The sequence below is a fragment of the Pithys albifrons genome, chromosome 2 (genome assembly GCF_047495875.1).
Source record: "Pithys albifrons albifrons isolate INPA30051 chromosome 2, PitAlb_v1, whole genome shotgun sequence".
Classification (NCBI taxonomy): Eukaryota; Metazoa; Chordata; class Aves; order Passeriformes; family Thamnophilidae; genus Pithys; species Pithys albifrons.
In genome coordinates, this window is record NC_092459.1 from 18,098,772 (window position 1) to 19,120,428 (window position 1,021,657).

The 1,021,657-nt window shown below is 38.9% G+C and overlaps 9 protein-coding genes and 2 long non-coding RNA genes across 29 annotated transcripts; 6 read left to right on the forward strand and 5 right to left on the reverse strand.

Annotated features, from left to right (window-relative positions):
• Positions 1-1,112: 1,112 nt before the first annotated feature.
• On the forward strand, positions 1,113-14,441 carry ALKAL2 (ALK and LTK ligand 2). Its single transcript, XM_071548419.1, has 6 exons — positions 1,113-1,219; positions 2,054-2,386; positions 4,859-4,912; positions 5,023-5,103; positions 7,427-7,493; positions 14,036-14,441. The coding sequence occupies exons 2-5, from the start codon at positions 2,128-2,130 to the stop codon at positions 7,489-7,491; spliced, it is 459 nt and encodes a 152-aa protein (XP_071404520.1). The 5' UTR covers positions 1,113-1,219; positions 2,054-2,127; the 3' UTR covers positions 7,492-7,493; positions 14,036-14,441.
• A 2,743-nt stretch (positions 14,442-17,184) lies between these two features.
• On the reverse strand, positions 17,185-38,911 carry ACP1 (acid phosphatase 1). Of its 2 annotated transcripts, none has more exons than XM_071548418.1 (6): positions 38,803-38,911; positions 26,478-26,551; positions 26,087-26,200; positions 21,690-21,751; positions 19,332-19,437; positions 17,185-18,457 (listed from the first exon to the last, which is right to left on the reverse strand). In XM_071548418.1, the coding sequence occupies exons 1-6, from the start codon at positions 38,843-38,845 to the stop codon at positions 18,380-18,382; spliced, it is 477 nt and encodes a 158-aa protein (XP_071404519.1). In that variant the 5' UTR covers positions 38,846-38,911; the 3' UTR covers positions 17,185-18,379. The 2 variants fall into 2 exon arrangements, with proteins under 2 accessions (XP_071404519.1, XP_071404518.1); XM_071548417.1 differs by lacking the exon at positions 26,087-26,200 and adding an exon at positions 26,256-26,369.
• A 186-nt stretch (positions 38,912-39,097) lies between these two features.
• On the forward strand, positions 39,098-84,211 carry SH3YL1 (SH3 and SYLF domain containing 1). Of its 3 annotated transcripts, XM_071548415.1 has the most exons (11): positions 39,146-39,150; positions 39,234-39,268; positions 51,308-51,418; positions 52,443-52,556; positions 53,047-53,111; positions 55,969-56,081; positions 58,485-58,613; positions 59,442-59,604; positions 60,218-60,290; positions 60,999-61,055; positions 83,654-84,211. In XM_071548415.1, coding segments are annotated over exons 2-11 (1,026 nt in total). In that variant the 5' UTR covers positions 39,146-39,150; positions 39,234-39,267; the 3' UTR covers positions 83,854-84,211. The 3 variants fall into 3 exon arrangements, with proteins under 3 accessions (XP_071404515.1, XP_071404517.1, XP_071404516.1); XM_071548414.1 differs by having other exon boundaries at positions 39,098-39,268; XM_071548416.1 differs by lacking the exon at positions 83,654-84,211 and adding an exon at positions 74,428-74,630 and having other exon boundaries at positions 39,098-39,268.
• A 41,847-nt stretch (positions 84,212-126,058) lies between these two features.
• On the reverse strand, positions 126,059-150,406 carry LOC139668280 (uncharacterized). The gene is made up of 3 exons (XR_011697018.1): positions 150,375-150,406; positions 134,508-134,608; positions 126,059-126,283 (listed from the first exon to the last, which is right to left on the reverse strand). It is a non-coding gene; the product is annotated as an uncharacterized lncRNA (long non-coding RNA).
• Positions 150,407-180,997: 30,591 nt separating this feature from the next.
• FAM110C (family with sequence similarity 110 member C) lies at positions 180,998-189,090 on the forward strand. Its single transcript, XM_071548421.1, has 2 exons — positions 180,998-182,324; positions 185,559-189,090. The coding sequence occupies exon 1, from the start codon at positions 181,187-181,189 to the stop codon at positions 182,282-182,284; it is 1,098 nt and encodes a 365-aa protein (XP_071404522.1). The 5' UTR covers positions 180,998-181,186; the 3' UTR covers positions 182,285-182,324; positions 185,559-189,090.
• Positions 189,091-288,339: 99,249 nt separating this feature from the next.
• Positions 288,340-318,388, forward strand: FBXO25 (F-box protein 25). Of its 3 annotated transcripts, none has more exons than XR_011697107.1 (11): positions 288,340-288,423; positions 291,245-291,386; positions 297,852-297,958; positions 298,403-298,452; positions 300,598-300,690; positions 304,714-304,807; positions 305,538-305,722; positions 307,584-307,766; positions 309,088-309,231; positions 310,096-310,259; positions 315,374-315,461. XR_011697107.1 is itself a non-coding variant. In XM_071548422.1 (11 exons), the coding sequence occupies exons 2-11, from the start codon at positions 291,250-291,252 to the stop codon at positions 315,461-315,463; spliced, it is 1,110 nt and encodes a 369-aa protein (XP_071404523.1). In that variant the 5' UTR covers positions 288,340-288,423; positions 291,245-291,249; the 3' UTR covers positions 315,464-318,388. The 3 variants fall into 3 exon arrangements, 2 of the variants coding, with proteins under 2 accessions (XP_071404523.1, XP_071404524.1); XM_071548422.1 differs by lacking the exon at positions 310,096-310,259 and adding an exon at positions 312,883-312,909 and having other exon boundaries at positions 315,374-318,388; XM_071548423.1 differs by lacking the exon at positions 310,096-310,259 and having other exon boundaries at positions 315,374-318,388.
• A 5,402-nt stretch (positions 318,389-323,790) lies between these two features.
• On the reverse strand, positions 323,791-356,359 carry TDRP (testis development related protein). Of its 2 annotated transcripts, XM_071547811.1 has the most exons (4): positions 356,125-356,359; positions 343,405-343,464; positions 330,059-330,162; positions 323,791-327,450 (listed from the first exon to the last, which is right to left on the reverse strand). In XM_071547811.1, the coding sequence occupies exons 1-4, from the start codon at positions 356,230-356,232 to the stop codon at positions 327,105-327,107; spliced, it is 618 nt and encodes a 205-aa protein (XP_071403912.1). In that variant the 5' UTR covers positions 356,233-356,359; the 3' UTR covers positions 323,791-327,104. The 2 variants fall into 2 exon arrangements, with proteins under 2 accessions (XP_071403912.1, XP_071403914.1); XM_071547813.1 differs by lacking the exon at positions 343,405-343,464.
• A 49,089-nt stretch (positions 356,360-405,448) lies between these two features.
• ERICH1 (glutamate rich 1) lies at positions 405,449-502,362 on the reverse strand. Of its 4 annotated transcripts, XR_011697109.1 has the most exons (9): positions 502,323-502,362; positions 488,651-488,845; positions 472,680-472,814; positions 440,659-441,036; positions 438,350-438,544; positions 433,666-433,847; positions 407,310-407,398; positions 406,097-406,191; positions 405,449-405,515 (listed from the first exon to the last, which is right to left on the reverse strand). XR_011697109.1 is itself a non-coding variant. In XM_071548425.1 (6 exons), the coding sequence occupies exons 1-6, from the start codon at positions 502,342-502,344 to the stop codon at positions 433,774-433,776; spliced, it is 999 nt and encodes a 332-aa protein (XP_071404526.1). In that variant the 5' UTR covers positions 502,345-502,362; the 3' UTR covers positions 432,917-433,773. The 4 variants fall into 4 exon arrangements, 1 of the variants encoding a protein (XP_071404526.1); XR_011697108.1 differs by lacking the exons at positions 405,449-405,515; positions 406,097-406,191; positions 407,310-407,398 and adding an exon at positions 434,400-434,551 and having other exon boundaries at positions 433,758-433,847; XM_071548425.1 differs by lacking the exons at positions 405,449-405,515; positions 406,097-406,191; positions 407,310-407,398 and having other exon boundaries at positions 432,917-433,847.
• A 269-nt stretch (positions 502,363-502,631) lies between these two features.
• Positions 502,632-962,270, forward strand: DLGAP2 (DLG associated protein 2). 6 transcript variants are annotated; one of them, XM_071548431.1, is made up of 14 exons: positions 502,632-502,746; positions 581,230-581,284; positions 721,280-721,312; positions 855,483-855,548; positions 869,547-870,616; positions 886,603-886,814; positions 904,647-904,794; positions 908,302-908,521; positions 926,784-927,133; positions 938,585-938,670; positions 939,897-940,312; positions 948,200-948,291; positions 952,462-952,614; positions 954,913-962,270. In XM_071548431.1, exons 1-14 carry the CDS (start codon positions 502,729-502,731, stop codon positions 955,129-955,131), a joined length of 3,138 nt encoding a protein of 1,045 aa, XP_071404532.1. In that variant the 5' UTR covers positions 502,632-502,728; the 3' UTR covers positions 955,132-962,270. The 6 variants fall into 6 exon arrangements, with proteins under 6 accessions (XP_071404532.1, XP_071404527.1, XP_071404529.1 ...); XM_071548426.1 differs by lacking the exon at positions 855,483-855,548 and adding an exon at positions 953,449-953,466; XM_071548428.1 differs by lacking the exon at positions 855,483-855,548.
• Positions 962,271-967,480: 5,210 nt separating this feature from the next.
• Positions 967,481-980,787, reverse strand: LOC139668673 (uncharacterized). Of its 2 annotated transcripts, none has more exons than XR_011697111.1 (4): positions 973,189-980,787; positions 972,800-972,897; positions 971,436-971,515; positions 967,481-970,176 (listed from the first exon to the last, which is right to left on the reverse strand). It is a non-coding gene; the product is annotated as an uncharacterized lncRNA (long non-coding RNA). The 2 variants fall into 2 exon arrangements; XR_011697112.1 differs by having other exon boundaries at positions 967,481-970,542.
• Positions 980,788-997,097: 16,310 nt separating this feature from the next.
• CLN8 (CLN8 transmembrane ER and ERGIC protein) lies at positions 997,098-1,002,284 on the forward strand. 4 transcript variants are annotated; one of them, XM_071548433.1, is made up of 3 exons: positions 997,098-997,258; positions 998,546-999,186; positions 999,578-1,002,284. In XM_071548433.1, exons 2-3 carry the CDS (start codon positions 998,599-998,601, stop codon positions 999,890-999,892), a joined length of 903 nt encoding a protein of 300 aa, XP_071404534.1. In that variant the 5' UTR covers positions 997,098-997,258; positions 998,546-998,598; the 3' UTR covers positions 999,893-1,002,284. The 4 variants fall into 4 exon arrangements, with proteins under 4 accessions (XP_071404534.1, XP_071404535.1, XP_071404536.1 ...); XM_071548434.1 differs by having other exon boundaries at positions 997,098-997,254; XM_071548435.1 differs by having other exon boundaries at positions 997,258-997,309.
• The last annotated feature ends 19,373 nt before the right edge of the window (positions 1,002,285-1,021,657 follow it).

Sequence of the window (1,021,657 nt, forward strand, 5' to 3'; positions counted from 1 at the left end):
CGCTGGGGGGCGCTGTGGCAGCCGCTGGGGGGCGCTGTGGCAGCCGCTGGGGGGCGCTGTGGTGGCAGCCTGCGGAACGGGCGGCGCGGGGCTGGAGCGGGCTGCGCGCGCGGGGCTGGAGCGGGATAAGCGCGCGGGGCTGGAGCGGGCTGTCTGCACGGGCAGAGCAAACGGGAAGTTCAGCCGGATCGGCTTTCAGCTCCCCCGGCCCCGAGCGGCCCCGCGGGCAGGGCGGCAGCGCGTGTGTGCTCTGGGGACGGGATCTGGCGGGAGGCGCTCGCTCTGCCGAGAGGCCAGCGGCTGCTGGAGCGGACAGGGCGCTGCCGCCGGGGCAGCGCCTTCGCTCTCCTTCTCCTCCTCGCCCGGCCGCGCTGGCAGCGCTTCCAGGCAGCGCCGCGCCGGGAGCCCAGGAAGCCGGCTCGCCACCCGGGATCGCCCGTGCCAAGAATCGGCGAGAGGCAGCACGCCCGTTCCCTCCTTCCACCCAAATCCAGCCGCCTCTCCGCGGGCTTCCCGGCCGGCGCGAGCAGAAATAGCCTTCCCCTTCCTCCGCAGCTCGCCCCCGCCCCAACACCTCCCCTTCCCCGCCGCAGCCGGGCCCGGAGTTCCCGGTAAACAGGCGGCTTCCCCGCCCGCCCCTGGCGGGGCTGCGGCCGCGGGCCGGGGGCCCGCCTGATGGGAGCTGCGCCAGGGGCATCAATATTTCAGAGGCTCCTCAGCGCGTTTCTAATTAAAGGCTCGGGCGAGGCGCATCCCCTCGTCCCCATCTTCCCGCCGCCGCCCCCTCCCACTCTACACACACACTTGGGACCGTCTCCTTACGTCGGAGAGCGGCGAAGGAGTGACTGAGCCCTACCCGGGAGAGCAGAACAGGGGGAGGGACGGGGGGGACCGGGGCGGGAGGGGAGAGAGGGCGGGAAGGGGGGGCTTGTGCAAGCAGCGACGCTCCCGAGGTTGCCAAGTGGACTTTTATTGTTTTCCACCCACTTCCAAGTCGATACTATCTGCCGTCTCATGTCCATCCTATAGCCTATATAAGCGGCTGCGCTGGGACTGGCGGCGATGGAGTAGATCGTGGATACAACGGGAGCGCAGGGACGGGAGGGGGGCGGGCGGGCCAGCCGTGGAATACTTCGACTCCCCGCCGCTCGCGGGCTGCTGCTGTCCTGGGAGCGGCTCCCGGGGGGAAGACACCTCGGCCTGTGGGACGGAGAGTCAGGTAAAGCGTCCGGCGAGGGCCAGCAACCTTTTTCCCTCCGTCTCCCTCCCCTGCACCCCTTGTGCCCCGCCGGGGCAAAGCGTGCGTGCGGCGGGGCCAGTGACAGCCCGCGGGCGGGAGCGGCCACCGCCGGACCCCGCCGGAGTTGGTAGGGTAGAGCCGTCCCACGGAGCGTGGGGCGGTCAGCCGTCCGAAGGCTAGCGGCTTCGGGGATGAGGCTCGCCGCCGCTCCGGGCTGCTCCCTGCGGAGGTGGCCGCGGCCGCCCGTGCCCCTTCCCCGAGCAGGGAGAAGGGCAGAGAAAGGCGAGGCTGGCGCTGCCGTTCCCTGCCCCCGGACGGCTGTGTCCCAGCTGCGCACTGCCCGTCCCGCCGCTCCTTCCCGCAGCCCGGGCGCCAAGCCCCGCAGCGAGAGTGGAGACCCGCTCGCTGCGTCGCTGCCGCTGCTCTCCGGCACAAACTTCGGGGAAAGTTGTTGCCCGTCGCCTGCGCTGCTCCGCTCCGCGGCCGCGGGCGGGGCAGGGAGAGGCGGGGCGGAACGCTCGTCGAGACTGGAGATCTGCTCTGCCGGGGCGAGGGGTCCCGCCGGGGCACCCCTGGCCTGGTGCCGCTCCGGGGCTGCGCGCCCGCCCTCCCGCGGGGCCCGGCTGCGGGAGGCCGGGCGGGCGCTGCGAGCAGCGCCGGACCCCGGGCGGACCCTCCGCTCTGCCCCGCGACATGTACGCCCGCGGCTTTTGTAACCTGCGAAGTGATCCCCGCGCTTTCCTCCTGTAATATTTCCAATTTCACCCCCACGAGTCTCCCCACGTTCGACCCAGCCCCGATTTTCTCTTCCAGTGAAACAGGAGGCCCCCCCACAGCAGCGGATCCTTCGTCTTCATCCCCTCGTGCACTCTTCAGGTCGGACTGCAATGAGTGGACTGAGGTCTCCTGGGTTGCTGGGGCTGGTACTCTTAATGCTCTCAGCAGGATATTGCAAAGAGAAAACTGACTCTGCAGATTTGAAGGACAAGCAAAGTCTCTTAAATCTGATCATGGAGATCATTCAGGAACTGAAAAGGTACCACTTGGAGAAGGAGAATGGGATGCAATACTTCTCCAAGCATGACTACAACTTGGATCGAAGGGAAGTGGCTGACTATGGAGGATATCAGGATGAGCAGAGAGTTGGTAAGTCACAGCCTATGACATAGGAGATCTTTTTTTTTTCCTCTAGGGAGCCTTGGTGAATGAGACAGTGCATCAGGTTACTAATTTTATATCAAGAATTTACCACTCAAAATACTGCAGGTTCACTTTGGTATCAGAAATAGACACAGATGGCAAATTTAGAATAGATCTCCATTCACTTCTCAGAGTCTTTTACTCTGGATAATGTACTCAACTGAAAGTCCAACTTCCTGTGGCTTTGAACAAAACCAATTAGTAACAGACAAGACTGAAATGGGCTGAAATCAAAGAAATAAAGGATGAAAATGTTCTTTTTCCTGGAAAGTTATCACTTACTATAATGTGGTTGGTTTAAGTGTTCCTTGGAAATTACACTGGCAAGAATTCCCCTGCAGGACTATAGCATGTCTTTAAAGACCTCACATCTAGAAGTCTTTTATGGAGGTCAGCTTCATTGAACTTTTCGCCCTGCTTGTTCATTCCTTTTTTATTCCAGAGGTAGCACCTTTGAAATACTAGGGAGCTGAAGCAGTTCTCTGTCACTGTAGAGGGTGTGACCAATCTGGGACACTCCTGCAGGCATCTTTCTGCTTATTCAACTGGCTTTTCTCTAACCTCCAGTGAAAGCCCAGGTTTGTTTGTAAGATGTTCAGGGTTGCATAGAGCAGTCCAGAAGTAGTCATATAAAGGCACACATTGATGGATAGTTACTGCTCAGTTTCATGACATACCTCTGTGCGCCCAGTTGGAAATTGATTTGGCTTTTCCTGCTGCCATGTTTAATTTACTGTTCCCTTTCTCTCCCAAGCCCTTACAGCATTACTGCTGCGTATTCTTACCCCTCCTACTGAAAGTGACTTTCTGAATATTTTCCAGCAAATGCCTACTCACCTTTTCCCAAACTGACTTTGTTTTGTTAGTATGCTATTTATTTTGTCTTTATTCATCTCATAAAGCTTCATTGTACCTTTTCTTCATTCTCATTCACATTCAAATATGCTCGTGATTTGCATTTATTGGTGGTTGTCATGAAAATGTTGGTTCTCCATCTTGATGATTAATGAATGTACAAAGGAAGACAATTTTGTTCTGCTTAAGATCATCACAGGGAGAACATTTTGTTTTATAAATGCTGATAAGTCAGAGGCCAGACTAAGCAGGGAACCCTGATCTGCACAACTCTAAATGTAACCTTGGAACGTGGGCATAGTTTTTGATCACTCCAACATATTGGTGCAAAACATCTGGGTTGTGCTGAACAGTTATATATGTAATTAATAAACCTGCTTCAGAGTAGGTTAGTTCATAGTGTTGTTATTGACTCCTAAGCAGGATTTTTCATTCTGATATTGTAATGGAGTTATTCCCAGCAACTCTGAAAAGGAACCACTAGTTAGAGTCTTTCATTTCAGTTTGGGCATCACTTTCCCAGTGAGTGTCCCATGGGAAATTTCTGAGTAAAGCATGTGTGTTTTTAATGCTCTTCTTGACATAATTAGGTCAAATTGGCCAAGGTCAATTTTACTTACACTGACTAAAGTTAGAAGTAAATGAAAAACGACTTTCGAGAAGTGTCTAACCTCACAAGTGAATCACATCTGGATGGAAATGCTCTCTTGCTTTATATCTGATAAGAGGTGCCAGGGGAATGAAAAAGGCTGCTCAGGCATTTATGGTCAAATAAATAAAGCACCATGTAGTGTATCATACACAATCAGCACTGAGCTATCAGCATAGAGTTTGTAACGGAAAGCAATCAAAGATAGCTGTAAATCAGGAAGTCACAAACAAGGGTTAGGGCTAAAATGGATTTCAGTAAACCAGTTTCATTTTGCCATCTGCTGAACACAAAACACAAGGCGGTAAACCACAAACACAGGGAGCCAGAAGAGAGCAATTTGCTTGGAATCATTTCCTATGAATTTTATTTACTGCTAAAGGGGAGGGAAAAAAGGATTCCTGTAAGTAGATCAATCCAGTTTCACAATTACAGCAGAACAGTGCTTTTACAAACATGTGATAGAATAGTGGGCACATTTGCGTAAGAGAATTAGAAGACAGAACCCCAAACTTGAGTTTAACTTTAGATCTTTACCATTAGCGTAATATGCTCTTTCTGAGCAACCATGAACTAAAGTTTCTTGAAGAATTTACATCTAAGCAAACTTGATAATGTAATTCATAGAGAGCTAAAATATGATTCTTACGTTAATTACCATCATCATTAATGACTGCATATCTAACAGACATTGTTACACCACCACAGTGTATTTCACAGAGCATTTTACAGGAGTTCCTATGTAAAGCAAATGCTTGAAATTTGGCCTACTGTATGCAAAGGACTTTCAACCCCTGGGCATTTGTCAAGACATGGTGGTGATGTTTGCTGGACAAAATATTCTGTCCCCACACTATGCTTGGCAAGCAGAGTTCCAGTGCAGCAGAGTGACTATTCTTTTTTCTGTTCAACAGAAATAGTTCCCAGAGATCTGAGGATGAAAGACAAGTTCTTAAAGCATTTAACAGGTATATTTTAATTTTTCATTGGTATCCGTCATTTCACGTAGACACTGTAAGCTGTGCTACTCTTCCTGTGAGCTGTGGTGATTCATAACTTACTGTTTCTTTAATTTCAGGTCCACTCTACTTCAGCCCAAAATGTAGTAAACACTTTCATCGGCTTTATCACAATACAAGGGACTGCACCATCCCAGCATGTAAGTGACAAAACCAGAAACTTCCCTAAAACAAAAGGAAATTCTAAAATTTAATATCCCTGCCAGGTACCAGTAGTGACACAATGTCAGAACTCACTCGTTGCAATGAAGAATTTGGAGTGCTCTAAAATATACTAAGTATTCTTTATAGCATTGCTAGGACAGCATCAGCATTACAGAGTGGAAAATGGAAACAAAACCTTTTCAGTGCAAATATACTATGTAGAATGGCTGTAAACATTGCCTCTTTAGGTACTAATGTGTATACATTGTGGATTCCAAAGCAAGTGTTTGCTTTTCACAGGAAGTGACTCCTCTCACAAACACCTCATATTTAAATTCTAGTGCTGCAAATTCAATATGGGATCTGAAATTCAGGTGGGATAATTTCCTTTTCATTGATTATTTATGTAGAACATACTTGATAGGCATTTTCTGTTTTGGCTGGTTAGCTACCAATCTACCAGTGATGTTGACAAGGAATCTTTGCAACACTTGTTTTCTGTGAATTACAAAAACATAACTTCCTAAGGCTTAGGAAAATAACTGCTGATGGCACACAACCAAGTGCAGTTTATGATATCTCTTCACTGTTAGCAGCACAGAGAATTAAATAAAAAAATCTAACATTGACATTTATCAGTCAGTAGATGTGACTCCGGATTCATACTGAGGTGGACCTGTTGAGTAAGCAGATGCTATTTTAGTACAGCCTTTTCAGAATGGAAGCACACTTTATTTTACTTGTCTGAGGTCAACCAGTTGGGTCACTAGCAGAGCTGGGAATAGAAACAAGAGTTACAGATTCCAAGTTTCAAGTATTAATAAATATTTCAGCCCAATATATTTAAAAGGCATATTTGGTAAGACTTTTTCCCTGTTTGTAAGGCTTCAAATTTAGGAATGTCTTGGAAAAATAAGGATTTATAGATGATCCCTAACCAGATCACATTCTGTTTATATGGGAGGAGATGCAAGTTGTTCATAACTTGTCTGTTTTGAACAAGCAAGAGGTCGTATAACCTTTATCGTAAGGATCACAACACAAACATCATTTGGCTCAGCACAAATTAGTACCCAAGCTGTGAAGCTAAAAACTAGTTGGTCTTAAAATCTAAATTAGCCTTTTCCTCCTGACAGGTGACATACCTACCAACATAATGCCTGGATAATGGAGGATGATTTGTATGAATGGCAATTATAGTATAACTATGCTGTGAGTTAGAGATTGTTAACATTGCATCTCTAGGATACATTAGATGTAGTTACTCATTAATGAAATAATGACTAACAAAAATCAGCATCAGTTACTGGACTGATTAGCATCTCTTTAAAGTAACTTTCTCTTGGGAAAATGAGATCAACAGCCTGCTTTAATTCTTCATGCACAGGATGATGTTACTTTTTCCTGACTTCAAATAATACTGTTCATTTTGTGTACAAACAAGAAAAAAAATTAAAAGTATCTATGATGCTGCAACATGCTGGTAGCCAGTACAAAAGCATTTTGTTGGCATACTTTCTAGTACTTTGTACAGTGTAGTAGCATTAGCACCTGAAAAGTAATTTACTTTTCTATCTGTCCATAACCAACTTCCACAATATTTTCTTTCCGTTTGTCATGTTAATGAAAAAAACCCAAAACCCTTTTGATTATTTTTAGTTTTGCATTGGTTTTCTGTTCCTTATTATAAATGCATCAAAAAGAAGGAGGTACCTAAAATATGAACAATAAGAGTGCTGTTGAAAAAACAGTTTTACTAGTTTTAAAATGAAACTTGATACAGTTATGTTTATGATGTGATCACCTACTTGGGCTGGACTTACGACTAGAAGATGTTATTTGTCTAATTTAACAGTTTTCCCAGGAAGAAAATCTATTGGAAAGTGGCATTAATTAAGTTGATAGACATGCTCACTAAGGGCTGGATTTCAAAGGCGGATGAGCACTACTTACCCTTCCTCTAGTATGGAAATACTGCAGTCACATGTTTAGATCCTACATGTAAGCACAGACACAGATGTATAAATTTTTCTACATACACACACTTGGAGAGCCTCCAAGCTCAATCATGGTATTTGTTTACAGATAGAACATATGCAGAAGTCAGTCACATAGTCAATGTGCCATTAGACATGGCTTTCAGTTACACAGTTTTACACACTGCATTTCTAAGTCCAAGGAGTTGACTTTTATTCTGGTGCAAACTAAGGTATTCATTAAACTTCATTATGACACTAATTTGACACTGATATCAATGTTGATTTCTAATGGCAAAACTGGTTACTTTGGTAACTGTTTATGCTCTTTTTTTCATGACAGACTATAAAAGATGTGCCAGGCTTCTAACTCGGTTGGCAGTAAGCCCAATGTGCATGGAAGGATAAAGGTAAGCTGTTTATTAGCAGTAATGACATTTCACTGCATAGCAAAGCAGTGGATGTTGTTTCACACATGAAAATTCATGGGTGGATAGTAACAACTGTCCTTTAGTTAAGGTATAACCCTCTAACAGAACTAGAAGTAACTGATTTAATCTGGCAAATTTTGGCATCAAGGAAAGGTACCCCCTACTGGAAGTCATTACCTAAAAGTCCATATGCATCATCTGTGACCTATTTATAGCAGCATACAGTTAGCAGATAGTGAATTTGTTGTTACAGAACAAAACACAACAGCTGTGGCTTATATTTCAAGAGTTGACTCAGTACACAATTCCCTGTATTGGGAGCAGCAGCCACTCTTTTATGTGTGCAGCTGTACATCTATGGTGTACTCCTTAGTACAAACTAATATACACATAGCTATTCACATGAAAGCTTTCTAAATGCAGATAGGCTGCAGGTGCTTTTATAGTAATTAAATTAAAATGTAATATTACTAGCATTGATAAACTAACTTCAAGCTGCTTGGGTTTCGTGGGATTTCATTATGTTCACCTCTCATGTCTACGGGTTAATCCACTCCCTTTTGCCTACATGTACCTCTATTTACCGCAGATACTTGGGAAATTTCCTCATGACACCAAAATAAAACAAGCCAACCAACCAACCCCAAAAGTACCTCCAAACTATCTGTATTTTTAGAAAACTTTCACAAAAGAATACAAAAGAATAATTTACGTTCTGTATTAAACATTTACCTGAGACAAAAATGTGACCTCAGACAAAGGGATAAATAATGACCATATGGATTTGCCAGTAACAAATGCTGTCAAACCAAGATATTTTAACACTGTGACAAAATATACATCTTCTGGAGAAAATGAGTGAGAAAAAGTAATAAATATTAAGTGGTTTAGTTTATTTTTTAAAGCATTGACACTGTTTTGCATGGCATTCTTACAAGCAAGCTAGGGAAATATGATCAAGATAAATATCAAAATGACTGGGAAAAGATGCACAAATAAATTCTTAGTGCTTCACTGTCAAAACTGGGAAAATGTATTGAGCAGTGTCACAGTTTCATTATGGGTATGATTCTGTTCAATACTTTCATAATAACTTGGGTGATAGAATACTATACTTAAGCATTACCGTAGTGTAGGAGAAGCAACCGTGAGACAGTAAAATCTTGAAAATAATCTTGGAAAATAAGCTGAATAGTCTAAAACGAAGATAAAATTTAAAGAGCAGAATTATAAAGTCATGTAGAAGTATTCAGCTGCAGAAATATATGGCATTTTGGGAATAGTTAGATAGTTCTGTCAAAAACATAGGCATCACAAAGTAGTGGATCACAAAGTAAGCAAGTCAACCATGTCACACTTGAAAAAAGTCCAACAACATACTGGAATTTATAAAAGCAATCATTGTTTATGAAACTTCTGAAATAATCATTCTTACTGGAATACTGTGATTAAGGGCACCACACTTGAAGACATATCAGTGCTTCTTGTAAGAGTCCAAAGAACAATGTGGACGACCAAAGGCCTAGAAAACTGTTTAAGAGACTAGTTGAAGGAATTTGGATTATTTAATCTCAACAAAAAAGATGGCTGCAGGAAAACATCATGGAGCTATTCAATTTCATAAAAGGTGGCTACAAGCCATACTCTCTATCCAGTGTAGATAAATGAGATATAATTTGTTTACTTTTGCAAATAGGTGAATAATATTATTACCAATACAATAAGCAGATACATCAGAGTAAGGAATTTTTTTCTCCCTTTCTTTAGAAAGTTTTATCTTAACATTCCATCATACACCTTGTAGTATGAAGGAATGGGAACTAAAGTAGTTCTCATCTCAAGCTGGGAGTCTATGTAAAAATGGCCATCTCTCAAACAACACCTTTGCTCAACTAGCAGGCATATTTCAGTGTCAGTAACAACTCCACTTTTGTTATTCTCCACATAGACACAAATCAGTAGTGGTAGAATTGTTAAGCACCCTCTGTTAGTAGATAGAAAGACTATTCTCTACCACATATGCCTTGAGATTCACAGATGTCTCCATAAGATTAAGCATCTTTTCTCCTCAAAGCTTCTCCAGTGCATCAGTTTGATTTCTGTGAAATTAATTAGGTGTCCTGTTATGCTCATTATCTGACTTTCATTTCATTGGCGGCTTATAAGTGGGCTGGGCTACAGATGCACTATTACCCTGGCATCTATCCACATGTAGAGATCAGATTTCTTTTTATTTGTACATGAAACGCATTTTGTACTATCACAGTTTTAAAGCACACAAGACATTGAAACTCTAAGCTAAGATTAAACAGGAAAATAAGATGAAAAAACAGGAATTAGGTATATGTGACTGTTGCAACACATACCTATGTGGGTCCATGTGTGTGTTTATGGTACATGTCATATGGACCCTTCACTTCTTCTCATTTATCCTATACATATATAACTGGGCCCCAGCTTCTCTTCTTTTTAAGTGTATGTTCCCATTCTGCGTGTCCCACAGGTATAAGCAGTGTAGGGACCCAGTAACAGCCCTTCAACTCGTGATTGCATGAGTGAAACCAGAACAGATTTGTATTACATCACTCAGTAGTCTCTTTTCTTTTTTTTAAAGTCAGCAACCCTGGCTGCATTCCCTGGCTGACACCAGCACTGTCTCTGATTAATTTTATTCTGTAATTCATTCTCATGGTCAACACAGCTATGTTAAGAGTCCTTTCCTTCATGCTCTTTTTTTGTTCTGTTCTTCAGCCAGCTTCCTAGTATTTCTCCTATTCCATGCTTGCTTTGTCCACCCCATGCAGATACATCCCACAATTCTAATGTCGTCCATATCTGCAGTAGATAAGAAATGTCAGGAACAGGATTTCTCAAGTCTTCACCTAAATAAAGTTCCCAATTCAGATCTTGTGTATTTCCTGTGACAGATGGTGATGAATCTGAAAATATGTCCCTTTTGAAAACAGTTTGTAACAGCCACTTTGGCTAAAATCAGATTTTACTGCTTTTGTTGGTGCTCTCCCTTTTCCATTACCTCTTCTTTAAGTGTTTGCTAGAGACCAATACTGATCTCATCACATATGTTGAAAACCTTCTTGTACCATGAGGAGTCATTAAAAAACCAAGGGGACTGCATTATCATATATTATTATATACTTTAGTTTTGAAGTTTTCTTCTAATTTCTGTACTGACAAGTATTTATGGGTTTTTTCAACTTTTTAAAGTGTCTACAGTTATTTCAAATGAACAAGTAAAACTAATGACACAAACACTTTTACAGTAATAAATACAAGACTGGTAAAGTAGTAGGAATCTCTGACTAAGCAGAGAAAATGAGGTTTTATATACTATAAAAAGTGTATGAAGTCTATTAGTTGCATGTTTCCTTAAGAAACAGATACAAATAATATTTGTAGATGTGAAGATCTAAGATTCTTTATAAAATTCCTAGTAAGCTAAAGCTCACTGATAACTGAAACTTCCTTTGGAACTCAGAAATATCTGTGTAAACTCAAGATGTATTGACCATACTAGTAATGTATGTGAAAAATGCTGAAAATATAAGACAAAGTTGGAAACTTTATATACACAAAACCCAGAATTCCCCACTAAATACCCCATTCATATACACCACATTATACATCCATTTTTTCCAAACTATTCTTAAACCAAGATAATATTTGAGCATTTAAATTTGGCTTCAAGTGTTTTAATGGAAACAACAGCCTTTAATTGCTTTCTCTCTTACACTGTTTCTTACTCAGAGTAACATTGAGTGCAGTCCAGTAATGTCAGACGCTCATAAAAGTGAAGGTGAAATTAAGATTGTGTACTATTCAGTGAGGGCAGACCCTTGTTTTCTAGAATGTATTGCTTGATCTGTTACAAACAGCTTCTCAGGGCATGTTCAATCAGCTCTGCTTGGCACCAGGAAGTAGTTCCCAAAGTAACAAACGTCAGACTTCTATCAGAACTACTGCTTCGAATTAGGCAGCCAGTGTGCGTGGTTACTACTGTGGCATAGTCCAAGTTTATTAAGAGGCAACTTGTAGTTTTGTTTCCTATGGGATGTCTGTGGCATCACCAGATGGAACATTAAGAACTTTATCATCTTCAATGCATGGATCTCTCTCATCACATCACAAACAAATTCCACCCATGTGCATGCAATTGGGGAAAGAATTTTTTGATGTAAGCATATGGAAGTTCTCTTATTGGCAGAGTATCCAACTGGCACAGTCTCTTAAAGTTTATATTGGTATTTAAACCATTAAATTTTTCTCATATAAATTAGCTTTTTCTTACAGAGTCTATCATCTTGTGCAGATAATAACTAGAAACATCTGGAAAGCTGTAATACGCCCTTACAATTTGTGTTTAAAAGCTTTCATTTGTGCTTTCAAAAACTGAAACAATCGTTTGGTTTGGTTGGTTGGTTTGCTTGGGAGCTTTTGTGGGTTTTTTTCTTTGCATTAACAAAGGAGAACTAAAGATTGAGTTAGAAAAGATTGAGGGGAAAGGAATTAGTTACCCATGTTCTCAACAGAGGCTGTCATCAAGTCATATTCAGGATCTTCACTAAGACTACCCATCATCCTTCAGATAAATTCCAGTCTAATTTTCCTAGGCTGATGCATGAAACAGACCATGTGAAATAAAAAACTATAAAAGTACAGCAGATTTATCAATGCTAAAAATCTGGGGCCTTTTCAAGTGTTTTTGAAAATGCCAGAGACTTAGAAAACTGTAAGTTACCTCAACACTGGGAATCTTAAGATCCACAGTTTTTGATCATATACCCACACAAAAACAGGAATAGATGAGCATCCCATCCACTGTTTTTCACTCTCAGTGAGCAGCATATTCCCATTAGTAATGAAAAAACTATTTATTACATTTTCAGTGTTTAACTTGTGAATTATACCACACAGTGATCAAACCAAAAGCACGTTTATTCCTTCTAAACATCACTTTTAAACTTCATAGCCTAAGTAGGGTACAGTAGGAGCATACCTACAGAAAATAAGCTAGATGAAAATGCAAGACAAGGAAAATTTGTATTTGTTTCCCCTCTAAGGATATAAAAAAAGTAATTGTCCTATCTGCAAAGCCAGAGGAACCCCCTAAATTAAATTAAGCTTTTCTGTAACGTTATTACATTTCCTCATGGCTTTCAAAAATTGCAAAACTAAATGCTGAAGTACTACTAACAAGTATTTCTGTATGCACCAAGAGCTTGATTTTCAATGGATTACGTCCAGTCCAACTGACTTTGCATTCAAATGATTCTATTACAAATTACACTTAAGCAGTAGAAACTGTGGAGAAACTCTGGGATCAGAGAATTGACACTGATCATGGGAAGGAGAGTTACCTACTTTTCGACAGATAATATGGAAAATGTGAAAAATGTCATCAGAACTCTAGTATCAGAGTGTACCACTGGTTTTTATCTTCCACATGGACTTTTGATGGCTATGAGACAAGTTTCAACTGCATCTGTTTGCATGTAAGAGTGATATCTTTTGACTATGTAGTTCCTGCTGATTAAAAAGACATCGCATGTTTTTTAGTTTTAAATAAGAACAATAACAGGCTTAGAAACACATGAAACTGGGTAGACAGACTTGCTGCATTCAGTGGTTACCCATCTAGAAAATCTGGTTGCAGAAAACAAACTCAGAAGTTACTGGAGAGGGGATGGACTTGTAGATATGTATCCATAGTTACCTATTTTCTTAGAAGGTGTGGCAGGGAACAGGGGTGTGAAAACCTTCACTGCTCAACCTTTCAGTCAACATTTCTAGAGGATAGACAATAAACATCCATAAGCAATGTGGAAACCTGTCATTTTTGTATCAGTGATTTTGATATCAGTATCACAGAAACGGATTTGATTTCATTCCACAAAACTGTTCTGGGAATAGTTACTAGAACTGGCAGCAAACTGAACCACTGCAGCTCCTCCTCAGGTTTGCGCTGCCTCTGTATTTAGACATTCCAGGAGCTAAATTTATACAACCAAATCTCAGAAAGTTACTGCTATTTGTTTCTTGTTTATATGAATCCAAGCTTCTTCACGAATAGACCCAATGAAACATCAAATCCTTCCTAGATCCTATCAACAGCTTATTGACGCCCAGACATTTAGACAGAATTTTGCAATCTGTTAATGGTATTCCTGAGGTTTATTCACTTTTTGACTTCACAGTTGCAGTCACTAGAACAGGCCAGACTTGACTACAAGCACATTTTCAGTAGGTAGAACTGCATTTTCCTAATCCGTCTACCTAAAAGGAACAAGCACAAGGGTCCCTTTCCAAAATTTCAGCCTTGATTAACAAAGCATTAATTTAACAGTCAGGGGTGACATGAACGGAGTTAAATCAGAAATATACTACTGGATCTTTCAAAAGTTATTGCTGAATTCTCCTGTTTACTATTTTCACTATGATAAAACATATGTATGTGAATATAAAAATGATGAAAGGCAATTTTCTTCTTTCTTTTAATCCACCAGATGTTATTACCATGACAAGAAACACCAAGAACCAAGAGAAGTGCCTTGGAAACCAACAGGGAAATAGAACTTACTACCTTTTAGCAAATTCCATTGTGAACAAGAGATTTATTTTTGCAGATTGACAGACTACTTCCCATAATTCTTTTAACATGCGTTTTGTATGTCATCAACAGTTTGCAGTTGACATTCTTTACAGTAGCATAACTGCCAGTAGTACTTAATGCTCCATACTTAAAAACACACTTTACAATTGATGTGTAATGCTGCCAAAAATTATGTAAACACAAATACTTCACCAAGAAAATTGATGTTCTCTTGCTTAATTCTAAAATTTTAAGGAATGTTTGTTTGTATATCTAGAACTACTAAAGATCTGCTCCACAGTTGTTGTGGTCACTTGATATCCTTCATGCTTATGCAATTTTTTAAAAGTTTGGTTAAAACAGACTTGCATTGGGGTCACATTGTACCCTAGGAGTACAAATTGCATGACAAACAGGAACGTTATTTCAAGTAGACATACTTTTTGGGACAGTGGAGCATGGATTTTGTACACAAACACAACTTGCCATTAATTTACTTTATATAATAAATGTATAAAACATTCCAGCGAACGTGCAATATGTAAATACTGTAAATAACAAGCATCAGTAATAAAGTGTTTGGTATTAAGTTGTTCTCAGTTTGCTTTCTGTTCAATGAATCCAGGTCAACACGCTACCCTCCAGTAGCTCCTATCACTTATCCACACTTAACCTCTTTCCAATAAGAGCTCACTAGTGTAAGAAGGAAAGTTATACCCACCTCAGAGAAGTTCAGTAACCTGGACACTCTCTATGGACTTGTGAGGATGGACAGATCTGCGTGTTCCAATCCCATAAAATGCCCACAAGGCTGCTCCAATTCTCTACAGCATTATAAAATGGAATCTTCTTTATGAATAATGGTTGGTTTGAGGGTTTTTTTGTTTGGGGTTTGTTTGGGGAGACTTTTTGTTCATGTTTGGGCATTTTTTTTGGCTTTGTTTAAATAATCTGCAGTCTATTCATGATAATGTAAGGCAATATAATCAGCAAATGTCCCGTAAATCATTTTACTATTGTAGAATTTTTAAGGAGTCAAGGAACAATGACTTAAGAAGCTTTGATACGCATTTCCCTTTCTTCCTTAAATATTAAATCCAGTTATCACAATAAAATGGCTCAAACAGGAAGAAATCTTTTATGTGCAATCTGTAGATGAACCACACGTACTTTTATCTAATATTGGCTCTTATCCATTCTATCCTCAATTTGAACCCGAAAATGTAAAATCAAAACCAAACACGTCCCTCCCCACCCTGGGAACTCGAGGAGCTGAGATTCTTGAAATTGACACTAGAGCATTCAACATCCAGCTCTTTAGAAGAGAAAACATGGTGTAAATACAAAATCTCATTCTAGAACACGGCTGTGTTTAGCAGGGCAGTAGAGTATGTATTTTTATTTGCTTTCAGTGATCATTAAATGCTGAAGTTTTATCTTTCAATGGATGCAATACATGGCTAGTAGTTAAGGGACTCTACTACAGGATTCTCTCAGTTGCTCACCTGCAGTAAACGCGGGTAGAACTCTGTGCTTCACTGTGGTACCACTGACTGAAATCAGATCACAGCCTACTACTACTTAACATGTGAGTTTAAAATATTGTAAATCTTTCTTTTTCTGGTAGGCTACGTGAAATCTGGCTGAACAAAAACCTAGAAAATTTCCTTGTAAAAGGAAAATATTAACCTATGTAATGATTTAAACAATTAATATAAATAAATTCCATAAAAGTTTTCTCTACATTTAGCAGATGTCAGCATGCTTTGACAGAAGATACAACTATACTATAGCACATTTTCATTCTTTTTTATTTAGTCTTAGTTATAACTACTACCTAAGAGCCATGGGGGAGGAGAGGGAAGAGGAAGAGTCAGTTCTATATTTTTTCATTCAAAATTACATTTTTCATGAGTGGTATTTTGAATGTGTAGACACTTACTCATCTGTAATACATGATTTATATATTAATCCTGTGTTCATCGTTTTATCTTTGAACCCAAATAACAGTACTGTATAACTGTCCTTCCTGAAGGCAATTCCTGTTCTGTATTCTTGGCTTCTACAAATTTGTATAAAATACCATCTTCCAGAAGAATCCCTACTATTGATAAAAATCAATCAATCAGCTTATTCCTCCTAGTACAGTTAGTAAATTAGCTAGCCAATAAATTAATTGCTGAAAATATATCTCAAGACTGAAACTTTAAAAATCTGAACTCAATTTAACACAAATAGTTTTGACTTAGTATCACCTTACAGGAAGATTGCTAACCCTAGTAAAGGTAAACAACCATACCTTTTTATGTCCTTTCTGTTATCCCAATAGCTAAAAGATAAAGAGTTAAGACCTTTAAATCTTAGCTTTAATATGTAGGAAACTGTTGAATTCCTACATAGGCATGAATGGGAAAGCACAAGTCATCATGTTCTTAATCTGAGTTACTTTACTTTTATTGGAATATTTGAAATGGTCACTCTGGCAGAGAATAACATTAGATTACGCCTAAACACTTCCACTTTTGAGGTTAGGGCATAAGACCACATTTAAGATGGTTTGTCCCTAACTGCTGATCATTTTTCCCCATTTACTTCATCAAAGCATGCATAAAAGGACAATAATTTTTTCAGAGTCAGTGCTTAATCAGACCTGAAATACTGTATTACTTTGTCCCTGAAGTGAAACAGCTTTTAACTTGCAAATTCCTAGCTTGTTTTTTAAAGTCAAAACTATTGGTAATGCAATAATGCAGAAAGATTCTGATTTCTGTATTTAACTGTTCCATCTACCACCTGCCTTTTTGTAAGCAGGTCTTAAGTTTTATGTCTGACTGAAATTTTAGCACAAAACAGAAACCTCCCTAACACAAACACAGCTGTTCTACAGCAAAAGTCCCAAGAAATTTAATCCCTATTGTGAAGGCTGCAACAGAATGATACCAGGATTCCCCAGGAATAACAGGATCTTCTGTAGAAATATATCCCTCTCCCAGCAGAGTGAGTAGGTGACAAACACAGGGACTACTAATTTGGGAGGCAGGAAGAGACAAAAAAAAGGCTGAATAAATAAGAAAGCAAATTTTATAGATCCAGTTTTACAGATAATGTGGTAATGCTTGTTCATAACCGATGCTGATATTATTCAAAATAGGAAAATTATCATGGTACCAGTTATATTACTGATCTCAGTACATTTACACTTCTAAGGCAGACAAGAAAGGTGACGTTCAGACAAACAAGTATAGATTTTTACAAAGCATTTTGTCAAAGAGCAGAACTATCTACTTACTGGCCTTTGGTTAACTTTGTATTATATTACAGATGGACTGTGATCAGGTTGCACTATACTTGCTCTCAGAGAAGACTTTTGACAGGCTGTCCATTCTCCTGAGTAAATCTGAAAATATCGTTTGACACTCATGTAGGAACTGGAATTACAGCAAATTTCTCATCTATTACATTGCACAGATTTGAGTATTTTACTACTATGAAATACAAAATGTGATTTCACATTTCAGTTTTTAAGCTGATGTTTTGTTTTCAGAGTGAATGCTGTTACATGTCCTTGTGTCAGTGTGCTGGAATTGACCAGAAAACCAAAGGAAATGTGTTCACCTTAAATGTATAAAAGTGTACTGGAACAAAAATTATTTCTTCTTTGAATAACTAAGCATTTAAACTGATAAAAAAAGCTGTTTTCACCAGATCCTGATGATACACACAGAGGTTTTGCTTGCTTAAAAGCTTTCAAACAGTGCTAAGAGCAATGTCTGTCAGACAGCAGTTCTTTTACTCTAGCAGGCTCCATGTGAAACAGCTTCCATCCAAAGTTTGTCTCATGCTATTGGGATGACACATCAACTGTTATCTTACAGATTCTCGCTAAAAGTTGACTGAAATGAACTCACTGAGGACACGATGACAAGACCTCAGTTTACTTAACACAGCACATAAAGAAGCAAGATGTTACTTTTGCAGTACTTGTGAGAAAGCAGGGGAAGGATTTACCGATAATTTATCCTGAATTACACACTTTATTACTACAATGATGTGTGACAAAATGGTTGATCATGTAATCCAGTTAAACCCTTTCTATACTTTTTCATTAGATGACAGAAAAGCTAAAACGTAAAATTGAATAACTGAGTAAGTATTGTACAGAGGCAATAATTTTACAATTTAAATACATCAATCAAGTAAACTTTACGTATTTCAGGAGTACGTAATTATTTTCTTTTAAAAATTAAATGATGAAGCATTAATGAGACTTCTCCAAAAATGCTTTACAGCATCTAAGACACTGCTCGTAAACAGTTTCAAAGTCCTTTTCATTCCCCTAGAAAAAGAAAAGAGGAAAAAGACTGTGAGAATAACAATACTGGCTGAAAAAAAAACTGCATACTGGTTTCCTGGTTATCAGTAATGGCAAATAACAGACATTAGGAAAGAATAAAACCAGTGCAAATACTTAGTGATAGTTTTTGCATATTTCTCTCTAATTTGAACTCAGGAATTTCCACAGACAAACACTGACTTTGTATTGAACAGTTCTGGGTGACTTTCCTTCACATGCTTCTTCCATGCACTTTCTGAGCCCCTCTAAGTCTTCCTTTTTTCTTTACATTCACAGTAACCTGTTGAGTTTCACAGTTTAAAGACACACTGTGCAGAAAAAAAACCCTACACCCCAAAACTCTTTCTTTTGTTCTGAACCTGCCTCCCACTAATACCATTTGATATTCTCTGCTTCCTGGGTAATTAATTCCTTATTCAGCTTTTCCCATGATAGCAGGATTTTATAGAGCCTTACTGCATCTTCATCCATTTCTCTTTCCTAAACTGAAGAGTATTAATCCAATTATTTGCTCTTGGCTGGTATTACTCAACTTCTTTGACCATCCATGTCCACGCCTTTGTCTTTCCTGATTACATCCTCTGCAAGGAGGCTGATCAACCAGGGCTTCAGCCAATATTGAAAATACAGGTGCACTGCATTATTTAAAATGTAAATAAATGTAAGCATAAAGACACATTTTCCATTCGTATCCCAGTAATTTATATTGTTTTCTTATAATAAAAAAAATATGTTCACACCTGGCTTTGTATAACTTTAGATTATATGTCATATGCCAACTGTGGGATCTGGAAAGATTATATACTACATATACACAATTTTTTATCAAGCCACCCAAAGAATTTCTTACACATACATAGTATGGATCTTCAATGATAAGCTGTTTCTGTGGATCGTAAGTTCCAAGTAGCTCAATTTTGGCCTTGCAGTCTTTAACTTGGTTGCTTTTCCTGTTGAGATCTCTGTAAAAAAGAAAATAAAATTTTCCCTTCAATTTTTTCTCCAGAATTTTGGCATCAGCACAAGATAAGATGTTCATGACTGTTTCTAGACAACACAGGAAGATAACATGCATCTAGACTCAGTCAGTCCTGTGGAATCTGTGCTGCTTGGTTTTGTTTCTTTCATGTTGTGTGGGGTCTTATTTAACTGAACATGGAAGACATACACCTAAACTTAATACAACATGTTAACAAGCAGTCAGGCACTCAACCCATACCTTAATAAAACTTTGTAATGGTAAGGTCATCAACTTCTTCTTCAAATCAATCACTAGTACTTTCAATATCTACCCTTAGTTTGTGTTGAACAAAAACCAATGGAAATCATCCAGATTGCTCCAAAAGTATGAGTAAGCTTCTCCTCACTGTTCAAAGCCAGTGTTTTAGATTGGTCTGCTGCCAGTGCTCTCCATACCACCTCTAACCCATGTGAAGTCCCACTATAATCAGTTAGCAGAAAATGATAAATCAGTGAGCTACATCTGCTTTTGATACACTGTACCATTTCATCAGCTGTCACATCCTCTTCCTTCTGCATTGACTCTCATTGACTTAACAGTCTGGTTTGGAGACAGCATTTTCCCCATCTACTTACACATGGCCATCCATGATCCCAAAGGGAGTTAAAATGCGTCTCTCATCATCTTCAGATTAAAGGCAGCTCGGTACTATGATTTTCACAATGCACTGCCAGAACATACTAAATTCTTTAAATGTTACACATCTCCATACCAAATCATTTACTTATCATTAAAAAAGGAAAAAAAACCCAAAACCCTGTGAATATTTAGTCATAACTGTATCAGTTTAAGAAATTAAATTCTAATTATTAGTTCTGATAAATTAATTTCAGATAGTTTAGAATAGCAGTGAGACCACGATACTGGTTTTGCTTGAAGAAAAATCAGGGCTCCTCTTTCAACTAAGAAGGAATTTACAGATTTTCAATAAATTCTCTAGCCTTTTATTATTGAAAAAATGTCAAACCATTTTCTTAAAGGGTTTTGGCATACCACTTAATGAAGAGACAGGAGAAGGCCAGATGGCTCTGGTACTAAAGAAAAGGGATGTCCCAAATCTTCCCTTTCTGACATGACAGGCACTCCACCAACAACTGAAATCACCCTGCCCTCCCAGTGCTACAAACAGGCATTCCCAGGCAAAATGGTCGAAGTCTGCACAAGTTTAAGGTGAAACTGTAGCACAGGAGTAGCAATATCCCAGCAGTAGCAGCATCCCAGTTACAGTTCTTACGTTTCCTTTGCTCCACAGCTAAATCATACAAACTGTTAATTCAAATTTAAGAATTCAAATGAAAATAGAAGTAAGCCTAGTCACATCAGTGCCAGAGACACTGCAATGAAAACAAGTGTTATACCCTTTATTTATGTAGACTCCAGAAGAGAGGTCATTCAACACATTCCAGAAAATTCAACAAAATCAGACTTATTTCAGTTTAGTGGTGCTGCTTCCAGAAGTCTTTATGTGCTGCTAATACTGCTTTATTTGGTTTTGTTGATGGTTGCAGTGGTTTGGTTTGGCTTTTTTAAACTAACTTTACAATAGCCCTTACAAGCACTTTGACACCTGTATTTTATTAAAACTCAGGTCCTTAAATCCTCAATATGGATGTACTTGAGCAGAAATTTTGCTAGTGATACTCAAATCTTTTACACTAGGCAGCTACTTCACCAAATCCTTCTAAAGCACTGTTAATTAGAGCACAGCTAACAATAAAACAAGATTTCCCCCAGCTAGCAACCCTGCTTATTTCAGAGCTCACTCTATTTCTGTAAGAACTATGTAAAAAAACCCTCTCACCATACTTAATCCTTTCCAAATTCCCACAGTTTGACTTTTAGCTGCCAAGCAATTAGAAAAACAGATCACTTCAATCAAGACAGTAAGTACATCCTCATTCTTAACTACAGAGGCATCAGCTGAATATAGCACAAAGTAACTAAATTTACATGTCCTTAATCCTTGAGTGGCATGTATCACACAAATAAAGCATTGACTTCTAGCTCATTAAACTTATTGGAAGTGAAGAATCCATCTATTAGCACATCATTCACATACATGTTAAAAAAAAACCAAACGAAAGAACGGCAAGACAAGCTAAGCAGTAAAATGTGACATCTGTCTTCAAAGTGACTTATGAGACATCACTACAAGCAATCCATATGAATTTGTTCCATTTCTTCACACATTACCTTAGATTGCTCTCATCCATACAAAGTATATAATCAAAGGTCTGGAAATCCTCTTTAGTGATCTAGAATTAAAAATAAGTGCTTTAGCCTACAAACTGCATTTGATTTATAAAAAGAGGAAAAAAAGTATTTTCAAATTTTGTACTTCTTATTTACTAAAAAAGAAACAGGTGGAAAGAATAAAACTGCATCTTCATGAAGTTTTACACTAAGTTGTGGCATTTTAAATATATTCTACCCTGATTATTTACACATTTCTGCAAGTATTCCATTAAAAAAACCCAAGTCAGCTATTTAACCAATCTTTTTTTACAATTTTTCTTTTTAGTTTCATGCATCACTTTAGAACATTATTACAAGTGACATTTCTTCAACTACTAAAACTCAAGCAGATTCCCAATTGTGGAAACTATGCAATAAACATGGTTAAAAATAAAATAGAAAAATTGCTTTATTGATAGGACAACAAAAATGTAGGTAACCTGCAATCAGTTGCAATACTTCCAATCTAGAAAATTGCCACTGCACAGAAAATTTACCAAGTGAACTTCAAACCTCAATTATGATGGTATGAGTTACAATGTCTTAAAAACAAATGTATCCACAGTATTTTAGGCCATGTAAATTCACAAAATGTATGGCATGACATGAAAAAAATCTATTATACATCTTCCTACCATAGTACAATCTGTTCTTTTTTTTCCTGTAGTTTACTGACTCCTAAACATGAATATTAACTAAATTCAGAGATCTGAGATGAGAATCAGACGGGCAAACATAAGCAATAAGCCACTAACTGAAGTACTAATGTCATTGGCATTGATGGCTGCAGATATTTACCTGTCATTGTATTTCAGGTTCCATTCAAGCCTTAGCAAAGGGTCAAATCTACTGGCATTATGGGCATGGTCTGAGAACATTTCTGAAATAAGTGTCCATAATGAGGATGAATAAAAGGAATGAAATCTGTAATGAGTTCATATTAAGACTGCATTTTACACATAGTCCTATTTGAAGTATCATAACCAAAAGACCGGGAAAGTTTGGTCAGAACAGGTTTTCCTGGCAGGCATCTCTGGGAAGAATGGGCTAGAGAAGTGAGTAAGTAAGCAAGTAAAGAGACAAAAACGCAAAACATCCTTTAAGTCAGAGGTTTCACTTGTAAAAATTACTTGTATATTAAATAAAAAAAAAGGTTCAGATGGCAAAACATCCATTTTGTGCAAAGAGCAAATAGATACTGAATAAGCTCCCACAACAGGGAGTAAGGAAAGACAGAAATTATCACAATAAAGCCATAAACGAAACACTACGCACACAAGGAGAAATGAAGGGGTGAGGTGTGTTGGGGGAGTATGAGAAAAGAAAGGGTTAATGGTGAAAACTAATGCAGACTTGTTTATTTTCACTGTAAAAATATTTGCTGTATTCATGCAGTGCCTTTGACCTATGAAAATATTTTTGCAGTGGAAATAGCTCTGTTTTCCTGGCAAATCTAAGCACTACCTCTACAAGCTGCTTCTGATTGCTCTACACAGCTAAACACTGGCCCCTGTGAAAATAGGAGGGCATGGATTTCTTTGTTGTACAGACATATGTAAGAATAAAATAAAAATAAATTAAAAAAAAGAAATCCACACCTGCCACACTTCCCACTTGACAATGCAACAGTTATTACCCTATGACAAGCACCAACACAGATGCAAATGCAGCCCCTAAAAGCAATATTACCATTTGGCTCATGCTCTTAAGCCGCACTGCAGCATCAGATACAAAAAACAATTGAGCAAACTCCAGTGAACTGAAGATATTCCTCAAAACTATGAAAACTAGTATTTTGGGGGAACTGAGGACATGAAAAGTTATGTACATTTTGAGAAGAGTAGTGGAGAGTTCAGCTGTGGATGGAACTATGCAGACAACAATAGCCTTACATATAACCATTATTAAATTATTTGTTAAACATTCCCCTTTATTTACAGAAGGGAAATCTCATTTTCTCTATCTAAAATTCCAAGAGAGACAGTTTTTCTCAAATTTATCCAGTTTTGAAACAGTGTTTAGTACAACCTTCTTCTAATCTCAATTTCATTTTTAAGGCAAATGCACGGTATGAGTCATATCCAAATAAATTTTGGCCTCAGTATGAATAAAAGTGAAACTGATTAAAACCAATCTGTTTTGTGCACCAAGACTAAGAGCTTATAAAATTTCAATGGGTACACAAACATCCATGAGCCCACCATCAACTAAAATGTTAAAAACTCTTTATTTAACATATAAATATATATTTATTGTTATATTTCAATTTTCACTTAAAATATGGTGGTGGGATGTAACCAATTTAACATTCTCTTTTATATAAATCATTCTTGTAGTTCTGAATTTTAAAAAACATGTAAAATCCATGAGTATCATAATTATGCACAAAATTACATGACAGAAATTGCATTTGCCTGGGGGGGGTACCAGTATTCCACAGGAGTGAAGAGGATAATTGTACAAGGTACTTATCTTAGGACAGGATTTTGAATGCAACAGAAGATAAATCCCTGGTATTTCTTTAATACAGCTTCTGTATTAAATTTTCCTTAATCTGTTCTGAAAAGTCTTCACACAAAATTCTATCCTTGAATTTGTCTTTAACAGTGAAACAAACACATGTCCACTTGCACTAACCTGACCACTCTGAATAGTCCTATTCCATGCTGTTGAGTCCCTCTCTTTTCAGAAGTACTACTCTGCAGTTTAGAGAATCAGCAGAAACCATTTAACAGGAGTTTTGAAAAAACAATGAATTGGAGTTACATAGTTAACATCAGTGCAAAATGAACAGTTACCTGTAGTTTAGGGATTTGAAGATTTGCTTTACAAAAGAAATTGCTTGTACTGGGATGTTTTAGACAAATTTTCATCCTTTAGTCTTTCATTTTATTGTCACATTCTTGTTAATTTTCTCTCCCTGCATATGTAACATTTTAGGATCTTCTGCTTTAAAAATCTCTTCATTTGCCAGAATGTATAAGCAAATGTCTTCATTAAAGTGTTTTCATTCCCTCTCTGCCTAAGGAGGATATATTGATTTGTTTCAAGACAGAGGATCAACTCAATTTGGGCCCTTTTGCTTTGGTTTAACTGCTTATAAACTACTCTAGGAATACCCAAGAAGAGTTCTCAAGTTTCCAAGGCATCTTCTAAGAAGACGAACATGTTGCACTACTGTGACTGAAACACTGAATAGTTTCAGTACAATTTAGCTTATGTATTGACAAACAATGATGTCTGTAAGCACTGATAAACAGTAAATCCAGAACTTGCTAACAGGATAAAAATTACATCAGACTTTTGTAGTAATTATTCTAATAATAAACATTTAAAAATCTGAAATGGTGCTGTGCTTAGTTCTGTTTATTATGCAAACGAAGATTAACATCAGGAGAGGTCAGTAGAGGGCAATTGACTAATTGAGAGAATTTATTTTAAAAAGTAAAAAAACTAAACATGTGGTCTTTGAAAGTGAAGAAAGTAAATATGACCTCAGTAAGGTCTAGTAAAATTCTGTAGGGAACAGAAATGTAGGATAATAACAAGACTACTTGATCTTTTTGTCAGTACAAGAACTAGTGGCATAAACTCAAACTAAGTAAAGGTCAAGCCCTAAAGGAATATCTTATATCCAGAGAACAGTTAAATGAAGTAAATTATGTGCATTTATTTGAGGGTCTGAATGATTTAAATAGATGCAGACACATTTACTTCCAATCTCTCCGGAATGCAGGATGGAAATACATGTTCTTTTGTTAATGAAAACAGACATGAGTTTTGGTAAAACTTAGAGGATTTCACTAAGTGACAAACCTGTCTTATCCTTAAGAATGCTTCAAGGGTATGTTTTCCTCTGAAGTTACCACCAACTGTGCTACTAATCCTGTGTTTGAGTGCTTTCTAATTCTAATTTAACACACTCTAAATAATTTTAAAAGATCTTCATGCAAGTGCAGAAGCTTTTTGTGACAGATGAACAGGTATTCTACTTCTTTATGGACCTGTTAAATAAATATGCAATTCCTTGCTGAAGGAGGCATCACAGATTATTAAAGTCCTTTTTAAGAAGTATTTTAAAAAATGCTCAAAATACTACATATTTAAAGGCAGGATTTTTCTATAATGCAGAAACTGCTCCTATGCTTTCTAGTTATACTTCCAATGAAGCTTAGTAACAAGAAACTCATTAAGACCAACTAGAAGAGTTAGGCCACTGAGTCCTCTGAAAATCTGCATACAGTATTGTTTACTTGATGCTGAACCATGCATTGGTTAAATGACTTCTATGATTGCAATGGTTAGGGCTAAACAAAGCATGGGTATGAATAGAAAGAAAATATACTCTCTTCTACCTGCCGTGCTTTATGGGCTGTCTCAATGCCATGATTTCTTAGACAGCTTAAAGCCCTTGAATCTGGGGAGCGCCCCACGTTCCAGTCGGAAACAGCGGCACTGTCTGTCATCCACTGTAACAACAAAATGAATACATAAACACGTTTAAAGAAAATTAAAGTACAGTACCTGCCTGGCAATATGATTCATGGTAATGCCATGCTTCTTCATGCAATTCTGTCCTCGATAGTCAGGAGGGCTTCCTATTTCATAGGCAGATGTCGCTGCACTGTCTATCCTCCACTACAGAAAAACAAATTTATATTTTTATGTTTCCTTTCTCACTGCTTATATTTCTAACTGGCTATGAGACAGTTATTTCTTAGGCAGGAGCAGAAATAAACAGCTTACCTTATGTTCAAGTTTTGCATCAGTTACAAGTTTCCTAAAAACTGCTTCGGCTATTGGAGAGCGACAGATGTTTCCTATGGAAATGAGATTGAAGTGAATCTTCAGACTATTGAAAACAAAAAAATCAATAATTGTGTGAAGTTTTCAGCACAAATCAGATTGAAGATTTTTATTTACTTAGAATGTGTATTGCTTATGTGAAAACCCAGAATCCTGCATCTGGATTGGAGCAATCTCCAGTATAAATACAGACTGTGGCACAGGGGATTGAGAGGAGCCCTTTGGAGGACTTAGAGACACCAGAGTGTGAAAAATTGGGTATGAGCCAGCGATGAGCACCTGCAGCCCAGAAAGCCAGTCATATCCTTGGCTGTACCTAAAGCAGCGTGGTCAGCAGGACAAGGGATGTGATTCTGCCCCTCTACTCAGCTCTCATGAGACCCAACTGGACTAGTGCCTTTGGCTCTGGGGCCCCCAGCACAAGACATGGGCCTGCTGGGGTAGGTCTCAAGGAGGAGCACAAAGATGATGAGAGGGCTGGAGCACCTGAGCTGAATGAGAACTGAGAGTGTGCAGCCTGGAGAAGAGAAGAACTGGGGAGATCTTACTGCAACCTTTCTATATATAAAGGGTGCTGCAGAGACAGGACAAGGGACAACAGTTTTAAACAGAAATAGAGGAGATTTGTATTGGACATAATCAAGAATTTTTTTTTACAGTGAGGGTGGTGAGACACTGGAAGAGGTTGCCCAGAGAAGCTGTGGATGCTCCATCTTTGGAAGTGTTCAAAAGGCCAGGCTGGACTGGGCTTTGAGCAACCTGGTCTAGTGGAAGGTGTCCCTGCTCATAGCAGGGGGATGGGAACTACTAAATCATTTCACTGATGATCCTTTCCCACCTAAATCATTCTATGATTCTGTATTCTCCATCAGTGTCTTGAAATACATATTATTATATAAAATATATAACTTATTAAAATAAATAGGAGAAATATTGTGTAATCACATCACCCTCTTCTCTTCTATAAAGATATGTGATCACAGAAGGCCAGAGAAAACTACGAAATTTAAATGGCAGCATATAATTTTTATCTTCCCCACTTCCTACACACTGCCAAATTTCAACTAATACCACTTTCAATTAATGCCTGGAGAATCACAAACGTTTGCCTCAAGTACTTACATTACTACCTACTTGTGAAAAAAAATTTTGGACAATTCCAAAACACAGCCACCGCCATTGTGAAGACAACACAGTGAAATGGCTGAACCACCTGTAGTAGAAATGCTCTTGATCACTGAAGTGAGGTCAGTGAAAGTCAAACTGGACACTCATTAAGAGCAGCTTTCACGCACCAATTCCAAACTCCTGCAAAAGTAATTCAATTACACAAGCTCCAAAAACAACTCGGGAAAAAAAATTTCCACACTTTTTTTTGTCCAAAATATGGAGGATTAGGAACAAAACATAACTCATGGCAAAACTGAAGTGCTGTCAATCAGCCAACAAACAGTTAAGGCGCTTAATTATAAAAATTCATAATCAGTCTTCCCTTCAATTGCACTTGCCACTTGATCTGACCTTGTTTTCAAAAAGAAACTATTTCAACAATGCAGTAGTGCCCCTATTAACAACTAGAAATAATAGATCTGAAGGATTTTTGCTCCATTGCTGAAGCTGTAACTAAGTTAACCATCTATGGCAAACCTCTTAAAAATGCATGCAGAAGTTCACAGTGTTTGAAAAAGATGAGGCACATGAGCTCACACCATGCCTGTATTTTCAAACCAAACACCAGGGTAGACACTTCACTGCTAAGGAGAAGCTGGTGTGATCTGGACATTTAATAACTTGCTGTTACTCATGCCAACTATAAAAACCACAAAGAGGGAAGTCAAGGACTGAAGCAACACAAATTGGCAGTCAAAGATTTAGAGAGCATTGAATCACTAAATGGCAAAAGGAACAGACTATTCTGAAACTGATCTTGCTGAAACATTAGGTGAATTCTGATGGCAACAGATCTCCCAGGAGAAAACACACTATTTCCATTGTTTGAATTAGTTTATTCCACGCACAGAAAGGAAACCAATCTTGGAAGAAAAATAAAGCTGTAAAATTTTGAATTTCCTGAAACAGTTAAGTGAAAAAATATGTTAACATTATTAATTACAAAAATGTTTAAAAATATAGTAATGAATTTAAAAAATTGATCTTGGTTTACTTGAGTAAGCATTAAACAATACAATTTCAACAGGGAACATGGTACAACATAAGGCAGAATATAACCTTTATATTAATCAGCAAAATCCTTCAATATTGCAGTCATATACAGTATTACTTCTCTTAAAAACAAATCAAGTTCCCTTTTAAAAAGCATCATCTATTTTAAAAGGCTATTCCAGATACTAATTTCCTGTAGTAGCTTGACAATTCCCACTTAATATTTATTCTTGGAAGTCTGTGCTCATCTGATCTTGGTTAACATCACTCCCTGTATCACAAACCTTTCTTTTCTTCAGCAGATACAGAACCCTTGCCAAGCATAGCTGTGCTAAACTAAACAAACCAAGCTCACAATCTCCTCATGCAATTAACTGACCCTTATCTAATCATTCCAGTCAAATTGACTCTGCACTTGTTCTGATTTGAATTTATTTTTCTTGAATACTGACAAATAAAATCACAGACTATACTACAGGACAAGTTTGTTCCAATTTGTTTTATGAAAAAAAAGAAGGTCTGAAATACGTACTTCGTTCTTTTGAAAATAACCCAAGATAACTTCTACAATCATATTGGATTCGTTTGTATCAAATTTACAATTATAATCCCCCACTTCTAATTTGCCATTCCCTCTCTTTCTCTGTTGCTTTAAACAGGTGATCTTTAAGTCTTCTTTCTAAATTATTATGTTCTGTTTCCATTACACCAGCTGTTGAGGCCATCATTTCTTCCTCTACAAAATTTTTCCTCTGTACCAATGATTCCACACACCTGTGCATGAACAGAAACTTTCATGACTACACTCAACATTTCAGCAAAAAACAACGATTAATACTACTGGTCCTTGTAACTCATTAACTAGCTCCCAGAATTTCAAAATGGTGCTTTTGAAATAAATCCTTCATCGCTTTTTCCATTTGTTTAACCTTCTGCCTTATATGGATTGAATTATACGCTCCAAATTTTCACTTTTCTGTAACCTGTTCACTACTTGAAATAAAGGCCTTAAATATAATCTTTAATGATATCACATAAAATACCATCATGAACAGCACCACAATCACCAGCTGATTAAACATATGAACAAACACTTCTAGCAATAACCAGAAACTACAGTTATATCATTTTTGAAACAAATACCTAACCTAGTTTGTGACTTAAAAATTAATGTCTTCCAGGGTGACATTCCCGATATTACCAGAGGTATCGGCACTGTCAGGGAACTGCAATCATCATTCCAATCTATTCTTGGAAACTACAGACAGAATCACAGAACTGATTCAATAGCAGCTCTTCTCCCTACATACTCTGCAGGATTAGCTCAATCCTAACCAAATCTTTTACCCACACTACTCCTTGCAACTGTTACCATTCATCTCAACATTGATGAAAAGCCTTTTTCGTCCCACTGACACAGGCAAACTTCAATCCTTGTTTTACAGTCACCCTTCCCACTGTAATTTCTATCCACTTCACATCCAGTTTTACATCCCACATTGGTCTTTCCAGCCTTTCTGAGGTTCCTCACATGCGCAGCATTTCCTAAGTATGGATTGACAGTCATTTTTGGGGAGTGAAGGGGGAAATTTCACAAAAGAAATCATAGGGCAATTACCTTTCTCCTTGAACTACATTTTCTTTAAATGTTATCTACACATTATCTTTGCTACCTATCCTCCTCTGGTGTTCCCTTCCCCCTTGTTCTATTTCTGACTGATCATCATGCTTTTTTTACATAGAAGATAACAGTATTCAAGTTCTCTGAAGCTCCATCTTCTCCCTTCACTCCCTCAAGGTACCCAGAGAGCTGATCCATTGAAATTAATCCTACAAACAGCTCCAAAATATGACAACAGAGGGATAAGAAACTGTAATCACAGAATCAGTACTGGAACCATTTGTCAATCACTTTTAAGAAGCCATGCTGCTTTCTCATTCATTTTCTAGGAACAAGGACTCCTCTGAGTTAAAAGCTTAATTTTTTTAGTTCTTACTCCAGTCTGTCCACTAATATCTGACCCATTCCCATACAGAAATGGAAGCGCTGGTTCTACTGGCAAGAAAGAAGTGTTGAATCCATTTCATGCTCAGGTCCATTGCCTGTCTCCAGGTATATTATTAATCCAATCATCTATTCTCTCAATTGTTTTTATATCTCCATTGTTCCTTATTCATCTCCCTAATTCTTTGAGACCTTCCCCAAATGCAAATAAATGCTTTTCTTTTGTTCCTTTCTTTTTCTGTCTCCTGTTTGTAACAAAAGCTTTACTAGCTTTCATTATCTCACATTCAAAATCCTGCTTCTAACTCTACTTGCCTTTCTGCATGGTCAGTTCACCCGAGTGACTGTAAAAATGCTTCCCAGCACCACTCATCAGGTCCCCTTCACAAGCAAGTGTTTAACACTGACTGCTCACAATTCTTTCCAGTTAAGTCTATCTTGTCACAGTCAGCATTCAACTACCTTTGTTAAGGAAGTGTTCAAGGCACTGATTTTAGTTCAGTTTCCCTGGTCTCTCCATTCATGTGTGTGTGGGTGTGTATGAAAACTCTCCTTGCAGTAAGGTTAACTACACTGAATTGTCAACTGCTGGAACATTTTGCTTTCCTTACAGCAACCTAAGGGCTGACAGGGAAATACAAGTCTTCAACACATAAGCACCTATTCACAGCAATCAGACTTTTAACATGTTTTAAGCATATTTCTTGTTTTTCAGTTCCAAGATCTCCTTTACAACTATGCTTTCCACTCTCTAGAACTTCTGCATAATTCTGAAACACAGATTAAATACAACATTGTATTCTTACAGCTACAGTACCAACCAAGACTGCACAGTTTATTTTCCTTACATTTATTTAATATTCTCTTCTTTATCCAAAAAAAGTCATTATTTCTTTTTATCAGCTTGCTAAGAATCCTCATTACAGCATCTGTTTTTCATGACTTCTTCAATGTCTTACCCAACCTATTGCTTTCCCATTCTGCAGCTATCAATAGTATTTCGTCCCGTGAAACCTGGTATTTGGCTACAGCTAAATGCATTAGGGCAGTCCCGTGGGGTACAGGAGAGCACTCTGGACTCTCTATCCCAAGGTCCTGAGTTCAAGTCTCAGTAGGGACTGTCCCCTGGCAGTTAAAGCCTCCCTGCCATCCGATCCCATCAGATCTCGGATGCTCAGCAGGGTCAGCCCCGGTTAGTACCGGGTGCTGTGACAGTCCCAAAGACTTCACTGTCGCTGTCCAAGCTCACTCAGCCATGGCAGATGGACCTTGGGACTGAAACGGTGGGGCCAGTTCTGTGCAGGCTGTGCCTCACCTAAAAAATCCACTGCGCAGGCTGGAAGGACACACCCACATGGGGAGAGCCCTTCCCAAATCTGCGTTCATGAAGTCTGGCCATACAATGGACTGTGATAACTGAACCAGGAAACTCAAACCTCTGTAACTGTCATCTCATGTCCTCATACCCAATAAGATAATTGCCATTTCAGAAGTGATTTTATGCAGTCTACATGCCTGGCGACAATAATCATACACAGTAATTCACAACAAGCATTAACCTTCTGAGGACCCAGCCAAAACCACTTTGCTGAACAGGACACCTATCTTACAACTGTTCCTCCATCCATCGAGGAGATCAGTCAGCCAGTGCCAGGTCTAAGACATCCATTCAGCTTGTTATGTTATAGTGGACAAGTCATCTGAGAAAAAGAGGCTGACTTATATAACACAGCATCTTATTAAGCTCATTTCTGGAGCTCAACCATTAATTACATGAGCTGTGTAAGTGTAAAATGAGCAAACTGCATTTTGGTTCACCTCCACTTTTAATTATTTCTTTGCTTAAATGAAAAGAAATGCTTTCCTGGTGCCTTTTCATATACTGTAATTACATATTTTGCTGGGTTTTTCATTATTTTCTCAGTGATGAGGAACCCTTATCAGTAACGTAGTTAAGCACATTAACTAGATTATATTTTGTTGTGTAATAAACATCAACTTATTTCATTACAAACAACAGAGTCAATAGATATTTCAGCAATAGGGTCCTTCTACAACAACACAGAAAGACAATGTAGTTTTTCATGTAGGCTTGTACTTTCTGGGACCCACCCTCATTGGATGTGGCAAACTTAAGAATGAATGTACTTCATTAAGCAGCAAAAAATACTACAGATAAATGCAGTTCTAGAAATCTGTTTAATACTCTTTTCAGCAATAATCTCAGCTCTTATTTCTAATAAATATAGGAGGAAAGAACTATCACTCTTTGAGAACCAAAGAAAATTAAGCAAACTTAGAGCAGGAAGAAGAAACAAGTTGCCTACAAAATTTAACTGAAAAGAGTGTATATTTCACTGGACAGGACAGAAGTGCTTATCATGTCAATTAGTTTTTTCACACCACATACCATTAGGGTCATTTTTTTATAACCCAGTAATAGAGAAGAGGACTTTTAAAAGCTATTTACAACATGTGATTTGATTAAAAAAATCCATCCCATTAATACTCATCCTGACTTGTGCACCCTTTCCTCAGGCTTAATATTAATAATTAATATAAATTCTTATATTATCTTACACTAATAAGAGCTCCTCAGAGACTAACCTGCATTAGAAACTTGCTACAGTGCAAATCACCATCATGGGCTTACAACTTACAACTCTGTTAAATACCTCCAGGACCTCAACCATCCCCTTGGACAGCCCTTTCCAATGCTTGACAACCATTTTTGGTGAAGAAATTTTTCTGAACCCCCAATTTAAACCTTCCCTGGTGCAGCTTAAGGCCATTTCCTCTGATCCCGTGCCTTGTAACTTATTTCTTGTAGTTTTAGACAGTGATGAGGTCTCCCATCAACACTTCCTGTAAATCCCAGCTCTCTCTGCTGCTCCTCATAGGACACTCTCCAGAACCTCTAAGTCTTTCTTGTAGTGAAGGGCCCAGAGCAGAACACAGGATTTGAACAGCAGCCTCACCAATGCTGAGTACAGGGGGACCATCATTTCCCTGTTCCTGCTGGCCACACTAGTTCTGATACAGGCCAGGATGCCACTGGCTTTCTCAGCCACCTGGGCACACACCTGACTCATGTGCAGCCAGCTGTCAAAAAGAACACCCAGGCCACTTTCCACTGGGCTGCTTTCCAGTCACTCTTCTCCTGGCCTGTAGCGCTGCTTGGAGTTGTTGTGACCCAAATGCAGGCCCCAACACTTGGCCTTACTGAACCTCACACAGCTGGCCTTGGCCCATTGATCCTGCCTGTCCAAATCCCTCAGGAGAGTCTTGCTGCCCCTCCAGCAGTTCACAACTCCTGCCTGACTTGTGTTGTCTGTGAACTGACTGCAGCTGCCCTCAATCCCTTCATCCAGATCATTGATAAAGATATTGAACAGGACTGATCCCAACACTGAGCCGTGGGGAACACCACTCATGATTGGCCGCCAGCTGGACGTCATTCCATTCACCATCACTCTGGGCCCAGACATCCAGCCAGCTTTTCACCAAGGAAACAGTGCACCTATCCAAGCCATGAACAGCCAGTTTCTCCAGGAGAAGGCTGTGGAAAATGTGGACAAAGGCTTTACTGAAGTCCAGGTAGACAAGATCCACAGCTTTTCCCTCATCTACTATGATCACACAGCTCAGGTCAGTCAAGCAGGACCTGCTTTTCCTAAACCTGTGCTGGCTAGGCCTGATGCCCTGCATGTGCCACATGATGGCACTCATGATGATCTGCTCCATGACCTTCTCTGCACCATCTGGCTGACAGACCTGCAGTAACCCAGTGTCCTTCCAACCCTTCTTGGAGATGGGCATCACATTGTCTTGGGTTGAGCTGGCAAAACGCCAACTGTCCAAGACAGAGTGAAAAGGGAAGAAGGGGGACAGGGAAAAAAAACCTCTAAACCAGGTTTATGCTGAAACTGACTATATGTATTTATAGAGAAAAGAGAAAATTAAGAGAAAACTACAATATAACACACACTTACACAAGTTGTATATAACAAGAAATAACATCCCACTCCCCAATTAATACAAAGTGTATTACTCTAAATCTGTAAGTACTCTAAAAGACACCCTGCAAGAAAGAGAAGGTATAACAACAAAATATTTCTACTTCCCTGAACTCAAACAAAATGCAAGTAGTGGCAGAAGGAGCAGGGACCTAGCATTGTAGAAGAGCTGTGGCACATTCTTCTTCTAGTACAGCCATGGTGGAACTGAACAAGCCACTCCCACACACTGGATTTTACCCCTTTCAAGATGATGTAATATGGCCTGGAATACAATAGTATTGGCTAGAAGAAGTCAGCTGTTAGCTAGCCCATCTTAGCTCAAGTCAGCTGACAATCCCAGGCCTGGTCTGAACTTTTAAAGCCTAAATTTAGGCCTACTTTGCTAACCCATAACACACATTTTCCTACCTCCAGACAATGAGGACCTCCCCATTTGACCAGGACTGTAAATGACTGAAAGTGGCTCAGTGAGCACTTCCAGCAGCTCCTTCAGTGGAGGAAAAGTGGTTGGAAAGCAGCCTGGCAGAAAAGAACCTAGAGCTGCCAGCGTGCCCAGGTGGCCAAGAAGGCCAGTATTATCCTTGCCTGTATCAGCAATAATGTGACCAGCAGGACCAGGGCAGTGAGCATCCCTCTGTACCTGCACTGGTGAGGCCACACCTCAAATCCTTCCTTTAGTTTTGAGCCCTTCACTTCAAGGACATGCCGGTGCTGGAGCGTGTCCAGAGACAGGCAACAGAGCTGGTGAAGGCTCTGGAATACAAGTCCTGTAAGGAGTGCCAGAGGGAGCTGGGGTTGTTCAGCCTGGAGAAAAGGCAGCTCAGGGAAGACCTTATTGCTCTCTAAATTACCTGAAAGGAAGTTGTAGCCACATGGGGGTTGGTCTTTTCTCCAAGGCAACTTGCAATAGGGCAAGAGGAAATGGCCTCAAGCTGTGCCAGGGGAGGTTCAGGAGTAATTTTCTCACCAAAAGGGTGGTTAAGAATTAAAAGGGGCTTCCCAGAGAAGTGGTGAAGTCACTATCCCTGAAATATTCAAGAAATAACTGGATATGGCACTTAGTGTTGTGGTTTAGTTGACAGATTGGTGTTCAGTCAAAGGTTGCACTTGATGATCTTGGAGGTCTTTTCCAACCTTAATGATTCTGTGATTCTGTTTTATGATTCTGTGATATTGCTCCGTCTTCCTGTTCAGAGGGCTGGTACCTGGAGAACAACCAGTCTTACTGTTCAACACTAAGGAAAAGAAGACATTAGATAGCTTAGCCTTTTCCTCATCCTGTGTCACTTATTTCCTCCTGTATCTAATAAAGGACAGGGATTCTCCTTAGCCCTCCTTTTGCTGCTGATGTATTTACAGAAATACTTCTGTCATTTTTACAGCAGTAGACAGATTAAGTTCTAGCTGGGCTTTGGACCTTCCAATTTTTCGTCCTGCATACCCTCATGACATGTTTATAGTCCTCCTGAGTTGCCTGCCCCTTCTTCCAGAGGTCATAATCTCTCCTTTCTTCGCTCAGTTCTAGCCAAACCTCCCTGTCCAGCCAGGCTGACCTTCTTCCCTTCTGGCCTGTCTTTAAGCACATGAGGACAGTGATTACTATTGCCTTTGGAACATCATGTTTGGGAAGAAGGATTCATATTAATTAAGATGCTTTCATACAAAAACATCTGTATAGGCCAATGGTTTCCAAACCTACAGCAACCAATATTCCCTTAGTAAAGGATGTTTTCCCTGAATTATTATTAGGGGCTGATTTTACTCTAAGGTAAACATCAGAACATATTTTACAAAACTAAACTCTTGTTTTGCTATTCAATTAATCTGCATGTCTCTTATTACAACAGAGAAGCAGATACTGAAAAGCCCAAATATTAAGCAAGGGTTTTGTAACACACCTGGCAAGATGCCAGGGATTCACAGCACACAGGTAAGATTATACAGGCTGAGAAGCAGATCTGGTTAAAAGCCCTCCTAGAGCAGAGTAGAGCACCCTTAGAGCTTGTTATCCCGTGATGGAAGCAGAGGTTTAGACAAGGCACATACTAAATTGGGCATGGCTCTGTAATCCATGCAGTCAAGTTCGCAATTTGTTGGTGTGATCATATTGTTTATCACTAATTGATTGTCTTAAGCTTCAGAAAAACCTTCCAGTGATTTCTGATCCCATCTACACTTCTGTTTTCTATGACCATGCATGACAGCCTTTACAACTTAAATACACAGAATATCTAAAAAAACGGTTCCTGTTTTTTCATTTCGGTAGCATTTCAAAAGAGTCTTATTCTTTTTACTCATTTTCATGACAGATGACATTTCATTATTAGATCATGACACATCAGCCTCCACCAAGGTCCTCTTCTTAAAAGTCCTAATGTACGTATCCACTTTTGGCAGAGACTGTTCCATTAAGTTCAGTTATTTTTGTTGCAGTTTTCTCTCCCCTTCCCATGTTAGATCACAGAATCATGGAATCGATTGGGTTGGAAAAGAACTCCGAGATCATCGAGTCCAACCCTTGGTCCAACTCCAGTCCATTTACCAGATCATGGCACTCAGTGTCACGGCCAATCTGCGTTTAAAAACCTCCAGGGATGGTGAATCCACCCCCTCTCTGGGCAGCCCATTCCAATGCCTGATTACTCCCTCTGTAAAGAATTTTTTTCTGATATCCAACTTAAATTTCCCCTGGCAGAGCTTGAGCCCGTGCCCCCTTGTCCTATTACTGAGTGCCTGGGAGAAGAGACCAGCCCCCACCTGGCTAGAACTTCCCTTCAGGTAGTTATAGACAGTGCTGAGGTCACCTCTGAGCCTCCTCTTCTCCAGGCTAAACAACCCCAGCTCCCTCAGCCTCTCCCCATAGGGCTTGTGCTACAGTCCCTTCACCAGCCTTGTTGCTCTTCTCTGGACTCGCTCCAGCACCTCAATATCCTTTCTGAACTGAGGGGCCCAGAACTGAACACAGTACTCAAGGTGTGACCTCACCAACGCAGAGTACAGGGGAAGGATCACTGCCCTGGTCCTGCTGGCCATGCTATTTTTGATACAGGACAGGATCCCATTGGCCTTCTTGGCCACCTGGGCACACTGTTGACTCATGTTGAGCTTCCTGTCAATTAGTACCCCCAGGTCCCTTTCTGCCTGGCTGCTCTGCAGCCACTCTGTGCCCAGCCTGTAGCGCTGCAGGGGGTTGTTGTGGCCAAAGTGCAGGACCCGGCACTTGGCCTTGTTGAACTTCATCCCATTGGAATCAGCCCATCTCTCAAGTCTCTCCAGATCCCTCTGCAGAGCCCTCCTGCCTTCCAGCAGATGGACACTCCCTCCCAACTTGATGTCATCAGCAAATTTGCTGATGATGGACTCAATCCCCTCATCTAAATCATCAATAAAGATGTTAAATAGGACTGGACCCAACACAGATCCCTGGAGAACACCACCAGTGACTGGCCGCCAGCTGGATGTTCCAAACAGCAAACCTGAGGGCAGGTCCCTGCTCCTCCCAGACGTCAGCGCCGCACAGCTCGCAGGGCTGTTCAGCCGCCACTCCGCGCAGTGCAGCGCCGCTTTCTGCCTCTGGAGGTGCTGCTCTGCCCCACGGGCAACCTCCGAGTTTTGCAACACTGGACTTCACCCGTTATTTCCTACTGATTTCACAGAATCACGGGAACGTCAGTGTGCTGGAAGGGACCCCTGGAGATCATCCAGTCCCACCCCCCTGCCACGGCAGGGTCACCTCGAGCAGGTAACATGGGAACGCGTCCAGATGGGACTGGAACGTCTCGAGAGGGAGACTCCACGACCTCAGTGGGCAGCTTGTTCCACTGCTCTGCCACCCTCAACGTAAAATTCTTCCTCGTTACTGCGACCGATCCGAAACGGGGAGCACATGGACGCCACTTTCCGCCTCCCTTCCCGGCTACTGCTCCGGCCCGCCCCGACAAGGAAACGCGCGGGGCCCTCCTGGGGCGGGACGCGCCTCTCCCGCCACGGGCCCTGCGTCCCGCGCCCCCGCAGCCCGTCGGGCCGAGCACCGCGGGCAGGGCAGGGCAGGGGCAGGGGCGGGGGCCGCGCCGCTCACCCAGACACACGAACAGCACCGACTGCGCCTCGCCCGCCGCCATCTTCGCCGCGCAGGGCCTCGCGGCTGCCGCACAACGCGCGCCTCGCTTTACGGCACGGGCCGCCAGGGGCGGCTACGGGATTTGCCTGTTTGGAGCGGGGAAAAAAGGGAGGGAAGCGCGAACCGTGACCGGCTGGGAGGGGGCGGGAGGGAAGGAAGAGGAGCGGGAAGAGGGGCGGGAAGGGGGACGGGAAGGGGAACGCGCCGTTCGGAGGTGTCCCGGCCCCGCCCCTCTCACCTGCGGCAGGTGCGCGGCTCGGAGGGGCCGGCCCGGCGCCGCCCAGGGAGGGAGGCTGCGGCAGCGAGGAGGAGGAGAAGAGGAGGAAGGACGAGAAGGAGGAGAGAGGAGGAGAAAGAGAGGAAGGAGGAGGAGGAGGAGGGGGAGAAGCGGCAGCGGGGGCGCCCCGGGCCGGGCCGGGCAGCAGTGAGTACCCGCGGGGCGGGCGCTGCGAGCGGGCGCGGCCGGAGAGACTCCGCTCGGGCACCGAGAGCCCCTCCGGGCCGGAGCCGCAGCAGGTGCCGCGTCCGCCAGGCAGGGGCTCGGCAGGCGTCGAAGGAGGGTTTGGCCTCGCCAGGCTCCGGGGAAATTGAGCGCACGGGCGGTTCGCTGTACATGGGAGCTGGAGTGCTAGTTTATTTATTGATTTTGTTTTGTCTATGTTGTGTATCTATATATACACCTATAATATTATATAATGTGTATAGATGTATAATATGTGTAAGATTATAGATATATAATATGCGTCTAATACATGTTATATATAGATATATGTATTCACAGACTATTCTGAGTTGGAAGGGACCCACAAGGATCATCGAGTCCAACTCTTAAGCCAAGGGCCCACATAGGGGATTGAATCCATGACGCTGGCATATATATGCATATACAGTCTATATGTATTTTAAATATATAATTTTTATTTACTTATCTATGTATTTGTTATTTACTTGCGTGTACTTTTTTCTGCTGTACCTGGCTGGGGTTTGTTACACCGGCAGCCACAGCCCCACTGCGGCAGGGTGTGGCCAGGACTGGATTCCTCGGATGGTTTTTAAAGACTTGATTGCCTGGTTTTTCGGTCCAAAGGCAGCACTGCAGAAGTTAAATGAAAATTGCCACATTGTCAATTTTGTTGCTAGATCTGTGACTTTCAAACAAAAGCTGAGGAGCTTGTGTTATATTTGCTGTGGAATGGAACAAACAGCACATTTCCTTTTAGGTAGCTTGAAATGCTGCCCTGCATACACCGCCTTTTTTGTAAACGCAGTTGTACAATGTGTTTTTTAAGTTTTTCAAATTATTTTCCTTAGTGTAAGCAATTGGTATCAAAATATCACTTCTCTAAGTAGCCCTCATGCTCTACAGTGCACAGGGTGATAGAGCCAGGCCGGGGCCAGGGCTCTGCTTGGTGTCAGACCTGGCCTTGGAAAAGGAGAGGAGGATGAGAAGAATCAGTTGTGTCATTCTCAGATGCAGCTCTGCCATATTCCATAACCAAGTAGTGTAGAGTGCCTTTGTCCCAGCTTTCTGTCAAGCAGAGGCCCTTCAGGTGTCGATGTTGGAAGCAGATTGCTCAGCACCACCTTTCTATGCATTAGTGGGTCAGGGAAAGAGAGGCTGTGTATAGAAGTGAGTACTTTGAAAGACCATCCTGGAGTTCCTATAAGCCCCAATATTTGTACCTGTGTATGTTCGTGTAGGTACGTGCCTAGCAATAATTTTGAGACAAAGTATTTCATGTTTCCATGTCTTGGAGAAGGGAGTGGGGAGGATCATTAAGTGTTATCTTTCCTTCTACAAGGGAAGGGTTGTCAAGCATTGGAGTGGGCTGCCCAGGGAGGTGGTGGAATCACCATTCCTGAAGGTATTCAAGAAATGACTGGATGTGGCATGTAGTCTCATGGTCTAGTTGACAAAGTGGTGATGAGTCAAAGGTTGGACTCAATGATCTCGGAGGTCTTTTCAAACCTACATGAATCTGTGATTCTGTGATTTTCATCCCTCAGTAGTGTAAGAGAGTCACAGTTTGTGCCTTCTTCAGTTAATGTCAACTTCATACCATTGAACTATAGTAGAATTCACTGTTGTTCTTTGCATTGTGTCATGGTTTCTCATCATTAAGAATTAATATTTTTGATGTATTAAGCTCTACATAGTTTTGGGGGGTTTGAAGCAGCCATTACATTGTTGTAAAAGAGCCTGTAATGTAGGACTGCTGTGAAGGAGAGGTTCCATGACTTAGTGGGAGAGAAAACCTATTGCAAACAACGTAATCTGAGAGCTGAGGTAGAACATGGGCTCTTCAAATTCTAGATTGATAGATATCAAGCACTTGCGCTTCTTAAATGTTTATTCCTTTTGGTTTGAAGAAATGTTTCTTGTGTGATTAATTATTGGAATTAGGGCGGTCCCGTGGGGTAAAGGAGAGAACTCTGGGCTCTGAATCCCAAGGACCTGAGTTCCAGTCTCAGTAGGGACTGTCCCCTGGCAGTTAAAGCCTCCCTGCCATCCCATCCCGTCAGATCTCGGATGCTCAGCAGGGTCAGCCCCAGTTAGTACCGGGTGCTGTGACAGTCCCGAGGACTTCACTGTCACTGTCCAAGCTCACTCGGCCGTGGCAGATGGACCTTGGGACTTAAATGGTGGGGCCAGTTCTGTGCATGCTGTGCCTCACCTAAAAAATGCACTGCACAGGCTGGAAGGGCACACCCACATGGGGAGAGCCCTGCCCAAATCTGCGTTCATGAAGTTTGGCCACACATAGATGTGTAGGAATTAATTCCTTCTGGGAATTAGCAACTTCTTAGATTTGGTGCACATAGCAAATTGGGACATCTGTGAAGTGGGGAAATGTGATTGTGACAGTTTTACTGGTAGAAATGTTAAATATTTTCAGCAGGAAATAGCTGGAGCCTGTGTTTTGTTAGGGTAGCTAATATTTTTTTAATAAAGATTATTACGGTAGCATGTGGAGCTGTTGTGTAGTCTGATATATTTTTGTTCTCTATATACTTTTGGCCCTGGTGACAAAATAAACAAGATGTTTGTTTAGGATTTTCGTTTAAAAGGACAGTTTTGTTTTAATTAAAGCTTTTATGTACAAAGATTTATGAACTTGTTTATCTGCTTGGATTGCTTTGAAGTTTATTCTTGGTGATTATTTTTAAAATAGAGTTAGCAAGCCAAAGCTGGGATTCCCTTTGGGATTTTCCCCTTACCCCATGTGTATCTAAATTTTGCATACCATACTGACTCTTGAATTAAGACGAGGAGAGACAGGTAGAGCTGAATTTGTAGCTCTGACTTAGCTTCAGTCATGCTGCTTATCATACTTGGTGGGTAGCACCCCTTTGGTGCCAACTGTTTACATATCAAACTTATTACAATAAGTGTATGTGAAAGACGTGCTAAAAGGATTTCAGGTAGACATTTTCCTGGGGCATGGGTGGTAGGGTGGATAGGTGTGGTGGCATGTTTTGAGCAAAAGAGGGCAATTCTCACAGTACAAATTCTTGGAAGAGTTCACATGCTGGTCTCAGACAACCCTCAGGTAATTCTGCCTTTGATGTTTGTTCTAGAGCACACCACTGTCTCTGTTCCTTGTGCAAACAGAGCAATTTCTTCCCCATACCTCTTGTATTTATGCTTTCTCCTAGAGCAAAGGCTTGTAGAACTCTGGACTCGTAACTTTTAGCAATTACAATAATGCTAAAAACCTAAGGATTTTTGAAGACTTTTAGCTTCAGGTGTCTCCTATGCAGTTGAACAGGTATCTAATGTGCTTTTTGGAACAAATCCTCTGTGCCTCAGGCAGTTAGCAACTGTCTTCACATGCCACAGATCCTTAGAAATAAGGAGGCATAACGTCATTGAAATATCTTGGATATACACAAGGAACACATTTTTCTTTAAACTACGTTGTTCAGCTTTGTCACTAACACTTTATCATCACGTATTCCAGCTCTCATCAGAAAAGGAGATGAGAGAAATTTCAGCATCTCTAATTAGAATTTTCTTCAAGTTGACTTCAGTGCAAAACCTCCTGGGAGCCCAGCTCATCAAAGGCTTTGGCAATGAAAGTAACTGTGTTACAGGGTTTTTTTCCCTTGACTTTTCTGAAGGAAATGGTCAACTCAAAGTGGGACTGAGGACTGATATCACATGAAGTTATGAAGTGAGAAACTTTGTGTTTGAATTACTTAAGTCCTTTTCTCTTTGTGGTGAAATACAATAAAAATATGCACACAGTGAAACTGGGGACATGGTTTTTTGTATGGTGTAGGGTTATTTTAGCATTAGCAAAATTGATATTCCACGTGAAAAATACTGAGTTCCCATGGCCTAGAAGTGCATACATAATTGGTAGCAAAATTTGAAAAGGCAGCTTGTAAACTTTAGAGATGACCAAAAATCTTAATATGATTTTGGACACTGTACATGCCACAGCTAATAGGCATAAATACTTCATTTATGTACTTCCATACAATTTAGTTTGTATCAGACAGCCCCTACAGAGGCTAAGCTTATTTGGGGTGCGTCACTTTATATAGTTACAGCTTTTCAAATAAATTTTGCTTTGCTTTCAAAAAGGTCATCAACTGACATCTCTCTTTCCATCTCTGTAAGCCTAATTTTACAAAACATCTGGGCTTAGAGGGCAACACCCTAAAAACTTTACCATGAAGAGTTTACTCCTTTAAAAATGTCGTAGTAGAAAGGTTTAAACCAAAGTTAGGTGCTTACCCTCAGCAAGTTTGCCAATGATGTGAAGTTAAGCAGTGCTGTTGGTACAGCAGAAGGCTGGGATGCCATCGAGAGGGACCTGGACAAACTTCCGAAGTGGAACCATGAGAACCAAATGAAGTTCAACAAGTCTGAGTGCAAGGTGTTGCACCTGGATCAGCGCAATCCCAGATAAAAGTACAAACTGGGAGAAGAATTCACTGAGAACAGCACTCCTGAGAAGGATTTAGGCGTTCTTGTGGGTAAAAAGCTGGTCATGACTTGGCAATGTGCACTTGCAGCCCAGAAAGCCAACTGCGTTCTGCCCCTCTGCTCTCCTCAGACCCCACTTGGAGTACTGTGTCCACTTCTGAAATTCTTAGCATGAGACAAATGTGGACCTGTTGAAGCAAATCCAGAGGACAGCCATAGAGATGGTCAAAGGGATGGAACACCTGTCCCATGAAAACAGGTGGCGAAAGCTGTGTTTTTTCTGCCTGGAGAAGAGAAGGCTCCAGGGAGACCTCACTGCGGCCTTCCAGTACTTAAAGGGGACTTATGAAGAGAGGTAGAGGGACTTTTTGCATGGGCAGATAGTTGTTTTAAACTAAAAGAGGAGAGATTTAAATTAGAGGTTAGGAAGAAATTCTTTACTGTGAGTGGGGCACTGGAACAGGTTGCCCCATGAAGCTGTGGATGTCCCATATGTAGAAGTTTGAGGCCAGGTTAGACGAGACTTTGGGCAACCTGGCCTCATGGAAGGTGTCCTAGCCCATGGCAGGGGTCTTGGAACAGGATGGTCTTTCAGGCCCCTTACAATGTAAACCATTCAGTGATTCTGTCATAAAGGCTGCAAAGTTATTTGCCTTGGAGTATCAGCTAATGGTGGAAGTAGTGCAAGTGCTGGCTGGGGTGAGGCAGTTTGCCTCTCTAGGTTTACAGTCACCACACTTACATGCTTCCAATAGTACTGACTTCCTTGTAAGTTATCTTTACAGGTATTTTGATTTTTGTAACTCATAGTAATATGTCTAAAAAACCCCCCAACACACCCACAACCCCCGCCCCCCAAAACTCAAAACCTCAGACTTTCAGAGGTGAGAACAAAGGAAGAAATAAAGGAAGAAAGCTGTTCCTTATCTCCATTACTATCAATGAAAAGCCACCTGTGTTTCAAATGGTTCTTTCTTTTAATAAAGTCTTGTGATTCTTTACGTTTTGGGTTGATTTCATAGTGTGGATTTGCATGCCAATATCCGAATGTAATCCAGTGATGGGTTTCTTGTCATTGACTTCTTAACCGTCTTGCAATAAACCTATAGGTGAAATGTTAAGTTTCCATAAAAGTTTTCAGGAGTTTTAATCTTTAAAATTACCTTTGTCATTCCTCCCACCTCCACCGATTGCTGTACTTTAAATAGATGTTATTTTTTAAATATAAGCTTCATAAATTCAATAATAATTTCTTACTATAACTGTCTCCATTAAAAATTCTTCAAAATATTGTAAATATCTCAGCTTTCGATACTGATTGAAATGTCTGTGAGATTCTCCTCTTTGCAATGTAGGGTTGTTGGGCTGTGTTCCTTTTAGAGAAGGTGCTTTCTCCTGCTGTGTGTCATTCCTTTTTCATATTTGAGTTCAAGTTCTTGAAGGCTGAATTTGTAACAGTACATTCATGAGGTTTTTCCTGTGTGCAGGCTGTTGTGAACAGCTAACTTTAGCAGGTTATTGCAGGTAAAACAGGATGCTTTTAATATGGATTACAGTGGATGGGTTTTTTTAATTTTTAGCTCTATTTTTAAACACTATTTCATTTCTTTCCAATGCAATGTTTGAAAAGAATGTATTTCCATCTGTCTTAGATAAACCTTAAAATACTTCCAACTCCTTGATTTCAATATGGTAAAGCCTGCAGGTTTTGCAGGCCTTTCTGGTCTGCTCTCCCTCATCACCACCAGCACCAGCTTAGAGCAGTGCCATCCAGTAAACAACTTGTTATCCCAGGTGGGGAAGGAGAAAAGTGTAGTTACATTAATTCATAATGTACAAACCATTAGGATTGTGAAAGCACACATCAGAGTTTTCCAGCTGACACTCTGCAAGGCCAGGTAGGGCCTGCTACTTGTACCCTGCCATTACTCCTATGTCACTGACTTGTCACTAACTTCTCACACCAGTGTTGCTGATCAACAATACAGCATGAAAGTTGGTAAAATTTCAGGAATCCAAGTGATAGAGATCTTGGTAGAAATACATGAGATAAGTGCAAAGCTTCACTGTACAGAGACCTTGTTTTCTAATTTTCAAATCTGCTTCCATTGCCTTACACTGATGTATTTTCTGTTGTGTCCTGTTACACTTGCTGTTCTTCAGATGCCAGTGGCAGAATTATACAACATAACCAATTGACATGAACCACTGTGTCAGTAAGGCTTTCTCATTCCCTTCTACTGCCTTCCTACACTCCTTTTTGCTATCCCAATAGTCCTTTCCAGCAGGATAAGGAAAGTGCACATTCTGAGCCTTTCCCCTTTCTGCTCCTTTGAGTCCTGAGGATTCAGTATCTGCTTGTTGCTGTTGATTCCAAAAGCACGAATAAGGACCTCAGGCTCTGACAGCAGTAGCTTGCTAGGTTTCAACTAAAGAGTGTGTCTGTTGCCTTTATTACAACCTTTTCCTTCAGGTTGCTTTTGAACTTGTGCCACTATTTCCTTGAAATTCACAGGTCTTTTCTTGATATTTCATTGACCTGGCTTCTTTACTGTCCATCATTGTCTTCAAGTGTTGGAAGTAGTAAATGGAGAGTGACTGATAGAGACATGTTTAGCATAATCTGCTGCTTGTCATCCACTGCTCTATATTGCATCACTTTTTCTTGGGCGAGGCAAAGTGCTTGCGATGCACGTCTTGTATGCTGTTCAAGGAATGCCAAGTGCCAGATGAATCCCAAGGCTGGAGCTGGCTGCCACAGTATCACATTGCACATCTGTGAAACCAAAATTACATTAATCTCTTTGATTGTAATGCCAAATTGAAATCACTTGTTTAGGCTCTTTTCCAATGCTGCACAGTCCTGTTTTTGAGGTTTCTCTTTCCCATTAGATGATGTTCTTTAACTTTTCTTGACTATGCTAGTTCACATGTTGCTGAATGTTCATAATCGTAATTTTGAATTTTCTCTGTTCCTACAAGCTTTTTAGCATTTATGTAATTGATGTAAATGTGGGTATTTGCAAATCAGCTGTGCTTTAATGTATTCTTGTGCCATTTCTGAACTTTTTAGTGAAGTGAAAGTGAAGACTGGATTAATATCTAAGGCTCATGAGGTATTTGTCATTGGGTTTTTTCTTCTTTTTGTAACAAAAAGAAAACAAACACAAAACTACCTTCCACCATCAAATACTTCAAAGCGCATACATATGTGGGCAACGCATGCATGAAATCTGCATGTGAGGCTTTGTCTCCCCTTTGTCATCAATTCTTTGAAACTGTACTTTTGATGTTTGGATTCTCATAATGCCACCATGCTTTATTTCATCTGTTCATATTCAGCAGAATTTTTTTTTATATCAGAATTAGCTATAGCTTTTAAGTAAAAAGGATTTATTTATTCTTTATTGCACCTTGCTCAGATAATTTCCCCAAATGTTCAGCCAACACGTTATTACTGTTAGTCAGAATGTAAATTAGAGGCTGACGCACTTGCCTCATCAGCTTACAAATTAAGCAGTTAATCAATTTTGGTGTGATATTCCCCCATGGGGTTTGTGTTGCTGACTCACATACGCTCAATATCTTCTCCTTTCAACAACAAGCAGGACTGCAAATGAAGCTTGCTCCCAGCTGAGCATTCGCTGGTCACGGTATTCCAAATCCATCAGTCAGTATATCCTCCTGATAGATATTATTGTCTTATTGCTCATGGTTACTTCTTTCCTGAGCATTGCTTGAATACAAAGCAGACAATTATATATGCATACTTAAAAGCTAATAGTGAAGACAGTGCTATAGGACTATTCCCTATGTTACTGACAGGGTAAACTGCACACAGAAATTCTGCTCATGTCTAAATATTTCATGCAGTATTTTTGTTAAAAAGCAGGCATGCCTATAGCATCTTTTCAGTAGACTTCCAATTTTAAATGAATTTTTAAGGAATTAATTTTACAGTTCAAATCCTAAGGTAAACTTGAGGGGAAGGAGGACAATTTGATAGATAAAAAGAAGTTGAAACCATTTTTATGACACAGGAATCCCACTTATGGTTTTGTCTGTTTAAAGAAGCAAAAATTTGCTCCTCAACCTTCACTATAAACTTTATTTATTTTATTTTATTTCTATTTTATTTTGGGGCAGATTCCACCATTTCGTAGTACAAACCTCCATGTACTTTTTTTTTAAGTGAATAACTAGTTTTGAACTGGTTTTGACATGTTTGTGCTATTTCTCATTTACTAAGGTTTTTTTACTGAAAAACCCATAATTTTCTTGGGCTTTGGAGAAAATTTTATGAAATTGATGTAAAATTCAGTCATAAGAAGTGAGACTTCACCCGTACTATACAGCGAACCATTAAACTTTGCCTTTTTAGTATTGACTGTTGTTCATGTTCTTATTTAATCTTGAATTCTGGCAACAAAATCATGAGTGGAACATAACCCAAACTTTCCCCTTTCCCCAGTGATAAAAAATACTGTATTTCTTTTACTGCAGTTCTAAAAATCTTGGCAAAGTGGGAGTCCAGGTAGGGTTTATCAAGCATTATATTATGCGTAATTGAGGTCAAGATGTGGACTTGTTTGGTTTTTTTTTAAACACGCCATCAGTTCCTCAAGACCCCTGAAGGCATCCTGCCAATTCCTTAGTGTCTGCAGAACATTGTGGATGTAAATAAAGGAACTCAAAATGAGCCTGTGTGGAAGGAATCATTTGGTAGCCACTTTGAATGATGGTGTTGATTTCCAGCATGAAAGTGTTTAATCAGTTGGCTTGTTGATCCTGCACGTTATTAAAACCTTTCTGTGCCGTGCTTGCTTGCCAGTTAAAGTCACTTTGATTTTCATACCTGCTACAGTCTAAATTAAAATCTGGATATAAGTCACCTTACTTGCAACCTTTCTCTACAAGGTGTTGCTTTGAGCTCTGCAGTTGGAAGTGCTCAGCATCTTTCTATTTTTCTTCCCTATTTGCTTCTCTGTATCTCCACAGTACTTTAGAAATATCACCCATTTCTTAGCCCACTTCTGAAACCGTGAAAGTGTCCCTGCATGTAAGGTAACTGGCAGAATAATATGCTAAGTTTATTCTTCATGCCTTCTTGAGAAGAATGGTGTTTCTGTATTTCTTTTGGGACTGCCTCAATGTATCTCCATACAAAAATAAAAATCTTATTTCTCTCTTACAACATGTTGGTAGTGTTTACTCTCTGACTTGAAAATGCGGTGTCAAGTACAAACAAGAGAAGTAATGGAGACATTTGCTCCAAGCCAGTTTGTTAATCTACCAAAAACAATTGTCTGTTCACGTTTTGTTTGAGCTACACTGGCTTCTCCTCTTGCCATGTAGCCAGATTCCAGGCCAGTGAAGCCTTCAAATCATGGAAGAAATTCAAAACTCTTGCAAGCATTCTAACATTTTTAATGCCATAACAGTCACAGAAAATTTCACGTGCCAAGAGCTTTTCCAGAAGGTCCTGAGTTCTTAGAGCTTCACCTTCTCCTATCCTTTCACACTCAGGTTCTTGGCTATCATCTTAGTTTTCTGAAAAGAGAAGGGATGATCAAGAGATAGAATTAGTATTTCTTCTCTGATGCGGCAGTGCGGTTTAGAGTCTGTTGCATTCTATGCATTTATTTCCTTTTGTTCCCAAAAGAGGCTGGTATTTCCCCACAGACGTGTGATACCTGTGTCACTTCAGACTCTCCAATGTTATACCTGCTGCATTTTCACCAAAGTTAAATGTTATGCTACAGTCTTCCACAGGGGATGCATGTCCAGAGATTCAGCAGTAAAAATCTCTTTTTCTGGGAATCTTCCTTCTTTCCTGAAGAACATGTTAGAGGAATATTCTTCATTTCAAAAAGTGGAGGTGCAGTTCCTATTCTAGTCAATGGAGCCTGGACAAAGACTTGGCTGACTTGCTGCGATGTGCTTCACTTAGTCTGTGCTAAATTGCTGTCCAAGCTTCATTGATTCAATTTCAAAATATATTTAGTCCTCTTTTGGGTGGGAATGCTGCCCATGAAGAGTGTAGAAATGAATGAAGGTTCAGAGAACACCAATTCAAAATCTAGGCCACTTTTGCCTGATTATTTTTTGTCTAGGCAGTCTTTTCTATGCTTTTGCAAATTTAAGAACAGTACAGTTTTATGGAAATGCTGTCACTAGTTTTTTGCAGACACAGCATGAGACTAGGTGCATTTTCGGTCTGGCAATATATTCATGTGTTACCTGTACAGTTTGCTGCTGATAAACTTGGAAATAGTGAGTGTTGATATGTCCAGACAGGAAAACAAGAGTAATTTAAGTCATAGCTTTGAGGGACTTTAGTAGATGTAACAGTCAAGACTAAATCATATCTTTTTATCTGTACTAAGGCCTCTGTTTTCAAATCTACAGGTGAAACATTACTATTCATACATAAAATGGTATTTATACTATTGCAAAGTATTAATATTTGATAATACTTGATTCTGTTTGGTCATTGACTAATGACAGCAGATCTGGTAGATCTAAATTGGATTAACACATTTCTGTAGAATTTATGATCTTATGAGTTTGAGGGGTAGATTTCAAGATTTTGTGTGGTTTTTAGCCTGTAGTCTGCAGCTTTATAAACATAATTTATTCTGTGCTTTTTCCTCAGTTGAAATGTACAAGGAGCTTATGTTGAATCACACTGGAAAGAAAATATGGATAAGCCCTTCAACAGGAAGTAGATTTCTAAAGGCAATTTCTTAGTCTGAAACAGAATTTTGTTCACTTTCAGAACATGCTACAAGTTTAGCTCTGTAAGAGAAGTTTCCTGAAGGGACTTGAACATTTTAGAGTTCACTGGTCAACAGTTGCCATTTTGAAGGACAACAGAGCTGAGGGTGGTACAGAGAAGAGCAAGTAAGAGTGATCAGTGATGGAGCAACTACCTTGAGGAGGGACTAAGTCTGACACTACTGAAAAAGTGGAGGAGGGTGGGGGCTGTGGCTATTTATAAAAGCATGAAGCTAGTGGACAAGTTGAATTTCTTAGGTGTTCACCAGATCTTGTGAGACTTGAGCTAGCAGGCATTCACTGTGACTAGTAGATTAAATTACAATAGTTCTCAAATTTCTTTAAGTAGCAGGTGATGAATTGCTGCAGCAAGAATTCTGAAGGCAGAGTATCAACAGATTTGAAAAGGTATTAGACAAATTCATATGAAATAAGCCCATAAATAAATAGTGACAAGAAGAACTCCAACTCCCTTGCTGTTATCAGTGTGGATTCTGAGCCAGTACAAGAGAAACAGATTGCAAAAAAGGCTTGTTTGTTTTACTAAGTGGTATCTTCTGTTAAAACTGTCAGAGGCAAAATGTGGGTCTGATGCAGAAGATAATTTCTTGTATTTCCTGGTTTTGTGTTTGTTTGGTTTACCCTTTATTTGTAAAGATTGTCTTTTCTCATACAAATCATACTTTTTTTTTTCAAATGAGATATCCTGAACTGACCATAGATATAATTTATTTATTTCATATTTTACAGTGAACAACCCTATACCTTCCAACCTGAAGTCAGAAGCTAAAAAGGCAGCTAAAATATTACGAGAATTTACAGAAATAACTTCCAGAAATGGACCAGATAAAATCATACCTCGTGAGTAAAGAAAATATTTTGATTCAGCTAAAACCTTCACCACTCCCCTGTGTTGCAGTCATGCTCTTTTTGCTAATTCCCTCCATTTTCACTGATCACAACTTAGAGATGAATGAAGATTTCGAGTGCCATAACTTCTTTGAAAATACTCGAGAAGTAAAGGGTTTCAGTTTGCTGCATTCTTGGCAGATGTTACTAGAAGAGATCTTTTGAATATTTACCAACCATAGGATATGTACACTGGAAGGCTTCCCTCTGGAATGGATAGATGGACTGTCTCATGCTCACCCTGTAAATGTATGTTCTTAAGAAAGACCCTGAAACAGTAGCTCTAGTTCTTGAATATCAGTGTTTATTACAATTGGCCTAAATGAAAGTAAGTTGAAGCAAAGAGGTCAAGGTGCATTTCTCCTTTGATACTGGTTAAGCACTCTTATTTGCTGCTGTCCTCTTTATTTTTACAGTTGTTACTCTGTATTTCTCTAGTGTCTTCCTCCATCTGGAGCTGCTGTTTGTGGCTTTGAATTCATAGCTGTTAATTTCCGGCAGGTCTGCAGTAAGACTTGGAGGATGATGACACTGTATTTGCCACAAACACAGCATAATGCTATAAGCTGATTAGTCTGCTGTGTGTTGCTTTGATTTAAATTTGAACTCCTTAAAAAATTTATGGAGATGTTGTTGTCAGCCATTCACTGCCTATTTTCTGTTTGTCTTGCTAAGGCTACTCACACACAAGGTGTGGGGCACTAAGTAAGCAAACTAACTCTTTATGAGCTAATCAAGGTAGGTCAATCAGTTGTGTCAGTGTACAGGTTGTTACAGGCTGATGTGACCTGACTGACTTTGTGGTTCACTTTGGAATGAAGTCATTATCAATTCAACTTCTTTTGCAGTTTTCTTTAAGCTTTCCTTCAATTATTTGACTCTTACGTGTTGTAAATTGTTAAATGTAGGGTTTTGTTTTCTCCTCCTCTTAGAACGTCTCTTACAAGATCTTGAATAAATGATTTTGCTGTTTCAGCTCATGTAATAGCTAAAGCCAAAGGCCTTGCAGTTTTGTCTGTTATCAAAGCTGGATTTTTGGTGACTGCTCGAGGTGGAAGTGGAATTGTGTTAGCTCGTCTTCCTAATGGAAGTAAGTGGATATTTTCCTTTTGTATTTTGTGTGAGAATTAAAAAAAAAATAAAAATAGTTTTTCTTCATTATTTCTTTTCATAGCATGAAATGGGAGATATATGAAGAGTCAGGCCAGTAGAGGACAATGCTGTTTTCAAGTTTTTGTACTTTTGTTTGACCAGATGTAAATGCTTTCAAATCTTTATGTAAAAGAATGAAATATAAAAGCACATAGTTTAAAGCTCATTAGAAAAATTAATTATTTCCAATTATGAAAACTGTGAGATAAATAATTTATACCAAAGATTTGTTTAGATCCCAAAGGTTTATATTTCTTAAATTCCTTCCTATGGGATGAGGCATTGTCGTTCTGTGATTCTGCTGTAGTGATTTTGAACATAGTTTTAAGTGAAAAATTTGTTAGTGGTTTTTAAGTGTAATAATAAAATGAGTATTTCTTGTAATACATGGTTAAAATTCTGTAAATTTATCTCGTTTTGAACAACAGCCTGGTCTGCTCCTTCTGCAATAGGAATTGCTGGCCTTGGTGGTGGATTTGAAATTGGAATTGAGGTATGATTTTGCATTTGAAATACTTGTTGGTATCTTTTTTTGCAAGAAATTAAAATGCATTGGCAAACATCTAAATACTAGGGAAATCTTGTATCTACTTGTATCTAGTATCTACTTTTCTGTACCAAAAAAGGTTATTATAAAATTAATTTATGCAAGACAAACAAAATAGGGGATTTGATCCTATCAGTCTAATTGTTTGGTGACAATTAGATGAAAAGAAGGGACATTACACTTGTTTCCTTGATTTCTCACTTCTAGCAGAGTGAGTTTTTCACTTACAGAAAGCTTCCTGTCAGTGTTGGCATATAAGCCAATTGGAATTAAAAAAGTATTGAAGGTGGAGTAAAATGGAGTCCGGCTAATATTTCTGTACTTCTCGCATTTCCCACTCACACTTGTGGTTACTGACATGACTCTTCAGTCTGAGAGCACAAAACTGATGGTGCCTCTTCTGAAGGAATGCTATGGAAGAGGAGCTAGTTTCCAGGTAGCAGAAATGGTTAAGTAAAGGACTCTCAACATGTTTGGAGAAATCCTGGTGAACTGAGTCCTGTCAGTGCTCTGCTTCTGCTTCTCATTTCTTCTTCCTCACAGCTCCTTCACACTTGTTTTCATCTTTCCTTCTCTTTCTCACTCTAGCCTCCCGACTTGTCCTTCTCTTTTCTTTGTTTAGCTTCTGTTCTGCTCATTCTCAAAGAAAATCAGAGTAGCAATATATTGCCAACAAGATCTCTTGCAATGGGCATTCTGCTCTTCAGAAGAATCCATGTGTAGCTGCTCTGGGTGGTCCATGTCAGCCCCCAGTACGTCTCCTACAACTAACGAGCTATCCCTGTCCTGGCAGCCAGTCAGCCAGCACTCACATAATGAGCAACAGATCAGTATTTTAATGTATCCTCATTGTTCACTGTGTGATCTCAAGCCTTATTGCAGTGCAGTTTTTAAACGATGCTGTGAATACAAAATCATTAATTTTTGTAAGCGATTTTCTTCGGTTTTCATGACTACTTGATCTGAATGCACTATAAAACATATGGTTTGAACTACAGAGTTTGGTTTTTTGTAAGGTTTAGGGTGTTTGTTTCTTTTTAAAACAGTTAAACAGGCTCTTCATATGTTTTGATTAATCTATAAAATTATTCCTTTAATTATCCATATCTGATACTTTAAATAATGTAGCCATTTACTATTGATACTTAAACAATTTTAATATCAAAGCTATTTGTGAGAGGGTTTTCTTCAGAGTAATATTGTGCCCTTCATTTGAAATTTTAGTCAGCTTACAAAATGCTGTTCCCTTACCACAATTTGATTTTTCTTCTAGAAAATATATGCTTTTGAGAAATACCTGAGTGTCTAAGAAGCCCAAAATCCAATTTCAGCATTCTTTTAGTCATATATAAACTTAAATATTTTAGAAACTGGATAAATTTTATTCTGATAGGGGAGATTATAGTTGAAATAGTTGTCATGGTACTTCTGGATGGATTTAAATAACAAGAAGGAAATCACAGGCTTCAGAAGTCACAGTTAACAACTTGGTATCTCAAATTAAAGACGAATTTTTAAATTCATATAAATGCTTTCTTTGAAGGTTTTCTTTCTCTGTCCCTGAATGATTCAAAAACTACTCCGGTCAGCCATCTTTTGTTTGGGATGGGGTGGAGGCTACCACAGGGGGCTAACAAGAAAGACTTCTCTTATGCTGTGTGTAATAATCCTAGGCCAACCTTGTTTTGCAAATAATCTGGTATTTCCTCTTGTATTCCCTGCTGTCACTGTTTGGAATTTGGGGTAAGTTGAAAGTTTTTTCTGAACCTGGCTTTCAATCAAGTCCAACAGATGAAAAATCAGGTGCAGGAGACCTTGGGTAGTCAAAATACCTGTTGAAAAGATAATCCATCACAGTAAGGTATTGAAGTGTAATCTGCTGACACTGCTGTAGCTTTGTGGGGTTTTTACCTCATTTAGTGGGTTTTCTGAACTTTCAGGTAAGATAGAGTGATCTGTATAGGATCATGCATGTGTTTGAAAGACTTTTGCCTGCTTTAAAATGCTCCCTAGGTTGGGAGAAGTGTTGGAGGAGACTTTTATGAAATTTATTAAATAGAACAGTTATACTTTTATAGTATTATGTCTTATGTCACAATTCAGGCAAAATAAAATCTTTTAAAAACAATTGGGTTTTTTTGCATTTTGCATCTTTCAAAAATACATTGCTACTTCTTCAGTTATTTGATTTAGTAGGTTCTTGAAAAAACTGACTACATCTCATATTCAAGTCTTAAAAAGTTGGTTAATATTTGACACACACACGCACGCATAATATATATAAAAAGCCCCTATCAAGAAAACAAAGTTTTATCCATGGCTAGAAGACCTGTGTCCTTTCTGATTTTTATTCTTTGGACAGTAATTTTTGATTCTTTTGTTCTTTGTAAATTCTGTCTTCCTTTTATTATTTAATTATGGAAGGATCAAAATTATTTACATCTGAAAATGCCTTCGTAATTGTTTGCATAAGCTCTAGAAAATAAGAAATTTTAAATTAGGAAATTCTGAATTAAAATAGGGTTTCTGTTATAACTACTGTTTATCACATACTGACCATATCAGCACTTTGAAAAAAATCAGTCAAATTTGATTGAAAAAGTAGTTGGAAGGAATTTTTTTTTCAAAATACCTTGCAGAAAAAGAATCAACTTTGTTATGAAAGCTGTTTCAAAAGAATCCTTTGCAATAAAGGAAGCGCTTCTCCTCTGCTGTTCTTTCTTCTTAAAAAACATAGTGCATAATAATACATAGTAAAACATAGTACATAGTACAAATGCTATTTGTATTTGATATTTTATAGGTTTCAGACTTAGTGATAATACTTAATCATGAAAGAGCAGTAGAAGCTTTTGCCAAAGGAGGGAATCTTACACTTGGAGGAAATCTTACTGTGGCAATTGGACCTCTGGGGAGGTGGGTAAAATACTGTCCTAATATGGTGTATATGGAAGGTAATTGTTAAAGTTATATGTAAACATTGATGTTGCTTTTTTTGCTGAGTTACAGAACAACCTGGGCAACCTGTGTGTTGACTCGACCATATTGTTCTCACCAGACACTTTTTTGGTTTTTCTCTTTTTCCTTCCTGATACGTCATTTATTGGTAGAAGGAAACTGTTCCTCTTTTTGCAGGAGACTGGCTGGGCTTAATGAAGAGCACAGGTGCTACTGTACCGACAGAACTATTATTTTCATTAATGTATGGGTCTGTGCTTTCTGTCGCCACAGATCTGCCTGACAGGAAATAAAAACTACACCATATAATTTCTTTCTAACCTTTAAGTGGTTAAGCCAGCTTACTTTGAAGGATGAGATGACATAATCACAGAAAAATTTAACTTGGAAACAGACCTTACGAGGTTGCTAATCCAACCTCCTGCTTGAAGCAAGGTCTGTTATGACTTTAGATTAAGTTGCTCAGTCTTTTTTTCCAGTTGGGTCTTGAAAATCTCCCAAGATGGATACTGCTTGGTCTCTGGGCAACCTGCTCTACTGGTCAGCTGTCATCATGGGGAAAAGTTTTGCCTAATATCCAGTCAAAGCATTTATTTTTTCTGTTTATACCTATAACATTTTATTCTTCCACCATACACTGCTATAAAGAGCCTGGCTTCATATTCTTGATTACTTCTTCATAATACTTGAAGCCTGTGGTTAGGTTCACCCAACTCTCTCCAGGCTTACCAAGCCCAGTTGCCACAGACTCTGTTTATGAGAGATGTGCCTCCTTATGTCTTTTTTTAATCTTTTCTGACAAAATAAAAGGGTGATACCTATTCCACAGAAGAGAGAGAGATCTGTGGGTCAGGGGAGGTCAATGAGTGTCATCTACCCTGCAAAAGCTTTTAGTACACCATCCTGCAACATCTCTGTGTTCAAGCTGGGACAGAGGTGTCAGGGTGGGGCAGGCTAAACGATTGCTGAGCAATTGTTTTCTCAAACAAGGAAAGAACCAGATCCTCAGGTTTGAAGAGCAGTGGTAAATGATTCATGTCGTACACTGAAGACAGGTTTCTGTGCAATTTCTCAGGAGACTCTTCTGGGACCTCTCCTGCATGGTATTTTTATCAGTGACCTGGAGAAGCATATGCAAAATATCCTCGTTTGTGGATGACACCAAATCAGAGGGTGCAGCCAATGCACTTCAGGGTAGGGCTGCCCTTCAGAGCAGTGGACCTAGAGAGTTTAGGGGAAAGGTCCGACAAGAAACCTCATTACATTAAGGACAAGTGCTAAGTTCTGCACCCCTGGTTTGGTGAATCCCCTGCAGTTATGTAGGCAGAGCCTGCCAGGCTGGGCAGCTGCCCTGTAGAGAAGATGCTGGGGTCCTGGTGGGCAGTGGGCTAAGCAAGCAGTTGATTCCTGACAGAAGAGACAGTGAAGAGTGTAGGGGGATATATCAACAGAACTGTAACCAGCAGGTAAGGGAAGTGATTGTTCCCCTTAGGCTGACATTTCAAAGACTGTCCCCAGAATATTGCGTCCAGTTTGGGACCTGTAGAAAGTTGTTTCTGAACTAGAGTGTGTGCAGTGCATGGCTACCTAAATGGCCAGGGACAAGCAGCATCTGAATGATGAGGCTGAGGAGCTCAGCTTGTTTAACCTGGATGAGAGAAGACCTTGAAGTCTTTTAAGAGACTGCATTCCCAACAGGGGATCACCAAGAAGACAGACCTCAGTTCTTTACTGAAAAGCATGGCAAAAGAATGAGAGGTGGTAGTCATAAACTGGATATGAGAAAAAAATTTTGACATGAATAAAACTGAGCACTGATACAGTTGCTCAGAGTGTCTGTGGAACTATATGCTTAGAATTCATAAGAAACAGGCTAGAAAAAACAACCCAGAGCAACTTGATCTCAATTTCATGTAGTATCCATTTTGAGAAGACTGTCTGAGGTGTCTTCAAAACTAAAACATTATGTGATCCTGTGTAGGAGAAATACTGTAATCTTTCAAATCTACTGATGTCTGACAAGGCCTTACTTGAAATATTTTGTGCTGACCATAAAGTCTAGGAGGATTTGGATATATTGAGTAGAGTTCTAGTCACCAGTCTAAACTGAATCAGATAATTTTAAATTTGATTAAAATGTGGGTTAATAGTTTCCAGAGGAAGCCTAGTGGGAAGCATTCACATGAAGCAATGTTATTCTGTGCTTCAGAGGAAACCTTTTCAAACCAATTAATTACTTTGTACTGGGTCCTGCCTGAAAAAAGGATTAAAGTAAAATAAAGGATTAAAAGAAAAAGGTAACTGCTATTCATGCTGCAAAGCCATATTAAAGAATATCAACCAAATTTTTTTTCCTTCTAGAAACTTAGAAGGGGATGTTGCTCTGAGAAGCTCTGCTGCTGTCTATACATACTGCAAATCTCGAGGACTGTTTGCAGGTGTATCTCTGGAAGGAACCTGTTTAATTGAAAGGAAAGAAACAAATCGCAAGTAAGTTCTCTCCAAATCTAGAAGACCCTGAGGTTAGCACTGTTGGTTAGTTCATAATGCAAGTAATGCTGAGATTTTGGGTTTGATCCCTGCTCAGTCCATTCATGTAAGGGTTGGACTCGATGATCCTTTTGGTTCCCTTCTAACTCAGAATATTCTGTGATTCACTGAAGGCATAGTGACAGAATTAACTGGGACACATTCAATTTGGGAAAATAATTTTTTGTGGGAGCATTCTATGGTCAGTTTAGAGTTTCTTGAGGGTCAAGGTTTTCTTCAACTTAGATATCTTGCAATGGGTGTTAAGATGATGCTGAATGTTTAGAGATTATCTGACCTTAGCTAGCCACCATGTGCCAGTCGAGCTGCTTTGTCACTCCCTCTCTTCAATAGGATGGGAGGAGAAAAAGTGTGACAAACTCATGAGTTGAGATAAAGAGAGGTGAGATCACTTACTCATCAAAAAAACCCTTTAACATTGGTAAATTGGTTTAATTTATTGTCAGTAATAACGGAATAGGATAATCAGAAATAAGAACAAATCTAAAAAGCAACACCTTTCCCCTTGCACCTTCTGTTTTACTGGGCTCAGCTTCACTCACAGCTTCACTGCACTGTCCTCTCAAGCAGTGCAGGGACACAGGGAATGAGGGTTGTGGTCAGAATTCCAAATTTACAGCGTTGAACTAGTTCTGTCATGTCTCAATATACAATCAGTAGGAAAAATGAAGAGCCAGGGATGGAGAGGGAGAGCATTTGCACAAGGTGAATTTATCTAGAACTTCAGTAATGTCAAAATGATCAAATACCTGACTTTTTTTTAATCAGGTTTTATGGGCAGGATATTCGTGCTAGTGCCATCCTGCTTGGTGACGTGCCTTTTCCTGCTCAAGCAGATGATCTTTATGAAACTCTAGCATCCTTCACTGAAGTGTATGAAAATGAAGAGCAAAAAAATAATCCAGGAAATTCTGCAAGGGAGCAAAGAAGGGTTTGTGCACCTCTTTTTCACATGGGCTTTTTCTGTTCCTGAACTGTTCCTAGTCAGTGTTAATGTTGATGTTCATGTGGTATTCTCAACTTCCCTATTGGATTATTAAAGGCGTAGCACGTTGCAGATACTGAATGGAAGTCATTTGTTCAAGTATTCCCCTGCTAGGCTCTTGTGGACAAGAATGTTGCTTGGTTTGCTTTTCATCCTTCAGAAAAACAAAATATATCCTTGTTTTATAATTGTACATTATCAAATCTGAGGTAATGATTAGAAATGTTTGATCAAGTATCCCTAATCAAGTTAATCGCAAATAATAAGCATACCAGATTAGTGTAGATACTCTTAATTTTTCCACTTTTTCTGTCTTCCATTCGAACAATCACATTTACAATAATACTAAGACTATAGAAGATGTTTTCTTGTTGATGTTGCTGATAATCATTTACTTTCAGGTTTGTTACACCCGTAGTGAATTACTTAAGTGTCATGCGTATGTCACTAGTTTTTAGTATGCTTCTTGAGTTCAGTGGAGAAAGAGTGATTTTAACTCTGAAGTCACAATCTATGTCCAGATGTGATGCAACTTTTTATAAAAATTTGTGTATTTTAGGTAAATGACCCACCTGCTAGACCATCATCTAGACCAGAGCCACCTAAACCCACTATTAGACCTACGCCACCAGGTTAAATTATTTTGATTAATTAATTCTCTTTTTAAAATTAGAGCACTAAAGCAAATTGATATTATGCAGTTATTATAGTAACTGCTTCTATAATAATTTTTTTTAATACTCTTTCTTGGGCAAGCACTGAAAGCATGTTGGGATAGTGCCATGAGTGATAAAGTGTAAATGGTTGGTCCGTTATATATTAATAAACCTTTTCTCTGTGACAGATTTTCTACAGAAACAGCATCTTTATAGTTGCAGAGTCATATAATATTTCAAAGGAAATACTCTTCTTTATTGGATGCATAGAAGCCTCATGGTACAATGAAACTTCTTAGTAAAAAAGAGCAGCTATACTAGAAACTGCTGGTCCAAGTTCTAGAAAATTCTGGTTTCTAGAAATCATAGTTTCTCTTTTAGGTTGTCAATGTCTTTTAATTGGTAAGGTTTTTACAATAGAGCAGAAGAGGCAGAATTTTGCTCTTTGACAGTTTGTCTACCAAAGTGCTTTCATTGAAAGTGAGGCTTTACTGTGCAACTCCTGTTGTTAATTTATTTTCTGGTCAGGGATATGAGACAAAGTCCTTATTTTTCAGTTTTAAACTGCTCCTTAGATAACTGCAATCATTTCATAACTATTGAACTTGTACTGGAAAAGCAGTATACAAAATATTACAGTATGTTAGCATGGCCTGTAAGTTGTTACTTTATTTTCTCTTCCAGCTAAAAAGAATACAAACAAACTTTATCCTGAACTTCCCAATGATTATGCTTCTGTGGGTAAGTACTAAGCTTATACTTATTTTATTAATGCAATGTGGAATATGAGAAATCCTAAAAGTACTTTGAAAGATATCTAAAAGTATTTTTCTTTATTGTCTCTGTGTTGAAATGAGATTCAGGTCTTGCATGCCCTCCTGAAAATACTCCATAAACGTTAATCTTATACCCTGGCTTTACAATCTAACAATTATGTTCTTTTTCTGAACTTTTGGTTTATTCTGTGAGCTTGAAAATTGCCCTGGAAGTAGTAAAAATTTTGTATGTTACCACCTAATGGAAATGAAAAAGAAAGCTAATATAGCAACCTTCTGTACAAGTTCCTTATGCAATGTACTGTAATTCCTGTTTTAATTTTAAAAGTGCTTCCACAGATCATATCTGATCATGCTGGCATAAACACAGATTTACATTGCTTCTTGAGGTTTTTATATTAAAATAGCTCTATGCTATGCTGAAGATACTTGTTTGTTGTTCTATTCTGATTCTCTTATGTTTGAAGTAGTTTCAGCTCTAACAGGCAAATCTTACTCTGTCCTATTTGCAATGTAACTCTTGGGTGAGGGTCATCATCAGGAAATCTGTGATCTGCTAGGAAGAAATTGTATTATAAAATAAATTTTTATGTTCATTCCGCTTCTAAAGTGTTCTCTCTCACCAGGACTCTCATCTCTCACAGGTTAGGTGTTTCAAAGTCAGTGGAATAAATTATTTCTCCTGTGAAATATGTTAATAAATAAATGCATTATTGGTTTCTGATAGGATCAAAACCAAGACTGAAGAATTCCATATTACATATATATGTTTATATATATGAATATGTACTCACATTTTCACATATTGCATGCTCCACTTGGAAATAAAATTAATCAAAATATCTCTTTTTTACTTTTGCAAATAGAGCTAAAATCAAGCTTGATAGTGGATCACAGTGGAAAGTCTGTTTCAAGCAGAGAGTAATTAAAAATTTTCACTAAAAATTAAGATACATTATGTGTATCATTGTCTTTACATTCCCTTTTCTTATGTTCTCTCCATGCATGCTGTTGATATCTGTGTTTATTGAGGGGACCAACATAGGAAAACCTTAAACTGAGCTGTTGATGTGACTTCTGCAGACTGGAGACTACCTGAGAATCAGAATTTGTTATTGTGTTGTAGGACTTTTACCAAGAAAGGGGTGATACTCTAGTGGTCTGTACTCACTAGCTGTCATCCAAAAAGAAGGAAGAATTGGTATTCTGGCCTTTAAAACTAAGCTTTCCCAGTCTTAAAAAAGCCCTGACCAACTGAGAAGAGGTTTCTAAAGCTTGCACGTTTGCTATATTGAAGAGAGTGTTCTTCTATTCAGATTCAAATGACAAGGTAAAAATCCTCCAGAGCCAGCTGTTGATGGCTTTCAAGAGTCTTTGAAATCAAAACAGAGACTTAGTCAGTCTACTACTGAGGATTTCTAACAATTTCTAGAAATACACAAGATTATCTTTGAGGAATGAAAGAGGTAGTAGGATCTTGTGTAAATGATTGTATGGTACATTTTTGCTTTCTTTTGCAGATAAATTTCCACCGTTAACAGTTCAAATGCTGTCTGAATCCTCAGAAGTGCTATAGGTTTCTAAAGACTAAAGAATTTTTCTTATGACAAGCGAGCAATCAAGGTTAAAGTTAGGTTCCCTGAGTGTTTCAACACTGTAGCCCACATGCATGTTGATGGAATGCTGGAAAATAGTTTCAATCCCTCTTATATCAGGAACAAAGGGTGGATGCAGTAGAAGGAGCCTTAAGGCCATACTTCCTGTCGATAATCTGTTTCTTCATGTTTATAGTCCAAATTCTTTCATCAGAGCTACCTAGCAGCTATAGCATGTACTAGTCAATCTTTATTGCAGAGTATTTGCTGCAATAGATGTTGTTCTACAATGATTTGAAAAAAAATACTGAAAATTGTTTGTCTTTCTTGTTTAAAAAATGCATTTTGATAACTAATACAAAGTGAATTAATCTAATTTTTCAGAGGCTACATTTTAGGTGTAATGGCTGATGCAGGGATAGGTTTCGATGTTGAGCACAAGCTTGTCTGGGTTGGAAGTAATAAAGATTTGCCTTTAGCTGGGGAGGTTGGCATTGTGTTACCAGGATTTGGTTTTGCAACAGATAGACAAGTAGTAGAAAGGTTGAAATATTAATTCTTCTTATTAGCTGGAAGAAGGGCTAGACTTGTGGATGAAACATTTTTAATTATTTTCTGTGGACCTGAGTTATCTCGATAAATAATGTAATATAACCTATTTTAAATGAAAGAAGAATGATAAATGAAAAACACGGTTTTCTAAATTGATAATACTTGAACTCAGATGCAAGGATACTGTTTTCAAGTAACTGAATAATGCTTAAGGTATTGCATTTAGTTGTAAAATGAGGTTGAGTAATGTCTTAAATGTTTCCAGAACCTTGGGGATACCACAGATTTTATTTAAGTTCAATTTAAAAATTGAAGAGACGTTTTACAATTCCGGGAAATAAAACCAAAACAACCACAACAAAAAAACACAGCAAACTAATAGCTGATACAGTTATTTTGGTTCAGTGAAGTATGAAGTTTATGAATCTCTACAGTAGTAGAGATTTTTCTGGATAATGTTTAAAATAAAGAAACTAGATTTGCTTATGAGTATGAAAGTTCATGCCTTCTGAATTACTAAAATTAGGGATTTTCATCTTCATTTTTCTGGTTGTACCCTCTTTGTTGTAACATCTGCTAAGAGGGCTGACTGGTCTTTCTAAGCTGTCTTAGCACAATCTAGCTTTTCTTTTTCTGGATACATGATTTCTTTGGAATTCTGTGCCACATCTGTAATAGAAGTGACTCGTGATTCTTTATTTGTTCAATTCAGAAGTCAGATATTTTTTACTTTTTCTTCAACTCAGCTAATCAGAAAAGGACCGTTTCACATGTTTGGAAAAGAATCACTAAAAATTGCCAAGATGTCGAAACAATCAAGAAATGGAGTTGAGGCAAAAGTGGGGATAAAAATGCAAGAAACTTTTTCCTTCCAATCAGTGTTCTTTCTCTATTCATTGACAATTATCAAAACTCATCATGGGCTTGAATTCTTACGATAATGTAAGACAAAATGCTTGTATTAAACACAAAACAAGTTCTTTTTATAACAGTGTAAGTATTTTATCATAATTTGGAGAAAGTAATGTTGCTGTCTGCATTTTTTAAGCTGTCATATGATCTGCTTAAGAAACCCATAAGAACTTGTGGCTCTAAAGCCTAAGTATTCAAAGGGTTTTTTTGGGTTTTTTTTAGATTTTCTCAGAAAAACTGTCTTTTTTACGTTCCATGAGTACTTGGACTAAATCTTTTTAAATTGTATCTTGAGAAAAAATATGTGCCCTCTTCTTTTGATTTTTGAACTAAATAAATTATCTATCTGCAGACATTGAACTCTTTAGCTATGGTGTAAAAAATCAGCACACCTGAAATCGATTACAGTAAAATTTCAAACAACAAAATATGTATTGTATCTAGTTTTATTTTCAGCAGAAACCTGTCACTTTGAAAAAGTAAAATATTAGCAGATTGTTATTATCCCATTAGGCATATATTTGTATTCTTGCATATTGAAAAAGTGCTGTATCAAGCATACTAGTCAAGAAGCAGAGGCAGATGAGAAATTTGTCACTGTTTTCAAAAAGCTAAAAAAACCCTTCTTTCTTCACTGATGATTTGAGTGATTTATCAACCTCATTATTAAAAATTCATGCCTTTCCATATGAATTTGTCTGCAGCTTTTAGACAATATTTGTTGTGGCTTTCTTCACTATGTTAAAGAGCACTTTCTTACCCAGAGGGGCTTTTTTTCCTTCTTTCTTGTTCCCTTTGAGGCACTTGTGCTGTAATCAAATCACTTTTTGGTCTTCCTTGTTCTTTCTTTTGATGCTAAACAGACTGATGAGCTCTTTGTCATAAGTCATTTTCTCTTTTCTCTCAAATTTTAAGTAGTGTTACAAATAGCAAATGCTGAATTCTGAGCTCACTGAGATCGGTATGATTTGGGCTCCTAAAAGCTATAATGAATTTGGACTAAATGCCAGTCCTTATCTTTTCTATTATTTATTTATTTGTTCATTTATTTTAACTTTCTTATATATTACTAATCTATGTTAAAAGAGTTGAGGCAATATCAACCCTTTTTGATGCGGTGGTACTATGAGGTGGGAAATTCTGTTTGTGTTAACTAAATCCATCTCAGAGATGCTGCTTTCCATTGTTACAGTTCTCCAGGAACCAGCTCTGACCCAGTTCTCTATCATTTCAGAGATGATCTGTGTTTCTTTCAGTAATCTATGAATGCCAGGTGGTTCAGTGGATCTGTGAAAATCTGTTTCCTGAGAGAATTCCAAGACAGATTTTCATGCCTTCTGAAATGTGTTTTGTCAAGGAAACTTGAGGGTCTGTATATGAATTTGCTTTTGTTAGTACATTATGGATTTTTTGTGGCCAGTTAAAAATGTCTTACCCAATCCAACACAGTTATATGGGCCAAGAATTCATGGAGTGCTCCTGAAGTAAAAAGCTTAAAAAATATCTGTTTTACATCTCTCTGAGGACAATAGCATAATTTTTACTTGCGATTTCACCTCCTGTTTCACTTATTTTACTTGCCTGTTCTGCAGTTCAGTTTCCATCTGACTTACTATCTTCTTATTTTTAGAGTTACTACCTTCTAGGATAATGATCAAAATTGAACATAACCTGGAACATAGGCACCATTCTAGCAGTCTCTGCATTAATTAATAACTCTAATTATGTGTACTGTGGAGCTTGCTTGACACAGTGTAATGAAACAATAGAATTTTTAGTTAGACCTGATGAAAGAAAGCATCACTGTGTATACTTATTTTAAATATGTATTGAGGCAATCACTTTTTTTGATATGCTTCTCAACTTAGGTTTAACAAAACCAGTACTATCTTGGAACAACTCAAATTCAACTGGAAATCTAACATACAACTTGTGCAGTTCCACATTTAGAAATGCCCACTGACAAAAAAATTCTGACAACTGTGCTATAAGAGAAATGTGTGTCCAGATCTCCTCTTGATGAGTGACTTTTGACTTGGGCATTTTTATATTAGTTAAGACTAAACATCACAACAGGAAACTAAAAGGGTTTCATCTGTTTTTGAAATTCAGCTATCTCTGTGGTCTCAGGCTAACATTTTCCCAGTGTAATACCTGAATTTTTGCTTTTCCTTTGTTCTGAGGAAGCATATCCTTAAAGTCTGTCTTTCTAGGATGTTGTCAGTGTTTCAGTATTTGCTTCTTTCTGTCCTGGATCAAAATTATTTGAAATGGCATAGTAATTTTGAAGGTTCCTTTGCCAATTTGAATTGTAGTAAAACTGAATCAAATGCTTTTAGTTAAGTAAAGTTATTAAATTATTTGTTTGTACCTGATATCCACAGAGCTGGAATGAAGTAGGAATCCAGAGCCTATAATTTTTAAGGATAGGGAAAGACTCCATGGCTCACAGTGAGGGGAAGAATCAATTTTTCTTTTGAACTGGTAATTAGAGCATCCATGGAAACATGATAAAGTCAGATATGTGCATATTCTTTTAAGTGCTCTGGATATGTGCTGTGTATTTGAAACTGGGAAAAAAGCCACTTTTTATTCTTCAGTTTATGAATAACTGCTTTTCCAAGAAAGGAGGAGATTTGCTGTAGGATCAAGTGGAACTATTTCACATTGTAAAGAAGAACCCTCATCAAGCTGTGCAGTAATCTGTTCCTTCTATACAATAATTTGATGAGGAACTCTAGCAGATTATATACAGTACAATCAGTAAGACAGTTCAGTGTGACAAATACGTATTTGTTTTAGAAAATTTTTACATCATGAGGTATGCCATGTTTCTGCCATAATCCTTCATGACATTGTCTACTAATTTTGTAAACTAAAGTATGGGAGTTTTTGTTTTGTTTTAAGAGTTTTAGCTAAACTTGGTCTATTTTTGTGTTTTTCATGGCAAGACTTGTGACATGTTTATATTTAGTTACCAGAAAAATAAAACATCCATCTGGTGATCCCCCGCAGTATTAATTTTCTTGCTATTATGAGCTCTTTCTTAATACTAACCAAACCCAGGAAATCCCAGGAAATTATTTTTGAGACTATTTTTATCCCTGATTCACTTTTACTAGGTTCATACTATTACTGTCATGAATGTGATAAGTCAGATAATCAAGCTGCTTATGGCTTATGTTGTGGCAAGCTGAGGGGAAATATGTAGCATGTAGGAGTTCCCTGGTCATACTGAAGTAAATAACTTGGTGCATATAATCAGCTAACTCAAAATACAACAAGGCACAGAGAGATTGAGGTCAGATGTGCTAGAATGAAACTGGGGGTTTTCTGATGTGTGCATGCATGGGCAGAAAGCTGTTGTGCTAAATATGAAACAGATACTCTGGCATGGGTAGCTATTTTTTCTTAGGATTTTTTTAATGGCTTGGAATAAAAATTAGGAAATGAGAGCTAAAGCATAGGAAAATTTCAGTGCAAACTATGCTTATTTTTTTAAGTGTAAAGCACCATTAAGTTGATAATTCTCATTCACAGCATTAATATATGAAATTCTTCATGGGAACATGCAAATGTTAAATTGTATGGGTTAAAGTCTTGTCTGAAACCATTGTAACATGAGCAGATTAATGCTTTAATGTATTTATGAAATATATGCTTAAAAGCTGTGTACTGCATTAGATAGCATTTGATTCTGTGTTGTTCAAGTAGGAGGACAAAAGCAAATTTAAATTGCCTTCCTATCTATTTATCTAGAAAAACCTTTGGGAGCTTCTGCTTCATTAATAGTAATAGAAGCCAAACAAAAATTTTGACTACCTCAAAGAAGTGATAGATACACAGGATTTCTACCCAAACTGTGGTAAAATGCCCTGTGCATGAATGACTTGAGATGAAAGCTAATACTGTTCTAAGAAATGGGGATCTTTTTGCAGTAATGGTAGGATGATGCTTTACAGATCCATCTTGATAATAGGGACAAGGACATCTACTTTATGCTAAATGCTAAGGGAAGACTGATAATACTTTCCTTTCTTTGGAAATTGATTACTTTTTACTGTGATTGAACACCCACTTTAAATATATTTTTCCATAAGCAGTAAATTGAGTGCCACAGTTCCCCAAATAGTGATGGGAAGTACCTGGAATCCTTCATATATGTAACTATGCTGGTTCAGTGTTACATCTTGCAAATCAGCCAGGTGGATATTGCTGGTACATTCACTTTTTGTGGAAAAACTGTTAGTTCCTGAATAAGAAATAGGAGGTCATGCAAAAAGAAATTAGTAAGGCAAACACTAATGTAAGCTAAATTAGTTTGACAAATAATTGTTCTAGAAATGGTGCAACAATGCTTTTCACTTTTACAAAAAGACAAGGTTTCAAGAAACTTCTTACCTGTTCATGAGGAGGTCTGACAAGGATTGCATTGAGGCTTCTCTGGTTGCATTCCATTAAGTTTCTCCTTCTCATTAGCAATTTTTTGCCATATTAGGCAACCTTAACTGGAAATTGCTCATGGAAAGAAAGTGAGGTATTAATTTTTTCAAATACTATGAGACTTGTACCCGTATTTCCCCCATTTCCCTAAGTGGTGACTTTTGTACTGTTAGCAGCTCTTTTGCAATTTTGGCAAGGAAGGTACCAAAAGAATATTAAAAATAAAACTCCTCTGCGAGGGAAAATAGAATAGAAAAACTTGCTCTGGTACACAATTTCATGTATTGGTCTCTGCTATAAGGTTCAGACTGTGTCTTCTCTACTCCTGCCAATTTGCCATTTGTCAACAAATACAGAAGGATGAGGAAGAATTTGAGATCAGTGGCACAGCTGGGTATGGGACAGCAGAGAAAGTTTGGAGGTACTGTTGAGGAAAAATCTGTCTTCACAATTGTTGCACACTGTACAAATTTGAGTTAGTGGCTGAATGTCATCAGCAAGCCTGAATTTCCTCATGCTTGAACTAAGGGATATTTTTTCACAAATGTAGCTACTGTAAGCTTTTTTGTTTGAAAGAGCATCTACACATTCGATATTCCACTTGACTTAAAAGTGTATATAGCACTTCATCATGTTCATAAAAGTATGAAGACTCTTCCTAATACCATTCTTAAATTTCAAGTGAAAATTGCAGATCTATTTGCTGTTTCATTTCAAGAATTTTATCATAACTGTACTTTTTGGCCAGGCCAATGTAATGAGTGTTTTGCAAAGTTTGGCTCTGCTTAGCTGGAAGTGTTACATGAACACACCATGGATGATGATGGCAGTGCAAGATGCTTCATCCTCATGATGGTGGATGTTTCAGGTTGCAGAGTGTGCATGGATCAGCTTAGTCTCTAGTTCATGGGTCTGTGCTGTTTCTAATTCTTACCGAAGTTGTTCTGTGGTGAATGGGGGTGTCTACCTTTCTCCCACCAGTTTAGACTGTGATCATGTGATTGTGCCATGGGTTACTGCAAGTGAAAGTGAAATTGCTTGTGTCACCATTTTGCAGAGGAGAGGAACATCTATTGAATACCTTTTGAAGTTATAAGTTTATGGAGCCTGTGGTATTGGTAGAGTTAATAATGGCTGTACTGGTGGTGAAGTATCATAAAAGCAATGAGAATAAGTAATTGTAGCAAGAATAAATCCTAGCATAGATTTCAGCAGCCCTTGAGCACCTTAGCACAACTAAAGTTAACAAGAGTTTTCTATATATTGCAGGTGTTCATATAATATAAATGTTATCATGAAAGTGCTAGACTTGTATTAAAATAGTTAGGAGATCCTCACTAGTTCCTTTTACAGAAAGGGGTTTCTGAATCTTTCATGATGACATGAAACTTCTTCCTGCTCTTCATCTATATTTTTTTCTTAGAAAGATTAAACAATTTTTTTCTCAGGCTTTCCTGTTCTTTACCTGAACTAATTTTCTGTCTGATTCCTTTGTCTGGTAGTAGTAACCTCTTTCATCTGTGAAGCTGTGAAGTAACCTCTTTCATTCTCTGAAGCTCATTTTCATTTCCCCTTGAAAACAGGCTTTCTGTTCTTGTTCATCTACTTTCTCAACCAGCTTTAAACATTGATGATGATTGCGAACAGACCTTCAAATGAGGCCCTGTATAATAATGTTATTTAGTAGACTTGCGTATGAAATACCTCTTTGCTCATATAACTTTTTTATTTTAAACCATTTTTCCAACCAGTCCAGAGAAGTATTTCTCAATGCAAGGCTTAAAAAAAAATTCAAGCACTACTTCACAAAACATTTTCCTAGGAAACTGGCAGAAACTGGATAGAATTGTTGCATTTACTACCTTTTTTTTTTCTTGAGGCTGTAGATTCTTTCCCAGACAAGAGTGAAAGCTAAGACTTCTATCAAATGAACTAGCTTATGTGACAATAATGCCATTTGAATCTGACAGTACAGAAATTTAAGAATCAAAATGCAGGGACAGTGTGTTCAGGTTGAAATGCTAACTTGCTATATGCAGAGGAAACATGGAGAAACTTGTCAACATAAAAGATCCACAAATCCTTCCTAAATCATTGGTTTGACCTGAATAAAACAGAGCTCTATTCATGTGTCTGTTAATTTTCTTTTCAGGATAGAAGGGTATGCTTAGCATTACACCTCAGCTTTTGTGGTATGATTTCAGCACAGGCATGATAAAAGTCTCGATAAAACCCTTGACATTGATATGGTTTATTTGACCATTTCAGTCTGAAGTAAAATGTAATTGTGTTTTTGCAAAGGCAGAAAAATCCAAAAAGTAATCAGCAAACGTACTGTTAAAGAATTGATTCTTACAAGGAGGAGGTGGGGTTTTTTATGTCATAAATATCAAATACATCCACAGATGCTTATCAAAAAAGGCACTTCTTTAATGCAAAAGCTGAGTGTGCTGAAACAAAGATAGAAAGCATTCCATCAGCACATGAAGATGATGAGCCAGCATGTTCTCTAGTAGGCCAGAAACTCAAACCCAGCGAAATATGTTTCATACTGAATGAGCTAAATTTGCACAGTAACTTAAACTTTAAATATAGTCAGGTCTGTTTCAACCATCGGTTTTGTTTGCTAGACCTGACACTGTTCAGTAGTGGCACAAGTTGGTGACATGGAATCTGTTTATACAGAAGAGGTCAAAAATACTTGAGCTGTTTTCTGGGGTTTGTGAGTCTCTTGTATTAAACGTACGTATAATACCTCCATTCCAAGCATACAAATTTGCAGCTGATGATGAATTTCTCATCATTGAGTCTTCAGAGCAAAACTGAGGGTGGCATACCTTGTATGGAACATCTCTGGCTAACTTTGCTTTGAATAGTTTTTTTCCAGCCCCCATTTCTTTGTTCCTGGAGAATGTAGTTATTTTATTCTGAAAATCAGCTGGAGGACTTTGTAACACTGGAAACCTGGACAAGGTAACTAGTTGAAGTAATAATTAACATCTAGCTCTGCAACTAATTCAGAAAACAAGATCTGCTGAGATAGTCTCCATGGAAGTAGAAGAAAGCTTAACGTTTCATTTTGCTCTCCTTTCAAGAACTGGGGTATACATTTAGTACCAAGACATATTGAAGAGTGTCGTTAGGGGAAAGATACGGGCCTTCCTTGGTATTATCCATACACCTTGAACACATATTCCACTGAATAAAGGGAAACATTGTACCTATCTTTTAAAAGGACAAAAAGGAGGACCCCAGTAACTATGGATCTGGCAGCCTCACCTCTGTGCATGGGAAACTCATGGAGCAGATCCTCCTACAGGCTATGCTAAGGTACATGGAGAACAGGGAGGTGATTCAAGAAAGTCAGCATGGTTTCACCAAGGACAAGTTCTATCTGACCAACTCAGTGGCCTTCTATGATGGAGTGATTTCATCAGTGGACAAAATGAAGGGCTACAGTTGTCATTTATTTCGACTTGTGTTAAACCTCTGACAGGACCCCCCACAACATCCTTCTCTTTAAATTGGAGACATATGGGTCTGATGGGTGGACCGTTTGGTGGATGAGAATTTGGTTGGATTGTCAGATTCAGAGATCAGTGGTCAACGGCTCAGAGTCCAAATGGATATCAGTGACAAGTGGTGTCCCACAGAGGTCCACAATTGGACAAGTGTTACTTAATATCTCCATTAATGATGAAGATAAAGGAATTGAGTACAATCTCATCAAATTTGCTCACAACACCAAGCTGAGTGGTGCAGTTGACAAACCTGAAGGATGCATGCCACTCAGAGGGACCAGGACAAGCACAAGTGAGTCTTTGGGAGCCTCATGAGATTTAGCAAGACCAAGTGCAAGGTGCTGCACCTCAATTGGGACAACCCCCCCATCTCAGTACAGGCTGGGTAATGAACAGATTGAGAGCAGCCCTGCTGAGAAGGACTTTGGGGTGCTGGTGGATGATATGTTGGACTTGGCAATGTGCACTCACAGCCCAGGAAGCCAATTGTACCTCAGGCTGCATCAAAAGCAGCGTGGGCAACAGGTCAAGGGAGGGAATTCTGCCCTTCTGTGCTCTTGTGAGACCCCACCTGCAGTGCTGCATCCAGCTCTGGGATCCCCAACACAGGAAGAACATTTACATGTTGGAGCAAGTCCAGAGGAGGCCACCAAGTTGATTAGAGCAATGGAGCACCTCTCCTATGAGGAAAGGCTGAGAGAGTGGGGGTTGTTCAGCCTACAGAAGTGAAGGCTCTGGGGTGACCTCATTGCAGTCTTCCAGTACCTAAATGAGACCTACAAGAGAGATGAAGAGGGGCTTTTTACAAGGGCATGTAGTGATAGGATAGGGGGAATGGCTTCAAACTAAAAGAGGGTGTGTTTGAATTAGATATTTAGAAGAAATTCTTTACTGTGAGGGTGGTGAGGCACTTGCACAGGGTGCCCTGAGAAGCTGTGGATGCCTGTCCCTGGAAGCATTCAAGGCCAGATTGTATGGAGACCTGAGCAAACCTGGTGTAATGGAAGATCATGTCCCTGCGTGATCTTCCAACCCTAGTCATTCTGGAATTCTTTGATTTTGAATTTGCCTTAAACCTACAGCTGCTGTAACAAAACAGGCATCAGGTGTTCTTAGAATAGAACAATTCTTTGTCTGTAACTGACTGTATTATACAGCAATGCAACTCATGTTTTCTCTCCCTCTTCAGAGCAGGTTTTTGCAACTGAACAAAATAGGCATTTTTGGAGCATTTAAGGAACACTGTTTTACCACAGTGATAGTGAAGCTCACTTACCCCAAAAGATCCACCCTTGTTTCTTAGACATGAAGAATGTTATTTTCATATTTCAATGTTGAATCTAAATAATTTGAGTTTCTTAAGAACCCTTTCTTTTCTGAAAGTAGAGAAAGACAAGTGGGTTTGTTTACTTACTCCAAACAAGCCATAATTATTGGCAAAGAAACAGCTAAGGCACGAGATTTGTTCTGAGTGTGATTTGCTGAATATCAAGTCTCCTGACCTTTGATCAGATGAGCATTATTTGAGATTATTTGGATCAATGGTGGCATATGACATACTTCAAGTATCTGTACAGAATATATCTGATTATAGCAGATTAGTACCTGTAGATATAAAATGTCAAATCTACTGTGCATATTTAGACCTTCCCAAACATCTGTTCAGCGAGATCTGAGACTGTCGTTTTGTGTATGCAGAGGGTTTTGTGAGGTGAGTCTACATTTCTAAAAAAAAACAAAATTAAAAAAGCCATTAAGGAAATTAGTAGTTTAATCTGAATAGAACATTTGAGATTTCACTTGTAAGACTGAACAAACACTTGGTTTGTAATTTGTCCAGAAACAACTAAAATGAAATTGTAAGTAGGTATACATCTGTTCTGCTCTAGAAACTGAGATAAACCCCTTTTGTCTTCAGCTGAAAGCTGAGAGGTGAGAGCTAAGCATATGGAAGGTGAAGAGAGCTCTTCTGTATTCTGGTGTGATTCAAGAACTGAAATTATTTTCATGATTTCTAGTATTTAGGATAGAGTTAGGCTACTATTTTTCTTTCTGCTCAAACTTGCAATATTTCTTCACTGTATTATCATCTCATCCTCTTTCATTTTATAAAGTCCAAGGTTGATCATGTTGCTATTATCTGATCTTTTATCTTGTTTGGGAGTTCTTCAGTACTATACCTCACCTTCTTTAAAGCAGTTTCTCTTGCACCCAGTTCAAGTCATTGGTTCTATCTGTGCTGATAAATTAGTCATTGCTAGGGAACGTGCTCGTGCACTGCAACTTTCTCATTTCCTTTCTGTTAAACTGTTAGCAGGTTCCTGGTATGATTTTGATGTGGAAAGAACCATTCTTGGTAATTGGGAAGTTAGCATGTGCCAGAGACTGTCTCCAGTAGTCAATAAGAATGAAGGTACTCTCATTTGGAGACATCGAGTTAATGTGGAGGAGAGAAAGGAACGTAGCATGGAAAGGCTGGTATGGCTTCATTCACTGACATAAATGTAACTGTTGCTTCCAAGTCTCCAGTGACCTCTTTATAATCACATATTGGAAATTACATTCCATCCTCCTGTATGTACCTGATAGATTAATTTTCATCTTCTATTTTCTTTGGTAATATTTGTGATCCCTGAATGCTATTGCTCGGCTACATCTATAATTGCCTTTATGTCTATATTCCAAGTGTCTCACTGAGCAGGCTTCCTTATCAGCCCTCTATTTTTCTGTTAAGATTTCCCAGATAGCTATCCTTTGTCCCTTTTCATTTGTTAGATAACATTTGCTGCACAGAACTATTTCTATTTCTCCCTTACTCTGGTACTCTTTTGTTAACTAATTATGAATTCAAGCTAAAAGTGCTCAAATAGACTCTGAACTTCTGGTTGCTGACCTCTGCAAAGTTTGTATGTTCTTCAACTTGAATTTCTTTAGAAATTCTCACTTTCACTATGGGAGCAATGTGTAGATGTTCTCTGAATATGATGTTAAAGATGCAACCTTTTCTTTCTGTCTCAAATTTTGTCCATGCTTTTGGTCTCTTGTGATTCAATTGTTGCAACATCCTTCTCTGTGACCTTTGCAAATTTAATATTCCTTTACTTTCATCTAGATTCAGGTCTTGCTTCCAAGTTAATTTCCTGCCTTATCGTTTTGCCCATCCTTTACATTCCTCCACTGGCTCTTTTGTTAAGTATGTCTTTGAGCTCAAACAGAACCTTAAGCACTCCCTGACAGATCCAACTTTCATCTCAATCTTGTTAGTATTACAGATTTAGCTTAGTATTTCAGCTACCTACTTCAAAGTTGAACTTAAGCTGTTTCTCCACATGCTTTAGGCATCATTGAGGCCCAATGCTTCTGAGTTCCTCAAGTCAGAATTTTAGATCTTTAGTTGCTATTACTATGAGCCCTAACACTACTTCAGAAGCTGTCCTTGTCATTAGTAGTTACTCTGAAGCTTTCAGAATGTATTGCATGCCATTTTCTTTGCCCACCCCTTGCCTTTCACATTTGAATGCTTAGTATGCTGGATCCAGCGGAAAACGTATCTCTCTCTGCCTACAGTCCCTACTCTACCTGAACTATAGCTCAATAAACCGTAAGGCTTATTGAGCTCAAACAGATCCAAAAGCGCTCCCTGACAGATCCACCCTTTATCGCAAGGTTTATTAAAGGCAATATAAAGGACGAAGGGCAGTGTAATCACTGCACGAACTGGCAGTTCAGACCCTTACTTGACAGTGAGTGCAGAAGCAGAATAACTGTTGTTGTCTGGATTCCATACTCAGATTCTAGTTCCACCCTTAAAGCTGGCATTGTCTATAATGCAGTAACTCATATGGCCCTCAGTGAGCTGTAAGACAATTGTTACTCTTTTTCTATCCTTCACTTGTCCTACAAGGATCCAGTGGTATCTTTTGTTTTCATATCTAGCTCAATCAGTTGAGGAACACAGCAAATACAGACATGTGTAAGATACTTACGCTTGCCATTTAATGCCTCATCTCATTTCTAGTATTGCTTGTCCACCAATGAATCTTTCTCTTCGGCCCCTTATTTTATTGAACTCTTGTCCTAGCTATAACCCCAGTTACTCTGTCAGTCCTAAGCTTAACTGATTTGTTTCTACAGACAGAGTCAGCCATTCTAGCTTCTCAGAGAACTGCTAGTGCTTTTTATCATATATTTGAATTCCTACTCTCAGCCTAGTTGTATCATCACAACACATCTTGCTTTCCTTACTAGACCAGCAGTTAAATAAGTCCTTTCATTATAATTACTAGTTAAAGCTCAGCAACTGCCATGACCCATTCAGCCTGAACCCTAATATTTGTTGTGGGAGAAGACACTTTTGCAAGAACTGTCACAAGGAAAGATACTGTCCAGTTCATGTAGTTTAAACCAAAATCAGGATCAAAGCACTTTATTTAGTTCACTAATGGCAGATAATTAGTAATCTGTGAAGTATACTCAGGATCAGTGTCAACATTACAGCAAACAAATCACAGTGTTGGACAACTACAAAAAATTGTTAAACACTTGAGTTTTCTAGATGTGACCTCCAAAGTTTCCATTGCATTTCCAGGCATATGTGCATATCAAGTGTCATATGTATAAAACTTTACATCCATGCATATCCCCTCTCACAAAGAGTGTGGGTTATGAGCACACTCAGTCCAGTCTGGCAGTGCAGGTTCTTCTGCTTGCACAAGCATCTTGCTGGAGATGCCCTATGTGTGCCAGTGCAATTCCCTACAACAGACTGATCCATATGCTGACAAGAAAGCACCACTCAGAGAGATAGGAGTCCCTACTAGGTGCACCTGGATACAGGTTAGTGTCTGACAGGGAGTCTGCTCTGTCTATCCTGGACAGAGATGATCCTGACAGTGTGATTTCCACTTGTATCAAGTTGGGTTCAGCTACTGCTGTTCCAGTCCAAACCCTCTCCCCACAATTACAAATTTTCATGCTGCTTTTAGTACTTCAAGTCAACTTTATTTCAAAGGAGTCTTTGAAGTTTTTCACCAAATTACAAAATGGTCAAGGATGAAAAGAGCCTCTAGATATCATCTGGTCCAACTCCTGTGCTCAAACAGGGGATTGAGAGCCCATGATTATGTCTACATAGCTGTTGAATAGCTCCAAGGATGAAAACTCCACCACCTCTGGGCAATCTATTACGTCACCCACAGAGTAAAAAAGTTTCCTGGTGGCACCTCCTCTGTTTTAGTATGTGCCCATTGCCTCTGTCACTGGGCATCACTGGCAAGGGGCTGACTCCATCCTATTGTCACTGTCCCTTCAGATATTTATTTATACTGATGAGCCTTTTCTTCCCTAGGCTGAACAGTCCCACCTCTCTCAGCCTTTCCTCATAGAAGAGATGCTCCAGTATATTCATTCATCATCCACATGGCCCTTTTCTGGATTCTCTCCTCCATGCCCATGTTTCTCTTGTACTGAGAAACTCAGAACTGGACTCCACACTCCAGGTGTGGCAGCAGCAGTGCTGAGTAAAGGAGATCACCTCACTTGACCTGTTGTCAATACTTTGCCTAATGCAGACATTAGTATTTACCTTCTTTGCTGCAACAGCATGTAGCTGGCTCACATGTAGCTGTTGAATGAAACTAATGGTTGTCTTCCTCTTTAACATGTCCAGTTGGGGCCTGATAATAGTCTTCCTTTTTAATAAAAAATTTAGGGCGAACATAATTCAGGCATTTTAGTATAACCAATATATGTATACACACACACAGTATTTACACTCATAGTCATATCTTAGCAGGTGTTGTCCAGACCATTTTCTAAGGATGGTCATTAAAATTTCCTATAAAGTCTTCATTGTTGCTGGCACCAACTGCCATTTTTTACTCAGAGAATTGCAGTGGGCCTAGTAATTAATGTAATTCTTCAGTCTACTTTGGATTCTTTACTGAACTCTGATTATAAACTCAATACTAATCCTTTCCAAACAAAAACCCAGTGTTCCATAATGGGTAAAGAACTAAGATTTGTGTGTTCTGCTAGTCACATCTCTCATCCTAAACCTATGAGCAATACCCGATGCTTTCAATGTCTCTGAGCAGTGTGCTAGTATACTAAACCTTTCGGATACTTGATATGTTTGTTTTCAAAAGCACAGATGTTTACATCTGCCTAATCTGTTGCTTGTTTTCCGTCATTTGGTCTGTTTTTTGGTTTTCTCTTTCTTCTGCACAAAGAGAATCCATAAGGTTCTTTAGTTTTCTGGGTCTCCATTTAACCAGTTAGAGTTCTATCACAGCTTTTCTGTAAGCTGCACTTTTTGGTGAAGCTTTTATGCCAGCACTATACAACTTCTGTCATGTCTGATGCTGGAAACTCATCTGACTGGTAACATTTTGTAGCAGTTCCAGTCACTTCACTCTCCTTTAAGAAAATACAAAGAAAGTAGAAATCAGAATGTGAAATGGGTTGCTCATTCAGGTTGATATTTGAATAAAATTTACTATACCCATGGATTCTGAAGATTGCACAAAATTTTTAGTAAGATAGAGACACTATTCAGTTTCAAGGCAAAATATGTCTATGTAGACCCACACATTTTCATATGGTATGTTGTGTTCCAACAGAAGAAATGTTATAACCTTTCAACTTCGAAAGAAACCACACCCACAGTCCATTTACCCAAGGAGGTGTTTAGCAGAAAGTACATAATATATAGACAGTCAGCAACAGGGACACTCTGTCAGTGATCAGTGATCCGATGGCTCATTGGTGGTGACAATTGAGTCACAGGCCTCTTTTTTGCAAGCTCTTTCATATGATTTAAATAAATCCCAAACCAGCAATAATAGTTTATGTCAGTTCACTTACAGTTGCTATCATAGTTTGCCCTGGTTTTCTCTGGGGTAGAGTTAATTTTCCACTTAGTAGCTGGTACAATGTTATATTTTGGATTTAGGATGAGAATAATGTTGGCAATACAATGACGTTTTAGGTGTTGCAGAGCAGGGTTACCCTAAGTCAAGGACTTTTCACCTTCTCCTGCTTCTCTGTCACCAAGTGGGCTGGGGGTGCACAAGCAGTTGGGAGGGGACACAGTTGGGACAGCTGACCCCAACTAGCCAAAGGAATATTCCACACTATATAAATGTCATGCTCGTTGGGTTTTATTTTTCTCTCTTTTTGTTACTTTCCCTTTCATTACATTTTTTATTAAATTGTTGTTATTTTTTTTTTAATTTTTTAACTGTTCTTATCTCAGCTCATGAGTCTATGAGCTTTCTTAGTTTTAGCCTTCCAGTTCTCTCCCGCATCCGACTGCACGGGCAGGGAATCAGTTGTGTGGGGCTGAGTTGCCAGCTGGCATTATACCATGACATAGGTGCACACGTGACCCACAAAACTCTGCTAGTTCTCAAATTGCTGGCAATTAGCAAATTTTGCAAAGTGGATGTTTAGCAATCTCACCACTAAACTCAAGTACATGAAACTTATTTCAGTTTTTCTGCTGTTTCCACAGCCCAAAGCAGCACGTCTTCTGCAAGCTGTTCAGCATCAGGCATTTGGTAGCTAGGGGATATATACATCTATGCCAGTAAAATTAAACTTGGGACCCACAGCTGGACTGTACTATTCTGTGTTCCAATTCAGATTTGGGATCTGAAAGTATAATAAGCTCAAAGCAAAATGATGTAAAATGCCTGTTCTTCTCTAAAAACCAGTTTTAGAAACAGCCTGTGACTTTACTAATGTTTTATATGTTCACATTAGAAAGTGAAACTAGTGGCTACTATATCTCCTAGTAAATTAAATAGTGTGAAGGGATGGGCCCAAGCACTGTAATTCATTTAACTATGTGGTTGTGTTGTTAGAAAACTCCTTGGCATTATTCTCACCTTTCACTTTCCCAAATAATTCCTAGATGTGGTTTAGGTGTTCCTGCACTACAGAAAGCAGGAGGCAGTTTAAATGTGGCTCTCCTCTCCTGTCTGGATGGTGAGTGTGTGCTAGTATGTATGCGGCCTGCCTGTGCCAGTTGGCCTTGTAGTAAAAGACTCGGGCACTTTTCAACTGATTCATAGAAATGTAGACAGTGTATCTGTTCTACAGCAACATTTTAGAAAATGCTTTTGTTCTGAGGTAAATGTGCCATAATTAAAGATAGTTTCATTGCTCTTTCATTCACCCTGAGACTTGTACTGCAGCACACCTAAGAGGCCATAAATTCATTCGAATTTGTACACCACTAAGTCTTTTAGCCATAGCAGTGGTCCTTAGCAAATACTTCAAATCATTATGGTATGTAATATGAATAAAAATGAAAGGATATTGTGGACAGAGCAGTTTGTTATCAAGCATATGCCATACCCATGTATGCTAGAGCATTGAACATATGCTGGCTGCTGCACTAATTGATCTTCAACCAAAATTTCTGTGTTTCTGTTTTGACCACTGTGTTTGTGAAAATGTGGTGTGTGTATTCAGATACCAATAACTAAGGATCTTTCACATTATAGTTTGGTTTTATTGCACTGTGCATACTTATAAATCTCAATGATTTCAAAATCATGAGCTGTATGTAGCACTGCAGCACCATCTGGTGTGAGCTGCAAATGTGATTTCTGTATATACATTTAGCAATCTTCACAAGGAATATAACAATTTTATTTAAAACCCTTTTATGTAAAACTGAAGTAGCTCCTCCTTGTAGTCTGTGTGATAGATTTCGTAACAATGGATTCATTTAAGACACCTATTTGTTAAGATAATCGATATAAATATGAGACTTGGATGCTGCAATCTGGAGGCAATAAATATGCATTCTGTCTGCTTTATGCTACAAAACTACAGAATTAAAGCACAGAAACTAGAATATTTATGAAAAATAAAATTAAATGAAGCTATACTATGGGAAAAAGCTACTAAGTAAAAAAGGTTATGAAATAGCTGACAGGAATAAAGCTTAAAATGCTTTTAAATGACAGCAGATAGCAAATGGGGCAAGGTCACAGAATTGAATGTCCACATTCAGCTGTAGTGTTTTGAAGTTTCTGTATGTTTGGAAAGATGCACATGTTCAGGGACAAAAAGTGGGAAGGGAAATACATAAAACCATCTTGTTCATATGACAGAACAAACAATAGTTGGAGGAATGGCTGGGCATTGAATGTGTTCCTATACTGAAATATCTCACACATGCTTCTTTTTTCCCATCTTTTCATGGTTTATTTGTGTCTAATTTCTCTTCATTTTTCTTCCTATTCCAGAATATTCAGTAGTTTGTGTAAAGGGAATTATAGTCTTAATGCAAGTTCACCCATGGAGGAGGTAACTATTAGTTGATGCCATTGCTATGGGTCTAGCATCTTATAAAGGCCTTGACAGCTCTTCTTTTGAACATAATGAAAAGAAGCTCTCACAACACTTTTAGCACTTTCAGTGTCTTCTTTTGCTCTGTCAAATATATGTGTTTAAGAACTCAAAGTATAGGATTTTGTTGCCTTCATTGTAACATATAAATGCACTTTTATCCACGTATGCTGCCTGAATGTGGCAGTGGGGTAAAACACATCCCCTCTTCCTTTTAATGTGCCACTGAGTCATAATGGTTTTCATGCCTTAGCACCTACAGAGTCCTGATCCACAGTATTTTCTGACTATTCCTCAACTAATACTAGGAGTAAGAAGTCAATCTTTTACTTCTATTGGTTTTGCTATGATTTCCTCAATCAAAATATCTAGCTTGAAACCATACTTTGCATAGGAGGACATCATATCATCTCGACTGCATCAAACGCTTGAAGATGGGTCATGTAATTGCTGAATGCTCAGTCTCTCAGGCTTTCAAGTGTGAAAATAAAAGAGCTATTTAGAAAAGCTGTATTGTTGCCTTTTTTGGTAGGAGTAACTGGTGAATATATGGACCTGATAAACATAGTTTTATTTTCACATCAAAAGAAATAGTGTTGTGTGACTTTAGGTCATGAATATAGATATCTGGAGAGAGTGGTTGTGTGATCAAGAAAGACAGCATTTGACTTCTCCACAACCAACTCTTTCCCAGAAATGGCCAAATAATTTTGTATTAGTCCTTGATGATTGCTGCAAATGCAGATGATGAAAGAATTGGCCTGTAGAATGAACATTCATATTGACAGATGCTGAGGAAAAAAAACCTGTGCAGTTTATGCATGCATTTGTAGCCCAGCTTTCTTCTCTGTTCTCTTTTAGATACAGTTTGTGAGCTTTGGGGGGAAAGAATTTTTTCTCTTTCCTTTGAAATGACAAAACAACTGTGGATATCAGTTGCTAAGACAGCCTGCAAAAAAAGTTGTATCAATGCTTCTCTCACCATCCTTTTTAGCTCTCTGCAATGTGTAGACTACTAAGAGCTTGGGTTTCCCCTTCTGCAACAGTTTTGACAGCAAGCAGGTGCAGCTAGTGCTAAAAGCCTTTAATCTTGCATGCTTGAGCATTTGTGCAGCCATCATGTCTATATGAGCAATACATCCTGAAATCTACCCGCCTGACTGTGTAAACATCTTCATTATTTCCTCTTAACTAGTGTTCCATTGCACCTTCAATTTTTCACTTTTAGATGCATTCATGCGACAGATTTAACAGTTTCCTAAATCAGCATTAAACAAATGCTACTGCCTTGTATAGTTCAGACAGTTAAAGGATTTGAGAGAAAACAGAACTCTTAGTAAATTGAAGATATTCACTTAGATTTAACAGTTCAGTAGTAATAGACATTGAGTTATTGGCTGAAAATTTTCAATAGGAATGGAGGCTGGATAATAGCATATAAGATTTCGATGATTTTAAAACTAGGTCAGAAGATTCATGGCATAATTTCAACCCCAGCTAAGGGCTGAAGGAGACATGGAAGAGACTGGTGTAAAGGGAATAAAAGCTATTTGTATATGTGGTCTAAAGTGTCACTATGCAAATTAAGTCACTTCCAATACATCAAACCATAATCAGTTGTTTCCCCTGGTGCATTTTGTGTGTTTTGTTTAACATGCAAAATGCACCAAAATCCCAGGCACTGCAAACCCAATGCAAAGAGAAGAGAGGGTGGTGTGGATATCTTGTATTTTGCCATGCTATATCCTGAGTTTTGAGTAAAAAATCAAATCCTCTGCTTTTCTGCAAAGAAACAGTCACGACACATACCAAAACCAGAACCTGAGCCAAGGTTCTGTTAGCAGTGGTTTCAGAGGCCCTTACACTTTCTTCAACACACCACTTCTCTTTCCACTGTCTCTGACTGTATGAAGCATTTAGAAGAAATGGCTGATCTTTCTTTTTTATAGAGTACTACTTTACTAAAGAGAGTTTGCCAATAGGCTAGAATTTAAATTTCACTTTAGTGGAAATGGAAGGGTTTTTTCATTAGTGGTTTGTATGCTCAGATAGATAGTTTGGGTGTCTTTGTCACTGTTGTCTACTGTCATTTAAGAATACTGTATTGAAGAACTTAGTGTATGTGCAGACACTAGTAATTTCCTTTTAGAAATCTAATTATTTTTCTTTCATTTCAGATAACTCTCTGAATGATCCAGTAGAGGTGACAGCACTTTATTCATTTGAAGGACAACAGCCAGGTGACTTGACTTTCAAAGCTGGAGACAAAATCACAGTCACAACTAAAACAAATTCCCAGTTTGATTGGTGGGAAGGAAGAATAGGAGGACAAACTGGCATCTTTCCAGCCAATTATGTTGCCATAACTAACAATTAAATTTGTACAGAATAAAATATTGAGGCAGTAATATATTTGCACTGAAAAATATATTTTAACTTTTCAGATTTTATTAAAATTAGATTCTCAGTCAAGACTATTCTAACAAAAAAAATGAAATGCCTTGAATGACCATAACTTTCCCCTAAACTTATTTCTTAAATAAACAGTAAGTGATAGTTGATGAAAGTTTTATTTTTTAACAAGTTGCCATATAAAAAGCAATCCAGTTTGTGTCTAGTTTCAGTTCTGTGAAAATTTCAAACAATTTAGAACTAGATATGCTGAAAAATACTGATTGTTATTAAATTATAATTTATGGTCTTTCTTTAATAAATGTGCTCAAATCTACTTCAAACCGTTTCTGAGTTGGAGTTCTTTACTTTTACTAAATACAGGTATTTTTCACAGGTATAGCAGATGAAATTGACTTTATATATGGTTTTAAAAATCACTGTAGATATTGCAGATTTATTAGTAATTACTTTAGATCTGGTCTCTAATGTTTGTCATTTTTAAGCATATGAAGATTTTTTTTTAAACTACTCTGTAACAGTTAAGCAGTTCAGCTTCTCTGATAGCTTGTCTTACATTGCTCTCATGTTTGAAGAATTTAAGCACTTCTGAAAGTTTTTTTAATAAAATGCATGACTAGTCCCTCAGAACATATATAGGCTTATGCTTAATTCCTGTAGGAACTTGTTCCACAGATGGAAGACCAGATAGAGAAACTTCTGCCTGGTATGCAAGTGAGCTTGAATTCTTCCTGCTTCTTCCCATTTAAGTTTTTCTATAAGGAAAGAGCAACATAGATTAAACTACAAAGTAAATAGAGTAAATTTGTAAAGCATAAGTAAGTAAGGGATATCTAAGTAAGATAGAGAAGATATTTCTGTAGGATATATTTAATAGTAATGTATAGCACTATCATTCTCAGATTGCAACTTAATTTTGAGTATATTTGTAAATCAACTTCATTTGACAGATAGAACTTTAACGATGTGACAAATCATAACAGAGGTGAGAATGAGACTTGAATTTTACTAAACCAGTTTACTGAAGTTTACTTCATGCAACTAAACTCAGTTTTATTTCCTTCTTGATGCTGAATATGCTGGATTTGTTTCTTATGTGGAGTTAATGCCAAGATCATAATTATGCTCCATCAGTCTCAACTTTTCTCCACTTGAAAATGTACTTGGTTAAATTCTTGTTTCTTCTTACAGTACCATGAGTACCAGAAAATTAGTATGTGTGATCTCACCAGCAATCAAGTTACAGTTGATTTGCTGTTATGATCCACTAATCTATCAGGTAATCTTTAGCTTCAAGTTATCCCATCTGAATGACAAGGCTAAGCCTAGTGTAGTTAGAGACAGCATCATTAGGAAATCATTCCATTCTACTCATTGGCAAAACTTTCTGGATTTCTTTCAGACTGAGCCATACATATTTGATAAACAAACTCCAAATGAGACAGAAGAGACTGAAACCATAGTCGAATGTGTTCACTACCTTGTAATGCAAATCCTTTATGTGCTTTTCCTCATAGGCCGGACAGGTGTATGTGATCTGTCTTCACACACATACCACCACCAAAGAGATCCATACTGCTTACACGTATTTTTTAGGAAATATTTTCCAACTAATGGGAATGAGTTATATAACTTTACATAGCTACAGTGGAAGTGTTAATATATGCCTTTAGAAGGACTGTTGTAGCATCTGCCAGTTTGAGGTGAGAATGTAGGTTCTGTGTTTACCTATCTTTGATAGACTGCATCTATTGCTTCTTAAGCCAGAAAACACCAAACAATCCACTATCAAGACTCAGTGAACATGATTTATAATAGTATCGTAGACCCAGAAGTTGGATATGTCACATGTTCACAAAGAATAACTCCTGCATTTGTGATACCCTGTTGCTGGACTGGAGCTACACAGTATAAGCTGAAGCATCCACTAGCAGAACTGTTCTGTAATACCTCATTAGTAATTTCCAGAATGCTGACTGCTTTTTCAGCCAATGTACTTGCTTTGTATAGAGTTCTTAAAGCTTCTTAACTCATCTCAAATGTCCTCTTCCCTAAAATTTTCAGAATTTATGAACTTGCACAGAAAAATCTTGTTGTTGTTTATATAAATTCAGTTTCTTGGATTGCCTTAGCTGAGTTTGGAGAAAAATGCAGGTTGTCTAATCTAAGTGTTCATGATACTCTGTAGACTCTGCAGGATATCACTGATTAATTACTAAATCCAATCTGCATTTTGAGGGGGTGCCTGAGATGTGGCAGGACATCACTGCCCAGGTAGAGAAGCTGAGTGTGAAGGTCCATCATGTAGATGCTCATGTACCCAAGAGTCGGGCTAATGAAGAGCATCGTAGCAACGAGCAGGTGGATCAGGCTGCCAGTTATATCTGGATTGGCAGCACAAGGAAGAATTGTTTCTAGCTCGATGGGCCGGTCATCAGGGCAGAGAAGTGACATATAGATGGGCTCAGGACAGAGGGGTGGATCTAACCATGGACAGTGTTTCACAGGTTATCCATGACTGTGACACATTTGGTGCCATCACACAGACCAAGCAGGTGAAGCCTCTTGGTGGATGGTGGTTGAAATACAGTTATGGGGAAGCCTGGCAAGTGGACTACATCACACTTCCCCAAACACACCAAGGCAAGCGCTACATGCTGACCATGGTAGAGGCAACCACTGGATGGCTGGAGACCTACCCTGTGCCTCACGCCACTGCCTGGAACACCATCCTGGGCCTTGAGAAACAAGTCCTGTGGAGACACAGCACCCCAGAGAGAATTGAGGCTGACAATGGCACCCACTTCAAGAACAGCCTCATAGACACCTGGGCCAGAGAGCACGGCATTGAGTGGGTGTATCATATCCCCTACCATGCACCAACTGCCGGGAAAGTTGAGCGGTGCAATGGACTGCTGAAAACAACCTTGAAGGCGTTGGGTGGGGGAACTTTCAAACACTGGTAGCTGCATTTAGCAAAGGCCACCTGGTTGGTCAACACCCAAGGCTCCATCAGTCGAGCTGGCCCTGCCCAATCAGAACTCTTGAATACGGTAGATGGAGATAAAGTCCCTGTAGTCCATATGAGAGGTATGTTAGGAAAGACTGTTTGGATTAGTCCCACCTCAAGTAACGGCAAACCCATTTGAAGGATTGCTTTTGCTCAAGGACCTCGTTGCACTTGGTAGGCAATGCAAAAAGATGGGGAAACACGTTGTGTACCACGAGGGGATCTAATTTGGAGTGAGCATAGTCCATAATGTTTCCTTGTATCTATATCTATATATATATATGTATATATATATGCATGTATATAGTTAAAAAAAGATATTAATTTGTTCATGCTTGCAATAGGTCTTTAAAAGATTGTATGATCTGAAGGAAGCTGAACTTCAGCTTCTTGTGTTGATTTATTGTGGGGTACTTAGATGCATAGGACTTATGAAATTTAGATCTTTCTTCTGTGTTATTTAAAAATATAGACATAGTGACCTACCTATAAGCATCTATTTCTAAAAAAACTTGGCCAGAACATTTTGAAATCAAATTAGGTTTTATTGGGAATCTAAATTTATCCAACATTTTAGTCTAAAAGTTCATGGGAAACCATTTGAGTTTTTAATTGGTTCTTGCTCTTAATTGAATTAGAAATACTGCAAAGAAAACCTTTTGGGCTTTTCCCATGCCATAAGTAATGTAAGAAAAATAAATAAAAAGAAATAGTAAGCTTCATTCTTCGGAAAAGATTTTTAGTTAATTTCATTTAAAATTTAAGTGCAAGTAGTTCCTTACATGTCAGGCATGTATGAACTAATGCATGCTAATCCTTACTCTAGACTGATACCCACATCTGCTCCTATATCTGTGATCCATCCTGTAATTATTTACCTACATCTTTTTTTTAACAGTAAAAAGTAAAAATTCTGATCATTATAGACTGCAGAGGAATTCTGCCAATCTGCATTGCTAAGATAAGCCTTTGCATCTGCCTTTATAAAGCTTATAGGTAGCACAACTTTGCAATTCTCTTCAACAGTTCATGAGCCTTTTACCTGGCAAAGCTCACAATCCATTTAACATTCTGGAAGAAGCAAGTACTCCTAACACACTTAAGCATATTTCTAGCCTTCAGCTTGAGAATTTGCTTTATATTGCAGTCTCTATTACAGGCAGAGAAAGCAAGCTGGGCAGCATCTAGGGGAGCTAAACTTAGCTGTCTACCACATGGAAGATCTGCCCAGCTGAAGAACCAGATGCTGCTTACTTGTCAAACATGAGAACATTGTCTGTAGTGGTAATGTGAGCCTGAAGGGTGTTTTAAGTATATGGACTCTTTCCATGGACTACTTGAATACAACTCATTCCATTCACAAAAGCGATAATCACAGTTATTGTAATTTTATGGTTTAAGATATTTTGAAGCAAAGAGTTTCTTCTCCTCTCTTCTTTCCCACCTGTGTGTCCTCCAGTCTTGTGCTAGCCCTGTGCTGTGTGTGGCCTGTTAGTATCTGTCTTGCTGAAGGCTCAAGGACCATTTTCGATGGTGTCCAGGGCAATTAAACCTAACCTTCCTGTGGCCTCCCTCCAAACATCTGAGTAATGCTAACCACTGTTCCACGTAGTTAGTTTTTTTGGGGGAAAAAGGCTAGTTAACTGTCTTTGGCAGCCTAAATTCTCACATCATTCTTCTAAATGGAAGTTGTTATTTTGTCAAATCATATACATGGTCTCACATCAAACATTATTAGAATTCTGAGTTTCTAAGCATTGTATTTTCACAATAGTTGCAGTGCATTTTATACTTTCAGACATTTAGTTTTATTTTCCAAAAGCAAATACTAGTGTAATCCTTTTCTCTAAGGGTTTTAAATAATTTTAGACTCAAATTTTCATGCCAACTACATGCGATTTTATGCCTAATAATAAATTTAGATAACACTCTTGAGGGAAATAAAGTACCTGGATGAAACAATATTGTCACAGATTGATACTTCAAGCTGCTTGGCAGACATTTTTGATTACTAAAGCATCAAGTCACTTAAATAGGTGCCTTTATGTAATATTTTATCAACTGCAGAAATTTGGGCCAAAATGAGCTATTTTTAAGCAGATGTGATATCTGCTAAAATACTAGGTTTAATTTGCCTTAGACATTCTGTGTTGGTCATTTTTTGTAGAACTTAGGTCTGCCCATTACCTTTTAAAACCTGTCTCAAGCATTACTTGCTCTCAGCTTTGTATTCCCTTTAGTGCATCTCGTATTTTAGTTTTCTCAATTTCCTTCTGTCATATTTGATGTCAAAATTAAGGCCACAGTTAAGCCATAAATTCAATACATCAGTCTCTTATTCTAATTGGTTTTGTGTCAGCCATCATATTGTTACAAGTGTGACCCAGGATAAGCTGCTTTAAGATTTTGCAGCTGAAGATTGTATCTGGTGTGTTTTGGATCACTCCTTCTACATATCTGATTTCATACTTTTCAGTCTAACTCCTTGTTTCCTTCTGGGAATGCTGAAAATACTTGGGCCAGTTCCAGCTGATTTGATATCAATGGGATTCTTTGGTAGCTTAAGGTATACTAAATGTAAAATGGTGCTACATTTACTTAAAGTCTACATTACTCTCCTGACTTTACTAGGAAAAAACCTGCTGCTCAAATTTTGGTTTAAACCAGAGATTACTGATGTTTTTATATGCCTCTGAAAACAACCCAATCATTATTTTCCCTGTGGCCATCACACTCTCAAGCCATACATACTCTTAATGTAGCTTTCCAGTAGCTCACATTCTTAAAAGAACAGATACTGGCTTTCCATCAGTCCTTGGTAAGTATTTTTTTCCTATGTTGCCATCTATGTGTTCTTCTGGTCAGTTAATTCTGTCATTTAAAAAGCCATCTCACATGTTTGAAGCCTGTTACAACTTAAGCTCTGAAGAAACCCCGAGTTTTGCAGATTCCTGTGCAGAGTGCCAGCATTTTTTAGTAAAAAAGCCTTGTAGTCTGGTCATGAACATGACAGACAAAGGAAACAGATTTTGTCTTTGAAGATTGCTAGTCACAATTGCTCTTTTGATAGCGTAAAAAAAAAGAAAGAATTTACTATATAAAGTAAAATCCTACAGGTACCTACTTGTTTTGTCTTCTCAAGGTCTGGAACATTACCTTAAGTTGGAGTATTTCATGATGTCAAGAATTTTTTTTTGTAGCAAGGATTTATCTTATAATACACAGAGGTCCCCAGAGTAGCACCTGTTGCCACATTGCTAATAAATGCTTAAAAACAAAAGTGGAATCATAGAATGGTTTGGGTTGGAAGGGACTTTAAATACCTAGTTTCAATGCCCCTGTCACGTAGAGGGATACCTTCCACTAGACCAGGTGCTCAAAGTCCCATCCAGCAGGGCTTTGAACACTTCCAGGCCTGGAGCATCCACAGCTTCTCAAGGCAACCTGTTCCAGTGCCTCACCACCCTCACAGAAAAGAATTTCTTGATAAAACCTAATCTAAACCTACACTGTTTCAGTTTGGAGCCATTGCTCCTTGTCCTGTCACTATGTGTCTATGTAAAAAGTGTCTCTACAGCTTTTTGTAGCTGTCTCTTATAGTAAAGAAAGACTGATGCAAGGTCTCCCCAGAGCCTTCTCTTCTCCAGGCTGAACAACCCCAGCTCTCTCAGCCTGTCTTCACAGGAGAGGTGCTCCAGCCCTGTGATCATCTTTGTGGCTCTCCTTTGGGCTTACTCCTCCAGCAGGTCCATGTCTTTCATATTCTGGGTGTCACAGAGCTGGGAACAGAATTCCAGATGGATTCTCAGCAAGAGCAGAGTAAAGGGATAGAATCCCCTCTAGAAATCTGCTGGCCACACTTTTTTTCTTGCACCTCAGGATGCAGTTGGGCTGCAAGCGCATACTGTGAGGTCATGCTGAGATTTTTGTCCACCTGCAACCCCAAATCCTTCTCCCAGGGCTGCTCTCAAACCATTCTCTGCCCATCCTGTACTTGTTCTCAGGATTTCTCCAACCCAGGTGCAGGATCTTGCACTTGGTCTTGCAGTGAAGGAGAAGCATTTCAGCACCAACCAACACAACATTCAAAAAGCACTTATTTTTCAAAATATACTTAGATTTGTGCCATCTACTTTCAGATGTTCATATAGGCTTAGGAGTCCTCCCAGTTTTGATGTCTGTTTTTCCAAAGCAGTCAGTTGAGAGAGGTAGGATTCCTGGAAGGCCTTCTGGAGCTCTTTCTGGAGTCTGTAGGAGAGAAGGTTAACATGTTCCTTGAAACTACCATCTTAATTTAATTTTGTTGGCAATGCCTCAGAATGATCTCTGTTTATAAATGCTTTATACTTGCATTTCAAAAATAAGTGTGATTTTTTTCTCCATGACCGGCTAAATTAAAGGAGATCAATTTCAAATCCTATGAACAAATGTTTCCAAATGTGACGTGAACTGAAACTATGGATCACTGCCACTGTGAATGAAAAATGAAAAATCTAGGAAAATATATGATTAACAGCAATTTAAGATCATATCTGCTTTGGTAATAGGCATTATTATGGGATATTAATCTTAGTTGCTAGTTTTGACACAACTCAAGCTATCTGCTTATTTCATCATTGCCTTTTTTGGTACTTAGAAAAATGTTGGATAAAAATATGTATCTATCTAACTTCATATTCAGAGAATTGTTTTAGATTAATAGAACCCCCTTCAAGTTATTCTTCTTTTGGTCAATTTGAAAATATTCTTGGAAAAACAAAGAGCTGAAAAGAGTATTTCCTGAACTGAAAAAAATACAGATCTCATGAAAAGATGTTATTTCTTAAAACTGTTTAAATCATACATTGCCAAATGACTTATCTTACTCTAGGGTTCTTAATTTAACAATATTACTTGATGATGATGTCTAACAACAGTGTACATTCCATGCCTAAGGAACTCAGATAGCCTGGAATATCTTTCTTTTACTGTTATAGTATTAAAAAAATGTATTTATATTCTTCTCCTGAGGGCAATGACAGAATAAAAAGCCTAATTCATTTAAATTTTTAAAATGCCAGTTTTCTTAAACATAAAGAGTTTTCTGTTAACAACTGGGCTCCAAAATCCAAATGAACAAAATATTTAGCATGAAACTCTGCAGTTCCAAGTTAATAGATTCTGGCTGACAGTACAAAACTTGGACATTATTGATTACAGTTCCAATGTACTAGCTTTAATAAAGCGTACAAGCAACATGTGCAGGCAAGCCAGATGCAAAACTGAAACATTATCTAAACAGAGTTGATTTCAAATGTTTCAAATGTAAATAATCCACCGGGTGGTCCTTGAGACTGTCAGCAGTCATTATTTTCTGTAGCATAAACAGGGCTGTCATCTGGGATTTCTGTCACAAAGATAAAAAAGTCATTTTTCTCTCGCAAAGCCTAGGATGTTTTTAAAGAAAGTCATGTACTTCCATGATAGATGGAGAGTTTCTTTCTGGATTTTAGTGAAAGTATTTTATAAACTGCCATGAAAACAAGAATAGGTGTCTGAACAGTGTAGACAATGAGATAAGTAAAGTTTAATGTAATTAGCAGAGTAATAAGCCTTACAATTCTGACATGTCTATATAAATGCATAATTTCCATTGATTCTCTGTTTTGTTTTGAAAGTTTTCTGCAGGTAGCAAAAGCTAACCCAAGAATCATAGATACTAATAGATAACAAACATATAACCTTGGATGACAAAATCATTTTATTTTAAATGCTACTGCTTGAATTAAAAATATGAACCACCTGATCCGTTTAAGTGATCTGAAGTATTAGCTGATCATTGGGATTTATATAATGGCTCTAAGATTTAAGTCACCTAATCTGATTCAGATATTTCAGAAGAGTATTATTAGACTGCCTGACTCTACTTGGTTCAGTGGCAGCTGAGCGATTAAAACATATTAACAAATCTGGTCTGACATTTCTAAGCACAAAATTAATTATGTTCCACTACCTTCTGTATCAATAGTCACATCTTTATCTGATAGCCACTGAAATTCACAGGAGCAGTGGAAAGGTGATTTTGGCCAGTGCAACACATCAGAGTTTAATTCCAAAATAGCTGAAGATTTTTCCAACTGATATCCTGGAAGAAAATAAAATTTTCAGGTTGTTCTCAAGGCCATTTTCACATTTCCTTCTGAATAAAGATAAAACTGAGCTGTATTTGACACTGAAAAAGGTATCCCTTCATCTACGAACCTATGACTAGTCATATGGAATTGGCTTTCTTCAAACAGTCTCTTACCACTCAGAGGTACAAGCACAGAAGGGTTAAAACATCAGTAAATCTTTATTTCTCTCTTCTACCTAAATCTTTTTTCTTTGTTTGTGTGTTCTACAAAGTCTGTGTGTAGCATTGCCAGTGTGCTTGTCAGATTGCCTGGCTATAATTTTTCATTTCTCCCCTCTTTCAGTGCACTCCCCATGTCCTTCAGACAGCCACCAAGTATTGACTTCACCTTTCCCTGGGAGATTTTGTACAATCCATTCAACTCTTGTGTTCTTGTCCTGGAAAGAGACCTGTAAAATATGGCTAGCCTCATGAAAATGCATATTCCCTTTACAATCTAGTACCTGTACTTAATTCTCTAAAGTTACCTATAGTTGTCTTTTTCTCGCTGCAGTACCTTTCAATTTGCATAACTGTGTAAAATAATACCGCAATTATCCTGCTACTTTCTACTGCTAAGAGGAATTTGATGACCAACTCCTACTAAGATCAATGAATTTGACATAATATTACGAGAATATTGCATATTTTTCTTTTGTGTTAGAATGAACTTTAATTGAAATGACAATATAGTTTAAACAGATTTTTACTTCAGCAGGTGATGTCACCAGATACTCCGAGTATCTGAGCTAGAAATGTCTTCATGCCATATGTGCTTTAGGAGGTACGAGACTTTCCCTGTATTGCATTCTACCTAAGCACCACCACAGACACACATGTATCAGCATACCATATGCAGACCTACATAACTGAAATGATGACATCAAAGGACTTTTCTTATGTGAGTACTGAGAATTGTATGGAGAGCAGCATCCCCTTTTCTGGGTGCTGAAAGAGGAATGTGCTCTTCTTGGTATGTAGTATTCTCTGCTTCCTTGAAACACAGCTGTGAATTTTGGTTTTGCCAAATGTAATTTTTTCAACAGAATGGAATTTTCCACAAAACACTGCCTTCCACAAGAATTCCCCATTTTTAAAAGTCTTTGAAAGTATTTAAAACAAGAAAAATATTTTTTTCTTCAAATGTTTTTCAGGTGTTCCAGTTCCCTGAGACTTTTCTTCTACTGTTCCCCATAGTTTCTTCATTCTACAATAGTTCAGTCATTAAGTTTGTGTTTGTACATTTCACAGCCTTGCAGAGCAAATAAACTGTACTAAAATAAAAAGGGTTTGAAATCCATGCAGTAGACTGTGTGCATCAGAGGTACAGAAAGCTGTAAGTGGGTGATTTATAATCACAGTACCTTCCTTTTTTCTTCACCTGGTATTATTTTTCTTGTACTAACCATACATTGGCCTAGTAATTGTCTGTACTCAAGAAAATGCTCTGACACATTAGGCTTGAATGTTGAAAGAAAATACATTGAAGCCAGCTGAAATTGTGGATGCAGAGAAAAAAGATTCTTTCAAATCCTGTTCGGTATCTTTTATAAGTATTCATTGCATTTTTTAAACTAATGCCAAAAGGCTTTACTGCATCAGTCAGTAATAAAGTGGAAGGACTGTGTAGGCTAAGGGTAGATTCTGTGTAGCAGGTTTCATGAGTGCCTCTGCATGTGTGTCCATCTATATGTGGTCTTTGGTGAATAAGTAATTCCAGACTTAATGTCTTTGACTGGATTATATTGTGTCTTGCCCTTTCCATTATTATTATATTATTAGCTGTTGTTTATTTTCATAACTGTGCTTTTACTACAGCTGTAAAAAAAAAAAAAAGGCTTCTTTGAAGTTCAGAATTATATTGTGATGGGAATATTTTTTAGAAATTTAGCCTATACATGCAATGCAGGGAGGGGGCTGAGCATGGGAATTTTAAGGCTGAGTGGAGCAAAAGCCACAGAAGTTCTGAAGCCCTGGTGCTGTGCTCTTTAATAGCACAGGTTTGCTTCTTTTCCATTCCACAAACAGCACTGCTGATTTCCTTGCATGAATAAGATTTAAAGGGTCAAAACTCTAACTTGACACTGGTGGACTTACTGGCATCATTTGGTTTAGTCTACTGTGAGATCCAATTTTGATCTGGTTCAGAAGAGAAAAATTAGAAGAGCAAACTCCCTATATAGTCACTGGAGAGAGGTAAGTGCTTCCAGGGGGGCCACTTAGGCAGTGTCAGTAAATGGCTAAAGCAAACAGCGTAGATAACATGCTTCTGAAATATAACTGTACCATGTGGTTCTTGGAAAGCGAGACAGAGACTTGGGTACATGTTAAGATTAGTCAAAGAAAGATAAACTTATAGTGGAGTTCTTGCTTCTTTCATTTGGAATGTTAATAGCTCAAATTAAACAGTGTAGAGTACTCCAAATACCAGACCAATGAAAAAGTTTACAGCAATGATATCAACATTTGGAGTATCCATATTTTTTCAAGGTCTGTTCACTTCTCATGACTTTCAACATACTTGTGCATTGCCAAATATAACTCGGGGTGCAGATATCATGTAGGCTTGATTTAATTTGAGAGCCCATATATAATTCCTTCACCAATGTCACCCCATGAATCCAAACCAGAATCAAATCAAATAATTTTGCTTTCTATTATAGAAGTATATTTTGTCCCCATATATGAAACAAACTTCCAGATTTGTGTACTCAGCAAGGCAGCCAAGGAGTGAACCAGTGCAGAAAAATTCTTCCTATAAGTAAGAATAAACTGATTTTCTAAGGTCAACATGGGAATATAAGTAACCCCTGCTAAAATTATGTTTTCCCTGGGCAAACATAAATAAGTTTATTCTCAAAGTTTGTCAGCTTTGTCTCTTATACTCCTGAATTCAGGTATTATATGCAGCTTTCACATCACAGTTAGTGACATGAAATAAAGCATCATCTCATTGAAAAGGATGATGAAATTTCGTTCACGCCTTTTCGAAAACAGAAGTGGTCAAGGACCAAGCTGCTAGGCTGGAAAAATGGCAAAGCAACAGAGAGAAGAGAAGCTGGGCATTGGTGTCTACCCAGCTCACCAATCTGCCACTTGCTGGCTGCAATCTCTTGGTTGAGCCAACCTTGCACTTACTTTTCCCCATGTGCAATGTGAGGAACATCCTGTGTTTAAGACACCTCAAGGATTAATACATGGAAGGAACTGTACACAGGCATATTTGAAAGATGGAAGTTTCTTTCTAAACCACTCCTGTTGGATTCTCTGTGTTGGTACCTTGACTACACTGCTCAACTTACTACTAGTCATTTTGGACTAGTCACTTATTTTAAAGGACAGCACAGTAATATGTTGATCTCCCTGTGGTCTCCATGGTGTTAAAGAAAGTAAAAGCAAATTATTTGTAATATTGGTATATGCCCAGAAAATAAAAAAAGCTGTATCCTAAAGAAGACTTGTCATCTTGGATGAACCCCAGCTGTCCTGGGCATCCATCACTCCAAAAGCAAACCTTTGGCCCATTTATATTTTCACAATTATATGTATGTTATCAAAGTGGAGCAAGAACGTGGGAAAGGGAAAGAAGAGGTTTAAAATAAGCATCTGCACTGTGGGAATATGGTGAGGGAAGAGTGGTGAATGCAACAATTCTCCTTCACAGCAGAGTGAAATTCTATTCAACGTTCTCTTGCATACATGTCTATTTTGTTTATAAAGGCACTGGTGCTTAAGCACCTGCCTGGCTTACCCTAAAGCAAACAGATAGCAAAAAGTCTGTCTTAGAGACACTAAAAATGTCCACAGTTCATGCTTAACTAGGTCCAAAGCCAACAGGAGACCAGGCCAAGCAAAGGCACCTTCTCAGTTGGCAAGTTTGGGTTCTGGCTATTTGCTGGTGAGAGTACACAGATGCTACCTATTCTAACTAATTTGAAACATCTGTGGAAAGAAGGATCACATGAATGATAAATACAGAATGGGAGGTGTTCGTTGCCAATAAAAAAAAGGATACAAGAAAGGAAAGACTCATTTGTGCTGCTTTTCCACTGTGGTCCTACAAACCCTTTAGTAAATGCCAAAATGAAAACAAAACAACTACCACCACCTACCCCTCCACAAAATAAAACCCCCAAAACCAAAACAAACCAAAACAAACCAAAACAAACCCTAAAGAAAACCTCGAACAAATAGAACAACCAAAAAGCCCCAATCAAACAAACAAACAAAAAAAACAAAAAGGGAATTACATTAAAATACCTTATATGCTAAAAAGGTGTGATCCAATTCCTCTTGCAATCATTAGGAATTAACTTTAGAGAGTTTTATATTGAATGCCTAAGGACATTCTTCTTTTAAGAAATTAGATATCTTATTGAACATATTTGAAGATCTTAGAATAAAGTAAAGGACATTTAATTTCCAGAGCTGTTAGCTACTGTGTCAACAGCCATAAGGTTACAGCTCCAGGCAAATCACAGATGAAAAGAAACCATGGATGTCAGCAAGAGCAGCAGCAGTGAGCTCTGTATTAGCTCAAGAGTATCCATGTTTTCCATCCTCTTATCTTTTGTTTGTTTGGGTTTTTTTTTCCTAAAACTTCATAAGTTCTAAATGAAATTAATGTCACAGGGGCAATATGAGATGCTGACTAAGGCTTCTGGATAAGTGTTTGTGAGACATACAAGACACTACTGCCCAGATACCAGTTTTCTCATGCACATACAGCAGGAAGAGTCAAAGCCCAAGTCTTGTTGAACAAACTAAGGATTAGCGGATGTCTGTTGGTCCGTCAAGCTCCAGATGATATTAAACGTACTTTTATTTCTCCTTATCCTCTTTCCATAAAGCCAGAAGTCTAAAATTGGCACAGCACAAACATTAGCAAGGCCCCCACGCAAGGACTGCACAGAAACCTGTGAAGCGTTCTGCAAAGCCAGACATAGGGTTAGAACTTGGAATCCTTCTCTAGAAAAATTATGTCACAGACAAATCTGTTTGTAATTTTTAATAGCAAAACTCTTCCTCTTGTGGATTGCTAACAGCCACCCTGAGTGCTGGGCAGGGTGAGCCTGCCAGGGAATGACAGCAGCAGTAAGTCAGAAGTGTTCAGCTGTGAGAAAATCAGCAATGGGCCACGCAAAACTCAGTGAAGCACTTCTCCTTCTGGCCTCTGCACACCTATCCATGACACATATGATTCCCAAGACCCATCAGAACTAAGTAAAAAATACTATGTTTTTCATTTGCTGTCCTGGAATTTTTGTTTTTCCCCTTGTTTTTGTGTATCAACTCAGCAGACTCAAATAACAATACACTTTTAAACTCAATAAAAAATCTGGCACATAGTCAAGAAAGGGAAAAATGGTTATTGCTACTTTTCTTCTTAGATATTTCTGCGGCAGATCACTACTATGATTACATGGGCCATACCAAGCTACACAGATATTTTTTTGGGAAAGAGTGCAAAGAATATCTTGACATCTCAGATGATTCTGTAACTACAGAAAAGCAACACTATTTATTTATTTATTTACATGACCTGGTGGTCCTTTCTGCACATTTGTGTGATGATAAAATGCTAACCTTAGTATGAATTCCATAGATTTTAATATGTTTTTAAATTTTTATCTTTACCTGATCATTAACTGAGTATCTGTACTTCATATTATGGAACAGAATTTACTGGGGAAATGATATACAGTAGAGATATTCATGAAAGAAGTAAATTTGGAGTACAGTTTGGCTGCCATTCAAAAACACAGAACTCCGATGGCTCTATCCATTTCAGTGGGAATTTTGCTCTCAGACAGGCTAAACTTTGTCAGTAGCAGCCAGCAGAACAATAGCTAACTTGGCTTTTGATAGAGTTTTTTGTTAGACACCTGGGTTCATAAACTGTTTTAAAAGCAATTTTTACCCACCATTATGTTGACAAAAACTTACAATCATTGAAACTGAATATCTGAATTAGAAAGGAATCTAGCATCCTTGTGCCTATATTAATATCTTGCAATATTTCATTTACAGAGTATTTTGGTTTAATTCCTTTTGTTTTAGTTGAACAAACACTTGCAATTTCTCTTTGGTTTTGAAGGTATCATGCAAAAATGACATTTCTTAGGAAGACTGAGTAATTGCTGAGTTTTTGCTCTTTGTCACAAACACAAATATGCATCAATAAGAAAAGCTTATAAATCAATGACCTCTCTTGAAATTTGGATTTTGTCATGAATGATAACAACTAATATCCAACACAGAGAGAAGTAATTTAAGAAATGTATTTTGCTGTCACTAAAGTCAAAAGAGCTGAGCTGATAGAAGAAGAACCTAGAGTAAAAGTTACTTGATAGGGGCAATGGCAATCTAAAATTCACAGACTGTTGCTCTGTAGGTGAAAGATATACAGATGTGTTCCATTTTTCTTGAGAAATACACATAGGATGTTAAAGTCACACTGAACTTTATTAAATGTTTACACTTAATAGGGAATGAAGTTTCTTTGCTGAATTAGGGCTTCAATTTGCTTGGCTTGCAGTTTTTAAATCTCTAATTAATATATTTTGGGAATCCAAAAATTAATGATAAAAAATCATAATCATAAATAAAGAGAACAGATGAAATAGCAATATTAAGAACAAGAAATTATTACTTATTTCCTGGTTTTCCTTCTAGGTTTTTAAAAAGTAAGCCCACAGACTTTGAGAAGGAAGGACAAAAACAATTTAGAAGAGTGCATAAGGAGTAAAAGCAAAGAAGTTGCTAGAAACAATTGACCTTGAGGCAGACTTTCATGAAGACAGGCTGCTAAAGTTAAGAGACCAGATGGTCAAGAATATTGAAGACAGAACAGAAAAAGTCCTCAGCATTTGTTTTAAGCACTTTAAGACATTTTCCCTCCTATTATGTTATTGACCTAAAGAAAGTATTGACTTTCTTTGCTTCCTAATTTCTATAAATTAGGGGAGTTTTACAGTAGGACAATGTCAGCTGGATCATACACAGTATTTACAGTTGGGAATGTTTGCAAGGAAGAAAGGTAACTCACCAGATTACTATTCATAGCATTTTTTCTGCAGATCTAGGAACTATTACGTTCACTGCTGAAAGATGAGGGGTGAAATCATGGCCAATGGGAATTTTGCCATGAACTTCAAAAGATTCAGATTTCATCTTAGATCTTATTTGTCTAGCAGAAAGTGCTTATTTTTCTATTCTTTTTTTTTGTGCATGAACTGCCAGTATTGCATGAAACAAACCATCCTGATTTCCAGAGCACCTTTCAAAAGCCAAGTGATTGCCAAAATTGCAAATCCAATTTGTTCACAGATTGACCAGTGTGTGATCATTCCAATTATATTTGGCATATGTCAAGTGGAAGAATCAAACCTCCTTCTTTTTGGATCACTTATAAACACTTCAAAAAATAAACTCCCAATATAATTAGCTGCTGAAACGCTTGGCAGGTTGCCCTTAAAAAATCTCCATCAGAAAACACACCCCCTTGATTCTTCCCGAGCACAGTCTTCAATAAGCAAGTCAGGCCTTGTCCCCTGCACCTGCACTGATTAGTGAAATCCTCCTGACTGCCTGTGGGTACCCCTAAAAATTAGTTTTCCCACAAGCGAGGTCCAGGAACTGTGTTACGTGAGAGCTGGATGATGCGGCAAGATCATTCTTCCGAACCTCAATCTCCCCCTTAAGCACAAGCTGCTGCTTAAGCCCATCTGCAAACCGACTGCACGCAGCACAGCTCCCTGGTGCCCTTGCCCTTCAAAAACTCTGTTACTGATACATGGTGAGGTTTCCTTCCAGCGCATCAGTGAAAATGCATTACTCTGTCAAGTTGTCTGAAGCAGTGTGTTGAAGCTACCTTTTCCAGCCAGCATCTGCTTTAATTCTTAAAAAAAAAGGTCTTTCTCTACTGCTTTGTCCATAGTCCTGCCAAAAAGCAAAGGAAAAGTCATTGAGCCAGTTACTTTTTTTTTTTTTTGCTGCTATCTTGAAACTCAAGAGTTCTTCCTCATTTCTTTTTGGTTTCTGTTTTCCTTCTCAAAGGTTGTCATGAGAATCACTTCAGAACACTCAGAATCTGAGAAACAGAAAAATTCAGTGCTGAAGAAGGAAAGCAGAATTGCAGACAAACGTATCACAAAACTCAAGCTTCTTCAGCAAAATGATGTTTTGAAAACAGTTTGGCAAGACTGGGTTTTGGACTTTTCAAAGTCAGTTTATACTTTGCCACCAGAACAGTGGGGACCTTTCACTGCCCAATTTTTAAAACACATTACTCCTGAAACTGTTTTTAGCAAACTTGGTGAGTACCCATTTTGTATAGGAAGACCTCAAATAAAGTATTAAATCAGCCACATCTCGTGACCAAGCTCTGAAAAGTAAAAAAAGCACTTTTCAGCTCCATAGATACCCACTTGAAGCAACACCTCACTTTCTCCTGATGAAGTATTTCCATCCTGATGATTGCTTTCCATTTTCATAATCTTCACCATCCCAGTTCAGTTCTCATGCAGGACATGATCACAACAAGTGTTTTAGACAAGTCCGGATGGTTTGGCTCTTGTTCATTCCCCTTATCCAGGAATAGCTTCACACAAAATCTGCCAAATAAGCTTTGCAATATCCATATTTGGTAAGTATTGTTGCATTTATTCCACATCTTTACTTATGTTTTTCTTCAAAATTGTTCTGAAATCATGAACACTGACAAATGGCTCAGTAGATGCCTGGTTTGTGTTTTTCTTTCATTAAATATAGCTAGGAAGTTTATTATTCTGTAGTCAAAAGCTACCAGAGTCAGTATGATGGGTGTATTTATAATGGTTTCTACCAGACTTCTACCTCTGTGTGCCAGTTGTCTCAATGTTCTGGGATCATCTGATCCCTCTGGCTGAACTGTGGTGAGCTATTTGAGACTGTCTGATATCTTGTATGCAGTAATGGTCTTAACCATAATTCAACTCTCCCTGTTTTCTAGCACAACTTCCCATTGAAAGATGATGACTCACTTCATTTTAGGAGTAGAATTTACATTCACATACACCATCTCAGCACTTGAGTGAGATTGCTGACCAAAGACTGCTCTTGCAAGAGAAAAAGTAGTTGCACTTGTAGGGATATGTAAACCCTAACACAAATATTATTAAAATATTTTTCAGATAGTTAAACTTGATATTGGATGCCACTCATTCTTTTTATTTAAGGAAAAACTCCTTCAAAAAGAACAGATTAAAAGCTTATTATTAAAATCTTCTAGATGATTTTGTTTTGTGTTATGATTCTGCTTTTTAAGGCACTGTAGCAATCCCCACTTCTAAGTATGGCATTGGGACACTGCCTATTCTTTATAAATCTGTGTTCCTGGATGTCTATAAATCAGCCCCTAAAGATTGTTCCAGACAGATACTTGGCTTCCAGATCCTAAGTGCAGAGAAGAAGGGTTTTCTTTTCTTCCTGTATTGACAAAAGTAGATGTGACAGTGTGTAAGCCACACCACTGGAATGCAGTAAGTAAACAAATATTTAAAGGGCATATTAGCAGCCTCAGGCAGTTTATTTACCTAGCTCCAACTCAAATAACCTCAGTTTAAAGCATAGTTCAGGCAGTCAGCAGTACCCAGAGTACCTGCATTGTGCCCCTCAACAGGAATGTGAACAAAGAGCATCCTGATATTTGGGTGTATGCAGGAACAAAGGACACAAAGGAGCACCAAAGCATCAGGGTTGAATTTGTGAGCTTGTATCACATACTTGAATCCCACATATTTCTAGTGAGCCTTTGCCAACAGCTTCTGAGGCACTGCTTACAGTGCACCCATAACATGAGATTCTGGGCAAAGAGACACAAATCTCCTCATAGTAGAAGAAAAGCTATGGTAAGGCTTTACTGCTATTCCATTCTCAGATCATTTTTATAACTGGGAGGAAATACAAGCCACAAAGAAAGAAGGTGATGGATGTAGCAATACTACAGAAATTTCCCATTGTTCCCTCCCCTCAGAGAGTGAAGGCTCCAACACTAAATTTCATGCAATGAAATTCTCCTATTGGTATTCCTCAGCTGCTGGGGAGTATCTTCCTGTCAGGCCCCTCCTGGGGTCAGTGCTATGAATATCACATCCAGCAGAGCAAGCTGAGGCAGGCAGCAGTCACAGATGGCATTTGTCTTGGAAAATGTTTAGTTATGTGAACATCAGCTTTTGCAATCTGATTCATAGCCTGAGTGAAGGTTGGCAGTTTTAGGGCTGGTATGCAGCATGTTCAACATGAGATTGTAGCTTTACCAGCTCTTATATTTAATCTGAAGAGAGTCAAGTTACAATGAACATAAAAAATCTTTCGAATCCCCTGTCCACTTAAATTTCCCCTGCTTTCTCCCCATTCCATGTTCCTTTCCAGCAGAAATGAGAAGTCTTTTTTTTTTAGAGAGGTAATGAAAGAAAATAAATATTTATATGTTGGTGGTTCCTCCAGGGTCACGTGAAATTTATTGCTTTAATCATCTAAAGAAGGAAGACCCTGTTATCTACCACTGAGTTAATCAGAAGTCTCACAGAAAAATTTCTTGTAGAAGAGGGAAAAAAATCACTCCCTGTCCCCTCATGTCCATACCTTCAACACTGAGTCCTCCAGCTTTGCCTGGGCTTGAGTCTGAGGCATTTAAGTCCCCTCCATGGCCTCACAAGGACATGAGCACATCTAGAGGACAGTTTTAGTGGTCTCACAGCATCTCAAGCCATTATCTTCTTAACTGATAGCCTAAAAATAAGAAGAATTTTTTGAAACCACAGTTTAATGTAAGTAAAGGTGCAAAAAAGATAGAAAAAACTCTTTAGTGAAGGCGCAGGTAAATAAAAGGCTTTAACTACTTAAAAATTATGGTGTTTTCACCACAAGGAAGACTTTCTGCTGTGATGAACAAGTAAATGGGCAATGTTTGTGTCAGAAGTGCATAGCTCAGCCTGAAAAAATGATACTTAAGTTTGGTTGGGATTTTTTTCCTGTTGTTTTTTTTTAATACAAGTGTGGTTTCCATTTTTGTCAAATTTTGCAGATATCCCTAGTACTGTTTAGTGCAAAAAAGGAAAGATTTGGTTATTTAAACAGATGTCCAGTCTCTATGGGATGCACCAATTATGCTGAATTTAGCGAATAGTCATGCACTCTTTGTAGCTAAAACTTTTGATGGAAAGGGTTACAACTATGTTTTTACCCCCTCCACCCTCCCCCCCCCCAAAAAAAAAAGATACAAAGTATGGTGTTATCTTAAATTCAAGTTTGCTTTAAATGCTTTAATTTAATTACTTTAATTATTGTATTCTGCAAGAACAAGCCAAACCTGTAAGGACAGATCTAGGTTTGTTCTGTATCCTCTTTGCAATGCCTCAGTGACAGTGAGATCCCAGTGACGCTGAAAACACCTGGCAAAGGCTGCTGAATGCCATCCATTTGCTTTTCTCCAAGGTGCCTAAGGCTATGATGACCTGGGTGAGGAAAAGAAGGGATTGAATGGTTGGAGAAGGCACTCACCTGCAACAAACCTTCTGGGACTGCAGGTACATAAACAAACTGCAGTGAAACATCTGTGGCTGGCAGCAGTTAGGTTGATTCTGCTGCTAAGAATGTAAATTGTGCATGAAGAGAAGGTCCTGTAACCACATTTCAAGCTGTAAAGCAAGTCATAAAGCTCCAACAGTTTGGCATAACTGTGCCAAAACCTAAAGAAATCTAATACAAAGGAGACATTATATTTTATTGTGCCTGTGTGTGAGAGAAGGACCAAAAGTTGGTGGCTGAAAATATTTGCACTTGCTCTCTTTAAGATAAAACACTATCTTACTCTCATTTTGGGGTATTTTTGGTAGATTGGGGTTTTTTGCTTTTTATGTGGGTTTTTTTTTTATATATTCTTACAGACCTAGCAGACTGAAGATAGGGGAAAGACAAGGTCTGTAGGAAAATATGCAGTATTTTGGTAAGACAAATTATGTTCTCTAAGTGCTAAGGCCAGTCAACACCACTATACAAGCATTACAAGTTGCCAACAGGGCTAAAGAAATACATAGACAGTTCATTGGTCCATTATGGAATGTGGCATCAAGTAGAAAATGGTGCCCTCAGGACAAAACTAACCAAGCTGTATACACCAAGATGAACACGTCCTCACTAATGTACATAAAGATCAGGTTAGCATTGGGACAATATTCTTCATAAAAGAGATGATTTGACTTTGAGCTCTCAGCCCTGTTCCCCTTCAAAAATGGAACTTAAAATTTACAATTCCACTTGTTTTATGGACAATAGAAAAACTTCCTGTTCAACTTTCTCTTCCATAAATGTCTTTATTCCAGTAGGACTGATGACCTCTGTCCTCTTCTAAATCCTCTACCACTACCTTTTTTTTCAAATTGTATAATTCATTAAAATAATTAAACTCAGAGCAGTTGTTCTGTTCTCAGCCTTCCTCCATTTGTTCTTGACATTTCTTAACTTCACATTTGCTTCCTCTACCTCAGACCAGAAGAGGGGTTATTAATCCCATGTCCTGCATGTTTGTTTCACATATGCAGAAGTTTGCAGACTGACATAGAAACAGGATCTTTGCTATTTTTTAACAAATTCATTATTTTAATAGTACATATAAAATGGACCTCTTAAAGTATAAAAAATTAATAAGCAGTGTTTTCACAGAATAATAGAATTACAGAACAGCCCAGGCTGGAAAGGACCTTGAAAGTTCACCTGGTCAAATCATTCATGAGAAAAGGAGCCTAGATGTTAGTTCCTATAATACCTAAAGATTATGAAACAGTAGAAATAATGGGAATGATCTTGTAAACAGAACTGTCATTGAGTAGGCAAAGTGATGTTTGATGTTTAAGTCTGCCCTGCCACTGATGACCAAAGATCTGGTTGTATCGCACATTAAATGAACTGTCAGTCACTATGTCTTTTCAAAGGAGCACTAGTCTTGCATTTCTAAACTGCTGGTTTCATGCAGCACAAAAACCTTTGAACAAGTTGTTATCCTGTAACTTGATGTCCTATACTTGGTGCTGACTGTGATTCCGTGTGTGTTCAGTCAGAAATCCCTAATGCCACTTTTTCTGTTGTTCATCTTCAGTATTCTTGAAAAGAAGAGAAAACAGAATTATATGTGTTTAAAGCTTTATCAGTATCCTTTCTTACTTGGAGATTTCTCATTTTTCATTGTGCTTTTCCAAGATAATTACCTGGTTAAGACATTTTTTTGTTCTGATTTAGTTTTCTTGTTATTTCTTAATCAATCTCTCTTCATTTTGCTTCTTTCTTTGAACTCTATTTTAAAAATTAAAAATTATGTCTATATGCATAATTAATAACTTGATTTAGTGGCTGACCTCTAAAATATGGGTTAATGAAAGTTAACAGCTGGCCTAATAAAATTAATAATTTTGAGGTGGAAATATATTTCTATTTCTTAAAAGATCACTTTTGATCAAACTAGTCATTAATCCAACCCAAAGAAATTTAATTTGTTTCAAACTATCCAGGTTTTATCACAATGGCATTTTTTCAGTGGGAATCAAACCTTAATTCATCAAAATGTACCAACTTGATATTCTGTGTGGCATCTTACTGGAGGAACTATGCAAAAATAAAATGCTTCATCAGAGATGGATGTCATGAGACCAATGCCTGGAGCTGAGTGGGCAGCCAGGGACAAGACTGACAGCCAGAGGCAGAACCGACAGTCAACTTGTCCTTCCTCTGTTGGGGCAACAGAAGCAGAACCTTCTCCTTTGTTTTCCATCTGATTTGAAGCTGAAAGGTTTGCCTAGGACACAGGTGTGCTGAATAAATTTGAAAAGAAGTTAGACCACTCGCTTCCATGCTCTGGGAATTGCCTTACTGATTAGAGGCATATTACAGAACCCAGGAAATAAAGAGTCTGTATGAGAGAGATTAGAAATCAAATATTTTTCATGGAAAATATCAGTGGTGTTATAGCTTCAGGTTCTCTGGGTTTAACAGAGATTCATGATTGTAATAAGGCTGTTCTTACTCTTCTGGTGGCAAACATTTTTCCTTGAAAATCAAATAGAAAATACTTCCTTGTGACTCTTGACTTGTTATAAACAGTATGAATTGTTGGCAGGATTTTCAAAAGTGTTGTGTCAGTCTACCCGTGACTTAAAGGAAAAAATACTTCCCTCCCTGCCCCCATTTACTTCAGTGAAGCTGCATAAAAATCATTTACTATTTTCAGGTCACTGGCATTATTCCATGGATCTGAAGTTAAACTTATGCTCACATTGTCTTACTGGACTGAGACTATTCTAAGCAGGTTTTGAATCAATAATTTTCCCATCTTTCCACATAGAAAATGTGTTTCTCCATAAATCTCAAGATACTGTCAAAATGCAACATGATTTATATTCATTGTGCTTCATGTACGCTTCCCAAAGGTGCCAAAACAATAAACCTTGGATAATAGATAAGTTCTTGGAGATAACTCAACCAAGAAATATATGACAACTGTGATAGCATGGTTTTTTCTTAGCAATTATTTGTATTCTCTAAGAGATGGAAACTATTCCAGAGCCTGGGAGCACAAAGCTCTAATCCAGCTGTTCAGAAGGGAAGATAGGTTCACTAAACTGCCAGGCCATAGAGATTGCTTATCACTTTGTCATTACGCTGGGACAAAGACAATTATTTCTGTTGAGCCTGGGTACATGTTTCTCTCTGAAGGAACATCAGATTGGGAGCATTTGATTTCTCCAGGGAGAAACATAATTTATCTTATTCATAAGCAAATGAGTAGGTTAGTAATTAATATGAGAAAAACCTATATGAAACAGATGGCAGAAGGGAGCAGAGCTGGAACCTCAAGTGACCACCAAAGAGCAGGGCAAGGTCATGTGAATTGGTGCACTCAGCCTTATGCCCTTTCCACCCCATCCAAGGTCAACCAGAACAAACTGCTTCTCTCAGGAAGGTGCAGGAGCCACATCTGTGCAGAACATGGGCCAATGTGACACAGCCACTCTCTGGATCAGGCTGTCAGTGGAGCAGCAGGAGAATGAAAAGGGTGCACAACTGCACAGACTGAGAAGTACTGCTTAGCTGAGTGCTCCAGGAGCGGGCAGCATCTCCACTGTCTGCCTGGCATGCAGTGAAAACTGGGGTATCCCTGGGAAGACATGTAGTATGAATTTCAAAACAGAACAGGGTTATTTAATTACCTATATGCTTGTAATAGCACAAATGGCTCCTTGGTTATAAGCACATGCAGTAAGCACTATCCAGCAACCAGCAGAGTAACCATAGATCCAAAAGCCTCAAGGAATGAAAGGCACTGGTATCCCTCCCAGCAGTGTAGTGTTACAGCCAACATTCAAAAAATATATCTGATTTTAAAAATAAAGCAAATAGACAAGTAAGCATCTTCCCCTCTACCACTCAGTACATAATCTCCTACTGAGAAATGAACTGTCAGCAGAGCTGATTGAGGTTGCCACACCAGAAATGCAGGTCAAAATTCATGCCATTTTTTTTGAGATCAAGGTACCAACTTACACATCATCTCAACTGAGCTCTTTCAACAACCAGAGGAAAGGTTGCCTACCACATATCTGAATCATGTTCTGCAGGAGACTTTTCTACAGCTAAGACAGCTGAGAGCCATTGAATTGCTCTGACATTCCTCAATAATTTTGTGAAGGAGAATAGATACAAGAGCTCTGGTGTTCTTATATAGAGAGATTGCTCTGGGACCTTAGACTACAAGGTCCTTTTGTGCCTTGTCTTGCCCTTCTTTCTATTTAATTAGTAGACTGACTAGCTGGAACATCTCTGATACAGCTATCAGGGTTTGCAGGTACTGGCAGCACAATTACAGTGACAGCACACTTACAGTGACAGCGTAAGGTCCCACAGTTCCACCATGGCTCATCCTGCTGTTCAGTTCACCAAGCATGGACTTGTTTGTCTTTACAGCCCAGCTGGCTTCTTACCAAAGTAATCTTGCATTTGAAACAATCCTGTCATAGGAATGAAATCTCCAGAGTATTTTTTTGTGCAGAACAGTATGATCTCTTTGGTCTATGGTTTTAGTCTTTATTTCTACAATCCTGAGCAGGTTTGGGTGTTAGAGGGAGAAATTTTTGGTAGAGCTGCTTCAGTTTGAGACATAGCATGACCTGTTCCCTTTGTCTCCCCCAGCAGCCTGTTTAAGGAAGGCACTGATGGCCCCCAACATCTGTGGTGCCCATGCACTGCTGCTCCTGTGCTCCCATGCCAAGCACGACTGGCATCCTGCTCCTCCAGCTCAGCGGCTGCCGCAGGAGACTTGAAATGTAAATTGAATTAAAAGTGGCTTCCCCAACTCTCAAAAGTGGGATTAAAAGAGGAGAAATGTTGCTTAAGAAGAAAGTGATGTTTATTCACCTGTTGAAGAGGAAAAGAGAGAGAAACTAGTCAATAAGAATCTTGTTTCTTAATGAATAATACTGTAAGTTAGTTCATAACTTAGATACTCTAGGATGTGATTAGGGACAGTCTGACTGCATCCCCCTATATTTACCATGTATTGAGTAAATAAATCTCTCCCTGCTCCTGGTGTCCTGTGGAGGGTGAGCACAAACTTTCTGCTCAGAACAAAAATTGCAATATTTAAGTAGCTCACAATGTTTCATTCAAAACATAAAGTAGTGCCTCAGCATTTATCTGCTTCCACAGGTCATGACTTATTGCATTTCTCAGTCACTGGGAAGACAGAAATGTCTACTTTCAGATTTCAGCACTGACCACCATAGCTGGAAGTGATTGTTTAGGGTTTAAACTCCCAGCTGCTGTTTGAAGGAGACACTATGGAGATTATATGGTTTCCAGACAATGCAATTCTCGAAGGCAGTCCCTAGATGTCACTGAACTCCACGGCTGGTTTAAATATAAACCAAGACATTTTACACTAGGCAAGAACTACTCCCACTGGAGTCAAAGTGTATTTATGTTAGCTGGAAAATTAGGGCTTTCAAGAAAAGCTTTTTGCATTCAGTCCTTCAACTTGAGTGGTGAAGTAATTCCATATTGGAAATTAGGAAATGTGGAGCATAATGAGCTGCTCAAGCATCAGTGCTGGGTTTGCTTCTGAGCTCCACAGGACACACTAAGTGGTTTATATTCCCTTCTGGAGGTGGCTTAGGGCCTCATCCAACAGCTTCTCCACTAAGAGGGAAAACTGCTGTTCCTTTAGTTCTTCTGAAAATCCTTCCATTTCTCTTTCTTGCTTGAATTTACTTTTCCACAGCAACTTTCCCACAACTCATGCCTTTCTTTTTCAAAGGCACCTGGTCCTGTAAGAGCCCCCAGGACTGAGAGTGGTGGGGAGCAGCACCCAGGGCCTCCAGCCATGGCCCTGTTCAGCAGCCATGTTCAGTTTTAAATCTAGTCTTGAGAGTTATCTTAGTTTCCTGGGGTGGTGTCTGTGAGAGCTGGTCTGTTCTTACCATCTGAAACCAGTTTAGGTGAAATCAGCACAGTCTCTTCAGTGCTGTGACTGCATGATGAGTATCACTATTATAACATAGCATTCCCTGTGAAGACTGGCTGGGACAGTTTGGTTGTTCAGCCTGGAGAAAAGAAGGCTCTAGGGAGACCTTGTAGCAACTTTCCAGGACCTAAAGAGGGCTTACTTTCTTGTAAATTACTCTCCCTCATACCAAAGACTTTAGTTAGGAGGCTGCCTTTGACACACCAGAAGGCCTAGGAGGAAGATTTTCAAAGATAGATGTGGTAGGTGATATTTTTGATCACCTGCCTTTATATTGCAATACTATAAACTCTGCTATATATAAACTGGTATCATCTACACGTTGTTGTGTAGTATTTCCTCAGACTCCCAGAGTAGCTCCAAAAGGAGCAATCTTTTCGGCATGGACTGTATTAGTCAAGTGGCTTTTTCCTTATAAAAATGAAAAATACTTGCAAACATTTTAAACCCTCCCAAGTGGAAAAGATGTTCAATTTAAAAAGGAAAGTGAGAACAGACTACATTTAAAGTAAAAAAAAAAAAAGGCAACAACAACAAAAAAGGTCTCATGGGGTTTGTGCTTACAGAACAGAGGCTGTAAACCAGAAATATGCTCCACCAGTAAATCCAGGTAAGTGTTGCTGTTGCTGCTGCAGGCTTCCCCTTAGTCAAACAGCATTGACTTCTCTGCCAGAAAAACACGTGAATCTGAAGGTTTGTTCTCAAGGTTAGGACATCTGGGAACTTCCTGCAGTGTACATTAAATCATACCTGAACTTATACTGTCTTGGCTACTTCAATGCTTTTTCAGCCTATTGGAATGGCACAGGTTCATCTTCCTTTTAACTTGTCTTCCTTATCCCTCACTGGTAAATCAGCTACCTCTGGCCGTGCTTATTTGGCACTCCTGGAGCAAAGCTTTTAGTTTATCTCTGGCAAGTTTGGGTCTAGGTAGACAAAATTAGAGAAATTTAATATAGTTCTTGTATTATTTCTGTATCAAATGGAAATAAAAGTATCACAGATGTCTGTGAAGAAGCAGGCATGCGGTGAACCACAGGAAATCAAAGCAACTCTTGTACATAGGTGTGAATTAATTGTAAACATCAGCAGTGGAAGAGTCACGGCATTGAGGAGAATGTTGGTTTCATCTGAACTGTTTCACATGGTAAGAACAGGCCAACCCTCACAGACACTACCCCAGGAAATTAAGACAAAATTCAGACTAGATTTAAAACTGAACAAAGCATGATTCTTCTCTACAGCTCTCATGCCATTATTGCCTTGGGACACTGTAATTATTAAAAATAGTTATTTTTGTGCTGTAATAGTGACTAAGAACCCAACCACAAAACTGAACCCAGTTGTTCTATGTGCTCTGCAAAATTGCAAATTTAAATTGTTTTCACATTGCACTGCAAATCTCACAATAACTTGGATACTATCTCTATATTTAAAGAGAAAACCCTACTTCAGTCCAAAGGAAATCAACCTTAACTACAGTTTGCTTCTATCTATAGTGACTGTTTTTCTTTTCAATTTCACATTCATGTTACTAAAGCCTTACTAAATCATCATGTTAAATGCTGTGCTAAAGCTAGAGCTTTATATATTTCCATCGTTATGAAAAAAAAAGTAAAACCCAACCAAGCCCCCACACCTTTTAACTGTTACCTCTCCTCTTTTGCACCAGCCTGGCCCTGTCAGTGCTATAGTTTTACTGCATGTGAAATAGTGTATTCAATGTTGGACTGCAAGCCCTCAAATCTAAAGTATCTTTTCATAGACAAGATCACCCAAGCCACTTTGAGAGTGCAGATGATCTGGGATCAAAGGCATAGTAATATATTGCTTTTGCACCTGATTGCTGCAGTGACAGATCAGATTTGTCTTTCAGTCCCAAATTCACCATGCAATGGGCAACAACCGAATAAAAATTTCATTAAGCAGCTTTACTTTTTCCATATTGCAAACTTCAAAGGAAATAGAATGTGTGTGGGGGAAATGTATGATATAAGAAAAAAACACAACTCCAAATGAAAGGGTACTCTGGAGAACTGGGACATTCCTTTGCAGAAGTATTAAATGCCCACAGCCGAAAATCTCATCACAGCACTGAAAATCAGGCCAGTGTTATTTAACCAAGATGAGCCATTTCCCACATACCATTTATCAATCTGAAATAACCTTATCAAAGAGTAAATAATTGCAGAGTTTGGCTTTAAATATTTCTGTTACAGTCATTTTTTCTGCTTTTCGTGAAGAGGCCACTTCTCCCTTTGTGATATTAGTGTGAACAGAAATCTGTGAGTCCCTAATTCCTAATGAGACTGAAGAATGACACAGATTAATTTGAAAGGAGACCATCTTGGAGCATTGCCAAGAATGACTGAATTTTTCTTTTTGGCTTTGGGGAGTTGTTAACACCCTCTAGTTTCCAATCAGCACATTCCACGGCATGAGGCATCTTAAGAATTGCTCAGTTGCCATCAAAACCTCTAGAGGAAAACAGCTCAGGTCTTTATGACCTTTTAGGTAAAACAGCCACACCAATATGTGCAACCACCTAATTCATGTAATTTGTACCCCATCTTTGTTTTCCTGGGTTTGTCCAGAAAAGGGGTAATTCAGATATTTTCCTTTTTTCTTATGTCATTTCACCCACAAAGCATGTAATCTCACATTTTCCTATGGGATTCTGGGTTTGCATTACCCAGCTATGAAATGTCTGTCTAAAATTTTCAATTTAGGCAGTCCTGTTCTCCCTGTACAGTTCATACTGACATTGAAATTCTGAACCTTAAATATACTTCACACTTTCTGGTTTTCTTTTTGAAGTTCTTAAAAAATCTTTTGTGAGGTTTATTGATGCTTTTATATAGAGCCAGGAATCTTCTTGCATTGGTATCATATTTAAGAGATGACTACTAACATTCTAAAAGTAAAATTAAGGAAGCAGAAAAGATAGAAAATATACTGTCCTTTTCATGTGGATTGCTTCCATTACAGATGTTCTTATGTCAATTATTTTCTTTAAGACAATTCCTGGACCCACCAGAAACTGTCCTGCTCCTTTGGTTTTTACGAGATTTATGGGGCAGTGATGCCCATCTTACATTCTGAGCAGGGAGGTCTGCATCCCTCTTCCCTGGGATGATTGTGGCTATCAAGATGTAGTCCTGTAATGATTGAAAAGGAATTCAAATGCTGTTATCATAGTGCCCAGCGTCAAGCCATCTGCTAGCCTCAGAAAAAGGGATTTGTGATTTCCTGATGATTAAACTATCTTATTTCTAAAACTATTATTTCCCCAAAGGTGGAAAAGGCAGTGTAACATACACCACCTTGGACCAGAGCAAAAAATATATTGCAAAACAGCTAAGCTTGGAATCATTTTTTGCTTGACCTAACCCGCATATCTAAAATAACTGTACTTTTTAGATGTAGAAATAACCAACTAGAAGTACCAACCAACACTGGTATCCCTGGCACCACACTAAATCATGGAGGAAATCAGTTATTGCTGTTAATAGAACTTCCCAAACTCTGGGTGGACCTCAAGCTTTACCTGCTCAAGCTGTGAGTTTGCCTTAACATGAACAAGCCATAGCCTTGCAGCCAAGAGGAAGGGTGGGGTGGCTTCCTCTTCTCCAAGAGAGACAGTGATGGAGCTCATTTCTTTCTGCACAAGGGAAGGAATAGGTTCCCAAATATTTGAACATTTATTATGTTCAGAACAAATGAATGGTAAAGGTCACCTAGGAGGTAGATGAGCCTAGTTCTGCCATGTTCTTCCTGGGGTGGCACGACAAGAAATGCATAAAGAATTCAAGATGAGGAGTGACATGATGCAGTTCTCTGTTTCATTCCTTTCTAGTACTGCTGAATAAGCATTGTATCTTTTGCAACCAAGCTAAGGACTGTGGTGATGTCTCAGGAGAACCAGCCACCACAGCTTCAGACCTTCATTTTCTGAGCAGTAGAAGCTAATTTGGAATCCGTCACTATGGATTACAGTTATGGACACGTTTTCCCAAGTGAACTCCTTTACATTTAATGATATTGAATTTCATCTGTCATTTTACCATTTGATGTTCTGAACTCCTTCAGTAGCATCCTGCATTCAGTTTTAATTTCAAACTCACTGATTTCTTATCCACTGCAAACCTTCACCACACTAGAAACGCTGTTATTCCAGGTTAATTCTGAACATGTTGAACTGCACAAAATCCACTGATTTTCAGAGTCTTATCATGCCAGTCATGAACTCAGCATTTCTTCGTATCCTGATCTGTCCTCTAGGCTGGCAAGAACCTATTACGTCTAAGAGTCAATTGAGAGGAATATCATCAAAATTTTAAGTTCATCCACTATGTCAAGTGTATTTAAGCTTTCAAAAATATGACTTTAATATGTCAGACAACAAAAAACATAGGATAGGGGCTAGAAGCAAGGAAGAGAAATGTTTCGGTGATGTACACCTTTGTCATTAATATTCCTTGTGTCTTGGTTTGAGCTGGCAAAATGCCAACTGTCCAAGACAGATTGAAAAGGGAAGAAGGAGGAGAGGGAAAAAAACCTCTAAACCAGGTTTATATCCTGCAACACATAACTCAAAATGCAAGTTACCTTTTTTTTTTTCTCAAGGTTAAATGTCCTTGAGGCACACATTGGGATCATCCCATCCCCTTCTCAGGGGCCACTATACCCTCATTAGGGTCACCATCCCCACACTGAGGTTACTGGCCCCACACTGGGGTCTCCATCCGGTTCAGGCTCCTCCTGCTCCCCCGAGCTCCCAGAAGAAGGAAGACTACCACTCCTTCCTATCTCCCCTCCTCCTATCAATTAATCTTCTTTTATCGGTCCAGCCACCCTCAGAGGGGCACTTAGGAGTACCTTGTTGAATGGTGATCTCTTAAAGCCTTTTATTGCACAGCATTCCTTGCTCCTCCACCATTGTGCTAGAGACTTCTAACTGCATGCCAAATCCCAGGCTCTTAGCCCAACAATGCCCAGCACCTGAGTTCTCTTAATTCATGGTTTTGCAGGCCACGCTCACACCTCTGCTTCCCAGGGCCCTGACTCCCACCCCCCTGGATAACCTGCCTGGCAGAGGTTCTCCACTTTTTGCTCCCCAAAGACTCTCCCATTGCAGAACTTCTCCCACCCACTTAAAGGGAGGCAGGTAACTGCTTGAAAGATAGTTAATATCCCTTTGTGCTGAAAATGAAAGTCCCACAGCCCTTGGCCAGCAGAAGCCCCTCCAGGTGCAGTCAGTATCAGTGAGCTGTGGTCCTCACCACTGGCACCTCCCACTTCAGTGCAGCTGGCCTTCTGTGGGGTCTTTTCAGTGCCCCTCACATTAGCAAAACATTACCTTGCACATTAACTCTTGAGTGCTGTTCTAGTTGCAGCAGTTTACAGGGCACACATCTTGAGACACCTCAAGGCAGTTTCAGTGAGAAGGTGGGCAAACTGGTGAAACCAGCAGCAGCTTATCCATTTACAGCAAGAAGTGCCTTTGCTTTAGTACTTTTTGTACTTTACTTTTACTAACATATAACAGGGAAACTATTCTGCTGCATAAATATGTAGTTTTAGTGGCTATAATCACAAATCTCTATAATTATTCCTTCTAAAACCATGATTTTTCTTCTGGGACAAGAAAATATTTTTAATATCCAGTTTCAGATGAAGTGTTATTAACAGCAATTGGCATAATTCACCAATTTGCAACTTTGCAAAATTAAAGGTTTAATCTCCTCTTTTCTCACTACAGACCAATACAGAGTTTCCTACTAATATTTCCCTGAAAGCTCTTTTTTAAGGCTGAAAAGGAACCATTATGATGCACCTGCATACCATGGACCATTTTTTTTTCAGAGCTATTAGTTTTGGTCAGCCTACAGCAACATTTCTCACTTGGTATGATGCGATGTGATGCAAAGTGGCCCACAGAAGATAGGTGAGGGGCTGTAAAAAGGATTTTAAATTGTGTTATCAACATAATACTATTAGTAAACCAAAGAGAGTATATACATGTGCTTAATACTCCGATTTTCACAAAAATCTCTTTCACTGGTCAAATTTTGAACTTCTACAAGAAAGTAAGAAGAAAAAATAAGTTATGAATAGAAAAACAACAAAACCCCCACAAACACTCTAAAGCTTGTTCTGAAGAGATCAAAAAGTGCTCATGCAAAAGCATGTGTTTTAGCAAGGCTTTCAAAGCTTAGATGATCCCTGTGCAAGCTGTGGCCATCAAAATTAAGCTTTTAGGATGTACAGATTTCATTTTTGTTACAGAGTTGAAAATAGAGATGGACTGAAAGATGACTTTAAGGATATCTTAAGTGCAAAGTTACATTTAAATGTTCTCAATTAGCTCAATAGCATACTGCACTGAGTAGGCATAAAGATGCTCTGAATGGTTTCTGCTGGTTCCCATTTTAGGTATTTATAGATGCCTCTGCTCAGTTTTTATCTTCTGCATTACTGTAGAAGAGTGTTAAGAAAAACCCAATTGCCCTCTGATTGCTGAGTATAGAGTCTGAACCCACACTATATTTTGCTACTACGTGTTTAAAAATGAGGCTCATCTGTTCATAATGTTACTGCTGATAGAACTTTCACTATTGCAGTGGTAGAAAAGGCTGTTATGGGATAATACATATAAAATATTCTTCAGATAAGGAAAAGATTAACTTCTTTATGTGGAACTCTGTAGAATACAGATAAATGAAGCATTAAGAATGAACTGAACCTGAAGCACATTTTTGTTCCTTCGACTTGGCTGATATAGGGAAAATAGTAAAGATCAAAAGAAAGGGGAATCAACAGGATTAGTTTCAAGAACACTGCAGTGTGGACCTGATAATCCTCTCAAATAAATTGTTAGTTTCTCAACAATTTTCAACTAGACTTTGCCTCCCACTTGGTGCCATTAGCCATGCTGATCCAGTGCTGCTTGCCTTACTTGCAGGAGTATTCTAGACAGCCCTTTTAAATGATACCCCAATGGATTATCTGAACAATTTCCCATTGAAGCCAGTGAGTAACCACTGAGTGCTGAGGTAATACAATTTCAATAAATCAGTTCCATCTGAAATGTCAGATAATGGTCAAACTAGATAATGGAAATGGAATCCAGCCATATCCCTTTGTGCAATGCCACTTTAATGTGAAATAAAATCTATTCATCCTTTCCACTCCCTAAATCACATCAGTTGAAACAAAGCAGAAATTGTAAATGCTGAAATTGGGGTAAAGGCATAGATTCGGGGAAGTAGGTAGGGAACAGCAAGTTGGGTGGTGTCATACCTTACCCCTAAAGGGAATAGGGATTGACTCTCTCCCAGATATAGAGTATGGGGGCTGTCCAGCACTCTGGAAAGTATTGGCCCCCATATTTATATAATGGTTTAATGACTTTAGCTATGACCAGTGAATAAAAGTTTCAATCTCTGCCCTCTCCTTTTCACTAGGAGTGGAGGTCAAATGAAGTGGATCCAACCTATTCCTCTGACTTTCAAAGGGAGTTCCCTAAGTGTCTGGTTATGGTGTAGAAAACAGGGTTGAAGATGCTTTTTTCTCTTCCTAGTGAGGAACAGAAATTGCACAGGATAGGGGAAAGAGCTAGCGTGTCTCCCTAATCTAGGTCTGTAGTTAGGGCACAGCTCAGGGGCTGGTGGGTGCTGATGTGAGCCATTTCAGATGTTGGAAAACATTAATGGTCCCCTTTTTGCGGCAAGTATCTTGGTCATAAACTGTGGCTGAACGTGAGGTTGTGATAGATGATTTTGGGAGCCACTAAATGATACAAAGAAGAGGACACATCATCCTCTTCATCCAAGTATTTGCCTAACTGTCAGTGTGGGGACTGCCAAAAAAATTATATAGGAGAATACCTGCACTAGGAGATGGTCCAAAGGTAGACATGAAGCTGCAGAGATGGGTCAGTTTAGGGACTTGCAGAACTATAGAAGGGTAATGAGTTCTTTAGATGTTGCAGGGTCATCTTGGGTGTCTTCAAGAATAGGAGCTTTTGGGTAAAGGGGAAAGATGGGAAAGGAAAGGAGATTTGTAATTCACATCTTGCAATTTAGGTATCTGAAAGCTGCTTAAGTGCTAGTTTGGCTCCCAACCCAAGCTGTGCTCTGAATAGCAATCACGTCTAAAAGCTTAACACAGTAGAGTAAGACCTGAGACAAGAAGAAATTAGCTCTGTGGAGGCTGGAAGCCAAAGTAACATTTTAAAGCAGGAGACAGAGGTACAGTGAATGAAGGCTTTGATGGTACTCAGATGAACAGGCATGAAGTGCAAGGAAGAGGCTACAGTGCTGAGGCTGCAGTGTTCAAGCTGAGAATTCATTTTGGCAGTAAAGATAACTAGAAAGAAACACATTTTTCAAGCTGAGACTGGGAAAATAGGAACAATATTTGGCAAAGCCTTTGCTCTGCTAAGAGAGAGGAGAGAGAAACAGCTTGTAACAGTAGTAACATTATTGTTACCTAGTACTATCCTATCCACTGTTAACACAGATGTTTGGAGACAGTATAGAAAGGAAATCCAGGCATCATTTCCTAAAAGCCATTAAAAACCTAGTCAGGTAAAATAATGAAAAATGAATTTGATTAGATTAAAAAGGTAAGATGATGACTAACATCAAAATGGATGTGCATGCAGACAACTTCCTGGACATATAAACAGAAAGCTTCAGTCTTGCAAGCTGATCTTGCCTTGAAAACAACAGGATGATTCAGCTAGTTCCCTAGCTAATAAAACAAAGTGGTCAAGGGAGCAGTGACGGGCTCTGTGATTTGGATAAACTCAGACCTATTAGGGCAACCTTCTGCCCTCAACTTATTTGAGGCACAAAAGCCCTATTTTGACAACTCATTGCATGGTTACCAGCCTTTGTACCTTCTTACAACCCATTGAATGGGCTGGGATCCGCATGCATTGTGGAGTCTAGAGGGTCCATTCGGTGCCAACAGTAGTGACTTGAAGTCCCTATGATAGATCATTTTATGGATCACGTGTAAACAAGTGCAGGAAAAATTAAACTGATCTGTCAATAATCAGGACCAGGACTTCGATGATCCTTTGGGTCCCTTCCAACTCAGTTTCCTTTAAATAGAGTTGTGCTAAATATTCATATGTGGGTTAGCTTAGGAAAGTAAACCAGGCATTTCAATATGCATTAAATTAAATTGCTTCACTGAAATAGCCCCTTGGGGAAGACCACAGCAGGATAGGAGGGATTTCTACTGGAAGATTCAACGGTGACTCCTACAGAGCATGTAAAATCCCACTAAGACACTTTTTGTTTAAGGAATGGTGTTGCAGAAATTAATGCTGTGTCAGATCCTCCAGCTTGAGTCAAACTGGTGCATGACTGGAGTCAAGAGTCTTGAAATCAGGATTAAAAAAAAGGCAGCAGAATGACATGAATGAAAGCAGAACTTGACTCTACATCAGAGCTTTATTCACTTTTCTCTCTAAGACTAATTGCCATTAGCTCAGAAAGCAGGAAGTTCAGTAAAGGAGAAGCACCAATCACAATAAATTGATTTGAATGCACCTAAAAATAAAAAGCACAGTACTTCTTTCAGATACAGCTGCAAAGAAACTGATTTATTACATTTAATATGAAATTGAAATTCTGATTTAATTCTTGAGGGAAAATGTAGCTAAGAACCTAAGACAGGATCACCACAGCTCTCTACTTTAGTACTCCAAGGAGTCAGTATTCATGTAACATTGAGGTTCTGCAACAAGTTGTGCTGTGTTTTGCTGATGTATTTCGTTGATGTTTCTACTAGGTATGTGTTCCTCTAACTCAGAGGCTAATTCAAGCTGCCCTTGGTTTATTACACTTTCCCCTTCTGACACAGTCTATTGCATCCCTGTCTAGTGTCATGACATTCAATTACATACTAATTTTGAGCAAAAGATTCTTAGAAACCTTTTAAGCTCCAGAAACTGATGAAATAGTGAAAGGTCTTATTGATGTCAGCATTGCCTGACTTTCTTCTCCCGCTGAAATCTTCCATACCAGCATGTTAATTCTCATTAGGCATTCAGAAGAGTAAAGAAATACCTTGTACAAAAAAACCAACATGAAAATTCTCAAGATGCCAGTTTCACCACTCAAAAATTAATGGATTACAGATTTAAGATCATCTGAGTAACTTCTTGCAATCTGACACAGCTATATAATTATTTCCTTTTTTTCCCCCTCTCTCAGGGTTATTTACCCACATCTGAGATATAAAATGGGAAATATAGGAAAATTTAGGCCATCTGGACCCGTGCCCTGCTTAAGAAGGGTTAACTACAAAGTTGAATCCTGTTGTTCTGGGTTTTGTCCAGATGAGTTTTGTGTGCTTCTGGAAATCAGTAGACTACTTTTCTTCTCCCAGCATCATCAGCAGAATCGCTGAAGCACTGAATTTCAGTTTGAGAAAATTTGAAAAACTGAAGGAATTCCAAAAGCATAGAGTATTGCTACTGCAGGTCAAAACATGAAATTTGTCACTTAGGAGTCTATCAGCAAACAATTAAAACTGAAAATATATCTCAGTACAGCCAACATGGCTTTATAGAAGACAAATCCAGTCAATGGATCCTATCTCTTTTTCTGGTACAACAGGTTGTTAAAGAGGACACAACTAATTTTTACTATAATTTTCTACTACAGCAGAGTATTTTTATACATTTATTACTACAACATAGTACTGTAACAAAAAATGTCTGCATTATATGTGGAATTAACAGAATACACACCATAAAAACAAAAGGCATGTTGAGTGACAGATCTGAGAAAATAAGTTGTTAAGGGGCGTCCATTAGCCAGACAGTTGATAACAGGGTATCAGTTCTTTGTTTGAAGCTGTTCATATGACTGAGAAGATATAAAATCATTGTTGATGTGCTTTCAAATGACACACACACACAAAAATTGGCAAGGTAGTAATAATAAGAATAAAATAAATATCTGTTATATAGGAGTTGAAACTGTAGAGGCAAATATTTTGAGTTCAACAAAATTCATTTAAATTGAGTTATATGCAAGGTAATATCAAGAATATCTACAATTTGGAAGACTGTTTCAGAAAGTTCTGTTTCAGACTATGATTGGCTGTCATCTCAGACATGAGATGAAGGCAAGATGCAATCTTACCTCACTCACAATAAGGCTTCTCAACATGTAATCACTGTGATCGGCTCCCTGGAAGTGCAGGGACTGCAAATATCTGTGGAGGTTATGTTCCTTTTTCTTATTTGTTTCTTATTTCATTTCCTGTTTCTCAGAGGCTGTGAGAATGCAAATATGCTTTCTTAAGTAGTCATCTCTATATATACACATATATTTGCATGCAATTCAATGAGTCATAATAAATAAATGCTTACACTGAAAAATAAAATAGCCTATTCTGGATTTAAGCTGTATGAAAACAAAGGCTAAAAGATTTTGTCCCCTTACAGATACTATTTCCCTGTCCTTTCAGGAAGATGGGGCACTTTCTCAACATCACAGTTTTGGATTCAGCACAATTTTTTGGCCTTGCACAGACTATTTCGATTGTGTGCACCAGTACAAGGACCTCTCTGACACCCTCTACTGTTACAGAGCAGTGGCTCATTCCTCCCATCCTTCTCCCAAATGGGATCAATATTTGACATTGCAGAAGAAGCTTTTTAAAAAATGAAAAACAACAATTGGCAATGTATCCAGCTTCCAAAGGCACTCTGTGCTTGCCAGACACAATAACATCTCCCTCTGTACTTTCTGTCTACAGCTTTTCCATAAGAGACAACCAGGATGCTGAAGTCATGGTACTCCTCACAAGCCCTCCCTCTGCCCCACTCTCTTCAAATCATTTCCTGTGCTTTGGGAGACCCTGACACTAAGGCAGGGCCCTCTTTCTCCCACTGGCCTCCCTGCAGGAAGACAAAAGCCTGGCTGTAATAAAAAAAAGAGAGGTAAAATCTGACAGGGAGATTTGATAATAAATCATCCAAAACAACTCCCACTTGGTTTCCTGATAAGGTTCCATCATTTTTGTCCCTATAGGGTGGAAAGTCTTAACTTTTCTTTTCTTTCAAGAGCCAGATTTCAAATATTTATTAACTCAAAGCCAAGCACAAATCAAATGTTTTAGCCCAGGAGTCAAAGAACAACCGAGTTTGCCAATACTACAACAATAGAAAAGTCAATCCCAAAGTCTTCAAAGCAGTCCTAAGCCCCCCTGAGGCTCTGTTCATCCTGGAGTCCTGGTACATGCTGCAGTTATATCTGCCCCCTGTGTCCTGTCTGAGATAGACTCATAAAACAAACCAGGGATATGTGCTGGATTAAAACCAAGATCGCTTCTCTGCTTTACTGAACATTGAAATTGGGCAGAGGACAATACCTGTAAATCTATGGATGCAAAACCAGCACAGAAGTTATATGAGAGGCAGTAATTCAGCCAGACAGCATTTACTGAGAGAGATTAGAAGCCTTAGGATTTCTTTTCTGAATTAACTGTGATGTAATCTTCATGTCCCCATAGACAATAACATTACAAGAAAAATTCCTCCTTTTTTTTAGCAAGTATACTTGAGCATTATCTATTACTAAGGTGAAAGAAACTCTGAAAAAGCAGAATGGAGTTTCAGAGTATGGTCTTGGTGAACTAGAGTCGATGTTGACATTTATTTTTGCAGCATTTTCAAACTGGTCCAAATAAAGACAAAATCCTGTGTCTTTCAAGTTTTTGTTAATTGTGGATGTTCAAATAGAAACACTGGATTTTGCTATTTTTAAGGCTTACTGTGTCCTCCCAAAACAAATTAAAAAAAAAAAAAGTAAAATCTTGAATGATGTTGGTGGGGCACTGCAAAATGGACATGGCAAAGATTAGTGAATTGCACAAAATTTGTGATCTAAAGATCTGATTTGAGAAAGTGCTTCAACTTCCATATATATAAAAGTCTATATTTTTTACACATATCTCTGGTAGCAAGTGTTCTTATTATTTTAAACCACAAATTACGTAACAGCAATACACAAAGATAAAAGTTACTGCAGGTGAAGGTCTAATATCAGTGAAGTCCTGATCACTTTAGAAACCTTGAGAAAAGCAGATCAAATTTCAACATAAAAATTCTTTTTTAAAAATGATTTTAATTGTTACATATTGTTATTTATGAAACATATGGAGTGCTATAAGCTATTTCCCTTAGTTTTGACAAGACACTTTTCAACATCTGAGAAAAGTGTATTATAGTAAATGATAATCTAAGCTGAGTTCTTGTAACCAGTTTCATGATTTTTCTGTTTAAATCTGCTCTCTTCCCTCTTGGCTTCACCCTGCTCATTGTTGCTACAAAAGGGATATCAGATTTTCTGAAAATGGGTTCAAATGGGATTTGGATAATTCACAGCCAAAAGTTTGCCTGTGATGTGCTGATGATTATTTCATACTTTGACCCCTCCATCCAGAGCCATTATTCATATCAAGGGAAACAGTTCAAACCAAGCAGCTGTTCATGTTTGCTATGTAGGAAAAAGGAGGACCTTCACTTTCTTTAACCATTCCACCGATTATTTTTTTGCTATGGAGACTAGTCTGAGAAAACACAGGTGTATTCTTTTTTAACTTCAATTTTATACAAAAGAAGTTTAATGCCCTACCCACAAATCAGTTTTGATTTATTCTAATCATCCATAGAATGAGATGAATGTCTTCCACCTCAGTACCACAAGTTTAAATAAGCCATAAATCATTTATTGTTGCAGTTTGGATACACAGTAGGTCAAACTTCCTTAATGTTTGTGTCAGTCTGTCATAAAAGCACTGAAAAATCTGGGACCTTTATACTCACTCCCCCCATCTAAAAATCTATATTTACTCAATAACCTTTTGCTCTTCTATTAGTTGCTCACCCTTGTGAGACAAAACATACACAACATTTATTTTTAGCTTTGCCTTTGACAGTTCATAGTTTGAATCTGAAATGTTTAAATCAAGTAATGATCTCCATAGGAAGTCTTAAATGCAACAGTGAATCTACAGTATTTTTGGAACTGAACAATGAAAGAATAACTTGAATTTGTGTAGTATTTGAGTGTGTAAAGTAATAATGCTGCTTTTGTCCATTGCAATACAAATACAGTCTTTACAGAATTTGTTTGCCTTATAATTCTTAGGACATTTACTGGGTTAGGCAGCTGTGCAATAAAAATAAATGCCTGAGGTTACTACTGTTTATTTAGTCATAAAACTGCTTTAACTGTATACAACTTTACCTCCAAAATAGTCCAGATTAAGTTCTAGAGCCTGTGAGGAATTTTTTTTTTTACAAAAAGTATTTTCTCTCTAACATTGTCAGTGTAATTAATATAAACATTTACTGCTTTACTCCAGGGCTACAGCATGTGCCCCTAAACCACAAAAGCTCTTTTTGACTTCAACTGCATTTCTGTTAGTTGGGGAATTGTGAACTTGGCCCTTAAAGCAGCTTGTTAGGATCAGGTGGTCACCACACAGCACAATAATTCTGGCAATAACTGTCTTTTGATAAAAAGAGTCATAATTGGTTTTGTTAAAAAAAAAAAAAAGATTTTATTTCATAAGCACTGAAACACACTTTAGGAACTGAGGCTGGGAAATCTTTGCCAGTCTAGCATGGGGGGAGCCAGAAGGAGGAAATCATGTTGTTGGTAGGTAATAAACTTCCTCTTATTATTTTTTTTTCTTCTGGAAGAAAACTGTGATTAATTATCTCAAAACTATGGATGGCCAAGCAACTAGGAAACAAATCTATACCTAAGGAAACAGAGGGGTTTAAATCTGGAGGGATTTTGTGGGTTTAGAGAGTTTGGGGGGAATTTTATTTTGATGTTTTGTTTTGGTTTTTGGGGTGGGTGTGTTTTGTTTTGTTTTGGGGAGGGGTGGTGGTGGTTTTTTTTTCTTTGGTTTTGTGGGGGGTTTTTTGGTGGGCTTTTTGTTTGTTGTTTTTTTCTGTCTTGCCTGTTTTGATGGAGATCAGCTACAAGCAATATGGCAGAGGACAATCTGACCCTCTTGCCATTGAAACATGGATAACAGGACAGGCTTGCTTAATAAAACTTCTCAATCATTGCACAGAGAGAAGGACAAAATAAAGAAATGAAAGCAATTGTTGATTGAATAAAGTTCCACTGGGAGAATTTAGAAACAGAGATTCAGAGATTTTGTCTGGCAAGGGCTGCACACTTTTTTAAAACCAAAAATTCATTTCTTTATGTTGTTGTTCTCTTTTTGAAGTTGTAGACCTCTCCTCCCCTTGTTCTGAGGCTTCTTATATCATCAGGTTCTCAGATCTTGCCTTCTTTCAATGTCAACATCACAATCCAGTCTTACAGTTCTCCAGCAAATTGAAATAGACAGAATTTGATAATATATTTCTAGTTTAAGAAAATCAGCCAACTTTTTATTGGGTTTACTATTTTTATATTTAATAAAGAAGTAGTAGAATATACATTTTTTCACCTTTTATCAAAATAGAGTATTTTATAAGAGATTTTTCTGTATTGCAACTACATCCACAGTCTGTTTTAAAGTTGTCCTTGTTTCTCTGTGAAGCGTTGACAGGCCATCACGCACACAAATAGAAATCTTGTCCATGATACAGTATATCTTCATGAAGATTTGTCTAACAAATATCCCTAGAATTAAAAAAAAATAAAATAAAAAAGTGCACCTAAATAATTTACTGTATGATGTCATTTCATTACACTGCATTATAAGTATCCTGTGCAAGTTTTTGAATACAAACATTGCATAATACCTGAATTACTTTTAAGAGATCGCGGTACATTTCAATACAATAAAAACAATAATTCTAGTTCAATGCAAGGTGACAAAAGACCTAAAAAATTGATTTCAGGATAACTCAGATGGATTTTATTGAATCTGACCCTCAGTTATAGAATAGAATCATAGAATCATAGAATCGGTTGGGTTGGAAAAGACCTCCAAGATCATCGAGTCCAACCCTTGGTCCAACTCTAGTCCATTTACTAGATCATGGCACCCAGCGCCACGTCCAATCTGTGTTTAAAAATCTCTAGGGATGGTGAATCCACCACTTCTCTGGGCAGCCCATTCCAATGCCTGATTACTCTCTCTGTAAAGAATTTTTTTCTGATATCCAACTTAAACTTCCCCTGGCAGAGCTTAAGCCCGTGCCCCCTTGTTCTATTGCTGAGTGCCTGGGAGAAGAGACCAGCCCCCGCCTGGCTAGAACTTCCCTTCAGGTAGTTCTAGACAGTGATGAGGTCACCTCTGAGCCTCCTCTTCTCCAGGCTAAACAACCCCAGCTCCCTCAGCCTCTCCCCACAGGGCTTGTGCTCCAGTCCCTTCACCAGCCTTGTTGCTCTTCTCTGGACTCTCTCCAGCACCTCAATATCCTTTCTGAACTGAGTGGCCCAGAACTGAACACAGTACTCAAGGTGTGGCCTCACCAATGCAGAGTACAGGGGAAGGATCACTGCCCTGGTCCTGCTGGCCATGCTATTTTTGATACAGGACAGGATCCCATTGGCCTGCTTGGCCACCTGGGCACAATGTTGGCTCATGTTGAGCTTCCTGTCAATTAGTACTCCAAGGTCCCTTTCTGCCTGACTGCTCTCCAGCCACTCTGTGCCCAGCCTGTAGTGCTGCATGGGGTTGTTGTGGCCAAAGTGCAGGACCCGGCACTTGGCCTTATTGAACTTCATCCCATTGGAATCAGCCCATCTCTCAAGTCTATCCAGATCCCTCTGCAGAGCCCTCCTGCCTTCCAGCAGATCTATCACTGTTAAGGCAACAGCAGGGTCATGGTGTTGCTTATGTAAGACCCATGGGTAAAACAAGCTCTTAGCAGTGAAGGATTCTTCTCAGAGACATGGCTAATATTTATCTGCTTCTGGTGGCACTCCAAAGGCACCAGATACTTTACAAAATAGAAAGGAGTATCTTCTGTTGCTGGACAGCTTCTTGATGAAGTTCATTGAAATAGAGGAGAGCTAAGGCAAGGAGGAGGAAAAGGAGGCATCCCAGCTGGGAAATGCAGTTAAGCAAACCTGTATCATGTGTTGTTCCAGCTGGCTTCCAGAAAGGAAAAGCATGCTCACATATCTAAGATAAGGAACACCACAATAAGGAATGACCCCAGAAGGGCTCAGAGTTGCTTATGTGAGATCCAAGGGCACAAATTAACCTGTGGAGGCTTTTTCATCGGGCATAAAATCCATAAAACCTGTTGAAATCTCTAGTAGGATCTCCATCCTAGGAAATATTCAAAACTTGACTGCATCTATCCCTGAGTGACATGGTCTAATATCAAAGCTGGGTCTGACTTTGAGTTCTTCAAGAACTGGATCAGGTGATCTGAAGAGATACCTTTGCATGTTAAATTGTTGTGCGATTCAGTAAAAAAGGAAAGATGGCTTTATTTATTCAGCCAGATCTCAACACAAGGTCACTAGGCACCTGTTCAGATTACCTTTTGCAAGCATGGTGCCTCCAACAGCAAAGGTGGGTGCACTCTGCTCACTCCCTTGAGCAGCCATGTTTAGCACAGGGATGCAAACATACCAGAAGCATTACAGTTGTGGGGTTTGTTTATGTGTAGGGGGTGATGCATGAGAGCAAGGGAAAATCAGTCAGGTGGGACTACTTGCAGGGATAAGCCCAGGGACAGCTTTCTTCTGCTTTCTGCTGACAAAGCACAGAATTAACAGCTTGGCTGGTCTTGGCTGAGTCAAGGACTAGGTTGGGAACTGTTTAAGACTCCACGGCTTTAAGCTAATGACCTGAATTCCATCAAAAAACCTTGTCAGAGTGTCCAACCAGTCTCAGCACAGCAGTTGCTCTGTGCTGTCAGAGTGCAGCTCCACTTCACAAACAGTCCCCAGCCTTTGGCCACAGCATGAGCGTGCAGATGGTTATAAGGTGCAGGCATCGTGCTGAGCACATAGCGGCAGCCTAAGCTTCAATGTGGTGAAAGAAAAATGACTGTGAAGCATGAGAGCAGCAGGGAATGGCAAATGATCTCCCCAGGGGTGGATGGCAGAGGTTTGTATCCCCTGGATCTTGATCTGATGGTTCCAAGAGACACCCTGGGTCTGAGACTCAAGGGGCAAAGCTGTTGCAATCTGGACCTGGCTGCCAGTACAAGTTCCTCCTGCTACCTCTGCCCAGCCTGCCCATCCTGTCACAGCTACTGTCTAAACAGTGGCCTGGGGCAGCAATATGACTCAGAAACAAGGCTTGTAGCTGGCTTTAAATGAGTAGCTGTCACACCAGCAATGGTGTGGAGAGTCACTCTGCAGAAGAGGAAACTGAGGCAGGTTACTGATAAAGCTGATTTAAAAAGGGGAAATTAATGGGTGAACCTACTCTGTGTCCAGGCAACCCCGAGAGTTCCTTGGAACACAGATACACGAATTAAAATAATAAAAATTTTAAAAATCTGCACATTACTGGTCCTGTGAAATAGTGACAGTCTGAGTTCATCTTTGAATGAGTGCCCAGTCCCATACATGACTTTGAGGTAAAATGGCAAAAAAAGATGAGTAAGTTTTTTAGTTTCCTCACTGGAAAAATATTCCTTTAGGTCACAAAGTACTTATTTACTAAGTCAATACTATGACAGTGAGATTTACAACCACATCATTAATAACACTGATTGACAAAGAACTTCCTGAAAACTCTTTCAACTCCAGACAAACATGATATATGAACAAAAGAATGCAGTTATGGATTTAAAGATGAACGCATGTGTTTGGAGCAGCCGTGGGGAGGGAAAGGGGGAGGAGCACATGAAAAACAGCACCTGATCTCTTTTTCCCCCTCCAGTATTGACACTGATTTGTATTTGTTTTGAAGAGTTGCTTCCTGGTTGCTGAGGGTTCTTTTGATCTCTTAGAGGATGAACTGGAAAGGGACTCATTTTTTGGAGAACTTCCACAATTCTTTACATTCAAATGGTCTTATAATAATCACATTATTTTGTCCATACTGAATGAACTAGATGGTAGTTCTCCTTGGATTTAGGTTTGTATCATCTTAAAAATTTTCCCTGTCGTCTGAATGCATCCACTCCACATCTATCCTGCAGGAATTGTGAGGTGAAAAGGGAGACCTTGCTGAAGAAAAGTGCCATTACTACAGTGCTCCTTTTATTGAACTGATTTTGTATTTCATGAGTCTTCTGTTTGTGCCTCATAATGGCTGTGGGATTTTATATTTATTGGTACCAATGACACTTGGTCTTCTTTTTAATAAAACAATTTTCCATTGTAAAATGACCTTATGTCCAAGGAGAAAGTTTAGTAGGTCTCAGTTAATTTAGAGAATTTTTTTCTCATGAAAAGAAGGTCTAATAAACCCATTTCTTCTGCTTTTTTAAAATTCGGGATTTTTAAGGGTTTTTTTAAACTTCATAGTTTAGATTTATTTTTTAATTTTATATCATATTTAGATGCCTTTTACACTGTGCTTCCTGCCATGTGATTCTGACATTACCAAAATATTGACTGAATATTCCAGAATATATCTTACTTAAATTGTAAAGAAACATGAAATTTAATTTACATTTTCTGGCTATCTTTAATATTAGACTCTTTTGCAATTACCTGCAGCTGCTGAATCTACTAGTTTCTTTTATTCTGCAGGTTTATGCTGAAACTTTAAACAGTTCCTTACTAGCCCTGTTCCGGTAGATGAATATAAAAAAAAAAACCCAAAACATTTCCTCTGAAGGCAGCACCTGGGACTTTCTGTATAGTCAGCACAGAGAAGGAGCTACTTAGACCCCCTGCGGGGAGTTCTTGTGTGTCTTTCTTTTGTGCCTAGCCTGAAGAAAAGCAAGATTTGTTGAGAAGGGTTGTGGTTTTTATGGGACTAACTGCGGAGGCTTTCAGAAGCCCCAGCCTCTTTCTTGATCACCTATATAGGCAGTTTGGGTTTTGACTTTGGAGGAGAATTGCCTCATTAAGCAAGTACAGTTTAAGTCCAAACTGAATTAAAAGCCAAGTCCTGGCTGGTGGCGGCAGTAAAAACGTTGAAAACCTCCTCTGAACATGCACAGGAACTGAAGAGAAATGCACAAAGGGCTTTTAAAATAAATCCCAGGGTTTTGCCAGCCTCCTTATTTTGAGGCTCTGTCTCCTACTGTTTGAACACGTGGATTTGACAATGATATAAAAATTGTTCAGCCATGCAATTGTGTCTTACTGTCCAGCTTGCATTCCTTCTCTCAGCTTCTCTTCTGGTAAAGCCTGTGCCTATTGCTGAAGAAGTTCTCAATAAAGTGGGTCTGCTTCACACACTACAGAGCTTGTGCTGCCATCCAAACAGACAAAGACGTCTACTGCAGCTCTGGCAAGCCGTCAGAGTATGCTGATGAACACCTTGGATGGGGCACTTGGACTGCTGCAGGACCTGCAGGTCACCCTTGGTTCTATATTGCAGTGCTGGTGCTTGGGACATGAGCCACTCTGGGGGTGCAGCATCACACCTCCCCGGCAGCAGTGTGGGACCAAGGACGGCTCCTCCTGAGCCACAGAAAAAGATTAAGTGAAGTCACCTGTGTGCGTCTGGTTGATAAGGAAAGCAGAAGGCTCAAGCAGGGAGCATAGACAGTGAGGAAGGGGATACAGGAGAAGACAGTCATTCCAATGTGGTGACAGAGACAGCCTTTGCTGGGACAAGGGGGTTTGAGGCCCCTCCTATAGGTATGTGGCATAGCTAGAGTAGCACCTACTCTGTGTGGTGGCTGTGTAGTACATTCACCTTGAGGAACCATTGTCTAAACCACATCCATGTTGGAGGCCCTATAGGTGTGCAGTGTCATGCAAGTGTTCAGAAAAGGGCAATACCAGCCCCAAAGAGCCTTGGAATAAGTTACACTGGGTAGGGTGGAAAATAGAAGTGGGAAGGGGAAAAAGAAATGTCCAGAATGATGTATGTGGAGGCAGGGTAGATTTGGGAAGTGGGACTCAAATCTTCTGATTTTCTTTAATGATAATGTTCTCTGAAAAATAAAAAAGAATGAAGTTAGCTGCACTCCGTCTCCACCTGTCTTCTCCCTCTTTCTGCTGTGCACATATAAAACACTGAGAATATTAACTACATGGCAGAGGTATCACCAAGTTAATGACTGTATCAATACTGATATATGTAAGAAAACCAGAAGTAAGTCACCAGCATAACAGCACAGCACAAGTGAGCCCCTGTGATGCTATTCTGCCCAAACATCTACACCTATCTGTTTGGGTTAGATTTTGTATGTGTGAATAGGTGCACATTGATCAGACTTGGGTGGGGACTGATGGGCTGGGGAAAGGCTGGTGCAGCCAGGGCACTCCCGGGCAGGCACACCTAAGGCATCTCACTGTCCTGGGTAGAGCTGCACACTCATGGCACCCATGCTGGAGCCAGTGGCAATGTTGTGGGAAATCCACTAGATGTAGATACAGCGTTAGAATGTCACTGATCCCGGAAAATGTGGAATCTGTCTTCAAGGGAAAATTACCTTTCAGTGCCATGAGAGGGGGCAGGTGTTTCTGAACAGAAACTAAAAGCCTTTTGATTATAATGAACTTACGTTTTGTAACAATAACAAGTGTGTTGTTTAAGGATCTTCTAATGACGTCTTAGTTATTTCAACCTGGTGTTTTAGAAAAGCTTTCTTTGCTCTGTTGCATTATGGTTAAGTGCCACCAAATGTCATATTATCTTCCTAAGATTGCCCTCATTCACCCCCCAAAGCTCCTGCCCCCTTGCAACATGGTCACTGAGTTTTGTTACGCAGCTCACCAGGGCAGTGCTGGCGGCAGCTCATGTCACAGGGAACATTAATGTGCTCTTGGGTGAGAGTAAAATATTGTGAAATAAATGATAGGTAAATAATGCTTCTGTCCTGAGGTAATGAGGCTCTTTTTTTGAATGCAGATGAAGAATTCATCAAAAGAAGAAGGCTAATGTAAACTTCTGTTTAAATGGTGCATGAGAATCTCTGCCTGGTTGTACTCTGCCTCGTGCAATAGGGCAGAGCATCAGCTAATGTAAATCCTTCAGAGCTACAGCAAGGTATAGTAGCACTGGACCATGAACATCCATGGGGCTGGCATGGACAAGGAAAATGTGCTGTAGGAAAAGCACCCTGCTTGCAATGGGACAGGTAAAAGAAATAAAAGTCTAATCCCGAGGGCTTGTTAGAAGCAGGTCCACTTTCTCTCTGAAAGGCACTCACTGTTCATATTCTCCATTTATTTTCCAATGAAATACAAAGTTAGGGTAGCAAGTTTGCCCTGCAGCACTTTCCTAGTATCTGAAGAGTAGCAGAAAAGAACATCTAGAGAGGAATGAAAAAATAAAATCATTAGCCAACTAGTAATCTTCTTAAAGATAAGAGAGGAAGCAAAGAGGAAAGGCTGCCTGCAGGCTAATGGTGTTTGCAAGGAGTTGAGCACTCAGGGAGACTCAGAATGAAGAAAATTGGTAATTTTCAAAGGCAAACATCAGATTCAGTGATAACAACGAATCAACAAATGAAAATGCAATTAAAATAGAATCCAATAAATAACTATTGAAAGACATTTTGCAGTCTCCTTATGCCTGCTGATACCTGGTGCCAAGGGCAGTCCCATCATATTCTTGAACACAGGCATCACAGCTCCACACCACCAGCTCAAACAAGGCCAGGAGGCAGGTTTGAGCAATGTCCCACCAATTATACAGGTGTTTAATGGTTAACAGGTTTCCAGGTGGTATTTTGATGTATGATAGATAAAATTTTCCCAAATCCTTCTAGAGCAAGGTTTGAGAGAAGCCACATGCGAGAGCCAGTTCCCAGCAGACAGTATGGGTGTCATTGCATCAGGCTGTTTCCCTCTGCTCTGTCCTCCAACCTGTGCCTGGGCTTTGCACCCACAAATGCCTCCACATGCCAGCACACCACACTGCAGACTTCGCAAACCAACCACCACCCTCCTACCAGATTGAGGACAAAACTGTCACGTTTTTCACATTTATCCCAGACACTTTTATCTGGGATAAAATCAACCTTCCAGGTATATAATATAGAATAATGATGACACAGGGACCCAAGACAAGGTGCTGAGGAGATGCAGGGCAAGCACTGCGTAAAGCACCGAAGATGCTTCTTAACCTTCAGGCCAAGGAGACCAGTTTCCCAACCTGTTTTAATTAGCTAGGCAGAGCTTTAAATCCCAGTGAGGAAATGTACGGTTGCTTTGTAAATTGCCTGGTGGCAATAAAGAGATGCACATGAATAAACTGTGCTCTATGTACAGACTACAAAGCAGGGATTTGGGTATAGTAGGAAATGTTTCTCAGTCTTGAGTTGGGGTGGACCTGCCTCACCCACACTGAGCCGTGTGCAAGCAGCTGCCTGGCAGCAAGTCAGGTCACAGAGTGGAAACTGCCCCTCATACCTCAAGCCAGACTCCTCATTGCACAAGCTGAAAGGTCTCTGGGAAGCATGAGCCACCAACGCCAGTTGGGTTTTTATCATTAAATGGCTTTGGAAAGAAGTACTTTTTCACAAAACAAAACTCTTTGCAATGCAATAAGATTTTTTTAATTTTGTAAAAGTGTTGAGCTACTTAATTTTTTTCATCCAATATTTTGACATAGTGTAACTAAAATAACTGCTAAAATGTTTACCTGCTAAATCTGAGTCTCTGATAAATCAATGGAAAAGACATTAAGAAACGCTATGACAACATCTTCACAAGGAAGCACAAAGAATAATAGCCACAATAAGTGACAATCAGAGAATTTAATTCAGTTTGAAATGTTTGGAATCTCAACACTTACCTTGTAACAACAATATTTTTCAACAAGTTATTCTCAGACCTGCTTTCAGGAGTTATTCACATGCTCAGTGTTTGCTGTTGCCTTCAAAGATTATAATCTCATTCAAGCAGAGACTCATCTTCTCCAATGTTTGCAAAGCACTTGCACAACTTTGAATGTCACTGGAGTTAGAAGCAATAGATCCATCAACACAAAGAGCAAGCAGAAGATAAAAAGAAAAAAAGTCTTCAAACTGCATTTGAGTGAAAACACATGTTTATATACATTTCCAGAATGGAAAGATAAAGTTGGATAATATAATCCAAGATCCATGTAATAATACCATTTAGCATCTTGCAAAGCTCTGGGCTAGCTGTGGGAAGAAGTACACGAGCACATTGCGTCTGTGCCTGTACTTGTGCAGCAACAGTGTGCGTGTACAGCCCTGAGCTCTGCTTAGTGTGGAGCAAGGAGGTGACTGGGCTGGCTATGCAGGCTCACCATGGGGTCCTCAAATGACTAACACTACCCAGACCCCCCGCCTCTGTTTCCCCCACTCTCGTTGCCTGGGCTAAACTGTTTATGGCTTCAACATTGTGTGTGGCTTGTTCATTGCAAAAAACCAAACCAAACCAAAACAAACAAACAAAAAAACCCAATGAAAAACAACAAAAATAACCCAAACCCAAAACCAAAAAACCAACAACCAAAAAAAAAGACAGACATTGCCTGTTATAATGTACTTACTGCAGGAGGGTTTGACCTGTATGTGAACTGAAGCGCATGGCTAAGGAAAGAACATTCACATACACAAAACCTACATCTACGACATTTATGAAGTTGACTGTGCCTTTCCTGAAAAGCTTCAGGGATTCAAAAGTGAGAAACATTAAAACATGAGCAACAGGGAGCTTTTATGGGGTTCAGTGCTGTGTCATGCATCAAAGACCTAGCCAAGAAGTCCTAAGCCATATAAATGCCATGCTTCACTTGGATTAATACACCCTCTGTCTCACAGGGGCTGGAAGGCAATTCAGGTATCTTGGTGCACTGCTGCAATATGCTGGGTGGACATACACTACTATTTAAGAGGGGAAGGATTGGATGGAGAAAGCTATGTAATTTACTTGAGATCCAAAAAATACCTGTGGTGGAGCCAGTCTCCCAAATAGCAATGCACCCAATGCACTCATGCACCCCATCTTCCCTATGTGTCTGTGTAACACCCAGAGGGAGAAGGGGAGAGGTCAGCAAAGCACCCAGCAAAGACGAAGAATACACTGACACCTGCTCTGCAAATTAAACAGTTGGTACTTGAAAACTATGCTTACAATTTGGTGACAATGTCCTCAGTGCTCCAAACACCTTCAGAGACATCATCCTCAGCCTAATCTTTTAAACCTGATGGTAAACAGGCAGGAGAGCTCAGTTCTTTACTTTGTTTTGTTAATGAGATCCAGCACATAGAGAACCCTCCTACTTTTCCTGATCATTTGTCAAATATGTCAATGTCTTATCTGCTACTCAGAGCAGAAAACATCCAAACGTCATTAAAGCCTGCCCTTACTGTACAGGAACAACTGCTTGATGGAGGAGGTCACAAGGGCAGAGGGAGCTTTTATATATTGCCAGGTGAACAACTGAAACAGCACCAACTGGCAGGAGACAAATTTCAACTTGTGACATAAGATGCACAGAATGGGATATAGTTACTGTGCTACTGAGACAAAGAGAACAGATATAAGGGATAAAACTAATGGTTTCAGCAGAAATTGTGGAGCAAAAGACCAGAGGTCCCTTGGCTGGGGCCACCAGGGCAGGAGTGTTTACAGCTGGTGGGTGCAGTATTCCCCAGTCCTTGACTCAGGCCAAGGACCCGGGGCTAAAATAAGTTTATTGAGGTGAGACTACAAACAATTTTCAGCTTGCTTTCTCCTCCACCACGCCACAGCCTTCTCATCCAAGGACCTGCATTGCTTCATGCAGTGCAATTTTGAATGTGCATTCATTTTCCCAAATTCAGTAAGCTTTGGGCTGTGTTTTTTTTTAATTTTTTTTGGAAATTTAACAGTGTTGTTCTGAGTATGGCTGCCTCTCATAAACATGAACTCTTGAGTACAAAGGACTGGATTATATCCACCACAACCTGCCATTCCTAAGTACAGTTAGCTTCTTTCACTCTAATTCCAAAATATGCATCCTGTTGTGCAGTATTAATTCTTTTTTTTTTTTTTTTGCATGAAGTGTGTAACAGATATGGTATACAGATTAAAAAATACCAAACAATTACAAACCACTCATTCAGTTTTCCTGGAGAGGTTTCATATGTGATGAGTCTGTCACATGTCAGTTATTCATAAAACCCCCAATGACTGAGTGTCAAGGTGGAAGAAAAATTACTTGATGCAGAACCTCACCAATTCATGACTGAAACCTGTGGCAGTCGCAGTATGGAGGAGACCCCATTTCAGCAACCTTTTCAGCATGTCTATGTACAGACAGCTGGAGCTTTCCAGCCCTCCCACAAGCACTGGGACCTTCTCTTCCCACCTTCCCACTGCCTGTAACCCTTCTTCCTCTTCTTCACTCTGCATTATTTTTTGCCCTTCCCTGCCTGACCCCTGTCTCCTACTGGGTGCCTGCTTCTATGACTGCTGCTATGGACACCAGAGGCAAGAACGATGGGGGGAAAATCCTACAAGGGAAGGGGAGTGACTGTGCACCATCTGCTAAGGGAAATAAAACAGGTCATCAAGGTCTTGCAACCCACCTCTGCCACTTTAATGGAAACTTTGGATCAAATGCTGACAGGAACTCCTAGGATCCTGTTTGCAGGTGAGAGTCCTCATGAATGTTGAAGATACTGTTTAGTCCAGTTATAGAGTAACCTGAGTGGTGCTAACAGACATCAGTTGCAGGGAGTGGGGACCAGGGTCCTGAAGGCTGACACTGCTCATCATTAGTCACCAAGGTGGTGGGAATCACCAGAAATGCCCACCACTGTAAAAAACATCACCAGAACAATCAATGTCCCCAAAATTGTGGCTCACCTTGCTAAGAAGTGTAGAAAACACACTGGTGGATATAAAGAGAAAATAAATAAGATTGTAAATAGGAGTTGTCATTCTTTTGTCAAAACCTCTGTCTGACATGTACTGCTTAATGTCTGTGTATTTTCTTTGTATGAATGCAGCCATACAGTCCTTACAAAGTTCCTGAATAAAATGAAGGCATAACATGCACTACAGCATGCTGAAGATACATTGAAGATATTTACTACATTCTGCTTATGACGGTGGTGTTTCTTTAACCATCTTTATTCACAATAATTAACTGTTGCTATTGAAATTCTTTTTAGAACTAATTAAAAGTTGTTCTGTACTTCTTTAACAATGTATTTTTAAGGCACTCAATGCTTAATACAAGTTTGCAACCTGCAGGCTCAAGTCTTGTAGAGACTCACACACATGAATAATTCATACACTAAGGAACTGTGGCAATTAACATAAGTAAAACTACTTGAAAAAAGAAAAGTAGCTCATGCTTGAATTCTTTACATGAATTGACCTTAATTTGCTCTTCAGATCTAGACTACTGTCTTATTAGGAAGCTTTCTTGTCTGATTTTTATTTATTTTATACAGGTAGGAAACACAGATTAAAAGGGTCTCCAAACTGCATTAATCTCTTAATTCAGACTGAACTTTCATGACACTATGGACAGCATCATAAAACAAAGAGTTTCTCTACCTCTCTTGTTGCCCCAACATTCAATACTTTCTGTATGACTGCCAGGAGGCAGACAAGATGACTCAAATGCCATTAATGTTTACAAGATGGGACTGTGAAGCCTTAAATCAGTGAGGCTCAGCTGTCATCACATGCATTTGCATTCATAGCAAAAAAGCAAATCCCTGATAGATTTTTCTTAAACAGAGACAAAGCAGAGAAAATTTTAAAGAGCAATGAAACAGAATTCATCTGTCACATTCACAAAGTGCCATACATCTATCTTGCTGTTAAAAACTGTAGGAAAATATCTGATAACAGCAAAGCTCTCCCTGCTTACAAAGTAAACAGTGAAATATAAACCAGATTACCTGTTATGTCAGGAATATGTAACTGTTTTTCAGGGTGGTCAGACATTTTATTCCAGAAAACCTTCACTAATTTCACTGGATTCAAGCTGTAGCAGAATAATGGTGAGATGATGTAGCCTAAGATCCCTTTTACTTACTATGTGCTAGAGAAATGCAGAAAAAGGATGGGTCTTGCTCTCAGAAGTTACAAATTTGCCAGCTGTAGTTGTGACTTTCAGATTTTAAAGAAAATAACAAACCAACAATTTTGAAGCTTTTTGTTTTGATTTGTTTTGGGGTTTGTGGGGTTTTTTTAGGTTTCTTTTTGTTTGTTTGGGTTTTTTTTGTTTGTTTTTTTATTTGAATAATCTACCATCCATTTACTGCAGTCCCAGTCACACCATGAAGACTCACTCCCTTCTCTCAGCACTGGCAGTTCATTAGCACCCAGGTTATTAACCTTCCCACAGGTTGTGAGCCTTCCTAATTTTTCATTATCTCCTCCACTTAGGAGCACAAATCCCCTAATTTTTTTCTACATAAACAACAGACCATGGAATTAAAGGGAAGAAATGTAAATTTAGGACTTTGATCAATGTCTTTGATGCAGTTTAAGAAATTTCATGGACTGAGATTCATTCTAGCACTTCCACCCCAAAAATCCCTTTGTTTCAGACAAGCCCCTCAGCTGAGGACATGTTTTCAATACAGAAGGTGCAGAGTGGCCCACTCCTCCATGGCTCTGTGCATGTGTCATTTTGCATCTTCACCTGGGTTGTGTGGGCAAAGCAATGTCTGTGTCATCTTCTTCAGATTAAGACCCCAAATTATTTTTTCCTGTGTTGTCTCAGGACACATTTGTAAACATTGCAGGACACAGGAATGCAGCCTGGCTTTCGTCTGTACCTTATCGAGATGTCCTGGCCACTAAGCTCTGACAACAGCTCCACTGCCACCCGCTGTCTTGCATCCCCAGCTATGTGTCTGGCTGAACAGAATGGGCAGAGGGGGAAGGTCTCCCTCTGTACACATTGTTTCATGTCAACATCTTCACATTCTGGAAGCAGCATTTCTTCCACAAGGTTTAGCAGGCCCTACCTGCCACTATCACCCAGCAAACTCTGATAAATGTTTCTTTGTTTTTTATTATAAAGTTGTGAGTAAGGCTTTAGGAAAACAAGTTTGGAAAGACATTTAAAAGAAAACCTAAACAATTTACACAGAGACAAGTCTCTCAACATATTCCAAGGTAGCCAAGCCAAACCACTGCTCCGCAGGTGCTGATGGGTTTGGATTAATGAGGAAGGAGCTTTCCAGTTGCACCAGGCTCTCTCATTTCCTTTTCAGTTCTCCAGGACTTTCTTTTTTCTCCCACAGTACCAACCTAGCTTGATTCAAAGAGAAGGCACCACTGATGATGTCTGACTCAATGCTTAATCATGTTTTAGAATTATGTTTTTTCCTTTTAATTCACATGGCCTGAAAACAATTATATATCCAAGGCTAATAGCAATTGTGTGCTTGTGATTTGCACAGCCTGTAGTACTGTCTGAGGTTTTAGTAGAGATACACACCATTTTTTTCAGTATTATTAGCGGGACATAAAAATAAATCTAGCCCTGGTCATTTCTGATGCAGATTAGCCAGTATAATTTTGAGCTTGTCTGGGGTCATACCAACAGTCAGCCTTTGAAGCCTCACTGCCAAAGGGAAGAAGGTGCCCATTGGGTAACCTTGATTCAGGCATCAAATCACATATGATGGCTATGTACTTTTTGCATCAGCTCAAATGCATTTTATTGCATACTGCAAAAGCATCCTCAACACCCAGCTTAGCTTGTTGGGAACATATTGCAGGAGCCAAATAAGTCTGATGGGTAAGGAATAGCTGAGCTTGCAGCCACAGACTTACAGTTCGCTGGGACTTTGCTGTCAGCTTACTCTGTGCATATCTAGTTCAAAGCTGACCTTTTGAAGCTTTCCTCTCCCTTTGTGCTACACTCCCTTGTACTTCGATCAGTGCAGCTGCACAACAAGGAACAAGTGAGGAAGCCTTGTACAGCAGGAACCAGCAGAGTGTGGGTACCTTGAATAAACAAACTGCAAGGAGGGACACAAATCCTGACTGACTTCTTGCACCTCTTGATGAAAGCAGTATATCCTGGCAGCCTGTGTCTCACTGCTCCAGAGGGATTAGCGTAGTGTTTACCTGCTCCTTCCCAGGCCGGGCAAACGTTTGATCTTGCTAATGTGTACACGAGTTTTTGACAGTTCCCATAGCACAACAGGAACCCTCCTTTCTCTCTTGTTTATAACCTTTGAGGACTAACTAGCCTAGCTTCCTGACAGCATCAAAAATGCAGCTCCTTTTAAATTAACTTCCAGGGCAAAAAGGGCTGCTTTCAAGGATCATTCACTGACTGAGTTGGATATTCCCCCATTAGCAAGCATGAGCTTCTTTCAAGGGGGGGAAAGGCCTTTTCTGCTCCAAGAGAATAGGGAACTGTCTGGCTTTCGGAGGTCTTTATGGAAGAAGGATCAGAAAGGTGGCACTGTAGTGCTTACATTTGCACTGGAGGAACAGGGAAACATTTCCCTCTCTTGTGGGACTCCATTTGAGTACTAGCCCACTGTTATTTCTTGCATAGTACTTAATAGTTGTTTCTAGTATAGACTAATGTTCCATTGTCTCCCTGGGCACTTTGTGTAAAGTGACATTTAACCACAATAAAAGCAAGGTGCTGCCAAGACCATGCAGTGGGAGCCTGCAGAACAAAGCTGGGAAAGTTTCCTGGTATAACATGGCTGAAATGAGTGTGGACCTACAGCAGCAAACTATGACCTGTGTATGTCACAACAAGGGCCCATAGCATTGATGCCTGCATAATACTTCTTTTTCTTCCTTTTAAGTTCATTATGCCTGTCTTTCTCCATATACCTGAATAGGGTTTGTATGAGTTAGGTAATGATTCAGCAGTGAGTCATGTACCACAACCAAATGCCTTCCCCCAGTCCACACAACCAACAATGTCCAGCGCATGGGTAGTAGATTCACTGTTAAATCAGGTAGCAGCTTGGAGAGCCCTCTGGGATTGTGTGGTGGGAAGTGAGCAGGGCTTTCCACAGAGATGCTGACATGTAGTGTCAGAACATTAAAACTAAAGAATAAAATAGGCCTGTACTACCACTTTCACACTTTTTCAAATGCTGATCATAAAGAATGAACAATATTAAAAAAGTAAATTAAAAAACCCTCCATCTGCTTTTTCCAGTAAGCTGGAAACACTGTTGTTTAAATAAAAGCTGAAAGAGGAAACAGAATTTTGCAAGCTGTAATACCCCACATTTTTAATGGCTCCACTTATCTGGAACTTATTTTGGCTTGGCACTGCTGGTGTAACTCCACTTTTTAAACACCAGCATCAGCATTTAAATTTATCAGGCTCTGAGGACTATCTGTTGAGATAAACTCACCCTACCCATTTACAGCATTAATGGACTCTCAAATAAAACTGATGGGTCCTTTGCAGTGCTAAATTAAGCAACAACAGAAGATTCACACTGTGCATGGTCACTCCCCATGCAAGTAAACTGAATTCCCACAGCTCCATTTCAGGTTCTAAAAGGTTTGGTGAATGGAAAACAGCAAGATAAGTCTGTTTCCTTTCACAACTAAAAGTCATGTCTGGGTTTAACTCACTGATCCCCATTAAAAATCCTGGTATTAATTTTCTCGACTTGAGATGGGAAAAAAGAAGGAGGGACAGAGACCAGAACTATTTCTAGTCTTTAAGTTATCGACTTACATCATCGCTGCTTTTTCCCTGAGTTTGCACCCTGGGGTTAGAAGACTAAACAAGAAGGAGGCCAGGTACTGGTTATTCTGTGCCTGCTCCAGAAGCACAAGCTGAGATGAAGATGCCTTTTTGAGTCCTCATTAATGTCCTTGGTGAGTTGGAGGGTAAAACCTGTAACACACACACTCTTATTTTTCATGTTATAGTTTTACTCAGAAGCTTTTATGTCCATTTATCACACTGGAAATGGATGCATAGAAATTTCATGTTACAAATCAGGAAGAAGTAATGTATTATATTCACATAGGTAAAAGGAGAATTAAAATGTCTCCTTTTACCTTGGATTCTTAGAACACTACCTTTCTTCAAGGAACTGCATGTCCTAGCCTGTATTAGCCATAGTAGGCATGGCAATGTGCAGTCCATCACACTTGGAATCCTATAAATACTTTACCAAGCAGCAAGCACCCAAACTGTCCAAGCTGCCTTTTCATAAGTGGTTTTAACACTTCCTGGGGCCAAGATACATAAAGAAATTAACTATTTAAATGTGACACAATGATTTTGCAAAAGACAGCTAGCAATTATCATTATGTAAATCTGGATTCCTATCCTTACAACTGGCTCAATATCACTCCTCTGGCTTAAAATTGATCATATTATCTGTTTTCTACACTACTTGATTAAATTAGTTTCTTTTCTTTGGGAGGCATTCACAAAGGACTCCTGTTTCTACTCAGTCTGACTTTTGTCTGGGTGCCAGATAACTTACACAAACTAACCTGTTGGTGAACTGTTGATTTAGACTGGCAAACTGAGGTGCGTGGCCTGGCTCCAAACTGCTGATTGGAACCCTCCCAACAGGTCTCCTGTGACAATGAGCAAACATCACACTGAGGTTCATATGGGTACCCTCAGGTATTGGCCAGTAACTTATTGTATGGCTGCAGACTGAGTTTGTCACTTGGCCGTTGCAGTGCTGTGCAGGCTCTGCCAGTGTGGCCATTGTGAAAGTACAGCTTGTACTTGCCAAAAGGATCTTCAGCTCACTCTAAAATTAACTACAAGTGCACAACTTGTCTGCCTTTTCCAAATCTGCCTTTTGCCAGCCTATTTTTTTTAACTGAAGGTTCATATTCTATCAGAAAAATAGCAAAGAAACATTTCTTGTAGAGACAAGGTTAAAAAACTCATTTACTAACAGACATTTGTAGCTTGGCTGGCTTTAATGAAGTGACATGTCAAAACAATAAATATTAAAAGTGAACACAAAGATTGATGGTAGAAGAAAGTTTTTTCATTAGAAAGCATCAGAAAGCACTTGTAGAGAAAGAACTCCTCTTGAATTCTGTCAAAGTCTGTGTGAGGTCTGTGCATGACTATGAATTTTAATTTATGAACTAAAAGAAAAATATTCATAAAGGACCTTGGAGATATTTGTTATTGATCAGAAAGAATGAGAAAAGGAAGGAGGGAAAGTAAGAACATAGTAATGGGTAGTGAAACAGCAGAAGCTGAACTGAAAGAATGATTCTTGTAAAAGTCATCTGATAGAAAGTATGGTTAATGAGTTTCCATGTAGTAAACTAGGAGATACCACTGAGAAACTACTGAGCAATTGATGTACAAGAAGTTCAAGAAGTCCAGACAAGAAAAGCTGAGAATTGGAACTACTGTGCAGAATGCAAAAAAGAATACCGTAGAGAAAACCAAAACACAGTCAAAGAGCAATCAAGATTAGCATTGACAATAACAAAAAAAGAGAAATACACAGTAGACTGCTGTAATCTCTTCAGTACTGTTGATGGTATAGAAAATGATTCCTCAAGATTACTAGAAAAGATATTAACAGTACAGAAAGATAAATACTATAAAAGAAAATAGAAAGTTTTAGTTTCTAGATATCCATTAGACATGAAAATCAGATATTTGGTTTGATAGCCAAGCAGTTTGTTTGCAACTGAGAACAACGAAAGGATTTGTATCCAGTCTTGTTAAAACATAAGGCTATCATAAAAGCGCTGGCCATAAAAGGTAGTCTTCCTTCATGTGGGGTTAAACTAACTTAGAAAGATTAACAAAAGGAGTCCATATTAAAGACTATTCAGTTCCAGAAGGGAAATCTGTAGGATATAAGAAGAGATAATAAGTGATGAGGAGATCAGAAAATTGAAAGAGACTGATAAAAAAGTGCTACTCTGACCTTTATAGCAAGAAAAAAGATGAAACTGTAAAGAAGGCTCCTAAAATTGTTTAGGTAAATAGCCACATAATAAGTAAAAAACCCAAAACACCAGGACAAAAGATCTATTCCAAAATTCAATGTTACTCATAGACCAATTCTATCAGCTGAATCTGTATCTCTGTACAGTTATTCTGCAATGCTACAGGTAGCTTCAAACTCTGCTGTGATATTTAATACATTTAATGGATATGCTGTTGTTCTCTTTTCCTGGAGGACAGGAAATTTTGCTGGATTACAAGTCCATTTTAGACTCCGCTTCAACTAACAACACTTATTCAAAATGTTTGAGATGTTTCTGTAACTTTGCTTTGCCTCTTTCATCCCATAGATCTTGGACAGAGTCCTTTCCCCTGTCAGGGATGATGCTAGAGCATACTTTCATAGCTTGTCCCAGCTGTCTTTAAAAAAATATGATGTTCTTTTCCACCAATGGAATAGAAGGAGGGCAATCAGTTGCAAAGGTGTAGAACTCAATCCAATCATGAGCTCAGGTGGGACTACCTAGAACCCTCAACATTCCCTTTTAAGTCCTTTCTCATCTTTTGCTGCCTTCTGGCTTTGCTATATAATAAGGATCTTACTGTTTTGAAATATTACAGGTTTCTGCTACTCTTTCAACACTGCCCTGAAACTACTGAAGAGAGAGACCACAGTAGCAATTTACACAAATGGTGGAAGCACAAGTTATAGTCCCCGTTTTCTCTCAGTTTCACTCATAGTTCAATAATTCATATATACTCAATATTTTAAATTACTTTCAAGTTCTATGACTAATAGGGTGTGGAGCTGTAATTTACTTATATGAATGTTTCATTACTTCCTTTCCAGTGAATTTGAGGAAGGTATCACAAAACTTCAATTCCTTAGCACTTTAACAGTGATCCAGTGACTGAGATGAAATTCACTTGAATTTAACATGTAAATTCTGTGCATCTTCAATAGAGAAAAGATTGCATTGTCGTTTCACTTATCATTACCTTCCATTTACAAGGAGTGTTTCAGATGCATTTGGATAAGGTCCCAGTGCAAAGAAGAGCAAAATATAGCATGTGAAACATCAATTATTAAAAGACAGTATTCATTACAATAGATGTAGTCACTAGGATTACGTCTCAGAGATGTGCTCAGAGACACATGTTAGTCTTGATTTACAGATACTAACTGATGTACTGATATTTAGACAGAGCAGGTACTGGATACATTAGGAGTGGTATTAAAAAAGCACCCACTAAGACTCAATAAAAAAAGGAAAAGAAATGTGATTTATTAATATTTTATTCTCTACCATTAGGGCTGCCATGTTGAAACCCCATCACTTATGTTTTATCAAAAAGACCTATCACTTCTGTACTGTAGCATCTTAAAAATTTACAAACTTTCCAATATTTTGTTTCCTTCTATTCCTTCCTCACTCCTAATTCCCTATTCCCTCCTTGCTACCCTTTCACTGCTTCCAAAGCTAGTGCAGCTCTTGCCCTCTCAGAAAGACCCTCTGAAAATCTTTATTGACTTGTGCATACCTACAGCAACATTAGCCCAGCTCTCTAGCTGGGTCAGAGCACCTTATAACTTCTTCCAGAGGGCTATGGCTGCCAGAATGTATGTTCCATATAAATGCAAACCTCTACACGCATCACACAGTTTACATCCACCCTTCATCTGTCAATGCAAAAGCTCCCCATTGCTCCAGCTCTTACTCATGGAGCAAGCACCCCCAACTGCAGCAGCCCACAGTGTCTTATCTCAGAGCTTATGAAGACTAGCCCCAACAAGTCAGCTTGTGAATGCCAATTCCCCAGAACTGTTTCAAGGAAAGGCAAATCTGGAGACCCAGGATATACACACCAGTTCCCAGAAAAGATTGACTCATCAAGGGAGGGAGTTGCCAGTGCCTTTTTTTAAGAACAGGCTGGACAAAAAACTGACAGGACTGGCAGAGCCAGAGATACATAAACCTGCCTTTGGGCAAGGGGAGGAATTCTCCTCTGCTTTATATCATGTCTAGGTACACTGATTTTTGGCATCTTTCTTAAGCCTCCCCTTCATGCCCACACTAATTTGAATGATGAACCATCAGAGAGATGCTGGAACAGGAATCAGGATGTGCAGGGCATGTTTTCTCCTTCGGTATTGCCTCACTGTTTGACCTTGAGCTTCTCACATCCCTCTGTGATAGCCAAGTGAGTGCATCTGCAAATAGAGCTCATGGTAATTCATTTGATTCACAGTGCTAAGATTTTGGATGACAATCAACGTGGATTTTCACTAAAAGATTAATCAGGTAAAGTAAGGAGAAAATAAATTCTAGCTTATATGAAGAATTGTTACCATATAATTTGAAAAGCAATCACAGAAATATATGCTTACATTGCATAAAATGAAACTGGGCTCTGCAGTGCTTTTTGTATTGACACACCAATGTATTGTCCAACACGTTTTATTTTCATTGAAGTAACCTCCAAGAATCCTTCCTGAAACTGTGGGGTGACTCACAAGAAGTAGAGAACTGCCACCATTTTGATTAAATTCCCCTTGAGATAGAGCTGGCATGTCTGAAAAGCAAACTTTCTGGGTTGTTGGCCTCACTCTCCTGCCCTGTGCTGCTCTCTTTCCCAAGTGAATCCTCATTTTTCCCAAGTGAGCCCCAGTGACTTTGACACAAGTATTCAGAATATGCACAGCAAGGAACCTTGATTGTGCAGTAGCATTTTAAAGTGGTTGACTTTTCCACATATTTCTCATTATAAGGACTAAAATACCTTTGAGCATAATACAATCCCTTGTGGGGGGAAAAATGTTACTTATCTCCACAATTTTTTAAAGAACAGGTAGAAGTAAAGAGAAAACAATCCATATGCATAAATACCTTTCAGTCAGATGAAAATGCACCTATGTGCAGCCTTTGTAAAAAGCAGGCCTAGCAGTCAGTAATCAGAAATATAAATTCAATAAAAATGTCTATGTGTACAAGTTGATAAAGAAGAACTGGTGTTCCCTGGCTGTACACAATAAGATTGTGCTTCAGACTGAGTTAAGGGCAGAAGTAACTTATTTGCATTACTTTCTTACTGTATAACCAAACCAAATTTTTAGTCTAAAGGGCTGAAATATTTGTATCAGTCCCACAAGCTTCACAAGGACAAAATGTGATTGTACATATTAAAGAAGACTATATTTAGCCTCAGTATTTTCCTTTCTAAATCCTCTCCTAAATGGATAGATCTGTTCCAACACCCCATCCTTCTCAGCTCACTGCTGTCTGCTGGACCACTGCTGGCCTCCAACCCCTTTTTCCCCTCTCCCAACTTGATGCTGGAAAGCACCTCATTCAAACATGGCTGAAATAGCAAAATAAGGATGTTTCTGAGTGGACAGTGAAAGATCTTTGAACATCTGATGCAACAGGAGCTCTGCGCCCCCCTGAGGGCTTCACCCATTTACATTCATCCATGTTAATTGTGGGCCTGTCTCAGGCCATCCACTAACAAGCTCCTATCAAAGCAGAATTAAGAAGTGTATTTATACTGTAATTTCATGTTATAAAGTTGTAGCTTAAATTGATTATTTTTGCAGAGCCAAATTATGTTGTGTGAAACTACACTAGACTCAACATCCTCTCCCAGCATGGCTGGGCAGCAGCCACTACCTCGTACTGTGTCACTGTTCATTTCCCAAAGAAATATTAAGTGGGAATGAAAATCGTAACAAGAAACATGAATCCTGTTCAGCCTCAAATCCATTATTTAAAAAAACTACCTTTTGCTGTTGATCAGTAGCTCCAGCACCCAAAGTTAGCATAGCTGAAAGTCAGAGTCAGATGCAGAGTTCATGTTTTATTAGCTACATTTGCTTGCTCCAACCACATCAGAACTCATGCTATAAGAAGACATGAGATAAAAGCAAAGGGTGAGTGTGAAATAGGGAACGGACACAAACTTCCTGCATTTTCAAATGGTGTGGAAATCTAAAATTACTTAAATGTTTGTTTTTGTCAAAATTTCAGCAATATGAAGCTGTTTGGGTTATATTTGGGTTTCTCTCTGCATGAGGCCAAGATGACTGTAGATCCTCTTCTTTTTTATATTTCCTTTATTCTGGTAAAATTAAACAATTCTTTAAAGAGATTGTCTTCCTTTAAAATGCACTGTCATTTGGGCATTTCTGAAATGGCACATGCCAAGCTCTGGTGGGCCCAAAATCAGAGCTGATAAAGAAGGCATTAAAGCCCTGTGCAGAATGTACTTGAAGTCTTGTCTGCCTTTTTTTTTTTCCCCATGGTATTTTAATGTAGAAGGATGCAATCTATGCAAAAGTTTGACAATGGAAACTTTACTAATTGTGTTATTAGTCCCCCCAGCGAATAAAGCAGACAAAAATTATAAGGTTTCTAGAGTTGCACTGAAACATCTGTTTCTCCTTGGTTAAAGGAAAGAATAACAAAAGCTGGACAGAAATGATTATTAAACAATTACTTTCCACTTTACATTCAGTCAATTTGTGTGTTTGAGAAAAAAGTTATTTCCATTTTAAATTTCTATGTACTTATCTTCTGAAATGCAAAAGCATCCAGATTCTGAATTTTTCATCTTCTTAAATATTTGGATCAGTGCCCTAGGCTCTGTTTTTGTCTGTAAGTCCTGCTGATCATTCTAGCATAATTACCGCACCTTGGTTTCATTTTCGTGTTTATAACTTGTTAGTTGTCTGCAAATGGAAGTCCTTGCTAGTACCTTTTGCATCTCTCTTTTCTTTAGTCCTCACTGTACAATTGAAGCCTGGAAAACTTTTCATCTGAAATAGCAATAGAGATACAAATCTAATTTAATTCAGATGTCAAAATTGTGCAGTGGAATTATATGCCAGAAGCTGTGGTAATTTCTCTTCTCTGGAATGCTTCTGTCTCATTTAAAACATTAATTTAGAGCCTGAGGCCCCAGCCCATGCTACACACAATATTCTGGGCTGAAAATTAAGCTCTTAACTAACAAGTCCTTGCTGCCAGAAAGCAGTATATTGTTGATGTCTGCATGTTTTGCAGCTTTAATCCAACAGCACATTGCACTGCAGGCAGATACTCCTATTTAAATGAGGCAACTCAGGAGGGAATGTGTTATTATTAAATATGTATAGCAGCAAAGAAACATCCTGGCTGTGTTTTTTTCTAGTGCTTTTGTATAGGTATAATGCTGTGATTGATGTTTCTATACCCATGTGCTAATAGCCAAAGAGATTTTCAGATTCTCATGAGCCATTGTAGAAGATCCAATTCCTCTACATTCACCTAAGTGTCATAAAAGCAGTAGAAGGATGGCTGATCCTGCACTAGATCTTAGGCTAATACAAGCTTGCTTATTCTTGGTAATGGCATTCTCAGCAACTGCAGGAGGAGTTCTATTAAAATGTATTTGGCCAAACAGATCAGATTTTCAGCCATGTGCAAATCTCAATTAAAATCCTGGTTTAGACCTTCATTATTATCTAGTAAAAGGTGTAGACCTACTTCCCAAAACTGAAGGAAACATGTATCTGCACTGTATCCACAAAATGCAGGCTTTTCATTGTTCTCTCATCTTACTCTATTGTTGCTCAACTGAAGAGAGTTTTCAGTGTTTCCTCTGGAAGCAGACTTCCCAGTGAGACTTGAGCCCACTTCTTACACCTTTTGTAACAAAGACTTTTCAGTCCATGCATTCTGTTCTTTCCTTTAGCTTTCAAAGAGCAAAGCCTTTTTGATAGCAGTTTTCTGGGAAAGTAGGTAAGATTCACAGAGTGACCCACAGTGTGAATGTATCTGCAGATAATCCCATGAAGAAGAGAGACTTTCTTACCTCAAACCCCTCTCCATGATGTTGTCCTAATGTGCACAGGTACAGCCTGTGCTCCTACCCCTTTCTTTCCGTTCATGGTGAATTTCGTAACTCTGCATCTGGAGGAGCTGCCAGGATGGCCTGATCTGCCTCTGCAGCAGTTGCAGAAGGTAGGTGCAGAAGAGACAGCCTCCAGCATAGATCTGCAGTTACAGATGGCTACAAAATCCTCCAGTTCACGGTGTTGTGGGAAAGATCCCCCTCTACCTGAGTATACATATGGCTCACATATCTCAAAATATGGGTAAAGTAAACCTTCTTTGGACAGTTTTATTCAGCTTTCTTCATTAAAGACTAAAAATATAGCATGAATGCATAAGAAAGCACTATCTAACTAATGAGGTGAAAATAAACTTGTTTTAATGAGATGGATGTAGCTGTTTGATTATGCTCAGTCATAATTTTCTCAACTCGATCTTAACTTCCCTTCACATATCAAGTTCTTACTATATAAAATCATATTTGCTTTCCTGTGTTCATTACTGCTGCAGCTTTCCAAGTTGCTTTGTAACTTATTGTAATTCTCCTGTGGGCGAATCACCCTTCATGCTGGTGTCTTCTGCCAGGAATTATTTTTGTGTCCTGGTGCACTTTATTGAACTGTATTCTTCCACAGAGTGACTGATGACTCTAGTAAAACTGAGAAGTAGTTTATGACCAGTAGAAAGTTTTCTGTGACAGAGAAATAACTTGAAGGTCTGTGACAGCTTTGGAGGGCTCTAGCCAGTTTAAGAACCAAACAGTTTGAGGAAAAGCACATAACACAAATATTGTGTCTCTTCAGTGTCACTTTTACTTTACTTCCAGGGTATTTCTGGGAATAATGCCAGACAAAGGTAGCATATACACCTGCCACAGCTGAGAATAGAGTGCCAAGTGACTCCAACTGGGATTGGCTCAAGAGCTGTGGCTCCTGCCAAATACTCTGTGAATAAAAGACTGCCTTGGATCAGTTCAAACAACACTAGAAGACTTTGTGTAGGACTGACATTGCTGAAGAAAACTGCTTTTCTGGTTTTACTTTTTGCTGTACAAGTGTCACTCTTTCAATGATCATTTCTACGCATGATTTTCACAGGCAAGGAGTGTCTTGGAGGCACAGATCCTATTTGGGCAGTACTCAGGACCAAGTCTAATTCCCAAAGCAAGACTGCCTCGGCCAGAATGACCCATGCTGGCTGTAAGATCTGTGTCCATCAATTGATTCACAGCTGGTTACTCAGTGACAGCAGACTGTGTGAAGATTGCTGCTCCCAGTGGGTCTGTGGGAATGCATTGCAGTCTGTCCTCTGGAGAAGAGTCTTCAGCCTAGGATGGGTGGAGTAAATGAAAGGTTTTAACCAAGCAGTGGGTCTCACTCATTCTGATGGTTAGAGATTGTAAAGCACAGGGCAAAGCTTTAGAGGTGGTTTTGTGGCCATACTGGCTGCATGAGTGATGAAAGCAACTCAGTCCTAGGCCTGCTGGCATGAGAGAGTAGGTTTTCCCTATAGAATTGAAATTCTCAGATACTGCAGAAAACTGCAGACAAACTACACAGCTTAGGATCTGGTACTGAGTCCACTTTTCTGTTGAATCTATAGAATACACAGACTCTTGCTGGAAGATTCCCATTATTGTGAAATACCCCTGAGCCAACAAAAAGAATGAAAATTCCAGGATTCTTTGAATATAAGCTGGACAAATATCCCTAGATATGAGGTATCACAGGACATTTCTCTTTTTCTAAAGCAAAGTTCCTTTAGGGGATTTTTTGCATTTAAGTGAGCTATGAATGATATTTCTACAAATTTTATCCATTGTCTCAGCCACTGATAATAGAACACAACCCTCTTTGTAGTTACAAATATCTCAGATAGTGTGGTAAAAAGCCAAGCCCATGGCTCATGTGAATTAATGGAAGTAGTAGAAGGAGGCTCCTCCTTCATGCTGAGAAGCTTGTGTAACACTGGGCATCACTATCCTGTAGCTTTCATACCAGCAAACAGTTCCTTCAGAGGCAGCTGGAGAAGCATTTGAATGTCTTCTTCAAACAATAGTAAATTATTTCATGTTATTGTGCTTTAAGTTCTAAAGAGTGCCTGCCTTTTTAAATGTCTAAATATAAAACTCAGACAGTCTCCATATAGAGAGGTGGGTTATAAGCAGAGCTGTGCCAAAATGTTGACTTGTAAGGCTTTTTAATGGCTTTTTAAGATAATCTATAGAATGGACTATTGTGAGAAGACTTTCTACAGCATTATAACTAGCAAAATCATTTCAAGGATCACAGGCTTGAATCTCTATTAGCACAGGATGATCTTGTCCCTGAATCAGGAGCTTACAGAGAAAAAAAAAAGAGAAACAACAGTCTAAAGCTTTTTGGAAGCATTGACATATCAGTATGGTGCAGTTACGATATATAATGCACAGGGTGCTATAATGAATAAGCTGTCTTACTTTTTATCTCACTTAGAGCCTAGCTACAATAATGGTTTCTTGGTAAGATACATCTTCATAATCTTTATTATGTCTGTTATCTTAAAGAATTTTCCTCTTGCCTGTTTGGCTGTTCTTGGCAATTTTCCTTAAGGTACATGCATACAGTGCTATATAAAAGAGCTCTGCAAGAAGTTCTTGTAACTGCGAAAATCACAGTAGTGCACCTCATTCTGCCCAGCTGCGGAGCTGGTTCCATCTCAAATGATGACTCATTCCACAGACAAAATTTATTTTCCTTTTTCTTCTCCAGTACTGTTCTGGCTCTGCTTTTTAGGCACTACACACCATTTTGAGTCCTGCCCTAGAGGAGCATGGCTTTCCAATCCTGAGGCCACGGAGCAGCAGTGCTCTCTGTTTCACTGCTTCCTCTTCTGCTGCTTTCCTTACTAAGTAAACAAAAAACTTTCAAAAGATGATGCTAGGAAGTCAGATCCATAAAACTGAGTCAACAGACTTTTTTAATGGAATGCTGTGGTATCTCTCCTCCCTCCCCCCATTAACCTTCCCCTTCTCCTTAGGCAATACATTACCTGTTATTTTGGGTTTTTTCTTCAGTAAGTGATAATCACTTTCTTATCTTATCTAACAGCCCCCATGCTATACCGAGGCTGAAGCTGCCCAGCCACTCTCAGTTGTCCTGAAAGATTTATACATCTAATTAAATACAGAGGAGCTAGGATTCAGCTCTGAAGCTTGCTGTTTCATTTTTATACCTAAAGAAAAACTTGTGTTCCTGAAAGCTTATTTGCTTCTTTCAAATACAAAAGTTTTTCTCACAAAAGTTTATCCCCCAACCTTGTCATGTTATACATTTACAGTGGTAACAGGATGTGGAGGACAGAAAAGGGAGCCAGGAGGGTTCAGAGAAAGGAAAATGTGAATGAGATCTCTGAGGGGATGTTGTCCCACAGTGGCAGTGTTTTTACTCATGCTTTGTTTGATTATCTGGTTAGAATCAGCACTGATAAAATTACTCATCTAGTCTATGTGGGATCATAAAATGTCAAAAGTTAAGAATAATAAACAAGCATCTCAGAGTAGGAGACCTTCACAGGTTTTTATCTGGTGGTACAAAAGCTTTAAGAACTTCCAAGTTTATGAACTTTCACCTGTAAAAATATATATTTTTATAACCTGACATCACAATTCATTCTGTATGCGACTCAACTCATTTGTCTGAAGTTTCAGTGAGATAAAGGAAATGGTCCTCTACGAATGGCTATTTGGCATGCATAAAGGACTTCTGTTTTCTTTTCCCTTTGATAAGATGATATCCATAGTAGAATCACATAAATTTCTGAAGATTAACATTATTTATGAGTAGGGCCAAAACAATGATAGCAGAGCAAGATCCTTCAAACTTAAAACAATTTGTTATTCAGCCAACGTGTTCATTGATAAAAATGGCACAATTTCCCTTTAAAAGTCTGAACTTCTGCGGTAGCCATTCACTTTATTTTGAGTAAGCAGCAACAAGAATCTGGCTTATAATTGCTATATTAAACAGTGGACCGTAGATAATTCTATCTAAAAAACTTGCAAAAAAGAAACTATAAAAAAACCACCAAAACAAAACCAAAGTGACAGCAAACCCCACCACAAACACACAGACACACAAAAGATCAAGAAAAAACAAAACTATACCAAGCTTTAAAAAGCTCATTTGGGCAGGTTACCTACAAAAACAGCTAATTGAAAACCATTATTTTGGCATTTTTAAAATCATTGCCTGGGATTACAGAGTTTTTTGACAGGGAAGATGATGTGATGGAAGGTACATGAAAGCTTAATGATGCAAACTTTTGTTCATTAAAAATACAAGCTTTTAGACCCAGTAAAGTCTCAGCAATATCAGAGAATGGCCATTGGGAAAGAGGCAGCAGGGCAGCTAAAATGCTTGCAACCCTGCAATAAAAAAGGAAGGACTCATGGGTGCATCCCAAAAATAGTGTTTACTCCTTTCCTTACAGCTAATGCCAAACTGGTATCAGCAAATAAATAATAAGCTATTTCTCAAAACAGAGTGAATCAGCTCAGTGCTGGTTCATCTAGCAAGCCTCCACTCCTGCTCAGCACTTGGTATTCAGCAGGAACAACATGATGGCTGAGCAAAGCAGAACAGGGTAATTAAGTTACCCTTTCCTCTGCCAGAAAAGAAAGAGCTCCTTGTTCAAGCTTGAAGTTTCCTATTGCCTCCTTCCAGAGGCTGTGATATCTCCTGAAACAGACTGGTACAGGTAAAATTAAAGCCCTGGAGATGAGAAGTATCTTTAGTTTTGTGTTTATTGTCAGCCTTTGATTCACCATGTCCTGGGGCTGGCTCATTCTCTGTCAAAAGGAAAGGCCCTGGGTATCAGCTCTCCTGTTTTCTCCTTTGGAAATGTCTATTGCTTCTTAAATCTTTCCCATAACCACTTCAAAAGTCTTGTTCCTGGTTTTCAGGGTCAGTAGTAGGTTAGAGTTCAAATATACTAACCCAAATAGTTTTGCCTGTGTGATTTCCTACAGCCTTGTTTCCTATTACCTGACATGCCTCCAACAGCAGGGTCTTGGCCCTCCCTTCCCTCCGCTGTAATTCCATCTCAAATAGTCCCTCCTCATATATCTGTTTGTTAGTGTCATCCAACCCATCCTCCATTCCCATCAAACTCCTCATTTCCCCAAACACCAGTATGACAAAAGACAGTTCATGCCATGCTCTGGTGTGCATCTGGCATGTGCTGGACACTTGACTGGTCAAGTGTGGTGATAATTGTGGACAGCCAAGGGGGCAAATCCCTGTCCTGCCTCCTGCACTGGGTGCTGCCCAGCATCCCACCCCAGCTCTCACCCACATGCCAGCTGGATGTGCAGGAAGAGAGGATCCTGAGGCTTCTTGCCCTCTGTCAGCTGCCATGACCAGAGAGCAGTGGCATTTTCATCCCATTCTTCTCCTTCAGTAATCAGCCCAGGAGTGGGTTCTGATTTGAACAGCCTATGGCAGGAATGGGGTAAAATGAGCTGTGCGACAACTGTTCACAACACTGGAATTGAGATGTCTACTGTTAGTTTCTGGGATTAATAACCTACTGCAATGCATGGCAGAAGCACTGGTTTGCAGAGTGGCTGTAGATATTTGCTTTAGATTTCAGACAGAAAAGCTGGTTTGACCTATTTTGAAAGTGTAAGAATATTATTGCACTGTCAGACAGAAAAAAATTACTAGACTATATAGTAAAGCCAATATAGAACATATACAAAAAGAAGATATAACAAAATCTGAAAAATGCAATGAAGTTAAAAAAAAAATTTACCATGATTACATAAATTACTTAACAGGTGAATTTCATTTTGTGGTCTGTCTTGGAGCCAGTGACCCATTTGACTCAAACTGTTGTAGTGTTCTCCGCTCTTCAGCTCCTCTTCTCACTGCCACATTTGTCACATATGACATATGGTCATTGCAAAAGTGCTCAGACAGGTGAGAGACCTTTTCCTGATTATGGATTCTTGGCAGAAGTAAGAGGCTCCAGTTTGAGCAGGGCTTGGACATTAAACTTCACTTTTTGGGAAAAGCAAAATTAGTAAATTAGAGATTAATATTTTTTCTTGGTAAAAAATGCTCTCATAAGTAAGTAATTATTGTGTGCCCATATTTAGATGATCTACATTATACTGGAAATAGTTTACATGAAAAGTATGTTTTTAAAGTAGTATGTAGAACTTTAAAATCTTCTCAGGCTAGTTAATTCACAGTTACTTGATTTTTTAGATAAAAACTGTTTTTAAAACGGTATTTAAGACTTTCCATCTCTTTCTAGATATTTTGACATGTGCCACAGTTATACATTATTCTAATTTCTTTATCTTGAGACTCTATACTTCTGTGTATGAATTAGGCAAATGAGACCTTAGCTCTACTGACAAAAAAAAAAGTTCTTTGTAATATTACTGTGTTTTAAAAGAAGTCCAAAAATGTGACTGCAACTTCTGCTGGTAAGTATCATTTTAAGTATCTGAAGAGTAAAATAAACATGTTTTCATCCCTGTTAATTATTTTGGAATATGGAAATCAGGGAGAATTGCATGCTATTATATGTTCATTTCTGCGTGATTCATGTTTTCAATTTAAGCATTTGAAGGCTTTGCTCAGTTTCAAGTTCCCCATATGTACTACATACTCCCACTATATTTCTACCTGGAAAAATTGAAAGGGAAGACTGATGAAATAAGGTGGTGGGAGTGCATAATCCTGTGAATGTCTCCTTCATTTCCTGGATGAAATATCAGGCTTCATGGATCAGTAAATTATTACTAGGTTTTAATCCATCAAAGCAGAGTGAGTTTGAAAGGTGCAGCAGCTTGGGATGGTTGCAAGAGCAGGGAAGTTACAAGGGAGGAGTGTGTCTTGCTCTGCCCTCAGTGCAGCAGCAGCTCCTCCAAGGAGCTGGCAAAGCGAGGAGTGCAAGGTGAGCAGGAGGCTATTGGCAGCTCTTGCCTGACCATGTCTGGTGGCACAGAGTGCAGGGGACACTTGATCTTTGCAAACTCCTTTTCACAGCTTGCTGCACTCATTTCAGCCTTGCCAGCCCTCGTGTGAGTGGTGGGCTATGAACCCCAGAGCACACATAGATCTTTGCTACTGGTGCCCTCTGGCAGAAAATCGAGAGGCAAAGAAAGGCAACCTCTTATCAGCTGTCGCTTGTGTGTGTGATGCCAAAAAGGCACTGTGATGTACAGAGGGTGGGTGCTGCATAACGCTTGCTCATCCTGAAATCTTTCTTCCAGGTCTGCCTGTACCTGTTGTGTCACTTGGAGTGATTTTTTTCATTTTTCCATTGTTTACCTCATCCTTCAAACTATAAATTCCTCAGTGCACTTACTATCTGTCATCAGGTATCTAGGCAGAGGGTAAGACAACCAGCTCCAAATATCCTCCTGCTCAATCTCAGCAACCAACACCCTGACCTGCAGGTACCAGTCAGGCTGGGCAGCCACTCTGTAGCTCTATTGCCTTTATCTCTTTTCCCTCCACACCATGGAGATTAAATACTTGTGAACTGCTGAGGCAGCGAAGGATTCATATGTGAAAGCAGTTTAAAATGCAAAGCACATGGAAAACAAATTGCAAAAATACAAATTAATTGTGGTTCCCAGGACACTATCTTCATACAAACTATAGCAAAACATGCTTCTGCAACCTTTTCTGAGGTGGTTTCTTCAACCATCTGTGCTGTGTACAACCACTTATTAACATTTGGTGAAAGTCTGTAGGGTAATGTGAAATTAAAAGTCACTCTGGCTGGTATGCACTGATGAGAAAAGTTGGTTTTGAATTTCAAATAAAGCTTGTAGGACTACAGAACACTCATATAAACAATTCCCATATTACAGGGCAACTTCCAGGAAAGCAATTAACATTCTATCTCCTGTATCTTTACTGCTGAAGAATTTGGATGCTGACAACTGTTCACATCTCCTTACTTACTCCATTTCCCCTTGTACATCCAACTCTCAAACATGAGTGCTGTTTCTTAATTCCAGCCCTCTTATTAGTGATAATAACAATGCTTCAGTGAGAGCAATTACAAAGCAGCCTCTTGAGAGACTTAGCAGTCATTTCTCCTCACGCTAAATATGTCAGGATCTGTGCCACCTACAATTTGACCAAAAAGTAGTTTAAAAACTTCCCCACAGCAATATACAATTCTGACTCTATCAATCAGCAGACATAAGGACAGTGATGGGAAGGCTGCAAACAGGCTCAGCAGAGCAGCCATCTGAATTTGGCACAGGTTGGAATCAGTGTTGGACTGGGACTCTGACAGTGCCTGTGTGCTGGTGGGAAATGGCAGAGACATTTTCCATAGGTGCTTTCATGCAGCACATTTCTAAGGATGGTGTCTGTGTCCCACACTGAACTTAGAATTTTCTGTGATCACTATGTTCATTAAAAACACCACCATATAGTAATGAAAGTATGAAGTAACCAGTACCTTATTTTTAATGACTCAACCAACTAACATCGAAGCCTCTTATGTTAAACAATGGAAAGAGGGGCAGAAACCATGCATCTTATTTCCAAACAGGTGTTTTAATAGGTCATACTTTTTTCAGGTCAATGGACAGTTCTGAACAAAAAGGTGTGGTACTGAATAACAACTTAGTGGTGTCATAAAGTTCTTTCCAAATAAGCAGTCATGAAAAATATAATTTTAGTTTGCTGAATTATACATACCAGTTATGTTTCCCCTGTGTTAGATTCTTAAAAAGAGCTCTGGAATTATTGTCTCAAAATTTATTTGGGAAAGAAAAAGGATTTAGCACTCAAACCCCAGGCTATATTGCAGATTTATGGGTATACTTGACCAGGACATCGTTATTATTTTGAAAGTGAAATTCATCTTCTCCAGTATTTACCCTTCTTCTACTAGCAGGACCTTTCCTTGTCCTTCTCTCCTTTCCCTACACATACCACCAATCATTTTAATTAAGTTGCCAAGGTTTTTCTCCTTTCTCTAAACTCTGCCATGTGAGTAAGCTCATCCAGGATCAGATTAAGCACCAGTATATGTTTTAGTGAATGGAATTTATTCCCAACCTTCAGCTCTCCATCCACACTTACAAACCAATCCTTTCGTTCCTTTAAGCAGAATCCGAGGAAGAAGCCTCTGTATAAAAGACTTACAACTCATGCAGACTCCAAGGGATAAGCTGTCAAAACAACATATTGAAGGGCTACACCCCATAATACACATGGTTATTCAAACAACAGCAAGGTTTTTATTCTATGCACTACTCAAATATCAGTCATGAATCTTGTTTAGTCTTTCAAAAACTAGAATTTTGGTATTTTAACTCATTACCTGATAACATTTTAGCTACACAGTAGATGCGGTGGTAGAGGAACCCATAAATTTGAATAAGAGGCTTGCAGATGTGTTGGACATCCTTTACCACCTTTAGCAGATCAAGCACCTTTCACTGAATTTTGTCTCCTTTGCAGCTTAAGGATCATAAAAAATGTCTACTTGGCTCATGTTTAACAATGAGACTTTGGCCTTGTTCCTCTGTATCCACAAAGATTTGCACTGTCTTTTATGTGCTACCACAACTATGACAAGTTGTTAAACAAACTGACCTGAAGCACTTAATAACATTTTTGTGAGCTGGAGTGGTTGAATTTTGCCCTGATTGTGTAGAATCATAGCAACATTTAGGTTGGAAAGGACATGTAAGATCATCAAGTCCAACCACTAAACCTGCAGTCCACCACTGCAATGTCTGTAATTGCCACGTCTATCAAATAGCCTCAGGATGATGATTCCACCATTTCCCTGGGCAGTCTGCTGCAATGCTTGTCAATCCTTTCAGTGAAGAAATTTTTTCTCATATCCAATCTAAACCTCCTTTGTCACAACTTGAGGGTATTTCCTCCTGTTCTATCACTTGCTACTTGGGACAAAGAGTGACACCTCAACACAACTTCCTTTCAAGTAGTGGGTTTGGATTTTTTGTGTGTGTATTGGCAGGGTTCCTAGAAGACAGAAGGGCAAGATAGCATTTGTTTAATATACTTCTGAAAATTTGATAGAACTAGTTGTATCTTTACTCATCAGAGAAACAGGTAAATTTGGGTAATCTGTGATGGTCAAAAGTATCTTATCATTACCCTCACTGGAGTCCTTTCCCATGTAGAAACTGGTTACCTCTATAACAGAGGTGGTTTCAGGCTTTGCAATTCTTTTGCCTGCACCGTTTGAACAGTCCCTGACATGTGAGTCCTGGTCTACTAATAAGATCCTAAACCATCCTGGGATATGGTCTAGCAGCTGGCCTGCTCCAGAGCAGGCTGCATGTGGCCCCCATGGCTGGGAGGATGGGCAAGTTCAATGACACATGCCTTGGCTACCTTAGCTGGTCAGCCCCAGTCCTGAGCAACTCCATCAAATATAATTTACTTGAATAGATGAAGTCTGTGTGTTCAAATACCTTTTATCTACTTTTATATATGTCTAATTTAACATATGAGATTATTTTATAAACATAAAGTCCAGATCCTTCCAGTCTTCTAGAGCAGCACCAGTGTCTTTCTTCCAGGAAGGAGTTACACTGTGTGCCCTGAAAACTGTGTGCCAAAAACATGTTAGCCTTATCCTCTGAAATATTCTGTGTCTTGTAGGTTAGTCGACTCCCAGCATCAATGGCTATAAAAAGAGCTTCATAACATCACTCTATGTTGAACCAAACTAATTGCCAACACAGGCTGTGATTTTAGCCCTAAACTTGAATGAATCTGCTATCAATTCATGCAAAGTAATTGAGAAGAAGGAAGACTCTTCTTTTAAGCTTTCTTACAACTTGGTGTATTGAGAAATGCATAATCCAGAGTGGAAAAGTCATCAAAAGAAAGGATGCTACATCTTGTAAGTCAGGACAGAGCTAAATCCCAGGTTTCTGAAACCTCTAGTCAAAAAGAAAGGTGCCAACAAAGCAGAAGCCAACCTTAGGACAGCTGTAGCCCCTGGTTGCCTACATGTTATGAATTGTAGGCTGCCTCATCACACCAAGTCCAGGGTCAGGGAATGCTGTCAGTGCTCATGCATGTCCACAGGACCCTCTGAAATAGAACTAGACCAGTAGCTCCCCTGTGCCAGCAGGGCAGACCCTTGATCCCCTGTAACACACCAATGCCAGCATTCACCACACTCCAGAATCTGTCACTGAAGGTGGAAAATCCATTTTCTGCCACATCACTCTCCCTTTGCAGGTCCTGAAAACATTTTATTAATCCTGAAGCTTTTATTTATTTATTTATGCAAAAGGAAGCTGATCTCACTGTGCTGTAGAGTTCCTGGGCATGTGTAATGATGTCCTGATGACTGCAACCTGGGAAGGCGCCTATGCTTCTTTAATTTTAACCACATGAACTGTCCCACTGAAGTCAATCAGAGCACACCCCAGACATGTTTAAGTGCATCTCTTATTTCAGGGATGGCTACTACATCTGGAGCATGCACACACATTTAAACGAGTGTGATTTCTTGTGTGTAGTAGAGCAAAGTATCTGGTGTGCCAATGTACAAAACCCCTCTTTCTGTAGTGAGTATTTTCAGTTGATCTCTAAGGCTGATTTTTCAGTGTAATACCAAAGTCCCAAATGAGTGTCAGAAATTTATACCACACTAGGAAAAGAACCAGAAAACAGTCATAGTCCTTCCACTGTGACTCGCTTTGGAGTCAACACCAATCAGAGAGGTGGACCTAGGGACATTTTCCACACTCAAATGAGTGCAGACATCATAATTGTTCCTGTAGTCTCTAAAAAAACCAAACAAAACCACCATATAATTTAGAATAGGCTAGCTCAGTTCAGTGGATACAAATATCTTTTTCTCCATGCACTTTTGGAAGACCAAAAAAGTGGTACTGGTGACAAGTACAAGACAGTAGCACAAAGACATTGGCTCCTAAAACTTAGCATAGTTCTATACTGGCACAATTTGGTAGTCTGTATAAGGTCTGAGAAACACTGGAGTAAGATGCAGTGGTACCTCTTGTTGTCACACACCTTTTGTCAGACCTACTGTATACCACATAAATATAGTTTCAGTTACCCAAGCTAGCTTTTCATCTAAATGGTGTAGAAATTAACTACTGCTGGCATTTTAAAAGCTGAAAGATTAAAATTACTGTATTTGCTAGATACTGTTATTGTTCCATTTACCATTCACAACACTACTTTCAGTTTTATATAATCATTCCACTTCTATGACCCTGATGTCTTTGCAGGAGTAACACATTGATATTTTCTAATATGTATTATTTGTAGCTATATTAAATTAACAGCAGCTAGGTTGTTATTTTCCTGTATTGCTCCTTTCTTATTGTTTTTAACCTTCTGCAGCAATGCCCCTGTCCCTTACTCAGTCACATCCTAAAAAACAGCGGTGGGTTAGTTAAGGATACTTCAGACTCAAAAGCATTAGCAATAGTGAATAGCCAGTAAACACAGATATCACTCCTGCCACAGAAATTTCATGCTCTACCAACACATATTTCACTAAATGCCCAGGCTAAAAGATCACATCATAAGTGTCAGATTATGGTGAAGTTGTATGTTAATGTCAAACCCCTGCCATTCTGTGTTCCACTACATGAAGACCTTGCCTTCTGCAATCTTTATGGCCATTCTTTGAGACTTTTTCTGAAACCTGTCTTTGATGTTATCATATGCATTTCTCATCTGTGCTTACAGTGGGATTTTCTCCGCTTTTATTTTAATTTTACTTATGAGTGCAGTTAGGAGAATTTCTGAAAATTTAATTTAAAAAAATTAATTTAAAATATTTAAATAAAAATTAATTTGCAAAAAGCTGCATAGTTATCACAGGATGGCAAGTTAAGGAGAAGCACAACATGGACAGCCTATAACTTAAGGAAAACAAGTGGGCTTATACCATAGTGAGACAGATGTATGGCAGCATTCCTGAGTCAGGTTCCTGATTGTGCTTAGCATCCATGATGGGACCCTGCCAGTGGGAGAATACTGGGCTACTTGGATTTTTCATAGGATTTTATTATACCCATTTTTATCTGCTGCTTCCCCTACATCCCATCCTTCCCCTGCATTCACTAAATTAAGCCTCCTCCTTTCACACAGCAGGTCACCTACGTGTAACTTATAACAACATTATATACTTTGCCTATGAATTTGGCTGAGAAACCACACTGCTTTCCATACTACTTAATTTTGTGCAATACCATACATCAATTTTTCAGCATATTTGAGGAGAAACAAGAAGATCTCCTGAAATAACTGACATCAGGATCTGATTTGTATGTGTCAGCACCCTATTTAAAGGTGCATATTGCTCCTGTACGTGAGAAAATGAATAAGTGGAGTCTTGGTGGTCTTTTCTTCCAGTTAGGCTACAGCTAGAGAAAAGTGAGCAATTAACTATCCAAAGAATGTCATCAATAATCCAGGCCAAATAAACCATGATTAACAAACTGACAGCTCCTGACACTCTTCCTTATTTTCTTGTAGTGTATACTCACTCAGAATATCTTTAAAGACATTAATTACCTGTGCTTTTTACCATCTAAAGATCCTCTGCCACAGGATTTTCTCAGTTAGCAGACTGTGCTGGTTTAAATGTTAATCAGCAGGAGAAACAAACAACACAAAAGAGATTATAAGTCAGAGTTAGAATTTAATAACAATATTACAATAAATGCAATGGCACAAAGAGAAATGGGTTTTAACCCACAAAACCCAGAAGTATAACCCAGCACCCTGGGGCACAAACACAATGGGGTTTGTTAGCCTCTGTGCTGAGACCCATGTGGTTGCCCCATGTCCAAAGCAAAAGGAAGTGAAAAACCTGTTGGTGCAGAAAACAGTTGCAGTTTGGTGAAGAGTGGTGGTCTCCTCCTGTTGAGGTTCTGATCCTCCTCTGGATTTGACAAGTGGGTCCATGAGGTCTTCAAACCCCAAGATAATATACCCTCAGGTCCAGGTGGGAATGCCCAATACCTCTCCCAGGGCAGGGAGTTACACAATGGGTGATCTGGCTCTTTGAGTCATGGGGTATTTGGAATTGTTGCTGGTCCATTAGCAAACATGCCCCCTCAGGCTGGGTGTGAAGGTGCTAACAACTTCCTGGAGGGGAATTATCACAGCTCTTATCTCACAGGTGGCTTTCACATCCAGCTCACACCCTGAGGAATTGGGTGTGCCCTGGGCAGCTGCTGCCAGTGGTCCATTGTTAACAGTTCTTGTGAAATGAATAGAGGGTATAGAATACATAGCTTTGGTCACAACCACACAGTGATAAACTGGTCCCACCTGCTGAACGAGGACACAGACCTAAATTCAAAGAACTATGAATAGCTGAAAATGGAACAGCAGGGGTAAAAAAAATCAACACTGTATGCTGACAGCATTTTGGGACTATTAACACATAATTACAAAATTATGCTAAACAAATAGCCAAACATAAAACATCAGCTATTTTTTTTGTTGTGGTTTTGTATTTTTGTTGTTTATTTGTTTGTTGTTAAAAGATACAATTTCCAGGATGAACAAAATATAGAGAGAGAAATTGTGAAAATGGAAACACAAAATATTAGCTCAAGGAAGCAAGATGTAATGCATTTTACATAACATGCAAGACTTTGTAGTCTTTATGGTGTGGACTTCTGAAAGATTTTTGGCAGTATTAGGAAGCACACTAGCCTGGAGACACAAGACTGACCCTAAGGCCCAGTGTAAAATAATCATTGACTGTACATACACTTAGTGTAATCCAGCAGTTGCAATCTATCCTTGTGTTAAAGAGCTGAGCCCCATTAGATGTATGAGCAAAGCAAAAAGGGCAAAAATTGCTCACTGCATGAGCTGCCCTGCTGCATCCGAGGTGGTTTCCCTTCAACTTGTCTCATGAAGAAACTGAGTAATTAGGTGGAAAAAAAGCCTTTCTGAAAAGAGACAGAAATTTAAGTCCTGGCAATTGAGACATAACAGACAGAAGAGAGTCCTATGCACACTACCAGGGCAGCATTATTTAAAGATATATATATAACAAGAATAAACACCAAGACTCTGATTCTTCTAAGACTGCCACAAGCCAAGGCATGGGAGCACAAACTGCTCTCTTAGATTCACTGTCAGGAAGAAAAAGAATGAATATCTCAAATCCTTTTCACATCTGCAAGAGAATCGTCTGTGGATCAGCTGGTTATGAAGTAAGGTTATGCCAAAGCCCTCTACCCCCTTCATTTTTGTGATACAGCCACTGAGAGAACTGTCTTCTTGGTGTTCCTAAAAAAAGTGTGATCCGTTATGGCCATTTGCTGAAACTTATCTTCCCTGAACCTTGTTTTTTTAAAGAAACACAGAGCAGGAGTGTGCCAGCCCTGCCTGTGCCACACCCTGGGTGAACTTGGCCAGAGTACTAGCCAAGGACATATTACAAAACTGCCAAAAGTCCTGGCTGAAGGGTGAAGAAATGTAGTCAGGTGTCAAGGAGCAGTGGTGTGTGAGCAGGGTGCAATTTGAGAGCCTTTCCCACAATCACATGGGCTACATCCAGCATTTTCCTCTGTGGGCTTCTCCCTCTTAGAACACACATATTCTCAGGAAAATCTGCAGATGTTTATATAGAAGCCTAACACCTGAGCAGTAAAAGAGGTATTACAAGACACACTTCGTCTTGAAATGAAACAGATGTCACCAGCAAGCAACAGTGGAGGAGAAGGGAACAACACAGAAGAATTAGTTCAAATGTGGAAGTCAGCAGTGTTGATATTACATGGGGACTGAGTTCCCTAAGCATAGGCATCCAGTGTCATTTGAGTCACAACAAAGTGTATAAAGTGGCCTCATGGAGCCACCAAATACGGCACATTTTCTATAGTGCACCAATGTCCTTCCAGATCAGCATCTGGATATCCCATGGGTTGACCCTCAGGCAGTCAAATGGTGCAGAAATCTACATTCAAGTATCTGACCTTAGGTGGGCTTTAGGGTGATCTCCATGATTGTGTTGACTACAACTATGCTGACCATTGGTGCAGTTTAGACTCCTGGCACCTACATGGGGACACAACATTTTGTTCTTTGCTGAACCCCACTAGTACCATTAGGTGACAGAAATCCAGGCATAGAGTCAGTACATAAGAATGCAGAAGACATTATTTAAAATGTATTGATCCCAGGATTTCAAACTCTCACAGTCAGAAGGCTTCACTGCAGCACAATGAGGAGGTGGACAAAGTGATGGTTTCTCCCCTCAGCTTATATGCCAAATTTTGAAGATTTAAGATCAAACATACAGCCCTTGAACAGAAAGAGCTAGTTTACAGATCTGTCTTGACAACATAATATACCTTAAGTGGGATTTGCAGAAGCCCATCAGATACTATTTCTGCTGGTTGCATTCCAGCAGAGCACTACATAGATAAAGAGCTCAAAGGAAGCATTGTTCAAAAGGAGTGTTCAGCACCTTCTACTAACCTCAGCTTTTTTGATACAGTTAAGTGATAAAATGATTAAATATAATTGCAGTATTTTAAGATGTAAAAGATTCAAGTGACAACAGTTTTCTCTCTTACCATTATTCCTTTCCAACCCACATGCTTGGAAGAACTCCTTGTACTTGACAAAAACTCATTGTTTCTTCCAGCTTGTGAGAAATCTGGCATAAGGCCCTATTTAAAGTGGAATTATTAGGGTCTCTGTGTGTGTCCTCAGGGAGCACAGACCAAATGGCCACGACCTGCTCTATAAACAGTGAACTAAAGCCTAAAGACCACCAACTTAGCATTGCTCTGCTTGCAAGCAAAATAAAATCTCAGTGATTTCTTCCAATGAAGTTAAAATTTCCCATAGCTTGTTTTTAAACTAGATCTGTTCCCAGGAGTGAATGACCTCATTGATAGGAGTGAAGAAACCACCTGAAGGATGAACTGGATTGCAGCTGTACTGAGTGTGAAGTTTCTCACAGCACCCTACTTACAGAGGCAGAACAGAAATGATGCTGCTGTGGTCTCTGGAAAGACTCTGAAGATGCCCTCCCTCCAGTACAGTGCACATGCATAAACATGTGTACACAGCCAGGGGAAGGGGGATGAACTCTGACAGGCCACCTGAAATAGAAGGCTGGAGGTCAGTTCCTTGTTACCATCTTGGGGAACCTCAGGCCAGAACTGGTTGCTCTGGGGGGTGTGTGGGTGAGGTCAGCAGACAGTAGAGCCAAGGGGAAGTACATCCACCAACCTGCCACCCAGGCTGGACCAATTCCCATTGATTGCCTATCAGTAACTGCGATGTAGGGTGCTCTGATCTGTTATCAGATATGATCCAGTTTAGGAAATCTGAGATCATGCTAAAGGACAAATCAAAGTGCAGCAAAAGGAGATTATCGGGAGTTTGAGCTGAAAAACTCATGTCTGAACTGAGTAATAACTGATATGCAGAAACACCAACAGAAACACCCCTGTAAGTGAGCTCTGTTTCTGAGAGGCCATGCCTTGCTCTTAGCCATCAGACATTGCTCTTTCTAAATTCTATGTTACTATTTCAAAATTAAAAACCCACTTTCACAGCAATATTTTCATTAATCTGTGTGTATTTTTCAGTAGAGATTCTATCTGTCCTTGGAGGAGTTCCTGTTTTAAACACTGAGACCAGAACACAACTAGTTATTTTTCTTCTGTGAGAGAAAATGATAATTTCTGTTGAAGCATGGGACTCTTCCTAGCAGAGCGGGATGATGGTGGAGGACTCCAAGTGTCCTGGCTGAGTGGCATGAAGCACAAGCCCGTCCATGACATGGCAGGGATAGCAGCCAGCTGTTCTCTGCGGGGAAGCAGGGAGCATTTGCTCTCCTCCTGGGAACAGCCTAGAGACACGGAAAGGGGAGAGCCAGCCAGGGCCCCAGCTGGGGAGCCATCAACACAGAGGGGAAAGCAAATGCCTCTCCTCAGGCTCCAATTAGCACAAACATGATGAGTGAGGCCACCTTCCCTGCAGGCTGCTGAATGCTTGGCCAAAGAGGGCAGTGAGGGAGCAACAGTGGGAAGAGAGTGATAACAGACGGGGAGAGCAGAAAAGAAGAAGGGAGTGGAAAAGATAGACAGTGGACCTAGTGTGCTCTGAGATAAAATAAAATACCAAACACATTATGTCAGTAAATGCATTTCAGCCCTTCCCAGTGCAAAGCTTTAGTCCAGTGACTTTGCCAGTAACATAATATACCTTACCTCAAGCCACACAGAGCTCAACTGAGCAACTCAACTGTGTCTTGCTGGCAAAGAAAGCAAACCCTTGCTGTTGCACTAGTGAAAATGGTCCCCATTTCCATATGCTTTGCTATCATTTCTCATGTTGAGCCACAAATAACTTGATGCTGTGTGGCCAGGCTTCAAATCAGTTTGGTGTACGTCAGGGCTGTCAGTTAGACACTCAGCACCAAGCAGGACAAATATAGTTCATGTAAGTGGCACTCCAGCTTCAAATGGAAGGAAAATTCATATTGATGGGGAAGAAAATGCATTCTTCACTGCAGAGACCAGTGCTGGCTTTGGAAGATGGTAAACCCCAATGGGAAGGTGAGGGGGGACAGATGTGGAACACAGCCTTTGTGAGGTGCCCTCCAAGAGGTGAGCTGCAATAGTGCTGTATTTATATTCACCAGCTAGAAACACAAGACCTACACTAGGTAACAGCTCTGCTAGCAGAAGGATTTGGAAGTGCCACCACTTCAAATGATGTGTAAAATTATTTGAGTGTTCATTAAAAACATTGCCTATTATTTGTATTCTTTGCCTGGAAAAGGAAAGATTTTGTGCTTTCTTGTTTCTTTGCCTTCTTCTGTAGAGCATAACTGAATTTGAAGTTGATTTTGCCAGCTGACATCCTTGCTGATCATCCCTCTTTGATCTCTAAAATCCATTAAAATATACTGGGGCAAGGTAGTCACAAATGCATAACATCAGCCTCTTCAATGAAGAGTATAGAAGCATAAAATGCAAAGTGCTCACACTGAAGCTCAAAGACACAACCTAACACTTTGATACGTCCTATCAATTTATATATTGTGTCAGGAATGCCTAGACAGTATTAACAAAAATAAATCTCCCAAGTAAGACAATAGTAATCTAACGTGTGCATGTTTTGTCTACAGTACTTTTAAGTTTCTAAAAAGGTTAAATAACTAATAGATTATATTTTACTAATCAATTTAAATTATTTAAAAACAAAATATTATAATTAGTTAAGTGATAAGCTCTTTACAGTACTCATCTCTGTTCAAAAGCTTTTGTAAAGGTTTAATGAGCACTGATGTTTTTTCCTAATTTGACAGGATGCAAGTTATTTTTATTTCTTGAGTGATTGTATGTCTGAGCAAACAAACTGGCTTGATGCTTAGCGTCCTTATCTCTGACTGAAGCCAACAGGGACTGGAGTTGTTTATAGCTTAACAGCATTCACTGATACCCAGAAGGTCTTTTTGCATGGAAATCTATGAGGACACAATTATTTTTCACCATCTATAGCCTCTCTCTTCACCCTGCCATGCTCATATAATTTCAGTTGGCTGAAGTAGCATGCTCAAGAAGGAAAAAAAGCCAGGAACATTGTGGTCTGGCAGATGACTTTGGTTTCTCAACAAGTCTGTGCAAGCATCAAGTGATTCACAAATGGCTCAGCAAATGTTGGCTCTGCTGAAATCAGATCAAGGGCAGTTTGAAGCACCACAAGGAAGCATATGAATCCAGAGCCAGTGCTGGATTTGGAGGAGCTCTGGTGGGTGCACACTCTTCTCCCCAGAGAGCTTTTCCCATTCCATAGAACATCTGCAACAACCCAACCAACTCTTCCATTCTCAGAGGAGTTTATCACAAGACAAGAGAGAGTGCTAATCCAAGCTCTGTCCCATCTCCCCTCACCACGTGTAAGGGCTGACCACGCAAGGTGCTGGGTGCCAACAGTGCACAGAGGCTCAAGAGAAGGCTGACACTCTGTGTGACTGTGTGTGTCAGTGCCTGGTTCCACACTGCCTTCCACTCTCAGGAAAGGGCTATTCAGTCTGGGATGAATGCTCAGTGCTACAAAATTGGATGGATCAAATTTGCTCTGTGCTTAGGGTCATTGGGAGAATCACATACACAATGCACAAATCCCCCAATCAGAAAATTTAATAATTATGGCTTTTTAGAAACATTTTCTCATGGTAATTCAGAATCATAATTCGGATTACCAGAGTATCTGTTCATTCATTACTTAGTACCAATCTTGCATCAAATGATCAAGTATTTCATTTAACTTTTATTCTGCAATATGCTGCCTGCCTTGAGTAAGTGTTTTCTTATTTTCTTTACTTCCATAAGATGTTGAACACAGATCCTGAGCATGTCAATAGAATAATTAAATACTTTCTTGTGATGTGAAAGGAAAAAAGTCTAATCATTAAAATATTTTAAAAGTGATTTTGTTAGGGGCTGAGGTTTTTTTGATGGTAGGGTGGTTAGCAAATGGGGTAATGGAGGCCGTTTCCTAAGGAGAAATTTAAAGTAATTTTGAAGTTACTACCTGGAGTTGCTCTTTAACTTCTAATAACAAGAAATGAGTTATATTAGGCCTGTATTACAGGTCTCCCTCTATGTTCAGCTGGTACTAAAATAACAGACACTTTCTATCCAAAGCCAAAGAAAAAAGAAACTGAAGCTATTTTTTTCTTCAGTGAAGGCTGACTTTCAGTGGGGAAAAATAATTACCTTAGACTGTAAATAAATAGCATATCCCATATTTTTGTGTGTCAGTTGCTAGAGTTTCTTTATTTTAGGTCTAAAGATGTTTTAGGTAATTTACCAACCAGTTTAATACACAAACAGAAGCCTAACAGAATCTATATAGAAAATTTAAACAAATAGATCATAGTGAAAATGAAAATTAAATAGTTGTTTAAAAATGTCAAATTATCAACTATTAATTTTTTTGCCTTATTCCTCTTGTTCTGCAAGATCTGACTGGTCTTTATATAATCCTTCCTCATAACACTGTTTTAGCTCTGTGCCATAACAGGTTCTGGCCTTACAACTGACCCTGCTTGGAGTGGGAGGCTGGACTAGACACATCCTGAAGTTGCTTCCAACGTGAACTTCCCTCCAATCCTATGATCTGCGCTGGCTGTATCTACACTGTCAAATCTGTCAGATCCTGGGCTGACCCCAATGCCCATGGTGGAGAAGGGCACCAGAGAATGAAAGCAGACCACTGGACCCACACTAAAAGCCAACCCATATTCACCCCACACCCCTCTGCTCTGGACTCCTGTGTTAGTCCTGAAACATAATTACCATATATGTGAGTGGGGAAGGGGTAATTTTGTCCAAAACATCTGAAAAGTTAGGGTCATGCATGATCCAGTCTGAAGTATCTGTGCTGGAGACCACATGTTGGCTGCTTGAGAGTGCAGGGTATAAGAGGGAAGGCAGAAGGAGCCAGGCCTGGGAAAGCCTTGTCTGTGCATTCCTTCAGAATTGTTCTGGGGGTGGAATCTGTTTGAGCAGCATCCAGGGGACTTGCCTGTCCCAAAAATGTGCAACTGGAGGCTTCAAAGCAGAGCCAGTATGGGAACAAGGGGACAAGTACTCACCTTTCCTCCCCGATCCCTTCACACTTATCAGGTTAAAAGCATTCCTTGGTTTAGCTCACCACCAGGAAATTCAGGGTCAAGTAAAAACCCAATGGGCCTTGGACTACTACTTTAGAAATCCATGAAACTTTTCCCTTTTTATTTTTCTCAAAAGAAGATATCTTAGAAAGCCTTAAATATACAGGTTGGTTTATAGAGAGGGTGCCATAAATAAGGTTCCTGTACTAGCTGTACTTGCAAAGATGGAAAATACCAAGAAATAGATAGAAGAATATTTTCTGACAGGTTAATTCCTGTTTGGACATTGAACAGTCACATGGAATGAGAGATTAAAATCACCAAAACTTGGAGCTCATTTTGCTCATTTCTCAGCTGAGGTTGAGCATCTTATTAGCACCTGAGTTAATGTTTGCAGGGCAGGGGCAGAGCTGTTCATGTAAGAAGTCTGGACTGTTGTTTCCCAGAAAAGCTCTGCAGTAAGAATAACTGTGCAATCATGTCCAGAGCAGCTGTTGCAACACCAACACGATAAAATCTTACTGAATCTGTAATTTTGTTTAATGTAGCTGTTGCAACATAAACCTAATGAGGCCTGAATACTGGGGCTTATGTTTATTTGTTTTGTATAGCTTTGGAATGGATATAATTATACCAAACAGCTAAGCTATTTTATTTTCTTTATCCAAGAAGTTATTTAATCTTCAGAGTCCATCAGATTAGAAGAAATCTTTTTTCAAGATAAATTAATATAAATCAAGAATGTGTAATCAGGTCATCTCAAGGGTATTGTGAATGCTCTTTGCTGTTCAGTAGAGCACAGGAGATATTGGGGTGATTTTAGAAGGACTCAGAACAAGTTCTGATTTCATTATGGAAACAACTGTCAGAGAACCGACTTACAGCACAGTTGTTACCCATCTTAGCCAAAACAGAACTCTGTAATGTAACAGAATCTTACTCATCTCCCTAAATGAAAGCTGAGAATTATCAAATAGACTCAGTTCAACTCAGAATAAACATACGTATAGAATTGTTGCATGTCATGGTGAATATCTAGAGAAGGTCCAACTGACAATTAATTAAATTTATACTGAGGACTCAGAATTGCATCTATAAGCTCAGATTTATTCTCTGGCCTCAAGATAAAATCAGACATGATTTGACCACATCTACACTATTTAACTCACTTGTTAGCCAAATAAAATAGCTGGCAATAGCCAATAGCCTGTGTTAACTCCTAAAGTCACTCAAAGGAAACACAGCCTATCTATCCCCTTTGTACATACATACAGTGCAGAGTGTAGGAGGCTCCCTTTTAAAATTGGAAGATATTTGCCTTTCATGCCTGAACTGTACAAAAGTCCTTAAGAAAGTGACAGGATAAACCACACACATTCAGAGATATAGTGACTGATGACTTAAATGCAAAGGTTTATCCTTGGCAAGGGAACTGTCTTGATAAATTAGTTCATTTTCCCTTCTAAACTCTGAAAGGAGCTCTTGCATCAGCAAACTGAAAGAGACCTGAAAAGATATAGAAGAAGGCAGCAAACAACCTGCAGTGACAAATGCAAGCACATTTGCCAGTTTTTCTAGAATTGCATATTTCTTGTGCCTAAAAAGTAAAAACCAATCCCTGTTTGGAGTCCTTAGACAGTCTGTACTCCAGCAGTCTCCTTTAACTATCACAGGCCCATCAAGAATTGAACTAGATCTGCATGCTAAAGGACATGGGAGAGATTCCAAGCTCTGCAAAATCCTAGAAAACCACAAGGTATGCCCACAGGGAGAATTGCTGGCTCCTTCTGTAGAAAGGCAAAATGCAGACCTCATTCATTAGTAACTCTGCTGGAGAGAGCATGCAAGAACTCTTCTAGCCCTAAATTAATATATAGGACATACAAATAAAACATTGCCTTTGGTCAGGTTCTTCACAGATTTCATAAAGAAAGAGGCTAAAATTTGCAACCACTGATAAGAAAAATTTAGTGATTGATTGTCGGTGAATGGTTAAGCTCCAGAGACTGGAGCGTGGGTCTTCAGCTCCGAGAGGCACTACGGCCAAAGGCTTAAAGTGATATGAGCTCTTTTAGCCTGCCTCTCAAAGCCCAGGGTGGCTCCTCCTGCACCCAGCCCAGCCCAGCTCCCCAAGGAAGAACCACACTTGAGGCCAGGGTGCCCGGCTTATAAAGGGGTCAAGGGAGGATTCCAGAACATGGGAGGAGAAAGGGGAGGGATGAAGCATCCCATTGGTCCAAGCATAAGTGGGGGGGGGGGGCGGGGGGGGGGAGGTGGGAGGCGGGAGGTGGGGGGGCGGTAGGCGGGAGGCGGGGGGCGGGGGAACAAGGAAAGGAACAGGGGATGCGAACATGGCCATATATGGAACTGTGGTGCATTGCACTAAACTGAGGCCAATCAGGGAAGGGTTGGCGGGAAAATCCTAGGGGTTTGTGGGAAGAAGAACTTGGATAGGAACAACTATAGGGGAAATATAATGGGTAGACATGTTAACAATACAACTTATTAAACAGGGGAAACATTCAGGCAAGAAGAATGCCAACCGTAGTCCCCGTAAACTCAATGTTAAACGCCAACATTCACAGGACTAGGCTCCCTGACCTTGGCATCCCCATCCATCCATCCTTTGCAATATTTCTGTCACTTCACGAAGTCCAGGACTATCCCAACAATGGATAACTGAATCTTCAGGCAGACTACAAGAAAGCCTTAGGAAGGAAGCATCATGAAGTCATTCAATTTGTTATTAAAACTGTAGACAGAAGATGACAGACTCTGTATGTTACACATATCTACACATTTCAAGTTCTGGTACTGTGCTCAATGGGTGAAATTTGCAGTGTTTTAGTGTTTGACTGACAGATGGATTTCTTTGAACATTAGGAGCTGTGTCCATCATAACTAGTGTTGGATGGATATATTCAGTTACATTTAAAAGGACCTCTATGATGAGCAGTGATTTTTTATGTGTGTTGCCATTTTCCTTGCAACCATCCAGATTTTGAGAAGCTGCACAGCTCAATATACTGCTGGAGATACTGAAAATGCAGAGCATGTCTGCTGCCTTCTCAGAGATCACTATGGTATTTATGGGTCTCTCCCACCAGCACAAGGAAGTAGACCTGTGCTCAGCTCTGGTGGGAAACGCTGCAGTGCCAAAACTCCCATGACCCTTCTCTCAAGGAAAATGTGTCAAAATTTTTGCCTTAATATAAGCATTCTGGGTTTAGTGACTCACCACTTGTTATAAAATATTTAATATACTCTACAGAAAATGGATAAGATCAATAGGTAATGGGACTTCCAGCAGTCAGTGTCTGAGTGAGTCAACACCTGCATAAGCTGGTAGGATGTTCAAATGTCTGGACTGCTCTGAATGTTGTTTCGTTCCTGTGTGCCACTAGGATTTTCAAATATGAATATTATCCTGTTGTTTGATTTCTAAATTTGAGACTGTATCATTGAAAATGAGACTAGGAAAGCTTATAACAGCATGCATGGTTGAAGAGCTGAAGTTTTTAGATATCATATTGTGGTTTGAATGAACATCTCCATTAAATATCTTGACCAGCACTGAAGGTGAGACTTTTTCAACCTTGTTTAAATCCTTCCACTTTGAAAGTTAACTAAAATCCATGCACCTTCTAAGTGCATGGATACTAGGTTATAGAATGAATATCTTCTGCCCAGGACCTTTAGTAAATTTCTAATTAGATAAACAGAATAAAAATGTTTTCAGCAACAGAATCTGAGTGACAATGAACTACAGCACCCAAATTATAACTACTGTGTGGGGAAGCAAGAAATCCAATTTTCAAACTTTGCTCCAAATCTGGGAAGGGAAAATGGTCTCACACACTTCCCAGGTGAGTACCCCAAGTAGTAGGATATAAATTTTTTATAGCAGACAACAGGCAGTCCTCTTTCAGAAGTTCAGTAATCAGTGAGCTTTCATATGCTTCCTAACATGGCCTGTGCACTCTGAGGGAGAACATGGATAGACATGTAACGTCTTGACACAGCAACAGCAAAACCTTTGCACTGATTGTTTTAGGCATCTGCCAGGCAAAAAGACAGCAGAGAGAATTTTGAGGTGACACATATGTGCTGAAAGTTCACTAAAACAACAGGGATCTGTATGGCTTTAAACTCTTTATGAGTTTTAGATTTAGATTAAGTGAAAGAGCTTTTCTATGACCAAAGCTAACCATATATATATTGAGACTAGGCTCAACACTGCCTATAAAATGCATAAGTACTAAGTGGCCTGACCCATCCCTGTGTTGGGTGAAGTGACTGTGTATGAACTTAGTTGTTTGTAAAGCGTTTTGCAACCATCGAGGGAGGCAATTTTAAAACTGCAAGCTATGGCTGTGGAAACATTTATCAAACTCATACACAACAGAAGCAACCATAAGAACCTTTGACTGAGTTTCAAGTTTATTTTAACACACATAACATGCATTCATTCCTAAAGAATTTCAATTCAAAATTCAAAGAATCCCTTTCAGGATCAAGCAGAGTGGTTCTGGGAGTTAACTTACTTGTTTCCTCTAGAGCATCTAGCTGTATTATACTGTGAAAAGTCTGGCTCTTCCCCTTCTTTTATACATTACACAATGAATTTCATCCCTCAGACAACATGAAAAATACATCAGTGTTTTTAAATCAAAATATTCAACTGCAACACTTTAACATACACTTAAATATGTTAGGCATCAAACTTAGGTGGATTTTTTTATTTTTTTACATTAGGTATGTCAGAGGTATATGAAAAAAGGAATTAGTAGGCTCAGATGTTCTGGAGGGACAAAAGGGCATAAATGGGGAAGGCAACATGCTATGGCTTGCACTTTCCCTCTTGTCACTGCCTGGTGTAATGTATGTTGTATTTATTGTCCCTTTCATCTCTTACTCTCACTGTGTTATTTCATCACTTTTCTTTTGCTCTTTGTTCTAATAAGGCTCCCCATATGTTGCCATGAATCACCGTGAAGTAAATTACACAGTCCTGTTGAGATCCATGATGGTTATTCAACCTGGAAAGTGGTACACCTGGGGTTTCCAAATTCTACTAAAACATAAAGGCCACTAATGTCAATTGTGAACAAGCTGGATTGATTTTAGGAGGAAGATGTTTTCTGACTAAGATGCCAAGCTGTTTAATGAAGCAAACAACCCAAAATTACAAGGGTGGGAAAGGATGCTAAGCAATCTGGCAGTGGTGGGAAAGGCTAAAAGAGGACACAGAAGTGACATGAGTCTGCCTCTGCTGTACAGTGCTCAGGCTTAAAGCCTTAAAATTCTGCCTGAAGATGTACAGGCACTCCTATATCGCCTATTATATGAACCCGAGACTGAATCGGGACCCTCACTGATTTCATGTTGAAGGGTCTGAAAGTTTCCCACTGGAGGCAGTTGTTTGGAACCGGTTCATTTCCGCGTTGTGGCTGCTTTACGTCACCAGAATGCAGCAAACAGGACACCCAGTAGCACCAAGCAGTGTGTCACAGCAGGAGGGAACCGCCCTCCGATCGGGGCTGCAACACCTGCACCGGGAGCTGCTGGGGGAGAGAAACCTCAGTCCTGGAACACAGCTGATAAGATGATCTCCAAAACGGGAAGATCCCCCTTCTGTTAGGGCTTGAGCTCTCCCTTCTCTGTCCTCTTTGCCTTTACCTCCCACTGCCACGGCTTTATTTTTGCCCTTTGACCACTATAAATCAAAGGAGTGTCACTGACACTGGCAATGAGGTGGGAACAAGGACAGCAATGACCTAAGCTTCGCACACACTGTACTTTTTGCTTAGTTTCATTGCAGCAACTCTCAGTTTTTGACTTTCCAGTCTCTAGGTGCAGGAAATGGGCCCCAAACACATCTCTTATTAATACAGGGCAAGAAATGGTTTGCCTTACCTCACATACAATTCAACTGCTTTGTGTTTAGCGATCACTTTAAATGCCAGCTGACTCAAAGGTGTTTTGAAAGACTCCCTTTCTTGTGAAAACTCATGGTGTCAGTTAAGGCTTAGTGTGCACAGGACTTGCTCCTCTTACCTTTGCTTAATGCATCGATGCCAGAGAGAACTTCATGACAGCTGACAGACTGAGGGATTGGTGCTGCTGCACCGTTTTTATCTCCATTTTATTGCCTGCAAGCCTGTGCTGGGACAGGGGCAAAGGTGGTTTGCTTGGGGCTCTCATAATACACTCTTTCTCTCTGCTTTTCAAAAAGAGGAAATGCAATGGCTCTCTCTTCTTTGAACATTGTAAGAGTATATCCATAAATATGAGCTAATTCCAAGAGATAGAAATATAAATATTTCAAATCATAGAATCATATTTTAACCTAAAATGCATTTAAGTTTTAAAATACATGACCTAAATATATTTAAAGTATCACATAACTGAGCAGGTGCTATACTGGCATACCTTATTAAAGGAGACAGAGTTATAAAATTTTGTTGCTCACAGTGTTTCCTCACCCTGGGAAAACTCTTCTCCCACTTAAAAGTTGTCGTCATCACCCAGGATTCTCAAGAAAAAGTACCTCACACATCAGGAAAGGCAGCTGAAAATTGCTGTTGCAATTTTTCATGAGAAATTTCTTGTGACATGCACTTTGTGGCAAATCAAAACTCATGTCTTCCTTTGTCAGCGAGAAGGGGATGAAACAGGCTGAAAATGCAAATTGTTTTAACAAAATTATCCAGGTTCATCTTTCAGGCATACATTCAAAACCAAGGACATTTTAAGAGAAAGGAAAATGTCTCAGCATTTTTAAATATTTTAAACCTTCTTTTTCATCCAAAAAAAGATTTTCAATTTTTTTTTTATATCAACTCTAAACACAAATCTATTGTCCACAGAGAAAAAATATAGAGTATCTGCTTTAGCTAGTGGCTCTTGCATCTGGCAAGGAGTGAATAAACAGCTTTGATAAAGAAATTAATTGGAGTTGTTTAATAAGAAAATGCCTATTGATAATCGTGTGTGTTCATGTTTCTCATTATTATAAATGAATGTAAACAAATTATTTTTCTGGTAAGTTCTTAAAGCTCAGAGATACAAGGCACTAGAAACTAGAACACACAAATTAAAATTCATAGGGAAATGTGAACATGTGTTGTTACATCATGCAGCGACACAGAGCTCCAATTTAAAGGTCGAAGGAAAAAAATTAAGACAGATTTGTCAATATGGGAATGAAACTTTAATATTGTTACTAAACTCATCACATCTATCAGCTTATTGCTCAGATTCACTGTCAGAAGACATTAGTCTTCTCTATATGCCCAGCACCCCATGAAGTATTTAAATATGTAATGATATTAACTACACTCTTACACATCTGTGTATGAACTGCTTTAACAGGAAAGTGCTCCCTAGTAATTAACTGTGCTTAAACTTTTATTATCTCTCAGTTTTTGAGAATACTACTTTTTAGGCAAGTGAACCTGTGAATTAAAAGAAAGTTCTTTCTCAGAAAACAAAACAAAACAAAAAACCCAACCCCCCACCTATTCTACATGATCACAAGAATTTAACTCTAAGTGATCTCAATGTCACCAGTTTCAGTTCTGATTCAGGCAAGCATCCTTTCTGGGATCCTTACTGTGAACAGATAGTCTTATGTGTTATGGGGCTTTTGGAGTTGACCTACAAAGATGTACAATTAAGGGGAAAACCAGCAGTAGAACCATGTTCAAAAGAGACTATTTATGTTTTGTGTGTTTCTGTGGTCTTCACTGAAGAGCTAGCCCAAATTCTGAATTCAGGATTGCTCTTAACCCTTCCCTTGCCACAGTGAGAACCTTGCTGGTAGAAAAGTAGTATACCCTGAAAATTCATAATGAGGAAAGAGAGGCCCATAGCTCATATCTCCCTTTGTAAACGTTTTTGCTACAGTTTAGTGATTATAGAGATCAAGTATGAATCAATCACCACAAAAGCATTCTGATATTATAATCCCCCAGAAGTAGCAGACGAACTAAAACAAGCCAAAGCAAAACAACAAAAATATGCATAAAAAACCTTACAGATATAATCTGGCTTTTGCTTTCTATGTAAGAAAAGTTATCTATAATTCAGTTATTATTGACCTCAGAGGGGGTGCATCTCACATGTGATCATGAGTTAAAAGTTGGACTGCCCCAGGTGGTTATCTACGACTTATGCAATCTTCAGGTGTTTACATTACAGCCAATGTCTCTGTCTGTTCTGTCTCTTCAGAACTGCCAGCCCTAGATGAGAATTCTGTCCCTTTTGAAGTTTGTCCTCTGTTTCTGAAGGATAAAGGTTTATAACACACAATTCAGATTTGTGCCATTCCACGGCACTTGACACGTGCACAGCCGCAGCACAGCTGTGGGCCACGGGCAAATGTCTCCCTGCTGCTGCCGATGACCCGGGAAGGACAGGATGCTGCTAACACAGCTGGAGGCACAGCTGGAGGCACATCTGTGCTGCCCACCCGGCGTGCCCGGACCCTGCTCCGCCGCTGGGCGCCGGCAGTCCGAGCCCCGTCGTTTCCAAACCATTCCAATGGCAAGAATGCCTTTGAGCTCAGCACCCGGCACGGCCGCCAGTTAAACCGGCGCGGGGGGCACTGAAACGTGCGAAAGCCGCGAAGGGAGCGGTGCAAGGTGTCGCTCCCCCACGGGAAGTTCCGCTGGGGTCTGCGGGTCAGGCCCTAAAGCAGCGTCCTGTCCTCCGGAGGCGGCCCGAGAGAGGCTGTTCTGAGGGGAGCAAACCCTCGGAGTGCCCAGGAGTCGGTGCCGACCTCACCGCAGCGTTATGCCCCTGGAGCTCCGGCCACCCCCGTGCCGCGTGAGGTGGCGGGGGCCGGGCCGCTGCCTCCACCAGGGCGGCTCCCTCCCTCCTCCCTGCCTTCCTCCCGGCCGGGATTGGCTGTCCCCGGCCGGCGGGGCGGGCGGGAGGCGCGGACGGGACTCCCGGCGCCCCGACGGCGCGGCTGAGCTGGAGCTCGGCCCTCGGAGCTACCGTCTCCGCGCAGGGGGTGCTCTCACCGCTTTCTGTGTTTTTCTCTTTTCTTTTTTTCTTTTTTCTTTTCTTTTTTTTTCCCTTCCCTCCTGGGACGGAAGCAGGATCCGCGTCTCTGAAACTGCTATGCCAGCTGAACTCTCCCGGGCCGTGGGAATGCACGCCATCTCCGACCTCCACTCCTCCCTGCCCCTGCGGCTCCTCAACAAGGGGCCCGAGTACCTCCGCAGGCAGATGGAGGCCGGCAACCCGGGCAGGAAAAGTGCCGTGGAGAGACTGGCCGCCGATAAGGCCAAGTACGTTAAGAGCCAGCAGGTCATCAGCACCAGGCAGGAGCCCGTCATCTCGCTCAGCTCAGCCTCGGAGAGCAGCAGCGAGACCTGCTCGGTGGAGAGCAAAGCTGTCAGCAGGGACTTGGGCAGAGGGAAGGGGACGAAGCCCCTGGAACTGGCCAAGGCAGCGTACTCCTGCCGCGCCCCCCTGCAGCACGGCCCCCCCATTGCCAGGCGCGGCACCCACAAGAGGCAGATGCGGCCGGATTCCCTGGTGATTTACCGTCAGAAATGTGAGTTTGGCAGAGGTCAAAGCCAGGACAGCTCACGGGGGAACTTGGTGAGGAGAATTTTCCAGGGGTCCATAAAGGAGAAGCAGTTGGCTTCCCCAGAGTTGCCCAGAGTCATGGAGGACACTGCAGCCACCGAGAGCAACGAGTCTGTCTCAGGAAAAGATGATGACCATGAGCCAAGCGACCATGCAGTGGAGCAAACTGTCCCTGTGAGCACCAAAGGCCCAGGGGTATGTACACAAGAGGATGGGACACCCTCAAAACTGAGTATACCTCCTGAAGAGGTCAAGGAGGTGAAGAGGAGAGGTCTCCATCGCTCCCAGTCGGATATCAGCTCTCGCTACTCCAAGTCCTTTGCTGAGTTTGATACGTTTTTCAAGTACTGTGGCCTGGAGCAGGAGGTAATTGAGGATCTTGGAAGAGAGAACTTCTCCGTGGTGTCTGACAATGTCTCCTTCAAGATCCGCAGCATCAGTGTGGCAACATCTGAGAGTGACTTCACGAGGCACAGTGGGGATGAGGGGCTGCTGGAGGATGAACTCACAGAGCAGGTCCCCAGCAGCACCTCTGTCATTGAGCGCAACGCTCGGATAATCAAATGGTTGTACACATGTAAGAAAGCCAAGGAGAATAACAAGGTGATCCAGGAACTGGCATGATGGCTTCTTTCAGCGTGCATTGCAGCCTGGTGAATTCAAGGTGTGTGCAAAGCCTCGCCCTGGCGATTCCTGTGTTTCTCTTTCCTCTTTAGCGAGTAGTTGGCTTTTCTTGGTTTATATTATCTTTTCATGAAGGGCTGAAGGAAATTTTTCTTTACCATGTATTACAAGTATGGTTTTTTTGCAAAGCAGAAATCCATGTTATTAAAAAAGCCAAAATAAAAACAAATAAATGCTTGCAGCTTGCCAGGTGTAGGTCAGACCCCCCACATGAAATTAAAGAGTCAGTGTCTATGAAGGATGTCTGTACTTTGCAGATTCCTGCTTTGCAAATAGCTTGTTTTCTCTATTTTCTGCTGTATTAAATGCTAGGGAAAAAACCCAAACCCAAACCAAAATAAAACCCAAAACAACTTAGAAAAGTATTCAGCTCTTTGCTTTGATAAGAGACTGAACTGAAACTGTTACTAATTAGGAGTATACTGTATTTATACTATTCTGCTAAAACTATTACTCATTAGGAGTACACTATATTTATACCACGCTGCACTGTTTTCCCCTCCTTGCTTTCCTTCCCCTCTCTCTGTTCCCTTTCCCATAGGCATCCCCAGGTATCAGGAAAACAAAACTGGGTCGATGCTCTTGCTAGCAATCTTATGTCCTCTACAGCTTTCTGTTGTTCCAGGTGACCCCCTAACATTTCACAGGCTTTGGGTTTTCCTCTACTTTGGGTTTTGCCGTGTAGTTTGGCTTTGGTAGCTGGGAATGGGTTGTGTGGTTCGCCTTGGTCAGAGGGGTACTTCACTATTTAAACTAAAGATAACTAATACAAGTGTGTGGACCTAGACTTGGAAATCAATTACTTCACAGAAAGAAGCAGAACAAATTTAGCCCTGCTAAAAGCCTATATCCTGGTTTTCATAAAAGTGGTGTTTGTTTTGCATATGATCTCCTGAAAAAATAACTATATTCATGGAGTGTTTGGTATTGATCTAGGAGATAACAGTTTTTCTCCTTCCAGTACATAATGCCCTTAGGACAAGTACCACAGCTTAGTGTGGTATTTAAAAATTGCATGAATAGGTCTTGATATGAAGGATTACATGTATATTTTCTGACAGTTTGTAATTGGTGCGTGAGAAGGACATCACTTGGTGTAGATACAGCTGTTGATAAAGCATATGGGCCTTATGAATGTAGAGAATTGTAGTGCTTGAGCCTCTTTCCTACATGGATGTGGAGCTGTCACTGCTGATTCCTTTAATCCATATAATAAAAAAATCCATTTACTTCCTTGAAATTAATTTTAATTATGTGAAATTTGGTTCACCTTTAGAATAGAATTTTTCTCAAAAGCCTATTTTCTTCCTGCAAGAGGAGGAAGAGGGGCTGAGAGCCATTTTCGCACAGCCTTTTCGAGCCCTTGGAGATAAGAATGCTTGTCAGGTGTCTGGCTGACAAGTTGAAGAAGTGTTGTTATGTAACAGATCCTTTCCCAAATAACCTTAGAGAGAAGAAAGGGCTCTCCTGAGCTAATCGCTTCTCCTTGCTCATCCTGTGCAATAGGCCATGGAGATATACAAAACAAAATGAGGAAGGTGGTCGTTTTGTGAAGTTCCTTGCAGCTTCCAACCTTGGTTAACACAGAGGATGGGAGGAACATTCCAGCAAGCATGAACCACACAAGAAAAACAAACAAATAAAAGCCTGCTCCTGAATGACCCTGCTGGGTTCAGGGTCTCAGGCCAGAAGGCTACAGAGGGAGCAATTGGCCCTTTCTCCATCTATTTTCTCAGTGCTAAGCATGTCCAACTCTGCAGCTGAGGCAGGAGATGCTAGTGAGCACCCCAGGGAACTTGGCAGTCTTCAGAGGAGGTGCTACACCAGGGCAAAGGCAAGGGCAGGAGGGGGGAGGTGCTTTTTCAGGGGCTGAACCAGTGTAACCTCACATGGGCTTGGTCAGTGACTTTTTGGTTTTAACATATAACATAAAATGGTACTTCATAGCATGTAGCCTAACAGGCTGGTGCAAAGATCTCTGTGAAGTAAACAGCAAGTTTATTCAAGTCAGTCTATAGTCATTCTGCAATAACTTTAATACATAGAACAAGGGAGAACGTCACGTTTGTAGCTATTTCCTTTGGCACCAACATTTTTGATAGCCTAAGAAGCACTGATTCATAGGGTCCTTATTATAAACCAAATTTTAAGGATACTAGGGCTGATTTACAGCTGACAGATCTCAGCAGTAGGGTAATTTCTGAAAACTTGAGAACGTACTTATCATTTAGGCCACAGAAGCAGGAAGTTCAGAAAGGTCAGCTGAAACTACCTGTACACAACACCCAGAATAAAGGACAAGGGCCATCAAGAGTAACCATAAGTTAAATGTTACACTTACTGGGCAGATTGTAAGGAAAGAGTTTTTATCACCACATGATTGCAAGATAAATCTTTTAGTTCTGATCAAAATTTTCTTTCAGTCGTACACTTTCTTTGACAATGCAGCATCAAGTTGTATATCCATGTTTTCACAATATTCAAGTATTTGGTTCTGTTTAGTTTGCTTACTGCAGTAGACTCCTGTGCTGCACTGGGGAGCAATGTGCTCTTCCTGGGTCTCCCAAGAACATCCTCAAAAGTTCCTTGTTTTATACAGAGGCTTGAAAATTGTTGCATCTTCTTTGGATAATAAGGCTGGAACCCGTTTTCTGAAATCCCAACATTCATTATGTATAAGACACCTTTCAAGAACTGCAGGGCTTTTATGGACCAGTGATCATTCCATTCATATTTTATGTTTCCGTTAATTTGTCATGAGCTCTCCAGGACCAGGTGGAGCACCATGTAAATAAAAAGGCTATTTGAAGGGTCAGGTTCCTTAACATGTTTCATCAGAATGATGATTGCAGAATCTGTGGGTTGTGAGCTTCAGAAAACAGGTTTTCAGCAAGATGGGCATTGCTGTCCCGTGGTAGGACACTGCTAGATTCACCTCTGCAGTTCAGCTCCTCTTACTGTCAGTCCTGCTTGATTCTAAGAAGGAAGGAAGGCTCACTCTGCATCCTCCTTCCTGAGCTGAAGCAAGATAATTCAGCCTCAAGTTTCAGCATCCTTCTTAAACAGATGGGCATTATTCAAGTGGAAATCTCCTAGGAGGGGAATTACTATGTTGGCAATAGCCATAAGCAGCTGAATAAAAGCTTTAGAGTATCCCCTTATGCTTGTCTGATGTAGTAAATAAGAAATGATATTTGTTTTCTTCTTTCTTCAGAATTCTTGACTTGGAAGTTGAACAAAACCAGACACAGGAAGAAACTCTTCCCTCATCTGGCTTAAGGCTAGTTTGTCCAAGTTTAGTATTTTATTGTTGCCTCCTACCCTTGCACCCATCCCCTGGAAGCCTCACTCTTGTCAAGCCCAAGGATGTCCATGACTGCAATGACAAGTGGAGATTGTGAACTGTGCCCCAGCAAGACAGTGGGAAATGAAAGCCCCTGGGAAAGCAAAGCATGGCTGCAGCTGCCATCCACAATAACATTCAACATGAGCTCACTGCCTCAGGATGCCAGTCCAGGTTGTGACAGAAGGTCTGTTTTGTGCACCCATCTCTTTCCAGCAATGAATTTGATGACAGGGATGGGCGGAGAAAGTGGGAATGAAGTGGCAATGACCTCTGGGTCAGGCATTTCCTTACAGACAGACTCCACCTGCATGTTCAAAGTCTCTGTCTTACCAGGACTGTATGACCAGGGCTCATCCTGAAATCATTCCACGTCATTTACTTGACTGGTGAGGACTAACTGTGGCAGCTTTATCTGGGGTACTTGGCAAACATACTGTAAGCTAAATCCCTTCCAAACCTCTCTTTCTCTGAGAGTATCAAACCAAGTTGGTGTACTTTGTATCCGTCTAGTTTTCTCTTGCTAGTTTGTCACACAGCTTGCTCAGCCATTGGAGAAGAATAGCCCAAAATACTTCCAGGAGCACGGTTCCAAAAAAAAACAGGTATTGAGGGAGGGTTATGCATTGTTTCTGCTTGCAGAACACAATTTGTTTGCAGTGCACCCCCAGCTCTGACATTGCAAACATTTCAAGGTTTGGCAGCTTGTGGTTTAACACCTTTAATTTTATGCACGGTGGGTGGGCAGGTGGCTTACAGAATCATGTTAGGAGTCTGTATCCCAGGCTGTGTAAAGCCACGCTTCCCTAGCATGGGTCTGCAGTAGGGCTGTGCAAGTGGCATCCCTGTGCTGCAAGGCCAAAAGGCATATTAGGGCACAGCCAGGCCAGGAAACAGCCAGGCCAGGAAACAGCCAGGCTAGTCCTGATGACACCCAGTGTAGACAGCACCTTACTCAGTATCATCAGTAAAATGCTTCATTTGGGCTGGCTGAGCCAAACGTGTTTTAAAAGCTGATACTTTGGATCATAAGTGTAGTGAATGAGGCCTTTGCAATAACTCACGGAATTTGCTGGCTGTGCCTCAAACAGCCTAATCCGTCATTGCTTGCTGTACAATATCTTGCACCAAAGTATTTCTATGTGGATGTTAGAAAGCACAAAACACTGCAAAAAAAAAAAACCTCAAAGCCAAAGCTAGTTTCCCTTTCATTTGTATGGATACCCATTTGTGATAACTGCCCCACTGGCATAATGGGGACTTGACCTGGGGGTCCTGCAGAGATTAAAAGTTTGCATTGTGTTACCATGGATATAGAAGAGTTGCCCTTGAAGAGCTCATCGAGAGACTTAGTTGACATCAGCTAAATATCATCTGAGTTTCATTTCCATGTTTAAAATGTGCTTGTCAGTCTCTGGATGGTTGGTTCTCAATTATAGCAACAGTCTGGAAATGCAAGGTGTTTGTCTTCTGTTTTCTGGTATTACATACTAAGGTCTACATGTCTGAAGTTCTTGAGATAACTAGATAACAATTCCAGATAAAATAATTGTTGAACCCACTTGTTAGTTGGGATAAAACTAAATAGTTTGTATGAGTGAGCTCCTGCAGATTTAGAGGGAGAGTACAGACAGATATTTTCTTAAATAATGAAATTTCCATGTCTATTTGTTACATTATTATGAAAGGATGATTCTCAGAATGCTCCAAGATGCTGCTAATATTTATCCACTTAAGGTGTAGGTTTTTAAGGGATGAATCTAGATTTGTTAGTCAGGAACATGACCTGACATATCTGTTCTGTTCACTCTCTCAAGGTGCTGTACCACATACGTATTTATACATAGTTGTCAGAGCTAAGGATTGCTTTACTTTTCAAAGATGAATGACTGTAGACAGTTCAGAGTGCAGCAAAAATCTTTTGCATTGCCATTCAGTGCCCCACCACAGAAGAGAATTATTTTGTTTTGTTTCCAAGGAAATTTTTGGTTTCATTTTCAAACTTGTTTGTTTTTGCTCTTTCAGTTGAGCAGCTCTCAAAAGTTAAGATGAAATATGTATTGCTCTTGAGTTTTCAATGTTAGGAAGGAATATGTTTAATTTGCTTGAAAATACTGAACATCAGCCTTTCTCAAAACCAGTGAAGGTTTTATGGCAGAAGTTAGTGAAATCAGAACTGGCCCCATTCTGAATATTTTTTAATCCCCTTTTTTGTCTTTGTGAATAGTTTGGTGGGGTTGGGGTGACTTTCCACACTGATATGTGGCAAAACTTCTGTCTTTGTTCAAGCTTTACAGGAATTCCAAGATCTTACAGGTATCATTTACTTCAGATATGGACCTATCTAAGATCTTTTCCTAAAAATCTACAGATGTTCTTTATTTAATAATACCTCTGGGGAAGCTAATAATTTACATTTCCCAGTATGTCAGAACAACAGTAGATGACAATCTTTCTTTCTCCACACATCCTGGGAATGGGTAATTCAGTGCTTTTTCCAAATGGTGGGAGCTCTGGTCTTCATTCAGCTCCTGTTACTGTTACATGTACAGGCTTTTCTTCTGCTGGGTTTTTCAGGTGTATCCCTCAAAATGAGAAAAACTTGCTAATGTTAGTCAATCCTTATCTTTTTCTCAAAAAAAAAAAATCTCCAGGTTTGTTGTTGGTTGGTTGGTTGGTTGGTTTTGTTTTTTGTTTTGTTTTGTTTTTTCTTTATTATTACAAAAGACCCACTTTGGAAAGGGTGGGATTTTTGAGCTTTAGTGGTAAGGTGTGGTAAAGTGGGCCACTGCAGTCTGAACAGAAGTTTTAGCAGCAGAGTTGTTTTCCAGTTTTCTGGGAGCCTAAACTGGGGCTGAGGACAAAGGCAAGTCATAAGTTGAATGATTTTGTTTGACTAGAACTATGTAAACAAAAATAGTCAAATGGTGTGCAAGTGTACAGAGCCAACTGCTGTTTACACCCAAGTGTTTCAAGGTGCTCCGGTGCTGTGACAAGGAGCAATGTCCACAGCTGTACAATAACAGGAGAGAGGTACAAAGTCTGGGGTTTATGGCTGGAAGCAAGTATTTGCAATCATGTAACGACTGGAATTTTGCAATATACTGTAAATATTACTGTACAGAAATCTATATGTAAGAAACACAGATTGTTCTATAATATGTATATTAGTTTTCTAAGGGATAAAAGTCTTCATGTTTTGTGAAATTGGTCAAGCTCTACATTGGTGAGGATTAAGCAGAAACTTCCTTCTGGGAGCAAGTTGTCTTGTCATTGCCTCCCATAGAGTTTCTTGGATCTGGTCACATTTGGTATGGATGTTTCTTCCTTGCTATGTTTATATTTCTATGAAAAAAACCCTGTGTGCTACTGAATGCATACAAATAAAACTGCCACTCTGAAAGTTAATGTTTGGGTTTTTTTAAAGTATGTTTTTACTTTGCTGTCTGTATTAAGGTACTATTATTTTAAAGCTGGAATCCCATTAGGGAATTGATTCCTCTGTGAGTGAGTCTGATACTGGTATATGAACATCTGAAAGTGCAATGCTTCCCTGGGCCGTGTCCAGACCCCTGGCTGAGAGTTTAGGCAGGGAATCTCACAAGGAGATGGCACAGTAAATATTAGCTCTCGATATCAGTAAATTTGAAATATATGAGGCTAGGACTCTTCTACAATAGTGTAATATTTTTCATTTCAGAATATGGTTGAAAAGATAGAGAGTTGATTTCTGAAGGATGCTATTTTTTTCTGAACTGTAGTATTACGTTTGGTTTTGCTCACTGTCAAAAGCTGCAGTGTGCTGCAGGCAATACCACATTCTTCACAGCCAGTGTCCAAAGTGGCAGCGAGTTTGAGGTTCTGCTTGGAAAAAGTATTATCTCCAGAATCTTATTAACAAGCTGCTGTTTGACTGTTCTTTCCATAGAAGGAATTCAATATATGATGCCAAGTCCCTGTTTATTTATTTTGTGAAGAAAGCAGCAGAAATAATGGTTGCATACAGTGAGGTTTCACCAGAGACCAATGCACTCCAGTTTCACAGTTCTCGTTTTGGAATGGTCTAACCTACTCAGAAATGAGTGTTTCACCAGCAGCATTTGAACACAACTGGAGGCTAAGCTAAACAATGCTGCTGTGCAGATTAGGCTCTTCCACAAAAACCCAAGAGCAACTTTGTCATTGTTGACATGTAACCTTCCTCTCACAAGCCCAGGCTGACCTATGTCAGTGCAAGGTACAAAACAAGTCTGGAAAGCGGTGACAATTTGTGCATCGCCTTTTCTATGGAAGTTAATGTCCCATTAACATAACATAACATGCCTTAGAGAGGAAGGAGCCATCACAATCTGAGTAACCTGTGACTACAGCCCAGCTCTGCATTTAGGAACATCGTTCTTATGTCACTTTCCACATAACACCTTTGTCCCATATTTTATGAAGTCCAGTGGATTTCTTCCAGAAATAAGGTTTTGTGAGCTCCTGTTCTTGGACTGTCTCATACAAGCAACATCTAAAAGTCCACAGTTTAGTGATTCACTGCTTCTCTACTGGTTCATCTCTGGATAATAAGTGTTGGCAAGAAACCAGAAAAAGGCCTTTTCAGGTGTATATGTATTGTAGATGTTGGTGCATTCTGAATACAGAACTGCAAAAGTAGTTACTATCTCCAAGAGCTTTTGCCAAAGAACAGCCTATGTCAACATCAGGCAAACAAGCAAATACAGGATTTGGCTTTACTTTGCAAAGATGCCTTCAGATTTTGAGAAGGTTTAGTGTTTGGGCCATACTTATCTTGGTTTTCTCCTGCAGGACTAGAAGGCACTGTATGAATTCACTTAAGTATAATGTTGCAGAGAGAGGTAGTAGATGCCCCATCTTTGGAAATAAAATGGGTTTAGAAAGGACTACTCTTGTCATTTGCAGGCAACAATGTAACAGCAGCTTAGTCTGTGGAGGTTTCCGTGACAAAAAGTGTTGAGAATTTTGGTCACTTAGACTTGCCAATAAAATTTGGGATATAGCAGAAAAAGAAACAGTACCAGAGAAAAACAACCTCTGCATCAAAGTCAGTTACATATATCCACCTCCAGGAATGAGTCTGGCTACTTAAAGAACATGAAATCCTGTAAAATAAGCTTCTACATTTGTACAGGAGTTGAGTTGCTTCAGTAGTTTTGATTAAAAATATCTAAGAGCTATGATTGTCTGGGTTTCAAACTTTGTGTCCGTTATAAAGAGCTCCACAGGAGTACCAACCTTCATGTTCTTCAGAGGGGTAGCAAGAACCAGAATATCAATCATCCACAATTGCCCACAAAAACACGAGATTATCGTTCAGGTGGCAATTGACACAGAAGTGCTGAACCAGCCAGCACTGAGATTTAGACTTGCACAAAGAGGCAGGTACAGGTGAGCACGCTGAGGGGAATGCTCCCTTATTCCTTCCTGTTAGCCCAACGTCTTCTTACGTCACTGTTTTTGGTGAGCAGGAAGTCTTAGCCACTTCCTCAGTTATTCATCAGTCTGAGTTGCTCGTCTTACGCCCTCTCTGACAGTCCCTTTCTGTGTTTACATTTCCAGTGAACTCATTCGTGTGCTAATCATTGCACAAGGCACTATTGTCCTCACCTCATTTTTGTAATCTTTTTCTCTGAATAATGCTTCCACTTATGTTTTACATCCTTCTGCTCAATCTTTTTCTGTCTCTATGCCACAGAAACTAAGACTGATCATCCAAAAAGGTCAAGAAATGAATGTAATGTATATAGATAAGCAGAGGCTTACAAAATCAGAGACCAAGAGTCTAGTCCTTTTTCATGTACATAGCTCTTCTCGCATAACTTAGCATATAATTTTTCATTGTTTTCCTCTTTGATACGTGTTGGTAACATCATCTTTGGCTTGGTTTATGTCTTCTAGATAAGTTTCTCTGAGCTGTGGTGACACCTTGTCTTCAAAGAGCCCTGAGCCCAGCTACTGCAAAATCCAATGCCAAATCACAAGTCTTTCTATGGCTTAGTATACCCTAAACCTTATAGGAAGTTCAATGTGGCTAAATAAGAACACTAAGCCAGTGAAAGCAAATTGGGCAAGCTTTGTAGCAACAGGACTGAAAAAAGAGATGCACCTGAAGTAGCCCTCTGTAGGACCCAGAACAGAGAGGTATCTCTTGAGCTTATTGTAAAGATGCAGTTCGCCACTCATTTCTTCAGAACCAGTTTTCAATCAACATTTATTTCACACCGGAAAATAAGAAGAATTTTATCACATGCAAAAGTCAATTAGTATCCAACGGTGATGTTTGGGTGTCTATTGGGTTCACATGCAAACACAAGCTGAAGTGACTCTCCAGACATCCTAATGGGTTTAAAATGAGCATCTGCAGAGCTGCCTCCATCTGCTGTGACAGCAGTAAGAATAGGTCTCCGTTCTTTCTCCCTGTTGCAGAAAAGCATTCAATTTCTTGATTTTGGTTACTATAAAGAGGCTGAAAATTGTGTTATTTCTGAGAATGGGCCTTCAATGAAACATTCCAGAACAGACTAATAGTCAAGAACCTACAATTTTCCTAGATTTTCATGTAATTTAAATAATTTTATTATCCTACAGTTGTTGAAAGAAAAACCATCTTGTTCCTCCAGAGCATGAGATATTAATAGGTCATCTTATATTGCTCTAAAACCATCTTGGAAACAAAGTAGTGGGATGGTAAAAGGACTTCTCTGCCCTCTGATCATAGTGTTGGAAGTGAGTTAGAAGTGACTCACAAGGATCATCAGGTCCAACTCCTGGCGCAGCATTGGACAACCCCAAGAATCATATCATGTGCCTGAGGGTTTTATCATGCACTATCCAAGACGATAGTTTTCTTCCATGGCCGCTGTGTCTAAAAGCCTCATTTACCTATGCTTGATCTCAAACTGTCACCAAAAAATTCCCCCGATGTTCAAATATTTACAACATAAATCAGTGTGGTTTTTATTATATTAGCATCCTTTTTTACCTGAGGACAGAGAACAATATTAGCAACAGTTCTCACATGTAAAACATTTGTAAAAGTGCTAGAATACATTAAAAAATGAGTCTTCTGATTAAATCACAATACATACGATAATCTGTTCAGATTTGTTGTGGAAAAAATGAATATGATGCAAAAAAAAATGTCCTACAAAATCCAAGGAAACAAGGAAAATAATATGAAGGAATGTTTAACTCCCAAAATTACATGATTTGATGTCATATTTTCTGTCTTTCTCCAGAGTACCTTAACCATATCTAATGGTTCAGCAGAGCTGGCAAGATCTGGAGAGATTGCAGTAAATTGCACAAGTGGTGTTTCCTCATATAACAGAACTCAGATTCTGCCTGCAGTTGGAAGGCACAGGAAACTACTGTTTTAATTAGAAGTATGGATTTAAATCTATTTATATTACTGTAGTTGTATAATGGAATTGATTCAAAGGGGTTGCAAACCTCCATGTGCTTGATTGCCCTTCAGCAGTCCTCTCTCTGTTTAGTTCAAGTCAGCTTGCCACAGGGCTCAGCTGCATAGAAAAAATGAAAATATTTGAAACTGCAACATTCATTTAGCTGAGATGTGGCCATGGAATGAGATCCTGCTATCAAATGCTGCTGAGCTAGTTAACATCCATCACCTGCAAATCTGGCCTCCCAAGATGTGCTGCAGTGCACAATAAAGTCTGGCCACCTGTAGTTCCGCTTCATTGATGTAGCACATCTGGGAATCTTCTCATGTTGATGTCTGTGTGGCAGGAGGTGATGGAGGAATAGGGACTGTTGGGGAAAGAGCCTGCTAGGAAGAAGAGGTGGTTTACTTGGACTCTAAAACCACTCACCAGAGGTCATCCTCTCAACAACAGCTGTCTCTGCTTTAAGGCCCATTCCTACTGCATAAGTAGAATACATACTGGTAAATTAAAGGAAGAGGACAGAGTTTATTTTCCTCTAAATGAATGTTCTGCCATTTCAAATAATCCTGTATTTGTCCTTCTAAATAGATCACAAATATATATTTCCAGTTTGGGACCAGCTTAAAATGATGTAGCTCATTCCTAAATTAAAACAAACACTAACCAAGGACTCCTGTACTTTTTCTCTGTTGATTTTACTCAACATTCTTCCACAAAGATATCTTTTCAAGGTATATATAGGTATATTTCAAATAAAAAAAATTCATAGTTCTATAAAGAGAGTTATGATGCAGATCAAAACCATCCAAATATTTAGAAGTCCAGTTACTAATTGTGAACAAGAAACAGAAGGACACCAATTTTACCCTTAAAATTTTCCTTCAAGCTTGGTTTTCATTGAAGTTCACATTTCAGAAGAGGAGGCAGGAGTGTCACAAGGAATGTACGGTATGTAGGATGTCTGGTCATGGGCAAGTGCTGTGTTTTGCTGTAGGTGTATAGCATGTAGTGTGATAAGGTCCTGGGCATGACTGCAAAACATAAACATTGCCCAGTACAAATATTTCCAATACCAAGAACCCTGTGATGTCCATTTCCCACAGCCTTCCCAGCCTTCCCTAGTGCTTATATTTGTTGCGACTAACCTCAAAGACATAGCTGGAGACAAACCAAAGGTGTCTGCACAGTCAAGATTACACCTTTGCCACTATGATCAATGATGAAATGTAAAGCAAAGACAACAAATTCCACCCAAACAGGAAGTAAACATGGATGGTTCTGAGTGAAATCAAATGGGATGGTGCAATGGAAACATAAAATGTTCAATCATAAGCTGATATATTTCATAGGAAGAAGTGCGCCACATAGCAACAAATTCATCAGAGAAAAGCCTGTGTAGCTGAACAAGGAGGTGAAAATGAAATCAGTTTGAGAAGGATTCTTAAAATATGAGGAATGAGGTGAAGTAGAAAGCTCCCAGACCATGGAAAGAAAATGTAGCTGTGACGTTGGGGTTTTCAGTTGAATAGCGGATGCAGGAAAAATTCATCAGGAATGAAGTGAGAGATCATGTAGATGATTTGGATTACTTATAAATAGTTGGGATAGGTCCACTATTCTGTTTGAGTATGATGAGCTTCTAAGGTACAAGATGTGAGAATCATTTTAATGAAGTCACAGGGACTAGATTCTGGATTTATATAACGTTTTGCTTTCCAGGCTTGAAGATTCTCGCTGTTTTTAACTGAGTAATTAATCGATTATTGGTAGTAGCCCTAGCTAGAAAGAGCCATGTGACACTGCAGTTAAGAAGTGGGGTGCTAAGATATTTGGTCATAGCTTGATCTATTTGAAATAGTGTGGCATTTTAAAAGCACTCACAACCTTTCCAAATCATAATTTTCTCTATCAGAAGTATCTCAGTTTTGCAAACAGATGTGGGTACTAAGAGTTCAGCAACATTACTCAGCTATGGCAGCCAAACCTGCCAGCACTTGTCCTGTGAGCTGCCATGACTGTCCAGGTGTGTGCTCTTACCCCACTCCAAATGGGAGGAGATGCAGCCTAGCCTGTAGGTATTTTACAGCTAAGGCAGTTGCTTTGTTCTGAGGGCAGGCTAGCACAAACAGTGCCTAGTATATCTCACCTAACTGCCTACCCCTTGTAGGTCCCGCTGCAGTCAGTGTGACATTCCGTCTTCTGATGGACCTGGCTATGAGTAATGGATCCCTTCTGGAGCTACGTACAGTTCACTGCTGACTACTGAGGGGGACTAGGTGACTAATTTAGGCTAGACTACTAACCTTTGGCTAGTGAAATTTAGACGAGAGCAAACCCACCCTTGACTGATGTTCATAACCTGTAATGTGTGTGCAGTGTCTGAAGCCATAAAGCTGACTGAGATTTTTAGGGAGGGCCTGCCTCTTTTTTCAGTCCTTTATTGAGATAAAACATTTTGGTCAGAGTAGCTACTGTTTCTGAAAATCCCCACCCAGATGTGATTTAGAAGAAGCTTCACCTTCGTAAGCCCCAAATTTGTCAAAACTGAGGTTTCCCAGATGAAACATTGCAGAGCCAACAAGGTCACTGACAGAAAGTCCCAACAGGGCAAAGAGGGTTGGGTGCCTCTAGGCTAGGTGGGGCTCTGGAAATGTAACACCACACTGGTACCCCAGCACTAAGAGGAAGAGTAAAAGATATGCTTATTTATCTATGAATAGGCAAGTTATTTAAAGATAAACTTAAAATCTGGATATTAATTAACTTCTGTGGTGTTCAGTTGTCTAAAACCAGCTCTTCATTGTCTCCTCCCTTCAATCTCTTTTCTGAAGGTTATTTTAAACTCTCAACCTACAGGTTAAAGTGGTGCAAACTGAGCTGTGGTGAGATTTGGTATGTTCCTGTGACAGAGTAACATAGAAGACAAATCTGAAAAATCAACAGGTGTTCTTCTATTTCAGAAAAGAGCTGTGCCTTTAGCCAAAAAAATTAAGCAATCACTGGAAAGGTAAGGAAAATCAAGGTAAGGATTGATACAACTGCCTTTGTATTATTTTCAGAATGAAAGAGGAAAGAGCAGTTTGTGAAAACAATAGAAAGGTGTTGAAAATCAGTGGGGGAAGGCGGAAGGAGATGTGAGTCATTAGTGTACATAAATTTAGATATGTAAATGGTAAGGCTGGTCAAAAAATTTCCAACAAAAATATTTCATAATGAAATTTAGCTTTCATGGAGTTCATATTTTTCATGAAAGTACTGAATTAATATCTTACCCCACCTCCCCCATCCCCCTAAAAAAAAAATTAACTCTCCAACAAAATTAGAAATCTCTGAAAATTGATATATTTTTGCCAGGAAGAGCAGCCTAGGTCAAAGCAAAACATCACACACACAGTAGAGGAAGTGGTATGCCCAGAGCAAACTCAAAAATAGGGTCATTTGCAGTTTGGGTTTGGGGTTCTTTTCTTTGGAAGGGGGATCATGGAAAAGTTGACTACAATTAATTAATAATAATTCAGCTGAACAGTAAGGAGGAAGATACAGTGTGAAAGTGCATTCAATGTGTAACATTTGTTGTTATTGTTGTTGTTATAGGTAAAGACCAGAACTGCTGTGACAAGAGTTTTAGAGAGCTGTCAATATACCATGCTCTGTACTAGCACTACTGAGTGTAGGCACTGTACCTCCTCAAACTTCAAATTTCAATATATATACTTTCTGAAGTCCATTAATACTAAGGTTTCAAATTCATTAGCATTTCAGTCAGACAAATGTGTTCCAGGCTGTCAGACTGCAATACAAAGATCCATTATTTTTTCCAGAAAAGTTGTATACACTTATTTGAGCGGCAATATACTGAAAAGGAAGCTTTCTCTAAAATTGTATGCCATCTTAACATGTGACTGTACAACTACTGAGGCTGTTAATGTGTAACTAAGTGAAAGATACTTTGGAACTATACTTTGAGTCTCTGCAGTTTTCTCCGTTATGTTACTGTCAAAAACTTGTGATTTACATGTGCTCTGATAAATATTTAACAAGTGCAGTTTGCAGCAGAGAGGAAGGTAAAGGCAATTTCACTTCTAGCTACCGTTTTTTCCCTCTAAAGGTATATGTCCCCCTCTCTAGATATTTCTTTATTCCTACTGGTATGAAAGGCAAGTCTGTTGCGAAACACTATTAAATCATCCAGGAAGTCTTGTAACATCCTTTCAGACTATTTTGAAATGATATCTTTACTTGCAGGTGGAAAGTTGAAGTAAAAAGAAATGAAAATTTCACCAAAATTAAGAAATCACATGCTGATGCTAAGGGGAAAATTTGTTATCTGTTACAAAGGAAATATGGGAAAAAATACAAAGGAAGGAAGGCAGGAAAGCAGGAAGGCAGGAAGGAACAAAGGCAGGAAGACAGGCAGGCAGGAAGGCAGGAAGGAAGGAAGGAGGGAAGGAAGAAAAGAAGGAAACACAGACAACATCAGGCTGAAATAAAAGTGTCTAGGAAACAGAAATCAATAAAATGCTTTAAAAACATAACCTATGACCTGTTGGTAGCTCAGCTATTCTTCCTAAGATATGATGCTCTACACTGTGCTCCTAAATTTGCCCCTAGTAGTCTTCCCCCCCTCATAGCTGACCCTTTGATTTGTAATTCTGCTTATGAAAATAAGGCTGCTCACAAGGTTGCACAACACCCCCAGGACATACACTAGGTGTACTTGAAAGTCATGCCCTGTATTTGCCTGAGGTATTGGCTGCTCCTCCCATAAAGGGGCAGAGATTGCATCTGTTTGCAGATGAAATCTATATTATTGATTTCTAGCCATCTAGGTTCAGGCAGATGCTGTTTGCTGAAACCCCAAGGCAAAGTATGAATTGCAGCACCAGAGAGACACCAGCTAATTTTTCTTGCTTCTGCCATTTTCTTACACTAGCACATACATCTTTTATCTTGACTTTCTGCTTTGGAGACATGTCTAAGTCATATTTCACATAAACATGTTTTGTATGCTGAGATTTTTCCTTGCTTTTCTAAATGCACTAGTCCTCCAGACTCTAGCAGTCAAAGGTGATCAAAGAAAGAGCTGAGAGGAGACATTTTAAAAGGGAATTGTTGATCAAAGGAATGGAAAAAAAACATTTTGACCAGAGATATGCAATATTATGTCATGGTAGAATTGGTAGAGAGGGAATAATGGTCCATTATATTATTAAAATAAAGGTTTACAATAATAAAACATTGTTAAAAAAGAGTCTAATATCTCTTATTATTGTCTAATAAAAATTAAACAGATAGCTTTTCAGTTCCTTTCATCAGCTCTTCAGACCTACATTCTCTTTTCTCTTTGGTATACATTTAATTCCTTTGCTGAAGTCTCTTGAACTGATAACTTTTGAAGATATGATATCAGACTAAATGGATCAGTATTTATATTCTGCTGTTTGGAAATCCCAGGCATGTTCTGAGGAAGAAAAATTGATAAAACTGGCAAAGATTATAAGCTATGAAGGGCAAAAGATGTAACTGGGTCAACTTTCAGTAGTTGTGTGAATCCACCAGGAAGCTACCTACTTTGTACTAGGCTTTGTGCTGTGGAAAATGCATCCACACAGCTCTGAATCCACCCTAAGACAGTGTAGGACAGTGCTCTCTGCAACAGCACAGGGGTGCCTTCAAAACCCATGTCCCCAAGTGCTTGACAAGGCACAAACACAAACATATATTTGCGACAAAAGCAGTTTACATTCATGGGGATGTCAAAAAATGACTGACAGTTACACTAAAGGCAACAAGTGCAAGTCAAAACAAGGTCAACATTTTCAAAATACTACTAGATATCTTAATCTATAGTCAGGCAACTTAATTACTCAACTACAGCCCTCATTAAAGGTATTAACCATTGTGAAAGTTCTGTAATTCTGAAAAGAAAAAAAAGAGGTCCCATTTTTTTGCCTGAATGCGAGTGTAAAACCAAGCTTTTCCAAAGTACACAGGGATTTTTAGTATATATGATTCAGAAAGGCCACCTGCAGACATGACTGACAGTACAGCTCTGCAGAAATGCCAGAGAGGAACCCACCCCTTATTGACAACGTGTGTCCTGTAGCTTGTAATTCAAAATTTTGAAAATTTTGGTTTGAGTTCCTGATTATAAATAAAATACAGGCTCACCATGTACTCAATATTTAGATTTCAGAGTAGACTGTCACTATTCTTTCAATATGTCTATATCAGCAGTGCTAGAGGGAAAGTATGTTATACCACAAAATGGTTGTATGAATTTGAACCTCACTGTACAAAAAAAGGTCAATAAGAACACAGTTCACAATGACAAATCTTTTCAATCTCTTCTTTGATAAAGATTAATTCTTCCAAAAACCCACAAGTAAACAAAAAAAATTATGAAATGCATCTACATTTCTCTTATTGCCTTTTATTTTGGGGGGTTTGGCAGGTCTGTTTGTAAACATGCATCCCTTATCCAATTTCCGATCTATCAGCCAACAGAAAGTTAGTAACATTTAAAAATACTCATACAACCTGAAACATAAGACAGAGCTACGCGTGGACTTTTTTCTTTTCCAGAATTAGAAACATTGTTCACTTTTTGGAGAGCAGTGTGAAGGAATAGATGAATAGGCAGAAAAAGTGGCAGACACATAAATAATTTTAAAACATGACTAATGTTCTAAATCATTAAATGAAAATTTTATCATTTTATCATATCTCTTTCCATTCAGTTTCATAATTCTCTCATTAGCAGGAACTTCTCTTCAGAATTCCTCAGTGTCTTTCCTGAAAGTTTCACCACTGTGAAAGAAGTGACAGACCAATTACAAAATAGTGGATTTCCCTTAATTAATACTGTCTAGTTAGCAATTAAAATGCATATGACAACACAAACATTTCTAGAGTTTGCAGACATTAATGATTTAATAACCACTGTGATATGTATAGTCATTTTCGTGTGTATTTACATAACAAAAGCACCAAAGCTTGCTGAACTGGAAGATGATCAAAGTCATATTTCTAAATAGAGAGTAAACCAAAGGGAAAGGGCAAATTGATAAACTCTCCACAGTATTCATATACCCCATAAGTCCTAACTAATCACAGATTATTGATATGGAATACTTCGCAGTGGCAAAACAATGGAAGCTTTTATAAATAATAAATGTACCTTTTTATTTTGTTCCTTCATTTGCTTCATGATTAAAGCAAATAAAGAGTTAATCCAACCCTTAGCCTTTGCTTATGGCAGGAAGTATGAAATGGAAATATCGCCTCTTAGCCCCCCAATTACTTTTGAAAACGTCCCTGATAACTGGAAGTTGTCTTCAATTTTTATTTTTTTTTCTCTTCAGAAGGAATGTAGGATTTGATGTGTCTTTATAAAAAATGGTAATTTCTATTGAACAACAGGAAATTCATATATATGTCTTTAAGGAGTTTGGTTTGATTTTCCCTGGGATATTCAAGAATCTCCCCCACAGTACTGAAAAATGATGCTTTGAACATTCTCTTTATTCATAGGTACTTTTCTTAACCAAGTACGGGCTTCATATGTATCAACACTGTAAACAAGAAAAAACAGAGCTGTGCCAAACCTAGGTGCAAAGCCATACTGTGCTAGCTTACCATGCTACAAGTATTTTTAACTTACTTTCCTAAAAGGTGATTTATCCTGATCTGACTGGAATTGTCTCAATTTGTTGTATGCCTTTGATACAGAAAACTTTCCTGAAAACCTGAGACAAGTCGCTCCTTCATGTTACAGTGAAGACTTAGAACATTCAGCACCTTTCAGGCTGCTGTCTCAATGCAGCTGCTCTACTGGTGCTGCTGGTGCTGCAAGGCAGAGACTGTTGGAGCTGTCAAGAATTGCTCATGGCACAGCAGGTGAGCTATGCCTGCATGTACCTGCAGTGCTTTGTAATGGTTGTTGTAAACCCTCTAGTATGAAACATTGGAGAAAATGTCCATTGGCAGGGGCCAAACACAACTAACAAATGTTTCCTTCAGCAAGAAGATGGAGTTCTTGCCTAATCCTCTTAACATACAGTGAAGTGGCCCTTCGGAAAAAGGAGGTTTTGAATCCATTCCTGTGAGAAACCACAAATATACAGGTTCACCACACCGCAAAGCAAACTTAGAGCCCATTCTATTCAACTGCAGCAATTTTTAGCTACACAAGAGAAAACATGATTTCATAATGCCATCCCATCACTTATTCACTCTCTCTCAGCAGCCCCAGCTCATGAAGCAATTTAGGTCACACAGATGACTGCACTCAATCTCTCTACCAGCAAAGCTGATGTTTAAGAACTCACCATTACTCATGCTATATAATATTCAGGTATGTGCATGTTACAGTGCAGACAGTGCCATGCACAAACCTGTACATTCTAACCATCGTTACAGTGTGGTCAGTGCAGTGCATGAACATGTACATACTGATCATGGTTAATTTAAAGCAGGCATCTAAAATAATTAAGCAATAAAACAGAAAGCATTTCAAGGAGATCAGTGATTTTTCTTTGGGTTTTGCAAGGTCTGGAAGCAATAAGAGAGCCTTGAGCAACACACAGTTTGAAACTGTTCACAAATTGTACTGTTAGTAATGTTTTAGATATTATATAAAGGCGTGTGGATACATATTAAAATTATTATCATGGTTATACAGCCTTTCTGATGTGTAATCTTATCTGCCATGAGCAGCACCAGAGTACCCCACACAGACAGCCCATACTGCTGTTGCCATCAGGTTAGGTGCAACATTGCACTTGGGTCCCCATGCAGGAAGATCCAAAAGATGTGGTGAATGTGGTGGGTGGGGGGCTAGACATGATCCAGCAATATGCACTTGCAGCCCAGAAAGCCAACAGTGTTCTGGGCTGCATCAAAAGCAGTGTGAGCAGCAGGCCAAGGGAGGTGATTCTGATCCTCTACTCCACTCTGGTGAGACACCACCTGGAGTGCTGCATCCAGCTCTGGGGTCCCCAGGACAGAAGGGACATTGACCTATTGGAGCAAGTCCAGAGGAAAGGCTGAGATAATTGGGCTTATTCAGCCTAGAGAAGAGATGACAAGACTTTGGGATGTCCAAATTGCAACCTTCCAGCACCTCTCTGGAGCCTGCAAGACAGAAAGAGACTTTTTACAGGGTCTTGTAGAGACAGGACAAGGGGGAATGGCTTAAAACTGAAAGACAGTAGGTTTAAATAAGATATTACAATAAAAAATATTCTTTACTGTGAGGGTAGTGAGGCACTGAGAAAAGCTGCCCTAAAAAGCTCTGGATGCTCCATCCCTATGATGCTCAAAGGCAGGTTGGATGAAGCTCTGAGCAACACTGGTCTAGTGAAAAGCATCCCTTACCACAGCAGGGGGGTTGGAATTAGATGATCTTTAAGGTCCCTTCTAACTATTCCATGATTCTATGAATCTATGATATATCTGTGAGTCTGCAAGAAGCTCCTGTCACCCAGCTCAGCAAGCAATAAAAGCTTTTCCCTTCACACAATTCAAAGCCTGAGGACAGAAAAGACCATTGTCCACTACCACCCCAGGGACAAATCAGTCTGCGGAAAGAATGCCACCTTGTTGTGATGGCTTCAGCCAGGGCACAGAGGACATGCCCCAGAGGATAAGTGATTAGGCAGGGCTTATATGTTTGTGACTGAGTGCTTCTATGAGAAGTGGGAAAACCCAGTGAGAACTAGTGCTTCTGTGAAGCCCTCATTTCAGCAGGATTGCTTCAGCAAGCATCAGATGCTTATGTACAGTTCAGAAACATAGGTTAGGCAAACTGTATGCAATCAGGAATTAATTTCCACATAGGCAGGTGTTTTCAATGAATAGTAATATTAGGCAGAGACTGAAAAGTATGTCTACTCTGCTGTTATAGCACACAATGAGGAAATCAACTATGAAGAGAAGACAGAAAAGAAGAAAGCTGATTGACAGTAAGGAAAAGTGTCTTGGAAGAAGTGGGAACAGGAAAAATGAGTGTATCTCAAGACCAGGCAGAAATATTAGTGTTAACAGGTTTTAACATGACATATTTTATCTTGGACTATTATGGAAGCATGGTGACTTTTGTGATATATATCCATATAGTGTTAGTCATGCTTGTAACGGACCGTTCATTGTCTACATCTTACAGCATTCAGTTTGGAAAGCCTCTCCAATGTCTTCAGAGAGCTCTTCTTAGTTGCACAGCAACCTGCATATGCTCTGGACTGGGCAGTGAACCAGATGGAAATCTGCATGCTGTTGCTCACCCAGTACCAGAATGCAGCAAAACTCCATTTGTGGAGAGTGGCCTTTTGCATCTTACACTTCAGCAGCCCTCCACTTTTCCTCCAGCAGGTGCTCATCCAGTGCATGCACGGATTTACATTAAATTACAGCATTGATCCCACAAGTGCAAGCCTTCAGAATTTCAAACATGATTTCCATGTATTAGTCTTGGTTGCTGACATAAGCACTGTAAAGCTGGGTTATCAGGTATGTCTGCACCTGTAGTTAAAACTACTCAAGCAGATGGCTTTGTTTCACCTTTTCTCAGCCTCGCAAGTTCCTGTTACATGGAACAGTTTGTGAAGCAAGCACCTGGGGCACTGGACCACTGCCAGAACAGCCTTGCTGTGGGTGTTTTTTGGGAAGAGGTTTTATCCCACACATTGGAAGCACAAACTGTGTAAGACTATTTTACACAACTGTTCTGAATTCTTGAGGCAGGGATTAAGGAGTGTGAAGGAATCCACCCTGCGTCTGCCTCCCTATATGTGACCGGTGCCTGTAAGGTTTGCCACATCATCCATTCCTGGGCTTTGCCAGCAGAGACCCAACTGTCTGCAGCCACTGAGGGCTATGAGGTTCAGAGACAAGAATGAGTGAGGGGAGATGTTCTGATGGACCTCATGCTTACAAAGAGAAAGAACTGCTCAGGAATGTGAAGATCAAGGGACAGTTGTCTGCAGCAACCACAAGCTGGTAGAGTTCAGGATTCTGAAAGGAGGGAGCAAGGCAAAAAGCACGATCACAACACTGTCTCCAGGAAAGCAGAGTTTGGGCAGTTCAGAGAGTTATTTAGATTTGCATGGGATACAGTCCTGGAGGGACTTTAAAGGTGTTTTTTTAAAGGTCGTCATCTCTGACCTCAAGTGTGGTCCATCCTCATAACCAGGTATAAAAGCAAAGGTGGCAGCAAGACTGCCACTCCTCTCTAAACTCAAGCGTAAAAAGGGACCAAACAGGAGGTGGAAGCTGGGACAGGTAGCCCAGGAGAAATACAGGTACACTGCTTGAATACACAGGGGTGAGCTTAGGAAAGGCAGACCCTGACTGGAATTAAATCTGGTGTGGGACATGCTGGGCAACAAGATCTGGTGTATCAGCAACAGAAGTAAGACTGGGAAAAATAGATGCCTGCTGCTGGGTGGGACAGGGGACCTGGTGACAAAGGATAAGGTAGTCAATGGGCTTAGGCGCTGAATCCCTACTTCAGTTTGATCTTTACTGGTCTTAGCCTTCATCAGTCCCAGGGTCCTGAGACCAGTGGGAAAGACTGGAACAAATAAGACTGCCTTTCTGAATGAAGAAGGATCATTTAGGGAACATGGGAATACACTGGGTGAACACAAGTTGGATGCACCTATCAGTACTGAGAGAGCTGACCAATGTCCCTGGAAGGCTACTTTCCATTATCTTTCAGGACTCATGGCAATTGGCAAAGGTTCATGAGGATGGTAGAGAGCAAATATCACCGTCTTCAAGGAGGGCGAGAAAGAGGATGTGGGTAACTACAGCCCAGGCAGCCTCATCTCAATCATAGGGAAGGTGTGGAGCGTATTACCCTGGAAAACCTTTCTAAACATAAGAAGGGCAAAAAAGTGCCTGGGAGTAATCAGTAAGGACTTGCAAAGGGGAAAAAAATCTTGACCTGATAGCCTTTTACAATTAAACTGGGGAACAGTGAATGTTTATCTTGACTTTGCATAGTTCCTCTCATAACATCCTTAATGTTCTACATGTTGGGACAGAAGGAAGACTCAGCAAGACTGCAGATGATAAAAGGTTGGAATGAGTAGTTGATACACCAGGGAGTTATGTAGCCATTCAGAGAGACATGGTTTGACCAGGCTGAAGAAGGGGGCTGACAGGATTCTCGTGAAGTTCAATAAGGGAAAGTACAAAGTCTTGCACCTGGGGAGAAAAAGCCCCATGTACCAAGAGACTCTGCAAGCCAACTAGCTGAAAAGCAGATTTGCAGAGGACGGTAGGGGACCCTGGTGGACAATAAGCTGACCATGACCCAACAATGAGTAACTGTAGCAAAGAACATTAAGAACCTCCTGAACTGCATCAAAACTGTGGAACAGGTCAAAGGGTGTGAACCTGCCCTCTGCTTTACTTATAATTGCGTAAATAACCGAGATGTACAGAAGTGGGAGGGCCAGACCAGAAACCTCCAGAACTCAACTGTCTTGTGATTCTGAAAAACCAGAATGAGTAAGAAAACACACTTTTTAGTTTGTCTATATGGAGGAGAAGAAATCTGCATTCCAGTTCACATGGCAGTGTCCTGTTAGTTATCCATTGATTTTAACATAAAGCTCAGAAGAAAGTGCTTGGCCTGTAGTTCTCAGTGAAGTGACAAAGTCACAGCTCTCAGGCCTTTCCATTGCTGTAATGGAAATGACACCACTGAAGTGGGTGTGACTATAAAATAACTGATGATATGCTGCTTTGCAGAGAGAAAAATAAAGCAGTATTTTCAGAACCAATATCACTGGAAAACTGTGATGATGTTTGAAAATACTTCTGATAAGAAATATGATTGATAAGAATGCCAAAGCATAGCTAAAACTGTTTAATTAGGTACATTCTGTCCCATTTTGTGGTATTTATTACCTTTGTCATCCAGTGTATTAATATAAACTCTGAAAGTCAGATTTCAAAGTCTTGCTTGAGATTCTTTCATTTGCTCAAAATGGCCTGGTCATGATGCCTTCTGCCAAATTCCTTCCTTCAGAGGGTTCATCAAGCATTTATGAAATTTATATTTGGCCTGTGATTTTTCTTTTCTAAAGCTGGGGGAGATATGAAACTCATTCAATTTTAATTAATACTTTAAATGGGTCATTATCATATCTGAAATATCTGAATGAGGTTCTTGGATCTGGCACATCTTCTCAGAGGGTAGCATATTCAGATGCTTTGCATAACATGGTTACAATGCAAGAGGGAGCTCTATAATTTTCCTCAGAGTGGTGCAATGCAGAAGGATGCATACTAGATGAGAATTCCCTGGGGAGGCCCAACACAAACAAGTGCCTATCATGTCCACACATTTCAAGGACATTTTTATTTCTTGCTAAATAGAGAGGGCATCCACAAAAGAGGCAGAAACTTGGACTCATGCCTCACATCAGAGGTTAAGACAAAGTTTCAGTCCCTTTCTCTGCAGTCACTGGGGAAGGAGTAGCAGAGTCTCCCCAGGCCTCTCCGTGAGACACAGCCCAAGCCCCAGCCACCTCATTGCCAAAGTGATTTCTTCTTGCCAGCCAATAGCAGCAGAAGGAAACAGGCCTGGCAGCCTGTGCATGTTCTGCCTGCATATATTCATGTGGTTTTCCTTCACTACTTTTGGTGGTTTTATGGTGTTTAGTCTTTCTTACCTTCCTGCTTTGAATAGAGAAGTAACATTCAGTGCAAGCCTCTATTGAGGATCAGATTGCTTTTCAAAGTCCTTTTAAATACCATCAGGCAGTAAGCAAGCCACATCAACTATGATGCCTTACCACCATACCCTGTGATCTCCTTTGGGGGAGCTGGATCCCAGCACTCTTATTTTTACCCATGTTGGATTCCCAGCTATGCTGCCAAAAAGGGTTGAAAATAAACAGGGAGTTTTCATGGAGACAACTTCATGGAGAGAGACAACTTTCATGGAGAGAGTTTTCATGGAGTTTTCATGGAGACAACTTCCACAACTTAGCTCCTGCCTGCTCATCTGAGTAAACAGTGTGTGATCCCCTAATGATCTTTGCATATTCTGTAAATAACAAGAATTTTTTACTCACAACAGTTTATCTCATGCTTAGTTACTGGGTGGCAACCTCCAATATGAAATGTTGCTGTGTGCTGCATACAGAGAAGAGTAAATAATATGCTCAGCATGGTCCTCTGCAGCCCTCTGATAAAAGGAAATGTGAGCAGAGGTGCACCTTGACCAGCTGGAGTTTTGAATTGTGTTTGCAGAAGCTCAGGTTGCAGCTTGTGTAAGAGCTTTTCTTGTGTAGTAGTTAGATCAAGCCTCAGTGACTGCTGTTCACTGGTGCATGTGGAATTAAAGCCAGTGACAGGTTAAAAAAAATCCCCAAAAATAAAAAGAAAAACACACAGGGCAGAGGAAAGAACAAGGGCTGGCTGATGTTATCACCAAGCTGCAAACAGCAGAGGAGGGGAGGGGAGGGGAGGGAGGGCTGCTCATCCCAGTTAATCCAGCCTGCTGCAGATTCAAAGGGCCTTGCTTTGCTTTTAACTTCAGTTCCCAGAACAGGGAAACAAGAAAGAAAAACAAGTAGAAGGGACTTGGAAGTGGGAAAGGCAAATGCAATACAGTAATGAAAGAGTGTCCTAAAGTGAGCAAGGAAAGGAAACTGTAAAACATGTTCTCACGCAAAACAGTTGCTTAGATTTTCCACCTTGAACAGAAATTACCTGTTTCTTCCAAAACAAGTTTAGTAGCATTCATGTTAGGAGTGGTATCATCTGTTTTCTCCACGCTTACCTTCATTAGAGTACACAAAACTCCGCAGCAACTAATATTTCAAACCCGAATTCAGCCAAACTCCTAAACACAGCCGTAAATTGAGGCACAATGTTAGCCCCACCAAAGTCAACAAGCTATTGATTCAATTAAATTTTAACAAGTACTTGAATGCTTTGCTAAACTGAGATCTCCCAGATGCTTTTACTTGCTAATTTCCCAAAGTGCTCAACAAATGATACACCCGATCCTCCTCCTAGGCAATGTCTGCCTACCAGCTGTAATCTGGCTTGGGCGGCTCCATGCACACACATTCATTGGCACATATGGTTGCTGCAGCAGGTTCTCACCCAGGGCTGCCTGTGTGGGACACTGCCCTCTCATCTCGTGTTCAGCCCTACTGAGGTGAGCCAGGGCTGGCTGAAGGAACCAAATACAGACTGGGCCTTGCTAAGCCAGTTTGTTTTCACTGATGAAGGTCAAGGACCCTGTGCTGAGCCAAAATGTTTCTGAGGGTGCTAAGTTCTGCCTTGACAAGGATGCTGGAGATGGCAGCGCCTTCATCCCACGTGCCTGAGCCTCAGGAAGGGGCACATTAGCTGCCAGGGTGAAAGTGTTATGGTAAAACAGTAATGGGGGTTTTTTTGCATTCAAGAATCAAAGGAATAAAATACAAACCATTCTTTTCATTGACTTCATATTCACTTTGTAGCACAAATTGTCAATGACTCCTAAGAAAGAGTTGATGTGAGTGCTTCTTCTGCAGGTTTAAATTCAGGGCAAAATATCAGTATTCAAAAGTCTCCACTTTGGAGACAAGCCATGAAGTAGATCATCCGAGATATTTAATGCTCACTTGTACTTGAGAAAAGGAACAATTCCCAACCATAGAAAAATTATTGTAGGTGTGGACAAAAGCTGTAAGTTCCATTAATTCACAAGGCTGACTGTATAAAATGAAGAAGGTTGTACAGTTCCTTTAAGCTATACATGTCCAGCGCTTCAAAGTGTGTGCAGGAAACAAACCTACATAAATACATGGATTGCTGAAGCCTGAGGTTAAAAATGTAATACAAGGCTTATTGACTTGTTGTATTATGCTCAGTCTAGTAATTCTGTACCATACTATGCAATTAAATGTCAAGTTACTAGGGGAAATTTAAACTATCCTTCTCAAAGAAATACTCACACCATGATTCAGAATTGGCTTTGGGCATAGGCAAGGTAGGGAAGCAGGTTGCTGGTAGGTAAATCCACCATAGCTTACCATAGCTTTGAAAAATCCTTAAATATGTACTGAATTCTTGATGCTATAGTCAGGGCAAATGAAATAAATCTTAGAGTAGATGCCCTAATTTCTTGTCTGCAGTGACTGCACATGAAGATGAGGCCTGGCAGTCTGGACAAATTTGTCAGCCCTCCACTGGCACCATGACTTACACTGCCTACCTATGTCTTGTAGTGGGTACCAAAAAAAAAAGGCTGTCAGGGAGTGAGGATGGGGTAAGCTGCTTTTTGTAACTTTTTCAAGACAGAAATCCAATAGAAAAAATTCCTCAATGTATTGTTATTTACCCTAAAGTAGATTGAGAAAATCTACTGTTTCTGTCTTGCTATTAAACTTGATTAATATGGCCAAACAGATGCAAATGTAGCAGTAAAGTGTTTTAAAAGTACTCTTATCCTTCTCTCTGTTATTTTCCAAATTACTTTCTTCCTTTCTGACTGTATCACTCATTAGATTGTATTTCAAAGGCCACTAATCAGGCTAAGTGCCGGCGGCTTGCTGGGAGAGCTGCAGTTTAGGAAGCACACAGTGCACAGCCCCATTGGAATTGGAAGAGGGCATTCCAGGTGTAAGCTCCTCCACGAGTTCTCAATGGAAGAGATACAGGCACTTTTTGAAATGCTGATTGCAGTGCACTTGCACAAGCCTTTCTAGAATGGAAAAAAAGCCATCCTGGGACTGCTATTCATCTTTCCCAGCTGCTAATTCTCAGATCACACATTGTAAGGATTAAGAATGGGATTGAAAAAAGCGCAATGGGAGTGCAGATCTGCCTTTGCCCGTGATCTCTAACCACACTGTAGCTGGCTGCTGCTGAGACATCATTCACTCACAGTGCCTCCAGGTCCCTGCACCAGCAGGTGCCAGTCCAAGATCAAAAGAAATCACAGCAAGTATTGGTTTTCTGCACTTTTTATGAACATGGAGATGTATCAGAGCTGTACAGAAATGTGAATAAAGACAGCTTCTTTACCTTTTTTCCTGTGAGTTTTAGTGTGACTCAAGCTATTTAAGAGAAACACACACAGAAAGGAGAATAACCTTTAGCCAGACAGCCCTGTGTTTTCAGAAACAAGTGTAACAAACGATTTGATGCTTTTTTCCTGTCCAAGGCACTGTCAAGACCTGTTTGGACTGCCTTGTCCTATTGAAATAGCTGTGTGCTCTGCAGGGCAAAATAATATCAATCTTCAGCACTACCAGACTGCTTAACATTTTACCAGGCCTTCACTAATATAAACTGAACTGCAGTCATAACATTGATATGTGAAGTAGTGAGCTGACAGCAAGGTAAGACAGCAAGCAGTGTTTTCCCCCTTCTACAGACTGATAACAGCCTAGCTCAGAAATGACGGTGTCAAAACAAGTATCCATGGTCATAAATCTGGACAGTGGTCTAAATGTACTGTACTGATGTGCTTTTTTTGGTAAAATTCCCTTGGGAAAAAGAGCAGAAACATCACTTTCTGTGGATAAAATGACCTTGAAAAACAGAAGCCATGCAGGTGCTTAGTAATATGGCTCCTAAAGAGCTTGCAGAAACAAATCAGCCACAAATGAATCAGAATTAAAAGGCAAGAAGGATGATTTATACTGCTGATGATTTATACCGAAGAGTTCGGTCCTGTGAATATACATGGACATGGTGACCTGTGTGCACTGGGGCTGGGCTCTGCAAAGCATCATGCAGCTCCTCTGGGGCCTTACCTGACAGCCCAGCTGCTCAGATGCAGTTGTCGTAGGGCAGGGGTGGCCCTGGACCATGATGGGGGTTGGATGAACTGTACCCACTCTGACAGACTGAATCACCTAATGAGGGCAAATACCCTTCTAGAGGGTGTTATTTGGGGCAAACATCAGAAGATACATTCTTCAGGTCTCTCTCCATTGATTCGCACCCGTAGAACAAGCAGCGTTCACAATGGTAATATTTGTTAGTTAAGTACATTGGAAAAATATCTCTGTTTAAGATATGTAATTAAATCTGTAAAGCTGAAAACTGACAGCTGTCTCACGTGAGATATTTCTGTTTTCATGACATAATCCGTAGTAGTAATGCTGACAAATAATCTATCAGAAGATATAAAAAGAGCATATAAATTTTGTGGCTTGTTACTGATTACAATAGCTATTTGGTCATTGTCTTAAAATTGAATGCTTATAAAAAACTACTTCTTTTCTTAACTTTAAGGGTCTGCAATTTTTAAAGCTTTGCTGTAAGACCATTTGACTAAGGTATCTTGAGTAGCTCTGAGGAAAGCATTGAATGCAGAACAAAGCAGATGTTAACAGTACTGAAGAGTTAAAATTGTTCTCCGTGATTCTATAATATTGAATTCTGCTGGATGAACAGCACAGCCTTTTGTTGCCCAACATAAGACAAGGCATTCTGTTCAGTAAACAGGGTGCCTATCAATCACAAAAAGCAGAAAGATAACATCTGCATTTTGCTAGGATCAGGGTTTAATCTGACACCACCAAGAATGTCTAACTAAGCCTTTTTTAATTTGTTTGTTTGCACTGCAAATGGAATATTCTTGTGTCAACTCAATTAAGCTCTCTATAAGTAAAATGCAGGATTCATCAAGCAGTCATCAGGATCTGGTAGACTTTAAGTCCTGTTCCAGGCTTCTCAAGAAGTTAATCCCCAGTTCCTTAGGAGTTTCCAGGCTATTTTCTCTCATAGCAGGGCTGGATAGAAAGTGAACAAGCAACAGCTTTTTATCTAAATGACTGAGCTGCTGCACTGGCATGCAAGGGAATAGCCTTTGCTCAAATCAAACAAACAGGCCAACCAAGGTGGTAGATTTTCCTCTTTGGAAGAAAAGACCTTTCTCTAAGTCACAAGGCTGCACTCTAAAAAAGAGATAAGGCCACCATCTAGTCAGTGTGTTTGCCTTTCCTGTAGGGATATCACTGTGTTGCTGCTGTGAAAGCATGGGAAACCAGGTAATTTTTTAATCTAATTTTCCTCTTTGCTAGTTAAGACCCTCTCATGTAAGGCCACTTCTATTGACTTGCTGAAGCATGCAATTGCTCCCTGGTAAGTTTTGTGAGGGAAATGGTGTTATCTGATAACATGAACTATATAATAACATTTAATGCCATGCTTAGTAAGTGAATCCTCAAAGTAAGTGACTATGTGGAAATCTCAGCTCACTAAAATAACCAATATTAGCTTTGTCAGACATCACTGCTGTGGAGGAAGGCTTGCTAATGAGTAGCCAAAACCTCAGAAACTATGAAACAAACCGAAATAATTTAAACAAGTTTGTACTTTGAAAAAAAAAGTGAGACCCAAATTTCCATCATAATTTCCTATTTTTATGTGTATGTTCCTTCATTTTTAAAGAAACCTCTCAAGAGGCATTTGAGCTATGCCTAAAAATATTAAACACTGTTTTTTGTTAATTGCAAGGTACAAAGTGTGTCACATGCTTTTTACACTGACATTGCTACTGTTTGTAGAGGGATGTTTTACTTTGGATAAATATCCACCAAAATTTTAGTTTCTTTTTCTTTTATATTCTTACACTTAAAAAATCAGTTTCATTTCTGAATTTATTTAGACTCATGGGCACTTTCATTTCTGCCCAAATCCCTTTATTATCCTGCAAAGGCCTTTTGCAATCTAAGACTTTTTCCACTTTTGAAAAACATTTTTCTTGCTATGCATGGGTTCTTTGTTTCTGTGGACACAGGAATGTCTTTTTAACGCTATGTCTTTTTACACAGAAGTCTGGATGAGGGGAGAGTGACCATAATAAGAGGCAGTAGGGACACATCTGGGCTGAGAACAGGTTTTTTGGCAGCTATTTGCTTCTGCTCCCTTTTGCCAGTTCACCTGGTAGAGATTCCACCTTCAGTTTCAAGTCTTATCCACACAGAGAAGTATGACAGCCGAAATTACTTACCTCTTACCTGAAATTATTGCAAACCTTTTCCTTTGTGTTACATTTTTCTCCAGTCCTTACGTAATTTCATGGTGCAAATTTAACATGTTTTCCCTTTGTTTCTCCAGCCCTCTCCTGCAGCACTTTTCACACATTTAACATCACCCAGCAGTAGCTGTCATCACACTTCAACAGGCCCATTATGAGACCTGATTTACTGTGGCTTCCCTGTGGCTCATGTTACAGTCTTAGAAACTCTCATTTTCTGGTACCTGGGATACACTGGAAAGGAGGTGGAAATGTTTCAGTTGATGTTAAACTGCTGGTTAGTAAATTAGCAGGTTACTTGTGTCTAACAAGTCTGAGATACATATTGACAGCTGTCTTCCACAACTGATACCTTGAGAAAAATATTTCTCAGGGCTGCTTTGAGAACTACCTATATTTAGAAGAGCTCTAAAGGTAAAAACAGTTAGCAAATTTGTTCTGCACGGGAATTGTACCAAGGAGGTTTTTTTTCTTACAGCCATGCCACCTCCATCAGCAGGTGACAAGAGAAGATCATGAGGGATCAAAAGCAATATCTCCAAGTTGAAAATAAGACTAATGAAAAATGTCATATGATTGTCTGGGCAGGACCTTTCATTATCTCATAACATCCTGTAAAATTTGAACATAAAAAACATGGCATCAGCATCAGTGACCTGAGACAGAAAGTCACACTACTGATGCTAATCTGTTTGAAGGATTTCCCTTTCTTTTCATCCCTTTCTCTTTGGTCTTACATAAAGACATTTATTCTAGGTAGGTCTCAATTACCTTTAATGGGTGTCTTAGGTGATGTTAGTGGCAATTTTGCAAGAAGAATTTAAGAGATAAGTCAGCTTTAATAATGAGCCATAGTATATTTGTAGCTCAGTGAAATAACTGTGCGGAAAACCTGTTGTGGTTCGTAGTGGAAATTCGAGCAAAAATCCTGTTATCTCCTGCTCAGCTGTGCATATGCTGTCCCTGCAGCAGGCCAATATATCTACTGAGCTCTTTGAAAGCAAAGGATTTGCCATCCCTGAACATGACAGCCTGTCCAAGTAAATTTGTCCAAGCAATTATCAAGACCAACTTGAAATACATGGAGAAAAAAGTTCTCTTCCACAGAATTACTTCTTCTTAAGATCTGCAGGCAGCCTCTCATGGTATCCCACCTCTCTCCTCCAGTGATTCTTTCCAAGAGGGTTTCTTTTGCTACGCTCACTTCTCCAACTCAAAACTGTCACCTGGGCAAAATAAGAGAGTTTCCTACTTTTGTTCAGGACTTCTGACTTGCTCAGCATCCAGAAACCACAGAGATACTCATTGGGGAGGAAGGTTACTCTTCAGCAGCCATTACAAATTGGAAATGAATGGGTGCTGGTTTCAGTATGTGGATTTCATAGATGATCCATGTTTCTGCTGTACACTTGATATGCTCCGGATTTCTAACTTACCATGCAGGATCAGTGCACACACAGTAGGTTTGATGTTTCTCAGATGTATTAGTCTCATTAGATACATGCTGTACTGATGACTGCAAAAGTTTCTGTCATCTATCCTAGTGAGCCCTGAAGTGACCTTCTCAAAAGTCAGTTTCTAAAACATAATTACAATTTCACTACTTTTCTAAAAGTCCATATGAAACCAAAGACAAACCCTCAACAGAACTCAAATTCAAACCCCAGCGAGTCATTGCACTCCTTCCTGTGTATATTTGTTTATAGAAAGTAACTGGTGGGGCAATAAATCTGGTTTCTTCCCTGTCATACATCCAGCTCTGCTGCACAGTTTCTTTCATGTTGCCACACTGGAATAAAAGTGAGGGCAATTCTTTTATTTTCTTTTTCAAGGATAGTCCTCCAGGATGTAAAATAGGTTTTCTTGCCTGCATTATCAGAAATGACATAGTTCACAAAAGTCAGCAATGACATTTTTTCTAGGAGGTTGCCAATTGTTTCTAATTTGCAAGGCATCCAAAAATACTTCAGATACTGAACATATTACAAACTTTTACTCTCAAACCCTATCACTTTTATGGATTTTAAGGGAAAATATCTGACAGGCTCAGCATTAAAAACTGATGTTACTACATCCCACTTTATTCATATTGTGCCCTTGCAAAGAGTGCCAAGGACTAGAATATCAAGAACTGACTAGCCTGGCTCTATATTCTTGACATCCTTCCTTCAGATGCTTATATACATTGATAAGACCCCCTCTCAATCTTCTTTTCCTGAGGCTGAACAGGCCCAGTTTCCTCAGCCTTTTGCTGTAACAGAGGTGCTCCAGTCCCTTAATCATGTTTTTGCTCTCTGCTGGACCCGCTCCAGTTGTCTCATACTGGGAAGCCCAGAACTGGATACAGCCACTGGATGTGGCCTCACTAGGACTGAGTAGAGGGGCAGGATCACCTTGACCTGCTGTCAGTGTTCTTCCTAAAGCACACCAGAACACCACTGGTCTTCTTGGGCACAAGGACACACTCCTGGCTCATGCTTGTTGCCCACCAGGACACCCAGGTCCTTCACAGAGCTGCTTTCCAGCAGATCAGCCCCCAGCCTGTACTGGTGCATGAAGTTATTCTTCTCCAGGTGCAAGAACCCTGCATTAGCTTTTGTTGATTTGCTCATCATCATTTCACAGAGACAAGGCTAAAACTCCTCTGACACTGTGACAGCCCTTCCTCATCTGCAGTGCAGCATAACTGACCAAGGTGGCCAGGCTGGACAGAATGCCACCAAGAGAGGAGTATCACAGGGGATCCATGAGAACAGCGGGGTACCACATGTGAGCTACCCCTGCCAGAAGGCACATTCTCAGCCTGGACCCGCAGTCCCTCCATGTGGGCAACTGGGCAAATTAAAAAAGAAGCTTTATGCTGACATTCTCCCATGCAGCTTCAGTAGGTGGTCTGACACATCATCTTCAGCTGGTTAAACAAACCTGGTTAACCACAGTGAGGTCTCTGCAAAAACAAAAAGTAGACAAATGCCCTGGATTCTGAAAGGGACAATTAAATCACGTTCCCTGTAAGCTCTTTTATAATCACTTTTGATATGCACTGTGAAACATTCACCTGGCTTTGATCCTTACCTCTGTCTGCTGTTTATGGTTGAAGAACAAGTGACGTTTATTCTGAACTAAAAGGCAGCTTTGTTTCAGACCAGATGTCTCATTCACTATGCATATGTCAGCCCTGCAGGTGCTATCACAGACTTAAGAAACAGCAATTTTGGGCACAATTTTCAAATAACACTGCAATGTCAAGATACTACTTAAACAGAATAATAAAAAGTTTCTCTGCTTCATTCATAGCAAGTTTTGAGTTTGTTTTTTTTTCTTTTTCCAGACACTGAGTTATATTGTGCTTTCTCTTCAATCACTATAATTAAGAATAATTCCACCAACTTCAGAGGAACATTTCACATCTTTGCTTTGAGGAGTAAAATTTTAGCACATGGATATGCTGCATATATGAGGGACTTAACTGGTTCAATGCTTTAATTCTTCAGGTCTCTTTTTAGGTTTTCCTGTCTCTGATGCATTGAAAGCAAATCCAAGCTTTCAATGAGTAATTTATGAATCTGAGCTCTTTGTGGAAAGATTTTTACTTTGGGATTTCACATGGACATCATAGCACCTAGATGTAAATACAGAAAGTATCCTTTCATATTTAATCCAAACGCTACATCACATAACACATCAACTAACATCTGCCTTTCACTCATCACAGAAGAACTGTAACATCTTCCTTCTTGCTTTAATAATATCTGCTTTGGATATTTGTTGATTTTTATTCTTTTTTTTCAGTGACAGCTCACTATCATTTCAAACATGTGTTCTCCTCAAATGTCATTTATAAGTGATCTGTTTGTGTTTCGGCTCCTAATCAGGTACTCTTAGGTAAACCTTTGCTTCATCTTAAGCTGTGTGACTGTTATAAAAGGGTAAATGATTATGGTCCAGATCTACAAAAGCTGCTAAAGAAGAACCTACACAGAATAAGGATTTTCATCACCAGAGAGACATAACCCAAAAAAATGCCTTATCCCACAAGGACTGGGAATATTTTTGATGTGCCACTTAGTTATACTTTAACATGTGCAAAGTGCTGAATCTGTCTTGGAAGGAAATCACTGTTCCTCATCCACGGGTAGCCAAATTCACCAGTTAAGCTTCCCTTTGACAGATGGGAGCTGTGCACACAGCATCACCGCCATATCTAATGTTCTTTGCTTCTGGGTACTTGGGGACATCTTCCAGCAATTTCTGCCACAGCTCCAGAAACAACCTCATCAACCCTGCACAAGCCAACATCAGAGCAAGGTGCACCAATGAGTGAGGAGAGAGACATACAGGCTGCCACTCTGCACTGTACAAAACTTTGCTTATGGATCTGAGGCACAGCATAAACCACAGTGCCTTTTTGTACCTCTGTTGCTTGCCCAGTGTCAGATGGAAATTAAAATACCTTTTTGAAAAGTTGAATATTCAGAAGGACTATAACTAAAAAAAAAAAAAGAGTCAAGAAGAAATCCCCAAACCGTGTCAGTCCCAAAACTGTAAAAGGTCAGAATTTATTATTATCCTCTCTAAAAGGTCCTCCTCTTGACACAGAAGAGCAAACTGTTAATAATGGGTAATAAATCCTGGTCTCAAACAGCTTTTACAGCTTTTGGTTTGCTTCCTAATCTGTTTCCACAGTACAAAAGTGGAAGAAGCAGATAAACCACTTTTTTTAAGAAACCATAAATATAAGTAATTTTTCTTCTTTCCTTAAGCATTCAAAAACCAATCTGCCTCTCATATTGCTTCTGTGAGTGCTTCTGTTTTAATTTTTTTTTTGAGCTCTCTTCACTTGATCTTTGCTTACTAGTTTCAGGGAACACAAGGTGTTTGAAATGTTAAGCCAAGACAAATTACCTACATGATGTCCAGCACACAAATTCACAACTGAAAAATGTGTCTCCACAGCCCAAACTTAGGAAGAGGGTTTTTTCCTCGCTTACAAAATGTAAGCAAGAAAGGGAGTATTTTGCTTTACCCATTCAAATCAGCAAAAATGTTGAAGTTTGAGTACAAGCATATGATTTACAAGGACTTCACTTTTCTGAAATACGTATGTGGAGCTGGAGTGTGGTCTTAGGCAGCGTGGAGCAGATTCTGCTGCCTTTGTTTCTCTTCCATGGAAAATGAGGGCATGTTCAGCCAAGCAGTTCTGTCCATAACTTTAAGTTTTGTGTAGAATAGTGAAAGGTAGACTGCCCTCAACATGTCTTTCAGGGTATGACAGTAATACAGCCCCTAGAGGCACTGAGGATGAAAATATTCGAAGTTCAAAGATGGCTTGCATTCTGCTTCCTAGTCCATATCACATTTTTAGAGGTCTCCTCACTTCTGCTAGTAAGAAAAACTTCAGACCATCACCTTCCTTTTCTAACATAGTAACCATATAAGATTAAGGCATGTGCTAAATCTGCTAAATTAACACAGCTACATAAGTAACTTGATGTGAACCCACTGGATTATCTAATTGAGTGTCTGTCTACTTTTGCTATACATTAAGATATTTATTTGAAAATCTGGTTTTTGAAATCCTTGTGAAATTTTCCTCAGAAAGCCACAGTTTCAGAAAAAAAATACCTTAATGGCCTTAATGGCCTTAAATTGAAGGAGGGAAGGCTTAGATTAGATATTAGGAAGAAATTATTTATGGTTAGAGTGGTAAGGCACTGGAACAGGATGCTCAGAGATGCTGTGGTTTCCCCACCTCTGAAGGTGTTCAAGGTTGGATGGAGCTCTGAGAAACCTGGTCTAGTGGAAGGTGCCCCTGCCCATAAGCAGGGGAGATGGAACTGTGTGTTCTTTCAGGTCCCTTCCAACTCAAGCCATTCTGTGATTCTTTGAGTCTATGGCTACTATCCAAAGTGCCATAGCAAAATATTTGAGTTAGCTTGAAGTACTCTAAAGGAAACTTTTTATTCTCCATCATGGATTAACAATTATATATTTCAAGAATGAAATACATTCAGTTCCAGGACTTCTAGTCATTCCCCATAATGCAGATAGTCTGCACAGTCTGTCAGTCAAGATATTTGTTATTCCTAGGATTCCTTTTACAGTGCTACTTGTTCAAGAATTGATGAAAGACTACTTATAAAGGATAGCAGCCCTCTTGCTTGGAGACAGAATGTTTACTTGGCATTTTTTTCATACATTTAGGTACTTTGTTTTTCCTGTTCTTACAGCTAAAAATGACAAGACACAGAATGGATGGATAAGAATGAAATTTGATGCAGAAATGTGAGGAGTGTTTTTGTGGAAAGCACAACACCCTATCATAATCCAGGACAGTCTTCTCTTCCAGAAGGAAAACTAATTCACTCATATTTTAATTAGTAATCCTAAAATCAGCATTATATATTCTAAATCAGTGTATATTAGAATGGATGTTACGTACAATTAGTCAAAATTCAAGACGTAGGCATGCAGGTCACATTTATCCTTTATATCTTAATGTACATTTATAATCAGAGAGAGATCAAGGGGATCAGTACAGATTAGAACTTGCTAGGGCACAGCTTCAGGTATTATACTGCTTGTACAACAGTTATATGACTTGCTACATGTAATTAACTACAGGATTAGTTCTTCAAAGCTAGAGCTGTAGTCATACATGCTTCAAAAACTGACAAAATTTTGTGCCTACATGATTAATAGATGCAATTGCCATGACACCAACAGGTGGTTCCCATTCTGAACGTGGCATGATCTTGGTCTTCAATGACTGGTAACTAGCCAAAAAAGCCTCCCAGACAAAAGATGAAATCCTAGCAGTACTGTGGCAAATGTCAAAGCTGACATCAGGACAGCCAGGATTTTGTTTGGGAAATGGTATTTATGTTCTTAGGAGAGAATGTCTTTAATTTTCTTTTTTAAAATATCATTTGCAGCACAGAGGTTGTATAACAGATACTACCCCATCCACATTAACCTTCCTGTGGTTACTTCTTCCTGTAAATATCTTTGAGCCAAAGGCAAAAGTTGAAAACAAACCTTTGTTTGTGATGACTGTACAACTGGAACAAGAATCAACAGAACATAGGGAATTCAAGGTAGGGAAATGCTGGAAGAAAACCAAATAATCAGGCACCTGACTGCTCAGATATGGTCTATTCCACTGAAAGCCAGCCTAGCTTTCTCATTAAATTACTCAGTATTCTGTCTCCCTATGCATTCAGTGTATTGAGAATCATAGTATGATTTGTGTTGGAAGGAAACTTAAAGATCATCTAGTTCTAAGCCCCCGACCATGACCAGAGACACCTTTCACTAGACCAGGATGGTCAGAGCTCCATCCAACCTGGCCTTGAACACTTACAGGAAAGGAGAATTCACAGACTCTCTGGGAATCCTGTTCCTGTGCCTTACCACTGTTATTGTAAATAATTTCTTTGTAATACCTAATCTCGACCTTCCCTTTTTCAGTCTGAAGCCATTCTTCCTTGTCCTATCACCGCGTGTCTTTGTAAATGGTCTTTCTCCATATTCCTTGCAGGCTCCCTTCAGGTACCAAAAGGCTGCATTTAGGTCACCCCAAAGCCTTCTCTTCTCCAGGCTGAACAATCCCAATTCTCTCAGCCTTTTCTCTTAGGAGAGGTGTTTCTTCTGACCATCTTGGTGGTCTCCTCTGCACTTGCTCCAACAGGTCAGTGTCCTTCCTGTGCTGGGGACCCCAAAGCTGGATGCAGCACTGCAGATCAGGTCTCACCAGAGAGAAGCAGAGGGGCAGAATCACCTTTACTTGCTGCCCACGCTGCTTTTGCTGCAGCCCAGAATAAATTGGCTGCCTGGGCTGTGACTGCACATTGCCAAGTCCAGCATCTCATCCACCAGCGCCCACAAGTCCTTAGCAGGGCTGCTCTTGACCTGTTCATTCCCCAGGCTGTATTGATAGCAGGGGTTGTCCCAACCCAGGTGCAGCACCTTGCACTTGGTCTTGTTAATTCTTATGAAGTTCCAGTGGACCCACTTCTTGATCTTGCCCCTCTGGAACAAACCATACTTCAGGTGTGTCAGCTGCACCACTCAGCTGGTGTCATCTGCCAAATTTTGGATATTCTTGTCAGTTGGATAAACAATTAAAATATAACGTGTCAAGCATCTGCAAACTGCATAAAGTTAATATTATTGTTTTAAGAACAATTAAGGTAAAATTATCATCATCTATCAGTCAGTACTGAACAGTACAAGAGTCCAATGCCTCTCCTTGTCAGCGTTGGAAAAAGAAATAGATACCACCAAACAGAAATGGCCATTCTTTTTCCTCTCGCATTAGATGTGCAGCTTCTTATTACTTTGTCTAAGGTAAGGTCAGAAAAAGGCACATATTTCTTTTCACTCAGTCTCCTGGTAACTGCGAAAAGCTATACAGTTGACACAGGACTCACATTATTTCAACTGCAAGGGAAGATGTTTTAGGTCATCTAAAACCTGTAGTACTTCATGTTATGGTGGGGAAAGTGATATCAGATCTGAAGGAAAAAGCATGGAATGATTTTCTGTAACAAGCTGTCCCAGTTTCAGCCAGGACAGGGTTAATTTTTTGCAGTAGCTGGGAAGGGGCATGGCTGGAAAGGGGGAGCATGAGAATGTAGGGCCATGACAAGGAAAGGCAACACCAGTTTTCTTGTTCAGGTCCACCGTGACCTGCAAGTACGGAAGAGATGTCAAGGAGCAGGCAAGACCAATAGAGTGGGATCAAGACCACCAAGGATCCCAAAACTCAGCCACTATGCTTTTTGGGAACTGTCCATCATAAGACTGCACATGCCCCATAGTGTTGCATCATGCAGGAAGAATTCCCTTCCTATGGAGGGGTCTAGGCCTTCCCATCCTAACTTCAAAGTATATACTCAACAAGCTTTGATGCATGGGACCTCACCCTGCAGTGGATCAAGACTGCAAACATCACTCTGATCACAGACATCAAAATGGCAACAATCAAGTCTAATTACCAGATCCACAGGCAGTGATATCTTTTCTCTCCACTATCTACTTTTACCCTTTCGTTCTCTTCCTTTCTTTTCCTTATATATTTTCTCATTATATTTTATACTTCTACAGAAAAGAACTAAAATTGCCACATGCCTTTTTTCTGCTGCAATTAAATTGTTCCAAAATAAATCTACCTCAGTATCATTTCACTGTGATTCACCCCAAGAGATTTATTAACAGGAACCTCAGTTGCCCTGCCTCAGAGGCACAACAAAACATCATTGCACTGTTTTGTTGGATGTAGCCTAAATGGCTGAAAGTTCTTATATCCTTGTAAGGGAAATAAGTTATGCTGTAATCTTTACACTGACACAATTCCACCAGTGCTTGAATAGGATTTATTTCACCTGGTTTTCACTATCTAATCAGTCATCTGTCTCTTCTAGTCACCAGAAAGAGAAAGTCTTGCTGTGAGATGATAAATACTCATCCTTCACCTACACTAGACAAGATGAGAACATAATTTCCTGGAGGTCCTTATTCTTTCTTGCTGACTTTAAGGGATGCCTGCTCTTGCAGAGTGTATATTTCTTTGCACTGACAGCAAAGGGGGCTTAAACAATGAGTTGAGATTGGGATGGCTGCAGCAGGGGAAGTTTCCTCTTTCCATGTGAGCCCTGACCTCTATGTCTCACACCAAAGCTGTGTGACTGAGAATGATCTGATCATATCCTTCCTCTAATGCACAAGCCATTTACGGAAAACCTGTTGCAACATCTTAGGAAAGTTTACTGATATTTGTCCAAATGGTTCTTTTGGCTGCAATTTTTGATGCTGATTCCCAGATACAGTCTTTCTGCTGTAATATCTACCTACAACAACATGTTCTAGGAGAAGAAATTCCTGACGCTTTCTCATCAGTGCCATATCCAGGCTTGAAACCATTTTAAGGCAGTTATCCTGCTCTTGCTAAAGCTGCTCAAGGGAACAGTCTGTATGTTAGCAAGAAACTGAAAACTTCAGAGAGGTGATCAAACAGTTTACAGTCAAATATTAGATTGTGCTTCAGTGCTGACACTTAAAATAATCGGTCTTATAATTATTCTGCTTTTTCAGATCCAGACTATTTTATAAATATATCTTTTCCAGGTTATATAAAACAGTGTCACACTCTGTGTGCTCAATGTTGAGGAGGGAACATCTGTTCTTTAGTAGTCATTCAACCTGGCTTTTTATATTTAAAATAGAAAAGCAACATTATCATGATCACATTTTTCATGCAATCTGTGCATATATTGTTGTATTTATAGTTAAATTTCCCTGACAAACAATTCATCACCATGCAACCTACCACAAAACCCCAGGCATCTCTGTAAAACAATCTGCGCTATTACAATTACATTGGGCAGCAGCTGAGAATGAAGGTGATTGAGACTGCTTAACAAATGGACAAACTCAATGAGTACAGTGGAAGTGCAGCTCTCTCTCACACACAGGCCTCTCTCTCAAAAAAAAACCAAAAAACCAAAAGGCAAAAACAGCCATAGCCCTTTGACTAAGAGGACACATTAAAGACAGTCTGCTTTAGAGCTTTGTTCCCGTTAGGTAGAGCCCCTCTATAGTCCGTTCATTGCAAGCTGGTATTGTGGGTGTGCAACGCTCAGCTTTGCGAAGTACTGCCCATCCTCAGTTTTCAATGAATTCAGGACAGAGCTCAAGGATCAGTGTGGCTTCAAGTTCCCCTTAACTGTTAACAGGCATTTGATCTGCTGAGGAGAAGAGCCAAAATATATTTATCTCAGTATATTCTTCTGTAGCCAAAAAGAATGGAAAAATATCTGACAGATGGTTCATTCATGGTCAAAGAGAGAAGTCACAGCAGGACAAATTGTAAATATTTCAGTTCAAAGACTGGACATGGCAACAGCAAAATGTGGAAATGTAGCTGGAGTCCAGCTAGGCTGATGTATAAAGTGGTGGCAAATCAGCACCACTCAAATTGTACTGACAGGAGTAAGGTGGTGAGAGGCAAAGTGAAGTGTTAATGTAACCATACTTTACCTTCTTAAAAGATCAAATATAAGAGTCAGCTCCCTAATTTGTACAATGTGTAAAGTCAAGCTGTAGGGTTTTGTCTTTTCAGTCTCGTTTTTCTGTTGATGTTCTTGATTATCAAAAGGATTCATGAACAGTCTTTAGCTAAGTTTAGACTCCTTGAAAGCAGTTCATTAGCTGTGCTCATCCCTCCCTCTGAATTCCCAAAGTATGACGAAAATCTCTCTACTAAATTTCAAAGGCATCAAAGATAATCCAGTCAGCCTAAGAGACATTTTTTCCCCAAAGAATTAAACAATTCCTTATCACTTTTGTTGCTATGTAATTTATGGCAAAGCTGTAGATTGACTCTGATGTCTCAGGTGAGCCAGCAGCTATTGCTTTACGTGGCATATACCTTACCTGTGGTACAAAAGTCATGGCCTGTTGGTCTTCAAAAGAATGCAGACTTTCTGCACAGCCTTTGGAAGAAAGAGTATCAACCAGTTTTGAAATAAAATTTTACATAAATTAAACATTTATTAAAAAAGGAAGTCTCTAAAATCTCAGGCTATGAATGTTCCTGGGCAGCTCTGTCATTCGAGCACCAAGTCTGAGGTATCTTATGGATGTTCTTGTTTCTTAGGAAAAAAGAGCAGATGTTTGTCATCTCTATCTTTGTCTATACCGCTGAGTGAAATGGTCCAGGGACCCAAGGCTAACTGGCAGAACACACCTTGCATCTGTATCACTTCCCCTCTTGCTTGCCGTGATGTTTTAGGCTCAGTCCCTGACAGAAATTATGATCCAGGCTGTGCTTGGGCATTCCCCAAGGAAAAGGTAGTTGATGCATGCCAAAGATCATACCAGGCATTATGCTAACAGTCAGTTTGCACAGCTATGCACAAGTGCTGAAACCTGTGCCCTAGCCCTAGTTTTATCCCTTTAGCCTTCATTTCTCACTGCCAGCACAATGACTGTAGGTGCTGTTCTCCCCTCTAAGTGACATGAACCTTTTAGCAAATGGAAGACAGAGATCCGAGCGTACCACGCCAGTGCTTAGACTAAAGTAATATCAGATCCTAAGTCAATGCCAGGGCACCAGGCATGATCTCCAAAAGCAGAAGGAGGCATCTGTGACCTCTGCTGTAACAGTCACTGAGGTGTAGAGATGAGTTATCGGACAGGTCTAACCATGAACTCCTGGAAGTAATTTCAAAGTAGCTACCCCTTCAGATGCTTATTGTCTCCAAACACTTGGCAGAGCAATGACTGCAGTCTATACAGTGGGACTATCTGGGGCTTGTAGCTTTTATAGCAATGCCAACACATAGCAACTATTCTCCTACTATGGAACCATCACTATTTAAATTGAACATTTCAGAACAAAAAAAAAAAAAGCAACAACAATTCCACTGAGAGCAGAAAACCCATGAAACAAGGAACAAATCCATATTTGGTAGAGAAGCAATCTATTAATTGTCAAATGGCTTGGTGGATATTTCTTGAGCACCCAAGATCATGAGCCAGAGCAAGTTAGAACAACTCCCTCATTAAGGTTTAATCAGTTCATACTGCAATTACTTAAATAGGGGGATCACACTATTTCTCTCCTCATAGTAGCTTCTCACAGCAATTACTTTACAACTGCCAAAAGACCATCACCATTCCTCCTTACACACTGGGGAGCTCCTACCAGTTAGTAGCATCTGCAGGAAATATAGTGCAACCCCTTGGTGACAGCCAGACAATCTTAAAGGGAACAGAGCAAGTGGGTCCCATTTGCAGAATCCTGAGCCCAGAAGCTCCCCTCTGTTCATGGGACCTGGTTAGAGCACACCAGGCAGGCCATGTGCTGCACAGCAAAGATTCAATAGATTTTATTTTCCTGGCTTCAAATGCAGCACACACCAGCTTGTGCCCATATGATCTTGTCCCATTCACTGTAAAAGAAGAAGTTTCAGAGATTGTCAGAGCATTGAGGGAAGCTGCCCAAATGTCTGTGGAAGCTGCAGGTCATCTCACTGGCTGCTCAGTGCCAGACACTGTAGACAGCAAACATGCCAGCTTTAAGGGCAGAGCTTAAATAGTCATCCCTGGGCAAGTGGCCTGGTGGCAGAGCCAACAGCCTGCCACACAAACAGATTTCACTTGCCACAGAGCCAGGCTGGCAACAGGCTGCAAGTTCCAAAAGCCGTAGGTAGAGAGAACTCCTTTTGAATGACAAAGGATGACAACTCCCTTGAGCACACTATCCTTGAGCTGGAAAGACATGTGCTCTATCATTTAAAGGTTGCCAATGACTGACTCAGCACATGCATAGTGTTGCTGACCTCTGCTCTCAGCCATGTGTTCAAGCTAGCTCCCAACACTTCTTCAGGGCTGTGGGGTGGCCACATAGTCTTATCAAATCAGCAGTTCGTCTTCTTAGATGAAAATTACCCACTATGGTAGTGAATCCTACCCACCTGAATGTGCTGATACTGCTTTGTCAGCCCCATTCTGTGCGGGAGCCATTTCATAAAGGTTGTTATGTCCATTAGGTTAGTGAAGTATTTCTGTCATATCTTTTCTGGCACAAAACAAGCATTTGGAGCATACTCTAATAATGAAGCAGCAATCAGTCTTTAGGAAATTCCACTGCTAACATTGCTGTATGCCTGATTTAAGTTGCTGCACCCATATATAACCAGGAAAATGAAATGGCCTGATTTTCGGAGATGCAGCTCTTCTACATAAGTGCCTTTGCAAGACAGATGATTTACAAGGCTGTGCTGTTAAGCTTGTTAGCTGCTGGCTCTGAAGTTTCAAAGGCTAATCTAAACTGACAGAAATAGTATTTTTTCAGAGGGACCATCTTAGAGGAGAATTATATGAGTACACACTGAACCCATGTACAGAGATATTGTTACCTGTCCCAGACTATCAGTGAGGCTGTCCAGTCTTATTGGTTGTTTCCACCAGAAATGATTTATAAAGAAATTAATTAAATAGTTTGACAAAGAAGTCACCGATTTTTTAAGTGCAATCCCATTTATTCACAACAGCAATGACAAAAATGCAAGAATTCATGTTCCCTTCAAGACATTGGTTTAATACAGAAACCAGCAGACCTGCAGTCCTCTTTACAGTAGCCTGTCTAGTAAAACACCTCCCTACAGCTGGAGAGGAGGAACTGCTCCTCTCTGTCCATCAAGACTATATCTGCTTTGGAGCCCCAAATCTGGAATCAAACAGTGCAATGAAGTTTCTTACTCCTTTGCACCAAGCCCCTTCTTTTGCTTACCCAAAAGCCCAGAGTATCTTTTTTTTATAACATGCGATATACACTTCTTGTGTTTTCTTTTTTCTCTAGGGTTCCCCTGCTTCTTTCTCACACAATCAAATATGCCTTAGCAGGTTCTAGTTTTCAGAAGGATGATTGTTGCAACTGTTGCCTCTCAACCATTAGTTAATTGTTACATGTGATGAGCAGTGGCTGTTCTAGCCTCACTTGTGTGTCCACAGAAATCATAAGAAGGAACCTCACAGGCTTCACTTTCCCCTGGATGGAGATCCCTAACCAGATTCTTCCTTTGTGAATGAGATTTTCTCCCTTCCACAGATTTCACAGAAAAAAATCTAAATATTCACTGACAGATGCAGAATTGATTCAGAACCCAAAGTCAGTGCAAAAAAAAAAAAAATGCAAGAAGGCAAGAAATGGGGAATAAATAATTCCAAATCCCATTTTGTACCCACTCTCTAAATCAGAGGAAAAGATAGTAAAAATTGTGGTTTGAGTGAGGCATTTATTTCTTTTTAATGGTTAGGTGCAGAGACTGATGTTCACTTTGTGATAAGGAAAGTTCAGTAGAATTGCAAATGAATGAGTAGCTCTTCAGTACTGTACTTGCATGCTCTCCAAAATTTGATTATTTCAGTGAGTAGAGAAAAATATAATTTATTCTTTTCATGAGAAAGAAAATGAGCAAAAGGCAGGCAGCATGGTCTGTTCTTTTAATTCATTAATATAGTAATCTATATTCCACGTTTTTGCAAATCAGATTTATCCTGCATAGTAAAAGTACCCTGGCAAGACTTCACTTGAGTGAGTATATGTGATTTTACTAATCTTTTCTCAGAAATTCTTGACCACTCCACATTTTTGCAAACATCAAAGCAGAGATCACTTCAGCTGTCTTTTTTCTTTTGCTAGGCTGGAGCTGAAATATCCCATGAGTTCATGCTCTGAAATAAAGATGCTGATTTGACAGATCCTAAGATCTTGTAGTCACTGGAAAACAGGGAGCTAATACAAAATCTGTGTTGCAGATCTCTCCCAAACCTTGGGTTTGGGTATATAATAATTGCAAATAATTCTTACGCATTCTCTATTAATTTGGTCTTTTTTTTTTAATGGTTCAAGCCCCTTTGTAAACTATCCTATCAATAAATTATTTATGTTACCAGACCTGCTAAACTTCTGTATTTTCTAGTAATGCAAAAGTAAGTGTTACATACATCCCATAATGGTACACATCAAATAGATCTTTTATACAACTTGTTTAGGCAGTTTTCATTTTGCAAAAACAAATCTACTTTTTAAAACTTCCAAAATTATTGCAGTTATTGGAACAGATTGATTCAATTGCCTTCCATGCTGAGAGGGTCTAGGAATTTATGATTTCTGGGCCTATTTTCAGAAGCATGAAAAGACAAGAATTTTATCTGCAAAATAAAATTTACATGCAAATTTCATTTTCTTCTCATTTCTAGAGCCCTCCTTACATGATCAGAACTTGGATTCTTGTCATCATGCAGGATGTGAGTAATTACATGTTTAGTACAGGTAGCATATTGTGGAAATTGTTTATAAGCTATATGGTCAAGCTACAGTAGCATATTAAGTAAAAAAACAAACTGCAAAATTAAGATCTGTGCATTGACTCATAGCTAAAGGTGTCTGCTGGCACAACGACTTTATACTAGGAAAGGTACTGGTTTTCCTTTTTGATCCTATCAATCTTTCCTACATGAAACTTTCATATTACTTTTCTTTATAATTAGTTATATGCAGAAGTGTTAATGCTATTTTTATATTTTATCTCTTGGTCCACATTCAACCTCTTGCTACATGTCCTAATCATATGTATGTAAATTAAAAGGCTTAAATGGACTGACTTTTGTTCAGAAAGTACAGCCAGTGGACCAAGGCAACAAACAGATGTAAGTATATAAGGAATAATTCGTAGCATAGCATACCCTAGCCTGCTTAAATAATTCATCATCATTCAGTCAGGTATTTGTCCTTGAAAAAGATATGATGTTTACCCTATGCAGCACTGGGACTCCACAGCAGACAGATCTCTCCTCGTAGATAGAATTGACTGAAAAACTCCGCCAGTTTAGATTTAAGAGATTAAACAAGGATAGGAAGAAGAAGAGAAAAGTTTAAACAAACCAAAAAGGAGATGATAGGAACTAGAAGGTGGCAGGTACATGAGGTGATGGTCAAAATACATCTCAGTGTATATATTCTTCCAAATAATTATTTCAAGTTGCTAGAACATTTTAAAACTTGAAGAGAAGATAGATTTCTTAAACATCCTCCTATCTTTTCTGTCATTTCATCCATTATTGATCTCTTCACTGATATTTTTTTCTCTTTCTTTCCCCATCATACTCAGCTTGAAGCATAGGTCGCATTTGAACTTCTGCTTACCAAATACAGAAAATGTGCAAATGTGCATTTTATTACTCCTGCATGTATGAGAATAGCTACCTGATTTGAGTGTTATTTCTTTGTGGAAACAGCCATACTAGTACAAATCCATGCAAGGAAGAATTAGCATTAGTGATGTTGGTGTAAACAGTTTTAAATAAACATTCCAATCTTTAGGTGGACAGAATTACTGTAAAGAAACAAAACTAGTATTTTTTTGAGGAAAACTATTGATTTAAATAGTGTTGCTTACATGCTGAAGCTGATAGGTTGACCAATCTGTTGTGGACCCTCTTCCTCTTGACTAAAAAGAGACACTGACTATGAGTCACAAGGTCATCATGTTCAAGAATACAAAACATTAAGGTTACAAAGAATGCGAGCACACCAAGTTTCAAAACATAAAGCATCTTATATAGGTACCATAGGCATTTAACTTACAGGGTTTCTACCCTGTTTAGATTAGGTATCTGGTGTTTGATTTGTCAGATAGGATCATTTTAACAAGGATGTAAAGGCTTCCTATCATTTGTTCACATAACATTTGTGCTTCTCATTTGAAAACATTCGGATCATTATTTATAGATAAAGAAACTTTGGATAATAACACAAGAATGAGAGAGTTCTTCATCTGTTCATAATTTATTCTAATCCTGCTGCTAGTTTTGGCAGTTCAACCATTAGACACAGTCAGACAATAAAAGCTCACAGCATGATGCCTATCTGTAGAGTTTTGTTCTGTTTTTGAAATCTAGGCAGCAATACTCTTTTGTTAAGAAGAGACAAAATTCTGAGTACCATGCAAACATGTTTTTAGGTCAGCTATGTGCATTATCTGCTCTTGAAACAAATGTAAGCCATATTTAAGAAATGATAGAATCTGGCATTTTATCTCAAAATAGTTTATGCTCACTAAGCTTCAGAACCAAGTTTGGCTATGAGATAATAACTGAAACAAAATCCACTTTTAAAAGATTAAGTGTAGAATAACCCTTGCATGTTTTATAATTTTATCCTTGTAGTCATAGTTATGCTCCCAAGTCCAAATGAAAATTAACTATGTCAATCAACATGCTGACTAGAAGCTGTCAGTTATCAGTCAGTTATCAGTCAGCCAGTTGCTGTGTCTGGGCAAACTTACACTCTTGCACTGTGGATCAGGCTGCTTTCCCAGTTCCTTTTCTGGCAAAGAATTTATAGAGAAATTTTGACAGGCAGTTTGACCAACTCTAGGAATTCTTATTTCAGAGCCCTAGAAAAGAACATCCCATGATTCTGGTCTTGGTCCATGAACATTTTTTCAAGGGATGATGTGTAGTGTGTTCACAGCTTTTCCAGCTACCTTTGTTGTGAAATAATCCCTCTTGTTTCCCCTCTTACAAAAATTAAATGACTTCTGGTACAATCCAGCCTGGCAGGTACAAGAAGATGCTGGAACAACTGATTCATCCCAGTGAACTGAGGGATGGTGATGCACAACCTCATTACAAGCACTGGGAACATAAGACCTTGCACTTGGATGCTGTCCATTTTAATGAAAAGATACAGAGCCTTTTCAACTAAATGCAGAAATGCAACTTCTCTTGACTTTTTACATATACTTTAAAATGCTTTAGAAATGCAAAATGCACAGGCAGGCTTACAAAATGCATTGAAGTTTCACACACAATGTTTCCCAGGGGAAATAGCTGACATTTTTGTTGGGACTTCTACTGAGGAAGGCTAACCCCACTGTGACAAACGTAAATGGCAATGAGAAAGATTCAGATCAGGCATCAGGACAATTTTTTTAATGGCAGGAATAGTGAAGCTCTACAAGGATTGCCCCAGGACATTGCTGAGTATCCATCCACAGAAATCTTTGAAAAAGAGAAAAACTGCAGTTATAGGTGATTCTGTCTCAGGGTACCCACCTGAACTACATGAATACTTGAGGTCATTTCCAGCTTTATTTTTGTATGTCATCCTTTTCCATACCTTACTACAAGAAATATCAGCAGGACAAGCCCCTCAGTCTGGTGGAAGTGTGTGAATTACATAGGGCAATGTGCTACATCAATGTCAGGAAGTCGACAGCAGTGGTTGAGATGACCCACGGGCACCTCAAGCAGCCACACAGGAGTGACAAGCCATGACAGCGCCAGGGTGCACTGCCCCTGCTGGTCAATCATCACCCTGATAAGCATGAGGCTCGAGCCACAGGGACAGGCAAAATTAGAGCTCCAAACAGAATAATTATGTGTATCTCAGTGTCAAAAGGGGAAAAAAGGATTGCAATAGATTTTCTAAGAAAGCCACTGACATGATGGTAGCAAACATACTCTTATTCCGCACTTTTTGCACAGCCAGAGTGCACGACAGCACTACACTTTGGCCTTTTTTCATCAGATTCTTGCAGGTTTCCTTCCAGTGTGAACTAAATATTGAAGAGGAACAACAGGATGGGAGATAACTATTAGGGCTGAAGAGCAGCAATGACATTTTTCAGAGAAAGTGTGAGAAATGCCTCATAGGAGGATGTCAGTAATAAGCAGAAAGCCTGCACCATCCTGTAAGTTCTTCAAAGCAGTGGCCAAAATATGTTTATTGCATAACTTTTCCGTTAGAATTAAATATAACCATGATGATAGCAGCATTGGATAAAATGCAGGTGACAAGTGGTCACTGTCATGGAGAGAATATTTAGTTTTCTTTTTAAATTGTAACATTATGCATAATTCCTACTGATGTTATATTTTTATCCTGAACAGATGGATTTCCTGGTCATCCCAACTGGTTGTCTCAGCAAGAAGGCTAAGATTTGAAAGAACCCAGAAGAATTAAACACCACGAAAAATAAGTGTCACTGAGAGAGGTTTGTAATTTCCCTTCAAAGTATAATATAATAAAAAAAATCATGATGGAGTGTATTTCATATGGCTGAAAACAAGAAAGGAGAAGTAAGGTCCCCTTACTGCTGCAAAAGGAAACAGATAAGAAGAAATATTAGGAAAATAACATTACTAAGACAAACACTTTAAGAAACCATAAAATATTTGTACTAGTTATTAAACTTCTAAAATGCATTTTAATAAAATGGAAGAAACCAAGCATCTTTCAGTGTCCTATATACTCTTTGTGTGAAGCTGTCAAGTTTAGCAGCCTCATTAACTTTGCCGTGGCTGAGCCTTGGTGAAGAAGCCAAGTTCATTCAGCCCTCTACAAATGCAGGTGATTACAGTACTTCAACACTTTCAAAAAAAGAATAAAAAAAGCGAGGTTGATCGATAATTACTACTCCCACAGTGAGACAGCCAGGAATTATTTTAGACAGACTCGCTTGTCCTCAACCTAAACATTTATTTTTGCTGCATTCCTTTTGAAACATCTAGAAATTAAACTGTTGAACAGAGTAGTTTTCCCTATTTTAGTCTGAGAAAAATTCCAAGAGTGAAAAAAAAAAAGTCAAGGAAGCATAATGTATTAATTCCCATAGACTAGCTTGTGTAATTCCCCAGCTGGCCAAATAAGAAATAAGTCTGTGTGGTTTTGCTTTTTGGATTACCACATTTTGTATGAACATGTGTATGTACATTTGCGACTGTGATATTGAACAGAGATATATAACCTTCATTAGAAATTATATAAGTCCAAATAAGTGGGCATAATCTTTTGTCAGCTGATGACATGACAGTGCACAGCTCCAAGATAAAACATAAATTAAATTATGGAAGGAGGCAGATATAGAAACCTGGCCTGATAAAGTCCACATCTTGAGCACTTTTTCTGCTATAATTTACGCAATTTTATAGTATTCTTTTAATCTATATAGTTGCAAAGTGCATCAATGTATATCTATGTATTCTTACTGAATGCCCTATTTTTTTCTTGTGGAGTTGACATCATAGTTACGCATCATTGTTTTCTCTTTCAATAAGTTCTGTATTTATACCACAAATAATTCAACCTTGCTCTACAAAAAATTTTCACATTGGATCAAATTTTTAAGCCCTTCTAAATAATAATCAAGCAAATTAAAGTCAGTCTTATCATTCCCTTTGCATGCTTTGTCATTTTTCTCTGCCTTAGTTAAGTCGGTCTCAAACTTTCCCTCCCTGTGGCCTGGGCCTGAGCCTGTGCTCCAGGTCTGTGACAGAGTGGGACAAGGGAGGTGATGCCTTTCTCAGTAGAAACCCTCACCTGCCACTCTGCTGACTCAGATGAGATGTCTGCATGGCTAGGCTGCAAGTCCTAAAATTCAATATTAAGCAACAGAATATATCACTTCACAGCAACATTTCCATAAGGAGTTTAGAAATATGCTACAACCAAGGTTCTAATAAAAATAGGGAGATGAGAGCACAAAACTATAATATATGGAAGATGTCTTTACATTTACTATTTTGTCTTATGTTCAGTCATTCATTAATCTGCTGCAATAATATAGTGAAACTTTCCTGCAATTAATTTGTGTACTTTATTAATGACAGTGGTTATTGGCTGACATTAAAATGTGCATACAAATTAATAGAGAGGCAGGAATTTTCTTTTTTCAATTTGACTTAAGGCTTGAATAGCTGTCAATTTTCCAAAGACTGAGCTTTCAGCACTTTCAGCAGTAAGAATTCCTATCAGAAAAGGCTCAGAAAATGAGGGACTGAGTTATCTTGTAGCATCAGACCAATTTCTGTGGGCAAAACAGGTTAGCCAAAGGCACAAGGAAAAATTATTCTGTAACACTCACAAAGAAGTATGCAGGTGCTCCAACTTAGATGGCTAAATGCATTTTCTTCTTCAAGAAGAGGTAAAAGAATGATGCCACTGAATACAAGGAGCAATCGTACAGGAGGCATCTGAATGTGCTTCACTAGAAGCAAGCTGCATGCTGTCCAGCCATACCTATGTGTAAGCTGGGAAGACATTTCAAAACCTGTATGATTTCAAATGATTATTTACTTAACACAGGATTGTATAAACTTCAATTCCATTTTAATTGCTGTGACAGAAAATACAATTATGTCCCTGAAACACAGAAATTGCAGTATAGACATGGGGAAGTTTCTCCTGGCTGAGCCCCAGAGGTTTTGTGGTGAGGACAATCATGCACATAAGGGACAAAGCAAGAGCAGTAGTTCTTAAGATATCAGGTTCATAAAACCTTCTTCTAGGTCAAAAATTTAGCTTCTTTCCATCGTCCAGCCTCCACATATGAGTTCACAGGATTCATGGCACAGAATCCTGATAAAATCCCATTGATTTTTTATGGATTAAATTTTGCCAAGCATTAAGACACAAACTTGGGATAGAATTAATTTCTTCTGCCAAAGCACTTAATCTAAGTGCTGCAACAATCTAATGAGGAAAATATTGATTTAAAGGTTGCCTGGAGAAAAGATACACATAAATATTTATTCCATGAATCTAAGAGATAACAGTATGACAAAGTTATTCCAATAAAAAACTTGCCGGTTGTGCAAACACTTTTTTTCCTTTCAGTGTGGTGCCATGGAATGAGTAGAAAAAATATTTCCAGCCCATCAGAGAACATGATGAAGGAAGGAAAGTAAGAAAACATGAAATCTTTAATTACAAAATATCTCCTTCAGCATTTTTCATGACATTATTAAGGGATTTCTGTGAACAGCAGTTGTTTTCTTTGGCTTATAAGCTGGATCTGGAGGTTTTATACTCCCTGGAAGAAGTGGTTGTTGAAAATAGGGCAAAAATGATGAGGACTAAAGCACACGAGTTGTGGCAGGTCTTTCATTATTTCACTGAAAACTGAAAGGAGGAGGCAGGGAATATTTTATGAGTAATGTGTTTCTCACATTTTGGGGTAAAAGAAATAATAGAAATATGGTGGGAAATGCCATGAAAGATCATATCAGAACTGTGAAAGACACATAACACTATTTTGAGAAAAAAAAAAGAAGAGATAAATATTACCTAGAATGGAAAAAACCTGCAAAACTTGGGTACAGTGTTTCAGTGTTCAAGAGCACAATCCAGAATTTATGCTTTTCAGTACTGCCTGCTTCTAATACCAGCAGCACTGAGAGATGCACACAATGTCCCTGAGAAATATACAAGGCAGTAGCAGCCACTGGTCCATGAACACAAAGCAAAAGCTGGGAACCAAATGCAGCTCTGGTCCTGTAAGGACTGTGTGTGTGAGGAGGGCTTCAGATTCTTGCTTTATCTTTTCTCATAAACAAAAATGTTCATTATTCAGGTGGAAGCTACTCTTCTTTGATTTCGTCTCCTACCTGGCTCCACCTCCCAGCATCATCTCCTCTGAGTTAGAGCACTGTCCTGAGAAGAAGAAACACATTTCTTAGTGCCTGAGTACAGCACAAAACTCACCACCTCTCTAAACAGCTATTTTCCATCAAGACCCTCAACGCTCTAGGATGTACCTTCTCCATGACGCCACCAGCATCCAGCTCTTGCCCTGGCAGCAGCCTCGGGTGCATCCAGCACCCAGGCTCTCTGTAGAAGCAGAGTAGCAGCACCACTGGGCCCATGTTTTCTGCTGGCTTTGTGCTGTCCTCTCTCTACATTGACCACACAGGGAGCCAAGGCATCAAGCACAGTGAGTCTAGGGGAGTGCTACCATAGATCATATTGGAATCTCATCAGTAAGGGATGAGGAAATTTTCCATAATGTACAGCAATGTGTGTGGGGTAATGAGTGTAGCAAAGGTAAAGGGTTGTGATCCTCTATGTTTTGGATTTAAGTACTGAAATAAAAGTTCTTTTGAGGATCCAGTCACCAAATTCACTTAAACACTGATCATTAGCAATGTCATGATTAAGAAATAATACATAGTATTTGATGAAGCATTAAATGAATAAATTTAACTAATAATTTTTTAAGTATCCATCAATTCAAGAGCTAAACAAAAGTAAGAAATCTATTCTGGAACAAAATTTTAAGCTCCAGGTACTGAATTCCCTTGTTCCTTTTCAAAGACAAGAATGACAAAAACTGCACTTTTGTTTCCTGTGTTGGACATAGGCATTTATGGCTCATGGGTTATCGTCTGAAGACCATGAGAGATCTGTGGAGCCACAGAACGTGGTCTATGTCTGCTATGCAGCTCCATTATTGCATGATAAAAGCACTTGGTAGTTTGCGAAAAGTAGATGGTTTCTAAACAGAAAGGTTGATGTTAAACAAATCCACAATTCAAATAGTCCAGAGATCCTAAACAGAATTGTCTACTCAGGAAAATGTTCAGGATCCCACTGCGTCACCTTCTCTGACACCCATTTCAATTCCGTGTCTGCTCAGGCAGGGCCAGGGAGGTCGTTTTTTGTGGCTGCTACACACTAGTTACATGCTGGTCTTTTTAGAGTTCAGGTTTACCTTTGGCTGAAAACTCTTCACTGAGAAAAAATATTACACCATGACCAGTAGAAGTCCCAGAGCAAGAATGTTTCCTGATCATATTTTCTACAACTAAAAATTCATATTCCAGAACAGCCTTTTCTATTGGTTCCTCTATTCCCTGCCCATGATGAGTGGCATTTTTGAATGCTACATCATTCAAGGTTTCTAAAACACTTTACTGCCATCATCTCTCAATATTTTTGCTACCTTTAGCTGAAACTTGATATAAAATGCATTAAATTAAAGCAGTTCTCAGGATTATCCATAGCCTCCAATTGCATTCATGCAGACTTCTTGGGGATGACTGTTTAGGAAGTCCCTTTTATTTATTGCATTTTTAAAAGGAAACTTGTGTTCTCATTACTCCCCTGCAGTGCAAAGCACAGCATGACTGGAAAACCTGTAGTGTGATAAGGGAAAATTGAAATCAAACATAGCAAAGAATGAGAAGAGAGATGCGGAAATCACAGACTGGGTGGGTGGACAGGGAGTCAACTCCTGAATAATGACTGCTTTTAGGTCAGCTCTTTCTGGTGGGCAGAAACCTCTTATCCAAGCCAGCAGCTCTGTTACCTGTGAACAGTGGCTTTTGTTTGCAGAAAAATGTCTCTGCTAGAAGATGGGACAGTTCAGTGACATCAAGAAGAAAATCAGAAGCAGCATTTCAGCTGCTTGGCTGTGTGAGGCCTGTCTCCATGGATAGAACAGTCGTTTGCTAAGATTAGATCCACCTCTGCTTAATATTCCTTAAAATGAACACACACAAAATGGCAAAATCCACATGCTGAGTTGACTCATCTCTTTTCAAAACCAAGGATGCCATGAATTGGTTGCATGTGCTGATAGTACTCGTGGAGAGCAGAGTTATCACCCAGAGACTACCACGGTGTTCAGCCATACACCAGGCCATGGCCACCTGCACAGGCAAAGGCAAATTTGGTGCTCTGCATCTCGTAGGACATTTGTCTTCCAAGGGTTGGAATGAGTACACGTGGAAAAGTTAAAAGTGCAGAGAAAAGCACCTTCAGGTCCTGATACTCTGTGAGAAGTGCTGATTTAAAGGTAAACCAGCAGGAGAAATTAATCCAGCTCAAGAGAGATTATAAGGAGAAATGAATCCAGCTCAAGAAAGATTATAAATCTGAGTTAAAATTTAATAAAAATATTACAGTAAATGTAAGGACACAAAGATAAATAACCCAGCACCCTGGGGCACAAACAGAATGGTGTTCGTTAGCCCCCGTGCTGAGCCCCATGTGGTACCCCTCAGTCCAAAATAAAAGGAAGGGGAAAACCTGTTGGTGCAGCTGACAGACACAGTCTGGTCAGGAGTAGTGGTTGCAGTTCTGTCAAGGTTCTGGTCCTCCTCTGGATCCAACAAGTGGTACTGGAGGTCTCTAAACCCCAAGATTAGATATGTCCAGGTTCAGGTGGTAACACCCAGTACCTCCCTCAGGGTGGGGAGTTACTCAATGGGTGATCTGACTCTGAGTCATGGGGTATTTTTGGAATCATTGATGGTCCATTAGCAGACACGCCCCTCAGGCTGGGTGTGAAGGCGCTAACAAATCCCCAGAGGGGAGTTATCACAGCTCTTATCTCACAGGCTTCTTTAACACCCAGCTTTCAGCCTGAGGAGTCAGGTGTGCCCTGGGCAGCTGCTGCAAATGGTCCATTGTTAACAGTTCATGGGAAATTGAGGGTGTAGAATGCACAGCTTTGGCCACACCCATTCAGTGATAAACTTGTCTTGCCTGCTGAACTAGGATAAACACCTAGTAATTTCCATCTTCATTTTGCCCTGATGCTGGCCAGCACCAGAATCTCTTGGAGACATAGTGCCAACAAGTCTTCATCAAGACTAAGCAAAACAGCAGGAGACATGCTGTTCTGTGATCTCTCCATGCTGTTAGCTCAACCTGCCTTAATTGCCATTTCTATGAAGCCTTGCAAAGTTGGGTGCTATCCACCTTGTGCAGGAAAGGTCAGAACTCACCAAAACCAACTCTCTCACTACTTCGACTAAACAATGACTCTCTGTTTCCCTTTTTTGACTGCTCTTTTATTGATGAGAAAGAAAACTCATTTTTTTAAGTGACAAGAGAACCATTTTTCTCTTGTTTATTGTAGTATCAACCTCAAGAAACTATTGACATCGATAATGCTGAACACCATGACAGAGGAAAATTAGGCCCCAGTGATTCACAGAGGATTTAAAGAGGTCACTGGTTCAGAAAAGATGTAACACGATTTTCAGTGTCACAAACAATTGTATTGTTCCACTAGCAAGGAAAGCTTCTCTTTCAATAAAGTTTTCAAAATGTCTTTGAAATGTCAGTATACTCTATGCTGAGCCTGCTCCTTGTGAGTGCTAGTTAGTAGGTATTTTAGATTATGCAAATGAGACAGGAAGAATTGGTTTGTTTTCTCATCTCTAGTGCTGAGAGAGGCCACTTAAAGCAAGTCCAGCTTTTGAGGTACTGGGCCATCTGTGGACAACCATATTCTGAAGTTTGCTTATTTGTACAAAATCCGCAGATGGATTTCATATGCTTAAGCAAAACCAACTCATTGGAACATTGTTTAAACTATTGTTCACACCCTGAAGTGTTCCATGAGAAAAGAGGGATTTTTCTGATTCATAGAGTACATTTGAACTCTGTCCTGAACTGCAGAGTCTACAACACACACTGCTGAGAAACACTGAAAAAACCCAAAATATTCCAGCATGAGCGAGACACTGAAATAAACATAGACCTTCAAGAGCTGACATTAGTTATGTGTATTGTGAACAGCTGTCACATAAATTATTCCAAATCTTTGGTCTCTAGTTCCACATTTTGTTCCTTTCTCGTTATTATATTTGCTCATTGTTTGAATTCCCCATCACAAAATCAAACAAGCACTTCTTCTTAAACATTTCCTGGCCTCTGGATTCATATCTAAACAACCATGTCACCACTTCATTTCATTTCATTCAGACAATATATGTCATGTAAGTAATACATTATTTATTGGAAGTTTATGATCTATTATCAAATATAATGGTCTGTATTAGATATGCTATAATGATATATCGTAACAATTTTATAATACATAATGAAATATATAATTATCAAATATTATATTATACATTGTATAATTATTAAAATGTGTCATATAAAAATATAGTACATGCATTATATACCATTACGAAATTTAATAAAAGGATTATATATAACTTGATTTTTTAATGATAAAATTGATATGTGTATAGGCATAATTAGTCATACATTTTTGTTAATCTCACTGGTCTATAACAGTCTGTTCATTAGCTCATATCAATTTCAAAGACATATTTTCTTTCTACAGCATTTCCCTCAAAAGAAAAAAAAAGATTAAAAGAACTTCTAATCTATTGGTCATTCACTATCAAGGTACTTTTACCGTTTATTAGATATTAGTCATATTAAAAGATCATTTCCATAACTCATATTCTACTATTACTTGTCTTCCTGAGAGGTAAACTGGAATTTTTTTAAGAATATAGACCCTGTATATCAGTGTAATGATATTAAAGCTTTCAGTTGCATCTACAGATAAACAGGCCAAATCTGTAGCATAAGGAATGTCCTTTGGATCTTCCTTGGAGATGTATCTTTTCAGGAATATTGTTAAGGTTGGTCATAATCAATGATCTGTTTACAGCACAGAGCTGTAAACCAACATGCAAATTTGCAGACCTCTCTAGCAAGCCTGTTAGTGAGAGTCATTATGTAAAAGAGGATATTCCAGCAGAATTTCTGTTTCATTTATGGTGCCAGCTCTACTCAAAGATCTCCTTGGTTTCTGTTTAGTTAACAACAGAATTAAGCTACTCATGCACAGAGAAAATAAGAATATTAAGGAGACACTTTTGGTCTTTCAGGACAATATTTGTCCTGGTGTACAAAAACACTTGGAGTGCTAGATCATTACACTCAAACTATTTCAGTCAGTCCTGTTCTACAAAAAACACAGCTGTAATTATGTTTTTTTCATGCTGTAGGGGTTTTCACTTGTCAAAATGTATCTCCATTTATTCATCTAAGCCTGCTTGATCCTGTCACAAAGAGCATAAATATCGCGTCACTTATGAATCAAAGCAAGTAGTGAAAACAAAAAAAAATAAAAGCCTGCTCTAACAACAAGGGGAATGAATCCAACACACTGTTTCCTTCTACATTTTTGAACAAAAGTCATGAAACACTGGAACTTCATAACACCTCCCTGCAAAAGGACGCTACCTTTCTGGACATGTTATTTCATAATGCCTCACCAAAGGGAATTCTACAGCCAGTATTTCCCAGGCAAGTACCCACTGCAGAGTTCTCACAGCCTTCCACTGTAAGGCAGACATGCTATGAAAATCAAGCACAATATTTTGTGGTAAAGAATGACTGGCAGAAAACAGTCAGATTTCCCAGTCTGCCTGGCACAAGTTATAACAGGTCAGCTGTGAACATTGGAACTCGTCTCTTGAAGAGTTCTCTTGTTCCTTGTCCTTGCTACAGCTGATTAAGGTACATTCAGAAGATAAAAATATGGATAATCTTTGACCTCCTCCAGTCCTCTCTTCCAAATGTCATCTAGGATAACACAGTCAGACTGAATTTTACCTATTCTCTGCCTTAGTTCTTTCCTGATGAAGTCAGTTTAAGAACCTAGCCCCAGTTTGTTAGTGAAGTCCAAAAGAAAGGATTTTTCTCTGTTTGGGCAGGAGCTGCAAGTGCTGTGGATTGGCCAGGAGGGCCTTTAGCCCTGGTGCCATTTCTGTTTATGTGTGAGGTCCAGAGAGTGCCTCCAGTGGAACCAGCCCTTTTCCACCACATGTGCCCAGGGAAACAGGACCCAGACACGTGTGTTCAGATCTGACCAGTCTGGCAGAAAGCTTCCCATGGCAGGATCATTCTCTTCCAGGAATTTTCATCTCCTTTCCTTATGTTAGTTGGTCAAAGGAACCATGATTCACTTAAGATTTGTTCCAATTTAAATAAGGCCAAAGCCTTAGCCACAAACAATTTACATGTGCTCCTTAGCAGTGTGTAAGTTATATCTCCAGTCCCTCCTGGCTTTTTGCAACTACTCCAAGATTCATTTATTACCATTTCATGTGTCTATCACTATCCTGCTGATCTATATAAAAAAGTGCATAGTAAGCAAGAACTGAATATTACCAAAGGCTCCCACTTTTGCTGTTTAATGCATTATCTAGCTCATATATCTTTGCATTACTACAAGGTTTCTGGAAATTAAAGTGTTGGGACGTGACTTGCATGGTACACAAGATTTTCTGGTAGGCTTGGAAGGTATCAAAGAAACAGCTCAAATTTATGTTAAGATGTAGGTCTAGTAAGTGGAAAAATGGGTGTGTTGTGTAACTGCTGATGGCTGGTGCAGGCGTGCTCTCATTTCACATACTAGCACTTTATCTACTGCTGTCTCACATTAGTAAGTGTTTCTCCATCAGAATTTGAATTGTTTTAAAGCTGAAGATCTAAAAAAAAAAAATTTTAGGACTTCAGCATTCCAAATATGGGACTGATTTGTAAGCAGACCTTGAAATTCATTCTCATAAACCAAGGTATGGACCAGAAAACTGAGGCTTCAGCTCCACAACTCACAGCCACGACACCCGCTGCTGCCATCTCTGCATATCATGCAGGAGAAGAAGGGTAGCATGTGTCAAATGTGCACAGAGGAGTTGCACTAAATCCTGCAAAACTTTTGGGATGAACAGATTAAACTATGTTCCAGTGAGATGCACTTGATTTTGGAAGCAACCACAAACCTAAAAAACCCCACTGTGGTTAAAGGTAACAGACTCATTGCACTAAAATTTGAAATGCTTGGAGAACAAGCTCAAAAGAGCAAGAGTTTCCATCCTCATTTTTCTTTAGATTTTGTAATTATAAATGAATTAAAAATAAGTAACATCACAATTAGTCAATATACTAATTTATTAAAAATATATGATTAAATAAAGCATTTAACATAGCAACAAGAACACCAGGGACTTGTCACATTGTGTCTTAAGCAAATACAGCATAGACCAAAATTTTCAAAAGTGTGCAGGTCTGACAGGAGATCTTACAGGGCTGATTCAGAAATGTAACTGGAGTTCCTAAAATCGTAAATGGCAATTTCTCATTTCCCAAGGGATTTCACAGAATAACAACTTCATTACAGATCTCCTGTTGAAATTGGGCACTCTGACAAGTATATAACTTAATTATTTCAGTGAAGAAAATTATGACCAAAGTTGGTGTGAAAGTAATATTTTAAAAGAAAATCTTGAGTTATTTCAATTACAGGCTTAATGGTGGATTTGGGAAGAAGCCGGATAGGAACTGAAGAACTTTCTCCTCTTTTAATTACTAGAGATACGTCAGAGGGACAAGCATTAAAATCTGAAAACTTTGTAAATCCTACTTAAAAACCTGGAAGACTTGTGTAAAGAAGTCTTGATTTTGGGGGGATTCTATTCTTCAAGGAATTTTAGAACTCTTTCATTCCAGACTGCTGAATGTCAACAAGAGTCAAGTATGAAAAAGGACAGATGAAGAAAGATGATAAGTAGACTACTGTTTCAGAGTAACATAGATAATTGTTATAGTGCTTTTTTATTAACACTTTAATGCACATAGTTGAAGTTTTTCAGGTGACTTTTAACACTTCTAGAATTTGTTGATCACGTTTTGCCATTTGTCTAGTATATCATTCTCTTCAGATCTGAAATGATTTTTTAAAAAATTTACTAAAACAAGCCTTATAAACACAAAGTAGTTCTTGACAATGATGATGACTGCCCACCAGTTTAAGCAGTGGTTAATTAATTCATGCTGTCAAAGGGAAAAAAAATGTGTCTGGATTACTTATGTAATGTTGTCAAGGTGTCTCTATTCCCTGAAAGCCAAATCTGGGGGAGGGCTCTCATCCCAAACATAGTATCAGTCCAAACCTGCTTGGCTGTCATCACTTCCAAATTCTTTCAATAACTAGTAATAAGCTGTTTTCTTAATTCTCATGTCCATGTTTATATAAAGCATATTTCTGATGTGTATTATATAAGGGGCTGTGTACTAAGGTTTGTATCACTCCTTACCAGTCTGCAAACACTTAATTCTCAATAGGTAAGTGATCTGTTTACTGACAAGTATCAAGCTACTAATTAGATGTTGCCTCAAAGGAATGTTTTATTTACAGTCTGGCCCAGTGCTAACTCTGCCCTGGGGACATTATAATTTCTAAATATTTGGAATGTGGTTTTAAAACTCTTGATTTTCTTACTAGGAGAAAACCGTGTGAATGCATTTCATTTTGAATCACAGACTCACAGAATATGCTAAATTGGAAGAGACCCACAAGGATCATTGAGTCCAACTCCTAGCACTGCACTGGACCATCCCTCAGAGCCACACCATGTGCCTGAGAGTATCATTCAAACATTTCTTGAACCCTGTCAGCCTTGATGTTATGACCACTGAAGTAAGACTAATGGACCGGTAGTTTCCAGGGTTCCCCTTCTTGCCTATCTGGAAAAGAGGGACAACATTCAGCAGCTTCATCAGCTGGGATCTCTCCAGATTCCCAATATCACTCAAAAATCATCAAGAGAGGTTTTGTGATGACATCAGCTAGCTCTTTGAAGATTCAGGGATGAATCCCATCAGGCCCCATAGACTTGTAGGGATCCAGCAGGAGCAGCAGGTCCTGCACAGTTTCAGGGTTGACTGGGAGTTGATCACACTCACAGTCATGGTCCTCCAGCTCAGAGCACTGAGATCCTCTTGGTTCGTGATCCACGTTGAAGACAGAGGCAAAGAAAGTGTTAAATACCTCTGCCTTGTCTCTGTCCCTGTTTGTAAGGTGACCATCCTCATCCTGTAATGGGCCAAGGATATTTCTCAACTGCCTACTGACATTAATATATTTGAAGAAACTCATTTTATGTCCCCCACATTTCTGACCACCTTTAACTCCAGCTGACCTCTGGCCACACAGATTTTCTCCCTACAGCTCAAGCAGCATCTCCGAATTCTTCCCATTTCAGTTGACCTTGCTTCCACTGGGCATATATCTTCCTTTTTTTGCCTTATTTACAAGATAAGACCCCTACTGAGCCAGCCTTCTGTCCTCATCTCCTTGACTTCTGACACTGAGGAATTACCTGCTCCTGTGCCCTTAGGAGGTGATGTTTAAAAAGTGACCAACACAGATGGACTCCAGTACCTGCAAAAACATTTTCCCATGGGACCTTACTTACGAGTTCCCTGAGCACCCTGAAGTCTGCTCTCCTCATACCCAGAGTTAAGGTTTTGCTGGAACTTTTCCAGAGATTTTAAACTCAATCACTTTGTGGTCTCTGTGGCCAAGTCAGCCATCAATATCCTCTTCACACTCTTTTGACAAGCAGCAGTTCAAGGAGGACTTCTTTCTGAATTGGCTCCCGTAGGACCTGTTTCATAAAGTTGTCACCCAGGTTTTTTAGGAATCTTCTGGCCTGGGTTGTACCAGTTCTGTGACGCTCCCAAGTAATTTCTGGCAAGTTGAAGTCCCCCATATGGACAAGGGCGGTTTACTTGGAAGTGTCCCTTAGTTCTTCAAAGAATAAGTCATCATCATCCTGGCCAGGAGGTCTATATCAGGCTCCCTTGACGACATCCACTTTATTTGTTTGCCCCTTGATTCTTACCCAGAGGTTCTCAACTGTGCCATTGCCAACTGTGAGTTCCATACAGTCTCTAACATACAGTGCCACCCAGCCGGCTCTTCTGCCCTGCCTATCCCTCTTGAAGAGCCAGTAACCATCCAGCAGGGCACTCCAGTCACAGGTCTCATCCCACCACGTTTCACTTATGCCAGTGATATCAAATCCCTGGGACTGAGCCAAAGCTTCGAGCTCTTCTTGTCTGTTCTTCATGCTGCAGTCAGTGGTGTAGGAACATTTCAGGTGTGGTACGTTATAGCCAACATCTGGTGAAGCAGATTGAAGGATCTCATTAGTGCCCATTTCTTGAACTTTTGGCACAACATCCCCATCGCTCATCACTGGCAAGCCTGGTTTTGCCCCTTTCCCCTTCCAAGCTCATTTGAATGGAATCCCCAGAGAAAAACATAAAAGATTAAAGGTGTGATCACAGATGACAGTCTGATCCTTCAAATGCAATTGTGAAGATAGATTTTTAAAATGTCTGGGCCCCATCTGGCAGAGCTGCATGACTGTCAACAGCTCTCTGGCCAGTGGACTAGAGATCATCTTGAAGTTGCGAAACAAAGTGTCAGTACCTAGAAACACCTGGGGTTTTCTTGTGCACAGTTGTTGCAAATATACTACCTATCAAGTACATTTTAGAATGATAATCCATTCCTTTTCCTTATAGTCTGCCCACTCTTTGAAGCAGAATCCAAACACTTTCCAGGCCAGAGATTGCATTCCCACAGGGGTGGCAGCCCCCACACTGGGCTCCCCTCTGCAGTGTGCAGGATGCCAGGACAAGTTCAGGGTACTCTGAACAAGGCAAAGACATTTGGGAATGAACAAGAGACTGTCAAATGGGGATGCTGTTTCCCATGAGACATTTGCTGACTATATAGACCCCCTTTAAATTTTAACAGGTATTAAATCCTGATTTAGGCTGTTTATCCCAGCTATTCAAAGTCATGTGAAGCATGACACAGTGCCTGGGTGGGTAACTTAAAGTCATGGTATTTTCAGAACAGTACTTTGTTTCTTGCCTTTTTTTATATTTCTCATCTGAATTTTGATGCAGGGGACCTATAGTTAAAAGTTTTCCCTGCAAGACCTTTCTTTAATATAGTGTAATTATCTGGCTACATGGTTTGAGTTGGTGCATTTAGGGATATGTCATTAAAATAGAAATAGCAAGGAGGATTATTTCCTTTGTTTTGAAAGCTTTTAGCAGATTCTGAGGGATAGATCTTCTCCCTATTCCAAATCCTAAGATCCTGAATCAATGCCTGTCAAAAATTAGTGTTGTTCAAAAAAGCCATTAAAAATTGTGAGTGTTATGGACTCCTAACCCTTCCATTAGAGGAGATCTTACACACAGTTTAAGGAATATTAACACACTTACATTTATACCTCCAAACTACTTTTTTTCTTTATGTTAATTTTTATTTTCTGTAATATCTATAAAAGAGACATTTTTCCTATTTTCTGTCATGGAGTGTTTACTTTTTGTTCTTTCTTGTCACTGTCCTTAATTGAAATTAAAGAAGTTATAGCCTGCAAGAGCATGATTTGTTCCTTGTGCATGAAAACATAATGTCCTTCTACGTTATCTCAGTGGGGTGCACTATGACTGCAATGCACCAAAAACCCTATGAAAGTAAAAGCAAATAAACAAACTGGATTTATGTTACACAAAACAATGGAAAATTCCTATTAATTTAAGAGAGCTAAATTGCAGAAATGTTCCCTATTCTTTGCCAAACTCCCCAGTTTCTTTCTGCTCAGTAAGAAAAGTACCACAGTGCTGCATTTTCCTGATTGGTGATTGTGTTATCATTAAGATTCTTTCCTATCATCATAAAATATCATAAACAAGTAACTTAGAAAACTTGTAATATTTTAGCTGTTGCTTGCAGTTGCCCTCTCATCAAGATGTATCACTATCATCAGCCGAATAATTTAACTTCAGTGTTATAGTAGAAACAGCACTAGTATGAAATTATTACAAAAATTTTCAGGCTAAAAGGAACATTTTCATCTCCCACAGCTGAAATCAGTGTGATCACTGACTGTGACCAATAAAATAATCATTTCAACTTCAGCTGTAAGCCTTTGGTAACGGTATCAGGCAAATCATCATAGTACTGGACATCACAGTCATAAATCAAGGACCTTTTTGTACAATACAGAATAAAAATTATGACCCTTGCCTTTAAGTTCCCTATTCTAAGTATAGGTATTACTCAGTAATGGCAAATGTCAGTCTGGGGTCCTGTATGCTTTGCACAACACTCCCTAAAACACATAACTATGCACCAGTGTTAGCAATGCATACCCATCTACAAAAGGAATATCTGACACAGGAAATTGCTCACCTCTCGAATTTCTCTGAACACCAATCAGCTCACTTGTGACTATTTCTGTAATTTGTAAAGGAATGAAGCTAAAACATACCATTTCCATTTCATTAAGCTGGGAAAATTTTCCCAAGATAAGTTTAGATATCCAGAAGAGTTCAGAACTTCCACACTATTCATATAGGAGCTTGCTTGGTAAGCAAAACTCTTTTTTTTTTCTTTCTTTCTTTTTTTTCTTTTTTTTTTTTTTTAAACAAAGAAAGCATGCTACCTGCAGTGGCCTTTATGGAAATTCTCTACCTTTATACAAAGGTCCAATGGCTTAAAAATATCCCCACCACCCTCAGAACTGGAACATATTTGGCAGACTAGGCCAAGTCAAATTCCGTTCATTCTTTGAAGGAATCGCAGTAGTAATGGTACACTAAGGGAATTCAGCAAAAAGGCAGAAATATTTGTGCAACTGATCACATCAACATCTAGAGCATTGTTCTAGCTAACTGTTCTTGTGCAGCTAATCCAGTGCCTCAGGAAGCTTTAGTGCACACAGATGTATAAAGGGAAGGTTTCTTATTTCTACAGTTTGCAAATAGCTCTCTCTTTTTTATGGTCTCCTGCCTTAGTAAGTTTACACCCTCACAAAATTGAATTAAAAATAGAAAAAAAGGATACAGAAATGCTTGCTGAAATGCCAAAAGTTAATCTCACTCACATGAGGGTTTAGCCCTTTGATCCTCCCTCTGACACCTGTTTGTGACTGTGGTAAATACTTGACCTACAGTGCAACATGCAAAAGGAATGCACGATCCAACACTCCCAAGGTTTTAATGCAATGCTTGTCTTACTAGAATAATTCCCATTTCTACAAGCAGAAAAGTCAATTTTAATTAATCCAAACATACAGATAAACTTGCTCAAAATGAGGTCATCCCCCAGTTTTGGCAGTCAGTTTCCCTGAACAGTGATTGTAGTGTTCAGTGAGAGGCAGAAGGCTACAGGATACTAGAAAAGTGCACTAAATATTGATAACTGAAAAGGTTGAATGAGCCCACTGTTCCAACCCAACCTATCAAAGAATATACATAATGAAGGTAGGTTGGTGTGCAAGCTGCAGTTAGAGCACTGGTGGTAGGAGCACAAGACAAGAGGTCAAGAAGTGGTAACGACATTTTGCTCAACAAAGGGCACAGGGACCTGTGGTGCTGGCCAGGTGTCCAGGCACTCAGAGACCCAACAGGAGCCAAGGACCCCCAGACTTTCATGTACTTAGACTGTAAGGTCACAAAAGCCCAAGGTTTCCTTTGTTCAAGGTCCCTTCTCAGAGGCCCCCAGCTCAGGCTGTGATTTTGTTCTTTATTTATTGCACCAAGATGAAATTATTTTAAGGATCCAGACTCTGCTGTGGGAAACCCAGGGTTGAGTCAGTAAGGGAAACCTGGTCTGACTGCATGGGAGTGGTGTGTGTAGGGAGTCAAGGGGGGTACCCATTGGGGCACACATTGGGTCACTGGAGCTGCCTGCTGCGGAGGGACCTCTGTTCCAGCTCAGGAGGTGCAAGTGTGACTGACAGAGTGGCTCCTGATGGTCAGGCAGGAAAGTTTACTTAACACAATCTAAAGTTCAATGCCAGTTTTTCTTTGCATGGTAGCTAAGAGCCTATGCTAGATACTTAATTACCATGCCTGAAGTACAAGAAGGCAGCTGTGCAAGTAAACAAAAACAAGTCCAGAAACTCAACCACACAATGAGTCTCACACCACATGGAGGACTTCTCTTCCAGCCCAAAATAGTGTCTTAGATTCTGGGATGAGATGGGATAGCCTGTGATGTTCCCTGAACTACATCCAATTGGGAAAGCATTACATGTGTCACCATGGGACTGTGCCCAGCCCTTGCAGAGTTTACTGTCATACACAGAGTATCTACCTTCAGGAAGCCATGTTTTTGACTGAATCCATCTGTTGATAGTGTTTATACAGTCACAGCAAATGTTCAGGGCTTTGCTGTGTCAAGGTGTTTTGTGCTGAAAATCATTTGAGTCCAAGACTATCCTATGGGAATCAGTACCTTCAGCCTATGCCCATGACACCAAACTCTCTTACCCTGAAAAACTCATGTAATAGACTGATTACAGATCAATAAAACACAGTTTTGCTTCTCCAGTGTCTTGGGCAAGAGCTTTGCAGGAGCTGAGCTGCTGCACAAGCAGAGCAGCTTGTAGGAGCTCCCAGGAGGTGCTTTGCAAACCTCTCAAGGGGGGAGAGCTGGCCAGCTAAAACTGATACAATCCAAAACATTGGGGGAAACTTAACATAAACAATCTTTTGCAGAGAGAAAGGACTTCACCAGACACGACTATGAGATTTACAGTGAAGATATTTTATTACACACAGCACATGGTTTATATAGGGTTAAAGCTAGATCTTATTGGCTAAATTGAGCCTCACACCATCAGGCCAGAACCTTTAATTGGTTAAAACCATATCTCACAAGTCCAATGTTTATATTGTCTCATTCTTGATGTTTTCAGGTGCACCTCCGGAGTTCTGTGAGAAAGTCGAGGTGTTCTCATGAGAAAAATTCTAGGCAGTTGTTGAAAGCTCCTAGGGAGTGATTCTCACCTAATGAACAACAGCAGGTGTGTGTCCTTGTTGCCTGTTAGCCGATATCTGTTCCAGTCTCATAGAGTTGGTGCAGGCTGGAATGCTCACAGTCCCATTTTCTGAAAGAAACCCCTCAACAGAAACTCACTTCCCCACGAATAGAACACTGAGCTTACCCCACCCGGATACCAAAAGACCAGCCAATAGGTGCCAGGGAAACTTTGCCTGGATACCAGGGAACTGGCCAGTAGGCACCCAGACCAAGAATATTTAAGGCAGTATCCAGGGTTGGTAGAGAGCTGCTGTTGCTGCTGCTGCTTTCGCAGACCTGTTTTCTTTGCCGCTCCTGCTTCTCCTCGGACCTCCTTGGACTCTGACCCCTGCTACTCCTCCTCAGACTTCTGCCCCTGCTGCTTCTGTGGCTGATGTGTCCCCTTCGACTGCTGCTGCTGTAGACACAGCTTGCCACTGTCCTGCTCAACTGCTTGCGCCCAACCAGCCTGCAAGCAGCATCTCCTGGTGGCCATGATCTTTCCTGTGCTTCTTATCGTAGTCTTTTGCCCTTCCCTACTTTCTTCTCTCTCTGCTTTTCCCTTCCACTCCCTAGTGATTAAAGTTTACCTTCAGCCTTCCCTTCTCTTTCTCCCTGCTCTTCCCTCCTCTTTTTTTTTTTATTGGTTATAAGAATTAAGTTAATTATCTGTTTGGAACCCAATATTTGGCATTGTTTGTGTCTTGATGTTGCTTTCAGGAATCATTTAAGAAACACATTCCCCTCTGCATCCATACGGATCGGGACAACCCAACATTACCATATCAATTTTTCATTCAGAATGACCTGTGCTACCTCTGAAACTGTGCCCAGGTATTGCCAAATGCTACTTGGCATGAGTCACATATTGCTAAAAATGTTCTAAAAATTTAGCAACAGAGAGGACTAATTTTCATACCCAGGGATATACTCTGATATGGCTTAAATTATGAATATAGATACATCAGGAGAGGCTGCTTTTATCCATACATGTATGCCAATCCAAACTAAAGGCAGTCAAACACCACACAAGGCAGGGCTTCCCTCGGGGATCTTGGTCCCCATGTTCGATTTCTACAGAATAATTCCGTTCAAGAATTAATTATATTTTTAAAAAACCAAAATAACATAATCTTTTTTCTGTATAAGGAACATTCTTCATATTAGTAACAACAAAATTACATAATTTGTCTTTTTTAAAGGTGAATGCCTGTACATTAAAAAAATAGGTGGTGTACATGACACCTATCACAATAAAATATTTTTAATGCACTAACATGTAGAAAAGAACATCTTTAAGATCTGGAGATTGCAAATCAAACTCTAATGTAATCCATGGGAGGGTTACTATATACTTCAGTAAATGCAGGCACTGGCTCGCAGTTCCAGCATGTTTAATTTCCAGTAATTTTGTTAGCTAGGTGGGAATTCCTTCAGATTTGCAGAAATGTGGGAGGCAATTCAGTCCAAAGTATTTTTTAAAATATTTTTATAATCATGCTAAAATAGCTGGCATTACAAGAATCAAGGTACAGGATTTCCCACTGTGATTATTGACATTTGTTTAATATATTATATACTCTGAGTATAACAGCAGTATACATTGTCCATGGTTTTCACATATCCAATTTAGTCGAGTTCCTACATTATTTGAATATTAAATGTACACAGTTTTTAGGTGAAGCCTTTTATATAGACCATAATTTATCAGCCAAGGGGGGAATGTAAAGATTCTGATTGACATATTTAGAAATTTTCTGTAATAAACATTGTGGACTGAAAAAGGGTTCTGAAAGAGTAATTGGATCATCTGACCCAGTAAAGTAAACCAGGTGAGAATTCACAAAATTAAGAGACAAAATTGCATTGCATAATTGCAACGTTATAAAGGTCACTCCTATAATTTGCCATAAACCAGATTATAATATAATACAGACTAGTCTTTCAAACACTGTGCAATCACTTGGGGGGTAGCAATCATCAGTTCGCTTTCAAAAAAAAAAGAGGAGATATTAAGTAAAATTTTGAAACAGACTTTCCTGGTTCTAGCTCTCTTCAAGGGATGGAATATGCTTCCTACCTGTGCAGACTTCATAAAGCTAAAGAATTTTATTTCAGGACAGACTATAATCCAAAGTCAATTTGGCAAATGGGAGAAGTCATCTAAAAACATAGGTACAAGTGCAAAATATTATTTTTCAGAGGTAATAATAGTCTTCCAAAACACAGGTAAGGGGATAACTGAGTACAAATTCTTTCAGAAAAAGGTTTAGCACAGAAGCCAATATTCAGAACAAAAATCAAAAGTGTCATGCAAGTGGAGGAAAGGCATAGTAGCACATTTAAACAGAAATATGTTTCTAAAGATATGAGAAAGTAGTATTTCTATCTACTGTGGTTTGATAAGGCTTCATTTGGATAACTGTATCTAATTGGGGTGGCAGCATTACAGTAAAAGAATAATAAAACCATACAGTATAAAAGCTACCCACTACAGTTTCTCCACTGGGATGACTTTTTGAGCATGATATTTAACTATGTTTATGACCTTAATATCAGATGTTTTCATGGAAGCTGAAGAGGATGTGAGGAATGGTCACTGCACCAGTAATATCTTCATCTGGCCTCTGCTTTTTATGAGTGAGATAAATTGTATAAACATGTGAATACGTATCCCTGCCTTAAATACTTCTCCAGATTTTATTGGGTAGCCAATGTACTGCCTTCAGTAGAATAAGGCTAAAGCTGAAAAGGTAGGAGACCTGAAATTTGCTTTCATTATCCCAGATGCATAACCCCAAATCCTCAAAGAATTCCTTTTAGAAAAGTCAGTATTAATTTGACTGTAAGATCTTTTCCTCAGCTCAATTCACTGTCCACCTTAATTATTTTCTGTTACTGTTTATATCATAAATAGTAATAAATAAATAACTAATGCAGTTCTTTTGAATCCTATTTCTGACAGGAGACAGATTTACCATTCTACTTGCCAGATGAACAGATTTCTGATTTTTTTTCTTTATTCAGGGCTGTGGAGCATTTTTGATCCCTAAGGCAATGATAAAAACTCCACATTCTTCCTTTTTGTTGAGCAGACCTTTGGCAGCCTGCAGAGAGAGGCAGCTACAATGGGGAGCACGTGTCAGTGCCCTGAGCATCTCTTTCCCTTGAACTGTCCTGAACACCTCATTTCCATTGTCCCTGCTGCAGTGGAAGGGGCAAGGGACAGAACCACACTCTGCTCTTCTCCAGGCACAAATAGTGGTGGTTTTAAACCCTCAAAAATGCCATAAAGGTCACTCAACAGCAGCCAAGTACTTCAATAAATGCCAACTTGAGTACTGAAAAGGAAACACATTGTTCGCTTTCTGTTTGAGATGTAAATACAGACAAGTGCTAAGACCTCTTCAGGTAAAGAGGAAGATTATTTCCCTCAGCTGCAGTCTGCCTCGTGGGAGTTTATAGATGCTTAGCATTTTTCAAGTTTTTGTCCAGTAATAGCATGAAAATCGTAAATTCAGTTCAGCACACACATTTTCCTTGCTTTGCAGCTGAATATTGTATAAAGGGGGATCAGTGACCTCTGTAATGGCAAGCTATAACAGAATGAAATATTTTTTATGTGTATTCATTTTACCTTTCTCTCTTCTTTGGAATTTAAATAGGTGTACTAAAGAAACACATTTTCCCTGTGCTGTAGCACTTTTGCAAATACATTAGCTGTGGAATGTGGTTATTTTGTCTAGGATAGTGATGATTTTCTTCACAGTAGCAACTATGAGGCTGTGTTTTGGATTTGTGCTGAAAACAGCATTGATAATGCAGGGGTGTTTTCATTCTCACTCAGCAGTGCTTTCATAGTGTCAGGGTATTTTCTGCTCCCCACCCCATCCCACCAGCGAGGAGTCTGGGGGTGCCCAAGATGTTGGAGGGAACACACCTGGGACAGCTGACCCCACGTGAACAAACGGATAACCCACCCCTTGTGGTATCATAGCATATAAAGAGGGAGGAACCAAGGGGAAGGGGAGGACATTGGGAATGATGGCATTTGTCCTCCCTTGTCACCTTTATGTGTGATGAAGCCCAGGTTTCCTGGGATTGTCTGAACACCTGCCATGGAAAGTGTTTTGTTCTGCTTGTGGATACAGCTTTTGCTTTAGCTATTAATTTGCCTTTTATCTCAACACACAACTTGTTTCAATTCTGACAGGGGACTAAGCAAGCAGCTACGTGGGGCTTAATTGCTGGCTGGGGTTAAACTATGACACAGAACAGTACTTATTTTCTTTCCATATTTATTTTACAGGTAACCATCTCCAGCCAAACATATTCCAAACAAAACCAATTTTGCCCTTAAGTTCTCCAAAGCCATTCTGCACTTGTATGCCAAGTATAAAGGCTAAAACTCTGGGATTTTTTTGATCAAATAGATATTCTGTTCACAAGATGTTAACATCTCTGGCAGTGCAATGGCCTGAACATTTCTGTTGATGTCAGCCAGACTCTCAGCACTGTCATATGGAAATGGTTCTCACTGGAGTCAGAGAAAACTCTTAGTAAAATTTCTTATTAAAAGCCCTAGATAAGTTTGGGATCACTTGTATACTCCCCATTTTGTAGGAAAAAAAATTGGCAACTGGATGGATATGCTGGCAAGCTGCAGTCTCGCCCACAAACAGATGAAATCCCTTACCCCTGCTCAGTGAAGTCTCCAGACTCACTTAGAACAGGGAGTTATGAGCTTAACTGTGGCCAGTCAACCTTCCAGTGCAGATATAAATCAAATACAGCCACGTAGTGGACTGTACAAGTAAAAGTATAGTCAGCAGATCAAGGGAGGTGGTTATTCTCCTGTTTTCAGTGCTTGTGCTGCTGCATCTGGAACACTGTTGTTTCACTTTTGGTCCCCAGCACAACAGTGACAAGGACAAATCAAAGCAAGCCCAGCAGCAGTTTACTGCAGTGTTTAAAAATCTGGAGCAGCTGATATACAGAGATGACAAAGGAACTGCATTTGTTTAGCTTGGAGAAGAGAAGGCTGCAGGGGCAACTAGAAACAATCTATCATTTCTGAAAGGGAGTTAATAGAGAAGATGGAACTAGACTCTTCTAAGAGTGGCACCGCAAAAGGACAAGAGAGAATGCAACCTGTAATACGGGAAATTACTATCACATATGAGGGGGAAAAACCACAGTAAGAGTTAATTAAACAGGCTGCCAGCAAAATTGTGTAATCTCTATCCTTGGAGACACTCATAGCTCAGCTAAACGCAATCTTGAACCAACCCCACCTACCTTCAGAGGTAGTTTTGCTTTGAACAGAATTCTGAACTGGATAATGTTCAAACATCCCTTCCAAACTGTTTTTTCATGACCCTCTGATTTGAAGTATTTACCATGAAAACAGGCACAGGTCTAACATATTTATGTGCAAAGCACCTTCTGTGGTACAGCATGAATGTCAGCGCAAACCAGAATTTCAGAGGCAAGATCCTCTATGTGCCTCAAGAAAAAAGAGCTAGACCTTGATAGATACCATAACTTGGTCATAACTATAACCTATTGTTAAGTGATATAACACGGCAAATTTCTAGAGTAACAGCAGAAGTTCTTAAAATTAAATAGGATAGGACTGAAGTAGAAAAAAAACAAAAACCAAACAAAACAACAACAAACCAAACCAAACCAAACAAAAAAACCCCACCACCTTTGTAGAACACTCAGGTTTTAGAGGGAGAGAAACTTATGGGCAGACAGCAGCAGAGATGGGGCCATTCCCTGAAGGAAGGTGAGCTGGGAGCTGAGGGTGACCATGCATCCATCAGTGCCTACATTAGGATCTGTGCCATAGTGCTGATAGCAGGGTGCAAGGGCAGCTCCAGGCATAGTGAGGATTTGAATCAGGGCCTTGGTCCACCCAGGGACCATCAGGAGATTAAGGATAGAGACATTTCCGGAGGCAAAGCAGTAGCAAAAGTCCAAGCTCCATCCAAGAGGCAGGACAAGAGTCATGGATGAGCACAGGCACAGCTGAGTCCAGGACTGGATGCCCAGACCTGAGCTAAAATGGAGCACTTAGGACAGCAGTTGGGGTGGAGGCTCCAGGTCAGTCTGGTCAGGGCCAATAGTGCTCTCAGACCCTGGAGAAATTAAGGTTTTAAAGGTATATCTTGTCCAAAGCTTTGTGGCACAGTCTGAAATTACTGAACTGTGTTAACTAAAAAAAAGCTTGGTGACTCTGAAGACCCATTTTCCACAATGCCGCAGAAGTTGAAATATATTTTATCAACAGAAAAATAACAGCAAAGTGTGATCTCATTAAATAAACTTTTCTACTGCTTAGTAGTAAATCAAACCATTACATCCAATTTTGGCAAGATTCCTAAATTCCTCAGTATCATGCCTTCTACATTTATAGTGGTATCTCTCAGATCAAACCTATTAACTGTAGTATTAGAAACTGATTGACATCCTGACTTTTTTTATCCTTTCCAGCTTGTGCATTGTGGTCACACTTCAACAGAAATTGAAAATGCTATCTGGGTCAGATTAATTTCAGTGAAATACATATAAAATAAATTTGGCGAGCTGTCACAGGTTTCTCAAATTATTTTAGAATAATTCAAGAATCTTAAATAAGCTTACCCAGAAATTGGAAATGCTCCATCAACTGCTACACTTAATACCAATAGATTAAATGCTGAGCACCAGCTCTAGCACTGATTGGAATGTGATTCTTACTGTATCTACTACACACATCTTAACAGCATCACTCTTAGAGGTAGGAAGTTCCTCCCGCCCTTCCTACTATATATAGATTTTCATAAAAATCCAGTACCTTAGTAAGATCTTCCAACATGCAAAGCACCTTCACTTTTTAATGACATCTCTGAAATCTGTGCATATTATGAATTTTCTGGAAGTAGCCCCAAACTCTTATCTTTAGGGATGGTTCCTAGATGTTACAAAATCCGTGGTAGTATGTGTCCTCCCCAGACACCCTGAAAAATGAAGATTTTATAGTTTGAGTCTATGCACAACTCCCTCCATGAAAATAAAGCAATGTTTCCCACAGTGAGATAAAGTTATCACCAGTAAGGGTGAGCATATGGGTAACGAGCTAAGAACTGCTTGAAGTCTCTGCTGACAATTTAGGAAAAGATTTTGTATATTTTCTGTTAGCAAAGCTCACAAAGTGAACCAAGCCTTCTATGTTTTAGCAAATTGGAAAACTAGTTTTCCATTTCCTAGCTACTCAGAACTCCACTCTCCTGATTACTGTTATTGTTGTTACTGCCCCATGGAGCTAAATGGCATACAACCACTTTTCATCTTGAAGATAGATATAGTATTGATCACGGGAGGAGAGAAGTTTGCATTCCCAGTAGGTGTTGGTGATCCTGATGAGCTCCTTCAGGTCCCACTGAGTCAAGTCCCCAACTGTCACAACTGCACAAGACGATGCATCAGCTGTCTGGACTATCTTGCTTTCATGTCAGGCAGGAGCGTGTTGATGACTTTCCAGCCTCACTATAGATCTCAGCAGTCAGCTGAAACTGTGCCAGATGCCCTCTTTCCACTGGGAACACTGCTGCTGCTGCTGCTGCTGCTGCTGCTCTTCTGGGCTTTCAATGCATAAACATGACACTCACTCACTAAAACAAAGCTTGCAGCAGTGAAATTAAAAGTCGGCTTTTAATTGTTAAGTTTCTAATCAACTTAAATCAACTTCTCTTGAACAAAATAATTTCTCACTCATGCTTCCTTCAGGCCACTGTTTTTCCTCAGTGTCAGCACGTTATCATTCTGTGGTACTGGTATGCTGGAATCCTGATATCTACATTTATTTGAAGAAGTGCTTGGAGCTTCCTAAGCAAATGGCCAGTACCCAGTGAATGACTCACTGTAAGACTCCAGTCCCAGAGCTACAAGCTCAACTAGGAGTTTTACTTTTAAAAATATACAAGGTTCCAAAAATTTTCCCATTGAATATTCTGAAGAATGTTCAGTTATTTAATAACTTGAGGTAACATAAAGAGAAGACACAGCACACGTTTTCTCAGGAGATACTTTCACTGATAACTTCAGAAAACAAAGGAGAAAATAAGAGAGATCTTGGCAAAAGTTTAAAGTGGTAACACACAACCAAAATAGATCATTCCGCAAAGCTGTGACTTAACACATGCTAACCCACACAACTTAGCAAAATCCAAGCCATACAGTCCCAAATTACATAAAATATTAAGAGGGTAGGAGAAAAAAAATAGTAAAGAAGACAGAAAAGATATTAAAATGAGATCATAGCTGCCACCAGAGAGTCCTGTGCAAGTCCACCTTCTGTGAGGCAGGTAGCAGGTCTTGAGAAAAAATGGGTCCATATGTTGCTGTTTCTGTGTGCTCTGGCCTTCTGTGGCCACCGCTCCCATGCAGGACTTCCAGCCCAGTGGTCACTCTGGGTCTCCAGGATGGGGTGCAGCCAGTCTGAGGCTTAATTAGGGGTTCCAAAGGGTGGTTTCTCCCAGACTGCCTTTGACTGACAGCTTCTCCAGGGTTGCCCCAGGCATGTTGCAGGGGCTGCCATGTGGGATACAGCATTACCTCACCTCCATGAGATTCAGCCTATCCCTCCCCCGAACACGCACACACACTTGAGTTGATTCCAACCGAATAATATAATAATCCAGTGTCTCACACTCACTCTTCACTCTAAGCTACTTGAGTTCAAGAAGTTCCTTCTCAAAGGGACAATTGCCATTCTCCCTAAATCTCCTTTATCTCACTAAAGGAAATAGCTGCCTTTCCTCTATCCAGCCACTTTCCCCTGCAGCCAAATGTTGGAATTATTCTTCAATTTTCTTCCCTATGAAAGAAATGGTGTCATCTCAATGCTTATGATGCTTTCCTTCTGAGTTTCTCTCCTGGTTACTTAGAAATTACTCCCATCAAATTTAAGTTTATGCCAGCACCATAAAATGTCTGCTTATCCCATTGGAGAAACTTGTATTTTCAGCTTAAGGGACTGTCGGAAAGAGCAAGTGAAGTTTACAAAAATAAAGCAAATGCATCATTATTCCTGCTAGTCTCATAATAACAGCAACTACAAAAGACCTTCATGTCCTCCATTCCAGTACTGTACACCAAAGCAGGAATATCTATACCTGGATTATTCCTGGTAGACATCTCTCCAAAGTGTTAGTAAAGTTCTTCAAAGATAGAGATGCTATGACCTTCCTCAGGCAGATTTTCCATCCCTTTACTGCTTGTACTGTTAGAAAACTTCCACTGTGTCTAACCTGGATTTTCTGATGTAATTTAAGTACTTGCATCCCACAGCATACATATGTCATAGATAAAGAGAACAAATTAATTCCTTGATCTTTACTGAAGACCTTTACTTATTTGAAGTTTGACATTGCTTTCTCTGTCTTGTTCACCTGATAATCCTTTCTCTTTCATCTAAATAACCTCTGTTTTTTCAGGTCTTACTTATAGGTCATGTTTTCCAGACCTCTGTTCCCTTTTTGTGGATCTCTTCTTGAATTTCTCCTTCTCTTCTCCAATAAACTGGAAGTTTATGCTTTGTAAAAACTAAGGATTACTACTTATGTCTTGCAAGCTATATTTTTCTTCATCTGAGCATCTTCATCTACATGAGATGTATTAATATGTATGTATGTATCATTTGTGTGTACAAGGAAGTCGTAGAATAACCAATCACTTCCATTGATTTTCTTTCACTGGTTCTGTCTTAGTCACAGGTTTGTCACGCATTCCATCATTTGAATTATGAAAGAAAAACACAAAGTGAAACCCTGGACAAATTCCAGTGAAGATGAGATAGATTGTAGCACTCAACAGTAATGCAATTGTCAGAGGCTATTCTAAAGCCAATACTGAGGCAATACAGAGAGGTCTGAGTTAACATCTGTAACCAGAGTTTTTGGTCAAAAAAACCCACCTGGAACTTGAGTTTAAAAGATGCCTTTTAAACCTACATGTAGTCAGTTCTGCTGAGAAAGTATTAAACCACAGAATCATAGAATGGTTTGGGTTGGAATAGACCTTAAAGATCCTCTAGTTTCAACTCTTCTGCCATGGGCAGAGACAGCTTCCACTAAACCAGGTTGCTCAAAGATGCATCCAACCTGGCCATGAACATCCCTGGCCTTCCAGGGATGGGGAATCCAGAGCTTCTCTGGGTAATCTGTTCCAGTGCCCTACCACCCTCACAGTAAAGAATTTCTTAACAAAACCTTTTCTAAACCTACACTCTTTCAGTTCTAAGCCATGCCCCCTTGCCCTGTCACTATGTGCCTATGTACAAAGTCTATCTCCAGCTTTTTTGTAGCCCTTCCTTTAAGTCCTGGAAGACTGCTCTAAAGGTGTCCTCAGAGCCTTCTCTTTTCCTGACTGAATGACTCAAATTCTCTCTGCATGAAATACCTGTTGCAACTTAAGTGGCTAAAATACTGAAATTGTGAGAGAAGAGGACAGGTTAGAGGAATAAAAATTGTTTACAGGAAAGGGTATTCATTGGGAAGGAACTGGATTGAGACTCAAGAACTAAGAATTTTGAACCTGCTTCTGTAACTATCTTAATGTGGCCCTAAGTAAGTCACTTTATCTTTTCTGGTTACATTTCATTGGTAGAACAGGAATAATAGTATTTCCATACTTTATATGTGTATTAATAAGGATATGCATGTTGATAAAAAATCTTTTACAGTATTGATTAATGTGGAAAATTCTACAAGTAATTAAAAGAGAGAATTTGCATTCTTTTTCTTCTTTCAATTAATGTTTAATAGCTCAGTTGTCAGCAACAGAATATTTGTCAACAAGTAAGATAACAACCTAGGAAACAGAGGATTAGAAGAGAAACTGAAATTCCACATTTTGTCTCTGCATTCACCTACTCTATATTTTACAATAACTTGTCCAAGAAAAATGATTGACATAAACAAAGGAAGAGCTGTTTCAGTGAAGTTCTTTCCTGGCTCTGAGGAAAGTATTACCTCTTCTGAACACTGAATTTGCAGGAAGCACTGACATGACACGGAATTTTTTGCCTGAGTTAACTTGACAACTGGCAGGCAACTGTGCATTTGCTTCCCACAGTGCCTGAGATGCTGTATGTGAGTCAAGTGTAACTGAGTTCTACTTGTCAAAGGCTGCAACAGAACAAGCTGCAGTGCAGGAAGCTGACACATACAGCCACCAACAAGAAGCTAAAAAATGTAACCCTATAGCCACATGGCCAAGGGATACTTATCAGCTGGAACTTAGTGACAGCCTTTGGAAAGACAAAATACAGAAAATTAAGGTAAAGATGAAAGATGGCGAGAAGAGGCCTTTTTTCATTAGCTAGGTCTGGACTACTCTGTAATGAATGCAGGTCTTAACATTCATCAGAGCATCCAAAAGATGCTGAAACTAATGATTTCCTTCTTTCACAGCCTTCAATAGACAAGGTACTAGGCGAGCGCGTGCCTTTTATTCCATAAATGCCCTCTTCCCTTCCCTTCTGCCCGCACCTGACTCTCAGCAGGTAAAGGTTCTGCATTGTATACTACTTCACAGAATCACTGAATTGTTAGGGCTGAAAGGGGCCTCTAGGGTTCACCTAGTCCAACTCCACTGCCAAGACAGGGTCATCTGGAGCAGGTTACACAGGAAAGCATCCAGTTTGGTTTTGAATGTCCCCAGAGGGAGACTCCACAACCTCCCTGGCTAACCCATTCCAATGCTCTGCCATCCGCAGTGTAAAGTTCATCCTCATGTTTAGGCAAGACTTGTTGTGTTTTAGTTCATGTCCATTGTTCCTTGTCTTATTGCCAGGCACCATCAAAAAGAGTCTGACACCATCCTCTTGACAGCCACCTTTGAGACATTTGTGTGGATTAATGGGACACCCTTTCTTTTTTCCCCTCTTTTTCATTGTTTTAAACATTTCAAAAAAGGTAGAAGGTATTGACCAGAACCAGAGTTTTGCACTTCCTGATTTTTTGTGCAGGCCCATTCAGAAGGAATCCTTCTCTTGGACTTATTCAGAATTTAAAATTTCAGAAATTAAGTGAATGATGTTTAATGAGTGTCCTAGTTCAGCAAGCTGGGATCAGTTTATCACCACGTGGGTGTGACCAAAGCTGTGTATTCTAAACCTTCTATGCCATTTCCCAAGAACTGGTAACAATGGACCATTTGTAGCAGCTACCCAGGGCACACCGGACCCCTCAGGGTGTGAGCTGGGTGTGAAAGACACCTGTGAGATAAGAGCTGTGATAACTCCCCTCCAGGAAGTCATTAGCAGCTCCACACCCAGCCTGAGGTGTCATGTCTTCTAATGGGCCATCAATGATTCCAAAATACCCCATTACTCACAGAGTGAGACAACACAGGGGAAGGTGGGCAGTCCCACTTGTGCCTAAGAGGATATAGTCTTGGGGGTTTTGGAACTTGGGGGACCACTTAGTGGATCCAAAGGGGGACCAGAACCTTAACAGGAGGAGACCACCACCACTCAACCAGGCTGTGACTGATCTGCACCAACAGGTTTTTCACCTCCTTTACTTTGGACTCAGGGGAACCATATGGGGTCTCAGCACAGGGGCTAACGAACACCCTTGTGTTTGTGCCCCAGGGTGATGGGTTACACTTCTGGGTTTTGTGGGTTAAAACCATTTTCTCTTTGTGCTATTGCATTTTTTGTAATATTTTTATTAAATTGTAACTCTGACTTATAATCTCTCGTGGTGGGTTTGTTTCTCCTGCTGGTTTGCCTTTAAACCAGCACAATGGGTAACAGTGCAAAGTTTCACTGATGGCCTGCTTCATCACTATATAAAATCTCCACATAGTGTGAATTTATCTCTCATGTTCATCTGCCACTGGCACATAGAAAAAGCCCAAAACAAATAAGCAAAATATTAAAACAATCACTAATAATGTAGGACCTGCACTATTCTGTGTTCATGTGTCTCAGAACTAGGTAAAAAAAATGCAGGTCTTAACCTCACAGATATGCTAACAGAATCAAAAGTTTGTTAATTTGAAATTTCATATAGAAGTCAAGAGAAAACCTCTGAGTGTACATAACAAAGTAGAATGAGGACTATGACAGTAGACATTGCAAATTTAAGAATGGTAATTGATGTATGTCATAGTCAAAGTTATTTCTGTTATCCTGCTTTTCCCTACATTTATTTTTAAGGTACAAGCTGATGGATTTCTACCATGACTTCTATAAATCAAACTCTCCAGAGACTGTGCTCCTGAATCATCATTTATTCTAAGAAATACTGCCTGACTTTTGCTTTCCTCATATTTATTCGCAGTGATAGGAAGCCTTTAGCAAACAGGTGCTCTAAAGGAAATCTCTCCATGTTTTTGTCTAATCTCTTTTCACTTCTCTGTTTGAATCAAATCACAAGGAGATTAAGAAAAAAATGCTCTGAAAATACTTTACTACATGCTGACAGTTACAGTAAGCCAGAGTTCAGCAGTGCAAACAGCATGAAGTAAACAACATGTTCCCACATTTTTGTGTCTTATCTGAGTCAAGGAAGGGAGTACAGGTTCTTTTAAAGGATGTTTAGGATTTTTCATTAATGGAAGAGTTTGAATGCACAAAGATGAAACCATAGGCTGAGCACCAGAGAAATCCTGTATATCAGAGTTGCACAATAAAAATCCTGCAATAATCAAATTATTTTAGTTCTTGGACTCTCATGGAAAAGAGTGTTAGTCACAGCAAATGTTGCCTAGAGTAAGGAAAACAGTACCAACAGAGTGACATATCTGTTTCCACATCACATGGAAAACATTATTAAGCTCTCTTGTATGTCTGCTTTACTACAATGTTTAATCACACACCACATACAGTTCTTCCCAAGATGTCTCAAGATCAAATCAAGGCAGAATACTGAACAAGGCTCTTATCTGTACCAGTCTCATTTCCTGAAGGAATAAGAAGCTCTCGTGAATAAGGCAAGGGTTACTTCTGGAACAAAAAAAGCTGGTCTTAAGCTTAAGTCCACCAAATCTTTTGCTTATTCTTTTTGCTTCCAGCCTCCCAGCAATTGTTTTACATGTTTGGGTTTTTTCCCCCGCAGAATTTCTCTGTGATGCCAGCCTTCCTCTTAGTGAAGTATTTTCCAGATTATCACTATGTTCTTCTTTCCTCTCTTTTTTGGGTATCAGGGGCTTGACAAAAATTCCAAGTGCCCCTTTGTCCCATCCAAAGCCAAACAATTTGGAAGATCTGCCTCAAATGCATGAGAACTTTATACCTTTTCAGAATAAGATAAGGCTGTCTGTGTCTTCTGTCTGAGAAGACAACTGTATTTCTCTTTCACTTTGTTTTTAGTAAAAAATCAGGAGGATACTGATGGTTGACAATTAGGCTGTGATTGTATCAGTAAATCAAACACTGCAGAGACATTTCCCTAGCACTGAGTAGCCAGTTATCACCATTCAGTTTGCATACATATCACTAAATTATCTTGCATCCCAAAACAGAATGGCCTGAGCCTGGCTGTCTCCCTGGCTTGTGTTGACTGAACTATGCCCAAGCATCAACTGGAAAGCTGCTGGTTTGCAGAGAAAAAAATTTGCCAGTACCCAGGCTAACAAGGAACAATACAGACATTTAAGTTCTCTGGCTATATTTAGCCTTATGGTGTAAATATAAAATCCACGTTTCAGCTCGGATGGGTACAAGTAGTAAAACGATGAACAACTGAGAGTAACAAGTCATACTGACTGTGCTGCCCTAAGTAACTTCTTCTTTGGGGGCGTTTTTCAAGTGGCATTTTCATATTCTCTTCATGATGTTGCCACGCACCCTGTGATCAGGTCACTCATTATTTCTATTTCATTCTGCTATGGTTTTCATTTTGGTTTTCTTTTTAAAAAGGAAACATACATGAATTTATTTAAGTAAAGTAGGTTGATGTCTGCCTTCCTACAACAATGTTGTCTGAAGTACTGTGGATCATTTAAATTGATTCTGCATTTATAGTTAAATACCAGTATAATTAGAAGGATTTACTCCATGAAACAACAACAAAGCTGTATTTGTATAAGTACTTGATTAAATTTCTTTTTGAAACTTTTTCTATCTAGACATGATAATAACAGAAAAGATTTAACATTGTTTAAGCATTTTAATTTCAGTGTTGCTGTTAATACAAAAACTATACAGACCTACATAATACAAATACGACATACCTAAACAGTACTCCTCTCTGTGAAGGATGCCGAAACATTTTGCAAAGTATTCGTCATTCTTTGCTACAGATATAAGGGTTTTCTGGAATTGCCTCTGGCATTGATTAATGGTAACAGTTCAAGTCAGTCTGAGTCAGGAATAATATCATACTACTCAAAAAGGGCAACAGGTTACATATCCAAGATAAAATTATCTGAAATAGACTTGTGCTGATTTTGGCTAGGGTAGTGTTAATTTTCTTCACAATGATGTGTATCAGGCTAAGTTCTAGATTTGTACTGAAAACAGTGTCAGTAATACAGGGATGTTTTTATTGCTGCTGAGCAGCACTCGAACAGCATCAAGACCTTTTCCATTTCTTATACTGTCACATGGGTGAGGGAGCTGGGAGTGCATGGGAAGCTGGGAGAAGACACAGCCAGGACATCTGACCCAAACTGACCAAAGGGATATTCCACACCACAAAGTGACGTGTTCAGTACTTAAAGAAGGAGGAAGAAGGAAGAAGAGGGGAACATTTGGAGTGATGGTGTTTGATTTCTGAAGTCATCATTATGTATGGCTTTCCTGGGGATGGCTGAGCACTTGCCTGCCCATGGGAAATGGTGAATTAATTCCTTGTTTTGCTTTGCTTGCAAGTGTAGATTTTGCTTTAGCTATTATTCTGCCTTATCCCAACCAATCAATTTTCTAACTTTTACTCTTCCAATTCTTTCCCCATCCCACTGGTGGGGGAGCAAGTGAGCAGCTCTGTGGTGCTGAGTTGCTGGTTGAGGTTAAACCACAGCCAGGCTCCAAGGCAGTCTCATGAACTAGTATTTCAGCACATTCACAAAATGGCATGGATTATTTCAAATGTTTTTATCAGTCATTCATCTTCACTGATACAACAGCCTCTCTCTCATTTTGGGACTCTCATTCATTGCTAATTTCTGGGCTACTTTATCACTTCTGGGTTGGATAGCAGTCACACCTATAAACTGCATAAATGGCTGCTGGAGTTGCACTGTTGTCTGATCCCTCTGAATGGCAGTAGAACCAGACTTGCATAATCACCAGCACTATCAACATTACTATGTTTTTTTCATAATGTGCTGTCTGACTGTAAAAAACTTGGTTGCTGGGAATTGTTAACAACATAATTACCATATAACTATATAGCTATATATTATATAGCTAATATTACTTTAATGAAACTTTTTTTTTTAATTAGAATTTAAAATTTTTAATGACAATTTCTAAAGGATGTAACATGCTTGATGCTTAGATGCCATTATGCTAACATGTTTATGGACAAATTTCATAATGCATATGGGATGCATTACTAAGAAAGAACAGAGGAAAGCAGAATACCTGAGCTACATCACGCCATGTAATGGTAGCCTATTCAAGTTTAAGTAACTTAACCAAGGACAAACAATGAGATAACAGCTATATATAGAAGCAAATATGACTTTTTATATGTGATAAAGGCAGAAAGCAATAGTTTCAAAGAGGCAAGTTATGCAGGTGGCTGAGTACTTCTAATTGATTAGGGAAAACCAGTATTACATATCTGTCTGTTGTGAAAATAGACCTGGGATGCAGCATTTAATTTTAGTTATAAGTGTGGGACTATATTTATGATCTAAAACAAAAAAAATCACAGTTAATTAAAAGCTATTTTCTGATGACATCAAGCTAATGAGCTATAGTATTTGTACATAAACAAGTCTGCACAGATTTTCCTGCTAAGTATCTGCATGAGCTCATGTCTGCAAATCAAGTGAAAACCCACTAAAGCTCATTTTTATTTCCAGATGAGAGAACATGGTGGGATGTTCGTCTGAGACATCAGACATTGCAACAATTAACACCATAATTTCAGAGCTCACTGATGACTTTTTACGCTTAGTGCCTACTTGTGAGTGAGGCTGTGTGTAATGCCATAGTGTTTCTCTCTTCAAGTTACTTCAGTGCATCTCACACTCAAGTATGCAAATCTCCCCCATAACCTATAAAGGTGCATAACTATAAAGCTTCAGGCCTTGCACCTTCATAGCAGTAATTCTCTTCATCACTCAGAGAAAATATAAGATGGCACCATGCTCTCAAAGCCCTTTCTGTGCTGGGCCAGAGATTGAACTTCTCCAAGCCCCTCTGAACCTGTCTGCTTTTGACAGCTATGGAGCTATGGATTACCTGAGGTTTACCATCATGTCCCATACACATTGGAAATCTGCCTTCTCACCTGGAATTGCCAAGAAGCTTGTCATGCTCAGAGGGAATCAGAAGACCAAGTAATTTAGTAGTCAGGTAGGGGACTGTTTGTCTAGGGAAGCTTCCCCAGGACATTTTTGTCCTGCTTCCTCCTCACACACTGTTGTGGCACCACTAAGTGGTGTTACTCCGGATTTACTCTAGTAAATGACATAAAGAAGTGTGTCTCATGCTTTCAAATTCACCTGGTTTAGGAACTATCAACCAAGGTTATCTAACTTATCTTAACAGATGAGAAAGCAACTGAAGCAAAAAGATTTTCACAGGTCAAGGGACATGATGCTTCACCCCTGCTCAAGCCTAGCAAGGCCACATATGGAGTATTGTGTTTGATTTTGGTCCGCATAGTTCAAGAAAGACAAGGAGCTATTGGAGAGAGTCCAGCAGCCACAAAGATAATCAGAGGTCAGGAGCATCTCTCTTATGAGGAGAGACTGCGGGAGCTGGGCCTGTTTAGTCTAGAGAGGAGAAGACTGAGAGGCAATCTCATTAAAATATATAAATATCTCAAAGGTGGGTGTTAAGAGGATAGGTGTCAGACTCTTTTTGGTGGTGCCTAGCTACAAGGTAAAGAGCAATGGCCATAAACTAAAACACAAGAAGTTTCACCTCAACGTGAGAAAGAACTTCTTTACACTGTGTGTAGCAGAGCTCTGGAATGGGTTAGCCAGGGAGGTTGTGGAGTTTCCTTCTCTGGAGACATTGAAAACCCAGCTGGATGCTTTCCTGTGTAACCTGCTCCAGGTGACCCTGCCTTGGTAGGAGGCTTGGATTAGATGATCCCCAGAGGTCTCTTCCAACCTTAACTATTCTTTGATTCTGTGATTACAGTCCAAGTCCTTAGGTCCCAAAACATAGTCTTGGGAAGCCAGTAACATCCTGCAAGGTTTGGGAACTGGAATATTTTCTGCAAGCTGTGGCACAATAATAAAATGGCTTATATACAGACACATTATTCACCAGGCAGGGAAAATAAAATTGTTCCTATCCAAAAGAGGACAGAAAATAAACATCTACTATCATTCAGAATCAAATGAAGATATGTCCTGAAATGCAGAAGTTCATATTTGGATTATTCTTTTTCTATCTATGCGCTGCTGCCACCAAAGATCTTACAATACCTTATAAATACCTCCTAAGGAAAGAATAGAAAGGCATTGTCAGGAAGCGGACATGACTGCAAAGTCATTTTTACAGGCTTTAGAAACTACATTTTGAAAAACAATAATAATAATAGGATTTTTTAGTCCTGGGTTGACACACAATATGTTTTGCTGGATTTAGATTGTGAATGCTTTGAATATTTATAAATGTTTATAAGAGTTAAGAATTATTATTGCTGCTTATTGATAAAGAAGTCCCTTCTTTCTCAACAGTACTAATAGCATTTGCAGTGCTGAGACTCATAAAGCATTACTGTTGGCTTTTAGGATGATTCATAGGCCTGTTTTAACAGAGAGAGGCATCTTAGTGTAGCACTGGGAGTCAGCAGTTCCTCCCTTCAGATCTGGGCTCTGATACAAAATTTTCTTTATAGCCTTGAGCAGTTCACTTAATCTTTCTGCCTCATACTCCATGTTTGTGGAATATGTAGTTACCGTATTCACCTAAAAGTAAAGAAAGGTCATTGTTTCTCTCCTCCAAAAATACTTCCCTTAGGACCAACCTCACCTCAAAGTCACTTGAGATCTGAAAGTTATCCTGTGGATTTTGAACCTTCAAGACTGGGTTAAAGTTCTTCTGTGCTTCATGGTACAGAATTTCTCCCAACAGAAATACCTACTGGCAAACTCAGAACCTAAATCCTGGATGGACACGCTACCTGCCCATAGCGCAGACCTGAATATATATAGTGTGGATGCTTAGTGAGCTTCTGCTTCAAGGTGGAACTAACAGTACACCGAAAAGACAATATAGATGCAGTTCTTGCAGTTGGGAAGATAGCTTTAGTGTCTATGTTCCAAATCTCTACTCTATTACATGATTTTATACTGAAAAAAAAAAAAAACCAAACAAAGAAAAAAGCAGGTAATGTTTTTTTCTTTCAAAATAGTAATAATATTAAAAGGATGCATTCAGGAATAGTCTAGGAGCTTTACTGAGTATTTTTTAATCCTTAAATTGTCCTTTCTATTCTTTAAGGGTCCAGTGTTACTCTAGAAGTCGCATTATGGTATCACAAAAAATTAGTTCTAGACTCCTCTTGTGGGATGTTAAACAACACCATTAGAAACCTGGCAATGAGAAAGATGTATCAAGAAAAATTATCCTAAACCAATTAACAGTGAGTTTTGCTGAGCAGCTGGGAAGTCCAATACAGACATATACATGCTGTCTCATGAACATGGTATCTCAGGTACCTCAGGAAAGAAAAAAGAGCTGCCTGCATCAAAAATCACATCCTTCTGTACTTCTGCACTGGCTAATGATACCACCCAAATCAAAAGATTTAGACCATTGGGAAAGGAGAACTGCAGCTGTGATGTCTCCTCCCAAACTAACACCACAATTTTATCTCTCTGCAGTGTTTCAGTCCTTTTTTTTTTAATTAAATGAGTCATGCAGCATAGTGTGTCTACTACTTTGTTGTAGAGCTGGATGAAACTTGATACTTATATTCTACAAATGTATTATATGTTAAAACAAAACTGATCTCAACTCTGCATAGACCAATTTTTTCAGGAAGTTGAGGGCCAAAGGGGTGGGGCCTGTGACCATCAGACTCTGTAATCATCCAGCCAGTAAAGGCAACATTAAACCTTTGATTAGAATGATGAACCTCTAATAAATATTCTTTCATGGAAGGCAGATTCTAACTCCAAATAAGCATAAACTTTTCTATTAGATTTAAATCAATTTCTCTTGGTTCTATATTTTGACAGCAGAAACACACAATACTTTAAACATGCTTTATTTTTTTCTAATTTCATGCAAAACCTATTCTAAAAATAATTTCTGTGATTCTCCTTCCTTCAATTCCTTGAGTAATATTTACTTTTACTGGTTGACAATCCAGTATTTCCAATATATACTGTTGCCATCTAGTGTTAAAAACCCAGCATTGTATTTAAAATTCTATTTTCCATTTTTAGACGATTAAGCACATATTTATATGTCTCCACTAATCTTTAAATTAGTTTGATTCTCTTTTGTGTTTCTTCACCTTATCAACCATTAAGGCTACCCAACTCCTACCATGTCTACTGCATATCTTTTCCAAGGTCAGCTATTGATTTCAGCTCTCTTGGGCCACCTAGGCATGGTACAGCAGTTGAGGACTATGATGGGAACTGAAATTGTTCCCCAAAAGCTCTGAGAAATATGGGATGTCCTTCAGGAAGATGAAAGGTTATCCCAAAGGAAACGAATGTCACCTAACTCAACACACTTATAACACAGGTATTTACCTTTAAATCTCCCTCTCTAGTCACTGGGAAGTTAGTGGTACTTTTAGAGAATGAGTCATGTCATTCTAAAGTAGAAGAGTAAAACAGGTCACATTACTGATGTGCTTTAAAATTGCCTATTTCTCCCTTCCACCACAGCAGAAGGTAGAAAACACTGGTGGAGACATCTAAACTAGAGATGGCTAAGGTCAGATTAGATGAATCTTACCTTAACTCACTCTCATGAGGTCTGAAAAGAATTTATTAACTGTCCAAATTTGGACTTAAGCCTGTCTTTTAAATAGCCCTATTTGAATATTCCTCATGAGTGGTAATGAGATTTTCGAGTTATGTGCTCACTGAGGGCAGATAGAAACCTTTAAATCTTTTCTAATCATTTTAAGAGAGGTCTACAGAACACTGGAGAAGGAAGGACATTTGATTACATAATTGATTAAAATGAAGATATAGCAAAGCTTCCAAGACCATCCCTTTAGACCTGGAAACCCAAAGCACAATCCAACCCAATAATTCCTCATAATGGCAAGTAAACTGGAGAATAGGGATTCAGTTGTTTCATTTTCCTGTAATATTTGGAAAGACAGTAGGATGGTTTTTTGTTTGGTTTTTGTTTTAAGCCAACAGTTTTCATAGAATTGTATCTACATCAAAAGAGAAATTTTGGCTTATCCTAGTCCATAGGAGTATTGCCACTGATTTCAGTGAGATCAGGACTGCATTCTCATTATTACTGCTGTCCACTCTGTCATGTAGCTAAAACTTACAGAGCACAGTGATACATGAAGGAGCATATGAGGTGAAAGCTTAAGCCAAAAGAGAGTGTTTTGGAAAGAGTAAGATTCAAAAAATGTACAACTTTTTCCTCTCTTTTTTGTCAAGTAGTCCTGTCTGACTGTTAAACATACACTCCCAGGTCTCATAATTCCTGTGACTGTCCCCACATGTGTTTAAATTTCTGTTAACACGGTTAACTCTGCTTCCATATGGCACAGCAGTGGCACTTGGTTGCTGTGATTAACTCCAGGCCTTGGCTGAGAAGGTAAATGAAAAGGCATGTTTTCTGCTGAAGCAATTTGTCAGTGAAGTACTGCAAGCCGTATGTTTCTCTATCTTCTTCCAAATATTTGTGCTGATGTTGCTAGAAAGCAATGTTATCCAAGGAAAAGGAGATGCATGATATATAGTGCTGTGATAGATTAGTGAAAGCATACAGCACTTGCCTAATGCATTTTCAGCTTCCAAACCCAGTGCTTTACAGCCACTAATGCTGCTACCACTAGAATTCATCAGATTATTCCTCCCACCATCAAGACTGCCACTTTGTGGGCCCCCTTGCTTTCCTGTAGTGTTTTTCTCTCTGTCTCCTGAGGGATGTTATGCTTAAAGCGTGGACATACTACATAAAATTGTAAAAAATAATAATAAATAAATCAGATCAGTCTGGTACTGCGTTAGATTAAATGTGTATCCTCACATAAGATTAAATAATTTCAAGTTGGTTTTTATTCGGTAACTTTTCTGACAGAAAAATAAAATTAATTCTCCAGACTGGCCCAGACAGCATCCTAGGGCCAGTCTTCATCCTGCCAATTCCAGCTGAAATTACTGAGCCCAATTCATCTCCCAGATGTAATCTCTGTAACACCACTTTATTACACTTTATTACTGCCATGGAATTAACACTCCCTAAAACAGGTAGCTTCCATAACAAGCATGGAAGTGACTACCAAAGGAATAAGAACTCAAAATGGCAGTTATATCCAGATGAAGCTTTATCAGTCTCTATAGCAACTCAACCTAGTCCAGCTTTAATGGTTGAAAACCCACTTTTCCCTGATCCTCTTATCTCTACTATACCAAATTCATTCTGTACAGATCCCAACTCTGCAGCTGAAAGATCTAGTATCAAAATAATAAATTACTCACATTTTTTATTTAATTAAATGAATAAAATATAACCAAGCCATAAAATACAGACACAAAAATAGTACACGCCATCCATTTAGATTTTAGAACTGTCAGCAAGTTCTATCAGGAAATTATCTTCTCAATATAAATGAACACAGGAAAGTGCTTAACTGTTTTTAATTTAGCAACAGGTAAATCAGAATGGTGTCCTAACTTTAATGATCAAGAGGTAGCTGTTCCATCCTCCCAAAGCTGAAGAATTAATGCAAGGGTAGAGGTTAACAGCAGCAATTAATTGTTAATACAATCATAAATGTGTTCTTTTAAGCATATTGATTCAAATGTGATAAAGATCCCATGGGACAGAGTTCTACAGGGTGCAAGCTCTCTGCATTACCTGGATGAAACCTCTTTCAGTGTCAGCAGTTTTCACAACTGCTGATATCACAGAACTGGCCCTTTATAGAAGTCATAGAATATAAAGAAACTGACTGGGCCATCTTTAAAAAAATTAGCTGCTTCTTTAAACAGGTTGGCTACATCTTTACTGTACTTACAGTGCTCTAAAGTCCAGTTCATCCCAAAAACCTACTGGTAGTGGTTACGAGTGACTGCCAACCTCCCACATTATATGACAGTGTGGATGCACTCATTAGGTACTGATTTGTTTTTTAAAGAGCACAAAGGATGCTGGCCACCAGCAAAAGAGCTAAGAACAGGCACAGTGGGGGAGACAGAACTGGTCTAGGGCACCCTTTTTCTCAGATGAGAACTGGGAGGAACAAAAGCCTGAACAGAACCCCCAGACTAAGTGAAAGGAGTTAAGCCACCAGCCCACAGCTGCCTGCTGTGTGAGTGCAAGTCCTTTGGTTTTCTACTGAGACGCAGTGTGGCATGTAGACTGTCTGAGACCTGGGAAGTCAAAGTAAGAACACAGAAGCAGCAGAAATGGAAGGGAAAAAAAATGTGGTTCCTGTTCCATTCTCAGAATTTTAAAGACATTTAGTCATCCTTTGGATATGGACAGGCAATCATTGCTGTATTAAATGTTATGTTCATTTATCCAGGGTTCTTGCAGGAGAAAAAACATCTAATGATTCTTGCCTCTAGCTAGTGGGATAACTGTACACCTGACTATGTGATGTCAGCCTAAATAGCATTTCCAATGCTATCAGCAAAACTATTCACATTGTTTATTGGTATTTGTTAACATAAATTTTCAACTTGAAAGGCACATTGCTCACTTCCTGCTGTTTCTCTAGTCTCATATGTGTGTTAATGAGGCTGTTTTATCTTAATAGGTTTTAAAAATTATTTAATTCTTTGCATATTGCTTATGTTCAAATAACATATGAATAAAATCTCTGTGTCTTCCAGCCCTAGTTCTTCTAAAATAACTGCTTAGTTTAATGGTAATTCTCCTTTTTCTATCAAAACGCACCAGAAAAAAAGACTTTTGCTATGCACAAGGCCTTTAACTGTTTTCTAAAAATTTCTCTCAGTGTCCATAGATTTCATAATTAAGATACTTATAAAATCATAACAAATTTTTTTTAAAAAGTGAAAAATGTACACTCAGAATGAATAGTTCTAAACCTTGCTGAGAACTGGATAAATGGACTGCCAAAGAGTTCTACTCTGTGTAATAGAATGGTCCCAAGAACTATGCAGAAATCTATTTGTGACTCTGAATAAAATGCTGCTTTTATTTCTTCCTTATTATCAGGGGAAAAAACCAAAACAACAACAACATCCAGCCCCAAGACAATGAGCCTGAAATTTGTCCAGTTTTTCAGGACTGGTTTTAGCACTACTCTGGCATTGAATTTAAGTATAAAGTTTAGAAGTGTAGTGCATATATGCAATTCCTTTTCTTCTGTATAAACAAGCCTGATTCATTTCCTGTGAAATAAAGGTCAAAATCCTCCTTGATTACCCTGGGGCTTGGATGGCACTTAAGGAAGGCTGTCATACAAAGTGGTGTTCATATTAATACAGTATGCAAAGAACAAATAACCAAATGCAGGAAGTCCAACCCATAAATCTTACTGGACAAACTCAGGGAAAATTTAAAAAAAAAAACGATTCTTCAGTAGGAAATGTGAATTTGGGAATTATAACTACATGGTGAGCAAGACTTTGAATAACAATCATAAAACTGTATCGTGCTCCCATTTCACAAAATATATTACTTTTAAGACTTCTTCTGTTTAGAGCTTCCAAAGAGAACTCTTTACTACCGTAGATTGCATTGGATTACAAATCATGAGGACTACTAATGATGAGGTATAGAATTACTGATAACATATTAACCTCTGATCTTCTCCGCAGACACCCCCTTGTCGCGGGGGAGAAGCTTGCGTGCCCTCATGAGGTTGAGAGCTATGCTGGCGGTGGTTTGTGCCTCCAGTAGGGTCTCCCATGCCAGACAGGTCTCAGCTGAAGGGTCAGACAAAGTGTGTCCACGGGCAGGATGGGCTCACTAGTCCTCTGGCAACCATCCTAGGAGAAGGACAACTCCAACCCCAAACCCGGGCAGATGGAGCTCGCTTAGCCCTGTAAGGCCATCCATCTAAGAGAAGGATACTCTAACCAAATCTACATCCTGAGGTATTCGCTGTCACCATCCAAGCTCCCTCGGCCCTGGCAGACAAACCTGAGGAGTAAAGGGTGGGGCCAGTTCTGCGCACGCTGTGCGTCACCTAAAAAATTCATTGCGCAGGCTCGAAGGGTTTACCCACATTGCAAAGCCCTGTAGCGACAGGTGAGGGTCAACACGGCAGGTGATAGGAAGCAGCTGGAAGCTGCACCTAACCCTGCATGCAGGTGGTTCAGGATATTGGTCATTTGAGACTGACCCTGGAGATGAAAGTCTAGTGAGGCAACATCCTGAATGACCAAGCAGCCTTTTTCAAGGAGAGCACAGCTTGCTCCACACAGAGAAGGGCCTAGAAAAGGTGGCCTAACCAAAGCTCATCTCCACACCTGGTTGGCTAACTGTAGCCAATCGGCATCTTCCGATGCAAAGAGACAAAGGCATACACCTGCCTCCAAAGGTTGACACTCACATGTTGGAACATCAGAACCATACTTGATACTGTGGATAGTGGACTCCCTGAGTGTTGTTCTGCTCTAATTGCCCACGAACTCTCATGTCTCAGCATCAACATTGCTGCTCTCAGTGAAGTTCATCTTCACGAGGAAGGCAGCCTTAAAGAACATGATGCCGGCTGCACACTCTACTGGTCAGGCAAACCCAAAACCAAAAGACACCTTCCAGGAGTTGGCTTCATGATTAAAAACTCCATTGCTGCCAAACTTGAAAATGTACTGACAGGTCATTCCAATCACATTATGTCCTTACACCTCCCATTACACAACAAGCAACATACTGTTCTTTTTCAAGTATATGCCCCAACTCTCCAAGCTGACCCTGTGGAAAAAGACAAATTCTACACCAACATGCGTTGCCTCACCCAAAAGGTTCCTGTAGAGCCAATAGGAGTACCACAGACATGGTATTTGTTCTCAGACAACTGCAAGAGAATTGTAGGGACCAGAACACAGGACTCCATGTAGCTTTCGTTGACCTCACCAAAGCTTTTGACATTGTGAGCAGAAAAGGCCCGTGGAAGATCTTGGAACATTTAGGATGCCCGCCCAAGTTCCTCAAAATGATCATCCTGGTACATGAGGATCAGCGTGGACAAGTCAGATATGGCCCTCTAATAACCAATGGTGTGAAACAAGGTTGTGTTCTTGCATCAACTCTATTCACAATCCTCTTCAGCATGATGCTCCAAAGAGCCACGGCAGACCTCAGTGAAGAAAATGGCATCTACATCTGATATCATACCGATGGAAGCCTATTCAACCTAAGGTGAGTGAAGGTCCACACTAAGACCCTAAATTGTTGAAATTTTCAGGCTAGTAAACCAACAATGTATGTGTAAACATACATTTTCAGGCTAGTAAACCAAAGACGAATTTGCAGGTGCAAGGTGCTGAGATGAGTGGAATTTGTCTAGAGACCTTGAGCTGGTGCAGAAGTGAGAGAAGAAGCCTGCAGAAGCTCCGCAAAAGAATACATCTAAAAAGCTCTTTTTATAAAGATAAAAATATGATAAGACTGTTTGGATCCAGCAATTTTTAAACTACATATTACTTAATATTTAGCTATAGCCATGTGTTGTTAGATAGTTTGCATGGTGTGTGTAGGTTTTAGAACTGTGTGTAGCTGTGAGGAAATATAGTCCTGTGAGGAAATATAGTCCTGTGTAAAGCTCTCCTTCTACTTAGTATATCCCTGCACAGAAGACAAAAAGTGTTAATGTAAACATACTTGGGTCTTTGAGCCTTCTTCTGCCCTTGTTTCACCATTCCTCAAGTAACTGTAACCTATGACGAAGAGGACTACAAGATAAACCACCAAAGAAAACCATAAAATTGGATGCAGTCAGTGCTTTATTTAACAATACAGGTAGAAGCCTCTTAAAGCCTCACTAAAGGCACACTGTAACTGTGTCTGTGGAGATTCAGTTGTTGTGACATAAATCACCTTGTCCGCGAGCTGCTTTTTGCTGACGATGCTGCCCTCATTGCTCACACAGAAGCAGCTCTGCAGTGCTTAACATCCTGTTTTGCAGAGACTGCTGAGCTTTTGGGGCTGGAAGTCAGCCTGAAGAAGACAGAAGTTCTCTACCAACCTGCACCTCAGGAAGTCTTCTGTCATCCCCACATCACCATAGGTGAATCAGAGCTTAAGTCAGCTCAGCAGTTCACCTATTTGGGAAGTGTCATCTCCTTGGACGGTAACATTGACAAAGAGATAGACAACAGGTTAGCAAAGGCATACAGAGCCTTCAGAAAACTCCATAAAAGAGTCTGGTCCAATAAACACCTGAAGAAAAGTACAAAGATCAGTGTCTACAGAGCCATTGTACTGTCTACTCTTTTATATGGGTCTGAATCCTGGGTCATCTACCGCCACCACCTGTGGCTTCTCGAACGCTTCCATCAGCGCTGCCTCAGTTCAATCCTAAACATCCACTAGTCTGATTACGTGACTGTTCTTGAACAGGGGTCAGCAGTATCGAGGCCATGCTGATGAGAACGCAGCTGCACTGGGCAGGGCACGTCTCCAGGATGGAGGATCACCGCCTTCCGAAGATTGTGCTTTATGGTGAACTCGCCACCGGCTGCCGCAAGAGAGGAGCCCCAAAGAAGAGATACAAGGACTCCCTGAAACAACACCTCAGCCTTGGCCATAGTGACTGCCACCGATGGTCCACTCTGGCCTCCAATTGGGATTTATGGAGACACACCATTCACGATGCTGCTGCTTCCTTTAAGAATGCACAGAGAGTCAGTCTTGAGGAGAAAAGACAACGCAGAAAGAACCATTCCTTGTCAATATTGCCTAAGGAGACTTTCCACTGTGCCTTTTGTCACCGGACGTGCCTATGCCGAATTGGCCTTTTAAGCCGCCAGCACCCTTGCAGCAAGTGTGGGTAGTGCACTTCCCAAATCTTTGTTCTTCAAGCCTAGTCATGATGATGATGATGATGATCAATCTCTGATAGACTTTTGAGTAGTTAAATTAGTTGTAAATATGCAATGTATGGAGCATGTATTATAGAGTAACCTCTGTAAAAGTCAGCCTTCAGGTTTTTGTTTTGTTCATTAGAGTAACTTGTATTTGCATCTTTCCAATAAGGGATAAAATTATTCTGAACCCATCATTCTAATACCTTCACAACTGAAGGTTTTTCCTGCTTGCTTGCTGTTTCATGTCCGGGTCAAATTGGCTATCCAGTGGTGCCACTCTCATTCAGAAGCACTGCAAGTCACTCTACTGAAAAAGAGCAGCATTATGTTATTTATAACCAAAATTTATGTCTCAAAAAAAGTGAAGTAGACAAGCTTACATGTGCACAGAAACTAGATAAAAACACTAATTTCCAGCTGCTGAAGGTCGTGCATTTTAAATATGATAGTGACTCCCACAGTCCAAATCCCTGAACAGTCTGAACTCAGGAGTGAACAAGGGCTTTGAAGAAAAAGCCACCACAACTCAGAACCTCCTGAGAAAGGAGGTTCTGATTTTATTTCAGCACCTCCTCTTCCTCATTGTGCCACTATCTCACTCCAGCCTCTTCCTCTCCTTCACATTATCAAAAATTGATGATAAGATATGGAAACTGAAAACTACCAAAGTCTCAAGAAATTAAATGTTGAGTTTAACATGCAAAATCTAACAGAGAAAAATCACCAATTATAGTGGAAGGTTGTCCAGTTCTGAAAAATAACATAGATATAATATCAAAGTAGTTGAAGTGAGAAATTGGTTTGCTTGTTTTAGAGATTTCTCTGGAGTCTGTTATGGAAAGACACTTTGCCTTTAATGGACTTCAATAAGATTTTTTATTGTACAAGACCTTTTCTTTTTCCTCACTATGCAGGTTCAGTTCACTTCAGAAAAGAAACCTGGAACCAGACATTTAGTAAGCCAGAACCACATTTCCTTGATATGACTGAGCTAAAGTGAGTGCAAGTGTAAAGCAAGAATATAAGTATTTTTAACTTGAATTACTGGAGTTAGAATTCTGCATCCAATTTAGATGAACGATTTAGATTGAAATGTGTTTCTTGGCTTCCATTAAAACTTTGATAAATCAGAAAGCCTGATTCAGTTTTCACACTTGCATAAAGCACAACATAAATTGACTAACATAAGTATTATTTATGGTTTCTTCATCTGTATAAAAAACTATAAAGCTAAGGAAACTTCAGGGTTTTTTTTTCTTTCAACACGCTTTCTTTTTATTTCCTCACCAGTCAGTCCAAATAATGTTACTGTTACAACAGATACAACTTCTGCTGTTGAGATAAAAGCAGTTACTGATAGCACTAGTAACTGAGTTTGGCTTTCTGCAACTCCATTAAACCATGGTTATATCACAGGCATAGCTAAATGGGATAGAAGAACACTATGGACAGATGTTTTAATTATAAGTAGATATGCAAAAGGTCTCTAGGGAATTCCATTCTGTGTTTCAGACCACTACTTCAAGGTAATTTATAATTCTTAGCATATTTTTGCACATGCTGCCAATTTTATAGCATCAACCAATTTAACATGCATATGCTTTATTTTTTATTCCAGCTCACTAAAGAGATCATGTTAATATCAATTTTTTCCACCAGAAGCTGAAGTTAAATTTACAAGTTATAATTGATTGTGTCTATTTTTCCTTTTTTAAAAATAGGCAATGTATTTGCCCTTTTGGAGTTCTGTCACACTTCTCCAATCCTCTATATGTATTCTACATAACTGCTCGTATCTTTAAGATTGCTTACTGTCTATGTAACTCAATTTATGAGGTCCAGGCAAACTGATGAACATCTAATTTCTCAAAACACTTTATCTATCATTCTTCTTCTCTTTCAACACCTATTTTCTCAATCTTTGTCTTTCTCTGATGACTTACCCTTTGCATTAGCCACCTCCTTTTGCTGAGCATTTTAGTAAACACCAGTATATGTCATTTTGTAGAAATGCAGACTAATAGTTTAATTCTTTTCTTATCCTTCTCAGTACCTCCAGGAGTTTGCATTCAGTTCCCTGCAGTCAGATTCAACTATATTGTATAGCTCCCTTCCTATACTGATTCAGCTTGCCTGTAAAATTATATTTCTTTGTTCCAATTCTTCTTACGAGAAAAGCTGAGAGAAACAAGAGAGAAAAGGAGGAGAGAATCTCTCTCCTTTAACAGTTAGATATCTTGTCATTTACAGATTAATTTTATATCTATTTTAATTATTACGACATTGTCTTCAGTTTCAATCCATTTTTTCCTTGAGCTTTATGTCCCCAGCTTTTGCTGCAGTAATCCCTCTCTCTTAGGAACGTATTTGAAACCACTAATCCAAATCAATTTATAGGTTCTCTGAGTGCATAACAAATATAATGAAAACAGATGGTAACTTACCATTGTGGGAAGTCTGCTTCTAAAAATTGGGGTTTATTCTGATTAAAGGTTTCAAAAAGGTTAGAAAACCTCTTGCCATCCTTTAATACATTAAAAGCAATGAACCTCAATTTGCTAATACCAATTTCTATAGCTTGGAGTGCCATGAAATTCCACCCTGTACTGCAAATCCCTAAAATACTTCATTTTTTTTGCTAAGCTATCTTTCTCTAATATAGGCAAGGTCATATTACTTGAAAAATGAAAATTTCTTCTCCAAACCTTAGTTTTGACCTCACATTTCCCACATTGCAAATGAGTTAGTTGCAGTATCCAACTTGTCATTGATCAAATGGTGTAATTTCTGTTGGTGTCCCAGTGCTTTCAATTAAAGATTTGTTTCGAGGTATGATACATGCTGTTTTTCAGATTGTTTCTCTGGAGTTATCTAAAATTGTGGTTTTTTACTGCCACACTGAAACTGCTTCTATTTCTTGCTTATGTTATTTCCCAGCAAACTGTTACTGATTTTTTTTCTCTAGAATAATTACTAATTTTGAAAATTCTTTGCCCTATGTTATATAGTGTTCATTTCAACCAAAATAAATCTGGTTTTACATTCAACAGCAACTTATTATAGGGGAAAATGTCTTTCATATTAAAAGTCTGCAACCAATATTGATTTGCTGAAAACAATTACTGCTCTGAATGCAGCTGTTGATAAACTACTGTATATCTGTGAATTCTTTTTCCACAAAGCTCCTATGAGATGTTTCTGTTCATAAAGTCTTTCTATTCCCCATGGCCTTTGGAGAGCAATTCGTCTGCTGACATTACATCCCTGCAGACTGGGAAGCTGAGAGGGATGCTGGGGCTTGTCTGATAAGGCAAGGAGGTAGTGGCCAAATTCAACCAAGAGTCCAGATCATCAGGTGGTGGAGCAGGTCTAAGGTCAAGCTGGGAAGCCACCGTGCAGGTCTAGCCAGGGGCCCAGTTCAGCAGGCTACACAGACAGGCCAGTCTGGTTCCCCCTGGCACTGTCAGGAGCCTCTCTCCACTTTTCCCAGGAGGAAAGGGTCTGCCCTGAGCTGCACCACTGCTAAGCTGGTCCTGATTCCCAGCACCCAAGACTTCAGGAAGGGGAGTGCTGTCTTATGCACCCGTGGTTTCCCTAGCATGAATAAATATTTGTCTTATACTGAGAAGAGTAATAAACTCAGTGAAGGAAGAGCAACAGCATAACCTCTTGTTTTTGTAGTACTGATGATAAATATTTAGGGAAAAAAATGTCAACAGCAAAAGAAACTTCTGAAGAGCTGTGGAATACACTGAAATTCACACATTCAGTAATATTTGGGACAATGAGGCTTTTCTCCAAGATTTGGGTTTTTTTACAGGTGGTGAGTTTTTTCCTGAAAAAATGAAACCAGAAGCAACTGATCCCTTGGAAAAAGGCCAACTGCTTGGATTATGTGTTCTTTCCATTTTCATATTTTGTATGAATTTTGTCTTCATTATCTCCATGAGCTCCCTTCTGCTGTCTAATGATTTTATTGCTGCTGCACCACTTTCCTGTTTCTTTCTGTTAACATTAAATGTTGCTAAGTAACTGAATCAGGATGTGGTATTCTTTGGCAAAACTGTTCTATTCTTTGACATATTTATAAAGATTACTCAGCAAAATGAAAATTACTCTCCCAAAGGAAAGAACATTTGCATGTAACACAGAACTCTTTTTCAGATGATATCTAAGAAAAAAATAGAAGTGATTCCTATAAACATAATCCATATTTCAAACCAGATAGTCAAGGAAATATGAATATTGATTTCCCTTCTCCATGAGGTTATCCTAAGCCACACCAAATAACACCATTCATTTTGTTTTAATAATGTGTCTAAGCTCTTACAAGCAAAGTAACTTCAAAGCAAAATAGCTTGGCTTTTCATCAGCTCAAGCACATTTAGAGAATTCACCTTTGCTGTAAATTATTAAATAGAAATCATAATGTAAGTAATTTAGTAGCAAAGAAATGGGAAAGATGGAATTTACCATTTTATCTAGGTTTCCTTATTTCATGTTAATGTGGCAATGATCTAATGTCTCATCCGTGCTACTCATATGGACCTGCAATCAGCAATAAGGGTAACTATCCCAATTGCAAAATCCAACTGAGTTTAATGCAATATTCACTTTACATCTCTCTAAAACAATAAAAAGCACTAGCAGTCACACTGCAGACCACTGAAGGTTAAACTGTTTTAGTACTAAATAAAACATAAGAGAGGACTGTGACACCTGATTAAAAAAATTACTGTAGAACTTTATGAGAAATGTCTGAAACAGAATAGTGTCAATCATTATTAAATTATTCAAGAACTGCTTGAGCTGTTCTGTGTTGATTAGAACAGTCTTAAAAGCTTTCAAATTATATTATTTTATTTTACAGTTTTAAATCCCCCCAAAGTTAAAAACATATTTTCTTTTGGACATTTTTAACAAAGATATGCTCCTGTAATGAATAAAAAAATATTTTAAAGTAAATTTCTCAGTCTTAGATGATTTTTTTATAGGCAGCAGTGTGGACTGCCAAGATAGCAGCTGTTCTTTGCATGGGAAATATCTTTACATTTGCTCATTTGAAAATTTATCATACTTTATTTAAAAAAGGCAAATGAACAGGTATCATAAACATTAAATAGAAATTACTTCTTAAACACTAGCAAAACTATTTTGGTTATGAAGTTTAGAGCTATAAAATTGCATTTGAAAGAGAGGATGGCTCAGTACTAACTGTGGGCAATAACCACTTCACATCTGCTTGTTGAGTAATCACAAGAGTTTTAGACACTTGGAATGAAACCACATATACACAAAGTCTTATAACAAGTGACTGTGCTAAAAAAGTAATTTAAAAATCATATTCTTCCAGTTCCCTTTATTGTATAGTTAATGTAAATATGCTGAGGCTAGCAGGTGAAATATTGCAATAGCTAGACATGAGTAGCAGCAAATATGCAGGAAAGAGCGTTGTCATGGAAAATCCAATTACCTTTGTACCTCAGCTATTAATAACTTCATTAAATTTGAAGAACAAGTCAAAAAGTGTGACCACCCAAGCTGTGAAGGCACACTTATCCTCGTCCTTCTTGAACCTATACAAGAAAAGAAAAAAGGCAGAGGAAACACATGACTTCCTCTGTTTCACCCTTCCCTATTGTATCTTTCCTAAGGTGTGAGATATTCACACAGGGTAACATCCCTTGGATAGGTTTGTTACCAGCAAGTGTGATCAGCAGGTTGAGGGAGGTGGTTCTGCCTCTCTACTCCACTCTCATGAGATCCCACCTGGAGTGCTGCATACAGCTCTGGGAACCCCAACGGAAGAAGGAAATGCAGCAAGTCCAGAGAAGGGCCACAAAAATGGTCACAGGGCTGGAGCACCTCTACCATGAAAACAGGATGAGAGAGCTGTGGTTGTCCAGGTGGGAGAAGGCTCCAGGGAGACCTTCTACACCTTCCAGTGCCTGAAGGGGGACTACAAGAAAAATGTAAAGGGGGTTTTTACTGGGGCTTGTAGTGATACGACAAGGGAGAATGGCCTTAAACTGAAGAAGAGTAGTTTTAGGATAGATATTAGGAAGAAATTTTTCCCTGTGAAGGTGGTGAGACACTGCAACAGGCTGCCCAGAGAAGTTATAGGTTCCCCGTTCCTGGAGGTGTTCAGGTCCAGGCTGGATGTAGTTTTGAGCATCTAGTGGAAGGTGTTCCTGCCCATGGCAGGGGGGTTTGAACTAGATGGCCTTCAAAGATCCTTCCCAAGCCTAACCATTCTATGCTAATTCAGGAAATGTGGTTGGTTGACCTTGACTGGCTGCCAAGTGCCCATCCCACTGCTCTCTCACTCCCCCTCTTCAGCAGGACAGGGGGAAAAAAATAAGACAAAAGACCTCTTGGGTCCAGATAAGGCCAGAGAGATTATTCATCAGTTACCATCAGGTAAACCAGTCTCAGCTTGGGGAAGATTAATTTAATTTACTGTGAATTAAAAATAGGGTATTTTTAAAATGGACACTGAGAAACAGAAACAAAACTAAAACCACCTTTTCCTCAACCCCCTTTTCTTCACAGACTCAACACCACTCTTTGTTCTTGACTTTTCTGGCACCTCCTTCCCTGCACAAGTAGTGCCACAGGGAGATGGGGAACAGGGATTTGGGGCAGTTCAAAATGGTTTGTCTGTGCCACTCCTTCCTTCTCATGCTATTCTTCTGCTCCAGCATGGAGTCCCACCTGCAGGACAGAGTCCTCCAAAAACTGCTCCAATGTGAGTTCTTCTCAAAAGGTTTCTCCTCTTCAAGAAGTAAACCCCTGCTTTCTGTCTTTCAGGGGTTTAGTGCTGCTTAGTCCTCAGATAAATACAAGAGAACTTCATAACATTTTCTGAACTGCATCACCTCCTAATCCTAGTCAAATCCTACCTGCCCTAAAGGATCAAGCCCACCTGAGCTATGAGGTAACGGGGTACTCATTGTATGTCCTTAAACCATAGGATACCTCAAAGGCAGAGAGAAACTATAGGAGGAACCTAGAGACAAAAGGATTTTTGCCTCATTAAAAAGGAATTTTATAGATCTAGGTGCCAAAGAGCAAAGAAGATCATTTTATGGGCTGGACAAGGAGCTTTACAAATTCCTGGTGGAGTAGTGTTGTAGAGTTGTTAATGTTAACTCACAGTCTTTTCCAGTGTGAAAACTCTTTTCCAGTGTGTGGGAAACTCTTCTCTCTCCGGCAATGGCAGAAAGTGTCGTCCGTAACCTCTTGCTATGCTTGTTATGGCAGTACCTTTGCCAAGGTTGTATTTGTGTCAGGACAAGGGGGGGGCTGGAAAAGATTAGGGTGTTGTAATTTTTTTCTATCTTCGTGACAGGAGAGGAATCCTATCTCTAAGACAGTAGAGTAATTATTAAAAGTGACATATTGAGAACACAATGAAACCCAGGCCAAAAATAACTACTCATGTAATTTTTCAAGACCAAAACCAGAAAAGAAGCCCTTCCAGTCTGAGCCTTTGCCAAGTTTTGGGTTCTTATAGCAGTGAAATTTTTTATAAGTTCAAAATCTCCTGGCAAAAGGATTAGGGAATGTTTCCAGGTGGAGACAAGTTGCAATGATTGCAGTATCATCAATCCCAAGGATTCAAATAATTAAAAGTCATACCCTTGTACTACACCACAAAATTTAAGACTGTTTACCATGTTTGAAAACACAATTCTAATTTTATCTTCTTGACTTTCTATTTTATAATTTTCTCCACATTCATGTAAGGCAAAATGACTTATTTTAGGTGAAATCTGAAATTTTTATACAATCATATGTTAATGACTTAAAGTTTTAAGAAACAAGGCACTCCATAAGCTGGCACACCCATGACACACTGGGACACACTGAGGAAGCACACCAGGAGGGGCATACTGGGGTCACACTGGGGCATACTGGTCTCAGCGAGGGGGGTCATGCTGAGGGGTCACACTGGGGAGGAGGTCACAGCAGGCACACTCGGGGGAGTTCACACTGGCTGAAACCAGGAGGACACACTGGGGTGGGGATCACACTGGGTCACACCAGGAGGGGTGGGGGGTCACACAGCTGCACACCAGGTCATAGCGGGGGTCACAAGGGGGTGGGGTCGCACCAGGTGGGGTCACACCAGGTGGGGTCACACCAGGTGGGGTTACACTGGGATGGGGTTACTGGGTCACACGGAGGGGGAGTCACACTGGGCTGGGAGTCACAGAACGGGGGGGGGATCATGCTGGGCTGGGGGTCAATCTGGGTCACACCAGGGGGGTCACACTGTGGTGGGGGTCACACTGGGGTGCGGTCACACTGGGGTGGGTCACACTGGGTCACACCGGGGGGTTCACACTGGCGTGGGGGTCATTCTGGGTCACCCCGGGGGGGGGTCACCCGGGGGGTGGGGTCACCCCGGGGATGGGGTCACTCTGGGTCACACCGGGGTGTGGTCACACCGGGGTGAGGTCACACCGGGGTGGGGTCACTCTCGGTCACAGTGAGGTGGGGGTCACACCAGGGTGGGATCACTCTGGGTCACCCCGGGGGGTCACTCCGGGGGTGGGGTCACACCGGCTCACCCCGGGGGGGTCATTCCGGTGGTGGGGTCACTCTGGGTCACACTGGGGTGGGGTCACACCGGGGGGGGTTGTCACTCTGGGTTACCCCGGGGGGTCACTCCGGGGGTGGGGTCACACCGGCTCACCCCGGGGGGGTCATTCCGGTGGTGGGGTCAGTCTGGGTCTCACCGGGGTAGGGTCACACCGGGGGGGGTTGTCACTCTGGGTTACCCCGGGGGGTCACACTGGGGTGGGGTCACACCGGGGGGGGGGGGGGTGTCACTCTGGGTTACCCCGGGGGGTCACCCCGGGCACGCGCCGCCCCGCCCCCCGCCGACCAAAACACTGGCACGTGCGCCCCGCGCCCGCTGTCACGTGTGGCGCGCGCCCGCGCCGGGCGGGGCCGGTCCCGCCCCGCTCCGCCAATGGCGGTGCGCGCTGCAGGGTAGCAACAAGCGCGGCGGGCGGGGGCCAATCAGCGCGGCGGGGGCGTGGCCAGCGCGGCCCATGGTACTTCCGGCAACAGCGCCAGGCCGGTCCGAGTGCCGGGCGGGAGCGGGACCAGGACCGAGAGCGGCAGCGGCGCTGCCGGGGGTGAGTGCGCGGGGAAACCGTGAGGGGAGCCTCACTGGGAGGGAGTGCGGCGGGTGTGTGGGAGTCCCGCCGGCCGTAGCTTTGGGGGTGAGCGTGGGCAGCCGTGGCTTGAGGGGTTGGGTACTGGCTCTTAGAGGCGTGTGTGGCTGAGGGAGCTTGGGGAAGCTGTTAAGAGTCAGGATGGGTAGATGGGCCTGGGGCGAGGGACAGTGTGGAGCCTCCCTGGAGGAGTGGGGTGCTTCGAACTCAATAGGAGTGTGGGAGCATGGGAACCACCATGGCTTTGCTAAGGGAAAATCATGCCTGACACACTTGGTGGCCTTCTACGGTGGAGTCACACCATTGGTAGATGAGGGAAGAGCAACTGAGTCATCTGTTGGAACTTGTGGAAGGCATTTGGCACTGCCCTGCACAACTTTCTTGTCTCTAAACTGGAGAGACATGGATTTGATGGATGGACTACTTGGTAGAGAAGGAACTGGCTGGATGGTCACGCTCAAATTGTTGCAGTCAATGTCTCGATATCCAAGACCAGTGAAAAGTGATGTTCCTCAGAGGTTGGTATTGGGACTGGCACTGTTTAACACCTTGTCAGGGACATGGACAGTGGGATGGAGTGCACTATCAGCACATTAGGGCTTGACACCAAATCTGGTGCAGCTGACATGCTGGAGGGAAGGGATGCCATCCAGAGGGACCTTGACAGGACAGAGGTGGGCCTGTGTGAACCTCATGAAGTTCAGCAAGGCAAAGTGCAACGTCCTGCACCTGGATGTGGCACTCCTAAGCACAAATACAGGATGGGTGGAGAGTGAATTGAGAACAGCCCAGAGCAGAAGGACTCAGGGGTGTTGATTGACAGGAAGGTCAATATGAGCCTGCAATGTGTGTTGGCAGGCCAGAAAGCCAAATGTGTTCTGGGCTGCATCAAAAGAAGTGTGGCCAGCAGGTCCGGGGAAGGTGATTCTGCACTTCTACTCTGCTCCCCTGATACTCCACCTGCAGTGTCGCGTTCAGCTGTGGGATCCTCAACATAAGAAGGATGTTGACCTGTTAGAGTGAGTCTCGGGGAGAGCCATGAAGATGATCAGAGGGCTGGAGCACCTCTGCCATGAAGACAGGCTGAGAGAGGTGGGTTTGTTCAGCCAGGAGAAGAGAAGGCCCTAGGGAGACCTTTAGAGCAGGCTTCCAGTACTTACAGCAAGGGCTACGAGAAAGCTGGAGAGGCACTTGTACAAGGGGGAATGTCATCAAACTGAAAAAGGGTAAGTTTAGATTGGGTTTTAGTAAGAAATTCTTTACTCTGAGAATGATGAGTCACTGGTACAGCTTGCCCACAGAAATGGTGGTATCCTATCCCTGGCAGTGTTCAAGCCTAAGGTGGACGGGGCTTTGAGCAACCTGGTTTAGTGGAAGTTGTCTTTACCCATGGCAGGTGGGGTTGAAACTAGGTGATGTTTAAGGTCCGTTTCAGCTCAAACCGTTCTGTAATAAAGACATTTCCATCAATGTGAGGGGAGTTCTAAACAATTTAGGGGAAAAATGTGTGTTGAGGTTCATACTACACCTTGGAAGCAATACAAGGATTGGAAAAGCAGATAGGCATCAGTAGAATTTGTGGTGAGAGTTTGGGGGAAAGGACATGGTAAATTTTGGAAAGGGTTCTCGTTAGGTGCAGGGGAAGGAGATTTCAGTTAGTGCTGAGGCCTAGACAGTGCGTTCTGTTTTGTGTGGTGTATAGAGTTTTAATTAAAGAAAAACTCAATTGGCTAACTCAATTTGTATTTCTTCTGGCTTTATATTTGTCTGTGATCTCTCCTGTTCTAACTAAAATATCAGGCAGATGCTGTTTAAGAGTGTAAATGGATGAATAAATTCATAGTGATGCTTGACTGATGTAGCCTAATTTTTTTTCAAGTTGGAAAAGTATTAGAAAATGCAGACTTCTTAGGACCAAAGGTGTTGGTGTTATATACTATCATGTGTTTCAAATATGATAATGTTATCTTCCTTCTGTAGCCTGCATGTGGAATCCCTTGTTAAACTAAGGAGCAACATGTTTGTGTGATGAATGGGAAGAAGAGAACAAAAGCTGGCAAGGTCATAGTCTTCAAAGTGTAGAAACCTTCTTTGTTTACATTCTTAATGTGCCAGAAGTGGATCTCGCTTTTGGAAAACAGCAGAATGATACACCTGTGACGGCTTGGCATCTGTTTGTGGGAATTTTGAGAGATATGGTCACAATGGACCTTGTGTTGTGGTCTGTTTTTGTCCTGGTATCTGGGTGATAGCCTGGCATGGGAGGTGACCTTGAACAACAACTGCAGAAATGTTTGGGAAAATGAAAATTCCCTTGCTGAAACATCACTACTATGTAGTCTAGCACAAATTCAGTGTTTATAAGCTTTAGAAAAAGTAAAAGGAGCAACATTGATTTTTGTGGGTTGTCAGTCTCTTTAACAACCATGTATTAGTCATGTATAAATATCAGTAATCTGTTTGATCATGGCAGACCAGATGACACAGGATACAATTTTGCTTCTTTTGTAATCATTCCTTTCCTGGACTACTGTGATTCTTTTTCTCTAAAGAACTAAGAAACCTATCTTGATCTAACTAATGCTGAAAACCAAAAAGAATGAGATTAGAGAATAAAAATGTACTTAAATCACTGAATCTATTTCTTAAAAGGATGCTCTACAGAGAATTTTCATCAAGGTAATGTTTTAAGGTTCAAGAGAAAACTGAAGTAATGGCAAGAAGTTTTGCAACTTTTATTAATAAATACTACATAAAGAATCTCTTCTTGCTGCTTATACAGAAACCATGCCATTTTTGGGCCAAGACTGGAGATCCCCTGGATGGAGATGGGTTAAAACAGAAGATGGATGGAAACGATGTGAATCCTTTAGTCCTGCACTTGAGGATGGGAATAATCAGCTGAATGATATCAGCCACACTGTGTAAGTTGAAAAAAAAAAGTGATTCTGCAGGAGTTAATGGCAAGTGGGAAGACAAAGATTGTCTTAATTTCCATTCAGACTGCATGGTAGCTGATATTGTCTATAAACAATTGCAGCCAGTGTATTTTGTTTAGTTAAGCAGACAGTAGACTCTTATGGAGATTGTCTCTTTTGTCCCTTCTCCCTCTCTTGCTTATTTTAGGCAGCCAGATTCCTTCTTAGGTTGTATGTCTTTAGAAGTAATAAAATAAAAAATATGTAAAAAAACCCAAGCCAAACCAAACCAAACAAGCAAAACTAAAATACCCCACAATAATAACAACAAAAAAAACCCCAGCAAGAAACCCCAAACCAAAACAAAAAAGCCTGTCTGTTATTATTTAAAGATAAAAGTGATACTTATAACTTGCAAGTACAACAGGCATATTGAATTGTTACCAGGAAGTGAATAGAGACTTTCTGCTGAGTGGATGTTGGATTAGTTGTGTTTATGGCAGTCATATAATGCCTTTCCTCTAAATACACAATCAGAGGTAACTTAATGCTCATTCTCTTACACAATATAAGACTGTATGGGCTCCAGTAAAACAGGTGAGAAAGAGATTAGATAAATAAAGTAATACTTGTGGCAAATGCCCACAAATTGGTGTGATATAAATAGCTTTGTCAAAAAAAAATTTCTACATAGTTTCTCCCTAAAGAGGTAATTCTCAGGTATAGAATTCTTGGTCAAAAATTCCAGCGTAATGTCCTCATAATGAGGAAAGTGAACATTCAGTGTATTGTTGTTAGTCCAGTAAATGATGTGATAAATGATCTGATTTAGTGGGAATTTACTGACAAGCTAGAGCTTGCTGTAGTCAGTCATACCCCTGTGTTTTCTAAATTTGTGAGATAATCCTCAAGGGAGTTTCTAGAGCAGTGACAAATTATTATTAAGCTTATCTTGACCTACTCTTTTATTCATACCTTTTGTGTTCATCTGTCACTGATCTTATGTGGGCTTCTTTTTCCTCACAGTCTGGCCACTGTGGGTACAAAACACTGGAGGAATGTTCAGTAAGCCTCCAACATAAAAGTTACTTTAAATACCTTTGAAAAAAGTATTTTGTTTCCTATTTCGTATCTTTAATAACCTACTTGGCAAATTAAAGGAAATCTAATTTATTTTTGAAGCTATTTTCACAGTTGCTAAATAGTTACATCTTGTAGGTTGCTTTAATTAATATTTTATGAAAGAAATGATCTTTGTGTCCTCCCTCCTTGCCCCTTCTCAGTCTAGTAAGAATTTCTCTTATCACAGATGGTGTCTATTACCACTTGACTTAATACTGCCCACTTCCCTTAACCCTACAGTCTAGCTCTATTTTATTTATACCCTGATATTAGAAATCAACTGCAGTCAGATCTCCCTCCACCACCAGCTCTTAACACTCAACAAGGTCACATCTCTTAGCCTCATGGATCATGTACTCCAGTAACTTGGTAACTTCCCACTGGACTTATTCCAGTATGACAAATGTTCTTGTTGTACTGGGGAGCCCCAAACTAGACACAGTACTCCAGCTGCAGTTTCTCATGCCAAACAAAGATTACTTCTTTCAGTCTGCAGGATACACTTCTGTTAACTTGAACCAGGGTGCAGTTGGCTTAATACAACACAAGGGCACACTGCTGACCTGTTTTCAGTTACTTCTCCACAAGACTCCTGCCTCCTTTCCTGCAAAACTGCTTCCTATCCAGTCTGTACTCAAGCTTGGGGTTCTCCTATGCCACGTGCAGGGCTTCACATTGCAGCAGAGGAGTGTAAAATATTTTGACAAATACATTGTAATATTATTTGGTGCAGGCACATACCTCAGGATTTTCCATGCATTATCAAGCTGAAAGTGGCTTTGAGTCTCTTATAAAGCACTTACAGTGTCTCTGTATGTAACTGTGTGACTTGAGGACCATGTGAAAAGAAGCAAGGAGGTGAGGAAGAAAAGTTGGAGCTCAGGTGGCCCTGTCACATTTTCCATAATTTTAAGTGTCATACCCAAAAATTTATTTAAATACTGCTATGAAATTACCTTTTTTGAAAAAGCTGATGTTCTTACATGCTTTATCTAAAATATTATTGTTCTAAGAACACCAGGTACTTTGCTTTTAAAAGCTTTAGAATTTTTTAAGAAGTGTGTCATCAAGTCAGGAAAGTAAGAATAGCTGAAAATTGGCAGTATTATGTATGTATTTAAATCCTTCCAGGTGCTCTCAAGTGTCATGTGCAGTATTATGATACAAACATTTAATTAAGGCTTCTGTTACACCATATGGCACGTGCAGCACTTGATTTGGTTTATTGTATCTCAGATTGGTGTTTGAAGTGGGCAGGGGTTGCTTTTAGAATGGTAGAGCAGCTTTAATACTCAGCAAGCAGCTCTGCAGGTTTCTGGAAGAAATGCTAGGAGTTGCTGGAGAACTGCCTCTGTTTCTGTCCCATTGTTCTGATGTCTGTGGAACCCTTGCTTTCATTCCTTGCTTTCAGACTTAAGGTTTGTCAAGAAAGGTGGTGGTGTTTACAGATAAGTGGGGAAAAACTCTCAATGAGAAGTGGGAGAGAACATGAGGAAATAAAGCCTCATATCAGAAGATCCTCAGAGGTAACAGTCCAATTTGTTTTTTCTCTAAAAAGACATGATGAATTCCAGCAATGTCACAGGCAAATTTGAATGTTAGACAAAGGGGTATAAAATAACCCTTTTCATCTTCACAATTCCTTCCGGAGAGGTCCCAGCTGACTGGAAGCTGGCAAATGTCCCGATTTTCCAGAAGACTAAGAAGGAGGATCCCAAAACTACAGGCCTGTCATTCTCACTTCAGTGCCTGGTAAAGTTATGGAGAAGATTATTCTGGAAGGTATTGAAAAACGCCTGAAAAACAATACAGTCACTGGTCACAGCCAGCACAGCTTCATGAAAGGAAAGTCCTGCTTATCAAACCTGATTTCCTTTTATGACAAGGTAACTCACCTGGCTGGTCAAAGGAAGCCAGTTGATGTAATCTCTATGAATTTCAGTAAAGCTTTCAATACGGTCTCTCACAGGATCCTTCTGGACAGAATGTCCAGCACACAGCTGGATAAACACATCATGTGGAGGGGGAGCAATTGACTCATGGGTCAAGCACAGAGGGTAACAGTGAATAGGGTGACATCAGACTGGTGACCTGTCACTAGTGGGGTCCCACAGGGCTCTATCTTGGGCCCTGTGCCCTTCAACATCTTCATAAATGACTTGGATGCAGGACTGGAAGGGATACTAAGGAAGTTTTCAGACAACACAAAACTGGGAGGAGCTGTTGACTCCCTCAAAGGCAGGAAGGCCTCGACAAATCATGGGACTGGGCAATCACCAACCGTATGAGGTTCTAGAAGGGGAGGTGCTGGATTCTGCAGCTGGGATGGGGCAACCCTGGATGTTTGTACAGACTGGGGAATGAGACTCTGGAAATCAATGCCATGGAAAGGGTCCTGGGGGTCCTGGTGTACAGTAAGTTGAAAATGAGTCAGCAGTGCCCTGGCAGCCAGGAGGGCCAACCATGTCCTGGGAGGGCATCAGGCACAGCATTGCCAGCCTGGCAGGGAAGGGGATTGTCCCGCTCTGCTCTGCACTGGGGTGGCCTCACCTCCAATATTGTGTGCAGTTTTGTGACATAACAATATAAGAAAGATATTAAGATGTTAGAGAGTATCCAAAGGAGGGCAGCAAAGATGGTGAAAGGCCTTGAGGGGAAGCTGTATGAGGATTGTCTGAGGGCACTTGGTCTGTTCAGCCTGGAGAAGAGGAATTAATGTGGAATCAGAATCACAGACTATTCTGAGTTGAAAGGGACCCTCAAGGATCATCAAGTCCAACTCTTAAGTCAATGGCCCACATAGGGGATTGAACCCATGACCTTGGCATTATTACAACCAAGTTTTAACTAACTGAGCTAATGAAGGAGCAGTAGACTGAGGGGAGACCTCATTGCAGTTACAGCTTCCTCCTAAGAAGAGGAGGGGCAGGCACTGATCTCTTCCCTATGGTGACCAGTGACAGGACCCAGGGGAATGGCCTGAAGTTGTGTCAGGAGAGGTTTGGGTTGGATATTAGACAAAAGTTCTTCCCCCAGAGGGTGGTTGGACACTGGAACAGGCTCCCCAGGGAAGTGGTCACAGCACCAAGCCTGACAGAGTTCAAGAATACTCTCAGACAATACTCTCAGGCACATGGTGTGACTCTTGATAATGGTCCTGTGCAGGGCCAGGAGTTGGGCTGGATGATCCTTGTGAATCCCTTCCAGCTCTGCATATTCTGTGATTTATTGACTGGTCTAAGCTGCTTTACTCGTTTATCTGATGCTTGAGGAAGTGTATGTTATTTAGGAGCAGGAAATGCCTTCAGGTATGTTACTAGTCTAAATTGCTTTCTAGGGACACTTTCCCTCCAAAAACAAAAGAAGGATCTTTACAGATTAACCATCCTCTTCCAAGCAGGCCTTCAGGAATGAGACCTCCCATCCTCTCCCTATTGCTTGCACTGGGTCAATGAGGTTGAGTGAGTTTCTGTGCTGCCTGGATTATGTTGCAGGGTATCAGGACATATCTCCCTTGTCTTGTGTCTGTTGTTAGGATGGTAAAATTCTGGGAGATTTGGGCTCTCTTTCTGATTCTGCAGTAACTCTTCAGTTTCTGCAATAACTACTTAGATCACATGTCGTTGCAGCCAATATGTTATAACATAATTAAATTAATTTTTAGTGATCTTTAAAAGATACTTCCTTTATGATAGCTCTGAAAAACCCCCAAACCTGATGGATTGGAATGTTACATAATCAAATAACTTGTTGGTGTTGATGTTCTGTTGTTGTCAGTTACTTTGCTTTTGCCTGTTTGTGGTTTCTTCTTTCTGAACTCTTTTGCTGTTTGGCCAGATGTGATATTTGATAGTGTTGCATAGAATACTGGAAGTGTTGAGTCATTATCTTCTGCTTTAAAAACACTAAGGCATGAACTAGGGCCCTCACCTTGGATTCAGTTCTATGAATGGAAAGGTACAGTAGCTTTTCTTTTTCAGGATCTAAACCTAAGATGAAACTAACTTTATATTTCTGAGTCTTCTCAGCTTGTGTATCTTTAAGCTGTGCTAGCATTTACTGATTAGAGCAATCAAAAAACCAGAGCTGGTTTACAGTGTTGTTCAGTTATTCTCCCTAACAAATGCTTCAAGCCTGAAAATTTTGACTGTGTAAGCTAGTAACAATAAACTAAAATAATTTAATTTGTGCCACCTAATGCCCAAATACGGTTATTTTTGAATAAACTTGTGTCTTACAGTGTTCAGTTGTTTAAACTTGAAGTTCAAACTGACATTGATAAATAGCTTCATCTGGCAAATTCAGATTAAAAATACTAACGAATGTGAGGGGTTTTGTACACAACTTCATTGTCGAAGAACAATAATGGGGAAATAAAATAGTCCTACAGTTAAACTTCACTACAGCATATCCTTCGTCAGTCCAGTTATCTGTGCAAGACCGTGGCTTTCGTGTGAGGTATCTTCCATCTCAGTGCCAGCAAAATGAACACCCATTCTTATCTGCGTTGCTGGTTCTTACAGTTATCTGTAAAAATGGAAAGGAAATTTTATAAAACTGTGGAGGCTTCCTGTAGGATGGGCAGTTTTTAAGTGTATGTGAATTTTAGAAAGTTTATTTTATCCAAAAAACCTATTTTAATAGTTTCTTGTATGTATATTTTTTATATATTCACACTATGTATGTACTTTATACATAGTTATTTGGTACAGTCCCCACTGTTGGGTTAAATAGTGAACTGTCAGAAGAGACATAGGTAAAGTTTAGTCTCTCTGGCAGAGACAGACCACTTGGTTTTTGATGCTGTAGAAATCATTGGCAAAGCAGTACCATTACACCTGTACAATGTTGGGATTCAGTCATTTGTGAAAAGAATTCCTTTGCCCCAAAGATGACAGTAGTAAGAGATGTCTTTCTTTGCTGTCTTTCTGCCTGTGCAAGGATGTGCAATAATTCTGCTCTGACTTCTACGTGTGTGCAGTTTTTCAAGGTTTGGTCCATTTCAAATAATGAATTTTTGTACACCAGAGCTTTGGAGAGCTTTGCAGTTTTCTAGCTGGTATTCACTCCTTAGCAGTCCTTCTTAAATGTCAGTAATGACTTAGAAGATACCTGTTACAAAGATACTTGTGTGTATTTAATCACTTTGACACAAAATTCAATCCCACTGAGAAGAAAAGAATACGACAGCTTCTCTCAAGATACATGTTGCTATAGGCAATCAGATAGAGAACCTTAATTAAGAATATGATGTTTTTTTCAGCTGGAGACTTTAATGCAGAAAATTGTAAGCTGTATGCATCTTAGATATTTAATAACTGCTGTTCTAATTAGATGTTTTTATTTCAGGATCATAACTGGGGATGATGAGAAAGACATGTACGGTACAGAAGACTGCGAGTTTGCAGCCAAGAAGAGGAAGAAAGATCATTTTAGGAATAGCACGGATTCACAGTGTAAGGCTGTGTGTTTTCATTTATTTTAGAAGACTCACGTAGCTTCAGAAAAATGTTGTTATAGCTGTTCACCTATAGAGTAGCCTTCTAAATTATGTTTAGTTCTGTACTGGTAACAAAGTCTCGTGTCAAAAGTGGTATATCTTAATTGAAGCCATGGTATTGTTAATTTATTGTTGGGTTTTTTCCAAAGATCCGAAGGTAATTCACTGTTGTGGATTTTTAAAAAATTACATAACTCTTTCATTATTTTCTTGAAGAGCATAACTTGTAAAAATTTTTAGTCATCCTTTCCGACCTTTAAAAACTTCATTCAAACTGTTCTGCCATTTCTCCTTTTTTATGAAGCATTTTATTAAAGATTGTCTATTTTGTTCAGTTTCTTTCTAGAAGGCATTAACTAATGTAGAAGCCTCAAATCCTTATGTTTTGATTTTATTTTAGGTTTTTATCGTGAAAAGTGGATTTATGTTCATAAAGAAAGCACCAAGGAAGTAAGTCTGCATGCTCTGTGTCAATTCCTGTGAGCTTTGTGCTCTTAATTGACAGACAGTATATTGAAAAAAGCTTTTGTGCTGTTTGTCTTAGGGGTTATATTTAACTCTTTCTTCACTGGCAACATCGCACATCTGCATGTGGTGAGGCAAAGGCAGCTCAAAAAGTGACTTTTACATGGGTCACTGTGGCAGAGATGTGGCAACTTGCAAGGACAGACAGTTCTCCATTACTTATCCGTGCCCATCTGTCTTTGTACTGTCTATCTTTGAACTAAAATAGAAAGTGCAAAACCAGATAAGTGTCTCCAAAGAAGGTGCTTGCAGGCAACTACCTGATATTTTGGAATTGTGGTGTAAATTTGAACATAAGTGAAACTCTGGTTCACAGTTTACAAAGAGGACCTTTATATTCAATGAAAACCAGATACTTTCAGTTTAGGATATAAACTGTATCATGCAACTATAAAAGAAACATGAAAGATCTTGGAATGAACTCTTGGAAAGCCAAGCGTTAGAATACGTCCATTTTATATAGACTGTCCTGAAGTCTGAGTTTCATTCCTGTGTTGATTCCTATGGTTATCTGTGATGGGTAGAACTTGAACACCAGTATGGATGTTTTGCATCCACATGGTAATGGCAGCCAGGAGAGAGGGAAGAAGGGGGGTGTGATTACTGTAGTCATGCAGTCAGAAGTTTGCTTTGCATTTAAGGGCTAAAAGAGACCATACAGAGCTTCGTACTCAGGAAGAGCATGGTGTTGTGGAGACAGTTTATGTAGAGGACACACTGGAAGACTTCGCCTTGTAGACCAGTGATCCAAAGACCACCTTTCTACATCTGAAGGGTGTTGCCTTTCACCAGATTCAAAGTCCTCTTTCTGCTCTGTCTTCTAGATGAGGTTACTTACATTGGTCTGCAAAAGTCTCAAGCGTGCTCTTTCCCTTTGTGCAATCTCAAATTTGGTGTAAGAAGGAAGGGGAGATGACAGACTGTCACTAGTCATTATGGTTTTTTGAATGATAAGGTTGTTAGGCTGAATTTCCAAACTACATTCAGGCCAAACCACAAAGTACCTAAAATCACTCATTGCTGTCCATCATAACCTATGTTGGGATTATTTTTGCCCCTGATTGTGCAGAAATACTAGTGTTGTGTGAGTATTTACTTGGGTTTCTTGTCCATTCAAAGAGTGAAAAAAATATTTTGGTCACCTTCTAATATTTGACCATTGACCTTTCAGGTTTGTTTGCGATTTTTTTATATAAAAACAAATCAGGGATGGTTAAAATTAATCACTAGTCTTTTCAAATAACTCTTCATATAAATTCAAAAGGTTGGAGTAAAAAGTTTAAAAAAGTAGCAGGAATAAGCACACTTGAACCAAAAAATTCACAGCAACAGCTTAGGCAAATCAAAAACATGATTTACACATGTACTGCCATCTTGTCACCATCACATAATTTACCAAGAAAGTCTGTCTAGGAAGGAATTTCAAATAATTTATCCTTCTTCTTTCCAGGCTAATACTAGCGCACTGCTCTGCAAGTCTTTCTTTCACCAGTTGAAAGGTTTTTTCTAGCCTCATTATATTTGGTTCTGGGCTCTTATGTGGCTTTGTGGTTCTAAATGTAGTCAGCTTATGTGTTCCCATGTAATTTTGGGCTGCTACTGCCACCTTAAGTAGTTCACAACAGCCCTGAAACTTCTATATTCACTTTAAGATACTTGTGGGGAAGGGCCAAAAGAAAATGCAATTGCTCTTGGTACAAAAAAAACCCCAAACCAAACCTGTAAACTTCTAGCACCTGGAAAATATATTTTAGATGTTGAGGTCATTTGTTCTTCCTTGTGCTGAGGCAAGTGGGGAGCGTGATGTCCATTAGAGAGTGCCAGAATCATGGCCATTCAAGAGTGGAGTAGATTCCCAGGGCACTCAAATACCAGTGGTTCCAGATTGCATGATAAGTATGACTTAAAAGGCCTTGCCTATGTACATGTTTGTTCTGAACAGCATGTCTGGTTTCATTTGTTCTACACAAAATTAAATAACTTTCAGTCCAGAGACATCATATTTTCGGGGAGCATGCTCAGTTTTCTCTTTCTGCTTCTTTCCATTGATAGTGTGTTTTTTCTTTTCAGAGACATGGCTATTGCACATTGGGAGAAGCTTTTAATCGCTTAGATTTTTCAAGTGCAATTCAGGACATCAGAAGGTTCAATTATGTGGTTAAAGTAAGCTCTTTATTTTATGTGCATGTTATAAAAATGCCTTTGCTGATGTGCCTATGTGTATAAAAGAAATATTTTTGCATGGAACAGATGATGATTTGTTACTGTATAAATATCCTGTCCATATGTAATTTTTACTTCATGAAGCAACTTTAAACTGAGAAACTTTTATTTGTTGAAAACTCATCATATTGTTGTGTGAAAGCCTATAGCTTGAGGATGATAGTGATGGCCAGCGTGCTGTGTATTTAGAGGAAAACATTGATGGGAACTTCCATTTTTGTTCATTAGTCTGGATAGTGAACTCTCTTTAAAGGCAAAATAATTTCTATGCAACCAAAAATACCAAAGTGTAATTTGTCTTAAACATACTTTGCTACATATTAAATATGCTTCAAATAGCAATTCCCAGAGGAATATTTGATTTGTAAATATTCTATAGTTTGTTTCTTCTTTAACTTCTTAACAGTCCTGTGATTCATTGCACACTTGTTTTTAATCTAGGACAGGATTTTTATGTGATTATATTTGTTAACATCCCTTAAAATTTGAGACTCCAGCCTCAGTTTCCTTAATGACTAACCAGCTGCCCACTTGGAAATGCCTGTTCTGGGGGATAATGATCTCCTAGCTTTAGGGTTGGGTTGTTTTTTTTTTTCTATCTAGCTTGAGATAGTAAAGTGCTTGTCCCACCTCCTAGGGAAGCTCAAAATGAGTCATATCAGGACCAGAGTTCAGTTCAGTGGTGAGGCTGTTCACAAATAATGTAGTTGTTGGAATGCACCCAGAACTTGAAAAGAAGCAAATCAAAATTAAATAAACATACCAGGAGAACACCCTTACCACTGGGCTGTAGAGTATTTGGAGAGAAAACACATTCTATCCATCCTTGTGAAGCTGAGACCATGTATTGTACTCCCAGAAAAACAAGAGATGTGGAAACAAAGCAAAAAGGATTTGCTTCCAGACTAGTGCTTAGGGTACTTGCCTGGTTTATTCCCCTTGCAGGTGTTTTTTTTTATTTTGTGTGCATTGTGGTTTAGAACATTACTTTTTAGTGCTGTTTTGGAGCAGAATCAAGAATCTTACCCAAGACTTTTCAGCCTCGAACAGCAGGAAGAAAAAAGCATCTAAAAAAGGTGATTTCTATTATAAATAGTGTCAACCTTGAGTGCCTTGAACACAAAACAGGTAGAATGAATGCAGATCTAGAATTTTACATGGTTTTAGATGCCGCAGTGCCTAAGTTGGGTTGCTTCAAACAGTTGATCAGAACCAAGTGCAAAGATTTTCTTCTGTTCACCAAAGAATATATAATGCTGGTTTAATCATCCAGGCTTAAGATCCTTGGAAAAGAGCACTACTTTAAAATTCAGAAACTTGGCTTTGCAATCTAAACCATTACTCGACTAATGGTAAATCCTAAGAAATCAGGGTGAATTTAAAATAGCAGGCAGACTTCCAAAATCCTTCTAACTCTTTGGAATTTATTTGAAATTTTTAGAATTTAGAATTGTTTTACAAAATACTAAAATTTAATTCTGTCTTTGCATCAGTTCCTCTGAGGTGGTAGAGGGTAAACTAACTTTTATCAAGAGGTACAGAAGACCTTAAAAGTTACTGAGATGCTAATAATCTTGATTGATATGAGTGAGCTGCTGCTCATTCTATAGCCCTAGAACTTGTTGAATTGAGAAACATATGTGGTGTTCTATCTAACAAATGAAAACATCTGAGCAGATTCCAGTAATATGTGAAGTTGCTATGGACTTTTAAGAACAATGTTTAATCTGCTCTCTCAGATTTTAAGCCAGTCTGCAACTGAGACCTAATAAAAAAAGCAGGTCATCCCATGCCTATCTGCTTTATATGACTTTACTTTCCTGCAGTTTCTAATGGTGGACTTCCTTTAGGTAGAGCTCATTTAGTGCAGTGTAGCAGTTCCTATTACTTCTCCTCTAAGAATTATTCTAGTTATGAACGAGAACAGTGGTGTTCTGCTTGTTCTGTTTAAAGATAGTGAGGTATAAATCAAGAATACCTTTTTTAAAGACCAAGCCCTACTAAGTAGCTCTTCTTTGATCCCAGAACACCAAAGTGATCTATTTTGATTCTCCAGTAAACTAAAAATCTGCCAATAAAAGGTAATATGGTTATCTTTCCAGGATCCTCTTAGGGTGGGCAGTGAGGGGAGAAGGTGGAATCAGATGTTTTTCTGTACTTATTTGTGCCGTAGTATCTTGATAATTTTGCAGCTGTTAAGTGTTGATTGAGTTTGATATGGGTGGGTTTTATCCAAATATTTCCATCTGAGGAAACAGGATCTGTTCAAAGGTATAATCTCCAATAGACAACATAAGCCATGGCTATGCATGTATCAGTAAAATGGATCTTGTGTATCGGGTACTTGTACTCCTGCTACCTTGAGTCTGCTAAAATGGCCTTAATCCTTGCTTATTAACTTTGACTGAAATTGGAATCTTCATTAAAATCAGTCAGGTGGAATTTGTTTCTTTAATTTGATCTCTAGACTGAGTAACATAACTGAATTTCTTTAAATTAATCAAGAGAAGTGTACATATTTGCTTGAATTGGCAAAGTGCCAGAGACTTCTAGGTGTGTTCTAAGTTATTAATCAAACTAAAAGGCTTTAAAAATGCCAAGAAAGAGATCCTGATACCTATTTATACAGTTTTTGAGACTAGATTGCTTGTATTTAAGTACATCAAGAGAATTATTTCCTCCTTTCATACCACATAATGTTTTGTCAGGGATCATGCAGAGAAGCCAGAAGGAACATTATTAAATCAGGGCGAGAAACAGGTGTATTCCCTCTTTCCAAAGGAAAATTAATGTTGAATGAAGTGTCAAATCAGTGTTTTAGAAATGAAGCTAGAGTATAACTTTTTGGCAGGCTTAGTCTTCGTTCACCCTCTGTGCCAACACTTGATGCCATTCTACGTAGCGGGGCTCTGCAGCTTAGTCTTGGGAGCGCTCTGTAGGCAGTGCTGCTTTCTGCTCCCTGCTTTCCCTTTCCAGTGTGTTGGGAACACTTGTTCTGAAGTCATCATTATAAATTGCAATTGCAAAGCTCAGTGCCACACTTATAAATATTGTCATACTGGCACAACATCATTCTCTCATATTTCATACTGAGACCACTTTGTGTTGAAGAGGCAACGGTTCTTATCCAGTACAAAACTGAATCTAAAATGTAAAAGCAAAGGTACCAAAATGGAGGAAGGCTTCCTATAGTAGCTGTAGCTTGGCATTCATATGCAGCAAGAATTTAAGCTGTTCTTGTTACTTTGTCCTAAACCATTCCACTGTTCTTGCCACGCTTCTGCTCGCAGCAGTTTGAGAGAGATGTGTGAACAGCTAGGAGATCATTACTGTATAGTTAAGGGAAAGTTACTAATTTGGTTTGTGCACTGCTCATTATTGCATCACTCTGGTTTATTCTACCAGGGACCTGAATGTAGGAGTAACACAGAAATTTTTTTCTCCCTAGTTTAGGTAAGATATGGTATTTCCTCTCCATGAGTAGAAAGTAGTGCATTAAACCCATCACTCTTCGGTTTGACCAGTGTGATACTTTCACTCACAAATTGGGTAGTGGGTATCAGTTCACAGTGATATTCCTGGCCACCAAATCTGTCCTGGGCTTCAGGACCCGGCCACACTGAAGTTCACATTTGTATTTGTGAGCCTCCAAGAGACTCCCTTCATTGTTTCACTCAGCTCAGAGAGTCCGTATGTCATGTGCTGTGCCAGAGATAAACACTAATATTTATATAGTATTTTGAAAATTCACATCCTCCAGGAGTTGTTCATGGTATGCCAGTGGGAATGCCTAAAGCTTTCCATGTTTCTTCTACTTTGTTTTCTGAACTCTGTAGGTAAATTTTCATGAAATGCCATTTCAGTGCTCTAGGCTGTTGTAAGTGAGTGTATAAACTGAAAGGAGGTATTTAAAACCATCCTTTAACTTCTGTCATTCTTCTAAATTTTAATTTTTTGTCCTAGCTTTTGCAGTTAATTGCAAAATCTCAGTTAACTTCACTGAGTGGTGCAGCACAGAAGAACTACTTTAACATTTTGGACAAAATTGTGCGGAAAGGTAAGACCTAACATTTTGTAATCTGCTTGATTGGCTTTAATTTCTGTGACTAAGCTATCAGTGGATTTTTTTTGTTGTTTTGTTAGTTTTATTACTGCTTTTACATTACAAGACATAGCAGTAGCATACTTAATTAGTTCAAGGTTACTTCCCATGCCACAATTGCACTAAGTTGTTTTCTTGTGGTTATTGAATAATGTCTATTGAAACAGGTTGGTGAAATCAAGTGACAATTCTGTTCAGAAACTATTGGTTATGATTAATTATACTCTTCATGAAATGTGAAAGCTTTTAGATTAATAAAGTGTTTGGTTTTAAGTTTGTGTGATGTGCTAGAACTTAAAATACATATCTGTTTTGCTTGTTTTTTAAAAAAAAACTATTAGATAATTCTGATTTGTCTTTTTATTCTGGTAACCCCACTAAATGGAGATGTAATACTATCCACTTCGAACAGAAGAAATTGGATTTATAACTAATTGTTTAGGATGAAGTTTATTAAAGGCATAATGTGAAATGTTGCATCAAATTTGCCTGTGAAATTGTTAATTACTGATCTGGCATGTCTGGAAACAGCATTAATGAATGTCATAGTAGGAATTAGGGCATCTATTTGTACACACTGTTGAATTGTAATTAGTTAATCCAAAAAAAGTGTTGATTAGTTTGAGCTAACTATTAGCTTGGTTAACTACAGCCAAAATTGTACTTGGTTTGTTTTGTTTTCCAGTCATGGAAGACCAGTATAATCCACGACTAATCAAAGATCTTCTACAGGATCTGAGTTCTACTCTCTGTATACTGATTAGGGGAGTAGGAAAATCTGTGTTGGTAGGGAACATCAATATTTGGATTTGCCGTTTAGAAACTATCCTTCTGTGGCAACAGCAACTAAAAAACCTTCAGATGAACAAGGTATGTTATTAAATCATGTTAAATAATATTTGGGGGAGGGGAATTATGTTGAACATTGGTTTGTGTTTTACAAGTGAACTAACTTTCAAATCTGTTTGACAGAGTTTTACTTGTTAAATTTATTTTTAAAGGAGTAATGTAAAATTAATGAAACAAATTAATTTTCTAATGTTTTAATGCTCTTTTCTAAGGAGGGCTGCTGCAATGTCTGTACTGCTGGTTTGTGGGTACAGATATAATGTTTTTTCTCACTCAAATGAGTTTCAAAATGTTTGTCTCTAGATTGTCAGATGGAGATGAAAAAAACCCCAGTTTTTAATTCCAAAGTATATTTTCCACCACTGAAAAAATGAAAATCTAAAAGGCCTTTTAGGGGTGTATCAAGCAAGAAAATATTCAAGTAGCAATTTTACAGAAGCACAGTTACTTTTTGAAAAAAAAAAAGAGAGAGAGAAAAAGGTATAATGATTTCAGCATCTGGATTCTCACCATGTTCAAAGCATGTGGTATGCTGTTGCAGGGTTTTATAGTGGAAACTTCTGATGATAAGCAGGCAGTTTTTTTAATCTGACTCGGTTACTCCTGAAGGAAGAAATGCTGTAAGATATTGCTTACAGTAAAGTCATATAATCATTTACACCTATTGGCTGTCAGCTATGAAAATTTGAAGTTACCCTGCACACACAGACAGGGCATCTGAATAAAACTTTTGAAATAGAAAGGAGAAATGGGGAGCCCGGTCTCAGCAGTTTTCATACGCCAGGCAACCTCAGCAAAGACCATTCAGAGACACTGCAGTTACTGCTGTGCTTGTTGCTTTCCAGTGGGACACTTCCCTCAGCTGTTTTACTTTGGCTGCAATAACCCATGTGAGATTTTGCATCTGTAGTGCTCACATATTCCTCAAGAAAATGATAGTCCCCGAGGTGCTTTTAACAGATGACACTATGGAAAGTCTAGTTTATAAGTGAGAAGAATGGTTGTGAAATAAACCAGAGGTGAGAGCCCACTGATGCACAGCTGCTTTGCTACCACTGCCTTGTGGCAGGGCAGCTCTGCTGGGTGGGGCCAGCACTGCCCACATTCCCTCCCTCCCTGGCCAGCTGGGACACTGCCTTCAGCCTCCTGGGCTTTACACCACCTGGCATTATGAGCTCCAGGGTTAGTCATGTATGAGCTATGCTGTAGGTTACCCATTTCAAGTTCTCAAAGGTGTAAAGTCTCAGTGAAAACTTTCTCAGTGCTCTGTCACCCCTACAGAACTGCTCATTTACATATGAGGGAAACTATCTCCAGACTTCAGAATTGTCCTGCTCTCTTCTTCCTCTGACTTCCATAATGCATCCATTCTGTACTTCTGATCTTCAGTTCTGTATTCTATATCTATTCTGTACTCTAGTTGTCTTAAGGCAAATTGACATGTGCTTTGTTTTGTAAGAAAAAATGAGAAACTGAATGATCCTATAGTTTAGAAATAATTGGTTCATATCTTTATTATAGTTAGAGCTTTAGCACATTTATCTCAAAGATGGAATTGAATATACTGTTGTTTTCAAGACTGCATACTATTATTTTGTGAGAAGTGATTTAAAAATTGTTCAAAATTTAAATAAAGAATTTAGTATATGTTTATTTTAACCGTAGGAAAGCTGTAAGTTATAAAGCTAGTCTGTAGTTCCTTCTGTACCTATAATCATTTAAGTTTTCAACAACAGCAGTTGGAGAATAATGGTAGGCAAGAATTAACCGCAGATTTTACTCAATCATTTTGAAGACCTGAGATAACTCTAAAGAAAGAATCTTACTTTTACCATATACTGTCAAGGTTTTGTAGCTAAAAGTCTGCAACTCTTATTTCCAGCAAGTCAACAATGGTCTTACCCTCAGCGATCTCCCTGTCCACATGCTGAATAACATCTTATACAGGTTCTCTGATGGCTGGGACATTATTACTCTGGGTCAAGTGACCCCAACTTTGTACATGCTTAGTGAAGACAGACAGCTGTGGAAAAAACTCTGCCAGTACCATTTCGCTGAAAAGCAGGTAATGAACTATGACAGCTGTATAAATGTAGCCCTTCTGATGTGCTGTTCTGTACTAATAATGTGTGAACTCAGTTTTTGAGATAAAAGTGTGACATTGTGCCATAATAGTGACAGTGTTCTCTTCCGTTGGGGCTTGATTCCTACTAAACATTGTATTCAGCATGTCTGTGAGTTTAAGATTCCTATGGGGCTGTTTCCTTGCATTATTTAAAAAATGTCTATTGCAAGATGTTTGTTTAAAAACTGCACAATCCCCAACCAGTGCAGTAGTGGAGAACTCTAAGGTCTTATTCACAGTGTTTCCAGTGTGTTCCTGAATGTTCACATTCAATTTCTTGCTGAGTTATTAATTATAGAAATCTAATGATTTTATTTCTTTTCCGGTATCAAATTCAGCTTCTTCTGTTTACAAGTAATACTGCCTTAATAAGCTACAGAATCATGTTAATTGTTTTTTCTCTCCTCTGCAATATATTTCTTGAACCACTGAAACAACCACAAAAACATACTTAATATCTGAAGAGCACTTTTGGAAAAAATGAGACCTTTAAACAGCAAAGTTACTGTGAAACCAAGTGAAGTGTAGCTGAAATCAGAAATACAGTGCTGTTTTCCCTGTCTGGGAGTTTTCTTCTGAACAAAGAAAGCCCTCACTGTATTGGTATTAATCCATACTGAGTGGAACAGAAGCCTTTTATAAATACATGCTTAATAAACCTTGGCTGTATTAAGCTGGGGAGAAATAGCTGTTGTGGATCAGCTAACCTTTACATGCAGATTAGCTCCCCAAGAAGTACATCAATCACTGATTATTGCTATCCTTCTAAAAAGATCACAACCAAATGTGAAAAAAATTGTGTATAAGCTTTTAAAGTTTAAGAAAAAGCATTATTTAAATCCATAGTTAATGCCTCAGTGGAAAACCAATATCTGTAATGCATGATCATGTTTTGAAATCTCATTCCTCAGTGGTTTTTTTAAAAGTATAAAATTAATTACTTATACCTCTAAATACTGCTTTTGGTTAAATGGTTCTTGGCTATAATTAGAATCATTTTGAGACAGTAGAGCTAGATCAGCTGTGTATGGCCTACTTTTTCTTGGCAAATATGCACCATCCTATTTTTAGTATTTGCCTTCCATCTTTTTTTTGTGGCCAGATCTCTCACTGCTTTGCAGAAATGTATGATGTCGTAATACTGATTTCAAAGAATTCTAGTTATAAAACTTCAGTTTAACTACCTTTTCTCCACCTTCTCCTGTCCTTTACCTGATTTGACTACAACAATTTTAAAGGAAGATATTAATTTTATGTCTAGTTTTGTAGGCATTTGATTCCATCAAAGGAAGGTCACATTGACTGGAAGCTGATGTACTTTGCACTTCAGAAATATTACCCAATAAAGGAACAGTATGGGGACACCTTGCATTTCTGCCGACACTGTAGTATTCTGTTTTGGAAGGTAAGAGCCTTGAAACAGATAATAAGAGATGTGTTCAAACAGCTAGTGGTCATTATCTGAAAGGAAAAATATTAAGATCATCTTGTTGGGTAACTCATACCAACTTTAAAATAATATATAAAACTTCCATATAAAAGCAGTATTAAATTCTAAAGTTGTTCTTTATCTTGTGTTCTTATCTCTTGTATCTGATAACCTCAGTTATGGAAAGTTCTTAGGGAGTAGTCTGAAGTTAGCATTTTCTAATCATGACATCATGGCAATCAATACATCTGTAATGAGAACTAACTACTACAATATTCCTACCACATTGGTGTACAGCTCTGTATTTTTACTCTTGCTGCTGTCCCATATGAAGCTTGAAGGAATGTTTGAAACTTCATTGAGAATGTATTTTACTTTGATTTTAATGTTTACCATGGAGCATGTGCTGAGTTACAGGATGATTTTAATTTCAGTGGGGCGTTTGCATGTTTAATGTTTGTGTGATTACACAGTCCTGCTTTTACTTTGTGTTGCATCATACCATAGCCTTCTAGTTAGTGAGATTTAATTTTGCAGCTGAAAGATGAGATATGGGTAGTGTTAAGTAGACAGCAAAGAGCAAGAATTATGTAGAAAATTTGGAAAATATTGCTCATGTTCTAATGAACAGAAGTTAGTTGTTTCATCTTTCTGTGATATTTAAAAGGAGTTCTATGGCAGAGTGAGGTTTTTTTACTTTCCTTAGAAAAATCTAGATCATTTAACAGGATAAGCTGGCTTTCATAGAAATAGCATGTTAATTAATGATGTTATCTTGAAGTTGAGTATTCTTGATACCAAGGAGCCCTTCCAGGTACTAATTTTTTGCTCAATTAATAGTAGGAAAGCAGGTAGCCAGAACTGGCTTCTGCTGTGAAAAGCCTGGGCGTTTGCTGAAGGATCAGTGTCAAGAATGACTAAGAACTTTGATTACAGTGGAGTAATTCGTCCTGTAGCCCAATCTGTAGGGTAAAGTGTTCTCTTTGAAAGGGGAAGTTTTAAAGGTAAGCACACGGCATGCATGCAGGTTGGCATTTGTGGTATCAGATTTCTTTGGATTGTCTGGCTTGGCTGCGTAAAGGGTAAATGCTTTCTGCAGTTAATTTATCTCATTCTGATCTCAGAATAATTGAAAGTATAACTGTTAATACTACAAATTACTAAAATATGTTTGGCATTAAATATTTAACTTCAGAAACTGTATGACAGTAAGAAGCAGTGAACCTGTGCAGGCAGATGTCTTGTTACTGTGACTACTCCAATATACTACCAGAATAATAGGGCCTGTTTTGGGCTTTTGTATTTTTAGTGAAACACAGTACAGTAAGTTCTAAAGGTAGCTTGGATTGATGAGCAGTACCTACTAGATCACCATGTCAGTCCTGGAGATTTGGGCAAGGCTTAAAGGGATGGTGCAGTTATAGATTAGTTGCATTCTTCTGCATTAAAACTCCTTATTAAGTGTTAGGGATCAGCTGTTTAAGAAGAGCACAGTCAGCAGGTTGAGGAAAGCCATTTTTCCTTTCCATGCAGCACTCATTAGAGTGCATCTGGGACACTGCATCCAGCTGGGGTCCCCGGTACAAACAAAGATACTGATAAAACTGGATGAAGTTCAGGTGAGGGTCAAATAATCAGGGAGGCTTGAGGATTTGCCCTGTGGAGAGAGGCTGGAGAAGACTGTTTTGGAGGAACCTAGGAGCCTGCCATGATGGCAGCCAAGCAAGGGAACAATTTGAGTGCAGAGGTGGTGCGGTTTCCATCCTTGCATGTGTTCAGGACCTGATTGAATAAAACTCAGAGCAACTTGATCTGATCTCACAGCTTACTCAACTTTGAGCAGGAGGCTGGGCTGGAGACATCCTGAGCTACCTCCCAACCTGTGAGCCTGCATTGCAGTTTTTCTTCTCTAGGTCTTGGCATCTAAGCCTTGTCCCTGTCTTAAAATAAATGTTTGATCAGGCTGAAATAAATTGTTAAGTCAATTGATTTATGCACAGTTGGCACTTTTATTGGCAGGGACACTGAGAGCTTAATCTTTGGTCTGAAAAAGCATCCCTCTCTTTACAGGGCAATGTGGGTCAAGTAGTGATGGTCAATATGTTATATGGGGGCAGGGAATAGTTCTGCCTTCTTTTTCAGGCACTTGTATCTATATCCTTTCCCAAGCTTTCTAAAGAGAGGTGACAAGCAAAGCAGGGGTGGGGGGCAGAGGGACAGGAGGTAGGTTAATAATTCTACGTAAATTCCGTGCTGGGTGAAAATATTTCTTAATCATGAAGTTTTATCATGCTTTGACAATTCATTCAAGCTTCAGTATCATACTTGATTAGACAAAGTGTTAAATTTTGTGTGTGAGTGGTTGGCATACAATTATGTCTATAATGGACAGATTTTTGTTCTCAACTGAAGCTTTGACTATTTCTATTTGCCATATGAAGAAAACCAACCAAACAAACAAAACCTCAATGAAACACCACCAAGCCCAAACCTCAAAAGAGGTTACTTTACAGAGGAAAATCGTAGAATCATCAAGGTTGAAAGAGACCTTTCAGATCATTAAGTCCAACTGTAAATGCAGCACTACCACTGGAAAGTGGCAAGTGTTTGAATAAAACAAGTTATTTTGGGTAAACATGCTGAGACTTAGGAGTTCCTAAGAACCAAAGCCACAAGGTTCTGAAATAGTCCAAGGCACAGGCCTACCTAGTAATGTGAAGAAATTCAGAATTTCAGTTTATGAAATTGGTAATCTAATGTAATTGCTGGCAACGTGAGAGGGCTGCACACAGGAATTTAGTGCAGTCCTGCATTTTATGTTATTTTCAAAGATCTTACAGAAGAAGGAACTGATGGCTGCTGAACTGAATTAGCAAACCGTTGGTGTAGGGAGCTGACTTTTCACTCTTTCAGTATGCTACAATAATGATAGCATTCCTTTTGACAAGTCTTAAAGAGCTTTTTGGGAAGAGGTATTTGTATTCCTGTATTTATCTAAAACCTGTGACCAAAGTAATGTTAAATACACTATGTAAGAGACTTCTACATTGTCAGAATTACAGTGACTCTGTAGTCTCCTGTGTTAGAGGAGGGAGTAATTGTAAGAAAATTTTCATATTGAATGGCTGTTTCCAGAAGTAACTTCTGGTAAGGGATATGTCCATAGTGAAACTGAGAAAAATACATAATTTCAGTAGTGCAAAAGTAATGACCAACTAATTATTGACTAATGCCTCTGAGACTGCTTTTTGTGCATACTGTTTCTTCTGTTCCACTAGACAGCATTGCAGTTGTGACATGTCTTTTTTTTCTTAAACATACTATGCAGCATTTTTATAGAAGTTACAGCATAACATAGAATTTATCCCAGAGATGGCCACAGAAGTACCTTTTCTTCTTTCAGTATGAAAGCAGTGTAACGATTTTGTATAAGTGGTATGTCTCACACTTGGTTTTAGTCTTCTTGGGACTTGTGCTGGTTTTGGTTCTCACAAAGCTGCTTGTGATTTGTCACAAGAATAAAAGAATTTTTCTAAATGGCACATGAACCTTAGCTTAAATAAACCTTAACTCTGCTTCTTTTACTTTATGGCTCTCCTTCCTGCTTCCTTCTTCACGATCTCAAAGGACTACCACCTTGCTTTGTTACTCCAGGTATTTTCTGTGTCTCATCTGTTTCATTGCTAACTGTTCTCTAATGTTCAAGTGAATAATGTGTTAATTTCTAATTGTCTGATACTCTTTATTTTGATTTTTGTTTCCCCATATGAGTTTAGCAGCAGGAATACTTTGGGGGTTTTCCCTATTACATAAAGGTAGTGATGACTTTCCATCTTACTTTTTTATCAGTTTTGTCTTTCATTATTGCAATATTCCCTGTAATGCCATTTAAACAGGGGACCATAATTCAATTTCTAATGAACATAGATGCGTGGTGTTAGCAAGATCACCTAGATTTTGCAAAGAAATAGGTTTCTCTGCACTCAGTGTTACAAATATTCTGTGCTTCCTGATGTATTTTATTCAGTGCTTCAATCTGAAAAGAGTAACATGTACCTCTGGAATGCTGTAGTCATACACTTTTATGAAAGAGAGATTCCCAAAACAGGCTGCATGTGACTTGGGAGAGTTGGGGGAGACAATTATTGCTTTCCAAATGAAGAAATGGTGAAAATACTTACACAGAGCTTCTTAAGTTTGAGGAAAATTACTACATTTGCCAGTAAATGTTCCTTGGAGGGAATTATCTTCTTAATTTAAAAGAAATCTGTTTTATCTTTGGTACACTGAAAAGCAGTATGACTTAAACAACTTTATTAAATGGAACTCCAATGAAAATATATTTCTCTTGGAAGAAAGCATACACATAATTATAGGGAAGTTATGATTCTTCTTTCTCATGCTCATCACGTTTTTTCACTGTAAAATTTCTGTTTATGTTGCTTCAATAACCAAGAACACCAAGAACAGACCTCTTTGAGGTTTTTGTTGGACCTGTAATTCCTCACTGGGCCAGGCTTTCAAAAGTGTTTTTATAATGATGTGCAGAGAAAGCAGATAGCATGTTACAAATTCTGTCTGAAATATTCAGGACTACAAATAATTACTAAAAGAGGATAAATAAACCCTACCTTCATTCCCAGAATTGTATTTCTGATTGTGTTTTTTCCTGGAAACTAGGAAAGTAATGACATGACATTGTCTTCTCTATTGCCATGTCAATAGTCCATTAGCAGCTACTTCTGAGGGTATTTTCTGGTGTGGTGTAGCTCTTGCTTGTAGATGTCATCTCAAGACGAAGATGTTAAGTTTAACACTTCTGGGTTTGGCCTTGGTCATCTGTTCTTTCTTATTTGCAGCCTCTCTGCAATAGGCAGTTCTACCTGGGTCTCTTTTTTCATTTGTTTTTCCCTCTGTGTCAAGAATCTAACAACTCATTCTAACCTGTTTCTCAGGTAGGGCTAAGCAATTATTAAAAAAGTGAAAGGATGAGGAGGAGCTACCACATGGTATATTCATGTAGTCATCTGTGGATTTAATGGGAAAACACAGATAATATATCAATAGAATAACAATTTTCATTGGAGAAGCTGCACAGTATTTAGAATGTGACACTGAGTAATGTTTAGAATGTGTTTCATCTAGTGCACTTTGGTGCTGCCAAATCTTTGGGTGGCAATGTGGAAGTCAGAAAAAAATTCACTTAAATGTTCTTTCCTTCTCCTGACTGAATGGCATGTAACTTCCATTCCTATGGAAACAAAAGCAATGGAGACTGCAGCAGTCTCTGATCTACTTGCCATGCATTTATCTGTTTTCTTGCCTCACATGGTGAATTCATCAACAGTGGTGGAAAAGGCAGAGAAACCCGTTAAAAGCTGGTGAGGACAGTTTCTGAGCCTTACAACAGTACTGACCAAGGTGATTTAACTTCTCCATTGAACTATCTGGGACCTTCTTCTCATTACACCTCTGCATTTCCTATTTTTAGTGGGTTCTATTAAGGGGCAAAACTGAACTTTTAATTCGAGGCGGAGTTAGAATCTTAAATAATCAGACAGTTCCACTGAGGTCAAGTTTCTATAATATGAAAGAAAACACTGCAGGCTTAGTGACTTTGTAATGACAAAGCCTTTCCATCCTGTCTTTTATATTCCTAACTTGCCTCCATGTTAAGTCTCTGTTTTAAGGCACTGATTTCAGATGGAGAAAAAGTAGGAGTGAAAGAGGAAAAGAAGATGTTGGGGGAAAAATAGTAAAGTAGAAAAACTTCAAGACTGGGATTTCAAATGTGCCGTTCAGGGTTTTTTTTTGAGGAAGTGTCTGCTGCCTTTCACTTTCAGAGCAAGGGGCTCATTTTTCCCCAGAGTAGTAATTCATTTCAGCTTTTGATTAAACAGATAATTTAGGTTCAACAAAGCAGTTGCCTTTCCCCCTTTTTATTACATTTAACAAAAAATAATGGATAAGGAAGATGATACTTTTTCAAGAGCTCCATTTAAGGTTCTGGTTTTGCTAGGAGGAGAGAATTTGTCCTTTTTTTTTCTCTCTAAAGTGGGGGTGAAGCAATACTGTGAGTATGGAAAGAGAACTTACTTTTTTTTCCTCCATTTTGCAGGATACAGGACACCCCTGCACAGCCAGTGATCCAAACACCTGTCTCATGCCAGTATCTCCTCAGCATTTCATTGATCTCTTCAAATTCTGAGATGTTCAGTAGCTGTTCTCCTGTGTTTGTGGCCATTTTTGTGAAGAGTCAGGCAGGATATGTTATGCTTTTTGTGCAATATATTTAAGTGTAATGTTTTATTGTAGTTTAAAAAAAATGTATGAGGGAGATTATCAGACAGGTTTATTTGGTGTATTGCTTTTGTGCAGAAGAGAAGAGGAGAAGGAGACACACTAAGAAGATTTCTTTGTCAGGAACTCCGCAGTGGACTTTTTTCTTAAGTCCAAGAAAGACCACTTTAATCTCAACTTTAAATCTATGCTTTTGATGCCTTAATAGTTGGTTAAAATTATGTGGGGGAGTTTTGAAAATTCCATGGAAGAATTAAACTACTTTTGCAGGGACCAAAGGAGGGGTTTTTTTGTTAATCCTTTCTTTAAACCACAATTTTCAAAATACCTCCATATAATTTGCACTATTATAAAGAATAGGCCAATATTCTCTTGGACTCTTATTACATCATTACCAGGGTGACATTAATCATTGTGAGCAAGTGCATAAAATATAACTGTGGTTATATCTGCTGTTCAACCTATATGAATGAAGGAAATCAATCAATCTTTGTATATACATTATGCAAAAATATTTATTTTTCTTAAGGCCGTTATTAAACATATATGACCTATCTCAGCACGTCCCACAGAACTCACGAGACCAATCTGGGGCTACTGGAAAGCTGATTTTCTGATGGTAGCTACAGCCTTCATTTATACTCTTTAGAATGTCTACAGATGCAACCACATTAATTCATCTTCTGGGAAGAAGACATTATTGAAATTTAAGGAGAATGGACTTGCTTGTTTCTAGACTGGTACAGTGGCAGAACACTATGCTACCAACCAAGGTTCTAACCTGACAAGCTCTGGGAAACACTGAAGGTCAGTCTGAGCTGAAGCACCTTCTGCCAAGTTAATCAGATGATAAATTCTCCAGGAAGCTATTTTCATCTGTCAGGTAGAACAAAATAAATTGCTTGGCTTAGGCAGGTAAGGGTAAAATTAGGGAAGTTTTGGGTTTGTCAGTGAAATTTAAAAATATGTAATGTACAGAAAAAATAAATCATGTACCATATTCTGCACTTCCTTGTTCTGAATCTAGTTTTGTATGGTGTAATAAATCATGGTTTTTTCTGTTATTCCTAGAAGTCTCCAGTGCACAGAGATGAATCAATTTGTATTTTTTTAAGATCTTTCTAAAACCTGTTCTCTGTAGTAATTGATAATGGAAGGAGAAGCTTACAACTGACACTGCTTTCCAGTAACTGGTTATATTAGCACTTTTTTTTTAATAGGATAGTTGGGCTGTTAATAGGCTTCACAAGAAGAGGAGAGTATTTATTTCCTCGAGAGATACTTTAATTTTGGTGATATGCCAACCTTATCCATTTAATTTGCTGATGGGTGGATTTTTCAATGCAGGATTTTGTGGATTTCTTTCTTTCGATGCAGGTGTTGTCTGTGGCTATAGTAATGATCAGGTGTGGAGGCAAGGACATCCATTCATATTTGCCTTCATACAGAACGTTGCTGCAAGCCTTGCTTTCCCAGCCCAAGCACTGCTGTAGCCACTGGATTTGTTAAGGAACCATCAGTTCTTTAACAATTTGCACCCCATTTATTTAAGTCATGTAAGAGTTGCTGACTTGCTTTCCCATCTATGTGACCTGGGTAACCTTGACAGTGGTTGATGATGGCTGACATCCATTATTTGCTCCCTTACTATGGTTACAGTTTTGCTGCCCTTCATGAAACTTCTGTAAAGATGTGGGTGCTACCTGCTTCCTCTGAGAGCCTGAAAGAAAGGTTTTAAAGTCAGCATTTTATTTAATACTGCTCTGAGCTCTTCCTCCATCATGCTGACTGAAGGTCTCTGATCAGGGACTGTGTGGAACCATCTCTCCTGCAGACAGAATGCAAATTCTTAAGGGACCCCTTATTACCTGTGAGCTGCCCATCACTGAAGAGACAAATAATGTGACGACTGGGGAAAGGTATTAAGACAGGTCGAAGGAACCTCCCCTAGCCACTGAATTGAGGGGGGAGAGAAATTACTTAAAATGGCTTGTAAGAACTTAAAGATAGGTTTGGATAAATTATTAGTAATTTATAAGTAATTATTAGTAATAACTAATGTTCAGTTCTCTTAGAAATGTCATGTTACAGCACTCAGGCTTAATCTCCCTTTCCTGACTTGCAGTCTTGCTCTTTCTTCTGTAGCAGAAAGCCTTTGACAGGCTGAAGTTCTGAGGCATTTCCTGTGTAGGCCATACAGGATAACCAGGCTGTCCCGCTGGTCTGAGGTGGCAGTAGACAGGATGACAACCAGGAGTCTGCCTTGTATTCTGAAAGCTTCATTCTATGTTCACGGGTTGGTTGAAGGTGGAAGGGACCCAGCTGAAGCAGGGCTAGCTAGCAGTGGTTATCCAGGACTTTGTCCAGAACCATCAAATGACTTTTGAGTATCTCCAAGGAAGGAGACTCTGTAGCCTCTCTGGACAACTGTGCCAGTATTTGGTTACCCTCATAGTAACAAAGTGTTTCCTGATGTTCAGATGACACCTCCTGTGTTCCACTTTGTGCCCATTGTCTCTGGTCCTTTCAGTGGTTTCCGGTGACAAGAGCCTGGCTGCCTTCTCCTTTCACCCTCCCTCAAGGTATTTATAGGCATTTATGAGATCCCCCTGAGCCTTCTTTTCTCCCAGCAGAACAGTTCCAGGTCTATCAGCTTTTCCTCGAAGGACAGATGCTCCAGTCCCTTCATCATCTGTATGACTCTTCACTTGACTTCCCTCAGTAGGTTAGTGCAGCCCATTAACTTCATTTGTGTTGAAGCCATTAACTTTATTTGCATCAAGGGCACATTGCTTGGCTCATGTTCAGCTTGGTGCCCACTAGGATGCCAGGATGGTAGCTTTCTAAACCTTTCAGGTTTTGAAAAACAAAAGGGGGGTGGGGGTGGGGGGTGGGAAGAGAAGCAGGGAAAAGACATGTGCATGCATGCTCTAAGCAGCATTTCAGTGTAGGGCTTTTTTTTCTTTTAATCTTAAAGACATTGAGTGCAGAATCACACTGTCATGAGCAGTGTTACAAGCTTTTAACAATTGGCAAAACTGAGCTTTGGGAATAGTTCCTCAAGCTAGTTAAGTATTTAGTGAATACATTTTTTAGACTAGGCAAGTACCAGAGCTTAAGAGTGACTACATGATGTGAAGTTGTTGGCTGCATCAGAAGATAGCTTTTAATTGTGCCACCTACCAAAAAAAGCTAAGGCTGTGACTTTGGTCAGTTGAGTTTGTGTTGTGTTACTTGGTTTTGTTTGGGTTCTTTTTTAAATCTCAAAGAGATGGAAAGCGGGGAGGATTTCACCTTTAGGATAACAATTATGTTAATACCTCACTTAAAGTAAAGAATATATTTTGAGCGCCTGAGTTCATGTCATTTTCCTTTACACCAGCACTTACTCATGTAACCTAAAGTGTTGTAAACCCATGGGAAGAGTTATGCCTTAAAGTAAACCCCTGCTCTTTGGCCTCCTGTGTGCTGCCTGTCCCCTGCAAAGAAAGCAGCTGCTCTCCCCTAAAGCAGAACACATCTTGAAATATTTACTAAATCTCTACAGCACAGGTTTCTTTTGCTCTGTGGCTTTTATCTCCAGACCTGGATATGTTTATAGACAGATTTTACAGTGCCAGTGTTAGGAAATCATGTTCTAACTGTGGCCCTTACTGCATCAACTCACAAGCTCAAGGGATTGAGTTTTATTGAATTCTAGTCCTGAAAAACAATACTGATTGAAAGGCAATCAAGACATTCTCTGTCACAGTTCACAAAGAGCTTTAACTACAATTTTGAAAAACAGGATCTTCCTTCCGGCTCCTGAACACCTGCCCCAGTCACTGCTTCCCAGACCTGTCTCTGTCTCCTGGCCTGTGTTGTTATATTCAGTCCCAGCAGTTTTGCTCAGCTGTTTCTGGGAGAAGACACTGTGCCATGGACCTGTTCTAAGAGCAAGGAGTGAGCCTTTCTGTTTGATGTCAGATAGGACTGGGGTTCTGATCTGGAAAAAGCAGAGAAGCAGGGCCTCACTCTTTCCTTTCCCCTGCTCCCCGTCCCTGGGTAATGCATAAACTTGCTTTTGGAGAAGGAAGAAGCTGGACTTCAAGAAACACTTATCTCAAACCAAAAGATAGCCATGAGGAGTAGGACTGAAAGAGTAATGGCATTTTTGTGATCTAAAAGGCAGAAGCAATAAGGGGTAGCAGAAAGAAAGTGGAATAGGAAACAGTAGCACAATGTTTTGGATCTCCTGGTGCATAAATCAGCATATTACAGATCAATCATCAGCAAAGAAGTTAGAGGAAGGCAACTAAGGTTGCTTGAATTGGCATAGAGATACAGATACCTGCATTAAATAAACTGTATCAAATGTTTGGAAAGAGTTGTTAAATTACAGTTCAGAACATTGAAGCATTAGCTAATTATGCTGTTCACTTGCACTGTTTCTATGCTTTCAGCTGCAAGGCTCAGGCCCAACCCCTCCAAAGACACTGGAACATAATTCCCAGCAAAATTCCTACAAAGTTTGGTAGGATGGGAGTTACCTTTAATGCTTAAAAATGTCTGTATTGAAGGACATGATAGATAAGTGGATTCAGAACATGAGAGATGAGTGTAAAGCTGTCTTTCTTTTCTTTTGATTTCCATGGGCTGTTCTCTGTGCCACACACAGATCTGTCCTCTGCCTGTCAGACATGCTTGTTTATGTGTATATTCTTCTACAAATATGAATAAAACATATTCAGCTTTACATTTCTTGTACTGCACAGTCATTGCACCTTCAGCTGAAAGTTCTAACAATTTTCAAGGCACACACAAACAGCTGTCACTAAGTTCTAAATTTACATATTTAATTTTTATGTGCTCTTTTCACTTGAATATTGTTTTTCTGTAGTATTTATAGCAAAACAATAATGGAATAATAATTTATTTGCTAAAGTCAGTTGTCATTCCCACACAATGCTTAGATTTTGGAACAAAGTTCTGCATGCTGGGAGCACCTCTTCACAATATTTTGGTCCCTGTTATTCTTCAGACATAGCAGTTATTTTTAGCCTTTTTCCTACTGGAGACTTTTAAAGCTGTAAACCTGCACTCCTCTTCTTCACTCAGTGGTATCCCTTTAGAACTTGATGGATTTATAAAGGCAATACTTTGGCCCCTTTTTCATAGGTCACTAAAACTAGATATGCTTGACTGTAATACAGCAGCTCCTGCAGTAGCATGTCCCAGTCTGTACCTCCGAACTCAGCTAGACCAAATACATTCATCCACCACGAGGGGAAAAATGTATCCTAACACTAAGGGGGAATCATCAGGAATCTCAGAGAAGAAAAGGAAGGATGGAGAAAGCTCTTAAGTGTAAAACCACCAGGAAAGAGGACTATCTGTTAGTTCTGATTCTCTACCAATAAAACCTTGGCCTAAAAGTAAATATTGATACTAATAGCCCTAGGAACATTCTTAGATGTTCTGGACTTCTTGCTTCTCTTTGTAGCGTGCTTTATTCCTTGATGCCAAAACATCTGCTCCTTTACTTGTCTTGAAAACCTTCCGCCTGTCCCCAGTGGAGCCAGTTCCAGGCTCAGGAGCTCAGATCTTCCACTGTGTCTTCAGCTGCCAACAGGACATCCACTGTGGCCACAACAGTTTGGTCAACTCACACATGCTTTCCTGCAGGGAACAGTGGGACAGCCGTGCTCTGAAGACAGGCTGATACGCTTCAGGAGACACACGAGTTTATAAAATGAAAAAAAAAGAGCAAGTAGGTATTTCATTAAGACTCTAATTTTCAAAATAACCCTATGTGCAGCATTTACTCTATCTGTAGTTAAGACTTTTGGGAATCTTGTGCTCCATCCTATCAAACAATGGTTTACTTCCTAATGGGAAGTGATGCTTGACTTGTTTTGCTTTGTTTTTCCTATCAAATCTTGGTTGCCAAGTTTCTGTCCAAATGTTCAAAAGATAAACTGTTTACAGGCACTAAACTGAAGGCAAGTCAGCCTAAAAGGGGGGTGTCAGCCATGCAAGAAATAGCAAAGACTAGGTCTTCATATAATCAGACATCTTTGCATGTGTGACTCTGCCCACCCTCCCAAAAAAAAACCCCAAACAACTAATAGGGGACAAGTCCAAAAAAAAATCAAAGAATAATTAATCATCTTGGACATAAGAAAACTTTAGCAGAAAAAAAATAATATGCCAAGTACACTACTTGGTCTCAGGACACATTGGTCTCCCTTCCTTTCTCCAGCACAAGCACATGCACAATTGTTTCCTCTGTACCGCAAATACCAGAAGCATTTGAGGTGTGACCTTGTGGAGAATCCATGACTCCTGGACAAAGAAGATGGTCAAGGCACCAGCATTCAGGGGTTTCAAGGAAAGAGGTACAAGATAAGGAAGGCCAAAAGATGTTGTCAGCTTAAAGGAATGTTTCTGTATCAAATCTGACCTGTTTTACTATACAACCTCAAATAATTAAACCAGCCAATTCTCTGGAAAATTACTTAAACTCATCTGTTCAGAGAGTCTCCACAGTACAAAGCATTGGAGGAACTAGAAAGAAAAACATCACATGATTATTTTCAATAGTGGACAAACCAATCGTAGAAAATACAGCTGTGAGTTTTCTTTTCCAATAGCAAACTCACAGTTCAAAATGTGTTATTAAAGCTTCCACTACTGTTACTCAGGTCTTGAGCATAAAAATTTCAGTGCCAGCCAAGTTTTTTACCAGATTACTATGGACTTGAAAAGAATATGCTCATTTTCTTGCATCTTTTAGTAAATACTAGAAACCGAATAGGAAGAATTTCTTCCCAAATACAGAGTGGGTATTTCTTTTTTCATTACCAGCAATAACAGTAAATATCACATAAGAAAAGATCTTCTCCCTACAGTTTTTTTACTATTACATACTACATAAAATTTTCTATTATTTATATCCCTATTTCCTGATTGTTTTCATACTCTTTATTGCTTTGTAACTATAGAAGAAGCATTATTTCCTATTTTACCTGTGGCACTTATAATAAATGTAATTCTCTCCTTTTGATTTCTAAACTGGATTCTTTGCCTATATATCTGATTCCCTATCTGGTAGGGTACAAACCAGTCACACTACAAGAAATTTTTCAGGGACTGACAGATAAATGATAAACATCTTTGCAAACTATCACTGGTGACTAAGCCTTTTAGGAAATTATTTTTCTTCATCCCAGCAAGAAATGGTTTCATTTCTCACATACATAAGAAATAAAGTAGCAGGCATTCAGGGAAAAACAAAACCAAACCAAACCAAAAAAAAAAAATTAGCAAGAACAGTTTAGATATGCAAGAAACAGCTAAATAACATACATATTCATATTTTCAGATTGCACGGAATAGGACCTAGAGATTTGTCATCCAACATTTCTATACAATAACAAACATTTCCAAAAGTTTGGGAAATTGAGACAGATAGATGCCAGGCTGAATTCACCATGCTCAAAATTTGACAGTCCTTGTCTCCCCAGGGTCTGGAAATGCAGGTCCCTCCACTTCCTTTCACCTGCCCAGATGTACACCTGACCCACCTCATCTAGTCAGAGGCATCTTAATAGAAGTTTTTTTTCCCCCTAAGAATTCAAATCGTATTAATAAAATTTCTGGTTTAGCTCATCCCCACACTATGGTATGAACCATTGTGCCTAAACGTCCCCTGCTAAGTCTGTGTAGGCAACCACAAAGCCAGCAGATGAGAGTGGAAGTGTGAGAGGCTGACAATGCACTTCCTTCTGCAGCTGATCCACTGGTAACAGTGGCTGCATCTCACGTGTCACAGTCCAGAACGTGCAGGTCTCGCCTCCTAATGGGGCCAGTGTGTGCAAAAGCATTACAAGGTGGTCCTCCAGTTTCCATGTAGCTGGTGAAGTCTTTAGGGAAAGAATGCTGCTCTGCCCAAGCTTTTGTAACAGCCAATAAATAAAAGTAAATAAATAAATAGAATGTTTAAACCAATAAATGCCATTAAAGCGAAATACCTGTAGTTTGTTAAAACCAGTGAATTCTTCCCACTGTGGAGAATCTTTAAATGGAGGATGCTGCAGCTTCTGAGAGGGCATGATTCATGGAGTTTGGGCAAATGTCACTGTCACTTCTTTGGCCATACTCTGCAACAATGCAAGTAACATCCACACAGAAGGGAACAAATTCATGGGACAAATAAAATGGAACCAAAAAAATGTCAAAGAATAGGCATTTCAGTTCAAACTAAATCTTTATTCATATGGAAAATACTACTTTTCTTTTTTGCAAATGATGCTAATAAATAAAAATACTCAGAAAGAACCTTGCTCAGAGTTAAGTGACTAGTAACAGCCACACAAAGTTTTTAATTCCCGTTAAAACCACGCCAACAATCATGCAGATTGGCTACGAGAAAGCAATATAAACTATATTTTATTTTGTGCAATCTTATTGTACAATCTTAATGCTACCTTCTTCTAAAACATTTCACATAATTTGAAATGCAATTTCAAAACAAATATTAAGGAACATATTCTACACTTATTCCACATATGGAGCTGTGTATAGCTTAAGCCCATAAATGTATAATGTAGTTGCACATCTAATGAAGCTAAAAGAAGAAAGGACCCCATTCTGAAAATTCAGACACATTTATAAACATAAGAGAAGAAAAGCTCACACCAGTGAGTTCTTAACAGACAAATACATTATTAAAGCATAACAATAAATTATATTAAATTTAAAAATGTATATCTTTAGAACTGTTATTTCTGAGGAAATATCACTTTAAAAGCACACCAAAATTTCCATCACTAGGAGTGAAACTGGAATTTTACATATCTCAATTTCCCACTTGGATGCAATTTTATAATAGGCTTCAGATTTGTGAGCATATTCTTTATCATACATCTAAAACAAATTGAAAAAGGTTGCAATTAAGGTGTGCATCAAACACATTATCAAGGTGAGAAACAGGCACTTGACAGTATAATGTGCAAGGCAAAACCTTTACTGATCACAGTATAAATAGTTTCTTCAGGAGTGAATTAAATTTCTCAGCCCATCTTTAAGAGCAAAATATTAAGGGCTGCTAACAGATCTCTTCTGTTCTTTTAGGTCAGCACCAACAATCAAACTAAATACTAGCTCATGCCTTAAAGGGTATTCCATAAACTATAAAATGCAGCATACTTTGCCCAAGAATACTAACTCTTTCCTATAATTAACCTCAGCACACGTACTTGCCCAAGGCAAATACACAGTTTACTCACAGACTAAATGACGCAATATAAATTCTAAACTTTTCTCCTCTATTAGTATTTTTTTCATAACTAATGCCAGTTTTACAAATACATTTGCCAGTTGCAAGATCCTGTTTTGTAGCACAAAACATCAGTGTTCTTTTATATAAACTTAAGAACAATGTCTTTTAATATCCTATTAATACCAGCTAAAAAAGAAAACAACCAACCAAAACCATTTTGCTACAGTTTTCCTCCAGGCACATCTCAGCAGGAATCTCCAAAAAATAGCTATGCAGGAACTGTAAGCCAGAAAACTCTACATGAATTGGAGGAGGGAGGAGAAAGAGAGAGCTAAGGAAGGAGTAGCGTGGCAGGAACTGAAACAAGGGACAAGCTTAGAAAAAAATTGCATGCATCCCTTTTCATCAGCACAAGCTTCTTGCAAAAATATGTTTACAAGACATCCATTATATAAAGGTATATACTTTCTTGTAAAAATGCTGATTTTCTCTGACATGCAGCTTGATCTTCCAACTGTACTGGCCATATTACCAGGCATTCAAGTTTTCAGTTCAGTTTAACCATCAGTAGAGAAAAGGCCTACTGTTCATTTCTTATGAAACTTTTGGTTTGATTTTTATCCATGAATGTTAAAGTACTATTTATGTGAGTCATATGAACAAAATGGAAATCAACTTTGGATCTGGCATCAGCTGCACCACTAATGAGAGACAATAAGCTAGAAAGAGGCACTTTTATTAGTCATATATACATTTCAAATCTCAAGTTTAACACTTCACCTACTTTTACCAAAAAATCAACATACCAGTAGCTAGTAAGACAGAGCTTTATATGAAAAGTTGTGTATATGCACATATTTGCAATGGCTCAGTTACTCAGCTACCCTGAAAATGCCAGAGTCCAATTCGATTGTTGCTTATTGGACAGAAGGGAAAGAACAACACAGGAAAAAACAGAGAAGTTTGTAGAACAAGTATTGGCTATTGTAAAAAGAAAAAAAAAAGAAAACCTATGCCCTTCCATAAGAAGCAACTTATTCCTAGATCCAGATTCAATATCCCCCCAGAATATCAAGATCATCTTATACTCTGCTCACTGCTGCTTTACAAATTTTCAATGATTTTTGGTTTTGGCATAACATACATCTTCAAAACTGAGAAATTTAGCTTTGTCAAAAAAAAAAATCAATATTAAAAAAACCCCACCAAACGGTGTGGCAGGTTTGGCCCAGCTTTTTACCAACCCTGGACTTGCCCCCTTCCCCCACCCAAAACCTTCCCAGCAAAAGGAAGAAAAACTGAAAAGAAATGAACTCAAAAGAAACTGAACTGAATAAAAAGAAGAAATTATATTTTCTAACATTCACAACTACACTGTATACACAGTACGTAGGATCCCACCCCCAGGGGAAAGGGAAAAGGGAACAGGGGACTGGTTAACCAGACGCTACAAACGGAAACAAACAAAAAAACACAGGAGAAAACCCTCAAACACTCAAACCCACCCAAACAAATTAAAAAAAACCCAAACACAAAACAACCAAATGCACACTCACACAAAAGAAACCTAACAAAAACAAAACAACACCTCCCCCTCTGAGAAACAAAAAAAAAATCAAAAAATAAACGAACAAAAAATACCAGAAAACCACCCCAAAACCTTTCAAAGACCCTAATGGTGACAATCTTCTAATGGAAGGAATTACATTAGAATAGTATTTTCCCACTTCATACACAGTATAGCACATTGTGACAGTAAGCATCTTGTGTGCACAAGCTGAAGCATATGCTGAGGCTGAAGATTTGGAAAACAGTCTACTAAGTACAAGCATTCTCTCTGCAAGCAGCAGATCGGTATTCTTGGTTAAAAAGGGACAGCATCAAAATTAAAATTTTGAGTGGCCCTCAAATATCAGAAAAGAAACAAGACCTCAAGCTAGTGGAACTTCCTACATAAGGCAGTCAAATTTACAACCAGTGTATACATTCACTAAGGAATTACTCTTTTTTTGGTAAAACCAACAATCAAACATACTCCAGAGTCTGAATGTGAAATATAGGCACAAAATAGATTCTCTACTTTTTCTTCAGTGTGGAAAACATAGCTATTTAACAATGTAATAAGAAAATTTACTATCAGGTGAGCAAAAATTTGTAACAATCTGAATAAAACAAAGTACTGTATAAAGGTGCAAGATTGAGCAGATTTGATTTTGGTTTAAACATATGAGTAAATCATGGAATCTTTCTCCTCTTCTTATCGATAAAGTATTTCACCTTACGAGTATCATTCTAGCTCTTCCCAGTTGTCAGTAAGGTTACCTTTGCTTTGACGTCTAATACTAACCAGCTTTCCAGCTGATTTGATACTCCACCTGGAACTGTTTCCTGAGCTGGCCAGGTTTGTGTATTTCGTGGAGCCTTTGGTTTCATCTTCCCAGCCTGACCAGGCTGTATAGTCACTTAAAGGAGTTGCTGCATCACTGGTAGAGTCAGCAGTGGTGATCTGGGGTGGTTCCCATCCCTCAATCTCATCTGGTTTTCTAGGTGGAACATTCTGCTTTATCACCAAACTGTCCCAAAAACCTGGCTTCTTTTCAGACTTCATCTCTTCCTTTAACTTTAGGTTTGTTCTAGAAAATAACAATGCAATGATTAATTTCTTCATTTAAGAATGTATGTAGCAGTCATTAATAAGCATTCAAGTAATTGATTATCTTTTACAGTACAGAATGCTAATTCATTGTCAGCCCATGACAGCACATCCATTACTGTCAGCTTCAGGAAAAACACCATCATATGCATGTAAGCCTAAACACAGCAGACTTCTGCAGTGATAAATCAGAACAGGACTGAGTATGGTCATTTCCTATTCTAAAAGAACTTACACACCACCACCCCCAGCACCTCCGGAGGTGAATTACACAGAACTGCCTTAGGAAATGTACAAAGTATTTTAGGATGCATTAGAACAATTTAGGACTTTAACCAAAAAACAATATAAAACAAACAAAAAACCCCAAAATAAAACCAAAAAAACCCCACCCCAGATCTAGGATAGTAGAAGGGGTATGAAAATGTTCTTTCTACCACCAGCTTTAACACTCACACAGCATGTTCCTCAGTTTTATATGCTCATTACCACCTTGCCAGTTAAACCTTATAACCTAAAATAGTTGATGAACTATTAGGTCAGTATTAGGACTTTAAAGATGCCAGCTTTATCCACACAGTATCATGAAAACAGCTGTTTTGTACTTCTGGTAAGAACTCCAAAATCCCCCTTGCAAACCCAAGAAAAAACAACTTTTACTGTAACTTCTTTCTCAAAGCAACATTTGAAAGGCTACTTATTACTTGTCTTATCCCATTAAGAATCTTCAATCTGAATGCTTTCATATTTGCAGCTTGGAATATTTAAATTACAGAATGTCAGAAGTTTATGCTTAATTTTCTGTGCAGGGTTATAAATGTAATTGAATAATGGGTCACAAGGAAAGGCTAAACTCCAGTGATGAAACACACAACCTTCAGGGTTCAATGAGCTAAACAGCAAATGGAAAACACTATCTACTTGTAGCATATGAATTCCTTAGCCACAACTAAAACCACCATTGAATCTTTTTTAATATTTCTATTAAAAGAGGTTTTTTTCATCAATGAGATTATATTTAAATAGAGGCAACTCAATCAATACCTTTAAAATTACTGAATTTTGAATTTATGATTACTCAGAATTTTCATTTTGCTAAAACCAGTCACAGACTCCAAATGCTTTTCTTGTATTTCTTAAGTAGCACACTTGAAAAGTTGCATTTTTCTTTAAAAATAAAGTAAAAGTTGTGGTATACAGGGAAGGAAAAATAGCCCTCAACTTAAAAAACAGGCAGTTTTCATAGGAATACCAAAATATTGCCACATCTGTGGCAACTCTGTTTTCATACTTCTGATCTCTTTACTCTGTTACTCGATTCTTATATTCAGCATCTATTGCAGAGTATCATGAGAGGAGCCTAGCATGTTAGTAACATCCCTAAAACACTACAGGGATAGCTAGGAACTTTTGGGAAGTTTTATTGAACAGACTCAAATGGAAATGGAAATATATGTTTTTATATTCTACATTATTTATTTATATATACACACCTCCTACATGCATATATATACCCTTGCATTGTGAAACATATTTCCAAGTAAGCTGGAAACAAAGCACACTACAGCAAGTCTTATCAAATGTAGTATTTGGCTGCAAAAAATCTACTGATATGTGACACACTTGGTTTGTAACCAAGGTAGTTAAGGTAGGACATGTAGGTAAAACCTACATATACTTGTAACAGCAAAACAGTCAGTCCTGGGAAGATGTCTGTTCTGTTCAGAGAATAGCTCTAACCATATCAGCAGCAGAAGTGTGGCAAGTAAACACCTCAGCTCCAACAAGGGAGACTTGCAGATCCTAGGATAGCTACTCCACTTAACATTTTTAGGTGTAGTAAGACTTCAAAAGAGAAAGTAGGGCACGTAAAAAAGGAATTTGTAAACTCAACCATAATTAATCCTTAAGAGCAAAGCAAAAGGGTAAGAATGACCCTTTTACTCAGAAGCTTTTACTCCTTTTATAGAGTAAACAAAGATTCTTATCCTAAAAATGTTAACAACATCTGTCCTTTCCTAATACAGCATGCTTATTCGTGGTAAGCTTATCATATTTTGTATGGCCAAACTTCACAAATGAAGATTTGGGAAGGGCTCTCCCCATGTGGGTGTGCCCTTCCAGCCTGCACAGTGGATTTTTTAGGTGAGGCACAGAGTGTGCAGAACTGGCCCCACCATTTAAGTCCTAAGGGTCCATCTGCCACGGCCGAATGAGCTTGGACAGTGACAGTGAAGTCCTCGGGACTGTCACAGCACCCGGTACTAACCGGGGCTGACCCTGCTGAGCATCCGAGATCTGACGGGATCGGATGGCAGGGAGGCTTTAACTGCCAGGGGACGGTCCCCATCCAGACTTGAACTCACAACCTTGGGATTCAGTCTGGACTGCTCTCCTTTACACCACGGGACCGCCCTATGCTTATAATATACATAACTTTGAAATGCACATAAACCTTTCTCTGCTGATTTGACTTCCAGGAGTAGAACATAACTGTTTCTCAGTGTTTAGCTTCTAAACTTTGTACAGCTGTTTTCTGTTGCAGTGAGTGCATCTTTATAGCAGATAGACCAATTAGTTTTCCTTACCCTTTGGATTTTGGAGACTTGCATCCTGCTAACAATTGCTGCTCATCATCCTTATTGAACATGGACGTCACTTCCTTCCAACCCCGGAAACTCGCACCTTGGACCTATATAGAGAAGGGAACATTCTCATAAATGTGGATTATAGAGGTACAAGCACAGAGTATGACTGCCACTGCTGGCTCTGAGTGGCTGATGGGCAGCAGCAGCCCTGTGTCCTGTGTGTGGTGCTGCTTGGCTGCAGCACCTCAACACAGCTGCAGAGAATGGCCATGCTTTGGAAAAGAGCTGGTTGGGTTACTGAGGCAAGAGCTCCTTCCTGCTGAGCAGAGAATATAAAACCTTGATAGTTTTGTGATGTCAGTGAGTACAGCTGGGCTACCAGATGCTCTTCTGCAGGCAGGAGCTGCTGGCTCCATATATCACAGTAAGAAGGGAATCTAGGAAACTTCAAAGACAGTCTAAAGAGCTTCAACAGAAATTAAGAAAACTGTCACTGTTAGAAGGGGGTGGTCACAACAGACAGCACAGCCATATGAATTATGAAACTCGTAAGATTTAACCTGCTTTACACTCATTGGCCCTCTTTGGAACCCCAAAACTACAGTTTCTGGCCTTGCAAGCATAAAGAGTAAGAGCTTTAGTTCACCAGTGAAATGTGATGCGCTACAGTGTGTTCTCTAAATTTACTGTGACCATTATGCATGCAGCAAAAATTACTTTTTCAACTTTATTAAAGGTTTGATTCTCTCTTCCCCAAGGTGAAATAAATAGGTATAGGTTATTTTAACTTTGATAGCATGCTTATAATGCATGCATGTATGCATGTTGAGTACAGAATATGAAAGCTGCCTTTCTTCCTCACAGGGCCCAGTAAGAAAGGCAGTGACAGTCTGTCAGTGTCACCTGATTACACTAAAAGAGTTGTCAGCACAAGCAAAGGCTAATTCATCACCCGTTATGCTTCATCCTTTTTGCAGAACTCAGAGGTGCAAATTAGCATCAATTTGCCATTTAGGTTTTAATCGATTACAGTTTAGCTGGTACATCCACATAGACCTTAGAAAACGTGAAATGTCACCTACCAATTGAGCACAAACATCAGACAGGAAAATATTGGTACTGCCATCTCCTCCCTTCTCAGAAACCCAAGCCTCTACCATTTACATGAGTAACACAGCACCCTTATTCCCGCATGTTAGTCATGGAGTATTTCTGTATCTTTTTCTCCCATTTCACTACGAACTGTCCTTTAACTTCTTACCCACCCTCCCTACTCACATCTGAACTGCCTCAACTACTCCATCTCAGGAAGTGTAGCAGGTCTGTTTTAGGATTAGGAGGAAGGTCTAACCCAGCCTCAGTGCCACTTTGGTTAGATACAAACATGGATCCAGCTATAGGCAAAGCACTGGAAATCTCTGAAGAGGGAAGACTGAGCAATCCTGGAGCAGTTTCATGCTCTTGTTCATGGGATATGGACAGACTTGGTACATGAGGCCCAGGTCCACCACAACTGCTCTGCTCACCTCTTCCCAAAGCCATGCCTGATCTTACTGTAAGCCACAGCATTCCTTGTGGACTCACAAAATAAAAGTAACAGCTTCTATCTATATTTTTCCCCCTTTGACAATAAAGTAAGTAAATATTATAATAAGCAGACTCTCATGTTTAATTTAAACATACACTTTCTATTTTTCATTAAGTTAAAAATATGTAGATACTACATAAAAATATGTAGCATAAAATAAAACCAGACAAGCTGCAGATGATACCTTCAGATACCTTGCTATACATAATCCTTGTGGTTTAACTATCAGCCTCTTCAAGCAGTACTCAACATTTAATGCTTCTGTGATTTAAATGATGGTCTAAGCTCTCAGTTTTAGTCAATGAAGGCCTAATACTGTTATTTGTTTTACTTGGTCAGTTAAATTCTGTAAAAAGTTTCACATGAGGTTTTGTTACTCTCATTGGGCTTCCTCTCACTGCAAAGTACTTCATCCACAAAAAACTTCCATAAAAAGGAAGAATTTCAGGAAGCTGACTGTTGAAGGAAGTAATCCATTTTAAAACAAGAAAGAACAAAAACAAAGCAAACAAAAAACTCCCAAAACAAATTAAAAAGAGAGAGAAACTTGAGAAAGCAGTTAGCTTTTCATAGGTTAAAAATATCCTTCATCTTCTTTGAATCCATACCTCCTGAGGGAACTGGTAGAGGAAGTAGCTAAGACACTATCCATCATATTGGAGAAATGACAGTCCAATGAAGTTCCCACTGACTGGAAAAAGGGAAATACACGCCCAATTTAAAAAAAAAAAAATAAAAAAAGAATAAGGACGACTGGGGAACTACAGGCCAGTCAGTCTCACCTCTGTGCCCACTGAGATCATGAAGCAGATCCTCCTGGAAAGTATGCTACAGTGCATGGAATATAAGGAGGGAATTTGCTGCAGCCAACATGGCTACACTAGGGGCAAATTCTCCCTTTCAAATCTGGTGGCCTTCTATGACTGGGTTACAGCATTGCTGGCTGAGGGAAGAGCAACTGATGTCATCTACATGGACTTGAACAAAGCATTTGACACTGTCCTGCACAATATTCCTTGTATCTAAACTAGAGAGACATGGATTTGATGGATGAATCAGTCAGTGGATAAGGAATTGACTGAATGTTTGCACTCAGAGAGTTGCAGTCAATGGCTCCATGTCCAGGGGTAGACCAGTGATGAGTGACATTCCTCAGGGATTGGTATTGGGACTGGCTCTGTTTAACACTTTGTCAGGGACATGGACAATGGGATTGAGTGAACCCTCAGCAAATTTGTAGATGACACCAAGTCTGGTGCAGCTGACATGCCGGAAGGAAGGGATGCCATCCAGAGGGACCTTGACAGGACAGAGGTGGGCCTGTGTGAACCTCATGAAGTTCAGCAAGGCAAAGTGCAATGTCTTGCACTTGGATGGGGCACTCCCAAGCACAAACACAGGATGAGCGGAGAGTGGATTGAGAACAGCCCAGAGCAGAAGGACTCAGGGGTGCTGGTTGACAAGAAGCTCAATACAAGCCTGCAATGTGTGTTGGCAGGCCAGAAAGCCAAATGTGTTCTGGGCTGCATCAAAAGAAGTGTGGCCAGCAGGTCGGGGGGGGGAGGGTCATTCTGCACCTCTGCTCTCCTTTTGTGAGATCCTGGCAGGAGTGCTATGTCGAGCTTTGGGGACCCCAACAGAAGAACATGGACCTGCTGGAGTGAGTACAGACAAGGGCCATGAAGATGATCAGAGGGCTGGAGCACCTCTGCCAAGAACACAGGCTGAGAGAGCTGGGGTGTTTCAGCCTGGAGAAAAGAAGGCTCCAGGGAGACCTTAGAACACCTTCCAGTACCTAAACGGGAGTTGTAAGAAAGCCGAAGAGGGGTTTTGACAAGGACATGTAGAGATAAGGAAAAAGGAATGGCTTTAAACTGAAGGAGAATAGGTTTAGATTAAATATTAGGAGGAAATTCTGTACTGTGACGGTGGTGAGGCACTGGAACAGGTTCCCCAGAGAAGTTGTGGATGCCTCATTCCTGGAAGTGTTCAAAGAGAGGTTGGATGAGGCTTTGACCAGCAACCTGGTCTAGTGGAAGGTGTCACTGCCCATGGCAGGAGGGTTGAAACTAGATGAACTTTAACTTTCCCAACCAAAACCATTCTATGATTCTATAATCTTCTGTTATCTTACTCAAACTCTGCTATTTCAGGCATTTTGGGGGAGGAACCTTTGCTACAATAGGTAAACACATTATGTTTGTTGCACTTAAAAACTCTTACTGCCCTTTAAACTGAAAAAAGACACCAATATACCTCAGTGATGTAAATTATGTATGTTTGTCTTCACACATTAATTATGTTTCATCAAGCCATTTCCACCTACTACATTTTGATGATTAAGAAAAAATAAAACAACCTTGTTACTAGGCAATAGTAGCAATAGAAATTCAAATAGCAATTTAATACTGGCTTAACTTCAATTATATACGCCTTTAAAGAACAACATTGATGAAAGACTGCTTGGAGAGAAGCATTTATATGCACACATTCAATGTAATAAAAAAGATACCTATATATACACCTTCTTTAATCTAGAACATCATACATACTCCACAGATACAATGCCAACATTTGCTGCCCTGTTCGGACACCCAAGCAATCCCAAAGCCAAAAAAAATCCCCAAAGTACCAACATCTAGCCAGGAGATTTCCATATTTGTTAACTTTAGACTTTTTAAAATTTAATTTAGTCCAATTCTGATTTACAGATATTTTTAAAAATAATTAGGAGAGAAGTTCTATTCAGTCTCAACCACACAGCACATCCAGGTCCTTCAGATAACATCTCTGCACTCTTTCTACCTGTGTGTAAATCACTATGTACACATTACTCCATTCCTTCAATATATCCATATCCATGGCATTTGGTAGGTACAGACAAGGCTAATAACCATGTAGCACATTGTAACTGATTTATTTTCTCTCAACTAGTCCTTAGGAGAAACGTAGACCAAACATCTGTGATATACTTCCAGCACTTCTTATTTGGAGTTTCCAAAAGAAACACTGCCAGGATAATCTACATAAAAGCACCCATGTCCAAGTAGACCATATTTTGCCAATATGGGATAAAAGTCATGGCACAAAGCCGACTACGTACTACACAGACTAGGCTGAAAGAAACCACAGAACAAAAGTAAAACCAGAATCTCTGCTTACCATGCCTAAGCCTCCTCTTCTACATCTGCCTGCACCAGCACCGACCTCCTGAAACATCTTTTCTTTCAACTGAACAGGAGCGAACAGCTCACTCTTGACTGTCTTCTCAGTGAGAGCATAGTTAAGAATTTAAACTTTAGCAAAGGAGGAGATCAAATACTTATTTCACACTTCCAGAAGCTTCTTTGTAACTATTGAATTGTTTTTAAGACAACAATCTTGCTTTTTCACTACTGCTGTCATGTAGCTGTCACATACTAAAGAAATCCCTCTGGACAGCCTGGTGCATTTCTGTATTTCTTTTCAGAGTTCTTTAAAGACTTTTAACCTACTGACAAGTGCCAACACCAATGCAGCTGGAACAGGTGCAACTGTATCTTCTGGTAGGTACAGCCCAGGAAGGAGATCTTGAAGTCAACATTCCCCTGAACTACCAGTTTGACATGCGGCACTGTATAGCCAAAAAATCCTGGGAACCATCACAAAAAGGATTAGATAAACTCAGACAGGAGATCCATAAATCAATACCCCCTATTTAGAGGGATGCACCCTCTAATACTTCAAAACAATGGTTCTTGTTGTTAGGGAAAGAGACCCTACACACTAGACAATTACATTCTCCCTGAACATCATCTCTGGTTGCCAGAATACATGAGCCAGTCTCTGAACCAACTGGGAATTTCTTACAATCTTACAGAGCACCTGGAGAAAGACCTAGACCCCAGAACAACTAACTTCCTTGCAATGGATGTCAAAGGAAGGTCAGTAAGCAAAGATGACAGTCCTCACCACACTGGAGATTTAATTCATGTAACACTATTAAAGTTATGCAAAGTATGAAAACACAGTACTGGTATGGTCTTAAATTATCAATCCACTTGCAGAATTATCTCATTTTGATGATGCAATTGTCTACACAAAACTCAAAAGAATACTCCTAAAATTTTCAAAAATCTTTATAAATGTAACTGACTAGTTTATATTCTCAAACCTTTAAAGTATTTTTCTGTGTGTCAATGGAAAAAGAAATAATTCAACATCCAGAGCTCCCAGAATCACAGCTTTCACAGCTGGAAGGCATCTCTGGAGACCATCCAGTCCAACCACACTGCTGAAAGCAGGGTCAGCTTCAGCATATTGCCCAGGATCATGTAGAGCCAGGTTTTGAATATCTTCACAGCTGGAGAATCTACAGCCTCTCTGGGCAAACTGTTTGAGGGCTTCACTGCCCTCGTGGTGAAAATGTTTTCTCTTATGTTAAGATATATTTCTTCTATTTCAGTGTTTGCCTGTTGTCTCTTGCCCATTCACTGAGTACCCTGAGGAGAGTCAGACTCCATTTTCTTAACACTCTCTGCTGCTGGTGTACATGCAGAAACCTTTCTTCTTGATCTTCATTTTCCTCACCAGATTTAACTCTAGGTAAGTTTAATCCTTCCTAACTCCATCTCTGAGTGCTCAAAGAGTGTCTCTATATTCTCCTCAGGTCACCTAATGCTGCTTCCACCTCTAGTATGTTTTCCTTTTATGCTTGAGGTTTTTCAGGAACATCTTGTTCATGCCTCCTGCCACCTTTAACTTCTTTCTGTGCTTGATGGGTTGGGCTATTCTTGAGCTTGGAGGGTGATCTTTGAAAATCAAAGCACTGGAAAAGAACCAGGTATACAGACAAAACTCTAGTTAAAAAAACAACAAAGAAACAAACAAACAACAACAGAACTCCAAAAACCCCCAGTGAAATGCTCATGGGACTGCTAAAAAAAGAGAACGCTATTAGGACCTACAATTGTAACAACAGGTGTTAGAAAGAGACCTTTAGAGACCAGGTTGGATACTGCAGTCTACTATGTTTCAAAAATGTCAATGAGAAACAAGGCAGAAACTTCTCAAGATGCTATTTCAGTATTCTCTGAAGTGGGAATACAAACTCATCTCATACCAGTTTGGCTATGACAGCACAGAGCATGCCTATCAAAACAGCAATTAAAAAAGTTTAACATGTATCTTTCACTTTAGGTTGTGCAAGCCTGTGCAGAAATGCCCTGTGCAGTCACTTAAAAGGATCAGTAAAAAGTGAAATGTAAAAAGTGGCAGAGTACCAAAAGCCATCATCATTGTCTGTCCCAAGAGCCACAGCATAGATTCTTTTCCTTCAGTAGAGGAAATTTCAGCTAATGAAGTACTCTTTTTCCACCATGAGAAAGATGTCATTTAATTAGAGTATCTTCTGAGAGTACAAGCAGTCACTTCTAGAACATCATGTAAAGGATGCAGTCTGTATCTCTAGTCACACTGTCTGCCATTTCTTCCCTCCAGTCCTCTTCCCTCTGCTTTGCCAATGTTTCAGTATCAGTGCCCATCTGTCAAACAAATTCCCAAAGAAAAGTCTCATAAGGTGGCAAATCTGGTTTAGCAGACACTGCTGCCAAAAAGGGTGAGCCCAGCCCATTGCATGTGTGACTCTGTGGAAAACCAGTTCAACTCACTAAGCCAGCAGAAATCTAACTCACTCATTTTTTGCATTCTTTTAGCCTAGTGCTAAGAATCAGTTCACTAAAAGGTGTCACCAAAGTATGTGGAACTTAGAGGAAACAGCACCTTTTTGCAGCAGCAGCAACTTTACAACAGCTCAAGCATCCTCTGAAAATTGTGGTCTATCAACTTTCTTCCATACACACAGCATTGTACATACAGTATGACTTCCCCAAACTCACCCCCTAAGCATCACTCTGTAAATCAACCTTCACAGTAACACTTCGGTTTTGTTACCTGTATTGATTCAAGTGAATCAACTGTACATAAACTCTGTATGTTGACTACAATTTTTCTTTAGATAAACAGGGAACAAATGTCTACTGATAGTTACCTTCATAAAATGCCCCAGAATGGGGCAGGTTCTCTTAAATTGGAAGTCTCCTGCAAAACTTACAGGTCTTATTACTCAAAATTACTTTAAGGACACCATTTTTCACCACATCAACAAATTGTGATGTTTACATGACTCTCATCTTCCCATAATAGGTAAACAGGCAATGAGTAATAAATGAAGAATCAAAGAGCCTACCGGGAAACAGTAAAGCATCACTGAGAAGACTTTTCAGTTAATTGTACTGCCAAAGGTTAACAGTTGATAATTAAAACTCTACTAGAGGACAAGAAGGTTGATGAAAAATTAGGCTAAAAGGCAACAAACCAGGAATACCAACAGCTGGCTATAAACTAAGTAAAAGTTCAGTCCTAAAAGCAAATTTTAAAAGTACACTGCACAAAAAAAAAGTGTGCAGACACAGAAAAAAAATACTAAAGGGGAAGACTGTAAATTTAACTGAAAACAGGCAAACACGCATCAGATGGATGTGAGTAATACACATGAACATCTTATTCACACAGAATTCAATCAATTCAAAGAATAACAACAAGATTTGGGACACAGGGTTAGAGGCACCAGACAGGCATTTTCAAAGCAAGAGATTTGAGTATGTTTGAATATTACTCTGACTGCATCATGAGTGGTTCTGGTACTTTCAATTATATTCCTGTTAGACTTATGTACTTCCCAATTGCCTGGCCAGCAGGGCGCTGGAGCACAGAATCATTCTCTGTGGGCTACAACAAGCCACATGACAGAATCTTAGCAACCAAAAAGAGCAATTACAGGGGATTCTTGCTGTATACCTGCAGTGAGAATCAGCATGTTCAATGCCATTGTGTAGTTAAGTAGCTAATCCCTAAAAGTTGCTGCTCAGCATGAATGAAATGAGATTTACAGAAATTTATATTGTGCCATGTTTTAGCAGATCTTTGCAAGTGTATTTTCACAGAGGATTGACAACTGGTGAATCAAAACCCTCCAGTGAAGTAGAAGCCTTCTACAAAATGCTTGCAGAATTTTTTTCATAAATATAAACAAGAATGGTTTTTCCTCTTGACCTCAACTGAGAAGAAAGAAGCAACTGTTTGTTCTACAGTTGCCCTCACTCCTCCTCTTGAAAAAAAAAGTAATCTAAAATAAAAAAAGCTAGAGATGGAATTTTCTATATAAGTACCTTACAGTTCAATAAAGATACAACTGTTTAACAATAAAAAAAACACAAATGAGCTTTAATTAAAGAAGCATTGTTCCCATATTACAGGAAACCCATTCATAACATGCAAGAAGCCAAAACCCAGAAATTTAAAAAAACAACTTCCCTCCCCCCCCCCCAAATTACAGGTATTAAAACATTAGGCAGGGGTCATTTTCCCAAGTCAGCCAGCCTCTGGTGTGCAGACCAACAGACAGTCTATCCTGTGGCATGCAAAAACTGGAACTCCAAGACTTAGCCCTACCAGAATGTTCAAACATCTCCAATATCATTATTAAAATCTACAATCATAGAAAGGACATTCAAGATCATCTAGTTCTAAACCCCCTGCCACAGCCAAGAACACCTTCCACTAGACCAGGTTGCTCAAAGCCCCATTCAGCCTGGCCTTGAAAACTTCCAGGGATGGAGCATTCACAGCTTCTCCAGGCAACCTGTTCCAGTGCTTCACCACCCAAACAGTAAAGAATTTCATCCTAATATCTAATGCAAACTTAGCCTCTTTCAGTTTGAAGCCCTTTCTCTGTGTTCTTTCCCTACATGCCCTTGTATAAAGTCTCACTCCAGCTTTCTTGTGAGCTCCATTCAGGTACTGGAAGGCTGCTATAAGATCTCCTGGAGCCCTCCCTTATCATGGCTGAACTCAGCTCCCTCAGGCTGCCTTCATAGGAGAGGTGCTCCAGCTGTCTGAGCATCGTTGTGGCCTTCCCTGGACATGTTCCAGCAGGTTCACATCCTTATTATGTGGATGGTCCCAGAACTGGGCACAGCACTCCAGGTGGGGTCTCATGAGAGTGAAGCAGTGGGGGAGAATCACCTCCCCCCTGGCCTGCTGGTCACACTGCTTTTGATGCAGCCCAGGATACCATTGGCTTTCTGGGCTTCAAGCACACATTGTCAAGTCATGTTGAGCTGGATGTCAACCAACACCCCCAGTCCTTCACCTCAAGGTTGTTTGCAATATGTTCTCCACCCATCCTGTATTTGTGCTTGGGATCACCCCATCCAGGTGCAGGACCTGGCACTTTGCCTTGCTGAACTTCATGAGATTCACACAGGCCCACCTCTGTCCTGCCAAGGTCCCTCTGAATTGCTTCCCTTCTCTACAGCACGTCAGCTGCACCACACAGTGTCATCCACAAATTTGCCAAGGATACACTCAATCTCACGGTCTGTGTTCCTGGTAAAGATGCTAAACAGTGCCTGAGGAATGTCACTAGTCTCTACTTGGACTTCAAGCAACTAACTCTAAGTCTTTGAGTGTGACCATCCAGCTGATTTCTTATCCATCAAATGGTCCATCTGTCAAACCCATGTCTCTCCAGCTTAGAGATAAGGACATTGCCAAATGCTTTGCACAAGCTGAGGTAATGTCAGTTGCTCTTCCCTCATCCACCAATGCTGTAACACTGTCATAGAAGGCCATCAAATTTGTCAGGCATGCTCTTGGTGAAGCCGTGTTGGCTGTGACCAATTCCTTCTGTATTTCACACTAGACAGTACAGCTTCCAAGAGGATTTGCTTCATGTCCTTGCCTGGCACAGAGATGAGACTGACTTGCCTGCAATTCCCTGATCTTCATTTCCCTTCCTAAACATAGGGGTTACTGTTTTCCATTTTCCAGTCAGTGGGAACTTCACCAGACTGCCAAAACTTGTCAAGTATGATGGATAAGTGACTTAGCCACTTACTCCACCCTTAGGACCCAGAGACGTACCTCATCAGATTCCATGGATTTGTGCACATTCCAGTTCCTTAGACAGTTTCAAACGTGATCTATGTAGTTTCTCAAAGCTCTCTCCTTCCAAAATCTTGCTTGAAAGCAGCTGCAGATGATGTCTCTGGTGTACTTTTCACTCAGAAGCTCAGCATGTAGGTGAGACTCCCCCCTGCTTAGATTAGTTTTGATAAGGCCCAATCATAGATTCATCAATGCTGGAAAAGACCTCCCAGATCACCAAGTCCAACCTTTGACCAAACACCAATATGTCAAATAAACCACAGCACTACATTCCATGTCCAGTCGTTTCTTGAACACTTCCAGAGATGGTGACTCCACCACCTCTCCCTGGGCAGTCCATCCAATGCTTAACCATACTTTTGGTGAAGAAATTCTTCTGATATCCAATCTGAACCTTCCCAGGTGCACCTTGAGGATATTTCCTCTTGTGCTGTCACTAGCTGCCCCACCTGGCTACAACTCCCTGTCAAGTCATTGCAGAGAGTGATAAGGTCTCCTCTGAGCTTCCTTTTCTCCAGGCTAAAACACCCTCAGCTCCCTCAGCTGCTCCTCATGTGCTACTCTCTAAGTCATATGTCCAGGCACAGTGTGAACACAAGTTCCAGATTTCTGCATTTTGCAGAGCACCACTAGGGGGTTCACAGTTCTTCACTTGAGATGTCACAGGCTTTTTACCCACCTAGACCTGCCTTTCAAGAGAGCTGTCAAGAGGGAATGAAAAAAATTCAGGACTGGAATTAGCCTGTCCTCACTGCTCAGTGGGCAGCCTCCTGCAAGAGCAGGATCTAAGTTTTCCAAGCTCCATTGTTAGAGGATTCATACATTTTCAAGCTAGCAAACCAAAGACAAGTTTGCAGGTGCCAGCTTCTAAGATAAGAATGGGATTTGCCTAGAGACTTTGAGCTGGTGCAGAAGCAAGAAATGAAGCCTTCAGAAGCCCTGTGGAAGAACATTAATAAAGCTCTTTTATAAAGTTAAAATAAGTTGCATTAAGACTGTATAGATCTAGCAATTTTTAGGAAATATGTATTACTTAATAATTAGCTATAGCTGTGTGATGTTAGATAGTTTGCATAGTGTGTGTAAGTTTTAAGACTGTGTGTAACTGTGTGAAAAAGCAGTTCTGAATGTAGTCCCTCCTGAAACTTGAATATTCTTGCACAAGTTTAGTTTAAATATTGTTAATGCGAACATAGTTACACCTTCTCTCCCCTTCTTCTGCTCCTCTTCCTGCGCTCTTCACAACTACTGTAACCCATGACGAGGAGGACCAAGTAATAAAATATCAGAAACCCACATAAAATTAGATGCAGTCAAGGGATTTTTTTAACGATAGGGGTCGAAGCCCCTGAAAGCCCTTAAGATTCTCAATTGAGAACTGTGTCGGTGGAGATCAAGGTGTCGTGACACTCCATCTCCAGCCACCAGGACCAGCTCCCACTTTAAACCTCCAAACCCAGGTCAGAGGCTTTCCTTGGCAAATGGGCATCAGCACTGTCTTGAAATTCAGGCTTTAAGATACCAGGAAGACTGTCTCCACAAAAAGCACACATATTCTTTATCCACTGCCTTTTCCTTCAAGAACTTTTCTGTTCTTCACCATAGTGCTTCAACATGGAGATTATTTCATTCATGGCATGTGCAGACTGAAAAGGCCACACAGGTAATTCATCAACCTTTATTAATACATTAAAGATTTTACAAATTCTGGAATACCACTGTATTGAGTGCTTCTAAGACATGAGAACAACCAAATAAAATATAGAATTGCTTTCAGAAAGATAAGATGATAGGCCAAGGATAAGGTGCTTTCTTGTGAATACATTTCTAAGACAAGAGAGTTTTACTGTAAAACACAAAAGTACTGGAGCTCAGAAATTTGCCTGGTGACTTTTTTTTTAAGTCAAAACACACACTTTGCAAGCCTTCCTGAATGACTAAGTAAGAGGCAAAAAAGTTACAATATAAAACAGATTAGCTTTAGGTTTCTCTCCCTAAACATTTATCATCTGGTATAAAATATATGGTAATGTATGTTTTCATAAAAAAGAATGTGCTCCTTCAAAAGGGTAGAAAAAGGCATAGTACAATCTGACTTTTATTTTCAATGAAAATCATGCTGCATCTGAAGTAAAACAAAAAGAAGTAACAGAGACAGATGTTCAGTTGATACATATTAATGTGAAGTATCCTATTACACTAATGAACCTATTTTAAAATACTTTTCTCTATACCTATGGAATTTCAAAACAAGCTCTAGCATATCATAATAACTTCCAGTTCTTTCATCTTCTACTAATGTATTTTAAGAACATTAAAGAAGATTCTTGGACACATATCAAGGTAAAAAAAATTAACTTGCTTGTCTACTTCTCTTTCCTGAAAGAGATATGGAATAAAGTCTTTAACCTCTTGTGGTCAGAGAGCCAGCTGAGCTACATATAATGGAATAAGTAACCCAAATATCTTCTACTTTTCATGTTATCTTTACCAGTTGTAGTTACAGTTTAGTGCCACTTTAGACTTCGATTATTCCTGCTTGTTATTTTCACTTTGTGTTCTAAAATCTGTCATGTGAAAGAAAAACAATTAGGATACCTTGCCCTCCACATTAATGACAGGAACTGAGGATCATACATAATTTAAAAATCATCAATGAAGTATATAAATATCCCCCTTAATCAGCTGTCCATGAAAAACTGGTAACATCCTAACATACATTGACTGAAATATATACAAAATGTTATACTTTCAAAGAGCAGATATTTACCTTTGTTGCAAGATGTGACACTGAAGGTGAAACTTCATCTTGAAGAAACTGGTCTTTATTCTCAAAAAAAAGGATAAAGATAAAAAAGGCCCATAGTCAGTTTTGGTTTGACAATTAGAACTGACACATTTTAGACTATTCATAAATGTTTTATTCTATTCAGCCCATCATAATATTGACAAAATATGATCACAATGCAAAACTAAGTGAACACCACTACTAAAATAAGATGTGAACAAACCTACACTTATAATGATGAAAATATTTTATCAGATATAAAAACCAAAATCAAACCCTTACAAAACCAAAAACCCCACACCACAAAGAGAAATCAAGAACACCCTTCCATCATAACAAATTTAGTACAATTAAAAATTTCATTTTAACTTAATGATTGTGTCTCTATTTTTTGGATCTCTGACTTTCAAAACACCATACCAGACGATGGTCTATGCAGTGTCTGCAGGCTGAGAGGAGAGGAAGGTCTCAAGATGTTTTCCTCCTTCACACTTAAAAGTTTTACATTTCCTTAACTCAAGGACAGACTTTTGTCCACATTCCTCTCCCCTCCATTTCAAACTGATTTCAGAAGAAAATTAGAGTGCTAAAGATACTTATGGAAGTTATTCAGTAGGGAAGCATTTCTGTCCATCTCTGAACTAAATTGCTGTTTCAGTATCATGAGGCCATCCGGTTACTTTGAATGTTCTCTTCAAGACAAAGGCAGGTAAAATCATTGCTGGGAGTACTTCAGAGGCCAAAGATTGAGGAAGTGGGACACAGAATTCAGGAAATACGCAATTTTCACTTTCTTCACTCTCTGTTTCATTGAGAAATATGTTACTTAGGGTTTTTTGTTCCTTTTTTATTTTTTGCGGATTTTTTAATCTATGTATGGCTCCAAATATGAACAGTCCCAAGTACAAAACCAGAACAGCTATGTATAACTGAAAATACTTAACTCCAATTTTGAGGAAAACAACCCAGAATACATCTTCTATGGGAAGTATCTTCAAAATGGCAGTTTCACATAATCTCCAGTGTTCACTCTGCTCCAACTTTGCTTAGTCAGACACTGTTTCAAAAATTGTATTTATCAGTCCTTCCTTTCCAACTAAAGCAAATGCTACAGACTTGATAAGCTCTTTGCTCCATAAACTTAACTTCTGGTTTTGGTAACTCCACATGCACAGATCCCAGAATACCAAAAATACTCAGTATACCAGATCCTACAAATTACCAAAGACCTCCTTCACTTTGGTAATGGCATCAGAAAGAGGTGAGAAAGCCAACATGAGAGTGTTATAAATTTCTAGGCATGTGGGGACCCAGATGTATCAGCTCCATTTTGAGACACCAGCTTCAAATCCCAGGCAAATATATTTATTTGTTTATATATTTATTTATTTACTTACTTACACACTACTGTTTCTATTTACTTTACAGGCAATACTTTATATTATACAAGGGACAGGATGGAGGATTTCTAGAATTGAGCATGAAGACCATCACACTATTGTTCAATAGTAATTGTGTGTTGGAATACAGTGAGTTGTAGATAGGCAGCTTTACTTACTGGGGCAGATGACCAAGTCAGGAACTCATCATTCAAAATGATAATATTACTTCCCATGGATCTCAACAAGTTATTAAACTTCCAAATTTCAGTCAGCTGTCTAACACAGGAGGATGTTATTGTAGATGTTATACCAAAAATGGCATAATTAAGATTTGTGTAATACTCTCAAATGAAGTTGAATTACTTCCCTCCCCTTTGGTTTTTCTTACTTCTCTCCTTTTAAGAAAAACATGAGCAATGTTCTAAATGGAAATGCCTCACACATGCCATTCCAGAAGTCTACCTGTTTCCTCTCAACACTCTCAGCTCTCAAACTTTTGGATGAGGTTGTAAAGTCTTAGACTTAACATGGTGGCATCTCTCCTTGGACACAGGGTACAAACTCAAGAATACTTCAGCTGATTTGTCCAAGTTTTTCCCAAGAACAAAAAAAAAAAATTAACAAGAACTAGGAAAGCCCCAAGGAGAAATATGGTAAGAGAAGAAATTATTTCAGACATCCAGAGCTGGCAGAGCTACCAGTTTCAACAACCAACAATAGTGTCTCCAGAACAAACAAGGTACTGTTACTACCTTCCAAAGAAATAACACCTAACACCTCTCATTTTAATTATTCCAGTTCTCCAAGTATTTTAAGAAGGTTAATAAAAATATGAAAGTGCATAAAGAGACATCATGTTCTACTAGAGAAAAGAAAAAACATGGAGGCCTGAAGGCATACACCATTTAGCAAGCCTGAGCACAAGGAAGCAAGAGTGCAAAGCATATTCACAGTGGAAGTTTTTAGGGGAAAGCCATGAGATACAATGAGTACCTCATAGGGCCAGGGAGTCAGTATAAGAAAATGTGAATACCATTGTGAAGATGATATAATTCACAATAAATAGTAGACAACAGGGGTTTTTATTTTCCTCTTTAAAAGAGCGACAACCAGAGCAGTGTTGCTGTGTTAATACAGTGTTACTACTCAGATATACAATGCGCTACCTCATAAGGAATGAGACACAAGCAATTAAACTCACGCAGCAGAGGCTGATGGTAAGAGGACAATGCAAAGTTTAAAGAGACGAAAAACAAAGATTAAAAGATATGAAATCCTCAAGAAAAAAAACTGGGGAGGATCCAATCCCTAAAATACATTTTTGGGGGTGGAAGACCTGTCAAGTATTCATAGTATCCTTTTACGATCCAATGCTGAAGAAAAGAAGACCTGGACAACAGCAGTGTGTGCTTGTGATGTCCATCCATACAACCCATTTATTGATCGAAAACTGTCCGTAGGCTTGAATTCAGCAGACTCCAACAGACTAGATTTTGAAACATTTTGTGGAAAATCCATCCTTAGGAAAAGCAGAGAAAAGGAGACTAATGCTCCATGGTGGGAAGAGCGTGAGAGGAGCAGGTGTAGGGGTTCGGAGCCAGCCATGGCCCACATGGCAGGGAGGGACCTACACACTGTGTAGTAGGGATGGGTTGTGTATTAAAACAAACAAACAAAATAAAACCAGAGAGAAGGAAGGAAAAGCAGAGGGAGGGAGGGGAACTGTGCCACCTCTGGAAAGAATCAAAAAGATGAGAAGTCTCATACAACCCACCTTGATTTGATGCCCACAGAATAATTTGTATTTTTTTAAGTGATAAACATTAGTACACCCTTCTTGTGATACATATTCTCTACTGCTGTTACCATTCCGAGATCAGGGAGCCTATGATTTGGTTTTTCAAATTTTCTTTACAGGATGATCTACTGTGCCACTACATGTAAGGAGTGAAGATGAGCTTTCTTTATTATGCTGCATTACACATGTTGATGCTGAACACTTATAAATTATTTCAGTGTGCTTTAATCTGGGCAGTTTAGAGTTATGACAATGAACTTCAATTTTAAGAAAAAGCATAGACACATTATAATATTTAGATATTCATAGGTGACTAAAGGCTAATGCTAGTGGGAAATGCTGATCAGTAACTTGAATAGCCCTCCAGTTCTGACAGGGGAAGGTTGGTATGCACAGAGTGTTTTCATAAGGAAACAAGTGCCCTTTTGTTGGACATATTGCAAACCATAAGGTACTCAAGGGACTCATTCAACTTGCACACAAACCTTTTTGTACAGAGATCAAAATCGTAATCTACTTTCCTCAGCTTCCTTTGTGGTAAAGTAATTAATTAGTCTCTTTAGATCATTCACTTTCATAATTCAGGCCAAGATGAGGAATGCTGGACATCAAAGAGTTAAGGCAAATAATGGCATCGTCTCACCCTGCATGCCCTTTTGCTCTAGTACATAAAATGGTATATTATCCATTTTCTCTACTCTGTGTAGAACCTTCCTATCAGACACACACCCCAGCTGACAGACCTGAGCAGGCAGAAGAGTAAACAAGACACTGTTAAAAGAGCAGATCCTTTCTGTGCAATTTCTCACACTTCTACTGACTTATTGCATTCCCTCTGTCTGTCATCACCTCTCATCAAGGGCTGAGTGTAATACAAAGTCTAGGTTAACATGCCTGTAAGTGCAAATTAGATTATGTACCACAAATGTATCATTTAAGTGGAAAAAAAACCCAAAGAGATGCACCTCAAGAGATATATTCCAGGGAAGAATTAAACATAATTTCCAGTACTCTACAAATCCTACTAAATAATTTAGTGATAGGACAGGGGAATGTTTAAAACAAAATAAAAAATCACTCAGGAAATTACAAACCTGAAAGTTGACCTCTGAAGTTGGAAAGATTCCAAAACACTGATTACAAACCAAATAGCTGAACAACTGTATATACACAGCCTGACCAGAAACAGCACAGATTGGGAAGAGGAGATCACACTGGCAGATCACCAGCTTAAAATACAGATAACAAGAGAAAATATTTCCTTGGGTTTGAGAAGGATCTTACTAATGTGTAAAATGAAACAAACAAGACTAAAGCTGATTATTAATGCAGAATTCACTCTGCTAATCTAAATTTAGAACAGAACCAAAACCAATGCAAAATATACTCAAACATGAGTAAGAAGAAACTTATCGGCAGATCAGCGGCATTTGGCCTCATTTTCTTTGCTGTACCTGTAATATACAACTGGAAAAATTAAAAGTGTGGGAATCTGCTTTCTGAGTCAGGAAATTGATGCAGCAGTGATCAAATGTAAATGGCACTGAAACAACCATACATATTTCTTTAACATAGCTGAAAACAAAGCTGAGCTGTACCTGAACACCCACACAAAACTAAACATGCCTTTAAGGAAAAACAAGACTTGTAGTTTTAACAAATGAAGGCTGCGTTACCCAGTCATGCACCGCTTTCTGCTCAGACTTGAGGCTGTGTGTTCAGACATACCTCAATGCTGAACCAGGAATTGCCTCTGCCCCTTTCTGGTAGAGAGAGACCAGACTGACATCAAGATAATTTGACCAGCCTTGCCCATATTTCATCTACTGCCAGATCTCAATCTTCCATTCCTATGCCCCTAAGGCAAGTGAGTGAATCAAACAAGCCATCTGGGCAGGTGGTATAAATTGAAAATTTCCTGTTAATGTCACCAATGAAAAGCATTAACTTAGGCCCTTCCAAAGTCTTGCAAGAGTAATTTGTATTTTAAATTCATTTTCCTCTTCTATAAACAATACTTTTCCACTCCAGAGTGCTCACTACACTAAGAAAAAACATCTATATTATGACAATAAAGCATTTTAAATGCTATTGTAACTACATAGTGACAGTGCCTCCTATCCTGCAAGTTTCCTTTGCCAGTCCTTAGCATAACTGAAAATACATTCATTAATAAAGAAAAATGTAAAAATTTAAGTATGTTAAAGAATTATACTTTATTTTGGGGATATATTTAGTAGACAACACTCATCTGGAAACATACTTTTAAAATATAACTCATCAGACAGTTTGTAGAACTTATTTCACTCCACTAACTTTAAAGTCTGGGTGACTACTTCAGACACAGAAGATAACCCATCCAACATATTTAAAAATGCTTCCATCTTCTAGGCTCAGACTCACATAACTACCCATCATTCCCAGACCAACTAGAAGGTGAAAGCATAGGAAAACTGGTTTTCACCTTTCAAATAATTTTAATTTATTCAGTATTAATAACAAAGATGATGCTCTTTCCTTCAGCATCCACAGCTGTTAAGAACTTGTCTGGCATTTTCACAAACTCTTTTTCGTTCAAACACTTTGGTTATTGTTTCACATTCCATTACATTTTAAAACAGACTATATAAACTATTTCCATATTTCTACTGCCAATTGATATAAATGGCCAAAGGTCCCAATGAAGATTAATTTCAGAATGTAAGTATTTACATAAAAACACTAGATTCCTATGCTCTTTATACTTACATTGATAAACAAGGTTGTTCTATTAATCAGCTGAACTACTGTGCATCTCTCTGGTAAGTGGTTATAATAAATCTTATTCAGACTTTGCTTGTCTGAAATATTTCTGGAAGAATATTAAAGATTGAACACCTTTAAAATATTAGAAAAGATGATATGTCATAAAGAATTTAGTTTTGCCTAATTTATAATATTCCAAATATGTTTCACAAAATTAGAGCAGCTGTATTAAGATACCATCAGTGTCAAAGCTGAAACAAGGAAGGTCAGATAATCAATTTTAATTCAATTTCTGCAACAATTCAACTATTCCAGCAAAGTTTTCAACTTTGCTGAAATTTCAGACTGAAAATTTGTCAATTATTTTTAACAACTTAGCCATAGTAAAAGTTCGTATTTGCTTTTTCATGATCCAGAAAACAAACCAACAGATGTTAATTCAAAAGACAGTAGCTGACATTCAATTTTTATTCAATCATGGACTTTTCCATTAAGTTACATGTCTTTAATAAAGGTCTTGCATGAGTAACGGCTGTATTTTCCTAGTACAATTTCTGCAAAACAGGTTGCATGCATCATTTTTTGGTACAGTGCTCACCAGCACATGCACTGCTTCCTTCTGACATGTGGCTTTTATCACACTTCCAGTGTTAACACAGACCTGTCCTGGAGCACCTCACAAAGAACCAGCAGCAAAACATTTTTGAAATGTCCCTCTGATGAAGACAGCACTGAAAGATCATAGAATTACAGAATTGATTGGGTTGGAAAAGACCTCCGAGATCAAGTCCAACCCTTGGTCCAACTCCAGTCCCTTTACCAGATGATGGCACTCAGTGCCACGGCCAATCTCCGTTTAAAAACCTCCAGGGATGGGGAATCCACCACCTCTCTGGGCAGCCCATTCCAATGCCTGATTACTCTCTCTGGAAAGAATTTTTTTCTGATATCCAACTTAAATTTCCCCTGGCAGAGTTTGAGCCCGTGCCCCCTTGTCCTATTGCTGAGTGCCTGGGAGAAGAGACCAACCCCCACCTGGTCTCCCTGATAGTCTACCTGGTAAAGTGTTCAGTAACTTCCAGTAACTCTACTTATGTTATGGATGTTCTCACACAATCTGGCAAATAGTTTCCATAAAAACAAACAAACAAAAAACCCCCTATTTTACTGGTAAATAATTAAAATGATTTATTCATTCTCAAAACCCATTATATTTTAGTTTGTATATCGATGGTAGGAAGTTCAGCACTGGTAGGAGAGTATGCCTTCAGAAACCTCACAAAGCCCTGTGAAGATACAGCAAATAAATTAGGGAAAGTGGATCTCAAGCAATGATGCAGAGGAGATGACAGTGGGTTTGTGGATCAGTGAAAGTGGCTGATTCTGTGTTAGGCTGGAGGGAAGGAAGGCAGGCAGGGCAGCTGCTGGAAAACAGGCAATCAGAAAGCAGAATTGCCTAAAGTAAAGATACAACAAGTGATAAAAATGACAAACGGGGGAGAGGAAGGGCCTGTACTAAGAAAAACCTCGAAGGCAAGGACAGAGATTTAAATGTAAATTTCCTGAAATGGAGAGGTCAGCTAAAAAATGGAATCTGAACAATGAGGAGAACTTAAACTTTATGCCATAAGCAACATTATTAATATCAGCAATGGGATTTGCAGGGACTAAGGGATGGGAAAACACAGGATAGGTATTAGAAGCTGCAAAGGAAGTAATCACCATCAGGATGGGAAGCAAGGGTCTGCACAAGAACTTCAGCTGTCTAGACAGAAAGAAAAATAATAATAATAACTAAAAAAAAACAAAAAACAAAAAACCAAAAACAAAGCAAAAGAAAACAAAACAAAACAGACCTGGTATAGACTTCATAGAGAAAACAACAGTAAAGTCCAGGACACAAATTCTCTTTTACACAGTAGGTAAAAATCACTGACAACCTTCAGCTTACAGGCTTGACTAAAAGAAAAAGATACATACTGACGGCATCTATGGTAGGACAGTAACCAGACAATATGTGCTTTGTGGACTTTGAAGAGTCAGAAAAAGTCAACAGAAAGGGGTAAGAGGTGAGAAGCAGATCTGGCCCCAGTCAACTGTGTGAAAAATGACAGTATACATAAAAAATTGAAGCATCTCAGAAAAGGATTTATAAAAAAGAAAGCCCAAATCCCCAAAAGACACTGTCAGCTCTGCAGAGCTCCAGGAAGATTGTAAAGAAACAGGACCCACTCAAGAAGCTGCTGAAAGACAGTGTGTGACAAGAAGGAGGAAAAGCAAAAAAGAGAGGCCAAGGAAAGGCTCAGGAAAGTCTTTGCTGACAGTCCCACAATTTAACATTCAAGAATGATGACAGAATACAGGTGATGGATTTTAGCCAGGAAAATATCACTGCAATGTCACAAGAAAAACTCTAGTGAGAAGGAAAAAAGAGACTAGCAGAGAAGAGAAGGTATGTTGGGATTGTTAGAGTACTTCAGGCAAAGCCTGAGACCCTTTCTAGCCAGAAATGGCTAGAAAGTGAAGGAAAGGCATTAGACGGACTCACACCGGTTCCTTTCTCTTTTTTTTTTTAATTAAAAAATACCTTTATTCAACGTATTAGTAGAACATAAGAAATGCTGCTCAACTCCCACCCATTCCTGCAGGGCCTGTCTGAGTTCTACTCATTCCAAGATGAAAGGCAGTATTAAAATTGTACCAAAGACTTTAACATCATTAAAATAGATAACTAAAATTCTGTATAGCCAACTTTCAAACATCATGAGCAAGTCTAAACAAAATTCAGCATAAAACATGTTTTTGCACATATTCTCTTTGAATATAACAAAAAACACAACAGAGGAGAAGAGATCAAGCCTACGGTCCTGAAATATCTTTACATGAAAGATGGAGTTGCATTAGATAATATAGGCCAGCCTGACACTCACCCACTGCCCCAATATATAGATGTATTTTAAAGCTGAGTGCCATTTTACGTCACAGTTACATGCGGTATTGACCCAGCATTGACATCTCTGAGCACTGATTACATGAAAGCACGATTGAGTCAAGGAGAACTCAGCACAACTGCCAAAACAGTCCCTTCCAGAAGTCAAACCCCAGCATTTTTCCTCTCTCCAAAAGTACAACTACAGTTTGAAACATAATAACTATATTACAAACTTAAACCAAGCTTGGCACGCACCCCTATGTACATTTCTAGCATATTTTCAGAGACACACAAAAAAGCACATTAATTTCCTTTTATACTTGTTTACTATTTACGCATGTTAAGTTGCCTTGATGCTTTATAACCTAAGTGAATAAAGCACCTTCATTGCATAAATTAAAAATACTTATGCTTCAAAGCATAAATGAAAATTAGCTTCTAAGATTCAGTCTAAAACTAACTGGCATCCCCCACAATAATCCACATATTTATTTACAAAAGTACTGTTTCAAAATTTACTTGTCTTTCTTATCTCAGGAAACACCCTACTATTTTAAATAAGTGTTAACAATTCAAAGTACTTGAATGTATGCAGAAACTTTTGCTAAAAAGTGGCCAGAGGCTTACAGTTCCCTCCCTTGCAATTTTCATATTCTAAAATTTGTTTTTGTTCTCCCCTGGAACAAAATCAAACCACTCCATATAACACAAAATCAGAACTGTCATAACTTCTCTTTTTAGATCAAACCAAGCTTTTCTATTTAAGAACTATGAACTTCTACAAATTCAAATGTCTGCTCGAGTAAGCCCAGATCAGGCTTCCATATCTAAATAGGATGATTAAAATTGCTCTAGTGTAACAAAGGGGAGTTTTGTGTTAGGGTTTTTTTGCTTGTTTTTAACTTATAGTAGCCTAATTCTTTGTTGCTGTCTGCTACTGCAATGTCCTAATTATTAGGATGAACAGTGAGAAGTCTCTCACTCTTTCTCAGCTTTGAAGATACAACATAGAGCACCAACATTTCATTACACTGGAATACTTTCAGCCTGGTCTGCACTAATGACATAGACGTGACTACCAATTTCTTGTCTTTGAAGTAAAAGGTTTCAGCCTTATTTATAGCATGAATGGTAGAAGCTTAAGGATTTGCTTCCCACTTGCTTATTAAAAATGAAAATAAAGACCAAAGACAGCTGTTGGGAAAAACAGCATATCATAAATCAAAGTCAAAACAAGATGACTCCAGTTCATCTTCTCTTTTACCAACTGATTTATCAGAAAAGAACCTCGAGGAAATGAAACCTCACAGTCAACTTTCTGTTGCGTGAAATCGAATGTTGGGCTTCTGAATTTACGGAAAAGCACTCAAACTAATTATCTGGATTTTGGCCCTAAAGATAAAAAATTAGGTAAGTCCTGGATTCTCTTCTCCTTGATGAGATAATCCTTCATTCACAGCAGGCTGTACTGTATCAACAGAGGCTGAGGAAGACTGGGACATTCTCACACAGAGCTAAGGTCCCATGAGAACTGCCCCCATAACTCCTCCAAGCTCTGATGGGTCTACTGTCCTCCAAAGTCAGGGAGTGCCTGTCAGGACACAGCAGTAGCCAAGTGCAGATCATTACCAAATTCTCCTACACATTACTGGACTTCACTGCCTTGAAATCATATTATTGGGAGAAAAAACATGTTGTGATGAAACATCAAAAATATCAAACATTAAATCAGGGCATGTGAACTGAATCTGCTACGACAAGATGAACAAGCACATTTGGTTACCTCACATTTTCCCCTTGACACCTGTCTGAGCTGTGTTTTAGACACACTATACCTATGGCTGACCTAGAAGCTGCCTGGGTCATGAGAATTACAATGTCAGTCAAGTGGTAATAGCTTTCCATATAGTCTATCCTTCCTCAGAGTGTACATAAACCCTAAAATAACTGCAGTTAAATATTTTGGGAGTAGTGTTGCATTTCTTTCAAAAGACTTTAACAGGCAAAACAACTAATAGCTTATGGTCTTCAGTCCAGTCTCTATGCCAAGCTACACTACAGTTGTGCTATCCTTACTGAACCCTTAATCCTCAAGTATTTCATTTAGTGACTTACAATAATTTAGTTTTCCTCTTCTACCTCCAATACCAAAATCAGCAACTTTTATTCCAATGCCACTGGAAGTTAAAAAGCAATTTTCTTTAAACTGATGAAAATGCAAACCATTTGCACCAGAAATCATTGTTATCACCATCATAACTTGAGACTGCTGCTAATGGAACAGAGGCCTAGGAGAGGAAAAGACAACTGAACAGGACAAAAAAACCAAAACAATTCCAGTCTTTGTTGCTAAAGTAGAGGACTGGGAGAATTGTCTGGACAGAAGTGTGAAGAATGATCTTCTGACTGGGAGGCTACAGTAAGCAGTCTAAAAGGGGGCTTGGAGCATTTGGGGTAGAGAAGAGAAGGAATGAAGAGTCAATGGGATTTACTGAAAGCTTTTGGTGACCTTCAGTGTTTGAGGAGGGTTTCAGGAGCAAAGCACTTCTAGGAGGGTTATGACAGCAGAAGACAACAGCTTAGCAAAAACAGTGGAAGTTTTCAGGCACCTGAGGATAGGAACTGGAGGAGGAGGAGGGGAGGGTAGGTGTTGTATGAGAGGTTGTGGGAGATACCTCAGGTCGCCTCCAACCCCCAATTCACCCTTCATCCCCTGAGGGGGAGGTCTCCAAAATGAGTGTCTGTTTTTCTCCCACAGGAGAAGATCTATTCATCCATATGAATCTGCACAGCTGCTGCCACTCAAGTAGCAAGGGCTGGGGCTCTTCTGTTTTCTGTGCAGGGGGAGAGGGCAGAGCAAGGTTAAACTGGTGATTTTGGTTACTAAAAGATGGAGGGAATAACAGCTGTGACTGGGAAAGGCTGCTCTTCAGCAGTAGACCCACATGTTGACAACCCATAGCACTTGTCAACCAGGAACTCAAGCAGAGAGCAGTTTAACCAGACACACTCCAGCTCTTCCAGTGAGCTAGGCAAGAATAACATGGGGTGGGAAGTTGGCTTTGAATAGAAACTTCACTGCTTTGCAACGCTGGGCAACTGGTTACTTCAGATATGCAATCTCCTGCAACCTCTCACACAACATCTAAACATACTCTGATAACAAAGACCAGCTCAGCAACAAAGCTGTTCGGGCCAGTGTAACAGGCTTCTGAGCTTGATGGATGCCTAGTTGCTACCAAGTTTTTGAAAGCAAATCAATAAACATTTTTTTAGTTGTTTTGCCTGATATTCAACTGATACCTCTTCTCTCAGGTTGTATTTGTCACCGACCAGTACTTTGAGAAGGTCACTGCAGGTATTTAACTCATCATTTAACAATGAAAGCTTTCAAACAACATTGCCGGCTATTTAAGAATAGACAACTACTATTACTGCAACCATAGGAAACAAAGCAATTCTGCCAAAACATTAGTGGTACAAACGCGTAAATGAAGGTACATTCCTGTTTAATGTATAGTGCCTTAGGGATGGGGTGCAGTGCCCCAACCTAGGGCTGGAGAGAAAGTACCCTGCGGTATGAAGCCACTGTAATGAAGGACTGCAAGTCCCAGCAATGCCAGAGGCCGCTGCTGGAAGGAAAGAGGAGTGGATAGGCCAGTGAGCACCCCCAAAAATCGGGTGACAGTCGCAAGATCCGCGCAAACACCCCCAGCTCCGACCAGGGCCAACCTGCCGGCACATCCAGGGAGGGAAAAGTGATTACTCATGCCGCCGGAGAGGAGCCTGGCAGCGGCGTGGAGCCGAGCCGCTCGACCCCTCCGAGCCGGGCTCCGTGCTCCTACCTGGGGGGCCGCGAAGGCGGCGGCGGGCGGCGGCCCGCGGGGATGCGTCTCCTCCTCCTCGGGCGAGTCGTCCAGCAGAACTTTGCTGCTCTTGTTGAGCTTCCACATGGCGGGCGGGGGGCGGCGGCTCCCGCCCCGCGGCGTCCCGGCAGCAAGCGGGCCGAGGCGGGAGCGGCGCTGCCTCCGCAGCCCCGGCCGGGGCGGCTGCGCTCGGCAGGGCTGTCACCCCGCCGGGGCTCCCGGGCCGGGCGGAGGGAGGAGCTGCCTGGCGGCGCCGGCACCCGCCCCTCGCCCGCCGGCCTGCTGATGGCGCCGGGACTGCGGGCGGTGCTGGGGCGGCGGGTCGGGCAGGGCAGAGTAGGGGCGCCGCTCACCTGCCGCCGCTCCCCGCCGCAGCCGCTACCGCTGCCATGTTTGCGGGGCGGGCAGCGGGGCCGCCCGTCATCACCGCGGCAACCGCGCCGGGCCCGCCGGCAGCGTCCGCACCCGCCCCGCAGCCTCGGGAGGGGTCCCGGGCACAGGGACCCGCCGGGGGTGCTGGGGAGGGTGCGGGTGACGCTGGCCGGGCAGCGCGGGCTGCAGGGTGTTCGCCCGGACACTTGCTGGTGAAGCCGCACCTGTCTGTTGTTGGTGCTAGCGGCACCCGTAGAGCGCCACAGATGGCCCGGCATCACTGGAAATGGTCCTGGCGTACCCACTCGTGTACCCACCGCTGCGCCTGCCAGTTTGCTCACCAGTTTACCCACCCGTGTACCTGTGAGGATACCTGTCAGGGTACCTGTCAGGGTACCTGCCGGTTTGCCCACCCGTGCACCTGTCAGGGTACCTGCCGGGTACCTGCCGGGTACCTGCCGGTTTGTCCACCCAGGTACCCACCGGGGCTATGCCCGATGTTCCCCCGCAGGTCCCCTGCGGTCCCTTCAGGCAGGGCAGACCCCTAACCCTGCACCACACGGCTCTTCCCTCGTCCCGCAGAGCCGCAGCCAGGGCAGAAAAGGCTGGAGCATCCATCTGGAGTCCAGTGGGTACCAGGAGCTCCCCGTTTTATGGCTGAATGATCCAGATTTAATGCCCTATGTACCAGTTGCAGTTTGTCCATTCGTAGTTTTCAGACAGATGTGCTAGGTTACTTTTCCACTAAAATCCCCACATAAGGACTCCTTTTTCTATTAGTTTGAACTATGAGTTAGAGTCAGGTGTCCAAAGTTCTGGGAAACTATTTTAAAACACAGGTTTTCGTTGTTCTGCTTGCTTAACATTGCTGTGATTTCACTAGTGAAAGGCCATAGACTTCAAGAACCCCTGAAGACAGACTTGCAAATCTTGCTTTGACTGTCTGATGTCCTCGGGGCTCAGCAGCAGCAATCAGGCAGGAGCCGAGGCTGGGTTTGGCAGCAATGTGCTCCTACCTGCTGAACTGGAAATGGGCTCCCCCCGCGGTTGGAACGCCAGGTCCTGCGGGCTGGCTGGGCCATGTGCTGCTGCTGCCTTTAACTCCCACCAGTGGCATGTGGACACCCACATGTCATAAAACATCCTTATCTATAATAGCTACCTTCAGAGGCATCATGGTTTTAACTAGAAACTCACTTCTGTACTGATTAAGGATTTCTGTAATGACTTAGCACTGCCATGTAGCTAAATGTAATTTATTTAGCTAGGTGCATAAAAGACACATTCACTGCACTAGAACCTGAAATCATGGAATTTACACCAGTGCAGTGTTAACTCTCTGTCTTGAAAACAAACTTCACAAAATTATATCAGTGTACATAAAGGAAGTGCACAAGTGTTTGAAAGACTGTAGAAGCCTTTAGTTTTGTGATAAGCTTTCAAAAAATATATTCTTTATCTCATTTTCCATCCCTTCTCTTGCAAGACTAAAAGCTACTAAAAAGTGAAGCACGGAATTTCCTTTCACATCTTGCTTTAATATTAACCAAATCTCGAGAGGGTAGGAGACAAAACACGTTCTTGGTTATTAAAGATAGATCAGGTTTAGCATTGGTTTCCCCTAGAAGACCAAGTCAATTTTGTAACTAGTTCTTTAACCTCTCACTCCTTCAAATTTATAAACAAAAATATTTTTAATTTACACTGTCACATTTGGGCAGCTCTAACTTATAAGCAACTATTTTGTTTGATTTGAGTTCTGTATTTAAACCTTGAAAAGATAAAATAAGTTTTTAGTCACTATGTGACCATACTATTTTAATCCAATGCCTTCCCTTATGCTGTTTTTCTTACAGTTTAGTGAAACACCAGCTCTACCAATTGGCCAAAATCCTACAAATACTTATGATGCTGCTCAGTTTTGGTCTCATTAAGAAATCCACATGGCATTCCCAATGCACACAAAATTAACTACATGCCTTGAGTCTTTTTCATTTTTAAAAATTTTCATTTTTGTTCCCTTACATTTTCTCCTAAGATCTTGAACTTTGGTGTGAAATCCGGGCTTTATTTTAGTCACTGAAGATCAGTCCAGTTGACTTCAGAGATGTGAGAATTTCAGTTCATTTTCTATTTGTTTTCAAGATCCCAGAGCATGGCTGAGCACTCTCTCTCATTCTTCTAAGAAGAGTGTTATTTTCTGTTGATCTGTTCTACAGACTTTGGGCTTACAAATTTATTATTTCCTTTTAAAATAATTATATGTGTCTAATCAAAAGAAATTTTTTTCCAGAGTCAAAGCTGACATCTGCTGATTGGGTCTCCCCAGGGTGAAAAAGAATACAAAACACTTAAATACAATGCTTTTTCATCTAACTACATTGTCATGTATCCCCAGGTTGTATGCCAGGGAAGGCTGTGAAATCCTGTTTGAGAAACTTCTTGCATAGTATTTAAAATGTTATGAATATCTTTATAAATATCATTATGAGGAAAAATTGATGATTCTGCTTCTGAACTCTGATACCATTTCCCTTAAGGGAGCACAAACGGGATGGGGGCGTGGGGGAGGGTCGGGGGGGGGCTGAGAACTGAGTGAAATAACAGAAAATGCAGCCTTTGTCTCTGACTCCCATGGAAGACTGAGCTATTTCGAAAACAAACCCAGGCAACATGGCATTAGCACCCACTTTGTGACCTGACAAAGCATTATGCTACTGAAAAACAAGTTTCTCCTTTCCTCTTTTACTCCAGGCTCTCACGCAGGAAATAAAAGGCTGGAGTTCTTTTGCTGGACTAAACCAGACTCTCAGGAGACCGAGAGCAAAAATGGAAAAGGTAAAGGGACTCCAGGCTGCAAGACCTTTGGATATTGCCATATATTCAGGTACACACAGAATCAGTTAGGTTGGAAAAGACCTTGGGATCGAGTCCAACATATGAATGAACACCATGTCAACTAGACCATAGCACTGAGTGCCATGTGCGGTCTTTCCGTAAACATTTAAACGGATTATGACTCCACTACCTCCCTGGGCAGCCCATTCCAATATCTAATCACCCCTTCTGTGTAGAAATTCTTCCTAATGTCCAACATAAACTTCCCCAGGTGCAGCTTAAGACCATGTCCTCTCATCCTCTTGCTAGTTGCCTGGGAGAAGAGACTGACCCCCACCTGGCTACACCCTCCTTTACTGTAGTTGTAGGGAGCAGTAAGGTCACCCCTGAGCCTTTTCTCGCCCATGTCAAAAAGCCCCAGCTCCCTCAACCGCTCCTCATATGACTTGTGCTCCAGACTCATCACCAGATTCGTTGGCCTTCTCTGGACAATGGTTTCAGATACCACATCTATTCCAACAGCTCTCAGCATTTGCCTTTCAAATCCCTCTTACTGTCCATGGGGTCTCACCCTCATCTGTACCACAATAAGTATTTCATTTGAAGCATCTGCCACTCTTCCCTGATGGATTAACCTTGCTATGGGTGCCTGAACACAGCTGCAGTGCTGCTGCTCTAAGCAATAAGAAACCCATGTTGCATTGGAGGTCACACAGCCACCACTGCTGCCACCACTGCAACATTCTCAGCTGCATTTGGTACTCAAAGATTAACCAAGCCATTGCCAGCAAGACGAGGCTCACCCCTTCCCTGCAGTGTTAGGTACACACCACAAGCATTACAGGGACATCCTTCTCCTTCTGCCATGGTCCACTGTAAGCCATTTTGTGGTAAAAATTGTCTTTATAGCACTGTGCCAGAACATGACATAGGTGCCAGGGTATCCATATATCTTTTCTGGGATTCCTAGCCCCAAGTGTTTTTTCACTTTCCAGACAATGATAGTACCAGAGTCCCAGTCTGGTACTCATCTCATGAATTTTTAAATGTCTACATGTCTAATCTCAGTTATTCTCCCTTTCTAATTGGTAGAGAGAAATACTGTGTGGTTTTGTCCTTTTTATCTTAACTTTCTTGGGTGTTTCCTATGGACATCTAGTTATAACCATACCAAAGTTCACAAAAATAAGCAACACCAGGGCTGTATCTTCTATTCTGTGGAAGGGGAGGGAGGTTCAGCAACTAGTAATAACAGAGTTCAGAGAGGTCAAGACTTTCTTCTTCATGTTTCCCCCCATACTTTCTAGCAGTTCTCTAGCAAACTTAAAGCTAAAACATACATGAGAGATTACATATTGTGTGATACAATATGCAATTTTTATGAATATGAATTCTGGATCACTACAGTACCTGAGTTCTGCAAGTCATACAAACGTCCAAGCTCACTCAAATGAAATAGTTGTATTTCGCTTATAAATGCACATGTGTGTAGGTCACATTAATTAGAGAGAAGTTACTCTAGAGCAATTTGAAGAAGGTTGAGTATTACTTTTTGGGACTTCAATGTAATTCCTATTTAAAACAAAATGTAAAATATAGCTGGTTTAGGAGCCAGAAAACACCCCAAAATAGTCTTGCCTTTTTCTCTTATCTCTTACATGACTATTTTAAGCCTTACCAATAGAAAAGTGAGGTCCAACCCTAAAAGGGGAGGGAAATCTTCTGTCTGTAGCCAAACTCCATTCTAACTGATAACAAAACAAATTTGATTTGTATAGGAAAGCTGATTGTGGATTGGCATATAACTTATTCAATGTGGCCTTTTGTCCAAAGAAAATGTGTGACAGGCAAAACCAAAATATTTTTGGAAAATGCACTTATTAAAAGAAGTGACAGCTAATTGAATCAACTGTAAGTCAGTTCAAGAAATACCAGGAGTCTTAGAGGAAGCAACTTATTGGATGCAGATGCATGCTAAATTAATTTATACTTTGTCCTTACAATTTATTATAGAGATTTTATGTCCCTAGGGATGACATAGCAAAAATAGAAGAAGGCCAGAACTGATGACAAAGATTCTTAGACATGGAAAAATACTGTAATGAAAATAGATTAATACTGTGCTTTAAACCAGACATAAATATGAGGAAATGGAATAAACATACACAAAAAAAGATTGGGAAGGTGGATAGAACTAATGGAACTACCTCTTCTCATCAGATATAAACAAGGAAACATCCATTTAGTCCAAAGATAATGCAGTTATAACTGAAAAAGGAAAGAGATTTTTTCAACTGCATAATTGCACACTGTGTGAATTCTTTTCTGAAGAATGTCATTGAAGCTGTATTCAAGAAACAGGAATTTCATGGGGATAACAAGAATATCAGGTAACACAAGTAAACCCAAAAAAGCTCATATGATGCATAAGGCTCAGGTTTTGAGGAATATGGTAATTTTCACAAGTTAGATTTTAATAGCCTGAGAATATATTCCATTATTTTATACTGTGGGATTTCTTCCTGCAATGAGCATCAACTTGGCAGTGACCTCTACTGGAAATAGAATATTAGATAAAGCACACCACTGCCTAAATTCTCTCGTCTTACATCCCTTTTTCTCTTCCATGAGTCTTCTCAAAAATTTTTTTCTAGACACAAAAGACTCAAAATAAAATTGCCTGAATGAGTGCTGTTCTCTGCAATACATACATTGGATAGAAGTAGACTCAGAAGATTTCAAGTACTAAAATACATTGTCTACAGAAAACAAATGTCATAATCTGAAGTGTGTGCTCCTCTCCATTTTTTGAGGTATGCTGTATTTTATATTATGTTGGTCAGAAACAGTTTTTCAAGAAATCTAATGCATTTATAATTTTGTAATTACCAAAGTCTAATGAAAATGAAAAATTGGGAGATTAGCTTTGGAGTATTTAAGCCACAGAGTATATGTGGTTTCTCTCATGAGAATGATTGCCTAGATTCACACAAGAACAGTAAATATAATCAAACATGCATCATGTTCCAGACTACTTGGTGATCTGCTTTACAGTAGAAGTAGTACAGCATTAAACCTAATGAAACCTCCCCTGCATTTTGTTTAAATCAACAGCAAAACTTTGATTTCAGGTTCAGGCTTCTGCTTGGTGAACTGGTGATCTCAGTCTGAAATATTTTCATGAATAATATTCCATGAAATTCTAGGCATGGGTAATATTCCATGAGCTCCAAACAGGCAAAACATCCAGGTAGGGCCTTTTGTTTTGTAGTTCCACCATTATCTGAGCGAAACAAAGTGTACTGGGGAAAAAAGGGGGACTGAGCTGCCCACACACAGCTATTTACAACTACAGCAGCTCTGAACAATGAGTAGCATCTCTGCACTGCAGGGGGATGCCAGGCTATAGCAGAGATGGCCTGTTTTCTTTGGCGATCCAATTCTTACCCACGGTTTAGATCCAAATTTATAGCACAAGGGCTCTGAAGAGTGCAAGGCTCGCAACATTCTCTACTCACTCAGAGCATTTTGAGGCCATTTCTCACAAAAAAATCCCTGAAAAGACAGACAGAAAAAAGGGGTTGGCAAAGAAAAATATTCCAGAAACATTCCAGTTCAGTGCTTGTTCTGCAGGTTGACATCAGCAGTGGAAAGATAACAAAGGGAACTACTCAATGTGAAGGGGCAATCTCAAGGCACCAGCATATGACTATCCTGGGGCCAATTATTCTTCAAGTATTTCTCAGTGATGCAGTGAGCACATAAGCTCTCAGTAGACCATGCAGGAAGGAGCTAAAAAGTTTTAATTAAGTCCTGTTTAAACCACATCAGCAGTCTTTCTCTCTTTTAGAGCCAGGTGCTAGCCCAACCGTAACCAAACCTTCAACCCCTCTGAGAAGAAAGGTCTGGAGGAAAAAATAAATTCAAAGAGAACAAGAAGAGATTAAAGAGGACGAAAAATGGTTGCAAGGAAAGTGTGTGAGTGTCATAGACCCAAAAATAGATTGATGGGTACTGGAGGAGAGCAGCCCCCAGCCACATCAGTCACTCCTGGGACATGTCCAGGGAGCCATGATTGCTGCCCACCAGTGCTCTTTTCATCAGCATGAGAAGATGAGGGACTAGAAGCAGATGCTGCAGTTGGCAGGACACCCCCACTGAGTTTGTGTCTACTGGTTGCATGAAAAGCCACTTTGGCTGTAACTGAGGGCAGACTGATGAATAAATCTTGTGTTTACTGCACATTGTCTTACAAACATCTCAAGTGATCATTAATGAAAATATGTTGGAGGGATAAATATTCTTTAATATAGGAAAGACTGAAATACTGTTCTGCAGTGAGGAGCCTGGTTTTTTTATATGTCATGCATGATTTAAGACAGAATTTTGTTTATTTGTAACTTCTTTTCTGACATTTAAAATGTTCTTTATTTGCTATACTAATAATGGGCTTCGGATGTGAGAAAACCAATTATATGCTTCCTTTGTAGTTCAACTTCAGTGCAATGATCTGAAAGTACTCACTTCCATATTAGTGAATTAATTCTGACAATGTATTACTCAAATAATGTCTTCATAGCTAGAAACTACGTTACCTTTTTTCTTTTTTTTTCATGTTCGATGTTTGCTATTACTGGAATCAAACAACAAACCATGATTAATAATAAAGTGCTATAAGTGCTGGAAGCCAAAATACAGATTCTTCTAGCAAGATTTGTCAAACCTGTTTCTAGACAAGCAACAATGTCCTGACTTCACGTTTCTGCTGTTTATCAACTAGCCCACTTTCTTTTCCAATTCCACATCTATACTAACATGTATTCTTGCAGAATTGTCAACAAGCAGCCACGGATTGGGTATCTACAAATACATTTTTTAAGAGATCAACGCCTCAGCTTATTTTCCTCTGAGTGGTACAACCTTCCCAAAGCCACAGAAGCTTTTATCAAGCCTAGAGAACAGGAGCATAGATGTTGCCTCATTTATATTTTTTCCTACAATCTTCTGGTTCCACAATGCCCTGTTCCCTCAAAGCAATTGTCCCATTGTGGTTTTTATTTCTGTTGCTTTGCATGGATCAATGTGATATGAAAACTTCATCTTTGAGAAATACTTTTTATTTTCTCCACTGCTTTCCCAAATTACAAGAAGGCAATCATTACCTCACATAAATTGTGAAGACACTTAAATACTATTCTTCTGTCTTGAGAGAAAGAGTATGAATCTCCTCACCATGGAGAGGAGTGAATGTGTAAGCCTGTTTATGGCACAGCTGTAGCAACAGCCATGTTTGTGAGCAATACAGATGAGATGCAAACCAAGGAATGAGAAGCAGTATAGCTAAAAGACAAACATCTTTCTGGAACAAAAAAGGGTACTTGCTTCAGTATGACTGAATCAGGCCAAAAGTCCATTTGCCACAGCATCCTGTCTCTGACAACGGTCTTTAAGAAAAGAAACAAGGCACAGAGCATGATCTGTGTGATATTTCCCCTGGCATGTCTTGCCAGCATCAGCTTCCTATTCTAGAGACCATATCAGCAACTTTGGTTTTAAGGAAACCTGACTAACTTTTCTTCCTTGAGTTTTCACTATGGATTAAGCTTCTCACAGTGACATAAAATGTATTTCCTTTCCTGTTTTGTTTTTGGTTTGGTTGTTGGGTTTTTTTTGCATTTTTGTTTGGGTTTTAGTTTGTTTTGGTTTGGTTTTTTTCAAATGTAGTGATTCAAAAAACCACCCAGAGAGCCTTTACTTTCCACCCACCTCTGCACACAGCCAAGGGTGTCCAGCATTCAGGTGTGAGTTTCCTCTGGCAAAGACTTTCAGAGAATGGTGGAATTTGCAGTAATTTAACCTTCTATTCCTGGCAAAGAATAAAGGTCTAGTCCAAACAGCCCATTAAGCATCTCAAGTATTATTATTATTATACCACACAGACACACAATCTTCCGCCCTTTTAAACTCTGGCAATTTATAATCTGTGATGATGAGAATGCCTGTGGAGCCCAGAGTCTTAGAAATATGCTTGGTTTCTAATCTCAAGAAGTATAGAATTATACATAGTATAGAAGCATACTATGAAGGTATAGAATTTTAGTTAAATAAATTAAGGCAATCAAATGTACTAAGAAATTAAAAGATTGAATGGCATTGGAAAAAGTCACAATATACTAGCTAAACATCAAAACTGAGCCGATTTTGTGACAGATGGAGTTAGAGTTATGGGTCATGAAATGGTGCCCATATATTTTCCATAGAATTCTGTAGAAAAAACTCTGTTATTTATGGAAGTTGAAAATTAAAAAGAATGTTAAAGCAAGTGTTGCCACCTCAATAAAACTGCATGTGAATATCTTATTCAGAGCAAAGATTTCTGCAATTAAGAATTTTGCTTACCTCACTTTGGAAGACTTTAAAAAGTGGATTAAATTATATTTACTCATCACGTACATACTCTTACTATTGATTTGACTGTGATTTCACTTTGTTTATTTTGCTTCTGAAATATGCAAAATTAAATAAAAAATTCTTTCATTCTCAACCAGTATCCACCCAGGGTTAAAGGCAGTTTTATTAATACACTTCAAAGTCACACCTGTAGCTGATTATTCAGATCATCTTCCTGAATGGTCCTACATAATCAAGGCTAGTGCGACATGAAAACTCTGCTGTAGCCCTGGATAATGACAGAGTTGGGAAGACAGCTCTAAATATTTCTGCAGAAGTCACTAGTCAGGTTTGAGTATTAATTAGTTTTTCTAATAAAGTATGCAGGACTCAGTAGCATTTGCCTAAATTTGCCAAGAGTATTTTCCATTTCTATTAATTTTCCTTAGCATGAAAAAAAATGTTCCCAAGCATAGGCTAGTGATGCAAGACTCAGTTGGTTTTTATGTGTGTGCTTAGGCCAAGATGTTGAAGTCTTGGCCTCACTGGCTTCATTGATAAAAGTTTTGTCTGACTTTAGCAGAGCTGTATTTTGATTTAAAATAACTTCATACAGAAAGGAGAGGAAAACTAAATATATGCAGTGTAGAAACATCAATGTAATCTAAACAGATATTTTATCAAATTAGCTCTTGTTAAGTGTTTTCTCTGTGGATAGATGAAGATGCTTATAATCTGAGGTTTCCTAATCTGTTAATAAAAACATTAGTAATACACTCAAGTACTTTTATTCTTTCTTATGCCTTTGAGATCAGTAATAAAAATGAGATTTTGTTACCCAGTTAAACTTCACAAGAGAAAGATTCACTTCAGCAGGTTCAAAACCTAGTTAAAGAGTGATTTTCTTTTGGTCTCTTTTCCCTCTTGAGCTGAAAGGAGACCTTAAGTTAGCCCCATTTCTTCTGACAGAGACTTACCTAAAATATTTCTGAAGAAATGTTTGAAATTAAGGACATAAGAAATCTAGGGGATGTTGGACCAGGCTCTTAAATTCTATTTGGTATTATTTATCCAGTTGTGTAGATGATCTAAATTTAGGAAACCTAGATAAAAGTTCATGTGGCTGAGTGTTTTCAGATTTAACAGGATCATAGAATCATTAAGGTTTTCTTGTCTCTAACCTCACCTTTACTGACAATAGTCTTCTCAGCATTTAGTTATTCCAAAACCAGAAGTCTAATGCAAAGTTCTTCCAAAATCATCAAGTTTTTGCCAATCAGTGGTTGCTTGCCTCTGTTCTCAACGCACTGGCATGTAAAGCCAGTGTGGATCACCAAGGAAACTGGCAGCTTGCTACTTTAGAATTTCTTTCATGTATCCCCAGTGAGACACAAATCTACAGTAATCTAGAATTTCCACTTTTTTATAGCACTTAAAATTTTAGATCCAAATTTTCTCCCGGGTATTCACTAATAATATACTCAGTTTTGCTTAACAGAAAGGTCTACTGTAAAGCAGATACAGGTGAGAGAGTTACTTTCTGAAATCTTGTAGGGCTTTGTGTGTATTGTTCTTAATATAGGTCAGGTAACAGAGACTACTCCCTTATGTTTGGGAGTCAGAGAATATAAAGGTTGCTTTATCCACAAGGGGATAATTCCAGTCTAGGAATTCAGTTTAGGCTAAAGCTGGAGAGATTTATACTGGCTGAGAATTTGCATATGCTTTAAGAAGCTTACTTTGATTTAGAGAGTTCAGAGATTTTAACAAGGGCTTCAATTAGAAGAGTTTATCTTCTGTGGGTAAATTGGAATACCAGTACTTTCTTCTCATAGGAATTTTGTAACTTAAATTTGTATAGTGTTTATTTAGATTTTACATAATGTAATTTAATTTTTTTTCATTGCTGTCCCTGCCTTTATTTCATCCACTATTGATGAGTTTGCATGTTCACATAGTACAGTTATACCATAAAATCACACTTTGAAATTCCACCCTATCCTCCCTCTGGCTTTAGTAGACTCAATATGTACTTTGCATAAATCATTTTGCTTTTAATATCATGATAGTTTACTATCTAGCATTTGGCCAGGATCTTGTATCTATTGCAAACAACAAAAAGCAAAAAACCTATCAGTTACTTGGGACTGAGAAATTCATGTTTTAGGAAAGGGGAAGATTGATATCAAAACCAGTAAGCTTACATTTCCTATAAAGACAAATGTTTAGATTTACAAATGGCATTGCCTGCTGTGCCTTGCATTGTGTCATGTTGTTGTAGAGTGCTGTAATCTCATAATCCTGCTTCTGTAAAACTGTTTTTAAAACTTCATATTAGATTTGGCAATTCCACATTGATCTTGAAGGTAAATAGCTGTTATGTGTGTGAGCAAAGTCAGGCATCCTGCATTTTGCTTAAGAAATACCTAGTACATAAAGTTTCCTTTGAGTTTCAAAGCAAATAACATCTGGTTTATTCATCCTGTGCAAGGTTTCTGGATGAGTTCAGCAGCATAGAAACCTGCAGTTGATCAGTTTGCCACTGCCTTTAAAGGCAAGTATTGAACTGTTTCAGATGGCATAGGATAACTCAGCTATCAAGCCACCAAATTAATCAATTTGTAGACAATAGATTTTAATAATCTTCTTTTGTGTTCTTTGCAAAGAAAAGCTTGGCATCTGGATACAGTATTTCACCACATCTTTCTTGTGTAAGCTGATGAAAACCTATCAGTGAGGTAATTTCAGAGGGAAGGCAGCACATCCCATTAACTTGCCATGGGATCTGGGTACCTGGTGTTCAGCTAAGTCCTGGTATGCAATCCAGAAATACTTCTTTCATCACTCTTTAAATAGCAAGCACCCTAAGCACAAGACCTTAAAGTTCCCTGTACTGCAGCACCTCTAGGTTTAGCAGAGCACAGATGACAGGAGATGAGAGGTTGGTGCTTGTCTTACCTCCTTATCAGCCCAGTGTTTAGAAGAAAATGATCTTATTTTTACTAAGCTCCCTCAAAGAGATTTTGGTTGCCTGGGCCTCAGTATGTCTTTTCAGTTTGCGTGAATACAGCAAGGGTGATACCATCTGATGGGTGACTCAGCATGGAGACCCAGTGGTGATACATCAATTCCCAGATTTTTTCAGTGACCAGTGTGCCCATCTTAGCCCACTACAAGTATTTCTCATGCTACTGAAGAGGGCCCCACAATAAGCAGGACCTGAGCCCACAAAAATGAGGAGTTCCTTGAGTGATGGTTCTATAAATGTCTGGCTGCTGCCTAGCAGAAGTCATATGCCTCTTCACCACTACTGCAAGAAAGAATGAGAATTTTTTAGAGGACATGTTCTTGAATATATAAAATGCTACATATTTTTCTTTAATTTCTTGATCCTTATATTCTGTAAAGATCTGGAGGCATAATTTTACTGTGTAATTTTTGAAGACTTGGCCATTACAATATCTCTGACAATAACAACTATGCAAACAAAAAATGAAAGTTGTTAACGTAATTATATAAAAGTAAAAAAAAATATTCTGCTAGTTTTACATATATGCAGAGATTTTTCTCCATTAAACGAGCCTGCAGGGAAATGCCTAAGTAAACAAGTGAATTACACTACCATATGAATCAATCAATTCAATAAATAAAGATACACAACCTAGTGCTGAACCCCTTCTATGAAAAAAGTCACTAGTGTTTCTCCTCAGGGTCTCTGGAAAAATTAATACAACATAAACAAAGCCTAGCATTTGCCTTTCAGTACTATCCCAAACAGGGGTTATAATGCATTGCATGAGTCACGGAATAGCTCACAGACCTCATGCCCAGAAGATATTTTGGCTTTTTGTTTGTATGTGGATTATTTTTTATTGCTTTCTGAAGGCAGGAGAAGTTAATAATGTTGCATAATCTTAGGTGAGAAGCACCATGCACTAAATTGTGCAGACACAGCTGGTGGGTTACTTAGGTGGTGACTACTCCTTACCTACACATATTTGCAGTGCAGCTACATTTTTAATGGGCATTTCCTAGGTATGCTTTCCAGAGATACAAATAATGATGACTTGCACTCTAGAAATTCAGTACAGTCTAAATGAATATGGGTTCTTTTGCGTTTCCACTGCCCACATAATGTTCCTATGGAGGAGTTCCTCATTATTCCTGTAGAATTATATCTTTCCAGGTATACTGATCTCTCTCTGCAGCCAGACATTGCTCACAAAGTTAGATCAGCAGTAGAAAATGCCTTGCTTGCAGGATAAGTGTTCATTTCTACCACTGTAACTACTAAGAAACAGTGTCTTTGCCAGTAAATTTTGTACTTTGATAAAGGAATACATGGCAGTTTAGTCAAGTGCATTGGTTAATAGCATGAGTACCACCCTTAGCACCAACATGTAGTACCAGGTTAAGACACCAGTTTCTCTTCCTGCTCCAACTCTGCAACTGCAGGATAACAAAGATCTGTGATTGCAGTGATGTTTCATTTCAGCTTCAGAATAAACAAGACTGCTGTCCATAGTAGAAGAAAAGAACATTTATTATGATTTTTAATGCATTTTTCAAAATGACTGCTAGTGGTCATCATCATGGCTAGGCTTTGCAAACAAAGATTTGGGAAGGGCACAACCCACGCTTGCTGCAAGCGTGCTGATAGCTAAAGAGGCCGATGGGGGATAAGCAAGTCTGGTCACAAAAGGCACAGCAGAAAGTCTCCTTAGGTGATATTGACAAGGAATGGTTCTGCATTGTCTTTTCTCCTAGAGACTGACTCTGGGTGCGTTCACAAAGGAAGCAGCAGTGTCGTGAATGGTGTGTCTCCATGAATCCCGATTGGAGGCCAGAGTGGAGCATTGATGGCAGTCAATATGGCCAAGGCTAAAGTGTTGTTTCAGGGAGTCCTTGTATCTCTTCTTCGGGGCTCCTCTCTTGCGGCAGCCGGTGGTGAGTTCACCATAGAGCACAATCTTCGGAAGGCGGTGATCCTCCATCCTGGAGACGTGCCCTGCCCAGCGCAGCTGCGTTCTCATCAGCATGGCCTCGATACTGCTGACCCCTCCCTGTTCAAGAACAGACACATTGGTCACGTAATCACACCAGTGGATATTTAGGATTGAACGGAGGCAGCGCTGATGGAAGCGTTCGAGAAGCCGCAGGTGGTGGCGGTGGATGACCCATGATTCAGACCCATATAAAAGAGTAGACAGTACAATGGCTCTGTAGACACTGATCTTCGTACTTTTTCTCAGGTGTTTATTGGACCAGACTCTTTTATGGAGTTTCCCAAAAGTATTGTGCTATAAATCTATATGCTTTAAGTTTAAAATAATCTATGAGAAAACTATCACTTTTATTGCTATCTATCATCCTTTTTGTTATCTGATATCCTATATTTCCCACCTGTGAATGATTAAGATATATATGAGTAAGTAATGTTATAGAATGCATAAATATTCAAAGAAAATAGGTTTTTGCTGTGACTTATTGTAGTATTTGTCTCCTAGAAAATGGAGTTTTTCAACTTTGACATAGAAGAATGATTTACAGTGTCTTCAAAAGTGCAGTTTCTAACAGAATGAAGATGTTCTTCATCACAGAAAAACTCTGGTATTCAAAACTTGCTGATTCCCTTAGCCACTTCTCATTAGACATTTAATTGTAAACTATTGTATAGAAATCTAGAGCTCGTGACCTAGCACAGCCAGTGACTATGCTGCTCTTTCCAGGATGTTGCAACAAGTTTGCAAGTTGTGGCTTGAAGCTATCACATTGTGGATGAATTGAAGCTTGGTGAGTTCTTATTGAACCAGCCTTGCTGGAAAGTTTGCAGCTGACAATAATTTATACGGTGTAGTAAAGCAGAAAAAAAAAAGTGAGTGTTACTAAGGTTATGACATGAGCTGTAGAAAGCAAAAAACTAAAGGGTGAATTTTATATTCAGTCCCAAATTGCTGTGTATGGTGTAGAATGTGACATCCAAAGAGGTCAGCATTGCTCAGTGATCTAAAAATTTTGTTATATCCAAGCACTGTGTAACAGAACAAGGTGGAAAGGTCAAAATTGTAGATTCTAGACCTTTATGTGGCCCCATTTTTCCTTAAATGTTGATCATGTGTGGAACAACATGGGATTATAGGAAAAAAACTCATTAAAAAGACCTACAGAGATGAGCTATTCTTCTGTGTATAATTTTCTATAGAATCACTAAATTAGTAAAAATACATTTTCTGGTGATAAAAGCTATTTCTTTAGTCTTTTTATTTGTTTAGGGGTTTTTGTTTTGTTTGGAAATACTAGAAGGATGGAAAATCTGGCTTTTCTAAAGTTCTGCTGGGCTAGGTCTGCAAAGCAGATCTCCTGACCTCTAATATTTTGTAGTGGACCTGAGCTGCTCATCACAGAGTTGTGCACCAGGCACACCTTCCCTTTGCTTCCACTTCCACAGAAAGCATCCCCAAACCTGCTGGGTGTAAGGCAGTCACATGGCCCAGGAGGATTCCCTACAGAGTGCTCCTGAGGATGAGTACACCTGGCAGCACATGGAGGCACAGACTTCCAGAGGCAAAACACAAGTGCAAAACAAGTTAGAACGGGAAAAAAGAACCTGAGGGGGAAAAAAAAGGAATTGAAACCAAAGCTGGAGAAAAACAATGCAATCTGATCCTCAGTAATATAAAGCACCTCATTCTACTCCCTTACAAAGCTGGAGCAAGAGAGAGATCTAAATCTAATCAAAGCTTGAAGAATGCTTACCTTAGTCCTGGGAAGAGGGAAGAAAGCAGATCAAATAAACAAACATCAGAAAATGAAAAGTTCAGATGACAAAAGCAAAATACAAAGTATTTATTTATTTGTTATTATTGCAGCCATTTATCTCCAGTTTAAATTTTGGGTTTGTTCTGTGACTTTTGCCAAATCTCAGTTCATTCACTTGTAAAACTGGTATACTACTTACCTGAAAGAAACCTTCAAAATATAAATGTGTGGGTTGCATTTGTTGCTTGGCTCAATGTTTCAGAAGCTCAATGTTTTTGAGATTCCTGAGTAATAGGGACAGGAGAGCTATAAAGCATTGATGTTACTATTACTCTGAGATTTGGTGAGGCCATGTATTAGGGACCTGACATAATGGAAATAATGACAATGACCCCCGTCAATCAAATTCTATATCTCTTATTTGAAAAAAGTTTTGACTGAGAGCTTGCAGGGTTTATCCATAAATGTGAACACAAAGGAGGACTGGTTTTGCATATTTAATGAGGGAAAAAGGATATTGAATATCTTAAGAACTAGACACTAATTTCTTTAAAAAAATCCATGCTTAGACACCTAAAGGGGATGGAATTTAAAGCTGCTGAACAATTCCAGATGACCCCATCTTCAAAGAATGCTGGGAATACTGCAGCCCCTTTAGCATCAGGAAAGAACTGGCCTGATACTTAACAATGGATTCAAATAATCTCAGATGATATTCAGTTCTGAAGATGTTGTCTGAAACCTCTGGATATCTGAAACACCAAAAAACCCCTCCCAAATCCTCTATTAGTAGCAGTTAGCCTTTACTAAACCTTGGAAGATCTATGTGACAGATTTCAGTAAACCATGTTTTCTTTTTTTCTGTGTAGTGAAACAAATCTCATTCTTTTGGATCAACTGTTGGCAACACTGGCAGAAATACTAACTGCCAACATGAAAATGTTGGTCTTTAGTCAGCAGACCAAATTACACTGTAAATATTGAAGCTCGTGGAAAGTAATGCAGTGTGGGAGTAACCTTTTACTCCCTTCTGCATACTTGTGGGGGCCTTCTGCCCTTTTGCACAGTTGTAAGCCATTGAACATAAAGCAAAGTGCTGTTTGATGCTGTGGAGCAATGCTGGAAGTGGGAGCAGGGCAGGTGACTCCATTTGCTTTGCTGCTAAATACTTTAAAAGGTACTTTTAGCCACAGTGTGTGGGGTGGGCATAAAATGAGTTTTCTGTTTATGCTGCCCAGGGTATATATATGAGTGAGGATGTTAAGTCACTAAAGATGCAAGGTGGAGATTTTACAGCCCTCCAGAGGCCCCACACCACCCTTTAACCACAACAGAGACAGCCTGGGCTAAGGCACACATCCGTGCTGGGTCAGACAGAGGTACTCAAACTAGCTTTCAGAAAATCTTGTGCATAGGAGGCAGCAGCCAGTGCAAACATCAGAACAGACACTCCATGAGATTTATATACCAATAAACAGAAAATACTCTCCTGCCTCACAGGTATGTCTGAGATTTGGTCCTTTCCTTCAAGACTTAATAGTCTCCGGAGAACAAAAGAGCAGATGAAGTGCTTACTACTCTCTCCTTGGTGCCTGATAGCAGGAGATTGAAGTGGATGACACCAGCTCAGTGAGCCCATTGTACCTCCCTGCACAGACAGAACTAACAGCAGCAACAGGACATCACATGCATTCATTTCCTGCCAACTCAACAAGGAAATTATATGCATTTGTTGTAGATTAAAATACCACAGCAAGGCAAGCCGAGGAGATCACCAAATTATCTCAAACACCAGTATAATATTTTCTCCTTGTGTTGTCAGATCCTCTTGGGTTTAGCCTTTCCCTGTTTTTGTAGGGTTTGTTGGTAGAGCTCAAGGTCATTTCTTAAACTGCAAAAAGGTGGAAAAGAAGTATAGTGGGTTTTGTCAGTATAATTTGCTGAAATAATTGTATCAGTCTTAAAAACAGGACTCCCAGCCAATATTACCAGAGCACAGTGTTTTCCAGGCTCAGATTTAGCCTTTTGTAGGCAACTGAGAAACAACAGCTGCTTTGGTCAAGTTGGCATTTCTGCTGCTCCTCCTGGGGTGTTCCTGCGGGAAGAGGACATCCTTCCTCTCACAGTGCCAAACAACAGAACAGTTCTGGTGTCTTTGAACCAGGGATTAAAAAGGGATTAAAACTTCCACAGTGAGTATATTTGATGGCCCAAACCAACAAGGCACATTCATCACTTCTTTGCATGGAGCTAGTTAAAAGTTTCAGTGGAGGTATAGAAGTACTTTGTATTTGAATTGCATTGAAGCCTGAAAGAGCACCCTACTTTGGTATGAAATGTTTGCTTACATCCAAGAACATAAAAGGGTTGTGGGGTTTTTTTTACAAATTGAAATGTTTTTCTTGTTTGTGGGTGATTTTTTGGGTGGGATTTTTTTTAAAGGTCCACCAGATATCCTCCAGGGAAAACCAAAACCAGAGCTACATGAGTGTTTATAACAGAGTGTGGTTTTGTAGCAGGAAGAGGAAAACAGCTGCATTCAGAGCATACTGATAATTAGTGCTGGATATGAAAAAGGAGAACATTAAAAAAAACAATAAAAGAAATAAAATCCAATCTGTATTTGCAATTCTCTTTTCCCAGAGCTCATGAAGTCTCTCTCTACCATCATAAACTGTCTTTGTCCCTCAAGGACCAAAGAGACCTCCTAGCCAGATGAGCTTCTGGGCACTGGGGTAACAGCTCTAAGCAAGTGTGACAAAGAGAGAGATTTCTTACCAATCTGAGGTGGTGGCTTGACCACTCTCCTGGCTGAGAAGAGGTCTGATCATGGGTGGCTGCATGAAGCTTGAATATTCAAGGTCACTGAGCTGGGTTCCAAACCTCAGTGATTGGAGCCCTCCCCTGATGTGAAAGGAAGTAGTAATCATCCCATCCACTTTATAGGACTCTTTCCTTTCCCATTCTCCCACCATATATATATCGTTTTTTGGACTGACCAGATACCTTTTATTCTTCTGAAAACACTAGAAAAACCAACATCCGCACAACTTTTCCTTTCCCACATCTCTAAGACAGATTGTATGAAACACAGTGGCTGTTCTTGCCATTTCAGGCAATAATTCGGCTATATTTCCACACACACACACTTAGACATACTTTATCAAGGTCTGTCTTGTGTGTGTACATTTTTATCTCTGCACTAGAACTATATTGCTTTGGTAAGAGCACCCCTATGATGGTGTTGCCCTCTTGTTTTTCAAAATTAGCATTTAGTTAATGCCTGAGTGAAATATGGTCTGAAATACCCCTGGAAAGACAGATATGTACACAAACAATGGAGGGAAGGAGTGCCATGGTTCATCAATGAAAGAGATGCTTGAGAGTTTAAGTGCTTTTTGTTAGCTGGTGTACCACCTCCCCCACAATTTCTAATATCTGCCATCCTCAGGGTCAGGTAAAGGGACTCAGAGGATTAGAGTATATAAGCATAAACTTTGAAGAAGCTCTTACAGTTTCTTTCTTAAACTTGAAAAGAATGAGATTCCCTTTCTACTGGTAGTAATTTGTGCAATAACAGTGGTAGGATCATTGCTTCCCATAGATTCTTTTGGGGCCACTTTGGGTAAACTTACATAAGAAAAGATGTTGGTTTTTCCCCACGATCTTTAATATAGATGAGCTTTCCGTGGATGCCTCAAAACTGATTTATTATTTTTAAATTTTTTGGAAGCATCTGTTTCCCTTTTAGTGAGCCTACATTACAGAATAGGGCAGAATCTAAAGAAAATTTTCTGCAGCAAAGATTTGTGCAGCCGTCAATGAAGAGCAGATTTTCATTACAAAGATAAGGGCAGCTACAGTGAGTTAGACCAAAGATCTGTCCTCTTGTTGGCTGACAACAGCTGATAGCTATTCCTCAGGGAAAAATGCAGCAATATAGGGTAGTGTTTTTCCAAGTACACCTCCCATGTAAATTCCACTAATCTCCTACTTAGTTAACCCTTGACAAAACACAGCCCTTCATATCCTGCAGCATTACATGTTTACATTTTTCTGTTTTCCAGTGCACAAAAAAGTGTTTTCTTCTTTTTTATTTCAAAACTTTGCCTGATGATTTGAGTGGATGCTCCCTAACTCTTGCATCCATGTTTTTCATGCTTTTAAAAACTTTCCTTAAATCTGGCATCGCTCTTGCTTTTTTCAAGGTAACAAGTCAAAGTCCCTTCATATGCTTTGCCTTCCATTCTTGCTTCCTATGGCATCATCATGACCACAGTCAGACACTGTCAGACACACATATGATCTGACCTACCAAATTCTGTTTCACTGTACAAGGTGGAAAAGAAAAAGAGCATGTGGTATTCAAGATGTAGTTACACTATGAATATATGTAGTGGCATAATGTTTTTTGGTTTGTTCTCTAGTTGTTTCCCAGTGAATACTAATTTTGCATTTTTGCCTGATATTTTGTTACCAGTCTTACCTACCATCAGCAAACAATCCTACCTGTTTCCTTAAAGCTTCCAAATGTTCGGCTAGGGTTTGGTTGGGTTTGCTCAGAGGCTCCTGAGGTGATTTTGTTTGACTCTGAACTGCTCAGGCCCTGCTGGGAGCACATGCCACAGGGCTGCCCCAAAAGCAGAACCAGAATGAAATTCCCACTCACCTGCATGGGGCTGGTGTCAGCGCACCTGCACACAGGACACTCCAGCACCATATGCCATCAGCCATTTCCCTGGGTCAGTTCTGCCTGCCAGTGTTCAGGGATGCAAGGAGCCTACTGGACTCCTAGTAAAGCAAGAGAGGTATGAAACCTGGAAGAAAATGTGTAGAAATGTGAAATTTCCCAGAAATATCTTCCAAAGCATTGGAAATATGGAAATATTAGAAATACCTGAAGTAGCTGCTTGCTTCCCAAAGCCATTTAATCAAGTTCTTCAGACATGATATATATCTTGTGGATAGGAAATGAAATTATAGATATTATGTAAGTCAAAAAAACCTTGTATAAATCTTTTAAAAATAAGTACATTTTTATTTTGGGTTATGAAAAATATATTTTGTGTTGCATTCATAGCTATGAGGGACATAAAGTTACTTACATATATACCATACTTGCTAACATATGTCTGCAGTAATAGGAAAATAAGGAATAGTTAAAACAAGGCATGGCTGTTGACTCACTAGCAAAAAGGAAAGCTATAATTGTATATGTAAATAAGCTGCAATGCAATTGAGAGGGAAAATTGTATTTCTATAAAAGAAGCTAGGAAAATGAATATGTACATATTTTCTACTTTCATTTATACATTCATTATACTGTAAATGAAACTCAAAAATTATCTCACTGTTCAGTCCAAGAAAAAATGTTTCACGTGAAAGTTTTATTTCAATCTTTCTTCTAATCTCTGTGACAGGTGAGGAAAAAGAATAGGAATGGGAAAAAAAAAATCAATTTTTCTCTGAGAACTTCCCTTTTTTTTTCCTGACTCACAGATCAGTTTGGGATGCCTCCATCCTTAGTGCTTTTCCAATTAAAAAAAAAAAAGGTCTAAATCATTAAGGATAACAGTGAGGAGAAGAGCCCATACTTAATTTTGGCCTTAAAAAACAGATTGCAGAAAAGTTCTTTACAGGTAAGGCATTATAGGGCAAATGAGAAAGAGAAATTAAAATGCGTATTTTCAGTATATTCAGTGTGTATTTCGGCTAACTGGGGCGGTCCCGTGGTGTAACGATGAACACTCCGGACTCTGGATCACAAGGTCATGAGTTCAAGTCTCAGTGGAGACCATACCGGGCAGGTAAAGCCTCCCTGCCATCCCATCCCGTCAGATCTCAGATGCTCAGCAGGGTCAGCCCCAGTTAGTACCGGGTGCTGTGACAGTCCTGAGGACTTCACTGTCACTGTCCAAGCTCACTCAGCCGTGGCAGATGGACCTTGGGACTTAAACGGTGGGGCCAGTTCTGTGCACGCTGTGCCTCACCTAAAAAAATCCACTGTGCAGGCTCGAAGGGCACACCCCCACGTGGGGAGAGTCCTTCCCAAAATCTTCATTCCTGAAGTTTGGCCATACATACATTTGGGCTAACTCTATAGAAAGAATTGCAGGTCTGCCAAAACGGAAGAGAGAGAGGAGGTCAAGCTAAAATATCCTGGCAGGACTAATGGACATAGGCTCATTCAGTATCATGTGTACGTAGATCTGTGAGCTGGGAAATGTGTGTTCAAACACAGCAATTGTTTCTCGGCAAGAAACTCTGCAGCCCAAGCGCCTCCAGGAGCTCCGTGGAGGGCTGGTAGTGGCAGCTTTCCCTGCTCCACCCAAGATTTCACATCAGTGCAAAACTTGGCCACCCTAATGCTGCTGGAAGACCTCATGTTGTCTGCCTTCAGGGCTCCTCAGTGCTTGGAAAGTCTCTGAAATAGCAATTCCAGAACATTACTTGGGTGTACATCTCTCTGGATTCTCCTATTTCAGACAGGAATGTTTTTTGGTCTGACTCTAGTGCTTATTCACAACTAATTCAGAAACCGTGTGGCTGCAAAGGGACTTAAATCAAAACAGCTATTAAAAAGATTATTCTGGAATAATATTCACTGCTCTCATTTCTGCATCTGATGCAGTTATTCAGGAATACTTTTTCCAGTGTATTTCCAAGTGGAGGTGAGCCCTGGGTGTTCCAGCATCTGTATTTTCCTCAAACAGGTAAAGAAAAATCCTTTTGCTGAAGTCCTGAGTAATACAATGGAAACCCTTTGAAATGAAATGCTGCTCTAAACTGCAGTTATTTTGACAGTAGATCAATCAAAGGTATCATGCTTTATTTATGGTGCCTGAAGTGACGAATTCTGAGCTGTAGTTTCTGTTGCATCATTGAGTTACTCATTGTCTTAAACTTAGCTAAGGATTATTCATGGGCAATTAAAAAATGGCAAGAGAAATACCAGGCTGGTGTGAGCCAGCAGGCTTGTCAGGTGGAGAAAGTCAGGCAGCAGGTAGGTGTTGTCCCAAACCCAGTCTCACCAGCAAGGCCGCATGGATGCAACCAGTTTAAACCACACTGCACAGCTCTTGTCCCCATGCTTGGGAACAATGTGCTGAATTTCTACAGCAGTCTCCAGGCAGTGCAAAGCAGACAGAGTCAGCTCTGTACCCTTGTGCCCGAAGGACACTGCCTGGGAGGCCCTTTGTAGCTTTTGTTTACCATGTTTGCCCCACACAGCTCCACACTGAGATGCCAACTGGAACAGAAATGCTGCTGAACTGAAGGAGTCAACAAGGTTGGGGTTTTTTGATATATTACAGCAAGCAACACTATCAGTTTAACATATTTTTTAGTAACCAAACAGGTTTAGATTGAATTTTAGGTAAAATTTCTTCACTGAAAGGGTGGTCAAGCATTGGAACAGTCTGTCCAGGGAAGTGGTGAAGTGGTGTTCAAAAAAACATGTAGATGTGGTGCTTAGGGACTTGGATTAGTGGTGAACTTGGAAGTGTTAGGTTAATGGTTGGAGTCAATGATCTTAGAGGTCTTTTCCAACCTTAATGAATCTGTTATTCCTAGTGTCTGAAAGTGCAGGAGGAAAGGCATCAGTGCTGTGAACTTCTGACCTTGGGCAGCTACCCTTTCTCCACAGTCAACAGTCTCTTGGAAGACAAGTTAGAAGGAGAGCTGAGCTGAGGTGGTCTAAAGTGCTCTCTAGAAGAGACTTTCTCTCCAGTGACCTTACAGGAAGACCGCCTAAGCTCTCAGACAGGTGCTCTTACAGCATGTGGTGTAAGCAGCTCTCCAAGAATTCAGGTCTATAGTAAAATTACAGCATAGAGCAACAATGGGAAGGCTGAAATTACCTAAATCTCAGCTCAAGACCAAAAATGTAAGTTGGTAAAAGACAGATGTCAGCCTGTTGGGACTCTCATAGTTACAGCTAGAAGGCTGACAAGTAAAAATAACCATAAAGTCAGTCTATTAATTTCTTTACTAGAGCTGGCCAAAAATAGGCCACTGCTATTTGTAGCAGAGAGATAAATACTAGATGAGTACAGAGAAATAAATTGCTGTTGTGAATTAGGAGTTAATGGGTGTTGAAAATGAATAAATTATAGATATTAAGTAATTATGCAAATCATATTCTTTCATCCAATCATTTATTTAGTGGAAACACTTAAACAGTATCTTTATAGAGTTACTGCAGTGGCAGAAACAGTCCCATTGATGTATAACCTGAAGGATTAAAAGTAAACAAACTTCTGTTATAAATGTATTGTCTTCTTTTCAAGAACCTCAAAGCTTTATGTTAAACAACCTCAAATGTTAAACAATGTCTTAAGGTGGTCCTCAGAAATACAGGGATGGGCAATCTGAGACACAAAACTGGCAAGGAAAGTAAGATCTAGAGTTTTCCTCTTAAGTTTCATGAACCAGTTTCACTGCAGTTGGCAATGCTTGGCTTAGCATGTTCCTATGCTCATCACCCCAGCCTGAGCTATCCAGTGCCCCCAGCCTTGATGTCTTCCTCAGGTATATCTGCATAATTGCTCATAGGACCACTTACACATGAGATTAGCACCATTAAAAAAAAGTGCTTTAAGTAGCATTTAAAAAAATTATTTTACTTTCGCAAAATTTCTCCTTTTTATCTTTTTTTTTTTTTTTAATTGCACAGTTTCCTTGGGGAGAGTAGAAAGTGGTAGGAGCAAGTGGCAGCAGCAGCAGTGCTGGGGACAGTGTCAGCTCCCCAGATGCTGTAGGATGTAGAGGTGGCACAGAGGATCTGTGCTCTCCCCATGACAGGCTTGCTGTGCCTTCCCCACAGTCTGGAAGAAGGCAGCCCTCTCTGCATGCACTGCTGCAGCATTGCTTTGCAGGTGGTTGGGTGAAATCCAGCAAATATATCTTTGTTTTTCAAGCTGGTCACATACAATTCTCACTGGATTTTATGGTTATGCTGGCTGCTCTCTCTTCAGACTAAATGAGCAAACAATTAAGTATCCCACTGCTCAGCCAGACCTAAAGTAATGGTAGTGACTGCCAAGGACTAGACTGAATATAAACACTAACACTGGGAATAAATTAATTCAGGGGTTATATGTGTGTATGACTTATAGAACAGGCAGAATTTCAGCAGAAAGCCATGCAGAGAGGAAAAGTTACTTTTGTAAGTCAGAAAGAAAACCAGAAGACCACATTTTGGACAGAATGCTAGTTGAAAGCCAGGGTTGGAAATATGAAAAGGGAAATTGGCTCTGTATGATCTTCGTGCTTAGGAGAACATTGTTTGCCAATAAACATAATCATATCCAAGAAATAGCTGACTGTCATCATTTTCTCCTGTGGAGTAGGGAGCACAGATTGCTGCACACAAGGCAAATTCTTGCAATGAAAAGAATGAAAATATGAGATCTGACCTGATGAATTTGAGGACCCTACTTATGTATTTAAAAGTTGCCCATTAACTTGAAATCAGAAAACACTGATATCAAAACTATGAGTTCTGCTGAAACTGTAGCCCTGTTGAAGCCTGGCAGTGGTGACACTGCCCTCACTGCAGCCCAGGCCAAGGCACAGACTATCGTATGACCTGCAGAAACTCTTGAACTGTTCCTTTGCTGGGAAATGCAGTGTGAAGCATCTGTTGCTGCTACATGGGATTTTTAGGTGTATTTCTTGCCTGTTGAAATGAAACCACAGTTCATACCTAAAGCTTTCAAAAGAAACTAGGATGAGGTAACTTGAAAATCGGATTTCACTGTTTTACCAGACATTCTGCCAACACCTGTAACAGACTAGCCATGCACAGGTAGCAGTTAAAGGGAATGAAAGTGTAGGTAATATAGGACTTTACTGGCTGTAAAAGACAGGAGCACCCCCCACATCTTGAAGGACAAGTGAAGAACCATCTGTCAAGATCCAGTCTCCTCACCAGGAGGAATGATACCCAACCTTGGCTTTTTTTATCCATTTAATCATAAATGTGAGCTACCAAATCACTAACAAGTTACTTTATTTTTTTATGTTTGTATGCAAAGGGTGCTTCAAGTGTCCCTGTCACTGCCATCCATAGTCATCTTGATCTCATAAAATGACAACTCACCTTGCAATGACTTCCTTCCCACAGGACTAGACTGAGACTGAGTACTAGTTTTCAGTGGATTAAATTACTAGTAACTACTGCTCCTCAGCTTCTCAGTGGTACATGTACCTAAGTGTTTCCCAGAGCAAGTGACCACTGTTTTTTATTAATGTATAACATTAACATTAAGTAGTAATGGAGGCTGAATTGTTTTCACTGAAATTTAATTAGCACAGAGAATGCATGTTATGAGGAATAAACAAGCAGTAAATCTTAAGGTAATCCCTGGAACAAGTGTTGCCATGTGGAGGCTTTTGTTTTTCATACTTCCAATCTAATGGTGTTTTTCTAATTTTCTCCCTTCTTTTTTTTCCCAGTTCCTGCTCTATTTCCTCTCTATCATTCTCAATCCTGCTTAAAACTTTCTGCTTCTTTGCACATTTCCTTTGAACACAGTGGAAAGAAATCATGTAGCCTTTCATTTTACTGCTCCTTCGTAGCAAAATCAGGAGAAAATACAACAGAGAAGGAAACAGAAGCACACTTGCATTTGCACTAACAACTATAGTTGCTGACATTTATGTTTGTTTGATTTACATACATTCTAATTAATACAAGTAGTAAAGGGGAGAGCTCAGCAGTAAAGCTACAAAAGTTTACAAGTTGCATTCACATGTTTATTGCTTTGCTAAAACCCAGACCCCTAATCATTTCCATAGATTATTCTCTGCATTCACAATGCTATGCTGACAATGAAATGTAAAAAAAAATTCTGCAATGGAAGAGGTGAAATCTATAGATAACATCCCAGTGTTAGCATATGTCTGTGTTCCTGATGTGAGGGGGGGAAAAACCCCATCAATACAAGCCTCAAGTGAGTAGTTTTTCTGCAAGTTAAAACAATCTTACTGATCAAAAATTGTATGAGGATATATCCAAGGAACATGTTGCCCCATAGTTACTAAGTGTTGAATACAGCAGCCAGCAGTATCAATAACTGAATTGAATGGAAAAAATTTCTCCAATGAAAAAAGAAAGAAAGAAAGAGAGAAAGAAAGAAAGAAAGAAAGAAAGAAAGAAAGAAAGAAAGAAAGAAAGAAAGAAAGAAAGAAAGAAAGAAAGAAAGAAAGAAAGAAAGAAAGAAAGAAAGAAAGAAAGAAAGAAAGAAAAGAGAAAAAAAGGAAAAAAAAAGACAATGTGAAGTTAGCTACCCCCCCTCCCCGAAAAATTACTAAGGCACCAAAGCATCACACACTGTGAAAACGTATTAGCATAAGGAACAGGAGTCCAGAAGAGCACTCCTACTGCTCCTAGTGTGGCCTGGGAGCTGTAATGGGAGTACACCCACAATATAAGGAAGAAGAAACTTCAGTACATGATGCTTACCTTCCATTGTTAAAAAAGGAGATTATTTTTCCTTTTGCCCCAAGAAAGATGGTATTTAGAAAAGCTGGCTATTTTTTACAGATTTTAATCTAAATGACCTTTTTCACCCTATTGGCTACTCATGACAAGTCCAGAGGATTTTTTTATCTATGCACAACACACTGGATCTTTAGAGAGTGCTGAGCATCAAAGGGAAGACAATCCTACTTTCACCCAGACAGCATGCAGGTTAAAGGTAGATCTTGCCTCAAATTATACCCTACACTCCTTCTGTGGTCCAGCTCCACTATGAGCTGGTTTTAAGTGGAATTCACCCACAGAAACTTGATTTTCTAGCCCAGAGGTGACCTCTCTTCAGTCAGTATACACGGGAATCTAATCAAACCTGTCAAACAGACTTCAGAGCTTCCAGGCAAACGAGCACACAAGAATGGGTCAGTCTGCACCTACATGTGCTGTGTTGTTTTGTCAATTAAACATGCATAAAGAACATGTGCATTTTATCAGTACCCTACAAGTCATTAGGCTTTTCTCTGCCTTTACCAGTTCATACCACAATCAAAAATTTTGAAATAAGTAAACATTCCTCAATAACTTCCAGCTGTAAGAACTGGGTCTCTGAAGGATATGGTCATGTATTCTGAGTTCTTGAGTCCTGAGCAACCAGTTTAATCTGTTATACATCACATTAGATTGCAAGGCAGTCCAGGCTGCTATAGGGAATTCCATAACAGGAGGAATAGATATGTATTCAAATAAAAACATCTTTAGTCTCCTGTGCAGTCAAGGAAGGCAAAGCCTATTTATCATAGTCTCCTGATATTAGTTCAAAAGGCCATCACATTACAGACAGAAATATATAGCCTACTTTCTCATCACCTCCTGTCAACAGCTATGACAGCCCAATTGACAGACAATTTGAGTGTTCTTTTAAGCCTTCCATCCTGAAACTAATATTTCATAAGTTCAGCATATCTATTGCAGCAATAGAAGGCAATATCCAGACTTTATTCAAGGGCACTTTCCAACATCAACTCTTTTGTTCAAAAGAGTGCCATCACAAGCAGTCTTGCAGCAGCTTTCCCATCATGTCTGACCAGTAGCTGAAGCCTACAGCTTTTCACTGACCTCTTTCTCCTCAAAGGCAGATATGCCATCAGGGATGCAGCCAGTCTGAGCTTTATAGCTCCTTGTCAGAGGAGGTGACTGGTTAAAACAGTTTTTCTAGGTGCCTAATCTAATTTGTGATTAGATTCAATTGATCCAATGTGATTGATTAAATTAGATAGAACTCCTGCAGTCTCAAGGAACTGTGCTGCAGAAGGAGGGTGAGGGTCTTCAGCTAGATCTGGTGATCTTCCAGTAGACAGCCCAGGGCTGACTGAGGTGAGAGCACCTACAGGAATCTTCCCCAGAAAGAGTCCAGCTGAAAGAGAATTTCAGCATTGGCCTCACGATGGAAGGTTTCATGCATCAAATATCCTGTGTTATGTTCTGACCTTAGAATATTCTTGGGATTTATGCAGGCCTATAGTTGCAGATATATTCTGAAATTGCCCTCCAGTGTGATAATTCTTTATGGAGTACAATGACTAAATGGCAGAGCACAGGCCAAAACGCTGGGCCACATGGGAAGGCTTAAGCAGGAATTAATTAATGTAGAGTACTATTTGGATCTAATCCCAACTGCAGGAGTTGGGGTATTTAATTGTAGCACAGCTGTTTACATCATTGTGCCAGAAGCAAGAAAACACCAAGGAGGCTGGGACAGCAGGGGCAGTATGGCCCCATGAGGTAGCACAAGGAAGAGAGGGATGGTTTTGGAAAGCATTTGGAATTCCTTCTGTAATTGGGAAAAAAAAAGAATTTGTAACGGTCACTCCTGTACTAAGTCACCTTTTCCTTCTTGACTGCAATAGACAAGGAGGACCAAACATCCCTCCTCTTGTGTCTGCTCACTGCAAACAAGGACAGCACTGAAGCAGTTCCCATTTCACATTGGACAACTACAAGACCTGGCTGAATACTTCAGCTCCAGGCAAACACAGCAGTATGCTTTAAGGCAGTGAGATAAGGTGCTTCTCTTCAGATCAGGTTGTGGTCCTGAAAGGTGGATTTCACCTGCAATCCTCTAGGGAACTATTCCTGATTCACACTGATGCAGCAGAACACATCGATATACCAGGGACTGACAAGCTACTTCCATTCCACTGCTTAACAGTAATTGCCCAAATACATGTCTCTTACCAATGGGAAACACAAGGTAGCTCTTGATGTGTTGCTTGCTATCTGATGAGAGTTAGACAGTTTCGTATTTCCCATGGAATAAAACTGTTCAGGTTAGCTGTTCCAAGGCTGTAGCTAACACATGTTAAATTCAGGGGACATTGTGCCTACAGGTCCATAATCCTGAAAGCAGCATCAAGCTCAAAGGCCTGAGGAAAAAATAGGAATAGCTTATTCAATAATTTTAATGAGGATTCCAATCAGAGTGGCCAAAGGGAACAAACAACTTAATAATGTTATGCTAAAGCAATCAGGATAATTAAATTTGAATTTGTTTGTATTTAAGAAAAAAATATACCTTGTAAAACTTTTTTACTATATGTAGAAGTTACCAAGGGATCCGTGTGACTCTGTGATGCAACTGTTTTCCTGCTGAGAGCAGGAATAACAGAGAAGAGAGAAAAGGTTCCCAGCTTCCTTCCTTGATGGGCTGTGCCTGCAAGTTCCTTTTATTTCTTCCTCTTGAGTCTTACTCTAGTTCCTGTTTTGACTTGGTTTGTCTGGGCTCTCTGTGCTACTGTTTTTTTCTGTTTCCTTTCAGAAAGGAGCAGTTCACTGACTCCCTCCACATGCGACTGCCCTGCCTGTGCCTTGGTCTTGTGGGTTCCTGCTGAAGATGCTCTGGTTTCTTCCACATCACCCATTAAATACCTTTGTCTTGTCTCATGACTTCTTTAAAAACAAGAGAGCTGCAGCTCTAGCACATCTGGATGTTGGACAGTTTCATTGCTTTTGGGGGAGAGGATGCTTTTCTGTTTTTATTGATATTTAAGCTGCAGATCCTTGTCATATGGCACCCCACTTGCATTTCTGGTGACTCTTACCAAGAAACTGGACTTTCATTTTGGATTTTTATATAATTGATATATAGCTATAAACAAAAATAATCATATATTCGTATATCTTCCAGGAGCTATATATTGGAGCTGTTGTTGATGTCCTTAGATTCTGGATAAGTGGTGTATGGACAATTCTTAGGAAGAGAACCCATAAACCTGTGATCTTGGGGTTGCTTGAGCTCACTGTCATTTAACTTTTCTGGCTCAGCTCAGTGGCTTTTTCCTCATAGCAGCCTAAGGAAGGATCTGTTACTCATGAATTCCTGAGTAAAATTAAGTTGCAAATTGCTATCAGGTCTTCAGCTGCCTTTCACAGAAGAGCTATCAGGTGAAGAAGTGGCTCTATAAGGTGAACCAACCAGTGCTGTAAGAAGCTAGAAGCTCTGTAATTGTATATTACATTTATAAGAAGCCTTACAGAAGCACTGTAAAATGAAGTAACTAGTGAGGAAGTTACACATGAAAAGATTTTGATTTCCTGTTGGTCAGAAATGAAAAATACTGACCGGTTTTATTATCCTAAGTTGCATCAACTGCATTGAGCTTGTAGACCATAACATTGAAGTAGAACACTTTGGCAAAATCTGTTGCAAATCATTGAAAGGGTTTGTTATTTGTTTTGGGTTTTTTAACACAAAAATACGTAAAAACAAATAAGTGAGCTTTTTGCCTCAAAGTGTGGCCCAGGCTGCCTCTGGCTCTGTTTGTCACAGAGCTGTGCTGATTGGCCTCTAGAGTGGCCCCAGGACCCTTGTGGCTTATGAGGCTTTGTCCATCCAGGAGCCCTGGTGCAGAGTGGGCAGATGTCATGACAGACATGTCATGGTCCAGGATCTGTGTCTGTCTCCTGTCTGAACACACAGCAGAGTTGGAGGGATCAAACCATGGATTGCTCTGTAAAAAGATAAGCTGGAGGAGGAGTCACTGCAGAAGACAGAGAGACAGCAGCTCATATCCAATGTGGCAAGAGGCCCGTGGCTCTGGAGCCCACTTCCATGCCCTCATTGACTTCACAGGCTGTAGGTTAAATTGTCACAGGATGAGGTTGCTTTCCTGGTGTTTGTCCCCAGTTGTGAGGTATTGGTTTGCTTTCCACTTGCTTTTCCATGGGAATTGGTGGTGCTGGTGGGGGAATACAGTCCCAGTCAGCTGATGGTTGGGGCAGGACAGCTTGGTGTGGCTGCAGGGCAAGGGATGTGCAGAAACAGAGGTGTTGCTGCTGCTTCCACAGTGATGTGGGAGCAGACGAGGCGCTGGAGATGGCAGTAGGGACCTGATGTGTGTCTTCTTCCTGCCAGCCCATGCCTGGAGAAAATGCCATGGGGAGCACCTTAGTGACAACACATAAATAGACAGGGATAACAACAACACTAATAAAACCAGCAGTTAAGAAATATATTTAAATAATGATTGTTTATAACTCGTATAAATACATTGACTAATAACATAAAACATCTACAATCATATAATAAATACACACACATATTTTATATATCAATTATATGAAACATATAAGAATAGATAAATATATGTATATATTTTATCCTGTAAATAATACAATTTGTTATACAATAATAGATACTTAGTGACATCAATATATAAAGATATTTTATAGTATATATATACTTATATATGCCATTTAGGTTTATATATACATGTCATATACATAGAATGTTTATGTAATATATATGCCATATAATATATGCATATTACTATATTTTTTATTTATAATTTTACATAATAACAGATACATATAACATCCAGTATATTTATTATATGCATTGTATGTACATAAAACAATATTTTTATTTTTGTTGTTAGACATAACATTATATGTGTACATAAACCCCTCAGCTGAAATGGAGGAATGGATCTGTCGGGTTTCACTTGTGCCTTTGCAGTGATGGGCAGTTTGGTTACTGACTGAAAAACATGCACAGGATTCCTGAAGAGGAGGCAAGAGGAGAGCAGAGGTGCCCTAATATGTATTTTACAAAACTTTGAAATAAGAAATAACACTGTGGTGTCCAGCTCTTGCTTCTCTTTATTTTAATGCTGGTTTTCCACCGATTGCATTTTTAACCTAAATATATTGATAGCAATGAAAGTATTATGTAGCAGCTCTTTTAAAGTTACCCCACTGCGGCAGGACATCACTGCCCTGACACATTTGCCCAGATGTTTATTATTTTCTTTTTATGGATTATGTTTAATTCCCAGGAAATAGACAAAAATGAAACACTGACTAAAGATTTCTGAAGATGGCTCCTCCCCGGGAGTGCTGGCTTGTAAGAGATTTCCCGGAGAGTGGTGAGATTTATGTCCTGGAATAAAGACGGTGCACATCCCTCTTCAGAGCTGTGAGGCTGCCTTGATACAAACATCTGAAGAGCCAATTATCTGAAGTCCTTGGGAAGTATTTCTTGTGCAAACATGGTCTTTCATACTTTCAAGATAATAACTACCATTAAAGTCAACACTTACAGGAATAAATTTTTCAGAATTCTCTACAACAAAAGAAAATAACTACTGCACAAAGGACAGTGTAGTGGTGGCAGAGATTTCAGGTGGGAATTTTGAGAAATAGCTTTGGACAACTAGGCATGGGAAGAAATGTGTAGAGACTACCAAGAGCAGTGATTGATTTCCCAGTCTCCAACCACACCAGCATTCATCTGATCACACTGGGGTTTTTAATTAATTAATTGATTAATTGATTGATTAATTAATTATTTTGTGTGTGTGTGTATTTTCCTCTGTGCTGTTCCACAGAATTGCTTACAGCTGAATCTTATGGCAGAACTTACAGTTTCATTTAAATTGGCAGGAGTGTTTTTGTTTTCATAGTTTGAAAGTTCATACTCTTAGAATGGTAAGGTAATAATGGTGTATAAAATATGGATTACTAAATAACATCTCTAATTTTTTCATTATTGGTATTCAGAAACAGCTCTACAACATAAGTAGAAATCCATTTGGAGAATGCAAGAGTTAAACACAAAATTATGGCATTTGTGACATTGATTTGACGGCAGATTTTCATGAATTATGATCCTAAGCCAAACAAAATAAAGTCAATACCAGGACAACCATGGTCAGCAGATGTTCTATGCTGCCTGTGGAATGCTAAGGTACAAGTAAGGAAAACAATCAGTTTTGATGCTGAAGGACTGCCTGGTCAAATCCTTCCCTCTGATACCTCTGCAGGGGCCACCAAATTCAGGGGGGTTCAATCAATGTGGGTAAAATTTGAGTATTTCAAAACTGATAGAGCTATTTAGCATTGGGATTTTTGAGATACCTTGTAGGATTCATCACATAGAATGATAGATATATAAATATAAAATCTCCTGTTTTATATTGTGTGGTGTCATTCAGCTATTCCCTCAAAGGGATTTTATTTATTTACAGCCCCCAAACCCCCAAATTATGATGTCTCATAGAGTCACATTTCAGTTTAATGTTTCTTTCCAACAATCTGCTGGTAAAGAGCAAGTTTTCATCAGTTTATAGATTAATTACAGTGTATTCCCATGTATTCCCCTGCCCTGTCCTCCAAGGGGATACTACTAAGTGTAGAAAAAGCCCTTCTTAATGGATCATATATATATATAGATATAGATATATATAGATATAGATATATAGATATAGATATAGATATAGATATATAAAACATGCTTAGTATACCACTAAGTTATAGAAAAACTTGTTATGGGTTTAAGTTTTGTTCCCTTGAATCTTTCATGTAATAGCCACCTATCCACATGTTGCCAGTAGGTTTGACCATGTGAGGATACGTTTTTTATACAGGGGTGGATCTTGGCTTGCAGCGCTGCTGTGGGACTACCTCAGTGAAGTGGGTTGTTGTTACAGCTGTGGAGTGGTGGTAGGTGCCATGCTGATTCTTCTCACTGAACAAACAGCAAAACCTCCAAACGATTTTGTAAGGTGTCTGTAAAAGGAGGACACCTCTGGCAGCAGGAGCAGCACAAGTGAGGATGTGTTTGAGCCCTGAGGTGGGGCTGCAGCACTCAGGACACACAGGGAGGGTAAGTGTGGCATTTGCAGGCAGTCCCAACCATAACATGGCAAATAACATCTCTCACTTGGAGTTTTAATAACATGAGTTTGGCACACACTGGTGCAAATGAGTCTTACTGGAGACCATCATTCTTATGGACAGTGCACGGTGTGGTTCTGACAAAAGAAGCTTCCCCATGGGGAAGACTTCAATGGAGATATGGTGTCCCACTGCAGGACCTGAGACTTTTTATGTTAAATCAAGTAATCTCTTTTTTGTTCATGAGTTGGTTCAACACAAAGGAATTTTATACAACTTGTGCTTCCATGACATACATTGCAGAGGAAGATATCTGAACTGTTAGGAATATTTAAGGCAGAAATATATTGGTGGCATAAGTATGTGCACTTAAATCAGGACTTAGCTAGATATACTAAATATAAATGTTCAAACTTGGAATGAGGGCCCAGAGTGAAGGAAAAAAACCAATGCACAAACCCTCCACAGAAGTACTTCAAGTGCAAATCCACCCCAGAAATCCCCTGTCAGACCCACTGTAGGAAGTAGGCTCTCCTCTGTGGCACTTGCATATGGATGGGATTGGCAAAGCTGCTTCCCACACCTTTAGGCTTGGTGTAATTTCATTTCCATATACTTTAAAGCAGACCACTACAAAAAGCTTGGCATTTCCTACAGTGGTGTTAACTCAGCATGTTCCACTGTACTCTCTCTGCAAGCACATCAGTAAGCAGGATGTGTTATGTATGGAATCAATGTGGGATACAACAGCACACCAGGAGCCTCACCCCAGAGCTTTTGCATTATTTGATAGCCTCTGCCTTCTTTGAAGATATTTAGAGTTGTTTCAAAGTGACAAATATTACCTTATTTCCCTAAAGGTGTTCCATGGATGAGGTAGTTTTTGGCAGGGATGAGAAAGATGATTCATGTCTAAACCACTCAGCCTCATTGTGTGCTCAGCTGGTAAATGACAGTCACACACAGGCAGACTCCCAAAGAAGAAAATACCTCATCCCTTGTCGAAAGGAGGAAAAGTTAAATTTGCTGACACTACAATTTTCATGGGACTTAAAAGGATAAGCAGCTGGAGCTAAGAGGTGATTTATTTTCATTTTCAGGACTCTGCTCTCTTCCACATCTTCCTTTATCTTTTAAGAACAGATGTGAGGGCTTGAACAAATCTTCACTTGCTCCTGCCTTGGGAAAGTTTTCTGATTGGGCAAAAATAATTATGCATTTAAAATAATATTTTTTGTAAATGCAGGAATTTGTACAGATGGATTTGTGAACATGTGCAGGTCACAGTGGTGGTTTAGGATCTTGACCGGAAATATGCCCTCAAATACCTTTTAGTGATAGATATTCACATAAAATGTTTCAAAGAGCAAGGCTACAAGGCACCAGAGATTACTTAAAATGAACCATGAACATCATTTTTCAGAAAAGCTTCAGTAGGCAACATGGAAAAATGATGTATACAGTGAATTGAAATAGATCCTAAGGACATGCTGAACTCCAGACCCACTTTCTTTCCCAGCACGCTGCTGGCTGTGGGATGGCTGTGTTCACTCAGAGAGCTCATTTATACTGACTTCATATTTTGGTGAGGGCTTGCACAGAGGAAATCACCTTCACCAGGGCAAGGGTGTTGTTGACTGGCTTTTGCAGCTCTGATAAAATTACACCAGCTTTGACAACAACTGACTAAATATAAACCTCTCTGCATGTCCAACTGCAAAAGGCAGCCAATATTTTCAGAACACTGTCAAAAACAGTTTTGGTTTGATGTTTGGCCAGGTCCATTGCGTTGTCCTAGAGCTGGTCAAAAGAAGAGCTAGATTTCAACAGGTGTTTGACAGAGAAATTGAACTTTTCACAGAATTTTTTAATAAATTTTTTTCCTTTCATGTAAATTTTTGAAAGAAATATAATTTCTCTACTATGTTGATTTTCATGCTTCCCCCAAGCTGGTGCTATAGGAACAGTTCAGAGGAAACTTGCAATAGCAGTTGTCTCTTGATGATCAATAGCATATGAACTAAAAGCTCCACTCCTAAAAATAATCTAGGGATTTCACATTAACTTTACCTTACCTTAGGCATACAAACTGTTATTTGGGTTGCATGTTATTGAATAGTTGATATAAAAAAATAAACTGGGCTGGTGAATTGGGCCATGTGCAACAACGAGAAAAACAAAAAAAAAATAATCACGTGTATTTAAAAATCTAACACTAGAGCTGGGCATATAATGGACATGTGGAAAGAATGAAAACTCCAGAATTGGAAAAAAAGTACTGAAAAGAGCAGATATTTGCATAAGATTATTATGCTGTTACCAAAAAAAGAATGTCTGAGTGCATGGTTTATGATGTTTCATAGTACGGCAGTTACATAAGTCACAGACAGCTTTCCTTCTCTCACTCGGTGTGTTAACTGTCAAAAGTATGAACATCCTCTGTACCTGAAGCTGGGCACCTGCATCAAAACTGGACACCACCTTCACCTTCCAGTCAGCAGGGAAAAGGGGGCTCATATGACTGAGATCTCAGAAATCTACCTGAAGTGCCTCGGACCAGGGCTTGCTCTGTGGATGTGCAGCTGTGACCTCTGTGGCCACATATCCAGCACTAAAGACTTGTCATGGCTCCAGCAACCCCACATCTTTTGGAGAGGGAATGGTGAGTGTAGACATGCAACTGATGTCTCTATGCACCTGTGTGTGTGATGGCATGCATCAAACTGAGCAATCCTGCTGCGCGTGACTTGTTTGGGTATTCGACTGGGTATGGCACTGGAGATAACTGAGGTTGTTTACCACTAGCAAACAATCTACAGAGCACAGACAAGATCACAGCTCTGTCTCAGAAGTTATAATGGAAAGAATTAATGAAATTTGATAAATTATTCATGCTGCCGTTCAGTCAGTCTGTTCTCAATGCTTAATTACATTTGTTTCAGGAGAGACAGGAAGAGCAGGATAGGTGCTGGGAGTTCTGTGGTTTAAAGTTTTTGGCCTTCTTTCCCATGCTAGCTGTTCACCTACAGCTATGCTCCTGCTCCTGCTCCTGCTCCTTCAGTGTACTCAGCTGTCCCAGAGCAAGTACCTGCTTCATCCCCACACATACTTCTGGGGGCCCCTCTTGTAGCTGGGAGGTGGCCAGGACTTGGAGGTGGTCAGGGCTGGGGACAGAGCACTCCTAGCCATGAGCTTGGTGCTACATCCATCTGACAGGTGGCACTATCAGCTCTCTTCCAGCTGTGGTCCAGAGGCATCAGGTGTTGATGGATGCATGTCCTGGGAAGAGATTTCCACTGGCTGATGAGTCTTGAGTCAGGATTGTCCAATTACTGATGGAGCATCATTTACTAAATAATACTGAAAACAAAACATCCATTTCCATCACTGCCCCTGTACCAGACAACCCTTGGTAGCACTTGGCAGTGCAATCGTGCACTCCAGCATCCCTGGATGCCAACCTGTTGGGCAGAAGAGTTCTGTGATGGCTCATCCCTACTTGTCTGTTTGATAGCATCTTCCTTCTGGTGATCCTGCAGCATTAAGTGTTGGTTGGTGTGTTGGCAGGTTCCAGGATAACTGAAAACCCCTGAGCTTCCTGTCCAAACCAGTTGTCTCCAGTATAACTTTGTGGCACAGAGTGTGTATTACATATCCACTGAGGCATTGTCAAGTAGGGTGACCTTGGCTTTACAAAGTGCTGTAACACAGAGCATTACAGGTAGGTCAGCAAAAGAGAATACCTGCTTTTTGTGGGTCAGCAGAGGTACCTTCTACAGGCACAGTGTCCAGCATCAGGGTTGCAAGGGAGATGGTCAGGTCTGTGGCATTCATCAGCCTTCCTGTCTCCAGGCTACCAGTTTGTTCAGTCTTTCTGTGCAGGTCACATTTTCTGCACTTTCTATTTTTGAAACTTTCCTCTGACTCTCTTCACTTGGTCCACATCTTCTTTGAAGGCTGGTGCCCAAAGAGAGAAACAGTAGTCTTACTGGGTCTTCACCAGTAGCAGGCAAAGCAGGAGGACCCCTTCACATGCCTTCCAGCCTGCACTTCCACTCTGGACATGCCCATGAGGCTGCTTCCCACCCTGCAAGTGTTTGACATCACTGCCTAGTGCTGTGATTCATTCCACCGGCCTTGTGTTGCTCCTCATCCTGTGTTCACACAGCTGATGCTTCTGCCAAAGCATCAAGTCTTTTGTGTTTGTGCTTCTTGGATCCCACTGCTGATCTTAGAGCACTTGGCAAATTTTAGATCATTGTGAATTCTGCTCCTGTCTTTCAGTGCCTGCAGATCTTCTGAGGTTGATGTTTTATGCATTCCCTCTCACATGAGTAATTAGTAAAAACACCAAGCAGCCCCTATTGACAGCAGTGTGCAGCAGCCCATACTGTAAATTTTTTTTCCAGACACTCTGAGAATACTCTTTATTCTTTGCAGGATTTTGGACAAGATCTGTAATCTCATTACTGTGGTTCATTTAAGACTGCCAGGTAGTGTGTAAGACGGCCTTTTGACAGCATGTTACTAAAGCCATGTAGGACGGTGCTTGCTCACCTGCTTCTAATGTTGTCTAAGAAGGTTGGACATGATTTATTCCTGGTAAACATGTTAGCTGCTTTTTATCCTCTTATTTTCCTGTGGGTTTGCTGATAGCTTTGATTATTTGTCAAGTACTGTTGAGTGTTTCTTGAGCATTTTTGAGTGGTGATCCTAGGCTTTTCCATCTGAAAGATGTTTGGCCTTTTTTCAGTCTTCTGGGCCCTCCCCTATCCTTCAGGAACCTTAGCTATAACCACTAATGACTCTGAAATTCCTCCAGCCGGATCCTGAAGTACTACTAAGCAAATTACTGCAGGTCCACTTGATAATAGCATTGTTATTAGGTGAATGTTTGTTCTGTGGCTGCAGCATCTCTCGGGTAATGGCAGAAAATGGGTTCTGATACTAAAATACTACTTTAAATAACAATATACTGGTTATATTAATCAATCACTGTTTCATACTTGGTAAGTATAAAGTATCTGAAGCTTTGGCATAACTCCTTTTCAACACTATCTAGTACAGAACAAACTTTTTCACTGAAGTTGGCAGTCTGAGAAATATAGTTATTTCCTTGTTCTCACCATGCAAGTACATTGATATTTTTCCTCCTCCTTTTACTAGTACACTAGCAAAAAAGTCTGGAAAACAAGTCTACTGCTCACTTTTAACTTTTCTGAAAGACTGATAGGTCATCAGAGTGATCCAACAAGCTTTACATCTTGTGCATTTTCATGAAAAGCAAAGTGGAGCAGGAAATGAAGTTTAGGGTTGGCACATGCCTAGCACAGCAGGGACATACCCGGGGGCTCTCACAGCATCTGCAACAGATGCGGTAGATGCTCGTTCATCATGGGCTGACATCATCCCTGGCTTGTGCAGCTGGAGGAAGGGGAGACCACTGAGTCAGTTGCAGATACAAATGAAGCCAGATGACTTAAGATCTTGGCAGGTTTGTTTTTTATTTTCCTCATGATGAGAGTGTCTTAAGCACACAGGAGGCCATCATTTTTATTCAAGAGACTGTTTGATTTTTTTGTTTAAGCCACAGGCCAATTTGTTTTCTTCTATCCCTACCTATGGCAGCAACTCATATGCAAAGACCAAGGCTCTACAGTGCAAGTATCAGGCAACAGAGGGGCCTGTGGCCCATCAGGCTCACCTGCTGGGAATAGGCACCCAGAGCACATACTGCCTGCCTGGGGAGGATGCCCACCAGCCCCTCTCCTGCTGCCATAGGCAGAGCAGAAAAGTGAGAAAAAGGAAATATTGTTACCTGCCTGTTGTAGGTGAGGAACTGAAATAACTGCTGGAGTTCCGAATCAGACTCAAATCCAAAACTTGAGCCATGTTCTGCATATACCCTCTTGTTTTCTCATCCTCTCTTAGTCAAGTGGATGATTCCGTGTTCTTGGCACCAGCTCAGACCAGAGAACGCAAAGCACACGCAGCACTTTATTTACAGTGTAGCATGTATCTGCAGATAATTCAGCCTCAGCAATATCACACAATTACTTATCAATGCCTGAGTTGAAAATAAATGATTATTATTTATTGAGAACTTCTCAGCAGGCCCTGAGATTAAAGAATATAATACGTGGTAACACTTTATGATAAACCTTTTGTTAAGGGAAATTACACTTTAATATATGTATTGGCAAAAGAATATTTCATTTAAAGGGCTGTCAGACTACAATGAGTACAGGCAATACTTTAAAGGAACCATGAAGATTGAGGTATATCACAACTCACTTTTAAATCAAATCTCAGGGATGACAGTGAAGCTCTAACTATGAAGGTCCCTTCCCACCCAAATCATTCTGTGATTCTGTGATGCTGTTCATGATTGACCATGGCTTTGTTGCTTGGGAAAACCATGTGTCAAGACGCATGGTTTTCCTTGCCATAAGAGCAAGATGCTTGACCTTTGGCAGTGGGAAATTTGACTTAAGTGGATTGATTTTGGCTTGGAAACATAAATGAGATGCCTGAAGTAGGAGCACAGACGTAGTAAGCTCCTTCCATAATCAGTGGAAAGAAATACCTGTCTCTGGAAGGTGAACTGGCTCACCTAAGAACAGAGTAGTATTCATTTCTTTCCAATGGCAATGGGAAGAACCTAAAGCAATTACAATCCTAGTTTAAATATGTCATACATTTTATATAATGCCAGTTTTCTTTATATACAAGTTGCTCAGGTAGCAAAATAACAACAAACTAAATAAGATTCAAGTCAGTATTTGAAGCATATTTTACATGGAGTTGCAGAGTTTTGAAATGCATTTTTTTTTCTGGTTTGTTTGTTTGTTTGGGGTTTTTAGGTTTTTTGTTTGCAGAATACAGTTTTTATACAGAAATGATTAATTTTCTGCTGTTCCCTCTTAACTTACATAAAATATTGAATAACTTGTTAATTGATTTTGGATACCAAATGAAATTAATCAATTAAGTAGCCTCCATGGGGTTCCTGCAGCACATAAGCCCCTCCTACTTTGGCCACAACTAATGCCCTGGGGTCGGCAAAAGGCTCTGATGGCCACTGGGCTTTACCCTGGCCCTCAGTCCACCTCTGGTCCTCAGTCCACCTCCAGCCTGTGGCCTGCAGGCAGTGGCCATACCTCTGTTTCAAGGGAGGCAAGGCATGAGCCATCTCATCAACTCACTGCTGATGAGGGTCATTTCCCTGAAAGTCCCACCAAGACAGTGGTGCTTGTAGGAACAAGAGGGATCAGACTGGAGTCACTGTTCCCATAATGGGGAGATAGAGAGCAGCAGCTGGTGGGATTGTGAATGAGCCTCATGCTGGATCCTTCAGCACTGCTGTGGTTTTCTGGCTGCCTGAAGCTGTTCTACAGAGGCCATCCTGCTGCTTTTGGGAGGATGGTCAGTAGATATGTGATAAACACTTGAGTAAGTTACTCCTGTTGTAGCCCAATGACAGTGCACACTGGATGGCAAGGGCTTCATCTCCCAAGGAAATACGGAATGCCCTTGGTGACCTCTTACTTCCCATGAGGCTCCTGGACCTGTGCATCTTCATTCCCTACTTTCTTAATGGTACTCAGCCCTGGTACTATGACTGGCACGGGTACATTCACCTCTCCAGAGCAAGCAGGCTTGTACTCAGGGTTGCTTCTGAGTCTTCCAGGTGTCTCCATATGAGAGATAAGCCACAGGGGGGCTGCCTGTGCTGGTCCCAGAGACAGCACCCTGCAGCTCAGTGACTCCCTCTGAAAGCTGCCCAGATCCTGTAAAATGCTCCTCTGAATTCACTATCTGTCTCAGTGTCTGTTTTCAGTGGGAAACTGCTATTAGAATGGAATGTTGTTGTGGGGATAAGGATGATTTGTTTCTGCTACTCTGAGCTTTCTGTCCAGCCCTAGTCAAGAGAAGCACTCATTCAGTGGGGTAGTTTGTCCAGCTCTTCTAGACACCTTCTGAAGGGGATGAATTTTCTCTGGAGGTGCTTTTTTCACTCACTATAGAGAGAACCTATGAAAAATATTCTGTCTGAATATTTAATGTGCAGTGACTAAAGTTCAGTGAGATAAAGGTGTAGCATCATACACCAGTGCTGATATTTTCAAGCAGACTCTGGGCTTTTTAATGCACTGCTCTGCAAGGAACTATTTAATGTTGAAGAGCAATTATGAAGTGGAATTCAGAATGTGTGATTTTAAAAAAATCTGTTAGTGACCCACTAAAAATAGGTTTCTTTACATTCACCCTCCTGTCACTTTGGCACAAACTTATATTGAGACAGTTGCACGGTTAAACTGCAGCTACAACACCCTGGAGCCCAAGTGAGTCCCCAGCTTTGCTGGATGCTTGTGGGAGCATTGGCTGATGAAACCCACCCCAGGCTCAGCATGATCCTGGGCTCATCTTGTGGCCTGTGGCTGAGATTTACAGCCCCTCTGACCCGGTGGGAGGGGTGCTTGTTCTGCTTCTCTTGTTCTTTGCTGAGAGATGCCTCTCTTCTCATCCCATGCTATTCTGCAAGATGGGGTTAGCTGAGGCCTCGGAGCCTTTCTGCTTGGCAAGGAAAAGGGAGGGAGATGTAGGGACACATACAACAGCAGAATTGTTATGGGAAAATTGATAATAAGGAAGAAAGTGGCAAAAACCATTGCAGGTACATTTTCAGGGCAAACACTCGCGGTGTTTACTTAGTTTCTTCTCTTGGTACTATGCTACCAAATTAACAGTTGAATTCAGTTGGGGATAAAGCATTACAAACAATCCCTTAGGTGAGCTCTGGGCTTAATGAATGGGATGTAACTGGCACGTGAGTGAAAAGAGGACTCAGAGTTACCTGGAAGAGGTCCTTGCCAGCACTGTGCTGCAGATGAAATCTAAGGCCCAGTGGGAAATTTTGTGTTACTGAGGGAGGAAGAGCCAAGGATTTGCAGAAATGGTTGATGCTGTGAGGTATCTCTCCTCACCACTCTGCAGGGTTCACCACCTCCTGCACCTGAAGGCCAGATCCTGTGTCTGCTCCCTCCTCCTTATGTACACAGACAGACAGTCAGGCACAAATGGTCATAGTTCCATAAGCTTCAGAGGGTCCATAAAGCAGCTCTGGGGGCAGGAGACAGTAGAGATAGAGATGGGGATCCTCATCAGAGACTCAGCCATTCTCTCGTGTTGGCTCAAAGCAGCAGCTGAAGGGGTTCTTCTGCCATTAGAATCATGGTGAAGCAAAGCTTTCAGTTCCATCCCTCTGCCCTTCCTCTCCTTAGGGATCTATTACGGTGTGGCTGAAGACTCCCTGGGGGAGCATGATGTGCTTTCTTTTCCCTTCAGGCAAAGCTTTTGTTTTAAAAGGAACTATGGCTCAGCTATGACAGGGAAGGCACATGGTGTGTGAGCTATTCCTGGACAGTGACGATTCTGTCCAAGCTTTCAGCAGTTTTCGCTTTTAATGCCACCATCACTGCTGGGCCAAGAGTTCCAAGTTCCTGTAATCCATTACTAGAGAACAGTGAGTGAAGGAAAAACTAATTTGACATTTTCTTTTTTAAAAGAAGATTAACAATCTTTCTCAGCAGCAGAGTCTCTCTGATTCAGTATTTGTTCCTTGCTCAGGTTTAAATAACAGCTATGAGATACAGCCTTTTCCCCCTATCAGGAAAATTATGGAAAAAATACAGAACCTCTAAACACTAAGTAGTTCAACACGTAAGGAAACCATCCACATTCTTTCAGCTTGTTGTGAAGCACCTTCAGGCTGCTTCCAGGTGCCAGGGTGGCCGTGGCCTCCCCAGGACCCATCTCTGCCGGTGTGTAGTGGCAGCTCAAGGTGCTGGCAGACTTGGCCAAACTTTTCATTGCTCATGTCAGCTGTGCTGGATCTCACTCACCCTTTCTTAAGGAAACACATGGAAGCATCCACTGAGAGTTAATTCAAGCCCTCATCCTGCTTGGCATTGCACACCTCCTTTGATTATTCTGACTTCAGTCTCCCTTGTAGGATGGACCTCAGTAGTGGGGTGCTGTGGATTACATTATATTCCTAAAAGCTTTAAAAAAGGTGTGGATTACTGTTTTTAATCACTTTGCACTCTTAAAAAGGTCACGTGCAAGAATGTTGCTAAGGAAGGGAAGAGATGTCTCTTTGTGGGCCCTTTGGGGCTGTTTTTGTGCTTACAAACACTCCCACTGCAGAGACAGGGGCACTCTGATTAAAAGTCAGTGACACTCCATAGCTCATGATTACACACTTAGTTAAAAGCTGAAGTGAATGCAACCCCAGGAACCTTATTAATCTGCTGTTTCATTGAACTACCTTTCAGCTACCTTATTAAACTGTGATAGTTGTAGAAGAATAACAAGAAAGTCTTATGAAAGACACGACTGCTTTAGGGTGTTATTTTGTGCTGTCATTGACTACTCATAACTAAGAGGGGAAAAGGCATTTTATCCAAAGTAGGAAAAGATGTGACAAGAGTTAATATCTTCTTCTGTTTGTTTTATCACTAATATATCCATAGGGAAGCACTATTGCACTGCACAGGTAAACCCGTTTCTCAGTTAAGTCTCTGTGGCCACGTTCGACTGAGGCCAGGGATGTGAATTAACACTGGCACAAAGCTTTGCCACTGATAAACCACGGCACAACTTTGAGTTGAAATTCACTAGCAATGCCATTTATTACAAACAACTCTCCAGTCTATGCTACATCTATTTGAAGAGAATAATATTTGAGTTTCTGATTATTTAATACTTTCATTTTACTTGCCTTTAGGAGGTGGACTCAGGCCTACAAATCAAACAGCTACAAAATCTCTTGTGATTCCCTCTCAAAGAATAATTAACTTGATATATCAAGACATAATTCAGACTAGAGAAGTTACTGCTCTCAGAAGAGGATTAGTTGAGTTACAATTGTTAAGTGTCAGGAGATATTAACCTATATGTGCCTGATATTAGATGCAAAATCAATCCAATAAATTTTATGAAATTGCTTTTAAAGTGTATTTGTAAAGAAGGTCTAATATTTACTAGCTTAAATAGTGCTTCTATTTAAATATTTTTACAAGCTAGGGAAGATAAAAAGTAATTCCTGGAGCCTAAGTCCTCAAACATAACAATTTATATGCCAAATGAAATCCACTGCTAGTGTTTCTTAAAACTAAGTAATGCAGCATTAACCTCCCCAAGCTCACCAGGCTCCTGACTTTCATCAGTGTTCAATTCTTGATGAATTGCCAACATTTTTGATGTAAAAGCCATATAAACAAAAGTGCAAGTATATTTAAAATGTAAATGCTTTTGGGAGAGATCAAGGAAGAGATTAAATACCTCAGTCTGGCAAAGGATGTAAGGATGTTCCTTAAACCCTCTTTCACATCAACAGGATATAAACTTATCCTTGAAGCTTGGTGCGCTCAGAGCTTTGAAGAGAACATTCACAGGCAGGTTTGGGAATTGCAGCATGAAACAGTATCCTAGGCAGATTTTGGGAGCCCAGCCATGTACTGAGCCTGCAGTCTTGAGTTAGATGTTCATAACATGGCAAATATAGGTAGGTCTAAACCCCAGGCACACTGAGTGCAGGGAGGGGGCAAGCTTAGCTAACAGGCAATTAGAAGGATAAAGTTTTAGCTTGTCCTAATTGCCTGTTTGGGCCCCCTGCTGTAGCGGATGCAGAGCAGGGACAGGCTCATAGAGCCAGTCTTCTTTAGAAGCTGGGACCCCATGGGACTGTGCCAGTCCTTCAGGAGAACATGAGGAGGGAAAGTACAGTGCCATGGGCTCCTCCACGGGAGTACCTGTGCAGGTGCCCTTCCCTCTGCCAAAGAGTGTTTGCTCTCACAAACAGCAGGACAAAAGGAGGCAGAGGGTGTTATCTTCCAGTCTTATTCCAGGCAGCCTCCAGTCCATCGCTGTGCTTCCAGCCACAGGAAGGATGAGAAGATGGGCATGTTGTTGCCACCCACATGAGGTTTGATGTCTTGGTGATCAACACACCCCAGCTTCACCTGGCTGAGGGGAAATCTGGAAGCAGGTCTTCCAGGGAGCTGCAGCAGTGAAAGAGAAAGGCACATGGCCAAATGTTGTGCCTGGCATGAGGTGACAGTTGCACTTCAGAAAGTTTGGGTGTAGATTTCTACAGGAACAGATAGGTTAGATACCAATGCCTACATCTTCTGCTGGATGTCGTCCCAACTTTCCACCTAAAAGTGATTTTCAGCCCAGGCCCAATTCTTCAGCGGCAAGTTTAAACATATCAGTTTTGTAAATAATTTCAGTTACATCCCCATGGGTCACCACTGTATGTTCCTGTAAGTTTATTAAGTCTCTCAGCACTCAGTGTGCCTATTGCCTGTGTTGTCCTTCTGTCATTTGCACTGGTACTAAATGAAACTTTCAAAACTATTCAAAGCGATTCTCATGAAAAAAGTACACATTCCTTATGAGTACATTTCCAATGGGAACATCTCAGTGGTCAAGTTATCATTTATTTTATTCTAGTATATCTTCTTAAATTGGTGTTGTTATTGCACTTGGCCTTCACTAAAAGAGTTTGCAATAGCATAGTAATGGCCCTGAAAGCAGCTAATGGTCTTACATTTGTGTTGAATGGGAGCAGGAAATCAGTTAACAAAACTAGAGCTGCCTAAAATCATATGAATAGATTAAAAAGCCTTAACTGTGGCATATTGAGAGTGGTGGTGGAGCTCATACTGTGTAACTTCAATCTATGTGACTGAATGCTTTCCAGAGGTATCATTCTTAGTTTTGTCAAGCGATTCAAGTATTTTGTTTCATTTCTTGTAGGTGAAGGCAGAAGATGGAATAGTCCATTATATGTTTTTTTAAAAAATATAAACAGAAATCTATATAAGATGCATGCAATTAGTGACCTGGCACAATGGAAAAAAACACCTTGTAAACTGATTTTATCATCATCTTCAGTTCAACAAGAGTGGTATGAGAGGAGAGACTTTCCTTGGACAGGTGGGAAAAAAGGAAACAGGGACAAGAACAATCCCTCCCTCAAAAAAAAAAAAAAGGTAAAAACTTCATCCTGTTTCAATTTGTGGTTTGTAATATTGGAATGAGCAATCTAAAGAGTTTAAAATATTCAGCTGTGTAGGATGCCCCTTAGTGGTTGAATATAAACACTGTTGACAGATGACATAATATTAAACACTAAAAACCCCAAAATAATATTTGTATTTAGTAACTGAGAACAAAGGATTTTAAATGCTGACATATGCACAGAAGAGCCTACAAAGCTATGTTTACATAAAACATCAGAACCAGTTGGAGAAATGCAAACCAATAGTAACAGAACATTCTTGAATAAGCTATTGCACCAAGTCGGTAAAAAATAAGAGAAAAGGAGGGAAAAAAGGTCAATCTCTGTTTTCATCACAATGTATATTATGGGACGAGTTTCCCTTGCAGAGGAATATGATACTGAACTCCACCATGAAACCCAACCCAGTATTTTTACTGATACTTTCTAGAACAGAGAGTTTCTGCACAGAGTTATGAACTTATCTGATCTTCCCACCACCATATGGCTGGTGTAGCCTGTGGCCATCTCTGCTGTGGCAGAAGGCTACCAGCTTGTGTTACAATACACAAACATTGCTATTCAAAAGGTGTCAATAAATGTTTAAGATTCGATAAGAAAGGCTAGAGAGCACAAATTCTGTAATACACACAAAAGTACGTATCTAGTTAGAACAGCACAGAGTCAATGAGAGATTACTTTTTTTGTTCTAACTCTTGTCATGAGGAATATATTGCTTCTAACTTCTTTTCAAAATCAGTCTTTGTATCAGAGTCAGTCTGCAAAAGCTGCAGTGCCATGACACTCCTGAAGCACGGCACCCCCATCAATCTGCGTACACCTACTATGAACCTAACTGCATTTTTATACCTTTAGATCTCTCTCTATGTATACAGTGGATAACAAAAGAAGTCTCTTGTATTTAAAGACAGTTTGTCTTATTTGGAAATCTGATGATTCTGATAGCACTTTTTTTTTTCTTTCTTGAAGAAGTCTGTAATTCTTTCATCTTTTTAACTTTTCGTGTAGAAATCATCGCTCCAAAGTGTCTCATTATGTCCACACCAGCAACTGAGGCAGAAAAGCCACTCATCAGCAATACTGACATAAGCCTGGACTTCTTAGGTCACACCCCAACGCAGCTTAAGGAGTCAAGGGAAATCTCTTTGTCTGAGTTAGCTGGTGTGTGCTGTAGCTGGATATACTGATCCCAAAAACTCCCAGGAGAAATGCTGCCCGTTGCAGTGCTGTGTCTGATGGGTTGGTAATGATTTTTGCTGCAGCTTGAGTCTGTGAGAGAAACAGGACAAGTTACATGCTGATTCAGCTGAGTACAGCACAAAAAAAAAAAGGTCTTTGGATCCTAGAAAGCATTTTTTCTTCTCCATGCCATTTAACAGAGTATGATTCTGCTTTCTGCTGAAGTCTGTTTGGCACAAACTCTTGCACATTTTGGAAAGCCCCTCTTTTTATCAGTTTGTAAAAGAAAGGACACATTTCTGATATGATTTTTTCTTTCAATTGCAACAATTGATTTTGGTGACTTTCATGGGGTTCAGTCCTACTACCATGATGAGAGGGAGAGCTGATCAAGTGTGGATGCTTAGGCATAAAGAAGGGACCTTCTTGTTCAGTGAAGTACAAAGATCCCTTCCTTCCCACAGATTAGCTACTAACACAGACATGCTCCCTTGAATGTCAGATATTAATTCAGGAAGGCAAGGCTAAAAAGGATCAGGAACATCTCTCATGAGCTCCACGAACAAGATTACACCAAGCAGACAAATATTAATACAGTCACTTCATCAAGTCCAACAGAGAAACAAATGCCAATCAGACTAAAGGTAAAAAAAGAATTATTTATTGATTACCTGAATTACAATCAGAAAAGAAATTAAGTTACTCTTGCTTGTCTTGTATGCATGATTTACTAACCAAGAAGCAGAAACACAGTTGCATGGAATCCCTACAGAGCAAAACATAATTCCAACAAATGTTGATTCTTCCAGATAAAATATACATGTCTTTCTAGTTGCTACATTTTTTTTACATGAAACAATGACTAGGGTTAAAATAATGATTTACTTTTAATGCTTTCCCTTGCAGTCCATGGACAAAAAGCATGGCACCACTGAAAGGAGCAACAGATTCCAAGGAGTCTGGTTTTCATTTCCAGATTCTAGGGGTTTTATTGAGTTTAAAGAATCAGAGCTAAATGCTCTGACCTTCATAAATGTATCTGACTGCGGCTACTTCAACAGCAGAATAAATAAACACAATGGAAATTCCAAAGAGGATTACTATGTAAGGTGATACCAAAAGATATACAGGGAAGCATTAAAGCAATTCATGGCTTGAGCTGAAACACAGTATCTTTAGCTCAGCCTCTCAACTACTCAGTCATCATCTCTCAGCTACTATAGCCCATGATTTTGGATGCAGATCACATTGCTAAGAGCTGTGACATCTGCCAGAGAAGGAGAGATATGCTGTAAATATTAAAATATGTAGTACAATAAGGAAGATGTTCTACTTTGGTATGCATATATATATGTATATATTTGGCTGCTTCAGTCTCAATTATTCAGCTGTTTGGGTTTTTTTCATATAATATTTGAAGGTCCCTCAGTCTTCCAGAGGGCATCACTGATTGAAGTTTCTCTACCACAGCCACAGAAGCTGACTGAAGTGCTTTACTGACAGCTCATCTGAGTTGCTCAGGGAGCCATCATCCTTCTTCCCATTAACATTTTCCTACTGCCCGAAACACACAAAGCCATTGAAAGAGAAAATTATGGAGAAGTAGTTTCTGTTTTAGCACTGCAGAAGCATAATCTCCTTCAAAGTATTCTGCATTTGGTATTCCACCATGATATCAATTATCAAGATATATCATTATTCATTTGCTCTTCAGCAGAGGCTTAATTAAGCCTTCTTTGTGTTGTTATGCAAGTTAGCGCACAAGAAACCAGTGTTCCCTTGGGTTGGTCATGCAATAATTTAAAATAAAATCAGCCTGATAAATACAGGTATTTTGAAGATCAATTAAAAGAAGGAAGAAAAAAGAAGACATAAATTTCATACCTGCAACAACCTTATATACCCAGGTGTCATTCTCCGGAGAGGAGTAATCATGATTTCTGAGTCTTTGTAGAATTTCAGACCGTGCAATTCTAGAACACACAAAACATTACTAAACCCCACGGACTTATTACAACTTGACCTCTAAATGAAGCATAAGATGAAGCCTAACATGGTTTGCTATTATATCAAAAGCACCCCGAGAAGCACAGTTTGCAAACATATTTTCCTCACCTGATGCTCTTCTCCCTTGAGCCCTTTACATTCTTTAGGTCCTTGGGCATATAAAGCCCTGCTCAGTTGCATAACCTGTCACATGGGATCTGTCTGCACTGCTTAGGTGTTGGCAGAGCCATAACTGTCCTGCCTGGGGCCAGGTATGTCTTGCAATATTGAAAACTCTCTGGGAATGCCTAAAGCTCATTAAGAGAGCTGACCTCCTTAATAAGAAAAGGACCTAAGCCTGCTTTATACATAGTACTGGACAAATTAAAAGGAGGTCATTATAGCATTTGGTGTCATAGAGTGACAATGCAAATAGGATTGAATGGTGTTTATATAACTGAACACATATATTTATACCCACAGGATGACCTGACTGGGTAGGAAGCTTAATGCAGCCATGACCTGAGTTGAAAGGATGTGCTAATATAACATGGCTATTTGGAGGTACATTTAAAAATAAGTTATTTATTTTCTGATAATGTTCTCTTTTACTCACCATTATGCATGTTCTTGCTTGCTTTTCTACTGCTAACTCTATACCACTAAAAATATTTAATCTGATACTTACTGTTCTTACCACTTTCTGTTAATGGTGATCTCTTTTGACTGGATTCAGTTCTGTTCCTGGGGTCATATAGCACACTATGTGAGAAACGGTGATAAAATCTAATCTACAAAATTAATTTGTCCATCTTTCAGGAGTGTTCATGGATAGACCATGTTGAGAAAGCTCCTTTTTTCCATTATCAATACAATGTAACCTTGAATATGGATAGCAAGACAGAATTTGGCCCCAGTTGCAGTCCTACTTCTAAACATGCAGGGTAAAAACCTTCAAGTGCTATAAGTCAGTACAGCACCAGTGCACACACTGAGCCCACATCAGTTTTCATCACAACTGTTGCAGCAATCCGTGTTGATTTGCACCCCTATAATCTCTGCTATGGCAGCCTAAAGCTCTCTGGAAAATATCCCTGCTATAAAAGAGCAGAAACATGTTTCTACTTGGAGAAATACTCTTCATTAGGTATTCCACAACAATACCACTTATTAAGAATTCTCATAACTCATCTTCTTTTCAGTAGATGCCTAATTTATGTTATATAAAGGAATGCTTCTGTTTTATTCTGAGGCTCTGGCTCACACAGCACACAGTGGGCAGATTTCATTTTCCTTTTTATGCACCGTGTTTCTACCATATCAACCCCGTTGACACCAGCAGAGTTATGTCTCATTCAAAAAGAAAGATAACTTATGTTGAACTTATCCTATACTATCAATCTAAATCATCATAGAATGGTTTGGTTGGAAAGGACCTTTGAAGTCATCTACTTGCAACTCTCCTGCTGTGGGCAGGGACACCTTCCACTAGACTGGATTGCTCCAAGCCCTGTTTAACTTGGCTGTGAACATTTTCACAGCTTCTCTGGGCACTAAAAGCAAGAGTCTAGGAACCTGCCAATCTGGTGGTTTTTTTTTTTTTTTTTTTTATAATGCACAACTTGCACAGTGACCCCATGCTAAACCTTAAGTGCTGTATTTCTTAGCTATAAGAAATATTGTATTAACAGGAAGCAATCAACATAAAATTGGGAGCTGACTGAAGTTAACAGGAGGCATATTAGTACCTGTCCAAATGCATTTGGGATGAAAATCTGTACTATGAAAAGTCAAAGGCTTTTTTCTTGTTGCAGGTTTCCTGAACAAGCAGGAGTGCCTGTGCTTGCTGCCCAGAGCAGGACAAGGTTAATCTTGCAGAGTCCACCTTTTTCTGGAAATAGTTTCCCTTTAAATTTCCAGCCTTGCCTATCTTCTAAGTAAAACCTCCTTACTTATCAGAGTTCCATGAGCTGGAAAAAAAGCATTACTACCTATTTCTGCCACTGTGTAACTCTTTCCATTCAGACAACAGTAGTGAGATTCCTGTGCAAGGTATTCAGAAAGGGAGAACTTTCCAAACAAGTTTCTTTCTTCAAGAAGAAAAGAAAAGGAAAGAATATGCTTTGACTGCCATGGCTGACTTTAAAAAGGATTTTTTGGTCATGAATGAAATGAAAATACACAGCTGAATTGTAGAACATTTTCTGTAATTGCAGGTGTTACCAAAATCTGTATTCCTTCCCCAAGGGCTCTGAAAGAATAACCCTCACAGGCTGTTTCAGGAGAACTTTGAACAAACAAGGGGTTACCTCTGTTCCTTTTGAAGTTCTAGCCTCTGAGAATTGGGTCCTGACTGCCAGGATGCAGAGATGAATGTGCCCGTCCTGGGCAAGGCTGTGCCCAACAAGCCACAAAGGCCTCTCTTGGCACACACCTGGGGGTCCCATGCACTGTGCAGACCACTCACTTCGTTTATCTCTTCATGCCTTCACTGCTTGATGGAGATACTGTTTTCTAATAAGCATAAAGCATCTGAGAATGCAAATAATATGCTGACATCCTCTCCAAAATTAAAGATAAGAAACACTTTCAACCCAGCTGGCAATATTCCCCACCTGTGCTCTACTTTCATTAAGAGGAGAAATCAATAATGAAATTACAAGTTCCTTCACTTTGGGACCAGCAAAGGCTGCTTTGCCAAATGCAGTAGGAAGTAAGCAACAGAAGTAAATTCTTTTCACACTGTTAGAAGCCCCTTCTGGACTGGCACTTCCCAAAAAGCTCTCTGTGCTGCCAGTGCTGCCAGAGAGCATGTTCCTACCTCTCCAGAGCACAGTGCAGGGACATGTGTCAACAGCACCCATCTCAGCTCAGTGCAAGCAGCAAGGAAAGCACAGCAGTAGGGGGCTCAGGTCCCTGCTCTTTTGGTAGATTTTGCAGCTTGTGCTGTCAACCATCCTGAGACAAATGCTTCAAACATTTAAGCGGCAATCATTCCTGGACTTGACACTTGCTCCATGTGCCTCAGACTTCATTGGTTTCTCTTTCACAGTCAGTTGCTTCTCTTGACAGCTGGACCTTATGATCTTGGAGGTCTTTCCCAGATTTAACAATTCTATGACTCTCTCATCATAAGAATACACTTTCAGATTCATAAATGTGTTACCTCTTTAAATCAGGCTCAACCTTCCATTTTTCCTTGCTTTCTGTGCTCCATACGATAATTCTTACTTTCCAGCTCATTTTCCCAGATACTTCCTACCATATTTATTTTTATTCTGATAAAAGAGCATTTGAACATTTTCCTCTACACCAATACTTCAGCTTTAGTCTCAGAAATGTCTCTTCAGGAGATGGTCCCATACTGCTTTTTCTATTCATCAGTTCTTGCCACTGAAGACTCTTGTGTGATCTGGAATAGCAATGGTCTATGGCACTTGAGACTGTGGATGCTAGCAGGCTCTAACTCACACACACTGCAATCCATTGCCTGCACCTGCTCACGCTTTCCCCCGCTTTCCTTTCCCCCTCTCCCCCCCCCCCCCCGCCCCGCCCCTCCCCTTGCCGCTGCTTTCTTTTTTTTTTTTTTAATCTATTTCTAGAAAACTTTTTAGCCATCCTGTAGCAGAGAGAGATGACAGGTATGCAGGTCAGGTGAGGGAGTTCAGCCACAGGAAGGTGGTTGAGGTGATGGAGGTGCAGCAGCCTTCCCAGGGTGAGCAGCCTCCCCTGGGCTCCCCTCCAGTGCAGCAGGTCACCCCAGAAAGCCCCTTGCAAAAGCACACAAATCTCACTGGGACCTGCTCAAAGTGCTGGTGGGGGTTGCTGCTTGTGGTGCTGTTATTGCTGATTTGTGTGTGCTGGCTGGGGCTGGGCTGTGCTGAGCCACTGATATTACTTGGGCCCCAAGCAATGGCAGGAAAAGCAAAGGAAAGCCAGGGGATTCTCCCACTGCTGCACTCGCTTCCTATGGGAACCTGTCACAGCCACATTAGTGGCTTTGCCAAGGCAAGGTCACAAGACTGACAAAGTGAGAGCAAGAACATGAGACCAAGGAGAGAACAATTCAGCCCCATGGGTGGCTGGGGTGATGGGCACGCCTCACTGCCATGGGAAGGCAGGCTGCACACCTGCAGACAGGAGGCTCCTGGCAGCACCAGGGCACTTCAGGGAGGTGGCATGTGTGCATGTTGATGGGCATCACTTTCTTGTGACCCACCATATGCTCAATGGGTTGAGGCTGATGTCTCCCACAGTGGTTGCTCCTACCTGCTGGAAATGGACTGCAGGCAGAACACTGCAGGGCACTGCCTGCGTGTGCTTACACTGCTGAACAATAAACTGCTTTAAAGCTCTGCCAGCTTCAAGGGTCACAAACTTGATTTACTCTAGGCCTTCCACATGGGCAAAATTTTACAAGAGGATTTCCTGCAATGCACACATAATTTTCATTCTACACCTCAACAACAATATGACATTTGGAAGTAATACTTTTGAAAACAATCCAGATATTTAACTAAGAAAGTACTTTATAAAATTCACCATCCTTAAGAGGCCAGGGTGGAGTAATACAGGGCAGGATTCTGAACCTCCCCATGGGTTTCACTGCACCCCTTTGTGTGCTATAGGAGCAAACACAAAATGCTGTAACTCTAGGGAAATCAATAAAACAAAGCAGCAAATCTTCCCCTACACACAACTTTATGACTAATACTGGGCTTTTTGACTCCAACAGTTATTAGATCTGAGAGTATGTCCTTACAAATCAGTCTGTGCATGACTTAAAAGTTGGAGTTAAGGTAGAAGAAATTTTGCCTAAACCAAATGTAACTAAACCACTGACTGTCAGGGCAACAGGACTAGGCACTGTCAGCTCATAGAAGGAAGAGACGGTCCTGCCCCAAAGAGCCTACAGTCTGTGGGGAGGCAAATGGTTGCCACCAGTTAAAGGAGGCCAGGGAAACAAAGAGAACCTATCGCTTGGCATGCAAGGCAATGTTCTCAGGCAGACGGTTTCCAAATTTTTGTAGGCGTTGCAGCAAAGCACAGTGCTGAGGAGGGATGTGAAGGTGGTTAATGAATTTTAAGATGATGAGGCAGGCAAGGAACAAGAACATTAGCCATATTGTTGCATTACACAGTAATATATCGGTGAAGCACAAAATTAAGGAGATGTATTGGAATATGTTAATGACAGAAGCAGGAAATACCATCAATAAAAGAAGACTGCAACGCTGTGTATATAAGCTGAGGCATAAGCTGCAGAGTTCAGTCCTCAAAGTCATCTAAGGTTACAGATACACAGCAGCAAGAGATTTGTGTTGCTGAGGCTTATAGAGTTACCATTGAAGTAGCTTAAACTATTCGTTTGTTTCCTGCTGAGCCTTGACTCCTGCACTTCCCATAGCTCCACTGCCAAGTGGTTATTCCTGTGTTTGCAGCCTGCCTACCTACAGTGCTTTGATGCCATTGAGGTATGAAAGAATAGAAGCTGACAAAAATGTAACAGGAAAAGAATAGCTGAAAATTAACTTCATTTCTGCTATGGAGAAAGAATAACTTCTTTCATGAAAGTAAATTTTGTCCAAATATGCTGAAATTTGTATCTGTTAGAAACTGGGGGGCAAAAAAATCCTTAAGTATTTCCAAAGCAAAGGTAGGTAAGTGCTAGTCACCGGCAAAGCATGAAGTCACTATTAACAGAGCTTACCTGGAACCCAGTTTTGGTCAAACAGGGCTGGATCCCTCTCTCCTAACCCCAGATACTAGAACAGATGCCAGTCTTGGACCTAGCTGCTCTGAACTCATATTCCAATTTACCTCTTTCAGATGTTTATGTTAAGGTCAAGGCAAGAAATGATGGTTGTACAGAGTTGGTACAGGTAGCGCAAAGACACCAACAGTGTAAACACAGCCAGTCACATGAACTGCACCCTACTGATTAGAGCATGAGGATTCAAAATGAACCCACTAGAAGCTGTCATGAAGAATGGGTTTTTAGATGACCAAAGCAAATGAAAAGTATATATTACAAGAAAAAAATAATGTTTAACTTCACAAAAGGAGGATCATTAAACCCTTCCTCTCCTCTTAGATACTGATAAGCAGTTAGGATGTCCTTGAATACTGAGTTTTGTCTCATTCTCCAAATGCAGGATGTGGTCAGTAGCCAAGCTTCATTTCCCCTCATTCAGGGGAGGTCTTCATAGAGGGAAAGCAACACTAGTAACAGTGAGTGGTCCACTACACATAGAAAAGCCAATGCATGAGAAGGACTGAATTTAAGGCTCTGTATAAACAGTTACTACCTCACCCAATATGCAGTACAGCATCTTTGGTGGGAGAATCTCCAATGTTCCAGCAGACAGTCATTGCCCTACAGAACTGCCTGCTACTGATCCATGAGCCATCAGCTGGGCATTACAAGAGAGATATGGGGTCCTGAAGCTCTGAAAGCCTGGAAACTAGCACCTTTCAAAAATGTACTGCTACACTTACGCCAACCACTGGCAACTCTGATGTTTGGGTCCACCTTAATTTTGTAGAACGTGTAGGATCAACTGAAACAGAAACTGTTTTAGCAGATATGGGCAGGGAGAAGACTGCCTGTCTCTGCTGTGCAAGTGACATGGTTGCACAGGCACTTCCCTATCATGTCTCACCTAATAGACATTCCTGGAAAGCTGGTTGAGTTTAAAATGCATAGCAGAATTACAACTGTCTTTTTGGAGCAACAACTTTATCCTTGCTGCTTCTGAGCTGAGTTCGGAAGTCAATGAGGACAACATGCTACCAGAGAAGCTGGAACACATGACCTGAGAACTGTGCTCATTGACCTGAGAATTATCTGGATACATGTTGGTGAATAGACAAATAGAGCCATTATCCTGGAAAGGTTCACATCTGGCAGGCAGTGGACAAACTTCCAGCACAGGTCCAGAGTCCCAGTTAACCCTGGAAAGTTGGTAATGGAGTTCCCTTTTTCTCACAACTACAATGCACTGTCCTGCAATGATCCCAGTATTCAGAGCACACACTGCTTAAGCAAGGTAGTGCACTGGAAGGACATGCAATGCAATCCTGTGAAGAAGGTGGGCATCAGACTTTAACATAAAACCATTTTTCAGGTACCAAGGCACTGATGATCTGACTAGAGAAGCCTATGGCACCCCTATGGATACCTCTGTATACATGAGTCACAAGACACATCATTACTAAAGAGCATACACACTCCTGTGACTGTGTGCCACTTAGCCACTATCAATTAATCCATGATAATAGATTCTTTGTTGCTCTAAAGGAATGACATATTGCTCTAAAGGAATGACATACAATGGCTGCTATTTTGCAGAGAAACAAGGCATTAGGTTCTTTCCTGTGAACAGCTTGAAATTTTCCTTCCATTTAGAAGAGATGGAGCAAAGAGGAGAGTTTGTTAAGTAGCAATGTATGTTCTCTCACTCTGCTCTGCTTCCCTAAAATGTCCACTAAAATGTGTATCTACATCAAGACACCCACTAGATACTGGCTCCCGTGCTGAAAATGTGTTCCTGGTTATCCAGTCCTCAGTGGGTGTTTTTTACTGTGTGAGTTGGTGTGAGAAATTTTATTACAATCTGTGATGAGAACCTTTCATGTTGGGTCATGTGCTGTTTCTGTGGCTGAAGAGACTAAAAGCTGGACTGTCAGACTCCATGTCCTCCTGGGCATCCCTCACTCCATGTCCAGAGGGTTCCAGATCATGAGAGGCTCCATCACAGCATCCCAGATATCTTCTGCATCTCGATACACATTGTATAGATATACTGACCTGTGTAAGCATTGTAACCTGCCTACTGCACATATACACACAGCCCAGAGCCTTTGGAATTCAAACTTTTTTGTCGAAAGCTAGACAGATCATTTCCAGCAGTGCTGTATTTCTGCAGGGAAAATGTCTTAAATTTGCCCACATACAAATACATATGCAACCAACTCTTGAGTAGGGTTCTTCCTCCTCCTGTATCTCCCACATTGCAACCCTATTACACACATGCCAAATATCAGTGAGTCACACAAATGAGAGAGCTTAGGCAGCAGACTTCTGACATATAATTCAAGTACAGATATTTGGGTATAGCAGCTGAGGTCAAGAGATCACCAATGATGCCTGTGAATGACTGGGTGACTTGCAAAGAACTGCCATATTTTATGTGTGTGAAAGATCCTAACATACAGTATGCAGTGTTTTTCTGCAGCTAGAGACATTTTCCATTTATTTCAGAGCACAGCCCACAGTGTGAAAATATAGCGGCGGTGAGGATGTTTGGGGCACCAGGACTCTAGAACAGAAAAGGATTCATTCTAAGAGGACACAAATACTACAATTTTGGTTCTGATTCTAAGGCACTGGTTTACAACAGAAGTACAGAACTTCAGCCAGTCATTTCACTGGTACCTCTCTGCCCTTTCTAAACAAAATTTTCAGACAGTTAGAATGTGTGGGTTACTATATTTCATATGGCTTTATCAATTGTGAGTCATGAATCCTACAAAAGCATCTGTTCTGCCTTCTAAACAATCCTGTACAATCTTCTTTTTGTAAGGGCTGAAACTTGTTCCACATCTGAGCACAGTTAAAATTAATCAAGTGCTATTACCAAAATGCAGAATTTTACTGACATTCATCATTCCTGCATTAGTAAATGTATCTAAACATCCAGAGAATAGGAAGTCTTCCTTAGTGATCTCCTGGGAAAGTTTCTTACATTAAGTGGCAATGGTATCTAGATCTGTAGCATCCAAAAACAGTTTCTGATTCAGAAACCGTAAATGCTTTGATCCATCCTGAGTCAATTTTGCTGTATGCTAAGTGTCTCCAATGCAACAGGGTAGTGAATTACTCCACCAAACCCACAAAAGGTCTGTAAATTCTCTTGTAAGACTTTAAACTGAAATATAAGAAGATATAAATTACTTGAGTGTTCCAAGTATGACAGAAAATCCTTCAATGCTTTAAATTAAATTACATAGCTTTAGTGGGAACTTGCACATTTTCTGATGTTCCCTTGTTTTGGTTCCTTGCAATTGCCTTCACATCGCTGATTACACATGGTTCTCATTCTTTCCTGTCTGTTTCCTAATTTAAACATTTTAATCCCTTAAAGAGACATCTATAATCCTGGCATGGCATTGTGCCAGCACAGTTGCAGGTATTTAACACGACTGGTACTCTATTTTTAGGCATAATCCTGTGCAAAGGTACATGTCTTATGTTGTCAACTCTCTTAGCTGAACACTGCAAGATTCTTTCATCAACTTAAGAAGAGGATAAAACAATCTACCAAAAAATATGAAACAAAGCATTAAAAATAGATTACTTCAAAGTCCATAATTTCTATAAGTTACTTTTTCCTTAGGTAGTCTTTATTCTGATGAAGTGTTGTGGATGTCTGACTGTGAGGCCAGGCAGAAATTACCAAAACAGAATTCAAATTACCTAGGAGTGGAAATCAAAACAGGAGGGGCAGAGCAGTGAGTATTTGCACTTAAGGATGACCCACTGCACTTATGACAGAGCTCTCTCTTCAGAGATCGTATTTCCCATAGCACAACACTAACAGTTCACTGGGACCAGACGGAATTCACCTAAGAGCTCTAAAGCAACCGAAGGATGAAATAACACAACTGCAAGCTGCGGTGTGTAACCTGTCACTGGGAATTTTGTGCGTCAGGGGATGGGAAGGTGGGGAAATGGCTAATTTTTACAAAGGATTCCAGGGGTGATCTGAGGAACTACAGATGAGTGAACATGATGTCCTTGTTCATCAAGTCAATAGGAACTATTGCAGGAAACAGAATGAGCAGACTCATGGAAAAATATATTGGAAAGCATTCCATTAAAGGGAAGACACACTTCACAAGCTTACTGGCATTTTTTTTTTTTTTTTAGTAATTGACAAAAAAGCACACAGGGTGTACTAAAGTGCATTTTTAAAATTCAATGGAGGGAAAAGTGCCTTTAAAAAGGAAGTCTCATGGGCTAAGAAGATTCTCATTTGAATTAACAAGCAATTAAAAAATACAAAAGAAAAAGAAGGAATGCAGATTTTTCCCACTGGAAGGAAATCACCAATGCAATCTCATGGGATTTTTTCCCAGGATCTGTGCTGCTCAGCAAAGTCTTAAATGACCTGGAAAAGCTGATTAATAATGGGGGGACAGAGACTGCTGATGCCACTACAGTTATCACAGGGACTAAAATCAAAAGCTGACTGTGCAAAGCTGCAGAAAAGTACTATGACCACGGACAGCTTGTGATAAAATGGCATATGAAATTCCATATAGGATATTGAAAAATGGTGCGTGTAATTACTTAAACTGGTAAGGACTGTTCAGGAATAAAATAACAATTACACAAATCTGTCAGCTCCATACCCAGTAAGGGGTCAAAAAAGCAACTGAATTATTTGGAAAGGACTAGAGAACACACCAAAGCAGACTTCAAAAGATGAATGGTGAACAAGCATTTTTAGTAACATGGTCAATTTTTGTTCTCTCATCTGTGAAAGGATGAAGCAGACTTAGAAAAGTTACAGAAAAAGGCAAAAAGGGTATAAAGAAAAGCAGGAAAAGCTTCTTTATAAAGAATGTGCAAACAGCCCTCTTCAAGTTGCACGTGTCCTACTCTTCTTTCTGGCTTCCCTATCCAGTCTGTATGAATTCCTCTCCCTCACCACTTAGTGTGTTTTTACAAACACTTCCATAGACTTCTCAGAACTGCTGACAAATGAAGGGTTTGAAATACAAGCTGTTGGGATTTTTTCTTCTCATTTAAGAGCTAGAGGGAGCACTTCTTCCAGTCTTCCCACATTCCTTCTCCAAGGCAGGAAATGCATAAGGATTCACTGCAGTAATATACAAAGGTAAAAAAAAACCCTTTGAGTTTTTTACCATTTTCCTGCACCATAGCCTTGTCAAAAAGATTTTTACTGATTTTCAGGCATTGACTTCACCAGTTTAGAGGCAGAGAGACTACTTTCAGTGCAGAGCTGTGGATTTAGGAACTGCAGTGACACACTGTCCCACCTTGAAGTTACTTTCAGAGCTGACTGTAAACTCCTTCCATTTCACAGCTTATAGAAATCTATGCTCACTGCTTTTCCCTGATTGTGAGGTGGTACTACTCTTTAGGCATACTTCAGTCTTTCCTCTCCTTATGGGAAGCTGATGTCAACTTTATTCAGAAACTGGAGCACAGGTACTTCAACTGAAAGGTGTGCAAATGCCCCAACCCCTTCATCTCAAAATTTATCTCTGACCAGTGTTGACTCTCATGGAAAATCACTCCAACTTCAGAGATGTGGTCATGGATTCCCACTCATTTGAGCCAAAGACAGATACTCTGCATAACACACTGTTTCAGTCCTTGGCTCATATCACTTCAAAGAGCTGTGACCCCAAGTTCAGTTCAGGAGGAATGTAACTGACAGGTTGCAGGCTGGAAGTTGCCCTTTGTATGGGTTCTACAAAGGCTTTCCATGAGGTGCAGATCAATTCATTCCTACGAACTTCCACACAAAAGACTCTCCCTGACAGAAAAGATTTGTTTCTACAAGGTCTATAGGAAGTGTCCAATTATACAGATTATGCAGAACTCTCCTTTGCTTGGTTCCCTACAGTATGAAACACTCATCTTCATTAACTTAGCATCACATATTTTTGTGAGCACTAAAAACCCAATGGAAGACTAAGTGTAGCACAGTGGAAAAAAGATTGCCAGTCACTATAAAAATGCAAAGCACAACCAAGAGATGGTGCTTTAATTTCAGATAGACAGCTGTAAAATTGCTCAGCAAAGATAGTTGGAAATTTGCTTGTACTTCTTCCCAATTGCAATGCAGAGGTGAATGGCTGTGTACTGATAAAGCCATCTGTCTTGTGGATGCCTGGAGGAAGCCTCTGCACCAAAGCAATATTGCCAGTTTTAGAGTTAATATCCTGGTGCACAATACTCTTGAGCTGAGAGCTGGATTGCACACAATTCTGCTGCCTTAGGGCATCCCAGAGAACAGCATGCTTGGTTGTAATGACTTGCTCAAAAGCAAAGGCTGCTGGGTTGTGAAAGGGGATGAGTAATGCTGCAGGGCATAATGGCCATGCAAGCATACCATTCCATGCACTGAGATAATATTCAGGTCCATGGACTCATATTAGAAGCCAGGGAAGAGAAAGAACAACTGTGAATAGAATGCTCTTTTGGGCAGGTTTTTCAGATGACATGCATATCCTGGACTGCTGGTTTTGGCTGTGGTAGAGTTAATTCACAATAGCTGGTGTGGGCTTGTGCTTTGAATTTGTGCTGAAAATAGGGTTGATAATTGTATTGAGTTTGTGTCACCAAGTTTTCGTAGCGTGAGGGGGCCTACAGGGGTGGCTTCTGTGAGAAGCTGCCAGAAGTTTCCCCTATGTCCAGCAGAGCCAGTGCCAGCCAGCTCCAGGACTGACCCGCTGGTGGCCAAGGCTGAGCCAATCAGGAATGATAATAACACCTCTGTGGTAACATATTTAAGAAGGAAAAAAAGAATTATTGCGCAGATGAAAATTACAGTCAGGGAACAGAGGAATGAGAACGTGTGAACAACAATGTAGAGGTGCTCCAAGCATCAGAACTGAGGTTCCCCTGCAGACTGTGGTGAAGACCATGGCAGAGCAGCTGTGCCCCTGAGCCCATGGAGTTTCATGGTGGAGCAGAGATCCACCTGCAGCCCATGGAGGCCATGCTAGAGCATGTGGATGCTCAAGAGAAGGCTGTGAGTCCATGGGAAACCTGTGCCATAGCAAGCTTCTGGCAAGGGACCTGCTGACCCATGGAGAGATGAACCCACACTGCAACAGGTTTTCCTGGCAGGAGTTGTGGCCCTGTGGGGGACCCACACTGGAGCAGCCTGGGCCTGAAGGACTGCACCCCATGGAAGAGTGACCCACATTGCAGCAGTTTGTGGAGAACTGTTGCTCGTGGGAAGGACACACTCTGGGGAAGTGCATGGACTGTCTCCCATGGGAGGGACCCCATGGGGAGCAGGGGAAGGACTCCTCTCCCTGAGCAGCAGCAGAAACAACCTGTGATGCCCTGACTGGAACTCCTTTTCCTCATCTCTCTCCATGGCTGAGGAGAATGAGGTAGAACTTGGGAAGGAGAGAGGGGTGTGGGAAGGTGCTTTTAAGATTTACTTTACTTCTCATTATTCTGCTCTGATTTTGTTAGTAATAAACTCAGTATCTCAAATTTGAGCCTGTTTTGCCTGTGTCACTAATTGGTGAGTGATCTCTCCCAGTCCTTATCTCAACCCATGAACTCTTCATTATGTGCTCTCTCCTCTGTCTAGTTGCAGAGGGGAGTGGCATAATGGCTTTGGTGGGTACCTTGTGTCCAGTCAGGGTCAACCCACTACAGTAATACAAGGATGAGCTGTTGCTGAGCAGTGCTCACACAGTCAAGGCTTTTTCTGTTCCTCACGTCATCCCACTAGTGAGGTGGTTGGAGGAGCACAGGTAGTTGGGAGGGGACACAGCAAGGATAGCAGACCCTAACTGATCCAAGGGATATCCTATACCATATGGGGGGTCATGTGGAGCATATAAAGCTGGGAAAGGAGAAAGAAGGGGACATTTGTAGTGATGGTATTTGTCACTGTTACCCATGATGGAGCCCTGCTTTCCTGGGGATGGCTGAATGCCTGCCTGCCTATGGGAAGTTGGGAATGAATTCCCTGTTTGCTCTGCTTGTATGCACAGCTTTTGCTTTACCTGTTAAACTGTCTTTATCTCAAACCACGAGTTTTCTCAGCTTTGCTCTTCTGATTCTCTCCCCTATCTGCCATGGGGAGACTGACTGGCTGCAAGGTGAGAAGGTGCTGACTGGGGTTAAACCACAACACCTGGATATTCACAAAGCATGACAATGACAATTTATGGGCTCAGCAAAAAAGGAAAAGACTGGCCTAGTTTGTATTTCTAAGACATAGTTTTATAATTCTTTATTATTATAGGGGTTTTTTTTGGACTTCTTTGGTTGGCTTCAAACAAAATACCATTGAAGAGACTGTCCCACAAAGCATCTATGATTTCTGGACACCAGTAATTCCTATGATCAGCCCTGGACAACTGGTTCTGCATCAAGGTTGATAGAGAGGACATTGAATTATTATTCAAAAGACTAATGAACCTCTTAGAAATATTTGCTCAATGCCATCTTATCTTTATGACTTTTACCTCAAGTTTCCCACCACTCTCATTGGACAGTGCAAGACTGAGGTAATCCATGAGAATGCTGTCAGGCACAGAGCAGAACAGGTCTACAAATCACCATCAACAAGGGAAAAGCTACCCTCACATAGCCCCAGGTCTCCTTCCCTTCTGTTCACATCACCTCAGTAAGTCATTGTTGCCAGCTGCTTCCCAGGATCTGCTTGTTTCAAAATCTCACCCTACAGTACCTGCAGGGTAGTTTGAGACCACTTTTCACTCTGCAAGGCCTTGCAGATTAATGAAAAAGTAAATAGGCATGGGACCTTTAGAAACAAAACAGTCAGCAAAGTCTTTGTACCTCCAGGTACCTTCACAAGGACACCTGAACTGCTTTTGGCTTGATACTGAACTTTGAAGTTTCTTGCTTATGCTTAAGGAAATCAGACTGAAAGGAAAATGCCAGGGCAGTGTGACAGAAATGCTGCTTTGTTTTCCATAAGTATTCCATTGTATGGGAGAGTTATGGAACCATTAGGAATCCTGCAAGACATGTTCTGTATTAGCAGTGAGCCTGAATCTGGGAGTGGATGGCCCTGTGCTGTTTGTCTGCAAGGGCTTTATACAGCCACAGTTCAATCATTATCTCTGATGAACCCCTACACTGAGCTTAGCATTTAGGTAGCGAATGCTGATACTGACAGTCAACATGCCGGTGCTGTGGCCTAGGAATCTGCCTAGAGAACTGTTTCTTGAAAAAACTGAACATTTACATATTTGTTTCTTTTCCTCTCCCTCTTCTTTTTCCCTTAGCTGGTTGGGGGGAGGAGGAACCCTTTTCACTCTGTCCTGGACAGCTGGCATTTTGCCAGCTCAACCTAGGACAGATAAACGGTGCGTTGGCTGGGAAACGAAGGCCACTAGCAAGTGTTCCAGAAGGTTGGCAGGGCTCCCGGGAGCACTGTTATAGAAACATTCCTTGATTTCTGCTTTGTTATGGTACATCTAAACCAAATAAGATAGAGATGTTCTCTTGCTATTGGACACTTGTTTTTTTATTCCTTGTACTGACTGTTTTTGTGAGTTCAGACAGCTCAACTCGTACCTGCTGTGAATGCAGCCACTGCAAGGAGAAGCCTTACAGCCAAAGCAAGCTGTCTTTCTCTCCTGCCTCACCTCAACAGAGAGCAAACCCCAAGCGTGAGTCACATGGTGAACTGTCGTCCTTCCTGTGTGACCAGGGGAAAGACATGAGGAGGTGGGACAGTGCATCTACTTCTGTGCTTGAAGTCCAAGTATGGAAATCAAAACGTAAGAAAGCTGATAAAAAGCTGTCCACGTGTTGAAGCAGAGATCCCAGAACAGAGTCAAGAACAGCAATTAAGCTGCCCTGCCTCCAGCCGAGAGGAGGAGGAAAACAACCAAGTCTACTGGACATTGCTGAACCAGAAAAATAGCCAAGACTGTACCTCTACACTGACTTGTAGATGACAGCCAGTGCCCCTGAGGGTGGCTGGACCAATAAAAGAAGATTACTTGAAGCATAGAGAGGCCCATGTGGGCTGTTGGAGTGTGGCAGGACACTGCTGCTTGAGTAGAATCTGTAGAGATTCATCATGTGGATGTTCATGTGCCCAAAGGCTGAGCTGAGGAACATCCCACCTGGACTAGCATAAGGGAGAGTTGTTTCTGGCTCGATGGGACCATGATGCCTCAGGCCACCTGCAGGTGGACGAGGCCGAGGGGTGGATTTAACCATGGACATTATTTCCCAGGTTATCTGCTATTGTGAAACCCCTGAGAAGGGGATAGTGACCCCAGAGTGGGGATAGAAACCCCTGAGAAGGGGATGGAGAACCCTGAGAAGGGGATGGAGACTCCAGTGTGGGGATTGTAACCTCAGTGTGGGGATGGTGACCCTAATGAGGGTATAGTGACCCCTGAGAAGGGGATGGGATAATCCCAGTGTGTGCCTCAAGGACATTTAACCTTGAGGAAAAAAGGTAACTTGCATTTTGAGTTCTGTGTTGCAGGACATAAACCATCAGATGAAGAAGACCTGAGCTGAACTAGTGTTGGTGTCCAATGATGAACTGTTTTTTCCTGCCTAAAGTACCTACTCCATCCTAATGGACTATTGCCTACAATATGGAGGGGTGGCAGACAGCCCTGGAAAGAACAAAGACTGTTTAAGCGCGGGAATAGATAGATTTAAGATATGAGTGACGTAATATGGTATGAAATAAGGGGTGGAATATGTTATGGGTTTAGCCAAGTAGGCCAAGAAGTTAGGCTTTAAAGTTCAGATTAGGCCTGGGGTTGTCGGCTGGCTTGAGCTGGGCTGAGCTAGCTAACAGCTGACTTCTTCTAGCCAATAATATTGTATTCCATACCATATTACATCATCTCAAAAGGGGTAAGAGCTGGTGTGTGGGTGTGGCTTGTTCAGTTGCTTCACAGCTGTGGTGCCAGCAAGACACTCTGCTGTCCCAGGAGGGATGGGGGCCCAAGCCCGGAGCACCAGCTTACCATCATGTTATCTGAGGGAAGTAAAATGTTTGTTCTTAGCTTTTCTCTCTGCTTAAGTCTGTCTCTGAAGAACTGACATCTCTAGAATGATTTGTAGTTAAAATAGTAGAATTTGTGTTTACTGGGAAGCGGGAAATTATTTCTTGTTATATATAACTTGTGTAAGTGTGTGTTATATTGTAGTTTCCTCTTAATTTTCTCTTTTCTGTATAAATACATGTAGTTAGTTTCAGCATAAACCTGGTTTGAAGTTTTTTTTTTTCCCTCTCCCTCTTCTTTTTCCCTTGGCTGGTTGGGGGGAGGAGGAACCTTTTTCACTATGTCCCGGACAGCTGGCGTTTTGCCAACTCAACCTAGGACAATATTCCATTATAAAACTGGGAATGCAAGTTAATAAGCAAATTTCTACATCTCAAACCCAGGGGTTTTTCATCAGTAGTTAATGAACTTATTACAGGGATCCTTCTCAATTACCAGTCAGAAGAAATGCAGCACAACAGATAATACAAACACTAGACACATTCATAACTAATTCTTGCAGAAAAGAAAAATATACAAATTTTTCTTTGATGTTTAAAAATCAAGAATATTACACAGTAATCATTCTTAACTAATTCCTCACAAAACAACAAATTGAAAACTTGTAAGACAGATTTGAAAGGCTATTTATTTTGATTGCTTTTCAATTGTTTGGCTTCCCCTTAAAGATACTTAAACACAGTTTTACAGTTTTTTGTACAGTGTCTTTAGTTTGGACTTTTACCCTTATCTAAGAAATATCAAAGCTTGTTCTTGTAGAAAACTAAAGAAATACTTGTTGACAACCATTACACATATTGCCATATGACTTTCTCATCAAAACAAAAAGAGCATATAATACAATAAATACATGTTAAATACATTAGAAATCCACTAGATGATCTCAGCTTTCTGTTTTCAAAAAGGAGGTACAAACAGGGAATTAAGACTGAACAATGTCATTTCTCTTTGAACCCCATAAAAACTAGTACTAGAACTGGACACTGGTTCAGCGTTTTTACTGAATCTGGAAGCAAACATGGAATCATTGCTGGTAAAATTTGCAGCAATTTGACACCAAGATTAGCAGATAGTTGATACTAATGAAAGCAGTACAGGCACACAACACAACCCATCATTTGCTGATCTAGATATAGTAAAAAAATATTAACATTAATATAGCCGAAGAGAAAGACAGACATTTATGAACATGAAGTATGGAAGCAAGGACTAAATCCTGGAAAGCAATAAATTTCAAGAGTACTTTCCTACTATGAAAAATATTTCAGCATGGACTTCCTATACAATACTACAGCAAGAAGTTGATCCAAAGCCAATGAAACAGTGAGGATGAAAGTTGGCACTGCTGAGATTTTAAATGCAGTTCTATGCTCATTTCCAGCATACTTGTTTTCTAAATGGTGGGGAAAAAATGGAGAAAGTGTATTAAAGCCAGAAAACCAAGTTGAAGGCTTTATGCGGAAAATGCCTTAATTCAATTAATTTAGAGATAATATTTAGAGTAGCAGAAATCTTGCCTTGTAGCTTGATTACAGTGTTCAAAAACTTTCACAGACAGAAAATAGTCGCTAGTGGGGGAGTACTTATTCTAGTAAGGAAAAGCATACCAAGAACTAATGGCTGAAAGTTAAACCTGGACAAATTCAAATTTAAAATAAGGCACATGATTTTAAGTGTAAAAGTGATTGAGTACTGGAATAAATGACTAGAGAAGGGGCTAAGTCTTCATTTCTTGATGTCTTTAAATCAAGCTTGCCTGTCTCTGCAGATGATGTGCTTTAGCAAAAACTACCAACTGTGCTTTTGTCAGCCTGGTCTTCACCTTGAAGTAAAGGGAAAATGTATGGCCAGAGATCTAGATGGGGTCAGAGAAGATAATCTCATGTCCTTCTCAGTCTTCCCCTTTATGAATCTATCAATTCACTGAATGACTATAGAGAAAAAATTTTCTGAGTGACTTTTCCCATCTGGATAACAATGTGATTTCTAGCAGACTGCAAATCATAAAGTAATAAATATATATGCCAGAAACTATCAAGATGAATACATTGTTACAATGTATTATAATTCAGAAATCTAGAGTTATTTAATATTTTACACATTAATTTTACTCTGGGTAATTGAATTAAGGTGAAAGGGTTAAGAAGACGGGCTAATGAAACACCGTGCCATGTACTTAGCTTAATGTGGTTGGAAAAAATCAATGAACTTTGGTCTGTCAGTTTGCAATCACAGATTTAATTGAATAACATGTCAGGTATTTTAAACTGTTTACCAATGTAAATAGCATCCAGCACTATAGTCACTGTAATAAGCAAAGCTGCTTTCCCTGAATTCCCATCAGATTTGAACATGACCTTCACTTTAAGCTCCCACATGCCAGACAAAGATCAAACAGCTATCATTATGTCTAGAGAGTTCAGTGATTAGTACTGTGATCCTGAAAAAAATATATTTGCTATTGATTTCCTCTCTAAACCACAAGTAATGGCTGAGCAGTCTGATACTCCTAGCAATGGTTACTCCTTCTTTGTGCAATTGTATTCACTTCTTCTTGATTATTGTTACTGGGAGGAGGAATACATCACACAGCAAGCTTTTACTGAGCCTACCTGAGAAGTGGTGGAGGTTGCTTTATGCATGATCACATGAAGGGAACAAGAAGAAAAGAATCACCTCCTCAGTTTGTGGTGGGTGAGTTCCATGCACAGCTGTACAACAGCTCCTTACTCTTCTCACTTTACCACTCCCAGACAGTAGCTTCCCAGGAGAAGACATGAAAGCAGCAAGGAGAGGGGGGTCACAGCCCTGTTCAAGCTGAAGGAGCTTGCCACTGACAGACCAGCACCAGGAATAGGTGATGTTTTGGTCATGCAACATGCACATTCCTGTCCTTTTCTCAGACGCAGTAATTGATCTTTTTTATTCTCTTTTTTTAACAAGATCTAGATGCCTATAATGCAGATGGTTCCATCTGACTTACCTGTTTATGCTCCCATAACAGTCAACATAAAGATGTAAGCACTCCCATTGGTACCATTGTTCCTATTCTAAAATAGAGTCCAGTAGCAGTAAGTTATACAGGGCTATTACAAGTATCTTTAATCCCAGTGATTACAAAGTTCTCTAGGATAGGGAGTTCAGATGGAAACATCTACACTGTAGATGTCCAAAGTCAGGAGAAATGAATTCCACCCTGCATGCCTCCAAGCTCTCCTTAGCAAGCTGCAGAATGCTGCCTTCAAAGTGCCTGATACGGAGAACCAGGCTGTCATTTTACTAGACTGATCATGTTTGCAATGTAGCTTATGAAGCCATTTTAAACTATCAGCAGCCTTTCTTATATGTTCAAGCATGGTCTCGACTGTAGTTAAGTCTGTCCTATTTCCCTGGCACACTGTCACCTCAGATGTAATAGGAATTTGCCATGCTGGTGCTGTCCAGCAGGGCAAATCCTGGATCAAACTGACATTCGTTTAGGAAAGGAGAAAATGGGAGAAAACAGGCAGATCGATGTGGGAGTAAACAGACAATAAGCAGCATTAGTCAGCACAGTAGGCAGTTGTCCTAGCACACTGCTGACCTAGCTATGGCCAAGCTTTTGAGCAGCATCACAGCAAAGAAGAGCTTTAAAGATGGAAGACAATAGAAAGACTGTTCTGTAAAGAGCTGTGGAAGGCATTGTGGGAAAAAGCATAAATGTGTAAACCTGAAGATATAGCAAACGGGTGAGGGAAGACACCACTAGAGGCTGACAGGGATAGAGCAATCATCTGTGTGCTGAATGAGGGACTAAGAAGACTGGCAAAGATATTGTAAGAAAAGCAGCCTCTACTTGATGCAATCTACAGCACTCTAGAGTTGATGCAAAAGAAAAGAAGGTATTGAACCAGATTCGTTCCTCCTCTTTGTGTAGTCCTCTTCAACCTTAGATGACACATTTTTTTTTGCATTATGTATCCTAAACTAGGATGTAACCTTGCAGTAATAATGTAAAAGAGAACCACAGCTTGCTTATACATTTTACAAGAATATGCAGTTCATTAAAATGACTGCAGACTATTAATTCTAAAAAGTAAGGCATTCAACTTGGAGAACATCCTTATTAAAGCTATATATTTGACCTTCACTGACTGTGGTACATATGCACTCTTTTCAAATAATCACAGAATATATAGCTTTTTCCTTGATCCTTACAGATGAGAAAACAATACAGCATCCGTAAATTTCTGCTTTTTCTGTATACATCACTCCCCATGTCCTTAATTCAGCATATATTTAATAGTCTAAAACAACAAAGTTTAATTATATGCAATGCAGAGGATAAAGCAGGTAATAGCAAGGCTTAATTAGCTGCATAAACACGTGCAATGCAGCACTCCTAAGGTGCAATCTAGGGCTGAAGCAATTAATTAAAAAACCCGCACACCTATAACCTGACGTTTGCCTACATATTAAATATAATACATTTCCCCAAACATACTGTTTGCTGTCATTTCCACTACCACTCTTTGTTATGAATGTGTAGCATACTGTACATACATAACACACACCATTTTCCACTCTACATCTGTAGGCTGGTTTTATGATATTCCTTCTATTACTGGGTGGAATATGCTTTCTTCGGTCAAAGACAGCTTAAAAATCTTCTGCCTTCATGCTGCCATTCACCAATTTTTTAAATTTTTTTAAAGTATTTTTTCCCCTAGAGGTCATTTCAGAGATTCAGCCCATTAAGTAGTGGTGTAGGAGAGAAAAGCCAGCTGTCATAGAAAGCACATTAAGGAATTTATAACTCTACATGATTGTAAAGCACTGTATAAAATATTGCACCACTTACAAAGCAGTAAAATTCTGTAACATTAGAAATTGATTCCCACATTACATATCCACAAAAGAGAAAAATTAAGGTCTTATAGGCAATTTTAAGAATAAAATGTACCTATATATAGAGATAATGGTTTTGAACTCATACCCTTGCATACAAGTGTAGTGGCCAACTATTCATTACTCCAGATGCTTCAAATGACTTCAGCTTCTGTGGCCTTCCTTGTACTCACCAGTAAGGGACAACTGCCCAGTCAGAGCCCGACTTTTCTCACACTGTGCTGATGATCCATACTTACTGTGCAGTGCTCAATTATGCAAACTAGAAAGTTTACTCTGAAGACACATGCAGATTACCTTCCAGTTGATCCTTAAATTCTTCCTACTCTTGGAGTCCATGTAGATTTTAAAACTAAAATTATAAATTTCTGTCTTCCCAGAAGTTTGAAATATGCTCATAATAGTGTCTGTACAGTTATGCCTTAAGTTTTCTGATGCAAAGTCCACTTGAAAAACTCTTCCACGCCTCAGAAATTCCACATGATTCTGTACATTCATTAAACTGAATGGTGCTGAAGAAGCAAAAATTCAAGGCCAGCTCCTTTGCCATTTATACATTTAGCATGAAAATCCAAAAGAATAAATGTTTCATTGCTATGCTGAAGGAACTTTCTGCTCTGTTCTTTTGTGTATTACTGTTAAGTGTCCTCACGCACGTTGCAGATCAGCACACTGTTGTTGGGAACGTTTGTTTCGGAAACAAATACACTCATGAAATTGCATTTATCTACAATTACAGTTTACAATTTATCTGCTTGAATTTGTTTCAATTTTCTAAACTCTTCAACATCTTTTATCCTCTCCTCTTCATAATCCCTGTTAGTGCAATAGTGGCAGATTTGATAAATGCAAGCTTCAGCTGCTATCACAGGTCATTTACAAAGACATCAGATATCGCCAGCCAACTCACTATGTATGAAACTGGTCCCAGGCTTGCTCTACTCAGGCCAAATGATTTCTACACAGAATATAAGGCTCTTTCACTGGTAAAAAGCAAAGGGAAAAAAGAAAGACTGAAAGAAATCTTTTCTCCATTATTACCTGATCCAAGCAAAGTACATATTTGACCTGAGAAATTTTACTCACATTCTGGGATAATACAAAATTTTAACGTGCTTGAACAGGGAGATTGGACCAGACAATCCCACTGTGGTCCCTTCCAACCTTACCCACTCTGTGATTCTGTGAAAATACTTCTGTTTGACAAAGATACCAAAATCTGTTCCTCTATATACAGATATTTAGAACTCAGTGGTATTTTAGAAAACACTTTTATACTGAGCAACCTGGTCTAGCAGAGGGTGTCTCCCTGTCCATGGCAGCAGGGTTGCAACTTGATGATCTTTATGGCTCTTTCTAACTCAAACCATTCTATGTTTATGAGAAATGGCCAAGCCCTGAAAGGGAAATAATAAAGAGAAATTAAAGCAATAAACAAAGCTGTGACAAAAGTACATGAGTTCTTGTGAAATGAGTGTGTGAATGTGTGATAGCAGGTCAAGTGGAGTATCTGGTGAGTAGGAGAGCCATAGAGCCTGGGACCCAGGAAGGCATGGGACAGAGGCTGGGGGCCTGTGCTGGTATTCAAGGGATCAAAGGCCTGTGTAGTCACCCATGAGTGTTGTGTGGGAGCCTCCAAGACACATATTAAGCAGTGCGACGGTTTGAACCTGGAAATGTTGTGGGGTGATGGCCCTGATAAATTCTTGATGAGTTGAGGGAAACGCCTCAAGACTCCTGGAGGGATGCACCCAGAACAACTGTCAAAAACACCCAAGTGGCTTTCCAAAAGTGCTAAAGCCAAACTGATAAGATTAACAAAAGGTAGAGTGTTGTAGAGATGACATGGCTCTCCTCTGCGATATCTTCTAGGAATACAGGGAGCCCTTCAGGCCTATGCTGTCTATCACCCCAAAACCAATTATTGACTGAAGCCACCCAAACCACTCAAGATTAAAAAACAGTATAAAAGCAATTGGGCATGAGCAAAAACTGGGGAGGAATGCAACTGTCTCTGCAGAGGTAGCTGAAAGCAGCTGCCCTGTCTTCTCCCATCTCTTCGGAAAATGTAGGGATGAGAAAACCATGTACTGTCTATACTTTATATTTTATATCTTATACTTTACTCTCTTACAACACCTATTACTTTATACCTTCTGTCTTATACTATGCGTGTAATGTTACACCTTATACAGTACCTTATACCCTTACAATATGCTTTCACTTTTACCTCACAGCTACTTTGATGCTTTCACTGGGATATATCTTTACTGGCAGCTTATTTACTAACTGTGTTTTGCTACTAATAATTATAACTTGCCTTACACCTTGTAACTTACTGGTATATATCTCACTTGATATTAGTTGTTGCGTTCCTTTAAGGTGTGTAGTTCCTTTTTAACCTGTGTGTTAATGGGAAACAGCTCTATTCTTTCCTTTTGCTTTGTGTTACAGAGAAGGGGATGTGCAGGTCATTTTGTTGCTCTGTGTTACTGAGGGGGATTCTAGATTTGTGTTTTAGGTTGTTATATTTCTGGTTAGTAGTTTTCTGTTGTTAGTAAAGTTTGTTGTGGGGGGTACACTGTTGTATTGAAACTTAAGTTTGGTGTGCTTGTTTCTGTAGAATGTGTTTTGTGCTGGTTTCTTTTCGGGTTTTTGGTCATCAATTTAAATACAATCATGCAGCTAAATGTTATCACTGGCAGTGCAAAACCCGCAATAACTGCCACACACCTGTATTAATAAAAGTTATTTTGGGAGCTCTGTAGAGAAAGTTCTTTTGTTGCTATTAAGTGTGGTCCTCGCAGCAGAGGTTGAAAATTCTTCCAGCCTATGTGCTGCCCAGTGTCAGGCAGGCAGGGTTGGGTTCATAAAGCTTTGATTGTTCTGAGGATGCTTACAGGTAATAACTTTATATTAATACAGATGAGGCAAGAAATCTTTGCATTGAAATGTGAAAAACTGCACTCACCTACCCTGGCATGTAAGGGAGAGATGTCCAGATCTCCAGGTGCACCAGCCTGGGATCCAGACAACAAGGAGGAGGAATTGCCAGGTGTACCCAAGGGAACAGCCTTATAACATCCCTCAGAAGCATCACTTAAGTATCAGGAAAGGCAGGCACTACAGTGGTTTTTGTGGTTCTTATTTGACCTGGTTTGTATTTTTGTTTTGAAGTTCTGTCTTTAATTACATGAACTCATTTATTTTTTTCATATTCAGTGTTTAGGACAAATGATGTTTACCTAATGAGTTACTGTGTATCTTTTTAGCAGTTCCTAGGCCTCATTTACTGTGTGACATTCAAACCTTAATCTGAGGATGAAGTGATTAATTTCCCATGGGTCTGTTAAGAGAGTATCAAAGTGCTTCACATTCAAGCATATTTTCTTTTCTCTAAATATGGGACTGAGGCACACAGGATCTCATTGAGAAGTCACAGGTACACTTCATGCCTATGTGTTAGTAAGTCGGGAGCATTAATGCAGAGAATACGTCTCTGCAAAGTCTGGTTTACACATCTTTTCTAGCACATAAAGACCAAACTCAAGTTCTTCAAAGCTCCACATCACTGCCTTAGCAATAAGACCAGTTTTTCTTCACCTGAAATGCTTTGGTGTGTTACTGAACCCCTTTTAACTTCTTCAATTAATGAGAAGGCGGTACAGTTGTACTTTTATTACAAATCTTTGAGCATCACTAAACCAATGCCTTGCAACAGGTTATATATCAGGCAATATTAAAAAGCCCAAAACAACAAAGCAAAAAACCATGCAATACAGTCTCATCAGTAGTACATCTCCATGTTGGGAGGAAATATACATGTTGCCCCTATCTGACTGATGAGGAAGCTAACACACCAAGCTATAAGACATGGTTTGCAATGTATTATCTATCAGATAAATGATTCAGCTGAAAAAAGGGCCTCTTACTTACAAAACATTTTTTAATTCATGATTCCAAAACATTTTACAACCATGGACCTACACATGGATAAATTCAATTGCAGAAAGACTACACAGTAGTAGGCAGATTACACAGTAATCAGTGAGAGAACACAGCCCCATAACTCTGCAGTCAGTCAAACCCATCAGATTGTAACAGGCTGAGCCATGGAATACTTCTGAAAACAACATCCAAGTTTCTGCATAAATCCAAACAGTACTGCCATTACCCACATGTAGAAATATACCCATTTCCACAATTTAGCAGTTTATTCAGCAAAAATACATTCCTCAGAGGTATTGTTGCTTAGGTTTAAATATATAAATATAGTTCTGTTTTCCAGGCAAGCAGATAGACAAAAAAGTCAAGAAATATAACTGCCAGAAAGGAATGATAAATTTACAAAGAAAAGACCTAACCCTAACTACTTCTTAAACAAAATAGCTGATCCAAACTTCATCATTCCAATTAAGTCCCTTAGCCTAAAGAGAAATGTAAATGCTAATCCAGCTGAAGACACAGACTACACAGCATATGGATATTCCTGATGAACTAAACACAAGTCACATGTAGTTTTAACTTGTTTATTGTCTTCTGAAGATTATAAAACATAAAAAAAATCATTTACCTGAAGGTGCAGAATGTGTATTGACACTGCTCTTCCTGAACAATTGCTACCTGTTTATGAATTTGTATATTAAATTTTAGCCCTGTGCATATGGACGCAGTCAAGGCTTTATTTCCTGTTCTTCACAGGAAGGATATCTGTAATCCAGTAGTGAAACAGAGACGTGGCTACCTTAGTATGATCTGAAAAAAAAAAACAAAAACCCCTCCTGAAATATCTCCATGACATTTCTGAACATGAAAGACTTGTACAAGCAATTGTTTCCATTCAATATTACCATTTTGGTAAACCCAATGCAGACACTGGGGCTTGAGGACTGATATGTATGAATTTCTATATAAGCACGTGCCTTTTATTTTAGGTCAGTCATTTGTAGGAGAAATTTTCTTCCTATATTTTGAAATGTCCTATTTGCTGTGATTCAATAATTCAGAAAAAAAGGAGATTGAAATGCCATGATCATATGGGCAAGGACAGAGGAGGGCATCTCCACTTCTTTCTGTCTGGAGAGAACTTTCACACATCACTATTGAACTTGCAGTAGTACCTGTAAGTGCCAGCTGAGAATGAGTTATCCTGCACAGATAACTACAATAAAGCCTCAAAATGCAACAATGTTTGTCTTAATTCAGAGATTACCTATATGACTTTATTGATTTTTAATGATAGAACTTTCCACAGTACTTATCACATCATAAGCATATTTAAAAGTTATTCTATAATGTTATACTAACGTGTTTTTTAAATTTCTTTTCCTTTTCTTTGAATGTTACTCCATAAAAAGAAGTGTAACCTTAATAATTTTAAGGCCTCTGTGTATCCAGCCTCGGTGCACTGTAGGCACACAGCAACTGTATTACTTCTGGTCTGCAAAATGCACTCCCCCCTGCAATGAAAACATATATAATGGACAAGTCTCAAAAAAAGGCAATTAAAAGAAGCTTCAAGCTCTGCCATAAGTGATAATTTCCCAGGCAACCAGTGAAAAGTATGTTTGAGATCTGAAACTAACCAACAAAGCAAGAATGTTAATAGATAATGGAATGAAGTTGATGAGTAGAAGCTCATAAATGAGTTCATAAATTAGGAGATAATGACTTTTTTTCTAATTAGGCGATCACCTGGCTTTAATAATTGATGTGAAATAGGAATTAAGTCGATCTCATTTCAACAGTTCCAGTTTCCAACCAGTAAAGGGAGCAATTACTTCTAGTCACAGCTCTTCCCCTTTGCCCACTGCACTGTGCAGGATCATGAAGGGCTCTGGCTTGCTTTTGCAAACAGCCACTGACTTTCTGACAGAGATAAGCAAAGCCCCCATCCTGACAAATCCACATCTATGTGGCTTCTAAACATTCTCTTCCTGGCACTTAAAGAAGATTTTAGGCAGAAGTAAGTACTTTTTGTTAAAGATTAACAAATGAGTGGAAATGGAAATAGAAATAGTACATTTTGTTATCTTTTACATTATGAGAACAATGACACTTTAAATAATTATGTTCCCACAAACACTCCCAAACAACCTCAGCTTTGTATGATCATTGAAATGCATCAACTTTGATAGAGTAACTTGAAGTACAAAGTACAAGGTTAGTTGATGGAGGATGACAACTAGACAGAAGAACAAGAATCTCAACCATAGAGATTTCTTATTTAAATATGTTTTCTCATTTAGGTGAAGGGTTAAAGATATCTAATGTTAATAATTTTTCTGTTTCAATCTCCTTAGTAATTTCTTTGATATGACTGTAAATATTGGGATATAAAGCTTAAGATAAACCTGAAACTTATTTGTTTCTTTTTTCTTTTGGTTGCAACATGATTCCCAATCTGAATAACATGCTAAGAGATGTGCAACAAATACCAAAATATGGTATTCCACCTGTGGTTTGCAATTTGTAATCTGCAGACCTTGAGCAGCTCCATGGCTTTAGTCTAAAGGGTCTGTAAAATTTACCAAGAAAAGCACATTTATCATCAGTAGGCATACACCTGCCTAGTGGGCCTTGGTAACCCCAGTGGAAGGTTAGATAAAACCATAACATATATATATATGAGGAAATAAAAGACATATAATGGTATGTGTAAATTTTACTAATGGAGAATGTGCACTTATATGAAAGAGATGGACCACTTCTCATTTTTTTCTTACTCTTCCCTTCCTGGAATTCAAAATAAAACTGAACAGAACAGCACCAATCATGACTCCTTTGATGCTGGCATCTTAAGTAGAATCAGAACTATGGGAAAAAGGGTTAACATATTGCTTCTTGAACCACAGCAAATAAAATGTTTATTTTGCAAAAATAATACACTTCCTAAATTTAACTTATTTTTTTATCAAGCTAATATTAAATTACTTTCTCTTCTTGTACATCACATACCAGTAAAAATAAAGAGAAAAAAGGCAAGATAATCAGACAAACTTGTAAAAAAAAAAGATTACTATGATATAAGGTACAATTTTATCTTCATAAACAGCCCTAACTTGTATTTCTATAATAAGAACTTGAATTTGCTGAGATAATAAGTTTTTGTAATAATTCTTAGCTTTTATCACCTGTTCATTGGGAATGAAACATAAAATATAAAAAAAACTCATGCTGGACAAGAAAATCTGGTTTTGAGCCAAAAGGAGGAAAAAAAAGTAGAGTTTAAGGCCTAATTTAAACTAAAATTTCAGAACATGTTATTTTCATTTACTGCAATTCCTGAATTACAAATGGAATGTATTGCTAAACTCTGCTGAGGCAAATTAATATCTAGCAGGTGTTTAATTAACCTTTAATAATTTATACTGATGTATTTTCCTCTTTCTTATGTTGTTGTATATCATGAATATCAAATCAACTACTACAGTTACATGTCTGTGAACTTGGAATAAGATTAAAATAATTAAGCCTGGAGTGACAACAGTTACTTGGGAAAAAAATCAACTGGAAGAGTAAACAATTCCAGGCTGTACCAGCAGAAACATTAATGGATTTTAAAAGTCACTCAGAAAATTGTTTTTTGCTTTTTCAAGTGACAAATACATGCGTCAGAAAATTATGGTTTTAAATTTGCTTTGGTATTCTCTCTTTAGCTGGGCATTTCTGCTATATAAAAGTCAAGAGAGAACTTGCCTCAGGGCTACAAACCCCGACAGTATTCCAACTGTACTGCAGAGAATTTGGATAAGGCTTATAAAGAAAATCCTGAATGTGGTCACTTCAACAGTTCCATTTTGATTTAATTGACAGAAGCTGAATTAGGTCTTTCAATAGAGGGCCAATAGAACTGTTGAGTTCTGCTTGGTTTGCACACATGTATTACATCCAATGAGACTGTAATTGTAATAAAGATTATAGAATGTAGGCTTGAAATGAACAGAAGGATTTTGCCCCGTGTTCATATAGATGCTTCATATCCATCAGAACCTTAAGGGTTGTCATACTCCAGATCTATCCTTAAAAGAATACACATGTACTTTCCTAGGAGTGTCCTTTTCAAAATGTATCAGCTCTGAATTCTACAAGCTGGAACTCTCTTCTTTTCTGTGCTTTTACAACACACAGAATTCAGAAGGCTCCAGTCTTGATGCCACAATCATGATGTGAATTATTCAATGATGTTACAAGCAATTGTCTCATCTCCAATGCTGTGCTAAGGCTCTGATAGGCATCACCTCATTTACACTGTTACCACACTGTTACCATCTTCACAAGACTTGTAGCACAACCGAAAATGGTTGAGATTCTTTTATTCCACAACCAAGTGCTCTCAATTCTGATTAAATTCTTTGGGAGGCAAGAAAATTCAGCACATCTTGTAGATTTGTCTGATGCTGCAACACAATTTCTAATGACAAGTAATAATGACTTTTTAAATGAAGACTACATGGAAATTGAATCATTACTCCTTTTATGAACTACATGCTGATCCCACATTCACTTGAGGAACTATTAACTGTACAGGAAGAGATTCTACTAAAATTACAGAGGTTATAATAGAGAACAGAAGGAGCATGCATGGAAATCAGACTTGTGCCTCAGGGATGAAAAGATTTAGTAACAGAGTAATTTTCCTTTTTATGAATGAATTTAGAATATAATTTGTTATAAAGAGTGACTTCACATTTTTACATCATCAACAGTATTTTTTACAAACTTTAACCAGACATTTATATTTAAAAAAACACAAAGCTGGAAATCAAAATCTCGCTTGCAAAACTTGTGTTAAAGAGGGCATGTAGGTGACCAGGAAGAAATAAAATACTGGGGTTTATTGATTCTTATGCATGTAAAATTAATCCTTAACTGGATGAGTGAAATCTCCAACATAAACAGTTAAGTCCCATGATTTAAAAAGTCTATTAAGGGAAAATATGCTTTAAATAGGATTAACTCTTAAAACCCTTTAGATTTAAAAAAATATTGGTTCAAAACCCTGAATCATCTTGTATTCTATAGTTGCTGCAAAGTGAGAAAAGATTCTGTACTGATTGTAACCAAATGGGAAATGGGGAAATTACTGTATTTTTTGAAAGAATTATACTTTATAATCTTATATAAGCATATATTTACCACTATATAATTATTTACAGCTTCATAATAATAATAATTTAAAAAAGTGATGTGAATTTAGATCCACACAAAAAACATCAGTGAACGAACATGAGTGAATAGTACCTGATGGTACCTACCAGGAAGCATCATGGATTGTTCTTGGAATTGTTTCAAAGCATCCTTCAATCTCTCAATATCCTGTAGCAATACAAGGGATTTCAATTGATGTAGATGAGTCACATCTGAGGAAGAGATGGTGCGAGATTCGAGATATTGTAAGAGCTCTTGGGCAGTTGCTGAATTTACAGCAGCATCTGTGCGTTCTGATTTCTCTGGAAAAACAGTTGGAAAACTATGTTAAAAATATTCAGCGAGCATAGAGAAAAATTTTCTTAATTATACTTTCTTTTCAAAGACAGCATCTTTCTTTTAGAACAACTGACAATCATCAGGTACTAAAGAGCAGCTTGCTCCTCCCACTTTTTGTTAAATATTAAAACAATGGTAAGAAAACTACAAAATTCAATAAGTAAACAGGACAAAAGGATTCATAATGGAAGAGGAATCTAAAATTTTCAAAATTAGCAGAGGATGAAAGTGCGATGAAGAAACTGTGCTGAGGCCAAAGCACTGGTTTTGCTTCCAACACACTATGTATTATAAAAATGCACACACATCTGGAGACAGGGAAGCTCTGTGGAACTACTGCAACACTCTTCTAGAGGCAACCAATTATCTTGTTATTGCACCTTTATGTTTTTTATTTAAAATGCAGGTATAATAGCATGAAGACAGCAGAGAAGGGCATATATTGTTTAAACACTACTAAAGCATAAATTCTTCTTTTCCAGTAACAATGTGTAGTCTGTCCCTTTAACCAGACTCCCTTTAATTCTGCTGTTTTTTACCAGCAAGCCAACTGAGAAGAACAGAATTTTCCTGATTTGGCTTTTTAACCTATGTACTAGAAGTATAATCCAATGTGACCATTTGAGAATGCTTCCAACAGTAATGGCTTCCAATTTTATCTAAAAGAAACAGGGAGTGTTAAAGACATTAAACTAGAAAAGGCAAATAGGATAATGTCAAATCTGAACTGGGATTTGACTAACAAGAAGGTAAGTCTCACTCTGATTTATGCATGTCACATCTTATCTGCAGATGAACTTCCTTTTACCTAGGAATTCCTCTCTGTGGATTCCAAGGTCCTCACTCGCTCAACACTTCAATCTGCTGCTTTTAAACTAGGGCCAGTCAGTCTGACAAAAACTGTCAAACCCTGATCTGGACTTCCAGGAAAGCTGAAAGCTCAACAGCACTCTTAAAACTCAAGATGCAACACAGCTGTGAACAGTTGATCAGGTTTCTGTTCTGGGTCATGTATTAACAGCAGAACTTGAAGAGTTTGCAATCTTGCTCAGTTACTCTGGAGTTTCACTACAGCAAATGTATGTAGCTTAGCTTACATTTACTTAGCCATGCAGTGAAGCAGTAAAATTCTTATTTTTGGTGATGGAAATACATTAACCAAAAACAGAATAGCTTTTTAATGCTAGGCTTATTATGAAGACTTGAGGCAGCAGAAAGAATTAACGGTAAGCAAAGAAAATTCTATATATAAATCTTGAAAAAAAATAACAAAAAAATTAACATGAAATCCTTAACATTATCTTACAGGGTGTTTAAAGTAATTTTGTAGTCTAAAGATGAATTTTACAGGACTAGGAGCCAACAACTCTTACTTAAGATGGACTCATACAGAGAGGTGAGCTGCTTAATATTTTCCCTTCAGCTTCTCAGTGACCAGATAAACATCTGATAGGCCATTAGGGATAACATCAAGTACTATCAACCTGCATAGAGCATCAGCTCCCATTCATCTTGTTCAGAAGTGTTTTATGCCAATAGATATTCCCAGTGCCAACAGTATCTTCCCCTTTCCTCTTGCATGCTGTCTGTCTAGATTTCCTTATATAATACAAATAAATCTCCTCCTGGGAAGGAAAACATTCTGAAAAGTAGGTTGGTTAAGAGATGCGAAGCATGAAAGTAGTTTAGGATAGCAATTGCTCTCATTTGAAGTTCTCTGAAAGGAAGTAATCCTTCCGGATGTTTGCTTGCAAAGGAAAGAAGAATTTGGCCCATTTTAACCACTTGCTGCAAGTGGATGTGTATGTTTATGAAAAGAGCAAGAAATATCACATATAAATTTTCAAAGACAGAAACAAAGAACCGCAGGTTTTCTCTACTGATGTGGATTCTTACATATTCATGTACACACCAGAAAGTGGGACAAATACTAAGCACTCGCATGTCTTACTGAGTTCAAGAGGGACAATTCTCTAGTAGATTTGCCCCACTCTACAGCAGTAATAAAATAAACGCACATCCATTTTCTCCTGCGCCATAATACTCATGAAAAGAGACGAGAAAGAGTGGTACATACTGTCAGCAAAATAAATTTGCTGTGTTGCCTGCAGGAAGTCCAGAACGCTATCTGCCTTTTCATCTATGTCTTTCAAGCCCTCTGCTTCTTCTCTGTTGTTTTTGTCAGGTTGATATGTAAAATCCACACTGGTAGTTTTTGTTACCAAGCCAGCTGCTCTCTTTTTTTCTTTCTGCCGCTTCTTTTTCATTTTCCTCTTTTTGTTTTTGCTTATTTTGGGACTGTCTCTCTGCTGCAGCTGTAAATTATCTTGAACAAGAGTCTCTTGCATTCCAGAATTTGTTTGTTCTCCATGTAAATTATTAGAGATTTGCAAATTGCTCTTTTGTTTCTTCCTTCGAACGCGCTTTCTCTTGGTTTGCCCTTGATATTCCTCTTCTGTGGATTCAAAAGAGACATGAGAGCTGTAAATAAGAAGATCTGTAATAAGTGTTTTAGAACTGCGAACAATGAAATATTACACCCTTCAAATTCTGAGATACCTGAGTGGCTCTAACCTTACTTTTATGATTAGAATGTCTTTCAGTACTGCAATGTCAAAGTCAACTTTTCTGAATGCATTGAGGAGGAAGATAAGCTCTTTTCCCTTCTGCTTTCAATAAAGACTTTACTCTCATTCCTGCTACATGCTTTATATTGCATTTACTTTCTTAACGTAGATAATATAGTTCTATACAGAGTGAGGTCAAAAGAATCCCCACGACAAAAAACAGTATGTGCAGGCTGAGAGACTCAGCATGAGAGAGCTCCCCAAGGAGTCTCACACCACCAGTTCATAGACTTGACCAAGAACGCACGGAAAATGCACACAATTTACAATGAAAGATGATACTGTTTACATTGATGATACTCATTCATGACAGTGCTGTACTTTAAAAACACTAGGCATTTGCTTCTGACTCATCTACTTTCTTCTCCTTAAACATCCTCCTCCTTTGGCATATCTTACTGTTAGCTCAGTTTTGGACATCAACTTCACAGGAAAAGTGTGCGCAAGGCAACAGTGACTTTGGCAAATTGTCTCCAATCTCTTAAACAGCCTGCCTTGGTTCTGTTGTTCCTTTGCTATATTATAATTTCCTTACTAGCTAATTCATCAAAACCCTCAAATGTCATGAGAAATAAGTCTTTCTTGCTCTCCAAGACAGCTTTCATGCTTCTTTACTCAGATCTTATCTCTGTACACAGAGCCTGAGTTTTAAAGTCATCTCTGACCTGGACTGCTTCTCCCACTCACTCACTTCTGAGTGTTAACCTTCTAAACACTAGCCAAGGAAGACTGGCAGAACCCATTTTCCCTTTGTGTGCACTGCTGCTGAAGTCCATATTCATGTCTATAATAATTCCTGTCTAACTGAAATTCCCTCCTTCGTGGTCTAATGAAATCCGCACGTGTTAAACAACATGGAGTGCAGAATGCCAGTGTTATTCTATGTATTGAGCTTGCATGGTAAGATTTTGGTCACAGTGGGGGCTACAGCAGTGACTTCTGTGAAAAGAAGCTTCCCCTGTGTCAGACAGAACCAATGCCAGCCGCCTCCAAGAGGGATCTGCTGCTGGCTGGCCAAGGCTGAGCCCATCAGTGATGGGAGTAATGCCTCTGAGATAACACAGTAGAGAAGGGGAAAAAAATTATTGTGCAGAAGTAATTGCAGCCAGAGCAGAGAGGAATGAGAATATCTTAGAGAAACGAGTCTGCAGACACCAAAGTCAGATGAAGAAGGAGAGGGAGGAGGTGCTCCAGGCACGGGAGCAGATTCCCCTGCAGCCCATGGAGATCCATAGTGGAACAGAGATCCACCTGAAGCCTGTGGAGAAACCCACAACTGAGCAAGTGGAAGCACAAGAGAGGCTGTGACCTGTAGGGAGCCCACACTGGAGGAGCAGGCTCCTAGCAGGATCTGCGGCCCCATGGAGAGAGGAGCTCACACTGAGGGCAAGTTTGTTGGCAGGACTTGTGAGTCTTTGGAGGACCCACACTGGAGCAGCCGGTTCCACAAGCGCTGCACTCATGCTGGAGGGGTCCTGAAGGGACCCACGCTGGAGCAGTTAATGAAGAACTGCAGCCCATGGGAAGGACTCACCACAGAGAAGTTCATGGAGGACTGTCTCCCATGGGAGAGACCCCATGCTGGAGTAGGGAAAGGACTCCTCTCCCTGAGGAGGAAGCAGCAGCAGAAACACATGATGAACTGGCTGTAGCCCCATCTCCCTGCAGTGCTGCAGTAGAGGAGGTAGAGAATTGGGAATAAAGTTAAGCCTGGGAAGATGGGAGGGGTGGTGGCAAAGGTGTTTTTAAGATTTAATTCTACTTCTTAACCTGTTCTGATTTTGACCGGTAATAAATTCAACTATTTCCCCAGGTGAAGCCTGTTTTACCCAGGTGAGTGATGGTAACTGGTGAGTGATCTCTCCCTGTCCTTATCTTCGCTCATGAACCTTTAGTTTTATTTTCTTTCTCTTGTTCAGCTGAGGAGGGAAGTGATAGAGTGGCTTTGGTGGGCACCTGGTGTTCAGCCAAGGACAAACTACCACATCCTAATGTCTTGCTCTAGAAAGTTAAGCCATTTATCCTTCTCTTGACCTCTACTTACATGCTTCTAAATTCCCCACAGTGCACTGAGCCTACTACTCTTATTTATCTGGGTTTACACCATTCCCTTAGGGTCAAAGAATCTTCGCTTGGCTAATACTGGTGTAACACAGGAGAGACACCTGAAGCCCAACACTTGTTTCAGGATGATATGCATAATCTCCTGAACTGCCTATGACATTCTCAGCTTGTTTGGCTTTCTTATCACTCCTCCCCCTAACCAGTCTTTGCCTCTATTTTTGCCATGGTTGGAGGCCCTCTCTTTCGTTTCTGTTTCTTTTTCTGTCTTGAACTCTGTCAGCTCTGAGCCACTTTCTCTTTAAATATCACTACAGACTTGTAGTTCTTTAGCTGTCAGATGACTCATTGCAAAGCAATTTTCCATACTTTCAATGAAGAAGGCTGCATAAAAATAAATTTGCTGTATTGTAATTGAACACCACAGCATGTTAAAGACAAGCCAACCATCACCCTGGACCCACAGTGTGGAATGTTTCACACCCATGGTATTTGAGCTAAATATCTTTATATGTGTTTGGACATATGGGATGTGGGAAAAATAACGTCTGTGTCATCCTGAAGGAATAAAATATCAGAACTGAAGGCAGATATGAATGGTGAAAGATGCTATAAACAAAACATCAGTGTTTCATCTTGAGATCTAATCTGGATTTTCATGGGAGTATTTGTGTTATAATAGGTGAATTTCAATGTAAATACAGATACATTGTTTTGCAAAATTTCTCAGCCCTCTGTTAACCTGGACCTCACTGTTAATAACCCTATGCTCTCAGCAAAGTGGCCTAACTTGCTCTTTAAGCATATGAGAATCGCCAAATTTCAGCAAAACTACAGCATGTTGTGCAGTCAAACACTCTAAATTGGTTTGAAGCCACTTGAAAAAAACAGTGCAGAAACCAGGTCAGGGCTTAAAGATAATTGATGCTTTGTGTCAAATCCAGAAGTTTCCCTATCCCAGGTAGCTCAGGACAGCAGAAGGTCTGAAAAGACCATGATGAAGCTGTCTAAAGGCAGAATGAATGCTAGTCTTCCCATATGTAGATATTAATATAAAACCCCGACTGAAATAAAACCAGAACTATGCTGACTTTTCTCCAATGCGGGAAACAAATCTAACACAAGGCTCTACCACCCTACCTAGATCACTTGAGGAGTCAGAGTGGAAGTCCTTTAGCAGTTTTTGTCATTCTTTGCCCTGTATTTCAGTATCTGTTTAGTATGTATCTACTGTTCCATGTGTGGGAGGTACTAGTGATTCAGCATCAGGAACAGATGAAATTAGATGCTTATGAATGCAAAGCAATGCACACAAAAGGGATTAATTTGAACAACTCACTGCTAGGGCTAGAGTGAACTGTTATCAGCTCAGGAAAAACAAAAGCCAGACCTGTGCATCAGTATGGAAAGCAAAATGAAAACATTTGCTCAGTGGGTATCAGCGATCAAAACAGCTAACACCTTGTTTGCATACATAAGAAAAGAGATGGAAAATAACTGGGAAAATATTCCAAAACGATTATATAATCCTGTTGTACTCTTCAAGCTTGTAATGCTGTGTTTCTCAGCATAATCCTAGAATAATAAGACTTTGGCAGACAAGAGGAGGACTCTTAGAGAAGATACCAGAGAAAGAAACTCCAAGACAGTTTGTATTATGTGACTTGAAAGGAAGAATAACAAAATAGACTTAGTTTCTGCCTCCTCCTGCAAGAACAAGGTGACATCCAATTAAGCTGAACAGTTTCACAAGCTAATAGAAGAAAGCAAATCCTTGTTTTAATATGGCACACTTTGCAATTGAATTCCCACATGTGTGGGGGGTATACATAGGACATGGATTCAAGAACTGGTTGTTCATACAGCCAGCAAGGCTACCTGATTATAACAGTCATGCTAAAATACAAGTAAGAGTTGTACAAGAAACATAAAGCATAAAGTTTAGGTCACAGCGCAAACAATGATCTTCAAAAATGACATGTTCAGTGGGATTTGCCTGCCACAGCTTTAGCTGTCTGAAAATAGTCAGTGAACACTTAGACCTATGAAAATATTTAATGCATACTTAGACCTATGTTCCCTCTGATAACCCAAGAGACATTACCATCCTAAACCAGCTGGCATGGAAATGCAACCTGAAGGACTTAATCTCTCTCTCTCCCCTTCTATTAACCACAAAGGAAATAGAGACAATGAATTTTCACTAGAGGTTTGCAACAACTGAGAAGAATTAGTCTATAAAAATTATTGCACGGAGGAAGGTGTTGTTTAATATGAGCCTGCTCATGAGGATGACTTTTGCTAATTAACAAAATTCACTGTTCCATTAAAAATCCCGAAACAAAACAAACCAACTTTTAACTGAGTCTCTACATTTCAAACCAGTAGGGAGGCCTGATAAAATGTCAATTGATAAAAATTTGGTTCCAACAATTTTTCCCACTGACAGAAAGCGTTTGTTATGTCAAAGCTGCATAATTATAACAAATTATAACAAATGCAGGGAATATATACTATGCAAGCAATCTTAGTATGTTAAGTAAGTACTTAAGCAACAACGATAGGAGTATCAGCCTTTGGACCACACTAACTTTAGCCACAACTGCACCTACAGCTTGTCCTAATTCCACAAGACCTGATGATTCTTTTCCTTCTGTTCCATAATGACCTGTCACCTTCTTTCCCTCCAAAGACCTATCTCTGTTCCACAAGTCACTTAACTGATCACATAATCTAATTAGCCAGAAGCAACTGACTCTAACCTGTTAAGTTTGCACTTGGTGTTCTCTCAGACTGAGCAAAGTGTCTTCCTGACGGAATGCTCACATACATTCTCCAGTCACAGTCATAATTTCATAGGCATTTCTTTCAGCCTTAATAAGAACACCTTCCTCAGGAACTGTTCAAAGTTAAATTTTCTGTTAGCATAGATTACTTTCTGGGTGCAGTTTACCATGCAGGTGGCACAGTCACACTAGCCTGACTGACAGTGATATGGAAGATTGAATGAGCTGTCTGAAAACGAAAGCCAGCAGTAAAAGTCATTTTCTAACAGCCTATCTTATCTTGTCTGAAAGATTAAAACATTTTGTCTGTTCAAACCACATGATTCTTTAAGAAGTAGAAATATGTCAAAAAACAGATTTAAAATTAAATAAGGGACTCAGTTTACAGATATAGCTTATTGAATTTTGATAATGAAAGCTCAGCACATCCAGTTTCTATCTTCAAGAAAAAATAGAAAATAAAAAAATAGTGACTGACATCAAGATTCCCAATAAGCTAACTTTTATTTAATAACTTCTATTATACTAGCAAGTTACCTTGTATTCATCATCAGGGCAGCTGGAGACATAAAGAGAATAAATACAAAGCTTAACATAGGCTAACAAACAGTTGACTTCCTCCTGTCCAGACTAACCATCAGCATGAACACACTGCTGGCAACTCTGTGATGGAAAAGATGAGCTTCCTTGAGTTTATCTGTACTATTTTGGTTCCTTCAGACAATGGCAGATGGAAACATTGTGGGACAGCATCCTGCAATACAGTGAAAAAAGGGAGGAGCACTTAGGTTTCTGCAAGCCTAAGGGGAGTCCAAGTTTCATGACATGCCAAAATGAAGTTTAGCTCTGAGAATAAGCTGACAGTGCTAAGGATTTTTAAAAATCAGGTCCTTGAATATTATTAGAGCAAACTTTAAGAAAAATAAAAAAAAAGGAGTTAGGAAAAAAACATACAAAGCAGAACAAGAAAAAGATATTTTAAAAAATCCCCTCAGCTTCAGCAATCTGTATAATGGGTTCATCATGACTCAGGTATGACAGCTGGCTCTCCTGTTCAAGAACCAAGTCCCCACAGCTGGCATTCTGGATGTTGCTCATGGTAATTCTGCTGGGGTGTTTTTGCTTTGGTTTTTGTTTGTTTGTCTGTTTTTTCAGATTAAACATGACATATGACTCTCCTGATTTTTTCAGCCAGTTTAAGTATCTTTTCTTCTCCCTGATGTACTGGATGGATTTTCCATGGTATACCATGCAGTCAATGCATAGGAATTTAAATTTGGTTTAGAAGCTTGTAAAGAAAAAAAGAACGTTATTTTTAGTGCCAATTAGGATATCTGCAGCTACAGTTTGACCAAGAGCAAAAAGCTGTGGCTAGTGAATGCAATAAAATGTAATGGTTCATTAGAATAAAAGCAATATTGCAAAGATCTCAGAAGCACAAGATAACATTAATATTTTTACACTCTTTTTTTGCGGGAAATTGTTTCAAATCATCATTTGAAATCAGAAAAAGAAAACTTAATTCACAGCTTCAAAACTTTTAGTAATCTGCAACACTTGTGATGTTGGACAAAATTGCAAAAGATTGGAGTCTATTAAGGATATGGTCTTTTATTTGTTCATTCATACTATGTGTGCTCACAAATGAAGAATTCGTGTAAAATTAACAAATGCTACTTAAGTTTGCACAACAGTATTACCTCTTGAATTTTAAGCAATCCAAGTAACAGTAATGACAATAATCAGCAAAGGCAGATATCACTATCTGCATCAGTCCTCCATCCTAAATGTTTATCTGACTATATACACAGATGAATTTCTCTTACTCATAAGTTACACCAAATTTCTGCCATAGGAGTAGCCATACTTGGTCACAACAAAAAACTACCTAGCACTATACCCTGCATCAAACAGTAGCCATACACTGCATTCAAGAAAAGGTGAACTTTAAACTTTTGAACTATTTACCCGAGTAATTGCAATAATTTTGTTTGCTTTTTTTGATTGCTGCTGAGTGCTGGAATGTTGTTTTCACAGTTATTTATCATACGGTAAAATCTTACTCCTGCTTGGTAACAGCCAGCTCTGAGCCCACAGTTTTGCAGGTGAATTTTGACTAGTTATTTCTTTCTAAGTGCATCACTTGACAACTATCTTAGATGTGTTTCATCTGTCATTTTTGACAAGTCACTCAATCTAGATTACACTGCATCCAGCTCTTGCCTTTATTGCAGTCGATATCTGTGTAGCCATCAGGAATTCTTCTGGTATCACTGTTAACTCTTTTTACCTGACCATCTACTGAACACAAACCTCCAGTTGTGACCTCCCTGTTTGGAGAACTGCTGCATTCTCTCCATCTCCGTACTTATTCTAGGGCTTCATCTTTCATGTTATTTCTATGTGCTCTCTTTGGTGAGGGGCTTCAACGAAAACTTGGCGATTCAAGGAAACCATATCAGCTGTAGCATCCTTATCCATGTATTTCCTAGCTCTTCAAAGATTCCAGGGTATGTGTACACTTCCTCTTTGCAAACCTTATGTTGATTTGTCCCATACAGATCACAGGTTTTCAAGCCCCCACAAATATGATTTTGCCTTATAATTTGGGGTGAACTGCCTAAAGCAAACACCAGGATTACAGGCTTTTGCCCCCTGGGTGATTTAAGAACTGTTTTAAAAAAACCTGGCATTTGACTACCTAACCACAAAGTCTCTGATAACAAGGCCATTTGAAAAACAAGTAGTTATGCATCACTGCTAGTAATGTGAGCAATGTTTCCTCTTGAATTCTTTAAGAAAGTTTAGGTGAATAAAACCTGGTACGGGTGATTTTATTTTATAATTTATGCTATTGTGTGACCCTTAAATCACTTGAATTTCACATATTCTTCCAGAAAACCCAGGAAGAAGTGCTGCATCATAGGATTCTCCATAGTAGGGTTTTTTTTTCCACAACTAATATCTAGGTAAAGAATTTATTTAACTTCTCTGAAGCAAGCCTCTCTAAATATTAATTCCACACTATAATCACTGGCTCAAAAGACTGGCAGACACAGTGGTCCTGGTGTATCAGAAGTAAGACCTATTGCCAATTTTAGCTCTTTGTACCATTTGTTTGAACATTCCTTCACAGGTCTTACCATGCTTTTACATTTAAATATGTTTAATACATCACTTGGGTGTGAATTCAGCTTTTTAAAGAACATCTACTTCTTTCTAACAACTTCCTTTACTCTGTTGTCTAGCTCTGCTGTCTTCCTCTCATTTTTCTCAAGCCTTTCATGACAGGTGGTGGGTGCTGGCCTTGAATATCACATATGGTGTCCTTAAGTAGCTTCCACACCACCTGGTACAACCTCCTTCTCTTAGTTGACCTTTTAATGTTCTTTTTAGTAAGTATCTTTATTTTTCTCTAATGTTTTTTCTTGGAGTGGATCACGCCTTTGTGGTTTGCTGTTTGTTTCCTGTTGTTGTTTCAGTAGCACGTGAAATACAATCGTTGTCGTTGAGATGTGCCTCTTGTGAATCAAATGCTACGGAGGACAAAGCCAGGAGTCTCATTTCCTTTCACAGCCCCCACCAACCAATGTCTTGGTTATTGACTGTGTCTAAAAATTCAAACTTTTTACAACATTGTGATGTGACAGCAGGGAGAAACTGCAGATCCCATTGTTACTTTCTCTGCCGCTTCTCTGATCTCTCAGCTCTGAGTATTCAAAACCCCAGCTGGATACTCGATGAAACAGACTCTAAACTTCCTTTGTTTTTTGATATACATTCATTCCACGCGCACATTGAGCTAAGGCATCCAAGAGGTACTCAAAACTGTTTCAACCAATAAATTAATTTTAGCACTAATTTTTTGGACCTCCTGTCACTTTATATGTACCAAATGCTATACTTGATGAAGCCCCCAATCTTTCTTAAACAGCAACATTCTTACACAAATTCTGTACCATTCGATGATTTAATTTTTAAACAAAAGCAAATATTTTGACCTTTTAGTGTTCCTTTATTTTTTTTTAATTTCAAGCTGTCTTCATTGATTTTGGCATTTTTGGGGTGATGTGCAAACAATCAGTCAGTCACCAGTATACAGAGGCATCACACAGCACTTCCTAAATGAGCTCAGCTGTGCTTCCCAAAGCCACTTGAGAATTATTATATTGACTCAGTGAGGAAAACAAAATAAAATCATGGAGCTGAGCATATTCACAGACATGAAAGAACAGAGACCCAACAACAATCAGTAACTTTTCTGAAAGCTACTGAATCAGAAATGCTCAAGAATCCTAAAGCAGCCACAAAGATTTAATTGCTCCTAAATACAGAAATCACCTTAGTCTCTGGCTAAATAGGATTACGTTTTTCTATTTGAACAGGAAGTACCACCATGAATGGGAGGGGGAGATTTCTAACATTTATATTAAAAAACTGGAAACTTCTTCAACATTTGATGTCCCATTTCCACTTAAAAAATTGTTCTTTATTTTAACTTTGCAATATACAAACACATGTTCAGAGTTTTCTTTAAAGCCTTTTTATCACAGAGCTGGTTTTCAACCAGTGAAACCAAAGCTCTCCCCCTACTCCGAATAACAACAGAAATGATAAGAAACACTGCAATATTAAAATCCTGTGTAGCATTTAAAAATATATCAGCTAAAATAGCCCAAAGTGTAAGAAGTTATTTAGACCACAGGACAACAGACTGAAAAACAGGAAATACTGGAAAACATTTATCTACTGGAAAACAGATAACTAGTTTTCCCTGATGATAATACAGCATCAAAGACCAGATCTAAACTAAACTACTATCTTTTGCACAAGAGAGTTATCTAAAAGTACACAGACACCACCTTAGTAATAAGAAGACACTCAGCAACAACCCCTTGGCCCCATTCTATGAATTTCAATTATCAACTATTTAAATACGACACCTCAATTCTACTTCTGCTATATCGTACAACACTTAACTTTTTACAAATCATCAAGTAAACAACCATACTGAATTCCATATATGAAAGAGATGCCACAATTTCAATTTATTAAATGGCTCTTCCAGTAAATCCTATTTCAAAACAATCTGGAAAAGTAAAGTTTGAAAGAGTGCAAACCTTCTAAGAGTTTTAAACTATTTCCTTCATCCACTTATCTTTGGATCTTAAACTAGATTTGAATTAAATTTAATTACCTAGTTTCCAAGCAGCTTTTTAAGAATAAGGATGTTTTAGGGCAAAGATTCAGCTTACTTTTATTAATCACATTCTAAATTAATTGTGTTTGAAAGCAGTAAGTAATTTCTTAATGACCAGGTGCTCTATGTTAAACTAATCACATATATAAACATGTAGGCAGATATGCAAAAATGAGCAGCACCACAGGGAAGCTCCTGAAGGGTTGTGTAAGCTGGTAATCTGTCAGTGTGTAAGAGATGTGACCCTGGTGCTGCAGAGCCTTCCGAGCGATGCAGGTTTGTTCTTGACTGCACACTGTGCTGCAGTGGACTCTGTCCTGGCCAGAGCTGTGAGGTCAGGCTGCTCAAACTCTTTTTTCCATACTGAACACTCCAAAACAGATCTTTAATAGGAAAGTCAGGTTTTATTAAAACAGACACTAGAGCAGCTGAAGTTCTTTTGGGGGAGAAAAATCAAAATGAGGAAAACCAAAACAATAAGCACATAACCATATCTCTACCTTGTTTCCCGCATCTTTGTAAATCAATCCTCTTTTCTTAGGCTTCCTCTCAATTCAGCACATTAGATACTTGCAGAGTTGCAGAAAAGCCTGCACAGCATTCTCTGGGTCTCTCATGACAGAGTCCCTCTGAAGCCTGGGGTCCCACTATTCTCAGAAGACATCTGGTCTCTGCTTTACATAGGGCTTATTCCTTGGCCATCATTCCTCTGCAATCTGTTTGTCCCTCATATTCTTAGAAAGTTATTCTTTCTCAGCAAGCATCTCCTCATCTCCTGAGGGCTCCATCCTGGCTTCTCTGCTAAGCAGCCACAGATTTTCAAAGAATGAAACACGACATGTGACATAAACATGTGATTATTCATAATAATAAATTGGAAAAAAAAAAAAACTCAAAATCCAGCTGATACCATCTGTTATAAAGATAAATGTTTGAAAAGTGACTGAAATAATTTTGTCAGATGTTCTCAACAAAAGATCACGTAGTATGCATATTCTATTTTCCTAGGTATTGATCCCACTGTACATCATCTTTACACTATTAGACCACCTATTTCTAGGTATAGTAAAACGTTACTGGGATAACATGGATCACTGTAAAACTTCCAGGATTTCTTGTGCTGCTTCCCAAAAGTAAAGCACTTAAAATGGCAACAGGACTACAATGACTTCTGTGTTCAGCTTCGTAAAGTGTCAGGTTGTTTTCAGTTTCCATTTAAGTTGTTGAAACATAAAGAGTTGTCTTGCATCTCATTGAAGCATAGTATCGTCACTTGAAAATAAGAGAGACATTCTTACTCTTCTTCAGTTTATATGACATGATCTGGGAAATAATGCTCCTATGATAAAGAAAAATGTGTTCATTGTCTACACTTGACTTTGTATTTCATACAAATTTTAAGATCTGTCACCTGCTTATAGAATGCAGTTTTTTCCACCACACACTGCCCTCCCAATCCAAATTTCTTGTGATGCAAATGCTTTTCATCTTTACTTGGTGCTCTGCCTGGCACCTCTACAAACTTAGTTTAATTATTCTTTTCTATGTCACAGAACTTTAGGCATCAATAGCTTTAAGCCATGGACTACACATAACATGCTTTGGTACTTTTTTTTTATTTTGATGCATTCAGATGTTCATTTCTAACTGGATCTCTCACATGGTTTCATGAACTGGCTGATACATACTATTAATCCAACTGGGAGGCAGGTAATTCCTTTGTTGGTGTAAAATGCCATTCCTTTGGGGAGGAAATAAAAGAGTTCTCCCAAAGAGAGCTTATCCTGCCACAAGCATCTAACTTTAACCATATATGGTGACTTTTAGGCAGCATGTTCTTCCTGAATGAAATACCTAACAGCAGGTAAGAAGTATGTGAGAAAAATAAATCCAGGTCTAGGAAATTCCTCTCTAGGCTTTATGATACCACAGGTATCACAGAATCTTCTGAGTTGGAAGGGAGTCACAAGGATCATCAAGTGATCAGCTTTTAAGTGAATGGCCTATATGGGGTTTGAATCCATGACCCCATGCTCCAACCAGCTGAGGTAATTCTTTGTACATCTTCCACTATCTAGACAACAGATTTGGGCAAATATATTGCAACACAAGTCAATTGCCAGCTCTGATGTATGAGGTTATTGGATCACTGTGCCCCTGGATACAGTATGGGGCCAGATCAAGTGCCTCAAGCTGTACTGGATACTGTCTGTACACGTGCCATTGACTAAGCAGCTTGTTTTGAAGACTTTTTGGACTTAGGGAGGACAAGGCTTTAAAGAAAAACAACTTTTCTCTGTCTTAATTTTAAATGGACCATTTTCACTCTGAAACAAGGAAAGAGATGTAACCGAGTGATGCTTCAACCCTGATGGAGCTGGACAGCACAGTGTAATTCATATTTCCCTCACTCCTTCTGGACTTTGTCTTGCTCTTCCTTTAGCAATAATTAATATTAACTAATATATTGATATTAATAATTTTATTATAATAACTAATAGTATATTATTATTCACAAAAGCTTACACAATTGGGACAGCAAAATAAGTATCTGCAGAGAACTAGTTATCTCATCATCCTGCTGTTACACAGTTCTGAAGGTCTTCTCAGCCAGCCAATAAAAGCCCCATTTACTATGCTGCCAGTTGTTGTGCAATGCCTTTAAGAGTTCATCACTAAAATCTACTTGATAATTTTTTTCCCAAAGAGATGCAATTACTTTATCAGACTATAGATCAGAATTTTAGAGTTTATCAAGTGCACACAAACAAAAAACCTGTCAAAACTCTCCCTCCCTTCTGTCCTCCTAGTCTGGTTCCACCTGGAAGTAATTTGACATGGAGTCCAAAATTGTTGCTTCCCTTTATGCATGTGATTTGACATTTTTCTTTCCAGTCCAGAAAGTATCTCAGTATCATTCCAACAGCAAGATATTCAGGACTCTGTTAAACCTTTAACAGAACTTGAGTAAGATCCTCAGTTTGAAGTCAATCACATTGTTCTTTAGGAGTAGTGACAGGGTTACAAAATCACATTTTCTGATACAGCACATGCTCTGCACTGGATTTCTGCTATGCCTTAATTTGAACCTTTTCAAAATCTGGAAACTAATTAAGTGATAGCACTTCCTCCCCTCCCTCCCCCCCGCCCCTCCCCCAAGCTTTGCTTCTGGTCCCTCTCATTTGACTTAACACTAGTTGTGAAAGGGGTATTCAGGTTTCCTTGCTTAAGCTGTAGAAATTGCTTCCACCAACACTCAGGGAAGCCAAATCGTATCTGACTTTTCCCCAAGACAGCTACTATACAACAGAAAAATTTCTGATACTAAACCAATACTGCCTTTTTATATTCAAAGCCTGATGACATGTACCACACATAATTTTAAATAAAGAAAAAAGGAAAAAAAAATGTTTCTTCATTTTACTTGTATAGAACAAACAGGAGCATTGTCGTAGGCTCTGGGTACAAGCTTATATATAATCCACAATACTATAAATCAGCTACACAAAGATGCTGGATTTAGATGACAGAATATAGGCCTGAGAACTTTTTTTCAATTTGCTTAAGCAGTAACAGTTTCCTTAACGTTAATTAATTAACAAACACAAGGCTGGTGAAAAAAAAACTCATTGCAAATGTAAGTGTGTTGCTGGATTTAAATATATAGGCTCACTTGGCCTTTTCCCCCTCAAGAACACACAAACTTTTACAGCTGATTAGACAATGCAGGCTAGCTAAGCAGGTATCATAAAGTTACAGAGATCTGTGTGCTTCTGTAATAAATATATATCTTACGTGATGGCTGCTGTTCCTATCTGTACAAACTATCCAACTGCTTTTACACTGTACTACTATCACTCTCATGGCTGTGTCACAAGCTACACATGAAGAACATGAAGAGTTATCACACATGTATCAACCTGAGTATCTTCTATGGAGTACAGACATCAAAATTGCTTCCATGGAAAGTGAGGTCTTATGATTTAACACAACTCCTGGATGCCTGTTTGTGTCACAAAAAAGTGCTTTTCTTAAAAGAAAACAACCAAATCACCAAACCCAATGTACTATGCCTTATACAGGTCCTAAAGACACAGGGGTTTATTCATAGCTCAGCTCTGTTTTTCCAAATGAGATGCAAAATAAATGTGGAGAAAGCTGGTCATTTTCTTATACACCTATGAAGAGCAAAGAGAAAGCAGTATAGGACTAATCGAAATTCACTTATTTAAACCAAAAATAAAATCCAAGAAGTCTGCAGTAAGGTTACAAGCTACCTGCATATCTCATTAGTAAACCCAAGATTCTTAAGGCTTCACTAGAATGATGGGTTTGAAATCACAAGCAATGGTTGTTCAGCCCTCTTCCTGACGCCTTCATAAAAGTCATCTTTCGTCAAGCTGTATAAGAGGCCACACAGTACAGGTTTCTGTCTTCTCAGAGAATTGGGATTTTTTAAATTCTGCAATACTAAAGAGTTCATAAAAATTTCGCAGCCAGTGTCACAATCAATAAACCTCCGCAACGGCTTTCAGTTCTCTGAAGACAAGGGCCAGAGCACTGACCCCTGTAAAAGTAGGACTGAGAATGGAGGTCCCCTGGACAGAGACAGCAGGTGCCTGGCTCTATAGTGCTGGCTACTTCTCTGGCTGAGCAACACCAAGAGAAACTGCAGATAAAATGTTATTATTCACGCATCCCCAGAAAGAGATACATGCTAATCAGGGCTCCACACAAGACCTCCTTCTTCCATTATCTTATGCTGTAGCAGGTAGAGAGAACTTCCATTGTACTAACAAGCAGTGACACAAAATGTTGGCAAAAGTTCACCAAAGAACAGGTTGCAAACAGCTCAAAATAATTCAAGGCTTTCCATTTACTTGGCTTTTAAAACAAGCATTTCACTGCAAGCAGGTTTAAGTGTACAGAATCACTGCCATTAAAAGAGAAGGTATAAAAAAAAAGTATAAAACCCTTGTAAATACATTTGAACTAGCAGATATGTAATACACAATGAAAGTTTATACAGCATGTAACGTAACTGCTACAGGCATTTCACTTAAATAGGTGCATTTATCCAAGAATGTATTCAATAGAAGAAAAATGCTATAGTTAGAATGAAAAGGAAAGGCACTGTAAGTCACCACAAAACACATTCAAATAATTTAATCATTGTGCTTTTACTTGGGTATCTTCTGCATATGCACAAGTGATAACACCACCTCTAAAGCTTCTGCTGAAGTTCTCCATGCAAGTGTGCATGGTTTTGCACTAAACTAAGTGCGAAGGTTATTTTCAAATGCAAACATTTCTAGTTATTAGAGGATGTTGCATACCATTATGATTTCTAGATATATGTCAAACAAAATACTGCAACAGATTTTTTCCCTGGGAAAAGTAATTTCTGAGATTACCGCAACATACATCTAAATTTCATGCAATCACTAAACTATCTTACAACCTGCTTGAAATTAGAAACACACACATGTAAATAACACATATGAAATAAGGAAACACTGCATATTGTATTTGACAATATTTCATTTTTTCTTGACGTATTCTTCCCTTTCAAAGAAAAAAACACCTGAATCTCCATCCAAAGTTGTATAATACAGAGCATTAACGTATGCATATGCAAGATTATGGCACCAAAGTTTAGCTGAGCAGTATTTCAGAACTGCCTATCCGTACTTACTTCACAGGCACTTGTATGCCCCACTCATGGCAGTTAGTTAGCAATGGAGGTAAATGCAAGATTTCAATTGGCAAGTGCTACAAAGGAGAAAGGAAATGCCAAGAAAATCTGGCATTTTTTTCTCAGGAGGAGAAAAGCTGGCAGAAAAAGACAAGATTAAATGGAGATCCTGAGATGAAAGTGGAAGAGCTGTATCACTGGTTTATTCCTTTAAGTCTCCCCATTTATCCTAAGGCTACGTATTTCTATTTCTTAAGAAGCTGTAACAGGCACAAATTAATGTTTCTCTCCTGTACAGTGTTAACCTATATACGAAGTAAAGTACTGAACAAAGAATCAATCTTTCCTCTGGCAGAAGAACAAGAAAGATAGACATTATGTTCTTTCCAGTGAAAGTGTCACAGTTTGGCTAAGGTATTTAACTGCCATGTGGAAGTTACCATAATAACCACTCCCTTTTCTGGGATCACATAAAAAGAAACAGCCTCCTCCAAACAACATTTGATCCTAGCCAGACTTTATTATCGTCACTTACTGTAATATCACCAGATCCCTTGCTCTTCTAACCATATGAGCAGTTTAGAGGAGTGTTGTTAATATGCTTCAGTGAAGAGGTGGAAAAAAACCCAGGTCCATGCACAAAGGTGTTGCACCACAGCAGTTCAGGGTATGAAGTGTTACAGACCTGCAGACCAGCCTGCAGCCTGCAGCAGTTGTTGCCTGTCTGTGCTCATCTATCAGCACTGTCTCAATATCAGTTCCATTACTACATGCATATTTTTGCTCACATCTTTATGTTTGGGTTTCCATAGCAGAATCGTCACTATTTTACATAGCTTGTGATAATGTGAAGTGCATTGATCTGAGTGTTCAGTCAAGCTGGGTTCTCTGAGGAATGACTCTTAATAAACATGCATACTTAATTCTGCATGACTAAAAGTTAATGGAAAACTAATCTAAATTTGTCAGTTAAGTATTAAAAACTAAGGCTTTTTAGTATATTGAATGAAGGCTGGAAAAATAGAGGTGCCACACCTGAGCACTGAGAACTGCTTAAGACATCTTCACTGTATTTGCTGCTTTCTCTAGAAAGCTACCGGAGTAAATACAGTAATAAATACAGCAACAGTATCTATCAACTTTTCATAAAGTTTTACAGCAAATCACTTTCCTATCAACTAAATGCTGCATGCCTTTGTAATTTTTTGGAATTTTACCTTACACACTCTTTGATAATAGGGATAATGAAGCATTCTGTATATAAAAAGACAATGTAGTAGACAATATTAGCTTCTATCTCTCATCTTCATTAAGACAGGGATTGAAAAATAAGATAGAGCTATTTATTTGTCCCAACTGCTATGTCCACTTGTAAATGCTGAAGAAATGCTGATATACTACTGGAGTTGAGTGCATACTGTGCTGGTTTAAAGGTGAACCAGCAGGGGAAATGAACTCACCACGAGAGAGATTATAAGTCAGACCTAAAATTTAATAATAATATTACAATAACAACACTGACACACAAGGGAAATTGCTTTCAACTCACAAAACCCCAGCAGTATAACCCAGTGTCCTGGGGCACAAACCCAAGGGGGTTTGTTTGCCCTTGTGCTGAGACCCCTGTGGTTCCCCCAAGTCCAGAGCAAAAGGAAAAGAAAAACCTGTTGGTGCAAGCGAGGGCTGTGGTCTGGGCAAGAGCAGGGATCTCCTCCTGTCAAGGTCCTGCTGCTGCTCTGGATCCGACGAGAGGTTCCCGAGGTCTTCTTACCCACCACTTATGTACCCTCAGGGAGCACTCAGTCCCTCCCCCTGGGCGGGGACTCACACAATGGGTGATTAACTCTGGGAGCCAGGGGGTGTTGAGCTGTTGATGGCCCATTAGCAGCTCCGCCCCCCTCAGGCTGGGTGTGAAGGTGATAATGGCTCCCTGGGCAGCTGCTGCTAATGGCCCATTGACCTTGGGGAATGAATAGAGGGGGTAGAATACACAGCTTTGATCACCCCCACACAGGGTTAGCTGGTCCCTCCTGCTGAACTAGGACACATACCTAAATGTAAACAGAATGGAATGGTTTGTGAACAAACTACAAACCTAAACCATCCACATAAGAGAGTACCTAAGTTGAATTTAAGACAGAAGTGTGAAAGAATTTAAGCTCATCATGCATTAAAGATGCATCTGTTTTATTAAATGTGAGCTAGGCTTTGCTTCAGGTGTGGTAACATTACAGTTCCATTATACTTTATAATTTTGCATCTAGTTAGCCTGTTATCCAAGCCACCAAAAGAAATGTTTTACTAATATCTGGCACTGTGACAGAGCAATGGCTATTTGGCAGTGAAAAGCAAAGCAATAAAATTAATTTTGTAGGTAGGTGTGCAAGGTGCTGATATCCAGTTCAGTGTTACACTCACACCACAGTTGTGTTCCAAAAATACCACCATCACAACAGCTACTGATAATGTACTTCATATATAAAGATTTGAATTGGCAGAATCTGTTTCTAGCAGTCAAGACTGTAGCTCACATGGAATTTTTCATCCTGTTCTACATACCTTAAAGTTGGACTTATCAGTGAATTAACTTATTTTATGTTCTCTCAATGTTCCTAACATTTAGGAATTCACCTTTGAAATATAAAAACAACTAAAGAAAACTTTAGTTCATGCTTATTCAATTAGATTAGTGGAAAATTAGTATCATCAGCCTAATGTAGCAAAAATCATATAATCATAGAATCGATTGCGTTGCAAAAGACCTCCGAGATCATCAAGTCCAACCCTTGGTCCAACTCCAGTCCATTTACCAGATCATGGCACTCAGTGCCACGGCCAATCTCAGTTTAAAAACCTCCGGGGATGGGGATTCCACCAGCTCTCTGGGCAGCCCATTCCAATGCCTGATTACTCTCTCTGGAAAGAATTTTTTTCTGATCTCCAACTTAAATTTCCCCTGGCAGAGCTTGAGCCCGTGCCCCCTTGTCCTATTGCTGACTTCCTGTTGCTGACTGACAGTTGCATAAAACTGTGCCTGAGTTCTCTCCTACCCCATAGCAAGATGCAGACAGTGTGTTGGGTGAGATATGTTTAAGTCCTTTCCAAATATCATCAACTCACACAGAAATAAACAACTTTCAGAAAGTAAGGTCACACAGTTCTTACAGAAAAGTACAGATGTAGGCAGAAGAGGTATGAATTCACACAAAACTTCACCTGTCAGTAGACCAGCTGCACCAAGACTAGATGTTCAAGACAATTGTATCTGCATCAAGAAAAGAAGGAAAGTGTCAGATGATGGCAGTGTCCCACAAGCCAGTGAAGGCCATGCTCCCCACTGCACCCCTACAGAGCCAGATGCTCAGCTAACTGTAAAGCAGCAGCCTCTGCCATGTCAGTAGAGCTGTGCTGGTTATAGCAGCCCCGAGTCCGAGCACACTCAGACTTCAAAAGAGGAGCGTATGAGATAGAGCACTGTCAGCTGGACACAGCCAGAGGTGCAGTGCAGCTGTTGGAAGGGATTTATTCTCTTTCAGGAAGGAATGCCTATTTGTCCTACTGCCTACATGGCAGCTGTGCATGGCCAAAGCAGCTGGGAAATGAACCTATCAGTAGAGAGATGCTGCAGCTTTGGTCAGCCAGAACAAGCTGTTTGAAGCAACTGGGGATCCTTGGAACCCACACAGATCTCCTGGAGTGCATTTTGACTAGATTATGGCAATTGTGTATGCTGGTACTTCTGTCTTTTGCTATAGCAACATCCATTTTTTTCCACCCTCCACAGATTGCTGGAAAGAAAGAGGGTGAGGCTGATGCACGGCATGGGCAACTCACATCCTGTAATACTGAGCAATCCTGAGTCTACAGAGAAGGAAAGGGCTTTCCTTTCTCTCCAACAGTCTACAATACAGAAGGCTCTGATGGAATATGCCCTGCTAGTGATCTGAAGTCTAATGAGAAGCCAATTTCCACTTGCAGGGATAAAATGGAACGAAAACAGCATGAAAATAATAAATAAAATTATTTAGCAAAAGTACTGGGAATGGGAGGCAGGTGGAAGAATTTTCAAAGCTTCCTTGGCAAAGCTTACAGTTGTACTGAGGGTTATTCAGTACTTTAGAAGACTCCTACCTCTAAACTTTGCAGAGGTCAGTAATTAAGGACAAAGGATATGGAATGAAATTTCCCAAGTGAAGACTGAATGTAGATAGTCTATTGGAAGCTGTATCAATGTATGTCTGTAAGCCTACAAGTTGCCAGAAATTATTACTATTACTATAAAAGAATAACAATAAAATAAAATCATGAGCTAGGCCTGATTCTGACTTTCAACACGAGACACCAACCTTTTCTGTATGTCATACAGAATACTTACATAAACCTGTTTAAGCAAAAAACCCCTTTGTTAATACCACAGACATTCTTTTTCTTATCTTCATTTTCCTTGTCCACTCAGCCACACTAATTTTAAGTCCTTGCATGTTAGAAACAAGCTTTCTATTCTTACACTGTCAGGAGTATTTAAACAGCAGAGTAATATGATTGTAAAATTTCTATTTTTACAAAGGGCTTTCTTCTTCCCCTGACCCCCACTTTGCTTTGAAAGTGAAAATTGAAACTACTGCATTGAAACAGATCTCGTTAGAAAGAAAAAATAACATGGGCCCTTACAGTAAGGGGATGAGCCAAGGTCACATTCTCACATGTAATATTCAATAAGTGTGTTGTCTGTTGGTGGATATTTGGATCTTGACATGTAGGTCAGCAACATGTTGCTGTGGGTCAATACTTTCAGGTTCACAGGCAATAGCAGAGCAATGGTGGTTAGAATTTTACATGGAACCAACTGTACAACCCATAGCCAAAATGAAAATATGATGTATATTCACAGTGATCAGAAACATCCAAAGATCTAACAAAACAGTTAAATTTCCTGCTTTGACATGTGATGAAGTGAGAGTCAAAAAAACAAAGCACTTGAGCAGAGACCTAGCTGTCTTCTACCCTTCCCTTCTCCCTCATCCAGCTCCCTACCGACAACCCTGCTGCTCCACTATGATTTAACCACAAAAGCTTAGGTCTTGATTATGTTTTCATTACAAAACAAGGAGGTGAAACTACTCAAGCAGTGTCAGATTTTCAAAGTCTTGGGTGTCTGCTCAAGCAAGGCAGCAATTATAACAATGCTGGCTTTTTGCTTGTTGATGCTGTTCTCTCTTTTCCTTTTCCATCAGTTCCTTACTGTCACTATGACGACAGGCAGCCTGCAACACAGCTGCAAGGGAGGAGAAAGGCGGAACAAGCTTGAGCTGAGATGGGAGAAGTGACTCAGTAGTGGGGAGTAAGAATAGAAAAATGATAGCAGTCAGGAATGAGGAGAAAATAGAAGGCCAATGCCTCTTCATTCTGTGAGGCTCATCTGTTAGAGGAGAGGATGCTCAACAAAAATATCTGTCATCACTATAATTTAAAATAAAGCAAAAAGCAAGAAAAAAACCCAATCAGAGTACCTTATTTCCCCCTCATTCTGCCTCACATACTATCACCTGACTAGCAGAAGCTACTTTAATTAAATTACTTTCAGACTCATGGACACGTAACAAGAGGAGATTCGGTTTGAGATACTGATTGTACCATAGAGGAATAAGAAAAACTGAAGGGCAAGAACTACCAAGAAAGCAAAGGTAATGGCCAGAGTCAACATCTCATTGAACATGCACTTGTTGGCAAGCTCTTACTCTGCTTAACCACACAGCTGCTCTCTGGGTTCCAACCCAGCATCCTCTTTCCTTTGTTAAAACGTAAAGGCATAAACTGGGATTAGCAGTATGTTGTTTTCTGCACTATAGAAACACCCAGGAATGACAGTTCATTTTCTGCACTATAGAAACACCCAGGAATGACAGTTCATTTTCTGCACTATAGAAACACCCAGGAATGACAGTTCATTTCCAAAGTTCATTTTTGTTATTGAAATACTTGGGGCTTTTTCAGAAGCATACAGAAACTAATACAGCATCTGTATACATATTTATTTACAGTTACAAAAATATAAACCAAAGATGTTTTAATACACCCTTAACAAGCAGCCATGGCTCAAATAAAGTATTGCTAATGTTACATTAGCATGTACTTTTTTCCCCTTAATACATTTTCAGCATTTATTAATTTTCCTAACACCACACACAAATATCTGGGGCAGAATTCTTTGTCATTTCCCTTCTAAAGACATTTTCTAGAGGTTTTGGAGGATTTGTGCTGGTTTGTTAGTTTGTTTATGTGTTTTGATGGGGTGTCTACCAATGTCTTAATGTTAGAAACTATCACACCAGAATTACTGAAGACTTCAGTGACATAAAAAGCTCCGAATTTGTACCATGCAATAGTCCCATATGCTTGTGGATATGTTGGCATTTAGAAGATAAATAGTTACAGACAGTGGTATTTAGAAATGACTGGTTTCTATATTGTGTAAAAACCTAAACAAGTGATTAATACTTACAGCTTAAATTGATAGCCCAATCCTATGTTTAAAACCCTCAGTGGACAGCTGTGAATTTCTTGCTGAGTTTCACACTCGGCTTCAGAAGGTTCAGACTTATTTGTTGTGAAATCAAGTGAGGTGATTACTCCATTCCAGCTGGCTGCTTGTCTGATCACTTAAATTGCTTGTAACACTGCTACAGGATACTGGCAGTCCGGAGGTGTTTTCCTCTACCTAGAAAAGCTACACCTACCTCAAATGTTTATCATTTGTATCATGCGTAGTACAATAGAAGGATTTCCAAAAATAAGTGATCACACTAGTCAGACAGCTTTTGCAACACAAGTACATCAGCAAGCATCTTTCAAGCATGCACTTAACTCCTTGAAATCAAGTATGACGAAAGTTAAACACAGAACTAGAATTTTGGAAAACTCTTAAATAAGGTGACATTTTAAAAAGTAAACCTTTTGTTCAGATAGAAAAGGATTTAATGATTTTCCAACACAGCATTAGAGAAATTGATTTAAGTCTTTCTTAACCTTTAATTTAATTCCAGTAATGCAAGTCAACAGATAACAGTGTTGGTGAAAGTACAAACACTACTGGACTTATATTTTTATTTTTTAAGAAAAATTAAGCCAGAGATAAAATGATTAAACACTTTATCTGAACCCTGAAAATAAAAATGCTTATTTAATCTTACTCAATTTCAGAAAGAAGACTGTGGTGATATTATCTATTACGGAATGTCATTCCACCTATCAACAAATACAAGGTCTCCTGAGAGGATATTCAAGGAGAAGACATCTGAAGTACAGATTCTTCAGCTACAGCTGTCCAACATCTCTATTTGTATGTGGCCTCTTTCACTGTAATTGGTTCAAAAATGTCAAGTACAATCAAGCTGAAGAAGAAACAGGCTGTTGAGAAGAAAGTTTCTTAACCTCTCAGACATTTCTCCTTCCAAGTTATTGATTAATCTATAAACACTACAACGCTATGGAAAGGCTTATAGTAACAGCTTTAGCAGAGGTGTCATTGTTGCTACAACTTGCTTTCTGATGATGACATACACATGAGAATGCCTGAAGTTGTTGCGAGCTCAAGAAAATCTGCCATTCACAAACTGGGAGTCATACATTAATTTCTGCAAGGACAATGCTAAACTACAGAATGTTATCATTCGAAATTTTATCACACACAAATATATGTTTTTTAATACTAAACAGTGACATCCAAACTGTCAGAGAACTAAAACCAGAACACCCAAAATTAGCTAGGGAAATACATTAACAGACATTTAAAAAAAGACTTAGCCTAAGTATCAGAAATACAAAAGAGACAGAACCACCATATAATCAATGTTTCTTCCTGGGTGAATTATTGAAAATCCCTTTTTAAAGTAACAACTCTTTCACCAGTAAGTTTTCAACCTGCAAGTCCATACCATCCTTACTAGAAAAGGAAATACCCACATGGACAACTCTAAGGAAAAGGAGAGAAGAGAAGCAAACCTCACAGCAAGAGTTTTAGAAGTAGCTGAAAGTGGAACAGAAAACCCCTCTTTTTTCAGTAAGTTGTAAGAAAAATCTGCACACATGCATGTCAATCACATTCACTTATTTGTGGCATCATTTGAAATAAGATTCAGTGCATCTGTGTTGCAAAACACTGACTATTATTTTAAGTGAAGGCCCGTACTCTGACATCTTTCATTATTCAGGCATACTTAATGAAGTCCTAAACTAGACAGGATTTTTATCTAAGAGAATCCTTTAATAGGTTTGTTATTTCATTAAAAAAAGAGCAAACCTGAAAAGAATTTTATTATTTTTTGTTTGCAAATGCAGAATTCGTACCCCCTAATTGCCACAATTCTCACAATTTGTCTTGTTATCAGCTTCAGATATTCAGCACAGAAGTTGCCACAAGACTCTGGACAGTCAATCCAGGAGCACCTGACAGAAAACACTATAAGACAACCTGACTCATAGGGGCTTTTTCACAGATTTTTCTCTCAGATATGAGAGTCAGAAAAGCAATTGTAAGTATTCTTAAACTTCTTTGTCTTCAAGGTAAATTGAATTTATTTCACATTCAGTTCTTTCCTGAACTCTTTCATTTAAAATAGGTAATAGTAGTCATTGAGTACTGTTAAACATTTTTATTTACATTAGTGCTAAGCAAACAATGTATATTGTAACATCACTGAGATAACCATATATATTAATGGTGTGGAATTAGAAGACTAATTTTTAATTAAATATTTTTTTTTTACTTTTTTCCTACTGTCACACACTTTGATTAATTTGAAAACATATCTAAATCTTTGATATAGTATTAGTTTCTTCAAGGGTAAAAAATTCTGGGCAATTTGTTGTAATTGGGATGCTGGGACATGATGAAATCACATTGTATATAACTTCTAAAATGGTAAATAGAAGACATGAGTTATTGATATATAAAGGGAAAATAATCTTAGAACTCTAGATAGCTTTTTCTTGCAACACATACAGCCTATGAGTTCACAGTACTGAGACTGTGAGATATGGTTTGACACAACTTTAAAAAACCCCAACAACTACCAAAAAAGCCCCATTTTGTGGGAACTGGCAGAAGTTTGCAGTTGCTTGGCTTTTTCATCAGTGATTAACGTCAAAATTATTGTTGATATTAAAAACAATGAAAAGTTTTATATGAGCACTAGTTGGGTTCTTAAAAAAAAAACGAACAACAAAAAACCAACCAATCAAAAAAACCCCAGACTCTAAAACTCATAAATTTTAAGCATGGTCAAGACATCACTATATCAAGTAACAGGAGTTCTTGTTGAAATGTTGTGGCAGCAAAACATTGGTACAATTTTTTTTACTTATTTAAACCAAAACCAAATTCCAGAGTTGGGGATAGAAATACAAAGACTGTACTACACAGAATATTCTGAGTTGAAAGGGATCCATAGGGATCATCGAGTCCAACTCTTAAGTGAATGGCCTGCACGATACTGTATCAACACATGGCCGTGTTGAAAATACAAATACTACATGCAGTACTGGAGCTTGTATTCTTCAAAGGATGCTATGGAAAGGGAGGTACCTACAAGAGCTACAAAAGTGACTTGAGGATTGAAGTAAATAGAGTAATATACAAACGAATCTGTTTAAACAAAAAAGATTAATGGTGACTTGATTACTGTGCTTCTTTGTGGGAAGAAAATACTGCTCAAAAAAAAGCTCTTAATTTAAATGGAGGAAGGCAGAAAAAAGCAATTTTCAATTTGTTTTTGGCTTTGATTAGAATGAGACCAATTAACAACTGCTAGCACCAGAAAGTAGTGGAGCCTCTGTGACAACTTTGAAATGTGAATAGGTTTTTTGTTCGGTTGTGGGTTTTTTTAAAAATGCACACTGCTGAGTCAATATGGGGTAAGACCTCTCTAGAAGGTAGAGAAGATTAAATTACATGGTCTAATGATTCCTCTGGTTTGAAGGCTCCAACAAGATTCATAATGTTGGAGTTTCACTGGTGCTACCCACCAGTGAAAACAGTTTCCTGCTGGCCTTATCTGCTTAAAATATGTTGCTCCCTCAGTGTACTGAGGATACCAGTTCTAAAATGTATCATATTCCCAACCAGTTGCTGAGAACTTAAGTAGTCAGCACGATTCACACTAGAGTGACTCAACAACAAACATAAGCTTAAGCATCATTAAGTCTCTCCAAAATGGCTGCCTTAAACGGTAAGTGAATCAAGACGCTACAGATAGGCAAGAAACTACCCAATCATGCCTTTACACAATTGCCTTTTGCTGATCAGAAAGTCCAAACATTTTTGCCAGCAGAACCAAACACAACAAATGCAGTTGCTTTTATGAGCCTGGCCAGAGATCCCTCCGCAGTGTTGCTCCTCCTCACTGATAACACTAATAATTTCCTAGTATGAATCTCAATTGCATAACCTAATTTACTTGTAAGAAAGATTTCTAAATTCATTCTTTCAGCTTAGACTTCCTGCTGCAGCAGTACTGATTCTTTTCATTATTGCCCTTTCTGACAGAAACAAAAAAGGCAAAAGTCCAAAGGCCAGCTACATTAACTAACTCGTGCTTCTATCATATACAATTGAAGAGCTTGAGGGTAACAAGGAAGTTTAACCAGGCGAGAGAGTGTCCCACAGAAGTACCACCACTTTCCACATTATTTCAGCTGTCAAAAGGTAGGGAAAAAAATCACTTGCTTGTTCCTATTTCTCTAACTTGACTTCTCAGCATGAGAGTGAAGCACCCAAACTGGATTATTCCTCCTAACTAGGACTCTGTCTCATAACATACACATTGGGAGGTTGAACAAAGCTCAGCCAGGTCTTGCTCCTTCTGTCTAAGTAACAGGTTTCACCAAAACTGGGTAGGTTGTTATCAAGAGAGTAACAACAGGATAGTATCAATTAACTACCTTGTGGTTCCCAACTATGAAGGAAAAACGAGTGAGACATGACAAGAACAAAAATAATGGGTTATGAAATTAAAAATGAAAAAAGATACTAAGAACATTTGTCTTTGAGTTCTCTTTATCTGCTCTTCCAAGTGCACTCAACTATTGCGTAGTCCTGAACTTCCACATGCAGAGCTTTTATTTTCTACAGTCTCTGGGTTAGAAATTGTTAGACTCTGCTGTGAGTCTAACAAACACCATATACCACTTTGTAATGCTACATAAAAATAGGAGTCAGTGTAAAGCACTTCAGAGAGAAATTATAATCCAGCAGACTGTTTCATGCAGAGATGAAATGATTTTATATGTTACATTCTACTATCATAGCTTCAATTACATTATCCAAAAAGACATACTGCTGGAGAAATAAAATAAAACAAAACAGTTTATCATTTAGAAGGAATAAGGTTACATTTTTAGCATTCATACTTGACGTAAAATAGTGTTTCTTATTGTTTACCTGTCTTGAAATAAGAAGCAAGAACTCCACAATTTTACTTCATCTCATGAAAGTAAAAACCAAAAATAAATTACTGCCTCCTACGAAGTTAAGGAACACTTACCTAAAGTTTCCTGGATTCTCCTTTCACACAGAACACCCTTTTAAACATGATGGTGTATCTTTGAAATGACTACTCTTGAAGAAATACTTCTCCATAAATAGATAATAAAAATAAATTAATTTTGATCTCCGATGTAAGGACTTTAAGCTATGAGAATATTGAATATACAACCAGAATTTGATGGATGATAACTTATCTGTAGCTTAAACATTACAAATTTTAATGCCCTTGCCAAAAGTATATTGCTAAACCAGTTAGCAATGCACTGGCATGTACCAAGGTCAATACGAAAATTACATGAAAAACAAAAGAAATTCTCTGCATTATTTCCTCCCCTGACTGTCTAATTCTTGTTACTCAATCAAAAGAAGGCTGACATGATCACACTATCATAGTGACTCAATTTATACAAAACAGTCAAGGGAGTTTTTAATAATTAGATGCCCAGGTCTAATTTATTATTCTAAGAATGCTAGATAAATGTAATGCTCATTATTTTCTTGAAAGATAAGAAAGACTCAGATTTTTCTTCTCATTACTACAGGCTCATCAATCACCTGGTTACATGAAGAAAACAAACCTGAAAGAGCAGCTTTATTCTCCCCACCTCTGGGAAATGTATAAGAGAATCACAGAGGGAAGCAGAGATGTTTTATAAAACTTTTGAATCCTGAAGCCATTAGTAATTTACTCATCATCACAAGGTGACTGCATAATGTTAAGGGCATAACTATTCACAATTTATTTGACTCAACAGAGAAAAGGATTTAAAAGCATTTGAAAAAATATTTGAAATGCTAAAAACAACATGCAGAGACAGATGGACAAAGACATACTGAAATATTCACACAGACTTGCCTTTTTTTCTTTTTTCCTTCTTGTTCAAAACCTAGTCTGGACAAATTTAATTTCATACTGACAGTATCAACTGTAATGGAACTAGTTCAAAGAATAATAGTAATGGACAAACCTAAAAATATTTTAGAGCTTACAAGAAATTGTTTTAATTTATAATTTTAATTAACTTTAACTTTTAAACAATTTCTCAAAGACAGTTGATGGCTAAATTCATATTCTAATGATTGAATACTTCATTCTTCCACAGATTAATTTAAAACAATAATATATCAGCAATGGCACATCTATCGCTCTTGACAATCTTGTTATATTAATTCAGACAGATTCAGATTTTTTTTCTTAATTTATTAAGAAGATGTAGCAAATCACACTGATATATAACTAAGTTGCAACTTAAAAATTGAAATCCTAAAATAGAGTCAGATTGCTTTCATGAGAATAACTTGATAAACAATAACTATTTCTTGAGTCAGATTTCTTTTCGTTTGAGCTTCCATGTTGTTTATTTCCCTTAATTTTGGGCTCAAAGGCTAGAAAAGGATAGCATGGGAACCTTCTGTTACCCAGCATATATACAACATGCTTAATTTTTTAGGAAATACAGCAGAAGTTTACCTGTTGCCCTTCAAAATATATCATGTAGATACTACCAGGACTCAAACAAAGCCAACACCAGATCTGAACTTCGCCTTATGGAGCTGGTCCTTTGGGAATACCTGGGACAATTCTAAACAAAATAGTTTTATTTTATATTTATAGAATACTCATCTGTACAGTCATGCATGCTCCCTCTTTTTCCTTCATTGTCAAAGGTTTTCATTGGAGCTTTCCTGTATCCTTTCAAAAAAAGATCTAAATACGGGATATACAATTAAATCCAGTGAGCAAACTAAGCAATCCATGGTGTGATGGCCTAAACTGTTCCTTTTGTATTTTACGAACACTGCCTGAAATCAGACTTCATCCTGCAAGAGATTTTATTTATGTGCCTAAATACTTTAAATGACATACACATGAGTAAAGTTAACCACATCCCTCAACCTTGCAACATCAGCACAGATCTCCAATTCTGCAATTTGTATTTAGACAAAAACAAGTCTAAACTGCAGCAAGAAAGATCTAGTATTAATGGGTAGTAAAACATTAGGGGAAGCAGAAAAGAGCACATAAAAATCTCCCTAAGAGGAGGTTTTTAAGAATAACGCAAATATGTGGCAAGAATGACATTTAGTCAAATCTACCATGCAAGGAGAATCACTGATTAAAAGCCTTTACTTCATACTTAGTTTTTCTTGATTCCATAATAAACTGCAAAGCCAAGAAACAAAGCAATCCTGAACTCTGAAACTGGGATCAGCTAAAAGAACTCTCCATCCAACAGTCAATACTGTCACTACACAACATCAGAACTCCACTTGCTGCTATCACGGTTGAGTACACTTGTTTTGAAATACTAAAGGAAAATATTAAATCTAAAAGAAAAAAAAATGAACAAGCAAAGCCACTGGTCAATATTCTATCCACTGTAAAGCCTGGCAAGTATTTACATGACTCTAAGAAGGGACAAAATAATGCCATCCTAAATTCTGTTGTGCTTAACTGCTATGCAATATATCAACATCTAATATGTACCACATATAATCTGATTTATTCATAGATTTTTAAACAGCAGCTGAGTAAATTGGGCACAAAAGTTCCCTCCTAATACCCTAATAAGGATATATCTCAGCTGCAGCAGGGTTCAGAGGTTTGCATTCTAGTGTTTTATTTAAAAGCAACTTAAGTCTCTGTATATAACTCAATGTTATAGGCCCATTGAGCTAGAAAGTATTATGAGATTTCATTTAGTCATCTTTGCAAAACACAGAAGAGGAAGTATCCCTCTAATATTTGAAAGGAGAGAACACCAAAAAATAAACAGAAATTATATGACATAGAGGGGGAGAAACAGTGCTTCAAGATCAAAATAAGCAGCTTGACTATGACATGCTGGGAAACAAACTCAGTGAACTGTCCACAGACAGTTGTGCAACTAAACAGATTTAAGGACAGCCTACTAATAGCTTTTGGATTCTGAACATAAATCCTATCCAACAGAGAAAAGCACAGCCTAGAAGCTGTACATTAAAATACCTTTCCAAAAATATCGGGATCTATTGTTATGTTACTCTGATAAAGCTACTTCTTTGTCACTCAAAAAACGGTCTTTAAACCATTTTACAACAAGCAAGAACATTTTTGATGCACCACCAGTCAATGCTGTATTTTGCTTCAGTCTCAAGCTACTTTGATAGCTTTACTTGTATTCAGATTCTGAAAGGAGCTCAGAACAAAGTGCAGACCTGATGCCCAACCTGAAAATTCACCCCTGTGGGTACTGTTTGCAGAGGCAAACAGCATTTGCCTTTCTCTATCTGCAGGTTATATCTCAGGGTTTCCTTATATTTAAGGCAGTCTCCAGGGTGACAGACACAGTAGCTCAGTAAGTGCTGCTTCACAGGTGTTTTACTTCAGCTGCCTCACGTTGGTATTTTCTTTGCTGTAGGATGCCCCAGCAGCAAATGACAATGATACATGATTTTGGACAAATGTATATCCGCAGGAACAAATCAACTGAAAAAACTAAATGAATTTGTCTTATCTAAGCTTAGGACATTTCCCTACAGATAGGCAAAATCAATTTATTCTGGCAATGTCATTCAGAAAACCATGTATTTAACAGAGCCCAACTTAAAGCCTCCTTTACATATTCTGTATGTCTTCTCTTGTATTCTTTGACAACATTAAATACTGGTTCTGAGGTTACTTGGTCACCCTTTCTCATCAGAAAGCTTCTCAACGCTAAAAGATTGGTGTCTCCTCCCACCAACACCAATGATGAATGTCTGTTCTGAGAGAGGTAAATTTGAAATATTGTTAAGTCTTTACCAATTTCTCAGAACTTCAAGAGTAAGACTTAGTAAACCAGCTTCATCTAACATTTATCTTTCAAAATAATGACTGTAAGCAGGAATAATATGAATATAATACATGTCTCACTTGAGTGGGAGGAGCCAAAACTTTGTCCTCAGTTGAACTTTCTGTAATTTCAGTAAGACCCATGACACTGCATGGCTATAATCAAATGTTGAATCTAGTCTTGAAACAGTTAAGGAGGGAAATGAACCCATAGGGATGTACATCCTCATTTTGCTTATGTTGCAAAACAGTGACACCCGCTGGTAGCCACAGTTTAAATACTTAATTGTTACAGTCTAAATCTACTGGATAAGAGTTGCTAAGAAGTTTCTCTTGAGAAAAATTTATCACAGTAACAACCATACAAACTTACCTGTTGAGTCAGCACTACTGACTGAGTCTTCTGAAACTGCATTTCTAACAGCATCTGGAGTAACTGCAACATAACCCTCTGGAGGAAGATCCACTGTGTACATTCTTCTTGGAGACATAATTGCAGCATCATTACCTACAAAAGGGAAAAAACCCAAAGCATCTGGCTCAATATTGGTCTCACGAAAGATTTTATCAAGTGTTTTTTGAACTACAACAGTAAGTGTTCTTGAAAATCCTTACAGAGGGTCAGGTGTGGAACACTGAAATTAGCCTACAACCAACAAAACTGTACCAAATTTTGTAGCAGCTACAAGTAGGCAAATACTCTGGAGGTTAGTTCTTTCCACCAGAAACAATTTTTTTCCTTTGCATCAGGTAAATCTTCTGCCCTAACTTCAGAATATGCTTCCACCTACAGTGATATTTTAAGAGAGACTCTACACATTTTTCCTCATTCAGCATGAGCAGACACTATTTCTTTAAGAACTGTTTCACAAAAGATGGACGGATAGAAAGAGACAAGCTGATAAAGTGATAGAAGCAACAGAAAAAGAATCACAGAACTGTGGTTTGCCAATTTGCAGACCTGTTAAGCATAGTCTGTGCTGTTTTGAAAGATGCAAAGATAAAGGGAGTTTGAAAGCCACACCTCACTAAGCCTCAGCAGTGTCTGTTCAAGAGGACTCACCTCCTCATGCCTGCTCTCCTTTTCTGAGAAGGGCCGGGAAGGGAAGTACTAAGGCCCAGCTTTGTAACTATTTCACTGTATAGGAAACTATTTGCGGTGATGGCAGCAGTCTGGTTTTGTAGGATTTCTTTCCCATTTAAAAGGTATTTAAAAATACATGCAAGAGCAGCAGTACAAACTTTTCATTTGTTCACTAGACAAGAAGTAGCTCTGTGGGAATGAGAGAGACATCTCTGCTCCAGTTACATGAAACCAGTCCAAATCCATACTGTATTCCTTCTACTGAGTAGTGACAGCAGCAGAGACCAAACACAGTGACAAAAAAGCCTTTTGAGAAGACTAGGATGTCAGGGTGTCTTCAGATGCTGCAACATAGTTTTAGATGGCTCAGTCTGTTTTTTAAATTTTTATTTTGGTTTGTTGAGGTTTTTTGGTTGTTGTTGTTTAGTTTTTTTAACACTCAGTCAACATCCTGCACAGATAGAGCACTACTCTTCCCTTCTTGGATGCAATAGGTCCCTTTAAAACATGGAATCACAGAATATGCCAAGTTGGGAGGTACTCACAAGGATCATCAAGTCCAACTCTTAGCCCTGCACAGGACTATCCCCAAGAGTCACACCATGTGCCCAAGAGTATCATTCAAATGCTTCTTGAACTCTGCCAGGTTTGGTGCAATGACCACTTCTTTGAGAAGCCTGTCCCATATAGAACCGCAAAAATAATAAACAATAAAAACATCTTTGGCAGGTGGACACAAACTCCTTACACCACAAGTGCGAGGAGATCTCAGGTGACACAAGTCTATCACTGAGGTGCAGCTATGGCTGGCCTAATTCCTAAACATTTAAAACACAGTTTAGTCTGACACATCTCTAACAAGAATTACTTCTATGTTTCAAATATGCAGCTTAAGTAGACACATTGCATGCAAATACATAATTTAACTACACACTGACATTTCTCAGATACCCTACTTCAAAGAATTCAGCATGACTGACCATCTTAGATATCTATGATAACATAATCTCTGAACATTCAAGGCACTTCTGAAAAGCTGTACCACAGTTGTTATCATCAGCAGGAGGTAATGAATTTGTTTTGAAAATACATTAGAAAGCTGGTTTTTGTCTTTGAACAAGCCAGAAAATTTCCAACTGATACTGATACTTACTTTAGAGGATGAAAAAGGGAAAGAAATAAATAATATAGGAAGATGAAGAGCAATTATGCAATTTGGAAAAAAAATCCTCTAAAAATTAACATGGAATAATTCTTCAACAGATTCTTTCCATGAAGATGATGCCAAATCACTGAACTGGCAGCAGTTGCATTGATTTTTTTTTCTCCCAACGAGGCTGATTAATGATAAAGTGCTAATTAGTGACAGTTTTAAATTATAAGTACATATAAATGTTTGAGTTATTCCTTTCTGAATGATTTCAAGTTTCCCCTTTTTCAATTTTTTTTTCAGGTTTTGTAAAACAAAGATGATCGTGAAAACATTAAACTTAATTTGCAACAGCCTTGAATAACGCAAACCCTTTAATCATAAAAGCAGTAGCTATATTTGGATAACTTGCCAGGACAAAACAGTGACACAGAGCAGAATCTGATGGACTATCTATAACACCCAGTCCAACGCAGAAGAACAGGAACAACTACCTACATAAATGAGTGATGACTCAAAACTTTTTAATTTCACCTGTTTAAATGGGAGTCTCCAAATTACATATTTATTCACACCATATGCATCTGTAAGCACTCGGCAAATATAAATCAAGCATTAGTTCTCTGCTAATCCTGTGCAAGTATTTCACACCAAACTGTTACCATATCTAGTCTGGATTTTTCCAGTCTGTAGCCATAGTCTCCTTGGGCCAAGAAGAGATGTGTTGGCGCTAAAGCCAAACACTGCTGCAAAGCAAATGGCTAAGCTTATAAAACTGTGACATAAAAAGGGGTTTTTGATTAACAAAAGTAATCACATACTGGAGATATTAAAGAATGCTCCCCTTTTACTAGTTAAAAGTCAGGAATCCTATATCTGAAGTATTATTTTATGGGAAAAAACCCTAACACCTAAATGACATTTAAAACCCTCAAAAAAGAGCAAATATTATTCAGTAAGGCAAACTAAGAACACTGAACAAATGTTTTGGAACTATTTTTCTCCTGCTCTTCTCCATAACATTCCTCACACAAAAAGATCCCTTGCCCATAACTCAGCCCTGTGCACAGAGCAGGGAAGTGCATCTACACCATGCTACAAACTACATCTGCAGGCAGGGCAGTTGCTTGGCCAGCTATGTTACCTCTTGTGACCACAAGTAGCAAACTAGTAAGACTTGCAAACAAGTAGCAGACCTTTTTAGAAGGAGCTGAAGGTAAAGTTTTGGCCATATAAAACTGCCACCTGCCCAGTCAATCATCATCTTGGGTAGACACTTTGTATTTTAAGTCTGTTTTTCAGCATCCTGAAACTTTTCCCCACTTGCAGCTCAGAATGGTGGTATGTAACACTCACATGGCTTCCACATTGCCTGAACATGAAGCACACTTAGGCACACCTCAAACACAGACATGGCCAGAATGTATGTTCGTATATTCTCGGCCCTTTCCTTGCTGGAATACTGGACAGAGACTGAATCAATTCCAATTTCCAGTTGACCCTGGCTAGCAGCCAAATATCCACCCAGATACTCCCTCCCTCCCCCCTCAGAAGGATTACAGGGGGTAGCTTGAAATGGGAAGAAAAGGATTAAGACAGCTCATGGGGTCAACAGCAGTGAGAAGACTTCCTGCTGGCTCATATCCACTCCCACCTTCACTCATGGCTTCAGGATACAGGCAGTCCCTTCAGCGAGACAAGGTGCAGTGCAGGGGGGTGGGGGTGGGGCTTGTCTACACTCTGTGGGCAACAGTTTCTCTCTTCTGCTCCTTCCTTTGCCCCATGGGGGTTCTCTGTGGACTGCAGTCCTTCGGGAACGCTTCCTCACCAAGAGAGTCCCTGCTCCTCTTACCCTAGGGTTCCCACTGTTGGCACTCCTTTTAGTTCCCTCCTCTCTTGGGAGCTTTCCAAGTCTGGTCTCACTGCTAAGTTCCTGTAAGGCAGAACTCATAGAGCAAATAGAGCACCCAAGTCCAGCTCGAAGATCCTGCAGCCGCCCCAAACAACTGTGAAGTTAGCCCAAGCTTACAAAGACTGTGATCTTTGACATGAAATTATCCCTTGGAAACACCTGGCTATCACTTCTCCAAATAGAAGGAAAGAGTTTATCCCCAAAATTGGGTCTTTACAGAAAAGCACAGGGAATGAGACACTGATGTTGGATCAAATACAAGGTCTGATTAGTTCAATGTCATACCTTCTACAAAAGTCACTACTGTCACTAGGCATTTTCTGTGGGACGTTACAGGAGATATGACCTGGACAAAAATAAGGCTTAAAGGAGATCTGTTATCTCCATTAAAAATTTTGCATTAAAGTATAATTTTACTTATTAGGGAAGCTCGAATATAACCATGTTATAGCTATTCCTTGTTTTATTGCATACAAGTGAGACTACAACCTGAAAACTCAGAGATTTGCCAATCCACATACACACCCCCCATTATCTGCACACAATCACCTTCCCCTTCACTGCCTAGCAAGGCAAGTATCTATAAAGACAGTGCATGCACAAATCCAGGGCAAGAGTAGTCTCTTTAAAATAAACCTTCATAAATTGAAGTGCACCAAAGGTGGTATCAGTGACTCGCTGTAGAAAATACACATGTTGAGGGTTCTCCTGAACTGTGGTACTGAAAAAACAGGTACTCCTTCAGTTGATCAATGTGAAGACATCCAGTTGTCCTTCAATAGTGTGAACAAATCCAGTGATCCTAAATACTCACCCTTCCACAATGTATACTCGCTTTTGTTCAAATGATATCCAAGTTCCTGAACATCAAACTGTAGTTACTTTAGTCTGCCATGGTAAGGTACATTAGAGTAACTTCAGGGGCAATGAGGTGTTTTATTATGTGCACACAACTTCTGTTCACAGGTTGACTTTCACAGGTTTTCCAGTCTCAAGCCAGCGCACACTAGAGTGCTTTCCAAAAAGACAGAAGCTTTTAGCTCAATTAGCCTTCGGTGAACCAGAAAGTATAATCCTTTTCCTTGGAGTGCTGCATAATTCCTGCTGCTTGACCTCAGCTTTCAGCAGAAATCTCTCCCTCAATAGTATAGAAGTCACATTCAGTAGAGAAGAAAAACAAAAAATGGTAACATAATAAACAACCTAGCAAAGAACAGGCAGTCATTTACTGTTGGTCATTTGTTTTACTCAGCTGATAACCATCACACAGCAATGGCAATGTTGTGCTACTTTGCTGGGTGACTGTGGTAGTTCATGAATTATTTCTGTAGACATTCACTACTGCAGGTAGGAACTTGTCTATCACAAAATTATGAAACTCCTTTTATGGAGAGCTACTATACTATTACAGTCTAATTCCTTCAGCTTATTTCAAGGCCTCATTGTCTGTACTTTATTGAAATAAACTAGGGGAGTCACTCAAGCCAGTTTTCAGCTGAAGGTGATATACTACTTCCAAAGATTATTCATCTCTTTCTAAATAAAAAAATTTTTCTGAAGTTCTTCGGGATATCTAATTATCTCAAGTTACATTGTTTGCTACTGTCACATATTTTATTGGCACCAATACATGTTAGAGAATACTGAAAAAGTGTTTTCTTCTGAAACTTCTTTAAAATTCTGAAGATGACTGCTATTGTTTTTTTGAAGGACAAATTTCCCTGCTTGCCAGGTAAACCATCAAAGTGTATAGTTCTATTCCAAATTGTACAATAACATACATTTAAACAACAAACTAAGAAAAAAGTCTCATAATTAAACAGATACATGTTGTCCTCTGGCTCAAAAAATCCTCAAGCAGCACACTGTTGGAGAACATTGTGGGGAAGCAGTACAATACACTTATTTTATTCCAATACTCCTTTTTACAATACTAGTGGTTACAACATATTAGTGTAGACAGCAGTATTGAATTTTTTTAAATTTACCTTCATTTCTGCTACTTTATCCAGTATGTTTACACAAAAAGATTCGACTGTCCATTGATGTTCAAACAATACCATGTTTTCACTGCATTCCCAGATGCTTTCCTGGCCATATTACAGAGGACTGCTCCCAGTTCTAAGGGTATATACCATTTGTGCCTGGTAGCACATTGAAACACATCAGTTCATTACAACGTGTCTCTTCACATTTCACACCACCAGAAGTGCTTCACTTCCTTGAAAAGAGAAAGTTTAGATTACAGAGCGTACTAGACTAGAGCACTGAAAGAAGAAAACAACTTGAGAAAATCCTCTGAAGTACCTCCTCATCATTATCTTTTCCTTCAGCTTGATGAAAATCAAAAACTTCAAAAGGAAATCCAGGTCAATAAAGACATACCCATTTTACAAGGCCCAAAGTTGGGATGGGAAATTCATGAAAACCCAGGAAGAAGCGAATTCACATTTATTTCCCTCACTATCTCCCACATGCACACTAACTCTTAATTTACTTTCTTTTAGACACGTAGAAAGACTGCATTATAGCTCTTTTTACTGAAGATAGCACTTACCATTATAACTCAGCTTTAGTTTTATTACATTAGAAATGGCAGACATTCTTTGTCATGGAGAAAAAAAATGATTAAAAAAGTACAAATCCTTCTTCCTCTTGTTCTCACTGTCTGCTTTTTTTACCTCTGAACTACTAAAATTTCTACATTCCCTTGGAAAAAGTAGTGAAAAATAAGCACAGTACAAAGTGAGGGTGAAGGATGGAAAAACCACTGACTGAGAAACCCACGAAACAAAAGACTTTGCAGAGCAGAATCTGGGTACAGGGCAGACGGCAGTGCTAAAATTATAAAACAGATACTTTAAAAAGGGGTACAAGCTATTTTGCTGTTTTTCGTTTTCTAAAAGCTGAATATGGGAGGTCATGGTCAAACAAACTATACAGCTAAATGGTAAGTTATTTATTTTAAAAACTTCAGTGTCTCATACATGCCCTGGCATATGACTATATGCAATATTTTGATTAGATGTCCAAGAATTCTAGCTGTACAACCAGAGGCATAAAGCTATCTGAATGTTGAGATACTCAGCTCAATTACTTCTCCTAGTGCTGCAGATCTTATTTGTTCTACACACTTCTCAAAAGGCAAATACATCCCTGTCAATCAAAACTTTTTTTTATATAAATACCATAACATTGAATCTAAACCAATACATGTAAGTTGCAATTAGGTAATTATCCTCACTGATGAAGCAATTATGTTATTACTGGAACTCACCTGAAATAAGACCAGAAAATAAACAGATGTGCTTAACAGAATAAAAGAAAACAAAATTTAGGATTTTAAACCATTTGTGGAACTCACATTTTCTATTCCATAACTCAAAGTTATCAGTGTGAGTCTACTCCTATTTGTGTAAAAAAATAATGCAAACCACAGAAGTGATTCCTCAGGGGTTTTTGATTTTTTCATTTTTATAGATTTTAGAAGTACTTATAACTGCAGTAAAATGTAGATTTGGTGTGTTAATATTTCTGGCAGTTTAAGTTCAATGTTTATGTCTCTCAACCCCTATCCCATATCAATGTCTAAAATATCTTTTAGTTATTTAGACTCTGTTCAAGGTAGAAGGCTGAAGAGTATCAGAAGGCCTGCAAAATGAGACATAAACATGAGCCACCAACCTTGGGTCTAAGAACACTGGAAAAGCTTCAAGACCCCTCCGTGTGCTGAGGAAGACAAAAATGATGAAGAGAGGGTCCCACTGTCCCCCAGACTCAAATCCTGACGGGGTGTGACCAGGGGCAGGTGGGGCTGACCGAGAGATGTGTGAATTGGAGATTGGGTAGACAATATTCTAAAACCCATAGAAGTCAATGTTCAAGGGGGCACATCATCATGTATTCCTAAAAGCCCTAAGCCTAAACATTAAAGAATCTTTTTATCTTATCCCACACTAACTTGGCTTGGAGTCCTGTTTTTGGGGTCTCTCAAGGCATCAGAAGCTCAAAAAAATATGGAAAATCATTTTCCCAGAACTTAGTTCAGTAGCAAGGCCACATTATAAGCATTTCCACTTTTCAAATAATAGTTAGAAGGCACAGTTGGTAAGAAAGACAAGTACAAAGTAAACTTGTGTAACAGCAGAAAACATGAGATTTGACGCTGGATAAATATGATTCTGACAATGGCAGTTTAAGTAATAGACTTCCCAGTGTACATCGGAGCAGGAGTGGTGTCCCACACAACCTGTTTTGTCATAAATACATTAAAAACTATTTCAAACAGGGTGACACAGTGGACACCACTACGATGCCACAGTTCGAGTCAGCTTAGGACTATCAGCCATTCTCCAGCTGAAACGTAGCCATTTTATCAAGTTCTTACACAAGCCATTTTTCCATTTCCTTTACCATGATAGTTTCCTGCAGCTGCTACATTTAGGCTTAGAGCTTGTTTACACTTAGAGCTAAAGCTGGCATTTTCTAGTGCAATTAGGCGACTGCTACATACTATTTGATGAGCTACTTGTTAAATTGCAACTCTGTTCTCACAGAGGCCTGTGGCTTTCCCTGTGACAGATAAGCTGTTTGAAATGAGCATATAGAAGAGAAGAAGGAGTTAATGTATATACACAAGAACATCAGAAAAAGAAAGAATCTGTCAATCAACAGAAAAAAACTACAAACCAAAACCCCACAAAAACTGCTAAGGGAAGTGGAGACCGAACAACAAGGCTGTTTCTGTCACAACAGAATTTAAAGATATTACACATATTATACACACTCAGTTTGAACAGAAACACTTTTTTTATTTGTTTTTTGGGTTTTTGTTGGCTATGTTTTGGTATGTGTTTCCTTTCTCCCCTAAACCCCAGACCTCTACATTACCCTGAACCACAGGGCTACTAGCTTGTAAATGTGGTTGGGCACCCTTTTTACCACAGCCACTGGAGGCTGGTGTCGTCAGCCAAATACTCAACTGACTTCTGGATAGATCTATCCCATTTGCACAGTATAATGGCACTGCAATACCACATAGATGGGAGAATTTTCAAACTCTTGAGAGAAGGCTGTAAGACTGTGTGATAGCACTTTGTTGTATAATAATTATAATCTCCATTGCTCTTTAACTTATTCACAATAGACAGCTTTTATAAGTAATTAACTAAAGCGAAGCTGAATTGTATAACAAGTCTCTAAAGTTGTTTACTGCATTGAGTACTGCTAGAATTTAATTTCTCAACCATATGCACTTCATCAATTTCATCAACTAAAAGGCAGGGCTGTTTATGCATGTTTTTCAGACAAGTTTTGTCTTCTTCAGTTCTATCACAAGCTTAAATTTTCTGTAATAGAATGGCTGCAGGAAGACAGGATTAGAATGAGGAAGGACACAGTCCTGGTGTCCTAGTGTTGAATTAAATCCACTATATTGTCAGCATTAGTAAGTTCAATGGAACAAGTAAGAAGAACACAATCACACAGCTGTACTGAATTTTGACAAGAATTCATCATATAGGATAAGAATGCTGGGATGTGTCACATTTGATAGACATTCATGTTTTTATTTAATAAATATGGAGTAAATTGCATCTTTTCTATTTGTATAATATAACATGGATTCTAGCTTCTTCAGAAAACTAAAGCCTACTAGTAGTAACACCTTAATATTATTCTTCTTCGTTACCTCCTCCTTAAATAAATTAAGGAGAAGAAAAAAAATCAAACAGGTTGTTTCCACAAGATTAGAGACTCAGGCCAGGCCCTCTGCATTTCAAATTCTTTTTTCAGAATTATGGAAAACCCAAAAATCAAAAGTGGCACAGCACGGTTTATACAGACAAGCTGAACACTGCATTTCAATTGAACGCAATTATCCTTCTTCAGCAACTCCGAAATTTTCAGTTTTATGCTAAACATTGATCAGTAAATCCCAAGCCCTTTAAAAAGTAGTTACAATTCTTACCATGTAAAAGGTTAGAGACTAGGGAGGCCATTTCCTCTTATGAGGAAAGGCTGAGGGAGCTGGGTCTATTCAGCCTTGAGAAAAGCTACAGTATGTCAGTATCTAAAGCAGGGGAGCCAAGAGGATGGATCCAGGCTATTCTCAGTAGTGCCAAGCAATAGGACAAGAGGCAAAGGGCAGACAGTGATGCACAGGAAGTTCCACCTGAACATAAGGAAGAACTTCTTCACTGTGTGGGTGAGCACACAGTGGAACAGATTGACCAGAGAGGTTGTGGAGTCTCCCTCACACGAGATATTAGAGAACTGTCTGGGCACAATCCTGTGCAATGTGCTCTAGGATGACTCTGCTTGAGCAGGGAGGTTGGACCAGATGATCCACTGTGGGCTCTTCCAACTCGACCCATTCTGTGATACTGTGAAAAAGGCAATTCTGCAATTAGCAAATCTCTAGTTAGAAGCATGCATGTCTACTGTGAATATATACTAGAAAGCTATTAAAAATAATCAATGAGGTTTTAAAATATCAATAAAAAGAAAAGAAATTACAGAACTGCAGAACTTATGCAAAACATTTTTCATTTAATTAATCTTTGTTGTAAGTAGATCCTGTCCTAACAAGGGTTAGAAACAAACAAAACCAATCCTTGTGACAAAATTTAGTCAAAGCTCACATCCAAGTGAATAATTTGCATTTCAAAATGCTCACTCTTTTGCCAGACACTGGGGTTTTTTCTGTGATACAGCAAGTTTTTAAGCATTTTTAATACAGCATTTGGAAGCATGTTTGCAAGCATAGGGAAAATGTTCTCTTACTTGTAGAAGCTTTCACCTTTCCACTTGCTCTCTTTAATACTTTGTCTGCCATAAGGCTCAGGTTCATTATATGTGTGTAACTTTTAAATGGTTTAAGGTAATAAAGACAGCTGTCTTACACTCTCTTTAATTTTATATTGAAGCAAGGAAAAGCTCTTTTATTATATCTTTTGAAATTAAGAACTATAGCTCTTGCAGTGGAAGGATTGAGTTCCTCTAGGGAAGAAATGTTTAGAAAGTCTTATTTAATTGTCCTGAGGGATAGGTTACATTCATTTTTTCACTGAGTATTTTGGTAAAATAGGGTAAAAAAGTCTGATTTAGGACAACTAGAACCCAAAGGGAAGGTACATCTTACTATGTCCTAGAATGGAAATTCTGGCCACAGGAACGTACTCAGGTTTGTTGGGTTTTTCTTAAATCACTTCTGTAAAAAAGAAAATACGTAAGTGACCAGTCTCCTTCTTTGGGGTTCACAAGCAGCAGCTTGACACTTCCACATGTTTTCTCCATCCCTAACAGAACTACTCCCTCCTTAAAGAAAGCGCAAAGGAAAGTGTCCCTCAGAATTTGTCTTCCATCTCCAGTTATTCTAGGTCTTATTCTAAGCTTTAGTTCTAGAACTGTGTGAAAGCTTTATGGGATAACCCTTTCTCACAGAAAATTATTAATCTCCCAAAATTATAGGAGAACCAGTCATTAACAGGGTAACCCAAGCATCTCAACTTCAACTTGATCTCAAAAAAGGCATATAAATGCAAATATTTACTTGATGTAAAAGTATAATCTTTAAATGTTATGGGTATGTCTCTATAATGTTTCAAGATGCAGACATTTATGGCAATGCTGCAAATACATTCTAATAAAGATCAGAATCTGGAGGGGGAGGGTGGTGGAAGTTTAGCTCATACAAATTGGTAATGGTATTTTCACAACCTGTTAATAACTATTAACGGCAAATAGAATGTAGTGATGAATTTTATAGTCAAACTTGTTATTTAATGCTAGAAAATAGTTAGGTTAGCTTCTTTTTAAATAAATCCTCAACATCTTAGTGACACTAGTAGCATTTTGCAAGACAAACAATCACTTTCAAACTAGGAAGGAGTTCCTATCTGTTAAAAAAATCCCTCATTTTCAATTGTTGCTTTCAATTACCAATCTCAGACTACTGGCACTTAAATCATCAGCTGTTTTATAGTTGTACCCATAATCTCTGACCTGTAAGTCAGAAGTAACTTAAAATAGTTTATGATCAAAAAATTCAATCAGTGCCTTTATGTTTTTCCTTCACCAAGGCCAGAGAGATTATAGCTCAAATCTCCCAGTCTATCACTAGATGTGTACTTTCAGTGTTCAATGTCATAAAATCACCAAATGCACAGGCAAGAGCTCCTTAAACAAAATCACAATCAGAAAAGAGTGGTTGCCTGTTGGTTTCACAGATGGGTAACGGATTTATCTTTTTTCCTATGAGTTTATCACTTCAGTCCCCTTCAAGGCTTTTTTTTTTTAGATTCTTATTTGTTGAACATCAATTAATAAGACAGAACCCTTTCTGTACCATTGCAGCATTTGCATGCCTTCAAGAAAAAGCAAACTCAGTTATAGCTTGCTGTTTATTTCAAAACCAGCCTTGTTGCTCTGCTGTGAAAATCCTGTATATGGATCTGGGTTTTTTACTCCCTGTTCCCTATTCCATGAGCTATATTTTACATGCACTAGGATTCTGAACCAAAAGCTTTTGTTTCATTACCTTGAAGAACACTGTATTAGCAATCAGGTATAAACAATCAGAGGAGTTATAAATCTCAAGGTCAAATAAATTCTCCCACTCACCTCCCACTTCAGTGGGAGTTTGGGCAGTCCCGAGTTTAGACTCACTACAAATTAAGGCAGTTTTAGCTTAAGAAATTACTCCACAGTCATACTTATTTAGCCCAACTTCATCATAGAGCAAATAAATATCCTGTTACCTATTTTGAATTAGTTCCCAATGGCATCACATATCATTGTGCAGAATAAGCTTAATGTTTTATCAGCCTTTTGAAAATACGCCTCTCATTATTGAATACAAAAAAGAAGTACCAGAAGTACTGATCTAGAAAACCAAAATATGTATCAAACAAACGGAACTGCAGGAGCTGAAATTTCCATGCAATCTTCTATTACAGTCACGGGATGCAATACAAGACAACAGCTACACAATCTCTCAAAAGAAAATTCTACCAAAGGGACATATAAAAAAGACTTGTAGCCAGCCTGTTACCAGCCATCCTTGTTACACATTGGGTGGAGGACTTTTCTTTTTTTTTTAATAAACAGACCAAAAGCAGTAACAAAGATTACTAAACTGATGTATGTTGGAAAGGACTTCTGGAGGTCATTAGTCCAAGCCCCAATAAAATCTGACCCAACTATATGAAGTCTTCTAGTATGCAGTTGTTTTCAGCTTTTTCAAGGATGGAGATACCAAAACTCTCTTTGGGCAGCCCACTCCCAGTGTTTCGTCACCCCCAAGGTGAAATTCCCTCCCCCATCCAACTGGAATTATTCTTGCCATAGCTTCTTTGGCACCCATTCTCCTGTGACTGAGCACTTCCAAAAAGTGCACGGCTCAGTCTTTCCAATATTCTCCCTTCCCAATTGGTGGCTGAAGTAATAAAATTTCCTCTTAACCCTTCTTAAGAATGAAACTCAATTCTCTCAGTTTCTCTTCCTCCATACTGTCATCTGGCTCTCTGGTCAGTAGTCATTACCATGGCCTTCAGTGGACTCCCTCTACTTTGTCATTACCTTTCTGTTACTGAGGAGCACAGTGGCCACAGAACAGGACGGACTCACAAATGCTGCTCCAGTGTGGTCTCACAATTGCTTCCTTCAAACTGCTGGCTACATTGCTAATGAAGCACAGTATGTCATCAGTTGCCTTTGCATAGGACACAATGTTGACTCATATTCCATCGAGCATCCACCAAAACCCCAACATCCTTTTCTGTGGAGCTTCTTGCATTTAGGTTACCCCTCGCCTGTGTTGTTGGCTACCCCATGTCAGACACAGGACTCAAGTCTGGTATTAATTATCAAGATATACCACTAGCACATGGCCATCTATCAAATTTTGTTCTGCTGACCACCATCCTTTGAGTCTGGCAGTCAATAAATCTGACCATTCACTTATCCAGACGACATCTGACTTTGGCAGCTGTAAGAATACTAGAGGAGGCTACACCACAGACCCTGCCTATCTACAAGCCAGTCATGTCAGCCTAGAAGGCAACAGGTTTGCACAACCTGCTTCTAGTAAAACAAGACTTACTGTTCCCAATTCCCCTTTTGTCCTTCACATGTTTGAAAAGAGCTTCTGGAAGGATTTACTCCCTAACAGGCTCACTTTTCCTCCCTTCTTTGAAACAGGCATGTTTGCCTTTTCCAGTCACTGAGCAATCTCACAGTTCCCAAAGAGGATAGAAACCAGCCTCACAATGACAATAGTCAACATCCTTGGATGCACACCACTCCGTCCCACTGGCATGCAATTGCACAACTGGGCAAACTACTCCCAGCTATCATCGCCTACTGTGGACAATGCTTCACTTTGATAGGCTTTATCATTAGGCTCAGGGGCCTGGAAAGTGTGAAGACAAGTCTTACCAAGCAGAAAAAAGGCACTAAATACCTCAGTCTTTCCCTTGTCGTCTGCCACTAAGTCCCTTGCCCATTCAGCAGTGGGTCTACATCTTCTTTAGTCTTCCAGCTATTACCCCCACCCTTCCTGTTTCTTCCTACATCCCTCCCGAGTTTCAACTCCAGATGAGCTTTGGCCTCCCTAACTCCATCACTGCATCCTGGGGCGGCATCTCTCTGTATTCTCTTCAGTAGCCAATATACGCTTTCACCTCCCCCATATAAGGGCCCAAAGTCCCCTCGCAGGAGTTGAGCTGCCTGCACTTACGGGCAGCTCTGTGATATCACACAGCTGTTGATTCAGACTGTTATGACAGAAGAACTTCTTATGAAAGACCTGTAAGAAGTCATCTCAGCAGGGCCTCCCCTCACATCACTCAGAAGCTGCTTTTAAGATAAGGCTTTTAAGCAGTTCACAGCTTGAGCTAGACTGAAGCCATGCCTGTGCCTGGGCACAGAGCCCAATTGATGCAATCCTGACCCACAGACTTCACATACTGGCCTGATCTCAGACTTGCCTTGTAACTACTGACTTGCCTGGTGTCACTGGTCTATTGGTTGAACCTGGTTACTGTTACCAGACATGTTCTGCTCTTCTTTTTTAGGCACTGTGAGACTGCTTTCACAGTGATGACCCAGCTCCTGTGCCTGCCTTATCCCAGCTAGCCTTCCCCCACCTTCCCCTTGTTGCTCCCAGACTCATCTAAGCTCATCAGGCATCCTGCCACATTTGCTTAGTTCTGAGCATGTCAAAACAAGCCGTTCTTGTGCTCTGAGAGGTTATTCTTGAAGATCAACAAGCTCCCCACAGCTCCTCTGGAATTCAAACCATTCTTCCTACCAACTTAATCCTTCCTACCATTTAATCCTACCAAGCAAACCCTTGAACAAGACAAACATCCATTATTCTGTAGTTGAGGGCTCTAATCCTACCATTCATTCTGCTCATTTCTTTCCAGACTATACCCTCCTCCCCGAGACAACATCCACTGTCAGTTCTTCCTTGTTTGCAAGTAATAAGTCTAGGTGAGCACCAACCTCCAGAGAAAGCTTGTCATACTACTGGGAAACATACCTTTTTATTTCAAGTCAGTTTAACAACCATCTAGTTATGGAAAAATTTGGTTTAAGATGAATACAAAGCATTCACACTCATTCTATACCAACTCTATCTTTTGGCACACCATTCACAGTCTCCAACTAATTTGAAAAAGAACTTTTACTTACCTATTCAAATATTCACATGCCATATTCCCTGCATAAACACACACAAAATAATGCTCTTTAGCAAGGTACTAACATGAATTATTTGCCTTCTGTTGGGTTTGTGCATCCTGTGGGATTTCTGTTGCAACATGAGGGCATGAGGAAGGGCTGGATTACGTATTCTCACCAATTTTTGGGTGTATCTCTAACAGCTGGGCAGAGCTATACCACTATAAGTCATTTTATCACCATTCAACAAACATTACACCAAGGACAGTTACAGCTTATATTGAAGTTTCATATTTGGTACTGCTAAATGCTGCATTCATGCATATACATCAAGACTATTTCTTGGTTTTCACAGGACTTATGCATGGACCTCAAGTGTTCTAGGTATTAAGTAACACTAGCACAAAGAAATTTGTCTGTTGGTATCCACAGATGTAAAAAGAACATACTATACTGTTGCAAAATAAAGCAGCTATATTTAAAAGCATATTATCAGAAAAAGGACAATCTCACCTTGAAATGACTTATAGGGTGGATCAGTTGATGTGCTAGCATCTGTTGATGAATTCTGAACATTATGCAAATTATTTTCTTCAGATTTTGTTCCCAGATTTCCAAGAACTGCCTCCTCTTCTCTATTTGAAGTGTGCACAACAGAAGATGATGACGTTTCACCATAGAGTCGTTTCAGTAATTTTGCCAAGAACACTGTGTGGTAAGAAAACTTTTTAGGCAGGAAGAAATGCTGTGTTTGAAAGATATTTTAAGACTTAAAAACTCCCAACAATTAATTGATATATTTTCCCTCATATGTCATGCAATGTTCTTCAGCAGTCTCTACCTCTCACAGGTAGAACTGAAAATAATACATATAAGTTCTAAACTTGTGGCAGAAAAGCAGCTTTAAAATCACAGAGTTCACTAGCAAAATTACATTTGAAGTCTTCTATTTTACGACATTTTGGCAACAAATTAATGCAGTACACTTACAGACTAAACACAAATTAATTTTTAATGTTTAAAACAAGAACCTATACAAAGCATTATAAGACTGCTCAAAATGCAGGCACAGAGGCACTACAAATTGAATTACTCATTAAAAATCAGTAAGCTACAACTATGTAATCACATAGAAGAACTAGAAGTAGAAAGCAGCAGAAACACATGGTAACCCAATTATTTCTACAGAATTAGCAGTATTCTTATACGCCTCTTCTTCTTATGGGCCCCTTTCTGACGACACTGACAATCTGCTACTATTTACTCAAATGCAAGAATCATTTGATTAAAGAAACACACGCAAATAATCTATGCATCAACAAAATCATCTTACGGATACATGTATATTTCAATCACTTTAAAAGACATATTATACTAAAATATAAAGTAATACTAAGAAAGATTTTATCTATTGCTAAACAACATCCTTAGTTTGATGAATTCTACGTGGTAGAGCAGATATTGTGTGAAAGGAGGTTTGAAAAGGGAGATTTGGAGAAAAACTCATAACCTATGCACTCTTTGGACACTATATAAGCAACCTGGTGCAGATTTGCAATAATATATTCCTGCAAAGAGAAAAGGACATATTGTTGTAAGAAGAAAGATTCCTACTGCAGCTAACAAAACCCCCATCATCAACTATGGGGAAGAATGCCTTTTTTTATAGGTTGAGACTACTGTTCCCAGAAAGACAGACACAGACAAGTGACTGTGTGTTTTCTTTTCATAAGGTTCCCTTGCCAGGTTTTTCTACAGCTACAAAGACAAAAATCCACAATTACTCTCAACTAGAGAAAGTAGACAGAAATAAGGAGTGCAATAAGACAAAGTTGACTGCCCTTTGCAGATCTCTGACTCTAAAGCAAGTTATCCAAGAGATTTATTCTGGATCCTTTCCCCAAGTGCTGCTACTAACACTACAGCATTTTAATGAACTCCAGTAGAGCTGTTACTAAATGCCATGGTGCAAGGCTGATAGGCAGCCAAGTCCTACACAGCTGCTCACTCACTGCCCCCACATGGAATGGGGGAAAGAATCAGAATGATAGAATTGAGACCACTAGTGGATTGAGATAAAGACAGTTTAATAGGTAAAGCAAAAGTCATGCACACAAGCAAAGCACAGAATTCGTTCACCACTTCCCATGGCCAGGCATCCCCAGGAAAACAAGGCTCTACCATGAGCAATGTACACTTGGGAAGACAAACACCATCACTCTGAGCATCGCTCCCTTCCTCCTTCCAGGTGTGTAAGCTGAGCATGACATCATATGGTGTGGGATTTCCCTTGGGTCTGTTGAGGTCTGCTCCCAATTCCTTGCACACTCCCAGCCTCCTTGCTGGTGGAGTGGATTGAGAAGCAGAAAAGGCCTTTAAAATGTAAGCATTGCTCAGCAGTAAAGACAAATCCCCATGTTATCAGCACTATTTTCACCACAAGTACAGAAAACACAGCACCACAGGAGGTGTTATGAAGAAAATTAACTCTAGGACAGCCATAAGCAGTATACAAATGAACATTCAAGCACTTGTACTAAGCAAGCTATTCTTCCAAAGCAAATGATTACTGACATACTAATGAATGTATGGAAATACATTTTATCCAAATCTGCTGAGAAGAGCCAGCCTCCTCACAACTACAGTTGATTTTCTGTTCCCCATCTTGAATGATTTCCCTAGTCATCTGTTCAGATATCCCTGATGCCCACCCACCCCCCTCAAATTACATCACTCTTTTTCCTTTCCTTTTTTTTTTAAATAGAGGCACTGTACTCATTAGCATTGCTTCAGAAAGCCAGATGAGACCTGTTGGGATACACTCATTCCTTCTCATTCCCATGGGGAATTCTCCCCATCTCTAATACCTATGCTTGAGAAAGCAAGTTGAAACAATGTCCGCCTTTGGAGGGCATGAATACTGAGGAGATTATTCTTTCATAAAAATCTATTTTGCTCAGAAATAAACATCTGGATCAGTAACAGTGATAGATTTACTTCACCAAAGCAGCATTCGTCTGGGTGTTTTCAGCAAACACTGTGTGCAGGGTGAGGGAGCTCTTTACTGCCTGCAGAGTTTGTACACCTGTGTCAGTGCATCTCAGCAGCGACACAAATCACCTCTTAGGAACCCAGCAATTCCCAATAACCATAACAGAATGGAAGTGAGCAATGGAGACACCCAGGCATGACAAAGTCTTCATTTGGAACCTGATGTATTTCAAGCTTTGTGAAGACAGCAGGAAGTGATGTATTCCAGCAGTACACCTTCCTCAGGAAAATGAATAATTGTTAGGAAGTGCTGAAAAAACTGACTGATTTAGTTTAAACTATTTGGAATCCTAAGCATATTCAGTTGAATAAAAATAAAATAAAAGCTGCCTGCAGCCCAAAACTTTTTGAACAAATTGGTCCTGCATTCAGTGATCAAGGAAATTAGGCTCTGAGGAATACCTATCCTGCCATACTCAGCAGCTTCACATGCTCCAGAGCAGCACTATGCTTTGCATTTAAGAGTCTCAGAGCTGAGATAACAAAACATTTTCCAGAGAACAGAAGCAGCTCCCTTCTCAGGGTTTTATTGCTGCAATTACTCAAAAAAGGTATTATCTGATATCCACAAGCACTGGCTTAAGCACAGGAGGTTGGTCTTGTCTGATGCTATAGAGCAGTTCTTTCCTATTCAAAAACTCTCCTTAACCTGATTGTCTTTGGCAGTATTCAGTATCAGAGATCAGTACATTTGCTAAGAACTACTCAGATCCTTAAAAATAACTACCTCTTAACAGAAGGTTAGCAATAAAGAAAATTCAAGAAAAAAAATCTGCTACAAGAGACATATCTACCTATCAGAGTTTCAAAATAAAGTAAAGCTTGCTCTCACTATACCCACAGCATAGTCAAGTTAATAACCATATGGTTCTTTGTTGCTGTTGCTTTGCAGTCAACATAACTGATGCATGTTCTGCAGGGGTTTATGTGGTCTTTTGATTCTGATCAAGCTCTGAATTTAATTTAAAAGCAAAAAAAAAATCACTTTCCAGCTGAAGACATGCAACACTACCAAAATATCCAGCCTGTAGCTGAAAGCACTGAATATTCCTACTGTGCAATGAGCTGAAGCAACACCAGAACACGTATCTTTACAGGAATTCCTCAGTGACAAAAAAGGAGACAGTATTTTCAGACATGAGAACAAGCTGCAGTAGGTACCAAACTAGTTCCATGGCTAATTCTTGACAACTCGTGTCTGGAAATAGCAAAGTACAAATACATCAGAAAACTGAAAAAGCATCAGGTCTCTGCATTTTGACATCATATAAACAAAGCAAAGCATAACTCCAAGAAATACAGTGCAGAACATACACTGTCTACTGATACAAACTGTGAACATCCATGATCTTTCTACTACAATTTTGCAAGAAGGGTAAAGAGACTCCTTGAAATAGAAGCATTTTTGGCACCTCTGTATTAAACTGATGCCTCGATTTAATTTGTATTATATACATAAGCAGACTATACACAAGCACACACTGGATAGCACTGCAGATTTATGAATGTTCTGGGGTTGACAACATGGCTCAGCATGACTTGAAACTCAAGACTACAGACTGTAACAAAAGCATGCTAAATAACTAAACAAAGTTCTGAACAACACCAGAAGAGTTCCTGTCCAGCCAAGTGTAGGAGGTGACAGTTTCCTCAAAAACATTTCTGTGGAGAATGCTTGCCATGTTCTTTGGGCTACTTGCCACACATACTGTAAAGCATCCTCACCATGTTTCTCAGTTGGTTGCCTCCTGCCTACTCAAGTTGAAGTTGGGCGGCAAGAACAAAATAAGTGGCATCAAGAGCACTGAACACATTAGAACTCCAGGAAGCTTGTGAGTTTTGTCCTACTTGGTTTTTCTCTCTCTCCTACAAACAGCTTTCCAAAAAGGGAAGAATCAGGAATTTCTTCTGAAACGATCCCATGTGTAAGATGTGCTAATATGCTATTTTTGCTAAAGCAGAAGAAAAGATAGTACAGCAGAACGGAAGAGGACAGAAAGAGCAGACAGACTGATAATCCACATACAGAACATATGGACAAGGCTTCATTTAAAACGTTCAGTTCATCTCTGTGCAAAATTACTCTTTGATATTCAAATGGATTTAAATCCTTCAAGTCTCCTTTTATTATGCAAGTACCACATCTCCTACGAAGGTCACAACAGGACAGTTATTTTACAGCATGGTCATAAAAATCACGGAACTGTTAATGTTGGAAGGGATCTCTGGACACCATCTAGTCTAATCCTAATGCTCCGAGTAGGAGCAACCAGAGCAGATTGCTTAGGGCCTTGCCTAGTTGGGTATAACAATTCCATTGCCTGGATCATCTCCTCTTCCCTAATCATGGCTGGGCAGTCAACTCCTTGACCAGAAATGCTCAGGAGGACTACTTGACAAAGCGTGACTCTTGAAAAAGATAGGCCTGCATCTATCGGGAGGCAGAGCAAGAGCATAAAAGCATTTTAAGAGACTGTTACATACAGAAAATGTTATCCAGACTGCCATCCTTACCAACTAGCAGGAAGAAGACTGATGATAACTTCAGGCTAGGAGCTACTATCCATTTAATTAAACTAACCCCCACAAAGCTTACTTGTCCTTTAACCACCCAGGATGTAGTTTCATAATTCGGGTCTTCTGGACTCTTTTTGACGGAGTGGTGCAACTGGCCAAACTGATGAGCAAAGGTCTTCACTCTGTACTTGTTTGGTCTTACACAGTGATTTTAGATCATAGTTCCATAAGCCTCAAAAAGACAAAGGCATCCAGTTTGTACTTCAGAGACCAGGGCAAAATTCGGTTTGCAGTAATGATGCCTAATGGAATGCAAGGTATCATACTTTGCCTACAGGCTACACCCTGCTCCAGAGACCTCATGTAAACAAGACACCAACTCTGCCCACAAGCCTCTGGGTGTCCAAGGTGTACTCAGTACAGATGATCGTGTATTGTACAAAACCCTGTTATAGTAAATGGAAATCAATACACAGAACCTCCAAAGCTAATTAAGTTTATTAACCTTGACCTGAACTTCCTCATATAAGAAAAGCCACACACACATTGCCCTCAGATAAAACCAAAACCTCCAATCACAAAGCCCCACAGCCAAAACTGCACAAGCAAATCCAAAATCAGCTGAAAGCTCAAATACCTCAAACCCTTGCTAGAAATGGCAGAGACCAGAGACTTGAACTAAGTGTATATGCACAAGCACACAATGCATTCTATCCCCAGGGGAAATGACCAGGTATTTTGCAATGGATGAGACACAGACTCCTCGTTGTGGTTAAATGAAAAATCATTTAATGGCAGACACATGCACATATTTATACCCTTTTTAGTTTCGGTTTCTGTTACAGTCCTCCAACCAGCATGTGACACGTAAGCACATTTTCCCCCTGTCAGCATCCTGCGTGCGTCCTCCCCACCAATCAGCTCCCAACAGGCACTGTTTGCGTGCCAGACTCCTGGCACTGGTCACTTCCTTCTATCCTGGCACCTTGTGATCCTCCTCTGTCTTGCCTTTGTTATGATTCTGCACAGTAATTAAACACTTACTTCAAATGCATTTAAGTAGAGATCACTGAGCTGCAGAGAAGATTCCCAGATTTGGAACACCAGATCAGCAACCACCAACAGAATAAAAAAACCAAAGAAGAAAAGGGGTAACTAACTACAACAAAACATTCCATGGCACCTGAACAGGATATCATTTTCCCAATCCCTCTTATTTTTATATGAATTTCCCATTTCCAGAAACATTCAAGCTACACAGGGCTATGAGGGAAAGAACGATGCAGTGACATGCAACTACATCCTGTGTAGCCCCATAGTTCAGATCATCGTAAGGATGTATCTGATATCTAAGAAGGGGTGCTCTTGTTCAAGTCAGGAGGAAGAAAGAGAAAATGTAACTTTCTTGTAATGGGCAAGGCCAGTTTTGCCAAGAGTGATGTAATTACTTTTCATCAGGGATAGTGTATGCAAACCAATGCAAGGCACTGTAGCACCGTTATGGGAATAACAAAATTGATCTTTCCAAAATGGGGGGGGGGGGGGGGGAGGAAGTGAAATATGCAGAATTCTATCCGTGGTCAAATTACAGTTTTATGTAAACAGAAATGGGCAATCTCCAACATGACAGTATTTTGCTTTGTGTTCACAGGCTGTAAGCACTCCTCATCCTGCAGGCGAAGCTATGGTAACAGGCTCTCATAACAGCAACTAAAGGACAAAAAAAAATAAAAGCAAGGACTGAAAGACATGTAGCAGAAAATTCAGGCTGAAGCTGACTGCCTCTTGAAAGAGGCACTTGTAGACAAATAGAGAACCTAACATCTTACAAGATCTTGTGTTCGGTCAAAGAGGATGCCATTCTGCAGATCATCTACAATATCTTCAGTCTTCATACTTCAGTCTTAACTGCATCTATCTATGAATTTATAGCCCTCGTTTCCAAATAGCACTGTTATTCTATGACATCCTTTCTTGAGGAAGACATCAAGTAATTTTTCAGTGTCAAATTTCAGGGTAGAATTCACTTGCAACTTAAGGCCAGAAAAAAAGCCCTTTTTTCAATGACTGGAAGAAGCAATTTTACACACCTATCCACACTGAGACCCAAAACCTTCTGTCTCAATACTTTTAATATACTTCAAAAGACTCTAGAGGTCCTTCAAGAAATGCAGGAACTCAATAGTTCATATTAGAGTGATGGAAGGATTTATTTGTATTTAAGGTCACATGAATTCTATGCTTGAACTAATAAGTATCAGCTGTCTTCATCTCAGTATGGGGACAAGAAGCTCGGATGCCATTTTAAATCTAATGTGTAATATTAGCTTCAGTGTCTCAAGACACTGACATTACTCTCACTGAAACATCCTATGAGACATTAAAACCAGATGAGAATTGCCTGAATTTTACTTCTATCTATTCTTTATTAAAGGTTTAAGAACCACAGTGGAAAAAACCTCCAGTTTTGTGCTCTCATGCAGTAGTTGATAATGTGGCTCTATTTATCTTTTTACCTAGCACTAAGTTTTATAATAATACATTGAAACTCATCTTATTATCCAAAACACAGCAATGTAATTCCTATCTTTGAGGCAACTTTTAAACAGCTGCAACTTATTTAATTATATAGCACACATCAGTAGGATTAAAAGGTAGGAAAAGAATATAGTGATTACATACCCCACATTTATGAACTCACACAAATTAAGCAGTTATCACAATGGGAGAGTAACTTACTACTCCAAGATTGACCATTGTGCATCCAGACGAACACAGTTCACAGCATTTGCAGATACAAAATAGTAACTTATCCACTACATAAAGCAGACATTTATTTTCTCTTCATAGCTTAGAAGAAACTGATTCAGCTTCACCAAGCACGATCTTTGATCAAACTGCAGTTTCAAATCAGTAAGACTGGTGTTACATGCCAGCAAATTCTGCATGACTGTGTAGTTAAATAAGAATCTGACTAATAGATCATTCCATGGTATCTCAACAACGGTTTTAGAGATCTCTCAGTTGGCCACCTTAATTGCAGCCACAAGCTCCTAGACATCTAATAAACTTGACATGATACAGATGATAAGAAGCTATACAACCGCAATGAGAAGACCAGAATTTTGTTCTGGCTGTTCATAAGAACCCTGTCTGCGTTGTAGTGAAGCCCTGAAAAATGTGTACTGCTGCTGCAGTCCTGGGAAAACAGAGCACCTTCCCTGTTATTGTAATTTGTGCAGGCTATCCACCTTCCACAACACTTAAAGATGTATTTCTCATACTGCACTCATATCTTGCTTTTACCTGTCACAATCAAACAGACCTCACTCAAAAAAATTCAAAGATATCTCACACACCCTTAGTAAGTCTCAACTTTGATGATTATTAATATTACTTGTAGAAGAAGTAATAATTCTGGCTACTCAGAGTTGGGCCAACTGTAAATCAGTTGCATGAGACGGTGCCAGTTGTGTGCCCTGACAAGAGCCAGAAGGGCCCACCATGTCCTGGGTCAAATACAAAAACCCCCAACTTATTCAGAGTTTAGATTACTGAAGAGAAAAAAAATTGCAAATTTTAAAGAGACACTTGCGTTTGAGGAAAGGAATCACGTTAAAATGAAGTTTAGTATACCAGTATTTAAAAACAAATCATGAAACTAGCAGGTGTAGTATCACTGAGCACAGACAAAAGTCCAACAAGATTGTGCATTATTAAGTGTTACTGAAAAGGACTCTTCATAAGCACATATTATATAAAATACAACTGAGTTTCTACACAGCTTTCTTCAAGGAGTAAATGTATCACCATTTGATATGACTTCAGTATTTGATTTTAACAGAGTATCCAGTGACTTTTGCAAGCATTCCCACATACACATATAACATCATCATCATCATGGCTGGGCTTTGTGAACAAAGAATTGGGAACTGGCCCCATGCTTTAACTCCTAAGGTTCATCTGCCATGGCCGAGCGAGCTTGGACGGTGACAGAGAAGTCCTCGGGACTAGAACCTACAGCCACTGGTATTCCCAGGAGGTCTCCCATCCAAATACCAACCAGGGCTGACCCTGATTAGCTCAACATATACATATAACAGAAATCAGTATAATACCAAACATTCTATCAAGACAAAGGTCTGGGAGTTTCAATGCAACTGGATTTTCATTTACTTTCATCTATGGAGTCTTTAACTTAAGACATTAGGGAACCCATTGAAATTCAAACTTCTTGAGAACAGTTTTCAACCTTTTGAACTAAACAAAACTGAAAACATAAGAAACCACATATTGTCATAACAATCTGTGCTGGGTTTGGCTGTACTGCAGTTAATTTTTCTCACAGGAGGTCGTGTGGAGCTGTGTTTTGATTTTTGCTGAAAACAGGGTTGATAACACAGTTTTCATTATTGCTGAGCAGAGCTCAAGGCCCCTTTTTGCTCCTCATCCCACCCCAACAGTAAGGAGGCTTGGACTGCACAAGGAACCAGGAGGGGACACATCTGGAAGAGCTGACCCTATCTGACCAGAGGGATATCCCCCACCATAAGATGTCAGGTTCAGCATGGGGAGGAGCAGCAGCTGCACTACAGCCGCTACAGCCTCGTGCTGGAGCAGCCGCCAGACCCTGCCTCGACTACGAGGACGAGTACAACGACACCTACGACGGCAACCAGGTGGGCACCAACAATGCCCAGTCAGGCGATGAGCTGATCAACAGGTGGGTGCTGTGCTTGGACAGGGCAGGCTGGTGGGAGTCCCTCGGGGTTGTCTGGACCCACAGATCCACCTCTGCTTCTCCGTGAGGATGTGTGTCCTCCAACCATCCCCCAAGCCACCCCTTTGGCTCCTGCTTTCTGTGAGACATGCAAGGAGAGGGGTTTGGGTCTCCCTTCCTCTGTGGGTTCAGAGTCTTGCCACGGCATGTGCCAGGACGTTCTCTGACTTCCACTCAGCCATTGCCTCAACTCATCAGCAAATCCAAGAGGAGATTTTGCCACTGTGTTGAAATTGAGGAGGAAGGGAGGGATGTTTAGAGTGGTGGTATTTGTCTTCTGAACTCACTGTTACACATGATGGAGCCCTGCTTTCCTGGGGATGGCTGAACACCTGTCTGTCCACGGGAAGCGGTGAATGAATTTCTTCTTTTGCTTCACTCTTGTTTTACCTATTAAAGTGTCTTTACCTCAACCAAATGATAAAAAAGTGAGTTTTCTCACTTTTACTCTTCCGATTCTTTCCCCCATTCCAGTGAGTGGCTGTGTGGGGCTTAGTTGCCAGCCAGAATTAAACCACAGAACAATCATAACTTTGCTTCAAGGTAACCGATAGATTCTAGAAATCCACTGATAACAAGATCAAAACTAGTGTTGAGTGAAACACATTACACACTGATTGTTTAAAAAGGTAGAATAACTCCATACCAACACAGCACAAGACAACACCTCTCCCACTTACAACTTTTACTAAATAACATAAGTACCTACACCTGTCCTTAAATATCCTAGCATGTTTAAACAGAGTACCATCTATCACCTCTTGACCATCTCACTCCAAAGTAAAATTTCAAAAAAGAAACCAACCTTAAAGCAACACCCTTCATGCCTGCAAAAAAGCCCCCAAAACCCCAACCACCCACCCACCGAAAATACAGAACCTTGAAGACCACACTATGTGTGGCTCTGCATATGCAGCATTCTGTGAGCATGAGCTTCTCTCACAGACTTTCTAAATAGAAAGGCATTGGATGTATCATTTATGCTTCTTTCATTACCATGTTGTCCTTCCTCATTCAGGCACAACACCAAGGTCAGCAACAAAAAGAGCTTAATATTTTTTTCTTCCCCCTCCTTAAGAGGTTTTAATGGCAGAGTCAAGTACATTTACTCTAGTCCAATTTCTACATGTAATCACAAAAACCAGTTGTTTGTGATTTATTCAACTACAATACAAATAAAATTTGTATCTTGGTAAGCTGTATTAAATCTTTGGTCACTGAAACCAACCTCCATTACTCTACAGTTTGAGGGGGAGCAAGATACCTCTCCCAGAAGAAAAAAGAATAGTGTCAGGCATCAAACTCCATTTCTAATTAATATTTCCCTTAGCGATAAACATAGATGATTAAAGACATCCACCTTAAACAAAAAAGGTGTTTACCTCCCCCCCCGCCATGAAAACCCCCAAAGTATTTGCTAAAAATTTATGCCGAGTTTAGAAAACAAAAATAAATATATAAAACCCCTCAAGATCTCTAAGAAGCAATGCTGCTTTGAAACAATTATAAAAAAGAAAAAATAGCATGTTTTTCTACAAGAATTGAGCTGTTTTATATCTGTTAGAGCCATTTACAAAAAACCAATAAAACTCCAAAACTAAGGAACTGCAATCTCATTTCAATCCCCTTTACAATCCTGCCCCAAGCCATCTGATTCATCACAAAGGAGCTAAAATAGCAGTCCTCAAAGCAATACTCTCTGTTTAAAACCACTCGTTACTTACAACTATCAATGGGTCACATTTGCTTTCCAGTTTAATCTCTCAAACAAGAAGCCTGCTGTAGTACCACAAGATGATCCGTTGCACAGCGTGCTAACTTTTGTGTCACTTACTTGCAGTTCTAGTCAATAATGTACATTACTCCTACACCAATATCTTACTTGTACCTTTTACTCTCTATATAACCCTTTATGATAGTGTTACTTTGGGGTGGCACAAATTTTTAAGAATGATGACCACTGCTTAAAGATGCAATTGATGACGTGAAACAGCAAGGAATTACGAACTCAGCTGTCCCAGACAGGATAGTCATCTTGTCAGTAACACATTTACGACACCACGGTAGTACCTCTAGCTGTGTTACAAACCCTTGGCACCTGAGCAACTGAACCACAAAAAGTCCTACAAAACTAAAAAAAAAATGCAATTTCTCAGTTAGACCAGACCCACCCTTTCCTGGCAAGAGTGAAGTACCTTTCCCTCACCTACACTACTGGCTTTCTGCTATTTTGATTCTTCTCACTGACAATTAGATCCATGACCTACAAGCTGTTGACTACCCCATTTATTCTGTACTATGGCTCAGTTCCGTACACAACAAGGAGCTTCATTGTCTACTTCTAATGCAGACAGAAGTCTGTCTTCAGCATCTTCAACCTATCCTTACAGACAGGAACTAAACCAGCGTTAAAGAGAAGCATCTAAACCTTCTTTTTCTGCTCTTTTCTAAGACACCTATCTTTTAAAAAATGTATATAGTTTCACACAATAGAAAGTCAACAGTTTTCACATATGCTATTGACTCCAAAGGATGATCAGATGAGGCTGCAAACTCTCCCAATGTTGTTATTTCCTCATAGGTGCAAACCTAGAGCATCTTCGTATGTTTCACTGTATTTTCTTCCCAATCTTAAGTCATTGCTCCTTCGAGTGACTGAATAAAGCATGAATGAATTCTAACTTTACTCAGTAAAAACAGTCACTCAGCATGATCAAATTTAGCTTTCTCTGCTACATCACCAAAACAAGTGATTCTTTATTTGACCTTTGGTCTTGAACAATTTGAATGCTTCAGCATTGGGATCCCCCATTTTCAGCTCCAGGGCCATGCATTCATTTACAAGTGCATGAATTCACTCCTCCCAATTCTCTAACTTTCTCCCCGACGACACCAATTTGTAATGCACATCCTCAGACTCTCGAAACAAAACAGTTACTTCTCCATTTCTCACAAAGAAGCTGCATCTAAACCACAGAGAACACTACTCTGCATTTATACTTCCTTCACACTATCACTAGTTAAACACAGCAAATAACTTAAAACATTAACTCTGACTGATTTGTCTCACTCTCCAGTTGTTATCCTCACAAGGATTCCAATTTCAGGATGCTGGAACTGTCCAAAAACGCCAAAGCCAGACAGCATCCGCTTCTTATACCTCACCCCTACTCAATACCAACTAAGAAAGAGGTCTCACTTACAGAACACCTGTGTTTATTATTGCATTCTTCATGTGCAAAGCCACATCTTATAAAACATTAAGATAAATCAGTTTGAAGTTATGCTTAGATAGAACGCTTTTATGTTATTCTTTGCAAACACAGAACCGTAGTTGTTTCAGAACTGACCTGACTCACTTTTAAATAAGCCAAGTTAGGTGGTCACTAACAAGTAAGCACACATGTTTGCGCATACTGAGAAAAAAGCTATTATCTCAAAGTACCTTGTGATGAGAAAGGTAATTTTGATTTGCTGTGTGTCCCGACCTTCGGCAGGCACAGGCGGCAGGAGGACGCTCCGAGGCCCGGCGGGTGCGGGGCAGGAGCTCGGGAGGGCTGGGCCCGGGCAGCCCTGAGCACCCACCGCCGAGCCCGGTCCGCGGGGAGGCTCCCGAGGCCACCCCCGGCCTCCCCGGCCTTCCCCTGGCCCTCTCCCGCGGGCAGAACGCCGAGGAGCGGGACACGCGAGTCCCGCGGCGCACACGGCCCGGAACGCGCCTCTGCCAAGTGCTGCCGCGCCCGAGGCCGCCAGCGCCGCTCCCCGGTATCTCCGTGCCCAGCCTCGGGAGCAGCGCGGCAGCCCCGAACCCCTCCGCCCCGCTCGGCGCGGACTCACCTTCCCTCCTGCTCTCGGCCATGGTCCCGGACCCGCCCCACGTGCCGCGGCCCCGCCCTCCGCCCCGTTCGCCGCCGCGCGCGTCCGTCCCGGTGTTCCGGCCGCGCCATTGGCGGGAGCTGCGCTGGGGGCGTGGCCGCGGCGGGAGCGGCCCCGCCCCTCCGCCCGCGCGGTGCGCTCGGGCTCCGGTAGGGGGCGCGCGGCTGCGCAGAGCCCGCGGGGGCGCCGCCGTCGCGCGCGCGGGGCGGGGGTGCGCGCGGGGCGCGGGGAGCGGCGCGCGGCGGCCCCGGCGGTGAGCGGCGCCGGGGGGAGGCTGGGCGCGCGCCGCTGCTCCCGCTGCCGCTCCCGGCGCCTCCTCCGGCCGGACCCGCCGCACCCGCACCCGCCGCGTTAATAATGCACTAGAATGTCAGCGCTGAAAAAGGTAGGGAGGCAGGGAGGCACGGGAGGGAAGCGGCCGCCGTCGGGGCGGCAGGCGCGCCGGGCTGCTCGCAGCGGGGGCTCCGGCGGTGCCGGTGCCGGTGCCGGTGCCGCGGGTCTGCGTGGGCACCGCCGCCGTCGGGGACGGGCGCCCGGGCAGTGGGGCGAGGGCGCGCCAGCCGCGCCGTCGGTGCTGGTGTCATCCCTCGCCACCGGTGCGTCCGGCACCGCGCCGGCTGTCACCGTGGCTGGCGGCGGTCTCTCCTCGGCACAGCCCAGGCAGGACTGATGTGCGGCGGGGTGCCCGGAGCCGGAGCGGGGCGGCCGCGGGCCGGGGAAGGGTCGGCGGTTGAACCCTCCGTGCGACCGATGTGACGCGGGGGAGCGGCAGGGCGAGGGATGCTGCGCGCGGAGCTGCAGTACCGGCGGCGATTTAAATTTTGGCAGCTCGGGGCTCGGGGCTGCCCCACGAGGAGGAGCCGGGGCTGCCGGCGCACCGCCGCCTGCACCGCTCCCCCCTTTACTTTCCCGGCTGCCGCGCCGGGGCGGGTGCTGGTACGTCGGAGGGGTCGCGCTGCTCCCCTCCGGCTTGTCCCAGACCGCCCGAGGTGCGGTGGGGCTGCAGCCCGGCAGCCGAGGAGGGGCGGGCGGCAGGTGCGTCCCGCACGTTCTCCGCACGTCTACCCCGCCGTGGGTGCGGGGGGCTCGGCGCGGCTGGAGGAGCGCGGGGGTGGGTGCCGGGCGCATCTGCTGCGCTGCCCTCGGTCACCGGGGCGATGACGGGTGGCTCTCGCCGCGGGGAGGGCCGAGTTCGCGGGCGAGCTGGCTGAGCGCCTCCGCGGTCCTTTGGAACACCGTCTGCCGGAGAAATTAAATAATTACCCCGCATCATAATGGAAGCGCAGCGCGCCCCAGCCCGCCTCGCTTCCCGGAGCGGAGCCGGCAAACCGCCCGGCAGCCGCCACCTCGGGCCGGGACGATGCGGAGGGGCCGGAGCGGGTCGTTCCTGGGGAGGGGAGCGGAGAATGGAGAGAGCCCTCCAGCCAGCTGGAAGTGCAGGACAGGGGCTTTCTCTTATGGCTCCGCTTTCTGTCGCCTTCGTAACCTAATTCCTGCCGCTGCCGGTGCCCCAGTTCTAAGAGCGGTGCCGGTGCCGTACAGCTTGGCGTTTAGCTATAAATCCATGTATAAGTGCGTTGGCCTTAACTTCCCTCAAACTTGCAAAGGTTTCTGATTTACTGTAACAGCCTATTGTTTGTTTCCGATTGAGCTTCGTTACGGCACAGGCTTACCCGGGACTTAATGTGCCTTGGGAGCGGGTGATACTTGACATCTCTTCCAAATTAAAGCCCTGAGAAGACCAAGCGCTTCCGTCACTCTAGGTGGTGCGAGTTCAAGAAGAAGGCTGTGAAACTCAAAACGCCCTTCTTAGGGCTGTGGTGTTTGTAGCTGTTTCTGCTTCAGAGTAGCATCAGAAGCAGAGCACTAGCAAAATTTGCAACACTGGTTAGCTCTAGCCATTTAGGAAGTAGACGACTGCAAGTGGGCATCCTTTGATGAGCAGGGGTCACCTCAATGTGATCGAGTGCAGATCCAAGTGCAGATGATAGAGGAATCTCGCGCGGGGTCTTAGTAATGGAATGCTTTTTACTCTGAGATGTGTCAAAGGAGCAGACTGGTTGTACTGAATGTTTTAAAAAGCTACTCCAGGGTAAAGCAGGGGATCGTACTATTTTATAATGCAAATGTATTTGAGGTATCACATCATCAGCCTTTCACGTTTGTGATTAGTTGCATTTCCACCTTTATGTTTCAGCTGGAAAACAGGTAGAATAGGAAGAGTAGCAAGTTTTATATTTCTGTGCCTTCAGCGGTATAGCAGTACTTTCAAGTCATTTCCAGATGGTTTACACAAAACATTTTCTTTCAGAACTGCAAGTTTTAATTTTACTGTGTGTAGCTATTTTTACATTGACAACCACATCTTATAATTTATATTTGAAAGGTTGTTCCTTCCCCCATCATTTTGCATGCTTTCCAAAATGTCTGGTATGTGGTTAAAATAGACTCAGGCAATGTTTAATAGTTTTATGAATTACAATGTTATGCATTGGAGATTTAGTTCTGAGTGCTCTAGGCAGGCCCTGTGTGATCTGACATAATATTCCTAAGTTAACAAATGCATTTATTATGTCATTGATCAGTTACACATGAACTAAACTAAGATTGTCAAATAAATTTGTTGATTCTATTTTAGATTATTTTTAGCTTTTCATTTTAGTACTATAAAGTGCTATTTGTATTTACTTACTTATATATCTAGGTTGCAATAGAACGATATGGAGCATACCTCTTTGTTAACTTTTTAGAATATCTAGTCCCTTCAAAGTGAGTTTAAATTTCTGGCTAAAGTTGAAGTTACACTTAGACTGAAGTCATAAGTGCTTTAAACAAGCATTTAACAACCAGCAAACATAGGCTGCTCTTGACAGAGGTGTTGAGGAGAATGTTTTGTCTATGTACCGTGTAAAATCACATAGTCAAATCCAAGACCTGCTGAATCAATGGTAATAGTCCTAATGACTTAATAGGATCAGAATTTCACATTTGTGTAGGTCCAAGTCCCACCAGTATTCATGACGATGCTGTTGAAACAAAACATTACCAAAGCAAGACAAAAATGTTAAGGTCCATCATGGCAACCCAAGAATTATATTGTAAATGAATTTCAATATATGAAGGTAGTTACTTCAGTAGTAATTGACAGATGTGATAGAAGAAATGTATCCCTGAATGCAACCTTCATACCTGATCCTGAGGAAAGCTTGGCTATTCAGTTTCCACTGTGTTTGAATGCCAGGAAGTGTCCTGCCCAGAGGATACGCTCGGCAAGCTCCCCTGAACATTGCCTGTCCTCGTCCAGTTACCACATCACAGTTACAACAGGTATTTTTGACAGCAGATATTCTAATAGGAAATACTCACAGACACAGCCTGGACGATTGAATTTCAGCTTCATTGTGAGCTTTGCCTGGCTAAATTACAGACAATGGAGTAAATATTGGGATAGCTTTTGTGTTCCTTAACAAAGGTGGTAAAATGTTATTTGACACCTGCCTTTGGCAGGAAATTTCTTCCTATTTGTAATTACACATAGTCAAAGCAGTCTTCTTGTATATCTATGATAATCCTATGAGAAGTTTTAGCAAAAAAAAGAACATAGTTCCTGAAATAACCCATGAGGTTTTTATGGGGTATACCTTTGGGTGCCCTTTGAATCAAAGAAAAACAGCTGCTTTGGTTCTACTCCATGAACAAGACAAGTCTTATTTGCTGCTTCAGTTAATCAGTACAGTGAATTTGTTTATCTAACCATGCATGATGAACAAGAGGACCATGAATACAGAAAGTTAAGTGTTAGCCCATGAAGGCTTTCAGTTCTTAGAAATGTATTATATGGGCCAAAATATCCCATTGAGATTTGGAAATGTTCTGTTTGCTAAATGGGTAATTTTGTTTGACTAGCTACAGGAAAAAAACATATACATATTGGTTCAGTTTGCCTTGCAAAAATTCATAGTCATCCACAAACCATATGGCTTTCTTACCTCTAGTAAAGAAATAGCTCTTTGCATGGCAGATACAGTGTGTCAACAGCTATGATCAAATATAAGTAGAAGTGGGCATGGATGAATCAGAATCTCTTTTAAAGTAGACCTGTTGGAGACCACAACTTCTTATATTTCAGTCCATATATATCTCCATTATAGAATTATATTTCCTGGAACAGATTATAGTTCATCACATCTACTTTCTGTTGGAGAGGCCAAAATGATTCATTAAAGTAAAATAAGTACTCTTCCCATGATATTTATTTAGAAAATGTCAAGTAGCAGTTTATTCATTTAGTACCCGCTCAGTTGTGATGAGAGGATGAAAATCATTGCAGTCAGATTTCTCAATCAGAGTTTCCATGCATACATATATATTCGGTCTCACTTTGCTTTTATCTGTTTCTCACTGTACTTTCTTAAATACTTCTTTTGTGCATAAAATTTACTCATCTTCCCTGCATTTTCATTCCTTATTTGTCACATTTCTCTGTCCTTGCCAGTTTTGAAAATGAACAGCAAATAGCTTCCAGTATGGCATTCGCCTTAAGCCCTCTAAATTTTTTTGTGGTTCTGAAAGCATATATTCTTACGATCTAAAAAAGACTTTCTTTCCACTTTTGATAATAAATGTAGTATACACCAGCAGTTAGCAGAGATGCATGAGGTATACCATAGATGAAGGCTTTTATCTCATACGGGGAATCAGTGTCTTATCTTCAGCAGATGCTGCAACCACTGCATGTAGATAAAGTAGATAACTTGACAGTAATGGAACATGTCAAAAGTATGATCAAATACATACATAAATCCAACAAGACAAAAATCAGTAATTTAGACTGTACATATTCACAAATAGCAGAAAGAGCTAAAGTATACATCAGGGCTTTCTATCTATGCCTCCCCATCTTGGGTCCTTCATAGCTGCTCCTTCTCCATCAAAAATACTTCCACCACTCTCAATTTTGCATCTTATGTCTTAAATACTTTCTTTCAAAAGTAAATGTGTTGTGTTCAAAGAAAGAAGAGTGTTTTAGGATTGTCAGATTGAGCTGAGCTCTGTCTGAACACAAAAAGATGTTGCAAATCCAAGTTTATTTTGAGTCTTGATAATGATGTTGAAAGCAGTTAGGAAAGCATAAAGTGAAGATACACAACTTAGGGAGAAATTGGACACCACTCTTGTGTAGTGGTCATTTAAGGTGTCTCTGATACATATTTCATCTTGGAAGCTGAGGGGCTGCTCAAGCAGTGTTCAGCCTCTGGAGTGCTGCCTCTCAGAGGGTACAACTCACCTGCATTGCCCTGGAGAGGCAGCAGGTCAGTACTGAGAATAACAATTCAAAATGGTTTTTATTATCTTTCTTCTTTAATTTAGGGGATACTGTATTTTCAATAATCCCTAAGGTGTGGGGAGAATGAAAATTAATTGTTTAATCTTCTTTGAAATCTAATTTCCCTTAACATACCAGGTTTTTCTAATGTGTTGATTTCCTGCATGAAATTTTTTGGGGGGCATTAGAGGTCAACTGCATTAGTTTCCTCTGATTCTTTGCTTCTTGACATTATAACTTGTTTTGTGAAACTTTTAAATGCCTTAATAATGTTATGCAAATTACATATTGTAAGATGTCACCAAAGTCTTCTGCAATTTTCCTAGTTTCTACACTGGGTAGGCTGGTGACTTTTCATAGAAAGCATACAGAATATTATTAATGATGCAGATAATTTAATTAGCCTTAAAGGGAACTTTGTCCAAACCATTGCACTCTTTTGAGCTCATGCAGCTGCAGGAATACAGAAGTATGTTATTGTATTATTCTGTGCTTTATTGGCAATGAAGAGTAGAATGAACTTTCCAGCTTTCACACATGTCTTTTAGTTTCACAAGTAGCCTATAAAAATAACACCAAACGAATAGCTTCAGTTGCCACAAGTGGGAGGTTATTTTTTAACCTCTTTTTTTCCCTCCCAAATAGCAGACAGTAGTGAGAGAATCTCAAGTAGTTACTACTCCTTTTATTTCTTATAAGAAGAAAACCCAGAGGACCTTCCACAGTCATATTCTTATTGATTTATGGCTTACTAAGTCATTGGGATATAAAGCTACAGAGCATAAACACTCTTATTCTATTGAATTTGTCTAAACAGAGTCCAAGTAAGATTAAAGACATCACTTTTGCTTCATTCATGCAGAGTGAAATTCTTTCCAAAGAGCATCAGTATAAGGCCACCTTTATCCTCTGTGCAACAGCAGATTTCACTTAAATGAACAACTATATTCTTTAGTTTTAGAGTTTGATAAAAATTATCTTACCTGATGAGCAGAAAGGAGGACAAAGCTTGCTTTTATTCCTTTGATTTACTTCCCTTGATCATGAAGCATTTCAAATCATGTATAGTTGAAGCTACAAGAAGAATCTGGGCCTTTTTTTAATGCTAGAAAAGGAAATGAAAAAGCACAACCAAATGTCTTGAAAAGAATGTATCTATCTGAATTCATCTTATCATACCTTTAACCAGGCTTCCTTATGATAACACAATGTGGAGGAAATCGTATGTAGACTTAATAATGTTAATTTTTTTTTAATTGGGTTATGAAGACCATCACAGTGAGAAGATGTGTGTCAGTAGGAAGTATTCATATCCTCCAGCTGGGAAGACGATGGACTCCCCTTGGTAAGAATGACACAAACTTCACCTTCCCTCTGGAGGAGAGTTCAAACCTCTCTGATGTTTCCAGCCCTTTCTGGCTGCAGGACATGAAACTGATCTTTTCTTTGATGGCAACTTGTGGCTTTGTTATCCAGCATGTGCCCTGGTTTTTGGCTATTTTGGGATTATCTTTGCCATAATGTTTTACATAAAGGTAAGAAATAGAAAAAATACGATTTTTAAGTGTTCCTGTTATGCATTTTATGCATGATAATTCCATTTCTATGTGAGTCTGAGATTTTGATCTCACTCATTTGAGAGTCTGTTTACAAATAGTGTCATTTAGAAATAACTTCTATAACTTGTATTCATACCACAAAAGTCGAAATTTACTTTTCAGAGCTAAATAACTTATTGGTTTTAAGACAATAGCTTTAATATTTAAGATATTCATTTTAAATTAATTAATGTGTTGGGTTTTTTCTTAGTAGCTTAACAAAAATTTAAATTTACTCTTTTCCTTTCTGGAATCCAAATGGATAAACAGGAGTGCTGGGGTTTTTTCCCCTCAGTTTTAGCAGACAGAAATCAAAATGTTACAGGCATGGGTCCTTCACAACACAGTTTATTTAAACTGCAGTTTACTAAAATTTATAGATCAGGGTGATTTTATCACAAGGTCCTGCAGCTTATAGCACTATATGCAGAAAAGGCTGCAGTACATATGGAAATGCAGCATAAGTTTTGAGGCCAGTCCTGAAATGAATTGGATTCTTAGTGTCTCCCATCTCCACAAACATAGGCTTTTATACATTGTGCAAGAGGTGAGTATAGTAAGTGAGGTGTTTCAAAAGAAATTATTTTATGAAGTTGAAAAGAGATGCAATTAATTATGATATTGTGTACTTTTATAACAATATGGATGCTACGTAATTTGATAACAGTTTTCTTAAATGGTAATTTGTAACTACCTCAAAAATCTTAATATAAATGACAATTCTAAAGGAGAAAACTTGTCTCTATGCTATTTTTCAGCCTCATTCTTCCTTGAGTAAAGTGATACCTTTTTATATTGCACTGACTTTTATCACAAAAACTTGAGCTATCTACACTGCAAGGTTTCAGCTGCAACGAGATTTAGAAAGTTATATATTGCTTTATGAATTCAAAGGCACACAGTGACCTTTGAAAATAAGGAAATAGATGACCAAAGTATTACAATAGATCTAAATAATTAAATATTTTGAAGTTATTTTTCTTTTCAAATTATGAACTGATAGATTATTTTTGGATGCGTCCCAAAGCTTTTCCTTTTTCCCCCTATAAGTGTTTCTCAAGAGGTAAAATAACTTGTTAAAGGTTATGGAAATAAGTGGAAATATTCTTATGACCACCAATAAAATACTTTCTGTAGTAATGTATGTTCATTCTGGAGGTCATTTATAGTGCAGCTAATGTTCTTTTATAGTATTGTTTTATTTTGAGTCATATTTTTTAATGTACATTTCTTTTTTCTTAATCACTGTATTTCAAAATACCTTTTTAGGTTTATGGTGCTTTTTGATATTGTGCATTCCTTAGTAAATGTTTCATCTGATTTATTAATATTTTTAACATATATTGTGCTTATGATTTAGAGCAGGGTGGAAATCATTCCAGTGTTCTTTTTCATGCATAAGTTATGCTGCACACTTCCTTTGCTAACCAGTGTCAGAGTTCTGATCAGTTCCCCTGGATTTTTCTATTTCCTTTTACTTTCCAAAATTGACATGAATTGCTGTACTAAAAATGATGCAGAAAAAGCAAAACACAAAGTTGAGAAGCGCAGTGTACTCCAAGCTGCAGAATAATGCTTTGATCAATAAAACAGAAAAGTTTTTCCTATGTAGCTATCACATTTAGATGGCATTTTCATTCAGGAGCTTGCGTGGCATCTGTTTGTGAGTAACCCTCTGTTTAGTTGCACTTCCAAGTAATGTAATACGCTTTATTTTTCTTTCCATTTTTCTAGAAAGATAACAAATGCCTTTGTCAAACTTCCTGTAATAGAATATTTTCTCTGGATTTATTAATTTCTTTAAATTACACTCCACTATTTTTAAAAATTTGTGGTATGCTTCCTATTTTGATGGAATTTTGTTTAAAATGTTCCAAGGAACTTCCATTTGTTACTCCACAGCATGTGCTTGGACACTGAAATGTAGCAAACTGGTGTGATGCCTGAGAATCATGAGAATGTGTGAAGCCTTACATTCTGGGTACAGCCTGGAAATGAAATGTAACATTTTGCTTCACTGCTTGAATAATCAGTGCTCTAGGTACAGCTTGTTGTGTTAACATTTGTGTCTTCCTGCACTTCATGTTACAGTCTCTCCACTGAAGGGTGAGCAGACCCAGGAGCAAGCCCAGGTTAAGGCTGGAAGAAAGGGAGAGTATTATGGAGGGATTTAGGGAAGCACGTGATGCTGCTTGGCACCAGAAGAAATGGAGACAAATGATCAAGGATAAAAGTGTCTGGGTATAACAGTGGTGAGATCCTAATAGGGCAGTACAGGGGATGACTATTTTGATTCTCCTGTTCTGGTTACATGTAAGGGGCAGGAACAAGCTGCATGAACATCTCTTTCCTGATGTATCTTACACATTTTACAGACTGCATCATGCCGACTTAAATGAAGACTTAACAGACTTAAATGTTCTCCTATGTACAAGATAAAATTGCACAGACTATAGATAAACAGACATCAGCATTACATAATGCATCTTGATATGTAAAAATGTGTACAAGGGGCTCAGCTGATAGGAGGCAGCTGCCAGGCTGCATTTGTAGTGTCCTTTACTTGGAAAACAGATTGCCCATAAAATAGGGTAACTTATATTTAAAAAAAAACAAAAACAAAAATATGTTTACTGCAAGAAAAAAAACCCAATCTGCTATTAATTTCAGTTGCATAATTCCACATAATTGAGAATAAAATTGACCTCTCTTTCTCAGCATCTTTCATGGGGCAGGTCCAAGTAACCTTAAAGAAATATCTCAATTATTATTTTCACTAAAATTTGCCATGAATGCTGTGTTTCTCTTGACCCATGGATTACATTTTTCCTATGTTTCTGATTTTAGAGCACAAGGAGCAAAATATTCTTGGCAGCCAGATTGTTCCTGTGTGAATTCTCTTCTAAAAGACATCAATGTGATTATTAGCCTTAATTTTGTTTTTTCCCAAGCAAAACATGAAAGATTCCAGCTTTGTCCTCCCTTTGTAAATATTTCCAGCTCTTGTAATCACTGCCACTGGTGAAATATTATGTGAAAGATTTGCAAGAAATACTAAAATAAACAAAGTGTGTACATGCAAAATTTTCCATTATTCTTTTTAATTCATTGATTTGTCATATATGTTTTAATAATAATCCGCTTCAACCTATATACAATAAAACTTTTAGAAAAATTGATTGTATGTATAAGCAACGAATTGTGATTACACCCAAGCATTTATAGATATTCAACAAAGGAGAGTAGAGAAAGAGGTAAGATCGCAGACCTAACAGTAGCTTTTCAACATCTTTAGTATCCTTAGTTTTTTTTAAGAGTAATTTATCTATTCCCATTAGAAAAAAAAAGGTAAAAGAAGTGATTGAAGTATAATAAAACAAAAGTGGAAAGTCCGAGGATAATATAGAATTTATGATACTGAGCAATGGCAAATTAGTATTCATATAGTGATGATGAAAATGAAAATAGTAATAATGGAAGTAGTAATGGAAGCAGTTAATTGTTCTTAAGGATATGAAAAACATGTGGACTGAAAGATGAAAACAGTAGAACTGACTCCTGTAAGGGTTGAAATATGATATAATGTCATATAGTGGTTATGTATAAAGTTCTTTTCTTCCTCATGTATGACTTAAAATTTTTATTTAGAAATCAACACAAATAATTTCCTGTTGTCACCAGGAAATTACATCTTTCTGTATTTTCTTGATATTTACATTTTCATTGTTTTTTCCCCCAGCAGGCAATTTGGAAATTTCAGCTGGTGCTGAAGTGATATTTATTTGTGAATTAATGTAAAAATATATTCCATGTGTGTTTGTGCCCTCACTTAGTTTCTTGATGCAGTGAAAAGAGCCAGCTGAAATCTGTTTCCATTTGTGGTTTGGTCACTATGGAAATTGCAGTCTTTCTCTTGCACAGTGGCAGTTTATTTGCTTTACCTGTGCTTGATTCAGTGTCACTTGAGTGAGTCGGGGTGAATAGAAAGCAGCATCCTCATTCTTGACAGGAGGAAACATTTTGGTAGCTCTGGCCTGCACTTGGGACTAAATGCAATTGGGTTTCCATTAGAGCCCAGCATCACTTGAAGTCCTTATCATCTCCAAGACACCCACGCAGACCTGGCTGGTGCAACAAGATCTGGCTGGCATCCAGGTCCAGGGGCACCCAGCACCTCTCAGGAGCACCAGCTGCCCAAGGTGGCCTTCCTTTGCCACTGCTGAAGTGCTCAGGACCATGTTGGGGACTCCAGATAATCACCCTTGTGCCCTTCAGCCATTGCTCCAGAAGGGTCCCCTGTAAGCCATGTGCTCTGTCTGCCAGATTGATACATACCTGCCCACCCCAGGCATCTTGAGGTTTCACAAAAAAATACCAGGTACCTGTTTGCAAGCAATTACATTCTGCCCAAGATCTATGTTGCCATTGCACCAAGGGGAACTGTTTAAGAGGCAGTATCCTGACTCTAAGCATCAAATGATGTGGGAAAGCAACTCCAGTGGGAAAGCAAATTTAAAGCTAATGGATCGTAGAGATTTAGATGGTTTGGGGATTTTTATATATATAAATATATGTATAATAAATGAGCACATATAAACTGTTCTTCAGATATGCTTGGAGAACACTCTGTCGATTGCTCAGACTTCAGCTTATTTGTCTTTAGTTTTCACAAATTATCCTACTTCCTGGTGAAAACTAGCCATCTGATATATGAAATGTTTTAGTTCATCTGTTTGAGTTATTGGTGAACAAGGAAGGTTTTGTCACTGAACTCAGACCTAGTTTTTAGGTGCCAGCTGGCAAAGGCATCCCCAAGCACATGCCTTGTGAGCAAGGGTTTAGGTTTTAGCATCGTGTTTGGGCTGTGTCATACTTCAGTTTTTGCACTGTAGCCTTCAACAGAAGGAGTGACTTGAATATATTAACCCTAATATTGGCATTTTCAAGTCATAAAGATCAAAAATTGCCTACAAGAGAAAATGTATTTTTGACTTCTCTATGTTGTTTATAAGCATGTAATCCATGTTGCTATTTTTTTCTAAAGGAAAACTGGGAAACAGTATTTTCTTTCTGTTCTTACTTCTGTCAGAACAGTGGCCAAATACCCCAGAACACTGGGCTGGGATACATGCGTTAGTGATGACTGAAGAGAGAGCATCACCAAGTTATTCTCCCCAAACTTTGCAGTCCCCTTTGTTTGATAGTCTTCTTTCCATCAATGATGACTGAAGGTGTTCCAGGTGCCTAAGACCAAGACAACACTACATGGGATGTTGTTACAGCACTTCCCTGCCTCTGCACTGCCGATGAACACACCACATTTGGGGCTTGTGGGCAACTGTAAATTGCCTACAAGTGGGAAAATCCATTTTTCTGTGGTGCTACTGATTTGTCCATCTCTCTGAACTTGCTGCGAGCTGCCACAGTCAATGGCATGATGGGAATTACTGAAGTATTTTGGGCCTTTCCTCTGCTGATGTCAGAGAAACCTGAAGGAGGTGCCTGGAAGGGAAGGGACACCTGAAGACTTCTGCCTTCTCCATTCAAGGTGGTGTCTTCAGGCCATACTAAAGCTGAGCAGCACATCACATATCGTTACCAAACCACAACTACAAGCTTGGAGGCTCCTCCTGCTGCTGGAACACCAACCTTCCTTCAGGTTGCAGTGTTTGGGAAAATCACAGTCAGTGATCCTCTGTGCTGATGTCCAGTAAAGACTGAGAAGGGGGACAGATTTAGTGTTTGTCCTGAACAGGGCTGCATGTGCTTTTCTATCATTTTTAGAAATTTCCTTTGAAAGAGCTGACATTGCATGATCTATTTTAAATATGCTTCAGAAGATGAAATTATTTCTGGTCTATGTGAAATCAATAAGCAGTTTTAAATATAAGATATGGTTTAAATAAGCTAAAAAATATCCAGTGCCCCTCTGTATTTATTGTATGTGTCAGGCCTCCTATGACAACCTTTATTATCTAATTAATAGCCCCTTCTGTACAGCAGTGTACTAAAACCAACAAAACCTCACTCTGAAGTCCTTCAAAGGCATGAGTAGTAACAGGTGCAGGTGTGGTGTTGCCTCCATTATTTCAGCCTTCTCTTTCTCTTGTGGTACCTGTTCCTCAAAGTTCTGGACCTTGTTTTCCCTGGCTTCCTCAAGTTCATCAGGAAGTTTTCCCAATGCTGGTCTGTGTAGCCCACCACAAAGTCAGGTGCTGGTAAATCTCAGTTTGCATCTTCCCTGCCTTTGCTGTTACAAATTCCTCTGTACTGGCACTGCACAGCTGAGCTCTGCACATGCTGGGGTGCCTAAAGCAATGCTCCTCCTTTCCCTTATGGAGACCACTTTTCCTCTGCCCCTGCTCTAACAGTCGAAGATCTCGGAGTGGATTGGATTTTCCAAACAGAGAAGCATTTTTAAGTTTCTTAAAAAATTAACATAGCTCTCCCATGACAGCTTTTTTCCCCCTAATGCTCTCTCTTTGCTGTCTCCTTGCCTACCATTATAATTCTCATGTACTTTCATTTGCTATAATGAATATTTTCTGAAATAAATAAGAACATTGCTTACATTTGTGGATAATGCTGGTCCCATATGTATGGTACTGCAAAGTGTTGCCTAGCAAATCTTGTGACTCTTGATGAAATATGTTGGTTCCTTTTCATAACTTACATCTGTTATTGCTCACAGTATTTGATATATTTTACATGCTTTTGTGATCCTGACTTTAAAGGAGAGTGAAGTGGTGGTTAGGTGGACTCATAGATTTAGTTCTTTCTTTGAGACTTTCATTGCTAGGTATGGGGTTAATCTGGTTCAATGTGCACATTATAGCTGTCTCCATTTGGCCAGTAACTGGTGGATACTGGCACTTCTTAGTTCCCTTGATGTGGTGAGTGGAGTGGGGTAGGCAGCCCTAAGGAGTGATGCAGCCTTGCCCTAAGGCAGGTTAGCTGCATCACACCTGGAAAGTGCTGCTTGTGCCAACACCAGAGCATGGGATGACAGGCTCGGAGGTGGATTTCTATTATAAAGGATGTATATATAGGTATGGTGAATTCTGTCAGGGAAATCTACAGGTAACCTTCTTTTTCATACAGTCCAGTAAAATTTTGTTATACTGCTAAACAGGTCTTCAGAGAATGATTCTGTTGATTGTAGTTTCTCACTGTTGCTAAAGCTGCTTTAAAAATAAGCATTTGTGCATAAATACATCAGAAATAACTGATTTTTCATTAGTATAAGGCTGCAATTGAATGAGCTGTTCTCATGCACTGAGCTCTGCAGAAGGTTAAAAACTATGTCATAACACTGAATGAACTTTGAGTTGTATGTTCTATCTCATGCACACCTTTTTTTTTGATAGCAGAAGTCATCTGATGTACCTGCATGCAGGAGAGGGGCTGGGGTTCTTGCCTGTTCTGTCTCTTTCTTCTCTGCCCCCCCACACCCCCTCCCCCACTGCTTCAAATCAATAAATACATTTTTCCCAGATCTCCTGAAATGCTTATAGATTCTATTCCTTGCTCAGCAACAGGAGGTTAAGAAAAAAGCTGGTTTAGAGCCTATTTGAAACATGCCAATAATAGCATTTGTTATTAATGAATCTATTCCTTAGGAGTACATGACATGCTCCTTCTTTTTTGTGATAGAAGCTTTAAATGTTAGTAGCCAGGAAGTGCAGATATTTTGATTGCTGCCTGTAGTTAAGTACATAAAAATATCAGAGGCATAAAATATTTTGGCATAAAAAACCCCCAAATGGATGGAGAAATAGGGTTCAGTTAAGGAGTATAAGGCAGAGGCAGAAGTGACTGCTTGGAATACTTGATACAGCCTTTGCTTCAAGTGTTGATAAGGGAAGTTTAGCAGTCACGTAAGAAACATGTTGATGTTCCCTCACCAGCTAAGTTTGAACTGGGGATCTTTAATCTCTAAGTTGGTCCTTGTAACATGATTTTCCATTTCTAGGTAGCCATGGTGCTGGTTTCAAAGTGCTACAAAGTGGAAAGTCCTAGAGTGATGTGGAAACACTGGCTCCATCCATTGTGTTCTTGGAATGGATGTGTCCTGCATTTTCTTGGCTGAGCTACTGTTGGTTTCTGAAGTGGCAACACAGTACTGTGCTGCCTTTAACTTATGCCAGAATTAAAATAACAAAACAAAGTACCAAAAACCTTTTAGAAGAACAATTTTTGTGCATTTTATTCCAGGTGAACTTCTTTTGGCAATCTGCTGCTGACCATTAGGATGTTAGAGAAAGTTGTCATTACAATAAGATGTTTAGTTGAAGTTATACTTCCATAATTTTGCTAGGAAGAAAGAGATTAAGTATCAATATACATTATGCACATAATTTTACACATAACCATTATCTTTGTCAGTAGCAGCTATATCTGACAAATTTCAGTGTTTTTAAAAATGATTTCAATTAAATGAAGCTGTTATTGTTGGGATTTAAAAGCATGTGAAGCTGGTTTACCATGCTGCACACACAGCTATTTTCAGAAGTGATAAAAATGTTTCTCTCTGAGTCGATGTTACTAGGTTTCAACTGAGAAAGTTGGAATGATTCAGAGTAAGACATCAATTTCTTTATATGTACAGTAAAAAAATATGCAAAATATTCTATAATTGGATACTTGTAATGCCTAAAAAAGCCCTAATGGATATTGGCATTGCTCCATATAAAAGTTCTGTAAGTCATCGCTGTCCTACTGAGTTCAGCATCCTAAATAGGCACATAGTCATGCATTAAATCAACAGCCCCTCTGTTGTCCTGGAAGCGGGAAATCAAATCATGGCCCTTTATTTCAATGTTTTGTGGTTCTTTAGTCCAAAGACTTTACAATGGATCCCTAAATACTCTTATTATTAAAAATTCAGCATTTTTTGTGTCCAACTGACAACTGCTTTAGATTACTGGATAGTTAGCTTAGCCTAGTTCTGCAGGGAACTAAGGAAAAAGAAGAGAACTGTTCAGTACAGATATGACTATTCTCCCTCCAATCCTCTTCAATGCTATTGTTATCAGTTGTATTTTAATACTGTACAGACATGTAAAACATTCACTATGTTAACTCATAAAATAAGAGAAAGAAGTGATTTATAAATTACCTATACATAGGTGTAGTGCATATCTCTAAATCATATTTAAGCATAGATAAATATTACTTTGTAGGGAAGATGACTATAAACTTTTTTTCATCAGTAAAGTGGTAGCCTGTGTGCATTGTTACCATTCAGGTAGCAAATTCTTTGGTTAAAATGTTTCACTGAACTTTTGTATAAAGTTCATGGGCAAGCCATGTTGGTGCTTTCAACCAAGCTATTAAACATCACTGGCAGCTGGTGGTGTAAGCACCACTGTCTTTACTTCCATCAGACTTCTTTTAACTTCTCTGTAAGCTTAAGAGGTGAATTAAAAAAAAATACATTCTCTATACCTATTAGTCTGTCCTGGGTTGAGCTGGCAAAATGCCAACTGTCCAGGACAGAGTGAAAAGGGTTCCTCCTCCCCCCAACCAGCCAAGGGAAAAAGAAGAGGGAGAGAGGAAAAAAAACTTCTAAAGCCAGGTCTATGCTGAAACTAACTACTTGTATTTATACAGAAAGGAGAAAATTAAGAGGATACTACAATATAACACACACTTACACAAGTTACATATATAACAAGAAATAACTTCTCACTTCCCAGTAAACACAAATTCTACTATTTTAATTACAAATCATTTTAGAGAAGTTGGTTCTTCAGAGACAGACTTAAGCAGAGAGAAAAGCTAGGAACAAATATTTTACTTCCCTCAGATAACATGATGTTAAGCCAGTGCTCTGGGCTTGGGCCTCCCCATCCCTCCTGGGACAGCAGAGTGTCTTGCTGGCACCACAGCTATGAAGCAACTGCCTAAGCCACACCCACACACCAGCTCTTACCCCTTTTGAGATGATGCAATATGGTATGGAATACAATATTATTGGCTAGAAGAAGTCAGCTGTTAGCTAGCTCAGCCCAGCTCAAGTCAGCTGACAATTCCCAGGCATCAACTTTACAATCTAGCTACAAACTCTTATATATGGTTTATGTCAGAATCTAAAGATGTTATTCAGTTTGGGATTAAGATACCTGAATGTAGTTTTCTGCCTCAACTCAGACATCTAATGCCCTTTCAGAAGTCCTAACTTATTCCATGTCTCTCTCAGCTACTGCATTAAAGGACTCCAGTCTTTCTTAGGTCCTATGTAACGTCTCCCAGTGCCAGCAGAGCTCTGGGTAAATAGGCACGCCCAGAAGTCGGGGGGGAGGGGCATTATACAAATATTTAACATAATAATAACACTAAACCACAATCACCTGTATTTATGCACTGACTAAATCCCTACATGCCTAAGATCCCACTATTGTGCACGAAGATTGATCAGTACAGCTATGGCAACTGAGAAATTCAGCTGAACAGCCTCTATGTGTGCAGTAAACTTATGCATCCTGTGGTATTTCAGATGCTTTAGGTTATCTGAGACATCTGCATGGGCTAAAACATATGCTGTAAAACCTGCAGAGGGTGTATGTTCTTTGGAAATGGCAGCTGGAGGTTAGGCATGGTATCTGAGAGCACTGGCAGTGACACTGGGCTCTGGTTTGTGAGCAACTGAATTGAGCCTCCAAGTACCATCACAGGCACCAGTGACTGTATTAGAGGCATAGGCATGTTGGTAACTATAGACACCAGAATTGGAGCATTGTAGGTCTATGAGCTGAATTCTGCCTCACTGAGAACCTGAATATTAATTTAATTTTTTTTTTTGGCCACTTTCCTGTGGTACCTCAATACTTCATTGTCATGTATGTATGAGAAATTACAAGTCCATCAACTAGATAGTCCTGTTCCCATAAACCAATATTCTCTGCTCCCTGGACTTTGAGCCTTATAGTCAAGACTTTGATTTATAGTCTTATAGTCAAGACTTTGGCTTGAAATCCAAACAATACCGTGTTTGGTACATCTTCTCTGCCTGGTTAAACCTTTGAACAGTCATAACTAATTTTAATGAACCAACATCTGAGTAGCTAGGACTATGACTGGCAAGTCATGTCTACAAGCTATTACTGACCTATTACCAAAACATCACTTGAATTTTATGAGGTTCAAACTGTTGAAATGTGGGAATCTGAAGTTTATGGCAATCTTCCCACCAGAGTACATCTATGCAGCATGAACAGAAGTCAGGGCTGGAGTCAAACTATGTGATAATCACAATAACAAGATCTCACAACTGTGGATCATCAGAGGTTTTAAATGTGTTTGCAATTATTGACATCACAAAAGAGTCAAATGTGTTTTCATAGCTTGTGCCTATGTCTATGAGGATGAGTATGGAACAAAAAAAGAAGCTTTGAATTCTTCCTGAGACCCTGGGAAAATCATTCATATTGTTAACTTGTCTTAGGTGAGTAGTAGGGCTTCTGTATTCACTGGGGTCCTGAGAGGCAATGCTAGCTGGGGAGGGTATTGCTGTCAAAAATGGCAAGTGTAGGGGTGTTTTTACAGCCAAAAATAATGTGAATAGGCATTCAGTGTACACTTCTTATTTGCATTTATCACAATGTGTGGAATTCATAAAGTGCAGATGTCTCCATCTGAGCTTGTTGCCCTTGCATTTCTTTACAGTCAGTGGAGGTCTAGCCAGTGTAAAGTGTAATTAAGCTCATTCTGAAGGAGGTGTCTAAATAGATCAGACTGACTGCAAAGGGTGTATGGGGGTGACTAGTTCAGATGTAGGAGAAATGAATCTCAGCCTACCTGTTCTGAGGGAAAAACTGTATGATTTTGCCTAAAAATATGCAATTAACTTTACTGAGCCTCAGTTAGCATACCAGATTTAGAACTGTCTCAGAATAAGTCTGTTCTAAGCATTTATCACAGATAGTCATACCAGAATTTTCATTTAATTAAAAATACCAAATAATTGTTTATTCAGTTTACAGAAACATGAGGCCAGTACCTGTTATGTCTGTGTGGGTCATCTGGAGCAGCAAGCAAGGCAATTAATGATGTTTCACAGGGGAGGACTGAGGAAATTTTCTAAGACTTCTTAATTTCAGGGACTTCTTAATTTCTAGGACCTGTACATTCTTCTTTAATGTGATTTCTTGTAACTTTGTTCATATTCCCACACATCTAGTGCAATGCTAAGTGCCTTCATGTAAGCATCCTTCTCTCCAGCTGGTGCATATGGAAGATGTCGTCTTCTATAGGTTCTGTATCTCTCCTGCCACTGTGTGGATACTCAGATACTGGTACCTGAGTGTCTCAGAATGGCACTGGACATCATATATGGATATCTTGAATCAAGATTAATTTATTTGTGATCTCTTTACTTGGATATCTTAAAGTTATCCTCATCCAGAAGAGAATCATGTTACAGACAGAAGTTTTTAACATTGAGAATTTCAGAGCAGGCACATATCATCCTCACTGGAACTGCTCACAATTACTGACCTGACTTCTCATTCTCATCCTAATTATATGGAGTTTCCTTCTGCCCTGTTTCTTTCACAGTCTTGCCTGAATTTCTCTTCCGTGAAAACATACTAGTCTTTTAAAGTAACTGAGTAGGATTCATGGTATACTTTTATGCTCTTCTCCATGATACAATGTTTCTTCTACAGCAATAGCTGGATATTAATACTGTACCTCACAATTTAATCTAAGAATTATTTTAGTTGATTTTGACAACTTTCAAAAGACTTGGAAACAGCTTCATGTTGGAAGAAAGCAGATCTATACAAGATCCTATAAGTGATGGTAATTCTTTGCCAGTTTTTACTTATAGGGAATGTCTCAGTAATCAGCAATACATCAAAAGTTCCCCACTTCCAAACAATTAGATAAAGGAAAATACACCCCAACCTCCCAAAAAAGTGAAGCACTACGAAAATCTCCATAATATTTTAGTAAATTTGTATGTATGGGACCTGCATCATTGTTACTGAAATTAATAGATAAATTGACGTTTTATTTCCTACAGATTTTTTACAAACAATGTAATTCACATGTTTGATCACACGATTTACTAGAAAATTCTTTGAAATTCCATTCTGTATTCAAATGGTAGATGATTTAAATATGGAGAAGAAACAACATGTTGCTAATTCACATTAAAATGAATGCATAGTTAAACTCTACATTTGTTATGAAGCTACAAGTTGTGCATTGTGGTCTGGCCATAGCAGTTGCAAAAGAATATTAAGGGATTCATGTGATGTTTTTCCTAAGGAATAAATATTATAAGTTATTGTGGCCAGTCAAGCCAGAGATCTCAGATATCCTGAGATATTATAAGACATGTTTTTAATATCTTATATTTTAAAATCAATCATAAAAATTTAATGCCTAAATTTAGGGGAAGTTCAATTGTAATCTATGTTAATTGTAATGGGCAAGTTCATTAGTTTCAGTGAAAATGCTGGGCAAGATAAAAGGCCAGGAGTGTTAGCAGTCTGCCAGTCAGGGACTCTGCAGGAAAGGCAAATTGTAAATGGTGGGAGTTAGAGAAAGAATAATGTGAGTCATGCTAAGAAGTTGTGTGTATCTAAATGGAGCGATGGACAAAGGTGTATTTGCTTTACTTGCACCTGCTGCACAGCAGCCTCCTATTCACCATCCCCGTCAGGAGCAAGTGTAAATAGCATAACTAAATAAAGGGGTGGGAATGCAAACTGTAAAGGGAGTATCTCCTCTCATCCAAAAGCTGTGAAGCAGCATGAGTGATGCTCTGCACAATCTAATAAGTCCTTGCTGTGTCTCTGAACAAATGTGCAGTTTTTAATGATGTTTCTTGCTTCATTTGCTGATGAGCATAAGGGCTTGACTAGGGTGTATCTTAGAAAAATAACTCATCATGCATATTCAGAATTGACATGACTAGCATTTAAGAAATTAATGCATGTTTCAAGCTGAGCATGTAGAAAGGAAGCTTTCTGTTACGTTTAGCACCACTCAGAAATATACTGTAAAACTTTAATGTCTGTAAAGTCATCAAGGCTTATAAAAACTTCATGTACAAATATCTTATTTGATTAACCTATCTTCTCAATTCAGGGACTTAGATGTTTGCAGGGTAGGATCACTTTTTTGTCTTTTATTTGTGAAGAAGTTTTTATTTGGTGAAAGGGCAAAGAGATTGGAATGATAATATTTTATAGTCACCCCTCTCTTGGTTCAAAAATAAGTAAATAACTAAACAGAGGGTAAGCTGAGTTGTCTGTTGTGTGCAATCTGGAGCAGTTCAGTAGTTTCTCATACCATTAGTAGGGTAACACAATGCTGTGATGGTAGTACTCATAAATACAAAGAGGACTTGTTCAAAGCTACAGTCCTGATATTAATTTCAGTGGGAGTCTGTGTATAAATGTGGTTTGTTATTTCATCTCTTCAAATCTGTCAAGCACTGTTGTCTCTCTTCAATAAACATTTTTAGATCCATCCTATTAAATATTTTAGTGTGCTTTTATGTGATTGCTTTGGAATCAAGGTATTCCTGTCCTAAATGGAGAATGAAAAGCAGCCTAGCATTGCAATCTCTTCACTTCCTATTCAGATTTTCTCTCTAAATTTACATCAGTATAATAAGAACATAAAATGCAGATTTTGAAATTCAGAATGGATAAAACTGGTAAAAAAAAGTGTGAATAGCTGTTGTAAAAATCAAGAGTTGACAAAAGAAATCTACATTACATGAAAGATAGAGAAGCAGGTCAAAGAGCTTAGTTCAGCATTAAGGTTCATCAAATGAGATCTTCCACTGTCTACAAAATCTTTCACTGTATAGTTTGTGGCTCTATTCCTTTTTCTGTTCTTTTTCATTTTTGCTTGCTTTACTTGATCATCCTCTAGTCGTGTTCTTAATCATCCATTTGTATTCCCCTGCTCTCATCTCCCCTCCCTTGCTTTTCAGCCCTCGTGGCTGAATCATGCCTCTGCTCCTGGGAACTCCTCTGTGAGTAGTGCTTCTCAAAGAGCTTGTGTATCCATCCAGAGTCTCTAGTGCTGGAAACACAGCTCTCCCAATCCTTAAGGACTGGTTATTTCAGTTGTTTGTGACCAGGGGTTGTAATCTCAAACTTAAAAGAGTGAGAAGTTGACTTGAGATGGGAGTGAGGAGCCAGAAAAGGTGGACATGGCTACATTCAGAAAGGTTTGCTGTACTGGCCTAGGCTTAAATTGATTTCTGTGTGTTAGTTGATCAAAAAGCTTCATTTTCCTGAACATAACATAGAAAACTGAGCTCTTAGCAGCTATTTACAGAATGATCAGAATGTAGTCAGAAGGATCTGAAAACAGTGATTGGTGAAAGCCAGGAATTTGCATCCAGAGAAGGGTCATTCTGTTTCCTCACTTTTCTGAAATGTCTCCTACTAACTGTGGGTGAAAGCAGGGCACTGCTGTTACATGCTACATGGTTCTGAGCTGGATAGCTCATCTTGGATTAATCACCTAAGGATGTGCACATTTGGCCAAATCTTGATTAGTAAAATTCTTTATATTTGTGTTAAAGAAATTAAAACACTTCACATAAATTGAGTTGCTGTCATAGTGTGTTGGATTTTCTTGAAAGTATCAAACATGTATAGGGACTTAGAAAATTTAATTCCAATCTTTAGGAATGACTTATATAATAAAAAGATCAGCTTCCCAGTCAATAGCTTTGAAAATGGCTTATCAGAAAGGCAGGTAAATTATCAAAACTGCTTTAATTAATATATCCCATGTAAGCCTTTGGCTATCAAACTTGTGCTAAGTCTGTAATTAAAAATTTGCAGATTAAAAGGTTATTCCCATTTTGAGCTTTTCAAGTGTTTTTGTTGGAGCATAGATTTGATTTTCCTGTTAAATTTGAGAGGCTGAAATACTGTCTTTTTCTCTCCCTCCCACCCTCTACCCCGTTCCCCAAGAAACACTGAAAAGTTTCTTCCTTGCAGTTTCAACCCCCTCTTGCACTTTGCACTAAGGACTTGGTGAATCTCTTCTGAACAATTCTGTATGGAGCCTAGATGTTGGATGTGCTGATGCTGTTTCATTTATTGTTCTCTGAAGTAATTTAATGTCCTCTCTTGTGTATACACAGTAAAGTATGGCTGCTATTACTCTTAGCAACATCAGAGTTTCCTTAATCATTAGCAAGACTTTATGTACAAGGTGACGATTATTTTTATCACTGAATGCTTGAAATGGGAGTCCTTCTGGCAATCAGTCAGTCACTGTGTAATTTAAGTTTGTATCCTAATGCATATTCAGAAGTGCCCAAATAAAGACATTTCATGTTTCCTGACTTTTGACTGCCTGACTTCACAACCTAAATTATTTTCACTTACATTTTAGATCCTTACTAGATTAAAATATGGTTTTATTTTTAATAAACTTTGCACACTTACTAGCTACCACACAACTCTGTCACTCATGCTTATGAATGACATTTATCCAGCTGGAGGAGAAGGCAGTTTTTCTAGTTAGTCCAGTCATGGGGAGAAGACAGTTAATAATTGGGAATGGTGGGAAGGACCTTCAGCAGTAGCTGTACACAGACACTTGCATGACTTTGAGTGACAATGTACCTACAGGGCATAGTTTTGCTGTTTTATCCTTACTTATTTCTATTGCTGTAGTGCATATGGCGAAAGGTCCTGACTGCTTTTGTTTCTCACAATCTGCGTAACACTGCCTAAAAGAAAATCACACACAGAGAAGTAGTGTCTTGGGTTAGAAGTGGTTAGAAGTGTAGTGTCTAAGGTTACAAAACGAGTATCTCATCCACAAGACAACACTGCACCATACAAGGCTGTGCAGGAGTCAGAGGGGCTGCAGCTGAAGCTGGAAGGGATCATCTGCTTCCCAGGGCCACACAGCTGCCTTATGGCCAGAGGGGCAGCGGTTTGACAGCAATAGTGATGTGCTGAAACTGACCTGCTCAATGAACAGAAATGTAATGAAAAATTACTCTTAGGAAAAAAGCATTGAAGACCAAAAGAATCCCTTGGATCAGTGAGATAACATCATAATATATATCACAAGACTGATTTAAGTCCCATTTTTATTTATTCTTAGTTATTTTTTGTCCTCATTTCATATTTTGGAAAGCTTTCTAGATCTTTGCAACTCTGACGAGTTAAAACAAACTAAATTTACTTTTTACTGTATCAGACAGCACTCCCTTTCCTCACCCAGCTCAATACCATCAGGATACTTAGGGTGTTTGTCTAGGGAGTAAAGACCAATATTCAATTCTTACTGTGCATAGATTTACTGGCTTAACTTAATTTGTCTTTTCCACATCAGTGATCAGCGCTCAGGATAAAAGACTAAAAGCGGTTTTCCCCACTCTTACAACAATATCACTCTTAACTTGAGCAGTATTTTCAGGGACTGAATATTGTTCCAAATAAAATGTCTATGTTATCAAGTTGTTCCTAGCCAATATTAATTCTAAAGTAATGTATGCAGAGTAGAAAAAAAATACCAGAGAGTGTTACCAGGCTGACAACAGTGTTCTGTGCTGTCTGATCATGGACAAGAAATGCTGTTATTCAATGATCTTCTCCAAATATAAATGGATGTTTTCCAAGACAAGGCAAAAAGTACTTCCATGATTTACATATCTGCTAAAAGTTTGAGTTCTGCAGAAAAGGGTGAAGAGAACATGTCAAAGGAAATGGCAAATATTTTATAGTAGAAGTTGACACATAATAGGGTTACTGCTTTTTCCATGATCATTGTATCTGAGATCTACAGAAGGACAGCATCCCGTACAGTCAATATTCCTTTTGTGAAATGGCCCACTTAAATGAATTGAATTACCTCTCATGTTTAAAGTTAGTTGCATGTTTGCAGGTTTGGGATCACACACTCTCAATGCTGCTTCAGCTTCTTCAGCTTCAAAGTGCACCTTTTTCTTAGCTCCTTCCAGGCTTTTTGTGCATCAGAATTCCTCTCCTGGACATCATCACTGATACCTCAGAGTCCTCTGTCCCTTTTTGTCTTTTCAGGCAGTTTCACTGGTAATTTGACAGGTCTAATCCACACTCTTATTTCTCTTGAGCAGGATGTATCACTGTCAAGAAATCCTTGTTCCTCACATATTCCATGCAGTGTCTTGGGAAGTGTAGTCTTGTAGTTCTGTCATGGGAACTTACGGCGTTTCTGTCACCTTTTGGTTTTCCCTCTCTTCCTTTGGTAGAAATATCCCATTCTATCTGTAAGTCCTCCATGTGGGGCAGAGTTTCTGCTACTTATCACATTGCATCCACCACCTGTAAAACTGTGGGGATGGCATAGAGACCACTTGAGGCACTGCAGCGGGGCAGTGTAGTGATCTCTTATGCTTATCTTAGAGGACGTGGTCTGGGAAGAAGACAACACTGGGGTATAGAGTAGAACTTCACTGATATCCAGAACTAAAAGGAGGCTAAAAGGGCTACTGTGAGTATCTAATCTTGCCTACTGCATGTTGCTGGTGAAGGACTAATATTCCTCAACCCATGCTCCTCTCACAACTGCCTATTGTTGCTCATGGAAGCTTGAAATTAAGAAGTCTACAATTACGGCTGACAGAACAAAATAAGGCATTTTCCAGAACTTGTTGCCAGTGATTGCTGCCCATTGGTCAGCAAAGAGTGGGAGCTTCCTACCCTAAAATTTCATCCAAGAATCCTTGCCTCAAATCATCAAATTCTTGAAAGAAAAAAGAGTTACTCTTCTGCAGAGAGAAAAGGAACACAAGTAGGGATGAAATAGGGGTAAATAAAAGTGATAATTTGCTTTTTCTAACAAAAGAAATAAGACAATAGCGATGAAGTACTCAGAGAAGACAATACTGTTATGAGAAGACTAATCAGATGAATTTCTACTTCTAAGCGTACCACGTGGCCAGTGCTGATTAGGCAGGTTTAACAACTGCCCCATTTGCATGTTTCCTCACCTGTTCTACATGCATAAATTATCATTACAAGCAGCGCAACAAGTACAGCTGTGTTCCCCTTATCTTTTCTTTATGTTACACACATTAAATAGTGCCAGAGGACTGCTCATGAATATAACATTTTCCACTGCTTTTAGCTTGTTCTTGTACTGCAGCCTAAGAAAAGAGAGAAAAGAGAGAAAAGAGGAGTTTTACAGTGCATTTTAAAGGTTAACAAACTTGAGATTTCAGATACCCTTGAGGCTATGTGAATCCCAAACTGAGCCCCCCATCAGAAAAAAAAGAAAAGCCTTCTCACTTATACCATAAAACCACAATTGAGTATCCCTGCAGATCTTGACTGCAGTAAGATTTCACAGGGACAGAAGCAATTTCTCAGGTAATATGGTCTCAAATCACAAAAGGCATTGTAGGTTCCAGCCAGAATTTGGCTCCCACCTAGAAACCAATTGTATTTTCATTATGATATAGAAGAGATTCAGGTGCTTCCCTTCTTTGTATTAGAACTTTTGAATTTAGGGCATTGGATTCATGCTATAAACTCTGAAATGTGCCTATTTGCTTGTGACAGGCTACGCTTGTGTAAGAGTTTCCTCCACTGGGGAAGCAGTAAAACAAGGTATTGAGATAGTGTAAAACATTGCCAGATATTCATCAGCCTTTTCATTCTGGGCTGCCATTTCAAGTGATGATATATAGTCCTACTTCTACCTTCTCTCCTTTGCCTTTCGTATTTTATCCTGCTGCTTCAGTTGTGGATCTTGGAGAGGGACAGATGTTGAACCTCTCCTGCTATAGGGCTGTTTGTTCAGACACGGAGTTCTCAGTCTAAGGCAATATCTATCCTCAGCTTGGTCATCAAGACAGTGAATAATGAGTTTTCTGCTGAATTCAATTCTCAAATGTAGCATACTTGGGACTCAAGGCTTTCTGAGGCCAGTGGACAATCTCCCACTGATTAGGATGACCTTTGGATGTTGCTCAGACCCATCAACCTGACCTATTCAAAGTTGTCCCTGCTTATGGCAGGGGGCTGAAGTAGATGACCTTTCAAGATCCCTTCCAATCCAAAATGTTCTATGATTTTATGATGTAGCTGTGTTTATATAAGATAATTACAGGTAAAGTATTCACAATTCAATGAAAACCTAATAGGCTAAATTATTCTCAGGGGTTATTCAGTTGTTTTTCAGTTGAATTATACCAATAAGTGCTTGACCCAATATTTTGTTTATAGGAGGGCTTATGAAAAGCTAATTATGTTGGCGAAATTAGTGAAAACCAAACAGACTTCAGCTTTGTATAGTTAAGCAATGTAATTATGAATGCTGGAATTGACGACGAGGCTTAATGTGAAATACTGATCTCTAACTAAAAATGTATAAGTGAAACACTTTGTTGGGAGTACATACTGTACAGAAACTGGAACATGTTTTTGGACAGCATCCCTGGCTTTGCAAATCAGATGCTAAGATTCAGCAAAGATGAGTCCTGAAGGTATAAGAAACACTTTAGCGGAAGAAAATCATAATATGGGTGTTAGTCAAGGATTGCATTGCCCTGTGAATGAAGGTTCAGCTGAAATAATTAAAAATTAACAATTATATCTGAACCATCTATTATTCACTATAGTAAAGCAATCTTAATTTGCTATATGAATGACACTAATCTGAATAAAATTGCCTATGTTAAATGGGGAGCTATAACTGTGATTGATTTTCTTTGCATTGCCAGTTTGGTCAAAGCCACATCCTGACACTGGATCCTAATGCAAACCTGTAGAAGAGAAGATCCTACACAGAAACAGCATTTAACAGCATCTTACATAACCAAACCACATTGTCTAAGTTCCTATCTCTTTCAAAGCTCTTCTGTCAACACTCAGTGGAGAGCATGGTTTATAATGCACTATATATACTGACATTACATGGTAATTTAACCAAATGTTTAAAAATAAATCACTATATGTGTTTAAAAGAAATTCTTTCAATGAGGCAGAGCATAATTTTCAAACTGTCAGTGCTTGATTGCAGGTTTACATTGAGATGATTTTGAAATGATTAGAAACTACCAAGAGGAGAGTAATAGTTAGCTACATGAAGATCTAGAAAGGAAATCTGAAGTGAAATGCTCAAAAAGAAAATGAAAGTGTTTACTCTCTTCTGGTTCTTCTGTGCTTACAAAAATGGGAACAATGGCACTTACCAGAAGCAGAGCTGCTGCACAAGATTTTCCCATCCAGCTGAGTAATTGTGGTTTATGCTGATGTATGGCTCTGCTGTAAAAATCCCCACAACACTCACCAGAATTGCTAGCAAAGATGAATCGTATGACTGCTCTTCTGGCTAATATCCATTAAACAGGGTAACCACATTTCTCCTTATAGATTCTGATATACCACTTGTAGGTAAGCAGTTATTACATTCACCCACTGAGCCTCCTACTCTCTCATAATACACCTTTAGCTCACTGTCAAAAATATCTCTGGAGTTCAAGTGATTTATTTTTGCTCAGAAGGTATTCAGAAACATCTGGGAATCCTTTGTTTTTATTACACAATTTTTCTTAGAAACCAGTGTGGGGGAGAAAGATTAAAATATTAACCTTTGTCTCTTGTGTGAACAATTTATAACTTTAGAGCATCTTTTTCTCATGTTACTATTACAATAATAGGAAGAACACTAATAATAGTTAATTTTGAATTATTTAATCTGAACCTTCACTCACAGGGCAATGTAATTCATGTCTAACAGCCATATTACAATTATTATTATTGTTAATATTATTATTGTTTCTATGGAGAGTATTTCAAGGATTGTATTACCATACCAGAAAATGGTTGGTTATTTTTACTTTTTTTTAACAGATGTAGACAATCATATATAGACAGAGGAGTAGCAATTAGAAACAGGCTTGTATAGTTCTATGAATTTTCTCTCCAGGAGTCCTTGCTTAAGATTGGTGACACAGTTATGGAATTAATAGTATCTCTGTCCCATTTCTGGTCCCCCTGGAATGAGTCCTTCAGGTGTCAGGGCTGATGCCTAGTCCTGTGTCTGGATGTAAGCTCAGCCTTTAACCTACATTGTGACCAGAATCTAGGTGCTGTTCCAGCTCTTACTCAAGTTATTCAGCTTTTATTCAAGTTGTCTGTTTGAAGTCTCCAACTTCATTTTGCTGTTCTCTAGCTAATATGTAAGCAGTATTTAGCCAGTGAGACAGATCATTGGAGGAAAGTATTTTAAAGCCTCAGCCAATTTAACTGTTTATCTGGTGGCACACTGTCTTATGCTGCACTGTGCAGTCAGCTCAGTGACTTTTTTTGAGGGATCAAGACAACTAATTTTAAGAAAGTTAAATATTTTTAGTGACCAGTTCCAAACATTTTTAGGCATTCCTCTGTGATTTTGCTTTGTCCTCTTGCCTCATTACCCTCACTGCTTCTTCCCTCTGGCCTTGGCTCCCTTTGGAGTTAGTCCAGGCACTGGCGTTTGGGTTAGCCCCACTCACCGCTGCTCCTTCCTGACACCTTTCCTGTCTCAAGACGTCTGCCACTGCCTTTGCACTGCCTGTCCCTCCTGGGACCCACCCTGGGAAACTCCACTTTCCCCTTTTATTTCTTGGACCGCTGGGCCTGAACTTAGTTTAGATAGTGCTTTTCCAGGCAAAAGCCCATATTTTGTACCAAACATCTCTGTTCCTGACCAGTTGGCCCAACAGTGCACTGATAAGGTGATGGCCCAGCAGTCTGCCTACTACTCATTTAATATTGAAGACTTTTGGTTGCTGCTTGGTGTCTCTGGGACAATTGACTGGACTGTTTATTACTCCCTGGTAGTCCAACTCATGAGTTTAAAGCTACAGTTTGGGCAGGGGTCAACATCCACCTTGGACTATGCCTTCATTTACCACCAATGAGTCTGCTATTGCAGCACTGATTTGGACTGTTTGGTTGGAAAAACTGGGTGTTATTTCATTATTGCAACCATCTCATCCAAAGAAAAGTGATAACTAGTTGTTGTACTTCTGAAGGAGTCCATTTTCAATTTTTTTGACTCATAAATACATTGATTTTACAATTTTACTATGGACTGCAGTTTCTTTACTCCAGCCCAGGAAGGATTGGTGCTATTTTTTGTGGGGGTTTTTTAGGCTGTTTCTGAAAGTCAGCAAGAAACAAGTGTGAGTGGCATTTTTCAGCTGCCACTTAAGTCACAGGCTAAGGTACAGGAGGACAAGCTTCAACTGATCTAGCAGATAGATGTTATAAGGCAATTTCCCAGCAAACTGGCACTGTAGTGCAGAGCTTAAAATCCCTTTCAGCAACGATATTAAGGTCTCAGGGGTGCCATCGCATTGCAAAAATGCTGGTAAAAGGATAAAGTTCCTTGGTGTTTTGTTCTCTCTTCTTTGTTCCTTGTGGCTCCTGGTAGCTTGTGGAAGTTAATAGGCTGGAATTGAGAATATTGCTCTTTATTCTGGTGATTCAGAGAGATTCATGTCCTTTCTTTCCCAAAGCTCTTTGAAGAAATAGGAAAGGCAGAAAACCCCCACACTTCAGTGGTCTGGCTAGATTCAAATACCAGCCACTGCTGGCCTTTCACTGGTGTTCGACTGCCTTTGCAAGATTGTTTTGGGAGCCCCTCCAACACACGAATTTGCAATCTGCTGATACATATGCCATGAAGTTGAAAGTGGTTTTCATTTATGAAGAACCTCTCAGAGTATCCTTATGCTTCCTGCACTGATTCAGGCTTCTGCCAGCATTACCCCTTACATTTCATCAGTCTTCAGCAGCAGAGATGAGGCATTGCTGCTGCTAGATATCAAATTCATTCCACAGATGAGCTTGTTGTATGGAGATGTGAAATATTTTAGTACTTTCATAATTACAATGTCAAAAAATACTGTATAAAACTTTGCCATTATATCCAGCCCCGACTGAAATGTAAACACAAGGTTATGGTGCTACTCATATACTCACACTTCAGTGTAACTAAAACATTGTCTTAAATGAAGCATTTCCAAACCATCCCCAGAGCATGACCTTCTTAGGATACAGAAGATAAAGACTCTAAAGTGGTTAGTAAAAACTCAGTTGCTTTAAGATTTAGAGGTTGGTCTCATTTTTAATCTGATGAGAAAAATAGGATGGTGTAAAGAAGTTTCTAGTTCAAACCCACCATCCTCATCTTCACTTCTCTTTCATTGCAAATGGGGACCATCTTTGTATTCTTTTCATAGAATGTGTTAAGATTGTGGTGGTTTTGTGGTGGAGACCATACCCATTTCAGGCTAGAAAAGGTTGCTCCTTTCCCCTTTCTCTATTTTTTTTTCTTAGAAGACTTATATTCATTTGCTTTTCTGAATAAGTGGTTCCAGATATGACTCGGCAATCGTACTGTATCTGTAATATGTAATTAACATTTTCCATTAAGTGTTCCACATATGAATAAAACAGCACTAAGCCTTACAAACTACCATTAATACTGAGCCCTGACCTAAAGAGGCGTTTAAAAGTTTTGTTCCACTCCTGATACATGTGCTGAGACAATAGATACAAGTTTATAGCTACGAGGATGAGCATCTTTACGGAGGCATAGGGATCTTCCACATGGAAAGAAATAGTTGAAAATATATTGAACATTTGTGAAATTCAAATAAGCAAGAAAAGCCTAAGTTTGTAAATTCTTATATTCTCTAAGTATCTCATCTATGGAAAAAACTGTGTATGGAAAGACTAGTTCTACTAATGGAAAGGTAAGATTGCAATGACTTGACATTGTAAAAAGACATTCTGCTTTATTGTTATTAATTCTTACATTTTTTATGGAAATCTCCTCTGCAGTAAATAAGTTTGTTGTAAAGAAACATTTTCAGACAAAAAAATGGTGGCTTGTCCTGCATACCCATCCGCAGCATTGTTGCAAGCTCAAGGGAGCTCAATCGTTGAGCAATAAAACTGTGCCTTAAAGTTTCCAAGATGCTTACTAGCTGATTTTCTAAGCTTTTCATCAATAAATCAATTGAAGTGTAAGGTGGTTACTTGAGGAAATGAGAAGATAATGACTCAGTTTCACTGTATTCCTAAGAAAAAGATTATTTTTTTCAACAATTAGCAGTTTATTGCCAATTTGTTCCTCACACCAGCAATGGTCCTTTTCTCGAGTTTGGATAACCTTTGCTACTTGATACTTCTTTAGTCCTTGGCAGACACACAGGCATAAATAGACAAAGTGCTCTGTAAACAGAATTGGAAAATATCTTCTGCCTTTCTTATTAGCAGTGAGGGCATATATTTTCTGCCCCTTTGTTATCACAAGTTATCAGATGGACAGAAAACTTTAGTTCACGATGCTGAACATTGCTATTTCCTATTAATACTTGTCCTTTCTGATACATATTACCAAACCCACCCAGAAATAACCTTTGATTTGTAGTTACGTTTCTGCTTGGTCCAAAGTCCAAAATAATGCCCAAATGCACTCTCCAGTTTGAAAAAAAGGTCCCAGACAGCCACATAAAGAAAATGAGCTTACAAACATCAGTAATCTTTACATTAAATCTCATTGTTGTCAAACCCTAAGGATGAGATGCTTGGCATTCCCTTTTATCTCCTGTATTTCCAACTTCAAAACTACCAGTTTTATGTTAGTTCAAAGAATAGTATTAGCTTAAAGTAACATAAAAACATCAAATTGCTGCATGTTTTAGTGTTCAGTTCACAGATGCATTGGTTGTATTTGTCTGAGTTACTATATATCCTCTGTCTTCAAAGAAAACTTTGAACAAATAACCCCCTAAATTTTAATTTATATTTTCCTGAATCAGCAGGCAGTTTAGCATCAAGCAAAAAATCAGCACATGACTGAATGCCTTTTTTGATTCATAGGTTCATGGAAAAGCTTTGGTGTAACAACTATTTGGAGGAATTCAGGGAATCTTGTCAGTTTGGAGAATAAGAAATTTCAGGATAAAATACGCCCAGTGATTCTTTAAAATACTATTGAATTTTCCTAAATTTTAACCCAAATATTAATAAGTTAATAGTTAGGGTAAAATTGGCCAGATACTTCATTTCACAAAGGAACTCTGTGCTATTTAGATGACTCAAATTAGCACACTCACTTTAAAGCATCTTTACCAACGAAGCACTTGGAGAGATCTCGGGAAAGCATCTGGAAAGATGTGTGCACTCCCACCCTCAGCACTGCAGTGCCTGTGTTTTGGTCCAGTCTCCCAAAAGCAGAGCCCTCAGTTCTGAGGTGAAGCCCGTGGAAACTTTATATGTCAGCTGGGGTGAGAAAGCAGCATTACAGAATTGGATGTTAAGTAGCATGTTGAATCAGACATTTCTTCAAGTACCTCAGTGTGAAGCCATGTAGAACTAGCCAAAGGGGATGCTCAGTGTCCTAAATAGAAGTGACCTACATTTTAGACCTTTACAAGACTTAGATACATATGGCAGGGACCTCCCTCTGCTCTGGATTTGAAAACACTTAACATCTCATATGGTATGATCGCAGGTACGATGACACCTTTTCTCTCTTTATTTTATCTGAAGCAAACCCATCATCCTGCTATGGTTTTTGGTCCTATTCTGAATCTGGAAGCTCTCACAAAAGGCATCAGCTGGTCTTTAGTTTCTTCTCCTGACTGAAATTGCTGATTCGTCTCAGCTACTTTGCATGCTGAGGGTCAGGTGAGGAGTTGGGAAGTGCCACTAAATGAATCCTATTTAGATAAACTAACCCAATTAATGCAATCCAGTAAAATAAATCCAATTTATTATTTAAAACAGTAAGTAATGACATAAACAATAATATAAATAATATCAGTTTAAAAAATCAATAAGGAATTAATAGTTTGGCTAACATTGCTCCTCGTGCTGTCTCCAAGCAGGTCTCCAGCAGTGGGAGGAGAGAGGAAAAAGAAAATGCTTCCACAGGTGGGAGACATTCCTGTCTGTACAAAGGGGAGCAGGAAAGGCTGTTCTTGTCCTGCATCCCTCTTTTCTGTGTGAGGCTGCAAAGAAAGCCACGTCAGCTGTGGTTTGGACTTGCAGCCTCCTGGTGCTGGGTTTTCTGACGCCTTTGCACAGAAGCCACCTGGAGAGAGTGTGAAGTCCTGCTTGTAAGGCCAGAGGAGGGATGAGATGCTGCAACCCTGGGGCAGCCAGGTGCTAAAAGAACCTCTGACCTCCTCTCCACCACCCTCTCTGCCTGTCAGCTCCACTTTCTCTGCACTTTGGTAATTTCCTGCAGTGATTTGACCTGAAATCTGTTATTTCAGCATAGCAGAGAAGGCGTGTAGGACCTGGAGGAGGTCCAGGTGAGGAGTTGGGGTCACGCCTAACTTGTCCTTAAGTCTGTGGGTCACTCTACTCAGTGTTGAAGGTGTAGGAACAGCCTGTGCTCACCCCACTTCTGGACTGTCCTCCAGTTTTTAAGCTCTAGTTTCTGTGCTTCTGAGCTTGCCTTGGGCTTCCTCCCCCACTGGTAGACATGGGTCTGTGGGCAACACTGTTGGTTAGTGCTGCTTTTATGATTTTTCTACTCTTTGAGGTAGAACACTACTATTAGGCATCAAATCCTACAGTATATGTGTTCCATTTTTGTCACTTTGAGGTAAAATTCTGGGAAAGCCAAATTATCAGTTTATCCTTTAATTCTGGTATTCAGATAAGCTGGTGTCTTTTTTCTGGGAACCAACAGGGCAAAGTAGTGGGGAAATAAATATTAATCAAGAACATAAACCACCCAGATAGATTAAAACTAGTGGGAAGCATGGATGGATTTTCCAGACTGAGCTGGTATCTACAATAGTGTTTATTCAACTGAGAGAAGATGAGCTGCAATTCAGTGTTCAATGCTGACAGGCAAGTCAAACTAACATTTAATTTCTAAAGGGTATGGAAAAGAGTATTTTACTGGTTTATGAACAGGAATTAACTTGATTTGATTTGATTTTGCTAAAGTAAAAATGCCCTGCTTCTACTGTAAATCAAACCAAAGAGCTTAGCTAGGATTTAAATGCCTGTATATCTAACACAAGTGGTTTGGGCTGTATATACATTGTTGTGTGCTGCTCTCAAGAGTAGATCAAGACTATCATTGCTGCATATCCACAGTTCTTGCCTGTAGGAGTCTGAAACCTGCTCTGATGAAGTATTTTGGTAGGAGAGAACATAAACACCCCTTTTATTATAAAACCCTCAGGGCGCCCTTACCTCAAGAATGACTGGTTCCCGATCCTCAGCTGTTCTATTTGCCTTTGGGGTGGTGTGACTGAGAGCATAATTCAGTCTACTTTCTTGCAGTGGTTTTTGAGTTTTCCTGTATGTTCTTAAAGGCTTTTCAAGTGATATCTAAGTGTCATCCAAGCCCTGTGGTACCCATCCTCATACCAGCACTGTGAGCTGAGAGAATGCTATCACAGCAGAGTCAAGGCAGAGAAGACTGAGACAGGGTTTTGGTTCGCTAAGATGCATCCTGAGTTTAACACTGCACTGCATTTAGAGCATTTTGAGGTGCTTCCAGTAAATGGAAGTACAGATTTATAAGGATAAGGCAGCTCTGTCCTTTGAGTAGCCCTGTCTACAAAGGATATATGTAAAGGGCTAAATCTTCAGAGAACTCTAGGCAGGCAATAGCCATACATAGCTAAAGAGTTCTAAAAGAGAGTTTCTGTTGGTAAGGCTCCACCTGTTCCTGTATTGAAGTGGCCTTATTATTGGGAGAATTAATTCTCTGGAACTCACATCTTGCCACTACCAAGTGGTATTTCTCTGGGCATTTTTTGAAAGAAAAGACATACTTCTGCATTTTTGCAAAAAAAAAAAAAAAGTGCATTTCCTAATGCAGCCCCAGGGCTCATGGCTAAGTGCTTCAGTGTCCAAAGAAAAAGAAGTTCCTTCACACTGTTTGCTCACACTGTTTGCTTCTTGAGCTCTGGCAGAAAAAAAATAAGGGATTAAAATTCAGCGATTTCTATAATCTTCAGTTGGTTGCTCTAATGTGCTGGCTTGTATTTCACCTATCCTTAGGTACCTTAAATTTCTTTAGACTGGGTGTAGGAAGTCTAACTGGTGAATCTTTGTTGTTGATTGAGGGTGTCTGGACCATGACTTATAGTAAAAGTACTGCATGGCTTAACATTGTGGAATAAAGCTAAAATATTAATTCCTTGAATGTGGTACAAATAATGGCAGCTTATTCCCCAGTGAGCTGCTGTGTGATGTAAGGCCTTATCTGTGTTCTTTCAAGTCCTGGTTATTAGCTTTTTCTTCCAGACTCCTCGTTTTTTAACTCTTTTCACAGACACTTGGACAAATAGCTGCAAATATGTCCATGTCCTATTCTTCATGCCTTCCCAGGAGACCCTCCAGGGTCACCTAGGTAAGGCTTCTGCTGGGAATAACCAAATTTTGCTAGGAAATTCCACTTATCTTGTTTCGTCAATTAGTATACTAAGGATATCGTTTGAGAACACAATGCAGTAAACCTGAATTATGGCAGATTAACAAGTTCCTGCCTGTCAACTGAGTTGCCATGTTGTTCAAAGTGCCTTGGATACTTGATGTACATTAATTGAACAACAGCACTGTCTTTCAGACATTGTCCCTGCTCATGCATGGGTCAGCCCTGTGAGGCACAGACAAGTGGGGCACCTCTCCGGATCTGATGCATTCACATGTCTCAGATTCACTGTGGATGTACCATATGTATAGTTTTATTATGTGGGTTTCTGATTGCAAATATCCAAACAAAAGTTAAGCATCCTTCCCAAAAGATGTACTTTTATCCTTTATTTATTTATTTTTATTTCTTGGGTTGTGTAGGGGGTTCAGTATATTAATACACTGCATTTTCTACTCACTGGACTTCTGATTTCCTCTCTTGCTAGGCTGTTATCCTATATTGCTATGGTGATTTTCCTAAACAAGCTCAGATCTTTCTTTAATCTATTCCCTTTTATGTGTTTCCAGAAAATAATGTCCATCCTACCTGGTGACTAGATGATTAAATTACAGATTTTCTCTTTTTTCCCTGTATCTTGAGCGTAAGGAGAAAAGGGATTGTTATAAACATTTGCAATATATGATGGCAAAGTTGAATATATGAAAAAGTTTTCCCATAGTATGGTTGTTAATATGCAGCATGTGTCCCTGTGTTGTTTCATGCAACACTGCTATGGCTTAATTAAATTAAAAGCTTCTTGGGGCCACGGTTTTATTGTTGCTTTATGTGCATAGCTCAAGAACTTAAAACCTCCTCCCTTTTTTATTTTTTTTAATTTTCATTTTCTTTTGGTGGTCTCCATTTTTAGCATGCTTCCCCCATTGCTATTAATTCCTCACTTTAGGGTTGAAACATGAGGATGAGTACCCCAGGCTTCCTCACTGCTGCTGCTTGCGGGTCCCTGCAGGGATGCGCAAGGCTCAGTCATGGGGACAGCTCCGGGGCTGCTCTCAGCTCCTGGACAGCAGCCTGTGTTTCTGTAGAAGCCACTGGGCTGACCATACAGAACGACATTCAGGACTCAGAGCGATGCTGTGGCCCCTGGGCCATACGGCTTCTGGCGGGGAGACACCAACAAGTGCTTGTTGCTCCCGAGCAGTGGCAGTCCCAAAAACTCCCCCAACCCTCCTTCTTCGCCCTTCTGCCACGTAGCGATAGCCAGGACAGCCCGTGCCCCCGTGTCCATCGCTGCGGTGGGTTGAGGCTGCCGCGGGAGGACCCCCCCCGCCAGGCAGAGCCGGCAGGTCGCGGCCCGACGGGGACTTATTTGTGTCCGGTCGGCTGGCAGCAAACCCTGCGCCTAAACGCGATTTTCCAGAAAGCTCTTTGGCTGCGCAAGTGCCGCGGCGTTTCCGTGGCTGGCGCGGGGCTGGAGCGGCTCCCGCGGCGCGGGGCTGCCCTCTAGTGCCGGGAGCGGCTCCGGCACCGCCGGCTGCGCCCGCCCGGGACAGCGCTGCTCGGGACAGCCCGGCCCGGGACAGCCCCGCCCGGGACAGCGCTGCTCGGGACAGCCCGGCCCGGGACAGTCCGGCCCGGGACAGTCCAGCACGGGACACCCTGGCACGGGCCCTGTCCCGAACGTGTCGGGGTCCGGCTGCTCCGCTTTGCCCTGTGTCCTCGTTTTACCCCAGCCGCTCGATCTCTGCCCCCATTCCCTTTGGGGAGGAGAATCAGGGAAAAAAAAAAGTTAACCTCGTGGTTTGAGATGAGAACAGTTTAATAATTGAAGCAAAATAAAGTATAATAATTATATGAATCATACTAATGATGACAACAGTAATAATAATAACAATGATAATATTAATTGTAATGAAAACAGAGAGAGGAATATAGCCCAAAAGAAACAAATGATGACCAATACAGTTCCTCACCACCCACTCCCCGGTGCCCAGCCCGACCCTGAGCAGGGCTCGGCAACTCCCAGCCAGCTCGCCTCCAGCTCCCCTCCAGTTTATATATCGAGTATTGCGCTCTCCGGTGTGAAATATCCCCTTGGCCAGTTCGAGACGGCTCTCCTGGACAGGCGCATTCCCAGCTTCTTGTGTACCACTAGCACATCATGAGAAAGCATTGTTAGCAACAGTTAAGTCATCAGTGTTTTATCAACATTATTCTCAAAACACAGCACTGTACTGGCAACTAGGAAGAAAATTAACTCTGTCCCAGCCAAAACTAGAACATCCTAGTAGGAAATTTTTTGCCGCGTGTGTGTGCAGGGGGGCCGGGGGGGAGGGGTATGAAGTCTGTGCCTGTGTGTTTAGTTATCTGTATTTTTTGGTTTTGTTTTATTGTGTTTTGCTTTGTTTGGTGGTGGTTGTTTTTTTGGTTTTGTTTTTAATGAATCAATTAACTTTTCAAAATTGTAATAATTTTCTACTGTAAGATTTTTTCCCCTGAACTTACAAGTCTAGAAGTAAAAAGAACCACTGTAAGCCTTAAATCCATTTTAGGTGTTCATGTGCTGTTGGGATTTGATTTGGTTTTGTTTCATCAAAAGGATCAATGTGTTACTGAAATTCAGGAGAAGCTTGAACTGAACAAGGTGTAGTGCTGTTTTATTTGTTAATAATGAAGTAACAGTGCTGTAAGTAGGAGAAAAGTACCTGAGGTACAATTTAGATTATGGTATCTGATGATAGAGTGGATTATAAACCATATTAACTGTAAATAAGGTTAAATTTTATACATGATGCATACAGTAGATCTTGTGAAGCTCTATAGTCTCCATTTTCTCCATGTGTCATTTTTTGCTGGTCAATATTTCTATAGTCTCTGTTTATTATTATAGAAGTATATCTAAAAATGTAGATGAGAAGTTAATTCCCAAACTAATCACAGTATCATTTTCAAATCCTGTTTAAGCCATCTGCATTCTAGGTGTTGAATTTGTTTTCTAATTGCACATAGTAACCATACAATAGTGAAAAAGGAATAGTAAAAGTGAAAATATGATGGATGCAGTAAAAAATGCAGTTTAAATTATTTAGCTTATATTCTTTCAGTATACATTTCAATATCAGAAGTGTTTCTGGAGGAATTAAGGTGACAAAACAGGAATTTCATTTAAAGAAACTTGAATGTACTAAAGGAAATTAATTCAAGCCCATGTTTTCCAGATGTATGCTTCAGATTGACTGAAGCTTATTGGGGTTTTTTATATTACAGATTCACTAACTTAGGAAAACTGAAGGGTTTTAGTTTTAATGGCTCTCAGTTCCTTGTCTGCTTTGTAAATAAACTATTACCATTAGCAGGAGTGAGCTGCTTCTTTTACCAGTTACTTTGCAGTGATATAAGGAATTAAGTGACTGGAGAGCTTTCCATTCACAGGCTGTGCCCAAGAGGTAAATACGTGTACTTATAATGAGGAAGATACAGGTCATCCTATGTAAAGTAATCCAGTAAGAAATACATTATGAGTGATTCATAAAGACCATGACCTTTTCCAAGCCTAACAATTTAAATGTATTTGGTTGAATATAAGGTAGCTGTAGTCTTGAAATCCATCTCATTTCTTCCATTTCCATTTTGTTTCTATTATTTCTTTTGTAGCCGCTCTTGCTGACCTGAATGAAAATCTTAATATTTTGAATGTTCTTTTCTTAGATGCCTACCTACATAACTGCCAAATGCTGTGGTTTCTCTGGAGCAGACCAACTGCAAACATATCAAGACCTCTAAAATCATGCTTTTATTTCACTGTTTGTGAATAGATTGCTCCAGTGTACAGCAGCCTTTGAATGGCATTTTGTATTGTCTTGCCTTTCAGCTTGTAATTGTTTTCAAGATCAGATACTTTACAGCTACAGATCTAGCAACTTACTTGACAAAAACCTAGCATCTGGTAAATCTGCATGCAGTTATCCTGATGCCCAGAACTCACTGCCAACCACAAGAGACAAGAAAAGTAAGAATCCTGCATTTTTGGAGGCTCAGCATCCAGTCTATGCTTTCCGAGGGCTTAAGCAGAGTTTAAATGACTCACAGGTCTTCCATCCTCACCATGCCTCAAAACCACTTTGCACATAACCCAGTGGTTCTGAACATTTTGTGTGTGTCTCGACAGAGCAAGCTTTGGAGAATCTCACCACGGATATTACCATCTTTCCTAGGATATTCCTAATGATAAGGAAGGGCAACTGATGTGGGGAAAGGAAGATATAAACTGCTGCAGGAATAATTTCAACCTCAGAAATAATAATAATAAAAAGTGATGAAACCCAGAAAAACTTTGTAACAGTTTATTTCTTTAGAAAGAAAGGCAGCGAGTAAAACTGGGGACAGGGCAAGTGTATTATATTTGCTTTTGGCAAGCATGGTGTGGAACCTTCATATTGTGATAAGATAAATTTACTTTGCAAGAGTAAATTTTTGCTGCAGGGGAAGGGTACACACATAACAGATTTAGTGGAATATGTGTTTTCTATTTAAATATATAAATTAGAACTGAGTGCAAAGTGCTGTTTGCACATCAATAATTGCCTTGTGTCCAGCTGCCAACCAGGCTTGACTGCTCAGCAAACACTGAAGAGGGGGCTGATTGCTGTCCTCATATCTGCTCTTTGTCCTTGACTACTGCATGCAGTTTTGGGGTTTGGCTTGTGTTTTTGCTGCAGGATGACTGACTGACACAAACCATCCTGAGATAAAAATACTGTAGAAATAAACTGCTATGGGTTTTTCTCAAAAGGTGAAACATTTTGAGGATAAATGACATCTCTAGTGTTGCTGATCTCACCTAGTTTACTTCATGATGCAGGTAAAGTGCTTTTTCTTCAGTGTAGCTTCATACAGATAGAGCTTTTGTGTTAGTTACCCTCCAGGGTCATATTATAACTTTCTCTGACCCTGGAAGTAAAATCTTACAACAACAGTTCCACAAGAGCTGTTAACTCCACTGTCGTTTCAAGTGGCGAGTGGATATGTGTGTCATTTTGGTTAGGCAATTGGACTGTGATAGTCAAAATGTCAGGAAGAAGCAACTGGCTTCCAAGACTGTGGACATGGATGTTATTTATCCTCATGGCCAATACATTTCTCTCTGGAGTGCATGCCATAAGCTCCAACTACAGATCTCTTTATTTACTTCTCCTGTTGTATTCTAATCCAGTCACACAGAAATTCACCACAGATCTAAATTATAGAGAGGACTAAGCCCATTAGTCACCGATTCCTTTTAAAAATAAAAATAAATAGTAATCAAGCTTAGAATGACTCAAACAAAGGCTGCAGCTAATATATCACTGATAAAAACCCAGCAGACATTTTGATTTTCCTAAAGCTGGTTTGGAAAAAAAATAGCAGAAATAAAATCACAGGAAAGAGGAAGAAGAATAGAGAAAGATCTGGAATAGCTTCTGAAAGGTTACATAGCCTGGAATGGGTCAGGCTGGGAAAGGAACAGCTGGAAGAGGTCTAAAAGTCACAAGTGATAGTAAGTAGGTGATCAAGGAAACCTTCTTCCCACACAGGAACAAGGGAGCATCAGCTAGAACTTGTAGGTGGCAGGATGGAGACTCCATCTGCCTACAGTGTGTGGATATGTTGCAGTACCCTTTCCTTTGTGATCTTTCAGGTGCCAGGAGTTTCAGAACATTATGGTGGATGAATTCAGGGCAGGGTTAGGTTAACACATGGGCTATTAAACACAAATGGCTCACTCCAGCTGCTGGCATCTCCTGGCTGCTCTTAAAATGCTTGAGGGTGCCCATAGCATCTCCTTGGGGCTGGTGCAGGATCTGTAGTGGAGCTGGAAATGTCAGAGGAGGGAGCTGGAGGCCCAGTGGGGTGTCACTGGGCACTCAGCATTGGGAACCTGAGGGGATGTGGATACACCCAGCAAGGGGTGAGCTAAGTGCCAGGGCTTGAGCATCTCTGATGAGATGTGGCAGGTGAACTTAGCTGGGGTCTTGGTCAGTGGAGAGGTGAAACGCTTGTGTTGCTGGAGCACAGGTAGCAGATAGAGGAGAATGTAAACAGCCTTAAAATGAAGCAAGAGCTGCCTTGTGAGTCGTGCCGAGAAAAGCTCTTGAATTTTGTGTGTGAGCAGTGAAACTCAGAGAAACACAGAAGCTGCAAATTTTGATTTCCAAAATATCTGTTGGGTTGCCAGGATGTGTCAAATCTCTGAAACATTTTACTTAGGATTCACTAACTTTGTGGGCTTGGGACATATTGTTTCTATTTTTCTTGGTAATTTCAGAACAATTCTGGGCCTAATCTCCAGATTGTGACCTGTAGTGATTTACAGCTCCCCTGCTGTGCAGCTCACCCTGGCCAGAGTCCTCTGGTTTGCTTGTGCTGAGGAGCACTTCAGAGCACTATGTGGGAATGGAAAATCCATTTTTTCAGCAGTGAGCCTGAGGGCAAATGAGCATGGGGCTCTGACCTCTCTGCCAGCACTGCAGGACATGCAGGGAGGGAGTGGAAAGGACCTGGGCAAGGCAAGGGACAGCAGCTCTGGTTGTATGCAGCCCACCAAAAGCCTTGAGTGTGTTTCATGTCAGTGGCTGAGATAAATGTACTCAAGACCTGTGAGTTGATCATGGGGTCAGTCCTTTCATCAGGACCTGAAGTCGAACTTGCTCTCTAAACACTAGCCCTTCCTTGCAAGCTCAGATGCTGGGAACTGGGCCCTAGTTCACTCCCTGAATCTTAACATACTTTGCTTTGCACAATGTTCCTGGAACTGTATGGAGGCTTTTCTGTGCTCTTTGCTATTCTCTCTCTCTCTGCTGGATGTGTAGAGAGGAGAGCATAGATCTCTCTTCCATGGCAGCACCCTGAATAAGCCACTGCCCTGTGCAGAAGAGTAGAAGTTATGGATGAATGGCACATAAGAGCAGACAGATAATGCCACTTCAGACTTGCTTGCTGTTGCTTACCTGTTGCAGTCAGCATGTTTTCTCTTTGTGGTGGCCATCACTTTCCATCACAAAACCAGGAAGGCATTTGTCTTTGATTGCTGGCTACTGTCAGTCTTACTGCTTCTGAGTCTCAAGTCCTGTCTTACTGTTACTACTTTGTATTTCCCTTGGATTTCATGAAGTCCTGTCTGAGGGCTGCACAGGTTGTGAGCTGCCTTGGAGATCCACATTGTTTGACTGTGGCAGTATTTCTGAAATAATGCTCTGCATGGGCTGTTAACTAGAGCCTCGTGTTACTTTAATGCACATGACATAGATTGAAATTAGTAACTCTAGTGATACAGAAGTTTAACCAACTCTCTGTTGACTCTGGCTTTATAAAGCAGTACATAACTTGGATAATATGTACAATGACCCTGCTTTTCAATCTGTGTCAAAGTTGGGATAAATTGTGTTGTTATAATCTTAGATTTCTTTTAAAAGTAACCAGTCCTGTATACTATGCTAAATCACTGTGATATACAGTTTTATTTATCCTAAATAAATAGGAAAGACAAAGTCTTAAACAAATGCCAAAGACAAAATGCTTGAAAGATGAGACTTCTCAAATGATGATTTCTTTTTAACCACTTAAAAAAAGCATAGTCTTATACATATATATGTATATAAATGTCCAGCAAGTTTTAATAGAAAAGTGACTTGCTGAATTTGCCCTAAATGGTCAGGCTGTACCCTGTGCTCACACAATGTAATCTAACTCAAATGTTGTTGTTGTTGGTTACTTACCTGATAAAATTAGATGGCATGTTTGTGGAGCTAGAATCACAGAATTGTTTAGGTTGCACAAGACCTTTAAGATCATCGAGTTCAACCATTAACCTAAAACTGTCAAGTCCACTACTAAACCATGTCCCTAGAGTTCAGCTTTGCCTCATTAAATTCTAGCTAAGTAGTGTGAAGCTTTTGTAGGGTAATTTAATTAGCCCAAATAGCTACTGTTACTAGACTGTGTAAATGTGCATATATGTATAAATGCGTGTATCCTCCTGCAAAGATGCCTGCCACTACTTATCTATTTCCACGTGAGCTCTCTTCCCCCAGCTATTATCCAGTCAATGAATGTATGCTATCATGTGGATTGTATGGTATTTTCTTAAGCTTCAAATAAAGAAATTAGTTCTGAGTGGGATTTTCTATTGTAGATTTAACCTAGAGTATGCATAAATATACCTCATAGCCTGTTTTTTCTGACTTAGGTTTGCTATATATGCTGAAAGATTTGTAAAATAACATTTGATTGCTACTGGTTCCACTTATTCTTCCTGTATAGAGTACTGCATTATGCCACACTAGCAATGCTAGCTGTTTTGCATGTAGGCCAAGGCACAGCAGATGATGAGACTAAGCTATTTCATCGAAGTCCAGATGAAGTCAAACAAGGAGTGTACTTATCCTGAGCACTGACTGAGCAAAAACTCTTATGGCTATATAAAAAAATTCCTCCAACAATACTAGAGAAACTCCAACCCACTGAACAAGTCTCATGGAAATCAGAGGACACTGGTTCCTTTGATTCATGAAGGAACTGAAGGAATACTCAGCCTTGTGGTGATGGAGATGTCTCTAAGGGGAAGGGAGAAAAACTGCTACGTTATTTTGATTCCTGGGGTTGCTGGTTTTGATTTCTTCACTATCCTCTTTCTTCTTCTGTTTGTATTGTGAGCAGCAATCCCCACAAAACACACTCCAGCTGTGCTCTTCAAAGACAGTTCCTTTCTATTAAAGCCCTAATTGCTCCATACCTCAAGGAGATGTGATAGAAATAAGAAGTTATTTTACAGCAGCTGAGGTCTCCTGGCTAAACCCTGGTATTTATAAGATATACAATCATGTATCTGTGGGGTTCATTCTGAGAAGCTGCTTTCCCACTAATACTCTGCACAAGGCAAGCATGCTGGACAGCAGGCTCCCCTTCTAGCAATAAAACAACAGCAGCATACCCAGGTACATGGAGCAGTGTTCAGTTCCCTCTCCCATCTAAAGGGACTCAGTCTTCTGTGTTCCAGTTTACTAGGAACTGCCAAGCTTGTATAGTTGAATGACAGATTTTACAGAATATTCTAAGTTGGAAGGGTCCCATAAGGATCATCGAGTCCAACTCTTAAGTGAATGGCCCATATGGGGATTGAACCTATAACCTTGGAGTTACTAGGACCATGCTCTAACCAAATGGTCTGAGTGTCTTAGTTCTTTCTTTTGCAGGCAGGTCCTTTGGAGTTTCTCTTTTTGCAAAAATAATTAAATCTTAATGGGCAAGATAAAAAAAAAAGAAACGCTAAAACTGGTTGTTGGGAGTACTTGTCTGAGTAAGGGACTACCTGTGTTGTACATGCTTAGTGCTCTACACTCACTGACACAGTTCCATATGTCATATAGGAAGAATTAATTTTTACCTATCCCATTCTGTGTATTTGTCTTTCTCTGGTCAAAAAAAAAAAAAAGATAAACCAAGGAAAAAAATACCCATTGAAGCTCAAAGAGCTGTAGTAAGAGGGATCAAACAGTTAATTAGAGCACTCACATCAGTGACAGACGCTGGTTGCTTGAATCTAGTCAGCTATGGCAACAACTTAATATCCATTCTCCTGTCAGTCTCTGAAGTTTTCCAGTTGTATTTTGTGAGAAAACTGCCATAGGCATCCATATATAGATGAAAATTCCAGCTGGGGAAGTCCAGAAGATTGAAAGTGAGTGCCTAAGTGAGCTGGGCTTCAGGTCACGTTGCCAACTCAATTACTTCCACTGCCAAGTCAATACTCCTGCTCACTGCAGAGGTCTTGTGATTTCCATTTTATGCACCTGTTTCCATGAGAAGATGCATTCTTAGTTCCCTAATGGACTTTTCCTGGTTGCAGTAGGTAACCAGAGTACTGTTGAGTCTTGCAGCACCTGAACCCATAAGTGTCTCCCATTTTATCTCCTTATCTGTCAGTAAAACATATAGCACTCAGTGGACAGTAACTATGTAATATCACAGTTATGCAAAATACAGAGTTGCTTACTAGGGAAAATATTCTAGGAAAAATTCTAAATCAATCATATGCTTGATCTATTTCTACTGAGAAACGCTAGAGCAGAGAGAGAGCAAACGACACAAGCGTGGTGGTGGCTCTGACAAGGAATCTGGAAGGCAAACCAGTGAAGAGCGGAGAGGGACCATCTTTTGTTATCCATAGGGCTGGCAGCAAGCATCTAGTCTTGAGGATACTGACCTTAAAGTAGTGCCATCTAATGTCCATGATTAAAGCTGTCTGCTATAATAATCCGATTCTTCAACTTGGACCATCACATTTCAGTGCAGACTACATGAGAAGCCATGTAGTTGTCATGAATATTTGTCTCTGCTAGATTCTTCTGCATAAATCATCTATTTTACATCTTGCAGGGATTGCTGGGATCATGTCACTTCTCATCAACTCCCACATGAAGTAGACTTGAGAGTACCTTCATTACTCTGCATTGTTCGTTACAATTAATACTCTTTTGATCATTGCTTATGTGCTACCCTTTATTTTGGACATATTTTCCCCATAAAATACTATCATAGAGGACCTTCAGCAAAATATTTCATTATTTAGGAATTTGGGTTTATTGTTAGGAAAGCACAGTTCACTAGGTGGTTTGACACATCTCTCATTCCTGTCTAAGATTTCACATTTCATCTGTATGCACAGCACTCATCTGTTCTGTCAATAGACTGAGTCATTACCGTTGTTGTTGGTTTGGGATTTTTTCTGACAGCAACTCCTTTTAAAAGTAAAACCCTGGATACACTGAATGAGACGTACTAATTGTACCTTTCGTTGTCCATGCACTCAAAGCATAATTTTGTGCAGGTTAGGAACTTACCTGTTCACTGTCCCAGTGGCTTGCAGCTGTCCTTCCATTCCTAATTTGTCTGAGAGATATCATGAGAATGACTTGATGGGAATAGATCTGTTCAGATTGAATGAATGAAATGTTTTGTAAGCTAGCTATGGTCTTGCTTCTCTTGAAACATAACATGATGACAGCTCGGATAGTCAAGAAAAATCTCAAATTCAACTGCTTGAAATGCCTTATACTAAAAAAAATAAAGAAAAAGGAAGTGTGGAGTTTCTGAAACAGTCATTTTGAATGGAAATTAACTGATTAGGGATCATCTTTTCCTTTGAAAATGGGCTAAGTGGTGTAAACTCTGTAAATTTTCCATCAAATTTTACTGTACCTTTGTGAGTTCTGCCAAAACTTGGCAAATGAAGATAATCTGAAATGTGATATAATATTTTTAGCTTTTAGAAAAATAGATTGCTTAAAACTTGGAATGCCATGATTACAAAATAGTCTTTAACTTTACAGAAAAACTTTAATGGAATACAGAAACAAGAATTATTTCCCTATTTTATTCCATAATGGGGATAAATTAAGAAACTAATTAAAGTGTGGACAACTTGGCCACAGCTTGGGAGGTTTTGAGGAACAAAGTCTTTTATTCACTCATTTAAAAAAATGACATAAAATACAGGAGGGTATTTTAAACAGAAGTGCTCTGAGGTAATGAATTGAATCAAACGAGTCTCTTAATTTGCTCCTTTATTTTCATTTTATTTCAAAATTCATATTCTGCTTCAAGCAGAGATGGCCTTTGCAATTTTATACTCTCTGAGAATGATGGATAAATAACCATAAATTGGAATTTTTACAATGAACTGTCAGTGAAATTTAGCTTTGTTCAGAGATCTGGAATGAGAATTAGGCTACATGTAAGTCATATTAAGGCCTCGTTGGAGAATGAGATTGTACAACTCTAAGATAATACATAATTGATTTTATCTTGGAAGTGTATACTATTGCTCTTCTTTGTATAAGATGAATGAATCTGACAGACAAAATACTGCATTCAAAACAAAAGACAAATCATTATCCTTTGATTTCCTCCCTGTCCTTACAATACAATCTGAGTTCTTTCTCCTCATTTTCTCCTACTGGAGCTCAAGATATGTTGCCTCATTTTCTCCCATTGAATATATGGTTAGTTAGGAGGTGTAGTAGCAGTTGTATTACCATCAGCGCTTCACTTTGAGAAACCTATCTGGAAATGTGCATGTTCTGTGGCAATTGCTTGGATCTCTCTGCATAATGATTACACTAATTATGATTGTATTCAGAAGAAAATGGCAAAATGGCAAAAAAGGTGCATTCCCTGTTGAAGAGATATGCACAGGAAAAGCAGCAATGGGTACAGCAACCTTGACTCTTCAGCCTGTTTCTCCAGCCTAACTCTTCGTTTTTGTGAAGTGGCTGAGTGTTGCTTGTTGTCTCAGCAGAAGGCAGACAGCTCTCTGTGAAAGTTGTGAGCCAGCCTTGGATGATGGAAGTCGTCCAAGCTTTTCCAGGTTGTCAGTTCTGAGTAATGCCCCCAAGCAAAAAAGTTATGGACAAAATAGCTGAGGTGGCCTCTGAACCACTAGTGTGAATCCTGGAGAGCTAAGAAAATTTCAGAGTTTGAAAAGTGCTAATGAAGTTCAAATGTCAAAAAAGGGTAGAAAATGAGACCTAGAAAACACACACAGACACACAGACACACACACAGACACACACATGCACACAGACACACAGACACACACAGACACAGACACACACATCCCCCTTACATAAATCCAGTTTCTATTATAATACTGGAACAGTTAACCTGGAAGATCCAACAGAAAGGATAGGTTAAGAAACAAATAATGCCAGTCACTGTGGTTTGATGGCAAGGAAGACTTGTCAAATAAATCTGTTATGTTTCTTTGAAAGGACTATAGATTGGTTGATGGAAAGAACTATGTGGATACAGAAGCAATTTCATTTCTCCAAAGTATTTGTCTTGGTATCGCAGGGTATTTTGATTAAAACCTACAACTGTGTTAGAAGGAATAAACAACTGTCTCATTTACAGGTTTGACTGTATCTTTTCCTAGAGAGGATCTGCAGAGACTGGTTATTGACTGAAAGCTGCTCAGTACTTCTGGCAATGTTCTAAATGAAAACATGGCTGGTAAAGTGTGCAGAAGACACAGAGATGCTACAAAATTATGTGGATTCTTCTCTAAGTTGTTTTTGTTCATTATTTTGTGTTAATTTAAATGCAGTATAATCAGTTGAGAATAAAGAATGGAGGTATAAAGGCAAGGAGCATCAGGTGGATGCCGAGGGGAAGCTTTGTCTCCAAGGGGTAAGGTGGCAGTTGAATGCTACAGGCTGCTGGTGGCACTTCCCAGCAGACACAGAGGTTCTGGAGAGGGATCCCAGGGGGCCACCTATGGCAGTGGAGAAGCAGAGCTCTCTGAGGGGAATGCCATCAGCAACTTCTGTTCCTATGGAAGGGGAGGAGGGGAAGTCCCCAGACCACTGAACCCAAATCTAGAGCAGAGTAAAGGATCTGAAAGGAGTATGCTTTCCTGCTTTGCAGGCAAAGGCACAGTAAGAAACTATAGTTGAAAATTAAGTTAAATTAATATCAATTTTGGTGTGGGACTTGGGAATTCAGGCGCAATTCTCCATGTAGAACTTGAAATATGAACATCAGTTTAGGTAGAAGGGTATGATACAGCAGGATGAAGCAGATAATAAGGCTGAGGTCAGCCACTACATTTGCTACTCTTCCAGCCTCACAGTACCTGTGACTCTTACAGCAATTACAGAGTTTTCTTTTGCAATATGTGTGTTAGTCTCCAAACACGTCTTCTCAGGTGAGATATATGGCCTCTCTCAGTGACAGTGTGTCTCGGGTTGGCCTAGTTCTTTTACCAACCCTGGACTGCCTCCTCCCTCCCCCCAGAGTCTTGCCGGCAAGGGAAAAAAAGACTGAAAAGAACTTAGAAGAAACTGAACTGAAGTAAAAAGAAATTATATTTTCTAACATTTGCAAGTACATATGCAATGTGTACACTCTACGTGGATCCCCACCCCAGGGGGAAAAGGTAAAAGGGAAAAAAGAGGACTGGTCAACCAGAAATAGGGAAAAAACAAAACCAAACCAAAACAAAACAAATGAAACAGATAAATACAATTAAAAACCTCAGGAAAGGAGAACAAGCATGAAATAATCTCACCATGTCCCAGCATAGGAAAACCAACAGAAACAGAACAGACTGTCCGCTCGCTTCTCCTGCTCCCAGCTCCCAGAAGCAGAAAGGCTACCACCCCTTCCTCTCTCCCCTCCTCCTACTCTTATGTGGAAAACACGTGTGGAATACTTTGTAATGTCCACTTCCTTAGTTACACCTAGTTACTGAGGAAGCCATGGATCAAACCCATTACACAGCGCTACTACTATGGCTCCCAACCTGGGGAAAATTTTAACGCAGAAGTAAACCTGGCCACTTTTCTTGGTAGGATAATACAAAGTCCAATGCAAAGACCCTTGAAATCACTGCAAATTGTTTGTTGTTTCGAAGGCTTCAGAAGAACCTATCAAAATATAGAGCAGATTGAGCTAAGTCTACTGAAAAAACCAAGATGTATATCATTATATGCATTTGAGATACAGCATGTGAAAGCATACTCTAAATCTTTAGCAGCACACTTTGAAATGTAAATATTCATATGACTGCTTTTTAAAATAAAAATTATACTTGACAGTGAAGGCTGATTATGATTTTTTAAAAAAATTCCCATTCATGTGTGTATGTGTAGGCTAAATAAATTTGTGTAAATATAAATATTATAATAAAAATCTTTCATGCCTATGATCATGTAAACTAAAAGAAGCAAAATGCCAAACTGACTGGTGAGTGAGTGTAATATTTAGACCAGCAGAAAGAAGCAATTTTTTTTCAAAATTCAGGAGGTCTAGAAGTCCTGCATGAGGTGTACATTTGAAATATAGAGTCCAGCTAACTTTGGTGAAATCATTTTCAGTTATTTTGAGCCACAGAGTACACTGCTGTGGATCCTGCGTAGTCAGCCTTTGCAATCAATGGAGAGAACAGACTTTCAGAGATGCTTCATCTGTCTGCCATAGAAACCCATCTGGATCTCTCTCTCAGTGTGCCTGCTTCTATTGCCTACAGAAAGCATGAATATGAATCATGTGAATCCCATCAGCACATACATGGTTGTGAGGTTTGGGGTTTTGCTGTTCCCAGCCTCTTTGGCAGCTCTGTGGCTGTTCGTGGTCCCTGCCATGGACCAGCGGCTCCCACCCCCAGCCTGGTCCCACCCCCAGCTCCACTGCTGCTGTGTGACATCACCATCACAGTCCTTGGCCCAGAGCTGTTGCATTGCAGCAATACTGGTTGTCTGCTTTTAGGTTTTCCTTGGGGGCATCAGGGATCAACAGCATCATCATCAGCTGGTGGAGTTATTGGTTATATCGTGGCAGTTCTCAGAGGTCAATGTACCTGAGCAGTGCTGTGTGACAGCTGCCTACTTTTCCTTTCTTTACCAAAAATCATGGACCCATTGGAGGCTAATGGGCCTTCAGCATGAAGGCTTCTGTGGTCACCTGAGAGGCTGCATAGTAAGAAGAGATGTGAACATGGAGTGTGACATAAGGCAGAGGTGCTAGTGGATACCAGAGAGCTTTTTGTTGGGTGTCATGCAGGCTGAAATGCAAGAATTCACGTTCATGCATTAAGCACTGCCAGTTTTTAGATTTAGTTGTCTTTTGTTTGCACATTTTAGGGTTTTTCAGGGAAGAAATAATTTGGTCAGATAAAGATACCCAGCTGCAATAAGCACATGAGAACGTAAGAACAGAGCAGTTCCCTGAGATAAAGGAGTTTCTGTTTGGATTTCAATGCATCAGTGGACGGAAACATCTTCTCTGCAAGATGACTTCAGAGCTTGATGCATCAGGCAGTGCTGTTGGACTGCAGTTACTGTAGTGGTGGCATACTGCTGTCCTGATCTCTCCTCATAAACATCCCTCTAGCAGTGAGGACATCTTGGTCTTCCAGAACACCTTGACTTCTGCCCAAATCCTTGGGTGTTCTGGCCTGACCCTCAGCAGCACTCCTGAGGATATGGAGGTCAAGGATGAGATCTCTCTGGCGAGCTTTGCTCCAGGATGCTCTTCCCTCCACAGCTCTTCCCTCCAGAGCTGTGTTGAGACCGTGTTTCATAACAGCTTATGCACAATTCCTTTGTATTTCCCCCATGCTGCCATTTCATTCTGCAGAGGCTGTGACAGTTTCAGTCAGGGACAGGCAGGCTTCTGGCAAAGCCTTTAGTACATTAATCAGACTGTATTCTTAGGGAAAATAAAAGAGAGAAGCACATTCAAACCACCCCTCATATTTCAGTATCTCCTTTCCTTGAAACAAGACAAACAATGCAAGATTGCAATAAAAACCATAAACAAGAGTACAAGCTTATGAAGTGTTCATGAAATAAAATAGAAATATTTGAGTTCCCCTAGGCAGATCCCCAAAATGTCATATCTAATGTCTATTGTTAGATCAGTATGTTAGTTTACAAGCACCTAGGGAGAGGTGAGCTAGGTGGAACAATATCACATCACATAAACATATATCAAATATAATGAATACTAAGGACACATAGAATATGCAGGAAGTCATCTACAAAGTGTATATGCACATAGGTAGAATAATCAAGATTGATTTCATTTTAATTTTTATATGAATATTAGGGTTTTTTCAGTAAAATAAATGCATTGATATGTTTTTAAAAGCACTGGATTTTAAAAGCACTCCTTAAGGACTGTTTTGTCAGTGCATGGGGAGTATATTGCACAATGAGTTGCTCTTTAGTAACCTGTACAGCAACTTGTCCACTTAATGTACACATCAAGGAATCATAGAATATGCTGAGTTGGAAGCGACCCATCAGGATCATCACGTCCAACGCCTGGCTCTGCACAAGGCACTCCAAGAATCCCATCATGTGCCTGAGAGCATTGTCCAAATGCTTCTTGAACTCAGACAGGGTTGGTGCTGTGACCACTTTCCTGAGGAGCCTGTCCAGTGCTTAAACACACTGTAGGTGAAAAATCCAGATATCTAACCTAAACCTCCCCCAACTCAGCTTCATGCTCTTTCAAGTTCTGTGACTGGTTATGAGAGTGAAGAGGTTGGTCCTTGCCCCTCCACTTCTCTGTGTGAGGAAGGTGTAGACTGCAATAAGGTCTCCCCTCAGTCCTCCTCCAAGTGGGACAGAGCAAGTGACCTCAGTCACTCCTCATATAGCTTCCCCTGCAGAACCTTCACCATCTTTGTGGCCCTCCTTTGAATGCTCTCTAATGGCTTGATGTCTTTTTTATACTGTAGTGCCCAAAACTGCACACAGTACTCAAGGTGACACATTATTATACCCATTATTAGGACTTTTTTTTAACTGACATTTCTGTCACCCTCCCCAACATATTTATGTAAATATATTTTTCCTTTGTGTGCTTGCATGCCTTTCTATAAAAATATTTAAAATTTTGAGTAAATCTCACACTTACAGTTAATTAAGAAATCATGTCAGCAGAAGTAGAAAGTGGTCACCAGAGAAGGGTCTCCTGCAGCTAGACTGCCATAGTTAATCTTGTGGCAATTATTAAAAACAAATGTAAAAGCAAAACAAACAGGCTCTGAATGTGAGGCATGTATCCTGGGACAATGCTCACATCCAGTGACCCCTGTGTCTCCTACATTAAGGGATTAATTATATCAACACCCCTCCCACTGCGCCTTTCCTTGTGCATTACTACAGTGTGTTCAAAGAGCTGCGTTGTATGTGCACTCATGAATGAATCCCTGCATTTCAGTCACCCCCTCACTTGCTGCATCAAAATGTGAGCTGCTCTCCATCTGGAGTAAGGAGTGGAATATCTTTCCTATCTGGATGACAGCTGTGAAATACATCCCTCTGTCTTTCCTGTTTAGTCTGCAATCTTCCCTCAGATTTTGGGATCCACTCAAATTATGCAGCACCTTAGACATTACAGTGATGGCTTGTCAGTCAAACTGCCATAGGAAGCCCTAACACAGATGGATCATTCTGCTCCATTCACTCCAATTTCTTGGATTTGCTTGCTTTGATGGGACCTTCATTTTCCCCTCTTTCCAGGGATGTATGTGCTTCCATGCAGGATCAGACTTGAGATCCTACTAATGTAATATCCTGCTTAAAACAGGTTCTTCAAAAGAAAATGAAACTCCCATTTGGCAGACTCGTAATTAAATATGCCTTTGTGGGAGAATTTTGTGAAACTACTACAGCTCTATTGAATTTTAGATAAAGAGAATATAAATTTTATATAAAGAAGACATAAATTTTATATAAAGAGGATACAAACTTGTAGATCAATGCTGCACATTCTTTATATTTTTCAATGAAGTAGCAACAAAAATACTAACTCAGTTAAACGTGTAGTGTTTCATTTCAAAATGGTTTTGTTTTCTGCCTTTGCAAGTCAATAAATTAAGTCTCACCATGTTAGCTATACTTCTTCAGTTCGTCTTTAACTTCTGAAAATTAGAAATCATCCTTCCTTGTCATGTCTATTTTGTGGGAATTAAGCTGATTGAGCAGCATAAATACATGTAGATGCTTTAGCTTCTGTCAACATTTCTTTGCTATGAACTGAGTTTCAAAAAAGAATCCATCCTCTTGTTAGGAAATGTAGCTGGAGCCAAGCACGTGCTACATATACCTCCTTCTGCTGTCTGCTTACTATCAGATAAGATAAAAGATTGGAAAGAGCCCAGCTGAGAACTACTGTGCACAAACAAGTGATCTAATCAGAAAACCCACTGAGAAGCCAGGATTCACCCTTGCTGCCTCCACCTGTCTTGAAATGATGTTTCCTCTGCTACTTTCATTCTTTTTATTCCTCCTCATAGTCATCCTCCATGGACTGCACATTGAACCCAGATTTAACTCTATGGCCAGTTTTATGCTTGCCTTTCTCTTTCCCCCAGGAATGTTCTTGTCAGATGTGCAGTGTAACTGCAGCCTTCTATCAGACAGTTTTTACTCTTGCATTTTGCTTGCTGAATTCATCCACACTCCCCTGTTCCCTGTGAATACAGTGCTGAAGCACTACCCTGTTGTTCTCTCTATTCCATGCTCTTCCCTCTTCACACTTAGAAGTGCAGCTGGTAGCATTATGTGATACAAATAAAATAACTGATTAACTGATTAGCTCTTTTCTCTCCTTGTGTAGCAGTTATATAAACTGATTCTATTTGTTGTCAATTTATGCATAAGCCTTTGCTGAGTACTTGAGATACATATTTTCTAGTCTGTGGGTACTTCACAAACTGCTTACTTTGATTATTAGCTTTTCAGTGTATAATTAGTCATCTAAATCACAGGGTATCAGCATTGCCAACTTTAAACATTAGAGAATCATGAGTCAGCCTCGAAAAATCATGGGATTTCTTAAAAATTATGTGGGTTTTTTACTATTAAAATACTTTTGCACTTTGTATTTTACTTGGGTGTTAAGCCTTTAGATTTTACTTGCTTTAAACTTTCAAGCTTTTCTCTTCAAGTTTGGATTAGAATACTTTTTAGTAAAGGAAGTTATGTTTACTTTGCAGTCTCCTGATTTAATGACCTGGATCCTCAACAAGAATTATGGAAAGAAAAATTAAAAAAACCAAACAAACAAGAGTTGACAGTGCTATAACATATTTTCTGTTATTGTATGACTGGAAATTTTAACGTAGAAAATAACGAATACCAAATAAAGATGAATAGAGAGAGACTTTTCCACATTTATTTAAATTCAAAAAATTTGAAGCCTTCCCACTAAAAGGTGTTAGGCTCTAGTTTTATTAATGAAATCCCTGTAGCCTTCAGGAGAATTAAAGAAAAAGTGCATATAGAAGGATAACTGACTCATTTTGCGATTCAGGTGTGTACCAGACATCCCTCTTGCTCACAGACATGTCTCTCATGCTTATGGTCCTCATGGAAGAGATGACCTTTGCTGCCACCAGAACTGGCTGTCTGACTCATGACCCATCTTGATTTGAAGGCACTGGACAGAGGGTTTCTGGGTCTCTATGTTTGAAGGCATCAGAGAGACAGTAAGTAGGTTTGAAGTTTGGAAGGTACCAGGCAGAGGCCTTCTAGATATGTAGCCAATTTTTATCTTGCTTGTGCTTCCCACCACTTCTCCAAGCTGCTAATGCTGCTTCCCTCACCAGCACCCCACTTGAGTATTAGTGAAGGAGCACAAAATGGCAAAATCTGCAAACCCCTTAAAAATGACTGTGAGGCAGCGGTCAGTTCTGAACTCTGTCTCTTGCCTAGGAGAAGGTATGTCTGTACAAAGCCACCATTACAGCAAGTAATCTAAGTAAAAGTAATAGGCATTTGTATGAAAGCATAGTAAATGTCATGTTTCATTTATCTTACATTCCTTATAAGCAATACCAGGTGTAGCTTGGTTAAAGGCACAAAACCTGAGAGGAACAGTTTAAATCCCATGGAAGACTTCATCATTGTTGGCTACCCTGCACTAAATCCTTTGACTCACACATATCCTTCTTATCAATTCCCCTAATCTCAAGACAATGTTTGCTTTCAAAACTAGTTTTCTCTTCTTATCATCAATGCAGCTTTCTTTAGAAGAAAACCACTGAAATATTTTGAAGAATGATTAGTAGTCACCTTTGAAACACCTAACTGATATACTTTATTGAATCTACCTTGGAAAAGAACTGAATCTAGGTTTTGAGTCAGACCTCTTGCTTCATCCCCCTAAGGTTTCCCCCCATAAACTCACCCCACCCACACCCTGGTCCCCATCTTTTGTTTAGAAACAGGAATTATGAGCAGTTCCTCACATATTTTGAAGGTATTGCAACATTGTAGACCTACTCAGCAAAAAAAATCAAGAAAGTTCATCCTGGTAATTGGCAAGCCCTCATGATACCTATATCTAAAAGTGTTCCAATACAGACAGGCCAATATAAGTCATATTGTGGTAGATATAAGAAAACATGACAGTAGTATCTTTTGAACTGTTTAGCATACATGTATCACAGGTAATGAAAATTTCAACCTTTTATTCGGTCAACACCACATTCTGAAGATTTGTTGAATGGTAGCCAATGCTTCTCTCTCTTTGATTCTCCAGCTGATCTTTTCTCTCCATGCCATTGACTTTTCCTTAGCAGAGCCATCAATAGTCCCTGTAGGTAATTCTAGCTACACCTCACCTCCCAAGACCTTCTGTTTAATGCCTGGTACTGCAAGGCTCAACAGCAACAACCTTGTGGAAGACTTGTATGACCTTATATTTCTGCCATTTGTGTTAAACTGTGATCGTCCCAGTGCCCATCACCACAGAGACATGCTTAACTTCCACCACAAGTTAAGCACTCATTAAGGTGGAAACAGTCATAAACTACTTTGAAGCTTGAGCTTCTTGGGAGTTTGAGCAACTAGAAGATACTTTTCCATTGTGCAAAAGCTGATTGCAGCATTACAGTCAGGCAGATACCTGAAGGTGTCTCGGCAATTAGTAGTGGTGTTTAGAGGGCAGCAGATGATACATACACCTCTGTAGCATCTTTCCTTTGTTTACTCCTAAGACATCAGACAAAACCCAGTATCAGGACTTGGGACTGTGCTTATGTGGCAAAGCCAGCAGTTTTTTGGGATTGTGGTCTTCTGACAGGCTCCAGAATTTGCCATTGCTTCCCAGCCTTGTCCACACACACTGGGTCTGTCCTCAGATCTTGCTTTGTTGCTTGATCTGCTCTTCCTCCAGCAGTCAGGGTTTCCCTATGCTGCCAAAGGGAGAAGAGGCTCCTCCAAAGATACTGTCAGGGCTGGCACCTGAGCTAGCTTTGAATGAGATTCATCAACTTGCTCTATGAATAACTCCCCAGTGGTTTCTTTCCCTCTGTCTTGGGTGTGAGCTTTGTTTTTACTTTGCATCACAATTTATTCCCATTACTTTACCTAGACCAGTTACCTCCTTCAGGTTCCTTGATGGTATTTGCAAATGCTATTGTACAGTAACCTCCTCTCCACCCCATTAATTTCTTCTCAGTATTTTATCTGAGCAGCCTTTTCATATGACTTCAATAAGTAACTTTTCCTGTTGAATTCATGCAGAAGCCACTATCACAAACAAGTAAGCAAAGGACTTGCTTCCAGCCAATATGCTGGAATGGAAGGGCTAAAGATACTGCATTTCTAAAAGCATAAGGTCACTGGGTTCAAAGATTCAATGTTGAAAGTGTCAGAAGGGATTAATAAAAATTCCCTTTGAAATCAGTGTGATATGTGTGTGTCAGTAGGGACTGCAAAGGATGCTAAAAGCAAATATAGCCATAAGAGCTTCTTTGGGCACATCTGAACTTGGGAATTATGGAGTATTTCCCAGTTCCTTCATCTGAGTACTCAGGCCAGACCATCACTGTTTGTTGGACAGAAACCCAAACACATAAGTAGAGGCTGAGCCATCATATGTTCCTCTGTGCTCCCCCATCTGGAGCATGGGATCAAAACTTCAGTAACATTTTCAGAGCATTTTTGAAAGAAAAGAAAAAAGAAATAAAAAAGGAAAAATGTGCTCAGTTCTTTCTGGATAATGCACATTAATAGTGCAGCTGGCAGCAGTGCTTTGGATCAGACTAGATCTGAACCAAAAAGAATTGTTGAAGATGTTTTAAAGAACTATTCCTCATTCCCTCTTCCAGACAACTATCTGACTAATAAAAAAAGATTTTAAAAGTGAGTTTTGTGAGTTCCTTCTACCACAGGATATTCTATTATTCTATGATTTTTGGTTTAACAATGTGTTATTGTTGTCCTCTGCCATTTTACATGGGATGTTTTAAAGAAGTAGCGACTAGGTATATTAGGTTTTTGTAACCACATTATAGGGTTATGGAAAACAAAACAGCATCTGGGAAGAACAGAAATGAAGCAATACCTGATTAGACAGAGGATGGAGGGCTATAGTGCTTTTGTTCTGTAGGTAATATCTTGTTTCAGAGCATGAGGGAGTCTTGTAAATCCCTGGACATGTGGAAAATAGCACATTAGTGCAAAGCCATAATGATAATCTAGAATGAGAGAACAAGTACATTTATTTTAACATTATTTAACTTAGTGAACAATAACATTTCTTGAGGCTAAAGTACAAACAACAGTATGTTATTCTATTGCCAGAATTTCGTAGGATTTTGTGAATTTATTTGCAAATGAGTCTATATACCACAACATTAAATTCTGGAAAAAACTACCTAAAGAAAACTTATCTTTGTATGTGGCAGAAGAACAAGACCAGCTTTGGAGTGGCTGACTTAGGAAAGATGTTAGGGAAGTGCAGCCAGGGAAGTGCAGTTAAGACTCTTGGGTCCAGACCCAAAAGGATCTTAAGTCAGGCAACTGTATTTGGGAGAAAAAGTCACAGAGTTAGTCTAAGCCCCAGCTTATTAAAGGTAGCTTCCATCCCTGAGAGCTGAGGAAGTCTAATTTTCAGCCCTTGGAGGTATAAACATGAGTCATAATAAATCTTGTAAGTTCTATGGGTCATTTTAGAGAAGAAAAACTCTGCACTCCATTTGAAATTCAACTACTCTTTTGAAATTCAACTACTCTCCAGAAGACAAGGAAGATTTTGCTGTCTGTTCAGGGCTCTCCTTCTGGAGCAAAAGCGTGTAGTTCTCATCCCTGCTTCCAGAACTTCCTTGGTTATTTTTATTTAGATAGTCATTGACCAAAATCTGGGAGCCATCCAGGGAAGTTTCACTGCCTCAAATGTTCTGTTAAATAAAACATTAGGCAACTGCTTTACCAAGTCATGCATTTTGTGTGTCTTCTACATGTAACAATTCCTTCACAATCTCTAATCTGGGAGCTAAATGACAGAAATACTACCAGAAATGGCAGATTTCACATACATAGAGGTTTTCAGTGCTACAACAGTTTTATAACATCACCCATATTTCATAAACTGCATGTAAATTCCTTGGGCAGTCTCATGAGAGACATCCACTTTGTCAGACATAACTTTCTAACTCCTTTTATGCTTAGAGAGCATAGCAGAATTTTTCACATGAAGGAATCATTCATGCAGAGTGGTTTCACTGTCATGGTGGGCTGAAAAAATTCAGGTATGTTCTAAGAAAAAATTACAACCTTAGTATTGGGCGAAGGTAGTTCACCAGAAACTCTATTTCCACTTTGAAATTTTTGAAAATACATTTTTATTGGCTACATCAGTACTTTGAGAAATGACCTTTGTACCCATCAAAGTGTAGCTGACTGTGTGAGGACTTTAACATGAGTTCCTCCTGGGAGTGTTTTATGCCATTGGATCTGGTTGCTGCTTTTCATGGCACTGAGCAAAAAGTTTCAGCTAAAAATTATCCTAATTCTGTTCTAGTCTCCAGTTCTCACAAAGTAAGTATTTACATTTTCTATTAAATTTTGTATTCTAAGTTTAAACTACTTAAAATTTCTCTCAAGAGAAGACATGTGATTGTGAATGCCTCAGTGAGACCGAAAAGGGTGTTTCCTGCTCTGCCCTGCCTCTGCCTGCCTGCTGTCCTCACCTTCCCACGGAGATTATTATTCCTTCTCTTCTGGGCCTGTCCTCTCTAAAGGGCTTGGTTTAACTTTGACATATTTAACATAAGCATTTACTGTTGAAGTTGGTGCTTTGTTAACTCAGAGTGAGCTCAAGCACTGACCTCCTCTCTCTCAAGCCATTGATCCTGCTGACATGGATGACAGGATTCTGCTCTGCCTTGTGTCCCCCTCCTTCCTAGCTGTGTGTTCCTGCACTCTCCCCGAGGCAGGATTTAGCTCAGTATGCCAGCAGAAATTAACTTTTTTTTTCGTTTATTTCTGGATTTGTTTTTTTCCAGCTCAGTGAACTGAAGGGGCTTAGCATCAGGCAGAAGAAGTAGCTAAATGAGCATATGAAAAGGTGCCTGGGCAGCAGACAGGAGGAGTAGAACAGCCTCTTCTGCATCAGCAGCACAGCATCAACTCATTGCTTTTAGTCACCTCCCAGCACTCTGTGCTGCCAATAGGGGCTGCTCAGCAGCTGCTGCTCGATGATCTGATAGCTGAGCTCCTCCCGTGCAGGTGTGACTTCTACAACAAGGACAGTGTGGGCAGTGAGGGATAGGAACCACAGCAGCCTTCCCAAGGCACTCCAACCCCAAGGCTGCATGGGAGCTCTTTTGTTTTCTTTTGTCCTGCACACCCAATTCACAGGGATGAACAGGTTTTTAATGGACTTTCTAAAAACAGCATTGACAATAAACCACAAATTGCAATCATGCATTCCAGATGCTATTTTGGATGAAACCAGCTATAGAAGGATGAGCCGGTGAAAATAGTCAAGTTGTAATTAAATTGATAGACTTAATTATAGTATTTGCTTCTGTGAAAGCTATAATGTTGTTTAATCGGTTAAAAAATGTGAGAAGATGAAGGAGTTACTGTTTTGTCTATTTACACTACTATTTTTAGTGCTTATTGAAGAATGTATCTACCATACCATTTAGAATGTAAAGGTGTATATGGAAATATATAGGCAAATTGCACATTTGGAAAAAACACATGAAGTAACAGAACACATGAAAAACTGTAGTTTTAGGCTGTGCGTTCATAGTTAATGTGCTCCTCTGGTTTACCTGTTCACCACTCCTTGAATGAACCCCACCACCAGTCTGTTGTAGTATTCTTCACCACAGTAAATCAGAAATGTACTGTTACTGTAACAAATGTCATCAGTAATGTACTGATACTGTGAAGGTTTTGGATTACTTTGAATCATACCCAGATTTATGCTCTAACTGGTTTGGTACAGACTGTTTTGCATCACTTGGTAGAGTCAAGTTTTACCATTGAATTATTTGAATTTTCTGGGGTTTTTCATTTCTTTACACTTGTGGTGCTGGGCAGAGCAGCAGGGAGCAAAGCATTTTCCCCAGATCCCAGGAATGGTGCTGCACATTTTATTTCCTCTTCTGCGTTTCCTATGTTTTTGTTTAGAGTAGGGCCAAATTATTGTCTCATTTGCATTAGTGAGCATCAAAAATATAGTCATGATAACTTGCATTAGTTTAAAAATGATAAATAAGTTAATTACGACTTCTTGGCCTATGTTTTTTAATTTAGTAAAAAACTTGGGAGTGAAAACTATAAACACATGTACAGGAACATACACTTTATATTCCTGTTTTCCTTTATACCCTTGGCAAAGCCTGTCCTCTTATTCTTACCCACCTACTCCAGTGTAACTGCATCATTGAAAGTGGTCTTGCTGTCGGTGCAGTTCCAGACTTGCAGAGCATCCTCATGGGACTGCTTATGCTTTAGTGACTTTTCCTCACCCTTTTGCCAAAGCACTGCCTGAAGGGTAAATTCATCCTGAAGGATGAATGGGGCATCCAGTGTGATGCAGGGAATGCCAGACTTATAAACTGCAAGGGTACTGATGAGAGCATTGTAGCTATCTATCCATATGCAATGGTAGCAAATGGAGACAGTTGTTTACTAATTGTATTATGTACTTCTGTGTTAATTTTTTCGGCTGAAATACTTATACACATTGGTTCTGAAGTTATGACCCAAATGTGTATGTGGCAAATATTATTAGATTCATTAATTTAAATATTTATTAACTTAATAATAGATTTAGTAGTAATTATGTCTATGCTGAAACCCAACCAAATAGTAAAGCATATATTTTACAGTTAGGTAGGTGATTAAATGTGGACATAGAGCTGAAACAGGGCTCAAGTAAGTGACTTTTGAATGGATATTAATCAAAACAAAATACTGAACTTTAATGAGCATCTGTGTACTGAGTCAAAGAGCAAACACACATTACCCCTGGAGTATTTATTGTATTATTCTGAGGCTAATTAATGCTATTCTGTTAACATGTTTCCTCTAGTTATATGTAAATTTTTGTGACTCTTACACTGTTCTGACATTATTGTGCAAATATCTCAAAGGCTTATTACATTTTTTTCTTCCCTGATGCCTGTTGTTAAAGCTGTAACCACATTTCATTTTCCATGTTTTCAGATGTCTGATTCCCAGCAAAGAATGTGAAGTGTCTGCTTCCCATTTCCAATTGTTTGAGTTCATTGTTAGGAAGGATGACAAGTGCACAATACACGTTGGTGAGGAATCCAGCACTGCAGAGTGGACCAGCATTCATGGTACTTTTTCTGTGATCAAGAGTAGACCATGTCACATCCATTCATTTGAATTGGCTGCAGCATGAATGAATTGCTTATTTTCACAAGTGAATATAAGGAAGTTTGTCAAACTTATTTTCATCAGTAACACAGTGTAGAAAATACTGCCTTGTATGAGCATAGACATAATTTTGCTATTCCTCTTGGTCTTGTTATTTTTGATATGAAAAAATATGAACAGCAAATAGCAGATCACCTTCAAAAGGTGGAAGGCATTTATGTATCTGCCATAAAAATCATTATGGAATTTAAAGGAGCGTCCTTTCATGATGATGCGTCAAAGGGAAATATCTACGGGTTCTGACGTAGTAGTTTATTTTATATAGCACTTTTCTCCACCCACATTTGCATTGATATAAATTTCCACACTATGTCACATAGCAATAATGTTTCTGTGCCAGTCCACAGATCAAAATTCCTTATTTGGGTGTTTAAATGAGATCAACAAAATGAATTGCCATCGCTTCCATGAGATAGTATAAAATAATCACATGGAAATGAAAAGCAGTTTAAAAATTGAAAGCATCAAGGGTGATATTTTGAAACATCCAAAGACTCCTAGTATTTAAATGCATACTATTTTTTTCTGCTCTCTATATTGATTGCAACAAACACCCAAGTATTCATAACATTTACTCAAAGTACTCCAAGCAGCAAATTAGCTGCAGTTACCTTATGGCTTTTAGTGTGTTTGAATAACAAAAATTGATCGATCTGAGGCACTCTGAAATTCAGTGGGATGTTGCTTTACCTGTAAAAAATATTTGTGTAAATAAAAAGGCCACTTATACTTTGGAATATTTTCTGGTGTCAAAACATTTTTTGTAGCTTTTTTAACAGCATTTTGGCTAGAGTAAGCAGTAAAAATAGTGAGTGACAGAGCCCTTTAGTCTTTCATCAGGCCACTGGGAAATTGGGAGAGACTCAAGCAATTTAATTGTTAATTCTGTATTCTGATTTGAAAAAGAAATCAAATTGCTGGTGTTTATCAGTGATGAGGTAACATCAATGCTGAAGTGTGTGACGATGGGATGACCCATGAGAGTAATTAAAATACTGAAACAGGAACTTATGTCAATGAGATTGCTTGGCTACTAGTCAGGTGCTCATTCTTTAATATTTTCAGCAGCCTTGGCTTGTCAGGCAGACTGATTATATAGTTCAGCATTGCGTGACTTAACCTTTTGTTCTTGAGAAGTGACATTTCCTTGAAAGCAACATTAAAGGAGGAATTAGAAATAAACAAGCTGAAAACAAGCTATTTTCAACTGGATAACCAAGACAGAAAGAAAAAAATCCCTCTAAAACTGCATTTATTTCAGCTCGTAGTTAAGAAAATATATGCATAAAAGGTCTGTCATTCCACATATATATTGACCACCAAAACAATGTTCCCCTTCCCTTCCATTAGCTCTTGCGCTTATTTCTCTGATGGAAAATGAGGACTCTAGAAGCATCACAAAAAACTGCAAACCAAAACAAAAGAACAGTAAAAAATTTGTCCTGGTCAGAAAAATAATTAACTCTGTGCAGCCCCACTGCCCCTTGCAAGCCTTATAAAACACTGAGAGCTGAAGGGTAATTGTTTCTTTTTAAGGGAGTACTTGGCATACTGCCCTGGGATGTAGTTGGCACAAGTCCAAGTACTCCTCTGATTAGTTTCAAAGTGCTCTCCTGCTCCAATATTCTCAAATTGGGGACATTTTTCTGTGAAAGTGTTTCTGCTTTGTACAAAATACTTAAATGACTCTTAGTAAAAAGGCAGGAATTTCTTTTTTTTTTCCTTTTTTTTTTATTTGCAATACTTCTGGCAACTTGATTGTAGAACTCTTTGTGGTCTGAGTAACATTTTGCTAATTGTGCAAAATCAAGAAAGTATTCATCAGAGAAGATGAATGTTTTCTCACAATAACTTCTCATGGAAGCTTTTTAAAAGGTAAGATTCTAACTTCTCTATCTGGCAGACATTTGACTTGCAGCTCAATCTCCCATATGGTAGGTAAATTGTATCTCTATTTCTTCTTTCGTAAGAAATGAGGCAGTGCTGTCATCTCCAGTACTCAGTTTAAGACTAACCCCAAGAGTGTATCAGGTCTTTGATGACTGCTGGCTTTGTAACACTCTTGGGGATTCCCCAGGCTCCCCTGGCTCCTTCTGTAGCACTGGAGGAACATCAACTGCAGAGAAATAGGCATATTTGTATATGTTTTACATCTATCTTTCCACCTTTATAGGCATCAAAAATACCCTTTCTGCACATGCATCTTTAGGTCTTCTAGTGGTATGTAAACCCTGAACTGATCAAAGATTAAAGCAATATATTGAAGCTACATGGTTTTAACAGTGTGATGTCATCAACTCACAAATTAAAACTGCCCTGCAGCTCTTTCCATTTTGTATTCTCAGAAACTGGCTGCACAAATGATGCAGTCTCTTTCCTCAAAAATCCTCTCCAGAAGCATAACTGTTTAAACTGGGACTGAAAAAATTGTAACCTCCTTGCTGAGACCTCTATTTGTTTTATTCCTCCCTCAGCAAAATCTCCCCATATGACTGGGGCTTGCAATAACCTATCGTATTGTTCAGCCTTGAATGAAACATGGGCAATGTTTCTGTCTTAAAGAGAAAGTTATTATTTCCATAAGAATGCCTGCTCATCGGGGAAGAAGGTGTGGGTAGCTGCTTTGTGTTCTGAAATCTATATCCCTCTGTGCCATCAAACATTGACAAGGGCATGAAAGAGGCACAGGCATCCTTCTCTGTTTGTTCTCTTTGCATGAAAGATTTGTAAAACCTAAATCTATGAAATAAGTATTCCTAAAAATAACCCTTCCTTCTCTGTTTTTCTGCCATCACTTGCAGTTGTCCATCAGGAGGGAAATGCCCCAGTTCTGTGTATGCATGGCTTCTGTAGCATGCTGCTACTTCAGTTTATATGTTGGGCCAACAGATGACTAAATGGACTTGATTCCCATGGAAGAACAAAGCAACTGTTGGAGAAACTATGCCTGGTTCCCAGTTTTCAGAGCATCTTCCACCTGGCCAGGAGAAATGGCTAGATGGAATATCAGACATCTGATTTTTCATTGTGGTTATCCCATCAAAGATAGAGGTTGCTACTGATGTCTAGAGCCTCAGCTTCTCCAAAGTGACTGCCTTTGACGAGTAATACGAAACAGTATTAACAGACTTTGGTCCTAATGCAGTGGGTGACATCTGTTTTTAGCTATTAATACACTTGAAATTGAATTTATCAAATAGCTTCTAAAAGCAACCATATGTCATAGCTAAGCTACAAATAAATTATAAAACATTATGTAACTTCCATGTGAGTTAAAGTAATGATTCCCCACTTCTGGTACATGAGTTATTCTTCTCCACAGCAGGAAAGAAATGTGACACCAGTACCATAAATGCAGGTAAATAGTTAGGATGTCACCTTTTTAATTTTTGTTGTAACTTAAAATATCCTATCTCACCTTGTTCATAATTTTTGAATTGAATATATTTCTGTGACTCCTACACAGAAGAATAAGCAGGCCATTGGGAGAGCTTTGTTGCCAAGTCCTAGCACAAACCCATAAACTTTAATTTTTAATGAAGATTAGGTTCTTTCTAAATAAGATGCTTGAAAGGACTATTACTCAATTTCACTTGTTTAATACATTTGCTTCCACAGTGCAAATACAGGTATCAAAATATTTTAGATCCATACGCATTACAGGTAAATCTTAAACACAGTTCCAGAGCAGCAAGGATTAATATAACTTGTGATTCCCTGGCATTTACCTTGTATACATTATTATTATCTCAATAATCTGTGCTTTTGAATCACATAATTTATTGATATGGTGCATTAAAAAGATTTGTTGTGACAAGACACAAGAAAAACATATTCCACAACTCCCCAGAGTAGTGGTCACAGCACCAAGCCTGACGGAGTTCAAGAAGAGTTTGAGTGATACTCTCAGGCACATGGTGTGACTCTTGGGGATGGTCCTGTGCAGGGCCAGGAGTTGGACTCGATGATTCTTGCGTGTCCCTTCCAACTTGACATACTCTGTGATTCTGTACCACTATCTCAGACTAAAACCCGAGGGCTCAAGCCATGGCTGGCTTTGTTCAGCAGTGTGTGGGTGAGATGGAAGCAAGAAGGCATCCTGTATCTCTAATATAACCTTTGAAGGGTCAAATGGTGCCCAGTGAGGTACCAGGGGCATATAGCAGGTTGGTGCCACCAGGCCCAGCCCTCTCCCTGATGGCCAGGTGCCTCCTTTTCTGCAGCACTGGTTTTGATGTGCTCACTGGAGACTGTTCCTGAGATAGGAGAATTTTCTTCCTTCCTGAAGGTCTGCTTCAGGCTACTGCAGCCCAAGCCAGCTCTGCCTACCATGTATCCAGCCCTGTGGAAAGAGCAAGTAGGCATGAAGGATCCAAGCTGACCCACAAGGAGGACTATGACTTCTACTTGGGAGAGATAAGAGATTTCTCTGTGGCAGGGAGATGGCAGTGGTACCTGCCCTGCATGTGCATGTGCGTGCTGGCAGCCTGTCAGCTGACTTGGTGAGTGGCAAGTGCGGGAAGGTAGCCAGGTCCTATCTGCTAAAGGGCTTAAAATTCCCAGCCTGAAAGCATTTGATGTGATTTGCTGTAGCTTTCCTCTGTACTTTTCTCTGCACCATTTGGGTCTGGACCCTCAGGGTATTGAAGTAACAAGAGTAATAACAGGTGTCCTTTTCCACTGCTTCCACGCCTGCATCTTCACCTTTTATTTCTACCACTGTAGCATCATCCTCTCCAACTAGGAGACCTCGCAGTCCAGGCATTGCAAGGCCCATACATCCTTTGTATCTAAATAGATTAGTGCAGGGGGAAAAAAAGAAACTGTTGTTATCTTCTTTTGTATTTTAAAGAATGCAAATTAAGATGCTTGTTCTGCTCCAGTATATATAGCAAGCTCTAGATTTTTTATTTGCTCAGAACTCAATCAAGTGCTTAAAGATAATTAAATCATAACAGCTCAGTCAAAGATTTCATAAGCAACTTCTTGAGCCAAATAACTCACCATAGCTTGGTCTTCAATCAATCAATTACAGCCCTGGGAGGGCTATTTTGTAACTTGTGGGGGAATACCTGTCTTAAGCTGGTTCCTAAAGCTTCTAAGCTTCTATAAGGCTTTTGGGTTTTGCAGGTGGATATAAATGCACTCACTATTAAAGTTTAAGATTCATTAGTCGACATAGAAATTACATATGTCAATTAAAATTATATCTGAAGGAGGATAGAGGAACTGATGCATTTTAATCTTACATTCTAGTGTGATATTGGACTGCATCAGTACATTACATTTAATATATTAAAATTGTGGAGTAACTTCAGTTGGAAGAGGCCTCTAGAGATTATCAAGTCCAAGCCTTTGCTCAGTGCAGGCTACTTTCAAAGTTAGATAAGGTTTCTTAGGGATTCGTTCATCTGAGTTTTGAAAATCTTCAAGGACAGAGATTCTACGAAAAAAAATCTGGTAGGTTTTTTTCTTGATGTCCAGTCACAATTTTCTTTTCTGCAATGCAAAATTACTGCCTTGTGTCCCTTCACTGTCCACCTATGGAATGGTGGCTCTGTTTCCTCCATAATGCTTTCAGGGCAATTCTTTAGCCTTGTCCTTCTCAGGATTACCCTATCTCTTGCCCGGAGAAGGTGACCACCTTCCAAAAATGACAGGGAGAGGACTCACAGTCATTACCCTTGAACCTCTTGGATGTATTCCACCCAGCCCTGTGTATTTGCTATCTCCAGTTGACTTAAGTGTTGCTTCCCTTGATTCTCTGGGATGTGTGGGTCAGGGTTGTAATACAGGGGCTGGGTGAACCTCTGCAATTGCTGTAGGACATGCAGGACCTGGGCTCCAGGCAAGCAGAAAACTTGTGAGACAGCTGTCTGGTCAGAAGATAAGTGTTTGTCTGCACAGAAGGGAATAACCAAACACTATTATATCCATACATAACCATTACATCCTTTTTATGACAAGTGGGCAAGGCTCAGTCACCTTCCAGCTCCTGAAAATCATGAGCTGCCACCCTCTGTCCCTGGGGAGGTTTTTGTCAGTCCCTGCTTTGAGGGTAGTTTCTGGCCATCCCTCCTTCAGCAGAAGATGAGGCTTGGGCTTTTGCCTCTGCAGAGTGTCTGCAGAAAGTTGTGACCAACTTTTAGACTATTAGTGGTCTGTTACAGATACTTCTGTGCCCATGATCCACATGATCCTATCACTCCAGAGACAGGGTATCTCACATCTAGGCTATTGCTGTGAGTAGGAGGTGCCATTGCTGCTCATGGTGGTAACAGACAGAAGAAATGTTTGTGATTTCTTTTTTACACCAAAACCTGTTTCTCACGTCCAATGCAGAAAAGTGAATTTGCTTATGCTGATTGCTTAATGTGTATGCAATGATGAGTTGGTTAGGAATACTTTATCTAAAAAGAAGTTGAAAAGGCAATTGTTTTTATCCTGAAGTTTATTCTCCTATTCATTTACTTTTGGAAAAAGGAATGAAAGCATCTATTGAAAAGTCTTGGTCTCTTTCTCCTAGCAATGTTAGCCAGGGCGGGAACAACATGATAATCTCACAGATTCAGAGCACTGTGAGGGGATCGTGATGTCTCAGCTTCAGAGAACTTTGACATTGCTTGTTCCAGATTTTTGATGGTGTAGTTTTGGACAATGGTGCAGTGGTGCAATTATTTGAACAACAAAGTGAAGTGCTCTAAATAGACCTGTATTTATCATGCTGTTTTCAGTTTGAGGCATCTTAAATAATTTGTGCCTTCTCTTGTAAGTGCAGCCAATTACAGTAATTGAACCCAGAGATCACAAGTATATGGATCACTATAGCAAAGTCTTGTTCTGTCAGTCAGGAGTGGAAACTTCTGACAAGTGAAAGATACAAAGGAATTTTCTGTTGTTGCTGATGTAGTGTTCTCTAAGTGTCTAAATGCTGAAGTGAAAGTCAGAAATAAATAGGGTTGTGTCTGTAGCCAGTGCCACCACTTACTTTTCTGCAGTATTAAATATGAAGAGACTGTCTTAAGGTATTATTTTGAGTCATGTCAGAGCTAGATATGCTGCTAATTCCAGTCTACCTAAGTTTTTGCCCCACTGGCTTGCCTAGGTTCTCTATTTAGGCTGCATATTATATTCTTATGAAAGCTGCATGGAGGGATTATATTTTACATGACAAGTTCTAAAAGATTCATGTTTATAAGTGCTTTTTAATTATAGGAAAATTTTAAGTTCATGCTAATGCAGATTCATGCTAACATTACACTTAAAATTGTTGTAATGATTATAATGTTTTATTTTCTGGGTCATCAAAACATTATCAAGCCTGTGTTTCAGCTTTACTTGTCACAGTGACATGGATAGGAGTAACGAAGCCAATCACAGTGCATGGAGATCAGCTATGGGGCTGTAACACTATCCCGTTTCCTCTGGAGTTTTTTTCTTTTACTTAGTTTTGATTCACATATACAAAACAGAAAATGCAGTCAGTAATTTCCTCATTACTTAAATGTCTGTTGCCTCTAGTTGAAAACTCTGCTGAGAAAATGTTACTTCAGTTGTTCCTGTCAATGCTTCCTTTAATCATGGTAAAGGTTGTAGAGAATTTTCATTTTTTGAGATGTAATGCAATCTGAAAGAGCATATATTAGTATGGGTGTTGTAATGCTTTCAGAATATTTCTGAGATTCTTCTCTAACACTTTCTTTTATTCAAAATGACAAGCAGACAATATACGTATTTAAATGTGATTTGGTATGCGATGTCAGTGTATTTGATATATGACAAACATGATTTATCTATTTTCAGTGTAACTTTTCCTTTCCACAAAATCCTCATGTTTTATTTATGTTCTTGATATCTAATTGGGAGTGGTGGACTAAAACAGTTTGATAAAAGAAAATATTTTTATTAAAAAATGCACAAAGCAGATCAATTATTAGCAAGTTCTGTTTTGACATTAAATTAGCATGAAGGTTCACCAGTGTATATGTGAAACTCGATATTGGACAATAGCAATCTAGTAAAATCTTGAAGAAACGTAATTGGGCAAGTCTGGGCCATCTTATCAGAATATAATGAAATAAACTGACAAGACAGGCTTCTTCCTCGCCCCGCTGTGGGTGGGAGACATTTTGGCACAGACTGCCTTTGTAGAAGAGTGCAGCTCATCATGGGCTGAGAGGAAAGGTTCTTTCCTTGGGAGAGCAGAGGAACTGACAGCTCACAGGGAATGATTGAAAAGTCTTGCAAAATCTCTACTATTTTCAGTGGTACCAGTTCAACAAAAAAATATCGAGTCAATATTTTCTACTTGTGCCAGCATTGCCATTATGAGTGGAGTCTGTGTTGCTCTGACAGGGAATACTTGCAGGTTGCAGTAAGCCCTGGGAGGGCAGGTGCCATTGGTCCTGTGCACTCTGTCTCCAGAGCCAGAGATTTCAGGGACTGATTTTAGAAGTAACTTGGATTGTTCTTGATGCTGGTGTAGCTTGTATCAATAACAGCATCAAGTGAGACACAGAAGAGACATGCTGGTAATCTAAAGTTATCTTTTGAGTTCTTGAGGGACAGAAATGGTAAAAGACATTATTGATACACTCCCTAGATACCCCTTAAAAAGATTAACCAAATATAATCATGCTTGTGGGAGTGGAATGAAGTTCAGATTTGGCTTTGGTGGGTTGAACTGAGTGCATGTTGTTAGGTTGCTGAAGGCAATAACTTGATGCAGCACTTCACCACCTGATTGCATAGAATCATTATGGAGTCATAGAATAGATTGGGTTGGAAGGGAATTTAAAGATCATCTAGTTCCAACCCTCTTGCCATGGGCAGGGACACCTTCCACTAGACCAGGTTGCTGGTCAAAATCCAATCCAACCTGACCTTGAACATTTCCAGCGATGAGCATCCACAGATTCTCTGTGCAACCTGTTGCAGTGCCATTCCACCCTCTGTGTAAAGAATTTCTTCTGAATACCTAATCTAAATCTATTCTCCTTTAGTTTAGAACTGTTCCCCTTTGTCCTGCATGAGTCTGTCTGCTCTGACAAAAAATAATGTAACCCTGATAAACCTTTGATGGTTTGTATCTCCCAACAACTTGTGAACAATAAACCTTGACTACTTTTTACACCCTGTCTGAGGTTGGATACCTTTACAGATCTGGTACATAGTTAGTTGCTGTGAACAGACAAATCCCAAATGCTTGCTTTGCACTTAAGAAGCAGCAGTGAATAGGTTCCAGAGACGTAGGACCTTCTCATTGTAACATGTCAATGGGACAGAGACATATAAAATCTGCAGATATGAAGTCCAAAACAGAAGGAAACAAAAATATAATATGCCTCTGTAATGACAGGAGGCAAAAGACATTCACAGGACTGTGAGCACAGGATTTCCAGTGGTTCAAGATCTAGCTACAAATATTATTCCAAAACCTCTCTCTAGCAGCTGACAAAGAAATATTGCCTAAACCAAAAGCCCTGAGACAAATATAAGGAAAAGCAAATACAGAGGTAGAATGAATACAATCCTTAAATGAAAACAGCCATAATTCATTCAATGGGCTTTGTGCGGATCGTGGGAGAACAGTAATGCTTAGCACAGGGCAGTGCAGGTAGCAAGGTCTAGGAGGTGCCTATCTATTCCAAAGAAGTGTCACAACATTTGAAAGACAGAAAGATAGGAACTCACTCACTGAATCACACCCAAATATCTAACCCGAATTCTCTCCCGTACTGTACTGCTTCCACAGAAGATGCAAGGGACACTTGATAGCTGACTATGCCCAAGGGCCATTTCTTTGCAACTGTTGGTGTATGTGTAAAGCTCAAATTCTGGAATATGTTTTCTCTGAAATTTTATCATAGAATCATAGAATCATAGAATAGATTGGGTTGGAAAAGACCTCCAAGATCATCGAGTCCAACCCTTGGTCCAACTCCAGTCCATTTACTAGATCATGGCACTCAGCGCCACGTCCAATCTGCATTTAAAAATCTCTAGGGATGGTGAATCCACCACCTCTCTGGGCAGCCCATTCCAATGCCTGATTACTCTCTCTGTAAAGAATTTTTTTCTGATATCCACCTTAAATTTCCCCTGACAGACCTTGAGCCCGTGCCCCCTTGTCCTATTGCTGAGTGCCTGGGAGAAGAGACCAGCCCCCACCTGGCTATAACTTCCCTTCAGGTAGTTCTAGACAGTGATGAGGTCACCTCTGAGCCTCCTCTTCTCCAGAATAAACAACCCCAGCTCCCTCAGCCTCTCCCCATAGGACTTGTGCTCCAGTCCCTTCACCAGCCTTGTTGCTCTTCTCTGGACTCTCTCCAGCACCTGAATATCTTTTCTGAACCGAGGGGCCCAGAACTGAACACAGTACTCAAGGTGTTGCCTCACCAACGCAGAGTACAGGGGAAGGATCACTTTCCTGGTCCTGCTGGCCACGCTATTTTTGATACAGGACAGCATCCCATTGGCCTTCTTGGCCACCTGGGCACACTGTTGACTCATGTTGAGCTTCCTGTCAATTAGTACCCCCAGGTCCCTTTCTGCCTGGCTGCTCTCCAGCCACTCTGTGCCCAGCCTGTAGCGCTGCAGGGGGTTGTTGTGGCCAAAGTGCAGGACCCGGCACTTGGCCTTATTGAACTTCATCCCATTGGAATCAGCCCATCTCTCAAGTCTATCCAGATCCCTCTGCAGAGCCCTCCTGCCTTCCAGCAGGTCGACACTCCCTCCCAACTTGGTGTCATCAGCAAATTTGCTGATGATGGACTCAATCCCCTCATCTAAATCATCAATAAAGATGTTAAACAGGACTGGACCCAACACAGACCCCTGGGGAACACCACTGGTGACTGGCCGCCAGCTGGATGCAGCTCCATTCACCAGCACTCTCTGGGCCCGACCCTCCAGCCAGCTCCTAATCCAGGAGAGGGTACATTTGTCCAGGCCATGGGCTACCAGCTTTTCCAGGAGTATATTATGGGAGACAGTGTCAAAGGCCTTGCTGAAATCCAGACAGACCACATCCACAGCCTTCCCCTCATCCACCAGGTGGGTCACCTGATTGTAAAAAGAGATCAGGTTGGTCAGACAGGACCTGCCCCTCCTAAACCCATGCTGGCTGGGAAAAATAAGACTAAAAAATAAACAAACCAAAAGGAAACATTATATATTGATGTGGATTTTCCTAGTATGTTTTTGGCATGTTTTCTTCAGAATGTTACTGTATCGTTACAATCAAAATGTCTCACATGCTAATTGTAATAGTTTTGTGGGGGATGGAGGCTTGGAGCACAGCGGGCTCTCTCAGAGGCAGTTTTTAGAAATGTTTGAACATGACCACGAGAGCCATGAACAGCACTTGTGTGGCTGGCATGACCAAAAGAGTATATTCTGACTTCCTAGTCTTTGGGATCACTGGATTTCTATAATGTAAATAGCAGAAAAATATCTCAGCTTGGTACCTGAAATTCAAATTGAGTTTCCTTTCTTCCGGCAAGTTATGAATCACAGTATAAATCCTTGTTAATGTCTGCCTTAAATTTCATCTACAGAGCATTTGGACTCCTGAGTTGAGTGTTCTGTAAATCTGGGCCTGTGAAACATTCATTTTCAGTTGACTTACTTTCCGGCAATAAAAAAAAATGTAAATGGAGAAGGGAAAATAGTATCCAGCTCATTTTTCTATGGCCATCTTAGCAGCCCAGTTATAAGTGGAATAGAAAGCAAAACATTTTTATCATTCAGTACCATAGAGAGGACTGATCTTCTTTGTGCAGCAGGTCCTTTTAAGTGAGTAGATATCCATTTCACAGAGGCATTTTTCCATTCTAGAGTTATTTTTCTTCTCATGTTTCCACTTCTGTGTAAGTGTTTCTTGTGGGTTTAGGGTTAGTAACTTTCAAATTGAAAATGTGGTTTTTTTTAGGAATTAATTCTGGTTCTTGTTAAACCACTCTGAAAAAAAAGTATTGCATACTGAACACTGAGAGGACTCATTTGTCTTATTTTTAAGAAATTGAAGGCAAGTTTCCAAGCAAACACATAAAAATATGATCTTTACTAAACTGAAAACAGATGTGTAACTACCCTGTGCTGCTCTGATGAGCTTTCTGAATACCTAAATTATATAGCTACAGGTTAGAATTTAAACAATAATTATGACAGCTAAATATCAATATATCTCTAAGCACAGCAACTTCTAGTGAAAAAAAATGTAAATAGGTCCAAGTTAATATCCAACAACAATAATTAGTGTTTTCACTGAATCTGAGGATGCTTTTAACTTGGCTCCACAAGCAAAGACTGTGACCCTGCTACATGTGAATGCCTGACAATATACTGTGAACTAGAGTTGATTTGCCTACTGCTACGGAAACACCTTGATGTTAAGGACATACCACCTGCTGTATTATTTATTCTGTTTCTGCATCTATGAGTCCAGTTTTAATTTAGTATTGCAATGCCTTAACTCCCAGCTGAGAGCTTATAAAACAACTGAAGGTTAAATCATCAGTTAATATAATTGAAACTTGTTTCTCTTTTGCCTTTTTTCCGAATTTACCTGCATATAAATCCCTCCAGTTGCTCCCATGTTTTGATTTCTACAGCAGAAATAAATCCAAGTCTGCTTTGGGTGAAGATTCTCATTTCAATTACCTGTATAGGTAAAGTTTTGAACAGCCAAAATTAAAAAAACAACAAAACAATGTAGGGATTTTCTGTGAAATTAAAGTCTCTGACACATAAGGCATTTTAAGAAATAAACTGGCTATTACAACATGAAAATGAATGAAAGGAAAGCAGCAGGAGAAAGGAGAGGCTTGTAAAGGGAATGGTGACAGTTTTGCTGAGGAATTCTCCTGTCAGTTTCCCTAGGGAGGAGAGAAACAAAGTGGGGAGAAAGTGGGAGGAGAGCAGTGTGAAAAGGCTCTTGGATACCATGGAGATGGGTACAGTGTAAAAATCTGTATACTGTAGATAAGAAAGTGGGAGGTTGATATCAAACTCATACCAGCCAGAAACTGGCTTTGTGCATGGTAAACATTTTAAAGGCTGGGGAGCAGGAAGCATTGTTTAAGTCTTTGCCATACTGTTTGCCTACTTAACACTTAGGAGAGTGGAGGGAAGGGACAAATAAATGCTTTTTCAGCTTGTGCTTTTCAGTATGACTGTTCTCTTATCTATATCCAGTTTACCAGGAAGGGTAAATTATTTTCTAGAGCTTTTTTTTTTTTGCATTGAATTCTTGCTACTCCAGGCCTGCTTTTTTTTTAACTCCTCTTTTAATTTCAGTCTTAGTTTGATTAACTGGGAGCTCAAAATATATTCATAATGCTTCTTCATGGTTCATGAATGTGATGAATTCCTGAGGAACTAAATGTTACTTTATATCTGAGTAAGACAGTGAGTTTTTAAAATTCAGTCTTCGTATTACACTGCTTTGAAAAACTGTCTCTGCTCATTTTAGGATTTCTTTGTTGTCTGTTTCTAATTTTTATGCTTTCGATGCCTGTAAGACTGCTGTTATTTATATCCGTAACTACATGAAAATGCTATAGTTTGTACATATGACATGAGAGTTCTAAGAATCATTGGATTTTTTCATTTTAAACTTAAAGAAACACTGTAGAATGATGTGTGGTTTTCAGAAAATCATTCTTTGTGCTGATGGTACTTCCCAAAATACAAGCTGCCTGCTGCCTGTGAATCAGGGTAAGGCAGTCTGATATTATTTTTATGTTTTATCCACAAGCTTAACTTCAGAATTATGCCAAACCAAGTGAATTACTTTTGTAAGAATTTAAATTTAAATGCTGTGCCTTCTGTAAAGTTCTGAGGAGTTGGATGGGGAAACTGTTCTCATCTCTGTCAGTTTTACTCATTGCATTTTGTTCAGGGAGGCTTCCTGACCACAGATTGACTCGTGAAGTTATAATGGTAATAAAAGCAGGGTTTTGCAATGGCCCTTCCTCTGCATGTGTGCATTGAGGAGCAAGCATGATGCAGTAAGATTCTTAAGACTTTAATTTGTTGTGCTGGAGGACACACAAGACAAGGTGCTTGTCCTCCTGTTCATACCGAAGCATGTGTTGGAAAAGTCTGCTGGGAGCAATGTGGACGTGCTGCTCTAGGGGCTGTATGTGCCTGTCCTTAGCTATCTCATCCCTGGGTATTAACCTTGGCCAAAGAGCAACAGCAGTCTTTGTAAAATATAAAAATGCCTCTATTTTCTAAAATCTTTTCCTTTCTGAATTTTCAGGATCACTGTGGTGGTTCTTGGGATCTTCTTAGAGGTTGGAAGCCCAGGATTTCCTGACAGTGGTTGTGCTGGTCTCCTGTCTGTAGACACCCACTATTTTATGGCATTTTTTAAGGTTCAGACTTGAAAGGGTGCATGTTGACCTCCAAGGGAAAATTTGAAGAAGCCATCTCAGAGCATGATTTTTAATTGACTTTTTCTCAGAAACCACAAAAGAAAAGCCATTAAACTTTAAGCTACAGTTTTACTGATGCTGATATTATTGTGCAGGGTGTAAACTGTAGATTTAAAAGTTGTGTTAAAATGAGGTATTGGGTGCTTCAAGTACAGATTGTTGCTGGTAGGACCACAAAGATAGTTGTCTGTACCAAGGTAGGTGACTTAAATGTATAAATCTGTGATGAAGTGTGAGGTCCTCCCTGTAAGAAATGAACATTGGTGCTGGTAAGTTCCTACAGCATTTCTCACTGGCTGCCAAAAGCATTGCAGCATGGTGAATGCGGTGAATCAGGAACTTGGGATCTTCTCTGTCCCCATTCCCTTCAGTTTTGTACTCAAGCTTCTGGAGTTTTGAGTTGTCTGCTGGAACTGGCTGTGTGGAGAGGGAAATGCTTTGGAATTTGGACTTGAGTGTTTTCTGACAATCTAGATGCTGTAACCCCAGGGTCATGTGTACAAAATCAGGAATAACAGCATCACTGACTGATAACATACTGTCCTTCTAAGTTGAACATTTTTAATTATGGCCTTAGGTTCTTTTAATCAGATCTTGATATTGTAGTCAATGGGAGAAGGTAAAACTAACTTTACAGGCAGGTAGTGAGCAGCTAATTTGATGTTTCTCCTCTGTTTGCAGTTCCTAATGAGTGGGGTTCACATTTACATCACGATAGCTAATTTGGATGCAGTTTGAGAGCACAAAGTGTGATCAGATGCAGCAAATGCAGTGTTCCAGCAGTCACTGGCTCTTCTTCATATGATGTTAAAATATATATGTACATTGATGCCTGTTTCTTTGTTTCCACAGGTTCTGCCTGGCATACTGCAGAAGCATTGCTGTATTTTACCTGACAGGAACACAGGTAAACTTTTTTCTTAAGGAGTTAACATTGTAATATGATTTGTAGAAATGCAAACATAAATTGGATTGTATAGAGAAGTCTTGTTTGCTATTTATGGTCACTGAAGTTATTTTATAGGGAGTGACAACTTGGATGTTTTCTTTAAATTACCTGCTTTCATATGAAAATTTTGTGTATTCTGTTAATTTTCTGGAGCTGTTGCAGTTTTAGAGGCTGCTATCAGGTCTTGCTTATAAAGGTATTTGAATGAGTTTCTGAAGCATTTCTATGTTGTTAATTATAAATTTGTGACTTTGTCAGGCAAGTGGCTTTAATACTGAAATCTGCAGTCTGGTCCTGTTGATTCACAAAGGTGCTAAGCATTAAGCTCATACTACAGATAAATGCTTGCTCTATGCTTATTTTTCAGACTAGAGGAGTAGGCTAAAGGAGTAGACAGAATGAGTATCACTTAACCATGTCGTGTTGGTGCAGGAACAAACATAGAGTAATGTGCTTGTGACCAGAACAAATCAATTGATGAAAACGATATTGGATGAAAAGAAAGTGATGATTTAATTTTACATTCTTTTATTACAGGAAAAACCAATTTCTTCTAAAATAAGTTTTAAATTCCTTTCAATAATATTATATATTGAGTGAAAGTGACTGCATATGCTACTGTGAGTATGATTTGACAGACTAATTTGAGAGATGTAGAAGGAAAAATGAAGCTTTTTGTTTGATATTTTCTACACAGATTTTATGTGATTGCTTGTGTCTCTTAAGGCTTCATCCCCCCTTACCCCAGTAGCTATCACTAAAATAAACTGGTTTGCTCCTTGGCTTGTTATTACTTGTATTTCAGGCACAATTTACTCTAAGGGTAATTGCAGACAGAACTTGACAACTGTGTTGAACTGTGGAAGGACTTGTGCTTACCTGCAAATGTTCAAATGAAATTTAAAATCATATTTCCATTTTTATCTGTAAACACGATAAGGTCCTATAGAAAGATGTTAATAATATGTGACTTCTAGCAAAAATTTGAAAGTTTATATTTAGTGAACAACTTGCAGACAGACTTTGGCCTTCATAATAATTTCAAGATTTCCTGAAAACTGGACTCGGTATAATGACCTCAGCACAGTCTGTGTGCTCCTTTGCTAATATCCTGTGACAATTATTTTGATTCTTTTATTTGTAATATAAGAATTTGGTCCAGATTCTGTTGACAGCCAAACTCTTCTCAATTTATACTGAAGTGTATCATGTTGATGTCAAAGCCAGTGTTGCATAAGGTGATGGTCTGGAGTTGGGCAGTAAGATTGACCAATTATCAGAAGGGGTTATAGTATGTCTTTATAACCAATAACAAGAAAGACATTTATCTAAAATTTCAGTCACCTTCAAAAGTCCTTTAATTTGGGCATAAAAAAGAAGGGAGAAGCTTGCTAATGTAAAATTTGGGTTTGAAAACTCTGAAATAAGCTCCTTGAAGGTTTAGGTATGTAACAACTGCTACACAACTCAAGCACAATTACATGTGAAAATAGTTGTAAGTTCTATTGCTTCTGTGTGACTGCTGCAGGAAGTATTTTCATGTCTACCTACTGTATAGTGGGGAGTTGCCAGCAGGTGCAAAGTCAGTGATTTCTGTGTTCCATTTTCCCCACTTCTCCCATTTACAGTGTTTAAATACCTGGCAGAGAGAAGAAGAAGGAGAGTTCAGACAGGACAGGACATGGGGGATTTTCAACTTCTTTTTGGAGGAAAAGGATGACCAAATTTGAGGTTGATTCACTGAGTCTGTTAGAGATATATGAAACTTTGTCTTGTTTGATTATGTCTGAATCAACTAGTTCAAACTAAGAAGAAGGAATTCATTAAATTTGTGTAAATCTGGAATGTGCTATTTGCATTCAAATGCATGCATCAAACATAATCTTGTTGGTTTCCATTCTCAGTAAACGAGCCCAGAAAAATTGCCTGATTGTGAGCTGTAGGTCTGTTTGCATTCAGCTGTTGACATTTGGAGGAACTGAGCAATGTACAGACTTGGGTGTTGTTCCTAATAATGAGAGAATGATAAAGAGAGATGGACTAGGGGGAGGGATGAGAGAAGAAGGAGGGGAAGAAGCCATAACGAGACTGACAAAACCATTAGGAAAGAACACAGATGCTGCAGGGATGGGTGGAAGGGAGAGATATAATAGTAGTTTCTCCACTTATTTGTATCCATCCAACACTCCAATCATAGCCACCTTGGTGGTCTTGGACTTCTCATTCAAGAATGCCTCCATGACCAGCCTCTGTCACATTGTTAGCACTGGAGCTGCACCTCAGGGAAAGAAACGAGCCCTTGGGAACAATGGGGCCAGTGCTGCCAGCCCATTCTCTCATCTGGCAGCCCTTCAGACCTAACTGGAGTGTGGTTCTTGGGGAATACACACATTTAGCCTTAAAAGTGATATACCCTTGGATCACCTGTACTCTAGAAAATTGCACATTTATCACTGTCCTTTCCTACACTGTGTAGGAGTTTGAAGTGACCAAATTTTGTGGTACTGATATTCTGTATTTGTAAACTGGAGAAAAGAACTATGTATGGAAAAAAGGGTATATGGGATCCCCCTCCCATGGGGATGGTTTGTTAGTATTCCTACCATGAACCTTTATTCTCAGTGCTTATAACTTAGCTATAAAAACATGTCCTGCTAAGACTTTCAAAGGGGAGCATAAAAAATGTAATTCAACCATTTCATGGCAATGCAGTTTTGGAAGATATCTATTTAATAAGATTAGGTATTCCAAAGGTTAAAGAATGATTGATTTTCAAACATGTAAAGCATTTACAGAATCTCATTCTCTAAATATAACACTGAATACTGTTAGTTGGTTGCTCGCATTAAATTTTGCTAATTGACAGTGATGTTTCAGCTCTTAAGTGTTAATTTATTTGTGTCTTTCCATTCATCATATTTTCATTACTAAATTAAAAGTTCATATAGCATGCAGTGGCATAATATATGCTCGTTATCACATTAGCTGGTATGCAGAACCTGTATTTGTCACATACTCTCTGTCTCAAGATGCAAAAGATCTCAGGCCAGACATCTTTATTCTGCACTTCCATCTTGTATGCCATAATCATACTGTAAGAACTTTATTGATGTCCTACTCATTTTTTTCCAAGTCCTGTAGCTTACTCAGCCAGGAGCAACTGGGATGCATTAGCGGTTATAAAGTTAATTGGAAGAAAAGCAGTTACATGCTCTGGACAGGTGTTAGTAACAAGATCATAAGGGGGAACAGTGTGAAGGTACTAATGATCTGGTGGGGAGCAGCTTGCCTATTTTCTTGAATTATTACCCTCTCTCTCTCTCCAGCTCCAGCTGGGAGAAATAGCTCTCCCCTTTTGATGGACATCCACCACCCCCTGTGGACGCATGCAGCCTGCTCATATTCCCTTTAGAAATTCTTCCCAGCAATTATCCATCCCTGGTCAATGAGAAATCTTCAGCCAAATCTGAAGTCCTTCCTATTTCTGCATAGTTACTTCTGTAAACCTTAGGCAGATGCTGAGGCTGTCCTTCCTTGCTCTCTCCCCACTTAGTAAGGTTCTTGTTTGTGGTAGTGGTTTAGAGAGCTGTTCACGCAGTATGAGCAGTACAATTCGTTTCTACCCTCAAAATGAAGATAGCCATTAAATGCAACATGTTTTGGCATTCCTAAACAAAATAAAAATTTGAGGGGTAGGAATGCAGATTTGAAACAGAGAAGTCGATGTACCCTGCTGTGTGTTGCTTTTTATTTAAATTTATATATTTTTAAAATTTATTTTTATTTCCAGTCTTGCTTGAAATAGAACTCTTCAGGCAGTGTATGTGGGTTGTTTAGCTGTAGAAAATTTCATGCAAATAAAAAAAAGGAAATATATCTGAAAGCTTATGCTGTTGTGCATGCTGTGTTTAAGCAGTCTCAGAGTGGATAAGTGAATTATTTGGGGTTTGAATTTTGTTTATCCCAGGGCTCCCTGTATCATGATCTAACACAGTAAATGATTCTCAAGGTGAGCACAAACATACTTGGGGCAGTAAACCATGAGTTATCAATGGGACTCATTAATAGAAGGCATTTGGTGTGATTTTTACCATTGCTGCAGCTGTTAAATGGACACCCTTGCACTGCAGAGATGCTGATAGCTGTGTACCTTCTCTGCCTCTGTTGTGCTCTTGATACACAATTATTAGTTTCCTGTCATGCAAAGGAATTACGCAAACAGTTTCGGTACTATTCTTTTCCATCATAGCTGTGAGTTTGATATGTTGTGGACTGCAAATTTGGGCTCATTTTTTCCGCTGAAAATCCCAAAGGAAGGAATGAATCAATAGTTGCCAGCACTTTCTTGGGCTGATTTGTTTTTTGAGGTCTTAAGCATGAATTTCCCCTCCCACTGTGAAGGAGAATATAGGTACAATAAAGAGCACCTGCACCTATCATGCTGGCTTTATTCCGGTAAATAACTATTTTAAACACTACCAAAAAAAAAAAAAGGAAAAAAGGTTTCTGCTGTCTGAAGTGTCTTTATCACACATTTTCAGATCAGCTCTTATGTGCTGATATTGATGTTTCACAAGATGTTAAATCCTTCATTATAATCATCTTTTGTACATCTCATTGGCTGAAATTACACTGAAAAAAAGTGTGACCAATGTTTTGGTTTTGCAAAGAATGAATATCTGCTTGAGAAAGTGGTAATTGCTTTATATACAAAAGCAGGAGTTTAATAATAACCAACCTCTTCATTGGGTAAAGTACAGCCCAAGACAGGAATGTTTCATCCTTTGCTTGTTTGCTTTTCTTCCTGTTGCTTGAAGAGCAAATATTGAACAGGAGAAAAATCTACGATGGTATTAAGTAGAATTCCTGCACTAAACTTTACTAAATTGGATAAAGAAGGTAACATAGCTTTTTTTTTTCTTCATCTATATCTGCAATAGTATTTCCCTACTAGTTTTTAAAATTAAAGGAGTGTGAATTGATGCTCAAAACCAAGTGTTTTATAACTAGTAAATACATTACTCCTCCCAGTTAGGTTTATATATATCTATTTCTATCTATATACATATATATATATATATAGATAGATATAGATATATATTTATTGCAATATAATGTGTGTTTGTGAGAAAACCCATCCAGATAATTGGGCTGAAAGTCCATATGTATGAACTGTTCAGGAGCCAGTTTGATTGCACAGAAGAAATTACAGGATAATGTTCAGAAGCCAAAGTACTGCTACAAAAATAACTTAGCATATTGTCTTCCATCTGAATATTTTGAAGGCCTTAACTAATTGTGATGAATTTTTGTCTTGTACCATTGTCATATAAACTTTTCCTGTGTTTTATCAAAGAGGAAGTCAGATTATAAATTGTAGCAATGCAAGAATATTCACTTGGGTTATGTATCATCCTCTTTGGAAGTTCTTTGCTGAAACTGAGATTGTCCTTTTGCTTTCAAGATATAGCTATAGATTTTAGGCAGTTCCTGCAGATTTCACCTGCTGTCTGCTTGCTGAGTTCAACATGAGCATTCTCATTCAGATGTTCAGCTTCAGGCTGCCTGCTGGTACTTTCCAGCCCAGTTTCCATGGAAATGGGAATTAGAGGGGTGAAAATAAAGAGTATTTTCTTAATCTTCTAGTTAATCCAGAAGTTCTCATACCTTGGCATCAAGGTTGTTTTGCTTTTAGTTGGATAGGTGTATGATACCAACTTCTGAAAATTCAAAAAAAACCCAAAACTTGTCATTGGAGCTGTTAAAAGCAATACCTGTAACCATGACTTTGTAGAGGTGTTGGAGATTGATAGTAAAGAATGAATAAGGGAGAAGTGAACTGGACTGTGCAAGGATAAACTGATGAAAGGGTGTGAGTCAATATCCTGTGGCCATTTTAGGTTCTTAGTGCTGCTAGATGTCTAGCTAGAATAAGGAACTATACTCTTGCAGTCTCAAACCAGCCAGAAGACTACCTTGTCTTATTGCATCTGCCTAGGATTGTCCATCTTAAAATCTGGTCTCTATGTGTTCAAAGATATAGGCAGTTTGGGGTACACTCATGCTTCAGAGGGGTCAGGTCTGTTAGTTCAAGGTCAATAGGACCTCAGACTTCAATATTAAGACTTCCAGCTATAAAGCTAATCAACATATCTTAATGCACTTAAAATAATTGGACAGGCTAGAAAACTCTGGACATCTGTGAGCATAAAATTGTTTTAAGACTCCAGCTGGCCCGGATCTCTGTGCCCCTCTGGTTATGGTGTAAAAAGCACAGTCACAGCACAATGCACTGGTGCTTCAGTCTTTGCATGGTGTCCTAGTTGGTTGCAAGCATACTACAAAGCCCTTTTGGCAGTTCGAGGTCTTCCACTCAACTAGTTCCTTCCAAGAGGTGTTTTTCTCCTCTTATTAATGTTATGAAAAGTCATAGTTCTGTTTCATCCAAAAATATGTAGTCCTAAAAACAAGCAAACAAACAAACAAAAAAATTAAAACAAGCAAGAGACTTCACTGATGTTTAGATGTCATGTAAGTTGTTCCAAATTGGTAAAACATGCTCCCCTGAAAGGTGAGTGCTGCCTAATCGCTGTGCTCTGGGGACTGGATGTAAACTGTTAACTGTAAAATAGTAGCTTCACAGCAGTCTCACCCTTATATGTGTGGGGGAACAGGGATCAAAGAAGGGGCTCTAGCTTGGTGAAGCTTAATTCTAGAGGCAGATGAGCATGTGTGTTTGCAGTCTCTTTGCCTAACATCATACAAATCTGGGTAGCTAAAGGTGTGTAGGAAGGAAATTATCTCCAGAAAACAGCATCCCTTTCAAGAAAGCTTTCGTGACCTTTATTTCTGAAGTGTTTTGTAGAGCATTCCAATGAGTACAGCTCAGCTGTTAAAGGAGAAGAGAACTGTGCATCAGCAGCAGCAGAAGCTGCATGCAGCTCTGATAACTGGTCATATTAGTAATTAGACTAAACCTTGCTAAATTAAAACATTATGTAGAATGAGTGATTCCTATATGCCACAGTTTGGGATTTTTATTTTTCAGTGTTTTCATCTGTTTGTGAAACAGATGATTGCCCAGGCAGTATTTAAATCACATGCACTAAGGGACTGTGTATGTTTGTACTGTAAACGGGCACTCTCTTGTGGAGGAACATAGTTTTGAAGTCCACTGCCAAAATGCATGTCTTGGCCAACACAGTGCAGTGTGTGGATAAAGAGTGTGAAATCAAGCAGAGAAACCAAAAGTTAGACATTTCTACTTATACAGTGAGTAAGGTAAAATGTAACTGTAAGTCAATAGTGAGAAGTATCAGGAATTCTTAGAGATCTCAGAGGAATATAGCTATAGGGCAGAGGAATCATGAATTAATTGTTTTCATATGGGGACAGTAGACCACTCTGATATTTCATTACCACTAGAAGAATTTGACTGTGGGTCAAAGAATGTATTTCTTTACCTTTTAAAGGTCTCAGGAATGCCTACAGAAAAATATCTGCATTCCTCTTTTCAGTACTGTCTTGCCTCTCTAGCTACTTCGAGGCACCTCAGAAGCAAGAACAGATCTCTGGGATGGGATGCATTAATCATATACAAGTCAGATGTGTAAAGTATAGAAGTAATAGGTATGTTTTACTTGCTACCATTTAAAAAATGTTAATTATATTCCTTTTTTGGAAATTGTAATTCAACCGTTTAAGTAGATTGTTATCCTAAAAAGATATCAGTTTGTGATCTGGGAAGACACCCAGTCCTGAGAGGAGTAAGCAGTGGAAGCAACATCAGACATGACTATCAGTCCTTTATTCCAGATTCACATCAGTTGTATTAGAATGCTAAATTTGATGGAAGCTCTTCAAGGTTTTGAAGAGCATTTATTTTTTCAGGGTTGTGGGAATAATGGAGTTTGTCATACAAGTTTTCTTGCCAAAAGAATGTAAGTTAGAAAAAATAAGGACTAGAATTCGCATTGCTAACTTCTAAAAACAAATCAGTCTTAACAAACTGTTGTTTGATTTGTCTTTTTCCACACACCCCCACCCAGTCCTTCATCACCCCTTTTTACTAGAAGAGTGGGAGAGGATGGGGAATTGGATTCTGTATCTAAGATGCTAACAGTGTTAGATAACTTTTATTTTCATATGCCTGAACAGTGTTTGCCTGCTCAAAGGCATGCTCCTTAATTCGGAGTAGTCTGCCTCATGTTTTGAACTAGTATTTAACTCCCCACGATACAACAACAAATTAAAAAATATGTAGCGTACAAGCATTTCCATGATTAAAACCATTGGAACTCTCTTTCATTCTAGTTGTGCATTTTCCAGAAAAGGACATCCCACTTCCACTGACATATTCGTGGAGACTTCTTCCAGATGTACCTTTTTTCTTTCATCTAACTTTATTAATGTACAATTCTTCCTGTGCTTCCTATTTCTGCTTGTATTAGCTGATGGGGTGGGAGTACTAAAACATACATTTTGTTATCAAAACATCTGAGCTGTTCATGCTTTTCATTTAAAGGGAAGCTACAGTGATAGTCTCTATGCTAAAAATGGCTTTACGTTGCTAGAATGATTTTATTTGTAGTGATGTTTTATGACGTGGTTCTCCTGCCTTTTGGGATACTATAGCATAATAGGAACTATAAATAACAGCTGCTAATGTCTACAGTCATGCACAACAGGCAGTAATTTAACCACTTGTCTCCTTTCTGTCACGATGGGAAATACCAAATGTTTCTGCACTAATACTGCATATGATCTCCAAAGCTGTTAGTGGTGCTTATTGTAGAAGTATATTCCCAGAGGCAGTGCTGCACCCTCTGGACTTGAGATTAAATGGTAGCAAATGCTTCCACGCATGAGGTTTGTTCGTCTCAGTATGACTCTGCATTGGGTAAGACACAAGCTGTATCTCAAGAGAATCGCTCCCAGTCTACCAGCCAAGAGGAGTGAAGCTGTTAAACAGGGAAAAGCAAAAGAAGAGCCCAGGAACAGCAAAAACTGTCCTATTAGCTTATCCTTCTTAAAGCAAAGATTATTGGGGCAGGGAAGGAGCAGAGAAGGTGATGTTTCTCTGTAAAGGAGGCTGATATTTTGTGATACCTCTGTGAAAGTCATTCTACAAGATTAGATGCATGTTGTCACTTGTAGATTGCATTAATTTTATTAAAATCTGTTGCTTTGCTAGATGTAGGTAGTTAAATGCTTAAGTGAGGAAGTGTGAATTTGCAGTTGACCAAAGCTGTCCCCTCCGTCTTATCCTTTCACAGCTTAAAATCCAGGAAGAAGTGAGGGCTAAGAACATAGTACCAGAGAAACATCGAGAAGCATAACTCATAACTGTGCTCATCTGACAGCAAACCCTGGGAATGAATCATCTGAAGATTTTCAGTGGTTTATATATAGGAAATCTAAACTTACCAAAGAATAACTATAGGATGACAAAAAGCCATGGGGGCATTTGCGGTTTTTCTTACCTTATGTAATGACTTCTTGAATGTCCTTTATAAACCGAGGACTGATCCTCTGTACTGCACCATTAAAACTTCTTGTGAGCCAGGAGCCTCCATACTGAACATGGGCAGAACAATGCTGGAGGCTTCAGCTGACAGAAGTCTAATTCATGAACCACCTTCACAAATATATTTGGAAATTGTGAGTCACAGAAATCAGCCCACAAGGCATAAGAAATTACATCATGGTTGAGCTGCAGGTGATTGCAAATGTAAGAGATAAGATACCACATACGCTTCAGGGAAAGGGAAAATGCTTCAATGCTTTTTGCTCCCCTTCTCATTTGGAGGACAGCTGGAGGAAGCAATACAAAATTGAAAAGCCTAAAGAGGAAGGATCAGTATGGCATGAACTGTTAATATCATGTGTTAAAGGATGTGTCCTTTCTTTTGTTGTCATAAAGACTTGGAAATCATGTACAATCATGAGCACCTTTGCATTAGGACTGCTGATCCATGCTTTATATATCTCAGTATAAGTCTTGCTGATGTATTGCATTTGCACTAAAGATATATATATAATGATTCTTTTAAAAAGGTCAATAGAATTTGTTGCCCAGTGCTAAAATTTTTGCTCTCTCTTGTTTCTATGGAAACTGTAATACTTATAAGGCACAGTAAACAAATGCACTGTATTATAAGCTTCTCCTTTAGCAGGACATTAATTTTATTAATATCTGGTCAAATTAGTCTGGTGACAGGTATTGCTCCTTTAACCATCCAAACAGCAAAGTATCTATTTCATTTTCACTTAAGACTTATATTCTAGCTTTGAAGGCTTTTATTTGCTCTTAGTTAATTTGCCTAACCCAGTGATGAGTTGGTACATGCCAGTGGTTACTGCTGGTAATATTTGCTAAGCTCAGTGGGAAGTAGTGAACGCTTTTTATAAAGTGCTTCAGAAATAGGAAAATCTTAAAGCATAGAAGTAAAGTTGTTGCTAGCTAATGAAGAAAAAAAAAGCTTCTTTTGCCTGTGATTCTTTTGAACATGCTTACATGGCATGGTCTTTTGGAGCATAGCTAGAAAGGCATAACCTGCTTTCTAAGAATGAGACTTAGACTTTTCTGGAACAAATCACACCTCAGAAAGTGGAATGTCATCTTCTAGACCCACACACAATTGTGGTCATTGAAGTATTTTCTTCAGCAACAACTGCTCTGTACAATCTAGACTACCAAACAAGCAGAGGCAGTGAGGAGGGTGGCCTCTACCTCTCCCTGCTCTGCCTGGAAGAACAGGTTTCAGACACAGGCAGGCAGCGCTGAGGACTGTGTGTCTCTCAGGCATGTGTGGCACACAGGGAACTTGAGTCGAGGTGGTAAACTTTGTCCTCACTGATGGTGATACAAAGAAATTCCTGCATGATTGCTGATCTTGCTCTGTGCTTTAGAAATGAATCTTCCTTCTGTGAAACCAGTTTCAAGGTGATTTACTATGCCGAAAACCAGTAAGATTTTCAAAGATTAAAACTGGATAAATTGTCCAGTGACTCAATAAGTGCTATACCTATGCTATACTTCTGGAGTGGTTTATGGGCAATGAAAACGTCAAAGCTAAAATAGATAAATTAGGAATGGATAAGCCTGTTTGATTTTCGTGTGCTGAAGAGATCGCTGGCACTCAGGTTGCAGGGAATCTACTCTGAACTCATCCTCTGGACTGCAGCATTGCAACAAGGCAATCATCTTTACTTCAGTTTGTAACATTAAATATACTTCAGAAACTTACAGAGAATTGCTATAGCATAAGAAAAATACTTTTTTTTTGCTATGAAAAATTTGCGATGCTTATTTCATTGAAGCCCTGTTATGTTAACTATTTAAGAAAATCAGTTGAAAACTTAATTTAATGGTAGTCACTTTTAAAAATGCTTTAGAGAAACTGATGGGAATGGGGCTGCTAATTAGAGAAAGCTGTTGATCTAGAGAAACACAAATCATGGCTCAAACTTTGATATACTACTGGTGGTTGTAAACAGTAAACCCCCAATTTGTAGGTTTTTCTTTTCAGAATCTTTAGCAGCATTTTGAATATTGTTGCTATGGGGACTGAGATAATCTATCTGATTAGGAAAAATTTTGCTGATTTTGGATACAATAGTGACAAAATGGTGCTTCTCAAAGGCACAGAATATTTTGATGTGCAGTATGAGATAGGCTGTTGGATGGTGCTTTAGTTATCTCTTTGTGTGCAGACACAAGTGTCTTGGTATCATCCAAAAGAGACACCTTCAGGACATCAGATTTGACAGGGACCCTTCAGATACTTTCTACTACTTCAGAGAGACTGGCTCTCTGAGGAATCCTCCTGTGCTCCTTCATAACTATGAACTCAAGATGCAAATGAAGACACAGCAGCCTGCATAGACAAAGATGTTTCTGAAGCAGATAATAGTATTTTCTTTTGCCTTTTTTCTTTTTTTTCCCCCATAGAGGGCATACTGTATGCTTCAATATGATTGTCTTTTCACTTCTTGCTTTAAATTGAAAAGAAATAGGTTGCAGCATGCATCATTCAGTTTTTGCCAGGGCCTGTAAAGATAGAGGAAGGGGTATTAAACTGAAAGAGGATAGGTTTGGATTGGACATATGGAAGAGTTTATTTACAATGAGAGTAGTGAGTAGTGAGGCACTGGAATGAATGACCCACTGTTGGAAGTGTTCAAAATTAGGTTGGATAGGGCTTTGAATAACCTGATCTAGTGAAAGATGTTCCTGCCCATGGCCAAGGGGGTTTGGACTAGATAATCTTTAAAGAAACCTTCCGACCCAAACCATTTTATGAATCTATGATTTTTTGGGGTTTACTGTACTTCTTGTTATTCGTATTAAAATTCAATAAAGGGTAAACAAATAGATTTGATTGCTCTTCCTTTTAATTGTCATGAGATTCACCTTCATATTGGAAGGCAGATTTTGGCCTTAAGGTGGACATCTTCAAAATATCAACCTTGTAGCTATGAAGATACTACTCTGCTGGAAAACATTGCAAGCAATAGTTTCTGGGCTGCATTCATTGTTTTCTGCTAGAGCTGGTCTCTGGCTTATTTACTCAAGTAATTTATGTGTCGGGGTGCTGTGGTCATCTTTCTTCTTTTCAAACTCTATTGTTTAAGTCCTTGTGGAAAACATTCTATGTCATTTCATAATTTTAATTTTGTCAAGTTGTAATTCAAAACCATCACAGATCATCAGATACCTTTGCTGATGTTTTGTTTTCCCTTTCCTTAGAACCTTTCATAACTCAGCATAGACAATAACTCAAATCCTCTCCATTGTTGGTAGTTTTCATTTTTTTTTGTTATTTGACAGTTTTATCACTTTATTAGATATTTTTCTGATTTTCATGCCTAATGTTTTGCAGCTCCCTGCAGAATTTTTTTATTATTTTCTCTAAGTTTGATGCCTTTCTTTTCGATCTTCTAATTTTGTTCTTTATAACTTATATGAATTTTTATCTCTTTTTTGTTTGTTTGTTTGTTTTTTAATCACGTAAGAAACACTTCCTGGGTTGTTATTCATTATACTAACACTTGATTAATGTAGTCTTTGGGAAAAACAGATTCTTAGCTATTTGACATTCTGTAACACTTGGCTGATTCCTCTGAAAAAAATCTTTTAGCTTAGTGTCATGCAAGTTACTGACAAATTACTCTCAACAGTGAAATGCAGAGCATCCTTAACTGTTGCTGACATCCTTGCTTGGCATTATAGGAGACATATGGCTTCCTACAAAACTGTGTCATTATTTAACTTGAATTTCGTTGCCTTCCTGTTGGAGCTTTTGAACTAAGGTATAAATACTGTACCATAAATATTTCTTTTTCTCTTCAAGAAATCTCATGTTAGCTTAACACTGAGCATTTCAGGAGTACCTGGAAGGTTTAACTTACACTAAAAATATTTTAGTGTTTCATTTCTCTCTGCTTTCTCCTGGCATTGGGCACATGTGCACAGCACATTAATTTTTGAATTTTGTCTCAAGCCGTGTGAATAGGATGGTATGGGAGTTCCAAGACTAAGTTAATTTTACAGCAGAAATGAAGATACGGGTCCTTTGTTGTTGTGGTGTATTACTTTTGAGTATTTTTCTTCTTTTTCTGGATAGGCAATACAGTTAAGGATGGAATTTGCATCCATTCTTTTAACTTAACTGCCTTTTCTCTTTGCACTCTGGCCAGTGCTGTTCTGAGTATCCAGATCCAACAAGCAGCATGTCATCTCTAACAAAATTAATATATTGCTATTGTCAGAATTTTTTTTTTTTTAGAAAAGTTCTTCCTTTCCAAGTATCTGGAATTTGTATTGTCTAAATTCTTAGGTGATGAATGATAAGGGTTGTCCGTAATTTAGGGGCCTTCACTTTGGGATTTCTCATTCCAAGGAAAAATGTTGAAATAGTTTCTAGGCCCTTGACTGTTTTTTTTTCTGAAATTCTTGGGGAAAAACTATGTCTTGCCTTCTACTCTTTCTTTCAAAGTCATTTCCTAAAGTGTGATGCAACGGCATTGAAATTTCCTCTTTCAGGGATGAGAAAATGAGATCAGTGTTCACAGATCCCAAGAATGTTTGTCCTGTAGTTATTTTTTAACCCCAAATTAAAAATGGGGGAAAAATCATTAAACATTTGCCTCTCTTTATGATATTAGTTGAAAAGCAAATGACATAGGCCAAAAGCAGCCTCAATAAAATAATGCTCCTTAATCTCTTTGAATTGGAAGCAAAGAAGAAAGTCATAGTTTAAAAGCTCAGTTTCAAGAAGTCGGTTGTATATATAGATATGGGTTGTCTTCCAGTTAAATAGGAATTAAGGCAAGATAGCATCTTAATTCTCAAATATATTTTTTCTCCCTACTTTCTTCCTCCAAGCCCTCCATCTGTAGTAAAATGACCACTTTAAAAAATATTCTTATTTCTGTATATCTCCTTAACCATAGTATGTAGTTCATTCTGTTGATTAATTTAGAAGAGATCTTTAAAGAAAGTCAAGAAAAACATTTAGCCTCTTTTTGTAAGTTTTAGCCTTGAAATTATTAACATGAAAACTTCATCTATGTTATAGAAATTGAATTTGGGATGCACAGGTGATACTTAAAGTTCAGGGGTCAATGAGTAAATGATAAATCAGATGACTGACTACAGCGACCACTGACAAAGTGACAGGGTAAAGAAATGCAGTTAGACACATTGCTGCAATGATGATTTTGAACATTAAGTATTTTATGCAAATTAAATAAAGTGAACATTTGCATCTAGTAAAGACTGCATAATAGGCTTCATTTTTTCCTCCTTCATATATCTTAATATTAAAACATAATCAACTTTGTTTTCAGCCTGTTTGTGCTGGTCAGATTTTTTGAAATGAAAGGGTCTGAAGAAACTATAGCTGAATTCTACCTTCTTGAGGTCTTTGAAAGCATTTACTTTTTTTTTTTTTTCCCTTTTTATTCCCTCTTGAATGTTATGTCTGACTGTTTGCAATTCAAAAGTACCTTTATCTTCTGCCTGGGACGTTCACTGATGTTTCTGGGTAATCTATTAATGTAATATTTTAGAGTTCAATGAGTTTGTCTTTGCCCCAGATCACCTCAAGCTGGCTAAAAAATGCAGAGATTATTTCCAAATATGACTGTGTAGATTAAAATGATACAGAACTGGCTCCAGGGCTTTCTATCGTCACAGATGGGAAAATTTCTGGAGGTCTGACTCCTTCCTTGATGAACACCTGATACAGCAAAGCACATAAAATGCATTAGTGAAAAATAGAGTGAAAATTTGCAGAACAAAATGTAATGGAGGATTTTAAACAAATTGGGAACAAAATTATTTTAGCAGAGGAGTAAATCCATTGTGGTTGAGGAAAGTTACAGTATTGATGATAGAAATAATTAGAGGGTTTCAATAAATACTTCTATTCTGTATTTGACTTTCCAGGTATAAGGCCTTGTATTATAAAGTTAAGTTTTTCTGCACCAGTGGTATTTAGGAACAATTTTAGTATCTGTAGAGTCAGGTAATTTACATCCAGGAGTGTGAAACAGTTATTTTAGAAAGTTTTCTGTTCATAGGTAATACTAGAATAATTCAAGGATAAAAGAGAAAAGTTGCCTCCCCATGTCAGGCAGATTGAACTAGATGATTTTTAACATTCCTTCCAACCCAAACCATTCTACGATTCCACAAAAACTCTAAATGTGTCAGGATTGTGTCAGTATTCAAAGTAACAATTAAGATTGCTCCACTAACAAATTAGTTTCATTTGATATAAAACCTGAATTCTGTCTCCTCTTTTATCAATAAGGAGTTACAGGTTTAGACTCTATAATGGGTTTTCATGTTTTTATGACTGTAGGTCTTGTCATAGAAACATAGAATGGCTTGGGTTGAAAGGGATCTTAAAGGTCTTCTAGCTCCAACCCCCCTGCCATGGGAAGGAACACCTTTCACTAGAACAGGTTGCTCAAGTCTCCATCCAACCTGGCCTTGAACATTTCCAGGGATACTGAAATTTTCTTCAAGTTTTCAGTTCATTTCAGCCAAATGTGTATAGAGTGCTGTGAACTGTTTGACTGGTTGTTCTGATGGCAGTAAAATAGGGCTGTATTTTAGAATGGCTATGCAAGAAGTAGAACCAGGTTCAGCCCTATTCAGCACTAAACTGGAAGTAAATATGAAAAAAAATCTTCTAAAACTTATATCTGAAATGAACAATTGGAACACCATAAATGAACTGTTCAGTTGTATAAATTAATCTCATTTGTGTCCACAAAGCTGAGGACCTTCCAACAACATTATTTTCCTTCAGGAAAAAATGAAATGGCCAATTGGGACCTAGAAAAAAGGTCACAAAGCTAGAGTAGCAAAGAATATCTTCTTGAAAATTTCAACTCTTTCCATTCTATGGTGCAGGAGATGGGATGTTTTAGGACACTGGTTTAGGATCACTCTGGGAGTTGAAGGGCTCACTTACTGCTGAGACATGCACTACAATACCTTGCCAAATGATAACTCTTTTGAAGCCCAGGCTTCTTAGACTTTATGACTGCAGTCTACGGGAATTTTCTGGGTACTTGTCATTCAAATACCTTGAAAATGCTCTTCAGATAGACGTAAGGATCTTCATCTGGGCCACTTTTCTTTTTCTTGTGTAGCCGGGTGCATGCACTGATTACCCTTCAGACTGCTTGACAGTTTTGCTAAATATAAAACTAGATATTAGCTGTAGCACTAACTTTTAAAAATTCTGTATTCCCTTTTCTCTTTCTTAATTTCACGTACAGATTTTTTTTTAATTCTTATTGTGTAAAATTTTTTCTGGATATTGGTGTTTCCGTGGCCACGATGCAGGTGCTGCTGCCAATATGACGATTGCATGCACATGATGTTGTGCCTCTTTCAAAGGTCATGATTTAGGCAATCAAGTTTTTGTATAAGATGTAGATGTCTGTAGAGAAACAGTGACTAAACAAGATGATTTAATTATCCTTTCCAGCTCTTTGGGAAACAAAAAGTTGCTTTTCTGGTAATTGAGGGATTCAGGAGCAGGTGAAATGATTTCTTCATCACACCCTGTTACCTGTACAATGTAGCCTGCATATTCTCCTGAAAATTACACTCAAATGATTATTTTCTTCCCAGCTGTCTGTAACATTAGGGCTTTTAACTTTTTTCTTGATGTTATCATGGATGGATCTTTCTCTGAAGTGATCAGAGATCACTTGTTATGCAGATGAACGATCTGAAGAGCAATTTCATAGTAGCAACTCTGAATGAATCAGAAGTGCTATGAGGATTAACAGGATGTCAAACTGTGTCTATGAGAATTACACCCATCCACTAAAGCCATCTTTCCCCGCTTCTGGTGATCCTGTATCACAAAGTATTCAAAAAGTTTCCTGATATAGTTTTGCACACAAGTAAATGTATGTACTACGTCCTAACTGCTGAATCCAAAGTAAAATTTAAAAGTATGGAAATATTACATGCTTAGGATATGTATGATGAATGGGATTTGCATGGGATCAAGTGCTGAGACATATTTCTCAAAACATTGAAAAGTGTTTCCTGAGCAAAGTAGTGCAATATTTTTCCTGTTGCAGATGAAATAAAATTCTGTCATTGTTACAGTGCATCTTGTGCACATCTTTACATAATGTAAGGGCTCAGGTTGTTGTCAAGTTACTGATGAATTCAGGTTCAGTTACTTTTAAAAGGGAAGCCCTCATTTCTTAAAAGTATTACAATATTACATTGTTCCATTGAGTTCTATTTCTAGGAAAACATCAGTCCTGGTACATCAGAAACATGTAAATTAATTTAGTGTGATGTCATAAAAAGATATCTCTGTTAACTAAATAACTGCATTGGAATTTGAATCAAAACTTCTGCAAACAAGTCATGCAACCAAGTAAAGCTGTACTGATTTTATGTGGGTTCCTTAGAGGTTACAAGATTCCTGTTATGAAAAACTTTTCAGGGTTGATTTTCAGATCTTATTAATTTCATTGGAGATGTCTGCTTTATTGAATGGATAAACACTTAATCTTACATTTGAGAGAAATAATTGGGAAATGAGGAGAATGTCTTCTTATTTTCTGTCAGAGGTGAGTTACTTTATTACACTTCATTGATGTCATTATGTTTTGTAAGCTTAATGATCATTCAGTCACAAAAATTCAGAGTCTTGTCAAAAAAATTGTAGTTTTACCAATCACACCTGGAATAGAAAACCAAATTCCCATGGTTGGATGGATTGGAGAATAACTTTGTAATGTTCTTATGCTTTAAGGATTTTGTAGTATTTCTCTTCCACACAAATATGAAGATCAATTTTCCTGTGAGTTCCTATATTCTGATGAGCCTGTTGTTTAAAAGTGAATCTACTTTTGTAGGCTGGAGGCATTGACAAGGCAGGGTCCATGTATCATCTCTGGCAAAAAGATCCATTGAAGACCAGTTCAAAGCAAGACTGTTGACAATCTTTTAACTGGATTTTATAATGGGAATGATAATGTGTGCTTCAGAGAGTGAAAATTTTAAACATTATTAAAAACTAAAAGCAATTACAGTGACTCAGAAAAAAAAATAAATACAATAATTGAAACTAGAAAAGGCTATAATGAGATTATAATGGTACAATAATAATAAAACCAAATAATAAGAAAAGGAAGATTACACTTTCAAATATGTAAAGCTCCTGACGATAGCTGGTGAAAAGAATAGGTAAGATGGATAGGGAACATTTTGCAAACCTGATAAAGCAGTAATTAGCTGTCAGCTGTGCTGCAAAGGCACTAAAAGCAGTAAGAAACTGCCCTCTTGGAGAATAGGGCTAAACCTTACCAAGCCTGATCAGTCTCTGTATGTTTGCTCTGAGTGTGGCAAGATGAGGGCAACTTGGGGCTGCAATCCACTTTTTGGGGGGTGGAATCTGAAAGCAGGACATGTCTTGAATTACTCATGTTCAGTCATAAACTAATTTCCCATAGTGCCTATTCTGGCCTATGATAATATCCTATTTCAGAAGTGATATTAGAATCCAGAAGTAAGAAATTAGGCAAGAGAGAGATCAAAGTATTGTTTTCCTTTGACTGTGGTACCTACCAAAGGTCTTATGGAACTTCTGGTTGCTCTTATTAATGTTTCTACAAATGTAATGATGACAGCACCACAAACGTGGGCTAACAGTGCTGGAGTTATATGTGCAGCTGCCTCCACAAGAGCATTGATGAGGGTTTGGCTGCCTGACCTCACCATGTGGTCCCAAGAGTGATTTACATCGATGCTGACATGAGAAGAGATGCTCCTGAGCTGGGCTGATGGATCCTGTATTCCCCCACCTCTAAGCTCATGGAAACACCTGTCCAAGCACATAGTGAAGGGGAGCAAAGAATGAATCCAGACTAAAACTCAATCTTCTAATGTATTTGATTCCCAGTAGTGCAGCTGCAAGTCCCGTTGTAAAGCCACAAGAATCAAGTGGTCAAATGTTGGGCTGGCAGAGCTGCCTCTCAGCCGTTCTGTGTGAGGTTTCAGCTTCCAGCACTCAGAGATTTGCAGTGTTAGGATTGATAGAGATCTATTGCAAAGTAAGGAGTTAACTGTTTCCTTTTTTCACTAGATCCAAAGCTGTTTTTTCTCCTCATGTCATGTCTCCCAGATTTGAATCTAAATAACAATGTTGTTTACACTAAAAGGAGAAGTATTTTGTTTTACACAGAATTGCAAAACTTCAGGATTTTTGTCTTTACAAGACTAGTACCCAGATATTTGTGTTCCTCACAGTAGTTTGAGATGAGCTCTTCTTCGTTTGAGAGTACGCACAGACTTGGTGTAATTTTTACACAGATTTTATGTTGATTTGTTTTTCAGATTGCTTCTCTGATCTCTTCTCTTTTCTTTATATTCCTTTCCTGTTTCCTTTCTCATTCTCCTTTCCTTTTTTTTTTCCCTTTTAAATTAGAAATGACCATTTTCAACCAGGCTGTAAATAAGGACCTAGGCTACATCTGTACTGGCAAACAAAACCATGCAGTGCATAGATCCTAATATTGTCCACAGATACAGAGATATTTTTATTTTCCAGTCCACAGATTTTAATAGTTTAAATTTTTTACATAGAGGGTTTTTCCATTGCATTTTTTTTGCTTGGGGCTGAAACTATCTGTATCTCAGGCAATTGCTAGACACGGATGAGTGGTAGCTGAGGCTAAGGACAGGACACATCAGCAGCTTCATGGTTGCAGCCACTCTACTTTGGATGAAAGACAATTGTCCAGAGAGTTGTGTGGACAGACTGTGCATGTTGCCCTCACAGTAGCTGTATGTTCCTTGGTCAATTTTATTTACTGGTGTTGATGTGGCACAGACCTTTGTGTATAGAACAGGGATATTGGGGTAGGTTGTGTATGGCCCATGGCCTGGGTCTGTCTGTGAACTGAATTCAGAAGCTCTTGCTATGAGAGTAGGGGAATAATGCTGAGTATCCTAAATTCTGTATAAGTATCAGGTTTACCCCTTCTGTCTCATTTCCAGTCTGTCTGAGCTCTGGTTCTCCATTTCAGTGCTATTTACTTCCTTCTCTGTCTCCCCTTCTTAGACTCCCCACTTCTGGTTCACTTCTTGCTGAGGATGTTTGAGTTTCCACCTCCAAATGTTCCATTGCAGTCAAAACTGGTGTTCCCTGGAAACAAGATATACTTTGAACTCATTTTCTTCGTTTGACTAAGAAAGATGACACTTTTGTTTGAGAAACATTTCTAAGTAGTGCTCTGAGCCAAACAAAGCAAAGTAAGGCTTCAAAGGTTTGGGTCAAGGCAGTAAGTGATATATATTCTTGCCTGCCTGCTCACATTGTACTAGAAAGGCTGTTCGACAAGTTGTGTGTCTGTGTAGAAAACTTTGTGCCTGAAAGAAAAGGTCACAACCTCTTGGCAATCGTATACACACGTAATAATAATAATAATAATACTGCTCATACATGGGCATTCAAGTCTCTCAACAAAACTCTTAAATATATGAACAAGAAGCTCATGTGCCATGAATTCTTTTTTCTTCACAGTGGTCACACACACACCTGAAGTCTTCATGTTTACAAAGCAGTCTTTGTATTTGATGTTTAAAAAGGCAAATGGAGCTGATAGTGACCTGGTCTGTTGGAGAGGAGAGGCTGTAAAGGTCTTCTTCAATTGGTAACTGTTAAAACTATATTTTCTGTTCTGAATTTTGGCCATTTTCTTCAGTCAACCACTTTTTGTGTGTTCTTAGCATCTTCTTGGCACAGTGATAATGCCTCTGCTGGGACTGGTGGGAACTTGGGATTTGAAAAGGGCATGGGTACTGAATCATGCACATTTTGTGTTCTGATGAAAAATATGTACAGTGCCTTACAAGTAGCTCTCGGGAGAATTTTACTTAAATGTTAGACAGACACACTAGTAATGCAGTGGCAGCAGCCATGAGAATAGCTAAGGATGGACTAGCAGTACTGGGAAAGGGCAGGGTTGGATCCTGCTGCCGTCCTACCAAGGCAGGGCTGTCCCATGCCTCAGTGGTTGCTCTTGTATGTTCTCCAGAGATGACAAATTCTGCCAACTTTTTCTCAGTTTCTGCCAAAATAATTAATTGAATTAATTAATTAAAGACTATTAAAACTGGAATGCACATTTTGTAGTGGGCTATATGTAACTGCCTTTGTATTTTAAGGAAAGTGGCAAAATTGCATAAAACCAGGAAAATTTGCAGGAAATTTTAAGTCTGTAATTTTTCCCCTCATAGATTTCTTGCTACAGAGGGGGAAGATTATAACCATGTCATGCAGACCAGTGACATTTGAGTTAGTTGAACTGTTCTGTGTGCTCATTGAGCAGCTCTGTGCTGATTTTTTTGACACAGAGGACACTGTAGAATACCTCCAAGACCACCTATGACCAATATTTTTTACCTTAAATACAAAACTATAGAGTAAGACACTTTTGTGTGCAGGGATTTGACGATAGCATTTTAGCCTTTTAGTGTATGAACTGTTTTCTCTTGGTTGCAATTTACATAAATGTACATTGCTATTCACAGAAATTAAATTAGGTTTTTATTTTGAATTGAGATACAAGCAGGAAATAAGTTTCTCAAATTTCTGTCAAATGTACAAAATCTTCCAATTAAATGTAAGTAAGAATCTTTTTCTTGTTGTCTGTAGTATTATTTTTCTGTTACCTAGGAATGGAAATAAAAAAGGCTTATTGTTATTTCAGTTAAAGTTCCATACACAATTCTTCATGGCAGCACCTTAATTTTGAATATCACAAGGTGAAGAGAAATAATTAATTTTTAATCTGTTCTGTTAGTTCTATGCCCAAAATCCCAGTCTACCTATGGAAAATACCAAATGCAAATTTCTTTTAGTGTAAACTTGAAGACAGAGGGAGAAGGCATCTTCATATTCTTACTTTAGTTTTGTCAATTAATATGAGGATCTCTCATCATCTATTTTTTGTGGAGACATGTAGAGAAGTCTCAATTTTATTTCACCATGATTTTAGAAAAAAGGAAAAAAAACCAGAGACAGTGAACATTATTCATTCCAGTGTTCACAGTGCTCTGATAGTTGAAATAAAGAAAGGGGGCAGCCTGTGAGCAAGAGAGGATGAAGTTTTACTTTCAACCCTACTTTACCCCTTTGCACCCAATTTGCTATATATGTATGGAGTTGGACTGGGGGAGACCTCTGCAAGGCCTGGATGGGTATCAGTGGTGCAGAAGAAAACACTAATTAAAATGTGGCCCATTGAAAAGTAGGACCCCTATGGAAAGCAAAAGTACAGTGAGGTTATAACTAGCATAGCTATACTCAAAGTGAATATCCAGCACTGGAAAATTGTATAAAACTGTCTGAATTCAGCATCTTGAAAATCAGGTTGTTAAACCAACTTTAGTGACTGGGAATTTGATGTTTGGTTGTAGCTCAGTTTCTCCCACCACTCTCACCAGAGACCAGTAATCTTTATATTTAACCTAAAATATCTATTCTGGCTCTTGGTCCTGTAAACAAAAAAGTGCCTTTTAATGATATTTGATGAACATGCTTGGGAACTTTAGTCCTAAAATAAGGACAGATTGTATTCCATGCCTACTGTTTCAAGAAGTGCTTCCCTTATAAAATAGAATCACAGAATTATTTAGTTTGGAAAAGACCTCTATGATCATCGAGACCAGATGTTACCCCAGCACTGCCAAACCCACGACAAAACCATAACCCTGTGCAACACATCTGCACATCTATTAAATATTGCCAGGGATGATGACTCTACCACTTACCTGGGCAGTCTGTTCCAGTGTTTGACAACCTTTTTGATGAAGAAATTTTTCCTAATATCCAATATAAACCTTCCCTGGTGCAACTTGAGGCCATTTCCTCTCATTCTATTGCTTGTTACTTGGGAGAAGAGGCCAACCCCCACCACACTACACCCTCGTTTCAGGCAGTTGTAGAGAGTGATATGGTCTCCTTTGAGCCTCCTTTTCTCTAAATTAAACAACCCCAGCTCCCTCAGCTGTACTCATCCAACTTCTGCTCCAGAACCTTCACCAGCTTTGTTACCCTTCTCTGGACATGCTCCAGCACCTCAATGTCTTTCTTGCAGGGGGCCAGAAGTGGACGCGGGATTCCAGGTTCAGCTCCACCAGTGTTGAGTTTAGAGGGATGAAAGTGTACTTCTCAATGTGTCTCTGCTCCAGATGCACATATGAATAGGTGATTAATAACAGGTTTTCACGTCTATCCATAATTTAAATTTTCCAAGTTGGACCTCTTCTCTTGCCTCTGTATATTTCACCAATAGGTACTGTGGAAATTGCAAATAATGCTTTAAAGATGCTCTCAGTTCATAGTGTTATTGTAAAATACTTCTGGCCTGGAAGAAGTTACATAATATGAAACCAGCTTTTAAATTTGTAAATAAGACATAAATAGATTCAAGTGTCTTCACCAAACAAGGCATTTGACAAAAAGACTTCCTTTTACCTCAGACATTCTTTGATGCTCTAGCATTAAAGAAAAATTTTTGGAATATACTATTGTACACAGCTGTTTGGTAGGAGGCAGTGGGGGTGTCTTCAGTGAAACACATAAGTTTTGCATGCAAAGACTACTATTTTTATTGTGCATTAATATTCAGTTTTGTTAAAGTGAACCAAGAAGAAACAAGTGCTGTGATTCTTGACAGTTTTCAATTAACTGACGTTGATTTCCATGACTAAATGTTCATGTTTAGCATATAGCCTGCACAATTAATGGTAATATGTACCTCTCAGAGAATAAAATGAACCCCAGCATGATGCAGGGATTTTTTCCCCCTCTCCACTATTGTATTGTCATGCCTTATTATTCCTGAGTCTCTCTATCACAAAATATGAAATTAGATTTGTTTGGATTTATCTACTTGGCATTCTTAAGCTTTGTGACATAGGAACTATGAGTTGAATGTAAATGTTATTTATATTCATTTAATACTTCAGTAGTGCAGTCTTCAGTGTATAAAAGAACCAGGCTTACAGAACAGAGTTTCGACAGAGTGAATAATAAAATATACTTTCTCTTTGGAGGTGAAGTGAATAACCACTGTCTAGTTTAGTAATTGTAACTGTCTTGCTCTTACCCATTTCTCTCCTCTCTGTGTTTTGTCCAGGCTTGTCTTCCTCTAAGGCAGCATTTGCAGACTTGATGGTTAAAGGTGGTCTTAAAATGCCACTGGAATCTGGGCAATGGACACAGTCCTAGAAATATTATGTCTCAAGCACTTGAGCTAGCTTTTACAACTTATTTTCTTATTATCTTTTTCCTTTTCCTTATTTTTCCTTCTCTTCTCCTCTCAGAATTGTAAACCATTTGGTAAACATAGGCTTGAAAATTCAGTTATAGCAGAAACATTGGTAGGTTCTTATTTTTCCTTGGTGATTAGAAAGTGAGAGAAAATTCAAAGAGGAAAAACAGGCTCTTTCATGGGCATTTCTCACTGTTCCATGGTTAAAGGGATGGAGGAAACACCTCTACAAACTTCTATCTCAAAGTAGAGTTCAGTCATAATTACACAGCGACATTCAGACAGGTCCAAAAAACCCACCACCTGGCACAGGAATAGGGTGAAACAAAGGGATAGTTAATGTAGTGTGCTTCCTTTTTGTTGGCGTAAGGTTATGACATGCTCCAAGCATCAGGGTAAGCCCAAGCTGGTGCCATCCCACCACCTGACCTCCAGGCATGGGCACGTGAGGCCGACAAGGAAATAAGTGCTGTGTGATCCTTCCTCAAGTCAGAAGAGCTGAAGAGTTGACTTGAATTATTGATGGATAAGGTTCCCATGCAGATTATGGCAACTCTGTGAACCTCTCAGTTGCACAATCTTGTTCTGTTGTGTCTCCTGTACCTACCACAGGACATGAGGGGGAAAGCTGGTGCAAGGGTAGCCTTTCTATGAGAAATTGCTCATTCTGAGGGCAGAGACCACCTCTTGCCAGGGACTGGGGTGTCTTCTCTAAGTCTATAGAGGTGAGCTAACACCATTTGGCTAGAAGAAGCTACTTTTGACTTATGGTATAGGCAAAAGGACTTCAGTCTCTTCAGGGAAAGGTGAGTCAGAAGATTTTCAAAACAAGAATGTACTTTCTAACCCAACCTCCTTCTGTGATAGCTTATAATGCAATAGAACTAATAAGCCATAATTAGCAATGAAGTCCCTTCTCATTGCACCCAAGAATGTGCTGTGAAGAGTTACACCTCTTCTCTTCTGAAAGTTGATGGAGCTCTCCCCCTCCTCCTATTCTTCAGCAAGAGCCAAGAGTGATGTCTGTAAATAATAATAGACCTGGTGGGAATTGCCTAAACCAACATTTGCTTTCTCTTAAAAATGGAAGTAACTTTTTGCTGAAGTCCATGTCTCTTTGTTCCTTGCAAGAGTGGCCAGGTTGCTCATATTGCTGCTTATAGCTTGAGTTTGCTGTTTGTGTTGCACATTTTGTCACTCTCCCAGTACCTTGTTAGACATTTTATGCAAGTCTGAAGAATAAGCAGTTGATGTCTGTCCTTTTCACCCAGCCATTTATGACTCTAAATAAAATACCTGCTCTAAAAGAAAATAAAATTGGGAGCTAGAAAACAAGGCAGCCTTTCAACTGAACAACAAACTTCAGTCATATGCTTGAGGACAGATCTTAACCCCAGTCTTGAAACACAATTCATTGTATTTTGACATGCTCATGGCTCAGAATGAACAAGGAACAACAAATACAGCTTCTGAAGGAGAGCTTTTCTGCTGAAATACTTGTAGGTCTTGATAGCTGGACTGGTCATTTCACAGAACTAAAACAGAGTTAAACGATTTTCTTATGCTATTTTTTTCTCTTCAGTTTAGAACTACTTAATTAACATTTTTTGATCACATTGTCAAAACAGAAACTTAAGTGATTTTTTTTTTTAATAAAAATACATACTGTTTTCATGGCACATTTTAACTTCAAAAAAGTCAGTCTGGAATTTTGATATGCGTTTTGCAGTCAGAGTAAACTATGAATATCAAGCTGGAATTGAAGGCTTAAAAACATAAAAATATCAGTAATTCTGTTGATTATGAACCCAGAATGTCTACTGCAATTTACTTTGCTTGATCTTGTATATAACGCAGCTCATGTGATTTCCTTTCAATAATACTTATTTGAAATAGACTCTATCTTTTAGGCAGAAAAAGATCTGATGATGATTTTAAAAACAGTCTTTTTTATAGGATCTGTCCCTTATTGTGTTCATATTGAACATCTGAGCCACGTATTTAACAGCAGTTTACTTTAGTGCCATTTCAAATCCCTAGTAAAACATTTTGATAATCTTACTGCAAGAGCATAAAAAATATTAGTGTCCTTAAGGGACTTAATATTAATTAAGATGAAATTATCCCTTATTTCCTAATGTAGTGGTTCTGCAATTTTCAATCAGATGGTTGTAACTGTCTCTGTATCTTTCTGTGTACTTGAATTTCTTTACAATGGCTTTGTTTGGAGCAAAAGACTTTTGACTTTTAAGAAAAACTGAGCAAGGCACAAATCACTTAGAGAGTTCCTGAAAATAATGACTATTTTTATACCAAAAAATATGAAATAAATAAATTTACTATACAGTATGAAATTGTAGGCAGGAGAGAGACTGCTGGATTATTGGTTGTTGGATTTTTTTGTTATTTTTTTCTCCACCTGTTATGGAATTAATACTGTATCCAGGACTCCAGGAAGTAGCACAAATAAAAATTCAATGTTTTCCAAATAGAATAGTCTTCAATTGTTTTTCTTGAAAAGGACTTCTTCCACCTCCACACTAATAAGCATTCTTCTGTGCTTCAACTAACTACCCACTCACTTTCTCTCTTTAAAGAATCGTCTGTCCCAATTACCATTGAGACTTTTCAGTCTCTCATTAAATTTGGAGCAATAGGCAATTTAATCAGGTGGTGATCAGTGTGATATTAAAGAATATGACCTTTAGAAAGTATATCTTACAAATCTGGATATTCTGTTTTATCAAACACACACTTAGTGTTTGGTTCGTTAACAGTTCTCTTTGGAAAAAAAAAGTGACTCAGACAACATTGGTATATGTCAAAAATGAAAAAAAAGCCTTTTATATGTATAATTTGTCTTTAAACTGAAGTGTTATCTCTTGCATGTCAATCAGACATGAATTTCTTCTGTCCATTTAGACAAGTTTCAGTCGACCGTGGAGCTGCCTGAGGATGCAGGACACTGATACAGCACCATTCCTCAGATGAATGTCACATTCTGGCTTATTTTTTCCCTAGTCAGAGCATCATCTCGCCTTGCTTGCAGAGAAGGAACCTTCTTGCAGATGGAGGCTTTACACTGTGAGTTGTGACTCAGAGCGTCCCCGTGGGCTGTGGGAGCGGAGCTCAGGCGCCTGTGGGAGCTGCAGGAAGTGGAGGGGGTGCTGCAGCTGCCTCCAGCCTTCTGTGGGGCTTGGGGGGGTCTGCTGTGCTGCTGGGGACACCACGGCTCAGCAGCTCCTAGAGAGCCTTTTCTGGAAATCCCTGGAGGCTTAGGATACTTCTGTCAAAAAGTGTGCTTAAACTAGGGCCAATATATAGAGGAGGGAAACTGCAAGGCCAAAATGAGTTTCATGATTTCGTGCTCATAGTGAGGTGTTGAAATACACCAAGTCATTCTGTATAATTGTGACCTGTCTGTGGGCACCAGGGGTTGGTAAGTGGGAACTGTCCTGATACCAGTGAGACACTGAAAATTTAGTTTTTAATTTAGCAAATTTAATCGTGTAGTATGACCAAGATTTAAGTAACTGTCTTTGCCTTGTATTCAGATGAAAAATCTGTTTGTTTGGGTTTTTTTCCCTCCCTGTTCATGAAAATACAAACACATGTAATCCTTAAGAATTCTGGAATTTGAAGCGTTAAGACTCAAACCGCTAAACCAGCTCAGACATGAGTCTTCTTATGAACAATCCAGAGCAGCTAAAGCTGTCCACTCATGTGCCATTTGGAGGCTCTACATGTAGATTTTGCATCACATAAAGTGAATTGCAAGCTGGAGAGGTAGGATTTGACTTCTGAGAAGGTACATATATTGCTACTTCTCCTCTAGTGGTAATGTAACTGTGGATACCCTGGGGTATAAGATCCAGTATATTTTGTATCTCTTTTTCAGACATTAGTAGGCTCTGAGGATCTAAATATCTTTTTCATATTCTATTACATAATGTAGTGCAACATGATTTAATGCTGCCAGCCAGAAAGGAAGAGATTACATCCTCTTCTGTGCGTGCTGATGTCTGAATTCCTTTAACTTTATCCTTATGTTTCTTCAGCTAGGCCTATCTCACTTATCTGTACCAAAAATACAGAAGTATCTTTGTCAAGGAGACTGGACTATGAGCACATTGTGAGGGGTAACTTAAAGATGATGTTATTGCGGTTGAGGTTCAATTTTGATGCTGAAATCTGAACCAATTCCTTGTAGGAAAAGAAAGCCAATTATCACGACATCAAAATTAACAAAGTGCGCCAATTTCTTTCCTCTGTGCACTAAGGCAATTAATAAAAAAACACTATGTCAAAATTTAGCATCCTGGTTCTACTCTTTTATATTTCCTGAGTACACATCCAGGAAGCAAATTTGTCAGTTGTCTCTAAGCAACACGTCAGACTCTAAAATATAATTTTTTTTTCACCTAAATAGTGAAGACACCTATGTTGAATTGTGGATTAGTTCATAAAAGGCAGAAGATTGATACATGATTATTTTGGTTTCTCACTATGAGACTCATCTGGGAACACTGTTCGTCAAAAACTCACATTGAAACATGAAAAAAAAATAAGGTAAAATTAGAAACAGTATGCTTTTAATATCTTAGAGCACCTAAAATTACCAATGAGTTTTTTTAAAAAAAGATATTGTGTTCAGTAGAGCATGTTTTTAAAGACGTACCTTTATCCTTATTCATATATGTCAATTACTGAGTGCTTAACACAAGATGAATTGAAGAAAGGTCTGGAGGGAATTTTACAGATGTCCTAGTCATGAGAAACTTTGCAAAAAGCTTGTGAAACTGCCCACAGATTTGAAGCTGTGAGAAGCTGAAATGCCATGGATGACTATGAATCTACTTAAAATTTCGAAGGTTAATGGACTGCAGGGTAGAGATTATGAATGTCGCTTAACTACTCTGCTTTTACAGAGCAGACTTTGCCTCTTCTAATAGTGTTAATTTTGAAGCATATGTATTCTGAGACAACATAATGGATGCTATTGTTCCATTTGTGAAAACACTGTTTACTTGTGCTGGTGAGGGGCAACATGTTGCATAATTCTGTTGTAATTAATGTTCTGTTGTATTTAATACAGCACTACTCCCGATACGCTTTTTTGAATGCCAGTAGGACATCACTGTTTTCTTCTTCATGTTAGAACAGACAGTAAAAGACTTTCCCACCTTTAATATAATAAGGAAATCAAATGACACCTCATCCCATGCCTTAATTATTTTACAAAATGGATGATGGCCCTCTTCAGCCTAGCGAGTATTCTTTCTGAAGAAAATCAGTCTGATCTTCAATATCTGAAAGTTTCAAATTACTCATTTTTCTCCAACAGGTCTCCTGGCTTTTATGCCCTGTAGAATTAATTTGGACTAAATAAAGACATAAGCAAATTTACCAAAGGTCTGGCATGGACATAAGAACTGGTAGATGAGAACAGCTATGGAGAATAGAGTTTTATATTCAAAACAGTCTTAACACTTGTATCTTCCCTTTTTTCCTCTGGGAAATGTAGATGAGAGACTTTCAGTTTGGTTCTGGATATGCAAATACAGCTGTCTTAATAAAAAACACTCAAAATTAGTATTTTTCTGTTTTAGAATTTGCTCTTGCTGCCATGAGCAAATGAGGCCAGCAGACAAAGACTTCTTTCGCTGACATATGTCACAAAGCACTTTCTACAGAATGTTAAAATTTCATCAAATATTTCTTGCCTCTATGCAGACAGATACTACTGTAAGATTTGAATAATTCCTAGAACTTTACTGATGTCCCCTTACCCTTACATTATTGATGCTGATTGTGTGGGATGTCCCTGCACTTCCACCCACTTTGAACTGATGAAAATGTTTGGAATTGAGAAGGATTTTTCAGTTACTATTATGGGACCAAAGTTTAGCATACAGTAGAGACTGACTACACCTCACTACCCTAGGAATGAAGATCTCTTTTTCTCTGATGTGTAAATCGTACCAGATTCTAGCAGGTTCAAAGCTTAAGTAAAGTACATATTCTAAAAGTTTTGTCATTTGAGCTGCATTTAGCCATTTTTGAAATACTGTGAATAAAACATTTCCTGCCTCTGCCTTACAAGCAAGGAAGCATTGATTTGGAGACTAGTGCTTGAAGATATGCTCTACTGTTCATCACTCTGAGGTATTCAATTCAAAAAGCCCTATAATGTTCTGCTCCCTCATGCCCATCCCTAACAAACTGTTTCATAGCCTGCTTAAATTATTAATATTACAACAATAAAATTCACAGCCACTGTTCAGCTCCTTATTTGGTTGCTGGATAAAATTCTCTCCCCACAGTGGTGGGCACACTAATTACACATGTTAACAGACTGGGTTTAAGACATACCTCACAAAAATGGTGGATATAGAAGTGAAAATAATGGCTCAGAGAAAATATGGAAGCTGTTGATATTAAGTATGCCTAAAGCACTGTAACTGGGGAAAAACACCATTTGGTGCTCTTTGTGGTCTCACTGAATGTTTAGTTTTGGCTTCTTTTGAATGATCTGTCTGCAAAGGAAAAAAGTAACTGAAGTGCCAGCTTTGTTTCCTGAACTGAGAAATATCTTTTAGCCTTTTATACACACCCCCTTTTAAAATGTCTCTTGCATTCACAGTTCTATTTGGCTTGGACTCAGTCTTTTGTGACACATCTTTGAAGGTGTTTTGAGTTAGGTATATATATATATATTTAGCTTGGTAGTGGCTGATGATTATCTTTTTTTCTTGTGGTCTATGCAAGATGGATCCAGTTGCTGAAAAATACTTTTGTAATAGAGAGACATTTATCCAATTTTATTATTTTCAGAAAAAAAAAAAGATTGTTTTCTAAGCCCAGTAAGGCTTGTCTTGCCATCTCATTTAGAAGGATGGCCGCATTAACCCTCACAATTTGGGAAGTATGAACAAAGGCTGCTGCTGCTGTGAGTGCTCTTTCGGATAACAGAGTACGAAAAGTCTGTGAAGTGCAAGTTTAGTATCCCTTTCACTATTATTGTAGGTAGGTGTGCTCTTTAATGGGGCTCTATAGGGAAAAAAATCCCCATTAGTCCACAGTTGTTGCAAATGCCCAACTGGCTGGACCAGGCACCCCCTGCCTGCCCTGGGGTCTGTGGCTATTGTGACCAACACTCTGGAACGGAATAGAAGGATAGATTATTTCAGGGACTATTGGGAGGGACCTACAATGAACATCTAGTCCAACTGTCTGACCAATTCAGAACTGAGCAAAAGTTAAAGTTACTAAGCACAATCATGTTACTAAGGACCTGTGTACTTACATGCGTGTAATCTGTATACTTCCTCTTGAACTTTTTGAAGCCAAACAGTTCATGACTATAAGTTTTCTCTGAAGGCATGAAAGGGCAATTATAAAACTGTGGTAATAACAAAGCAATCATCAGAACCTCGTGTTGCAGTGTGTGATTAAAATGGTCATACGTAACCTTTATTTTCCGTCCCTGTTGGCTGTTTTGCACATTATTACTGAAGCTCCAATTCAAAGATTGTGTTGTGTACCTAATGCTTCACACTCATGCTGGAGTCATCACTAAGAGTTAAACCCTGAAAGTTTTATGAGCTTCTGTCAATGAATTCAAGAAGGCTATGCTGGGCCCAGATGTCTTTGGTGTTCAGACCGATGCTTAGGGAATTCCATCAAACAAGGTCATTTTGCTGTCCTGAGTGAAGCAAAATAAACTATTATTGTTCAATGTGAGGATTCAGAAATGAGCTATACGTTCAGAAATGTAAAAGCACACCTATTCATTTAGTAGTTTTTGAATGCTAGGAAGTTAAATGGTAAGAAGAAAAATAAGTGCTTACTGTTACCAGCACATAAGTATAATGTAACATGCCATTAATTTACCTCATTTGGTGGATTTTATAATTTGTCTCTTAAACTTTAGTGATGTGAGACTTGTTTCCTTTGCTATGTTCTATGGAATCCTTAGTCCAAGGAGATGTAGGATTCTGAGTCATAAGAAAATCACTGAGCTCTTCCTAATAGCTAGCAAGTCTGTCATTTTCTTCTGTATTTAGCTCACAAATCTCCCTTTCAGTTTGGTACTCGATTGATCCAAAGTCACCCAGGAGGCAGGAACAAGGAATCCCAATTGGCAGATGGTTCTCTGGCATCTCTTCTTGGTCTGGATGCAGGATTTGACTCTTTTGTTCTTGGAAATGCATGGCCTCTCCAAGCATCCCTCTTCTCTCTTATGAAATAGCAATAAGGAGAATATACTCAGTAAGATATTTTGGGGGTTAAGTAATTAATGTTTTGAGTAGCTTAATGCAGAAGCACTTTGTATGATTAAGTACTGATGTAATTAATTAGTTTAGGAATTTGATGCTGTTCTTTGTGGGCTCCTGCTGTGGTTAATTTAGAATAATTTTGCTTGGCCTTCCCATGGGAGTATAAAGGATCTTGTAACTGGTACACAACTACAGCCCCTGCTTCAGTCCCTCCAATAGAGATAGGACACATTCGCTATTAGCAGATTTCAGTTCTGTTGTAAAAATATTGGAACCCAGAGGAAATACTAAGGCTGCTTGGCAGGACTGTATGTGACTGTTCATGATTCAACAGCAACTACCTGTTGTCCTAGCACTCCTCTTGATCCTTGGGGCTAATAGACCAGAAGCCTACCTTAAAGTACACCTGCTATAACACTTGATATATAGTATACTGAAATAAAGTTCGGGAAGATTCTACCAGATCTCCCCATCTGGTTCTTTGCTCCATTTGGGCTACTTGGGAAATGCCAAAGGGACAGAGAGAGAGTCTGACCCTGGACCTGAATTCCTATCTAACTGCAGAAGTAAAAATAGTTGTATGTGGTTGTGCAAGTTTGTACACCTACACAATAATGGCTTAATTTTTCTGGCTGTTCCTCTTGCTGAACATTGCAAATAAGATGTTACTTAGAATTTCAGTGCCGACTGCATCGTGGCTAATAACTGTACCAAGAGCAAGTATGGATCACTGTCCTTTTACATTTCAGGAGTAAAGAGAACTCTTTGGTAAACAGACCTATTTATAAAGCTAAAGTTGCAGTCCCCTGTGGGATAAACTCAAGCAACCTTTGGTCATATCAGACTCAGATTTTGGAGACATCACTCTTTCAATTACAGGGGCAAATGTACATTTGAATATGAATAGTAGTCAGTGAAGTGTAACTTTTGGTGAAAAATTAATGCCTGTCCTGGTTTTTCTACACCTTGAAGAGAAGGGAAGAGAGATTATTTCTTGATACAGTGTAGATGTATTTGTTTCAAACTGATAATCTTTTAAAAGTCTTGTTGCTTTCCACCTTGAGGCCACCACACTTAGAAACACTTCAAGTATTTTGGCCACAGAGATAGTTCTCTAACATCTGAGAATCATGACTATCTAGCTATAGGTGAGTAGTCACCTCTGAGCTTTAGAGATGGCCTATTCATCTATGGAAACACTGAAACTCAGCTCTGCTTTTAACTTTTATCCACTTTGTTCGATCTCTGCCTGCTGACTAGCATGATGGAGGCTGATTTCAAATTGAGGCTTCTAGATGCTATGGAAACAGAAATAAATATTTTTTTCCCTTTTTTTTCTTTCTGTGTTTCATATTATATAAGTGCATTAGTAACAATGCATGGCACAGGGAATGCAGTAAACGAATGTGCTGTGCAGAGCTTACTCTGTTGCTTAGCAATTAAATGTATGCATGTAGCAGCAGCACTGACAAAAATGCTAATAAAAGGTGACAATTTATATCTGCAGAAAAAATTACACAATTAAGAAAAAATATCTGACAAGATACAGGAGGAGCAGCAAATGGTACATATGAATAGATCTTGTCCCTCCTGAAGGCAAGATCTTCAGGTACTGACCACTAGAGGGGCTGAGATGACGGGAATAGAAGGTATCCACATTTATAGCATGGGCTACAGACACACAGTTGTGCAAACATCATGGTAAGGCTTTCCGTTGTTGTTGATGTTGTTCCTTTATTATTTGTACATATTTTTATCTGTGAAATGTCTAGAAACATGTTCTCTTTCCTTTGTTTGATTTTTCGCCTCGCTGTTCAGGTTTGCAGATTTTTCACAGCATTTCTTTCTATCGAATTTCTGACTTTCCTAGCAGATGCTTGTGTCACAGTATAAGATTTTATTTATATAACATGATGTAATCTATCATGTTAATGTAAATAGAATTCTTTATAAAACTGGTTCTTTAAGAATATCAATCTGCTTCTATCTTTTTATTTATTTATTTTGAATTCAGAATAAACGTGAAGCAGAGGAACTGCACTTTAGGCTGCAATTCTCAAAAAAGCCCAGCATTTAAAGACTCCTTTCTTGGTAGGATTTGTACATTTAACCTTTCTCTTCTTATCTCTTATCTTTAGTCTTCTTCCAAAATCTGTGTCACTTTCATTGTGCCAGGGAAGTGCACTGTTTCTTGGTCTGGTTAATACTGATTGTACACTTGCTCTGTGGATAAACATAGTCATCAGGGTATTTTAGAGCTTCTTCTAAGTCGGATTGACACATTGTTGCATGAAATTCTTTTCACTCCATTTAAAGAATCATTTACAAGCTCAATGTAATTACTCTTAAATCATTTATCAATGTCTGTGATATTTAGCAAATATTTCTAGTTATGTGGAGGATTTAAATAGTTTTTCTTCTAGCAATTCTTTCCAGCATTTCAGAGCTTTTCCTCATTAGATTTCTGCTCACCAAAGTGCTGATTCTGCACTTGACAGTCTGCCTGCATAGTGAATTGCAGGATCTGGGCCCAATTTTGATCTATTTATATTATAGTCCATTTCATTTTAACTGAATGCAAGTATTAATTTGGCTGTACTTGCTTTCAGCATTATCTCAAGTTGTGCCAAATCGTCAGACAGTCCATTTGGAGTTTGGCGGTCTTTTCTGAAGCTCCTGCATTTTTGGTCAAGTGCTATTGAAAAAATTCTATTTATCAAACAAAAGTAGCCTAACTCTTGGCTTGGTTCAACAATTCCACTTCTCTATCCTGTGTTTTAGCAAGTAAGATGGACTCTGAACCAATGCAAATCAGGTTGTATTCTGTGTTAATAAAATTAATTGAACTTCTTTTAATTCATGGACTGTACCTCTTAAGAAATAGAAATGGAAATATGCAGTAAAAATACTAATTAAAAAGTGGAGCATTACTTGACTTCTTTTCCCTAGTTTCTTTATGAATGTGTTGATAGAACAGTGATTGAGATAACTCTGCATGCAGAGCAATGCTGTCATATGATGCAAACAGCAAAAGGCTATTCAGTGAGATTTTTTGAACTAGTCCACCTTATGTTCACTTCACTTGTTCTGTTTTTTTCCCCCAAAAGGAGTTGTTTAGCATCAGTTAAGCAGGCAGGAATTACCTCACACAAATGAAACTATATCTCAACCCCAAACCAGCATGGGTAAGGAAATGATAGTGTAAGATAGAAAGAAAGGAGAAGAGCACCAGATCCTTGTGCTGAAATATCTTGTGTGCATTTGGTTGTGATCTCTTTAACAAGATATTTTACAACTTGTTCAGGACGCTGAATCAAACATCCAGAAAAGGAAAGATTTCAATCCACTGGGATAAGATAAAACAAAATTTCCCTGCTTTCTCTCTTCCTTCTTCCTCCTACTCCAGTAAATGCAATCATGGCAAATTAAGCTTTGAGAAAATCAGATTGATTTCTGAAATACTTTTCTCCAAAGGCTGCATTTTGAAAGCTATTTCCAATACGCCTGTGCTATGCAGAAGTAACAGAAGTATTTCATGGTATAGAAAGATTTTTTAAAACATATTTACGTATGCCTTCCTCCCCATGTTACCTGCAATGACATGAAAACACTGTGTGTGCATGTATATGTATGCTTGTGTGCATATAGAATGCAATGGGGAAAAGCAAATACTTTATAGAAATGTCTACTTAAATGTCTGCCTGAAAATGTATGCGGTATATTCTTTTTTAAGTAGCCTCCTCCTGTAGTACCTTCACTCAGATTCTCACCATTCCCATGTAGTGTTCTGTAAATACCCTGTGAGAATGACTAGCAGGGAGGATGATCTTGCATAACAGGCAGCTGACTAATTTAGATCAGGAACATTGATCTACAATGACTGAAATAATGTCAGTCTTGTTCTGATTTTGACTTTTGAAGTTTTGGCATTACACTCATGGATACTTGTGTAGTTCAGTCTATGGAAGTGTCTTGGGTTGAGCTGGCAAAACGCCAACTGTCCAGGACAGAGTGAAAGGGTTCCTCCTCCCCCCAACCAGCCAAGGGAAAAAGAAGAGGGAAAGAGGGAGAAAACTACTTCAAACTAGGTTTATGCTGAAACTAACTACATGTATTTACACAGAAAAGAGAAAATTAAGAGGAAACTACAATATAACACACACTTACACAAGTTATGTATAACAAGAAATAATTTCCCATTCCCCAGTAAACACAAATTCTACCATTTTAACTACAAATTATTTTAGAGAAGTCAGTTCTTCAGAGACAGACTTAAGCAGAGAGAAAAGCTAAGAACAAACATTTTACTTCCCTAAGAAAACATGATGTTAAGCCGGTGCTCTGGGCTTGGGCCTCCCCATCCCTCCTGGGACGGCAGAGTGTCTTGCTGGCACCACAGCTGTGAAGCAACTGAACAAGCCACACCCACACACCAGCTCTTACCCCTTTTGAGATGATGCAATATGGTATGGAATACAATATTATTGGCTAGAAGAAGTCAGCTGTTAGCTAGCTCAGCCCAGCTCAAGCCGGCTGACAACCCCAGGCCTAATCTGAACTTTAAAGCCTAACTTCTTGGCTTACTTGGTTAAATCCATAACAGGAAGTCACTGTTCATAAAATTTACCACTTTCAGGTAGAGCAAGAAAGGGTTAAACCATTCTGAATATCACAGAAATGGTGGGAATTTGTGTCTCATATGTGTTCCCAACACACAGAGAGGGCTATGTTGAATTTTTTTGAGCTGTCTCTACCCTATCCCACGTCTTTAACATATACTATAGCAGACCATCTTCTCCATCTTTCTCAGCACTCTGCCTTGCCTTCATATTTTATTCACATTTCTGAGCACTGTATCTTTACCTAAGCTGTTCTCGTTTATCCAATTAGATTAATTCATGTTTTCATAAAAAGACTGCCTCCAAAGACTTACTGAAATAATGAAAATCTGAGGTCCATCTCTCACCTGTATTTTCTTCAGTTTTGGACCACCCACATAAAGCCTGGGACTGTGAGATATGTTTCAGAGATACGCTTACCATGACATTTTTGTGGCCATGTAGGACACTGGTTTTTGACACATTGATTTAAATCAGTGCTGGACACTGCAAAGCCAAACACTGCAAAGAGGCAGGACTTGTCTGAGGACTGGTCTGTTCTGGGTCTGAAGCCAAGGGGCAAAGCTGAGCTTGCAAGTTGGGAATGTCTTTGAGCATAAGTGATTGCTAATCACTAGAGCTGCTTGGAGGTCAGCTCCAATGTTTTCAGGTGATTGATACTCAGCTCTTCCCATGGGTCATTATACAGATTCAGTGCCATTCTGTGTGTATGTATTTGCAAGCACCCGTGAGAGTCCACTGGGGTCTGTGTTTGACATGATGGAACTTTCTCTCCATCTATGCTCTTGCATTTCTCTTAGACCTTAAAAAACTTCCAGTGTGCTATTATGCATGTGCTACATAAATGGATATATATCTTTTACTCTCTGTTACCACAAAAATATGATTCATCGCTGCAACTGATTTTGTTTTGAATAACAGCAAACTGGATCTGAATTCCTACAGTAGGAAGAAGTCAGGGAAGAAATGACTGTGTAGTTTGATAGTTTTAAGAATTTAATCTCTTAAACAGTGCTTCATTAAATACATGCCCTTTCAAAAAAAAAACAAACAAAAAACAAACAAACCAAACCTAGAACTGCAAAATCTATTGCGTCTGCTCCTGTTCATTTAGATCTGTATTCTTATTGCTAAAATACATTTTAAATGAGTACAACATAGAAAAAGAATAGGTTCAAAATGTGCAGCCTATTGTTTCATTAATTTTTATAGAAAAAGGGGGAACTAATTTTTTCTCTTCCCCACCTCTTCCCCAATATATCTTGCTCACACTAATCAGTTCAGCAGTTTTAGTCTTAAATTGGTTCACATTAACTACTTATACCTAACTTTCAAATTTCATCATTATGGAAAAGGTAAATGTATTCGAGTCTAAGTTTTCTTCCTCACTAACAAACACCAGAAGAATGTAATGGGTAAAATTTAGGACACTATTGTATAATAAATGAGTAATCTGAGAAAATGTAATGCATAGACACCAGTCTCTCCTTGCTGTGCTGTTGCTCAGATACACAGCTTGTCTGAATCTAAATATATTGATTTATAAAAAGTGCATATTTGGTGATACATACCCCATGAGCCTGAAAAACAGTGAACAGGAAGAATAATATTGATATAACTGGTTGTTGCCTGTTTGAATAAACCCTTAGAGGAGTACAGTAAGCTACAGAGGAGCTAAGCTTTTAAAATTGCATTGCAATACATGTTTTGGCCTGTGACTAGGAGAAAAGGGCATTCAAAGACATCTACTCAGAGCCTTTTTTTTTTTTAATTCCTGATCAGTGCAGAAGAGGGATGCTTCTGTGAGAATATCTTGGCACAGACTCCACATCCCAGCAGTGGAAAGGATAAAGTTAGATTTGCATATGATTTTTAAAGTGTGTGATTTGGTGCTCTTGGGCTCCTTATTAATACTAATATGTGGCTGGAGGTATTTGTCAATTGATGGACAGGAAAGAATGGCCTGTTCTTTGTTCAGTAGACAAAGTCTTTGCAACAGAAATTAAAATAAACATTGTCTTTGGAACTTCTTTAACTTAATATAAACTACTGGTTCTCTGTTTGGTGCTGAATATCTATATGTTTAGTCAAAAAAATAGTGGGAAATACTTTGGCTGTGTATTTCTCATGAGACATTAGTGGTAAATGAGTTCAGAAACCCTTTGCATTTGGCACCCCTTCTTCTCACCAGAATGAGATTTAAGCCTTCAGTCTGTGTCATTTTGTGGATGCCATAAAATCGATCTGACAGGATAGGTGTGGGGGACCATTCAAAGCGAGAGGTGTTTCAGGGAGTTCAGTTTTAATTTCAGCTTCTCAGCCTCTGCAGAAGGTGAAGTGGATGGGGCTTGCTCCCTCCTGCTGGACATCCCTGTCCAGGGGACAGCATCTTGGCGTGCTATTTTAAGTAGGTGCTGGCTTGTGAAGAAATAGGTATTTCAATTGCAGTGATGCCATTTCGCCAGCTGAGAGGATATTCGCCTCTAGATGGAGCCGTCCACTTGCGTTACAGAGGAGCTGCTCCAAGCGTGAAGTCTCAAAGGTGCCATGGCCCTGGAAGGCTGGTCGGCAAAGCCCTGCAGCCAGCCAGGTGTCCAGCTCAAGCACGGCAATGGGTAACAACTACAAACTCTCCTCTGCCTGTCTTACAAGCGTGGGCATGGCAGAACAGGCTGCAGGGCAAAGTTCCCTGTTTGTACCAAAGACTTATCCCTGCTCCCATCCCTGGCTATTTTCTTGCAGGCTTTCTCTGCTCGCTCTTCTTGCTTACCCCTTGCAGCTCAGTTTGTTTCTTGGCATCTTGCAGGCCTAAAATAGTGAAGTTTCTTGTTACTCAGCATCTGCATTGTCTCCTTAAATTTATCTGCCAGCTGCATTCTATAAGATAACTACTTTTTTTACAGATGTGTTTTTCTTATACTGTGTACTCAGTTGCTGTGATTGTAAATCTGCACTATATTTGTCTGGACTTTAGGTAAATTTGGGGCATGTTTTCTATGTGCTTCAGCTTGGAATGATTTCTAAAGCATAATTCATAGTTTTACAGGTAATTTGAGCCCTAATTTGGTTTAATTTAATCTGAGCAGGGTCTATGCTTGTCTTAAATATTGTCCCATTATAAATGATCTTGGTTTTGGGTTAAGATGCTCTTCCATAACTTGTAACACCTCTAGGAAGCCACACTTAGACCTGACTCCTTGGTTCCCAAGAAGCTGGAGCTGTGAATTTTCCTTGTACAGAAGAAAATGTAACACATTTTAAGTAGCCTGATGTGACATACTTAATAGTTGGTATACAGAGGTCACTTTATTTTTTTTGTCATTTCTCTCAGGAAATAAGACAGGTGCACAAGTAAGGAGGAAAGCATAACAGAAAGCAGTTTAAAAGTTAGAGTAGCACTCTACCAATAAATATCAGCCTTCTGATGTACTCTTCTTCCACAGTTGCACAGGTTTCATAATCTCTCACTAAACTGCTATTCTATTTTTGTCAAAACCTAGACACATATGCATCACACATGCACTTAGTAAGACTTCATCAGAAGGAAAACCATTTTCATATTCTCATTTATATTGAAAAATTCTGAGCAGAGAACAGTTCAATACTTTCTGTGAATTATATAGAAATTGCTGACTATTTTAAATCAACAGCTGAGTCCTTTGAACTTCTGGGAAATACTTTCCAGCCTCTAATGCATCTAAGTTCTGTACATGGAAATCATACATGAAAAATGGCCACTGCTGTTTCACATGACATTTCGTGCATTAGCCAAAGTTTGTTATTCTGAAAGTGAGGGATTACAGAGAAAAGCTTTATTTTTCAGTTCAATTAAGAAAGGAACTTTTATGACAGACAGTATTCTGAGTTTACAGGTTGGACATCTGTTCTGAATATTCCCTACCAACTAAAAAGTTAGTATCAAGTGCAATTTGCATATCTATCTTTTAAGAAAGTACTTATGATTTTGGGAAAACTCCCATCTGGTACTTTTGGGGGTGTGCTTGAGTCCTTGGGGCTGGCAATGCTAGAAGAGATTATGTAGATCTGAGTGTTGAGGGGACCATACATCCTGCCTCAGCAGCAGGGATAAGCCTCTGATGGTGCTGCTTCTCTTCAAACCGCAGCTGAAGTTCAGTGTAATTCCTGCTGAAGGTTTCAAGTATTTTACCTACATGTGCTGTATGCAGTGAGCACTCTGCCCTTCCTGAAAAAAGGGAAAAATATTTCAGTGAAAGGACCTCACTGAATGTATTGAGAAGTAGTATTAAGAACTTTCCCTCACTGGGTTCATAAGCAAAATCACATAGAGGAAAAATAAAGGGAAAAAACAGAACCAATAGGGAGTGCATTGATCTGTTAGATATGTCACCTGGTAAATAAAAGCAATTAGCTGGAAGGAGAGAGGTAGGTGAAAAGAGGGAAAATAGGCTACTTGAATGTAGGAGGAGTGGTGATGAGGGTTTTGGCAGGTTTTCAAAATAACCAGCAATAGCAGGGAGCAAAATCATCTGGCGTGCTGGGAGGAACTGAAGTAGAAATCTACCTAAAGTAAAAGGGTAAAACTAAGAAATGGATTTTGGTGACTGTCAAGGCCACAGCCACTGGACACAGTTTTAAAGAACTTGGTGTACCAAGTTCAGGAAATATTACAGGCTTTAGTCAGTTTGACATTTATGTAAGAACACTGTAAGGAAAAGTCATGCTGATTTCTATAAGATAAAGGAAACAAAACAAAACAAATTACTTGTGTATAGCTATTTCTTATTAGAATAGAAAAGGGATCTAACCATGGAAGATGAACTTTCAGTTTTCTTAAGACTGGAAAGATTTACAATAATAGTGAGCATATTCATCTGAATTTGGCTTACTAAATCCTCAGCTAGTGCCTCTCATCTGGCATCCTGTACCGCGTTTTCTGGATTTCAGCTTTGTACTCGCCAAGAGCAGACAGCTGTTTCACACACACTGCTGAAACTGGGGTCTACAAAGCATTTCCACTGCAAGGTTTCTCCTGCAATGATTGTTCTTATACACAGATGTGCAATAATAGGCCTCAGCTCAGAGTCTTTACTTGAAAAGATAAAAGCAACATAGCTAAGAGGCTTAAAAACCAAAGAGGAGATTTTTTTGTCTGAATAATTTTGGTGCATTTGGTGAATTTTAATGCTTATGGAAATGAAAGATCTAATTGGAGGGAAAGTAAGTGTAGGCAGTAACCATAGTGACTTCTACACATATCTGCTTTGCCAGTGTGCTTCAGTTCTAGACTGTAAAATCCTAGATATCAAACATTTCTATCTCCTTATTGGAAAATCACAATGAAGGATTGATGCAGGGGTGTTATTGTCCTTTCATAAAAAACTAGAATCACAGATCAAAACAGCCATTTGCCAAGTTTCTCACTGAGGTCAAATCTAAAATATGAGAACATTGAATGGTGCCACTGTGAATATTAATGTCATTGCTCTTGTTTTCCTTTACGTGCTGGCAGGGTTAAATAATCTATCAGTGATACCCACATTTTGTCATAGCATTTGCTGGCCCTCAGCCACCTTTAAAGAAGACTCAGTTCACAAATGTACTGGTATATTCTTTTCTGAACTATTGGTAGAGGATTTTATTTCTTCCTCCATTTCATTGTGAAGGAGTACACATTGTATTTCTGCAAGAAACATGGAACTTAATAGAAATAGTCTACTGAAAGTATATTTCTAGTATTTTGTTTGCTATGGCTGAATTAGCTTAACTATTTTTAGTAGTCACACTAAACAGTCATTTCACTGCACATTTCAACTGCCACAGCTTATGCTACAAGCCTGTGGCATTATTCAAGCTAAAAAAAAAAAATAATTAGAATTTGTAGTACAGGTCAGCGTGGAAACTTTCTTTTGGGATGGGAATGAGGTTCTTTGAAATGAAAATGTAGGCTGATAGAGGAGGCAGAAGATCCAACTGTTATTATATAAATTATTATATATTTGACTGTGGTGTATTTGAGCAGTTAAATGCCTCCCTGACATCCGATCCCGTCAGATCTCAGAAGCTCAGCAGGGTCAGCCCCGGATTAGTACTTGGATGGGAGACCTCCTGGGAAATGCCGGGTGCTGTAGGTTCTAGTCCTGAGGACTTCACTGTCACTGTCCAAGCTCGCTCGGCCGTGGCAGATGAACCTCAGGACTTAAATGGTGGGGCCAGTTCTGCGCACGCTGAGCCTCACCTAAAATCCACTGTGCAGGCTGGAAGGGCACACCCACGTGGGAACAGCCCTTCCCAAATCTTCGTTCGCGAAGTTTGGCCCTGCATATATTTGAATATTGAATATTGCAATATTGAGTATCATTTCATTAAAGTATTCAGGTATTTTTTTATTACAAAGATGCAATTTTCCTATCCCAAGCTGTGAAATTTTTTTTCCTTGAAAAAAGGAAGTATTAAACATAGTTTACTTAGTTTCTAAAATAAAAGATTAAATTAGTTTCTAATACAGGCCTCATAAAGACTGTGATAAGTCAACATACCTAGTTGGTTATTTGTCTATGTGTAAATACATACGTCTGTTCACCTTTAAGTTAGCATGTAAGATTGAAGCGAATGCACGTCAAAATGTATTTTTAATGCATATTGTGGCATCCAGTGTACCACTTTTCCATCCATTGTCACTGTACCATGCTTTGATATTTAGCTCAGATTTGGAACTGTAGAAAAGTCATTTAAGTGCTATAGGTTTTTCCACCTTTGAAAAACTCACCAGTGATATACTGATACTTTAGAGTTTGACTTTTCAAACTTGTAGGGGAAAAATCCAGGTTCTTGTTGTGCTGTTACAGATATCCAGAAGAAAAGCCCTTCAAGAGGCTTTTGTAAACAGATGGTAAGAAGCAGTCCTTGCTTTGAGAACCTCTCAATTTATTTAAACAAAACAAAAAGCCTTTTTTTCCTGGTTGTATTTCAAGTGAATGTGCCGAGGCAGGTGTGTGTCTCTGAATGGGTTTCTTTGGATTAATTATTCCAAGATGCTCAAAACCAGCAGTGAATAACACCGAGCCCTATATTTTTTTACCTAAGAGCTAAATCATTCCATCTCACTTAACTAATGTATTGATTGACTTTATCGAGTCCATAATAGTTCTGAGTTTATGAGCTGTGATGCCTGGAAATAGATTAGTGGCAGTGCCTATGATGAGATATGACCAGAAGACAACTGTTTTATCTCTTGGCAACATGTGAGGTTACAGAATTTGACTTTGTTTCACCTTCAGAACAAAGCTTGTCATCTCAGATCCCTGGTGTATCAGCCACAAAAAGGACCTGAACGTGATGTCAAACCCCACAGCATGTTTCAGCTTGAAAAGGTGCAAACCCTGGTACTTCAGCTGCTGCAGCACAGGACACAGTTAATACTGGGTTTACACAATAGTCAGATTTGTATACTGGAGGTGCTAGGCACAGATTATGTGAGGCAGAATTTTATTTACACACTAGACAATCTAGACTACATGGTTATTAGCAAATAATCAGGAAATGTTAATGAGACCTGGTAGGCTGTCTCTTTCTCCTGGCTGTAACTTGGAGACAGTGCTTTCATTTGGAGCCTCACTGTGTGAGGTGCTTCCTTTGGGCTCACCAGACCTTGAACCATCTGCAACTGCTGTCACATATCTCTTCTCCCCCTTCCCCAAAATCTTGTTTACCTGCTTTTTCTTTTTGCTAGTGCCTTCTCCTTGGTTTCTTACAAAGCCAAATCTCAAAGTCTAGTTTTCATATTCCCTGGGCTAAAACCTTGAATTCTCCTTTCCTCTTCAAGCAGGACATCAGTTTGTACTATAAATGAGAAATTCCTTTTTCTATTTATTTTACACCCCACCCCACCCCACCCCCCCTTTTTTTTTTAAGATGTATATATATACAATTAAACCCAATAGAGAGGTGAGGAAAGAAAATATTAGTGACAATTATTTCCAGGAACTCAGACTTACCATTTTAGTTGAGATATTTTTTATTTCAAATTGTATAACTGGATAAGGCTCAACGAAAAGCTTGAGAAGCTGGTAGTTTCAGTACTTACCAATATCTTATCAATTTTAGTACCTTTGGCTGAGCATAAACAAGTAGCAAGCTTTTTCTACATATGTATAAAGATATTTTACCTCTGTTTGAATTCCCTAACACATGAGAGCAATCTATTTCTGGTTATTTATAGTTCTGTGTGCAAACATGCACAGCATTTACACCATGATTTAAGACCTAAAACCTCAAACCAAGGCATTCCAATCTTTGCCATTGCTATCTGCACATTTCATTCTTGTCATCCATGGTTACTGAAGTCAAATGAGAAGATGGAGGTTCAAGATTCAGATAAAATGAATGTTTTCCTCCCTTACACACAGCTGATATGAGCATGTCATAAACCTGCAGTCCTGTCCCCGTGTTTTTCCCCGAAATGCTGCTTACTGATCACATTTATAAACTGCCAATATAATTGTTCTACTTGAAGATGTACTAGGTTCTTCAGCTTGTCAAGGGAGAACAGATTTCTTGATGTGGGATTTAACCTGATCGTAGTTCGGTCATCTTCAAGTACTTTCTCTTTGTTATATTTTTTCCATAGTTTCTAGAATTATTTGTTTAGAGAAGCATCTTAAATTTTGTCATAAACTCTGCTAATCGTCTTTCAAAGACATCTGAGAAGTGTAAAATCCAAAACCAGACAGGAAAAAAAATTGTCATACATCACTGTTTTCTCTGTTTGAACTTAGAAAAATGGGAAGGAGAGGGAGAAGGGGAGGGGGAAGTCAAGGCAAGGAGCACAGGACTGCAAGTGAAAGAACTGTGTTTGACCTGGGACATAGATCATAAAACAAAAACTTAGAAAGGTTAAAGCCTAGCATTTATTACAAGTCCCTAGTAACTATTTTTACTCAAAACAAGAAAGCTCAGAAAGCCTACACTGACATTCTCAGACCACTGGTTTCTCAAGCAATGTTACCTGAGAAAAATTTTGTAGGTTTGTATAAATAATGCCCCTGTTATAAAGTTTGTTAAAATTAAACATTGCGAAGTTGAGAAGCTTCTTAACTACTCTAAGCTTAAGCTTACACATATCTACAGGGAGACCAGGTGTTTACTGTTTTTCTTTTATTTCCACTAAAAATTTTGAGATACCAAGTTCTTGAGTACCTTCTTAAATGCTACTGCAAAGAAAAGGCTAGAAGCTCTGAAAAAAAAAAGAAAAGAAAGAAAGAGAGAAAGAAAGAAAGAAAGAAAGAAAGAAAGAAAGAAAGAAAGAAAGAAAGAAAGAAAGAAAGAAAGAAAGAAAGAAAGAAAGAAAGAAAGAAAGAAAGAAAGAAAGAAAGAAAGAAAGAAAGAAAGAAAGAAAGAAAGAGTAGGATATTTAAAGCCTCCAAATTAAGCCCTCTGGAGATGATGGTAAGCAGAAAAAAGTGACATTTTGAAGCAAACTCACTGTCTTTAAAAGAAGGCATTAGTGGTATATTATTTGGCTTTACTATTGGTATATGTTCCTTCAGGATTGTCTTTGTTGTTATTACTGCTGCTCTTCAACACTTGCATTGAAGGGCAGCCAGATATTTTTGCAGTCTTGCCTCCAAATGAGTGAGAGATTGCTGTTCACACAGCTTTCCTGCTCACAGATGCCTCCTCCACTTTGTTAATATCAGAATATGAAGAATTTATGACATCCTAAGCTGGAAGAACCCACTTTTTTCATGTCACAGGTTTATGATCATACCATAGCTTTGCTGGTCAGTGTCATGGCTATTTTATAGCTTTGATCATCAGTGAAGAAAACTGTCTTGGTAAGTCTCCTGTCTGCCAATGGGAATGTTTTGTCACAATAGCTACAACTTACAGAGAATCCTGATCTGAAATGTTTAAAGAATTAGATTTTTAAGCTACAAGAGTGAAGCCTACCAACCCTCTGACCTCTGGAAAATCATCTGCTTTCTACCAGTTATCCTGCAATATGGAGGTCTGCGGTAGAAAAGGAGTATTTCCTTTGTCTTAGTGTGTGTGATCCTTGATTGACGTGCACAAGGGCTGACCCGAGTAACACGATTAAAGGAAGCATCACGCAATGTGCAATAACTGTTTCCTTACTCTACTTCTGGAAAAGGATGACATGTAAGAATTCCCTTTTTATTTGTACTCACTGTTAGTTGTTTTCAGTCTAAAAGGAAACCATTGCAAGATTTTTTTTAGCATAATTTTTTGTTGGTTTGGTGTTTCCATACTAATGAATATAAGTTACAATGACACTTATTGGCACAGTTGCTTGCTACTCAAATCAGCAGACAAGATGATTTAACTGAAGCAATTATTAAAATATCAGTAGGTGTTTTGGAAGGTAGCATCCTTCTGTCTCCTACCTTTCAGAATAGAGTTTCATTAATCCGCTAGTGTTCTATGGTTTAAGTTTCAACTCTAATTATTGGAAAGCCTAGACATTTAAAAGAAGATCCAGTCTGCTTATTCTCTGCCCAAGAATGTGCAGATTTATCAGCTGACCCAACATTGGGAGAGATTTCGTTTCCAGTTATTCTATAAAGAATAATTCAAATAAAAGGAAGACCAGTAGGAATTTCAAAGGTGCTTTAAGGAATGGAAAAAACTAAGAGAGTTAAAATATTCTGTTGTGTGGTCTGCAGTTTTATCAGATATCCATTGTGCTTGCTTAGTATTAGATGCTGTGGCTTATGAGAATCTCCTCATGACCAAGTACAACAGCTTCACTATCATTGGGGTGACTCATCCTTTCAGTATAATCATTCAGGCCCCTCCTGAGGCAGTAATATGCTGAGTATTTGCTCACAGTGTCTCCCGAGACAATTGGGAACTGATTGGGAACGATAGTCCATTCTCTTTAGCACTATCTTTTGTAAAGCCTAGAAGTCTTTAAGCAAAGATCAGAACCATCAGGACATCTTCCAGTGGACTATGCTGAACATCCTCCTCTGCATGAGAATAAGCTCTAAGCCCATCACTGTGTCCTTGGTAAACTCAAAACTAGGTTAAGGAAGAGTGATGACATCCTTTGGCTCTGATTTTGAAAAAGATATTGTTTTGAGAAAATTCATGCTTTCCTACTACATCCTGGGAACAACCTTGAAAGTCTTTGTATATTAACAAGAAAATCTGACATTTGGTGTTTCCCAAGGCAGGACTGAAATTGGTGAAGCAGTGATGAATTTTCTTTTTAGCTATTTTCTGTCTTTTTTTTTTTCCTCACTTCCATTTCATCAGTTTTTATCCAGCCAAGAGAGAAACTTCTGGACCATCAATCTCCATTACACTCATACACACTTCTACTTTCTAACTGTTTCTTGTGTTATCTTTATCTTTTGTCATGGAAACACATAGAAAATATTTATGCCATCTGGACACACAGAGTATATGCTTTTCTGTTTCCATCCAGTACTGAAATGAAGGGGTTATGATATCCAAAGTCAAAGCTACACTTCTGTGTCTGCCTAGACAACATATTTAGGGAGATCAGCTAGTGTTATCTTGACAACAAGCACAGGAGGGAGGGAGAAGGAAAGAACCTGGTCATATCTAAACAGCTATTCAGCACTCTGAAGTTGTTTTCTCCATAATTTTCAGTCTCTCAGGAAGGAGGTCTCTTTAGGGTGCTTTTGGAAAAAACATTGACTTCTCCGCATAGCTGTGTCTTGGAGCCATGGATGCTGTGCTCAGATCTTGCTTTCACTCCATCTAGATGTGAAGTGAGTCACTTTGGTATGAGACAACTCTGAAAAAATTGCTTTTGTTATTAACATTTGCACTGCTTTGCCTTTGGGACCCTCCCTATGTGTAATACAGAAACTTAGAAGAGGTCCCTGCCCCAAAGATACTATGAAGCAAAGAAAAGGTAAAGAAAGAGCCATCTACAGTGGAGAGGCTGTATTTCCAGAAGTGGACTCTCTTGTGGAGCAGCTACATCAGTGGAAATGTATATAAACTCCTCTCAGGTTTTGTGCTTTTAAGCTTTAAAATTTTCTACCCTGAAGCCCCAGCTTAACTGGTGTTCTGGTGAGCATTGTCCAAATATTTAGCTGAATGGGTCCTGGTGTTATGTGTCTCTTCTTGTGTATTAAAGAAGCTGTTTAGATGCAGCTTAGTCTGTTCAAAGCAGGAATAACTAACCCAAGATTTGTTGAGATCCTGTTGAAAATCACCCTTAGGTAATTTTTTCTTTTTTTTTAATCAGGGGATCTTCTTCTGAAGTTTGTACCAACTTCAGCAGGAAAATTTTAAATGCAAAGTTCTTAAGCAATTTGCTTTAGCCTCTAGGCACAACTGAGTCCCTTGGGGAAAGGGTGGATAGGCAAGTGAACGCTGTATCACCTTTAACTCTCTTCACACCCCTTTGTGTTAAAGCAGGCAGATGAAAACTAATTTCAGTTATCTGTATCATAACATTTTTGAAACATGTATATTTAATTGAATGATTTTTTCTTAAGAAAATACTGATGTAAGAAATTAAATCCATGCAGTGAGTGTATGAAGCAACCCTGTCTAGCACAGTGGATTTCAAACCGTCTAAGGGTATTTTGATACTGAGTTCATGTTCCAAGGTACTGTGACAAGCCAGCTGATAATTCTAAAAAAAATTCACTAAGAGTGGGCTAATTTGTGCATCACTGAAACACTGGTGTTTTTTTGCTGTCAGTGCACATTTTGCATTTGCAAGGAAAGGGAATATTCATTCTTATTATTTGTTAAAAAGAAACTGACAGCTACACTTCTAAACTGAGACTGATTTTGTTCACATCTACCAGTATCCTTGGGAGTGCTGAAGGCACCTGAAAAAGTGCCACTGCTCTGTCGTTAGGTTTCATCTGCCTTTATTACCTCTCTAGGATTTTTTCCCCAGTGTGGTTTTTTTGGTGTTTTTTTTTTTTTTTCAAATGAGCTCCTCCAGACAGGTTTATGTATCTCTTCATTTTCTGTCTTTTAAATGATTATGCAGGATTCATGATATCAGCAGGAGCTGCTGTAGATTGATGGGACCCCATCAACCACCCTGCCCACTCAATATTATAAAAATTTGTGTCGTCAGTAGTCATGACGTTTTGTAGGAAGTTGCCCATTTATGGATACTAGAGCAAATGATATCATCACAATAGGTGGCTCCTGTCTAAATAGGATCATTTGTGAAATGAGATTACAGGCATTTATCTGGGAAACAGGAGACAGGGACACCTGCTTTATGTAATTGATATCCTGGGGAATTATTGTGTATAATAATCAAGAAAAATCTTCATTTCTAATTCTATTATGTGGGAAAAGAACCTTTATTTTTTCTGCCTGCATAAAACAAACCCCACTTCCACATGGAATAAGCTCCAGACCATGTTTTCTATTATGCTTGAATATATGGGACATGCATTGCAATCCTATGCTTGCCACACTGCTGCAGTATACTTGTTTTGCAGAGCTCTGTAGCAGGCTAGTCAAAGCTGTGACTAACCAGACCCTTGGATACATATTCTAATCTCTGGCCTTTATTTTTACAACGAATTTTATTTGTTCATTGATTGTGTATTTTTTCTGATTTGTGAGAAGCTTCATGCTCTGTGCTTGGATGCTGACTGCAATACAGCAATAGTCTTTGATACGGTAAGTCAAAGATGACTCATTTCTTACTCTTGTGCCTTCAATTTATACTTTCTACAACACCATCTCATCAGGTAGAAAATTATGTGTTAATTAATGTCAAAGTAGTTAATTTTCAACAGATGCTCTTCCCTTCCCTTCCCCCAGTACTTTGCACCATGTTTTTTTTTCCTACTCATGAAAGCAGTAGATTTGAACTGTCTTTAAGTAAAATGCTTCTGCTCTGCTCTTTTGAATAATATTGCCATCTTTTTACCTGTTCTCTAATTTCAACAATAGAAAAGAAAATAGATCACACACAGAGATTTGGAACTTAACATGTGATGCTAGAATACATTCAGTTCAGTTAAATATTAACCTTTATTACAGCAAACACAATTCGAAAGGCAAGAATCTTTTCAGGGATTTCTACTTCAGATAAAGTAGAAGGGTTTCGGTTTTCATTTGAGTATTAATACATTCAGATACATCCAGCTACAAGAGCCTTAATTTTACGTGAAAGCAGTGGAGAGAAAATGCCTTACAGAAAGACAGTTTTCTTTGTAATGCAGCGTGCAGAAGATTCAGTAGTACTCCTTATCAAGTGCACTACATGAGATAAGAGCAAAGAAAACCCACATATTTGCTGCACAGTGATAGGAGCTTTTACATTATAGAAATGTTGCTAACAAAAAATGCTATCAAACAGAGGTATTCTTAAAAGAGCTTTAAAAATGTGCTGTGATCACACACAGAGTATAAGCTGTTTCGGAGAGCTAACATTAATTGTACAGTAAGGGTTAAGATTTAAGATTTTTTTTGAGAAATCTACATTTCAGCAGAGGTCTGGAAGATCACTGGGTTACTGGGTCTCCTTCAGTAAAATTCATTCAATCCTGCTTCTAGGATTGACAACTTTGCAGCAAGTGTACAGTGTTCAAATAGCTTGAAATGTTTCGATGTGGGAAGTATTCTCTGTGTGTATTTTTTCCCCTCTCATGTCCTAAACTTTTCAACAGTACAGGTTTGGACTCTTCTTTTTTTCCATTAGTATTAGCCCCTCTAATTTTGGATATGCCTCTCCAAAAAATTACTGAATTTATATTTTCCAGTATAGGTTCCTCATGTGCAGGTAAAATAGCTCACTCTTTAAAAGTTTCTGCAGGAACAATGCCACAAAGGGGAAAAAAAGTGAGGTCTGCATGAAATAAGAATAGAGCTGCAGGCTGGCTCATCAATTCACAAGTTGTAATTACTGTTGTTTTTTTTATTTCTGTGAAGAGGTTTGAAGGTTTGATCTCTGTAGTACCAACATGATTATTTTATAGGCATGCATTAGTATCAGTTCTTGCATTTGATCATAATTAGTTCATGGATCCATATCTGTCATGTTTTCTGTCATTTGAGACAGACTACATCCTTTTTATTTAGCAACAAGTGACCAACATGATCAAATAGTGCCCAGTGCTGTAAATTTTAACAGGCATCTTCTGAAACATGAAAACAGCCAAACAATACTTTTGCTAGGTGTTTAAAGTCTGTTTGTTTAGCAAAGTTGGTGAGTACTGGCATTATTTTTTGAATGAAACGCTATTTTAAAATGCTGGCAGGCAGGTGAAGGTACTTCAACACACGAGCATGTTAAACATCAGCACTGTGCCTGGCATTATCCTTTGCTTTTCCAAGAAAAAACACAGAATAAAGGCTGTTTTGCTCAAATAGTTTCATAATGAGATGTACTTAATATGTTTCATGGAAAATTTTTCACTGCAAATTCTTTTTCAAGTGATCTAGAAAAATGAAGACATTTTCACAGATTTCATTTATGCATATGAAGCGAAAGCTGAAGGAAAGTGGCAGATACTGAGTGCAGAGGCCAAATTGCATGCTCTGTATTTCAGGCATACAACTGTTATGTAGCTGAGCTGATTAAATTTCAAATATCAAGCGGTTTGTAGGGTAGATTTTCTGGAGAATGAAAATAAAGAAATGATTGGGTAGTCACTATTTTTATTAGTGCACATACTATTTTGAAATTTTTTTTAAAAGAAATCGGCATTAATAGTTTTCCTCTAGTTTTGTATCTTTTATAATTTTTCACTAAAGGAAAGCAGATTTGGCAGCTGCCTTTCATAAATAATAAAATAAAAAGAATTAACAGAAAAGATCATCAACATAATTGAAGTAATAAGCATAGTGCAGGGCATATAAATACAAGCAACACATCAATCATGTTTAATACAGTATATACAGTTCTTAAATTAATTTTTAAAACATAAAGAAGGAGAAAGGACCACTGAACAGAGCATATGATGTTCCACTTGTGCTTTATCTAATAAGTTTTTAAATTATATATCCAGGAGTCATAGAACTCTGTAACAGAGATTACATCATATTAGTTATGCTCTATAAATTTTCTTTATGATTTTTGGCATTCTGTTATTGCCAATGTGCTAGAAATCTCAGACATATTTTTCAGAAAACTTTTCGATCTATATGTTTGCTAGTTTTCTTCTTAGATGCTTAATTTTATGCTTTTAGCTTTGTCATTGCAATAAGCTTATGTAGGTAATAATTTGGTTCTGGCTTTGAGGAGAAAAGCTTGAATTTGTGCTGGACTACATGAGGGAAAATCACAAATAACTGGACTTCTGTACATTCATGTTTCATGAGTGTAGTACAATTGAGACCAGATAGAGTTCTCTGATGTGAATATAAAGGGAGTTAAGTGTGCACACAATGGAAAGAATATGGGATCCACATTGCTATCAAAAATAAAATCCTAATGAATTGTTCTAAAGTAGAAAGGGAAATTAGTTGGCTTTTTCTACTCATTTTAAAAAGAAAATTCTGTTAATTGATAAGAGTTTAGCATAGCATAGGGTATGTAAATGCCAGCTTCATTTTCTTTGAATACCACAAGCAATAATTTTTTTATATATATAGTTAAAAAATTCTGCCCAAGGACAGTGCAAAGGGCTGGACTACATACAAAACCACACATCCTTGACTGGAGACACCATGGCTAAATTAAACTGAACTGCTTTTAGTTTCTTATTGTGTAATATAAATTATTAACACCCGCAGCTATGAAAAATTTGCATGGCTTGGTTCAATATGAATTATATCTGTTGTAGAATTTAATTTTCTTTGACAGATGCACTTGCAAAATTGATATTAAAGCCTGAAAATTGTACAATACAGTGTCAATGCCAGCAAAGCAAACACAAAGTAGCAAAGTTGTTCTACTTAGCAAACTATTAATTCCTCTTTGCAGCCCATTACCAAGGTACAAATAGGGTAACAAGTCTGCTGCTGTCAGACAACCCTCACAGTAGAGCATTTAGGGATACACAGAGCAAACCACATAGTAATTCATAGATTTCTTTTACTGAAAGAGAGTGAGACTGCATCTTAGTTACCATTAACATCTTCAGAGAAATGATAGGCAAATAATAAATGCCACTGCAGTGTTTGTGATAGCGATAATTACTTGCAGTATCAGAGTCAAAGATTTAAAAGTGACCATTGCCCATCAAAAGACATTGGGAAAGAGATACAAAGCAGAAAAATCCCTTACGGATCATGCATTTCCATGATGTCTGAGAAAAGGTATTCTTTTCATTAGATTAAAGTTTAGCTGATCTTTATAATAATGTGCTATCTGTCCTCCCAGTTCTTAGCACTCTATCTGACATTTGATACAAGACCAACACTTTCTACTTGACCTGCCATCATCAAATCCTTGGTATCTGGGGCTTGAACACACTTCTGCTGGAGCAGATGGCAAAACATTTACTGGCTTAACTGGGCAACACACCATTTAATAGTTGAGGCCAGAAAGTATCAGGCTGCTTTTTACTTGTCAGATCCAGGTGCTGTTCCTGCAGATCGAAATCTCACAGCAGTTCATGAAGAGGAAGAGCACTTCTAGACCTCATGTACTTTAGCTGTGGAGAGAGGAGGGACAAGGGCAGGCCACGCATGTTGAGATAAATGTTCCTGTAGCACAGTGCAGATAATGGCATGACTGGTGAGCGTGTGGCTTGGGAGAGCCAGGTACTGTGCTCCTCAGGCTATGCTGCTGGGGAGCAGCCTACCTGCCTGTAGAACCTGCTGCCAGGATCCCACTAGGGTGCTGTTCTTTGGACACTGAGGTTCTAAAAGGAGAGCAGGTTTGGGTGATCACATGTTACTTCAGCACACATGCACAGACGCTCCCTCACTGTGGCTGCTCCTCTACATGATGACAAGGAAATCCAAATGGAGGTAGTTCATCTCCTACAAAAATTTTGCTGTGAAGTTGGAGTGGGAAGTGAGCTCAGCATTGCTTTGAGGAGTGGGCCCAGTTCAGATGTTCTTGTTTTTGAGGGAATCAGGAACCTAGGAGGTGCTTATTCTTAGAAAGCTCTTCTTTGTGCTGGCTCTCCTAGAGACAAGGCCTGGGTTAAACTTCCCCAGACCTCACATCGCTCACCATTCACGTCAGCTGCATGGCTAGGAGAGGACACAAAAATTGGAGGCTATTCTATACATTTCTCCAGAAATTTTTTTTAGTCCCATTTTTTTAATGCATTTTTAGTACTATAAATCTTATCAATGGCTCTTTAAGTGGGGTATTGTCATCTGGGCAATTATTCTTGTCTCCCTTCTCCCTGCCTGAATGCTGATAGCAGCAGGCAAGAACTAAAAGAATTTAAAGAAATTAAAAGCATATTTTTTCTGTTCACTTGGTGCGTTTGACAGCATTTTGTATCTATTCACCCTCATTGTTTCCTCAGTGCAATCATTTGGCTTCTTCATTTACTTGTGCAGGCATAGTAGTAGCTGAACAGAAAAAACATCTTAAACCAAGAAGAATAATACTATAGTGTCATAAAGATTGACAGGCAAAATAGCTAATTCTCGTGGGGACTCTCGCTTTTATTGATTATATGGAGTCAATGGTATCTTTCTCCTGAATATGTAGTCCGTATACAGTTTCATAGACTTAGTAAAAGCTTAAATTATACCTTGCAATTAGACAATTAATTTGTGCTATTGCTCTGAACTGCCATCTAAGCATTTATCTCCCCCATATTTTAACTGAAGTTATGGCCCCATTTCATTATTCCTTTAGCAGATCCATCTGCAGAGGTTCACATCCTGCCCACAGACACTTGTGCCTTCCCACTCCCTGCCTGAAGTGTGCCCCGGTGTGCTGAGTTGGCTCTTTCTGTGGCCACTCTCCAAACCACAGCTTTGACAAGACATTCTTTTTCCAAAACATGCAGAGACAAGCTGAACAGGTGTTTTTATATAAGATGTGTGTGTGTGTGTGTGTGTGTGTGTGTGTGTGTGTAGTTCCATTTTCTTTGCATGTCCCGTTTCACAGTGCCATTTTAAAGGACACCAGATAATAGCTAGGAAAATATCTGGAACTAGGAATAAGACTAACTTCCAGTAAGAGCCTCTTAAATCAGATCTACAGCCTAAGAAATATTAACAAGCTTGATAAGTTTACCTGATGTAAATGTTGGATTCCTAAAATGGATTGAATTTGTAAGAAGTTAATAACCTTTTGTGAGGAGAAAAGAATCTGCAAGATTTTTTCAACTAATTTTGATACAGTATTTTCAATATTACATCAGAACAGAAAATCTTGGTTATCAATATAATTTCCCTTTTAGCAGCACCTATAAAGCACATGAAGAATGTGGACTTTAAGGAACTAAGAACTGTTTGAATAAGATGTTGCTTTTATAGCAGGAAGCAAAGGTGAACCCCTGTCCTTGGTGTTCACATTGCAGGTGTCAAAATGTGTTCAGTAGGGTGATGAAAGAGATAAAATCCAATTTGGGATGGTGAGCTAAGAATATCAGCAAACCTACTTAGAACTTTTTTTTTGAGAAGTTGGATGGCATGGGACAGTTATCAGCAATAGTATGTAGCAGCATTGTGCATCCGTCTGGGTGTTCTCAGGTTTCCTGTACAGACTCCAGGGGAAGGCAGTTACATGCCCATGTCCCAACATCTTATTGATTTTGGTGCAGTTCATGGAGCTTCATGGCTCTTACGATATCCATGTCAATGCTATTGTATCTCATAATGCAACATTGCCTTATAAAGAAGGCAATAGCAGTAACAGTTTGGGTGCACTCTAGATGAAAATGAGTAAGAGCTTCCTCTAGGTTTTAGTAGGCTCAAGGATAAAGCCCTGTGGGGAAAGGGAAATGCTTTCTAACCTAGGAAACTCCCTGTCCTGGGACTGTGCATGTCACCTCAGCCTTTGGTGTTTTGTGTCTATCCAAGCTAGTTGGAGTACTACTTTGATGGATCCCTTATGTGCCTATTGTGCAATGAATGCCTGCTTCTTATCATTCTCACTCATCCTAGATAGAATTCCCTAGATTTAGTATCGAGACACTTACTGCTTTGTATTAAACCCCTTATGTCTGATCTGAGTATGCGGGTTTATTGATACATCTACGCTTCAGTAAGCCAGAACAGATATATGTTTGGTATAATGTAATCTTGAGATTCACTTCTGATTTCTTGTGTTCTCCTAGGATCTCATATCTCCTGTGCCTGATCTCACCCAGGAAAGTTGTAACGTGTGAGCAGAGACAGGCATTTGTATGCACACACAGAGACATACACACACATACACATGTAGACACACACACATTCTTTTAGAGAGCCAGAAAGAGCAGTGTGTACCCCTCTGAAATAGTGCCAGATAGCACAGTTATAGCAGATTCTGCAATATTTTGCAGATATTTCATGCTACTGCTTTCTGGTCTGAAGAGACTTCAAAAACAGTCTGGCTAGTTTGTTGGGGGTTTTTCCCTCTTGTGGCACAGGAGTGCTGCACTAGACAAGGCTCTTATCACTGATGAACTGGCTATTCATCAAGACCTCGACGTAACATAGCATAACTTGTTAATGCATTGTACACTTAGTTTCATATTAGTTTTGGAGCCTTGAGAAAACCAGCTAAGCTGAAAGATGCCATATGCACCCCACTGCATTGGGCATGAGAAGGAAAGAGGAGAAATCATATCCACAAGTAGCAGAGAGACCTGGAAATTAACTCAGAGGTTTAAAACTGTATTTCAAAAGACTATTGCTGTAATGCTAATTTAATAGCACAATTTCTATTTTACTTATTTCAGTTTCGAATTCTATTAACAGTTAGATATGAGGCAATCAACTTCTATATTTTTTTCCTTTAGAAATGCCAATTTTCTGAATGTAATATGAATATTTTTCTCTCTGTCCCCCCAAGGGGGAGAGCTTTCTTTCATATTTAATTGTCATAACAAATCAATTTAACTATCTGTGTTCAAATGGGTTACTCTGTAAAAGAGGTCACATTTGAATTTCTGGGTAGTGTGCCATTAGGAATCCAGTTTTGGGGTAGTCAGGTGGTTATGAAAATGTGAGATTTCTATAGAATTTCAGGCTGGGGGATTGCGTAGTTCCTGGTCATGGGTGTATGGTACCTGCACCCCTGCTCCAAGAAAATTCAGACAGACCTGATGTGCTTGAATTTTTTTCAGAGACGTTGAAATCTGTGAAGAGATCTAAACAGTATTGGACATTGAATAATGGAGATTCTTCCAAATAAAGAAAAAAATTGGTTTTATGGTTAAATTTGAGTGGTCTTACTCATACAGCTGTGATGTGTCATTAACAGAAGAATAACAATTGAGCACAGGATTCTGAGCTACTGTTTCCAGCACAGAAGAGGACACTGTGATTACTGTGCTAGCAGCTGTTCTCTTTAAATGAAGGACACTTTTAGAGACAAGTTGTATGGAATAAGAGAGGAATAAAATAAAAATGTACCCAAGTAAAGGAAAGTAGGGATCTACCAAACCATTCCTAAGACTACAAAATTGGTAGATTCAACTGCATATTGTACAGGTTGGTTTCAAAATGAAATTTGTGTGATTTTCATTTGCTTTTTAGCAAACGGTTATACTAGTATATAGTGCCAGTAACAAAAGTAGCTCAAATCAGTGGGAGTTTTACTAGTGGGCAAAATTGGATGTAAAATTACCCTGATGTCCACCTAAAAGACATGTGTGGTTCTTTCTGCTCAACACATTGCCATCTAAAGCTACAACCTTGGCTCATAATGATGTGTGAAAAGTATCTTTTACAAATTATATTCATGAGGTTATGGGGTAAACTAAGAAGCCAGGAGAATCTGCTTGCTTTTCTTCAAAAGTTCAAAACCAGGTTACATGCAACATTAATTAGAATGCTCAATGAAAATTTCAAAATACATGCTTTAAAATTAACTTAGTTTTCCTCACACATTTTTTGCATCAAAATGGACCTGGACAAAACAGAATTATAGCAATCTTGCATCAGCTGGAGAGTTTTTCTGAAGACTTTTTATAGCCTTTTATCTCTGTTAAAACAAGAATAAACCAAAAAGTGGTGTTTTACTGGTGATAGCAACAATAAATGAAAAGAAGAACTTAGTATATTGCAAAAAAATTTATATATATATATATATAGGACAGATCTAATGTGGTAATAAGATATGAGTAGCACATGCTGTTGAGGGAGGAAAAAAAAGTAAGCTCCTTGCCCAAGAAATAAGCATAAATCTGAATCAAGAGGTGAAATATTCTTATTTTCAGCAAGACAACATTGATTCATGTGGATTAATAAGAACAAATTTATAAATCAGCTTCTTGTAAAACATGAGACCTGGTCTGGTGTAGGGGATAGTGATTTAGCATTTATATGAAGCAGATTATCTTTAGAACTGCTAAGGCATTGGTTTATATTATTTCAAGTTTGCATTGCTGTAACTAAACCTTAGTCTGGAGAGCTGATTTGATTTCCCTGTGTTAGCTTGGACTCAATTGCTTATTCACACAAAATGGCCTGTTTGCCACGTACTGTGCTCATGGAGTTCTTCTTTCACTTGCCACTGCTGTACTACAGGGGTTAAACCTGCCTCTTCCAATATCAAAAAAAGTTGTCTAGGCAAAATATTGGAATCCATTTCTCTACACTGGCATCAAAATCTTGCTAGATAAACTTGAGCAGAGGAAGGCTTTCCCTGTTTGCAGCCTGCAGAAGTGTCAAGGAGCAGTGTGTATTCCACCAAGCTATTTAATAATTTTTTTGAAAATTGTTGTTATAAAAAAAAAAAAGCATTTATTTGTTAACCTCTAATGTAATTTTAGATATAATTAGAAACCTCTACAACTGTGATTTGTTTCTGTATTGATGAATTAAAGCAGTGCTTTTTATTGAATTAACAAAATATCTGATGTGATGTAGACTTAATTTCTGGAAGAGTGTATTTCTATTTTCAGTCATTGTAGCAAGTTGACATTGCCAAGCTGTCAGACCCTCACCAGCCACTCTTTAAATCCCTCTCCTCAACAGGACCAGGTAGAAAGTAAGGTGAACAGGTGAGGCAGTTTGTGGAATGAAATAAAGACTGGGAGATCACTTACCAATTACCAACATGGGCAAAACCAACTCACTTAGGGAATTTAATTTATTGCCAATTTAAAAAGGTTTGGATAATGAGAAACAAAGAGAATTGAACAACACCTTCCCCCTGACCTTTGCTTATTCCCAGGCTGTACTTCACTCCGTTATACCTGAATCCTCGGCCTCCCCCACCCCAGGTGATGGGGAATGGGGATTGGAGTCTATCCACAACAACTGTTCTCTTCCACTTCTTCTCACACATCTCCCCTGACATGGGGGTCCTTCCATGGGCTGCAACCCTTTATGATAAACTTGCTTATGCAGTGTGGCTGCTCCACCATGGAGGCTGCTCTATCATGTTCCTCTCCATAGGCTGCAGGGGAATCTCTGCTCTGGTGCCTGAAGCACTTCCTACTTCTCTGCTCTCACCTGGGTGCTCACAAGGTTGGTTTTGGGTTTTCTTTGAAGGTTTGTCACCGATTATTTCCTCACAATCCTCTGTTCAGTGTTTTTGTCCTTTCTTGCACACACTTTCCCCAAGATGACCCCTGTGGTGGGTGGGTTGGAGGTGACTGGAATGGACTGTGTCTGGCCTGGGGTAGCCTCAGACTCTCATCATGGAGCCCCCCTGCAGCCCTCACTGATGGCATGTGGGCACTGGCATCCTGTACCATGCCTTTTTCTTTTAAAATGTTTAAGATAAAAATTTCTCAATATATCTGATTATCACAGCAGGGAGCAGCAGTTTACAGAGCCCTCGGTCATATGGGTGGGGTGCAGGTGTGGTGTTTAGAGGAGCCACAAGAAAAGTCAGTCATGTAAGCTTTTCAAGAGTGGCATCCTGTCTTTTCTCATAAGAGTGTAGGGCAAACTGCCTGAAAAATAACACCTTGATCTGATATTTCAAAGTTGTCTGAAGTTTATTCTGTTTAAAACCTCATATATTTTATTCTGTCACTTTTGAAGATTTTATTGCACTAATTTCTGAAAGTGTCAATGAAAATTTCCAGAGGAGGAAAGCCAGTTTCTCATGAAGTACTCCAAAATACCTGTATTTTGATAAATTTCATAGTGTTTCAGTTAATAAAAATGCTTTTTTAAGTATTATACTTATTTTAGAGAAAAGTCCTCCAGTTTGACAATGTGAATCAACTATTTAAAAAACATTTAAATATGAGGAAAATTATATTTGCAGAAACAGTAAGATTCATGCCTTCTTTTTGTCCATCCTTGATATGCTCCAGCCCTTGAGAGGTTGTATGACATCTATCATAGCAAAAATTAGAGCAAATGTGCATCAGAGCAGCCTGTGCCTCCATGCTCTCACCTCAGCCTACAAAGAGGGGATGAGACTCCTAGGGATGGGACCAGCGCCTGGTGCTCATGGGGAACACCTTTCAGTTTGCGGAGAAATGCCTCGTAGGCAGGCAAAATAGTCCAGCTCCTTTCATGGCACTGCACTGCATTTTATCCTCCAAGGAAACGCCAGGCAGCAGATCTCCTCCTTTGCAAGTGTAGGTTCAACAATGTCCTTGGATATGGGTTCCTTTTCAACTCATTGCTGTAGATTATGTTCCAGATCACTTTGAAACTCAATAGCAATGCTAAGTTCCTTCCTGTACAATGCATATACAGAGAACAAATTCATTCATGTCTTCAAAGAGGTCCCATAGCAATGGTAGAATGTCAGGTGTCTACTGACAGTGATACTTGTGTAAGTCCATAAAAGCCTACATGTAGCCTTGGGCAGTTAAATGCCTCCCTGACATCCAATCCCATCAGATCTTGGAAGCTAAGCAGGGTCAGCCTCGGATTAGTACTTGGATGGGAGACCTCCTGGGAAATGCCGGGTGCTGTAGGTTCTAGTCCTGAGAACTTCACTGGCACCGTCCAAGCTCGCTCGGCCGTGGCAGATGAACCTCAGGACTGAAACGGTGGGGCCAGTTCTGTGCACGCTGAGCCTCACCTAAAATCCACTGCGCAGGCTGGAAGGGCACACCCAGGTGGGGACAGCCCTTCCCAAATCTTTGTTCGCGAAGTTTGGCCATACATACATGTAGCCTTATGTAGCCTATGAATACATGCAAATGAACAGTGGGCTTATTTAAACTATGATTTTTATGAAACCATGCCCAAAGTAAGTATCCAAGAAAATTTTATAATTCCAACAGAAAGTTAGACACCAAGAAAAAAAATGCAATTCTGATGTCTTGGGCCTATCCTGATGACAGTAATGTAGACAACACATGCAAGTGACATGTAGTCTGTACAGTTTGTAATGCAGTTAAGCTATCTGAACAGCCTCATACAGGACACAGTACGGGTGCTCATCCTTCTTAGTAGACATACTGATATGCTTTCTAAAGAAGCCATCACCATGCTATTCACAGTGATTCATGATGCTGTGGTACTGAAGTGGAAGGTGGAGATGAAAAGTGTATTGTGCCTCTTTTTAATAAATGCCTTTTCTTTATATGTATCTTGATTTATCTATATAGCACTCTTTATTATTGCTACTAACTAGGTAATCAGCATAGAAATTCTTCTAAGAAGTCTCTGATTTTTCTGCAGATCTATCATGCAGTTTTCGTGGGACTGATCTCTGTTTCTTAGTACAACTTTTTGTTAGGTTTTTGAAAATATTCCTTTTCATCAAGCACAGCTCCAATATCTACTAGTGTGATGAGATAATGAGGAATACAAGTGAAGGAGGTCTGTGCTAGAGTGCAGGGATGGCAGGAGATCAAGGTGTTTCAGAGCTGTGGTTCACAACAGAGGAACCTCTGCCTTAAGGAATTCTGCCTGTGGAATCACAGTACTCTTTTAGAGCCCAACACTTATTTGTTTATTTATTGGTTGATTTATCTTATTCATTAGCTCTGGCTTAAGGCTTGCTCAAAAGCCTCAAACTACCATGGACCGCCTTTCATTTATTTGATGCAAAAATATTAATTTAGCTAGAATACTGCAAATGAGGAAGGAAGATGTTAAGAAAAGTAACTCCTGAAGGTAAACTAATAGCTTGTATACAGACAATTAAACTTACAAGGAGATGCACATGGTGCAGACTTACCCTTGCCAAAGTTTGACAAGCAGGCGTTTCCAGATTCTGGACAAAAATGTTGCACCATGCTGTGTCAATCTGTCTGTGCCTAAGGCTGACTGTCTCTTGGATGCATGGTTATTCTTTAATATCAGGAGCTTTACTCAGGCAGAATTACTGTGCAACATATTGTGCATCGCTGTGCCTTGCTCAAAGTGCTTAGGGATAAATGCAACTCTGGCAGGAAAATTAATGTGTTACTTTTCTGCTTTATTTTATTTTAATTATGGAAAGTAGTAAAGTTGTTCAAAGCAGCATGCATTAAATATACAAAATGCAAAACCACAAACAAACTCACTTAAATGTGCTCACAATCAATATGTTATATGCCAAAGTGGTAAAATAATGAAAGGAAGAATATTGCACTATGTTGTCCTGGATGGGTTTTAGAAATATAAAACTTTCATATTTAAAAAATCATCTCTCCTTCTAACTAAAATGCTTTGCCTGCAAATTTTAGGAAAGCATGTGAACTTGCAATGTTTATCTAAACTCAGTGTCCTTGATGTTATCCATTAATGAAAATATATGCATATATGTATATTCGAGTATGTATATGTATACATATATATAGGAAGAACCTAATGTGAACCTGTTGCATGCTACAGCAACCAGCCTCAGTCTTCATACAAGCACATTTCTGAAGTGAAGAAAGATCATTATCCTTACTTTGAGAATTAGACAGAGGCTCTGTCACTTCTCTCATGTCCCTTAAGAGGCCTTTGGCAAAGTATGAAATTAAACCCATTATTCATTAGTCTTGCACTACGGCATAACCACTGACCTGAGTGATGGACACACTGGTGATCTTCAGTTTTTCATAAAAGTTATTCATGATTTTTTCCCCGTGTCTGATAACTGTGTGTGACAAAGTTCTATGATGGCCAGCATTGTCAGTGTGTTTTCTCTAGTAATTGTGCTAAAACTTCATATATCCTGTGCTGACTCAGAGAGCCTTGGCTCCCAAAATAAATTGAATCTCCGGAAAATATGGGTCTGTGTGCATCTGCGGGAACAGAAGATCTCACTGTTCCTTGAACTGCGTCTAGGAAAATTCATCTGTGACCCTGCTGCAATATGTCTAACATAGTGCTGGGACCAACCAACTTACTAGAATTATTGAAGTTTGCTACATAGACCTGAACCATTTGTGTCTGGGGTAGATTTGCCTCTTAGCTGAGCTAGTGAGTGTATGGCAGGATCTTGTCTGGTTTGTCTGGTGTGCAAGACATCTTCATACACACAAGTAAACATAGCACATTGAGTCATTACTGCAAACTCAATGGGTATTGCTAATGTCAAAGTCATGCTGAAGTTCCATCACTGCACGATGCAGATATGTGGTTTTGATGCAATAGAACTAATGTGAAAGAACATATCTATGAACTCAGATAGAATAAAGCATTTAGTCAGATAGCCTCCTATAAAGTATCATAGTTAGTGAAAATAAGTGTCAAGCATACTTCATGGATAATAAAGACTTTACTGGGAAAGCTATAGCTAATTTTCTCTTCAGATGTGTCAACACTATTCCATCTAATTTAACTTAGAATTGCAGTAATATATGACCATGGTGTACCCATCAGCAACTGTGTATCAGGTGTTGTGGTGCACTCTTCCTTTCTGAGTGTTATTTCTTAATGTTCCTTCAGTCTGACTTTTATTAATAAGCAGCACAAATAGTGAAAAATGTTAGTCATTTTCCTTTCTCATTGCCTTTTTTGGGAAATGGATAAGGGGTAGAGAAAAGGGGAAAAGAGATTTCAAACTTGTACCCTTTCCTCATTTCACATCAGTGTTTATGAGGAATAAGGAGGCACATAGTTATGATCATAGCAAAGGATGAAAAGCTAGAAAAATTGAAACCACACAACTCTTTTGTCTTTTCCTTCAGATGTAACAAAGAAGAGCTTAAGAGATTCCTAAAGGAGCAGCCTAGTATTATGTTCTTCAGAAAATCACGCTTTTGTTGGTATCTCTTATTCCTAGAGTAAATTTTACTTGTGTGAGAAATGGCCTTAACATCACTAAGACTGATGATGTGGACAAGAATGGCACATAAAAGCAAAGGTATAAGATGGTATTATTGCAAATTTGAAATCCAAAAGTCAATTGCTGTGCCACTGTATTACTCCTCATAAGAGCAACAATAAATCTATCTTTTAAAATTATCTTTTAAAGAAGAAAAATAGCAATATTAACTATTTTTCATCATCTTCTGCATCTCATTTAAAATATTTTCCTTTTGTATATGCTGCCATCAATTTTAACTTTTTCTGGAGACCCTGTGTAGGCAGAGATTTGTGATAAGTGACTGAATGCAGGTTCACTGGTTTCAGCTCTGATGTACAGACTGGAGAACCTTTAGTGTAAATGAGTGCATATCAGTTCATACTTCTCCAAATTCCCATATTTTTACATATGCTAATAAGCACAGCTGTACATAAACAAGTCATAATCACTCTTAGTGCCATTCTTCTGCTTTGTATCAATTTTTGCAATTGATTGGAAGATGCCAGGCTTTGTTAATTAAAGGATTGTCTCTCATCTCAGATGCATTTTGATGCACGTCTGCAGAGAGCTAGAGATGAGTCTGTATCCTCTGGCAGAGCTCTAATGCCTGCATATTTATTATGAAGATCATAACTGATAAAAAATATGCATAATACTTAGTCTCTAGTGTGTCCTCTGAATATTTTTACTAACGTGGGTGCTCTGTACAGAACTTGGTTATATGTGACATGTGCACCAAAAAGCCCCAAAATTACTCTTTTCACTTTAACTTCAATCTTCTCTTTCCTTCCCATTCACTGATGCATCTTTTAAGAACACTTATTTCTTTTTTGCAGCTTGGAAGTCTCATAGTTTTCATCTGTTTCCTTAATTCTTGTCTTCCTTAAAGTGGCTAGTTGTTGTGGAAGGGTTGAAAAACACTATGGCATCCTGGTACACAATGTCACCAGTAAAAGGCCTGATCATTCTGAAGGACCTTTTCTCTTTTGGTGTCTGACGTGCACTATCTTAATTCAGCCCTCAGAGAGGCTCCTAAAACTGCAAGGACTTCCAGCCAAAAGGCAGTTCTCAGCTTCTGTTTCCTTGCACAGCACAAGCAGGAATGTACATACCTGATCTGTACCCTGACCTGTACCATGACAGACTTTCTGCTCTTTTGGGGAAATGGAGCAGAAATGACTTGATGTGGAAACTGCAATCTGCTAATTTCCCCAGGATTTTTGTTTCAGTAGAAAAAGAGATAGAGTTATCTCTAGAACTCATGAACTCCATGGATAAGGAATATCTATCTTTAGGAGAGAAGCTGAGGGTTATGGGGTTGGTTCTGAGAGCAGACTGTCCCTGCGGCTTCAGTAGCCAGTTTATAGCAGAAAATCAAGGAACAGCAATCCATTCTGTCAAGCTACCAGCTGGCACAGGTCTCTTGGTCACATATGAAAAAACCCTCTCCCTGTAGCTTCAGGTCTGGCATATGGAGATGAGCCTTTTTTAATCCATCCTGTGTGTGGGTTCAACTTCTTAAAAATAGTTGCTGCAGCTGCACGCTCTGAGTCTCTGTTCATTTGAAGTAGGAGGGATGCTAAGCAGGTTTAGAGCATAGTGTCTTATTGAAGCTATGTCTCCCCATTACCTCTAATTCTCCTGGGGACACCTTTTACCCAGGCAAAGATGGGGTTCTGAATGTGAGCCAACATTCATATGAATGCATAAGCACTGTTTCCAAAGCAAATGTGACAATGGTACCAAGAATTAAGAGCTTTCAATTATTCATTGAGACCCTACTTTCATTCCTCTTTGGCATTATACTTAGAAGTGTAACGATATGTTTTCTACAGGTTTTATGGATTAGAAAAATCATAGGATTAGCCAGTCCATAAATTAATCCTGATGTATATTAAGTAATTAATTTAAAAATTGGATGTTTCCTATATGGGAAATTAATAATTAATTTTGTTTTCCTGGTTAAAAAAAATCCCCCAGGTGCTTTTCTATTTTCTGCTGAAGCTGAAATTTTTTAGTCCTCTGACAACATCTTACACCCTCCAATATGTCTTGTTTCTATGGAGACACCAATGAACTGCAGCTTGCATTCTTCTGCATATCACAATACAAGGTTGCTTCAGAATTTTCCCAGTGCTTCACTCTCTTCTCTTTTAATTAGAAATTAATCAGTAGGTTTGGTACTCTTGTCTCATGCACTCACTAAACATGCACAGGCACATATGATTCTTCTGATTGTGAGCCACCTATAAACACAATCTATGCTTTCGAAGTTTTAATTTTCAGAACAGCAACAGCACATTTTGTATTGAGGCTTATAAGAATTCTAAGCTGTATTGGATGGCAGTGTGGGAAGATAGATATCTTGTATGCAGTAGATGAGATGGGAGGGTTTTATGATTCTTCATGCTTTTTAAAAATAGGAAGGATGTGTGGAGTTCTGGCATGGACTTAAAACATGTTGGGTTCTTCAAATTCTATTGTCTTAATATTATCTGAGTTATTGTTTGGCCCCATTTTCTGGCCCTCCTAGTAACTTTTATGTGAAATTTCGCCCCTTATCCCTTCTACCCCAAGTGGTGAGTTATTGCAGGTTGGTTCTGTATGTCTAATTCTCTGAGCCATATTGTTCCTCCCCTAGTGAGGGAAAGCCTTTTCAGGGGAGAAGGAAGTAAACACTTGTGTGGCAGAACACAATATATTAGCAAACAGCATAAGAAAGAATCTATGTAAATTACTTTGATTATTAATTTAAACTATACTATGAAGTAAAGAGTATTTTTAATTACCAAGAACCAGCGAGACTGAAATTATGCCAGGCTGGAAGTTGTATGCTAGTTAGTGAGCCCTTTGAAGTCAATAATAAGCCTTTTCTTCCTGCAAGGTAGTCAGAATTATATTCCCCAAGTTCAACAGGTAAAATCGAACGAGGCTGTGCTGGTGCCCTGAGTTTGGTGTTTTTTTATTATTAGCTCATATTATACTGAAATAAATTTACAGTAACAATTCAAAATAGCATTTGCAGAGGCCTCATAACAGATAAATGTTTATATAAAATACCCAGTGATGGCAACAGATTACATCTCATGCTCAGTTTACGTGCTGAGATGTATCCTGAGTAACTTTTTTCTCTATTTTTCCTTTGTGCTACACAACAGACTGTCTCCTCTCACTGTCTAATATGTTCATTGTAGTTTCCTCTAGACAAGGTGTTTTTTTGTCTTCCATTTTTTTAACAACTTCTGAAGTTAATGATAGTTCTTTATTCTACTTAAGCAACTAGTAATCCAATTAAAAATAGAGTTTTGATGATGCACTACTGACTAGTATTTCTTGTCAATATGTTTGTATTTATGCTAATACATGCATACCTACAGATGTATGTATGTTTGCATTTTGTCACTGTTTTTGTTGTCAAACCAAAAAGGGAAAAATACAGTTGAGGTTTTTATATACAAGATTTCAGAAAGAATGCTTTGTTTGAAGTCTATGAACATTTATTGCACTCTCAATTTATTTGATCTATTCAGTATTTTTGTTACCAGACAGAAAGTAAGGTTTAACCTCTAAAAGGACTAAAGCATTACTGCTTTCTCAAGGATAATAATTGTAGCTATGCAAGCTAGTACATAACAGTTAAATATATCCTTGCTTTTGGCAGGAGCTAGTGGAGTTGGAACAGGGATGAACATAGCTTATTAAATATAGCTCTTATGAAGACTGCTCTATTATTACTGTGACTTTTCTTTGTATCATTATGATCATAGGCTGATGAAAACAATGAATCGCGAGCTTTCAAGAGGCCGAGAACTATTCAGCCATGTAAAAAAGATCATACCTAGAGTAACAAGCTTAGTTAGTGTTCTTTGAGTTGTCTATGCAAATAATACACTATGAAGGTTAAATAGGTCCTTTCACTGAAGCTCCTTCATCCACTGATGAAGTTAAAAACTTAGAGGAGAATGCTCCAAGAAGGATCAAGAATGCTTCCTTGCATGAAATCTCTTATATATCCATGAGCAAAACTTTTGATGCACTTTTTTAATTAGACTAGCTTTCAGTGTAAAAAGAGATTAGCTGAAATTTTTGAATGTCTGGAAGTGTTTTCTGAAATCAAAACCTCAGAATGAAATGACCTACCCAAAATATTATGAGCACAAAAATGCTTGACCATCCTTTGCTATCAGCTCTGGCACTTCTCAGATCCAAAATAGTTCTGGGGACCTGAATTAAAATATTTTCCATCTTTTCTAAACTATAAGAGATTTCCATGATTTTTGGCCCTCAAAGGAGAACAAATAGCAAGAGTATGTTCTTTTGGTTTTGATTATATCTGTTCTCCCCAGGTCTATGTTGATATAACTGGGGAGACAGCAGACCCCAGTGTAGCTGCTGTATGTAATGAACTTGAGCTTTTCAACAGAGACCTTGGTCAGTGGCAAAGTCTATTGTCTTTAGGAGTGCCCTCGCTTTTGACGCTTTTCCCCTTGTGTGTTTACTGATAATTGATTTTTAGATTTCATGAGGCAATTCACATTCACCAAAAACGTGCAGTATTTATTCCAGGCTTTCAGTATGAAGAAAATGTGAATCAATAATTTCAAAGACAAAGTTAGGAGTTAAGAATCATTGATATTCATTGTTGCGCTTGCAGAGCTGGAAGGCATATAGGGCCAGGCACGTCTGAGATCAGGGATGGGAACACTGCCTTTTCAAGCAACCACTTGACAACTCCTTCTGCAAACCAAGCCAACTTTGTATTAAAGATACATGTTGCCTTGGCTACATGTACTGAAAGGCTTATCTGAAGGCTCAGATTCCTGATGGTTGTTATATACCTTCTCATTTCTAGCCTAATTTATTCTCAGTTAGTGTGTTTGCAGGTCACCAGTAACTATAGAGGTAAAATACATATTTTCCTTCCCTGTCTTGTGTTTTTTGATGTTTAACAGACAGACACTTCTCATGCTTCACTTAGTTATGCTGGAAATGTATTTGGAATTTTTTGTGTCTGTAGTGCACTCATATATATTTGCACTACATTTCTCTAAGTAAATAATATTATCTTCTATTTAGTATTATTTGTTTGTTATTATGTACCATTCAACACAGCTTTAAAGAAGCTTAATTGTTTTATCAAATGCATGGAGTTCATTCAAGGATCTTAAATCCATGAGGGTAAACTGTGGTATGAAATAGTGAGTAGGCAGAGGTAAATAGAAAGGAGAAGTAGTAAATGGTTTAAAACTCATCTTGAAGCAAAACCAAACTTTTCAGTATGTTTGGTTTAAACAAGAGCAAATACATAAAGCAGTCAGATTTTGTATGCCAAGGTTTCCCAAATGGCTTTCTGGTAATGCCACAATTAAATATCAGTAAGTTGAACAAATAATAACTTAGCGAAACCAATTAAAAGAAATGATTTTGACAAATGGGCTTTTAGGCCTTGCTGTAGAAACCTTGGCTGATGACACCTTCCAGTTGTTGGATCTACTGCTATAATGATTGGTCTCTGTTTCAGCCTTATTTAACAGTTTCATTAATAGTATTTCAGAAAGCAAGTGAACAGCATGTTCATGAAGTCGGCAGATGATGTAAACAGCAGGAAATAGAAAACAAAAGATACTTGGAGATCATAAACATGAGCAAGAGAAGTTATCAATATATTCAGATTGAGAAAAATTAGAGGCTAATGCATCTGGGATAAATTAGTTCAGAACTGATTTTATGTGGCTAATACATATTAATTAAATATACAGAAATATTTACATTATAGTACACTACAGCATTTTATTTTCTGGTTGAGAAAGGTCCAGTTTGTAGTCAGTGTAATACCTAAAAGGGCAATACTGTCTTTGGAAGAATGTCTAGATAGATTGTGTACGAGAGAAAAGAAGAAATTGCTGAGTTTTATACAACTGTAGGAGCAATTCACTGTTTTTCAAACAGGGGAAATCTAAGAGGAAAGGCTGAAATGTAGTGACTGAGCAAACAAGGAACAGAGAGGAAGGCTATGTGATCCACATACCTGAAATATGTGTAAGCATTTAGAGAAAATATGACTTATTTAGCATTACCACAAATTTGAAGTCATATTAGGAAAATATTCTTTATTAATTGAAAGCAAACTCTAACTACATTAAATCATGAATTAAAAAACATGTACATGCAGACTGTAAAGCACAACCTTAATTAATGGAAACCTAAAACAGGCTGTAGGCTTCCACTCACTCCCATACAGAAATGCCAAGTGTCTTCAACACCCCTCACTGTGAATGGATGTTGCAGAGTTCCTAAATTGTTAGATCTAACCTATACTTTTTTTCCCCCTTCCCCAACAATGTCCAAATTATAGGAGAGAAGACTTCCTAAGGGCTCCATTCAGCAAGCCCAATCCCACACAAACTCTAAAATATTTCCCCTTCCCCGGTGTGGTGACATGCACACTGCAGGCAGACTGACAACTACCTCCTCCAGTTGGAACATATAATCATCAATACTCTTCTGAGCTCATTTAAAATGTGACTAACTCGAGCCTCAGCTCATACATTGTCAAATCCCACTTGGTGAGTCTTGTTCCAGTTCCAGCTGGAGATGGGCCCACACTGGAATTTGGGAATCTAGTTTTCACGTTCCAATATCCAACAAAGAGACTCGGACTTATTTCTAGCTTTATTTCCTAAACTGCTGTCATGTCTGTAAGTAAAATGCTGAAACATTAGTTGTCTGGGAAAAATAAATGAATGATGATTTTAAGAGAAATGCTGTGGCTACTTAGTGCAGTAGCTTCCAGCTTTTTGGTGCTGTTCCCAGAAATGCTTCAACCATGGTGAGGAGCTCAATTCTCTAATTAAAAAAAAAAATTGTATCAAATATTTTTCAGCTTTACACTCTCAAATTAAAGCTTAAAAACCTCCAAGGAAGGAAAGGAGGCCAGATTGGAGGGGGAGGAGGTGAGAGGAAGGAAACGGGTGGAGAAAACCACTATATTCCCAAGATGCAAGGAAAGTTGAAAAGTAGAAGAAAAAATATATTAAATCAGTGTAAACTAAGAGGTAAGTTTAAGGCATTTTTTTTACATTGAATGTATGTTTTGTTGGGATATTTTTACCAGTAAAATTCTGTATACTTTAAAAGCATTTGAAATACATTAAAGTGAGGTAATTGCTATTTTTTTCAATTTCTTCTGCGATAAACATGATCTATATTTTTATTAAACCTACAGAAGGATTTGTTGTGCTGGGATTTTGCTACTTTTCTGCTGTTGCTGGTTGAAACTGTCTATTACCTCACAAATGACCTACATGAAGTAAAGCAACATCCCATGGCAGCAGGCAGGTTGTTTTGTGGTAGAGCTCAGCTGCAGAAGTTAATTGTTTGTGGAGATTTAACGGGCATTGTGCTCCTACTTACCCACCTCACTGCAATTCAATAGTGTGATGGTGTAGCTTAGGAAAAGAGCTCTTGAAGTAATAGCTTTTGGTATAGTTAGGAATATAGTTGACCTGTGTTCCTGAGGTCAGAGCAGTGTCTTACATTGCTTCTCAGTGTTGTTGCTGTTACTGCGATTGGGCGTGCTGCCTATGCAGAGGTTGTGTAAGTTAAGTTTTGATCAGAGACCACAAGCCAGCTGCTGAACAGTAAAGCCTGTACACTTAAAAGCTCATTTATTACTGGGATGTTTGTTGCTGTACTGCCAAGAGCCTGCCAGAGATGAAACAGAATAAAAATATTGGTGATTAATATGACTGTGCTTGTGTTGTAACACCATGTGATACTAAAGACTTTGTCACAGATGAGTTTAGAAAGAAAGGGAGCAGAAAACTGGAAAAACAAGAGGCAGACGTAAGGAGAACTGAGCAGAGCAGGGAGGCAGAGATGTTCCTGTAGCCTTTGGTATTTACTGCATATATAGACCAGGTTACTTGCAGCATTTTTGCCTTTGAAAGTTGGGAAGGGCAAGTGTGTGACAGCTGCTGAAATAGGAGAGAACAAAGCCCTCAGGAGTTGATGGTGAAGAACAATATATGGGGTATTGTAGGAAATTCTGCCACCGTCCTGCCTGATCCATATCCAGCTTATGCTGTGTTGGGTCCTCTCAGATTGGAGATCATACTGTGTTTAAAAACTTGTGATGTCTCAATTGTTCATGATTTTATCCAGTCTCGTTTTTTAACCTGTTTACATTATTGATTTCAGAAACATTATGGAAATAGGTTCTGTAAATTAATCACATTGTTTTAAGCCTCCTGTCAGGATTTTATGGATTGGTTCAAGTGTTTCTACTGTGGAAAGTGAATGCTTATCATTGCCACCTTAAGCTATCTACTTATTGGCTGAAAACTTGTGGTCTGCTTAGATTTCTCTCTACTCCATATGTCTGGTCATCCTTGTTCCTCTCTGTACATTTTCTAGCTATGCTGCATGTCATCAGTGATTCAGGTGAAAATGTTAGCAGTTTGCTGTCTGCTAAAGACATGTATGTGTAGTGACTATCTTCCTTGCTTATGCTCACCCTATAGCCTTCCTTAACTTTTCTAAATACATTTTTGGAGATGAACTGAATGCTTAAATATTTCTACAGATAGCAGTTACATAAATATATGCATGGCAGCTGTGCACTTCAAGATGAATATATTATGGATGAAGAGCTTGAATGCCACAGTATTTGTACTATTTTTATTCAGACACATCTTGAGACTTTAGCATCAAATGGCCTAATTCTGTTCTGACATTATAGCCAGAGAATTAACCAGAAGCTATTACTAGACATCATAAGATCAGGACTGGCCCTCCCTGCTAGACAACTGAGCTGGACTGCACTTTAAGAATTGTTCTGAATTGTTCATGAAGCCAGATATTAGGAAGTGCAGTCTTTTGCTGGAGAAGGAAACTTGGGAGAGAAGAAACCACAATTGTTTAGTGGATGCGATGGTGGGATTGAGGTGAGTGAGAACATGGTGATGTCCGAGCAACAGGGTCTGTGAGGAGTAGGCAGGGAAAGCTGGCAGCTGAAGAGGAGGGGCACAGCTGAAGAGTGAGAGCACAGCCAGGCAGGCAGGCAGCAGCTGCAGTTGCAGACCCCCGAAGGCGACAGGGGTGTCACTACTAAGTTAGTCAGATACTCTGATGTCAGAATTTCTTCAGGCATCCAAAAGACCATGGACACCTATGAAGGTGAATGAGAATTTGGCATGCCAAGGCACCAGTGCAATTGTCAGCTTGGAGGTGACTCCAAAAAATAAAGGGCAAGGTAACAATTATGCTTAAGAACAGACTGGACAGCTGATGACTCTAGCAGTCTTTATTTTGTTGTATACCAGCATTTTCCTCAGACATTTGGAAACCATGACCTATATTTTAAACAGAGCTGTAAATAAATAATTAATATGGCTATTTAATCATGACTCCATCACCACACAAAATTATACAACTAAGGAAGTAATCATAATTATATTCTTCCCAGTGCCTTTTATGTGTTCTTGTTCCCTTGTTCTCTTGCTCTTGTTCTCTTCTGTGGAGGTTTTGGACAGTAAGCTTATACATGTTAGTTTAGTATGGGACTAGAAGGAAAATAAATGTTTAAAAGAGATTCTATATAGCAATAGAGAAAACTACCCGGTTTGGGCATTTTCTTTAAGTAAAATGCCTTTGTTCATCATTAATGAGAGAGAATAGAAGTAGGGGAACAATTCATATTGCCAAAAATGCCAAATGTAAGAATTAACCATCTACTTAGAAATTAGCAACAATCCACAGGAGTTGATGTGTTGGCATTAGTACATCATTTACCAGGTGCATCAGCTTCACTTCACAACAGATATAAGATGTAGAGTGCCATCAAGAAATTCAGGCTGGCATTAATAAGGCTATGCATGGCAACACTTCAGCAAGAAAAGTTGCCTTTGAAACTGCTTGCTTGAGGATTTATCCCAATGTGCAGATAGACTGAATGTAGCCAACTAATAGCAAGCTGGAGGAATAAACAACAAAGGCAGTTTTCTGTCATGTGCTACTATGTGCCTTGCTATATCCTCTGACTGACCTCTCTAGACAGGCAATACCTGTCTGACTTACATGGGACAAGTCTTAGTAATGCTTCAACATTAGTTCACGGTTCACTGCAGTATTCACCCAGATGCAGCTGAACCAGATTGAATGGAAACAAAATGTTGTCAGCGATTTAACGACTCTTTGACTTGATTTTTGCCAGCAGTTCTGCTGGTAACTGGAAATACTAAAGGCTTTATCACTGCCTTGGCCTAGAGTAAAGTCCAAGGTTATCAAGCAAGAAATACTGTGCTGACCTCAAGTGTCAAAGGTGTCTTTGAGCTCCTAGCTGTTCAGTTCTCTTCTGGAAACAGTCATGATTTGAGCTTTTATGCCAGGAGTGTATGTTCAGCAGATGCTTTAAGGTGAAATTATTTCCTAGAAAAACAAAAATAGCAGAGTTTGGAAGGCATCCCTGGAGATATTCCAGTTAAAACCCACCTGCTAAAAGCAGGGTCCTGAGTTGGTTGCCCACAACACTGTTCATGTCAGTTGGGTTTTGTGTGTCACCATGGACAGGGACTGTACAACCTCTCTGGGGATCACACAGTGAAAAGATTTTATCTAATTTTTAAGTGGAATTTTCTCTCTTTTGATTTGTGCCCATTGCCTCTTCTGTCAGTTGATATACTGGGAAGAGTATAATAGAGGGGCAGTTATTAAATTGAAAACTGTATAAAACTGTATTGCTTACAAAACAGACAGAGGAACAGCTAAGAAATAAAATTATTGTGATTGTCACTACTTTATTTCTTAAATATGGATCAATACTCTCTTAAAAAAAAACAACAAGCAGACTGGAATGAGTAGAAAGTAGATGTGAAGAAATAAAAATCTGAACTTGATGCTTCGTTTACCTCTCTGTACCTTTGAAAAGAGAGGTCAAATTCTTCACTTTTGAAGTGCTCTCTGAAGAGGTTCAGTATGTCCAGGATACTCAACTGAATTTGATGCCATTCTAACACAACTGAAATCAAGTACTGTGCAATTTTGCACTGCAACAGTGTGTCTCCTTTGTTTCAGAATAATTTAGAGAGGTTAGATCTTTCCAGCAGCCTTTTTAGGGACATAGAATTGACTATATCACCATGCTTTGCTCAGTAATGTATGTTGCTGACAGGGATTGAGTGCTCGTTCTCTCTTGGAAGTAAGTATGGAAGTGAACATCTAGGGCAAAAGCCTTCAGGTGTTGCTCATGATGCAGAAAGTAATGCCCATCACAGTCCAGGATGATATTTAGAGCAAAGCATGAAGGCAACAACAATATATTATTTACACAACATTAATATCTATAAATGAGTGAAGATTTTGGCTGTCCTCTGGTGTCCACTCATAATACATGTTTTGCTGTGGAGAATCACAGTTACTATTCACAACAAAAACCTCTTTCTCCAACATCTATTATGAAAAACAGCCAACAGGTTTTGTTACTGTAATTCACAGGCTCAGGTCATACTACAGGGCTATATATAGTTCAAAGGATAAATATTCAGCATGATTTTATTTCTGTGAGCATTTTAGCAGCTGACAGTATTTTCATCAGAATAGTGCTGAATTTTATTTCACATATGTGGATGGCTTTCAGCCATTATAGCAAAATCCAGTGATCTGTGGGTTTGATTGCTGTCTGTAAGAAATTACTTTATTTAACAGATAAATATTTTTTTATTATTATTTGAATAAGAATTCAAGATAATCCCATTTACACAATGGAGTGAAGATAGAGAATAGTCAATATTTATTCCAGTAACTTTCCCAGCTTTTCTTAAGGTGGCAGAGGTAATAACTGCTTTTACTGTCTGTGAGAGAGATTTACCTCTGTCTCTCCACAGTGGCTACAGAGGTAATATTTTCAGCTTCCATTTTATGGAAATACTCAAAGTAAGCTGTAAATAACTGAAACTCTCTATGAAACCAATATTCTTGGTAATTGCATTAACCAAAATACTCATGTCACTCTAGATACTTCCTGAATGGAGAGATGAGGTGCACATTAACTAAAAAAATGAAAAAAGAAAGAACCCACTGAATGTTAATCCTTTCCTGATCTCAGCGCAAGGAAAGTTAATGTTCTTCTCTGTTGGGCAGCAATTTACAGTGGTAAAGATATGTAAGACCATTAGTAGACAGAAATCTCTGGAAACTATAATGGTTTAAGATTTGAATTTGAGGCACTCTCTTCTTTTACAAGTATTGTTTTTACAAGTATTGTTACAAGTCTTTTACTGTATTGTATATGTAATCATAGCTTCATTTTCAGGGATATAAGTACTTTTTTAGTGTTGAACTGATCTCTCACTACACTGCACAAATTATCCTTCATAGTTGCCTAAACATAATTTTTCTGTCCCTGTACTACTGCCAGTGATTATAATAGAAGTCCTTTTCATGTATGTCCTTGTCTGACTGATAAATTACTTGGATGACAGAAATGAGATCCCAAAGAATTTTTTAATATTTTTGTGTGTTTATCTTTGCAGGTGTACATGTATTAATGTCAGATGTATTCTCTCTCATTCACAAACATTCTGAAAAGCTTGCTTCCTGATTAAAATCAATGGTAGCAAAATGAATTTTCAGCTGTTTTACAAAGCCAAGCATCTAAAATGATTAAATTAGATCAAATCATCAGAAATGAATTCTATGAATACATGTCATAAAATATAACTTTGAATTTAATGTTCTTGTATGTGAGCACATTGTTTTGAGTCTGTCATATGGGATCACTGAGCAACATCTTATGGTGGCTACATCGTATAAATTATTGCATGCTAATATGGAAGCACTGACTCCTACTAGGATTGTGGTTAAATACTAAAGGCCTGGAATTTAAATATTCTTGTGTCTAAATAGATGCTAGACTTCATGGTGAAGACCCAAGGGCAGGATGGCAAGGACTGACATACCATAACAAGGTTCACTTATGTAGACAATAATTTCTCTTGCTCATTCTGAAGTAACATTGCATCTTACTGATACTTCTGACATTTACCAAAGTAGGTGGGTTAAGAGGATAGACTAATAAATAAGGCCATATTCTCTTCTGGATTTTCTGAGGAGTATCTTTACATGCCCTTTTAGTTATAGTTGCCACAACTGAACAGGTTTTTTTTTTTTTAATTTGTTATAAAGCATGTTTTAAGTATGCAATAGTAAAAATTTTGCTCCCCCACATCTTCAGTATCTTTCATTTTATTCCTAAATCACAAAGTGAATTTTCTCTCAGGTGGACATTTACCACTGGTTTCTTTATAAATGGACTTTTTTAGACAAAAATGTCCACAAAAATAAAAAAGAGCTCATTCTAACCGTGAAAGGATAAGAATTATCTGTGAGAGTGGGAAGCTTGAACATGGAGGAGGTTTTCCAATGCTTTTTAGCATATTTTGCTAAAAAGCAGATGCTTCAAATGCTTCAAAAACAGTCATATGGCAGTAACTTGTAAGAACAGTAAAAGCTGTCAAAGCTAGCAAGACTGTATGAAGTATACTTTTAAGCATTAAGATAAAGAGTTCACTCTTTTCATGCTCTCTCAACTGTTTAAATGCATCCTTGCTGGTCTATTCTTTAGAATTTTACACTCTATTGATTCAAAAATATCAGTAGAAGACCCCTGGAACATAATGGTTAGCAAACAACCTTTAATCCTGAGATTTGTCATGTGTCCATCCCAGTCTTATCAGCATTTGACTACAACAATTGGTATAAGCAGGGTATAGCTTTAAAATAACACCATTGTAAAATATTCTTTAAAACAACCCAAAATAAAGAATATGTCTATGACATATATAGACAAGACTATTCAAGAGAGATTGCTAGTACGTAGTCAAGGGCTGATTAATAGGATCAGTAGATAAAATAAGCATTTAGAGTCTATGCTTCCAGATTTCTTGGAAAAATACAGACATATGGAAAGTAGGCAAAAGAATTCAGATTAAGGTTTTAAATAAAATCAAACCAAAGATGTATTACTGCATATGCTGTATAAGCATAGATGCTACTGAGAGAACAATTGCTTCATCATCATGGGTTCAGTAAGTCAGTGGATATTCTGGGCAGTAAATCATTGAAGTCTGTCATTATCGAGAGCTCATTATGAAATAATTTAGAGGTTAGATGAAAAAACTCATCCTATGAGTTTAAATGAAGAATAACTATTCACTTTTCAATATTTATCAAAAGCAGAAAGGCTATGTTTAGGTTTTCTAATGTTTATGAATAAATGACATTTTTATTACTTATCATTTCTAAACAGCAGTGTCATAATTACCAAATATTGATGGCACTTTCTGAATACTGAACTGACTGTTCATGATTGCATATATTTGCTCTCAAAGAATGATAGACTCATCAGAATTGGAGGAAAGTACATGCTGAGAATATGAAGATATGAACCAACTGGTGATGGAGCTTCAGATATTAGGAGTACTTGCATTCAAAGGATAGAGACTAGCTCTGAATATCATAATTCATACCTCAGAGAGCACACAAAGCATCTAATCTCTCTCACTGCTCTGCAGAAATTGTCACCCTGGTATATTTTCATAACGCTTTATACAGTTTATTCAAAGGTATTTAAAAATTTCTCTATTTTTCTGTAGAGATTATTCTAAAATAAAATAAATTTCTTGCTAGGTATTGCTTCCTAACAATCTTAATCTCAATTTAACTTCTCCAAAAGGGGGAAAGCAAACAAAAGAAGAAATAACAAAAATACCGTTAGAAAAGTGATCTCTTATCTCCAATTAGGAAAAAAAAGGAGACACAATGTCATAGTTACACCTCCATGTACATTATTTTTCTTAGAAACACTGGCAGCAAGCTGTAACGGTTGTTTCCCTTTTATTCACAATAATGATCCAAAAAAGATGCCTTCCTTGACTAAAATTTTAGCATATATTTGACCGCATCTTTCAATGTAGCAGAATTTTAGTGTACTAAATTCAATGGGTTGGTGCTTTTGTGTTCTCAGTGTGGTGTCTATGCTACTAGTAGTCTTATGTTTGTCTTATAGTTTACAGTTATCAAGGCAAAAAATTGTGTGTGTTAATGGAAATATGCACCTATCAGTTCTCTAAGTATGTTATACTCTGTGTCAAGTTTCCTTACAGTAATCAATTATCTTTGACGTGTAGCCTTATCAAATGCTTCTTGAAAAATGCATACAGTCCATGTCACTCTCTTATCTATCACAGCAGCATTATCTTCAAAGCATTCTATCAATTTAATTATGCAAGACATTCCTATTATACAGTCATATTGGCAGACTTTAATGGAATTAAGCTTTACTTAGTGTTCTCTTGCCACTTGCAGCAAAATTGTTTTCAAGATGTATTAAAAATGTTAAGCTACCTGGTGATTATATATTTTACCCTTTCTTATGAATTATTTGAATAGTGGTGGTCTCCACTTTTAAGTTCTTCTGGAGCTGATTCTGCCTTCGCAGAGTACCGACTGTGAAAGCTCAATAAATGCTTTGCTAAGTGGAAAGCATTAGGAAGCAAAGCACACTCATGGACTTAAATGACAGAAACATAGAAGGAAAATAGCAAGTTTCAGAGAGTGAAAGAGAGGAGTCTGAAATTCAGAAGCAAATTGCCAATGGTAATAATAAGGAAACAATAAGATTGCTAAAGAAAATTAACTTCATAATGCTGTGAATATCACATCTTCAGAAACAAGATCCTGGAGGTTTGTAGAATTTAAAAGGAAAAACAATTCCCTCTCCCCTCTTGCCTCCCCCCACCCCAAATAGAGGTTATATTTCTTATATTCATCATTTTATGTCATAGGAATAATTTAATTTTAATAATGGAATTGCATTTTTAGTAGATTTTCAACTTACAGACCTGTTTTGGAATGGAAGCAATATATAGTTATAAAATTATATATATTAAGTGGTTATTAATTTGTATCATCAAAGCTCTTACCAGACTAACAAATACATAATAGCAAATTATGGAGCATAAGAAAAAATACAAAATGGGAAGTGAAAAGAGGTTTAAAGCCACAATAAAGACAGAGATATTCTTTCATATCTTAGTGAAGGCATATACAGCCAATACAGGCTTTGTATGGCAGAGTGAAAAGGAGTAAACTGTAGTGATATCTTGTGCAGCTTGGAAATGGAACCATACTTTTGCATTTATGTTCATCTTGGTGGGAAGAAACAGGCCTGGAAAAAAATTATCTATTTTATTAGTAGATAGAATATTAAGCTGAAGATGTTCTCTCAAATAGTCTGAAAAATCTGGTGAAAAAAAACAAACATGTTTGTAGACAGATTTTTTTTTTAATGTTGTAGGAATGTTCTGGTTCCAAATGATAACTGGATCTATCATGATATGTGTGAGTTTAAACTCAGAGAAAAGTAAGCAATTCTCTAGAAGGCTGTAAATCTTGAAACACTATGAAGTGTTTGAGGCACACTATGAAGCATTGGGAAATAATGCATTGATTTTATTGCAGGACTACAGTTAGCCACTAGAAGCTTAATTAATATTTTTGTCAAAAGTGGATATTATCGTCTTGTGGGACTTTCTCAGTAGACCAATAGCCATTTTGTCTCCAAAACTGGGAATAAAATCATTATCAGTAAGTAGAATGCTGCAACTTTTGCAAATTATGATGTTTTTTCTCTTCCCACTTAAATCAATGAGAATTCTGATCTGCTGAAGTACTGTTAGTCTTGTGCACAGAAACAAGTGTCAGGTTTATGATTGAACTTGATGATCTTAAAGGTCTAGTCCAACGTAAATGATTCTATATATTGATCAGTTTAGGAGATAAATAATTCCAGTAGGAATCTATCAATTGCTAAGAAGTGACATGTCACCTGAGGATTTTTTCTCAGATGAATATTTTTCTTGCATTGAGTTGACCTCATACTGTCTTTGAGAGAAACTGGGGAAATAGATAAAAGGAAAGACAAAACAATACTTTTTCTTACTAAACATTTAACAAATCTGAGTATATGCAATCATGAATTCTGTTTTAGGAGTCAGCTATATGCTTTCAGATCCATGTAATGTTTCACTCAGACAGTGGAAAACTGTTGGAACTGGATGGATCCATTTTTCTTTTCTAAAAGGTATCAAGAAACAGCTTCATAGAACTGCCACAGTCTTTTAGAGATGGTCTTTTGTTTGTTTGTTTGTTTGTTTGTTTTTCTGTTAAATATACACGCTATGTAGGCACCTAAACCATTATGTTGGTGTTGACAAAAGCAATTCATTATGCTTCTTACAAGTTTGGCTTACATAAAGAAATATATATGTTAATGCCTTGTCAAAATACTTTTCAGTGAAATATTTCATTTACTGTAAAATTCCACTTTTTGCTTGTCTTTACCATCTGTGAAATGAATGGAGATTAGTTGAAAATAATAGAGTCAAATATTGCACTGGCAATATAATGCAGTCTCAGGAGTCATCTTCTGTGTAAATGCACGTCATGCCTCTGGAGGAAGCCACAGTGATGGGGCTTTCTGCTCAAGTCTTCCATTTAGGTTACATACAGAACATGGAGCACCTTCACAGCTACTCTTCCTTCGTCCTGCACTGAAACAACAAAAGGCAAATCCCCAAGTCCATTTTCTCCTCCATGGATTTTTTTCCAGAGCTGTCATTAGAGTCCAGTTGTCAAATTATAGTTCTTTGAAACTGGATGAAATCTAACCTGATCTTTTTCTTGGGAAAGCTTATTCCTCGCTGCTGTGTTTCCTGTGTTTTTTTTTCTTTTATTGAAGTTAAGGTGTCACGTAGCAGGAACTTTCATTGTTCTAAAAGGGAAGAGGACTCCAAACACTAGCGGGTTTGATCAGCTACTGTGGAAATTCATACTGCACAGATTTGCTTTGTTCTGCATATGAATTTTCCAATACCTGAAAATTTTCAAAAAGGGACATTCCAGTTTTGGTCTATGTGCATACTATACATTCAGGAAACCCAGATTCTGGCTTCCCAATCCATTTAGTAGGGAAACTCTAGCCACTTATTTTAAAATGTTTATTCCCTAATAACTTTATAGAGCTCCCTTCTGCGTTGCTATGGTTCTTACATACACATGCACACAGAATGCTTTTGCCTACCAACTGCATTAGTTTTGGAAACAGAATGGGCCTCCAGCACCTTGCTGGATAATTATAATGCATTACAACCATGAAAATCATCTATTTCTGTGGCCTAATAAAACATCAGTATAAAGTGTCAAGAAATTGGAATGGTGATATAGCCTTCTGTCATATTTTAATTCAGAACATTTGTTTGGTTCTTACAGAAGTCTTTGGGGATTTTGCCACAATTTGTTTGGATATTAAGTTTCGGTACAGTGTTTTATTTGGTGAGTTAGAGGCAAAGGTCCTAATTTCTGTTATTAGAGTTTTTTACATTTACTACAATGTCATTATTTGAGTTTTGAGGAAGTCACTAGTTCATCGAATTCATCAAGGACTTTGTAAACTGAAAGGGTACAAGACTGTGAAAACATTTGTATGTGTACTTTCATTTATTGCTCACTCTTTTTCTGGGTAGGCAGCAATACCTGTAGCTGTTGACAAACAGAGAGAGTCTATTTAACTCTTCCTAAAATTATTTTTTAGACCTAGTGTTAGGCAAAAGTTCTTTACATTTTAACCAGCTCTATAGCTTTCAGTTACAATATTAATCTTTACAGTGGTTCAGATTGTTTTGAGTTTCTTTATGAGAGACATGTAAAAACAGGTTAAAAAGCAGCCTGGACACTGCTTGCTCAGTCAGAATTCTCCCTTTGCTCCCATGTTTGAATTTTATAGCAACAATTCAATAAAACAAGCTCTTCACTCTGATTACATTGTTTATCTCTAAAATTCATGGTTTACTTATACCACCTCTTCTTACTTGGCTCTTTTGTCTCTTACTCTATTTCCAGGCATAACAATTACTTCTTTTTCATCCTATTCTAGCAGTGACTTCCACCAGCTTCTTCAAGAACATTATAAAAGTCTGTATTATTAACACAAATAGTAAGGACAGCTCAAAAGTTTCACCAAAAGTGATAAGTCTGGGGAAAAAAAAACCCAGAAAGTAAAAACTGATACACTGAAGATCTAATAAATTATTTTGAGTCTTGCCTGTGTGGAGACTGAAGAGTCTCCATGTGGATTTAACATAATTTTTTTGGTGACTGGAAATCCCATTGTATGGATGGAGTCATAACAAACAGGAAAGGAAATTTCACCTTCGGAAAAAACCTCCGTACTCTTGCTGCCACAGTAATGAGGAAGATATCATTGCATTAGAAATGAGAAAAGTTTGGGTTTTTTTTTAAGATTACATTGATGATTTTAGAAGTAAGAAAAAGTATAATTAGTTTTCGATGCTGTTATGCCAGTTTTCACACCTTTCCATTCATTTTAACTGAGTTTAATTTACTTGCCATCACCTTCAGTCCCAGTGGATGCTTAAAACCAGATATAATTAGAAAAACAATTTTGCATATTTTATTTAAATTATGAAAACATAATGGGATAAAATGGCAGGATAAGGATAAGAGTAAGCATGATGTGCAGTATTAGATACATAGGATCTTTTTTGCTAGCAAGACTTCAGTAAATATTTCAACATGAACTTGTATAGCACTTTAAGTTATAGTGTGAGAACCACAGTGTATTGTGAGGATGCAGTTTCAAAAATATGGAGTTTCTTCATGCTTTTGAAGCAAAAGCACTTCAAGATGAAACTGTTCATTTATTATCCTCACTTGCCTTCAAAGTTTTCTTGGGATTTCTGTTGTTCAAACTGTATCTATTACTCTTTAAATTATGAGAACAAGTCACACCCTTCAGGTACGTAACACACTCAGTAGCACGTACCACACAGCACAGCCCATTTTATCTAGAAGACATTGCCACCCATAATGGAGGTTTGAATACCTTTTCGTTTGTACTCTATTGATTCTCCAGAAGCCTTCATCCAGTATGTAAAGCTGTGTGACAAAAGATGGGTTTGCCATCTGTCATTTGCAGAATTCAGACCAGCAAATGAAGCTGATTTAAACTGAACACAAGGGCCATTGTGAGAAGCAGCATCATGATTCTCAAGCTGCTGGTGCTTTTGAATATGGAGTCCTGTGTTTGATACTAAGTGCTGTGGTCTGTGTGACACTGGACTTTGTCTATAATTTTCTCCTACTTGCAAATGGGACTGAGAAGAACCCAGATAATATAGTTGCAGGTGCTGGGTAAGTATACAAAATAAAAAAAAAAAAGTACCATCTGTAATTTCTCAAGACACTTGCTCATGTCAAGGACTATATTATTTTTTAACCTGCCATTCTGCATCACAGATTTTCACTGCAGAGTTGAAGAAATCAATAAACATCTGAAATTAATCTCCCTTTAGTACAAAATTATTTTATTTTTCTTGCTTTGTATACTTGAAGCATTTGTCATTGTTTAAAATTATGTTATACATTAATTTGACATATTAACCTATTGAAGGATCTTTGTAAAAACAGTATAGTTTTCTTATGGTAGGAATCAATAACTACACAACTGCTTGAGGACTGTGCATTTCTCAATAAGAAAATGAAATATTCAGAAATACTTAAACTTTTTCATTCAGAATGTTGATAAGCAGGTGCATCTGTGCCTTCTGAAGAACTATACATCCACCATTCTTTATATGTGATGCACATCACTGATCCCAGGAATTCGCAATGAACAAGCAGATATGTTCTCTATAAGGTTTTGGAGAAAGAGTTAAAATCTTAAAGCTTATGGTGTCTGTTGTATTGAAAGCTTAGAAATATGAGGAGAAGGGGGCTTTTAACCTTATGGTTTCTCTATCTAGTAAAACTGACATTTTTAAATATTTGGGAATTGAAAGACATTGTGCAGGGGCAAAACTTTTATTATTGTGAATGTTGTTTGAGTAGATTGGGATGAGGAAATCTAGACAGATTATTAAAGTGGGAAGAAATGTTCACAAATCTTCCATTAATTTAACATTAATCAATTGCTTTGTACAACCACTGTCAACTTAGGAAAACATCTTGCAAATGTAACAATTCAGATCGCATTCACAGCCAGCAGAACCACGAACAATTAATGAAACCTCTGCCATTTTTGCTGTCCTCTGTTGAAACATATTTAGTCTTTAAGGAAAAAGCTTTAAAGAACTAGAAAAATTAGTCATGGAAGGCTGTCTACCTCCTGATGGTCCTATGACCGTATGGAATCCTGGCTTTTTTATGGAAACAAACTGAGTTTTGCCAGGGTTCTAAATAGCCACCACCCCTGCTTCTGCTACTGACCAATAGCACCAGGGGCTCTGAAGAAATTTGTCTTTTGGTAGGTGAATAAAATGAATGTCACTGTGTACCTTACTCTAAATGCCTGTACAATTAGAGGCAGAATAAATTTATATTAATACCTCAGTGTAAAACTTTTAAATGTCTGCTCAGTTTTTCTGAGAAAATTCCAGAATTCTGTAAAAGACTGTGAGTTAATTTTCATCAATTTCACTCCCAAACTGCATAGCCACTGGAAAAGATAAACCATGAATACTTTGGAAAACAGGCTCTTCAAAAGTTTGAACTTAAATGAGAAGTTTCTTATCATTAAAGTCAGAAAACTATTTATCCAGCCTGATATTTTATTTGTTCTACTAATATTTGTTACCAATTCATAGTATCATACAGTTTGAATGGTTTATTTTTTTTCATAGAGAATCTTTCTTTAGTTGAATAGTTTGCTTTTTTTAGTTTGAACAGGGGGACTTCTCTGCACACCCTCCTTCACAGAATAAGTATAACTATATCTGCTTTAAAAATCTCAAATCCCAGTACAAGAAAATTGCTTTATTTCCCTTTTTTTTTCAAATAAGTAATCTTTAAAACTTTGGACCCAATCTTCTGTTTTCTACAGCATTAATCTAACAGGAAATTTTCTTTACTGAGATCAAGAGAATTTGTCTCTGAAAGGCTCTTTTTCCTATTTTCTGTTATCCCTGCCAGTATGTTTGCACATGTGCAGCATTCTTAGTGATTTGTATTTGCAGGACATTTTACGCTCGCAGATAGTAGGAAAGGTTGTCAAATCAGTATCACAGTAATACGATTTTCTAAGATTTATGGAGATAATCTGTAACAGCTAGACCTGATGAGGAACTTGAACTTTTTGATCATAGTAATATTCTTTAGAAAATTGATTTTTTAACAGAAGTATATGTTTGGAATTTAATGCTAGCTATGACAGCCTTTACAGGGTATGCTTCAAGTGGTTTCAGCTTGACTTGCCTCCAAACGAAAAGTGCAAAGGTAAAGGCCGAGTATTGCAAATGAAAATTTGTATCAGAAAGCTGCATCTAAGGCACTGAAGTACCGTTCTAGCTGTGCAACTGCACAGACTGCTGGCACAGTTACACGCATCTGTATTTAAAGGTAGCATGTTATTAGTCATTGCAGCTCTGACTCTGGCTTCAGTGCTTCACAGTTGGTTTACTGCTGACACATTTGCTATGCTTTCTTTGCCTGGACTTTTGTATCCTGGATACTACTGTACCTCTTTCCTTTTTGAGAGTAGTGAAATGAATGGAGAATCACCTGGCTGAGTAAATCAAATCTGTAGGAGATACTGGACACACTCAGGCAAGCCCTTTATGTTTTACTTGTCAGTGGTTCTATTCTTTAGTGTGTAAAAGACATTATATTCCTCATGGAAAAGTGTACTTTCTCTTAAGCTTTCATTGAGAACTGAGAGCTGTGAGAGAGTCCAAAACTGCCAGAGCTTTGAGGCAATGGTGCCTGAATCTTTTCCTTATAAAGAGCTTTCCAAAGAGGATCTAACTGGGTTTGAAGTTCAAAAAGCCAGGGTCTCTAAGGCTATGAACTGGAATAATTAATAAAAGCTATAGAAAATTCCAAGTGGTCACATGAAGCAGAATAGAAAAAGAAGGTTTATAAATCAGTGACCTTCTTCTCCCTGTGACCTTGCAGGATGAACTTTGCTTTCAGTCATCTCAACACTGCTGTGCTTATTGGTCCTTGGCAATAGCTCCTGTTGTTCTTCTCATAGCCCTCTGCTGCTCTTAGCAATTATTCAGGCTCTCTTTGACCTGCAGGACGTGGGTGAGTTCTTTTTCACTCTTGGTCTTTCCCTGACTTTGGCATGCAGTAACTGAGGCTGCTGTATTTCCCAAAGAAATATGCAACTTCTGCAACCTCCTAGGAGATGACTGTCACTCCTTTTAAAGGAATGAGGACAAATTTCACAGGCTGATCAAAGGGAAAGAAGCAGGTTTGCCTGTCAAATCCTGCATGTGTACATTGTCAGTGATGATGAAAATTCCTCTCATGTGATCATACAGTATGGCAAGTCTGTCAGTTGTATATATGCAAAAATAGCATATGAAGTTTGCCATTTATGACTATATGTATCCAAGAGTGATGCTAATTCATTAATGGGTATATTTGTATATTGATGTTACATAACACATTTTGTTGTACATTACTGTAAATCACTTAAAATGTATAGAAATATTTTAAAGGATAGCAGAATTTCAGAAGATACACAATATCCTAACAGATAAAACATTAGTCCTTTAAAATGTTGGTGTATCCTGGTAAAGCATTCTTGACTTGGGAAATTTCCCTTAATTTCTTGCCAATTAATATAATTACTGACTTGGGCACTGAGAAACAAAGAAGCTAAATGAACACCAAGGGGAGACACCTTTTCACCACCCTCCTCTGGCCCACCATTAGTCTAGGCACATCTGTTGTTCTGACTCTGTACTTTTGCTGGGCACCACCACAGGGTACATTCAGTCCCTTCAGGCACAGGGCTGGGCTCAGCACCTCGACATTTGTTTCTGTCACTCCTTCCTTTTCACTCATCATCTCTGCTCAGCTGGGAGCACTCCATGAGAACCTTCCTCACAACCTGTAGGCTGAGGTTCCGAGTTCACCTCTGACCGATTGACTCTTTGGGCGCAATGGGGCAGATTGTCGAGCTGCCTGGGACCAGCTGGGACTGCTTAGGACTGATTGCGACTGCTAGAAACACCTGGAACTGGCATGTTTTGGCTGGGACTAGCATAGATTGGCTAGGATTGGCTTAAACTTGCTGGGACTGGCTAGGACCAGCTGAAGCCAATCATGACAGTGCACAGCTGCCTCCCACAAGGCACACAGCAGCCCCTGCTGGCAAACCCTGCCTCTTGTGCCCAGTGCACGCTGTTAAGTCATTGTTTCCTGTCTATTATTGCTGTAAGAGGACATTTAGTGGTAGCCTGCCAACTTCTTTAAGTGGTCACTTGTCAACGTGGCTGGTGTAGAAGGGGAAATAGAGTGGATGGAGTTGAGAGTAAAACCCAAGTTGTTGGAGATTTACTCAGATTGATTTCTTTTAAAGGTATGTTTCTTTTTTTATACTGAAAATTTGTCTTGCTCACATGAGAACTTCTCTATTATTAAAGAAATACTGAACTAAATATGACATATAAAATGTTCTAAAAAATATTTTTGAGTCCTTGAAAGGCCAGTGGGCAGTGAGTCACTGCTTACTGTACAAGGAAGTTCACATTTCCTTGGGTTTCACTGGAACTAAACTATGAAATTTCTGTTACAGTAAGAGCTCATTCAGGTAGGATAAAGATACGCAAGCAGGCAAGATGAATGTGTGGCATCAATGGCTGCTCAGTCAGATGATGTTGTTCCAGGCTGCCCTATGGAGATATAGCCTGTTTAAAAACAAGCATGTCTAATGAAGGTAGAAAAGATACAAAATGACTAGAAATGTTTATTTTCAGGCTGCTATAGGTGACATTACTGCTCTCTTCCATAGGGCTAGTTTGAGGATGTCTCTGTAAAGGGTCTTCCAGGCCAGCTACCTACTGCTCTTTATACCTGTGTGCTGTCCTAAGTAATACTGCCATCTTTGTTTCTCCTATCTGAATTTCACAATCCATGTATTTAAATCAATAAACTAATCTATGTTACAGAAACATAACAGGATGTTTTGTCTCAGTATAGTAATGGAGTCATATATCTGTCCAGTTGGCCAGGTTTTCCATTTGTGTGACTCAGCAGAACTGTTCAGAAATTTATGAACTAAATGAATAATAATAGTTCAGAATTGCTACAATTGTTTAATCAATATAAATGATTTTTAAATCCTTACTACTATATTTTATTTTGTCAGTTTCAAAAAAAAAAAAGGAGTAGGAGCTGCTTTATCTGAGGAAAAACCTTACGTTCTGTTTCACTGTAATAATGAGCTGTCCTAGTGCTTCACAGTCAACTTCTGGGGTTTTGTAGGCCTTGTACTGGGTTTTGTACACCTCTTCTTTGACAGGTTTCTTACGTCTAGCATGATAATTTCTATTAGGAATCCTTATTTACTGAATCAGACCTGAATCCTCAGGTGTACATGAGTTGTCTGATTGAACCATTTAAGGCAGGTCTTAATGTTCACTTTAATTGGTATGCATGAGCTCAGCTGTGGCAATGGCAGTGCAGTTCCTCAGGGTGCTGAGAGCCTCCTGTTCATATGAAAGTCAGTGGAAGTGTGAAAGGACTTGCCACACTTGGAGAGTGAGTCTATAGGCATTATCCAGTGCACACACACATTTATGAGTTTTCCACTTCTACCCCAGCCTTACACTGGATAAGTAATTTAAGCCATTTTCCTGGCTGTACTTTCTACAGTAATTCAAACATGATCAGTCTCTCTTGTCTTCTTCACCATTTGGTAATACTTAACCATGGCAACAGTCCTGGCTATTGCAAATTCCGTCTATGTGGCATTACATCTATACTGTGCAACGTGCTATAAATAAAAGAGCATTGTAAGATTCTAAAACATTATTTTTATGTTGCCTGTAATTGTCAGTACTAGTAGGTTGGCTATTCCCACTTCAAACTTTGTATCAGTAGTAGTGCAGATTATTGGTAGTTTCTTCAATATTTTATGCTAGCCTGATGCTTAATCCTGTTGTGCAGCAAGTGCTGTACAAAAACAAGGCTTGAGGTCTTCATCATCTATGCTTATCTGTGATGTAATATCTTTACAAAGACTTCATAAATGTATATATGAATTTAATTAGAAATAATCACCAAACGAAAAACCTCAACATATCTTTCTAATGTGTGCTTCTAACCTGAGTGGTTACTTCTGCAGTCTTAATTTCTGTGCTCTCCAACAACTCTATGTGTTGGCTACCACCATCTGTTGTGTGTAGCAGAAATTGTGCTGGGAATCTTTTTGCAGGGGCTTGACTTTTCCCAGTTTTTTTGTGGAGCAGCAAATCTACATTTCCAAGTACTGTAAAATAAATTTGGTGCATTGCTCATTTATTTCAAACATCAGCAAACAAGTATTCTTAAACTGTGAAGATAGGATTCAAATTTATTAGTTTGGAAAATATGTATATTCTCTGTGAGACAGAAAGCTATATAATAAATGACTTAATAATAGGACAATAGGAACCAGAGATGGGAGACCATTTAGGAGAAGTTGAATAAAAAGTGGTTGTATAACTGGATACACTAGTAGAGGAGAAGCACACAAACAAAACCCAGCCTGAAAAATAAAGTATTTACCAAATAACTGGTTGTGGGTGACAGCTCTTGCTTTGGGCATGCTGCATTCTTACCAGCTGTTACTCTTGCGAAAGGTCTAACGTGTTTCAAAACATTCAGATGTGCTGCTTGTTACACTCTCTATATGTGAAAAGTATAGGAGTTGTCACTAGAGATCAAGATTCAGCTTCTTAGTTAAATTCTTAATCAATAGAAAATAATCTGTTCTAAGTTATATTCAGCCTCCTTTTAAAACTTTTATCCTGATAGGATGGTATACTGGAAGCCAATGAATCTGCCTTCAAAGCACTTTTTAAAGTGTCTTCTTTCAGCAAAAATACAAAACTTGTTTTAAAGTTTTTTTCCAGGAAAGATAGCATGTCTGTTACCACTTTTTTGTTCTTTGAAGAATGAATTTATATGACTTAAAAGGAAAAAAAATGGTGTAAAGTTGATATTTTGTAGCAGAGAAAACAGACATTAAGGGAAGAGTCATTTGAAAGAAATGTCCTCAGGAGAAAACATACTAATAGGTGTTCCAATAATACAGGAAAGTTGGCCAGCCATAAGAGAGATCATAAATAACGTAATATTTCTTTTTTGTTTTCCACACAACCTTCTGCTATATTACTTCAATATCTGTCGTGCAAATCCAAAACATATTTTCTCTGTTGGTTGTTCATGACCAGCTGAGAGAAGTCTGTGTTACGAGAAAACATAAATATCACAAGCTCATCAAGGCTAAAGGTGCAGACAAGTGTTTTATGATTTCATCTAACCCTGTTGGGATGAGATTGCATTCTTGCAAATAGCCAATACAACAGAGACTAATAATTGTACTCTTCATTTAATTATCATTTCCCTGTGGTCTTTAAAGCTTGTATTTCACATTATAAACATGAAAAAGACAATTAATTAATCATGCAAAATGCTTTAAACTATAGATTGTGAAGTGCCTGCCAGCAACATGTGAGCATCTGTTAAAACCTTAGTTCTAATTAACAAGAGTAATCCAGATGATTATGGAACACTCTACCTTTCAGAATGGGTTTCTTCAATGGAAGAACAATGGCAGCATGTTCTGAAAAATTTTAGTTGCAATCTCATCTGGTAAAATACCTAGCTATTAATATGGTAGCTATGCCTCTGATATTTTAAGGTAGAAAGTGAATAATTGGTTCTGAAGCAAACATCTTAAAATGCTTAAGCTGTAGTTGCTCTTTCTCTGAGTGTTCTGTGAATACTTACAAGGAAGTCAGAAAGAGAAGATGTTTTAGATTTAAGTGTCTCATATAAAATAATATACACTTACAATATGAGTATCTTCAGCCAGTTTGAAAATCTCATTTCTGTTGTGAACTGATATCCCAGGATGTCAGGAAAAGCAAAGTTACTCTATTCTGACAGATTTTGTTAATATGATCTCAAAAAAGGCCACATGATTTGCCACAGTACTATCCTGAAATTATGGCGTTCTAGCTCCTAAATGTCTGTGCTATGCTCCATTGAAGGAAATTAGTCTTAGCTAACATTGAAAACATCATATGAATGTTTCCTCATTTGAACTGAGTACTATGGAGGGGAAAGTGGTCAAGGCCGGGGAAATAAAAGTTGCTCCTTGTTCTTTGAAATGTTCTTATTATTCTGGTAATTTATTCCATAATATAGCTGTATGAACAAACTAATAGCTTGAAATCAGACCTTCCATTCTGTTTTTAAAAGGCTTGCACAGGTATAAGCACTTAACTAAGCAGTCCACAGAGGGCATCTGAAGAAGGATAATCGAGTTTCTGTTTGCATGCTCTAAATACATATCTTTAAGTAAAAACACACTATTTTGACATAGATCCTCTTCAAAATAGGACAGATCTTTTTCTTATAGGTTGGGTTGGTTTTTTTTTCAGAAGGGTACTCTAACATCTTGTGCTTTGAATATTAACCACTCCAGATGCTTGTGATGAGTAAGAAGAAAATCAGCTTGTACAATATCCGTTATTGTCTTTTTGTAACAATGAACTGCATAGTTTTGTCCACCTCTGTTGTGTGCAGTATAAGTCTTTAAAGTAAACTCTAGCAAAAAAAAAAAAAGGGCAAAATATCTGTGTTGGGGTCTATGTTGGGTCCAGTCCTGTTTAACATCTTTATTGATGATTTAGATGAGGGGATTGAGTCCATCATCAGCAAATTTGCTGATGACAGCAAGTTAGGAGGGAGTGTCGACCTGCTGGAAGGCAGGAGGGCTCTGCAGAGGGATCTGGATAGACTTGAGAGATGGGCTGATTCCAATGGGATGAAGTTCAATAAGGCCAAGTGCCAGGTCCTGCACTTTGGCCACAACTACCCCATACAGCACTACAGGCTGGGCACAGAGTGGCTGGAAAGCAGCCAGGCAGAAAGGGACCTGGGGGTACTAATTGACAGGAAGCTCAACATGAGCCAACAGTGTGCCCAGGTGGCCAAGAAGGCCAATGGGATCCTGGTCTGTATCAAAAATAGCATGGCCAGCAGGACCAGGGAAGTGATCCTTCCCCTGTACTCTGCATTGGTGAGGCCACACCTTGAGTACTGTGTTCAGTACTGGGCCCCTCAGTTCAGAAAGGATATTGAGGTGCTGGAGCGGGTCCAGAGAAGAGCAACAAGGCTGGTGAAGGGACTGGAGCACAAGTCCTATGGGGAGAGGCTGAGGGAGCTGGGGTTGTTTATCCTGGAGAAGAGGAGGCTCAGAGGTGACCTCATCACTGTCTAGAACTACCTGAAGGGAAGTTCTAGCCAGGTGGGGGCTGGTCTCTTCTCCCAGGCACTCAGCAATAGGACAAGGGGGCACAGGCTTAAGCTCTGCCAGGGGAAATTTAAGTTGGATATCAGAAAAAAATTCTTTATAGAGACAGTAATCAGGCATTGGAATGGGCTGCCCAGAGAGGTGGTGGATTTACTGTCCCTGGAAGTTTTTAAACTGAGATTTGACATGGCCCTGAGTTCCATGATCTAGTAAATGGGCTAGAGTTGGACCAAGGGTTGGACTCAATGATCTCGGAGGTCTTTTCCAACCCAAACAATTCTATGATTCTATGATCTATATAGTAGTAACTGAAATAGTAATTTTCAATTCAAAACACAATGCTCTTAGACATTTTGAAAATTCCAGCATTAAAGACACTCCTCGAGGAAAAATACTGATTTCCTTCGGTCTGTAACTTGGCCTTATTAGTATTTTACATATAATGTGAAGCAAGGTTTACACAAAGCAGAGCAGACACCATCTCTGTTATTCTGGTCACATTTTAGTGAGTGTCCAGCCTGCTAATCCACACTGAATGGAAGAATCCACTTACTGGGTTATAGCATTGCTCCTTCCTTCAGTAGATATTCTATGTGTCATCACTATTATTCCAAAACAATCTGACAGTCCGTACTAGATTGCAAATGTTTATAGAGAATCATGCTGAAAAAAGAAATGGCAATGCCATGAACTTCAGAAGTACTAGCAAAGTTCACAGACAGGAAAGAGCAAGCAGATGAAATTTCCAATATTGATGGAGGGCCTCATACTCTAAATATTTCTGTTCCAAGGTTTCCTCATTGTAGCCTCAGGTATCAAAATACACAATAGCTAATGTAAAACTAGAGCACAATGCAATTCTTGAGTAAAGTATGGGAAAATTTTTGACAAAATCATGAGATATATATGTTCAGTGTTTTTTGATATGAACATCTTAACAGCAGAAAGATGGTCAAGATGAAAAGGGGGGGGTGTTAAATCCCCTCTGCCGAATTGCATACTTCCTATGTTGAACAAAGTCAGTTTAAAGCTGACTGGCTTATTTTGACTCAAGATGTAGAATAGGTGGATAAATGGAAACATGAACACCTGTGTCTTTGTGAAATTCACATATGAAGGTGGTTAAGAAAATAAGCTGATCTGATCCAGTCAGCAATGCCTCATAATATGCTAGAATCCATCACAAAATAACTATGAAAAGCACCAGAGTAACAGAAACATGCATGAGATGAAGCCTGGCTCTCCATGGATTATCAGGCTAAATGAGTCACAAGAAAAGCCAAGTTAGATCAGGTGGGAGGCAACACATTGAAGTGCCCAAGGCTTTTGAAACAGCCTGCCCATGAGGCTCCATGGGCTCCTGAGTCACAGCATGTGCTCAGGCACTTGTAGCAGAAAGACAGTGCAAATTCTGCCGTTGCTCAGAGATAAATAAGAGATCAATCTCATCCACTGCAGGTACCAGACAGTCAGCCATTCTCCTGTTCCATTAACACATTCCAAGTAATTTCTGTTCTGACTGGTTACCTGGTAAATATTTTTTCTTTTGCAGTGAATCATTCCAGCTCTTACATTCCTGCTCCTGGGTGATACAAGTCACAGTTCTGATGAGTTGCACCCTACCTGTCCTTGGCAGGCACTGTTAATGAGGGTGCTTTAATGACATTTCTCTTTGACAGTCATACTATGTAACAGTAGCTAGCTGTGAATCTGTCTTCAGAGCAAATTTATATTGATAATCCAATTACCTTTGAATTATGTTCTTCAGCACTGTATGTTCTATTTGTCCTCGCCTTTTTTGTTCTGTAGCCTTGTTTTTGTGGCCTTATTTACTAGAGAGGGCTGGGTTTATGTCATCACTCTGTGCAACAATCTCTTACCTAATCATTAAGGAGCCACAGCTAAAGCTGACAGAGCAGTACCTCACTCATCATGGCAGGAGAAGATGGAGAGAGAGTGCAAGATGGGCCAAGGCCAATTGTATGAGCTTCAACAAGGCAAAGTGACAGGTCCTCCATTTGGATCACAAGAACCCCATGCAGCACTACAGACTGGTGACAGTGACTGGAAAGCGGCGTGGTGGAAAAGGGCTTGGGGTGCTGGCAGAAAGCTGGCTGAACCGGAGCCATCAGTGTGCCCAGGTGGTCAAGAAAACCTTTGGCTTCATGGCCTGTATCAACAATAGTGTGGCCAGCAGGACTGGTACAGTACTTGGCACTGGTGAGGCTGCACCTGGAATCCTGTTAGACCCCTCACTACTTAAAAGACTGGAGCATGTGCTAGAGCGCGTGCAGAGAAGGGCAGTGAAGCTGGTCAAGGGTCTGGAACACAAGTCTTATGAGGAGCAGCTGAGGGAGCTGGGGGTGTTTAGCCTGGTGAAAAGGAATCTCATGGACAACCTTATCGCTCTCTATGAGTTCCTGAAAGGAGGTTATAGTGAGGTGGGGTTGGTCTCTTCTTCCAAGTAGCAGGTGATAGAACAGGAGGAAATAGCCTCAAATTGTACCAGGGGAGATTTAGATTAAATTTTAGGAAAAATTTCTTCATCCAGAGGTTTGTCAAGCATTGAAACAGGTATTTCAAAGATGTGTAGATGTGGCACTTTGGGAAATGGCTAGTTAGACTTGGCAGTGTTAGGTTTAGGGTTAGGCTCAACTATCCTCCAGATCTTTTCTAGCCTAAACAATTCTAGGATTCTGTGATGGGAGGCAAGAAAGGGTAGCTCATTTAGAATAATTTCTGTATGGAAGTACCGACCTTGGTAACCATCATGTTTGTACTGGCCAATACATCATTGAACCTTAGACTTGGGGACAAATTGTGTAGCTGGGTAATTGTTTAGGCTTTGGATTTAAAAACAAAAAACACTTGGATATAATTTCTGATCTTGTAATAAGATCTTTTGTCAGGTAGCTACTACTCAAAGGAAATAAAAATTTCAAGAGATGAGTAAATAAATTGCACAAGATATTTGACTTTTGTGGTCAAAAGCATGGAATGATAAATAGCATCTGGGTTTGGATCTGTCAGTCATAATTTCTCAATGTTAAACACAGAAATATTTCTGATAAACGAATACAGACTTTTAATCCGGTTAGTATTGTGATCCAAGTCAATTTTTAAGTAAATAGGATGATTACTACTTCTTCCATGAAATTTTATTTTTAGTTTGGAGTCAGATGTATTATTGCACTTGTCATGTACATTTTGGATACACTGCCACATATTGTTCTGATTGCTTTTCATAGATTATGCTTAGGTTTTAGAAAATCCCCTTTACTCTTCCCTGTAATCATTTTTGCAACTCAGGTGTTTAACTTCATGATTTACTTTGCACTGACAGTGTGCATGGCAGCCCATGTTGTTTCCTACTCTTCAGTGTCACCAGTATGAGACCTGACATGGAAATTTTCACTCAGCATTGTCATCGATCAAGATGACTTTCCCCTCTTCTGTCCCTGACAAGGAAGAGTTATATCTCACATAATCTCCAAAATTCCTTTATTCTTTCCTGGACCTCTATCCCACTCCAGCAGCTCATGTAGAAAAATCAATATCTATTGAATGTGACTGACATGAATGCTGAAACATCAGAATTTCAGTTCATTTCTGTCAATTCAGCCTTGAGTGAGAAAAGTTGCACTGGAAAGTAACTAACAGTTCACCAAAGTGATTGGATTAACAGCACAGAATAGCTGAGTCAGGCTGGGTGCAGAGTGAGGGGGTTTTTTGGTTGTGCTGTTTTATTTGTTGTTTTTGTTTTTTTTTCTGGAATAGTCTTTTTGCTGGAAAAAGCAGTTTCACAGCATTCAAAATAAAGCACTGAGTAGAATGTATTTGCTGGCAAACCCCCTTGCTTTGCTTGGTCCCTAAAAACACTGCGGGAGGTGAGGATGATGATGATGCCAGCAATCTGATCTAACCACTTGTCCTTGTTTTAGGACAGGGAATTTCCTTCTCAGCCTGAAAGGGACAGAGTCACTTTTCATGTGCCTTGATGCACCTGCCATTGAGCCATGGAGACTCTTCAGTCCTGCAATGCCAGTAGTGGTGATTTCCTTGGGAACAAAGAAATACTGACCTCACCATCTCCACTTCTGAATGGTAGTCTGAAGAGACATTCTTCATATTTCTGTAGCTCAGAGCCTTGTGGTGCAACGCGGAGAATCATTCTACCCACTACTTACCTTGGCTCTTCACTACTTTACTAACAGGAGTACCTCTAGTATTTGAACTTTGACCCTTGTCTCCAGGTAGGACGGGTAACTAGGGTTTAGAACATTGCTTCATTGTGAAACTTGTGTATGTGGAGAAAGAAATGCTGTACATTATTGATTATGAGCTATCATGAGGGCATGAAATAGAAAATCACATAATTTCTCTTCTTTTACTTTTCGTTTGAGCTAAAAGGAAGGTTACAAGGATTTGTCTTGTTCATAGCAGAGTGAAGATTAATTAATAAATAGTTTTCAGAGCACTATTAAAATCCTCAGATAAAAAGCTCCAAATATTGTAAGTATAAAACTATCTTATTTATTATTCATTTATTTTGATCTGCTTCAGGACATATGACAAACTCATTTCTAACTTTGGTACCAAATTATAATTAATTGTTTTCTAAGTTTTTCATCTGACTTTTTTTGAGGGTGAGTGAAAAACCATCCACAAAAATTACAGTGGAAATTAATGAGCAGACTTAATGATGTTCAGGCTCTGTACAGGAACAAAGTATAAACATGAAAAACAATGCACTCTTACACAGTCTAAATTTAAAGAAAATGTAGCCTCATGTTTTCTTCCTGTTTTAAACCCATCCTCTGTATGTGGTCCCTGTTGTGTTTGTCTCTGGTTGAGCTGATCAAAGTAGGATAGTGAAGAGTGGTAACAGCGCATCATGCTTGCTTAATCTGGAGCTCTGAAGAGCTCCAAAAGTATTTCCAATGGTCTGAAACATGCAGTGGCCTGTCCCAATGAAGAATTGGAAAGCTGACCATTTTCTCGGAGAATGTCTTGTGTGACAGCTTTCTGTTGAGAACTAGCAGTAGGGGACAAGATTTGGACAACATTATTATGTGTTAGCCAGGTTATGAAATGCAGTTTATGGATCTAATATTTATTTCATTAAAGTTTTACAGTTCATCTTTACACAGCATTAGAGAGCATCAGTGTTTCTTAGAGGTCTGTGTGCACTTCCAGAGTGCTCATTGTTGTGGTTTCTGGGTACTTGAGGTGCCAAAGTTATCAATTTGACTGTAAAGCTAAATTAGGCTGTAATGCCCTTGAGTATATTTTCTCCAGATCAGCCAATAATCTCCATGATTATGGGCTCTGTTGTGTATTAATTGACCATGACTTGTTATGCATCCTAGACAGAAGATGAATAACCTATTTCAAGGTCACTTATACACTAGTTAAATGTCTCAAAAGAGTGAATATTGATGAATTACAGTGTTAAAGGCAGCTTTCCCTTTAATAATGTAACAGTGCTTTTATATAACACATCCAAAGCTTGTCTTCCTTAGATCTTCTTAAGACAGACATTTGTAGCAAAATTTTCAGCTTTTTATAATTAATGGAGACAGTAAATTATTAACTTTAGAACTATGACTAAATGCCTTTGCAAATGGTTGTTTGTGGGGAATGTGCAATTTTAATTGTGCACTAGTTATCTGTGAAGCTGTGGAATGTAAGTTGTGCCTTCATGAAGAAGTATAAATTGTACAGGATGAAGAAAAAAATCAGAATAATCAAGAGGCTTTGAATTAGTAGGTACTGGAAATAAAGCAAGTTGTTTGCATTATAGTCTAGCTGTTTAATCCATGTTAAGGACACAGAGGCTGTAATGTTCCCTGTGCTAAACTCATTGACTAAATTGGAGTACTCTCTAACAAAAGGCTGGACAGCTGAAACTGGGTTAATTTGTAGGGACTGTGAATTCAAAAAAAAAGAAGCATAAGGGGAGTTTGCTTTATTGAACTTCTCTGAAGGGCTGAAGCCACTGAAGACATTTTCAAAATAGCCCCTAAACTGGTGATTTTATAACAGCAAATCTCTTTTCCAATTTCTGGTTACAGAAATTGTATTTTTCTATCATCATAGCTGGGGAGGTGGTGGGGGTGGATGGTTAGGTTTTTTAGCAGATATGAAGACTAAGAAGCTTATGGTGTTCTTGATATGTGCATCTATTTCTTTTTTATTAAAATGACTGGCATTTCCATAAAGTTTGCTTTTTGTATATCTCAGTGGTCTTTATTAAAGTGACCTAATGACCTAATCTTTGTTATCTCAAAGCTTCAAAATGGAGAATTTAGAATAAAAGATTAGTCTGACGGAGACTGAAGTAAAAATCTGCAAGAATGTTGGTGTAGAAACTCTAGTCCTGTCCTCAGCCTACCCTTTTTTCATACCACTGTGTCCTGGCAAAAACTTGAAGCTTGTGTAGCATTTTATCACTAGTTCTCAGCACAGACTCAGATATTTCATGGCTGTTATAGTGATTAGCATAAGAACAGTCACTTGAAGAAAAGTTAATATTAAAAAAAACATAAACAATTTTACATATTTCATGGGCAAGACAGGAGCCAATAAGCTTAATTTAAGTAATTATGATCAAGACATAAAATAGTATGCAAAAATTATTCTTTTCTTCCTTCATTTACAGAAAGGTACTTTGGAATCATAAATTATTCAGGGGTTTTCTGTTGTCACATCTGCACTGCAATAAATATTGCCCTATGCATTATACCTTGTGGATACCAACCTTCTTAGGAGAAAGCAATGGATAAACATCTGCTTAAATGCTTTTGACAGATGACTAATATCTTACATTCCGAAAACTTAATTTTTCATAATTTAAGTGCTCATTTGGTATTTATTGTTTAAAAGCTATGCCTCATGCATTTTTAAGTAATTTTATAGCAACAACACAACCCCACAACACAGGATCCCAGCTGAACACCTGTGTTTGCTAACAGTATTAGCTACTCCATGTCTTGCTGGTTTCTAAAAAATGAACCAAAGTAAGCACTGATAGAAAACTATGAGTCTATACAGAAATATGCTGTAGAATTCCCAAGCAGTGCAGGCCTGATGCTGTGACTGTGTTTACTTCCCTACACACACTTCACGCTGCCAGCACAAATAAGTTTAGCCAGATGCCAAATAAAACTGCAGTTGAGAATAACACCCTTAAGACAGAATGTGGAAAAAAAGTAGGATTCTTTACTATTTTTCTAATATTTTCTTAAAATAAAAAATTGCAACACTGTATAGCTTCACAGGTTTTCCTTAAATTACACTGAAGATTTTGCAGATGGATAAAAATGTTCTTCATGATAGAAAAGAACCAAAAATGAAGAAATTCCTTAGAAGAACTATTTACCTTAAATGATTCAGTAGTCTGCTCATGTTGAGGTATATTGCAAATGGGAGACAAACTGTGTATTTTTAGAGGAGGAGGTAGGAGGTAAAGCCTTGTTATTATATCTGGTATGTTCTTCATCTCCCAGTTCTAAAATTAAATCCCTGGATGGGATTTAAGCTGGATGCCTGAAGCTGACTATAAAAACCAGAATTTCTTAGTCTTTTTGGATGGAATTCATTTCACCCAGTACTGGTATAATAGATTTGTCTGCATATTGAACTGATCATCTTTGCCTTCTTTTATAATGAATGTTGATAAATAGGTGAGTTTAGGTCTGCCTTCTTTCAGATATCTGCATCAGATGATATGAACTGTGCTCTTAAAGTGACTATTTTTCTCTCTTTGCTATAAGACAGCTATCTTATTTGTAATTTAATGCAGTCATCTACATTTGATTATATGAATCTCACTCTATAATGTTTATTGCATAATAAAAAAGGACCCTTTTACAAAGTAAATTCAAAATCTGGTACACTAGCTTAGAAAAACTGCTCAGTCCAAGGTCATTGCTGAATGATTTAACTTCTTATTCTATACACTGCCCATCTCACCTAGTGAATTATGTTTAGCTGTCCATTAGTCTTGCAGAATACATTGCTCCTCTCCTTTTCCCCATTTAAATTAAACATCACATTCGCAGACAATAAAAATGTCCACAAAAATATGTAGCCATAGAAAAATGTTGCATTCATAATGGGGCCAAAGATTTTGAGCCTAAATTTTCACAGCAGGATTTCAAAATGGATATGATTTCTTTTCATCAAAAGTCAGGTAAATACAGCCATAGCAGTTATATGCTGTGGGTGGCCATATTAGAAAGTCAATACTTTCAGACTTTTTTTTTTCCTGGAAGAAAGGTAAACTGGATGTTTTCTGTCGTGACTATGTAAATTCACTGTGATATTCCAGAGATCTGTGAAGTAACTTAACAAGTACCACTGTTTCTACAGTGACTGATGAAAGTAACAAGTGCTGAAACAACACCTGTGGTCTTGGACAGAGGGCTTCTGCAATATCCTCTCTCCTTTTTTTCTGTAATGTACTGTGGAAAGATGAAGACTTTAAATCTGACATCAATGTTTGAATTTTCATTAGTCAGAGGATTATACACATGAACAAGGTTCACTGCAGCAACAGGAAAGTCTATATTTCTGTTCCCCAACTTCCCAACTGAATGCCTATTCAACAGAGATGCGGAATTATATTTCCTCCTTTATTTTAGTTATAGACCTTTAAGACATTTTTCATTCTCTACACTTCAGCCTTTGCTCTGCCTGATGATTGGGTTGCATTCCTGGGAAAGGAAGGGTGTGATAGCAAACTATCTTCTGCTGAAGAAGACTCTGGAAGAGACCTGTTTTCCTTTTTGTTGGGTAATGGCAACCCTACACTGGCACAGAAAAGATAAAAACAATTCTCTTACTTCCTACTCATGGACCTTGTGCTATCAATGGCAGTGCCACTGATGCTGAGATCATAGTGCTGAGTTAAAGGTTTTAGCGTCTTAGAGTCTCGGCATGTCTTGCTAGGCATGTGTACTTCTGAGCCTTTGAAAGGACTGTAGGCCATGAGATACAGTTTCAGAAACTCAAAATGGCAGCACTTTTAAGCATGTGCACAGAAAGGGCTCTTAATGCAAATAGCTGACTCTTTCCATAATGGTTTTATGATACTACTAATATAATGGTTACCATTGTGCACAGTAGGATTTTTCACTTTTTTTTTCTACCAGTTTTATTTCCTCCTGTATGCTTATTCCATCTTTCTGACAGAAAATATGGTAAAATATGATCACTTCTATTTTCTCATGTGTAGCAAGAGAATTCTTTATACATGCAAATCTTAGGCTCAAAAAACCCACAAAAATCTTCGCGTATTCCTTATAGCATGTTATTGTTAAAAGCCGAGCCACTCTTATTCCCAAGTAGTTAATACTAATGTGCCTTTCTTTTATTTCTGATAATAAAGAGCATGAAAACATCAGTTATATTAAACACATTTAGGTGGTGAATATTAATATTCAGGCCCTGATTTCAGCCAAGATGGTTTAACCACATGACTTCAGAGTGCCTTGCAATCTAAGTGAGGACAGTCTATAACTACTAGAGAATATTGTGACAAAACTAAATAATTTCTATTTCTGTTTTTTTTATGTCTTACTGTTTTTATTGAACACGTGCTTCCCATCCCTTTCCAATGAAGTAGGTCTTTAAACCTGGTAGATGATTGCTTTTATTTCCAAGGCAAATCACGGCAGCTGTTGCAGAGTGATTCACGGTGTCGACGTTTAAACAGTGATGCCTAATCATTATAAAATTATCCATCTGGGTTTTTATTCTGCAGAGGGGACTTTCTGTGCTATGAAAAGACAGAAAGCACGTGACACGGATATTTTAGTAAGAGAACATAGCAAATGCTCTGTCACATAGCTTCCTGGATTCTTGATCTTCCCCTAAGCCTTAAACAGCAGCATATAAAGCTTACTTATGGAAACTCTAAGTTGCTGACACAACTGTCCTGTTCTTTATTTAGGGTAAGATTGTGCCTATTGGCATAGCCTTGAGCAAGAAGTGGTATGTGAACTGCATCATTGTAATGCCAGCCTGGGGAAGTATGGTGACTCAGATTTTCCTCTGAATCACATTTTCTCTTCTGCTTCTTCCTTGCTGTGAGGGAATAGTAATTTACTTCTGGAAATTAGTATCTCTGCGGCGGCGCAGCTGTTCTAGCCAACAAGGCTGGAAAAAGACTTCAGTCTTCCCCCTGTTCCTCCCTATGTTCCTTAGGCTCACCTGTTTAAAAGGAGATATAGCTAGGTAAATAGTCTGGTTTACTCCTACACACTCAGGCCTAAAATTTGAGTGGTTCGCGTAGGGCTTTAATTGCAGGGTTCTTCCATTCTCTCCTGTGTGGGTGGATACGTACAGACGAAACCTTTCAGAGAAGACTCCAGATGTGTTATGTAGCCTAGAGAAAATAAATAGCATTTTATTTTGGCTCAGTCATTCAAGTAAAATAGGACTGATAATTTGGAAATTTTTTACCAGTCCATGCACTTAACTTTTCTTTGTCAAATAACTTAGAGTTTTGCATAGCAAACAAATTTAGTACTAATACAGCCTGAAAGGGAATCTGTCAACCTGTAGAACCGTATCCTCTTGTTGCTTTGAGTGGATGTTTCTTGACAGTTTACTTGGTGACATCAGTCTATGGAGGCTTGCTCTGCCATTGGTGCATGTGACCTTTGTGCTACAGGGGAATTAAAAAAAAATCTTATTTTAACATATTTTCTTATTGTAACATATCTTGACAAAACTTCTCCACATCAGTTCTAAGTATGATCTACTGTTGCATTTGATTTGGTGCTGCAGTATCAGTCACATTGCCATGTAGGAGAGTGTTCATGAGTAAAGCACAATTATACATGCCACTCTTTAAAATTCTCCTTATGAATATATGTTAACAGATAACACTTAATAATGATTTTTGAATGGCAGAAGCAAAATGTGGTGAAAAGCAAACCAGAGAACACTTCTTTTCCTCTGCTGAAGGAGTGTGAGGCATTAAGCAGGTGCAGCATCCTTAACCAGGGGAGGTACTACTGGAGCAATGCTCTCCCTGCTTTCCCTTTGTGCTCATTCTTGTAGGGGCTGTGATCTTACATACCTTCTTGTTTTCTCCTTTGAATTTTCATGAAATGTAGCCAGTTTTATGTGTTTGGTGTGTGTTTACTTCCTTTATTGCACTCTAAAAGCAATTCTACTGACCTCTCCAAGTTGCACTCCTTTAGTGGCCAGGAACAGACCATTTGCACTACATGCTTCATCTCCTGGGGCCTCAGTGTTACCCTGAGTCTGTTCTGTCAATACAGATTGAACACACAGAACCTGTTAGCATTCTGTGCTTTTACTCTCAAGGACCCCTTGTAGATTTCAGACTGTATTATAACCATACTGAGCAGTTACTCTACCAAAACTCTGTAAGGCTGCTGTTGATCACAGCTAATGTCATCATTGCCAAGATCCAACCTGAACTCCTCTTGTATGGGGGAGTCCATTACCTTGCAAATACCACAGTCTAGACCTCAATATTTTATTTTATGGTGAATAATGATTATAAATGTTTTTACATTTTGTTCTGATGAGGAAGCATGATGTTTGTTTTAGTACAGTAACAAGATGAAGCATAGAAACATTTAGAATAAGCCTCTTGCTAAGAGCTACAGGAGACCTGTAGGGATAAAAGGCCCCTGCAATACACATGCCCTGCTTAGTGTCTCCAGTAACTATAAATGTTGGTAATTATTCAAAGGATAAGCAGAATGTTACAAGAAATTGTAGTGTGCTTTCTCGTTTGATTCAAACATTGTTTCAGTGGTACTAAATTTTTCTACTTGGGCATCTTTTTTTCAGTTTGAGGTCATTGCCCTAACGGGTATCAGAAAGAACAGAGAATGTATGGTATGAAGAGAATTCCTATGAAAATCTGTGTGCTGATTACAGATTTTTTTTCTCAGAATATGCCATGGTGCAGTTACCCCATGAGAGGTTTACATGAAACATCATGATATACATGAGCGCATTGGGAGTATGACAACTCTTTCCATCTTACATCCTGGTTAGACCACTGTAAATGTGTTGGGTTGGTTGTTGGTCTTTTTTTTCCTCTCTGGTTTATAGCTTTCTGAAAGGGAACTGCCTTTTAAGGTATAATAATCTCTGGAGGGATCTACCAACTCAGGAAGTCAAATGATTGACACTCAGTCTCAAGGCATCACTTACTAAAACAACCCAGAAAAGAGGTACATCCTTTTCCTGAAATGCCATTGCCATTGCTGGTTGCTTTCTGATCACTGTTAACACCTAGATTCTATTCAGCCACTTCTTCCCTAGCCATATATTCCTCTTTTTGTATTAGTGCACATGATTGCTCCTTTTTAATATCAGTACTTTTCCTGGTCTCTGTAGAATTTTATTCTCTCAATTTTGAACACACTGAACTTTGTCAAGATCATTTTGAATTCTGATGCTGTCTAGCAAAATGCTTTTTATCCCTGGAGTGATATGAATGCAGTTCCTCCAAAATCGTAAATCATTGTTGAAAATACATTATAGTCCCAGATTTGGGCCAGCACTGAGGAATTCCTCCAAGTTTAGTAACTCAAGCTTTGATGACTGACAAATTATAATGGCAGGATTGTTTGGGGTTTTTTCCCCAAAGTTGTATTTTTCTGTTGTAGTAGTTATACTCAGGTTATAATTATCAAGATTATTTATTAAATTTGCAGCAGTATCACTAACCATATTAAAGACTTCTTATATTTGCTGGTGGCAGGCAATTTCATCTGCTTTACTAAGCTTGGTAAATTCTTACTTGCTGCTTATAGATTTTATAGCTTGCTTTTTTGATATTTTGCAATATTTTTACTTTCAAACTTAGATGAATATGTTTCTAATTTCCTCAGACCACCTTTATCCGAATAGATAGAGGAGGTGTGTTTTCTATTGTCTTACTTCCTCCTTGTGTACTTGAAGGTGATCCCTCTGTTGAGACTGCCTTGGCTAGTTAGAAAAGTTCTCTAGTGTGATTAATTCTCTAAGGCCTTATATGTTTGCCTTTTCTACATTGTGATAGTTTTGGCCTTAGTTTTAGTTAAGCCTAGATTAGGCCTTAATTTTAGTAGGCCCAGATAGTGTTATGTAGCTTAGAGGGGACAAGCATCACCTGACTTAAGCAACCAAAGAGATATTTCATATCATCTGACATCAAAACAGGTATAAAAGCAAGTGAGGGAGGTGCCTCTGCCTCTTCTGGTCATGGAAGTGGCAGGACACTGCTGTCCTCTGCTGAGTTAGGCCCAGCATACCTCACCGCTATGTTATCCACAGGGAAGTAAATGTTTATTCTTAGTTTTCTCTCTGCTTGGCTCTGTCCCTCAGGAGGTTGAGCTCCCTTGGATGATTTTGTAGCTGGAATAGTGGGATATGTGTTTGGAGGGCTTCAGTTTTCTGTTGGGTGGGGAGGTGAAAGAATTATTTGTTATATATAAATTTGTATAGGTGTGTGTTATATTGTAGTTTACTTTTAATTTTCCCTTTTTTCTGTTAATATGTAACCCAGTTTCTGCTTCAAGTTTGTTTCCAGTTTTTCTCCCTTTTCTTGGTGAGGGAGCTTTGGTCTATACTTGGCATTTTGCCAAGGTTTTAAACCAAAACATAGATATTCTTCAGCTTTTCTTATCTTTTGCTGCACTACTCTTTGAAATGCATTTTGTTTGGTACCTGATTATAATTAATTCTTCCATGTATGAAAACTGAAGCAAAGTGTTAACACTTTAGCCGTCTCTTTGTATCACTGATATTTATATCTTCTGTCCAATTAAATAGTGGTCTCTTCCTTTCTTTTGTCTTCCCATGACTGCTTAATGTGTTTATAGACTTTCTTCTCATTGCTTTTTGATCTCTAGGTAACTGACAGACATTTTACACCCCAGCCTTTTGATTTTTATCCATATGGGGCATGTAAGCTATCCATTATGATTTATTATTAATTATGTGCTTTTGTTGCCACTTATGATTCTTTTTCTATTTTCTGGTCATTAAGAAAAGCTACTGATGCAGTTAGAATGGTGTCTTCGTATTTTTCCTACCTACACTTGAAATTGTGTTTGCTTTTGTGTATCCAATGTAGTTTCCCTCAGTAGGAAGTAGCTCTCATGTGGTCATTTATCCTTTAGATTATCTTACTGAGAGATCTTAATGTAGTTTGGGTTTTTTCCCCCTCTTTTAGTCTGCTTTTTAACTCACAACAAAAGACTTCAAATCGTTTTTTTTCATATAGTTAACCTCCTCATTTCACAATGACCCCCATTAGCTCTATGCTGCCAAGCTGATTCCACTATAAAAACAAACCTACAACAGCTCCTCCCCACTACCTTTTTAAACCTTCGAAATTTACAGAACTTTTGCAGTAAAGATTTGATTAATTATGTGTCCTAAAAAGAGATTTAAAAAATCCCCAAAGCCCTGCCTGTTCCTTGGCAATGACTGTTTTCTCTTGCAAGATACAGCTTGAGACTTTCAATAACTTACTAGGTCTACCTAAATTTCAGAATAAGTCTTCTAGATAAGATATGCAATTCAACACCTTCTTGCCTATTCTCATTAAAAAGCATTTTCACTGTGTCTCTGTGATATCTATGATGTGTAGAGATGCTTTTATGTTTTTTTTTTTTACTAGCACTGGCATTTATTAATTCATATTTGGCTTTTACCAGAAGATTGAGATAAAATTCTATTGTTGTCACTATTTCCTGTATGGATTTGCTGCAATGTCTGATTTCTAGATTTGTATTTAAAAAGTAAATTTGTGATTTGAAAGCAGAGTGGGCTTATTGCAATGACTAACCCTTATTCTACTGTAGTAGCAAAACCTCATTCAGCTACTCATACCGCAGCTAAAATCTCTTTTCTGCTTCCCATCAGGTACTAATCACTTATCTCTGTGGAGATTCTTGAAATTCTATTTCTCTTGGGACTGAGATGGATTTTGCTTGGCTGTTGGGATTTTACCAGGGCAATGTGTCATTGTTCCTACATTTTAGGCTTAATAAGCATGTACAGTTAGTTTGCCTGTGTATAAATCTTCCCCTTTTCTGGCATGTGTGTAGATCCTGAGCTATTGCACATCTGGCAAGGTAATGACATGAGGAACTGCAGAGTGCTACAGATAGCCAAATGGGAGCAAGGTACATGTAGATGACCTGCCCTGTTCTTTCAGTGACATTTGTAAGATGGCCACGTGAGAGACAGGACACCACAGATAATAAAGGGAACCAACAGTTGAACAGAGGACCAAGGCAGAAGTACTGGGACAACTGTATCAGAGTCAGCAAGTAAAGGTATAAAGACAGCAAAACCAGAGTCAATGAGGAAAGAGAAAATAGAGTGGGTGGTTTATTTGGGAGGGACTGAGGGTGCTAAATGAGAATGGCTTGAGGAGAGAGGGGAAAGGGAGTAGAAGGTGAAGCAAGTCATTGCTTGGAGATGTTTGGGGGTACCTGTTGAGCAGCTTGTTCATGCCCAGTGAAGTCTGTGGCAGGACAGCATACCTCTTGCTTCTGGGTCTGTGATGGAGTCTGACTGGCTTCAGCGCCTGGGGGAACCAGGATGCTTTCCCTAAAACCAGTGAGGGAACTCCCACAAGAATGAACTAAACTTCTCAACAAAACTCGAATAAACTCACTAATCTCAAGATTTGTAGTTTTTGTAACTACAGCTAGGCAGGTAGGGAAGGGAAAGAGACACTAATTTGATCACATTGACTGGAGCCTTGACAGAAGTCTTTCAAAGTCAGCTGCATAAGCAATAGGTGTGTGCCCGTGGGCCAGTCAGTGCACAGTACTGGCACGGAGCCAGGCAGCAGGTGTTAAAAAGCCTTGGGAGAAAGACTGGAATGTGTTTAGGGAAATATAAGTAAAAAAGGAAAGGAAGGAAACTGGAATTACTCCATGAGGGACTGCATGCACAGGGGGAACCTGGTATATAGTAAAAGGTATGTAAGGAGTCAGGAGATAATTGAAAATAAAACAAACAACAACAGCAAAACTCCAAACAACCAACAAAAAGCCTAAAAGAAAAATGCTTTTGTAGACCCTGCTTATGAAACAATGTATTTCAAATCCCCATGGATTTTCTTTGGCATATTTTTGTGTGAAGAAGTATTATTTATTTAGCTTCCTTTTTCCGCAGTGAATCATCCTAATCTTTCAGGAACGTAGTCATCACAAACTTTAGACTTTATCTGTGATAAAAATACCGCTTTCCTCCTTGCTTTTCTTTCAAACTTTATCTGGAAATTATTTCTATTGTTCTGACTCTGCACTGATAAAATAACACCCTTATTCTCACAGAACTAACATCATCTGCAAATTACCTCCTTTGTTCTGATGTCTTTTCCATATAATGTTCACTGACTTCACTTATGACAGGCAATCTTTTTGTCATTCATTTGGGTAAAGAATGTAGTATGTGTATATCACAGCTCTAGAGCTGTTATTGTGCAGATCCCAGCTGAAACTTTATACTGTCCTCTAGTGTGCTGTGTTCACAAAAATAAAAACAATTAGCTAAATAAAATTTTCTGGTCTAATCAAACATGTTTGACTTAAAATTCAAAGCATCTTATAAATGTAGATAATTTGGTTAAAATTCAGAGGCTTCTTATCATGGCAAACTCAGTTTTTGTCTTCATGATTACTTGCTGCCATAAGCTGAAGAACTAGTGACTCCACCTAATCAGACAAATAAGGATGTAGGAGCCAGAGGTTTTGACACTGCTTTGGTTATGAGTGATACCTCTGGCCCAACTCTCTTACCTGCTGGCCTTGGTAGCCTTTTCACATGCATCTCTTACCTCTTGTGATCCCAGTTACTGCAAAAGCCTGTTTGTTTTCAATTTATGTGTCACTCAGTTCAGAAAGACTAGAATTTGAAGACTGAAAAAGTCCAAAACCTAAATGTTCCATCCAAAAATCTTGGTGCAGTAAGGGATATTAAACTGACTTCAAATTGTTCTCTTAGCCCTTAAAAATACATTCCCTACTCATACAGTGCAGTAGCTGTTTTTCTCTTAACCCTTTAAAGAGTTCTTTATCTGTCTCTTAACAACAATCAGCATGGATGAATCACTAATAATGTTCCAAATAACTGTAAGTATTCAAGTAATTCTCCTTGTTTTCTTTTCAATTTGATAGAGCAAATTCTGCTGTTACAAGTAAGAATCGCTGACATTAGTGAAGCAGAAAAATAAAACCTAGGACATAGTTTATCTTAAATAAAGTTGCTTTTTTAGTGTTTGATTTTACACGGTAATTTTTTTTTACCTTTTTCTTTGCTATCTCTGAGTGTGCTACAGTTAAGCATAACAGTTCCATATACCATTTCCTTTTTGATGTACAAAAATTGATTTGATATCATTACAGATGCAGATTCTCCCATATATATTAACATCTCATTTTTGACTGTTAACTTCCTATGATACATGGTAAAAGCTATGAGAAAAATTAGGTGTTATATTAGGAATCAAATACCTGAATATTCGTGTCAACCTTTATGAGAAAATGTCAGTACATGTTTACATAGAACACTTGTACCACATATAGGACATTACATTTCTTTGTAGACTATATATGCAAAAAAACCCCTTAGAAATTATTTGTAACATATTGATTAAACTTATTATGAATGCTTTTTTTAATACTTCTTTGTCCTTGTAACCAAAATTACTAAGATCAGAATTAAAATTATTTAAGCTGGCATTCTGTATAGCAGGAAAAAAAAAATCTCAGTTTTAACTGTGGTTTGTGAGACATATGCTGGAATCCTCTGAGGAATGTTCACTTCCCAGTAACATGAAGTGCCATTTGCTATCTTGGTGGGGATTGCCAGATATTCAATGTCAGGCCTGTCACTGGTTCATTTCTACATTTTGGACCTTAAGGTTATGTCATATGGGGGAGGAATGAAAGTGAGAGAATGGCAGAAAAGTGCACTTTCAGGAAAGAAAATCTATTTCTCTAGAGACACTGGTGTATTTTAAATTGCAGCTGTTAAAAGCACTTGTCTGACGTGATAGGTTTAGTGTGATCTCTCACATCAAAGAAAGCTGGTGGTACTGCATCATCTGCAACTCAAGAGAGGCAGTGGTGTCTGCTGTCATAGACATGCCCTCCAAGCTTGGGCATCTCGACTGCTTTGTGTAGCTCCTTGCCACTCTTTGCCACCTCTATAAATACATCTGCAACAAAAGGAGTGCTGACAAGTGACAAAGGATGAAGAAAAGGCTGAAGCACTTAACACTTTCTTTGCCTCAGTCTTTAAGAGCAAGGCCAGTTGTTCTCTGGGTACCAGCTTCCTGAGCTGGAAGACAGGGACAGGGAGCAGAATAAAGCCCCCATATTCCAAAGGGAAATGGTTGAAGGCCTGCTACACCACCTAGACACACACAGGTCTATGAGACTGAATGGGATCCACCCAAGGGTCCTGAAGGAGCTGGCAGAAGAGCTTGTGAAACCACTTTCAATTGTTTATCAGCAGCCCTGGCTAACTGGGGAGGTCCCAGTTGAGTAAGTTTGCAAATGTGACAACTGTCCATAAGAAGGGTCAGAAGGAGAATGTGGGAAACTACAGGGTTGTCAGTCTGACTTGAGTGTTTGGGAGTGTCATGGAGTAGATCATCTTGTGACTGGCCTTTAGTAAAGCCTTTGACACCATTTGCCACATTATTCTCTTAGAGAAACTGGCTGCTCGTGTATTGGACAGGTGAACTGTTCACTAGGCAAAAAAACAAACAAAAAACCCCAAAAAACCAAAAAATGGATAAATGTCTGAACCCAGAAAGTTGTGGTGAGTGGAGCTATATCCAGCAGGAGGATGGTCATAAGGGTATTCCCCATGACCCAGTATTAGGGTCAGTCCTGTATAATGTGTTTATTACTGATCTGGGCAATGGGATCAAGTACACTCTGTCAGTTTTCAGATCACACCAAGGCGGGCAGTAGTTGATCTGGTGGAGAGTAGGAAAGTTCTGCAGAGGGATCTGGACTTGCTGGATGAACGTGCAGCAGCCAACTGTATGAGGTTCAACAAAGCAAAGTGATGGGTCTTGCCTATGGTCACAACAATTCCATATAGTGCTACAGGCTTGGGGAAGAGTGGCTGGAAAGCTGCCTGGTGGATGTGCTGGTGGATAGCTGAACATGAGCCAGGGGTGTGCCAGGGTGGGCAAGAAGGCCAGTGGTATCCTGGCCTATATCAGTAACAGCAAGGCCAGTAGAGCCAGGACAGAGATTGTCCCTCTTTACATGGAAGTGTGGGACTGCACCTGGAATCCTATATTCAGTCTTGGGCCCCTCACTACTGGAAAGACATTGAAGCACTGGAGCATGTCCAGAGAAGGGCAATGAAGCTGGTCAGGGGTCTGGAGCACAAGTCTGATGAGGAGTGGCTGAAAGAAAATGGCCTCAAATTGCATTAGGGGAGGTTTAAATTAGATAGTAGGAAAAATTTCTATAGCTAAAGGGTCATTGAGCAGTGGAACAGGATGCCCAGAGAAGAAGTGGTGGAGTCGCCATCTCTGGAGATACTTAAAAAATGTGTATATGTGGCACTTAGGAACATGGTTAGGGCCTTAGGAAAGTTAGGTTAACTTTTGGAATTCACAATCTTAAAGATCATTTCCAACATAAATGATTCTAGGATATCTGTGATGGAAGGCAAGGGTAGCTTTGTTAAAATCATTTCTATATGGAAGCTCCAAACACAGCATATGTGTACTGGCAAATACTGTGTTGGACCTTAGAATGAGGGCAAATTGTGTAGTCCTGGGTTAGCAGTTTGTGCTGGTTTAAAGGTGAACCAGCAGGGGAAATGAACTCACCACCAGAGAGATTATAAGTCAGAGCTAATATTTAATAATAATATTACAATAAATACACGGACACAAAAGGGAAATTGCTTTCAACTCACGAAAACTCGGCAGTATAACCCAGTGTCCTGGGGCACAAATCCAAAGGGGTTTGTTTGCCCTTGCGCTGAGACCCCTGTGGCTCCCCCAAGTCCAGAGCAAAAGGAAGTGAAAAACCTGTTGGTGCAGATGAGGGCGGTAGTCTGGTTGAGAGTAGCAGTCGTAGTCTGGTCGAGAGTGGTGATCTCCTCCTGTCGAGGTCCTGCTGCTCCTCTGGATCCAACGAGAAGTTCCTGAGGTCTTCTTACCCACCACTTACGTACCCTCAGGGAGCACCCATTCCCTCCCTCTGTGCGGGCACTCACACAATGGGTGATTAACTCTGGGAGCCAGGGGGTATTGTTGAACTGTTGATGGCCCATTAGCAGCCACACCCCCTCAGGCTGGGTGTGAAGGTGATAATGGCTCCCTGGGCAGCTGCTGTTAATGGCCCATTGTCCTTGGGGAATGAATAGAGGGGGTAGAATACACAGCTTTGATCACCCCACACACAGTGTTAACTGGTCCCTCCTGCTGAACTAGGACACAGTTGGACTTGATAATCTGAGATGTCTTTTCCAGTGTACATGATTCTATCATTCTGTGATTGTGTGTGCACAGTGCAAGCACTGGGCAGAGGAAATTTGCCTTTCCTATGCTGTCATCTCTAAATATTTGAACAACTACTTTCTTACTCTAGATAGCATGAAGAGTGAATGGAAGACCATTACCTGAATATTTACTTCAGATAAGGGGAAAGCAAGGAGGTTATATTAAATTTGAAATATTTTGCTTGGAGGGATATTTTGTCCAGTATTGCTCTGGTAACTAGCAGGAATCTGAGGTAGGGACTATGAAACTTACACAATAGCACCTATCCATTTTTCTACAAGCCTAATAAAATTTAATGACCATTCTGTATGCCATTTTAACAAAACTAGAATATCATGATTCCTGTTTTATAAAAACCTTCTTTATTCCCCAGTTACTGAAATCTCATATATTAATATGGTCTCAGATGATTTGTAGCAGTGTGATTTTAGATTTTATAATGACAAATTAAACAAATAATTTTTCTAAGAATACTTTCACAGAAGGATGTGATTTTCCACCAAATACGATTGTGAAGCTAATTTTCTGGAACCTGCCCTCCCAACCAGCTTACCTAAAGCATATGCTGCTAGACAGCACATCAACTTCCTTGGTGCCCCTTCAGAAATGCAAAAATGGCGCTAAAGACAGAGGCAAAGTAGGTGGAGTTGAGACCTAGCCTTTATTCAAGCATCTAGAAGCCCTTATGTATCTTTAATAATGAACATTAATGTAATTGTCAATCATTATTATTTTGCTTCTCTGGGCAAAATTAAGTGTCCAAATCATTTATTTCTTATGCCTCTACTGTGGTTTTCACCTTATTTAGACTATAAATTTAGAATCTAGTAACCACCACTGATAACAGGAAGCTAAGGAAGGAATTTTGCTTTCCAGTATTCCCCCTAAGACGTTGTCATGCTTTACCTAGTTCACATACACGTTTTCAGTGAAGTATCACTTACTGAAAGATTTTAATTTTTTTTAGTACTCTATGAAAATGTGCATTAGGGCATTCTGACCCATACACATGAGCATAACATTTGTATCCCCCAATGGCCACTTGTTCACGTTCAGAAGAATCACAGTCCTTTCTCTAACTACTTATTGAACAGTAAACTGTCAACATTAAAAAATAAAAATGCTTGATGGTACCCACTGGAGACAAAACAGTGGAAGCACTTATGAAAACCTTTGAGCACAAAGCATTGTTTTATGATTAGATTTCAAATGCACCAGAGTTTTGTAAAACATACCTAACTCTTCACACACAGAGCTCTTTTCTCCAGCTTACACAAGAAAGGAAAATGTAGCCACTTTTTAATGTGAACTTTTGTATTAAGCCAGACTGACTGGCTGCTGTTTTGTGAGGGAAAGAGTGGCTGTGTGGAATGACTAGCAGAAAAGTAGCCAACACTTATCTGGACTAAGGGCCAAAGAGGGAGACATAGCAGGTTGCAGCAGCCTTTTGCAGGTTTTTTTATTTTTTTTTTTTATTAAAGCAGCACAAGTCCATTTCTTGCTTCTTATTTTCTACCTGAGGAAATTTTTTACATAAGTAACAGAACAAGGTTGCAACAGAAACAGTAATAAAAATATCACTAATATTTAGGAACCTTTTGTTGGATGGTAAAAACCTGAATTTGCTTTAATAATAAGTAACACTGCAGGTTTAGTATGCCTGTGACAGATACCTTTGCTGAACATTGATTTTTGTGCATGTTTTTTACATATTTGTGGAGTGGGAAAAGGAGTTCCCTCCAAATAAAAAAAAAAAACTACCAGATTTTGAATTTGCTGACCATTACACAATGAAAAGGAATGATTTCTGTACCAGTCTGGATTGACCATATTTCAGAGTTGTGCTGTGCTGGAATGTTTTCTTTATAATAGACACTGAACTGTACCAACGGGTGTTGTTTGCGTATCCATCCTCCTTTTATGGAACAAGTTTCCTAAATGGGCCTTTTTTTCCATAGCATACATGTTCTTATCATAGAATGGTTTGGGTTGGAAGGGGCCTTAAAGATCAGCTAGTTCCAACCTCCCTGCCATGAATAGGGACAACTTCCACTAGACAAAGTTGCTCAAAGCCCCACCAACTGAACACTTCAAGGGATGGGGCATCCATAGCTTCTCTGGCCAACCTGTTTCAATGCCTCACCACCCTCATAATAAAGAAATTCTTCCTAGTATTTAATCTAAACCTACCCTCTTTCAAGGGTAGATTTTTCAAGTAGTATCTTCTCCAGGCTGAACAATCTGAGCTCTTTCAGCCTTTCTTAATAGGAGAGGTGCTCCAGACCTCTGATCATCTTTGTAGCCCTCCTCTTGACTTGCTCCAAAGGTCCTGTCTTTCCTATGCTGTGGGCCCCAGAGCTGGATGCAGTACTTCAGGTAGGGTCTCATGAGAGTGCAGTAGAGGAAGAGTCACCTCCCCTGACATGCTGTCCACAATTCTTTGGATGCAGCACAGGGTACAGTTGACTTTTGGGGTTGCAAGTGGACATTGTGGTCATGTTGAGCTTCTTGTCCACCCAGGTGCTCAAGTGCCTCTCCTCATTGCTAGTCTCAATCCATTCTCTATGCCACATGTATCTGTGCTTTGGACTGCCCTGACCCAGGTGCAAGACCTTGCACTTGACCTTGTTGAGCTTCACAAGGTTTATGTGTGCCACCTCTCAAGTCTATGAAAGGCCCTCTGGATGACATGCCTTCCTTCCAGGTTGTGATTGCACCACACAGATTGGTGTCATCAGCAAAATTAATAGATTTCACAGGTGAGTCTGAGTTGGAAGTGACCCACACAGATCATTGAGTCCAACTCTTAAGTGAGTGGCCCACACAAGGACTGAACTTGTGACCCTGGTGTTAGCACAATACTCTAACCAACTGAGCTAATCTCAGGGTCCAAGCTTGCTGAGGGTATGCTCAATTCCACTGTCCACCCCCTAGCAAAGATATTAAATAACACCAGTCCCAATACCAACCCCTGAAGAACGTCACCTTCCCTGGGTTACACTTGGACATCAAGCCTTTGACTGCAATTCTTTGAATGTGACCATCCAGCCAATTCCCTGTCTATCAGGTGGTCCATGTATTGAATACATGTCTCTTCAGTTTAGAGATAAGGAAGTCATGTGGGACAGTGTCATACGCTTTGCACAAGATCAGTTAGATGGCATCAGTAACTCTTCTATCCACCAGTGCTGCAACACCATCAGGCCCATGAATGCATCTCATCAGGTCCCATGGACTTGTGCACCTTTGGGTTCCTTACATGGTTTCGAACCTCATCTTCTCCTACAGTGGGCAGTTCTTCATTCTCTCAGTCCCTGCTTTTACCTTCTGTTACTTGGATGATGTGGCTGGTGCACTTGCTGGTGAAGACTAAGGCAAAAAAGTTATTGAGTCCCTCAGACTTCTCTATTTCCTGAGTAACCACATCTCCCAAAACCTTCCTGAGAAGACCCACATTTTTCCATAGTCTTCCTTTTATCACCGTAGTACCTATGGAAACTTTTCTTCTTGCCATTGACATTTGTTCCAGGCTACCTGTCCTTGCTGCCACCCTCTGTAGGCTTCATGTTTGTGTTTGTTCATGAGTTTCTTGTTCACCCATATAGGCCTCAGTGTTTTTGTCTGACCTCCTCTTTGTTGGGATGCATCCCTATTGACCTTGAAGGAGGTAATCAATTATTAAGCAGTTTTTTTGGCCCCTATTCCCTCCGCTGCTTTATGTTGTGGTACTCTACCAAGCAGATCACTGAGGAGGACAAAGTCTGCTGTCCTGAAGTCCACAGTGGTGAACTTGCTTTTCACCCTCCTCACTGCCCTAAGGATCTTGAAATCAACCATGTCATGATCCTTGTATCCAAGGCTGCCCTTGAGCTTTGCATTCCCTACCAGCCCCTTCTTGCTGGTGACAAGAAGTTCCAGCATAGCACCTCTCCTCACTGGCTTCTCTATCACTTGTCAAAGGATGTTATAATGTGCACATTCCAGGAACCTCCAGGTTTTCTTGTGCCCTGCTGTGTTGTCCCTCCAGGTATCAGTGGTTTGAAGTACTCCATGAAGACCTGGGCTTGTGAATATGAGTCTGCTCCCAGACGTATAGAAGGCCTCATCTCCTTGGTCTTCCTTGTTGCATGGGTTGTAGCAGATCACCACCATAATGTCACCTGTCTATGCCATCCCTTTAATCCTGACCCAAAATTCTTGATTGGCTCCTCATGCATTCCCACGTGGAGCCCCATGCATTCCAACTGGTCAATGACATAGCGTGACACTCCCCTCCTTTGCTCCCTTAACTGTCCTTCCTAAAAAGCCTATATCCTTTCATTGCAACAGTCCAATCATGGAATCCATCCCACCACATCACCACATGATGATGCTAATAAGATCAGAGACCTGCAGGTGCACATGTATCGCGAACTGCTCTTTTTTATTCCACATGGTGTGTGCATTTGTGTAGAGGCACTTTAGCTGGGCCCTAGAAGAAGTCAACTTACTGCCTGAAATGCTGAAAAATGTTTTCTCAGGAACTATGAACTACCACTGGTTAGAAATTATGATTTTTTAAACTAACCTACCTTGTAAGTGGTAGTAAGTACATAGGATGTCAGTGAATTAGAATGTTACTTTAAAAGTAGTCTTAATTTTTACAGTAAATATGTTATTTATTGCCAAAATAAAATGGCAATGTGATTCTATGGGAACTATATGAACCTAGAGGCATCCTGCAGGATGGTCTCAGAGTGACTATAGTCTCAGAGGCAGTTTCATTCCTATTGCTCCAGTGAAGTACTAATGAGGTGACTGACATAAACAGAAGCAAAAGTACCACTTTACTCAGTACAGGTAAATTTATGGTTGTATTGTTATATGAAGATAAGGCTGCATGTTTTCCTCCTACTGGGTAGAAAAAAGGAAGCAGGTAAAAGAACAAGAAAGAAATATTTTTCATACAAAAATTTGCAGTAAAGATCTTATTTTTTTCTTTTGGATATGGATTGAAAGTACTCCAAAGGACAGTCAAGCTCTGGGGAAATGATCTAAGAACAGTAATTTAGAGATTCTCCATTCAGTTAAAAAATGTACCATGATTTTCAATATTGGTTGAAAAGTACTTTGAGATCATTAATTCTCTGCAAGCTTAAGGGACAATAACCAAAGAAAATATTTATGTGTTCTATTCTAAGATCAAGCTGCAATTAGTACCTGGTATATGTCAGCCATTATGTTAAAATTCTTCTGCTCAGAATACTGGCTTCGATGACTTGTTTTAATTTACTAGTTCAAAATTGGGTTTATGTTGAACATTTCAATGCCACATTGTGTTTGGAAAGCAACCAAGTTTTTTGATTAATTCTAGAACTAATGAAACTATCTTATAGATTCATGACCGATGTTCCTATGGTGCAGGGTCCTGGTCCTGTCTCCTCTTGTTCCTTATAAATAACCTTCCTCCCACCCCAAGTAATATCTTTAATTCCTCTGCAACATCTGCAAAGCCTCCCTATTCACACTATGCTTGGCTCTCTCCCATGTCCCCTAAATCCCAGCTGCTGAGGAAGCAGCAGCTTGTATAATAGCTGATTTCAACATAATGTCTGTGCTGATTGAGAGATCAAATAAATCTGATAGTTGCTGAGCTTGTATGGCTGCCTTTCCAATGGGGGTCTTATGCTGGGTATTTGTTTTGTCTTTCCAGATACCAATATTCTCAGATCTCTTAGCAACTCATCTTCTAGGTTTCAAGCTCCCTGTTGAAATGCAGGACAATGAGCAAAGGTGGTGGGAATAGTGCATAGAAGAGGAAGAGAACTGCCAAATGGATGGACAATTCAGTCACACATATTTAATCTCCTTATTAAAACACAAATTAAAAGAAGAATGAAGTGGGAGCAAGGGAGCAGCTTGCATGTGTGGGTCCCTGTCCACAAATAAAATCCAAATTAATGACACTGACACTGTTCTAGAACCTCCCCAGTAATTCTGAATTTTCTCTAAAGTAGCCTCATTCCTCTCAATCCATCTAAAGCTACCCACCATACACCCTTCTCTGATTCTTCAAGTGACATCCCCTACCCACGACCCATAGTCACATATCTCCTCTTTTGCAGTGACTCTACTCCCTCTAAGCCCTGCCCCCCTCTTTGGTCCTAGTTTCTACTCCAGACTTCTAGCTCAGCCCAGAAACTACAAGTCTTCTGGTCCCAACCCCTTCCACCTCCACTTCTGCTGTGGGACATACCTGAGCTCAGTGCTTCATACACATCTATCTCTTTTCTCAGCCAGATCCAAGTACTCTGATTTACACTGCCTTGTTGCACACTCCCATGCCTGCCAGAGCCAGGTGGAGTATTCTAGATGGTTTTTAATAAATACCTTGAACACTAATAATAGCACTTTACTTTGTGGAGTATCTATCTATTAATGTAACCTGCTATCATCTTTGCCTTCTTTTCCAACAGCTGTGAAATTGATGGTTTTAATTATTTTTCATAATTTCTCTCTTGATTAGCTTCCTAGATGAGATTTCCATTTAGTACATATTCTCTAAGTTGGTGTTTGGTTTCCCTGCTAATTATCCCACATTTTTCTTGTGTTAAGCTGCATTTGCCATCTGCTCATCTAGTCACAAAAAATAATGGAAAACCTTTAGAATCCGGTTGCATTCTCCTAAATTGCTGCCTCTGTCTCCAGTTGTATTATTACCCACAGATTGGAAGATCTTGGGCCAAATAATTGATTAAAAAAAAATGAAATTCCTTTGATTTTGGCTGAGCCATGTTGATACATACCAAGATCCTGATTTTCACTTCTCACTATTGTGTATTTTAAGTTCCCCATCTTTCAAAAAATAAACATCTGAGTCACACATCTCTCAATTTTCATATACAGTGTTGATGCTGCATATCCCACAATTAGACCATGCTCCTACTGTGAATGAGTATTTCATTTAGATACACTGTACTTGTACTCTCTCCAGGGAATTCACATGAAGCTAGGAGCACTTCCAAAGAGCTTCAATGTTTCAATAAACATGAATTGAGCAGTCATTTGTGGCTATGCTTATGTGAATGTCTGCAGATGTTTGCAATATCAATGCTTACAGCATTAAAAAAATCTCAAACCAACAACACTTGAGTTCTCATATGTATCTTTTATTCTTTCTCTGGATCTATTGATCCCCCTCCCCCTTTTCTCAGTTTGTATATACCATTTTACTGCAGGTACTTGTTAGAGCCTTGCATTGGATTCTGTGATACTCATTACTTCCTGATACTTGTTACCTTACTTGGTAAAAAATACATTCTTTTTGTTAGTTTTGTCAGTTCCTATCTGTATATTTGTGTCTCTTTTCCTAGACTCTACATAGGAAAATTTCTTTCTTTTATGATAAACTCTTATTTCCAAATTAGCTGAATTGGATTTTTGGAGCTATTAAGCTATTACAGTAAGGAGACCTACATGGTAGAAAAAATGTTTCACATGGACATAACCCTTGTAAGTTGTTAGTTTGAGCCATTTGACTAAAATCATAGAATTGATTGGGTTGGAAAAGACCTCCGAGATCATCCAGTTCAACCCTTTCCAACTCCAGTCCATTTACCAGATCATGGAACTCAGGGCCATGTCCAATCTCAGTTTAAAAACTTCCAGGGACGGTAAATCCACCACCACTCTGGGCAGCCCATTCCAATGCCTGATTACTCTTTCTGTAAAGAATTTTTTTCTGATATCCAACTTCAATTTCCCCTGGCAGAGCTTGAGTCCGTGCCCCCTTGTCCTATTGCTGACTGACTGGGAGAAGAGACCAGCCCCTACCTGGCTATAACTTCCCTTCAGGTAGTTCTAGACAGTGCTGAGGTCACCTCAGAGCCTCCTCTTCTCCAGGCTAAACAACCCCAGCTCCCTCAGCCTCTCCCCATAGGGCTTGTGCTCCAGTCCCTTCACCAGCCTTGATGCTCTTCTCTGGACTCGCTCCAGCACCTCAATATCCTTTCTGAACTGAGGGGCCCAGAACTGAACACAGTACTCAAGGTGTTGCCTCACCAACGCAGAGTACAGGGGAAGGATCACTTCCCTGGTCCTGCTGGCCATGCTATTTTTGATACAGACCAGGATCCCATTGGCCTTCTTGGCCACCTGGGCACACTGTTGGCTCATTTGAGCTTCCTGTCAATTAGTACCCCCAGGTCCCTTTCTGCCTGGCTGCTCTCCAGCCACTCTGTGCCCAGCCTGTAGTGCTTCATGGGGTTGTTGTGACCAAAGTGCAGGACCTGACACTTGGCCTTATTGAACTTCATCCCATTGGAATCAGCCCATCTCTCAAGTCTATCCAGATCCCTCTGCAGAGCCCTCCTGCCTTCCAGCAGATCAACGCTCCCTCCTAACTTGGTGTCATCAGCAAATTTGCTGATGATGGTCTCAATCCCCTCATCTAAATCATAAGTAAAGATGTTAAACAGGACTGGACCCAACACAGACCCCTGGGGAACACCACTGGTGACCGGCCGCCAGCTGGATGCAGCTCCATTCACCAGCACTCTCTGGGCCCGGCTCTCCACCCAGCTCCTAATCCAGAAGAGGTTACACTTGTCCAGGGCATGGGCTACCAGCTTTTCCAGGCGTATGTTATGGGAGACAGTGTCAAAGGCCTTGCTAAAGTCTAGACAGACCACATCCACAGCCTTCCCCTCATCCACCAAGTGGGTCACCTGATCGTAAAAAGAGATCAGGTTGGTCAGACAGGACCTGCCCCTCCTAAACCCATGCTGGCTGGGTCTAATCCCTTGTCCATCCTGAAGGTGCTGTGTGATTACACTCAGGATGAACTGCTCCATAACCCTGCCAGGCACGGAGGTCAGGCTGACAGGCCTGTAGTTGCCAGGGTCCTGCTTGCAGCCCTTTTTGTGGATTGGGGTGACATTCGCCAACCTCCAATCGTCTGGGACCTCCCCAGAGAGCCAGGACTGTTGGAAGATGATGGAGAGTGGTTTGGCAAGCTCTTCTGCCAGCTCCCTCATCACCCTGGAATGGATCCCGTCTGATCCCATAGACATGTTAGGATCCAGCTGGCTCAGTAAGTCAGTAACTATATCCTCTTGAAATACAGGGGGGCTATTCAGCTCCCTGTCTCTGTGTACCAGCTCCAGAGGCCAGTTGTCTTGAGGGCCACCTGTCTTACTGGTGAAAACTGAGGCAAAGTTGGTGTTAAGTACCTCAGCCTTCTCCTTATCTTTGTTAACTATATTTCCTTCCAAGTCCAACAGAGAATGGAGGTTTTCCTTGCCCCTTCTTTTGTTATTAATGTATTTATAGAAGCACTTTTTGTTATCCCTAACAGAATTGGCCAAATTAAGTTCAGATTGCACTTTTCTTTCCCTGATTTTTTTTTCTGCATGACCTAGCTATCATAATAACATGGCAATGACATAAAGCCACAGTGTACAGGTGTATTGCAACATTTGATCTTGTGCACCAGCAGTGATAATATTCTTTTGAAAGGCCTTTATAAAAGCAGAGTTTGGCTTCTAGTTTAGCTGGAAGAGCAAGCTGAAGAACAGTTTCAAAAACACTTGAATTTCCTCAGGGCTACCAGTTTGTGTTTCTTAATTATTTTTTCAATAGTAAGTAGCCATTAATCTCAATTTTTCTGCTTAACTAAAAGAAATATCAGTTGAATGGTAATTCTAAGCATGGCATTCAATGCCTGTAACATGAGGCAATGCTAGCTTGCAGATTTACCTGAGGCTTTGTTTGAGATGTTATTTCTTCTCCCCCTTCAAATGTAATTTAACTTTTTCATGATTATTTGTCTTTTATAATTTTATTTATTTATTCATGCTGCAACTTATGATTGGATTGCCATAATAAAAAAAAAAACAAAAAAAACCAAACCACCAACCAAACAATAAAAACCACCAACCAAAAACATATGTATAGCAATCTCTCTTAACTGATAGAAAGTAGGATAGAGAGGCTGGAATAGATATCCTTAACTTTCCTTTATTGTGTAAGTATTGAAGGATCTCATAATCTGGGCCAATTTCAAAGCAGGCACATTTTGGAAAAATGTATAAAAGAGTACTTTGTTCTGCTGAAATCAGTGTCAGTATTTAGGTGTTCACTTTTGTAGGTTTTGATTCCCATCTAATTATGTGAAAGCCTGTAATTTCCCATCCAGAATTTTATTTTATTGTTGTGAACAATCATTTGATTAATTATTTATTTTAATGCTATGTAACCAGATGGAACCAAAATTACATCCCTAGTGAAAATCTTGTGTGCCTTCAGAACATGGAAAAAATTAAAAAATATGTTTATAAAAGTTTTATGAATATTCTCAAAGGACTTATATTCTTTTGGGTAGTTTACATATTAGATGCATTTTTGTTGGATTACAATGGAAATCATGAGGCTAGGCTAGAGAACTTATGCTGTAAAGCCTTGTGTAAGGCAAAGTGTTTATAAATCTAACAGATAGTTTTATGTCACCCTGAGTTATTAATGAAAAATTATATGTATTTGGAAAATTGTTTATGTTTAGGCTCCATCTTAGCCAATGTTATGGTTTATGGCTTTTCAACCACAACTCAGATACAATAGTTTTTGAAGTCATACAGCAATTATTTAATTATATCCTCCAATAACTAAAACATTTTAAATAAGAAAATTTAGATAAATGGTGCTAAAAAATCAGCTATGATAAATCATGTTGTTCTTTCTTTTTCTAAGGATGAAGTATTAAATCAGACAGACAGCTCATTTCACACCTGTGTACCTGTTTTCTGCTGATTAGTAATTCACTGGTGTTTCTGTGATGAAGAGAATTTAGCATTATAAACTAGTCATTTATGACATTTATTTATGATTAACTTATTATTTATCATTTGACTGTTGAAAATGGATCATAACTTTTTTATTACTTGTCTCCTGCAAGCAATTCAGTATTATCTCCTTGTTAATCATAATCTCCTTGGTGTTAAATTTTCAGGAATTTGCCCCTTAGTTACATCTTGCAGTGGAGGCCATTAAAGTCGTGGAAGTCACACCATGTGTGTATTTAGAATTTCTACATTCCTGGCCAGTCCTGCACATAACCTTACTTATGTCACTGTTTAGGGATCAGTCAGCAGTGTTTAGTATCAAAAAGAAAAGGCTGCATTAACAAGAGACTTGTTATGATTGAAGTGATTTTTTACCTTTAAATATTGTGTCAGAAAAACAAACCAAAGGTGGCAGTTTCTTGGCATAGACTTTGAACATTGGTTTATAAAGAGAAACTACTGAATTAATTTGTGATTTTTCATTTTTGTATGTAAACTTGCTTCCAGTACCTTGTTAGAAAGTAAAGAACAGTGCTTATTATTTCAAAATCAAAAGAGACAGTTTCAGTAGAAATTCTAATGAATTTGGAAGGGGGAAAAAAAGGTAGTTCTAAAGAATAGGGGGAAACTGATATTGTGCAAAACTTAGTTGACTAATCTGCAAAATTATGGGCATTTAATATGGACCAGTGTGTTTTCTGGACCTGTCCTTTTTTGCTTTCTCAAAAGTGATGTGTAATTATTCAACTCCATCTTAATTTTGACAGAAAAAAAAGTTTATTTTCCAAAAGGCAATAACATTTGGGTGGAGCTATTAACATTATCCTGTCCTTAGGCTAGATTGGTCCATAGAAGTTTACTCCAATGATGATAATGCCACTGATTTGTACTTAATTAGCTGAGTGTGTTATACTCAGTATATATTATAGTCAGTATATATTATATTGCTTTAATCTTGAGAATTTTATGAAGGTTTTAATATCTTAATAACAATATCTAAAGTACTTGCCAGGCTTGTGCTGAGCTTCTAATGTTGGTGATGTTGTAAAAAACAGACAAAACAATCTGTCCTAGTGCATCAGGTAGAACCAGTTTATCACTGTGTGGGGGAGACCAAAGCTGTGTATTCTACCCCCTCTAGTCATTTCCCAAGAACAATGGACCATTTGCAGCAGCTGCCCAGGGCACACCAGACTCAGGCTGTGAACTGGGTATGAAAGACATCTGTGAGATAAGAGCTGTGATAACTCCCCTCCAGGGAGTTGTTAGCACCTCCATACCCACCCTGAGGTGTCATGTCTGCTAATGGGCCATCAGCAATTCCAAAATACCCCATGACTCACAGAGTCAGATGACCCATTGTGTAACTCCCCGGGGAGGTATAGGATGCTCCCACCAGGATCTGAGGTTACATAATCTGGGGGTTTGAAGACCTCAGGGAACCACTTGTTGGATCCAGAGGAGGAGCAGAACCTCAATAGGAAGAGACCACCACTTTCAAGCAGACTGCACCAACAGGTTTCTTGCTTCCTTTTACTTTGGACTTAGGGGAGCCACGTGGGATTTGTACCCCAGGGTGCTGGATCATACTTCTGGGGTTTGTGGCTTAAAACCATTTTCTCTTTGTGACATTACATTTATTGTAATATTGTTATTAAATTGTAGCTCTGACTTATATTCTCTTTTGTGTTGAGCTTGTTTCTCCTGCCGGTTTACATTTAAACCAGCACACCATCCCATATGATTTTTTGGGGTGTTGGCACTTTGGGTTCCCTGAAGTTTCTAATCAACATACAGAGAAGTATGATTTTTAGCAGTTACAACTATGGCATAGAGCATGTTAAAAATTTGTATATGACCTTTCAATGGTTGTGCTCGGTACATAGACTTGTAGTACTGCAGATCTGGACTTCCTTGTAGCTAGCTATTAAAGAAATCACCAGACCATTACAAAAGCATAAAGGAAGTGAAGGTCAAATCACTGGCAGTGAAAGCTAGCTTGCTGCAGTAATATAAAAGGTGATGCTGGCTGGAAGAGGCACACATTGTTGTGTATATGATGCACTGAAGAAAGCAAAGGGATTCATACAGTTGAAAAGAAATAGTGATTTTTAAATCTGCTGTTAGAACTTTGCTTTTGACTATTAAAAGTTGAATTAATGAGAGTTTCTGCAAAAAGATCAGACTTTTTTTCAGTCACAGAATTCCATATCTTTAGCTTGATTAATTTTTTTTTTCCACTCTCAACTCCTTTATTGCAATTCTACAACTTTTTGTCAACAGGTTTATCTACAGTTCTGATTAGTGTTCATTTAGTTGCAATTGGAATTTTGGCTTCCTTTTGTTTATGAATGTAGATAAGGAAATATTCACTGTGAAAAACCATGCATAAAAAGTTTCCAGATGTGCTCAGTTTCCCACTTTGTTCCAGCCCAAGGGCTTTGTGCAGGTGAGATGAGTACTTCACCTGAAAAAGTTACAACGAAGCTTGAAGCTGAAGTTAATGGTTGTTTTACAAAAAATAGCAAACAGGTTTTTTTCCTGTTTAGGTCACTAGAAAGTTTTTATTACCCCAAATAAGTCTTTAATTTCTATTGTAAAAGCTAAAATCAAGCCCCCATTTTGAGTTTAAGTCTAAGTCCTGAGATGAAAGTGTTTCAAATCATCACAGCAGACTTTCTTTTTTTCCCCTGAGAATGTTCAAGATGGGGGAGGGGCAGAGGGGGGAAAGGATATTTTCTGTAAATTCACTTTTAAATTTCTCCAGATTAGTTTTACTAATACTTATTTGTTTGGCAGAAAATGCTATATAACATAAACAGATTTTGGTTTAGGTTCTTCAAATCAGATTTAGTGTTTCACACTAAATTTGTATTTCTTGTGTATTTGCTACTCTCTTCTGCAGGCAGCATTTTTGATGGACAGCAGAGACTATATGAAAAATCTGGTCCAGAGATATGCAGATATATTTAGAAATGTCATCAGAACTGAAAGACTGGTCAAGACAGAAATCTTTACAGAGGATAGCTCAATGCTCTAATAAACAAACCTTGTTTAACCCAGCCTCTGTTTAAGAAGAAACCCATAGTGGATTCTTTCTCAGGACAGTGGAAAATTACAACCAATCAGACTTTGAGTCTCTAGCTGTTGGTAGATGCTTCCTGGCACATCAGAGTTTGCTGCTGTAACCTCCTCAAGTAGTCATTTAGCACGTGAGGTCACTGCATATTTGGGACTGGACCAGGTCAAAGCTTTAGTTGTATGTCACAGCCATTTTGTGTTTGAATGCACTGTCATTAGGACCTCAGAAGCATATCTGCAGCAATGAAAGCTGATTACACACTGGACTCCATCAGTACAGCTGGTAGGTTAAACTGAGTGATTATTCCCCTCTTTTTGGCACTTCAGATGCTGCAGCTGGAGTAGGGCCCAGTTCTAGCCCTTACCTCCACCCCAGTATAAGAAAGACAAAGACAAATTACAGTACGTCCAGAGAGGATGGTCACCAAGATGAGCAGCATACTGAAGCATATGAACCCCAAGGAGACACTGAAGAGACCTGAATTTGTTCAGCCTAAAGAAGTGCTAGCTAAGAGGAGAACAGAGTTAATTGTTGTCTTCATCTGCTTAATGGGTCATTACAGCCAGCTGAAGACAGAATTTTAATGGACATGCTCAGTGTAAGGAGAGGGAACAGACAGATATTGCATCAAGGGAAGTTTCAATTAGATGTGAGGTACAAACTCTTTGTGGTGTAGGTGGTCAAACACTGGAACAGTTGCCAAGAGTAACTTAATTCTCTTTTCTGGTGGATTTTCAAAGATTGAGTGGGCAATGCTTTGAGAAACTTAAGATAACTTTGAAGTTGTCAGTGCTCTACATTAAGGGATAAACTCTAAAGACCTTAGGATGTCTCTTCCAGTCTGTACTGTTCTAAGTTGATATATATTACTGACTGTACGAAGGACATAATTCAAAAACCTCACCCAGATATGGATACATCCCCTTCCAATGGTTATATACTTTTTTGTACACCCTTTTTATTTCAAATTACCTCTTTCAATTTGTTCTTAAAGTCAGCTCCCACTCTATTTAGATGTTCTTGAAATCTGATTCCTATATGAAAGCAAAAAAGGAGAAAGAGTGAAATCAATTTAACCTTCAGTGTACCAGAGTATCAGAATATGTGCTCTTCCCTCTGTTGTCCTATCCTGTGTTTTTGTCATCTTTCTATTTGATTTTTTGTTATACCATGCTCAGCTTGGATTTGTACCATTTATTTGTTCTTATGAGACTTTTAGATTATTGGTGAAATCCTTAAAATAAGCAAAATGAAAGAGAGAGGGGAAAAAACCACAGGAAGTAGAGGAATGGGGGTAGATAGCCTGTGTAGTTTTGCATTAGCATGCTCTTGAGATTTGACCCTGAGCTGAACCCCAATGACACTTGCATTGGCTTCAGAAGGTTTTTGGAGCAAGCAAGGTGTAGACTGTCTCCAGTTTTGTATTTCACAGGAATAGGCTGTCTCTCACACAATTTTTGATCAACTTTACCCTTCCTGGTATTTTCCATAAAGGTGCTACAATGTAATTCAAAAATGGCAAACTTCTTAAACCTTGTCTGTGAGGAATAAGACTCACTTTAACCTTCAATGTCAAATACTAGAAAATGAGGAAAAAGGAGGAGAAAGTCATACGGATTTGCTCTTTATAAACCCATCTTCTGGTCTTTTTTGGACTCATTTGGGATATTTGAACTCTCCACTGGGAGACTGGGCATTTGAAATGCATATCAGAAGTGTGCTAAAGAACATCCTTTTTATCACTGTGCTTATGACTACTCCTTTGAAAAGAAAGCATTTGTGTTCAGATCACCAAGAGAAACATTACCTCCTTTTTTTATTTCTTGAGTGGCTAATATTTTGCTTTTTATTGCTTCAGTTATTTTTGTTTTCATATGAAAACATTTGATTGTTTGGTCTTGTAATTTTTTTCCTGAAATCTCCTATGCCTTGGATAATGCATGCGTAATGTGTAAACTCCATATGGAGAAGGATCTGATGTGCAAGTATTATGAATAGATTCTGGCATTGCTTTGAGCTTGAACCTTATATTTTTATCTGGGGAAAATAATGGGCTCTTAATGGTTGCTTTATGCATTTGCTTGGATGTCAGTTCCTTTGCTCAAAAGGATACAAACTTTGCTACCAGGTTGGTTGATTTTCTTCTGCTTTAGGCTCATTCTATTTTAATAATGGCTATTCTGTATTCTATTTTTATTTAAAGTTCTTTCAGTATCTGCCCTTCTCAGGACTACTCACTTCCCCTGCTCTGTCTTTCCCAATATAGCCCACCTAGTCTCTCGCAGGCAGCTGGGGTTTTGTTTTGTGTTGTATTTTTCCTATTCTCGAAAATTTTATTAGCTATTTGTTTTCCCTAACCCCAAGGCCTGATCCTGGGCAGTAAAAGGCCCTTTGTTATAAATATCACAGTCAAAAGGAAGTATTCAGGAAAACTGAAATTGCAAACGCAAAGGGAATCTCATCTCGAGAGTGGTCATAATAGTAAATGATCAACAGTGAGAGGCAGGCAAGCAACTAGGCTCTTACACTGGGCAAGAGGTGCTTGTAGAAATAGTTTCAAAGGGAGAAATACATTTATTGGCTTTATCCACAGCAGCTCTAAACAATTGTTGTTGTTACATTTTTAAGTATGTTCTGCATGATGAACTGAGTGTTATTTTATACTATTGTTCATAAGAAGAAAACAGGTTTCAAGATGGACAGATATGTGTATATATGCACACACAAATGTAAATACGTGGTTTTCTTTTGATGGAAATTATTTTTATTTCCTTTATGACTGTTCATGGAAGTGGACCCAAACAATACCTGAGTCCAAAAATAGTTGCTTTATCTTCCTATTGTGCTACTTGTCAGCACTCAAAATACTCTAAGCAATACAGTGTTTTGATGTAGTGCCATTTTGATTACTTTTCCCACTTCATAGTTTCAAAGAGGAAATTGTAGAAGCACCTAGAATGGTTTGTAGATTTCACTTGGCTTGCACAAATTGCATGTAGGGCTCTTACTGCAAAGATGGACCAACAAAGTATCCTTGACTTACTTCATTCTTAGGATGGTGACTGCTCCAGGTACCCCAGTCAAATTTCTGTCCAAAAGGATGAGATGATATCTCATTTGAACCAAGAAAATAGTGCTGCCCTAAACTAGGCCAATGCATTCTTAAAGATATAAGAGATTGTACAAGGATAAATATTCTGCTCTACCAGGCAGTTGAAGGGTTCAGGTCATGTACTGCATTCATAGGGGAGCTCTTATAACTTTAGAATGTGGCTAAGTTGGAGAACAACAAAGATGAGGTGAGCACTACAACCACATAACTGTGAGGAAAAACTGAAGACTTAAAACAGGAAAAAGAAAAAAAAAGACTTCAGAAAATGAATATTTCAGTTAGATATTATAATTTTTTCCTAAGTGCATTAAAAATTTTATTCTCCATCTGCATATGGAGGGTTTTATTCTGTTGATGGAGGTTTTAGAGAATATTTCATAAAAAAGTCTGTAGGGTAAAATGGGCTTTCTGGAAGAAAAGGATGGTTGGTTTTTATAGGTGTCTCTCAATGCCTTACCTACATGGGTGACTGAGTAGGGAGCAAGAGACCTCCAAAGGATTTGCTCTGGCATCAGGGTGGAACAAACAATATGACTGGGAGTGGACAATGTTGGTGGACATGATAAAGTCTTGCAGTTTATGATACAGTTCTGTCACATTGAGATTTCAGCAGATGATACTGTGTAATGATGAGATATCCACAGGAGGGAAAAAGTCACAGATAAAGCAAAATATGTAGGATTAAAAAAAAGTAGTTCATATTACTGTCAGTTTTCTTGGCACTATCATAGCTAATTCCATAAAATATTAGAAGACTGACAGTTTAATGTTAAATTATGCCTTACTTTTCAGCTGCACTAAATCTGAATATAATGCATGGCTACTCTATGTATCTTTGAGTGTCACACAGTTCTGTTTCAATGACATCAGTAAAATGATGTAAAGAGACAGTTTGCTGCTGAAATTGATGAAACAGTTGCATTTCTTGCCATTAGAATCAAAATCTAAAGCACTATCTGTTCAAGTTTCCTCACTGGAACTTGATCTGGGATTTCTTGTTTTATTTTGTTTTTTTGTTTAGTTGGTTTTTGTGTTTGTTTTTTTTTAATTATTATTATTATTTTGCGTAAATGAATGGGGAGGAAAAAGGTAAACTGTGAGGCAAACCATATTTAACTGTGAAACAAACATAATTTCCGGTTTTCCTCTGATGCATTGAACTCTGGATTCAAATAGGCAGTGTTATTCATGAATTGTATAACTGTGCTATCAGGTTTTTTAGCCACTCAGTATATAGATTTAGTGGGGGGAAAAAACCAAAAACACATAGAGAAATATAAGCAATAGAGAACATATGTGCTTCTAATTAAAATTTAAAATACAATAGACAGCTGAGAAGCTGCAAAGGGTGAGTGGATGTTTCAAATGAAAAGAGAGACAGAACGGTCTGTAACACAAAAGAAGAGGAGATACAACATTGGATGTGCGGTACTCAAGGGGTACTCAGAATGACTGACTGCATCTATTATCTGAATGCAGTGCTGAGGGGACAAGTTATCCCCAGCACTGATTCTCACATTTCTCATATTTCTTGCCATATAACTTCCATGTAACTTGGTCAAAACTTATCCAGGTTGGACTCCCTAATCTGGCTAAGTTCTTGTTGAGTGCATAGTGTATGGTAAAATGTATTTAACTGTTTGATAACATCCAGTATTTTCTTTAAACTGATTTTAAATATTACTGATATGTGGTGTTTTAGTTATTATATTATAAAGCTTGGATGGTTATTTTGAATTATAATTTATTTTTGATGGTTATTTTGTATAGATTATCTGGCCCTTATACTGATTACCTTATTGTACCTCTTTATAGTAGTTTTTATTATACTTGCATCAGGCATACAAGAAATGTATATACAAAGAAGGAAAGGTAAACATGTTTAGCAGAATAATTTATTTTTACTCTAAATAAAAACTGAATGTTAAACTCAGATTTTTTTTGAGAAAGAAAGTTGGCATTTATATGTCTGGGTTTATTATTTTTAGTTCTTATCATTTAAGTTAGACAAGAAAAACTATAAAAATGAAATGTTTCATAATATTTGGGGGGGAAAAAAGATTGTGTCTTCATGATAAATTTGTGCCTTCAAAATATCTTTCTTATGACCTATTTTGTCAGTGAGTTCTTGTATCTGGGAAGATTATTTCTCTTGGCTAAACAATTTCACAATGACAGAGTGAGATTAATAATATAAATACAGGTTTTCCTTGTTCTATTGATTTATTGGGTCCTAAATCTCTGAACACTTGACTGTATTAGTCATTTTACCATTGAGAGCTATGACAAAGAAATTACTCAGATGTGTGAGTGTTTGCAAGGATGAGCATCTTTGTTAAGTGCAACTGATTAGCAACATACTAAAAAGAAAGAATACCTTCTGTTTAAGTATCATGTTAATATTTTAGATGGATCAGATATGTAGAGACATAATCCATTACTAGGAAGTGTGCAAGGGAGAGGTTTAAAAGCAGGGAGGCCCTGCAGAGAGACTTCGACAAATCAGAGGACTGGACAATCACCAACAATATGAAGTTCAACAAGGAAAAGTGCTGGATTCTGCACCTGGGATGGGGCAACCCTAGCTGGTCATACAGACTGGGGAATGAGATGCTGGAAAGCAGTGCCACAGAAAGGGCCCTGGGTGTCCTGGTTGATGGCCAGTTGAATATAAGTCAGCAGTGCCCTGGCAGCCAGGAGGGCCAACTGTGTCCTGGGGGGCATCAGGCAAAGCATCACCAGCACGTTGAGGGAGGGGATTGTCCCGCTCTGCTCTGCACTGGGATGGCCTCACCTTGAATATTGTGTGCAGTTTGGGGCAGTGCAGGATAAGAAAGATATTAAGTTATTAGAGAGTGTCCAAAGGAGGGCAATGGTGATGAAGGGCCTGGAGGGGAAGCTGTATGAGGAGCAGATGAGGGCTTTTGATCTGTTCAGCCTGGAGAAGAGGAGACCAAAGGGAGATCTCATTGCAGTTACATCTTCCTCATGAGGGGAAGAAGAGGCCAGGCACTGATCTCTTCTCTGTGGTGGCCAGTGACAGGACTGAGGGAAGGGCCTGAAGTTGTGTCAAGGGAGATTTAAGTTCAATATTAGGAAACGTTTTTTCACCTAGATGGTGGTTGGGCACTGGAACAGGCTCCCCAGGGAAGTGGTTACAGCACCAAGGCTGACAGAGTTCAAGAAGCATTTGGACAATACTCTCAGCTGCATACTGTGACTCCTGTGCAGAGTCAAGAGTTGGACTTGAGTATCCTTGTGGGTCCCTTCCAGCTTGGCATATTCTGTGATTCTGTGAAATGTCTTTGAAACGTGGTCATGTCCCATCCCTGCTCCTCTTCCATCACAACATGCAGTATCTTAAGCCCTTTTGTCATTTCATCTGGCATGGGTGTAGAGAAGTCACTTGTCTGAGGCTGAGATTTCACATATAGCACTGCTATAATTGGTGGGAGACTTGGATCATGGAATCGATCCAACTAAGACTTGATTTATTAATGTTTTGTTGTTTGGGGTTTTTTTACTGAATGAATATGAACACCCAGTCACATATGAGTGAACAGTGTTCTCATTGCAAACAGGTAAAGTGCATGTTGGACTATGCCTGGATGAGAATGACTGGCAAGTTGAGGAGGTTACTGTTTCCCTCTGGTGCTGATGAGGTTGCACCCGGAATACTTGTTCAGTGGCTGCAGTTCCCTGCTTCTGCAAGCATAGAGAGAAACTGGAAGGAGTCTAGTAGAAGGCCCTCTGGTCAGAGTAGTTGAAAGAGCTGGGCTTATTTAGTCTGTTGGTGTGAAGATCCATAGTGGGTTACAGCTTGAAGGAGTTACAGACAGCTTGAAGACAAAGTCATCTTAGCAGTGCTGAATGATGTAACAAGGAAGAATGGCCTCAAACTGCAGACCGAGACATTCAAACAGGGCCCAACAAGGCTGAGGCAGCACTGGAGCAGGCTGCTCATTGAGGTTGTGGAATCTCCATCCTTGGTGGTTTTCAGGACTTGGCTAGTAAGTTACAGTTGAGCTGAACTTGTGTTGGCAACAGCCGTGCTATGCTCTCAGTGGGAGGCTGAGCTAGATGAGCTCCAGAGGTCACCTACAATGAACGTTTCTCTTTTGTGGGGAATGTTATTAGGAAGTTGTAGTGTCAGACCTCTAACAATATAAAATAGGGTATGGGTACTTACAAAAATGACTTACTGATTTATCTCATGCTACATACATTTCTAAGGCAGATTAGATGGCTATTTTACTTTCCACTATAATTGGTAAAATTTTTAAGACTAGTTTAGATTTTGAACACTAATGCTGAGACACTCAACCTTGAGTGAAGTGAAGCTAAGAATAAAAAAAGTAATTTCATCTGATGGAGTGGTAACTTGTCCCTATTGTCATGTCCTTCATTGCTGTCATCTGTCTGTAGAAATGCAATTTAAATAGAAAAATTTTAAATTAGTACAGGTGCTTAGTATTGACCCATCTTCCAGAAAGATCTTTTCTAACAAGATGCAGCAACTTCATTACAAAGAAAAGAAGTTAAAATGAGTGTCAAGTCATAGCTTCTTTACAGAATTTTAAGATTTATGTGTTTCTGTTTGATGTAAATCTACAAATAATTGAGTGCCATGTGTATGTTTTATGTGATTTTAGTTTTGGAAGCTTAAGGCATGCAGTCTCAACAATAACCATAGAATGTACAGACCTAAACAGATTATACAGAGAAATAATTATTTCTCTCTCTCACACAGAGGCTCTGTGTAATACAGAGCTCTGTACAACCTCCTTGTCATGTTGTTCACATGCCTAGTAGAAGTGGTTGTGTTTTTATTTGTCACTTTATCTGTATGTGTCAAGCACAACAAAAAGGGTATCTTGTCCTCCCCCACAGCAGCAAACTACAGTGGGGAAATTTGTAAACAGGCTTGCTGGTGAATCATCCACATCCTGAGAGTCTGCTTCTTCACCAGTGGAGAGAGAGGTGCTGCTGTCAGTTTGCAGTAATTCCCAGACTCAGGAAGGCATACACTGATGAAATAAAACAAAATCCCCCCCATGAACTCTCCCCAGGCATGCTGAGATAGGGGAAGAAACACCTGAGTTGCCCACAGAGATGGGACCTTAAAGAAACATATGAAATAATTCCAACAAAGCAGTGGTCTGGCAGGGATAGTGCTGACACCTCTAGCTGTTGGACAACTTCCTGGCACCACTCGTAGCTGCAAGTCTCATTTTGCAGGTGGACTATCTAGCCTGCTGCAGACTTCCAATATTGGCACTATTTTATGTTTATGAGCTAGAAAGAGGGAAGCTAGTGACTTGTACTGTTGAGTGGGGACCTTTAGAAATGGTGTTTTGAGCTGCAAAAAATGTCAGGCAGACTGTTTGGATTGTAACAAACCAGTGAAGCAGTTGTTAGCAGAACACAGAGGATCAGAAAAAAGTCAGAAGTTCAGAAATCAAGTCTTGGCTTGTTCATCCTTATCAATCAACATCACACAGGCAGGCAGCCCATCTCAGTAAAACCTCAGAAAATCTTTGAATTAAAAGCGAAATAAGATCTTCAGAACTGCTTCCTCTGCATCACTTCAGCTTGTGGCAAGTGCATTTTTCATCCAGCAGTGAAAGTGGCCTGTGTTACTCGAGACCAGGCTTTTCATGCTTTTCATAGGAAGTTTTCTCAAGCCTAATGTTGGGGTGTTGTTTCCACTTTGTCAGATCTGCTGGGAACTAGTGAGTCTATCGATAGACAGTTCAGCTACAGGTCTCATGTGCTGAACTGCATCAAATGTAATTCCTCTCTATCATGGAGCTTTATGCTGTTCCAAAAGTTGTGATCCACCTATCAGCAGCAGAGCTGCCTGGATAAGCTTATTTTTTCTCATTCCTTTCCCTTGTGCATGCTACAGTGTCTAGCAGTAGTAAAACCACAATGATTATTAACATGTTTAAAATATATGAAAGATGTAGGGTCAAGTGCCATTACAACAGTGGGTTACTGTGAGACAGCTTCTTATCCATATGGAGAAAGTACTTCTAAATAACTGTCAGTGTCACAGCAGTGCTATAAAGGTCAATCTGCTCAGTGCATGCGTTTCATATTCTATTTTTCTGGCTTCTTTTTGCCTTTGAGTGAAGATCACAGCTCACGTCCAGTCTTCTATTTCTTATTCAAGATGGAGATAATTTCAGCAAGCTTTCATATTGGACTTTTATATACCAGACGTGTTAAACTGCCTTTTCAGCTGAGTGTTAAATTGCAGATTTCAGAAATTTGTGATTTAAAATATCCTGTGCTTCCTTGTTCTAGTAGGACTTTTACCAGTATATCAGAATTATCTGCCAACTTGCTTACATTCCCTCTGATTTCAATTGATTCTGGTATTTGGACACTAAACGATAACTCTTGTACAGCTTGATACTATCTCCTGAAGCAGCTTGGTCTCAAGGGATGCTTCAAAATATTTCCTCCACCTGTGCATATATTTGTACATTATGCAAAATAATTGTTCAGACAGCAAATTTCCAAACAGTGCTGTGTGGATAAAATAGTAATTGCACGTGTAGAGACTGTCTGTTCGTTATGATGGAGTTTTATTTCTTCTTTTCTATATTTGAATATTTTGCAGAGTATACCTACACATTTATGTGACAGTTCAATTTCTCTTGCCTGGCAGAATTTGGGAGTCTTTTCTGTGAAAGGAATATAATAACTCTGTCACCATTACTGTTTGCTATCTCTAAAAATTAATTATTAGGAGGCTTAAACTTTTTATTTGAGTGACTGTTGTCACTGCAGTGTTGTACATATAAAAATACAAAAAAGTCACATGGAAGCAAAATGTGCTAGATGAGTTTATTCAGCTGGAGTCTCTGAAGGTGATACTTATATAAATGTAACTTAACTTTTATAAAGTTATTTTTAAAAATTCATCCCGCAAAACCCCTTTTATGAAAATTATTTTTCAGCTGTTAAGAAATGCATGCTCAAAATAGAATTGTATTTTTCATGCTAACTTTGAGTTCTCTAAGTTTTGTTATATTTGGATATAATTATAACATCTTAAAATAAGGAAATTATAGTTTTTTCTTTTTCTTTGCAGAGTCACAGTGTACACTCTGTGGGGAGCCTGAAGGTGAGTGTGTTTTCCTACCAATAATTTTCAAAGCAGCTAGAGGTGAATGCTTGAATCAAGGAACACACATGTACAATAGACTGGAAATAGGACATGAATGATGAAAACCAATGAAAGACATTCTTCCAATGTTAGATATGAAAAATGAATTTAATTAAACAGAGTAAAGCACAGTACATGCTCCAGGCAGGAAATATTCCAAATATTCCATGACAGCAAATATTTAAATATTTACTTCTTATTCTTTTATGTCTTGGTCAAATTAATTTGGGGGTAAGAGAGAGTGTAAAGACCCATTTACGGACATCAATTTAAGGGTGGAAAACAAGGAGATTGGACATAAAGGGAAGTGAAAAATGTTTCTAAATTTGGTGTTACATTTACAGAGATGATAATGCATTTTAGCAGGTGAAGAGAATAACTACTACTACTGAAAAAAGATGATTAATCGATAACTTATGCAGTACAAATAGATGCCCACATGACAGTATTTGGTGATTTGTTTGGTTTGGTTTTCTTCCAAGTGACTAATGAAATGCCAAGGTGAGACCAACAACTCACCCAAATGAATGCTGAAGCAATGAAATTCTGATTTTTAAAGTAAGCTATTATTGAGGAAAATATCTCTAATTTATTTATTTGTTAACATTGATGCTCTTATAAAGAAAATGCCAAAAGGCTGACCTTAGTTTCAAATCAACCATCTGGAGTCTTTCTAAGAAATGGAGTTCAAAATAGTATTGTCAATGATGATTCAAAATATATTAACTAAAAAATGAAATTATAGATGCTAGGCTGTTCTCAAAGACATTGAGTTTGATATATTGAATCATTTCTGAAAAAAAACAACAACAAAACCAAACCAAAACAAAAGTTGAGCTTCTAGTGTTTTATAAATTTAGGAGGGAGAAGTTAAGAGATGAAGCCTGAAAGTGAAAGGCTTTGAGACCTTGCATCTAATGAAACAATTCAGTAAATTAAAAATTAATTATCTGCTTCTCCCTTGTTATCTACTGACAAATAATTGTTTTAGAAAGTTTTTGGATTGCTTTCCTTTAATAATCAGTCAGTTTTTGATTTTTTAAATTTTCTTTGTTCTTTATTTGATAAATTTATAATAGCAAAAATACCTGTAGGAGAAGGAAAAATAAGAGAGGTGTGTGTTTGCCTTTCATGAGATATTCCTTTCCTGATAACGTTGTCCAGCTTTAAAGTTATGCATTGAATTTGTTCTGGTTTGTTACATGTTGTGCCTGCTTTATAACAATAGTTCTTTCTTTTCATTACTGCTCTTTCATATATTTCAGTTTTGTAAATATTGATAAATGTACACGGAATTTTTAAAAAGGGAATTCCAAAAAAAAAAAAGTATTATTTTTCTTAACACTTATATGACTAAAAATCCACAATCAAAAGACAACTATATGTATTGCTGTAGGAACAGGCCTCAAGAACACAGAGTTCACTTTTTAGCTATATAGAAATTAACTTTCCCAGGAGCGAATGTCTCATGGATCACCAGTCTCTCCTCTCAAAACCCAGTATTACTGGAATGCTAATTAGTAGTTCTCTGCCTATTTTAAAAATATTGGCACAAATGTCTTTTTAGTGACAAGATTTGGAAGCTGAAGTTTTTTCCTTGCCAGATTAACACAATTTCTGATCTAACCCTGAACATTCACAGAAGTTTTAGATGTGATTTTGTGAGGAAGATGCAGTTGCTCTGTAGATATGACTTTAGTTTTTAGAAGGCCATTGTAAGAGAAACCAAAATCAAAAAAACCCAACTCAAATGTAAAAAAAATATAGTTTTCCTCTGCAACATTCTATAAATTTTACTATGGTTTCAGAGTAGACTAAGACAAGATAAGAACTAAAAGATTTTGCAGTGTTCTAACTGGAATTTCTTACTTTTTTCTGTAGCATTCTTTAGAAATTTGACATGCTTTATGGCTTGTAGTTTGCATTTTTGGTATCTGATGAAAAGTCAGAGGGTATCAGTTAACATTACATACTGTTTGCCTCGAAGTTTCTTTTTTGCCTCCTCCTTTTCAAAAACAAAAATCAAAATTCACTAAGTGCATTAATGTGCTTTGGTATATAAAGATGAATTTGCAAAATTGTAGGGCAGACATGACACAGTAGGTCTCCTGTATTGATTTCCAAAGTGTTAAGCAGAGATTCATTCAAGAAATAGATGTGAGGAAATCTCCCTGGCTTGGGACAGAAGATAACAATGCTTCACATGTTACCTCATCTGAGTTCCTCTAAAGCTGTCTATGCCATTTCTTGAAAAAACCTGCAAACAGCAAGGAGTGAGTTTCTGCTCATCTTCTGCCTTCTGTTTGAGAGGTGGCAGAATGGAAGTGCTTTGCAAGCCGCAAATTCTGATTGTCAAATTGGTGAACTGCAGACTCACTGTTCTTGTTATGGGTCGTCCTTTCTCTGACCATCACTCCCCTTTCAAAACCAACAGTTTGATTACCAGTATATCCAAGTGTAATAGAAAATGACTGTGTATAACAGAGCTCTTTGCTGGGGGCACTTTGACATGATTTTAGCAGTCAGTGTTGCACTACAGGGAGGAAATGAATTTATCTGCATGCACTTTGTTGCACAGGTGTGGGACAAGGTGGGTCCATACTTTATAAAGTGAAAAAATATCAGATATGGAAGGGAGATATAAATTGTGAGAGTACAGATTTCTCATTTCAGTGTTTTCCTGGGGAACTTGTGGTTCCTCAGATAAATTTGTCATGAGTTCTCCTTTGCAGCCCATCTAAAGAGAACAAGTTGGACAATGCTGAGGTCTCTGTTTGGACTAAGTCTTATGTATGAGCTGCAAAGGCTTATGTGTTCTGTTTTGTTATTACAAGCATGCCAGCCACCATTCATGTCAGTATGAGAGGTTTGAAGACCATGAAGGTTATTTTATACTATGAGGAAACTAAAAGTTACAGAATCCCATTAGTCTGACTACTTCAAGCTGATCCCTCTTCTGGAAATGCAAGAGCAGCAATGACATGTTTTCAGACAGGTGACAACACCCACCTTGGCAGAAGTGATCTGCAGCTGACAGATTGTGTTGGCCTGGTAAACACTGTTGGGTTGTTATTCTTTGCTTTATTCCTGCTCAGAGTTTAGTGAGGATGGCATGTTGTAGACAAATGTTTAGTTCAGTCTTTGTGACAGCCAAAGTACTTTGTTAGAAAGACTGGAGTAGTCATGAGAAGTTTCAGGAACAGTTATCCCCAATAATCCTCTAGCAGATGTTTCTGTCCTTTCTAAATCTTTGTATCTATTCACAGGTTTTGAAAAGACTATATTATCAAATATAATTTTCTATATTACCAAGGCAGAAAACCAGTAATTTTGGTGGCAGCTAGGATTTCAGTAGGTCATTCTGTCTTCTCAAGCCCTATGCATATGTAAAATTTCTTAAAGGCATTTTTAATACCCTTCACAACTCCAATAGTGGCTTAATCTTTCTATAATTTGTCTAGGTAGTTCAGATTCTTTCTCAGTGTCTCAGATCTCTTTGGGCTGTGGTATACACCTACAGTTTGAATTAAGCTTGCTCATTATTTTTTGCCAGTAACTGGTGCAAGTGTTTGGTGGGTTCAAGCTTGTGGTAGGAAACTTACCATAGTGGTTCTGTTAATGTAAAGAATGTTAATGTTAATTAGCAAAACAAATATGAGACCTACTTCTTAATAGAAAACTATCACCATCTCATTGCACAGTTTTGTGGGTTTTTTCCCCCTAAACTCATTTTTTGTTGTTAAACAGTTAATATTTTGTACAGCCAGTGCATGGATACTTCATGACTCCAAGCATCAAAAGATTGAGAAACGGACAATTATGTTTTATCTGACAACAAATCCAGGTGTCAGAGGATTAAGATTTCTTTTACTGTTGATTTAAATTTTGAGGCAAGATGCCAATATAATTTTGTCCTTATCTAAGAAAAAAATAAGTTTGTGTGAAATTTTAGCCAAGTTACAAGAATGCTAGAGTATGTCACTCATTTACCTATACAGAAGGTTATGTCAATTAATTGTAGAAGGGTTCTTAATATGATTCATATTGGAGGATGGATTTAATTAATTTTTGATATTATTTTTATTTAGTAAAAGAAGTTTTGAATGCTCTGAAATAAAAACAGATTGTAGAATTTAGTTTTTTGCTCACAAGATTCATAAAATATTCAATAGAATTTGGGAAATGTAAGAAATATAAATAAATAATTGACAGTAACAAGAAAAAGCTCATACTTTCCTTGATGAAGCAAATGTCTTTTTCAGATATGTCACTGTTAGAGTGGTGTATTTATTTCAGGTACTGTCAGCTTTGCCACCCTCTGTGCTCTGGTTAACACTCTGGGTGTTGGACTTTGTAGGGAAGATAAGTCTGAGTTTTTTGCTTTGTTTTGTAGATCTGTTTTACTTTGGTTTGTATTTTTTCTTTTGCCTTTTTTTTCTTTTTATGTGTTTTTTTTTCTTTTTATGTGTTTTTTTATAAGTAATTTGGAGAGTTGATAGTTCAGAAAAAAAAGCCTTAAATTTGGCAATATGTCTTAATATTGATGGTGTTCCATCTGTGTAGTTCTGGCTCTGAGTATAAACATTTCCCAGGGCATCTAGTGGAAAACTATTATGGGCATATTAATAACTCCAGAGAATTTTCCTAATCTTCATTTTGCTAATCTTACCATTTAGTAATCCACACTGAAAACTGACAGATTTGCCACTGTTATCAATGACTTTCAAGAGTCCTGTAGTCTTAACTTTTTTATTCTTCTGCTGTATTTACTAGACCAACAATTACCAGTAATAAAATTAAAGTTTTCTAGGAAAGTAAAATACATTTTACAGCACATAATCATGACATTTTGAAGGAAAAAATCCCAGATAATAAAATCTACTTTGCCTAATTTTAATATTTCTCCTTTTCTTGCTAAATATTAAAAAAACCAAACCAACAAACAAACAAAAAAAAAAGAAAGAACAATACCCAACAAAGTTGTTTCTTCAAATAAGAAAGTTTCTTATTCTGTATATGTATCACTGAAGTGCTTAAATATATTATGGTTCCTGCTATCAACATAATGATAATTCATAATTATTACCTGAAGTGATTGACATAATGCTGACTTTATTCAGTAATGTATGAAAAAATTTATGTAAATACAGGATCAAGATCTTTGTTCTTTCTGCTTTGATCTATTTGTACACCAACATATTGGTTTTCAGAAACAGTCACATTTGTGTCCCTCTATGAAATTCCTTGAGAAATAGGTTCTGAAAAAATTGCTGGTAGTATGAAACTTCCTCTTGATCTGAGTGTCTTTAATAAACTTTTTTTAAAAATACTTCAGATACTACTCTCAAAGTGAAGTGATTTAGTTTTTCATCTTCATGAAAATTTTTCCAAGTTCCCTAGAAATACTCCATTCTCCATTGTGCAGTCTGTAAATATTGAACTCTTTTTTACAAAAATATGCAAGTTTAGTTACACTACATTTTTAAAAGTCACATAAAAATTCAGAGACTGTATGAACCTAGATATCTTCAAATCTCTTTCTCACCAGGCTAACATGTGAGATTCTACTCATTAATTTCTTTAGGAGACCAAGTTATAGTATATTCATAATGTGTATTATCCTATAACTGCGCTGACTTTTAAAAAGAGTTGAGATGTGTATCAGGACTTTTAGAAAGGAGTTACAGTATTTTTTTATTCATACAATATTGAACTACATGTTGCTACTGTATTTTCTTATTGCCTGCACTTGGGCAGACAGCAGAAGTTGTCTAGAGTATGTCTGTTAAAGACTTAGTTGTTGAGAAAGCTCTCAGTGTCAAGTTATACTTGAAATATTTGAAGGTTGGGTTTTGAATGCATCTATAGTTTATTTTTGTATAGTTTGCAAATTTATATATGGCATTAGCAAAATGAATACTTTTGTCTATAACTAGGAATAAAGCTGCCCATTTTATATAGCTTTGTTGAAACAGAGAATGGTATATTAAAAGGGCTAGGACCTGTCTAAGATTAGTGTGAGGTGTGGTGATATAATTTTGGTACATTTCTTTTACAGAATATCTTGTGGTATCTTAAGATAAAACTCTTTAAAGAAAAAAAGTCTTATTTAAAGAAAATATTTTTTCAAGCATGCTTTCCAGGCCTTCATCTGTCATTTATATTTTGAATAAATTAAATAAATTCTTCAGCTGTTTTTATTTCTCATATGTACAGGTGACAGATGTACTCAAAGCTACATTGTTATTCTTGTTTTATCATCTACTAATCCACTCTCTTGACTCATGCAAACCAAAAAACAAAGAAAAAGCCTCTGACTTAATTTGAACAAGCAGAATGTAATCACAAAGGCAGAACCTGTTCTTTGTACATTCATTTTTCATTGTTGTGATTAAAAAAACCCAAACAAAACCAAAGACAAGGACCATCTCATCTCTTTTGCACCAACAGAAATGCATAAATAAAAAGTAAATTTGACGCTGAGATTAGTTGGTTAGAGCCTGGTGCCAGTAACATCAAGGTTGTGGCTTTGGTCCCTGTGGGGACCATTCACTTAAGGGTAGAATTTGATGATCCTTGTGGGTCCCTCCTAGCTCAGTATTCTGTGATTTCTGGGGATGAGGGGAGAAGAGTTGGCCTCAAAGACTATAGTCAGCACACACTTAAGGTTTCATGCAGCATCAGAAATGTGAATATTTCCTTTGCCAACAGTGAATGAAGCTGCACATGTAATTTAGTCCTTTAGGGGACTAAATAGTTCTCAGGACTTCAGTATTTACTAGAGCAGAGACCAATGTAAGTAAGGTCAGTGCAGCCTAGAAGCTGTTTTAATTTAATGTTTGCAGAGGGAGCTATGTATATGTGCACACTTCTTTCTTCCACTTTTCTTTTTTTGCTAACTGTTTAGCACATTTTCATATTACATGAAATGTTCTGAGTACTTGTTCGTATATGTCAGATTTGTCTGCCGAACGCTAATTTCTGCAGGAGCACCTTTCTCTTAAAGATGTTATTTTGAAGTATGCATCATAAATGAAACCATTTATTTTATAGTGTGAACTGTCTCTGTTTTCCCTTAGCTTCTATTTTCATGATCTACAATGCTTAGAGTTTGTGTTTGCTTAGGGTTTCATTCAACTCTAATATTGCTTTGTATGTACACATAGCAGATCTCTTTATGTTGAACAGTAACATCTCCAGAATATTGCCTACAGCTTGTAGAGTACTTTGTGTTTGAGAAACATACTTCTGCACCTTTGTAGGATAAGAAACATCATGAATTCCTACCAAAACATACAGATTGTTTTAAGGTTTCACATTTCAACATTCATTCTTTATTCAATTTGCTGTGGGTTTGACCCAGTAAAGCTGAAATGGCTGATCTTACAGGTCCGTTTGAAGTTCTGCAGTGTGTAGCTTGGGCTGGACAGTTTGCAGGCTTGATTTCACTTTCACCATATCACTCCCTGGACCTGTCTCAGTGTCAGGCTCAGGGCAGGCTCAGATGGTCAGCCTGGCCTCTGCAGACACCTGCTGATAAGGAAACCGAGTTCTGCCTTAGTGGGCAGCTCTAAACAAACAGGAGCCTCGTGCTGCTGGGGCATTATCAGCATCTTTGTCTGGTTCTACAAAAGGTGAAGCTAGTTCTAGATGTGAAGCTGAACACCTGTGAGATGCAAAATGCTGTACAGTGTCACTTTATCTTCTGTATGTAAGTTTAAGTTATTGCTTCTCGATCAATGTTTAATTCTTCTGGGTAGAGGGAGAGTTTTAAAAAAAATTGTGGTTATAATATTTGAGAAGGACAGCTGTAATGAAAAGCAAAGAAAAACATCCTTTCCTATCACCACACACCATGACCTTCAAGACTGAATATTTCCAATCCATCTTCTGAAACCCATGCACAAATAAATTACATGATTATTATTGCACACATGTACACATTTCATTCTGACTGAGCAAATCGTGAATGATTTTTACTTTGATTCTAGATCATCAATCTGAAAGAGTTAAAAAACAACATACTAGCAAAAGGAATGTTTTTTTGAAGCCAAAACCTGTATTAATTTAAAAGAGATTTCCATGCAGGAGGAATGCTGCCTTCTCCTAGATTGTGCATTTGCATAAATCTTAAATAACTTCTGGCAACATTCACCTCAACAATGTATGAAAATCCTGAGCTCTTGCTTTGTGCAGAGCTACAACTGATATTAGTGAAAATATTATGTAGAAAAAGAGCTAGGACTTTCACAGCAAAGAACTTCAAGCTGAATGATTTAGATTTCTGTACCTGCTGATCATTTTCCTTCAGCTTTCATCACAATTTTAGTCATTGGAATCTTAGCACACCTTATAAAATATTAAAGTCGACATTTTTCTGTAATAATATGTGACAAAGAAATAGCTTTGAATACGTGGTTGGAAATATTTTTTTTTATCCACTGGCTGACTGTTCATGAACGTGAAAAGTACGACGGCAGCAACTGGGTTAATAGCAGTTAGCTTATGCAGTTGAATGTTAAGGAAGCTCTTAAGTGCGGGTCTCTGAAAAAAATATTTCAGAAAAATCTTGACATGGTATTGTTCCAGTTACTTGAAGACTTGTTTTTCAAGTGCATAAAGAGGCAGCATGTGCCACAGTGCCATTCTGAGAGCTGGTTTTCCAGGTTTTAACCACATGCAGTGCAAGAGAAACTTTGGGGTCAGTGTGCTTTTCCCACATAGCTTATTTTTCTCAGTGGTATCAGTGGACCACCACTGTATGCCTCAGCATGCTTAGCAAAAGGAGAAGAGTAAGATGTTATAATAATGCTACATAAAGGGCATAGCTCAGTCTTTATTTGTTTTACTTGAGATATACCATGAAAAGATAATGAGACAAATTGACTCTGTCAGATGTAGGGCTTCATACATGGTCCAGCTAGTTACTTGGAAGAAAAAGAGTTAATAATTTTTTTTCACTGTCTAGAATGGACTCATTGTTTAATTAGAAATTTTGAATGTTGAACTTGGTTTCACTAATATCCATTATTAGCCTTCTTTATGAGATGGACTAATTATTAAAACATGGAAATGATTTCTTTCAGCATATGTGGAGACAGTAACATTCTGGGGATTTTAGCTTGTGTTAAATTTTCATTATGCCATTACATTTTTTGTTTGTCAACTATATCATGACAGTGTCCTTTTTAAGAACTGAATGGCTCTGCAAATCAGACATTCTGAAAAGAAACTTCTAAAAATGTAGAGATAATTCCACCTCTTTGTGCTTTAACAAGAGCATCCAAAGCTAGTGATGGAACAACATTCCTTTTGTAGATTATTGTAAGTTATGGATTTCATGTGCTGAAATAAGGCTTTAAGTTAATGCCATGAATGGCACTATGCAGATTTTGGGTTTACCTTTTCCTCAGTAACCATCACTACAATATTTGCCTCGTATGACACAAACAACAGGGAGGAGCTGTATGATATTCCTGAAGCTAAGCCAAAGTATTCTTTATTTGGTCTATGCTAGCAGGCTAGACACTTTATGTTTGAGTAAAGTCCAGGCAGTTCAAATTCTGGCTTTTTTTCTACTAGCTAAATCGGTTTTTTGATACCATGAGGTTTATGTATGTGATGTGTTTTCCAGCTAGCCAGTTGTTTGGAGTTTAAACCCAGCTTGGGAGAAGGTTACTTGAAATGACTTATTTCTTGTTGGAAAAGCACTCGGATAAAAGAACATATTGTGACTCTCTCTGTTATGAGAAATTCGTTGGAGCCACCAATGTGTAATTTAGGAATTCTGCTTGATAACAGAGGTTCTCTGCTTGCAAAGGTTGGGTCTGAGTGCACATTGTTTTAAATATGGGGCTTGTTTGTTCTCTGTATATGAATGTCTACGTATTGATCTAAAACCTAGAGAAGGTAACAGCAAAAATTGTTGCTTTAGGCAGAAGACTAACAATGTAGGGTTTCTAAGCATCAACAACCAATTGCAACTCCCAAAAGACCCACTGCCAAGGGCAAACTCAGCTTTCAAGGCTGAATTCCAGATATTTCATAAATAAATGACTGATTCACTGACTGATGGAACATTTCAGATAGCCAAGAGATCAAATTCCACTTAACAAAAGAAAAGCCAGTATTGTGGAAGAGAAGTGAAGTTTTAGATGGTGAGGCTTATACAAGAGCAAAATTGGAAAAATGTAAAGAACTTCTGAACCATCACCAGAGGCTCATGATAGTCAAAAGCAGCAAGAAACAAAAGAGAGATGTCTGTATGTGTTTTATTTTTATGATACAGTGTAAGATGCTTTCATGATCTACCGATCATGACAAGTTACAGTAAGCTAAATGTGATTTATTTGCAGAATCTTTATAAATCTAATCTGTTTTTTAGTGTTCAATGTCTTTAACCTTGAAAAGGTGAACTCAGATTACCCATAACCTAGAGGAGACAGACACATTCATGATCCCCCCAACCAATACAGCTGTTTCAAGGTCTCATTCTGTGACTAGAAATGTAACAGAAGAAGGACCAAGTCCAGCATCATCATTGCAATTCTTGATATACTCCATTGATGCAGATTTATTTTTTTCCCAGTCTTATAGCCTCCAAAGGATGGTGAGTTTAACACCTGCAGTGAATTTGGTTCCATTTTAGCATTTTTATATGTCTATGGAAAACATTTGTATTTTGCTAAACCACACAGTACATTTCTGCCATAATTATTTCAAAGTAGCAAGCTCAGTGTTTGATGTCTGTGAATGATTAGGCAATGCAAACTGACAAGATTAATGTGTTTGAAATGGGATAGTTAAGGAAATTTTGCACCAAGTTTCTTCTACAAGACAGATGATGTTGAAAACTTTGTGCCTGCATCTGTGCTCTATTCCTAACATTATCTTTTAGAAAGATCAGCCTCTGAATATGAAGTCGTATAAAGACTTGTGCAAGATATTTTAACTAGACATTGACAAATCAATCATTCCAACTCACAGGGGAAAGAAATAGGCAATTTGTTACTGTCTCCAAGAATGATGGAGATAGCAGGCAGAAGAGTTGGAGGAGAATCCTAAGTGGAACACTGATAGAAGCAGAAAAAAATACAGCCCTAGCTGACTGTGTAGTTGGCTACTATGCCCGCTGATTGATTGCAAGATGTTGTAATCAAAGTGCACTTGCTACTTGGGTCTAAGTAACTAGCATTCTGTCACAAACCTATGTTACCCTCATAACTGAAAATTAGATTTCCCATTAACATGTGATGAATTACATTTACAGTTGAAATTTCAGAAGCAAACAACACTAGTGATATAAATTCCATACTTATGGTTAAAAAGAGTAATGTTCCATATCATATTCTGGGACACTACTACACATCCATTATTAAATAATAGATGATATTAAATTCTATGTTATTGTCGCTAAAAAAAATAAAAAAAACTAGTCACTCTATATTGTTTTCAGTATATCTTTTTTGTCAGAGTATGTTTTCTACAGAAAAACCTGCTGACAGAGAATTAAGTGGTTCCAGCTGAGATTTAGGAAAAAGCCTCCAACAAATCAACTACTATAAGTGTAAAACTTATAGTAGTCCCAGTGCAGATAAACACTGCAGTTTATTTCTGAAAGGAATGTAGGAATCCCAGTTAAGGATTTTTTGTTGTTCATATACCATTTATTAACAAAGGTTCTTTCAATTTTTTTATTTTTTTTTAAATGTAGTAAGAAGTCAATGTCCCATTTTAAGCTGTTGCAAATCACCTGTGATCACATCACAAAATGCTGTACCATTCAGTAGGCAGCAAAGTGACCACAGCAATAGAAAGATCTGAGGCACAACCTGACATATATAGATAATTTTAAACAGAATCATGGAATGGTTTGGGTTGGAAGGGTCCTTAAAGACCATCTAGTTCCAACCCGGACCATGGATAGAGGTACCTTCCACTAGACCGTGTTGCTCAAAGCCCCATCCAGCCTGGTCTTGAACACTTCAGGGATGGAGCATTCACAAGTCCTCTGGACACCGTATTCCAGTGCCTCACCACTCTAATAGTGAATAATTTCTTCCTAATATCTAAATCACTCCTCTTTCAGTTTAGTAAATATATAAGGCATAAACAGGATGTTTATGCTTGTTTTGTAGTAATTGGTTGGTTACTAAATTTTAACTTTCAAATAACATGTAATATGTTTTGATTGAGTTCACAGAGACCTGCTTAGTAAGGTGCATGACCTAAAAACAGATCAAATGGACAGTGAAGCCGAAAGAAATTTATGAAGTAACAATGAAGTATTTAGCAGAAGCAACATTAAATATCATCTGTAGAAATGAATGATAATTGTTTTCACACTAAAATGTGGTAACACAGCAGGGCAATTCCAAGATATGCCAGGATCTTCTCTCTTACTGGCTTAGAAAGAGATAAATGCATTGCAAATATTCACAGTTTTGATGTTCTATTCAACTCACCAATTCCTTATGGAACATTTTTCACTCTGTGGTAAACATCTCTCCTGTCTCACCCTGCATTTAGAGCACTAAGTCTCCACCATTCTTCTTTCTGTTTCCTTGCAGCGTAATGTATCATACTCCATCTACTGTTAAAATATGCACAGTAGAGGATTTTGTTTCTTGTTTGAACAGGTAATGCATTGATTAATAAGTGCTGCATAATTTATTGAAGAAGTAATTGCTCATACAGTGGTAAGTTCAGCTTCCTAGCTATACCAAAATTTTGGCAAGCTTTTTTCTGGCTGTAATTTCCAAAGCAATAACATTGATATAGTGTCTCTACTTAGGAGAAGTGACTATAATGAATACTAATTTTAAAGAGAGGATATGAAATTTTAAGTTGAGGTTAATTTTAGAAGAAAAGGTCAGCCTTGTTGAAAACATTTCTTGACAGTACAGGAATTCATATGACAATGTGCTTACTAATGTTTTGTAAAATAAATACACTTCATAGCTGATTGACAAGCTTTCCTTCAGAAAATACAGTATAGCCTTCAGTCCCAATTCCACTTAGTTCAAAACAGGAACACTGAAGCTGAGTCTGTTTTCCAGATTGGTCTGGTTTGGATTTATAGTTTAATGTAGAACAGGTCTCCAGTGGCTTGTGTAATCATTCTTTGAAACAGTAGATGGTGGTTTATCCATAATGGTACACAAGAAATAGAGAAACACATTAACCAACAGTGGAAGCAAAATTCAGTCACCTCTTCTGGTTCTGTTTTTAAAGACTAAAAACTAAACAAAGGAAGTGCATAGAGACAACAGTTCTGTTCAGTGAATAATTCTATTTACATAACTTCATTTGATTTTTCCTATGATTTATGTTTTTACAGTTTAAGAAATGTTACTGTGGATAATCAGATCTAAAGCATGGCCTCTTGGTATATATCCCAACATTTTAAGAGGCATGTGTAGTAACATCACATTTTGGAGACACCGTGCACACTGGGCTTAAAATCTTACTTTTTACAATGTTAATTTTACTGAAAATTATTTGGAGCACTAAAAGGAGAAGCTTCCTATGCTAGTTGCCAGTAGATTTCTTGATGAAGTTTATGATGTTGACATCAGCCTGTCTGTTTTGGATTCACTTAAGTGCTTGAGCTTACAGCCCTAACTAAAGCAATGGGATTTCTGGCTTCTGGACTGCAGCTTCATCAGCTCTGCCTGGTCCTGCCTTCATCAGCTCCCAAGAATTGTTTTCAAACTCCATGTAAAACAAGTACCTTCTTGAATGACTGATGAATCCAGGTCTTGCTTCTTAATGTGTGATTTTTGTGTTTTTATTGTATATGAGAAACAAAAAAATAAAATAGTACTCTGTTTTTCGACATGTTTTATTTACCCTCAGTCAATTAGTTTCTCTTGGCATTTTACTGCACTGAGTAGCAAAACAGCCTTGATCCTCAAACACATCTGGATGTTTATATCAGGTAACAAAAGCAAGCTCAAGGGCTGTTCTCTGAGTGCATATCAAAGCCTCACCAAGTGGGTTGGTTTTCAGTTTAGTTTTTAATGAGAAAAAAAAGATGTTAATGCAAAAAGATGAAATTTGTAATTAAGCGTATAGCAGAAATTAAACTTAATCCTGAAACATAATATCTCAATTTGTTAGGTAATCCTTTCTGTCCTCTGTTTTCTCAAACTGATGCACAGGAGAAGGCTGGCTAAACTGATCTACAATTATTTCCCTCTCTTCCCACTGTGCTTTCCTGTCTTATTTCTATCAAGTAGACTTTGTAAAAGTCTAAGTTAAATTATTGAGTCCTAGCACTTATGACTGTTTTGATTACTATCTTTTTTTTTTTTCAGAGCTCCAATCTTGAGATATAAGGTAGCTGGATGGGTAGACAGAAAGGCAACTTGAAACATGAGTACTAACAAATTAAGACCAACACATCGTTCCTATTAATTTTAGAGAAAGGTATTAAATATTTTGAAAAGTCCTTCAAATAATTCTCTGTTTCCACTGCCACTTATCCCTAAATGTCCATGGACTGCACTTATAACAGCCCAAGTCATGCTAGTAAGTACGATGCTTGACAGAATTGCCTTGTAGGCTCAGTTACTTGGGGTTGTGATGATGAATGGAAACTGCTGCAGCTCTCAGAAGATCTGCAACAGAATGGCAATTGTTTGATCAACCATGGCATCCCTTTTAATGCTCTGGTGAGACTGGAGCCATTCAGTTGTTACAGAATTTAGGCATGTCAGAGCTTTGGCTGCTCCCAAAGCACAGTAATGCTGTGAAGATGGACAGAGAGCTCACTTGCAAAATTGAAGCTGCTGTGCCCTGTGTCTGGAATACCTATAACCCTTAGATGAATATTTCAGTAGCTGAGGATGAGCAAACTACCTATTGGCACTCTTACTAAAAGAAGGTGAAGAAGATGAAATAATCTATTCTGGAAGGAAATTCAGAACTAGACACGTTATTAAAAAAAACAACAACAAAAAAAAACCAAACCAACAACCCAACAACAAAAAAGTCAAAACAATAAAAAGCAGAGTAGAAGAAGGAGGTGCCATGGGAGCAGCAAAAATGTTGCTGATACAGGATTATATAGAAGCTAGGCTTTTGAGTTAATCAAAGGGTCATTCTCATAAGACACTTGTACATTCTGCTGCTGACCTTCTTGCCCATGAGGACACTGACAAATCTTCCGTAGAATCTCAGGAGACATTCTGAAGCACACAGTTACCAGTCCTTGGACCAAGAGCAATGTATGAACTTTTACATATAAAATTCAGCTGTGAAATTGCTGGTCAGCCTTCATACTAAGAGAGGGTAATACATTGTTTGTTTAGTTGTCTGCTCAGCTGTGCAATTGAGCACATCCTTTGTCTTAAGCGGAAAAGTTTAAATATTTCATTATATGCCAATAATAATCACCTTAAGCTTGTGCTGACATTTGTTGTTGAATTACATATATTTGTTTGACTGCTGTGGAAAAAGAGAAGTTATTTGTTTTGTAGATCAATAGGGCTGCCCCACCTACCACTGAATTACTGTTGAAAACTAAGCATCAGCAAGGCCTATAATTATCAAGTCAGCCTTAATTGTCAAGAATGTAAAGCTGAATACTACAGTGAAGCAGTGTTGAATGACAGGGATGATAGGGAGGTTAAGGGCTATATATTGAGAATTTGAAGGGTGTGTGTATGCCTTTCTGCTGTGCTGCACTTGTATAATCAAGTTATCAGAAATACAGAGCTGAAATAAAGAATGTCTTAAAATAATAAAACCCTGAGATATTTGAAATGGTACTTGTTTATGAATTCTTTCTGTATGCAAACCTATATTTTAAAAGCCTACTTTCCATGAGAACACTGATGCTGTTATTAACTGACAGTCAGGATGGTATGTTCCCATATCCCCCAATATCCCATGATACCTCCAGCAATTCACTCATCCATTATAAACACAGAGAATTAAGTTTAATTTGCTACTGAACAGTCTCATTTCAGGTGTCTTTGCTGATACAAAACTAGCACAAGCTTGTTTTTCTTGCAAAAGACATTCAGAAAAGAGCATGTATGTATTCAAATGAGCACTTTTATCACTGTAATCAATTTTGAGCCTAATATGTTTAATGTAATTTATTTACTGTTTAATCTCGGACCTCTTTTGTAAGAAATATAAACAGTTAATGACCTGTAAATTGCTTCTATGTAACTAAATTCTAAAAGCATTTTGCAATTAATTGAATTAATTATGTCTTGAAACCTGGCATTCTGGGAATATTCTAGCTATTGATAATAATTCTGCTTCCCATACATACAGAAAATTTTTCTCTGCTTACAACTGTGTCCATAATTTTCATGGCAAATCAGTGTACGTATGTGTAAGTGGTCATAAGAGAAATGGATTTAGATTTAATAGTTTATATGTTAAAACTTATGTTCTCATTTTAGAATAAAAAAGTCACAGTTGTAACTATTTGATCACTTGAACATTTAAGCTATATGACTATTTACTTTTTCTTGTAAAATGTGAGTGAAATATCTGTTGAAAAGTATTTTGACCAGCTGTCCATCTACTTGCTCACAAGTGCTGTTTTTGCTTAGACTTTAGCAAGGTTCTTTTTTATTTGTTGGTCAGTCTAAGGAAAAATTTGTTGGAGAACGAGTGCACTGGAAGGTGCACAGACCAGGATGATCACTTCTGTAATGTTAGTTGTGGATGAGATTTCTGATTTGTTTTCCATTTTGCATATGTTCTGTATACTCTTCCATCCTGTTGTCCTCTGCACCACAAGACCCAACCTGTAGAATTCTTGGGGAACAAGGCTGAAGGACTTTTTGTTATCTCTACAGATATTCATAAACTTAATCCTAAACTTGTTTCCAAAAATTAGAGTATCTGTTGATTACTCTGCTGTTCCGTAATTCACCAGTTACAGGTTTAAGAAATAAATGGACCAACTTGCTTTCAAATGCAAAATATGGCCACTGTGAGGGGTTGACCCTGGCTGGATGCCAGATACCCACCAAAGCCATTCTCTCACTCTCCTCTGTAACTGGACAGATGAGAGAAAATACAACAAAGAATTCATGAGTTGACATAAGGACTGGGATATTAATTAAATTTATTGCTAACAGAATCAGAGCAGGATAATGAGAAATAAAATAAATCTTAAAAACACCTTCTTCTCTCCATTCGCTCCTCCTTCCCCAGTTCTACCTTCTCCCTGCCCTCCCAGTGGTGCAGGGAGATGCAGGTTATAGTCAGTCCATCACAGGTTGTTTCTGCTGCTGCTTAGGGAGAGGAGTCCTTCCTCAGCTCCCCATGGGGTCCCTCCCATGGGAGACAGGCCTTCATGAACTTCTCCAATGTAAGTCCATCCCACAGGCAACAGTTCTTCACAAACTGCTGCACCATGAGTCACTGTTCTATAGCGTACAGTCCTTCAGGCACAGGCTGCTCCAGTGTGGGTCCCCCACGTGGCCACAAGTCCTAGTAGGAAATCCTTTTCCAGCGTGAACTCCTCTCTCCACAGCTCAGCAGGTCCCTGCCAGGAGCCTGCTCCTACATGGGCCTTCCTTGGGGTCACAGCCTCCTTCAGGCATCCACCAAGTCTGATGTGGGTCTATTCCACAGGCTGCAGGTGGTTCTCTGCAGCCCCTTGGTCCTCATTGGGCTTCAGAGGCACAGCAGCTTCACCATGATTTGCACCATGGGCTGCAGGGGAACCTCAGTTCTGGCATCTGGAGCACCTCCTGACCCTCCTTCTGCACTGACCTTGGTGTTTGCAGAGTTGTTCACATGTTCTCATTCTTCTCTGGCTGCAATTTTCATCTGTGCAACCTCTGTTGTCACAGAGGTTTTACTGTCATTCCTGATTGTTTTGGCCTTGGCAAGCAGTGGGTCCATCCTGGAGCTGACTGGCATTGGCTCTACTGGACATGGGCAAAGCTTCTGGAAACCTCTTACAGAAGCTACCCCTGTAGCCATCCCACTACCAGAATCTGGCCCTGCAAACACAATAAATGAACCTTCAGAATTCAAGAGAGTATTTTGTTATGCATGTTAGGGATTGGAAAAGCATGTGAACTGTGAGCATCGTTCCTAAGTCCCGGGTGGGTGATATATCTCAGCCACACACTGACAAGCAATACCATCTCTCCTGCAGCCTGTGCGCCCTTCATCTTTAGTGGCTGTAGGCTGTTCATCATCTTGCAGATACAGTTACTGTCCTCCTTTCTCCCCCAAGCATATTGCCCAGCTCTTCTCTCTTTGTTGTTTTCTTTACTCTTTTTCAGCAACTTCAGATTCCCTCAGACTCACCTTCAAACTTCCTATGTCAAGCTTGCCTACAGCTTGGCTCACGCTTGGCCCTGCTGTGACTTGTTTACTTGATTTAATTAAAAGTCACCCATCCAGAACTCTGGGTGCTACTGACTGCCTGCCTGCCTTGCAGAACCGTTAATTTCTGCAATATTTTCACATTGCTTTCTCTCTATGCCTGGAACAACTTCTTTCTTCAATTACAATAAGCAAGTTAAAATATCTCCTTCAAAACCACCTTTTGAATACTTGCTAGCACTTAACGACCAACCCCTCTATTTTTTACCTTCTTTAGCCAGGCAGGAATTTAATTTATTTCAGTCACTGAAGAAATGAACTGCTGCAGTCAATAAGGTCAACCTTAAAGTTGTTGTTTATTTGTGGATTCTTTTTTTCATGATGCTGTTAAAAGTTTTATGTTAGTGTCAGGAGAGCAACTTCATCATGTAAACACTAATTCCCGTGCTGTGGCTGAAAATACCAGGTGTATTTTCTCCTGTTATCCTAGTACTTTTGGATAGGATGTGCTAGCAAATGGAAAAGTGTGTCTTTCTAAGTTAGCCAGTGATTTAAAAAAAAAAAAAAGAAGGAAATAAAAAAAGAAAGGAAGAAAAAAGTTGTGAGTTTCTCATTTACAGAGCCTCAGCTTTATTCTTAAGTGCTGAGAATATCAATAGCACTCTGTAAGAAATGAATAATTCAAGCAATTAGGAACCTAAATAAACATAATTTATTAACATTTTGTGTGTGTTTTGTGGGTTTGTTTGGTTTGGGGTTTTTTCCCAAGCAAGGAAGCTTTCTTATGCATCTTTTCTTTTTCTTTCCTTATTCCTCTCTCTGTTTTCAGTTCTGTCCTCCAAAGCTCATTCTTATCCTTTCTTCCTGCTCCATTCTCTTACTACTCCTTCTCTCCGTGTGTTTGTTACTCCTGTGTTTTGTTTTTGGTTTGGCATTTGCTTTTTTCACGCCTTTAGCCAAAGTCTAACATCCTGCACCTGACCCCCGCTACAAGCAACAAAGAGAAATAATGGTGTCTGTGTGCCAGCATAGACAGGACCCAGGAGCAAACACAAAACTATGGATGAAATGCAGAATAAATTTATTTTCATTACCTCAAGAAGTGGGAGATGCCCAAAGCATCATCTGGGCAGCAGTACACAGGCAAGGATGCAGGCACTGTGGAGCTTGGTTTCTGCTAGAGGATGGCTGAACCTGGTGTTTTCATGTGCCTTTCAAGTGTTCGCACAAGCTTCTTTACCCCTGTGCTTTGATCTTTCCTACAGCAGGGCAGGAGTCTCAGGCAAGTTCTAAAGGGTGCCTCTATATCAGGCCTGTTATCTAAACATAGATGTTGTGCTTGACAAGCACACAAGACTAAAGAATTATTAGTATGATATAAATGTTTTTCTATGCCCTATCTGCAAGTCACTTTAGTGTGTTGCCATAATCCTCACCATTCTTCTGTTGGTTTACCACACCGTGCCACAGGTCTGCTTATCTGACTTTTTTTTTAAAGACCTCCATAAGGTGAGATGACTCTTCACTGGCAGCGAGACCAATGACAGAAGCAGACATCACAGAAAATGGTGGGTATCACCTCTTGGTTAGATGACTCCCACCCTCTCTAGCTGCTCCAGTTTTCTTTGAAATGCATTCTTGGAAGACCTGGGTCATTTAATCCAACAGTCAAGATATGATACTGTCTGGATTGCCTGGTTGTGCCTCTGAAGCAGCTGCAGAGACTCCTAAAGCTCTAATTTTTGTGCTTAGAGAGGGGGAAATGTTTGTTGCTTAGACCTTGCTGGTGAAGAGAGTCATCACTTTGTACTGGAAGCAGACTTAGGTGGGTTAGTACTTAGAGGCCTACTTGGACCTTGGCACAGCAACTTGGATGTAATACCATTTGCAGAAGAGAAATAAAGAAGAGGAACAGCATTTTGTGCTTTGCTACTCCTGAAGCAAGTTTGTTTGCTAAGACTTTTTACAGAACTGCTCAGTTTTCTTCTTAAAACACGTTGCGGTTGCTGCACTGCTGTGCTCAAGACTTCAAACAGCCTTTTCCAAAAAAAAAAAAAATTGGGAAGAAAATGAGAAAACTAATTCCTTCTACTTTAAGTGCAGTTGCTTTGAAAAGACTTGGAGAGAAAAAGAAGGGTTCAGGTCATCATATCGCTCAAGGGACTTGGTGTCTGTTGGAAGATTACCAGTTACAAAGCTGTTCTAGAAATTCTACTTAGAAAGGTTTTCTTGGAGTAAGACTACATGGACATTTCTACAACTCTTCTGTTCCTGAAGAAACACTTTTAAGAAATACCTTTTTATGTCATCATTGTGATGGAAAAACATAGGGGTTATGCTACTCAGAACAAAATGTTTATCAGAAAATGTTATAAAGGTAACAAAAACCTTGAGAGCTCTGAAGTCCTTATCTGCATTTTCGGATCAAAGGGGTATTTTTGTTTCTTTTATTAATCTAAATCTGGCTTTGGATTCCATTTTTTAAATTTTATTTTTCCCAGTTGCTGCAAAAGATAAGTCAGTATATCAGTACAACAGTAAAATATTTATTTTTTTCAGTAATCAGTGTTTCATTGTAATATTTATTGTTTCTTAGTGTACGAAGTATTGTACTGTCAGCTCGAAATTACAAAAATTCTGTGGTTTTTTTTCTCTTTTTGTGGTAATTTCAGTCCCAGAAAAATCAAATATTTGCTGATCTTAAAGGTGATTAAAACTGGTATTACACTTTGTTGAGAAAGAAAAAAAAGAGTTGCTGCAGAAACACAAATATTTATTAACTTTTTTTTGGCATGGAAGTCTTTGGAATATGCTTCTAAGCTCTAGACAGAAATGCTAAAAAGTGTTTAATGCTTTTAATTTTCTTAGTTTAGGTAGATTTTAATTCATGATTGAAATATTTGGTTATCCTCGCCAAGTTTGGTTCAAGATTTTTTTCTAATGGGTGTTATATTTCTTCTCATTCATCAAGTCTGACCTGATTTTTTGTGGTTTTGAAATGTTTTTTGTTGTCTTTTTTTCTGTCCTTTTTTTTTCTTATTTTTTTAAGGAAAAGTTTTCATTATATTCATTGAATCATAGAATGGTTGGAAAGGACCCTATAGATTATCAAGTTCCAGACCCCCTCCCATGGGCAGGGACACCTTTCCCTATAATAGGTTGCTCAGAGCCTGATCCAACCTGGCCTTGAACCCTTTTTAGGGATGAGACATCCACAGCTTCTCTCGGCAGCTTGTCCCAATGCTTCAATATCCTCACAGTAAAGAATTTCTTCCTAATATCTTATCTAAACTTGGCATATTTCAGTTTTAAGACATCCCCCCTTGTCCTGTCACTCCATGGCCTTGTAGAAAGGCCCTCTCCATGTCTCTTGTGGGCCCCCTTCAGATACTGGAAGGCTGCAATTAGGTCACCCAGAAGCCTTCTCTTCTCCAGGCTGAACAACCCCAACTCTCTCATCCTTTCCTTATAGCAGAGGTGCTCCAACTCTCTGATCATCTTCATGGCTTGGTCTGGACTCACTCCAAAGGTCCATGTTCTTCTTGTAGGGGTCCCAGTCCAAGTGGGGTCTCATGAAGGGGAGAATCACCTTTGAAACTTGTGTGAATGAAGAAGAAATTTTGCTTTCCTATACGTTAGAGTACATCATATATCCCATTCTGGTGATATATAACTTGTAGAAATCCAGATACTGTGATTAGATGTGTAGATCAAACAAGGGAGACTTTATTTTAGTAAAAGAGGTTGTAGTTTCCTGAAGATGAAATTTTCATCAATTCTGCTTTATTTGGGCTCTATTTTTCCTTACATTGTAAATGAGCACAATTTCATTAAAAAGATATCTGATCTTTTTAGTGCACATACTTGCATTTTGAGATTCTAAAACATTGTCTTGATTTCTTCTTAATCTGCAAGAAAATAACTTTTTCTCAAATGTTTTCTAATTATTTTGCTATTTGTGTACAATGGCTAATTAAAGTAAAGAGAAGTTGAAAGAATTTATTTAAAAAGCACAATATTCTTGTTGCTAAGCTGCACTGTCCATTTCAGTCTTTGAATTAAGCAAACTGTTCCCCAATAAGCAACTCTAACTGCTTCAAACTCCACTATGCCAACAGATTCTGACATCCAAAACTATGGGAGCAAATATAGAGAACAAAAAATGTTGAACTATTGAAATCACACAGTATTTCATATGCTTCTATATGTATTTTCCCTATCCGCCTAGATCATATTTAACTTCACAAGTGCTTTATCACATGAAAACAATTCATTCCAGTAAGTTTCTCATATCCATTCTCTTTTCATCTGCAAATTCAGCTGGAAGTCTGTTCAAAATAACAATTAAAAAATTTATTTTAGCTCTACAAGAATGATAAGTAGCTGTCATTTATGTTTCTTAAGATCTTAAAAAAATTAGGCTTATTTCTTTGTTTGTAATTTAGAGTTTACAATACTACGTTCCATCATGTATTTAGTTGTTTCTAACTCCATGCGATCAGTCAAAGTTATTTCATTTTAATGTCTTTCTGCATGTGACTTTGAAGATGAATAAGACTCAAAATCTACTGGACAGGGTATGCAGGATTAATTTTATCTATTAGTATAAAAGAGTTTCTCTGTTCAAAGTAATAACTCTTATTGCACTAGCAGTGCTCGTGACAGTGACAGACCTCTGACTCTACAGCCTGGACATATGATTGAATTACTTTATACCATCATGAAGACCTTTAATGTTTCTCTGTCATCCTGAGTAGTCTAGAAAATATGTTTGTGCCAAAAGTGCATTCAAGATCATAATCCTTTATATATCTCATAAATCTCAACGTAACATCCAGCCCAGTGTGAGACTGTGGTAATTAAATGCTATATTGAAAACTATGTGCTTCATGGATCATTGAATATGCTAATTACCTTTTACTAGGACTGTCATCTGTATTTATGTTGTGGTAAGCAATAGAATAAATTCATGTACTTGGCAAAATCAGTGGTTATGAAGAGACTGTAATTGTGGTGTGTTTTTGTAGATAAAACGTAAAAGTCTAATACTTTTTTTTTCCTCTGTACTCTGGCTAAATCAAATCAAGCATCTTAATCTAAGTAGGTCTGTTGAGTCTTTTTTCACTTTAAGAAGTGTATTTGAAAAATATGGTGTGTTTTCTATTGCAGTTGGTTTTATTTGTCCTTTTACCTTTTTCTAAATTGGAACAAACTGTTCAAAGCTTGAATTGGATAAACAGATCTGTTCTGTGCAATTTAATAAGTGCTGATAGATGGTTTATATTGCACGATCTGAGATGCTATTAATACCTTTTCTCTTCTTTGCCATGATACAAAAGCACTAACTAGTGTCATGAATAAGTAGAGTAGTTTTCTCATTTACAATAGTGGTGTTCACGATATTCTTTACTTTTATTTAGCTATTAGATGTGATCAGGCAACACGGGCAATGGAATAAATATATATGAAGGTCCATCTCAAATGTAGACAAATTCTTGATTGTATTTTATTTCACAATAGTATAATAACAAGTGTGACTTCCTTAATTAAAAAAATAGAGGTAGAGTTAGGCTTTTTTGCAATATTAATACAGGAAAATCACAGAGAAATGTGGATTGTGTCTTGTAAAGCAGCTGCCTAACAAAATCTGTTCCCAAATTCCAAGTGAGCTCACTGGGAATGAAAAAGTTAAAAAGAGCAATTTTGTTCTCAGCAAACTAATGCTTTTTAGTAGAAAACAATAAGACAATAAAGGCACATGTAATGATAATGTGATTACCTTTGCCTAGTTCAAAATGCTACTTTAGAAATCACTAAGCTCTTGTATTTCTTTCAGTCCAGGACAGTAACTTTACCCTGCCCTGTCTCTGAAAGTTATAGGTGTTCTTCAGCACTTAGAGGTATGTGGTTAGTTTATCTGCACAAGTGCAGGGATAGCATTGCAGTAACAATGCAAATTTTGCACCAGCATAAAACTCTTTATGCAATCACTCCCCTAAGAGTAGAAATGTATCTTCAGATTGACATAATTTAAAATTGAATTCTCACTTTATATATACTAAAAGAAACGTCTCTGGGGTTTTCCCTGTAAGCAATAATGACCTTTTTGGTGTTAGCTGCACTAAATCCACTTCTGCATAAATTTGAGTACTTCGAGTATATTTCAGATTTTATACTTTTTTTGACATTTTAGAATTTTTTCTTTAAGTTTCTTGTTGCATCATATATTTACCAGCATACTCCGTCTTTTTTTTTAAAAGCTTCATTGTTGTCTGTTAAGTGAAACTTTATTTATTCTTGCAGAAATGTTACATCTGTAGTGAAACTCATAGGAGTCTTGGTTTCTTAGCTTGAAATGGTTGTTTTGAATCTGGTTCTAGATCAAAAGGAATTTTTCCCCTGTTAAATTATATTGTGTGCTTATGTGAAAAAAATTTAAAGCGTGATTCTTAGGTTGGATGTCCACATAATAGTTAAGAGTAATCAATATCATCAAGAAAGTCTCAGCTTGCCCACACTGTCTGGACACCAAAGTAGAACTCGTGTTATTCACAAGTGGTGTGGAAGCTTATCAGGCAACCCAATTCAACCTTACACATACCTTCTTTGTGAAAATATTGTTGTCTCAATTACCTCAGAAACTGAGCTAATGTCAATGATGAAATTCACAACCTCTTCATTATTTAATATGATGGATTTAACAATCTGTTCAATATTGTAATGGTTCCTCCAGTATCAGCCTTGTCAGTACAGCATTTCAAAGACAAATTTACCATTGTATTCCCACTGGTCATTAATTTCCCACTTGTTTAAATATATATTGTTACTTAAACATTTGAAAGTCTGCAGCTACTAAGTTGGCATCTCCAGCTCTAATGGATTTATCCCAATGAGTCAGATAACTTGATAGCTTGAGGTAGCTTCATCAGCAGTTATTAGTTTAGAAAATCTCTGCTATTAGAAGTGGCATATATTACTTGCTTATACTTGATTTATTTCTGGTGGTTAGTAATGGCAGATTTAAATAGATGACATCAAGAAGATAAGTCATTTAGTTCAGTCTCTGAGCTCTGCCAGGATCAACTATACCTAAACAAGATGGATAACTGATTCACTAATTTTCAAATAACAGATTCCTAATTTTTTCACCCTAACAATTGAAAAGTTTTTGACTGTGTAAGGTGAAAATTCTTGGTAAATCTCAGCCCTTCCAGTTCCCAAGGTAGTCCTACTTGAAATCCTCTTCTGATTTGACAGTAAATCATTGGTAATTTTTTGCTGACAGGTTTCTCAACTGGTTCTCAATCTATTTGATGGTGATTACATTTCCTGTTTTAACTTTTTTTATGAGAATTTTATATAGAACAGTGTGAGAAGCTGTAATTAAAGGTCAGAGTATATCATATCTGCAACTTCCCTTTTATCCAGTTGACTTGTCATGGAAGGAAAATAGACTGGCTTGACATGAATTGTGTTTGACAGATGTAGATATGTTCTTTTAAAATATTATCTTATTGGAACTCACAGATATCATGGTTAATACTTAGCTCTAAAGTTTTGAATTTGACTAAGTGGTTCTCTGGCCCCAAGAGGTTTTTGTTGGTTTGTTTGGTGTGCCGGGGGGGGGGGGCGCTGTGTGTGTGTTCCTGCTCCTACACATCCTTGATAAATATTCATCTTCAGAATTCCAATGGCTAATTTCCTAAAAACTTCAAAGTGAATATTTTCAATCCCTGCTCCAATGCTCACATTTGACTGATATGCATCTTCTTTTGGCATGTTTTCATCAGTGCATTTTAATATGCCTCTTAAATTAATTTCGTTAAATGCATCTTCCCTCTTTGTCTTTCAAGTAAAGATTTAGGAAAAAGGCAATAAATAGGTTATCCTTCTTTTTTATAATCTTTAATTTGGCCTTTGCACTCTTTTGCATTCTTTTGTTTTCATCATTCAAATATAGCTATGAACCTTTCTGTTGCTTTCTCTTCCTTGTTCCAGTAAGAACTTCTTTGCTTTTTCCACACTAGTCTTTTTTTTTTTCCATATGGACATAAACTACTCCTAAGTGTTTCTATGATTCCTTCTCTATTTTCTGATCATTAAAGAGTTCCTAGCTCAGTCAGAAAGATCTCTAGTTTTTCTTCTGTCATATATATATGTAATTTTTCTTTCTGCACTTGATAATAAAAAGTATAATCTTACTAATGGGAATATTTCAAACTATATGCTCAGATTAGTTGAAATATGTCTTACTGTGTTTCTGCACTTAATAGGATGTGCTTTTTGAGTAAGACAGTAAATATACCACTTTGTTTTTTCAGACAGAAAAGGCGAGACAGAAATTGAAGTATACACACAAAGATGAAAAACATCTCATGGCACTGATGATAGGTGAAACAGGAAAAGATTTAGCTTTCAGCAAACCAAGGCACTTAGATTACCAGATTTTTGGTTGTTCTGTAGTTTTTCACAAGGACAGTCAGCTCTTCTGCCATTTCTTTGGTCAGGACAGTATCCAGAGTGCATAGCTAATTGTATTGCAATTCCTACACCCCTCCCGCCCCCCGCCGCCACCCCCAAGATAAAGGCTAAATCTCAGCAGGAAATGGAAGATACTGTCTCTCAAAGAGACAGGTGCTGTCAATCACATTATCAGCTACAATTTTGTTATATTCAAAATAGCAACTCTCGGCAATTGCCAAGCCTGGAATTTGGTAAGAACCAGCAGCTGGGAGATGTCTTCATCAATGCTTCTGAGGATGCTTTCACTCCTAGTTCTTCATCCTATATTAGCCCTGCTTCATACAACTGCTTTCCTACATATCCAGCATCTCCATCTTATCTTGCTTACTTCAACTGTTTCTTTTCAAGACACAGTTGAGGTTTTGAACTCCATTACCCCTATTTATTTTAGTTGACCTTCCAATTAATTCAAATATGAGCAATAATAACTGTTTTTCCAATTAATTTTCACCCTTCAGATACTTATTGAATTCCTCACTACTAATTAAATGTAAATCTTACATAGCTTCTCACTGGATCAATAAAAGGAAAGCCTTGTATATCCTCACTTTCTTCTCAGATCTCCTATTATGACATTGAATAAACTGGACTCTTCCTTTTTCCTGAATTCAGAGGAAACACACTTCTCATGGAAGCATTTCTGTCCTTAAGAAATTAATTATACCACTCAGGTTAATATTGTAATTCTGTGATTTGTCTCACAAGGAAATGGTGGAAACAATCTTTGTGTAAGTTCAGTTGTTTAGTTGGACAGATAAAATTTTCTGTCTCAAGAGATAAGAATTTTGTGAAGAATTCCAGAGCAGAATTTTGTACTTGCCAGATTCTAGGAGAGCTTTAAAATACAAGAAGCAACTTGCTTGAGTCAGGAAATAATTTGAAAGCTACAGAGTGTGGGTACTAGTTATTTTTAGTCAGCTGAAACAGGTTCTTCTCTATAGGAAAAAATGTTATCATTCAGCAGCACACACCAATATACTTCACTTGAGAATTTTTGCCAGATAGTGTCATATGGATTCTGAAAGATTGTATAATATCTCCCCACTTATCCTGATGCTGTTTGTAAATGCAGTAAAGTCATAAAGCATCACTACAGTATTTAGTGTGAATTTATTCTTTCACATACTTTTTTGAGATCTAATCAAGAAGTGTGACTATTTCTACCCTGATTGCATAGTCAGTCTACTCATTTCCACAACTGAAAATGTTTACACTGGACATAGAATCATAGAATCATAGAATCATAGACATGACAGACAACATGCAGATTCTCAAAAGGTTTTAATTCTGCTAGCCTTAATCCTTTACATTTACACAGACTAGGAACCTCTTTGGCACTACACGTGAGTGATGTGTGTATATATATATATATATAGATAGATAGATAGATAGATATATAGATATAGACACAGTAGTTGACTTGTAACCTTACTAAAGAAAAGGAGATGCACAATCAAAATTTCGAATCAAGAGGCAATGATGTTAGTGGTATTGATGCTTGAAGAAGGAAAAGTGTTCTAACCACTAGGGATCCGCTGAATCACTCTGGGAACAAACACTGGGGAAAAGAGAAGCTCTTGCACTTCCTAGATGATGTGCTTTTACCATCCTTTCTCCAAAGGGTCACAAATGCAGTGTTTCCTCTTTCCTAAGATCTAAATTGGTGCAGTGGAGTCTGCTGTGGAGAAATGATGAAACTCCTCAGCAGGGACAGAGGGCACTGAGAAGGCTGCTTTGAGTATTAGATGGGATACATAAAAAAAAATTTCCCTTAAAGTGTGGATCCTAGGCAGTGCAGAATGGACATTCAGTGTTGTCCGACTTCTTTTCTGAATGTTCGTCAATTTTTCCTGCATTAAATTGGACATAAAGAAAATAAATCAGTTTGTGATATGCTCTTAATCTCTACAGTTGAATAATCTGTATGGCTAATAATAACTATAGATATTGTTTGACTGCTCATTGAGAATATTGTTAGATGCATATTAAGTGAGCACTCACCATCATGAGTTTTGACTGAAGCCAGAACCCTGTTGAAAATAGAATCAGACCGTGTAATTAAGGCCAGTCAAGATAAGGTGGCAAATTGAAGTACCCCAGGAAACTTCTTGTTCTTCCTAAATAATGAAAGGCTCAATTATGAAAATGATGCTCTTTATGCATTTTTTATCTGTGTGTATAATACATATTTGTAGTTGCTGGTTGTTTGTGATTGAAAGTCTATCTAATTGTAATGTTGCCTACAGTTTTCCAATGGAAATAATGGGGGTTTTGTTTTTATATATTATGTGGAATTATATCTTTTAGCACCTTTCCAGAATATCAAGCAGCCTATCCTAATTTTCACTGTGAGCAACAGATGCTGTCCAAAGGAAAAAAAAAAATCAACACAGCTGATATTTCAGCAGGAGCTGCAAGCAGCAGCTACAGTCTGTGGACACATACTTTAGCCTGAACGCTCCAATTTCCATTCCAATGGGAATACATATCAACTTTTCTCCAAAGGAAATGCTGATTACAGAGGCATGTCTTACCTTATTATCCTCTCCAAAGAGAGCTGATGCAGTGCTTGTATCAGCTTAGGATGTTTGGTTATTGACCGAGAGTGTGCAGCTGCCTAGATCATGGGAGTGTGTAGAGGAAGGTGAGATTCTCTCTACCACTTCAGTTAGGGACATGGGCTGTTTCCTTGCCATCTATTTACCCTATGGGGAATCATGCACACCATAATTAAAAAGAAAGCTAGAAGAGCACTACAGAAAACCTGCCAAAATGAAATAGTGGAATCAAGAAATGTTCTTATAGCAACCTCACCATGATGTGTTGTATAAACCTAAACCCAAGTAAGTAGTTGTACACAAAATAGTAAAAAACCTGAGAACAAAGCATGTGGGAAAGTATGAAGGGTATGCTTCAGAGAGCACAGTTCATTGTGTCTGTTCCCTCTGACAGACTGAATATCCCTTTCCTCATAACCATATCAGAAATACTCTGCAAAACTAACACACATCAGAAGTTAGGTCCAGTGAAACTGCTTCTCCCTCCAACAAAGCAGTGAAGAAAAGCTGTCAACAAGTCCTTATGAAATTTCATGTTAGAAATGCATTTCCGACTGGACTGTGTGGGAAGGATGAGTAATAGGCTCTCATTGTGTTCCGCTTTTATACTCTTTTCCCCCAGAATGGCTACACAGTAATTTTCTTGAATCTCAGCAGTAGACCACTTGCTTTGTAATTCATCAAAACTGGCTATTCTTTATTTTAAAAAGTGTTAAATTTTATTTATGGTACTTCAGATCTGAGGTTCTGGCATATCTGTGTTTAAATATTTACTAGAATTTTCATATATGTTTTAAAATATTTAAGATATGTCAGATAGGTAGAGGCTGGAAACTGGCTTCAGAACCTATGAATAGTATGTACTGTGTTGGAAAAACATAATTTACCAAAACCTTTGGTGCAAAGGAGTTGAAAATTTTATTTATAGCTATAAAACTGATCATTTGAAACACAAAGGGAGGGATTGTCATAAAATCCATGTAATGAAAATATCTCTAAAAGGAATAAGCTATCAAGGTCATGTTCCTTGAGGGAATCCCATTTCTCTGTCATGATTGATGGTTTTCCCTTTCAGATATTCTTTTTCTTCCTCCTATCTCATCACAGTAGATGATTCCACACTGTCCTCATCATGCCTGATTATTTCCATCTTTGCATTGGCCTTTCTTGACATGTAAGGTATTATCTCTCCCATATATCAAATGTGTTGCATCTGGTCTTACATTTCTGTTTCCCCAGACCTTTCACAAAGCTTTTCACCTCTCAGATTCTTCTCATTATTTTTTTTTCTCTTCATCAGTCCTTGCTTCTGTCTGAATCTTTCTGCTTTTTGTTCCCCCCTCATTTTCCATCAGTCCCACATAAACACTGTCTAGTTTGCTCCTTCTATTGCCTTTGGATTTTGGCTTTCTCACCACAGCATGTGATCTCTCCTTCATCTCACAATGAGTCTCAAACCCTCAAGCACAACCACCTCCTGCAGTGTAGAACGTGGCCATGCAAGAGTGTTTCTTTCACTGCCTCACCTTGGGGTATTTCATCCTGGCACTGTGGCATAACCAGTCCCCTTGCTGGTCTGAGGGAGCAGCTGATTCAGTGAGCCACTTTTCACTGTTAAGGTAACTGCCTGCCATTGTTCTTCCAGTCTTTACTGGACTCTTTGTGTTGGTGGTGATTAGGTGTTAACAGAATAAAATAGTCTAACATGCTTGAAAAAGCTCCATCCCATCCACAACATGTAAATAATCCTGCTTCCTGGAAAAGCTAATTTTTAGCTCCTTTGAAAGATATTGTCAGTACATTTCTGTGTTGGGATTTTTAGTAAAATCTAGTACTAAAGACTAACTTTTTATCACAAACAAGATTTTACAGAATGGTTTTAGCTATTGAGAGTTTATTAGAAATATAAAGAGCAACAGACTCTCCTTTCTCATTTGGTTTGTCCTCTTCTGTAGTTGTCAAGTATTTAATCCAGTAGCAAATCCATTGTGTTCTGCCTGATTTCTGACACCTTAGCACTCATGAAGTCCATTTTTCCAAGGGTGTAGAATCACTCTATGTCCATGATTAATCTAAGTTGTATTTAAACTGTATCACCTTATCATGCAATGACATTTCAAGGCCCTTTATGCAAGACATTGTTTATTGAATTCTGTGGTGTCTACTACCAATCAAAATGACCGAAAGCACAAAGGAAAAATAAATGAGCTTTCAGTTCTGATTTAGGGCAAAGGAGAGTTAGCATCCCTGGCAGAGTTGGGTGTGGAGCAGAGGAAAGACTGGGATACCAGAAGGGGAAATGGCAGTATATCTGTCCACATGTTCTCGGACAATGTAGGGTGCAGTCAGGTCTATTCAAACTTCATTGGAGTGTTAAAAGGGAGCCGTATAAAAAATGTATTTGGATTAATGCTGAAAAGCTTGGAAAGCAAACGGTGTGTATCACATTCAAGGCAAAGATGCCTGAACAGTTACTCTAATCTTTACGACACTAGTCGTATATAGAAAATGGTGAAAGCTTGTAAATTATTGAGGTTTTGATAATATGAAATTGTCATTCAAAATTCTGAAGAAGCTAAAAGTTCCTATCATTTCTTCTAAAATGAGTGTTTAGAAAGTATTTTGAGTTTGTTCTGTTTACTAGTTCTTTAAAAAAATACACCTTTCTTGCGATGGAAGAGTTCATTGAAAGTATAGACCGAAGCATACACAATAACTACTTCTTATGTGTATCCTGTGGTTAATAATAGACATTTTCAATATGCATCCAATATTGTGTTTTATTTCATAACAGGAACAATTACTGGCAACCGTACTTGAACAGAGGACTTCAGGTTTCAGAGTGTGACATCTGGGGATTTTTTATACTTTAAATATTCAAATTCTGTGATATCAAAATAGTTGTATTTTCCAAAAATATGTCATTAACCTGAAAATATTGTATCACAGAAATACCAAAGAATGGAAGTATAAAATGTAGCAAAGCTTTTTTTATATTCAAGCCATTAAAAGCAGTTCCTGAGGCAATGAGATAAATATGGTTAGAGCAACACCACTGTAGAATGAGAGCAGTATGATTATTAGTTACATATATGTTGTACACATTTGTAATATACTGTCTCAAATCCCTGTAGAACTGAGTTCTCTATGTCTAAAGTTAATACCTCTCAGAGAAGCAAGAAGAGGGTTTTATTTGCTTGTTGTTTCAGGTATTTTATTTGTGCATTTCATGGGTGAACTTCTGTCAAAATCTTTGATGTTTACTGTAAAATATTCCTAGGAATTTAGCACTGAGATCTGACTTGGAAATAAATGCAAAAAGTCATAGTGTCTCTCAAACATTTCTTTAGTTCATAGGAGAAGAATATCTATTCTAGAAAGCAATACTATTCTTTACACACCACCCTTCATAGGAAAATTTATCTTAAGATACTCAGAGATTCATAAACTTAAGCAGATGAAAATGAATTTTACTCTGGTTTATAGAAAAACATGAACTTGTATCAATTTCGCAGGATGGAGGAAACAAAAATCTGCAGCAAAGAAATGAGAGCATAAAGACCAAGTGTAGTAAATAGATAGGATTTATCTTTAGATGTGATTATGAGGTAGGCAACAATTCCATTAAGTTAGAGGTGATAAACTTTGGTTTTAGGAATGAACAAGTTGTGAACATTCAGGAACTCGGCTGACATCATGATATCAGCTTTAAGATAAGGTAAAATTGTGCCTTAGAATTGCCTGCTTGTTGTTATGGACTTTAAAGGGAACCTAGATGATGAAGGTGGGTACAATATCTATATTAGGTATCTATTTGATCAGTGAAGCACTTTATTCCTCTCCAGCCTGTCTTTTGTGTGCTAATTTTCTTTTATGTATCTCACCTTTGTAACCTAAGGAGGAAAAGCATGTGAAGATAGAAGAATGATTGCTGAAATTTTCTTGTCATTTCAGCTCTTTAATGAGGACTGTATCAAAACTGAATCATATGCTATAGTGTCCAATATTGGTATCTTCAGGGATAAAAAAGAAAGGAAGGAAAGGAAACCATATGCCATAGTCTACTCAAAAATGCATGGCTGAAATCCCACATGAAAAGAAAACCCTTACTGAGACATGTAACAACTATTTCACATTTTCCTTCTCATTCCTCAAGCAGGGAGCACAGAGACAGTTGTGTGAATAATTAGGGCTCCTGTCAGCTGCTTTGTTTTGCTCTGGCATGTTAGAGGTAACCTCGAGAAATCAGGAAACTCAATATGGATTGTCAGTCCCACTGTAATAAACAGAAAGTCTATCTGTATCTTTGCCAAGAATCTGTAGATGAATACAAATACATGTTCAATGGCACAAACAGCTTGCTGAAGACCTATGCATGTAATATTTCCATATGTAATTACAAACAGCATTGTTAAGACAGACTGAAATATGAAATGGACTGTTATAAAGTTTTGTAGTAGTTACACTAGTTTTCATTATCTTTCTTTCTGAAACAGATGTTAGAGCCTCTCAAGCAGAATATTCCCAGTGTCTTTCCATCTCCAAATTTTCTGTTTTCACTATGTCACATCTGCCTCCTGCTGTTCTTTTCTATCATTTCTTTCCTCACATATCAATTTAAAAGTATGTGACACCAGTGCCAGTGAAACATGAGGAGAATTAAGAGTGGCTGTACTTGATAAGCCCAGATGCTAAAAATATTACCCACCTATGCACCTACACTGCTACTTTTGCTTATTATTAGCCTAAGGATATGTGGCTTTACTGTCACTATGGTGCAGTGCAATGCAGACAAAAGCTGGTCCTCCCTGCCCGAGTTCAACCAGATTTTTATAGATAGTCACTCTAGGGTGTTGTGAGTGGAGAGGTCAGCTTGGGGTTCCTCAGAGATGCTCAGAACAGAGAGGGTGGAAATGGCTCCACCTGCCAGACTGCTCTCTCCTGTCTTGCACCATGTGCTGCACTCCAAAATGTGGGGACAAGGAATGCAAAGGACTGTGGAGCACCATGCCCTGCTGTCACAGGCAGCTATGGCACACAACGCAATAAATGTGTGAAGTTACACTGCTTGACTGTGGTCCTGTCCATCTCAACCCTGTTTAGTGAGATATTTGGTGTTTTTCAGGCACTGAAAGGAATGATGAGTGAGAAGCTAGAAAGGTAATATATTACTAGAGTAAGTAGGAATAAGAGAGTAAGAGGCTGGATTGGATGAACTATGTGAAAAGCAATCAAAGCATAAGAGCAATTTAATGGAAAAGTTTACTTGGCAGAGAGCAGGCAGCCTGAACGTACATGCAAAGCTTAAATGCTCTGAACAGATTAATCTTTGAACACTGTGGCAAACTGAGTTTTTAAATATTTTCAATTACTGACAATTTATATCTGATTATTCATGACTTGCAGTGAACTGTGAATTAGCAGCATACTTCTGATTCATATTTATGACACCTATGATTTTATGATTTATCAAATACTTTTTCACGTGAAATCACTATGATAGTTCTGTATTACTGGGAAACTTTTGACAATGTGAAGTCTGAGGGCAGAAATAAGAATTCAAAGAATCACAGAAGAGTTTGAGCAGGGAGGGACCTTAAAGATTATGTAGTTCCAACCCCTTGCCATGGGTAGGGATGCCATCCACAAGATGAGATTGCTCAGCGCCCCATCCAACCTGGCCCTGAACACTTCCAGGCAGGGGACATCTAGAACTTCTCCAGGTAAACTGTTCCACTTTCTCACCATCCTCACAGGGACAAATCTCTTTCTAACGTCTAATCTGAATCTCTCTTCTTTTAGTTAAAAAACAAACCCCTTGGCCTGTCACTATCTGCCCATGTAAAAAGATCCTCTCCTTTTTTTTTTTTCTTTTTAATAATCCCCTTTAAGTGCTGGAAGGCCACAGTGAGCCTTCCCTTGTCCACACTGAACAATCCCAACTCTCTGAGCTTGTCTACATAGGAGAGGTGCTGCAGGCCTCTGGTCATATTTGTGTTTTCCTCTGCACTCACTTCAACAGGTCCACATCTTTTGTGTGCTGAGGACCCCAGAGCAGGATGTGGTACTCCAGGTGGGGTCTTAGAGGGCACACTAGAGGGGCAGAATCATCTCTCTCAGCCTTCTGGCCTTGCTGCTTCTGATGCAGCCCAGCATACAGTTGGCATTCTGGGCTATGAGGACATACTGTTGGCTTATGTCCACCTTTTATTCACCAGAACCCCCAAGTAATTCTCCATAGAGGTGCTCTCAATGAGTTCTTCTTCCTGTCTGTACTCATGTATGGGATTGCATTCACCCAAGTCCAGCACACTGAACTTGGACTTGTTGAAGCTCATAAGATTCTCATGATCCCAATTCTGAAGTTTGTCCAACTCCTGCCCTTCTGTTATGTGAAATGCACCACTCAACTTCCTGTTTTCTGCCATCTTGCTGAGAGTGCACTCAGTTTCACTCTGTCATTGATAGAGATAATAAAAAGTGCTGGTCCCAAGACAGATCTCTGAAGGGCACTGCTTGTCATGAACCTCCATCTGGTCATAGAACCATTAACCACAACTTTGACTGCATCCATCCAATCTATTTCATATTCACCAAATAGTCTACCCTTTGAATCCATGATCTCTCCAGTCTGAAGATAAGGAAGGATGTTGTGTGTTGTGTGTCAAAGGCCTTACATAAGTCTAGGTAGATGACATTTGTCTGTCTTCCCTTCTTGATGCTGCAGTCCCTCCATCATAAAAGGCTGCCAGATTGGTCAGGCAGGATCTGCTCAAATAAAATGTCCTTGTCTTGTATGTATCTTAACATTGCTTTCATGAGAATCTGCTTTGTGGTATTCCCAGGCATGAGTCACTTGGTATTCCCAGGTGAGTCTCACCAGCCTGTAGTTCCCTGGGTCTTCCTTTCATCCCTTTTTAAAAATAGGAGTGATACTTCCTTTTTTTCCAGTCGCTAGGGACTTCACCTGACCACCTTGACTTTTCAAATATGATGGAGACCTTCCTCAGGACCTTGGGATGCATGTTGTCAGGCCCCATAGACTTGTGCCTTCTCACTTGCATCAAGAGGTCATGAACCTGCTGTTCATGTGCAGTGGGAGGGACTGCACTACCTCAACCCCTGCCTGGAAATTTAGGAACTTGGGAGAAGTGGGAAACCTGACTGCCAGTGAAGACTGAGGTGAAGAACTTGTTGAGTACCCCAGCTTTTTCCACAGCTGATGTCACCAGTTCTCCCTTCTTGTTTATCAGGGGGGTGGACTCTCCTTGGCCATTGTTTTCTGACCTTTGTACTAGCAGAATGCTTTCTTGTTATTCTTCACAGAAGAACAACCTATCAAACACAGGAATAATCTGTTCCTCTTCTTTATATAGCTCAAGTGTGTCAACCCCCCTGCATTTAAAGATCATCAGGACAGATAAAAAGATTTATATTATCCTAACATTTCACTTGGTTACATTATCTTTACTTTAAACGAGATGTTTATCATCAACCTCTCCACCTGATTCTAGCTGTATAGTGTCATGTGCAGTGTTATTGATTTCTCATCCATCTTTTAAATTTGCTTAGTAAGCTGTTAAAGTTTTTCTGTGCCTCAAACTCTTGCTTGTCTACAAATTACAGGAAAAATATATCTTGCAACTTCATCAGTCAGCTACTTAGTTTTCAGAGGATAAAGGCAAAAAAACCCTGTTAAGTATGATACTTTCTTGGGAACATGATTGGTCTTTGTGTTTAACAAGTGCTGACCAATGCAAGACTTGTTTTTTTTTTAATGACCTTTCATAGTCTAATAATGGATTTTTGCTGTACAATTGGATTCTCATTTATCATTAACTTAGTGAGAATTTAAATACATGTTTAAAAAAAAAAAAGGCAAAAACTGTGCTCCCAAGATATTCAGTGTTAATGTTGTAATCATACAACCTTCTGCCCATGTTCTGTTTAGTTCACAAATGTTCACTTGATACTATCCTTGAATCATCTGTTCAGTCTTTCAGCTGTAAGCCCAGTGCATGGTTATATTTTATCATTTGCTTAAGTACTTCTCTTAAAACTGGTAACATGTGTCTCCTTCAAATATGGATTTTTCATTAAATATATATTTGATTTTCTTATTTTTTTCCTGTTTTGCAAAGAGTTTTGAAATGTACTACTGCTTCTGAAACAGTATTCTTAAACATGCCAGCATAAGTCTATCAGGAATACTAGGTATAAATATCACTAATGAGTAAATAAATGTTTAATTCTTGTTAAAGTGTGTAGGTGTAGAAAATATTTAAATCCTTAAAAAAGGTAATTAAATATGAAATGTGATACTACAATTACTATTTTTGCTATGTGAGCTATTTATTTTCAAATTGCTTCTCTTATTATGAATTTGTGTTTTTTAAAATGCCAGAATGTTGAAAGGTGCTGAAGTAAGAGAAAATATTGAAGTAAAGGAAGCAGTAGTGTTCATAGTGGCACTCTTTTACTTACAGAATGACCAGGTTAATTTGGTCTCAGTTTTTTGTGTTTGTATGTCTGCTGATTAAATCTACACAGGAAAAGATCAGTACTGTTCACTGGTGCAACAAGCCTGTTGAAATAGAAAACAGAATGTTTCCCTGCTTGTGCGTGGCCTCACTCAGGTTTTTCATCATGTGTGTTACTTGATCTTCCTCTTTACATTAATTGCCTAGAGCCATGTATGTTGTGAAACATTCATCCGTATTTCTTCTGGTCTGCAAATCACGTGCCTGGAAATTGTATCAGATGCTCTAAGTTTGATGCCTCTCTGTTCACTTGACACCTCTACTCTCTGAATTGCTTCTGGTCCTTGTGGGGTTTGAAGAAATACAATAGCCATAAAAAATCCCATGACTTTTGTGTCCTGACATCTAATCATTCTCAATTTTCTTTCACATAGAGACGTGTGATTCATTCCAAGAGGCCCCATCACCCATATAAACAGCTCAAAGAAGTCAAATGCTATGACAATATGTTGTAGCAACAGGGAAAAATGTAAATGTACAGTTCAGCTTTAAACTTTCACAAACATTTCCGTAAAAACTTATTTAAAGTTTGTCAAAAGTGTTGTGGAAGATAAATGAGCAGCACAAGCAGCCAAAGAGCCTGTGGGCTGTGAAATAAGTATGCTGTGCTTGGGTGACTGTTTACCTGTTTAATGAAAATAATCTCCTTGCTGTCATAAGTAAATACCTTCTAACATCCCCAAAAGAAATTTTCCAAAGGGAAAGTGTAGGGACAATATGGAAAAGTCTCCCAGAGCTAAATCTAAACTTTCAAGCTACTAGTTTGGTTATAGTCATGCCTTTTTCTCTCTCATTTTTCTGTTCTTTGGGTGACTTTGTTTCCAGGGCAAGAATATTTATGTTTGTGACATGGTAACAAGCCAAAGGATGCTTTGGCCAAATCTCTGTTCTGTATGACTTTAGAGATCAGGAGCTCAGAGAGTATTATGGAGTGTATGTGGTCACAATTCCCTTTACTAGCAGCCAATGTCACTTTCCCTAATGCTTATTAAGTAGTCTCTAAAAAGTCTGAAAACTTCATCAGATTTGACTCCAAAGAGTCTGGATTTTTGACTATTAACCTGTCTCCTGCTATATAACCTTAAATGCAAGATATTGATAAATTATGCTATCCCTCTCTTGGTTACTTAGCCACCAAATTTGTGTTAGTTTTATTTATTTATTTTTAGACTAATGTAAAGCAGGCTAATATTTCAGATAATGTAAAATGCATGAGGCTTTAGAGAAGTTAAGTTTTTAATCAGCTCTCAAGGCCTTAGATCATTTTAATTCTGCTTCATTTAAAGAAAGAGGGAAATCCTGGAAAGAGTTTGAACCAATAACAGACTAAAGGTGAGACTGTAAAAGAAAATTACTATGGAGACAAGGACCTGCTCTGGTTAATGTGCTCTACCAGAGTCACACTTACCTTTTCTTTCAAGCATATATTTATATGCTCAACGCAGCACTCAGACACTTCCAATTTTTACTGGAAAAAATAATCCTTGTATTGCAACCTCGATGGAGGTTATACTCCTCTGAAGATCACCTGAGTGTCACTCAAGCTTAAAAGTCTGAGTGAAGTTCTGGTCCTGCTAAAGGCAATAGGATTTTTACAATTGGCTCATATGCCTATTTTGAAAAATTCTTTCTGTTTTGCACAAGTGATAGAAGTGGTGCAACAGGCAGGCTAACAAGTCATGGCATTGCTGGGATGCTTGCAATAAAGCCTTTGGTTTAACAAAGACTTAAAGTCGTTTCTTTTGGAATTCAAAACAGTTCTAAGCATATTTGCAAATATGTATTATCAAAAAATATGTTTTTCACTAAAGAAAATGTCAAGCCTAGAGGGTTAATGATTTTAAAATGAGGATATGAAAATGGGAACTAGATTGAAAACTACTTTACAACCTCAGTTATAGCAGATTCTGACATTGGAAACACTAATATTGTGCAGATATTTCATTCTACTGCTTCCTGGTCTGAAGAGCCTTCAAGAATAGTCCAGCTAGTTTGTTGGGGTTTTTTCTTCTATTGTGGCACAGGAGTGCTGCACTAGACAGGGCTCTTATCACTGGGGAACTGGCCATTCATCGAGACCTTGACTTAGCACTGTGGCATTCCCCAAGTGTTGGTGCAGTTTACAGTGCATTGTAGGTTGCTCTTGCAATTCATGTTTGCTTGTCATGACAGAGTGGAGAAGTAACAAAATGGAGTACAAAACCAAAAAAAAATAAGGTAGCATTTATATTATGTCATCAGGGAGCCATTACTAAAATGTTAAAAGACTCTGCTCACAGTCTGTGATAATTTTTTCACATATCCTACCTAAAACGGACTTTGCAGGCTCAAAATTAAATTAGGTAATCACTCTTGTGGTCACATTTCTCTTATCTTTGCTTGTTGTTTTACAATCACAAATGCAATCCAACCAACAGGAGGACATAAATTCTAATGGTTATATTGTGTTGTAATTTCTGCTTGTGCAGTGCCCAGCACAGAAGGACATCAAATAAAAATCAAACAATTGATGCTAATAAAGACTGATAAAACATCCCAGCATTCCATCAGCAGCATCCTGCACTGGCATATATTTTCAGTTTTCTCTTTCTGTTCCCTTTTTCAGTTATAAAGCAAAAAAAGGCATAATAGTGAAATATGGTAGGACCTAGAAATTGCCAGGGAAAAATTACTTCTTATTTTTAAAATCAAATGTGAACCCTTTAATAAACAGGAAATTATATTGTGGGGTATATTCCAAGAACTGAAGAGCTGCAGATAAAAAGTAAATATTTGAGAGAGAGGTTGAAGAAAACCCAAATGCTTTTGAATATAGTTTTACAATATGTTTGTAAAGCGCTATGTGTATCCTGAATAGATAAGAACTCTCGTTTGTTAAGGAGTGCTCTGCCAAGGTCACCTTTCCATGCTGTTTGCATAGCAGTCAGATGTCAGTGTTCAGGGAATATACTACCTTATTTAGTACCTGATTCATAAACTTCTGCTTTTTACCTCATTTATCATTCTACTGGTGGTATAAACACAGTAAAACTCTGCTTAGCTACCTTTGTAATGAAGTTTAAAAGTGAGGCTGCAAATCTACTCTGATGTAAGAATGACAAGAGCAAAGATGTTAAATTCCAACTGGAGTGAGTCATTATGTGTTTTGTCAGGAACATACATGGAGAAAGGACTTCCTACTAGGTTTTAGCTTTCACTCTAAATCTAGCCACTTTGAGGGCAGAAAGAAGAAGGGACTTCATGGATGTATCCAAATCAATGTTAGGTGCTTTACTACTACCGAGGATGACTCTGATACATAGAGATGAGAAGTACATGTAATACGACAGGTAATTTTTTAAAAAATACACTTATATATAAACAAAATTTAAAAATTATTTAAGCTTAAAGATTTTTTTGAACAAAATCCTGTGAGTTAAATGAAATATAGAATTTTTTTTTCCTTGACAAATCTTTCTGTCTAGGATGCAGTGAATAATTTCCAGATTTTACAGCTTACTTTTTTAGTTAAAAATATATTTTGATATAATTAAACAAAATTAAAAGACAACATTGCTGAAATAAATTTGTATATCTTCATTAAATAGCAGTTTTCAGCAGTGTTTCACATAGCTCTGAAGTTTGGTCATAGTTCTCTTACTGGCTCCTTCCAGTTCACTAAAGGGAGAGCTTATAGGTTACAGTTAGGATTTGAACCTGCTTCATATATGTAGTGGTTTGTGAATTGTCTTGTAATGACATGTAGTAATATTGTTATTAGAAATAACATCTAGCTGTGTCAATTCCCTGGTTCATTGTTCTGACATTTCTAGACAGTATTTTTCTGTACATCTGTACTGTGTCCCTAGTGAGTTTGTGAGCTGCACAGCTGCTCTTGTGTGCTGTTAGCAAGTGTCTTACAGAGTTCTCTGTCATGAGGTGAATTGCTAGTTTTTGATCAGTGCATTTTCCTCATCTTGGTGTTGAGGATTAATTGGCTATTTTGTTACTATCTCTATGCAGCCCTTATCTCAAAATACAACATGGTTCCTTGGTTTAGTTTGTTTATTTTTTAAGTTATTTTTAGGAGTCCACCTTTATCCCAAAGAGTAACCATTGTAGGGGGTACCTTTTTATAGGTGATTTTTCCCCACTCTTAGTTAGTTTTTTCACTCATCATGTAAATGAGTGAGTGTGCACAGTCTGTTCTTCGGGACCTTTCTGAAAATGGGTTGTGGATTTTGAAGGTCTTTGGTGATCTTGATCCCCTTCTGCTGGATTTACCCCTCGTTGACTGTTCATGCCCCCTTCTTGACCCCATTCCTTTGTTTGCATTGCTCTTTCTGTTGCACAGTCACCATGGAGCAGAACAGGAAGTTGGCCCTACCTCTGTGCCTCTTTCCATCCACATCCTGTTCTAACTAGCCCACTTGAGTGGCTTTAGGTGTTTTAGGGATAGCAACATATTAAATCCTTACTGTACAGGCTTCTATAGTGACTATTAACATTATTTTTAGTAAATATGATTCTTCATCATCATTGCTTAGTCTGTGCTTTGTGGTAGTTGCTGTCCCAACCACAGCATGTGCCCTGTGTCCTGTGTGGCCGCCAGCTGCAGTACAAATCTTTCCACTTTTATTTAAACAATTTCAATATTCCCTGGTGATTAGTTTTGCAACAAATGCATGGCACTATGCCACTTTGGCATAGCCCAGAGTATCTCATGATTCATGATTAGAGCAGAAAACTCCAGGGTTTTCTGCTGTGTAAGCAGTACAACTCTCCTATGCAGTTTCATGATATGAGCTTTGTTACTGTCCTATATATGTCTGCATCTGAAACTTTTGACTGTTATGTTTGAGATCATGCAGAGAGAGACAAGATATCAAGAGAATTGGAAAAAGACAATCACTGCTCAACTGTAAACAGAAAAAAGAGAACAATCTGGCAATTGTTGCCAGTTAACATAAATCCTCAGAAAAATTCTAGAGCAAAATGTCAAATAAAGTACAGAAGCAAAGCAGTTGCTCTCATATATCTTATATTTGTACACTCTCTAGGATACTTTTATGAACAACCTAGATTATGGAATACACTATGTTTATTGTATGTTGAGGTGATCCAAAACTGGGAGACACCTCATATGCTGGAGGATGGTATCAGAATTCAAAATGATAATGACAAAGCAGCAGTGTATGTGAAAACATAAAGCAGGAATTATTTACTGCAGTGATGCAAAATGAGGACAGCTACTTTGGTAGCAGTTTTTCAGAAAAAGCTGAAGATCAGCCCACAGTGCTACGAAAAAAAAAAAAAAGCAGAACAAAGGCAAAGTACAGTGAGAAAGATGTGTGAAGTAATCAGAAATGTAGCCTTTGCTAGACAGCCGTCTAGAAAACTGCTGTTTGTAGCACTGTACTTCAAAAACTATGTGGTCCAGTGGAGTTAGTTTGGAATAAATGAATGAGATGGATTACAGCTCTGGAAAGTTTGACCTATTTCATTAGAGAAAGCCACTTTAAAATTGCAAAATCATTGAAGAACTATCATAGCTTTTTTTGTAAGTGATGGAACTTCTACCACTGGAAGTTTTTAAAAACTGGTCAATTAGCTCTTGGAAACAATGTAGGTATCATTCGTCTTACCTGGGGGCTAATTAGATAAACTAGAGGACCTCCCATGGTTCCTCCAAACCCATTTTTCTATTATTCTATGATTATTAAAGTGCAAGTTCAAAGTTTTGATCACAACTGAATTATACACCAAATAAGCAGTTAGTATTTGTTTGTGGATCATTATATAGAGAGAGGCTGACAAAAAAAGTGGGTGGTAGAAGCACACAAAACATAGAGTTCAATGGGTTAGTGCAGATTCATGTGAGAATGGCCATGTACATCCCCTGGGGGGGAGTTTTACAGTGTCTGTTGTAACACTGTGGATCATGCATAGCACTCTGGTGGAAGGTCCCAAAAATGGGTCATGGGATGCTTCAGGGGTCTTTGGTTTATGACCCCTTCCAAGATGTGACTGCTGTTTCTCACACCAGCATAGCTGAGACAGTTATTAGTTCTCAGGAGGGATGAATAGCTCCAGGCCTGCATGTGAATGTAGTAATATTTCTCCCAGGGGGGAGGAGGTGAGAATCTTACACCTGAGCCAATTGTGTAAGGGAGGACGTTGCCATGATAAAAAGCTTTATCCCACCTAGCAGGATCTGCTTCTTATTGGCATTTTACCTTATCTGGCTCAAACCCCAGCTTGCTGCTAAACAAAGGTCAGTTTGTAGTGGTCATCCTCTGGTGGTGGGCGTGGACTTCCCCTGCACCTGGGCTGTTCTTATGCAGATCAGGAACTTCACCACAGATACAAAATCTCTCCTCCTCCCCTTCAGTTCCTGGGTGCAAACCTGGCAGTCAGCAAAGCACCCTGCTGCTTTCACAAATGGTTGATTGTTTGAGTCATTAACCCTTAACATTTCACTTTCTCACAAGGAGTGTGCATAATTTTCATGTGTTCTTCAGCTTGATAGACACCAAGGTGCATTGTAATTATACAACCTCTTTTCTTCAGAAATTGGGGGATTGAATTCCAAGCAGACAAATCTGCATTAGGTTCATAAGTGACTTTTATTCTTGGAAATGAAGTTATGAAGTTAGGAATGCTTTACTGAAACTAAATAAGCTATAAAGAGTGTTGAGAACTTTTGTTTCAGTTGGACAGTTTTGACAAGCCTAGTACAGTTAACCAGATGGAGTTGTTGATGCTGCTGGTGTTGAGATATTAGCTAGTGTCCATGATAGACACTGGTGGAAAAATTGGAATTCTCCCTTTATCAAGTCACTCTTATAGATTCCTCTTATCAGTGGCCATTGTTCATGCTTGTACTTGTTTCAAGTAACATGCTGTCATCTGACCTTATTACTTATTTTAAAGATGGGTTCTACCATTTTTTCCTCATATTAACAAATTTGAGGAATAAAGTAAAAAGTAATTTAAAAGGAGCAGAATCATGGCCTTGGAACAATTTAACTGACAGAATCTCACATCAACAGGACAGGAGTTGAATCCATTCTTGAGTATACTAATTGTTTGGAACCCTTAAAACCAGCATATTATATAACTTTTCTTCTTACTATTGATCCCATGCCTTCCATGCAGCCCAGTAGTGGTCTTTAAATTTTCTCCCTCTAAATTAAAAATAAATATTTAAGCAGAATGTAAGCATTTTCTGCTGGATGGTTTGTATTCAGCTTGCATTGCTTGGTGTCACCTTAGCGATAAAACTAGGATAGCGTAACAGGTGCTTATTGTCTTTTTCTTCCTCATTGTCTTTCAGATGCTATGTTTTGGCATATGTTAGTGGCTGTCATGGGGATATTATTGATCTGCTGAGACATCTGCTCCACTCACATTAATTTAACTGTTCTTTCATGAAAGATGAGTTCCTTATGACTTCCCATTACTACCACAGTAACACTGACCAGCTCTTTGCAGCTGCAAAGGAACATTATTTAAGATGTACCTTTAAATTATGCAGGTTTTGTTTGCTTCTAATTGAGTGGCATTCTTGTTGGAATTATCACATCATAAACTAAGAAATAAAAATCTAAATATTTAAAAAGTTAATTTTATTTTAAAAATGCATTTTAACTCATTATTTTTGATGTAGCAGAAAAGAGGCAAAACTGTTTCACAGAATCATGGAATCTTGGCATGGTTTGTGCTGGAAGGAACCTTAAAGATCATCTAATTCCAACTCCCCATGCCATGGGCTGGGACAACTTTTGCTAGACCAGGTTACTTGGGTCCCCATCCAGCCTGGTCTTGAACACTTCCAGGGATGGGGTATCTATGATTTCTGGGTATTGACCACTCTCACAATAAAGAATTAATTCCTAATATATATATATACCTACCCTCTGTCAGTTTTAAGCCATTCCCTTTGTCCTATCACTACATGCCTTTGTGAGAAGGGCCTGTCCAGCTTTCTTTTAGGCCCCAGCCCCCCTGGAAGGTGATCTGTGGTCTCTCCAGAGCCTTCTCTTCTCCAGGCTGAACAGCCCCAACTCTATCAGCCTGTCTTTATATGAGAGGTACTCCAGCACTCTGATTGTCCTCATGGCCCTTCCCTGGGCTCACTCAAGCAGGTTCATGTTCTTCTGCAGATCTCCAGAGTTGGACACAGCACTGCAGGTGGGTCTCACAAGAGCAAAGTAGAGAGTGTGATCACCTGCCCTGCTCTGCTGCCCACACTGCTTTTGCTGCAGCCCAAGATACCACTGGCTTTCTGGGCCATGAGCGCACGTTGTTGAGTCTTGTCAAATTTCTCCTCAACCGACATGCCCAAGCCTTTCCCCTCCGGGCTGCTGCCAATCCATTCTTCACCCATCCTGTATTTGTATTTTGGGATTGCCCCAAGCCATTTGCCAGACAGTCATAAAAGAGGCTTTAGAATAATATAAGCAAGAAAGGAATCAACTGACCTTCTTACCAGACGAAATTACTTAATGAGTCCAGGCAATACTATACTTTCAGTGATATTTCTGAAAGAAAAATTACAATATTTTTATTAAATTGAGGAGGAAAATAAGTGAAATTTGACATGCTAAATGCAAGAATATAAAACTGGCAGGCATCAATTAAAACAGCATCCAGAAATGTACCTCCAGTTTCCTTCCTTTAATTTAACCTGTGACTCAAAAAACACCTTTTCTATCATCCAACTTGAAAAATGTACTTTTAAATTGAATTAGTTTAATTGAAATAGTCCATATATAAAAAGTCTTGAAGACTAAATAATCATAGAGTCCCAGTAACCTAACTTCACTCTTTCTTGAGCTACCACTACAGAGGTTTATTTAACTAAGGTGTTATTTTGTGTGTTTTGATTTGTGTCTACAAATACATTTTACTTCAAAAAGGGAATGAAGCTCTGCTTTGAATATGAGTTCTGCATTTCCCTATAGTTTTTCTTATTCATACTCCTTTATATCTTTGAAGTAGTAAGCAGATTAGTGAATAAACTGGTATGCCAGCTGTGCTCTAGTCTACATGGGACTCAAAAAAAAGAGAAACAAAACTTGTCATTTTCTGCTCACTCCTCGTATCTCACCTACCTTGAGAGGTGGCTTGTGAATACCTTGCTATCTTGATATCTTGCCTGTGGTGAAGACAGGCATTTATCCTAGAAACTTGCACTACTCTCTGGTATTTACTTAACAGCAGTTCCTGACTGAAGTATAGGACCTAAACCATATCAAATAACCTTACAGATGGTGCCTTACGGATTCATGGGAACAACTGAGTATGAAGCAGGACTGAAGAGGAAGAGAATAAGGGTATAAGTGGAGGAATACAAGCAAAAGAGACAGTGAGGTTAGCAATGGCAATATTTGGATGATATGAAAAAAAAGAGTGATAATAATGAAAAATCTATCTTTTGGAGGCAGAGAAACAGTAGCCAAACAGATACACGTGACTGAGTGAGCATTGTAGCAAGTTCTGTAAAATGCTGTAATCAACCTCCACGTCTCTGTGACCATTAGAAACTTTTAATGTATATTGCATATGCCATGATTTACAAGGTCTTGTATCTTGGAATGCCAATGAGCCAGTTCTTAAGTCTGATTTTAACCCAGACTTTGTAAAGAAATAGCACAGAATTCTGGAAGGGAAAAATTGTTTTCTCTCTTAAGGCAGCCATATAATTTCTCTAGAAAAGAGTATGTTTCCAGAGCATTTAACAGAGTATTAAAAGCTAAAATTTCAAATGTTGATGAGTATAATCTAGTGTTACACCTAAGGTGACACCATTTAAAAAAAAAGTCTTTGGAATACTCTGGAATAGAACATATAAATTCACGTTTTTGATATATCCATAGTTACATAGATACGTACAGATATATTTCATTAGCAGAAGCTCTAGGCACCCAAGAGAAGGAACTTTGCATTTTTTATCTACACTAAACTACTTTGGCCATGTTATTTTCTTTACTCTCAGTGAAATTGCAAATTATGTTAGTATAATTATGAGTACCCTGTATAGGATCTGGTCTTGCTTCCATTGAACTCAATGGCAAAATTCTCATTGCTTTAAATGGCAAAAAGAATGATCTCCAAATGTTCCTATTATACTATTCACAAGCTGTGCCTTCTTCATGTTAACCAGCAATGAATTTTGTTTGTGAGTGCAGCTGATAATTTTGCATTAAAATAATAATAATAAAGGGATGTGATGACAGCCTGCCATTTTTCATTCCTTTAGTCAAACACTTGATGTGATGGGCTATGTGATTTCCTCATTTAATGAACTGCCAGCTGAAGATGCAAATGCTGTAACTGACATAATTCAGAAATGTTGACAAAAAATTCCTTAATTTAAGAAATGTTTTTAGTGAAATAAAAATTTGTTCATTTTCTTTTTCAGACAAGTAGCTTTTTGAGTTCTGTATGTTTAAAATTACCCTTAGACCCTTGAGAAAAGGAAATAGAACAAGGAGAAACAATGCATTCGGTTGTAGCTTTTGTATTGGTTACCACATGTGCTACAGAAATAAGTAAAAAAATTCAAATTAGTAGAGTGACAGAAGGCATCCTGAAATATGGAATAATCAAAAAATCACAGGCAGTATTCTACTTTTCTCCCTAATTCTCATATAAACAAAAGATATTTTTGCTTCTGCAGAATATGAATTCCATTAAGTCCAAATTACTGGCTTCTCACATGCATAGCTGAAACCCAAGAAACCCTTTACCTATTCCTTATCTTCCATTTCTTTTGTGATGAATACTGCCTAAAGCTTTTTACTCCTCTTTTGACATCTTTACTCACCTTGTTGCTTTTGAGGACACTTAACAGGCTGTATTCATTTCCTTTAACCAACTGTTCAGAAGGAAAGACAAGGGATAATGTAATATTAAAATAACATCACAGAAAAATTGTTCACATGGTTCTACTGGTAACTAATATTTGTTTTTCAGATAGCCAACCATGAACATTCATTGTCATTTTATTTTACTTCTTTTCTCTATAAAAGTCTGTCAGTTGGTATATTACTAACTAGACAATCCTTCTCATTATTGACTCTAATGTCATCACTTAGAGCAAAGCTTTCCCTGTAACTGCAAGAAAGTGGGCTAAGAATCTGTGTTACAAATTAAAAATACCTTGAAAACAGCCAGTTGATAAATGCAGTCCCTGGAAGCATCCACCTGTGTGCCATTTGCCACTAGATCCAATGCACAGTTTTAGACACCATGGAATTTGATGCATCAGAATGACAAAAAATCACTATGTCTTTTCAAAAGACAGACTCACTGGTGTAGAATGGGACAACCATTAAGACAGCAATGCCAAGTCCACCACTAAACCATTCCCTAAGTGCTACATCTATACCACCTCTAGGATAGTGATTCTTTTGGTGAAGAAACTTTTCCTAACAATAAATCTAAACCTCTCTTGACACAACATGAGCCTGTTTGCTCATGCCCTATCGCTTTTTACTTGATATGTGAGACACATCCCCTCCCCCAAACCTCATTTCAGATAGTTTTAGAGAGCAAAAAGGTTCTGTCAGCCTCCTTTTCTCCAGGCTAAACAATCTCAGCTCCTTCAGCAGCTCCTCGTCAGACTTGTGCTTCAGACCCTTCATCAGCTCCATTGCCCTCCTCTGGACACACTTCAGCACCTCAATGTCTTTCTTGTAGTGAGGGGCACAAAACTGGACACAGAGTTCCAGATATAGCCCCACCAGTGCTGAGTACAGGGAGACAATCACTTTCCCTGTCCAGCTGGCCAGACTATTTCTGACACAGTCCAGGATGTCATTGGCCTTCTTGGCCACCTGGGCATACCCCTGGCTCATGTTCAGCAGCTGTCAACCAGCACACGCAGGTGCTTTTCCACCAAGCAGCTTTCCAGCCACTCTTCCCCAAACATGCAACACTGCATGGATTTGTGACAAGGGCAAGACCGGGCATTTGGCCTTGATGAACATTATACACTTGGCCTCAGCCCATGAATACAACACATCCAGATCCCTCTGTAGGGCCTTCCTACCCTCCTACAGATCAACACTCCCACATAACTTGGTATGATCTGCAAACTATTTCAGGGTGCACTCAATCCCCTTATCCAGGTTACTGATAAAGTAATCAAACAGGATTGGCCCCAACACTGAGCCCTGGGGAACACCACTCATGACTGTCCACCAGCTGGACATAACTCCATTCACCACCACTCTCTGGGCCCAGCAATCCAGACAGTTTTTACTCACTGAGGAGTGCACCATCAAAACCGTGGGCTCCAGTTTCTCCGAGAAAATGCTGCGGAAAATGGTGCCAAATGCTTTATTGAAGTCCAGGTAGACAACAGCCACAACCTTTTCCTCACTGAATAAGCAGGTCACTTTTCTGTAAAAAGTAGATCCGGTTGGTCAAGCAAGACCTGCCTTACATAAACCTGCCCTTCTTGTAGATGGGTGTCACTTTTGCTAACTTGCAGTTAACTGGGACCTCTCCTCTCCAGGTAACCAGGACTACTGGTAAATGATGGAAGATAGCTCGGTGAGCTCTTCCACCAGCTGTCTCAGTACCTTTGGGCTGATCCCAAGGTGAGTTGGTGTAGATGCACTTCACTTGGGCTGTTGATCCCTACACCTTTTTTTGGAGGAGAAGCTCCAATTCCTACATGACCATTCTTGGACACTTCCATGGTTACTAACACATCAATAAACTTGTGTCTTTGCTCCTGCATGGATCTCCATCCCCTACCTCCACTGAAGGAGCAGAATTAATGAACTCACTAGCTCACTGTCCTTCAAACACTGGCAAACTGCCCTCAGGCTTTTCTCTAGTGATCCTGGGTTTATTTCTTTCCACCTTCAAATATACTTTAAAGCTCTTTCAATGAGCCCTGGAAAGTCCTTTGCAAAAATCCTTTTTCTCCTTTGAGACAGGTGTACCCTGTCTGTTGCCAGCACGCTCACTGTTGTGTAAACACATGATCAAAAAACTTTAAATTCTGCTGGTGATACCAGGCTTGGAGCCAGATATTGATCTGCCAGCTCCTCCTGTTTCTTCCTTTATCATTCCCAACAGATGGAAGGATAGAGGAGAACATTGCTTGTGCTCCTGATCCCTTAACAAGTTGTCCCAAACCCCTGAGGTCTTTTGATTGCTCTCAGACTTCTTGTTGCAACTTCATTGCTGCCTACCTGAAAAATCAATAATGGATAATAATCTGAGGCCCATATTGAGGCAGAAGGCTTTTTCTTCACATCTTTAACCTGGTCTCACTCTGGTGCAGGTGCCTAAATCCTCACAGCTTTGTCTAAGGCCCTCAAGTCTTGAAAGACTCCTACATAAAAGACATGGAACAAGAGTCTGTTCTGCAACAGTGCCCTGAACAAGGCCAGAGGGAACTGAAATTTGAACACTGAGGGTCATTCCTCTTCCTTGCCACAACAGATATTTCTCAGAGAGATAAATGTAAGTGGAAAAGGAGGCATGCTACTGATGCCTGATACAGGATCTTAGAGGAATGACATTGTACTGCTTTAAAAGGGGCAATGTACCAAAATTTCTTTATGTGTGATCAGGTTAATCACCTGTGTTTTTCTGTACAGTACTGATGAAACATGCTTACTGAAAGCAAAAAGCCTACGTTCATAATAATTTGAAAGTCAGTGTTAATAAGAGCACCTGGTCTGGTTATTTGTCACTGCCACATATCATAACCTTTGTTTGTTTTTTTTTAAATTTGAATATTTTTGTGATAGCTCCTAATTATTACACAAGTATACTAAGACCACACTTGGAATACAAAAATTATGAAGGTTGATTTTGCTGGGAACATTCATAGCTGCACTGTGGCTTATAGCAATGTAGTTTTGAAAAGATGAACCACTTTTCAGCATAACGTTCTTCATTTTTCAAACACCCATCCTTTTACAAAAGAGATTTCAATATAATTTTTTACTAGTAAGTTCTTACCAGTTCCTGAAATGTTTTCTGTATAAATTAGGATTAAAAATGTATAAAGGAAGACCTGTAAAACTTAGATCTTCAAAAATCTTCCTAAGTTCTCCTTGGTTTTTTTGTTGTGTCCTTTCTCCTGTGTATCACTGGTCAGCACTCAGCTAGATGATCCAGAAAACTGCATTTGCTTGTGTATCCAAAAAAAATTACCCTGAAACAGTATGAGAGTAAAATGGCAGTCTCTTGTTTGCTGGCATGTTATAGATAGATGCATTGTTTCAATAATAAATATATACAAAAATTGCCATTTATTAAAGGATATAGGACAAATCTGCTCATTAAATTTGCTTTTCATTTTCTACTCATGTTTTCTTTGAGATTGTTTTCAGAAAAGCCAGAAACATTGACCCATAGCATTGGACAATACAGATAAGCAGCAAAGAATATTGCTGATACACTGCAACAAATGCTGCTATGTTGTATACATTGAAATAATAACTCTAGCCTGAAAACATACAGAAGTCTTTCCAGGACATGAAACTTCTAAATGCCTACTTTGGACAGCTTGTTTAACTATAGCTAGGATATCACAAAGAAATAGAGTTGGTTTCCCCAAAGCTAGGAATAGGAGTTTAATTTAGGTACCTTTTCTTTCTGTTGACCAGTTTAGGGAGTGTGAGTACCTAAAGATAAACATTGTGAATAATCCACAAAGGCTCAGTTGCAAACTTAACATTTGACAAAAACAAGTAAATTAGTTATGTTACTTTCAGAGGAAAAATATCCCTTTATTCACTGATGGGATTTTCGCAAAGCTTTAAATAATTGTTCTGGCTCAGGTATTGTCCTAATCCTCATTTGCAGTTACTAACATTTCCAGGATGTAGGTGAGGATGAGGATGTAGGTGTCACTCAGGTATGATTTAATAATTATGATGCAGATATCACTATTTGGAGTGGTAGGAAGATCATGTATAAATAAACTCCGTAAGTAGCACACTGATATTATTCACCTGTTGCATCCACTTTACTACGTCTTAGTGCCCCAGTATCAATCACTTTGTCAAGTGGAAAAGTCAAAGCAGAAAACACTGGGACACACATGCTGCCCTTCCAAATTCTCATTTGCTTAATCCATCCTACACAGCAAAAAATAACACTTTAGGTACAAAGCGAGATGGATTAGTGAAATGTGGCGAATGGCAGCACTGCCTTCTCTGACAAAGGGGAGGGAAGACCCTCTGGCACAGATCAGGGGCAGCAGCCCTAAGCAGGGCAGGCATGGCTGCATCCATTCTTCCTCCCTCTTCTTCCTCTGCTCCCATTTTTGCCACAGCCTATTGTGCACAGCTCTTCTTGTTAATTATATTTTCCATGTATTTGGGTTATAGTATTGAATTCTTTGCCCTCTGTTATGTCCTGAAATGGGCTCAGCCTGGTTCACAGGTATATTCCTTTGATGACCATTAATTTGCCAATTGTGGTTTGTGTTCATACCTGCAGGCTCTCTAATACCATAACATGCTTGTCTTTTAAAGCTTTTGTTACCACATTGTGCTTTAGCTCTCATAGGCACTTGCTATAATCCTGCGATTGCACAATCAGGAAGGGACCCCAATTGATATAGTTGTATTTTAAAAACACATTTTTGTATTTTTCTCTATCTATGACACAAACAAGAGAATTTATAACATTAATTGCAGAGAAAATGCCAAAGACAGCCTCTAAATACCAATGGTTCCTAAATTCCTTGTGTTACTCATGAGACAATATCACCAGTCTGTCATCAATCTTAAGAAGTGTTATCCCACCAGGAAATAGGGCATTACCTTTGATTATAACATAAAACCATTCTGACTTTCTACATTTAAAATTGGTAATAGACATCAATAATTCTTGGATCAGTAATTCAAGGGACAATATATGGCATGAATCAATAGTTATGGGAAGAGTTTTAAATGGGTACTTAAAAATGTGGCCATGTTACTGTAGTCAGTATAGTAAGAACTGGTACTATATTGACTCTACTGTTAATATTTATATTACATTCATAAGACTGTATTTTGTAGATATGAATATATAAGATACAATAAAGACTTTCAAAACCTCCACCATTGCATAAGTTTTATATTCTTACTCCAAGTGTTGTTCAACCAGCAAGTTCTTTTTAGATGAAAAGAAACTACTTTTGCAGGATACGGCAAAGTAACATCAGACACAGCCCGGCTTGTCCTTTCCTCTCATAGAGTATATACTGGATTAATCATAGCCAGATTTAGAAATTATGCCTTTGTCATCAGTATGTTTTCAGTGACCTTTTTAAGAAGTTCTCCTTTGTGAGATATTACTGATTCTCTATATTTTCTACTTCTTTGACAGATGAAACATTCATAAATATGGGACATTTTCCTTTAACATACTTTTCAGTTTGACAAGAGCTGTTGGCAGGACAGAACTTGTGAAATTAGTCAACCATAATGTTATTTGTTGAATAAAAACCCAGTATGTTGTTCTATAACTTCCAGTGTTCATTTGTCTAGCCTATTGTGACTGGCTGTTATGTTCTGGAAGTCTGTCTTTTTTTGGCATTATTGCATGGTTTTATTTTCATAACTTCATAATACTCAAGACAACAGTGCCACTTGGGTTTTAGTTGGCTTTTTAGTGTTTTGAAGGCTGTGTGAGATAAAATTTAAAATATTCAGTCTAAGGTGACTGAGTATTGCATGATCAGAACCTTGTTTTCTTAGGTCAGCAAAGAAAAAAGGTTGTCATTGACTAAAAACAAGCTCACTGTATTAAAATGGCTAAGATTTTGTTGCCTACTTGTTTTCATGGACCATTTTTGAACAAGGCTTTATAATTCATCAGCATCTTAATACAAAAAACATTGCAGTTCAGAGATTTTGATGGAGACCAGGAATTGTTTTGCCACAAGGAAATAATTTGTCATGTGATGAAAGACTCGACAGATTCACAAAATCACACAATATGCTGAGCTGAAAGAGACCCACAAGAGTCACTGAGTCCAGCTCCTGGCTCTGGACAGGGTCATCCCCACGTGTCCCACCCTGTGCCTGAGAGCATTGTCCAAATGCTTCTTGAACTCTGTCAGCCTTGGTGCTGTGACCACTTCCCTGGGGACCCTGTTCCAATGCCCAACCACCCCTAAGGAAACCCCTAAGAAAATTCAGACTTGATTAATATATACACTGTGACAAAGGTAAAATATCTTGCTTTTGTTTTCTACTTTAGTTTTTTACAAACAAGAACTGAAATTTTCAGACTCACACAGTTAACTGTGTTGGTAGATAAGTATGGAGTGCCAAAGCTGAAATACCCAGGGTTTTGTTTTCCATTTATTTTATTTTAGGAGACAGTATTTGAGGGTTTTTTTGCAAGAATACTGTCCTCTGATTAATAAAATAGTGCAAAATATTTAGTTATTATTGCTTCTCAGTCTTTAGCCTCACAGAAAGATTAAATTCTTTGAGTCCACAAATATATCAGACTAAAATATTAATACGCTAAATACCAGGAAAGACAGTGAACTAAAACAAGCAAGCTACACAGAATATGTTTAGGTTTTATCTCTTACTATTATCTAGCTCTCCTAGCACAGTTACTCAGCTGTTTTGTTTGCCTAATTCTTCTTTCTGTAAAGTTTGTTTAGGAAACATGTGGGGGAGTTAAAAAGGACCAGTACATGCTCAGCTTGTTTATAAGATGTGAAACGCCCACATAAGTTTGATTTTCTACTTCTTCAGGCTTCCAGGATGAAGGGGGTGGTGATAGTGAGGAAATTAAAAGAAAACCCAAAAAAATATTTTCCAGGATATATAAACAAAAAGGTGACAAACCAGAAAAGAGGACCTTACACAAACACATTTCTAGATAGGATAAAAGAGCAGGGTACACTAAGAGAAAGATTTTGTTACTTTATAACCTTTATGATCAAATAGATGTGAATGCAGTAGCTCTACATCTTCAGCACAAATGAATGCCATACCCACAGTTAGAGTAACCTTTATTCTATTGAATTACTCTCAAAGCTTCACCTCTCTCTTTCACAAAGTCTTGGTGATTTTTTTCCCAAGAGAAAATAAACAGAATTTGTCATGACCTTTCTTCTTTCTTTGGCTAGCTTGTTCTTCTCCTTTTCCCCTTTTCATCATGTTCAGAGAAGTTCCTCCTTGTCTTTTATTTTGTTGCCTCTCCACTGCTTGGATTCCTGCATCATTCATCTCCCCTCCATGATCTTGTATCCATTTTACATCTAACTTTTCATTGCCTTAGCAGAGGTTGTCAGAGATGAGGTTTCCATCAGATAACAGAAACTTCTAACTCACTGCTAATTCTTCTTGATTTCTCTGATGTTTTGCCTCTCATGCCCTTACAAAGTATTGCTACTTTTAAGAGTAACTTTTTCTTACACTATACCTGCACAGCACTGCTTACAAAAACCTTTAACTTCTCACTCAGCAGAAAGATGTTTTTCCAATAAGCACAGCAGTCCTGATTCAATAAAGTTTGTCTACCCTTCAGAATCTGCTCTTTCCTCTTACCCATAGTTCCCTCAGGTGGGAAGCTATTTACTTACAGATAGTTAATAGGAAAAACAAGCTCAAGAGCATTGGCTGACTTCAGGCTGTGTGTAGCAGCAGCAAGTTGTGTGTATAGGAAATATTTATTACTGTCTTCTGCTGATATTTTAAGACTAATGCATCTCTTCTACAAAAATGCAATCCCTTTTAAAAATTTGCTGAGTTTTTTTCTACTGCAGTGTGTGATTCACATATAAACCATGTTTTTCTTGTGGGTGTTTAAATCTGGCAGTCTGCACAAAAAACATCCTTGAGCCACAAGACATCTCTAAAAGCGTATAAAAGACACTACTGTAGTCTGAGAATTTAAATTCTTCTTAGGAGTTATTACTGCAACAGTTTATAAAGAAAATACTCCTGCATACATCCATTTAATGTGTAAAGAGAAAACTCATAGAAAAGCCTCATGCCAGTTTTTGAGTGAAGAGCACCCTAAGTGACCATGATATGTGGGTTAACTGACTTAACTGAGGGAAATATGGCTGTCATGGTGGTGTTCACACCCTCATAACCTGTCTAAAGTGCTCACATTATCAGACTAATGTTGTTATTCTGAGTTAAACCAGAAAACACCATAACTCTTTTTTCACTGTTTGAAGATCAAGCTGTGTTGAAGAGAATGCCAGATGAATAGTCTTTTCTATTGCATCATGTTTCAACACTGTATGTATCTGAAGATGTAGTGCTGAACAAGGATCCTAATCAAACCTCTCAGCTTAATTTATCAGTGTAATGTTTTACACACAGTTTTGCAAAGAAAATTTACAGACTTTCCTTCAATTGTTTTAAAATTATGGTAAATAAGACATAAATCTGTCATAAAAATTCTTGCCATTAGCAACAGCAGTTTTATTCAACAAACTTGACTCTCATTTCTGTGTTTTAATAACAGGAGATTTTCTGATGGGTGTCACAGGTACAAGAATGACTGTTCAGCTTAAAAATAGTAGGCAACTACAATGACTAACAATAATTCAGGGCATGGAATTACTTATTTTATTGCAGAAATTTAGCAAAAGTATTTCTGTTTTTTCTACCTGTTCTATGAATTCTTATTGACTATAAAAAGGCTATATAAGAAACAAATAGTAGCAGACAAACTTATTACTGAAGTAAACAGTGAATGTTTACAATACTACTGAATGGGAGAAAATGAAACCTGGATTAAAAATGAATGCCTGAAAAAATACCTGGTGAAAATAAAAGAAGTCATGGTTTCAGTGAAGGTAGAATCTTCTTTTTTTTTTCCTCTTCCTTTCTTCTTTGCATGAAAAATATGTCATGGACTCTGCTGTCATACTATTTATGTATACATTTTAGTTGCCTCCCTTATGTAGACATTTTGTTGCTGCTCAATAGTGTGGTTGTATTTGATCTGTGTTACTCAGAGTGCCTCCAGTTTAGTCTCTGCCATTGACTGGGCTTCTGTAGGGAGCAAAACAACACAGGTGAACTTGTACTGATATTGTGCCTGATTCCCAAGTTCTGAGTAGAGAGTGTTTTTTACCTTGGCCTCAATGTTCATTTCCCCTTCCTAGCAAGTATTAGCTGTAGTTCTTTCCTTAATGAGTGGGGGAAAGTCCCAGAAGATCAGTGACTGGGAAGGGTTCGCTGAGGCAGCTGCAGGAATATATTTGTAGGTATGACATCCAGTACAAGACAGTTAACATAAGGACAGTAGTCTGTGCCTAGTTGAACAATCTGATCCAAATAAAACACACAATGTTTTTGAGAGCAAAACTGTGTTATGAAAATTTTTACAAAACACAGTTTTCAAAAAATACATTTCTTAAGTACATCTTCCAATTAGGCAATATATGTAGTGGCAACAAGGATGATACAGATTTCAAGAAGCTTTCAGGTTTTTCATTTGTTTTCTCTAGCTATTGAATCTTATCTTTTTTTCTGAGAAATCAATGCTGAAATTTTAACAAACTCACATGCAGTGGTACATGATGCAAACTAGGACAGTGTAAGTAAGAAACCTTTTGTTCTAGGGTTCATCAGTCTGTCTTCCCCCCTCAGGGTACAGATTATGTTTCAGGACATTTGAATAGCAGCATAAAAAAATCAGTTCCCTTTGTAGTTAAATGAAGTATGAATTAAATTTGTTATCAGATGACCAGTAGCTGCTAAGCATTTTCCAGCTGAGTAAGCTAATAAACCTATTTACTCTTTCTGCACAAGCAAGCACAGGCCATTAGCTGCAGATGCCTTCAGCAATATTCTTTGACATATAGAAGGTCATTCCCCTTTCATTGTCTTCATATCTTTATAGTTTAATGGTTAGCAAAAAGAACAGCTGCAATACTTCTAATTAGTAATTTAAAATTGCAGTTGTAGAATTTTTATCCTGTTTGACCTCATTCTGATGGATTACTGCTTTATATGCATTTACTTTGAAAAATCTTGATTTAACTGAAATTACCGGTAGTAATTTAAATTGTGAGAGGCTTTATTAAAATTTTGTAGCAAAAATACCTCGCACATCAAAAGGCCTCACTCATGTTCTTTTCTTTATTATTCAACATTTGCATGTTTTCTTGTGAGATCCTTGTCAAGTGGTGGATTGGGCAGAAGCTAAATGGTGCTTTAATTTACTATGTCTTTTGACAGGTACTTCATACTTTCCCATTTTGTGACAATGTGGCAGGACCTGTTATTATACATTTCTCATGATCTGATGCATTTTTGTAAGCTTCTACAGTAGGATAACTCAAATGAAAATGCATTGCTGCTTTTACTGTTGGTATGACCATGTTTTCTTTAGCAACTTCAGTTGTGGCTGCTACGCTGGCTTTCTGTGCTCTCTTGTAAATAGTTCCCAGCAGGACACAACCTCTTTGCAGTGCAAGTTCATAGCACACAAAGCATCAGCGGAAGACAAAAGAACAGATTTTATTTTTGCTCCATAAGGTGATAAACTTCATGATGTTTTTGTTGAATCTATGGAGTGCTGCTTCTGGATCTTTGAGTTGTTCTGCTTTATCAGAACAACAGTTGTTTTAAATTCATATTCTGCTGCATTGAATAAGATACCTGGTGGAGAAAAATATACTCTCCCCCATTCCATCTAGAAAAATCTCTATTGCATGTTCTTTTCCCTTCTAGGAAGTTTATATCATGCCTAGTAATATCCAATTGTTCCTTTGATTTCCTCATTTTTCCATTTTATTTTTTTATTTACCTTTATTACTCAGCTACGTAAGGTTCTCAAGTTTATAAGAGGGAATAAAATATATGCTTACATTTCCTTGGGATTCTCAGTTTTCATTTCACATCTCAGTTTGCTTAGGATAACTTAAAAGTTTCTACAGTACCACCATAACCTGATAGAACCCTTCTGTAAGGACTTGTAGAAAGCAGAGGGTAAATATTCATAAAATATTAGTTTTACAGATGGGCTAAAAAATATGAATTCTGTTAATAAATATTTATATTTTTACTGTGATCATTGATAGAAGTTACTAGAAATGCTATCAAGTTAAATTACAATAAATATCTGTTTTCACTCAGTCATTTTTCTGTGTTCTTCAGATACCCAACTGTTCAGATTTTAGCCAGGGGGATAGAACTGTAAAGTTACTTAAGTTCTAAATTAGAATTAATATTGACAGTAAACCTTGAAACTGGCTGTGAGAAACTTCATGTCATCAGAAGAACCTTCCTGCCTTAGGGTGATTTATTATGGAAGAATTATGGCTAGTTCTATTCTTTCTTATTGCTTGATCAGTATTGGACCTTATTATATATTCAAAATCTTTATCTTGCTTAGCCTCCATGTCTTCATGTCCTTTGAGCTCTGCTAGCATCAATGTTTTTGAATGGAAAGGCCTTTCTTTTGGTTCCCTCACAGTTTTTGTCGTACTTGCTTTGGTTGCAGTAGAAGGTAATCCAGACTTTACTTCTGCTTCTTCCTGGTGTCAGAGGATTCAGGTGTTCAGTCAAGTCCTTGAAAGTTCTTGTATGCAATAAGTTTGTAACTGTAAGGCATGGAAAAGTGTTTTTCTGTGCCTTTGAAATTCTTATCTCAAAACTTCTGAAGTATCACTTCCCTTCCACAAATACTTGAGAGTTTGAAGTGCTCTTATATATGAACAGTTTATGTATAAATACATAGGACCAGCTTACTGTAAGAGCTCTGCTGACTTCCAAAGTCTCCATCAATTTACCTCATCTGCAAACCTGGCCTCTAAACACAATATTTGAAAGCTTATATTGTTAGAGTTGTTACAACACTTTATTTTGTTAACCAGCTGTCTAAGAATCTCATTTTATGTGGTAACTCAGCTGTCAATATGTCTTTAACCTGTGAATCTAAGGCGAGTAGGCAATCCCAGAACTTCCATAAAGAATATACCACATAATTGATAACATAAAATATTTATTTGCACAGAGGGAGTATAGTTATAATAGAAATAAATATCTAAAGCCAAAAATATCTATGAATCACAAAACCTGAAACAAAATGTAGTTTAAGAACAGAGTTTTAAATAGGACACTGACTGCAGCAATATTTTCAAAGACCAAATCTCTTTTACTCTACAATTTCACACAGAGAAATTTACTGATGCAAAACAGTTACTTTACCTAGGCCTGCACATTCTTGTCATTTTTAATGCAATTTTCATAAGAAAGTTATGCCAAAATCTTTTGGTAATGGGGAGAAATTCTGAGTCTTGTTGTGTACCTCATTACCTGCACTGTACATTTAATAGCACCTCATGAGTGCTGTCAAGGGCTTTCATGTTCTAAAGCCAGATTTCTTTGAGCAGATGGTGGAGCAGACAACACATGAAAACAGAAAAATGTCACAATGACTGAGCTAAAATAAATGGTATTTGTCCAGAATTTCCTCCCTGCCCCCATGTCCTTGCAGGTGGCAGAGAACCCTTTTCCCCATCTAGCTCCCAGCCCAGGAACCTCTCAGTTGACTCCCACACTACATCAAATTGCATTCAGTCCCTCCTTGAGCAGCAGAAAACAGGCATGCCGACGTATGCCACTGGCGTTGTTTGCTGCCCTCCCCACACCCACCCACCACCTCTGGCCCCAAGTTTGAGACCTCTCTCTCTCTCACAGAACACATTTCTGCACTCCACTGGGAGGATCAGCCCTGCCCTTCCTCTGCATGCTTTCCCCAAAGGGCAGTGCAGCCACTAGAAGAAGACAGACAAGGGCTTTCTCTCAGCTGTCCAACCATAGACAATCAAAATAATGTAGCACAAATAAAATAGATAAATGAAATATACATTGTCTGTCACAGTTAAACAGTTTGGGTTTGTTTTAGGAAAGTTAAGACAGTTTGGGGACCAGATGTTGAAATTTGAAATCATACTATGTTTCCTTTTCTGAAGTCCATACACTGACATTTCTAGGACAATCCTAGGTTGTCTTATTATGAATATATTATAATATTCACAATTTCTGATTCAAATTTGCCTTTGCACAGTTTCTGAGTCCCATATATAGGCAACAGAGAGGACCATGTGCCATTGAAGAAAGTCAGAAGTATTTTTCCTCTCTTAACACAATGGTGCTCACTTCCAGAGGAGTGATTGATTAGGTATAAATTAGGGACCTATTCAGTGTTTGGTTTTCTCTGAGGACCAACTTGAATTAAAGTTAGCTCTCTGTACATGAATGCTTATTCTTGTCATGAGACTGCCATTCTCACTGTCTCCACAGTGTTTATCCTGCAGTTCTTAGGCTATGGTCTGAAAGCCGATGTTAAACTGATTACCACAATGAGCGCTACCCAAGTAATTTCTTTTTAATTTGGAAAATTTCTATGTTATGATTTGCATCCCTGTGAATTTCTGCACACAGAATATTTCATCCATTATTGTAAGGAATCCAACATATTTACTCACTGCTACTTCCAGCTCTGTGCTAGGTTTCAAAATACAGCTAAAGCCTTACAGCCTCATAGTTGCTGTCCTACTAGTGTTCTGGTTTAGCTACAAAAAAAATTTAATTTCTGTACTTTTGACACACATGAGCACAGGTTTTGTGTGAGTCATTCACACAAAACTGTTTGCTAGAGGCAGTTTCAAAGTCCTTTCCAGTCAGAAGTATAATCACAATTTTCTGTGCTTTCACAGCAGCAGTTAAGACGTGTGTGAAATGTGACTAACTGGAAATGTAAACTTTATGAGCACTGTCTGAATTCTTAGCTCAGTAGCATTAACTGAGACAAGAAGGGAAATAAGGTTGTTGCATTTAACAGAAAATAGACCTCAGGATTGTGTCCTTCGCTCTTCTTCCTTTTGTACTGCTTACATGAATTTTAAGAAAATAATAGTTAGGTGTTAAGCTCTTATCTTCTGTGGGTTTACATCCCTGCATAAAATGCTGAGCAATGTTCCAATCCTCTGCTGCACCAGAATTCTGGGGGCAGGGGAAAATAAATTTTCCTGATTTCTCAAAATCCTTCCCCCTTCCAACAGTGCCACTACCATTCCTTGCACTTGTTGGTTTTGGCTTTTTTTCTAATATTTCAGATTAAAGGCTCCAAAGAATAATACCCAGGTAGGGTTCTCATTCAGATGAGAACCTAATATTGTACCTACGTTCTTCCTACAGCATTTGTCCTCCTGATGTTTGCACTTACTTCCTTTGTTTCTGGTACACTAAACAAAGGACTGCTTAATAAGTGCTTTTCTGTGGTCCATAGTGAAGGCTACTACCTGTAGCTTTCCTAACCTTCACTAAAACTGAAGATTTCTAATAAGTCAAAGTTGCATTACTTGAGGGGAATGAAACTTTCAGAATAAAAATAACAACAGTGATGTGCTTAGAAACAAAATTATTGTGTTAATAGATGTTTATCACTTAATAACAATGAAAGAGCAAAGCAGGGCTTTATTTCTAGACCCTGCCTATAAGCAAGAGATAGATTGAATTTCTATTGTATTGTATAAGGCAGGTATAAACTTATGAAAGAAAATGTAAAATTGCATATATGTAAGGCCTTTTTTATGTCTATTGCTATCATGATGTTATTAAGGTTTCTGTCCAGCACTGCTTTCAGTCTCAGTTGCTTTGACTCTAATGGGGAGTTTCAAAGGGCCATCATGCAGCAGTCTGTAAAGGAAGATTTTATGTAATTTTTTTAACTATATGAGTGCTTAATTTAGGTTTCAGTATTTGCCATGGTGCTCACCACAATTCTTTATTGCTCTTAATTGTAATACTCAGTTTTCCTCCTACACTCGTTTCTTTCAATTTGGTCTAATATGAATTGGCACAGGAATTGTGTGAATATTTATTCCATTAAATATTCCTTCAGGTGAGCTTTAAGGAACCTTTTGAACTTCTATTTTTAAGCTATTTGTATGGCATTAAGATTCTTATGTTGACAAAGCAGAAAATACATAGACCTTCCACTGACTGATAAGGACTGATCTAATATTAATTCACAGTATTAGCAGTAGAGCCCTGTAATAAACAGAACATAAGCTTTCAGAAAAATTAGGGCAAGAAAAGAACTGCATAGAACTGTCCATCTATCTCCTGCCCCTGCAGGATTGGTGATGCTGAACAGATGTTTGGTCTAACCTGGTTTTCAAAGCTTCCAACAATAGGAAGACCATAATATCCCCAGCAGGTCTGTTCCTTTGCTTCACTATTCTTGTTGTTAGAAAGTTCAGCTAATGTTTGACCTGAGTCTTCTCTATTTCAGAATAAGCTCCTTATTTTTTTTGCATATGAAAGTAGAAATGGATTATTCCTTCCCTTTAGCAACAACCTTTCACGCAGCTGAAGACTGATATTTTACCCTATTGGTCTTATCTCCGTTGGACTTAAAAGGAAATACTCTTTCAGTCTTTTTTCATAGGTCATGTATTCCAGAGTTCTGATCAGTCTCTCCTCTATACTCTCTCTCCTTTCAAATCTGTACACACCTGGGGCTCTAATTGATACTCCATGTGAAAAAAGGATGACTTTCCACGTCATGTATCTTCTGCTCTTGCTTATATGTCCCACTATGATGCTTATTTCTTTTCAGAAATAGCATGATATTGCCTATTTGTATTTAAAGTGTGCTAAACTGTACCATCAGACTCTTTTTGTGTGGAACAGACACATGACCATTGGTCCCATAGCTGGTATCTTAGAATAAGTTCTTCCCTTCTGAGTTCAGTGTCTTGTACTTGTCCTTATTGAATCAGATACTATTGTGTTTATTTTTTCTTTAAGAGATTTCTTTAGTTTTACAAAACAATTGTATGCCTGTCCTCATGCTGTGCCAATGGCATGGCTGTCTCAGTGACATCCTGTCTCATCTGATTGGAAAAAAAAACAAACCAAATTGATTGCCTATTCATCAGTATTAAATGTGGACACCCCATTTAGCATAACATAAGGAAAAAACCTTAAGTTGCGCCAGGGGAAGTTCAGATAAAGCATTAAGGGATAAAAAATCACCAAAAGAGTGGTTAAGTATTGGAATAAGGTGCCCAGCCACAAGGTGGAGTCACCATCTCTGGAAGTGTTCAAGAGATGTCAGGATGTGGCATTTGGGGATATGGTTTAGGGATGATTATGGTGGTGCTGGTTTCATAGTTGGACTACATGATCTTGAAGGTCTCTTCCAACCTTGATGATTCTGTGATTTCAGCTATGAATGGCTGGCTGTGAAACAAATTTTTGACTTTTCATCAGTTCAGTTTAAGTCATTTCGTCTAGAACATGTACCTCACATTGTCTGTGGCATTGCTGACTGTCATGTGGGTCAGTGTCAAAAGACAAGAAAGTCAGTGCAAGAGATGCCTAACACTCCTCCTTACATATAAGACTTTCTAATCTAACACAGAAATACATAAGATCTTCAGTTCTAGACAGACAAAATGTGGCTTGGCACCACTTTTCCTTATGTTTTTTCAAGTGCTTGTATATCATTACTTATTCTAAAATTTTTCCTTTACCCAGGATTTCTAATTACTACAGCTTTATGACTGGTCATTCTCTGTTCCCTGCCCCTTCCTTTTAAAGGTTTGAACTCTGTTTTCCCTTTGTAATCTCTTAATACCTGGTCCGTTATCCACAAGAAATGAGATAATTTAATAGAATTTGTGAAATACATGTTTCCACTTGTCCTACAAACCACAGCTACCAAGGATGAGTATGCATCTTCATAGAAGTAATGTGGGAGCCTGCTGCTCCAGGTATCTGTCTCTAGTTACCCTGGGCTGTGCTGAACCAGGCCAGAATGAAGACACTTGGTGTAAAGGCAATTACAGAAAGCCATTAAAAGAAAAAAAAAACAAAACAAAACAAAAAACCAACAACCAACCAAACAAAAAAACATTGCCTCTAACTAAAAACTCTTTTTTTGCCCTCCATTTACTATGAATGTGCTATAAGTAGTTGTTCCACAAGTTTTCCAGAGTTGAGCACCGGCATTAGTGTTTCCAGACCTGTCTTCAGGTGGCATAAATCACCCCCTGGAAATGTTTTTCTCTGTTGGTTATAGAAGGATAATAAACAAAAAGCAGGTACTACATAGCAAATTTTTCACAGGCTACATGCAGACATGGTTTTTACAGGAATTTCCTGAAGCTACTCGACAGAGAAGTAGTAGAGCTGGGAATAGGCCAATCCTTCTGAATTCCTTGTTTTGACTGTTATACATCTCCAATTGTTGCCTCTGTACATTGTATTACAGAGGAGAACTTTAATGTGCAGCTAAAATCTAGAAAGGCCAGTATTTGCTATGTATTTGTGATTGCATTTTTTTTTCAGAGAGACTGACAACTCTTAGAATATGAGTATTGTTGAATATAATGCAAAATTTCAATTTTATTTTTTAAAGCTATGTTTATTTCCACCACTTACTTTAAGTACTGTGCACCAAATTACCAGGTATCATTGTGAAAACTTCCCTCACAGTTAGGATTTGATATAGTATATATTAATTAAACTAATGGAGATTGATGTGATCCCAGCTTTTAAAGTATTTTATATGTTACCCATTATACGTTTTTTTGCTTTGGCCAATGTGATTTAAGATTATTGTAGAAAATATAAGGAAAAAATGAAGCATATTGCTCAGGGATAAAGTTTGACAGAATATTTGCACAACCTCTCCACATTTTCAAGTTTTTCATATGAATTTTTGAGATCACGAGTCTAAAGGAAACTAATAAAATAATTACTTAAATAAAGTGAGCCCCTTAGTAAGTAATCAGAAGAGTTGAGGACTCCCTGTTTTGCAATGCCTGATTATTCTTTTTGTTCTCCGAGGAGACAGCACATGAGATGTAGAATATGCATCAACCCAGATGGAAAGATCCATTAATATACTTGACCTCTGTATGTAAGCAGTGGCAGTAGTGCTTTCAGGGCTGGCAGCTGATCCTTGTGGGTTAGGATCTGAGGTTTAACTGGGAACTCAAATCCAGACAGCTGGCTCTTTGGCAGAAAAATGGTGTGATTCTCCTTCAACAACCTTGTCAACAAAATGATATTGATAATGGAGTCTTTTCCACCTGAAAGTACATGTGCAGTACTGAAGACATTGTTAAAAATTAGGAAACCTTATGAGGAAGAGAATTAGGGCACATGCATATCCTGTAGCTGAATTTAGGATATTCTAGGACAGAAGAGAACTGACACAGAACTCAGAGTAAACTTCTGGTGGAGCAGACAGTGCTGTCCATCCAAAGCCGTTGCTGCATTGGTTTAACTCACTGGGCAGTCACATCGCCAGAACATCCTTCTGCCCCCTCAGAGTGGCTGCCTGCACAGCAAAGACTTGAAGAAGAGGGCTGATGAGTTTTCAATCTCTTTGATGAGAAAAGAAGTATATTTTATATTTATAAAATGTGAAGAGGAGAGGAAGAGGCCAAGGCCTCATGGGGAAGAGGAGCAATAGAACTGCAATGTGAGGAGAAGAGTGAGGACTGACTGTTCATGTCCTTGGGACCTCTAGGGATGGGAGCAAAGAATACTTCACCATTGTGGCTCTGATGGCTTAGAACCTATTCTGGCTGTTCCAGTATGGAGCTGAACCTACTGAAGAAACTTACAATGGATATGATATGGACACATTCAATGATATTTAAAAACTTTTCAATGTTAGCAAAATCTTGACACTATGCAATAAGCTTGGGTGAAATATTGCTTGAATTTATTTAAAATCCATCCAGGAATAAGAAAGATGTATATTTTTGCTCAGAATACAGAACTTGAAAAGCAAGTTTTGCAGTGCTGTCTCAGAAAAGAAAGAAAAAAGGTCAAAAATCCAAATTAATTTAAGGTTAATGGTATCTCTTCAGAGATTATAAAGCTAATTCTAAGAAACTGTCTTGCCTGAGGCTGCTGACTTCAGTTTTCTCTCATCATGAATCTTTCTTACGCTGTGTGTCACATTCACTTGCAGTAAGACAATTAAACTAAGAAATGTGAAAGATACATATTATCCTCTTTGCTTTACGTCAGTGAAATAGTTCTTCTAACAACTAAATCACAGCAAGATTTGTAGGACACAGCTCCCCTTTCTCATTGATAAGAAGTGCCTGAAAACAACTGAAATTTACTTTTTGAGCAACTGAAGTAAAAATCATGTGTCTATTTTCATAACACATCCTCCCACAACATTCAGTAGGCCAAGGTTAAATGCTAAGTATAACAAGGCAAGAGTCAAAAGTTGTTTGAACTGCTTTTCTTACTTTTTTTTTTAGTTTTTGCCTTTTTTTTATTTTATATATAAATACATATAGTAAACAAAGTTCCTGAAAGTCATGCCATAAAATAAACTGACAAAGCAATGCTACCAAAATAAATTAAGATTGCAAATAGAAACTTGTGTTACTGAAGGGGTTTTTTGAGTTTTCTAAATTGTTTCATTTATTTTATTTTTTTTATGGGTGATCTCCAGAGTTGTGAGTTTGGGGGCTTTAAGGGGTTCTGAAGGGCTTTCATGTTTTTATGGCTTTCATGTTATCAGTATTAATGTTGAGTCAAAGTTCATATTCATAATATAATATTGTTTCTAAAACATTCAACCAGTTAATTTTGGAGGCAGAACTAATTCCATATCAAAGCCGGCTTAAAAAAAAAGTAAATTAATATAACCTTCCTATTGTTAGAGATTTTGTCAAACTACAGAATACATAATATGTAGATATGCTAAAATATGAAAGGAAGTCTTGGTCATTTGGAAATTGCACACTGCAGACCAGAACTTGGCCTTCAAAAATGGTTATTTTTTAAAATGTTCTGATAGTTCTTTTCCTTCTATTTTAAACTCCTAATTTTTCCAGATTGAGTTTATCCTAGAGAACAAAACAGTTTCAGTGTGTTTCCTTTGGAAGATTTTTCAAAGCCAAAGTTGGTCAAAGGGAAAGAGACCCACAACAATTTGGCTGCTTGCCTATTTGCATGCCAGGGCCCAGAATTCACTTGTAGCTCACAGGTATGTCTCCTGGTTTTAGCAACAGTAACTGACCTGTTCTCTCTGTTTTACCTGTGCATTCATGCATTTTACAATACTGTTCAGTAAAGTCATGCCTACATTTTAGGTTATAAATAAATAGTTGTTATTTCATCTAATACTAGAATATATAAAATCTAAAAAATCAAGTACTTTTGATGGTGAGCTATATCCTGTGCTGGAGTAATTCCACTGACTCCAATAAGTTATATCATGAAATAACTTTTCTCCTCTGGTTATATTCCATATGACCAATGTTGAAAGCACAAAACTACTGAAAGAATGTTAGACCAATCAAGTGAAGCAATCAAATGTGGAAATGCCTGTGGGTAAAAGCCAATTTAACCATTACTTCATTCCCTTGTGCATAGAGATTTTAATTACTTTATCACAAACTTTCCCTCATGAAATCCCTTCTTTTGTTTCATAGTCTTTTCCTTCTGAACTCAGTGCAATTCTTACTTCTATGAAATCAAAGGGAGTCTTGCAGTAATTTCTGATGTAACTCCGGTGTTTGTCACTGAAAACATTGACAACTTTCCTAAGTTATAACTTCAGAAGCAGAAACTGGCCATTATTCAGTGAATGAGACATGCACAACAGCTCATCATGGATGCACAAAGTCTCTGGGCCAATCACATAAGGGGCAATTTTGCCCCTTGTTCCCAAATGGACTTATTTCAGCCTCCAGAACAGTTAGGTCCTGTCACTCCAGAAATATAAACAGGTTCTGCCTCTTTATAGCTTGATGACATTAGGGTACAATGTGCACTGGTATCTACTAGAGCCTTATACTACCAATCCTATGGCAAGGAATTCTAATGATTTTTAGAAGCAGAGAATGCTATTACCAGTACTAGAGTTGCACTGCCTCCAGACAGGTGGAAAAAAGAGACAACCAACTGGCTCCAATATGTCACAATCCAACACCATACCCTATTTTTCCTGCCCTGGTGAAAAAACTGTAATAGATGGAGTTCAAAGGCATGGACTAAATTAACTCAATGGACTTTTTTAGGGATGTTTCATAAACTAAGGGAATGCCAGGTGTGTGTGTGTGTGTGTATATACCTATATATATGTATACATATATACATGTGTGTGTGTGTGTGTGTGTGTGTGTGTGTGTGTGTGTGTGTGTGTGTGTGTGTGTATATCAGGGGAGGGGAAGAGTGATGATGGTTAACTGAAATGAAATGTATTGGAAAGTGTAGGACCTGGTCATGGCATAAATTATATGCAGTAAAGTTCCATACTGTTCTGGTTTCAACCAGGGTAGAGTTAGTTTTCTTTTTAGTAGCTATTACAGTGTTGTGTTTTGCATGTAGGATGTGAGTAATGTTGATAACAAACTGATATTTTAGTTGTTGCTAATAGTGCTTACTCTAAATCAAGGAGTTTTCAGTGCCCCATGCTCTACCAGCAAGTAGGTGCACAAAAATCTGGGAGAGAGCATGGCCAAGACAGGTGACCCCAACTGGTCAAAGGGATATTCCAGACCACAGAAGGTCATGCTCAGTGGAACTGGTCAAGCCAGGTGGAACTGTCTGGGAGGGACCAATCACTGCACTAGTCAGCAGCTGCAATTGCATAGTACATCCCTTCTCTTTCTTGGATTTTATTCCTCTCCCTCTCTCTTTCATTACTATAATTATGTTTTACTTCAGTCATTAAACTGAGCTTACCTCAGCCTGCAGGCTTTACCCCTTTCTGATTCTCAACCCTATACCACCAGGGTGAGGAGTTGTAAGCAAGTGGCTGTATGGTGTGTGATTGCTGGCTGGGATTAGGCCACAGCTACTTAGGTAGATGTTACTTTTTTGGGGGTGTTTTGGGTTTTGTTTTTTTTCTCCCCACTAGCTTTGCAGATATAAGGTACTTTGAAGATTCAGCTTGTTTAGTATACCTGGAATTGTCTTAATATTTAGTAAGTCACTGAATCAACTTTGTCATATAAAGCTCAACTTGGTATTTTACATTTCAACATATAAACATAGTTATTTAGTCTTTTTGAAACCAGACAGGGCATCAAAGGCTTGAAAGATTGCTTAATAATAAAGAGTCAGTTTTATCTGATAAAAGGTAAAAAAGACAGGAGAATGAGTATGAAAAAATACTGCCTCTTGGCAAACAGAAGACAGTGAATGATATATCAAAGTCCAGATCGAGCTGAGCACAAACCTGAAAGCAATCTCATGTGAGTAAGTGGAAGGGAAGGTGATGCTGAGTGGAAAATGAGAGAATATTATCTTTTGTTTAGAAATGCCTGCTGATTCAAGAGTTTGTATTTCTCTAATTTTCAAGGGAAAAGCAAAGTCACTAAAAACAGGAAAAGTGTGAGAGAAGAGGCATTTCCAGTAGAAAAGAAAGAATGAGGTGAACTGAAAGAATCTGACAACAATAAGAAGTAGCTTCTGAAAGGCGTGTTATAGTGTTTGACATATTTAGTGGCATAAAGTGGAACAGTTGAATTTAACAGGATTGCTTGCTTTTCCCATGAAGAAAGCAGATTTAGAAAAGAATTGCAGTAAAACTGAGCAGATATATTAGCTTGAAGTTCACTTTTCATGAAACTTGTTTTGGGGGATTTGGGGGTGTTTTGTTTGTTTGTTTTTCTTTTTTTCTCCTGGGGTTTTGGGTTTCTTTTTTGTGGACTATTATTGAATTTCTGTTTGAGACTCCATTTGTCCAGAATCTACCTCCAGATTTTCATCAGACTATTTTACAGTTATCTCAACATTACAGAAAGAGGTTGAATTTTATTTAGCATATTTTTACTTATCTAGTTTATGGGTTTATGGTCTGCAAAATTTGATAGCTTCATATGTCTGAGAATCAAGATATCACCGTATAATGATGTGTATTAATGTCATTGCTTCTCCAGTCATGAAATGCATATGTTTCACAATACTGTGAAATTAGTTGAAGTTTTAACATTTCACATGGGAAGATAATGTGATTATATGTATATATAAGATTCAAGTAGACACTCAAAACTCTGACATCTATTTACTGTCAGATATGGAAACTCTACTGATAAAGAGTTTAAATAAGTATAAAAAGCCCAGGTCTGTTTGTGTTACCCACACAATTTGGAAACTGTTTTTTCTTTGTGGTTTCTTTGTGGTTTTTCTCAGACAAATAGGAAAGAGTTGCCTTTTGAGCACAGAAGTGAGCTCTGGCCCAAAGTTACAACTTTAGGTTATTAGCTCAAGAATAGTGCTGTAGTAACTACAGCTCCACAGACCCTGGAGATAAGCAGGATCTAGTTCTGGTTGGACTGAAATAAAATTGCAAGTATCCATTGAAAAAATTAGAAATAAAGCTATCTAGAAAGTTTTACATATCTGTCCATCCCCATATATTGTATTATGAGGTGGTGGGGAAGAAGACTTACCTGGCTGAACAGAGAGCTTTGCCTGGAACACAGTGAAAACTGGAAAGTTTATGACGTTTGGAAGAAGGTGTGGGAAACTCATGAGGACTATAAGGATGTCATGCTTGAGGCTTAGAAGGGAGGAAATTAGAAGGGCCAAAGCCCAACTAGAACATGATCTGGCTACTGCTGTAAAAGACAATAAATATGTTTTTATAAATACATAAGCAACAAAAGGGGGGTTAAGGAGAAGCTCCATTCTTTTTAGGATACAGGGGAAAACAGTTATAAAGAATGAGGAAAAGACCGAGGTACTTAATACCTTCTTTGCCTCAGTCTTTAACAGTAAGACCAGTTGTTCTTCAGGGACCATCATCCTGAGCTGGAAGACAGGGATGGGAAGTGAAAGGAAGATCCCATAATTTAAAGGGAAATGGTTGGTGACCTCCTACACAATTTAGACACTCTCAAGTCTGTGGGCTGAGGCCAACTGTGTGAGGTTCTACAAGGCAAAGTGCTGGATTCTGCCTTTGAGTCACAACAATGCCATGAAGAGCTACAGGTTTGGGGAAGAGTGGATGGGAAGCTGCCTGGCAGAAAATGAATGGAGGTCCTGGCTGACAGCCACCGAACATAAGCCAGCTGTCTGCCCAGGTGGCCAAGATGGCCTGTATCAGAACCAGTGTGGCCAGCAAGATTGAGGAAGTGATTGCCCCCTGTACTCAGCACTGGTGAGACCACATCTAGAATCCTGTGTCCAGTTTTGCACCTGTCATTACAAGAAAGATGTTGAGGTCCTCATGCATGTCCAGAGAAAGGCCATGGAGCTGATGAGGAGTCTGGAGTGCAAGTTTGATGAGGAGTTGCTGAGGAAACTGGAGTTGTTTAGCCTGGAGAAAAGGCCGCTCGAAACAGAACCTTTTTGCTCTCTACAACTGCCTCAAATGAGGCTTTAGGGAGACAGAGTGGGGCAGTCGCATCTCCCAAGTAAAAAGCGATAGGGCATGAGCAAACAGATTTATTGTTAGGAAAACTTTCTTCACCAAAAGAATCACCATTCCTAGAGGTATTTAAGTGATGTACATGTGGCATTTATGGACATTGTTTAATGGTGGCCTTGGTAGTGCTGAGTTAATGTTGAACTCGATGATATTCAGGGTCTTTTCCAACCTAAATGATTTTATCTCTTTAAAGTGTTGGTTGTTCAATGATGAGCTATGCATAATTTTAAAAGTGCTTTGGAGCTTAAAAATGTTTGTGGACATGCTAAGACACATTAGGTACATTAGGTAAAAGAGGTTCTTTCACCTCTTTCATGGCTAAGCCAGCTACACAAGTGGAAGTCACTGGGGAAAATGTGGATAATGTTTGTACTGATCTGAGAAACTTTTTCGTTTGTGTGCTTGTTTTAAATAAATGCACAGATGTACACAACTGTCAGCTGTTGCACTCACAGTTACAGTGTGCCTTCCTGAAAGTGTTTGGATTATCACATGTGGTGAGGACAGCACACCTGTGGTAGTCCTCTGGGAAATCCTGGCTCAATATGAGGCAGTAAAGCTGTCATGAACTGCATGGGGTTCCAAATTACAGTACACCTGCCTGTGATGATAGCTGTCCTCCATCACTGCTATCAAAGTGCTGGTGAATGCTACCTAAATAAAGTCTCTGCATTCAGGCAGAGTGGGGTACTGGTGGTGCTGTCAGTGCAGCATTTATCACCACTGCAGGAAATCGGGGCTGGGATTCCATCCATAATGTACTTCTAAGTTTCCTGATGAGAGCTACATTGAAAAGCATTAACGTTCTGATCTTGAGATGGCTGTATGCAACTGTAGGTTCTACTGTATATTTTAAGATGCTATTTAAAACCCCTGCATTGAGTTTGGATAAACCAGTCCTGAGGCCATGATTATACTAGGAAGCATGATGCAGGCAGATTGCTTGAGATCAGCAGAAGAAGAAAATTGATTAATGATGGCTTTCAAAATGTAAGGAAACCGCTTTGGGATTTTCTATTTTTTAGTAGTGGATGTTTTTCTTAGTTTTTTAAAGTGAGACAGAGTAAAGAAAACACATGAGGAAAACATGCGGAGGAAGAGAAGCAGACCATGGTCCAGTTTAGCTGGCCAGCGTTGGTAGATCCCATTTAGTTTTTTCTCTGAAGTGTTACTCACTATGAACCTGCTAAAAGAGCACAGCCAAGTCAAATTAGACCTAGAGGTTATGTTTGCAATCATCTGTCTTCCATATCTCAAGTATTTTTTATATAATTTAAAATATTTATATATAGGTAATATGAACTTTTTTCTGTATAGATGGTGATGACATTTTAACTTAGAAGCCCTTTGAAATACAGCTGCTGGTACACAGAAATTTAATTACTGGCTGCTCAGTACAAGAAAGACTTGAGCTCCTGGAATGAGTCCAGCAAAGGGCTATGAAGATGATTAAGGGACTGAAGCATCTTTTATATGAGGAAAGGCCGAGGAACTTGGGCATCTTTAGCCTGGAGAAGAGTCGACTCAGAGGGGATCTTATCAATGAATTTAAGTATCTGCAGGGAGGATATTGGGAGAATGGAGCCAGGCTAATTGAGATGAGAGGCAACAGATAAAAACTGGAATACAGGAAGTTCCTTGTGAAAGTGAGGAAGAATTTGTTACTCTGTGGAACAGATTGCCCAGAGAGGTTGTGGAGTCTCCTTCTCCGGAGATATTCAAAAGACATCTGGACACAATCCTGAGTAACACGCTCTAGGATGACCCTGCTTGAGCAGGGAGTTTGGACTAAATGACCTCCAGTTCTCCCTTCCAACCTTACCCAATCTGTGATTCTGTTAAATTATTCTAAGGAAACTAAGGACAGCACATTTAATTAATCTTAGTTATCCAAAGAAAGTGAATGCCAGAGTTAACTGTATATTAAGATAATTTTTTGTTTTAATAGGACACTTTAATAAACCTGGAAGTGTATTTTCTTCCTTTATCATGTTGTTTTGATTAGCGTCTTTAATAATGTGCATTTGGTAGTATTACCAGTTCTTGTAATTATTCACAATAATTTACAGCTACTACGTAAGGATAAATTGGTATCTGGATAGCAGGATTTTAGGTCTGCTCCAGCTTCTTCTGCTAAAGCATATCACGTAGAAGGGGAGAGGCTGTATAGCATAAAAGAGCCTTCTGCACGAGTGCATGAGTGATTTCTTTACATATCTAGGTGTATGAGTGGAGAAATTTGTGAGGATACAGTAGGCTGCAGACAGCAGCGTGCAGCAGCCTCCAAAGCACTGATAAGCTCCTGAAGCTGGCAGTCTGGCTGTCATTGCAAGAATGGAGAAACTTGAGACACCAAAAGTTGGACAAACCTGGCCACCTGCCAGGATTGGCAGCAACAACCAGGTGTGTAAAAGGGACCACATTTCAGAGGATGCTGCTGCCACAAATGGCCAGGCTGCTGGATTTCATATACATGGGATTAAGGGAAGGACCCTTTGTGAGACTTCCTGAATACCCACCTATGAGCCTGTGTGCTGCTATGGCCCCATGGCCTCTGCACAGACAGCTGGTGTTGGCCTTCAGTTGTGCACTGGTGGGTAACTGAGAGTTAGTGTGCAAGTGCAAGAGTGAGATGTGTGAGCAAAGACTTGAATGGGCAGCGTGAATGGTTACCAATTATTAATAATAGCAGATGGATTCTATTAATGAAAGCTCTCCTATTATTAAAGTTCCTTTTGTAATATGTCTCCTGGAATTAAGTCCTCTCATGAGATAAAATGCATTTCTTTCCTCTGTTCTGTCAACACTGAAGCAACATGTAGTCATTATGTTCTTTCAACAACTGGTATTATCTCACAGAATCACAGAATGGTTGAGATTAAAAGGGACCTCTGGAATTCATCTGGTCCAACTCCCTCGTTCAAGCAGGGCCACCCATTGCAGCGTGTTCCAGGACAACATCCAGATGGATTTTATTTGCTTTGGGAAGGAAACTCCCCAGTCTCCCTGGGCAACCTGTGCCAGTGCTTAGTCACTCTCATAATTAAAAAAAAAAAGTTGTTTCCTGGTGTTCAGATCCTTTTGTGTTTCATTTTGTAGCCATTGTTCAAGTTGTTGCTGAAATAGCATAGCTCAGAAGGTAAAATATAAATCTGTATAATTAACATATGATTTTAAGAAAGTAAAAAAAATAATTGGTGAGTTTTTGCACTAGAGGCTGACAGGGCTAAGTTTATTTTTGTCTAGGACTTTAACTAGCTATTTTAGAGATAGGAGGCCATCAAATTTACCAATTTGAAAACAGTCTAAATCCATGTCTAAATCATTGTCATTTTATTCTTGTGGATGTCTCAGATCCACATCCATATTTGTAGATTTTTTTTTAAAGATTCTTGTGGTGAGATTCAGTTCTAACTACCTACATTATAGATTATGTGGGTATGTAGCTACCTAAGCTCACACTATAATTATCAGAGATCTTGTCAGTGGAAAGAGCTGTTCTAACTATTCATCTGACCAAGTTTAATTTCTACTTTTCAATGTAATTAATTGACTCAATTTCAACTACTTCTTCATCAGAGCTAATGGAAGCTTAGACACATAGCTCACATGGAAACACCTCTACTGAAGAAAGTAAGTTTGAGTCGAATTCTTAGTGCTATCACAGAAAGGAAAGCTGGTGAAATGAATCCCTGGCTAACAGCATCAGTGTGATCTACTGTCTCAATATGATGCAATTTTTTATCAATAAATTGATGCTATAAAGTTGAATCAGAGCAAAAAATAGGTTTTGGAATGTCATATTGTTTAGTCTTCATAACTAACTTTTCAGCTCGATTTTTTTCTTTGAATTATTTCCAAGAGTAAAAATTAATTCCAAACACCAGCACAAGAGATCTGTCAGTTTGTAAGATGGTGACTGCACTATTATGAATTCCTTAGTACAACCTTTGTGCTAAGTTTGTTTTTCTTCTCACTGGGGAAGTTCTCACAGAAAAAGTTAACATTTCCATTAAAATGATAATTATGCTGTTTAAAGGGTTGGTGGCAAATGAATGCAATAATATATCAATGAAAATAATAGAGTGCCTGAAAACAGTTTCGTTGCTGTAGGTTAGGGGCATAGTGACAGAAAATGACAAGTGGTGCAGACCCAAGTTGAAGTAAAAGGACTGTGCAATAGTTGCTTCTACTGCAAAACCAGCTTTTTAGTGAATAATGCACATCATTTCCAAAGCTGAAGGACACGCTCCCTCTCTAGAGTCTAATGCAAATAACTGATCACCTACTTCTAGTTTAGCCTCTGGCTTTAGGTTTGGGTTATCATCATGGCTAGACTTTGTGTACGCAGATTTGGGAAGGGCTCTACCCACATGGGTGTGTCCTTTACGCCTGTGCAGTGGATTTTTTAGGTGAGGCACAGCGTGCACAGAACCGGACCCACCCTTTAACTCCTAAGATTCATCTTTCATGGCTGAGCAAGCTTGGACAGTGACAGTGAACTGCTCAGGACTAGAACCTACAGCCCCCAATATTCCCAGGAGTTCTCCCATCCAAGTGCTAACTGGGGCTGACCCTGCTTAGCTTCTGAGATCCGATGGGGTTGGGCATCCAGATGGCATTTAACTTTTTGGGGTTTGGTTTGGGTAGTACTAAATTAACCCCCAAATCTTTGTGCAGCCAAATCCAAATCCAGTTCTAAGTTACATGACAAGATTTTTCACTGACCTGATTGTCAAAACTACAGTTGTTACTTCTGGTTAATGCAAGTCAACTTTCATCTTCAGGCACTGCAACTATATGTCACTCTTCAGTCTCTTCTTTGCAACCAGTCTTTTTATTTTTCTCCCTTTGTATTTCAAATATTATGAGCAGCTGGACTTTACTCCATTGCTTTTGTTTAAAGAAGACTTGGGCTTTGTATAATCCATGGTCCAGGAATTGTGCTCCTGAGTTCTGCTGCCAATTTATGGGCTTACAGTGAACTAAAACTAACTGTGGAAGTTTAGCAAAGCAGAGACACTAATTTCCTGCTGTCAATATCTATTAAGACACTTTGAAGCAGGGCAAAATCTTGTATTTTCAAAAGAGCATGATTTAGCATTTATTTAGCTTCTCATAACCTTTCTAAGCAGGTATAAGCTCCAAGAGGTGGTTTGCTATTTCATCATCTCACTGCCAATGCCATGGAGAGCCTTTAATGTTAAATGACTTAAATGTGCTCTGCACATTAAATATGTTTTACTGTGCACTGTAAAAATCATCCCTTCCATTCATTTGGCATTAGTATTTTGGCAGCACATGTCAGTGGAAGCTATACAGTGCTTTGATATTTTATTGTAAGTGCAGCATGAGGAACACCATGAAAGTGGAAGCAATGTTTGACCACTGGATTGTGCTGTGAACAGTTTTTGAAATAGGTGGAACAGGGCCTTGGAGGCAAGATATAGAAAGAACTATATCTTTGTTAATCAACTCTAGGAAAAAAATAATTAGCTTATTGGCATGAAAATCTCCAACGTCTGTTTTGGACTGAACTAATGAAATGACTATGGTGTACCAAAGAAAGGTACTGCCTGCTGAGAATTACATACTCTTTTCCTTTTTAAAAAAATCCTTCTATCTGTTTTAACCCAAAGTCAACTTTATCATCAAATCCCTGGTTTTATTACTTAAATCAATGAATTCTAGTATGAATCAGGTCTGGATTGCATGAATGTGATTCATTGCTAACTGCTACTGAGGACATACTAGCTACTTTGCCTTAACAAGGGATGAAAATGTGTCACTTTTCTGTACTCCACTTTCATTTCAGATTCCTGGTCTTTGCTTAGAAAGTCTTATGTATGAAAACAAAAGTGAATAGTAACAAATCAGAACAATCCACTAAATAAATGGAATAGAGGAAAATTGGATTCCACATATTCAGGTTTACTTAATTGAAAATCAGTCAAAGAAACTGAGAAATCTTCTTAACAATAACAGGAAATTATGATTTTTCTACTGCCCTTGGAGTCTGCAGAAGAGTAGAAGAAATCTTATGGCAGAGACTGAATACTTCAGTTGTTTCAGTCACAGCAAAGGTTCCATTCCATTATAACTGCCGTACTTGCATGTATTGAAGTCTATCAGGGAAATGTTGCACACTGTATTTATCTTTATATGGGAAACTTTACATTGCCTGCCTATGTGGTGTCAGCTCATATCATTCTTTGTGAAATGTAATGATGGAATTGGGGCATGTGGATCATGATTTGTGGGTTCAATATACCATAAACTCTTCTGATTTCAGCTAGCAAAGTAGTTCTGATTTTATTTAACGGTTCACACAGGATACATGTGCTTGGGTGACAAAGTACCTTGTTTTCAGTTAGTAGAGGTTGACTTTTAAGAAAATAAGAACATCCATATTTATTTCATCAGCTTAACACAAAGTATTGCACAGAAGCTTTTTATGCTGGGACTAGAGCCTAATTAATTTGCATTAACTTACCTGCATTGCTTTCAGAATAGCATTTTTAGTAGTGATTTCCGCTGCAAGCTACAATAGGTACATGAACTTTTCAGATACAAGTCCCAGTCTTCTAATTTGGTTGGTTTTGGTTGTTGTGGGTTTTTTTAATTCCAGTGTCTGAGTAGATATTTTTTCACTGCTACAGAAAGATGAGATTTTTTTCCGCTCTTGTTCTTTTTCTTGGATCTTAAGATTTTACATCAGGATAATTTCATTACTAAAATGACATAGATGTTTTCAAACATTTTATTACTGTGGCAAAATGTGCCACAGGATGTGCAAAGTGACAGCATTTTGTGCTGTTTGAGTATTAGATGTTTTATTACGTTGATTCTGATTTGCATGTTGGCTGCATCCAGTCTCTGTGCTTTCAGGGGGCTGTCACTGCCTAGCTAGATACTCCATTTATGCATAATCTGGTTTTGGTGTGGTTTTTATGTGCTCCTAGGGGTCAACAACATTCTTCTGTCTCTCATGCTCCCAAACATAAAAATGCCAAGGATGTTTGTTGTTTTTTCTTCTGCTGTAGATTATGATAAAGTTTGGCATGACAAAACTTGAGTTCCCACATACTGGAATTGTTAGGTAATGCATTGTGTTCAGCAACCTGGATTTCAGAAAGCAGTTCTCTCTAGTGCATTTATCACATTTTGGGCTGTTTTTTTTTTTTTTTTTCCCATGGGCACTTACAAAACTAAGCATGATCTCAGTCCTCAGGAAATTTATCTCACTTAAACAGTTATAAATTATTAAAGCCAAGCACACTTTCCTCCTACCCTTCAGTAGAAGTTCCTACTGCAGTTCCAGGATTTCATTGGTAAATACTTTCCCAATAAGTTTTCAAATCAGTTACTGTGTTACAAGAAGTTCAGGATTTCTGTAGCCTAAACCATCGACCTAAATTCTTGTATCTGTTGACTGTTACAATCAGGAAGATGAAGTGATTTAAAAACAGTACTAAGAGGGCTTTTTCCAAGCATTGCTAATAAATACATTCAATTCCATTAAATGCCAAGAAAGCTCATGCATATACACATATTAGGGTAGATTGATCAGCCACAATCTGCCTGTTGTGCTTTTCCAAAAAAGTGTAGCTACAGTATCTCTGCCATCCCACTTGTCAGATATGGGAGGAAGGACAATCTGAAGGTCTCAAACACTAACTTGATGAGTTAATTGGGAACTGGTGGATTGCTTCTAGCAACAGGGCATGTTTTTCAAATGTGCTCACATCACTGTCTTGCATAACAGAACACTATCTAAGAAGGCAGGTTTTTTGTCCATGTATGTCTGACAATTAGCCTTATACCTTGGTAATGCAATAGCAATCCCAGCTGGTATTGTGACTGTACTTCATGAGTCAAGTACTCTTCTGGTTATAGATTTACAAGTGAATCTCTGAGTGTAACTCCTCAAAGTTGCTAAATTTGTCTCTGTTAAGAACATGGAATTTCCAAAAGGCAATGGACTTTGAAGACGAAATTCTGAATTCTGACCCCAGTGCACATTGGAGAGGGATCATTCTGATGCTGCCAGTGTCACTGTCGCACCTTCCCGCTCTCTCTGCAGGAGGGAGTCAACCAGGCAAGGCCTCATTCATGCTTTGCAGTGTCAGCAGAAATACTTCCAGCTTGCTCTCTTTTTTTTTTTTTAAACAAGATAAAGTTAAAAAAAAAAAGAAAAAAAGAAAAAAAGAAAGAATGAACACTGGAATAGAAAAAATGGGGTCTGTTATTTGTTATGATCAAAAAAGAAAATCTTTGTTTTAAAATTGTATAATCAGAAAAGCACACTGCACATTTCTAATTATTATTCTTGTGTACAAGGGCAGGATAAATATACTGAAGATATGAGTTTCTGAAATCAGAGGTTCATTTTAAAAGTATTGTAAAATTCCTATTTAATTGTCGTTTGTCTGTCTTAAACAGTAAAATAAATTAGCTTCTCAAAGTGTTCAAAGCTTTCGTCTTTAGATCTTACTTTATATTTTTACAGAACTATGGAGAGGAAAACCTTCCTAATGTAATGCTAAGTGTTTATTTTTTTTGTTTTAATATATATATATATGATTAAAATTTGATGTTGATGATAATGTGATATTTGGTGCAAGATTTGCTTTTGACTTTTTGTGCTTTTTAATATCAAAGTAGTGTTAAAGATTATCTTTTCACTGTTTTAATTGCAGATTTGGATTCTCTAACAGGGCATGCATTTCCAGGTAAAGTGGAAAGTTAGATTAGATTATATTATTTGTTTGTTTTATACTGAGTATATTGAGTTTTCTTGGGGGGAGGGGGTGACCAATTTATTTGGTGTGCTTCTGACAACAGTTTGTTACATGTGAAAATTGTACTATTAAGGTTTTTTCAGATTTCACATAAATGAAGAAAAGGTAGCTCTTACATGAACTTGTTTAAAGAATAGAACTGAAAAGTTTCTTTAAATGTTATCTTTAATGTTAAACAAGTCAAGGAGGGGAGATGCATTATTCGAAACTTACAAATCCTAATGAAAATATTTTAAGTTATTCAAACTTGCATATGATTCTGTAAGAAAGGAAAAAAATCCCACCTGCCAGTGTTTAAGGAAAGAAAGGATTCAAAAAATATAATAGCAAGTTTCCAATTTTATTACTAGAAATGTATAGGAAACAGGTGTTTAATAGTGAGAACACAATTTTCAGTAGAGAATTGAGAAAGAATGAGAGCACAATTATGCTAATTCTTTGGATTCTACTGTACACATACATTCTTTTATTCTGTGTGAAACTTAATTTTTAAAACAGTACACTCAAAAGTTTTATAATTTTGTTACTAGAATTACTTTACAATTCACGCATTTTGAGTTGGGATTTTTTTAGCAGAAATGTAAGAGAATTTGGTGCCAAGTGATCATGTGAACTTCTGTGTTGCTTGGGTAGAGATTTTGGCACAGAAGGAATATGAATGAGCACTGTGAAATAAGGTAAATGTCTGCTGCAAATACCTTTCTCTACTCAAAATTTTCTTGAATAATCTTTCAGTTGAAAGGTTGGACAAACTAAGGCATATATTTTGTATCCCAGAGAGATTTAGTCTAAATTTGTGATGATATTTATCATTAGAAAAATTTTACTATTTGTCATTGGCTTTTAATGTGTCTATTGAATAATATAATATTCCTCTTTCAGTTTTTATTTAAAGAGTATTCTTTAAAAATTATGGGATGGTAGATTTATTTGAGGTTTTCCAAGCATTCCTGCACTGTAGACACTAAGTATGCTGTAAGAATTGCAATCGAGCAAATGACCAAAAGTTTAGAAGTTCATTAGAATGACATTTGTGTGCAGTGTGGAGCAGATCTGGGTACAGAGTCTGTCAGAGTTGTTTGTACTCAAATACAGCAGCACACCAAGTGACGTCTATTTGAGAAGTCAGGAGACCATAAGTTCATATTTTGCCATTTTCATCCCAAATGAGGAGACTCTTATTTTGAGTACTTTGGTATGGTTTGAGTAAAGATACTCATGGAATAATTTACTGATTAATAGTACCATCTTGTAAATATGATCTTCATAACTGATGTCAAATATATGCATGTGTCACCAAAATAGACATTGAAACAATCAGTATCAGTGCATCTTTTTTTTTCTCTTCTTTTTAAAGGTTGAGTCTGCTTTTGGTTTTGCATGAATATTTTGTGTTACTAGATGGTGCTGTCACAGTGTGCTCCATTCTTACTTTGAAATATGACAATCTTAACATAATGATAATGATCAATACTAACAGCAGAGCCTTATAGTAATATGTATGTTTCAGAATTATGGCAAAGAGAAATCATCCTTTTTCTGCATGGAAAATACCCTGAGTTGCAGGACAGGTCTACTGCATTACATTCTAGGTATAACTGTGCAAAAATCCATCAAATGGCCTGTTAGTTAGCAAAGACAGAAATATCTTTGAATCTAACTGTCGAAGCAATGAAGGACAATAGTACAGGTAGCCAATAAGCATAAAGCCTGGAAATTTGGACTACACTTAAATAGCTATTTATTTGGAGACTCACAGTATGAACATGTTATTGTGCAGCTCACAGAAATCACTAGAAGAACCATTTCTTATTTTACCCTTTATTTGACAGAGTTTAGGCATACTCTTTTCACATAAAAGTGTAACAGCACCAGAATATTCTGTCTTGCCTTCAACTTCACTTACATTTAGTAATGAAGTCATTATAGTATTCTGTTAGAATAGTGCAGATTGTATAGTTAGAGATGTAGCTAAACTAAACACCAAAAGGGATGCTTATGTATCTAGCTATGCTGGAAAATGCAGAACACTAAATTCATCCTGATACCTGTGTGCTAATATGATTACTCTAGTGAGGCTAAAGTATGTTAACTTTCAGGAGACAGAAAAGACCAAGGTGCTACTCATGAATCTTCATTAACAATTAGTTGATTAGATGAGATATGTCCAGCTGATTCTTAGTGTGTTAACAGGTGATTTGCATCACTGAGGAAACACAAAACAAACTCATTTGAGATTTCTATTTATCTCACCTTGGGAAAAGCACACCCTTTGAGCTAATCCAGCAAGATTCATTAATAAGACCTCCAAGGGTATGTTGATCCAATAGTTTTTCATTTGACCCTTGGCCAGTGCTCTGTGGCTACGTCAGTGAAGTGCTGAGTGGGTGCTACTGCCAGACCCTTAGCAGGGCAGATGGATCAACCTTGTTCTGCACTGACCTAACCACACAGGTTCCAGGGCAGAGGGGGTTTGCATCCATCTAGATTACTTCAAATTCATGTGAGCTCCCATTTGGACATGACTGCTTTGTGATTTCACGCTAAGTACTTTCCCTATAACCACTGGCCACTGCATCAGCTGCCCCTGTGTTTTCTATAAATATGGACAATCTTTGCTACTAGAGACAGATCAGAACATAAACCCCACTAAAGCATCTGTCTGGTTTTTATGTGACAGGAAAAAGAAACTCTTTACAACCCTTGCAGTTGATCAGCTGAAACCCTAAAGTATGAGATTTGATTATAGTCATTGTCTTAATGCAGAGCTGCAAGTGTTATGGGCATGTTGAGAACTTCCAGAAGCTGGATTAAAGCATCACTTTTACAATGATATCTAATCTCGTCCTAAAGCTCCAAGCAATGGCGAGTCCTCCAGCTCCCCTGGTAAGCCATTCCAATATTTAATTACCCTTAGTGCTAGGAAATTGAAATGTTGTGGAAGGTTCTAATTTGTCTAGTTTCAGCTGCCAGTCTTCCTTTTGCTATGCCTTTGTCAGCAAGACTGAAAAGTCTCCCATTTTCATGTATGTTTTCTGAACAAGTGTCTATGAAAAACGGCTTTCAGTGACCTATTGAAAGGCCTGTGTGCGCAGAAGCTTGTGTCTCTCTTCTGGCTATGCCACTTGGCCTGATCTGCAAACTTGGCCTCTTCCACAGACTATCACTTTTATCATCACTATGACTACTAAAAATTTATATACAGTAGTCAAGGTACCTTTCAACTTTTGTTCAGGTAAATTTGATATGTTGTACTTTTTAAGGCTCACACTGTAAGACTGGTTTTCTGACAGCTGTCCTAGGAACCCTCTCCCTTTTTTTCCAAAACTATGAAAATATATTCATGTAGAATTTTGTAAATGCTGTATATAGAAGTAAAGTACTTTATTATTTGTACTTAACATATTTTTTATTCTCCCTTCTTAATGATTTAGCTCCAGTTCAGGTTACAATGGTTGTGCATGTCAAACAAACCAAGCGGTGATCCCAAAATATAACTAATAGAATAGGAATGAACATTTTTTCCCTAGTTTAATGTGGCTAACATCATATTTGAGGTGGAAGGGAGTGCTTTTATGGCAGCACATGAAATCTAGCTGTTTCCAGTCTGGTTATACCAGGGTAGGCATCGAGTTTTGGGTGACCATTATTCCAAAGAGGAAGGAGGATTAGCCAGGATGTGTCTCTAAGGAAAGGGATTAAATAAAGGATTGGGACTTCAAAGCCTCATTCAGATGCATCCTTCAAATTCCATCCCTATACCTAATATCTTTTATTAACTCATTTAGAAGATTAAGAATTTACCTTTAACACAGAGGAGCTCCATGATGAAGGTAGTTAATAGCAGTTTGCTTTGATTTCCAGAGGCTGTGAAGCACACCTGTGAATTCCTGTTCTGAATCACACATACATATTAATTAGGTGCCACTTGAGTTAGGAATCTACAGCAGGTAATCCAAATGCACATTCTGCCTCTCTTGAATTTTTTTAATTGTGCTTTAGAGTGCAGTGTTTTCACCTTTCCTTATTACAACCTCAAGGAACCCAAACTCTTCAATAAAATCCACAGACTTTGTTTTCCATTTTGTTAATGATGAATGCTGTTCTGTTGCAATTCATCTAAATAGGCTTGAGGTTTTATGAAATACCTCAGGCACAAAGCTGTGGCTGGTTATTTATTCAAACAGTTCATTGTGGGCAACGACTTCAAGTTCAGAATGTTGTTTGGCTGTTTGTTTTTTTTTTATTTCTGAAAGTCATTTAATAGTCCTGGGAAAAGACTGTTGTCTTCAGCACTGTCAATGAACCTAAGATAGAGCATTCTTGGGTCTTTGTATAATAGCTCAAGCTACGGTAGGAATTTGGCACGTGCAGTCCTGTGGGAAGTGTTTAGAGAAAGAGGGTCTCAAATGCTAATCAAATGTGAACACAAAGTACCCATTCTAATTCCTCGGTGTATCTGATAAGTATGCCATAAGGTGTTTGGTTCATGACCTGCTCATTTTTCAGAAGAAATATCACTTTGTATAATGAGCATCATCTCATGGGTTAGTTAATAGCCTACTGAACTTGCACTTTCCTTTTCACAGATCAGCTAGGGCAAAAACTTAAATGGGCACTTCATTCATTACACCAGTATTGGAGTGTTGTGATTGAAATAAAACTTTTATCTGCAAGTGTCTGCTTAGCCATGTTATTGAGTTACTGTAACACTGAGTCAGAAGCACAGAAAGTCTCATCTTTATCCTTTTTCTCTGCCTTTGTGCAAAACATGTGTAAGATTGGGTAGAATATTAAGGAAGAATAGGTGGCTTAGAACAAATAACACTGAATGGAATTTAGTACAAGAGTATCAACAACAGAATATCAAAGTTCAATATTATTTGATTAGAGCTGACTGTTTTAAAGAACAAAATCGGAGAAAATATTACTTTACAGATGTCTTTGGCTAGCTATCATCTTCATTTTATCCAGGGAAATTGCTAGCCCAGTGAACTGAGTCTGGCTAAATGTAGAGGGGAGGAAGGTTCTAACCTTTATACTGAACTTTAGTAACATTAATTTTGATGTTCAAAAAGAGCAAGATCTTTCAGCTTAGGCTGAATACAAGCTTGATTAAAAAAATAGACAAACAAACAAACAAAACCAAACAAAACCCAAACCCTAAAACATAAAATGAAAGCCATCAAACCATAAGGGATTGGAGTATGATGATCTAGAAAACAAAACAAAACTAAAAAGGACACTCACAGCTGAGGTTCCTTTGAGCGTCTGTAAAACTGAATGGACAGAATCATAAACTGAAAATAAGCTGTCTTGCACATGACTGAGCAAACCTTTCCTGGGATGGGGATACAGACACCATGTGTTCTGGGAGAGCTGAGCAGGGGTGTGCACAGCATGGTGTTCTGTCCTTGCTCCAGAGCGCAGACTCAGTCCCAGAGTTACGGAGATGGGAAATCAGATGAAAGTTACTAACCGTGCAGGAACTTGACAGTTGTGTGAATTTCATTCCATTCATGTTTCCTCAATTTCACCAGTTTATTTTCTACTTAACTATATGCAAAAAGGAAAAATGAAAAGGATGTGAACTTTTCTTGAAAATGAGGTAATTTCAGAAGTGAAGGATCTATATACTCCTTCTTTGAAATTAGGAGTCTCACAGAGGCATATGATGCTGATGCTTTGCCACATGAGTTTATTTAACTCTTTAGGATTACTTGGTCTCATTTCTTTGGTTCTTTGCTATGATTTATAGTTGTTCAGCAAGAACTGTATAAAGAGCTGTTGGTATAGAGGTACAGCAGGTACTAGTAGTAATTTCTTATTCATTTATATAACAAGTTATACAAAGTCACAATGAATTCTGCACAATTCTTGATCTTGCTTAATTATTAACTTTTAGTTGTGCTTTTAATTAATTGGGGTTTGCTATTTATGAATTATTATTTTTAAATGCTCTGGGTTACTTCATGTTAGGGGTATAGGACGAATTAGAGTAATTATATAGCTCATTCATTCTGACCGAACAGAATTGAAAGTCATGAAAATAAATAAATTAAAACATTTGGACTTTACTAGATACTGTAGAGCTACTGATTTGCAAATGCATGAAGTCATGGCTTGAGTCTTCTTTAATTAAACATTTCTTTTTAGAAATATCTGAAACATAATTATTTGAGAGCAGCAATGGCTACAGTATTTATGATATTGAGTTTGTGAAATTATCCTGTGTTCTATTAAGGCAGCAATTTTTCTAAACTGTCATTCAACTATTCTTATTCTATGTTAAGACTGCGATAATATCTCTTATTTTTTAAAAATATATAATTCTGGTTTTGAAATTCATTTTTATTTTAGCCCTTAATATTTTTACTTCTCTTGAAATGAACAGTCTCAACTGTGAATTACAAAAACTATCCCTACATGAATAGATGTTTAGATAATTCTCTATAAAGCAAAAAATTCTTCACAAAGATTTAACGTATTGCATAGACAAGTCAGATATTTCTTGCTGATTTTTATCAAGAATAAATCATACTGCTATATAAACATATTCTTATGAAAATATTAAGTTACACTTTCACAGCTAAAATACCATAAGCAGACTTTGCTATTTTAAAATAAACATGTTGATAAATTTAAATTTTATTTTTTACATAGTTCTGGAACTGTTTCCTGATTCAGATATCGGGCAAAGAAGTGATCATGATGGTCACAGATGATAGTAGCTGGTGTTTTCCACAGTTGTCTCTACCTCTGACTAAATGTGGTTGTGATTCCTATAACCATAATTTTTGGCTGTGGTGGTGTAAGATCAGCGACTTGTGTATGTGTGTTTGGTTTTAATGCAAGACTAGGCACTGTTAGTTAATATGAAGGGAAATGACTTTCTATAGTCCTGGTGGTTAACACTCAATCAATTTCTTCAGAAACAGGATAGTCAGTATTATTGCTAGTTCAGCAGGCACTCTCAACAACTGGTCATTGCTGTGAAGTTTGTAAGGCGAGCTGTACAATTTGTCCTATAGGATACTAAAGGCTCATGTACTATTTCAGCACCGTAACCTAATGCTCATTTATTGCATATATTTAACCTCAGAATAAAAATACTCTTGTAATAATTACTGGGGTAGGTGTAATGCTTTTTTGTTTCTATATCAGCTGAACACTTAAGCTATCATCAAAGTCCTAGATCATACATACTTAGTTTATCTTAATGAAATAATAGTCAGGTTCTGTGTATTTGTTTGAATGGATGTAGAAGAAGAAGAGGATTATTCCTCTGTGTCACAGGATCTTTGTAAAAAGGCATGTATTGCATTGTAGCTGGAAAAAAAAAAGAAGCTAGCTGCCATGTTTAGGTTTTATATATCTATTTTAGGTGGAGTTCATAAGTGGCATGTATTACATCTTACACGTGATCCCTGAATTGCTCCTGTGAAATTTTCAGTTACCTACCAACAGCGAAATGATTGTATCCCAACATCACAGCTGCTTTTCCAGCTGCCTATGTTAGTTCCTGTCTTTGGTGCACTGTTTAACTTCCCAAAATGAGAAAATAACTTAAAAGTCAGATAAATTATCTGCATCCTAATATCATGCATAATTAATTCTCAGTGATGAAGTTAGAATCTTAGTGTTTTTGGCTTTTGTGTATTTGTATAGTAAGGAAAATCTGTGAAGAGGTGAGTGCCTTAGAGTCCCTGTCAGGGGCTCAGTCCAGGACAGCTTCAGAGACAGCTATCACTTCATTACGGAGTCTATCAAATGCAGTGGTCATTACAGCTTGCTCTCAAAAGCATCAATTTCCCATGGGCAGGTGGTGATTCATTTGCTGACATCAATCAGATCTCTCCTTCAGAAGGAATTCATCCAGCCTCACTGAGAAAATAGTATAAGACATTATTCTTTGCAGGTTAAAGATTGCAGGCTGCAATCCTATACTTCCAGTAGATAGAAATTGATGGTTCTCCCCTGGATCTTTCCATTTAGACCACAGCTACTCAAGTGTGAAATTTCTGAGAACCTTTAGTGAGAATATTGGTTCTGGTGTCTCTGTAAGTTACTATTTTAAAACTTTTTCAGACTTTTTGTTGTTGTTTGGTTGTTTGTTGTTTTTATTTTTTTAATTTAAAACTATGGAGTCTAATGTTTTTAAAAAGTACTTTAAAGGGATTCATATTAATAAAAAGATTCACAGAACCACTGGCGAAGCAAAAGACTTACAACTTTGGGAGTGTGTCAGCAGTCTGTTAAATTAGTAACTGTGTAGGCTCAATATGAGATTGAACAGGTGTCCCAGATATGTTATGCTGACTCTCTGCATTGAAGTGAATCTTATTCTGGTAACTGAGGGGAGGAAAGAGAGAGAGTATGCCAATGACAAAGCTGCTTCTGCACATTCCAGAAAGAATTAGACTAGCAGAGAGTCAGGACAGCTTCAAGTGTCTTTCTCTGGATCTCCTGCACTGTAAGGAGAACTAAATTAGTACATCATGGGCTGAGGATGGTAGAGAATCCAATGAAATCAGGTGAGAAGAGAAAGAAGCATTTTGTTGTCCTGCATCTGAAATAAAAGCTATGCCTTCCTCAGCATTTCCAGTGTTTTGTCTCTTTCCCATGTTAGAGTCTTAGAAGACATACTTTTTTATTTTGTGAATTGCAGGGAAAATGAAGTGCCTAGAATGGAAAGCAGCTATCTTAGCTAAATTATGTTGCTGTTGCTATGGAAATGGTAGCTCACAAATTTTTATGTAAGTGCTTGAGCTACAATACTTATGGTATCTTACTCTAAGAGGGAAAAGTTTATACTTCATCTACCATCAAATTTTTGCTTTGCTTTAATAACAATATTGGGCAGTAATCCCCAAGAACAAATTCTGAAATAATACACCATTTCATAGAAATATCTTTCATCATCATTAACTGAGCAATTTTTGAATTGCAACATAATCAGGAAGATGTCAAACTTTAAATCTGAATTATGTTCTCATTGCCAATGGTTTACATATACATAGTTAAAGGAAAATGAAAATAATTCAAAGCAAACATTGTTTATTCTGCATGTTGTGATTAAGATTCTACCTGCCTTCTCTTAGTACCACCTTTATATAATCTTTTAAGTCGAGATGTAGCCCAAAAAAATCAATTTTAGAATAGGCTTCAAAAGCATAGCCCAGGCCCTCATAAGTTTTATTCCAAACCTGATTTCCTGGTGCATCTTATAAGACATTCTCACTGAATCCAGCACAAAATTTGTTTTATTCCTCCAGATAATTACTTGAGTTCTCATAACACTTTCCACACCATGCAAGATTTTCCCCATTATTTTATCAAATTATGTATTTGCTAAATAAACAGAGACCAGAAACTATCTACAGACCAGATCTATCTACAAGAGACCAGAAGCAAGCCAAGCAAAAGATATTATCCCTGGAACACTATATTTATGCTAAACATGTGATCAAAGTAAAGTAGATAAATGTTATGAGAAGAAAGCAATTTTTTATTAAAATAAAGGTGCTGTAGTCTTCATCGTAAAGAAATCACAGAGCAAGTGCCTTCCTTGGGCTAGTAAGGCATCCACGAACAAAGACTTGCACAGTGTGCCCATCAAGCTTTTATAGGTCATTGCTAGGATCTTTGTTACAGTACCAGAGGGAAAGATATATAGTAATGAAAAATGTTCTCCTATTGCTTTTCTTTGATAAAACCTTTTCCCCATGTCTGTAATTATCCAATTTCTCCTATTGTAGGACCAGGTCCTCCATTTTGTACACATCTGTTCTGAATCCCAGCTCTAGCAGTTCAGTGAATCACAGTGTCCAGTGCCTGTGACTGCAACTGCTACAGTAAAATGAAGTGGGCTTGCGTCTCAGTCCCCTCACTCATATGTGGCCATCCACATAGTTAAGTGCCAGCACACTCCTGGAGCATGTACCTGGGTATGTTTCAAGAACTAAGGTTGGCCATACATCCTTTCCAAAGGACAGTTTTGATGCAAGCATCTTATTTGTGGAAGTGGAAGAGGGGATGAAGGATTTCAGTGTTACAAGCCAGAGCTGTGTAGTGTCAGCCTTCCTCAAGGCCACTGTGGTGGCCCAGGCCCATTTTATTTAGATGTGTCCTGGTTTAACCCTAACCAGGCAGCACAGCCCGTGCAGCCCCTTGCTCACTCCCCTCTGAGGGGAGGGAATCAAAAAGCATAAAAATGAGAAAACTCATGGGTTGAGATTAAGATAGTTTAATATGTAAGGCAAAAGCTGCAACAGAAAGCAAAGCAAAGAATTCATTCACCACATCATTCAGCTGTCCCCAAGAAAGCAAGATAACAGTAATTAAGATAAAAGACATCACGTCGAATGTCACCGACACTCCTCCTTTTTCCCCAGCTTTATATGCTATGCAGAGGTCAGTCCCGTGGTGTAAAGGAGAGCACTCTGGACTCTGAATCCCAAGGTCCTGAGTTCGAGCCTCAGTAGGGACCATTGCCCCTGGCAGTTAAATGCCTTCCTGCCGTCCGATCCGGGCAGATCTCAGATGCCAAGCAGGGTCAGCCCCGGTTAGTACCGGGTGCTGTGACAATCACAAGGACTTCAGTGTCACTGTCCAAGCTCTCTTTCAGCTGTGGCAGATGGACCCTTAGGACTTAAACTGTGGGGCCAGTTCTGTCCATGCTGTGCCTCACCTAAAAAATCCACTGCGCAGGCTCAAAGGGCACACCCACATGGGGAAAGCCCTTCCCAAGTTTTTTCTTTTGCGAAGTCTGGCCATACATACATATGCTATGCATGGCACCATGTGTTGTGGGATATCCTTTGGGTCAGTTGGGGTCAGTTGTCCCAGCTGTTGTTCCCTCCCAACTCCTTGTGCAACTCCAGCATCCTTGCTGGTGAACCGGGGAGGGGAGGAGCAGAAAACGCCTTGACTCTGTGCAGCAACAGTGAAAATATCCTTGTATTATCAGCACGGTTTTCAGCACAAATCCAAAACATAGCCCCATACCAGCTAAGTTGTGCTGATATTAACAAATACAGAAATTAACAAAAAATGTTAAAATGAACTCTCCTTCTTCCAAAGTCAGCATAACATTTTAATAGAGCTCATACAAATATAATCCTGAGCAACTGTTTGCTCTCCTACAGCAGCATTACCTCATTCTGACTATTTTACTTTTTCCTTCTGTATCCATCAGGTAGCTGAGTTTTTGCTGTTACAGCCTGCACAGAAGTAGGGAGCAGTTCCTCTCTGGTTTGTATTATTGTAATGCCTTTGAATTTAATTGAGCTGTGACACTTCGCAGTGCTCTGCCATTTCCCTCCCCATGCACCAGGAGGATGACCCTATTCATCCTCACTCTCTAATATCTATAGAGCTTTCTGGAGATATGTTAAAGTTCTAGTTTAGAATACTCTGATGTCTTTTTAAAATAAAAGCTTTACAGCTCTTCCTGTCTGATCTCATAAACAACTTCCCTTGCATGATCTGATGCTTTTCAATTAAGTAAGTTCTGTCACCAGGAACTTGTCTTTAACTGCATTTATTTTCCACTGCGGACTTTCTGCTGTCTGATTTTTCTGTTATCCATTGGTATAATTTAAGACAAGGAATACATTTCACTCTCTCAAAAAAATGCATTTACTGTTCCAATTAAGAAAGTGGCAGGACTCCCAGGTCAGGATTTGCTCGATGCACTAACTGCTGCCAAGGTGAATTATATCTCTGTTTGTTGATTGTCACACATTGTAATGATATTAGTGAACATCATGCTTTGAATAGATGTTACACTAATCACTCCTCATAAACTCTAAAAAGTTATATAGTGTGTTCTTATTTGCTCCTAAAGATCATAGCTTGTCTGCTTTCTTGACTTCTTCCTCTGTCATATAGTGCTTAGTCTTTAAAATATTGCACACAGTTTGCATGAACTTTTGCAAACCTCTCCAGCATGTATGGTATGCAAAAGAACATGTCTGCAATAAGAATTAGGGACATGAAGATGTGAATATTTCAAGTTTTTTTATGACTTTGAAGCCATCTCTTTTATTAATTGAGAAAAAAGCACATTTTGTGAACAGAAGCTTTCTTGAGTGGATAGCAAAATCTTAGTCAATTTGCAAAAGACCAAAAATTATTTTTTCTTAAAGTAGAGGTGTTTGGGATATTTGAGATTTTTTTTATAGTTACATAGCTGAAGTCTAACCTATTTTCCCATCAGAGCTGGATATGCAAAGCATGCTAGATAAGGTTTTTGGGCAAGTTAGAACAAGACAGAAGTATAAGCTATCAATGTCTCAAACTGCTTTTCATGGTAGCCTTTATATTTTTAATATTTCTAAAAAGTAAGAAAAATAAAATTTTTATGAATCTACAGACACTCCAAACCAGCTGTAGTATAACTTTCTTCTAGTTTGTTAAGGCAACTCTTATTGTTCTCAAACCCTGATACTAAGTTCAAAATCCCTAAAAATTGCACTGCTGATTTGCCTGAGTTTTCAATACCAGACTTTGTCATGGAAGTAAGTACGAGCACAGCTGGGGGGCTGACTTCACAGGGCTTCCTTGGAGGAAGCAGGTCAGCTGTGGAAGCTGATTTCCATATGTTAGGCAGTGGAGAAGTACAGCCTGTGGCAAGGCTGTGGATGCTGGATGCTCTCACTTCTGAGTTTGAAGATCTAAATGTGAACCTCTTCACAACTTGCACCCATGTGGGTGTGAGAAAGTGGAGGGCAGTGGCCTTCCCACCTTTTGTGCCCTGGCCTTCAAGCTTGAAGTTACTCATCCATAGGGAGACTCAGCCTACACTGAGCAGCTCTGGATAATCTGTGGACCAGGTTGCAGAGGTGTGCTGTGGAGTGTGTCAGATGGTGAATCAGTGCTGGGGTTCATAGACTCATTAGGCATTGTCATGTAAGGCTTCACTGTGTAAGTTGGTGTCCCTACATGTATGAGTCACCTTCTGGCAGGGTTGAGGGTAGGAAATAGTCAACACAGGTACTGAAGAATATTATTGTTAGTAACTACTATCTAGAATTGGTTGTCATATTTGTTCTGAAGATAATTTTAAGTCTTGCTAAATCATCCTAGACACCTGTCCAGCATGTTCAGTTGGGGGAAAATGGACTGGGTTAAAATTGACAAGATTCAGACACAGGAGTTGCAACGGACTGGGGAAGGCAGGGGCTATGAGCATGTCTTCGCAGTATGCCACAGACCACCGTGGAAGTTTGTGCCATCAGCTGCCAAATTTGAGCCACACAGAAAAAGTGTGTTTGGAAAAGGAGACAGCAGGGAAAATCTCTGTTTCCAGTAGTGACTAGTGTGTCTGTCTCTAATGTTTTCATAACTGTTCAGACTAACTGTTTTACTGTATCAAACTCAGAGAACAAGAAGTTTTGAAAAAAAGATGGTTTAATGAGATTTGCCTGGTTTGTTTTGGTTTTCTTTCTAAAGAATTTCACTGTAGGATCCTTGACATGATTTGTTTGTACATTAAGTATCTGATTCTACATTTGATTTTCTAATGTAACATTCATTCCACTTGGCTTTAAGATACACTGTACTACACTGGAGGTGTCTGTGTTAAAGCTAGTTACCCCAGACTGCAGTAAATGGAGAGAAGTAAGTACTCTCAGGATATGGTTCATCTGACCTATTTAATATGTCTGTTTTAAGATTAGATGAATAGCAGCCTATTCACTCAATAGCACTTTATCTCTACATTTACAATATGTGACTCAGCAGTGTTTGCTAGGATTCATTTAGGCAGTTGAGTCTTGCTTCTGTTGAGCCAAATAAGCCTGCAAGTTGAGGCTTCTAAAATATGAAAGTATTTTAGTAGAATTTTAGCCAAGTAACATAAATCTCTTGGTGGTTTTAGTGAATGATAAGTAAAATGATTTTTCCACCAACTAGTCTTCATAAGAATTGATAAGATATTAAGTATGCAGTCTCAAGTCTTAATTAATCAGGATAACTGATGAGCATGATAACATGCACAAAATTAGTTCCTATTTTGGCAAATGAAAATACTGAAGTCTAATTTCTCATTGTCTGACTTTTTATCCCCCTTTCCCACATTTGTTCCTCTACTGTCCCACATAACAGCCCATACAGTAGCAATGTTGTTACTACCCTTCAACTATGTGAGCATTGCCCATCTAATACCCTTGTGCCATCTGGGCACTAGGCTTCTGACAGCTCCAGTGTCATGGCTGCCTTCTGCCTTAGTGGAGTCAGTATTGTGCATTTCTCTACTCATTTTCTGATTATCACAAAGTATTTTTAGTAATTCTTATTCCCTTTTAAAATCAGCCTTTGAGTTCAGTTAGTTGGTGAGGAACCTGCAAACTGCCAGACCAATGGACAACCTGATTGCATGAGTCAGATCTTAAAATTCAAAGCCAAAAGCACAAATAATGCATATATGAATAAGATTATGAGAACATGTAGTGAAATGGCAGTTGCAGACAACTAATATTAATGATACAGTAGAAAATGGAGATGAGAAATCACTGAATTAGTACTTCAGTGGTAAATCTCCATAACACAGTACCGTAAGTACGTATCTATACACATAAAGACAGGAGTCAGTCTGTACAGAACTTCCTTGGGTGGGTCTGAAACATAACAAACCCTCAACTGCAAAAACACAAGCTTTGCTAAGTGAGAATCCAGTGTCTGAAGTGTTGGTAGGGACAGTCATTGGCAGTACAGGAGGCTGAAATGAACACGGTGTTGACAGCAAGCACGGGAAACACAACTGACAGAACACTCGGGGGGAGCAGCTCGTGTTGGCTCCAAGCCACGCGAGCAGGGTATGAGCAGGCACAGACCTTGCAGCTGCCCAGGCCAGGCAGGAGGGACCTCACTGCTGTTAACCTCCGCTTGGGAACACTTATGATGCTGCCCCCGCCTGTCCCTGTGCTGGGATTAGCTGGTTCAGCAGGCAACAGAACTTCTCTGTCCATTGAAGCTGGCTTTATGCTGCTGTTTTGTGCTCTTTCTGTCTTTGTGCCTAATAAATTTTAGCTGAGCAGATACATGATCCTTTCTAACATAAAACGTTTGGCTGATACTTGGGTGGATAAACAGGCTTAATGGTATAAAAATCAAGTAAGTTAGGTCAACTTCAGGTGGCCAGGGCTGGCTTCTGTGCTGTAATTCAAGGCTCTATAATTTTAGTCATTCTGCTCAGGCTCTGAAGTGGTCATTTGTGAGCAAGTTGCAGGCCAAGAAATCTTGCAGCCATATTTAATGTGATACAGCAGGGAGCTAATACCGCCCTGCCAGGAAATGAGTCGAAGCCCAGTGCTGTACTAATGATAACTTCCATGGCTATCATGTGGAATTTGGCTGAGGCATAATCACTGAAGCCTGTGCTCTAGCAAAAAGCTTTACAGAAACCCTTAGTACTGATAATCTCCTGTTGTATTCTACCTGCAGTTTGTGAGAAGGAAGAGCTGACTGAGACATTAAGCTAACTAATAAGGTTTGCAGAAGCACAGGATTCAGAAAACAGCATTAAAGCTGTTGATAATTGTGAACAACACCTCTTCAAATATGATCTTTAAGACTGAATAGAGTGCCACTTAAAATGCACTTTTAAAAAGTGGGATCAGTGTCCAACTGCCTGAGAGAAATCTCACGAGTACTTCCACAGCTCTAATCATGATATTGTGCTTTTCAGGCCTTTTTCAGCTGATCCTGGCTTAAAAGGTCAGACTTGTAACATTCATTACTTTGACCTAGCATCTAGCATTAGGCATCTGTAGAAGTTAACTCTGTAGCTATTATTCTCTAAATACTTGGGGTGAAGGCTAGAAGCCCCAAGGTTCTGAGCTCTGAGTTTTCTTATGTTTCAACGAAGAGATTTTCCTATGGAAAAAGGCACAAACTGTATTTCAAATGTATCAATAAGGCTGTAATGGGGAGTGGGAATAGAAAAGCGGGAACTGGGTGCCATTAGTAATTATTACACAACTAGAATACACAAATGCATATTAGAAAAACAGGATGTGGGATTTTGGTGGTTCTTTTTTATTATTTTATGTATTTATTAATGGATAATATCTGTCTCTAAGGCTTAATGAAGTGCTTCTAATCTGTAAGGCATCAGGATGAATAAGAACTCCCATTAGACATTTTACTTTTATTTGTCTCCATAGAAACTGAATGTTCAAATGTGTTATTTTTGTCTTTGGAGTATTTATGTGCCTCAGAATTTAGACATATGCTCAGAAGGAAAAGCTATGATCTCAATTAAATTGTGTTGCCTTATGTACCATGAGCAGGTGAATGAGATATATTTGAATGCAACAAAATAAAACTCTGTAAAGGGAGAAATTCAGAACACTCTATTGCAAGTAAACTAACTCTAATGTTCTCTAATGTTCTATCAACTGCACAGTGAAGTATATCCTATTTAGGATGTCCAGAACCATTACTTTCTTGCTGTTGCACCTTTGAAATCTTATTGAGATAAGGAAGGCTGTTGAAGGATGGTTATCAGTATGGTTGTGTGAATTTAATCTCAGTTGGTACTTTGTTTCTCAGCAGAGACATTACACTTCCTCAGAATCCAGGAAAAGCACCACTGCTGCTGAATTAAAGTTCACTTTATTTGACTTTTTAATATCGAGTTTTACTAAAGAAAAACTGTCATCCAAAGTAGGAGAGCTCAGAGAATTCACATAATGTCTGAAATTCAATTGCTGGTGGTGTTAACTGCGCTGAGTCAGTACATACTGGTATTAAAGGATCATCACTTCCTAGAAGGTATTGAGACTCCCTGTCCTTTAAAATAAATATATTTTTATTGCATGAAGAACATTTAGAATGAGTTATGGTAAAACTACAAAAACTATCAACAAAACCAAATACAACATGAAGACACATTCATTGTATCATATAATAGCTTATGATCATTTGTTGTTTTCTGTAACAAAACAGAAAGTAGGCAAAGTAAAGGGAAACCACAGGAAGTTCAGGAAAGATGAAACCTAGAACACAGTGACAGACAGAAGGAATACCATACAGAGGCAGAAAAGTGTCAACATACAGCAGAGAACAGGCTTGATATTTATACAGATGTTGTGACATGAACACAAGCACACATGGTAACTCCATAGCAAATAACTTTACTGCCACCAAACTACAACACAGTAGAGCCTCTAATTTCTCTTCAGAGTCTTCAGGTTAACTAAAGCACAAACCACACTTTTAATCTGCAAGTAATAAAATTTCATGGGATCCTAAAAAGCAGTTTTAAGAAAAACATGGTAAGCAGAGCGCCACGGAGAGGTACACTGGAGAAAAAGTCAATTAGCAGTGGAAAGGAGTACTGTAAACTTTCTTGTTTCAGGTAGCTGTGTACACTCAGGGATGTGCCCTTTAATTGCATAGAAGGTTATATTTTCTTGAGATATACAAAGTCTTTTTTTAAAACAAGTAAATTTATGTTTTCAAATGAACAGAAGACAATCTATTTATTAAATATACTGAGCAAAGAGCATGTTCTACGAATGGTGCACTATGTTTATGCAGAAGGAAGTCACTAAATCATGTAAAACAGATGCTAGCAAATATCTTCTTAGCTAGAAAATATCTGGCTTATGAGTATGCTGTACTTTCATTGTTGCAGTGTCAGACTTGCAAAATTATTTCTTGCCTTAAAAAAGACAAATATGCTGTATTAATTTATGAAGTGAAAATGGAACAGGATATGATGCTACACAAGAATACTCAAGTACACCTCTATTCACTCATAAAAAATGGAGACAGGCTGATGTAGTATGCAAGAGAGCTCATATTTTATGCAATCAGTGTAAATGTATAGTATTCCACGTTTTTATAAGCAGGTGGTTAAAATCTAGAATCACAAAATAATACAAATGGTAAGGGAGCTCTGCAGACTATCAGATCTAGGGCCCACTCAAAGTAATACCAGCCTGGAGTTTCTCAGGGCCTTGTACTGTCAAGTTTGAACATCTCCAAGGACAGAGATATCTGCAGCCTTTCTGGAAAACCATGTCCAATATTTGACAGCCTTCAAGGGTGCCCCATTTAGTCACATTCACCTTGTTATCCACCAAGAGCCCCAAGTCCTTTTCTACAAAGCTGCCCTGGAATCAACTGACCACCAGCCACAGCTGAGGCAAGAGGCTACTACATGCCAGAGGCAGGACTTGTCATTTATCTTGTACACCACAAATTTATTGTCGGTCTATTTCACTGGCCTGTCAGGTGCTTTAGAATAGCAGTACTAACAGCCTTCTTACTGACCTTTCCCCCTAAACTGACACCATTGCCGATGGCAGACTCTGTCACCTCCTACAGGCATTAATAAAGGTGTTAAACAACTGACCTCAGTTTAACATTCAGAGAAATGGTATCCAGCCTCTGGCCCAGCTTTTTAACAGTGATTACAACACAGCAAACCCAGCTGTCCAGCTGATTTTGCATTCACCATAAGAATATGTAGTCCACCTATCCAAACCCAATGCCTATGGATATATGAATGGGGTTAGTTATACTAATAATGCATGTGATAATCATGAATATTAATGAATTGCATTCATGTTGTTCTCACTGAAAACAGTATTCTTCCAGTACTTGATTAGTATTTAGTCAGTATACTTGGATGTTTCTGGGTATGCAGCTGTTTCCACTTCAATTCAAAGTGTCTTTGGAACTGGATATTTCAAATGAAGATATTATCTTATTCTGCATTTGAGTACTGTTCCAGATGAGCTCAGTGATTTCTAGAAGCAGCATCATTATATGGCTAAATTCTACAGGTCTGATCCCAAGAAAGCTGAAATGAATAAAAGTAGTCCCATCAATGTTTCTAGGTTTTAAATGAGACTCAGTAAACTCCTAAGCTGATGTTAAGAAATGTACTTACATTACTGAGGCACAGGTGAGAACAGAAGCAGAAAGTGTTAAGGAAGCATCTAAGTGTAAACAACTGTAGTTTAAACCTTAAACTGTAACATTTCATTAAATTTACAAGATTTCACTACAAATATTCATGTATTACTCACTACACAGAATTCAGATCGGGGTGAGGCAGTAATGTTTTAGTCCCAGATCTAAGATACAAGCAAAATACTCAAAAGAATTTTAGAAGCACCTGGGGTATTTAAAATATGCCTAAAGAGTATCCAGGTAGATTTAGGTCATTGTTCTGAAACAGCCACCCATCTCTTAGTAAAGACGGAGATGTTGTATTAGTATTGAGATGTTATAGTGAAAAACACCAAAGAAATATGAATACATGCACACAATGATGGGCTCTGGTGCTTTGAGAAATATTCAAGAACAATTTTGCCTTGTGGTTAACTTAGCTGTTTTGGAGAATGCTTTTTCCTGTTCCCATCAAATTGGAAACTTGCTCACAGCAAATTTCAGTCCTATGTGATAATCTCTTTTATAAAGAATCTTTTAAAACCTTGTTATCTACACTGTAAAAAATGTATGCTTGTGTACATTCACCTAGGAATTTGAAGCCCTTCAAGAAATATGGGATTAGAGGTGGTTCTGGAAGTGAGTCACATGTTTAAATCATTTAAAGAACCCTGGTTCTAAAATGATTCATCCATCTTTTTGTAAAACAGATTTTATTTAAAATAAAAGCACATGAAAATTTTTGTCAGATCTAATATTTACTTAAGCTTTTTTTTTAATGTTACTTTTCATTTTCTTTCATAAAGCCTTCCATTAGCAATGAAAGTCCTAGTGCACTTCAGACAGGAGGGTGAAGCACTCATGTGAAAAGTCAAAAGAATTTCTCTGAAAGAAGTTTTGTAATAATTTGAGATGAATCCTCGTAATGTCTTGGTCGACTCCATCCAGCTTTCTGCACCAAAAAGCAAGCTGAATAACTCAGATCTATTTCATATTGATATTACTTACAAGCTACTTGTTTTTGCTCTTGGATATTCTTATTCTTAAGTATCCTAAGTACACACAGAATGATCAGGCATAATATAATCTATTTTGTTTCTGCTATTACCTGGAGTTTTCAAAAGTTGCAATTATTCTTTCTTCATTGTTTGAAGTTGTTCCCACTGAGAAGTTCTGTCATATCTCAGGGATGATGGAAGGTACTTCTTTCTTGGAGATATTCTGCATTAAATGTAGATCATTGTAACTACACTGAGTTTGGTGTACTGATTGAGGGAATTTAGGATCATGTTCAGGCAGAAGCTTGACTAACAGTCAGGACTGCCACAAACTGATGATGATGGTACTACAGAGCCATGAGAAGGAGCTGCCCATCTCCTTCTGCCCCGCTGCCAGTCAAAAAAGGCAAGCTGAACTACAGTAGTGCAAAACATCCAAGGAACAGAATCGGTACCATTACCTGCCCAAAGCTGCTAGTTTTACTATGGGAGAGTTGTCACAGCTATTCCTTTGTTATTCAACAGAAATAACGTTTCTGTTGTGGCTGATAATATGTCTAGATTGCAGTACCTCCACAAGACTCTGGTCTTTTCATGCGAGGAAAAGTATGGGAGGGGGAAAAAATCATATTTTTCATAGTCTAATGACTTCTGTATATTTAGCAGGCCCAATTTGAAAATTTCAATATCATGAACATGAAATATATAACTTTCAGGTCCAACATATTTTCAGTTGCGCAAAGGAATATTAAAATAATACATTTTACCTGAGATTTCTAGGATATTGATTAGACTTTATTGTTTAAGAAATATGTCTGTAAACCTATCATCTTGAGATTAAAGTTTTTTGTATTGCTGAAGTATTGAGAAGTGTATCCTTACACAGCTTTTGAAGCTGTTATTCATGAGCTATCATTTACTTTGAACACTGCAGTAGAGAAAGAATTGTGATACATTTGTGTTTTGTAGTTCTTAATATGCTTTATACATGTATTATTAATAATAAGATAGGAAAAATGAAGATATTTGTTTTAGGTAAGTGCACTTCTTTGCTTTAAACTGTCATGGATGCTTTAATCTTTTTAGATTTCTCATTTTACTTGAAATCTGAATGGAAATTTAAGGTATGTTATTAAAAAACTGACAAGTCATACAGGATCTGATCCTCAATTATGAATATCTCTTAAAACTGAAAAGTTGCAATGGCACAGAATTAAATGGAGAATCATATACAAAGAGAGAGAAGTGAAAGAGATTTTGTAGAATCATGTCCTTTACTTAGAATCTCAACAGAGTCTCATGCTTCTTTACTTAATTTCTTTCTGTTTCAAGTTGGAACAAATCCCAAGTGTATCCTGAATTTTTGTTATTTGACTTCATGTTTAACTTTGGATTTCAGCTGGTTCTTCAGAAATGCCAGAGGTTCCCCACTACCTTAGCTTCAGTTTAGGATGAGTAGGGACCAGGAAATAAATCTACCTGTGTGTATTTTATTAAGACCAGTATGTGGCTTTTCTATTTACTTCCATGAAGAAGAGTTTAGTGTTTGTCCTCCTCAGTGTTTTGTTCAGCATGAACAGCATGACCCTGATCTCAAGTCATAAAAATAATTATCAATAACCCGGGTTTTAATTTTTACTGGCTTTTTCTAATATCTCTGTAAGGAAGAATAATGCTATTAAATAAAAATCCATGGAAAAAATAAATATATATGTGGAATCTAGATATTCTTCTGGATTATGGTAGCAGTCATAAAAGTTACAAGTCCTTTTCCTCCTTCAGCTATTTGATTTTATTTTATTCCTTTGAAATAAATCCTAAGAAATCATATGTAAAATATAGTAAAAGAATCTCAGGATGAACTCAGATGTTGGGACATGCCAGTGTCAAGATCTCTGCTTCTCCACTAGTTACTTCATTACTTAACAGTTTCTGGTTTGTGATGACAGACAGCTTTTAATCAATGTCAATTTAGTACTTGTTTCTGTCTTATCATTTCCCCACTAGTTTCTGATGTGACAGCTTATCAAATGCCTGGGTGAAATCCAGATAGATTGCTTTCATCACCTTTCTATCATCTATTTCTTTGGTCATCTCTTCAAAGAACTCATTAAGGTTTGTTTGACAAATAAATATTAGTTGGAGTTTGGGATCTTTTTATGTCTAACAAGCGGACCCATGCTTTTCTTTATGACTGATATGAGTGTTTTACCCAGAGGACAGTTGGTCTCTAAGGAGTTGCATTTTTCACTCCTGTTCATTTCTTGAACAGAGTGGCTAATGTATTTAACCCTTTTCAAGTTGCTGGTCTGTAACAGCACAAGCTTCAGCAAGACATGCTACTTCTGAAGGTCCAGGTGGATGTCACTCTGGTATCAGGGATAAGGGGAGGGAAAAAAAACAACAGCTAAAAGAAATAAATCTGTTTAAGTGTACTCATGATTTTTTAAGCTGACATGTCACCTGCTATAGCAACGTATACATGGAAAGCCTAAAAATCTCCTGTTTGCAATTTCAACCAGTTCACTGCATCTTGCAGCTGGTTGCACACTGCTGGGCTCTGTAAGCATAACTGAGAGAAACCAAATGTTAGACTCTGCTTCTGAAAGGTTAAAGTAAAAAATGAGAACTGAACCAAGAGCTTTTTCTTGGAGTGGTGTTTTTACTATCAATATCCTGCACGGCATTAAATGTCGGGACAAGCTCTCCATTGGCAGGAGACCTGCCAACTCTGCTCTGTGCTTGGCTGGTATCACCTTCCAGTTCTCTGTGCCTGCCTCTGGAGTGGGAGGTCATTAGGGAAGTGCATGTGCTGGGGAATTCAGAGTGAGAATGGGAGGAGCATGTGATACAGCTCCCAAATTCCGAGGGTTAGGATTCTCACCTGTGGCATGGGAGGTCTTTGTGCTGCACCCCTTGCAACAAGTGTTATCATGAGTGTCGCTGAAAGATCAGGCTTCTATGGAAATTGAACAGAAATCATCTGCCTGACGTGACTTTTCGATGGTTGTGGAGCTCAGGAACTATTCAGAAGCCTAATAATATTTCAAAAACCTTACCATGTTACCAGAAGTGGAATTCTCTGACCAACAAAGAAACTACCAGTGAAAAGCAGAAGAGGCTGGGTAATTTCCGGATCCCTCTTAGCAGCCGATTTTGCTGGGGTCCATATTTAAGGTTGTCTTATCTCTAAAGTCTAGGTCATACCAAGTGACACACAGTATAATACATTGTTTCTATGCATTAAGTGGGTTTCTTTACTTTTGCAGTCTCCAATATCATTATAACTGACATTTTGTTGACTAACCCATTCAGGGGCTTTTCTCTGATAAATGCTTACTCCAGTCCTTTAAGACTCCTGTTCAAATTTATGTAAAGCTCAATGTTAACATTTCTTGACTTATTGTTGAATTATTGGTCTGCTCTCCCGTGCAAGGACAACAGGCCATATGACCTTCTTAGGTAAGGATGAAGGCTTGATATTACTTCTTTGACATAATGAAAAAACATACATTGTGCTAATGAAAGGCATTACTTTGAAATTAGTTCTGTAATACAGTTCAAGTGTGTGGACATTAAATAACTCTCATAGTACAGAATCACCAATCAGAACTAATCTATTAATTTCCATCCCTTTGTAACTAAGGATCTTTTCCTACTATTTTATCCCTTGATTATCCCTCTATTTCATCTCATAGAGAAGTACAAAATTTAATATAGTTTCTTAGATTTGAGTTTAAATACATATATGCACTAGCTTAATTAATCATCTGTGCATATGACTAACGGTATAATACTTACCAAACCATTTAAAAGATAGCACTGCAAAGTAACTGGGCAGTTTATAATGGGAGAGTGAGGAAATAGGAATAAAGACAGACACTTCATCCTGCAGCACCTCTGTGGCTGGTTTGTGTGTCTGTTTCCCAGGCAGCAGGGAATGCACACAACACTGGATAAGATACAGCCCTGTCAAATGACAGAAGCAGAGTTTTAAGATCTCTAATTACACCCACTGAATAATAATTCTGTAAAAAATTTAACTTATTTTCATGAAGGAACAGGTATAGACAAACTATACTCATTTTCTATAAAAGGTAAAACATTATAATATCCAGGCAGATCAAGACTTGCCTCCTATGTTCACATCCTCAGCTCACCTATAGTCCATGATTATTTTTTTTAAATTCCTTTATGGTTCTACCCACTTTGACAGTGGTACAAATACAGACTGGATCTTCCCGTGGTTTTTAGTTCCAAACAATGACTATTATAAAAGCTTCAAAACCTGAGGGGGAGGATTGAAAAAGGGACAAAGAGATTCTTTATCCCATACATGATTTGTAGTTAGGAACTGCATGCTGCTTTGGTATCATTAGATGTAGTGAGTCTAAAAAGAATGTGATGTTTCTCCTGTGTCACTTTAGCATGACAAGATTTACTGTAATGCAGGAGGGTAAATTTCACTAGCATCTTTCAGTACTAATTAATTGTAAATGTTACCCTGTAAATTATGTCCTTTTCATGGAGGCAGGAAGAATTCTATGTGATTCTAGTTGCTATATAAATAAATAAAAAGGAATGAGAGACCATGCTACACTTAGTCCCAAAAGTCTTATTGAAATTGCATATTTTAGAGCACTGACCTAAATTGCCTTTGTATCAGGTAAAAAAAAAAATTGTTATGTAATTGAGGTAAGTGTTAATTCTGCATCAGTGGACACTTCAGACACAATTCTCCAGGGAAATCCAATCTCAAATAAGAAATAAAATCAGCTGCAAATGAGGCTCAGTTTTTTACTGTGCTTTTCTAAATACAGGTTATGCTTAAATACAGCCTTAGGCTTGTGGCATCCGGTGTGCTAGCGAGCTGTGCAGATTTTATATACTGCAGCAGGCTGCCATTCAGAAATAAATAAAATAAATAAAGTGCAAACTCAAGCTTCTCTCCATGGCAACTGCTGCATCGCTTGAGCCTCGTGCCACTTCCTGAACTGCACATTGAAAAATAAGCCATCAGCCATCAAGGGGAAAAATAATAGGGAGAAGTACATAAAATCTGCCTGGGTTGTCAGGCACAGTCTTTCTTTAGAGTGTTTAGGGCTGAATTTTTAACTTTGTTTCAGTATGTTCTGTAGCGGGTTCTGATTTGTCCTCAGTGTGGCATGTGGGGGAAAAGATGGGTGGCTCATGGGAGAACTGAAGCTGGGATGATGCAGACTCTTCTTCCCAGCAATGGCCTCATGCAACAGCCTTGCCCCACTGCCGGTCTGGTGGGCAGGAGGCAGGGCAGGAGGCAGGGCAGGAGGAATGGCAGGCTGCCCCTGGATTTTTCCAGAACCATGAGCATGGGATCTCTATAGCAGTTCTTCCCAAACACATATGGAGCTGCACCTGAAAACAAGCCAAAACAGCCAGGCAGTAAAGCGAGTTGTGGCAATAAGTAACACAAGTCCCTCAAATGTATACAGCCCTGCAAAAGCTGGTGGTTGTGTTTACTCAGCCTCTGCCACTGAATCCATTTTAGTAAGTAAAATGGGACACAGTAAGTGGCTAAACTTTCCCCTCTCAGGAAAGTGTTCTCTCATGCAGAATGTCCTGGAATAAGGCCCCCAAAACATGGATGGGTGCTGCCTGGTGAGAGGCCAGGTGGGAAGGCTTTGGCCAGTCCCAAGTGTGCTAATACTCAAATCCTGTGGGGAAAATTGGAACAGTATTTATACCTCTGCCCCAACCCCCCTTACAAATTTCCAGATAAGTATGTTGGAAACAGGTAGAAGTCAGGATGCATAAACATGGGCCATGCTTTTTTTATGGTTTTGCACTTTGAGCAGAGACATTCAAGAAGGGCTGTCAGACCAAGCTGCTGGAAGGGCCAGACTTGCTTTGCATTCAGAGCACTGATATCGCTAGGAATAGGTTGGCAGTCCTCTAGCACACTTCCTGTCTCACTGCAGAGATGTGATTCTTACAGTGCTTCTGGTTAATATTTTTCCTGCTTAATAATTAAGTCCATAATGGAATTAAATACAGTGGTGGCTCATGCAGTGTCAAAGAACAAACTTCATGCCCCTCAACTCCACCATATGGAGAACCTCTGAGTCTGACAGATTTCTCTGCTAAAGCATTCTACATACTCATCAGTATTAGTTTTTTGGTACTGGGTACTGTATGAGGGGTGGAAACTCTATACTTAGACTTTTTAAGTGTGCACCAAGCAAGTGTACCTAAGTGTATTGTGTGCATTTTGCACCTATATATATATATATATATATATATATGTGAATATGTGTATGTATATATGTGTGTGTGTGTGTGTGTGTGTGTGTGTGTGTGTATACACATGTGCACTCTTCTTTAGCCCACTTCCAAGCCTACTAAAACCAACATTTTCAGAAGCAATTGCTTTAAATTCATTTTATGTTATATATAAAATGTTAATCCCATTTTGTTACACAAATATTTTGTTACACTTCACAAATGTACTACACAGAGAATTGCTAACTTACCAGCACTGTGACAAACATCAACCTGTGGTGAATCAGGAAATAGATGACTATTGAGAGAGTTAACGCAGGGATGAGGAAAAAAGCCCCTTTTTAATTAGGAATAAAATCACTATGAATGTCTTTGCAGAATACTTTCTTATCAGATCAACAGGTCAATTTGCCAAGCAAATGTCCTAGTCACTGGATTAGAGAAACACACTCTTCAGGAGTCACTGAATACTTAATTATTTAAACAAGATAGAGCAACTCCAACTGGAGAGAAAATAACATTAGCCTGCTGATTAGGGTACTCAGCTGTCATTGAGAGATGTAGAGTCACGTCCCTGCATCAAGGCAAGCAGCATATAGACACCAAGCAGGGCATCTGACCATTTGCCTTTTGACTGTTCTTTAATAGCAGTATTTGCATGTCAGCATCCACATGACAATTTCTGAATTTTGATTTTTGCTCCAATGAAGATTAAGACCCAAGACTCATTTAAAAAATGCTATTTATGAATAAGAAGAAACTGGCTAGCTAGACATCCTGATTAATATTCAGAAACAATTTTAGGTCTCTTTTTTCCTACCAAATATCCAAAATTTGATGGATTTAGTCAATTGAATTTGTTAAGGGAGTGTAAATATGTCTATGTATCATTGGGACAATGGGAAGTCAAAAGGGAAAAAAAAGATGTCATGAGGAGAGTAGTCAGTGATATCTCTTTATTGATGCCATTATCTGGCAGCTGCTTTAGAATTTTTTTTCCAATTTAAAGGAACATCTTTGTAGCTGCAAATTCTCTATGACCCTTTTTTCTGTTAGCAAATACTGAACAGTGTTGCTCTTCTACCATGCCTTGTGTGGGAGATGCACTCTGCTAGATGATCTGCTGCACTTAATCAGTCAGTGTCTCTTCTTTCTTTGTTGGACTCCTGAAGACTTGGGTAAAGTGGCAACCTGCTAGGAAAAGGAGAGGAATAGCTGAGGACAGCACTTGAATGTCTTACTATTACTGCTGAGGGCCATTAAAACATGTATTTTCCTTGTTTCAGGTCATAGCTGTATGGTACCTTTGCACACGTAATCAAGTATATATGTCATCCTTAATAGAGACATTTTAGAAAGCTGTGCCATTTCAGGCTTATTTAGTCTGCATATTTTGTAGGCTGGCTGTGACAGCTCTGTGCTATGGCATAATTCTTGAAAGTTTTTCTAACATAATTTCTTGGGGAACACAAAATAGATAGCACATAATTAGGGTGGAGCTTATGGAGCTTTTGAGATGCTTGTAATAGCAGGCTCAAGGTGTGGAAACTTTTCCTTTTATTAGTGTGAGGGCCATATGAAATTCATTGACTTCAGAAAGAGCTGTATTTTTATGTCCAGTGGTAGATTTGAGACTTCAAGACATAGTTTATGTGTGTTATCCTCATATGGTTCTTGGAAATCACTGTAATGGGTGTTTTACAGGGATGTGTACAAAAGCTCAAAATCACTTCAAAGCACAGTTACTCTTTGAAGTAGTCAGCCAAGACTAAACACCTTATCAAAATTCAAAGCGACATATTGAAGTAGCCATTTAGACGCTGTATCCAGATAATAAATGTTCAAAATGAGACTTACTTTGTATGTCTTACTGCTTTAATGTCTCTTCAAATCACACACACATCTTGAGCCACCTTTAAGCTAGTTTTGCAAGTACTGGTTGCAGACCAGCCATTGTAGACTACAGCTTTGTGGGCTTACTCGGGACACCTGTTTATTTGTACCCTGTGCTCAGTGTTTTGCAGCAGCAGTAAAACATCTGGAAACACAAGCTTGGAGGAGCTGTTGCTGATTGCAATATAGTCAGAAATTTTGTGCAAAGTTGAGGGAGTCAGGTTTTGGTTCTGGGTCTTAAATACTAATTTCTGAATAGAACAAGACTGCTGTGTCCTGCTCCAGGGCCACTGGAATGTAGCTAACAGCATGCTGACCCCAAGCTAATACACCCTCCCTCACCAGAGCCTTATTAGTTCAGACTCATCACCGTGCTAATTGCTTTTCAAATCTTACAAACATAAGCTATGCAAAATGGACAAGTGAACACATGTTTGCTTATAAATAACTATTCAGACATTGAATGAGCCAAATTGTCTGATGGAAATGCAAGAGAGACACAGACCCTTTTTGGGCCCAACTGTTTACTCTGGTTTTCCTATAAAAGCTGAATACTGCATGTCTCAGACAGGATATGAAAGGACTTTGGAATGCCAAATTACGTTAGCTGAGTTTTCCTCTGGTCCTTTTTCATCTCAGTGGAAAGCATCCCAAATCTCAGGTGCCACTTGGCATAAAAGAGCAGGAGTAAATACTTTTGTCTGATTTGTCTGTTGAAACAGAAATAATTAGAGACTGTTTATGAAGAGCAACTGACTCATTGCTTCTGTCTTTAATGGTTCTTTTGTGTTCATAGCTTATCTGAGTAGTGCATTAACCAGGGATTCAGGAGGCCTAGTTATTAGTGTAGCCTGTGGCATGACTTCTGGCAACATAACCTGACTTCACTGTTTCCCAATTCATAAATTATGAATAATGACATGAACTACCAACTGTTCCATCAAGAAATCCAAGATGTACTGATGATGAGAGATGTACATATTAGAGAGAGCTATTATTATAATAATTATTTATTTATTGGTTAACAGAACAATAATTGATGGCTCATATTAGTACATTCAAGTAGTAAGATAAGAAATTTTATAGATATCTAGAGAGGGCTGCTCAGTGCAAAGCATTAGAAACAGGTTTGAAGGTGTAGATTAAGTAGGTGAAAAAATGGCTTCCCTGTGTCTCCAGAGGGAATTTAGGTACTTTCTACTCCCTGCATAGTACAATATGTTCAACATGAACAAAATTTCCAAAATGTTAGATCCTGAGTGAGCATTAGTGCAGATCTGAGATCTAAATCTTTGGACTCTTACTTAGACAGAAATATGATTAGATCCTGCTTTGACAGATAGGTGGCATTGATATTATATATATATGTAGTCAGACCAGATTTGAGAATCTAGATCCCTTTGTAAAGCTAGCCCTGAAAGTGAGTTCTCCAAGTTTGAAATAGGCAAAATAACTTGTCAAAATGATTGCTTAAAATTCTAATATCTCACATCTATGTTAGTTCCAGAACAAAGATGTGAATCATATTTCTCTTCAAAACATAGTCAATTATAAGCAAACAAGAACTCCACAAGACTAATACAAGTGCATACACAATTGTGCACAAAGAGGAAGCAGATAGTAATTAATGCCTGCAGAAAACAAGACTACCACAGAGGAAGTTTCTGAGACCCTTTTCGGCTTTGCAACTTTCAGTCTTATGTTTCTGTTAGAGAAGAAACTGCAAGAAGGAAAACCAAAAGAAGGAATTGGAGGATGAATTTTGAAACAGTATGTAATGTAGGACAGATTGCCTTTAGCTCTATGTTAATGTTTTTCACAAGACAAAACTTTTTTTTTTCTGAAAAGTGAAAAAGAAAATCTCATAAATGAAGGTTGGGAGGAGAAAGAGAGAACTGCCTCATTTCTTTAGCGATAGTTTGGCAACAGCTGTAGCACAGCTGAGTTCTTATAAGTGCAGTGGGGAAAAACTGCACCATTAATGGTAATTTATCTTATGTTGTTCTCCAGCCTCTGACTATTATCTAAGTGCTTTGTGCCAAACGTAATAAAATGGCCAGTTTTCTCATTATAGAAAGCATAAAATGCTGAAGGCAAATATATTATGAGGGAAATTGTCAATGTCATAATTGTGCACTCCTGTCACTAAATTGCATAAAATATATATATTTATGAATATGCTAACCCTCTAGACCATTTACTGGTAGAGTAACTGGAAGAGTGTGCACTGGGAATGTTTTATTCTTTTTGTCATTTTTATTGCTACATAGCCTGTAGAGATCACACATTACAATATATTTGAAAAGTATTATAAATAGGTCAGTATGCCACTATTTGCCCAGTCACAGCCAGAGACTTGTAATAACATCATTTTAGAAATTACAAAATCATTTAGGCAATAAATTAACTCTCAATTCAAGAGAAATAAAAATAAGTCGATGTAAGTTAGGCCTTTGTTAAAAATATGGAGTTATCTGGTTTTACTGATGAAACACATGCTTCTTTTATATGAATCTTTTAAATGCTTTTGGTGATAGTCATCAAAGTAATAGTGACTAATATTGTTTTAGCAGTTTGTGACAAGTAGCTCTCTCTCACACTTTGAATTTAAAATATTATTTATTATGAAAGTCATTACATTTGGGTATTTTAAAAACAGCACTTGTATACTATGAATAACAGGCTTTGGTATCTCCAGCAGGAGTAGTTCCTAATCATAAGAAATAAAACATAGTCAACTAATCTAAGTTTACTCAGTTTTAGGGTTGTGTGCAAAAAACATGATGCAATTATGATGTATTAAATCAAATGATGTGTCAGAAATAAATTTCCCCAAATAAGAAATCTTGAGAAGATGTAGATAGGATAGAAAGGAGGATAGTGGAAACTGAGAAGAGGAAAGGGAAGAACTCCAAATTCTTCTTGGCCACTGCCAATTACTGAGTTCTGTGTTATTCAGATTACCTTTCTAGTCGCCAGGAAGGAATTTGAGATTAAAGGGATGGAAAACGGAAACCAGAGTTTCCACCCTAATCAAAAAGGAAAGAGAACGAAATACGTTAAATGTATCCAACAAGTATTTTGAGTGCTTCCAGCTCTCTGTTGAATGCTCCATCCATCTGCATGCTACTGGGACTTGTTTTCCCGAAGCTTTTGTTCCTTTACATCAATAAGAGCTGAAATATGCTTCAGTCCCAGTTTTAAATGCTTGCAAGCACAAATGTGTCGGACAAAACTTAGTTCAGGATTACAAGGTCAAATATATGTGTGTATAGGCAAACTAAATGTCTAAATTCCCATGATAACCAGTGAAGGTCTCATCACTGGCACATCAGCTCACAGTACAGTTCCCACTGACTGAATTGAATAATTTTTTGAATATGTGGCAGCTCAGATGCCTAGGGCACATGTAGATGCCTTCATTAAGTGTGTAATTATTATGAGTAAATTAAATCTCACCTTTAATACCTTAAAAAAAAGAATAACAAATTTTAGCTAGATGTTTGGAAATGTTTTGCCTTGATATATTATGGTGAGTTGGCCGTAAGAGCTGTTACTGCTTTTAGCATTCCAGCATGGTGTGGGTATTGTACCTACATCTATGCAGAAACACACCCAGGAATAGAGGGGGCAATAAAACCATATGGAATGGTCTGACAGACCTTTTCTTAGCAAATCTGTCAGCAGCCAAAACTTGCCTGTGCTTATGGATGCAAGCATGATAAGTGTCCGTTGGAAAGGGCAAAGATCTGTTCATCTCCCTGCAACATTCTGATCCCTCACCACTTCTGGAAATGCTTTAGGACATTGGGGTTTTTGCTAAGTGTCTCATGCAAAAAAACAGGCAGCAGATAGATTTAACAATTTATTCACATAGCTGACTACACATCAGAGCCTGGGGATGTTCCTGGGCATTGTTTATTTATTAGTGTACTTATAGGTTGTGGATAGTACTTCTCATTTATATAACTTTCAGGGTTTTCCTTTGAATCCAGCATGAGCCAGCTGGACTGGAAGAGTATTACAGTGCTGTGAATAAAATGAAGCAGTTTCATTATAGATGAAGCAAAAAATCCACGAACCCCAATCCAAGAAAAGAGGTTCCACCTTCCTTCCATAGCTTATGATAACTCAGTTTTTGGTACGGTGATGTAATATTTCTCAGGATTTTCTAGTAATGTACACAGAACAAATGGCATGGGAAGGTAAATGGTGCCATGGAAACAGAATTTAGATATTGCCTTGAGCAGGATGGTAGCATAGTGTAGGACTAACAAAAGCATATATAATAATTATGTTAAATATGGTCTAAATGTGATTCTTACATGGAAATAGAAGATAACTCAATCAATTTATGTTTGCCTATTTTCCTCCCCTTTTGGTACTGTATTTGAGTACATTCTCAAGTCATATTTCTCTTCATTGTTTTTACTGTAGAAATAGTACAGTTAGCTGCAAATCTCTCCCATCATCGACTTCAGTACAAACTTAAATTATGTCAGCAGATAAAAGAAAAAATTAAACGGTCCTATGCAGATAGCCTAGTCCAAGGAAAACTACTAGCTTTTGTAGTAAAATATGGATTAGGTGCATAACAACATTTTTTAATACTTGTATTACCATCTTCTCTTAAAATTACTTCAATTTAAATGGAAAGTATATTTTTTTCCTTATTTCATTCTTTTATTTGCTTTTCACATTACCTTTTTTCCAAGTTTTGCTGAAGTGTGGAACCTACCAACAGAATTTGGCATCTGTGTGCAGAATCTAGTCTTTCTGTTGTAATGTCATTACTGGGAGCATCTCTTTCTGCATGTTTGAGATTCTCCATCTAGCTATTCTGATCTATAAATAGTAACGTATTGGTGAAATAAAATTCTGTATGATAAGTTTCTGTCCCTACTCATTTTGAATGAGCTATCACAGTATGTTAGGTTGCTTAGAATGAGTGCTTTAGGGTCCAGGACATAAAAATTAAGCCAGTTTGTAACTAGCAGTTGCTTGGTATTTTATTTTATAACCATCATATTTACAATAATTGTATTTATGAGACTGCAAGCTGGAGAGGGGCAAAGAGAGATCAGGGGAAATGTAAGGTCATGGACTGTCTCAGGGCATGGGAGCAGCTGCTGCCATGGGGGCTGACAGGCAATGAGCAGCAGAAGCAAACAGGTGGATGGACACACAGCCCCTCCATGGGCGCTGCACATTCCACACCATCTCAGCACTGCTGTCAGTGGGCCCATTGCAGCCACTTTGGCAAGGAAGATCTGAATAAACTCGGAAATAGAAACTCATGAGATGTCTGAAAAGTACAGCTGTTTCATGCTACAGAGATTGAGTAGCTGAGGCAGAAAGACTGCCACTTACCCAAGGTTTCAAATCAAATCAACAGCAAGACCAATAATTAGGACATAAATTCCTTATTCACAGCCTTCCCTCATTTTCCCAGATGTTGCCACTTCACCATTCTTTTTTCTTTTTGCCTCTTTTTTTCCAGAAAGTCAACTGCAATTGTGAATTTTAATTCATATTCCTTTAAAAGGCCAGTGGAAATTGAGAATAGGATGTTTAACTCAGTTTTGTGTCATAAATGAAATATTTATCACAAGAAATTGAGGGAAAAGGATGTTGAAAGGTCAAATTTTCCATTATGGTGCAGCAGACAAATCTTCAGAGAATAGTTGAGGTAAAAATACTAGTTTATTCTTAATCTTGCCATGCAGATGCTTCATTTATTTCAGCAAATTGTGTCCTAGTGCTATTCAACCCCTTAGTCCCATTGACATTCACCTACAAGAAGAATGCTTCACAACTTCTAGTTATTGTTTTACAGTTCATTAATTCTCCCACACTTTAGATGTTCTATTGCTACATGCTCAAAAGCAGTTCTGAGAAAGAAAAATCTCAAAACAAATTGTTGTGTAGCTTTTCCATTTCCAGATTAATTTTAAAGAGATTATTTCCTTTAAAAAAAAAAAAAAAGTTAATATTTCCCTCCTTCCCACCCGATAAAAGTTACAACTTTTTCTGCAACTTCCAGGTGCCCTGTCTGCAGCCTATGGGCTGGGAGAAAACCTGAAAAATACTTTTTGTATCTTTCTGGTTGCTCAGCCATATGTAACTTGAGCCTTGTTGTGTTTTGTTTCAGACCTTCAGTCAATGCTGTGTTTGACTCCTGTCCATCCTTTCTTTGAATTTTGGTCATTGTCATCCACTCACATTTGTTTTCAGGAATGAAGGAACCCCTCACAATGAAGGAAGAGGTCTTTTAACATGAGTTTCTTTTCTAACAACTAAAGCAATATTCTTCTCTTGGGTTTCCCTTTGAATATTTCTATACCTTACAGAGTATGGCTAACCTTTCTTTTATTTTTTCCTCTAAGACTTTGCAGTTTGACATATTGCTGTTATCCACAGAGACCTAACACCCCAAGTTCAGCATCTGGTCCTTTTTGCACAAAACACTACAAATGCAGAAAATCATCTCCTTGTTATAAACATAACACTCTCCAAATAGAAGAGAGAGAATGGAGATGGTATGTACTGCAAACATACTGTCATCAGAAAAGTTAAAAAAGATGTCAAAGGATGGTCAGAAAGCAAAAGACACGTTCCAGGTCTCTTAGTACAGTGCAGTCGGTATGAATCATGAAGAAGAGTTATCAGCAGGAATACCAGAATAGTAAGGAAAAGAGACCACAGAAATGAAGAAATGAAAAAGATAAATGAATATAAAAGGTTTGTGAACTGAGCACAACTAGCCTCATTTAATTTTAGTTTTGATGCACAGTGATGGAAAGTTAGATGTAAACAATTTGTTTGTAGCAGAAAAAGGCCTCAAGTAAGTAGTGACTCAGATTAAAGAATACTCTGAAAACTACTCTGAGATCTAAGAAAGTGGCAATAGAAAAGACCTATTATTTGTCTGGTGAGTCATTTCTAATGCAGAATATTACCTCCATAATATATTTTTCTATGTATTTGGTTACTTGGAAAATAATCAAAGCGAATTTTTAAATCTTGAAAAGCTGTCTTCAAGGCTTTGTTTTGTTTTTCTCACAAAGTTGGTTTTGCCTAGACAAAGCAAGATATTTGCCATGTTTGAGGAGAAAAGTCTCAGGATTCTGGCCATGTAGTAAACTAAATTCTATTACTATTGCTAATGATTGAAAGCAGAAAAACAAAAAGCAAGCATTAGAACTTTGGAACACACACAGACTCAGCAAAATGCACATTAATTCAGCAAGCAGAAGCTGTTGCCAATTAAAAAAATAACAGGTTCATTTTGGACAATAGTGTATTTTTTGTATACCAGTTACATCATTGATACTAAAAGATACCTGAAACCCAAAACCAATGTGAAAAAAAAAACCAACAAAAAACCAAAAAACCAAACCAATAATTCCCTCTGAGTTTTTTAAAAGTTACTTTTTTATTGTCAGGTTTTTTATCAGATTTAACTGATTTTGACTTGGAAAATCCTTCAAATCATCTTCAGTTAGACTTTTAATAATTAAGAGGTAAGGTTAATATGTAATCTTTAAGTCGCCATCTAGACAAATAAAATGAAACACAGAAAGACTTTGTGTCGCTTAGATCAGATTATGTTCAGTTACATGTACTTCTTCCATGTCCCAGATACCTGGGTGTTTATTTGTATTAGTTCTTGACGCTGGAGAAGGAGAAGGACAGCACTGCATTCTTCTGTGGTTCAGGGATATTATTATATAAAGAGATAAACTAATGTCTCACGTAAGCACTGAGTTACCAGTCAGCAGATTGTGTTGATTAATAGCTAAGGAATGGTTACAGCTTCTTTGGTTCTTAGCCTTATACTAGTTCCTTTTAAAAGACATCCTTACTTTTATTCAGCATTATCCTCCACCTTCTTTTTCCATGAATACAATTTGCCATTTCCTTTCAGGCAAACTCTGATTATTATTTTTTTCCGGAAGTGTATTTTTTCTCTTCTTCTTCTGACACAATATATTTTTTAGACAAGTAAAATCTGTAACTACCTAGGAATTGCAGTTCACTTCATGAAGGATATTGTAATTCCTTTTAATTTTAGTTCAATATAAAACCCTCCAAAATGTAAATTTTTCAGCTAAAAAGATTCTGACAGAGTGGGTGTTTCCTATGCCAAACCTGTCTCAGAGCTGTAAGCGCTGCTTGGCTGGGTCTCTACGCTGCAGCCACACTCCTGGAGAAAAGAGGAAGGGACCCAGGGGAAAATTAGTTTGCTGCTGAATTCTGGTGAAGCTTTGTTGAGATCAAAAATTTTCATTAGTCATCTTAACTCCAGGGAATAAGAGGCAGAAAATGCTGGGTATTTTCTGGGCAGCACTGGTGTTAAGATTTCTTTTGGTTTTGGCATGAAGCTTTGGCTTTTTGAAAGTGCTTGATTGTTATGAACTATTTCTTTCTCATTTGCTCAAGAACTATCTTTTACCTCATATGCTTTACTTTTTTAATACTTTGTAAGCAAATCTTGGCCTTTTGCTCATTTCAAAAATGCAGAAAAAATAATACTCTAATTTTCCTGGTATTAACATTTTTCTCACCAGTGGTATACACATAAGCAACTGTTGTAATAAACATACTGAGTTTTAGGGTATAATGTTGCATCATGGTATAGAAGACTCAGAATGATGAAATAAATGTAAAATTAATGGAGAGAAAAAATGCAGTGTTGATAGCTAATGAGAAAATCTTGAACATGCTCAGATAAATAATCTCTGATATAAAAAATGCAATTTTAAATGTAGGGAAAGTTCATTACTTGCAATTTAATAAGAAAATAAACTAAGGCACAGCAGAAGTACAAAGTAAGAGTGTCTGTTCCTTTTCTCAGCAGATAATTGATAGCTTTAAAATACTAACAAAATCCAAGCTTGAGGCACATAAGGCTATTATAGGGTGTATTATTTCATGGAGAGGTGAGTTACAGACACATATTGAAAAAAAATTATCTTCATGAAGAAGCCACCATGAATAATTTGGATTCATAAGAAAAACAATAGATTTTTTTTGTTTCAATCTAAGAAGAAACTCAGGGAAGTGGTATATGAGGTGAAATTTCAGCAGTGAAAGTAGTCTGGACATGTAACTAAGAGGAAAGATCCTTCCAATTATCTTCTGAGAGTTTACACCCCTGTTTTTTGACTTCATGTCCATGGAAAATGGAGACTATTGAGCAAAATGTAGAATTTATTAATATGAATTACCAACAATAGGAGAAATATATTGTTGGCTAAAAATATTTGGACTAATTATGGGAAGGGCAAAAAAAATTTCATAGTTATGAGACTCTTAGGATCAGGAAGACTGTAACAGTGTCATATATAATCTACAGTGGAATGTCTTAAACATTTCAGATAGGAAGGATTCTGGTATTTCTTTTAAACATGATGCTACTGCTTAGTATGCTGGGTAGAGATTTTTCCAATTTTCACTTGGAAAGAAGGCAGTAGGTTTCTATCACTATACCTGTAAAATTTATGTCTGATAATCTGATGAATCATGATGTAAGGAAGTTTTATTTTTCAACCTGATATTATCTTTTCTATAGATACATCCTAATTATGGTCAAATGGATAGAAGAAAGGCAAGAATAGTGGGAACAACTAAAGAGGCATCAGTGGCTATTTGTAAAAGTTTCACAAGTACTCTTTCACAGAGTTTACAACACATGTCATAATACAAACAGCAGAATAAAAAATTCTATGGCACTTTCTATAAACTACAGACTGAAACATTGAAATTACTTTTAATCATACTTTCACTTGTTCTGTTTAGTCTTAGATGCGTCTCCAGGGGATACTCCTGTAAATGGAAATGCCAATTATTTACGGGGTTTGGATTGAATATATTTAGGCATTGCAGTCCTAAATACCTCTGCATTTGCATGTCCATTTATTTACCATCAATGGTAGGTTAGTGAGGTCATTTCCATAAATATTGTTCCAATATTTAATTGCCAGTTACATGAATCATGACCCATGCAAGAAATATCTGTATATCTTCCTACTTATGTCACCCAAATGTTTATTTCTTTGTTGCTTTTTCTTAAATTTTCTAACGTAATTTCTTATACTTGAAGGCATTCATTTTCACTGAAAGAAGAAAAAAAAAAAAGATCAAGATGGACAATTCTGTGACTGCATTTCCAGGCTACATCAGGGTGTCCTAACTTTGATTTGAGAGCCTTGCTGTCCCAGATTGTGCACTTTCTTCATGAACTGTTTTGATAATAGCAATTCTTCTAAGTATTAGAAATATACAATACTATCATACTACTAGCAGTAACCAGCAGAATAAGTCTAGTATTAATTACTTCTTTCATTAGTTATATATTAAATACCTTTGTAGCATCAGGAAACCATGAGCAGAGCAATGCATACATATAGAGATGCTGTAAATTTAGGAGACCATTATTTATAATCTGTAATCTCAAGATGAGCAAATAATAAGAAAAATTACTAGAAGACAGTATGACCCAAGATTTACAGATACCATACTAGTTCTGTGCCTGGGAGTTCTTTTAATTGAGTTTTTCTCATTATTTACAATTTGTAATTGGAGATTTAAGAAGAGAGATGTTGCCAACTGAAAATCCAAACAAATGAAAACAGCTGGGAGTATTTTAGAGACTGGTGGGTCTATCTGGGACTGGTTCCATGAATGCAGAACACCAATAGCATAACTTAATGAATGTTGAAGCAAGCCCTGTCATGCTGTCCTGGAGGACATTATCCGTGGACATATGTATCCTGCCATCAAGTGTGATTTCCATTAATTAGTTCAGCAGATTGGTTGATGGAGTTAGCTCCAGTATTGATGGCAACAAAGCTGCCCTTGTTCAGAATTCAATGAAGGTTTTACCAGGAACCAGTGTATACTCTTGGTGGCCAAAGCCTGACTTGCCATTGCTTAGCAACTCGTGATTTCTAACCAGATTAAAGGTACATGTGCAGTAATCATTCTTAATAGAAAGGCATATGATCCTAACAAATGTGTGTATGTGTGTGAGAACAGAGGGCTGAAGATGGACATAAACACACATCAGCAAGTGGGAGATGGAAAACTACTGGAGTGATCTTGATAGCATAGGAGGGTCTGCCTTCTCTTTCTTGATGATGTAGTCAAATTCAGGGTGGTGAGGGAGGGATTTGAGCATAACATTGTGTCTTTTTGCACCAGTGAAAGCATTCCACCAAAATATGTCACGTTCTGTTTCTTTCAAGGTGGCAAGTTTTAGTCCTGATAATTCCCCTTTTATCCATAAATCCAAAAACTTTACATGAAGTTATGTGGAGAAAAACCCTTTTCCCGTCCCTTTTGTGGAATGAACTGTAAAATACAATTGTTAAGGTCGGAAAAGGGTTCTAAGGTCATCGAGTCCAACTGTCCATTGAGTCCACCATTTGAGTTATGCAAATGATGGTAATTTCAGTGTAGAGCATATTCAAACAGGTATTGATCTTATTTGGTGAATTGAACACTTGAATAGAAAACACTTTTTCCACTATCACAGGACTTGTCTGGATTGCAAATTTTCAGAACTGCAACCAAAACGGGTGGTGGGCTGACCCCAGCTGCAGCCAAACACCCACACAGCTGCTTGCTCACTTCCTCTCCCACAGGACAGAGAGAAAATAGAAGGAAGGTGGGAAGACTATGGACCAAGATAATGACAGTTAATAAAAAAAGTAAGAGCTGCACATGGCACCAGAGAAAACAGAGGAATTCATTCACTACTTCCCATCAGAAGGCAAATGTGCAGCCACTCCCTAGAAAGAATGAACTTACTCACTCATAACAAATGCCATAACCACAAACATCTCTCCTTCCTCCTACATATGGGCTGACATGAAGAAGGTAAGCTTCATCCCAGCCAGATCCAGAAAAAATTGAAACTTTTCTCTTAGCTTTTCCTTTTTTTTCTTTTTTTTTTTTTTCCCACTTGATAGTTTAGGAGGTATATGACCACTAGTGGCAATATGAGAAACCCCAACACATTTTTCTGCTTTTTCTGTTCTATTTGACATTACTTGATTTTTGGCATGGTGACTCAGCCTCCCTCTGTCTTGACAAATGTTTAACCATTTAACTTAATTTCAACAGCTCCAAAAGAACAAATTAGAAAAGATCAAGGCCAAAACATCTAGATACTTTGAGTGCCTGATCAAGGTGAGGGACTTGCTTTCTAACCCCAAACCTGACCCAGATACAGTAACAGTAGACAACTGCTTCTCCTATGCTATATCAATGTCAAAATTAGCAAGTTCTTCTAAGGCAGGTTTCCTTTTCTCTTTGACTGGAAGAGGAAACCATCAAAATTGATACATTCCTGCAAATAAACTTAGATCTTAATGAATTTATATTTTCTAAGAATAGGAAAAAAAATAAGAAAAAAACCCAACCCAACAACAAAAATCCCAGCAACAACCCTTTTCCCCTCAAATTTACTTATCCACCAAAGAGTAAGTCATGAAAAAATTCCTCAGGAAATCCAAAAGGATGGATGTATAAATAAGGTATGCTCAGAGGTTACATTTTGAATAAGAAGCTGCAGTCGTGTGTACAGCTCAGAGCACAGCTGTCAGTGCTCCCATAGGTGATTCTCTGAACCAAATTGATGGGAGATGATTTCACATGTAAGAACTAAGGGTGCAGCAGTCAACTTTAACCTATTAAATACTTTCAGTGCTAGCAACTGATGGCTAAAAAGTCATTGACATTTGCAGCTTATCAGGATGGCATCTTTTTGCTTACTTAGTTTTAGCTGCCACTTTCACACAGTCATATTCCTCATGCCACCTCTAAATGTATGGTGTGTTTTCAGTCCCTTTGCCATTTTCCTTTGGACTGACTCCAAATAAAGTTTAACCAATGGAAGGTCTTGTGTGAACAGAGTGCATAATTCAACTCAAATTAGCTTTTTGCTCAGAGGCTGGAGAGTGAATACAAAAACTTATATTACTTTCAAAATAAAATCATTAGTAATCATTAAAGCAGGATCCAAATGCAGACGGCATTACAGCTGCATTAAAAAAATGGAAGTGGAAGTCAAGCATTACTCCTAATCACTGCCATTGTCCTGAAAGAGCAGAAATTAAGCACTGATTTAAATTCATTTTAAATCCCATTACTGAGAGACAAAATTGCTAAAATTGTGGAGGTCTAACTTATGGATTTCTATGAAACAAAACCACCTTTGCATTCTGAAACACTCACAAACGTTCTTAAGAGATACCAGAATGACAGTCTAGGAACTATATCCAGTTGCATAGGTGAATAATGGCCAAGTGGAGGGAAGATTACAAGTACTGTCTTGCTGATATGACTGTACTCTGATGGGGTGAGAAGTTGACAGGTTATTTTGTTCTCCTTGCCCTTTCATTCTGAGACAACAAAGGAGAGGTAAAAGTTTTGTGATGGACATCTCTCCTGTGGGAATTGACAGAAGTCACTCATTCATTTTCAGCCAAGGAGTTTGTCACTACCAGCCTGGGCTTGACTTGTGCATTGCACCAGAAATTAAAATCTCAATATTCCATATGCAACTTCTGGACTTTCTGATGAACCTTTTCATGGCCTTGAATAAACAAAGATATGAAGAAGAAAAATGACCCCAACAGTAACAATTTGTTTTCTAATGTGAGCTCTAAGAGCCTTAAGATCCTTGTTCCCTGAAAATGCAGTCATGACAGAAATAACATGTGACTATATGTAACATCCTGGCAAATGCATACAGATGTCCTAAACAGTTACTAAAATAAGATGGTAAAAAAATGGATTGCAATTGAAAGATACCATGTTTAAGGTACTAAAAAAGCACGAATGTAACTTTAAATTAAATGATGTGTTAGTTTCCCACATATTTTGTGTCTGTGTTTGCAAGATCAAAATGAGGGCCCAGCCACACCACCATGTTGTGGAAGTTTAGTAAGTCACCATGTGTCTGTTGAGACTTGATAACTGAACTTATTTACACCGTTATACTTTTGGCAGATATGATCTAAATCCAGGTATTTTGCCCCCAGACAGATAGGTAGTTAAACGAAAAGAGCTGATATGCTTAGGCACATTAAACCATCCAAATCTGATCAAGCATCTAAGTAATATTATTGAACCCTTTTTTGTTAGATTTTACAGCTGTAAGAGTTCTTCCAAAGAATGAGCTGGATGTATTCCTGCCCATGTATTGTTGCCAGGGCAGGAAAAGGCCAAGCTGACATCTGTCCAAAGTGCCTTTAGTGTGTTGCTGATAGTGGAGTAGAAAGAGCCCATGTGCATGGTGTCAGTGACCCTGGCTCTGTGTGGGTATTTGCCCACAAACAGACCTCAGTGAGAAATTCTAGTCGTGAACAAGGTCAGGAAACTTTTATTTGGTGGCTCAAGAAAGATTAACATCACTTAAATGTGGAAGAAATTTAGCTTGTTCCCTCCCAGTGTGGCATAACTGCAACTAGCAAGGTCACCTGAACAAATAGCATCTTTGCTGAGAGCAAATATTGGTGTTCACTTTCTCAATTTCTTTTTAGGAAATCATGACAGTCTGGCTTAATGTCATTTTTGTTTTAGGCCCTCTTCTGAAGAGCGTGGCAACTTCCCATATTCCCTGGAAAGTGGGGCTGGACTGTCTAGAGCTGTCCAGTCCTCCCCACTAACAGTAGAAGAAAAGGGTGCCCAGGCTCTCAGGTGCTTCAGTGAAAAGCCTATCCCTGAGAAATTAAATGAAAATTTCATGTGTTTCTGGGAGATAAATCCAGTGAACTTTAGGATTAGGAACTCACCAAGCATGTATACACCTTTTGCAGCATCCTAAGTATTGATTCTGCCCACTCAGCAACACACAGCTTATAATTCTGCTTTTCAGTTTCACTGGCCACGCACAAAACTGATTCTCCCCCAACTTCATTTCTGCCTGTGTCATAGGGAAAATCCAAATAACCCAGCAGCTGCACAGATTGTAGCTGAATGCCACAACCAGCAAATTGAAAGGTTCACCTCAGCCCCGTTGTAATTGTTTTTAAAATATAATGAGTCACTAGGTGTGTGTAAGCAATCACAAAAATATCTGCCGCATATTACACAGTTCTAGAGCAACCAGAGAGGACTCAAGGAAGGTTGCACCCACTGTGCAGAGTGCTAAACAAATGCATTAGTGAGAAAGCATTCTGTGGTGAGGTAGTTGGCAGAACACTTTCTTTTGTAAAGTCCAACCTTATTGAAACTGAAACTGTTTATGGGTCAGTTCCAAGCAAGTTCCTTCTTAAATTAGGAATGCAGGGGAGAAAAAGAGATTTTCAGTTGTTGAAGCAACCCATTTTTACATTTTTAGAAGTTTTATTTTTCTAGCTTGAACATGTGATGCTTCAGATTTGTTTTAACTTGTGAAAAATGCCAAAACTGTATGAAATGAATTTGAAAATTTACGTTTCTTTCATTGTAGGCTCTCACTTAACAATTTTATTAAATTCACGGTCTTTCTAAGAGATGCTTTTATAATTTGTAGCTGAAAATTGCTATGGGAAGAGGAAAAATTTATGTGGGCTTTCTAATTATTTGCAGTCCTTCATTAAAGGCCTTGTGGTGTGAATAGCCCAGTAGAGCACATAGGTGGGCGCACACACAAATGCACAAAATCTTCAGGATTGCTTCAACCTGTGACATATTACTTGCACCTCAAGAGTATTAGGGCTGAGGATGGAAGAAGCAGGAAAAAAAAGAAAGGAAGCACTGGTGGAGGAGGGTTAAAAGGAAAAAGAAGAATAAAGCAGATCTATGAAGGAGATGAAAAAGAGAGGGATATGGGACAAGGGAAAGATGAGAAAGGAAGCAGATGAGAGAGCAACACTTGCATTGCAACTGCATGGGAGGGGGGAAGGGAGAAGAACTAATGACCAATCACTAGAAAAAGCATTAAATCTGAGGGATTAATCTTCAGCAGCATCTACAAAAACACAGAGCAAAGAAATGTGACATCCTGATCCATCAGTCTTTGCCTGCTACCGCTGCTCTAGATCCATGATTCTTTCTAGGAAGAAACTTTGTTGTGGTTGTTGCTATTTTTGAGAGAGAAAAATGGCTGATTTAATAGGTACTGCATTTCATATCTGCTTAAATCACCAAAAGGAAGCTACATAATATATATTATGTAATCATATTTGCTAAATAAAACCCCCCACCATCTGTCAATCATACCACCCCAGCATTTAAGTGTTCACAGAAATCCTTAGCAAAATTGGCTTGTGTGGGAATGAAACCCATACACATCCCATCTCCATTTATATAGAGCTTCATCATCTAATGTCAAAAGGCCTTATTGAGGGGTTTCACGACTGCAGCTACTAAAGCTAATTTCAGTTTTTAGTGGAATTGCTGGCTTTGCCCTCACACCCCATTAGGGTCAAAGGTTTTTCATGCTAAATGTCTCCTACCATGATAGATCAGGATAACAAATGCAGTTGTTCTCTAATGTTAAAATATCTTATTTGTTAAACATTTGAAAGACAGGGACACTGCTCAGACCTTTTACCCCACCATAAAACAAATTGGTAAAATCAGAATGCCATGACCTGTTGATAATAATTGTTGTATATCTGATTGTGGTTTCTACCAAAGAGAAAAGTAAAATGTAATGATAGCATAACTAGTTTTAACCTGAAAATGGAAAGGTTCTTTCAAACAGTTTAATATTAGAGATCTCAGTCATTTTTAAGGCGAGTCTTAAAGAAATGCTTTTCCTCAAAGTGAATATGAAATATATTGAAAACTAAAGGTTTTTCTGGGGTATCCAGAAGTCTCAGGTTCACAGAATAAGGATCATGATTCACAGTAATAGGATAATTTAATTTTTAATTTTCCCACTTTTTTATATAGAGTATTTGGAATTCCTCTCACAGATCCTGAAAAGCAATAAAAGGTAAATAGCTCAATCAGAGTCTTGATATAATCATTCAGATGTGAAAAATCCAGGAAAAAAGGGCTTTTAGAAATTTCTTAGACTGCTTGAAGCACATCATGCACAGGCGTGTCTGAACACGTTGTCTTATCATTGACTTACTCTTTTTTTGCTTGCAGTCACTTGTTATTTTTGATATGGAGAGATAGAGTTATTTAACTGAATTAGTCATTTAAATTCCAGAATGATTGAAAAGTGACTCTGCTTTAAGACTCCACAGCATTATCCAACACATTTTTGCATTTATTGCTGGATGTGGAACAGAGAAGAGAAACTTGCAGATCTTTGGGGTAAAAGGGATAAACAGCTCTGAAAGATTTCTAAGAAGCAAAATTACTCTGGATGGCTCAGGAAAGGCTGCTATGGAGAGCCACTGCCTTTCAGGGTGATCACCATAATACTACTAACAATACCTGTGTTTTCTGAATGATTTTCATCTGCCAAAAGCTGAGAAGAATTAGTGCACCAAGATTAAGATGATCCCTGACAGCTTATGTGCTTCCCTGCAATATATTTTGTTTTATTCTTTTTCCAAGGTAGGACCTGAGGAACACAGTCAGCTTCCTCTCCCTGATTTATTAGGCTGTGTGCCTGGCTACTCTCTCTGATAGCTGATGCCTGGTTTCATAGCCCTGCTGTCTGGAATTATGCTGTATAAAAGTGAACAAGCTGGATGAAAGCAAGAGATCAGGAATTTCTCGGTCCTGCTTGTCAAGGGGTGGGGACGGTGGTTGGCTTTAGTAGTCTTGGTATTAACCTGAGTTAGGTAAAATGCTGGGATTCTTCATTATTTATTACTGTAATTTATAGGAGAAATATGTTTGTGTTTGGAAAGCCAAACAAATTATCTCTCCTGGGCAAAACTTAATATGAGTAAGTTATGAAATGGGCAGATGAAAATATTAAAAAAAGAAAATAGAAGAAAAAGCAATCATACCAAACATCATTCCACAGGAAAAAGCCATACTATAAAGCTATTTGAATTTCTGGCTGTTGTGTCTGAAAAAGGCATAGCAGAGCAACAAAAACGTACAGAGAAGAGTGGGAAGGATGATGAAAGATTTAGAACGGCTTTGCCATGATAAAATACTAAACAGATTGATTCCTTAGTTCAGAAAAGGAAGGACTAAGGCAGGGATGTGGTAAATGTCTACACAATTATAAATGATATAGACCTAGTGCATAGGGCTCGATGATCCATTATTTTTTACAACCAAAGAATAGAAGCACCTAATTTAATTATCAGGCATCTTGACAAACAAACAAAAAGGAAAATCTTTTTCAAATAAAGCATAATTAAATTGTGAGGTGCACTAGTACAGGATGCAGTAGAGGCTATCAGTATAAATGGGCTCAGAGAAGATTAGATAAATCCATAGAGGATAGATCCATTGGTGGCTATTAGAAATGATGGTCTAGATTAAACTTTTGTCTCAGGAAGTCCCTTAAGTGCAGATTGCGGGAAGCTGGAAAAGTATTCTAGGCAATCTATGTATTTGCCTTGTTTCCAGCAACATCCATTTCATGCCAGTGCTGGAGCCAGCATGTTAGGATGAGCAGATCTTTGCTGGATTCATCGGGAACATTTCTCTGTGTGTCTGTGTGTGTCTGTGTGTGTATGTCTGTGTGTGTGTCAGAAAATAAGAACAAAAAAGGGAAGCTGTGATGGCATAAGCAAAAGCAACTTAATTAAATAATGACTTCTTACTGTTAGTACTTTTCACACAGGCCTCTCGCAAAGGAAACCACAATAACCTTAAATCTGCTACTATCATCTTTAATATTTATTTCAATCAGAGTTTTCCCTGCTTTACTGTGTATTTGTTGCTTATCAGCATGCTATCAGAACAATGCATGAGAATATTGTATTGATAATACTGCCACCTGGCCTACTTCTGTAGTAGTAAATTATAAAGTGCCAGGACAAGGCCCAACAAATAGGAATTTGCTTATTTGAAGTGCTGGTCAGGGAGGTCTCTGTCTTAGTTTTAGACTTGGCCAACTCATTTCACTGTCCCAAATAATTCCCAGGTGATTAACATGGGCAAGGAACCATTCCCCATGATAATGTGGATGGAGAAAACTTGTTCTTGAAGTTATGACTAGACCACACCAGTTGGCCTCATGGCCAGAGAGCTTTCACCACACCTAATTTACTATAAACATGTTATAATATTGATTGGATGTAACCTCTTGAGGATCAAGTGAGGAAAGGAATAGGTCTGCCAGAAGTGATTTTGACCACTTGGGGAAAGTCTGAGCCAATTCAATTAGCTGTCTTCCAGGAGGGGTTAGGGGTCCCTAACAGATCCCAGGCATGCAGGGTTTTGATCATTTTCCTTAGGAATGACCAGACTGACTCATCAAAGTTCTTAGTTCTCTGTTCTCATGACATAACCTGAACAGACTGGGGCTATCTTTGGCTAGGGTCAAAGGCCACATGCAAGAAGTGCTTTTATTGCATAGCAGGCTAGTGGACTTTGAGGTACAGGAGATATGTCTTCTAGATCTCTACATATCTCGAGTATGGGAGAAGTGATTTTGTTTTCTCGGATCATGGACTGATGTGTCCCATATTCATACCGTGGACACATTCTATGATCTGTAATTATGTGATTAAATGAAATTGCAGCCTAATTCAGGTATTTTAAACCCTGTGTTTTCTTTCATCTGTTGTCAGACTTAATATAGCAGGTGCTATAAGACACAACTAAAAAACAACAGCTACCCTAGGGAGCTTGCAGGCTGAAAGAAATGCACATAGAGTTAAAAATTGGTGTGAGGTCCACTGTGGGCCAATAATAAATAAATTAAAATCCAATGAACTGACAATTTCTACATCAGTTCTAGTTCATTCTTAATCTTAAATTGTGATGGAAAAGCCAGTTACTTGATTATAAGTCTTGCTGATGTAAACCTTTTAAATTGTGTGAGCAACAAGTCCACTGAGACTGGAGCCTATTTTGTAGATGGATATGTGATGGAAGAAGTACAATCAGGAGGTGGAAACAGCATGTCTGGTTATTAAGGATAGAATGAGACATATCTTGGAGCAAGACTTTGGAGGTGAAGGAACAGAATTTCTACTGATAGGGCATGGTCAGATAGTAGATTAAGAAGTTAAAGTTGAGATGATAAAATTTGAAGGATAGGCAAAGTGATTATTCTTCTCTGCCACAGTACACACCTTTGCCCAGATTTGGCCCATACCAACCAGGGCTTCCCTGGATAATATCTCCTTAGCAGGGTATGGAACAGCACAAGCCAGAGCATGCTCCTGACAGACATCCCGCCTGTTCTGAGGACAAAAGCTATGCATGCCAGCTTGGTCTTGGATGCTGGCCTGTGTCATTTCCCACTGTACATGTAGTAGCTTCAGGCCTGAATGAGCCGTCTGGATCTGTCAAGCTGGTTCCAACTTAGCAATGTCTTCTGACGTTTCCAAGCTTAAGACTGGAGAACTTCAGCTGTGAAAGATTCCTATCACAGTTTTGAGTGTCATCTGTGCAGTGTTACACTGGAATGCATGACAGATCCATCACATTTTTAAAGAAGAAAATGAGATACTACATATAAATGACAGTTTGTGCTCTCCTACTTATGCAGATCACAGCATCATTTTACTATACATTCAACTTTCGTGGAAGCAGACGTCTCTGCACTCTTAGAACCTTTCATTTCTGTGACTATTTTGAAACTGTTGAGAGTGAAGACTTCCCACTAATTTTTTTAGTTTCAGTTTCAGAGAAAGGTTCTTGCTTTCTGTTTAGACCAGTTTGTGATGCAGTAGTTTTTATATTGATACTTGTCCCTTGTCTGAACTGTGTGTTCCATACATTGTTTAAGAACTTCTGTTGTGAATCATCCTATTTTCATAATCTCATCTTTGTTTGCAATTCATTGCCCATCAAAGCATTCTGTGCTAAGAGCACCGTTTTCTAGGTCCACTAGTGTAGACTGTTCTACTAGTAGGTAGCAAAGGGTAAGCAGAGATACTGTGGATTTATGAGATAGAGAAGGTGAATGACATAAAATGACACTTGCATTTCGGCATGTGCAATAATTCTGTGATAATCTGCCTGACTTTATTACTATGAGATATGAAGGTTGCAGCTGTGCTCATGAATGAAGGATGTGCTTTCCCTTTCTATGGTCAATAATAAACCAAATAATTTCTAAGAAAAATTGAAGCAATAAACAAAGACCATGTATGTCTGTTGCTGAAGGAATGAGTTTGAGGTACAGTTCAACCTCATACAAAGATTATCTTTGTAATACTGAGGCACTGAGACTCTAGATTAATTTATCCCTTGTAAGTGCAAAATCCTAAAAAAGAATCTCTTCATGGGCTGACAGGACTGACAGCAGCATTTTTAAAGGACAATATAAATAATAAAATAATGATGTGAATAGGTATTGTCATAAAAAAGGAATAAGAAGTCCTCATGCTTAGGAAGTAAACTAATCACTAAGAGCTACTCATATCCCTCATACAGATTCATAAATTTAAGGGAATCACAAAAGAATTCTAAGTTTCTTTGAAATATTTGCAATTGACCATATTCCAAACAGACTACAGCTTTTCTTTAGGAATGAAATTTCATCCCTTTGTGCTCCCTATAGGCTCTTCTAGACAACATGTTTACTGACACTAACAAATGAATTCATGTAGGATAGCTACAAGAAAGAAATTAACTCTAATCCTAATTCTGCTGGAAAAATGAGACAGAAAGAAGTTAACTGAATTGTCCAAATTTGCACAGAATGTTTACAGAAAAGTCAGAATTTGACTTATGGATCCCATTGCATGACCTTTCCCTTTAATTTTAAAAAGGAAATTTATTATTTTCCTTTTTTTTCCTCCAACACTTCAGAATGACAAATGTTTAGTCTTGTTTAGCCTACTCATAACATTTTAACCTATTTTGGGGCGGAGCTTGTTTTAGGATGCTAAAAACTTACATGTGAGAAATAATGTTATGCATTCATTGCATAAGTGTTTCTGAATACACATGCATGATAGTCCTTTGGAATAAATTAATAGGCTTTCAAAACTACAGAACTACTGTTTCAATGGCAATCTTCTTTTTTTTTTTCTAAAGTTGGAAGTAAGTTCCCCTAGTCATTTACAAGAATGTAAAGGATTTTTCAGAACATTTTTGTTATAGCTTTCGTTTGATTCCTTACTCCTGTGCAGCCACATTAGAGGACAGGCATATGAGTTATACAATACAGGCAGATCATTTGAGCAAAGTCTCCATGGAAACTGCCTAATTTGTGCTTTTATTTAATTAGACTTGTCCATTACCTCTTCAAATGAAGTTTAATTTAAACTCATATGCCAGTCATTTTATAAATTGTGTATGACTTTTTATCTGTCACTGAGATCTCTGGTAGGCTGTGTTTTAACAGAGTGGGTTTATTTAACAATTGAGTTTATAAACAAGATGTTTATTTGACAGCTCAGCTTATCCAACATTGTTAACAACCTTGAGACTAACTTTCAATACAGTATCCATGCTATACTACCCATTTTTATCAATTATATATTCTTAACTTCAGGAATTTTCAAAACCTCAGAGCAATTACTTGTGAGATCCACATGAGTACATTAACTCATTTTGCTTCCTGTGAGATAATTGATGAAAAATCAGAGCACAAATAAAAAGTGTAACCAAGACCAAGAAATATGCAAAATGCATGTGTTTGTTAAATGGAACACTGAAACGGAAAAAAGAGTGTGTCTGTTGTAAGCTGCACCAAAAAAACCCGCTTGTCTGATACAGACATTGAGGTACTCTTAAGAAAAGTCTGAGCTGGTTCAAACTTACAGAAATGTCTGCCTGAGGGTATGACAACATGAACTGATGTGAGTTATTTAGAAGTCGTCAGTCCTCGGTTGAGCACCACAAAAGCCACGGTCTGCAATACTTGTTTTTATCTTTCTCTGAAGAGCTGATGATTGAATATATAGTGAGAGGCTATGGAGTATTTCATAACTCTTCTCAGGTATCTGTGCTTGTAACACACACAGATAGAAAGAAAGAGTGCAGTCAAAGGCTGTATATACTCAATAATTTCCACTTGGCTGAGACACCAGCAAACATGGAAATAGAGAAAAAAAAATCATTTAAAAGGTAGTATTGGGTAAATACATGAATGTGATACTGTGATATTTTTTATCCTAATCTATGTATTCTTAAGCCAATCTTGTACGTTATGTAAATGTTACTGACCCAATTTTCCATATGCATCTCTGTTATAGAAATATCTGAACTAAGTGCCTGGTTCAAAGATAGTTTGTATTCCAGTATGACAAGAGTGCAATGCAGAGGCAACAAACTGCAACTCTGAAAGAGGTATAAATAGGGTAGCTCAGAGCTTCACTCAGGCCATTTAGGTGGTTTCTGCATTCATACAGAATACACATACACCCTCATTTTAGTACTTTTCCAGAATTAGAGAAGTTATGTCTGGCATAAAAGTAATGTTGTTGACAGGAGAAAGTCTCCATCACAGCAATATCAGAGTGCACAATAGCAAAATTGAACTGGTTGCGTATAAAAGGTAATAAAAGTGGCCTGAGAACCGTAAGTGGAAAGTGCTAAAGGTGCAATTAAAGGACTGGCAATAAGGATTCTTGTGGAATAAACACATGAAGGCTAAAAGGAGTAGAATTCAATGTGACTAAGAAAAGCTGGAAAGAACAATGTAAACAATATTATAAAAAAGATATTTATGAATGACACTAGTGATTTGCAACTGTCTAGCAAAATAAAAAAATTAATAATAATTAAAGAACACTGGAACAACTGACAAAGGGATAGATACTGCAGGTATTAGCACATCAATAGTTTCACGCTATCAGAGACGCTGAATGGTAATAGGTATCACTGAGTGAATTTAAAAACTAGTGGAGAGTTTATATCTGGATATAGAAAAATATCAGAGTTATTAAATAGCTACTTTGTTTCTGTCTTTTCAGAAGAAGAGGGTGGCGATCTGCTCAAGTCGGGCTTCAGTTTTCCAGGGACGCCAGAGGAGGAGCTAGGTACAGATACCATCTCTGAGATAACTGGTACTGCTTGTGCATCCAGAGGCTGGGGGCACAGCTGTGGGGTGAGGCAGCAGGAGGCTGCTCTAGGGTACAGCCTTCCTCCAGCTACAGGGCCCATAGCAGGCATGGCACCAGCTGGTGTCAATGAGAGTGGCCAAGAACCTTTGAGTCAAATCCTTTTGAGAATTTCTCACCTGCTCTATAAGGTTAGAGAATGGAAAGCAGAATAAACCATCAGATTTGGGCAACACCCACACAAACAAGAATTCAAAAGAAGAATTACCAACCTTCCTTCTTTTGTCTTTTTGCCTTACCCCTTAGAGAACATACTAATTGCAGACAGAGTATTCAAAGTTACCTTTTCAATTTGAAAAAATAACAGAAGCAAGAAGAAATCAGAAAATCTTAAAGCCCATTAGTGAAATTTTGATACTTCTGTCTTAACAAGCTAGTAGTAAAATGTCCCAGTGGCTTAAGTTTAGATTGTGCATTTAGATTGTGCAAAATTGACTTTCTCTTCTTGGAATTTCATACTCAGATTGTCACTGGTTTATGTGAAATCAAACAAAATTTTTATTTATATGAAGTTACTTTATGTGGTTATTTTTGGAAGAGAAATAATGGAAAGTGGTTTCTGTGTGTTTGCTGGTTAAAGCTCCCTTTATTCAGTGTGAGCTTACTTACATTTCAGAAGTCAGTGTAAAGTTATTTTTCCCTTTTTATGCATATGCTCATATTAATACATTGCAACAGTTTATTTTGTGTTATTAGGATATTTTTGTAGTTGACAAGACTACCATAAACTCTCACCCTGATCGTATCATTGCACATTGCTAGGAAGCTAAATCATAGTTACTGTATTAAGGAAAACTACCCGAGCAGTTTGAACAAGATGCATGAATTCAGGCAGGGGTTGTTGTTATGTTTAAACAAGCTCTTAGAACAGGACTTTCTAAAACAAGTAGTGTTGCCACTCAGTGACACTCAAAACAGGAAGTTCCACCAGATGTGTAAAAATATCTGTATTGGACTTAATATTCAAAAACAAGTGAAAAAGCTACAGGATAATTGGACAGAAGGATGTGTTAAGGAAGACTGAAGAACCTTCAGGCAGTTTCTGCCTTATTCAAAAAAGTGAATAGGGAAGATACAGTTAAACATAAGGCTCCCTAGGAATATCACAAGTGGATCCTATGGAGAAGTCATGAAATGAGCATATCTCTAAGCCTTCTTGGACATTTGAATTTTTTCAACCTGCTATCCCCATTCACAGCACGCAGAAAGGAGTTCAGATGGGTTAGAATTCATCTCATCTAAGAGCTGGAAATTAATTCAGTTGTAAATGTCTAAACTGTAGATCTCTAGAGTTCCTTTAGAGTCAATGAAGGGTGATAGACTTTTCAAAGACATAGCAGGTTTGGCCTACTTAAGAAGCTTAATGAAGACTGAGATAAACCATGCCCTAGAATTATGTCAAAATTGTTCTCCTTCCTGTTTGGATGAGAAAGAATTGCAGGATTTCTGAAGCCAGAGTAAAGGATATATAAGTTAACAGTAGTTAATGTCAGACATCTATAGGAGCACGGGCCCTCAAATAAAATAGCTAATCAAAGATTGACACAAAGATATATTTTATCTGATCAATCATCCAGCACCCTCACTAAGAAGAAGATAAGTGATTAGTCAGAAAGGAGAAACAGGAAAGGAAAAAAAAAATCACAAACCAGGCTACAAATAAATTAAGCTGCTTTCAATAAATTTCAGCTATTTATGTCCAAAGGACTGAAAAAATTATGCCAAAAGCAAAAGCAAGGAACAACCCGTTCTTGCTCCTAAATTATGTGTCCCTATTGGAATTCTCTGAAAGTAAGTACCAAAGATCTCTAGATAATACATGGAAAGAGGTCGGTGAGTGGCTTTAATATTTTCAGAAGAAAATCCTGCCCTCCTAACTGCTAAACTGTAGGTGGCCAAAACACATGGACTGGATGTTATGATCTGGTTATTAAAATTATTAGAGAGATGTCTCTGCCTGAATTAAGGTGCAAATGAGACCATATGCCCAAGTCAATAGCATAGATTTTTATTTAACAGTAAATGTGAGGTAGAGAGAGATAGAAAGGAACAGGGAAAAGATAAGGGGGGCCGTGGTGGGGAGTGGAGAGAAAGCAAGTAACAGAGAGGTAAGTATCACCACTCCATGGATTCTGACAGAAATCTTCTTCTGGTCTTGTCAGTGGTGAGGGTACCAGTCTCATCGGAGTGATGGTTGCAGTCTGGGTCAACCAAGTGAAGCCCAAGATGGTGAGGGAAGCACACAGAATACAGAGTTCATAGGGGTTTATATTCTGCTTAGGCAAGGTGGAAATGCCCTGGTACTTCCTCTGGGGCTGGGAGTTTTACACTTGATCACAGGACCTTTCAGGAGTTTTTGACACCTTCTAAAATGTTACAGCTGCCTGTTAAGTCAGTGCAGTTGAGTCAATTATGGTCCATTATGTCCTGCTAGCAGAGATGAGTACCTTCAGGCTTCCTGTGAATGTCCTGGTCCTTCCCCAGAGAGGAGGAGAGTTATGACAACTGAGTCATTTGTGTAAGGATTCACTTCACAGGATTTACCTCTATCTTTATCTGATTCAACAGCCAGCTTGTAGCCTGATTGAGCCACTAGCATTCCAGTCTCTCACACTTGTGGGTACATTCTTCTCACTCGACCTGGGATTGCTGGACAATAGTATCACCTTTATGTTAGCTCAAATTCCCATGCCTGTCCAAATTAGTAGGCATCTTTGGGGAGGAGTGGGCTTCAGTGAGCAGTTGCTTCTTTGCACAGTTTGCTACAGTGTTCAAAAGTCTTTCACTGATTTTAACAATGTTTAAGGCATTTACCATTTCAGTCTCTCACACTGGATGCCATCAATAAAAACAAATGATAACCCATTCTCCCCTAGAGAGAATCACTGAAACTGGGAATGCTTTTATAGAAGTTGTGGCATAGTTAGTTAAATTCTGTATAGACAAGCTCTGTAGGTACAGCTATGCTAGTGTTGCAGCTACTGCCATCTAAAGATGGACAGAACACATCTGTCTCTGTCTTTCTTCTGGTGTTGTGTTCTGTCATTTGACGATTTGAGTTCAAGTCCATGGACTAAATATAAAAGCTGCAAACTATTAGCTCTTTCTCAGTCTTCACTTTTTATTGCTGTTGCATACGCATAGAGTTAAATATTCATCGGAGAGAAATCTGGTTCTAGGTGAATACTGTAATCACTGAGCTATGGAAGTGGGCTTGCTTTCTTTCTGTGCATACGCAGCCCAATGACTACATCATTATTTTGTATGAACAGCCTCAATCTGAAGGACTGCTAGAGACTGTCATTCCTGAAGAAAACACAGAAAGGGCTTTCCTGGAGAAGGAAAATAGTTTCCCAAGTCAAGACAGAGTCAAGATGATATTCTTTGAGGTAGTTCATTATTCTAAACTCTCACTGTCCCAGGGAGCTTCAAGTTACAATCTCTCTGGTATTGAAGAATCTCTGTCCCCAGGCCCTTATTTGTAAAATGGGTTTAGTATTACCTAGTGAGATTTTGGGTCTTTGGTGGGGATTAATTAATCTGCACAGTCTCTCACCAGAGTGAAAATGCTGAATAGTCATTAAATAATATTATTAATAAAATGATCCACTGCCTTAATTGGGAAAAGGTATCAAGGGATGGGATTGATCTCAACTCTTTTACACTATTGATTCTATAAAATATTTAATTTCATAAAACAGGCAGAAATGAGATGGATTCCTTCAGAAAAGCTTATCCAAGTGTTCATAGACTGTTTTTAAGAACAATATTTTATACCTTTTCCATAAACATTTATTTGTTAACAGAGTTCCAGGTGATAACTATTACTGTTACAAGCTTCACACTCACACCAAAAATTCCTATTTTTTCACTAGTAATATCTCAAATAAGCAACCTGATAAATGTGGCAGGGGATGGTTGTGGGAGCAAGAGATCTGACATGCATGATCCCAAGCATGTCACTGTAAATCGCGTGGAAACTGGTGTTCTTCCAATTCCTAACTTTCATCTAACTGATGTTTATATTATATGAACAATGTTAGTGTATTAGAAAATAAACATTTTATAAAACTACTCTTTTCTATGCTATCTAGAAATTTCTCAGTCTTATTTACTTTAGGCCTGTAAAGGCAAAGGCAACATTTTGCTCTGGGTGTTACAAAAAATAGTGCAATTGTAATAACACATAGAAAACGTTGAATGCTTGAATGGCATTCAAATAGTTAAAGAAATGTGAACAAGAAAGATGAGATGGACATCTCTAATTAAAAAGATTTGACTAGGTAGTACATGCACAGAGCAAAGAGGGAAAAATAGTATATAATGTTGGGGGGTAGGAGATGGTTCCCACAGGTCCCTCTGAGCTGGAGAGCACAAGAGAGATCTGTTTACTCAGAGAGATGGGAGGCAAAAACTGATTTATTGCACAATCACAACGGTTTTATAGGATTCTGAGGGGAAGGTGATGGAACTTGGACAGGATTGGGTAAGGGCTCAGAGGAAGGGAGTGATGTGGGCACTCAGCTAGCCAACAGGGGAAACAAGGATCAAACCCAGTAGGAACCAAGGGATTGGTGATAGTAGATGGGTGAGATAACCAATGGGGTTAGGACAGAGGCAGAAACCAATAGGAGGGGTGGGCACGATGTCAGCAGCTAAATTGGCATCTTGAGGCAGAGCAATCCCAAAGATGGGGCTGCTCCAACCCGGCCTGACAGGGGCAGAGACCCTGGCAGGTCTCGGCTGCTGCCGTTGGGCAGCAGCAGCAGCACAGCAGCGGCTGAGCTGGCAGCATGGGGGTTGGGATGCCACCCGAGGGGGACAGCTCTGACCCAGGAGACAGTCCCTGTGCCTCAGCGGCACAATGACTCCTTGGCAACAAAGTCTCAGGGGGAACACACTGGAGGGGTGACAACCATGTGGGGGAAGGTGACAGTAAAACCTTTTGAACTCAAACCCGCACAGTAAAATGCATAACTTTCAAGCTCCCACAACCAAAGGCTTTCATGTTTGTAGCTGGTACAGTCCAGGCTGTTCACCGGCACCATCCTCCGTGTGGGTCTGTATCAGAACTTCTTCTTTCCATATTTCATAGTCTGGTTTGTTTCCTACAAAATAGATTATTGAAAACTACTTTGACTCCTTTTTATACCTAAGGAAAACATTTATTTTACATAAGTTTTACACATAGCCACTTCTAATGTCAAGCAAAGAAAAAGAACATTCACTAAAGACTTTTTGTTTCAGTAAATTACTGTTTTCTCTTCAGGATATTGAATTATGTTAAGAAAAAGGTTGAAACCTGTAAAATAGGTTGCAGTTACTAATAATGGTCTTAACCTGCCCCAATTGCAAAGTAAACTATAAGGGAGTTTAAGAGCAGGTTACAAAAATGCATCTTTATTTCAGTTGATGCAGTTGTGCTTTTGATAAATTTGTAAGGTCCAAGTGTCAGACAGTAACTCATGGTTATTCAATCACTGTTCATTGCATGATTGTGCCATTATGACCTTATGTGTTGAAAGGAAGAAAGGATATAGCCATTCTTGAAATAAAAGCATAAATAAAGGCCTGACTTTTCAGTCTGTCTGTCCTTCTACCATATTATCCAACTTTACTCAGTGCAATGAGCGTCTGAATACTTTTCACTTTTCAAGAGGTTTAGCCTTATGTACCAGGCACAATGGGAATTTTTCCCAAGGATGGGGCAGGGGTTGTCAGTGAGCTCTTGGTTTTCCTCTTTGCCATATCTGACTCAGTCCACCTTCCCACAGAGCATTCAGGGATGCTTAAATATGAGTAGACTTTCACTGGTGCTGGTGGGACTTCAGTCGCAACCAGGGCTTGGCCACATGGAGTAAACTGCAACACTGACACTCAGCCCTGTAATTAATGGGCATAATAACAAACACTCTATTCTAAATTCTTAGATGGGCTTTATCCCAGAGACTGAATGTTTCCCTGGTTTCTGACACTAACCTCTCAGGTACAGAAGTTACTTTTACTCTTGTGCTATGGAGAACTGAAGTAGGGAGTCTACAAGAGATATCCACTAAGTTTAACTGCAATTCACTGAGGCCAGGTCAAGCCTCTCCATGGCAACTGGCGTCACTTCACATGGCCTTATCCTGATCCATGCAATGAATTCATGGCTGGACAGGAAAACTTGACGGCAGATTTTCCAAGCTAATCTTTTATCCACAGGACTTTCTTTCTATCATGTAATAAAAATATGTAGCCAGGTAGTTTGGTGTGGCGTTGTAAAAGTCTTTTAAACTTACAAGACATTTTAAACATGAGGTGCCCCGATATAATTCAGTGTCACACTGTTATTTGCTTGTTGTGACTAGATGAATAGATACTGCAAAAAATAGCCTTTTTATTGCTGTTATTCTATTATATCTCTAAATAATTCCACTTCATATCCTTCCTTTTTCAGTACCCAGAAACTGTTGTGTAGAAGTTTACTGATGTGATGATCAAGATCACAGAAAATGTTAATGAAATAATACATTTTTCAGAAAATAAATTTCAAACTTTCAGTTATGCTTCAGAGCTTGTTCTGTGAATTACTTTCAGTTATAGTACAAAATCAAATCATATGGTCTGAGCATGATATAAAAACATGCTAATGGTCTGGCATTTTAGTTATAAGCTTTTGGCAACAAATGCTTAGTAACAATCTGCAGACCAGAAGCTATTTCTAAAAATTAAATACCTCATAATATCAGATAACTCTGCAAAAATCCCATTAGGCCCAAGGTCAATTCACAAGCAGGGGAAGATATTTGTAAGGATGCAAGATTAATCAAATAGGATATTTGTTATGAATTATTCATTCATTTCTACTAGAGAATACAAACAGGGTTATGTATTCATAAACAAATATTTCTGTTCTAAATTATTTCATACAAGGGATGTTAACAAAGGAGGGACATTTTTCTCTCCCTCATGCCCTGCTGACCTCTGTAACACCTGGGTACATACCTGACATGCAACATTTACTTTCCCATAAAGAGTGCAACAGCTGCATGAGAGATGAGAGACTGACTCATGTGACTGCTTTGTCGCGCCTCCCTTCCTCAATGAGTGTCTTAACTGTATTGTCCCTTTTCAAAAGGATAAATGTGCAGCCTTTTAAATGTATTCCCATGATGAGCAGCTTAAATGATGTGCTCTCCATTTCCCCAGAAACAAAGTTAACCATTCTCTACCTCCCCTCCACATTCGTTATAGGCTGCTTAGGCTCTGTTGGGACTGGGACAATTCACTGGCACTACCAGGGTGGTGGAGATACTTTTATCATAGACCTAAATGACTGCAGTTTTCTCTCACAGTCCTGGGCACACAGGCTGCTGGTTCAGTCTGTCTTCCTAAGGGGATTTGCACTAGTGTAAGCAGTGCAGTAGGATGAACACCAGCAAATATTGATAGTATGATCCCGACTTTCAATGATGAGTTCAGTCATCACCTGTCATTGTGCAACTTCATATGTTTTTCCCACCATTTTATAATGTCACTTCTTTTCATAAAATAAAACACAACACAGAGTAATTGAGATTCCCTGTCTCCAACTTGGCCAGAGTAGGAGTACTTACACCATCATCTCATTCCCGGAGCAGGGATCACATCCTGACCATTCACTGCACGTGGAAAATCTGTGTGCTAATGGTTTTGGGAAAAGGCAATTAATGTTTTCAATGTTTGTCACAGATGCAAAACAGAACTCAGCCAGACAGAAAAGAGACAGCACCCTAATTTGAAAAATTCCCAATCTGGAGGTTATGAAAGAGTAAGAGTGTCTGCCTGTTACTATGGCAACAGGTTTAAAAGGGAACTTGTCACCAGGCTGCTATTTCTTCCTATACCCCATAGAAAGTCAGGGTGAGTTCTCCTCCATCTCAGTGGGTTGAGCTGAACAGAAAAGTTCACCATACAATGACAAAGCAGCAAGAGGCAGCACCAAGGGTGCACAGCTGAGCAGATAATGATGAACTCCTAAAAGTAAAAGAAATAATTCTTTTGGCTCAGACTGAAGCTAAAACTCTAAAATTTTTGACGAATCAAAAGGCTGCAAAGAATGGATGCTGAAGCAAACAGAAAATTGAATAATTTTCTTCTGTTCTGACAATTTAAAAACTGTATTGAACATTTTAAAAAAGGTGATTTTGAAATAGAAAGGTATTTTAAATTTAACCGTCATGTTCTGCAATAATCAGTGCTTTTGAGAATTAATGATTAGATTATTTCTTTCCCAGAAGAGCACTCTATAAAATAAGTAAAATCTTTAAAATACATCCATATTTTAAAGAAATAATAAAAGGCAATCTAGAGGGAATACATGCTAAATATTTTTGCTTGGATAGAGAAGCATTAGTTTTTGCAGTCCCCTCAGTATTGAAGAGGATGGAAAACCTCCTCTGTGATATATTATCCTGAAAAAGGATAAACTTCTAGGAATTACAGAAACACTGACTAAAAAAAATTAAGGAAGAAGATCATAAATATCAGCATTATTTTCTTTTTTATCATTTTTATTTAAGAATCAATGATAAGTATTTCTTATTAGAAAAGAAACATTGGAAATTTGGTGGTTCCACCTACTTCTTCCTCTTGATTGTGCAAGGAGACTGAGTGCAAAAAATACCTTGTTGGAACTGTCCTATGAGAGAGAATATTACTTCTCTTTGAAGGGGTCCTGCCCTTCAGAGTTTAGTATTTCAAGTAAGCAGTCTGAGAGGTAAGATAGAAACTCACAGAAAGGTCAATGCACTGCTTGCACTGCACACACATGGAAAATACAAGTCATCTTCTAAAGCTGGAAGTTACAGTAAGGTAGTCACTCATCTTTATGATATTATGTAAAATTTTATGCAAGGTGCTGTGCTACATAAATAGACTGGAAATACCATGAGACCATTGTAGAAGCTTAAGGAATTTCCAGAATGTTTTCCTTGCATTTGGCAGATTAGTCACTCAACCCTGAAATATTAATTTTCAAGTTTAGAATAAAACAGAGCAAAATAATATAACACGTTAATGAGGAAACAGTGCTCATCTAATACTACTTAATGAAGACCTTTGACAGACAATTTTCCAGCTACAACATTTTAATTATCCATTTTCATATTTAATATTTAGTTATTTGATTAATATACCCATTTTTCCAGTATTTCTTTTTTTATGAGTTTTAGATTAGACTGTGAGTATATATTTTCATAATGCATTGCAACACTGAGTCAATGGCATGAAACAGCAACATGCAGCAGCCTGGTTTGTCTACTACCTCTTTTTGAATGCTAGATTAGTTATCTTTTTTCAGCAATGCATTTTTCTGGTTACACTATGCAAAAAACCTGTTTCTTCTCCAATGAAAACAGCACAGATGTTTCGGATGGGAAAGCAGTTTACCAAGGGGCTTATAAGGTTAAAGCAATTTAAATTAATTTCTCAATAGAAAGGGAAGTGCTTTGTTGAAAATAAATATTTTTTTAAAAGCAAAAATCAGGCATTGTTTAGTAGTTCCAGAAACCACTGTTATGCTCTGAAAGCTTACTCTCAAAATTTAACACACAAAAAAAATTCTGGAGACATGCACTTCCTTTGAATATTAGAGAAGTTTCAGTGGTTTTATACTGATTCTGTTTAGCCAAGAGCAGTGTTCCAGAATCTCTAGAAATGCACAGATCTTATTTCCCATTACTTAAGGGATTTTAGCATTTTTGCCCAAGAACATTAATAGTAATTCTAATTCATTATTTCAAATATTATTCTTGGTCCTTGAACCTCTCTTTCCTTGCTACTGACTAGCACAAGGAAGAAGCCCGAATGCTCTAAAAACTGTGACCAGACCCTGAAGAGAGGTAAAACAACCTCTGCTTGGAGGAAGAAGGCAATGCCTTTAGCATCAGAAAGTCCAGAACTAAAAACAGGGGCAGGAAAGAAGCAGAACAGTACATGGCATAACAGGAAAAGAGTTTAAATAGATGGGAAGGGATGCAGAAATCCTTCCATCTGTCGAGGTTAAAACTTAACTTCTATCTGTACAGTAGTCTCTGAAAAAGAAGAGCTTTAAGGGATTTTCAGGGGTTTGGAATTACTGAATTCTCTGACATAACAGCCTATGTCTTGTTCTAGGTCTGCCCCCTGCCCTCAGTCTTTAAGTATTATCTGACTATCCACTGAAGTCAATTGAAAGATTTCTTTTTTCTCTGAAACTTAAAAAAAGCTATTCATATGCTCACATGTAATATATTTTTCTCTGTTTCTGTTCCTATATCTCTTTGTCTGCTTTGGGTTACGTTTATTTGTTCTTCTGTCTCCATTTAGCTCTTTTTGATACTGATGGTGGCACTTCTATATTTTTATAGTGATGGCCCACAGCAAACCTAGGAGCTGCTGTAAAAAAAATCTTCAAAAACATAGACTAAAATTTCAATCCAATCTGTCATTATTGGGTAAATCTGGAACTATTTTGCTGTACCAAAGTATTATATTTCTTTTTAAAAGATCAAGAAAAAAATTATTACTGTAGATTTATGAAATTTTATGTATCACCTGAGCAGTGGTCATTGACTGTATACACACTTTTAGCCCTTTGCAAATGCTAGAAAAGCATGTTAGCTTAATTGAATTTTAAGCCAACATGTTTTTCTTTGCGTTTCTGGCAAGCTAAAAGCTACCAATTACACTGGTCTGGTACCACACAGTAATTCATTCAGATGCAGCTCAACTGTTTCTTCAAGCCCTGAAATGTGTCTCCTGAACAAAGTTGAATGAATAGTGAAAAATACAAATTATACATTATAATTCAAAATCTAGATTTTAAAAGGTTTGTAATAAGAAGTTCTCTGCCAAGGACAGAGAACTGTCTGATGTCCTAAGCAGAGTTAAAACTTAATTGGAGTGATAAAATTAGATGATGCACATTTAAGTAATTTGGGACTTTATCTAGTTTTAGTTACTCTCTATGACAGATTTAGGAAGGGAGAATTACTTTTGACAAATGTTGCCTTCTTAATTCAAGTTTTAATTATTTCAATTAAGCTTATTAAATGCCTATAGGAGTTTCTGTCTACTGTGTTTCAATCAAGAAGAACTCAGATATTCCATGAAGCACATAAAATGCTATACGGTTGTGGAAACAACATACAGAAAATTGTGTTTTTCCACAGTTGCACTGAGATAGAGTCACAGGGACTTATGAGGGCTGGAAAAGCTGTTGTTAGATTACCCATTGCAGTGCAATCAAATCATCATGTCTCATATTCCCAGGGATGTAAGAGGATGAAAACGTTTGAAGCCTTCTGGGCTATGTTTGATTCTGCATAAGGTTTAAAGAAATCACTAGGGACTAGCAATTCTGTGCTAGGGAACTCATTTAAATGAGTTTCTTATTCTCTTTCTTTCATTCTGGATGTCTGCTGTGCCCTTCCTTTTTTTGTCTAGATGCATCACTGAGGCATAGTGCAAGTTACCTGCATTCATAGATTGTGACAAAAAGGCTTGGGGTTGACTCTCATTGTGCTGTCAGTTTGACAGAAGAGCTTCCTTCCACCTCCCCCTGGCTCACACTTCTATGATCATTAAGGACTGCAAATCCATAAGCACTTTGGAAAATGTTGCCTGTATTCCAATTTCCTTTTCTGTAAAAGAACAGTATATTCCACATTGGATAGTTTGAGTTGGAAGGGACCTTTAAAGGTCATCTAGTCCAACCTCCCTGTAATGGGCAGGGACATCTTCTACTAGACCAACTTCTTCCAGTGTTTTACTACCCTTGTTGTAAAAAATTTCTTTGGTCTATCTAATCCCATGGGATTGTAAAAACTAATGCAGTAATCTCTGTCAAGTGCTTTGGGTACCCTTTATGGGAAGTACTGACTAAATTCAATACATTGTCCATTATTATTTCCCTGATAATGTTTGGTAATATCCTGGGTTAAATACCACTAATTACAGGACTACTTATGTGGCTGAATCCCAATGTCCTCATAATTTACTACCTTGTCTGTATATAATCAAAATGACGTCATTTCAGAGAAACAATTTTGTTTCCTTTTTGTAACTACATTTATGCAAGATATTGTAACCTGAAGAGTACAATAGACTGAGTAATCAGCAGTAGTAAGTTTTTATTTGGATACAGTAAGAGCCAAGAATTAAGTAAAAGAAACTGAAATGAAAATAGAAGCATAAAAGGATATATGTGCATATCCTTCACTTTATGCCACGATAAACTCTGGAGGTGACATTTGGACCCTTAAATCCATCTTTGACTTCAGTGTGACAGGATTGTGCCTAGGCTGAAGAATGTTTTACTGTTTATTAGTTTAATGCTGCATTCATTTTAAAACATTATCTGAAGCTCTGTTGAAATTAGGGTGTAATAAAATTATCAAAGCATCTCCCACAAGAGAAAATATAGAGCATTTAGGTTATGAGATTGCTGATGCTAAAGTCTTGGTAACAAATTGCCTTCTGTACTCAGGGTATCATGATATAACACATATTAGTTGAATAAAATTAGAGAGATATGGGTATTGATCTGTTTCATGACCATATCCAGGCATTGAGTTTTCACCAGCTGTGGGAATATGATTTAGGAGAGCTTAGTCGCAGGCTTCAAAACTCCTAAAAATGCTGTCAGCTACTGTGTTATCTCTACAGGCCAGTTTCCAGTGTCCAGCTGATATCCTTTGGCTTCCATTCTGGTTGAGGCCTTCAACTTGCTTGTATCAAGCACCTGTGTGAGATGATTTCGATTCTTAGAGTAAATTTGCAGAAAGGCCGTGCTAACTGGGTTGTATAAACAGTGACACATCTCTCTGATCCTCTAAAGGATTATCTTGCATCCTATAACTTTGTCTGCTTTTGAAATGTTTCTTAAGTCGGGGGAAACTGAAGAGGAAAAGTGAGTGAGAAAATTAAACTGAAGTATTTCTGTGGGATTTTTTGCTTGTTGTTTGCTTTTTTTAAATTTTCTGTTTGTAGCATTTGACAGCTGCAAGAGGAAAAGATCAAAGGCTTAAGTATCAAAATCTTTGCTTACAAGCTACTCTTACCCAGCAATCATGCTTGTATAATAACCACAACTTGGAGCACATGATTCATAGGAACAAATAATCAAATATATGTTGAGTATATAAAAACCCATAGCTTGTCCCTCAAGATATTTGTTTTATCAGAAAGAAATTAGACTCACTAAAAATATATTTTGTAGTTTGGCAATACAAAGGGGAAAACTGGCTAATAGAGAAAACTTTACAAGTATGGGAATAGCAATAATACTTCTGGACTAAGGATAACAGATGTTCAAATATTATGAAATTCTTATTCAGAAACTGTTTAGTGATATAAACTATAGCTTCATTTCAGTATGTTCATATTCTTTTTCTGTTTGCTGTTTATTATTTACATTTATGAAGAGTAAACTGAGGATCATGAAGCTGAAATTTATTTAAGAAAATGAAGTTCAATTTATAATGCAAAAAGGGTTCCATCGAGAAATAATACATTTAAGTTAAGATATCCAGCTGTGAAACCAACGAAATAGAAACTAGACCCATGTAACTTAAATGACCAGCCACAAAGCTTGACATATGATTTATAAATATCAAATAATAAACTAAATACTTGAATGCATCCATTTAACTTGAATAAATTTACACAATGAATAGCTTCATAACATTTAGAATTGCAACACAATTTTGCAGGCAGGAAGTTGCATTCACTTCATAATTTGCTCATAATAAATAATTTTAACCAGTTTTAAAGTGTTGGATGAAATTCTGTGAACGGTGAGACCTTTCATCAAGCTCATAGAGAAAAAATGTTTAGTTTTTCAATATACTTGGATTTTTCAAGTTAATCTTTTAATCAGACACATAACACAGGTTTTATGTGTTCTCATGACAGACCAGCAGTACTCATGGTCGCCTTCTCAGCACTTCAATGAAGAAAGATACTCTCCTGCTCCGAGGAATATGAAAGGATTATCTGGTAGTCGCAATCAACCACAGTTATGTTCAGCTCATACCTGTGGCTTAGCATCCCCTGAAGATTGTGAACATACCCACGACCATATCCACCATGGGCAGGAGCCAAGGCAGTCGTATCTTCTCAGCCCCACGGAGAGTTGCCCGCTGGATCACCATCGTTGCTCGCCACGCAGCTCCATTCATTCTGAGTGCATGATGATGCCCATGGTAATGGGCGATCACATGTCAAGTAGCACTTTCCCTAGAATGCACTACAGCTCTCATTACGACTCAAGAGACGACTGCACCATGTCTCACGGTAACCCTAAGATTAACCGTATTCCTGCAAATCTTTTGGACCAATTTGAGAAACAACTTCCTCTTCACCGGGATGGGTTTCACACTTTACAGTACCAGAGGACCTCTACAGCTGCAGAACAACGCAGTGAGAGCCCAGGAAGAATACGCCATCTCGTTCATTCCGTCCAGAAACTTTTTACTAAATCTCATTCTCTGGAAGGATCATCCAAGGGCAATGTTAATGGAACAAAGGGAGACAGTCGAGGGGACGATCATCATCATGGGCACCATTCCAAGCATAGCAAAAGGAGTAAAAGTAAGGAGCGAAAACCAGAAAGCAAGCATAAATCTGGAATGAGTAGCTGGTGGAGCTCTGATGATAATTTGGACAGCGATAGCACTTATCGAACCCCTAGTGTGGTAAATAGGCACCATGCAGATCATATATCCCATTGTTATCCTGAGGCACTCCAGGGGCATTTTGGGGATCTCTCACTGAAGACTTCCAAAAGTAACAATGATGTGAAGTGTTCGGCTTGTGAAGGGCTACCAATGACCCCTGATAGTAAATATATGAAAAGGAGTTCTTGGTCAACGCTTACAGTTAGTCAGGCTAAAGAAGCTTATCGCAAATCATCACTGAACTTAGATAAGCCTCTGGTTCATCAGGAAATCAAACCTTCCTTGAGGCCATGCCATTACCTTCAGGTAAGAGGAAGATTTTCTTAAGATTTGTAATGAAAAGAGCATCACAGTATATGCCATAATCATAATAAAAAAATTACAAGGACAGTAGGTATATCTCAAAAAATTTCTGTATGGCTCACCTACTATAGATATCCCATGAAAGTGAGAAATCTCTAGCTCTTGTCTTTGTTTATAGAGCACAGATTAAAAACTATAAAACTGGTGTGATATAAATTAGTTTCAGGTCAGTGATTGTGTTTTAGTCTTTGGAGTTCACACTGAACACCTTGATAAAATCCATATATCACACTAAAAGAATGGAGCAGTTCTCCCAGGAGGTCTAAGGGCTAGAAAAAGTGTTTCAAATACATTTGTGAATGAGTGGTTTTAAAAGCAGGCTGTGTGGAATCCTATTTTTGTGTTCTTTTATTCCTTTTCTCCATGGTTTTACAAGTAACAGAAAAAGGGATTTACTGCTGTACCCAATTGCTTTGTTGTGGTGATAATCACTCACATATTTGCTTTTAGTGTTTGGGTCACCCAAGATCATATTGAACTAGCTCTCTTTTGAGACCACACTATAGCAACATGTTTGTTAAAAGTTACATGGGTACCTCAGGGAGATGGCCCTCAGACTGCTTTTGGTGGTGTTCTGCACACTTGTTTTCTCTAGCAGCAACCAAGAAGCTTCCACTTTCTCCTACATTTAAATTTGTATGCCTTCTGCTTGATGACATTTGCCATCCCCAAGTCATTCTAATGTAGCTATTTATCATGCTGCTCAATGATATGGATTGTAAAGTCACATGGGTTTAAAAAATACCTTCCAAAATACTATTTTTAGACATTTACATCATCTACATGGCCCAGGTCCAGCATAGTCTCATCACAGGTGACAGTAGCACATCAATTTGCAGAGAGAACTGTAGTGGGAGCAGAGCAGAAAGAAGGGGGTAGTGGTGAGGATGACTTCTTCAGCTGACTTGGTCACTGGAAAAAATGTAGTTTACAAGTATTCTTCAATTTTTACTAAGTGCAGCCTGCAAAGCCCACATTGTTCTGCATATGTTCTATTGCTTTTTGAGAAACTTGTCTTTCTCCAGAAATTAACCAATTCTCACATTAACATGGGGAAATCTCTATTCCAGATTTATGTATTTGGAAATTTTCAGTTCCTCTGGGCTCTGCAGAAACTGACACACAGAGAATAGCAACAACCACTACACTTCTGTGCAGAGCTCTCTCCCCTCGGAGCTATGGGCATCCAGTAGAAATGAGTCACACTTGAAGAGCCAGATCTTTTCAAGTGCATACACATCCAGGATCAATGTTCTCTACTGAAACAGGGAAAGTTTCTCATTGCAGAGGAAGTAAAATAAATTGCAGCCCTCCTGGCATTACCATGCAAATTTATTCCAATCTAGACTGACAGCTGTGGTATTTTATCATATCCAAGCACATTCTCATGTATGTAAAACAGACTGCACTTCCCTGAAAATTTTTGATCTAACTCAACAAGCCAGAACTGGAAATGCATCATATGCAGACTTTCCCTTGTGTCTGTGTTCTAAAACCACATGAACAACAGTTCTGACATTACAGAGAAGGTTAGGTGTGGCTAGCTTTTCCTGTACCATTGCATACTATTACACTAATAATTCTGGTTCCTTTACACCTCTGCTGGGTTTTGTGCTTTCCTTTTCTATCACATTTCATTGTTTCTTCTTCCCCCTCCTCTCTACATCTCCTTTGTGTTTGTAAAAGCCATCAGTTTTTACTTTTCACCTGCCTTCTCCTTACTCCCAGTTTATATTGGCATTCTCAAGTGAATATGAAACACTGAATTCACTAACTTGGTTATCACTGAGCTTTAGAACAAGCCCAGTCAAGCTTAGGGAGCAGAAAAGCACATTTTTTGCAGAGTAATTTTTTTATGCTTTTTATGGATTGGGATGACTACAGAAAGAAATTTTCATTCAGCAATCAAGAAGATTCATCCACTGGCAGGTTCATCCAACTTAAAATCTAGGAGATGTGAGTTTGAATTTTTGCTGCACTGAAACTTTGTGGTCTTTGTTTTTAAGCCCCTGTAAAAGCTACATAGTACCCTGTGCCTATTCATAAGGATCTTATAATGGAATTTTGTTAAATCTCAAGTGCTCAGTTCCTACCATAAGTAATCTATACTTCTGTCCAAAGCAATAATTCAAGGAATTCTATAAAAGGAATATTCTTATTACGAAATATTAAAATAAAATATATGTTCCATCTTATCAGAATATGCCATTCAGATCAGACTGAGCAAGTGGCTTATTCACTAGCCCAAGGTCAGCAAATACATTGAAGGGACCCCATTCTGTCAATGTCATAACTAAATGCTTGGCTTTGAAACTTCTGCTTTGAGGGATGCTATGCTGTCACACTGTAATCATTAAAACCAGTGATACATTCCAGTATTAGCTGTGCCATGAACTTTCTCTCTGACCCAGGAAATGTAATTTGTTAATCACTGCACACTTCAATTGCTCTATCTGCAAATCTGAAGAGGCGTATTTAACTTTTCTTGTGGCAGTGCAAGAAGCATCACTGAATAATGATTGGATAAAAATACTCATTAGGTTCAGAAACTGAGAAAGTAGAGAAACATATCAGGATCCCTAGCCAAGAGAGTTTGTGCCTGACTCTAGAGTAGATGGCAATGAGAATTCAAGGGATTATAAAGTTGATTATGCAGCAGCAGATTTCCCTAAGGTACACAAGTGAATAGATTAGCATAAAACCCCAAGGCCCTTCACAGGGTCTCTGTGTTTAAAGTATTACAGCACATGATATTAAAAGACATTTCTCCTGACTCATGTCAGCTATGTATTTTTAATTCTTTTTAAAATAAAGCTGTGGAATTATAGTTCTTCAGTGTTTTTATGTATGAAAACATACATAAAAATAATTAAACATACCACAGAATGAGAAAAATTAATTTTATATGTTTATATATTGATATTATCAATTTATAATATGTATATATACACTTTTTTCTACTACCTATGTATATGAGGTTGCACAGTAGCCAACTCACTTTTCTATGTACTAGTTTTCTTATTATTATTTATTTTCAATACCTGTATAAAATATTGCTACTTCTGTTTTCCAGTGGAAAGTTTTTATATACAGTCACAAACTGGAAAACCATGCAGTGTCTTAGGCTTGTGCTTGAGAGTTTGTTTTCTGTCTTATGTTTCTGGTCTTCCATTTTGATTTCCACCTTAATTACTGAGCTGCTTTTTCCTTCAAACTGAAACTCTGAAGAGTGAATAAAGGAATTTTCTCTCTAAGAAGGTAGCTGCTAGCAAATTCATGAATTCCTGGAAACAGGACCTGAGTAAAGAGGTTCTGAAGGTGTCTGTATGTTATATGCTTCAGTCACATCCTAGGGTTGAAAGCACATATTTCTTTAAACTGGTACATCTCCAAGCTTAATCTCTGGCTTCTCTTTTAGGGTTTCACATTCCCTTCTCCTTTACCTACAGTCTTTGCAGCTGGGGGATTGCCTTCAAGTGGGAGTGTCCTGCTGGAAGTCAGAGGTGATTCAGGGAACATGCAGCATGAGTGGTCATCTAATCCTAAAGTGAATAGTTCAGGAGAACTAAATTAGTTGAAATAAAGCTGTATAAAATAATGATGATTTTTTGCATTTAAAACTCAGATCATATTTGCACCACTCCTGCTACAGTGCAGGAGGTGGGAACAACAAAGAGAAGGGACAGGGAAAGAGTGGGAAGACTATTGTTTGGGGGTGTAATGTCAACCAGATGGTCAACTAGCACCTCAAGAGCAGAGAGCAACCATTTGTAGCTGTGCATTAACAGTATTTATCAGATCATGTCTTATAAATGAACGTTTTTATGCACGGGCCTTTAATTTCTATTTTGAATGCAGACAAATTGAGCTACAAATGCATTTCTGGGCACCAAACACTTCTGTCATCTCACTGAGCAACCAGAATAGCCCTGAGTAGATCATGAGTGTAGTAAAGCACATTTTTGTATAGTTTTGGCTATAGTTGCTGCTACTGTTTTACATGTCATTTTAATTTTAATGTAAAATATTTTAAGAAAAAGATAAATGAGCTGTGAGATCTCTTCTGTCTTCATCAGCTGTTTTGGCTAATTAGGTTCCACACATGTACAGTGCAATGACTTTGATTAATACCACTCTGATATGAGCACTTGCAAGGAGCAAAGATTTTTAAGAGAAAAAAATGGATATTAACTAGATAGCTGTGTTAAAATGATGAATACAAAAGTGTCGCTTACAGTTTCCAGAACTAAAATAACTTTAAATGCTAGTTAAAGAAAAGTAATTCCTACAATAAAGCCAAAGATAGGCAAGAGTATAACACTCACCATCACTGTAGTTCTGGAGCACAGTGCTGTGTGTCACTGATTAATATTCCTTCCTCACCCATTCAACAGCCTGCAAAGCAGCAAGCAATCGAAGTAAACATACCACAAGGTACAGTGAATGAGTCAGCACCAAAAAAAGAAATAGCATGTTCTAAAAATGGCTTCAGCCCACTCCTGTCTTCCTAGTGCATTTAAGTACTAGCGTCATCCATTACAGCAGCGGCACTGCTAAGCATGTGGGTAATAATGTCAGCTGTGTACTCTACAGAATGAAAGAAAAGCAGGTTGATATCATTAAAAAAGAAAAAGAAAAAAGCAACAGTTTCAACCAGGCTCTTTTTTGGTTTAAGCTATGCCGACATGGTGAAAAGCTTTGAGGACAAGCTAATGGATATATAGGCCTTGAGCCCTCAGTTGCATTTTTCCAGGAACTCTCCTGGGGACAGGACAGATTCCCACAAATGAGACCACTGCCCTTGTGAGGCATGCTACTGCTTTGCACTCTCCCTCTGGTTTGCAAGGATGGATGGATTTGAACTCAATGCACTTTTCTCAGCAGTTCATCTTTGTGAAACTAGGTTGCATCGGTTTTCTTGACATAAACCCCATATATGAGGTACAGAAACTGCATCCACTACTCTACCAATGAGTGCACAGCATGGAGTTAGACAGAGCTAGCAGATTTTTGATACTCACGTCCAAATGACTATCACCCATGCTGCCTCTCACAATGATTTATGACCAGCTACCACTCAAGAATTAACTGGGCTGTTTCCACAGCAGGAAAAGCTCGTATAGACAGTAGGATAGCAGAGTAGTCTGCATCCTAAATCAGCATGCACACATACTGCACCATTTTGTTTTCTACAGCCCATTACAGCACCACAAGGATGTCTCTGCTACCCTTACACCCTCCCAGTCAGGAGCAGAGATGTGTAAGGGAGACATGTAAAGCCCAGACAATAAGGGAAATGATGGGAAAGTTAATGCCCCACAATCCATTCAGTGTTAATGTCAGCCTGAAACATGTTGTGGAACATTAAATAAAAAGGAGTAATAAAACTGACACTTCTCTGTATTTACAGAATGCTGATGGTTTTGTGTGTTACAAATCCCAGAATACTTCTTAAATACTCTTCCATGGGAAACCAAAAAAGGAAAATAATTTAAAAATAATTAAATACATTCAATCAATAATAGTGTAAAGCTCTGACCAACCAGCTGTCTCAAATTACTGGTATCTTGAATTATGTTAATCAGTAATACAACCATGCACTGCTTCTAATGCCAATGTATTAGGATTCTCATATTGGGTAAAATGAATTGCTGAAGCTTTTTTCCAAATAAGAGTAGAAAGATTTCAGAGGTAGTATTTTCTAAAAGCTGCCAAAACAAGTCCCTATTACTGTGGAAATGTCAAAGCTAGGAGTAAAAAGGGAGGCCGTGATCCCACTGCCCTTTAATCAGGGAGAATTGTCCTCCTTTATAATGTTAGTAGTGTGTTGGCAAATTGTTTTTCAATGTTCACTTCACTGAAGCTGAAGGGTGACCTTTGCAGTTGTTACTCAAAGGTGTCATTGGTTCTGAAGAATTTTCAGCCAGGAGTAACTTATTATTTTATACACTCAGGCCAGTTGCATCTGTCAAACATGACTGCCAGGAATGCGCACTCAGGGCTGTAATGACTGCACACTCTCCTAGGCAAGCCTGGGGCAGACCCAGCTCCTCTCCTGAGCAGTCCATGCCATTTTTCCTTGTCAAGAGGTGACTGTAAAAAAGTGCTGAATTATTCACAAATATTGCATTGGTTCGGGTTTATTTTCCCTCTGGTTTTGGCCACCTTAGAGTGTTGTGCTTAAAGGTTGCTTTTTAAATTGGACTCGTAGATGTATTTAAATGCTTGTCAATATGGACAAGCTCCTGGTACTTCTGGTGGGGAAACATCTTTTGAAAAGTGTGCAGGTAGTCAAGTGTCACATAGTAGCTAGACAGAAAAAAAATACTCATTTTGCTCTGGAGCTACTTAATTGCAGTCCTCTGGAGCTAACTGTTTGAAACTGTCAATCATTAGTTAAAATCAGAAAAATGGATGAAAGACAAAGATATATTATACAGCCTTTAAAATTATCTTTTCAAGACATGCACTTTTTTTTCAGTAATAGACCTATAACGAATAGAAAAAAAAAAAGAAAAAATATTAGAAGATATCATTTTCTTCTCAGATTAAATAATACACTGTTTACAGGCCACTTTCTGGGTCAGCCTTTTAGGTTCTTCCTCCTCTAGACTTATATCTCTGCAACGCTGGAGTCCTTCCACATCCTTAGTCTCTGTGTTTTTAGAGGTGCTGTGTAAGTATGCTGGGAACACCTCTCCTTTTCTTCCTTTAATGGCATTTTTGTCTCTTACTTTATACTTCTGTGACCTTAAATGATCTATGGGTTCTTGCCCCACTAAGGAAAACTTGTAGTCAGCTTCAGTGGCTGAAGCTGCTTCCTGGGCCTCATCTGCTGGCTGTTAGTCAGGCAGCCCAGTTGGAAGGTATATTCCTGGTTCCCCTTTATCTGTAGTGAGAGACAAGCTGCAATCCAGATTAGGTCTTTAGCCTTGGTTTTATCAGAATTTGCAATTAATTCATAGAGAAAGATTTAAAGGAAAATGCAGTTATGACCTGGCCGCAAAAGGCAAAGACATAGGAAAACAAACTCTGGGTGCAGGACTGTGGCAAACTAATTGGCAGAAAAGCTAGATTTTGTGACAAGAATACAAAGTTCCAAGTTGACGTTTCTGTGGACTTCCATTACTAAAATAATTGCTACCTTGTGCTATCAAACTGCATAGTTAAAGGATAATTTCCTTGGTACTGCCTCTTGATCCTCAATACTGTTATGTGGCTCAGCCTCTCTCAGGCATTTTTCATCCAAGCTAGCCAGTACGTTCCTAAACTTCCTGAGTACTGTTAGTTCAGGAATTAGCACAGGCCAGAGAATGTTCGTGGTGGCCATGCTGTTTTGGAGGCAAAGGTTGCTCCACAGCATGTGTGTGGAGTGCTGCAGGGCAGCTGAACTCCAGGCAAGACAGTGGGTCTTCATTTACTAATATATGCACAGCCCAGGAGTAGGCATCACACTGTTTTGCATCCTCCTTCCCTGCTGCTCATGTAGCAGCACAGTGAGTTGGAGCAACTCACCAGTTCAGCTGAACATTTACCTTTACTTATCTCTATTACTGTTGTTAGGGTAATTTTCCAGGAAGCACTCTAAATCACTTGACCATTACCAGCATTGCTTGAAAATCTGAATATTGCTTTAGGAAAACCTGCTCCACTGAAGTTGATGGTAGTATAATTTTAAAGTGGCTTAAGCTGACTGCAAAGTGGCATCCAGGGTCACTAACCAAAGGAAATATGCAGCTAACTGGAATCCAGGTTTCTTGTTTGAAATCCTACTGGTTTTGTGTCTTAGACTGAGAGATTATAAACAGGTTCTTATTTAAGTACACACCAAGCCTCACCTCATATCAAAATTCTGGCATAAGATCTCAGTGACCTCCAGGCTTAAAAAGGGTAAATCACTTCCAGTGTGGACAAGCCCATGACCTCCATCTGACTGCACCTTGTTCCACCATGTCAAAACAGCAGAGTCCAGAGGGTCCCAGGGAGACTCAATAACACAGCAGCAGATTTGCAGGTGGCTGAACTGCAAGGTCTGTGCTGTCAATATGAGCACAGATGGTGATGAGGTGGGAATTTGTCCCACTTTCATCCAAACAGTATAAACAAAGGCACAGAGTCCTCACAACACTAGTTACGGTGTCTAACCATCCTCAAATTCACATAATTTCTGGAGAACCCATTAGGAAACATAGTGCTGGTTCTTTTCTTCTTGTTTTGTGGTTTGTTTTTTTTTTTTAATTCATCCCTGTTGAAATACAAGTTATAAAGCATTATTTAAGTGTAAAGAACGCTGTTCGGTAAAAAATATAGAAGTGGTGACTAAGTAACCCTGATTACACTAAACAGAAATCTTCTTTCCATCAAGGACCTCTTAGTGCAGCTTTGGTTGGAACTACACATGAGAAACTAAAATCAGGCAGTAAGTGATCCTGGTAAATGATTTGCCTATTTAAACATCTCCCAGCTGTTATAGTATGTTTTTGTTCTATGATCTGCATGGGTGTCCAGTCCATTACCAGCTCCCAAATTCCTGAAGTCAAGTTGTCTTCTATCCATTGTAAAGATGCATTTTTTGGGACCTGTGCAATTTCCTTCCTCCTCCTGTAATACTACGGCTGTTTGTAGCAAAGCCTGGAGAGAATGGCTGGCAAGATAAAGATGACTCTTGTTTTCTCAGATTAGATCCTGCCTTGACTGTCAGTGTCAAGAGACTTTTGGGAACACTGCAAGAACTTGTTTTGTTTCTGAGCTGCCAAGGAGTTCAAAGAGTAGAAGGTGGCATGTGAAAATTAAAGCTAATTATGAAGATTGACATTTTTAATGGTGAGGAGGAGTCCCTGGCTTGTTTTGCAGAGATTTTTGGATGGCTTCATTGTATAATTCATGCTCTTTGAACAATGAATTGGCATATTAAAAAAACAAAACAAAAACAAAAGCAAAAACAAAAAAAAACCCACAAAAAACCTAAACAACAACAACAACAAAAACAAAAATAAAAACAGAAGAAACAAGTCAAAAGTGTGCACTGAGAATGGTGGTGAGTTGTAGACACAGGGTTAGCTACCAAGGAAACAAACTTCTCTTTTCAGATACTACATTCTTCTCTCCTGCAAAAAGCCAGACCGACAGAGTCTAGAGTCCACAGACAGGAAACAGAGAGATGTCTTAGCATCACTAACTTCAGAAGAAAATTGTTATAAATTGTTCCTTCTTCAGCAAAATTTTTGAAAACACAGGAGGTCCAGCTCCCACCTCTCACTGTAATATCAAGGAAACTTTCTGCCATTACAAAAAATCATCTTTGTCTGCTTTCCAAGATTGTAATTTACTTTCATCTACTGCAGCTGTGCACAAAGGTCATTTTTCTGAGGCTGTTTGAAGAAGATATGAATTAACAGAAAACCTTGTACCTGTATTTCATATTGTGTCCTTTTCTTTTTTTTTTCTTTCAAGTCATCTCCTTGACCAGGCTGAGAAAGCATAAAATTACAAAACTTATGTATCTCCTAGATATTGTTTCATACCTTACCCTTCTTTACATCATTTACATCATCTAATTTCATGCACAGACAGCTCCTGCTTCTAGTAAAATGTGAGATTTATATTACTAAACTAAGCTTTAAGTCATAATTAATTTTTCATTGCATGTTACATCTGCATGCTAATGAAATTTCACAAGACTCCTATGGGGTAGGTAATCCTCACTTTAACCTTTGGGAATGAGAAATATGAAGAAGTGATAGACATCTCCCTCAACTGAAGCCATATATTTAGAAGTGTTTAATTTTAGATAGTAAAGTGATATGCCAGGTTTTAAGCAGGCTGGCAGTTTAGAGGTGGAACACCTTTAAAATTCTGGGAGCTGGGAACAAATGCCTTAGAAGTGAGTGGAACCACAGGAGCAGATCAGTCTTGAAATGTCAGTGGCTGTTCCCAGTTTGACTACTTTAGCTCAATCTTAAACTGAAATGAAATAAAATTTTTAAAAAATCAAATTAAAAGTGACCAAAGTCCCAGAGAACTAATATTGCATTGTTTCTCCCAGTTTTGTCATCAGTGTGGCATAGATACAAGGTTGCATATTCACACTGCTAGAACTAGTTCTAGGGAGCCTAGATTACATATCTGATGAGGTATAAGGAAGAACTGTGTAGTCAAACATTGGAACATGTTGCTTAGAGAGGTTGCAGAGACTCCATCTTTGGAAATATTCAAAACCCAGTTGGACACATTCATATTATCATAGAATATCCTGAGCTGGAAGGGATCTACAAGGATCATCAAAGGCCATCTCCTGACCCTGCACAGGACAGCCCCAAGAACTCCACCATGTGCCTGAGAGAGTGATCCAAATGTTTCTTGAACACTGACTTGGTGCCACGACTACTTTCCTAGGGAACCTGTTCCAGTGCTGAACCACCCAGAAAAACCTTTTCCTAATATCCAACATAAATCTCCCCTGACACAGCTTCATGCTGTTCCCTCGGGTCCTGTCAAAGGTCACCAGAGAGATTGGTATCTGCCCCTTCTGCTTCATGAGGAAGCTGTAGACTGCTGTCACGTCTCCCCTCAGTCTCTTCTTCTCCAGGCTGAACAGAGCAAGTGCCCTCAGCCGCTCCTCATATGCCTTCCCCTCAAGGCCCTTCACTATCTCTGTAAGGACTCCTGGGCAACGTGCTTTACCTGGCCATGCTTTGAGCAGAAGGCTGGATTTAGAGAACTCCAGAGTTCCTTCCAACCTCAGTGATTCCATGACTTCTGTTTTGTTCTGGAGGTTTGGTGAATCCATCTCTGTTTTCCCTGACAACATGCTGTTGCTTACAGACAGAATCTGTGCTTTGTGAGAATTAGGAGATTGACTTACTGCTGAAGTCTAGTCAAAGGTCCAAAATCCTTCTGACAGGCCAGGTCTGAGCACAATCAATACACCCAACAGGAAGAAGAGAAACATAGAATCATTTGGGTTGGAAATGACCTTTAAGGTCCTTGAGTCTAACAGTTAACCCAGCACTACCAAATCCACCACTAAACCATGTCTCTGAGCACCACATCTACACATGTTGTGCAGATAAATACATCCAGGGATCCCTAAATAACTCCAGGGATGGTGACTCAAGCACTTCCCTAGGCAGCTTGTTCCAGTTTAATCAAATTAAAACACAGTGTGAAATATATTATGTAATAAAAGAAGACAAAGAGAACTTCTCTAATACAAATATGTACTGTTTCTATAAAAAGGAGATATAAGTCGGATATAGAATAAAATTTAAAAATCATCACTTTCATGGTCATTAACAGGTCATGTGACACTTTAGGTATTTAGCCAAAATTAGTAGTAAGGGGTATTTTAAGACATGAACTTCTAACAAAGAACAGGAATAGTGACATTTCTTCTGAAAAAAAGGAAATTTGTTTTTATAGTAACATAGTTTCTAGAATACCCACTGAGAGATGACAGTTCACTTTCTTCCTTAACTTGTACAAGGTCAAACCCCATCTTCTCGATTCCCCAGATTGCATTCTGAGCAGCAGGATATATGCCAGTCTGGAGCAAAGGGACTTCTTTCTTTGTTATGATGCTCCAGGAGTTTTACATAAACACCCTTTTACATAAAACTCAGGCGAGTGTTTGAGGGGCTGTAACTAAACTCCCTCCTTTGAAGTAAGTGCCTGGATCATGAAGCTGCATCATACCATTTTATGGGCATGAAGTCCCTCTCTTCTAACCAGTCCTCCCCAGGCAATCTGTGAGTGCCTCATGAAAAGGCCATGAGTGACTAAAGAGGAAGAGAGCATAACAGTTTTTTCATCAGCCCTCAGTCGTCTTCCTGAGCTCTCCAAACGTTATTGATTAGAAGGTTAGCAATAAGGTCTCCCACTTCCACAGCTGTTTCATCATGGTAGGAAAGAATAAGGCTGTGAAAAAAAAAACAAACCTGAACTTTTTCTTCAGCAGATTATTTTAGGCTGTGAATGGGAAATAACAGAAGGACCTTTCTGCTGCCTGTAATCATGTACAATAAGCCTGAGAAAGGAGAAGCATTTGAGATTTTTCTTCACACTTTACATTTTGATTGCTAACTAAAAAGACCTTTTGCATGCTTCTCTGAAGCAGCTAACTCTTCTTAATGTCTTTATGGGGAATTTAGAGTTCTACCTAAGTTTCTGAAGTCCACTCTCAGATCAGCTCCATAAAATGTAGTAAGTGTTAGGTATCAGATGCTTTAATAAAATTGGCCCTAGGTGACTAATGTAAGATATCAGAATGAATCAGTATCAGAACAATTGAAAGATCTCAAATTTTCTGAGCCTGGTGCTTCTCACAGTAAGAGTCCATGAAATTTATGGAAGAGGCTCATCATTCTCTGTAATAGTTATAAGCATATCAGCAGCCAGACCTTGTCAACTGGTTGTTCTTGCAAACGGAAATTCATATGATAATATGCAGTCTAACTCCTCTGTGGATAGAAACTACATATACAAGGATTCATGTTAACATCTAGAACAGAAGGAAGGCCTTTTTAGGCATTATAAATATCAGCACTCATCACTATACGCAAGTAGATAATTAGGGTAATTATTCCAAATTAGCAGCTGCAAGTCCTGCAGATGGGAATTTCAGGGACTGGCAGCTGTTGTAAGAAAGCATTTCTTCAAACTGCAAAGCCTTTCCATATTTTGAAAAATATATATTCAATGACCCTCATACATGATGTTAAACACTTTTGTTAGTATTTCAAAATGAAAATCTTTCCTGCACTAGTATAATGCTTCTGCTGTTCTTTAAAGCTATGTTGAGTCTGAGATGCTCTGGACTTGGAAAGATTTTTCCAAGTATTTAACCTTTCAGCTCAAGTAAATGAAGAGCCAGGCTAAAGTGGGACTCATATTGTGCTTCTTTCTCAGTCCATGAGGAAAAACAATGTCAAGTGCCCTTTTGTTGGCTTTTGAAGACAGCAAAAAGACCAGCTTTTCTCCAAAGCTCTGCATGAAAACTTCTGAGAGAAGACACTGTCAAACTTGCTCACCAGGTTCCAGAAGCATTTTCCCTGTTTTCATTGTATTGTGTTCCTTTGAGCAGCTTAAGGGAAAACAAACCAACCAACCATTTATTTTAATTATGAATAATTTTTATGTGACCTTAAACGTTTCTGTGATAGCCAACAAGTTGGTCTGATTAGAAAAGGATTGGTGCCTATGTCTGTACCATGAGCGTATCAGAAGCATGAATGGAGCAGAGCTTCTTGTTTTTAGCTTTGGTCTTTAGCTTTTATGAATTCATTTAACTTATGGATATGGAAAGTAAAAGAAATGTAATCAACAGAAACAGCAAAGCATACAACTGTACGATTTGCCCTTATCACGGTGAAGAAGCTTAATTTTTTAGATACTGTAATATAAAAAATCAGTCCTTCCTATCTTTTAAAGTAAGATTTCAACTTCAATCAACAAATAAGCTTGTGTTTACTCATTTAAATCCAGTCCTTATCTAATTATTTGAACATGGAATTTCAGACAAAACAGAGTTGAGAAAGTGATAATTTTCTGCATTTGAGTAAGTAAAAGGTTATTGATCAATGTATTTTTAAACTTTCTATTTAATTATCTTTGAGCTAAAATGAAAGAAAGAAGTTTCAAGCTAAGACTAAAATGAAAGAAAGAAGTTTCAAGCTAAGATAATTATTCTGTGAAAAAGTTATGAGTTTTTGAAAATATAATTAATGGTAAGACTGAACATGATAATTCAGCATTAGTACTGAAAATTGAACAGTATATCTTGTAGTTGTCCTATTTAGATGCCAATAACTTCTCTTTCAGCATTTGGATTTTGCTTTTAACAATGCTGACATACAATTAATGGAGAATATTTAGAAGTGAGAGTATGTTTGTATCATATCAACTAATAAAAATAGCTCCCTAATTCAGATTTTTACAGTTAATAATATTGCCAGCTGTAGATTAAAAAAATGCTTAAGAAAATATATTTGTAATTACCTTTTAGGTCTCCTAGAACCTCAGAAAAAACCTTCCTGCAACATCCATCTCATATATGCTACATCCTAGAAAAGAAATTAAGATCATGTATCGCATTTACAGGCTTCAAGTTTGGGAAGATTTCTGAGACTTCCTTTTCAATCACCATCCAAAGCTGAATTATGTGAAAAGTTTGTTTCTTTGCATTATCTAACCCATATTTCATTTAGATTCATGCTCTATCCTATTACTTTGTGTAAGAATATGACTCATAATGTTTTTCTCTGATAGTTATCAGTTATCTGATAGTTACCAGATAGTTTTTTTGATCTGTGCAATCTATTTCATCTTTTCTTAGCTGACTTCATCTTCTCTCTTTTTAATTTTTTTATTGTTTTGTCCTGAGCTTGTTTCTTTAATGGAGTATCTCTGTTTTCACTTGTTCACCCCCTTCTAAAACTTCATTTTTCCCTTAATCCCTTTTTAAGACTCAAAGCACCAGGTCTGTTCATCTCATGTGTGTGGCTAATTCATCTGTCTTGAAAGGGCAGTAAAGATGACAGGCAGATCAAGTTAGTTATTTAAATCCAATCATCAAGACTGCTGAAACCAATTGGAGAATTTGCTTCAGCTCTGCAGTGAACTCTGCCTAGAGATTCTAAAGACTCAAACATGTTTGTCTTAAAAATCTTTATTAGACATCCTGCTTTGCAGAAACTCCTAAATGTATATAGAACTGGAGTTTCAGATTTATAGTATAATGAAAATAATGCCATTATACTTCTTAATAGACATGAAGTCATTGTAGTGATAAAGGATTTGATGCTGCCAAGTGCATCAGCCCTGGTCGACTGATGAACTCTGTCAAATCCTTCTTTTTAACTATAAGTCCTTATAATGCATTTCAGAATGCTGCTTATATCCTTTAAGTTCAGTAAATGTTTAAGTGTGTTTCTGGATTAGAACCAAAGGACTTAGCACCTTGGAGGAGTAAAAAAACCCAATAAACCACAAAAACAAATAAACAACCTCCTCCTCCTCAAAAAAACCAAAAAAACAACAACAAAAACAGAAACCAAAAAAGCCAAACAAAAAACCAAACCAACAAACAAAAAAGAAAACAAAAAGCAATACTGGCAAAGATAGGCTCGTTGAAGTTTATCCATAAGTCTTAAAACAAGGCTTATTTCATTTTGGATTGGAAAATCTACTCCTGCTCAGTTCCCTGGTGGTGTGGAGACATATCCATCCACCAGCTGACTAGCGGATTATCTGACTACCAATCTTACTATTTGGAAAACCACCTCAACTGCATAAAAACTGCAACCACATGTTTTAATTGACTGGTTGCATTATCAATATATATTACAGTCTCTATGAACTATTTTGATGTTTCTAAATAAGAAAAAAGGCAAATTACTACTTTTGGTTTTTTCCCCACAAAAGTTTGCCCTAAATCATAATCCTCTCCATTTATGACAAAATCACAGCTTAGTTTATCTTAAATATGATTTTCACCTTCCTGAAAGGCCTTAAAACCCCATATTAGGAGTGTTGGTAATAAAATCTGAAGTGCTCAGCTTTCAATGAGTTTTCAGTATAAGATCCCTCATCAACTTAGTGTTATCAGCTGAAAATCTGTGTGCAAAGTGTTAAGAGGTGAAACTAATCTCCTTCTTGCAATTTAGAGTATGTCTACAAATGGATGTTGTAAGGTCAGGTCATAATCCATGACTTGGTTGTTCCTTGGGTTCCAATATTTATAAACTGAAAATTTACAACTTTGGAGGTGGAATTAAATGGCCAGATCATCCAGGCACCTTAGAAAGTGCTGTTTTAGAAGAATAAAATATTCAGTACACGTCTTTTTTAAAATGAAAAAAAGTGAAGGAAGTATTTAAATACATGAAAAGAATAAAGCATATTCCATGTCTGTGTTTTATGATCCCCATTAGGTACCTCAGGATGAATGGGGAGGATACCCAGCTGGTGGAAAAGAAGAAGAGATCCCCTGCAGAAGAATGAGAAGTGGGAGCTATATTAAGGCCATGGGAGATGAAGAAAGTGGAGACTCTGATACTAGCCCCAAGACATCACCAAAACTAACAGTTCGACCAGAGTCATTATTAAAATCCATTGGACAAAGACCACTGGGAGATCATTCAAAGTAAGCTTTGCTATACCATGTTATACATCTTTCTGAAAGCCACTATGACTTGGGTAATTTTTCTTTGACTTACTGGCACTGGTCAGCATCCGTAAGAAAAGAATGACCTGTAGTTAAAAAGGTGACTTGTGTGGCTTCATTTTAAATTAGCTACAGTTTCTTGTGATTACTGGATGAAAAACTACCATCTTCCTCCATCCAGGAAATAAGCCTGTTATATTTACTGAAGGAAATATATGCACATTTTTGTCAAAAGTTCAAAATTCTGAACTTATCTAGGATTGTTTTATATCATATATCTTTGTTATTTCATTGTTTTTTTCTCAAATAGAAAATACACTCTATTCTATTCTAGATATAATAGCAAATATATAATTATACCATATATTTGGCATCTTACACCATTTTATCAGTATAATGCTTTGTGTATCAGCTATACTGTACCATACTGATTTAAACACGTTGTGGAGGACTTTGTTTGACTGGATTATTTTTCATCCATACTACCTATAATATGACCTGTTAAATAGCTAAAGCAAATCTTAAAGCTATAGGGAAATATGTAGCTATATATGTTTTCCAATAGATCTTTATTTTTTTTTGCATTTTTATCCTTTCAATATATTATTTTATAAGTAAACTGTAAGTATACTTGTGAGGAGAGTTTCAAAGTAGTAGCCTGATTTAAAATCTGCAGCTTCTATTAATTTAACTAGGCATTTCTCATTACTTAGAAAATTGATCTTTTTGCCTAGGACATAAACTGAAGAAATTAAGAATGGAACCTTTGACCGAAGGTTGTTTGTTGTTCTGTACTTAATACCATGTATAGTATACCATAGTGACTCACATTTTCATAAAATAAAATAAAACAGAACAAAAGCCTTGGGCAAAAATCCTTCTGAGTTAATTAAATTGAATTGTTTATATTGCATTGTGGAAGAAAACCATCAACTTTCACTATAAGTGATCATGAATGTTTACAGCTTTACTGTATCATATAGCTTGGTCATGCATATCAGTAGGCTCAGTCCAGGTACACAACCAAAGGCATCTGTACCATGAGCTGCTGTAAGATTTCTGAGATACCTTGAAACAAGATATACAAGTCTCTGCTCTTGATTGGCAACTAAAATACCTTATGGTGTCTCAAAGGTCACCAGAGACCTATGTTTAGGCCACTGAGACAAATTCTGAATGTAAGTCTGAAGGATTCGCTAGAGTAGTATGTCTGGTGACGAAATCAGGCCTACAGCAAAAGTACTGGTGGACTGAGTACAGAAACCTGACCATGTGTGCTGAGAAGGTTTTGAAGTGGTCCCTGGCAAACGTGTTCCCTGGGTCTGTTATCACTGTTCCAGCCACTGCCTGGCTGTGTTCTGGGCACTGGTGTAGGCCAAGTATCATTGCCAGAGACAGTCTGGGTGCAGCCATCCCAGTTTTGGAAGGCATGTCTTACTACAAACTAAAATCTTTCCTCAGAGGCCATTCCAAATTTCCAAGTACTTAGCTCAAATAAAATATATTCTATGCTGTTCTTTGTTTTCAGCTATGATTGGACTACCCACAAAGGGAATCTGGGTAACAGCACAAATTTTCCAATGCATCGCAGGTCTTGGTGCCTGCCCAAGACCTCTACAGCTTACAAACATGTCCAGACAACAACTAAACATACATACTCAAACAAAGAATATATTTCAAGAAAAAAGTATTCCTGATCTGTTAAATCTTGAAGGCAGGTGGTTACTGGGTCAATACCAAATATTTTGTCTTTTGTCAGTTTTCCACATATTGCAAATACACCACACAAAATATAACTGATTAAAACAGGGGTGTAATGTTGATGCATACACTGGGGATTGACAGCTGTGCCTGTCCATGGCCTCAAAGGATTTCATGGCATGGTTACCACTAACCACAGTCAGAAAAGGAGGAAGCTTTTTGTAATACTGTGAAATATTATTAGGGGCTCTGCTGAGAATTTGTCACTAACACTGCACTAGGAATAATTGAGCAGCCAGGCTGCTGCTGCAAGATAAATTTTAAATCCTCAGTTTTTCCTTAAACTGAAGGGCCACACCTTGAATCTGCCAGCCTAACATACATAGTTTTTTCCAATGAACTTCAAGCAGAATTGTGACAATTATTCTGGTTCTTGTATGCCTGTCTTCCAAAAATCTGGAAATTTCAGCAATCTTAAAGCAGAGAGAAAATTTCTTGTCACACAGAAATACAAAGTGCTGATCCTAAACCTGGGTTTTCACCACAAGCCATCTCCTCCCAGCATATCTCTGTCTGGCACCCTGTCACTGTGGTTACCTTTTATGTCTGGCAGATTTCTCTGAAGGATGTAGCAATGGATAATGGTTGTGGAGCCTTCCTTGCTCCTCCAGCATGGCTCGCTAATCCCCACTACACACCAAGTACCACTGATCTTGCTACTGAGCCAAAAGCCAGTGCTTTGAACTGCATTCCTGCACGTATAGCAGGGCTGAATAACATTCCTGGCATGTGTTATGAGAAATTACATAATTCAAGATGTCATCTGCATTGTCTGGCTTTTTAGCTTGTTTATGCATATGGAGGGAGCTAGTGCACAGAAATAAAATGGTGTTTTAATTCTTTTAGTCCTCTGCTTGGGTGACAGTTTAGCTCAGAACTGAGGTCTGCCAGAGCACCAGTAAACCTGTAATAAAAGCTGAATATTGATAGTTTTGGCAATATAAAAATGTACATTGGCTGCAAAACAAATGTAGATAGATTTCATATGAATAAACCTAGTTTTCTATCACTATCCTGAATAAGATAAAATAAAAATTGGAACAGCCTTTGCTTAACCTTCAACAGATGTTTGACATGTGTGTATGTTTCTCCCTTAAGTTTTATCAGGCATCTTTGCAAAGATTTTTTTTCCCATTTAAATTCTCTTTCTGCTTAGACAAAAGTAATCTCTATTTTGTTGGTTTATGTTGCTCAAAGATTCAGCAAATTGAACATTAAAAGTTTATAAGCAAAAGTTTATATTTATGTCTGCATAAATAACATACAAATAGGTAAATGTGACTGTTATGATACAAGTATTAAAATTCTGAAATAATTCCTTTTAAATTGCTTTTGGAAAAAAAGTTTATTTTATTCCAAGCAGGAATGAAAAAGAAGTGCAGAAGCTGCCACTGCTGGTTTATACAGCTGACAGAAGCAGATCACATGCCCAACCACTGCCATCTGATCACCAACTCTGTCAAACTGGGCTGTCACAGCCAGCATGATTGCCAGCCCACTTCCAGCCTAGAACACCTGGCTCTCCTCTGGATAGTGCCCAGGCATGTTTCAGGGACTAACTGTCCCTGTCAGATGCAGCCATCTCTCTGTAGGACAGGAAAGTTTAACTATATGGGTCAGTTGGCCAAAGGGTCAGGTAACGGATGTGGCTTACTTCTTAGTACAGCTATAGCATAAGAGGCTCGATTTTTCTGGACTTTTCCAAAATTAAATGTGCCTAAATATTTTGAATATTCACTGATGATAAACGCATTTAAATTCTTTATTTATGGATGCTGTTTCAAAAAACTAAATAGTACGTTGCACTGCTTACTCCTATAAAATCAAGCTGAAGGCCAGTGTAATTTACTAACATTATTATGAAATTGCTTTTGAGTGAAATATAATGCAATAAGGCTTGGTGGTGGAGACAGGACACGTACCTGAATCTGCTTCCTTTCTGCTTCTTTCTTTCTTGGAATGGTGCCAGTAATCCTATTTAATGTGCAAATTATCTTGACTCCCATTAGCCCAGGAGAAAAAAGGTTTTTGGTTTTTTGGGGTTTTTATTTTGCACTATGATTAGACACACAAAATCTTTCGGATGTCAATTTTGATATACTATGAACAAATAGAATACCTAGTCTTCTAGAGATGAAATGCTAAGCCCTTTCTATTCAATCCATGGTTTTCTGCTGTGCTGTGATGCTACTGGGGATGAAGTTAAACTATATGGGAAGGCAGATTGCAGAGGTAGCTCGTAGAAGGCAGGTCACCTCCTGCTAGGTATTTTCATTTTCAGTAAAGGTCAAAAAAATAGTTTATGGAACTGATAGCTGATACAAAGGTAATGTCTGTCCTAAAAGGGTTTTGTGCAATCACAGAAGAGAGACAGTGTCCTGGGTTTAAGTGTAGGCCTAAATTTAGGCTTTAGTTTTAGAGCAGACCTTAGATTATCAGCTGACTGGAGCTGGGTCAGTGCAGCTGGCACTGACTCCTACTGGCCAATGGTATTCCATTCCATATTCCGACATCATCTCAAATATAAAAAGAGAGGGAGAAGGAGGGAACTTCTCTCTCTTCTGGTCACGGCATGGCAGTGGCAGGACGCTGCTGTCCTCTGTGGAGTCAGGCCCAGCATCACCTCAGCTGGATGTTATCTACTGGGAAGTAAATGATTATTCTTAGTTTTCTCTCTGCTTGTGTCTGTCCCTTGGGAGGTTGAACTCTCTGGGTTGTTTTGTGACTGGGGTGGTGGAATCTGTATTATTGGGTGGGCAACTCGGTGTGGAGTTATTGTTGTTTCTTTTTACCTTTATTTATATGTGTTATATTGTACTTTACTTTTAATTTTACCTCTTTCTATAAATCAGTTAAGTTTAAGTTTTGGAGGTATTTTTTCTTCTCCCTTTTCTCAGAAGGGGAAGGAAGCTTTTTTACTTTGATTTATATCTGGCATTTTGCCAAGGTTTTAAACCAAAACAAAACCCAAATGATTTGTAAGAGTATCCTTCCAGCATAGTAAAGGTCATTTCTCTTTATTTATGACAAAACCAAGTAAAGCTGAGAAGGAAGCATCAGAGACACTGGGATCCAGAAAGCAAAGCAGAAGAGAAACCAGGAATTTGGGACTCTGCAAAAGAAAAACAATTCTGTGACTTAAGATAATATTCTGGTTATTTGATTCTTCTCATTTTCAGGAAAAGAGTACTTAATATACCAATTATGTAAATGAACAGGGTAATGCTGTATAAATAGCAAATTCCATTTTCAGTATCTCCTTTTTGAAGTGTTGCAAAAGGCTCTGAAAACCATCTAAGCATTTAGTTAAAAGGGATAACAATAGCATTTACCCAAAGTAAATACACTCTATTTGAAGATCATACTGGTATCACTCACACAAATGAATAGTCATGCTGTGCTGAAGTTTTCCATTGTGTGAAGTGACTCATTGGAAACTAAATGCTGCAAACATGAAGATGATATAGGTTAAGCTACAATAAAATAAATTCAGTGATAGCAATATGTAGTTCTGTTTTGTGAACCTCAATGGCAAACTCTTCTATGTCAGCTGGTAGTCCAGACACTTTAAGCTGATGGGTGGACAAACAGGACATGTGAGCAGAGAGATAATACAAAAACGTAGTGTTTCAATGAGGCAGGAAATCTGCCATAGCACAAATTATTTCACAAATGGCCACAGAACAATACCAGTGATACTTTGGTTTGTCTTGACTATGTTCTTCACTTAACCATATGCAAGGTTTTGGCCCTTGTATGGAACGAGTGGCTTAGACTCTGAGTCACAGTCACAGAGAGAGCATCTGTGCCTCCCTTGGATGTTTAACATCTTTGTGTTGTATGTTATTTAAGCCCATAGCACACCTGAAGAGCACAATGCATGTCCATAATTCAGCCACTTTTATTCACAGTCTGGTATCTCAACATGAAACATTTTAGTCGGAATTTTAAGCTAATATGCATAAATAAGAAATGAAATGGTTGACATCTTGTGTGGGCTTATGGTAAACAAGATCAAAAGAATTACTTTTCAATGCTCTCCCCCTTTTCAGAGTGAGAGACTGCATCTTTCCATGCTAACTGACCTGTATCTGGACTGTTATCCAAGGCATGTCCACATGTTCTGTTCTGCAGACTCTGTTACGGCAACAAAAATGTTGCCAGAGCACACAGCAAGGGGATTAAACTGCAACAGGAATATCTGACAGCACTTAGCTGCCAGACCTCTTGGCTCAGCAGGAATCATGGAAGAGCACAAGTTCCTCTAAGACATGTGGGAAGTTTCCATTAAAAAAGGAAAAAACAAAATCTTTCTGTTTTGCAGCCATTTGTGCTAACCTTAACATGCTTACAACATGACAAAGTGAAAGCTGAACAAGAATTTTGGAAGCAGTGCCTAAGAACAACCCTTTGTCTTTTCATCCATCTTTGCCCATGACAGTGCAGACACCATTATTGTTTAGTGACAAACAAATTTATGGGTATTTCTCCTAGAGACATACCACCTGGTAAGTGCAAACAGAGAAGGCTGTGGGTAAGTGTGCACATGTAGAGTGGGTGTGCTGCAAAAAGCATCACAGACTGAGAGTTAAAGCACAGCTTCCTGCCTAGAGAAATTAATGTCCTATTTCAATATTATCCAGTGCTGTCCACCAGTGATGCAAGCCTTTTTAAATTTTTAAGGTAAACTTTAATTTACCATTAACTCTTCTTCTACATTTTAATTAGGAGTGGTTTTGAAGCCTTTCCTGAGAAATATTTTCAATAGAAGAAATGGGGAAAATCACTAGAAAAGAAATCCTCATCTTTTATATGCTTCTAATTTATCTTTTATTTTTCCCCCTCAATCTTCTGACTCTAAAAAGCCTCATTACACACTTCATTAGTAGCTTTCTGAGGCCCTACAGTGTAGTAGCATCTACTCAGAGTCTCTGAGGGGTGAAACTGAGATTTACTGAGGAGAGTTTGAGGGCTAATTACAAAGCCTTATCAACTAATAACGCAATCAGAGGGCCACGGGCACAGAGATAGTGTTCTCTGTTGCAGTCAATAAGATCTGGGTTAGATTAGTCTGCAGGGTTAAGAGAGAATGCTGACAAAGGGCAGACAGTCATCTCATTACCTAGGAAGCACCTTTTATGGGGTCATAAGACATCCCCATCCTTTCTTTCTTTGCAGAATGATAGGAAATGCTCTTAAGCAGTGTTTGGCATCTTGTTCTCTGAGAAACTAGCATAGTGTGAAACCCAGGGAGTCATTGAGCCCAGATCTCCTGCCTCACTGTAGTAAACACCAGCTTTATGTTGCAGGACTGAAATATATTACCCTGGATTAGGGATGGAAAGGGGATCCTAAGGCTCTAAACAAAGTGCAGTCTTTTCAGGAATAAAGCAGGCTTTTTCTCAGAAAGATGCAATTATGTGATGGATTGTGGTGAAAATGCAGTAAGATTCAGGCCAATCTCACAAGCACAGTACTGACATCCAAAAGAAAATATGTTTCTGGTGCTTACTGATTTCTGCTTCTAACAAGTATGTCAGCTTTACTTTTAATTTCAAGAGGATCAAAAGCTGATTTTCTCATTTGTTTAGTTTTTAATAAAAAACTAAATGGGACTATAAAGCATCATTACAGAAACACTTCTTCAGATAAGGATTTGAAAATTAAGATGTTTTTGGTTAAAAAAGCAGAAATATTATATATATTTTAATTTTTACCAATTCTACTCAATTAATTATCCAGAAATTACATAGTCTCACTAATATCTTTGACTTCAGCATAATAAGGTCACTTATTTGCTTTAGATGTATTGGTTTTAATGGACTTCAGTGTGTTTTTGAATAAAGGTCATGCTCAGATGCTTTACTGATTCCTGAGAGTCTGTAGTATATATTTGTTCGGACCAGTTATGACTTTTCGTATGTATACATATATTGAGATGTACTAAAAGCAAATAAGAAAAAAAAGTGACATAGCTACCTGAAGAAAGTTAAGAATATTTCAGTTTCATAGGATTTGGGAGCATACATCCAATATTTGAGTTTTGCTTAGATATTTAGATCCATTCACTGAAATGATACATGATGCTTGAAATGCCTCAAAGTTTTTGCCATAGCATCTGCCTGAATTTGGTTGATGTTCACCAGTTTGTTGTCTACTCTGCAGGGTAAGCTCAAAATAGGACATTGGAACAAGACTTTTAGGATTAGCTATAGATTAGCTTTATGTGCAAATCTGTCACCTTTTACAAACAAGAACTCTGAGTTTAGATTTTCCACATCATATTTTTTATTACATGCACATTTTGGGTAATTTGGAGTGCAGGCTTGCTTGAGCCTACATCCTTGCTATCTTTGCAAGGAGTGATCAAACCACCAGACTGTTTAACTATTCTGATGATTTCCTCTCATTCTCTTCTGGTTCATGTTGCACTAAATCCCTAAACACTTAATGATGATAAGGGTTCTCTCCTACCAGTGATTAGTAGGCATTTCGTAAGTATGGAAACAGCAGTCTCCACCTCTTTCCTAGCACATTCCTGTAATAAATCAAATGTTCAATATCTTTCAGAAACATTTTTTAAAAAAGGTATGGGTCAATGATGATATATATAGGCACCTTAAAAATGTAATTTGGCCCATATTCTCATATGTATCAATGATCAAAAAGAAGTTTCAGACTGGCAAAGATTAGAAAAGAAATTCTTTGCTACAAATAAATACATGAGATTTATGTGCACTCTCAGATTTTCAAAGAACCAGACTAAATGTGATATTCCAAAGGGACAATCAGACTGTACACTCTGATTTCTCCAATGGGCTGCATGCAGGCACATCTGGGCCCCTTTGCAGAGCTCTATTGACTCCAGCAGGGCTCCATGGAGTTACAGTACGACTCACAGCTGCTATACAATAGCACTGCTAGCTAAGCTTAATCATTAGATTCTGGTCGATGAGTTATTTCATGTATCTAAAAAGACATCGTTAAGATAGATCCAGAGAGAGAAATGAATATCCATTGAAATGCAAATCTCTCAATAAAATAGGTTTTGATAACTGCCAGTACCTTGATAATCCTAATGCACCTCTCTTTTAGGCACCCAAGATGAACTCTTTTACAAATTTTATCTTTTTGTTCCAGAAAGATACTTCTGAATTGCACATACTGATTTAAATGGAAGTGATTGTACTTTCTTTAATGTTCCCATTCAGTCTCAGATTTTTGGACAAATGTAGGCATGATCATGATAATAAAAAGGTATGATTTCAGAATATGACAATTCCAAAAATTAATTTGATGGAAAATGGACTTTCTTTATATTGGATGCTCCATGAATAAACCTGATAGACCCATTCAGAGTCAGAAGGTGACCTTCTTGCTGCAACTTTTAGAGGCCTAGGAAGATTTCAATTCACTTTCAGTACCTTCTTGGCCCAGGGTGGACTGGTGGCTGAACATTTGACAGAGAAGAGGTTCTGTGGGGAGTTATCATTATTTTGACCTTGGCAAGTGTATGACATGTGCTGCATTGTTGGCATCATGACTGTAATTTTTTAAGCAAAGGTATTAAGTTTATGACAAAGTATGTGATGTCAATCACTTATTAGAAAATATTACAGATCGAAAAAAAAAGCAGTGTGACAGATCCTTTTCTCAGGAATTATACACTCCATGCTTCCCCTAGGGCTCCCTTGCTTGTCAAGTATTACTGCTCAGTAATTTGAACTTGAGGGGAAAAGTTAGTGGGCTTCTCCCCCTGTACTCAGCACTGCTGAGGCAACACCTTGAGTACTATGTCCAGTTCTGGACCCTTCACTCCAAAAAGGACATTGAGGCGCTGGAGTGTGTCCAGAGAAGAGCAATAGAATCATAGAATCAATTGGGTTAGAAAAGACCTCCAAGATCATCTAGTCCAACCCTTGGTCCAACTCTCGTCCATTTACTAGATCATGGCACTCAGCGCCACGTCCAATCTGCGTTTAAAAACCTCCAGGGATGGTGAATCCACAACCTCTCTGGGCAGCCCATTCCAATGCCTGATTACTCTCTCTGTAAAGAATTTTTTCTGATATCCAAATTAAATTTCCCCTGGCAGAGCTTGAGCCCATGCCCCCTTGTCCTATTGCTGAGTGCCTGGGAGAAGAGACCAACCCCCAATTGGCTAGAACTTCCCTTCAGGTAGTTCTAGACAGTGATGAGGTCACCTCTGAGCCTCCTCTTCTCCAGGCTAAACAACCCCAGCTCCCTCAGCCTCTCCCCACAGGGCTTGTGCTCCAGTCCCTTCACCAGCCTTGTTGCTCTTCTCTGGACCTACTCCAGCACCTCAATATCCTTTCTGAACTGAGGGGCCCAGAACTGAACACAGTTCTCAAGGTGTGGCCTCACCAACGCAGAGTACAGGGGAAGGATCACTTCTCTGGTCCTGCTGGCCACGCTATTTTTGATACAGGCCAGGATCCCATTGGCCTTCTTGGCCACCTGGGCACAATGTTGGCTCATGTTGAGCTTCCTGTCAATTAGTACTCCAAGGTCCCTTTCTGCCTGGCTGCTCTCCAGCCACTCTGTGCCCAGCCTGTAGCGCTGCAGGGGGTTGTCGTGGCCAAAGTGCAGGACCCGGCACTTGGCCTTATTGAACTTCATCCCATTGGAATCAGCCCATCTCTCAAGTCTATCCAGATCCCTCTGCAGAGCCCTCCTGCCTTCCAGCAGATCGACACTCCCTCCCAGCTTGGTGTCATCAGCAAATTTGCTGATGATGGACTCAATCCCCTCATCTAAATCATCAATAAAGATGTTAAACAGGACGGGACCCAATACAGACCCCTGGGGAACACCACTGGTGACTGGCTGCCAGCTGGATGCAGCTCCATTCACCAGCACTCTCTGGGCCCGACCCTCCAGCCAGCTCTTAATCCAGGAGAGGGTACTCTTGTCCAGGCCATGGGCTACCAGCTTTTCCAGGAGTATATTATGGGAGATAGTGTCAAAGGCCTTGCTGAAGTCCAGATAGACCACAACCACAGCCTTCCCCTCATCCACCAGGTGGGTCACCTGATCGTAGAAAGAGATCAGGTTGGTCAGACAGGACTTGCCCCTCCTAAACCCATGCTGGTCTAATCCCTTGTCCACCCTGAAGGTGCTGTTTGATTGCACTCAGGATGAACTTCTCCATAACCCTGCCAGGCACGGAGGTCAGGCTGACAGGCCTGCAGTTGCCAGGGTCCTGCTTGCAGCCCTTTTTGTGGATTGGGGTGACATTGGCCAACCTCCAATCATCTGGGACCTCCCCAGAGAGCCAGGACTGTTGGTGGAAGATGATGGCGAGTGGTTTGGCAAGCTCTTCTGCCAGCTCCTTCATCACCCTGGGATGGATCCCATCTGGTCCCATAGACTTGTTAGGATCCAGCTGGCTCAGTAAGTCAGTAACTATATCCTCCTGGAATACAGGAGGGCTATTCAGCTCCCTCTCCCTGTCTACAAGCTCAAGAGGCCAGTTGTCTTGAGGGCCACCTGTCTTACTGGTGAAAACTGAGGCAAAGTAGGTGTTAAGCACCTCAGCCTTCTCCTCATCTTTGTTAACCATATTTCCCTCCAAGTCCAACAGAGAATGGAGGTTTTCCTTGCCCCTCCTTTTGTTATTAATGTATTTATAAAAGGACTTTTTGTTATCCCTAACTGAAATAGCCAAATTTACTTCAAATTCCACTTTTCTTTCCCTAATTTTTTCCTGCATGACCTAGCTCTATCTGTAAATTCTTCGTAAGTAGCCAGCCCTTTTTCCATAGTCTGTAAACTTTCTTTTTATCTCTGATTTCTTGCAGAATCTCCCTATTTAACCAAGCTGGCCGTCTTCCCCTCCGGCTGGCCTTTTGGCACACTGGGACAGCCTGTTGCTGTGCACTCAAAATTTCCTTCTTAAAACATGTCCATCCCTCCTGGACCCCCTTGCCTTTAAGGGTTGTTTCCCAGGGTATGCTCTGAATCAGTTTTTTGAATAGGTCAAAATCTGCTCTCCGCAAGTCCAAAGTAGAGGTTTTAATGGTGGCTCTCCTTACATCCCTGAGGACTGAAAATTCTATTATTTCATGGTCACTAGAGCTGATGAAGGGTTTAGAGAGTGAGTCCTGTGAGGGGAAGCTGAGACAGCTGTGGTTGTTTAGCCTGGAGAAAAGGAGATTCAGGGGAGACCTTATTGGTCTCTATAACTGCCTGAAAGGAAGTTATAGAAACCAGCCTAGGAGATTATCTCTTCTCCCAGGCACCTAGCAATAGGACAAGAGGATATAGTCTTAAGTTACAGCAGGGGAGGTTTAGGTTGGACATTAGGAAGAATTTCTTCACAGAAAGGGTGATTAGACTTTGGAATGAACTGACCAGAGAGGTAATAGGGTCAATGTTCCTGGAGGTGTTTAATGAAAGACTGGACATGGTACTCAGTGCCATGGTCTAGTTGATGGCGTGTTCAGTCATGGGTTGGACTCAGTGATCTCGGAAGTGTTTTCTAACATAATTGAAATTCTGATTCTTTGTTTTGATCCTGAGTGAGCTATAAGATTTAAAAATATTTCACCCTCTAATTCTAGTATTTCAAGATGTCCTAAAAGTGAAACTATGTTGTTTAACTACCTTTTCACCAAATGACAAAAAAAATTGTCTTCTACAAAACATGCAATTCTTGCATAAATCATGGTGCAGTACTGTGCGTTGTAGTTCTAGCTTACAGCAATACTCATCATCTAGCCATGACAAGAGTCATCAGGCAACATGCCAGAAACCATCCTGGCTGTTCAACATCTGATCTCAGTGATGACAAAGCATAGCCTGAGTGCTCCGTAAAGTGATAGACTTCAAGTGAGTAGTGCAAGGTGCTGCCTCACAGACTGCAGTGGGTATGCCTCAAATTCCCAAGCACTGTATGCTGAAGTCACCATGCTACTTCAGACACTATTCATGGTTCCATAAACTTTCCAAAAATTATATAAAGCAATGAAATGCAGGGCGAAAAAAGCAAAAAAAAAAATTAGCTGAGACTTGAAGAGGATTCTAGGAAGCAGTAAGAATTAGGATCTGGGCTGGTCAAGAATGAGACAGAGCTGTCCTTGGGGGTTCTGGGGTTGGAGGAAGGGGCAGCTTTCAGGTAAGAACAGCATGGCATGTGAGGTTTGGATACAGAAGTTTGCATTTTTGCAGACTACAAAAATGTGAAAAAGGGAGGCCATCATGCAAATCTTAGAAATGCCTAGGGACTGCTTTTAAACTGCTGCCTCTTCTCTTATTCTTTTTCTTTTGTTGTTGTTGTTGTTGAAATAGGCAGCCTAACCTCTCTGCCATTCACTCTGTACCTGGGTGACATATTATCCCAGCTATGCTATCAGACAAGCTATCAGATATACTGTCCTAGATAAGCATATCATCCTGTAGCTCACTTTATGTGGTTATGATCCAGTATTTTTCCTCCCTGAACACACTCAGGCAATCTGCTGAGTGCTGAAAGTGCTCTTGCAAATTTAGCAATCTTCACTGAGAGTCCTAAAGCTTCACTTTTACAGTAGAGGTTCTCAAGAGCTGCAAGGTTACTACATGAATCTGTGATTTTCCCAAAAACCAAGCCTTTCTTTCAGCTAAGATACTTCTCATTAAGTCTGAGACCTCTTCCTAGCTGCCCTGAACTTCCCCTGAAGCCAATGGAAAATGGAAAGTAACTCTTGTGGGCAAAAAACCTTTTAAAGGAGATCTCTCCCTAAAATCGTGTTCAGTTGGAAAACCAAATGGGAAGAGAGCTGGCATAGCAATTTAATTTTTGCTATTAGTCTCTCTCTCTCTTCCTCCTTTTCCATAATGTTGAATTTTAGAGTCACCTCCTTGATGCTGATGTGTATATTTGTTTAGTGGTTTTGGAGATGACCTGTCAAACTATCTCATTTGCACACACTTGCCTTGTCCTTCTTCAGAGATCAGGTGAGATGTGAGATTATCTATGCTACTCGAAAGTATAAAAGAAAATTATTTTCTTTTGTCAAAGAAAAAGATCTTTGATGTTTTGGAAATTAAGGACAATTTTTTTTTCCTAAGATTTTAGATAGAGTGAATGTCATTTGAAAAGTCAACATTTGCCGAGGTCAGATGTTGACTGTTTTCTAGCATTGAGAGCAACTTACCCATGTATTTCTGGCATTTTGGTTCTGGATCATGTATATAGCAAGGTCATAATTTTCACCATGCATCTACACATTTATCCTAGAAGACAACTTTGAGAATCTGTCTTAGAAAAAAAAAACTAATAGTTCCTTTTAGACAGGAAAATTTTGAAGTATTAATCAAATGAATGTAAAATTGCTTTTACAGCCTAATGCATGTATCATTTCTTTTATTTTTTTTCTCCAGTTCTATGAATCAATTAATCTCCTCTGATAAATGAAAAATTATTTAACTGTCGGGTAATGTCCAAACTCATTCATCAGAACTCAACTACTTTTAAGTACTGTGGCTTCTTTCCCTAAGAAATTATTGCTGTAGAAATTGTTGATTGTCTTTAATCATGGCAATACCTCACAAGGAATGAGAATGTGATTAATTAAATACTAGGTTGTTGAGCATTACTTGGCAAAGGAGATAGTTGCAAGGAACCAGTTTATATGAATTATTTTTAAGTAGTTCATACAGTAATTAGTAATTAATAATTAATAATTTATAATTTAATTATAATCCTTCTATCTTTTCTTAATGTGGCTCATGCTTTAATGAAATCTCAAATGTCTCTTTCACAAACTGTTTATGAACTCAGAATCCCAGATTTTGCCCCTTGATGATGACAACTAAATAGAATACTGACAATACAAGACAGATTAAAGGTCTCTTCACCCTTGTGAGACCTCACCAGGAGTAGTATGTCCAGGTCAGGAGTCTTCAGTACAAGAAAGACATGGACCTCTGAGAGTGGGTGCATGGGAAGCCACTAAGATGATCAGGGGGCTGCAGCACCTCTCCTATGATGAAAGGCTGAGAGGTTGTTCAGCCTAGACAAGGGAAGGCTCCGAAAAGACCTTGTGGCAACCTTCTAGTACCTAAAAGGAGCTTAAAAAGAAAAGAGAGAGCGATGTTTTTCATGGGCAAATAGTGATAGGACAGGGGGAAATCAGTTTTAAACTAAAGGAGGAGAGATTTAGATCAGAAGTCAGGAAGAAATTCTTTACTGAGGGGGTAGTGAGACACTGGAACAGGTTGATCAGAGAAGTTGTGAATCTCCCATCGCTCACAGCGTTCAAGGCCAAACTGGATGGAGTTTTGAGCAATGTGGTCTAGTGGGTGGCATCCCTGCCCATGGCAGGGGAATCAGAACTACATGATCTTTAAGGTTGCTCCAACAGAAGCCATTCTGTGATTCCATGGCTAATTAAAGCATATGCAAAGAATCAGAATGGCACAAAGCAAGTGTCAGTCATCAGCCTGCTGTCTGTGGAGGAAAGGAAGTTCAGTTACATCCAGCAACTAAATGTAGATAACAAGGCTCTACACCACCTCACTTAATCTGTTTGTCTTCATACCTATGGGAACAAAAAAAATGCTGCTACAGTTCTTGTTTTTATCACTTAAAACCAAATTAGACCCACTATCAGACAGCTATCTTAATCATAGAATCATGTTGACTGTAATGACTTAATTAACCTCTGAGCACATGACTGCAATAATCTCATTCATTTTCACTTCAGTTTTGGCACTTATGCATAGTTTCTACGTAATTCACCTCTGTCATGAGGTTACAAAGATATTCCATGGAAGGCACTGAATAAAGATAGGAAAAAATTGTGGGGTTTCTCCGAGGAAATTTCTTAAGAATTTGAAAAAATATCTGCCTCAAACAAAGATGAAAACAAAACCCTTCATTTTTTATGCTTCACCAGCTCTTGCTTTTCTCTAGACATGCTCCAGCAAAATTTATTAGGAAAAATTTGTTCACTGAAGGGATTATCAGCTATTGGAATGGGCTGCCCAGGGAAGGGGTTGAGTCACCATACCTGGAGGTATTTAAATGGCATGCAGATGTGGCACTTAGGGACACAGTTTAGTGGTGGACTTGGCTAACAGTTAACTGTTGAACTTAATGATCTTAGACGTGTTTTCCAAACTAAATGATTCTGTGAACCCAAGACAGCCTGTCTTAGAGGAGCAACTAGCCCAGCCATTGGCAGATACAGTGAGGAAGTGAGGCTGTATCAGTGTTGCCACTGAGATGGGAGAACACATAGAAATGCTTGAGAACAGATCTCCCAAGTATGAGGTTGGAAGGGTCTCTAAATCCCATCTGCTCTTGCAGCTGATGATGTGAGGAAATATTGGATCATCACATGTCAGACTAGGGCGGTCTCATGGTGTAAAGGAGAGCACTCTGGACTCTGAATCCCAAGGACCTGAGTTTGAGTCTCAGTGGGCACCATCCCCTGGCAGTTAAATGCCTCCCTGCCATCTGATCCCGTTAGGTCTTGATGCTCAGCAGGGTCAGCCCTGGTTAGTACCGGGAGATGTAGACAGTCCCAAGGACTTCACTGTCACTGTCCAAGCTCACTCAGCTGTGGCAGATGGACCTTAGGACTTAAATGGTGTGGCCAGTTCTGCGCATGCTGTGCCTCACCTAAAAAACCCACTGTGCAGGCTGGAAGGGCACACCCACATGGGGAGAGCCCTTCGCAAATCTTCGTTCGCAGTCTGCCCATATATATACATGTCAGACTTCAAAGAGCATGGCCATACAGGGAGATGGATCTTTTCTAGTTAAAGCCATAATAAAATGTCTGAGATTTCTCCCTGAAATTCCTTGGTGATTGCATCCAGCCCAAACTCAGGTTTGCATCCTCTTAATGACGAAAGCTGAGTCCTTCCTCAAGCATCAGCCTATGGTCACACTCAGTGTTTGGTAAATACGGTCTGAGAAACAAGATCCTGGTTTGTGCCTCATCTTGCAGTAAGAGTTGAACATGTGGCTTTTTCATTCACTGAGTGGTCTGGTCCTTCCAGAGGGGAAACTTCATTCCCCAACAGCCCAAGCACACATCACAACCACTGCTGGACTGACCAACTCTGCCAGCTCAGCATGCAGTAATTGTATGGCCAATATTAAACATTCAACTAGCACAAATGTATTGTTCCCAGAAACTGGTTTTGTTAAAGCTACCTCTAAAGCATAAATTTTAAACCCATCCATTTACCACATGAAACCAAATATTTTCTGGGACATTAATTCATTTCTGCACTGATGTCTAGGGGAAAGTGTCACATGACTTCTAAAATCTGATTTTCAGAGTTCTGCCAATTCTGGTGTTCCATGTTTGCAACCTTACTTTTTTTTTTATTCAAAGCTAAGTACTGCATTTCTTAGGTTTGTTTAGCTTCCCAGAATGATAGATAAACAATACAATAAAATAAAACATGAAGACTAGCATCCCTTGGTGTGAAAACATACTGAAAGGGGCTCAATGTGGTGTTAAGTCTCAGTCCTCCAAACTGTGGAGGAGACGTGTTGCAAGAAAAAAAAAATTTAGAGCTTTGTGCACTTGGTCTGACTACGTTATTAATTTATTTTTTTAGCTGAACATGGAGTATTTTAATCTTTTGTAAAACTATATCAGTTCTTTGAAGATTAAAGGTCTCTTGATGCTTAACACCCTGATGAAAAACAGATGACAAGTAGAAGATTTTACCTGTGAAGAAAGATTTTTACTTACTTTGGTTTGTGCTTTAGCTCTGGTTCTTGTTCCTGTTGACCTAGACATTGTCTTTTTTTAAGTTCCATGTTAATAGTCAGGGGGATTGATGATGTTTATATACAGCAAAGACTTAAAATTTCATATTGTCTAGGTAGCAGAACTACAGACGGATTCTCTGTTTGTGCTGAGGCGTTTGACTACAACAGATCTATGATGCTTTATTTAGAGTGAGATTTGGACCCTGGGGACTGGGTTTGTGAGTCTCATACAAATTACTGTCTTTAGTGTCCTAATTGATTCCATCTGTAGTTTTACACCCTTTCCTTTTTTCTTCCTCTTTCCTTTGTAGTCAGAGCTACCTTCAAACTGCAAGTGACGTGCCTGGGGGTCACAACCTGGATCCCTCTGCAAACTACAATTCCCCAAAGTTTCGCTCAAGGAATCAGAGCTATATGAGAGCAGTGAGCACGCTCAGTCAGGCCAGCTGTGTTAGTCAGGTGGGAAATTCTTGTTATAACTTTTCTTATAGGTTAACTGCAGATGTGAGAGTTGTTTCCAGCTGATGGTTTTAGGGGGTTGGGTTTTTTTAAAAATTTATATCAAACTGAAGATATGAATTGTCAAAGTAATTCAGTTCTAAGGAAAGTAGCTCAAAATTTCAAGAAAAGTACTCAATACTATAGGCAAACAGACACTACCACACATAATATTTTCCTTTTTTTTTTTTGTTAAAAATTTCATTGGTATTTTCTTTTTCAGTCTATATTAAATAGTTAAGAAGATTCAGACTGAGAATGAGGAGCACATTCCTACAATACTTATCCTCTGAAAATACCTACTCTGATTTCACTAAATGTGGATTGCCAGATTAAGACATAGATAGAAAAAATTATGCTCCAAAGGAGTAGTGATTCATCTCTAAACTCAATCCCTCACTCTTCTTGGGTGAAAAATGAAGTCCCATCAACTATTCTATGTATGGGGACTTCTGAAAACATACATTTTTTCTCCCTACCAGTTTTATGTCAGTTAGTTAGTACTAATTCCTGTTGAAGTGAGATCTGAATCAGACGTGAAGTGCAAGCAGCCTTATGAAGTATATGCATGTTCTCTTTAGCAGAGAGCTTTACATAAAATTCCCAATGTTTCCTATGTTTATTACTCCTGACATTTCTTCCCTGTGTTGTTTCACGACAGGTTGGCCCTGCCCTCTTCTCAGATGTGTTACTTAATTTTCCTTTGACCATTTATTGAGCCACCTAAGGGTATACATGTACAATGGTCATATTAAAAGAGAAATCTTTTTAAAGCAATTTTATATTCATTCATACTCGATTTGTTTTGCATGGCTATTCAGTCCTGGATAAAACTCATCTAACTTGAGGCTTTTAACTGAGGCAACAACTAAAGCTTCCTCTGTAGTTAATGAAGTGAAAGACTTTCTTCCAGGACAATGCACATCCAGAGTGGGCTGAGAGCCCTCTGGAAATGCTTGACAGTATCCACTGACTGTAGAGAGCTGGGAGGGACTAGTCATGTGACTAATGCCCTTCAGTCAAAACCTTTAATTTATGTGAGGTAATTCTAAGTATAACCTTGAGTAAGTCACTTTGGAATTAGAAACAGTCAGTCATTTTCCAAACCGTTCATTATTTTTCATAGCTCTGTTGTGAAACCTGTCCCCATATCCTCATGCCTTGTTTTTTATCCTGCTGTTTTGGTTATTTTCTATTTTTGTTATATTCTGCTTTTGAGAAAGTTTCATAGTGATTAGATCCTGCATTCAAAGCAAGTGCTGTTGGCTGTCACCTAACAATGCTATCATATAGAACAATTCTGCCTATTTGACCATGTCTGCACTGAGACATTCACTGAGCTGTCCATAATGACTAATGGGTTTCAGCAGTGGTTAAAATTCTTCATTCCAATGTGCATTACCTGGAAGACATCCACAAAAGATTTCATTTGCAGGTGGTTTGCTCAATTGGCCAGATTAACTAAACCTGCTGGATGTAGTTCCTTACTTTTTCAGTTTTCACTAATCTATGCAACTTTATGTCAGCCACATACTTCCCACCTCACAGTTCAGCTGTTTCCAGACCAGTAATAAATGCATTTAATAGATATTACACACAGCAAATGTATTAAATATCACGTTCTGGACCTTTGCTGTTTCCCATTCTTTTTCCGTGACACCATAATATTATTGTCCCATCTATGTAACAGCAGTTTATATAATTTGTGGTATTTTTTTATGTCTTTTTGTTGTGAGATCCTTCCTTTTTCACTCCTGACAAAGAAAGATGCTGACTTCCATGGTTTATATTATTAAGTTTAAAACATTTTATTTTTCTATTCTCAATGATCTTAGCTAGAAAGAACTGGTTAAAACTTCCAGTGTTTATGGACTAAATTACCATAAATTTCCTTATCAACGATATTGCAAAATAGTTCAGAGTAAAAATTTAAGTCTTTTCAAGATTGCATTAGCCTACTTATCTTTATTAAAAGCAAATTTTATGAAGGGTAATATAATTCATTTCAGAGGAGTTTTAGTAGCTGAAATGTCTTACTCAAAATTAAAATATCAGTTATTCATAATCATCAGAACCTCTGTATAAAATTTCCATTTACTTAACCAAAATCCTAAACTGACTTTCTTTCTATAATGAATAAAGCACTAGGAGTACTTAACAGCTGTGTAGAAAATTATCAATATATCAACTGGATGTACCATTTAGTAATGCTATGAATTTAACTTGTGAAATTAGTCATAGTGATTTGGATTTCTATCACTCTCTTTTTTTAAAAAATATATTTTCAGAAAGTCATGCATTTGTCTGTCCAGCGTTAACTTCCTATCTGATTTTGGATAAACATTATATTGAATTATTCAGATACATTTACAGGTAGTTAGGACTGACTTCAGTGAACATGTTAAAAATGCTGCAGGTAGAATTTAGACACTAATCCTCAAAACTGCAACACAGGGTTGCCTACTGAGAGATTCCATAAACGTGGCCAGCCTGCCTGAACCCTGGTTATTATGAAAATTGCCTAAAAATCTACAGTGTTGCATCATGCCCAGCCTGCAAGGCAGGGTCAGCAGGTAGATGCTGGGTCCTGCCCAAGCCATGCAGGAAGCTGGAGGGTACTGCTGAAATACCCCAAGGTATCAGCCTAGTAGGGGTGCTGTCAGGCACATTTAGGGTGCTCTGACAGTCAGGGTTCCTCAGCACACTTGGTGGCAGAAGTATCAGACTTCAAATAATGCTGCTGAACAAAAGGTTTTTTCCATGGTAGTTGAATCAGTAACCCAATTAACCAGGGAGTGAGTTTGTTTTAGGGCCCTTCTCAGCTAAACCTGGTCCAAGCATTACTTTCTCATCTGACCACTTTTCACTCAGTGTCAGACAATGGTTGTTCTTTTGCATGCTTCACTGGACCCAGCTCTAGATGCAGTATTTCTCAAACCTTTCAGAAGCTTTCAGTCCCCTCCTCTGAGCTTTTACATGTCTTCAAGGATGAGATACTTCCTTGAGCCCTTTTATAGTGAGACGAAGATAACCTGCCACACAGACTAAATGTCCACATGAGTAGTAACTTTGCTGATAATTGAGGAGCCCAGGCAATCCACCTTCATCTTTTGAGGCTACTATCAGCATATGTAGTTTCTGTTCTCCCGTCCTGGCAGATCATGTATTTCTATCAGCACAGAGTATTCTTGTTGGCTACCATTAAACCATGTATTTACAATCCTCTGGCTATGCCAAAAGTTATTAAATGTAAAATTAATGTATGGCATGTGTGATGCACTTAATATATACATGTAAACAGCTGATGTACATTAAACAATGTGAATGTGATCAGAAGGGATTACTATACTTTAACTATTTGCTAAAACAGTTCTCCATCAATGTACAGGTGTCCATTTGAGATGTTGAGGCCGTGATGATCACAAAAAAGCAAGTCAAAAATCAAATGCATTGTTGTTGTTTATTCAGATGAGTGAAGCAGAGGTTAATGGGCAATTTGAATCGGTGTGTGAATCAGTGTTTAGTGAAGTTGAAGCTCAGGCAATGGATGCCCTTGACCTCCCCGGATGTTTCCGAACAAGAAGCCACAGTTACTTGCGTGCCATTCAGGCAGGCTATTCCCAAGATGATGAATGTATACCTGCGCTGACATCTTCCAATATCACCTCAACTATCAGGTCAACCACAGGTAAGCAAATCTACATTGACTTTTCCACTGTTCTGCACATAAAAATATGTCATCTTGTTTTGTAAAAGGATGTTTGACACTGGAAACAATTTCCCTTTGTAGAGAAAATGTATGATACCAGTACTCTTAAGATTGTAATACTGTATCACTGTGGCTATATATTGGAATAAGCTCCTTCTGGGGAGAATCTTGCATGTATAATATAATGGACCTGAATTTTTTACCTCCATTTCCTGTATGTACAGTTATCTAGGTGCAAATATAAAAATACAAGTGCAAATGGTAACATTTAGATATTGTTATACATTTATGTGGTTTATCTATCAAGTAATCAACCTTCTAAATGAGATTAGTTGCAGTAATTCTAATTTAGGTCCTTAAAGTATCAAGAGAGAAAGAGAAGCAAGGTTAGAAATATTTCATCTAAACACTTGAAGACAATTAATTTAAAAGACAATTAATTAGGCAAGGTGTAGCTAGTTGTATCAATACTGTGAATTGTAAACATTATGGCACTTTTCACATACCTGCCATTACTCATCAGTAACCATTAGCATTCACTGTTATAACACTCACTGTTGAGATCTTTTAACATTCTTCGGACAACTTTCTTTTCTCTTAATAGTTGCTTAGCAGCTATGGTAACTTTATTAATTTTAAAATATTAACATTTATCAGTAGAGAAAAGATTGCACAGAGAGCAGTAAAATAGTTAAAATGAAATCTGTAGGAAATATGTATTCTTTGTTAAGGGTGGCAAATTCACTTTTATGTTTCCAAATATGTTAATGCCAGTTCCTAATTAATATTGTCCTTTCCACATGCTATGAAATTGCAGTGCAGGCTACCCCTCTACAATAAGTAAAAAGGAGCTCAAAATGTATCATATAAAAATACTTTTGGAATTATTTGTTTGACATATCTGTTGTATAACAGAACAGTGGGAGTTTAGAAAGGAAGTAAGCTGCAGTTGAGTAACATACATTTGCATTCCAGAAGTAGCATAAAATGTTATTTTATCTTAAGTGTAGTATTTTAATAGCAAAATATATAACTTGGTGTAAAACTGGAAATTCTTGCTTACAGTGCCCCCTCTAGGGATGTTTCTGTCCTTCTATTAATGGAGATGCTATCATGATACAAAATGAGATTTTACTGCTACCCCAGAGACTAATTTTCATCATTATCATATAGTACTGTGTGATCATTATGAAGACAACTTCAGTGGCAAAAGACACAGATACTTACTTTGGTGCCTGACTCCATGTACTGAATTGAAATACTTTCAGAATTACTTTGTTTACCAAGTGGATTGGTTTTAACCTAGGCTGTTTTGAGATTATATGCTAGATAATTCCAAAATTCTCACTGAAGGAATTTGTTTTATTTTCTCTAGAATGACAAAGCTGAGTAATAGAATGTTTTTGGGAAAGTACAGGATTAGCATGTAAATACATTTGCATCACAGTATTTTCATACTTTTGCATGGATTAGCAGGCTGATGGTTAAATACTGTGGTTCTGAAAACTTTAACCTTCATTTCACACATAGCTTCTCCCTCAGAAATGATTTATCAGATACATTTTCTTGCCCATGTATGCAATTATTCTTCTTTATTGTGGTGAGGTGATATTGACATTCTAGAGAAAAACAGATTATTTGAGTTGTTTTCCTTATCCAAAACTGTTTCCAAGCTGTGCACTGTATACAGTTCTGAGCGTGGTTCTGTATTCAATATATCGTCTCTGTACTACTGAGCAAGTTTGTCCTCAGCTTCTATATAAGGCAAATATTCCAATCAGAAATACTTTTCTGATTTACATGAAGAGTAAGGGTTGCGTGATTCACTTTTAATCAGAAATTTCAGTAGCAAAATCAGTTCTTGTTTATAAAACTCTAGGGGTAACCCATTTTTCTCTCTTCAGCCCCTGTCACTTTGGAGGGATATACTTCATTTCCTATCATTACTGTAATTCAAAAAATGTCTTACTTTTCCATCTCTCTCTGAAAATTAATAAAGAAGCAGTTGCCTGAAATGTAAAAATGGTGTTGGCAGACACTTGACATTTATATGGGCTTCATTCAAATAAATGTCAAAAAGGTCGGAGTTTCACATCAGCCTTCAGTTCCAATTCAGTCTTTTGAATTCTTAGGAAAATTACATTACATTAATTCCTTTTTTCTTTCTAATGTAACAAACTCTTCTTGGCAAAGAAACCAAAGTAATTTCTTAGAAAATTAACACGCATTTCAATTTAATTATTATGTGCAATTTTAGTGATATAGGTCATGACTGCCTCTTATCATTGTTGTAAAGCAATTAAATCATAACACAAAGTCTTTGCTCAAAATTAATTTATGTAACTAAAAATGTGAATCTAAAATGAAAAATGTAGTGTTTGATCTGTGAATTCAATTACAAGACTATAGAAAATGTGTTTACAGCATGCAGTTTCCTAAATATTGTTAGATGCATTAACAGCTTTCAGAAGATGGAGAGGTTGCAACTCTAATGAATATTATGAGGGACATTATTAATGTACTCTGCTAAGAGTTTTCTAATAGGTGGAAAAAAGAGCTACCAGTATATAGCTCCTCTTAACTGCATTCAGCTTCACAGGGAAAGCCCAATGATTCATTGCTAATACCTATGGTAATGTAGACCACATAACTTTTGCACAGATGCACATAGTTTATTTGTAGAACCAGTCTTCTCCACCTCTGAAGGCAACTGCGTGGCAAGGTACTGTGCAACTGTGTGGCACTCCCTCTTGCCCCAGGTGTAAATGAATGAGACAAGTGACAGTGCGAAGGAGGCAGCTGGCATTGCTGCCACACAGTAAGCTTGACCTGGGCTCTGTGTGACCCTCGCTGAGACTCATGTTGCAGTGTGGTTAGGGCATTTCTAGCCATCACATTTCATTTTGTGAAGAGATAATGAACCCAGTAAAAAATCCTTGATGTTAAAAGCCCTGAATGACAACATATGCTTTCCGTCTCTGAACTGTATCCAGTCGCAGCTGTCAGATGCACAGCTGAGAAAATACAGCTCCAGCTGCTGCTGCCTCCCACCTCATCCTTCCATCACAGACAACATGTAATTTCCTGAATGGGAAGTCACAGAGTGTGGTAGTCATCCTAAGTGCTACTGCCTTACAGCTCTGCTATTTCTGCAAGCAATGCTTCACTTTTCAGGAAGAGTTCATAAAAAATGGGTCACTTTCCCAGGTAGTTCCAGCTCAGGGCCCTATTGTCTAAGCATGTCTGCACATATATTCACTCCACTGTCAGCTCGGAGTGCTCCTTCCCAGTAACACCTGGGGAGAGTGACAGAGTATGGCGGGAAGAGGCACAAGCTGCCTGAGGTATTGGGTCTGTGCCTCCAGTGAGCCCTGGCTGCATAGCCTTGCTGGGAAAAAGTGCAGTAGGCTGGGAGCAGTGCTGCAGTAACACGTTATCCCACTTGCAAAACCTGGCTTCTCTTACTGAAAAGTACTTCAAATACCCTGGTACAACAATGGACTGTACCATGAGAACAACCAGTGAGGATGTCTGGAAAATACTAACCACTCTCCCTTGTTTTGCCTTTGTCTGAGAAGATCAACTTATTTTTGTTACAAATTCTATTTATAGAGGGAGTCATTTATACTACTTACTCTATATGTTATAGATTATTTCAGGACATCTCCTCACAGGTTTTTTGGTTTGATTTTATTATGAATGCAGAAATACTTACTGAACTGCAATAGTACTGGAGGTAGCAGTTAGGATGGTCTTTTGTGAAGCAGATGAACATGTTAAGATCCCTTCTCTGAGAGAAAGAGTAACTTGTTATTTGCACCTTTGGCCAACTTGAACACCAAGTTATTGTCTGTTCAGATGTGGAGGGGCACACACAGATTCTCCTGATGGCATTATTATACATTGTGTATAACACTTTCACCTTTATTGAGAGAAGCACTGCTGCTCTAGGCTGCTACTCAGGATGCTCACCCACCAGGTGGGATATCTTCTCAGTCTGTATTGCTTTTACATGCCAAATAAAACAGTTAAGCCAGAAATACTGAATATGTGATTCAGTCAGATGTCTTTCTCCAGCAACAAGCACAAACTGAGTGGCCTCAGTTAAGCTCTTTGGTTTGTAGGCTGATGAATAAAAGACAGAATAATTTTCCTCTAACCCAGTTTTTTGTCTACAACAGTGGTTTTTGATTAATGCATTAATGACAACTCGCTATGGGCTTCAGCACAATGGGCACTGGGTCAGGGTACATAAAGGCATTCTGCTTTCTCTCCTATGTCAAGTGTCAGTCCAAGGTCACTTCTCCCACTTCAAGGATTTCCAGATAATCTTGAGAGAATATTAGCATGAAGCACTGTTGAATTCAGGGAATACAATTATTAGCCTTAAATGGCCATTATACTGCATCATCATTTTTAATTTTTTTCTAGAAAATTCAGCATAATGTAAATCTGTCAGATCTTTTCCAACTTTAATGATTCTGTCAGTTGTGCATGCACGCCCTTTTATCTGATTCATAGTGGGCATCTCAACTAAGTTCATGCTTGCTAGAGAGTTCATCAAAGAAGATGAGGAGCAGGGAACTGTCTTTTGGCCATTTTACTTTTCTCAGACAGTTGGACTCTTCTTGACAATGAGCAAACTTTGGAGAATTCCACATTTACTGAACTATTTAGCATTAATTCCAAAACCAATTAATTCGAACAAGGTCACATTGGATGAGGGAGTTTTCAATTAGAGCTCATACAATTACTCAGGATGCCTGAGGAATTGCAGGTTTCCCTTTTCTGGGCTTAAAGCTGTTTTCAGCTTTCCATTTTTCAAATAAGGGACTACAAAGAGTAAATTTTTACGGCACATGTTTGATATTTAGCCAAAAAACTCTTATTGCCAATAAACAGATTGCATGGTCAAGTACATAAAGACATTGGAAATACAACATTTCACACAGAAATTGTACCTTTCCATAGCACAGCTGCCCCTGCAGACCCTCAAAGGACTGATTCAGTGGTTGCTATCTGAACACTAATTACAGTAGTTATTCTTTTAAGTTTTCCCTGATTTGTCTGGTTTTTGTTTTGTTTCTTTTTTTTTCCAAGATATGAGGTTACCAAAGGCAGGCAAAAGTCATGGTACTGCTCTATATGGCACCCCTCCCATGACGAAAGCATAAGAGAGTGGGCACAGCTCAGCCTAAAGAATAGAAAGCTCAGAGGGAATTTAAATGTGTATAAATATATAAATTGGAAAAAATGCTTTTCAGCTCCCAAAAGAAAAATAGTTTATGATAAATGTGTGTGCTGGTTTAAAGGTAAACCAGCAGTAGAAACAAACCCACCACAAGAGAGATTATAATTTACAATTTAATTAAAATATTACAATGAATGCAATAGCACTTATTAGAAATAAGTGCAATAGCACTTAGAGAAAGTGGTTTTAACCCACAAAACCCACAAGTGTAACCCAGCACCCTGGGGCACAAACACAATGGTGTTCACTAACCCCTGTGCTGAGCCCCATGTGGTTCCCCCAAGTCCAAAGTAAAGGAGGTGAAAAACTTGTTGGTACAGATGACAGTCGCAGCCTGGTCAAGAGTGGTGGTCGAGAGTGCTGGTCGCAGTCTGGTCAAGGTTCTGGTCCTCCTCCAGATCTGCTGAGTGGTCTCCTAAGTCCCCAAACCCCCAAGATTATAACCCCTCAAGTCCAGGTGGGACCACCCAGTTACCTTCCCCTGGGCAATCTCACTCTGTGAGTCATGGGGTATTTTGGAATCATTGATGGCCCATTAGCAGACATGACCTCAGGCTGGGTGTGGAGGTGCTAACGGCTTCCTGGAAGGGAGTTATCACAGCTCTTATCTCATAGGTGTCTTTCACACCCAGCTCATACCTGAGGGGTCAGGTGTGCCCTGGGCAGCTACTGCAAATGGTCCATTGTTAACAGTTCTTGGGAAATGGCATGAAGGGTTTGGAATACACAGCTTTGGTCACACCCACACAATGATAAACTGGTTCCAACTTGCTGAACCAGGACAATGTATGATTTTCTTTTATTTCCTCAATTATGAGATACTTATCCAGGCGGTTGTTACGATCTTCTTAACCCAATGCACTATGATTGGTAAAACCCAGCCAAATGAAGGAAAACCTATGCATGAAGTAACATCTCCACAATTTCTGTTGTCTCTATAGAAATCAGTTCTGAGTCTTAGAGGATTTTACTGGTATCCATTGTTAAGTAATAGCTATCAGTGGAATCCACAACAGGTATGTTGAGTCCAAATAACATATAGGTACCTTGAGTCCAAATGAGATACAGAAGGCTGTGTTCTCAATTATTATTTGCCTGTTGACTTTGCTGAGTTCTGACAGGGCTCTGCGAAATTATCTGTCACTCTAACTCTCTGCAGGAAACACACTAAGTATCTCTGGGAGCACTTGGGCTTCCTGAATTAATACTTTGATGCTGTGCCAACTTATGTGTCTATACTTTGAGAACAAATCATATACTAACAAACAATGAGCTCAGTTCTACCCTTGGATATGCACACATCATTTTCATTTCTCTGGGCATATCTGGGTGGCATAATTAGTCTTTAATTCTTTTAAACATGTTGAAGTTCTGCTGCTATGCTGACACTGCTGTTCAGTAGCAGCTCTACGTGGTAGAAATGGCCTAGGGAGACACAGAGATGAAGGTGACACAAACACTTTGGTTCAAGGAGTTCAATGGAGGATGGCCAAGGGGGCATCACAACTGTTCATAAGTCTGAGATTCTCTGCGATGGAGTAAGGTTGTGCTAATTGGGGCTGCCTGGCCTCTTCAGGCTGATGAGGCATGAAAACATTTGGAGCAGTAGCCAGGAGCTTTTCATATTTTTCATTCACCCTAGTACAGTCTGTCTTCAGAGTCAAAGATAAAAAATGAAGCCAATGACTTCCATCTATGGTTAGTTTAAAAAATGTGTAATGAGTGTTTCTCCTTTGCTCCTGCTGTTCTGTGCTTGACATAATTCCTCCATAACCCATTGGATTTGCCAGACAGCTGGTTCTTTCTTTATTAAAAAGGACATCTATTCTCCATCCCCTGGCAGAATTTGGCTTCTAAGCTATTCTGTGCACAGGGTTTTCTGAGCTTCATTTTCTTATGGAAAAAAAAATACAATTTATAAGAAAAAAAAAGGCAAGGAAAGTGAATCATTGGTTAATGTTTGAAGCCTTCCTGACATAGTAAAAGCTAACAGTGGGAGATGTAACTCTCAGCCCAGCTATTTAGCATGAGGTTGCCAGAACCTTTGATAGGTTTGTGTAGCTGTGGGAAGCTCATAGGTCGGTGAGCCTGGAAGCACCTGTTCATCATGCTTGTAGTGAAAAAGAAGGCAGGACCCCTCTCCTGCCAGTGCTTCTCCTTCTGGATTCAATGCTTGCAGTGCTGGGTATACAGGCATTATCTGACACATTTCTGTGTCAGGAAATTTATTCAGACTGATGTCTACCCTAGAAAGGCAATTGATAAGCCTGATACTCAAAATGCACTTGAAAAGCTTTTTTTTTTTTCCAGGGGATCAGAGAAAATAAACATACTGATGACATTCCTAGGGCATTACCAGACAGAATTAGCCTTTGACCAGGCAGTTTAGTTGAATAGTCTGGGGTTTGCCTCCAGATCAAGACAACTAGACAGAAATGGTATTATGCAATCTAGTTGTCTAAGTTTCCATGACAACAAACTCTGATTAGTTCAAAGACAATTGGCTGGCACTATTTGAGACATTTGAGTCATCACAGAAGACCTAAAACAGAATTGCATCATTCTGGACAAGAGGCCATTGGCTGGGCAGGAAGGCCTAGGAGCTCTGAAAAGGTATTAGATACCTATGATGTGGTAAGTTTGGCTCAGACTGAATATAGTGTATGGATTTATTAGGCACCAACAGAGAATCAACAAACTCCAGCCTACATTGCGGGGTCTTATGGTACCTTAATAGCACCTTGACAGTTACCAACAAAGTCTGTACTTGCTGTAAGGCAAACTTCACTCTCAGTACATAGTCCATTAAAACATACACACTAGAAACCACAAATACCAGAGCAATCCAAGCAGCTTACTACTACTCCTCAAGGGCAATGAGAGGGCATCCAGGATTAGGGAAGATACTGAGTTTGAAGAGAGTAACCTATCACTTGGCTACCTGAGACTGAGAACAGAATATTAAGGACATATCAAAGACTCATGATTTTTATATGCATTTCTTTACCTTTTGGGGTATTTCTGTGTCCAGAAAAATACATATATTTCCACTCTCTGTCTCCTTCCCCCAATTAAAAAAATTATACAAATTTCAGTCTTAAAAACTCATCTCATGAATGATAAATGATATATATGTCTAAAATGTAGCTGTCAAAGGCAGTCACATTAATATCCTATTATAGCCAATGAATACATAACTCCTTTAGTACCGGTATCTATTATGAAAAAAGTGATTCTCTGGACATCCCTATTTCTCTCTCTTGCCAATAAAAATAGTCTGCAATGATAGCATTGTACAGCTAGCTAACTTTCATAAATCTGAGGCAAAAGTCAAACCTATTTAAATTGCATTATAGGATGAAAACAAAGATTAAATCCTGGTTCCACAGAAAACGAGGATAACTGAGAAAGTCATCCTCTAAATTAGAGGGCTGAGAGATAAAAAGACAGCAGTATCCTTTTCTGGACCTACATACAGGGCTGGAGGCCTGCAAATAGCTTTCTTAGCACTGGTTTTGACACTGGTACTGAGTCCATCTGTCTTGAGTAAAAAGATTATTTCATTTTACAAAAAAGTCCACTCTGAGATTGTGTCCAGACTTGTAGATCTGTGGATTAAATTATTAAAAGGCATTAAATTATCTCTAGGTAAAATATTTTGTAGTCACTTAAGTTCTTTAATATCAGATTGTTTTCATAGTGTAGTGTTAAAAATATGAAATCTTCCCTTAAGGGTGAATGAGCAAATTATTTTTCTTATCCTATTCAGCTTAGAATTCCTCCCCGTAAGTTAAATAAAATCACAAGCTACAAATAGTTACTCTAAGAACAGAAAATATTAAAAAAGCCAACTATAAGCCTACATAATATGTTCATGATGGGCTTTAATTGAATGAGAAGGTATATGGGAGTTCAAGAAGAAATTCTACTGAAAAATATTTTCACATTTTCTATTTTATTTCAATATGAAAAGAGTAGCAAAACACGAGTGATTTTTAGTTTCTGGAACTCTTTTTTTCTCTTTGTCTCCTATTGTTTTGATGATGCAAGAAATGCAATTTGTATTAATGAAAAGCTGCACATACATTGTGAAAATGAAATAAGATTAAAGGAACATTTTTCTTTCCTGCAACCAAAAACCTGAGATGGTGTTCTTTCATGCAGTATTTTAGAGGCACATAGGAACTATTTAGAAGAGCAATACAGCTGTCAGCACTTTGCTGTGCCATCTACAGGATGCTGGTTAGGCTATAATTTCTTGCTAATTAACTGATCCAAAATAGAACCCTTTGTAACTAGTCCATCAGCAATCTATGAGGCTTGTGTTGCCCACATCTCTTTTAATTTTGGCAAAGGCCTACAGTTTCTGATCTTGATGTCCTGTTTGATTTGCATTTCTGTTTTGAGACTAACATTAATTACACTGTCAAAACAGATTTCATCGTTTATGTAACATGGAGCTGCCTACAGACCTAAGTTTCCTCAATATGGAGGTAACATCTTGCACACTGAATGACTTGATTACAGTAGTTCTTTTTATATTTTTCTTCTCCTGAGAGACTGTTCTGTGTACTTAGGCTCCAGCTTTTTCCAAATTTAGTGGTCACATTTCCACTTAATTGTTAGTTTCCTGTACAAAATCAGATAGATGTACAGAACTTAAGCCTAATGGGATCTACTCTGAATATTGAGACTAATCTGAAGCATACACAAATTCTTTTTTTTTTTAATTAACTCATCCAGTAGTTTTGCCTTACCCCAGTAAATTCTAATTGAGGTCATGTGTCATACTAATGACTTAAGTCTTTTTTCACAAGTGCTATATAGAGTTTTTTAGCAGAGAGGTATCAAAAACAGATGCTGTTTAAAACTAGTTTTTTATATGGTATTTATCTGACAACAGTGTCTCAGTGGTATGCTATTTAGAAAAACTCTTTAGAAAAGTTTTATATAAGAAACACAATCCTTGTTTAATGAAAATAATATGGTAATATAATGGCCCAGATCCTGAGTTGACGTGAATTGATCTGATTCCACTAACTTCAGTATCAACAGTGGAATTACCAGCATGGTCTAGTCCACAGCCTAAAACTGTGCAATTAATTTAAAAACTACATAAATACAGAAGGGTTGCTTTTCACACCACTGTTAAGCTATAAAGGTACCCAGGGCCAAGCTAGTACTGGCTGGTGTGTAGTAGCTTCAGCAGAGGGGATCAAGGAGCAGGAAATTTGGTTTCAGGCATTAATGCAGGGAAATTTCACTCAGGTTTGCTTTACCAGCCAGTTCACAGGGGATGTGGAGCAGGGAAGATGCAGCTCCCACCTTTCCAATGAACACAGGGAACAGAAGACAGGAGAGATTTTACCCCAGTACACAGCACTTCTGTCACAGGAACAAAGCTTTTGGCTGGACTTTATCTCACCCCTTTAGGCATTTCAGAGGATCATAGTATCCTTAAGGTTGGGTAAGACCCCCAAGGTCATTGAGTCCAACCTTTGACTGAACACCGCCATGTCAACTAAATCATGTCATCAAATGCCAGGCCCAGCAGTTTATTGAACACTTCCAGGGATTGTGACTTTTAAAATCAGATGTCCTGATCTAAGCTAGTTGTCCTTGATTCTCTTTATAGCTGACAGAGAAAAGCATAGGATGATTCATTTCCTGGTTAAATAAGCATCTAAGATGGGTGAGAATTGCCCCCAGAATTGCTTATTTTTCTTACAGTAGTTCTAAAAGAGATCAGACAACTAACTTAGACCTGGATGACTGGAATTTTTTCAGTGACTAATGTGAGGTGAGATAGCTTCTCATGTATAGTTCTCAAAAACTGTCTTGAAAGTCTGATGTAATTCACTGTTACTAAAAGACCCTACTTAAAACAGTGGCACAGGATAAATGTAGCATTTTGCCCCCATGGACTGTGGCAACATGAGACCACCAATTAGCATCTGACCTTAGGGTGTATCAAATACCTAGGTTTGCCTAATTATAAGACATGTAAAATGATCACACAGGAAAAAAGGTTATAAAGTTATTGATGCTTACTACCCAAACAATGCTTTGGGTTATGTAGTTTAAATAAAATGAGCCCATCATATAAAATGTGCTGGTAAAACTCATCTGGATATAAGCAGTCTTTCCTAGAAAAGATCTCATAAAAATTTCACTCTGAATATATCACTGTTTCTTACCGCTTAATCTGCATAGGAAAAAATGGCGTCTTTCCACAGATATACAAGCTCAAGGCTCTCTACTGAGAAACTGTCTGGTCACTTTACTGGCTAGGATTCATCATGGAGGGCTGAATGAGAAAAGGGAAGAAGCAGGAAGATAGGTTAATAACCAAAGTATCTCTCTGATTATGTTGGAGAAAAACTTATTCAAAATTCAATTAGAAGAATTAATTAAAACCAAAATTATATCTAGAATTTCAAGCACAGTACGACATTGGTAAGTTTTAATGACTACTTTTTCAAGGTTTGAATAACTTTACAATTAAAAAAAACAAACCTGCTCTCAATTACCTCACAAACTGGGAAACTCTTGAACATGGAAACTCCTCAGAAATTACAGGATCTTTCACTACCAGAGCAGCAAGCAAAGATGTGGACCTATCCATGAAGCAGCAAAGAAAAGTGCTGGAAAAGATTGGACTGTATGTGACATATTTCACTCACCTGTCCTAAACTCAAACACAGCTGAGGTTTCAACTAAGTACAAAGTGGATGTGTTTGTGAAGTACTTTGAAGGACTTGCATTTACATTCAGTTAGCAATGGCTAGGGTCAGGTGATGGAGCAAAACATTCTTTTTTTCTGTGCAGCCTGAGCACATACTGCTGTAGCACTGAAAAAGAAAATAAACCCCAACCCCCATTGTAGGTCTTTCATGTAGCAGCTGATGGCATACACTGAAAATGGCAGCCTTCGATCCAAACACACTGGTTTACCTTAAGCTGTTCCCCCTCATTCTAATAGATCACTTTTTCTTAATTAAATATCAGAGGCTACACATGTCAAAACTAAGTATTTCTAAATCTTATTGTTCTGACTGAACTTTAAAGGTTTTACTCATTCAAGAAGGAAACCCTTGGCTAACATTTCAGAATTTGACTTTAAGGAGAGCAGATTTCCTTTGTACAATTAAATTGGTCTGTTTGACATTGCCATCTCCTTTTAACAGTGTTTGCCCTTGGAGACCTGTGTAAATGGAAGTCGTAAAGAAATATAAAAAAACCAACAACACCCTAGCTTTTAAATAGGGACTTGTATTCTTATTTTTGACACCCTTGGCTTAGTAGAAAAATCATCAAAGACTTAATTTCTTTTGTGAGAAATAAACTCTTTTAGTGTCTGAGATTTTTTTTTTCTCACAAATCCCTTTTGATTTCTTAATGGTCTTTTAATGTTCATCCTTCTTTGTTTTGAGATGTAACTGTTAGGGATACATACATACATTTTTATTTTAAGAATAACTCAGGGGTTCTAGTGACCATAATGGAGCACGATGAAGAGATTTCAGGGCATCTCAAGAACAGTCATGTTAGCTGAGACTTTCAAAACCTTTGTCTAGAACAGTATACACCATGGTCTAAAGTCTATTCCAATATTGAGTATTCTTTTGATGCAGAATTAGATTTGACTGTGGCCTTTCATTATGAGAAGGTTTCTTTTTCCTCTTCTGAAAGTGAAGCAGATCTAGCACCACCGTGTTTCTCTTGGTGCTGTGGTTCCTCAGAGAAGCCCTGTCTGCCTGCAGCAACATGCCCCTGGGAGCTCTGCCTCCAGGGCAGCTCCATGCTCCCTGCAGAGTAATTATCCTCCTTCTGAATAAACCTCCTTACAAATGAGCAAATCCAGTTTACTCCTGCCGTGTGTCATAAGGGACAACCGTTTCCTTTAATTGATGGTGCTTTCATGTAAATTCATCATCCAGTTAACTTCGTGATCTCAGACTAAATAATGTTATTTTGACTAAGTGCTTAATGGTCATATTGATTTGTAAAAACCCCTCAGGTGATTCTGTCTTGCAAATGGACCAACAGTGGTGATTTATTAAAAGGCTGCCTTTTGAAAAGGTGTTCTGAATGTCACCTACAGCTGCTATTTCATCAAATATATCACGTCTCTCCTTCTGCCTTCTGTCTGTGAATGTCTGTGGCTGACCTGAAGTTATATCTAAATTGAATTATTTTAGTAATTTCATTTCTAATACAAACTGTGTTGGCACTGAAATATAGGCTGCAGTAACAGTACTCTTAAGCAAGTTTAGACAAATGCAGTGTAGATTAAGAGAGATATTCTGCTTCCAGCTATATCGATTACATTTTTAAAAATCCCATTACTTATGAATTATCAGGAAATCTCCCTCGAATTTGTATTGTGTGTGTCCAAACTACCAAACTGACAGTTCTCCACTGCTGGGATTGTCTTCTTGGCTACTTTGTGGTATTGCCATAATGCCTGATACTCTGGTCCTGACTGATGTTGCCTGGCTGGCATCACAAAGCACATTAGCAAAATTAATGTGGTTTACAGAACAGGTCATTTGTAGCCACCTGTGTGCTAAACTCAGCACTGATAGACAATCTTGTATATGTGAAGGTCATCTGGCAGTTAACACATCAATTGTGACAAAACTGATTTGACATTTTACACTTTTTCCTGCCTGGGTGACAAATTAATGCATGTTATGCTGCATTGCTACCTGCTCATTTATACCTGGTTTGTATCATTGTTTAATTGGGCCCACTGTGAAGCAGCACTGAACCATTTTGTTTTCTCTGATTTTTCTAACAGTGTACTTCTTTAAAGAAAATCCAGTGGAAGCAGTTGCACATGTGTATGTTGAAGTGGGGCAAGTACCTGAACAGTTAATACTGTGATTCAAATGGAATTCCGAAATACCCATATGGGTTAGAATTTGAACTGGGGTTTGCCATTTTTTAAATATGTAATTGATTATTATAAGCTAATAGATGGAGATAGGCTGTATCTTATTAACTTTAAAAAATATTTTTCCCACTTCATTAAAATAGGCAAAACCAAAATTCGACATTCTATATCAATACAACTGGAAGGAAAATTTAATTTCTTTTTCATAATTCCTTCTGTGTTTAGTTTATTAATGAAAAAGATATATTTACCTCTTGTCATCTACTTTTTTTGCCCTTGCATTTCAGAGCAGCTATAGATTTTACAAATTGATTAATATATGGGAGAAAGCTGTTGCTTTTACTTTGCTTGAGCCTCACTGCTCAGCATCAGGACTGCTGAGAGAAATATCAGGAGTGTTCAGGATATGCACACTAAAACCACTCAGAAAACTTTGGTCATCTTCCTTGAGCACCAAAAATAACAGAAGGTTATACAGGATTGATGCTTTGTATGTCCAAACATGGAGCAGATCTCTGCGTCCCTGAAGTCCGCAATTTAAATCAGCCTGAAGCCATCCTGCAGAAGCTCTGCTCTCCTGACGCTCTGCTCTTGCACACCCCTGCCTCATCCTGGTCTCATCCCCCACCGTTGTGGTGCTTCTGATACCGAGCTTGTTCTGACCAAAGACAAGGGTCCTCCATCCCAGTCTTCTTGTTCCTAGTTCAGCTTTCTGGATGCAGTTACTGGAGCACTGTCTTCAGCCAGGACTCAGTGCCCTGGGGCTGCACTGACCTTGCTGTGGGGATGGCAACATTTACCACAGTTCTGGAGATTGCAGAATGATGGACCAAAAAATGGGAAAGACACAAAGCAGTGCTGAGGTTTTACATACTTATTTTGAGCTAATAACTACTAAGGCAAGTAATATTTGCAAAATAGCAAGTGATGCAAAGCTGACAGAAGGTCCTGTCCACCAGCATATGAAGGGGATGATATAAAAAGAAAGTTAATTTTCTATGAGGGAAAAGAAATGTTTCTCCCCATATATAATGTGTGGTGTGTACAACTGCCAGGGCCAAAAATTGGACATGATAGAATAACATGTTACTGTTTATAACTGGAGTATTGACAGATGTAATTATTAATGGAAGCAATTTGAAAGTGACAAAAACTTTCATGCTTCAGATCTTAAGGCAATATTTATTAGAGACCTAAACCCAAGCATGAATGATGAACTATGGATTACTGGGTTACTTTCTCCTTTACCAAGCCCCTAATTTATTATGTAGTCATCTCTTAAGTCAGCAACATATACCAAGTTTGTCTGATACAAGTCTTCGTCACATTATTCACCTAAGTTTTTCCATTTACTTTACTAGAACCACTTGAGTGATTAAAGCAAATAGAACTTGGTGGCAAGATTTGCCTCACAAATGCATGTCTCCATCTTCTTACCTGATTTTGTTAGTCTCCAATTAGTCCCAGATTTCTGTGTCTCTGAAACTGTTGTTTCAGATATAAACTCATTAACTATGTAGAGACGGATTTTTTTACTCCCTGCTCAGTACTTGATCTCTGCAACTGTAGCTTAGGAATTGTTTTTCTTCCGGTCATAGTTCAATGTAAATATGCAGCCAGTTTCTCAAAAACTTCTGGTCTTTCGCCCGGTTTCTTCTCCTTGTTGATAATCTGTGGGATTTTTAATACCTGTTTAGTGTTCATGATCAAATGCTTGCCAGAATACTGAAGTTACTCTAATACTTGGTGGCTTTAAAACATGTCACCTCACTGAAAGAATCAGAAATTTCAAGAATAAAATATTCAGTCCCAGGGGGAGAAAAATAAGCAAGTGGTTTTGGTTTTGCCATGAGGAGAATTTTTCTTTTTCAGAAATGTAAATTAAGTTAGCTGTGAAGGGTTGCTACAGAAGTTTAACATTTATATGCATTAGACAGAGAAGTGATCTGCTGCCTAAGTAGTAGGGATATACTTGGTTGTGATGTTTCATTATCACATTTACCATATGTTTCTTTATTCACTGCTATTCTTTTGCATGAAGACAGATAGAAAAAAACAGCAAAGTAGTTATAACAGTGATAACTTGTCTTATGTTATAGGTAAAACTGGCTTCTTGTGCTGGATACCACTCAACCTATTTCACCTCATTGTCTCTATTTCTTATGTTTCCCAGCATTTTGATCGCGTGCCTCTACATTTGCAAGCAGATGATGAGGGAGCAGCATTATGGCAATTCTTGTAGTGGAAGCATTTCTTAGAGCCGCTGCTTGAGCTCATTAGTCAGTCTTAATTTCCAAGCTTTACAGCCTCTCCCTTCTTCCATGAAATTTGTGTATTTCCTAAAGCATCTGAAAAATATTCAGGTTTTCTTCTTTTGTAACTGCTGGTTACAAAACTCACAGAAGATAAGATTGGTGACAGGACAATAAGGTGGCACTTCAAAAAAAACACAGTCTCAGAATCTGAAGAGCATGTTTCACTGTTTTACGTGTTTCACTCCATTAGAGCGATTTAGCTCAGACCACGACTCTCTCTAAATCTTTACCAGAAGTGAGTGGCATCAGTAGTAATTCAAAGTGTTCTTTAAATGAAGGTTTTTTCTGCCCAGCTCTGCCTTGCTCTGCTTTAAGTATGATCACCCTTTTATTTATGACTATCAAGAATCAATATTTAAGAGTCATTTTCTCTAGGCTTGCTTTTCACATAGGCTAGCCTGGTAATACAGGAGGCTCAGCACTACCAGGATGTTAATAAATTCCTAGGCTGCTTCATTCAGTTCAGAAAGCTGCAACATAGCCCTATATGAAACAGGAAAACTGGAGAGGCTGACTTCATCACTCATCAGCCCATATTTTTGTAATAAGAAGAGGAACTCTTGTAGAATCCTTTTTGGACTCAAGTAACCCCAGTTCCAAGGTTACCTGAGTCACTGTTGTAATGTCAATGCATTTAGTAGTAGCAGAAAAAGGCAAACTTTTTCCTTAATCTTCAGTCACTCTGCATGTATAGATCATGTTATTTCAGCATTTTCTATATCACAGAATCGTAGAACCACAGAATGGCTTGTAAAAACATAACAATTCCCTTTATCTTCTTATAATTATACAAGAAGTGAATTGGACTTGGTTTCCCCAGAAAGAAAGACAGAAAAACATATCACAATACATTTTTTTCTCAATTGTTACTCTTATGAATTATGAGTATAGGTGCTTTGGGAAAAATACTCTTTCTTAACATAAATGCTCTTATCAGTAACAAAAAAGTATAGTGGGCTTAGACAATTAGAAAATTCAGCTGTGTGATATGACTAAATATTAATCTCTATGAAATATTGGCACGGTTCTGCATCCATAGAGCTTTCTTGGATGTTTTATTGAGGCTTATGCTGCAAGACAGAATCTATGTTAAACCAGCCTCAATACTGCTCTGCTCATCAAAGTCTTAGTAGCTTTGCATGTATTATACATTTTTTACATGACTTGAATTTCCTTTTATTAATTTTATTGTGCATATTACAAAGATATATGCTTCTTACACAAGTCAGTAGCCAACCTTGCTTAATTCCAACCAGTGCACCTGGAAGTATTTTAAAAAGTTAAAGTGTGGCATACCATAACATAGAAGTTACTGAATAATATTTTATTCCAGTATATTGATGCTATTTGCTTAATACACTGCACCCATACAGAGCTCACAGCTCATATGATGAGGGGGAAAAAAAATCTTCCTTTAGTTATTTTATGAGCTTTATCCTGTGTCATAACAACCTCAGAAGCCCCAGTGTGTACCTACCCAGCACAAATCTTAACACTCATATCCTCACTAACTCTCATCTTCACTGTAATCTGGGTCTCTCATTTCCACCCCTTCCTTGCTTAAATAAAATGTTTCTGTGGATACTCATCTGACTCTGCAAGAGACTTTCAAGTAATAGCGAGGTTCACAAAGAGCACTATGTTGCACCATCATAATTTTTAAGTACCACAATCTTAAGGTGATTTCTGTTGTGAAGTTTCCATAAGATTAATCTTGATTTTTCTCTTTCTTCCTGTTTTCTCTTTTTATTTTTTTAATTTTAATTCTTTCCATAGCTGTAACTTATACAAGTTACAAAAAAACACCACCACCGGTACCCCCTCGGACCACTTCCAAGCCACTGATCTCAGTCACGGCACAGAGCAGCACAGAATCCACCCAGGATGCATATCACGACAGCCGGACTCAGCGGATATCCCCGTGGCCGCAGGATGGGCGAGGGATGTACAACTCCACCGACAGTTTGGACAGTAACAAGGCCATGAACCTCGCCTTGGAGACTGCAGCTGCACAGCGCCACGCGGCTGACAGCCAGAGCACCTCCATCCGAACCAGCGACAAGGCCATTTTAGTGTCAAAAGCAGAGGAATTCCTTAAGAGTCGACGTTCCTCTATAGGGATCCAGGTAGCCTATCATTAACCTCTGTCTGTGATGAATTGTTTGTCTTCTTTCTGTAAATAGCATAGAATCAGTCATTCAGCTTCACTGGCTGTAATAATCTAACAACCCTGGTTGCTTAGCATTAATTCTAATTCACATCATGGCTGTGCAGAAAAGTCTTCAGCTAATACACTGTACCTGGAAGAAAATGAATGAATAAACCTCTAGGGAGGTTACCTGTCATTAACACTTGATATGAAAATTATACTGCAGAGCTACAGGTGAACAGCGTGTTCATCTCCTTCTCTCCATGAACTCACAGTCCTTTTTACAGAACTATGTCAGCTTTAAAATGCTTGAATGTATTTTTTCCATAATCTTTTGCTTTTGACCTTGGAAAATTTGTAATGCCATTTGTTCTTCAGTTATTTTACCTAAAAAGAGCCCCCTCGCACTTACTTTTTGTTGTACTCAGAAGACAGTACCAAAGAAGAGAAAAAAATATGCTGGTGTAGATACAGCACAATTACAGATGGCAAGTAATGAAATTACATTAATAAACACAGTCTTTGAGCATTCTTCCATTTGTCCATCAAAACCCACAATATTAATTTCACCTGACAAAATATGTGTCAGACTGCGGAAAGCTCAGTCAAGTTCTGTTGCTTCAGACAAATGAAATAAGACAATTCCAAATGCAAATTTTGATTGCTATTCCTTCTGCTAAATGGAAAGTACTAGATGGGTAGCAATGGTCATTTGTTTAAACCTGTAGGAAATACCAAGTAGTAATACAAATCAGAAAGCTGAACTTGCAAAGAATGTAAAGTCGTTTGAGACATGAATAGAGATAAAATGAGGCTTCTGTTCTGATAAATATTTCCTTTTACATCACTGGGGTTCGCTTCTGTGCTTAAAAGTCTCTACTTTTTGCTAGATCAGCTATAGAGGAAATGCCATTTATTTTCTCACAGTTATAGGTATTGCGGAGACAGCAACATAAGTCTTGAGAAGGTAATAGTCCATGTAAAAAAAGCCCAGTAAGTGGCTGTATATTAGAAATATACAAGAATTTACATGGAAGTATATTATTATCTTTAAATTCCATTAATTCCAAAGCATAGTCAGAGAAAAGTGTTTGGCTTAAGCATGTCACAAGTACTGATTGAACTTCACAGGTTAATGTTTTAGTGTGGTGTAATTTTGCTGTTCCATAATGGACTAATGGGCAAGGACCAGCTTTGACAGCAAGCTGTTTGTCCATTTCTCGACACAGAAATATTTGCTTCTGATTCTTCAGATGCAGAAGAGGAGAATGCAATTTAACAACAACAGCATAATATTTAGATAGATACTTTTCAAATGTTTTACAAAGTAATTAGTGTAACCTAAATTGTTCATGGAAGAGGCTTAGCAGATAACACAGAAAAGCTCAAGAGAGCAGCAAGTAATCTTTGGTACCTTTTAGCCTCTAACCTGATACGTACTCTTTGAAAGGAATAGTATCTTGTGTTATTCTTATCTCACCTTTACAGCAACTGTGCACAATGGTATTTATCGATGTTGGTGTCTTGATTTCGTCAGTCCTGGTATTCCAGCAATTAATTCTGGAACTTAGATTACATCACTTGATCTTGTTTATTACTGCAGGTGATGACCAGAACTTGTCACTAGGCTCTGACCCTTCTTTATATGTGCTATGTTTAGTACTATATGCTTATAGTCCCCCAAAACACCTGTGCAAGTATATGCATGAAGGCAGCAGATCTTCCACAGCAACTTGTCATCTGACACTTGACCTGTAACATTGGTCCTCAGGTGCACACAGGGCAAATGTTTGCCACAGCAGTTCTTAGAAGGGTGAGCTGTTTGTTATCTTTTGGGAAGTACAAACTGCTTGGTTGTACCATTTGGCATTGAATAAGGTTAAATTTGCAACAGTATCCTGAGAGCACATTTTAGTTATTTAGGATTTTTTTAGCAGTAAGTTTCAAACTTCACATTAGTGAAAAAATACATTTCTGAACTATTTTTAAATTGCCAAGTTTGTAGAGAATGAAAACACAGGGTAGAACTTTTTATTGTAAATTACACACATAGCAATTTATGCACTCAAAAGACACTTGAAATATTTAATTTCTTTTAGACTTCTGCATCAAAGTACCTTGGAAAAGGATGTTTTTTATTTGCATATTTCCTTGATTGACTAAATGACTTGTTTTCTTATTAGCATTGCATGCCAGAGTAATGCATTGAATTTGCATTTATTTGCATTAATTAATTTGCTATCAGGATGGTTAATTTGTGCATTTTTTTAATGTTCCATTCCTTTAACACATTGATGTGAGAATGCTTGCCAACAGAGCATCATACAGGAGCAGAGAGGCACAAAGATACAAAGGGACTACTGCATGTAGAAATACTATGGACCCAGCCTAGGGTTCCCATGCATTTGATACAAGTAATTTGTGTAGTGTACTTGTAATGAATAGAAATCAATTTAAAAAGTCCTGGCATACTTAAGCATGTGACAGTAGGATTCATATTCACATGCACAGAGAGCCCAGCTCCTAGGGAAGCACTGAACTTACTGCAAGATCAGTAGCACCCTGTCTGCAGGGACAAAGAAAAGAACACATGCAGTATCCATCTCATTATAGCTTAGTCCTATCCCAGATGGGAATTTTGAGCAGAGAAAAAAAAAAAACCACCTGATTTTGAGGTTAAAAATTTAGTCAACACTTTTGAGAATATATAAATATATAAAGAAAAAAACCCTTGTAACATAAGTAGGAATAAACTTCATGGCTATCTTATATCATGATTTGAATTAAAATGGAGAGTAGACATTATCAAAAGTAAAATACCTGCCAAGTCAGAACAAGGTTGTTGCTGAGATATTTTCCGGGATTTTCCTTGCTCTTTTGCACACCCTGGTATAAATGCTAATGATTAACATTCAAAATCTGCTCTAGTTATAAACCATTTCCTATTAAAAGTATTTGTAACATGGAATCTATGAGAAAACATGTCAAGAAATTGCTCCTTATTTATTTCAAGTATTTCAAAACATACAGTCTTCTGTCAGTCTTCTGAAACATACAGTTTCTTCTGTATTTAAAAGGCATCAAGGCTTCTCAAAGTGAACAGAAAGACCAGAAATGAATGAGATGGAAATGAATGTTCTAAGTGTGAAGGCTGATTCATGGTGGTATTTTTGGAGACAAGCACTAATTGTAGCATAGAGAATGGACTCTGTCATTTTCACTTATCGTGAGATCACACTTCCAAATACCTAGTGAGGGGCTTTTTTATAATTTCCAGAATCTACATTAAACAAATCTTATAAATCTAAGGCTGTATCCAGGAGGATTAGTGCAATAACTAGCCTGCTGAATTTTTGGTGCCAAAAGGGGATCTTCTGCACAATACTTATATGTATATATAGTAACATTATTCATATCACATGGTAAAAACCTTGTTCAAGATATTCTGTAGTGTCAAACCAGAATTTCCCTTTAACACAAAGCATTTTTACCCACATGGCATAGGTACTCAGATGAGCAGCTACATTTATTTTATACTATGTAGGTTATAACATCCTTGTCAGTGCTCTACTTCAGTGTATACATAGCAACCAAAAGAAATGTTCTCATTGATTACAATGGTCTTTGAATCATATGTGACCCAAAGTTTTCAAAGTAAGTGTTGTTCATTCTCCTCCCAGAGTGACTGTCAGATTGTGCTTTTTTGAAAGAAGTGCATGAAGTCCTTAGCTTGGTGAAGTCAGTCAATATTTATTGGTTCAGAGCAATTTGCTACTTAGCATTAAATGCACCAAAAAGTTATGAGCAACCTCTACTCTGTGCATTAATTTCTTGCTACAATCTCATATTAATTTGGCAGGAGTCCCATTTCTAAACTCTGGCATATACTCTTAGCAAAAAATTATTTGTTAAAAGACCAGAGGAAGTTTTGAACCTGTTCTTATGGTAATTAGCACCTACGGTGCCATTCCATGTATTTGAGTAGTCCAGATGTTCTGCTGGGAAGTAGTGGAGTGCAAAATGGAGCTCTGTGATGAGGCACAAAAAATCTCTGAAGCATGAAAGTGTAGGTTTAATTTAGAAGATTTTTAAAAATTATTTTGAAAGAGTATATATTTTTTGGTCTGATAAAAGTATTTCATCAGTTAAGGAAAGCAGTAGCAGCGAGTACTATAGATTTATTTGAAGTATCTTCCCTACTTTGAAGTAACTGCATACAAATGAGATCTCCCTATACCTAAGAACATTTATCTGAATTTACAATTACATGTACTTGATCTCCTGTCAAATGCAGTGTTTTCTACCCTTTTTTACACTTGTCATCACTGAGAAACATACGTAAGAGAGGAAGAGTGAATTATTTTCCTTCTTGTACATCATCAGAGAGATTGTTTATTAAATTCTAATAATAGAATAAATTAGTTACAGCAGTTAAAATCCATTGAGGACAGGGAAGTCACATAGGGAGACATAATGTGGCCTGAAGGACTCTTACTACTAATGCTTATGAGAGAGAAATGAAAGTCACCAGGTTTAAAATCTGTTTTCTTATGCATTGAATATATTAACTTCATCTCCCTTAGAGACAGTAGGTATAGAAGCTTAGACTGGAATTTTTAGGACACTGCAATGTTATGTTGCAGTGCTCATGTTTAAGTATTTGTGTTTAAGAGCAGAATAATGCTTTAATACAGAAATAAAGGTTGATTTTAAATAGTTAAAAGGTATCAGCTAAAACGAGCATAGTAAATACTGTGAAGGAATAATTTAGTTCATGCATCCTTTTCTAAAAGGAGTGCCAAGGAACAAGCTAAGATTTATAATAACAAGCAATTTATTTGCAATAGTGAGTTAAATTTATTAAAATAATTTTGTGTTCATATGATTTTCATGTGGATCATGTATTACCAAGACAGTGCCAGTATCTCATAGTTTATTTTCAAATTTCGAGCTGAATTGGACAGCAGTGACTGACCACAGAGGATTGATAGTACTGTCTGCTCCTTGTATCAGCAGGAAAGAACATGGAGGGGAGTGTTATGTCTTTGTGAAAGGTAAGACACAGAACATGGAATCATAGAATATTGTGAGTTGGAAGGGACCCACAAGGATCATCGATGACAGAGACATAATCTCAAAAATGCTCCGTGACATTTGCTATTAATATTATAAGCCTTGTGGACATAACCCCATAAGACAACATTTTTCATGGCATAAAATGCCAATCTTTAAAGAACTTTTAGCTCTTTGTTTGCAATAACAGAGGATGATGATGTACTGTATTAGATCTACTCTTTTCTTCTCCTTTGTGTCAGTGACTGGCTATTTTTTTCTTTCCTCTTCTGTGTGAGACTCCCTCATAACCACACAGTGATATAATTTTTCACATTATTTTGCTTTACTGAAATTGTGGGCCAATTTGCAAATATTAAGGCTTTTAGAACTCATGCAAGTATCAAAACAATAATAAATCAAGGAGAATAACTACAGATTTATTAAGACTTGAGTTTCAAGAGCCACACAATCAAAGCAAATGTATTACTTTTTCTCTGGTCATTTCAATCTAGTCTGGCCCATCTGATTAAAAAGTTTCCTGCTGTTTTCTAGCAGGAGTCTTTATAATATCTGTCACTCAGAAATATTATTTATTTGTTCATGTTTTTCTTTATGAGTGCAAATTATTGTCTTATTTCCCACTTTTACCTGTGTTGGCATTTGCCTCCATTTTCCATTTTCTTGGTTGTTACAATATTTGTAATCCTAGATTCCACACTCCTCCCCCCCAGAAAAAAACAATTGGCATTCTCCTGCTGTTAGAAGACACAGTGAGAAAATGAAAGCATTAAAATATCAAGGCAATCATCAGGTCATTTAGTTAGTGTCAGTCTTGGCAAGCTGGAGGGAAGGATAATTTGGCAAGAGTTTATATTTAGAGGTAAGTAATATAATTTTTATTTTGATACCTAGGCCATCAATTTTCTGATAATTTTGTTTTGAATAAAATTTTAGAGTGTATCATTTCATTTATACCTGTGTATTCTAGGTGTCAATTGCATATTGAGTAAATTATTCAGGATTATATCTCTAGGTGAAATACTGGTAAGAAAGCACTTGAAAACAGATCGATGAAAAGGATTTTTTCTCAATGTGTTGCATCAATGGAAAGATACCAGCTCTTCCAAAATATAAAAGGTAAATCTGCTTCCACACATCAAAAGCAGAGCTCAAAAGAAGACCAGTTATTTGCTACTAACCCAAACAATGTAGCTGGCAGAAACAGATATGCTTTCGACATGCAATATGGAAGAAGCAGTTGTGTTGCAAGTCTGCCTGCTTTGTTCCAACAACATCAACTGGACAATTTAATGTTCTCCATAGTGACCTTTCCTTGTTTATATCTTTAGCATATAATGTTTCCAGCAGCACTATATCTGAGCTGATGAGACATCTCTGTGGAAAACAAAAGTCTGTTCTCTGTCTGTTGGCCATTGCTCACCTCAAGTGCTACCAACTATATGTTAGCCCCATGAGTATACCATTGACCTTCCTTAGCATATATCTGTGTTCAGAAATCTGGCCTCCACCTCATCCCCCAGGACACACTTAGTAGGTACCAAGGAGCATAGTATATACAACAGTCACCCTAAGGATATCACTCTGTGAAGGAAGTACAGTACTTTACAAGGAACTGAAGGCAAAGGCTGACATGTGTGCATATGTCAACTTGGCTTCATCTGTCTGGCTCTTCTCAGGTCTTAATTGGCACATAATGTCCTATCTTTCCATGCTGAGCCATGTGAGTGAGCAGGAGGCCCTGATAAATCCTGTGTTCCAATCTGCTCCTCTTATCCTGTCTGGCCACCCATAAACATTTTTTCCCTTGTCAAACCTTAAGGCTTGTTGTCATGTGGAACCTGTACCTACATCACTGACACCATCTTCTGGGGCTGCAGTTCATTCAAACAAGTTCAAGGATCTTAATCAACAATCCTACAAGTGGAAGTAATGATGTGGTTCTCTCCTTTGGACCCAATCCAATAGAATAATAAAATACAATGGAATCGTAGAATGGTTTGGGTTGGAATGGACCTAAAGGTTCATCTAGTTCCAACCCCCTGCTATGGGCAGGGACACATTCCACTACACCAGATAGTTCAGGGCCCCATCCAACTTGACCTCAAACGCACTTCCAGGGATGAAGCATTCACAACTTCTGTGAGTGATCTATTCCAGTGTCTCACCACCCTCACAGTAGAGAATTTCTTCCTAATATAGATATCTAAAACCTACCCTCTTTCAGTTTCAAGTCATATCCCATTATCCTATCACTACATGCTCTTGTGAAAAGTCCCTCTCCAGTTTTATTGTATCCCCTTTAGGTACTGGAATATTGCCTTTAGGTTGCCCCTGAGCCTTCTCTTCTCTGGGCTGAACAACCCCAACTCTCTCAGCCTGTCTTCATAGAGAAGGTGTTCCAGACCTCTGATCATTTTCGTGGCCTCCTCTGTACTAGCTTCAAAAGGTCAATGTCCTTTTGTTGAGGTCCCCAGAGTTGGACACAGCACTGCAGGTGGAGTTTCATGAGAGCTTCATTTGATGCACCCCAGGATGTGGTTCGTCTTCTGCTCTGCAAGTACACTTTGCCAGTTCATAATCAGTTTTTCATCCACCATCACCCCAAAGTCCTTCTCCTCAGGGCTACTCTCAATCCTCTCATTGCCCAGCCTGTATCCATGTTTGGGATTGCCCTTAGCCTTGTTGAACCTTGTGAAGCTGCATGAGCCCACCTATCAAGCTCGTCCAAGTTCGTTGGGTTGGCATTCCTTCCCTCCAGTGTGTCAACTGAACTCCACAACTTGGTGTCATCAACAAACTTGCCTAGGGTGCTCCCAATCCCATTGTCCATGACAATGTCAAAGGTGTTAAATACTGATCTCAATATAGACACCTGAGGGACACCACTCATCACACAGTGGTCTCCACCAGTCACCCAGGTGTCTCCACACAGACACTGAGTTTCACCCTTTGACTGCAACCATCCAGCCAATTTCTTATCCACTGAGTCCACCTATCAAATCCATGTCTCTTCACTTTAGATAAAAGGATATTTTGTTGGACATTATCAGATGTTCTCCACAAGTCCCAATAGATTACATTAGTCACTGTTCCCTCATCCACCACTGCTGTAACCCTGCCAGAGAAGGCCACACCATTTTTCAGACATGATTTACCCTTATTGAAGTCATGCTGGCTGTCTAACACCATCCTAGCTGTGGTCCAGAGCAATTCAGATGTATTGACATCAAGTCTCCCCAATATCTGACTAGGTCTGCTGTCTGCAATGAAATACCTAATATTCTCTAGCCACTACCAAGACCTGAAATGTTCAGGAGATCAGATTTCCTATATCACTGTCACCTACTTTAATAACCTGAGCATAGGAAGAAATCTTGATTTTGAGATCACGGTCTTAAACATACCTATAGTGTCACTTTCCAAACTGCCAAATGCTTTCTGTTCTATGAAACAGAAATTACAGTCTCCTTTTCCACTCTCCTCCTTCAATAAGTGCTTGACAGTGACTCTATCTGAGATCAAGATTAACTTCTTTGGCTTTTTCACAAGTGCTGCATGATACATCCAATATGGCTTGGAAGACCATGGTCATTGCTATGTTAACAAGATGTTCCAGTCTTCTTATCTCCAGGAGATGAAATCCCTGGTTAAAAAGACACCTTTTCATGGCATTATTTTTTGTAGTTTGAATTCAGTATATTCCTAAATTATGTGTTTAAACCCAGACTGACTGGTTGCTTTGGGGAAGGAATCTCAGTATCATAGTTCTTAGCAACAGTTTAGACTCCTGATGACTCCAGATGATTTCAATGTCAAACAGCTTCCACCAGAAAATGTTTCCTCACCTCAGACATCATCTTCCTGCTAGTACTCACACAGGCGCACTCAAGAGCCACAGTCTAGGCATTTTGTGGTATCTGCTCTTATTCACTACAGAATCACAGAATCATAGAATGAGTCAGGTTGGAAGGGACCACAGTGGATCATCTGGTACAACCTCCCTGCTCAAGCAGGGTCATCCTAGAGCACATTGCACAGGATTGTGTCCAGGTAGTTGTTACCTTCAGTTAGGCAGACTCCACAACCTCTCTGAGCAATCTGTTCCAGTGTGTAGTCACCTGCATAGTGAAGAAGTTCTTCCTCATATTCTGGTGAAACTTCCTGTGCATGTTTTTGTCCGTTACTTCTTGTCCTATTGCCTGGCACCACTGAGAGGAGCCTGGCTCCATCCTCTAACACCCTCCCTTCAGATACTGACATACATTGATAAGGTCCCCCCTCAGTCACCTTCTCTCCCTTTGAGAATAAGTTGATTCACTCTTCAAAACATGTCCACATATATTTAAGCTCTCATCACAGTAGTCAAAGTTTTAACTCTGCTCTCCCTCAACAGGCTACATGGGTATCTCATTCTTGACCCAATTAATTCATGAAATGAAAAACAACCTTTCTCTAATGAATATGTTATATATGCAGCTTTTCTCACATCACTGAAAGGGCTAGGTGAATGTCTAGTCCCTCACTTAGATTTGAACTAGTTATTTAAGGCTCTTTTGGACTATTCTGTGCTATAAATAAGGCTGTCTTTCCTGATAGATATCTCTTGTGCTAAGAAACTGGACCTTATGGCTGCTCTACTTAGAGCAATGTTCTTGCAGGAGAGGCTGACCCTCCAAACAGCTTAAGCTTCTCACTCATCTTGCAGCCAAGACCCACTGTAACTAGGAAACCAACTTGCCTGTTTTTTCAGTTGGTTGTTCCTGCTTTTTTTCCCCCCAAGCTGATCCTCTGTTATTGAGGCTTTTTTTTCACTACCAATGTCAAGAGGAATCTTTCTTTTTATACTGACAACACCCAAGTCTTGCAGACTGTTACTAAGTCTGATATTTTAGTTCTTCAGTGCACTGCCCTTCTAAGTGAATACAAACAGGTTCCATGTAGCTGCCAAGGTGGAAACAGATGGCAGCATGTGTTGTCCCCTAGACCTTATGCCAAATAAATGGAATTGCTGGGAAATGTGTCTTTCCCTGACAGGCTCCACACTGATAGCCAGAAATTTTGGCAAACTTGTGTCTGATGCTACACTGTACAGTTCAAGTATGCCATTAACATTTACTAAAGGGTTCTTGTCCTAGCTATTTTCATTAACGTATCCAAGACTCACACACAGGTATATATGAACATGTAGTAATTGCTGTCTGGAATTCCCTTCCATGTGAATGTACATGGAGCTACGGCTTAAAGATGGGAAAAGAAGTTACCAGCGGGTTCTTCAAGAATTATAGTCGACATGTACACTCCCTTCCTGCCCTCGTTCCCCCTTGTCTCTGAATCCTTTGAGAAACTTGGTGAGATTGGGACTGTGCAGCTGAGACACAGCCACAAAGACCATCGGGCTCTTTCCAGAGGTGCCTCTGACTGCTGCATGAGGAAAAGTTGTCATGTCTTCATCATCAAATATATTCTTTGAATTCACACCTGGAGTGTGCGTATTGAAAAACTAGTTGCTGCTATTATTTTATGACTTAAGAGTGAAAATACTGTTCAAAAGGAAAAGTCACTTCTGCTCTTTTTCTTTTTTTCCTGCCTCTCCCTTGATTCAGTATAATTTGCATACTGCAGCACTCACTCTGTCTATGTCAAAGACTTGGGGGCGGTGTGGTGATGGGGAGTGTTATATAAAATCCCACAGAAACTTGCAAAAGCAATGTGGTCTCAGTCATGAAGAAAACTCTACTGTGAATATATTTTGGTAAGTGTATTTCAGAAGGGAATACTATAAAAAGCGCATCAATTACTTGCTTGATATAGCATTTTCAGGACTATGTTATTAAGGAAGGTGAGATAGGGCATTTTGCTGTGTCCCTCACATAATTTAATGGTTTTATATTTGTCAACACAGTTGTCAATAAAATTTCATTGTGCCACTTCTTTTTATCACTTGCAAGCTTATGGGGCTACTTAAGATTTTATTTTATTTTGTAAATCAAGGAGTGTAATGAGACTGGTTTATAGTAATATAAAAAGGGGCTATCCTGTGGATTCCTCATTTTAAGAACAGCCCTTCCAGACCGAGCTTACTCCCTGCTTCCAGCAAACTGAGTAACTGCATCTGCTGAGGTTTGAAATAGGGAATACTGTAGCAGAACAGGAGTACTGATGCACAGCTTTAATAAGACAAAGCACCAAAACAGTGATACCAGGCTGAATACCTACTGCATTTATTTTACTATGCTAAGTGTTTCTTAGCAGTAAGAGATTAAATATATAATTAATTTTGAATGAGTGTGTGTGGAAATAGTGCTGAGTTGTCAATGCTCACTCTGCAGATGTGTCTTTTGTGTTGAATTAGGTGGAAACAGCAACTGATTCAGATACTGAAAGCAGAGGCCTACGGGAATACCACTCTGTTGGAATACAAGTGGAAGATGAAAAACGGTAATTCAAGCATGTAAAAAAATCTGTAGTCTTTTATAACACAATACACATTTGTAAACAGCATTAATAACAAGCATCTGGCAAGTGCTGCCCCTAAATTATTCACAAGCCAAATTACTTATATGCATGTTTGTGGTTTGGTAAAATTTGTAGAGATAACTTAGCAGTTGCTTCATATTGAGCTACATTTCTAGTTTGTAATTGAAGGGAAAGAAGTAAAAGTATTAAATTGAAGTACTGGCTTAATATAATTTGATTATTGCCAGATCAAATACAAAGAGCCATATACTGGAACAGTCCTTTGACAGGACTCCTCATGCTGATCCAGGCTTTCCCAGTCTACACAAGGAGATATAGTGGTTAGAATATAACCCATGGTACCTTTATCCTAAATTAGAATCAGCTTTTCAGTTGTTAAGCCTGTCCCTAGTTTTGCAAAGCTGGTGGCCCATCTATTAACCCACAGGTTATCCCTGGCAGGCACTGTTTGTCAAGTGCTGTACTGAGACCATGATCTCATTTCACGGCAACTATCAAATGGTATCTGGTTGCTATTCACTTTTTGCTATCATTGACTAGAAGTAATTTGAGACAATAGGTTCAGATGTGAAAAGATGTCACAAAATGTCTTTGTTTCTCTATCTAACTTTTTAAAACAAAGCTTTTCTAAAATATCGCTATTTGTTGTTATATAACAGTAGAAAATCAACCTTTAATAGGCACCCTATAAGACAAAAAATACCCCAACCCACAGTCTTAAACCTGCTTCTGTTATTTTTATTTTATTAGAGGAGTCTCAAAACTCTTAACTTAGCAGATTTTCAGATTTTATCTAATTACAATTCTTAAAATTTGAAAATTTTTTATATATGTACTTTACAGATTTCTATCAGAAAGTTCTAGTTCTGCTAGTTATTTCTAGTTCATTTGCTAATTATACATGGTATTTTGTAGTATGAGAATAAATCAATATTTTCTTCCAGAGAAAATTTTAATTATTTTCTTTTTTATCCTTGGTTAGGTCAATGATACTTCCACGCATTTTGTTTTTCCTCTCTGTTGCTGCTCACTGTCTTATTTCAGAGAGATATGCACAAAGGAAAAATATTAAACATAAAGTCCAAGGAGAAGAACAGAATTCACTCACTGAACCATAATACTATGCCTCTGTATTATCACATATTTTATATGTCTTAATCTCTGTTCTTTCTTCCATCTTCACCAAGGCATGGACGATTCAAGCGCTCCAACAGTGTAACAGCAGCTGTCCAGGCTGACCTGGAACTGGAGGGTTTTCCAGGACACATCACCATGGAGGACAAGGGACTTCAGTTTGGCTCTTCATTCCAGCAGCACTCAGAGCCCAGCACACCCACCCAGTATAGTGCAGTGAGAACTGTACGGACACAGGGACTGTTCAGTTACAGAGAAGATTATAGGACCCCAGTTGACACGTCAAACCTTCCACCACCAGAACCCTGGCTGGAGCCAGCCATTGAGACAGTAGAGACTGGTCGAATGTCACCTTGTCGACGGGATGGATCTTGGTTTATGAAGTTGCTACATACTGAAACTAAGAGAATGGAAGGATGGTGCAAGGAAATGGAAAGAGAAGCAGAAGAAAATGATCTTTCTGAAGAAAGTAAGAATATTTCAGTATTTTTTATAGATGTCTGCTAAAATAAGAAATATATTAGAATAAAGCTGTGAACTGTGTTTTTTCCTTAGTCATATTGTAGGACCAGACATTCGATGTACAAAGACAGCATTTGCCAGAGTAAGGTTTTGTGGAAGTAGCTAAGCAGCCAACTCCAGAGTCAAATGCAGGATCAAAGTCTGATATTAGATACTGCTCAGATGCTGCAGTAGCTCCATCCACAGCTCCAACTCTGATACATCCTTCCCATTCACTTCTACGGCTTCAGTGCTTGACCCTTTGCCAGAGCATGCAGGGTGGTCCTAAGTGAACATTGTTTTGCCGTTTTCCTGAAACCTGCTATTTTTCCTCTTACTAATGATCAGCCATTTTCAAAATATATCCATTCCTTTACAAGCATTTCAGCCTGTTGGAAGAACAGAAAGGAGTGGGCAAGAACAATAGTTAAAGCACTTGTGCAGTTACACAGGCACACACATTTTTAGAAAATTCAGCTGCATTTTCTTATTACAGTTTTGTCAAGAATCATTATTATTCTCTCATGTCCTGTAGACACCTTGAAAGGAGTGATGGGATAAAGTGAAAAATAATGTAGACAATTTTGGGACAAGATCCAAGCCAGCAGTAATGATAGTAATATATCAAAGTGGCCCTAGCACTCAGTAGCCAGCTCCCTGGGAATCCCTTTGAGGTCAATTATCCTTGTTCTTCAGGCTCAGTTTTATAAATATTTCAATCCCTGACAATCTGAATTATTATCTCAGCTGAGATTTTCAAAGATCACAAATTAGTCCATATTATTTTTTCTTACTAGCATCTTTCACTGCACTCTTACAAATTTTCCCATCATCTCTGAGTACTCCTTCCTGGTCATCTTCTTTTCCCCTCAATAAGTTCTTGCTGTGATCTACCCTTGGGTCTTGAGACCAGTCAGCATGGTGACTAAAGGCCAATTTTTATTTCTTGTGCTGACCTTTTCAAAAGAAATTATGTTTGGGTTTCCATCATAATTTCTTTATTTTTTATTTTACAGTCTTATTTCTCCACTATGTTGTGCCCAAGTTTGCCAAGTAACAAAATAGGATTTGGGGTGGAAGAGTGTGTAAGGCTGTTTTTCCTTCCTTCAGCATCCAATGCTTTGTGGACTGTAGGTTTTGTCTTTATTTTCATCATGGCAGAGCTGAGCTGAGAATTTTCCTCTTGCATTGATACTATGAAGACTTTAATACCCTTCTAGTGGCTGTCTTAGTATGAATAGTAAAATATTTTGATTTGAGTAGCCTGTGTGAGAATTTTCAAGCCTTCCTTCATAACAGTTATTTCTCCCTACTTTTTACTGCATATGTCTTATTTTTCAATTCACCACATTTTTGCACTGGTGAATACTGACATTTCAATGCCATCATTAAGAATTCCTAAGCACCTGCTTCCCAGATCACCTGTTACTGATGTAGGGGCATCAGTGCTTTTGATCTGAAGCAGAAGTTCAAAGAGCAAGACTTTGATCACCTTGGAAAGAGTAAAATTATTTAGGGAGTAAAGGGGAGGAACACACAGGCAGTTAGACCCTCTTTTTCTCCAGGACACCAGTGAGACATCTGCAGGCAAGGGCTGGACTTCTCTTACCTCCTTTCTCTGCAAAGTTCTTCCTTGTGTACAGCCCTAGTCATATCTGCAGCCATATGTAATGAGCGGTGGAAACACACTCACTACAGTACTCCTTCCTCACTCAGAGATATGGAGAGGCAGTTAGCAATGTTTTTCCTTGGAATGTGAAAGTAGCACTGTGTACTTCAAGGAGCTGACTACCTGTTCTCAGGTGCAGAACCACCCTCCTTCCCACCACTTGAAATTATACTCTTGCACTCCAGAAGTACTTTGAAACACCTTGCTGCATGGTGAAATGGCAATCAGGGGGGTAGTTTTCAGTAAATTGTACAAAAGATATGAAGACAAAATGTACTTCAGTGATTTTTATTAATATTTGGAATTAGTGACATTCTTTGAATCTGAAATATTTCAGTCAGAAAGCAAAACATAATATCAGGACTTTGTTTCCCCTTCTGTAGAGGAACTTTAATCTGTAAATGAAAGTCTATAAGAAATCTGTAAGAGAAAATCTGTAAAAGGGGAAAAATAAAAGAAAAAGAGCAATTCCCTGATATAGAGTTGATAAAACACAAACAAAATGGACCCTTGAAATCCCTTTTTTCAAACTAACAAAAATGGGTCAATTACTTGTGTTTGGGGGAACATTTTAGCCTCCCTAATAGATTAAATAAGTTATTATGGAATAGGTCTATGTAGCATATGCAAAACCAGAAGTTTGTGTTCATTTGATTGTCAAAAGTGAACACTAAATTTCTGAATTTCCATTTTATGTGACTCATTTTAAGAGATCTTCCTGAAATAATTTCCAAATTACATTAGCTTTGAAATGGCATCCCTTCACCAAGTAATGCTTAGATCAAGTAAAAGGGAGTTTTCAAATAATTAATTTCACCAAGGTAATGAGCTTCACAGCATTTTAAAAGTTCAGTGTGAATAATTCTTTTTCGAGTCTTTAGCATATTTTGTATCCCCAGTCTGAGCTAAGGAGCTTGAAAGATATGCATCCACTAGAACGTAAGTTTAATGATATCCCAGTATGAAGTGTGTCTTGGCATATTTAAACATTTGTCTGAAAATACACAAAAATGGCTGAGCCACAAGAAAATAAATAGGGGTTTCCATCTTCCAGCAAGAGCTATTGTTCCCAAAACACTTCACAGCAAAGTTTGCATATTCAAACTGTCTTTCTTAATGCTGAATCATTTCTTTTTGGCCTGGGTATATTAATTGTACCTGAAGGCCAAATACAGCTTTGCGTCTCATAGGAGACGGCTGTCCTTATGATACCACTTCTATTTCATTTTAAACATGGGAAGAGTTAAAATAAAACTGCATTTTAGAAAACAATTTCATTTTTGGCATTAACACAATAGCTCTGAGATCACCGAAAGCTGTCTGATGACTGTATTGATTTTTTTTCACTGTAGCTTTTCTCACATAACATTGTTTTAAGAACTTTACTCATCAGGTCTTAGAAAAAGAGAAGATAAGCATTGCAGCAAAAATAACTTCTCTCTCCTTCTTTTCATAGAGTTTGTTTATTTGGTCAGTTGTCATGAATTGTATTATGAAGTCTCTGAAAAATCCATCTATTTTTTGTGGGGGCAGTTATCTGTGTTCTCAGTGTTTATTATAACATAGAGAGAGAGAGAAAGGTAGAGATAGGTATGTGGTTGCAACTGTTCCCAGGGTTAGTCATCTGATTTTTTGCACTAGCAGGGTGCCTCCAAGCAATGATATGTGTTTCTCATGGGTGCTGACTGAAGCTTCAGTTTCACACCTTGAAAATTGTGTTTGACTATTACTGGTGTGTAGGTGATGACAAGAAAAACACTTTCAACTGTCACAAAGCTATTGAAGACCAAGAGGGTCAGGACTCTGCCTCCAGTGAGTGCTGCGATGGCAGCAGGGAGAGCAGCTCAGGGAGAGGGAGAGGGAGAAGGAGAGGGAGAGGGAGAGGGAGAGGGAGAGGGAGAGAGAGAGGGAGAGGGAGAGCAGGACAGCCAGGGGGGAACCACAGACTCCACTTACAGCTTGTGGGCAAGATATGGCAAACTTGACTGCTGGAATACTTCATTATTGGAAACAGCTGCACAGAGTTTGCTCTCACAAAAAATACTAAGGTGCAAAAATTAACTATAATATAAACTGTTCCAGCAGAAAGGTTGCTGGTATCTTCTGCACTATGATTAGGAGCTCTGCTGGCATAGCTACACAGTAAAGTAATCTCTAGTGGGGGGAAACTATAGGCATTAGAGAGAGTGAGAGCTCAAAGTATCACCCTTCTCTCCCCTTTATTCCATGGATGAATTCTGGATTTTTCCTTGCTAATCGTCTGGCTGATATTCCCACAGTACTGCAAAGGCTTTACTCATAGGGCTGAATAGTAACAGAAAACATAAGAGTTAAATTTCTTGTAATTTTTTTCAGAGGGAAGGGGGAATAAAAACCCCTCACAACCACTTTATTTTAGCATATTCATCAATTAATTATCCACAAAAGCTTTCTTAGGTGTTTGACCAAACATGGGTTATCCTTTAACCAAAGAGAAATTACTGACATAATTTTCTAATGCTTTTCACAGTAACTATTGAATTTTACATTTGGAGTGTTGTGAATGACTAGAGAATGTCTTAATTGTTCTGATATAGTCTGTAAAGTCCTATAGTATAGAATCCAAGAATTCCTCCTAGCATTTGTATTGTTCTTCTGAAATTTTCTCCTCTTTGAACTCAGCTTTGTTGTGCTAAAAAGCAAATTTGCAGCAAGTCCCACTTGGTGCACAAGGATCCCATTGTCCTATCTAACCTCCAAAGCACTGCCAGCTAGAGGCTGTGTTGTCCTAAAATGCCATCTGAGCGTTATATATTTATTTTGTGCCTACATGCTCTGTTAATCATGAAAAAAGATATTTATAAGATTACCAATTTAGGTTTAAAGATTAGACAAATGTCATGTCCTACTTGGAGTTAGGAGAATGTAATAAATGATAATTTCAGGTTGGTTTTTTTCCAGGCATATTTTCTCAGATTGTTTGTGGAGCAATTTATTTACAAGTATAAAAGGGGAAATGGAATGATAAAATGGAATGAATATTTAAATTAAAAAACATAATTTAAATAAACAGCAATGAATGCCAGAAGCAGATTAATTGTTAGTTTCTCACTGCCAGTGCAGCAGTGGCGCAATTGAGCAAAGCTTTTAACCTGTCAAGAACAGAATTACAGCATCAGATTATAATTGGTTTCATCAATATAGACCCCTAGTCCTTCTACCTTGGTGATATCAAATCATTTTTGATTACAAGACTTTGTAAAATTTCTCAAGCAGTTCCACATATATATATTACCAGCAATTTTGTAATATGATTACTGCAGGGGAAAAGATACCATTGCATTAATTGTGCAGTTTACACAATCTTGAACCAGGGTGTAAATCCTGAGTCTGCTTTTATTGTAGTCATGGTCAGGATTGTGTATATGTTCAGAGCAGAAGTCATACAGGACCATACAAAAAAAAATGAAGTGCTTCATACACTTCAGGGAGCAGAATTAAGGTTGTGTGACTTTTCCTGACATTTGGGCAAATATAACATTATATTAATGGTGGGAGGTATATGGATTATATGAAAATTATATCTATTTATGCATGTTGGTAGATTTTATCATCATTTATTTAAAAGAAAAATGTTCTAGACATCACCAAACATCTCAATCTCTGCAGTCTCTAACATTCATCATTCTTTCATGGAGATAATCAATCTGCACTCATCAGAATAATTCCCCAATGCATGAAATTAATAACAAGGCTTTGGATGTCTATTAATATTGTGCTAAAGATTATGAGTTGAAGTGTTTTAATACTTTAATTTAATTACAGCAAAGTAGAGTAGCATGAATATGAGGGATTCTAACCTCTACGTTTTATTATGTCTGATTTACTTATTAAAATGGAAATAGAGTTAGATCTTTGGTAAATTCTAGGGCTGCAATTATACATGTATATTCAGCACTGTGACTCAGTGACACATGCAACTAGCCCAGTCTTATATCCTTGACAGATGTGTATCACATCAAAATGCTGCATTGCCAGTGCCTAAATCTTGACTAGTCTGACTGGGCTACAAATCACTATCGCTGTCAACATGATCCTTCAAGATAACAAATATAAAACAAATGTTTATTATAATGGGGGATTGGGGTAACTGTGATATTCACTAGAAAATATCAGACATATATACAGATTCTGTTAGGATCTACTTTCCTGCAGCAGGTCTAAAACCAATGCCCCTTACTCAGGCTATGTATTTAAACTATGAACTATAAAATTCAGCAGAGGAAACTAAAACTGAACTTTATCAGTATGAGATAGGCACAACAACCATCAGCCTATGGATTCATTCTCACTTTCTTTTTGCACAGTGTGAATAGTTGAACACAGCATGCAATAGGCAATGTCAGGGACCTGCTACAGCACAATTCCTCATCCTGGAAAAGAAGGAACTCTGACACCACACTGGGAGTTTGTCTAATGTCCTGAGCTACAGAGCACCAAGAGAAAAAAGGAGGATACAAGGCTGTTTGTCACTGAGCTCACCACCTTTATTAAAAATGCTGAAAACCAAATTAAAGCAATTTGTTTCAGATTAAATTAAACACTACTTTTTTATTTAGGTTTTTATATGTTTGTCTAGGTTTTAACACTCAAAACATCCCTTTCTGTATGCCAATGATGCTGTAGAGGAAAGTGAGGGGTTTGGTGATCAAAAACCCCAAACCAATTCAAATGCTTTATTTTATTTGGCCAACAAAACAAAAACAAACCCCAGTGAGTTACTCATGAAACCCTGAACCACTTAACCATTTCACAGTGGATGTCATACAGGTTTGAGGAATTAAGTATATTGCTGTTTAATTTAGTCTTGTGGTGCAGGTGCATGTTTGCCTAACAGAAAATGGAATAAGAGTTTCAGAACCACAGCTCTACACATTACCATACACTTCGAAAGTTACTGAGTTTGTAACCGGAGCCCAAAACTTTCAAATTCTCTTGCTGCTACTTCTGCGTGAGCAGATGTTTCACGGGTCTAGAGAAAGCAGAATTTAAATGGAAACCTACTACCAAGATATTAGTTTCACATGACCCCACATACTTATTCTAAATAACAACAAAATGTTAAGCCCTGCTAGAGTTTAATGCTTCCTGTATCATGGGCTGCAGATCAGTTCTGCTGTACTATTATAGCTTCATTCCACCCTCTCCAACCTGTTCGAATTATCAATTTGGTTTCCCCCAAATGGGAGTAAAATAGGTCAGAGTAATTAATTCCTGTCTACCCTTACTCAACTTCTCTATATCTTTAACATTATTTAAAGATCTGGAAAATCTCCAGCTGAAATCAAACTTCCATTGAGACCACAGCTTATATGCTTTTTAAAGAGTTGCTTTTTCATCACTGAGATGGATGTGGAGGAAAGGAAGTGTAGGAAAGGATACGTAGGAAGGAGGTGTAGGAAAAGATGGTGCTACCTATCAAAGTATGGTATATATCCCAGCAGCTGTGGGAGGAAGGAGGAGTTAGTTTCTTAGGGGTAAGCCAATGCCCCTTAGGCACTACCGTCAACAGAAGGACAGAGGTATCTCCAGGAAGAAATTCAGCTCATCTAAATATAAGTGCCTAACATGGCTGAGCTGATGAGCTCATATCACTGATTATAGACCATTCAAAAATTTTTATTTAGACAGATGACTCTCAGAAACAAAGTCAAGTAAAATGAGTTTAGTCCATTTCTAAAGCTCCTGTTCTGGGGACTTTGTGTATTTTCCTAGGCAGACAACCTGTAACTCCTAATAGGTGCACCAAGACACATCTCAGAGACTCAATTCCTCTGAGCAGCTCATCCCTATGGTAGGAGTAGGTTATATTACAGTTTAATGTATTAGCCTTACCCCCAGAACAGACAGGATAAAGAGAGTTCCTCCAGAGATCATCCACACATCTGAGTGAAGTAATTTGTGATTGCAGGACAAGAGGATTTTATCTAAGGTACATATAAAGCTCCCTTTGACATCTCAAGGTGCTACTGAGCTTTCTCACATCTTTTTTTTTTTTAGGAAATATTTTATGTATATAATCACAAGCAACAAAACCATACTTACTTCCCTTATAAAAGAAACAGGAATTTCAGCTACATATTTTTAATTGGATTTGGCATTTATTGCCAAAAACATTTATTGGTAATAATCTATCTGTGTGCTCAGTTCTAGGTAAGATCCGAAGTGCTGTTGGAAGTGCTCAGCTCCTCATGTCTCAGAAGTTCCAGCAATTTTATTGGCTTTGTCAGCAAAATCTGGTAAGTCATTAAGCCTGGCTATTCTTGAAGAGTTTAAGGTTATTTGTCCATAGATATTCCACAAAACACCACTTTAAATTTTAGAATGTAATATTTTTACTTCAAAAGCAACAACTAAAACAAGTGTAGTGTATCCAAGCTGCAGCATTCTGAAATGTTACTTTCATGTCCCATATTTGTCTTACTGCTTCCTTTTTTTTTTAAACTTTATCCTTAAGTATGGTGTTAGTACCTTTTTTTTCAAAGTAAATACGCAATTTCGATAATTTCAGTCTGATTACGTTTTGTCTTTTCTCTTTTTGATGTCTCTAATAAAGAAAAGAAAATGAGAAGGGAAGTAATGCAAGTTTTCTGAGATATAATATTATGGATAATTTTTGTAATACCCTAATATAGCAATGATATTTCAGGTAAGAAAAGGGAAAATTTTCATATCAGAGCAAGTGGAGAATAGTACAATAGTGGAGAATATATGATCCAGCTTTCTACCTACATGAAAACAGAGCGGATCTTGGAAATGAGATATACATAATGTTCATAAAATTTGGTTTCATAATTTGCATTGCCAATTACATATAAGATGTCCTGGGGCTAAAGGAACAGATGCAGTATATTGCTTATGAGAGTTACTGCTATTGTTCTGGAAGTTCATTAGAGACTAATTCAATTCTAAATGTTATCTTCATTAATATGACAGCAGCCATCAGTGATACAAACATTGTGGCAAGATGATCCTAATCAATAGAAGAATGTAATTCTTCTGGCTGCAGCTGGTGGTAAAACACCTTTTTTGATTCTCTCAAATATCAAGTGTAACTTTCTCCTTTTGACCAGCCCTACAGTGCTTAATTCTGTTGCATGCATGACAGCAGGCATGACCTAAATATCTGGTTAGATACTTTGCTTTGCTTTTTAGCATTTGCCACATAACTTTTAAGGCAGAACATCCATTCTGCAGAGACTTACCTGATACTTTCCATCAATAAAGATCCAGAATTCCTGAAACTGGAATCAAATATTACTGAGAAAGTCATATCAAAAACATCTTACTTTCTGATAGACAATAATAAGATACACAGTCCTTATTAAGAGAGAATCCAATTATCCACTTCAAAGACTGTCAAAATGAGAATTTTAATAGTTGTTATAGAATGTCAGGAAACATATAAGTCAGGCAAGCAGATGACCACATCTGTATTATCAAATACATCATGTGTGTTCTCTATCTAGTAATTTGTTTAATATAAAAATGAGGAAATCTTCATAATTGTCTAAAAGCATATTTTAAAATGCCCTCCATTTCCTGATTAAGCTATGCAAACTAAGATTTGGAGAGCCTAACCTCCACTCCATTTATCTTCAAGTGGGCCCAGCACTTGTGCTGAGAGCATTTCTGTAATAGCAAATGTAACTCCTCTTCAGCATGGCTGACAGCTGTTTGGAAGTGAGAACAATTCACTACTGCAAAAGGAATAGAAGAACAAGGATTAATCTACAGCTTTGTAAACAACATGGCCAAAAAGCTGGCAAGATTTTACGTCTCTCTTTCTTATTTGGATAATAAACCTTTGAACTCCAATATAGCAGCTTTATCCTGCTCTGGAGATTTAGACTCCTAATATTCTTCAGTTTCATTAAACCAGTAATGGGCTCTGCAGAAAGCAACAACTGCAAAACTGGACTTTAGGTCATTCATGTTTGGAGGCTTTTCTTGCCTAATGACAGAGTTTGTTGCTAAATAGTCACTTAGTGTATACCCACAGCAGGCTCTCCATATGCTCCTAAGGCAGCATCTCAGTGCCCCATGGGAATACTGCCAGCTAGTGTGTTCCTCCTCTTGAAAACATCCAGCACATACAGAGCTGCCACATGGCAGTTTCTCTGACAGTGTTCAGCATCTATAAGCTTAAATGTAGGACAGAGAACAACAGCATTTACTTCTGCCAATTCAAAAGGCAACAATGGTTTAAGAAGAGGAATATAATTACTCAAACTGAAATTTAATCACGACACTCACCTGTCTCCTATGGACTTTTCTAAAGGGTCATGAGAACTTCTAGGGGCACATCTGATTATGGTCTGGTTTAAGACCTCTTATCAAAGACCCCCACTTAAGCTAAATTTACAAAAATGTAAGCTGTGATGAGGGTTTTTTAAGAAACTGGCTGGCTATCTCCTATGTGTATACTGTTCCCAGTAACTACTTGGGAAAAAATCTATTACTGATTAATAACTACTCCCTTCTGTATTATTCACATTAGTTCTTGTAACACCCTGTTGGTTTTTTACTTTGACGTTTCCTCCTGCATACTCTCTAGTCAGCAAAGATCCTGCTCAGCTTAGTGAGAGATCATTGCTCAATAATGTCATGGTTGCAGGCAAAAACAGAGCAGCTTAAGCACCAGCTAGGTACTTGTTGCTTGCTTTAGGCTTCCTTCAGGAGGAGGGCTGCAAATCTGAATTCCAAGTAAGATACAAATAAATGAGCAGTTTCTGAGAAGAAGCAAGTTTAACCCAATCTGTTCAAAACTTAGTTAGCTGTAATAGCAGTCATTTGTGTCAGCATTTATTAATGAACTGCAGATCTGTATGAAGTAGGAGGCAGCCCTCTTGTGTCCAGACCACACATGGCATAGCCCTCTGCAAGAGCCATGCTGGAGGCCACGGTCTTCACAAATACCATGAGCAGAGTGGGGTGCACAAGGGTACAGAACAGCAATTAGCCCTGATTCAGAAGGCAGTGGCATTATTTTCTGGCTGCTTAGAGGAAACTGGTGAGAGTGACTGAGGAGAGACCAGGTTGGAAGAACAGATTACAAGATAAAATATACTGTTGTGGGATTGTCCTGATGAATTTCACACAGAAGGGTGGTTCCTAAAGCCTAAGATATTGACCTCTATAGAGCAACTAACACCATTGACATAAATTTCAAATCATTTTGCAGTAAATTGGAATCTACTCAATGAAGTAGTTTTCAGTAAACACTAATCTGGAGTTGTAACCTTTCCCAGAAGTCTGTTAAAATCTATTTGGCCAGTTCTGTTAAATTCCTGAAGCTCTCTATGAAAAGGAGACTTTCTTCTAGTGAAGACTTCTAAGTTGTTCTTGGAACAGATTCCAAAAGGGGTTTAGGTATGGGTGACACAACATGTTGTGTTAAATATCTAAAATGCCTTTCCTCACTAGATTTGTAAGAGGTGGGGCACAGAGCCTTGCATCAGCAGTAACAGCAGTGATGCTAACACAGTAAACTAATCATTACAGCTTTTGCCCAGGAATGGCCAGAGTCCCTTTGGCCTGGTTTTTACTCTGTCTCTCCTGGCTCCATTCTTTAGACCATCTTAATGCCTTCTTCTTTTCCTGGAAGAAAAAAGAAATCTCTCCTCTGCCTTCACAAACACATTTTCCAATTAAACCCTATTTCATGAAAGTGACAAAGCTATCTTCTTGAACTAGTACCAATGCTCAGAGAGTATAGGGTTAAGAGTCTGCATACTACCTTGTAATGAAATTTTTATCCAGCATTAGTATCACATTAATAATCAAATAGAGGGTCATCTTGCTAATTGTTACCACCAATGTTTGTTCCATTAAGTCTTGCGCACATAGAGCCACTTAATTGCAGCACCCGGTGGTAGTGCCTTCCCAGCTCCTTTGTGTGATTCAACTCCTTGGAGAACAAAATCCTACAATCCCCATCAAAATTTCATACCTCATGTATACATTAGGAAATGCAAGACAATGTAAACATTGACTTCAGCTTTGTGGTCTTGTTTTGTCTTCTAAGCAGTTATTGTGAATGGAATTTTTAGCAAGAAAGAATTCAGACTGTCTGGAATACAAGCCACATTCCCCTTCCCTTTAATAATCAGCAGGCAGAGGCTGTCAGCCTTTTCTTTTTTTAGAAATGCAGGTCAGCATAGCATATGGTGTAAGGAACTTCCCATGCCGCAAATTGAAGAAGAATCACATGTGACATCCAGCTCATTCATGTTTGGGTTGTGTAGGAGGCACAACTTTCTAGTCACAGCTCCCAGCTGTAAAGTGCAAAGAGCCTTAGCACCGAGCAGCTCTGCAGCAATGTCATCTGGCACGATACCTTTCCTGCCTCAGTGCACACTGTGTAAAGCCTCCCGGTCTATTCAGATTCTCTCCTTTGTGCATGACAGGACCCGAGTGCCATGCCGAGACCAACTTCCCAGGACCTAGCAGGTTTCTGGGACTTACTCCAGCTCTCAATTGAAGATGTCAGCATGAAGTTTGATGAACTGCATCAGTTGAAACTCAATGAATGGAAAATAATAGAATCACCTGAAAGGAAGGTAAGCAGACCACAGACAATACCATTTACTCCCCATTTGTAGTCCTGCAGTTTCCTTGTGTTAAATTCAATAGTGAAATACAATAGGTTTCTAAGCCTGGGAAGTATTTAATTGGCATGGCCCAATTTTTACATGGAAACTTTCATCAGATGTGACAGGTTTTTTCTTTTTAACAATGTTAAGCTGAATTGTATAAGAAAAAAAATGGATTTTGCTAAGTTAGTTCACTCCATAACACTTCTGTTCAAATTATTTAGATTCACATTCTAAAAGCTAGAAATGAAATATGTTCTTGTTCATTCAGACTGAAGACAATAGCCCAAGAATTCAAACAAGGTAAACTTGGCACTCTGATACATTTGGGGCAGCCCAAACTGGATCATTTCAGTGTTTAACTCTGCCTGCACAACACAACTGATGCTAGAACAGAAATGAAATAAAAGCATAAGACAAAACATAGTGCAGGTCATAGTAAAGGTCAGTCCACAAAAGTTTGGGGGACAAAGAGTGCTACTGGTAAACTGCCCACATCTCTGCCCTGTAACTGCACCATCTGGGAGTTGCCTCACCATGATACTCACAAAGCAAAGGTGGCAAATAGCTCATTTAAGCAATGTAATTCTGAAACTTCCTTTCCCCTCTCTATAGCTCCATCTATTACCCTGATTATCCCAATATCCTTGCTGATTATTGTATCAGTCAGATAAAAAACAGCATTTGGTTTGAGTCAGTACTGTTGGCCTCAGGTGAATACTTGTTTGGTTTGGGAGGAATTAGGAGGCATTTTGACAACTTTTTCATTTCTTCATGCTCCTCTTGGATTTTAATTTTCAGCCAACGGGTTGGTGGATGGTGAGTTTGCAACTCTTGCTTACTAGTGACAACTGGAAGTAAGAAATTATTGTAGTGACAGCAAAAGTGATGTTCCTAAGAGGAAAATAACTAAAAGTGGAAAAAAAATTAAGATTGAAGAACAGGAAAGGAGCCATTATGTTCCTGGCTGAAAATAGGAAATAGAGAAAATAAAAACTGGAAGAGCTGGCTGTCATGGGGAATAGCATCTCAGGCTGCTGCACTGTTCCTGTTGAATGTAGAACTGTATTTTTTTATAACCTTAGTTATTTAGTCTTGGCAATTGCATTTTGATAGTAGACTCAGAATTTGGTTTCTGGGGTTTTTTTTTAAAGACGAAACAATGAAGAGTCTGTAAACCATAGGTGTAACAGTTCAATTTTTGTATTATTTGAATCCTGCTGTGCATCAAATTAACTGTGTTCTCCATAAGGAACAGCCCATACTCTGGACTATTGCCATTGCTTTAAGAAATTATATAGGAAAAAGATCAATCACAATAACCATAACTAAGCATATGAAGTTGTGGAGTCTCCATCTTTGGGGCTCTGTAGTCCAGCGTTAAACAGGTCATTAAAAAACCTAGTTTAACTTCAAAACTGCATCCATCTCTTCTAATCTATTCCTTGTACAATTCCTTGATTCTACAGTCTGTTTTTAAGGCCTTATATGATACATCACAGCCTCTAAATGGAGTAAAATATCCATTTCATACTTAAAAACAATTCTTGATTTAACACCTGCAGAGAAATTTACAGCTACTTTGGTAACAAAATCTACTGACTTTCACTTTATAATTTGATAACTCCTTAGAATAATCTTCTTTAAAATGGTCCAGGCTGACAAGCAGAACAATTAGCCCTATGTTTTCTCTCTGGCTGGCGCTTGAATGTTTCCATTTAGCAATTCATGGAGGAGACTAAACTAATAGACATGTATACACAGCTGCTATCTCATATCCAGCTGAGGCTAAACTCAGTATGATTAATTTAATAAAAAATTCTGTCTTGCTAATCTTAGAGAGTCTTTTCACTTGATCAGACTACACAGATGTGCTGAATTCTTATTGGAGAGCCAGTGTGTGTTTCTGTTTATAATGAGTGTAATAATGTGTCAGCTAAAATTAAACAAATCCGTATGAAAGTGAAGTATGTAGATTGCATGTGCTGATACCTGCAAGGACACTAGAAGGAAGTGCAGTAGAAGTCTTTTTACAGGCACGGGACAGCAGAATGTGTAATGGTTGTCAAAACAAGAGGGTTTTGTCAGTGTCCCTAGTGTGGATAGCTGTTCATGTAATCCATTAGTCAGCTGATGGGCAAGTACAAATTGAGCATGCTTGATGTATGTAACCAGTATTTTGCATTTCATGTCTTCATTGTGCATGCTCTGCTGCCATGTCCCTTCTACACGCAGCTCACCCTTGGTTTCAATGCCCTGTTGCAGGAAGAAAGAAAGGTTCCTCCTCCTGTACCAAAGAAGCCCCCAAAAGGAAAATTCCCTATCACAAGAGAAAAATCTCTGGACCTACCCGACAGACAGCGACAAGAAGCCAGAAGACGGCTGATGGCTGCCAAGCGAGCAGCCTCCTTCCGGCAGAATTCAGCCACAGAGCGTGCAGACAGCATCGAGATCTATATCCCAGAGGCTCAAACCCGGCTTTAAAGACAGAATGCTGCAGAGTTCCTTTTTTAAACAAAATGCTTGTACAGTTTGTCACTTACCTGGTAATTTTTGTCTCATTCTCTCCACTAAATATGCCCTTGCTGTTGTGTTCTTTGTGCCATAAGCACAGTGGAATGCTTTTGATTTCCTCAGAATTTGCTGAGCTCACCGCAAGAATGACTTCTTTTTGTATTTATTGTCTGACTTACAATCAGCTACAATGGATAGGGCTTGTCGAGACCTGACTTATCCAATATATTCTCAGAGGACAACAGAAACCACCTCTTGAGATGGAACCCAGCTTACTTTTTGTTATTTATATTTTTATAAAATGTGTGATAATTAGGGATAAGAATAACGAACTCTAAATGGGTGCATCTCACCATTCACTAGAGGCATTAGCTAATCCAAGTAGAAGGTGCTACAAATGTAAAGAGCAGGAAAGAAAGAACCCATTTATCTCTTTGACCTCCAGTTTCTTTTCCTAGAACCCAACTAACATATTTACCCATGTGCTCTGCCACTCTTCTCATCTTCGTTACTGCAAAATAACATTAGGCCTCTCATCTTATGTCAAGTTTCTGGAGATTGACAGGGATATCCGGCCACTAAAACTCCAAAGTTCATCAGAAACCAAGAAGTCTGGAGGTGGTGGGAATGTCCACTAATAAACATTTTCTGTTAGCAGTATAACGACATTCTGAAACCTAAGCAAAATTGTAATGCAAGAGGACTTGAGTGATGGGTGAAAGGAAAATGGAAGCCTTAAAAACTTAGATCTTCTGTAGTAAGATGTGTAAAGAAAAAGTTATACTCACTCCTTTGGAACACTCATTGCATTTTTAACAGTTCTTTTACATGTTAACATTTCTTTTATAAACCTTCTCTCTTTCATTTCAAGAGCCATGCTATATGTACTATTTCAAACTCTCAAATTATTATAACAATTGAGTTTCCAGGGTATTCTTGAGAACAAAAAATCTTGCTTGTTTAAAATGCCAGTTGTGATGTTGTAAACAGTTTAAGAAATATGAATGTAAGTGGTAAGTATATATAAGTTTAAATGGTTATGTTAAGGTAAAGGTGAACTGTGGTTTACAGTTGTATTTTTTTTAGAACTATTTTTCTATGCAGTATCATTTATGGCAAGAATAAACTTCTTGCTTGTTTCAGACATAGAAATAAAAATTACTCAAGAGATAAGTGATTTCCATCCATGTAATATAAGGAAAATAATATATTTTCAAGCCTCACATTGACAGAAGAGAGGTGGCAACTGCCACAGTCAAGAGGCTTTAATTTAAAGCAAACTAAGACAGAATTTTATTTTAAAACACATTAAGACAGAATTATTCCACTTCACCTACCTTCCAGAGCAAACAGCAATCCAGCACTTAGAAGTCTTCAGGTGAAGACGCAATAAGATGAATAGCCTGCAGCTCCCAGTTCCAAGGTTTGAATACTACTGAACATAACTTTAGGTCAAAACAGTGTGAATCCAGTGAGATAGACAGCCCCAGCTACCACATTCCCTGTTTACCTGCTTTAACAAATGCAATGTATTTAGCCATAGGCATAACAACTATTTAATTATACTCGAGCACTTTGGTTCTTCACCTGATGAGCACTTTAAATATGAATCCCACACACCCTGCAGCCTGATGGATGACTGAAAACGTGAAGTATCATGGGTTATGCAGATCTGACATTGCTTCAATCTGTTTTCGTTTGTTTGGTTGAGGTTTTTTCCTTCTCTTTTTCCTACAGTGTATGATATTAAGCATGACTTTTGTCTTTGGAGCAAAGCTGATAAAGCATGGTTGGCTTCAAGATATGAATCTTTAGAGAGGGAGTTTTGAGAAGTTTCTGTGAGAAGAAACCCCTGTAAATTGAGCCTGATATCTGGTGTATACTTTACCAAATAGCCTTAAATTATATTTGGAAGCAAAAACAAGACGAATGTATATCCTTCAAGAATGCAAGAATGCAAAAAAAAAAAAAAAAAAGAAAAAAAAAGAAAAAAATCCCTGAAATATTCTTCTATAGATGAAAACATTATATTTCCCTTCCCTTGTGTTTTCAAGGCATTTTCTATTAAAGAAAGAGCTGAATCCTAGGTAGTGTACAATATTGATGCTACTTCCTATATTTGTTGTACTATTTTAACTACAAAAGACCATGCAGACACTGGCATCTTTCATCTTGAAAAGTGGAGCTGCTAATTAGAAATATTCACACAAAACCAAAGCCAGTGTCTTTCCTAGACTGAAGAAATTTAAAAAAGAAACTCACACACACACACACACATATATATATATATGGCAGCTGATACGTTTTATCTAATTTTTCTGTATACTTTGAGGAGAAATCACACTTGCCTTACTCGCTTGAGCCCTCCCACCTGCAGCAACAGGTCATGCGATTAAGACAAGCTGTACCTGATCCTGCTCGCAATCAGACTTTATGAAGACAAACAGTAAACCCAACAGATTACAGATAAACTGAGATCCCAGCTGGACTAATGATACTGACTTGGAGCAGTCTGTGTTTTATATTTCCCATGCCATTATGAGAAAGTGTTCAATACAAGGTTTAGAAATTTTTGTTTGTTAGACCTTGTTCAAAAAAAAAAAAAAGACAACCAGAAAGAATCAAAAGTAAACTAGATGCCTACTGAAAAATCTGATAATAGAATATCTGTGCACATTACATTTTGAAGTGCCATATATTAATTTATGGTACTGGTAACATATTATTTAAGGCAAATAAGCCTATTCTATTTACATATTGTACATCTGGTTAGTTTAGAAAAATAACATTATGCTTATCATACTTGTGTTGCAAATAAATCAAAGTAAGATTGCTTCTCTGACATGAGAAACACTGCATATATTAGCTTAATAAACATTTAACGAGATCAAATATAATCCGACCCCACATGATAAAAATACAATTCAGTTACAAAACCAACATAGGAGGAACATAAATAAACAGAATGATAGGAACTGGTATACTCTCTGCTTTGAGTTCATTATGTAGACCCACACAGAACAGCTGGAAACAGCAAAATAGTTTAGCGTTTATTTAAATATTAATTGGGCTAATATTCATTTTAATGCAATAAAATTATAGCAAGTCTCTGTTCATTTAGTCCTTGCCTGTAAAACACAAGTATAATAAACAGAATTCAGAAAATTTAAATTAAAAAAAAAGGCCTGACTGGTAAAATTGTTGATGTTTGCCATACTTACTTTTGCTTTGTATATTTTTTTAGATTTGAAATTCTTTGTAATTTGGTGAAGTACATTATGAAATGTTTTATTATTTCATGCCAACCTGATGAGAATTGCCCTTGGCAGAATGCAAAGACTAAAAAATTTGTACAGTTTAATGCCAAAAAATGATATTTTAATTCATACTTAAACCTTGACACTATGTTAGATTTGAGATCAATCAGGAAGAAATTAAAGTGTGCATAGGAAAGTGTGTGCATTTCAGATAGATAGATAGGTAGATATAACATACATTTCATATAATGGAAATTATTTGTTTTAAAATAAGCCCATGTCCTGCAGTATCAGTAAATTAGTGCTCCTTCAGCACTGCATCTAGTATAAAGTGAAGGACTGTTTGGGTGGGTTTGGAAGGAAGAGAAGTAACTGCTACATGATGGTGCCATTCATGATGTGCCATATGTGACCCACATCCTCGTCGTGCTCTGAGGGATCAATGCCCTCAAGAGGTTCCTCATGGCACCTCAGGCAGCACTGCCACTCTGTCCTAGGCCTTCTCCATGCAGGTCCACCCTGGCACCCTCATCCAGAGCAATGTGCCTCCAGATCAGCCCAGATCAGCCTTTTGCATTCAAAGCCTGGAGCCTGCCCTGCCCAGTCGGTGGGTTTGATGTCCTTAGTGTTTCAGCAATGGCATCAGCGGCAGGGCCACACTGGAGGCTGACCCACTGAGTGCTGGTTTGTGCACATCAGTTTCAGGTCTGAAGTTTGTTGGGCAGCTCCAGATGTCAAGCTGTGTGCACTGAAAACCTGTAAAACAGAAGCCTCAGTATTAGAGAGCTTACATGAATCGTGAAGCAATGTTATTCCCATTCCTGTTCCTAGTCTTATGATGTAGGGATACCTCCTGCAAACTGCGTTTGAGGTGAGGAATATCAGCACACCCCTTAATGTCTAGAGAGGTGCTTCCTGGTGTATGACAGGTTGACACCCACATTTACACAGTGCCTTTCATCCACAAGGATCTCCAAGCACTTTATTAGCTGGCACACAAACTCCAGGCTGGCTATAGCTGGGGCAAGTAACCCGGCATGGCAGGATGCTGGGGGATCTCTCACCTGTCCCCATGCTGCTGGGGAGTTTCCTTCCACAGCACACTTCCAGCACCTGGGAGGACCGTCACGGTCTGAGCCTGTGCTGAGGGAGAAACAGACCAGCTGAACCAAGAGGAAGACCTGTGCAAAGGGGAAGGCTCCATCCAGGGAGTAGGCAGGGAGTGATGAGCATCAAATTAACCTTCCAGAACAACCTCTGCTTTTCCTGTTCATGATGATGGCAGGTCCCTGTGATGGAGGACCTCCCTGGGAGGAGGCCTCTGCCCAGCGCCAGGTGCAAGAGGTGATGGCACCTGCAGCTGAGCCCTCTTGGTCAGCAATCTTGGCAAGTCTCCCCTTTCACAAGTGCATTTTCCCGCTCTTTCTTAGCAGGAGTGATGCATCTGGGGTCCGTGCTCCAAAAGCAGCCTTCCCTGAGCACCCTGTTCTCTTCCTGGGTCTGTCCTTCAGCCCAGCTAACATAAGGAGTGATGTGGGGCACAGGACTTGGGCATGATGATTGTGTTTTGGTTTGGGCAACTGCCCTCTAATGAGATTCAGCTCTAACCCTAAGGGTTCTTTGTATGGCAGAGCAATGGGGTCACCTCTTTCTGCATGGACAGAATTAGCAGAGGAGAAACTGCCATTTCATACTGCATAGAACAGAAAGAGGATATATACATATACCTATATATATATATAAATTTTTCATCGTCATGATTACAGACAAGTGGACCCAGTAACCACAGTCAGTGCTCACATTCCTGTAGATTGTGCCACTTTCTTGTAGCTCATCCTCAACATTGACAGCCATGGCAGGTTCACTACTGCAGCCCCATGGCCCATCAGCAACTATTCACCATGTTCACCTCCAGAGACCATTTTTTGGGAACAGCTGTTTTATGGCATACTCATATGCATACACAGAGTCCTGTCAGGAATTAAGTCCTCTGTATCCACAGAAATTGCTTAATTTATCTCTGAAATACAGCTACCTCAATGGCATAATGCTGTAGCTGTTTAACTACATAATACGTTGTTAAGGACAGCAAGTATAAAACCAAAATTGAAATGGAACATTGCCCAAAAGAAAATTTGGCCAGTATATTTAGGCTGATTCAGCTTCTCTTAATGAAATAAAATTCTAATAGCTAAGAGAGGCCACGGCATTCATTACCGAATGTCTTTTTCAACATAAATGATTCTATGCTTCTATATCAAACTCCCCCTCATATTCCAGATCTCTTCTCATTAACTGCATATCACATTTCATAAAATGATGATTGCAGAAGAAGACTGCATGTTCACAGATCCACCTTTCCACACACAGCTTTTTTCCCATTACCCTTAATTGCTAAAAAAGAAGTGGGCTTTTTAAGTCAGATCATAGATAAGGTAAATTAGTATGTCTACGCAGCTTGCTCTTTCACTGAGCAAACACAGAACAGTTTTCATCAGCTGGCAATTTATTTCTATATTTTATTAAGGCCAAATTGTTATTTTTCTAAGTTGGTTTTGTTGGACAGGATTTTTTACTTCTCTAGGTACAAATACACAAATATTTTCACCTAAGCTTAAACAAGGGGGAGGCTTATTTGAATATATGGTCATTATTTACCAACACAGCCCAGTAGTGAGGAATTTTCTTCTCTTTCTCTTGTCATTTTGCATTCAACACAGTATTTCCCATTTCTGAGATGGATTATCACAGAGCTTTGGGCTGAGTTCTGTTCCTGGTTGCATTAGAATCAATGCTAAGAAACTGAAACCGGAAAGAAATGTCAGATCTGAATCAGTATAATTCAGATCAAAATCTGACTCAGCAGGTCCTGCTGAGGTAGGAAGGACTCGCCATTCGAGGTAGCGAGTGTGTCACTACTTGGTTTGATCTCATTCTTCTTTTCAGGTAGGTTGCAATCAAGCAGAGTGTTCAGTGGTAGGTTCAAGTCTCTGAAGAGAGTCCTGACAAAGAAACACTAGCTTTTTTTTATAATTACCCATGGAATCCACATGCTCATACCCATGCTTTGATTTACCCTTTGGAGGTTTAATAGTATGGTCATCTCATTTTAAAAGGGCTCAGCATGTATGTATTATTTAGTTCAATTTATATATTAATTTCCTGACTGAATAAAAATTCCCTTTAAAGTAGCCTGGCTTATATACTCTAGAACTGTTCTTTCCTGAAGAAAAGCCACAATGACTGTGCAGGATTTTCTGTACAGAGATAAAACTCATACTTTCATTCACCATGTGACATGCCAAAATAATCAAGTGTGGCCTAAGGACTAAATTAAATGCCTCCTATAGAATTTCAAGGAATGTTAGAACCAGGAAATTAGCTGTTTAGTTATCATTAAAAGTATATATAAATATATATAAATATATATATACATAAGAAATCGTATCAACAATGAGGATGAACTGAGTGCCAAATATTCACCATCTGTATAAAGCTACACTTCACTAGAATTAAACTATTTTATGTAATTCTCTTTCTCATGCTTTTATGGTTCTTTTGATAAATTCTATTTAGTAGCATGCAGGATACCTAAATTGAATGTACAGTATGTTGTTTCATTGCTACAATAATTTCTTGCTTCTCAGTAATATCTTCTTTACCAGAATGTTGTTACTTTGAAGACATATTTGAAAATTGTTTTATTATTAAGTTACTCTTTTTCATGGTTCACTACTCACCTCCAGCTGATTGTAAGAAATGTGCTTCACTATTTTGCCCCATGGCTCTTTTATGAAGCTGCCTCTTTCAATTGGTTTATGTATTGTTTATGTTCATCTCCTGTAAATAATTCTGCAATTAAATTTTTTGAGAAAAAATAGAGTACACTCTTTATTACATTTTAAATTTTGCATTAGTTAAAATATGACATTTCCGATCAGTCTGTAGGTAACACTAAATTATTGTTATAGACTTGTAGCCTTTGGAGTGTAATGAAATTCATTTAAAAAAAAATAGGATTTTAGCTGAATTCAAAGGAAGACATATAAAATCTGAAGGAAAATGGGAAATAACAGAATCATGCTATTGAGGTGCTTTGATTTATAGTCATTAATACTATAGGTATAGGATATCATGCACTGATTTTAAATCAGACCATTGCATGTCATTAACAGAAATAATAACAGTTTCTTTTGCTTTTAAAACACCCAAAACTGAATTATTTGTAAGCAGTCATTAGTGGGCAGAAGTAACTGAAGGGATTTGTTTTGACAAGGCAAATCCTGGAGCATCTCCAGGAGCTGTGTGTTTTTAGTCTTTTCAACAGGAGAACCAAAAAGAACTTCTAGCCTAATTCATGTTTTTCAATTTTCAGGGCAGACAAGTCTCCCTCTGGGAATGGCTTTAACAACTCAGCAGAAAATTTGATCAATACTTTGCCACATTTCTTGATTACACAAAAGTCATGGTAGGCATGAAACAAAGATGTATGGAGTCTCTAAGTCTAAACAAAGAAGGTACCAGAAATAGTATGACAAATGAATTTATTTGGCATAGAAAAGAGCTTAGGTGCTCAAATCACTGGATTTTTTATTGCTCATTTATTATATATACTATTGCAACACTTAGAACCTCTAGCTATGGACTGAGGCAACATTGTACGTTTTAAAATTTCCCATATTTCCCTTAACAAAAAGAGTTTATGACACAATCAATGGGTGGGAAACAGCAGACAGGCAGACACAAGAGACAAAGTGATGGAAAAAGTGAGATGCTTTTAATTAAAATAAAGAGCAGCATCTTAGCATCCCACTGGTTGTCATTTGTTTTACGGACATCAGAAAAAGAGAGTATAATGAATGTGTGTTGGAAGATACCCTCAAGGGTGTCTTCCAAGAAGAGAGTGAATCCAAGAAAAATATTTGAAAATTTAACACAGAGATGATGAATTTTGGCATCCTGAGTCAGCTGAAGGTGGAAGCTGACATCTCCTTATTTAATGAATGATGCTAGGTACACTGTGGACAGGTGATGTACAAAGAGGTTGAGAAAGGTCTTGGCAGTAAGACCAATGAAATTCAACATTCAGTACTCTGCCAGATCATAACTACTGTGAAGGAATTTTCATCTTTAATAGCTGCTCAAAATTTTCCAGCAATATCTCCGTAGTTCTAATGAGAATGAAATTTAGGGTCATTAGAGAAGCTTACTGCTTGTATTTGTCTGTCTCCTAACAGTAGATGTGATAAGGCATCACTCATAGCAGTTCTGTACTGTTCTATAAGAACAAAGGCCTTGATCACTTCCAGGTGAAATTCCAGTAACCTTTTATCTTCTCCTAGCTTTCATGAGTTCCCTAAAATAGCGTGATCCTTCCTGCAATCTGGAAAGGATTTCAGGACTAACAAGCAAGCTGTTTATTGTACAACAGTTTCACAGATGGTTGCATGTCAGCCTTGGAATTACAGGCATACCCATATAAATGAGGACAGGCATCGCTGATGAACTAGTAAGGTCAAGTAAAGCTGGAGCATAGATGTGACATATTTTATTTCAGTTGCTGAACCAAATAATCAGGTGCAGAGTACATGATCTGGAATTAGCATATTTATTCCAGTTGAACTGCACTGACACTGACAGTGGGTTTGTGGAAGGCTGTTATTGTTTTAACTGTAGCAGCACAGCTGAAGTGTGAAAATTTTGAAATGTAGACAAGTACCTTACATAACCTATTGCAGTCCTACCAAAATCCCTGGATAGATTCTGCTGTGAATTTTTAAACAAGCAATTTAAAAGTAGCTAGGGGATAATACAGTGATAAGAATTAGGCAACAGAGGCTTGCCAACATCTTATCATGACAGCCAATTTAATTTTCTTTTCTAAAATGTTTTTACCTAAGGAGTTAGGTAGAAACAGTAAGCTGTGATAGATCTTCACTTCATTAAGGCCTTTGATACACTTCCAGTGTAAAATTTTCATATAAGACTAAGAAAATATTGTCTAAATAAAAGTATTATAAAATTAAAACTGATGCAACTGAAAATATTATTTTTAATATACATATATCCTTGACCCATTGTGAAATCTGAGGGCCCTTTGAAGTGTGAGACAAAGGGAGATCTTAAAAAATCTAACCTACTCTGTCAGTACTAGTCAGAAATTTCATCAACAACTTTGATGATCTACTAAAAAATATAATATTCATTGACCTGGGAGTGGTTACAGGTTCTTTAAGAAGGTATGATCAAAATCCACAGTAATCCCCAAAACACTGGGCACACTTTCTGAATTTAATGTGATGTAATTCAGTGAAGAAAAAATGAAAAATGCAATACTGAAAAAATGAGCTCAAGCTCAGATGTGACTGAAGATTGCTTTGACAAAAAGTACAGCAAAGAAATTGTGGTCAGCGGTGGATCACAAGCTAAAAGAAAGTCAACCTGATGCTCTATCAACACACACTAAATCAAAGCTCTTAAGAAAAGAGGAAATCTAACAGTGAATGTATTAGCATATCATTAAATTAGTGTGGCTTAACAAATTATAGTCCTGTGTAATCATCCATGTATACAGTCTTAAACTGTGGCACACACACACATTATTGGACTTGACATTGCAAGGCAAGCTAAAACAAATGCCCCACAAAAAGAAAAAGTCTTCAGATCTCTAAAAATCAAACTTTTGTATTGGAAGCATAGCTCATCCTCCTCCATCCAGGCTGCTCAGTAGAAGTCTCTATGGCCACTGAATTTTGCTCTAAGTCCAGTATCTAAGGACTTCCAATGAGCTGAACCCACATCAGGACTTGGGTGGAGATGGTGTTGGTCTGTCCTAGGCATGAACCACATCAGGGCTGGGGCACAGGGCAGGATGATTTTTGTATGCTTGTCTACCTGTTTAGGAACCAGACAGGTAGGTCTGGGCAATGGTGGGATACAGACTCTCCAAATCTTTCTGTCATCAACTTAGTCACTTCCATCCATGTCCTGTCCGAGATGGCAGAAATACCCTCTGAACCTCAGGCAAAAACTCAAACACAAAAATGCTAACAAGTGAGAGAGACAAAAGTGTTTCAGAATGCCTAAAAGTGACACTGAATGACTGAGTATTCAGTCATGCCATGGAGAAAGTGGCAAGTCAGATACCGGGGATGCAGGGACATCTGTATGCTACAGAGGGGTTCTTGTTTCACGCTGTTCAGTACTGCTAAGGTTTGGGTTAGAGTATTAAATCCAGTTTGAGAGGAACTGAGAAACAGTGATAAAAATTCAGAAGAAAGTAACAAGGATTACAAAATATCTTGAAAGCATGACCTAAGTGAACAGAGTTCAGAAAATGGATTAAAAAAAGATTGACTTGTTTCAATACAAAGAAGTTGTTATGAGCTATTAATAAAATTGTTTCCCCATTCCGTGGAAGGAGGTTATTGCCATCATTAGCATAAAAGTCTGGCTTTTGTTTTATTTGGATAAGAGTAGGGAATCCTGGTAAAAAAATATTTAGCTCAAGGACAAGATAGCAATCATGCCCTGTGCAGTGTTGCAATGGTGATCCACGTGTCAGAACTCCCTGGAGAGCCACAGGAACCACCATCCAGCATCCTGGCTGCACACATGCTCTGAAAGGGATGTGCCCAGACTACCAATACCTTCATCTCACTTGACACACAATCCTATTTATAAGCAACTGACCATTTGCAAGTGTAAAAGAGGTATTCACCTGCCAAAACTGCAAGTGCTGCTCAGTGAGCTGTTCCTCAGCTCTTCCCAGAAAGAGAAGCTGACCAGGCAGGTGGATCTGAGAGGTCAGTGCCTTGGCTGGCCTCAGCACTTGGGAAGGTGAGTGCTCAGGGTCATGGCTGGATCTCTGCTTCTTCCTCTGTGTGTTAGGGGTTTGTCAGCTCACAAAGGAATGGATCTTGGCTGTTCTTGAATAAAAGGACTTCATATTAAATAAGGAAATTTCAGAAAATTTGTGATAGTGGCTGAGTCAGCAATGTTCTTTCCCCAGTGTGAGTTTCACATCCCTTTTTATTAGCAGCAGGCATTGGGCTGCTTGAGGTGTTGCAGTGAAAGGAACTTGAGGTGTTGCAGTGAAAGGAAAAAACTAAAGGAAGTTTCTGCCCCACATGAGGAGTAACATTACCTCAGCCTCTACCACTGAATAGAAGCCCAGATCCTGACCAGGCACAGCCATTAGTAACCTGCTCAGACAAAATCTCTTACAAAGTCTTTCTAGTTGTTGTGTGGCTTATATATTCTTTGTGACCCACACTGTTACCTGCATAGGTGTGAGCTACCAAAAACACAGAGGAACTTGCTTGTCAGAAGCAATCATTTCAGTACTTGGCTTCCTCCTTGCAACTGAGCCTCATCACACTCCTGGCTATAATATATTTGAGGAGGACAGGGCTTAGGTCAATGGAATGGAAAATAATGACAAATCAAATTAAATGCAGATCCTGGAATAGCATGTTATAATAGACTGGTTCAGACAAATCTTAAAAGGAAATTAGCTTTGGTAAAAATCAAGGATTCAGTGTATTAAAAAGTGACATAAACCCAACTGTAATAGAGGTGATAAATCAGTTTTGCCAGATAGGAAATAAATCATGAGTGAACAGTAAGGGAAGCACATGAATGTTTTGCTATGGGGTTTGAATATGTCAAAGTGAATTTTGTAAAATGTTTATGAATTTATGAGCACTGACAGTATTTTAAGAAAAGTTGGTATTTAGAATTTTATGAATGTTTATGTATTTGTATGAGTTTATGTGGCTTTGTATGTATATATATATATATATACACATACACATGTGTATGTATAAAATGTAAGTATATATTTATCCATACAGAAATGAAAGAGGAGGAACTGTAAATTTTATATACATTTACTTTTTTTTAAATGGCCAGAGTTCATATTCAGTTTGGTTTGTGCCTGTCTATATGTCAGGATAAAACCATTTGCTTGTCTAAGTTGCAGAAGGAGGAAGCTGAAAAAAAGTATGAGGAGAATAGGGCTAAGGAAAGGGAAAATCTATAGACCAACACAAATGTAAATGCTATATTCTTTATTCTTTGCTTATTAGGAATAGATGATTGCTTTAACTGATTTGAAACAAGTCTTTACCATAATTTTACTTCTCAATGAAAATGTATTTTGGGGTTAATTCACATTACACATTTGTTTCTACAGCCAGATCCCAAATCAAATACACACAAGTATATTGTGCAAGAAAGTAAACAGACTCTACATAAGACAAGCTAATTCATTTAGACACCTTCCAGCCTCAGTTAGGACAGGTGATTGTATTGTTTTCAGACACACTTGTCTATATCAAATTCAAGTTTTTTATTTTTCCACTCAGATTTACACCATTCTCATAAATATTTCCAAAAGATATTTTATTGTTGACTTTTTTAATGTGACATGGAATAAACAAATTTTATAAGACCATCCTCACTTGAAATAATTAGTAAGAAGCTGTAACACTCCATCAGATTTCACATTCTGAATGCACTAACCAAAGAAGAGAAAAAAGCCTAATACATGGAAATAAATGTGAATCACTATCCTTTCATTTAGAAGGGCCACACATGTACCAGCTGTGATAGCACATGTGGAGAGGAGGTTCCCGGTGTGTGACATTTTCCAGCTTGCTTATCTCTAAATATCAAAGTAATATATGTGTAATAAAAATGCTGTTGCAAATCAGAGATTACAAAGTTCTCCCTGGAATTTACTGTGTCAGAGGAGAATGAGGTGATATAAGGAGAAGAGTGGGTTTGTGCGGAGGAGGACCTGAGGAGCAGACGGCAGCACTTCATGGCCACTTGAAAGACTTGTAGGAAGCCTCTGGGGCACATTTACCATCTGTGATATGTTTCACTTTGATGGCATTTACCTTGTGAGACATAACAGATTGTGCCCCTTGCTTGGCTTCTTTCTAGGATCAAACTTTTCTTTTCTGGAAAACAGACACAATAGCTGGCTTGTGAGCTGATAAGTTTTTGTCTTTATTGTCACAAATGAAACATCTGTAAATACCTTCTGTGATGATCTGTCGTGTTATCTACTGTCAGACTGGGACCATTGACTTTTTTTGGGTAAAGATTAACGGCTTATGGTGAAGTTGATGTTGTATTTTCACTTGTCAAGAAAAAGGTTAGGTGAGTTCAGGAACAAGATGAGTGATAACTCTCAGTCAATCCATGAAAGGGGGTAGTTTGCAAGGTAAAATATATGGGGGAAATTGTTCCTGGGGAAGTGGGTGGGAGATGTCAGAGATGGATACGAGTGAACAATAGATGCTTTTCAGTCACAAGCTTATTTCCAGTAGCTAAAAATGAAACATGATTATGATCAAAATAGTATTTAACTTGCTGTAATTCTCCTTGCATTAACTTACATTACCTCAGGGAGATGTGGATTTTACAAAGCATAAGAGGAGCTGACGGCCCTTTCACTCCCCACCACACCACCAGCTCTCTCTGCTAATGTGGCTGTCCTGGTTTCAGTCAGGGTAGAGTTAGTTTCTTCTCAGTAGCCATTACAGTGCTTTGGGTTGGATTCAGAATGAGAATGATGTTGATAACACACTGATGTTTTGGGTTTTTGCTAAGTCTTGCTTATCCTAAGTCAAGGACTTTTTTCTTGTTTCACTTTCTGCTAGCGAGGAGATACACAAAGAAAACTGGGAGGGAACATAGCTGGTACCAGTGGCCCAAAATGACCAAACAAATATTCCACCCCACAGAATGTCATGCCAAGCATATAAACTGGAGGAGTTACCGGGAATGGTGGATAATCTGGATTCAGGAAGTGGGGTTTGCTATTGGTCAGCGGGTGGCGAGCAATTGCATTGTGCAGCACTAGTTTTTCTCTTTTTATTATCATTATAATTGTTTTTCAGCTCTTTTTGGCTGTGTCAAAGAGGACAGAAGAAGTATTCAGCAATCCCATTTTGCTAGTCTGGAAAGTGTGAGGAATGAGGGCAATACATTTCACCTCATTCCCAGCCTGCCTTCCTGGATGGTCTTCCAAAGGCAGGCAGCGTGCAGCAGAATTGCCACACCCTCATGCTGTGCCCTGCTGTGCAGCTGGGCTGGGGGCTGCTGGCAGAGTCAGAATGCAGCTGCTGTGTCCAACAGGCTCAGCCAGCACTTCTGAATGCAGCTCTCGGCATTTCAGAAGTTTATACTGCCACCCATTGCTGTAACTGAGCACATTTTCCCAAAAAGTGATAGCAAACTCCTGAACAGATTTCATTTGCAATAACACATTTCCCTTTCTGGAGTCACAGCTCCCCATCACAGCAAACAGATATATTTGGTAATAATGGGCTCTGAAGGGTGTCTGCGTAGGTTAGAGTGGAAATGCTTTCTCAAAGGCAAAGTGTGATCACACTGTGGAGTCATTGGATCTATTTTCAGTGCTTGATTCTTCTGAGCCAAGAATATTTTGGGCCCAGCTTTGTCCCTCTGCCTCCAGGGTTTTGTTCCAGATGTTATCAGCATGTTGCAGTGGTGCAGAGAAAAAAAATTCAGGTCTTCATAACCTCTGAGGCTGAGCATCTGTTGCCTGATAAGATACATTACACCACATGATTGGACACAACTGCACCTGCAGGTGCAACTGGAACTATGGCTTCTATAAGATGAGATGGGAAGGAAACTTCATTTGGGACTGTGCTGGTACATCTGGACCATGGGTGTATGCTGCTGACATAAAGAAATCTATGTTTTTCTGTAGACAGAGCTTACAAAAAAAAAAAAAAGGCATAAATCATCAGTTGGTACAATAAAAAGCAGCAAATTCAAGAATATTCTTCAATGTTGTTGATTCACTCTTTTTCTGAGAGTTTGGGGATTTCATGCTGTCATATAGTTCCGCAAATGTTTGCTTGCACCATGCTTGTGCTATTTAAAGAATTTTAATTTTATTTTCATCTCCTCCCTTTGGATTCATCTGCTATAACTATACACATCAGGCCTGCACCTGTGTTCACAGACACATGCACACATGTCCATAGATAATAAATTCCTTTGCATCAGTGCTTGTCATTAATGCAATTCAATCTCGAATTTTCCACGCCATTGGTCATCATATGGTGAAATTATCTGCCTGGTAATTTGTAGACAAAAGAATGCATTTCTTTAAGTGGGATTAGGAAGAAAACGTGTTTTGGTTGCATTTTAAAAAAAGTGATACTCATTTCACCATAGCACTAAGGAACTTCATGGTATGCCTGGAGTAAAGTTTGGCTCTGCATGAGCCATGTGGGGAAACCAAAACAAAAGACATTTGTGTATGCACAGCTTGAGTTAGAGGTGTTCAGGGAGCCTCCAGGCACAGCAACTATTCAGGACCCCATAAAGGACAGGATAGGAGATCAGGATTATTTTCCCTCTGCTTGTTTCTTCCAGCTTTGAAGAGACTGGGAAGGAACTGAAAAAATTTTTAACTGGAAGCCAAGGAATCTCTCCAGGGATCTTTTTTCTTTCCTGTGTAGTGCCTGGGATGCTAAAAGTTATTGAGGAAGAAATCTAGCTCATACTGTGGAAGGAGAGCAGCCAGTCTGGAGAGGAGGAACAGGAGAAGAGCCAGGAGCTAGGAAGGTAGGCTAAGGAAACAAGAATACATGTGAAAAAGGTGCTGAAGGTGGCCAAGGCCAGCTGCTGGGATGGAGCAGGACCTTCTCCTCCCCAGTCCTGACTGAATCAGGGGCTACTAAACATGAATGTTCAGCTACTCCTTGTCAACACCTCTGAAAAAGATCATTAGTTTAGCTACGGCTCAGCCCTCGTAAGAGACCAGTTCACATGGAGGTCAGTAAAAATGTTGGAAAGATCTGGTCCTTTCAAGTACCAAACTAAATTCTAGTTTGGGGTTGAGGGGTTGGGAGATTTTAAAAGCCGCTTGCAGAGTGCTTATTATGACCCTCATCCTATAAAGAATAGATTTAATATAGCTGATCCTTAGGCCAAAATAGAAAGCAGGATGAGCAAGTTACCAACCAGGACATGGAGGGTTTCTCAGCATCCTCTCTCCATTTTCCCACTGCCAGTGATGCCACATAACATGCAAGTGTGAGAAGCTACAAGTAAACACAGGGATTTATGATACAGCAAGGAAAAAAATACATAATGAAATTAAACAAGAGTACAATCTGAACATAAAAGAACTTCAATAATTTTAATTAATGGCCAGGAGACACATTACAAGCTACAAGACAAGCAAAGAGGCATAAATGAATAAATAAAAATATCAAGAATACTGAATCATGAATACATTTTTCTCATTTTACTTGTTCTTTTTCATTCAAATTAAAAAATATATACCCCATTCAGAGTTGTAGGTAATGCATAGATCTTCTTATTGCTTTAAAAATAAATCAACAAATCCAATCCAATACAAAGTATTGCAGATTTAATTTAATTTCAAGAGTGCATAATCAGCCATAGTATGCCAGGGAAGATCAGCAGTATATTTAATGAGGTATACCAGATCTATAAAAGTACCTACTGTTGCCTCTCTGTACTAAAACTTGAGTAAGCTTGCCCCTCACTTTAGTGGGCTGGGCTTATCCCCAGAGATTCACAAACAGCACTTGAATCTTAAATCTATAATAATAAATTTTCTGGATTTGTCTTCTGACTGCCCATTGAATCAGGCAAACAGAATACCTCCTTTTATACCCTCAAATAAAATAATTTAAGATATAGCTGAAGTCTGAGCTGAGTTAGATACCACCTAGTTTCTTCAGGGAATATTTCAAAGAAAAATGCAAGACTCAGTCCATAAGAGCAATACTGCTACTTTAATATATGCAATATTTTGAGTTCTAAAAGAATTGTGTGAAAGTAATACATAATTCAGTTTCTTCTAAATTAAAAATGCTGCAAAAGACAGTTCTTGCCTGTTGAGCATTTCTTAAAATAGTAATATTAAAGGGAGTGTCTAGGTGACAATTCCATTCAGCCCATATTGGCTTACCTTTAAATTAAGCTGAAAATCAGCATTTAAGGAAATCTTTAATAGCTGCAGTGGTCTACACCACACTACTGACTTATATCCTTGGCAGAAAAAGCTGAGTTAATGAGAGCTCATGGAATATAAATTTCTTGCTTTGCTCTAGGAGAACAAATTGTCATTTATTTGCAAGGAGTGCATGAAGATTTATGGCATAACATTTGGGACATGTTTCTATATACTGGGGTGAGGAAGGGGGGAGCTAGGGGAATCCTATTAGTTTCATATGTTAAGGGAAAAGCACAGTTTGAAAATGAAAATGTAGCATAAAAATCAGGAATAACTGTCATAACATAAGAACTGACAAGAGAAAGTATCTTTTCCAAGGATGTGTGATTGCCCCTCTTACCTGATCCAGTCCACCAACACAGGCAATGGCTAAGCAGAAAACTCTCTGAAGGCAGCCTTGCTCCTGGCTGGTTACAGTCTATGCCAAGGAACTTTTCTCTAATTAGAAAAGTAATGTAATTTAGTATATTTGAGGGTGGAAAAATCTGCTGTTCCTATTCTTGAAACATTAATTAAGTATCTCCTGTATTTATTCACCTAGAGAAAAGACACAGGTCAGGTAAAGATTTACTTTACTGAACTACAAAAGGATTTTCAAAGCAGTAATAAAGGTTTATTTACTAGAGTGTGATGTTAACTGATGGAGCTTAGCTGCTCAAGACAAAATGGAGTAGCCAAGTTGCTAATGCACTAATGTTGAAAGTAGAGAAGACACAGGATATGCCTCACCTTCTACAGGTGATACCTTCCATAACGTTTTTGACAACAGTTTCCTTCTAGAAGCAGACTTCTCTTGCACTGTGTTGGAAGAATGTAGCTCCACTGCTATTAATATTGCTACTACTTTCTCTGGATAAATGCTGTGCTGTTTGCACCAGAAAGAAAGAAAAAAGTGAGAAACCAAAAATTAAAAGATAGTCATTCCACAATGAATTTTCCAATCCCTTACTAATTTTTACCTGAAGTAGCCCAATTTTGCAGATCATCTCTGCATGAACAAATCAGAATATTCTGAAGGAATTAAAGAAATTTTGAACAGAAAAAGCAGTTTAAAACAAGCATTTATATGTAAAACAGCTAAGAAAGTAAGTTCAGCTCTAATTAGGTTTAAAAAATTCCTGCCTTTATATTTTTTATGTAGAAACTATAGTCCATAAACAGTCCTTCAAAGACACCCCCAAATGTAAATGCTCATCAGAGTTATATTAAACTTCAGAAAATGTCTCAGAGGTGAGTATAAAAATAATCTGTCTAGTTTACCTAGTTATAGAAATAATCCCCTCCCCAACCCATCCTACCCCAAACTCAAAAATCTAAAATGTCATCTGACTGCAATATATGTGGGAGGAAGTACTGGGATTTAATAGGCTTTTTACTCTAGCAGGGAAGAGTGCAACAGGCAGCACATAAGGGGAAACCAGACTGCTTCAAACTGCTGTGAAGGTCTGCATTTTAAGATTGAGATTAGTCAATGGAAAAATCTGCTAATAAAAGCAGCAAATTCATTTTGTTGGCCTTCAAAAGCACAATAACTGGATTTCTGAAAATAAGCATTAGTCAAACTCAAATGATGAAGCCTGATAGGGGAAGGGCTGTGTGAATGTTAATAGCTTGTGATGTGCAGGAGGCTGGATTACACGCTCTAGTGATACCATCTATCCTTAAATGCTCTGAGTAAATATAGCATTGTACTTGCTTCCAAGCATAATGATCAGGATTCAGCAAATCTACCCTTTTTTTCCTCTCAATTTTATGTTTCTTTTCAAAAGTCAGGGAGACAATGGCCATGTTCCTGTCTATATTGGCTTTGCTGTTTTCTACATTCTTAAACCTTGAAAATAAGCAGAATTCACTTTATGACCCCTTGACACTAATATGGCATTAATACAAACACGAGCTGTGGCCATTATATTTATCATTGCAAAGTCCACAGAATTGACAGGCACTCACTGGGCATGCTGTAGCCTCAGGTATGTGGGATAAATGGCAAGATTTTAAGGACTCCTTGGGAGCTTCAGATCTCATTTCAGTTCTATGAGCAAATAAACACTAAATATGTTTAAGCAACTGCTTACTTAAAAAGCTTATTTATTTAATTGAACAACAATTTAAATTCTGCAGGTTTGTGTCATGCTTGTTCCACACCAGTCTTCTGCATGCTGAATCTTCTTCAGGGTACTGCCCTATCTACCTGCAAGGGAAGTTCCCACTGCATCTTCCATTCCTGAATTATTTCAAGTTTAAACGGGAAAACAGATTTATTAATTGTAATGTTCTTGAAAAGTGTGGAATTGATGCAACAACACAGTGCCACTGCTACCAGGAGTCGTTCTGCAGGTGAGGAGCTGTGTCCCTTTTTGACAAGATCTAAATATCCATATACCTGACATCGTGCTTTCTGAGTTAGTCCTGATTTTACCATAGCAGCGTTGCTGTCTGTTTCCCTGGAATTAACATCCATTCATCCTTCCCAGACTCGGCTTCTTGCTGAGCCGGCAGAAGGGTCAGCCACAGCCACGGCGCTGTTCTAGGGCTCTGGCAGAGCTGCACAGGGGCAGCAGTGGCCTGTGCCCAGCGGGACTCAGGGGTCCCTCAGGGAGTGCGCTGGGAAGGACATGGTGACACGGTCGGAGAGACAGGCGGAATACCGCTGTCTAGAGCTTTGACTGGGGCATCAAAGGGTGAGCCAGCAGTGCCGTGAGAGGTGACTGTGAACGGTGTAATAAGCCTGTGCACTTGTAAGGAATAAAGTAGCCTACTCCGGTGCTCCATTCTCTGCCATTGCCACCCGCCGGGATTAACGCTCAGAGCCCCAGAGGAACGTCCCACCGACCCGCTACCCTCAGCAGAGGGACAGCCGCTGCGGAAAGCTGGTGGAGGCTTTAGGACACCTGAGCTACAAACCCGGCAGCTTCTGACCGTCTCGTAACACCTCTGTGATCCACTCCCGGATTGGCAAAGGCGGTGGGAGAAGGGGAGGAACAGATGAGACCGATCCTGTCCGGTTACATCACTGTGTGTCGGTCTCTCCCTGCCCCTGTGCTTGTCCCTGTCCCTGTCCCCGCGCCAGGTGGCAGCAGAGCCGCAGCGGAGGGCGAGGGGCGGCCTCGAGCCAGCGCCGCGTCCCGCGGGGCAGCGTCACGGGAAAGCTGCAGGCTTTATATATATCTATGTATGTCGCAGAAAATGTTTCTTTTATATATTTGTTTGCATTATTTTAAATCAATAATGGATAAAAAGGAAAACAAATCTGGGAGCGCGCAGGTAAGCCCTTCAGAAGCCGAGCTACCAGGGTTGGCGGGTGCACGACAACACTCGTCGAAGGTTTTTGGCTGGGGATCTACGGCTGTGGAGTCACGGCCATACGCTGTTTCTGCAGTGAGAATTTAGGGTAAGGAGAATCTGACAGAGAGTGATAAATCCCATGAAGAGTTGTACAAAGAGGGCCAGATCTTTGTGAACAGAATTCCACGGCCAAGTTTCCACCCAGAAGACAAAATCTCACTCATTTATTTACCCTTTAACCTCTCTTGCTGTGGTGTAATATAATGTCACTCTGATGTCTCAATCTTTAGCAAGTGAGATACAACAAGAAAAGTCTTTTTGGTCAACATTATTGTTGGAACCTGCAGTCAAAACCATTCTGAGCAATGAATTCCTGAGCACTAAAACTCAGGAGATTATCTTCAGAAATTCAATCCTCAGGAGAATTTCAGTCTTAAATACTGACTTTCACAAGGTAGTCACAACACTTCTACTATGAAATTCATGTAAGTTTTTATTAGGAAATTTTTTTATCGAGGTCACTCCTACCCTGGGATTGATCTTTTTTTAATAATTAAAAATCATGCATTTAATCTGTTAGTGGATAAGAGTAGTAGGATGACTATAATTTGGGTTTGTACTATTTTTATAGGCTGCTATTAGACTATATAAAGTTACAAATTTGGAATTTAGGAACTAAAGCAAGAAATTGTAGAGTTCTTTTTACTGGAATTTAATCAGCCTGTCACAGGTAATGTTGCATCACACCTTTAAATGGCATAAGGCTGCTTGACCCCAGGGCCCATCAGGGCCTGACAGATCCTGTGCCATGGACTGGATATTGTGCCTCACAACCAACTACCAGGCAAAACTGCATCCCTCGTACTGGCCCCAAACCAGATGTGGACTCCAACATTTAAGCTGAGGTGGAGACCCTAGGCACATCCCTTGACTTACCTCTATGCCCCCCATCACCTGTCCCAGATGGAGGAGTAGCTACAGCACTACAGGTGGCTTTACAGCCCTAGAAAAAGGCATGTGAGTATTTCGCAGTAGGTCTCTGGTCTGCGCAGGAAGCCTGTAAAGCCACATGTAGCCACAGGGGGGAGGAAGAACCCTGTAACCAAAATAGTGCTCAGGAGTCGAGCCTGGTTGCACCTTCCCCGGAGTCCGCATCCCTGTCATGCTCCAGGAACACTGTCTCCAGGAGATGGGTGCTAGCCCCCACTTTGCTTCATTAGAGAAGCCTTTGGAAGAGATGAAAGATATATCCATGGATGTGTTCAGTCTGTGAATATACGATGAGTTAAACTGTTGATTTTCTGCAAACCTTAATTTCTGAAAGAGTTTAATTTGCTTTATTTAGGGCCACGGCAATAGTTTTTGTGAGTAATCTCCTGTTTTAATTAAAGAAAGTAAACAGAAATGTGAAAAAATAAATGTTAACTGGATCTGCTTCCTTTCCAGTGGAGCCTGAATTCCAAAGTTTCAGCTGTGAGTCTGCCTCCGTACAATGCCATGGTGCATATAAACAGGTGGTATGGGATGAAAAAAGCCCCCTGACATTACAAAAGGCTGATCAGAAGCCTGTGGTTTAGGTACATATGGCTGATGTTGAACCCTGTTCCACGCTGGGGCACAAACACTAGGCACTATGAAGGCATCCACATGTGCTGTGGCCACCTGCATTTCCCATATAGCGAACCCCCTGCTTGGTGGGTTAAAGTCTCCTGAAGCCCTGATGGCCACAAGGCTGGAGCCTGGTAGGATGGAGCCACGGTGGACATCCATTTCCATTGCTCCTTTCTTGACCAAAGTACTCCTTACTGAAGGCAAAAAGGAGTATGGATAGAGAAAGTGAGAGAAAATGAGCTAATTTTTGCCCCCTACATCAGAGGTAGACTGCTATACTGCTTCCTTGTTCTGTCTCTAATGGTGTGATCTGAGTAGATTAAGAACCAGCTGCTGTGTCAAGCTGTCTTTGACAAAATCATGGAGAATTCTAGGCAGCTGATGAACGGCCAGTTCCATTAGCTCTGCAGCTGATGTGTTCTCATATGCTCCCAACCAGTCTGAACAAGCATGATGGGCTACAGGGGATGCTCAGTGGCCATGGGCTGCCATCACGGGTCAACAGCTATCAGGAGTGCCAGATGCAGGAGACATTTGCCTTCATTCCCTATCTCAAATGGTCTCATCTGCCCAATATAGCAGATGACCAATGAACTGTTCCAAAAATGGTCTGAAATTCCAAAGTCCTGAGAGTGGGTGGTAGGAGGGATCTCTCCTCTTCCTTAAACTTGAGATATTCTGCTCCTGTGCTGTCTTGAGTCTCCCCCAGCTGTTTTCATCTTTACACAGAGCTTGGTCTGTTCCTACAACACCTGTGTGAAGTGTCATTGTTTCCCCTTAATGTGATGCCAGATAACTTCTGGGGAGCAGAGCAAACAAAAAGAAAAGGAAAAAAAAAAGGGCAGGGAGGAGGGGGGAAGGGGGGAGGGAAGAAAAACAAAACAAAACAAAAAAACCCTGAAAGCAGAATATTGTGCATTTGGGAGTCAGAAATGCACCGTCAGACCAAAGGTGGTCATTCATGAAGTGCACAATTGCAGATGTAGTAAATCATTGTCTGGTGTGGCTCTCAGAGCTCATGAATCACATGAGGGAAAAGCAGGGATCATTTCTGCCATGGTAGATGGGAGCAGAGGTAGATGGGAGCATGTCTGCAAATACTATTGTGCTCATTCTGTAACGGCTTGTCTGATAGAGCTACACTGAAGTAGTAGCCAGCATGGTTTTCCATGCAAACTGATGTGCCTGCTATATTGTGACCTGTGTTGAACATTCCTGCATATATCACATTTATTCTGTTAGCAATCCTTCTTGGACTGCTTCATGGGAATATATGGAGATGATAACCCAGAAAGAAACAACCCTGGCTGGCTGGGTCCTAGGCTTTGGCAGGTACATGTGGATCTCTGGCCCTGTCATCAAAGCCTCACTGGTGCTGCCCTACCTTCAGATCTTGTGCAGTTCACTGTGCAATTGCCAAGGAGCCAAATTTCTTCCAAAAGCATACTTGTCCTTTGCAGGGATGCATGACCTACAACCAGCATGTTTACTGCCTTGTGTGAAGTAAACCTGGGCTGACTGCAGCAGTATCTTTTTACTGCTGAGATTGTGTTCCCAAGATCCAAGCCACCAGGAGAGGGATGGTCCCAGAAGACAGTGATGTCCTTTGGATCCCAGATCACACAGACCTCAGATGCTGAGAAACATTCCCTAGAGAACACACTTATGTTCCATGGACTAGAGGGAAACTGGGGAGGTATGATTCTTATGCTGATCTAGACACCATGAAGGTACTTTCTGAAGACCGCTAGGATTTATTTTCTCCTTTTCTCCTCTGCTTACCAGCTGCCTAGGCAGTTAAATGCAGCCCTGACACCAGATCCCATCAGATCTCAGAAGTTAAGCAGGGTCAGGCCTGGTTAATACTTGGATGGGAGACCTCCTGGGAATAACAGGTGCTGTAGGTTCTAGTCCTGAGGACTTCACTGTCACCATCCAAGCTCACTCAGCCGTGGCAGATGAACCTTAGGAGCAAAGGGTGGGACCAGTTTTGTGCAGGCTGTGCCTCACCTAAAAAATCCACAGCGCAGGCTTGAGGGGTTCACCCACATGGGTAGTGTGGGTCCCAATATATATCTCGCCAGCAGCTGCCTAAAGGCATAGCCAACTTTGAACATTTGTGACCTTTTTTCTCCAACAGAACTTTCCTAAATACAGTAAATATTCAAATTGAACATTGTTCCATTTTATAGATGAGTTGCCTGAAGAAGGTATACAAATGAGAAATCACAGGAACATGTCTACTTGCTTTGTCACATACTAGGTGTACACCCACAGCTTAGTTTAAGGAAAACGCTTTATCAATTGATAAATGTATACATACATGTGACAAAAATGCTGAAATGCTGAATGAACTGATACCATTTTTGATTTACCTGGGACACGCCATGCCTTCATATGAAAGCAACCCTTCAATATATAGTCCATGTCTAATTGAGAATATACTTATTAAAATGAACTAACACATAAAGAGAACAGCTAAGAGGAATTAAGAAAACCCCTGTCAGAAAAACAAGTGGTGAGCAAATAACACTTGCACAGCATCTAACCAGACCTTCAACTTCAGAAATAAATATTTTATAACATTATCTTATTTTGTACAACTACTGAATCACAATGAAGAAACTGAAAACTAAGGCTCCTTTAAGACATATCAATGAACATAATCTCAGTTTTTAACTATAATATGAAGCAAGATTGAGTGAAAAGGCATCAAAGTGCAGCACTGACAAGGGTGTGAAATTTCTGTTCTAAAGTAATTTTGCTCTTGTTTTCTCCCAACTGTCAGGTTTAATACAGCCAAACAAGTTTCAAATACAGAAACACTTCCTAAATTCAACATGTAAATTTCTACTCTTTTGCATTTTGAGGGGTTTTTGGTTTTTTGGAGGGTTTTTTTGATGCACAGAAAGATTAAATACCACAAATCTCTGCAAAGAAGTTCCCAATAAATATTTTTCATATATTTAAACTTAGAATTTATTACATTCAAAATACATCTTAGGTGGGTTTTTTTCCCCTGAATCACTTTTGTCTACCCTCTTTTTTCCCCATGTCCTGGTTTGAGCTGGCAAAACGCCAACTGTCCAGGACAGAGTGAAAGGGTTCCTCCTCCCCGCAACCAGCCAAGGGAAAAAGAAGAGGGAGAGAGGAAAAAACAACTTCCAAAGCCAGGTTTATGCTGAAACTAACTACATGTATTTATACAGAGAAGAGACTATTAAGAGGAAACTACAATATAACACACTCCCCAATTAATACAAAGCCCATTACTCTAAATTCATAAGCACTCCAAAAGACACTCAGCAAGAAAGAGAAAGTATAACAACAAAATATTTCTACTTCCCTGAATGCAAACAAAATGCAAGCAGAGGCAACAGGAGCAGGGCTTAGCATAGCAGAGGAGCTGCTAGATGTCCTCCTCTTAGTGCAGCCATGGTGGAACTGACCAAGCCACTCCCACACACTGGATTTTACACCCTTTGAGATGATGTAGTATGGTATGGAATACAATATTATTGGCTGGAAGAAGTCAGCTGTTAGCTAGCTCAGCCCAGCTTAAATCAGCTGACAATCCTAGGCCTAGCTAAACTTTAAAACCTAAATTTAGGCCCACCTGGCTAAACCCATAACACCCCATATTTCTCTTCTGAAGAAGATGTCTGCCTGACAGTCTGCTGACTCTGCCACATTATCTGGGCTCTGCTCATTAACTCTGTCCTCTCAGCTACACTCTCTTCAAATATTGACAATGCTTTTCATGTACAGAAATATTTGTATTTTAAATACTGTCCAATCCAAAACGTCCTTGTATTTTAGAGGGTGTATTTTCTGTCCTCTATATCAGGGAGTTGTGAAAAGTGTGATTTACACAGTGATTTGTCTGTGGCACAGCCTTCACAGTCCTCAGATGGTGCTTAATGTCACTATTGCACAGCAGCTCATAAAACTGGGCACATAAATGTTTTCATGGTTATGGACTTGTATGGGTTTAATTCCATATATCTTCCTGAATTTAGGCATTTCTGCTGAATTAGCCTTCAATCTTTTTTGGTCATCCTACTGTGCATCTGGTAAGAGATCTGGGCTAAAAGTAGCTAAGCCATCAAGCCATTCATTTCTTCAGGGTTGTCAGTCCCTGGAGAAACAACACTTAGCTGTTGAGAAATGCTAAGTAAGAAATAAATAAGGCTCCACTTGTTGCCTAGCTAAAACTTTGTTCTTTGTATGAAGAAGGAGCTCTTCTAAGCTTTAATTTTAGAAGATACAAGATTTAGCTGCAAAAGATTCTCTTCAAACTATCTCAGGCTGTTATCCTGTCAGCTGAAAAGCAAATATCCTACAAAGCCTGCTCTGAGAAGTCAATCTTTAAGCCACTCTCTCTCTATGTTTTAAAGTAGTCTTACAGAAACATGACCTGTCACGGATGAACAAGCCAAACTAAACAAAAGGAATATTAGGATCAGCTGAAAGGATTAAAAGACTGAGGTATGGAGATGCTGGGAGAGGGATCCCATGACTTTGGATAAACTGTTGGTAGCTTTTCAAAGGTTTGGGAATGTGGCGCAGGGGAGAGAAGAGGAACAGACTGGAGGATTGTTATGGTAGGGAAGAGAAAAGATGCTGAGGATGTCTTACTTTGCAGTAAGTAGTAGGAGAGAGCAGAGATGGGCACTGCAGTGAGGTGAGAGGGATTTGAGAATTGAGCCTGAGGGTATTGCAAAATGGAAAATGGGAGTAGACATGACAGGAGTATTTATTAGACAAGCCTGATGACACTGATCATTGTCAGTGCCCTTCCCATTTACACACACTCCCAACGCCTTCTTTCTGGGTGAGCAGCTGCGGACAGTGCAATTGGGCACATTAAGATATGTTTGCAGTAGCAAATTAGCTGTCCTTTCTGTTGAGTAATCACTGTTCAGCCACAGCTAAAACTGGTTTATTCCAGGATGAATATTTTCTGTTGAGTGGCTGCTGCCCTGTAGAAGGCTGACATCCAAGACAGTCTAGAAGTGGTAGCCTGGTGTTGGTCAGCTGAAGATCCTCACCTGGCTATCTTACTGTAAATTTACTTGAGATTTCAGCCTAAATGTCCTCTCATTTCTTCCTGGAGCCTTCTGGGCAAGATTCATAACAAACTTGGTCCAGCAGTTTGCCTAACATTTTTTCAGTCCTCCCCAGCTCATATATTATCACAGCCCAGCTGTTTTATATGGATCTGGCACAACACATCATGCTTTTTGTGGTTCCTTCAGCTTCATTAATCTAATGTCTGTCAATGAGGTGCTTTCCTGAAAACAAAGTATTTTCAGTTGATATGTTAGAGAATTTTTTTAAAAACAATTCTCCTTTTCAATACAATAGCTATGCCATGTTTTCTTGTTTAAAAATGTTGACAGTACAAAAAACTATAGCTGAATTATTTTATTTTAAAATATGTGTGCATATAAAAACATTTTTCTCTAGAAATGCATACCTTCTTCTGCCTATTGGAATGTAGATAAGTAAGACCCTCCATGTTTTGTCAGATCAAAGGTCATTCAATAATGTTTTTAATTCACTGTCTTGTCTTTCAGGAATAGACTAGCAAAACTTACAAAACCAGTTACAGCTGAAGAATTGTTTAAAAATCTCTCATTTCACATCTAGAGCATCTCAGTTAAAAACTGATACTGTGAAGTGGCTTAACACCTTCTTATGAGCCCAGTGGGAATGCCAACTGGATACATGAGCAGTTCACACAGTGAATTAGTGGGAGATCAACAGCTGGACCACATATGGAATGCCTGAACAGCTACCCTAGTCAGAAGTAAGGCTGACTTGAGGCACAAAGAACATAGGCTATGCCTTCACAATGGTGGTTAGGAAACAGAAATGTAGAAAGAAATTTGGACATCATTCTGGTATTCTTTGTGTACAAACAGGGAGCTAGAAAATAGAAATAACTCCTAGGATACTATGTCCAAAGGGATAAAGATTCAAAAAATTATAGTTGAAAACTACAAAACTTGTTATAAATTGCTTAATAATCCTAAAAGCTTGCTCTGTTTCAATGATCAAAGATTAAAGGCCCCTTGATCACAATTTATAAATGCCAAATCTAGCTGTTGAAAGTATAATGAGATTCAGGGGCTGGGAGATGAAGCTGAACTAATTCAGACCATAAATAATGCTCTCATTAGTTATCTGTGTGCATATTAACTCTTGAAATAATCTATCAAAAATTGCACATCACTAAAAGAATTAAATCAACATTTTTTTTAATTTGATAGACATGCTTTAATTCAGCAACGCCTATTGGACTTGAAGCAAATTACATAATGGATGTCCAGTGACCCATTATACTCAAAGGACTGGAGTAAATAATTGTAAAACCTATATTAATCACTAAGTTCTTTAATTTAGCCACTGCAAATAACAACCTCATAGATTGGTTGTGTGTTGCAAGCCTTATATCTTGATTTGTTTGTCCTAATCACAGCATTAGGATGTCCTTTGCAGAAGATACTTCCTTCCTCAGAGAGCCAGCAACAACCCTAAAATCAACCATTAGGACACATCCTGCCCTCTGGATCGTGTTGCCACTTTGTCAGCAAGCCCTCATGGAGTCCACACTGGGATCAGTAAGAGATAATTTCACTGGCACTGTTATACGAAAAGATTGAAGAGAAGGTGACATTATTTGGGGCTGAGAGAGATCCCATGACAGTTTTATTACTGTTGCACCTTTTAAAATGCAGTGCAGTGCAGCCTGGGAACAATGTGTTCATTTTTCAAGGTAATAGATATCTAAGTGTGCCTCTCATTAAGCTCACAGTCAGCCAACTCCAAAGCCTTAAAAGAAACTCTGACTCTTTTTTTAATTTATTTTTTATTTTTGGCTGGGGTGATTCACTTACCTCCACGTGACTGTGTGTCACAAGACAACAATAATCTGCCTTTTCAAGGCTTGGAAGCACTAGGTACTGTTACGTAGCATGCTGTAACTTGAAGTTACATCTCAGCATTTCACCCAAGATCAGCATGTGACTAGTCTTTCACCTGTATTGGAGATGACTGATCAGTTTAAAAGCTGAAGAACAGAAGCCTTTGGGGTGACCTGATTGTGGCCTTTCAGTACCTGAAAAGGGCTTGCAAGAAAGCTGGAGAGGGCATGTAGTGATAACACAAGGAGGAATGGCTTTAAACTTAAAGAGCGTAGGTTTGGATTAGATATTGGGAAGGAATTCTTTACTGTGAGGCTGGTGAGGCACTGAAACAGGTTGCCCAGAGAAGTTGTGGATGCCCCATCCCTGGAAGTGTTCAAGGACAGATTAGATGGAACTTTGACCAGCTTGGTAGTGAAAGTAGCTCCTGCCCATGGCAGAGGGGTTGGAACTAGATGATCTTTAAGGTTTTTTCCAACACAAACCATTCTATTTTTTTATTACAGTTTGTCATTTCTCTTTCATTAGTTACTTGCTATCAGCTTGCACCTGACATGTACATGTATTGTGTTTTCAGAGAGAAGGCTGTCTCACTTTGCTGCTAGTTTTAGCCAAGTTATACACTATTTTGCACTTAGTGTAATGTTAATTTTTGCTTTCTTTTGCCAGTTATAGCCACATCATACATTGTCCTAATATAGGGTCTGTAGTGTACAGATTTGCTCATGAATTTCTCTTTCGTAAAGCCCTTGCATTGCTTTTTCTACCATTAAGAGCTGGTGCTTCATGAATCTTTTGCATATGAAATTATGCCAAATTGGCAGTCAAGGAAGTCACCACTAGTTGTGGAGTCCCACACAATGAACACAGCTCCTTTTCCAGCCCAGGCTGTGCTAGCTAAAAGGAAATGTCTCTCCTGACAGACACTATAGTTCCTTCCCCACTGTTAGCTGAGCTGTTTGCAGAATTGTTCCTTACCTACATGGAGCTAAATGTGACAGATCAGGAAAGGTTACTGTTCAAGGTAACCCAGCTTGCTTTGACAGGAGCATAAGCAGCTCATGAGCAGATTAGAAGGGGCAGTAAGCTGCAACATAAATAGTGAGGGACAGGCATTCAGCTGAAGACAACAGCTTCTGCAAACACAGCTAGATATTGGAGTGAACATATGCCCAAGCCTTAGTTTTGCTTGATTTCTCATCTCTCTAAAATAAGGAGTCCTCCAGCAGCTTCTACTTATCCTGATCTCATATGCATATCTCCCCATTAATGCTGGATTTTAATTTGCCCACTGAGCCCTCTAAAAGCTCTCGTCTTTGTTCGTATTCACTTCCCACTCACTTCTAAAGACAGTGGCTGTGATCATATTGTGAATTCTGTTATGCAGCAGTACCACTCTAATTAGTACTTGAACTTATTCCTGACTGTTACTTTGGAAGAATCTGGAGGTATTTTCTCATTTCCATTCAAGTTGGTTCATGAAAAATTTACCTTCTGCAATAGATGATGGGTTTACAAGTCACAATAACTCAAGTCCCAAAACCTTAATTTAACAGATTGCACTTAGGGGATTTGTTGCTATTGCAAATATATTCACTTCTTTCAAGCTGCTTCCAGCTACAAGTGCCAGCTCTGTATTGAACACAAAATGGAGAACGGGGAATGTGTAACTACTTAAATGGGATAAAATAAGAAGTGTCTATCTGTATCCTTCTGTTTACGCTTTAGGCAAAGTTTTATTATTTGTTGCTGCAATATGTTTTTGATGATCAGATTTCCTCAGAAACCTGTCATTCTGAAGTAATCACAGTATTTTTTTTGTCGTCGGGTTTATGCTCTTCACAGTGATAATGATGAATCTGATTCTTTTGGCATGCAGTTTTAAATCCATTCACTTCATCAGAATGAAACTTTAACCTTAGCAAAGATAAATCTACTGCCTAGTCAGTACAGAGTTCTTTTATAAGTGCTGAAAGGCTGATTGCTCAGTAAACTCTCCAACAATAATTTCATGAGCACACCTTCTATCTTCTTGATAGTCTGCTTGATTTCTAGTAGTATAGGTAAATATAGATTTCATTTTATAAGGAAAAGTGAGCTCACTCCTGCTAAAAGACCTTAAGGGAGGTTTCATTGTGCACACTTATTTCACCTCTCTTTGAGAAAAATATTTCCTGAGGGACATTTCATTTCACAGAATATTCTGAGTTGAAAGGGATTCACATGGATATTCTAGTACGACTTTTAAGTAAATAATCCATACAGAGATCAAACCTGCAACCTTGATGTTACTAGCACCATCTTCTAACCAACTGAGCTAATAGAAAATCTGGAATTATCTCAAGATCAAATCAGAAAGAGAATTACTTCGCAGCTAAAATCTAGTTTCTGATAATAGCCTATCCATTGGAAGTGATGGAACAGCAGAGATCCTGCACCTTGACACTGTCAAAACTGCCTCCTTTGAACAGAGGCGTTGACTACTTAATTGTCTTCTTTTGTCCTCAGCTTGTTCTTTTTTTTAGACATAAATTTCATTTGTATTTCCTATATATAAGATGTGCCTGATGCATGGGGGCTTTGGTCTTCTTTCCCAATAACGTAAAAAATTAGGGCCATTGTTTTCTATAGCTTGTGTAAGCAGGTACCACTATTCTGTCCATACACAAATATATCAACTTCAGCACAAAGTTCAGTCCAGATGGTCACCTTCACAGAAAAAAGTACTCTGATTACAGGAAAGACCTCTCCTATGACTGTTAGTGGTGCTTTATCCTTATTAACATAACTTATTGCAAAATGATGTAATGGAAGACATAGGAAGGCTAAAAATCAGTTAAACATTCATAGAGTGAGGATTCTTTTTTCAAGAAGAAGAAAACCAGCTGACTTCATACTTATGGAAGTTGTCAAATTCTCTGGAAGTGAGAAGACAGTGTTTAGTAAGAAGTTAATCATTACACTGAGGTCTGTTTAATTTAGGAGTCTCCATCAGTGTGAAACTACAAAAGTATGCAATATATATTCTGATTTTCCTTGTGCTGTATCTCCAAATGCAAGGGCAGTTAAATGCCTCCCTGACATCTGATCCCATCAGATCTCGAAAGCTAAGCAGGGTCAGCCCCAGATTAGTACTTGGGTGGGAGACCTCCTGGGAAATGCCAGGTGCTGTAGGTTCTAGTCCTGAGGACTTCACTGTCACCGTCCAAGCTCGCTCGGCCGTGGCAGATGAACCTCAGGACTTAAACGGTGGGGCCAATTCTGCGCATGCTGAGCCTCACCTAAAATCCACTGCGTAGGCTGGAAGGGCACACCCACGTGGGGACAGCCCTTCCCAAATCTTCGTTCGCGAAGCCGAGTCACACACACACATCTTCAAATGCTTAAGCTTTCTGAAATAAAAGGATGCAGCAAACAGTAACTAACACCCCTCTCTGGCACACTGGTCACACCTACTGAACAGATAAAGCCTTGTGCTGTAGCATTATCATTTCCAAAGGGAGGAGGGTGGGTATATAACAGCAGCACAGCTTAGCCTTCAGACCACCATAGTCTGCTGGTTACCAGTGGGGTCATGCCACAGCCTAGCCCTTTGAACTTGAGGAAATGTCTACACATAGATTTATAGATCACAGCCTCAGTCCACAAAGACGTACTTGTGTTTTTTCACTGCAAGGAATCCCAGTGAAATATTGATAAAGCTGAGTGTCAACTTTTCTGAGAACACTTGAAAAGCTTGTTTGCGCTTCTGAGAGGCCATTACTAATTGCAAAATCAAATTGTTTAGAGAGAAGTGAGGCAAAAGGAACTTGTTTCCTTTTTCCATCAGAAATTTCTCTCAAACTTCCATAATATGTTACTCCTGGTGGTTTTGCACAGTACTTAGCAATTTGCAGAATGAGCTGCCCCTGAATGGGCAACTGGAGACATACTGTTGGGTTTGGGCTGTCCCTGGTAACTGATGAACCTGTAGCCAAATAGGACCAAGAACTGTTGTTTTGTGGTGCAGCCTTTCTTTCCATGGGGTATTAATTGGAAGGTCCTTTCTGCTGCTTTCTAGGAAACTTTAAAGAACATATTTACTTTGGATTAAACCAGCTAATTCAAAAGATACTATAAAAATCTCTTATGGGCTGATGTGCAAAGGGTAAGATTATATAAAAGCTTATTTTTTTAAAATTCTATGATTTGTTGATTGTGTCTTTCCCTTTAAATCTCCTTAAAGTACTTAAAAGACTGCTATAATGGCTTATATCCATAACTTGTTATGATTTACTTCAGTGGGGTTCTGATTAAGCTTGCTAGAAGTAGGAGAGAATAACTTGGCAGAGAATTATATGACACATTTCTCTTTCTTCTCTTCTCGCTCTTGAAACGTATTTTTCCCCTCTGCGAATATTAATGAAAGGCCTTAAGTTTTACCCTTCACATTAACTATGTGATGAACTCACTGTAGCAGTAAGAGTTTAACAAAATAGTGAAAAGGCCCATTTATATTTTACTGAAAGTGAAAATTCAGAAAGGATGAAATAAAAAGAAATGGAAAAAGCCCACACAGGGCCTGACCATGAATTGGTATAAATAAATTCAGTGATCATTTGCTGGATAATGTCTTCTGTTTCAGCAAACCACACCAATGCATTAAATAGCAGACAACAATGAAAGCTATGGGTTCACTTCACACTCTGACAGATTTGTGGCAGACATCAAATGTTTGACTCTTGACCACTGCATATAAAGCTAGGTTTTGGGAGAAAAGAGGTATTAGGAAGATTTGTCAGCAGAGGCTTAGTTAAATTAAAAACTGTATTAAAGATTAAAAGAGACAGGATAACTTCTCTTTACTTATATTAGTACGTGTTTGTAGAATTTATTTTTAAAAACACATGAAGTAAGTGGTAAGAATCTTGTTATTCTAAATAAATTTAAATAGATTAAATAAATTTTAAAATATTTCCATCTTTTGCAGATCTAGAATAACCTGCCATTAAAGCAGCTCATTCAAAGCTGTTGTTATAAACATAAATTGCATTTCTTCCAACTATTCCTAGCAAAATGTTGTAACAAAAACAATTTTTCTCTTCATTTTTAATACTAATTGTTGCTTATACTGTTGTCATTGTTGCACAATACTGCAGCTTTTGAAATAACTGAATGTCTCCACTGGGATCAAGTTGAAAACAGGAAAATATTTTGTCACCTTCCATCTTTTCTACTTCTTACAGGCTGCTTATTCCAAGAAGCCATTTAAGCTGTCAAGAATCTTCATACCATGATGGATTTGCTGTCATTTTACTGAAATCCCCAAAAGTAAACTTACCAGATTACTGACTGAGGCCACAGAAGTGTTCCTGGTTTTTACCCACTCTTGCCAAACAATAATTGCAAGGTCCTTGACTTTACCTCAGTTAATTTTCATAGGAACTGTTTGCAGCTCTCTACAGATACAACTGAGAGATGGTCTGAGGTGATAATCTTGTAGCAGACACACTGGTAGGCCAGTCACTGCCTGCTCTAATTTGACCAACATCATTTTGTCTGCTGGTAAAGCCCCTAGTTTCTATTCAGGAGAGACTACCTGGAGCTAAATAAAATGTCAAAATGATAATCATATATTCAATGAGACAGATATGAGATTTTCCATTGATTTCTGAAGAGGCACTGGAGGTAACTGTGTGATAAACAAGAAAGAAGGACTAGAGATGCTGGGTAAACCAGAAACACCACTTAAGACTAAGCTTCATGACTACAGCTGTGAAGCAAGAGCCCAACTACCAAGGCAGAATAACTTGTTCCAATGAACATTGTTAAGACATGTTGATTGGTGAGGAAGGAATAAAAACGTTCTAGTGTGAACCTAAGCTTGTATCATGGTTAGTTACCTGAAGCCAACCAGAAGCAGCTGAGGAGCTGGTGTCCAGGTCTGGATACAGGCAATATTATTTTTATTTATTATTCCTATGGGGTAAAAGAAAGGGTCACTGTCACCAGTGATCATGGGCACTAGGAGGTGAAGATCCTCAGGCAGGACCATAGAGGCACTAACTGGATAGAGGCAGGGAAAAGAGGGAGATAAAAATTACAGGGTTAAATATATTTAAGCAGTGATTCAACAGACATGTTTAGGGTGCAAGGACCATAAAAAGAAGATTGCAAAAGAGAAAGATACTATGAAGTCTTTGGAGTGAGCTATGAGCTTAAGAAGACAAAGAGGTGAAGCTGCAATGTCTTATTAACTGTAGGGCTAGTGGAAAAGAGAAATTTTGGTTTAGATAAATTCTTGAGAAAAGTGATTGGACCAAGCAGGAGAGACCTTGAGAGTGTCTTCTATCAAAGCAGAAACAAATCAGGATTAGAAGATCAAGTATAGGAGATCTTGCCTTGAATGGAATTAAAGAATGAGAAGACAGAAATACTAAAGGAGTAATTGCCCAAAGGCTGTACTTGGTGAGGTCCCACTAAGCAGTGGGCAAGGAAGGGCCAGATGTCACAGGGTCAGCGTGGGAATGATTAATATCCTGAACTGTGTCTACATCCATGCCTTAAAAGTCTGTAAAAAAACAGACTCCAAGACAAATTTTGGTAGGAGATAAGATAAAAGGCTACTTACTTTAATGAGCACCCAGGCTCACCCAGGAATACATGGACGCATGTGTGGGCAAGCCTTAATTTCCATGGCTTTTATAATATAATCCATCCAATCATCACTTTACACATTTCCAGCTCAATTCTTCTTCCTGCCCTGGTCCCACCCCTGTTTCACCCCCTCGGGAATTGGGGCTGGGGTTAGTGAGACCCCCTCTTCATCAGTCCTCCTCTTCCTCAGGCTCCTGGAGGTCTTCCAATGTTCTGACTTCTCGGTCACGCTGCCCTGTGTTTATGTCTTCTTTTGATACTCTTCAGTCTTCTACCTTGAAACAGAGACTAAACAGCTAAGGAATTTGAGCTCCCTGTTCTGGGAAAGGGGTAGCAATACAAAGACATTAAACTCAAGCTCTTGGAAATATTAACCCACTAAATCTACTTTGCTACAGCTACTGTGTTCCTAAAATCTATAAAATGTGAAAATCAAAAATCCTTCCTGCATCATCCAAGAGAGCTTTTTGACCGAAACTGGACTATATAGCACTATTCAACAGTGGTTGCATATCTCCAACATTTTTATTAAATGTTCATAAAGAGAAACGGGAGATAACCTCAACAGGGACTGAGCAAAGAAGCTCCAGTTTTTCTGCATTACTTCCATTATATGTTAAGATTCAAGAAGCCAGAAACAGAAGATTCACTGGTGTGATTTTTCCCACAACTGGTAGCTCAAAGTCTGGATGCTCAGTAAATCTGATGAATTGTTTAAAATTTTCAGAATATCAAGTGTTTCAAGGCAACTATTTTTAATACCTATTCTGAAGCATAAGGAGTTGATTACTCATTTAAAACTGATTGTAAGTGAAATACAAAAAGAGCTTGTAGAAACTAGGGCTGATCTCCAAGTATTGAGGAAAGCAAACTAGTCTGGCTAGATGAACATGTTATGCAATGTAAAGACATTCTGAATCCTTAGCACACGTGAAAGCCTTGTAATACAGGTTTTCTAAAAGAAGTCAAGTATACTTCCTATTAGCTGAGAGGGAAAAGGCCTTAAACAAGCATGTTCAAAGTGCTCCTTTGAATAACCGTGGTTTGCATCTAGGAATACTGCATAAGCACTTTTGAACAAGAATCAGAAGAACTTTGAGAGTATGTGTAAAGCCTTAAAAACCCCCAAGATTACACATTTGGCATTGCCACAGCATTCCTTGAAGCAGGCATTTAGTAAACCTCCCACAGACCTGAAGCAAAGCTTTCACAATTAGTAGGAAAGCTTCCACAGATTTGAACACAGGTAGATTAGTAGGTGGTAAAGGTGTAAATTTCAGTTTAAAAAAAGAATTCAAAAAGCATGTCACTGAAAATAGATGATTATGTGACAGGTCAACACAAGTTGTGCATATATGCATGAATCGGTGTCTGTAAATGTGCAAGCTTTTCTAAAACTTTGGGAGCAGAAGGCTAAAACATTTTGAGAAGTAAACAAGATGACTTTTAAATTAGCAGTAGATGTTTTATCCTCTTTTGGGATAGAGGATAAAGATTACCAGCTCAGGTTTTATTTATGATCATATGACTTCAACATACACTAAATACAAGGGTTTGGTACTATGGAATTAAAAAAATAAATGAATGTAACCTTAGGCAGTAACTTGAGTTCCTTCCTATAATACTCAGAGGATGAGAAAGAGCTATATAATGATCAGAGAATAGCCTCATCAGACAGGATTTCTTCCAAACTCCACCCCTTTGCTTCTGCTACAGATAACTTGTGGTCACTTTGTCATCATGTTATGTCTCTTGCAGAGTGAAAAATCCCAGCTGTTGCCACTGCAAAAGGCAGAATTTAGCATGGCTTATTGTGGACTTTTCTGCCACTACATGTCCAAGGAAAATATTTACAGGGCAAACACTTGTCTGCAATGGATGGATTAATTTGATAATGGGATTGAAACTCCTTTCTCAACTCACACCTAAAACACATTACTCAACTTGCTCTTGATAGCAATAGAAGCAACCAGTTGGCCATATTCTGTATTCCCACCACACATACACACAAGCACTCCTGCATGTCCTACAGGAGTCATCCTGCAGCCTCTGCATAAACAGTAGGCTCTCCTCTCACTGAAGATCTCAGTGGCTGACCTTGTGTCCTCCATACACATGTCCTAAGCCTCTGTCTTTAAGGTGCTCTCAGACCATTGAGAGGGTGCTAACATAAAAATGTTACAACTAAAGAAATTTTAAACTATCATCACCTATCTGTATATTTGTAAATAAAACTGAGGAGCTATGGATCTATTAATGCATGCAGTATTTAATTATTGCTATGATACCTGGAGGGGGTTTCAACTCTACTAACTAGTACTTGTCTAGATGGTTCCTGGGAATGGGGCATGGGTCCCCCATTTGAAGCAGGAGTAGGGTCAAAATTACCTTCAGAAGCCAAAGTTTATATGGATATTTTGGGAATAGTGTTTACTGAAATTCTATTCAATGGCCAGCTGTTTCAAAGTAAAAGGGCAGTCCTCACATGGTGGAGTTGTATAAATGTAGCCACTTAGGCAAGAAAACACAGATATTGTAAAGTGACAAAATCCCCACATGTTCCTGACTTCAGCCAAGCACTATCAAACCAGTATGGAGAGGCTCTTAGCTACAAGGAGCAGATCATTCAGACTGCAGGCAGGGCTCCCTGCCTGGAGGTGCCCTTTGCTCTTCCAGCCATGACATCCTGAAGATGGTCAGAAAGTCTTCCAAAATTGAGACAGTGTAGATAGGAAATTTAGCTTTGCACAGAGCATGCTGTAATGTTCAGATAGAACAACTGTCAACAGGAGAATTGAATATGACATAATATGGAAGAGGAGCCTCACTACAGGAAGATCTACTTTCACAGAATCACAGACTATTCTGAGTTGGAAGGGACCCACAAGGATCATCAAGTCCAACTCTTAAGTCACTGGCCCACAGAGGGGATTGAACCCATGACCTTGGCATTATTACAAACAAGTTTTAACCAACTGAGCTAATCTCAGAGTCCTTGAAATACCTGAAACGATCACAATGAGGCACCTATTAAAAAGCTGTCACTAAGTACAGTTGTACTATCAGTAGATTCAAACAGTAACACTGAATTATTTCAACCGGGCTATAGCTGCTAGTAATAACAAAAATGAGAAGGCAAGAAAGGCAGCAAAGACAAAGAAAATCCACGAGAAAGACAACAGCCTGTGATCTTGCTTTTGATAATATGATCCTAGTTCCTCATCCTTCCTCAAGATGTTACAACTTAATGGAATTATTTAAAGACAGCTATGGGAAAAGCAAAATTAGGGGAAGCTAAAATTCATGCCCTTGGTACATCAGCCCCATCACGTTGCTTGAGAGAGCAACTGCTTCCCAGCTTTTTCTTGATCAGCTTTACTATGCTTTTCAGGTTTCCTGGGACAGGCCTGTCATCTGCTAGATAGCAGAGGTGAATAAAATGAATGTTCATCACCAGCTAGGAAGCACTTTCCAAGTGAAAGCTCCTCCAGATCTTCTTCTTTGCATCTTTCAAGCCATGAAGCCCTTTTTTTCCTTCAGGGTTAGCAAATGGCTCTGACTGCATCCCAAAGCTTTGCAACAAATTTACTCTCACTTTTGTGTATGATGCCGAAAGGGTTTTTGTTCTGATTTTTACATTTTGTAGATTTTAGGAACACAGTAGTTGTAGATTTTTAGAGGGTTAATATTTCTAACAGTTTAAGTTTAATGCCTTTCTATCACTACCCCTGTCCCAGAACAGGGAGCTCAAATTCCTTTAGTTAATTAATCTTGTTTAGACTCCTTTCCAAGGTAAAGAGCTGAAGGATATCAGAAGGCCTACAGAATGAAACATAAACATAGGTCAGAGTGACCCAAAAGCCAGAACTGGATGAGCTCCAAGAGACCTTTGTGTGCCTGAGGAAGAAGAGCTGATGAAGACAGAGGGTCCTGACTACCCCAGACCCAATTCCAGGGGGCTGGACCAGGGGTGGGACTGGGGCTGGACTGAGAAATGTGTAAAGCAATGATTGGAGGGATCTTACTATAAAAGCCATGGAAACAAGAACTAACACATGCATGTCATCCTGTATTCCTGTGGGCTGTAGGCCCTGTGTTATTAAAGGACCTTTACTTTTTATCTTACCCTACACTAACGTGGCTCGAAGTCCTGTTTTTGGGGGGAAGGGTCATTCACGGCATCATGTAAAACCGGATCCTTCCATCCCCAAAACCAATTTGCCAGCACGTCATTACAACCCCTGGCACTCAATCGTGCTTACTGCCTGAAATAGGTATTTTGGCTGAAATGTCTTGCCCTGCATTTCCTGCTGAGCGCGGTCCCGCCGGTCCTCCCGAGGTTGGGGTGAGGTGGCAGGTGTGCTCAGCCTGTGACTCACCCCAGTGGCACCTGGGCAGTGTCTGGATGTGTGGCAGCCGAGCCCTGCTCTCCCTCGGGGTGTCTGCAGAGCAGCTCGGAGGAAAGGGGCTCACACCCAGTGCCTTAAGAGGGGCAGAAGCGGAGGGTTTTCTCTCCAGACTTTTCCAACAAACAGCTGTGGCTGCCTGTTCTTAAACTACGGAGGTGGCACATGGACAGATCTTTCTTTTCACAGACCGTGGAGGACCGCAGGAACACAGGTGCCACATTAGCAGTTAAAAGCAAGTCCACAAACCCTTCCTGCCCAGTTATCCTGCCATTATGGCAGTGTGAGAAATAAAATAACACGGTCTTATTACAAGCAAGATTAGTTGAGTTACAATAGGATCTCTTTCCTTTATTTAGGGGTTTTTTTATATTGCTGTGATTGCATAGGAAATTTATAGGTGTGCTGCGAAGATTGTCAGGTACCAGGTACTGTCAGGACTTGGCACCGGGGACCTTTTACGATGGGAGAGTGAAAATACCAAGTACTTAAACATGCAGAGGCCCCTGTGCACAAAGGCCTCTTTGATACGTGGTGGTCTCTGTGAACAGAGCAAACCTTCATTTAGTGTGGAGGGATTCTTCGCAACCAGTAAAGGACACCCCCCCACACACACACCCTTCCTTTGGAGAAGACACCTCTTACGGCAACAAAAGCAAGCGATGAATATGCATTATCTGAAGAAATCAGGCAGGACTTTGTAAACTATGAAAAGTGCAAAGTTTGAATGTGAGATGTGCTTCCAAACCTGCTGTAGTTGGAAGCACCCAGCACGTGCTGAAAATAAAGCTTCCCTCTTTGTTAGGTTATACGTGAGGTTATTGCCGTCTTCTAAATTCAAGAGAAGGAGAATTCTCCTACAGCAGAGCCCTATTTTCTGCAGGGAATGGCAGCATTTCCCTCTTCCCATCTGGAAAGCGAGCACGTGTCAGACTTAAGGATGGATTCCCCAGCTCTCACCACACTCTCACGGAGTTTAGGATTTCAGCTGTTCTAGGGCAGATCTCCGTGTGAGAGAAACTGTGGCTTGATTTTGCCTTGTTTTGGGACGTTGTTGAGGCGACACCTGCCCTGCTGCGGGCTGGGGTTTGCCCGGCACAGCTCGCACAGCCCGGGCGCTGGGCTGGAGCATGGCCCGGGAGCCTTCACAGCCGGGACTCGGGAGATCCAGGTGGGAGAGTCACCGCGGGGACAGCATCACTTGTCGCAAGTATGGCGAGAGTCATGGAGCAGAGCACCAAGACACGCATTCAATAATTTGATGTCTTTAATGAAACTGGGTAATTGTATTGTATGGCCAAACTTCGTGAACGAAGTTTTGGGAAGGGCTCTCCCCACCTGGCTGGGCCCTTCGAGCCTGCGCAGTGGATTTTTTAGGTGAGGCACAGCGTGCGCAGAACTTGCCCCACCGTGTAAGTCCTGAGGTCCATCTGCCACGGCCCAGCGAGCTCGGACAGTGACAGTGAAATCCTCAGGACTGTCTACAGCACCCGGTACTAACCGGGACTGACCCTGCTGAGCATCCGAGATCTTACGGGATCGGATGGCAGGGAGGCATTGAACTGCCCGGTACGGTCTCCACTGAGACTCGAACTCATTATGGGCAAAGATACTGGCTGTGGCATCACCGATACGTCTCTTCTACTATTCCCGCCGAGCAGGCGCCCACCAGCGTCGCCCTGTCCGTGCCTGGGAGGCGGAGACAAGGCCCGGCTCCCCCTGCCCGAGTGGTACAGCCGCGCCCGTGCCTGGTGTCGGCGGTGGCGCATGCGCAGAGCGCGGGCGGCGCTGCGGGAACGGCGGGTCGAGCCGGGGTCGGGACCTCCCCAGGCGGGTCGGGCTGGGCCGGAGTGGGCCAGGCGCTCCCGGGGGCCGGAGAGGGCAGTCCCTGAGCCGGGGAGGGCCGTCCGGTCATCGCAGGCAACGCTGTGGGTGAGGAGCGGCGAGTGGGAGCGGGGTTTGTGGGCCGGGACGGTCCCCCAGGTCTGCGTGAGGGGCTCGGCGGCCGTGGGATGGGGGATGTCGGTGCCGTGTCCGTGTAGGCGGAGGAGCTGCCGCGGCCCTGCTGGAGCCGGGGCTTGCGGCAGTGCGTCACGCGGTTCAGGGCCTCGTCGTGCCGTGGGGTTGGTGCATTTTGCCCCGATTTTCCCCCAGGAGATGAGGGCGGAGGGTGCTGCTGGGTTCTCGGGCCGGCCTCTGCTGGTGTGGGGCCGTGGGGTGGGCCAAGGGCCTTCGGGGTTCCCAGCACACCCCCGGCCTTGGAACGGGGCACTGAGCAAAGAGCAGGGCGAGCAGCTGCCAGCAGGATCCGGGCTGTGGTGGTGGCATTTGCTGGCTCCTGAAGGCCCTCGCTGCTTTCTGCAGCTTTTTCATCTGGTTCCCACCAGAGTCTCAAAAGTGTAATGAGTGTTGAGCATTTACAGGCAGCGGTGGGTCTGGTGGTCATGCGGATGTCGCTTATATCCATAAAACGAGCTGGCATTCAAATATTTCAGTACTACCTGGCTTTTCCCACCCTACAAATCCTTGTTTTTGAACTACAGTATGTTCAGGAAGTTTCAGCTGACTTGAGGCCCTTGGTGCTGGGCTGTTCAGTTAATTACACTGATGTTGCTAATAATACATAATAATGTTGCTTGTATGCATTCCATAGTCTTTTTTCGTTTTTGAATGTGTTTTCTGTTGGAAGTGGCTTAATGTTAAGATACTGACTGCAGAGTCTTGTTCTGAGCCATGATCATGACAGCCCTTTTCCAGTGTAAGTGGTCCTGCTTACTGCATTAAGTTTCTGTAGTAGTATGTCCTGGATCTGTACTTGAGATCCTGAATTGCACCAAAAGCCATAGCAATTGCTGAAAAATCAGTGAGGGAAAAGCAGGGGAGTAGGATAATACCTGTGCAGTGCTGTTGAAATAAAAGTTTCATAAGTAACAAAACAGGATTTGCTTCTTGTATTTTGCCTTCCTCTTTCTTGCCTTCCTACTTGAACCTCTTCTGCTTTTGCTTCAGTGCGTTACGTTGTACTAGTACAGATTTCACAGGTCAGTTGTTAATCTTAAACACGTATCTTAAGGGTTTTTTGGCTGTCCACCTGTCTTTGGTTGCCTAATGGCAACAAGACCAAGGTCGTAACTGCAGTGGAAGTGAGTTCTCTGTGGTTTAGAAGCCATGTATATGCATGACACAGATATTCACTAAATATTTTTCTCCTTGTTCCAGATGGAAAAGAAGAGTTCATGGTTTCTGGTTTACATAATAGAGGCTGAATAGGCATGAAGGAGACTATAGTGGGAATGAGAAGTGTCAAAAAAGAAGAAATGAATCCTACAAATGATGATGAAGTGTTTGGGACCATTTTTGACTGGGACTATCTCTTATGGGAAGTTCGTGTGGCCTTTTTAGCTGCTGGTTTTTTAATCTACTTGGGAGTATTTCTTCTGTCTCACTGGTTGTCTTCATGGAGAAGTACCACTTACCGTGCCTTGTGTGCAAAGGAGAAAGTGTTTTGGAATATGGCAGTCACACGTGGGGTGTTTGGACTTCAGAGCTGTGTTGCTGGGTTATGGGCTTTGCTCATAGATCCCGTTTTTCATGCTGACAAAGTATATTCACAGCAAAAGTGGAGTTGGTTTAACTGTTTAATAGCTGCTGGATTTTTCTTGCTTGAAAATGTAGCAGTCCACATGTCCAACATTGTTTTTAGAACATTTGATGTGTTCTTGGTAGTTCATCATTTGCTTGCCTTTGGTGGCTTGGCTGGTCTGGTAATTAATGTGAAATCTGGACATTATCTGCCTTTGATGGGAATGTTGCTGGAGATGAGTACTCCTGCAACGTGCATTTCCTGGATGCTTCTGAAGGTAAGAACACAATTATTTTGAGATTATTTTTGTATACCAGTTTTCATGCATTTTGTCTATAGATAATATGTGTGGTTACTCTGGATAGCTTTTCATCAAAACCGCATTTATCCAACTGATATCCATGTTACTGCCATACTTGGCTTTTGTCATGATGATATTTCTGTAGGGTTCTGTGTGGTGCTGTGTGCATGTGTGTAGTGGTGGGATAGATCTGCACTAAGTTTGGGATGCCACATACATGTGCAGTATCATAGCACTACATGGGAAAAATGCCTGAGAGCCTGTGTATGTGAAAACTGGGTATTTGCATTAGTTCTACAGATTCCTCAGTTCCTTATCTTGAAGTAACAATCTCACTTCTGCATACTTTGTGTTCTTGTTTTTCTAGGCTGGCTCTGCTAATACCTTTTTCTGGAAGGCAAACCAGTGGGTGATGATCCACCTGTTTCACTGCCGCATGATTCTTACTTACCATATGTGGTGGGTGTGTATTTTCAACTGGAATTCTGTGGTAGAAAACCTGGGACTTCTTCACTTTATTGTTTTATTCTCGGGCTTATTTGCTGTTACAGTAGTACTTAACCCATACTGGACATACAAAAAAACTCAGCAACTCCTCAGCCCAACTGACTGGAACTTTGAAAATAAAGCAATGGAAAATGGACAATTAAATGGTGAAACACATCAAAAGAAGAGGATATAACACTGAAGCTGCAGTTTCCTGGTAGGGTAACGGAAAAATACAATGCAAAGTAATTCTTTGCATGTGAACTAGAAGGTTTTGCAAGAGGCTCATTGACACAGTGATTCCTTGATGGCAGCATTCTGTATGCATCAGAAGTATTGAAAACCATTGTGGTTTATATGTGCATGCACATACGAACTTCACCCTCTTAGTTATGAGTTATGCCAACAATTTTGTCAGGCTGGACAGTATTTCATAATTTAGTAGTGACATGCTCCCTAATGGCATCCTTTGTCCTAATCCTTCCAAGTGGCTTCACAGTTGTCTGCTAAGCTCAGCTTGAGTCAAGTTTAACTTGAATCGTATTTCACGTATGGCAAAGGTGCTGATACTGGAAGTTATGTTAAATTGTTTATTAAGATCAATTATGACCCAAGTTAGGTATGCATAGGTACCTAATTCCTGTGCACCAGTGAATCATTCCATGTGGCTGAACTGGTCAGTGGAAGAATGCAGTCATGGCTCAGGTTTGGGTTGTGTTGTAGGTTAGTTTGAGGGTTTGGGGTTTTTTGAGTTGGATTTTGGTTTTTTGTTTTTTATTTTGTTCTTTTAAGTTCACTTGAGGCAAAGGAAGGTAATTGAGTGTTTGCTGTCAAAGTGAGTTGTAGTTTCCATGTTGCCCTCAGTATGGGAGCAGTTCACATCCACCAAAACTGTGCCTGTGGGCATGTGCACATTTGTTTTACGGGGGGTGTAACTGGGTAATCATAGTGGTCCCTTCTGGACTTGAAATCAGTGAAGTACAAGTGGCAGCAACAGAACATGACTCTGCTTTGTCCTTCAGAAGACTATCTCTTGATTAGTAAAATAATTTTATTTGTAGGTCCCACATGAGGGATCATGCAATTAGTTCCACTAGGCCTCCTGTTACGGTTCCTCTTAATTCTGGAAATGCACTTTGTTTTAGATGACTTTAGAATCTGATATGACTCATCTGTGGAGGAGAGCCCCTATCACCTCCTGTAGAGTTCTGTTTTTCTTTTAGTAATTTTATTTACCTTCACAGAATATACAAAATGACACTAACAATCTTTTGCACTTTACCTGCCACATCACAAAAATCTTTCCTTGACCTGAGGAATTGGGTTGGTTTTTAGATAGGGACTAAAGGCCCTGGATGTTCTCCCACTTAAAGTATTGGTCTGATGGTTCCTGGGTGCAGTATTGTCAAGTGAATGAAGGGATAAAGATCACCATGGAAGAGAGTGACGCCTAGTGGCAGGCGAATGAGAGGGACTGGTTTTGCTGCACGGAACTACTGAGATAAAAAGCCTGTTAATTGGAATTGTGTGTGACATGACTGCTACACAGATTTTTTTTCAAAAGCCATAAGACTCGGCAAGCCTAAGCTGTGAAGAATTTTAGGTCAAGCTATGAGTTAGAGACTGTGTACTGACCTGTGGTGTAGCATATTGTTTTAAAAGTACAGGTGAAGCACTTTGGTGTAAGCAGTCCCATTTTGTTAATTTTTAGTGGCAATGTTTTTGGTTTTGTTCTGAGAGAAGGGAAGAAGCTGGTGATCAGATTGTTGTGTTCCCTAATTCACTTTGTGTGAGCACAGAGCTGAATTGCTGCTCTTTGAGGGAGTGAAATATCTTGCTATTAAGTCACAAATGTATAGCCAATGTTGATAATGGTCAATATCTGAAACTGCCCATTCAGAACTAGGCTGAGAGGGTCATAGTAATTTTGCACAGCAACCCCGTTTGTTACTCTGCTGATATTCAATAGAGAAAACACTGCAATGTCACCTGTCTTGGTGCTGTCCTATAGTAAAAAAAGTTCTCTAAAGCTTGAAATTATGTGCTTCTCCTGACGTGTTGTGTGTGGGAAAGTACTGTTAAAAGTGCTTTGGAAGAAAACAGAGGGATGAATTCCTCAGAAATGGAACCAAAAATGTGATCTGAATGCATATTTAGCAGAATCCAAACCTCACTTGCAGGAGTTCCATGGAGAAAGGCAGAGGGTAAGTCACCAAATGTCAGAATGATGGTGTGCTCTATGAAGCTTAAAACTGGAAGGTTTGGATTTGAAAGCAAGGTAATAATTAATAAAAGTCTCTGCTACTTAATTCTGAAGGATCCTAATAGGAAATGGAAGCATCAGAAGTAGTTTTGGCCAAGTGTGTAATTCTTACAGTGGCTGGCTAAGGAGGTGAAGCTTTATGTGCTAAAATAAAAGCATGTGGACAGTGGGGGTTAGTGAATTTGGGACTGAAAAAAAAGACAGATGGCAATTTATGTCATGGTACCAGATGTCTAAAGTTTAATACTTTGTATTATTAATTTATGTAATTTTAAGTGCCTTGTTAAATCTTTCATTAAAATTATGTTTTTATTATCATAATGCAGTCTTTTGAGTTTGCATCTTAGTGTGAGTTTTTTCATGCAAAGACTGTTATGGTATATCTTGAAAATCTTTTATGTTAACTATTTAATGAATAATACCTAAGAGCACCTGTTAACCCAAACACTGGGAGATCTGCTAGAACAAGAAAGCCGTGCGGTAAGGCAAGTAACAGCACTCATTTATGTTGGTTTGAGGGGATTTTACAGTTGAGCTAGAAATACAACATGAAAAAAATACAGACAACCTTTCTTCTTCACCTTGATGGCTTGGAGTTGGAGTTACCAGATCTGTTACACAGAGCCTCTTTTTTTATATTCAAATATAAAAGGACTTTTTACAAGGGCATATAGGGATCAGAGAAGGGTAATGGTTTTAAACAGAAAGAGGTGAGATTTAGATTAGATACTAGGATGCAATTCTTCACTATGAGTGTGGTGAGACACTGGAACTGGTTGCCCAGAGAATCTGTGGATGCTCCATCCCTGAAAATGTGTTCAAGGCCAGGTTGGATGGGACATTGAACAACCTGGTCTAATGGGTAGCATCCCTATCCATGGCAGAAGGATCAGAACTAGGTTATAGTTCCTTCCACTCCAAACCATTCTGTGATTGAGATTCTTCACTGCCTTTTGGCTGCTTCCTTCAGGAGAATTTTCTCATTGTGGATGACTGTCTTACTGCTCTGCAACAGACCTGAAAAAAATCTTGAACTGAGGGATTTGGTGTTTAATCACTCTTACAACTAAGTATTGCTTTTCAGCCCAAAGGTAGACTTGCCATAACTTGTTTGGAAATTTTGTTGATGTGAAACTAATCCCAGTCCCATTTTGTCTCTTTTATGGCCTTGTCCACAATCCCATGTAGAAAAATCTACTGTCAGCTTTAGTAATGGGTGGATAAGGTCACAGGGTGTGCTGCTGGGGTTTGGAAAACTCTTGCATAACATGATTTTGGATTAATTTTTTGTTTGCCAAGGTGACTGTTAGGGACTTGGTTCTTATTTCTTGTTGAACAAACTTAACGGAAGGAATGGTATTTCAAGCTTTTCAAAAAAAAAACCAACCAAACAACCCAAACCAACAAACTATGATGGGGGTGAGGGCAGTTGTTTGGTTTGGGGTTTTTTTAAGAAAAATGTCTAAGACACCTTGGCTAGGCATCTGGTTCTTGCTGTCCTTATCCAACATTCCTAAATCACGGTTTGTGTTTTCCTCCATCTGTGTCCTGTCATGTATGTTTTTTTCAAAAAGTTGTCATCATTTCTCCCCCAGCCCACCAGTTTTTCTATAATATTTACTTCCAGTACTGGTCACAATCTTGCAGCCATCACATTACCACACCAATATTTTTGTCTAGTAGTTTTCAGCATATCCTGTCAGGCCCATCTTCCACTAAACACCCATGTCCAAATCTTTCAGGATTTTTTGTGTTTTCTTGGTAACATTGATTAAATATTGATGTGATGTACAGTTATAAGGAACATTTTTTTAACCTCAGGGAGACTCACACTTAAATGAATTTAGAAGTGTTGAGCAAACTCAAGTCTGCTCTTATACAACATAAAATCTATTGAATGGTACAGCATCTTTATACTATGTACATAAATAAAAGTATTTTATTGAATATCTGTCTACTGTGAGTTTCATTTATTGATTAAATAATGCCTATTATGTTTTACTAGCTATTTGTAGCTTAAGCAGTTTTTGCAATGCATGCACTAAAAAAATTGTTTATTTTGAAGTGTTCAGTTAAACTTGACAAAGGTATATTCAAATGTCATATACATAGAAATAGCTATAAAACCTTGTAAACTAAGGTACCTTCTCTGGCATGTAACCTATTATTCCCTTGTTTAGAACACTAGAAGCTGTGATATATGTAAATATGTATTAAAAACTGTTATAAAAACATCTCTTGGGAATAACCCTTCTGGCTTGTGTATTTGAAGTGTGTGATCCATTTTTGTATTAGGCTGTAGCTGTGAAGACACTTCATTTGGTACCACATGGCATGCCATGGTTTAGTATAAGCTGCCTTAGATAAACAACAAAAAGCCCCAATGAACATAAACCCAAACAATCACTAAAACCTCGTCTTATTGCAAAATAATAAAATTCTAAGCACTGAAAGTGTATGTCTTGCATGCTGCTTTGCAGGACTTAATTCCTGATGCTTTTTATACTTGGTGAGTTGAAGGAACACAGTGTCATTACTGGCACTTTAATTATAAGAATGCACTGTGCCAGCAACTGGCTGGGTGCCTCTGCAGTGAAGTCCCCAAGATTAATTGAAGCTAAAGCAAGACATTCATGTGTATAGCTCCACTAACTGGAATGTGTGTGGGTACAGACTGGGATGAGAAGAACAATGCATAATAAGTGTTTGTATGAATAAAGTCCTTTTTTTGGTAAAGGATCTGTAAAATGAATTTAAATGTTATTAATATTTTGCTATTCAGATTTTTCAATTAAAAGGTAAACATACTGTACTTAGTAGTTCTCACCATATTTCCCAAAAAGTATTGGAGCACACTTATGTGGACAGTGTTACTCAGCAATTACAATCTTCTAATCTTGTGTCATGGCACTGGTGCTTAACTTGGAACAAAACCAATACAAGCAGTGGTCATTAATTAAGTAAATTATGCCTGCTACTGTAGTTGGCAGCCCCAAGATGGCTTTCCTGTGTTGGAAGAGATGCTTCGTGCTCTGGATCTAATTGACTAATTGGCGTGCACTGTTAGTGATGGTGTCACAGAGCAGGAACAAGTCTTTTTTCATTACATTGTGCCTTCCTGTTTTCCCCAAGCAGAACAGTGATGAATGAGGTGGAATGACAAAGATGCTACAAACCTGCAACAACATGGCTGTCCTTGTTCTTAGTTCAAGGTGGCAGACAGGCTGAGCTTGAAAGGAGAAGCACCTGCTCATATGTCCACAAATAAGCAGAAAGCAAGGAAATTGGCTGTGCCATTGCTTGCTGCTATTGTGTGTGTGCTCTGATGAGTCAGCTAAGGGTCACTTCTGAGTCCTTGGAGATATGACCTGAGCAGAGGGTGGAAATTTAATACTAGCTTTATCAGATGCATTACTTCTGGTCTGAAATATTTGCTTCCTCATATCATTCTAGCTGCCTCTGCTTCCTTGACTCCTTGGCTCACATTAGTGTCCTGTATGAGCTGACTGTTTTCACCAATATGTCACCAGACACTTACTGTAAAGACTTGTGAGGTTTTAGTACTGGTAATTGATTGTGGCAGCTCCAGGTGCTCACTCTGCCTGACTTGTATATTGCCATAACGAGCTGCAACTTCCCTCTCCTGCCTTACTGCTTCTGCTGCCAAAAGCAGTTTACCATGTGAACACTGTATTTTAACCCCAAAGTTGCACTCACTGAAATTTAAGCATGGGACTTGCATCAGGCAGGGAACAAAATACACTTGAGAAAGGACTAATTTTGTAGAAGGTAGAAGGTTGACTTTCTGACATTTCTGGACTTGCAGTTCTGCTGTCAAGATCTTCTAAGCATAAATTAAGATGATAACTACAATACCTTAAAAAACAGCCATGCAGGCAAACTGCAAAAGTACATAGAGTGATTTTGCATGGAGATTTGCATAGAGCATGTAACAAGAGCTTGTTCATCTTGTTTTGTGGGTTATATTTACAGGAAGAAAGTGTATCCTGTAAAGCAGCAGTAGACTTGCTTAGGAGTCATAAGAAATAGATAAAAAAAAACAACCTAGGAGGCTTTGGGATGAGGTAGCTGGGACTGGTTGTTACATTGTACAGTGATGCTAGATTGGTGTTGGACATTGAATGTGTAATTTGTCCGATGCTGTAGCTCTTACGTTTTTTTCTCACCACTGTATCACTATAAAGTATCACTGTGACAGTGGTTGAAGCTATGGTTAAGGAATATTTTTTTAGCACATCAAAATTCCCAAGCAATGTATTGCCCAAGGCTGAAAGAGCCTAAAGTCTGTTCTAATTTAAAGTAATTTATTCTTGTATTATCATTGCCTTTTTATCTTACATAATAATTTTTTACCCCTGGAGACTCGTTTGCATATTCATGAGTACAAATCAATCTGCTCTTTTATTTTCCTAGCCATCCTAATACTCTTTGTCACTTTCCCGACTTGAATTCCTTTTCATTGAATGTTGGCAGCTTAGAGTTGTCCATAGTATTTCATGTAAAGTCTTCTCAGCATCTTGTATTACATTAGTACCTCCTTTCTGTCCCTACCGCACTTGTCTTTCGGGGTTGTACAAACTCAGTGCTTAGTGGTCCTCCAGTGAGAGGAAATTCCCTCAAGTTTTTCCCTTCCTCAGCTTCAGGATGGAACAGAGCTATCCGAGCACAGTGAAGTAATAGAAACAACTTGTGCATATGACTGTACAGTGCCCATGTGTGGTCAGTGGGGGCTGCAGGAGGGCTCTATGCAGGGCAGCCAGGGCTGTCCCGTGCTGGGCACAGCCAGTTCCAGCTGCCTCCAACCCACCCACAACAAGGCACTCCGAGCCCACAGCTGAGGTGGACACACCCTGGGAGAAACTTATGCAAGAAAGGGCAAAAACGCTGCACAAAAGTGAAAAGGACAGGAAGTGAGATAGTCTTGAGAGCACTCAGATCAGTGAAGAAGGAGGGGGAGAAGCTGTTCCAGGCGCCAGAGCACAGATTCCCCTGTGGCTCATGAATGAGCCCTCAAAGGAGCAGGTTTATCCTGAAAGACTGCCGCTTGAGGGAAAGACCCACACTAAAGCAGGTGAAAAACATGAGAAGTACAGGAAGAAGGTGTTACAGACTGACCACAACCCCAGTTCCCGTCCCTTTCCCATCCCACTGTGCTCCTCAGGGTGGGAAAGGCCAAGGAGTTGGGAATGGAGGAGTGATGTTGAGCCTGGTAAAGAAGGGGGAGTGGAGGAGGGAGGTATTTTTACATTTATCTTTGTTTCTCACCATCCCACTCTTAATTGGCAATAAATGGAATTTCCCCAAGTTAAGTCTATTTGGCCCATTGCAGTAGTTGCTAAGGAATCTTCCTGTGTTCATTTTGACCTACAAGGTTTCCATCGTATTTTCCCCCATCATCCTGTTGATGAGGGGGAGTGAGAGAGCAGCTGAATTGGGGTCTTTCTGCTGGCTAAGATCAACCCACCACAAGAAGTTATGGCATTGGCTGTACTATCAGTCACGTCCATGATAACAAGGGCTCTGCTGAGGAGAAATTCAGTCTGAATTGGTAGTCTGAGAATTTGACTTGCAAAGACTCCTTGTAAAAGAAGGAAAGAACTGAAATAAAATTACCTCATTGAAAGTGTCCAAGTTACAGTGGCCAGGACCAGTTTATCACTGTATGGGCGTAAGCAAAACTGTGTATTCTACACCCTCAAAGTAATTTCTCATGAACTGCTAATAATGGATCATTTGCAGCAGCTGCCCAGGGCACACCTGACACCTCAGGTTACAAGCTGGGTGTTAAAGGACCCTATGAGATAGGGAAGTATTCCTGTCTTCGCACCAATAAGTCAGCCTCAATAAGTCCTCTCCAGGGATTTACTTGCACCTTCACAGCCTGAGGGGTCATGTCTGCTAATGAGCCATCAAGGATTCCAAAAATATCCCATGACTCACAGAGTTAAATCACTCACTGTGAAACTCCTCGCACTGGGGGAGGTACTGGGCATTCCCACCTGAACCTGAGCATATATAATCTTCGGGTTTTGGGACTTGGCGTATCACTTGTCGGATCCAGAGGAGAACCAGAACCTCGATAGGACTGTGACTGCCACTCTCAACAAGTCTGCAATCATCATCCTCACCGACAGGCTTTCCTTGTACTTTACATTTAGGGGGGACCACGTGACGCTCAGTACAAGGGCTAAAGAACACCATTCTGTTTGTGCCCCAGGGTACTGGGTTATGCATCTGTTCTTTTGTGGGTTAAACCCAATTTTTGTATGTATCATTGTATTTATTGTGATCTTTTTATTAAATTGTAACTCTGACTTGTAATCTCCTTTTGAGTTGGGTTCATTTCTCCTGCTGATTTACCTTTAAACCAGCACAGAAAGAAATTGTAGTGCTGGTAAAAGATCATAGTATTATAAAATTCAGTTGTCAGGTTAGACTGTACTGTTATGCTCAGAATTGACAAACTGTCTCCCCAGTAGTGGTGCTGGTGGTTCAGAGAGACCTGGAAGACAAATCAGCAGTAGGTAGTATTAGAATATGACTAAGCAATGCTTTTATAAAACCAAGGGTTACTTTTGATGTAATAGTTTGAATTTGAGAAAAGTGCATGATTTGCCTTTTTAAAAAATTATGTATCTGTGTGTGTATATATATATATATGTATGTATATATAAATTTAAAAAGTATTGTCACTCAGTCTGGTTTGGCAAGGGAAGCAGAAGGGGACCCATAACTTTACAAGGCTCTAGCATGAGTTCTGTACATGCTCAAGTTAAGCAAGGTTGTTGGACGTCCTGGCTTTGTGTGGTTTCTGAGAGATTACAGTAAGCAGATGACACACTGTCTTCATGGGCAACTCCTGAGAACAACAAAAGAAACAATTTCTGAATTTCCAAGGGATAAATACTCCCTAGGAAAAAGTTACATCAGCTACATCAACTGTGAAACAGAAGTCCAACTTTGCAGGGGAACTTGGTAACCTAAGTTTTAGTTACCTTGTTCAGATTTCAGGCAATATTTTGGAAAGAAAACCATAGGAATGGTGTCATATATCCTTAGGTGTTGTAAATTTAGGTTTACATTCAACCATGCCAATTTCCATGGAGATGGAAAAATGGGGCCCCATCTTCACAGTGTTGTGTCACATAGGGCCAGGATGCTGCCCAGTGTTGATGGTGTCCTTAAGATGCCCAGTACATCTACTGGTGTGGATGTATGGAGTAGCTGACATATGTATAGTAGCTTGAGGATGAGAGGTATCTTTGCTGAAGCACCAGTAATCAGCAATGAGAGTAAGTAAATTCTGGTGAGGCCCCATGCAAGCATAACCAGGAAAATCAATTTAAACATCAGTTTCTTAGAATCTGGTAATAACATGCATCATGTGGAGACAGCAATTATCTGTATTCTAATTATTGACAACTAATTATGGGTGGATAAAAAATGAATTTGTGATTGCAATGCCTAGGGTGATAATCATTGCTTCTAATAGGATATTGCCTTAGAAAATAGTAAGAAAGTACAAGTTATTTTGGAAATCAGTTTTCCTTTTTCATAAGTTGATCTACTATTGTTGGATTTGTCAAACAAGGTTTCCACAGTGACCTTTTGTTTGAATTAGAGAAGGTTATTTGCATATGGTCACCAGAATCAAAGAAACGGTTGTCTAAGATCAAAAGAGTTCACATAAGAACTCCAGGAACAATTAGAATTTTGTCTCTCTAACAGTGAAAGATAATTATGAAGGAGAGAATAGTGACTGCCAAAAGGAGAAGGATATTGCTAGTAGATGGTATTTTTAATTACAGAATTGAGCTCATTGTACTTGGTCTAGGGATGTCCCTGTTCTTTAACATGATCTCTAAATGATAAGCACTTCTTAAACAGTTTGCCAAAGATTGATTCCCTGTTGTTTCAGTTCCTGAAATGATAGCTGGCTGTAAATGAAATGCAACATATTTAAAAAATTTCAGAAGCTACAGGATAAAGTGGTGTCTCTGCTGGAACCTGAACTGAATGCCCTAATGGTATTCCTGGCGTTAACTCTTACATGTGGCCCAATTTTCTCATTTTTCTTTCTTACACAGAACTTATAGAGCTATGTGAGAACTATTTTGAGTTCATACCATGATGAACTGCAATAAAAAAAATAACTTTGTGAAAATGGAAACATTTTTTGAAAGTAATACTTTTAAATACTTAATTTGTAATTCAGATTGTCTGAACCCATATGAAGACATGAATAATTGCAAATGTATGTTGTCGAACTATAGGTAAAGGAAAAATGTAGGAAAAATGTGCATTAGTCAATTATCAAATGCCACCATTTACTACTAACATTTTCATGTAGAGATAATGAATTTACTATAGCTGGGTGTATTTTATTACTAGCTGTAACACTGGTGCATTTAAATAGCGAAGGATCATTGCTGGATGATGTATGGATCTTGGAACAGCATTTAGAGCGAAGTTTTCATTCTTAAAACTTAAAAAATATTTCAAAAAATGTTTAACAATATTACATAGTTGTAATGACTTCGAATGTACTTAGGAACTTACAATGTATGTAAGAGCATTATTTTCATCAAAGTATGACTGATATGTGTACATGGATATGTTGTTTAGATACACATTTTCAAAATAATTGTATCTTGTAAAGGTTTTGTTTTTTATTTTAAGGAAGGGGCACGTTCAGTCCTGAATGTACATGTCCTTGGCCTTACTCCCATTGTAATAGATGAATTAATTAATTTGCTAGAAACCAAATCAAATAGTATTTTTAATTTTGTTTTAAATGTAAAATTAAATATGCCTGAAAACTCGGAGATAACCAGAAAGACAGCTTCTCAGCAACGCCTTATCAGAGAATGGCTCGGTGCTTAACAAGGAATGTAAGGTACTATCTGTAGAGAAAAGGAACGAGGCCCCAGTTTCGATATCTCTCAGCCCGGTGCCTTCCCCCCCCTCTTTCCCCTACAGGTTTATCTAGCCCCAAACAGTTTCGCCCTGCTAAGAAAAATACCTCCTTGCCTTTTTTACCGTTTCTAGCCCTAAGAATTCCCTTCTTCTCCAAACCCCCCCACTGAATCTCCGGGGAAGACCCGTGCCCTGCAAACCCCCCCGGTTCGCCTCGTTCCCCTCCTAAGCCAGCACCCGGGAAAAACCCCCACTTCCTCTCAGCCCCTCCATCTTTCCCAGTACAAGCCTTTCCTGGCCATACATGCCCAGTTTCACTCCCAAAACACCCAAAACTCAAAGCTACCAGTTTTTCTCTTTTCCCCTGCGGCCCCGGTCGGTCTCGACTCCCACGCCAGCCGCGCTGGGGGGCCCTGGCTGTCTCCATGTCCTGCCGGTGCGCCTGCCAGCCGTGTCGCTGGGGGCCGGGTCCCACGGAGCGCCCCCGGGGATCCCAGTACCACGGTCACCCACAGCGCAAGCCCTGCCAAGCTCCCCGCCAGTTCCCCTCCCCCCAAAGGAAGGCCGTGCAGCCCCCACACCTGGCTCCAGCTAGCCACGCAGCCGGACAAAAAGCAGCCCCACCGGGGAAGTCCCCGCCGACCATGCTAAAAGCTGAACCAGCGTGGGGAGCCTGCGACCAAGCATACCAGCAGGCGCCGGCTCGGCACGAGCCGACCCCCGTCTGAACGTGCAGCATTGTAACCCTTCCTGCTGTGTACGACCAAACAGGACATCATGCTAAAGCCTGCAGTTTGCCAAGTACCCCCGACTGTATAGCCACATGGAAACCCCCCCACTCCTGGGCGCCATGAGGCGGGGGTATTGCGAAACACGGCCGGACCTGGTTGAGGACTGCTACTGTTACAACGAACAGAACTGAGCCTGCGCAAACGAAAAGTGCTGACGAAACTGTTATGTAACACATGGAAACTGCGCCTGCGCAAAGGGGGCGTGGCCTACGCCAGAGAAAGTGAATATAAGCAGAGCCCTGGACGAGAGCCAAATGTGAACCTTTTGGAGCTGGTCTCCTGGGTCACCCGGTGCTCTGCTATCCTGCAAGCACTGTGTTGCTCCTCTCCTTGCCTTCACAAAGAGCTGTAATCACTGAGGCTAAGGCCTACAGAGCTGGACGCTGCAGTCACTGAGGCTAAGGCCTACAGAGCTGGACGCTGCAGTTACTGAGGCTAAGGCCTACGGAGCTGGATGCTGAAATCACTTAATAAAATCACTACCTCTTTTTTTAATAAATGCTATTAACCTTTTTTTCTCCTTATAAAATAAAATAAACGTTGATTTATCTAGCTAATGCCTTGGTGCCTATAACAATTCTGGTGTCGCGGCTCGGATCCAAAGGCCTTGGACGTGGATCGTCGACAGGAAGAGCGCTCCCGTCATCCCAAACAGACGGTCCTGGACGCAGATTCTACGGAACAAGACCCTGGACACCCGAACCTAGAGGGCAAGTAGAAAGAGCAACAGAACGGACTGCAGTCAGGTGTCGGTTTGGCCATAAAGGACCCCGTAATTCAGTGCGCACTGCCCGAACAAAGAGACCCAAGGACGAGTAAGTATAGTACGATTCTGTTCGGTTGGGGAAGGGTTTCCTGGAGTGCAGTGAATGAGAGGTTCTTACAGAACCAAGTGAGTGCGGACTCTCTACGTAGTGCGGTTCCCATTGCTCGCGAGAGCGTGGGCCACGAACGAGAGGAAACGAGAGTGTGTGTGTGTGAAGGCACTTTGGAAGATGGGACAGAAAAAGAGTAAATTTTCTGATCCCATGGGAGGGTTTGAAGTAAAGTTCCCGGATATACCCCCTGATAGCCCCTTAGGGCTCATGATGACCTGTTGGGATAGTTGGCCCTCTAACCAGGGAAAGAATAGAGAAAAGATGGTAAATTATTGTATGAAAGTATGGGGAGGTAGACAAATCCGAAGAGACAGTCTTTATTGGCCTATATTTGGGACATTTGAAGACTGCCTATGTAACGCATTAAATGAGTATGTTAAAACCAAAATACCTTTTAATCCTGAAGAAAGTGAGTATGCAAGCTTATGGGTAAGACCAGAAACCAAGACATATCTATATCCACTTAAAGAGAAAAAAGAAACTAAGAAAAAGCATTTGAAAATTGAGGAACTCCCGCTATCTCCTCCTCCCTATGTCCCTCCTCCCCCTGCTCCAATCCCTGCACCCATTGCAGTACCTACTGCTCCTCAGCCAGATCCTTTAACGGACTCTGAGGATTCCCCAACACCCTCACCATCACAGTCCCCGGAACCAGCTAGAAGAGTTACCAGAAGTCAGACTGGGAGAAGGGGGCGATCAGAAAATAAATTATATCCCTTAAGAGAAACAGCTATGGGAGGTCCCCAACCAGGGGTGGGATTTGTGTCAATTCCCTTAAATTCAGGGGACGTAAGAGAATTTAAAAAGGAAATGGGAAATTTGTTAGAGGATCCACTTGGTGTGTCCGAAAGGTTAGACCAATTCCTGGGTCCCAATTTATATACGTGGGATGAAATACAATCTATTTTAAGAATATTATTCACAGTAGAAGAAAGAGAAATGATTCGAAGGGCTGGAATGAGAAATTGGGATACAAGACATCAAAATGGCCCAGCCGCAGATACTAAATGGCCTTTACAGCGGCCTAACTGGAATAATCAAGACCCAGGAGACCGGACACACATGGCAGATCTGAGGGATATTATTGTCCAAGGTATTAGAGAATCCGTCCCCAGAGGACAAAACATCAACAAAGCTTTTAGTGAACACCAAAAGAAAGATGAAAGCCCCACAGAATGGTTAGAAAGACTAAGAAAAAGCTTACAGCTTTATTCTGGTTTAGACCCAGACACCCCAGTGGGACAGGCCTTATTAAAGACCCAGTTTGTGGCCAAGTCCTGGGTAGACATACGAAGGAAGTTAGAGAAAGTAGATGATTGGCAAGAAAAAGGATTAGATGAACTTTTGCGGGAGGCTCAGAAGGTTTATGTGAGGCGAGATGAAGAAAGTCAAAAGAAGCAAGCAAGAATTTTAGTTGCAGCAGTTAGAGAAGGGCAACGTGAAATTAATAATGGTAAAAAGGGTGGGATACCCCAACGAGTAGATGGAAATGACAAGAGAGACCAAAAAGAGCGAAAAGACTTGAAAAATATTGAATGTTTTTACTGTCAGAAGAAGGGGCATCTGAAGAGGAACTGTAGAAAACGCATACAAGATGAAGCAGCATTTAAAGAAGATTAGAGGGGTCAGGGGCTCTATGTGCTGGGGACCCTAAAAGGAACAGAGCCCTTGATAAAATTAAAACTAGGTCCCCAGCAAGAAGAAATGGAGTTTCTAGTAGACTCCGGGGCAGAAAGATCAACTGTCCAACAAGTGCCCCGAGGGTGTTCACCATCCTCGGAGAATATATATGTAATTGGAGCAAAAGGGGAACCCTTTAAGGTCCCCGTACTAAAGGAAGTAGAAATAGAGGCCCCCTCCAAGATTGGAGTAGGGTCATTTCTATTGGTCCCAGAAGCCGAATACAATCTTTTGGGAAGGGATTTAATGATTGAATTAGGGATAAATTTGGAAGTGGAGAACCAAAAGTTAAAAGTTAAATTATACTCTCTCACTGTAGAAGATGAGAGAGAAATAGATCCTGGAGTCTGGTACACCCCAGACTCTGTAGGAAAATTGGACATAAAGCCTCTCGAAGTAACCATTAAAAATCCTGAAGAGGCAATAAGAATCAGACAATACCCTATTTCACAAGAGGGTAAACAGGGTTTACAACCTATAATCGAAAGGTTGATAAAACAAGGATTATTGGAACCCTGTATGTCACCTCATAATACTCCAATTTTACCAGTACGGAAGCCTGATGGGTCATACAGGCTTGTCCAAGACCTAAGAGAGGTCAATAAAAGAACCATTACCCGATTCCCAGTGGTGGCTAATCCTTATACTTTATTAAGCCAACTTTCCCCCGATTACAAATGGTATAGCGTTGTAGATTTGAAAGATGCCTTTTGGGCTTGTCCTCTAAAGGAAGAAAGCCGGAATTACTTTGCTTTCGAGTGGGAAAATCCCAACACCCACCGTAAACAACAACTAAGGTGGACCGTGTTACCCCAAGGGTTTACGGAATCTCCCAATTTATTCGGGCAAGCTCTAGAATGCTTATTAGAATCTTTTTGTGTTAGCAAAAGTGTTACCTTAATACAATATGTAGATGATCTGTTAATAGCTGGAGAAGACCAAAATCAAGTTCGCAAAGAAACTATCAGGTTGCTAAACTTTCTGGGTTCTAAGGGATTAAAAGTTTCAAAATCTAAACTACAATTCACAGAAGAAGAAGTCAAATATTTAGGACACTGGCTTAGTAAGGGACATAAAAGACTAGACCCCGATCGAGTTAATGGAATTCTATCCCTGCAAGCCCCCACAAATAAAAGACAAATTAGGCAACTTTTGGGATTATTAGGATATTGCAGACAATGGATTGAAAATTACAGTAGCAAAGTAAAGTTTTTATATGAAAAACTAACTCTTGATGGACTATTAAAGTGGAGTCCAAAAGATGAAAGTCAATTAGAAGAATTAAAAGCAGATCTGGTAAATGCACCTGTATTAAGCCTACCAGACATAAAGAGACCTTTTTTCCTATTTGTAAATACAGAAAATGGGACCGCGTATGGAGTTTTAACCCAAGAGTGGGCTGGAAAGAAAAAGCCAGTGGGGTATTTTTCCAAAATACTAGATCCTGTCAGTAGAGGGTGGCCCACTTGCCTACAGGCTATTGTGGCCACTGCTCTTCTAGCAGAAGAAGCCAAAAAAATAACCTTTGGTGCAGAATTAAAGATATATACCCCTCATAATATACGCGGAATATTACAACAAAAAGCTGAGAAATGGCTAACAGATAGTAGGTTGTTAAAATATGAAAGCATTTTAATCCATTCTCCCAAATTGGAACTAGAAGTAACCAGCCTTCAAAACCCAGCTCAATTTCTATATGGAGAACCCTTAGAAAAATTGTCACATGATTGTATTCAAGTAATCGAGTCTCAAACTAAAATTAGAGAAGATTTAGAAGAAGAAGAATTACCTGATGGAGAAAAATTATATACAGATGGATCTTCTAGAGTAGTAAATGGGCAACGCAAATCAGGGTACGCTATAGTTGATGGAAAAACGTTTGAAATTAAAGAATCTGGGCCCTTGGATAAGACCTGGTCGGCCCAAGCTTGTGAGCTATATGCTCTCTTAAGAGCTCTTCAGCTATTGAAAAACAAAACAGGGACAATTTTTACTGATTCAAAATATGCATATGGGATTGTGCACACATTTGGGAAAATATGGGAAGAGCGAGGGTTAATAAATACCCAGGGAAAAGGCCTAATACATGAAACACTAATTAAAGAAACCCTAAAGGCCTTAAGACTGCCCAATCAAATAGCTGTGGTACACGTAAGAGGACACCAAAAAGGGCTATCTCCTAAGATAAGGGGAAACAATCTAGCTGATGAAGAAGCAAAGCGAGCTGCATTACTGATGATAAAAGCACAAGAAATAAATAGCAGCAAAATCGAAATAACCAAAAGTTTCACTAATCGGGAAAAAGAAAAATTGCAGCAAGTGGGAGCAGTAGAAAAAGATAACAAGTGGCTGCTACCAGATGGGAGGGAAATCCTTCCCAAAGGGCTAACTCAAAGGATTATGAGAGAATTCCATCGACAAACTCATTGGGGAGTACAAGCATTAGTAGATCAATTTGAAACCAAATATATAAGTATAGGAACTTATAACATTGCCAAACAAATTGTTGGAGAATGTTTGACCTGTCAAAAAGTAAATAAACAACAATTAAGAGAAAAGGTACAAGGTGGGAGGGAATTAGCTAAAAGACCATTTGAAAGGCTACAAGCCGATTTTACTGAACTACCTAAAGTGGGAAGATACCATTATCTCTTAGTTTTAGTAGATCACCTTACCCACTTTGTAGAAGCTTTTCCTGTAGCTCGAGCAACTGCCAAAACAGTGGTTAAAATATTATTGGAAGAAATTATTCCCCGGTATGGAGTCATAACAGTAATAGACTCAGACCGAGGGCCACATTTTACCTCCAAAATTATTAAAGAGGCATTAGAACCTTTTGGAATTAAATGGGAATATCATACTCCTTGGCATCCTCAAAGTTCTGGAAGAGTGGAAAGGATGAATGGAGAAATTAAAAAGCATTTAACAAAACTAATGATTGAAACCAAAATGAATTGGGTAAAATGTCTGCCTTTAGCTCTGTTAAATATAAGAACTCAACCCCGTACAGATATCGGAATATCCCCCTTTGAAATGCTGTATGGAATGCCATATGACTTTGGAGTCCCAATTGAACACCCAAAAGTAGAAGAAAAACTGTTGCAAGAATATGTAGTAGAATTAATGAAAAGAAAGAAAAAGTTAGAGAAAAAAGGATTGGTAGTCCAAAGACCACCCTTAGATGTATCTATACATAAGATACAGCCTGGAGATAAAGTGCTAATAAAGACTTGGAAAGAAACATCCTTAACCCCTCGCTGGGAAGGACCCTTTCTTGTTCTACTTACCACAGACACTGCAGTCCGGACAGCAGAAAGAGGATGGACTCATGCCAGTAGAATCAAAGGACCAATCCATGATCAGCAATGGGAAGTGGTGAATAACTCAAAGGACTTAAAACTGACTTTACGAAAAAAAGAACGAATAAGCTGATCTATAACTGTACATTGTGTAAATGCAAATTGTAATTATTATCCATTTGTATGCTATAAAAGTAAGGTCAAGAGAGGTGGTGGGTGCACAGTCATTACGAGAATACTCCTGAAGAAGTTTTTTTTTCTAGGAGTAATATAATCAAAAACAAAGTTAAAGTTCAAAAACTTAAAATTAAGGGTAACAGTGGGAGAATACAAAAATTTCAATCTGATAAATTGTGGGAGGTTTTTATAAAAGATAAAAGATAAAAAAACTCCGAAAAATATCACTAAAAAAGTGGTGAGGATAAGCTGTGACTTAAGAAAGGCAAGAAATAAAAAACAACTGAGGCACATACCAAGTAAAGTAAAACGAGCTAAGCTAAAGATCCCCTGAAGACTACACTTGCTGCCGAGAAGATGATAAACCCCGTTGCTCGATGCAACCGAGTAGACGGAGGAGGCAGAGGTGTATTACTGTGGGGACTGTTAATGGCTAGCCTTGTTGGAAATCCAACAAATGCCCTGTGCCACCAGACAGAAGGTGCAGTAAAATGCCTTGTAAGTCCAAAACAGTCTTTCCCCCACTCAAAACAATATGAACCGGAGTTTTGGGGTATAGAACTGCATTGTGGTAATAATTATGCTCGAAATGACCTTATAATTCCACCATCATCTCTTAGACCATGGGTAATAACGGCAATTTTGTTAGCAGTTGTAAAAACAAGTAAGGCAAAATGGCCATTAATTTTTATGGGGATAAATCTAGTAAGTGGGGAAAATCCTCATCAACCCTATAATTGGACCTTGGTCAGAAGAAAAGATTCTTATGTTATCCAACAAATAGTTACACCCGGATCCCCAAGTTTCACTGCCTCACTTTGTAATCTAATACCCACAGACCAATGTGTAAAGAAAAAGCCTTATTACTTCTGCCCAAGTTCCAATCCTGGGAAAGGATACTGCAATCTTCCTGATGAATATTATTGCGCTCACTGGGATTGTGTTACTATAGCTGCAGCTTGGGAACCCCCAACTACGGATAAATTCCTAAAAGTTGGATGGGGGCCAGCTGGCTGTAAACCCCCAATTTACAACATGGTCTTAGAAAGGCGAAAAATAAATACCCTTGGTAATTGCAAGTACCTATACCTTAATGTCACTTCTCCAGAAGATTTTGGGTGGAAAATAGGAAAAACTTGGGGTGTGAGATACTGGGAATCTGGTAAAGATCAAGGAGAAATAATAGTAATAAAAAAAGAAGAAGTAGTAGTTGCAAAGGCAGTAGGTCCTAAACAAATACTTAACACACCAAAGGCACCTACAGTAAGTCCTAATCAAACAATTAAACCAACCCTATTAAATCGTACTAAGCGTGCTCCTAAAACATCAGAGGAAACTATCACAGAAAATGAAACAAATCCACTATGGAAAATAATACAGGCCTCCTATCAGGCCCTAAATTATACAAACCCCAATATGACCTCAGCCTGTTGGCTCTGTTATGATGACAAACCCCCTTTTTACGAAGCTATTGGATTAGACCTGGACTTTAGCCTGAATGAAAGAGTAGCCCCTAAGCAATGTAAATGGGAAGAAAGACGAGCAAAAATCCCAATGCAATATGTAAGGGGGAAAGGACGCTGTATAGGGAAAATACCTACATCAAAGAAAGAGCTTTGCAGTGTACATGAAAAGAGACTAAACAAAGTCAACAAATACTGGGTCATTCCTCCAAAAGGAGGATGGTGGATTTGTTCAAAAATAGGTTTAACTCCTTGTATATCTCTTAAAGTATTCAATGCATCCAAAGATTATTGTATCCAAGTAAGAATAATTCCCCGAGTACTGTACCATCCAGAAAATGAAATGTACGATTATTGGGTAAAAGAAAACCATAATATTGTTAAACGAGAACCTTTCACAGCCATAACTATAGCCACCCTTTTAGGATTAGGAGTTGTAGGGGCAGGAACTGGTATAGCCTCCCTTGCACAGCAAAACCAAGGACTTTCATCTCTTAGAGCTGCAGTAGATGAAGACTTAGAAAGAATAGAAACGTCAATTTCAAATTTAGAAAAATCCCTGACATCACTGTCTGAAGTAGTCCTACAAAACAGAAGAGGGCTAAATTTATTATTTTTACAACAAGGTGGGTTATGTGCGGCCTTAAAAGAAGAATGTTGCTTTTATGCTGATTATACTGGAATAGTCAAAGATTCTTTAGCCAAAGTAAGAGAAGGGATTGAAAAAAGAAAACGAGAAAGAGAAATACAACAAAAATGGTGGTTTAACCAGTCTCCCTGGCTAACCACTATAATATCCACTATAGCAGGTCCCCTAGTAGTGTTATTATTAGTGTTAACTTTCGGACCTTGTATTTTAAACAAAATAATTAATTTAGTTAAGTCTCGATTAGAAGCTGCTCACTTAATGACATTAAAAGAAGCAGATGTTGTTGCTAGTGAACATCTGTTACAAGAAGACCCAACTTTACAAGCAGCACGAGAAACAATAGCTAGGTTTGATCAGCAAATTAATAATTGGTAGAAAAACAAAAAGGGGGGATTGTAATAGATGAATTAATTAATTTGCTAGAAACCAAATCAAATAGTATTTTTAATTTTGTTTTAAATGTAAAATTAAATATGCCTGAAAACTCGGAGATAACCAGAAAGACAGCTTCTCAGCAACGCCTTATCAGAGAATGGCTCGGTGCTTAACAAGGAATGTAAGGTACTATCTGTAGAGAAAAGGAACGAGGCCCCAGTTTCGATATCTCTCAGCCCGGTGCCTTCCCCCCCCTCTTTCCCCTACAGGTTTATCTAGCCCCAAACAGTTTCGCCCTGCTAAGAAAAATACCTCCTTGCCTTTTTTACCGTTTCTAGCCCTAAGAATTCCCTTCTTCTCCAAACCCCCCCACTGAATCTCCGGGGAAGACCCGTGCCCTGCAAACCCCCCCGGTTCGCCTCGTTCCCCTCCTAAGCCAGCACCCGGGAAAAACCCCCACTTCCTCTCAGCCCCTCCATCTTTCCCAGTACAAGCCTTTCCTGGCCATACATGCCCAGTTTCACTCCCAAAACACCCAAAACTCAAAGCTACCAGTTTTTCTCTTTTCCCCTGCGGCCCCGGTCGGTCTCGACTCCCACGCCAGCCGCGCTGGGGGGCCCTGGCTGTCTCCATGTCCTGCCGGTGCGCCTGCCAGCCGTGTCGCTGGGGGCCGGGTCCCACGGAGCGCCCCCGGGGATCCCAGTACCACGGTCACCCACAGCGCAAGCCCTGCCAAGCTCCCCGCCAGTTCCCCTCCCCCCAAAGGAAGGCCGTGCAGCCCCCACACCTGGCTCCAGCTAGCCACGCAGCCGGACAAAAAGCAGCCCCACCGGGGAAGTCCCCGCCGACCATGCTAAAAGCTGAACCAGCGTGGGGAGCCTGCGACCAAGCATACCAGCAGGCGCCGGCTCGGCACGAGCCGACCCCCGTCTGAACGTGCAGCATTGTAACCCTTCCTGCTGTGTACGACCAAACAGGACATCATGCTAAAGCCTGCAGTTTGCCAAGTACCCCCGACTGTATAGCCACATGGAAACCCCCCCACTCCTGGGCGCCATGAGGCGGGGGTATTGCGAAACACGGCCGGACCTGGTTGAGGACTGCTACTGTTACAACGAACAGAACTGAGCCTGCGCAAACGAAAAGTGCTGACGAAACTGTTATGTAACACATGGAAACTGCGCCTGCGCAAAGGGGGCGTGGCCTACGCCAGAGAAAGTGAATATAAGCAGAGCCCTGGACGAGAGCCAAATGTGAACCTTTTGGAGCTGGTCTCCTGGGTCACCCGGTGCTCTGCTATCCTGCAAGCACTGTGTTGCTCCTCTCCTTGCCTTCACAAAGAGCTGTAATCACTGAGGCTAAGGCCTACAGAGCTGGACGCTGCAGTCACTGAGGCTAAGGCCTACAGAGCTGGACGCTGCAGTTACTGAGGCTAAGGCCTACGGAGCT

Bases quoted from the DNA above. Each gene is read 5' to 3' on its own strand.
- FBXO25 (XM_071548422.1), top strand. From the start codon at position 291,250: ATGCCATTTTTGGGCCAAGACTGGAGATCCCCTGGATGGAGATGGGTT. The intron at 300,691-304,713 runs GTAAGCTCTTTA...TTTTTGTCCTAG, and splicing joins GGTTCAATTATGTGGTTAAA to CTTTTGCAGTTAATTGCAAA. The intron at 312,910-315,373 runs GTATTTTCTGTG...TCCATTTTGCAG, and splicing joins ACCTTGCTTTGTTACTCCAG to GATACAGGACACCCCTGCAC.
- ALKAL2 (XM_071548419.1), top strand. From the start codon at position 2,128: ATGAGTGGACTGAGGTCTCCTGGGTTGCTGGGGCTGGTACTCTTAATG. The intron at 2,387-4,858 runs GTAAGTCACAGC...TCTGTTCAACAG, and splicing joins TCAGGATGAGCAGAGAGTTG to AAATAGTTCCCAGAGATCTG. The intron at 5,104-7,426 runs GTAAGTGACAAA...TTTTCATGACAG, and splicing joins GGACTGCACCATCCCAGCAT to ACTATAAAAGATGTGCCAGG.
- ACP1 (XM_071548418.1), bottom strand. From the start codon at position 38,845: ATGGCGGCGGGCGAGGCGCAGTCGGTGCTGTTCGTGTGTCTGG. The intron at 26,552-38,802 runs GTGAGCGGCGCG...TCATTTCCATAG, and splicing joins GGTGCTGTTCGTGTGTCTGG to GAAACATCTGTCGCTCTCCA. The intron at 21,752-26,086 runs GTAGAAGAGAGT...TTTTAATTCTAG, and splicing joins CAGCCCATAAAGCACGGCAG to ATCACTAAAGAGGATTTCCA.
- ERICH1 (XM_071548425.1), bottom strand. From the start codon at position 502,344: ATGGCCGAGAGCAGGAGGGAAG. The intron at 472,815-488,650 runs GTGAGATTGTCC...TCCCTTTTGTAG, and splicing joins ACCCTATAAGTCATTTCAAG to GTAATGATGCTGCAATTATG. The intron at 433,848-438,349 runs GTAGGTACCATC...TTTTTTTTTCAG, and splicing joins ACAATCCATGATGCTTCCTG to ATCATACTAAGGTAGCCACG.
- DLGAP2 (XM_071548431.1), top strand. The intron at 927,134-938,584 runs GTAGCCTATCAT...GTGTTGAATTAG, and splicing joins GTTCCTCTATAGGGATCCAG to GTGGAAACAGCAACTGATTC. The intron at 952,615-954,912 runs GTAAGCAGACCA...GCCCTGTTGCAG, and splicing joins TAGAATCACCTGAAAGGAAG to GAAGAAAGAAAGGTTCCTCC.
- SH3YL1 (XM_071548414.1), top strand. The intron at 58,614-59,441 runs GTAAGTTCTCTC...TTTTTTAATCAG, and splicing joins AGGAAAGAAACAAATCGCAA to GTTTTATGGGCAGGATATTC. The intron at 61,056-83,653 runs GTAAGTACTAAG...CTTTCATTTCAG, and splicing joins CAATGATTATGCTTCTGTGG to ATAACTCTCTGAATGATCCA.
- CLN8 (XM_071548433.1), top strand. From the start codon at position 998,599: ATGAAGGAGACTATAGTGGGAATGAGAAGTGTCAAAAAAGAAGAAATG. The intron at 999,187-999,577 runs GTAAGAACACAA...TTGTTTTTCTAG, and splicing joins TTTCCTGGATGCTTCTGAAG to GCTGGCTCTGCTAATACCTT.
- TDRP (XM_071547811.1), bottom strand. From the start codon at position 356,232: ATGTGGAAGCTCAACAAGAGCAGCAAAGTTCTGCTGGACGACTCGCCC. The intron at 330,163-343,404 runs GTAAATATCTGC...TTCTCTATATAG, and splicing joins TGTCACATCTTGCAACAAAG to GTCCAAGGTGCGAGTTTCCG. The intron at 327,451-330,058 runs GTAAGGAAAACT...GTTATTTTCTAG, and splicing joins AAGTCTCCAAAATCCAAAGG to AACAAACCTAAAGTTAAAGG.
- FAM110C (XM_071548421.1), top strand. From the start codon at position 181,187: ATGCCAGCTGAACTCTCCCGGGCCGTGGGAATGCACGCCATCTCCGAC.